General features: G+C 38.6%; 1 protein-coding gene, 1 long non-coding RNA gene and 3 pseudogenes across 4 annotated transcripts, besides 10 other annotated features; 3 read left to right on the forward strand and 2 right to left on the reverse strand.

The window, feature by feature from the left end:
• Nucleotides 1-53,412: 53,412 nt before the first annotated feature.
• Nucleotides 53,413-66,653, reverse strand: CNTNAP5-DT (CNTNAP5 divergent transcript). The gene is made up of 3 exons (NR_147976.1): nt 66,154-66,653; nt 58,270-58,379; nt 53,413-56,007 (listed from the first exon to the last, which is right to left on the reverse strand). It is a non-coding gene; the product is annotated as a CNTNAP5 divergent transcript (long non-coding RNA).
• Nucleotides 66,591-67,497: an enhancer, noted in NCBI's record as "H3K4me1 hESC enhancer chr2:124782689-124783595 (GRCh37/hg19 assembly coordinates)". NCBI's record gives its function as "activates a minimal SCP1, AML or CMV promoter by ChIP-STARR-seq in primed H9 embryonic stem cells {active_cell/tissue: H9 hESC(primed)}" and the evidence as "EXISTENCE:reporter gene assay evidence [ECO:0000049][PMID:30033119]".
• Nucleotides 66,766-962,698, forward strand: CNTNAP5 (contactin associated protein family member 5). Of its 3 annotated transcripts, none has more exons than NM_001367498.1 (24): nt 66,766-67,211; nt 263,184-263,288; nt 283,679-283,872; nt 458,922-459,069; nt 475,963-476,166; nt 488,232-488,416; nt 516,218-516,361; nt 545,771-546,035; nt 565,782-565,931; nt 568,764-568,935; nt 604,696-604,802; nt 651,280-651,399; nt 689,237-689,437; nt 788,708-788,864; nt 805,151-805,278; nt 805,456-805,626; nt 814,278-814,496; nt 831,381-831,620; nt 839,575-839,799; nt 906,785-906,915; nt 911,154-911,241; nt 944,361-944,579; nt 952,946-953,017; nt 955,571-962,698. In NM_001367498.1, exons 1-24 carry the CDS (start codon nt 67,130-67,132, stop codon nt 955,765-955,767), a joined length of 3,924 nt encoding a protein of 1,307 aa, NP_001354427.1. In that variant the 5' UTR covers nt 66,766-67,129; the 3' UTR covers nt 955,768-962,698. The 3 variants fall into 3 exon arrangements, with proteins under 3 accessions (NP_001354427.1, NP_570129.1, XP_016858805.1); NM_130773.4 differs by having other exon boundaries at nt 516,218-516,358; XM_017003316.2 differs by lacking the exon at nt 831,381-831,620.
• Nucleotides 87,234-87,977: an enhancer, noted in NCBI's record as "OCT4-NANOG hESC enhancer chr2:124803332-124804075 (GRCh37/hg19 assembly coordinates)". NCBI's record gives its function as "activates a minimal SCP1, AML or CMV promoter by ChIP-STARR-seq in primed H9 embryonic stem cells {active_cell/tissue: H9 hESC(primed)}" and the evidence as "EXISTENCE:reporter gene assay evidence [ECO:0000049][PMID:30033119]".
• Nucleotides 87,978-88,720: an enhancer, noted in NCBI's record as "OCT4-NANOG hESC enhancer chr2:124804076-124804818 (GRCh37/hg19 assembly coordinates)". NCBI's record gives its function as "activates a minimal SCP1, AML or CMV promoter by ChIP-STARR-seq in primed H9 embryonic stem cells {active_cell/tissue: H9 hESC(primed)}" and the evidence as "EXISTENCE:reporter gene assay evidence [ECO:0000049][PMID:30033119]".
• Nucleotides 138,876-139,380: an enhancer, noted in NCBI's record as "H3K4me1 hESC enhancer chr2:124854974-124855478 (GRCh37/hg19 assembly coordinates)". NCBI's record gives its function as "activates a minimal SCP1, AML or CMV promoter by ChIP-STARR-seq in primed H9 embryonic stem cells {active_cell/tissue: H9 hESC(primed)}" and the evidence as "EXISTENCE:reporter gene assay evidence [ECO:0000049][PMID:30033119]".
• Nucleotides 139,381-139,884: an enhancer, noted in NCBI's record as "H3K4me1 hESC enhancer chr2:124855479-124855982 (GRCh37/hg19 assembly coordinates)". NCBI's record gives its function as "activates a minimal SCP1, AML or CMV promoter by ChIP-STARR-seq in primed H9 embryonic stem cells {active_cell/tissue: H9 hESC(primed)}" and the evidence as "EXISTENCE:reporter gene assay evidence [ECO:0000049][PMID:30033119]".
• Nucleotides 574,575-575,076: an enhancer, noted in NCBI's record as "NANOG-H3K27ac hESC enhancer chr2:125290673-125291174 (GRCh37/hg19 assembly coordinates)". NCBI's record gives its function as "activates a minimal SCP1, AML or CMV promoter by ChIP-STARR-seq in naive H9 embryonic stem cells {active_cell/tissue: H9 hESC(naive)}" and the evidence as "EXISTENCE:reporter gene assay evidence [ECO:0000049][PMID:30033119]".
• Nucleotides 575,077-575,576: an enhancer, noted in NCBI's record as "NANOG-H3K27ac hESC enhancer chr2:125291175-125291674 (GRCh37/hg19 assembly coordinates)". NCBI's record gives its function as "activates a minimal SCP1, AML or CMV promoter by ChIP-STARR-seq in naive H9 embryonic stem cells {active_cell/tissue: H9 hESC(naive)}" and the evidence as "EXISTENCE:reporter gene assay evidence [ECO:0000049][PMID:30033119]".
• On the reverse strand, nt 722,192-722,368 carry MTND5P22 (MT-ND5 pseudogene 22; annotated as a pseudogene).
• Nucleotides 867,964-869,163: an enhancer, noted in NCBI's record as "CDK7 strongly-dependent group 2 enhancer chr2:125584062-125585261 (GRCh37/hg19 assembly coordinates)". NCBI's record gives its function as "activates an origin of replication core promoter dependent on BRD2, BRD4, P300/CBP, MED14 and CDK7 cofactors, with strong dependence on CDK7, by STARR-seq in HCT116 cells {active_cell/tissue: HCT116}" and the evidence as "EXISTENCE:reporter gene assay evidence [ECO:0000049][PMID:35650434]".
• RNA5SP102 (RNA, 5S ribosomal pseudogene 102) lies at nt 974,394-974,499 on the forward strand (annotated as a pseudogene).
• Nucleotides 1,017,055-1,017,556: an enhancer, noted in NCBI's record as "NANOG hESC enhancer chr2:125733153-125733654 (GRCh37/hg19 assembly coordinates)". NCBI's record gives its function as "activates a minimal SCP1, AML or CMV promoter by ChIP-STARR-seq in naive H9 embryonic stem cells {active_cell/tissue: H9 hESC(naive)}" and the evidence as "EXISTENCE:reporter gene assay evidence [ECO:0000049][PMID:30033119]".
• RNU6-259P (RNA, U6 small nuclear 259, pseudogene) lies at nt 1,030,698-1,030,804 on the forward strand (annotated as a pseudogene).
• Nucleotides 1,036,626-1,037,587: an enhancer, noted in NCBI's record as "OCT4-NANOG hESC enhancer chr2:125752724-125753685 (GRCh37/hg19 assembly coordinates)". NCBI's record gives its function as "activates a minimal SCP1, AML or CMV promoter by ChIP-STARR-seq in primed H9 embryonic stem cells {active_cell/tissue: H9 hESC(primed)}" and the evidence as "EXISTENCE:reporter gene assay evidence [ECO:0000049][PMID:30033119]".

Here is a 1,153,433-nt window from a genome sequence, read left to right on the forward strand (position 1 = left end):
TAGTGTGTCTTTACTGAATTGTTTGGAAATTACTCCATACCTTTTTACCTTCTGCAACTCATAGTATTATATAAATATCCCCAAGATGAGTAGCATGTCTGCAGGGATGCTTCATAGCTGCTCTACAATACCACTCATGAACTCTCTAACTGTGAGGGTAATCCTGGGTATAGCTGGCACTATTGTCTTGTATTTTAAACTGAAACAGTACCTGATATCATGCAATTCTGATTATATACAAATATATGCAATGATGATCAATTATTATGTCTTCCTTCCGATTGGTTATAAATCCTGTGGTATTCTTATGCTATTTGCATTAACTACAAAAGAAACCCAAAATCTACAAAATCACATTACCATATGACTGATAAATTACAGTGTGATATTAACTATTTATTAAATATATACAATATAATAAAAATAAATATATACAATGAAAACTGATGTTGCAATGTGTGTATACAAAGGGAAAATATGAAATTAAGCTCATTAATATACCCATCACCTCAAATACTTTACAATTTTTGTGATGAGAACATTATAAGTTTATTCTTAGTAATATTGAAAGGTACAGAACTCAATTATTAGCTATATGCATTCAGTATGTTGTGCAAATATTCTAAAAAGAAAAATCAAACTTATTCCTCCTGTATAACTGAGGCTTTGTAACCTTTAATTATCATCTCCCCATTCTTTCTAACTGCAGCCTCTGGTAACCACCACTCTAGTCTCTGCTTCTATGAATTCAATTGTTTTCGATTCCACATATAAGTGAAAACATGCAGTGTTTGTCTTTCTGTGTTTGTCTTATTTCACTTAACATAAAATTCTCCAGTTTCATCCATGTTGTTGCAAATGACAGAATTTCTTCCTTTCTTAAGGCCAAATAATATTCTATTGTATATGTATATAATATTTTCTTTACTTATTCATTGCTGATGCACACCTACGTTCATTCCATAACTTGGCTATTGTGACTACTGCTGCAATAAACATGGGAGTGCAAATATTTCTTTGACATAGTGGTTTCAAATCCTTCAGGTACAAACTCAGATATGGGATTGCTGGATCATAATGATAGTTCTGTTTTTAGTTTTTAGAGGAACCTTCCTACTGTCTTCCAAAATGGCTATGCTAATTTCCATTAGCACCAACAGGGTACATGGGTTCCCTTTTCTCCACATCCTCACCAACACTTGTTATCTTTTGACTTTTTAATATTAGCCATTCTAGCAGCTATAAGGTTATCACCTTGTGTTTTAATTTACATCTTTCTAATTATTAGAAATGTTGAGCATTTTTTTTATATATCTCTTAGCCACTTGTATGTCTTCTTTTAAGAAATGCCTATTCAAGTCCCTTCCTTCTTAATCGAATTATTTTCTCTCTGTAGAGTTGTATTAGTTCTTTATATATTTTGGATACTAATCCTTCATCATATGTGTGACTTGCAAAGCTTTTTCCTCCATCTGTAGGTTGTATTTTTACTCTTAATTGTTTTCTTTGATGTGAAGAAGCTTTTTATTTTGATGTGTTCCCATTGTTTATGTTTGTTTCTGTTGTCTGTGGTTTTAAGGTCAAATATAAGATATAATTGCCCAGACCAATGTTGTGTGGGTTTTTTCTGATATTTCCTTTATCAGTTTTATAGTTTCACGTCTTATGTTTAAGTCTTTAATTCATTTTGAGTTGATTTTTGCATATGGTGAGAGATAAAGATTCAGTATTACTTTTTTTGCATGTAGATACTCAGTTTTCCCAACATTATGTATTTAAGAGACTGAATTATGAGAGAACTAATTTTACAGCTTGCCTATGTTTGAATCATTGCAGTTTTTAATCAGTCCCTCTGCCAGCCATCTCCCTCCCTCCTGAAAGACACACCTTATTTTTCCCAATGGTTATGCTTCATTCCATATGTGATTTAATTTCATTTCTTTAATGATTATGACTTTGAAATATGTGTGTTCTGTTTATTGTGACACTTCTGCACAGATTACTTCCTCCTTTAAATTGCTCCTTTTTCTTTTGCTTGTATCCCTCTCCAAGTTTTGATCTATTTAATAAAAAATGTTGTGCCAGTGGTGAAGCTCTCATCTCTCAGCTTCAAACCTGCACTTCTATTCTCTGTTGCATGATGTTGCAGCTGAGACTCAAGACTACAATTCTCTTTTGCCAGTGGCTTCCTGTTTGGCTCTGATAATAAAGGATATGGGGACAGCCTGCTTCCGAATGTTCCTGAGAAAATCACACCATCCTTGCCTCTTCACTTTGGGGCCTGTATTTCATAACATAAATAGTGGTTCAATTCAATTTGCAGTTTTTCCAACATTTGTGGAACTAATGTAATTGTACCCCCTCAGAGACCACTCCCCGTCATCTCAGGTCTTATGTATATGGGACTTTTTGAAGACATCAGCCCCAACCTAGCCCATTTTTAGACAGCTGAGCTTCAGTGGTGCAGTACCCTTACTCCAGGCTTCTAAAGTTAAATAATCCCAGCTTCTCCACTTTGTTTAGTCAGACTATCCCCTATCTAGACCTTGCTTGATAGAGAAATTGGTAATAGCAGTAGTCCTAGAGAATAGTTCCTCAAAGATGAGATTCAAGAATTGGTTTAACATTGAGTTAGGCAAACTATTTCTGTAAAAAGCATGCCATAAAGTTACTATCCTCATTACTACTGACTACTCATGAGAAAAGAAATAGCCACTATGCAAACAACTGGAGTGGTCAGGTTTGGCCCAAAGCCTATCTTTAGTGAAACCTGGTTAATAGAAAGAGATCCAGACTGAAATCTGGAGTCAGCCACTCCAGGCCTGGCTCTACTGTAAACAAGGTAGCTTCTCTGTCTATGGGGACATCACATACCGGCACTCTTCAAATTCCTCTTCTCAAAAACAGGCATATGAATTCAGAAAAGTCTCAGGTTACAAAATCAACATACAAAAATCAGTCTCACTTCTATACAACAACATTGACCAAGCTGAGAATAAAATCAAAACTTTATTCCTTTCACAACAGCTGCAAAAAAAGAAAATATCTAAAAATATACTTAACCAAGGGTAAAGAAACTTTGAAGAGAAGTAAAAAACACTGTGAAATAAATCAGAGACAACACAAATACATGAAAACATATCCCATGTTTATGGGTTGGAAGAATCAGTATCATGAAAATGACCATATTGCCCAAAGCAATCTGTAGATTCAATGAAATTCTTATTGAAATATCAATGGCTCTACTGTAAACAAGGAAGCTTCTCTGTGGGGGACATCACATACCAGCACTCTTCAAATTCCTCCTCTCAAAAACAGATACATGAATTCAGTAAAGTCTCAGGTTACAAAATCAACATACAAAAATCAGTATCACTTCTATACACCAACATTGACCAAGCTGAGAATAAAATCAAAACTTTATTCCTTTCACAACAGCTGCAAAAAAAGAAAATATCTAAAAATATGCTTAACCAAGGGTAAAGAAACCTTACAAAGAGAAGTAAAAAATGCTGCAAAATAAATCAGAGACAACACAAATACATGAAAATATATCCCATGTTTATGGGTTGGAAGAATCGGTATCATGAAAATGACCATATTGCCCAAAACAATCTGTAGATTCAATGCAATTCTTATTGAAATATCAATGCCATTTTTCAAAGAATTAGAAAACAATTCTACAATTCATATGAAAACAAAAAAGAGCCCAAATAAAGCAACACTTAATAAAACAAATCTAGAGGCATCACATTACCCAACTTCAAAGTATAATACAAGACTATTGTAACCAAAACAGCATGGTACTTGTATAAAAGTAGATACGTGGACCAATGGAACAGAATAGAGAACCCAGAAATAAAGCCAAATACTTAAAACCAACTGATTTTTGACAAAACATACAAAAACTTAAATTGAGGAAAGGACATCATATTCAATAAATGATCCTGGGAAAACTGGATGGCCATATGTAAAAGAATGAAATTGGATCCCTATCTCTTCCTATAAACAAAAAAACAACTCAAGATTGATCAAAGACTTAAATCTAAGACTGGAATCCTTAAGCATTCTGGAAGAAAACTTAGAAAAAACTATCTGGACATTGGCCTATGCAAAGAATTTATGACTAAGACCCCAAAAGCAAACGCAACCAAAACAAAAATAAATAAATGGGACATATTTAAACTAAAAAGCTTCTGCACTGCAAAATAAATAATCATCAGAGTAAACAGACAGCTTACAGAATGGGAAAAAAAGATGTTTGGAAACTATGTATCTGACAAAAGACTTATACCTGCAAGGAACTGCAAGAATCTCCAAGGATCTCAAACAAATCAGCAAAAAAATAAAAAATTAAAAAATAATCCCATTAGAAACTGGACAAATTACATGACAAGAAAGCACTCCAAAGAAGATATCCAAATGGCCAGCGAACAAGAAAAGATGTTCAACATTACTAATCATCCAGGAAATGCAAATTAAAGCCCCAATGAGATATCACCTTACTCCAGCCAGAATGGGCATTATTAAAAAGTCAAAAACAATAGATCTGGCATGGATGTGGTCAAAAGAGAATGCTTATACACAGATGTTGGGAGGGTAAATTAGTACAGCCTTTATGAAAAACGGTATGAAGATTTCTCAACCAAAAGTATCTCTACTATTTGATCTAATAATCCCACTACTGGCTATCTACCCAAAGGAAAATAAGTCATTATATCAAAAGATATGTACAGGTATGTTTACCACAGCACTATTCACAACTGCAAAGATGTGAAACAAACTTAAATACTCATCAACCAATGAATGGATAAAAAATGTGCTATGTTAATCAAAACAGTGTGATGCTGGCAAAAACATAGACATATAGAGCAATGGATAAAACTGAGAACCTAGAAATAAACTTTTACAACATATTTTGACAAAATTGCCAGGAATATTCATTGAGGAAAATAATATTATTCTCAACAAATGGTCCTGAAACAACTGAGTAGCTACATACAAATGAGTGAAATTGGACTTTTACTTTACATTATATAAAAATTAGCTCAAATGGACTAAAGAACAAAATATTAGAGCTAAAGCTATACAACTATTTGAAAAAATTATGAGGGTTAATCAACATAACCTTCATTGGGCAATGAATCCTTAGATATGAATACAAAAGCAGAAGAAACAAAAAAAAATAAATTGAACATCATCAAATTATAAACTTTGTGTTGTAAAGGATATTATCAAGGAAGATAAATCACAACACAGAATTTTTAAAAATTGCAAAATTACATATTTGATTTAAAAATCTAGAATATGTGGAAAACTCATACAACTTGTTGATCAAAAGATAATTCAACTTAAAAACATGAAAAAGATCTAAATAAGTATTTCTCCCAAGAAGAAACAAATGGCAGATAAATACAGGAAAATATGTTTGACATTATTAGTCATCAGGGAAGTACAAATAAAACCCACCAAGGAATACCACTTCACACTCACTAATGTGGCTGGAATCAATAGGTCAGATAATTATCACTCTTGGCAAGGATGTGGACAAAGCAAAACTCTTATTGCTGGTGGAAACATGAAATGGTGCAGCCATTTTTGCAAGCTGTTGGCAATGCCTCAAAAAATTAAGTATCGTTTCTATATGAGCTAGCAATTCCACTCCCAGAGAACTCTCCTCCCAAGAAAAGTAAAAACATATGTCCACACAAAAACTTTTACACAAATTGTAACGCATTATGAGTGATTGCCACAAGTTGGAAACAATCCAAATGTCCACTAAGGAATAGATTTTAAAAACATGATATGTTCATGCAATGGAATATTATTCGGCTATAAAATGATGAAGTACTGATCCATGTGACGATTGGATACACCTTGAAAATGTTATGCTACATGAAAGAAGCCAGACACAAAAAGTCACCTATTATATCATTCCATTATGTGAAATGTCCAGAATAGACCACTGTAGAGCTAAGGAAAGTACATTGGTGGTTGTTGAGTGGTAATATGGGGTGGGGTAAATGGAGTGTAGCAAAAGGGTACATTTTGAGGTGATGGAAAGTGTTTTAAATTTGACTGTGGTGATGTTTGCACATCTCTGTAAATATGCTGAATAATCATTGGATTATATACTTTAAATAGGTGAATTGTATGACATGTGAAATACATCGCAATAATGCTATTTAAAAAACAGCTGTGTGGGGATCTAGTCAGGGACCTGAGTGAATGGAGTTGTCTTAAATCACTGCACATTCGATTAGCTGATGTGGCTAGTGCACACTTTGAATTCAAGTGACTTTTTAAGTTCATAAGAATCAAAGAGGGAAGGGGTTTATAGTATCTGGGAGGTGTCGATTTGATCCACTAAAGCGGTATTTGACCTGGGTGGTGACTGATAGAGACAGAGCTTGGGCAAAGGAATGGCTCCTTTTTAACTTGCAACACTTCAAATAGCTAATAGTATGGGCTTCTTGGGTTCTGTTGCATGAAATAAAGGATGTTGGTCCATTTAACCGGGCTGCAGCCATCTGCAGGCTCAGGCACTCTTGGCTGAGGCCTGGCCAGAGGCTTTGTGACCTGCTGGAGGGCACACTGGTTGATGTTCCCATCTTTTCCTTATATTGAGAAAACTGCCAGTGCCTTTGCCCTCACACCAGCTGAACTTTATCTGTAGTTACCACCCGTCATGTTTTAATAGACTGCAGTATTTGTGAGATCTTGTGAACTGAGTTTTATTTCTCCCCAAGCATTAAATAAGCAAGACTGTCTTCTTTGCTTCCCTTTCTTATTTTTGTCTCCACTGCCCTGGACATTTCCATTAACTCTGACTTATAAGACATCAACTGCTTTCCTCCAGGCTTAAATTTTCCTATAACCTAGGAATATTTGGGCAGTGGTTCCATTCTGGAAACCTAATGGGTGCATAAAATGCACTCTGAGTTCCTTTAACCAATTTCTGAGATATAAAGCAATCTAGGAGTAGGGGTCGATAGGCCGAAGGACAGGGACTTGGCCTTAGTGATGGCCTCTGAAGTGCTCAGGAGAATTACTGGCTCATGCTAGGCTCTTAATGAATCATGAATATGGTCACCAGCAGAACTGAGATAGTATCTAATACTTGACAAGAAAGGAAGGGGGATGTTCAGAGGCAAGCAGAGCAAATGTTAGCAGGATGCTGGAGCCCCACATCACAGCTGCACCATTTCATCTCTAGGTAAATGACTGTGGAACCAACACTTGGATGTAATTACCAAACAATTTCCATGCTAAACCACTCACTGTCTTTACTTTTTCTAAAACATTGGACTTACCTGTAGCTGCAGGGATCCATATATGAGACATTCTACTTTGTGTTATATCTTAACGTGAATTTCTCTTCCTGTTGTGGAGTCTTGGATTGTATAGCTATGGTCATTTAAAAAAATCAATCCATCAATGCATAAGAATGCTGACTTTTTTTTAACCAAAATTGCTTTTATACATTCTCATTTTCAGACAACAAAGTTGTAGCACATATAGGTTCTTTAACTTGCCCAACACTACACAGTCCTCTGTGGCAGGACCACAATCACAACTTAGGCATCATACTCCACAGTGTATCCTTCTACTCACCTTGCCATTGGTGTCAATCAGGGTGAATAAGTTATGCTGCAGTAACAATTAGGCTCAAAATCTCAGTGGATTAAAGCAAAAAGTCTTTCTTGCTCATATTATATGTGAATTTTAGGGCACGCAGGGGCCTGCTCCACAGTTGCCTCACCCAAGGCCTCTACTATCTTTAACTAAATGAGAAAGGGATGTGGGAAATTGAACACTGGTTTAATGCTACCCAGATGTGCCAAATATCATGTCAGCTCACGTTTCAGTAACCCAAGCAGGTCACATGGTCATGCCTACCTTCAAGGCAGTGGCAAATATAATTCACCGTGTCTCTGGATGAGACTAACTGGAATAATGGTGAAGAACCCTACTGACTTCAACACTAGGCTTAAAACATACACATATGCATATACAAAAATATTTGCATGCATCCATAAGCACACAAACAAACCCATTCCAAAGCCCTGTGTATATTGTGCCAGCACAGAGAAGCAAGCTGAAAAGTGATGTTTCCATTCTTCCTTCCTTTCTTCCTTCCTTCCTTCCTTCCTTCCTAACAAATTGATCTTTACTGAGAAACAATTTTATGATAATGACTCTAAGGACTACATGGTAAATTACTGATACAACATGCTTTTTTTTCCCAAACATCAATTTGGACATGTAGCAGTAAAATCCCAATAGTAAGATGTAGAGTTAACTCTAACATCAAATTTTGATAGTCAAATTAGACTGTGGCCTGTCAGCCAAATCCTACTAAGGAACATTATAAATGTATTCTTCCATTTGATCTACAGATATTCAAATATACTAAAATAACTGGATACCTTTGTCCAATTTTCATCCAAATAGAATGGTTAGAATGATCTTCCTCTAAGTCATTTAGAAAGCAACATAATTATATGTAAAGTCCATGATATATCATCTTCATGTAAACCAGGTGTCAATTGCTTGATGATTCCAAGTTTTCACGCTGTCCTTTAACTTTTTTTAAATTTTTTTTTAATTTTTTTTTTGGCCAGGGGGGACAGAGTTTCACTCTCTCACACAGGCTGGAGTGCAATGGCATAATCTCGGTGTACTGCAACCTCCACCTCCAGGGTTCAAATGATTCTCATGCCTCTGCCTCCCAAGTAGCTGGGATTACAGGTGCACGCCACCACACCTGGCTAATTTTTGTATTTTTAGTAGAGAAGGGGTTTCACCATGTTGCCCAGGCTGGTTGTGGGAGTCCACCCTCCTCAGACTCCCAAAGTGCTGGGATGACAGGTGTGAGCCACCGCACCTAGCCCCTTTAACATTTTTAGAGTGTCACCTTAGGTTCTGTGAAAAATCCAGCACACCACTGAATATTTCACGGGATTTGCAGAGAAGAGATAAATTCTTACATTCCTCCAGGGAACTTCTTTTTCCAAATTTCTACTTTAGATTTTTTTTTTCTTTCTTTTGTTTCATTTTATGCATGAGAGGTCTGTAAGCCCTAAGATAGTAACTGACTCGTTTTCCACAATCCATCTCAAACTCTGCCCTTCAACACTCAGGAGAGTTCTAGACTTTTATTGAAAATTTATGTTAAAAATAAGGATTGAGGATAATCTGGGGCACATCAAAAAACAGCATTATTTTGTATTTGTTGGATTATTTTTGTTTTCATTTTTATTTTTGGCACTGGAGAGCAGAGCTCTATCAGGAAACAGAATGCATAGCTAAATCGTGGACCTCAGTGTTCTTGAGAACTTTTTGGCCATTCTAATTTCTGCGAATTCCTGTGTACTAGCCATCCTTACATGCACAGCACTGATTGACACCTAATGTCATTGGATTTCTTCTTCCTTTTTTTCCTCTCCATCTAGCTATTATCTTTAAGTCACCCCTGTCCCTTCCCAAACCCTGTCTGTGACATAAAGAAATCAAGCCCCATTTCAGTTTCAGTGTCTCCACCTGGACCGTGTGCTAAACAACCCTGACTTCCGGAAGTTCATTACATGGCTTCTCAGGGCATTTTCCTAAACAAGATCCCAAATACTTTGTAAAGGAATTAGCTCTTGCCTAGCAGATAGAAGGGGATACAGTCAACTTTGACTTTATATAGGTTTTAAATAGTTGAATGGTGATTGAAGATAATGAAACTAAGACTTAGAGCAAAGTTTTCAAAATTTTTTGAGAAACTCTGAAACATAAAGGAATATATCATATGCATAGAAACGAAACAAAATTTAACTTTTGCAATACATAATGAACTCTGATTTTTTTTTTTTTTTTTTTTGACAGAGTCTCACTCTGTCATCCAGGCTGGAGTGCAGTGGCACGATCTCGGCTCACTGCAACCTCCACCTCCCTGGTTCAAGCAATTCTCTTGCCTTAGCCTCCCGAGTAGCTGGGACTACAGGCACCTGCCATCACACCCGGCTAATTGTTTGTACTTTTTTTTTTAGTAGAGAAGGGGGGATGGTCTAGATCTCCTGACCTCACAATCCGCCTGCCTCAGCCTCCCAAAGTGCTGGGATTACAGGCATGAGCCACCGCGCCCGGCCGATATTTCTATTATATTTCAGTTTTCATATATTTCTGTGAACATTAAATTGATTCTACAACCACTAATGAGTTATGATCTGCAGTTTGGGAAACACTGGCTTTAGGAGGCTCAGTAAATTCTCTGAAATTCTAAAGCTACACTGTGTTGAACACAGAATTCCATACCTAGTTTGTCCAAATTTAAAGCTTATCCAATAACTATTAATAACATTAAAAAAAGTGTCTTCTCCGGAGGATGAACAATGTATTCATGAATCTGTAGGAGTTCTCAGGAAAGCAGTTCACAGAGAATTAAAGAGCTTTCACCATTTACCCAGAATTGTTCATGCTGGCCTGGGAGGTGACTGGATTCTCGCTGAAACGGGAATGCACAGTCAGACAGCTGGCTTTGAAGATGTTTTGCACAACTGCTGTTTTAAAGCATTTTTATGAAGCTTAACACTGTCATTAGAACTGTGATCCTTGCACCGTGGTGATACTGTAGCTCATTAGGGCCACGCAAGTTTTAATAAAAAGGGAAAGAACTACATGGTTTGCTTAATGTGGCAAGTGTAATGCTATATCAAGTACACTGAGCATTTTTTTTCTTTTTCTCCATTAGAATTATATCAATCTTGAATCAAGTTCACACACACATACACACAATTACTTCACAGTCCCTGAAATATTAGATATAGAGATATTTTATCCTAAATCTCCAAAAGCCAAATGGAAAAGTTGTGCCAAAAAATTTAAAATTGGTAAAAGAAGTAAGGCAGAAGGAGAATAAGGTGAAAGTATCTAGAAGGAAAATAACAAATAGAAAAATAGAAATAGCTTCGGTGTCTTGCCCACACTAAGAGTGCTTCCGGAGCCTGGCTCCCACACTGATGGAGGAAGCACTCGCTTATGGAGATGAATTAGGAGAAGGACTCCAGCTTCATCCAGACATCTCTCAGTGCACTGTCACTGTAATATGAAGAGCCACCTTCAGTGGCTTCCTCTCTTAGGTTGGACATTGCCTGACTGAGAGATAGGATGGTGCTGAAGTCACAACAAATGGTCTCCATTGTATCAGTTGACTCGAGGCAGCATGAGTACCAATTGGCAAGAATGGGGTAGCAGATGGTATAAGTGAGAGGATATGAAGTAAATCATATATATTCCATAATGGTTCTAATGTCAAAAGTAACCTTTTCTGTTTCCTTTTTTTCTCTTCACAATAAAACAAGAGAAACAGGCCATCTCACATGACTCCTCAAATAATGTTTGAATTTATTCTTCCACATTATTCCCAAACAAGTACTAAACTGTATGTGATGAACAACCCACAGTGTTTAAAAAATCAATCTCTTGTGGACTGATACTTTTATGAAATAAAAAAAGCCTAGATATTTTGTTCATGTCAACTTTTATAAATTTTCTAAATTATTTTCTTATGTTCTCTACTTATCTTAGACTGACAATAAAAAGGCAGAGCACTGGCATAACTTATGTTTGAATACCCTAGTGTTACTATAAAGAGTAACTACCTTGGGAAAATTGATTGAATTTTCTAAGCATTTTCTGACAGTGGAAACAGTGAGTCAGTTGTTCCGCTGGGTGATGGAGATACAAAGGTGATAGGATAGTTACTCTGGGATCTATGTGTGGAGAGGCTCTCAGCCCAGCTCAGAAATCTGAAGTCTTCCAGAAGACAGAGTCCAAAGCAGAGCCTCGAAAGGATAATTTGAACAAGTACTCAGAGAACTATGAGTAGTTTGGCATACAGAAGCTTCAAGTGTTCTTGCTCTCTCTCCCTTTTCTATCTGATACAGATCTATGTTGGTCTTTCTCTTGCTTCTCCTCATCAGTTCTAGTTATACTTGTGGAGACTAATATCAGTTAGGAACTCTGTTGTCATCAACGGACAGAAGGAAAGAAAGGAAGAAGGAAAATAAGAAAGGAGGGAAGGAAGGAAGAGAGGGAAGGAGGGAGGAAGAGAGGAAGGGAAACAGGAAAGGAAGAAGGAAGGGAAGGAAGGGGAATAGGGAAAGAAAGAAAAAGAAGGGAAAGGAAGGGAAAAAAGGAAGATAGAAAGGAAGGGGAAAGAGAAGGAAAGAGGGAGGGAGGAAGAAAGGGAAGGAAAGAATCTTAAGTTATCTTGGAAAAAAGAAAGGTAAAGAGAATTGTTTCAAATCTCAAAGAAAGGTCAATGGTTTCCATTCCCAGAGTCTCCAGCCAGCTTCTCTGGAAGCTGGGTTGGTGTCACTGGGTAGGTTCTTCTATTCAAATCCCTGAGGCAGAGCACTGTGAGCTGTCCATGCAACCAGAGCCTCTCAAATTCTACTCCTGCAGCCATGTCTCCAGGGACTTCCCCCTAAATCACATGGCTGCTAATTAGGAAGAGTAAAAATTTGAACACATCAGGGTACATTCTGCAAAAAAGAATACATTCAGGGGTGGGAGGCAGGTGGAGAACAGGTCTGTGGATGTCAGTTGGCCTCACACAATATGCTAGCCGCCTTACACATAGCAAGGTGACAAATATTCAAAGCACGCTTTGAATACTTTTGTGGGATTAAACAAACTCATTTAAAAATATATACCTGGGATACATAATTTCAGGTCCACCCAATATCTCAGTACTGTATTTGGAAAAAAAGTCAGAATATTCCATTAAAAAAAAGAAGAAAAACTGAAAAATGAAAACTCTTCAATGAATTGCCAGTGTCTCTTAGAATCAAGTTAAAAATTATAATATGAACCAAAAGGTCCCACAGGATTCAGTCCTTGCCCGCACATCCAGACCCTCCCATTACACTATCTCCCATGCCTCTAGTTCAAAATGTTATCCAAATGTCAGAGGTTCACTCTAGGTCCCATTGCTCACTGCACAGAAAGCCAATCACTGAGACAATGAGTATTGCCAAGAAAGAAGGCTGTTTATTTTCATGACAGTGGCCAGAGAGATGGGAGACAAGTCTCAAATCTGTCTCTCTCACTGACTAAAATTGAGGGTTTATATAGCAGGGAAGTAATGAGGCTACACAGGAAAACGGGACTTAGGGAGGGGCGAGGAAGCAATCATGAGGAATGAGGGGTGGCATCTCACTGTATGCATGTGGTGACCTGATAAGTTTTAATAAGTTTCAGTTCCTCACCTGAGGGTTCGTTTTCTGAGGAAGGAACTCAAGTAAGACAAACGTTAAGTTTCAAGTTTTAAGACAGGGAGGGTAAATTTCTACATTCGTACAAAACGCCATAAACATGATTTCTATGAGTCAACTGGGCTGGTTTCAAGAACATTCCCACTATGCTGACCTCAACCTCCCTCGTGGCTGAACAAATTCACCTTCTTCCCTGCCCTGGATCTTTGAACATGTATCTTTCTCTGCTTGCACACTCCTTGCTGCATCCCTTGCCCAATCAGCTCCATGCCTTCACTGCACCTAGTTCATATTTGGGGTCTCAGATTCAATGTCAGTTCTATAGATAGTGCCTCCCTATCTTCAGCCTAGGTTAAGTATTCAGAGTAAATATCAACACTGCGTCCCCTTGTTTTACTTCCTTCTTTTTTAAAGCAGTGATGAAGATTATTATAACCTAGTATGGTGATTTCTGACTTCCCTAGCAGAAGAAAAGCTGTATGAGAATAGAAAACATTTCTCTTTTGTCTTCCTGGGCACAGTGCAGTGCTTCTGCCTATTAGGTATTTAATAAATATTTACAAATGAACTTTTGAATTCTTCCACTAATATTAATAATAAGTGAAATTTCCTGGGTACTTACTACATGGTAATTTAGAACCAAATGACCATGAAAAAAGTAAGGCAGGAATAGGTTAGGTGACTTGCCCAAGGTAACACAGCTTAGCAAGGAGCAGAGCTGGGATCTGAATTTGGACAGTAGAACCATGGCATGCCACGTGTTCCTACCGTGCTCTGCTAACTCTCAGTAATTAACTGCAATGGAAACGTAACGCCATCTAAAAACTAGTGCTATTGATCTTTGCCTTCCACCTTGGACTTAAGTCTCTTTGACTCCCACGTTGTTCCAATTAACTTAAATTTTCCAGAGCCTTTACTGAGAGGGGAAGGGCTGCAGGCGGTTGGATAAGACAATTGGAAACTTATGTCTTGGAGTGCCTTGGACAATGAATTCACCTATACATACAGCAGTCTGTAATTATCTGGGATCCCAGAGCTTTGAATCTAGGATGACATCTATGAGAAAGCCAGCTCTGTGACACTCCATTTTGGGGAGAAGGGAAGCCAAGGTTGTGCCATTTCTAGCTCTGACAGTATGGAAACCTAAAGATATGATGGGCCTTTCATCTCTCAATACCACCTGATATTATCATGACTAGATTTTAGGTTGAGAACAAAATGCCCACTTGATCTCATTGGAAAAAAATGGTTCACAAGTAGTTCTGGTAGCCCCTAATGCCACAGATCAGGTGCTAAAGCTGGACTTTTTAAATCAATAAATCATTATGGAAACTAGAGAGAGACCCATGGCTGTGACAGAGGTAGCAGAGTATAAATATATGTGGGGAAGGAATGTTCAAAAATTCTCTCATCTGCAGGAAATATAATTTACCTTAGAAAAAAGAAAGGTTCAGACTGGGCAACATGGCAAAACCCCACTTCTACAAAAAAATAATTTGCTTGGTGTGGTGGTGCGTAGCCATAGTCCCAGCTACTCTGGAGGTGGAGGTGGGAGGATCACTGAGTCTGGGAAGTCAAGGCTGCAGTGAGCCATATCACACCACTGCACTCCAGCTTGGACGACAGAATGAGACTCTGTCTCAAAAGAAAAACAAGAAAAAAGAAAGGTTTTGTTTAGGAAATATCTTGGTAAGCTGACCGGGAAGAAAGGGAGAAGCCTGTAAGTGTGAATGTTGATAGGAACCAAGTAAGAATAGAGAAAGCCCAAGGGCTCTTCTGAGCAACGATGGCAGCCTTGGCTCTGCTCTGTAGCGAGACAGAGGGGCCTGAGAGACAAGGCTGAGCAAGAAGCATCTGTAAGTTGCGGGAGGGGTGGGAATTTGAAGCTGGGGACGTCGTCCATCAGAAGAAGTAAGCAAAAAAAGCCCAAGTGGAAGACTGGCCAAGGAACATTTTAAACCAGAGGATGTTTAACATTCAATTTGGAGAGATTTTGTGTGGCTGTGATGTGACTCCTGCCGCTCCTCCACTCCACCTCATCTCACTTCCAGTGGAATCTACTGCACACATATAAGCTATAGTGAGGGCTTGTTTTTACTTTTGTTTTTTCTTGTATGAAATATGAAAAGAGATATTTGCCTTCCTGGAGTGAGGTGGCGCAGGGAAGAAACAGCCCATACAAGAGAGCAAGATGTAAAGAAATTTAATCCCCAGAAAGTAGGGAGGTTGAGTCTCAGGAGACCACATTAGGTTGCCAACTGGTATTCTAAGAAATCCTGGAGAAGAGTTTAGACTTCTTCAGGACTTGAGATTGGTCCACCTGATCTTATGTAGGTCTCAAATCACTGTGATACACCCAGACTGATCTCTGCCTCTAAAAAAACATATTAATATTAAAAGTGGTTTTATGTTTGTTTACACTTAATTGTCCTATTTGCCTGAAGGTACTAAAGCTATTTTTTTTCACAAAAAGCGTTTTAAGGGCTTGGGAGGGACGCACTGTATCACTGCACTTTGATGTTCATGTGAAATGCTGAACCTTGGTGAAATCAGTAAAACTCTGTTATAAATGAAAGTGTTAACTCAGCCATTCTCTACCAATATGCTGACTACTGGAGAATATTTTTAATTATACACATTTGATTTTCATTCCTGTGTGTTTCTTCTGCTCATAATTTATTAGCTTAAAATACGCCTTAAAATAGAACATCAGTGTGTAAGTAAGACTCAAATTATGTTACTTCTCCATAATAGCTAGTATTTATAGTGTACTTACTATCTTCCTGGCACTATGCTAGTCCCTTTACACACCTTATCTGATTTAAACCTTAAATAGTCCATCCCAGTTTCCAGTTTATGGCTGAGTACTCTGGGGCTCAGTATTTTGAAGCAACTGGCAGAGTGGCAAGGCTGCTCAAAGAGATAAATAAATTTGGATCTAAGTACCTCTGTCTCTAGACACCATTTACTATTCATTAACTACATCTCAAGATAATCTAAAAATAAATTTAAAAATATGAAAACCTAAAAGCACAACTTGGGTAACTGGTCTTGAAAAAAAAAGATAAGGCTTAGTCTCATTCAGTAGCCTAAGAGGATTGGTGGCTGGGAGGTCCTCCAGATATCCAAGAGGCTAAAGTTTTTTTTTACCAACACAACTTAAAGCTAAATACACTGAGAAAGAAAAGCAACTTGAATTTTTTTCTTTTTGGGGAAAACTAGGAAGTTGGAAAATACCTCTAATTCAAGTTATTTTTTAATTACATCTACCTTCCATCTTTGTGGCAAACTTGGATAAACTTTACCATAGGCTGTTTTCATTTCTGAATACATTATGTTCTATTGTAGTAGCATGGGACTTTAAATACCATATTTTTTAGAAGGAAAAAGAATGGAAGAAAGAAAAGGAAGGAACGAATGAAGGAAGGAAGAATCAGAAAGATAATATTAAAGACAAAACACCCTTTTAATATTAATATTAAACAGTGGAATTAGCAAAGAAAGTGTTAGGCTGCCATCATGTATTCATTATAAAAAATACAAATTTCGGGCTAGGCATGGTGGCTCACGCCTATAATCCCAGAAGTTTGGGAGGCCGAGGCAGGTGAATCAAGACCATCCTGGCTAACACAGTGAAACCCCGTCTCTACTAAAAATACAAAAACAAAATTAGCTGGGTGTGGTGGTGGGTGCCTGTAGTCCCAGCTACTCGGGAGGCTGAGACGTGAACTCGGGAGGTGGAGCTTGCAGTGAGCTGAGACTGCGCCACTGCACTCCAGCCTGGGTAACAGAGCAAGACTCCATCTCAAAAAAATATATAAATTTTGGAAAATATCCAAATTATTAGGACATATTTTTGTTCAAAACTCAAATTTGGGAAACTTCTATTTGCTTTTCTAGCATAAATGCTGAGCACGTTTGTTTATTTATGTGTGTATATACACATACATATATATAAATTTAAGTAAACTAACAATATATAACATCGTGTAGTATACTACAGGAGACATATAGTGGCTATAAGGTTGGAAGGGCATACACTATGCATTACTTAACCATATGATGCAAACTGGCCTGAGGGTTTCCATTCCTGGCCTGTGGATTTGCAAGAGACAAGACCACGTCAGCAGACACAACCTTTATAAACCGTAAAACAATGCTTACCCTTATAAGAATGGCTTAAATTTCCTTTATTAAAAAAATAGCTGGTAACTAACATGGACTGAATAGAGGTATATAGAGGTATATTCTATATAGTCCATGTTGGAGGAATATTCTTCAAACTTGGAGAACAGTTTCTGGACAGAGATCCTCCTGGTCAGTCGATCATCAGATCCCTGTCTGTACCTGGCCCATGCTCTCCACCTTATAAGAACACTATGAAAATAAATTGCTGGAACATCATGTGGCGTCTAAGACACATCTTCGATGCTAATTGGACTGAAGGGGAGAAATTGCCCCTAGGGAGGCTGATTAACCAGGGCCATCAGAAAACTTCAAAAGCATCACCATAATTGAATAAAATGCATTTGCAGAATAATTTAGTTAGCATACCTCTTTTCAAAATTATACAAAGAACTGAAATGAATCATTTAAACTACAGCCATCTGACCTTTATTTCCAAATCATTGTTTTTCAGAATTGGCAAAGACATTAGGAAGCATTTAGATAACTTCACCCTAGAGGCAGCAGAGATTGTTTCTATGGCATCTGACCAGGCCACCTTCTCTCAGCCTGAAGAGTCTAGAGGCAGAGTGCTTTATGCATGGAAGCAGACCAGAGCATTATTAGATAGTTCCAATTATTAGAAAGAATATACTTATTACATACTGTCTGTCTCCCTAAAATTCCCATCCGTGAATTTTTGTCCTGGAGAAACAAAGGGAGGTCTACCCTCTTTTTATTTTTTTTCTCTCACATGACAAAACTCCTTAAGCCTTTTTTTTCTTCTTTTGTTAAAAATATCTTCAGCAATATCCCTTCTGTATTTTCTGGGATAACTTCTGAATACCTGAAATTGTGTGTATTATTCAGGGTGCTCTAGAGGGACAGAAATAATAGGATGACTGTATATATGAAGGGGAGTTTATTAAGGAGAATTGACTCACACAATCACAAGGTGAAGTCCCACAATAGGCCATCTGCAAGCTGAGGAGCAAGAAAGACAGTCCAAGTCCCCAAACCTCAGAAGCAGGGAAACTGACAGTGCAGTCCTCAGTCTGTGGCCAAATGCCTGAGAGCCCCCTGGAAAACCATTAGTGTAAGTCCAAGACTCCAAAAGCTGAAAAACTTGGAGTCTGATGTTCGAGGGCAGGAAGCCTCCAGCACGGGAGAAAGATGAAGCCTGGAAGACTCAGCAAGTCCGCTCTTTCCACTTTCTTCTGCCTCCTTTATTCTAGCCATGCTGGCAGCTGCTTCGATGGTGCCCAGGCAGATTGAGGGTGGGTCTGCCTCTCCCAGTCCAATGACTCAAATGTTAATCTCCTTTGGCAACACCCTCACAGACACACCCGGGAACAATACTTTGCATCCTTCAATCCAATTGGGTTGACACTCAATATTAACCATCACACTGTGTGATAATATCATTATTATACTAAGATTTGTAAATGTATGAGAGGTGTGAAAGCAAGAACCTGTATTTGAAATAGACTTAAGGGGGCAGAATTAGGAGGTCCTTCTGCATCTCTGGCTTTTCTCTGCAGCTGGTTAATAATAAAATACTGACCTCTAATTTCCCTAATGATCTTTAACTCTGTCTCATTTTAAAACACCCCTACTGCTTTCTTAATCTATTAGTAAAATGTAAGTTTATAGAAGAATTTTCAAATGTTGATGAGAAAAAATGGGGGATAAAAAGTATTGCACAAGTAAAGAAAGAACATGTAGATATTTCAGCATATAGCTTTTTAGCTCTATATGTATATATTTTATGTTTTGTTTTTAAAAACTGGGTCATATGAAACATATTTCCAAACCTCTTTTGAAAAGCTGTACATATTTTACCTATGACACCTCTTCTGCCCTATCCTGCTTTCCCATTATTGAGATTATTTATTTGGGTTTCAACATTCAAGTGGGCCAATGTGTAAGTTGTGGTGAGGAAAGATAATATTTTGAAGGGTTTGGTAAATGGATTTTGATCACCTTGTCTTCTTGACTCACAGTATGTTTTTATAATCTTTTAACATATTCTCTCTCTCTTTCTCTCTCCTTTGCATTTTCGTATCAAATGGTTCAGTCATTGAAGTCATCTTCTTTCATGGTCTGTTGTATTCACTTGATTAAAAAGTTGTTCTTTAAAGGGAACTTTAAAAGCTCTTAAAACTTTGGTAAAAGTTCACTTGAAAAGTTACCTAAGAACTTTAGGTGGTTGTTCTTTTAACTCTGGCTCAAATCTCACCCTCTCAAAACAGGTTGCAATTTTTCTTACTATTTCCTAGTTGCAAAAACAAACTTTGCAATCAATTTCTTATTTTACTAATGGCTTATTCTCAGTTGAGCAGGTGTTTCCCTAAGGATTGATCTTTCTGAAGTAAAGGAGGCTGGGGCTGATTGAGGAGAGAATAAACAAAATAAGTGAGCAAATTTTACAACATGTTAGAAGACACAAGTGCTAAGGTGAGAAATAGCAAAAATATCAAAAAAGAAGGCATGCTGGAGATGAAATCATTTGAAAATTTATATAGGACGGTCAGGGAAAGTCTCTTTAAGAAGGTGATCTCTGAGCAAAGATTTGAAAGTTGAGAAAAAAGTAGCTTTGTGAATATCTCCAGAAAGAACATTCTAGGCAGAGGAAAACACAGGTGCAAAGACCCTGAGGCACTGAGATATTTGGCCCACCTGCCCAGGAGCACCAGGGAGGTGAATGTAACTGCAATGGGATGAGCCAGAGAGAGAGATAGCAGAATACGTTTTTGGAGTACCAGGGCACCAGCTATATAGGAACAGGTAGGCCATCATAAGGAATTTTGTTTTACTGTGAGTGACAAGAGGATCTATTTCAGCATTTTGCACAAAAGAGTGACACCCTCTAACTTCTATTTTAAATGAATCATTTTGACTGCTATGTTATAGTGTAACAAGGATAGGAGAGCTTATTCCAATTAAGATACTTCATGGCAGTCCAGATGAGAGAAGATTGTGGTTTAGAACAACGGGGATAGCAAAGGAGATGATGAAATGTGGATGGGATCTGGATATATTTTAAAAAGAGAACAAACAGAATACCTGATGGATTGCAGGTGGAGTGTGAAGGAAAAGGAGCTATGTGGACAGAGTAGAGACAAGAAACAGAGTTGAGTCCCTTCTGGCTCACCTGACCTCTTCTGATGCATGTAAAAATCTTGATAAACTGAGTTACCAAGGTTTAAAATCAAACCCAGACAAAGCATAGAAATTAAAGAATATCAAAACCAGAATGGAATATATAGACTATTCATATCTCTTTATTTTATAGATAGAAAAACTAAAGCTTAGAGAGTCAAACCCAATTCCCCTGAATCCTTTTTGCTCCTTTGGTTCCTAGTTTTTAATGTAAACCTGTATTAAGTGGAATATCCACACAATGACAGACATAGATTATAAATGTAAAGTGAAGTGATGTCCATAACAGGTGCACACCCATGTCATCAGCACGAAGATCAAGAATGTCAACACTATATGGAAGATCTTTTCATTCAAAATTATTTTCAACATTGATATGGTTTGGCTGTGTCCCCACCCAAATCTTATCTTGAATTCCATGTGTTGTGAGAGGGACCTGATGGAAGGTAATTGAATCATGGGGGCAAGTCTTTCCTGTACTGTTCTTGTGATAGTGAATAGGTCTCACAAGATCTGATGGTTCTATAAGGGAGCGTTTCCCTGCACAAGCTCTCTTTCTGCCTGCTGCCATCCATGTAAGACATGACTTGATCCTTGTTGCCTTCCACCATGATTGTGAGGCTTGTCCAGCCACATGGAACTGTAAGTCCATTAAAGCTTTTACCTGCATAAGTTATCTAGTCCTGGGTACGTCTTTATTAGCAGCATGAAAACAGACTACTACAGTAAATTGGTACCAGTAGAGTGGGGTGCTTCTGAAAAGATACCTGAAAATGTGGAACTACATAACTGGCAGAGGTTGGAACAGTTTGGAGGGCTCAGAAGGAAACAGAAAAAGGTGGGAAAGTTTGAAACTCCCTAGAGACTGGTTATATGACTTTGAATAACATGCTGATAGTGATAGGAACAATGAAATCCAGGCTGAGGTGGTCTCAGATGGAAACAGGGAACTTGTTGGGAACTGGAGCAAAGGTCACTCACTCTTGTTATGTCTTAGCAAAAAGACTGGTGGCATCGTGCCCCTGCCCTAGAGATTTGTGGGCTTCTGAACTTAAAAGAGATGATTTAGGGTATCTGGTAGAAGAACTTTCTAAGAAAGAAAGCATTCAAGATGTGACTTGGGTGTTGTTAAAGGTATTCAGTTTTAAAAGGGAAAAAGAGCATAAAAGTTTGGAAAATTTGTAGTCTGACAATGCAATAGAAAAGAAAATACCATCTTCTGACAAGAAATTCAAGCTGGCTGCAGAAATTTGCATAAGTTACAAGAAGGTGAATGTTAATCACCAAGACAAGGAGGAAAATGTCTCCAGGGCATGTCAGAGACTTTTGTGGTAGCCCCTCCCATCACAGACCTGGAGGTTGAGGAGGATCAAATGGTTTTATGGGCCGGGCCCTGGATCTCCCTGCTGTGTAGTATAGGGACTTGTTGCCCTGCGTCCCATCTGTTCCAGCCATGACTGAAAGTGGCCAAGGTACAGCTCAGGCTGTTGCTTCAGTGGGTGGAAGCCCCATTGACAACCTGCACTGTGTGCCTGGAAAAGGTACAGACACTCAATGCCAGCCCGTGAAAGCAGCCAGGGTTGGGGGGTGGGGGTACACCCTGCAAAGCCACAGGGATGGAGCTTCCCAAGGCCTAGCTCTTGCATCAACATGACCTGGACATGAGACATGGAGTCGAAGGAGATCATTTTGGAGCTTTAAGATTTGACTGCCTCACTGGATTTCAGATATGCATGGGGCCTGTAGCCTCTTTGTTTTGGCCAATTTCTCCCAATTAGAATGGCTGTATTTACCAAACGCCTGCACCCCCATTGTATCTAAGAAGTAACTAACTTGCTTTTGATTTTACAGGCTCATAGGCAGAAGGGAATTGCCTTGTCTCAGGTGAGGCCTTGGACTCTGGACTTCTGAGTTAATGTCAAAATGAGTTAAGACTTTGGGGGACTGTTGGGAAGGCATGATTGGTTTTGAAATGTGAGGACATAAGATTTGGGAGTGGCCAGGAGCAGAATGATATGGTTTGGCTGTGTCCCCACCCAAATCTCATCTTGAATTTCTACATGTTGTGTGAGGGACCTGGTGAGATGTAACTGAATCATGGGGGCAGGTCTTTCCTGCGTTGTTCACATGATAGTGAATAAGTCTCATGAGATCTGATAGTTTTATAAGGGGGAGTTTCCTTGCACAAGCTCTTTTTTTGTCTGCTGCCATCTATGTAAGACGTGACTTGCTCCTCCTTGCCTTCCACCACGATTGTGAGGCTTCCCCAGCCACATGGAACTGTAAGTCCATTAAAGCTTTTTCCTGCATAAATTACCCACTCTTCGGTATGTCTTTATTAGCAGTGTGAAAACAAACTAATACAACTATATTTAGATGTTTTGTAAATGTGGTCATGATACATTTATTTTCATTGTAATAAATTACTCTATTGTATCAATATATAATTTATTAATCCAGGATACTGTTGACAGACATTTGAGTTGCTCTCTCTCTCTGCCCCCCTTTTTCTGTATATTATGGTTAGTACTGCTATAAATATTTTTGCACATGTTTGGTGAAGTATTTTTTATTCTCTGCATGGACTTATATGATGATATCAATAGAACTTCATCTTTTCCAGTAGCGCAATGGCTCCACAAATACATTATTATTTGATGATTTGGCTTTAGCATGTGGTCTTCAGAAAATTTGTTATCAGCTTTATTTCATGAGAAAAAAATATTTTCCTCTCAAAGATGTGATTTCTGACAACTCTCTTGTTCTTACTGATTCTCTGAAAGGTGATGGAATGCTGTTCTTATATAAGGATCATGGGCAGCTAAAGAGCTTTGAGAAAGATATGAGTCCCACAAGGAGTGATTTAGCTACTCAGGATGGTATATAAAGAACATGGAAGAACAAATGCTATGAATCCAAAGGGAGATGTTGGTTAGAAATAACAAGTTTAATATGATAATAAAAATTATACAATAATAACAATATTAATATAAACCATAATTTTATTGAGATAGGTAGCATCGCATAGTGTTTAATAGAAAAGGATATGGACCAAAACTGCTTGGGTAGAATCTCAGCTCTGCCAATTTCTGGCTATATGACCTTGTTTTGCCTTACTATTCTCAACAGTCAAGTGGGAAGCATATCATACCTATTTGAGAGGATGTAGATTTAATCAGGTAACATGTGAACGACTGAGAATCTGTGCTTGAAGCATAGTAAACACAATGCGTGTATAAAACATTATTATTACCACTTATTATTATCATTATATTTGAGTATGTACATATATTATTTTTAACGTTCTTTCTCTCAAGATAGCTATAACTATGCTTAAACTTAAAGCATCTTTTTTCTGATGTCATTTAATTTTCTACTCTTCTGCGGTAATTTGGTTTCTTTTTTTTTTTAAATGTGCACTTTGTATCATATGTCACTAAATGGCCCTTTTGAGTGCCTATATTTGCTGAGAACTTTATCTCGTCTCAGTGCATCAAGGACAAATCTCAGTGAAAATTTTTTACAACCCATTTTAGATATTCAGTTATGAATGCCTACTTAAGTTAAATAACTTACCTAAGGCTTAACAGCATATTAAATAACATATTAAGTAGTGGGTGTGTTCTTTTCTGGAAGCCCTGTAGTATTTTACTAGTTTTGCTGCCTCCTGTGGCTTAATGGATAAAATTCAATCTTCAGTGGGTTTGACTAATTCGAGCTGGTTTTAATGAAAATTTATCTGGGGTTATTTGGATACTGATGTTTTGAATCATTACTTCTGTACTACAACAATAGCAAAGCTTGCCACAAATGTCAGACCAAATTTGATTTCTAATTTTTGTCATTTTGAGATATCATAACTGGTAGAGGATTGGCTAGAGGAAAAAAAAAAAAAGCAAAATTAAAACAAAAGGATCCATATAATGGATTGGATGTTTTTGTCTCTTCTGAATAGGACTTTTAAACTGTATTGAAGCTCATTTCAGCTATAATTTTAAGATCGTTAATAGTAAATGAAAAGGGTCCAACTCTGGTAGAGATTGAGTAAGCATACACCAATATGTCTCTCCCACTAAATGCAACTAAGAACCTGGGCAGGCTGCACGCACAAGGGACCTAAGGACTTTAATAAGCAAATGATAGCAAGAATATTGGGGAAGAAAACCAGATTTGCACTACTACTAAATTGGCAGTAATTCCCCCCACATACTCATTTTTATTTTCCTTTGGTTATTCTTAGCCTGGACTCATAAAATAGCACAATATTCAGAAGTGAGCACCGGGTTTAGACAGAAAGAACTTCAAAGGAATCCCTCTGTTTCTCATAGAAGTGATAGGAAAGGGAGCATTTATGGGGCAGATATAATAGAAGAAAGTTCCTTAATTTTGTTGTTGCTATCATTATTCTCTACTAATCCTGCCCCCTAGCAATGTCACAGAAGCAGAAGCAATAGGGAAGACCCCTAAAATTTCAGGAAATAAGTATTTGTGGTCTCAAAAGTATGAGGAAATACTCCTGTTTTCCTTTCTTCCTACCTTCTTGCCATGTGGCCCCAGAGAAAGGTACAGTCATAGGAAGTTCATGATAGAACACAGAAATAAAGCCCTGGTGTTTTTTGTCAGATCAGAAAGAAGTTGGGCACAGTGATTCATGCCTGTAATTCCAATACTTTGGGAAACCAAGATGAGAGGATTGCTTGAGACCAGAGGGTGGAGGCTGCATTGAGCTATGATCGCACCACTGCACTCCAGCCTGGGTGACAGACCAAGATGTTATAAAAAAAAAAAAAAAAAAAAAAAAACCTAAGAGAATCCCTTGGGTTCAAGAAAATGTCAGGACAATTACAGAGAGAAGGGATCTCTCTGAATATAAGAAAATAATCCCATAGAGTATACATAAACTTCTGAGCTCATCCCAAATCTGTGCACGCATGGATTTAAACAGCATATCAAATACCTTGAGAACCAAACTAAAGCACTGGCCTTCACCCACATCCCATGCTGGCCGTTGAGTAGTGAACTCAGGAAAGATCTTAAAGCACAGCAAAACTTTTAAAAACTGATTGACATTGGATCCGTGGCCCTCAGGTGTGTAAAACTTGGCTGGTGAACACACTGTGGTCACTTGTCTCCTAAAACATAAAGGTCAACATTCTATTTTTTTTGTTTTGTTTTTTGTTTTTTTTTTTTTTTTGAGACGGAGTCTCGCTCTGTCACCCAGGCTGGAGTGCAGTGGCGCGATCTCGGCTCGCTGCAAGCTCCGCCTCCCGGGTTCACGCCATTCTCCCGCCTCAGCCTCCCGAGTAGCTGGGACTACAGGCGCCGGCCATCAAGCCGGGCAAAATTTTTTTTTTTTTTGTATGTTTTAGTAGAGATGGGGTTTCACCGTGTTAGCCAGGATGGTCTTCGATCTCCTGAACTCCTGATCCGCCCTCCTCGGCCTCCCAAGGTCAACATTCTTAACAAGACTCTGAGATTCATAACATAGTACCCAACATGTCCAGATATAATCTATAGCTTCTCAACATATGAAGGAGCATGAAAATCATGACATTTTATAAGCAGACAGAAAATCAATTGATGTCCATCCTGAGATAATAGAGATGTTGGTATTATCAGACACAGATTTTTAAAGCAGCTATTATTAACATGATCCAAGAACTAGGGAAAAATACTTTTGATGCAAAAGAAAAGATCTCAGAAAAAAAGATAAAAAATCTTTTTAAAATGACTTATAAATAAAAAACATAATACCAAAATTACCACACACAAAAAAAGGCACTAGGTGAGTTTGATAATAGATGGAGATAGCAGAGAAAAAACTTAAGCGTGATGAGGATACAGCAATAGGATTTATCTAATCTGGAAAAAGTAAAAAAAATAAATAAATAAAAAATAATGAAAAAGCTAAGAGGGACTCCAAGACCTATGATATGAAATGAAAGATTTAACATTCATATCATAGATTATCAGAATGAAAGAAGGAAGTCATATACAGGAAAAATAAAAGAATAATCGATGAAAAACAATTGGGGAAATATATAAGTTAAATGATTCAAGAACCGCAATGAACCCTAAACAAGACAAGTTCAAAAATATCCATGCTCTGATTCATCATAATCAAACTGCTAATGACATAATAAAAAAAGAGAGGAGAAATATATTGAAAAAAAGCTAGAGAAAAGCAAACATCACTTATAAGGGAACAATAATTCAAATTGTTATGGATTTCTCAACAAAAATCAGGAAGGGCAGAAAACAGTGAAATATAATTTATAAAGTGCTGAAAGTAAAGAACTGTCAACTGAGAATCCACCAAACTGTTCTGCAGAAATGAAGGTACAGTTAATATATTATTGGATAAAGGCAAACCAATACAATTTTTCAGCAGCAGAACTTCTCTAACAGAAATGGTAAAGGAAGTAATTGAAATAGAAGGGAAATTATATTCAGTGGATACTTGGAACTTCCAGAATGAAGCAAAGAGTGATTAAAATGTGAAATAAATATTTAAATATAAGTAGGCTAGTTTTCTCTACTTGAGTGTTTAAAAAAATATGTAAGCAAAAATTATACCATTGTCTGATGGAGTTTTCAATGTATGTAGACAATACAAATGGCAAATACACCATAAAGAGAGAAGAATAAAACAATCTCTGTAATGGTAATGTTTCTTCATTCATCTACATTTCACTTGAAGTGATAAAATATTAATTCCAAATAGATTATAAGACACTAAATATTTAAATTATAATTTTAAGAGCAACAACTTAGAAAGCACACAAAGAGATAAAATAAAAAAGTAATAGTTAAATAAAAAAGAAATGTTAAATAATGTTATAGTAATACAAAATAAGACAGATGAAAATAAGAAAAAGAAACAGAGGAAACAAAGAGAAAGCAAATAATACCATATTTTAACATCTTTTGAACCAAAGGGCAGGCATATTACTGCCTATTTTAAAAGATGTGGGTACTCTAATCTCAGATTTTCTCAACTATAAATAACCACTTCTTATGTCTAAGTCATCTTGTCTCATTCATATTTCCCTGGTAGGAATTGGGGCTTGGGAAGCTGATGCAAAAAATGCTGAGTATATAGATACTGCTATTTCTGTGAGACATAAATTGTCTTTTGTCTCAGACTCAAGAATTTAGTGTACTCCATCAACATCCATGGAACCCTGATAGGCTAACTGTTAGCTTGCATATAGAGCAAAATCTCAGACACAGAGGACATGGAGTTGCAACATTAGTGTTAAGCAAATTATACTTCAGAGTAAGGAAAAGTATAGGGATAAAAAGACATATTACATAATAATAGAAATTCAGCAAACAGGCATGCTCATCCCAAATGGCAATAAGAAGGCTTCAAAATGCATAAAGCAGAAACTAAAAGAAAAATGGACAAATTCACAAATATAGCTGGAGGCATCAATCTTCTTTCACTAATGGAGCAAGTAAACAGAATAAGAAAAAGGATCTGTAAGAACTGAAAAACTATCAAACAAATACAATGTAATTGACATTTATAAAACATTCCACAGAATTATAGCAAAACAAATTATTTCCAAGTGTACATAAAATCTTCACAAACATAAACTTTATTATTGGCTATAAAACTATCCTTAATAAGCTTAAAATATTTGAAATAATTGTTCAAGTATATTGCCTGATTATAATAAAATTAAGCTAGAAATTAATAACAGAAAGAACAATGGTAACTCTCCAAATATTTGAAAATAAAACAATACATCAGCCAAGGAGGAAGTCTGAAAGGAGATTAGAAAATATTTTGAATTGAGCAAAAATGAAAATGTAACTTACAGGTTGGGTATTCCTTACCCAAAATGCTTGGAACCAAAAGTGTTTTGGATTTCAGTGTTTGTTCGTTTGTTTGAAATATTTGCATTATACCTTCCCAGTTGATAATCTTCAATCCAAAAACCTGAAATCTAAATTGTTCCAATATGCGTTTTCTTTGAGCATCATGTTGATGCTCAAAATGTTTTGGATTTTGGAGCATTTCAGATTTTAGATTTTTTTAATTAGGCATAATCGACCTGCACTAACATTTCTCTGATGATACTAAAACAGTTCTTAGAGGGACATGTATAGTATATATTATTATATTAAAAATGAACAAGCATATAACTTTCCACCTTAGGAAATTAGAGAAAGAAGAGCAAAATGAACCCAAAGCATACAGAAGTAAGAAATAAATGAAATAACAGAAATAGGAACAAAATAATAAAAATAAAAATAAATATCAATAAAACAAAGAAAACAAAAATGGAAAGAAACAAATTACAATTTTGGGAAGAAAAATGGGAAAATTAAATGACTTTGAAATGACATTCTACTCTGCCCTAAATAGGAAAATTTATATGAAATGAACCAATTTTTTGAAAGACTTAAAAAACCATGAATTAATAAAAATAGAAAAACTAAATAATCCTATATGTATTAAAAAAAAATCTAGTAAAATTTTTCATGTAAAGAAAACTCTAGGTCTAGATGGTTTCACTGAAAAATTCTATCAATATTGAAATAATATATAATAACAATCCTTCACAATCTCTCCCAGAAAATCAGAGGAAGTAACACTCTCTAAATCATTTTAAAAGGTCACAGATTATTTGATACCGAAACCAGACAAGACAGTCTAAGAAAACGATAGACCAACACCCATCATGAACATAGATACACAAATTCACAACTAAATATTGAAAAATGGAATGCACAATATATACAATACATGGTGCCTAAATGGGGTTTACCCAGGGATTGCAAAGTTAGTTCATTATTCAAAACCACTCAGTATAAAATATCATGTTATAATAGACAAATAAGAAAAACTGTGTGGTCATATTAATTCATTCAGAAAATGTATTTGCCATTTAAAACAAGCAAAATAAAATAAAAAACTTCTTATCAAACTAGGAATATGAAGAACCTATCTCCACCTGGAAAATGTTGTCAACAAAAATCTAAAACATTTTACTGAATGATAGCAGATGGAATGTTTGCCTCCTGAGATGGAGGAAAATGATAGGATTTCAACTCTTACTATTTCTATTCACCATAATACAAAATAGTAAGTGACAACAGGCAAAAAGGAACAAGTAATTAAAAGAAGAAACACAACTGTCCCTATTTACAAACAATGTGATTGTCTAAGTGGAAAATTGTAAGGAGTCTACAAAAAGAGATGGTAGAACTAATAAATGAGTTTAACAAGGTTTCAAGATGTAAGCTATACAGAAAAATCAATTTTTATTTCTATATATTAGCAATGAAAACCTGGAAATATAAAATTTTAAAAATAATATTTAGAATAGCTTAAAAGTAAAAAATCTTTGTCATAAATCTAACAAAAAATATGAAGAACTTATATGCTAGAAACTACAAAATGCTGATGAGAGAAATCAAATAATTTATAAATAAATAGAGTTATATTGTATTCATAGATTAGAAGAAAAAATACACAAGATGTCAATTACTTCCAAATGGATCTGTAATTTTAGTACAAATACAATGAGGGTTTCAGCAGGATGTTTTTGTAGTTACAGATGAGTTGATTATAAAATGTGTTTGAAAACCGAAAGGACTAGAATAGCCAAAACAATTTTGGAAAAAATAAATGAATAAATCTTGAGGAGTTGCATTTTCTGCTTTTTAAGACTTACTATATAACCAGGGTAATGCATACAGCATGGCATTGGTGTAGAGATAAGCACATATATCAATGGGAGAGAAGGGAGAAGACAGAAGTAGATCCACATGAATAAGCCTAACTGATTTTTGACAAAGGTGCTAAAGAAATTAAATGCACAGAGCACAGTCTTTTCAACAAATGTATTGAAACAATTGGATATTTGTATGCAAAACTGAACCATACCCTAAACCTATAACTTATTCAAAAATAATTCAATAAACATCTCTATGTAAAAGGTAGAGATATACAACTTTTAGAATAAAGTATTTGAGGTAGACACAGGAAACGTCTGTGACCTTGGGTAGGCAAATAATTGTTAGCTATGATACCAAAAGCATAAGTAATAAAAGACAATATATGATATATTGAACTTTATCAAAAATGTTTTAAAAGTGATCTGTGAAAGACACTATTCAGGGTATAAAAATACAAGGTACAGGTTTGAAAACATTCTTTCTAAATATTATATCTGAGAAAGGACTAGTATCTAGAATATATAAAAAAACTCTCCATACTCAACAGTAGAAAAAGAAAAAAAATAAATTGTTCAAAAAGATCAGACATTTTATCAAAGTATATATACTGATGGCAAATAAGCACTTACAAAGAAATTCAACATCACCAGCCATTAGAAAACTGAAAAATTAGAAGTTATGCAAGATAAAAATATGATATGTCACTACATATCTATTGAAATGACTGAAAAGAAAAACAAAAAGCTGATAATAAAAAAAGTACTGGCTCTGAGGCTGTAGAATTCTCAGAATTAGAATTCTACATCCAGCTAGAATTCTCATATATTGCTGGTGGGAATGCAAAATTGTACAGCCTCTCTGGAAAATAGTTTGGCAATTTTTACAATAAAGTTAAACATATATTTACTATATAACAACAATACTATTCTTAAGAATTTTCCTATTAAAATAAAGCCTTCTGTTTACCCAAGAAAGTGCATGTGACTATTTATAGCACTTCCTTCATAATCTCTGAAGACTACAAACCAACCAAATGTGCACCAACAGTTGAATGGGTGAACATGCTGTGGGACACTCATAGTGACATACTATTCTGCAATAAAGCAAACAATTGGTTAGTGCAAAATATAGATCTCAATGAAATTGTGCAGTGTGAAAGAAAAGTTTCAAAAGATTAACTACTGTGTGAGTCCATATACATGGTAATCTTAGAAAGGTAAAACTATGGATAAGATGAGTAGCTGCCAGCATTAGAACTTGGGGGAAGATGGCAACAAAGGGGACCACAAGGAGTTCTGGAGGAGGTAGAACCATCACAATTGTGGAGGTGGTTACACAAATCTATACAATTGTTAAAACTCATGGAACTACACAGCAAAAAAAAAAACAAACAACAACATGTCAATTTTACTGTATGTTTATTTAAAAGTTTATAATGGAAAGGTTAAAACCCCACAAAACTGAGTTATAGTAGATATAGTAGACAAAGAAGCAAAATTATATCCATTAGTGAAAAACTTATTTTTAGCTAGTGATCATATCATCTTGTGTGGAAATTTGAGTATCTGTAGAGCACAGTATCAGGGTATCTGGAGATTGCCAAAGGTGCGATTTTCCAGTGCTATGATATAGTTTTAGCTGCTTCTAAGAGGGCCTGAAGGCCTAAGGTAAATTGAAAATGGCAGTCTTAACCATAAAGATATTGGCACACTGAATACACCTGTGAAAGCGCCCATAATTCTTACTGCAGAGACCCTATTGTATATAAAATAATAACAGCAAAGGCTCTGGAGAAACGACTATCTTCCTTACTAGCTGACCATCTTGAACTATTATGTAAAATCCCTGAGCCTCAGGGTCTTCATCTTTAAAAAGGAGCTGGTAGTAACAGCCTCACTGAACTGTTTGGAAGAGAACATTTAATGTAAAGTGGTTAGAACAGTGCCTGAAACACAGTAAGAATGCATGCATGTTAGCTATAGTGGTAAGCTGAATAATAGCCTGTCATATCCTAATCTCCAGCACCTATGACTATGCCACTATACCTGACAAAAGGAGTTTACAGATGTTAGGGACTTTGAGACTATCCTGGATTATCTGGATGTTCCCATGGAATGACAAGGAGCCCTCCATATAAGAAAAAGAGGGAGGCAGGAGAGTCAGTGTCAGACCCGCAGAGAATCTGGAAGCTGCTTTGCTTTTGACTTTGATGATGATGGAAGGGGCCATAAACAAAGGGATGCAGGAAGCCTCTAAAAGCTGAAAAAGCAGGAAGTGGAATCTCCCTGACAGCCCTGTTGACACCTTGATTTTAGCCCAGTGAGAGCCATTTCAGACATCTGAGTATCAGAAAAACATTTAAATACTACATTTATTTTCATAAAAATATTGTAAATTTTAATAATAATTATTTTAGAACAGTAATTTTGTGTTGTTTTAAGCCACTACGTCTGTGGTAATTTGTTGCAGTCCCAATCAGAAACTTATATAATTGTTTAAAGCAAATAAGTTAGTTTCATTCAACTCACAGCTCTGCAATTCTACCACTTTCTAATAAGTCTTTCAAATTTTCTATTATCTTTGTTAGAGAAAATAGCTGTTTTGAGATCACCCATAAATGCATTTGTGTGGTGGACAGAAATTCAGACTCTGGAGTTGGCCAAGCCTGGATTCAAATCCTGCCTCCAATACGTGCCATCCCTGAGACCTGACATCTGGCCTCACCTAGAGTGTGCTGTTTCATCCCAACCGATATGGGAGTAAATGACTGCCTGTCTCATAAGGTGGTTGTGAGAAGGGAGATATTGCCACAAATCACTTAGCACAGAATCTGGCTCTTAATCAGTGCTCATTGAAGAAGAATTAAAATTAGTAGTTCTCCAATAATCTTCACTATACAGGTAAGTAATCCATACCATTTTACTACAACACATGGACACAGAGAGGGGGACAACACACACCAGGGCCTGTTTGGGGGTGAAGGGTGAGGGGAGTTAACTTAGAGGACAGATCAATAGGTGCAGCAAACCACCATGGCACACATGTACCTATGTAACAAACCTGCACATTCTACACATGTATCCTGTTTATTTTTTTTTCCTCTAAAAAAAAGAAAATGTCTTGGGAGGTGTGATGTCATACCTTCTTTATATTTGCAAAAATAAAGCTCTCGCATTTTCTTTCCCTTTAAATATTTTGCTCTAAAGTCACAAGAGTCAAATGTGAAATGAGAACATACTATTCCCTCAGGTTTACTCCCATATTGGTTGGGAGGAAAAAGCACACTCGAAGCGAGGCCAGATGTCAGGTGTCAGGGACCACAGGTATTGGAGGTGGGATTTGAATACAGGCTTGGCCAAATCCAGCATATGAGTTTCTGTCCGCCACACAAACGCATTTATGGATGATCTCAAACAGCTTCACTTGCAGTTGATTTTTATTTGAGATTTTTAAAAAATACTTTGAAAAGAATAGTTTATCACACAATAAAAGAGATTGGAAAAGATAAATGTGAACTTCCAAGGAGAGTCCAGAACAACAATTTTTTATAAGAACTTTAGAATCCATAGCTTTCCAGCTTAAACCTCCCCTATCTCCTCAACACTTCCTAAAGAAAAAATAAAATAAATATATTAAGAAACAACTACAGGAGGAGTTGCAGGTGACTTGAAGCAATGGAGACATGGAGAGGGGCTCAGTCAAAAGGAGGCTACCAGGGTCTGTTTAAGAAAATGGAGAGACAGGCAAATGACAGAGATAATATGGGTTTTGTTTCAGAGCACCACGATAAAGAAAGTTATGTAATTTTTTTTGTTTTCCCAATCCAAATTTACACCATAATGTGTAATGTTTAGACTATAGTGTATTCCATTAAGTGTGGAGCAGCATTATGTCTAAAAGACAGTTTATATACCTTAAAAGTATTACTAAAAAATGCAGTTGAAAATTGTGCTGCCACAAACAAGCAAATACTGACAGATTTTGTCACCACCAGGCCTTCCCTGCAAGAGCTCCTGAAAGAAGTACTAAATATGGAAAGGAAAAACCAGTACCAGCAACTGCAAAAACACACCAAAATATAAAGACCAATGACACTATGAAGAAACTGCATCAACTAGTGTGCAAAATAACCAAATAGCATCATGATGACAGAATCAAATTCATACATAACAATACTAACCTTAAATGTAAATGGGCTAAATGCCCCAATTAAAAGACACAGACTGGCAAATTGGATAAGGAGTCAAGACCCATAGTGTGCTGTAATCAGCAGTCCCATCTTATGTGTAAAGACACACACAGACTCAAAATAAAGGGATGGAGGAAAATTTACGAAGCAAATGGAAAGCAAAAAATAAAAATAAAAAATAATAATAAAAAAAACCCCAGGGGTTGCAAACCTAGCCTCTGACAAAACAGACATTAAACCAACAAAAATCAAAAAAGACAAAGAAGGGCATTCCATAAAGGTAAAGGGAATGATTCAACCAGAAGAGTTAACTATTCTAAGTAGACATGCACCCAATAGAGGAGTATGCAGATTCATAAAACAAGTTCTTAGAGACCTCTAAAGAGACTTAGACTCCCACACAGTAATAGTGGGAGAGTTTATCACCCCACTGTCAGTATTAGACTGATCTATGAGACAGAAAGTTAACAAGGATATTCAGGACTTGAACTCAGCTCTGGATCAAGTGGACCTAGTAGACATCTACAGAACTCTCTACCCCAAATCAACATAATATACATTCTTCTCAAGTCCACATGGCACTTATTCTAAAATCGACCACATAATTGGAAGTAAAATACTCCTCAGCAAATGCAAAAGAACTGAAATCAAAGCAAACCATCTCTCAGACCACAGTACAATCAAATTGAAACTTAGGATTAAGAAACTCACACAAAACCACACAACTTCATGGAAATTGAACAATCTGCTCCTGAATGACTCCTGGGTAAATAATAAAATTGAGGCAGAAACCAAGAAGTTCTTTGAAACTAATGAGAACAACGAGGCAACGTACGAGAATTTCTAAGACCTTTTCACTGAGGAGACAGTAGCCTGAATAGGCAGCTGACCCAGTTGGACCAGGATCCACGGCTGTTTGCCACCTCGTGGACATTGGTGATAATTACAAGTCACTTCCAATGACTTAGAGATGCTCCTTTTGATAGCATCTCTAACCAATAACTTTAGCTCCTTGATTGTGTTTTCTGCCTGTGAGTAGAGTTCTAAGGATAAGAGGAGAGACTGGCAGCTGTAAGTGCACTACAGTATCCTTTCTTTGGAAGAAAAAAAAAATCTATAATCAGTTACCAATTACTTACCTAGCAGTTACAATGTGTGAGGTGTTCTCGAAGAGTATTTAGGTATTTAGGAGTACTACCCAATGGATCACTATCACTAAAACCTGCATTTGTCATGCCTTTAAATGAAAACGTTGCCTGTGAATTTTTATTTCAGAAACTGTTTCATATTCTCCAGTGAAGCCACGGCCTTCAGGGTCTAGATAAAGGCATGGCTTGTTTTATTGCACTTCACTTTATTGTACCTCAAAGATATTGCTTTTTTTTTTTTTTTCACAAAGTGAAGGTTTGTGACAACCATCTAAATTTAGCAATTCTGTTGGTGCCATTTTTTTCCAACGGCTTGTACTCATTTGGTGTCTGTCACATTTGGATAATTCTGGCAATATTTCAAACTTTTTCACTATTATTTTATCTGTTATGGTGATCTATAATCAGTAATCTTTGAAATTATTATTGTAATCATTTTGGGACACCGTGAACCACATGCCAATAAGATGGTGAGCTTAATTGATAAATGTTGCATGTGTCCTTATCGTTCTACTAACCAGCCATCTTCTCATCTCTCTCCCTCTCCTCAGTCCTCCCTGTAACCTGAGACACAACAATAGGGAAATTAGACCAATTAATTACCCTACAATGGCCTATAGTGTTCAAGTGAAAGGAAGAGTGGCACATTACTCACTTTAAATCAAAAGCTAGAAATGATTAAGCTTAGTGAGGAAGACATGTCAAAAGCTGAGATAAACGGAAAGTTAGGTCTCTTGTGCCAAACACCTAAGTGGTGAATGCAGAGAAAAAGTTATTGGACAAAATTAAAATTGCCACTTCCATAAACGTACAAACGATAAGAAAGCCAAATAGCCATATTGCTGAAACAGAGATAGATTTAGTGGTCTGGATAGAAGATCAAACTACCTGTATTTTCTCAAGTCAAAGCCTAATCCAGAGCAAAGCCCTAGTTCTCTTCAATTCTTTGAACACTAAGAGAGGCGAGGAAGCTGCAGAAGAAAAGTTTAAACTGGCAGAGGTTGGTTCATGAGATATAAGGAAATAAATTGGCTTCATAACATAAACGTGCAAGAGGAAGCAGAAAGTGCTGATGGAAAATCTGCAGCAAGTTACCATGTGATTAGCTAAGATAATTAACAAAGGTGGCTGCACTAAACAACAGATTGTCCATGTAGATAGAACAGCCTTTTATTGGAAGAAGATGCCATCTAAGACTTTCATAGCTAGAAAGGATAAGTAAATTCCTGGATTCAAAGCTTCAAAGGACAAGTTGACTCTCTTGTTCATGGTTAATGCAGCTGGTGAAGCAAATGATCATTTAACATTCCAAAATTCTAGGGCCCTTAAGAATTATGCTACATTTCTTCTGCTTATGCTCTATATATGGAATGGCAAAGCCTTTGGCAACTACAGCCCTTATCAGTCAGCAGCCATCAAAATTGAGTTAAGGCTCTGCCAGCCAAAGGGTTAGGACTCCACGAAGACTCAGATGATCATTAACATATTTTAGTAATACTTTTATTTATTTATTTATTTATTTTTCATATATCTCTTTCCTCTGTACCTTTCTTCATGCCTTTCCCTCTGGCCACCATGGCCTTTTCCAACCCCACTCTCTCTCAATGCCTAACCATCCTTTAAAACTTATCTCAGACATCAATTCCTCTGCACTCCATGATGCACTGTTGCGCTTACCAAATTGTAATCTTCTGATATATGATTGTTCTATTTACTAGATGATTAACTCCTTGAGGGCGAGGGCCGTGCATTACTCATCTCTGTATCTCCAGTTCCTAGAGCATTTCTTTTTTTTTGTTGTTTGTTTGTATTGGTGCATAATAATTGTACATTTTTATGTGGTGCATGTGATATTTTGATACATGCATACAATGCGTAATGATCAAATCAGGATAATCGAGATGTCTGTCACCACAAACATTTATCAGCTCTTTGTGTTAAGAAGATTTCAAATCATTATGAGATTCATGGGGAAGGGCAAACTGACCAAATATTTGATGATAGTGAGGAATTATCATTTTATTTATTTATTTTCTTTTTTCAAACTTTATATTTTATTTCAAGAGGTTTTAGGCAGCAGGTGGTGTTTGGTTACATGAATAAGTCTTTTGGTGGTGATTTCTGAGATTTTGGTGCACCCACCAACCAAGCAGTGTACACTGTACCAAATGTGTAGTCTTTTATCCCTCACCCCCTTCCTGCTTTTTCTCAAGTCCCCAAAGTCCAATGTATCATTCTTATGCCTTTGCATCCTCATAGTTTAATTCCCACTTATAAGTAAGAACATGTGATGTTTGGTTTTTCATTCCTCAGTTACTTCACTTAGAATAATAGTCTCCAATTCCATCCAGCTTGCTGTAAATGCCATTATTTCACTCCTTTTTATGGCTGAGTAGTATTCCATGGTGTGTATATATACATATACATACATACCACATTTTCTTTATCCACTCGCCGATTGAAAGATACTTGCACATGCATGTTTATAGCAACACAATTTTCAACAGCAGTTTTTAGTAATACTTTCAAATTAAGGTATATACTGCTTTTAAACATAATGCTGCTCCACGCTTAATGGACTACAGTATGGTGTAAACATCACTTAAATTTGCATTAGGAAAACAAAACATTCATGTAACTTGCTTTATTGTGGTGCTCTGAAACAAAATCCACAATATCTCTGTCATCTGCCTTTCAGTTTCCTTAAGTAGACACTAATAACCCCCTTTTGACTGAGCTCCTCTCAATGTCTCCATTTTCATCTTTCTGATATTCCTGTGTGTGTATACATCGCTCTAGCTGTAATGAATGATTTGTAATTACCTGATATAGACTGAACATTGTGACCCTAAATGCATATCTTGAAACCCTAATCCTCAACATGATGGTATTTAGAGATGGGTATTTTAGGAGGTAATTAGGTCCTGAGGGTGAGCCCTCATGATAGCATTAATGCCCTTAGAAGAGACCTGAGAGAGCATGTTTCTCTCTCTTCCCCTCTCTTCTCCACGTGAAAGTGTCTATCTACAAGCCAGGAATTGGACACTCACCAGAAACCAAAACAGCCAGCACCTTGAATCTTGGACTTCTCAGCCCTTAGAACTGTGAGAAATACGTTTCTTCTGTTTAAGCCACCAGTATCTCTGGTATGTTGTTATAGCAGCTGAGCTAAGAAATTTCTTGTATGTGCCTTGCTCTCCCACACTTCCTTTTCTTTGCATGTGCTAGTTCCTCTTCATGGGATGCTCTTGCCCCACTTTTTAAAATGTTACATTGCATTTGACCCAATATGCCCTTCCCATGTACTCAACAGACATAACAAACCAAAAAATTAGATAGCTCAAATTTGCTTTTTCAGACTAGGTTTTCAAAACTCAGTATATACTTTATAGTTTTGTCACATTACAATTCAATTAAAAATTCAGTTTCTCAGTCACATCAACCACATTTCAAATGGTCAAGAACCACATGTGGCAGAAGGCTGCTATATTGGACAGCACAATGCCATGGGATCCTGAACATTCTCACCTTGATACAAGTTATGACCTATGGAGAGATGATAACACTGCGGTAAAGAAATTAGCAATACTTGTTTCAATGTTTAAAGAATTATATAATTTGGGTTAAGCATTTACTGAGCCCCTCCCTTGGTAGACTGAGAGGGCCTCCAGAGTTAGGACAATATATTTTTCCTTTTAAAATCCCTTACTTTTATTTCAAGCCATTTTCTATGAATTTTTCCACTTAGCTCAAATTTTGCTTTTTGAGAGTAGGCATGAAGCAGACCTTGATCTCACAGTCTGACTTAAAAGGTTCCTTCCATGCCCTTACACCACTTTGTGTTATCACTTGACCCATTGCCCTGTGCTCTAATCTCCTGTGTGCTTGACAGCCTCTCTCATTTGATGGTGTGCTCTTCAAGGAAAGTGACTATACCTTTCTTCTCTGTATCCCCAATGCTGCTGTCATTCCTGGCATAGAGTTTTGCTAATGGCCATATATTGAATGAATGAATGAGTTTTTTAAAATCAGCCTTAATCAAGTATCAGTCATTAAAAGGTGTCCAGTAGAATGTGATTTGAGGACCACTGAGAAAAAATACTTCCTCCCTGCCCCCATCTGAAACTCTATCTGATTCTACCTATCCTATTTATTAAGAACACACGTTTGACACTTTATTTCACAATATGTCTTTGAGGCATTTTTGCCTCACCCATTAAAATTACAACCTCTTTTGGATAGGGTGCTCTTTGATACATTAGTCATTATTGGCACATGCACTTATAAACAGTGACAGCTAGAGAAGAGTAATTTCCTTTGGGAACAGAACAACCTAGGAGAGAAAGATTTTAATATGACAAGAACAGGATTAGCAAAAGACAGAAAAAAATAGGAGAGTGGTAAAAAAACAAGCATTTCTAACATCTCACCTATGCCTAGTATTAGATCTACCCTTTGCTCAAGGACCTAAAATAGATGTTTCGTTAAAAATATAGACATTGATTCAGTTAGATCTGAATTCACATCCAAGTTCTGCCATTTCTTCACTCTGTGACTGAGAGAAAGTTATTTATAGTCCCTGAGTTTCATCTTTCCTAGCAGAAAAAGGAGGACACAACAAATCGTGTAAGGACAGTGAAGGCCACGACACATGCATGCTGTTTGTCATATGCCATACTAGACTCCCAACAGAAACTCAATCAATATTATCATATACATCCCTTCTCTCCTATGCTCAAGGCTGTCCATGATCTGGCAGCAATCCATCTATCGGGTATTTTGTCCAACTTCTTGCCAACAGTAGGTGCCACATCAGTTCCCTAAATGTGTTCCACATGTGTGACCACTGTAACTTTTCACATGCCATTCTTATGTCCAAAGTGATGTTCAGATAACTCCCAAGCCTCCCAGGTAACATGGACTATGGGTAGATTGTAGAGAAAGCATAAGGGTTGGGATGTGTGTTGTGTTAGGTAACAGGAACATAACCATATTATTTGGATTTTGGAAACCAAATATTTTGCCAACTAAATTGTCTGCCTAAAATACATGCACAGGAAGTTGGGCATGTTTCACACTTCCTGGGTGTCTTCTATGTACTAGGCTCAGAGCTGCTTTCTCTTTCATCCATATTGTTAAAAAACAAAGCTTCAGCTGAATTAAATTTAAAGGAGTTTAATTGAGCAGTGAATAATTCACAAATTGGGCAGCCCCCAGAATCACAGCTGATTCAGAGAGACTCCAGGGGTGCCTCATGGTCAGAACAAATTTATAGACAAAAAAAAGAAAGTGATGTACAGAAATCAGAAGTGAGGTACAGAAACAGCTGGATTGGTTACAAGTTGGTGGTTGTCTTATTTGAACACAGTTTGAACACTCAGCAGTGTATGAGTGGTTGAAGTACAGCTGCTAGGATTGGCCAAGACTCAGCTATTGTTACAGGCACATACTCTTAAGCTAGACTTTTAATCTTTTCTACCTGTTAGGTTACAGTTCACCCAGAAGGACTCAAATATAGAAGTACAGAGTCCTTCTCAGGCCATATTTAGTTCGCTTTAACAGTATCCTTAGTGGGAGGAGAGTTAGCAGTTAAAAATTATACCAGGTTTTTCTAAAATACCTGTCAATCTCATCTGATTTATTCTCTGAATGCAGTTAAAGAGTATGTCCCACCTCAGCACAGGAATATAGCTTTACCCAAGAGACACAGACTACATTCCAAGAAACTCTGACATCAGCTGGCTGGAAGAGAGTGTCTCAGAAGTTGAATTACAACTGCCAGATATAAGGCTGAAGCATAGAATTCCTGCAGGGACCTTGCTTTTTTATTAAGAAATCTGCTGATGGAGTTCAGTTTGGCCTGAGCTTGAGCTCAAAGCTCATAATACCCTGTTCCACCACGAAATCAAACACAAGTCAATCAAAAATTATTTTTGGCCTGCATTGTGTGCAGTTGCTAGGGAGGCATGATGGGGATGCAGTTGAGTCAAATAACATGTCTTCCAAGCTGCCTCTATTTTCCAACACAACTGAAAAAGGGCACTTCCAAGCATAACATCTAATTATTCCCCTTTCTGGTGTTCACCTCCTTGAGACTGTCTACCACACTCATCATTCTAGGACAGCAGGCACATCTTTTCCCGTCATCAGTTATGTTAATTAGAAGAAATGTCCACTCTCAACCATGTATTTCAACTTCTACAGGATTTTGGCTACCACTGAAAAAAAGCATATCTAGGATTTACTAATGAACTTACTAGCTTCTGAGTCCTTCCTCTGTTAGTATAACAAGAAAAAAAATAATATCCTCAATTGATAGGTGAAAACAATAAAGCTCGGGGAGTTTAAGTGATAAGACATGTATCTAGAAAAGGGCAGATCTCATGTTCAAACCCTTACAAAGAAACAAATAAAACAGCTGAGGAAGTCATCAATCCAAAGTACACAATCTCTGTCTCTCCCAGAATGTACTGAGTTTGTGTGAAAATACTGAGGCATGCATTTCTAATACTTAACACACGGACACACACACATACACACACACACACACACACACACACACACACACACACACACATAGAACATACTTGAAAGTCCTGTATCTGGTACATTATAGCAATATTAGATTTACTTCTAGAAACCAACCTGAGTCCCCAGTGTGGATAAATGCCATACTCTAATGTTTCCCTAGAATTCTATTTTCTCCTCAATCAAAAGCAATACCTTATATTTAAATTATTATTTATTTTACTGTAAATCTATGTAGGCTGTTACTTTTTGAGGGCCTGCATTGTGATTCGTTCCTCTGAAGTTTCCCTCAGCAAATCATACAGGATTTGGCATATAGGTTGTGCTCAAGAAATATAAGTTAAAAAAAAAGCCAAAGTTGAATAAATGTTACAGACATTAACTGCAAGAATAAGTAGGCTATTAAGGATTTGTGGAGAATTTAAATGCACCCAGTGTCATTTTTTAATTATTAATTCATCCATTCGCTTAAACATATATATTAAGTTTATTTCCCCTACCAAGTCTCATAGTGAATTCTGGTTACAGCAATGAATAAGTGAGGCTGTTGAGGACAGAAATATGTGCTCAAAGAATGTATAAGCTAACAATTTTATCTGCTAGAAAATAACATATTAATTTAAAGAAATTTCTATTTTAAAAAGTAGGAAAAAATATTATCCTCCATTGATAGATGAGAACAATAAAGCCCAGGGAGTTTAAGTAATAAATCATATATGTAAAATGGAACATATCTGGTATTCAAACCCAAGACTGTCTCACCTGAACTCGTCCATTTTTTATACTGCGCCGTGTTGCCTTCCATAAACAGGAAGTGTTGGGTGGGTAAAGGGAACTGAACTGTATGATGGTGAAAATCATCCCCTTTCTATAATAAAGTCCATAATAGCTGGCACCAACTTGGTCTCAGGTGTGATACATTAGGAATCTACTTATTGACCACTCGGAGCAGCTCCCCCTTCCAGTGGCCAATTTAGGCGCCAAGGCAGTTAAAAATAGATTCTCTAGACATTTTCCTTTGCACTAACTCCAAAAGCTGACCGCATCACCTCGCCTCACCTCCAATTAGTTCTCAATACAAAAGCACTTTGGCTACCGGCCATTTCTAGAACCAGGGAAGCAAACTTCTGACTCAGCCTGAATATAATTCCAAAAACAATACCATAAACAGAATGATGTGGAGTGGAGAACGTGGGTCAGATGGAGAGAGGCTCTCTGTCAGCATCATCCACGGTTCATTTGCCATTAATAACAAGGCAGCTTGCTTTCCTGGGCCTGCTCCAACTTGCTAATAGGTGTTCTCTGGGGATGAACGGAGCCACAGCAGAAGCATCTGTAGGCCTGTGTATTGTTTCTAACAATCCAGAGCCCCACAGATTTCTATCCTCTGGATTCCTCATTCAAAATGGACGAATTCCCGCTTCCCGGCAGTTATGTTTTCAGCGCTTCCCACAAATGAGGGCATTTAATATGTCATAGTAGTTCTCTTCCATTTTCCACTTTAACGCTCCCTTTATTAGAGGTACAAGCCATTGATTTAATTAAAAGGTTAACACCAGAGCAATCTAATCTTTCCTCCCCACCCTTCTCATCTGATTTATCCAGGGCTGCAGCTTACATTAGAAATCACAAAAAAGGGAAAAAGCATCAGGCCAGTTTTATAACTAGATAAATCAAAGCACAGCTGGGAAGGGCTTAGGGTAGTGAATAGAACATGCATTTTGAGTTGGGATTTTTAGATTTTTAACTCAGCAAGAATTTCATCATAATGTTATTTTGGGCATGTTCCTTCTCCTCTCCAGGGCTGTTTTCTGATCTGTTGAATGACTGGGGTTTTCTCAACTTGACTGATTATGAGAATCACATGAGATATTTATCAAAAATACAGATTTCCAGGACCCATATCAGATGGAAAATCTGAATCTTCAAAGAGGATAAAGTCGCCCCTAAACATTGTTTATGCTCACAAGTTCAGCATACTCTATGTAAGTGGACCCTATGGGCTTGTCCAGCTCTGACGTCTTGTCCACCTCTGACTGTGATCTCAAAGCACTCTTATATATAAGTAGTAGATAGAAAAATAATCAAGGGCTCTGAATTTTTCTCAAAACTCTTCGGAGATACCATAATACAATAGGGTATTAGCCAGGTCACAGTGAGTGCTAGACAACATCGAGAAAGCAAATGAACTAATTTTATATCTTGGCTAGACTTCTCTTTGCATGTCCCTGCTCTGTTTCTGTTGCCCTCCTTCATTCTGCAGGTATTCTTCAGCCCAGTTCTGGCCTTTGTTTTATCCAGACTGCCCATTATATCTGCTCAAAGCACTAGAACCTCATCCATTGGTCCTCTCCTGTCCCTTACAATACTATTCCCAACCCTGTCTTGCTGGACAGTATCTGAGAAACTGTGATATTAATGTGCTAATGAGTAGTTTTGGCATAAACTTATTTCTTTAGGCAGACTATTTGCAATTTAACTAGAGATATCAACAAAACTTGAAATAATTATTTTAAAAATGTCAGAATTTTGAACACCATGTGCAGTCTAATGTGGATATATTTGGGGTCAATGTGTGACTTCCGACACACTAAATCACATCATACCATCATTGAAGAAAGAGCATTAATGGGGCTTTATTTTTAAAACTTTGATGTGCTAGAAGATTTACCTCCAAGCCTTAAAATCTTTCTGCTTCATTCACATAAAAATTTTAAAAATTTAATCAAAAATCCATTTAGCTATTTTCCAATATGACTTACCAAGTTACTCTTTTCTCCCACTTAGGAGGATCTCTACACTTAGCTTTTATTGACAATGAAGTCTGATTTCTCCCATTGCAAACCTAAGAATAAATTAGAGGCTTATCAAATATGTGCATCTTTGAAAAGTTTAGAAAAGAAATATGATGTGCCAGAACCACACCACAGGTAACTGCACTGGAAAATAATATAATGTACTTTTTAAATGTAAAGCTGAGTGGATACACTTGATTTCTGAAAATAATATTTTCCATATTGAACCAAACGCTTGAAGATTTTCCTGTATGGAGAATAGAAAACAATTGAAGGATCATATTACAGAATGAGGCAAAATTTACAACAAAATATTTTCACCAGGATTTATCTCACCAAGTTTACATAAAACCTGAATAGAGCTGGGTGCAGTAGCTCATGCATGTAATCTCGGCACTTTGGGGGGCTGAGGTAAGAGGATCCTTTGAAGCCAGGAGTTTGAGATCAGCCTGGGCAATAAAGCAAGGCCCCCTATTTACAAAAATAAAAATGAAAATATTAACCAGGCGTGGTAGCACGTGCCTGTAGTCCCAGCTACTCTAAAGGTTGAGGCGGGAGGATCACTTGAGCCCAGGAATTCAAGGCTACAGTGAGTTATGATCACACCACCGCACTATAGCCTGGTGACAGAGCAAGGCCCTGTCTCTAAAAAAATATTAATCAATAAAAAATTAAAAGATTAAAATCCTGAATAGAATAGCCAAACACTGCTCTTTGGTTCTCTAGTGAAATGCACAATGGTTTAAGATGCAGGTTCTGCATGCAGACTTCCTGGGTTGGAATGGAGGTAATACCACCTTTAAACTGGGAGTTACTGGGCACGTTAATTAATTTCCCATGCCTTATTTTCTACATGTATAAAAATAGCATAAAAGTACCAGCTACTCAATAGGATTTCTGTAAAGAGTAAATGAGATCATGCATGCAACAGCTTAGAACTAATAACTGGATACCAGTTATTAGTTAATGTTAGTGGCAAGTGCTTTTATTTTTTACCCAACATGCTTCTTACCTAGAGGAGCAATTAACTGGGAACAATACTGTGCCAATGCAAGCTCTTAATCTCTGTTTATCACTTTGGTCCAAATCCTGATGAGGATTCTTATCACATGCCAGATCCTAAAGGAGTCTCAGGGATCCTTTTCACCCCCAAGGTTTAGACCTGGCCGGAGTCATCTTGTTCAGAGCCACCTGCTCCAGGATTCCTTTTCTTTCAGCCTCAATTCAGGCTGGCAGGATCCTTCCTGGTCTTCCCTCACTGGCCGTCAGCAAGGTGAGAGAAGTCCTGAGATAAGAGCAAGAAAATGTTCTTCTCATTCACCACAGTTTCTGTCAATCAAAAGGATGGACAGATATATTCAATGGTGATTTGATTGTGACAGTTTGTTCTCCATATGTCTACTTTCATGTATTCCTTAATGATTTTAAAGTGAATGAACAAATGTGTCCCTTGATAAGTCAACAGCTTTTTATCAAGAGCCAATTTTGTGGCAAGCACCATCCTAGGGACTAAAGATTTGCTGCTGAAGGACAAACGGGGTTCTTAGTCACATGGCACTCACAGTCAAGAGAAAAAAATATGTATGCCTCAAAAATATGCCAATGATTAAATAATTACAACTGTGGTGAGTGTTACCAAAAAAGTAAATGGATTCTAATATAGTCAAGGATGTTGGGAATAGAATATAAATGGGACATGTGAAAGATACGTTGCCATCAGGCAAATTTAGTCATTCTGTTCTGAATAATATATAAAAAGTCCATATGAAAGAGGATATCAAAATCAAAATTATGATGTGTAAAAAGAATTAGGGATGAAATAAAAAAATACCAGAGAGAGAAGCAGGGTCAGCTTATTTGAGGCCTGCGAGGTCATGTTAAGGATTTGTATTTTTCATGACAGTAATAGAAAATCATTGACAAGTTTGTACTAGGTGAATTAAAAGTTCAGAATTATGTTTTCATAGATCACTATGGATGCAATATACAGAAGTACCTGGCAAGGAAAGCTACATGTAAATTATTATGTTGGGACAGACTAAGGCGTATAAGAGGAGACAAAAAATAACCAGTGGTATTTGGAAATATATAAGACTTAGAATTGAGAGAATGTTTTTGGAAAAGAGGGAGTGGAGGAGATTCTGGATTGGAAAATTCAGTAGGGCATGTTTTTTTTTTTTTTATTATTATTTTCCCCACAGTAGGCAACACCAAAGTTAAGATATTTGTGACACGCTGAGTTTCAGGTCTCCCTGCAGCATCTAAATGGAGATATTGGAAAGGCAGCTGAATATGTGTGTCTGGATCTAGAAGGAGAGGTCTTGGCTTTGAATATAATTTTCATCATTGAAACCATGGGAGTATAAGAATTCACTGAGAGAAAGACTATACAGTAAAAAACAAACAAACAAAAACTTAAAATCGAAACTTAAAATCGAATTTAAAAAACTTAAAATCGAGTTTGAAAAACTCCAAACATGAAAGTCTAAGCAGCAGAAAATAAATGATAAAAAGAAGCTGTCAATAAATCAGGAGTAAATGAATAGTCCATAGAATCCAAGAAGAAAGAATGCTTAAAAAATAATGAGAGCATGTCAAATGCTTATGAGAGCCAAGGATGCAGAGGATTAGATGTGTTCAGTGATATTACTGTCATGGAGGCATTGATGACTTCATAGGTAGAGCCACCTTTTTTGATGGCTTGCCAAGAGTTGACCTGTGAATGGGAAGTAAAGACATCTAGATGCTAAATATGGGGAGTTTCTTATGTTCTTCTATGAAGGACAGGAGAAAGGGTATCACAGTTGGACGGGGACTTGAAGACAAGGTAATACATGTTTCAGACTCTAAAGATTTAGCCATTGTAATGTGAAATAGACATGGGGTAACTACAGTAAGCACCCATGTCTCATTCAGAAAGGAGAAGAACGGAGCAGGGAGTAGCACAGGCCCACAGAAACCTGACCCCTCACTGAGTGGCTTGGGAAGGACTCTTGTCCTGGGGTCAGAGAAGATTTTTTTGACTAAACCTGATTTAAAATCTGAAAGAGAGGATCTAGGAAAAAGGGGGGGGAAGAGGCTAATCCATATGTTAAGGTTCCTGAGAAAGTGAAATGAACCAGAAAATAAGTGAAGGGATTATTTTTAAATTTAGGAAAAATACATCCTCAAATCCTTCATTTCACCAGGAGAGGAGAAGATAAGGATACATAAAAATCATTGCAAACATTTTTAGATTCTTCTCTGTAGCTTTCTTATCCCTACCTCCACTGTCGTAGTTTGAGTAAGTGTGGCTCATATAACTTTGTCTCTTTGTTTTACTGGTTTCTGAAACATCTGTGTCCATACCCAAAGTACAGACAACTGCACATGGCCCTGAGATCTGAGTTTGACTTTGATGCCCTGGCTAAATATATTTTGAGTTGTCTCACTTGATACAGATTTGAATATTTCTTCTTGAAAACAGTAGAAAGATGAAGTTTCTGGAAGTACCACTCTAGTAGCCTTCCCCTCTGTTTTTATCCTTTACACCAGATAGCCTGTGTAATAATCAAGATAGGTTAAGTGACTGCTACAAAACAGATAACCCACAGTTTATTTCTTGCTTTTGTTATTTGCCTCATTCAGGAAGACAGGGGAAGCTGGTGGGTGTTTCCAGGCTGATGGATCATTTACTGTCTTGGAGCTGCACCATCCAGACACACAACCTTCCTATACAGTGGCAGAGAGAGAAAGCTGAAAAGTTATATGCCAGCTTTTGGGCACTTCAGTCCAGAAGGAAAACTTGCTATTTCCTCCTATAGTTCCCTGGATAATTACAGAAGGGCTGGGGAGTGTGGTGTAACACATGGGGTGCTGGGCCGCAATCCACCCTTCTGCTCACTGAACATTTCTGTATTCCCTTCTTTTCACACATGTAACATGCTCATTCCTCAACAAGTGGAACAATCCTCAGTTTCCATTCATCTGAGGCATAAAGCTCAAAATCTGACATCTCCGGGTGATGTTTTGTAGTTTCTTCTTTAGATTGAAAGAGGCTTGTCTTAGAAAAGACGCGTATAATCCAAAAAGACAAATCATTTATGCCCCCAATACTCAAATTATAACGTGGGGCAGACAGAGAATAACTACAATAAGCACCCGTATCTCATTCAGAAAGGAGAGAGATGAAGCAGGGAGCTGCACAGGTCCACAGACACCTGCATGTTCGCTGAGTGGATTGGAGGGCCTCCTGTCCTGGGTCAGAGAAGATTTTTCTGACTAAACTGAATTATGACTCTGCAGCATATTTTTCTCCAAGGCGCCTGGGTTCCACCCTACGTAGGATGCTTGCTTTTCTATTTTCCTCTTTGGACATATTTGAAGTCAGTACTGAGAACTATATACTCCTTGGGTGCTATACAGCACTTAGAGAAAGTTGAAAGCTTAAGACATGTTTTTAGCCTCAAAGAGTTTATCATTTAACTCAAGTTCCAAATTTCTTTATAATTCTTCCAAAAAATGCGCAGCTTTTTTGTCTATTTAATGCCAATCAATTTAATGTCAATGCCTTCTTGAGACATTCTATGCTTTTTGACTATTCTCACAGTTCTTGAAAAGCTAGTATTATCTGATCTGTTATATTTGTTTCTTATTCCCCATTCTTTCCTATTCCCTTTTCATTGCTAGGGGCTCCCTTGAGACTAAAGCTAGTTTATTGAAACACTATAGTCTTAATTATCTTTGCCTTCTGCAGCATCTTCTTTAGCAACAGGTGTGAATGCCATACCTATCCGATCTCTATCAAGAAGCTAAGTTAAATTAGTCCCTGTATCTCAAAGCTCTCTCAATTTTATTTACTAGACTTTAGAATTTCAGGGATATCTGTTCTTCTGATATTATAAGTCTGGATCTTTCAAATAACTCTACTCTTTTTCGTTTCTGAGTGACAGCTGACTAATTCCTTCCCGAGCTTATGAATTGTAGTACCCTTTCAAATGCACCCTGTAAGTATTAGCTCCCCTCTGGTATTTATTAGCTCATGTATGGATCATTTAAAATGTCTCAACTTCTCTCCTAGCAAGAAATCTCTCCCGTGGTAATGCAGCTTTCATTTTCCTGCCAGGTTAAAATCTTGAAAGCACAGGTCTGACCCCATGTATATAATTTTTTATTTTACTTAAAAATATCTTCATATAGAATAAGAAGAACATTCATATACTGAGTATCCGTTCTCTGCCAGACATGGTTTCATGTGTTAACTCATGTAATCTACCCAGCAGTGTAATCAATAATCACCCCTTTAACTCACAAGGATATTAGACACACAAAGAGGCAACTCTTTCCAAGTTAGACAGCAATAACTAGCAGAGTTAGTCTTTTTTTTTTTCTTTTTTTCAGACGTAGTCTCACTCTGTCACCCAGGCTGGAGTGCAGTGGCGTGATCTCAGCTCACTGCAACCTCTGCCCTCTGAGTTCAAGCGATTCTCCTGCCTCAGTCTCCGGAGTAGCTGGGATTACAGGCGCCTGCCACCGCACACGGCTAACTTTTTTGTATTTTTAGTAGAGACAGGGTTTCACCATCTTGGACAGGCTGTCTTGAACTCCTGACCTCGTGATCCACCCACCTCAGCCTCCCAAAGTGCTGGGATTACAGGCATGAGCCACCGTGCCCAGCCCAGAGCTAGCCTTTTGTATATGGGCTGCCTTGATGCCAAACCATTACATCTCATTCCTTTCTATTCTTACCTGTGAAGGAGTTAAAACAATGGATGCAATCTGTAAACTGAAAGCAATTAAACCAGCTTCAGTCCCATGAATGGTTCAGATTTTACACTCTCCAGATAAGGTTTGTCTGAAATAAAATGGCTGAGCCCCAGGAACCTTGATGTCCTTAAGAAGTCACTGCAACTAAACGCATCTTCTAGATATATTTAGAATGTCAAATTGCAGGCCTCTGGGGGGAAGGGAGTCATGGTTAGTGTTTTGTTCTGTTTTTTCTTTCTTAATAGAAATTTGCAAAGGATAAGTGTGAGTGAATTTAGGGAAACCTCCAAGTGCAAAAATGACAAGAACACCACGCCTCAAACTACAATTTGGTGACCACATTATCAAAAGACTAATTGAAGGAAGTAATAAAAATAACACTGTTTGTTTGGGGGGTTGGGGCATGAAAAGCAAGACAGATAGAGGCTCTTTTGTTTTGTTTTTAATGCAGTAATTTTGTCTCACTCCTTTTTTTATTTTTTAATTCACACTGTGATACGTTTAGATTTTTTTTTAACAGGCAATGCTGTTGTTTGGCACACTCAGTTCACACTCTTTCTTTTCCAGTTCTTTCACACATTAAGAAAAAAAAGATTGCTTAAAACTGAAATAATATATCTTAGATCTTAATGTATCCCACTTGTCCTGAGAATTTTAATCTCTCACTGGCTATCCTTCTTTTAAAAATAACCCAAATGCAAATTAAAAATAATCAACCAATCTGTGCTCACAATGTCTTAAATACATTATGCACATGTAACATTTATAAAAGGAACAAATAAGATGATATGAACAGTATTTTTCTTAGTAAGTATACCACGTTGGCCATTCAGCCTTTTGGTAACTGGTGACAATTGACCCTTTCTGATTTGTTTTGAAAAATATTTTCCTGTTTATAAAATAATATATAATAATCATAGATAATATGGAAAATTCAAACTAGAAAAATCCCATCACTTAAGGACAAATGCTTACATATTTAATGTGTATATATTTTGCACAACTGTGCACATATACTGCATAGATCAGTTATGCTTTATTTTGATTTTCTTAATATAGAGAAGGATTTGTAACATCTTTGTAAATATTGTTAATGACTGTCATATTCTACTCTATCATGTCTTAATTTACTTAATCAAACTGCTATTTTTGAGCATTTGTCTGTCTTTAAAATTATTTTCATGTAAATACAACTTTGGCATGGATATGTTTCTAGTATATTTTCATTAGAATTGATCCTTGAAGTTGGTATTGCTGGGTCAAAGTTAAGTGACATTTTCAGGACTCCAAATACACATTGTGGGATTGCTTTTTAAAATGATCATACCATTTGAAATTTTCAACGGTGAACGACCGGCAGTAATCTCACTACAGCAAATGCTGAAATTGAGAGCAAATAAACCTGTTGTGTATTTAGCACTTCATTAACTGCTAGTATTTTTTAAAGGACTTACAGTACATTATTTCATTCAGGAAGCCCTGCAAAAAAAGGTGATGAAGTTATTTTTAGACTCTTCTTACAGATGGGGCATTTGAGGCCAATAGCAGGCAGATAAATTACCTAAGGACACTCAGTGGAGTTGCCAAGACTTCAGATCACATTTCTGAAACTTTCAGGCTGGTTATTTTCCCTCAGCCCCATTTGGCCCTGTCTGTATGAGGAATCCCTCTATCCACTATGCAAACAGATTCATCCTCCTCTATAGCACTAAGACAGGCCCATGACCTCCAGTTAGCTACCATGTTTTTCTGTCAAAGGCATTCATTGTGATGAAATCTACTAAATCCTTTTAGCATTATGTACAGGGCTATGCTAATATCAAATACCACTAAGAGCTGAAGTTGTCCTTTAAATTATTGAGCTAAATCCCTCATGTTATAGATGAAGGAAATTGAGGAAGCGACATGCAACATACTAGATCAGCAAGTAAAGCACTTCATGTTCACCACCGTTAGTAAATCTAGAGTGCACATGAAGGAGGCAAAGCTAAACCCACGTGTGTCTGGCACACAACAGAAAGCCAACCGTATTGGGTTTCTCATTTTTCTTCTCTTATATTCTGTCTTCCTTGGCCACGCATTGTTGCCGTGAGATTCTTCACCAGAAGCATGTGATGAAATCCCACTTCTACCTCTCAGTTCTCACAAGAGGTTATCTAATTTGTAAACTGATTTCATATCATTAACTGGTGGTAATTAGAATGTCAACATTGTAATTCATTTAGTCATCATCAGTGACTTTCTTTTGCTCTATGACCTTCATTGCTACATTTTTAAGTTATCTTTTTAAAGATGGATGTAATGGCACTAAATAAAAAAATTTTTAAAGAAAAATCCCACAATGCTTCTATACTAGCATATTTATTTAGGCATTTGTTTATTCTATTTTATTATCTTCCATGTACATATAGAACAGGTACATTTTTATTACATTTTGAATTCAGATTGTATGCTGTTTCCCTTAGCATGTCATACAATTTTTAAGTTTACATTTTATTTACAATTAGGAATGACAGCAGTTGTGTAAGATGTCATTGCACATACATACAAAATGTATTGGCCAAACTGTGATATTGAATAGAGGCTATTTATATTTTTTTTACCTTCCTCTTTCTTTCTTTCTTTCTTTCTTTCTTTCTTTCTTTCTTTCTTTCTTTCTTTCTTTCTTTCCATTCTTTCCTTCCTTCCTTCTTTCTTTCTCTCTTTTTGCTTTCTTTCTTCTTTTTCTTTCTCTCTCTTTCTTTTACTTTCTCTTTTCTTTCTTCTTTCTTCTTTCTCTTTCTTTCTTCTTTCTCTTTCTTTCTCTTTCTTTTACTCTTTCTCTTTTCTTTCTTCTTTATCTCTCTCTTTCTTTCTCTCTCTCTCTCTCGCCTTCCTTCCTTCCTTTCTTCCTTGACATGGAGTCTTGCTCTGTTGCCCAGGGTGGAGTGCCGTGGCTCACTGCAATCCCGGCTCACTGCAACCTCCACCTCCTTGGTTCAAGTGATCCTCGTGTCTCAGCCTCCCACATACCTGGATTACAGGTGCCTACCACCACACCCAGCTAATTTTTGTATTTTTAGTAGAGACGGGGTTTCACCATGTTGGCCAGGCTGGTCTCGAACTTCAAGCCTCAAGTGATTTGCCTACCTCAGATTCCCAAAGTTCTGGGATTACAAGCATAAGCCACCACATCCAGCCAATGTTTTTTTACTTTTAAAAACAAAATTGCAATGAATATCCTAGTGCACTTTTAAGATTCTATTGTTAACAAAACTTCCTTATGATAAACTCTATATTTAGAAAAATATCCCTATAATCACTTCACAAAAGTGACATAGGGTAACAAAGTATTAAAATTTTGGCAAATCTTGACATGCACGTAATAATTTCCTCCCCAGAAGACACTGATATTTCTACAGATTTTTAAACTAATTAATTGAACTTTCAAATAATAATTGTATGTATTTGTTGAGTACAAAGTGAGATTTTGCTGCAAAAGATCATATCATACTCCATAAGCATATCCAACTATTATGATACAGATATCTGAAGTTCTAGATTATAATTCATTCATTTTTTGTAGGTTTTAAAGTTGTGAGCTTTCTAGCAAAAGAAAGACAACTTATTCTTGTACCAATGAAACAAGCCCCTGTGCTGAGGTATGGTTTGGGGGAGATAGGACAGGATGTGGTTCATCTCCTTAGAACATTTTCAAGGGAGGAAGATGAGCCAACTTTGGCCTCATTTTTTTCAGGTCTGAATCGCAAAGTGAGAAAAGGTCAGACCAATCTGGAGCTTTAAGTTAGGTCAGAGCTACAGAGCCATCCCTGGTTCTGTGTTTCCCCACTCAGTGACTCTTCTGAGTCACTTCCCTAGTCTGGGAGTGACTTAGAAGAGAAAGCCACCCCAATCCACAGATTGCCCTAACCTCTCACATTTGGGACTGGAGGATACCTGATAAAGATGTAAATAAATGCTTTTATAAAACAACAGACATTCTCTTTTTAAAGATGCTAGAATCCAGAGAAAACCTCGAATCTTGCCAATTTGTTTACAATAACATGTATAGTCCATTATACTCCATAGTAGGTTTTGAAGGAGACTTTCCTGTGTATATGGTGACACTCAATATAATCCTTTAAGACGTCAATGCTCAGCCGATTTAGAACTCTTTAAGTGCATTAACTATTGTGAGGCTTTAGTAACAGCAGTGTTTAATCAGTTCTTTTGTTAAAGCATTTGTCCTAAGCCATTTCATGTCAAAAGAATGTTTTATCTAGTTGTAAGCTAAGTGGAAAGGTCTATACATTGATCTTTGGAGTTTAACATCTTTCCAAAGAAGTGACTTGATTTTTTGCAAATTCAGTCATATTTTCCCAGTCTTGCTACTTGGGTTGCTCCAGAAATTTAAGAAATTGGTCATGGGTGGAACTGCTTTGCTTGTAAGTCACTCCCTGAACTAGCCAAATATTGGGTCTTGCTCTCTTCTAGGCTACACTTACGCTTAAGTGTATTTGAAAGGGAGTAAACCAAAAATATGATGGCAAATAGTTAGAAGTTATGACACTTAAAAATATCATCATTTTTTTATTTCTATGCTTTAATAGTAATGTCTATATTCTTGTTTAAGCCTAAATATGAAAATGACCCCACTTCCGATTAACATTTTGTCTTCTGCACTCAATCCTTCCTTCTGACCCATGTAAAATATAGACAACATGGACACATTCACTAATTATTCTTCTCATTGAGTCCATAGGCTTCCCATACACACAACATTCATTCTAGTTCATTGGAAGGTTTCAATTTTCCCCAGCACATGGCACACAGATTCACAAATTTGGGCCTTTGCCTTCCCTGGAACTTCTTCCTTTGCTTCCATGCCAGATGAACTGTTATTCGTCAGCTCTGGATTCACCAAATCTTGTTGTTCTAGCTTAGTCATCTTGGTGCCTGCTTCACCATCCACATGTGGGAACATCATAAGGACAGGAAGCATGTATTGTTCATTTTCTAGCCAGAGAAACTGTATAAGTTGTTCTTGTTTGACTCTTCCTATCCACAGGCTAACCTCCACAGCAAAAGGTTTAGAACTACAACAATACAGAATCCTCGGGATTCTGTAATTCAGTATCAGCATCACAGACATCAATGGAAATTGCTCAAGGAGAAAGTAGGTGCAATGCCTTTGTCCATGTCCTCATGATCTACTGCTATACAGAAATAACTCAAGTGAACAGAAGAGGATGTGCCTGCATGCCATAATTGCAAGTCTTGCTAATAGTAGTCAACTAACCTCAATTCTTAAATCAGTCCAGGTGGAGAAATGTGATCTTCTGTGAATGAAACAGAAGTTACCAAAGTCTTTGATTTCCTTTTTGTTATAACACATTATTAAATGATGTTATCATCTTCCCACATTTGCCTCTAACCCATTTGATCTGGGAATGCTTTATTTTCTGTTTAATGGGAGAACAAATGTCAGTACAGAGTTATGCAAATGGTTCAAAAATGGTGAGCTGAAATCATTAAATTCCCCCATATAAAAAGTTTGATTAAAATTAAATTGGATACATGTTTTATTTATATATACTCTTTTCCCAAAATCTAATTGAATCCTATTCAATCCCATAAATCTGAAATTGCACACTGGTAATCCCTAGATTCATGCTGAATTTAGTTCTCATTTTTACCCAGTGAAAATCTGCTAGACAACCAGAGTATGGATTTTCAAATCAATTAATCAGATGTTCTGACAAACAAGAAAAAGGTGAAAATAACATTTTATATGTAATCCCAAGAGTATAGCCAAAAGATTTCTAAGAAACCAACTGAAGTTTCTCCATCCTCATTACTGCTATAAACAAATGCTTCCTGGGGATATACACAGGAGATGATTCTTTCCTAAACTAGAAATAATATCATACCAAAGAAAGAATGCTATTCATAGGAAGTGGGGATAGAGTCAGCAAGTTATAAATATAGAATTTCCTTGATAAATATTTGTCTGGTAAATTTAGCACTAAACTTTGAAATTCAGCACCTACAATTCTGATCTTCCTCCATCTCTAATCATTTAACAAAAATCAGAGCTACAACATTTTGCTTTTTTTCTAAAGTCTTCTTTAAATAAATAAGTGCTCCATCTTTTTCCCCTGATAAATTTTTATGGCTTTATTGTGCCTATTCTTTTTGGTTGTATTGACAAAAAATTGTCTTTACTGTGAGGCATTGCAGTTTAGTTTCTGAAACTTGCTATTAATTTTTTCAGAAAATACATCATCATTGTCCACTAGAAACAAGTTTCCAGACACATGTGAAACATGTAGAAAATGTGCACTGGTCACATTCTAAATATCTTGTTTCCCCAAGGGAGTGTGATTTTTTAGTTCGTTTGTTTGTTTTTATTTTTTTTAGAGACAAGTTCTCCCTCTGTCTTGAGGCTGAAGGGCAGTGGCGTGATCATAGCTAACTTCAACCTCGGGATCCTGTGCTCAAGTGATCCTCCCACCTCAGCCTCCAGAGTAGCTGGGACTACAGGTGTGTGCCACGTCACCTGGCTAATTATTTTTATTATTATTATTTTGTATAGACAAGGTCTTGCTATATTGCCCAGCCTGGTCTCAAACTCCTGGCTTCAAGTGATGCCCCCACCTCTGCTTCTCAAGGTGTTGTGATTACAGGCATGAGCTACCGTGCCCTGCCCATAATTATCATCAATAGAGACAATGACTATATGATCTTGCCACACTTACAAAGCTTTGCTATGAGAGAGGCAACAAAATATTCCCGACGAAGGCTTGCTGGGTGTTAAGGTGTCATATTTAGTGCCACCTAATTATCAGTAACAGTAACTATTTAATGAGTGCTGCAGGCACTAGGCATTGCATTTCATTTACCTCACCTCTGATTTTCACAACACTTTGTGATTTCCTGCCATCCCATTTTACAGATACAAATAATTTATATAATTTGCCTTCTATATCATATATGTCAAGTGAGGTGAAAAGCATGTGCCCAATACTCTGAATACGAAATCTCAAATCCATAAGTTTCTTTGAGTAAAGTGTTAGAAACACCTAAAGAAAAAACATACGTTGAATGGAGAAGCAACACATTATCTCACTGTAATTACTAACGCATCTATAAGAATTTGTTTATCTGATTAGAAATGACCTGACTGACTTTTGGAGCCAAACAACTATGAAATATAAAACCACTAGCCACTCCCCTCCTTAAAACAAACAAATTCTCCAATACCAGTTTCTTCTTCAACAATAAACACAATATCAAACCCTTCACACTTACATAGTCTGGCTCTTAGCTAAATCACCTATCCACTTGGTGGTCACAGTAATTCTGGTTGTCTTCCTTCTAGTCATTCTGTTTCCATCCTGAAGTCAACTAACCACACAAGCACACCATCCTCCTCCCGTCTCTCAGCCCACCACATAAGTCATTTTTTCTGGGAATCTTTCCTGACCCCAAGATGAGGTGGAGTCCTCTTTGAGGTGTGATCACATTCCTACTGCACTGGAGTTGTTCTCCTTGTCATGTAATGTAATTGTAATTAGTTGTGTTACAGGGACAAAACTTACTAAATCATGAGTTTTCATGAGCCTTCATAGTTGTTCTCCTTCTGTTTGTCCACTTTCTGTGCTTTCGTTGTGTTGATCCAGGTATTGGGCGAGTTGGAGACCTGGATAAACTGTAGAGATTTTTGGTCAGAGAGAGAGAGAGACAGAGAGACAGATTGATAAATATTAAGAAAATAGGAAAAAATGTTTAAAAAATGCTAAAAGTGGCCAGGCGCGGTGGCTCACGCCTGTAATCCCAACACTTTGGGAGACCAAGGCAGGCGGATCATGAGGTCAGGAAATCGAGACCATCCTGGCTAACACAATGAAACCCCGTCTGTACTAAAAATACAAAAAATTAGCCAGGCATGGTGGTGGGCGCCCGTAGTCCCAGCTACTCAGGAGGCTGAGGTAGGAGAACAGCATGAACCCAGGAGGTGGAGGTTACAGTGAGCCGAGATCGCGCCACTGCACTCCAGCCTGGGCAACAGAGCGAGACTCCATCTAGGAAAAAAAAAAAAAAAAAGAAAAGCTAAAAGTAAAATGACAACGGGAGTTCTTTATACTATTTTTGCAACTTTTCTGTAAGTTTGAAAATATGTCACAATACTAAAATATAAGTATTCACAAAAACATGCAGTGATACTGAGCTGTCAGAATTTTTTGGAAGGTAATAAAGACTGATCGATAATCACTAATCCTAAGATATCAGAGAAGTGATAAGCACTGCATGATATTTATTCTATATTTTTAAGGGAAGTGAGATGGGTAATAATTTGAAGTCTCAAATGCAACTTGGTGAGCAGAAATGGTTTCAACCCCCTGTAATAGGCATCACTAAATCTACATATACAGCCTGTATTTTCTAAGATTTCAGAGATAGTGTTGTTAGTCTTATCCCACAGTATCTGGCACATCAAAAGGTCTTGATAAAAATAAAAAATAATAATAATCCTGAATGGATGAATGAACCATCATGCCCCCTAATGTATAGTCCTTCTATACGTTGTATCCTATTCTAGTAGGATACACTTACTAGACTCTATCAGAGGTCAACAAACCTTTTCTGGGGAGTCAGATAGTAACTAATTTAGGCTTTGTAGGTCAGATCTTTTTTTTTTTTTTTTTTTTTTTTTCGGAGACAGTCTCATTCTATCACCTAGGCTGGAGTGCAGCGCTGCCATCTCGATCTAGGCTGACTGCAACCTCCACCTCCTGCAACCTCTGCCTCCCAGGTTCAAGCGATTCTCTGCAGATCACATAGATTCTGTGGTAACTTCTGAACTTCACAATTGTGGTGCAAAAGCAGCTGTAGATTAAATAACACAAACAAATTAGCATGGTAATGTTAAAAAAAACACACAATTTATGGTGGATTTGAATTTGAATTTGAATTTTATGTAATTTGCATGTGTCACAGATGTTATTCTTTTCTTGATTCTCTTCAACTATTAAAAAATGTAGTGATCATTCAAGCTTACGAACTTACAAAAGTAAGCAGCCGACCAGTTTGGGCTTGTAGGACAGGGTTTGCTGACTTCTTGAGTATGTCATGTTTTTCTTTTTTTCTTGTATACCAATCCTCTTTCTTAAATTGAATGAAGCTTGAGCACAGGTACGTGTACTCCTAGCATTTAGTTATACATTGCCAGATTTACAAAAAATCTTGTGCAAATTGAATCAATATATGCTCCACTTAAATGATATCATATAACTGACTCTTGAAAACCTCCCTATTTTAGCCATTTTTAATTAAAGATGTATTAGGTCATTTTATATATTACTTACCCTTTAAAATAAATTTTCCTTCATGCAAAAGGAAAAATAAAAGTATATTGACCGCACAGCAAGTTTCTCTGCTGTTTGAATGCCTTTTGTTTTCAGTGCTACATCATGATCTACTAATAATATGCACAGCCTAAGTCCAATTAAACTAGTATGTTTGCAGTGCCTCCAACAGGGCTAAAATCGAGAAGTTTTCCATTGAAAGAGGCAGGTGGCATATTTAAAAAATAACAGTAAAAATAAGATGACAATTTGTATTCAATATTTTGGGTTATAAATAATTATTATTCTAGGTCTTGTGTGATTTCTTAGTAGATGTAACATCAAAGATATAAACAACAATTTTAAAAACATCATCAGCAGATTTGTTTTTCTGTTTTTGATTTGTTTTTGTGCTTTGGTGCCTTCTCCTGCATCCTTTCCCCACTTTCCCACAAATAAACAAGAATTCAGCAGCCTTCAAAGTTTTTCACAGGGCTGCTTCAAATCTGCTCTACATTTTTTTCTTCCTACTAGTCAGCACACCCCCTGCTGGCTCTAGGCTAACATTCTTTCCACCTTATTAAAAATGCCAATAAAAAGCAAATTATAAATGTTTTTACTGTGCTTTGTGTGCTGATTTAAATTCAAAAGGGATAAAAGGACATAAATACTAGGGATTAGGTTATATAATAAGATAATCTTTTGAAATCAGCTCCTTCTTCTTCCAAATAATTTATTCCCTGAAAAATACATCCTTGGAAAATTTTGTAAAAGAGTTTTCCTAGTAGTGGCTATCACAGATCATATGTTTAGATGTCAGCTTGACTTAAAAATCAGATGTGCACCTAGGATAGAACAGATACCTGCTGTTCTTCATTAATTGCCTTTAAAAAACTGAGTAATAGCACATTGGCTGTGAAGCAAGCTATTCCCTGAGAGACAGAAACAAGGCCTTTGTAACACTAAAAATAATTTTTATAGAAGTCAAATTGTCAATCATATGTGGACTCAAATGATCAGATTAATTACACACACACATACACACATACTCTACAAACACACAGAAGATTTAGTACATTTATTTCATTTGTGAACACTTGTGGCACCGAGCAATGACGTGATAACCCAAAAATCTGGTATCAGAAAACACAGGTTCAGATCCTTGCACTTCTAAATAATAGCTTTGTGTTTTGGACAATGTTACTTAAATTTCAGGAGTCTTAAAAATATCTTTATATGCCAAATGTAGCTAATGATACTGACTTCAGAATTTTGCCATGAATTCTAAATGAAAAAACAAAGTCAAAATGCCTACTGCAGGTTGATATTTAATGAACACTGTTTCATTTTCTTCTAGAGAAATTAACAAGTAGTAGCTTAAAGGGTATAAATATTTATGGTTTTTGAGTAGAAATAATTTAATGTTGTGATAAAGATTCAGGAAATGTCCATCTTTTTTTTTTTTTCTCATCTTGTAGTCTTGGCCAACTCTTTAGGTTCCTAAATTGGCTATTGTCATTACAAACCTCATCCCCTCACAAGATATTGTACATGCTATGGGGAAAACTGCAGGAGCAATGACCTTTTTATTCCCACTCTTCTCCTTTTCACTAAGAAGATCTCTTTTTCCTCTTGAGTTTTTTTGGTCAGAACTGAGTCACACAGCAAGCACCAGATAATCACTCTGAAAGGGGTATGCAATTGCTATGGTAGGCTTACTCCAATTGTGATTTCTTTACCAGCCTGTTTTGGAACCAAGGAAAAAGTTGGAATTGGCTGTTGACCAGGACCTCAATGTCTGCCACTTGGATGGACTTGAAAGATACAGGATTAAATTGTTCCTCTCCTATAAGCACTTATTACTTGTGTTTGTACATGTCAACTTCCCAGCTAGAAATTGTGGAAAGTATAAAAAACTTCAGATAGGACCAGGTCATTGATGACATCTATTTGACCAAAAAAAAAAAAAAATTATACAAGGCTAGGCACATTAGTGTTGCTCAATAAGTTAATGTTGAGTTAATTAAATTATTGTGATTATTTTGAGAAAAAATCTTGCAGGTTTCCACTGGAATGAGTAATTTTTAGATGTTTGCACTTATTTTTTAGATGTTTGCACTTACTTGAACTGGCAAATAAAATGCATTAGAAATCCTGTGATTATGGACTGAATAAATTGTCTTCTCCAGGCTAGGACACAGCATTTACAACTTGTGTCCATATAACAAAAGTATTTTTAAATGTATGATTCCTTTGAATATGCACAAATACCAAAGCCAGGGATTATCATAATTCACAATTCACAGGAATGGAAATGGAATCTCAAAGAGACCAAGTTATATACTCCAGGCCTCGTAATAGTAAGCTGCAAACCAAGGCTAATACTTAGAATTTCCTATTTTAAGCTCTGAATTATTTTTATTTAATTATCCCAAACAAGTTTCTCCTGAAATGTTATATATATCAAAATGACTTCTTGGTGATTATAGGCAGGAGTTCTTTTAGAGAGAGACAGAAATAAATGAAAAAGAAAAACTATTTTTGACATATGTTTCTGGATGTGGCATGGCTAGATTTGTATCAATGCAATTATATAGATACTTTAGAGGGTAAATTCCTTCAGAGAAATGAATCTAAATATTGGAGAAATATGTGACTAGGAAAATAAACTATCAGGATATTAACCCTAAACTGCATTTTCAGTTTTTTTTTTTAATATAGTTGACATCTTGATTTTAAGGTAAATAAGGATAAATGTCCTTAAAGGAGCCTCTGCATTCTGGTGCAAGGAGTGGATTGGGGGATCGTTATAACCCCTGAAATAACCGACAAGGACTTTTTGTAGCTAACATTATCAGACATCAACTATTCCTTGAAAATCTACTATGTGTGCTGAAAACTCAAAGTTAAATATTCTTCAGGGAACTATTCTTGAGAAATTACTGAGTTCAGGAAACAGAGAATTGTTAGTGGAGTTTGGACTTGAACATTTGCCAGTGGGAATGAAAAGTCCAGGAAAAGAGGAAAGAGCAGTATATGCAAAGAGCACAGCATCTTACCAGCTGAAAAGCATGCACACCCGGCAAAGGCATCTAAGAGCAATGGCCGTTGTACTGGCAGGAGGCAGATGACAGAAGATAACTATTTTTGATAGAATAGGGGAGGGGGGGAACCTTCATTTTCTGTGCCCCTATGGGTTGGAGCCATTAATTCTGTGTGACATTTATCATGTCAATATCCATCTCCTCTTAGTATCCTATCCATAAAATGGAGATGACCAAACGTGCCTTCTATATGCCTCACAGGAGAATTATAAAATCAATGAGATGAACCACTTGTTGAATATTCCAATGCTAAGATTCCATTTGATGAATGATTCTTTCCCTTCTGTCCATAAGGAAGAATAGGTGGAAGTGCTCAAGGGAAAATCAAAGAAGCAATGAAATGCCATCCTACCCATTTCATTTCCTTTTTTAAGATTTCAAATATAAGTTTGTCTTGAGAAGATGGTCAGATTTATCATCTTGAAAATATAGACATTTTCCAGTTTCAAAATTGTCCATTTTTTCCCCATTTTCTGTTAGTATTCAACCTGCTCCATCCATGCAGAACTTTTAAGCCTCTTCAAAGCAGAGTGCTCTGCAAAAACGAGTTATTTTTCTATATGGAGAAACATGGGGGAGAAAAGGGAGTTTACTCAGCTTCTACTTCACCATTTGGAAAGTGGATTTATCAGACTAAAAGCTTTACAAAATAGTTTCAATAGGTAAATATCAATCTGGCTGAAAACAGTTTTTATAGTGATTAATATTCTACTGCTAATAAATACTTGCTGGCAAAATGCCCCCAGAAGATGGCATTGTTTACACTATTGTCTGAGAGGAACAGCTGTTTACCCCTCACTACATTCAGAGCTGCAGTATTCTTACTAAAATGTTAACAAATATTAGACAAATGTCTCACATTTAAGGCTCAACTTGCTCTGAGAACAGGTGTGTTTGAGGGAGAGGAAAAAAAAGCTACAACTATAAATAGGAGTTTAAATTAGGTGAAATTTATACACTGTGTCTGCATATAGACATATAAATGCAGAGTTTCAATATTTACTAATAACTTGAATACCATTCACAGTTCGAGGGCTTCATGGCAAAAAATTTCCTAATTGCCTGTTAATATCTATCTTAAGCACATTTTACTGGCACAGATAATTAATTTAAAGCCATTCTGCTGGAAGACAAAGCCAACATATTCTATAACTTTTGAAATGTTATATTAAACTAAGCATTTTTGGGGGGTGATGTATAGAAGGTGGAATTATATAGTGGAACATTAAACTCAGTGACAAAAGATCTGTGTTGTCTATCATATTCCTATTCATAAAGAGAGGGGTCTTGAAGTGTTGTTAGGGATGTGGAACTAGGGGAAATCTCACACACTGCTAGCGGGGGAGGAGACTTATAAATTGGTACCATCATTTTAAGAATAACAGAAAATACCTGGTAAAGCTGAAAACAAGCATTTCCTATGGTCCAGAAATTCTACTCTTCAGTATATGAGCAAGAAAAACTAAGAGGCAGGTACAAGATTGTACTTTTTTAAGGGAAAAATCAACAACCCTGGAAACAATCTGTAGATTCATACATAAAAGAATTAATGAATATATTTTGGCATATTTATGAAATGAAATACAATACAGTAGTTGTAATAAAATAACTAGGACTTTATGCAGCTGGATGCATACATTTCAAAATTATAATATTAAGTAAATTGCAAGGTGCAAAATGAAAGAACATGACACCGTTTATGTATTGGTTAAAGACAAAGCACTCTTACATATTGTTCAGGGAGATAAATACGTGTGGTAAAAGTTTAAAAACATTATGTATAGGAATGATATACACCAGATAAGTAAAGTGTTTACTTCTAGGTATGATGGCAGATGAATGGGATCAGAGAAGAATGCAAAAGGAGCTTAAGTTATATCTCTAATATTCTACTTTTAAAAATGTCTAAGTGTTTGCATACAATTACAACATACCAAGCTGTAATGGCTCAGTGTATTCCTCTAGATTTCTTAGTATGATTAATAGCCAGATAGATGTTTTTCACCATGGGATCCTCAAAGGCTAGGGGTTGGGTGGCAAATCCTGAGGACCCTAGGTAGAAGGAAAAAAGAAGCCCATGCAGCTCAACTTTGAACCCCAGCCCTCTCCTCTCTTCAGACCCCTTCCAGCTGCCAACAGGGCAGCTCCTTAGGTCACCTCAGCCTGGATATGTTGACATTCACCATCTTCTGGGTGTGGTCCTCCACTGCACCCTACCATGCACCCCAAGTAAAGCTCCAGCTGGGAAAGTCTTTCAGTTTGCTCAGGAATCTAGTGACTTACATAATTATCTTTAGTTAGAAGCTTAGAGAGAAGAGGATCATTTATGTATAAGTGATAGGACCCTCAGAATTCTTTCTTCTCTAATAAAATAATGAGGTCACTAATCCAGTTGTCATTCAACTGTCTCTTAATATTTCAATGATGTGAGTCTAGCTGTAACCAAAAAACACAAGGTTAACCTCAGGATTCATGCAGAAGCTGCTTGAAACCTAGTCCCATCTATAGTCGTGCAGCCAGGATTGTCAGGAGTCTGCAGTGTCAAATAAGGCAGTATAATTGCTTCTGTTGAAGGTAAGAGGAGGGTGGGGAGAGAGGAAGACATCAAATTCCTCTGAAGCAGGTAGAGTTCATCAACCCTAACTTAATTGTAAGCTTCAAATAGGATAAATCATTATGGTCCCTCATTTTGTTAAGGTTTGACAGCTTTCTGACAGCTTCCAATAAAAACAAAATAAGTTGATTTATGATAAAGCAGGAGAGTTTCCAGATATATACTAGAAGCCAAAAACAGAAACAAAATTTGTAAGCGGGGGTGTCTAGAAAGAAACCAAAATCATTCTTTCCCTTTTTCAAAATTCAAATCCCTCCAGCAGAGCCCTTATATTTTGGATTCTTACGAGCTAACCCGGGCTTCCACCCTGACTCTCATCACTACCACACCCATGTGTCTTTCCTCTCTCCGTCTCCCTGAGACGCCAGTGAACCACCTGGGCTTGGAATCCAGAGCCCCGGAACACCTTGCAGTACTTGCCCGAAGCAACGCGCCAACAGCGGGAGGGAGACGCAGACGCGAAGACCGGCGAGAGGATGTGCGGTGGGAGTAGCTGCGGGGTCTGCAAGCAGGGGAGCGCGCACAACGTTAAACCTTGAAACCAGAAATCCCGATCCTATCGAGACCCATCAGCTTTTCCCATTTGGGAACGAGCGCAGGGGAAATTAAATGCGTAATTCAAGCTCTGTTTTCCCCTCCCCTCCAAAGGTGAGGTGGGGGAACGCGTCTCGTTAGCTCATTACAAAGCTTTCCGTGGGAAATTCCCTCTTCCTAATGCGTCTGTCTTGCAACTCCTATTAGCATCCTTCGACAGCGGCCTTTGAAAATCTCCTTTAAATTTCAATACCTCTACTCGTTTCCCAAATGGGGGGAAGGGAAGAGAAAGCCGGGGGGTAGAGAGAATTTCCTTCCCCTTTCCCTCCCAGGTAGCCAAAGCGCACCGCAGCGGCTTGGCTTCCTGGAGGAAAAGCGCCCGAGCGGGGCAAAGACCCGCCCAGGCTGCTCTTATAGGCGAGCGCGGGGCGGGCCTGGCTGGGGGCGGTGCCGCGCGGCCCCGCTCGCCTATAAGGAGCTGTCCGCCACCCGGGTGCTGATTCCAGCTCTCGCGCCCGACGAGGTGGATTTGGCTGTCCACCGAGCTCCGGCGCCTGTCGTTCTAATTGGGTTTGGATTTGCACCGTTAAGGAGGGGGGAAGAGAAGGAAGAGGCGGGCGAGGAAGGCGAGTCCAGCTAGCGGCTGTTGCGGGGACCGTAGCCCCAGCTGCAGCTCCGAAGAATCCCCCGCCACGGTTTCGGTGGAGCGTCTGGGCACGGGATGGAGTGAAAGAGCGAGTGCCTCTCCAAGCGGGGGTGGGAGGGGGTCAGGCTGTGCAGAGGAGAGAGACAGCGAGAAGAAGCCGCGGCTGGCTACTGCGAATTTGGGATTCGATTGGGAGGGACCGCTCACTCGGGGGAAATGGATTCTTTACCACGGCTGACCAGCGTTTTGACTTTGCTGTTCTCTGGCTTGTGGCATTTAGGATTAACAGCGACAAACTGTGAGTACGAGGAGCTGGGGGCGGGAAGGTGAGGTGGAAAACGATCGCATTCAGAAAGACAATCAACTATCTAAGCGTACTCGATTGTGTCTGCTTTGGGCAAAGGAAACGGAAAAAAAATGCTGATCAGTGTGGTTCCATCACTCCAACCATCCCAAAAGTTAGTAGAGCTCAAATGAGCCAACCGTGCTGGATTTCCTCCCTTCTTCCGTTATCGCAAAGTTCAAGGGATAAGGAAAGGTTTCTCTTCCCTTAACCTCCTGCTAGCTCCGCGTTCCATGCCTGCCTGATCTCAGCCAGTGCTTTTTCCGGAGAAGGGCCCCTGGTTCAGACAGAATGCACTGGGAGCTGAGCTTCCTGGGATGGAGATGCTCCCAGCCACCGTGCTCGGTGACAGTGGCTCATCTCTGAATGCAGTGCCTCGGATTTGCAGTATACCAAGCACCCCACGATACGTGGCTCTGCGTTCTGCCCTAGGCAGAAGGCTCCAGTTGGGGTATCTTGCAACCAATGGGCACCGGTTTAACAGGATTGGGAGTTTTGGCCTAAGAGTCATGGACCAATGTTGTTAACCACAAGATCAATGGCTGCCCCTATTACAGGAGGAAGAGCTTTGATGCATACCCCACCCCAAAAATCTTTGTGCCTGTGAACACTAATGAGTATGCACTAAGTGTACACTCTGTCGTCCAAGCTCTAACCTCGGCAAGTGTAGGACATTTAATTTAATAGGCAAGAAGCCTGGGCTCCCGGGGATCCACCAACTGCACTATATATTTAAAGAATCCAGTCCGTCAAACTTGAATAAATCTCTGGAGCTATGAGAGGTTCAGGCTCAATTCCTCAGCTGCCTCTCTAGGCAGAGAAAGGGAAGTTTTTCCAGCTCTGGGACTTCCTAAATGAGAAAGAATGCAATTAAGCCATCTGTGTTGTTTCCAAAGATGGTTTATCAAGGTCCCTCAAGTTTCTGGGCTTGCTCCCATATCCCTTATCCCTGTCATGAAGCTCAGAAATATTACCCATATTGGAACAGTTTTACTTTTTAGTTTTTGTAATTTGCACTATCATGGTTGGTTAGAGAACAGTAGGAAGATTACTTACCACATAGGGACCTTTCTACCTCACTCTCCACCCAGTTAGGTCCTAGAGGACCCTGTGCATTTATCCCCGGAGTTATGTCTCAAGGGAAGACAATTGGACAAATGTGGTGTATAGAAAAATGTTCACAACTGAGCCAGTGTTTCTGTCTGTGGTCGGAAGTTTTGGAGGGCCAGCATCTATAGTTAGTCATAATGCCTTATACCGATTGTATTAAAGTTTGTGTTCTACAGGAAGGCTAAAGGGATCATCCTCTCTAAGGGAGTATCCAAAGGGCCCTGGTTTAGAAATTATTTCAGAGAATATGTAGGAGCCGTTGGAATCTGAGTTTTTTTCTTTTACTTCTTCATCTCATTCTCTTCCACCTCCTTCTTTTTCTTCTTCTGTGGAATTGTTCCCGTGGTGCTTTAGAAAAAGATCTAAGTGGTTAGTAAGAGGAGGTAAGGCACAGCGCTGGGCTATTTTTCTCCACCTTCTAGAACACTAGAGGTCAGTATTGTCCTAATGATACAAAGGCGTGGCAGCAAGCTAGCTGTGTTTTCCCTTCAGCACAGCTGCCTATCTGAGAAGAGTGAATACTTTGAAAAGCCACAAAGGTGGGGGTGAGAGATAAGGATAAAAAAGACAGAACATACTCCACACGCATATGGCTGTGGACTTTCTAATGCAACACCTTTTCTTAAGAGCCAATAAAACAAATATTTTAGAATAGCATTTTTTGTAAATTAATTGAATTATGGTTAATGTGTTTTAAAAATGCTCATAAAACCTAAATGACATGGATTTAAGACTCATGCTTATCATTACCGATGTAGTAATAAAGCTAATTCTGAACATTTAAAATGAAACTTTGTGATAATGAGCTTTAGTATTTTATCAGTGACAGTTTAATTTCCCTATTTCCAATCAACATTTTAATTGAATGCTCACTGCTTGCTAAATATTTTGAAGTCAGCGTTCTTAAGGAATAATTATTAATGATCATTATGCTGTACAAAATCTATTAATTGAATAATAGAACAGCAGAAAAAAATTAGCTCTGAACTTGATATATTTTGGTGTCTTCATAACCTATGATGCAGAAGCTCTAAGAAATATGCATTAAAATTCCACAATTCCTTTAGATTTCTACTGACCACACTCTTTATTCATTAAATATAGGACTTGGGTTTATTTTTATCTATAATCAATTAATATTTGTATACATATACTGAACATTAGCAATTTATTTTCAAATAGTCACTTTATAAAAGTTTATTTGGAAATTTTTTTACAAGATTATTCTTCCTATATTTTGAAGTAATATGTCGTGACATTTGTGACAGTAGCCTTGAAAATGGATTTACTAACCCAATATTTTCCATAGTATATAGTTGCACTGTGGACTTTGTTCAGGTATACATAACTTCTAATTGTTTTTATTATTCTTATAATAATATGTTGTTGGTGGTTGTTACTATGGTGTGGTGTGTATGTGTGTGTTTTGTGTGTGTGTGTGCACATGCATTTACATTTCTCATAATCTGACCGAAACCTGGGCTTTTAACTTCAAAGGAAAGATGAATGCTTGCCCAATTATAGATTTTATAAGTTTCTAATTAAACAAAATTAAAATAAAGTCAGGTTAGAAGGGCCAGCTTCAGTACAGATATTATGAATCTGTGCAGAGAACATAATTACTTACCAGTAATAAAAACTGCAGAAATTCCCTCATTTCAGATTTTCAGGATATTAAATAGCTACAATTCCTCCTCTGGGTTTATCCTGAGGGAATTAGTTAACATCAAATGTAGATATAGTAGGCCAATGTTTAATGAAAAATCATTTTACATATAATATTAACTCTTTTGACATAAGAAGAAGTGATATGACTTGATAGTTGGTTAAAGTGAAACTGGGAGTTAGAAGAGCTGAGGAGTTCTAGCCCTAGTTATGCCACAGCTAAGCGTTCAAATACCTATTATGTTATTCAACCTTATAGTGCTCACAGGCTTGAGTATAAAACAGCAATTGAGGTATGCGTCTACTCCAAAACAGAACAGCAGGTAAATATGTTACTGAGAAAATTATTTAAATATTAAGTATGGTAAGAGATGATTGCACTGATAAAATGTGCATTCAGAAGATAGCAGGAATACATGGAGCACATATGGGGTCACTATTAACTATTTTTAACAATAAGTATAAGTTGTGCGATTATAAAGAGCTTTAATTTTGAGCAATACATCACTTTGAATGATTTCCATGTGCAGTATCTAAGTTTGTTGCTACATATTAGGGTCACACAAATACAGCATTGAGAGAGGGATCAAAAACTCTTCATTCTAGCTCATTCATCATATGTAGAATTTCAACTAAGATATATGAGGACTTCAATCAGATTCATAAAGCTCTTCAAATAAGGAGATGAACTATACTTTGAGTTATCCGAAGCTTATGCACAAACTCAATCAATAGATAATATTAAAAATAAACAATCACGCTGGTTTTTTCAGCAGCAACTTTTTGTGGCATTTACAGTCACCACAAGTAAAGGAAGCACTCCAATGCTCATTTGGAAGAGTCCTAAAGATTTTCCTTTTGTTGAATTGGCTTATCTTTGACAGTACCTATGAGCTCTTTTTCCTTTCTCTTCCCATAGTCCCCCATCTCAAAACTAAATTGATATTTCTGCAATTGGGAAATGTATACCAAACCCTGGACTAGCGATTTCCACACAAGTTCAAAATTATGAAAAAATTAGTTTTATTACGAAAACCTTACTCTCTCCTTGCTTTATTTTTGTTCTAATGAATGACTATCCTCTAAATTGCAGTTTTCTTTCTTTTTCCTTTGTTCCTCTGCCCAATTTCATTGCTTTCTTTACTGGATCTCGGTTTCCCTTTACTGAATCACTTTATTTCTTAATGCCCATTTGTTAAAAAAACAAAGTAATGCGATATCATTTGAAATGCCCCTGAAACCTTCAGTTGGTGATTCAGAGTCTTCGAGTTGATAAGCCAGAACTTCACTCAAATATTTCCTGTGTATACAATGATAATTATCCCCCTTAGATGAGAAGGTGGAGAAAAGATCTAGTTACCTAAAATCCCAGAGGACAATTGGAATTCACTCAATAGGACTTTATTGAAAGGTTGCAGTGTACATATTTGGAGCCAATAATGACATTTTTAATTCATAAGGGAAGGTTTCTTCATTCATCAAAACTCTGCCACTTTCTGGATGGTGACCTTGTAGAGGTTACTTAGTTACCCCAATGATCTTGCTGTATGCAACGAAGAAAATGGATTAGATCATTATTATTAACATCCTATTTACTTTTAATGTAATTTGTCTTTAAATGCTGATATTGCCTACTGGTCATTTTATTTGGATATTTCTGGGATGATTATATTCTAACATTGTAAAGCAATTATAATTAGAATAACAATATAGTAGGGTTTTAATTCTTACCAACTTCTATACACTTATCTCTCACCTCATATTGTGTCCACATAAATTACCAAGGCAGTACAGCTAGGTATACTTACAGATCCAGTTTACAGATGAGCATATTCAAGGTTAGTAGAAGTTAATGATTTCCTCAAGATCACAGATCTAAACAATAAAAAATCAACATCTGGACCTATATTTATCTATTATCAAACACCAAACTCTTTGCAAGATATGAAACTTACTCCAAAACATTCACTTTGACACTGTGTATATACATATCTGTGGAAACTTGACATGGGTTCTTTATGGTTAATTTCTGTAGCTCTACCCATGGCAAAGGGCATGAGAGTAGCAGTTAGCACCACAGCCAACTCCAGAGTCACATCTAAAAGAAAAAAAAAATGGAGATCTAGATTTGATGCAAAATGCTAAACATCACAATGACCAAAGATAAGAGCCTCATCTGGATGAGCACTTGATGCTTTATTTTTTATGAGCTTTGATTTAAAAAGTTGATAGGGAAAGGACATAGCCTTGATGAGGACTTGTGAATCCCTTTCCTACACATACAGAAACACACAGTACCATGAAAGGCACATGTTGACATGACGGGTTGTAAGTCTACAGATGTCAGACCAACAAGTATTAATTAACTAGTAGTTATGAATTCCTTGTCCTAGCACAGGACTGGCCCTGATCTGGCTCTGCTAAACCTCATCTTCACCACTCCTCCAACACAAAGTTATGAAACTCCTTCACATTCCACAAACAAGCTATGTTGTTTCAAATCTTGCATTTATTTTCATAGACTGCCTGCTTGGTCTAGAATACCCTTTTTCTTTGTTATCTTCTCTCACTCTCTCCCCGCTATACATACACACACACACACACACATGCCCAGAAATATTTTTCTCAGGCATATCAAGTGTCCCTATATATTACATTTCCATAGTATTAACAATCCTTGTCTCCTCAACTAGGATGCAAAGTTCTCTGATGGTCATATTTTATTTGAAAGTCTATATTCAATGCGTAAAACATTGGGCAAGTGAAAGGATGAGAGAATAAATGATTGGTTTCCTGCTAAGAATGCTTATTTCTAAACTAAAATTCTCTCTTGGCTCTATTGCTAGAGTATTACTTTTAAAATTTGTTTTATGTTTATTTTTGAAACAAGTACAACTCATTACTGTTTTGGAAATACCAAGAAGCGGTTAGCTATTAAAGGAAAGAACAGAAGTTCAGATCACCTGATTGGATGCGGGAGCTGAAAAATGAGCCCCTGCAGCTATAGAAGCTTTCATATTTCCATGACTTCATTGCTATGATGGTCTTATTTATGTATCACATGGCCATTTGTTCCTAACAGAGGAAGCCTCTCCATCCACTGACTTCAGTATCAAGTTGGAGCCAATTTTATTAACTTGCTTTATGGAATTTTAATGAGTGTTGCTTATAGAATCTAAAAAAAATACATAATCACATTGCTATAAAAACTATTTTATAGCCCAAGGATCAGTATAAAAAGGAGAAGTTTGGGTTATACTCAATGGGGCTTTATTAATAAATTATTGAAAAGATCTCTCTTTTTTTATTGCAAGCCTACACCATTACCCTGATAACATGATTCCATGAATCCTATGTCATCTTTTTAAGCTGTGGTCAAGAGCAGATTTAAATGTTAATAGTTTTTTTGTGTGTTATGCATTTGAAAACATTATTTTAGAACTACAGTTTCTCTTTGCTAAACTCAAGTTTGTCTATGAATCTGGAGAAATAATAATGAATAAGAAAATATAGTCCATAACCTCAAGAAACTTTGAACACTTGGTAGTTAGAAAAATAAACCTTTAGTCATGTCAGAGTGATAAATGCTATGATAAAGGTAAACACGGCATGCACTTTAAGGCACAAAATGAGCATCTCATACTGGCTGGGGCATCAAAGTATGCTCTTTGAGGAAAAACAAATTCATCTAAGATTTCAACTGTCAGATTTTGCTAGCTGGAGAAATGGGAGGGGGGCAGTTATTACTTGGTAGAAGGATAGAAGAAAAAATTAGAGTTGTAGGTAAGCATGAGAGTCTTTTATTTTTAAAGCTATGGAGATTCATTGAATGTTTTTATACAGGTAATGATTATAGTCAGATTTTTTTGCTTTAAAAAAATTACTCTGTGAAGGATAGACTGGAATAGACCAAGACTGGTGGCAAGAAAACCAGTTAAGAGATGATTACAATAACTCAAGTGACAATTAGTAAGACCTTAAATAAAGAAGGATAGATATATCTGAATCTACAAAAGTTACACAGCATTGGAAAAAAAAATAATGGCCAAGTAAATTTAAGACCTAGGCATATATGAGCTAGTAAACTCACAGAAGGTACAGATTTGTATTCTGCATAATGTATAGAATACATTTTACATTTGTAAAATGTATTCTATAGCTGTTTCGATTGTTTTTGACAAATGAGAGGGATAGATGCTAGAAAAGGTACTCAGTTCTCTGAAATGAAGTTCTTCTCTGGGAATACCAAACGACCATATTCTCAGTGCAGTATATTTCATATTTGCATGACATTGTATAGCACATGCTGTCTCTATCCATCATCCTGATGCATCTTCTAGTCTGTAAATTATGCTGGTTTTTGTCAGCAGAGTGAGAACTAGTCATTAAGGAATGTGTAATTAAACCTCAACATCCCAGTTCTCATTCCCCCTCTGACAGGGGGATAAACCAGGGATCATTACTGCTATCAGGGGCTGCTCAGTGGAAAGAGAAACAAGGGGAAGTTGGGTGTGCTACGCTGATGTGCTATCATTGGTAATTGATTTGCTGGCGTAAATTCCATGTCTCTACATTTCTAATTGCTTTTGTGCATATTCTTGGGGGTTGATTAATGCCATCTGTTCACAGGATCAGCTGAATTGATAGAGTTTTAAAGGATGACAACAGTAATGTTGAAGATAGAAAGAAAGTGAAGGGAAATGCCAAAACACTGCTTGTGAGTTATATTATTTTTAACTATCCACCTTTAGAAGCAGAAATATCCTTCTAAAGGCAATCCAAAGCAAATAGCAGTCTAAAGAAATGTGCCAAACAGACTGATGTTATGTAGGTATTAGTCTAGGCCACTATTTACTGAATAGGTGGGTTCAGTTGTATCTCTGTTTTCCCCTCCCTCCCTTCTTCTCACACTTTCTTCTTCTCTTCCCCATTCCTTTTCTTCTATCTTGTGACCATGTGGTTTGTGTATTACCATTGACTTTTCCCTGAGGAGATGATTCTCTTTCAGATGTACGATAAAAGGGTAAGAAGTCTTTGAGATTCCAGTGCTGCCTTGCTAAACAACATGGGCATAGTCATCAAAAGTGAAACTTCCAGACAAGACCTGTTACTGATGCAGGCCAGACATGGGCCTGGTGCCACAGGGAACCTGGGAAGGCCCCTTGATTGCAATGCTCCATCCAACTCTGTCCCCAAACAACCCTTCTGCTAACTCCATTAATCTCCTGAATCTGTAAATATGGGTAGAGTTGTGTGGGGAAGGGAGCCTTCCAATTCATATAGATAAGCTTTAAGACACAGAACCCCACTGAGTATAGGAAAGCAAATCTATACTGTACTTGACAGAGAAACAGACCTTTTCCAGAAAAAAAAAAAAGTGTGTGAAAGAGATAGTACTGGGTATCTGGAAAAGGGAGGATAATGTTTTGAATCTGGAAGGAGAAAGAACAGGGATGTTCTAGGTGTGCAAAACAAGTGTTGCTGCTTTCCTATTTTTGCCCAGGCTGAAACCCTCCCTCATATTACATGGCCAAAAGTACAGTAGATGGCCAATGGGGAGATGAAAAAGGACAGTGAGAAGGGCATATGTCACACAGTTTGGGATTGATTTAATTCTCATTCTGTGAATATGTTCTGTGTATACTAACATGCACCTTGCAAAGTCTGTAAGTATGAGTGGCTCTGCATAAAATACATATAATGTGGACATCCAATCATTATACCTGTTATAATTATTAATGAAACTCAGCATGGATTTTCTCATAATAACTAATAATACAGTGTAGGGCAAGGACAGCTACATTTCCATTTTCAAACAAAGTCTGGCCCACTTCCCCTTCATCTGGGTAATCGGATGGGTGAGTCACTGCTAAGACAAATACAAATTTGTTCTCATTTTATCTCCCATGTAAACAGACAATGAGTAGAGTCTACCTTCACCTGGCAGAGAAATATCACCGTTCTGGATCCCTCACTTAGTTCCTGGGTTGGGTCATAGCATAATCACTGCTTCTAGGCCTTGGCCAGTGAAACTGCTAGCTGAGAAACTCACAAAAGGAGCCCCATAAGAGTGGGGGAAACAAGCTTCATCTAGAGAAGTGAGGAGCACAGCCCCTCCAAAAAACTGAAGAGGGCAATGGAGAAGATGTCAGCATTATGGCAGAAAGATCCTTAAACAGACCTTAGGTAAACCCATGATCCTGGGAAGGAGTGTGTGTGACAATGTTCTCAGCTCCCTAAGACCACCATTTGCAGGAGATTCAGGCAGATGGACCTAGAATTGGAAAGTTGAGAGAGCCACATTACCCTCCTGTGTACTACTGAAGTCTGTTTCTGGTGAATAAATGGCATTAAGTATTCCTATTTTCCTGTTGATTTTGGGTTAAAAATCAGGTACTGCATCATGATGAGTTATTAAGACATGTTATCCACAAGTCCTCCCTCCCCTCCCCTCCCCTCCCCTCCCTCCCTTCCTTCCTTCCTTCTTCAGATATTTATGAAATGCCTAGTGCCCATCCATTTATCTGTACACTTCTGAAATATTTTTGTTCATGACAAAACACTTGATAAGAAGAAAGATTAGAATTGCCATCCACATAGCTCCAGAGAAAACCAAAACAAAAGGTAACTGTACCATCTCAAAGGAAGGTCATAGCACTGTGACTCACCCTTCCATCATTCCTTTACTCTTGCTCCATGTATGAAGTATCTCTTATTTTTTAAGTCTTTTCCCCCTGCTCCTTTATTTTCAATATTCTTCCCCAAGTTGCTGATCTGCTTTCTTTCTAATCCTCTTTTCTTCCTTCTCTTTCCTCTCGTCTCTCTTCCCCATGTTCTTCTACTCCTTTCCTTTCTATCTTCTTCCTCTCCATCTCTTCCTTCTACCTCCCTTCCCTCACTCTTCCTGTTGCAATTAACTTTTACTAAATGTCTTGTTTTTATGTTTTATGGCATAAGTTAATGCTTTTCAAACTTTCCACTGAAGTGCTGCTCACCGGGAAATAGAGTGCACGGGAACCCAGGGGATTCTATGAGCTCAGCTTCAAATGGCCACTGAAGCATGTAATTTCTTAAATTTTATCTTCAACACTCAGGCAAATTTGCATTCAGCTCCATATTATATCCATGTTTATACTATAATAAAATATTTTCCCCAAATCCCCAATTAAAATTGATGACCCAAGTTTATTAGCTTAACCCATAGCAGAGGGCTGCATAATCCCAGGGGCAAAGGCTTCAGTTTTTTGGCTCTTTCTCCACATTTATGTTTTCCAGTATTCCTGTGTCACAGAGTCCTACTTCGTGGTCTCTCTCCTCATCTCAGAACAACAGGTTGCTGCATTTCCCAGGATGAACTCTTTTTTTTTTTTTTTTTTTTTTTTTGAGACGGAGTCTCGCTCTGTCGCCCAGGCCGGACTGCGGACTGCAGTGGCGCAATCTCGGCTCACTGCAAGCTCCGCTTCCCGGGTTCACGCCATTCTCCTGCCTCAGCCTCCCGAGTAGCTGGGACTACAGGCGCCCGCCACCGCGCCCGGCTAATTTTTTGTATTTTTAGTAGAGACGGGGTTTCACCTTGTTAGCCAGGATGGTCTCGATCTCCTGACCTCATGATCCACCCGCCTCGGCCTCCCAAAGTGCTGGGATTACAGGCGTGAGCCACCGCGCCCGGCCTCCCAGGATGAACTCTTAATCTGTGAACCGCATATTATCATTAATCAATAATGGGGAGTAAGAAGGACTTATTAATTCACAAGGGAAAAGGAAACCCACAGACTGGCTTAGTGAACAGAAACTGTTCACTAAGTTTTGGATGAGCTGTGGGTTACAAGAAACCCCAGTCCCACCCCAAGTCTTCAGATACTGCTCGCCCCTGTTACGGTCACCTGGGACTATGCTGCCACATCCATGAGTTGTACCTTTGAGTGAATGTGCTCTGTCAGTTGACAGTAATGGGGTCAACCAGGGCAGATGCTTTCTGATAGGCTGAAACCACCAGGATATTAAAAGATTAATGCCTCTGATTCTGCAACAATCAGGAACCCTTTGACACAATCCAAAGAAATGAAACCAAGCAGATTGGAATGCTGGAACACTGGAGATTAGAGATAAAGTTAAGTAATGTGCTTCTTTCTCGGCAGGGTTTCAAACCTACACTCTGTGCCAAGGTTGGTACTTGGTAAGATTTTACTCTATTTGTTACCAACAGTCCTAAGAGACAGTTGTTCTTTTCCCCATTCTAGGCTGAGGATATACTGGCTTGGATGGTGTGGTAATTTACCCAAGATTATATAGCTATAGGTGGTCACACTGGGATTTTAACCCACTTTTCCTTGGCTCCAAAACTCATACTTTGAAAAATTTTATCTGCTGTTTCAGTGAACTCAACACAAAGACTTAGCTATTGTTAAACTCCAGCAGATAATTCGTCCTAGCAAAGACAGTCTTTCCCTATAATCCAGGGTGAGAAAACCCTCATGTGTCTAGACCCACAGATTCTGCCCCAATCTTCAGGCCATCTTATTCCAGTCTTGCAGAAGGCTCCTTCCCCATATCTAGAAGTCACTATGTCAACCAGTTCCTGTAGGTTAGCTGTTTATAAAAGTTGCTTGTATTGCTCACTAAAGCTTTTCACCAACTTTTTGTGGCCAGGCTTCATGCTTTCACTGATGGCCTTGTGGATTCCATGATCACTGCCCACTATTAGTGTCTGTTCCTGAGACTCCTCCTGTCACTAAGTGCAGTATTTTTATCACTACATAATATTTCACCCCTAAAGAATACTGCAGCCCTAGAATTTGTTTCATGGATTTTATCTTTAAATTCTGCTCTCCCATGTTCATTGCAGCATTATCTACAATAGTCAAGTCATGAAACTAACCTAAGTGTTCATTAGCAGATTAATGGATAAAAAGTGCACAGTATAAAAACACAACAGAATCTAGTCAACCTTGAAAAAGAAGGAAATTCTGTCATTTGTGACAACATAGATTAACCTGGAGGACATTATGTCAAGTGAAACAAGCCAGTCACAGAAAGACAAATGCTACACAAACTCACTTATATGTGGAATCTAAAAAATTCAAATTCCTAGAAGCAGGAGGTAGGATGGTTGTTGCCAGGAGCTGTAGGTGTGGGGAGGGATGGGAGATGTTGGTCAAAGGGTACAAAGTTTCACTTAGAAAGGCGGAATAAGTTCTAGAGATCTTTTGTACAGCAAGGTGACTATACTTAACAATAATGTATTATATACTTGAGAATTGCTGAGAGTAAGATTTAAATATTTTTACCATTTCACACTGTATACATATATCAAAACATTATGTTGTACTCCACAAATACATACAATTTATATAGACCAATTAAATAAACAATAAAATTTTGTACTAATTAGAAAAACCTTATTCCTGACACTAAGATAATAGTTTCAAACAAGGTAATTATTGGATGCATTCAGATCTGTTCTTTGTCTTCACGCTGCAAGATTCATCCCCAAATCCAGACTGTAAGCTCTTTTTACCCAATAGGGATAGACAGAAGGTTAGGTTTGACAAGTGTATACCCAATTCCATTATTTTTCACCACTGATTATCACTGACTAGTGCTCAGTGATGGGACCCTGTCCGACTGGCTTCGGAGGATCCCGTTGGTAGGCAAGGACCAGTGCTTGTACATACCTGCTTTCATTGTCAGCTGTATAGAAAACCACAGTAGTAAATGCTTTGTTTTATTCTCAAGTTCTCATGAGTTTGAGAACTTAGGCCTGCTGCTTGGCTTGGTTGTGAGGCCTGTCTTTGGGTCTCCTGTATCTTCTATTTCAGCTATTGTCTTGACTCAGAGGACCTGCTTGCTTGGGTTTAGAGAGGCAAAATAATTTGTTCAATGTCCAGTGCCTTACAGTCTTGCCTCTCTTCTGCATCAACAACGGGAGCTATCAAAAAAGGACACAGAGTATTCTGAGGCTTTTCACACTGAGGCAATTAATCAATGTAGTGTTCTAGCTCTCAAAAATAATTAGCCTTTCAAGGAATGAAGCCTTAAATATTTAAATTTTGTTTTAAAAGCAGAACTTTTGGTTTACTAAATGAAATCTTACATATGATTTTAATATGTAAAATAAATTACAAGAGCGGCTTTGAAGAAAATAGAATGAAGGGCCTAGAATCCTACCATCCAGCCTGCCCTTCTTCTGATTCTTCATGTAGGTACCGTGTGAAGACTTCTGCCTTATTCTTAATTGCAGGAATCTCTAAGCCTACAATTTCACGCAAAAGCAACTAGGTACAAGAACATTTGAGGAAGAGTGGGGATGGAATCCCACCTCAGTCATGGTCCATGCCTGGCTGGTGCACAGCAGCAGAGCCACACTGGGTGTGCCCCACCTGCCTCTGCTTGTATTGGTCCGGGAGCTGATGTCCAGGCTGGGAAATACTTCAAATATGATCTCTGCCCTAAGTTACACTAAATAAGCAGACGCTTTATTCTAAACCATTGTAAATCTGATATATCTTGCTACCATTCATATGAGTGTCAGGGCAAGACAATCTTATTGGAATTTACTGATTTGAAAAGATGGTAGCTTGTCAAATACTTGTGTCCTTATCTTGATATCCTTAGTTTGTGGTTAATAGCTGTTTGTATTTTAAATAACTGTTTTGTGAAAGCGCTTGCATTATCTACCTGCATTCCAGGCATTCCCTTGGGACCTCCTCCAAAAAAGGAATCTCATGTTAGCTGTGATTAAATTGCCCATATATAGCACAGTAAATGGCAAAATAACTACTTAATAAATTGAATTGAAGCACAACAGGTTAGGTGAAACCCAAGCATAGACAGAAAGCCTGGATGAGGGATAATACGGGGCAAACCCCTGAGTGTTGGCTTATAGTGCAGTGCTCCCTCCACCGCTTCAAGCCTCTGTCTCCCAACATCTGTGAAATAAATGGACCTTTGGGCTCCATCAGCGAGGCTATCTCAGTGCTCCCTGATGTTAAGTAATGTGAGTAGAAGTGATGAAAGTATACAAATTAAATAAAATTGTCACACACCTGGATTCAGTCTTCATTTCTGATTCTGGTCAGAATATTAATTTTAAACACATCCTTGAGTGTTTACTTCGGGTGCCATTCATCACAAAATCCTTTTATTTAGGTCTACACTGCGCTCTCTCCTCCCCCCAGTGAATCCCAAATGTCCCTGCTTTGTATGGGTAATAAAATTTAATATGAGCAATAATTAAATATAGGATGGTATATTTAATGGATTACTCAAAATAATTTACTAATATTAAATAGTATGCACACATATATATGCATGCTCAGATTTTTAATGATTTATTTTTAGTTTTTTTTCATGGTTAGTGCACCTGGTGGAATTGTACATGTGCATATCCGCTATGTAAACCACTTGTTCTGGTAACTGTCAAGATTTATTATCCCCCAAGGTCAATATTGACTTAGGTGTCACCTTTGTGAATATTTACCTCTCTAGATGATGAATTGAAATGGTCATTTGGATGGAAATTAATATCTACTTATTTTCTGAAATCAAATGCTGTTGGGAGGTGTGCAGACATGCTCCACCGTGTCTGCTTGTTTCAGGGTGGCGTTCAATAATCATTCTTTGCATTCTGATTTACTGTGGTTATTTTTATACCTCTTTCACATGGTTCTTTTGCCTAACAGATAGACTGTGAACTTCAAATGTATTCGGCTTGACATTTCAATACCACAATCAGGAGATCGTGATATTTGATCATATGGATAGTAAGTACACATTGGATTAGTGAGCACCTTGGCCTTGGAGTTTATTTAGGGCAAGATACTGTTACCTGAAAAACACAAAGCTCCTTCAACAATTATCTAATTATATAAAGAATACAGGAAGAGACATAAAATTACACAGTAGTTCCTTTGGTTTTGAGGTATTGATTCGTCGTTTTCAGATAACCTTACAGTATGCCATGTGTTTTGTAAATATAATGTGTTTGTACATATATATATGTATGTTCATACAAATATAATATGTTCAATTCTGTGTGCCTGTGTGTGCCTGTGTGCCTCTGTATGCCTCTGTGTGTGTGTGTGTGTGTGTGTGTGTGTGTGTGTAACAGTGCTTACTTCTTTACTGGCAGAAGACAGAGACATCTTTGGTAGAGAGCTTTTAATATATCAAACCACAAATTCTAAAATTGTGAGACTACAATAGAAATATTTCCTGTTGTTCTTATTATAACTGTTGCATTAATTTTGCGTACTGGGTCACAATATATATACTGAGAAATGTTCAACCTTAAAATAAGGCATTTAAATACAAGTATAATGGTGACAGTTGCTGTATTTTGTTGTATATGAGTGGAATTCATCTATGCTTTTCTATACAAATATTCATAGGCAGTGCATTCTTGGTTTTGTCCTTTACAAACAAGGAGTATTAGTTTGTCATCCCCACAAATCTTTCCTAGCCATGAATGGTCTGAGAAAAGACCTGGACTTAGGCAAACATATCATAATTAAGCACAGACTGTGGCTTAGTAGTCAAGGGAATCAACCACTGTAAAAATTCATTAGTAAAGTTAATCCAAAAAACATCTGAGCAACTGAAACAAAATCAATCCTAGGGGAGAATGCATAACTCTATTGATGTTCTCACCCTTGTTGATACATTGTTTAGAGTAAAGATTTCTATGTCTTCTGCATAAATATCAATTTTTGTTGGCAAATTCAATTTGACTTATTGGGTTCCTATAGCTAAGTGTTTTGTGGTTCATCAGGAAATGATGTCATTTTGTGTATGAGGAAATAAAAATACCTCACTTGATGGCCAATGAAAGTCTCATTTTACACACCATCCACTGCTTTTATGTGCTGGGAAGGTTTGAGTCCTAGAAGAAGCCAAAGACATTGGGTGGTTTCTTCATGCATTATTTGCATGTGTATAGGCACACATCCTACACATAGCAAACATATACACTTACTGTCAATTAGTTTAGTTTGTGCTTCTTTTTTTAAAAAGGAATTAACGTGGAGTCAGATTAGTGGTTTTCAATCAGATGTAACTTTGCCCCAGGGGACATATGGTAGGGTCTGGAGACATTTTTGGTTGTCACAGCTTGGGGGTTTCTATTGGCATATAGTGAATAGAGATCAGAGATATTGGAAAGGAACATTCTACAACACACATTGTATTATATGTTGTCTTTTGTCTCCCACAACAGATAATTATGTAGCTCAAAATGTGAAGATAATCAAGGGTTGAGAGACTAGTTTAGATCTATTAGTGATTTATGCATCATGATGTGTCAAATTACATATATATATATATATAATTTGAGACAGAGTCTCACTCTGTTGCCCAGGCTGGAGTGCAGTGGGGCCATCTCACCTCACTGCAACCACCATCTCCTGGGTTCAAGTGATTCTTCTGCCTCAGCCTCCGAATAGCTGGGATTACAGGTGTGAGACACCATGCCCAACTAATTTCTGTATTTTCAGTAGAGAAGGGTTTTCACCATGTTGGCCAGGCTGGTCTTACACTCCTGACATTAGGTGACCCACCTGCCTCGGCCCCGCAAAGTGCTGGGATTACCGGCATGAGCCACCATGCCCAGCCAATTAAAAATTTTTAAAAGAGGTTTTCTTCCAGCATTTAGACTTATAGAGAGATATATAAAATAGAAGAGAAATATGATGACATATACTTTCATCCTGGTTCTGCTTACTGGCTATATAAATTCCTTTTCATTATTTCACACCTTTTCCCAAAAAAGGTGATGATACCCTCCCCAACTATTTTCTATTGTGAATAACATGAGATAAAGAATATTTTTAAGAAGGTGTAACCATGATTTTGCTGAAATCATATTTATTATACTTTTCATTATTTGGAGGAGTAATGGCCTGGCTGTACTGTCCTCATAGGCTTTAGACAGACAAGGATAACATGGAGGACATGGGCACAGTGCAAAGAGGGACTGAGGGTACATATCCTGGACTTGGGGTACGTATCCTGGACTAGGAACTGCAAAGGTAAATTTTATACCAGTTTTAGGTTTTCAAAGCATTTTTAAGGTTGGTTTAAATTTCTACCTCTGTTTAAAAATTATCTGGTCAGGACATCTTTTGGCAGGGTGCATGTGCTATAATGCAATCACTGAAGTCTGTTTATAGTAAAGCACATTCTGTCAAATTTTTTCTTTTTGTAGACCCCCTCTTGCATAAGCGTAACTCTCTATCATCTATCTATCTATCTATCTATCTATCTATCTATCTATCTATCTATCATCTATGTTTGAAAAATGGGATAAAAACTAAAGGTGCCGAAGTTGCCTATGCTTTGGAGGTGACGTAACTACGTGACTCAGGAAAGGCCATGAACCAATCTATTTAGATGACACTCTCTACCTTATTTAGAGCTCAAAGATCAGTTAGATAATAATCCTGGCTTTGATTGCTTATCTTCTCCAGTCCAATATTCAATTTTTAACATCAATTACATTAGAAATAGTCTTTAATTTGTCTTTTCAATGGAAAGAAGATGGATGGCCTTGGTCTCTACTGGATGTCTGCCTTTTGAAAAAGGAAAGTGATAAAATCAGAAGTAAGAGACTGCTGGGTTGGGAAAAGGACCTTGGAAGTGATGTAGTCCAGCCTACCCTGCATAATGTATATAGATCACCACATTCCCTAAAACATTCCAGATAGTTGACTATTCTATTTTACTTAACCTCCTAAGTGAAGAGGTGGGACCTCACAAGACAGCTCAGTTCCTCAACAAAAATTATAGTTGGTAGGACATTCTTTCTTCCACTGTACATAAGTCTGCTTCAAGTACCACCAAACCACTCTCCTTAGCTCTACTCACTGGACATCTCAAACCAAGCCTTCTTTGTCTTCATCATAATTATTCCACAAATACCTAACGATAGCCACCACACTTCTCTCAATCTTTTCAATCTTTTTATATCTTCTTTTACTTAATTTTTTCTATGACATGATTCCTTTCCCTTGGACTTCCCATCATCATGTTCTCCTATTTGTAGTGTATTCCATTTTGCCAATGTTTTCTTTAAAATATGATGTCTGGAATAGAATGCAATCCTGATTTGTGCTTACCAACCTGTGTGGGCTACAATGTGATGGTCATAAGGAATCCTGGGTGGGAGAGAAGATTCAGTGAAGTTTACAACAACATAAACCTCAAAGTCTAAAATGAAAGTACCAAAAAATTGTGTTGTGGAAAGGACATTGTCTCTACTTTCTCTCACTCACTCTTTCACTTACTTGGCCCTCAACTAATGTAAATCAGTCTCTTTACTTTTTTCAGGGATAACTGGTACAATTTTGGGTTTCTCCCAAATTAAGTGAACTTTGAACTCACATCTTACCTTTATCTGCCCAGATCTTCCCCATGGGCCAGTTCTTGTCCTCTCTTCTCTAGTCTTAATTAGTATGACTGTCCTCTAAATCCTTAATGCTTGTACAGTATACATTACATCTTTAAGCCCTGTATTATATGCTGTCTTTTATTGGCTTCCACTTCTATTTTCATTCAGAGTACATTGAACTGCAATCAATGAGAAGAATTACATTTAATATAGCCTCTGTCTATAGCAATAGGAGTACTGCTTACGGTGTGCCAGATCTTATCATTGACATACATTACTACTAATCTGGCTCATGACCCTATATGGTTAATACCATTATTCTTACTTTTTAGATGAATAAATTTATGTTTAGAGTGTCCAAGTAACTTTCTTAACTTTATACAATTATTAAATAGTTTGCCTGAAATCCAGCCCTGGTCTCTGAACCCAAAGTACTGTGTCCTTTACGCTGGAGAAAAGATTTCACAACCCAGGTAGGATGTGAGCTCCTAGCAGTTTGTCAATATATCATTCTAATTAATTGGGGGAAATTGTATTCATTTTACAAATATTTTTAGAACACCAATTCTAAACCAGGAACTGGTCTTAGATATTGGTAAAGAAAGACATTCAATTTCTGAATATAAACCATGGCTATTTTTTTTCAAACTGTGGACTACAGAGAGTCCCACAGGTCTTGGGTTCCACCTTCCCACGGCCACCCTTATGGAGGTGATGATTTATATTGGCTCTTTTCTGATAGTTCCCCAGTGTGCTTTTTCTCTTGCTTAAATATTTCATAAAGCCATATGGTTGCTTATATCTCCTCAACTGTCATGATGGTGGATGCTGTGAAATGATCTTGGCATGTTTGAGGACACATATCCTTCAGGTTGACCTTATCTCAGAAACTAAACTTCTTAATTGTAGCTGTAATCCCAACCCCGCCACAGACGGAAGCAATGGTAGTGAGGAAACACACACACACACACACACACACACACACACACACACACACATGAATAAGTGAGGCCCATCTTCCTGGAATGTCAATTTCATCCAAAGAGTAAGAAATACACATTATGTGTATATCTTAAAAAATACAAATATGTTCTGGAGTAGAATACAAAATTTCAGGAAACTTTCAAATAAAACATGAGATTTCAAATATGTCTCTGGCTCCAAAATGTGTTCACAGAAACTTGATATCAATGAATTCACTGTTTTCCCACTTCAAGATGCCTCAGGGAAAAAGCAAACAAGCAAGCTTAATAACAAATACCCCTGATTCAATTTCTGTGGGTCTAGGTAAGTCTTCCACATTGGCCTTCATTTGAAAATAAATGTCTTTCGCCAAACTTTGATTTTCTTTTCTTTTCCTTTTTTTTTTTTTTTTAAATTTTGAGATGGAATCTAGCTCTGTCACACAGGCTGGAGAGCAATGGTGCAATCTCGTTCACTGTAAACTCCACCTCCCAGGTTCAAGTGATTCTCCTGCCTCAGCCTCCCAAGTAGCTGGGATTACAGGTGCCCACCACCAGGCCTGGCAAATTTTTATATTTTTAGTAGAGATGGGGACTCACCATGTTGGTCAGGCTGGTCTTGAACTCCTGACCTCAAAGATCCACCCGACTTGGCCTCCCAAAGTGCCACCGCACCAGGCCTGGTTTTCTTTAAGCCAGAGTTACTAGATAGTGTTACAACACAGAATGATGTTATAGTTGTATGTAATGTCTTATCTCTTAACACCCTCCGATTTTAAAAATGCACTGTGTAGACAATAATAATATTAATAACCTTCTTTTTATTCTAATGACAGTTTTTAGACAATCTCTATTACTGGCTTTATGTGTTGGGGAAGAAGGTAGAATGAAGTAATATTGACAGAAAGGCCATTCCTCCACTTCCCCCTTGGCAGGCCTCTCACAGAGAGTCTTGCTATGGGTGCCACATTAGGACCCTTAAAAATTCACATTCTTTGTTTAAGAGGTGTTGTGAATCCCCTGAAATTGTGCACTCATCACTGTGTGTATATCTGCATATTTGCATTTTTCTTGGATAAAGGTATTTATATTTCACCCAATTTCCAAAACGCATCCATGACCCAGAAAAGATGAAGAAAGAAAGGCTCTGAGATCCTCATTACCCTGAACATCCTCAGGGAGGGGAGGAGGGGACAGCTTTATTCTAGATGCTGGAAATTTAACCTAAATGTGCCTGAGTGGTGTGCCCTTTTCTAGCACCTGACGGAGTGAGTGTGAGCTCTGGGGTGCTGAAGAGAGTGGGAAAGAGCCCCCCAAAAGGGAAAAAGTCTTCTAGAAGATAAAAGACAATGACAGAAAAGGAAAACTTCAGAGATGTCACAATTTGCCAGTGGCAAAGTAGGCACATTGCAAACAATCTGGAATTAATAGGAATGAACATTTTTAATACAAAGAATACAGATTTTGAAGAAATTACTCAGAGCCTTTCCCTTTGTCCTTTCCTCCACCTCCCCTGAGATCTGCTCACAAAAGAGAGAAAAAAAAAAAAAAAACAGAGAATAACAGGTTAATATCTAGAATTTGCAAGGCTCTGAATAGCCACCTGACAACAGCCGCCTCCTGCTGAGAAACCACTGAAGCTTAATCATTTTCCTTTGCATCAGAAAGAAGGTGGCTGAAGTATTCATTTTTTCCTTGAAATGTCAGGTGCCCACAGCAATTAACTAATCATGTTCCTACCAGGTCAAGTTGCAAGAAAAGAAGACGATTGGGTTTTTAATGCTAAGGGGACATTTTAGACATTTTCGTACAAGAAAAGAAGACAATTGGGTTTTTAATGCCAAGGGGACATTTTAGACATAGGGATTAAAAAATGGTTTCATAATGACAAAAGCTCCACTGACATGCCTCAACATCCCCTGAGTGATACCATGCCTTGTACAGAGGAAGTGAAGAAAGGCTGAGGCTGGACTGGGAAAGGAGATGTAGCCTTGGGCACACATTTTTTTCTTGAGTGAAAACATGGCCTTGAATGGCCATTAAGGTCTCCAATTGTAAGAAATTTCTTTGATACAGAAATCTGAGAAATTCCTAGAACAGCTTTGAGAGAGCGGCTTGTTCAAATGATCCATCTTAAGTATCAATCACAGCCTAAGAATCGAGTGTTTACTAGATAACAGCAAAAATAAGACCAAGACAAGTGATGAGGATGGCCTAACATTTATCCAACACTTACTACAGACTAGAAACAATACCGAGCTATTTACATCTATTAGTGCCTTAATCTTCATAATAACCCCACATGGTAAAATATGCTGAATGTTTACAGGTAAGGAAATAGAGGCACCGAAGGGTAGTCACATAGCTGGAAAGTGAAATGTCCACTCAGGGAGACTGCCTCTAGGACTTACAGTCTTCAAGTCAGAAGGTCAGTGTTTAGATCCTTATTTTACAGAGGAGAAAGTGAAACTGGGACAGGTGAAGTATCTTACCCAAGGCTTATCACTGGTACACAGAGAGCTTGGACGGATCTGGCCAAAGCCAAGTTCTGTCCGACTTCACATACATTTTCCCATTCAACATCACTTCACATGACCTGCATATTGTGTATAATCATATTGGAATTCATCCCTAGGAGAGATACTGGATTCTAACACTGGTGCCTAAACCCAATCAAGTAGTAAGGCTGCAGCCCAACTGAACCTCATTAATTCTGTTGCTCTGGAAGCACTCCACGCCTCCTGCGATGACCTCCATGTTATCTAGGTTTTCTCTGTGTCCCTGGTGCATGAAAAAGTGCAGTCAGTGACTCAGCTGTAAATGGTTCAAGGTACAGACTCCTTACTCAGCCCTCCTCTCTTTTTTCAGCTCTATCGTTCCTTGCACTCCATGGTATTTATTGAGTGTCTGTTGTGTGTAGACAGTGTTCAATAGTGGTAAAGAGCTAGTACCTGCCTTCATGCCACTTAGACCCAGGATCAGGGAAGCCCAGAGCATTGTTTCTGGTGCTCTCAGTGTCTTTATACTGCTCCTCTAGCACAAGCATGCACATGTGCATACACACACTCAGGCACATGCACACGCACACACACAGGACTTCTTTGCTTAGCTCCGTCATAAACATTTCCAAGCTACACTGAAACATTCATTTCTTTATTTTATTTAGCACGATTTCTCTGTGTCTCTAACACATTCTGCCTGTTTTACTAGTATTCTTGTCATATGCATATCTTTAATCTTCCCCAAATAAATTGCTCCTTGAAGCTAGAGACACTTGCTACCCATCTATGTTGTTCTGTTTAAACTGGCAGCATGGTGTCATGGGGGAATGCTTTCCAGAATCAAACAGAACTGGAGTTAACCAGCTCTACTCTAGGAATGTCAGCTTGAGTAACCTCTTAACTATCCTATTTCCTGTCAGTAAAATGTGAGTTCTTTTCTTCCTCGTATATTTTGAGCACATTCTTGACAGTTAATACTGATATGCCATTTAATGGTTGCTCTTTCCTTTGCGTCTCCATTTAGTAAGTGTCCATGAAAGAGTTTTATTGGTTTCTCCCAAGATATTACCTGATAACATTTTGTTTGTTTCTAATTTCTGTTTAGAGATTTGTTAACTTGGTTGGAGTGGTCCATTGGACATTTGAGGGCTCTCTATACACTTTCTTAAATTGTTTGCCAAATTGTTTTTGTGCCCTGTTGCATTCATCATACTTTCAAAGGAATACAAATTCAAAAATGAAAAGATTAATGAGTATCTTTTTTGTTGGTAAATATGCTTTCTTTTTAGGCAGTCTTTTATTCCCCCTTTAACCTGATTCACCTAGATGGAAGTATTGACAGTGTGCATGCTCAGACAGGGAGCTAGTGATAAACGGGGTCATCCAAGGTTATTTGAGTCCCCAAGAATGCTAACCATTTTGGATGTCCTCATAAGTATACAGCAGAAATTGGACACAGTGTCCTTGAAGAATATCACTAAGGCAAATATTTACACACATTTATTTTTATGAGTGTTATGCAATACGTTAGGTTACATCAAATGCAAGTTTGTTTTTCTTTCTTTAATGGCAATTTTCTCCAATGCTTTTGATATATCAATGTGCAAGGGAGGATGTCTAAAACTGGGATAGTATAGTGCTTCCCCCATTTGCTTAGCCAAATATCTCATCTCACGACCCAGGCTTGCTGCTCTGCAGAGGTCACTTTGAGAAACGCTGATTTCAGGGCTTTTTGCTTTATCACTGTTAACGTCCCTATGATCTCCTTCATTTGGTACCACAACAAGACTCTGAGTTTTTGTCCTTTTATTCCCTTTGAATGTCTGCGGCAACAAGGAAATGAGGTGGGAAACTATTCATTGCCATCAGGAAGGCTTCATGTTGCTCTGTGTCTCTGGAGGCTGCAATACGAATGCCTCAGAAAGGCACACCGCTTACTCACATCCCAAGAGACATGCAGAGGTGGCAGTAGTTCCTGTCTAAGTCTTAAAGATGATGTTCTTGCTAGGAATGATTCTGGTGTTGATTTTCAACCTGAACAGTCAAAACTTTTATGTATAACTTAGACTTTTCAGTATACAGAACTATATTTTTTAAACCATAATAAAATTATCAGGCCTACTTTACTTCCTATTAGAGGAAAACAAAATAATAAAAATTACCAGTTTAAGGGTCAATGCATCTGAATTTAAACACAGGCTCTATCACTCATTAGCCTTGTTACCTTCTGAGCTTCAGTTTCTTTACTGTAACATGAAGGTAATGATACCTACCCCGATGATTAAGGAGAGGGCTAAAGAAGCTAACAATTGCATTATACCTAAATTAATATGTTTTGGCTTCTATAATAAAATACCATAGCCTAGGTGATTTATATACAACAGAAATGTATTTTTTACAGTTGTAAAGCCTGGAGAATCCTAATCAAACTCTGAGTCAGGCAGATTCAATGTCTAATGAGGGCCTGCTTGCTTCTTGGTTTATAGATAGAAACTTCTTACTGTAATCTCACATGGTGGAGGGAGCGAGAAAGCTCTCTGGGGTTTCTTTCTTAAGAACACTAATCCCATTCATGAGGGCTCTGCCCTCATGATCTAATCACCTCTCATAGTTTCTACTTCCTAATAGTGTCACCATGGGGATGAGGATTTTAATATGAATTTTGGGGTACACAAATATTCAAACCATAGCAATACCTTAAGCATACTACTTAATATCTAGTAGCTGTTCACTCATTGATAGATATTCTTAATACAATTGTTATTATTAAGAATAAAGAAATGGGCTGGGCATGGTGGCTTATGCCTGTAATCCCAGTAATTTGGGAGGCCAAGGCAGGTGGCCTCACTTGAGCCCAGGAGTTTGAGGTCAGCCCCGGCAACGTGGCAAAACCCCATCTCTACGAAAATACAAAACATTAGCTGGGTGTGGTGGTACGTGCCTGTAGTCTCAGCTACTCAGAAGGCTAAGGTGGGAGGATTGCTTGAGTCCGGGAGGTGGAGGTTGCAGTGAGCCAAGATCTCAACAGTGCACTACAGCCTGGGAGACAGAGCGAGGCCCTGTCTCAAAAAATAATAAAAAAAGAATAAAGAAATAACTAGATTTTGTTAGCAAGATCTTAGAAAGAGAAAGGAAGGTCGGGATAAGGGGCATATCTACTCCACTTCTGCACTTTCCGGGGTGCTCCAGATTTCAAAATTCCCTCATGCCTGCCATCCTGTTGACTCTGCCCCTGCCTCTGTGTGCTGCAGTCCCTCCTTACATGGTACCTTTGACACACTGGCAGGTGAGCTGAGCAGTTTGGGCACCTGGTTCCTCTAGGATCCCAGAATATAGCTTTGTACTTTGATGAAGAATACTTCTGACTGTATTTCAATTGATCTGAAATATCAGTCTCACACACTGTTTGCAGCTGGGATTGCACTTTGCATACTCTGCTCAGGGCACTGGCAAGTCCTGAAACAAAATTTATAGTAGGGACCAGCCCAGAGACATCCTTTCTTCAAAGTGTGTTAGTCCTGAATGAAATAGGCACCAGGATAACATCTAGAGTGCTTAATCTCGGATGTGTAGAGAATTTTCCTGGACTGTAGCATGTTAAATGTCCACAGTTAAAACCTGAAACAGAAGTATATTCAATCATTCGGTTAATCTAATATTACAGATGGCTGAGGTGGGATAGGATCAGAGATAATGACATGTGACAAAGTGTTTCTTGGTGATCTTCCAGCCTATTTGAACATCTGCAATAGTTTGAGGCCTTAAAAATAAATAAACTTAGTTTTCTTTCCATCTCTTTCCTCAAAAAAAAAATACACACAAACAGTTCTCAGAGATAAAAAGAAAATGTCTCATCAGTTCAACAGGTGGTCTAAGGTTTGCTTGTTTTTAGATAATGATCTGATGCAGGCTCCACTCTAATTGACAGCATGGCCTGCTTATGAGAAGGTCTGCACTTGTTTTTCCCAGAGTATTTGATGCTGCTGTTTACCTCTAAGGAAGCATGTTAATAACAAGGGCACTCTAGGGTGTTGCCAATCATGCACCACATACTGGAAATCAATGTTGTGTCTAGTGCTGTGCTAGGAATTATAGACATTAAAAATGGCATATGACAGGAATCCTGATGTTAATACAATGTCCATCTCTTCGTGATGCCAAGCCTAATTTCAGCACTAAATTATACGCTTTGTAGCAGAGAAGCAGGAAGTATTAAGAAGAGCATTGATGGTGGTGGTGGTGGGGGCTTACATAGATTTGAAGTTGATTCCAACCCAGATAACCTGCACACATTCTCCTAGCCCCAGTTTGTTCACTTGCAAAATGGCTATAGTGGTGTCCATCTCACAGAGCTTTGGTGAATGTCAAGTGAGACATACAGTTTACCTGCTTGACACAGCGTAGTCACTCAAAACTGCTAGGGTGATTTTGCTTGATTTCCTTCTGCTACAGCATTCCTTTTGCCACATGAAGTAGAACAAGGTGTCTCAAACTATCTGTGATAAAGGACCAACCCCTCCCAAATCTCTCTTTCTGGCTCCATCCAGCACAGACTAATATTTTTGTAAAACACAAAAAGATGAACTACTAGAAAAGTAGAATAAAGAAAATAACAAAGTCAAAGAAAATACAAGCCAACTTTTTACTACTAGATTCCACATAGATGAAATGATGCATCTGGATTGTGACAGGTTTCTAAGTGCTTATCCTCACATTCTGTACCTATTTTATCCTGGAGTGGTGACAAAAGTCCCTGGGCCCACACTGGTCTGCAGATAACATCTGGAGTAGCATGAACTGGAAGACAGTGATATGATCCTTAAATTTCATCAGATTAAGATTAGAAATCACCTAGTTACTTTATTGAAAGTCTTTACTTCAAGCTAGTATTGACTGAAAGACCAACCTTCATCTGCAAATGATAGTAAAAACTCTGACCCAGGGGAGTAGTCATACAAACAGACATCAAGGACAGGAGCGAGGAAATGCTCAGATGTGAGTTAACAGGACACAGCACCAGAGTTGAAGGAATGAGAGGCAGCCTGGATGTTTACGTTATTCCCTCTCAACCAAGGGTCCCAGGATTTAAAGCAGAGAGGAAGGGTAAATTAATGCAAGCATTTGCAGTGCAGAACTTTCAGTGTTTGATAGATTTCCATTCCAAAGTTCCCATTCAACAATTATTACTAACCCTTTTGCTTTCTTGAGGGGGTGGAGATAATTGGACTTGTGTTCTGAGCTTTCAGCTCCTACCTCTTACTGCATCTTCCCCCTGAGTTCAGAATGATCTATATAAAATGGATACCTGTGCGCGTCTCTCCTCTCATGCAGCAAATAAGAACCTAAGTAGCCTGGTTTTGGCTGACCTCTCTGAACTCAGCCCTCCTTTGCAGCTCTGAAATTAGGTCTGCATTTTGTATTCCAATTATTCTGAACTCTTGGCAGTTCCCTGCCCACATGTCATTTTTCCATATCTTTGTGCCCTCCTTTGCTAATGCCATTTTCTCTGCTTAGCCCAGTATCAACCCCTCCTTGCCTGGCTGACTTCTATTTATCCTTCAAGACATGGTTCAGAAAGTCGTCCAGAAAGTCTTCCCTGGCCCTCCCTCCCCCGTCCCTGCTCTGTGGGCCCATACCTTCCTCTGCGTACCTTGATCACTGAACCAGCCACATTATTCGGAAACCATCTGTTTGTCCTCATTTATTATTCATCAGCAAATGCCCAATAAATGTTTGAGAACTGTCTATAACTGAGGTAGATGTCCTGGCTGCGTTGAGAGGCACTCAAGAACAAACTGTTAAGGACAAGCAGAAAACTAAATTTATTGTGCAAATTTGGCTGAGGTGAAGCAGAACCAAAAATCATCAGATTCAGCCACTAGAAAAGTGAGAAATTCATAAACAAGGTAATCTCTGTATTCACCTCTTTCTATTTATTTGTTCTGCTTCCTTTTTCTGATAGAAACTAAATACTTGTACATACATTTTAAGTGCAGCCATTTGAGCACCAGCCCAGAGAGCATCAACCACGAGGACAAAGGTTTCTGTCTTGAGACAGGTAAAGAACATGAGAGACATGAGGCCCCATCTGGGGGCAGAATACCTGGCTTAAATTGGAGTTTTGGCCTTGCTATGGATAAACTCAATGAACATTTGACCTTTCTGAGTCTCTGAGTCTCTATTTCTTCAGCTGAGAAAACCATGGCAATAACGTATGTCACAGGATTACTTTGAGAGTTAAATGGCATGGTTTACATAAACACCTAGTACAGTGTCAGGTACAATACATGGTAGCTATTATGATCAGAGGTAGCTATTTATGTTCTGTTTGAAAGCTTGCTCAGTGTTACTCTGCTATGCAATTTCTCACATCCTAATGTTGCATTACTAGGAGATTTGGGGCAATATAATCCAGAAGGCCCATGAAAGCATATCTCTACTCAATGTAAAACCAGCCCTAGAAATTATAACAAGCATCTGATCTTAGGAAATGTTTCTTAGCCTGCCGCTTTTAAAGATGCTGGAAAATTCTAGTTTCTCCAAGTTGTGGCAGGCCTTGGAACCCATGCTGAGGAATTGGAATGAAACAAAGTGAAGAGAAAGAAAGATGTCAACATGATTTACTGGAACAAAGTGGCATCGTATTGGCACTCAATCAAGAGCATGTAGATTAGACAAGGATCGACTTATCACAGTTACAGATCCTGAAACAATTTGACTTGAAGAACACCAAGAAGCAAACAGAGGCCAAAAAATCCCTCAATTCAAGCATAAAAGAGACATGTGTTCTTTGCCCTCTTCTGAGAAACTATGTGCACTTGGCTTTTTGTCTGGATGTTTGGGTTGGTTGTCTTTTTAAACTGTATATTTGGGTGAGGGGAGATATGGGCATTTGGGCAGTGGGAAAATGCTTATGGCTTTTAAAGGAATATGATGGAAAAAATAGCAGTGTTAAAAATGTATTTTTTAAAAATTAGAGCTGATGCACTCGGATCCCTAGGCTCCTAGGGTCCTATACCCTCACTCTCGACAAGGGTGGACCTAAGTCATACTTCAAAAGAAGCAGGAGCCTCAGGGACTTGTCTACTGAGAGCAGCTGTCAATGTCACCACTCCACTTCCAGCAGCCTGGTTGAAAGTTGCCCGAGGCAAGACCTGCAGAAAAAGGAGTCAAAAAGCATGAGGAGAGAGGGAAGTAAAAAAGAAATTAAGTTCTGTGGGATGTTATTGCTGTTCAAATCCCAAGTTTACTATAGCAGATCTCAGCCCCGTGGATCTTGGTAACCCATGATTACTCTTTTCATAATTCCAAAAGATATGGAAACTATATAACTCACAGCACTCAAGCCCCTTCCTGCTGTTCGTTAGTAAAATTGCCTACCCTCACCTGCTCTGGGTGAAAGAAATACTTGCCTTTTCTATTTCCCTTCCTGCAACAGCCCTAGAACTTTTTTGATTTTCAAAAATTATTCCAGCTAGCAGGGCAAAAAGAGAAGCTCTCTCTACTGTACACAGAGGAGCTCTGGTTGGGAAGTTCATATTGATGTACTTCCATGAATTGTGTCCCTAACAGAGTTTTGAACTGGAGCCAAATGGGTGGGAGTCTGGGCTCTCACCCCTCTGCTTCCTATCTGAGTTTCCTTAGCCAAAATGGGCATAATACCCATCTTGCAGAGTGTGTTGAAGATTACACATACTGTATGTAAATATATCTGCAACACAGACAAGAAGCCAACCAAATGTTTCCTTTTTCCTGACATCATGAGATACAGCTGGATGTGAACATCTGTAAGCCTAAGAAAGGATGCTTGTGAAGCCAATGGTGACATTTTACTTTTAAAACTGTTATCAAGAGATAAAGTCCAACTTCTTCATCTGGTGTGGAGTTCTTTCCAGAAACTAAGACTCATTTAACTCTACTTTCCAACATTCCCTGGAAGGATCCCTGTCCTCCTCCTCATCTCCTCCAACCCCTTCCGCTGCTAAGTTACAGCATGTGGGGAATGCTTTTTTATGTTCTCTGGTTACTCCTTCTTCTTGGATAGCTTTCTTCCCCTTCTCTGCCAGCCTATATCCTGTTCAACTTTCACAGTTCACCCCAAGCCTCACATCTTTCATGAATACTCCCCAGAATGTTCTCGTCCAGTGACTCCTTACCAGTGGGATATGATCACAGGGGCTGTCAACAGTGGCTGTCAGTTGCTGAGAGTTACCTGACCATGGAAACTGAGAGAATCCCAAGTCTTTGTCCCCATCCTGACCTGGACCTCATAAGTTGCCCAGCCAGGTTTCTATGACCTTGACCACCTACAATCCAATATCCTCTGAGGGATTACTCCAACTTTCATTTCCTCGTGTTTAAGCCCTTCTTTTTAGCACCAGACTCCATTATTTTCAGACTCCATATTTTTCCTAAGTCATCAAGAAGACAGAAGCCATTTGCCTGGCAGGACCTTCGTCATCTTCCCCCCATTTAACAACATACTTATTTCTATCCTCAATTCCCTCTCCCGCACCATCCATGTCCACTGCCATGGCTCTGATTTTGACTCCCTCTGTGACTGTAAAAGTAAAACACCTATGCCTCTTTCCCTTGCACCTTCATCTCCCTCTCTGCTGGCTCTTTCCCATTTGAATTAAAGCATACTTCTTTCCCTTCTCAATTTCACATCCCTTCATCTCATGTTACATTTCTTTTGCTTTCAGAGACAAGGTTTTAGAAAAAATCATTTACATGCAGTGCTGTTATTCTACCTCTCTTATATACTCTTCCACTTATTGGATACAAGTTCGCTGATTATTTCATCCACTCAAGTTTCTAGAAAGGCTTCCAAATTAGAGAGAAGCTGGTCGGAAATTGACCATCTCCTCTCACTAGCCATGTGAACTTGGGCAATTACAAAAATCTCTTTTCTGTCTCAGCATCTTCTATACAACTGGAGTGATGGCCAGGCACGGTGGCTCACGCCTGTAATCCCAGCACTTTGGGAGGCCGAGGCGAGCAGATCACGAGGTCAGGAGATCCAGAACATCCTGCCTAACACGGTGAAACCCCGTCTATACTAAAAATACAAAAAAAAAGAAAAAAAGAAAGGAAAAATTAGCCGGCTGTGGTGGTGGGCTCCTGTAATCCCAGCTACTCAGGCGGCTGAGGCAGGAGAATGGTGTGAACATGGGAGGCGGAGCTTGCAATGAGCCGAGATCATGCCACTGCACTCCAGCCTGGGTGACAGAGCGAGACTCCATCTCAAAAACAACAAGAACAACAACAACAACAACAAAAACTGGAGTGACTACTCCTGCCATGTGGTCATGATGAGAATGCAAAGTGATAACATACATGGAGCAGAATGTGGAGGTCACTGGACACATCGAGTCATTGTGAATCAGTCATCTCAGCAGTATTTTATCCTATGGGCCAGTCCACTTTTCTTGGAATTCACTTTTGCTTTTGCCTTCAGTGATTCATCTCTATCGTAGTTTTCTTCCTCTGCTTTTCTGGTTACCCATTCTCAGCATTTTCTCCAAGTTACTGTTTTCTATCAAAAGCTATGTTCTCCAAAATTCAGTTGTTGTTTGTTTCCTTTATTTTTTAATGTTTTTTACTTACCTAGGCTGTGAAATTAGCTAGCATTAATTGATTGATAATTACTCAATGGCCATGTCCAATACTAATCTCATGAGCCCCATTAAACCAACCGACATCACAATTGGGAAGGACCCAGGTATGGAATGCCCGTTTTGGGCTCAGTTCTTTACCCAATTAAGCCCATTCATTTTCCTGTGCACCCTCACTGTGTAACACCACCATTTTCTGGTAGTTATACCTTTATACCTGACTCTTTCTTTCTCCTTGTCCCCTACATCGAATAAATTAACAAGTCCATTTTTTTTTTTTTTTTTGAGGTGGAGTCTTACTCTGTCACCCAGGCTGGAGTGCAGTGGCGTGATCTCGGCTCACTGCAAACTCTGCCTCCCCGGTTCACACCATTCTCCTGCCTCACCCTCCCGAGTAGCTGGGACTGCAGGCACCCACCAGCACGGCCAGCTAATTTTTTTTTTTTTTTTTTTTTTTAGTAGAGATGGGGTTTCACCGTGTTAGCCAGGATGGTCTGGATCTCCTGACCTCGTGATCCGCCCGCCTTGGACTCCCAAAGTGCTGGGATTACAGGCATGAGCCACCGCTCCTGGCCAACAAGTCCATTCTTAATTCATAGATATATTACTTCTTACCCAGGTTGTGGAAATAGCCTAGTGAGGAGCCACTGTGCCTCCTTTTTTGAGCTGCAATCCAATCTACAAATTACTTTACCAGAATGAATCTTTTAATGGATAAACAAGAAGGATGGTAACAGAGGCTGGGAAGGTAATGAGAGGGCAGTGTGTGGAGAGGTAGAAAATGGGGATGATTAATGGGTACAAAAAGTAGTTAATTGTTTGTAATACAAAGGAGAAATGCTTGAGGGGGCGGATACCCCATTACCCCATTCACCCTGCTGGGATCATTATGCACTATATGCTTGTATCAAAGTATCTCATATAACCCGTAAATATATACACCTACTATGTAACCACAAAAATTAGATTTAAATTATTTTTTTAAAAATTAAAAAATAAGTTAATAAGCATAGCTAACTCTCCAAGTTGAAATTATTTTAGTAGTTCCTGGTCAGCAGTGTCTTTTGGGATTGTGATCCTGAAACTACATGGAAGTGAATGACCTACAGGGATTGTTAAATATGCAAATTCCTAGACATCAACACAGATCCCCTAAGTAAGAATTTCCTGGTTGGATCATGCTTAAGCACACTAAAATTTGGGAACGTGTAACAATAGAATAAAGACAAAATTTTATGGAATGTTATATAAGGTTTTGCATAATCCAGCTTTTGACTGTCTCTCCAGCCCCCTTGAAAACCATCCTGTCATATGATTCTCATGCCTGTTGCAGGGTCTGGTCCATCATGCCATCATGCCTTTGCCTAGTATCAAAGTCCTTCCACTCCCGATTCACCTATCACACTTGTTTATCCTTCTAAGAATAGCCCACATCAATCATCTCTCCCTTAGTAAGAGTTTGCTGAGATTCCTAATTTGCACCCCTCTGATCTTAGATAAGTCCATTTTCCATGCTTTCAAAAATTCAAGTGTATCAATCCCTCTCCTCCCTGTACTATCCCCAAGTCTAGTATACCATTGTATATATCTCACTGCATTTAAATGTTTGGTAATTTGCCTGTCGTTGTCATCAGCCTAAAAGCTTCCTAACACTTGAAAAAAATGCATGGCACATATTAGGTGCTCAAATTTTATTTGTTAATTGAAGAACTCTCTCTTTAAATCATGATGTCTACCAGTTGTCTTCTACCACTCTTATGAGCCAAATTTTGTCCATCAATGACCTTCTGAAAATCCAGTCCTTGCATGGGAGGTTTTTATCCCCATGTTGAGTCCTGCTACATCTGAGCAAGTGCTTTTTCAAGTTGCTTCCTGCTGATCCAATCTGCCAGGGATATTTAATTGGCCATGTGCCTATTCCCCTGGTACTCTTTAAAGTAAGCTATTGTATCACCAACTCTGGTGATGGAATTATTTTTTATCTCACAGGGTATTTTTTTTAAGTTACAGAAGTAAACTTATTATCAACAATATAATTAACAGCAATGTTATTGGAATTTCTTCCACTAATATTTTATTGTTACTTCTTCATATTTTAAGTCCTAGACGTAAAATGTGTTTTCAACAGCACTAACGCATTTTAAAGTTTATTGTATTTATTATTTTCTCTTACTTAGGTAGTAAAAGTTATCCTTAACAGTATTATTAAAATTTCCAAAAACTAATGGCCTCACTAGATTTGTTTGTATTTTAAAGTCGTAACTATAAAATGAATTCACCATTTATTGAATTGGCAAAGATATCACATTTCTGTGAACATCGAATAAAGTAAATAAGGTCTCCCTCTAATCACATAAATGTCTACAAAAAAGCTGTGTTTTTGCTTTTTCTGCCCAAAGGAAAACTAAATGCTGAATGGGCTCAGCATTTCAAGTCAAACTGAGCCAGCCAGTTTGTGTCCTCTTCTGTAATCTACTACCTGTGTGGTTGTGATGCACAGGATGTCATTCCTGACCCTCAGATTTTCCTGTCAAAATAACCTGTAGCAGCCTTTGTCATACACGGCACATATTAGGCACTCAATAACTGCATTTTCTTTTTTTTTTAAATTGATTTTCTAGCATGGTAGCTAGTATACTTGTTTTTCATAGGGCTGTTAAGAAGGAGTTGGGGACACTCCTGCCATTTCCCTGGCATGTTGCTGTCAGCCTTGATTGTCTTCTGTTTGGCATCAGCGTAGAGTTTTTCAATATCTGTGTGGCTCTGGTCTTCTGAACAAGATGGCGAGTTCCTCAAGGGCAAGAGCCTGTGAATTCCAAGCACAGAGTGTATGCTCAGTATATAAAAATGTCTCATGGATTCTAGTTTTAGAATTGCCAACATGATATTATGAAAGGAAAGCAATGTTATGCTGGAAAGAATAATTTTTCTTCTCACAAACATGGTTTTCTTAAAATGATGAGGTGAAAAATGAAAATACTTCAAATATTTTCCAACTGTAATAGTCGATGATTTGTAAGATGTTTTCTCTAGTTGGCTGGTGTCCATAACCTCTAAGGCTTGACACTTATGAGAAGTTTAAGAAATTCTATTTTAGTGTGTTCAGGGTGGCCCCTTTACCTTTCCAAGACTTGCTACTTTGGAATCGATGACTCCACAGAGCGTAAAGTGGAATTAAAGCTGAGAGATGCCTATACCCACTTGTATCAGAAATCCGTCCACTATGAAGATATCTGTCATGATTAATAAGGCTAGGCAGTTCTCAATAAAGAAAGCATGAGTGAGTTTGTTTTACTGCACAGGCTTGCCCTGATCATATTAATTTGAAAAACAGCTGGAGGTGGCAACTTACCAGGTAAAAACAGATTGGGGGACCGATAAAATTATTCAGATGCTCATGGGCAGCTCCTCTGTAATTCACAGGAAAGCCTACACTTACGTCTGAGAAGCAGCATTACGGAAAAGTCCCAGCAGAATTTGCAAACTCAGGTAGTCAACAGTTTGAACTACAAGTATTCTATTTGTGGGTATACCCGTATGGGCCTTTATGGACCTCCTTAGGTGGAGAAGGGCCTGCCAGTGGGTATACAAAGAGCAAGAAATCTGACATTGGGCAGGCTTTAGTTTGGACCACATGGGAATACTTCTAAGCGTCTTTGCATTATTAGCAGAACAAGCATTTCTTACAGAAGACAAAATCCATACCTGGAGATTCAGAAATACACTTAAGATAAAATGGGGCTTTCTAGTCAAGCTCTCTTAAGTCTCCCAGGATGTCTGTCAGTCTCTCAGAGCTGTGATTTCTGAAGACTTTGACCTCATTCAAATTAGGTGAACAACCAAGTTAAACTTGTCATGGTGTTTTTTTGACTGGAAATTTTATGACAGAAAAAACATGCAGATACAGTTGACCCAACAGTGGATGGACTCAGCCAATGTCATTTAAGTCTGTCTTTCTGAGTAGACCCTGTGAAAGGTCTGGGGCTGCCAGTGCCATTTACTGCATCAACCAAGATCTGAGCACATTCCCCTTCCGTTTTTTTTCTGGAAATCAAGTGCCGTCTCCATTAGAAATGCATGTTCCTGAAGGCCAGGGAAGCCTAGAGCGAAGCCATGTCAGCCATAACACATCATGAGATCCTCCCTGTGCCCCATTAAACAAAGCCTCGGTATTTGCCTTGTTACTGCATTTCACCTTTCAGTGTGGAAGAGGGTTCTCTAAAGCAGCGAAGCTTAACTATTGTCTTTAATCTATCACTTGATCTACCTTTTCTTTTTTTCTTTTTTGCCTACATAAATCATTCAAAATTTGTTTTTGTGTTTAACCAAAGTTTCAGTAATCCTCTAAATTTATATTAGATGTCTGACTAGTGGTATTCATCATTTCACTTTTTCTAATAGAAGCTACTCTGACCTTAAATCTATGAGAAAAGGAAAATGTGAAGGACATGGACTTTGGAAAAGCTTGTTAGTCTCTGTACCGACAGGTCATGTCACTGGCCACTTTCCTAAAAGAAAGAAGACCATGGGGAGGACATTCTAGTAGGTGCTTTTCTTTTCCAGCTGATAATACAAAAAAAAGTGGAATACATTTCATGACTGTAAGAGTTTGTAATTAGGTTGTATATCTAAGACACACACACACATCATTGACAAATAAGAAAAAAATAGCACAGTTAAAAAATTAGTTCAAGGCTACCTAACTAAATAATAACAGAATTGGGTTTAATACTTAATCTCTGAATTCAGCCTTCCCAGTTGGCCCAAATTTAAGTCAATATCTCCTCTTCTCAACCTGCTATTTCTTTTCCTGAGTTTTATCTTAAGGATTAGCACTATTGTCCTGGATGGAGGGAATGCAATAATTCAAAGCCATCCTTTGCCCTCCCTCTTCATGATCCTACTATCCAATGAGCAGGAATCTGGCTGATTTTACCTCCGCAATGCCATCCACATCCATGCCTTCTTCTACACGCTGCTGGATATTCCAGGGATTTTTCATCTCTTACTTGGGCTGTTTCCACAGCCTCCGAGAGGTCTTGTTATCTTCAGGGCTACCTATCAACTAAATCCAGCCACCACATGGCCAATACTTGCTTTTATTACAGAATTAATTCTGTTTTTGTTTGTTTAGCACCTCTAATTTTGTCCATTATTTGCTATAGTTTATATCACAAAACCTTTGTCCTACATGCAAAACTCTTCATGATTTGGCTTATATGAACTGCTCCTATTATTATAACCATCCTTTCCATATATTCCTTGCTACCTCTCTCCTCCCTCACAATCTACTCCTCTGCATCTTTATTGTACCATTTTCTTTGGCTCAGAATGCTCTTCTTTAATTCTGCTTAACTCAATCCTGTTATTATACTTCCTACAATTGTACTCAGTTGTTTTCTCCTTGAGGAAGTTGCCTCTGACCCCAGCATGGGCTATACCACTGTGATTCCTTAGATTTGCATATGCAATGTGTGGAACTGTTTTGCCTTCTATGTTACTCTCTGTTAAACCATTACCTCACTGAAAGCTGAGACCCCATTTTAATCTCCCTCCCCTACTCTAGTACCTATTACGGGCTCCAGAGCATAGTAGATGCTCAATAAATGCTTTATATACACAGTGAAAGAACTCTTATGACAGGTGTCATAAGAAGTTTAAGGATAGAGTGGTGCCTGTGGATTTAGAACCAGTGGTAAGAAAGCTCTAAGTTGTCTGTGTGGGGAAATCCTATCAGTCGAGGCCGTGAAGCAGGACACACAAAGTTAGGGTCCCTTTCTCCTTGGGAGTTTTTTTGGTGTGGTTTGTTTGTTTGTTTAACAGGAAAGAAAGACACAAAGGGTCCTTTTGGCATTTTTTCATGGAGGACACAGCAGTCATATTTATCTCTGCATCGGTAGTAGAGTCTGGGAGAGTATATCACATTCATTCATTAGAGAATGTATCTAACTGAAGACTAGAAAATCTTCTAATATTAGTGATAAAAGATGTGAGTTATTATTGGATTTGTTGTTTTGTTATGTTTTTGTTTCTTTTCCTGTCCTTACTGATTCTCTCAAATTGGTTATGTTGTTCCAGCAAAAAGATCAAGGGAATATTGGGGGCAGTAAAATCTGTTTTGTTTTTTAATTCCCCACCGAAACGGAAAAACTAATACAGCCAAATAATGAGCTCATAAATACTAATTTATGAGCAGGTAACAATCATGACACCTAACAAAAAGTCATTCAACACTGAACTTGAAGTTAGAAAATCATGTTTTAATTTCCATCTCTGTCCATCTAGTTATGTCATCTTAAGCTAATTTGTACATAGTTCTACGTGCCACTTTCCTCTTTCATGAAATAGGAACGTTGATGTAGATATCTTTTAATTCTATGACTTCAAATCCTACAACTCTGATTTAAATGATTTCAAAAACATTTATTGAAACCTTCTCATGCTTAGGAATGCCAGCCATAAAATAAGAAGGTCTGGTTCTTGTTCTTACTGAGTTATAATTTAGAAGGAGAAGTTTAAGGTATAAGGAGCATTAAATGACAATTATGGAAGTACTTAAACTCTGTTTAACATCCAGGACGCAACACGTATTTCTTACATTCAGCAAATATAATACTTCTCAAGTCCTTCTATATGTCTGGCACTAAAATAAGTGCCCAGAATGAAAAGAAAAAGAGACCAAAGCCTCTGCCCAAATCCTGTAAGGCAAACCATTTCCAGGCCTGATAATGAACGTGGAGATGGAGTAAGATTCACAAGACAGAAATGATGTCATCAAAGTAGTGGAATAAAGGTGGGCACAGGACATTCCACATTAGATGATTACTTTAAGGCAGCATAGTATGTCCATTCTTGGTGCTAGATATTTGTCAGCTTATGCCCATTTAACCAATGAGATGAAAAGCAAAATCTGCTATACTTTCTGAGAAAGAGAAGTCAGGCACTTTCTATTGCTGAAAATCCTAAGAAAACATATTGCTCCCGTTGCTGCAGACAACTATGTTATGAACACACAGACAGCCAGACTTAGGATGAAGCCGTTGTTTGTAAAAAGAGGAGAAGTATGGAGAGAAACTCAATCTCTGATGACACAATGCAGTAGCTAAATTAGCGACTTCGAAGGCCTATTCTTCCTTTAGATTCCTGATATCTGAGATCAAATCCCCCTGTATTAAGTGCATCTGAATCAGGATTTCTACCACTTAGAGTAGAAAGAATATAACTGATACTGGAAATTGGCCTGTTACATGCTTTAAAGGCTTAGAATAAAGAGCACTATCTGATGGAGGTCACTCGCTATAGGGTTCCCATAGTTTGTTTTTCAGGCATGGTGAGAAAGGTTCAGACAAGGATCCATTGCCTTTTTTCCCCTCATTAGCCATGTCTAATCAATCCCCAATCCTGTCAATTCCATGACCTTTATACATCTTACCTGCTTCTCTCCATTTCTATTAACACCAACACAGTCCAAACCAGGGTCTTTGCATACCTGGATCACTATTGTGGATTTCTAACTGGTCTCCTGCATCCATCAATTTTCACTCCTCTATTTTATTCTCTATCATGCGAATCTTATAATTTCTTGACTTACAGAGCATCTTTAATGGTAGCTCATTGCTTTTTGATAAAGTCAAAACTTCATAAAATGTCTTATGACTGTATCAATAATGTCTACCTCTCCCATGTCATTATTCAGTGTTCCACCACCCTCCCGTGACTACCACTGGGCTTCAGCTATTCTGAATCTCCTTCAAATCTTGCTAATGCATGTGTGTTCTCCCATGGGGTAAAGCATGTGGTTTTCCCACCACCGGGAATGCCATTTTCTCATGTCAGTCTGATTCCTATCATCTTTCAGGTTTCATATACAATGTTACTTCATGTGGAAAGTGGGTTTTGACCCTAGTGTAGATTGCTCCTTTCTGCTAAAGGCTCCCGTGACCCCTCTGTACTTACATTATCTCACTCTAGTATAATTATTTGTTGGATTAATTCTTTTTATTTTTGTAGGTCCTCGTTTGTGTTGTTCACTGTTGTAATCCCCCAGTACCTCTCTATAGTGGATACGCCACATATATTGAAGAGCTGAATGGTTTGAGTACATGGAGAATTATGCAGACTACCTTTTAAAAAGCAGCCAGGGAAGGGGAAAGTACAGACACTGAGGATAAATAAAAGCAGTTAGAATTCAGGCAGAAAAACAGCAGTTACTGAATGTTCTGTTTTAGAGTTGAACAAATAAATGGCCAGAGATTGAAGTAGACAGTTAAGAAGCTGATAAACAAGATAAACATTAAAAAATATATACACATAACACTGGTATCATACCTGATTCAGACCTTGAGCCATTCAGCTAATTCTGACTGATTCCAATTGGTCTGGCCAGTTTTCTGTGTGATGCAAAGGTAATTTATTTAATGTATTCTGTGGGTATAAAAAACCCCCCAGCAGCTCTGCCCACCACTAAAGATGAGCTACAGTATCAGTAGAGACATGAATGAGTCACACAGGGTCAGATGCCAGCTCTACCAAGTTCAAGCATCTTAACTTGAAACTGATAATAATTCGTTAAACAGTTGTACAAATCCAGACTCTGTATGCAGAGCAGCAGCTATAATGTCCCCAAAACTGAAACTTATCATTATAATAACACAAAGGATCCAAATTTAGAACCCTGGAAGAATGGCTGTACCAACCAACAGAAATAGGAATTCAAGTGCTGAGCAATGTAGCCACCTCCTCTCATGGTTGGTGTTCTCAGTTTAACACGGTTGAGCTACAATCCACAAACTGGATGACTCAAAATCAAAAGTAAAAAATCCAATTTAGTTCACAGTATTGATACTAATGTTAGTCTCCGTCTGGAGGTTTATCAGCTTAAAGTCCATCTGCTTTATAAAGCTAAAAAAGGACGATGTATTCACAGTCTGGTTTTGGTTTCAAATGGAGAAATATATTCTGAAGCTATTAACAGTGAGTGGATATGCTCTCGAGGTAGAGTATCAGAGCAGCCAGCACAACAATCCAAGGAACTTCCCACTGCAGTCTGCCTGAGTGCTTAGGTTCAGGAAATCTCCACTTAGCTGACACTGGGTATTGGTTCAGCAACATCTCTAACTGGGTGTGGGGTAAGAAAGTAGGGTTAATGGGTAGGGTGCCACCTGAGAGAGACAGTTTTTTTCTTTCCCCACATCTTGAAAAGCATTATGGATACTCACACTAAAACTCTGGACTGTTTCTGTTTAATCCAAATGATTTCAGTTTAGTCTTGATCAGAACAAAAGCCAGATTACTTTTTGAAAAAGATCATATTTTCTTAAATCTAATGTAGACTTCATTTCACATTGTACATTTGGAGATTAGGATATACGTAGTTAATCTAGTGATGAGTTTTTTCCCCTCTGAAACTGTTTTTAAATTAGTAATATCCCATTAGATCAATGGCATCTGAGCATTGGATAAATATGGCATACATTCTTCTATGTGGCAAAGTTTCCTGTCCTGCAGGAGAAGATATCTATTATTGTGCTTGGGACCTTCGATGTGAAGACCCCACCTGGTCAGACACTTGATTTCTCCTTGGTGTTACTTTTACATCCTGAAAGTGCTTCTAACTGGCACTGAATCCAGACAATTTTTAACAAAAAAAAAATAGTTTATCTTATTATTTAAAAAAATCAGGACACTGGAAAACACTTAAGAAAACAGAGATTAAATAGACATCATAAACCCACTACCTATGGAAAACTATGAAGAATGCCCCAATCATATGCTTCCTGATCATTTTTGTGCACTGTAAAAATTATTTAATGGTACTGTCCTTTTAATATATCTATACATGTCAACATAGCTCCATGTCAGTATGTTTGTTTACAACCTTGTTTTAAATGGCCAAATGGTATCCTACTACACAAATATGCTGCTGTTTGTAATCAAGTGCAGGAATTTGAAGAATTCAAGACTACATTGTACTCTTCAAGACCACATTGCAACTCTATTTACCTCTTTGTTTAGACTACAAGTACCTAGAAGACAGGAGCCTTGTTCCATTCAAACTGTCTTCTAGATGCTTTGCACTTGATATATATTCAATAAATGTGGATTTGGATTAATCCCACAAACAAAAAGATACTTGGGTGAACACACAAAATCTGGAAGTATAGTCTATTGGTTTCCTGTGGCTTCAGCATAACAAACTGCCACCAACTTCATGGCTCAAAGCAGCAGAAATTTATTCTCTCATAGTTCTGGAGAGTCAGAAGTCTGGAATCAGTACCATGGGTCAGAATCAGGGTGTTGGCAAGAACATGCTTCTTCTGGAGGCTCTAGAGGACAATCTGTTTCTTGCCCCTTCTGGCTCTGGAAGCTGCCAGCATTCCTTGATCTGTGGCTGCATCACCCCAATCCCTGCCTCTATGGCTACATTGCCACCTCCTCTTCTGTTTAAAATCTCCCTCTGCCTCTATCCTATAAGATAAGTGTAATTGCCTTTAGATCCCCACAGATAACCCTGGATAATCTTCCCATCTCAATATCTTGCAATCGCATCTGCAAAGGTCCATTTTGCCATAGGGGATAAATTTACAGGTTCAAGAAATTAGAGCATGAGTAACTTTTTTTTTGAAGGTTGGGGGACATGGCATTTTCTGCCAATAAGTAAGATACATAATTTCAACTATACTTTTTAATCGTTGTGTTTTCAGAAAAAGTGTTAAGGCTTGAGAAAAGTGGGAATGGAGAACACACTGTTCAATTATCTTTTTCTTGAGAAAGCTTTGGTGTTTGCCGAAGTTAGAACTTGTATTTTCCATAGTTAGACTATACTTTCCTATCATTTAAAAGCCTAAGTGACTTGATATTACTCAATTCTATTAATTGAAATAACAGTATTACATTTACTTTTAACTATAAATAAAATTAGTGCATATAGCCTGGATATATACAGTCATATTGGAGAAGGAGGAATAAACAATAAAACCAAAGAAAAAGGGAGTACACAAGTGGAGCAAGGAGGCAGAATAGAAAGCTCTACCAATTGTCCTCCCACCCTCCCCACCCTCTTCAAGAACGCTTTTAACTATCTGCATACACAAACGCACATTTACAAGAACCAAACATCAGGCGAGAATCACACTACCTATATCTTTCTTCATATGGTTGGAAGAGGCATTGAAGAGACTAGGAGAGTCAGTCTTGAATCATTGGCACTACCCCTTTCTACCCCCTGGCAGTGGCTGTGTGGCACCAAGAGAGAATCTGTATACCTCAGGGAGACAGAGCGCAGCAACTGGTGGACTTTGCATTGAACTCAGTGCTGCCTTGTCATAGCAAAGAGCAAAGCCATCTTCGACTCAGCCAGCACTCATCCAGGGCCCACAGAAGGAGCATTTGGACCAGGCCTAGCCAGAGGAGAATTACTCAGCCCTGAGGCTGCAACTTGAGTTTCTTAGAAGCCTCACCTTTGTGGACTGAAATGCTCTATGGTCCTAGGTGAATCTGAAAGGCAAACTAGGACACAGGAATGGCATTTCTTAGGCACGTCCTGATGCTGTGCTGGTCTTAGAGCCAATGGACTGGGGTGGTGCATGACCTAGTGAAACACCAGACATGACTGCTAAGAGAGTGCTTGCACCACCCCTCCTTCAACACCAGGTAGCACAACTCACGGCAGTGAAAGTGACTCCTTCCTTCTGCTTGAGGAGAAGAGAGAGAAAAGTAAGGAGTACTTTGTCTTACATTTTGAATAACAGCCCAGCCACAGTAGGATACAACACCAGGCAGAGTTCTGAGGCCCCTATCCCAGGCCCTAGCTCCCAGACAACATTTCTAGATATACCGTAGGCCAGAAAGGAACGATCTGGTCCTGGAGGGATTCATCACCTGCTGATTAAAGAACTCTTGGGCCCTGAATTATCAACAGTGATACCCAGGTAGTATACCATGGGCCTTGGGAGAAATTCTGAGACATACTCACTTCAAGTACCAGCTTGGCTACAGTGTAGTAGAGCACCAAGTGGGATCTTGGGGTACCCAAGTCCAGGCCTAGGCTCTTGGATAACATTACTGGACCTGTCTTGAGCCAGAGGGGAGCCCATTGCCATGAAGGGTGAGTCCCAGGCCTGTCAGCATTCACAAGGGCCTTAAGTGAAGAGCCCTTGAACCCTGAGTGAACATTAGCAGTGGCCTAGCAGAACTCCCTGTGGGCCAGTGGTTATGGTGGCCACGATGAGACTCCTCTGACTGTGGAAGGGGGAAGGAAGAGCAGGAAGGACTTTGTCCTGTGGTTTGAGTGTCAGCTTAGCTGCAGTAGAATAGAATACCAGGTATATTTCAAAGGATTTTAACTTGAATACGTGGCTCCAAGTCAGCATCTCTGGCCCTGCTTAGGGTCTGGGGGAACTTGCCACCCTGAATGGAAAGGCACAAACCTGGCTGACTTCACTATCTGCTGATTGTAGATCCCTAGGGACTTGAATAAACATAGGTGGTAGCCAGGTAGTGATTACAGCAGGACTCAAGTGAGACCCAGTGCTGTGCTGGCTTCAGGTCTGAACCAGGATAATTTCAGTGGTGGTGGCCATAGGAGTGCATGCATCACCCTACCCCTAGCTCCAGGCAGCTCATCACAGAGGGACATGCTATTTGTTTAGGAGAAAGTAAGGAAGAGAACAAGATCCTGTGCCTGATAATCCAGAGAATTCTTTCAGATCTTATCCAAGATCACCAAGCTGTGGGATTTCTTCAACACCAGAACTGTTCTACAAGAAATGCTAAAGGGAGTTCCTCAATCTGAAAGAAAAGGATGTTAATGAGTGATAAGAAATTATTTGAGGTACAAAACTAACTGGGAATAGTAAGCGCACAGAGAAACACAGAATATTATAACAGTGTAATTGTCGTATATAAACTATTCTTAAGTAGAACGACTAAAGTATGAACCAATCAAAAATACTAATGGCAACAACATTTTAAAACATATATAGTGCCATAAGATATAAAGAGAAACAATAAAAAGTTAAAAAGTGGGTGGGTAAAGTTAAAATGCTCAGTTTTTATTAGTTTTCTTTTTGTTTACGCAATTAGTGTTAAGTTGTCATCTCTTTAAAATCATGGATTACAAGATAGTATTTGTAAGTCTCATGATAATCTTAAATCAAAAACATACAACAAATACATAAAATATAAAAAGCAAGAAATTATACCATCAGAAAAATATCACTTTCATTTAAAGGAAGATAAGAAGGAAAGAAAGAAGCAAAACCACAAAACCACCAGAAAACAGATAACAAAATGGTAGGAGTAAGTCCTCACTTATCAATAATAACATTGAATGTGAATGGACTAAACTCTCCAATAAAGAGAAACAGAGTGGCTGAATGGGGAAAAAAAAAAAAAAAAAAAAAAAGCAAGACCCAAGTGATCTGTTGCCTTTAAGAAACACACCTCACATATAAAGATACAGACTGAAAATGAAGGAATGAAAAATAGATATTCTATGCTAATGGAAACCAATAAAAAGAGCAGGAGTAGCTATACTGGCATCAGACAGAAGAGATTTCAATAAAAAACTGAAAATAGAGACAAAGAAGGGCATTATATAATGATAACAAAGTAAATACAGGAAAAGAATGATGATTGTAAATATATATTCACCCACCCAACACTAGAGCATTCAGATATATAAAGCAAATATTATTAACACTAAAGAGAAAGATAGACTTCAATACAATAAGAGATGGGGAATTCAGTACTCCATTTTCAGGATTAGACAGAACTTCCAGATAGAAAATCAAGAAAGAAACATCAGATTTAATCTGCACTGTACAGCAAATGGATCTAAGAAATATTACAGAGCATTTCATCCAATACCTCCAGAAAATACATTCTTCTCCTCAGCACACAGATTATTCTCAAGGATAGACCATATAGTAGACCTCAATACAAGTCTTAAGATATTCAAAAAATGGAAATAATATCGAGCATATTTTCTGATGGACTAAAAGCAGAAAGCAATAACAAGAGGAATTTTGAAAACTATACAAACACATGGAAGTAAAACAATATACTCCTGAATTACCAGAGGGTCAATGAAGAAAATAAGAAGGCAATTGAAAATTTTTTTGAAGCAAATGATAATGAATACACAGCATATCAAAACCTATGGAATACAGTGAAACCATATTATTTCTTCATACTGAAGAGGGAAGTTTATAGCTATAAGTGCATAAATAAAAAAAATAAGGGAAGCTTCAAATAAACAACCTAACAATGCATGTTAGAGAACTAGAAAAGCAGAAACAAACCAAACCCAAAATTAGTAAAATAAATAATAAAGATTGGGGCACAAATAAATAAAATTAAAATGAAAACAATGCAAAAAATTAACAAAATGAAAAGTTTGTTTTTTGAAAAGATAAACAACATTGGCAAACATTTAGCCAGACTGACTAAGAAAAAAAGAGAGAAGACCCAGATAAATAAAATTGGAGATGAAAAATAAGAAATTCCAACTGATACTGCAGAAACTCAAAAAATCATTAGTGGCTACTATGAGCATTATGAGTGACTATACATCAATAAATTGTAAAATCTAGAAGAAATGGATAAATTCCTAGACATACACAGCCTGCCAAGATTGAACCATGAAGGAATCCAAAATCTGAAAATCTGAACAGACCAATAACAAGTAATGAGATAGAAGCCATAATAAAAAGTCTCCCAGTAAAGAAAATCCTGAGACCCAATAGCCTCACTGCTGAATTCTACCAAACATTTGAAGAAGAACTGATACCAAATCCTACTCAAACTATTTCAAAAAAATAGAGGAAAAGAGAATACTTTCAAATTAATTCTAAGAGGCCAATTTATGAGGCTTCTCTTACCCTGATACCAAACCCAGACAAAGACACATCAAAAAAGAAAACTACAGGCCAATATTCAAGATGAATATTGATGCAAAAACTCTCAACAAAATACTAGCAAACCGAATTCCACAACAGATTAAAAAGATTATTTGTTATGAATAAGTGGGATTTATCCCCATGATGCAAGCATGGTTCAACATATGAAAATCAATCAGTGTGATACATCTTATCAGCAGAATGAAAGACATATTATCATTTCAACTGATGCTGAAAAAGCATTAGATAAAATTCAACACTGATTCATGATAAAATTCCTCAGGAACTGGGAATAGAAAGAACATACCTCAACATAATAAATGCCATGTATGACAGACCCACAGCTGGTATTATACTGAATAATGGAAAAAAAAATGGAAGCCTTTCCTCTAAGATGTGGGAAAAAAATACAAGGATACCCACTTTTACCACTGTTATTGAATATGGTACTGGTAGTCCTAGCTAGAACAATCAAACAAGGGAAAGAAATAGAACATTCAAATTATAAAGAAAGAAATCAAAGTACTTTGTTTGCAGACAATATGATCTTATATCCAGAAAAACAAGGATTTCACCAAGAAAATTATTAGAACTGATAAACAAATTCAGTAAAATTGCAGCGTGCAAAATCAACATACAAAAATCAGTAGCATTTCTATATGCCAGCACGGAACAATCTGAAAAAGAAATAAAATAATCTCATTTATAATAGCAACAAATAAAATTGAATATCTAGGAATCAACCAGAAAATGAAAAATCTCTACAATGAATATTACAAAATATTGATGAAAAAAAGAGGACACCAAAAAGTGGATAGTCCATATTCATGCATCAGGTGAATCAATATTATTAAAATGTCCACATTACCCAAAACAATCTACAGATTCAATGCAATCCTTATCAAAATACCAATGACATCCTTCACAGAAATAGAAAAAAGAATTCTAAAACTTACATATAATTACAAAAGACCCAGAATAGCCAAAGCTATCTCAGCAAAAAGAACAAAACTGGAGGAATCACATTACAGGACTTCAAATAATACTACAGAACTATAGTAACCAAAACCAGCATGGTACTGGAATAAAAGCAGACACATAGACCAATGGAACAGAATAGAGAACCCAGAAATGAATTCATACATCTATAGTGAACTCATTTTTTACAAAGTTGCCAAGGACATACATTGGAGAAAAGCCAGTCTCTTCAATAAATGGTGCTGGGAAAACTGGACATCCACATGCAGAAAAGTGAAACTAGATCTCTATCCCTCACCATACGCAAAAAATCCAATCAAAATGAATTAAAGCCTTAACTTAAAGACCTCATACTATGAAACTCCTACAAGAAAACATTGGAGAAACTCCCCAGGATATTGGTCTGGGCAAAGATTTCTATAGTAATACTTCACAAACACAGGGAACCAAAGCAAAAATGAACAAATGGTATCATATCATGTTTAAAAGCTTCTACACAGCAAATGAAACAATTAACAAAGTGAAGAGACAACCCTCAAAGTGTGACAACATATTTGCAAACTACCCATCTGACAAGGGATTAATAACCAGTACATATAAGGAGCTCAAACAATCCCATAGGAAAGATTGACTGAGATCTGAATAGACTTTTCTCAGATAAGACATAAAAATAGCAAACAGGCATATGAAAAGGTGCTCAGCATAACTGATCATCAGATAAATGCAAAGGAAAACTACAAGGAAGTATCATCTCACCCCAGTTAAAATTGCTTTTATCCAAATGTCAGGCAATAACCAATGCTGGCAAGGATGTGGAGAAAAGGGAACGCTTATATACGATTCATGGAAATGTTAATTAGTACAACCACTATGGAGAAGGTTTGAAGGTTCTTAAAAAAACTAAAAATAGAGCAACTATATGATTCAGCAATTCCACTGCTGGGTATATACTCAAAAGAAAGGAAATCAGTATATTGAATAGGTATCTGCATTTCCATGTTTATTACAGCACTATTCACAAGGGCCAAGATTTGGAAGCAACCTAAGTGTCTATCAACAGATGAATAGATGAAGAAAATGTGGTACATATACACAATGGAGTACTATTTATACATAAAAAAGAATGAGATTCTGTCATTTGCAACAATATGGATAGAACTGAAAGTCATTATGTTAAGTGAAATAAGCCAGGCACAGAAAGACAGACTTTGCATATTTTCACTTATCTGTGGGAGCTAAAAATTAAAACAATTGAACTTATGGATATAGAGAGTAGAAGGATGATTATCAGAGGCTGGGAAGGGTAGTGGGGATAGTGGAAGGCATGTGCTGGTTAATGGGTACAAAAAGTAGTTGGAAAGAATGAATGAGACCTAGTATTTGGCAGTATAACAGGGTGACTGTGGTCAATAGTAATTTGATTGTATATTTTTAAATAACTAAAAGAATATAATTGGATTATTTGTAACACATAGAATAGATGCTTGAAGGGATGGCTGCCTCAGTTACCATGATGTGATTATTACACATTCCATGCCTATATCAAAGTATCTCATGTACCCCATAAATATATACACGTACTATGTATCCACAAAAATTAAAAAACCATTATTTTAAAGGGAGCAAGTGAGAACAAGGAGAGGAATAATGTCATGGCGAGGCTGTTGCATATGGAGAACAGTGCAGAAACACCAAATGGGACCAGGGGAACCCTTGCCCTCTCCCTTTGGCATTTATCAGTGTCATGGGTATTGACTCCTAGACAGCACTTACCAGCCTGTGATCTATATTTCTGAGTGGAGAATGTGGAATGGAGGGAATGGGTAAAGCAGGATCTATAAATTTGATCATCTTGTGTCTACCATCTCCAGCAAAAACATTGACATCAGATCTATTCATCATCATCATCATTATCATCATCATCTATTGTCATTATTATTATGATTTTATGCAACTGCCAATATTACTCCTATTGTTATTTGATTCCTAAGCCTCATTTACTGTGAGCAAAGCATGGTGCTATTCCATTTTACGTAGTTTGATTTAATCTTCTGGCAATGCAGGCAGTGTTCCTTGTGTCTGTGAAAGCTGAAATTGCATCAAACACAATAATCAACATGAAAAAGTGCAGTTTTCTGTGACTTTTAAAAAATTGATGTCAAACATTAAAAATGTACTTTTTTTACAATTGGGGATAAATGAATAGGGATATGAAAAAATATAACTTATACGTATTTAGTACACCCTAATTTAAAAATATTAGAAACACTGATAACTAAAGTGTTTCATTTCTTTATTAAAATAATTTACCTAAGACAGCTAGATTAGCTTGCCTCCTTTTTGTCATACAACTTACTACACAAAGCAGGCATCTTTTCTAATCCTTGGTGACCTGTCATACTCCTTTCTAAGTTGAGATCCACTTCTAACATTTTATCCTCTGCACTTTCGATGCCATGAAAGATCTCTGATAATCCCTTTCATGTGAAGTTTTTTGCCATCATCAGTAAGTCTGGGACATTTTCAACCTTTTTGTCACAATCACTTTTCTCATTTATGTTGATAAGTTCATCTTTGCTAAGTTCTTAGCCTGCATGTCTACAGTCCCTTGAATGGCAAAATGTCAAGGTTTCTAAGGTCAGCTGTTTGGTCTCCATTTGGCTTCCATTTAAATCTTAATCCCAGTGTTATCATTTTTCATTTCTTTGCTGCACTTTCATCTCTGTTTCCCAGTTCTGCATTTCAATTACCAATTTTTGTAAATGTCACATCGATTTACCACCGGGAGAGAAGGAAGCAACACAACTACACATTTTGCTGTCTGTGTGTGGACTGATTAGCAGATACCCAGTCAGCAATCACTGAAAGACTTTGGAAGAAGTGATGTGACTGGCCACTGGTCATGCTGTGCATCTCTTATGTATGTGGTGATTTGTGAACTAAAGAGCTAGCAGCAAAGTTTGTACTTTATGCCTTTACTCAAAATTCATATACCATAGTAATTAAACATTGAGCCATGTTTTTGGAGGGCTTTGTCATTTACCTAAACTGTGATAAGTAAAACTTGTGCATCTCAGAAATGTGCACAAAGTGAGGACTGCCTATACTCTGAAGTAGGAATTATGAGTTTGCCCATGATATGGAAAAGAAAATTGAGTCAGACCAAGATTATATGATTAACCCAATGATTATATGTATTAAGTGGTAAAGGCTGATTTAGATTTTAAAATTCAGGTAGCCTCATTACAGATATTATAGCTTAACTTCACATTGTTTGGCATCAGATTGAATCTCAAACCCTGACTTCACATTCTTTGTCTCGACTCGAACCCTGACTGTGATCTCTGTCAATTAAGCTTCCTGGAAATATAGTTGATTTTGCAGCAGCTCTGGTTAATCAAGAACTCTACCTCCTGCTAATGACAGAGTCTCCAGCTTCTCAAATTTCTTGAAACTGTTTCTCAAGAATCAATTTACTTAAGACTGTTTTCAAAGACTATAGTCTATTACGATTATAATATTACAGTGTACTACAGGTACTATAGTGTTCACATTTGAAGCTTTTTCTTGTATCCTTCAACTCCCTGATTATGGCAATTTGGTTGACACTTTGAAGCTTTCCTTCTTTCTCAACTGTCCTCCTGTCCTGGGCTTTTACCACAAACACTCTCTTGGTGTCTTTAAAGTTTTTTTCTCAGTAATATCTGCCAGCAAAGGAGGACTATATGACACCCCTATTTTCTTCCCAGGTTGTCCCTTTGCATTTGTATATTTTCAGGAGAGTGCATTAACCCTGTTTTGGAAAGGCAAGAATTCCTTTCTAATCTGTAGTCATTTCAGTTTGTTATTCACTCTGAAAAATGGTAATGAAAGTGGAGAAGACAGTGGTCAAATTGGCACTATGCAAAGCTGAGATGCTAGCTAGTGACAGCTCCAGAATGATGGTCCTGGAGCTGCAGCCAGCATAATATAAAAGCAATCAGCCCAAGTATAAGACCTATAATCTCCCTATAAAAAACAGCTCCATCATCTGCCATCTCTGTGACTTAGGGCAAGGAGCATTTCAGAACCTCAGTGTCCTCCTTTATAACATAAAGAAAAGCTTGAACTCTCATTACCAACATCAGTGAAGATTAAAATATTGTTACTATTAAGTGGCTGATACATGTAAAAGTCACGCAAAAGTTAGATTTTATTATTAGGGCTTGAAAGAGTGAGGCACAGTGGCATATACAATTATACACAAAGATGATTGATTGATTGAATGATAGCATCCAGAAGTCTTTTGCAGTGTCTCCCAAAATCTGTTCTCTAATCATTGTTGTGAAGGCCACTTTATAACTACACCGTGGATAACATACCTCTAAATACGTCTCGGTGTATCCTCCTTAATTTTACAGGTATAACCAGATAATTGCAATCAGTATTGTAAGCCTTATTTGAGAAAAGATACTTGCTAATAGGTCATTCTCCTAAACTAAGCTGTGTGATAAACTAGAGATAACTCCCAAATTCAAAGTCCAGCTCTACTTTTCTGACATTTGTGTTGTCACAAATTATTGGGAGTCCTCACTTAAAAACAATCTGTCTACCTGTGGCCCCATAGCAGTGTCTGATGAACCAAGCACATAGAAAAGTATATGTTGACATAGGCCATCTCTTGCTCCAGAAGTGTTCACTACAGGAAGCCTAACCATTTGTCACACAGGGTCAGATCTCAAAGTCCTTTCCCTTATTCTTCGAGTTTTAATTTTTATTTAGTTTTCTCTCAATGCCATCATGCCTGTGTTTAGGCTGGTCCTCCTGATTCTTTGTCCTCAATTAAAATATGGATAAATAAGATGGTCTCTAATACCAGCTTTATAGAAAGTAGGTAGAATCAGGCAAGATTCTCTCTAGTTTGTCATACAACTTGACTTGAATCAGCTTTGTGAGTTAGGAGTTTGACTGTACTCCAAAGAGATTCAAACTGAGAACTATTCCTTTGGGCTCCTTTGTTGTAAGGTCCATTAAACACAATGAGGGCATATGGACATGGTTTACCATTTCTTCACAAAATCCACTGCAGAGTTTCTAGTGAAGTTGCAAGAAAAATGACAATGAAGTCAAATGTGTTATTTGTTGAGTTAACTTAAGCAATATATGTTGACTCAGGAAATAAAATATTACAAAAGATAGAGACAAAACCCAGAAGAAAATGCCAAGCAAAACCTCAGATTCAATCCTTGAAAGGACAACAATTCTACAAATTGTAGCATATAATCATCAAATTCTGTTTTCTTATGAATATATGTACATTTTCCCATGAAGATAATATGTTTACAACTAGAATTGTGGTCTACATATTGAATAGAAGACTGTTATTTTTATTTAACAATATGTTCTGAACATCTTTCTACATCTGTAAATGTATTTTGTTATGCACTTGTAATAGCTTATTGTATATAGGCACAATGATTTCTTTTGTACACATCCTGAATTATACCCTTCAAATAAAGCCTCAGAAAAAATAATTCTGGGTTGAAGTCTATAAACATATTCCTAGTTGCTGGTACCTATGGACTGACCTGAGTTTGAATTCCAGTTCTTGCATATACTAGTGGTATGATATTAGCTCTTAATTTCAAATTATGACTTGGCCTAAATACATTGGTTTTATTCCTCAAAAGATCACCTTCAAACTGTGATGGAATCTTCAGTTTTGAACAATTTACAATTTTTGCCAGCTCTGATGCAATATGCATCCACTAGAGATAGAATATACTTTCTGTCACCTAATCCTCAAAACCACTGTTATGTCAGTTTTGTTTCTTTTAATTCATGCTATTCTGATAGCAAACATTGAGACAAGGAATTGGGTGCAGGTATTTTATTTGTGAGATTGTCCCAGGAAGTAGGAGGAAGAGTGTCTGGAGAGGGATGCAGGGAAGGAGGAAACGTCAATATATGGGGCATGGCCGAGCAGATTCTGAAGGCAACAGGGACTCAGTTGTGTGGGACCTCTGTGAAAGGTAGAGAGGAATCTCCAGGTTTGTCCTGTTTCTGACATAGGAAGCAGGGGTGATTACATCTAAACGAAAACCACCTCCCTGTGTAATAATTCCTCAAAATGCATGGTGTTGGATCTAGCAATTCCAAGTGCTTCAGAAAAGACACAGGGCTAGATGCAGAAACAGGACTGTCAGGGTGAGTCTGGGCTTAAGTGAAACTGTTCACTGGAACTGTGGCTGAAGTCATAAGTAGGACAAAGATGCATGATTTGGGGCAGCAAAAACACCTGTTACGTTAGTCCAGTGTAATAGGCAGAAAATTTGATCTCAAAGAGATTAATTAATTTGCTTGAGAGCACTCAGCCAGTAATTGGCAGAAACAGCCTTCAAACTCTGGTTTTCTGGCTCCAACCCCCATGTTCTTCCCATCACACCACGCCTCCTCCAAGAAAGCCCAGCACTTTGTGCTTGTATGGAAGCTCCAGGCACTCTGCTCTGGGCCACAGCTGTTTGGGCATAGCACAGTGGTGTGCCCTGCTGTATACCACCCATTCAACCTCTAAATCCCCTACAGCCTCAGTGTTCAGACATAAGGGCTCTATCCTTTTTATCTATCTGAACCCCTGATTTTTCCCTTCACAGAATCAGTGAACTTGTACAAATCGTTTCAAACAGTGCATTGCAATAAATTGATGGGTTGTGAAATCAGTTTAGTGAGACTTGACTAGCATTTTAAAAATAAAATAGATGAAAATATCAGAAGTGTGTGGTTTCTGTCACTTTATCAAAGGAAAAAATGTTTATTCATGTGTATGTGCGTGTGTATGAGCATGCGTGTGTATGTATACGTGTGTGTGTGCTGAGTCTCTACAAGGAATTTATTTCATATGATGGGACATGGATAAGAAACTTGGAAAGCCACTGACAAATAGGTTCAAAATGCAGGCTCAATAATGCTCAAAATGCATGGGTTCAAGTCCCAACTCCACCACATACTAGCCAGATATGTTTCAGTCTTCCTATCCATAAAACATGGCTAACCTCAAGGGCTGTTGAAGAATAAATGAATTGCTACTCATAGAAAGTTGAGAAGAGTGCCTAGCACATTAGGATTACTCAGTCATTGTTACTTTTCATTGTAAAAGTATAATCAATATATGAAGTACAAAGTTGGCATGTAATTTTTGTTTAATATGGAACAAGGGAAAAGAAAATCATCAAGTATTTTCAATTATTTGGAAAGACATACTATGGAGATTGAGTTAAAATAGCATTTTCCTTACATTTATTTTGTGCTCTCTCCCAACTGCCCCTCACTACCCAGTGTTCTAGCCCTATAAACACAGTATCTATCAACTTAAACAATGCAGGTCTTAGGAAAATTAATGTAAAATATTTAGTAAGCTAAAATTTCATTCAAAAATATGCATTTTTCTAGTTTTCAGGAGGATAAATGAACTGTATAAGACGGTCTTGTTCCATAAATAGTCTTGCAGTCTAAACAAATGACTCTTAAATTGCCATAAACTAAGACAGGATTATTATACCTTCCGGCTCAGAAAGAACACTGTAACTCAGGCTTTGTGAAAGAGCCAGTGACTTTGAACCGCTGCATGAATGTGGGTGTGTTCTGTTTATGTAATCTAGAGTAGTCATTTCTGAATTGATTGCACACAAAATTCATCCGAGGGAACACTGAAAATCATTTCCAATTGCATTGGGCCAATTGCATAGAAAACACTGAGAGTGTCCCCAAATCCATTCTATAAAAAATGCTCCTAGAAAGTGACAGTGGATTGAAAGATAAGCAGTTTTGAAAATACCTTGACTGAAATTTGCTGACTGCTCATTCTTGGCTTGAAATAATGCCATTATAATTATTTTTAGTGTATCTATCTGAAGCAATTATACAATACATTGATTTTCACTGCCTCTTCAAGAACAACCTTAAAAACCATAGACACGGAGATTCTGAAATATCAGGAGAAGATCAAGAGAATGCTTTTTCCAGGGCCCCAGTCACGATAAGAACCCTTTCCCTAGCATCCTTGACATGTTTGTTAGAGGTGATTGAAGGATTCTAGTGATAAGTAGTCATTTGTCTCCAATAAAACTTTACAGTTGCAATCATAAACAGGCTTCAAAGTTCTTGTAGTCATAAATCATCTGGACTTTTATTTGCTTATATTTTTCTTTGAAAACTGTCTTATAAAAATTAGGTGTATGTTAATGGAGAGTATATATGCCTTACTATAAGTAAAAATTTTGTGTTACTAGATGTACTGGTTTTTTTTTTCTAATACACACTTAAATGAGAAAATAACAATTAACATGAAATATGTTAGTTCTTACACCGTCTAAAATCATCTATTAGAACCACCCTTTGGGAAACACTCTTTATGACTAAGAGGAAATAAGCCTCCTATTTGTCTCACCTAACAGCCCTTCAAATGCATAGATCTGTGAACATTTTTCTTCCTCAGGGGAAATATCTATAACTTCCTTAACTGTTTCTTATGTGAAACAATTTCCTAACTGCTCACCATCCTAGCAACCTTCTTTTAGGTGCTCTCTGCTTTGTCTAAGTAGCTTTTAAATTGTGGAAGCTTCTCTAAGGTGATAATTTCTTATCTCTGGAAAATGTAGGCATTCCTCTATAGCTTCCTTTTCTGAGTCATAGGCCTGAGGAACTCACTTCTAGAAAATGTGAATGAATCAGCAGAATTTCTTATGGCTCTTGAGCATTATCTTTGTGTTTCTTTGATAGGGGATGTGGTAGCAAGTGAGTGCCTTTATATGAAGATATTGGGCAAAATATCAAAGTTTTTTACAAGGAGGACTAGCATAAGGCAAAGGATCCACTCATTCCTTATTTTAATTGACCTGTTCATTTTGAGATAGTTGTAGATTCACACGCGGTTGTAAGAAATAGTGAGAGATCCTGTGTTTCCATTACCAGTTTCTCCCAGTGTCAACATCTTGCACTGTCCTGTAGTACAATATCACAACCATGATGATGACATTAATGTTGTCAAAGTATGAGAATTTTATATCAATACAAAATCCCCTATATTGCCCTTTTATAGTCAGTTTCTTCTCAACCTCAACATCTGGCAATCACTAAACTGTTCTACATCCTGTAATTTTTGTCCTATTATGAATGTTATATAAAAGGACTCACACAGGGCCAGGCGCAGTGGCTCATGCCTATAATCCCAGCACTTTGGGAGGCCGAGGCGGGTGGATCACGAGGTCAGGAGATTGAGACCATCCTGGCTAACACGGTGAAACCCCGTCTCTACTAAAAATACAAAAAATTAGCCAGGCGTGGTGGCAGGCGCCTGTAGTCCCAGTTACTCGGGAGGCTGAGGCAGGAGAATGGCATGAACCCGGGAGGCGGAGGTTGCAGTGAGCCGAGACTGTGCCACTGCACTCTAGCCTGGGCAACAGAGTGAGACTCTCTCTCAAAAAAAAAAAAAAAAAAAAAAAAAGGACTCATACAGAATCCAACCTTTGAGATTGGCTTTTATCATTTAACTTAATTCTCTAGAGATCCATGGAGTTGCAAGTATCAACTATTTATTTTTCTTTTCTTTCCCATTTACTTATTTCTTTTCCTTGCTGAGTAGTTTTCTGTGGTGTGGATGTACCACAGTTTGTTTAACCATTCACCTATCAAAAGATAATACATTGTTTCCAGTTTTGAGCCATTACAAACAAGACTGTGAAAATTGTGTACAAAGCTTTGTATAATCATAATTTTTTATTTCTCTGAATCAGTGTCAAGAAGTACAATTGTTGGGCCATATGGCAGTGGCATGTATACTTTTTAAATAATCTGTCAAACTGTATTCCAAGTATCTCTACCATTTTATATTCCTACCAGCAATGTATGAATGATCCACATTCTGGAGAGCATTTGGTGTTGTCACTATTTTTTACTTTAGACATTCTGATAGCTCTATAGTTACATCTCATTGTGGTTTTAATTTGCATTTATCTACTGGCTGATGGTGTTGGACATCTTTAATGTGTTTATTTGCCATCTGAATATCCTGTTTGGTGAAATTTCTCTTTATGTCATTTGCCCAGTTGTAACTGGATCATTTACTTACTGTTGTTTTAAGAGTTATATATACTGGATACTACCCCTTGGTTAGATATGTGGCTTGAAAATACTTTCTCAGGCTGGGCGCAGTGGCTCATGCCTGCAATCCCAGCACTTTGGGAGGCTAAGAGGGCAGATCATGAGGCCAAGAGTTCAAGACCAGTCTGACCAACATGACGAAACCCCGTCTCTACTAAAAATACAAAAATTGACTGGGTGTGGTGATGCGTGCCTGTAATCTCAGCTAGTCAGGAGGCTGAGGCAGGAGAATTGCTTGAACCCGAGAGGTGAGGTTGCAGTGCAGTGAGCTGAGACTGTGCCACTGCACTCCAGCCCTGGGCAACAGAGTAAGAGTGAGAGTCCATCTCAAAAAATAAATAAATAAATAAATAAAATATTTTCTCTCATTCTGTAACTTGTTTTTCATTCCCATGTTTAGGGTCTTTTGTAGAATTAAAGTTTTTTATTTGGTAAAGTCAAATCTGACTTTATGGATTATGCACTCTTTGTCTAGTATTATAGATACCAAATAGTTTTTACTGTTTTTTTCTAAAAGTTTTAGAGTTTTAAAAAGTTATCTTTTCTCTACTGAATTGCTTTTGAGTTGTCAAAAATCAATTGTCCATATTTTTGTGGGTTTATTTCCAAGTTCTCTTTCTTTTTCATTGATTTATGTGTCCCTCTTTCTACCACGTTCACAGTCTTGATTGCTGTAGACATAAGTTTTAAAATTGAGTAGACTAATTTATCCTTTTATTTTTTCTTCCTTCTTTGTTGTTTTCCTTCTTTCCAGCTTTCCTTCTTTCTTTCTCATTTTTTTTCAAAAATTGTTTCAGCTATTCTTTTTTTGCCTTTCTATAGAAATTTTAAAATAATAGTAATATAACAATTAATTACAGTTTTTGTAAGTGAAATAATTGAATACAAAAATATCTTGCTGGGAATTTGATCGGACTTGTGTTAAACCTGTAAATCAGGTTTGGGGACAACTGACATCTGTACTATATTGAATTTTCTAATTCATGGACACTGTGTATCTGTCCATTTATATAGATGTTTGGCTTTTTATCAGTGTTTTGTAGTTTTTAGCATAAAAGCCCTGGTCATGTTTTCTTTAGATTTAATTACTAACTTTCTGAGTGATTGCAAATGATATTTTATTTTATTTTTATATGTGTTCATTGCTAGTATATAGAAATACAATTTATAGTTTTATTTTTATCTTGAATTCTGCAACCTTTTTGATCTCATTTATTAATTCCAGAAGTCATTTTGTAGAGGTTTTTTTTTTTTCCTCACAGCGTCTCGCTTTGTTACCCAGGCTGGAGTGCAGTGGCTCAATCTTGCCTCACTTCAGCCTGGACTTCCTGGGTTCCAGCGATTCTCCTGCCTCAGTCCCCCAAGTAGCTGGGACTACAGATGCATGCCATCATGCCAGGCTAATTTTTGTATTTTCGGTAGACATGGGGTTTGTTTCATCATGTTGCCTGGTCTGGTCTCAAACTCCTGGACTCAAGATCCATCCACCTCAGCCTCTCAAAGTGCTGGGATTACAAGCCTGAGCCACCGTGCCTGCCCTGTAGATTCTTGACTTATTGCATTGGCTATACATACATGTATGTGTGTGTATAGTATGTGTCTATATATGTGTGTGTATATATACATATGTGCTTGCATATATGTGTTTACATATACTTAATGAAGGTATATGTATATATATTCATTAAATACAAAAAAATACATTCATGTGTATATATCTTCATTAAATAAACGGTGACATATTCCACCTTTCCTATTTCTCTGTTTTCCAGAAGAGATAGTTTAGAATTGATGTTAATTTATCTTGAATTGTTTTGTATAATACTCCAGTGAAACTATCTGTGTCTAGAGATTTTTTTGGGGATGTTTTAAAAATTATGAATTCAAGTTTCCTGTTTTTTTTTTTTTTTGAGACGGAGTCTCGCTTTGTTGCCCAGGCTGGAGTGCAGTGGCGTGATCTCGGCTCACCGCAAACTCTGCCTCCCGGGTTGAAGCAATTCTCCTGCCTCAGCCTCCTAAGTAGCTGGGATTACAGGCACCCACCACCACGCCCAGCTAATTTTTGTATTTTTAGTAGAGACGGGGTTTCACCATGTTGGTCAGGCTGGTCTTGAACCCCTGACCTCGTGATCCACCTGCCTCGGCCTCTCAAAGTGCTGGGATTATAGGCATGAGCCACCACGTCTGGCCGAATTCAAGTTTCTTAATCGTTACAGGACTATCCAAATGATATATTTCATGTTTGGTTGTGATATTTTGTATTTCTTTAAAGACTCACTCATTTCGTCAAAGTTTCAGATTTATGAGATACAGCTGTTTGTGGCAGTCCTTTATTATCATTTTGATGCCCGTAGTGACATACACTGCTTCATTCCTGATATTGGTTTTTCTCTCTTTCCTTTGTCAGTTTTGCCAGAGTTTTGTCAATTTTATTGATTTTTTTTCAAAGAAGTAGCTCTTTACTTCATTAATTTTCCTTTGTTATTTTTTAATTTCATTGATTTCTGCTCTCTTCCCTCTTCCTTCTGCTACCTTTGCTTTCCTTTTTCTAAGTTCTTGAGCTTGCAGCTTGGATGATTGACTTGAACTCTTTTCTAGTGCATGCAGTTAGTCCTGTAAATTTCACTTAGCATTATTTTAGACATATGTAACAAATTTTAATAGGTTGTATCTTCACTGTCAATCAGTTTGATGTATTTTTTATTACACCTGAGCCTTCATGTTTGATCCAATTTATTATTTAAAAGTGTGTCGTTTTCAAGTGTTTGAAAATTTTCCTACTACTTTCTGTTATTGAGAATCTGTGATATTCTATTTCCGTCAAATAATACACGCTACTTGATTTCAATTATTTTTAACTTGTTGAGGTTTGTTTAGTGGCCCACAATATGGTCTGTCTTGACATACATTCAATGAAAACTTGAAAAGAATGTACATTTGGCTGCGATTGAAGACTGTTGGTTAATGGTGTTGAGTTCTTCTGTAAACTTGCTGATATTCTGTCTCCTTGTTGTATCAATCATGTAGAGAATGATGTGGACGTCTCAAACTACACTTGTGAATTTGTCTATTTCTCCTTTCAGTTCTATCGATAGAACTGTTTTATCAGTTCTATCAGTTATTTCACATATTTTGCAGCTTTGTTTTTGGTGTACACACTTTTTTTTTTTTTTTTTTTTTTTTTTGAAACCGAGTCTTGCTCTGTCGCCCAGGCTGGAGTGCAGTGGCGCCATCTCGGCTCATTGCAAGCTCCGCCTCCCGGCTCCCGGGTTCACTCCATTCTCCTGCCTCAGCCTCCCGAGTAGCTGGGACTGCAGGTGCCTGCCACCACGCCCGGCTAATTTCTTGTATTTTTAGTAGAAACGGGGTTTCATCGTGTTAGCCAGGATGGTCTCGATCTCCTGACCTCGTGATCTGCCTGCCTTGGCCTCTCTAACTGCTGGGATTACAAGCGTGAGCCACTGTACCTGGCCTGGTGTACACACTTTTATAATTGCTACAACTTCTTGGTGTATTGACCCTTTTATCAGTATATAATACATCTCTCTGGTTCTGGTAATTTTTTTTGCTCTGAAGATAAGATATATTATCTATATCTTATCTTCTAAGTTTCCTTTGATTAATACTTCCATGAGATATCTTTTTCCATCCTCTTAATTTCAGCCCATTTTGTCATATTTATAGTAAGTTTTTTGTAAACAACATAGTTGGGTCATGGCTTATAATCCTATCTGATAATCCCTGTCTTTTAAGTGGTAACCTTAGGCCATTTATATTTTATTTTATTTTAATATATTAGAATTTAACATTTAATATTTTGTTTTCTGTGTGCTGTTTGTCTCTTCTCTGCTTTCTTTTTCTTAACTTATTGTGGATTACTTGAACATTTATTTAAAATTCCATTTTGCTTTATTCATAGTGCTTTTGAATACATCTTTTTATATAGCTTTATTAGTAACTGCTAGGTATTACACCCTATTTTATATAGGTAACTTGTCACAGTTTACTGGTGTCATCATTTTATCAGTCTGAATAAAATACAGAAACCTTACTTCTTTTTGTGCCCCTTTATCCTTCGCCTTTGGTCATATAATTGTTTTAATTATTTCCTCTGCATACACTTAGACTTAGAAGCACATTATACGACATTACAATGTTTGCTTCAAGTGTCCCAAACATAATTTAGAAAACTCAAGACAAAAACGAAAGCTTACTGAATCTACCCACATTTTTTGTTTACTGTGTTCCTTCTACCTTCTTGATGTTCCAAAGTTCCTTCTTTTATTTTTTCTTTCTATTTAGATAATAGAGTATAGTCATTATTTTAGGATAGGCCTGCTGGTGACAAGTTTTCTTAGATTTCTTCATCTGAGGTTTTTAAAATTCCCTCTTTACACTTAAAGAATATTTTTGGCTGGGCGTAGTTGCTCACGTCTGTAATCCCAGCACTTTGGGAGGCCAAGGGGGGCAGATCATGAGGTCAAGAGATTGAGGCCATCCTAGGCAATATGGTGAAACCCCATTTCTACTAAAAATACAAAAATTAGCTGGGCGTGGTGGCGTGGGCCTGTAGTCCTAGCTACTAGGGAGGCTGAGGCAGGAGAATTGCTTGAATCTGGGAGGCGGAGGTTACAGTGAGCTGAGATGGTGCCACTGTACTCCAGCCTGGGCGACAGAGCGAGATTCCATCTCCAAAAACAAAAAATATATTTTCTTAACCACACTAAAAGTATTGTGCTCCCTTTTTTCTGAACTCCATGGTTTCTGATGGGAAACCTATTGTCACTTGATTTGTTTTGTTTTGTTTTCATTATGGGTAAGATGTCATTTTTCTCAGGTGGCTTTCAAGATGTTTTTCTTTGTTTTTAAAAGTTTAATTATGATGGGTCTTGCTATGGATTCATTGGGGTCGATCCTATCTTTGGTTTCCTCAGCTCCTTGAATCTGCAGGTTTATGTCTTCCATTGAATGTGGGAAGTTTTCAGCCATTATTCAAGTTATTTTAGCCCCACCCTCTTTCTTCTGGAACTCTGATGACACAAATTTTAAAACTTGTTACTGACCCCCAGTCACTGAAGTTCTATTAATTATTCTTCAGTCTACTTTCTGTTTTTCAGATTGGATAAGTTTTATTGTTTAATCTTCCAGTTTTCTGATTCTTTCCTCTATCTCCTTTTCTGCTATTAAGACTATCAAGCCTGTCCTCTGAGGATTTTATTACATTTCTATTTTTTTAGTTTTAATATTATCATCTCGTTTTTTATCTTCTGTTTATTTGCTGATACTTTTCTTTGGTGAGGCTCTTTTCCAGTTTTTCATTTGTTTCCAGCGTGTTCATAATTGATTACTGAAACATTTTATCATGGTTGTTTTTAAATTTTTGTCAGCTTATTCTATCTTTCATTTTGATGTATGCATTTATTGTTTTTGTCATACTATTTAAGATCTTAGGTTCTTAATATGATGAGTAATTTTGAATTCAAACTTGGATATTTTCATATTATGTTATGAGATCACTAAATTTATTTAAACCTTCTGTTTTAACTGGCTTTTTTTTTTTACACTGTGCTAGCAGTCAAAGTGGGAAGTAAAATTCATAATTGCCTTGTGTATATAAAAATCCAAGCATTCTATTCAGTCTCCATTGGTACCTGACTGGTGGGTTCCTCATTACTGCCAAGCATGGATGAAAATTCTGGCTCTCCATGGAGTCTGCCCTGGAACTGTCTGTAGGGAGCATATTCCTGCCAGTGAGTTCAAAGTCCTGGCTCCCTACTTGGCTTTATTTGACACCACTCAAGTGCATCTTGATAATCTCATGGACGTGGAAGTGCAGGTTCACCACTCGGCCTTTGCATGAGTAAAGATAGAGCCACAATATTTTCTGGGTGTTTAACCAGTCACAGTAGTTATTTTTAAGTTTTCTGACTTGTTAGATTGCTATTTCCCTGGCCAACTTCCTAGAGAGAACAGGCTTGTTTTGGGGCACTTTTCATCTACCTCATTTGTAATTCCAGATTCTAGCTTCGTCAACTCAGAGATAAATGAGGGAAAAACAAAACTCAAGGCATGCACCACTGTGTCCTTTCTGAAATTCCCTAGACAATCAGCTTTGTTCTCTACAATTTTCAGTCTTCATATGCTTATTTTTATTAGAATGTCCAGGATTCTCCATTGTAATTACTAGGCGAAAGAGGGAAAAGTCTATTTTCTCCACCTTCTCAAAGGCTGAAGACCCCACCTATTTTTTTTTTTTAAGTACAAAAGAAGAAAAATATTTCGTTGGACTACTCTGTACTGGGCGTTTGACTTGTAGCATCTCATTTCAAATTTTTACTACACTCTTGGTGTTTTTCCAGTTGTACAAATGAGGTACCCAGGTCACAGGAAGGTTAGGAAACTTGCCCCAGCTCATACAGATGGAAAAGGAGAGAGCTGGAATTTTGAGCCCACATGTGGCTCACTTACCAGCTCCATTATGTTTTGTACTCTCCATTCATTAATTTCTCTAATACTTTCAAGGTAGCAAAAGTTTTGAGAATTATTTTCTCAAGTGTTAGAATACTTGTGTGAGGTTACTTAAAGGAGAAATTATTTATCAAAATTACAGAATTTAAGAATTAGAAAATTATTTGATTTACAGATCTTGCTCCCAGTCCAGATCTTACTCTATGCTGCATTTTCTGCTCCCATAAAAGGACTATGAGTTCACTTATTTATCATTGAGTTGCACACATCTTAGTTGATCATAGCTCTGAAGTGAGAACAGAGTGTTTACAAGGGCAATGGATGCCTGGAATTTCCTGGCCTCACTATTATCCTAGCTGTTCTAGCCCTTTCATGCACATGCTTCAAATCTCAGCCTTTGGGTTGTGAAGCACTTCAGAGCTAAGAGTGCACATATGTCATTATGACCATCACCTAATGCTGAGATGGCTTCTCTGTTAGTCTGTCTTTCCCCCACGGAGTGGGAAAGCACTGAATCTTTCCATCTTTATATTCCTGGCACCAGAATTGACCATTATATCATAGGACCTCAAGAGACAATATTGAGTAAATGTATGGATGGATGAGGAAAATAAAGTAAAATCAGCAAAAATATCCTGCATGTGAGAAGGTAAGTTCTGATTGAATAATCCTTTATTTAGCAAAGTCATATGGCCTACTTTGAAAAATAATTTAGGATGATTATAAAATTACACAAATTAATCAGTTTCGGCATGTTCTATTTTTTCTGACCTTTCTCAAAATAAAAAAAGAACCAATTACTCTTTGGGGGAGGATATTGCTTTTCTTTAATAAAAATAGGAATAAATAAAACTTGCAAAGCACTTCCTGAGGGCAAATATTTTCATGGGATTATATTGATTACTTTAGCTGCTGCTGAAGATAAGACCATTGATTTTTCTCATTATCTATGAGACTCTAATCAATACCAAGTATTTATTGACTAGCTCTTTTATGTTTTATAAGATTCTAAAGGCTAAGGTAACTAAAGAAGAAACAAACATATGCTTCCTTCTTTTATGTTACTTACCTTGTGTTTGAACACACGGTTTTCATGGAAGAAGTAATGATAAATAATATAAGACAATGGGATTGGAGCACTGGCTTGCATTAGACATATTACATAATCACAAATGATAGCTTTAAAAAAAGAAGAAGGAAGTAGGTATTGATTGTCTACCATTGTATTAGCCATGATACGAGAAACTTTTTTGTTATCTTTAAGGAAAACTTTTTCAAACCATTATTATCAGCCATAATTTTTACCTGTTAGAAATCTGAGACTTTGAGAAGCTGAACAACTAGATTAATGCTGCACAGTAACTGAAATAAGTAGGATTCAAACAGAGTTGGAAAGAAAACCTGTGCTCTGTTCAATACATTAAGCCCATTGAGCTAAATAACTAGTAAGTGTTTAATAAGTGTGTTTCAAAAGTAAAAGAAAAAGAGTAAGAATGAGACAGAAGTGAAGAAATCCACCTGGGGGAAGTGTGGAGATTAAAGATGTGTAGGGTTTGGATGCATGAGGAAGCGAAAATGCAGGGCCTGGAAAGAGTCACAAAGAGTCCCCCAAACAGCGGAGTACAGACCAGTCTGATCAGGAAAGAGACACAGTGGGAAACAAATAAGACCTCACCTGGTAGGGTGAAATAGTGAGCAGGGAGTGTACATCGCACCTGATAGGAAGAAGAACGGATCAGTATAAAAGTGTGGTTTCAGTAAAAGAGAGCAATTTAGGGTGGGGGCAGGTTGTCCAGGCCTGAATTTAGTTAACTACGGTGAGAAAGGAGTACTTGGTTCCCTGAGGGATTGCTTCTCAGATTTGGATGATGGACAGATGTGAGAGAAGGAGAGAGAAATGACTTGCAAAATTCAAACTGGGGTGATTGCTAGAACCTGGTAAGCTACATGGCAAAGAAGCTTGCAGTCGTGATCTCATCACTTATTAGTTTTTATCACTTTGAACCTCAGTTTTAATGTCATGAATATGGGGTTGCCAGGCAAATTCAGTGAAATAAAATATGTAAAGAACCTAGTCCACAGTAGCTTTCCAATAACTGTGAGTTTATATCCCTGGGTGAATGGCAGTGTTTTTCAAAAGGAAAAGAAAGCACAGGTGACTGGAATGATTGAGTTTACCTTGGGAGCTCTAACGTTTTCCTGGAGAGACCCCACACACGTTTATAGAAATAAATTTGATCTGGACCCTGAAATAGGTCAGAGGTCCTCAATCCATGAAATCAGATAACAAGCTCTGTGCCCTGAGATTCTTAGGTAAAAACGGCTAGGAGCTGTCGGTGCCTGTGATAGTGCAGATGGCTTCTGCTGAGCCAGCTGGCTGAATTGAAAACCCCAAGTAGGTCAAATACACATTACCTGAAATTTCTGGGGAATGTGGAGCCTTCTGCTTTGCATAAGGCAGGTCCTCGGCTTCTGTGCCTTCTTTGTGTCGATCTGGGCTGGTGCACTTTTGAACTCAGAGGAATGGTAATTCTCCACACCACTTCTGGTGGCCCCTATCTTTTTATCGTATTATCCTTTCTGAGTACCCTTCCTTTTTCCTTTAACTCTACAATCTCTTTCTGGGCTTTAGAACTGTCCTGTTACAAGGTTATCTTACATTATACCCATTATACAAGGGGATAAACTAAGAGACAGAAAGGTTAAGGGATTTATTTGCGATAGCCTATTAGAGTAAAGCCAGAGTTACATTTCTGTGGGGAAGATGAGGTCTTAAAAAGACGATAGCCATCAAGTAGTCCAGGGGTTGGCAAACTTTGTAAAGGATTGGATAGTAAATATTTTAGGCTTTGTAGGCTACATATCATCCCCATTACTGTTGTTGCTGCTGCTTTTCCTCCTCCACCTTTAAAAGAGTAAACAAACATTCTCAGCCCGCAGGCTGTACACATATAGTCCATGGGCCAAATTTGGACCAAAGTTTGCCAACCCTGAAGTACTTTAATCCTTTCAATGTATAGATGAGGTGACAAAAAGACAGATGAGTTTAGTGAGGCACCCAGGTGTCACCAAGTCTAGAGAGTGGTGGAGCTGGGCTAGACCTCAAGTTTCCTCAACATTTTTCTCTTTGCCGTAGTTCAATTTCTCAGACACTTGCCAATTGTAGGAAGTAGTTATTTACCTATTTAAATTCCAAAATGGGCCATTTGAAAGGCCATGGAGACTGAGGTACCAAAGTTGGTCTCCTCACCTCTGTATCTATGCTTGTCTCTTGCTTTTTAATGTAATTTTCACTGCCTAAGTCCAAAGATTGTTTGAGGTGGTGTAAAAAAGTACAAATAGTTCACAATAATAAATACATGATAAAAATCACGTGATACAAACAATGAAACAGGGAAATAGTAATGCTAACAGAAAGATTAGCAGTAAGTATTGAACTTTGCCTCTGGCTTCCTGATGCCTATAACAAAGAGAAGTTCATGGTCAGTCACAAAAGTCAGCGTTCACACATTTAAAATGAATCAGTTGTTTGTTGGAGCACATATTTTGTGATTTTAAGAACAAGTAGTCATTTCTCCAGGGGCTCTGTGTGAACAGTGCACTATATAAAGCCATGTTCAGGTTTTATGTCTCACAATTAGTACATATCAGGCTGCACTGTTTATTGGTTAGACCATGGCTTGTGGAGCTGACAACCTGTGTTGGAATCTCATTCTGGTACATTCTTGCAATATGAAATTGGCAAGTCCTTTGGCTTTTCTTATCCTCCATGTCCTTATCTGTGAAATGGGAACTAAGAATAGCTACCTGAGAGCTTGTGGTGAGGAATGGTAAATATACATAAAGCCTCTAGAAGAGACTGGCACATGATCAATTCAATGAGCAGTTACTATTATGATTGCTGCCTGTAGATTCTTGACTTGCATTTTGAAGGAGTGATGATTGTTAAAGCACAGACAACTCAGAACTGATTTGCTATTAGATGAATGCTTAATGATTCTTGGTAAATGCCTGAATATGAATGATTTGATGCTAGATGTTTCAAGTTTATGTATGAGACGATGGGATCTTATTTTTTTAGGAGGAATGGGCACCCATAGTCATATTAAAAAATAAAGCACATTTGATGTTGTTAAGGTAAAGCCCAACAAAGCCACAGCTGATATTTCATCTTGCAAATCTCGACCTTGAACTTATTTGTTCACTCTCTCTAATCTTCATACTTGGGTATAAGATAGAGAAAATACTCATGGAATAAGGACAACAATAATAAAAGCATTGCATTTGCATGTCAGCTTGATAGAGGTGAAAATAAAGAAGCTTATTTCAACTCAGTATTATCTTGCATGATTTGTATTAATGATATCGCAGCCTCAGTGTTTAAAGCCAAGTTTGGAAATTTGCAGATGCTACTAAATTATGAGAAAACAACAAATAATGAGGCACAACGTATTCTGATGGAGGAGAAATTTGCTCATTTGGGCACCTCAGGCTAATAGAGAGCTAATGGATGGCAAATACAGTTTGTTTAGATAAATGTCGAATAATGAGTTTTGAAACACAGACTAAAGGGAGGGAATGCCTAATGAACTGAAAGTGCTTTAGCACAATAAATCAAAGAATGTTGGTGTGTGAATAAAGGGGATGGTCTAAACGTGCAAACTCAAATTGTTTTTTCTTTTCAGCAAAGGGCAGAAATGGTCACCAGAAGTAAATAACACTTTTAACATGCAGTAATCAGCATTTCAGAGTGCAGAAATAGGAGGAACTTTGAAATCTGTCCTATGTGCATTTAATTTCTGCTCCTTTTCCAAAATTATACGATTTGGAGTAATTCTGTTGATCTACCTGAACTCCATTTTCTTCATCTGAAAATGAGAATAGTAGTATTTGTCAGGGCTATTGATATGGTGTTGTCAGGTGAACTGCATAAGGGTCTCTGGGCTGAGAGGCCATCACCCACATTGCAAATGTCATAGATTTGTCTAATACATTTATAGATTTGTCTAATACATATATATGTCTAATACATTTATAAAATACATTTGTCTAATACATTTAAGCACCATGCTCTTTATAGATAGACTCAAAGTTTCATGTTTGTTCATTTTGTTTGTTTTAATCAATATATACATAATAAAAACACTGCTGTATAGAGGCAAAATATGTTGAGGAAGGGGTACTTTTTTTCTTTTCTAAATTGCTAAAGGCACAACAGCAACTGGTGTGGGGGCTAAAGATTTCCTGGTTGGAGGCATGCACAGCCCCAGGGGGATGAGTTTTTGGGTGAGATGGGCACCAGCTGTGAAGGCACCTCTCTCCAGATTGGTGCTGCTCACTGATAAGAGATGACTGCTTTGCCAGGGGTCAGTGTGAGACTATGGAACAGTACAGGGAAAATCAAAACACTGGGAGCCACAGAAAGAATCCACCATGGTGGGCACTGCTGCCCTCAGTGCTCCTGTAGGATTTTACCTTTAAAAAGCTGCACTGCGTGTGTCTTTATAGTAGAATGATTTACAATCCCTTGGGTAAGACACATGCACACTTATGTTTATTGCAGCACTAGTACAATAGCAAAGACTTGGAATCAACCCAAATGTCCATCAATGATAGACTGGATAAAGAAAATGTGGCACACATACACCATGGAATACCATGCAGCCATGAAAAAGGATGAGTTCATGTCCTTTGCAGGGACATGGATGAAGCTGGAAACCATCCTTCTCAGCAAACTAACACATGAACAGAAAGCCAAGCACTGCATGTTCTCAGTCATAAGCGGGAGTTGAACAACGAGAACACATGGACATGAGGAGGGAAACATCACACACTGGGGCCTGTCATGGGGTGACGGGCTAGGGGAGGGAGAGCATTAGGACAAATATCTAATGCATGCGGGTCTTAAAAGCTAGATGACAGGTTGATAGGTGCAGCAAACCACCATGGCAGATGTATACCTATGTAACAAAGCTGCACATTCTGCACATGTATCCCAGAACTTAAAGTTAAAAAAAAAGCTGCACTGCAATTGCCAATTTCCTTATCTGGCTCTTTCCCTTTCCTGTGAGCTCCTTGGAAGGCTGGAAGCTAACCCTACTATCCCTCCTTCCACAGGAAAGTTCCTGAAGCCTGTGTGACACTTGGTACATTGTTTCTGAAAAAGTGAGGAATGAGTCTCTCTTCTGTTGCCTCCCATGGAGGTCAGTGTCATATTTCTAGGCTTAGTTATTTTAAATTGCCTTGATTTTTTGATTTTAATATGCATCTTTTTTTTTCTTCTATTCTGAATTTTTGGTTTGTGTCAGCCAACATTTATTGAATGCACAATGTATGACAATCATTTTCATGCTTTATTTTAATCTTTAGTTAATCTTTAACACTCTTATGAGATAAACATCGTTAGCCCCATTTTCTAGATGAATAAGTTGAGGCTTAGATAGAAAAATAGTAAATTGCTCAACATTGCATAGTGAGCAGATTGCAGAGGAGAGATTCAAAACTAAGTCCCCCTGTCTTCAAACTGCTCTTAAAGATTTTTCTCAGTGGGTCCCTGAACATTCTTTCCCGTGCTAGTCTCAAAAGTTATTCTAATATTTTCTTATTTTGCTCGACATACACAAACATGAAGTAATTACACCCCACTATTGCCTCATGTAGCTCCAAACATTCCAGTATCCTTGCCCTGTAAGTAAATCAACATTCACTATTTGTCTTTAGTTCCCATTTGTGCTTAGATGAATAACCTACTCTATTAGCCTGAATTTTTTTCATATTTTATATCTATTTTTCAAATCTCATTTATAGAAACATATGGGAGCCCTGCTGAAAGGATTATAGAAAAATCCCTTTGGGCAAGAGGTGTGCATGAAAAAATACAGTTTTATTTCATCACTCTCATGCAAAAATTTTCAATAGCTCCTTCTTGCCAATTTAATCAACTCAATTGCTGGCAACTTAGTATCCATTCTTTAGGGGACTAGACATTCATTTCTAAATGCACTTCCTTCATATTCTATGACACAAACTCCCTCACATGACCTTCACATGTCTAGCTCCCCAAGTAGCCTGTATGCTCTTCACAGATAGGAGGCATATCATATATATTCCAATGAACTATTTGGGGAACTGTATTCCCTAGCTCTGGGAAAATTGTTTTCCTCTCTGTGGCCCAGAGAAGCCAAATCTTCTTTTATTATTATTATTATTTATTTATTTATTATAGAGACAGAGTCTCGCTCTGTCACCCAGGCTAGAGTGCAGTGGCATGATCTTGACTCACTGCAACCTCCATCTCCCGGGTTCTAGCAATTCCCCTGCCTCAACCTCCCGAGTAGCTGGGACTACAGGAGCACACCACCATGCCGGGCTAATTTTTGATATTTTAGTAGAGACGGGGTTTCACCGTGTTCCCCAGGCTAGTCTCAAACTCCTGAACTCAGGCAATCCACCTGCCTCAGCCTCCCAAAGTGCTAGGATTACAGGTGTGAGCCAGTGTGTCCGGCCCCAAATCTTTTAACGTACTATTTTCTTTGTTGAACTGGACCATCTACTCATCTGCCATCCAAACATGACCTATTCCTAGTAATAACTCGAATTTGGGTATTCTTTTAGAGCTTGGAAAGCATGTTTACATATATTATCTCCTCAGATTCTCACCGTATCCCTATGAGAAAAATATTTTAAGCATTTTTATTTTTCAGATGAGAAAGGTAGAGGTTACCTGATGTGTCCAGGGACTGCCAAACTAATGAAGGCTTTGGATGGGATCCTGACACAGACGTTGTGATTCTAAAGTCCACATTCTAAAGCACTGTCACACTATCCTACCCCAATTCCATCCACCACAGAGATGTTGCTTTCTAATCGTCCTCTCAACCTCTATACACTTTGATAGCATCAAGAAGTTTTTATCATATTAACAACCAAATAAATGCACAAAGTGAAACAGTATGCATATTCTGAAAATACAGATTAAGACAAATCTTTTCCTCTCCCATTCCCCTCGCCACTCTCACCTTGGAACCAAGCCCCACTGTAAGGACATGCTGGCGCCCCAGAGCCTGTGTGGTCCTTAGCATGCACCACCTTGCAGGAATGAGCTGGCCCTTTGTCCATTGTTTCCCTATGCTCTACTTGAAGAACAGTAAAGACAGCCTCTGAAGCACATTCAGTTGACCCTTGGACATCGCAGGGTTTGGGGGACTGCCCCAACCCGGTCAAAAATTCACACATAAATTTTGACTTCCGGCCAGGCGCAGTGGCTCACGCCTGTAATCCCAGCACTTTGGGCGGCCGAGGCGGGAGGATCACGAGGTCAGGAGATCGAGACCATCCTGGCTAACACGGTGAAACCCCGTCTCTACTAAAAATACAAAAAATTAGCCAAGCATGGTGACGTGCACCTGTAGTCCCAGCTACTTGGGAGGCTGAGGCAGGAGAATGGCATGAACCCGGGAGGCGGAGCTTGCCGTGGGCCGAGATGGCGCCACTGCACTCCAGCCTGGGCGACAGAGCGAGACTCCGTCTCAAAAAAAATAAATAAATAGATAAAAAAACAAAAAAGCCTTTGACTCCCGAAAAACTTAACTACTATTAATAATAGCCTATTATCGGCCAGAAGCCTCAGTGATCACGTAAACAGTTGATTAACACATATTTGTGTTATATGTATTATTTGCTCTATTCTTACAATAAAGAAGGTTACAGTAAAGAAAATGATACTAAGGAAATCAAAAGGAAGACAACATATATTTATTATTTATTACCTGGAAGTAGGACATCATAAAGGTCCTCATCCTCATTGTTTTCATGCTGAGTAGGCTTAGAAGGAAGAGGGGGGAATTGGTCTTGATATGCAGGGGTGGCAGAAGTGGAAGAAAATCTGGGTATAAGTAGATCCATGCAGTTCTGACCTGTGTTGTTCAAGGGTGAACTGTACTCACAGTGCGGGTGGAAGGATCAACACAACTTAGGACATAACAGCTAATTGCTTTACTGAACATATACTATGGGCTAGAGATGGTTCTGATGATATTACGTGTAGTAAATCATAATCCTGAAGACAACCCTAAGAAGTAGTGTCCCATTATTTCCCCCATTTTACAGATGAGGAAACTGAGGCACAGGTAAAAAAAATTCCAGGGGCACAACTAGTGTTAGATTTGGGTTATATCTTCAGGCAAGCCCACCAGAGCCTGAGCCGTACTCTCTGTGTCTGGCGTTGAGAAAAAACAAACAAACAAACAAACAACTGATAAGATGCCAGCTTGAGAAATGGCGTAGAGCTTCAGTCTGACTTTATGCCTCTGGGAAACATCAGAAAGGGGGATAAAGTGTCAGGAACTCCACTGCAGTGATATCACCTACATGAGGAAATTGATCCTGTGGACGCAGCATCACTTACCAGCCTGAAGACACTGCACCAACTGCCTGATTAACAGCAATAATGATAATAATACTAACATCCACCATTTATTGACAAATTCCTATTACTGTCAATGTCTCCCTATTGTTATAAATTAAGCCCAAGCTCCTTTGTGCAGTGCTCAAGGACCTTCGTAACACAAGATCTGCCTATTTCTTCAGACTCATGCCGCATATATCCATCCTCACACTGTAAGCTCCAGTGATATTGATGGGTTCATTGCTCCTCTGCACCCTTCAATTTCAGGGCTTCACTTACACTCTTCTCCCATCTTGAACGTCCTTTATGCTCTCTACACCTACGCAACTCTTTCAGCCTTGATTCAACTATTCCCATATCCAGGAAGACTCCGCATAGCACACAGCTTAGGTGAAATACCACTCCTCTGGGTCTCTAGAGCAGGAAGGGTTTACATCTGTCTTCATATTTACTGACTATAATAACTACCTCAGTTTGTACATCTAACATTCACCAAGTATTGAAATTCTGAGGGCAAAATCTGTCATATTCACCTGTACCCTATTGTCCAGCACAGCACCTGCACAGGCTGTGTCAAAAAGTGACAGTTGGCATTGTGTATCAGACCCTGGGTATGGCACCTTGAATCCAGTTCTAATCTCAGTATAACCTACGAGTTTGAGATTATCGAGCCGTATGTACTAGTTCATTCTCGCATTGCCATAAAGAAATATCTGAAACTGGGCAATTTATGAAGAAAAGAGGTTTGATTGGCTCACAGTTCTGCAGGCTGTATAGGAAGAATGGCAGCATCTGCTTCCAGTGAGACCTAAGGGAGCTTTTACTCATGGAGGGAGGCAGAAGAGGGGCAGGCACCTTACGTGGCAGGAACAGGACCAAGAGAACAAGGCGGGGGGCAGGGGGTGCCACACACTTTTCAAAAACCAGATCTCATGAAAACTCTATCACAAGAACAGGACCAAATGGTTGGTGCTAAGTCATTAATGAGACCTCCATCCATCTGATCCAATCACTTCCCACAAAGCCCACTTCCAACACTGGAGATGACAGTTTGACATGAGATTAGGTGGGGACATAGATCCAAACCATATCACTGTATTAGGTCATTTTTGCATTGCTATAAAGAAATAACTGAGACTGGGTAATTTATAAGAAAAGAAGTTTAATTTTTCTCACCGTTATGCAGCTTCTGCTTTTGGGGAGGCCTCAGGAAGCTTCCAATCATGGTGGAAGGAAAAGCAGGAGCAGGCACTTCACATGGCAAAAGCAGGGATACGAGGGGCGGAGGGGCGACACATTTTTAAACAACCAGAGCACATGATAAGTCACTATCTCAGGGACAGCACCAAGAAGATGGTGCTAAACTGCTCATGAGAGTTCACCCCTGTGACTCAAACTCCTCCCACAAGGCTCTACCTCCAACATTGAGGACTACAATTCAACATGGCATTTGGGCGAGGACAAATATACAAACTATATCACAAACCTACTTTGCTTGTGAAAAAATATGAGCTCAGAAAAATAAAGTAATATACTCAAAACTGCATATAATAACTAATACGTATAATAAGAAGTGTTCAATTCAGGATTCAAATCTAGCATTGTTCAGAGTCTGGAATTTTTTTTCTAGGTCTGTATTCTCTATCACACTAACTGTCTCCTTAAGAATAAAGTAAAGTTGGCTGAGCACAGTGGCTCACGCTCATAATTCCCGAACTTTGGGAGGTTGAGGCAGGTGGATCATTTGAGGCCAGAAGTTTGAGACCAGCCTAGCCAACATAGCAAAGCCTCGTCTCTACAAAAATACAAAAATTAGCCAGGCATGGTGGCATGTGCCTGTAATCCCAGCTACTGGGGAGGCTGAGGCACTAGAATCATTTGAACCTGGGAGGCAGAGATTGCAGTGAACTGAGATCACACCACTGTACTACAGCCTGGGCAAAAAAGTGAGACTCTGTCTCAAAAAAAAAAAAAAAAAAAAAGAATAAGATAAAGTTGATGTTTGGGAAACTGAGCAGAAAAAGCAACAATCAAGATTCTCAATTCTTAATTCATGATTCCTGAATCGATGCACTTGAAAAAGAGAAAAAAGGATCAGCTTTGGGAATGTGTTAAACACTCACTTCTGAACACCCATGGTTTATCTAGAAAGTGAAAGGACCCATAGAACTTGGTCAACCCTTGATCACGACAGATATTGAGGAGATATGCGAATGCTTGGAAGATTCACAATAATCATGTTGCTCAGGAACATGAAAATAATTATAGGTGACATTTTTAATCACTTACATAAGATGTAGATGGCTTTATGTGATTTACTATATAATATATTCCTTATAACAAAATATGCCATCATCATTTTTAGATGAAAAAGCTAAGATAAATTAAATAATTTCTGCAAGTTTGTCTTCTGCTCACTAAGTAGAAGACCTCAGACTCAAGCCCAGTCTGATTTCAGATCCCACGCTCATTAATAAGAATCCTTCCTTGTCTGGCTACTGTTGACCTCTAATTAGGTGCTCACCTACATTAACCTGGAGGAACAAAGCTGGAAAGGGGCACAAGAATCCTAGGCAAGAGTAGGGAAGGGACGGTGCAACCAGACAAGGCAGGCATATTTGAAGGTGGTTTAGGAATTTACATCACGAATCCCAAACATCCATGGAGACCTCCTTTTAACACATGACTTGGCCCAGAGGTAGGCAGTAAAGAGCAAGTTCAGATAAGGCTTTTTCCCTGCTTATAAAAAACATCTGCAAGTTAAAAGTTGAAAAGTTATTTATTTCAGCTATTCACTCACTTCAGCCCCAATCAGCACATGCCTCAGAATATCTGGAGACTGTGCTAATACACTCTTGACATTTGGACTAAGACAGAGACTGCAATTCAATGTTAACAACCTGGGGTACCTAAATGGCCATTCCACATTGATCACTTATTTCAGGCATTTCTCCAAATAGAAAAGGTTGATTTTATCAGACATTCACTCTTCTTAATGTGGATCAGTAGTTCTGTCTCATACCAGCCGTAGCCGCCTGGTGCCTGACTTGCCCCTCTCACAGGCTGGTGGGGTTGCTGACAGCGTATCACTGATTTTCCACAACCAGCTCCAGAGACACTTGCCCACACATCTTCTAGGAACCATTGCAGATGTGGCTCTATGACCTCCCCATAAACTGAACTCCTAAATGCTGAGGCTTCCAGATTCCCTCCACCACCCCCTGAACCAGAATTAAATATTAAAGAAGTAAAATACATTGTATTTTTTAAAGCAACCTTTGCGTTGTCCTTTGCAAATATTAAAAGCAATGCCACTGGCACAGGAACTAATCCAAGTCCCTGGGGCCACTTTTCAAAGAAAGAAAAGAGTAATAGTAAGTAAACCTCTAAATGAAATAAAGGAAGAAACTCCAGCTAAAATTGCTGAATAATAAAATAAAGACATGTAAATCATCCTCGGGGGATAATTTTCTCCTCGATCCTGGCTGATTTTGCAGATGAAAGGAACACAGCGCCAGAAGTTCAGCGACCAGGCTCTTCATCCCACTCTGCCCATTCATTGGCTTTGTAGCCTCACTTCAGGCAAGTCACTCAATCTCTTTGGAGCTCAGTTTATGCTTCTGCTGTAGAGAAATGATAACACCAACAGAAGTCACAGAGGCGGACCTGGAAGCAATGAGAAAGCTAACTATTTTCTGCCTTTCTCTCTGCCCTCATCACATAAATTCAAATAAGCCCCGTGCTCCAGTTCCAATAAAGGAGTCTCCTCCTCCCGGGAAAGCTGGTTTCTCCATCTGCGCTTGTGAACCCACCTCCCGTTCCTGTGGGGGCATCTGGCCTGAGCTTCGGTCTATATCTATGAAGTGGGATTAAAAATAATGCCTGCCTCACAGCGATGTTGTGAGGATAAATGAGCTGAATCAGGTAAAGCACTTAAGACAGTGGTTGGTACATGCAAAGTACACAATAAATATTAGCTCTTCTTATGTGTGGCTCTTATTTATCCACATATAAGAAATTTTCAAGTGTCTTTCATCTGAAATACCTGAATATCTAAACATAGTTCAGTCATGCACCACATCACAACATTACAGCGAATGGACCACATATACAACGGTGTTTCTGCAAGATTATAACAGAGCTGGAAAATTCCTCCTGCCTAATGACATCTTGATGATCCTAACCCGTGTGTGTGTTTGTATCTTAGTTTGTAACAAGAATGTTTCAAAAGTTAAAAAAAATTAACAGTTAGTTAAAAATAGAAAAAAGTCTTACAAAATAAGAATTATAAAATATTTTGTATAGTGGGGCAATGTGTCTGTGTTTTAAGCTCAGTGCCGTTACAAAAGAATCAAAAAGTGAAATAAAATTAAAAACTGTGTAAAGTAAACATGTTATAGTAAGCTGCAGTTAATTTATGATTGAAGAATAATTTTTTAAAATAAGTGTAGGGTAGGCTAAGTGTACAGTGTTTATAAGGCCTACAGCAGTGTAGAGTGATGTCCTAGGCCTTCACATTCACTCTCCCATCACTCACTGAGTCACCGAGAGCAACTTCTAGCCCTATAAGCTCCATTCATGGTAAATGCCCAATACAAGTGTACCATTTTTTATTTTATGCTCTATTGTTACTATACCTTTTCCATGTTTAGCTATGTTAAAATACACAAATGCCATTGTGTTACAATTGACTATAGTATTCAGTCCAGCAACATGGTGTATAGGTTTGTAGCCTAGGAGCAATAAGCTGTGCCATAAAGCCTAGGTCTGTAGTAGGCTATACTGTCTAGATGCGTGTAAGGACACACTGATGTTCAATTACAAAATCACCTAATGTCACACTTCTTAGAACAGATCTCCGTTGTTAAGTGAGGCATGACTGTATATTAAGTTATATTATATATAACTTAACCATTATATATGTTATTAAAATATAGTTAATAATAGATATATATAAATAAATTTATATAATATAAATATAATTTATATATTACATATGAATCTGTATTTCTATATAGATTATATATTATATAATTTAAGCATTATATATGTTATTAAAATATAGTTAATCATAATAATATATGTACTGCATATGAATTATATATTTATATATTATAAATATATGTATACATTATACATAAATCTATATTATATATAGATTATGTATATAGTTCTCTCTTAACCTCTTCTGACTTGTATCCTCCTCTAGATACTACCTCATTTCTCAACTTTCCTATACAACCAAACTTCTTGACCAAGTGATCAACATTTACAATCTTTATTTTTCTTTCATTTTTGAAGGAAAAAATAAAAGTATCATAAACTCCATGTATGTATCACACATTCCATCATCAACTCCATACCTCACCAACTTTCTGTTCTCTACATTATTTTGAGGCAAATTATTGACATATTATTTTTCCATAAATATCAGTAAGTGTCATTGAGAAATTTTTTTCTCCTCTATTTTTTGAATTTCCACTCACTCTTGAACATGTAGACACACATCTATTCTAGACACCAATTAGATAGATAGAGCAGTGATCATCTGGGCAATACTGAATGCCCTCCCTTAACACTCCATATTCTGCCTCATTTTCCCCATTTATGAAAAGGTTTTTTTGTTTTGCTTTGTTTTTGTTTTCAGGTAAGTTTGCTAATGATTTCCCGACTGTCAAATCCAATGAACATTTTTTAGTCCTATATCGTATAGTGTTACTTATATGGCAAAGTAAAGCACTTTCCTATAATTTTATTGTCTCCTCCCACCCCACTCTGAACACTTGCAGAACGCATTACCATGAGTGGACTCTGATGGTTGATATAAATAACAGAAGCTTTAGAACTTACACACAATTCTCCTGGCCCAGCACTAGTTCCACTCCATGACTTTCCCATTCAAAACAGCATAGGAGCCTATCATGCTGACAGCTTTGGTAGCTGGTACTCGGGTTGCTGTTGTCCTTGTTTTTATTTGTTTTTGAGTAATTAATACATTTATATTATACACAGTTAGAAATGTGCATAATCATATACAGTTAAAGTTTCCTGACATCTTGTCCCTTAGAAAACCAAGTCCCCTCCCTCGGACCAACCACTTTTCAGGCTGCTGTATGTCCTTCAGAGCTGCTCTACACATATATAAGCATATAAAGACCTCCTCCCTCCTTTTTAATACACACCTATTAGCATACAAATGCACTGTTCTGCACCTTGCTTTTCCACTTAGCAATAAATCTTACTGATCTCTTCAGATCAGTGCATGAAACACTTCATTCCTTTTGAGGATGCACAGTATTAAATTGTGTGGGTGTATCATAATCTCTTCAGCCAATCTTCCACTAATAGACATTTAGACTGTGACTAATCACTGCCATTAAAAACAATGTTGCAGTAAATAACTTTGCATACCTGACATTTTGCAAATGTTTGAATACATGTATAAGAAATTTCTAGAAGTGTTATTGCTGAATTAAAACATATGAAAACTTGTCATTTTTTGAGAGATAGTGCCATATTGTCCAACAGAGAATTTGCACCGATGTACACTCCAATCAGTGAAAAGAGTGGCATTTTCCTAATACTTTCATGTAAATACTGCTTATTAATTTTTCTGACCTACTCAAGTCCAATTAATAAAAAACAATATCTTGGACTAATTATTTAGCATTATCTATCAGCCTTGCTTTATCTAGATTTTTAAAATTTTAACTGTTATTGTTCATTGTTGCCATTTTTCTAGATATTATGCATATTTTTGGTATTCATTATTTATACTTTAACCTGGTGGTTGTTTTAACATATTGTGGTAGTTTTGTTTTTGTTGTTATTTAATTTCCAGGTAGTAGAATAAATGGATTTTCTGGCTTTTATATTGATTTTAGTTTTACCCCACCGTGACCAGATAATGTTGTCTGCATTATTTCCATGTTTGAGAACATATTGATGCTTTCCTAGTGATTATTTTTTTGAGAATTTTCAATGGATCATCTGAAAAATGTTTAATCTCACCTATTAGTCTACGGAGGGTAACTATATATCTATTACATCTCATTTTTAAACCATATTGCTTAAATCTTTTGTATATGTTTTTTATTCATTTAATCTTTCATGAAATGGAAAAGGAGAATTGAAATCTACGATTACTTTATTTCTGTGTATTTCTCCAGATACTGCTTTTTTTTTTCTTTATACAAGTTATCATTGCAGGAATTAGGCCTACACAAAAGTGCAAGAGGTGGGGAAGTGAAGGTCTAGAAGTAGACTAAGGATTCGAGAAGGTGTCCTCACTAACCACTTGTGATAAAAAATTAAATAAATATGTGGGCTTTGTCTCTAGTTCCTGACATACAGCTCCTAAAGTCCTTAGAATCTGCAGAGTTCTGTGCCTTTGGTGTGCCAACAAGTTACTGGTGGCTGGAGCACCCTGGATAGATGCAGGATGGAGGCTGGGCACCAGCAAGTCCTAGGCATGGTTGGAATTATAGCACTTTAAGCCCGACCTCCCAACCTCTGGGCAGAGGAAAGAGGGTAGAGATTGAGTTAACCATTAATGGCCAATGAACTGATCAAGGATGCCTATGAAATTAAACCTCCATTAAAGCCTGTAAAGGGGTTTGGAAAGCATCTGTGTCAGTGAGCGCTTTGGGGTGCTGAGAGGTGGCATATCCCAAAAAGCCATGAAGACTCTACCCCTTCACCCATTCTTTTCCGAATGCAGCTCCTCCATTTGGATGTTCCTCAGCTATGTCCTTGAACATAAATCAGTTACATTAAGTAAAGTGCTTACTTGAGTTCTGTGAGCCATTCTGGCAAATTATAGAAACTGAGGAGGGGTTTGTGGAAACCCCCATATATATAGCTGGTCAGTCAGAATTGCTAGTGACAACCTGAGGCTTGGGGCTGGCACTTGAAGCTGGAGCCATCGTATGGGACTGAGTCCTTAACCTGTGGGATCTGACACTGACTCCAGGTAGATACTGTCAGAATTGAGTTGAATTGTTCAACAACCATTGGTGCCTAGAGACTTGAAAATTGATTGGTGTGAGGGAAAAAAAACCCAGACATTTGGTGTCAGAAGCGTTGTGAATAAAACAGTTCAGATCAGTGCTCCTGAAGCACCAGTGTGGTGGACAAGTGGGAGCTTTCAGGCATGTCTGAGAAGCCAGCACATCCAACCACGTAGGCAGGACTGTGAAATGAGAGCTCAGGGAGAAAGAGAGCTGGTGCTGTTGTGCAGTGATTACCTTTGTGGGTCTGAAACTAACCTCTGATGATGGGCTTGGGACCACTATGCTCTCAGGGCTGGCAGTGAGGAAGAAAAGCTGGACCTGGAATTGAGAACAATGAGGGCTATTGGAAACCACTGCGTCTATCTTTGTCCCTGACCATGAAGACCTTCCAGAGGCATCCAGACCACATTTTGAATCTTCTTCAAGTGAACTTTTTGTCTCCCAGAACCATATAGGAAAGGGAAATCTGGAAAATGAATTTTCTAGCTTAACAAGGTTGACTCAGTACAACACAACTCACCTTTGCTCATTATGATATTCCAAACTTTCTGAATCACTTGTTATAGATGTGTCTCCTACATACAGTATAGAGTTTAGATTTGATTTTGTCTAATCTTGGATTTTTTAAATTTTAATAGGTGAGTTCAGTTATATTGATTAGATTGTGTAGTAGAAAGTTATGCTTTTAGTTAATCAAATTTTTTGTTACAGTATTTCCTCTGGTGACTGTATCAAAATAATTCAAGTAGACTGTATGTTCTTGGCTTTGTGCTAGCAATGTGTGTGAACCCAAAATATCTGAGACAGGTCTTTACCAATTTAGAAAGTTTATTTTGTCAAGGTTAAGGATGCACATGCATGACACAGCCTCAGGAAGCCCTGATGACCTGTGCCCAAGGTGACTGAGGTACAGCTTGCTTTTATACATTTTAGGAATATATGAGGTATCAATCAATATATGTAAGATGTGCATTGGTTCTGTCTGGTAGCTGGGACAACTTGTAGTGGTTGGGGACTTCCAGGTCATAGCTAGATAAAAGACAAAAGGTTGCATTATTTTGAGTCCTTGATCTACCTTTCACTGAATACACAATTTAGTTGAGCATAGTGAATCTGCATTTTTACATAAACAGTGGGGCAGAAGAAACAGTCAGATATGCATTTGTCTCAGGTGAGCAGAGCGATGGCTGTCTGTCCTGCACCTGTGAAGATTAGCTGCTGGTTTACATTGCCAGGGTGAAATTGCACAAAAGTATTTTAGGGTAAAAATCTTGAGGCCCACAAGGAATTTTAACCTTAGAGCTCTAACTTCATATAATATCCTTAATCCTCTCTCTCTTTAAACATTATCTGTTGACTTCTGGTTATGAGCAATGATTAAATTAATAGCTTTCCTCTCACTTGCAACTGTCACCTGATCTTATTTTATTATGTTCTCTTTCTCAGTGTTTACCTTTGTAATATTAAATAGGCTTACCCTTCTACTACTTCAAATGTTATTGCTTAGGGACCATCAATAGAAGACGAGCAGCCCGGAAGACACTTCCTCCCACTTCTCACCCCTTTGCCCTCTCAGGCCATCTCTCTGTCTCGTTAATATTTGTAACAGAGTTTGCACGTATGATACTGTTGCTCCCGTGCTCTGTGCCATGTCTCAGAAAAGGAAGGTAAAATGCCTACGTTCCTCTCTCATGTGCACATTAGAAGTATATGGGAAGCTTTGAATGTGTTCAAAGTTAATGATTTCCAAATTTAGTCACTTAGATAATATTATTTTCTAACGTTTATTTGCCACACAGCAAGATAATTTTAGCCACCCACTGGTTTGTAGAAACCCTTCACTGGAGAACCACTTGTCCAGTACAGATATAACAGCAACTTCCTTAAGACATTTCAGAAACCAGAAAGTGATCAATTATTTTTTATCTAACTTGAGTTTATAAGGCTCATGTGTGCTCCTTACAGGGGATATTCTTAGACTGTCATTCATGCCCCTATCCTCATCATATTCCCACAATTCTAGTAAACCACAGCTTATTACTGAGACACTATCACATTGAAACCCTAACATAAGAGCTTTCCAGAGATAAATTAAGTAGGAGCATACATCCTGGGAGCAAGCAAGTGGATCCCAAAAAGCACAGAGATGTGAGGTCTTCAATCACGGGCAGCTTCCTGAGCCGGCAGCCAGTGAGGTCACATAAGGCCCCTTGCTCCAAAGGGTCCCTGATTGAAAATCTTTGAAATAATTAATTTTGTATTTAAATTTGTGCTTTTTAACTGATGTCCCAGGGGAAAAAGGGGCACACACTGAGGCCTCAAACCCTTGCCTCACAGGTAGATTTTAGGCTCCCAGCTTCTCTGCCTCTGGATGCCCCAAACCCCACTCAGCCCTCACCTCACACAGTGATAGCTGCCATCCTGTACTCGAGGCGAGGCCCAGGCACACACACAGGTAGAGTTGGGGATGGTTACACATCCCCATAGCATCTTCATGTGGGGCATGACAGAGCTGTCCCTTGCCAGGCTGGAAATACCAGGACACATGAGGTAGGCGCATCAGTAGTGGCAAGCCTCTTGCCCACCCTTGGTTCAGATAACAAGCGTATCCTGGAACAAAAGTTGTGGTCCTTCAGGGAATACCCATCCTTCTTGGACTGGGAAGCTGGTACCTGGAAACCAGAGACCGATTTCCCTGCCTGGGGACAGGGCATCTGTCAGGTAGCTCACAGAAGGGATAAACAGACAGCTGGTGAGCCACAGGTGTGGCTGGCTACATCACAGGGCTGACCCCCATGCACCTTGGTAGCCCCTTGCCTGATAGGGTATAATGTTAAATAGCAGGTAAATAACACCATGACAAGTCAACAGAGATACCAGGAAGAAAGTAAAATATGTGCATATGGAATTTTGCACTATTAACGGCACTTTATTCTGGTTTTTGAACAAAGGATCTGCATTTTTATCTTACATTGAGCTCCTCAAATAAAGTGGTTAGTCCTAGAAGTAATTTAAGTACAAGACAATCTTACCAATGGCTCTAGCTATTAGGGCATAACTTCACAAAATTACAACAAGTGCTCACAAGTACTATTGTAGGCTATTCTAAGTAGGCCACACATGTGTTCAGTCCTACTTAGGGATTAAAGGCATATCAACCACTTTTTTGGGGTATTTACTTGCTTCAGGAGGTCCAATCATTTGCAGATTTGCAGAATACTTCTCCAGGTTGTGATTCTTTTGCTGTGAGCTCAGTGGAAGCCTCTGTAAACCTGACTGTGACATCTTCCCTTTAAATCATCTGTTGTTATGTATGGACTGCTCCTTTTGTACTGAGCACCGGGATTCAGATTTGTGAATGGGGAAGTATATACAAAGATAAGCAAAACACTGACTGTAGATTCCATATTCAAGCCTATCTGGACTCATATAATCGATGAATTCACATGCATATATTTTGGCTGTTTGGCCCTGGAAGGGAGGGAAGTTAAAACAATAAAAAAAGGCCGGTTTTTCAAGAGCTTAGAATGAAATTGGCAGCAAAACACATATTCATATTAAAGAGAAATAAACAATCAAAATTAATAATAATTATTATGGCTGTCAGATGAACAGTGTCTTCAAAGAGTTATAGGAAAGATAAGACTGTTTATTGACTATTTACCATAGGTGAAGCAGTGTGCTAGCATTTTATGTATGTGATTTCTTCCTTCCACCTCTCCTGAGAGAGGGCTATTGGTATCCTCATTTTATAGACAATAAAACTGAGGCTCAAGTAGCTTAGGTAGTTTCCGAGGGCCACACAACCTGTTGTCATTTAAAGGCAGGTCTATGTGACCCCAGAGTATTCTACTGTAAAATGTACCTTCCAAGGATAACTGTCTCATCTCTATTTATTCAGTACATTTGCCATTCAAAGGACTTTCACATCTATTACCTCATTTGATCTGCACAAAGGCCCTTGATAGAAAGCTCACCACCAGAACGGGGAGCTGAGGCACAGAGCAGGTGAAGAGCCCAAGTTCATTATCGATTCACAAGTGAGGCTCCTCTGATCTCCCATGATCTCTACTTGTCTGGTAAATGAATGGACTGAAAAATGAGTGTATAATCAAAGTGCGATTTGTCCAGGGTGGTATTGTATGAATAATTTATGTAGCATAAATACTGCTGGATGGAGCACTTAACTAAACCCTTGATCAGATGCCTGTTATTATCTGGCTGGAAGACAATCAAAAAATGAAATGAAATTTGGGCAAATTCCATACACACTTGGGAAAGGCCACAGAGAGCAAAGGAAGAACACAAAAAGAGAGGAGGAACTCTTGAGAGTTTAGAGTGCATTTGGATTCCCAAGACTGCTGGAAGTCCATGATGAAAACGTGCTAAAGTGTAGCTGCATATCTAGGGGAGAAATTACATGTAGCCACTGTGATTGCAATTAAACTGGAGGCTCCTTTCTGGCTATGATACGGTGGGTGGGTTGTTTCATACATTTGTAGCTTGGCATGACTGATTCTGACATTGCTAATGATCTTAATATCACTCGTACACTGATGCATATGAGCCTGTATCAGTGTGTATTTTAAAATTCATGGAATATAAAATTATTGATCTCTCCTCAAAATCCAAATCACCATACCACAGGCTTCATCACTGATGTCAGTAACTAAAAACAGCTCTCATGAAGAAGCCACAGTACAACTGAAACAAAACCAGAAGGGTGGTCACAAAAGGGAATATCAAACTTTCAAAACTCGAAGGCCCAAGGCAAATGATTTATTGGGAGTTGGCATAAAAATTTCTATGACATCCCCTTGTCTTCTTTCCGGTCCTTCTTCACGTTAATCATACAGTGGGCCTTTATTCCAAATAATAACTTTTATTCCTGTCCTTACAATTTCTCCAAACTCAAAGCTTTGTGTCACTACACTGTATCTATTCAGGTTTTTTTAAGAAATCAATTCATAATTCAGCATGCACACTGCTACGGTACTGGTCCAGTCTTTCTCACTTCTGTCCTGGAAGACATTATCTGATGGGCAAGAACACTGAATGACTTGTCCCTAGCTAGCCATGGGAGTACCCCATCTATGCAAGTTTGCTGGAATCTTGTGCTGCTCAGAATATAATACTGGAGTTTCATGTGTTCTCCCAAGCAAATTTGAAACTCCCTGAAGGCAAACATAGAGATTTCTGCTCCATTCAGGCTTGTATAGAAATCTGGCTGGCTTTTTAAGTATTCACAGGGATTACCTTCCTGACTATTAATTTTAGCTTGTCCTTCCTTGGCATCACTTTATTTAGTTTCCAAAGACATTGATTTCCCACTTTTGCTGTGAATACTTCCCTCAGGTTCCCCCTGAGTTGACTATTTGGACAAGAATGTCTAGAACTCTGTCTCACACCTAAAATATGGCTCTAGCTCTGATTGGAAGCATCATATTTTCATATAAGAGATGTTCTGGCCTCCTGCCTTGCTTGAAAGGTCCATGCTTGCTGAGCCAACTTGTCACACTCCTCTTAGATAGGATGGCTGTTAGTTTCTGTTCTGTTTCTCTTATAGGCTTCTCACACAGTTAGACATAGACTTCCTTGTATGTATCAACTGAGCTCTCATGTTGAGTTTAGTGTTTTATTTTTTAATCTTTATAAAATTTTGTGCTCCTAAAGATAAACTCATGAAACAAAAATATTTAGCATGATGATTTGTTGCAAAGTGATTGCTTGTGTAGGCACCAATCATGTTGAGAATGAAAACATCACAAGCATTCAAAAGTCCCCATTATCACCTCCCTCCTCCCAAAAAAAACCCCATTTGTACTTCTTGTTTTTCTTTATAGTATTTATTACCTCTGCAGCAAGCATCCTTAAACACTCCGTATTTTTCAACTCTATAAACAGAATGTATCATTTTGTGTTTCATTTCTTGTGTATAATATTATGTCCCCTTAAGGTTCTTTCAAGTTGTTTGCAGCAATACAGATATTTCATTATTTTCATTAGCAATCAGGAAAATCCACACAAAACCAAAATAAGATTTCATACACAATAGAAAGAATACCTAAGGTTAAAATGAAATTTTAAATGGACAATTTCAAGAGTTAGCAGAGAGCTGATACACTGCCTGTGAATGTAAGTATATCCAGATAATCTGGAGAACAATTTGTTATTATCTACTAAAATTTAAATGTGTATACCCACATCCCGTGGCTCAACAATTCCACTTCTACATATGTATCCCTCTGAATCACATGCACATCATCCTAACAGCATGATTCATAGTAGCTAGAAGCTGGAAACACTCCAAATGAATGTCAGAAGTAAAAGGATAAATTATTTCATAATCTTACAATTAATTCTGATGTGGGATAATTCCTTTAAAGTTTTTTGTACACCTTTCTTTATAGGTGTTATATGTCTCACTCAAAAAGAAAACGTTAAAAAATTCTTTATTGTACAAATTTAAATAGAAGTACTCTATACCTCTATGCTGGGTAAATGAAATACTAGGTCTGTTCAAGTCTTTCGCCCACTTTTTTCTATTTGAATGTCTATATTGTATATATCTATTCAACTGATACATATATATGTGTGTGTGTGTGTGTGTGTGTGTGTGTGTGTATTATTTGTAGTAATTTTTTAATATCCTGGATTGGAGCCCTAGTTCTCTCTTGTGTTATAAATATGTCATCTCATCTTACTGTGTGTTTGTTCATTTTCTTAATTAAATGAAAAGATAAGTTCTTAATTTTACTAATCTAATTCAGCAATGTTTTTCCTTATAGCCTCTTGCATCTTGTTTTAAAAATGTATAATATATTCTATCATCTAGAAGCCTTATTGTTTTACCTTTCACATCCGTATTTATAATCCTTTTGAAATTATTTTTGTGGATTATGTGGAGTAAGGTCACACTTTATTTTTTCCAATTGTCCACATCATTGAAAAGATCATTTTTTCACTGCTCTACAGCATCACCTTTGCTATATATCAAGTGTCTCTCTCTCTATATATATATATATGTCTATTACTAAGTTTCCAATTATATCCCCCTGATCTATTTGCCTAACCTTGTGCCAATATCGCATGTCCTAATTACTGTAGTTATAATGATTTGTGGTAGATACAAGGGAAAAAAGTCCCTCACCTCATTCAAGAGCATCATTAGCTATACTTCTTATTTTTAATTTTTTATACAACTCTTAGAATAAGCTTGCCAAGCTTCTAAACAAAATGTATTGCGATATCAATTGGCATTGCATTGAATCAGTAGATCAGGATTAGTTCAGGAATAACTCACATTGTTACAACATTAAGTCATGAATCAATGAAACTGGTCCATCTCTCTCTTCATTTATTTAGTTCTTCTTGTATATTTCACTCAATGATGTTTTAAAATTTTCTAAATACAAGGCTGTGCTTCTCTAGTTACATTTATTCTTAGATATTAATATTTTTATGATACATTATAAATTGTATCTTATTTAAAAATAGGATCTTCTAATTGTTTATTACTGGTATACGGAAGTAAATTTATTTTACTAAATTGACCTTGATTCATCAGCCTTGCTAACCTCATGAATCCTAATAATTTATTTATGAATTTTATCACATTTTTTGTGTATATAATCAAACCATCCATGATTAATGGCATTTATATATTTTCCTTTCTGGTCCTAATATTTAAATCATTATCTTGCCTTATTACATTGAAAAGGACCTTCAGTACAATGCTCAGTAGAAGTAAGAATTATAGACAAGCTTCTTCATTCATAATCTTAGTAAAAATATTTCAAAATTTCATCAATAAATACGATATCTGATTGAATATGTTTGTAGATAACACTTTACTAACTTAAATAATTTCATTTAATATTTGCAATATACCAAACATATGGATATATATATTATATGTACATATATTTATAATATTGAAGGTGGATTTTTCAAATGCTTTTTCTGCATCTAAGATTTTATTTTTATGTCATTAATATAATGAATTACACTGGTTAATTTTTAAATCTTAAACAAACCTCACCTTTTAAAAATAAATCCAAATTAATTACTGTATTTAGCTCTATATATCTAGAGATCTAAATATCTGTAGATACTATAATGATGTTATGATAATAGCACATTATTATGATTAGCATATTATTATGTCATGATATATAAAATCAAGGATTCTACATATCTTTTTTACATATTACTAGAATCATTTGACTATTATATTTTATTTTTTAAGGATGACATATATAGAAATGTGCAAAAATCATAGATGTACAATTCAAATAATCATCATAAAATGAACACCCTTTCATAACTAAGTTGGCTAACACTTTGCTACAGGTTTTATTAGATCATAGCAATCTCATAAACCATGGACACATTAAGAGTTTTTTTAATTTACTTTTTATTAATCACCAGGCTTAGGAATTTCGGACTGAAACTCAGGGTATTGGAAATAAATATTTGGGGCATAAAGATTATTGACATTCTAACCAAGTAAGGGCTAGCCAGGCCCTCAGTTTTTGGAAAACATTGAAAAGAGTAATACGTTTTGAAAACAAAATCGAGTGGGCTGCTGGCAGAGCTATAGGCAAAGGCCTTAAGGTAGGAAAAGATCAAGGATTCTGAAGTCAGATAGACCTGGGTGTAACACGATGAAACTAGGATTTCTCTTCTGTAAAACCAAGAAATGATTGAATTATTGCTTTCCGTATAATAGTCTTTTTTTTTTTTTTTTTTGAGACGATGTCTTACTCTGTCTCCCAGGTTGACGTGAGGTGGTACGATCAAGGCTTGCTTCAGCCTTGATGCCTCAGCCTCCTGAGTAGCTGGGACTACAGGCAGATGCCACCACGCCTGGCTAATTGTGTGTGTGTGTGTGTGTGTGTGTGTGTGTGTGTAGAGATGAGGTTTCACATTTGTGCAGGCTGGTCTCAAACTTCTGGCCTCAAGCTATTCTTCTGCCTCAGTCTCTCAAGGTGCTGGGATTACAGGCATCAGCCACCATGCTTATTTTAAGAGTCCTGAGACCAAACTGTGCTGGTTGGTAAAGCTCAATGCTTGGCACTCAGTCAACGCTCAGTCAATGTTAATTTCTTTCTTTCTACATCTTCCTTCAGTTAACACAAACTTACAACAATGAAGAAATAAACATTAAATGCTCTACAGGGCCAGTTTTTGTTTTCTTTTGTTCTTTAGGTATAAACAAGGAACTAATAAGAGGAAAAACATAGCAGCACTTACAGCAGAAGGAAAATCCAGACTGGATAGTAGCTGAGGTTGTGGTCCCTCCCTCCCACTTAGTACAGAGATAAAGTGGGTACCAGGTGTTCAAACTATAAATGCTGAGTTAGGAGGGATGTATACAAGGGTGTGAATCCTGCTATCACAGTCCCCATAGCATGAGCACATGACCTATTACTTTCTGTAGGAAGTGAAGAAGGGTATCGGGTAAAACTCTCTTCTGTGCAATTATTCACACAAAGGAATCAAAGAGAAGGGAAGAGATGGCAGTAGCAGGGCTAGCAGCTGGACATCCATAGTTTTATTTCACTGTATCCATGTACTTAGTCCCCTGAGGTGAGCTTCGTTGTTTCCTTTCCCTTTGGTGACTCAACACAGACTCCCCACCTGTGCATGAAGCACTGCACATACATTGAGCTGGGCCATGGTGATTGGGCTTTTCCTAGAAGATAAACTCTTCCATTTTTACATAAATTTAAATGTGTAGCACAGATCTCCTAGAAATGTGGGTCATGTTTTTATTGAAAATTTTGTATTTGTCTATTAGTAATTTCCATACACCAGAACTTCTGTTAAGATTGCATTAAAGGAGTGGACATCCTTCATGAGGAAGATCCTCTGTGACATTCCTCCTACATCATCTTTTGGAGGCCACCTTTCAGAGTGGCATGCATTTCACTAACTGGGTCCTTCATCCCAATACAGCTTACTGCCAGTGAGCTAGAATCCAGGCTGAAATAAAGCAAGCCAGGACTTTTAAGAAAATGAAACGTGATTACAATTTTAAGCACAGATATCTGAGTGGGTCCTTGGCATGTTTTGCCATTATTTCCATAGCTTTGCCCTTGAAATGTGAGACAGCACTGAAACACTCTCCTATCCTCCTCTCCTAACAGAGTAGCACACACTGATATTGTCAGCATTATTCTCAAAGTGTTACTTCAGCTTAAGTTTCCCTTATTTTCATTTGATTTTCTGGTTTTGCTTTCAGAAAATATAAACCGAGCCAAGAATTTGCATCTTCCTAGGGCAGAAACCTGAGGTCTATTCTGGAGGCTTTATCTGAATTTCACCTCTCCTCACATTTCCTAATCCCACTTTTCCATTTGATATTATTCTATCACTGTCTGACATATTATATATCTTACTTGATTGACTTGTCTCTTACTTGTCTCACTTAGCACAATACAAACTCTGTGGAGGCAGAGACTTTATTATGAGTCCTTAATACCTAGAGCAGTACAAGGCATATAGCATATGCTCCATACATTTGTGTAGAGATAATTCATTATCTCAATTTATAACAAGAAGCACTGCATCCTAAATTATCCAAGTTGATTTGGGGTAAAAAGTTAGGTTGGGAAACGAAGGAAAAGAATATTTAAACAATCTATAATGAAATATATTAATTTAATGAGTACTTAACACTGTATTTTCTAATCAAATAGTACTCAGTAAAAAAAGCCTTGTTCAGCATAAGTGAATTTCTTTCCATAGCACCGACTTCTTAAAAAACCAGTACTTACCTACTCTCCTGTTCTGCACTCAAGCACGAAATTGATTAAATCACTTAATTAAATACCAATTTAAATTACCAATTCTGAGGCTCCACTTCCAGAATTTGTTAAAATGTAACATCTCTGTGCCTCACTCTCAGAGTTTCTGATTTAGTCAGAAATTAAGTGGGAGGATTGCTTGAGCCCAGGAGCTCAAGACCAGCCTGGGTAACATGGCAAAATCCGGTCTCTACAAAAAAATACAAAACATTAGCTAGGTATGGTGGCATGAACCTGTAGTCCCAGCTACATGGAACTATATTTAGTCAGAAACACAGAAGCATACATTTAAAAAAATTTTCAGGGAATTCTTACATGCAGTAAAGCTTGCAAACCATTGGTCTAGGTATTTTTTTTTAAATGACACTATTCTTTTAAAATCATTTTTCTTTCAGTCCTTCTGAAATAAGGTTTGTTCATGATCATGCAACAGATACTTTAGAATATATGTATATATCTTTTTATATATTTGTGTTTAAAATACATACACACACACACCCATGTTATACACACACATATACAAAGCCTATAAAGCCAAATGTATATCCTTAAATGTTTTGATAACTGAAGGACCTGAAAAGCCACAGCACCCACCTTGGATTGTCATTTGTGCAAACTATAAGTCTTGCATTCAACTTCAAACAGTCGACAAGTCATTCTCAGACCTGTCCCTTTCAGAGGACATCTCTGTCACTGGGCAGATTGAAGGGATAGTAAAGAGGATTCAAAAGCACTGAGCCTTGTTTTCCAGTAAGAAACTGACATGACAGTAAGCTAGTTCACTGTGTACACCATCATGACCCAATCTGCGTGTGGGAATTCTGAGCTCTTGAGAGAACATGAAGAGTGTTTTGGGAGGAAATAAGGGTAGTGGAAGGTCAAGGAGAAATAGTTCTTTGATAGCAGCTCACACTTCTTAATGAAAGCTGCCTGCTACAGGACTTGTGGAGAGCTGCTATGTGACAGAGAGAGACACGTAAGGGAGAGGAGGAGGACCAACATTTGCGAAGGCCCTCTGTGGGCTGGGAATTAACATGCGTATCTCATTTAGTCTTCGTAATAACCCACATGCTAAAAAAAGTCCATTTGTATTTTAGACAGTTCAGTTTTACCTTCAGTTTCCTGTACCACATAATTTGTCCAGAATCATAGATCTAGTAAATGGGACCCAGGTCTATCTGGCTCCAAATACTCTTTCATGTATACAATGCTGCTAGGCCCTGGGAGGAGGCAGAGTGTCAGAATTACTCCCATCTTACTAGTGGATATGGTGAATTCACACTGGCTTTCTTTCTGTTGGTGGATCAGACCAAGCTCTTTAGGGCCGTTGCACTTAGTGTTCTCTTTGCCTGGAACACTCTCACAAGCGAGTCTTTGTGAGGCTGACTTTTCCTGCCATTTCTGTGTCAGTTCTAATGAATTCTATCCCGAGTTTCCTGACTACCTAGAAAGAAGGAACTTCCCCACTCACTCTCATCGCGTCACTGCTTCATTGTCCTCTTGGCACTTATCAGCTGAAATTTCTGTGCATTGTTTATGCCTTTGATCACTCATTTATTGTTCTATTTTTTTAATTAGAATGAACATTTCTCTTTTTTTCTCTTTTTAGAATGAACATTTCTTAAGAGCAGGAAGCTTTTTTTTTTTTTTAATGCCTGTTGTATACTTGATCCTTAGAGCAATTCATGGTAATTACTAGGCACTTAGTATGTACTGGATATTTTAATAGAATGGGTAAATCTTGTTCTCACCAGTAAAAACAAAACACTTTCAATTTTTAAAAATTTTGTCTATAGCACTGTGGGACTGACCGATAGTAATTTTTGAGCAAAACGAGCTCACCAAATTCCATATGGGTGATGTCATGTTATGTACAAAAATAATTTGAGATAGAATAGGGGCCGGGCATAGTGGCTCATGCCTGAGATCCCACCACTTTGAGAGACCTAGGAGGGATGATCATTTGAAGCCAGGAGTTAGAGACCAGCCTGGGCAACACAGCAAAATCCCACCCCTTAAAGACAAGATATAAGATAGACTATGATATAACATTTTATTTAATAAAGTCTAAACCTCAAAGTGATAGTCAAAAGCTGCAGTGAACAGAAAGGAAAGGAAGAAACCACTGCAGGCTCTTTACATCAGGGAATAGTGTATTCATTTATTAATATTAATTTAGTGTTGGACACTGTAAAGCAGTGGTTCTCAAACTTGGAACCACCTTGAGGACCTAAAAAGTGCTCTTATGACTGGGTTCCACCTCAGAGTATCTGATTTAATTGTTCTGTGGAGTGACCTGGGCTTTGGGATATTTAAAGTCTCCCAAGATCACTCTACTGTGCAGACAGGTTTGAGGACCACTGTTCTGGGGATAGAGCACCAGCCATTGTGGTTGTCAGAGTCTGATGCAAGTGACAGATTCAGCAATTACGGTATAGGGCTGGAAGTTATGTCTTGTGATAACCATGACTGTAGGTTACTATGGAAGCACAAAGTAGATGCTCCCCAACCGAGGTCCTCCCATCACCTCCCAGAGCCTAGGCTGAGCTGCAAAGGATAGAGAGACAAAAAAGGAAGGCCATTGAGGGCAGAAATAGAGAGAATTCAATTGGCAGGGAGCAAAGGTGAGCCAGAGAGAACTTTTGCATCTTTGGTGCATGAAGTAGCAAGTAAAAGGAAGAAAAAAGCCAGGTCTGGACAAGTACTCTTTGACTCAGGACATAAACTCTGTCTTAAGAGATGAATAGAACATGAATAGGCTCAGAGAAAAGGAAGTTAATCTTGGAGAAAACAAGAGTTATAACAGGTTTAGAAACTATCTGGTGTAATCAGCTAATTTTATAGATGTCTTAACTAGGGTGCAGAACAGTTATTCAACCTGTCCCAACCAACCAACCAAACCACGTAAGGACAGAACCTCGACTGCAATGTAGGCTTGGCGATTTACAGGCAAGTTTTCAAGCACTGCAGTGCAGTCATAGGGGAAAGGCATGAATGGAAGCAAAAAGAGTGTAGTGTGCTTGAAAGAGTCACAATACTGGTCTTACAAGAAAGTAAAATAGATATCAACTAAATGAAGACATGTCATTTTTCTCGTTATATGACCTCAATGAAGTGCCTGGGTATGCAATCACCCATACCTGAGTCTTGGTTCAAAAGATGCTCTTCTTTTTAAGTTGAGGAAGGCATGTGAGGGGTCTCTGTTGGATCTATTTTTTTGATGTTGTTTGAGGATAAATTTTGGTGTAAGAAAGGTGCTGGTGTTAACAATAGTGCCATAATAACTGTTCATCTGTATAACAGATTTGGATCACTCAGGAGGTTCAGTGTGTTCCCTGCCTTGGCCATCTCCATCTTACTGACAGCATTTCTGTATCTTAAAAGCATGGAAGCTTTTGGTCTTATTGCCATACACACACACACACACACACACACACAAACACACATGCACACACGCATACAGATGCATACAATTTGTGGCCTTTGCTTTGAATGAAATAAGTGAACACCCTTACTACCTCCTCTAAGTGTCTTAACTTCAATTTATTAGGTACAGACTGACCCTTTAAATCACACTTCATCAGTGCGAACCCTGACCAAAAACACAAGGCTTCCTCTCCAGCTGCTCTGTGGCACACACGTGTGCATTTTCCTTCCTGCTTAGCATGCTTGTGTTCCTGAAATATTTTGGAGGCTTTCTCCTTTTTCTGTATTTTGGTTTCACCGACATCAGCACACCCAAGGCAGTGGCGCTGCAGGAGAGACTGCTGTGCATGATTGGTGTGTCTGCACAGTCAACACAATTATTGCCTATGTCTGACTTCCAGGACTTTTATCATCATTGGGGAGAGATTCACAAGTAATAGCAAATGTCGCTGTGGTCAAATGGTAAATTAGGCTTTAAGAGGCTACAAATGGGAAAATTATGAGGTATTTTAAGACACGAGACGTACCTGAGGGAACTCCTTGCCCCATCCCCCAATCATTCCTAAACTATCCCATGCACCCAGTTTTTACAACCCTCATCAAGACCTGAAGTTTCCCTACCACTGCAGCCCACATTGATCTTTCCCTTATATGAACATCAGCTGAGTTTTATAGTGTGTATCAAACAATTTAGCACTTAACGCTAATTAAATGAGGTTAAATAAAATCACTTCTGCAGAAGTGCCTGCTGTGAACTGTACAAGACAGATGCATGGAACTATTACCACCATTAATTAGATTAATTGGCTTTTGTATGTTCATTTTTCCTCCTCAGCTCTTTAGCAAGCATTCTACTGGAGGTTTCATACCAGCTAATTCATGATGGGGAGAAAGGAGATGCTAAATAGCTGTGGATTTATTAAAGATGGGATTACGTGGTGGGCCAGATTCATGGCTCGTTATGCACAGTGGTCTTATTTCTTCCTGCCACCATTTTCTCCTTGAAAATTTCCCCTCATCTTTGCAAAGGGAACAATGCCAGAACCCTATCCAGCTATATTTAGACAGCCAGAAATGAAATAACTGTAACATGATTGATAACCTTAAGTCCAGGGAAATGATATTACTAATTAAATCGTGAAACATTAGGCAGGCTGTCAGGCACAGATATATTTAAAGTCATAACAGCCCTTGCTTATTTTTAAAGTGTTTGCATATTGAATGATTCTGGTAAAATTGTTTCTATTTATCAGACCAAGTATAAAGTGCTCATCTCCATGGTATCTGCAAGCATAGCAGTCAATCTAAGATAAATCCAGGCCCAAGAGAGCAATTTCTCCTTTATCTCACATTCTCTCCTTCTCTGTAACCCTTTTATGAGGTTCACTAAAATGAGTTTCATTCAACTTTGGAATTAGCACATTCCACACTTTACAATTTCTAGAAGCACAAGCATGTGATGAGCTGAGATAGAAGGAAAAGGCACAAGTCACAGAGCTTCGATTTACTGGATGCTTATTGTGTGCCAGATCCCTTAGATCTTTGAGTTGCTAATCTTCCTGTCCCAATTTTACAGATGCAAAACCAAACCACAGAGGTGGTAAAAGACACACACACACACACACACACACACACACACACCCACACCTTTTCCCAGCTAACAGGGAGCAGATTGCTTTTGGAACTGAGGGCTCTTTGACACCCATGTCAGTGCCCCTTCAAGGTCTAGTGATAAGAAAAAAAATATATGTATATATATATATATCTCACATTAAGAAGCAGATGAGTTTTTTTCAGTCCAAGATGGCCAAATAGGAACAGCTGCAGTCTACAGCTCCCAGCGTGAGTGATGCAGAAGACGGGTGATTTCTGCATTTCCAACTGAGGTACCGGGTTCATCTCACTGGGGCTTGTCGGACACTGGGTGCAGCCCATGGAGTAGGGTGAGGCATCACCTCACCCAGGAAGTGCAAGGGGTCGGGGAATTCCCTTTCATAACCAAGGGAAGGCATGACAGACAGTACCTGGAAAATCAGGACACTCCCACCCTAATACTGCACATTTCCAAAGGTCTTAGCAAATGGCACACCAGGAGATTATATCCCATGCCTGGCTCGGAGGGTCCCACGCCCACGGAGCCTCACTCATTGCTAGCACAGCAGTCTGAGATCGAACTGCAAAAAGGTGGCAGCGAGGCTGGGGGAGGGGCGTCCACCATTGCTGAGGCTTGAGTAGGTAAACAAAGCAGCTGGAAAGCTTGAACTGGGTGGAGTCCACCGCAGCTCAAGGAGGCCTGCCTGCCTCTGTAGACTCCACCTCTGGGGACAGGGCATAGTTGAACAAAAGGCAGCAGAAACTTCAGCAGACTTAAACGTCCCTGTCTGACAGCTTTGAAGAGAGTAGTGGTTCTCCCAACATGGAGTTTGAGATATGAGAACGGACAGAATGCCTCCTCAAGTGGGTCCCTGACCCCCGAGTAGCCTAACTGGGAGACACCTCCCAGTAGGGGCCGACTGACACCTCATATGGCCAGGTGCCCCTCTGAGACGAAGCTTCCAGAAGGACGATCTGACAGCAACATTTGCCATTCTGCAATATTTGCGGTTCTGCAGCCTCCGCTAGTGATACCCAGGCAAATAGTGTCTGGAGTGGACCTCCAGCAAACTCCAACAGACCTGCAGCTGAGGGTTCTGACTGTTAGAAGGAAAACTAACAAACAGAAAGGACATCCACACCAAAATCCCATCTGTGTGTCACCATCATCAAAGACCAAAGGTAGTTAAAACCACAAAGATGGAGAGAAACCAGAGAAGAAAAGCTGAAAATACTAAAAATCAGAGCACCTCTCCTCCTCCAAAGTAATGCAACTCTTCTCCAGCAACGGAACAAAGCTGGATGGAGAATGATTTTGACAAGTTGAGAGAAGGAGGCTTCAGACGATTGGTAATAACAAACTTCTCTGAGCTAAAGGAAGGTGTTCGAACCCACTGCAAAGAAGCTAAAATACTTGAAAAAAGATTAGATGAATGGCTAACTAAAATAAACAGTGTAGAGAAGACCTTAAATGACCTGATGGAGCTGAAAATCATGGCACGAGAACTATGTGACGCATGTGCAAGCTTCAGTAGATGATTTGATCAAGTGGAAGAAAGGGTATCAGTGATGGAAGATCAAATGAATGAAATGAAGTGAAAAGAGAAGTTTAGAGAAAAAAAGAGTAAGAAGAAATGAACAAAGCCTCCAAGAAATATGGGACTATGTGAAAAGACCAAATCTACGTCTGATTGGTGTACCTAAAAGAGACGGGGAGAATGGAACCAAGTTGGAAAACACTCTGCAGCATATTATCCTGGAGAACTTCCCCAATCTAGCAAGGCAGGCCTACGTTCAAATTCAGGAAACAGAGAGAATGCCACAGAGATACTCCTCAAGAAGAGCAACTCCAAGACACATAATTGTCAGATTCACCAAAGTTGAAATGAAGGAAAAAATCTTAAGGGCAGCCAGAGAGAAAGGTCGGGTTACCCACAAAGGGAAGCCCATCAGACTAACAGCAGATCTCTCAGAAGAAACTCTACAAGCCAGAAGAGAGTGGGGGCCAATATTCAACATTCTTAAAGAAAAGAATTTTCAACCCAGAATTTCATATCCAGCCAAACTAAGCTTCACAAGTGGAGGAGAAATAAAATCCTTTACAGACAAACAAATGCTGAGAGATTATGTCACCACCAGGCCTGCCCTACAAGAGCTTCTGAAGGAAGCACTAAACATAGAAAGGAACAACCAGTATGAGCCACTGCAAAAACATGCCAAATTGTAAAGACCATCAATGCTAGGAAGAAACTGCATCAACTAATGAGCAAAACAACCAGCTAAATCAAAATAACGGGATCAAATTCACACATAACAATATTAACCTTACATGTAAATGGGCTAAATGCACCAATTAAAAGACACAGACTGGCAAAATGGATAAAGAGTCAAGACCCATCAGTGTGCTGTATTCAGGAGACCCCTCTCACATGCAGAGGCACATGTAGGCTCAAAATAAAGGGATGGAGGAAGATCTACCAAGCAAATGGAGAACAAAAAAAAGCAAGGGTTGCAATCCTAGTCTCTGATAAAACAGACTTTAAACCAACAAAGATCAAAAGAGACAAAGAAGGCCATTACATAATGGTAAAGGGATCAATTCAACAAGAAGAGCTAACTATCCTAAATATATATGCACCCAATACAGGAGCACCCAGATTCATAAAGCAAGCCCTTAGAGACCTACAAAGAGACTTAGACTCCCATGCAATAACAATGGGAGACGTTAACAGCCCACTGTCAACATTAGACAGATCAACGAGACAGAAAGTTAACAAGGCTATCCAGGAATTGAACTCAGATCTGCACCAAGTGGACCTAATAGACATCTACAGAACTCTCCACCCCAAATCAACAGAATACACATTCTTCTCAGTACCACATCACACTTATTCCAAAATTGACCACATAGTTGGAAGTAAAGCACTCCTCAGTAAATGTAAAAGAACAGAAATTATAACAAACTGTCTCTCAGATCACAGTGCAATGAAACTAGAACTCAGGATTAAGAAACTCACTCAAAACCGCTCAACTATATGGAAACTGAACAACATTCTCCTGAATGACTACTGGGTACATAACAAAATGAAGGCAGAAACAAAGATGTTCTTTGAAACCCGTGAGAAAAAAGACACAACATACCAGAATCTCTGGGACACATTTAAAGCAGTATGTAGAGGGAAATTTATAGCACTAAATGTCCACAAGGGAAAGCAGGAAAGATCTAAAATTGACACCCTAACATCACAATTAAAAGAACTGCAGAAGCAAGAGCAAACACATTCAAAAGCTAGCAGAAGGCAAGAAATAACTAAGATCAGAGCAGAACTGAAGGAGATAGAGACACAAAAAACCCTTCAAAAAAATCAATGAATTCAGGAGCTGGTTTTTTGAAAAGATCAACAAAATTGATAGACTGCTAGCAAGACTAATAAAGAAGAAAAGACAGAAGAATCAAATAGACGCAATAAAAAAATGATAAAGGGGATATCACCACTGATCCCACAGAAGTACAAACTAACGTCAGAGAAGCACCTCTATGCAAATAAACTAGAAAATCTAGAAGAAATGGATAAATTCCTCGACACATACACCCTCCCAAGACTAAATCAGGAAGAAGTTGAATCTCTGAATAGACCAATAATGGGCTCTGAAATTGAGCCAATAATTAATAGCTTACCAACCAAAAAAAAGTCCAGGACCTGATGGAGTCACAGCCAAATTCTACCAGAGGTACAAAGAGGAGCTGGTACCATTCCTTCTGAAACTATTCCACTCAATAGAAAAAGAGGGAATCCTTCTTAACTCATTTTATGAGGCCAGCAGCATCCTGATACCAAAGCCTGGCAGAGACACAACAAAAAAAGAGAATTTTAGTCCAATATCCCTGATGAACATCAACGCAAAATTCCTTAATAAAATACTGGCAAACCGAATCCAGCAGCACATCAAAAAGCTTATCCACCATGATCAAGTTGGCCTCATCCCTGGGATACAACGCTGGTTCAACATACACAAATCAATAAATGTAATCCATCATATAAACAGAACCAAAGACAAAAACCACATGATTGTCTCAATAGATGCAGAAAAGGCCTTTGACAAAATTCAACAATCCTTCATGCTAAAAACTCTCAATAAACTAGGTATTGATGGGACGTATCTCAAAATAATAAGAGCTATTTATGACAAACCCACAGCCAATATCATACTGAATGGGCAAAAACTGGGAGCATTCCCTTTGAAAACTGGCACAAGACAGGGATGCCCTCTCTCACCACTCTTATTCAACATACTGTTGGAAGTTCTGGCCGGAGCAATCTGGAAGGAGAAAGAAATAAAGGGTTTTCAACTAGGAAAAGAAGCAGTCAAATTGTCCCTGTTTGCAGATGACATATTGTATATTTAGAAATCCCTATCGTCTCAGCCCAAAATCTCCTTAAGCTGATAAGCAACTTCAGCAAAGTCTCAGGATACAAAATCAATGTGCAAAAATCACAAGCATTTCTATACACCAATAACAGACAAACAGAGAGCCATATCATGAGTGAACTCACATTCACAATTGCTTCAAAGAGAATAAAATACCTAGGAATCCAACTTACAAGGGATGTGAAGGACCTTTTCAAGGAGAACTACAGACCACTCCTCAACAAAGTAAAAGAGGACACAAACAAATGGAAGAACATTCCATGCTCATGGATAGGAAGAATCAATATCATGAAAATGGCCATACTGCCCAAGGTAATTTATAGATTTAATGCCATCCCCATCAAGCTACTAATGAATTTCTTCACAGAATTGGAAAAAACTACTTTAAAGTTCATATGGAACCAAAAAAGAGCCTACATTGCCAAGAAAATCCTAAGCCAAAAGAACAAAGCTGGAGGCATCACGCTACCTGACTTCAAGCTATAGTACAAGGCTACAGTAACCAAAACAGCATGGTACTGGTACCAAAACAGAGATATAGACCAATGGAACACAACAGAGCCCTCAGAAATAATACCACACACCTACAACCATTTGACCTTTGACAAATCTGTCAAAACTAAGAAATGGGGAAAAGATTCCCTATTTAATAAATGTTGCTGGGAAAACTGGCTAGCCATATGTAGAAAGCTGAAACTGGATCCCTTCCTTACACCTTATACAAAAATTAATTCAAGATGGAGTAAAGACTTAAATGTCAGACCTAAAACCATAAAAACCCTAGAAGAAAACCTAGGCAATACCATTCAGGACATAGGCTTGGGCAAGGTCTTCATGACTAAAACACCAAAAGCAATGGCAGCAAAAGCCAAAATTGACAAATGGGATCTAATTAAACTAAAGAGCTTCTGCACAGCAAAAGAAACTACCATCAGAGTGAACAGGCAACCTACAGAATGGGAGAAAATTTTTACAATCTACCCATCTGACAAAGGACTAGTATCAAGAATCTACAAAGAACTTCAACAAATTTACAAGAAAAAAATCAAACAATCCCATCAAAAAGTGGGCAAAGGATATGAACAGACACTACCCCAAAGAAGACATTTATGCAGCCAACAGACACACGAAAAAATGCTCATCATCACTGGCCGTCAGAGAAATGCAAATCAAAACCACAATGAGATACCATCTCATACCAGTTAGAATGGCCATCATTAAAAAGTCAGGAAAGAACAATGCTGGAGAGGATATGGAGAAATAGGAACACTTTTACACTGTTGGTGGGACTGTAAACTAGTTAAACCATTGTGGAAGACAGTGTGGCGATTCCTCAAGGATCTAGAACTAGAAATACCATTTGACCCAGCCATCCCATTACTGGGTATATACCCAAAGAATGATAAATCATGCTACTATAAAGACACATGCACACGTATGTTTATTGCGGCACTATTCACAATAGAAAAGACTTGGAACCAACCCAAATGTCCATCAATGATATACTGGATTAAGAAAATGTGTCACGTATACACCATGGAATACTATGCAGCCATAAAAAAGGGTGAGTTCATGTCCTTTGTAGGGACATGGATGAAGCTGGAAACCATCATTCTGAGCAAACTATCGCAAGGGCAGAAAACCAAACACTGCATATTCTCACTCATAGGTGGGAATTGAACAATGAGAATACTTGAACACAGGGTGGGGAACATCACACACTGGAGCCTGTCATGGGGTATGGGGAGGGGAGAGGGATAGCACTAGGAGATAAACCTAATGTAAATGACGAGTTGATGGGTACAGCACACCAATATGGCACATGTATACATATGTAACAAACCTGCACATTGTGCACATGTACCCTAGAACTTAAAGTATAATAAAAATAAATAAATAAATAAAAAATACCCATCAGAACAGAAAAAAAAAGAAAGAAAGAAATGGAAGCAATGTACAACAAAATATTTGCGTTTAATACAACTAGATGGTGGTTGCATCATACATTTGTACCTTGTGATGTATTTAATTCATAATAAAAAGAGATAAAGTTATAAGCATATTACTTAGAAAAAAAAGTAGATGAAGGTGTAATTCTTCTCCAGAGGTAGTCACACTTGTGAGTGAAGTTCTTTTAAAGACAGTTCTCTAAAGCCAGTGGGATGAAGAGAACTCTATGGGCTTCGAGGTTAAGCATATCTTTGCCCCACAGCCAGGCTGGGCTAAGAACTGTGTGGCCAAGATCACATAACTTCTCTTTCCCAGGCATCCTCATCCCCTTCTGTAACATGCAGCAATGATACCCACTTTGCTAGTATTTAAGAAGATTAAGTGGGAATAATTTAAAAAAAAACTACAAGAAGACAAAGGGCAAGGAAGAGGGGTGAGTGTAGGACTTCCTGACATTTCCAGAATTGCATTCATGCAGGGGTTTTCTTATTCTCTGTTAAAGATGGTATTAAATATTTCCTAGTGCACAAATTTTGGCAAACATAATAGGCACATCTTGCCCCAACACAAGGTATTAGATTGAGCACAATAAAATTGTGAGGAAAGGCTGGAAAATCATGTTAAATAGTATTAAGAAAGCCTTAATTGAGGCTCCAAAATGATTGCTTTAAAATCTCTTTATCTTGGTTTGTTATTTTCCTGACGGATGTTGGAGGGAAGGGTGCCTTCAGCTGACCTGTGTTGCATTCTAAAAGGCTTTCTGTTAGGATTGCAAATGAGTAAACAGATACTGTCCCTAATCCTGAAAGCACTGAAGACATCATGGTAAATTACATGCACAGAAGGAAAGAAGGATCTTTTGGCATTAAATCCCGGTCTGGGATCTCATCTTCATTCTATATGGATTGTCAATTTGCCAAATTCAAAGCCTCAAGCTATTGTAATTAGACTTTGAAAATCTCTCTCTGATTTCCTTTTCACCATTGACAAGGATTTGCTACTGAAAATTACAAATTGCAAATATATTGTCAGGGCCTGCAACTGGTCATATTTCATTTCACTCTTAAGTTCCAAGAAATTACCTTTGTTTTAGTGTTTAATTTAGTTGGCTTCAAAGTACTAACTCTGATATGAGTGAACAGGAGAAGGAATGAGAAGGAATCACAGACTCCTATATCTTGGTGGTCAGGATCCTTCCCAAACACAGTGCCCTGTTGCCAAATCTCTGGGCCCACCGACTCAGGCTCAATTCCCACTGTGCTTGTTCAGTCTTTTGCCTGTATACCTGCCCCCTCCTCCATCCAAGCTAAATCTTGCAGGTGGAATGAGTGCCCTTTAGCCTATTCATGGGCTGACCATACAACTTTTGAGAGTGGAAAAAAGAAAATGATCATTCCTGAAAAAGTTTCAAAAAATGAGGCTTGGCTGGGCCAGACAGGTTGTCTGGTCACCCCATCTATGCAAAGCTATCTTCTTTATAGGTGCAGTCCAGGGGTCCTCCATGGAAGTTTCACTGGTGGCGACAGCATCCTATTAGCTCTTCCAACACTAACTGTGAGCCCCAAACTCATTTTTATATTTAATTATTTCAAGGCTTATATAATTTTTTATCATACTTTGAATATATGCCATACTAGGCCACCAACCCTAATCCTAACCCTAAACTGTCATAGAGAATCTTCTCCTTTAGTGCTCGGTAATGTACTGTGGTCAGAGCAGACATTCAGACATTGAATGAATATATACAGAATATGCATTCATTAAAATTATTTGTATGCTTTTCCTCTCTTTTATAATTAAGAAAGAAAGAAGGTGATACTGTAATAATAGTACCAGCCCCAGAAGTATAAAGACTCTGAGAAGAATATTCACATAAATATTATAGTAATAGCCATTTGTGGAGTTTGATTTTTCTGAGAAATTTAAACATTAGGGCAATCTAGTTAGCCAGTTTTCATTAATGTGAATAGCTGTGTTTTAGTTGATGTATCCTTCACCTAAGACTTGGGTTATTGTACTGACCCTGATGAAATAGCTATGCAATCTTAAGTGCATTATTTAAAGCTGATGGAGCCCCACTTTTCTGATTTATAAATTTTAGTGAAGATTATCTCTGCCTTAGAGCCATACTGTAGTAATGCATTTGAAACCATGCCCTCGTTAAGATCACACATTCTATATGCAAAAGGCACCTTGTTGTTTATCTTGTGAAGAAATGCCATGAGATGCTTCCCCCAGGATCATTCAGTCCTGCCAACAATCTTATATCGTAAGTATTACTAACTGCATTTGCAGATGAGGAAATGGAGAAGGGTTAAGTAAATTGACCACATTAGTGACTGCCAGATGTGGGATTCAATCTCAAGTTTATCTGACTCTCCAGTCAGGAATTGGATTGTATCATTGTTTCAGCAAATTCAATGATGTGCTGATAGGTGACTGATCGGGGGTAATAGATTAGGAATTAATCTCAGGATTCATTTAGTTCTGGCGGCTCCATGCAGATTCAACCCAAATGTGTTTGCGTAGTGCAGCTGCAAGACATTGATAGTATTTCTCCATTGAGGAGAGTGGATGGTTTCTATACAAGAGCTAAATAAAAGATTTTATAGGAAAAAAAGCCCCACAGGCATGTTATAAGCATTCTTCTATTTGTGTATTTTTTCATCCCACTATGGAAGCTTTAGAAAGAAATAGGCCCCTTCTCTTATGAACAGCTCTTTTTAGTTGAGTGGGGATAAGGACAATGTTTCATTTTGCTGTGTGTCTTGGCATTGTGCCTCAGGCATGAGCGTGCAATGGGTGTGTGTGAAGAGTGGATGAAAACCAAGGGCTTCGTCCTCTCCTGGAAAAACCATCAAAGAGACCTAAGGAGACATGTATTAATAATAATCTACAGAGACGGTCCTTTGAATATGCTCACACTCTCCTGAGATAAAGGATTTCACAGGCAGGTCCTGTTCTGCTTTGGCAGGAAGAAAGGAGATTATTCAAAGGCCCTGTACCGACAGTGCCATTGGGTTTCATAAGGGCCCATTTTCAGACTACACTTGAGTGGAAAGGTCTGGAGATCTGAGCAGAACCTATCGCTTCTCCTTGACAGTTTGCTGAGTATAAGAATACACAAGGTTCCTCATAGCGCTCACTGGTGAATGGTCATTCTCACCAAATCCTTTTGTTGGCTTCATAAAGTGCAGAGTTAATGGTCTGTATTATTGTAGTTTGATATTTAAGTGAGCTGAACTGTGCTGAACTATTAGAGTTAAGATTTTCTTGCACAGATAAATATTTCCTATAAAATATGGTATTATGGTGGTTTCCATTAATCTGGTTGTATTATGCTTCCAAATGAGCTATCTGATTTTATCGTTAGAATAATTTTGTGAGACAACGAGGATCAACTTCATCCCATTTTACAGATCAGCAATTTAGTTAACAAGTGGTCATTATTGTTCCTGAGGCTATCCAAATATTCAAGCTATATAAGCATCCAATAATTGTGATATAATATTACTAACACTAATATAACAATATTATCAATAGCTAATATTTCATGAGGACTCACTATGTGTTAAGCACTCAGCTAAGAATCATTTCAATTTTCTCACCTGCCAATTGGAGATATAATTACTGTTCTGTCCACTGCAGGGGGTGTGTACAGATTAGATGCAGTAATGTGTGTTTGAGTACCTTGGCATGTTCAATACTGTTCAATCTATGTGTCCATTTCTCAGCTTACCAACTGTACTAATGAATTCTTCTCTCTAGCTCACTGAACTGCCTACTCCTCGCACCTCTGTCTAAGCTGCTTTTGTCATGCAGCTCTATTCACATTTCTCTCTTTAATTCCTTAAAAGCAATACTAATAACCACAATAATAATAGGAATAATAATTACAGTGCATGTCTTCCATTGTAGAAGCCTGCCTGGTTTACAAAGATGGCATGTAATTGATCAGCAAAATATCCCTGAGAAGAAAATAGGCTAGTTATCATAATGCTCATTTTTCATTTGAAAATGCAAAAAAGGTAGTTGAGATTCAGAAAGACTGACAATTCTAACTCAACCTGGTGACAAAGTGAAATTCACACTCAGATATTTCCATTCCGCTCCATAGCTCCTTCTGTTTTAAGTGAGTGTCCCTCTCCCTTCCAAGGCCCTTTGGTCCTTAAAAAAAACAAAACAAAAAAAAAGGTCTATGAGAGTCCCTATAGCTTCTTCAAAGCTTCTTATATCAACACCTTTTGCAAAGTGACTTGCCTTCCTTGGATGATCTAAGCTTCCGTACAGTCTGAAGGAGTTCTATGGTGATCATCTCTAGTTCTATTTCTCTTTAAAGGGCCTGGTCACACAGTTGGGGCAAGGGCATGTGTCATTCTTTCTATAGGAAATGCTTTCCCTCTGCTTATCTGGCTGGAGTTGTAGAAGATTCCACCCACATGTCTCCTCTCCTGTGAAGCCTTTGCCAACACCTCTCCACAGAGCACTGCTCTCTTTGTGTCTCTTCTGTATCCAGCACTGACTTTCTGTGGAGCACCAGTAGTGCTTTTTTTCCCTCTGCAGTTGGAACAGATCTGTGATTATGTCAGGGATCAGCTATCAGACCCCTGACATGGTGACAGATCTGTTCTAACTGCAGACTGTGTGACTCCTGACAGCTGAGACCACACCTTGGTCATATTTGTGTGTCCATGTCCTAGCACAGCAAATGGCAAACAAAAACCCCATAGTGTATATTTTATTGTTTTCTACAGTAAATTTTTGAATGAATGAATAACTTTAACAAAACAACACCTGCATCTGTTAAAGGGCAGTGTGTCTACCACTTCTGTGAAGCAGCTGTGGTCTGATGGAAGTTGAAGTGGCTAAAGTAGCCTCCTCTTTTTCTGTGAGTCCTTAATTGCTGTTCTTTCCTGCAACATTATCAGTGTAATGTGCTAACTCATCCTACGTGTCACCCAAGCACATTTTGTAGATGTGTGTGGGACCCAATTCTGGTGTCACTCATTTGTAAAGGCCAAAGTTGAGGTGTTGTCAATGTCTAAACTCCGTTTGTCAGTGAGCTTCTCAGGGGTTCGTTCCACTGGACCATTAGTTGCCTAATCCTACCCTCATTTTCTTCCTGGAGTAAAAGAAAAGAAAATTACAAGAACGATGAAACTGTGTATATTAAAGGGAAATAGGGCTGACACAATTGAGAAATACTCCTCCACACTAGTTAGCCCTTGAAAAAGAAAAAAAAAAAATGGTAAAGCCAAGGCAAGCCATTTATATTAACACACCTGGGTTCCAGACAGAAACTATGGAGTCTATTAATTAAAATTAGTTTGGAAACAACATTCTATTATAAGATAATCTTTTCTTCAGAAAGCTTGCTATTAGTAAATTAACCTCAGCCAGTGTTCTGGCACAATGAATGCTCTATCTCATAAAATCCATATTGTCTGCTTCTAGTCAATAAAACACACAATCTAATAAAACCCAATTGTGCATGGTCCTGGGGCCCAGAAATCATGCAGATAATTGAAATGAAAGACACACAAATATAAATAATTGGCTGCAGTCAATAGTCCTAATGATCTTTCCCACCTAGTTTTTTACATGTACTTGGATTCCCCATCTTCGCAGCCACCATTTCCCAATATTCTTCTGACCTGTCCATTCCCCAAGACTCTATCCTCCCAGAAGAAAGGTTACATTGTAGAATGATTGCTGAGGTTTATACTTGAATAAACTAGGCTTCAAATTGTGATTTTACCTCTTCCTGGCTGTGTGACCTGAATTATATTGCCAGGATTTTGGTTTCTTTATTTGTGTAACTGTATAAAAATATCTACTATACAGATTGTTGGGAGAATTACATTGAAATGAAAGGGATAAGGTATGCCCATGTGGCTAGCAGAGTTCCATATTCATTCCCATTTCTTTCCTTTACAAGCAGTGAGGCTCTTAATAGAATGGCAAGAAGAACAAGAAGTAAGAAAGCCTGGAGAACAAGAAGTAAGAAAGCCTGAAAGACTCAAACACTGTATAATTTTTCTCTGAATAAGCTAATGAACGGCCAAGGTTTTCACCTTTTATGAAGCGTTATCATTTGCAATATTTCTGAGAACTCATATCTGCTGGAGAACAGGATATTTCCCCAGCCAGCTCCCACTGAGGGCCAGGCGTGTTTCCAGAAAGCAACATGACATTGCAATCAGTTTTCCACCAAAGCCAGACACAGGCAAGCAAAGGGACCTTGGGCTGGCCCGTACTTCTTTGGACCTCAGTCATTCCACCTCTATAAGGAAGATGTAAGCTTGTTTTCTTTATTTCCTCTGCGTTTCTGTTATACATGTCTGCCCTGGATTAGTAAGAATGGGCTTCAAGAAAGACTAGGAAAAAAAAATTAGAAAAGGAACAGGCAACTCAAGTGCTCATAAGAAGAACTTACATTAATCAAACAAGTGTCTGTATCCCTCTGACACTGCAAATACTCTGCCTCCCCTTGTGGAGTCTATAAGCTTGTCTCATCCTCTAGCTATTTCCACTCCTATTCCTTTCTCCACAGAAACTATACACCAGTGTCTACACATCCCTGTCAAATATTTCTCACCACCAAAAATCTAGGTGTGAAGATCCAGGCTTCGTTTGTTCATTTGGGGTTTTGTGTTTTGTGTGTGTGTATTTACACAAACTGTGATACTTGCCAGTGTCTTTTAATTCATGGTGCTGCCATATAAACTGCGTTTATTCCTTTCTGTCCTCCAAGCTAGGACAATCACAATCTCCTTCACGAAGACTTATTGATGGCCTGCTTTTTTCATCATGCCATTATCTGAACTCCTGTACAATGGAGTCTTGTGGTGGCGTTGAACCTTAAATCTAGGTGAACTGTCTAACAGCAGATGAGGAATGTTGAAGTTGTGCCATGCAGCTAATCTACGGCATGTGGTTTTCATACTTAAAGGCTGTGATGTCCAATTTCCAATTAAATAGAGACACCTATTTTTTCCCTGAGAATGTAATCTTGTCTTGTAATCACCTGACCCTCTCAAGGATATAGTCTATGTCTTTTCCAATGTATAAATCCCCAGAGCTGTAAGTGAATCAGAGAAAGCTTGAGAAATGGCTTCATGCTTTCATATTTTGAGCTTTCTCACTGCTGCAGCCATAGGGTAACAAATATGAGAAGAATAACTAACAATAGAGGGGAGAAGTGAAACAGCTACAGAACTTACAGACTTTCAAGGGGGTTATGCTCCAATTGGCCCATCGTAAGTTAAAAAAATCATAGATTGAAACACACTTTGTATACTTTACCTACTCAACATCAAAGCTTAACCTAGTCCACCTTAAATGGGATCAGTTTGACACTTATTATACATTAGCCTACAGTTGGGCAAAATCATCTAGCACAAAGCCTATTTTATAATAAAATATTGAGCATCTCATGTAATTTACAGAATACAGTACTGAGAGTGAAAAACAGAATGTTTGTTCAGGTACTTGACGTACAGTTTCTACTGAATGTGTTTCACCTTAGAGTTACTGTGAAAGTCAAAAATCATAAATAGAACCATCATAAGTCAGGGACTGTCTGTAGAGTTAACAAGACTAGGGAACGTGTAAGCAAAATCAAGTTTATACTGAAACTGGATGGCTGAAAGCAATGCACCTCTTTTCTGCACATTGCTTAGACTGTCACCTCCTCTTGGAAGTGGCCCTTCATCAGAAAAGCTCTGGTGAGTGAAAGCAACATGCTCCCCCTTCACAATGCTCTTTTGTCATTGTATATGCAGTCTTGTCTTTTTGGGATGTCCTGTCACAATTCCTTTGGAGTTTTAGACAGAACAACCTCTAAGAAGTGTGACCTCTCTAACCTAGGCTGGAGGAGAAATTCCTCCCCTGAGTTCTCCTGCCTCACACTCTTTCCTTCAGCATGACTTATATTGTGCTGAGTTCTGTGCTCATGCCTGTCTTCTCCTCCAGCCTATGAGCTCCTCAAGGGCTAGATGACCCTTTCTATCACCACCTCGTACTGCCTAGAACATGGTCTGACTGGCTACTGGCCTGCTGTCCGTGTGTTAACATAGGGTGTGTGAGGGAGTCAATTTGTGAATGAATGAATGAATATATGAAAAAAAAATAAAGCTGCCTTTGACACTTTTATAATGTCTCTTTTCCTCTGTAGTTTTTTTTTCAAATTTGTTCTCCATGTTAATCCAAACTTTATTTGCATATAAATGAAAAAGGAGGAAATACAAGGAAAAAAATCCTCAATTTTGTCTGGATCCACATAGGACTTGGTGTAGAGAAAACTTCAGTGAAGTCTTTTGACTTTGAATTCTAAAATAAACTATGAGCCCATTTACCCAGATTTAATAGCTTAAAACCACTGCAGCATAGAGAAGTTCAATTTTAGAGATTTTTTTTCAGTCACAAATACACATGTATTTAACACACAAAAAAAATTCTACTTTGGGCGCTTTAGGGGAATAAAAATTGAAATTAAAACCAGTCTAATACTAAGGGGCTTACATTCTGGTGAGGAGTATGTGACACATAGATATATCAATGCTGTTGCGAGGTGCAGAAACTGTGTCAGGAATCTGGAGAGAAAATGGTGGACTTGTACTTGCCATTGAAGAGATACCAAGATGTGAACATGTGGAGAAGTCGGTGGTCGCTGTGGAGAGATAGTAGCATGCAGAGGGCCATGAGCCTAGAGACTAACATTGTTTGGCTGAAGTCAACAGCATCAGAGGAGGTTCCAGGTTCTAAATTCAGAAGAAAAGCCAAGGAGATGCCCTGCACATGCCTTCATTACCCACTATGATTCATATTCAGGAGCAACTCAATTTTGTGGGATTTCGTAGATTTCAGCAGGGAGCATAATCTTACCAAAATTAGATTTCCTCAATGAAAAAATGGAGAACTGAAAAATGTTACCTCAAAGAGAAAGTTAGAGATGATCCTTTACCGATGAGGAAGTGTGGGCAAAAGCCTGGCAGTTGAGGCCGACCTCCTCTCCCTCCTCTCTGTCAGCATCTCACTAGTGTATGTGATGAGACTCAGGTGAGGCCCCAGCACTGATGAGACACTAAGTGTACATGAGCTCTCTGTTTCTTGTCACATGGCCTCCCCTATACAGCAACAACAAGCAAATGAGAAAAGAGGGCAGGCATAAGCCAAAGTCCACCTGCTCTTAAACACATTCGTACCATGATTTCCTAAGGAACTGTTATCAATATCCTGTTTTCATTCAGGGACTTTGACAATACTGTCTGAGGGAGCCTTGTACTCTTAATGGAGCAGCATGCAGAGAAGTTAGATTTCATGCCTCATTACAAATATTAAGAGATGGACTTTCAGTGATATGTATGTATGCCTTTTCATGAAGACCTTAAAGTTTGTTTGTTTATTTTTTTCACCTGAGAGTTTCTCTACACTTCATTACTCTATAACTGTACCACCATACATTGGGCTTCAACTGTTCTAGCATGGCCAGAGCATCTGGAGCTGGAGAGAAGCTGTATTCTGCATGCAAAGCCAAATTGGAGAATTGGTCCCCGAGTTTGAGAGAAAATCTATTTAATTTGATTATTGACAGAAAAATAAATGGCTCTATTATTTGTCTAGAATCTCCGAAATACGGCATGTAAGAACCTACATGATCTGAATTCCAGGAGTTCCAGCTGATCCTTCCCCTACAAACACACACACACACCACATATCATATATATATATCAGCCCTCTAGATTTACTTATAATTCTAGAAGAAGCCATGTCCTGCCCATCAGTAGCAGCCTTTGCATAATAAACGTTTCCTCTCTAGAACACTCTTGGCCTAACTATTATTAGCCCTTCAGTACTCTACTAGGGTGCTATATATTGAGTCCTGAGTCTACAGGAGGTTCCCTTCCACCACATCCCTGCAGCTGTTCAATCTTCTTTTCATCCTGGAAATGAACCTGTGGGAATTATCCATTGTTTTATTTTGTTGGAGTTTTTTTTTCCCCCATAAGACTATGAGCCACTCGAAAACAAAGGTCAAGCTTTCTAATCTTTGATCAATAAATCTAAATATATTCCTAACAAAATAAATGGTGTAAAATGAAGTATTTAATATAAAATCCTCTTATTTCTACCCCAACACACACACACACACACACACACACACACAATGCTGTTTCAAGAGACAAAAAAGCTCTCAAGATGTTATCTGATCACCTTCATACCATTGAATAAAGAATTGTTCCCATTTGAAAAATACTAAAGACAAGAGAAGTTCAATGACGCTCCCTAAAGCAAGTCCGGCCCCTTGAAAAGCAGGAGAGTAGTTCGCACCATGATCTGCCCTCTCTTGGTGTAGACTTCTCCCAGTTCCCCTTCACCTGGTAGTTTACTTCAGAGGAGGAACAAGAGAGTCTCGGGAAAGAGGACTCTCAGAAGCAGGATACTTGCCACGTGAGGCAGGTGCCTGTTTCTCCTGTGCAGTGGTCTCCAGAGACCGGCGAAGGAGACTCTGATCTGTAATTATATCCTTCCTTCGGTCTCTCATTAGTGCACACTGTTGCTGAATACAGATAAGCCTGTATTTGAGAATTCTGTGCCCGATCATTGTTATTAATTATAGGGAAGATTTGATATTTTAAAATATATTTGAGGAAGGAGCCAAGATGGCCGAATAGGAACAGCTCCGGTCTACAGCTCCCAGCGTGAGCGACGCAGAAGACGGGTGATTTCTGCATTTCCATCTGAGGTACCGGGTTCATCGCACTAGGGAGTGCCAGACAGTGGGCGCAGGCCAGTGTGTGCGCGCACCGTGCACGAGCCGAAGCAGGGCGAGGCATTGCCTCACTCGGGAAGCGCAAGGGGTCAGGGAGTTCCCTTTCCGAGTCAAAGAAAGGGGTGACAGACGCACCTGGAAAATCGGGTCACTCCCACCCGAATATTGCGCTTTTCAGACCGGCTTAAAAAACGGCGCACCACGAGACTATATCCCACACCTGGCTCAGAGGGTCCTACACCCACGGAATCTCGCTGATTGCTAGCACAGCAGTCTGAGATCAAACTGCAAGGCGGCAACGAGGCTGGGGGAGGGGCGCCCGCCATTGCCCAGGCTTGCTTAGGTAAACAAAGCAGCCGGGAAGCTCCAACTGGGTGGAGCCCACCACAGCTCAAGGAGGCCTGCCTGCCTCTGTAGGCTCCACCTCTGGGGGCAGGGCACAGTCAAACAAAAAAACAGCAGTAACCTCTGCAGACTTAAGTGTCCCTGTCTGACAGCTTTGAAGAGAGCAGTGGTTCTCCCAGCACGCAGCTGGAGATCTGAGAACGGGCAGACTGCCTCCTCAAGTGGGTCCCTGACCCCTGACCCCCGAGCAGCCTAACTGGGAGGCACCCCCCAGCAGGGGCACACTGACACCTCACACGGCAGGGTATTCCAACAGACCTGCAGCTGAGGGTCCTGTCTGTTAGAAGGAAAACTAACAACCAGAAAGGACATCTACACCGAAAACCTATCTGTACATCACCATCATCAAAGACCAAAAGTAGATAAAACCACAAAGATGGGGAAAAAACAGAACAGAAAAACTGGAAACTCTAAAACGCAGAGCACCTCTCCTCCTCCAAAGGAACGCAGTTCCTCACCAGCAATGGAACAAAGCTGGATGGAGAATGATTTTGACGAGCTGAGAGAAGAAGGCTTCAGACGATCAAATTACTCTGAGCTACGGGAGGACATTCAAACCAAAGGCAAAGAAGTTGAAAACTTTGAAAAAAATTTAGAAGAATGTATAACTAGAATAACCAATACAGAGAAGTGCTTAAAGGAGCTGATGGAGCTGAAACCCAAGGCTCGAGAACTATGTGAAGAATGCAGAAGCCTCAGGAGCCGATGCGATCAACTGGAAGAAAGGGTATCAGCAATGGAAGATGAAATGAATGAAATGAAGCGAGAAGGGAAGTTTAGAGAAAAAAGAATAAAAAGAAATGAGCAAAGCCTCCAAGAAATATGGGACTATGTGAAAAGACCAAATCTACGTCTGATTGGTGTACCTGAAAGTGATGTGGAGAATGGAACCAAGTTGGAAAACACTCTGCAGGATATTATCCAGGAGAACTTCCCCAATCTAGCAAGGCAGGCCAACGTTCAGATTCAGGAAATACAGAGAACGCCACAAAGATACTCCTCGAGAAGAGCAACTCCAAGACACATAATTGTCAGATTCACCAAAGTTGAAATGAAGGAAAAAATGTTAAGGGCAGCCAGAGAGAAAGGTCGGGTTACCCTCAAAGGAAAGCCCATCAGACTAACAGCGGATCTCTCGGCAGAAACCCTACAAGCCAGAAGAGAGTGGGGGCCAATATTCAACATTCTTAAAGAAAAGAATTTTCAACCCAGAATTTCATATCCAGCCAAACTAAGCTTCATAAGTGAAGGAGAAATAAAATACTTTATAGACAAGCAAATGCTGAGAGATTTTGTCACCACCAGGCCTGCCCTAAAAGAGCTCCTGAAGGAAGCGCTAAACATGGAAAGGAACAACCGGTACCAGCCGCTGCAAAATCAAGCCAAAATGTAAAGACCATCGAGACTAGGAAGAAACTGCATCAACTAATGAGCAAAATCACCAGCTAACATCATAATGACAGGATCAAATTCACACATAACAATATTAACTTTAAATATAAATGGACTAAATTCTGCAATTAAAAGACACAGACTGGCAAGTTGGATAAAGAGTCAAGACCCATCAGTGTGCTGTATTCAGGAAACCCATCTCACGTGCAGAGACACACATAGGCTCAAAATAAAAGGATGGAGGAAGATCTACCAAGCAAATGGAAAACAAAAAAAGGCAGGGGTTGCAATCCTAGTCTCTGATAAAATAGACTTTAAACCAACAAAGATCAAAAGAGACAAAGAAGGCCATTACATAATGGTAAAGGGATCAATTCAACAAGAGGCGCTAACTATCCTAAATATTTATGCACCCAATACAGGAGCACCCAGATTCATAAAGCAAGTCCTGAGTGACCTACAAAGAGACTTAGACTCCCACACATTAATAATGGGAGACTTTAACACCCCACTGTCAACATTAGACAGATCAACGAGACAGAAAGTCAACAAGGATACCCAGGAATTGAACTCAGCTCTGCACCAAGCGGACCTAATAGACATCTACAGAACTCTCCACCCCAAATCAACAGAATATACATTTTTTTCAGCACCACACCACACCTATTCCAAAATTGACCACATAGTTGGAAGTAAAGCTCTCCTCAGCAAATCTAAAGAACAGAAATTATAACAAACTATCTCTCAGACCACAGTGCAATCAAACTAGAACTCAGGATTAAGAATCTCACTCAAAGCCGCTCAACTACATGGAAACTGAACAACCTGCTCCTGAATGACTACTGGATACATAACGAAATGAAGGCAGAAATAAAGATGTTCTTTGAAACCAACGAGAACAAAGACACCACATACCAGAATCTCTGGGACGCATTCAAAGCAGTGTGTAGAGGGAAATTTATAGCACTAAATGCCTACAAGAGAAAGCAGGAAAGATCCAAAATTGACACCCTAACATCACAATTAAAAGAACTAGAAAAGCAAGAGCAAACACATTCAAAAGCTAGCAGAAGGCAAGAAATAACTAAAATCAGAGCAGAACTGAAGGAAATAGAGACACAAAAAACCCTTCAAAAAAATCAATAAATCCAGGAGCTGGTTTTTTGAAAGGATCAACAAAATTGATAGACCGCTAGCAAGACTAATAAAGCAAAAAAGAGAGAAGAATCAAATAGACACAATAAAAAATGATAAAGGGGATATCACCACCAATCCCACAGAAATACAAACTACCATCAGAGAATACTACAAACACCTCTACGCAAATAAACTAGAAAATCTAGAAGAAATGGATACATTCCTCGACACATACACTCTCCCAAGACTAAACCAGGAAGAAGTTGAATCTCTGAATAGACCAATAACAGGAGCTGAAATTGTGGCAATAATCAATAGTTTACCAACCAAAAAGAGTCCAGGACCAGATGGATTCACAGCCGAATTCTACCAGAGGTACAAGGAGGAACTGGTACCATTCCTTCTGAAACTATTCCAATCAATAGAAAAAGAGGGAATCCTCCCTAACTCATTTTATGAGGCCAGCATCATTCTGATACCAAAGCCGGGCAGAGACACAACCAAAAAAGAGAATTTTAGACCAATATCCTTGATGAACATTGATGCAAAAATCCTCAATAAAATACTGGCAAACCGAATCCAGCAGCACATCAAAAAGCTTATCCACCATGATCAAGTGGGCTTCATCCCTGGGATGCAAGGCTGGTTCAATATATGCAAATCAATAAATGTAATCCATCATATAAACAGAGCCAAAGACAAAAACCACATGATTATCTCAATAGATGCAGAAAAAGCCTTTGACAAAATTCAACAACCCTTCATGCTACAAACTCTCAATAAATTAGGTATTGATGGGACGTATTTCAAAATAATAAGAGCTATCTATGACAAACCCACAGCCAATATCATACTGAATGGGCAAAAACTGGAAGCATTCCCTTTGAAAACTGGCACAAGACAGGGATGTCCTCTCTCACTGCTCCTATTCAACATAGTGTTGGAAGTTCTGGCCAGGGCAATCAGGCAGGAGAAGGAAATAAAGGGTATTCAATTAGGAAAAGAGGAAGTCAAATTGTCCCTGTTTGCAGATGACATGATTGTTTATCTAGAAAACCCCATCATCTCAGCCCAAAATCTCCTTAAGCTGATAAGCAACTTCAGCAAAGTCTCAGGATACAAAATCAATGTACAAAAATCACAAACATTCTTATACAACAACAACAGACAAACAGAGAGCCAAATCATGAGTGAACTCCCATTCACAATTGCTTTAAAGAGAATAAAATACCTAGGAATCCAACTTACAAGGGATGTGAAGGACCTCTTCAAGGAGAACTACAAACCACTGCTCAAGGAAATAAAAGAGGACACAAACAAATGGAAGAACATTCCATGCTCATGGGTAGGAAGAATCAATATCGTGAAAATGGCCATACTGCCCAAGGTAATTTACAGATTCAATGCCATCCCCATCAAGCTACCAATGACTTTCTTCACAGAATTGGAAAAAACTACTTTAAAGTTCATATGGAACCAAAAAAGAGCCCGCATCGCCAAGTCAATCCTAAGCCAAAAGAACAAAGCTGGAGGCATCACACTACCTGACTTCAAACTATACTACAAGGCTACAGTAACCAAAACAGCATGGTACTGGTACCAAAACAGAGATATAGATCAATGGAACAGAACAGAGCCCTCAGAAATAATGCCGCATATCTACAACTATCTGATCTTTGACAAACCTGAGAAAAACAAGCAATGGGGAAAGGATTCCCTATTTAATAAATGGTGCTGGGAAAACTGGCTAGCCATATGTAGAAAGCTGAAACTGGATCCCTTCCTTACACGTTATACAAAAATCAATTCAAGATGGATTAAAGATTTAAATGTTAGACCTAAAACCATAAAAACCCTAGAAGAAAACCTAGGCATTACCATTCAGGACATAGGCGTGGGCAAGGACTTCATGTCCAAAACACCAAAAGCAATGGCAGCAAAAGCCAAAATTGACAAATGGGATCTAATTAAACTAAAGAGCTTCTGCACAGCAAAAGAAACTACCATCAGAGTGAACAGGCAACCTACAACATGGGAGAAAATTTTCGCAACCTACTCATCTGACAAAGGGCTAATATCCAGAATCTACAATGAACTCCAACAAATTTACAAGAAAAAAACAAACAACCCCATCAAAAAGTGGGCGAAGGACATGAACAGACACTTCTCAAAAGAAGACATTTATGCAGCCAAAAAACACATGAAAAAATGCTCATCATCACTGGCCATCAGAGAAATGCAAATCAAAACCACTATGAGATATCATCTCACACCAGTTAGAATGGCAATCATTAAAAAGTCAGGAAACAACAGGTGCTGGAGAGGATGTGGAGAAATAGGAACACTTTTACACTGTTGGTGGGACTGTAAACTAGTTCAACCATTGTGGAAGTCAGTGTGGCGATTCCTCAGGGATCTAGAACTAGAAATACCATTTGACCCAGCCATTCCATTACTGGGTATATACCCAAATGACTATAAATCATGCTGCTATAAAGACACATGCACACGTATGTTTATTGTGGCATTATTCACAATAGCAAAGACTTGGAACCAACCCAAATGTCCAACAATGATAGACTGGATTAAGAAAATGTGGCACATATACACCATGGAATACTATGCAGCCATAAAAAATGATGAGTTCATGTCCTTTGTAGGGACATGGATGAAATTGGAAACCATCATTCTCAGTAAACTATCGCAAGAACAAAAAACCAAACACCGCATATTCTCACTCATAGGTGGGAATTGAACAATGAGATCACATGGACACAGGAAGGGGAATATCACACTCTGGGGACTGTGGTGGGGTCGGGGGAGGGGGGAGGGATAGCATTGGGAGATATACCTAATGCTAGATCACACGTTAGTGGGTGCAGTGCACCAGCATGGCACATGTATACATATGTAACTAACCTGCACAATGTGCACATGTACCCTAAAACTTAAAGTATAATAAAAAAAAAAAAAACATTAAAAAAAAAAAAAAAAGAAGAAAAAAAAAAAAAATAAAATATATTTAATGGGATTTGGAGCTTTGAAGTTCATGGGAAGGATTGAAATGTGATACATGTTGATAGTGACTGTAAATGATACACAGCTAATGAAAATTTCCATTGCTGGGGTGTTGAATTAATAGCACTTGGCATTTGTACAGCAATTTTTATTTTAAAAAGCATTTTGTGAGCAATATTTTGTCTTATTCTCAGAAGAGCCCACTTAAAGCAGATAGGACAAAGGTCACCATACCTGCTAACAAAGAGAAAGGGAGATGGAGGCACAGAGAGGAGCAGGCAGGTGTTTGAGGCCAGGAGCTGGCGGCAGTCGTCCTGACACTGGGCAGGTGTCTTTACCACCGGAAGCTGCCACCTCAGCTCAGACCCGAGCTGTTAAATGCCTAGATGCCTAACTGTGCCAAAAGCCACTCATGCTGCTAAACTTAGTTCCCAAAACAAAACATACACAAACACAAAACCCTCCCTTCCCAAATTTCCTGAGAGGGGTAGGACACAGGAATATGAGAAAATTTTCAAATCATATTAAATTTCTTTCAGTGCTAAGAACCTTGACACTCTGGACCTTTCACCTGTGATTTTCACTTCTGGGAATCTATCCTAAATAAAGAGAGAGAAATGTTCACAGATTTTTTTTTTTTGAATAAGGATGCTCATCTCAGAATTATGAAAGTAAACATTTGAAAATGAACCAGTTCTTCAACATCAGAATACTTAAATAATTTATATTATATGTGGGGATCTTATGAAGCTGTTAAAATTTCTACTTCCAAAGAATATTTAACAAGGTAGGAAATTCCTGTGACTTAACCTTAAGTAAATAAAGAGTAGATAAGAAATTAAAGTTATGTCAAATTATTAATAGTAGTTATGTTTATTATTTTTATTCTATCTCTTTGTTGTTTTAGTTTAAAAGTTTCACAATAAACATTATTTGAGTAACAGAAAGGAAGACATTTTAAGTTTTATTTGTAAAAGTGATATTCTAAATTAATGTATTATCTCATTAAATGTGGTTTCCTCAGCTTCTCTTATGGCCAGACACTCTTCTTAGGAGCCAAATATGCCAGTCTCTTCCCTTGGGGAGCTCACATTTGAGTGTGGATGTTGGCTGGGGTTGGGGGGAGACAAAACAGAAAATAAACAATAAACATACAAAGTACATGACATAGCATTTATAACAAGTACTCTATGATGCTTTCTCGAAGTAATCCAAAGATGATACAAAAAGGGGAAAAATGTGCAGGATACAGAGCTTGGAGAAAGACGGAGAGTTGCCATTTGAAGGAGATGATGAAAGTTGGGCTTTTGAGGAGTGTAGCATTTGAATAAAGTCTTGAAGGAGATGAGAGCCTCAGCCAGAACATAACTTCTTCTTTAATACTTTGGGCAAGGTTTGTTTTCAGTTTTTTTTCAAAATTCAGAGAAGTAATTCAATGCATGTACTATATATCAGCTAACACACTATATATTAGCTAACACACAGTGGGATTTGAGACAGTGCCCTTAAGCAAACACATTAATATTTCTGCAGGGAAACATGAATATTCATACAAAGCGGAATAAAGAGAGTATTAGCCCACCTGAGTTCTGGCTAGGGTTCTCCACCAAATGAATTTTGGGAAAAACATATTTGATTACACATCTTTATGGATTTCAGGAAGAGAGATAAAGAGTTGTAAAATTGTAAGACACACAGAGGTTGAGTGAAGTGATGCAATCAGAAATAACATTTCATATTTATTGCTGTTAGCATTTACACATTTTGCTCCAGATGTCCTTCTGACAGCGCTACAGCTCTGGAGTGGGTTTGAAACAGCTCCATTGAGGGGATGGAACGGCTCTAACTAGCTCTGTTGGGAGCCTCCTGTCACCAAGAGGCAAGTGGCCTGGGCGGCTTCTCTCAGAGGGAACTCCTGCAGGGCATAGAGGCTTGGGCTCGGGCACCCTTCAGTGTTCCTCTTCTCCAAGATAATGCACGTCCTTAAATTCATCAATGCATCTAGGTGGATATCTTCAACAGTGACTTTTCCAAAGGGAGAGTAGTGAGGCAGAAATGTTTCTGAGATGCCGAATAAAGCCGGCCGTTAGCCTTTGCGAACACGATGCTGATTCATGTGGGAGGTTTAATAAATCTGTGCAGAAGGAATGTTTGGTTGATGGCCACGCTGGCTGCGGGCACTTTCACTCACACTGCCCATGCCTTGCCTCACACCAAGGTTTCACAGGATAACTGTCTCAGGTTGTCAAGGCTTATAAGCTACTTTATTATATTTTTATTTAGTTTTTAACTAAATTACTTTGGTGAACATAATTTCTAAAATTTACAGGACATCTCATGATTGAAAATATTCTCACTACCGCGTGAACCCAGGAGGCAGAGCTTGCAGTGAGCCAAGATTGCGCCACTGCATTCCAGCCTGGGCAACAGAGCGAGACCCCCTCTAAAAAAAAAAAGAAAGAAAAAAAAGAAAATATTCTCATTTAGTTTTGGTTTCCACATTCCAAAAACTAATTGAGAAAACATTTTACTATGGAAATGCAGATTGTCATGAGCCAGGGACTAGTGGTGGTTTTGTTTCCTGCCGTATCGTCATGTTTCTAAACTCTGCCTATAACAAAGCAGGCATAATGCATCTATGGAGAGAGAGGTATATATATATATAATATATACATATTATATATATACATATTATATATAATATGTATATATATAATATATGTTAGGGCCTATTCAGTACATTCAAGTAATTCAGTACATTCAAGGAAACTATTGATAATGCTCATTTATCTCATATATATATATCCACTAATGCATATTATATGAGATATATATATGCACTATTGCATATATATCAAACTATTGATAATGCTCTTTTATCTCATATATATGCACATATTGTATATATATTTGCGTGTGCACATATGTGTGTATACATATATGTGTGTATACATGTGTGTATATAAACACACAAATATACACACAGACACTATGCATCTATAGAGAGAGAGGTGTATATATATACACACACACATATATGTATGTATATATACACATGTATACACACATATATGTATGTATATATACACATATATAGGCACACACACTCAAATATATATACATGTATGTGCATATATAAGATGAGTGAATGAGCATTATCAATAGTTTTCCTTGAATGTACTGAATTCCTACAAAATGATCAGCAGCTGTTCTTTTTCAGTTGTATTCCAGGTTAATCACATATGTTACCTGTTTCCTTGCAATGCTTCAAGGCTGTGGGTGTTTCGTTAAGTTCTTCTTCACTTCCAACCATCCAGATCTGCTCCAGTTAGTCTGTTCATAGCCCTCACTCTACTCTCATTATCCTTCCAGTCATTACATTTTGGGTCCCTATATCTTATATTTAATTTTGATAAATGAGTAAAGAGAGGAAGTGGCCTGTTCAGACATTAAATCTTGGTGCATATTATTACAAAAAAAGGATCACTAGATCAAGAGGAAGGAACATGCATTTGCTAGCATACCATGTGTTCCAAGATGGCGTCAATTGCAAAAAAAAAAAAAAAAAAAAAAACTCAGGAAAACTCAACTTCATTCTGAGATCAGTTGAAATGGGGGCTAATATCACAAACACACTGGCTTTACAGTTGCATTATCTGTATTCAGAGCTCTCTGAGATGTGCAACCAGGGCAAATAACACAATTTTCTGCATTACTTCTCTTTAGCTAAGAAATTTTCTTCAAACAGAAGGGAAAAGAAAAAGACAGACTAAACTCTTTTGTAAAGGCTATCACCAGGTCTGAGAGCAGTAGTGGAGTGAGCAGCGCCAATCCGAGTGAGAATAGCAACAGTCAGGCTGCTGCTGCTTCTTCCTCTCCTATGGCCCTGACTATAAAAATAAAACTCCTCCCATTTTTACAGGGCCAGCAAACACTGAACAGCTCGCAGCTGGCCGGGCCAACTGTGTGTCTTCTGTTGCCGCCAAAACAATCCCCTTGGCATCCGTGAACAGTGCAGAAGCAGGTTCTTCACCCTCTCAGACCATTCCTGATGGAGATGAGGAGATTCTGGCTTTTCACCTTCTGGCCAACACTGCTGCTTTTTGTTAACATCTATCCTGGTGGTTAGAACCTAGATCTCTGTCTCTTGTACCCTCTCTGCTTTACTCAAAAAAATCTGGAACAATGGTGAAGTGGGAAAGCCCTTAATTCTGTACTCTTTAAAAACTACTGTGGAAAGTAAAGGGATGAAATCCTAATCAGAATTTTTTTTTCTACAAGAGCGTGTGGATTTATTTCCGATTAAAAAAGGAACAGCACCAGAAAGTATTCATTTGCTGTTATATCAAAACATTTAGATTTGTTTGCCCTACTATATTTAAATTAGTGTGTTAAGTAACTGAGAATTGAAATGCAGCAACATATAGTTCCAAACATGCCCAAGGTGTATATCCCAGCCTCTGTTTATCGATTTTGTGCATTCATTGACTAACTTACCTCATGGAGGTTGTAGTTACAACCCCAAATCTAGGCTGGTAACTTATAAACTGGCTATAGATATGGATTATGGGAACAGATAATTTAGAGATATTGGATAATGGATTCTTAGTCAGTTTCAGCTGCTATAACAAAAATACCATAGACTTGTGTGGCTTAAAAAACAGACATTAACTTCTCACAATTCTGGAGGCTGGAAGTCCATGATGAGGGTACCAGCAGATTCAATGTCTAGTGAGGACCCATTTCCTGGTTTGCAGATGACTGTCTTCTCCTTGTACCCTCACATGGTGGGGAGAGAGAAAGAAAGAGAAAAAGAAAAAGAAAGAGAAAGAGAGAAAAAGAGAACAAGCTGTCTCTTGTCTCTTCTTATCAGGATACTAATTTCTTCATGAGAGGTCTACCCTGGTGACCTAATCACCTCCTAAAGGTCCCATCTTTACATACCATCACATTGGGAATTAAGGCTTCAATATGTGCATTTGTGGGGGGCACAAACATTTAGTCCGTAGTATGGATATTAGAGATTGTTACTCAGCCCCCTGTCCCTTCTGAAGAGTAGCGTGTGCTTTTGGCATATCCAAGTAAATGCAGTCATTTTTTAAAATGCCTATTTAACACCTACTACATATCTATGGGTCAAGCTCAGTGCTAGAGATACATATGTGAATAACAGGGACACGGTATGCTGGAAGTGTCTGCTAGGGGTAGCAGGAAGTTCTAAGCAGAAGACCTAACACGGTCTAGGATTTGACTTCCCAACTTAGACCCCAGAGTGGGGCAGAGAAAGGAGGTGCACGTGTCCAATGAGTACAAGGGAGAAACAGTCCATGATATGGGGTGAATTGGGCCGGAGCTCCCAGTGGGAACCTTGTGGCCAGTGTCAGCAATTTAGGCTGAATCCTAAGAACAATGCCAAGCCCTGAGAGGTTTCTAAACAGAGGAGAGAGATGAACGCATTGGTCCCCTCTTTTCCGCTAGGTTCATTTTGCACTGCCAGATCTCCACAGTGACTCTCCCTTCTCTACGCTTCCTCATGAGCTTGCTTTCAGGACTTGGTAAGTGCTGCTGACTTTGTCAAGAGCACTTGGAAGTCGGATGAACCAGGTTTAAAAATCAGCTCTGCCACTTACCAGTTGTGTGATTTTAGACATTGTGTTACCGAGATGTTCTTCCTCATTTGTACCTCCTAGTGGGTTACTAATTAAATCTCTGTTTCAGCACTTAAAAAATGTTCTTCTCTGTTGTCTTTGTCATATGAATTTCAATTAAATGTCTTAACTCACTGGCCTAAGGCCCTTAAGAATATGTATGTACCACGTCTGACAGATAACGCAGGACCTAGCTCTATGGAGTTGTCTCGTGTAAAGATAATTCACCCCTGTCTCCCTAGCCTAGATAATCCCTGTTTATCCTTCTTCCCAGGTGAACAAGGATCTCAGACCCAGGAATCAATAACAACTACTATTAGTTTAGCCCGGACATACACTGCATGTGATTATACCAAATGTACATGTGTCCTCAGGCATATAACCAAGAACTAATTATCTCGTGACTGCCAGGCACTGTTACTTAAGGAAATTACAACTTCTTAAGGGGTGGCTGAGAGGATAAGTGAGAATAGGAAAATAAGTTTATAGGACACCCACTGAAATACATTAACACGCACTTGCCATATGGTGACTCATTAAATTAAACTTGACTGAAACTATGGGAAGTGGATGGTGGCAAATGCATTTTTTTAGAAAAGAAAGTGCAGTCTGAGAGAGGTAAAGCAACTTGCTGACTGCGCTCTACCTCAGGTAAGCCAGCGCACATACAGGAGAAGGGTAAAACAGGGCTTGTCTGACTTTCCTGTCTAAGTACCTTACCTGAGGATTCCCCCAAGAAGTGAAGCAACACAAAAACTGATATGATTTAACTATTATTGACTAAATGCATACTATATGCTAGGCACCATTCTAAGTGCATTATATCCACGTCCCATTGAATTTCTTATATGGTAGATTGTACTATCATCCGGATTTTGCAAATGAGAAAACTGAGATTCAAGCAGGTTATGCAAGTAGCCCAAAGCCTGTGAACAAATACGTGGCAGAGCTGGAGTCGCAGATCTCCCTTTTGCTCATTCCTTTGTTCTTAAGTATTCCTCTTACGCACCAGAATGGAATCATTATATATGCTGTATGAAATTAAAATTGATATATTTTTCAGGGTTGAGATCAGTTAATAAGGACTGGAGGAGGTTTTGTGGAGGGAGAGAGCATGTGGAGGGACATGGGCTGAGAGCTGGAGAGAATTCAGAAGGTAGAGAGGAATGAGGAGGGCATTCCAAGCAAGGCGATGTCACAGCCAGTGTGTTGGAGAGGAACATGACAGATTGGAGGGACCACGGACAGAACAGACAAGCAAGCATCTAAATTTCAATTCTGAAGGAAATAGCCAGTGATTCTGTCTTATTATAGCATATACTTCTCCGCTTGGCAATCATAATTCTCCTCTAGTTTCCTATTAAAAGAAAGTTGTAACTGGGAGACAGGCAAATGAAAATCATCCTCATTCATCAATGTTGGTTTCTATAGAAACTACTGGTGCGGCTCCATACAGAATCCTGGAATCAAGGTCAGCTAGACCATCCCTAGGGTTAGTTCTGCTTTGAATATTCCAGGAGTGATTAACCAACCTAAAACTACCCTTAGGCCAAGGCTGAAATTTGAGGTCAGGATTGCTAAAGTAGATTTATAAAAACTTAACCCTTCATAGCATAATGACATGATTTAAATAATTCACATCACTCACTGATTTTCTGAAGATAGGAGAAAGGATAGTGAAATTCATTAAAAAGATGGAAACAAACTGAAAATTAGGAAAAGAATTAGAAAGCAAACATGAAGTGGGGCACACACAGTAAATGATGCTTAATAAATATTTAAAATAATAGTCTCCAATAGCAAGAGGTCTAGAGTGTGGCCCCTGGCATCCAACCTTGCTGGGTTCAGATGCTGACTAGGCTGCCGGAGAAGTGAATACAGTAGGTCAATGTCTTAGTCAGCTCAGGCTGCTATGAAAAATACTAGAGGCTGGGTGGCTTCAGCAGCAGATATTTATGTCTCATAGTTCTGGAGGATGGATGTCCAATATCAAGATACTGGCAGATTCTGTGTCTGGTGAGGAGGGCCTGCTTCTCGGTTCATAGACAGTCATCACCTCTCTATACCTTTACATGAAGATGAGGCAAGAAAGCCCCCCGGGACTTTTTTTTTTTTTTTTTTTTTTTTGAGACAGAGTCTTGATCTGTCACCCAGGCTGGAGTACAGTGGTGTGATCTCAGCTCACTGCAACCTCCTCCTCCCAGGTTCACGCTATTCTCCTGCCTCAGCTTCCCAAGTAGCTGAGATTACAGGCGTATGCCACCACACCCCGCTAATTTTTGTATTTTTTAGTAGAGACGGAGTTTCACTATATGTTGGCCAGGCTAGTCTAGAACTCCTGACCTCAGTTGATCCACCCGCCTCGGCCTCCAAAAGTGCTGGGATTAGAGGTGTGAGCCACTAAGCCGGGCCCTGGGGCTTTTTTTCTTTTTTTTAATAGGACATTAATCCTATTTCTGAGAAATCTGCCCGCATGACCTAATCACATCCCAAAGGCTTCATCTCCATATGCCATCCCAGCGGAGATTGGCTTTCAACATATGAATTTTAGGGGGCACAAACATTCAGTTCATAACAAGTAGATACATCAGTTATTTAACCTCCAATGTCCTCTTCTGAATAGCTAGAATACAATCCTCCTTAGTTACACGTTCTGTTCTTGTGGGCTTTCCTTGTGAAGTGGGCCCTTTTGAGCCAGAAGGAGCCTGGTTATTCTATGTCTGAGCCAGAATGAGCCTGGTTATTCTATGTCTGCTGAGTTTGTATTCCCCTAGAGCAGACCCTAAGACAGGAATTCAAGTGCAAGGGGTTTGATTGGGAGATAAACGGAACAGTAGTAGGTGCCAGAGACAAGAAAGGAAGAAAGGGCATGGCAAAATGGGTGCTATGAGCTGATGGGGGTGAGGAGAGGTGGAATGAGAGCCAATTCACTGGGAAATGCGAAGGGCCAGTGTACAACACCTCACAATTACACCTCCCCTCCCCCGAGGTGCAGAAGTTCACATTGTTCTTGGGTAGAGGGATGCAGCCAAGGAGCAAAAATTATCCTGCACTCTGTCCTGCCACATGATGGACAAAGAGACCTCCACTGGAAAGAGAAACTTTTCCAATGAAGAAAGGTCAGTGCTGCCTTGAGAAGTCCAGTGTGCTGAAGTGCCAGAATGGACACCATTTTCTACCCAGCTCAGAGCAGATCAGGCCTCCAGTGTTTGCTCCATAAATACCCATCAAATAATGACCAATGGGATGAATGCAGCCTCAAGGGATGAATGCAGCCTCAAGCCCAGGGGTTCTTCTCCTGGGTTTTTCACTATAATCAGATGAGGAATTTTAAATTGCCTGATATCTAGGCTCCAGTGCAGACCAGTTAAGTCAGATTATCTGCTGTGGGGTCCAAGCATCAGAATTTTTAAAAGCTCACCAAATGATTCCACTATGCAGCCAGGACTGAAAATTCTTGTTCAACTAACACATGAATCTTTTCTACAAAGTCCTTGACAGATGGCCATGCAAGCCTCTTTTTGAAACTCTTCATGGGGAGGGACTCTGCTATTCTCAGAAGCAAACCATTCCCGTTTTTTTTTTTTTTTTTTTTTTTGATGGCACTAATTGTTCCAATTTTTTTTCCTTACTGTGAGCCAAAACCTGCTTCTGTACCTTCCATCAGTCATTCAAGCTCTGCAGTTTGGAAAAATGCAAAATGAGTCTATTCCATTTTGTACATGACTGCTCTTTAGATATTCAAAGCCTGCAATAATGCCCTAACTTGACCTTCATTTTTATGCTCTAAACGTTTTCAGTTCCTTCAGCTACTGCTCTTCAACCTCCTGTAATCATTTTCATTTGCCAATACCACTTTTCTCCTGTGGAATTCTCAACTGAATCCGTGGTCTGTGTCTGCAGTTGGAAATATACAGGGCAGCAAATGTTAAATGAATAGCGTGTGTGTGTGTGTGCGCGCGTGTGTGGTGTGTGTAAAGTGTTTAAAGTGTTATGAGTGATCGGCTGACTTAAAGTAAACCTGCTTTACTAGGAAAAAATAGGATTTACTAGGAAAAAAATAAGATTTCACTCTTTCTGTTCCATCTCCCAAAATTTGTTTTCTTAAACAGCATTTTTCTCTCTTGGCTAATTTGTTTGAACACCTCAGCTCTTGTTTTGCTTTTCAGGGAAATGTAGATATATATTTAACATGCATAACTTGTAGAGGAGAGGGCGTAGAAAAGGTTTATATTTGAGGTTTTTTCACCCATCCGTTTTTTAGGAGTGCTGAGCCATGGAATTCATGGCCTGAAAAACAAAACAAAATAAAAATCAATAAATTTGAAAGAAAGGGAGTACTGCATCTGTGATACTTCAGGGAAAGCAATTCTTACCTTAATGACCAAGTCTATTGCAAATTCTGGGGGCAAGCAGTTGAGCCTCTTCTGGACAAGTGGGATAGAGCAAGCCTTTGCTCCACTGGAGATAATGTGCGTGGCCAGCCACCCTCACCTCGTATAAAACAGAAGCCCAGTTGGCCTTGCAAAGTGCATCTAAAAAAGGGTTCAGGGTGAGGGTAGATTTGTGCCAATTAATGTATCATGTTGCAGAAAACACAGACAAATAGAGTTGACAGGTAATCTTGATTTCGTAAAAGGGTTAAGGCTTTGAGAAGCTCATGGTCGACTCTGAAAGAATCTTAAAGAGACAGTTTGGAATTCCAGCAAGACCAGTGTGGAGCAGCAGGAGGGAGAGTAGAGATGACCTAGGGACAAGAGGAAAGACTTGAATCGCAGGGCAGTCAATGTTCCTCCAGCTCCACTGCTGATTATCACGCTGATCTGTGGGGAGTAAAATTCCCTTTCAAAGCCTTGGCTTATGGATTTGTGAAATGAAGATGAATGATCATCATGATGTCAATGTTCAACCACAGAATTGCTGTAGGAATAGCATGAGTGAATTCCTGTGCCAGGCCTGGATGGCAGACCCTCAAAAATGTGAACATTTTGCCTATTTATTTTTGTTTTTTTTGATACAGAGTCTCTCTCTGTTGCCCAGGCTGGATTGCAATGCTGTGGTCTTGGCTCCCTGCAACCTCCGCTTTCCAGGTTCACGCGATTCTCCTGTCTCAGCCTCCCAAGTAGCTGGGACTACAAACATGCGCCACCATACCTGGCTAATTTTGTATTTTTAGTAGAGACGGGGTTTCTCCATGTTGGCCAGGCTGGTCACCTCACCTTAGGTGATCCACCCACCTCGGCCTCCCAAAGTGCTGGGATTACAGGCGTGAGCCACCGTGCCCAGCCCATTTTGCCTAATTTTTGAGAGTTCACAGAGCTGGTAGTTCGGGATCAAACTTCAGCTCCACCAATCACCAAGTAGCATGATCTAGTGAAGTCACTGATTACCTCTGTGCCTCAGTTTCCTCTGTAAAATAAGGACCATAACATTACCTATCTTGTAGAGTTATTATTAAGACCAAATCACCTGATAGTTATGGAAAGCAGATGGAGCAGAGCCTGATACATAGTTTGTTGCAAAAAGAGCTAGCTAGTAATAAAGGATTCTCCCCTAACTGTGTTCCACTAGTTCTAAAACCTTTGGGGCTCTGTTTATTCAAGTGTAAAATGAAGAACGTGGTTAAAGTCTTTGAGGATTCTTAACCTTATTCTTGGTATCGCAGGATTTGCAGGTTGCACCGTGAGTCTGGTCACATGTCTGTCTCCCTCACAGCCACCCTCTTCCCCTGGGTAGAGAGACCATGAGTTTTTATTTTCCAGTGCCTCGTTGGAAAACAAAGACTCAGCATTTGATAAATGTTTTTGAAGAAATAAATGGAGTAATTCATATAAAAATTCAGTAACACCTGTTCTTTTGGCATTGGTGTTTGGCTTCTCTAGTGCTCTATGGAGAAGAAGCTGTGTTAGGCTCTTGGAGACAAGAAACTGAAAGGCAAACTTTGACTTTTCGGTTTCCTAGTTTTCCCACCTTATGTTTCTTTTTCAGTATTCCATCTTTATGGTTCCTTTACTGAAATTTCCTCACTTACTTTCTATCTTGTTTTTCTGTAGTTAAAATTTGAATATAATAATTCTTTTTAGAAGAAAGAAGGGGTCCATACAAAAAGAAAGAAAGGAAATTCCACTTCTATTAAATAGTTTGGAGTAAGTTATGTAACTTCTTTGTGCTTAATCATTCATAATCTAAAGGGCATCTATAGGAGGTGCAATTAGTGACCATTCAAAATTCCTTTCTGTCTTCCTTCCTGCCAAAACCACAATTTTCTTCAAGAATTTCCCTTCTTCCACCCAACTGTGTGCTCATGAGGAGATCCCAACCTAACCTTAACACCAAAGTCTAGGACAATCATGGAAGTCTAATATCTCTGCCAAGAACTGCCTCTGACAAGTTTATATGACAAAATTCTAGCAAAGCGAAGGATGTTCTTGCCCTAAAAGGAGGTGCTTAAGAATAAACAGCTCATTTTATTCTATTGGACAGCCATAACTCTGTTCATTTTGCAGCTTTGAAATGAAGATGACATGCTGCAAATGGTCAAGTGGAAATATAGAGAGAATGAAGGGTCTTGTTAACATTGGTGGGTCACTGAATTAAACAATCCTGGAGCCACTGAACCTTTCCTTGTTTCCTGAGATGATGAATTTTCTTTTCTGGTTAAGCCAGTCAATTTGGCCTTTTCTATTACTGACAACCCAAAACCCTCCCTTGGAAAACATTATCCATAGCCTAGAATGATTGAAGGAGTTGATGAGATAATGTACAATGCCTAGTACAACCATCCCTCTGTATCCATGAAGGATTGGTTCCAGGACCACCCACAGATACCAAAATCTGTGGATGCTCAAATTCCTTATATAAAATGGCATAGTATTTTCATATAACCTACGCACATCTTCCCCTTTTCTTTAAATCCTATCTGAGTGACTTATAGTACCTAATACTTGCGTATGTCACTTCAGTTGCTTAAATTCAACGTAATACTACCATGTGTGGCCAATTCACGTTTTGCCTTCTGGAAATTTGTGGATTTTTTCCCCAAATATTTTCAATTTGCAATTGGTTGAATCCACGGATATAGAACCCATGAATGTGGAGGGCTGACTCTATTTACTTTTTGTGCCAGACAGGTTAGCATGTCCAACAAATGTTGATACATTTATGATAGCTTTCTTTTCTTGCTATGAGAGGATATTTTATTTGTTTCTGGGTTACCTAATAGTTATGTTCTTGTCCTCAAAATAGATTGTTGCCTTTCTAGGCATCAGATTGGTGCACTTCCTCTTACCAAGACATCTCACTAGGGTGAACATTTGGCATATCTTTCCATTAAACCTCAAGAGCGCCTGGCAGGTATGGGACAGGTGTGCTAAAGGTACAAGGCTGGTGGCCAGTGGAGTGCTTCACAATAGACAGAAGGAATAATAAGATGCCCTCGACACCCACAGGAATCTTACAGTTCAACTTCTAGTCTGTCTTCTTTGATTAAGAATTTCTTAATGGTCATTTCAAACCCTAGGGAGAGAGGTTATGTGAGGTGGCTTTGAGAGACATTTATACTTCAGGGGTTTCAACATGCATAGTCCCTTAACAGAACAATTGCCTTTATTGTTGACATTGCATATATGACATTGTGTGTCTCTTGGGATATAAAACTCACTTAATGTAAAAACATCTAACATAGTTGTTTTGGTTGTTTCTTTTTATTCAGATTTTTTTAAAAGGTTTAGGTGATATCTCAGTTTGTGAGTTGAAGCTTTGGAAGTATTCTTGTTCTTAAACCGGAATCTGCAAACTTTTTCTGTAAAGGGCTAGATAGTAAATATTTCTGGCTTTGCAAGCCATATGGTGTCTGTCACAACTGCTCAACTCTGTTGTAATATCAGGAAAGCCATAGACAATATGTAAATGAATGAGAGTGTGGCTGTGTTCCAATAAAATTTTATTTACAAAAATAGGTGGCAGGCCAGATTTGGCCTGTGGGTCATAGCTTGCCAGTTCTTGTTTTTAATCAGTGAAAAGATCAATTTGAACACTTTGTCCCAGTTGTCACTAACCAACTGTGTGACCATGTTAAGTTATTTAACCTTACTAGGTCTTAGTTTCCTTAATCTGGAAAACAAAAGCACTGGACAAAGTGACCCCTAGGTTTGCCTCTACAGCTAATATGTGAAATTCTGTGATTTCAGCATGACTCTTCAAGGGTATAGCTAAAAACTAAGTAAAGATGAATAAGAACCTTGTGGTCTTGTTTTGAATACACTCAATTCTGAAGTCACTATGGAGTATCAACAAACAGCATGTCCAGCTGTATTAAAAAATCAAAAATTCTATGAAATTCATAAGAAAAATTGTTCATCCAAGTTTTAAAGGACTCGAGGGATAAATGCATTTGAAGAAGGAGAATAACTAGGAGTACTACTACTTATTAAGAGTCTTCCAAAGACTAAGCAATATTCCTGTTTTTTACAGATATTGTTTATCCTTACACATAGCCTATGACATAGTGTATTGTCTGTGTACACCAGAGGAACAGACTCTCTCTTATTATACATGCAGGAGAGAAATTATAAGAAATCGATTCACATGATTATGGAAGTCCCAGTATCTGCAGTCACTAAGCTGGAGACTCAGGAGAGCAGATGGTATAATTCTAGTCTGAGTCTAAAGGTATGAGAACCAGGAACAATGATAGTTAAAGTTTCAGTCAGATGTCAAGTCTGAAGGTAGGAGAAGACCAAGGTCAGGCAAAGAAAGAGAATATTATTTCACTCTTTTATAAGAGTCTGTTCTATTTAGGCCTTCAGTGGATTGAATAAGACATTCTTGGGCTAATAGAGAATAAGACTAATATTCCCATCATGGAAATAAAGAAATACAAATCTACAGTGGTGGAAAGAAATGGGATAACATTAAGGTGATCAGATCAACAGTCGGAGTCCCTCCTTCTCCCCAACAATAAGCTCTTTAGTGGTAGAGGCAGAAATTTTAATCCTCTTCTCTCCAGTGTTTTCTGTCTTTGCCTTTTTTTTTTTTAAAGTTAAGAGCAATAGACCATGGCCCATAAGCAATAAACTATACAAACTGAGCCTGTAGGTATACAGAATAGTGGCATAATTAAATAAAACTTACAACAGAGTTAATGTGACACACACCTAATGATATACATAATGCAGTTTTGAAGCACGGTAATTAGGTATAAAATGGTAAGCTGTTGACATAAATGGCTGCAATTAGTATTGCTTCTGCACAAGCAAACCCTGTGTTAAATTTTACATTTGTCACTTGGTTGGTTCTTTGGGATTTATAAATAATCATCATTGTTGACAGATTTTGTAACTGAAGAGTGCAAAACTATGGAAATTCATGGCCAAAGAGCCATATTTATTTATTTCATTTTATTTGTTTCCTTATATTGTTTGTTTGTACTATATCCTGCCAGTTTCACAAAGGCTTTGGGGTCATCTGCATAAACCATCTATAATGCAATTAAAAAATGCATATACAATGATAAACAAAACAGCAAGATCAGAGGAAATATCAACGAGAAAAGGAAGTATAGATAATAAAGGAGGCTAACAGTTAACTTTGCTTCTTGTAGCAATGGCTAGATGTTGATAACATCTGTGAACTGAGTGCCTAATACATCAATTTATTTCTTATTATTTTAACAACCCCGAAAAGTAGATGTTTCATTTATATTTTATAGATAGGGTGAGATAGATGAAAGTATGTTGACTATGTTCATTCAGCCAGCAAATGAGTGGAGCTGAGACGAAAACTTGGTCTTCATGACTCCAATGTCATAGTGCACTCTACTGGATATAAGGAGACTTGGAGTGAGGTGAGGTGAGGGAGATGATGGGGTTTGGATTTGGAGAAAATAAACTTTGGCTTCCTAGCACCTAGGAAACAGAGAGAAGAGAAGTTGGTAGCCTTGCATGGCCCATGCAAACCCAAGCACTAACAGGAACCACATGACAGCTCCTAGAGGCTATTAGCAGTCAGCAAGCACCCAGCATTTATTTAATGATTTATTGATAGGAGGAGATGTTTCAAAATGTATTAAGTATGTGTTTGTCAATACACTGATATATTACTTACTCATTTGAGTGTGGACCCACTCCTTGCTGTAAAGAGTCATCTGTATTTTAAAGAAAATGATTTTGAAAGATGATAATCTCTGTGCTCATTGCAAATGCAGATCAAAAAAAAGAAAAGGACAAAAACAAATGATCTCTGCCCTAGATTAAGAGAGGCTAATGGTTTAATGTTCTACCACAGACCCTGAAAATTAAAATATGAGCATCATTAAACAGATCTTGATGATTAAAATTTAGAAAGCTTTTCAGAATTCATCTGTGAATTCAATAGAAGATTATGGATGATTGGAAAATATTTTATAGGTTCAATGATATTTGAGACATATTTAATCATATCAAGACTTCAAGAGTTGAGAAAACAAAGCAAACACAGGAAAATAATAAAAGGAAAAAAGGGTAGCAGATGCACACCATATGTGTGGACATGATTGTGGCAAAGCTCATTCAACTTGAATCCTGTGCCACTCACTACCTGAAAGCCTTGGGCAAGCTATTTACTCATCTCTTATGCATATTTCTCTCTGTAAAAATGCCACAAGGTAAAGAATAAATAATGTAGTGCGCTTTAAGTTCATGCTGCCAAGCCTGGCACATAATAAGTACTCAATAAATGTTGGGTTTTTTTTGTTAGTAATTATTGAATGAAGTATAGGACACTGGAGTTAGACCATTATTGCATATTTAATTTATGACAGAGATTGTATTGATTATTTATAGGTATTACTTCATTTAAACTTGGTAAAAAAATTATGAGGCAGATCTTATTATCTTTACAGACAGTAAATCAAGACAAAAAGAGGTTCAGTTACTCATGTGATGCCACACCAAGTAAAGGTGGCAGAGCTGGACTTTACACCCACACAAAGTCCAATGTAGCTGGCTTGCCACCTGGTTAGTTTTTTCTCAAGTCATCCACAGTATGCAGATAAAACCCTTATCATTGATTTGGGAAAGATGACTTGGGGGTTAAAATAAAGGAAACATGATTCCTTCTCTTTATTTCTGTCCTACCCCCACATGTAGTGTGAAATGAAGAGTGAAAAGTAGAAATCAAGATAAGGGTAAGATTAAAATTTTTTAAACTAGGATTTTATCTAAAATTAAGAGAAAAACACTAATTTTTGTCTTTTTGAAAAGTAAGCTTGGAATTATTTAGTTTCTATATGCCTATGTGAATCAATAACTATAATAATCATAATAATGGCAAGCACATCATAGAATGTATTTCAAGGCATGTTTTTTATGCATGCCACCATGATTTCTGCTCCTCTCTGCACCTCCTCATATCCCTAAACATCATTAACCAAGTAGAAATTCCAAAGACAGACAGAGTCCTTTGAAAGAAATTTTCTCTAAAGTAAAAGTCATCCCTTGAAGTTGACAAAAAAGGGGACCTCAAGTTTCTAGTGACAGTGTACTTCCAAAATATTATGTAACTGGTACATTCTTGAACCCTTTCTCCTACGACCATTAAAGACTTAGAATCATGGATTCTTAAATTTGGGAACCAACTACAGGGCATATTTAATCTCATCCATCCTTTCATTTCGCAATGGTGGAAACTGAAGCCTAGAAATGAGATCATGAGGAACTGGAAGTATCAGATCAAAGCAAATATATCCCACCCATCAGTGTTTGATATTTGGGCCACACCACACTGACCCTCCACCCCACCAACATTGCAATGAGGAAGGTGACATGCTGCCTCCAGCCCTGGAGAATAGGGCTATAGAAATACCTAATTCATTTATATCAAATTGTCATCATAGGAGACCCTTAGAAGGAAAGCCTGTATCTACCTACTGACAGAGAGTTTTCATTTACTGCAAATGTCAAGATGGGATTAGCATGCTTTGAGGAGTCAGGCATGGGGGTGTGAATCTGATCTACATGAAGATGCTTCAGGACAGAAATGCTAGCTCTCAGGGCTCCTCATTTTACATGAAATTGAACAACAAAAAATGCTAACTACCTTCCTCCCCTAAAGGTCAATACAAGCAACACTGGCTTTGCTTGAAGTTTCCATTTTGAAAGCAATGTGGTTTCCTCCCTTAAATCTGCACTACAAAAAAGTTACTACCTTTTGTGACAGCCCTTAAGATTATATGCCTCCCCCATTCTCACCTTAATAACTCTCCTCTTTCATTTCATTTCTTTCAAGTTAAGGAAAGGAGAAATAAAATAACATTTACTCTTCTTCCATGAAGAACAAATCTTCTCTTTCTTTTAACTTCAATTATTGCTTCTGCATGCCTCTAAGAAAAAAAAAAGAATTAAAACCTCTCTTAACAACATTCACAACTTGATCATTTTCATTCTTTGTTCCAAGGTCTATGACTCTGTTCTTCACTTCACTTACTTAGCTGGAGTCTATCCAAAACATTCATTTTCTTACATCTGTGTTTATCCCTAGTATTTGTTCTTAGTGGATTTCAAAACATGACTGTTCTCCTTGTGTTTCTGGCTCTGAAAACACTAAAATGCATGCCAAATGTTAGAGAATGTACATGCACTTTTGAAGTCTTTCAGCCATTCATTCAAAGAGGTGTGTTCAGTGCAGACTTAGACACTGTTCTAAGCAACGCTGCCATGAACACGCAATACTCCTGCCTTCATGGAACTTACAGTAAGGGATGCAGGCAGTAAGAATAATAAATCTGAATAATTTACAGCAAGTACATGGAGCGGTGCAGTGACTGGCTATCTCCTCAAGGCATGTGCCATTGATTAAGACACAACCCCCAAAACTCCCCATTGCTTTCACACCCAGCCTGCTCATTCATAGATAGATTATAATATAATTTCAGATAGCTGTAAGTGACAAAGAGAGAAATAAACCCAGCTAAGTGCAGAGACTCTGTTTTATATGTATATATACTTTTCTTTCCTCCTGAAATAATATCTCTTTGAGGAAGTGACATTTGAACAGACACCTAAATAAGGTGAAAAAGTAAGGTTTTGGAGAAGAAAATTCTAAGTGGAGGGGAAGTCCATGACACTAAAACACCTTTGATTTATTGGACAATCTGCTAGAACACTAAAGTGATTGGAAATACGGAAGAGAAAGGCAGAAAGGGAGAAGAGAGAGGCCAAGGACAGATTACACAGGGCCACGTAAATCACATAAGGAAATGTGGATTTCATTCTAAGCATAATCATAAGACACTGGAGGCTTTTGGGTAGGGGTTTAAATGAGGCCGTTTCAATATTCACCTCACCTAGGTAACTCTGTAGAGGGTAGATCTCAGCTGGGGAAGGAAAAATCAGGTTTTGTCTTAAGCTACTGGATGGGTGGCTGGCAGGACTGGGTAGCATGTTTGTGCAGGGAAATGGGGAACCTGCAGACTTTATGACACATTGTGGTGGAGCAGGTAGAACACAAGCCCTGGAGCCAGCCAGAGAAGGGCTTGATCCTCAGGTTGTAATCTATCTGGGCTGACTTAATGTCTGTGTACATGTGGATAAAGAGCTTGATCTCAACTGTGAAGTGTGGACACTGTTGCCTACCCTGCAGTGGTGTTAGGAGTTATCAGGTGATGATATAAACAGAGTTTCTAACAGGGCAGCTAATGTGTTCATAGTCAAAGCCACAGTCTTTTGAGTCAGACCAGGATTTGAATCCCAGCTTAATTAGTCACTTTGCTTGGTAGAGGAGTTTGTGCAGTAGGTAAATCTCAGAGGTCCTTTCTCCTCTTCTGCAGAATTTGTAGAATGATATCCATTTCACACGATTGTTTTGAGAATTAAAACCATGTGTGGAAGCACCTAAGACACAATGGATGCAATTTAGTAGCTGCCGCAAGGTTTTGAACTGGTTCCCTTAACCTCTCTTTGCCACGGTTTCTCCTTCTGTGAAATGGAAACGTCTGATATGTTTGTGAAGATCAAATAAGAAAACATATGTGTAGTGTTTACCAGAATGCCTGGCACGCACTTTATGTTAAAAACAATGTAGGGTGATGTCATGAACATCACCAGCAGGACCTTTCTCTCACCTCCCCTGCTCCAAGCACATGAAACACATTTCACATCAAAGACCAAGTTTCTGAATGGCTTGAGGTGCTCAGGCTGAAGAATGCCTGCAATCCTCTATCTCTGCTTTTAAGTCACCAAACATGGAGGGGTAGCATATTCTAGGGTAAAAGACATTAGACAGAATCTGGAGGGATCTGTCCCTGCCTCTACGATTAAAAATCAGAAATTTTCCACATAAAACCCCCAGATTGCTGACTTGGCTTTGGTAGAAATCTGAATGTTTTACAACAAGTACATGGAGCGGCGCAGTGACCGGCTCTCTCCACAAGGCATGTGCCATTCATTTAGACACAACCCCCAAAACTCCTCATTGCTTTCACACCCAGCCCGCTCATTCATCCTTGTTGCTTAATGAGTATGCAGAGGATTGTGAGTGTGAAATCGTGGCTGACTCTAAGACAGAATATCATCTAGACCTGGAGACTCTCCAGACTTCCAGATCCCAGAATTCATGTTTTCTGGTAGAAACATGAATACTAATAATGCAGACAAAATTCTTGAAACAGCCAAATGTTGGGTCTGTGATTTGCCTGCTCTGGTTCATTAGCCATCGTTCCTATGGCTTCACATCTGGGAGTCTGTAAACAGGCCATGGGCTGAATGACACGGACTGTTGTTTTGTTTAAAACGAATGGCTGTAATCCTGATTAAAGCATCATGTGGGAGATTTTATAATAATAATTATCTGTAGTTCCCATTAGAGCCAGCAGGAATCTGAATCACATTTAATAATCTAAAGCTTGGAAGTAGTGACACTTAAGTACATTGAGATTTAAGTATAGGGATTCCAAGAATGAGGAAGTGGGTATTGCTGCTCTCTAGCCTTGATTAAGTCTCTAACTGTCAGATCAGCTTAGACTAGTTGATACTAAAACCTTCTCTGGTAGATCATTCAGCTACTTATTGTCAATTTTCTGTTATACCTTGTTCTCTTATTGACTTCCACTTTTACTTATTCTTAATGGTGGTGGCAGCTCTATTATTGTGCCAATAATTCAAGCTAATTAACAGAAACCACCAAAAGAAAGATCTCTACTATTTCCAGTTCCTTAGGTTTCCTTCCATGCAGTGATGGCCACCAGAGGGAACAAATCAGACAATTAGGCTTTATGATTAGAACATTTATATGAACAAAGACTAACATGTCATTGGCAGAGATTAGGAGTCTGCAGAATCCAAGAAGTCCCCAAGCTACAGACTCAATCCTTTCTCTTTGTCCTTTGATAAAACTTCCTCAAATCCATCTCCAAGCCTTCCCCCAAGATGGAGCCCACAGGATTATATCTAAGGCCTCTGCCCACAGAGTGAATGCCAATGCACCCCTTCCCTTTTTTTCTTCTTTAATGACCTTAACTCTTGTATATATGAATATAAAACACTCTTCATTCTTCTCATTTTTGTATATATTTTTTGTCCTGTCGTCTTCTCTAACTTCTCCAACTTAACAAATTCTCTTCTGTAAACTATGTCTCAGATATCTCTCTCTTTCAAACAAAAGACTAATAATCCATACTCAGGGACACTTTAACTGTTGGTATTTCTTCCCACCTGAAGACTTTACTTTTAAGTGATGTTCTCATGTTTGGGAAAACCACACATAATTCATTAAAACATGTTGCTTCTGCTCCTCAACACAAGTTTTAGGGGTGATCTCTATTTAATGTATTTTCACATGTGACTGTAGCCTTAAAACCATAAGAGATTAATAATAAAGTTTCTTTTACACTCCAGGGTCAGTTTTTACTTGGCAATATTAACTCCACTTATCACCAGGAGTTGTCAAGTAAAACAAAACAATTTTGTAAAAGGGTTCTCACTTTTCTCAACACTGCATAAAAATTCTTGAAAAAAACACTTTTCTCACTGTGTTTTTTGTTTTTTAAAGCAAAAAAGCAAGGTAGCAGGTTTAATGGGGAAAAACTGATTTCACTACCGTGTACTCTCCCTAGTATTCTGAAAATAATTGTGGGGCAATGGAGAACAGATTGTCTCTTCACATCTCTTGTTAGGCAGGGAACCTGTCTAGACAGCAATCTTAAGGACAGCTGAGCTGCTTCCTGCAGGGTCATAGCTACTCTGCAGTGTGAGAGGGCCAGCCCAGTATGCTTTCAAGAGCCCAGGAAAGGTCACATATACAAAGAACTACCTTCCCCTTCCTGTGCTGATTCTTCATGCCTGAAATCTGTTGAAGAAAGACAAGTAGGATCCCAAGTGGTGCAAGGCTGAGGCAGGAAGCCAAACCAAAATAAAGAAAGGGAGGGAGTACCAGAGGAGACAGAAGGAAATGTAGGGAGGAAGAGAAGAAAGAGAGCCAGGAAGGAGGCACGTTTTTATTCCAATGCTTTTCAGATTTTTCTGGATGTATGACCCAGGATAAGTCAGTTCCTTACTATAAAAGAGGAAGAAGGGCACAAGCCTCATGAAACTGTTGTGAGGATTAAACAAGGTCTTGCTATAGGAAACACATCAATGTATTAGTTAACGTGATAAATGGTTTCCTTCCCCTCTCATGATTACATTTTTCAACTGTAAATTATTAATTCTATCAGGGAACAGAAAACTGGCGCTCTGTGTTTATAAGTCCACACTATAGCATAGATGGGTATCTCTGATCATTTCCTAACAAATTATCTTAGGAAGGTGAGCAAGCAAGGTAAAGAGTCTGCCCGGACGTTGGACTGTTAGAGAGCAGAAGGTAAAGCTTTATCGTGCTAATGCATATTTTTCAACTTTCAGTATTTTCTTAGCATGGGTTTTATTAGTTTGGCAGTGATAGTGGCAAGCATAAGCTCAATGTCCCTTCACCCAAATGACTCCATTTGTCGGACAAAAAGTTCTTCATCTTGTAAACATTCAGATGGATGTTAAGAAAGAGTTGGAGCAAACCTGCTCCGATGTGGTTGGAGGAAGAAAAAGGTACGTTACAAAATATCCCCTTAATACTTTCAAATATCTGCAAGAATCTCATTTGGGGATTAGACCTGGCCTCAACAGAAAGAAGAACAAAACAGGAAAGCAAATGGAATTGTTTAGCACCATTTATATTTTAAGACATTAACATATGTCATCCGTGATCTCAGATCTTCTGTATAAAAATATAGAGTAAAAAAAATAAAATTACCAATGGCTATTAATGTTATTACATCATTACTATTTATTGAAATTTTTTTCTCACCAAAACAAAGCTAAGCATTTATATATTAATACATACTGTCAATTGAGGATTTGACCTATCTGCGTGGAACTTTGGAGTTGATGTAAACTTTAAAAAAATTCACTCCATCTGACCATCCCTACCTCTGACATAGCACACCTGACAGCCATCATACTCCTTAGATGGAATCCAAAGATTCTACCTCTTCCTTGAATCACGATGCCCACTTAGAATCAGTAGGCTAGCTATTTCTATTCGGAGCACTGCCTCCATGTTTTGTTTCTTGATGCTGCTTCTTTTTTTTTTGTTCAATTCACAAACCTGTCTTCTTTCCCACTGGACTGGATCTTATCCTTCACAGCCCTCATGCATACTTAGAGAATAGCATGGGGCAAAACTGAAGAGAACCAGAGGGCTGCTTTTTCTTTTCATATCTCTTGTGGTGGCATTGGGGTTCTTATTGGCCTGGGTTAGGGACTGGCTCGGGGATGTTGGACATGAAGGCTTTGATGATGCTCTGCGCAGCTATCCACTCACTCAAAGGACAAATGGACAAAAGCAGAATCTGATTCATCCATTAAAAAAATTGATTTTGAGGATGATGAAGAAACACAATAAAGAAAAAAGGAAAAACGGTTCCTTCTGAAAGAAAACTTTAGTATGGGCAAAGTTCCTGTAAAGGCTCTTGAGTTATGAATAGAAACCGCAAAGACTTGACATTTATTGTGAACTTTCAAGGAATGCTGGACAAAATGTGATTCATTTTTAGAAAAGTAATAAATCGTAATGCAATGGTGCACTTCCAGCAAAACCCACTGGAAAACTCCATTTCTAAGATTGAAGAACCCTATCCTGTTGGATTTATAATGCTTCAAAAATGAAAATATGATGCCCAATTATTAATTATTATTGTTTGTTTGTTTAAGGTACAGAACAAAGTGAGGGCATATTTAAGGCTCTTAGACTCAGACTTAGCATGTGACTTCCCTAACATGAAGGGAGCAGTGTGAAGGCAGTAGCCCCTGGTTCTAAGAGCCAGCATCATCTGCATAGAGCAAAGGTCCAACAATTGATCTTATCCTTCAGAGCCTTACTCTTCCACATGCATAATGCGAGGGTAGCCTTCCACCACCCCACATAGATGTGTCTTGTCCTTCTCTTCATGTGGGAAAAGAAAATGGGTAAAGACCAGGAGTAGCCTCAGTATAGACTGCACCTACAGCTAAAACCAAACAGACTCAACTGTATATTTAGGGAAATGGGCTATATATTCATCTCCAGGAGAGAGAAGAGGCAGCATGACTTAGAAAAGCAGGGTAATCATCTACAACAGGACCACTAAAGGATGACACAGGATCTGAGGACAAGAACTGAAAGAATAAAGAGAGGCAGGCAGCATATGGTGATAGTTATGAAGAAATCCACTTTCAGACATTATGTCTTAAATATATATATATATGTTTTTGTTTTTGTTTTTCCTGAAAGGGCATTGGGTTGACTTCTGCTTCAGTCACTGACATAACCTTTGCTTTTCTTTCTGAGAGTTACCTTGGGAGCAGCCCAATATGGATTTGACTTGTTCATTTGGCATGATTTAGTACCTGAGTTAGCTTTTCAGAAATCTTGCCAGTATTAGCATTGTGTGCAGATGCTTCTCAGATGAGTGGCGTCTTGGGACATCAGCAGAGATGGTGCTATTAAATCACACAGCCAGTGTCCTCTGCCATTCTATGAAAGGCAGGCAAGAGTGCCGCAGCTTCCCGATGCCTCCAGATAAACTACAGGGCCTTTTAAGGAGTGCCCTGGGTAAGCTACCACGGTGGTGAGGTGCATTTGGGTAAGTGTGATAGAGACAGCCAAGGTGGCGGCCATGGGCCACGGTGAGCTGTGTCAGCCTTTCCCATTGCATATGGCTGCCTGGCTGCCTCTATGGTGAAAGGTAACTGTGGGTAGTAGAAAAATGATTGGTGAAAAGAGAACAGGAATAGGAAAAGGGCAGAAAATGCCCACCGAGACAGGTAATTGGGGAAGAACAAATAGACAGAGGGAGTGGAAAGACCGTGTTCACAGACCCCATGGCACATCCCTTCTAGCTGTGTGACCTTGCACCAGTTACCCTGGCTTCCATATCTCTTACGTAGGAAACCCAACAGGCTCTTGTGGCTGTGTTCTGATCCATTAGCCATTTGAGAAGCCCCTAACTTCCTTTCCCATCTTCTCTACCCTGCCATGTAGGTTGATTTTATTTTTTATTCATTTCTAAGTTGCTGAGAACTATAGTAACAACCCCATATGGCTGTCACTCAGATAGAAAGAAGGTTATTGCTTTTTCAAAACAGGATAGAGTTACAGCAGCGATATAAAATGTTGGCTTTCATCGAGTAATTTCAGATGTCCTGTTGGCTCTCCTGTCCTCTGCAAATGCTCTTTCTCTGTTCACTGGCCGGAAGCTGCTTCGTGTCCTTCAGCAAGGTCAGAGAAAGGAGCTGAAGTATATTTTCTGCTAGATATTGAACACACAAATTATGGTACCCCATTTGGCCAGCCACAAAATGCCCTTGCCTCGTTTTTGATCACTGGGGTGCCAGCACAACAGTATCACCACAAACCCTCAGCACGTTGCTAATTTGAGCTGTTCTCTTGATATGATGGCAGCTCCTGGATGGGCACCAAGAGTCATAAGAAGGCAGAGGAATGGTCAGATTGGCTATGTGAGCAGCCATCACCAGAGTCCTTGGGGTCATCCTGCGAGCTGAAGTCCTTGGCGGCCACATTTTGCAAATTATTTCTGTCTTTAACTCAGACTCTTGGCTTTCTCCTATCTCTGGTGTTGGGAATTGACTATTTCCTCAGAGTCAAGGTCTATCTACTAGAGCAAAGGGCAAGGTGTCCTAGCCATTCTGGGCATTCAGTAAAGGCCAAGCTTTTTTTTGTACACAGAGTAAATACAGACACACAGCTCTCTGAGGAAAATGGTCCAGAAAGGATTTCTGTCAGCCAAATTTGGTTATGTTTTAGGTTCTTTATCAGCAAATAGGAATACTATGACTCCCTTCCTCACTTAGATGTAAGCCAGTCTCTTTCGGCCAGCTTATTAGCTCAGAGGCTATCTTCATTTGTCCTTGTGTACTCAAAGGCTGGCCATAGGACCTACTCATGAATGACACCAAAATGCTGAATGATTTAGGAATTAAGGCTTTAACATTTCTATTTACTTTTCTCTGTCAGTATTTAATGAAATGCAGTTTTCATTTCTTTTAGACTTTCATAGTTTCCATATCCCTCATGCCTATATTTAAAATAAATTATGTAGAGAAAGGCTGCATTTTTCCTTTTGAAATAGCAGTGAAATTTGTAGGAATTCTTGAGAGTACCAAGAAATATATCCACATGAAGATGGATGTGATAATTAACTTGGTATAAGTCATTGTTAAATAACTACTAAAATATTTTTTATTTTTTTAAATAACTACTAAAATATATTTGTCTGATTATAAAAGTGAGACGTGCTCAGTTTAGAAATTTCTAAATTCCAAAAACTTAGAAAATATGAAACACTTGTAATTAAATCAGTGAGTAATATTGACTTTTAATATTTTTGATATCATGGTCCTTTTCTCTTTTTCTTTCTTTCTTTTGAGACATGGCCTCACTCTATCACCCAGGCTAGAATGCATTGGCCGAGTCTGGGCTCACTGCCACCTCTGACCCCGGGGATCAAGGGATCCTTCTGCCTCAGCCTTCCCAGTAGCTGGGTCTGCAGGCATGCACCATCATGCCCAGCATTTTTTTAGTATTTTTAGTACAGACAGGATCTCGCCATGTTGCTCAAGCTGATCTCGAACTTCTGAGCTCTAGCAATCTGTCCTTCTTGACCTCCCAAAGTGCCGGGATTACAGGTGTGAGCCATGGCACCCGGCAGTATCATGGTCTTTACTTTGGTATGTTTGTAAATGCTTGCTCTCTCTCTGGCTCTCTCTCTCTCTCTGTGTGTGTGTGTGTGTGTGTGTACATGTGTATGTGTGTGTGCATAAATTGTTTGCACAGTAATATATACAGGGCACCTCACTTTTTTGCACTCTGCTTTATTTCACTTTGAAGATATTATACTTTTTAAAAATTGAATGTTTTTGGAAACCCTGAAATGAGCAATCTATTGGCACCACCTTTCCAATAGCATGTGCTTATTTCTTGTTTTCATTACATATTGGTAATTCTCACACATTTTTCACACAGTTATTATTATAACTGTTATGGTGACCTGTGACCAGTGATCTTTAATGTTAGTTATCCTTTTCCTTGTTTCAGGGCACCAAAAGTGCACCTCTATAAGACAGCAAACATAAGTGATAAGTGTTGTGTGTTATGACTACTCCACTGATGGGCCATTCCCCTATCTCACTCCCTCTCCTTGGGCCTCCTTATTGCCTGACACACAACAATAAATATTGAAAATAGAACAACTAATAACCATGCAATAGCCTCTCAGTACTCAAGTGAAAGGAAGATTTGCACCTCTCTCACTTTAAGTCAAAGCTAGAAATGTTCAAGCTTAGCAAGGGAGACAAGACAAAAGCCAAGACAAGCTGAGGCCTAGGCCTCTTGTACCAGTTAGCTAAGTTCTGAGTGTGAAGAAAAAGTTCCTGAAGGAAATTAAAAGTGCTACCTCAGTGAGCCCACAAATGATAAGAATGCAAAACAGCCTCGAAAATGTTAGTAGTCTGGACAGATGATCAAACCAACCACAGCATTTTCTTAAGCAGTAGCCCCATCTAGAGAAAAGCCTTAACTCCTTTCCATTCTGTAATGGCTGAAAGAGGAGAGAAAGCTTCAGAAGAAATATCTGAAACTAGCACAGCTCTGCTTATGAGGTTTAAGGAAAGAAACTGTCTCCATAACATACAAGTGCAAAGTAAAGCAGTAAGTGCTAATGTAGAATTTGCAGGGAATTATCCAGAAGATCTAGATGACATCACTGATGAAGGTGGCTACACTAAACAGATTTTCAATGTAGACAAAACAGCCTTTCTTTTGGAAGAGAATGTGATCTAGGACTTTCATAGCTAGAGAGGAGAAGTCAATGCCTATTTTCAAAGCTTCACAGAACAGGCTCTTTCTAGGGGTTCATGCCTCTGGTGTCTTAACATTGAAACCAATGCTCATTTACCATTCTGAAAATTCTAGGGCCCTTAAGAAGTATGCTGATATAATCTACTTGTGCCTCATAAATGGAACAACAAAACCTGAATGGCAGCACATCTATCTATAGCATGATTTCCTGAATATGTTGAGCCCACTGTTGAGATTTACTGCTCAGGAAAAAAAAAAAAAAAGATTCATTTCAAAATATTACTGCTCATTGACAATGCACCTGGTTACCCAAGATCTCTGATAAAAATGTTCAAGGAAGTTAGTGTGTTTTCATGTCTGCTAACACAACATCCATTCTGCAGCCCATGGATCAAGTAGTAATTTTGACTTTCAAGTCTTATTATTTAAAAAATACGTGTTGTAAGGCTATAGCTGCCAGTTAGTGGTTCTTCTGATGGATCTGGGTAGAGTAAATTGAAAACTTTCTGGAGAGGATTCACTATTCTAGATGCCACTAATAACATCTGTGATTCAAAAAGGAGGTAAAAATATCAACATTAACAGGAGTTTAGAAGAAGTTGATTCCAACCCTGATGGATGAATTTGAGAGATTCAGCAGAGAAAGTAACTATAGATGTGGTGGAAAGAGCTAGAGAAATAGAACTAAAAGTGGAACCTGAAGATGTGACTGAATTGCTGCAATTTCATGATAGACTCTAAAGTGTGAGACGTTGCTACTTATGGATGAGCAAAAAAAGTGATTGCTTGAGATGGCATCCACTCCTGGTGAAGAGGCTGTGAACATTGTTGAAATGACAGCAAAGAATTTAGAATATGAATTTGAGAGGATTTACTCAAATTTTGAAAAACGTTCTACTTTGGATAAAAGGCTATCAAAGAGCATCACATGCTACAGAAATATCTTTCATGAAAGGAAGAGTCAATCCATGTGGCAAACTTCATTGTTGTCCTATTTTAAGAAATTGCCACAGCCATCCTAATCTTCAACAACCAACACCCTGATCAGTCAGCAGCCAACAACACTGAGGCAAGACCCTCCACCAGCAAAAACGTTATGACTTGCTGAAGGCTCAGGTGATCATTAGCATTTTTTAACAATAAAATATGTTTAATTAAAGTAAGTACATTTTTTTTAGACATAATGTTATGCACACTTAATAAACTATAGTGCAAACAACTTTTATATGCACTAGGAAACCAAAAAATGTGTATGATTATCTTTATTGCAATATTTGCTTTACTTAAATGGTCTGGAACAAGACTTGCAATATTTCTAAGTTATGTCTGTATGGGCATGTATACATCACACAAGTGGGATCTACACATACATATGTATGTATAGAAGCTTACATATATATAATTTAGCACCCTACTTTTGTTCAACATTAATTTACATTATGATCTTTCCCTTGTCATTAAATGCTCCACAAAAGTTTGATTGAATTAATTAATTTATTTTTAATGGCTTTTATACTCTTTTATTCCTTATAATTTTTTTGCCAAATAATATCCGTATATTCTCCTGTGATCTTTTTTATAATTTCAACTTTTATTTTAGATTCATGGGGTACACGTACAAGTTTGTTACATGGGTATATTGCACGATACTTAGGTTTGGGGTACATATGGTTCCATCACCCGGGTAGTGAGCATAGTACCCAATAGGTAGTTTTTCAGCCCTTGCCCCCACCCAAGTAGTCCCCATTCTCTATTGTTCTCATCTTTATGGACACCACACCCAATGTTTAGCCCCCACTTATAAGTGAGAATACGCAGTATTTGGTTTTCTGTTCCCATGTTAATTTGCTTAAGATGATGGCTTCCAGCTACATCCATGTTGCTGCAGAGGACATGGCTTTATTCATTTTTATGGCTGCAAAATATTCCATTGTGTATATGTACCACATTTGTAACACATTTTCTTTATGCAGTCCACAACTGATGGGCACCTAGGTTGATTTCATGTCTTTGCTATTGTGAACAGTGCTACAATGAATATACTAGTGCCTGTGTCTTTTTGGCAGAGCAATTTGTTCTCATTTGGGTCTATATGTGGTAATAGGATTACTGGGTCATGTGTGAATTTTCACTCTTATAAATTAAAATGTGGAAACGAACACACTAGTTTGGTAGTCCTTGTGGCTGAAAATACTGAGTCCACAGGAGAGCTCCAAAGTTTGCTATGTTCTTTGCTTCCCCATTTCCAGGATCTTTCTCCTCCTTTCTAATGTCTTCCTTGTTCTCCATGTCCCTGGTCTAAAGAAGTGATGGCACATGCTGTGCGTGCTCCCTAGACTTCAGTTCCCTTAAAACATGGCAAATGACCATTAAGTAAGAGGAGACAATACCACTATTTCACATCTCATTCTGGGGGAACATGAATTAATTTCTATGGATGAAATAAAGAGAAGGAAAGCCATTTACTGAACTTGATGATGAAAGATTGTCAAAGTAGGAAACTCAGAGCTCTGAAGCAGTCCTCCTTCTAAGGGTCTTGTCACCTTTACATCAGGAAGCACTCAATTGGATAGTATAGGGGCCAAGGGAAAATTTCCCCATTGCCTCTGAAAGGTAGCTGAAAATCACTGTCAGAAGGCAGATTAATAGGAAGAAAGGCATACAAATTTACTTGATTATAGTTTTACATGACACAGGAGCCTTCAGAGTGAAGAGCTGAAAATACAAGAGAAACTCCACTTTTGTGCTTAGGTTCAGTGAAGTTTGGACAGTTCTCCAAACTTTGATTGGACAAATAGAGTATGATCTAATGTTTACAGACTGAGAGGGAAAAACAGACAAGCATTGTCTGTCTAGCTTCTTCTCTGACTCTGAGCAGCATTCCTTCTTTCTGGGCATGGGGCAGAACTTTCTCTGGAAGGGGGATCTTATGACCTAAAATCAGACAAAGTAGATCAGATAATGTCTTTGTTATTGCTGGTTTTTTTTTTTTTTTTTTTTACATGGCGTTTCTCTCTTGTTGCCCAGGGCGGAGTGCAATGGCATGATCTTGGCCCACTGCAACTTCTGCCTCCTGGGTTCAAGCAATTATCTTGCCTCAGCCTCCCAAACAGCTGGAACGACAGGCCATGCATCACCATGCCTGGCTAATTTTTTTTTATTTCTAGTAGAGATGAGGTTTCACCATTTTGGCCAGGCTACTCTCAAACTCCTGACCTCAGGTGATCCGCTCGCCTTGGCCTCCCAGATTGATGGGACTATAGGTGTGAATCACCACAACTGGCTCAGATAATGTCTTTATGGCCAGTTTTTACACAGAAAGGCGGGAGGAAAGTTAGAGTAATATTTTTAGGTTTTATGGTTGGCTTTGGGAAAAAGGGGTTTTAGCTTCTGTGGCTAGCCCCAGGGGAGAATGAGGGGCCAGAGACAGGAGGGTCGGAGAAGGTCAGAGAAAATCTTTTGTTTCTGAGACCTTCATTTTGGGATATCATTTTTCTGAGCTCCAACAACGGGCAGACAGCTATTTATTTACTTCCAAAACAACTTCTGGGTTCTCTATCAGAAAGTGTGATGAGAAAACAGAAGCTATTAGGTAGAACAGGTCTGGACTCAAATCCTGACTCTTGTATCTGAAACGTTATATATCTAGATATGCCATTTCTTCCCTTTCCATGTGTCCTAATCTGTCCTAATCTAAAAAGTGGCAAAAATCCCCTATTTATGTTGGTGGCTTGGAGAAACAGATACATGAATGTATGAGCAATGCTGGGCATGTTTTAGATATTTTTAATCAATGCTCATTCTGTGTGTGCGCACGCACACAAAGCACACACAAACACACTTCTCGCAGAACCTCATAGCAAGGAGATATTTGGGGTAAATGCTGTAATGTACCTACAGAGATAGTTTTAACAGCTCTTCCTGCTTTCTATATCAGGTTTTTGTTTGTTTGGTTGGTTATTTTTTGTTTGTTTTGTTTATGGTTTACTTTTTTTTTTTTTTGAAACAGAGTTTCGCTCTGTTGCCTAGGCTGGAGTGCAGTGGCATGGTCTCGTCTCACTGCAACCTCTGCCTCCTGGGTTCAAGCAATTCTCCTGCCTCAGTCTCTCAAGTAGCTGGGATTACAGGCACCCACAACCACGCCTAGCTAATTTTTGTATTTTTAGTAGAGACAGAGTTTTACTATGTTGGCCAGGCTGGTCTCGAACTCCTGACCTTACGTGATCCACCCGCCTCGGCCTCCCAAAGTGCTGGGATTACAGACCTGAGCCACCATGCCCAGCCAATGGTTTACTTTTTTATTGTTTGTGTTCTTCAGCATCCCTTCTTGTCAACTCCTGGGTTATTGCACATACTAAGCAACTATCTTTTCTCAGTGATGTATTTCTTTCAGTTGAACTCACTGTACGTGTAGAAATTAACACCCTCATTTACCCAGGCATCCGCTAGGCTATAAAATCAATTCCTTTATTATTCCTTGCTGTCTAATTCCTCTATCTTTTGAATAGAAGTGTTGCTTTCCACTAGACCTTATCCAAGTTCTTAATATTATCATTCAGTTTCTAGGACTACAAGCTAGGCTGAGCACTCTAATTATAGTCTAACCAACCTGATCAAAATTTGGGAATTAATTGGTAGTTCCTACATGCTGAGATCTCCCATAGTAATTTCAATGTTTTTGTTTAATGTTTTATTTAATGCTTTGTTTAATGCTTTAGTCTGCTTTTGGAAACCACTATTTAGCTTGTGTTCCATTAAGACTACCGAGTCAACTTTGATCTCAGTTCCTCAGAGGTAGTGCTCATTCTCCACCTTGGAACTGAAGTGTTTTTGTTGTGATGGTGATGGTGGCAGTTGAATTTTTGGTTTTGGACTTTTTTTAAAGAACTTCTAAGTTCACCTTTTAAGATTTTCACATTTATCCTGCTTGAACTCTAGATAGTGTGCTCATTATCACAGACTTCATATAGCCTGTAAATAGATAGCAACAGCAATAGTTTGAATATGAATACAATACTTGTGAAAAGCTCTCTGATTTTTATTTGTTATTTATTTATTTATTTATTTATTTATTTATTTATTTATTTATTTATTTTGTGTGTGTGTGAGAGACAGAGTCTTGCTCTGTCACCCAGGCTGGAGTGCATTGCATTTTTAGAGCTCTTTCAAGAAAGGCTGTATTGATATTAGTGTTTCACCCACTCACTCCCATTCCATACCCCACCCAGCCCGTGACCCTGGCTTTGCATTCTCATGTACCTGCACTCATTCTCTAACTTCAGCTGCTTATTATTATTATTTTTTTTAATTTTGATATGGAGTCTTGCTCTGTGGCCCAGGCTGGAGTACAGCAGTAGCGTGATCTCAGCTCCCTGCAACTTCTGCCTCCCAGGTTCAAGCAATTCTCCTGCCTTAGCCTCCTGAGTAGCTGGGATTACAGGCATGTGCCACCATGCCCGGCTAATTTTTGTATTTTTTGTAGAGACGAGGTTTTGCCATGTTGGCCAGGCTGGTCTCGAACTCCTGACCTTAGGTGATCTGCCCGCCTTGACCTCTTAAAGTGCTGGGATTACAGGCGTGAAGCATCATGCCCGGCCTAACTTCAGTTATTGGTACTGAACACATCAATTTTGCTTAGGAAAAGGTATGAAGGCTTTCTTTGATTTTATTCTCCTTCCTTTTTTAAAAAATCACAAAACAACAAAGTTAGAGCTTTTTCTTAGAGTGATTACATTATTGTATGATGCTGCATTCTACCAAACCAGAGCAATCATCATTCAAGATGAAAATGCTTCCTTTAATTATATGAAATGTCAGTCTGCAAGTTGCACGGCATGGAAGGGGTTGGGTTATTCCAAATCACCAAAAGACAAATGTATTTACAACTTCTATTAAAATCCTAACCCTGTAGCTTTAACAAAATTAACAGGATTTCGATGCATTCCTGGTAAGTTTGACTTATAAATTTCAATTCTTGGCCCCCATGCCAAAGCTTGATGCTGCTCATCTGCTTCTTTCTGCTCCCCGAAGATAGAGCTATTTCAGGAGACACGTTTTGTATTTCCATCAAAACCAGGGAGAGCTTCATTAAAAAATAAACCCATGATTCTTTTCCATTTTTTTTTTCTACCTAGGTAATTTGGGTAATTCCACAGTGAATGAAAGAGATGAAAAGATGTGATTTAAGACACATTAAGGATGTAAATATATACAAAAATTTGGCTTCTTGTCTCTTCTCCAACAATTAATTTCATGAAAGTGTTTTCTGGTGGCTTACAAACAATGCATGAACATGCACAATGGTCTTTGACAGGATGTCAAAGAGCCTGCATGGCTGAGATGACTTCCATCACAGAAAATCAATTTCCTGTAAATAGTGAAGAAGCAAAGATTTTAGGCCAACATCAGATATGATTCTCGAGAATCTATTTCCTGCTTGTTTTCTGGAAGCGCTTGGTGGAAATTTGAAATAGATATTTTGCCCCATCAATTAATTTCTTATTTTTTCATCATCATCAGAAATATCAAAGTTAATATTTTATCAATATTTTAGACCCCATTTTGTTCCAACAGTACATTCAATACAGTTAAAAAATAAATATTGAGTGTTTCCTGTTTGCAATCTGAATATACATATAAATGCTAGTGAGAAATGAAGAAAATAAAGATTCAGTAACCAAAGCCTAAATCTACATAAATTGAAAATAAAATGATAAGTTTAGAAATATTTAGATAAGGTTAAAATTGCATATAAATTCAAGATGAGTTTTATTATGACTCATTATAACTAATTCCAACAGTTGATAGAAATCATTTAAAGAATTGTAATACTGTTTGGTAATATGTTATGTGGAAACATAGTTAGGAAATCTTTCCACTTCCTCAGTCTGGATTTCAGGAAATGAAAGCCCCCCCAATCTCCCCCCAAATAATTCAAGCTCTGCTGTGTAAGTTATAGGAAATACCCTCCCCTGCCAGCTCATTTCCTCTTATTGTTCACCTTGAATGGGGCCCTCAGCTACCTTTTCATGCCTCCCTCTCCCTACAGATGTATCAAGCCTGGTAAAAGCCAAGGGCTTCCACAGGAAAAGAGCTAGGTCAGAGATACCCAAGGCCACCATGAAGTCCCCTTCTGTAAGAGAATGTGAAGGGGAGTTTGAGAAAAGCCAGAATTTAAAAAAAAAAAATTCTAGCCAGTCAACTCATTTAGACCAATACATTAACAAGAAAAGGAACCAAGTTTCTTCTGTGTTCACATTTTCGATGTAATTTTGTATTTAATTCCATCTAAATATTAATTTTATAGTTATATTGCATATTTTATAAAATGTTAGATATTTATTTGAATAACTATAGTAATTAGGATAGTACTTTGCCTTGAAGACTCAATAAATAATTGTAGAATTAATTAAAGTATGTAAGAATTTTTGTGTTCGTAAGAGTGATTTTATGTTTCTGCATCAAAATTATATTGAGTAGGAGTTTCTTTTTTGTATATAATCAAGCTGTAGCAACATAGTATATTAAGCATCATAAAGATATTCTAGGAATATAAATTACCTATGTGCAAATAACCCTATATTCAGGTTTTCCTTTTTTTTTTACATTTTTAAAATTATTTCTTTCTTTCTAGCTAGCTGCCTATCTCCTGGTATATTTTTATTCTATATCTAATGAAACTAGTTGATCTAGCTAACAGGTTAAGTGGATAAAGTGTCCCATTGAATTACATGAAAATTGTTCTGCACTAACTGAGAAAGGCTTACTTCCAGCCCTGGCTCTGATCTTCACTGTATGTATGTACTTGAGCAAGTCATTTCGTTTTATGTGTGCTATTTCTTCCTTAACTAACAAATAGAAATCATGTATCTCCTGCCTGCATCACTGGCTAAGGTGAAGATCAACTAAGATTATAAATGCGCTCTGAGATGTAGAAAATGCTATATATTTATAAGATGGTATCATTTGTACAATGATGATGATGGTATTAATTATGTGACAGACTAATCTTTAATATACACAGCAGGATTTTCTCTTTTACCCTTTCAATCCTGATTTAATTGATAGCTATTTCTGGATCTAAGATATGTTGAGATTCAAAGCTGGCACTGGGACAGAGGGAATGTCATGATTCCAAAATGTATTAGACATAAAGTCATCCAAACAGCTATAATATGTAGAGTTTTGTTTTGACTCATACAAGTTTAATTATCTGTAATTTAAGAAAAGTGGCTTTAATACTAACTACTTACAAATATAATTTCTTCTCACAATAATCAGAATTGGGAGCGCACTTTTAGCCATTACATTAATCTAGTTTTCCTTTGTGACAGAAAACTATATATGTGTCCGTTCCTTATTTATCCTTCATATGAATATTGTTTATCAGCACTGGAAATCTCACCCTCACATCCTCTTCAAATGAAATATGAAAAAATGATTAGTCTACACACAGGCACTCCTCCTTAAATATAATGCTAGGTGAATTTACAAACAGTTATCTCAATGAATTATCAAAATATTTCTAACAAGGGATTGATTGTCCCAATTTTACGGATGACAAAACTGAGACTCAGGAAGCGGAAGTAACTTGCCAAAGCTCACACAGTATGTCTAGAATACTAAAACCTTGTATCGATCAAGACGAGCATGTTGACCTATGCACAAGGAAGCTTTGAAATCTAGTTCATCATTGACAAATCCGGTGAAAATTAATCTTTTAGTCTCATCCTTCCTCTTCCTAATCTTCTTATGAGACTGTATGTTTCTATTTAAGTATTTTTCAGCTACTTAACTGTGTCCACTAAAATTCTCCAATGTTTTTACAAGTTCCAAGCATTTGTCATATAACATTTCACTCATATTTTTGCATTTAGGTCGTTCTTTGTCTCCAAGGTATTAGGTTTTCTTGCCATTCATCTTCTGCCTGTGTCTTTAGTACCCATGAAGCTACCTTGGCTCTGCTGTTTCTCTCCTTTTAATCAGAAGATTTGTTCCATTTTGTTCCATACCAGCCAAGTTATTTCACTATTACATTTCTGAATCTTTCATGCTTACAGTTTGCCTTCCTTACCAAGGAGCCTCTGCTTATGACAGCATTTTTCTTCTTCATTCTCACAAGTAGCAAGTAAATAGCAAATAAATCCTTCAACATGGAAGACCCTCCACCTTTTGCTTATTTATTTTTGTAATTTGTACCAACCCTTTATATTTGGTGAAGATATCACTTTTATCAGGAAGACTACTAGGTACATTGGTATGATTTAGATTCTTCTCTATGGACATTAATTGCTATATTCCTACCACTTGGCTATAGTGACTGGCATTTAATAAACATTCCATTAGTGGTAGAATACGGGAGCAATTTAATGGATGAATGAAATGTGTGTCTAAAAATGAGGTTGCTTAAAAAATTCTGTTTCTCTGATTCATGTTATAGTGTTAGCTCCAGAAGGGAATGTTCTCTACTAATTATTTTATGGTAATCTTAAAAACCTTTAATGGTTTTCCATCTTAACTATTTTTGATAAATAGTAAAAATGTCTAGTTTCTTTTGAAATACATTCAAGTCTTGTGAAAAGTTGAGAATGAGATGTATATTCAATGTGTCACAATCCAGTGGAATTGAACTTATGTTATTGTGCTTGTATTATATTGCACAAGGTTGAATAGCTTCCTTTCAAAAACTGTCAGACCTGGCATTAATCAATCCAATCGAACAGTAAACTACAGTCTGTCCTTTCTTATTTGGCAAACAGATAAAGCACAGTTAATATATTTCATTGCAACCCTCAGGTGTTCTGTTTCTAATGTTTACTTTAGAAAAGGTTATAATGAAGTTGACTTACTTTATTCATACATTCATTCAAAACCCATTTTTCAGTGTAATGTGCCAGGAATCTCTCAAAGGCTGGGAGTAGAGAGAAGAAAGATAACGTCCACCCACTCAAGGTTTTCACAATCAAGATGGGGAGGAAGATAAGTAGGTAATTACATTCAGTTGGTGCAAAAATAATCGCGATTTTTGCCACAAAAGTAATAGCGAAAACCGCGATTACTTTTGCACGAACCTAATAGATTATGTGATTAAGTCTCAGCAGATAAATGCCCAGAATTTTATGACAAAAAGTAGAAGGGAAAACCACTCAGGCCAAGACATTTAGAGGATTCCAGAGGGAGTTCTACATTTGCTAAGTTGCAACTAGTTGCTGGTAGAGTATTGGGGAGTTCGAGGGAGGTCGAGGAGTTTTTGAGTGGGAGAGAACAGCATGTGCCAAGACATATACACAAGATGGGCAGAGGAAGTGTCTACAAGACTGAAAGCTTATTGGCTGAATTATATTATAGGAACATTGGATTCGTATATCTGAAAGAATGGAAGGAGACAAAGCTGGAAATACAAGTGAGAATTACTTCAAAAGGGACCATATATGCCCCTCCCCAGCTTTGGGGTGGGCGGAGCTTTGCATGGAGAAGCAATGTGATTATATTAGCATGGTGAAGCAGCACGCTGGTGTATGGTTGTCAGATAAAATATAGTTACATTTCAGATAAAGAATGAATCTTTTCTTTCAGTATCAACATGTCGCAAATCTTGCATGGGACATATTTACACAAAAAAGTTATTCATTGTCAAATTGAAATTAATCTTTCACTGAACATCCTGTATTTCTCTGTGTTAAATCTGACAACCTTACTCTGATAGCAGTGTGGAGAATGAATTGGAGAAGAAAGGACAAGGCAGAAAGGCCGATTCAAGGGACAACCTATTAAAATCTGCATTCACCCTTTGAGTCACAATGGCATTGCTATTTATTACATTGTGCTAAAGTGCAGGATGTGGACAACTTTGTTACCATGGCTGAGACCCAGAGAGGCACAGCCTGAAGAGAAAGACAATGGATATTCTGGAACAAATAGGAGATTTTAGTGCTCCAGGTTTTACAGGAGCACTGGACCTAAGATGGAACCATACTTTAAACTGGGAAGAAGATGGCATGTGTGCACATTTCCTCTGAAGACTGTGGGGTAAAATCGATACTGTTGTAATAAAACATAGGAAACAAAGACCCACTGCATTTATCCTGGGTCTCAAGGAGAAGTATTCAAACATGCCCCATATTCGTGTTTGTATAATGATTTGAACTTTTCAATTTCTTCCCATACTCAGTATCTTCTATCTACATCACAATGGCTTTGCAGTCAGGAAACAGTTATCATTAACCCAATTGACAGATAAGGATATCTGCACATATACACATATTCTGCCTTAGTTTCCTTATTAAAATTCCTTTTGCATGTCAAATCCAAGCTGAAACTCCACATTTTCTACCAAAATGTTCAGCCCACAGTTTCTTCTCCCTGCCACTTACTATGTCAGCATTACTGAGCCCTGCACAAGGTTCCTCTCTGAGACCTTGTTTGGTTTTGGCTTGTGAACTCATATTGCCACCCACTGGACTGTAAGCTGCCAAAAGGCAAGGACAAATTTTAGCATTTTCCAGGACACTTCTGTAGTATCTTAGTATTAGGCGTATAAAAGACTCCTAATAAATGTTTGATTATCAGACTAGCAGTGGAAGAGCCAGAAATAAATTAAAAATCTAGTATCTCAATATGCAGCCTTCTGCTCTTTTGGGTTACCTTCATACTTTTTAAAAATTTTCATCCCCTGTCAAACCATACAGAGGTGTGATTTCAAGGAGAATGAAGACAACACTGGAGGCCCAGAGTTATTCAGAGGATGCTTTATTCATCTCCCAAACTCGGTGCAGGAATGAGCACCAGCCACACTAAAGAAGAGCGTCTGTTTAAACTGCACCATCAGGATAGGGTCTACCAATGAGATGGAGTTAAGGAAGCTGACAGCTGACTGCACCATCCTTGGCTCCTCTTTTATGAACCCTCAGGGTGTGAGTTCAGTCTTCCCCAACCATTGCTCAGCTTCTTTGCTTCCCAGGGAGGGGGATTGTGAGCAGGTCCCTCTGCATATCAGAGTTGAATCCACTAACTGGTTATAATCCGCTCCTAACTAATGAGCAGTTGCTTTATGTTAATGGATATATTCAAATATTTGTTTACTTGTTAGCATAGGACATACGTGTATACTCCTATAAATAAGATAATTGCAAAGTACGTTTACTATGTATTGTATAGAGCAGCTATTCTCATGGTAACCATGCCAACAAGTATATCAGAACCCCCGGAGGATTTGCTAAAACACAGCTTGCTGGGCCTTAGGGTCCTGAGTGGGCATGAGAATTTGAAATTTTAACAAGGTCCCCAGGTGATGCTGATTGTGTTTATCCAGAACCACACATTGAGATCCATCGATGTAGAAAATACAGTTTCATATTTGTCTGTGTACGTGCTGTGCACACACTGGCTTACATATGAAGACATCTATTCTATAGTTGTGTGTTATGTTTAGACAAAAATTACTGTAAATATGCTTATCTGCATAGCTACTCATACATATATAAAAATATACAAATAAAATGTTTACTCACAAAAGTTGTTTGTATATGACTTTAAGTCTAAATAAATGCTTATGAAAGGTTATAAGCCTATATAATGTTATGTATACAAACACATATGCATGTTTGTACATAGAAATATAGTTATATTTCTAGGTGATACTTGTGTATGTACATGTGTATAGTATCAACGTATCTTTCCCTTTTACAACAAAGGCCTTATTAAGTATAACATCAAATTTAATATTTTAGTTAAACTCATCATCAAAAGCAGTGTTTAAGTGTTCCAACCTGAGGGCGGAGATGTCTCCATGCTGGCCCTGTTAAGCTTTATTAGAAGGATGATCTTTTCAATTTCCCTAGAGCCTCTTACATATTTGCTATATTTCACATATGGAAGTGCCAAATTAAATAAGCTTCATGGTCTTTCAGAACCACCAGGGCCCTCCTATAAAGTCAAATTTCAATCATTTCACTTCTTTGCCTTCCTCCCAAAGAGATAGTACAATTCTTCTGGCATTTAACTGACTAAATTAACAAAAATGCAGTGCAAACTCAGTGTGTTGAGTGCTCCTGGGTCTTACATCCTTCTTGTGCTAAAAGGGTCTGCTTTGTTCAAAGGCAAACTTTGTCTTTGGAAGAGGAGGAAATGCGAGACATGAGTTTGGGGCCTGACACTTAGGAGGGCTAAGGTAGAAACAAAAGAAATGAAAGCATCAGATTGACCACATCTCCTGTGACATACAGTACAATAACAGCTTCTTTCTTCCCTACTCCACAGTTCTTCAAATGCAATAGAAGAGAAAAAAAGAGCAACCTGGAAGGAAAAAAAGAAAAGGTAGCAAAAAGAGATGGATATGCATTACTAGTCACTTCATTTCCAAGACATGATTATGCTTTGGTTATATCTCATGACATCACATTGCAATAAATATTACCCATCATGCATAACTGGTGGCTGAGGTCCAGAATCTTTGGGTAAACTATTTAAGAACTCTCAACTAAAAGTGGAAGAGCTAGAATTTGAGCTAAGATCTGCCTGATTTCAGTGGTTAGATCCAGAAGCATAAATCAGTGCTTTCCTAAAATGGTCTGCAAGGAAGAGTTAAATAATAAATAAAAATCCCTGGGAATTCATTTAAATATACATGTTGCAATGGGGACAAGAGAAGCAGGAGAGGACCTTGTGGGCTTGAATTTTGAACGAGTAAAATAATTTTGGGATATGAAAGAGGGGAGACTTACATGGTGAGCTGTCAACATCAGCATTTCTCAAAAACAAGGTGGTGAGTTGCCCAAATAGGAACTTCACTGGTATAAAGTCTGAGGTTCATATACTTTTACATCCACAGCTTTTAGCAGGATGTTTGACCTGTGGTAAGTTCACAGCAAACTCTCATTAAATTAGTTGCCTTTTTAGAGCTGATTCTGCTTCAAGTTCAACTTCCCTTCCTGGTCCTCTGATGACTAAAACAATTTTACCAGGGGATAAGATTTCATTTCAAATCCGAGATAAGGTTAAATGCAAATAATGCAGAAAAAGAGGAAACATATTGACTCAGCACCTGGGGGTATAAATGATCAATGGTAGATCATCTTCTGATATTATGGTTTATTGGAGAGATGGAGAAGGTCACTGAAGATCTGATCAGGGAGTAGGGATGAGCACAAAAATGAGAGAATCTGGTGGTATCAGACAAAGTGTGCTTATTTCACTAGTTTCCTGGCATCTGGTCTTCTGAGCAGAACTGCAACAGAGGAAAGGCAAGAAATGGCTTTGGGAGCTGGGAGACCCTGTGCACAAAAGCCTTCCTGGCAGCCTTTCTTTCCAGGGTCATTGTGCTTAGACTTTGTTTTACATGAGAAGAAGAGGTATCAACGATTCACCATAGAAAACAAAAGATCCTGAAGGTAGGAAAAACAGTAGTAACAAGGTTTATGAATCAGCTAAACTTGTGTTTCCCCAAATATATTTGTTTACGATGATCCTTTAAGAAGTTTGGAAATCAAGTCCTTTAACAAAACCAAACGTGATTCTTAAGATTATATAAGTTAACAGAAACATCTATTTATAAAAGAAGGAACAAAAAGAAAGAAGGGGCCGGGCGCAGTGGCTCATGCCTGTAATCCCAGGACTTTGGGAGGCCAAGGTGGGCGGATCATGAGGTCAGGAGATGGAGACCATCCTGGTGAACATGGAGAAACCCCGTCTCTACTAAAAATACAAAAAATTAGCCGGGCGTGGTGGCGGGCGCCTGTAGTCCCAGCTACTTGGGAGGCTGAGGCAGGAGAATGGCGTGAACCCAGGAGGCAGAGCTTGCAGTGAGCCGAGATCACGCCACTGCACTCCAGCCTGGGTGACAGCGAGACTCTGTCTCAAAAAAAAAAAAAAAAAAAAAAGACAGGAACAGTGACAAAGTGAGAGAGAGAAAGAGAGAGAGACAATGGGACAGAAAGAATTAGAGACGGAGGGTTATCTCAGCACCAGGTAGAATTCAGCAGTGGCATCTGACATTGTCATGCTTCAGACATTCTGCCATCATGAAAAATTGGATTAATCATAACCTAAAGGGTTTCACATCTGGGTTTCTTAAACCTGGCCTAAATGAGTGAATCCAAGACCGCATATAATGGGATTTCAGTATTTTGAAGATTAAGTTTTTCATGAATTCTTCAAAGTTTCCTCCTGCCAAACAGACTGAAATAAATCAAAATATTTAGGAAACACATATTCTAATCATGAGTGGCCTCTAGATAATTAAGAATTGTTATTTTTAATTTTAGTTATTTTTCAGGAGAGAAATATTTGTCAAGCAATTGTGTCAGGCATTTTTTTAGGTGTTGGAGATACAGCAGTAAACAAAACAATTAATTTCTGATCTTGTGGAGCTTATTTTCTAACAAAGGGAGATAAACAAAGTAAATCAGTAAAATATGTAATATTCTGAATACTTAATATTATTGAAAGCCCTCATAAAGTCCATTTCTAAGCCTTGCTAGCCAGAATGACTCCCGGGGTCAATGCAGACCCTGTGAGGTTTGGAGGTGTGGAGGCCCTGCAGCTTGGCTTGGTCCTCACACACCTACCATGCATTTTATTCATCTTTTGACCCTGGAGAGGTTCCAGACTACTCTGAGCCTCAGTTGCCGCAACTTTGAATTGTGATTCTGACATTAACTCTGAAAGTTTTTGAGCATTTTATAGGAGATAATAGGTGTGAAAGAGTGTGAATGTAACTCTTGATCAAGACAGCCATGCATAATCTTCATTAACATAATTTTACCAATGTCACTAACTCAAATTAACCAAGGAGAAAAATCCCTTTTATTTATGGGGATTTTGTTTTGTTTTGTTTAATAGACTGGACAGAGGTCTACACCTTAAGAATTGGCAAGACTTTTGTTGGCATCTATTACTATAGATTCCACACCTTGCAGGGCTTCCAGGTTGGTATTCTAAATATAAAGTAACAATGGGTTCATCTAAAGGGCATAGGGGATGAAGGTATAGGAGACTAAGCTGCTCTTAGCACATCAACCCCTCGGAAAGATGGTACTGCGGAGCAGAGCAGGTGCCTTCATATGCCTGGCCTTTTCTCTGCCTCCCAAGTGGGCTTTGAACAAGTCTTTTAACTTCACTGAGTATGTTTGCTTCTGTAAAATTGGAAACAATTACCAACTTTCCTATTTGCAGAGCTTGAGAATTGAGTTTTCTCTCCAAAGAGAAAAGAAGATACAAAACCTTCATGCTTGAATTAAAAATTACAACCTTCATATGTTTTGCTAGACCACTTTTTCTAAGTACTCTTAAGGGTGAGCTTCATCTCTTTTTATTCCATAATGTGTATGTTATTCAAAAGATTTATTGCTTTGGTGGTCTGAATAGGGATATAAGAGCCACTATTAGGCTAACAATTGGTAGCAATGATGTTTTTGAGCAAACTTCAAGGGTAGTTAGAGAAGTCTAACAGAGTGTGCTTTATGAGCTAAACACAATAATGGATCGTAGCCAATGCTAAAGGTTCCATTAGGGAGGAGGAGGAGATGAGTGCGTGAGTTTCCACTTACACACTTTTTCCCTGTGTGAGTTGAGGACTCAACTGGCAGATTTTACCACACTGATCCTGTAGGATGCTTATTAGACCAAGTCTCCCAACCCAAAAATCAGAGCTACCCCAGCTTTACAAACAACCACTTCCTGGTATTTCAATTAATTAAAAATTTATGTAGAAAAAGAAAACCGAAAGCTCAATTAAACTACTATGATCCTAGAAAAAAGATAGGAAAATGGAAATTTCTCTCATGCTATCCAATTTTCTGAAGCTGCTGCTTCTTTCTTAAAACAGGAATAAGGGTGTTATAAGAGATGTCTATGTCATTGATAAGATCATAGATCTATTAAATAATACAGTTATTAAAAACAATATACAAGTATTACACACATGTATATGCACATATGTTGTGTATACATATACCTACGTATGTAAATTCCATGTCTGTGGGTAGTTTGTTCTAAGTATTTTCTCAACTTTTGTTTATATAAACTACTGACTATGTGTTATTTACCCCGGCATGAGTTTTTATCTTCTCATTCTCTGGGAGGATACCACTCCATGTGTCTATTGTTTATCTTGCAAAAGTAGATCCTTCTCATCTACTGAATGATAACAGTAGAAGCCTGGCTTTTTTTGAGACATATTTTATTGGAACAAAAGCTGTAAATATATACCTATGTTTTCATGGATTGTGTTTTATTTTTATTGGTGTCTTTAAGGAATTTGCATGTTCAAATGCAAACACCAATAGGTATCTTTGTTTTCTGACTAAGATCTGAAAATGAAATTGAGTGCACATTTTATTTACCCATCTCATCAGGCCAACAAATCCATATGACACAGATCTGGTTGTTCATAAACTTTTTGGTGTGGGATGTTTGGAGAAGATCTCAAAGGATGGGGATTCTCTGAACCGCTTAGTTGTGTATTTCAGGGTGTACTAACCCCTTTTAGTTTTGAACTTCCACTTGCCCACTATGCTTCTTTAAGAGGTTTTGCTTGTTTGGTATTTTTGCCAAACAGACTTTCATAAAATATTTCTTGCAATGAAAGCCTTCCATTCCTTGAAATTCTTGAAAAACTTCCAAATTATATATTATATATATATCATATGTATAGTCAAGTTGGAGAAAGAGACAAGTCAGTTGCCAAATATGGCAGTGTGCTTAGGTTAGATGACAGAGGCAATCATTCGATATTAGGAGAGTACAGTGGAAGAACACCTAAAACAGACTGGCCTGGCTGGGCCCAGTGGCTCATGCCTGTAATCCCAGTACTTTGGGAGGCCCAGGCAGGTGGATCACCTGAGGTCAGGAGTTGAGACCAGCCTGACCAACATGGTGAAACCTCATCTCTACTAGAAATACAAAAATTAGCTGGGCATGGTGGCTCACGCCTGTAATCCCAGCTGCTCGGGAGGCTGAGGCAGGAGAATCTCTTTAACCCTGGAGGCAGAGATCGTGCCACTGCACTCCAGCCTGGGCAACAGAGCGAGACTCCATCTCTGAAAAAAAAAAAAGCAAAGAAAAAGTAAAAAGAAAAATACAAAACTCTCCCTAGCAGGCTTTAAGGAGCTGCAGTCTCGTGTCTCCTTAGTTTGAGACATTCCTGGAATCCTACAGAGGACCTGGTGATGGGGAGCCTGTGTTCTTTCATTCCCATGAAAATTAACTCTATTGCTTAAGTGTGGAGCAGGATGCTTTGTGTCAAACTTGCAGATCCACATGCTCCATTTTTCCCCTGCTCTGGCCCTGGGATCCTAGACTTTCTCAGTTGTTTTTCTTTCTCTCTGGTGTCTGTGGGGCTCCGTCCATGGGATGCACAAGGGCAGACAAGGGCTTGGGAAGAGTGGGTCAGAATGTTCGTTGTACATTCCATTCTTGCTCTCTGCTACCACAGTTGGCCTCTTCTCCCTGGAGAATGCTGTAGCTCCTGCCTGTCCTGACCTTCACACCAGCTGCCCCCTGCAGCCCTGGCACTTCTTTGCCCGATCAAGTACTGCCCACTGTGGCTGTCTAGGGTGATTCACTGTCCTGTGGGGGTTTCTTTCCATGCTCCCCATGCCCTGAGGACAGTATCTTAACTCTATTCCCCCCAAACCATGCGTCTGATGGTGCCAGTGGCTTCCTGCTGATATCCACAACTGACATTCACATCTAATAGGCATATCAGAATCAGAGTGTCAAAACTGAACTCCACACACTCTCCACCTCTCAGCTTCTGCATCCTCTCAGCTGTGGCACCTCTAACCAACCAGTTGTCTCGCTGAAAATCTCAGATCCTTCTCTGACTTCCCTCCTTCTCCTGGGCTACTGTCCTCAAATCTTCGTAAAATGTCATGGCCACGAGGAGTCCTACCATGACCACCCTATTGAATATTAAACCTCATCTCTTGCTTCCCCAAAAACTCCTTCTTCTCCTGGTCTTGCTGTATTTTTTTCTTTGTTTCTTAGCATTTATCATTTACAATAGGACTGCCATCAAAATTGGATGGTTTAAAGCTACAGAAATGTATCTCATTTCTGAATGCTAGAATTTCAAAATGAAGGAGTTTCTACTTCCTCTGAAGCCTCTGAGAGAGGACCCTTCCTTATCTCTTCCATTTCTTGGTAGCTTCAGGTCTTCTCTGGCTTGTGGAAGCCAATCCAATTTCTGGCTCTGTTTTCGTGTGTTTGTGTGTCTCTGGGTCATCACATAACATTCTTCCTGTGTGTCTGCCTCTATGTGTCCAAATTTCTCTCTTCTTATAAGGACACCAGTCATACTGGATAAAGGCCCACCTTCCTTAATGGCCTTAGCTTAGCTTAATTAAATCTGCAAAGACCCTATTTTCAAACAAGGTCACATTTACAGGTACTTGAAGTTAGGACTTCAGACTTCAATGCCTCTTTTTATTTAATTTGTTGAGCGGGACATAATTCAACCCATAACCTATAGTTGACTTATTTATTATGTCCACTGTTTATTGTCTATCTCCACTAGCTAAGAATTAGTATTTTTCAGGGCAGAGATCTTTGTATCTTTTGTTCATTGATATATCCCAAGCATCCAGGGCTATGTGGGAAAACAGTGGTTGCTCAATAGATGTCTGTTAAATTGAGGGAAAGTCTGAACAGCAAGCTGTTTTAAGATTAACGTAAAATGGAATTTTACTCAGCATGGGGAAGAAATATCCCTGAAGCTCTAGGTTGGCATTCCTGATTGTGAAAAGCAAACACCTTGTTATGATATAAACAGATACCAAACCACTAACGTTTCACTTGGAAAACAATACCTCACTGGACAAGGAGGGAGCGAAATTTCACCCTAGTATTTCTTTTCTTTATTCTACAATTAGTTTATGAAATGTGAAGCATTTATTTTTAAGCTAACTCCTGTTAAATCTTCTGAATTCCAGACCTGAGGTTTGACTCTTTAGCAGATGGTAGATATGTACCTTGGAGAGAAAGAGAGGGTGGAGAGGGAGGAGACAGAGACAGGAAGTACAAGAGGGGCTGCCAAACCTCAGCCCTGGACAGACTTCAGCAAACAAACAGAAGTGAGACCCAGCAGGACCGGGTGTGAGCTGGTTTTATTGCTGTCCACCAGCTCCAGGTCATAAGTGACCTAATCAACCTTAGCTTGCATCTTTCTTGCGATAGCTTTGTGCCTGTTCGCTGCACACAGCTCTGATTCTCACTCATCCTAGGCCTTGGCGGGCATATCCAGAGCCCTTTATGGGATCCAGGACACAGCTGCTGCAATATCCCTTCATTCCAAATCACCTCTCAACCCCTCCCCCATTTATTTTCTCTGCGCTACTGAACATTTCCAACACTTGGTATACCAGCATCCTCCTCATCCCCTCCCCAAATGACTTGGCTATATCTCATATCCAGAAAGGCCAGCTATGGAGGACCACAGGTGGGAGCAACCACCCACCATAGCTATTAACAAAACTCAAATTGCACATAGCACAGGTATAAATTAGGTCATATATATATATATATATATATATATATATATATATATATATATAAATATAAATAGGTGTGCTGTATGTTCAGGTAATGCAATGAGGCCTGTTTTCTCTTTTCTAGAACATGTGGTAAACTGACAAACATGCATTTACTGGTCATCTGTGTGCTTCCTTTAGAGGCCAGAAAATTATTCTAAATATTTGAAAATGGTTTACTTCCAATCAAACTAGTTACTAATCTGTATTATTTGGAAAAACTGAATCCACAAAAAAATTTTGCTTAGAATAATTTTCTTACCTTAGGTTGCCACATTATAACAATGAAATAATAATAATGTAATTATAATCATATAACATAATATTTTATATATAACCTTATATATTATAGGTAACATTACACATAATGTAGTAACAATATATAATACAACTATGTGTAATATAGAAATACAATACCAATAGCTTCACTAATCACACATTTATCTTCTAAAAAAACGTTTCTTTTGAATATTGGACACAATGGTAAAAACTAATAGATGGAAAAGGGAAAACTAGAAGTTATTTGCAGTGTCCCAATTCAGTAAGTAATTGCTGTTATACTATATAAGGGATCCTGCAAACCAAAAATCATAACTAAATGGAAAACTACACCAATAGAAAACTGGCCAAATAGATCACAAGTGCTTTCAGAATTAAATAAAAAAAAAACTCAAAAAGCATAAAAAACATCTAAAGAGAACCTCAATCGTATTAAAAGTCAAGAATGCACGTTTGAGCAAGGATGAGAATTCACTGAACATTTATTACTCTGGCAAAAGCAAGAAGCTGGGCACCACTGGGAGTGGTATGGCCGGGTGTGGCCAAGCTGGAGAGCCAGGTGGCAGGGAGAGCAGACGTGACCCCACAGTTCCTGCAGAGAGCGTGCATCCTGGAGAAATTCTCACACAGGATCCTAGAGGAACACTACTGAGAATACTCACTTTTGTGCTTTTAGAGGTGTTGAGAAATGCAGTGAACCCCCTTGCGCAGGGGGCTGCCAACTTCATCTATAAAAGGTCTAAGAGCCGTGAGCCAGAGGCTCTCTTGCAATACTCAACACTGTCCCACAGCACCGACAGAAGCCCCATAGACATGATGCAAATGAGTGGACATGGCTGTGATCTAACAAGGTGTCATTTACAAAATCAGGCAGTAGGCTGGGTTTGGCCCCTACTGTAGTTTGTAGTTTGTCCATTCCTGTATATCCCAATTCCTTTCACACATATTAAATACACACACACACACATAATTCAAAAAGCTAGCAAGATTAAACATAAAATACACATAATCATATAAGAATGATGGCTTGTGGAGGATGCAGAGGGGAATGGAGTGATCAAACAGAGACTAAGCAATGGTGTGGTGGGGAGTGATGAAAATGAACCTAGAAATAAGGATTGTCCTAACTCAAGATTCTGTACCCAGGGCCAATTTCATTTTTTCTAAGCAAAGGCACACAAGCTATGGTTTCGGATGAGGAGCTATAATTTGCTCCTAGTTTTTTAAGAACTGAGATTCTGTGCAGAGTGCTGCCAAATTGCCCACAGTGAGTTAGTATGAAGCGCGGGCCTCTGATTTGATTTGATGATGTACCTAATTGTGGCTGGGAATCACAGTACTTTTTGGACTCATTTTGAGTGCCCCTTTTTTGTAAAATAAATGATACCAGGTAAAAAATAGCAGTTTTTTTTTTCTTGATCAGGATGTAATGATTTAAAAAATGCCCAAGGGAAGAAGACAATTGTCAAGCTACATGCACAATGGCTTAAATTGTTCAAGATATTACCTCTGATGAAGAAGAAATGGAGCTGTCACGCAATGAAAGTCTGTCCCTAGGTGAGAAGGGCTAAGGGATAAGCATACTACAGTGGTTAAAAGCAAGGGACTGGAGTGGATTTTCAATCCACATCCTGGATCTTCACTTCACAGCTACATGATGGACTCTGGCAGCATCCGTTATCTCATGTTACAGTAAGCATGATATTTACCTGGAAGAAATATTTTGAGGGTTAAATGCCCAATTTCAAAAATAAGACGTGTACACAGCGATTACATGAGATACTCAGGAATAACATGGTATAGTTTGTACGATTAGCAATTCCTAATTATTGTTGCTTTCCATATTTCCATGCAAAGATAGTACACTCATTATCCCATACTCCTTAACAGAGAGATGTCTGTTGCTACAAAAGTATAACGTATCATATGGAATGCTACCATGTGTTGTCTTGAACCCCAAGGCATCTAGAAAGCATCCCACTTCCCACTGTAAACAGTCACAAAGCATTTTAAAATAGGTTCATTTTTAAAAGAGCCATTTTTAGTGAATTTGTTAATTAGCAAATTAGTAAAATACCAAAGAAACACACCATGATAGTCAAAGCTTACACAGGGTCACACAGGATCCCTGTCTCAAAAGTCCCGTAACAGTCTCTCATCTGCACTGTCCCCAAGCCCTGGGGACCATGTTGGCATTACATAGATGCTGCTTAGCCCATTTCCTTGTCTTCTGCCTGCAAGGCATGCAGTGAGCACACACCTTCTGCAAAACCTCTAAGTGAAACAGTAGGTGGTCTGGATAAATATAGTAGCATGCATCTCGTGTCTCAGGTTCCTAAGGTTCCTACATCATACCTCAATCTTTCATATACTTTCCTTCACATGTTACATGTTTTATTTCTTCATTCTACTATCCTGTTTCAGAAAATTGCAGGAATATATAAATATGTATAAATTATGTATAAGGTACGAATAATCACAAATACATATCTATATGCCTATGATCTCAATTTAGGGAAAATAACTGCCAGTATGTGGGAATCATTCCATGGATCCCTCCTTCCTCCACCTTTGCAGATCGCATATCCTGTTGAATTTTGTGTTATTAATCCTTTGATTTTCTTAAGAAAGTTTTACCATCTACACTTCTATATTTAGTTTTGTGTGATTTTAAACTTCATATAAATAAATTGAGTTGACTTTTCAGGCAATATTATTTTCTTGAGTTCTGTTGATACTATTGCATATAGCTATAGTTTATTTTAAGTGCTGAATGATTTTCCTTTGGAATAACATACAACAGCTTATTTATTTTATTGGATATTTGTGTTGCTTTCAGTTTTCTGCTCTAACAAGCAGATCCATCATGAATACTTTCACACATATCCTAGCACACATGGGGAGGACACTTGTTTAGAGTATTTACCTAGCAATGGGATTTCTTGGACATGAGGTGTGTATATCTTTAACTTTATTGAAATTATCAAATCATTGTCCAAATATTTGTACCAATTCATATTTTACAAACAATACGGCCCGGCGCAGTGGCTCACGCATGTAATCCCAGCACTTTGGGAGCCTGAGGCGGGCGGATCACAAGGTCAGGAGATCGAGACCATCCTGGCTAACGTGGTGAAACCCCGTCTCTACTAAAAATACAAAAAATTAGCCAGGAGTGGTGGCGGGTGCCTGTAGTCCCAGCTACTCAGGAGGCTGAGGCAGGAGAATGGCGTGAACCCGGGAAGCGGAGCTTGCAGTGAGCTGAGATCGCGCCACTGCACTCCAGCCTGGGTGACAGAGACTCTGTCTCAAAAAAAAAATAATAAAAATAAAAATAATAATAATAATAAAACAATACGTAGGTATTCCATTTGTATTGACTCTCATCAAAACTTCATATTGAAAGAAACCTTGGTTATTGTCAATATGGGGGGTGTGAAATGGCATTTCATTTCCACTTTAATTTTTATCTGTCTAAGTACTAATCAGGCTTTTTAAAGATTGTGAGCCATTTGAGTTTCTTTTTTTTAAGTTTGTCTTCAGATATTTTGAATATTTTTCTACTGGGCCATCTGCCTTCTTTCAAATCGATTTGTAGAAATTATTTATATATTCTAGATGCTAATATTTTGTCAGTTATATGGTTGCCAAAATTATCTTTCAATCTGTGGCCTAGATTTTTACTCCCTTCTTATGTATATACATGTACCTATATATTACAATATACAGAAGCGCTTAGTTTTTTTTTCTTTTCCGACTTTGATTTTAGAATCAAGCGGTACATGTGCAGCTTTTTCATGAGTATACTGCGTGATGCTGAGGTTTAGGGCATGATTCAGCCTATCATCCTGGAAGTGAGCAAAGTACCCAATAGGTAGTTTTTCAACACTTACCCTCCTCCCTCTCTCCCCACTCTAGGAGTTCCCAGCGTCTATTGTTCCCATCTTTTTGTCCACGTGTACCCAGAAGTTGTTAATTTTTACATAGGGGAATTAGTCCATTATTTTCTGACATTTTAAATTCTCTGTATTTTGCTTAAGAAATAGTTTTTTAGCTTAAAGTCATAAAGACATTGTCTTACATATTTTTTAGGTTTTTTTTTTCAGTTTTCCCTTTTACAATTAAACCTTTAGTCTATCTGGCATGTATTATTTTGTGTCTGGATGAGAAGTATGCCAGATTTCTTGCCACATGATTTCTTTTTTTTTTTTTTCCATTAACTGTAAATTCTATTCCTTTCTTACTGGAAAAAACCTTGCAGGACCAAGTCTATCATAAACCAAATTGCCATATATCCTGGGGCTGTGTCTGGTAGTCTTATTTTGTTTTATAGTGGTAATATTCTATCCCATGCCAATATTCACACGGCAATTACTACAGATTTCTATAATTCCTTATATGTACCAAGGTATTTCTTCTCATTATTTTCTTCTTTTTCAGGAATATCTTGCATATTCTTGGGTCTTTCCTCTTCTAAATAAACTTTACTATTAGCTTGTCATTGTTAAAGGGAAGCAAAGCTGGAAGGAGAAAATGAAAGGACAGAGGAAAAGGAATTCTGAGATGGGGTGTGGATTGAATTTCAATGAATTCATAGATCTATTTAGGGAACATCACAATTGCAAACTTTATGGTATTGAGTCTTTCTAGGAAAAAAATTATTTCTATTTATTTAGATCTTCTAAAAGGTCTTTCCAGAGTATTTTATAATTTTTTCATGTATTTTGTTACATTTATTCCAAGGTTCTTTTTTTTTTTTTTTTTTTGAGACGGAGTTTCACTCTTGTTGCCCAGGCTGGAGTGCAATAACATGATCTCAGCTCACTGCAACTTCCGCTTCCCAGGTTCAAGCGATTCTCCTGCCTCAGCCTCCCGAGTAGCTGGGATTACAGGCATGTGCCACCACACCCAGCTAATTTTTTATTTGTAGTAGAGACGGGGTTTCTCCATGTTGGTCAGGCTGGTCTTGAACTCCTGACCTCAGGTGATGCACCTGCCTCATCCTTCCAACGAGCTGGGATTACAGGCATGAGCCACCTCGCCTGGCTGGTATTCTAAAGTTCTTAAAGCTACCATGAATTTCCCTTTTTAAAATCACCTTTTCAATTATTTATAGCTGGTGTATCTAAACACAATTAATTTTTGTACATTGATTTTATGCATAGTAACTTGATAAACACTTTTCTTCATTCTCATAATCTCTATGTAGATTGTTTAGGGTTTTCTAAATATACAATCATCACCCATGAATAATGAGAGTTACACTTCCTGCTTTCCAATCAACAGAAATTTTCTTTCTTTTTCTTGAATACTTTGCTGGCTCGGACCTCATTTGCAATGTCAAGTGAATAATGTTCATGGTGGGCATATCTGTCTTTTTCGTGATTCTAAAACAATCTTTGCAGCATTTCATCAATAAGGGGAATGTTTGCTCTAGATTGGCATAGACACCCTTCCAATCCTAATTTGCTAAAAGTCTTTGTCAAGAACAGATGTTAAGATATTTTTGTTGGATACTGACTTTACATCTATTGAACTAATCATATTAGTTATCTCCTTTTAGCTTTCAATTTGGTAAATAATATTAAATAGTTTTCTAATCCGAAGCCATGTTTTTTCATATTGAATATTGCTGAATTCTCTTTAGAATTTACTCTAAATTACTGAGGTCTCTTATTCATATATATTTCTTTTTGAGACACCACTCATTGTTATGGTTTTCTCAAAACATTTCCCTTTTATCTTGGTTTTCAAATTTATTGACATAATCTTGTTTAGACTAACCTCAATAACTTAAATTCCTCTTCATCTTAAGTCACACCCTATTTTACTTCTTCTAATATGCTTTTATTTTGAATTGTGGTAAAAAAAAACACTTAACATGAGATTTACTCTTTTAACAAATTTTTAAATGCACAATACAGTATTCACTAAAGTCACAATGTTATATAAACAGATCTCTAAAACTTACTCATATTGTTTCACTGAAAAACTTTATATCTGTTAAATGATAACTCCTAATTCTCAATCTGTAACCTGATTTCGAAGCTGCAGGCACTTATGTCCTGCCACGTATTTCTTACTCCCTACCTGTATCCTGAAATCCCAGTCCAGAGGCACAAATTGTCCACACTCTGGATGCTTCTCCGGTTGCTCATCTAATACCCAAATACTGACTGAAACCTGGGTTTCCTGCAGTTTTCCATCCCCTCTTATAGAGCCCCCTTGTTTGTCTTCTGTAGCAGAGCCATCTTCAGGCCAAATCACCTCTAAGACCCATATGTCCTCTGGAGGCAGCCCAAGTGATGTCAATATTTCTCTGGGGATCTGTTTCACCCTAAGGAAAAGGAGGCATCCTGCTACGTTTCATTTTCTCTTTTTGCTGGGCCACCCATCACAAGTGCTAAGAGTTGAAGAGCAGGGCTTGTAAATAAGAATTTAATTACTCCTCATTTCTACAATTCACTCAAACATCTGGTACCAGGCGTGGAGCCCTGAAGCACTGCTCGACCTGCAGGTCACCTAATAGGAACTGAGAAGGACTTCTCTCTCAGCCTGGACCACTCTCAGGTACATGCACTACTTTTAAACCTAGCCAAAAAGGGAGAGAATAAAATTGAGATGTAACAATGTTTAATGATTATGGAAATTGTATCAATCACTCAGTGAGTCAGAAGACATTTGATCTTCATTGACATTCGAAAAAGAAGGAGAAGCAGCAGTTACAGAATCTTTACAATAAGCCATATCCGTTATGTATGATCACATTTAATCCTCCTCAACACAATCATGCTAAGAAAGGGTAATTCTGTCATCTTATGTCAAAGAAAACAAAGCTTAGGAAAGGTAAATAGAGTATTCAAGGGTATACATCTAAAACCCTGCTTCTTTTAACACTTAACCTCTCCCCATGGGGCTCACCATTCTGGTGTACAGAGTAATGTATAAACTATCTTGTGAGAATCACAGTATAGTTGGAGAGACAGTAACTATCATGTTAAGCAGTAAGTGACAGGTGCCCCTGTTGTCTGGTTCTGAATTTGGAGGAGATGCAATCAGGGAGCTCAGGAATGATTAAAGAAGGAAAGCAGTATTTGAAATTGATTCAGAAGATGAGGATTTTGCATATATAAATTTGTTCTCAAAAGTCTATGATACAAGCTTAGAGCAGCAATATTTCAATACATTTTCCACATTCCATAGTAATGGTTCATCTTAGTATCAACATTGGCAAAAGTTATGGACTCTGTTCATTAGCCTCACCATTAATATTGTTTTGCTTTTGCTTTGTCCTCGGCCCCTAAGACAGTGTTTGCGTAATCAAAATCTGAGTCATATACATATTATATGTATATTTTATACATATACTTCATAAATCATGTTTCAAGATTATTGTTACAATGTAAATCAGTCTGATGCTAATTTAAATATCAGGATATTTATGCTGTGCCCTAAGTTCTGGAAAGCAAACATGAAAAATATTAGTATAAGCATTTTAAACTATGTCTAAAATCAAGGTGAAAGAATGTACTCTATCATTTTGTTATGGCCCCTATAGTTCTGAAGTAAGTTTCTCCCAATTTCCTATTCTCAATATTATTACTTCAGTGATCATTTAAAATTTCTGTTAGAACTACAAGGAAAATGAATTGTGGGAGTGTCATAGCAGCCCCAATAAATGTGATTCAGTGGCCATTCTGAGAAATTTTGAAGGAAAACTTTGGTTTTTAAAATGTTAACTTTATCTTGGGATGTCTTTAGTAGTGTAATGTTAATGAATAAATCCATCCTGCAGGTTTGTGAGTGGTAAACAACCAGTCAGGTTAGGTTGGAGAGCAGGACGGGGCCAACTTCAGGAGTGAAGTCTGCATACGAGCATTGTGGTAGTCCGTTTTTATACTGCTATGAAGAAATACCTGCGACTGCATAATTTATAAAGAAAAAGAGGTTTAATGGACTCACAGTTACACATGGCTGGGAAGCCATCACGATCATGGCAAAATGCAAAAGAGGAGTAAAGACATGTCTTACATGGCCTCAGGCAAGAGAGTGTTTGCAGGGGAACAGCCCTTTATTAGACCATTAGATTTTGTGAGACTTATTCACTAGCACAAGAAGAGCATGGAAAAAATTCACCCCCATGATTCAATTACCTCCCACTGGGTCCCTCCTATAACACATGGGAATTATGGGAGCTACAATTCAAGACGAAATTTGAGTGAGGACACAGCCAGACCACATCATTCCACCCCTGGCCCCTTCCAAATCTCATATCCTCGCATTTTAAAGCCAATCATACCTTCCCAACAGTCGCCCAAAGTCTTAACTAATTTCAGCATGATCTCAAAAGTCCACAGTCCAAAGTCTCATCTGAGACAAGGCAAGTCCCTTTTGCCTATAAAATCAGAAGCAACTTAGTTACTTCCTAGATACAAGGGGAGGACAGGCATTGTGTAAATACACCCATTGCAAATGGAAGACATTGGCCAAAACGAAGGGGTTACAGGCCCCATGCAAGTCCAAAATCCAGCAGGGGAATCAAATCGTAAAACTTCAAAATGATCTCCTTTGACTCCATGTCTCACATCCAGGTCATGCCAGTGAAAGAGGCTGATTCCCTTGGTCTTTGGCAGCTCCACCCCTTGTGACTTTACAGGGTACAGCACCCCCTCCTGGCTGCTTTCATGGGCTGGCATTGAGTGTTTGTGACTTTTCTGGGCTCATGGTGCAAGCTGTTGGAGGATCTACCATTCTGAGGTCTGGAGGAAGGTAGCCCTTTCCTCACAGATCCACTAGGAAGTGCCCCAGTGGGCACTCTGTGTGGGAGCTCCAACCCCACATTTTCCTTCCTCACTTCCCTAGCAGAAGTTCTCCATGAGGGTTCTGCCCCTGCAGCACACCTCTGCCTGGATATCCAGGCATTTCCATACATCCTCTGAAATCTAGGCAGAGGTTCCCAAACCTCAAATCTTGACCTCTGTGCACCCACAGGTACAACACCAGATGTGAGCTGCCAAGACTTGGTGACTGCACCCTCTGAAGCAACGATATGAGCTTTACGTTGGCCCTTTTTAGCCATGGTTGGGATGCGGAGCACCAAGTCCTGAGACTGCACAAAGCAGCAAGGCCCTGGGCCCAGACCACAAAACTATTTTTTCCTTCCAGGCCTCCAGGCCTGTGATGGAATGGGCTACCATGAAGACCTCTGACATGCCCTGAAGACATTTTCCCCATTGTCTTGGCCAGTAACATTTGGCGCCTTGTTACTTATGCAAATTTCTGCAGCTGGCTTGAATTTCTCATCAAAAAATGTTTTTTTGTTTTCTATCGCATTGTCAGGCAGGAAATTTTCTGAGCTTTTATGCTCTGCTTCCCTCTTAAACATGGGTTCCAATTCCAAATCATATCTTTGGAAATGAATAAAATGGAATGTTTTTAAGAGCACCCTAGTCATGTCTTGAAGGCTTTGCTGCTTAGAAATTTATCCCACCAGATGCCCTAAATCATCTCTCTCAAACTCAGAGTTCCACAGATATCTAGGACAGGGGCAAAATGCTACCAGTCTCTTCGATAAGCATAACAAGATTCACCTTTTCTCCAGTTTCCAACAAGTTCCTCATCTTCATCTGAGACCACCTCAGCCTGGACTTTAATGTCCATATCACCATCAGCATTTTGGTCAAAGCCATTCAATGCATCTCTAGGAAGTTCCAAACTTTCCCACATTTTCCTATCTTCTTCTGAGCCCTCCGAACTGTTCCAACCTCTGCCAGTTACCCAGTTCCACAGTTGCTTTCACATCATTCTGGGGTATCTTTATAGCAGAGCCCACTACCCAGTACCAATTTACTGTTTTAGTCCATTTTCATACTGCTATGAAGAAATACTCCAGACTGTGTAATTTATAAAGAAAAAGAGGTTTAATGCACTCATAGTTACATATGGCTGGAAAGGCCTCACAATCATGGTAGGAGGCAAAGGAGGAGCAAAGGTACATCTTACATGGTGGAAGGCAAGAGAGCATGTGCAGGGGAATTGCCCTTTATAAAACCATCAAATCTCATGAGACTTATTCACTATCATGAGAGCAGCACAGGAAAATCCCACCCCCACCATTCAAATACCTCCCACAGGTTCCTGATTATGGGGAGCTACAAATCAAGATGAGCTATGGGGACACAGCCAAACCATATCAAGCATCTACTGAGGCAAGAAGACAGGTAGAATCTGAAGGTCTATAGCCCCATTTTCTAGGATATTCATTGAAAGCCAAAGTAAACTGCTACTGAGGCCAGGAAGTTCACTAAAATGTAAGGGCCTAGTGATATGTCCAGACTAGGAAAGAAAATTTTAATTTTCAAGAAAGTCAAAGCCATTAGTTGTAGCCCTAGAACTAGTGACAGTAGAGTACACCCAATCCTAAGTTGGAAACTGGTACGGTGTGACCGTGTCCCCACCCAAATATCATTTTGAATTGTAGTTTCCATAATACCCATGTGTCATGGAAGACACCCAGCAGGAAGTGATTGGGTCATGGGGGCGGTTTCCCCCATGCTGTTCTCATGACAATGAGTGAGTTCTCATGAGATCTGATGGTTTTATAAACATCTGGCATTTCCCCTGCTTGCACTTTTCTCTCCTGCCACCAAGTGAAGAAGGACATGTTTGCTTCCTCTTCTATCATAATTGTCAGTTTCCTGAGGCCTCCCCAGCAATGTGGAACTGTGTCAATTAAAGTTGTTTTCTTTTCTTTTCTTTTTTTTTTTTTTGGAAATGGAGTCTCACCCTGTCTCCCAGGCTGGACTGCAATGGTGCCGTCTCAGCTCACTGCAACCTCCGCCTCCTGGGTTCAAGCGATTCTCCTGCCTCAGCCTCCCAAGTAGCTGGGACTACAGGTGTGCACCACCATGCCCAGCTAATTTTTGTATTTTTAGTAGAGATGGGGTTTCACCATGTTGGCCAGCTTGTCTTGTGATCCGCCCACCTCCACCTCCCAAAATGCTGGGATTATAGGCGTAAGCCACCATACCCGGCCAAACCTTTTTTCTTTATAAATGATCCAGTCTCCAGTATTTCTTCAGAGTAGCATGAGAATGGACTAATACAGAGAGAATTCTCTTTTTTCCTCTGTGTGTTTTGCTGCCTCCTTTTTTTCTCAGCCTGCGTGTTTTGGTGTCTCTGGTAGATCCTGAAGATGTAGTCATATGTACATGATAATTTTTTAACTTCTTATCTAAGATCTCCAAAAAGGGCTCAAATGAAGTTTCCATTTGGAAGTTCTAAAAGTGGGCCTTTAGTCCCTACTCGGTGATTTAAAGTTTCGTTTGAGTATATTCTGATACACATCTTGCTTTGCAGAGTATATGTAGAAATCACTTGTATTTGTCCTAAACATTCTGAAATTGATCCCAAGATTGAGAACAGATGAATAGAATGGATCAACCAAGTGTTCTGGGCCCATTCTGCTGGATAGTAACTAAGTGATTAATGCCAATGGGCCTTGGGCAGAGCTAGTGCCAATCCCAGCACTGTGACCTTGAGCAAGTTACTTAAATGCACTGAGGCTCAGTTTCTTTATAAAACCAGGTCAATAACACCTAACCCTATGAGTTAATTTATGTGAATTGCCTGTCCCAGTGGCCTATTGTCTGGACTCAATAATTGGTATATGGTATTATAATGATGGTGATGACAGCAACAGTGCAGATATGGCTTACCTTGCAGGACATTTTGTGATGCAAAGGGAAACCCTTGTCAACATAATGCGTGTATGAATAACCCCTTATTTTCCTAACCTACCATCTCCTTTCCCTCAACCACAGTGTTGGGGCATGTTTGCCAAGCTCTCTTTGTGTGCTATCACAAGGGTTAGGTTGATTCTGGAGGTCTGAGTGGGCCAGTGGGGGCAGTTGCATGAAGTAGTAAGATGAGGGATAGCTAGAGAAGAGAGACCACCAGTGCTCCAGGCTCTTGATGATCTACATGTGGTTCATGGGCCAGCGGCATCAGAGGCACCTAGGAGCTTGAACCTAAATTATAATCTACATTTTTGTAAAGGTAATTCATGCTCACAATAAAGTTTGAGAAGCTCTGTCCCAGGGAGTACCCTAGAAAATCAAAAGCTGTTTCCTGGGTGAGTAATAGGGGACAGAAGCCTGATACATGCAGGAATTACAGGGAGATGACCAAGGTAGGAATTCCATCAGGGTCCAGTTGTTTTGAAGGCACAGGTTGCAGGCAGAAAAAAAGCACTATACAGCCCAAATATTAATAGATATGAAACATAAGCAAACAATTGATTTTTTTAACTTTTCACATATATTCTGTTCAACTCTGTATGGCAAATATGATGTTTAGTATCAAATGGTAGCCATTCACATTTTCTTAGTATGCTGAATTTATTCCCAAGTTAAAATTCCATTTAAAGAAACGAGAATCCCTTCCTAACACATGTTACAGACTTTAAAGAACTAGACTCTGTGACCCAGTTCATCAAAATGCACTTGAAAAATTCTGTCTGGAGCTCTCAGACCAATGCTACACATTAAAGATTTTATTTTCTTCCTCCTGTCTTTTCCAAGGCTTGACTCCTAACCACTTGAGATGGAGCTAAAGCTGACAGAGAAAGTGAAAATCCTCTGCCTTCTTGCCTGGAGGAAATGCTTGGCAGGAGATTTCCAAGCTGTGCTGTCATCAAAGCTAAACTTAACCTTGTTCAGGAAAAGAACCCTCAACTTTCAAACCAACTCCTTGTCAGACCATTCAATTTGCAAAGTACAATGTTGGGGGGATAGAAAAGGAAGGAAAAATAGCAATGAATGCACTGATGTTTGAGATTGAGACTTGAAATGATGACTACTCATGTTTTGCAATGACATTAAAGTTAAATGTCTTGGTTCACGGGCACTTACCACTCCCTTCATCACCATTAATCTTTGCTCACAGTTTTGAAATACACCACTTTGTGTCTTCAGCAATGAAACGAAATTTTCCCAGGGTTGTAATTGCTTTCCGGTATGTCTTTTCTCATGTTATTTGATTGCTAAAGGTTTTCTTCAAAATGGGAGATATTTAGTGAACACAATACAATGTATTTTCCTGCTATTTTTAATCTGTTCATGCATAATTTGAAGGGTTTGGTGAGGGAAAAATGGAAATTGAACTCATCTGACCGTGACAGATTTGCAAACTCTAAATACAACTTAAACTTTATCGATGCTTTTAAATTACAGCACTGAATACCTGGACATGTCCATATAACATTTATAGCATTTTATGTCTTCATAGCTACAGCCAACATTTGCTTAAGAATCACAATTGTAATTCAGGATGAGCAAGAAGAGCATTTTACAAGGAAAAGTAGAGCATGCTGAAGTATTTTGCCTGGAACAAGCTTTTATTTTTAGCCTGTCCCCAAAAAATCATTATCTAGAGGCCTGAAATGTCTCAAAAAATCATTATATTTGAATACCTGGTAGGTCATTTCATAGAGTCCTGAAGAATCCTATTTAATATCACGTGGGTTTGTTATCTGGACCACAGAGCAATTGAAGGAATGATTGTCTATTGGGACCTACTCTTTTCCTCTGACTTCTGACATGCAAACTTTCTCCAGTGTACAGTTTTAACAAATGGCACACCACACTTTGGTCCAGCATGTTATATCCAGGATTCTTATTGAGTTATTATGAAAGGTGGTATTTCCAAAATTCATATAAGGAACTCTCAATAATTTATACTTACCTCCATGTAATACATTCAGGTCTTCTTTCCAATGCCTTAGCTTGGATACATTTTGTGAGAGTAATAGCATGTGAAAGAATGTCAAAAACCAGAGGCCTGGGCTTGAGATTTAGCCCTGAGCTCTGCCCATGCCCTTCCCTTCCAGTGAGAAAATATCTTTCTAGAAGAGAATAAATATAGAAAGCAGAGACATCCATCATGGATCAAAGAGACTAGATGGTGACTGGGGACAAACCATGCCAGTTTATTGTCCATTCCTGACAAATAAATAGCTCTCATCCCCAAAATACAAAAATCCAGACCAAGAGGCCTAGTGATAAAATCGGGAGGGAGTGGTAGCTACTGAAAACTAAAAACATTCTCGTGTTACAACAATAGGATTTCAATTTATTCATGTTCTAAATATCATTTCCTTACTCAAAAATCTTTACAGAGGTTCACAGGATAGTTATAATTGCAAAGCTGTAGCTATCATTAATTAAGCATTTTCTTTGTACCAACCACTTTTGTCTTTGTTGGTGGTTCATGACAACCCTCATTTGTCATGACCTCCCCGTGGGAAACAGGCATCATCATCTTCATTTTCCATGGAGGAATACTATATCACAGAGAAAGAAATGGATGGCCCCAATTTACCAAATCAGTCAGCAGAACAACTGGATGCACAAGGTACTGAGACCCACCGCTGTGATGTTTCCATTCTATCTCACACATTCACTTCTGCCATAGCTTGCTCACTCATCAGACTTCAAGGCCCTACACAACCAGGCTCTCCTCCAAATTACTAGATATATCCCCAACTTGTTCGGAGTTTTGACTTCTTTACTTGCAAAATGAGAGGGTGTTGGAGGCTGGAACAAGTAAGTCAGAGAGAAGATGCGTTGCCTACCCAGTTAATACTCTTATGACCTTCATACCTGTGCCTCCTCATCTGTCAAATGGTCACCATCTTGGCTGTCCTTCCTGGCTGAGATGATTTTTGCAAAGCTCAAATAAAGAAAGCATTTAGAAATCACACTCATAGGACAAATGGTAATGACAAATCTCATCGATATTCTCTTTAAGTGCTCACAATCTTGAACGCACTTCCCTGTGTGACTTGGAAACATAAGTCACTTTACTGTTGCCCACACATTTTCCATTTTAGAGACCTGTCCAGTTTCTATTCCGATTTCTTAGTCTTCATTTAAGACTGTCCTCCCCTTATCTAAACCTCTACCTAACCAACAAGCAATTGAGCAATTCTCTGTGGTCATCACTGTGAAATGCAGTGAAAGTAGGAAAGTGAGTAAGATGGGGCCTCAAAGAGCTCAAGGACCTGTGTGCTACAACATCTTCAAAATAAACACCTGTCACCGAGCTGGTCCTCCTAGTGGAGGTGGAGTATTATACACAAAAGACCCCATAAAGGAGAAAAGGAATTTCTTGCCTGGAGAGATCAAGGAAGGCTATGGAGTATTTACATCCCGTGCAGTAAGTGCATTGTTGATGAGTGAGCAAGTGGAAGGTGATGTGCGGGCATTCAAGACAGAGTCAAATATAAACACAGCCAATAAATTGGCAAATCCAAGCACAGATTGAGAAATAAGCGGTGCCAGAAGATTAAATAATCCAGAGTTTGATCATGAAGGGATATATAGAAGCAAGGAACTAAAATTTTATTCTGAAGGCATGGGAGACTAGTGAACTCAGGTCAGTCATCTTTCTTATTTCCTGAATATGGAATTCATTGCTCACCTGTCTTTGGGTAATTAAAAACCATCACCTTATGACATATTATGACTTGCCATCTGAATATAAATATATGGTTTTTAGTCTTGTGACACTTTTTATTATATTTATCTAAAAGAAAGACGAGAAGCTTTAAATATGATTTGGAAGTCATCTAAATGTGGGACCATTTATCACCTCTTTTCTGCATGATATAAAGATATGTTAATTTTAGAAATTGATTTGTGAGCTTCCCAGTTCTTCAGGATAACAAAATAGATTGTCAATAGACCTAGAAATATTGAACTAATTATTTATTCTTACCTTCCTTTTTGTGCACCAGGTCATGATGATTCCAATATGGTATGTCTAAAGTTACATAACTCTGTCCATTCCAATTGTCATTGTTTTAGTTCAGGCTACCATTATTATATATATATTCTTTTACTATTCTAAATCCCCTGATTGGGTCTTGTTAGCACAGTCTCTTACCCTCAATTCTCTATCCCCATCTCCACCCAAGACATTTTTCCATATAGAAATTGAAGCAAACTTTCTAAAATACTAATTGCTGTGACTCTCTTGCCCAAAACAGTATTTCCTTGTTTTTATTTCATTTTGTTTTTAAACTATTTTGATTCCTACTGCCTGTATAAGTGCAGAATTTCCTTCTTTTTAAGTTTATAATCTTCAAAACATGAGCTTGGGAGGCCCTATTTTAACATATTCGCATTTTAAAAATAAATTATATATATGAACTTGAATGAAATTCAAACATTTTCTCCAGCCAGCTGTCCCAACCTGCCTCATCCCTTGAAAAGTTATATGAGGTCCATGCTTTCTGTTCCCTTTAAGAGTCACCAGGTTATGTATCAGATAGCATGATACATGATGCCTGGGACACTGTACTTAAAAAATATTTGTTGAATATAAGAAAAATGTGATAAAACCTAAAAAGTATACTATGTTTGGTCTTGGAGCATAAGTAATGCATAAACAACACAGCTCTTGGTACAGAATTATCCTACATATTCTGAACAGATGATAAAGAAAGTGCTAAAAACCGTGTGGATGGAAATATGTAGTAGATAGTCCTGGGAATATCATTTTTCAAGGACAGTAGTTGGAACTGGAGATGATCCACTTAGAAAGCAGTAGCAGATGAAGGTAACTTAAATTCATCTATTTATCTGCCTATCATCGATTTAGATATTTTACATGAATTGTCACTTTTTGTTCTCACAACAAGCCTGTGTATAGTTATCATCCCCATTACATGTAGAGAAAACTGAGATTAATTAACTTCCCAAAGGACACATAATTAGTAAGTTGCAGAGTCAGGATCTGAATTCAGACTGGTCTGGTCTCTTTGCAAATATACTACAGTCTCCAACACACACACAAACACACACACACACACACACATAAGCAACCACATTATGATCTTGTAGGACCACTCCTTCTGTCTCTGGGCTGCCATTATTTTCTCATCTACATACACCAGTAAAGGTCAATGTTTGTTCAAATTATCAGTACACGTTTAACCCATCCACTTCTAAATGTTTGGCATTGACCCCATTGGTTGTGCTATTAGCCAGCTGGCCAGTACTCAACTCAAGCCTATCTTTCTAATCAGGCATTTTCCTAAGTTCCAGTGAGCAGAATGAGAATACAGAGATGTTCGTTTTATTTTAGAATCATTATGCCTAGACCCATGCAAGATGAAAAAGGTTTATGAATGTGTATGGATTGATTGAGCTACACTTTAAGATCATGGTTTCCTGAGAAACGAGGATTTTCAGTGTAATTTAGAAACACTCAATGCAGGATCATGATTAGCTGTTGGAAGTTTAGCCCCATTGTATTCAAAAAAGAGTAGATATCTAGTGAGAAAGACAACGTTCTAGAAGAGAAACTCTCAATTCTGATAACTACTCAATGAACAGAAATACTGTCTTTACAAATTCTTTAGTTGCCTCCTTTCCCTCATTTTAATATTCAATGCATAATCATCTGGACAATGACCTTTTTAAAATATAAAGACATCATCTCTACTTTTAATTTTAAAAAAGTTCTACCTTCCATATTTTTTCTTTCTCCCAATCTTATCATTCAGTACCATCCAATTCATTCATTTATGTAGCTTTTCTTCAGAACCAATAAATTCTGAGCATAATTTGGCACTACTTTGTAATGATGTGTGTGTGTGTGCTGTGAGAAGTGTTAATAGATGGGGAGGAGGGAAAAGGGGTTTATAGAAGCAGAGTGAAATTTGTGGAAACTTTTCAAGTAGGAAACATTATATTTTTTCAAAGATTTGTGTTTTTTCTTATGAGTCTCCTATAAAACCCACCAAACTATTCCAGCCACCACTCTTAGCTTCTCCTATTCCAGAAACTTCTAATTTTTTTGGTTTATGAATTTTACCTGTTACACTCAATAATATAAAAGGTTGAATAGCTTTCTAATTAAGCTATGACACATTATTCATAACCTTAAAAGTTTAATAGCTTTACCGTATTTGATTTTAAACACTGTCAGAGTGATGCCTTTGGAGGCACAGTCCTCGACTTCTGATAAAGCCGATCCTAACAACAGGTCACTTACTCCTGAACTTGGTCTTACGTTTTGATTCTTTGACCAACTTTCAGTACCACCAATGATTTCCTTAACTTAGGCTTGGCTGGGACCTACCATGTGTAGATAAATCTTTTTTTTTTTTTTTTTTTTTTTTTTTGAGATGGAGTCTTGCTCTGTCACCCAGGCTAGCGTGCAATGGCGCTATCTCTGCTCACTGAAAGCTCCGCCTGCCGGATTCATGCCATTCTCCTGCCTCAGCCTCCCGAGTAGCTGGGACTACAGGCGCCTGGCACCACGCCCGGCTAATTTTTTGTATTTTTAGTAGAGACCGGGTTTCACCGTGTTAGCCAGGATGGTCTCGATCTCCCAACCTCGTGATCCGCCTGCCTTGGCCTCCCAAAGTGCTGGGATTACAGGCGGGAGCCACCGGGCCTGGCCTATGTGTAGATAATTCTGCTCTTTCATCCTCATGATGCCACCCCTGGAAGCCAAGCTCAAGGCTGGCATACCTTGTAAGTATTTTTGAAGGCAACATATTAAAAATGGGGTTTTTAAAAAGATGGCTTAATGGGACTAGAGCTGGGTACTACTTGGCTCTCTCAGTGAGAAAACTAATGGAAAAGACCATTGCAAAAATCATAACATAATATTTGGATAGTCAGAACTAGAATCAAATCGTGAGAAAGAGAAAATAAATAAGTGGAAAACTGAGAGATCATCCCAAGAGAAAACAACAATTCAACAGGATAGAACTTGTGTCTTTCATCCTTTCACTCAACAAAGAAGTATTGACTAATTTATGTAGTCTGAAATACTAAATACCAGGGCAAAAAAAGAAATCTGTCCAGCCTGACCCTTTATATTTGCACATCATTAGCTCATTATATTTGTCACATATGAGGGGCTCAGTTGTAAACAACATAGCTCTTGGTACAGAATTACCAACATTTGTTGCATTAGATTAAGTCACTGGTAAATTAGATTTAGAGCATGAAAGTGAAAAGAATAAAGCAAAACAGTCTGTTGTAAAAAAATATTTCTAACCTGAGAATCAAAACATAACAAAAAAAAATCAGTGGCAACATCAAAAATAACAAAAACACTGCTTTCCTCTCAGGTGTAATCTGAGAAGAAATCAATTTAGGGAAGGGTATTTCAGAGCTGTTGAGTTTGGGCTCATTGTGGGGCATCCGTGTACAGATGCTCTTGAAATTCAAGAAGGAAAGAGCTATATTCCTACAAAATTGTCAAATAGAGAGAGGTCTGCCGTCATATTAGAGTTTAGAAGCAGGTTTCAACTCAGGTTTTGTGCAGAGTCACTTTGACCTTGGTTCAAAGCCCAGTTTAGATATTGCAGAGACTCTGAAATGGACAAAAAATGTATAGAGTCCTCATCCATGGAATAAGGTGATGGTCTCCCCGTTGCAGCTGTTGCAGTGACTGTGAGCAACTCAGAAAGCTGCACCAGGAGGCTCCCAAGGAGTCAGGCCTGCTGCTGCTACCTTGTTATGCTTATGGGGTTTAGGATGATGTCCTCCCACCAAGCCACTTACAAGCAGGAAATTAGTAACTCCAAATAAAATATGTCCTAAAATCGTACATAGAATTGCTTTAAAAGCCTGGAAGGAATCCCAGAGCCCTCTTGTTAGCCCTGGACAGCACTAACCCCCTCTTCTGGGTGTTCCCGCAGTCTGCTCTGGCCCCATCACCAGTCACTATTGCAGTGCAGGGAGTGGTGCTGTGTTTATCTCCACCACGTTTGATGAATTTGCGATAATTACTTTTACTCTCTGCAAAGCCTGACAGAAATTTTGACACCTAGTATGTGCTCAATTAAATTGTGTTGATGAAACAAATGAACAATAACCCGTGCCGTTATAAAGTTGAGGAATCTGAAATACAGGGAAGTGAAAAAGAGAGCACATTACTAGTGCAGGCAGAAGGCTCAGGACTCCTGGATCCCAGACCAATGGTCTTTTGCATGTAATTGCTCATGAACATAAGGAGCTTATTTCAAAAAATGTATGGATTATCTTTCAGTCCAAAGTAAATGATTGCTTTCTTGAGCTCAGGGTCTATGTATTTGACTTTATTCTGTCTTCTCACAGCAAGAAGCACAACCATGAGTATTTAGCAGCTGATCAAAAAGCAAGTTCTGCATCAATCTGGAAATGAGTGTCAGGATAGAGAAGACTCGGCCTTCCTTTCACGACTGATTTTAGAAAGCTGTATTTTTGGTCTACTAATTATGAAGTAATGTATCTTTTAGGGTTTCATCGTGAAGAATGGGGGCAGGGTCAGATTCAAGAGTAATATTATAGTATTTATTTTTGTTATTTTCTAAGTGAAATTATAGGTAACAAGGGGAAAAATAATTGAAGCAAAAGGCATGAGTTGTCATGTCTAAGCACCGTTGTAGGCACTCCACAAAATGTATGTTTTATATCTTTTAGACAAAGTAGGCTATTAAGTGTGCAATGCTAAGAGGAATTTTATCTCACCTCTAAATACAAGTGAATCTTTTAAGCTCCAAATCCCCACATACAGACAATTTACCGTGGTAATCAAGACGATGCACACAATTGAACTTCAGTACCATCTGTAACTCTATTGGTATTTTAATAATAATGAATAAAAATATATGTTGGCAACAAAAAATGTTACTCGAAGTAGAATCATTTTAAAGAGTCAATGATAATTTCTCAATAGCTGTGTAGATATCATATTTACTTGGAATTCTCTGTTGTGCCTTTACCTTGTAATTAATATGAAAGAAGACCTTCAGTATTTAACTGTATACATATACTGAAGAACATATTATCCCCTCTTCTTTGAATTGGAAATATGAAACAAAATGCTTGTCCATGCAAATATTAATAAGGAAATGAATGTTTCTTTTATTTTTCTCTTCTTACCTTTTTTCTTTTGCCTTTTTTCTGTTTGTTTGACTTCTGCCCCCTGGGTGGGTAGGGTTTATCTAGGGGAGAGTATTGAAGATGAATAGAAGAAAGGCAAAAAAAAAAAAAAAAAAAAAGAAGAGAAATTCAAATTATCCTGAAAGTTATAAACTACTCTTCATCAATGTTTTTCTGTTGTCCAGGAAATAAAATAATGTCTTTCACTTCGCAGAAAAAAGATCATCCATTATAACAGTTGTTATAAATAATACTACTACTAATGGTTACCTGCCTTCTGCAAAGGTGCCAGAAAACTGGACTAGGGCCACCTACAAACAGTAAGGAAACCTGAATTTTGCTTCCAGCTGGTCAAATAATTAACTGAATAATCTTGGGCAGTCCTGTCATCTCCCTAAGCTCCCCCCAAACCCTTATATATAAAGTGAAAGGCTTGGAACCTGTAATTTCTGAAGTTCCTCCTGGTTCAGAAATCCTCTTAAATCTGTGAATGTAAAGCAAAGTTACGCAAACAGGACTGGGAGTATTTAAACAGCTACTGGATGGAAAGAGCTAAGGTGCTTTTGGTTATACCCACAGAAGTAGATTTTTATCTGGGGGGATGATGGGAGCTAGTGATGGCCTTTACATTATAAAGAAAAGGAGTACAGATGACAGCAAAGTTATTTGTTGAAGAAAAATGGGGAATCAAAAATATATATGAAAAAGGATTTGCATTTTAAAAATAGACTTTTATTGCATCAGAGTTTTTTTTTAAGTTTAAAAAATTCTTTTTTTTAAAATTATTATTATACTTTAAGTTTCAGGGTACATGTGCACAACGTGCGGGTTTGTTACATATGTATACATGTGCCATGTTGGTGTGCTGCACCCATTAACTCGTCATTTAGCATTAGGTATATCTCCTAATGCTATTCCTCCCACCTCCTCCCACCCCACAACAGTCCCCGGTGTGTGATATTCCCCTTCCTTTGTCCATGTGTTCTCATTGTTCAATTCCCACCTATGAGTGAGAACATGCGGTGTTTGGTTTTTTGTCCTTGCGATAATTTGCTGAGAATGATAGTTTCCAGCTTCATCCATGTCCCTACAAAGGACATGAACTCATCATTTTTTATGGCTGCATAGTATTCCATGGTGTATATGTGCCACATTTTCTTAATCCAGTCTATCATTGATGGACATTTGAGTTGGTTCCAAGTCTTTGTTATTGTGAATAGTGCCTCAATAAACATACGTGTGCATGTGTCTTTATAGCAGCATGATTTATAATCCTTTGGGTATATACCCAGTAATGGGATGGCTGGGTCAAATGGTATTTCTAGTTCTAGATCCCTGAGGAATCGCCACACCAACTTCCACAATGGTTAAACTAGTTTACGGTCCCACCAACAGTGTAAAAGTGTTCCTATCAGAGTTTTGCTATAACTCTTTTGGAGAAAAGACCCATGAAAAAGCTTTTAAAGATCTCATTTTGAAAATACTAGGCCAATGCATCTGTGAAATTTGGTTCATTCTTGGAAAGTGATTCCTGGGAAATCAATATAGTCTATCCCAAGTTGTGTGTCCCATTGGAAGTGAGTATGAGAGAAGCCTTTTAGTCTCTCATTATATTTTTTTTCTTAAAATTCAAATACCTATCTTCAGACCCCAGTTTCTTCACCCCTTCTTCTTTTCTACATTAAACACTAATGAATATTCACATACACTTTTGGAGGAACAGAGTGATGGATTCAGCATTGTTCAGACACACTGTTAGAAGTCTGAGATGCATGTGGAGCCTGAAATTGAAGGAGAGCACAGGTTTGCTTATTGAAGGCTGCAGGAGCACTGAGGGAGATAACATGTTCTTTCCTTGCTCCCCAGCCATGTGCTTGGGGTAGTACTGACCCAGTCTCCACAATGCTGCAGACCTGCAGAGGAGAGAATGAAGGCGCAATGTCATCTTTATGCAGGCTCGTGTCTTCACCCATTTTATTACCCCTCCACTTCACCTTATCCTGTTCATCTGGCCAGTTGTAAACCTTTAATGTGAATGAGCTATTTATGATACCAATTTGTGGGCAAGTTTTGTGGAAGAGAAAAAAGATCCCAGAAATAAAATCATTAAAATATTTGCTCTCAAATGTAGCAGATATTACTGGGCAATTCATATACTGCTTCCTATTCTCATTACGGGCTTTATACTTAAAAGGGGACATTTTCCCATCTATTCTTATTCCATCTTTAAAATGACTCTATGGCTGGATATGATGAAAATGACTATTTTGCAGACAGTGAAAATAAAACTTAGTATACCTGAATGTATTAGCTGGAATCATCCAATCAAGAGAAGAAACAAATCTAGGAAAAAGGAATCTCCAAGCTCTAACCCTCAATATGCTTTCCACTAATGCAGCCTATCACAAATCACAAAACAAAACAAACAAGTTTATTGTTCTCATTTATGCTAGATCATTCTTCCTTTGCTTTAAGAATCTGATACATATTTTAAAAAATATAGACATTTGAATTTAGAATGGTTCTATCATCAAACCCTTAACCTGTTTATGCTTGAGGTTGCAATTTTTTGAATTTTTGCAATCAGACCTTGGCGACAACCTTGAGCAGTAGGATATAGATAACTCCCACATGCTTAGCGTTCCAATAATGGAACATTAGGCAAAAATAGGCTTCCATTCCCGTTTACTAGGCTAATTTCATAAGAGACTTGCTCTCTCTTCAACGTAAGCGAGGTTGCCAAAGTGGTTCATGTGAGACAGAAGTGACAGAGGAAAAGATTTATCTGCTTTTGGGGGCAGGGAGTGATTTCTTCCTTTTAGATTTGAGATTTTTCCATTCTTATTACTTTTAGGGACAGGAGATCAAAAGTTCAGATATGTTTCCCAAAAAGCCACTGTTCAAATGCATAGGGTCTATGAGGAAAGGGCTGCTGAAAAATCTTCCTTGGATCTTTCCATTAGCATAAATCTATGGATTGACTAATTTCCAAAGTGGAACAACTGTCCCTGGAAACTGAGATACAAGGCAGACATCTTTCAGAGGAGAAAACGGACAGTAGGGAATGGCAGTTATTGCCACAAGTTAATGGGCTCTGGAAGCTTAGTTCTCCTGGAGGTCAGCACCTCATGATGGAGGGGATTGCACAGGTCTGGAAGAACAAAACTTATCACTTGCCTGAGAGTCTGGACTGATAGATACCAATTTTACTGGTTCGCTGTAATCATAGTGAAAGTCTCCTAAATTTCCTCATCAGTTTATTTATTTGTTTACATCTCTATATTTCTCAATGGCCTCGGAGCTCCTTGAGGTCTAGACTTTATTTTACCCAAAGCTATCCTGATTGCCTCTCTGAGAATATGCACAAAATGAGACTTTATAAATATTGGTTGGACTGAATTAATTTGAAATGATTAGGTTACTTCTACTATTCCATGATCATTTTAACAATTTATATATGAATGCGAAGATTACCAAAAAAGAAAAAGAAGAGAAAAATAAATTCCAGAGTTGTTTCTTGAGCAATGTATGGTTGAGTTGACTTGAAACATATACAGGGGTACAGTCAATTCTGCTACAACACAATATATGCATTTGTAAAAATGGCTTGCTAATTGTACAATAAAAATTTTATAAGAAAAGATTTAGGGGAGAAGTAGGGTTAGGAGTACAATACTCAAAAATTTCATCAGTCACACATAAGACTATAAAAACCTAATAAAATAGTAGCAGAGTTGTATACATGCTCAGTGTCTAATAAATACATAACTACTATATACAATAGCTATAATACTTTATGTTAAAAAGAGCTACAACTTTCCAGTGGAAGTGGGTGTCAGAAAAGCTGTGATTTCTTGTTAAGTAGTGGAGAGAGTGTTACCTGAAATAGGAGGATGGTTATATCTACACATCTGGATGGATGAGGCTTAGAAGGCTTCTGTGAATGTAGATACCGTATTGATGCTTAAGACCTATATATGTGTTTGTGTGTGTGTGGTTTGTATTTTTCTATGGGGCTCACTTTTTTTCCACATTCATCTGATGCTTCTTGATGACAAAACAGGCATACGTACATGCAAGATCTGCATTACGTTGAATATAATTTAATAAGTGATTATTATATGTTTTTTTCTAATATATAAATAATGCAACAAATATGTGACTTTAAACAAGTGCTTTGAGGTATGTATGCACCTTCTGTCACCTGTATCTTCTGCCAGAGGTAAAATGGTAGTGATCTGCTTTCTGTTCACCAAATGACCATAACTGCCGAGAAACCATATCTGCGATTTTTATGTTATTCTTCTTCAGTGAGGATCTGGCTCGGTTTTGTATTTGTCAAATACCTCAAAATATTTTTCAACATTTGTATTTGGGAAAAACTCAAAATACACTTTGCCAGTTGATTTTTTAATACACTTAATGAACAATAATTTAATCCTTGTGTTTCTAATTAATTTTCCTGCAGTTAGTTAAAATACTGCTAAGAATTTGCTGAATAAATAAGCTTAATACTATGTAAATGTTCTTTAAAAAAAAAAATAAATCAAACCAATTCTTCCTGAGAGCCTTTACTACCATGAAGTTTACCTTCAAACTAAACGGCACATTTTAAATTTGTTTTGAGTGAGGTATGTCTAGATTTCATGAAGTCATTGTTCAATGTCCTATGAAATTAAATGTGTACAAGACAAAAAATAGGAAAAGAATATTGGTAATAGTATACTGACTAATTGGCTGGTAGATTGACTGATCGATCCTGCCTCCCATTCTTTCCTTTCTTATTTCATTAGCTCACGATCCCATTCTTTCAACAAACCTTTATCAAAGGCTTGTTATGTACCAGATTCTCTGCTAGGGTCCCACAAAATGTGTGTCACCCAATGGAAAATACAAACAGATAAGTGAATTATTACAAAAAATTTAGATGACCAATTGTCTTAGACCATTTTGTATTGCTATAACAGAATGCCTGAGACTGAGCAATTTATAAGGAACAGAAATTTATTGGTTTACAGTTCTAAAGGCTGGGAAGTTGAATATCAAGGTTCTGGTATCTGGTGAGAGCTCTCTTGTTGCATCATCATATGGCAGAAGACGAGAATGAGAGAGAGAACCCACTCCTGAAAGCTTTTTTATTAAAGCTGTAAACCTAAGCCAGTGAGGGTGGAGCCCTCACAGCCTAATCATCTCTGAAAGGCCCCAACACTTAATATTGTTACAATGACATTAGATCTCATCATGAGTTTGGGAAATGACAAAAATTCCAACCATGGCAACAATATACTAAGAGTGAAGAGCAGTTCCTTTCCATGAGATTGGATGGTCAGGATATCAGTGTCAACCCGGAGGGGTATATCTACCTTCTCAAGACAAGCATCTTTGCTCATGGCCCCACCCTGTCCCACATTTGGGCCTCATCAAAGAATCCTTAGAAAGAATACTTTCCACATTTAGGATAGGTTGGAAGGATAGCTGTTGAAGTAAATACCAGATTCAGAATATACAAGATCTAGGACTATTCACTACTGCTTCACGGAATAGAAATAAGTTCTCAGAATAAGTAAATTGTTTTCTGAAGACTTTCACACAACTGGGAATAAGATATTTTAAGTTATCCTACTCCTCTAGACACAATTATTACGGGAGCTCTTAGGAACTGAAGATGGGAGAGTAGTCAAACAATGTTTCCCCCTTTTAATCATCTCGCTTCTTATAGAATAATCTTGATGGCAATAATTTGAGGGTTTGCTCAAGTGGCTTATTGAAGAAATGTAGCTAGTTGGGTTTTTGAGTCAGACAAATCTAGGTGACAATTCTGGCTGCGCTATTTTCTAGCATTGAGACCTTGGACAATCTGCTTGACATTTTTGAACTTAATTTTCCTCATCTGTGAAAGAAAGCTGGACCTGTCCTTCAGGGGTGCTGTGAGGAGTAGATGCAGTAACACATGGAAACCGGGAGTACCTGACCTTGTTCAGAGCAGGTGGTTAATAAATGATGGTAGTTAATTTCTCAACTTCTCTTCTTATGGAATGTTTCTTGCTAATAGAATCTGGTCTCTCTCCCTCTGTCCTCCTATCATTATAGACAACTGTGATGATCCACTAGCATCCCTGCTCTCTCCAATGGCTTTTTCCAGTTCCTCAGACCTCACTGGCACTCACAGCCCAGCTCAACTCAACTGGAGAGTTGGTAAGTAGGCTGACTGAAATCCTAATGCCAAGCACTAAATAATTACGTGGTGGGTAGGTGAAGGAGAGTGAGCACTCTCAGACACTGAAATCATGTCCAATGGCCGTCTTCAGGAAAATATTTACGAGGAGAGGAGTGAAAATCTAATGTAAGCATACTTCCATAGCATAATAGTCATTCAAAGTATGCTGACTTGTGTTCACCCAAATCACAGTATCCTTTTTTGATTATCACGAGAGGTCTTTGTGAAAATTACTTTATAAAAAGCACTTGCTTTATTTTTATATTTCCATAGCTAACATAAATAGATATAAAACATGTTTTATAATAAAATATTTATAATGAATGTTTATTAAATTTTCTTTCAATAAGTTTAATTTTACTTGAAAATTAATATTGCTGATTTTTAAAATACAAAAATACTATTAATTGAAAGTAAGAAAATATAAATAATCTGTTATTCTACCAGCTAGAAATAACTGTAGTTAAGTATATGGTGTTTATCTTTAACATCTGTGTGAAGTAAGAGCACCTCCTTAACTAATCTCTCATATGAAATGTTGTTAACAAATATGATGTTGGATATCTAGGCAGATACGTTTTAGTCAGATTTGGATGTTGACTTTTCTAATGCATAGATACATAGGTAGATAAATACTGCAAAAGAGATTTGAATTATTTCAATTTTTAAGGACTTTTAGGTATCTGATAGTATCTTAATATCTACTAAATATTATAAACTTTTCCTAGGTCAAGAAAAGCGTGTATGCAATTTAAAGAGAGCTACGGGTCTATTAGAGTTTATATTATTTAATTTTGAGTATATTTTCCATTGATATCTTAAGTAGGTTACATTAGCAGGTTTTTGCAATATTGAACCATCTTTGCATTCTGGAATAAGTTCTAATTGGTCGTTGTGTTTTTTTTTTTTTTACACGCTAACTAATTTAATTTGTTAACACTTGAATTTATAATTTTAATCTCCATTATTAGTGAGATTGATTTATAGTTTTTGCTTGTATGTTTGTTTCCTGTTTGTCTTGTACTTCATTTCACCAGTTTTCTATTAAAATGGGATTCATAATTTAAAAGTTAGCAAGTGTCACTGGTTTGTTGAGAAAGCTGTTTAAGAATAATATTCTAAAAACAAAAGAATGGCCAAAGATTCAACAGGAAAATTTCAATTAAAATTTTGTACTAATGTCCTTTGCTGAATATTCTGTGCCAAAAATTTGATTAAGCATTTTAGTTTTATTATGATATTTAGTCCTCACAAAGTTGTTGCAAACATTATTACCTTTTACCTTCAGGTAGGGTTCCTGAGGCATCAGTTTCCCAAGACAGAAAAACTAGTCTGGGGAAATGCTTGCATTCAAACCTAGGTTATCTGAATTCAAAGTTCGTGTTTATATTCATCCCGTTAACAAATCGCTTCACTAGTACAGATTGAAAAGGGGTGTAGCAGCAAGAAAATAAAAACTAATCAATCAACCACAGTTCAAATGCGAGCTATGCCACTTAAAAACTCTCTGACTGTGCACAAGTCACTTACCTCTGCCAACCTCAGTTTTTTATCTGTAAAGTGGCCCAGGAATGTCTGCCTTGCAACATTATGTGCAGATTAAGATCAGACTTGCATATCCAAAATATCTTTCTTACAGCAGGGTAGAGAACTGAACTGGAGCAGGAAGCCCACTTTCCATTTCAGGAAGAAACACAGGTTGGCAGAATTTAACACGGTTTCCAACAGAGCTTCCAGAGAAAGGAGTTGTCTCGATCCCACCCAAATTGTGCAGCAGCAGAAAGCAATTACTACTGCCTAATAGCTCCTGAGCAGTTTCTGGGGGAAGCTGTGGGTCTGATCACAGGCCGGCTCTCTCCCTGACAGACAGATATTGAGTGAGGACAAGTGTCTTTGCTCCAACTTATTATAATTTTTCGGCTCACCGGGGAATTTGAGTGCCTGAATCCAAGGCTAGCATAAATGTACAGAGAGGTTCACTTTTCTTCCGTTTCCCAACAAGAGTCTAAATCAGAAAGGCCAAGCAGAAGACATAGTGATACAGTTGGGATGCACTGACCTAGAACTCATCCTCTAGTGCATATTCCAAGACTCCCAAGGGGGACAGCCTCTCCTTTACTCACCGAGGCCCAACCACGGCCCTCAGTGGGAATTAAACACTGGCTCAGGGAGATACGGTATCAGTGGTTCTCATCCCAGGGCTGTGCATTTGAATCACCTGGAGAGCTTTGCAAGGAGCATTGCCTGAGCCCATTTTTCCTATGTTCTGAATTAATTGTCTTGGATGGGACCCAAGCAAGGATATTGATAAAGTGAAGAAACAAAAGCTTCCAGGTCATTCTAAAATGGAACAAGAGTTGCAAATTGCTACATTGGAGGAATTCATGAGTAAAAAATCCTTCTATTAATAATTATTGAGTCCCAGTATTTGTCAGGCATTGTTCTAGATCCTTGACACACAGTTGGCACAAATAGGCACAAACAGTATTCATAAAGAGCTGACATGGATAATACCATTACCATACAATTACAAACTGTGATACTGATCAACAGCTAACATTTGTCATTAGTAATAATATCAACATAATTATTTTGTTAAGTATGTCCAGATATGTATTTCTACTATAATAAACCATGTATATGTGATATATATGTGTATATAATATATAGAGTAAAATGTATATATATATACACACACATATGTAGTTGAATATATACAGTCAGAGTCTGTCATATACAAAGAGGTGGATATATACAGGTTTGGTTATATAAATATATTCATACATAGTAGGATGAATATATATGTTTATATAGTTGGACATAGTAACATATACATGCATATACAGTCATGTACAAATATATACATATGTGGTATACAGATATATTAAGATAAAACTTGAAAGTCATTATATTAATGCTATTAAGAACAGATTTTGTTTCATGAGTGGAAAAATATAACATTTAGAAAGTTAAGAAGAAAACTTATAATTTTTGTTTATATTGGAAGTATCAGTATAAAATACTGATTTATTTGCTTCCTTTTAAGACCAAACTTATGTCCTGTCTATGCACTGACATGGCTTAGAAGCAATTATAACACTGTCTCAATGAACACTCCTTTTTAATGTGTCTTCCTTTAAAACTTATCTTTTGTTTTACAAAGAAAAAACATGCAATATATCCAAAAGAGCAAATTGTACCACATGGTTTGAAATCTCAGATGCTCTCGAATATACATGCAGATGTAAAGGAGCATCTCTCCGGATGGTGAGATTGTGTGCCTAAGAATTACACCCTCCCTCTTCCCCTGGTTGTAAGCTGATGCCTGGCAGCGCACAACTAAAAATTATAACACCACTATATTGAGAACTTCCCATGAGCCCTCAATGTTCTGAGCCCTTAAGGTACACCAATTCTATACTCACAACTACCCTTTATGTAGATGTCATTGTGATCTCTGATTCATAGGTGACACAGAGAGGAAAGCAATGGCCATGCCCGGCTTTCACCCAAGTGATCTGAATCTGTGTAGTGCTATTGGCCAAAGCACCACAACACTATCCTGCCCAGAGAGCCAGAATAACTTCAGTGTTTTAGACAGGGAAAGCTGTGTGTCATTTTTATTAGTTCACTTACTTCCCTCCCTCTTATGTGATTGAAGTATAATTGACAAATAAAACTGTATACATTTACAGTGTATGAAATGATGATTTGATAGGTATGCATTTTGAAATAATTACCACAATCAAATTAGCTAACACATCCATCACCTCATGTAGTTATCCTTTTCTTTGTTTTGTAGTGAGAACACAAGACCTACTCTCAGCAAAAGTCAAGCATACAATAGAGTATTATTAACTATAGTCACCATGCTGTACAATTATATTCAGAGAATGTATTCATATTAGAAGTGCAAGTTTGTACCTTGATCAACATCTCTCCATTTTCTTCACACCCCAGTCCCTCGCAACCACTGTTCCACTCTCTGCTTCTCTGAGTTCAACATTTTTCAGATTCCTCATATAAGTGAGATAATGCAGTATTTGTCTTTCTGTGCCTGGATATTTCACTTAGTACAATGCCCACTAGGCTCATCTATGATGTTGCAAGTGGCAGGTTTTCTTTTTTATGGATGAATAATATTCCATTGTATAAATGCCACAATTTTTTATCCCTTTATTGATCAAGAAACACTTAGGTCGCTTCCGTATCTTGGCTGCTATGACTAATGCTGCAATGAACATTGGATTGCAGATATCTCTTTCAGATACTGATTTCATTTCCTTCAGATATATACAAAGTAGTTGTATTACTGGATTTTATGGTAGTTTCTTTTTTTTTTTTAGAAACCTCCATACCGTTTCTTATAACTATGCTAATTTACATTCCCAACAACAGTGTAAAAGAGTTCTGTTTTCTCCACCTCCTCACCAACACCTATCTCCTTCTTTATAAAGAGCCATCCTAACGGGTGTGAGGTGACGTCTCATTGTGGTTTTGATTTCTATTTTCCTGATGATTAGCAGTGTTGAGCATCTTTCTGTGTGCCTGTTGGCCATTTGTATGCCTTGTTTGGAAAAACGTCAATTTAGTCTTTTGCTCATTTTTAAATTGGGTTATTTGTTTTTTTGCTACTGAGTTGTACTTGTTCTTTAAATGTTTGGGTATTAACCCCTTATGAGATATTCGGCTTGCAAATATTTTCTCCAATTTGATAGTTTGCCTTTTAATTTTTTTAATTCTTTTTCTTTTTTGTACAGAAGGTTTTTAGTTTGATATAGTCCCACTTGCTCATTTTTGTCTTTGTTGTCTGTGCTTTAGATATCTTAGCCCATTTCAGTTTCTTATACAAGAATAGCTAAAACTGGGTAATTTACAAAGAAAAGAAATTTATTTCTTACAGTGATAGAAGTTGAGAAGTCCAAGGTCAAGGGGGGCAGATTTGGTCAGGGTCCTCTTGCTTATGGGGACTCTGCAGAGTCTCGAGACAGCCCAGGGCATCACATAGCAAGGTGCCTGAGTGCTCTAACATGGTAGCTCAGGTCCCTCTCCTTCATCTTATAAAGCCACCAGTCCCATTCCCATGACAACCCATCAATCCATTAAACCATTAATCCATTAATTAGTAAATGGATTAATCTATTCATGAGGTCAGAATACTCATGAGCTAATCAATCATCTGTTACGGGCTGCACCTCTCAATACTGCCACATTGGGGATTAAGTTTCCACATGAGTTTCACAGGACAAACGTTCAAGTTATAGCAGTGTCATATCCAAAAAAGTATCATTTACTTTGGAAAGCAATGAGCAATCACTCTGAGTGTGCTGGGCATTTCTCCACTCTGCCTTGTTCAATACACTGAGCCATATTTTATAATATTCTGCCTCAACACTTCAACTTCCAGCATGTTCTCCTCCCTAACAGATTTGCTAATAAATGCAGTCACAATGGTCTGCTTTATATAGCCTCATTCTATTCTCTCTTCCAAGAGGGTATGGTGAACCTGCCTCCTTCAGATCTACTACTCAACACCAAATCCCTGCCCCTTCTAAATGTCCAAACACCAGATTTTACACACACACTCCCTCTCTCCCTCACATACACACTCACAAACACAAACATGTGTTCGGAAAAAGAGTAGGTACTAAGATACACATGCATTATTTTAATTCCCAGGGAATAGTTTAAAATAAGTAAGTAATAAATACTTGTCAAAGTATAATTTTCAATAAGTTAAAAACATAGCTCTCATGCAAATATAAACTCATAGGTCTTATACAAATATAAACTCAGCACATCGTGTGTATGTGTGTGTGTGTGTGTGTGTGTGTGTGTGTGTGTGTGTATTAAACTTATTAAGGCAGGAACCAGTAAAATGGTAAAGCTAATTCAAAGAGTATTTTTTGGGAACTGTGTATTCAGAGACATTTGGTGAGGGTGGGGGGAGGCGGAAGAAAATAATATTGGAATAAAATTGCTAGGTAGATACAAAATTAGTTAATGTATGTATTAGTCAAGATTCTCCAGAGAAACAGAACCAACGGGATATATATATACACATACACATACACACACACGCACACACAAATACATATATACACGCACACACACACATATACACATATATATGAAATCATTTATTATGAAAATGGGCTCACATGATTATGGAGGCCAAGAAGTCCCAGGATATGCTGTCTGTAAGCTGGAGAAGAGGGAGGCTGGTGGTGTAATTCAGTCTGAGTCCAAAGATCTGAGAACTGGGGGAACCAGTGGTGTGACCCTCCATCTGAGGCCCAAGGTCTGAGAAATTAACGAACCACTGGTATCAGTCCCAGAGCCCAAGGACCCAAGAACCTGGAATTCTGATGTCCAGGAAGAAAAGAAGATGAATATTCCAGCCCCAGGAGAGAGAGAGAAAATTCAGCTTTCCTCTGCCTTTTTGTTCTATCTGGTCCCTCAATGGATTGGATGGTGCCTGCTCACATTGGTGAGGGTGAATATTTCTACTGATTCAAATGCCAATATTTTCCATAAACACCCTCACAGATATAACCAAAAATAACACTTTACCAGCTGCCTGGATATCCCTTAACCCAGTCAACTTGACACCTAATAGAAACCATCACAATGTCTTACAGGGTTATAAAACTTGGGGGTTATACCTTCTCTATTGGACACACATTTATAAGTTAGCATGTGACAACTTCACAGTATCTAAGCTCTGATCACCCAGGAACTAGCCAAACCAAATGACATGTGCATTTTTCTGGAAAATTAAATAATTGTTAAATGGATTTGCTTCAAATTGTTCCAGGAGGATACTGAAAGATCATACTATATTTTCTTATGATTTCAAAGCTTTAGATAGTGTTTTCTTAACACATTTATTCATTGGTTCATTTATTACAGTAATTAGTGAATTTCTTCTACTCTACACCATTCAGCCTTCCAACACTCTTGTCAAGGAACATCCTGGTATCCCACTGGGTATCCCACTCAAGATGAAATTTAAATTGTAAAACCCATGACCTTCAGAGCATCAAATCCCCCTCAAAAGGATAGAATGTCCTCAATAATATCCTTGTACCTCATCACTGCTGAACTATTTCACACTGATGAGCTCCCCTGCAAGTTTTTGGGCATCACTGAAAATTGCTGAGTCCCTTGATGATTATATAAAACCTTGGCAAACATTGAACATAAAGGACTAGGGAACACTTTACCCCTACGTGTGCTCAGAACTCAGGTAGACTCATGTCTGCCCTATACCCAGGAAGAAAGTGTGCGTAACTGATCAGTTTGCCATAGCAGAAAAGACCAACTCAAACATTGAAATAAAGACTAAAGGAAAAATGTGCTGGGCAAATGTTAACCTATGAGCTCCCCCAACCCTAGGTAAACCAAGTTTAATGAGTTCCATCAATAACAAACTAATTTTTCTGAGAGAAAACACACACTTGGAAACAGCTGTTGGGCTGTAGGTATTGCTGTGCCCATCAAGGTCTGGGCAATCCGGCACACGAGGAGGGGATTAATAGTTAAAGCTCAACTATAATAGTCTCCATGCTGCTATCTCATCGATAGAAGGGATTTGCCAAATAGAATTTTTGTTCTCTCACTTCCACAAACACTTCAGCCTTCATCTCATCACACACAAAAAAAATGAAAAGCAAGGAAGAGAACTAATTACTTTTGGAAAAAAGAAAAAACAAACACAACAAAATACATTAAATTGGAGGTCAGATCACCATTAACTTAGGTTGCCAACTCAATCTATATAATTGTGGCTTAGGACGGATCAGTCTTTGTCAAATATGATTTGTTTTGTGGCAAGAAAGCTTTTGATCTCGGCATTAGAGTCAGCTGGGCTTCAGAGAAAGACTTACTGTCCGCAGGAAGTGCAGGGGTTGGTGGTATATAGCATGAAGCCACGGAGTTGTGGGTTAGGCCTTCTTGAAAATGAAGGGGAAGGATTTAAGTTACTTTAGATGATTAAAAGGAAAATAGAAATAGACATCTTTGGCCCCATGAGAGGAGAGGTTTGTATTTTTCTATTGCATGTTTTTTTTTTCCAAATAGAGTTTGGAAACCATTATGTTTATCATTTGTTCCTTGAAATTTTAATCCGTCTTCCTCACTCAATGTATTTTTTGAGATGCTTGCCTGTGTAAGTTGAGATTGTGTGTTTCTAGCATGACAGTTTTGTTGCCATGGAGAATTTGATTTCTTATGTCAAGGCATTTTCAGCTCCCTGGGCTCATGGATGGATAAAAAGATTTAAAATCCTTACCTCCCGCTTTGGCACAGATTCCATGCACACTTACCACCCCCCATACCACTTCCTTGGGCAGTACTTGTTACAAATTGCTAAGGACCCTAAAGGTGTTCTGAAGTTGGTTTTCATCTTGATGTCATCAGGCCATCCATGAGGAGATGAGGGTTGGAAGCAAGCAAAAATCAGGGTTCATTTGCACAATTAGCATTTCAGCTGTCTAGGGACTTTTTCCAGATTACAAGGGAAAATCCTGGGAACCCAATTTCATAAACAACACTACAACGTCTGCTCTCTGGAGGCAACATGAGTCTTCTCTCTGGATTTATTAAGCCCCATAGAATATATATCTAATCTACTCTGTTTTATTTTTTATTTATTTCTTTTGTGTGTGTGTGTGTGTGTGTATATATATATATATAAATTATTATTTTTTTTTTCTTGAGACAGAGTCTCACTCTGTCACCCAGGCTGGGGTGCTGTGGCATGATCTCGGCTCACTGCAACCTCTGCCTCCCAGGTTCAAGCAATTCTCCTGTCTCAGCCTCCTGAGTAGCTGGGACTACAGGTGCATGCCACTGTGCCCAGCTAATTTTCATATTTTTAGTAGAGACAGGGTTTCACCATATTGGTCAGACTGGTGTTGAACTCCTGACCTTAGGTGATCCACCTGCCCTGGCCTCCCAAAGTGCTGATATTACAGGCGTGAGCCACTGCGCCCAGCCTCTAATGTGTTTTAAAAGACAGTAAGCTATACAGAAATGGGTCAGTGGATTACCCCCTCTCCCTGTGAACCACCCTTCTCTCTTTTCAGCACCTTTCCTTTCTTGTGTCCTGTCCTAGCTGTCCCAGGCATGGTAAGCATCCAAATCTATGCTTTCCTCTGTTTCATCACACTCTCCCTTCCCAGTCGAATTGTGTATGGTGGGTAGAAGCTGGGACATCCACCAGGAGCTTGTTACAAATGCAGAATCTTGGCTTCTACCCAGAACTCCTGGATCAGAACCCGTGCATTAACAGCTGGTGCTTCTGCAAATTGAAATTTGAGATGCAGCATTCTAGAGGATCACTGAACCTTTTGTTATTTCAGTTCTCACCTCTATGACTTATTTACTGTGGATCTTAGGGGTAGGAGAGAGTAGAAAGAATCAAAGTTGGCTAAGTTATTAAAAAGAAGGAATTGTGTTGAAAACTTTTGTTCTTCATTTCTGTCATCACTTCAGTACTCTGGTACTCATTTTTCTCATTTTTTAAGATGGAGAAACAGAGTCAGAGAGGTTAAGTCAGTGGCCCAAAACTACACAGCTAATTTTGGTAGGGCTTGAATTTGAATCTAGGTCTGTCTACTTCACATTAATCAATATCTTTATTGATGTTGATGTAAGATCTTAGTCTGAATAAAGATGCTCTTGACATAATTAGCTTTCAGGTAATTTTGGTATTCCCTTAGGGTTCTCAGTATTTTAACTAAAATAATAGATTTTCAGACATCAAGGAAGAAAGAGAAACCTATATATCTTGCCTTTTGAATGCCCCTAAAATCATACTGTGTGGCCTAATATGCCTGAGGGAAAAACTAACCTTGACCTGGATATTTAAACAATGCCTTAGGCCTCTTCTTTTACTAGGACAGCTATAGATCATTGAAAGATACAGGACAGAAACCTTCTGCTATTTAACAGGAGCCTTGGGACCCTGTCTCAAATTGAGACAAATTCAATGTGATAGCCCTCTATTCAGGCTGGCTAATTGCAAAACCACATGATGAGGAGGAGGAGAAGGAAAGGGATTATAGAAAATTTGTTACTGGCTACTAATCAAAAGATTTGAACATCACCATTTGGCACAAAAAAAAAGTTCCAAGAAAGAAGCGAATTTCATGTACTTCATCCTTTACTTTTTTTTTTCCTGATTGTAAGTCACTTCCTTTGAAAGGCCAGGTTGCGATGACTTCTAAGCAGCACTCCATGAAATGCAGTAAACCATCACTTTGATGTTTCTAACACTTTGCAAAGAGACAAGAGCTTCTTTAATTCATTAGTTCATTGAATTTAACTTAAAGCATTGCAACAAAACTGTAAGAATAGAATTAAGAGCATGATTATTAGTGACATATTTGTCTAGTGATTGGCAGTTTATAACAGCAATTTACAATGTCAGTTTACAATGTTTTCAATGTGTGTCACATTTAGGAGGAAATAAGCTATGTTCAGCTGGAACATTGTGTGGTAGATGTTTTTCCTTCGTCTAACTGGGAATAGTTAGAAGGAGTCTACTGGATATGTTGTTGGATACTGGAGTCTTCTTCTCGAGAAGCCTTTCATTTAAACATTGTGGACATGTCCTTAAAAACATGAGTTTAGGTTTACTGAATTCTCCATGAGAAGTGAAAATGGCAACATATAACAAACGCCAAAGAAACAGAAAATGGGAGTTAATATAATCCTTTAGTTCATCTTTCTCCAGATTTTCAATTTGAAGACTCCTTCTTTCATGGTGACCCCCTCCTCATTTCTCCTTTTGAGTATCTCACTCCTTGCTTATTTCAGTTATATTCATCTACGCAATTGGTTGATCATGTCTGGACTTTAATTTTCTAGCCAATGAAAATGTTTCATTAAAAATCCAGATTTGATCAAAGAACTTTTATCATTTGTTTTGCTAAGGACTGGCTTCTAATGAATCTTTTCTACAAAAAATATCCATGGCAATCAGAAAGCGTTCTGGGGTATCTTTATTGGTGTGCTTCTGTGTGTAAATAACAGAAAATCCAGCTCACACTGGTTGAAAAATATTAAATTATTCAGATTAGGCACATAAAGATTGAAAGGTGTTCATATTTCTATTTCCAGAACAGGGTGGTTACAAGATCCTTTACCCTATAATACTTTATTAAGCTGAACATTCATTTTGTGAGACTTTTTGTATCTGTGGGTTTTTTTTTTTTTCATTACAAAAGGATTAAAGGTAAAAATTAATTATTAAAAACAAAAGGAAATTCTCAAAAAGGGCAGGCTCCAGGGCTGCCAGATTTAATTCAACAATACCATCCTCAGTGGCAGCATTGTCCTGGAACTGATAAGCCTGCCCAACATCTCAGCCAGCTTTACAACATTCTGGGAATCAATGAGACCATGACCTCCTGTGGCTTGTTTTTTAAGCTATCAGAGTGTGAGCCCTGGAATAGCAGCATAATGAACATCTCCTAGGAACTTGATAAAAATGTAGATTATCTAGACTCACACCAACCTACTAAATTAGAAATTCTGGCAGTAGAAACCTATGTTTTCCCAAGTTCCTTAAGTGATTCTGATGCTCACAAAACTTTGGGAAGCACTTCTTAGAGCACTGAAACTCTTCAAGGATCCAAGACCCAGAATCACCCTTTCCTATTTCACCAGCTTCCACAATTTGGTCATCTGCCCAGTCCTGAAACAATCACAGTCAAGGAGGATGGAATTACCATCGCTGAATTTACATTCATTATCTGATAGAGAATAATCAACCATGTCTATAAATCTTCATTCTATCCCTTTCTCTCTCCCTTTCTCTCCTTCTCTCTCTCCTCTCCTTCTCTCTTTCCTCTTTCTCTCCTTTCTCTCTCTCTCTTTCACAGTAATACAATTCAATACACTCATATTTAATCATTTTGTGTCCATAGTTGTGATGCCTGTGAGTTTATATATATATATATATATTATTTTATCCATGGTATGGTAGACACTAACCATACTATTTTTATAGAAGTAGGGAAATCACTTATCCAAAGTCACAAGGTAGAAAGTGACCTTTTAAACTCAAAAACACCAGAATTCGACCAGGCACTGTCTTTTAAAAGAAAATTGCTCCAAGAATCCAAGTTAAATGTAATATGCTCAACTGTGCATAAAGTATATACTGCTCATGAGAAAAAAAATGTAAGTGGTAATGTCATCAATATGAGATCTGCAGTTTCAAATCACTTCCAATTCCAGTTCTCCCTTTTCCCTTTGATAATCTTGGGAGAGTAATTTTTTTCCATATGCCTAAAAACAGGAACAGTGTTTTACCTTGCTGCTGAATCTTCTATATATATATAAAATCAGGTATACATAATCCACTAGAATCCACTAACAATCTCTTAGTCCTGAGCAGCAGATGGGCAGAGTTAGAGTGTATTGATTTGCCAAGTTAAAATTGAACTGAGCCTCTACTCATTTTATAAGAGAAATTTTACAACAGCACTGGCCGATAGAAAATTCTGCAAGGATGGAAATATGTGTAAGTGTGCTATGCAAGGTATTCACTAGCAACACGGCTACTAAGTATTTAAACGTGGCTACTGTGACTAAGAAATTCAATTTTTAATTTATTTTAAGTGAAATTTAAATTTAAATATTCACTACCATATTGAACAATTAGTTTTAAAGCCTGTAAGTTTTATATACATGACACTCCCATCCAAGTTTTTTAAAATGCCTGGGTGTTTTTATGCACACATGAATCAGCCCTTGGTCTGTAGGGGTCATGAATATGGAATATCCATCTTGGGTCTGAACTCCAATTCTTCCCAGCCCAGACTGCCCTCCTGCCAAACCCCCTCACTTCTTTTATAACTTCTGAACTATGAAACAGGCAGACAGACCTCCTTTCCTGCTCCATCAGGGCCTTGATTGCTCCATTTTTCCAAAGGGAAGATATTTATTGGAGGACATCAGCAAAACTGTCTTGAGTACTGAGCGTCTTTCAAAATAATAACACAGCTTTCTCACTATAGACACTGACAGACACACCAGTGTGAAGCCAGGTTCACACACTGTCTCAGAGGCTGTTCGTGCTCATATGCCTCAGACTTCACCATTTCAGCCAAAAGCCAGCATCTTGGAAGCTGAGCAGAGACAGGACTTTTTGTGGAAGTAATTATTGAGGCGGTGGTCTCTGGAGATAGGGCCTGAGGGAAGCAGGGTAAGACAGAGGGGAAAGCTAGCAAGAGTATAGTCTCCACTGAAGTCAAGGTTCCTTCAGATGCCACAAAGATGTTCTAGACCTCAGACTACACTGTAAAGTCTGTCATGCCTTGAGACACTGGGACCAGCCTTTTGAACTTTGTATCAATCTGACACTCGCTGAGTTGAGGACATGGGAAGTGATAGCTCCCAGGCAAGAAGGCTTCTCTTTGGCCAAGGACAAATCTCTGGAAAAGGGGATAGTTCTAGTTGTCATCTAGCACTCACAGCTGAAGGATGAGTTCACCTGCTAGAGAGGATCTGGATAGAGACCTGAGAACATCCTCAACAAGACCACTTTCAACCCTAAGAGCTAAGCTTCTCCTCTCGGTGTTTCTCTCTGTGCTTTAGATGCCACCCTGCTCTTCAGAAGCTCTCAATTAATACCTGACCAAGTTGGTGTATAAAAACCCCAGCTCCCTCCCACTCAAATGAGATAACCCTAAGGTGCTTCCTATCCCACTGGGATGAAACTCACTCACAGGGATGATGTCCTGATGATGTCCCATAGATGGGCTTTCCTTTCTGCTCTGCCTCATCTTCCTGGGATCACTTCCCAAATGAACTACTTGCATTCAAATCCTTGTTTTGTAACTGACTTCCAGGAAAGCCAAACTAAGTCATACACAGAATCACTCTCCCTAGACATTACTCTTTTGGCAGCCATCAACTATAATAACCGGGTCTGATTATTATCCAAAATCACCACTCCCTTAGGTGAACCTCCTCTTAAAAGCTCCTTTGTTGTTTTCTGCAGACTGGTCTCAATCAGGGTCATTCCAGATTTTCTTACAGGTGTTTATCATTTTTGCAACCCACATGGTGCATGGTGTGTTGGCAAGTTCCCACTTATTTATTTATTTATTTATTTATTTATTTATTTATTTATTTAGTGATGAAGTCCCACTCTGTTGCCCAGGCTGGATTGCAGTGTCATGATCTTGGCTCATTGAAACCTCTGCTTCCCGGGTTCAAGTGATTCTCCTGCCTCAGCCTCCCGAGTAGCTGGGATTACAGGCACACATCACCATGCCCTGTTAATTTTTGTATTTTGAGTAGAGACGGGGTTTCACCATGTTGGCCACACTGGTCTTGAATTCCTGACCTCAGATGATCCGCCCGCCTTGGCCTCCCAAAGTGCTAGGATTACAGGCGTGAGCCAAGTTCCCACTTTATTTTCCCCTGGTTAACTCCTTAGTCCCTAATTAATGTGGAACTGGAAGTGCAGGAGGCGTGGCCTGGACCAGGCTGCAACACCTTAGCCTTCCTGCACCTGCCCAGGAGCAGAAAGATTACGCCCAGGGTTCTTGCCAACAGCTTTCCTCCTCAAAGATTCTTGCCCAGCCACAGGTCCTATTACACATGGGTGATCCCGTTCTACAGGGAGGAGCAGGAAGCCCTTCTGAGTGCTACAAGCATGTCTGTGAATGTTGTTATTACTCTTACACATACTGCATAATGTTCGATATTTATGGGAGAGCCTCTTTCTGTTATTCATTACCATTACCAGGTAGCTGTGTCCCTAAAACATCTAGAACTTTTACTTACAGAGGCATCGACCATTTAATAATTAAAGATGTGGCTAGTGATTCAAGTTAGCCTCACAGTAATTTGTGAGAATATGCTTGTAGTTTCATAGGGCCTTCTGGAAGACAGCAGAAGTAACTGCCTGGGAAACTTGTTTCCTATAGGGTTTATTTTAGGCTTTAAAAAAAAAAATGGTCAGGCTGTATTTTTAAAACAGATTAGGTGTGGCCAGGCATGGTGGCTCATGCCTATAATCCCAGCATTTTGGGAGGACGAGGCGGGTGGATCACCTGGAGGTCAGGAGTTCAAGATCAGCCTGGCCAACATGATGAAACCCCGTCTCTACTAAAAGTACAAAAAATTAGCTGGGTGTAGTGGCGGGCATCTGTAATCCCAGCTTCTCAGGAGGCTGAGGCAGGAGAATCCCTTGAACCCAGGAGGCAGAAGTTGCAGTGAGCCGAAATCACGCCATTGCACTCCAGCCTGGGTGACAGGAGCGAGACTCTGTCAAAAGAAAAAAGAAAGAAAACAAAAACACATTAGGCATGAAAATGCTATGCTGCTATGTGTGTGTATGACGCTTTCAACTCCAGTTGGTCTTGGACTAAATGTACTCTCTTTTTTTGAAAGACGGTTGTGAAATATCGTTTTGCAGAGACTAGTATATAATCCATTTTGTGCCCATTTCCAGTGTGTGGCATCAATCACTTCTCATTTCCCTTTTTGAGTTAGAAGTGGAAATAAGTGTAGAAACTGAGGAATTTCTGCATTTTCTACTGGTTATTCTGCTTCATGCTTACAGCCTACCCTAGTGTGTGCAGTTTGGAATGCAGGATTAGCAATAAGTGTCTTGGTATATAGAAGTGAGCATGGAGTGACTGGGAGGCAGGAGATCTGGTTTTGTTTTGTTTTGTTTTTCTTACTTAAAACTGCAGCTGGGCATGGTGGCTCACACCTGTAATCCCAGCACTCAGGGAGGCTGAGATGGGGGGTGGATCACCTGAGATCAGGAGTTCGAGAGCAGTCTGGCCAACATGGTGAAACCCTGTTTCTACTAAAAATACAAAAATTAGCTGGATGTGGTGGCACACGCCTGTAATCCCAGCTACTCGGGAGGCTAAGTTGGGAGAATCGCGTCAACCCATGAGGCAGAGGTTGAAGTGAGCCGAGATCACACCATTGCACTCCAGCCTGGGCGACAGAGCAAGACTCTGTCTCAAAAGAAAAAACAACAACAGCAACAACAACAACAAAACACAATTGCTTAGAATTCTCCATACAAGTCTATTCTTGCTTTCTTAAGATGTTGGTTCCTATTGAAACCTCAGGCAGGGACTTGAAATTAGAACTGGGTTGGAGTGCAGTCTTTAGCCATACATCTGGGTTAGCTGCCTGGCCCATTGAGGCTGCTTTGAAAAAATTTAAAAAGGGCTACTGCTGATTTCCATGAGAATCAACTGAGATACTGGAAACAATGTCAAGGTGAATTATGTTTCTAGTGAGAATTGCTCTTATGAGGAAGCAGGAGGACAAGGACCTGAGGGATTTGTTGGTGCACTTGAGAGGCCGCTTGTAGCCCAGGGAAGACCTGGGTGCTGGATGCAGGTTTCCTGGGTCTGGAGCTCCTGCATTGCTACTTCCTAGTTTATGATCTTGGAAATGCTACCCACTATCCTGTTTGCATGATGGAGATCATTTGAGAATCTCTCATCTAGTGTGACATCAGGAACAGAGCTGGGTCTTGAACCAGATTGCCTGACTTTTGGTACAGCATCTCTATTCCATCTATTCCTCCAAAGTCAAATAATATAGTTTGCAGAGTATGAGGCTTGGAGTATGCTAGAAATAACTAAGACATAGCCTCCAAATCATTTTGGATCTTTTGTTTGTCAAACATTTAAACAATTCCAGATGTTCTCTAAGGTGAGATTATTTTCTCTTTAAATGCAAGTGTTCCCTTTAAGTGTAAACTTCTTTAAATATCCTTTAAATTTAAACTGCAGAGTTTATAGGAATTTTTGTAGTTAATAGCCATTGATACATCAGCCAAAATTACAGACAGCATTGCCTCAGTCAACACCTTCAACTTGCCAAATGCACTTATTTGTATGTATGTTATACCCCCAATTTAGAGAATAATTCAGAAACAAGAAGCTAGTGTAGGTGCAGTGCGTTTTTATAGTGACTACAAATAGTTTCTTCAGGCTACTTTCATCATTTGTGAAAGCACATTTATTGTTTGGTGGAAAGAATGAAATGTTTGCCATAGCAACCATGGCAACCCTGGGTGTCTTCCCTATTAGCTGTAATGCGGGGAGCATCTTCAACAGCAGGAAAGAGTCCTCGGCAATTATCACCCAGATAGCATCCCTCCATTTTAAAAGCTTTGGCTGAAACTCTTGGGCTCAGAAAATTTTTAACATGATGTGTTGATGAATGGTAACAACAGCTATTCCATTTTGGTTAATTTGGGGGAGATTAATAAGCTAAGTTTTTTTACTGTGGGAAAAAGGGAGCTATGATTTTCTTTAGACAAATTTGCAGAAACTTTAATGCTAAATCATTCTCTATTTTTTTGTTTTGGTTTGTCTTGGTTTGGTTTAGCTTTGATCAGTCTTTTGTTATTTTATTCTTTGCAAGCTAAATTTCTTGTCAATTTATTTCCTTGTTTCCATTCTTCATGTAAGTTCTTATCATATGCTAATTAGAATAGATGAAGGAAAAACTTTAAAGCATGATGAGGAAGTCTAGTTGTGAACTATTGAGGGTAAAAGAGAAACAGTTAAGGCTTAAGAATTTTCATTTTAAAAATAATGATGGTCACAGAAACAGCAAAAGTCCTATATTATAGCATCAGCTCCCAAATTGCTGTACATATTCTTTACGCAATAAATCACATATGAGTAATAAAATTCTCAGCTTATAAAAGAAGAAAATGTTGATAAGGGAAACTATGTTATATGCAAAAATCAGAAGAGTATAAAATCACTCATACATTCACCACAGACAAAATCGCCATATACATTTATTTTCTATCATGTTTTAATATTGCTGAGAGGGGACCATTTCAACAACATTTTTTTTTTTTACTGAGAAAGAATGCAGCCTCATGAACTGGGCAGCAGAAGACATTGAATAAAATAAAGAATATGTTTAGAATTATTTTGGATTTTTTGAAATATAAAACCTCCCTCTCTATAAGCCTCTCTGTCAATTTTGAGAAGCTAGAGAAAGGCAGAGGGGAATGGGAATTGTGAATATGTTGAGGAAGACAGAGTTGAATGACAAAAATGTACTCCTAGATCTGGCATCTCAGAATCTCTGCTCAAATACCTACTTCCAGTGATTTTCCTCCTTACTAATTTTCTGGAGTTTTATAAACTGTTTTTTTTCCTGTTGAAGAATAATTGCAAATAGCTGGATTTACCCTATGTTTTAATCCTGGGTGCCAAATTTTCCAAACTTGCTGGACTTCAGTTTCCTCAACTTTATGATGGAGATAATGCTATTTACTTAAAAGGATATTGTATATTTATTCAAGTAGACAAAATTGCAGTGTCAAATAGAGTCCAATGCACAATGACTTAAACACAATAAGTGTTTAGCTCTCATTCATCTACTAGGTGAACGTGTTCAAGTAGGCAAGTACTTTCCTTCATGTGATCTTTCCATACTGTGATTCTGCCATCATCTAGATCTTGTTGTCAGCTGCATCCATCAGTGGTGGAAAAGGAAAGCAAGTGGAGAAGGAGCACGCTAGCCTGGAAGTGGCACAAATTATTCCCACTCACATTCTTATTGGAGAGAACTTGACCACATGGCCATAACCATGAAAGTATGGAAAGCTGAAAACTGCCATTAAGCCATGCACTCACTGCAATTCTACTACCAAAGAAGGAAGAGAGAATGGATATTAGTGACTATCTGCCATAACTGCCACTGTATTCATAAAAAACACTTAAAAATCACATTCCACAATAGATGCTGAGCACATTCCCTTCCCCTTCTTTCCTGCATTTGAATCTTCTCAGGAATGGTGAGAAAAAAAAAAAGAAAAAAATCAAAACTTTTCTCAAACAAAATCTGCTAAGGGCTAGCTGCTTACTGAAGAAAATCAACCACAATTTGCAAGATGTGCCTTTAAGTCCTCTATTTTTCCATCCTTAAAGACAGAATAGGATTGGCTTTATGCCCTCTATCACTCTGTCTGCATTGCAGTCCTGTACTATGAGAGACTCTGCAGGAGGAGCTGGGGCTCTAGAAAACTCTCAGTTACCAAGGAGATGTCCAAATGACTTCTTCCAAGGTGGCGAGAAAGTAGACTGAAACATCGCTAAAATGATTTTCAATGACATAGATTGAAAGAAAAAGGTTATTGATTAACTCCTCTAAATGAAAACTTCAATTACCTCTCCCTACTTGATGTCCTGAGTTGCTTCTATGCTATCTCTACCCATGGCATAATACAGTCTGCGATAGCTCCCACATGGGCTTCAGAAGATTTGTGAAACTTGGGAACAGTAGAAGTGAATATTGTCTTTTTTACTCCTATGTGAAATAAAAACAGAAAATTTAGGCTACAAGTCTTTCAACTAAGAGAGAACTCACATTGATCTTCTGCAAACCTCAGGTGTGATACATACAAAATTCTCGGGCCAAAACAGTTTTTGTATGTGTGTCAGAATGCCCCTACATGTCAGGTATACTGAATCACACGAGATCCAAGAATGTTAGAGACTCTGTCATGCCTCTGAGATTTTGTGTATGTTGTTCCCTCTTCCCTGGCTAATCTCCATCGAACTTTCCACCTTTTTTCCTAGGATATGGCTGCACTTGCCTCAGGTTTCACCTCTACTATTGCTATCTCTAGAAGGCCTCTCTGATCAGCTCCTGAGGCATTCTGTGCTCTGTGTACCTGCTGTTTACCTCTTGTGATGGTTTCTTTCACATCACATGTTTTTGTCAGCCTCTCTCTCTCTCTTCAGCACCCAGCATACTCCTGGTGCTCAACAAACATCTGCCGAATAAATGAATGATACTCTTCAAAGGCATAGTCGGTGTCCTTTCATCTTTGTATCTGCAGCACAATATCTTGACCATGATAGGTTCATAGTAAATATTCAGAGACCGAGGAGAGAGAAGGTAATGAAAGAACACTAAAACAAGGAAGAGAAGGAAGAAAAGAAGGAACGATATATTAGTCAGAGAGAGAGAGAGAGAGCACATGTAAGCCTAGTTCATATATATCTGCAATCAAAGGCTGAAGTTGTAAGAAGAGAAATAAATAAAACAAATGTCACTAGGAGTTTGTAAGATAGAAGTCATAATGACTAAGGAAATAGGGATGGAAGCATGGAAGATACAGCTTCTGGCATGAGTCTTAAACCATGAGAGAGATTTTGATGGAGGTGGAGAATGGAAAGTACCAGGGGGTTAAGTACAGAGGCAGGGAAGAGTAGGGCCCATTTGGGGGTAGAGTCATCTTAGTTGAACACTGTTTCATTTCCCTTTGATAGTTGAAAATTGTAGCTATGTGAGACATTACTACAACTCTCTCTCACTCTCTCTGATCCTGTTCCAGGAACTGGCGGTTGGTCCCCAGCAGATTCCAATGCTCAACAGTGGCTCCAGATGGACCTGGGAAACAGAGTAGAGATTACAGCAGTGGCCACGCAGGGAAGATACGGAAGCTCTGACTGGGTGACGAGTTACAGCCTGATGTTCAGTGACACAGGACGCAACTGGAAACAGTACAAACAAGAAGACAGCATCTGGGTAGGACATCTTTTTCCTTCCAATGAATAAAACTGAGATGTGCTAATGGTAACCAGAGTATATTTCCGTCATTTTCCAATATCCAGATTGTTGGTAGTTTAATAACTGGTGAGTGCCCATTAGAAATAATTAGACAATTTTTAAGGCCCATGCCCGGCATGGTTCTACTTCCTAGGAAAATTAGGATGTCTGTCGCAAATAGTTTAGTATGTTCCCCTTTTTGTAGTAAACTGGGTAATTCACTGACTGAGCCTCACTTTCTTCATCTATAAAAATTAATTAAAAAACAGATAAATGTACCAAAAAGTACGATTATTAATGTGATTATACTAATTTACTGAGTGTTTATTGACTTATTAGTTTATTATATGCCAGGCACTTCACATATTTTGTAACAACACAGCTAGCTCAATTACATCATTTGATCAACATTGCCCAATGTATGAATTGTGACTTGGTAATCTTTAAAATCTGGCCTGACTTTAAAGCCACGAAGCAGCTTCTATTGTAGATTTACAAATAATTGAAAACTAAAACTACAAAACAAGTAGAAAATTTAGAATTATTCTGTCATTGGAAACAATCTTCAGCTTCAGAGTGAAGGACAGTTTGCTCCAAGTTACAAAACAGAACTTTCCTCCCCAGTCCCAGCCCCACACTCTTGACCTCACTGTGTGGGTGAAAGGCTGTCAGCAAATTATTAATGGAGGAAAAGGTGGAGGTGAAGCAGATAGCAAAAGTCACCTGGAGGTAGCTTCAGAACCTCAGGCACTGAATAAAATAAGTTGTAAGTTTATATTATTTTTCATTGAGAAAATAAGTCACCATTTTTTAATCCAAATGTGTGTAAAATGTGAAGATACGGAAATTAATAGCATATTCTTTCCTTTTCAGATTCTGTCCTCTTAAATCAATGCCAATTTATACTTTACATTAGTGTTGTCTTCACATTCACATTCCCATGTTGGCCCCATCTCCCTGATAAAAATGAAATAACTTCTGTTTTATATACTCATTGTTATTTGTTAATTGCCTACCCATCACTTGGGGTTGTAATTGAAAACAGTCATAAATTGAGGATTAAAATTAGTTATGGCAGACTGAATCCTGAGAATAGTATTAATGTCATCTTTATTCTGGGTCACTTGTAATATTAGGTTATAATATTTATAAAGGGCGTAAGTTTTCTTCATTTTCAAAAATAGTCTAAACAGTGAGTATACATGGAAACAAAGAGGGGAAAATAGACACCACAGCCTACTTGAAGGGAGAGGTTGGGAGGACGGCGAGAGTCCAAAATCTACCTATTGGGTACTGTGTTCAAAACCTGGGTGATGAAATCATTTGTACACTAAGCCCCAGGGACAAGCAATTTACCCATGTAACAAACCTGCCCATGTACCCCTTGAACCTAAAATAAAAGTTGAAAAAGAAAAAAAATTGTATTTTGGGGACTATTTTATTTTTTCTCAATTTTGAGGTCCCCATAAATTATTACAGGTTTTCATTTTGTTTCACTTTTAGTTTGAGATAAGAAATAAGCACACCTTCCATTTTGAGGAACAATTTTAAGGTTTTTATGTTGACTTTAGAGGGACAAATCGATGTGGGATTTTTTGTTTTCTCTGGTACTTGTCATTGGGACTGGTTGTCTTTAGATTGAGTTGTAGCTTTGAGTTATTGTGCCTAATTTTTTTGTTTTTAATCATGAGTTTCATCTTCTTTAGAACCAAATAATCTACTTTCAGCTTAGCCCCTGGGTTGGGATGTATTTCGAGGGATGACAATTCCTCTGGGCTCATGAGCAGGGGGCACAAAGCCTCTTTCACTTCCTCACCCTTGTCACTTTCCCTGTGTTTCTAAATGATTCCAAGCTCCTCAAAGGCAGGGATCTCTTTATATGTCCATTTAGCCCCTGTGCCCGGTATCACTAGACACATGGCAGGAACTTATTTTGGGGTGATTATTAAGAGAACTGCAGAATTACTAGGGCTCCCTGAATTGAAGGGTGGGGGCAGGAGACTTTCCCCATTCCCTACCTTGCATCCCAAACAGCCTTGACATGGTAGGGCAGGTAGAAGTTGCTGGATGGGCAGAGAAGGAAAGGCAGGGCCCTCCGTCTACAGTGAGGCAGGAAATTCCAGCAACAGCTCCCCAGAGATGCTTGCAGTGGCTGCAGGGCAATTGGGAGAGAGGCAGCTTCAGGAGCAGCCTTTTACTAAGTAAGTACAGGGAGAAGTGATTTGAGGAGGGACCATTACAACTTCCAATTTAAAGAGTAAAATAGAGTGGCGTTAGGCAGGAATACCATGACCGGTCATGTACAGTAACTAGGCTCAACCCTGGAAAAATAGGTGTCCCCTTAATTAATACTGGGATAACTAACAGTTACTAAACACCTATTACACAAGATATGTAAGCAAATGTAATTCTTTATGTATATTAAATTGTCATTCTATAAACTGGTGATTCAATGTTAACATCTCCAGGAACAAGAGGCTTGAGGCTCACAGAGCCCAATCCAAGCTCACACAACCAGAAACTGGTGGCAAAATATTTCACAACTAAGATTTATTCCTAAATATAGTTGGTTGCAAAACTGTAGTTTCTGTTTCTCTTTTAGTACACTGATTTATTTTTTATTTTTATTTTTTGATTTTCACAGAATTGATTTACTTTTCTCACCTCAAATGTCAACTTTGTCAAGCCAACTCTTTAAGAATAATATGAAGCCCTATTGTTTAATTCACATGTTGCTAAATATAAAAGTGTGAAGATACCAATAATACCTATTTGTATTTGTGTATGTTGTAAATAGTGCTTGGACTCTCTAAAACCCTCTAGGCTTTCAGGGTGTTTTACAAACACTTCACAGAAATCTGTGAAATTTGCCTTGTGGCTAACTAATATTTATTGGTGATTTCATCAGATTACGCTGCTGGATTAAAGAGATTATCTTGAGAGCTTTTCTTTTTACTTTTTATTTTTAATTTTAAATTAGAATTAAGACTCTGGGTCCACCAAAACTAAGCCTTATAACTAAGACAAGAACAATAGTCAAACAAAAGGTTTTGCAAAACTGTCTAAATTGTTTTGTTTAACTTTTCAGAAAAAGTCAATGTCTAAAACATCAAGTACTGGCTTAAAGGTGGTTTATCAAGAAAATAGAGAATATATACATATATATCTGTGTGTGTGTGTGTGTGTAAATATATATATGCATGTGTGTGTATATATATGTGTGTGTTTGTGTGTATGTATATATATACACACAAATATATATATACACACAAATATATATATACACACAAATATATATTTATATACACAAATATATACATATATATATATTTGGAGAAAGGGTCTTACTCTGTCACTCAGGCTGGAGTGCGGTGGCACTTATCATAGCTGACTGTAGTTTTGATGTCCTGGGCTCAAGTAATCCTCCCACTTCAGCCTTCAAAGTAGCTGGGACTACAGGCATGCACCACCACATCTGGCTAATTCTTTTGAAATTTTTAAAACTTTCTTCTTAGAGATGGGTTCTCACTATGTTGCCCAGGCTGGTCTCCAACTCGTAGGCCCAAGTGATCCTCCCACCATGACCTCAGGTTTACAGGCTTGAGCCACCGCACCTGGCCAATGAAGCAGAGAAGCTCTTGAATGCTTATGTTCACCTGGTCTTCTGCGGACCCTCAAATTTTAGATAATATATAGTTTGTAGTGCTCTTTAAAATTGATTTACCAAACAATACATAGCACATCCTGAGGATGGGACAATCCATTCACCAGTACTGAAGAGATTTATTACATTTCACAAGGTTCGCTTCAGAAAAATAATCCTAAAAGGATACCTTTGCAATGTACGGTAGCAATTTTTCATGCCCTAAAAATCCAATTTGGAGAGTTTCTGATCTGGCACTGAGTGGAATGCTCATGAATGAGGTCACCAAACAGCCACTTAGTGATGCACCATGATTTATGCACAAGCCAGAGTCCCTCGCTTCACTAAATAATCAGGCATGAAGGTGTGTCAGGGACAAACCCTGCAACAATGTTCAGAATCTTAGCAGCTCCAAAACCTCTTCCTGATTGGTGTGTAGACATGCCAAATCATTACAAATATTAAAATTCCGACTCTGGGCAGCAACATGAGCCAATGCTTGGTAAAGTGGGTAAACTTGTTTGGAACAAAGGAACCTCTTAACTAAGTCCACTCAGACCAGGTCCTGTTAACAGTCCTTTTGAAAGATATGCCAGAAGAAACATGTACTGTTCATGTTATATCCATGAATAACCACAATGTTGAGCCCTTTCCTTCATGAGCACAATTCCCACACTGTCAGTGAGGGTCTTCTGCCCTAATTCAATGTCCCCACATCCTCAGCTATTCATCACATAGCTCATGTCAGTCCCCTTCTCTACCCTATCATCTCCTGTGAATATTCTATATTTTATTAATATTAAACTTGCAGTTTTCTCTTATTAAAATTATGTTGCCTCTCCCCAAACAGACAGCCATATAGTCCTTTATTATAGACGCTTTTGGCCTGTGCACTCTGATGGTCTGTGATTTCCTGTAACTTTCTGGAATCTGTCTTAACATGAAGGACTTGCATTTGTTACCTGGCAGTTTTCTCACACAGAGGTCAATTCAAGCAATGGATTATACATTTTGGTCATCAGTTCCCCGATTTCATCCTTGAGTGACTTCCAAATTCTCTGGGAGATGCTCTCTGATCTTCATGATTTATACACATTTATTCTGCCACGTTGGGCCTAGAACATCCTGAGTATTGATCACTGTTTGATATAGTATTTTAACCCTACCAATTTCAGAAAACAATTTGAGAGTGAGAATCTCATCACCATCAATATATATCTTTTAAGCTCTCATTATATGCCAAGCACTGTGCAAGGTGCTAGGCTTACAAAGGGGCTTAAGCAATGGTTTTTCCCATTTCTGGGTGTGCAGAACCATTAAGGAGACAAATCAATGGCATGCAACACAGTATATGTGTATATGGTAGCACGGCAGCAGTTCACATGCACGAAGCTTGTCAGAGAGGGTGTTCCTGGCAATATATGAATGTGAGGGGCTTAGACTACTTGAACCAGAAGAGACCATATTTAAGTTATGTTGGCTTGTCAGCAACTACAGAGTACTGTATGTGTAACAAAAATTCAATAAATATACAAAAAAATGGGAAGAGAAAATGGTGAAAGTGAGGTGCATTCACAGCAGGAGAAATGCTATAAGCAAAATCTTAAAGGAAGATGTATTAAGGACACAAAAAAATAATAAATTAGATATAAGATATAGCTGGTTAGTGATAGAAAATGAATTTGAAGAGAGAGACTGGATAGATATTGTAGACTAAGAGCACACTCGTATCTTTTTAAGCTAATACATTATTATTTATTAGCCATTGTAACAAAGTTTGTTAACACTTCTCTGTTTTAATTTTTTGTTAAATAATAAAGACTACATGTAGGAACATGGTCTCAAATATATTTGTCAGGATTTTTTAAATGGTTCTCTCCTTTGTTCTCTCACGCACATATACTAATAAGCTTTTAATACAGATATTAATTTCAGTTTTGGCAATTATTAAAAGCTCAATTAAGAACTTAGCATGCCCAGAATCTTGCTGCTGATTTAATGGAGACCACCAATGCAAAAGCAAGTTATTACAATGTCACAGACTAACAGAAATAAAGTATAGAGGGAAATGCAGAGGCTTTTGATTACGATCTGATTACAGTTGCACCACTGGTTGCTTGCATGACCTTGAAAATGTCCCTTAACACCTCTATAGCAGGTCTTTCTCCCTACCCAGGGCAGGGATATATCTAGAATCTTCCAGGCCCATTGCATCCATTCCTCCACATTTCCTTGCTCAGACACTGGTTCTTGGCTTACCCTGTGGGTTGCAATGTGAAATACATGGAGATAAAGCCTGGACTTCACTATGAAGCCAGCTTAGAATAGTCAACTAAAGGATCTCAAAGCTCATCATTCAACTTGAATAATCCCAGTGGTTCTGTCCTAAGCTCTTTTGCTGATTTTAGATGATCTTATAACTGGATAGAGCTCTGCAGAAAAGGAAACAGGGAAAAACTGGCCAATCAGCATTGTGAAAGCAACAGCTGGTCTTCACCCCAGCTTCAGCAGGCTCCCTCCAGCCCTCTGGCTCCACATTTAGCCCATGAAAGCTCCTCACTGATGCCCATCTGTTTTCTCTTCTTAACACTAGAATTTGCTGAAATGTTTCAGAGAATTTCCCAACATGGGGCCTAACCTCTTTAAGGAGTAAATGCACTCACACATTTACACATGTGGCATTTAAACACATCACAAGGACAGGGAGTCAATGTGTAGTCTTCAGGATTAATATTCATATGGACACGTTCTAGGGGAGACCAGATGTTTGCAGTCCCCTACAAACTGGTTGCATGTGTAGTGGGATAGGATCCAACAGCTGATATCAAAATAAGGAGGATGATCTGCTTAAAATTAATTCTCCTAAATCCACTGCTATTAAATTAATCTTATTGTTAAGGTGCTTAATGATTCCCAGCAATCTCAACTTGTAATTGTATTTTCAATATGTATAAACCTGTTAGTCCTCACTCTGATTCCTCTTAATCTAAAGTGAATGTCTCCAAAACCTAAGCTCTGATTTTTTATCTTGCCCAAATTCCTACCTAAGGGGTCTGTGGAGTCATGCCCTACAAACCATCAATTCTCCTCAGATGGGTTTTATTTGACCCTGTATATCATGACTTACTTTCCAATCTGACTCTGGCATAACAAGGAAGAAAATAAAAATGTTTTACCCCAAAATATATTTCCTTGCCATACCTGGGAATTACTCTGCCGTCTCTTGTGGGGAAAATCCACATTCTATAAAAAATCTCCTTTCCCCTTTGTTTTCCTTCCTTCTCAGATCCAGGATTTAATCAACTAAGAGCCAGGCACCCTTTTAAGTCTGATAAGAAACATTTTACAACCTGCACTCTCTGAAGTCTGCTATCTGAGAACTTCCTCTGCACAACTTGGTCTCCACAATCCTTTAGCTTAACCTGAACATTCCTTTCCATTAATCCCAGGACTTCAGATAAACTCAACCAATTGTTAACCAGAAAGTGTTTAAATTTATCTATAGCCTAGAAGCCCCCATCCGCTTTGGGTTGTCCCGCCTTTATGAACCAAACCAATGTGTTTCTTAAATGTATTTGATTGATGTCTCATGCCTTCCTAGAATATATAAAACCAATCTGCACCTGACCACCTTGGGCACATGTTCTCAGGACCTCTGGAGGGCTGTGTCATTGGCCACAATCACTCATATTTGGCTCAGAATCAACCTGTTAAAATCTTTTACAGAGTTTGACTCTTTTCATCGACAAGAGTTAATATCTCAACTTTAACATCCAGCAAAGTATTCGGATTTTTAAAATGTAAATATAGTCAATGATGCTAGCTAGGTGTAATGACTGAGTTGAAGAGATTTTTAAACTAATCCTTATTTATTTAATGTTTAGCTAACAAGGATGAATTCTTTTGTGTGTGTGTGTGTGTGTGTGTGTGTGTGTATGTGTTTCTTTGTTGTTGTTTTCTTATATAGATTATCTCAGCTTTGAAGTGTGACATGGATTCTGTGACCATGATAAATGACTAAAACCCTAAAGCACTGTTTTTCCTCTGTAAAGTGGATGTAATGAGGGTAGTCACCTCATATGATCTGTAAAGGAGAGATTTCTCAAAAACGAGCATGCTTCAAAATGTCCCACAGAACATGTCAAGGCAAGGCCTACTGGGCTCCGCCTGCAGAAAGCATTCAGTAGACCTAGGGTGGGACTGAGAATTTGCTTTTGTAATGAAATCTCAGGTGCTGCTGGTGCTCCTGGTTGGGGACCTCACTTTGAGCAACAGTGCGTAAACTTTAAATGGACTGAACCATACAAGGATCTTTACATAGCATTATCAATAATAAGGGATGTCATTGCCATGAAAGGTAGGTGTATGTGATGTGCCTGGGGGAGAGGCCCAGAGGACACTGGCTCTCAGGGTCTGCTTTCTTTTGAGCTTTGTATACAAAAGGAAAAGCAAACAGTAAGTCAGTCTTTCTCTCACTTGATAAACTAAATACTCAGTGGAAACAATAAGATCTTGTGGTTGCAGATGAAGACAGTTTACCCAAGCAGGCTCATTAGGGACCATTCGCATAGAGTCCTGGCAGCATACAGGGGAGCTGGAGGAGGAGCCTGGGGGAGTTACTGATGCCCAAAGAAAAGGACTCTAGGTCAAATTTCGAGGCCCCAGGTGTCTACCTGGCTCTAGCCAAATGGAAATATTCCAGGCCTGGCAGGAACATCAACAAAACCAAGAATCTCTCAAGTATTTTTTTTTTAAGTTGAAAAAAAAAAAGCAGGCTTCATTGAAGTTATTATTGCAATGGTAACAATCAACATTAAGAAGGAAAGCATAATACAGTAACCACAAGTTTCTACTACTCTTAAGTACGGTTTCCAGTTTTGTGGGCCTTAATGTTAATTGCAGATAAAGGTAACTAATTTTAGTCACTGATTATGTGAGGCTAATAAAAGTAGAGAGTGCAAACAAAATAAGTGTGAGCAGGCGTTGCTCTTGTGTTTCACGTCTCTGACCAATTGCAATTGTCCATATGAGAGGCACATTTCCTACTGCCTTGTAACCAAAGGACCGTTCTGCTGCTGTGGCTGCTCTTGGAATCAGAGAGAGAAGCTGAATGATGCCCCTAAGTTTGTCTAACACCCTAGACTTGTCTTGAAAATAATTCTCTAATTTAGTGACTCAAGAATTTTTCGGAAGTTAATTCAGGAGCTCATAGGAAAAAGAAACAGTTTTCCCCCACCCCCCCAAGTATTGGAAGTACAGAGAAGGACTCATAAAAATTGGGCTGGAGTTATTTAACCTTGAATACTGTGGGTGATTTTTTTTTCCTTTTGTAGGAAGGGAGTATTGGAAGTACAGAGAAGGAGTCATAAAAATTGGGCTGGAGTTATTTCAACTTGAACGCTGTGGGTGCTTTTTTTTTTTTTTTACCTTTTGTAGGAAGGAAGATGTACTTGCAAAAAATCTCCCCAAAGAATCATGGACCCCTAACATCCTGCCTTATCTGACTGTAATTTAGGGTATCAAGCATCTGTTAGGCACATTCTGCAGGTACTAAATTAAGGAGGATTCAAGAGTAGAATGTGGAAATTTCCTGTCAGAGGTAAGAAGAATGCATGGACAGGTACAAAATGGAGGAATATGCACAGATGGGCACATAGATGAGAGCATGAAGTTTCTGACTTGTCAGTAGAAGAAGTGCTATGATTTTTTTCTCCCAGAAAATATTTTGATTTTGCAATGATTCAGCCACATTTTTGTCCTACCTGCCTGTATTTATGAAACAATAATTGAGAGCTAGAGTTCCACGAATGGACTGTAAAACAGAGTAGAAAGAACTGATGAACAGAAGACACAGCAGGTAAGCATGAGCAAGCTAGCCCACTACGTGTAAACAGCTCAGCTGACTGGGTGTGGCACCTCCCTTGAATATGAAGCATTCTGCATGTAGATGAGAGAAAGGAAAATGCAGTGCAGGTGCAAATGACAGTGACCCAAAGCCATGTTCCTCTGAGAAGTAGACACTTTCATGCCTGGGCATCCTCCAGGCCTTCCCTATCTAGTGCATATTTTTGCAAAGGCTTATGTTGTGTTTCAGACACTGTGTTTATATGTGAGGGCTATAAATATGTGAGAATTTAAGAATGTATGTGTGTGTATAGAAGAAGAACCAAGCCACAGCTTGGGCGGGGCATCCTAAACCCCTTAATAGGCACGTAATTTAAGGAAAGATCCTGTGCTTACCAGAGAAGCTTTGTTTAGAGGCCCGTTCCTAAGTCCCCTTGCATCAAGCTTGCTGCTCCTGCATCCCTCAAACCCAGAAATGCCAAAGCTGCAATGCTGGCATAGGTGTATATAGGTTAGTTCATGTCCTTGATTCATGGGTGATGACCCACCACCCTGCCCAGCAGAGTCCAGGCCATCTTTTTTCTGAGCCCTCTCTGGGGAGAGGTGGCAGCTCAAAAAGCCCTTGAGTCTTGTTTCTTTTTCTTTGGTGGGGACTCTAATCTGTTGCTAATGATTCCTTCATACACTCCCCCCTCATTCCACGTAATGTGTTTGAGTTCTCTTCTTGAAATACATTTGTCATTTATTGAATAATTTCTGAAACAATTAAATGACAACTCAATGAATGGCTTTGTCAATTTTGTGTAATGGAAAGTCAAATTATCATGTAGGAAAAGCAAAATCTTTCTTTTTATAACATTGCTAAAAGACTTCAAAAGTAACTGCATAATTATAAAAAAATTTGAGGTATTAAAGTTTGCAAAATCAATAAGAATATCTCATAAACCTATTTATTTTTGGAAATTGAAACCATACACATGGACTTATTTAAATGTAAATGTAAAGATGTGAATAAAGACCAATATTTGTAGAAGGCGATCTTATTATTTAAGACAAAGTTGAAACTTTAAACATATACATCTGTATGTGTATATATACACATATATAATAGTACATAAAATATATATTTATTTACATACTTAAATTATATGTTTTTATATTTGTAGATTTAAATACAGTAAGTTCTCACTTAACATCATCCATGGGTTCCTGGAAACTGTGACTTTAAGCAAAATGGTGGGTAACAAAATCAATTTTTTTCTCATTAATGTTATAATGAAAAGATATTGAAGAAAACAATGTTATTTGAGGACTCATTGTACATTGTTTTGTTTAAAGTCTGAATTTCCAAGAACTTGTAAAAGACACTAAGGAATTACCGTATATACTTTTGTATATATATTTAAATAAGTTTAAATAAATATATGTGTGGTATAAATATATGTGTCTATACATACATATCTTTAATTCTCAGCTTGTTTCATCTTGATTTCTTCTTATCTATAAATTTTGGTTATTCAAACTTTTTACCTTCCTATAGTAAATAGAGGATTTAGAAGATTTTTGTTCCACTACCTCCTTGGCAGGTATGCCAGCTGCCTTACTTTAAAAAGCAACAATTGCAATTCTTCGAGACAATTATAATTCATTGCTTTCCCTAATCAGCAGGACCTCAGATAAATGGACATATGAAGATTTGTTGAGAGTATTGTTCTGTGGTTCAATGACTTGTGTGATTTCCTTATTTAAACAAGAACAAAGAAGCCAAAGAAAATAATGTATTTTAAAAATAATTGGGCACTACTTATCAGAGTGGTTGGTGGACTGGATACTAATCAGGATAGTAGACTCCAAATTATTTTTTTTCCAGTTACAAGTACCTTTGTTTATTCAACAGTAGACACAGTGCTGGCAGCAACCTGTAACTGTACTCCATGGATTTAGATAAGAAGATGATGGGGAAGGGGGATTTTTAAGTCACACTAGATCAGGATTATATTGTTTCATTTGAGTCTCTTTTAATTCAAGTGTATTTAATAACATTCTCCTTTATGAACGGATTTGGAGCATGAACTTTGGATTTAGGCAAATCTGAGTTTGAATCCCTGCTACTTACTGATGGTTTCACCCTGGGCAGCATTTTATATCCTAAGCCTTAGAGTTCACATCTGTAAAATTTTTATAAAACCTACATTAGAGCAGTATAAGAATTCACTGAGGCAATCTACATAGACTCCCAATGTCCCTGACATATAAAAAGTACTCAAGTTAGAAATATTTAAATCCTTATCTAAAGAAAACTTGAATGCTGACCAAGACTTTAGCAGAATCCCAAAAGACACATTTCTTCCCTCAAATGTAAGAAAATATTCCCTCAAATGTAAATGTATCTTCAAAATATCCCAGCTCCTGCCCCCAGATGTATTTTCCTAGGCCTGAGGCATTTGCAAATTCCAGAGGCCATGGCATGCCAGTGTCTGTTGGCTCTGCTGGTAAGGGGGGCAGTCTCCCTTTCGTGGCTCCTGCGCAGTCCAGCCTTTCTCCTGTTGGGTGATGCTGCTAAGCATGCTCCCAGGATAGAGGAAGCATCTGCCATGCTTGTGGGTAGACATGGGTTACTAAGTAACATGACAGAAAATGTAAGTGGATCTGGAAACAAGGTAAACCACCAGGAGAGCCAGAAATTTAACAATGACCAGATTTTAAGCCACTGGCATTTTGTTTAAGTCAGTTCCCAGTAAAATCATTTGAGCATGGCTTTAGAATAAAAGCTGGGGACTTGGTTGATGATGGGATGCTGTATGGAGTAACTTGATGGAGGCCCAGAATCTCAGGAACCATTTGTCAACATCTCTTCTTGCAACACTAAGTAATAGCAGAGCCATCGTACATTCATTTCAGAATGGGCTGCCTAGCCATTCAAAATGAGTGAGTCAGAATACTGACTTTTGACTAATTTCTAGAAGCATGCAGTTGTTTTGCAACTTGTCCTACCGCAGACACAGATTCCTTAACCTCCTTCCACTAGATAAGATATTATCTAACAAGGATTCCCATATAAGCGAACATTTTGTTACGCGAAAGCTCAAATAGCAGCAGAGTTTGTACAAAGCTGTGGAAGAAAGTCCTAAAGAAAGAATGCAGGTTAGCAAGGAGAGGTCAGGAAAGTAACAGATTTTGTACTAGAAGAGAATAGGAATAAGCAGCCAGGTGTGGTGGCATGCACCTGTAATCTCAGCTACTCTGAAGGCTGAGGCAGAAGGATTGCTTAAGCCCAGGAGTTTACAATCAACCTGTGCAACATAATGAGACTCCATCTCAATTAAAAAATAAAATATTTAGGCTGGGCACAGTAGCTCACACCTGTAATCCCAGCACTTTGGGAGGCCAAGGCAGGTGGATCACAAGGTCAGGAAATCGAGACAATCCTGGCCAACATGGTGAAACTCCATCTTTACTAAAAATACAAAAATTTAGCCGGGTGTGGTGGTGTTCACCTGTAGTCCCAGCTACTCAGGAGGCTGAGGCAGGAGAATCGCTTGAACCAGGTAGGCAGAGGCTGCAGTTAGCCGAGATCACGCCACGGCACTCTAGCCTGGGCAACAGAGCGAGACTCTGTCTCAAAAATAAAATAAAATAAAATAAAATAAAATAAAATAAAATAAAATAAAATAAAATAAAATAATAATTTTTTTTTAAAAAGTAAATAAAAGCAATGGGAATAAGGGATCAAGAAAAATGTAGGAGTCTTTAAGGCACCAAATTCAGAATCATCCCTATTTGGGGAAACTTAAAAAATCTTTTAAGAGAGGTGCCAAGTACAATTATCACAGGATTTGAAGTAAGGAATCCATGCCCCATTCCTGGCTGTGTCCCTTATTATTGTGTGCATTTTCATAGCCACTTAATCCCTCTGAGCTTCCAAGGCTGTATCTTATCCAGATGCACGTATGCAGCCCAGGCACATAGTAGGTACTCAATAAATGCTGGCTTTAAATAATTAAATGTGATGTCATTTTCAAGAAACATTAGCTAGGTAGGTATTGTGACAAGTCACAAGATTGTTTGAAAAAAATACATATAACATCTTTTAACTGTGTAGAAAATAACAGAAATGTCATCAGTTTGGCTGAAACACAGGGCTTGTGCTGGGGTCCTAAGAGATAAGGCTTGATAGATATATTGGCTGATGTATCTTATGCGTTTGCTCAGGAAAATATGGTACATTGCTTACATCTGTTGTTCTAGAGTAATTATTAATTGAGCCACTTGTCAATATAAAAAAAACCTTCGTTCGGATAATATATTATATTGTCAATGTCTTTCTAGCTGCCATCAATTCAGAGTGAGCAACTTATACTTAACTCAGAAATAAAGCAAACTAAGGATATGCCGTACCTTTGAAGTATGTGTGACAAGAAGCTGGATGATAGTATTAGTTGCTATTACATGGTGCTTATACCAGTGTAAATTCAGGAGAGGGCTGGCATTTTTTTTTTAAGTTTAAAGTTTAAGCATGAGGAAAGGCCTATCGATAGATAAAACTTTGGTTGTGAGTCTCCAATGGTTTTATAAGTTCACCATCTTTAGGAACATACATGAAATTAGAGTGTACAATAAGGCAGTACTGTAGAAACCCTAACTGCTAAGGAAGTTCCTGCAGCTGGCTCGTGAAAATAATCAAGGAAGGAGCTTACCTGCCTCTGTCGATTTTTATTAAAAGCAAAATGAGTTTATTTGGAGAAAAGATGCCCAATAGAACATGGATTAGCAAATTAAAGAAGGATATACTTAGTTTTACTAAGTTTCAGAAGAACAAAGTCACTCTTCTATTCTATGGAAGTGTATGTAAGAGCTATAAGATTAAACTCACTTCTTTGGGTTAGTTTTAAACTTGTGCACAAATAGACTTGATGTGGTAGGTTGAAGAGTGCTCCCACAAAATTCCTGTGCACCTGGAACCCAGATGTGATGTTATGTAGGAATAAGGTGTTTGCTGATTAAGTACTTAAGGATCTAAAGGCAAAATCATTCTGAAATTAGGGCCAGATAAATCTAATGACTGATATCTTTATGAAAAACAGAGGGGACACCTAAGACAGGTCATTTAAAGAAAAAGGCAGATACTAGAGCAATGCATATACAACCCACGCAGTCCCAAAGACTACCAAGAGCCTCTAGAAGCTAGGAGAAGAAAAGGGAAGATTCTTCCCTGGGGTTTTCAGAGATCATGTGTCCCTGTTGGAATTATGCTTCTGGACTTCTGGCCTCCAGAAATATGAAAGAATAATTTTCTTTTGCAAATCCCCCAGTTTGTGGTAATTTGTTATGGCAACCATAGGAAAACAGTACTCTTTAAATATTCATTATTTTGCAACCTCTGCTATTACTCCTCACTTAACTCTGAGCTCCTCTGCTAGGGTGTGGCCACCATGCACTGAACACAGCAGCCTGCACACAATAATTTGTATTCCTCCAGGGCACCTAGCACAATGCCACTGCTGGTTCAATACGTCCATGACTGGTTATGCATTGCCAATCTTCTGGATCATTAAGCCTTTGCTCATACTACCATCTTCACCTGGAATTCTCCTTCAAATTCCCCATACTCTCTTGACACATACGTCTCCACCTTCTGTAAATTCTTCCTCATCTTTCAAGATCTAGTTCAGCTCTAATCCCAGGTCTACAACAACACTTCTCCTGATTCAATTACTTCAAGTAAAAGTGATCCTTTGCACATCTGCACTCCCTTTCTCCTTTCTGGGTCATCTCTTCGGACTTGGAACAATTCTTCTCTAGATTTGGTTATAATCCACCCCCCTCCGCCCCCACCCAACATGTTGCTCCATGCGAGTTAGTCTTGTCCATGAAACTGGATAGAGTGATTTTGGAAAACAAAGTCTCGTCTGATTTTTACCTTCATCTCTCTACTTGGTCTGGTATGGAGTAAACATTCAATAGTAACTTGCTGACTATTTGCCCTGGCTGTCTCATTCCACAGTGATAAAACCGAAATGTTCTCTAAAATTACTTTTCCATCATTATAAATTTGACTTGAAAGCCATGCAATTGATGCATTTGCTGGGGATTATCTTTCGCCCGTCACTCATTAAATCTGTCCTCATATAGCAACAATATTTATAGGAACAGCTAGACGTTAGCCCCCAAGTGAGAAAATGACCCATGCAAATGCCCTGGCATGACATAAATACCCACAGCAATGCAGATTGTGTGATGACTCTGCTGGGTGGCTACAGTTCTGGGGTATGGGCGATGGATGAGCTAACTTGGAGAAGGCAGCCTAGAGTCGTCAGGGGAAAGAAGAGGGTGCAGTACCTCATTAATTTGTTCCCAGCCAACAGTTTTCAAAGATTAGCCACATAATAATGCCCCTAGAATATGCTCTTTGTACATGACCAAAGATGATCTGACAGGCATTTCAAAACAGTAATTGTTGGATTGATGACGCTGCTGAGGAAAGAGGACTCATTATACCCAATTTGGAAGATTGTGAATATGTCGTATAAATGGGTTATGAGGATGCATTTGGGTAAAAGAGCTGGACAAATGCATGATGACATTACAGTACCCCAATGGGTGTCTCAGACATACAGTACATTCTCTCACCCTTCATTATTTGAAGACTGGGGAACAATACTGCATGTTTAAGAAAGTACAAGTTCAAATTGTGGCCAGATGTACGCTATGGTAAGGGAATGAAGTGGTTCTCTAGTGCATATGCAATCCTCTAGGGACATAGGCAGTTGTGACTGTGCTATCCTGTGCCTCACTTAAAAAGAATCCACTGGACAAAAAACATTTCAGCAAAGAAGATTTTATGATGACTGCCTTCTATGACTCACATGCCTTCCTACAATAGGACATGTATGCATCATTGGACCTTTGACATTAAACAATCTCGAATAATTTTAAAAGCATGTATTAATATCCAGTAATACTTTTTTTTTTTACTTTAAGTTTTAGGGTACATGTGCACAACGTGCAGGTTTGTTACATATGTATACATGTACCATGTTGGTGTGCTGCTCCCATTAACTCCTCAATTAACATTAGGTGTATCTCCCAATGCTATCCCTCCCCCCTCCCCCCACCCTACAACAGGCCCCGGTGTGTGATGTTCCCCACCCTGTGTCCAAGTGTTCTCATTGTTGAATTCCCACCTATGAGTGAGAACATGTGATGTTTGGTTTTTTGTCCTTGCGATAGTGTGCTGAGAATGATAGTTTCCAGCTTCATCCATGTCCCTACAAAGGACATGAACTCATCCTTTTTTACCGCTGCATAGTATTCCATGGTGTATATGTGCCACATTTTCTTAATCCAGGCTATCATTGATGGACATCTGGATTGGTTCCAAGTCTTTGCTATTGTGAGTAGTGCCGCAATAAACATACATGTGCATGTGTCTTTATGGCAGCATGATTTATAATCCATTGGGTATATACCCAGTAATGGGATGGCTGTGTCAAATGGTATTTCTAGTTCTAGATCCCTGGGGAATTGCCACACTGACTTCCACAATGGTTGAAGTAGTTTACAGTCCCACCAACAGTGTAAAAGTGTTCCTATTTCTCCACATCCTCTCCAGCACCTGTTGTTTCCTGACTTTTTAATGATGGCCATTCTAACTGGTGTGAGATGGTATCTCATTGTGGTTTTGATTTGCATTTCTCTGATGGCCAGTGATGATGAGCATTTTTTCATGTGTCTTTTGGCTGCATAAATATCTTCTTTTGAAAAGTGTCTGTTCATATCCCTTGCCCACTTTTTGATGGGGTTGTTTGTTTACACCGATAACAGACAAGCAGAGAGCCAAATCATCAGTGAACTCCCATTCACAATTGCTTCAAAGAGAATAAAATACCTAGGAATCCAACTTGCAAGGGATGTGAAGGACCTCTTCAAGGAGAACTACAAACCACTGCTCAATGAAATAAAAGAAGATACAAACAAATGGAAGCACATTCCATGCTCATGTGTAGGAAGAATCAATATCGTGAAAATGGCCATACTGCCCAAGGTAATTTATAGATTCAATGCCATCCCCATCAAGCTACCAATGACTTTCTTCACGGAATTGGAAAAAAACTACTTTAAAATTCATATGGAACCAAAAAAGAGCCCGCATTGCCAAGTCAATCCTAAGCCAAAAGAACAAAGCTGGAGGCATCACACTACCTGACTTCAAACTATATTACAAGGCTACAGTAACCAAAACAGCATGGTACTGGTACCAAAACAGAGATATAGACAAATGGAACAGAACAGAACCCTCAGAAATAATGCCACATATCTACAAATCTCTCACTTTGACAAACCGGACAAGAACTAGAAATGGGGAAAGGATTCCCTGTTTAATAAATGGTGCTGGGAAAACTGACTAACCATATGTAGAAAGCTGAAACTGGATCCCTTCCTTACACCTTACACAAAAATTAATTCAAGATGGATTAAAGACTTAAATGTTAGACCTAAAACCATAAAATCCCTAGAAGAAAACCTGGGCAATACCATTCAGGACATAGGAATGGGCAAGGACTTCATGTCTAAAACACAAAAAGCAATGGCAACAAAAGCCAAAATTGACAAATGGGATCTAATTAAACTAAAGAGCTTCTGCACAGCCAAAGAAACTGCCATCAGAGTGAATAGGCAACCTACAGAAGGGGAGAAAATTTTTGCAATCTACTCATTTGACAAAGGGCTAATATCCAGCATCTACAATGAACTCAAATATCCGGTAATACTTTCAACCAGCATAGCTTAATATGCATCATAAAACAAATGGTTTTGGATGAGAGAGGTACATTTTTTAGCTTTAAAAGGAAACATTCATTCATTCACAGAGTAAGAGCTGTACACTGAAATGAAAATACCATCCAATGCAAAATATGTGGAATCCCTTCCCCACAGCTCTGACTCTAGTTAGATATAATACATGTCATACTTATAGACACACGTACACAAATGGAGTGCAATTGTCACATCTTAATTTTGAAAAATGACTGTATTTACCAAATAATTATTCCCTTTTAATATGTCATTTTAAAAGCATCTTGAGAGATAATTTTATATTTTTATTTTTTGTGGGTGGAAATACACCTCAAATTTTATAATAAAATTAGAAATGGCAAGGAGTTCTATGTATCAGAAATTTCTTTATGGCAATTTAAGAAATAAAATTGTCATTCTGAAAAGCGATACATATCAATATCAATGATAGCCCACATAAATGAAGGCCATGTTCATCTGCTAATTCAGTGAATCTTATTACTAAAGAGGTAGTGGCTATTCTGTGTTGGGACTCATTTAAATATAGAGATATCTAAAAATATAAATATCCTCCCTACATAAAACTCTTCAACAAAAGCCTCGCTGCCCAAACTCCCAACAATCTTCCCTCTCAGCAGAATTCATTGTCTCAGGAGTTTTCCCCAACTGTCCCATGAAGAGAACACGTCGCACTTTATTTTATAAGCTTTTTATTTGTCTTGCTCCCCAAAAGAGAGTGAGATTTGAGAGAAGGCAGAAACTGTAACTTACATAAAAATATCAATAACGATTGATGATAAGAAGCAGCAGCAGCAGTAGCATCGATAGCATTTCCCAATACCCCTACTCCTGCCCCAAGCACAAATCTGCCTCATTATGTCCTGAATTCCCAGCGTCCAGGTGGGTGGCAGTGGGAGCCCTCCTCCTCAGGAGATGTTCCACCTGCCTGCTACCTGCCGCAGTGTTTGCCTTGTAACCAGGCCATTCTGTACTCAGGAGCTACAGGCAAGTTACTATTTCTGCAGTGACATTTCCTTATTTCTTGGCTGTCAAAAACAGAGGCTGTTCAGGTACCAGTCCTCCTGCTCTTGAGTAAGAGAAGAAAATGCTGTATTTGTAGTGAAAAGGGTGCTGGTTCAACGCTAGCAGGATTTTCCAATTGAAGGGGTCAAGGAAACATGTGCAGATTAAACAAGCACAATTTTTAGTTTCATTATATTTATATGATGATTGTAGCTACTTATTAGTTATTTATAACCCACCACAGCTGGTTCGGTGGCTCATGCCTTTAATCTCAGCACTTTGAGAGGCTGAGGCAGGAGGATCAGTTAAGCCCACGAGTTGGAAACCTATGGGCAACATAGTGAGATCTTGTCTCTACGTTTCTTTTTTTTTTAATTATCCAGGCATGGTGGCATGCACCTGTAGTCTGAGCTACTCTGGAGGCTGAGGTGGGAGAATGGCTTAAGCCCAGGAGGTGGAGGTTGCCACCAGTCAAAATCACACCACTGTACTTCAATTTGGGCCACAGACTGGGACCCTGTCTCAAAAAATAATAAATGAATAACCCACCCCATTCTAAGCAGGACTATGATGAAAGATATATAATAGAAAAGTATGATATGAATCAATTAGTGAATAGTGGAAAAGAAGAAATGATTGTACACACAATAAATCCAGTGTGAGGCTAATACCTCAAATTAGATTACATACATAGTAGAGTTTTCTATGACAAGCGTCATCTTTGCTAACATTGCTATTGCTTAAGAAATACCAGCATCATTCTGTAAACTTAATAAATTCAGAGAGAAATATTAGCAATTTATCCCCGGTTCACCTTTTACTTCTAAATGCTAGTCAGATTACAAAACTGCCTAGATATTTTGCAGGTCATTGAAAAGACACTAGAGTTTTTGGGTGGAGGACAAAATAGAATTTTTCCAACAGCATTCTGTTTTTTTTTTTTTAATACTTTAAGTTCTAGGGTACATGTGCACAACATGCAGGTTTGTTACATATGTATATATGTGCCATGTTGGTGTGCTGCACCGATTAACTTGTCATTTACATTGGGTATATCTCCTAATGCTTTCCCTCTCCCCTCCCCCCACCCCACAACAGGCCCCAGTGTGTGATGTTCCCCTTCCTGGGTCCAAGTGTTCTCATTGTTCAATTCCCACCTATGAGTGAGCACATGTGGTGTTTGGTTTTTTGTCCTTGTGATAGTTTGCTGAGAATGATGGTTTCCAGCTTCATCCATGTCCCTACAAAGGACATGAACTCATCATTTTTTATGGCTACATAGTATTCCATGGTGTATATGTGCCACATTTTCTTAATCCAGTCTATCATTGATGGACATCTGGATTGGTTCCAAGTCTTTGCTATTGTGAATAGTGCCACAATAAACATACGTGTGTGTGTGCCTTTATAACAGCATGATTTATAATCCTTTGGGTATATACCCAGTAATGAGATGGCTGGGTCAAACGGTATTTCTAGTCTAGATCCTTGAGGAATCGCCACACTGTCTTCCACAATGGTTGAACTAGTTTACAGTCCCACCAACAGTGTAAAAGTGTTCCTATTTCTCCACATCCTCTCCAGCACCTGTTGTTTCCTGACTTTTTAATGATGGCCATTCTAACTGGTGTGAGATGGTAGCTCATTGTGGTTTTGATTTGCATTTCTCTGATGGCCAGTGATGATGAGCATTTTTTCATGTGTCTTTTGGCTGCATAAAGACGTCTTCTTTTGAGAAGTGTCCGTTCATATCCTTTGCCCACTTTTTGATGGGATTGTTTTTTTTCTTGTAAATTTGTTTGAGTTCTTTGTAGATTCTGGATGTTAGCCCTTTGTCAGATGAGTAGACTGCAAAAATTTTCTCCCCTTCTGTAGGTTGCCTGTTCACGCTGATGGTAGTTTCTTTTGCTGTGCAGAAGCTCTTTAGTTTAATTAGATCCCATTTGTCAATTTTGGCTTTTGTTGCCATTGCTTTTGGTGTTTTAGACATGAAGCCCTTGCCTATGCCTATGTCCTGAATGGTATTGCCCAGGTTTTCTTCTAGGGATTTTATGGTTTTAGGTCTAACATTTAAGTCTTTAATCCATCTTGAATTAATTTTTGTGTAAGGTGTAAGGAAGGGATCCAGTTTCAGCCTTCTACATATGGCAGCCAGTTTTCCCAGCACCATTTATTAAATAGGGAATCCTTTCCCCATTTCTTGTTTTTGTCAGGTTTGTCAAAGATCTGATGGTTGTAGATGTGTGGTATTATTTCTGAGGGTTCTGTTCTGTTCCATTGGTCTATATCTCTGTTTTAGTACCAGTACCATGCTGTTTTTGGTTACTGTAATAATGGTTTACATTATTAGCTACTGGTTATTTTTGCTATATGTAGGAAGAGAATGTTTTCAATCCCTACATGTCAGAGAAATGGAAACCAGACTCCCCTTAAAAACTGTCTGGATGCTCAAACCGTGGGTGTTCATAAGAAACTTCTGAGTTGATTCACAAAGTGAGTTCATTTTAACCTTGTAAATGTTTGATACTATTTTTATAAGTAACAAGAACAAATGGCCACTTCCTGTAACATAACATAGAAATAATATTCCGGTTGAGAGTGTTCGAGTAAACAATGCAGTACCCAAATCTATACCCTTCCCCCACACACACAGGCACACACACACACATACACACACACACACACACACACACACACACACACACACACACACCAATCGCCATGGCTAATATCAAGATTAGGTTCAAAGACACCAGAACTCGGACAGTTGATCCTTTTGAGGCAACATAAATATGGTCAGCCTGAGAGTCAGTCCAGTCAAGGTTCCTGGGAAAACTCCAGAATCATGTCTGAGGGATGTACTAACACAGGGCAAAAGGTTAGGAGCAAGACTGAAATTAGGTTGTCAGTGGAGAGCTCAGGCTCATGTGGGGTGGGATGGAATGAGACCAACTCTGGCCAAGGTAGGAGGGTCCTGGCTGATTCCCCTCAACCATCTGCAGTGGTTTTGTGGCTTTGCTCGCATGCCAGAGGCAGAACAGACAGACAGCCGACAGCAGCTCTGGTCATTCCTGATATTTTATTTGTGTTCTTCATTGGACTGGAATGCTCTGCTACTATGCGTGTCTACTTGTGTCTGTGAAGTGTGTGCATGGGCACGTGTATCTGAGTCTGTGTCTGTGTGACTGGGTGTGTCTTTGGGCATGCGACATTTCCTTTTCCCAAGTTAGTGTGCTTTGTGCTGAAAGCCACATGAAGCGTCAGTAACACAGACCTCCTAAGAGATGACAGAGTGGCTGTTCTCACCCATAAATGGTGTTGCTAGAGGATGTGGGGAGACTTCTCACTTAAGGTGCTTTGGTTAGGAACATGTAAATTCACTGTTTTTGAAATGTAAGTTTCAGACAGGGACTGGTAAAATAATGTCCAGCCTCTCTCACACTGTCACTTCCCCACCTAGGTGCACAAGGATGTGAATAAAGCTCCCACTGTGCACTGCTTTGCCATCTGGAATCCCTTAAGCGAGAACTGTATCTTTTCCAGCGCAGCTCATCCCTGCTCATTCGCCTCATTCCTTGGTGTCAATTTCACCTTCTGCCGCCATTAAGGTCCAAATGGGCGGCAGGGCACCTCTGCACACTCTAATTATGCTAATAACGGCTCGCTGACTGCACTAATGGGGTCATTATCGCCCCTCATGACCATGGGGTGCAAATCGCCACTTTAACATCATCATTCCTGTCCTAATCCATCACTATCCTTCACACTAGCCATTCTTAGAACCCAAAAAACTCTCCCTAAAAAGGATGCTTTGTGCCTGTGCTTCCAGGAAGCATTCAGAGATGAAAGCATGGGGGACTGAGGGCAACATGCCTGGCAGAGATTACAGCAAGTTACGGAAGAGAGAAGGCCCTCTGGCAAGGTTTTGAGATGCAGGGAATGAAACTAATTCATGGGTAAAGGATTCTGACATGAAATTGGAGGTGCACACTCTGGCTTATCTAGGTGACCGAGGGCCGGCCTGGGAGCTAGGGACCTGTCTTCTGCTCCAGCAGCTCTGGTTGGACTACACAAAATTAATGGGCCTTCACGTTTCCATTTGCAGCATGAGAATGGTAAAAAAAAACAGAGTCAGTCAGGTTACGGGTCAGTGCAAAGTCAAACCTCCAAGCGGATAATTCAGTAGCCACAAGGGGACAAACTGCAAAGTCCCAAATGTGTCTAGTGTTGACAACCTTCTCTCAGCTCGCACTACATAACCAAAGCTTATGAATTCAGCCTCCATGTTCCCACCACCAGGCTCCCATCCTTATTAGCTCCGTGGCTTTGAGCAAGTTGCTTAATCTTGCCAAAGCTTAGTCTCCTCATCTATAAAAAGAAAAATTAAATTATTGGGCCCATAAGACTGATGATATGTTAAGCCCTATTCCCAAACCTTATACATGGTAAGGGCCCATCCAATGGCCATTGATATTACTTTTATCTACAGACTTGGATCTAAGTTTGAGGCATCTTGCACTATGATATCCCAGCATCACCATGTATGCTAACCAGTCAGAATTTTCTAGTCTACAGGACTACACATGACCATTTTTAAGAACTAAATCAACATATTATATTAAACTGAGTGGATGAAATCAACCACATGGCATTTATGAATATAGTATCAATTTCTTTACAGACTTTAGAAACCGATTTGACTCTACTTGTCTCTGGGAGAGAGCTAAATTTCGCCTTCCAAAAAAAAGCTGAACAGCCCTCAGAATGATTTATGAATAGGTCTTTGATGCATAAAATCTCATTTTCTTTAGTGCATTTGTCAAAAGATTTCCCCATGTGTGTCTTGTGCAGGACTTGGTTGTTGTAACCCTCTCAGCCTCCCATGCAGGAGGAGTATTTTTCCTGATGCTTTCTCTTGATAGGTCTTGGGATGATCATATTTGACTGATGTGTTAGTGTTCTTACTTTAACTCGTGCACTATGAACTTTATATCATGTTTTACTTCCCAGCATATTAATGCTCTGGTCTTCAGTGCAGATGGAGTGAAGCCCTAAAACTCAGCCCCGTCAGCCAATTAGGATTCATCTGACAAGCGACACTTTGTCTTTTGTGTGCTAGCCTGGGAATGGCAAAAAGACAGCATCTTGTTTGCCTTTTCAAAAATACACCCCCATAGAATAGAAATTACGTACGCTTTTGCTGGCTTAAGCATAATATAGATTTATTATGTGGGAAAGATAGATGAGAGATTTTTTTTTTTTTTACAATGCTGGGAAGGCTTTAAAATTATTTACTGTCCTCATTATCATTAGGAAGCAGACATTATCTGATCTATCTCTCCAGTTTTTTATGGTAAAACTCTATTTTAAGATTCATAATTTTTAAAGACTGCCTGCCCCTGAATGGAATATGCAGGCTGCACGGGGAGGAGTGATACCTGATGGGGTGTCCCACTGCCATCTCAAAAGCATACTTGAAAAGTTGAGAAAACATTTTCTAACAGGATGTGAAAACTGAGTCTTGAACGGAGTGGATACTGCTCAGAAGAATATTTGCGAAGGAATGACTGCTGAATTTATGTAGTGTGAACATTTAAAGTAAAAATTCAAATCCTCACCTTTGGGGTCATGGTGATTAATTTCCATTCCAAATGTAACTCTTCTTATAGGCAAGAAATCCAGTAAATATTCCCCTGTGACCAACAACCCCGTGAGCTGTTGGCAGAATTAATAAAGCTGTCAGGATTTCTTTGGGATATTGCACGTCTCCCTGTATGTCATTTAATTGTGAAGTGTAAATATGCATATGGCCCATCAGGAAGACTAAATATATTAGTCTTTAGGGCTTCAGCTCCTGTTTCTGTACTCATTTATCAATTTTGATTAAATTAGGGGAGAACATTTTGATACAAAAATGTATAAAATTTATGTAGCTTTCTAGGAGAATGACTTGCATTGTTTATACAGCATAAGCATCTGGGGAGAAATATATATTTTTCTAATATGCAGCTTTGGATAATATAAAATGTTCTGTATACAAGATTATGTTCACAGCTTGGGAGAATTTGGGGAAAATGCTCCTGGCAAGCAAACTGTTTTTAAGAAGGGAAAGTTGAAAACCAGGAGCAGAGGGAAAACATAATGCAACTTCTATTTTCTCGAACTTTAAAATATGCAGCTTCCGAGGCTGACTCACAATCCAAGTGAGACCTCTGTCAGAAGAGTCTGAGTATGCAGAGGGAGGGGTGCAGATGGAGTGAGAACACTTATGGTAATGTCAGGATCCAGCTCAATATTTCAAAGCAATGCTTTCTGTACAAGCGAAGCACATTTGCAAGGGGATTGGCCTTTACTGTGTGAACTCAGGGCTATCTTTCGACCAATAGATACCGGCCAAGCTAGGAATGAGTCAGTGGTTTGTGACTGTCTGCACTGGTTTTGCTTTGAAACAGTCAAAGAAGAGAACTGCCATTTAAAAGAGTAGCAAGAAATGTGTGAGCATTGTAATTGGACATTAGTAAAATCCAAGTGTGAGTTTGTTGTTGTGTTGTTTTGTTGTGTTTTCCCTTCCCTTTGAGTGTCGATTTGTAAATTGATGTACTGACCACTTTGTATAAGCTCTGTGTTGTACAGATATTATAAATTTAAATTCAAGCAAAAGATAGGTAAGAATATCCCCCTTTTACAGATGGAAGGATCGTGTTCATAGACATTAAGAAATCTACCCCAACCCTACAGTGATGTAGTGCTCTTCTGACCAAGATGGGTCCTGGGGCCAAATCGTAAATAGAGGCCTACCTACCATATGCTTACTTAGGTAAATGTTATAAATGATGCTACCAAACTTAAATAATTTGTGTTCTCTACTCCTTTGTTAACAAGTATACTTTCACAGCAATGTGGAAGTCTAGGGTGAAATCAGAGCAATACATGATACACATCACCCCTGCCCATTCAATATCTGACTCCATCCTTCAAGTCACTGGGGGCCAAGCTTACATTTCCGGGTTGCCCACACTGCCCCAGTGTCTACACCTTGGTCCCATAGGTGCCCACACTGGTCTTGTGGCCTGGCCTATTTTCACTGGGAGAGTCCTTCACAGGCCCACAAGTGAGCTTAGAGCCCTTTGGTCAGGAAATTCTGAAGTTTGGATGCATGAAACATGGTGTAGACCAGAATGAGAGGGTTGGGTGGAAAGGCAGGGGGAGGGAAGGCTTCCAAGTTCGCTCATAGCCTGCCAGGACCCCTAAGTGCTCGTGGCATGGGAAAACAACAGCAACACCCAAAGGAGGACCAAAGCAGGGGCCCTTTAAAGCAGGAAGCCCAGGAGAGTACCCCCTGCTCCCCACCACCCATCTAAGGGAAATACTACCACCTGGGCATTGTGATTGAAAGGAATTAAATTCAAATCAAGATCATGGGACTCCAAGCTGATATTTTATCCACTCTACTTTGCTGACTTCCTAGTATTTTAAATGAAAACCTAAGAAAAAATAAAAATGTGAATCTGGTCATCTATTTCAGGAATCCTTTTCATAGTAACAAAATAAAATATTTTAAGAGTCACATCCCAGTGCAGAACCTTTGAGTACCTTGTGCCCTTGAGAAGTGGCCACAGGTCCCAAACCAGGGCCCCCATTAAGCTGAGCTAGGTTTCTTTCTTTGGGGTCTTGTTGAATTGAGCCTTAGGAGCACCCCAGGACTGCTTATCTGCTAGTAATGCCTGCGATAAGATATTCAGGGCTCTGTTGATTTCCCAGCTGTGCTTCCAGTGAGCGACAGGAGTTTTGGGACACTTTGTGCCTGCAATCGCTGGGAGAGAACAGCCATGATAAGCACCAGGGAGAGGGATTTTTTTCGCCTGTAGTCTGAACACGGAAAGTGATAAGAGAGGAAGGCCTCTGCAGACTGACCCGAAAAGCAAATGCAGGTGGAACAAAAGGCAGCCCTGACTATAAGAAGATAAGGCAGCTGCACAATTGGTAGCTGGCTGCAGGATCTCCATCCATTCAAGTCACGACCTTATCCTACAGCATGTGATGGAGCAAAGAAGTAAAAAATGTATGTTTTAAAAAAGAAGTCTCAAGATTTTCTGTAGTAAAATAGGTCAAAACATCCAGTCAAATTGAAAGAAAGCAATGTAAAAATTTGAGTCAACTGGAAAGCTGGGCATTGTTTGGTCAGATCGATATCCCACTTACTCAAATCATGTCTGCGGATGTTAATGAGGACAAACTAGTGCTAGAGTAGCGAAAGCATAACAGTTCTTATATTTTTTAAAAAATATACAAGTATAAATAAGCTATCATGGGGACCGGGTGTGGTGGCTCATGCCTGTAATCCCAGCACTTTGGGAGGCCGAGGCGGGTGGATCACCTGAGGTCAAGAGTTCCAGACCAGCCTGGCCAACATGGTGAAACCCCGTCTCTACTAAAATACAAAAATTACCCGGGCACGATGGCCTGTAATCCCAGCTACTCAGGAGGCTGAGATTGGAGAATCGCTTGAACCTGGGAGACGGTGGTTGCAGGGAGCCGAGATTGCACCACTACACTCCAGCCTGGATGGCTGAGCAAGACTCCATCTCAAAAAAAAAAAGGACTTTATGAAATAATTTTTAAATAATCAGATGTCAAATCTCTCATAGGGAGCTTAGCAGTGATTCTGCATAAAGGCCATAGGCCCAGGTCCCAGCCACACACCTCATTTCAGAGATCACAGTGAGGATGAAATGACAAAAATAAAGCTCCTAGGTCAGGGGCTGGCAGGAGGTGAGTGTGTAGGACAGTCCAACTTCATTTCATGCATGTTTGGAGACGGGCCAGGGTCACGTCTGTTTGACAAGCAGAATATTTGAGTTCTCTAAGTTTTTAAGGTTCTGTAAGTTTTTAAGGAGGAGAGTGAGAATGACTACTGAGTATGTAATTTGGTCATTTTAAGTTTGTAAATTAAATGCCACATGTGCGCGTGCTTGCGTGCATGTGTGTGTGTGTGTGTTTTAGGCCAAGACAAAATGTTACCACATCAAAATTCCTTATCCAAAAAAGTCATGTCAAATAATCACATTCCAAAATACATGTAAATGGCCATATCAAAATGACAGAGTCAAAATGTCAGATCTCTTTCTCTTCCACCTCAATCCTCCCACTGTTAGAATATGTATGCTTATCACACTACGTGCCCCCATGTTGGGTTCCTAAGTTATGGTCTTCAATCCCATCAAGCGAAGTTTTCTGACTGCTGGACTGTGGCAAGGAATAGGATTTTTTTATAGAGAGATGTCGATTCTTTCAGCCCTTGGAGCTGCTGGTCTGGGCCCGTGTAGAACCCCTGTCCCTGTGGTCGTGAGCAATCTCCTACTGTGCTATACCTATATAATCAATGAATGTTTCGATGTGAAAAAGGTTGGAAACCATGGCCAGGCAACTCTAGAAAGGGAAAAGATGAAAATGGTTTGAATAAGTCAGAAAAAAATGTATGAATAGGTAGATTTTTAAATGCACAGTCTTGAGAGAAGCACAGAATTTAAAAAAAAAAGGAAAATAAATTCCATAAGAGGAGAACAGCAAGAGACAAAATTAGGAGTGCAGGATTAGAAGGTGTGAAGGAAACAGTAGTGTGGCTGACATTCTGGAGGGGCATGTCTGGGCCAGGAGACTGCAACCGAAGCCCATTTCATGGTCAGAGAGGCCTGGAGATGGGGGTTGGCTAGAAGGCAAGAGAAAAAGGTGGCCTCTGGGTAACGATGTAACAGGATGAATGTGTGGTTTGGGAAAATGCACTATTAACTGCATGCAGGACTGATGGAAGGAAAAGGTAATGGAGTCAACAAAATCTGATCAGGGTCTCTCTGAAGTTATACTTCTTAGGTTTTCATCAGAAAAACTTTGGCTTGGAAAAGATACAGCTTTAATTTCCTTCATTTAGTTTTTTTTTAATCTATCTATCTATCTATCTATCTATCTATCTATCTATCTATCATCTATCTATCTATCTATCTATCTATTTATTGAGACAGAGTCTTGCTCTGTTGCCCAGGCTGTAGTGCATTGGCACGATCTCGGCTCACCGCAACCTCCACCTCCCAGGTTCAAGTGATTCTCCTGCCTCAGCCTCTTGAGTACCTGGGATTACAGGAGCTCGCCACCATTCCCAGCTAATTTTTGTGTTTTTAGTAGAGATAGGGTTTCACTATGTTGGTCAGGCTGGTCTCCAATACCTGACCTCAAGTGATATGCCTGCTTCAGCCTCCCAAAGTGCTGGGATTACAGGCGGGAGCCACTGTGCCTGGCCTAATTTCCTTCATTTTAAATTTACTTTATATATTTCTAAAACAAATAAATACAGTTTTCTGCTTGAGAAATTCCTCTTGGTATGGTTTTTAAGCTTTAATTGTGTATGCTTGTGACATAAACTTATTTTTCTTGTCCTCCACATTTGAGACTTTGCTATAGATAGCTAACATCAAAAATTAAGCAGCAAAGAAGCTTATTTCTGAGATATTTTTAGTTTTCCCAATTCCTGATCTGGACTTCCAGTTTTCATTTATTTTCTTAAGTTCTGATAAGATGGATTGCTTTGGCTTATGAAGTAGGTACTTTTTCTGGCAATAAACTTTACTTTTAAATATGTTATGAAAGTGGATTGAAATGCTCTTTAATAGAAACTAGCTGTGGCATATATATACCAGACATTTTTATACAGAATGTGCTTACAGAAAGGGAATCTGAAGCCTGAGAACTTTGCAGAAACCATCTGCTCTCTCCCCCACCTCTTCAGAGGAGGGCAGAAAAGAAACAGAGAGACAACATGTTAAACCCTAGAATTTTAAAGTCAAGATAATGTAATTCTGGCTTTGTCATTGCACAGAAGAGGAAGAAGGAGTGGGTGAATTAAATAAATTTGAATACAGCTTCCTCACCATTCATTAGCTATATGCTGATCAGATTGCTTCAGTGCTCTGAGCCTGTTTCCTATAAAATTAGATAACAGTATCTGCCTGACAGCACTGTTGAAATGATTAAATGTGCAACACCAGTAATGAGGTAAAAGTTCATTAAATCATATCTATACAATATTATTTCATTAATATTTTTATGAAAAATAATTCAAAACATCGTAGAAAAGATTATTAGGTTCTGTTTGGTAAAGTAAAGAATTCAATGCATGAATCTTCTAAAAACTATGTCTAACTATTGGATGAACAAATGCATGACCCTGTAGGTCATTTCCTCAAGAATTCTGCTTAGTTCTTGACCCTCTTCTCCAAAGGATAGTGCTAAAATATAGAAGGCACGGTGACGGACTTGATTCTGATACTCACTAGCTGTGCAGCCTTAAGAAAGCCATTCAGATTTTCTGGCTAAGAGATCTAGGAGTATTAAATAAGATAAAGTGTGCAACATACCCAGTATAATGCCTGTCACATATTAAATGCTCAATAAGCATTGGTCCTGTATTCTTAGCACCTCATCTGTAGTGCTAGAATGCTACCAGACTTGCCTATTTCTCAGGTTATTTTGAGTTCAAAAGATATAGTGGGTGATATAGTGAGAGACATTATACATATGCAAGCTAAAATTAAAAGCAATTATCCAAGATCAGTGTTCTGATATGGAACAATAGATGAGAAATGGAAATCCTGATAGCTTGAAGAGAAAGATGGACATCCAGGTTCCCCTTATTGAGTATCTGCTCTCGTCCTCATTTAATTTGTCAGCTTCTGGAGCTGACTTAATGAGTTTTTCTCAGCTGCTGTCATTGTTTCCTTCTCCATCTTCCCCTTACAATTAGAGTTTCAGACCAGAATCCCTACAATTTCCATTTCCCAAAGACAGAACATATACACGGTGTGCTTTCAGGATGGATGCCATGTTGACCTACCAACCCTGGAAAGGAACAAAGGGAGTGTCCCCCTTAACCCCGACCTGCTAAGCTGTAAACCCTGGTTCACCTGAATGTGATTGGAGCATGGTATTGTGGTCTCCCCAACAAAGTCCAGAAGGAGTCAAGTGGGGGCACAACTTGTAAAATTTCCTTCATAATGAAAATGTGTGTTCTTTATAAATGACTTCTCTTTGCAGTAATTCTCTTCCCTATAACTTTATTTATAACAATATTTTTAATGTTGACCTTGAAGCTCAAAAACTTTAAATAACTTGACCAACTACATATGTCCAGTTAGCAAAATTGCTGGAGAAGAGGTACAAATTTGTGTGAGTCCACATTTGTAGGCTGGCATTGGCCTGGAGAAATATCTAGCAAGCTGCATATTCAGCATTAAATGTTCAAATCACCTCATTAAAAAAGCTCAAAGAGTTGACATCAACTTAGCAATATATTTAAGCAAATGTACCCCAGATATTATTATTTCAATATATGATAATTCAAAATTATCAGTTAGCTTGCTGTTTTTGTTTTGCTTTGTTTTTGTATTAAGATCTTTAAAACTCAGTGTGTATGTTATACCAAGAGCACACCTTAATTTGCACTAGCCATAGGTCAGGTGCTGAATAGCCACATACTGGACAGCCACCTCACTAGCCACCTCCCATTTTTAACATCTTTCACAGACAGCATCTAAGTTATAAGGTACACTTTAATTTTCTAACACTTGTGGAGGCTTGAAAGTGACCAACAGTGAAAGAACAAAAAGTCCTATGTTTATTTTCACCGCTTTTTCCCTCCCTCAATATTGTCACTGGTAAACTGAGATCTTTTCCCATTTTGTGTGGATTGCACAGAAGAACCTCCAGCTGGAAAAGACAATCAGGTTTTTTTTTCCGCTGGCCAGGGAATGGAGAAGGCACTCTCTTGCTCTAAATGCACCTCTCCCCAAACATTAGAAAGCATAGGGTTTTTAAGGACTGGGTACATGGCCAGAGAGGAATGTTTGCATGTGCAGAGTGGGACTCCAGACGTGCAGACTTAATTCATAAGTATGTCTTCATACAACCCACGTAAACAAAATAGCAGAAGTTTTCTTTTAGAGGTGGAATTTTTGCATTATAATAATATGTTAATGATCTAAAGGCCACTAGGGATTGTCTGCTCCAGTGTTGCTGGTTTGGGGTTCTTATCTCCCTCTGGTAATCTGGACAGAGGTCAAGAAGCTCTGGCACCATCCCAGGCCATCTGACTTCTTTAAGCAGCTGTGCCCATAAATAAAGGGACTGTATTAACCCATTTTCATGCTACTGATAAAGACATACCAGAGACTGGGAAGAAAAAGAGGTTTAATGGACCTACAGTTCCATATGGCTGGGGTGGCCTCACAATCATGGTGGAAGGCAAGGAGGAGCAAGTCACATTTTACATGGACAGTGTCAGGCAAAGAGAGAGAACTTGTGCAGGGAAACTCCTCTTTATAAAACCATTAGATCTCATGAGACATATTCACTATCATGAGAACAGCATGAGAAAGACCCACCCCCATGATTCAATTACCTGACACTGGGTCCCTCCCATGACATGTGTCAATTGTGAGAGTTACAATTCAAGATGAGATTTGAGGGGAGACATGGACAGACCATATCAGGGAATAAAGAAAAACAGTAAGAAAAAGAACTTTTCCAGTTGTTTAATCAGGGCTGTCCTGGTAATGAGGTTGAGTTTCTAAATCTCAGTATCAGACCATTCATTCTAATTCCATTACCCTAAACCTAAACCACTCTGTCCAATCAGCTACAGTCACGTGCCTGCTTATGAACCACAAATCCCAGGATGATCACCTCATTGCCTAAATCCATATTTTCAAATCCAGCACAAAAAAAATCTACTGCATGGGCCCAGGTCCTGACACATTACCTCATTATCTATGTGTCTGCACCATCTTCTGGCTGTTGATGCCTCATATTGACATCTCTGTGTCTATTTCAATTTCTGACCCAATGTTTTATCCTAATCTCTAATCCCCCTTCCAATGGCTGCCTTGCTTCTTGACCCATGGTTTTTCTTACATTCTGCCAAGAGTACCTCTTTACCATGGTTTTTCTCACATGGCATAAGACTTGCTTGAGTAGGATGACTTTTTAGTTTTGTCTACAATCTCCAGTATTCTTGGCATTTACTGCATGCTTACTCAATTTCAGACTTCCACAAACTACATGATCTGAATTTCATTAGATGCCTCCCAAGTGACCCAATGAGAACAACAGACTTGTACCTGGTCATCAGACTTTCTCCTGACTTGGATTCCTCATGTGACTTTTAGTTGCCCTGCCAAGTTTGCTGCCAATGGAACTGTCTAATGTCTGCCAAGTGAAAGGGTTTTTTGTTGTTGTTTTCTTTATTTGTTTGTTTTTTTCCCTTAATTTCAAGTACTATGAGATTTCTCAGAAATAAACCTAGCATCCTTATTCAGCAAACTTCACACTGAAACACTCTGTACTCCTGGGAAATATTTTAAGAGCCACAAAAGCCAAAAGTATATGGAACAGCTTCTTAAATAAGATTTTCCCCATGAACTTAGATTTACCTTGTGTGATATAATACAAGTCTAAAGTTAACAATTTCAGAGGAAATAAGAAATAAAGAGGAAAGAAAACTAATATCCCATGCCTAAGGGCATATCAGGCACACTTCAAATATGAAATGATGTAAAAACAAAATACCTTAATAGGCAAGATTATATCCCTGCTTTTAACATAAAGGAAGTATTGACTTATCTAATTAAAGACTGAATCAAGAAAACAACTGAGTGGAACAGCTTCTCCTAGTTGGCATTTTTACAACTATGTCCCTTGATTTATTTAAATGATACATGCACCTAGTAGATTTCAAAATATTAATTCATCAAAATCTGTACATGTTTGGATGATGAGCCCAATCCAAGGAGTGGACATATTTGGGCCCAACCTTTCAAACTTCCAAGTTCAGAGTCTAGATGAAAATGACTTCCCAAGTCTAAAGCTGATATTAGCTAAACATGTGACAGGGCCTTTCCCCCACGATTCATCTATAAATCCTTTAACACTATCATTCTCTGGGCTGGTCAGGGAAAATCTTCATTTGGGCGTTATTTTTAAGTATTACACATTTAAAGACTATTATAGACAAATGAGTGTGCACCCAGGGGACAAACACCAGCAGAGTAAACATATTAAAACCCAGTAACATGTAAAAGGTTGGAAAACATTACAGATGCTCAGTCTGAAGGCTGTTATTTTGGCAGGATTAAGAGAGGAGACATGGATTCCATGACAAGAACAAGAAGCCACAGAAAAATGGGGCTCAGCAAACATCAGTGGGTGGGACCACCTCCTACCTGAAGTGGTGCAGATATTAGATGGGGGAGGTGAATTTAATGACCTTGACAGGCCTCTCCAGCCCTGAGATTCTATCATAAAATATTCCTTTCCCACACCACATGTAAAATATAAATGTTGCTCCCTGAAACCCAACCAAGAACAGGCTGCTTTTAAATAAGTGAGAAAAGAGAATGCCTGCTAGTGAGGACTTTATACTTTGACCTGGGGTTTGTTTCTCTATAAATAACCAGCAATGCACATCGCCATGCAAGATGGGCTTGGCCTCAGCATATCCTCCTGGTCTCATTTTCCTTATACCTGAAGGGTAGAAAGCTCAGGCCCTTTTTGGCCTTGGGCAAGAGAGCTTTTATTGATTGCACTTGTCATGAGTAATCTGCAGCCAAAGGAGAGAAACCATATGAGTCCTATAAACAGCAAGTCCTGGTATTGCATTTGCCATATTTTCAAAATGGATATGATATACAGGAGTGATGCAGAAAGCTAAACAGTCTATAGGTTTATTCCTGTCTCCATGAAACCCCAACATGTATTTCTTTAAAAAGTGATGGGGTAAAATTAGTCTTTATTAACTTTCATTTCCAAGAGGTTTACTAAATACTACCATTTTACATTAAAATAAATATTGGGCCAATAATTCTTTTTCATTATTTTTATAATTGCCATTTCAACCATCTGTCAATTACCTTAGCACATCATTTGTGAATAGGTTGATCTGCTAGCAAGAACAGCTCTAATGGAGGCAGGGCATGGATTTGTCTTTTGCCATCAGAAATCCAGGCAATTCAAGGCTGATAGGGCAAACATCAAGAAACTAGTAAGTGCAGGAGCTATGATTTTAATCTAGATTCATTTGCAGTCAGGGTCCATGCATTAGCAATCACCACCATGCGGATATGCAGAAGGGGCCAGCCTCAGGAAACAGGTCATTCCATAACTGCCCTTGTTACCTTCCCATCAAGTGCCCCTGTTCTCCCAGCAGAGGAAACAGCCACGTCATTGTGTTAAGCTATCAGTGCCAGTTCCTCCTCCAGTGGGTATCTGCAACATCTTCACTGGGGGAGATTACTGTTAAAAACGCTGAAAGAAATTTTAAGACAGAGATGGCAGATTTCACAAATACAGATGAAGCCCATTCTTAAGTTATATGGGATAATAAGCTCATTGGAGTTGCACAAAAAATCCAAGATCATCAAGGCAATGGACCCAATGCTATATTTAAGGAGAGACATTAAAAATAAGTTCATAATAAGATATAAGCAGATTCTACTCATTTAATTAATTTCTACCAAAAGAATAACAAATTAACTTGAAGATAAAAAAATAATGGGAAAGAAGTGATAATTCGATTAAAAAGTAAGGCATTTGCTCCTATAGAGAAATAACATAAACAGATTTTTGAAAACATTTACCTTTGCCTAATTATTCATTACGCTCAGCTTTATATGGAAATGACCAAATCTTAATATCCCAGATGGCCCATCATGGGTTCACTTTCTATCCACAATCAAAACAAAGCCCTAGACAGTCAGTGAGTTCAACATTTTCTGCAAATTAGTAGACATTTTGAGCAAACAAGCCTCATGTGGATGATGCAGTACTTCAACTGAATGATCAAGAGCTTAAGATGATGTGGAATGCTGTCATCAAACCCAATCTGCTCATTCCAAGCTGTGATTTCTGACTGAAAAACAGGTGACCTTTAGCAAATAGCTTGAACTAAGGTGGAAAGATATGCATACATATTGAGTTACATTGGTTTCTAGCCTTTGATTTTACCAGTGTTTTAAATTAATCTCCTCTTCTTTCCTCCTTTTCCAATCCTTATTCTTTTCTCATATTTTCTTATTTGTGTCCTAAGTTCAGTATGAGTAAACACATACCTTCTTAAAGAACATTTCTAACATAATTTAGTATTGATCTTGTTTATACATCAGTTTAGGATGTATGTAGAATTTGTTTCTATTCACTCATTTAATTTTCTGTTCGATATTTACTGAACACTTGCCAAGTGTCAACAGGAGACCTGAACAAGACAGGTTCTAGAGGACCATGGGCTGCCACATATCCTAGACAGAGCTAACACTAGGGTGACCTAATAGCCAAGTATTTCCTGGGACAGCTCTGATTGACGCCGCTGTCTGAGCATGACTATACTGACTTTTTCATCTTCAAGTGTTCTAGTTTGGAGGACAAAGTCTGTGATTTATCTATATTCTTAGTTAAAACTGTAGGAAGTGTGTGTGTGTGTGTGTGTGTGTCTGTGTGTGTGTGTGTTTTAAATTGGTGAGCTTGGCAGCCTGTCTTCCTATGTGTAGTTTCCACTAGGTTAAGAAACCTCAAGTCATATGATTGACAAGGGAGTGACATAATTTGCATATGGAATGAAGCTCTGACACCTACCAGAAAACAGAGGAACCACCCAGAATTCTGTGTAGTATGAGCTCATATAACAGAGGTAATGATAGGTAACATTCACTGACTCTACACTATATGTACCAGACTCTGTGCTAAAGGCCCTCAAACTTCATTCAAACCTCACCAATATCCATATGGTAGGGAAGGACATTTATTTCTATTTTCTTATTGAAGACACAGATTCTGATAAGTAAAGTTAGTTTTACTTATCAGGGGATCCAACCATAACCTCTCTGGAACCTAACTAGGGAATGATGCATATTGACTCACTGCATCTAAAAAGTGCTACCAATTACACAGAATCTCTTCTCACCCGGCTGTAAATAGGGTAGAGAGAAAGGATGTGAGAGGAGTCACAACCATTGCATTTGATGAGCTTGTGTGGTTTCCCACTTTCTGGTGAAACCTGTTGGATTCAGGGATTCATCCCTTACCACCCATACTCCAATCTCCTTACCTTCACCCTCCCCAGTCCCTACATATACATATTATACCTTTGTCACCTAAAAAAAATAAAAAATGTACATTTAACCTCTGTTCCATGCCTTTCGTCCTCCTAATATTTTTCTTTACTTTATACTTAAACATGTAACTTAAATATCCATCCAGCATTTGCTTCTAGAAATTTAGTGTTCTCTCAACTATATCAGAAAATTCCTACTGCATGTGTTTCAAGACCTGATTGTCATCCTTAACCTCTTATTTCTGTTTAAACATCTCAGCCACCTTCTCTGTGATTATTTTATATATATACATATATATACGTATATATATACATTTTTTTTTATTTTTGAGACAGAGTCTTGCTCTGGAGTGCAGTAGCACGATCTCAGCTCACTGAAACCTCTACCTCCCTGGTTCAAGCAATTCCTCTGTCTCAGCCTCCTGAGTAGCTGAGATTACAGGCGCCCATCACCATGCCCAGATAATTTTTTTGTATTTTTAGTAGAAACAGGGTTTCACCATGTAGGCCAGACTGGTCTCGAACTCCTGACCTCAGGAAATCCACCCGCCTTGGCCTCCCAAAGTGCTGGGATTACAGTCATGAGCTACCACACCCAGTCACTGTGATTATTTTTTTTGCCACAAGTTTTCTACACCACCAGTGGCACAAGGCTGTTCGTTGTATAGAGTGAGATTTTGCTGACATTTTGGTGACAATGGCGAGTGATTTCAGCACCAAAGGGAGACAGCAAAACGTTGAGCATTGGGTGTCATTCTACCTATGGCCATCAGCTATTATTTAGCTCTAGATAATTAAGTGGCCTCTAGCTTTGGAGGCCCCAGTCCCTTGCAACTATTATGTCTTCAAATCAAGACACTTCTCTTATCCCATCTTGTTACATGACCCCAGTTCTCTAAAAAAAAAATACATTTATTTTGTCTAGTTATTAAACAATTCTAAAAATAACAAAAAGTCCCCATGCAGCAGAATAATCATTTCCCCTGAGAAAGGAAGCCACCATTTCTGTTATTGTACCTTGCTTTAACTACTTTGGTTTAGACCTTCCCATAACCAAAATATTCATTAAGCTGTTTCTCTAAATAGGATACCAAGATATTTCTTCTACTGCCACTCTAGAACAAAGAAATACTGAAATTAGCTTTTAAACCAAAAATTTTGTCCTAATGATGTAAATAAAATATATTTAATTAAGCATGAAAAATGTATTTATTGAACTCCTGTAACACTCCAGCAATGAGGGGAAGAAGATTATGGGGCTATAAAGCAGCATAGTATATGAATCCTCAAAGAATTGTCAAGTCAGTTTAAGAGAGAAAATTTTTGAAGAATAAATACAAAGGAAAAAGAGGATAAAAAGGCTATGCTTTTCTTTTACACCCCCTTCTCCTGCCTCATTAGAGAAAATTGGTATGAAGATTAAAAGAAGTCTACGAAAATAAACATATTCTTTAAACTTTAAGTAAATTAATTGAAATTAATTCAGTGCTTATTTATTTCCCAAACTCCTATCCCTTGAGAAAGTGATGGCACTCGGAGATTTTGCAAAAAGAGTATTCTAAATTGCTGTTCAGTAAAATATCTCATTGAGCATGGTCAAAGTAGAAAACATAGACTTATGAAAAACATTTTACCATGGAAAGTTTCAGGTGAGTAATTCTTTTCTCAAAAAAGATATTGTCTTGTTATGTTTTTACACATGAAGATATTTAAAAGATTACCATCTTTATAAAGCTAGTGTCATCCTACAGTTAAGCGACAAGAAGAAGCCAACAACTTGAGGAAACTTGGCAAATGTGGTTCTCCTGGGACCAATTAGGTAAGAACAGGAGAAATGAGCTTTTGCTTGCTTTTTTCTGCAGTGGTTTCACAAGCGGGCTTCAGGGTTGTTGCTGACCGACTACGGAAGCCGGATGGGACCTTTTAAGCCAGAAAGCGAGAGGCATCTTTTAGAGCTCTACTTCCTCAGGCTCAGGCCGAACAGCAATCTCTTTCTGTAACTAACCCAAGCTCTTCCCTCACGTAATTTCTCCCAGGAGCACATAATTTCTCCCAGGATTCCCGGCGGCATTTGTCTGCAGGCACGTTACATCTTCACTCTTTTTCAGAAACCACCCTCCCTGTCCTTTCCTCTTTGCCTGGGATGAATCCCCAGTCCCCCATATGTTAGATGCAAAGATCCAAGGCAATGAGGTTTTCAGGGTCTCAAGACTAGAGCTGCTAAAAAGTTTAGACATAGGTAGAGATCCCAACAAGCATAGGCACCCAAAAAGGGCAAAGCATTACTGATGGTAAAACAAAGGGCTTTGAAATCTGACACACTTGTGTTTGAATGCCAGATTATTAGTATACTAACGGTGCACCTTGTGTCTAATGTTTAGCTACAACAAACCTCGGTATACTTATTTCTGAAATGGGAATCATAGTGAGTTTTGAGGTTTAGAACTGATCAGTATAAAGAACTAGGTGTTCAATAAGCAAATGTCATGTCTTTGAAATGAAAATGATAAACCTACGTGGATTTATTTTCCCTTTATTCATCTTTGGAATTGGTTGTAACAGATAATTTATGCCCTACATGCCAGAGAGTGTTCACAGCCAGTCTGTTCTGACTGATGCAGATCTCTCCAGAATATGCTCACAGCACCAAGCACCTCTCTGTAATTGACAACAGCTGAAAGTTTCTATTTATTAATGTATGTAGTTTAAAATGTGTTTTCTAATAGACTGTAAACTTCTTCAGGTGAAGGACTTTTTTTTTTTTTGCATGAATGTTTCCAAGGCATACAAAGATTCCTAGTGCAAAATTAGCACACAACAGATAAATACATTAAATCAAATTTTAAAATGAGCCTTCAAAAATGGTTTTCCCATTTCACAGGTGAGAAAGCTGGGGCTCTGAAAGAACAGTTTTTCTAAAGTAGCATAGGTAGTACAGAGGGTCTGAGATTCAGACCAAGAAGTGATTCTCTAGAGTCAATATTAGTTTCTATTATATATGAAATAGATAATATATCATTACTGTCATTTTTCAATCAGTGAATAAACAGAAGTCCAGAGAATGTTAAACAGATGTTTGCAGAGTTGGGGCTCAAACCCAGGCCTCCAATTAGATGTCCATTGCTCTTTTTTTTTTTTTTTTGACCTACTTTCGGGTCACCATGAAAACCATTCTCAGGATATTCCTACCTTAACTTTGCTCTTGGCTGGCTGTCCAGGATTTGCTTGCCTAGGCAGGAGCAAATCTTTTTTCCACTGTATGAATTTGTGGAGTCAGTAGTCCTGCCAGAGTCTTGGTTTGGTCTTGGTTGAGGAGGTAGCTTTCAGCTATCACCTGCTTGCTTGTTCTAGTTTTGCTGGAGAGCATTTTCCCCTCAACATTTTTGGCAGGCAGCCAGGCCTTTTTATTATGTGGAACTGCTCCTCAGGACACACCACAATGGAATGTCAGAGTGTGATGCTGTTGGGAGGTTAAGTAAAAGAGGTCACAAGTCTTGCCAGCTCAGGGGCAAAGAGGTGAGCTATCTGACCCTAGCATCTGCTGCAGCACTGCTGTGAGTGCCACAGTTGGAGACATCCTGGCACATGTGTCTTTGGGACTCAGGTGTGGGCTCTGTGAGTTGTGGACTCTTGTAAGCCAACTCTGGTTGCAGAGAGGCTGGCTTCAATCAAGCACATAGGAATAAATTCAGGAGACAATGGAAACCTACTCTGTCTTGGCAATATTAAATTTTTGCTGAGAAGACTTGCCTTGATCATGGAGAATGAAAGAGGGACTATTAGTCTGTTTGGGCTGCTGTAATAAAATACTACATACGAGGTGACTTATAAGCAATATATTTATTTGCTTCTCACAGTTCTAGAGATCTGGAAGTCTAAGATCAAGGTGCTGGCACAGTTTATATCTGGTGCGGGCTTTCTGTTTCATAGATGGCACCTCCTAGCTGTGTCTTCACATGGTCTCTGGAGATTTTTTATAAGGGCACTAATCTCATTTATGAGAGCCTCACCCTCATGAACTAGTCACATTCCAAATTGTGCACCTCCCAGTGTTACTGCATTGTTGATTATGTTTCAACATGTCAGTACTGGGGTAGGGAAGACACAATTATTGAGACCATAGCAGGGGCTTTTCCTCTTAGCCCAGTACTTGTACTTTACCTATGTTCTCATTGTTCAGCTCCCACTTATAAGTGAGAATATGCGGTGTTTGGTTTTCTGTTACTGGAACACAGGATGTTCTAAATGCCATGCTGAGGGTGAGGCCTACAAGAGTAAGCCAAGCAGAGCTCTTGCCCTTCAGAAGCTTATAGTTTAGCAGAGGAACCAGATAAATCAAAACAATGTATAAGTTTTGTTAATAGTTCCAAAAGGAGGAATGGTGGTTTTTCAAATATAAAACAAGTCTTTTTCCACAAGGCTACTGCCTGGGGAACCATTTCTAGATGGGTCAGGGAGGCCCCCAGATGTACTTTTTAGATGCTCAATCATGAGAAGAGTTGGGGTTTCCTAGGGAGGGGCTAGGTTGGCCAGAAGCTATTTGGAAGCTATTTGTTCCCAGGAAGGGAACAACACACACTGACACCTCTCAGGAGGATGGGGGAAGGGAGAGCATCAGGATAAATAGCTAATGCGTGTGGGGCTTAATTCCTAGGCGATGGGTTGATAGGTACAGCAAACCACCATGGCTCACATTTACCTATGTAACAAACCTGCACATCCTGCACATGTATCCTGGAACTTAAGATTAAATTAAAATTTTAAAAAAGAAAAAAGAACCAAAAAGAGAGCATCTTGTGTTCTCAAGAAACTAAAAGGCCCGGGCAGGTCTTAATAGAGACTAAACTCACAGCATTCAGTGATGTACTGGAAAAGAATGAATGTTTGAAACAGTGTCATCAAGCTTTACACACCTATAAAATTGTTATGCCTGCTTCTAAGGTGGAGTGTGTGCTGGGCAGAAGCAGTAGGCTATCCCCAAGAACACATGAGTCAGTGGGGAATGAGAGAAATGACACTCCCAAGGGAAAGGCCTGTGTGAACCAGGGAGTTCACCCAGGGTATTCTGAGACAGGGTCTTGCTTTGTCACCCAGGCTGGAGTGCAATGGCATGATCATAGCTCACTGCAGCCTCAATCTCCTCGGCTCAAGCAGTCCTCCCACCTCAGCCTTCTCAGTACAGTTTGTGAATTTGAAACAGGTTAGTTCTTGGAGTGTGAATATGCATTCAATAGTTTGGATGTGTTTCTGTTTTCCACCGGGCAACTTGAGTAGCTTTAGTTTGTAAGATCCCAGATAGCGTTCTCTTCACTGATAGTTATTATCCGAATACCTTTGTAATGCCTGAGTCAGTGCAGTTTTGCATGAGTTCCCTGGAGAATAACTTTCATGAGCTAACACCACTTTGATAGCTTTCCCTCCCTTTCTACTCTTGGGAATATCTGGGACATAGGCTGAGCTCCCTTTTCATAGAGTTATCTTAAGAAGCGAGATTAACTATATACTATGTAATGCATACATTAAACAGGAGGAAACTAGATTATATGGAGTCATTTAAATTGCTAGCCAATTTTATGTGTTGGCTCTCATCTCATCTACAGTTTTAGACTTTCTGTCTTTCTACGTGCTCATAAAGAAAACCCTGGATGTGGCCTGGTGTGGTGGCTCACGCCCGTAATCTCAACAATTTGGGAAGCCGAAGAGGTTGGCTAGCTTGAGGCTAAGGGTTCAAGACCAGCCTGGGCAACATGGAAAAACCCCATCCTCTGCAAGAAAAAAAAAAAAATTAGCCAGGTTTGGTGGCGTGTACCTGTAGTCAGAGTTACTTGAGAGGCTGAGGTGGGAGGATCACTTGAGCCCAGGAGGTAGAGGTGCAGTGGGCTAGGATTGTGCCACTGCACTCCAATGTGGGTGACAGAATGAGACCTTGTCTTGAAAAACAAACAAACAAACAAACGAAAAACAAGAAGAAGAAAAGAGAAGAGAGAAAACCCTGGGTATGTAAATCTTGTTGACACTGTCTCAAACATTCATTCTTTTCAAGGACATTATTGGATGATGTGAGTTTAGTCTCTATTAAGATCTCATTTGGGTACCCTTTTATTCAGGTGATAAAATATTTTGTTATTAATAATATTTTCATTGAGTCAATACTTATTATTTACTGATCTCTCATTATACAGCATGTGTTTTAAATAAATCACATTTTATTTTGATAACAGAACACTAAACTAGGTATTTGAATCCTGATTTTTAACTATGAAGAAACCAAAAGCCGGAAAGGTAAAATGATCTCCAGCAGGCCATAGAGCTACTGATTGGTGGTTCTGGGACTCAATTCGAATCTGCCTGGCTCTGGCTCACAAAGGCCTTTCCCTTGGGAATGCCATCTCTCTCATTCCCTGCTGACTCATGCCTTCTCGGCGACGGCCTACTTCTTCTGCCCAGCATGAACTGCCCCTTGGAAGCAGGCATAACTTCTTTACAGTTACATTCCAGAGCAGCAATGCTCAAATTTGGTGGCACCTTAGAATTACCTGGGGAGCTCTAGGTCCCACTTCTAGCTATCCTAATTTCGTTGTTCTGGACTGGGACTGAGCATCTGGATTTATGAAAGTTTTCTGTCAATGTGGATATGCAGCAAAGTTACAACAATTGTTTTAGAGCAGTGGCCCTCAAGTAGAATGTGAACACAAACCTCCTGGGGATGTGTTACAGAAAATCCTGATTCAGCAGAATTGAGGTTGGACCTGAGATACTGAATTTCCAAAAAGCCCCCAGTGATGCTATTCTGTTGGCCTACAGACCAAGACATTGCTGGCAAGGCCCCAGAATCTCCCCATTTTCTCTGCATAGCCCGCCCATCTCCTCTTTTCCAGGTCACCCTTCTCCTGGGAGAAATTCTCCAGTTCAGGGTTTGCACTGTGTTTTCAATGTAGCTGTTCTCTTTCAGCAGCTCCCGTTAATCATTGGAAAGTTCCATCTCAACTAAAACTCTCTGTTAGCTGAGTAGAATAGGGGGTGGCATGTAAAGAAGTCGAGGTCACAAGATCAATACCCAAGTTTAATACCCACAGGGACCAGTTAGCTTTTCTGTGCCCTGAACCCAAGTCTCCAGGCCAGCCATGGCTCAGATGTATGGGATTGTCCCTGAGAGATGAATGCTTCATGTCCATCACACATGCAATACTTACCAGAACAGCAGCCACAGTCTGACTCCCACTCGCTCAAAGGTCAATAGCATATCTTGATAGGAAATAAAGACACAGCAATGTTAGCTACAATCGGGTGCTTACCTGTGCCAGGCACTGCGGTAAACATTTTAGAATCCTTGCAACATTCTTTGAGGTAGGTGGTCTCATTATCTCCATTGGATAAATGAGGAAATGGGGTTCATGGTTTTCACCTTCTGACAGCATGCAACCTGTAGATAACCCAAAATCCAAGGACTTAGGCCAGTATGCCGGGTGCTAACCAATGTAAATTAGGGTTGATAAAGGATTTGCAGCTCTTTGGCGTTGGAAACTTCAAAATATGTTTTTCTACCATGTCCCTGTCAAGCTTCGTTAATCTCGGCATTGTCCCCTCTCTCAATTTATACTGATGATGACTGCCTTGTTTATTTATTGTGTTTTTAGAGAAGCTCAAATTAGACCATCCGTATGTTTAAAAAGAAAAATTGAAGAACTGCGTAATATTGGGAGCATTTTAGCTTCATCGAATCTGTGCAGCAAATGTATCCACAGATTTACCTACCATAATATGAGTCTGGTCCTTCCAATCTACCCCTCTTTTGATTTGTCATCAGTGTACAAGGTCATAATTCTCATCTAAGAGCCTAGAGATTTCCCCAGTCAACTTTGTTTTATTCTAATGTACCTGACTAGTGGAGTCTGCAATATTTCTATAGGTTAAAGAAACACTAATGTTTTATTTTTAAGTGAAAAATTCAAGGAAAGCTACATCTTTTTTGCTTTAGTGTTCAGAAACACAAATTTTTGATATTTATAATGAATACTGACTAATAAAGACTACGGATTGTATAATTTTGATGTTTGATGTTAGTTTGTTTATTTGAGACAGGGCCTTGCTTGCTCTGTTGCCCAGGCTGGAGTGCAATAACGCAACCTTGGCTCACTGCAGCCATGACCTCCCTGGCTCAAGTGATGCTCCCACCTCAGCCTCTCAAGTAGCTGGAACTACAGGCTTCTGTCACCATGCCTGGCTAATTTATTCTTTTTTCATATAGACAAGGACTCACCATGTTTCCCAGACTAGTCTTGCATGCCTAGGCTCAAGTGATCCTCTAGCCTTGGTCTCCCAAAATGCTGAGATTACAGACATGAGCCACTGCACCTGGCCAGGACAGTATCTTTTAGTACTAAAGACAAACTGCTAAAAATTAAGTACCAGATAGCAAAACTTTTTAGAAGTATTCACCATTAGCTTTCTCTGCTCAATTCACCAATTATACTCTCACTGTAAATCAAGTCAATCAATTAGTCAACAGATTTTTATTGAAAACTCTATACATGGGGCACTGTGTTGAGACCCAGGAATTGAAAGAGCCCAATCTAAGGCCTCCTCACAAGGAGATGTGACCCTTTCTTGTAAATAGAATTTTAAAAATTTAATTGTTTGCTTCCTCTATAAATTATTTTCTCTTGGTGTCATGGAAGATCTATAAATTCTGATAAATACTTTTATTTTGAGTTAACTTCCTTCAGCATGCTTTGGATAATAATAAAAAATGGAACTCATGATTCTTGCTATTTTAATTAAATTAAACCCTTGAAACCCCCGTCTCTCAAGTGATTTTCCACTCCCTTCTATGGGTTTATTTCCTAATAGGCACTTTATTACTCTTGAAAGTCATTTATTTATTCCTTTAGATACACTGCCCGTTTTTCCTGCAATGAATGTTTAAGTTCTATGCTGCTAAAAGTTTCTTCCTGGTTTGGTGTTCAAAGCCAAGAACAGTGACTGGAAAGTCAGAGAAACTCAACCAACTTTCCTTGAATGATTGTGTGAATAAATGAAAATTGGCTATGAATGTAGTAGAAGTGAATTCTAGCCCTAGATGACAAGTTAAACAAAGATGCCTTTTTAAGTCCTCTGTCAAACCATAAGACTTTAGAATTTTACAATTCAGTTTTCTAATTAACAATGATAACCACTACTTGAGCAGACCAATATATAATCAGAGGGGTTAGGTGGCCAGTGACCCAAAGATGCTAGTCATCAAAACAGCACTCAGTATTGACATTTTCTCTGTTGTATTGTGCTGTGTTTCAGTCTTCAAAGGTGTCTGGTATATATATTTTACTTTTTAATCTTCTAAAGACCGTTTCACTAATTAGACACCTATCATTTTTGGCAAAGAGCCAAAGTTAACCTTCACTGTATTGCTCTAATAAAGATTGTTTTTAATGAAATAGGTGACTAAGCTATTGTTAACAATCTAGAGTAATAAATGTATGGAGGATTTTCAGCTGTCTAAAGAAAGAGTTAAGTGATATAGATATAAAATTTGTTTCACATGGCTTAAAAGTGTAGACAATTACAGAAGAATGTTTAAGGGATATGAAAATGTATAAGGTTGTGAATACAAATTTGTCATCAGTCTCCATAATATTAAAATAAAAGTCTATTTCTTGAAGCATAAGAAAATTGTTTCAGCATTAGAAGAAACGTAATAAAATGAAATCTATACATTTATAACCAATTACCACTTACGAACATTCATTGCATAGCCAGACAGAGGACCAGGCCTTCAATGTATATTTTTTAAATGTTACTGTAATCCTGTGAAATAGATATATTGCCATCATTTTACAGCTGAAGAAACCGAGAGCTGGACAGATTAAAGAATTAATGTGAAGCTAAATCTGGGATTTGAACCAGGTATCCTTCCTGTGCCATGCTCTTTGCCTCTACAGCATTGCCTCTTGTGGGTCTGGCTGAAATTACACACAGTATAAACTTGATATTTGAAGATGCTTAGGTGTGTGTACACTTTTACCCAGTAGTGTGGCTTTTGAGAAACTCTACTTGTGGGATTATGAGTACTTTTTAAATTTTCTAGTTTATATTTATTATTCCAAATTTATTCAAGAAATATGTCACATTTTAAAATGTGCATCTAAAAATATTCATTGGGTTTTGGGGAGGGTGTTTATAAATCTTTGAAGACATTGCAAAGGGTACTATCTGTGCTTCCCTCGACTTCCCCTTGGAACTGCTGTGAGAAACAAGCTATTAGGCCGGGTAGATCGCTGGTCTGACTCAGCATGGCATATCTGAAGATGAACTATTCACTAAGTCATATTGAATGTGCCTTCCAGTCTTATAGCCGTTCCTGAAACTCGATAGCTAATAGAATGCCATATTCAAAAGGCATTGAGCACTGTTTTCCCCAGTGCTTTGAGTTTGGAAATCATGATATAAGTTATTACTACAATTATTTTCCACCTTCATCTGCCAAAGAAAGTGAAATCAATTCATCCACATCTTGACTGCAACGCTGTTGTAAAAGATCCTCTACCTACTCTGAACATGGATCTTTAAAATTGAACCTACTGATGCAACATAAATTTTAGAAAAGTCATCTTCAACTGCCAGGCTGGCCGCAGTACTATTTAAAACATGATTTGGGGACCTCTATTTCAATTTCCATTACTCACAGGTCACAAGTCTTCACCTTTGTTTAGGCAAGTCCTAGACTAATGCTCTCACCGAACAGAATAGTTCTGCTGTCATCCACAGGTTACTTGACCTCTCTCTACTATAGTTTGTTTTCGTGTAAATTGGGAACTGTTCCATCTGCAATTCACTCAGTAGGCATTTTGTGATGCTGTTTGTCATGGTGGTCCTATGAGGAACCCATGAGTGTTTCATGGTCCTGAACTTTATTGAAGTTACAGAATGGGCCCTCCTTCTGATTTCAACTCTTACTCACCACAGGCATTGCAGAGGCCCTGAGCCATGCCAAGTCTCATCTTCCTTCCTTTATTTATTTATTTATTTATTTATTTATTTATTTATTTATTTTAAGCAGGGATAATTGTAGATGTTCCTCATAGAGTTGTTGTGAATAGGAAATGAAATAGTATGTGTGAAAACTTGCCACAGTGACAGTCACAGAGTGAGATCCTCATGGGCAGTAGATGCAACTGAGCAGAGATATAAATGCCAATCATTTTGAATGTGATAATCTTGTATTTATTTTGTAATTAATAATCTTGTAGTAATTATTGTTTGTTTTTTGTTGATTCATATAATTTGATTTGCGTATATAGTCATTGTTGAAAAATTGGCAAAGAGAAAACGGAGGCAGAGATATCTCCACAGATAGATTCTATCACTGCTACCTACAACCATTTTAAATTACTGTTAAAATTTTGGTGTTTTTTGCTTTCATTTTTATTAACACAATCAATATTTTCACTGATATAATTATATATACTTATACAAGTTTTATGATACCTTCTTCATTCTATAATGAAAGATAAACACTTAATATTGCTATTACAAATACTGGCAACTATTAATTAATATTTTCAGTCTGTATGTAATTATTTTTATCTATTTAGAAACTATAGATAGTAAATTAAGAAAAAATCAGTATTTGTAATTCTGTACACCAGAGAGAGCCACATTTTAAGATATTTTCTTCTGTTTTTTTTTTTATATGCGTAGACCTATGATTTAATCTAAGTTGCCAGTGATTGTCAGACCTACAATTATTTCCTAAGGAGAAAAAAATGCTGCCAAATAAACACTGACACACTGCTTTGTACCTCTTAGAACTTCTGTTTTGTATGCCTTGAAATGGCCTTCAAATTATATAGGCAGAGGTATTTATTGTAGTATCAGTCTCGGTCATACATTAAAAATAGATGCAAAATTAATTGGGTAACATATTCCTCGGACAAAACCACATTCACAGTCTGTCTCTCTTGACTCCTGTTTGGCTTATTCACATCTGTGTCCAACATGGTGTGGTCTTCTGTGCTGCTGTTTCTCCCAAGTAAACAATCTTTTTTCAATGTTGAATCACAGCATAATATTTTAAAGCCATTTTAAATAGCAATTAAACTTAAAATTGACTCATAAAATAATGAAGCTGTGCCCAGCTTTGCCCAAGTCTACACAGTTTTCATGTGGCCAAGCACAATCATATGAGGACCAACAGTGACCTATTGACAGGAGGGTGCACCCCAGTTTTAGGCATGCTACAGTGCAAAAAATATACACAGCTAGAACAACTTGAAAAATTACATATTTTTTCCTTTAGGGTGCTTTATTTAGTTTTATCTCTCTTTTTTTTATTCCCATTCAATATTGAGAACATTTCCCAGTATCTTTAAGACCCTTAGAAAAAATCTCTTTCAAAGAGATTTCAAATGCTCTTCAATTAATGTAGCACCAAAAGCCTTCAGCTTTTGAGGCTTTTAGAAAATTACGATTATTGAAAACAAACCTTACAAACAGGAATATATTGAAGATTATTCCTACAAAAGCAAAGGAGGAACGGAGCAAATTAAATGATGGACACTCAGATATGTACAAAATTTAATTTTAAAAACCCATAATTACATGTTGGAATCTCTTGACTTCTGGGAAGAATATTTTGATAGAGCTCCTATTTTTAAATAGATAAATTCATATCTTATATCAGAAAGAAATAAAATTGAGAAAGTCTATGATTTCACATAAACCTCAATCTGATCATAGATTGAAGAGAAGCATAGAGGCTTATTTGACAAGTTTTATTGTATAATATTTTTATTAAAGAAAGATATTATAAAAGGAGGAGAAAACACTTCGCATATAAAATATTTGACTGAAATATGTTAAAAACCTTATGCAAAAATATTAGAATTAAGAATATCCTCCACTTATCAATGTTTTTCTGAATTTTGCAGAGATCTCAGCATCTAAAGACAGAATAAATAATATCGTGGTCTACAAAGAAGCCGCAGGTAGTTATGTCAACAATTTCCAACATATAAATTTTAAACTATAATTCTGAAGAAAACTGTAAGCAGTTTTCTATAAAAATTACCATATTGAAAGATATGTTTTTCAGAAAAATGCAATAATGAGGTAGTAGAGACAGAGCTAAAGTATAAAGTATATGAATAAGCAAAAAGAATAATTGTTATTTTAGTTTTTAAAAATAATTTTATTGGTGAAAATTGTTTTATTTCTTAAGTTTAAAAATCCCACCAATATAATAAAGTCAGTTTGTGATTCAGCAAATAAATATTTTTAAAAATTTTTAAATTTTTTTATACTTGAAAATCATCTCTCATATGGTGTTTAATATGATATTTAACCCTTTCCTTACTGTAGATCATTTAGGATAGTTCTACTTCCTCTACTGTACTCAACAGAAATGGGTATCTCTCCCTTTGCAATTCTGATCATTTTGTTAGGATAGATTCCAAGTACTGGAATTTCTAAATCTTACAAAAATTTCAAAACTGAATTGCATTGAATAGTATTCTCTGAATATCAAGAAATAAAAATATTAAAATTCCAATGCATAATTTAATTCTATGCATAATCCAATGTAGTTAATAACAATCCAATGCATAATTGAAACAAAAATATTTTGAAATAGGTTTTAAATAACTAAAAGAATATCAATAGCACTTTGTAGTAACATAATGTTCAGCAAATTATATGAATAGAACTTGTGAAAATTATTTTTAAATAGTTATAATTTTCAATCAATTATATTTTTAAATCAAAGGCATTTACTAGGTATTGGCCGTGTTCTATGCATTATGCATACTTCTCTCTGAAAGGAAAAGAAAGAAAAGATCTTGTTCTTAAGAGATTCTTCTGGTAGTGACTGAAATGCATACACCGAGATAATCACCATAATCCTCTACAATTGTCCTAGTAAAACACCCGAGGACAGCAAACACAGAGACTGACCAATCTCACCTGCAGGAAAGTAGGACTGGGACCAAGCATGCTTGGGGTAGATTTCAAAGGAAGCAGTGAGAGTGGAGCTGAGTCTGGGGGGCTGAGAAGTTTGATAGCAGAGATGAGAAAGAATGTAGATATATAGGGACAACATGGATGTAGTCCTCAAATAGGGAAAAGCATGGTGTATTTGAGGAACAGAGACCACTGTGAAGTTGATCCCAGGATGCATGGGGCTGGGAGAAAGGGTAGGGTGGAAGGAGGCTGGGTGTCTTGTATTAAATTGGGATGTGTCTTATTTGTCCCGACATGGAAGCTCTGATTGCATTAAATTGCACTTTTCTCTGGAGGCTGGTAATTATGCTACTATCCCACATAGCATATTTATTCAAGAAATATTTAGTGATACCTTGTTTTCTGCGTACTAGACACTCTTCTGATCCCAGGAAAAGAGTCTTGGGCACAACAGATAAATGCAATAGCAATACATGAAAAAAAATAAGGTAATATTTTAAGTAATGAGAAGTATTATAAAATAAGTAAAACAGGAATTTTTTTTTTTTAATCCTCAGGCTGGAGTTCAATGTAAACATATTCTGAATTAACACAGCAGGGGTCTCTCTTAAAAGATGATATGTGGTCTATAGAGTCCAGCCATCTTTAGTACCAGAGGAGAAGAAATCTAGGCAGTGGAAACCACAAAATGACAAGTGCAAAAGCCCTGGGGCAGGATCAAGCTTGGCAGTTTGAAGAACTGGAGGAAGGCCAGTACCTGAAGTTCCAGAACAGAATAAGGATGAGATGGGTACAAGAAGGGAATGTAGAGGTATTTGGAGGCTTATAGGTCTTTGTGAGGAGCTCGAATTTGATGCTAAATGCTATGCGCAGCTACTGGAAGTTTTTAGACTAAAGTAACATTTTCCGGCAACAAAAAATTCGCACTTTCACTTTAATGTGGAAGTGAGTACATGCCACATATATTACTCAGTATAATGCATCCATGGCTTTATATAATATTTAAAAATATAGCTTTGTATAAAACTAGAGAGGAGATGGCTGGGAGCGCCGAGGCGGGCGGATCACAAGGTCAGGAGTTTGAAAACAGCCTGACCAACTTGGTGAAACCCCATCTGTACTAAAAATACAAAAACTAGCTGGGTGTGGTGGCGGGATTACAGGCACCCAGCTACTCCGGAGGCTGAGGCATGGGAATTGCTTGAACCTGGGAGGCGGAGGTTGTAGTGAGCGGAGATCCTGCCACTGCACTCCAGCCTGGGAGACAGAGCAAGACTTCATCTCAAAAACAAAACAACAACCACCACCAAACAAACAAACAAACAAACAAACAGACAAACTAGAGAAGAGGAGAGCTTGCACATGGTTCTCAGGTTGATTTCTTTTTTTTTTTTTTTCTTTTTTTGCATAACTGTGAAGATCAATTTGGATCGCTACTAACTCTAGTTTTGATCATTTGGGCTCATGTTTGGCAGAGGTGGGAGAGTCGTTTATATGGAATGGATTATGTGGTGTACAGAGGCCTACCAGGTAGATACCTCAGTTTCAGCCTTGTATGCTCGAATATATAGAGAAGACTTTCTGACTTTTCTTTCAGTACAATATTATTTGAGAAATGAGTTAATTTTCCTTCTGATTGTCCTTATGGCAGTGGTTACTGAGGACAGCGAAAATCACCTGGTGACCATTGAATAGGTCTGGGAGACAAAATTGAGTGTGGATCTTCTTCTGTCTGTGTATTTATAGATGTTGTTTCTGTGTGATACAAATGAGTTTTCATTAATTGACTTAAAAATAATTAGTGCTTACAACAAATATTTTGTCAGGAAAGTAAAGGAACAAAAGAACGGCTACTCCATAGGCAAAGAAGCCCCAAGACCTGCTGTTTGCCTATTTTATGTTTATTTCTAAACAAAAGGTGGATTATTCATGAGTTTTCCAGGAATGAGGTGGACAATTCCAGAACTGAGGGTTCCTCCCAATTTTAGACCATATAGGGTAACTTCCTGACATTGCCATGGCAGTTACCATCATTCTGACTTTGATTGATTTTCACTCAACCTTTTTCCAAGAGGTAATCATCTGCAAGAAATAAGTGATTAAAGGAATTCTTTAGGAAATTAATAATAACAAAAAGTTTTAGATAATCCTCCCCTGAGCAGTATATTATGTTTGCATATTCAATGAAGAAAGTCCTAAAACCTATTATGTACATTTATATAGTACCTTTCCCTTCTATTCATATTTTGGCCTATTCTTTTTTATATGTATATCTTACTAGATCCATTCATATCATGCAGGCTGCTATTCACTTGATTATAGTGATAGTGCACTTTTTTTTCATGCAATGTGTCAAGGTAATTAATATTAGCTGCTCACAACAGAAAATCACCCTTGAAATTCCAGTGGTTTAATGCCACAAAGATTTATTTCTCAGGTCTGTGATTGGGTGGCCATTCACCATCTTGTAGCATGCTGCTTAGAACAAGCACCCTGCAAAGTTGCAAAGGCAAGTGAAACAAAACAGAAGATGCAGAGCGGCTCTTAACTGCCCGCAAATGGCCCACAGCACACACCCTTACAGAGTACTGGGCAGATCTGGTTTCATGGCTAAGTGTAATGGAGGACATGAAATGGATGGTGAACACTGTCTTTGTCACCACCAGCCTTTCTGTCACCAAATATCTGCTACCCTCTTATACATGTACACTCCCATCTTTTCCTGTCCCTCCACTCATTGGTGGTCATGATACACCACACTTTTGTCATTCATGCTTTTGAAAGTCATTCCAAAGTGCCATCCAATTACCTTGTCTACTTCCAAGACCACGTGTGTGGTAGTGTTTTCATAAAGTCGGCATGTGGCCTCTCTTAGTATAGAGACCTTGACTTAAAAAAGAAATAAAATTAAAAAAATGAATATCATCCCTTCTCCTCAATACCCCCTCTCCCCATAAATGTATACACATATATATCCAATGTGCAAAAATAGAACAGGAAAAGGATAGCTGCAGTAGGCACTGCTATTCATTCAGAGGGTGAGACTGGAGAAGGGCTCTCTGCCACTCAACAGTCCCCAGCCTGCAGCCGTTCTGCAATCCTGTTCAGCAAACGTTGCAACATCCTCCTGCCTTGGAAAATGGAAGCTTGATTTGCTCTCTGGGGCAGCTCCTTTGTCTATCACTATCCAGGCTGTTAGACTCCTCTCTGGAAGGTTATTCTTTTCCTATTACTTTCTCTGGCATCAGCAAAAATGGAAATTAGGGGATATGCCTTTTGGGGTTATACTTTCTCCTCTCACTTCCTATCCACAGAAAGTTAGAGCCACAAGGAATATTTTAAGCACCAAATATTAAAAAGTCCTTTTGGTCCAAACTCATGGTATGTTTGATAAAATATTTGCCTCAAAAACTAAGTGAACTACTGGTCAATATGCCTGGTTCTCCGTGCCGGTAACCACACCCACAGTTCTTTCGGAAGTTTTGACTTCCGTCGCAGCACCCCCTCCCTGAGCCTGTCTCTCTCAATTTGATTTCAAATAATCTTTCTGGGAAAATGCACAGGAATGATACACCCTTTGGATCTTTACACTGAATTGCTTTATCTAACTGAGAGATTGTACTGGGTCTTTGCTGCTGAAAATCTTTATAAAATCCTATCATTTCTTTTGGTTATCTAGAAGCACCGTTTTTTCCAATCAAAAAGTTCCCACATTTCTGCAATCTTCCAATGTCTCCTGCTCCCTCATATATACAATCTTTTTTCTCTTTTTTCTAAATCTTACCACACACAGCTGATATACTCTTCTGATTTGCAGCTTCTTCCCTTAAGACTTAAGTCCTCTGTGCATATAGTCTGCCTTCAAAGGTCATGATTTCAATAAAGGTTTCACCATCACCAGACGTAGTCTCCATCTTTCCAACTTCCATTATCAGGCTCCTTGCCACCCATCGGAGAACTACTAAGCCAGGCAATCCACATCCAATTATTTATTATTATTATTATTATTATTATTATTATTATTATTATTATTATTATTTTGAAATGGAGTCTCACTCTGTTGCCCAGGCTGGAGTGCAGTGGCGCAATCTTGGCTCACTGCAACCTCCGCCTCCCGGGTTCAAGCGATTCTCCTGCCTCAGCCTCCTGAGTAGCTGAGATTACAGGTGCTCACCACCACGCCTGGCTAATTTTTGTTCTTTTAGTAGAGATGGGGTTTTACCATGTTGGTCAGGCTGATCTCTAACTCCTGACCTTGTGATCTGCCCATCTCAGCCTCCCACATATCCAATTATTTACTGGCACTCCCTTCTTCCTTTTTTCTTATTTGTTTCTTTTTTAAAACTTTTATTTTAAGTTCAGGGATGTAAATGCTTGTTTGTTACATAGGTAAACTTGTGTCATGGAGGTTTGTTATACAGATTATTTCATCACCCAGTTATTAAGCCTAGCACTGTTCCCAGACCGAACTGAGGGTCGGGCTGCTTATTTTCATGGCCCAAAAATGAGATGAAGATGAGCTGGGAAAGAAGGGAGTTTATGTCTGTAACTGGGTACAGGGAGAAGGCTTGGAAAATATCACCAGACCAACTCAAAATTACGAAGTTTTCCAGAGCTTATATACCTTCTAAGCTATATATCTATGTGTAAGTGTTCATTCATCAAAAGTCATAAGTGATTAACTTCCTCTAAACTATAACTAAGGTCTGAGTCCTGAAGACCTTCCTCTGGAGCCTCAGTAAATTTACTTAATCTAAATGGGTCCAAGAGCTGGGGTGATTGACCTTATCTTGTCTCCTGCTAAATCATGAAGGTTTGGGGAGTTTTTTCAGACCCCCAATAAACTTGTTGTGGAGGCCTTGGGAGTTCCTTCAGACCCCCCAATAAAACTTGTTTAATCCTAAGTGGGTCCTGTTAAGAATTCCTTCATTATCTTGTCATACTTCAAGACCCAGGGATGGCCTAGGCAAAACTCTTGGTGGGCTTTTGTTACCTTCCAGCCTTTTTGTAAGGACACTGGCTCTATCAGCTTTTAATGTTTAACTTAACCACTTAGTGCTGAAACAATTGTTCTAGAGGCCTGACTGCTGACTGTTCAGCCATTAGGAAGACCTGGCCTGCCACAGTGTCATAGGACTATCTCCTTAGTTTAGCTAAACATGGGGGATCCTTGTCACACAGCCATGAAAAATAAGTCTCGCAGACAATTTGAAGGGGAAGAAAAATGGAATTTATTGGACAAAAAGGAAAGAAAAGGGAAACAGGGACACGTCACAAACCCAGAGAGAGAATCCTGCTAGTATATGCTTCCCACATCACAGATTAAATCCCAGGTTCCACGCAGGAAGAGGAGGGGCCAGGCTCTTCCCCACTGCAATTGGTGCATATTTTTGTGGCTCCCCCACAGTGTGCATTCCTCCCAGTGCACAGGCTGGTTGGAGTTTCTCAGGGGACCCCTTTTTACCCGGCTGTCTCAACAGTACTCATTAGTTATTTTTCCTGATCCTCTCCCTCCTCCCACCCTCCACCCTCCAAAAGGCCTCAGTGCATTTTTCCCTTCTATGTATCCATGTGTTCTCATTGTTTAGCTCCCTCTTATAAGTGAGAATATGCTGTATTTGGTTTTCTGTTCCTGCGTTAGTTTGCTAAGGATAATGGCCTCCAGCTCCATCCATGTCTCTGCAAAGGACATGATCTCATTCTTTTTTATGGCTGCATTGTATTCCATGGTGTATATATACCACATTTTCTTTATCGAGTCTATCATTGATGAGCATTTAGGTCGATTCCATGTCTTTGCTGTTGTGAATAGTGCTGCAATGAACATGTGCGTGCGTGTGTGTAGAAGCACTTGATTTCAAGCTACCAATTTCCATACTAGTCTAAGTAATTAATACTAACTGTTCATGGAAGACAAACTTCCAAACTCTCAATGTTGAATGCAGCAATGTATTTCTCACATTATAATTGGATGTGGATGAGGCATCCTTCCTTCATCTAAAGCTTAGCCACCTGGAATGCCTGGTGTCTGAGGTCACAAAGACCATGGTGAAGGGAAGGACTAATGGATGTGTTACCCTAGCTTTTAACCATCTTGTCCCATAGTTAATACACACCACTCTTGCTTGCGTCTACTTGCTGGAACTAGTCTGATGGCTCCAATCTCAATTCAAGTATGGCTAGGAAGTTTAGGAGAACACATGTAATATTTGGTGAGGATTAAATCTCTTTCTCACACTATTACAAATCAGCTTTCCTTTGTAAAACTGCTTTCACATCCATGATTTAATATTAATTTCAACTGTTTCTTAGAGGTGAGACAGCAAAGTCATGACTCATTCCAGCTCTGTGGATGAGAAAATCTATGAGTATCCACCTGTCTTTGATTACACTGACTTCCGTAGCATTTCCTCTTATCTTAGGTTTACTGCACACAGAAATCTGTTTTCTTATTCTCCAAACACTATCACTGAACCCAAACATTTCCGTAATCACAAAGACACATAATCACAAGGAAGGCAAATAAGTCTGATAAACTATAACAAGTGCAGAGTCACCTCACTGAGTCTATAGGAAGGATCTGCTGGAGGAAGGGTGGTTTAAGCTGATGCATTTGGGATGGATAGGAATGAGTCACGTGAAGATAGGAGAGGAGTGTAGTTCTAGGCATGGAGCAGAGAATAGAGCAGGCTGGGAGGAAGAAGAGCGTAAGAATCCTTGGTACGATGGAGGAAGGTCATCAGGTCTGCAATGCCTCCTGTAGAGGGGACAGCAGTGGGGCTGGACCACAGGCGAGTGGCAGGGATAGAAGCACTGGCAGGCCACATGGAAGAGGTTAGTTTATGCTGAAGATGGAAGATTTAAGCAAAGTAGGGCCAGGAACTTTTTCATTCCCTTGCCTTCCTCCATTGCTCTGCAGGCTGCAAGGACTTAGAACAGGTTTGGCCTGAGGGACAACAGCAGCTTTTCAGCAGGCAGTTTCTCCAGATGATTAAACAAAGGTAACCAGAGGGCCAAAGGGCATGACTCTGCTGCAGCTTTCACCTTGAAACACTGAAGGGAAATCTACTTGCCCACAGGAAATACGAAATCCAAGCATTCTAGATATAATGTATTTCTGCTTTGGAGAAAAATATATCCTCAAATACTTCAGTACAAAATACCACAGTGAAAAGTTTTAAAACATGGTATGCTTTTAAACAAAATGAGCTCCCTGAAGAAGCTGCAGTATCTAAGCTCACACTTGTTTCTTCTTGAATTTGTGATTTAGCAGTTTTGGGATTAGGCATCACGTGCTTTACAAAGATGTTGATCTGTAATTGCTAGTACTGACTCTTTTGCTTTCATGATGGATTATATACCATTTGCAATTGATAGTCTCTGAATCTTTATTTTCTTTGCAAAAGTAGCATGTCATCTCCAAAAACCGGACAGCAGTGCTTGCTAAATAAAGTGTAGTATCGATCAACGTGTTAAACTATCATGCCTTTCACAATTTGCGAACTAACATTGCACTATTCGTTTTGCTCTTATCCATCACACTTAACTCTTGCCTGCATTTCTGCTCCCCAAGCAGGGACATAAGAAGGCAATCACTAGTGAAGGATTTATGCATAATGTGGTATTCTTGGCTATCCTCATATAGTTAAATTTCATTGATGCTGTTTTGGAAAATGACTTTATAATGAGGTGAAATTATGCTGCTCAGCTTGGCTTACTACCTATAGTGCTATGTGACACTCATGTACATTATACTCCACAAAAGAAAGCAGGACACACTCATATCCCATTCACTGTGTACTTCCTAAAACCTCATTCCCAAAAGCTTCTATTCAAACCATGTTTCATCCTCTCCCAGATCTTGGCACTGTATCAGGCCTATGATGATACTCCTGATGCAACAGCAACTGTTGCCATTTTGCCTCTGATCTCTTGGGTGACTAATTTCTGGATCCACCTTAAAAACTCCACTTCAGATTATTGTTGGAGGACACTCACCACAGGTGACTCCTTACGGGAAAATGTCACTGAAGTACTGTTATGGACTATATTTTATTATCCCCAAATTCATAGATTGAATTCCTAACTTCCAAAGTGACTATATTTAGAGATAGGACCTTTAAGGACATAATTAAGATTAAATGAGGTCATAAAGTGAAGCTCTAATCCAATAGGACTGATGTCTTTGTAAGAAGAGGAAAAGACCCTAAGATGGCATACACAGAGGAAAGGCCTTGTGAGAATGCAGTGAGAAGGCAACTGTCTGTAAGCCATGTAGTGAGGCTGCAACAGAAACTAAAACAGCTAGAACTTTGATCTGAGATTTCCAGTCTCCAGAACTGAGAAAACAAACTTCTATTGTTTAAGCCACATGGTCTATATTTGGTTATAGAAATTCTAGACAACTGTTACACAGACTATATACTGTTAAGAATAAACAAATAAATAAATAAATAAGTAAAAGCATGCTATCCCTATCCCTTTGCTCTGTTTCACATTTATGTGCCGGTCTTAGCTTAGTTTATTCTGCTATAACAGAATAACACAGACTGGGTAATTTTAAATAAACAGAAATGCATTTGGCTTATGGGTCTAGAGGCTGGGAAATCCAAGAGCATGTCTCTGGCATCTTATGAGAGTCTTTGTGATGCATCATCCCATGGCAGAATGTGAAGGGACACGGAGGGTGAGGGCAAGAGAGTGAGAGAGGAAAAGTACTAAACCTACCATTTTACCAGGAACCCACTCCTGGAGTAACTAACTCACTCCGCAAAATAGCAGCATTGATCCCTTCATGAGGGCACAGCCCTTGATGACCTTAATCACCTCTTATCAGTCCCCACCTCCCAACACTCTTGCACTGGGGATTAGGTTTCCAACATGTGAACTTTGGGAGATACCAGCAAGCCACAGTGGTACCCATTTTTGTCATCTGTAGATTTGGCTCTTTACCCTGACCAAAGACTTCTGGGCTTGAGTAAGCTGAGTGTGTTGCAAAGAGTACTTAGTTTAGAAAGTAGCTAGTCCAATGTGAAACTCCTTTTTTGCCTTTGGTGAAATGAATCTTGTCACCAGATTCTGGCCTGGATCTTGCATGTTTACTGCTCAGAGCTTCTTCCTAGGAATTAAATCCTTTGTTGCTCTTTGTTTTTTGTATTCTGACTACGTAGATTTGCTCTTTGCCTACATAAAGGGACAAACCCACCTTCCTGTTGTTCCTTTCTTAGCTGATCTAGCTTTTTGTATTTGACTGCAGTCCCCCCTTAAATTGTGTTTTCCACCAGCTTCCACTGTGTTGTGGAAACACCCTCACTCCTTCTCATGAACATTTGGGAGGTCTATTTTTTTCATTTTTTCTAAGCCCTGCTGAATCATTACCAGCATATGGGGAGGAGGGAGGCAGAAACCAAGTATCACTCCCCTGAAGCTACTCAAACAGGACAGTGTCTGTTTGGACACATAGCCAGAGTGTTATGGAAGAAATTCTTGTAAACTATGTATTCAGTCATGATACACATTTCTAAATGGTGAGTTTCAAAAATAGATGATTCCACCTTGCAAACTTGTGCAAATGTATATAACAGACAGAGAAGCAGCAGCCTGTCCATGTCAACAGCCATAGAAAATGTCTGACACTTCCTCTGAGGCTAGAAACAGCTGTTGATGGAGCTCACAGCAACCAAGACAGGTGTTCAAGTTAGAATCAAACAGTTGTCAAAATTTCTACTTCTCTCTGTTTCTTTAAAACATCGACACATTGAAGTGTAATGTAGTTTTCAGCTATTAATGGAATTAAATATATAGATTATCTAAAAGAGTAAAAAAGGTTTAAAAGAGCAACTTATTTGGGATCAGTTATTTCCACATGATGAGGCATGACCTAACTCACCTTCTGAATCATAATCATCATAATAATAACAATAATAACAGACTGGGCACCATGGCTCACATCTGTAATCTCTGCATTTTGGGAGGCCACAGAGGGGCATCGCTTGAGGCCAGGAGTTCAAGACCAGCCTAAGCAACATAGAAAGACCCTGTCATTACAAAACATTAAAGAATTAGCCCAGCATGATTTTGCATGCCAGTAGTTCCAGATACTCAGAAGGCTGAGAGGGAGGATCACTTGAGCCCAGGAGTCCAAGGTTACAGCAAGCTATGTTTGGGACATTGCATTTCAGCCTGGGCAACAGAGTGAGACCCTGTCTCAAAAAGATAAAAAGTAAATACAAATAATCATAAATTTTATTAATGCCAGGAACTATGCTAGGTCCTAGGGAGATATGATGCTCAAGACAAAGGCTCTAACTGTATATATTGTATACTTTAGCAACTTTATAAGTTGTATACTTTGGCAACAAGGATAATTGAATAAATAACTAGGCAAATCATTAGAAACATAAGTAATTATAATTTCTATGCTAAGGAGAAGTACTTTGCAAAGGGAGAATTTATAAATTGAGCCCTTGACCTAGGGCTGGGGACCAAGAAACACTTCTGTGAAGCACTAACATTTGTGCTAAGATATGAAATATGAGAGGGGATAACCACAGGGAGAAATGGCAAAGTAGACTCTGCAAGAAAACAGATGATATAAAAACACTGAACCAAGAATTGTTCATTAGAATTGCAGAAGGTTATAGGAGCCAGATAGGAAGGGGCCAGATCCTTCAGGTTTCTGATGGCAATGATAAGTAATTAGTTACTTAGAGTTCTGAAAGCACTAGACAGCTGTAAAGAATTCTTAAGTAGGGAATAATATGAACAGAACCTCCTTTAAAAAAATAACATTCTGGCTACAATGTTGAGAGTCAATTGGAAAGAGACAAGAACAGTGATGAGAAAACGAAGGAGGAAACTAGTAGCCATCAACAAGGAACAGTGGCATCTCTCAGTTCATGCCATATACAAATGGCCAGAGGCTTCCTAATTTGCTTCCTAATTTTCAAAAGTATTCTCAGGACCTAGGTGTTTCTTTGAAGATGACCTCATTCATTCATTCAACCTCCATTGTTTGTGCACTGACCCTATGCGAGGCACTTGGGTTCGCGGAGGGAATGCACAGCCCTGGCCCCCAAGGAGTCCTCTAGGGACAGGTAATTGAGTTATGGTAGATTGGGGGTTATCCCAGGAGTAAACAAAAGAGGAATAGTCACACTGCAGGCCACATGTGGTGGCACACACCTGTAATCTCAGCACTCTGAGAGGCCAAGGCAGGTGAGTTGCTTGAGCTCAGGAGTTTAAGACCAGCCTGGGCAATATGGTGAAACTCCATCTGTACAAAAAATACAAAAAAAAAAAAAAAAAAAAAGTGGGGTGTGGTGGCACACACTTCTAGTTCCAGCTACTCAGGAGGCTGAGGTGGGAGGATTGCTTGTGCCCAAAGTTTGAGACTGTAGTAAGCTGAGATTGCACCACTGCACTCTAACCTTGATGACAGTCTAAAAAAAAAAAACAGACAAACAAAAAAGGTGACACTGCAAATGGCACCTAACCAGAAGCTGGGGAGTTAGGAAGTGTTTCACAGAGGTAATGCTGGTAATGCACATAAGCGAAGGAAGAATGAAAATTATCCAAGTGTTTCTCATGAGTATTGGCTGTTACCTATAAGTTATTAGTTTGACATTTAGGAAAGTTGAAAGCAAGACCCTAAAAACTATTTTGCTTAGTTATGTCATTTTTTTTAGGAGAAAAATAGTTACCATGTCTGCTATGGCTTGATTGTGTCCTTAAAGTTCAAGTGTTGGAAACTTAATCCCAGTGCAACAGTGTTGAAAAGAGAATTCCTAGTAAGAGGTGATTAGGTCATTAGGACTTTGTCCATTACTGTTATTTCAAGTGTGACCTTGTTATAAAAGTGAGTTTGGCCACTTCTTGCCCTTTTGCTCTTTCATTCTCTCTTGCCTTTCTGCTTTACATTATGGGATGACACAGCATGAAGGCTCTCACCATGTGCCAACATCTTTATATTGAACTTCTCAGCCTCCAGAATTGTGAGATATAAATTTCTTTTAAAAAATAAATTACCTAATATTTTTATTCTTTTATAGCAATACACAATGGAAGAAGACAATGTTGTTTTGCCTGTGTCCCTTATGGCACATTTTATTATTTGCCTATATATGTCTCTGCTCAGTTCTCAAATATTGTTTTTAATCAGGTCTCATCTTTCCTACTCAAACTAATTTCCAGTTCTTTGCACTCTTCCTGCTTCTGGTGTATAATTCCGTCTCCTTAGCATCTTTTATTAGTCAGAGATCGTGAGATTGCATTTGACAGAACCACAACTGAAATGGCTTAGTAAAAACAGGAACATGGTTAGTTTATCTAGCTTGTAATTGAAGACTACACCAGTTCAAGGCACCTCTGGATACAGGAATCAAATAAGATCCCAGCTATGTTGTTCCTCTCTTCCTCCCCAAAGTGCTCCCAGTCGCTCCCACCCTCTCAGTCTCAGCCACCCTTTCTGCCTCTCACTTCTGCTTCACTCCCAGGCAGATCTTTCCACCTGGAAGTGAGTTAGACACAAGCAGTCTTAGGATGACAGCCTAACAGTGTGTCCCAAACAGAAGAAAGCAGTCTTTCCCCCCCAAATAAGTCTATGGAAATTCAGAACTGAGCTCCAAATGGTCAGAGAGTTAATGACTCTGGCCAGGAATATGACCTATGTTGGTTGCCCAGACATCAGCCCACACACACACTCCTGACAAAGAAGAAGTGTGGCACCTGCTTCACACAGATGGCATGAGCTAACAGTGTGCACTGCACAGGTTCTCTAGAGAGTGTTGAGGTGCTATCACCAGAACGAGAATGCTATGGAACAATCTCTACCCCAGAACACACCTGCATGGTCATCATGGTCATGTATTTGCAAACTTGGTTTCTCTCTCTCTCTTTCTTTTTTTTTTTTTTTTTTTTTTTTTGAGGTGAAGTTTTGCTTTTGTCACCCAGGCTGGAGTTCAGTGGCATAATCTTGGCTCACTGCAACCTCCGCCTCCCAGGTTCCAATGATTCTCCTGCCTCAGCCTCCTGAGTAGCTGGGATTACAGGTGCCTGCCACCACGCCTGGCTAATTTTTGTATTTTTAGTAGAGACGGGGTTTCACCATGTTGGCCAGGATGGTCTCAAACTCCTGACCTCAGGTGATCCTCTTGCCTCAGCCTTCCAAAGTGCTGGGATTATAGGAATGAGCCACTGCAGCCAGCCTGGTTTCCCATCTAATTCTCTTTCTCCCGTGGAGGCAGGGATGAAGAAGATTATCTTAGTCCAGGATGCTATTAGCCTGGATGGCTTGAATAACAAACATTTGCCTTTCATGACTCTGGAGCCTGGAAGTCCAAAATCAGGGTGCCAGAATGATTGGGTTTTTGCTTACTGCCTTCTTACTAGCTATATTGTCACATGGCCCTTCCTTGGTGAGACAGAGAGAAAGAGAGAGAGAGAGATCTTGTGTCTCTTCCTCTTTCATAAGGACACAATCCTATCATGGTGCTCCATTCTCATGACCTAATCTGATCCTAATTAGCTCCCAAGGTCCCATCTCCAAGTACCATTACACTGGGGATTAGAGCTTCAACATACGATTTGGGGAAGGACGCTAACCTACTGTCTACAACAAAGCTCTACTCACTGAAATCACCTACATTTGCTTCTCCTAGAACTCATCTTGCTGGGCATTGCTTCCACCTTCAATTTTTGTTACCAAACTGGAGCACTGTATCCAGGACCTGAAATCTGTGAACTCAAGGGTTTTTGGCTTTAGCCTCAGCCATTATTTTTCTATTGGTTGTATTCTGATATAATGTGACCCCAGATTCAGAAAGTAGGAAGACAAGTTCTTGCTTTGGGGGCTGAAATGCAAACTGAAGGTGAAGGAAGGACAATGAATGCTCAGTTGGCATTTCTTAGGTTTCAAGCAAAGAAGAAGAGATACAGGTGGGGAAGCAAGTGATGATGTAGCAACCAGATTATGTAGTTGTTGATACTCACTGCTTTATTTCCCCCACTGGCCCTCCATAGCTTTACCAGAGTCTTCCCTAAACCTGGCTGGCAGCTGATTAGAAATGCCAAATTTCTAATGCCACTCCAGGCCTGCTGGATCAGAACCTACAATATATGACAAAGCTGGCGGGTCATTCACAACAACTTTACAGTTAGAGAAACACCGCTCTGAAAGTCTGAGTGCCAGGTACTCTGTGGTTCAGGGTGTGGGGAGAGATTTGAGATCCTACACTTGGCTATAATGTTAATGGGACATAATTATTTACTAAGCTCCTCCCACAAGCAAAGTGAATTTCAAGGAAGAAATGTTGGGCTTACATGAACGTCTCTTCTCTTTATGGAAAGTTACTTTTCATTGCTAATATTGGAAGACTTTTTTTTTGTAAGAAAGTTATATTTTCTTTCCTGTAGACCAAGGTTAGTTGTGACCTCACATACCTAAACTGCCAGTCTTGGTCATTAATTCACACCCCAACTCTGCTTACAAACCGTTTATCCATCCCCTGCCCTGGTTTCTAACATGATTCTTTATTACCTGCTCAGCTAGCAGACTAAATTTATTCAATTTTCTTTTCCTTTGGCACAATCAGCCAATCCCAATGTTGCAAACTAAAATCAAACCAGATGTGCTAAGAATTTTATTGACTATTTTATGTAACAAGCTGAATGACCAGAAGGCTCAAACCAAATTAATTGAAAATTAAAGCAGAGAAGATTTAAGCCAGACACTATTTAAACAGGCTTAAAAGGTTAGCAAAGGAAAAGCACATAATCAGTTTGTTTGAGTGATAAAATAAGAAGTTAAGCTGAATTGGGGAGAGAAAACTTGCCTCTTGAACTGTAGATTTATCTTCTAAATGAAGTATCAGGTGTTTTAATGTTTTTGCAATTAAAAATGAACAAATATATAAATAAATATAAAAGCACTAACTGGGCCAACTTCTTGCATGTTACACTGAAAAATTATCTGGTAGATTTGTAAAATTGAAAACAGAAGCTTTGGGAAGTAGTAAAAGAATCTGTGTCTGTGAACCAGAGTGCACTGGCTTCAAATTCCCACAGACCCTGTGCGTGTTACAACTCACCAGTCAAGCTGCACAACCCTGAGTTATGCTCCTTACCTGTGAATGGAAATAGTCCAGTGCCCCAACTTATCCAAGGGGAATATGTGCCAAGACCCCCATGGATGCATGAAAACTCAGATGAGACCAAACCCTATATATGTTTTTTTCCTAGACATACACACCTATAATAATGTTTAACTTCTAAATTAAGCACATCAAAATATTAACAATAATAACTAATAATAAAATAGGACGGTTATGACAATATACTGTAATAAAAGTTATGCAATGTGTTCTCTCTCTCTTAAAACGTCTTGCTGTACTGTACTAACCTATCTTTGGACTGCAGATACTGGGGGCAAACTAAAACCTAGGAAAGGAAAACTGGATGGGAGGGATGACTGTGACAGCAACTCTAAAGGACCATTGTACAGATTAAATGTGAGTATTGATTTACAGAGCCTGACATATACTACAGATATTCAGTAAAGGAGAATAAGTAATATTGAGGGTAAAATTGATAGAGGAGGCATGTCAGGAGTGAGATTGTTTGATGCCAGTGAACATTTATTTGACAAATCCACTTAAACTGAAAAAATAAAGTCACCTCTCTATTTTCATATTTGATCTTCAAAGCCAGCAGTTACAGTAGGATAGGTAGATAATTTCCCAACTTAATAAATATGGAGGGAATACAAACAGCAATGGGGTCCAATGATGATGTAAGGTCCCCAGCCATTCTGAGGCAGAGCTAGGGCTGAATCCCAGCTTCCCAATGACAAAAGTCTGGGGCCTTTAGCCAGAGCGGTGCCTCCCCTGAGGATATGCTACTACGCATGTGATGTCCCTTGCAGCTGTGTCCCAAGGCCCCTGCTGATGACCATGTTTCCCATCAAGATAGTTGAGACATGAAAGAGAAGGGCTCTGCATAGAATCAACAAAATATCGTCTCCACAAGGCAGGCGATCTTTTCTATTCCACGGATTTATCTGAAATACATATTTATCCTAAGGGCATAACAGGAACAGTGTCTTGCCTGTACTAGGCATCGGGAATATTTGTTGGGTTAATCAGCAAGCATGTGCTTCCGTATAGCAATGGAAGGTGGCTAGCTTACACAGTCTGTCTGCTCTGGGCAATTTTCATCTTCACGAGGCCTGAATCTCTTACCTTTTTTTTTTTTTTATGAGCATTAAGTTCAGGGAGATGGAGTGGTTCTCAAATGTTAGTTTATGCATAAGAATCTCCCAGGGTGTTTATTGTAACTGCAGATTTCTATTCCTAGCATCAGAAACTAAGTCAGCTGATTGAGGTGGTTCCTGGAACCCTGTGTTGACATTAATGCTGGCATATTGGGGCAATGCATTGCGGTCCCTGATGTAGATTGTAGGTGGAAGTGTGGGCTGTGTGTCTGTGTTTTTGTGAGTGGAAAAGGAGGGAGGAGGAAGGTGTTAAGTGAGAAAGAAAAGATTTGAATGAGTGGAACTTCCTACTTAGTGGGTTGGTAAACTCTTTCCCCTCTATTAATAATAACTTTTATCTCCACCTCCCTTCTGAAGGAAAGGTCGGGATTGGCTAGAATCGTAACTTCCCATTACAGTTTAATTTCCTTCCTTCCTCTAATGCCCCCTTTCCCGTGCCCAAGCCCTCCCTTAACAAACCCTCGGAGAGAGCAAGAAAAGAAAACAGGCCTCCTCAATTTCCCTAATGATTCTTTTGAAAAGCCTTTTTTTTTTTAAATTTGTATTTTTAGATCTCTTCAAACAATGTTCCTATTAGAAGGTTGTCAAAGGCCCCGTGGGATTTATGGAAATTTTCATTAAGAAAAATAGGGAATAATTTCAAGGACAGTGTCTAATGTCATAAAAATGGCTATTTTTAAAGTTATGGATAAGTAGAAGAAGCTTCCTTACCTCATGAACCGCACTTGCAGTGGGAGCTTGAGGCTGGCAGGTGGCAGAGGGAGACCCACATAGGTTTAAGCCCAGCGCTCAGCAGCCCCAGGGCCTTGTGCAAGTGCCTAACCATGCTGAGTTTAATGCCAGTCCTCGACACTTTCATGACTGTTTTTCTTTAAATTTAGATGAAAATGAGACAGTCTCTGTAAATAAAACTCAGTATATATTCCTGGTAGTGAGAGAAGCACTCCAGTACTATTGGGTTCCTTACTCTGATACTGCAAGACAACTTCAAGTCTTCTCACGTCTTCCTAAGAATCCCTTCAGATGAGCTTCTTTGCTTCATTTTTTTCTTAGATTGTATCTTTTTTCTAGACTATTTCTAATAACCTATCATTTTTTTCCCTGCCTGTATTAATCCACTAGGATTGCCATAACAGAATACCATAGACTGGGTGGCTTAAACAATAGAAATTTATATTCTTACAATTCTGGAAGCTGGAATGTCCAAGATCAAGGTGATGGCTGGTTTGGTTTCGAGTGAGGCCTCTCTTTCTAGCTTGCAGACGGCCGCCTTCTCATGGAGTCCTCACATAGCCTTTCCTCAGTGCATGTCCTTGGATGGAGGAAGGAAAGAAAAGAATAGGGGGAAAGAGAGGGAGAGAGGAGTGTGGGGAGAAAGCGAGAAAGAAGGAAAGAAAGATTTTTTGTCTTTTTACAAGGACACCAATCCTACTAGGTCTCCACCCTTAATTACTTCCTAAAAGTCCTTTCTCCAAATATGTTCACATTGGGGGCTAAGGTTTCCATTCAATTTGAAGCTCAAATTTCCTATGAATTTTGGGTACACATGATTCAGTCCATAGCACTGCCTAACTGCAGTCCTTAGGTTCTCTAATTTTCTAATGCTCCCATAGGAGGAAGTAAATCATTTGTACAAGTCACCTGACGGTCACGTGTATTCACTCAGTGAAACTTTGCTAATAGCTGTCTATATGATGAACTCTATACTAGGCTCTGGTTTGCCCAAATTAGTAAAACATGATCTCTGCCCTTCTGGAATCTAACTGGGAGAGGCAGACACTTAAAAAAATTAGAGCAATAGCATATTACAGATATGATCATACAAACTGGCTCATGGTACTGCAGGGTACAAAGGAAGGGATCATCACTTATGACTGGAAATGAAGATTCCAGGGAATCGTGAAATAATGGTAGAATGTGATGTGGAAAGGAAACAGAAGGCAAGAAACAGCCTGGAACAGCAAAGGTAATAAACAAACTCCAGACAACTCAAAGGCTCTAGAAGCTGAATGGAAGTAGGTGACCCAGTGTGAGCCATAAAACCAGCATTTCATATGGGGGCTCCTTAGTGGAAGAACTGATAGCTTGCTGAAGAGCAAATTCTTTGTCCTTCAAGGCATTAAGTGTATTTTAACAATAAAGTAAAGTGTTTGAAATAAATATTAGGTTAGAGATATATGGGATTGAGTCAAAAGTGAGTTTTGCAAGTGAGTAAGTCTTTAGCAGAATTCTTAGTGATGAGTTATTTCTTTTTTTATTTTTATTTTTTATTTTTCTGAGATGGAGTTTCACTCTTGTTGCCCAGGCTGGAGTGCAATGGCGTGATCTCGGCTCACTGCAACCTCCGCACCACTCCCCACCCGCCCCCCGGCTTCAAGTGATTCTCCTGCCTCAGCCTCTAGAGTAGCTGGGATTACAGGTGCATGCCACCACACCCAACTAATTTTTGTGGGGGTTTTTTTGTTTGTTTATTTGTTTGTTTGTTTGTTTGTTTGTTTTTGAGACGGAGTCTCGCTCTTTCGCCCAGGCCGGACTGCAGTGGCACTACCTCGGCTCACTGCAAGCTCCGCCTCCTGGGTTCGCACCATTCTCCTGCCTCAGCCTCCCGAGTAGCTGGGACTACAGGCGCTCGCCACAGCACCCGGCTAATTTTTTGTATTTTTAGTAGAGACGGGGTTTCACCATGTTAGCCAGGATGGTCTCCATCTCCTGACCTCGTGATCCACCCACCTCGGCCTCCCAAAGTGCTGGGATTACAGGCGTGAGCCACCAGGCTCGGCCAATTTTTGTATTCTTAGTAGAGACGGGGTTTTGCCATATTGGCCAGGCTGGTCTCGAACTCCTGACCTCAGGTAATCTGCCCGCCTTGGCTTCCCAAAATGTTGGGATTACAGGCGTGAGCCACCACGCCTGGCCAGTGATCAGTTCTTTCATCGGGGCTATTGAATGAATAGGATTCAGCTCTGGGCTCTGAATAGACTGGAAATTACTGTGTGTGCATTTTAACAATGTATCGAGAACATTTATCATGTTTCTCACTTAACCCTGTGCCATCATCGATATGTAACAGTCACTCAGGCTTGCACATTCAATTCGTACCAAAAATAGTCTATGAGGTAACTACTCTCGATTATTATACGATTAATCACCAGTCAGGAGTGGTTAGATTTGTTTTGTTTTGTTTCGTTTTGTTTTGTTTTTTCTGTTACATTTAGGCATCCAATCATTAAATGTATTTGTAACAGAAAAGGCAAAACTTCTAGAATCTCTGTTACTGCAATAGGAACTTGTTCAAGGCATAGTCCCTAAATTTTAGGATCATTTGACACTGAACTGTTACATCAGACCCACCCAAGAAAGGTGTGAACAGTAGCCAACAGAAAATCAAGCTGCAGGCACTATTTTTGTTCACAGAATTGCCTAGAAACTCAAAATTCAGCTTCTGCTCTCACATACCTCTTTCTTTTTCTGTCTTAACATACATTTCTATTTGTCTCTTGACCTAAAAACAAGAAAGGAAAAAAAATCTAGCTGTGGCTGTGTCCTCACACCCCTTCCACCCGTGGTAACTGTCTAGAATTTAGATTGTGCCATTGTCTGGATCATGCCATCATGTCTTTGTGGCTAATTGAGGATACAGCATACACCCTAGGCAGGCCAGCCCATGGAGAGTAATGTGGAATCCAATAAAACCACAGGGCAGGCAGGGGGAGTGATGGTGCGAGGGATACCAGAAACCTTTAATCCAGATCATTCCTGTTTTCCATTCAATTGGTGGTGGTTTGCCTAGGACCCCAAAACTGTACTTGCAGATGAACTTACTACTTTTCTTCCTAATGGCATCTTCAGACTTAGAACTAAATCTCAGACTTCAGTTGCTTCCCTTAATAACTGAAAATATACTGCATTATATTCCTTGTCCTTCAAAGTAGCTTTTGATGTGTTGGCCCAACGGGTCTTTTCAGAAATACCGTGCGTGGATGATTTGTAGTAAAACTGAGATGCTGTATATTTTCCAAGTACCAGATTCACAAGGAATAATGCGATAATGATGCCTTGTTTTCTCAAGCTTTCAGACGTGCCGGCCTAGAGCTGGCAACATGCAATCTCGTACTACTTCATCTGAATTACTGAAATGGGAGACTTCTGTCTGCATTCTATTACTGATTTCCGTGTTTCACAACCTGCAGTTTCCTAGTCTTCAGGGGTAAAGGAAACATAGCTCAAATTCAAAAGTGCCTTGCCAAAGCCAGTAAGAAAAGCTATTTCTCCTTGATTTGCAGCGACTCATTTGAATCTCCGTAGTGGGCCCTGAGAGACCCATATTTTGTCTTTGGGAGCAGGCGCAACACAGAGTTGATTCATGATTTTAGCTGAGGGGACACATTGAGGCACCAATTGACTAAATTATTTTCATGTGGATAATGGATTTAGGGCCTTCACTTGATTATGTCTGACTTCTCCCAGTCTAAGCTCAGGATTCCCATCTTGATTATTTTAAATTAATAATATTTATGAGTTTGTTTGTTTTCGTTTAGAAATATAATGCATGCTTATTTTATACAATACAAAATATATGAAAAAGAAAATAAAAATCTCTAATAATCTCATCATTTTTACCCAGGCATTTCAAAAGCCACCTATGTATGTATTTATCCAACTATCAGTTCATCTATTCATCCATCCATCCACTCCTGCATATCCTACTTTACGAATGTATTTGACAGCTTATTTTATATTATGAGCATGTTCTTATCTAATAAAATATCATTAATTACATGGTCTTAGTGTCGGTTGCAATTTTTGTTTCAAAATTTCTTTTAATATTAAGGGAAATTTAACTGAATGTGTATATAGTATATGCATAAGTATATAATGCATACATCAAACAAACAAGCCTTTTTTTTTTTTGATGGGGTGTTGCTCTGTTGCTCAGGCTAGAGTGCAGTGGTATAATCACAGCTCACTGCACCCTTGAAGTCCTGGGCTCAAGCCTCCCTAGTAGCTGAGACTCCAGGCACATGCCACCATGCCTGGCTAATCTTTTTAACTGTTGTAGAGACAGTCTTTCTATGTTACTCAGACTGGTTCTGAACTCCTAGCCTCAAGTGGTCCTCCTGTCAAGGCCTTCCAAAGTGCTGAGGTTACAGGGCATGAGCCACCACGCTGAGCCCCTAATACGCCTTTCTGTCTGGTCAGTCAGTTTTGGATACTACTTAGCCTATGCTATCCTTCCTCCATCAGAGGAAAACTTGATTATATAATATGTAAAATTTGAAGGCTAAAAGGGAGCTCAGAGACCATCTGGCCCTGTGGTTTTCAAATCTCAAGGGTTCCAAGGAGGTGCCTCAGGGTTTGCTTTGGGCCAAGGTAGAAGCAAGCAGAACAAGGCTTCTGCTCGGCTATCACTGGAGCTGCTCCACTTCTCTGTTTTATAAATAGTGTCAGGTTTCATAAGATGATGTATTTTTAATGTAATTTAATTTAATGTTTAGTATAAACGTTTTGCTGCTTTTAAAAAAATACTTGAAAGCTGTTGATCTTGTTCAACTTCTTTCTCAAGGTGGTCGCCCCTCCTACAGCAAGCCTGACAGGTGGCTCTGAGAAGCTACTTTATCTCCCCCAGGGATTCTTGGCTCCGCATGAAAGTACAAACCCTGAGCTGCAAGGGGATCCTGCATAGCTTGAAAAAAATCTACCCCTCATGGCAGTGATTACCACTTTAGGAATTTAGGTATATAGTCTCTTTTGGGTCTAATGCATATGCAGCATGAGAAAAAAAATTTCTAGGAGTTTCTGGGAAAGAAAGTTCTTCATTCTCATCTTGAACAGAAAAGATGGCTCTCCTTCCTACCTGCTGATGTAAGTCCTGATATAACTACTGCAACTCCCGATACCAGCCTGAGGATGGACCATATACAGAGGAAGCCAGAGCTAAGAGAACTACAGAGACATAGATGCAGACTCCAACAGAACCTCAACTACTTACCGCCCTTGACCCCACCTTCAACTCTCAACTGAGTTGGTTTTATTGCCATAATTATTTGGGCCAGCAGGAGTTGGGGATTCTGCTGTACATCCACTAATGAATGTAAGATGTGATCTTCACCATGCCTGCAGACCACACTTTCCTGGAAAGGGTTAGTAGCCCTGGAGTGGGTTAGTAACCTGCTGGGTGTTACAAAAGAGAACTAGCCTGGGGTCGGAGGACCTGAATATGATTCCAAGCGAAACCAGATAAATTTTCTTCCTGTGAAGTTGCCTAATATCTCTTTAACTCAATTAGCACATGAGTGAATTGGTGATAAATATCTATAATACATAAGTCACAGGACTGTTAAAAGGTTCACACTGAAGCATGTTATGTATTATACAAAATGTAAGGAGGCTGTCTCATATTTGTGATATCTGCAGTGTGCTAAGAATGGCTCTCACAGCCGGGCACGGTGGCTCACTCCTGTAATCCCAGCACTTTGGGAGGCCAAGGCAGGCAGATCATGAGGTCAGGAGATTGAGACTATCCTGGCTAACACTGTGAAAACCCGTCTCTACTAAAAATACAAAAAATTAGCCGGGAGTGGTGGCAGGTGCCTGTAGTCCCAGCTACTCTGGACGCTGAGGCAGAAGAATGGCAGGAACCCAGGAGGCAGAGCTTGCAGTGAGCCCAGATCATGCCACTGCACTCCAGCCTGGGTGACAGAGCGAGACTCCATCTCAAAAAAAAAAAAAAAAAAAAAAAAGAAAAAGAAAAAAAAGAAAAGAAAAGAAAGAATGGATCTCATAGTGAACCTTCCTGTATGCCAAGGTCTACACTAAAAACTTGACTTTCATGGTCACACACAAAAAAAACTGTATGAGGTAGGTACAGCTACTCAATTTTATATCTGAAACTCAGATGTTCTTTAGAATCCCGAATGATCTGGGTTTTAGAAAGGTTATGTTGAGCATGCAGTGGGTGCTATGCAGCAACATCTGCTTAGTCTGGGCAGCACGCCATTATTCACACATAAATATTTCTGCTGAAGAATATGTGGCTATTTACACCGGGTGGCTTCAACTAAGACCATAAAAACCTCACATGACTTCAGGGCAGACTTACCTTTAGATTAAGTTCAGGTCAGATTTGACAACCCAATGAATTAATAATAATACTAATAGTAATGATGATAACAGTAATAATTTTCAAACATTTTTGAAAATTGGAACTATAAACTGTGCTGTTTTATCCAATGTTACCAATACAAAAACTAAAGCATGCAAAGTTTAAGCAAATTTTCACGTCACTCAGCTTTTAAGTAGAAAAGCTAAGACTGAATGCAAGCTGTCTCAGGAGCCTGAGACAGACCACTTTGCTTGCCACTTTGCTCGCCAGTGCTCACAAAGGCTGCCTGCCCATCTAGGCCCTGTCCAACCCAACAGTTAATGGAGCCATCTACATTATCTTTCTCAAAGGGCATTTAGAACATCAAACCATGTATTCCAAATCTCAGAATTTTTTTTTTTCTGGAGGGAAAACAAATACACTTTTTCTGCTTTAATAATTCTGTATAACATATTATTTGGTCTAAAGAGAAGTTACTAATAGGCAATTATTAAAGTCTAAGAGCCAGTTGAGATATCCAAGTACAGTTGCCCAATTGCAGATCACTGAGGACACTGATTTAAAATACACATACACATATATTCAAATTCACAAACAGACACACACCATACACACGTAGGTGCACCCTTAAAGTAATGGAACATGTGTGTGTGTGTGTGATACACATTATTATATTCCAGAACTTTTGCTAGAGATGTGAAGCCAGCAGTATGCTAGACACAGATAAGCAGAGACAGCACACACTCCTTTTTTGTTTCTTTAAAAATTGCAGTGTGAGTGATAAGATCTGGGGTTGAAGTGTTTGTGAGGCTTCATAGGGGAAATGTAAAGGAAGTAAGTGCTTCCCAAAAGATGCAAAAGTGCAGCAAGACTGGGACGATGAGCTGAGACTGCACTGGAGGCAGTGGAGGAGAGGAAAGGAGTTGCAGTCAGCGGCCACAGCACACACCAGTGGGTCCTGGTTCAGTATTGCTTGGCCCCAAAACTACAGGCAGAGCATTTGACAGGGATGAGATCACAGGGCGAAGCAAACAGGGGCAAGTCACGCAGGCCTCTTTTGCTATGTAGAAGAGCTGAATTTTTTAAAAACATTAACATCTAAACCTTAAGTAGTGTTAAGCTAGAAACTGCTGTTAAAATATACCTTCAATTCAAACAGAATATATATTTTAACCACTCATTTTTATAAGGCCTAGTGTTAAATTATGGCTTGAATAATCAGTAATTCTTCAAAGTATGGATGAATCTGTCTCACATTTCAGGTACAGTGCAGAGACTTGTGATCAGGAAATAATGAGATAATTATATTACTTTTTGCTCCACAGTCAGGCTTTATCATTTTTAAGGAATGTCTAAAATTCTATTAAGTGTAATTGTTGAAGCTATTAATAAACCAAGGGAAGAGTTTGAAAAACAGCACTTAGAGTTTCCCTTTAGTTTCAGATCATGTCTGAGAATAGAAAAAGAATCTGTATAAAATCCTGGGGCAGAATATTTTGCAATATTTTAGCTCAATCCAATGTTAATCCTGGCTACACAGCCTCTCTGTTCCCTAAGCCAGAAACCCCAAAATCTCCTTCCCCCTCCTCTCCTACCTCCCACTTCCAATCAGTCTTCCATCTCTATCTCCTAAATATGCCTCCCTCTATTTCTCTCCAGTCCCCCTGCCCACACCATCATTACAGCACCTACTGGGTCCTTGTGTTGTCATCAAAGCTCAACTCTCCAGGCAGTCTTCCTACATCCTCTCCTCTAGTTGGGTAGAACTGGTAACTCCCCTCTTTTGCGAAATACCCAAACCTCCTGGGATAGTTTTTAGCCTTTTCCACTGGGTATCTGTCTCCCTTCCTGCTCTAGCTCTGGCCTACCCTACCTGTTGAGAGGAAGGATGGTGCTACACTCCGTTTTCCTCTCTGCACTTGGCATGCTGCCAACACATTCACTTGTTGAGTGAATGACAAGATACCTATAAAGGTTCTCTTGCCCAGTTATTTCATTCCTTCATTTCTGTAAGTGGCTTTTCCTATTAATTAACATGCTCATTAATACATAAGTCCAAAGCAGATGGCAGTTCTTCACTTTTGGGATTTTCAGCACATTGATATGATAAGTGGCAAAAAAAAAATGTATGTAAACAACTCATTCTCCATGATATTAATGAAGGGTCTCTCATTCCCTGTTAAAGGTATCAAAGACTATTTTGTATCAGGATTCTGCCTTCTGGTCACATGAAGAAAAGCTAAACCTCAAACTGGCACAGTTGAAAATAAGTACCTGATTTTGTATTTCAGTGTAGACTGGGGTATATTTGACTCTTTTCCAGACTAATGTTATTGATTTTGATCATGTGTTTGGTGTGTGTTTGTGTTGTCATAGACTCCTTTTAGAAATTATGCAGTCATTTTTATTTTCCACATTACTCATCTCCATTCTCGAGGTCAGGGTTTCTCAGCCTCAGCATGGTTGACATTTTGAGCCAGATAATTCTTCGTGGGGGCAAGCTGGTATATTGCAGGACATTTCACAGCATCACTAGCCTCTACCCACTAGATGCCAGTAGCACCTTTCCCCTATACTGTGACAATCAAAAATATTCAGAAAGGAAGGGGGTTGGGAAGGTGGCAAAATTGCCTCAAGTGAAAACCACTGCTCTAGGTGGCCAGTGCAACGTGATGGCTATGTTTTTATAACTCCTTCCACAGCTTTATAACTATATATTAAAAGGCATGCATAGAATTTTTTGTTATTCTTTGTTTATAAATTAAGATTGTATCCCTTCTCTACTTCCTCCAAGTCAATAGATATGATACCAACTGATTCTGTTTTAATGTCCACAAAATCTTCCACGGTACAGGTATGTTACAGTCTTTTTAGCCAACGCTCCCTGTGTGAACACCCACTCTGATTCCATTTACGTCGTAACATACAATTCCACAACAAGCACCTTTACAGTTATATCCATTTATGCTGCCTCATTTATTTCTATAGCCTACCTTCCCTGCAGTGAGATTTCTACACTGTTAAGCATGTGGATATTTAATGGAAACAGATGTTGATAGATTGCTTTCCTCAAAGGCTGTCACAATAGAAATTTTCTCCAGCAATGTATGAGAGCACCTGCCCACCAGCACTCATTGTCAAGGTTCTACTTTTTAATAGATCTGGAGTGATATCCCATTGTCACTGTAATTTGCATTTCCCTGACTAATAGTAATATTGAAGAACTTGTTGAATAAAGTGTCTAACTGAAATAGTGTGACCTCAGACATCTGCAAGGCCCCAAGTCCCGCATTTACTGCCCACTTCTGATTTCTGGAGCAGCTGCCACAGCCACTGACATGCAAGCTCAGACTCACCTGACCTCACATGCTCTAAAATTACGCTGTATGTTGTAAACCTTTAACCCCTTCATCAAACAAGCTTTCTGTGCACCAAAAGAAGGAAAAAAGCATAAAGATTCAAGAACCTTATTTGGCAGCATTCAAGGAAAAAAAAAATACTTTCCTCATAATTAAATTGTCTGTATTTAATTATTTAAAGTATTTTCACATTTTATGTGAAGTATTTCTCACATTTTATGTGTGTGGGTATTTGTGTGTTGAGCCTGTGTGTGTGTGTGTGACCCCTCCAAACAGAAAATGTGAGACATGTTCACTGGTGGACCGTGCATTTCTGATGCCAAATTAAGTATTCTCTGTTTTTAGGAATGCGTCACAATGGGAAAAGAGATCAATTGTAAAATGAATAGCTGCTGGGTTGAGTTTAAGGGAAGATGGAATGCTCTGTGAGGGAGAATGGAGTCGCTATGTTCCAGGGCTATGATAAGCAGTCATTCTGGAGATCTTGTAAAGTCTTTCAAGCAGCAACTGCAGCATAGCTCCACAGAGGATGAGCTGAAGGAAACAAGCTTACCCCATTGTAAGGATGCAGAGGAAATTCAGTGCTGGAGCTAAAAATAAAGAAAAGGATTAGAATGGCTGGGCGCGGTGGCCTGTAATCCCAGCACTTTGAGAGGCCGAGGCAGGCGGATCGCCTGAGGTTGGGAGTTCAAGACCAGCCTGACCAAGGTGGAGAAAGCCCCCGTCTCTACTAAAAATACAAAATTAGTCGGGTGTGGTGGCACATATCTGTAATCCCACCTACTAGGGAGGCTGAGGTAGGAGAATCACTTGAACCTGGGAGGCAGAGGTTGCAGTGAGCCAAGATTGTGCCATTGCATTCCAGCCTGGGCAACAAGAGCGAAACTCTATCTCAAAAAAAAAAAAAGAAAAAGAAAAAGAAAAAAAGAAAAGGATTAGAATTTCTTTTGCCTTGTGTTTTCATCATCTAAAAAAGGGGAAAAGTATAAATTCCACTATGAATTTTTTTGAAAAATAAATTTCAGCATAAAGGAGTACCTGCTCATTAGAGTAAATTCAAAACAAAAGCAAAAACAAAAATGTTTTAATAGACATCTTGCAGTGGTGGTCTAGAAAATGTATTTTTCAAGGAAGTGTGGTTAGAAATTAATAGAATGTCTCCAAGGTTGTAGTATTGGGTTGATAGTCCCAATTTCCATTCTGAGTTTTTATGTACTCTGGATCTTTTAAAATATAAAAAAATTAGGAAGTTAAGGCAGGTTCTGTTAAGAGGATTCTAATTTTAAGGCTCTAAATTTAAATTTAAAATGCTTATATCGGCCAGGTGAGGTGGCTCACGCCTGTAATCCCAACACTTTGGGAAGCCAAGGTGGGTGGATCACCTGAGGTCAGGAGTTCGAGACCAGCCTGACCAACATGGTGAAACCCTGTCTCTACTAAAAAGGCAAAAATTAGCAGAGCATATTGGCACCCGCCTATAATCCCAGCTACTTGGGAGACTGAGGCAGGAGAATCGCTTGAACTTGGGAGGCGGAGGTTGCAGTGAGCCAAGATTGCACCACTGCACTCCAGCCTGGGTGACAGAGTGAGACTCCATCTCCAAAATAATAATAATAAAATAAAATAAAATAAAATAAAATAAAATAAAATAAAATGCTTATATTGCTTTTATAAACCATTTTCTTATAGACTTAGTTTTCAAAACAAATCTGTAAAGAAAATATATTATTCTCATTCGACAGATGACAAACAAAATTTGTCAGGGCTTGGCACCTGCAGCACAGGTTAGAGATTGCATTCATTCCCAGCTCTGCCAGAAACCAGGCAAGTCATTTACCACCAAGTGTTAGTTTGTTACATGTTTGAGAGGGCTTATCATCTGTAGATACTCAAGTTAACCTAAGAAATTTTACTACAGTCAAATACCAGGTAGGACAGGCATGTAATATAAAGGGGGTAAGAGGATAAATGAGTAAAAGGGTAAAAATGGTATTTGAGAATCTATATTGCAGCAAAATGAATAATGAAAATCATGATAATAAATCAGGGTCATCGGTATGTGTGCAAAGTAATTATTTAGTAGAGCTGTTCTGTCCTTGTTCGTATAGTCTCAGCTGAAAATTGACTAACAGATATGGCATATTATTAGCTGCTTTGCAATGACTCCTTGGGCAGTTAGAGTTTTCTGAGGAATACTTGTCCATGGAGCAGGTCCTCAGGTGATGAAACCATCACTTCCTTCTGGATCCCACAACCTCACCAGGCAGAACTACTGTCTACTTGCAGTCCTCATGCTGCCTCTCTAAAATTCAAAGAATTCAAAATTATCTTTTCAATAAACATTAGCTGAGCATCTAACATGTAACTAGCAATGTGCTCTGTTCTGTAATATAGAAATATTAAGAAGGATTAGACTATGCTTCTTCAGTGCATAGTCTTCTAAAGTAGTTGGCTTATAAACAAAAAACATTTATTTCTCACAGTTTTGGAGGCTGGAAACTCCGAGATTAAGGCACCAGCAGGTTTGATAACAGATATGGCATATTATAATCTTATAAGTAATTTGGTAAGTTTATGATGTTATAGAAGTTAATGTGCAAGGCATACAGGAGACCCATGTGTGCCCAAGCGGGTCAGGAACACTTTCCCAGAGGAGGAATTTGATCAGGTGACAGAAGTTCTCATGCAACTCAGAAACTTACAAAACAGAGATCTCAGATCCTTATCTCATAGCATCTCCAGTTGCCTGACTTGATCCTAAGGCTGTAATAGGGGAGCACCAAAACAGAATCCCATAGACTCAAGTCAAGACCTACTCTTATAAACAAATGGAAATAAAGCTTAGTACAAGTGAGAGAATCTTGTGTGCCCTATGAGTCATACCCTTCAGCAATGTGTCTCTTGCATCACTGAAGCTGTGCAAGGGAATCAAGTGCAGCAAATAAGTCAGGGGCAGAGGTTCCATCTACAGGAGAGGACGACACCTGTGGACCCGACTCTGGGAGGCAGAAGCACCTAGCCTGAGGTGGAGATTCAAGCCTCATCTATGTATAGCCCTGACACAGCTTCCACAGCACCCTCATATCACATGCAAAGGACAGGTGTGTCTTCCATTTAGCCTGCTAAATCAGGCCTGCCAACCCCTGCCTCCTGAGGAGGCTTTCAGAATTAACTAGACCATGTTGGCAGCTAACTAGACAGCTAAGGAAAGAAAGCATTACCTCATCTTTGCACTGGCTCATTTGATATTCCACCTTCAATTACTCCAACTGAAAGTTGAAATAAAAATAAAAAGTTATGGCCTTTGTGTGTGTGTATGTGGGTGTGTGTGGATGTGTTTTTGTGTGTGAAAGGAGAAATAGAGAAAGAGAGCAATAGAGATTTGAGGTTTTAGAGACAGAGAGAAAAGAAGGAGAAAGTATTTGTGTTAGGTTCTGGGAGTGCAATTTGGGAAAAGTAGAGAGCATTACGAAAAAAAGAGCCAAAAATACATTCATTAATATTCATTAATTTGCTTGTCTTTTTAAAGACTTGACTATCTATTATGGGTTAAGTACTATGATGGACAGTGAGGATGTAGCGTGAACCAGACAGAAATAGCCCAATTCCATCACACCTTTAGTTCCTAGGGAACCACTGAATTGGTAAAAAGTTCATGTATTCTTGGAATTCTGGTGGCAGTTCTATTTCACCCTGAAGACCTGAACCAACTTTCTAGGCAGCCTGGGAGTCCAGGACACAGACACAGAAGGAGTTCCCAGAGCCAGAGTGAATATGAGGTTGTACTGACATTGACTGTTGGGCACAGAGCCCTTGTAATGAAATGTCTAGGCCATAGATGTATATGTCAGATTTAAATAGGTCTGAGAGACATCAAAGAAAGTGGAACTTGGAGAATGATAACGAAAGGGAGTGAGATTTGCGGTAAATGGAATATGGGACTCAAGAAGAATGCCTGGAGTGCTTGAGCCTAACAGCCAGCTAATTGGGTCCCTTGAGTTTGGAGGGACGGGTAAAAAGTGGGAAGCCAAATTAGATGTGCCAACCAAAGGAAGTTCAAAGGTGAATGGGTTTCTTTCCTTAAGGACTTTGATAGCCTTGTAAACTGACAATGCTGAAACAATGTGGTTAGTGCAAGGAGGAGGAGACAGCCTGCATGCTGTATTACTGATCAGACAGAGAAGGCAAGCAGGAGGACTTTCTGTAGGACTTTCTGGAGGAGAACTCAGGGAAGAGAAAGAGGAAGTTAGCTTTTCGACAATGGAAAAGGGGCATTTTATAAGACAAGCTTTCATGAATCTAAGGTTTTTGTAGTTCTATGAGTTTCAAGGCAATCTTGATTGAAGTATTATGAGTAGGAAAGACATAAGCACACGGTTTGTGAAATGCTCTTTTATTCTAGCTCTAAGTAGAAGAGTTTCACACTTAATGAAAATAAAGGAGACAGAGTTATTCATTCAGGAACAGGATGCTATGGCTTGAATATTTGTGTTACCACAACATTCATATGTTGAAATTCTAACCCATAATGTGATGGTTTTAAGAGGTAGGGCCTTTGGAAGGTGAGGGTGAAGCCTTCATGAATGGGATTAGTGCCCTTATGAAAGAAACCTCGGAGAGCTGCCTAACGTTTTCAGCCATGAAAGAACATAGTCAGAAGGCACCAACCATGAACAGGGAAGACAGTTCTCACTAGATATCAAACCTGCTGGTGTCTTAATCTCGGAGTTTCCAGCCTCCAAAATTGTGAGAAATACATGTGTTTTGTTTATAAGCCAACTACTTTACAATATTTTATTATATAAACTTGAACAGACTAAGACACAGCGTTTTCATGATGAGGTAGTGAGGAATTAAACTGGTATCATTACCACTAATGTGAAAGGGAGAAGACAATTCACAATCACATCACGGAATTCTGTAAAAGCTTTATCTCATCAATGATGTTTCTCTAATACAGAGTGTCTCCATGAAGTGATTTGTTTTTTTATTTCATTTTTGGCATAAGATAAACTGGTAGAAAGGCATTCATCTTGGGGTAAAAAAACTTTGGCTGTGAGCTCCAACTCTGGAACTCATTAACATAATTTAAGACATTGATCAAGTCACTTTGGCTCCCTGAGCCTCTATTTCTCTACCTCTCAAATATGAAAGGGAGGTGAGGCCATTTCGAAGCTTCCTTCCCAGTAGAATACTGTACATTTAACTATATATTGCAAATGAGAGTGAGGATTGATAAATAGGAATCTGTTTGCCTTAACTCATATTCATTTAAAGAAATTGAAGAAATTATGACTATAGACCTCCACTAGGGGGATGAGCCATGCTTGCTGGGCCCCATTCTACTTGCAGCCCTCTAAAATGAGTGAGATGGCTCAGGGCTTTGTACAGGGAGTATGAGCATGAACCACACCAGCTAAAGGCTTAAGATTTCAGCTCAGCCATGCTGGCTGCAACAATGAAGACATGAAATGAGTATAAGGAGGATAAATGAAGATAACAAATAAGTAATACATAGGATTAAATGTTTGCAAAATGTGCCAGAGTGGAGTGCAGCCACGGGAGACAGCCAAAGTACATTAAGTGGAGACAGAGGAGGGAAGGTGAGGATGATGTTTCTTTGTGGAAGGCTCATCATCAAGACTGTATCCCCAGGGAGCCTGTGCATGGGGATTACCATTACTCATAAGCCATGTGCATGGCCTGTGCAAAATAAGCCTCCACAAAGTTGTGCTGTAATTATGAGGATTTCAGCATGATTTTTAAAGCACTAAACTTGTTTTTCAGCCAAGATCTTCTGGTGTGCATTTGTGTGTGTGCCTGTGCCAACATGTGATAGTCGTGGGCAGAAACTCCAAAAGTAAAGCATAAAGCTTTTCTCATATGTACCCCCAACTATGATTAAAAAGCCTGTGCTTGACAGAGAAAAAAACAAAATAATATTTTATTAGAAAGTAAGTTTATTAAAGCAGCTAAGAACATGGGCTCTGGAGGCAGATTCCTTCAGAGAGGAAATCTCTGCTGTCAAATTTATTAGTAGATGTGTGACCTAAGGCCTACTTCAGTTTCTTCATTCTTAAAATGAGCATTATAGGCCAGGCATGATGGCCTATGCCTGTAATCTCAGCACTTTGGGAGGCCGAGGCAGCCTGATCACTTGAGCCCACGTGTTCAAGACTAGCCTGGGCAACATGGCGAACCCCCATCTTGACAAAATAAATAAATATACAACTATAAAAATAAATAAATAAATACATACATACATACAAATATTAGTTGGGGATGGATGCACACCCATAGTCCCAGCTACTTGAGAGGCTGAGGTGAGGAGATCACTTGATCCTGGGAAGTAGAGGTTACAGTGAGCCAAGATTGAGATTGTACCACTGCACTACAGCCTGGGCGACGAGGTTAGATCCTGACTTTTTTTTTTTTTTTTTTTTTTTTTTGAGATAGAGTCTCACTCTGTCGCCCAGGCTGCAGTGCAGTGGTGCGATCTCAGCTCACTGCAAGCTCCGCCTCCTGGGTTCAAGCGATTCTCCTGCCTCAGCCTCCCAAGTAGCGGGGACTACAGGAGCCTGCCACCACACCTGGCTAATTTTTTGTATTTTTAGTAGAGACAGGGTTTCACTGTGTTAGCCAGGATGGTCTCGATCTCCTGACCTTGTGATCTGCCTGCCTCGGCCTCCCAAAGTGCTGGGATTACAGGCATGAGCCACTGCGCCCGGCAGATCCTGTTTTAAAAACAAAAACTAAAACTAAAAAACTGAAAAGAAACAAGCATTATACAAATACTTGTAAACAAAATTCTAACCCTCTCCCCCTACAGCCATCTGAAAGGACCCCTCTTTTCAGCTGAGTGCATTCCAAGGTCAACCTGAAAAACTAGTTCAGGCCATGATGGAAGTGGGGTTTTGACATTATACCCTCCTCAGTTTTGTAATTCAGGAAAAGCCAACCAGCATTAACATCAACACAGACCTTAAATCTGATGAAAAGCATTTACTATCTATTCTCTCTGAAGTCTGCTAGCTGGAGGCTTCATCTGCATAATAAAACCTTGGTCTCCACAACTCCTTATTGTAACCCAGACATTCCTTTCTATTGATGATAACTCTTTCAACCAATTGCCAATCAGAAAATTTTAAAATCTATCTAAGAACTGGAAGGCCCCTTCCCCTTTGAGTTGTCCTGCCCTTCCAGATCAAACCAATGTAAATTTTACATGTATTTATTGATGTCTCATGTCTCCCTCAGCTGTACAAAAGCAAGCTGTACCCCAACCACTTGGGCCCATGTCTTCAGGAACTCTTCAGACTGTGTTAAGGACCTATCCTTAACCTTGGCAAAATAAACTTTCCAAATTGGTTGAGAACTGTCTCAGATACTTTTATGTCATAAGATTGTCGTGAAAATTAAATGAGTATTTTTACGTTACAAAAGAAATAGAGCAGGGATTGCCATATAGAATGTGCTCAAAATTGAAGGCTTTTCTGAAAAGAATGTTTTAAGAAAAAATAAAAAAAAGCAGAGCTACAGAAAGAAGAAAAGTTTTTTAAAAAAGTTATGTTTAATTCAGGTCCTACAACACATTTTTTTTTTTGAAGGACAATGTATTGTTCCCATTTTTCATTTATCATATATAAGATAAATGAGTTCTAGCAAGTTGGTACTTTAGAGTAAAAATTCCACAGGGGAAAAGATGGTTTCTACATTGCAGATTTTACATTGATGTTCTCTGTTCTTCAAACCAGTAGTTTTGTTTTTATCCTTAGCTTCCATGCATGAGGCAGTGGGTTCGTAGCTAACCTTGCTCACATTATAGGCATGATTTAAAGTATCTTGCTTCTTACTCAGAATTATTTAAGCTCATTCAATTCTTGAACTCATCCCAGAGCTCAATCCAAAATCTCCATTTTTTGTCCCCTAAATTAGTTCCTTCTCCCTTCTCACACCCCAGGAGATGGATTAAAGTTTCCTTCTTTTTATCACTCTATTTAAGTGCTTATAAGCGTTGTCTTTTAGCAAGGCTTCTCCTCAAAGAAATGCAAATGATAAAGGCGCCTGTTTGTTCCTGCAGAGGATAAAAAGAAGAGTGAAGTATGCGATGTCTCTGGGAGAATAAGTTTTTTTCTGAACAGTTCTAATAGGATGGGGTGAGATAAGTAGTTCTTTAACAGATATACAAAAGAAAGGCTTGGGAGGTCTAAAGGGGGTAGTTTTTTATCCTGATCAGGTGAAAATTAAAATCTTTAGAAAGAAGATGGTTGTAGAAACTGCTGGGGAAAAGGGTAAGCTTCCTCTTTACCGCCAGAAGGTTCACTGAAATAAACTGACAATAGACAGGTTAAAAGGAGAAAAGGCATCCATGCTTATGAACCTGCATAACCATGGGAGCCATATGAAATAGGAGACTGAAAGAAGGGCCAGATGGCTGAAGCTTAAATAGGACTTCGTAGGCAAGAAGGAGACAGGGAATGTAGGCAACTTTGAAGGGTAATAAATGATTGCTAGGGGAAGTAAATCGGCCCAAAGAGCAACATTTTGTAACTGGTTCTCTGAAAACTGAATAGAACCAAAGACAAGACAGTAGCTTGGGATAAAGTTCGTCTGAGCTCTGGAGGAAGTGGGAAGTGAAACTTCATTGTGAACAAAGATTATTTTATTACATAGATAAAGTCTCCCAGGTAATTTATGGAAAAAAAAATGTGTGGTGTGGTGACAACTTTTAGTTCTTTCTTTTCTCAGGTGGTTAATCTTTCCAGGTTATTTGATAAGACTCTTACGAAGCAATTTTAAGACTTGCATTTCTTTTGAAAGACCTTTCCTCAGTCAGATAGGGGAACTTCCAGAGATAGCCCCTCAGAGAAACAGGTGAAGGTGGGGGTTGAGAAATAAGAGAAGGTTAGAAAGTCCTTGGTTCTGAGGCTGCTTCTACAGTCTTCCAACTGCCTTTAATTCAAAGGTGCTCAGCATGCCAAAGCTCCATACCTTGGTATATTGTGCTCTGAGCCCTAACATTTCCCTGCTCAAATATTTCTAAAAGTTTCATACATCAAAAACTAAGTTGGTGGCCGTGAAGAAAAAAAACATATATTTTAGTAGCTCGGTGGCAAAGGATACCATTAAACCACTCTCCTATCTCCGGGTATTTGTCAGTCCAATTAAACAGTTGGTTTGTATTTCAGAAGGTAGTGTTTGGAGGCTTCCCATTAAAGTTAAGCCTCTATATGGCTCAAGCAAACAGGTCTTTAGCAAGAGGCATTTTTGTGGGCACAGAGGAAAAACAATGGTTAATGTTTGGTGTAGTCTACAAGCTAGTTTTTTGTTTGTTTACAGTTTAGAAGGCAGTCAGTTGAGAAGATTCCTAGATTTGGGTTTGAAGTATCTTCACTTGGAAATGAACCAGGCAGTGGCAATCTCACAGATTTTTCTGAATTGTAGTTTATATCAGATGTTCCTGTGAACTCGCCCCAAAATTGTACCTGTAAGATTTGGGTGGATTCTTCTCTTCTTGAGGCTCGAAATAGCATGAGGCTCTGGGACCTGTCAGGAAGTGACATTTTTTACTTATAAGACTAGAAACTCTGTGAGGAAATCCTTTATTCAAGGTATGAGGCCAGGTTTCCAGGGGCTTCTATAGCTTTATAATATCAACCTCAGTTCCTCAAAGCTGTCTACTCATATTGGAAGATATAATATTCCAGTCAAAGCCTTGGTAATATAATCAGTGCTTCCAATTGTCCTGTTACAAAAAGAGCAGATACTTAATGAACTTATGCAAATAACTATATTGCCATAATAAAAGCATACTCACAAATAGTGATATGGTTGGTCCCCACTCAAATCTCATCTTGAATTGTAATCCCCATAATCCCCACATGTCCTGGAAGGGAATGGTGGGAAGTAATGGAGTCATGGGGGTGGTTTCCCCATGCTGTTCTTGTGATAGTGTGTGAGTTCTCACGAGATCTGATGGTTTTATAAATGGCTCTTCCTGCTTCACTTAGCACTTCTCCTTCCTGCTGCCTTGTAAAAAAGGTGCCTTGCTTCCTCTTCACCTTCCACCATGATTGTAAGTTTCCTGAGGCCTCCTGAGTAATGCAAAACTGTGAGTCAATTAAACCTCTTCTCTTTATAAATTACCTAGTCTTAGATATTTCATCATAGTAGCATGAGAACAGACCAATACAAATAATTTCCAAATTTTAGAGAAATCATGCAAAAAAAAATGCTTCAATTATGTTTACAAAAGTATATATTACCAAATTGCTGGAAGTCATAGAATGCTTAAAAAATGTCTTTTTGCATCTGGAAAACAAAACATAAAAAGAATCAGCAACGTTTCAAACAAAATTCATAAAAATTATAACCTCTCATTAGTTTAGTTCCTTATAATTAATTTTGTTCTACTTGATGTTGAGTTAGCAATTTCATGAGTCCAGTTTTTGCATTAGTTTTGGAAATTCTTACCAGGTCCAATAATATCAGAAATTACCAGAAACTCATACTTGTCGGAGTCCTTTTTTTTCCATATATCTTTAAAGACAACAGTTTATAATTAATTTTTCCCATATGTCCTTAATGACAACACTTTATAATTCCCTATAAAAAAGCTTCAGACAAAACATCAGAATAAAACAATTAGCTTTAAGCAACAAGAATTAAAATGACCATGGTTGAATATCTGATGGTAGTTCATTATAATAATGTCGCAAATGACAAGGAAGTTTGCTTATATTTGTAGCCGACAATAATTTAATAGCCAAAATTATGACTGATAACATATACCATGACATATCAGATATTTAGGAAACTCATAAAATTTGGAACACATATGAATAGTATATCTATGCAAGTGTAACTCAAAAGAGGTCAAACCTAATTTTTTATTTGGCAGTGCTCTCTATGTATTAAACATATCAAATAACCTTAATTGGTTTGTTATCTCTGTTTTGTACCTTTAGGTGCTATTCTGGAACTTCCAAAACTCAGTTTGAGGTCAAAAAGACTTCATTTGTATTTTGGAATTTTTTTTTTTTAAATAAAGGTTTAAAACACTTCATTAAAAATAGGATCACAGATTATTACAAAATAATAGTCATTCATTCCACTAACCAGAATTAGAATTAAAAGGCTCAAAAGAAAATACAAGATGTTAAATAGATGTTAAAAAAAATTATTTACTCTTTCATAGAAAGTAGACTCCATTTTTACAGCTAATCAGAAGACTTAGAAAAGAGAGCACAAGCTCACAGAATGTGTCTCTCTCACTCATCCTCTTTTTGTAATTCACTCAAAAGATTAACAATTTTTTTAATTTTAATCTTTTATCAATATTACATGAAAATCTTAATTCAAAGAAAACATTAATGTTTACTTTTGTATCAGTGTACTTTTGATATTAAAGCTCATCTTAAGAAAAGTTCATAAATAATTTCCTTTTAATCTTTGTCAATTGATTACACATAAAATTTTTATGATTCATCCTTTATAAAATTTTTATAACTTTTTAAGACATTTTACAACTTTTTTAAACAGATATATATGTTTTACTCATGTAACTTTCTATAAATCTCTCTCTTCTACTTACTGATTTCTTTCTACCTTGTTTATTTCTGTACTAAATCCATATTTTTAAAGAACCTTTTAAAAACCTCTACATTGGACAAAAATTACTTTTTCTTTAACAAAAATACATTTTCATGTCTATTTAAAATAATTTTTCTCACCAAAACACACTTCTTACTTCTCTTGTATATCTTGCACACAGAATTGTTTCCATTAATTTTAGTAATTTTAATTACATATATTAATTAAAATTTTAATTATTAGCAATTGTAAACCAGCATTCTGTAGACTAACACAATTTTATACTTTCTATAAATATGTGTTACCTCATAGAATAACATTTCAATGTGGAATAGTACATATTTACTAACTGGCCCAAATATATTTTGTCTTTTTATAAACTTAAGAAACCAAAAACAAATAAACATATGTTTAATAAGTAATGTTTTAATATTTCATCTTACTTGGAAATGACCTAGATATTCAATGAACACTCATTTAATTTAATTTAGTAAAACTCTAATGATGTAGTTACCAAAGAGATTTAGAAAAACTTTAAGTAAACGTAATATAAAGCATAATTATTATTTTAAAAAGTTCATTTCTAAACTTTTATTCCAGTTACATGTATTTAATTAACTTGCATTTAGGTCAAATTCATACTGTTATGATTTTAAACATCTAATAGTGATAAAAGTTGTGTGTCTGTATTAGATTTAATGTTGACAGACATCCTATTTTTAAATCAAGTAATGTTATTTTTATTTACCAAAGATTATAAATCCACATAAACTTTAGAAGCATTTGAGCTTATTTTTTTATTTATAAATGCTCATTTATCACTAAGTCAATTCAGTACCATGTAGACAGAATACAAACCCAAAGATATACACACGCATACATAAAAATATAGGCAGACCAAAATAAAGAATTTATAGCTCTGATTTTATAATTTTAATCATGAGGCAAGTAAAACTCACTAGTTTAAAAGGATAATTGGAGCCTGGCGCTTTGGCTCATGTCTGTAATCCCAACACTTTGGGAGGCTGAGGTGGGAGAAATGCTTGAGCCTTGGGAAGTTGAAGCTATAGTGAGCCGTGATCGCACCATGGCACTCCAACCTCGGCAACAAAGCAAGACCCTGTCTTGAAAACCAAACAAAAAAATGAAAACACACACACAAACAAAAAAACAAAATAAAAGGACAATTGGATACAAACTGTGTCTTTGTAAATGGAGCAAGTTAAAGACTGTCTATCTCACATGGACAAAGCCCTTATTGAATTTTAGAAAAGACAAGGTAGGAAATTTACATATCATCAGCACAGAGAAAGAACATAAGTTTTTCCAAGAAGGTGTTTGGGTTTGTCAGGTGGAACAAAGAGGAAGATTTAAAATATATGTCAATGTAATATAAAATAATAGCAATCCATTACAGGATTTTATAAGAAAGTATACAAATGAGAGCCTATAAGAAAAGTTTAGAAGCCTGTTTTAAATAACTGATTGAATATAAGAAGGTTGTAGTTCAAAGACCAATTTTGTTAGATAGATGGTTTTTCAATTCATTTTTTGTTTCTTAACTGGATTTTGATTTCAAGGCAGAGCCCGGTAACAAATAGGACCAACAAAGAATTTGTGGCTTCTGGGGCCTAATACTTATACATGTAAAAGACAGGTGTAACTGGAAGGCAAAGTACTAAGATCTTTAAAAATTAAGGACCTAAGCATGCAAAGAAACAAAACAAATCTGAATTTGCCCGCTGCATAATGACCAGTACTGTAATTGCTGCCAATTATCTTTAAAATTGCTGGTCTTGCTGGTGACTCATGAGTTAATAAACACCCAAAGGTCGAGTGTCCTCTTACAGTACAAAGTAGCCCTTGGTACTCCTAAAAACCCAAAAGATCACACAGCTGACTGTAAAACAGTGCAGAGCTTCAGACCTCAGTGGATGTAGTCCAGGACTCTCGGGGCTCCATGAGGAAGGCTGAGGAGCCCAAAAATGCGTTGTGTGGTGCCTTTTCTGTGTTCCTTAAGGGGTGTCTGGATTGCTAAAGGCCTATTTTTGATGTTTTTATGTAATAACCAGAAGTGTGATGTTTTCTATTGGTAATTTTTTATCCACTGACCACCAAATGGAGGAGGTAGAAGCTTTAAGAAAAATATATCAAGGGAACCAGATGGAAGGTTGAGGCCATCAGAAAGAAGTGGAGGCATCAGTAAATGAAAGAACAAATCATAGAAGAGTCAGCTTGGGAGTTTTTCAGAAAGGCCTATGGAGTTTTACACTATCCCTGGCAAAAATCATGTCCACAAGAAAGAAAGACAGAGGAAACAGTGCATATGGTTAACAAGGATTCAGAAAGAGGAAGTTTCAGTCCACTGTGAAGTTTTCATGGGAGAAACAGGATCCTATAGAGAGATTAGAAAGACCTAAAAATGTGGCTGTTTTTAATAAAACAGTTTTTTACTTTAAACTGAACTGAATTGGGGAAGGAAAAGTCTCAGTCAGGAATCCAGACATCCAAATGATCTTCTGGTCAAAAGGATTTTACTTTTGTTTTAGGTCAGATTTTTGCTTTTCATTTTATTAGAAGAATTTCTAAGGCTTGTTGTGACACTATTATGTGTTTTTCTTTCAATTCAATCTTCCCATAAATGCCAATTGTGTAATTGCATAATATGAGAGTTGTCTAATTTTTTTTTTCAAATATAGAAGACTTTCCAACTTAAAGAATATATTGTCTGGTTATCGACAATTAGGATCTCCGATGGTACATTTATTCCAACAGAGACTCAATCCAATGAACCCCTTTATGGAATGACTAGATGCTAAATCTCCAAGTTCAGAATAAACTCTTTAAGCAGGAGGTTTCCAAAAAGGGTGCAGAAGATGCAGTTGCCATTGCCCCCAAATTTTCATCCACAGAAACAGACTAAGACGGCAAAAAGATATCTGCTACCACAGGTGGTTAAAGATGGTGCTTACAAATAGTGTCTCTAGTCTCCACCCAAAATATGGGGTGCTGCTAGTCACAGACCTGTCAATCTATGACATTGGGTAGGCACTTCTGGTATTAGACTTTCTCAACACTAACCAGGCAACCGAAGTTGAAATAACAAAAGGCCCTTAGGGATGGGACTTCTTATTAAGAGAAACTCCCCTGAGAGCTTTGTACATTCAGACAAAGAGAGTGCTGCTGAATAACAATTTGTGTCTTGGGTTTCCAGTCTTCTCAGACTGGCCACTTGGCAGGACCCAAAAATTGGGCTCCCAGCTAGCAAAGACCAAAGGAGGAAGATTCCCACCTGGTCACAAAGCCAGGCTGTCAGGATATAAGATGAAAAGAGAACTTTATACACCAAAGTTCTTTTTATGATGAATGACACAAAAAGACAGGGACAGAGCAAAATGAAGACCAATTCTGGGAGGAAAAGGATGAGACGACATGAATATTCATACTAGATATAAACCAGAGTTGTAAAGACCAGTCCATACAAATGTTTTTCTCCTATTAATCTAAATTTGAAAAGGAAGGAAAGACAGGAAGTGATGTTTACCACTCACTCAACTGGATTTTGTAGACAGAAATTAAGGAGGCTGACTGGTAAAGGTCTCTTACCTTTTTGCCAGCTTGTCAGTCCTAGGTTTTCTCAACTGTAGTTTCAAGTGGATCACGATGATTGTGGTATACTGCCAACTATGCCGGATTTGCAGGGGTGAAAAACAAAACAAAACAAAACACCTTCTACCTCACCCTCTGAAGTTTGCTGAAATAAACGGATAACATAATGATTAATACAAGAAAGGACATACATATTTATTTATGTGGACAAGCTTAGGAGCCGTACAAAACACGAGACTTCATGAATGACTAGGTGGCTGAAGCTTAAATAACTCCCTCCTTATAGGGATGAGGGAGATAAAAAAAAAACCTAGGCAATTCTGAAGCGTAGTAAATGTTTTTTATGAGAAATGAATGGGCAAAGAGCAGATAACAGATTTTAAATGATATTCTTTGGAAATGAAATGGGACCATAGTACAGATAATAGCTTGGACCAAGGAAGGTGAGGTACAGAACTCTGCTATAAACAAAGGTTGCCATATTATACAAAAAAAGTCTTCCCTCCCTAAAGGGGTCCAATTTTTGGGTCCTGCCAAGTGGCCAGTCTGAAAAGACTGGAAACTGAACACACAAATTGTTATTCAGTAGCACTCTGTTTGTCCAAATGTATAAAGCAGAGGTTTTCTTTTTTTTTCATTATACTTTAAGTTTTAGGGTACATGTGCATAACGTGCAGGTTTGTTACATATATATACATGTGCCATGTTGGTGTGCTGCACCCATTGACTCGTCATTTAACATTAGGTATATCTCCTAATGCTATCCCTCCCCCCTCCCCCCACCCCACAACAGTCTCCGGTGTGTGATGTTCCCCTTCCTGTGTCCATGTGCTCTCATTGCTCAGTTCCCGCCTATGAGTGAGAACACGCAGTGTTTGGTTTTTTGTCCTTGCGATAGTTTGCTGAGAATGATGGTTTCCAGCTTCATCCATGTCCCTGCAAAGGACATGAACTCATCATTTTTTATGGCTGCATAGTATTCCATGGTATATATGTGCCACATTTTCTTAATCCAGTCTATCATTGTTAGACATTTGGGTTGGTTCCAAGTCTTTGCTATTGTGAATAGTGCCGCAATAAACATACTGGTGTGTGTGTCTTTACAGCAGCATGATTTATAATCCTTTGGGTATATACCCAGTAATGGGATGGCTGGGTCAAATGGTATTTCTAGTTCTAGTTCCCTGAGGAATCGCCACACTGATTTCCACAGTGGTTGAAGTAGTTTACAGTCCCACCAACAGTGTAAAAGTGTTCCTATTTCTCCACATCCTCTCTAGCACCTGTTGTTTCCTGACTTTTTAATGATGGCCATTTTAACTGGTGTGAGATGGTATCTCATTGTGGTTTTGATTTGCATTTCTCTGATGGCCAGTGATGATGAGCATTTTTTCATGTGTCTTTTGGCTGCATAAATGTCTTTTGAGAAGTGTCTGTTCATATCCTTCGCCCACTTGTTGATGGGGTTGTTTGTTTTTTCCTTGTAAATTTGTTTGAGTTCTTTGTAGATTCTAGATATTAGCCCTTTGTCAGATGAGTAGATTGCAAAAATTTTCTCCCATTTTTGTAGGTTGCCTGTTCACTCTGATGGTACTTTCTTTTGCTGCGCAGAAGCTCTTTAGTTTAATTAGATCCCATTTGTCAATTTTGGCTTTTGTTGCCATTGCTTTTGGTGTTTTAGACATGAAGTCCTTGCCCATACCTATGTCCAGAATGGTATTCCCTAGGTTTTCTTCTAGGGTTTTTATGGTTTTAGGTCTAACATTTAAGTCTTTAATCCATCTTGAATTAATTTTTGTATAAGGTGTAAGGAAGGGATCCAGTTTCAGCTTTGTACATGTGGCTAGCCAGTTTTCCCATCACCGTTTATTAAATAGGGAATCATTTCCCCATTTCCTGTTTTTGTCAGGCTTGTCAAAGATCAGATAGTTGTAGATATGCGGCATTATTTCTGAGGGTTCTGTTCTGTTCCATTGGTCTATATCTCTGTTTTGGTACCAGTACCATGCTGTTTTGGTTACTGTAGCCTTGTAGTATAGTTTGAAGTCAGGTAGTGTGATGCCTCCAGCTTTGTTCTTTTGGCTTAGGATTGACTTGGTGATGCGGGCTCTTTTTTGGTTCCATATGAACTTTAAAGTAGTTTTTTCCAATTCTGTGAAGAAAGTCATTGGTGGGAATGGCCCTGAATCTACAAATTACCTTGGGCAGTGTGGCCATTTTCATGATATTGATTCTTCCTACCCATGAGCATGAAGTGTTCTTCCATTTGTTTGTATCCTCTTTTATTTCATTCAGCAGTGGTTTGTAGTTCTCCTTGAAGAGGTCCTTCACATCCCTTGTAAGTTGGATTCCTAGGTATTTTATTCTCTTTGAAGCAATTGTGAATGGGAGTTCACTCATGATTTGGCTCTCTGTTTGTCTGTTGTTGGTGTATAAGAATGCTTGTGATTTTTGCACATTGATTTTGTATCCTGAGACTTTGCTGAAGTTGCTTATCAGCTTAAGGAGATTTTGGGCTGAGACGATGGCATTTTCTAGATAAACAATCATGTCATCTGCAAAGAGGGACAATTTGATTTCCTCTTTTCCTAATCGAATACCCTTTATTTCTTTCTCCTGCCTGATTGCCCTGGCCAGAACTTCCAACACTATGTTGAATAGGAGTGGTGAGAGAGGGCATCCCTGTCTTATAAGGAGTTCTTCTATAAGGGCCTTTTGTTATTTTAACCTCAGTTGCCTGGTTAGTGTTGAGAAAGTCTAATGCCAGGAGCTGGCCTCAAAAAATAGATAAAAAGTCTGAATGTGTGTGGTGATAATTTTTAGTCTTTTCTCCTCTCTGGTGGTTCATCTCTGCTGATTAGTGAGATTCCTAGGGAGAGGGTTTTAATACAATTGCAATTTTCTTTAGAAAAAATTTCCTCAGTCAGATAAGGGAACTTCAGAGAGAGCCCTTCTCTGCCATTGGAGGTTGCGGAAAAAACAAGAAAAAGTTAAAAAGTCCTTAGTTCTGAGGCAGCTTCTGAGACCTTCCTGTTCCCTTTATTTCAAAGTGCTCCAAATACCAAAGTGCCATACTTTGGGATATTTTTCACTGAGGTCCAACAAAACCAAAGGTTATGGTTGCTCATTTGAAAATAAACATTCAGGTATGGTGAATAGTGAGGTGAAATGTCATGAATAATGTCAAAAGAAGAGCAGATGGTCTTATGGATTATATTCACAGAAGAGCTGTAACATAATCTATCTGAGACTTGGGGTAGTCATGGAGGAAAAAAGTTAGATGGGCTTAGAGAGAAAAGGAAGAGGACTATTCTTGCTGAGTGCCTTATGTTTTCTCAGTTTCATTCAATCACACTGTAACTTTGAGAGGTAAATTTTATACCCACCTTTACATAAAGAAAGTTCTTGGACTTTTAAAAACTTTGACAAGCATTGCTTAGCTAGAAAGTTCTAGAACCCTCTCTCTCCCATTCCAACCTGAACAGTAAAAACACATTCTTTAACTTTATTCAATAACGAGTCAAGGTAGGTCTCTTGTCAGGGAGACAAATGAAAGGCTCATATTTTATATGTCTCCAGTGCACTTGGCATAATCAAGAGTGTAGTATAATTAAAATTGTAGACAAAGGAATGAAGAGGATTAATGTGTTACAAGTTTGTTGACTAGGCTGGAGAAAAGAAAAAGAGACAGCTGACTAGTGTGGAGTGTAATATCACAGAATAATGATATGGTAAACTGGGCCTTGTAAGGGCAAAGGGAATTGTTTCCTTCCCCTCTGAAGTTTTGAGTTTGCAGGAGGAAATAGACAATAGATTAACTGGAGAAAAGGAATACAAATTTTTAACATACAAATATGTGTAATTGCCTGATGGGTTTTTCGTGCTCACTGTACAGACAAAACCAATTCACTGAGACCATGACATTGTATTAAAGAGTTTAATTGATGTGCGGGCAACCCACATGGGGAAACTGGAGTCATCTCTCAAATCTGTTTCCCCAAAGGCTTGGAAGGTTAGGTTTTTGTAGACATTTTGGTGGGCAGGGGTGAGGGAATGGGTGATGCCGATTGGTTGGAGATGAAATCACAGGGGTGTGGAAAGTGGTTTTCTTCCCCTGAGTCTGCCTCTGTGTGGGGCCATAGAATCAGTTGAGTTATGAGTCACAAGTCTTGCTGGCGTCAGTCTGAAAAACATCTTAAAAAAAAAACTTAGAATTTGCAATAGAGATGTTATCTACAGGAACATTGGGAAGGTCACAAATCTTATGACCTCTGTCCACATTACTCCTGAGCAGTAAAGGATTATAGGAAGTATGTCCACAATTTCAGCAGAGTTCTGTCCTCTCTCATATTCATAATCTTGTAGCCTTTCATTATTTTTACAAAGGGAGATTAGTCTGGGGAAGGGCTATTATCAGCCTTGTTTTAAGGTTAAACTGTCAATTAAATTCCTCCCAAATTTAGCTTGGCCTATGCCAGGAATGACTAAGGACAGCTTAGAAGTCAGAAGCAAGATGGAGTCAACTCTATCAGATTTCTCTTACTGTTATAATTTTGTGAAGATGGTTTCATGTGCACTGGAAACATACAAAGGATAAGACTCAAAAGAAAGTGTCAGATAGCTGAGACTCAAATATTCTCTTTATGGGTTGGGGAGCGGGGTAGGAAAATGGGATATGTAGGCAGTTTTGAGGAGTAATCAGTGATTTTCAGGGAAATTGAATGTGCCCAAATAATATACCATACTCTGAAACAAAGCACCTCTGAGCTCTGGAGTTGTGGCAACAAGTTGTGGGAAGGTAAAGGGTAGAACTTCACTGTGAATAAAGATTGTACTATTATTCAAACAAAGTCCCAGTAATCTCTTGGAAATACCCTAAGAAGAACAGATAAAGTCCAGGCTCACAGGTATAATCCCAAGCTGTTTGGGAGCCTGAGATGGGACGACCCCTTGAGACCAAGAGTTCAAGATCATCCAGGGCAACATAGTGATAATCTGTCTCTACCAAAAACAAACAAACAACTATATATATACACATACATATATATATGTATACATGTATATATATATATATATATGCGTGTGCGTGTGTATATATGTACACACACACTATATGTATATACACATATATATATACATATATATATATAGACACACACACATATATATATATATATTAGGTGGGAAGGGTGGTGTGCACCTGTAGTCCCACCTACTCAGGAGGCTAAGATGGGAAGACTGCTTCAGTCCATTGCAGTTCCAGGCTGCAGTGAGCTATGACTGTGCCACTGCACTCCAGTTTAGGTGACACGGTGAGACCCTGTCTCACACACACACAAAAAGAATCCATAAAAAGTCTGTCTGGTGTGTCTCACACACACACAAAAAGAATCCATAAAAAGTCTGTCTGGTTATTTAAATAAAACTTCTATGGAGGAGTTTTAAGACACTTGCATTTCTTCCAAAAGAAGTTTGCCCAGTCAGACAGGGGAGCTTACAGAGACAACCCCTCCCTGAGTTGGGTGGAGTACTCAGAAACAAGACATGGTTAGAAAGTCATTGGTTCTGAAGCTGCTACTAAGTCTCTTTCATTTTCTTTAGTTCAAAGCAATAGGCAAGCCAAAGTACCATACTTTGGGGTATGATTTTCTGAGCCCCAACATTTGCCTCTCTGAAATTTCCTTAGAAGTTTTACACATTAAGAGCTGAGTTGGTGGCTATGGAGAGAAAAATGTTAGTAATGGAATGGCAAAGAATCTCATTAAACAAGCCTTCCATTTCTGGGACTAGGTTGGTCCAATTAAACAATTGTGTCTTATTTCAGGAAGTGGTGTTTACAGAGCTCCCATCACAGTTAAGGTGAACGAGTCTTTAATATGTGGCATTTCTAAATCAGAAGAAAAACAAAGGTTGAAGTCTGCGGCAATCTATACACTAGTTTCTCTGGATTCTGGAGGGCAGTCAGTTGAGATAATTTCTAGATTTGAGTATGAAGCATCTTCAGTTGGAGCAGAAGCAGTCAGTAGAGATCTGACAGATTTTTCTGGATTGTAGTTTGCGTGTTATGAGAGAATGTCTATAAATAAGCTGTTGTGGTGATTTCCCTGAAGGTTATATCAAGCTGACCAGTTTTGTCTTGTAGGGCTTCAGAAAACTGATAATTTTAATTTTAGTTATCTCAAGTCAGAAAATTGGGAGAAAATTGGAAATGCTGTAATAGTTTGGAGACTCATAACCAGGTACCGGAGGAGACCACAAGGAATGAATATCCAGTCCAAATTACAAGCAAAGGATAAAATCTCAAACACGATAAGCAGGGTTAGAACCGAAAAATGGGTATATTATAGTTTTCTTCTGAAACATGTGTTTTCTCTCTTCAGTCACTCTAATTTTTACCAAAGATAATCACAGGAAGTCCAATTTGTTTGCAAAAATGAGTTTAACCATCTAGGTTCTTCTTAAGACTGTGTTGCTGAAACTTTGTATGAAGAATCTCAAATTAGGCTTTTAAAAGGCCTCTTACAGGTGTGCAGCCAAGCCAGAGACACAACCTCAAATTCTGCCCATAATACCTGTAGATTTGGGTTAATCCTGCTCTTCTCAGTAAAGTTCTCAAACTATCTCCAAGTTCTTGGGTTTGTCAGAGAGTGACATTCTTTACTTACCAGCATGGCAGCCCCGTGAACCGTGTATTCATAGTACTAGACCAGTTTCCAGGGGGCTTTTTATTGGCTTCATAAAGTCAAATTCATTTCCTTAAAATGGTCAGATTATATCTGAAAGTTAGACTATTCAGCCAAAGCTTTGGTAATATAACAGTGTTTCCAATTGTGCCTTATTAGAAGAAGAATAAATTCGTATTGAACTTAGGTAACTACATTGCCATAAAATGAGAATACTCAGGAATAATTCACAAATTTTGGAGGGATCAATCAGGGAGAAAAAAGGTAAATGTTTCAATTCTGTTCACAAAAGTACACATTATGAAATTGAAGCAAGCTATAGAAAGTTTAAAAGAAAAACAAAGTCTTGCTAAATACGGAAGACAAAATATAAAAAGAATCAGCAATGTTTCAAACAGAAAGTTGTAAAAAATCATGGTTTTTCATGAGTTCAGTCCCAAATAATTAATTCTTGTTCTGCTTAATGTTGGGTTGGCAATTGTATCAGTTTAGTATTCTTTTTCATTTGAGTCTTGGAAATTATCAAAGTTTTCAGAAACCTGTACTTGTCAAAGTTCTTTTTATTTTTCCTATATACTTCCTTGAAGAAACAACACCTTAGGATTATAATTGCCTACAAAAAGCTTTCAGAAAAGGCATCAACATAAAGCAGTTAGTTGTGGACAACGAGACAAGACTTAAAATGGCAATGGTTAAAGATCTGAGAGAGTTCATTATAATAAAAAAGCAATTGAAAAGAAAATTTGATTATTTCTGCAGTGTTTATACAATAATTAAATGTAATAACCGAAGGTTATAAATGATAGCATTATCTTAAGACATATCAGAGATCTAGACATTGCATACAATCTTTGGACACATATTAATAACATACCCATATGAATGTAACTTAAAGAAAGTTAAATATTATTTCTTATTTGACAATGTTTTCATATAATTTAACATATTGGATAAGCCTCATTGGTTTAATATCTTTTTAGGGGGAATTTTAGAGACTTTCCTTAATTGTCCAAAAGTTAGTTTGGGGGTCGAAGTACTTTTATTTTGATTCTTAGGGGGTTTGTCAAATATCAAAGGTTTAAAACATTTGATCAAAATAAAATCACAGGTCACCATAATATGATATTCATGTAGCCAGAGTGACAATAAAAAGATTTCAAAAGCAAAAACAGGAAGTTACATAGTTGTAGAGAAACTTTTACTCTTTGGTAAAGAGGAGACTCAGTTTTCCTAAGTAATCAAAAGACCTAACATGACAGTATAAGATACAAAGAACGTGTTTCTCTCTCTCCTCTCTCTTTTGAGAGTTTTTCTCAGTCCATTTTGTGTTGCTATATCACAAAATATCTAAGGCTAGATAATTTATAAAGAATAGAGGCTTATTTAACTCGCACTTCTGCAGGCTGGGAAGTTTAGCCCTGGCTTCTGGTGAAAGCTTTCCTGCTGCATCGTAACATGGTAGAGAATGTAAAAGGGAAAGCAGATATGTGCGAAGAGGCCAAACCTGTGAGCAGTCTGGCTTTATACTAACCGGTTCTTGTTGAAACTAATCTATCCCCATGAGAACTCATTCAGTTGTACCAGAACAAGAACCCATAAATTATTGACAGAATGGCTCCAAGCCACCACAAGGGCAGAGCCCTCATGGTCCAAGCACCACCCATTAGTCCCCACCTCCCAATGCAAACACATTGAAGATCGAATTTCAAAAAGAGTTTTGATTAAGAGAAATAAACCATATGCAGACCATAGCAATTTCACCCCTGCCCCCCAAAACTCATGTCCTTCTCAAACAAAAAATGCAATCATATCATCCCAATATTTCCAAAAGTTTTAACTTGGTCCAGCACCAACTCAAAAGTCCAAAGTCTAAAGTCTCACCTGAGACTGAAGGCAAGTTTCTTCCAGTTGTGAGCCTGTAAAATTTAAAAAAAAAAAGTTATTTATTTCCAAGATACACTGCTGGAACAGACATTTGGTAGACATCCTCCTTCCAAAAAAGAGAAATAGGCCAAAAGAGAGGAATGATAGGCCCCATGTAAGTCCAAAACCTAGGTCAGGTGCAGTGGCTCACCCTTGTAATCCCAACACTGTGGGAGGCCGAGGCAGGAGGATCAGTTCAGGACAGGAATTTAAGACCAGCCTGGGCAACATAATTAACATTATTTAAAAGTTAGCTGGATGTGATGATGTGCACTTGTAGTTCCAGCTCCTCAGGAGGCTAAGGCAGGAGGATCTCTTGGGCCCAGAAGTTGGAGGTTACAGTGAGCCATGATAGCACCACTTCACTGCAGCACGGGTGACAGAGTGAGACCCTGCCTCAAAACAAACAAACAAACAAAAATGTCTAAAATCCAGCAGAGCAGATGTAAATGGTAAAACACAAGAATAATCTTCTTTGATTTCATGTCTCACATGCTGGGCAAACTGGCATGACTGTTGGGCTCCCAAGCCCTTGGAAACCCCTGAATCCATGGCTTCTCTGGATGCAACCTACATGGCTACCAGTCTCTGTACTTGGAAGTGGGGAGAAGCAGGAAAATGTTACAAAGTTATCAGTTCGGTGACTGCTTGTAAGACCTTTTAATTTTCTTTGCTTAAGTGCTCAGCATGAGAAAGTGCCAGGTTTAGGGTATTAGTTTCTGAGCTCCAGTGGCATGAACTAGCTTAATACACGTGGGAGAAGAAAGTAGACAATGATTGTGAAAAACATTTCAGTGTTACAGAGTCCTTTGTATGGAAAGCAATCCAGTCCTTAGACTTTAAGCCATAGAACATTTTGTAGAACGTTCCATGGAGTAGTGTTGGAATGCACTTTTCTTCTAAGGTATTCTAACTATATCAGAATATTCATTTTTCATCACCTCTGTGATGGGCTAGGCAGTGCTTCCTAGAGCTTCTGAGGCCTAGTTTCCTCTCACTCATATTTTCCTCTATTACTGTGACCCAAATAAAAACTCAGTGGAAACAAATCCAACATCACAGCAAGCTCATTATCAGTTGTGTGGAGGTGGAGACCTGCTGTCATTAGTATGGGGGAGGAATTACACAGCAACTTGGAGAAGCAGTTTAGAATTAAATAGAAATGGAAAGAAGTGCTTATGAAAATCTCAGCTTTCATAAATAAAATAATGTTGTGGGTGGGTTAAAGAGGTAGATATAACTCTTTCATATGTCTGTCTTTATATTTTCATAGTATCCATTATTTTTCAAAAAAGTTTTAATCTTGGCTGCCAAATTTGCTCATCACAACTAATTGGAATAGAGAAGAAGAGAAAATAAGGACAGAGTTGAAGTGACATTGCCACAATGCTGCTAAATCTCTCATGATCTCATTTTCTTCCCATATTCAGCAAAATTATCCGTTCCTCTATTATTCCCACCCTTCTTTCCCTCCCTCTTGCTTACATTTACCCAAAGCACCAATCAGCTTGAACTAGTTACTAAAACTGAGAAATAACAAAAAGAAAAATTCCAAGTTGTTTGAACTTGCAGTTTTCTGAAAATTACTTACCATAAGACAAGTTACAAACATGTGAATCTAATGCTGTTTTTTAATCAACAGTTGGCAAGACCAGTGAGGTGAGATTCTAAAATGTGCTGCAGATATTTTGCTATCATAATAAAGTGTTGAAGTTTGTGAATGGTTTACTTTAAAAAAATAAACTAAGGTGTACTTAAGATGATCCCAGTGGTATTCCTAAAATACCACACTCACTTGCTTACTTAAATTCCAAGACGTTTTCTGGGCAGCAGAAAAAAAGCATGATTTGAGAGTGAGCAAAAGGGTAACTGCATAACACTGCAGCACTGGAGAGGTAACTGTCAGTGATGAAATAAGACTAGTATTCGTTCAAGGTCATTAGCAACATTGAGTTGTGACTGTTATGGCTTACTCTGGTTTATTTTTTATTTTAACTATAGATAGAGATTTAGTCTGAAGAAAAGCAAGATAGATAAAGTAAAATAGTGCACCTTTTTTCAAATGAGTAAGAACACAATGAACATACCAGTTAGCAACAGCCCAGCACTTAGAACTTCTAAATGAAATGCAAGAGGGTGATGCAGATGACAATTTTAATAGTGCTATCTAATTCATAACGTGTTAGAATATATAAATTCTATTGATTGCAATTTAAAAAATCAACTACCAATGCTTCTTTTTCAATGGCACCTGCTTGCTCTCCTAATTAACATTAGGTAAAATGGAGAGCTAGGGGAAAAGACCAAGACCTGTTTTTAGTAGCTAAAAATATGTTTATTAAAGAACAAATTTTGAAGTTGTTTGATTACCGATTTTACTACTCAGATGCTTATAGATAACTTTGCATACAGTATTATTAAAATCCAGTACTGACCAGGCATGGTGGCTCACACCTGTAATCCCAGCACTTTGTGAGGCTGAGGTGGGAGGATCACCTGAGGTCAAGAGTTCGAGACCATCCTGGCCAACATGGTGAAACCTCGTCTCTATTAAAAATACAAAAAAAAAAAAAAAAAATAGCTGGGCATGGTCATGGTGGTGCGTGCCTGTAGTCCCAGCTACTCAGGATGCTCTGGTAGGAGAACCCTTGAACCCCAGAGGGAGAGGTTGCAGTGAGCCAAGATCATGCCACTGCACTCCAGCCTGGGTGACAGAGGGAGACTCCATCTCAAAAAATAAATAATTAATTAAATCCAGTACTGTAAGATAATAAATTTGTGTTTTCTGAGCCACTATGTTTATGGTAATTTAGTACAGTGGCAATAGGAAACTAATAGAGACACCAAAGCTTGAATGGTTTATTAACTGCCTGGTCCTGAGGCAGCCCCCTCTCATGACGGGGCATCTGGAGAAAGACTAGCTAAGGCGTTCTCCAGTAGTGTTTACTATTTATCTTCTTTCCTACCTCTTCTTCACTGCAGAGCGTGACAGAGTCTGGGAGACTGAGGGGGCGGGGGCACAAGCCCTCTTTGTTGAGTGGCTAACAGCTCAGTGCAGACAACAAATTTACCAGGAAACCTCTTTCCCCTCCTCCACCAGGGCAGAAGGACACGTCTGAGAGCACTAGGCGGGCAGATTGAGCAGAAGAAAGCTGGGAAACTGCTCCACATGGGGTGATTCCCCTGAGGTTTTATTTCCAAAATTAAATTTGTGTTGCTTTCCAGGGTGCGCTCCTATGATCCTATGATCCCTGTCTATTGACACACGTTTTGTGCTTATGGTTGCCTACCTGACTGATATTTCTATTTAATATGACACTTTAGCAGCTAATTCACAACAAGCATTGCAGACATAGCTCTTTGTGGCCGTCAACTTAGATGATTAAAAAGGTGAATATGTAAGTGTGTATGTGTTTACATATACACCCACACAAATGTAGACATATACACATGTAGTGTGTCTCCTTGACAATTTTTTTTTTTTTTGAGACGGAGTCTTGCTCTGTCACCCAGGCTGGAGTGCAGTGGCACGAACTCCGCTCATTTCAAGCTCCGCCTCCCAGGTTCACGCCATTCTTCTGCCTCAGCCTCCCGAGTAGCTGGGACTACTACAGGCACCTGCCACCACGCCCGGCTAATTTTTTTGGTATTTTTTAGTGGAGACGGGGTTTCACTGTGTTAGCCAGGATGGTCTCGATCTCCTGACCTAGTGAGCCGCCCGCGTCGGCCTCCCTGATAATTTTTACCCACAATAGTACTCATACTATCTCCACAATTTTTCAGTGTACAAGTCTTATCTTTATTTTGTTAAAACGCATTTTAATTTTTTAAATTACCTCTGATAATGTTATAAATTATTTTCTTAATTTTTTCAGGTTGGTCATTGCTAATACATATAAGAAAACAGAATTTTCAAATAGATTTTTACTTATTCCTTTTAATTTAGATTAATTTTATTTCATTTCTTGCTTAATTGCTCTGGCTTAAACCTCCAGTATAATGTTGAATAAAAGTGACAACCGAGGGCATCCTCGTTTTGTTTCTAAACTTAGGGAAAAAACTTTCTGTCTCTCACTATTAAGTATGTTGTTAGTTATGGGCATTTTGTAGATGCTGTTTATCAATTTGAGGAAGTTGAGAAACTTTTAAAGAAATGTTCTAATAATAAACCTTAGTTTGCTAATTACTAAAACTGTATAATTATTATATTAAATTTAGAAAATGCAGACATGTAGAAAGAAGAGTATTTTTAACCAACCCTAAATAGACTACCAAAATAAAACCATCAGTAACATCCAATTTGGCACATAACCGAAGGAAGATATCCGAGTTCATGGTTTATCTACTATTTTTCATTTTGGACATAATATTGTATTTAACATATTTGTATTTGTAATTTTTCCAATATTATATTTTATGTCTCCCCAAATTTCTAGAAATAGTGTTATAGAATCACAGGATATAAACATTGTGTGTACATGAGTGCATATGTGTGTGTGCATGTGTGTGTCAAGCTGTTTCTTATCTATTATCTATGTATAATTCTCTCTATATGTCTATGTATATAAATACATATATAACATTAATATTTATTTTCAAGAATTCTTGTTAAATTGATGCCCTTCCCAGAGGTGTGTGTTCTTGCCAATTTTTGGCATCTTTAAAAAATGTTTGTGAACTTAACTAGTAGAGATTGTGTAGAAGTGTTGCTTTGATTGGACATGTCTGGCTTAAAATATAGTCATGTCACTCACAACGGAAATACATTCTGAGAAATGTGTCATTAGGCAATTTCATTGTTGCGTGAACATCATAGAGTGTACTTTCACAAAACCTGGATAGCACAGCCTACTACACGCCTAGGCTGTACGATGTAGCCTGTTGTTCCTAGACTATACACCTGTACAGCCTGGTACAGTGCTAAATACTATAGACAATTGCAACATAATGGTGTTTGCATATCTAAACCTAGGAAAGGTAGAATAAAAAATGTTGTATTATAATTTTATGAGACCACCATCACATATGCCATCTGTCTTGGACCAAAACGTCATTATGTAGTGCATGACTGTATTAGTTTGAGCTTCTTATTTTCCCGTTTGTGTAAGTTATTTAATTTTCTTCCTTTGTGAACTGATGTTCACATCCCTCATGTTTGTTAGTTTTCCAGTGCTTTCTTTTACATTGCTTGAGTCCCGTATATAGTAAAAGCACTAACTCTTTGTCTAACACACCTATAAGAAGACTGATTCTTTCAACATAATAGAAACTATACTTCCAATTCAGTGGCATTTCCTTCAACATAGTCACAGTGGGAAATTACACTTACTTCAATGATGGTCCCACTTATTAAAACACTGTAAGATATTTTTACTCTGAAATAGTCTTTAGAGCTCTCATGCAAACCATAGGATCAGCTCAGCCCTTTTTTAAATCATTGGGAGCCTAATGCAGTGTAGCCATCTTGCTCATTCATCTATTCCCTAGACTTGGTTTTGAAATGACTTCTGGCTATTTCTTTTTTTTTTTTTTTTTTTTTTTTTTTTGAGACAGAGTCTAACTATGTCGCCCAGGCTGGAGTGCAACGGCGCGATCTTGGCTCACTTCAACCTCTGCCTCCTGGGTTCAAGCGATTCTCCTGCCTCAGCCTTCCAAGTAGCTAGGATTACAGGCACCCACAACCATGCCCAGCTAATTTTTGTATTTTTAGTAGAGGCAGTTTTCACCATTTTGACCAGGATGGTCTTGATCTCTTAACCTCGTGATCCGCCCGCCTTTGCCTCCCAAAGTACTGGGATTACAGGCGTGAGCCACCATTCCCGGCCGACTTCTGGCTATTTCTAAACTCAAATTCTTCTTGAAAGATGAAAATTTGCTGCCAGTAATAGTATGAAAAATATGAGACCTTTGTTCCAAAGTAAATTTGTTAGAAAGAGAGACTCTTCTAAGCAAGCTTAGTGTTATTAGGAAAATTGGATCTCCTTCCAGCTATGACTGCTTGGAATGCTAAAATATTCATTATATTTTCTGATGCATTTAAATACATATGTATATAAATTTAAAGTAATTTGTGTAAATGCAGATGGTTTGTGGCTTGTTTTTTTTTTTTAATCCTTCATTTTCCATGGTCAGTTCTTACGCCTTCACATTCGTACTATTAATTCTTTACACTTCTTCAATAAATTTACTCAAATATAAATAACTTCAGAAAAATTTAAAATCTACCCCCGCAAAAGCTTCAATATCTGAAGTTTATGTGGAGAATGACTTGAGGATTTTTTTTTAAGAATAGAAGGTATAAAATATTTTTATTAGGTTATTTTATCTATAATTTCTAAATCAAATTAACAGAAATTTATTGGAGATATAGTATATGTAAGGTTATATATTTTGCTAACCAAAAATAAATGATTAAGACTAAAATTCTTGGACCCAGAATGTACATATCATGAAGTCTTTGTGCATCCTGAGATAGTAACTCAGTTACCTTATGGCCCTCTCTTTAAAGCCTTTTTTTTCGGCATGTTGCCTCATATTTAAAAAATACAGGCAAGCCAAGCTTTTGTGTGTTTCCTCAAAGAGGCTCCTGCCCTGCACATCATTAGAAATGTTTCCCTTTAAACTTTCTATTTTTCCAAAGAACTTCGATTTACACTGGCTTACACTCTTCTGTATCATTCTCTGATATCACCTTATCTGTACACGACAGATAGTGTCTTTGATAGTTACATTTCTCTAGAGAAGAGAACAAGTTTTGAACATCAAACCAAGAAACTCATTCTTTTGGGGAACTGGGAGATGGGTTTGCAGAAATGTTGTAGAAAAGAGGCTTCCAGAAACCAAAGATATTCTTTGCATTCTTTAACACTTTGCAGACCCCTGAGAGTGACCTGATTTCAGGGTTGATTTCCTTCAGGGCAGCCACTTTCTTTCATGCCAATGCCAGAGTTAAAGTACGGAGAGAAGGCCAGTCTTAGAGCAGTGCTTCTCATTCTGTGACTATACATCCTGGCTCCACTGGCTGTCTATCATTTGTTCAGTTCACCTTCTCTGGCAGGAAGACCAGCCAGCCTGGCAGTGTTCTTGTTGGCATAATAGAACTGTCATGGGTTCATCTGTAGCCATGGACAAGGAGAGCTAATGGAAGCTGGAAAGAGTGGATTCCAGTTGGCATATTGAAGAAGCTTAACTGAATAGTTTTCAAAACAAGAAGTTGTGGAATAAGAGTTACAGGGAGATAGTAGCACAAAAGGAACGAGGAAGCAGAAAGACTACAAAGAGAAGCAGAAGGGCAATCATGGAGAATAAGAAAGAAATGTTTCCCTACATCTATTGAGTGACCTGGCCAAGTTTAGTTAAAAGACCTGGGGCATTGTATAACAATTGGTAGTGTCGAAGAATATTTTACTTGGGAATAAAAGGAGATCAGCCGCCACTCATTCACACATTAATCAAATGTCTACCATATTACTTATAACTTAATTTCTGTAATTACATTACTGAAGCAAAAATGCTGAATACACAACACTAAGAGCTGGTAGTTACATGGAGGAGTAAAAAGGTAAACAATTTAACATATTAACATAAATTATGGAGCTGGAAGAAACACAGAGGAAGGACTTGAACTTAATTGGCAGTAGGGGAAGGATTCCAAGAATAGGTGACAGCTGAGCTATAATAGTGGCGTGAAGCTATTTCTTTAGAGAAAATTTCTGGGGAACACGAATGACCAGTGCACTTTTGCTTTTGGGTACACAAACAGGACAGGCACACAAGATAATTATCTGCTACAATGACCTTGCCTCATTTCATCAAATCCATCTAAAATAAACATTATTTGGAAGATTCGTTTTTCTATGACACATTAAGTTGTATACTGGTCATCATGTTGACCAAGTAATTTTGAAGGGAATAAGAAGAAAATTAATATGAAGTGTTTATTACATGTCCAGTTCCACCTTACCTGTCGGAAGTCTCAATCACACTACCGTTTTATAGGTGAATATTACAACCATTTCACACACATAGAACAGAGCCTCAAGTGAGTTAAGTAGTTTATGGAGGGCACATAAAGAAGGTGAGTGTTGGGCCATCCTGTGAAAGACAAAACAGTGCCTGGACGCAGAGAAATACCAAGTCTAGATGAAGAGTTTTCAGAGTCCTCGGTGTCTGAACATCTGCCACTTTCTAGCTGTGCAATTTTCTGGAAGTTACATGACATTTCTCAGCTTCTGAAGTCTGCTTTGGAAAGAAAAAACATCATCCAAAAGTACTGTAAATACAAAGGACCAGAGAATGTTTTGCCTCATTTTTTTTAGCATCTGTAGTAAAACCTGTGGTTTAATAAGCACAATTCTGAATAGAAGTTTAGCTTCCAGGGCCTGAACACAGGCAAAACTGTTCTGCTCATGAGACAGGTAAAAATAATTTGGTGTTGCTTCAGACTGTGCCTAGAAACAGCAAGATAACTGGAAGCTGAAAATCCATGAATTGACCCCTTCTTACAATCCCATGCATCTGTGGTAAAGTTACTGAACTCATAAAATGCTTGGATAAAGATGTTTTGTTTTCACAATGAAGTAGTGATGCTTTGGGCCTCTGTCAAGGTGAAGCAGAACTAGAGAAAGATGCACAGGCTCAGATCTCAAAGAGAAAACAATTAGTTCTGGACCCTTGACAGGGCCACAGAACTGGGTGAGCCACATTGAGCGAGGTCTCCAGGGAAAGGAGAGCCCCAGCTGACATCTTGTGGAATGACACAAAGATCACAGTAGACAAAGGAAGCACATTTTCAATGTAAGCGAATTCTTCTATGAATCAATACAATGAGCTTGAACGAGAACTCCTTGCTCTCAGGGACTTCTGAAAATCCAGCTTCAGTCTTTGATCCCCTTGTTTCAAATTTCTCACTAAAACAACAAAAACAGACCAAAAAAAAAAAAAAAAAAAAAAAGATGAAGGCCATTACAGCACCATAAGAAGAGAGTGTGACATTTAATCTAATGGCCCAAAACTGGAGATTTTTTTTCTTTGTTTTTTTTTCTTCAGATTATTAGGCTGGAGGAGCTAAAGCATGAAGTGAAATTCTAGAATCACACATGCTCTGCAAACAGCAAGGTTGTCTGCCTGGAAGTAGCATGCTCTTGGGTCAGACAGGCAATGCATATTTTACACAGAAAACTATAAGCCTGTCCCATTTCAGGTCTGCTCTCAGGCAGGCGGAGTGAGAATTTGTATTATCCTCTCTCCGTGCATCTCCATGATACAGTGCCTCAAATTCTTATACGAATTTTCTCACTTCTAGAGCACTATAGAACAGAAGCAGTGATATCTGTACAAGCTTTAAACAAGAGAAAGAATCCAGAAGTGGAACATTCCATCAGGAATTAACAGTCTACAACAGTTAAAAGTGTAGACAGTACTGGAGACAAGAAGGTGCATAACAAGGTTTCTGGGTATTGTAGTTTTTCATGGGCTCCATTTTAATTGTGTCACAGAGAGAGTCAGTGAGGACAGGTCAGATCACATTTCAGTTGAAGGGAGTTCATGCATTTGATAAATGTGCTGTAGCCTGGACATTTGTCCAAGAGTTATAAGTGACAGTATGCCACCTGTCAGGCAGATGAAAATTATCTACTTCCTGAGCAAAAATAATGAACCATAAAAACTTAACAGGATTCCAGAAGACTTGACTATGATGAAACCAGATACAAGTATATAAAAAGAAAATAAAGAGAAAGAGACGCTATGTTGTTGAGAATTAAAGAACAAAAACAAAAAACATGGATTAAATTCCAAATGAATGAAAAGACATTAAAATGACCAGGTAAAAATTATTGTCTGCTTTGTTTGAGGCAGTAAAAGACACAAATAACACTGCGGATGTTTTTAAAAAGGTGAATTAAAACAAACAAAAAAAATCTTTGAGAATCTAGTTCAGAGCACAAGAGAACTAGAGAGACAGTGATTTGGGATCTTTAGTAATGTCTACTGACAAATCTCCAAAAACAACGAAAAACACACTTTGCCAAAGGAAAATTAAATGTATTGGACCTGCCATAATAAAGAGAACCTTACTTTGTCAGTCCTGGTAGTGTCTAGAAGGCAGGGGCAGATATTTTTAGTAGTTAGGGCCCAAAGTGTATTATTTTAAAGCTAATCTTGCCAGATGGGAAATTGGCTGGGACTGGACAGAGTTTTTGACCTAAGATCTTTGGATTGATGGCCACAGAAAATCAGGAATCTTGACGTGAGTCTCTATGAGTAAGCTGCCAGTCTTGAGCAAAAGCTATTTGAGCCAGTTCTCAGTTTTATCTTATGAAACACGTATTTCCTGGGGCAAGGTCTAAGCCACTCTTGCTTATTCTGAGTATTGTTTAACACAGGGACAAAACATGATCTTAGTTTCAGCTCTCAATAGGTAATCTAGTTTTCATTTCTGACTAGATTTTTTTATTTTTCTAATTTAAAAATATGACCAGATTTTTTATATGTAGAGTTTTCGTCAATAATTTTGCAAGTATATAGCCCGGTTTTTGATAAGCATAATCAGATCAATCTTCAGTTTAGGAGGTCACTCCCATTGAGTCTCAGAGATGACTCTTGAACCATGAGCTTGGTCTTCTGTAGAAATAGCTATTCTTAAATCAGGTCCATGGTCTCCATGTCCCATATCAATAATATTTTTCCTTTTCATTTAAAAAAATTTTCTAATACTCTATTTATAATATAATATATTTAATATTTCTAATTACATATGCTTTGTATAAGAAATGAATGATACTTTCAAAAATTAAATATAGATATTTAAGTAGATGTCTACAAAAAATAATTAGGGGATAAATGTTCCACAGTGTTTATTAAGTATATTTTTCTGCAAAATGGACCAAGTAGGTGGATTTTAAAAGTCTGCTTTTTTCATTTTTCACATTTCTTTAAGGAACAGAAATAATGTTTGCCATTGGTAGAAATCTCATTTTAATTTTACAGAAATACAATAAAACTAGCTTTTAGATCCTCTTTTCTTACCCTAAACTTTCACAAGGGTTTGATCAGTGTGTGAGGGATGGTGTTGTGGAATGGAGCAGAGCTGGTCAATGTGTTAGCAAACAGCCTCCCAAGCAGCAGGCACCCTACCCTCCCACTGAACCAACTTTTCCATGTCAGCCCTGTATGCTGCATGATTTGTCTTTGGTAGAAATCCTGGGAAAATCAAGTGACTTTCCTTTACTTCATTTTGCAGGTGAGCCCAGAGGTTCAACTTTCATCACCTTTTTGGGAAGTAAGATTCTCCTACTTCTACTTTCAGGAGTGAGCTCAAAGTCCCAGCAGGCAAAAAGCCTGCAACATTGTGTGGGTTTTACAGCCAGGATCCATTATTATTTTTTTCTGAGTTAAGGGATCTAAACATAGAAAGGAAAGTTGGACATTTGTAATTTGCATTTACTGAAAATGATAAAAAGTCATGGATATTGAAGAGGAAGGAGGCCATTTCTATGGTTAGAAAGACTGACCCTGTGAGCTCTGCTTAGCCTTTGGAATATCTAGTGTCTAAAAGAATAGAGGCAATGCTAAGATGTTGTAACACGTCTGCAAATGAAATGGAAATGATTCTACTTTTCTCATATATTTTATAAATCTGTGAGTGTTAAGAGTAGGTAAGAAAAACAATGCTTACAGATAAAATATAGTTAAAAACATTTTCCTCTTTCTAAGCCTTGGTAGTCATATAGTTTGACCAAATGACAGAATAAAGATTGTCCCATGATTTGAAAACTGTCTTCAGTACAAATCTTATAAAAATATGATAAAATTATAACAAATATTTTAGAAGGTATAAAAATAAAAGATAATATCCTGCTTCTACTAAAATATGGACATACTCAATTATCTTAACACTTTACTTTAGAAATATGCTTTGACAGATGTGGATCCATAGAACCTCAACATCTTTTTTTTTTTTTTTTATACTTTAGGTTTTAGGGTACATGTGCACATTGTGCAGGTTAGTTACATATGTATACATGTGCCATGCTGGTGCGCTGCACCCACTAAATCGTCATCTAGCATTAGGTATATCTCCCAATGCTATCCCTCCCCCCTCCCCCCACCCCACCACAGTCCCCAGAGTGTGATATTCCCCTTCCTGTGTCCATGTGATCTCATTGTTCAATTCCCACCTATGAGTGAGAATATGCGGTGTTTGGTTTTTTGTTCTTGCGATAGTTTACTGAGAATCATGATTTCCAATTCATCCATGTCCCTACAAAGGACATGAGCTCATCATTTTTTATGGCTGCATAGTATTCCATGGTGTATATGTGCCACATTTTCTTAATCCAGCCTATCATTGTTAGACATTTGGGTTGGTTCCAAGTCTTTGCTATTGTGAATAATGCCACAATAAACATACGTGTGCATGTGTCTTTATAGCAGCATGATTTATAGTCCTTTGGGTATATACCCAGTAATGGGATGGCTGGGTCAAATGGTATTTCTAGTTCTAGATCCCTGAGGAATCGCCACACTGACTTCCACAATGGTTGAACTAGTTTACAGTCCCACCAACAGTGTAAAAGTGTTCCTATTTCTTCACATCCTCTCCAGCACCTGTTGTTTCCTGACTTTTTAATGATTGCCATTCTAACTGGTGTGAGATGGTATCTCATTGTGGTTTTGCTTTGCATTTCTCTGATGGCCAGTGATGATGAGCATTTTTTCATGTGCTTTTGGCTGCATAAATGTCTTCTTTTGAGAAGTGTCTGTTCATGTCCTTCGCCCACTTTTTGATGGGGTTGTTTGTTTTTTTCTTGTAAATTTGTTTGAGTTCATTGTAGATTCTGGATATTAACCCTTTGCCAGACGAGTAGGTTACGAAAATTTTCTCCCACTTTTTAGGTTGCCTGTTCACTCTGATGGTAGTTTATTTTGCTGTGCAGAAGCTCTTTACTTTAATTAGATCCCATTTGTCAATTTTGTCTTTTGTTGCCATTGCTTTTGGTGTTGTGGACATGAAGTCCTTGCCCATGCCTATGTCCTGAATGGTAATGCCTAGGTTTTCTTCTAGGGTTTTTATGGTTTTAGGTCTAACATTTAAGTCTTTAATCCATCTTGAATTGATTTTTGTATAAGGTGTACGGAAGGGATCCAGTTTCAGCTTTCTACATATGGCTAGCCAGTTTTCCCAGCACCGTTTATTAAATAGGGAATCCTTTCCCCATTGCTTGTTTTTCTCAGGTTTGTCAAAGATCAGATAGTTGTAGATATGCGGCATTATTTCTGAGGGCTCTGTTCTGTTCCATTGATCTATATCTCTGTTTTGGTACCAGTACCATGCTGTTTTGGTTACTGTAGCCTTGTAGTATAGTTTGAAGTCAGGTAGTGTGATGCCTCCAGCTTTGTTCTTTTGGCTTAGGATTGCCTTGGCGATGCGGGCTCTTTTTTGGTTCCATATGAACTTTAAAGTAGTTTTTTCCAATTCTGTGAAGAAAGTCATTGGTAGCTTGATGGGGATGGCATTGAATCTGTAAATTACCTTGGGCAGTATGGCAATTTTCATGATATTGATTCTTCCTACCCATGAGCATGGAATGTTCTTCCATTTGTTTGTATCCTCTTTTATTTCCTTGAGCAGTGGTTTGTAGTTCTCCTTGAAGAGGTCCTTCACATCCCTTGTAAGTTGGATTCCTAGGTATTTTATTCTCTTTGAAGCAACTGTGAATGGGAGTTCACTCATGGTTTGGCTCTCTGTCTGTTGTTGGTGTATAAGAATGCTTGTGATTTTTGTACATTGATTTTGTATCGTGAGACTCTGCTGAAGTTACTTATCAGCTTAAGGAGATTTTGGGCTGAGACAATGGGGTTTTCTAGATATACAATCATGTCATCTGCAAACAGGGACAATTTGACTTCCTCTTTTCCTAATTGAATACCCTTTATTTCCTTCTCCTGCCTAATTGCCCTGGCCAGAACTTCCAACACTACGTTGAATAGGAGTGGTGAGAGAGGGCATCCCTGTCTTGTGCCAGTTTTCAAAGGGAATGCTTCCAGTTTTTGCCCATTCAGTATGATGTTGGCTGTGGGTGTGTCATAGATAGCTCTTATTATTTTGTAATATGTCCCATCAATACCTAATTTATTGAGAGTTTTTAGCATGAAGGGTTGTTGAATTTTGTCAAAGGCTTTTTCTGCATCTATTGAGATAATCATGTGGTTTTTGTCTTTGGCTCTGTTTATATGATGGATTACATTTACTGATTTGCATATATTGAACCAGCCTTGCATCCCAGGGATGAAGCCCACTTGATCATGGTGGATAAGCTTTTTGATGTGCTGCTGGATTCATTTTCCCAGTATTTTATTGAGGATTTTTGCATCAATGTTCATCAAGTATATTGGTCTAAAATTCTCTTTTTTGGTTGTGTCTCTGCCAGGCTTTGGTATCAGAATGATGCTGGCCTCATAAAATGAGTTAGGGAGGATTCCCTCTTTTTCTATTGATTGGAATAGTTTCAGAAGGAATGGTACCAGTTCCTCCTTGTACCTCTGGTAGAATTCGGCTGTGAATCCATCTGGTCCTGGACTCTTTTTGGTTGGTAAACTATTGATTATTGCCACAATTTCAGCTCCTGTTATTGGTCTATTCAGAGATTCAACTTCTTCCTGGTTTAGTCTTGGGAGAGTGTATGTGTCCAGGAATTTATCCATTTCTTCTAGATTTTCTAGTTTATTTGCATAGAGGTGTTTGTAGTATTCTCTGATGGTAGTTTGCATTTCTGTGGGATCGGCGGTGATATCCCCTTTATCATTTTTTATTGTGTCTATTTGATCCTTCTCTCTTTTTTTCTTTATTAGTCTTGCTAGCGGTCTATCAATTTTGTTGATCCTTTCAAAAAACCAGCTCCTGGATTCATTGATTTTTTGAAGGGTTTTTTGTGTCTCTATTTCCTTCAGTTCTGCCCTGATTTTAGTTATTTCTTGCCTTCTGCTAGCTTTTGAATGTGTTTGCTCTTGCTTTTCTCGTTCTTTTAATTGTGATGTTAGGGTGTCAATTTTGGATCTTTCCTGCTTTCTCTTGTGGGCATTTAGTGCTATAAATTTCCCTCTACACACGGCTTTGAATGCGTCACAGAGATTCTGGTATGTTGTGTCTTTGTTCTCGTTGGTTTCAAAGAACATCTTTATTTCTGCCTTCATTTCGTTATGTACCCAGTAGTCATTCAGGAGCAGGTTGTTCAGTTTCCATGTAGTTGAGCGGTTTTGAGTGAGATTCTTAATCCTGAGTTCTAGTTTGATTGCACTGTGGTCTGAGAGATAGTTTGTTATAATCTCTGTTCTTTTACATTTGCTGAGGAGAGCTTTACTTCCAAGTATGTGGTCAATTTTGGAATAGGTGTGGTGTGGTGCTGAAAAAAATGTATATTCTGTTGATTTGGGGTGGAGAGTTCTGTAGATGTCTATTAGGTCTGCTTGGTGCAGAGCTGAGTTCAATTCCTGGGTATCCTTGTTGACTTTCTGTCTCGTTGATCTGTCTAATGTTGACAGTGGGGTGTTAAAGTCTCCCATTATTAATGTGTGGGAGTCTAAGTCTCTTTGTAGGTCACTCAGGACTTGCTTTATGAATCTGGGTGCTCCTGTATTGGGTTCATATATATTTAGGATAGTTAGCTCTTCTTGTTGAATTGATCCCTTTACCATTATGTAATGGCCTTCTTTGTCTCTTTTGATCTTTGTTGGTTTAAAGTCTGTTTTATCAGAGACTAGGATTGCAACCCCTGCCTTTTTTTGTTTTCCATTTGCTTGGTAGATCTTCCTCCATCCTTTTATTTTGAGCCTATGTGTGTCTCTGTACGTGAGATGGGTTTCCTGAATACAGCACACTGAATACAGCTCTTGACTCTTTATCCAATTTGCCAGTCTGTGTCTTTTAATTGGAGCATTTAGTCCATTTACATTTAAAGTTAATATTGTTATGTGTGAATTTGATCCTGTCATTATGATGTTAGCCGGTTATTATGCTCGTTAGTTGATGCAGTTTCTTCCTAGTCTTGATGGTCTTTACATTTTGGCTTGATTTTGCAGCGGCTGGTACCGGTTGTTCCTTTCCATGTTTAGCACTTCCTTCAGGAGCTCTTTTAGGGCAGGCCTGGTGGTGACAAAATCTCTCAGCATTTGCTTGTCTGTAAAGGATTTTATTTCTCCTTCACTTATGAAGCTTAGTTTGGCTGGATATGAAATTCTGGGTTGAAAATTCTTTTCTTTAAGAATGTTGAATATTGGCCCCCTCTCTCTTCTGGCTTGTAGGGTTTCTGCCGAGAGATCCGCTGTTAGTCTGATGGGCTTCCCTTTGAGGGTAACCCGACCTTTCTCTCTGGCTGCCCTTAACATTTTTTCCTTCATTTCAACTTTGGTGAATCTGACAATTATGTGTCTTGGAGTTGCTCTTCTCGAGGAGTATCTTTGTGGCGTTCTCTGTATTTCCTGAATCTGAACGTTGGCCTGCCTTGCTAGATTGGGGAAGTTCTCCTGGATAATATCCTGCAGAGTGTTTTCCAACTTGGTTCCCTTCTCCCCATCACTTTCAGGTACACCAATCAGATGTAGATTTGGTCTTTTCACATAGTCCCATATTTCTTGGAGGCTTTGCTCATTTCTTTTTATTCTTTTTTCTCTAAACTTCCCTTCTCGCTTCATTTCATTCGTTTCATCTTCCATTGCTGATACCCTTTCTTCCAGTTGATCGCATCGGCTCCTGAGGCTTCTGCATTCTTCATGTAGTTCTCGAGCCTTGGGTTTCAGCTCCATCAGCTCCTTTAAGCACTTCTCTGTATTGGTTATTCTAGTTATACATTCTTCTAAATTTTTTTCAAAGTTTTCAACTTCTTTGCCTTTGGTTTGAATGTCCTCCCATAGCTCAGAGTAATTTGATCATCTGAAGCCTCCTTCTCTCAGCTCATCAAAGTCATTCTCCATCCAGCTTTGTTCCGTTGCTGGTGAGGAACTGCATTCCTTTGGAGGAGGAGAGGAGCTCTGCATTTTAGAGTTTCCAGATTTTCTGTTCTGTTTTTTCCCCATCTTTGTGGTTTTATCTACTTTTGGTCTTTGATGATGGTGATGTACAGATGGGTTTTCGGTGTGGATGTCCTTTCTGTTTGTTAGTTTTCCTTCTAACAGACAGGACCCTCAGCTGCAGGTCTGTTGGAATACCCTGCCTTGTGAGGTGTCAGTGTGCCCCTGCTGGGGGATGCCTCCCAGTTAGGCTGCTCGGGGGTCAGGGGTCAGGGACCCACTTGAGGAGGCAGTCTGCCGGTTCTCAGATCTCCAGCTGCGTGCTGGGAGAACCACTGCTCTCTTCAAAGCTGTCAGACAGGGACATTTAAGTCTGCAGAGGTTACTACTGTCTTTTTGTTTGTCTGTGCCCTGCCCCCAGAGGTGGAGCCTACAGAGGCAGGCAGGCCTCCTTGAGCTGTGGTGAGCTCCACCCAGTTCGAGCTTCCCAGCTGCTTTGTTTACCTAAGCAAGCCTGGGCAATGGCGGGCGCCCCTCCCCCAGCCTCGCTGCCGCCTTGCAGTTTGATCTCAGACTGCTGTGCTAGCAATCAGCGAGACTTCGTGGGCGTAGGACCCTCTGAGCCAGGTGCGGGATATAATCTTGTGGTGCGCCGTTTTTTAAGCCGGTCCGAAAAGCGCAATATTCGGGTGGGAGTGACCCGATTTTCCCGGTGCTGTCCGTCACCCCTTTCTTTGACTCGGAAAGGGAACTCCCTGACCCCTTGCGCTTCCCAAGTGAGGCAATGCCTCGCCCTGCTTCGGCTGGCGCATGGTGCGCGAACCCGCTGACCTGCGCCCACTGTCTGGCACTCCCTAGTGAGATGAACCCGGTACGTCACATGGAAATGCAGAAATCACCCGTCTTCTGCGTCGCTCACGCTGGGAGCTGTAGACCGGAGCTATTCCTATTCGACCATCTTGGCTCCTCCCAGAATCTCAACATCTTAAATATCATTAACAAGATAGTCCTGAAAGCGATAAAGAGGATATATCGACTAAGTATTGTTGACTTTCAGAATCCTATCTCACTGTCTAGCATCTTATCATACATTAGACAAATGGTTCTACTTATTTTTATATTACTATCATTTTAAAACCTAGACTCCTACCTTTATTTTTTAAATCACTGTTTACCTCAGTAACTTCGAGCATGTCTTTCAGCTTCTCTATCATGGATGTCAGTACATAAAGTTAGAAAAAGAAAACTGTTATTTATGGGGCTGTGAAGGAATAATCATTGTAGTACTGCCTGGATAACTCTCCCTGTACCTTTCTGTCAATTTTAATTATTCTCAGTTTGCAAGGCTCAGCCTCAGATTTGACCTTCTTGAGATTGCCATCTGTACCTTTGAAGAGTTCAGTTCCCTTAGCTCAACGTACACCCAACTGCTTAACAATGGATTTTACGCCTCATGAGCACACACCACACTCTCAATAAGTAATCGACTACATTCTATTTTTTTGTTCAGTGTTCTATCACTGCTCAATAAATATTCAATTACTGCTCAATAAATATGCAGTCATTGTTCTTTAAATATTTTTGACCATACCTACTATGAGTCAGTCTCCTTTGGCAACTCAAGATACAGCAAAAAAGCATCAATGGATGTGGCTTATAATAAGGTGGAGAAAACATATTAAGCAAGCAACACACAAGTAAGTTTCACTTGTGACAGTTGTGGTGAGTGATATGAAGGCACTATGATGTTTGTAATGCCTCATATTAATTGCCCTGTTGCTGGCTGTTAATTAGCACATATCCAACCCCAATTCCACTGAAAATCTTATTTGATCACTTCTTCAGTTACTTCTTGGACACTTCATTGTTTGGATTTTCCTTCCACTTTGGTGATAGTCTGCTGTCAAATTTGTTTGTAGGACCAGATTCTTTTCCCTGACTTGATTTCATCTATTCTCATGTTCCCAAATGTGAGTCTCCAAACAGACTCCCCTCCTGAACTCTACACCTGCAGACCAGCCCTCCTTCTTAACATCTCCCTGTGTCAAACTCAACACACCCAAAATAACATCACTTTTTCTCCATACTTGCCTTTGAAATCCCAGTGGATTGCACTTCCATTCTTCCAATAGTTCCCAAATCTTAGAAATATTACTTTTTTCTCTTTTTCTCATATCTCACAATAATTTATCAGCTCTATCTCCAAAAAATATAAACAGAATTATTTATGCAAGATGAGTGAGTTTTATAGATCTGTTGTACAGCATAGTTCCTATATCTAATAATACTGTATTGTGCACTTACATTTTTGTTAAAAGGATAGATCTCATGTTAAGTATTCTTACCACATACACACAAAAGGGGCAAGAACAAAACCTTCGGAAGTAGGTGGATATGTCTATTACCTTGACTGTGGTGATACTTTCTAGATGTACGCATATGTCCAAACTCATTAAACTGTAAACATTAAATATGTGTAGTTCTGTGTGTAGCAATTATATCTTAATAAAGATATATGCATATACAGAATCCCATTAATTTTTGCCACTGTGTCCCCTGCTCCAAGCCAGTGTTGCCTTTCCCATGACAATGTCCTGCTTCTACCACGTATCTCCTTGGAGACTATTGTCACTTCAGAAGCCAGAGGCATGCTTTTAAATTTTGAATCAGATGATGGCTCTCCTCTACTCAGTCTTGAAGAGTAGCTCCCATTTCAACTCAGAGTAGTAAGAGGCAAAATCCTTACTGTGGCTACAAAGTTATACAGGATGCATGAAACTTCCTGAGACCTCACACTTCTCCTTTCTTGTTGCTCTTTCACTCTCTCCAGCCACATTGGCTGACTTGTTTTTTCTCTAACACACTAGGGTCTTTGCTCTAGCTACTTCCTAATTCTGGATGGCTCCAGGGATAACTACATGGCTCACTCTTTACTCCTTTAACCCCCCTTTTATTTCCAGACCTCACACTCTGCAAATGCGTTTGCAATGAACCTCTTTAACGTTGCAACCTGCCTCACTTCTGTCACCTCAGCAATTGAGCTTTCCTAACCCTGCTCACCTTTTTATTTTTTCCACATCACCCAAACCCTTCTATCACACGATATCATTATCTTACTTATTTTGTCTCTGCCTAAACTTCTGCTAGTCATATAAGCTCCAGGAGGGCATAAATCTTTTCCCAATGTATACACTGAGGTTTTCCAAGTGTCTCAAAGAATGTCTGGCACAGATTAGGTACTCAAGGAACCCTCAGTAAATAAATAAATAGATGAAAGAATGAACACATTTAGTGATTCTTTATTTCTAAAGCAAGAAAGAGATATCATGATGCCAGTTAATTTCCTGAGATAGAATTCCTTACAATACATTGGATTCAGACATTAACTGCATTAAGTATAATACCAGAAAGAAAATAAAAAGTACCAGAGGAGAAAAAGGAAATTAATGGAGGATAATACAGTAGAGCTTTACTTCTAAGAGTTGTGAGACAGAGCAGAGCAGTGTGCTTATCTTCCTAGGGCATTCCTCATTATGCCCTAACTTCTTGCTTGGCACATAGCACATAGCTGGCACACCATCAATGTGTGCTGAACTAAACTGAAATTCTAAGAGACATAAGTTAATCACTAAAAAACTATTGGCCATAGAGTTGATAGAACTCTTCTTCATGGTTCTTGAATGAATTTTTCCAAGAAATATTAGAAATCCTAATAGCCGATAAGAAAAGGAGGGATGAGGCATTTGAGACCAACCTGGAAAGGGTAGTAAGACCTCATCTCTACAAAAATAAAATGAAATAAATTAGCCGAGCATGGTGATGTGCAATTGTGGTCGCAGCTACTCATGGGACTGAGATGGGAGGTCCGCTTGAGCCTAGCAGGTTAAGGCTGCAGTGAACCATGATTATGCCACTGCACCTCAGCCTTTGCAAGAGAGCAAGACTCTGTCCCAAAAAAAGGAAAAAAAAAAAAAAAGGATGGATGTCAATGGGGAAGAATACTTGCGGGAATCTTTGCATATACTTTGCCATTTCTCAGAAATGCACAATTCACATTAACATGTTAGGATTTGGGGAGATATTTCTTTCTTGAAATAAGGAAACAAATTTAACAAAGTTCAGCTTAGAATTTCCAAATACTTCACAAACTATTGGTGCTACAGAGAACATGGCATTGGAAACACTGAAACAGTTGGCCCTGCATGTCCCTTTCCAATAGTAACACCATTGGGAAGCAGAGCAAAAGATTTGCTGTAATTCCTTAGACCTGAATTTGAGATCCAGCTTTACTACCTCTTATAAAAGTTTCCTGGGAAAGTTCTTCCTACTTTGTGAAACTCCCCTTTATGCATTCCTAATATGAGACTGACAATTAACTTAAAGATTATATAGGTCAATGCACATGAAAGATCTAAAAGACACCCGTTTCATAACAGTATGTTAATAAGTGTATGCTGAATCTGAAGATCCCATTCTTAAATCTTAGATCTTTCATCTTTACCAGGAGCTCTTGCATCAAATAGTCAATTATGAGTAAGTACTGGAGCTAAGTGATTATATTTCTTATATTCTTAATTTACAAGTGGTGCCTGGGATGCATTTTTAAGGTCATGTAACTTTTTTCTTATTCAATTGCTTGTTTATCCTATAACCCCTGTTACATTACAGGTATTTTTAACATTGGTTTTTCTTTGGAGAGATAGTCTATACAGTGGGGACTAGCACAGGTAGGGTGAGACCACACATTCAAATCCTGGTTCTTCTCTTTACTAAGTACTTGATTTCAGTCCAATTAATTAGCATTAGTCATCTCAGTCTCTTAATGTAAAACCAGAATCACAGGGCTCATTCCAGGAGGTTACTGCAAGACTCAAATGCAGCACTGCATATAAAGCACATACCAGGGTACCCAGCACCTTATGAAGCACAAAATAACGGTACGTACTTTCTTTTTTACTGATATTGATAGTCTTTCTCTTCTTCCTTCTTGTTTTTAATCTTCATTTTCTGTAGTCAAAATATAACACATTAAAAAATACAATGAAAAATAATTATACCCAATTCCAATTGACATTGAAATTCCTAGCCCAAGACTAGCAGTGGCCACCAAGGGGCTTCCATAAGAGAAAGAATGGCATTCCAAGTGCAGTGTCCTTTAAACTACCAAGTCTGTGTCCTCAGGAAAAGAAAATCAACCTCAGGCTGAAGCCCTGGATCTGAAGGGAACTTTCTTTAAAGAGAAGCAGTAGCGTGACTTTTGCCCAATTCTACCCCTCCAGGTGTTATTTTAATGACAAACCACAGCAACATATTTCCAACCATTTCTTCCTCTGATTGACTTGTAATTGGAGTCATACCTAAGACCTCAATCATCTCATGGGAAGCTTTGGGGCTGGGAGAGCCCTTCAAATTTGTCCAAATTGAGAAAAGAGGGCTGAGTCTTATCCCAGCCTCGCTCCTACACATGGGCCAGTCTTAGGTAGGCCCCAGGAAGGAGGCATAACATTGGCCAAAGAGGTTCTCTTCTGCTGAGAGAGCAATGTCCAGAGAGAGGCTCAGCAGAAGGCTGGTAGCTGATAAGACACCCCTCAGCTGAGCCTCAGTCTGGAGGGGAATCTGGGCCACACAATATGGCACCACCCCAGGGGACATTGTAACTGGGTTTATGTCATGTCTATGTACATGTTTGATGCAAAGTCAGAGAAAAGAAAAAAGGTAACTATAAGTTCAGAGTGACCCTTAGTCTGCAGTTAATGCTGAAGGATAATTATTAGTTTCAGTTTGGGACTGTTGCTTGACGAACAGAGACAAGCATTTGAAATGGTAAAAACAGAGAGAACAGTAACCATTGGACTGGTGGCAGGAGGCCTATTAGTCCATTCTCATGGTGCTGTGAAGAATACTTGAGTCTGGGTAATTAATAAAGGAAAGACGTTTAATTGACTCAAAGTTCTGCAGGGCTGGGGAGGCCTCAGGAAACTTACAATTATGGTGGAAGGGGAAGCAAACATTTCCTTCTTCACATGGAAGCAGTAAGGAGAAGTGCAAACTGTCAGATCTCATGAGAACTCACTCACTATCACGAGAGCAACATGTAGGTAACCACCCCCATGATTCAATTACCTCCCACTGGGTCCCTCCCATGACACATGGGATTATGGGAAATACAATTCAAGATGAGATTTGGGTGGGGACACAGCCAAACCATATCACCTGGTTTTTGCTCCTATTGGGCTACCTCCAGTGTGACACCATGTAAGTTACTAGCCCCTCTGGCTTCCATTTCACATCTGAATGCAGTCTGTTGGCATAAATTAATCTTTGAGGGCCTTGAGGTTTAAAGTGTACTCCATCTGAACCTTAGAAAGGACCTGGCTCCCTGACGTGAAGGAAAATTACAAAATTCACAAAACCTTCTAAAATGCTAACTCTTTTATTATGGCTGCTTAATGACCTTTGTTCAAGGTACAATTACTTATAGAAAGAAATCAGTTCTTGGAAGAGGACTAGCAGGTAATTTCTGAATGTACTTGCTGTTCAGTACTATGCTGTGAATCTGAACAGATATTTACTTCCCATCAAATATGTTGCACATGTGTGATGTGGAGCACAGAGAGTGTCACGCTGGACATCGCATGCCTTTCAAATGTGTCTATAATTCAGTTATATGGAACTATAGGTGATTTTTTTCCCATATAAGTAAGGTTGCAAATGCTGGTTAGATTCCCACACTAGCCCATGCGTTAGCCTCGTAAGCTTAGGTTGAAACAAACAATTGCAATAATAAATAGCAAGTTTGATTAGTGCAATCCTGATATTATGTAATAAAATATAGTATAAGAAAAACACAGGAGAAAATGGTTTTAGAAATTAGTTTGTAAAGCTTGATTCTGTAAGGAGATACACAAAAATGAAACTATGCTGAAATGCCATTTCCATTCATCTGATTGACATACAGATCAAAACTTCTGTAATACGCAGCGTTTTTGAGGCTATGAGGAGAGTCAGATATTCAGATGTGCTGCTCGGAATAAAAATCAGTACAACTGCTACAGAAGCCATTTTGGCAATATCTACCAAAATTACAAATATGACCCAGGAAGTTCATTTACAGAAATCTATCTTAGAAATATACTTCACATGGACAAACTCATGAAATACATTAGTTTAGAAGTTAGTCTATAATAATAAAATAATTGGGAAAAAACCAAATACCTATCAGTAGAAGGGTGGAATATCATTGAACAAGGACATAAGAAAGAATGAGGAGGCACCTATATACTGGTATGGAAAACTATTCAAAATTCATTAATCCATGAAAAAACAAGATGTAAAACAGATCTGAACTGGTGAACACAGAGAGTGGTAAACTTTGTGCTGGGGGTGGGAGGCCTGGTTTGCATTCCTACTGCATATACTGTGTTATTATTTGTAGAAAATAAGAACAAAAAATATTTATTTATATAGGCATAAGATATCTCTGAAAAGACACAGAAGACACTGGACTTAGGCAGCTCTGACGAGAGAAGCTAAGTGGCTGGGAACTCAAGGTTGGAAGAGAAATCTACTGAATACCCATTTTATCTTTTACAATGTTTAGCCATATAAAATTGTGGCTTGTTTAAAACAAATAATTTTTTAAAAAATAGTTGGATAGCTGAGAGTATCAAGACAAGCCAATTTAATTAGAAAAGGGGAAGAGAGAGACAAGAGAAATGGGGTTGTGGAAAGCTTGGTGGACCCCTGGCTGTCTTACAGCTCTGGGTAGTGTTACCAGAGATGATTCTTGGGGCAAGGGAACAAGAGAGCTATCTCTACCCATCCAATTGTTTCAGGAGAGCCAGGGGCTTATAATTGCAGAGTCTTTGAATGCCTTTGTATATTTTCATAGAAAGAAACCTTGGAGGCCACTGAGCCTAATGGAAAGAGAACTTGGGTAGCAACCAGGAGACTATAGATCTAATTACAAACAGTCAATTATGTGGTTTTAGCTGAATCATCTAATCTCGTGGTTCTCGATTCTGGCTACATGTTAGATTTAACAAAGAAGCGTTAAAAAACTATAGTCAAAGTTGGTTTTGATGGTGGGGGTGGGATCTTACTCAGACCAATTAAAACAGAATCTGTAAGGAAGAGACATAGGCATTGGTATGTTCTAGAAGTTCCTGCGGTGATTCTAAATCAGAGATAGGGTTGAAAACCTTTTCTTTCCTTTTGTAGTTTTATTTTAGTGTTATAACCTGTCAAATTGTGATTTATAAGCATCAAATGACACAATTTAACCTTATAAAGTGTTCTTAAAATAAAGACAAGGTTTGTAAGAGCTTGCTACGGTGTTCACTACATGAAAATCACTCAAAAAATGGTATGTATGCATATGTCACATGTCTGTTCAAAAATCTTCATCGGACAAATGCAAGGAGGTCTTGACTATATCTATTGTGCACATCAAAACCCAGGAAAGGCAGTTCCCTCAGGCTTATCAGAAAGAGCACAGAAATTTATAATCAGAGCAATCTGGGGTCAGTTTCACTAGTACCCTGCTGTGTGGTCATGGAGCAGTTTCACTCAGCATGCTTCCTCTGGTACAAAGTGGTCATAACAATACTTGGTAAGGTTGTTGGAAAAAAACAGACAATGCAATTACCACACAATATTTTTACATAATCACTACTGTATCCACTATAATTAAAGACAATGTATAACAAATATGTAGATTATTCTAGAGATGCAAAATAAATTCTCTGATGAGAAAACAGCATCTCAAGAATTGAGAGGAAAAGGGATTCAAACAATTATCAAGTGAGAAAATACTTCACAAAGAAAAACTGCAAAACTAAAGCTACGTACGTGAACACTGTTTTGCAGAGACCACATCTAGACCCTCAGCAGTAAAGGTTGTGCTTTTTGGAAAACGAAGACAAAGCAGCAGGAAGAAGAGAAAGGGTTGCAATGGCTAGAGGGAAGATGAGGGCTTCCAGGTAGGTTGTGTGATGCTCTGAGGAAAAGCCGGTCATATACTTGGGTATTCCAGGTCACTCTGCTGGAACCCTGCTTTTAGGACTTCTCAAATGAAGTGACTACTAGCCTCTTCTCAGAGTCACATGGAAGACAAAGAATACTGATGGAAGAAACAGCTCTGGACAGCAACTTTGGAGACCATGATGTCCTTGAGAGAAAACTGAACTCTTGCAGATGCAAGATGTTTTAATCTACCTTCCACTCCAGATCAAGGAACGGTAAATTAGGGAAATAATGAATACGAAGTACAAACTGCTGGTTATTGATTTGAGATTTGATATCACAATTTGATTTACCAGATCCACTGTTTAGATGTCCATAGCACTGACTCTTGGCTGGAGATTGAGTGTGCTGCATGGGGGACATAAGGGAGGAAAATATCTTTCCTTCTTCTGATCTTAGGTTCATGGTTGAAGCCTCTATAACAAAAGACAGATTAACAAGAGAAAAACATGCACATTTATTTCATAAAACTTTTATGTGACACAAGAGTTGTCAGAATGAAGACCTGAAATAACAGTTAAACCTGAGTTTTGTTTTGTTTTAGAGTAAGTTTGAAGAGTTTATAGTCATGCAGAAATATTACACAGCAAAAAAAATGATCTGATTGTAATAAACTGGAAAGCTTAGCGGAGACTGTTTGTGCAGAATTTTCCCTGTGTTCCTGCATCTTCAGAGATAAGGATGCTACTGTCCTCCAGATATAAGGAGGGTACCTCTCACATAAGTGTCTATGACCTGCTTCAGGGGAAGGTCAGAAAATCTTTCTTAGGTTTTACGACCTGCTTCAGAGAAGAAGGGTGAGGGAAAGTGAGAGTAACCCTTTTGCTTTTGCTGTTTTCTCAAAATTGCTTTAGCTTAAAATATCGTGGGGTAATGTGTCCCGAACCTCATTAGGTATGGGAAGAGTACACTTGCTTTGACATCTGCAGTCTCATCATAGGTTCTTAGTCTACCAAAGTATGTAACAAGGGATGGAAATTCTGATTGAAATAATTATTATATACGATATGGTAGATTTTCTCAAAGTATTCCCCTAGAAAACCTTGTAAGATTCAAAAAGACAACATGCAACATGGGAGTTCCATAATCCATTAGGTTTGGAAAATGAGGAGTTAAATATCTCAAAAGAAACATTTTCAACTGCAGGATTTCTTATAGAGTTTAGTGTGCTAATAGGCTTTATGAGTCTTCTCCAAACAGATCTAATACATGGCACTTCCTAAATTTTGGGGACTCTTGCAACTGAAGCACTCTTAGAGAAATGTTGTAGTAGCTGGTAAGATAAAGCTGGGTAACAGTAAATGTGGAGGGAGATATGGAAAGATACAGGAAATCATACATGTAATCTTAACATACTATACATAAATTCTTAGCCAATGGGTAGGGAAGGAAGAGAATGTTTGTCTACACCACTTCCACTTTCATTGATGGATCCAACAATACAGAGACTCTGCTGCACTGGGTAGAACTAAGTGTTCTAAATTTTCAAATCAACTGCAAAGAAGATGTAATAGTTAATATTAGATGTCATCTTGACTCGATTGAGGGATGGCTAGGCAGCTGGTGAAGCATTATATCTGGTGTGTCTGTGAGGGTGTTTCCAGAGGAGATTGACATGTGTGAGTCAGTAGACAGGGAGAGGAGGAATCACCCTAAACCTGGATGGGCATCGTCCAATTGGCTGCCAGCCTGGCTAACAGAAAGCAAGTAGAAGAAGGGGGATATTCAGTTTTGCAGCGCTTCCTCTCTATCTTCCTTCCCCAGTGAGATGAATTTTCATCTCCTGCCCTTGGACATCAGACTCCAGGTTCTTTGATCTTTGGACTCTGTGACTTATTCCAGCAGCCTATCAGGGGCTCTTAGTCCTTCAGCCTCATACTGGGGACTGTGCTATTGGCTCCCCTGGCTTTTAGGCATTTGGACTTGGGCTGAGCATGCTACCAGCTTTTTTTGTTCTCCAGCTTGCAGACCGCCTATGGTGGGACTTTGCTTTTGTAATCATGTGAGCCAATTCTCCCTAATAAACTCCTTTTTACATATACATATATTGTATTTCTTCTGTATCTCTAGAGAAACCTGACTAATACGGAAGGATTTATATCTTACTGTTGAAGGTATATAATTGTTTCCTAATTCACAAGACCTAGGAACCAACTTGCCAGGCAGTGATTTGTAGCCAACTTCTGACAACGAAGTGAATCAACCTTAGGATGAAGCTGGACCTATGGATGGTAGCAGAGTTGCAAAGAAGTTAAGTTCCTGAAGCTATCATAGAATTACTCAATCAATCAGCCCTTAAGCTTTTTTTACTTCTATGCTTACGAATGTGTGGAGTATTTAATTCCTTTTTATTTAAACCAAATTGACTCAGGGTTCCTGTTATTATAGACAGAATTGTGCTAACTGGTACATGTACCAAGAATTAATAATGCAACACCCATTAACACAGGACGAAGCACTAACTATGTGCAAAGCAATGAGAATCTTGAAGAAAAAGGAAGATAGTATCAAATATGCATGTGAGGAAGATATGCTATGACCTGGAATTCCTTCAACCTGATGGTTGAAGCACACTTGAGGAACTTGACATAGATATAAAAGACAAAGATGACAAAAATTATATCCTTGAGGGAATAGACTACCATTCAAACTGAAGATGAGAATTTGGCAGTCCAAAGACAGATATCAGAACAGCCACAGATGAAAAATACCACTGTGATAGAGGAGCAGTGCCGTTCTTGACATTAGCTTGGAGTCTCAGCAGGGAGAGGAACATTCGATAAATTTTTTATTTGCCTTACAGGCAACTTCAAACTCTTGGAAGACATAAGAAATGATGACGAGAACTATTATTTCTAATCTAAAAGTAGGTGTTGCTGTATAAATTGGAAACAACAGAGGACTCAGGAAAGCACTGATTCTCATCCATTGAAAGGATCCTGGCATACTCATTCAAAATTGACCACAATCAGGATTTCCCTAAAGGGGAATTATAAAAGAAACAGATCAAGGAATGGAGAGACAGCCCACAAGGAAATTGTGGTTTAATAAATGACCAGCAATGACAAAGACAAATGAATAAAAAGGAACTAAAGTGGTGCCACGAGGAGTTCACTGATAAATTGAGATTTTTAGCAACATATTTTCCAGTTTTATTAAAAAAAAGACATGTAACAATAGAGAAATTCAAACGGACAGCATATAATTATAAAAACACTATCTAGAAGACTAAGGTTCAGAATAATTGAGGTTTTCAAAAAAGTAAAATAAAAATAAAACAAAAACCCACTTTCAATTATATTAAATGTATTTTCAGTTATATTATGAGCAATGTGATTAGGAGGGCTGGGTGGTGATTATAAATGTACACAAAAATTTCTGTATGAAGTTATTTATTACAGTGTTACTTAAAAGGATACAATATTTGAAGAAAAGACCTGATAACAAATACTTAGTTAAAAATTTTAATAGGCATATAGAATGATGTACTAAGCTATTAATAAAATTATATTTATGAATAATTTTACATGTAACATTCATTTTATGATATGTTAAGTGAAGATCACAAGACAATATATTTGCAGTGTGATATCACTTTTGTGTGTACATGTATATATGTGTGCATGTGTGCATAGAAGAGATAATATTTATCTATGGTGGTGATATTTTGAGATACTTAATTCTACAGTGATCCTATATTACTTTGTAATAAAGAGACTGGTACTATATTTAAGTAAAAATAAATTCTTAGATTTTAAGTACAAATTAAGTTAAATTCAATACATTAAAAACAATTATATTAGAGAAATGTCAATTATATTATGGTTAATTATTTCTTTCACTAGTTACAATATAGGGTTACATAAATAGAACATGTTCTGACAAAAACCAGATAGAAAGTCAAAGTTCTGTAGTTTTCTATCAAATATAATTTTTGTCAAATTGGAAAGGGTTGAACCAAGTTGATCAATAGGAAAATGAACTCCCAATAGTAGGGAGAACATCAAAGATTCTAGTTGCTCTAAATGAGTTCACATTTCCTGGTCCTGCTCTCTAGACTGTTACATCTGTGAGTACTAAGAGAAGAAGTCAATCATACTCTGTTCAAAATTTGAGCAGATGCTCTGAAATACTGAAAATAGTTCAAACTAATTATCACTTTTAGGAAAGTAGAGAAAACAGAGTTGATAAAGTATTCTAGGCAAAGGTTTAAGATGACTTAATCGATGATCTGTGAGTGCCTAGCAGGCGACATGCTCATCACTACAAGTTAGTAAGAGGACATGTCACATAAGTCAGACCAACTCTATTAGGAATGACCACACCTAGTGGCAAAATCTTGGTTTCTAAACAGCATTCTCCAATGCACACAACCAGGGATTCTTGGAGAAGTGATTGACAGTGGAGCTGGGGCAGGGAGAATATAAGATGGGCCTGGAACGTCCTATGACTCACAAAAGTAAGGCAATACTGAAGAAAGGTTGAAGGCCTATCTCAAGGACACAGAAGTCAAGCTAATAAGAGCTCCCAAACTTAGAACAATGAGAGAGAGAAAATAAATCATGGCTATATCAAATTATAACTCATAAATTACACTAAAATTCTATGAATCTAACTTGATATAAATAAATAGTTGAATAAATAATTAAAGGGAAAAGGAGCAGCTCTTTCTTACAGAGGAATTCTAATGAACAGAAGTAGAATGGGCAAGATAGAAAATCACCATGAGCACACCACAGTAATAATGGTCGCAATACATGGATCATCTATGCATGGTAAAATTAGTGGGTGAAAATTTCAGGAGAGACAAGATGTTTGCATGGCCTGAAAGTATCTCTCCAAAGATATTTATTAATTACAAAGAAAAAAAAACAGTAAATTTCTTTTATACAATTAAAGAAACCTGCTGACCCCAGCATAACTGGTAAGATTAACATCACCAATGAAAAAGCATACTTGCATCATGATTCTCTTAAATGATGCTCAAACAAAGGCAAAATGTCACTTCTGTGGCCTTCTTGCCAAGAATGTATAACTTCAATCTAATTTGTAAAAATAAAAACAGACAGACTCAAACTGAGGGGCATTCTATAAAACAACCTGAAAGACAAAGAAAGACTGACAAGACTGTCACAGATTGGAGGCCACATGGTAATTAATGCAATATGAGATTATGGATTGGAAGCTAAAATTGAAAAGGGACAGCAATGGAGAAACTGATAAAATGAAAATAAAGATTGTAGTTGAGTTAATAGTATGACATCAGTGTAATTTCCTGGTTTGGGGGACTGTGCTATGATGATGCAAGTTTTTCACATTGGCGAAACTGACCGAGTGGCGTACAGATTCTCTCTGTACAGTTTTTGCAGTATTTTTGTGTGTCTAAAATTATTTCCAAAAAAAAGTTAAAAAACTACATCATTCCAGATTAATATGTTAATGGATATCTAGGCAGACAAAATGAAGAAATATACTACATAGTAACACTGTTAAACTCAAAACTACTTACCACAGAATATTCCAAATGCTTTGATGAGAACATCACCTTGAAAAGTGTCCTCAAAATGGAACCAAAGGTCATTCCAGGCTTTGGCCTGCTGTTCTGCACTGGAATCAGGTTTGGATGAGTACCAAACTTGTATATTTTTCATAAGAACTGAAACTGGGGAGAAGAAATAATATAGTAGATGAAAGCACCTAGTACCCAAGTTAACTGGAAGAAAAACATATTCTAAGAGAAATAAGCAATAATTGCCTTTTGTTTCAAAGCAACCGTCTATACCAATATAGAAAATGAAAGATGCTGCTTATCATGAATTCAGGCGAAATAAAATATGTGAGTGACAGCTGCCATTTATTTAACATAATTAAGCTCTCTTTATTGAAAATCTATAATGAGGAAAATGGAACTTTTTGTATTATTCCCAAAGGCAGAAGCAGGAGCAAGCATAGACATTACTAGGAAGCAATTACTGGTTCAGAACAAGAAAACCCTTGCAGTGGTTATTTACAAAGCACAGAGTTTCATTTGGGTAAGTGGAGGTATTCAGGAAGAATAGAAGGTCTCTGAGATCACGGAACTGAGATTTGCTCTGCTAAGATAAAAGTTTTTCATGATCTTTATGAGTGCCTCTAAACTAAAATACCAGGATGCTTGACATTACTATATGTACCGTGTGTGTGTGAGTGTGTGTGTAAAACAAAGTTGAATGTGCTAGCTATTTTATTATCATAAGTTTATCATTTGGGAGGTGGAAATTTGTGATTGAATAGCTGTGTGATCATGCCATTCCATGCTAATATCCAATTTTGTGTGAGCATGTCATTCCATGCTAATATCCAATTTCTTTTATTTTTCAAAAGATATTTACTGTCCTGTGAGCATCCACAGAGAGTTCGGATGGCCCTACCTTTTTTTCTTTTAAGCTTAAGAAAGTAATGAGAAATGAATTAGAGTTCTTCCATGAGTCAGGTTTCACGCACCAGAGAAGTACTGGGGAATGCACTATTGATCTATTTTCTTCAACTCATTTCCTGTGTTTAAATGGAAATATTGATACCTATGCATAGGCTTCTTCTGAGGTTTTGGGGATGTGAGCCTGTGTCTTGTGTTTGAATCAAAGTAAGATTTAGATTTCGTGGTATTAAAATAAGAAGTGTGAGGGACAAAATAAAAGTCTCCAAGGAGAAAGAAGTTGGAAAAAATCTTTAATAGCCTTAAGGTTCCTCTCACGTAGTTACCACTAAGGTTTTGGATGAGAATGCAGTAGACAGAACTCAGGCTCACCAAGGAGTTAACTAAGATGGTGGTTATTTACATTGGGAACACTGTCTTCCACTGAATACATTATTTTTGCTTTAATAGAAGGATTTATTCTTCAAAAAAGGTCTCTTCCCATGTATTTAAAGGTTAGCTAATGGGTCACTCTTTGCCTAAGAGAAAGAATAAGGAGTGTAAAAGGTGTAGAAACAAAACAAAAGAAATTGTAGATAAAAGTTTTATTAGGAGCTACCAGTAATTTCTGCAATCAAAAATGGGCCTGTGGGTGGCTGAGGTGGGCAGATCACCTGAGGTCAGGAGTTCGAGACCAGACCTGACCAATATGATGAAACCCTATCTCTACTAAAAATATAAAAATTAGCCAGTCGTGGTGGCATGCGCCTGTAATCCTAGCTACTCAGGAGGCTGAGACAGGAGAATCTCTTGAACCCGGAAGGTGGAGGTTGCAGTGAGCCAAGGTCTCGCCATTGTACTCCAGCCTAAGCAACAAGAGCAAAACTCCATCTCAAAAAGGAAAAAAAAAAGAAAAAAAAATAAATGCACCTTTTTTTTTTATGGATAATAATGCAAATCCCTGGGGGAAAAAAAATAAATTTTAGGAAATGTTATGGCTACCAGAGAATGTCGTACCTAAAAATTAAGTTTCAAAAAAATTCTAGGAAATACAAGAGCTTTTGAGCTACATATGTGAACAATGAAGGAAAAACTTTCACATCCACCCTGTAAATCTTAAGAACAATTTTGATTCAAGGGGGCCTCTTGGCTGAGTCTAGACAGCCTACCTTTGAATTCAAGCTCTTTGCTACTTGTGTTTCTAGGAGCCAATGCTAATTTCTGGGAATGTTGTTTAAGAACTTCTACTTACTGTGTACTCATTTTGGCACCATTGCACTCCACATACTCACAGGATTTTGTTAATAGGGACTGATGCTTACTTAAAAGCTTTATTAGATTATCTGAGTGGATTGCACTGGTCCAGGTATATATATCCATCACAAAACCTCTTCATCCTTTAAATTAAGTACTTCATGAGGACAACAAAAAGACTGGAGAAAGTCTGAATTTACTCTATGGAATCAACCGTATGTAATTTACACAATTAAAAAAAAAACATGCTTTTTTAAAAGCAGACATTAGAGAAAAATGTAAGGATAAAAGTAAAGTTCTCTATTTCTTCCTCCACCTACCCCACTCTCTCTCTAACTCCCACTGGTAGGATTATGAAGGCGACCATTTTTAGTATTTTTGCATGTATTTTTGCAGATTTTTCTTTAAATATAAAAGCATAATTACATATTATCAATGTAAAACAGTACATATTTTTTAAAACTTTCCTATTATCACATGTACATATGTCTGATTTTTTTCAACAGCTGCTTAAAATTACATTGTATGGTCTTACCCGTACTTCTTCAACAAAAGTCCTTGACTTCTGTACAATTATGTTGCTGTCAGTTAGGCTTTCGTGTTTTAAAAATAGTGCAGACATGGTCGTAAACTTATCTTGACATACTTTTATGAGAATATTTATGGGATGTCTTCTTGGGTATGAAACTGTTGAGGTTCAGAGTGTGTATATTTATATATCTATTCTTGTTGGATGATGCTCGTATCGAGGTATTGCTGACTTCATTTATTAGTGACATAGGTGGATACTCGTTACTCTCTGTTTACATCTTGAGAAAGGGAAACAACTTTCTATGTGAGAACAACATGGAACAAGTTCACTTTGCATATGAATTACCTTACATGTGAGGATTGCTTTCTCCAATGCCCTATGAAATATGGCTACTGCTATCTTTTTTTCTAATATTTTCTAATTTTTTTTCTAATTATTTTTTAGAGCAGTTTTAAGTTCAGAGCAAAATTGAGCAGAAAGTACAAAAATTTCCCACATACCCCTGGCCCCACACATGCATAACCTCCTTTGTTATTCTCTACCAGACTGAGGTACCTTTTTTTTTGTTTTTTTTTTACAACTGTGCAATTGATGAACCTGCATTGACACATCATTATCACGCAGAGTTCACAGTTTATATAAGGGTGTACTCTTGGTGCTGTACATGCTAGTGGTTTGGACACATGTATAATGGCATGTGCCCACCATGACAGTATCAGACAGTGTATCTGCACTACCCTAAACAGCCTCTATGCTCTGGCTATTCATCTCTCCCTCCCCTGACCCCCAGCAGCTGCTGACCTTTTTGCTGTTTCCATAGTTTTGTCTTTTTCATACAATATGTATCCCATTTTAGTCTGGCCCCTTTCACTTGTCAATATACATTTACATTTCCTCCATGTCTTTTCATGGCCTGATAGCTTATTCCTTTTAAGTGCTGAGTGATATTCCATTGTCTGGACATACCACAGTTTATCTATTTACCCACTGAAGGACATCTTGGTTGTTTCCAAGTTTGGTCAACTAGGAATAAAGCTTCTATAAATAACTGTGTGCAAGTTTTTTGTGTGGACATGAGTTTTCCACTCCTTGGGTTGCTGCTAACATTTTATTAACTTGGGCATGGCCTCCCTTGTGAGGTCTGGCAGCGCCCTCACAAGGGAGTTTTGTAACCAGCCCTGGGATTTTGCTCCTGTCAGTGGTAACTGCAGCTGCCTGAGAGGAGTCAGTGATGAAATTGTTGCGCAGAGGTGTAGATGGTAGCATAACCTATCTTTTGGAATACTGTAAGTTTATTCAAGGAGAGGAGAGGGTGAAGAGGGTTACAAGTTAGACCCATTGTTCCTGATACTTTGGTTGTGGAAACCCCTTGCCTTACAACTACACAGAAATCAGAATTAGAATTCAGATCTGGATTACCATGTTTGTTTATGTTTTATTATTTTTCTTAAAAATGATTCTCTGTGATTCTAAACACAGTTTATTTGCATATCTAAAACTATTTTCCTAGTTATTAATTTACTGTTATAATTAATCAGATTTTATATAAATTGTAATAGTTGAAGACATTATTTCAGATATCAATAGTTTATTAAGCTTATTAATAGCTTAATAGTGTATTAAGATTAACCATGTGGCAAGAACCGCATTTTGTACACCATCCCATTTATTTTTAAAAGCCATCTTATAGAATAAGAAAACTGAGAATTTCCATGAGAGATAAGGAAAATTGCCAGAGCTGGTACATGACTGGGCTAGATTCAAAGACAGGTTCCTCTTCCTGCAATGCTCGTAGTTTTTCACAATACCGACCAGTTTTTATTGAATTTGTCCTTGGGGAAATTGTGGAGCATAATGCATTTGTACTCTGGTGAAGAGAGAGACAGATAATTGCTGTAATTCTCTGGAAATCACAGGAGCCTAGCCTAAGTCCATTCTGTCTCCATCAAATAAGCATATTCCTTACAGCACTTGCCATACATATCATGTACTTTAGCACATATCATGTACTTTAGCAGTAAATTACAGACTCTTGTACTGCTCACTGTTTTCCTTTCCATGGGTTTATATCATCTCTTTCGAAATTTGTAATAAAGTCTGTATCCAATAAATCTCCCTCCCCTACCTCCACTCTCTTTTGAAGCAGTTTAAAGATGACAGCCAGTCAGTGAATATTCTCTGGGTGTGTGCTATGCGCAAGGCACTGTTTTAGACTCTGGGGATAGAGCAGCAATCAAAACAGCCTGTGCCTTCAGAAAATTTACGTTCCACTGGAAAGAAAACAAGGAAACAAGCATGCTCTAAAGAAACAATTTTAGATAATGATATGTGTCACGCAAAAAAGTAAGCTACTAGTTAATATAATAGAGAATAGATTGGAATATGAAGGACCTGATATTTCCCTGGGGAAGAGAGGGCTGGAATCTCTGAGAAGGTGGCATTGGAGCTGAAACTTGTCCCTTCAGAACAGGACGCCATGGGTGGGGACCTGGGAGAAGTGAGCTCTGCTCAGAAGGAAAAAGAAGTGCAGGGAACTTGACGTGGGAACTAGCTGGGTGTGTTTAAGGACAGATGAAAGTCTGATGTAGCTGGGTGGCTGGGGGCAAGTGCACATGGCAAAGAGAATAGTGGAGTAAAGTAGCCACAAGTCATGTGGACCTGAGTTTGAACTTCATTCAAATCAGAACAGGATACCAACACAATACTTTACATGGGGGAGTGATGTGATCTTTTTTATTCTACCTATTAGAACCAGTACACCAGTTCTGGGAGGATGGACAGCAGGCAGAACAAGTGCAGGAGTGACACCAGTTAAGAAGTCATTGCTGTGGCTCAAGAAAGAAATGATAGGTCTTAGACAAGCATGCAACAGTAAAGAAATTAAAAGTAATCACATTGGGATAGAGACAGTGGGAAAGACTGATGGGTGATTTCTGAGGCATTAGGGGAAATGGTGATAGGATCACCCCCCCCTCCAAGACTGCACACTGTGGGAAGATCCTCGTAGAGAGGTGCCATTTGCTGAGATGTGTAAGTGCTGGGCAAGAGCTGACTTTTCAGGGTCGGGGTAAAGTGGGGAAATGAAAGGCTTTGCTTGACTACTACAAAGTTTGAGTCACCTATGAGCCTGGGAGAGGTCGAGCGGGACCTACAAGTGTATTTGCTCCAGGGTTAGACATGTGAATATGGGAGGTGTTGAGCCTATCAGTGGTAGTTACAGCCATGGTTTTAATGAGGCCACTTAGGGAAAGATCTTCCTGTGGTTGATGAAGAGAATGGGACACACGACAGAGCCCTGGAGCCTCTAGCAATTAAAAACAAGAAGGGAAGAGGCGTGAAGCAAACTGAGAGAGACAGTGAAGGAGGAAGGAAATGACAAAAGCGTGGTGTCAGGGAAGCAACGAAGGTAAGCAGGAGCAACAAGGGGAAGTGAAATCTAGGTCATTTTTATTGTTTGCTTGCTTTGTGTTTGTTATTTGATTTGTGAGATGTATTAAGGCATACTTGCATGCCCAAATAAATAACCTAGTAGAAAAAGAACACTCATGATAGAAGGGGTAACTCAGGAAGGGAAGAATGGGCAGGAGGGTTGAGATAAGCCATCAATGTGGCTAGGCTGGCCCTTCCTGCTAGAATGAGCACTTGGCTTGGCTCTCTGCACTGGAAAGAAGGTAGTCTATGCGCTCAGATGCAGGCACAGAGAGAGGTGGCTTTGTGGATGGGTAGATGAGGTAGTTCTAGTCTGTTTCTGTTATGTTCTAAAAATATGAGGAAGTCATCAGCTAAGTGTGGGGGTGAGGAAGAAATATTGGAGATGTGAAGAGAGAAGATTGCATGAAATCATCTTGGAGAGTGGGAGAGTGAATTTTCCTAGGGAAGCATCACTGGGTGGTTTTAAAAATCTGAACAATACATTTGAGTCTCAATGTACTCCTCTTTCCAGCTTCATGATGTTGGAAAAAGCAGCTTAAATACTTTAAACTTGCTTTCCCATCAGTACAATCATTGTGGGTTTTTGCATAACATCTATGAGATGTTGGGTACCTTCATATACACTCTCCAATTTATTCTGTAAAATTGGGATAATGACACCTACTAGAAGAGAGATTATTTGCAAGAACTAAATATCTATATGAAAGGCTTTGCAAACAGTAAAAAACAAGGCACTTAAAATATTTTCCTGCCGTTATTCTTATCCACAAATCCTAGCTCAAACTATTTAGTTCTTGATCGATTTTTAGAATCCCTTCTAGTTTGATTCCTATATCTGAAGTTTGGAAATTGAGCTTGTGTTTCTCTAAAGGAAAAACAAGATGTTTAACACAGAAAAAGATTTTTTTTTCTTTTAAAGTGTTCTTAACATTCCTCGGATTCTGGCATTTTCTTGAAATAAAATTAGGTATGTGTTTTGAAATGTCAAGTTTTCAAATAAACTCCTACAAACCCGCTGCGAAGTTGCTCCCTTTGCTTTGCTACCTTCTGCATATACACCTTCAGTTTCCTCCAGGTGTCCCAGCTCCAGCCCCACATTCCTGTGCCAAGAATCACAATGACCCGTACATTTCCACATCACCTTTCTTGCAAGAAGTTTAACACATTTGGCGAACATTATTGCTGGAGTAATAATAGTTCCTCAGGTTTGTAGAGCTCCAGCTTTCCCTGGAGCTTACAATCTGCATGCATATTACCTGATTTAGTCTCCCATCACCGTCTTGGAGCAAACATTAGTATTAGACTTGCAGACGGGAAAACCGAGGTCTTGAAAGTTTACAGGCCCAGCTATATCATTTGCTTTTTATGTCCTTCTTCCTAACTTTCCAGCTTCTAGTAGTCTTTTGAGGCCCATTGCAGCCTGTCTGCACCATGAAACCTTTCCTGTTAACCGCAGTAATAATTGATTCTGCTCCCAAACTACTTACATCATTGTGCTTACAGACAGCCCCATACACTCTGGTACTGCAGTCCAGTGGGAGGTAATGTGGTACTGTAGCTTGGAAAGAAGACACATCAGAACAAAACTTGAACTACAAGTAAACTCTGCCATATGCTAGCTGTTATTTAAAATCTCTGAACCTCTATTTCTTTACTAGCAAAAATTGCAAGGCTATTATGAAGGAGAAGGCTGATTTATGCAAAGTGCCTTACTAGCAGAGTTCCTACCATGATTGGCACTCCATGAATCATAACTCTCGGGTTACAGCAAAAGTGTATTTTATCATTTACTAATTGTTTCACATGAATATACTTTTTACTCTTTAATAATAATAAAGTCCTGCAGGAAACAACCAATATCATATTATGGAATGGAATTCTTAGGTTTTGCTTCTCTTCATGCAATTTTAATCAATGCAGCCAAGTTACACATTTTTCTCTAAATAATTCTTTAGTTTTGCTGTGGAGTTTTTCACATTTCATTCATCTTTAAATGTATTGTCATTTCTTTTATTTCTCTTATTATTGCCCCATTAATCCGTGGTTTAATATCTGTGTGTTATTGAGTTTGCAGATGTATAATTTTAAACATACATTATTATATTATATATTTTAATTGGATTAGATTGTAGTCAAACCTGTATGTCCCTATGTGGTTATCTCTTTGAAAGTTAAAGAGGTCTCTCTTGTGACATAATGAAGGTCAGATTTTTATAAATACTCCAAGTGTGCTGCAGAAGCGTGAGGATCCTTGGCTATGTCCAGTTCACACGGTCACATTGCACAACATTTTTCCTATGCATAAAATGTATCACTTTGCCTTTCTTCTCTTTCCCATATGGAAAAATATATACATTTATATGTTATTGTAGTAGGAAATTTGGAATTTCACCTGAGTTTCTTTAGAGAGGTTTTTTAAAAAAGCTCCTATGTAGGATAGAGCATAGAGAAAGGAGGTGTATTTTGGACATAAAGAAAGGGGAAGATGCTTATCAAGTAACTATTGTATACATGGTTCTTTAGATATGCTCCATTTTAACTCCCATTTGGAAAAGGCACATTACCTTCATTTTAAAGATAAGGAAACTGAGACTTAGAAAAAGTAAGTTAGATTTTTGAAGCCATAAATCTATTTAATTAGAACACTGAAATTTCAATCCAAGTTCATCAGAGTTCAAAATCTGTATCCTTCCTCTGAGGAAGAAGAAAAATAACTAAGTAGGCAAACGTGAAATAAACTGTGGATTTCTTGTCCCTCCGCTTTGTTCTTCCTCTGTTATCTGATTTCCCCAGCGTTCTAACCCGCAAAGTGAAAAGGGCCAGGGATGATCTCAGAGACAGGTGCCAAGCCCTTTCTTTTGTGATCACCACGCTGTGCCTACCTTTCCCATCCACAATTCCACTCCTGACAAGTGAGAGTGCAGACAGGTTGAACAATCCAGAAGAAGACAGAGATGCCATATGGACTCAAAGGTGAGACAGGAGCCTCACTGGCTTGTGTATTCCCACAGCAGCAGCAGGCACTTAGCAAGTGATGGGAGGTCACTTTGCAAATGGCAGGCACCCAACCCTTGAGCAAGAGGTCCTCTACCATACCTCAGTTTTTGTCATAAAAGACATTTCATTTGAACATGAATTAAAGGTATGAATTTGGTTTGTATGTGGATGAGGAAAGTTTAGCATGAAAATCAGAAAGAAAAAAAGACATTGGTGGGTAAGGATGATGGTTGTGTTTGTTTTTACGGCAGGCATTAATGGGAGAGAAAACGTATCATTATTATGAACATAATCTAATAGTGAATATGTGCCTATTATTCACTGTGCCATCCACCCTGCTAAGAATTTTGCATGCATCATTTCTCTTTACCCCACTTCAATCTTATGAGATATACATGCCTATTATCTCTGGCACCCATGACCAAACTAAGTCCCCTGCTCCTCCCACTTATCACAATTGTGCAATATAAGAATTTAAGTAGTTTAATCTGCAATTAATAACTACCTCCCCCATAAGACTATATTCTCTGGGGGCAAGATCCATATCTTCCTTTTTTATAACTCTATCTTCAATGCCTTGCACAATGCTTGCTGCATAAGTAGGCACAGAAACATATTTTTTGGATAAATGAATCTGCTTTTACAGATGTTGAAGTAGTAAGTAAGTGGCAGAATCAGTATATAATTCCAGACTTGCCTGAGCCTCTTAAGTGCTGCAATAAATAAATGTTCACTTCCTTCTTGGGCAAAAATAATCATATATATTCTTAGAGGCAAGAAAACTGTCCCATCCCCAAGAAGTGCCCCCTGAGTACTCTATCCCTGGAGGGGTTCACATTATCCTACCAATGTCCACTTCCTTTTTTATCGTGTTCTGAGATAATACATTCATTCTTTTTTTGTTTGTTTGTTTGTTTTCGGCCGTTTGGCTATGGATTCCTTCAGAGTACATCATTCACTATGTATCTCCATAATGTTGAGCACGTAGACAACATCGATGTTTGTTGAATGAATTAATGAGTGAGTGAGTAAGTGAACTGCCCAGGCTCAGTGCACCAAGAGATGTACAGTCAGTTAACCTTGTTCATTGAGCTGCATTTCCTGTGGAGTGATGGGGGGTACCTCACTGTCCTTCTCTTTCACATGGTCTACTGGAACCAAATGCCTGCCTTTGTATGATAGCTGCGCAGAATCACCTAAGGCTGAAGAAACAATGTTGTTTAAATTTCTTTTCCATTGTGTGAAGGTCATTGGCCAGTAAAGAGATACTATTCATGCCCTTAAGAAGCTTGCAATACAGGTTTCCTATAAATGAGGTACTAACCTTGTTTGAAACTCAGAATCACAGACTCTACATTATAAGTAACCTTGGCAATAGTTTAATCTAGTTCTCACCCTTGGCCAGAATCCCCTTTCCTGTAACATACCTGCAGAGACTTGAAAATATGCAGGGATAGTGATGTTGCTACCTCATCAAGCAGTCTCTTCCATAGTTGAACGGCATTTCTGCCAAGAAATGTTTTAATTGTTTTGAGCTAAATCTTTCTTACAATAACTTCATCCAATTTGCTGTAGTTTACAGCTGTACAAAAGAAGTTGCAGCCTTCTTCAATAACTATCTGATGGTAATTCTGACCTTCCCTTTCACCTTTTCCCCCTACACACTTTGACAGTCTATTTCCATATGGCACACCTCAGTGCCTTCAGTGTTCCTCTTGTGATTATTTCAAATGTCTCCCCAGTTTTGTTCACTTTTCTGATCATGCTCTGTAGGTTCTCCCCAAAAATTGCCACTCCTCTGCAATGGAGTGGATGTTTGTGTCCCCCCAGAATTTTTATGTTGAAACCCTAATCCCAATGTGATTGTATTTAGAGGTGGAACCTTTGAAAGGAAGGTCATTAAGTCATAAGAGTGGAGCCCTAATCATGGGATTAATGCTCTTATAATCAGAAGCCAGAGGGCTAACTTGCTTTTTTCTTACCATGTGAGGATAGAGCAAGAAGATGGTTATCTCTAAATGGTGAAGAGGACCCTTACAAAGAACCCCACCATATTGGCACCCTGATCTCAGATTGCCAATGTCCAAAACTATGGGAAATAAATGTGTATTGTTATGTTTAAGCAACCTAATTTATGGTATTTGGTTATAGCAATCAGAGGTAAGAACCCCTGCCTCCCACTAAACCCTAGTTGTGGCCTGATAAAGATGAGTACAGAGTCCGACTAGAATGTCATCTTTTCTGCTGGGGATAGCAAAGCCATGCTTAGGCTATTTTGGCTAAGATGCCCCACCAATAATTTTCTTCAAATCTATTATTTCTATTTCTGTTTTTTGTCTCTGAGCTTATACTCTGAGATCAAAGTTTCATGCGCGTCCATGTGAAGAGACTACCAAACAGGCTTTGTGTGAGCAATAAAGCTGTTTATTTCACCTGGGTGTAGGTGGGCTGAATCCGAAAAGAGAGTCAGCGAAGGGAGATGGATTATCATTAGTTCTTATAGGTTTTGGGTTAGGCGGTGAAGTTAAGAGCAATGTTTTGCGGGCAGGGTGGATCTCACAAAGTACATTCTCAAGGGTGGGGAGAATTACAAAGAACCTTCTTAAGGGTGGGGGAGATTACAAAGTACCTTCTTAAGGGTGGGGGAGATTACAAAGTACATTGATCAGTTAGGGTGGGGCAGGAACAAATCACAATGGTGGAATGTCATCAGTTAAGGCTATTTTTACTTCTTTTGTGGATCTTCAGTTACTTCAGGCCATCTGGATGTATACGTGCAAGTCACAGGGGATGCGATGGCTTGGCTTGGGCTCAGAGGCCTGACACAAAGCAAGTAGAATGAGGACCAATTTCAAGCTCCTTCCACAGCCCTCCTATCTTAGCCACAGTGTCCTGAAAAATACACTCTGAGTCCAAAGCTTTTGCTGGGGAATGCAATCCTAGAGAATCAGGAGTGAGGGAAAATGGGATGGAGACAGGAAAACAGGGAAAGTCATTCTAAAGGGGTGACATTTCAAACTAGCCACCTCTCCTCATAGGCTTCAGAGTGGCCTTAGGAAGAGATTACACTTTATAACAGTGTGTCTAGAGGATGAAAAGAAAAGAATTTGTCCTCCAACTCTGTCATTGATACGTTAACTCCCCATGCTTTCAGATGAACATTTGTGAGCACAGACTACCTCCTAAAGGCATCATGTCTCAGGGGCAGGACTCCAGAGATGTGAGGCTTAGGCATGAGCCAAGGTGCTGTCAGATGGTGGCTAGGCCAGCTGAAGCCTGGGGGAGCAGTGGCTTCAGAGGGACTCCTGGTCTGCAGTGGCAGCAGTCATTGAAGCTACCACCAGAACCCTGTGTTGCAAAGCACTGCTGATGCCACTCCAGAAAGGCAAGCATGCGGTTCTGCAGGGATCTCTGAGTGCAGCCCATCTCACCTCCTGCGGGCTCTAGCCTTCCCATATTTAGCAAAAGCCTTGGCTTTTAAGAAGCTTAGGGAGCCAGCCTTAACTTATGCATCAATTCCCTGGGAAGGCATTTTCTGAACCTTCATTCTAGGCCCAGTGCCAGGGTTATACACTCTCAGAGCATTTATATGTTCCCGCTCCTTGTCTTTCATAATCGTGCGTTCACTTGTGTGAATATTTGCTAATGTCCATCCCTGGTCTGACTTCAAGCACCAAGCACGGGGCCTTTTTTTTCTTTTCTTTTCTTTTGTTTTTGAGATGGAGTCCTGCTCTGTCGCCCGGAGTGAGACTCCACTGGCTTCAATCTCCGCCTTCCGGATTCAAGTGATTCTCCTGCCTCTGCCTCCCGAGTAGCTGGGATTGTGGGTGCCCATTGTCATGCCCGGCTAATTTTTGTATTTTTAGGAGAGGCAACGTTTCACCATGTTGACCAGGCTGCACGGGGTCCATTTTTGTGCTCACCGTTATTCCTACAGCCTCACAGAATCCTGGACACAAAGAAAGACTTAACAGGGTTCATTCATTCCTGAACCAAAGCGGCTGAACGATGTCAACAGGACCAGAGAGGCTACAGGAACGCCATATTTTCTTCTACATCTCTTTTTTTAAAAATCTTATTTCAATGGAGTCAAACTCAATAAGGTGAATTAAAGGAAAAAGAGCTGACCCAAACAAACAAGCAAACAGAAACCTTTTCTGTCCTGTAATGTTTAGGCGCAGATAAGAAGTGCAAATAGAGAGTTTAAAAAGCTAATAAAGTGTTTTGTTTGAAAAAAAATATGTGTTGCTACAACTTGGAGAAAAGACTGTCTGCTGCAAATATTAATATAATTCACTGTCCTTTTTTCCAAATTCTACTCGAAATAAAATATTCAGTTTTTTTAAATGATTGTCAGTAATAAGAATGTAATGCTTAGTGTCTGTGACATTCTTTTGACATTTTTCATGTAGTTCCTGCTATAGCTAGTTAGCCCATAGGTTTTGTCCCTTGCCTTCTAAAATATGTTTTTCCCTTTTGTTTTTCACAGTTAGACCAGTTTTATTTTTGTCAGACAAAAAAATTCATCTATGTTTAACAAATGAGTTAATTATTCACATAGTGGAGATTCTGGTCTCAATTGCTTTGACACAATAAACAAGGCATGTCTGCCTTCCACAAGTAGTAGAGATGCAAGTAAATAAAAGAAGAATCTGCACACCTTTTTAAAAAATAATAATAATAATTTAGGCTGGGTGCAGTGGCTCATGCCTGTAATCCTAGCACTTAGGGAGGCTTAGTGGGAGGATTGCTTTAGGCTAGAAGATTGAGACAGTCTTGGCAATATAGCAAGACCCTGTCTCTACAAAAGAATATGAAAATTAGCTGGATGTGGTTGTACCTGCCTCTTGTCCCAGCTACTTGGGAGGCTGAAGCTGGAGGTTCTCTTGAGCCTGAGAGGTCAAGGCTGCAGCGAGCCACGATTGTACCTCTGCAATCCAGCCTGGGCAACAGGAGACCACATCTCCAAAATAATAATAGTAATAATAGTAATAACAATAATAATAATAATTTAAACAGCAACAACAACAGAAACTTGGGATGTTTGTCAGCTCAGAGTCTCTTTCAGCTAAAAAATCTGAAGTATGAGTGTCCCCAAAGCACGATCAATGATAACAAAAGGGAGATGAGCATGAATCAATCTTTCCATTGATGATCAAAGGGCTAGACCCTCTCCCTGGCTCTAGATAATCCAACAGCTGACAGTCAACTCCTAGATCTTTCTCTGCCTTCCTTTTTAAATTTTTCTTTGTGATTTTGATTTCTCATCTGCATCTTCCGATTAACTTCTCACCTGTCAACCAAATAGCTTAGCAGCTAATCCTGATGAGTGGCTTCTGACTCTAAATTTAGTTACATCTCTTCCATGATACAGAAAGGGTTACCTTCCAGCACAGAATTATCTACTAAAAAGCCATGACAGCCCACCTGTCCCTGCTTCTTTCAGTGGGACGTCACTGGCTAGCCCCAATCTGATAAATATTATTATGAGAAATAACACCACGAGGACAAAGTAAATAGAAACATACTGGAAGCATGTGTAGAGTACACAAAGCAGAGTGTAGTAGGGTGCAGTTAATCAAGTAGACTAAAACACCTGGGAAATACTTCTTTTTCTAGTAGCTGAGGCAAAAATGGCAACATGTCAGTTTGTACTAACAGAAAATGCCCATTTAGCTGTGCAGTAAATTCATTATTTTTTTCTATAATTACACTCAAGGAAAAATTATTTGGCCAAACCCTTATACAAAAACACTGGGTGTTATAATGTACAATATTTTGAATAGTGGTTTTATAGGTGGTGCATACACTGTGTGATACAATATATAAAAACCAGGCTCAACAATATTTTTGTACAACATTCAGGAAGAGGTACCTACTTTCCATAAAGGCAGAAGACTGGAATTGAGAAATTTCTATGAAAGTATTTCTGTAAGGGAGATAAAAAGTATTTGCGTTAGACATGGGTTCAGAGAACTGCTGGTTCCAGTATTATTCTGCATGGTCCAGTTAGAAAAGTTAAATTCTGAAGCCAAACCAGCGGCGGTTTAAATCTGCTTCTGCATATTAACTAAGATGTGGCCTTGGACAAGTCGTTTGAACTCCATGGATCTATATCTTCATCTATGAGATGGGTATAATAAAATATACCTCACAGAGACTGTCTAGGAAATTAACTAAAATAATATATTTCTCGTGTCCATTTTAAAAATACCTGTTACATAACAGATACACCATTTGTTAAGAAGAATGTATAAACAGTAGGATATTTTAGATCTTTGAGAAATTTTAGATTTTAATATATTAAAGTATTTAGATATGCTAATTAGAATATAAAATTTAGAAAATTTAAAATGGAAAGAAGACACAATGTGATCACAAAAATGGGTGGACATGATAAAGTCGTCTTTGTGATGTTTTGACCTGTTCATATCACTTTTTACCTGATGTAACTCAGGTAATAAAAAGAAGAAAGCAGCCGCCTCTCCTCATCGTCTTCTCTAAATTGCCACTTGCATTGGGCAAATGGCTATTTGTCAGTCCACCTCATTGCTTTTCTTTGCAGCCTCTGAGTCTTTTGTTTTAACTCTTGTGGAAGAAATAAAAAACAAAAAGGACCAGTGACAGTCTTGTGAATCCAGAGCACTTGCTGTTCTTACCGCAAAAAAAGAAAGGGAGGCCGGGCGTGCTGGCTCACGCCTGTAATCCCAGCACTTTGGGAGGCCGAGGCGGGCGGATCACGAGGTCAGGAGATCGAGACCATCCTGGCTAACACGGTGAGACCCCGTCTCTACTAAAAAATACAAAAAATTAGCCGGGCGCGGTGGCGGGCGCCTGTAGTCCCAGCTACTCGGGAGGCTGAGGCAGGAGAATGGAGTGAACTCGGGAAGCGGAGCTTGCAGTGAGCCGAGATCGCGCCACTGCACTCCAGCCTGGGTGACAGAGCGAGACTCCGTCCCAAAAACAAAAACAACAAAAAAGGGAAAGGTGAGAGCAGGCACTGAGAATGACAGGAAAATAAGGCAAGGAGTAAGTGATCAAAAGTCAGGGAGGTTAGAGAAAAGCATGAATCTGGATGAAGGACACAGCACAAAGTGACTTCTCCCATCTCTGTTCTGTGCCCAGAAAATTTAAATTGAGGCATAAAGGTATTTATCATGGGACCCTTTTAAAGGACCAATTAGCATTTACTATACACCAAGATTGCTTACTGTGAAGAAATGTTAGCAGGAATGAAGAACTATAAAAGCTGATGAGGAAAAGGTCAAATAATCTAAGCAGGATTACTCTGGTATATGCTCAACAACTGCCCATGATGATGGAAAGAAATAGCTTTGATTGCCTTTAAAAGGAAAACTGTTAAAAGATTACTAATCTTTTAAACCAGTTGTCTTTACAAATCTCTAGGAGTAGGTCAGTTAAATGAAATCTCTAAATACTCCGAAAGTAAGTTGACAAAACCAAAATCTCTTGAATGGAGACAGAGCTATAATGTATTGTGGCAGCTTCATTGGGAATTAAGACTGAGATTATATCACAAAGAAGTAAAGCCATATTGAAATTTATTCATACACCCTGTCATCTCTCTCAGAAACCCTAGCTCCTGCTCTGAATAATTTGTTCAGATATGCTTCTTAAGTATGACATTTGAATAAATCTGGTTTTTGATTTGCATTTTGTTTTTCTTTGCCAAAAAAAAAAAAAAAAAAAAAAAGGAAAAGAAGGAGGGGAGGAAAAAAAAAAGAAAGGAAGGGAAGGAGAATGAAAAAAAGAGGAGAACAAAACCAAAACCAAAAACACAAAAACAAGCTTTGGTCAGTTTGCTTTGGCTATATGGTTCTCAGGTTAATTAAGGAATTATAAAGAAGCACCTTTGGTTTAACACTCATCAAAACTCTTCCTTAAATATATTCAGGCATGTACAGACAATGAAGTCTGATGTGGACCAATCCCAGGACAATTCTCAAAGTTGTTTAGCTTTTTAGGTTACTGTGTAAACAATTTTTAACTCTTATTTTATTTTATTTTTTGTTTTGTTGTCTTTGCAATCCCAAAATTTTCTGTTAGTTTCCTTATCATGTAATCTAAAAAGAAGAATGGGAGAACCTCTTTAAGTGAGCACAGTTTTATTAGATTTGAATCCCTGCCAATTTACCACTGTAGATTGTAGAGTCATATGTGGAGGCTATGTGTAATGTGGCATGCGGCATCCTCAGATGTCAAACTTCTCTTTAATTTCCAAGTGACAATTAGCCAACCCACCGTTTCCCATGACTTCTCTGACTCCTAAATATTTTTGAGAGTCCCCAGTGATTGCTCATGTGCTCTTCAAATTCACCTTGGTTGCTGCTCTTCATCTCAGCTGGGACTCCTGCCCTTTTTGCAGTATCAGAATAGACTTCTCCAGTCTGCTTTCATAATTCTCCAAAGGCTAGGTAAGACTTAACTGTAAGGCTTGGAGACAAGCAGAAGGTTTGCAGATAGGTCAAAGCAAATTACACACAGAAAGCTTTATACTGATTATTATGTGTTAAAGATGCTAGACCTATGCATGGGGTTCAGCCCCTAATGCCAGGCAACCCTGCTGGACTTCTCTGCTTCACCCATAGTATGACACTTCGTTGTATGGATTCACTCAGCTGTCCTCACAGGGTGCTTTAGACCAGATCTCCTGCACCCCAAAACCATGGGTGCATACAAACTTACTGTAGGGGGCTAAGTAAAGCGGGGCAGGATGTAGTTCTGCCCAGCCCAGGCTCAGGCTTTCTCTGGGACATCTCATTGTGTCAGGCTGCACCTCACCTGAACAGGGATATGGTTTTACTTTGGTAAACCAAGGGGCACATTGAAGTTTTGTGATTTATTTTCTGCAAAGTAAATTGCAATTCTTCTCTATATACGAATGAACAACACTGTCAGCTTTAAGCTAGCGGTTTATCCTGGCTTCTAGTCACCAATATTTTAAAATGTTTTGGGTAAGTTAGAGAACCCAGTTACATTTTATATAAAATATCAGTCATCGTTTACACATTTCTAATATTTAACTGTTATAGCTATTATATGTTTTCTGTAGCCATTAATAAAAGGTGAATAAGCTGGGCACGGTGGCTCGCAGTTGTAATCCCAGCACTTTGGGAGGCCAAGGCAGGCAGAACACCTGAGGTCAGGAGTTCAAGACTAGCCTGGCCAGCATGGTAAAACCCCATCTCTACTAAAAATACAAAAATTAGCTGGGCGTGGTGGCTCACAACTGTAATCCCAGCTACTCAGGAGGCTGAGGCATGAGAATCGCTTGAACCCAGGAAGCAGAACTTTCAGATAGCTGAGATGGTGCCACTGCACTCCAGCCTGGGTGACAGAGTGAGACTCTGTCTCAAAAAAAAAAAAAAAAAGAAAAGAAAAAAGGTAATAAATAAATAGAAAAAGGTGAATGCAGAGCATGAAAAGAGGAGAGACAGGAATGAATGAATGAGACATCCCTGGACATCCCTGGACAAGCACTACAAACAATTTCTGACAGAGAATGGCTTAGACTTCCATGGACAATTCAACCCCAAATGGCATATTAACAAGAAGGAGAAGTTATATATTGAACACTCAATGAGGATTTGCTATATTCAGGGACCCACAAGTAATTGACATATGCTTTGCCTTTCATTCTTTTAACAGCTCTCTTATAAACCCAGTGTTGTCATTCCCATTTCACAGAGGAAGAAACTAAGGCTTAGAGGTAGAGTAGCTTGCCCAAGTCTCATTGTGGTGGAGACAATATTGCAGCCCATCTGCTTTTCCTTCACCCTTCCTTCTCACTGCTTCGCCTCTGCCGAGACACATACATTCTGCTGCCCACCAGGGAATCTTGTGAAGCTCCAATTCAGGCTTAATATCCCACTAAAGTATCAGAGCTTCATGTAGTGGCAGTCTTTTACAAACTATATATATTTATAACTCAGTAAAATACATAATAAAATTCTCTTGATCTTATCCTATGACAAATGCTGGGGTAAAATAGTCTTCCAACAATTAAATTCACCCAAGAAACACAGAATCTTATAGAGGAAGCAAACATGCCCATTGATAAAGCAAAGGAACAAACAAAGTTGGAATCGGGGAAGGGAATCTATATATAAATATATGAGATTTCTGCTCTAAAAATACACATTCTTTTATAATGAAGGTCAAATATGTACACACATAGTTATAATACAAAATAGAAAGAATCAAGTACCATGAGAGATGGAGAAATAATGTGCCATAGCAGTTCAGAGGAAACAGAAAGCATGCCTCCCAAGAAGCAACAGTGTTGAGCAGAGAGAAAGTTAGTTTGCACAGGGGAACAGACCTGGGTTCACATCCCGAGTCCACTGCGGGCAACTTACTGACTTGTAGTTCTCAGTTTCCTCATTTCCAAAATGCCCAGAAACAGCATAGGATGTGACAAAAGACTGATGTGAAAACATGCAGCTGGATCATTTTCTACATCCAATAAATATTCTCTCTGCTCTCCTGCTTGGAAAATTAGGATTATTTAATAAAGGAGTCAGTAGTTGACATGAGCCTGAAGAATAACTACAATTTAACTAAACATGTGGAACTAGCAATAACAGTAGTTAACACTTATATAGGTCACATACTGTGCCAAAACTTCATACTTCATGCTAGAACTGTTCTAAGCAATATCTAAACACTATGTCCATGTATATGGCATGTTACTTAGAATAATTCTGGCATAAATTATTAGCATACATGTTAACTAATATGCATGCATATATTTATATGTCTACACACACACGTGCACGCACATACACATACACACTCACCATCCTCTTGAGAAATGCACTCTGGTCCCTATTTTAAAGTTGGGCAAATGCTAGAACAGAAAAGCTAAGTGTGTGCCTGAATTCTCACATTCAGTAAGTGGGAGAGCAATGACTAAACTTAGGCAATGTGCCCCAGAGTCCATCATCAACACCTTGCTACAGTACCATGCAGGAATAGCACCAAGACCCTAAAACAAGACTGCATGTAATGTGTCTGGCCAATGACATTGAGCAGTCTAATTTTTTGGAGTTTATAGTACATTCAGGGATTGTGAGAAATAAGACTCAAAGCAGAACAGGGCCAGCTTATAAGACCTTGCAAGTCAAGCTAAGGAACTCCATATGCCTGTCTGGCTTGATTCAAACATTGTCAACAATGAGATCAGACCAAGTATAGAATTACCAAGCTGGATAGTCTGAAAATCACTATTTAAACTTGGGAGTGAAGCAAAGTATAAACAGGGCCTGAGTGTTCCTTAACACAGCAAGGTACAAATACGTTTATCCAGCGTTAATTCCCTGCATTCGATATGGGGCATACAGACCTCCCTGGTATTGGTGCAGAGGAGCTGCTGGAAGCATGATTAATATCAGCAGTGGAAGCACTGTTGCAAACTATTGGAGAAGGCTAATCAATTCACAGTTCTAGGGGGTCCCTTTTTTCTGGATACGAAATGCTTTAATAAATACGTTGTAAAGAACTGAAGTGAAATGCAGGCTACAACAAGCATTATTTTGCCCCCTTTTCTCCTTTGTAAACAATTTATCAAATCAAAAATAGCTTGGTACTTTAAATACAGTGTCAGAGTCTTCTTTTCAATATTATACCTTTTCTAATGAATAGTTGGATCTAGATGCTCCAGAAAGCCATGAAAATAAAGAAAAACTCACTGAATTTCTTAGTTGAGTAAATTCACTGGTAATGTGAACTAGGGCTTGAGATAGATCTTTCTATATATGAATTCAATACCTCTGCTAACCTGTCAACAACAACAATAATAATAGCAATAACGATAACGATAACAACTGTTTAATAAACATTTGGTGTTAGAATACAGGTCCCCCAGTATTTTGCTCCAGGACTTTTTGTCTTGAACTATGACAATCTGTGCAGAAAAAGGCCAGTCTTAGAGTCAAATGCAGACAGGGCTACTGACCAGGAGTTAACACTAAGCATCACTGCATCTTCTTGAGTCTCAGTCTCCTGTCTTAGCACATCACTATATTGCAATGATGAAAGCTTTCAGGCATTTCTGTGTGGAAGAAAAAATTAGGTGACACTCTTGTGGATAGGAGAGGCCAGAGAATTTCTTTGACACTGAATTTGCATAGTGAGCAAGTTTTTTTTCTATTTAGATTGTGTGATTACTTGGTGCAGGTTGACAATTCTAGAGCCTTTCTGTCTTAGAAAGTTCTAGCTGCTATAACAAATGTACAATAGACTTAAACAACAGAAATTTATTTCCCACAGTTCTGGAGGTTGGGAAGTCCAAGATTAAGGTGCTGGAAGATCCAGTGTCTGGTAAGAGCACTTTTCCTGGTGCGCAGGTGGCTGTTTTCTCATTGCCTCCTCATATTAGGGAAAGCCAAGATAGGGAGGGCTAGTTCTTTTTCTATTCTTAGAAAGGCACTAATTCCATCACAGAGCATTCATTCTCATGAACTAATTACCTCTCAAAATCCCCACCTCCTAATAATGTGACAGTGGCATTAGAATTTCAATGTATGAATTTGCAGGAGCGTTCAGTCTATATCATCTTCTGCAAAGTCATCTTTGGAGGTCACTACAATGATGTTATGTTACTCTGAAATACAAATAAATGTATGAGTGTTTAATATATATGATTCTTTTCCCACGGTATTGTTATCTCCATTTAATAGATGAATAGACTAAGATTCTGAAAGATGATATGAATGGCCTAAGGTGATACACGAAATAATGGTTGGAGGTGACTTTCAAGGGAACATTCCTTCAAAGCCCAGTGGTTTCACCTTGCACATGCAGCCAGCGATCCAGTGACACTTCTCAAGGGGATCTAGGGATAGCACGTGAAATGAAGAATGAAAAATCGCAACTTTGTAGAGCCACCAGCAAAACATTGCCATCAGACTTCACATTTATCTTTAGCTCAAAGGAAATAATTTCATGATAACTGATACCTGAGTTAGGCAAAATGTTTACATTTTTTGTGCTTCATAATAGACAAGCAGAAATTTCCTTTAGTGCTGTCCTCTCCTTTCTTTGCACTGTGATTTACACAAAATTCCACTGAGTTTCTGGGAACAACCATATATTCTCTACCTTCTGTATACTATAGTTTGTGCAGGTGCCAGGGATGCAAAATGAATCAGGGCAGTGGCCCTCAAAGTACTTGTTGCCTAGAAGAGGAGACCAACCTAAATACAGACATTCCAGCTCCTTTGCTGATTTCCTTCCATGACAGCAAATACCATTAGGATGAACAAGGAGAGTGCCACCAGCTTAAACACAGAGGTTGGGGAAAAACAGAGCTGAGAATATGCTTTAAGGAATTAGTTCCCTGTTGCCTTTGGGGGAACATCTCGCAGTTTGATGTAACAGAAGGAGAACACGGAAAGGAGAGAAAAAGCAGGAGATAATTTGGAAAGCAGAGGGCTTTATAGGGAATATTAAGAAATTTTTACTTTATTTATTTATTTATTTATTTATTTATTTTTGAGATGAAGTTTTGCTCTTTTTGCCCGGACTGGAGTACAATGGCCTGATCTTGGCTCACCACAACCTCTGCCTCCCAGGTTCAAGCGATTCTCCTGCCTCAGCCTTTGGAGTAGCTAGGATTACAGGCATGTGCCACCATGCCTGGCTAGTTTTGTATTTTTTCTCCATGTTGGTTAGGCTGGTCTTGAACTCCCGACCTCGGGTGATCCATCTGCCTTGGCTTCCCAAAATGCTGGGATTACGGGCATAAGCCACTGCATCTGGCCCTACTTTATCTTAAAGGTAATGAACTCGCTTGTCAGATTGATTAGATGGGAGTAACACTGGAGGCCAAACAACTGTCTGGAGGCTATTGCAGTGATCCAGGAAGGACACGATGAAGATGATGGTGATGATGGAGGGAGGTGGGCTGTATACCAGGTATTTCCTTGGGTTTGTGTTTACTCAAGGCCAGATCTCAGAGTTTACAGTAAATATCCAGTAATTCTGTCTCAATTTACCAGACAACTTGGCAAGAGAAATTAATTCCTTTAGCTTGTAAAGATTTTTCCTCCTTTCTCTCTTTCTTCTTTATTCCATTATTCTTCTTGTGTTCCTTTTAAAATTTGCCTCCTCAACTGCTCATTTTCCCTAGGAAGGGAAAAATTTCATTGCTTGGGCTACTTACAATTCAACAGAAAAAGTTGAAAGTCACCTAAGAAAAGAAAAGGAACAGAGGAGTGAAGAAGAGAGGAGGAGATCATGATAAATGTGGGTTATTATGTGGTTTTGCCAAAGGCTGTCAGTGAGCTTACATCTTCTCCATAGAGTGCTAGTTTAAGATCAAAATCTCAATAAAATGAATGATTAAAAAAGACACATGATGTCTGCCTTCATATTCCTCTTTCCTGCAAGAATCTGCTATCTCCTCAAAGATTCCCATTCAGGGAGGTGAAATTATCTTTGGCGAAAATTGACTATAGGACAGGCAAGTTGGGGCTTTTCTGCTGGTGTAGACGTTCATCCCTGGAAGTGATCCTGGAAAGCTCTGGGGAGGAAATAAGGATGAGCGAGCATCCTAGATTTATTTAGTCATCATTTGTTTCTCATGAAACCAGCACCAGCCTTAGCTTATTCTCTGGTCAATTAAATGTAAAGGATGGCAGAAACTAGAGCCCACAGTCTGTGAGTAGTTTGTGGGGTTAACAAGCTGACTTTCTGCGGTATGGAATGGCATCAGGGATGAAACACAGACTTCATATGCTGCCCATTCACTCCTTTTGATACTTCCACCTCAAATAATTTTGAATAGTCTGGGTAACATAGGGCTTGGTGAACCTTGAACACTGACACTTTATTATTTGCCTCTCTGAAGCACTCTAGCCTGACACTTAAGATTCCTAAATCCACTGTGGTAGTAGAAGGAGCTCTAAACTATAACGTCATACCAGTTTCCTCTTAAACTAATGACATTTCATTGAGAACATTCCTCAAAACTCCTATCCTTTGTTTTCCATCCAAAGCCATGACCAGGAAGATCTCCCATTAAGACATTATATTCAGATTCCCGAGGAGCACTATTCCCTCAAGATGCACCATGAAAACATAACAGGGCTTATAATGAAAAAAAAAAAATAGGGAAACCAATGCTACATTTATTTCTTCATTCAACAAGGATTTATGGGCCACCTGTTCTGCTTGAGATTTTAGGAGAAGACTCTGCTCTCATGAAGCTTAGAGTGTCATCGCAGGGAGATAGGCAAGTAAATGAATATATATGCATATATTTAGTTTGTCAGGTGGTGATAAATGTAGGAAGGAAAATAATGCAAGACAGAGAGAAAGAGAAATCATGCTGGGAAGACAAAAAAGATTTGTCAAGATCACTTACTAAAGCTACTGCCATGCACATAAGAACATAAAGGCATTATGAAGACTGGCAGCCTTTTCATCTTTGTTTCTATTTTTCTCTTTGCCCCAAGGCTTTACCCTGTATACCTGAGTTAGCCTCTCCCTAGCTCTGGGCCTGGCCCTTGCTGCAATATCACTCCTTAACTCCAGGTGCTCTAATAGAAGGTTGGGCTGCCCTGCCTACTCCCATGCTCTAGTTCCCTACCTCATTGGCAAGAAAGTTGAAAAAGATTTCTATTTAATTTTTGAAAGGATAAAGGCATTGTTTTTTTTTTTTTTTTTTTGTTTTTTTTCTTTAGTGGAATGTGAAAAGTGTGATTTTGCTAAGAGGGTATTTCAGTCTTTTCCAGGCATGTGCCATATGTTGGAGCTGCCATACATGTTGGTGTTATCTCTCAGTGCAGAGACAGAAATATAAATATATGACACTGTTGTCAACAGTCACTTCATTACCCCCTACACTTTTTTTTTATTACTTTTTTTTTGAGACCGAGTCTCGCTCTGTTGCCCAGGCTGGAGCGCAGTTGCATGATCTTGGCTCACTGCAACCTCCGCCTCCCGGGTTCAAGCGATTCTCCTGCCTCAGCCTCCTGAGTAGCTGAGATTACAGACACGTGCCACCACGCTAATTTTTGTATTTTTAGTAGAAACGGGGTTTCACTATGTTGGCCAGGCTGTCTCACACTCCTGACTTCATGTGATCCACCTGTCTCGTCCTGCCAAATTGCTGGGATTACAGGTGTGAGCCATCGTGCCCAGCCAATTATCTCTTACACTTAACACAGCAGAAGTCACGCAAAATCCAGAATTTCAGAACAAACACAGCAGTAGCAACAGAGGAGTCTGGTGTCATATACATGCCGTCAATTACTTAACAAACATTTATCTTTACATGCACAACGCCTTCAAGAACAATTTCTCTTCTGAATCATACAAACCAGTGGGCAACAAAGGCATGTTTCTCTTTGTTTCTGGGTTGATGTACATAATATCAGTTGTCATATTTTATCTTCTAGTACTAAGTGGCTCAGACACTTATCATTATCATAGGGATGCTGATAGACTACTTATATACAAAAGTTCATAGTGTTCTAGGAAGAATTTTGAGAACTTTATTCAGAAACTTCATTCTAAATTAGTGTTTGGTTGTTAAAGCCATAAATAGGCAGAGGCCCAATGGTGATTTAGGTTCTTCCACATGTACCTTAAAATAACTTTATCAATGCCCTTTCTTGGTGCTTGTAACTCTTGACTTTCAATAAATTCTATTTGTACTTACGTTATTGATGGAGGAGATTTAATGCAAATAATTCACAGGCAAGGACATTTGTTCATCAAAGTAGAAGAAGGATGAGAAAATGGAATATAGAAGTAATAACTTTCATGGGGCAGTGAGGGTAGCGATGCAGTAGCTCCATGGTCATGGGGCACTGCCCCTACGGGAAGCTGGGCTTTTCTGCCTGGGGCCAGGTGCTGGTCACTCTGACAACACTGGAGTCTCCAGTGGGAGAGTCACTTAATGGAAGACATTACCCCCTGCAACCTTCACGGGTTTACTGAGTAACTTCTGCTGACAAGTTCTATTATATCCCCTCACTAAGAATAAAAAGGGATATAACTGATGGTTTAGGAAGGGGTTCCAGGAGTGTATTAGGAGACTCTATATTGATAAGATTTGCATCAGAAATAACTTTCACAGGGGTAAAAGAATAACAAAGTGGTCCATGTTAGGATCCCTTCATATTTCATTTTCTGAAGTGGCCACATCAAGCTTCAGGAGAATGAATGACAGTGAAGGCCAGGACAAGGAGACTAGGAGGAAAATGTCAAGTTGACCACTGGTGGCACGGGAGCACATGTGTCACAGAAGATGTGCCAAGGCTGGGCTGGGAATGAGGAAGCACTAATACCCACTGAAGGGAATTTTTACTGCCAGAGACAGAGGCATAAACAAATACACCTTCAGTGTCCCAGGTACACAACTCCAACAGAGTAAGAGCACAGAGTCGATAGCGACTCCCTGAGAGAAGGGAGAGAACATGAGCACGTGATTGTCACTAGCACAGCTCTGAGAGCCTATACCCACACAACTGGTGGTGAGATCAGACTGGAATGCCAGCTTTTCTCTAGTGTTGGCTGAAATCCTTGTGTTGTTTCTCTAATCTGGAGGTCATAACCAGGCAAAGCAAGCAGGGTGGCAAGTGGTGCCAATCAGTCATTCCCCTCTTGCCAACTGTTAAGATACAACAGGATTCTTAGACAGCAATCAAATTCTGAGTGGTCTTTTAAGCTAATCAAATAACTGTCGCTATTAAACGACAAGTAGATACACACATATGCACTTATGATATAATAGACCCTGTGCTCCAAATAAGGAAGAGTGGGGGAAAAGGAGAGTTCTATTGTTTAACTCTCATTTTTGTCTCCTCAAATCTATCATTTCAGAGTTCCTCTTAGCTACCAGTAGTGGCCAGTGCCTAAAACCTATTTCTCTCATTTTCTTTTCTATAAACGCCTGTCTGAAATCCATTTTTGCGCTGCTCTGAATAGCAGTTTGGAACTTTGAAGGCTGAATGGGTTTGTCAATTTTAGCTTTAAGTCTGTGGTTTGCATGTTAATTACCCTTTGCCTTATTAAATGTATCTTCTTAAATTAGAAAAGAAAACCAATCATTTCTAATTACCTCTGTGCTGCTAGTTCCTCCTTAACTTTAGTTTGTACTCTTCTGGGGGGACATCCCTTTGAAAGTCATTCAGAAAATGTAAGTGTCATTGACACATTCCTTATATGTAGCTCGAGGTATTAGCAGGTCGTTGCTTCAGCATACACTGTCATACAAAGATATTTTTACAAGTATTTTCTATTGGAACCCGCCTTTCTTTTTTTTCTCTCTGTCTTTCTTTCTCTTGAAGAGTATTGCATGTATTGAAGAACCTACAAAATGAAGTGTCATCTGCATATGTATTAGATGTAAGATTCACATCTTCCCTGGAGACTTCATTTTCTCTATTTTCTTGATGAGTAAACAGATTAAGAAAAGTTTTTTTTATGTTTCTTTGTTCATTCATTCACCCAGTTATTCAGCAAGTCTTTAATAACAGTATGTGCAGCATTAAGATGCTGTTTGTAAATTGACTGATTTTGAAAAAAGTACACATATTTGGCTTGGGTTACTGAAATCCATTTCAATATACCTTTAAGAAATACTGTGCTCCATGCACTGTTCTAGACAATGCAGTTTAAAACGAGATACAATCCAGATTCAAAGAGGAATTACAGTCCGGGTGCCTTGCTGGGGATGACAGGGCAAATCGTATTAGTCCGGTCTCATGCTGCTAATAAAGACATACCCGAGACTGGGTAATTTATAAAAGAAGGAGGTTTAATTGACTCACAGTTCCACATGGCTAGGGAGGCCTCACAATTATGGAAGAAGGCTAAGAAGGACCAAACGCACGTCTTACATGGCAGCAGGTAAGAAAGCATGTGCAGGGGAACTGCCCTTTCTAAAACTATCAGGTCTCGTGAGACTTATTCACTAGCACGAGAATAGCATGGAAAAAAACCCACCCCCGTGATTCAATCACCTCCCACTGGGTCCCTCTCATGACAGGTGGGGGTTATGGGAGCAACATTTCAAGATGAGATTTTGGTGGGGACACAGCCAAACCGTATCCGCAGGGATGTTAGGATTAGCACCCAAAGTTCATCTCTTTTCTTTCCCACTGCTTCTCTTAACATGGACCCTTAGGCAAGGTGGTGTGTTTGGCAGAGCACCAGACTTGCAACAGAGTCTCCCTGAAAATTCCCGACATCCCCTGTCAAGGTCACTGATGCAGAATTTTGTTGTTGTACCTGTCATTTCTTGCACAGACTGTAGTTAGGCAAATTAATAACATCTGCCTGGTGGCACCGGGATACTTGTAATCTCACTGCCAGTCAAAGTCAACAGTGTAGGTCGGCTGGCTACAGTGAATTCACAGAATCCAAATGAGTGGCTCTGGTGGCAGCCAGCTCAGACCTGTCCACTCTCCACTGATCAGTCCCAGCACCAATCTTGCCTTAGCCTCACAGTGTCTCCCCATACCATGACCTGCTTAACAAAGTCAAGGAAGAGCATCAGCACCTTTGTGTGACCACAGGTTCTTCCATTCATTAACCAAACAGTGTTGAACACTTAGGAATGACTGAGTGGCAGAAGGGCAGGGGGTGAATGCTGACTGATACTCTTTTCTTTCACTTCTGGCATATTCTTCTGTGTGTCAATCCCGAGTAAGCTCTCCCTGTGATCTCCTTTCTATGTGCTTATTTTCTTTTCTAATATTCAGGCCAAATATGGTGGAGAGTTCTTGGAAGAAGATGGGAGATTGAGATTCTCTTTGAAGAGCAAATTTCACTCTCTCTGTGACCATTACAAGAAACTTAACTTCTCTAAGCCTCAAGTTCTTTAACTCCAGGGAAGGAAAGACAAACTCCTAAACTGTGTTTCCGTGTAAGGATAAGATCAGTGAACAGCTTTGTTAAGAATCATATGAATGATATTTGAGAGTAACAAATATAATAACATTTATCTCATTATAACTTTAAAAGGTCTATGGATAAATTCAGTATATTAGTACTTAAGGTTGTGGGGGTGGCGGGTGGGGGCGGCTGGGGAAAAGAGAAAAATCAAATTTCTGAGAACTAGTGCATATAATATCATTCAGAATTGTAAATGGAAAGGACCTGCACTGATTTTGCAGTGTGTTCTTGCCATTAATCTCTCTGAGCCCCAGGGTTTTCCTCATGAGGCGGCGAGACTACATTAATGAGCCACATGTTTGTAAGATGTACTGCAAATTCAGAAGGATTAAATACATGTGGAGGGGCGGGAACAGGGTGTCTCTTTTAGTGAGGAAGTGGGCTGAAACCTTCTTTGATGATAAGTGGGACAAAGTGAACTAATACATGCAAAGAGCCTAGCAAGTGCCTGGCATGGAGGAGACCCTTGAAAACGGTAGCTATGATGCAGCCACTGCAATTACTTGGTTGCAGAAACCGGACTCCACTTATATATGCAGGTGATTATGGGAGTGAAGTAAAAGGGTCACTAGACTCTCATCAGAATCTCTATAATCTAGTCTCAACTTCTGATAATTTTTTTTACTTACGACCTCGGATCACTTAACCTCTCCAAAATTAAGTTTTCTCACCTTTAAAATGAAGATAAAACAGCCTACCTACTTCACAAGAATACTGTGATCAAATGAATTGATGAATGTTCTTTGTAGTTATTCGTGGCCTCACACTGTCAAGAAAAGTACTGATCTGGTTTCCATCCTCAGAGCTTAGGTCTGCCTAGTTTAGAATTTTATATGCATGGAATCGTGCTGTTTGCACTCTTTATGGCTGGCTTATTTTGCTCAACTAGTGTGTTGTTGCAGGGATCAGCACTTTGTTACTTTTTATTGTTGAGTAATATTCCAATCTACTAATATTCTGTATTAAATTTCCTGTCTTGCTAGGCTCTAGAAGTGGAAAATTAGATTTTTAATTTTATGTTGTTCTTCTTATGTACAAAGCACTGAAGCCACAAGTTTTTCTCTAAGGTCTGCTTTAACTGTGTCCCACAAGCTTTGATACAGTGTTTTTATCACCATGCAATTCAAACTAATTTCTAATTTCCGTTTAGATTTCTTCTTTGACCTACGGGTTACATAAAACTGTGTTGATTAACTTCCAAATATTTGAGGTTTTTCTAGATAATTTATTATTGATTCCTAATTTAATTCAATTGTGGTTAAAAAACAAACTGTACGGTTTTAACTAAGACCTATCTTATTGTGCAGGATATGGTCTCAGTGAAGGTACTGTGTGGACTTTAAACTAATGTATAATCTGTAGTTGTTGAATGGAGTGTTACATGAATGTAAATTAGGTCAATTTTACTGATAATGTTATTTGAATCTTTCATATCCTTTCTGATTTTTTGTCCTCTTGTATAATTCCATTTTCTGTACTTTCCATCCTTTTTGGTTTTGTTCGCATATATTTTCCTTCTACATGCCTTGCAAACATTACAAGATATTATTTTTTGAAAAACTATGAACTGACTTTTAAAATGTTTAAGAAAGAAAAATAGTCTTTTATATTTAACCATGCAGTTTTCATTTGATTTTTAAATTGATGGGTAATACTTGTACATAGTTATGGTGTGCATGTGATATTTTGATACATACACAGAATGTGCAAAGATCAAGTCAGGGTATTTGGGATATCCATCAGCTCAAGCATTTATCATTTATTTGTATTGGGAATAATTCAAATCACCTTTCCTAGCTATTTTAAAATATATAATACATGTTGTTGTTAACTATAGTCACTCTACTGTGCTATTAAACATTAGAACATATTTCTTCTATCTAACTACATGTTTGTACCCATTAACCAATCTTTTTTCATCCCAACCTCACATATACCTTTCCTGGCTTCTGGTAACTATCATTCTACTCTACCTCCATGAGATCAACTTACTTTTAGCTCTCACATATGAGTGCAGACATGTGAAGCTTGTCTTTCTGTAGCTGGCTTATTTTACTTAATATAATAACCTCCAGTTCCGTCCATGTTGTTGCGAATGACATGATTTCATCCTTTTTTATGGCTGAATAATACATATACTACATTTCCTCTAACTATTCATCTATTGATGGACACGCATTGTTTCTATATCTTTGCTGTTGTAAGTAGTGCTGTGATAAACATGGGGGTGCAGGTATCCTTTTGATATACTAATTTCCTTTCCTTTTGATACATTTTCACTAGAGGGATTGAGAGCTCATCATTCCTTCCTATACACCACAAATTTTACCTGGCATCAATTTCTTCTACTTTTGTATTAGCATTTCTTAGCAGCTTTATAGCTAATAAATTATTTATTTTGTTCATGGAACTGTTTCTTTTCCTTCATATTTGAAAGCTATTTTTTTGAGGGTGGGTTGTAGAGGTCAGGGGAAAGCTTCCTCTCTTCTTTCTAAAGGTTCACTGAAAACTAACAAATGTAACAAATTAACAATGGCAGGATACTAGAAAGAAAAGGCATATCAGTGTATTTAACATGGATAAGCCCAGGGGAGTTGCTAGAGACTCAATAACTCAATGAGGTTCAGGTACTTCAATACCCTTCTTCACAGGGGAAAGGGAGATGGCAGAAATGTGGTAATTTTGAAGAGCAGTAAACTATTTTCAGGGAAAATGGATGTACCCAGTACTCAGACTATTTTTAATAAATAATTCTTTTTAGGCATTGTATAGGATTAGAGATAAAGATCATCTGGGTTCTAGGTGTGGTGTTTAATTTTTAGTTTTTTCCTCTCTGTAATATGAGTTGCAATCTTCCCTACTTAATTACATTTCAGGGAGGGGATTGAAGACAATTGTGTTTCTCTTTGGTGGGTTCAGTTTCCAAGTAGATAAAAGAACTTCGGGAGGAGGAGCCAAGATGGCCGAATAGGAACAGCTCCGGTCTACAGCTCCCAGCGTGAGCGACGCAGAAGATGGGTGATTTCTGCATTTCCATCTGAGGTACTGGGTTCATCTCACTAGGGAGTGCCAGACAGTGGGCGCAGGTCAGTGGGTGCGCGCACCGTACGCCAGCCGAAGCAGGGCGAGGCATTGCCTCACTTGGGAAGCGCAAGGGGTCAGGGAGTTCCCTTTCCGAGTCAAAGAAAGGGGTGACGGAAGGCACCTGGAAAATCGGGTCACTCCCACCCGAATACTGCGCTTTTCCGACGGGCTTAAAAAACGGCACACCACGAGATTATATCTCGCACCTGGCTCGGAGGGTCCTACGCCCACGGAGTCTCGCTGATTGCTAGCACAGCAGTCTGAGATCAAACTGCAAGGCCGCAGCGAGGCTGGGGGAGGGGCGCCCGCCATTGCCCAGGCTTGCTTAGGTAAACAAAGCAGCCGGGAAGCTCGGACTGGGTGGAGCCCACCACAGCTCAAGGAGGCCTGCCTGCCTCTGTAGGCTCCACCTCTGGGGGCAGGGCACAGACAAACAAAAAGACAGCAGTAACCTCTGCAGACTTAAATGTCTCTGTCTGACAGCTTTGAAGAGAGCAGTGGTTCTCCCAGCACGCAGCTGGAGATCTGAGAACGGGCAGACTGCCTCCTCAAGTGGGTCCCTGACCCCTGACCCCCGAGCAGCCTAACTGGGAGGCACCCCCCAGCAGGGGGGCACACTGACACCTCACAAGGCAGGGTATTCCAACAGACCTGCAGCTGAGGGTCCTGTCTGTTAGAAGGAAAACTAACAAACAGAAAGGACATCCACACCAAAAACCCATCTGTACATCACCATCATCAAAGACCAAAAGTAGATAAAACCACAAAGATGGGGAAAAAACAGAACAGAAAATCTGGAAACTCTAAAATGCAGAGCTCCTCTCCTCCTCCAAAGGAATGCAGTTCCTCACCAGCAACGGAACAAAGCTGGATGGAGAATGACTTTGACGAGCTGAGAGAAGGAGGCTTCAGACGATCAAATTACTCTGAGCTATGGGAGGACATTCAAACCAAAGGCAAAGAAGTTGAAAACTTTGAAAAAAATTTAGAAGAATGTATAACTAGAATAACCAATACAGAGAAGTGCTTAAAGGAGCTGATGGAGCTGAAAACCAAGGCTCGAGAACTACGTGAAGAATGCAGAAGCCTCAGGAGCCGATGCGATCAACTGGAAGAAAGGGTATCAGCAATGGAAGATGAAATGAAGCGAGAAGGGAAGTTTAGAGAAAAAAGAATAAAAAGAAATGAGCAAAGCCTCCAAGAAATATGGGACTATGTGAAAAGACCAAATCTACGTCTGATTGGTGTACCTGAAAGTGATGGGGAGAATGGAACCAAGTTGGAAAACACTCTGCAGGATATTATCCAGGAGAACTTCCCCAATCTAGCAAGGCAGGCCAACGTTCAGATTCAGGAAATACAGAGAACGCCACAAAGATACTCCTCGAGAAGAGCAACTCCAAGACACATAATTGTCAGATTCACCAAAGTTGAAATGAAGGAAAAAATGTTAAGGGCAGCCAGAGAGAAAGGTCGGGTTACCCTCAAAGGGAAGCCCATCAGACTAACAGCGGATCTCTCGGAAGAAACCCTACAAGCCAGAAGAGAGTGGGGGCCAATATTCAACATTCTTAAAGAAAAGAATTTTCAACCCAGAATTTCATATCCAGCCAAACTAAGCTTCATAAGTGAAGGAGAAATAAAATCCTTTACAGACAAGCAAATGCTGAGAGATTTTGTCACCACCAGGCCTGCCCTAAAAGAGCTCCTGAAGGAAGCGCTAAACATGGAAAGGAACAACCGGTACCAGCCGCTGCAAAATCAAGCCAAAATGTAAAGACCATCAAGACTAGGCAGAAACTGCATCAACTAACGAGCAAACTCACCAGCTAACATAATAATGACAGGATCAAATTCACACATAACAATATTAACTTTAAATGTAAATGGACTAAATGCTCCAATTAAAAGACACAGACTGGCAAATTGGATAAAGAGTCAAGAGCTGTATTCAGTGTGCTGTATTCAGGGAACCCATCTCACGTGCAGAGACACACATAGGCTCAAAATAAAAGGATGGAGGAAGATCTACCAAGCAAATGGAAAACAAAAAAAGGCAGGGGTTGCCATCCTAGTCTCTGATAAAATACTTTAAACCAACAAAGATCAAAAGAGACAAAGGAGGCCATTACATAATGGTAAAGGGATCAATTCAACAAGAAGAGCTAACTATCCTAAATATATATGCACCCAATACAGGAGCACCCAGATTCATAAAGCAAGTCCTGAGTGACCTACAAAGAGACTTAGACTCCCACACATTAATAATGGGAGACTTTAACACCCCACTGTCAACATTAGACAGATCAACGAGACAGAAAGTCAACAAGGATACCCAAGAATTGAACTCAGCTCTGCACCAAGCGGACCTAATAGACATGTACAGAACTCTCCACCCCAAATCAACAGAATATACATTTTTTTCAGCACCACACCACACCTATTCCAAAATTGACCACATACTTGGAAGTAAAGCTCTCCTCAGCAAATGTAAAAGAACAGAGATTATAACAAACTATCTCTCAGACCACAGTGCAATCAAACTAGAACTCAGGATTAAGAATCTCACTCAAAACCGCTCAACTACATGGAAACTGAACAACCTGCTCCTGAATGACTACTGGATACATAACGAAATGAAGGCAGAAATAAAGCTGTTCTTTGAAACCAGCGAGAACAAAGACACAACATACCAGAATCTCTGGGACGCATTCAGAGCAGTGTGTAGAGGGAAATTTATAGCACTAAATGCCCACAAGAGAAAGCAGGAAAGATCCAAAATTGACACCCTAACATCACAATTAAAAGAACTAGAAAAGCAAGAGCAAACACATTCAAAAGCTAGCAGAAGGCAAGAAATAACTAAAATCAGAGCAGAACTGAAGGAAATAGAGACACAAAAAACTCTTCAAAAAATTAATGAATCCAGGAGCTGGTTTTTTGAAAGGATCAACAAAATTGATAGACCGCTAGCAGGACTAATAAAGAAAAAAAGAGAGAAGAATCAAATAGATGCAATAAAAAAAGATAAAGGGGATATCACTGCCGATCCCACAGAAATACAAACTACCATCAGAGAATACTACAAACACCTCTATGCAAATAAACTAGAAAATCTAGAAGAAATGGATAAATTCCTGGACACATACACTCTCCCAAGTCTAAACCAGGAAGAAGTTGAATCTGAATAGACCAATAACAGGAGCTGAAATTGTGGCAATAATCAATAGTTTACCAACCAAAAAGAGTCCAGGACCAGATGGATTCACAGCCAAATTCTATCAGAGGTACAAGGAGGAACTGGTACCATTCCTTCTGAAACTATTCCAATCAATAGAAAAAGAGGGTATCCTCCCTAACTCATTTTATGAGGCCAGCATCATTCTGATACCAAAGCCAGGCAGAGACACAACCAAAAAAGAGAATTTTAGACCAATATCCTTGATGAGCATTGATTCAAAAATCCTCAATAAAATACTGGGAAAATGAATCCAGCAGCACATCAAAAAGCTTATCCACCATGATCAAGTGGGCTTCATCCCTGGGATGCAAGGCTGGTTCAATATACGCAAATCAATAAATGTAATCCAGCATATAAACAGAGCCAAAGACAAAAACCACATGATTATCTCAATAGATGCAGAAAAAGCCTTTGACAAAATTCAACAACCCTTCATGCTAAAAACTCTCAATAAATTAGGTATTGATGGGACGTATTTCAAAATAATAAGAGCTATCTATGACAAACCCACAGCCAATATCATACTGAATGGGCAAAAACTGGAAGCATTCCCTTTGAAAACAGGCACAAGACAGGGATGCCCTCTCTCACCACTCCTATTCAACATAGTGTTGGAAGTTCTGGCCAGGGCAATTAGGCAGGAGAAGGAAATAAAGGGTATTCAATTAGGAAAAGAGGAAGTCAAATTGTCCCTGTTTGCAGATGACATGATTGTATATCTAGAAAACCCCATTGTCTCAGCCCAAAATCTCCTTAAGCTGATAAGCAACTTCAGCAAAGTCTCAGGATACAAAATCAATGTACAAAAATCACAAGCATTCTTATACACCAATAACAGACAAACAGAGAGCCAAATCATGAGTGAACTCCCATTCACAATTGCCTCAAAGAGAATAAAATACCTAGGAATCCAACTTACAAGGGATGTGAAGGACCTCTTCAAGGAGAACTACAAACCACTGCTCAAGGAAATAAAAGAGGATACAAACAAATGGAAGAACATTCCATGCTCATGGGTAGGAAGAATCAATGTCATGAAAATGGCCATACTGCCCAAGGTAATTTACAGATTCAATGCCATCCCCATAAAGCTACCTATGACTTTCTTCGCAGAATTGGAAAAAACTACTTTAAAGTTCATATGGAACCAAAAAAGAGCCCGCATTGCCAAGGCAATCCTAAGCCAAAAGAACAAAGCTGGAGGCATCACACTACCTGACTTCAAACTATACTACAAGGCTACAGTAACCAAAATAGCATGGTACTGGTACCAAAACAGAGATATAGATCAATGGAACAGAGCAGAGCCCTCAGAAATAACGCTGCATATCTACAACTATCTGATCTTTGACAAACCTGAGAAAAACAAGCAATGGGGAAAGGATTCCCTATTTAATAAACGGTGCTGGGAAAACTGGCTAGCCATATGTAGAAAGCTGAAACTGGATCCCTTCCTTACACCTTATACAAAAATCAATTCAAGATGGATTAAAGATTTAAACGTTAGACCTAAAACCATAAAAACCCTAGAAGAAAACCTAGGCATTACCATTCAGGACATAGGCATGGGCAAGGACTTCATGTCCAAAACACCAAAAGCAATGGCAACAAAAGCCAAAATTGACAAATGGGATCTAATTAAACTAAAGAGCTTCTGCACAGCAAAAGAAACTACTATCAGAGTGAACAGACAACCTAAAAAATGGGAGAAAATTTTCGCAACCTACTCATCTGACAAAGGGCTAATATCCAGAATCTACAATGAACTCAAACAAATTTACAAGGAAAAAACAAACAACCCCATCAAAAAGTGGGCAAAGGACATGAACAGACACTTCTCAAAAGAAGACATTTATGCAGCCAAAAAACACATGAAAAAATGCTCATCATCACTGGCCATCAGAGAAATGCAAATCAAAACCACAATGAGATACCATCTCACACCAGTTAGAATGGCGTTCATTAAAAAGTCAGGAAACAACAGGTGCTGGAGAGGATGTGGAGAAATAGCAACACTTTTACACTGTTGGTGGGACTGTAAACCAGTTCAACCATTGTGGAAGTCATTGTGGCGATTCCTCAGGGATCTAGAACTAGAAATATCATTTGACGCAGCCATCCCATTACTGGGTATATACCCAAAGGACTATAAATCATGCTGCTATAAAGACACATGCACACGTATGTTTATTGCGGCATTATTCACAATAGCAAAGACTTGGAACCAACCCAAATGTCCAACAATGATAGACTGGATTAAGAAAATGTGGCACATATACACCATGGAATACTAGGCAGCCATAAAAAATGATGAGTTCATGTCCTTTGTAGGGACATGGATGAAATTGGAAATCATCATTCTCAGTAAACTATCGCAAGAACAAAAAACCAAACACCGCATATTCTCACTCATAGGTGGGAATTGAACAATGAGATCACATGGACACAGGAAGGGGAATATCCCACTCTGGGGACTGTGGTGGGGTGGGGGGAGGCGGGAGGGATAGAATTGGGAGATATACCTAATGCTAGATGACGAGTTAGTGGGTGCAGTGCACCAGCATGGCACATGTATACATATGTAACTAACCTGCACAATGTGCACATGTACCCTAAAACTTAAAGTATAATAAAATAAATAAATAAATAAATTAAAAAAAAAGAACTTCGGAGAATAGCCTTAACCTGTGCTTTGGAACAGACAAAGTATTGAGAGATGGAGTGAGGAGGGGAAGGTAAGAGAGATTTGAGGCTATTTCTTTAGTTGTATGTCAAAGTGCCATATTTTGGGGTACCATTTCCTGAGTTCCAGCATTGGATATAGAATGCTAGATTGATAGTGTTTTACTTTCAGTATTTTTGGATTTCCTTTTTTTTTTTTTTTTCTGATGAGTAGTTTGTTGTCATTCTTGTTGTTCACATGTTACATTCAACAACTGAGATGGCTTTGAATAGGTTGGTGGCTTTAATACATCTAACAGGAAGATCTTTTCTTGCTATTCATCCGGCACATAACTTCCGGCATTGATAAGTGATTGATTGACTTTGATCCACTGGTGAACTTGGGGAGGGGCTGATTGTAGCTTTGTTTAGATTCAATCTGCCTCTACTGTTAATGCTTTCTAGGTGACCTTAAGCTGCTAGCACCAGGAAGTCCCTGGGACCATGCATTGAAAACTTCCAGATCTCAGAACTGTGAGACCTTGGATCTGCTTGACCATGAGCCTCTAAGACTATGAAACTGCAAATGATATGGCTCTGGGATAGTAGGACTTTGAGACTGTGAGATTGCAATACTAAGGCTGCCTCTTCTCAGAATGAGAGTCCAAGATTCCTTCTCATTGGAGCACACCATACATTAGTCACGGGATTAACTCCTATAAAGCATTGCCAGGTCATGAAACAAATCTTTAATCTGGAGCATGCGATCAAATTTTAAACATTGTTTTAAGATGTGTGTATGTGTGTGTGCGTGTGTGTGTGTGTGTGTGATATTCAATCTACAAATTATGCCAAACTCAGAAGGGGCAGCCAGTCATTTGAAGGTGGATAAGTTTCTACTGCACATTTGGATTAGATAAATAATGCTACAGACCTACGGACTCACATGCCTGGGGAGGTGGGATATGGTGCACACAATCAGTAGGGAATTGAGAGTGCTGAAGAGAAGGTTCCACAGTTAGGCTGTAGAAAAACATGACACACTTTTACTCTACCCAAAACAGTAAGAAACCACCAGAACCCATCTCCCTTCCTTCCCTCATACATATCAAAGTGGTATGGACGCAAGGACATTTTAAAAGAACTAAACTCCACAGGGAGGCGTCCTTTCCAGGTGAGCAGGGAAGGAGGACAGCTTCATACCTGTGCCAGATGCTAGTGCTGGGAGCAGGGGATGTGGAAGAGCATTTCTGTCAAATAAAGCCATTCTCCATCTGGATAAAGAGAAAATGTTCAAAGTTTGACAAACCTGGGAGCTGAAATGTTGAATTTGAACCTCAAGAAATTCCTCACCACTAAGTCATTCTTTTATATGAGAGTTTTGCTGCAGAAGGGGCTGCAAAATAGAAAGTGAGCCAATTCCTTCTTTATAAGCCACTTTGTGATACATGATAGTAATTACATCAATCGCCTAATTTCAGAGCTATTAGCTAGCGGGTGTTTTGTGCGTAGTAGAAATGTCAAAGATTATGCAAGATAACCTAAATCCACAGGTGCTATTAAAATATAATCAAGGTTAAGGTTAAGGTCTTTGAAAATGGATTTCATTAAATAGACAAAATTATCTTACTTGGTTTTCACTTTGGTCATCTGCGAAAGCAATGGATCTTCTTTTCATTGGTTGACATTGATTGCACACCAGCAAGTAGGTTTTATCTATGAATATTAGAAGGTGAAAAGAAGAACGTTGATGATTCATAATGAAGCAAGCAAATCGGTATGCTAGCTGACATCCCATCTTAAAGATGAGGTATGATTGGGATGATGAAAACGTTCTGGGGAAGGATGGTGGTGATGGTTATACGACAACGTGAATATGCTTAATGCCCTGAATTATTTACTTTAAATTGGTTATAATGATACATTTTTTGCTACGTATATTTACTCCAATTAAAAAAATATATTAGGTGTGAGCCTTTGGATTTCATCTTCAGCAAAAAAAACCCCCCAATAATTTTCAGGGAAAATGAATGAGCCCAATGCTCAGAGTATTTTTAATAATTCTTTTTTGGCATTGAATAGGATTAGAGATAAAGATCATCTGGATTCTAGGTGTGGTGTTTAATTTTTAGTTTTTTTTTCTCTCTAATATGAGTTGTAATCTTCCCTAATTAATTACATTTCAGGGAGGGGATTGAAGACAATTGTTTCTCTTTGGTGGGTTCAGTTTCCAAGTAGATAAAAGAACTTCAGAGAATAGCCTTAACCTGTGCTTTGGAACAAAGTATTGAGAGTTGGAGTGAGGAGGGGAAGGTAAGAGAGAATTGAGGCTACTTCTTTAGTTGTATGTCAAAGTGTCATGTTTTGGGGTATCATTTTCTGAGTTCCAGCGTTGGATATAGAATGCTGGGTTGATAGCATTTTACTTTCAGCATTTTGGATTTCCTCTTTTTTTTTTTTCTGATGAGTAGTTCGTTGTCATTCTTATTGTTCACATGTCATTCATGTTGTTCACATCCAAATAAAGGCTATGAAGTACAATATTAGTAGACCACATAGCTTTTGTGCTGTGTATTCTTTTGCTTAAACTTCACAAGGAAATATGTAAAAGAACAAGATATAAATCTGAGTTGCATTGTCTCCCTCCTGTAACAACAATGAAATTGTTGAAGAGTAGAAAGCTGTAGAAATTTCAGACTAATTACTAGCCAATTGGGTGATTTGGAGATTTTTTTCCTTCCCTTTTTCTCTTTCTAGGCTTCTTTTTTTAAAAAATCTGTAAAATGGTGATAATGATAATGGAAAGTGCTTAGCATAGTGACTGGCCTCAATTAATGGTAACAATTACTTCAATAAAATCCTTTCCTTCTAAAAGCAGATTGTCAGTTATCTTCCATTCCTCAGTGAGTATGGACATTAGGAACATGGGAATTTCATTGTATTGTTACCTTTGTAAAGCTTTTAGGTGTCATGCCTCAGGACTTGCTAGAATTGCTTTATTCATAAAATGTTTAAGAGGGATTTCTTTTTTTTTTTTTTTTTTTTTGACAGAGTCTCCCTCTGTCGCCCAGGCTGGAGTGCAGTGGTATGATCTTGGCTCACTGCAACCTCCGCCTCCTGGGTTCAAGTGATTATCCTGCCTCAGTCTCTCGGGTAGCTGGGATTACAGGCACACACCACCATGCCCAGCTAATTTTTTTGTATTTTTAGTAGAGACAGTGTTTCACCATGCTAGCCAGTCTGGTCTCAGACTCCTGACCTCATGACCCGCTTGCCTCAGCCTCCCAAAGTGCTGGGATTACAGGAGTGAGCCACTTCACACAGCCTAAAAGGGATTTCTTAAAGAATAATGTGAAGTATTTCTGAAAACAAACAAACATGATGCAGGATTTTCACCCAAGTCATATTTCAATTGAAATACGTGAGAAATTAGGTATGTTCTCAGTACGAGTTCGTGGAGTAACAAATATGGTTTTCCACTGAAATTCCATGATAGCACAGACCTCACTGCCTCTCCTTTCTTCTCTGCAGACCTTTGCAGGAAACATGAATGCTGACAGCGTGGTGCACCACAAGCTATTGCACTCAGTGAGAGCCCGATTTGTTCGCTTTGTGCCCCTGGAATGGAATCCCAGTGGGAAGATTGGCATGAGAGTCGAGGTCTACGGATGTTCCTATAGTAAGTACTCACATGTACCCTTTACCATTGCTGAGTGTGAGTGGCACCGCCTACGTAACATCAGTTTATCTACATTGAGATTGACAATCATCTTATTTTAAAGTTGTTTCTAGACTTTCATATGCATATTTAAAAATGTTCAATTCAATCCCAAAGTAGAAAAAACATTCTACTTAGGACTGTAGGAATGTAGTTGTGATGGTGTGATAAAGGCTCAATGAAACATTCAAAATTAATAACTCTTGGGGAATCAAGTAACCATTTGTCCTTTGCAGTTAAACAAAATTGAGTTTAATTCTTCCCCGGAAGTGGCATTAGGTATTATAAAGTCTTCTCTGCCCTGCTTTCCCAGAGCTATGAGAGAAAAGCATTCACCTTCTTGACTTGTTCTAGAAGACGAGGAGAAAGAACAACTAAATGTAATTCACAAAATGCTTTCTCCTTGAAATGATCTCCTTCATTCATTCATCTGTGAATTGTTTGTATTAAATTTGAAATTAGAGTTCTATCTTGCACATAAAGATTATAAAGATGGGTAGAACTAGTGATCACTCTAGAATAAGGTTAAAATTATTCAGGGAAGATTCCCATCCCTATAATTCTTTCCTGCGCGCTTTATACTGAAACCTGAAATTGCATCATAATAAATAGTTTTTCTGCCGTAAGCAGTGACATATTCTGCTTATATGCTAAAATTCAATGACCCCTAATGCATAAACACATTTGATCACTAACACTTTCATCCAAACTAGTTCAGTAGATTCCTGTTTTGGGCTGTAGGAATTCTTAATGAGTACATGTCTGTACTGTTTTCCATAGTGAGATCAACTGAATGCCTGTATCAGAATCAATAGGAGTGTTGCCTAGAAAATGCATTTCCCTCACCCCATCCCATACATACTGGATTATAATTTCTGAAAATGGAAATCCAAAAGCGGAATGTTTACAAATTCTCCAAGTAAACTATGGATATAGAGTGTCTGCTAAAAATAAAGCCCTGCACACAGGGAATTTACTGGTAAAATGACTGTATTTATCTTGAACAAGCACTTTCAGAAAGAATATGGTTTAGAACAGATGCATCAACAAACCATTAGGCCCAGGAGGAACTGCCTTCCACTCCAAACTTTGTATGATAAAGCACAGAACACCTACAAGGGTATATGTGTCCTATCCTGGGATGTCTGGGGCATCAAGCTCCTCTTGTCACCTCCTGTTTGATAACAATTTGTCACTGCTAGGTTATTTTAAAATACAGTATGGGCCGGGCGCGGTGGCTCACGCCTGTAATCCCAGCACTTTGGGAGGCCGAGGCGGGTGGATCACGAGGTCAGGAGATCGAGACCATCCTGGCTAACAAGGTGAAACCCCGTCTCTACTAAAAATACAAAAAATTAGCCGGGCGCGGTGGCGGGCGCCTGTAGTCCCAGCTACTCGGGAGGCTGAGGCAGGAGAATGGCGTGAACCCGGGAAGCGGAGCTTGCAGTGAGCCGAGATTGCGCCACTGCAGTCCGCCGTCCGGCCTGGGCGACAGAGCGAGACTCCTTCTCAAAAAAAAAAAAAAAAAAAAAAACAGTATGAAGCTTTTATGCTACAATTAAAAGTTTGTTAATATTATTATGCCAGCCATCTATTTTGATCTAAGAATCTTATTACTCTTTAACATGTCCTTATCCTTTTGCTTTTTCTCAGTCTGTTCAGTTGTACTTATTTTTCATGCCAATTGTTCACCCACAGTGTCTACTTGCACAGAAAGAGTCACAGCATCGAGTTAAATCACAGGCTGCAGGGTTGAAAGATGTCTTTGAGCAGCATGTTTAGCATCTTCTGGTGATGAACCCCTTGGAGAATCTGATAAGGAACACTCTATCCAGAAAAATAATAACGATAACATGTATCTTTTCTACAGTATGAGAAGGTTCAGAGGTCTGCTAAAGCCCAGTTCTAAGCCAAGGAAAGAACTCCTGACTTTGTGATAACAGAGTCTACCTTTTTCCATGTAGGCTCCAGGTCTAGTGCATCTTCCAATGGGATAAACTGCCTTCAGGTCAACCTCACCAATAATGGGAAGTTAACAACCTTGGGGAGTTGTCGGACACAGAATGTCTTTATGATGTGCCTCAAGCAGGAACCCTATAATCTTCAATCACTAGTGCTGATGCTTTGGTACTTTTTTTTATTTGGGGGAAATAATTTAAAAAACGAATACATTTCTCAGTTTGTATCTAAAACCAATGGGTTAGCATGCCTTCTGAACCTAATTCTCCCTTTCAGCATTATCATGTTTTTTATTTGACTGGATTGGTTTTCTTTCTTTCTTTCTTTCTTTCTTTCTTTCTTTCTTTCTTTCTTTCTTTCTTTCTTTCCTTTTCTCTCTCTCTCTTTCTTTCTTTCTTTCTTTTTTTTTTTTTTTTTTTTTGAGATGGAGCCTCGCTCTCTTGCCCAGGCTGGAGTGCATGGCATGATCTCAGCTCACTGCAACCTCCGCCTCCTGAGTTCAAGTGATTCTGCTGCCTCACCCTCCTAAGTAGCTGGGATTACAGGCGTGCACCACCATGTCTGGCTAATTTTCGTATCTTTAGTAGAGATGGAGTTTCACCATGTTGGCCAGGCTGGTCTCGAACTCCTGACCTCGTGATACACCCAGCTCGGCCTCCCAAAGTGCTGGGATTACAGGGGTGAGCTACTGTGCCCAAGTTTGACTCGATTGTTTCTATAAACCTAAAATCTTACTGTAAGCACCACCAAACAAAACAGCAAAAGCTCATGGCCCTCTTTAGCAACTACCTCTCCTTTTCCTCCTCTCTCCTGTTCACAGAATGGCTTCTCTCTAAAACTTCTCTTTAGTTGCTCTCCCCACCTGCTTACCTCCCTTCACACTGCAACTGATTCCAATCACTATTGAGACATTTGATGGGCAGTTTAACATGTCAACTTGGCCTTTTTATAGTCCCCTGTTACCCAACCAAACACTAATATAGTTACTGCTGTGATATGTTTGGTGTCTACAATCATTTGACTTTAAGTAAAGGAGATTATCCTAAGTAATCTGAATGGACCTAATTCAGTCAGTTGAAATGCTTCAAGAGCAGAACAGAAATTTCCCTGAGAGAGACGAAAATTCACCTGTGGACTACAGTTTCAGATCCTTCCTGAGAGTTTCCAGCTTCCCCTTCTTGATGGCCCGCCCTATGTACTTCAGGCACGTTTAACCAGACCCACAATTGTATAAGCCAATTCCTTGCAATTAGTCTCTTAATATATATAAGTATCTACTGGTTCTGTTTCTCTAGGGAAACTCTGACTAATACAGAATGTTCTAGAGAAACTACTTTTCTCAAGATCACCAGTGATTTCCAAGAAGCCCAATTCAGTGGACACTTAATGTTTCTTAATTCACTTAAGCTCTCAGCAGTACTTGATTCAAAAAGCTATGTCCATATTTTTAAAACCTCGTTTTTCCTCCTATCTCACTTGCTAATTGGCTATCTCAGTTTGCTAATTGGCTATCTCAGTTCTTCTACTACTTTTCCATCTACACTGCATGCTTTGCTGAATTGACAGAGTTTTGTAAACTTAAACACATCTACATGCTGGTCACCCCACATCTGTATCTCATGGCCTGACCTCAGAGATGATGTATGCAGCAGCCTACTTGATATTTCCACTTAAAGTATAGTAGATATATTAAATAGAATATAGCAAAATGGAACTCTAGATTAGTGGTGCCCTCAGCAACCTGCTCTTCTCTAACACTCCTCCCCATCTCAGTAAACAGCAGCACTCTCCATCCACTTGTCTATGCAAAACTCTGGGAAGCAGCCTTTGTTCTTCCTTCTCTATAACTTCAAGTCCTGCGCAACTTATCTACAGCTCACAGTAACTCTATCAGTTGCTTCCTCCAACAGGTATCTTAAATCCATGTACTTCTCCCACTTTTGTGAGTAGAAGCCTCTGTCAGTTCTTACCTGGAGTTGTTAAGTAGCCTCCTGTCTGGAGTTCCTGCTTCCACACTACACTCACCCCAAAACCATCTTTTACACGGTCACCAAAATGTTCTTTATAAAGAAGGAATGAAAGCATAGCATTCCCCTTCTTGATTCATGTGAAATAAAATTGAGATTTCTTACTGGCAAGTAAAAGTCCTTGTTGAACAATTGTTCCCAGAATTTACAGGGTTGACTCCTTCTGCCAATGTGATTCTTAATTATAATGTCACCTCCTCAGAGAAGTCCCCCCGACTGTTCCTCTAAAGTCACCTGCCTTCCTTCTTGTACACCCACCATTAGCCCATGATTATATGCCCATGGATATGTGATGTGCTGTCATTTACTTTGTGGTGTCGGCCACAACCCAGAATCTCACTGGCTGGGTTTGCTTACTTCTTTCCTGTTTACCTACTCTAGTACCTGCACAGGAAAAAGTACCATGAGACCAGGCACCTTGTCTACTAACAGCCAGCACTTAATTGGCACAAAAAGACAGTCAGTAAGTATTTGTTGAATGGGTACATAGATATATCAATCCAGCCTCATTCTCTCAGCATAGGCAACAAGGTTCATCTGGAATTACTTGATTTTCATAATCTGTTGTAGTTTCTAAGGAATTACTTTTGTTTCTATGGGCTTAATAATTTTTCCAAAAGTTTAGTTGAGTATGTTGCTAAAGATTGGTAGAATTCTTACAGCTCTATAGTTTCTTCAGACTTAACTCTCTACATTTTGGAAATATTAACATATTTCTTCCACTAATTTATTCATTCAGTAGATACCATTTATTTAGCCTTTAAGATACCAGGCATCTTGCAACACTCTAGGAACATCAGAAAATAAGACCTTTTTCTAGACTTTATCAGTCTTGTATTTGTACTTTGAAGCACTTTTCTTGTGATTACATGTCATCAGTTAACTGCGTGATTGTCTAACATCTGCTTCCCCTGACTCGACAAGATAGTTTTGCACAGTGCCCTGGATTGTCAACATTGCCAAATGTTGGAATCTGAAATTCTCTTGGAGATAACACATCCTAATGAATCTTCTAATACCCAGATACTTTTTTTATTCACAAAATCAAAGTTAGCAACCTACGATTCCTGAGCATATGCAGCTCCACGTACAAAGTTTAGCTGTTGACTGGGCCAAGAGCTTCTGGGCTTGCATGCTTCCAATCCTCTATCCCTTGCCTGTGTTCTCAGACCTAGTTCTACCTGAGAATCACCTTGGGACATATATGCTTTTAACATACCTACTCTGGCTGCACTTCAATTAGATCATGATCTCTGGGTAGGGTCTCCAGTGCTTGTATAAGCATTTTGTTGTTGTTGGTTCTAGGCAAGCGTGATGAGGAACCAGAATTTAAAGCTGTTATCTCAAACATCACTTCATTCTTAGTCTGCACTATCATTTCCGTGTCTGTGATTGCTAATCCTAAGGATTTTAAATGAAATCTGAAAACTTGAGAAGTCAGTATAATGTTAAATATATGGGCTCTGAATTCAAACCAACAGACATAGAAACTTGACTTCACCACCTACTAGTTGGGTAATCTTGGGCAATCTTGGGTCCTCTGTGGACACCAGTTTCCTTTTCTATGAAAAGAAAGGTAATACTAGTGTTGCTTCAACCAAGTAATTGTATGAAACAGTGCTTTGCATAATGTAAGCACCCAAAAAGTGTTAGTTACAAGCATCGTTACCTTCGTCAGATATTTAGGCTGCTCACCAAACTTCCCTATATTTTTTTTTCCCACTCTTACTCAGGACCACATCTCATCTGTATGTCCAAGGAAGGTCAGCTTTTTTATATACCAGGTATCCAAGGATTTCAGCACCTTCGTCAGGCCATCTGGAGTCTAGGCTACCTGAAGTTCTGTCTGGGGGCTTCCATTTGAATTTCTTTAAATATGGGAAGCTAATTAACTTTATTTATTTATTTATTTTTTGTATTTTTTAGTAGAGACGGGGTTTCACCGTGGTCTCGATCTCCTGACCTCGTGATCCGCCCGCCTCAGCCTGCCAAAGTGCTGGGATTACAGGCATGAGCCACTGCGCCCGGCTAATTAACTTTTTTTTTTTTTTTTTTTTTTTTTTTTTTGAGACGGAGTCTCGCTCTGTCGCCCAGGCTGGAGTGCAGTGGCGCAATCGCGGCTCACTGCAAGCTCCGCCTCCCAGGTTCACGCCATTCTCCTGCCTCAGCCTCCCGAGTAGCTGGGACTACAGGCGCCCGCTACCACGCCCGGCTAATTTTTTGTATTTTTAGTAGAGACGGGGTTTCACCGTGTTAGCCAGGATGGTCTCGATCTCCTGACCTCGTGATCCGCCCGCCTCGGCCTCCCAAAGTGCTGGGATTACAGGCGTGAGCCACCGCGCCCGGCCCGGCTAATTAACTTTAAAAAACATTATAAATTCTGATAAAGTTAATGATCTGTCAGGCCTCCCAGTCTCATTATGAATTACAAACATCATTTTGTACTTCAGGTCGCCTCTGTTCCACACAAGACCTTGCTCCTATTTGGTTAATTACTCGCAAGTGGTATCATCCAAAATTCATCACTCTCAGAGCTGAAGTCATATTCTCCTTCCTCAGATAAATACTCTTGTAATTCCAGCTTCAGCTGCCCTCTTTGTTGCTGTTCTCATCATCTGGGATCATTTGTCATACATGGTAGAGGCCACACAGTTGTAAATCTCACCTCTGACATGCTAAGGCCCATACAGCCCTATCACAGGGAACTTCAGAAGGCACAGTTTACAGCTCTGTCAGCCCTCCAAGTGGGGAGGGACAGGATGACAGCAGTCAGACCTGGGGCATTGGCAGTCCAATGTGAACTTTGATTCCCACTTTGTAAATCATAGCATTTTTAAGAGTTGGAAAAATCTCCAAGATGCCAGATTCATTGCAGTCCCCTCATTAGATTTGAGAATAAATGAAATTTCCTACCCTTCTTTCTCATAGTTCCTATAGGAATGACTGAAAAATCTCTTCTATGAAGAGACAAATGTACACACATACATGGAATAACAACACTAAAATAAAAGACACTGTGATCTTCCATCTTAAATCAATGACTTCTTTATAACTTTTCTGACTGGTTGAGGATCTGAAGGCTCCTTCAACAGTCAACAAACATTACCCAGTAGGCTCCCTCTGCTAGGCTTCAGAGATACAAAAATAAATAAGACAATCCTTGCCCTTTAGGAACTCACAGATTTTCAGAAGCTACAAAAGGTAGATAAACAAATGCTCATAAATATGGAGGTTTAGGAAACCAAGTCTTTGGCAAGGCTTGCAAAGGAGAAAAAAAATACACAGCTAACACTGTTTCCTGATGAATTAATGCCCTGCTGCCCAGTATGTGATTTGACTGGCGATATTGCTATTATTCCTGTGACCCATATGCTAATGGCAGTGATTTTAAAGGAAACCTGAAAAGGGAAAAATGACCAAGTAGTTGGATCAACCACTTTATGCAACAGTACGTTTCCACAAAAATGCCAAGGCCTTGCCTCCTACAATTTGTTTTGCATTTACTCCCTGTTGAAGTGGTCACTGGAGTGATTGACCGTGACTCCCCTCTGCCTCCTAGCACTAAGTGGCTTAGTCTGTGCCCAGGTAGAATCCTTAACAAAGACTGTTCACCTTCCCTTAAACATAAAACCATACTAAATCTTTTTATTAAAAAAACAGGTCAACTACCGTAAGGGAGAAAAATAATAACTATCGTCTCTAATTTTGACATTGCTATTTAAATGACTCTCATTGTATGAACATCCTTTTAGTGGGCAATTGTGTCAACACTGTGGCTTAAGACTACTGATGACGGTAGAAGTCAGGAAGCAGCTTGTCATTGCAGGATGCTGCTGCCACAACACGGGTTGATCATTCCTTTCCTTCTGTGAGTTTGTGGCTAAGATTTCTGAAACCTCATCCCCATAGTGAAACCTTTTGCTAACCTGTCTATACCTTAGTGGAGTGATCACTATCTTCTCACTGCCCACCATGCACCTCTTACTTAGGTGACCATATGTCCCAGCTTGCTCCTTAGAGTTCTATTCCATTTCATTATTTATAGCTCCCCTTTTCAATCCCACAAGTCCTCATTAGGGTAATAAGTTGTAGGGATCACCATAATGCTTCCCTGTACCGCATCTTACAGTGGCATAGTGATGCATTTGCTATGTCGCTGTTAGGGTGTTCGAGTTCCTCGGTGGCATGGCTCACGTCTTTGTTATCTTTGTATCTCAGAGCTCAGTACAGTGACCAGAAGGAGTACAGAATATGCTTAATACCTGCCAATGAATTTAGGAGTAATGAATAAAATGATACCTACTATGGAAGTTCCCTAAAATGAGTACATTATTTTTGTGTAATCTTTGTCATTATTCAACAGTCCAGTTGAACTACAAATTTTAAGTGCACCCCGAAAGACATCTATGCATCTGAAATATCTAAAAACAAAACAAAACAAAAAAAAACCTAAGCATTATGAGAAGGCGAGTCTTACTGTTAGAGCTAGAATGTATTTCTGCTGAGGTTACGACTGGAATTCAGAGTTTTGATTTTTTTTTGTACTATGATTGTTTTCATGTTTTCTTCTTGAAACGCATCCTGTTTTTTCATGTGCTATCATGCATAGGAATGTCAGAAATTTTGAAAGAAAAGCTATGTTAGGAGTTGTCACAGTTAGCTTTGGAAACTTTCCTCATTTTCATAGTTCATCTGAGGTAATCAGAGTTACTGATAAGGCCTGGCAGTCACAGAATTGGTGGAGGAATCTGTGCAAATTTGAGCTGCTGTGGAAACCCTGGTGGTTTGTGGATTGCTAGCCAAAGCCCTTGAGTCTTCAGTGCAAGAGTATGGTCTGAATAATAATCATTTTTCTTATATAATGTATCATGACATAAGCTTCAAAATGTAATTGTATTGAAAATCATGTTTACTGTGAACAACTGAAGAGTCCAAGTGGGACTGATTGTCTCAGGGTGAATCGATAGCTTCTCCTGTCAATGTTGAGCTTCGGCTTTCTGGCCCGTGAGGAAGCTGACTCTTTGTCCCTGGCCCACTCAGGAGCCCAGCTGGCCCACTTGGGGATTCAAGCTTGGAATCTTCTATTCAGTGAAGCCCTTTTTTTAGCTGGTTTGTTGACAAGCTACCAACATCCATCAAATATGCCAGCATATGCCTCCAGAACTCTGTCTTTCTCAGAAAACAAGCTGTGGCAGCCAGGTCAGCAATTATGGGCCCAGTGGGAAGTCGGCCAGTGCTGGCATTCTCAGTACTCCAGGATGGGGGAGCGCATGCTGGCTCTGTCTTGACCCAAAAGGAGAGGTTGTGCACTGTAGAGCCTGCCTTCATTCTAAGGACTCTGGAGCATGATTGGCCTCTCCTTCATATTCTAGAGAAGACTGCCAATGTATCAGCATCTTAACAAACCACGAATTGAATTGAATTAAGTTTGTAATAATGGGTTCTTAAAAATCGATTTTGAAAAAAGGGGAAGAAATTGTTCACTCCAGGAAGTAAATATCTAACAGCTGTGTTCTGGGTCACTGGCATGGCAGATAAAATAGAGAACTCTGAGGAACAGATAACAGGTATTAATATGAAGGAAAACATTCCACAACGACCACATTAGGGTTTTACTACCTTGGCAAGGCACAATAAAATTGGGTAACGGGGGTAGGTAGCCAGGATTATGCAGGCTGACCATGCAAGTAATCTGATGCATTTTCTAAAACACAAAGAGCTCTTTCTAAAAACCCAAACCAATCATACATTTTCCCTACTTTAAATGATTTAGTAGTTATTTCTCCATTGATATCAGGGTCACATTGAAACCCATATTATTTTATTTTGTTTTTTTATTATTATTTATTTATTTATTTTGAGACAGAGTTTCCCTCTGTCACCCAGGCTAGAGTGCAGTGACACAATCTTGGCTCACTCCAAACTCTGCCTCCCGGGTTCAAGCAATTCTCCTGCCTCAGCCTCCCGAGTAGCTGGGATTACAGGTGCCCACAAGGACGCCCGGCTAATTTTTGTATTTTTAGTAGAGACGGGGTTTCACAATGCTGGTCAGGCTGGTTTCAAACTCCTGACCTCAGGTGATCTGCCTGCCTCAGCCTCCCAAAGTGTTGGGATTACAGGTGTGAGCCACCGTGCCCGGCCAAACCCATATTATTTTATTTTTAATTTGACTCTCCATCATGAGACTTCCTACTCTAGTTCCGACCTGTTGAATCCCCACTGCCCTTGGCACCCTACACTTGAGCACAGAGCTCCTCAAACCTCATCAAGAAGAGCAGCTACTGAGAAGGCTCCTTAACACACCACTTGCTGGGTCCCACACCCAGGTTTTTATTCCTTAGGTCTGCAGTGAGGTCTTACATTCTGTATTTCTAACAAGCTCCTTGGTGACCTCAATGCTGCTGGTCCACAGGGTATGGTTCCCTTCAGCAAGTTTGATTCCTGATAGATCCTAGATGGGACCCTGCACTTTGTCTCTCTCCTCCTTGCCTTGAGCTTGCAGCTCCTTCCTTCTGGTGGGACTGCCCTTCCCACTTCCACTCCCTCCTTCTATTCTCCTATTCCCACCACACCCCCACCTCACCAGCCTGACTGCCTCTTATGTCTCAGGACTCTGGAGAAACATTGACCCTGCCTGGACACCCTCCTAACCCTCTGCCCCTCCCTGGAGAGGGTTCAGCGCTCCCTCAGCACACAGTGCTCACCTCCTTCCAATGGATGTAGAATTGCGTGCTTGCTCTCTCCAGCTTAGTCCTCGAGAGCAGGGACCTCTGTAGAGCTTGAACACAAGAATGCATGAGTGAAGGAAAACCACAAAAATAAAAAAGGATAGAGGGTTTGAGCTTTGGGAAGATGGTGGGGATAGAGAGGGCATTGTACCTCTACCATAACAAAGCCTCCCACATGTGTACATGGTTTCCCTGCTCTCCCAGAAAGGGAGCAAGTGAAAGAGCAAGTGAAGAAGAGCAGGGAACCCAGGGAAATTCAGAGCAACATTTAAGGAAAAGAAAACTTCTTATTTAACATCATCCTTCCCTTCTTTAAATCAGCAATCAGCATTTTTTTTTTTTTGAGCTTTGGTTTTCCTACTTTACAAATGGGGAAAAATATGGACCTTTCAGGGCTACTAAGAACATTACCTTAGGTAATGTGTGTATATTAGTTCCTTTTCCCCCTGGGAAATGGATTCAGAGAAAGAAATCTCCACAAGTGTGTTAGAGAAGTTGTGATAGAGAATATGGGAGATATATTCAGTTTTATGTTTTTGGTACCTTTAAATCTGAAGTGATCACACATTTCCCATCTGCCATAAAGAGCCCATGTCTACCCTTTTTACTCCTTTCTACACACTTTCTTTTTTTCCTTTTAAAAGAGAATCTGCCAAGATGCTTGTACAACACAAATAAAGATTTTGATTTCTATAACCAGACCCCATGCAGCAAATTAAGTTCCAAAGAGATATCCAGAAAAAGTCGTTATGATACTACCTCATGAGGAAAAAGCAGCATATAATAGTTTATCTCTTATTAACAGCAACCTATAACCATGTGGGTCTTTATTATTATCATTTTAAATCTGCTTTTCCAAGTGAAGTTGGGAGTGCTGAGTATTCTTCTTGAAACTCATCCTGTTTTTTTTCATGTGCTATCATGCATAGGAATATCAGAAATTTTAAAAGAAAAGCTATGTTAGGAGTTGTCACAGTTAGCTTTGGAAGCTGATTCTAAGTTAATGTACATGCTAAATCCTAAAGAAAGTGTTGAAAAAAATCAAGCAATAGTATAAAAAGCATTAACTATATTAAATAAAATAGTACATTATAAAATACTCAATACTAGTGTCTGGGAAGGAGTAGGAAGTATTCAGTTGGGGAAACCTTTAATCCTTCTTTGAAAGTTTTGAAAACCCTTTTCTCTCTCTGGGAAATGGCTGGAGCCTGTTGTGTGCAATGTAATTAATATTGCAGAAGTGCAGAGTGTTTGGCTGAAATCTCTGAGAACAGCAAAGTGTAGCTCTTATCAGGTACTGGTGGTGGTCGGAGGAAAGCTCCCGCACCCCACCAGGCTAGTTCTGTGCTTACTAAAGGCCGTGCATCCTCTCTGCACCAATAAGCATGTGTGAGTCACACAGGGATCACAGCTCCAGTGGCTGAGCATGGCCTGCAGAAGAAACTAACTCTCCCAGTGTGGATGGTAAGCTGGCTCTGAATGGTGAAATAGATGATGCGCAGGAACTCAGGGGAGACTTGGGCAACATCACACTTGGGCATAGGCACCTCAATGGATCACAGCTCATTTCACAGGTGGTTCTGGATGGCATACCCTTCCGAGTCCATTGCGAGGCTCTGAATTAATGTGGCAAACAGCGTACATCTGGCCCTTGTCCTCATGAGATGCATTGACGTGTTGGACAACTGGACTATAAACCACTGAGAAAACAGATGAGCATCTAATCCAATTGCGAGGTGCATTATGAAGGGAATGGCAAGGTGCTTAGAGGGAGACTAACAGGGATGGAGGACCCCTTAGAAAAAGGGCCAGGTGGGAACCGACAGATGAGCTGAGCATCGTGGTCCAAGTGGGCAGCGCATGGGAAAGAGCTCAGTGGACTCAGCGTGGGTGGGTCAGACAGGGTAGGTTTGAATCCTGGCCCTGGCACTTGCTCACTATATACCTCTTTGTCTCTTTGTGCCGTGTTTGTCTTATTTGTAAAGGGGGAATAATAATAGTATTTTCCTCAAAGGTTAATTGATGTGTTTAAATGAGTTCCTGTGCAAAAAAACATCTAGAGAATTGCAGGGCTTATGATGTGGGCTCCACACACATTATCCTAGCCCCACACATACATGCATATGCACATACACTAAAATCACAGCATGCCTGGAGCAGTGTGAGGGTTGAAGAAAGGAACAGAAGATGAGGTGGGAGAGGTGAACAGAGCAGGATCATGTGGAGTCCTGGAGACTGAAATTAATTATCAGGGCAAAGGAAGTTCAATGAAATACTTTAGCAATGCTGAGGTATGATGTTTCTTATGCTTTTTAACGTTAAAAACTGTGTCAGGTGAAGGTGGCAAAAGTGAAATCTGGGAGGCAGTTCTGAAACTATTAATAGAAAACGGAAAGCAGGCAATGATGATGAGGACATGAGTGCACGCCTACTCAGTGTGATGTGAAGGCTACCGAATCCCAAACCCAGACAGAATTTTTTCACACCAAGTTCTTGATAGCATCTTTATGCTGTGCTTGAAAATCTTCACTACTGAGTACTTTCTTTCTATAAATAAGGAAATGTGGGGATAAAATGTTGTTGAATGCCTTTGTATTTTCAGGTCTGAGATTGTGCAATTTTCACAATGACTTTGAAGGTAGGTTCCTATAAGCCCCATCATACAGATAGGAGAACTGGAGCTCAAAGAAATCAAGAAAGTTGCTTCAACCAACACCTGCCCCCAGGTAGTAAGGAGTAAAACCAGAACTGAAACCCAGCTCTGTTAGACTCGTTCTACTGATTGGCTTAGTTTTCTCTAGGTCTCATGACAACGTGGAGATGTGTTTTCTTAAGAGATAACCTATGTCCCTTTGCCATCAACATTTGTATCCTCAGTTAAGTCACTAGACTAGCCAGACATTGGAGGGAATGGAATGCAGATCATAGTAACGATGATGAATGGAGAGGGAGGTGAGTGAGTGAGTGGACTGGAGAAAAGAAAACATTTGGAATTCAGTACTTGACCCAAGAACTCAGGCCTGCATGAGGGGTCCAGGCAGCCAAGTACACTGGAGTATGACATTATAAAATGAAGAGGAATGGGGGAAATAGCAGCAACATAATGAATATTTATATTTACATAAATTTCTCCATAACCATTGCTTGGACAAAAAAGTGTCAAAGATATATATATATATATATATAAAATTTCTTTATATAAATATTATATATAATTTCTTTATATAAACATTATATATAATTTCTTTATATAAACATTATATATAATTTCTTTATATAAACATTATATATAATTTCTTTATATAAACATTATATATAATTTCTTTATATAAATATAAATAAATTTTAATAAATAAAATTTAATAAATAAATATTATATGTAATATTTATTTATATAAATATTAATCCAAATTCTCTCACTGCTTTCTTATAATCAGTTGTAAGTGTAATTGAATACATTGTTATGCACCATTTTACAAGGATGGAAAGTGAGGCCCTTAGTTTTGACATAAACTTAACCCCAGTCAGACACCTGGTGAGTAGTAGAGCTGCTCTATAGAGGGCTCCTCTCCTTAGTTTAATGTCTTTACCAGGGAACCAAAGGCAAATTTCCTCCATGTGGTTTTAGTTCACCACACAAGGGACCCCACCTGCCATGTTCAGGCTCTGTGCTCAGTGCTGGTGCTGGCTGGGAGATGAAGAGTATAGTGGTGGTATGAGTGAGTGGACAGGATGTATATAATTTGTGGATGGTGATTCTCACATGGCATGTGATAGCAAAAACAGAGGGGTGTACCCAGTGCTAGGGAAACCCAAAGTTCAGATGCAATATCTGTCTATGGGGGTGGGACAAATGCATCCATGAATAATGATGGAATTGAGTTACTGCTTCAAAGACACCATGTGTGGTATGTCTCAGCTTGCAAGAAATGCCTCACTGGGAACTAGAGATCTTTCTGTCCCTTCTCCATCATGCTGGCCTCCTGCAGTACTGAGATGCACCAAACATTCTCACGCCTCTGTTATCCCTCCTGGAGACACTGGGTCCCTCCTTTCCCTGGGGTAACTCCTACATATTGTTAAAGGCCAATATACCACTCACTTTCTCTAAGAAACCCTGTCTGAATCTACCCCCTTTGAACTGAGTCAGTTCAGTTAGCATTACTGTGAGTATTAATGTCTGCATTTGCCATTAGAAACTCTATGGGACACTATGTGGTCCTTCCACTCACTGCTGGGCACTACAGGGGCTACCTAGGACACAATTTCTACTCCACAGTCTGGTACAGTGGCAGAGTAGAAGCAATCAGAAGAGAATATTAATATTGTGTACATTGTGATGTACGCACTCTGCACACACTAATTTCAGCTAGAATGTGAGAAGCCAAAACATGACAGAAAAAGAAGCTTGGGGCTACTTTGGCATCCCTGGGCAGTAAACAACTGAATCAAAATTGAAAAAGCATCATTTGGGGTAAGAAGGTAGAGTGCCAACCAATAGAGTGGCCTTGATAGGAACTAAAAGATTCCTGTTATTTCAATTACTACTAATACCTCTCCTATCTATTATTGATTTAACACAAATAATGTGCCATGCACAATGAGTTCACATTGATGTGTCATAACTTTGTAAGTCTTAGCACATGTACTTCTCAAAGCAGTTTTCTCTAATGGATATAATTATCTTCATCCTATAAATAATACAATCACCTTAGACCAAGGTAACCCAACTAACAAACTATGACCATCACAGTTTAGAATCCATTATGTTATCTATACCACAGTCCTCACTATTCCATGAGTGGTGGCAGCTGTTGGTCTGTGGCCCCACTTTGGTCTGGGTGGAATCCTAGTTGAGATAACAGTCATAAGTGCATTGATGAGGTAGGGAGGGGAGGTGCTGAGAAAGGTGGACATTTGTGAAAGTCTCTTTGTATATGGACAGTTTATTTTTAAAGTCAAGGTTTCCATCAGCAACATTTTGGTTAGGACACTTTGTTCCGTATAAATAAATTGTGAAATTGGGTTTTAAAACTAATTACAGAAAAGTATTATTTCATTTTCCTTTTCATTTCAGATCCTCAGATTCACAAAGAGTGTTTCTAGATCCTTGGAAAAAAAATTATCATTGTGTATGCTCAGGCTGAGGATTTTAATTACATGCTGAATAATACAAAAATTGAGTTTTCTTGGGTACTCAATTTTAAATAGAAAATCCCACCCCCTCCACATAATCACCACAATCCCACCCACAGAACATGGTATATAATGAATCAGTTTCAATTTGTAATTAAACAGTCTTACATGTTTTTCTACAATAAAAGCTCATTATAAAAGTTTTTGTAATTAAAAAAATAGAAAAAAAAACCCGCAAAAATAACCTAGAACAACACATTCCAAATAGAATCTCTATTAGATTTTTGGCATAATTTGTCAGATATGTTTACACATACCTGTTACATAAGTTTATCTAAATCATGGTTACTTGACCTTCACCTTGTTTTGCTTTGACAATAAGGAATTAAATGTTTTGTATAAAAACACTAAAATGATAAATATCACCAGCACAGATAAGGCAGTGATACATTTGCCCTCTTTGTTCAAATAACAAGTCTTCTTTTGCTGAGTATTTTTTTCCACTGAACCCAGTAGAAGCCTCAGAATCCTTCTCAACACAGACTTCTAGGGAGACAGTACTATGTGGAGTTGGCATCATAATTATATCTATTTTTCATCTCTAATGTTGTGTCTGAGATAAGGAGATCAAGTGGTTCTGACTGTCAGGAAGACAAATCAAGAGAGATTATTCTAAGCCATCTGACATAGTAAGCCAGACATAGGTACTTGCGGTATTTTCACCCTGTCCCCTCCAGCAAAAGCTGACATATCACTAATGAGAGTTTTTACTTCTAAACTAATGATCAGTTCACTTTGACTCAGTGTGTGGTGATTGCTTGTAAACGAATAATTCCCTTGAGTCTAATTAGGGTGGTTCTAGTCTACATGTTTCCTGTTGAGACTAGACCTGGCAGATCTCAAGAACATTTCTGTGAACTGGACATGAAATAAGATGGGAAACAGTAACAGCAGTCATGAGAATATGCACTAATTTTTCTTTCCCGCTCCTTCTTTGTTCCCAGAATCAGATGTTGCTGACTTTGATGGCCGAAGCTCACTTCTGTACAGGTTCAATCAGAAGTTGATGAGTACTCTCAAAGATGTGATCTCCCTGAAGTTCAAGAGCATGCAAGGAGATGGGGTCCTGTTCCATGGAGAAGGTCAGCGTGGAGACCACATCACCTTGGAACTCCAGAAGGGGAGGCTCGCCCTACACCTCAATTTGGGTAGGCTCAGACTTCCTCTTCCAATGCCAAGGGATGGAGAGCTCCTTTACTCCACAGCTCACAGTGTCTGACACTTGCAGTGTATCTGGTGGAAGTCACTGGAGCACAATATAAGTGATATTGGTGGGGATAGAAATGTTTAAGGCATGTATAGCATTCTTTGACACCATATAATATTGACATGTAGGGAGAGTTGCAAACTCATTGTTATGTATTTATTGACCTAACTACGTATTTATCCATTTAGTTTTCTTAGTAACTCAAACTCTAAAAAAACTTTCACAAGTTTAAGTATATACACATATTATAAGGAGGCTTGCTCAGAATCTATGCTATTAGGTACATATAAGAAAGTTAAGTTTCAGAGGGAAAATGACGGGGAAACATTTTGGTTGCTCCGGGTTATTTTGTTGGGGAAGAGGGGATCATATGTGTGAGGTGAAAAATCTAAGTTTCTAGGCATTCCCATGTCTTTTTAAGGGAAACTCTTTTCTTTAGGTGCCCTCACTGTTCCAGAGTAAGCCCCAGACTCACCAGATTCCATTAAACTTAGTACAGAATGCCCTCCTGACTCCACACAGTTAGGACATGGCCTTCCACTGTGGGCTGGCATCCATCAGGGCCTGTTGCACTCCAGGCAGGTCGCGTTCATTGTCACCAACTTCTTATCCCAGAGAAGGAGGAGAGAGGCCCAGCCTCCTGTACATGATCAAAGGCACTTCTGAAGGAAGGGTAAGCTGAGTACAAAAGGCAGGAGCACAGTTCCCAAGGATGCAAACAAAAAAACACTCTTCTATAGAAAAAAGAAAGAAAGAAAGAGATAAGCTGAAAAAAAAAGTAAATGGCCGTTTTTCATAAGAATGACTCCCTGCCTCCCATCTGATATTTACTAATATTAAAGGGAGAGGAAAATAGTTATCTTTTTGTCTTCACTATAAAATAGTAAAGAAGGAAAGAAATTGCAAAATGTAATTTGTAACCCTAAGTTGCATGGAAGACTGACAAAAATCCACAGTTAAATACATTTTAGCAATTAGCTGGAGAGACATAAGGATGAATATTAGTGCCCCAAAACTAAACAATATAGGTTTTTATTTTGAGGCATTTCTGAGGATCTTCTTGGAGCCCCATGGTGACTATAGGCAGCGGTAGCAGAAAGAATCTCTAGATTTCAAAGTTTAACTCAAAATTGACACCTAATATATTAGATATACACACCAAAATACCTTTAAAAGTAGAATATCACCTAGAAGAGAGTGGTAAAAAAATTTGCTGGTAACCTCATTGGTTGTAATTACCATAACTAAAGAAGCAAGCCTCAGAGCTTTCTGAATGTTGGGCGTCCAAATACTACACAAACATGCATCAATACATTTACTGGTTTTCAGTTTTCCAGAAAGGAGATCAGATGAATGAAGTTGAACCTCCCAGTTACAAGTGGCTTACATAGCATTGTGTGTTGGGGGTACAGTTACTATTACTTATCAATAGTAAAGCGAGTGTCTTCTACTGATAACATTGTGAAATATTTCAGTTACTACTATTTAGATTCCCATTTCAGATATGGCATTTCACATCCAAAACTCTGCTCCAACATACAAAATCTAATGTTGTAAACCAGATACATTCATGGTGTGAATGGTAGAAATAGCATAGGTGTGGTCATGTAACAATTTTTCTTTTGATTACAGATGTGCAATCAAATTGTGTTTTTTATTTTATTTATTATGTGATTTATTATGGTGGATGTCTTCTGAGCCTCAGTTTCTTTATTTCTAATCTGGGGCTAATGACTTGTCTTGCAGAGTATGGACATGAAAACCAAGAGCACTGTAAATACATTTTCTATAGCAATGAGTAAACATGGACAAATGCCAAAAAATAGAAGCTCCGTATTGCTCATTTATTCAAACAGTATCTGAATACCTCACACTGTGCTATGCTGGCTTTTCTGAAAATAAGTGGAATATTAAGATAAATAGCACCTACTCCTTGCTATGTTACATAGATGGCAGGATAAGTCTTTCTTCCCAGTTTCCATCTTCTCTATATTTCCAACCATGGTGGTGATTAAGTAAAACCTTACTTGATGGAGGATTAAGTAGTAAGAACATATTTTATCTATATTCTGCATAGTTTTAAGATTTCTTCATCTTTTTTATCTGTCTCTGCAGCTTTTCCCTTTCTATCAGTTTACCACAGTTGAGTGTTTTCTGTACTTACCTGTTTTAAGCAGTCACCTAGGATACTTCTTAAATAGCATAAGTTTCTAGGTTCCTCTTCTAGAGAAACACTGCCACAGATTAGTACTTTAGTCCCTCCTACCTCATTACAGCTAGAAGATCTCTGGAAGCACTAAGCAAAGGGGAGTGGTAATAGCTTTGCTTTGCCCATAATGGGAAATCTATAATGTAGGTTTCATAAACACCAGGATAACACCTTGTTCACTTCTGTATCTCTAGCCTCCAGGAGAAACTCTTCCTAAAGTAGGTACTTGAGGCAGATTGAGTACATTAGGAACAGGGTTTTCATCTCAAATTTCATTATTCCTGTTGGGCTTGTTCACCTTCAAGCCTGCACTCCTGACTCCTCCATGATCCACCACTCTCTCTGACAATGGGGTATATTTACAGAATATTCACAGTGTGGTAATGTCCAGTCCGATCCTCAAGGAAGACCTATGGCATAAGTATACATTAGCCCCCATTTACAGATATGAAATAGTAGACTCAAAGAGGATAAATTACTTGTCCCATTTATACAGATAGTGATTAGTGTAGCTACTATTACCATCTCCAGGTGTTTTACTATTAATTTTAGATTATAAAATATATATCAGTTTTAGAAAACCGGAAAATAATATAAAAAAAAGAAAAATCCAACTCTTACAACCTGGTTATCTCTTTTATTAACATTTTAGTATCTTTTAAGTATTTATCTTAGTTATTTATATGAATTCTTTAAATATTATTCTAAAATACTGTTGTTTTCCTGTTGTCACACAGCCTTAAAGGGGAAAGGGTTTATAACATCCATGATCAGGATTGTTCTTTTAAAAAAATGAATCAGAAAAGCAAGAGAAATACAGGAGAGGTGAGAGAGACAGAGAGAAAGAGAGGCAGGATTCAAGTTAATGGGTTAAAGAATAGTGCTGGTCAAATAAAGGAGAGAGTTTTGGTTTTTCCCTCTCCAGTTTATATGGACATTTCAGCAGTGTCTCCTTTAGTGACAATTCTTCATCTGCAATGTTTATTCATTTTCTAATCAGTTACTTGCAATTCAGAAATTCAGGCTAAGAGTGAAGAAGTTCAGCACCACGGTCAGCTGCTCAGGATGGCACTGGGGACATACATAGTGTACTGTTGTTCTTCTCTAGTGATGCTCTTTGATGAGTATCCAATTTACATTACATAGTTACCCTAACCCTTACTGTGTCTGGCTTGGGTAGAGACAGTTCTATGGCAAAATTGAACTATGTGGTTCCTCTTTGCCTACTTTCTTAAAGTAGAACATTGATATTTTTCCAGAACTACTAGATGGGAAAGAGATTTCTTCTTTCAATCCATAAGGGGTTAGATATGTTTCCTTTCTCACTTTTTACACATCTCATTCAAATTGCCCATGGCAGTCTGCCCTCTGCCGAATTACAATAGTCTGAACCCATTCATGCAGGTAGAGAATCAAAGAGCAGAGATATTACGTGACAAGAGAACTGTTGTAAGAATAAAGAAGACAACAATAGTACATGCAGGTCAATCATCCTTATAAGAGCCCAGTGCCTTTTAACTGAGGCAGGATGTTTATGCAATCCCCAATACATACAGCTGTAGCAAAGTGAGACTCAAGTGAGACTCCTAGAATAGAACAAACATCTGAGGAGCACCTGGGGGCCGAGTACAGGGTTCAGGCGCCAAAGCATGTGATTGCATAATCAACCACTGAGATGCCAGAGAAAGTTCTTTCCATTCTCCAAAGAGTCAAATGAACATTTAATTTAGCTCTTTTGAAACTCAGGCATTTTAGTCAGCCAACTCACACATATTTATGGAATGTTTATCATGTTTCTCAAATTGTACTAAATACTATAAAAGTTTTTTTTTAGTTGCCATTTTTTGAGAGCCCACATTTAGGCATTGCATTAAACATTTAAAATACATATTTTATTTAAATTACATGACAATCCTACAATCTGTATCCAAACCCATTTACAGATGAAGAACTGCTGGTCAGTGATTCCCAGTCAGTGGCTCAAGGTCACATAGCTGCAAAGCTGTAGATATGGGATTATAACCTTATTCAATCCTACCCCAATTCTCTGACATTAATCACTAAAATGTAATAAACTTTTATAAAACAAATAATAAAAATTATAAAACAATTCATAAAAATGTTAAATATCAGGCAAACAATATGTATGTGTTAAGTTCTGAGAATGGAGAGATCAGGAAGGAACAGAGGGATCCAGGATCAACCTTGAGTAATCTGGAGATTTTATTATGGAGAGGGGAGAAAAACAGGTATTTCATACAAAGAATCAATGGGATAAAATGCATCACATTTTTCATAAATTCTGTCATTATGCAATAAGAATAGGTTAAACAAGTACAGTAAATCAGGCACTGAATTCTGCACTGGGGGTTAAAAGTTGGATTTATCAGTCTCTATTTTCAAGAGGCTGTCAGCCTGGTAAAATAGTTATTTCTACTTACTTTTTAGCTTGGTTATATTAATTGGAAATAAAATAACTATGCATCATCAAAATCATATAACAAATGTATTAAGATAATGTTTTCGAAGATAGCAAAGTCACAGAAGACGGACACAAGTTAGACACCAGAGTAGAGCAACAACTCCTAAATCTGGAGAGTGTTTTTAGTCAATACAATCTAGAAATTTCTTAACAGCTAAGGACATGTGTTTCATTGCTTTAGAGAAACATAGAGACTTGCTCTGGATTGAGAGTCAAGTCCATTGAATCACATTGCTTCCTGTCCGTTTCTTATTTTCTTCAGGGCTCTCACTTGGATACTTAGGAGACCATTCAATAGCTTTGCGTATTGCCCAACAAAGTTGAAAGGGGGTACCTTTACAATACTGGCTGGGACAGGGAGGTAAAACTTTTCTTCTTATTCTGTGTCATGTCCTCCCTTCTTAGTGTTGCCCCATTTTACTTTTCTACAGCTCCCTGTTTTCCAATCCATTAAATTCCTTTGCAAAAGAATGCCCTCCATTCCTACTAAGCTACATAACTTACATGCATATATGGGAGATACAGATAGTAAGAGCGTAAGAAATGAGGGAGAATGAGAGTATCCATTTTTCCACTAAGAGTAGTGAAGACAGTTTTAGCTTTGGAGTCAAATAGAGTTGGGTTGTAACCCCTATTCTTTGAGTCCTTAGGTAAATCTTGTGGCTTCTTGGAGACTCACCTTTCTGCAGGGTTATTATAGTCAGAAATAATTATAACAACATATGTGAAGTGTTTAACTTGTGTGAGAAGCTTAAGAAATACAAGTGAATATCGGTGTTGATAGCCTGACAAATTAAAGGTGGGTGGGAAAGTTGATTCTGATGATCTGATAGAGGCAGTCATGAGGGAATTCACGTGACTAGCCACCTATTTTATCAAGAGTAAATCAAACCCTTTTCAAGAATGACTTTTTTTTTGTCAAATACAATCTTAAACATGAGAGTTCCCATCCCCTTTTTCTCAGGCTGTCTGAAATTCACAGATTATGAAAGTTAAAGTGGCATCCATGTTTGAACAGTTAAGATAAGACCTAGAAAGAAGATTTAATCAAACAAGGCATTTGGTTGAAAATACTGCAACATGCATGCCCTTTACCAGAAAATGTGAGTTCTAAGTAAGGATGAAAGAATTGGCATGCTTATCCACAGCATCTTGGGGTGGAGGGAGGAGAATAAACTGGTAAATTAAACACTTTTTGCAAACATTTCAAGCTTCCTATAAAAATTGTTATATTTCTTAGGGCCTTGGGTAGTATATATCTTATTTTGTTTTAACTATATTTTAAACCCCATGAAAACAAGTTTTTATTTCATTAGAAATAATTATTTCCCTTATCTATTTCTGTCCCAAAAGTTAGTTTCTGTATAGTTTTATTGTTTTTGTCCTTCACAATTGCCCATGAAAATTTTTATCTTTGTCTTACGAAATTAGAAACAAGTTAAAACTAGTAATTGAACCTCAAATGCCACTGAGATAAAACTTAAAATAGATATTCTAAGATCAAGAGTTTGATAATTTCGTGAGAATTAAGTGTTTTGTGATCTCTAATAATGGAAATTTCTAGGGAAAATGAAACATTTCTGAGGACCACCATCCTACACTTCTCATAAATACAATTCTAAACATCCTTTTTTAATGAAGAGCAGAAATTTTGTTTTCCCAATTTTTTAACCAAATCAAGTTTCACTAAACTTGTTTTGATATAAGATATCTGAGTGTTGGTATAGCATAACTAATGGAAAAAGAGTGATGAAATTTATCCATATGTGCTCCTTTTTGGTTAATTAATAAGTAACTTGTAATTCCCAAGAGACTCAATAATTACACGTCAGTGATATATAGTCTTCAACAAATATACTATGCAGCGTGAGGATTGTGTTTTTAATGAAGTTTATTTTTCTCATTATCCAAAATAGTTATGCTCACCCTAAAACACACAGAAAAGAAAAAAAAAATGATTATGATAAATGCATTCTTCAGTTTTATCCGCACATAGTGCTTATTTGTGCCTTTTCCAGAATTGTTTTTAGTCTAGATTTTGTATTTTTGTCTTCTGCTCATGTATATTTTAAATCAGTATAGTCTAATTATTGAGTATTCTATTTATTAAATATTACTTTTAATTTTATCAAAAAGGGCAGTCACTACTGAGTATACTTTTGAAATAATGTAAGTATTTTATAAATATCATTTTGATGGCTATTTAATATAATACTTCATCTGGTGAGTCTACATAAATGAACTCAGATTTTTTTTTCTCCTTCCAAATTATTGGACATTATATCCAATTTTTAAATCACTAGCCACTTAAACACTTTTCCACAACAAAAAGTTGTGAACATAAGTTTAAGTCCCTTGATACTAACTGAAATGTTTCTCCATAGAATTGGTGGGACTCAATTTTGCATTATCTTTGGGCATATATATATATATATATATGTACTAAGTAAATGAACAATGTAAACAAGGAGCAATGCTAATCCACTTTTGAGGAAAGGTCAACAAATTGCTTTAAGTATTCATAAAAATTTCATGAGCTACTTTGCATAAAATGATAAGTGTGTTAATTAAGTTTATGGTTTCATTAGATGGAGTAAGTGAAAGGTAGTCACTATTTAAGAAGAAGTACTTTTATTTTCCTAAAGTCTTAAAATTATAAGGAGAAGAATTGTTGGATGCAATGAGAGTGGCAAACTTTCTGAGCCAAAGTTAAGACCCAGGAGAGAAAGGGCTGACTTTAGACCTTGAGGAGGGTAAAGGTAAAGTTACTGATGCTAGCTCTGCTTCCCGCAGTGGAGATGTTCCTGCCCATTGAGATGGTGGTGATGATGGTGGCAGTGGATGCAAGAAGGGTACAGTGAACAACAACCGACATAACCTACTACTAGAAGCTTTAGGATTTGAAGGTCCCAATCATGTACTTAGAGAACCTTGATCCAGTCAACATAACAAATACCACCCTATCCAATTTACTAGCGTTCTCCTGCCATTTTAAAGTTATACAATCTATTTCACTAAATAAGGCCACTCAAGGATTTTAAAATAGTGGAATTTAGACAATTGGTAGCCATCTCAAAACATAAAGGTAGAACTGTGCCTCATACCATACATCAGAATAAATTTCAGTTGAAAGTACTTAGGGAAAACTAGAAGAATTCTTCAATGATCTCAGAATAAGGAGAACCTTTTAAACTATTATACAAATCCAGAAGCTATAAAAGGAAAATGATAGATTTGTTCCCAATACACAAATACCTGAGTGGTGAATTTAAAAAAATCAATCAAACAAACAAAAACAGAAAAGCAGCAACAAACACAAATAAAGAAAGGCAAAAAGATATTTTCAAAATTCGTATCACAGGCAAAATATAGGAAGAGAGTTCAAAGAAAAGGAAATAAAAATAAAAAGATTTTCAACCTTATTCTTATTAAAAGAAATGCATATTAAAATTTCAGAAATGCACTTTTTTAACCTACCAGACAGCCAAATTTTAAAGCTAGACCGTATGTTGTTGGCAAGCCTGTGGTAAAGGCACTCCTAGGCATTTAAATAGTCATGGTCTTTATATAGGACAATTTGGCAGTATTTGCAAAATTGCCAACATGAAAGCCTTTGTCCTCCAGTTCTTTATCTAAGAATGAACGCTACAAATACGCTTGTGCCCAAGCGAGATAATATCCACATAATAAAGTATCTCAACAGTTTTAAAGATCTAAAGTAAATAGAAACATCTAAATTTATATCACTAGGAAGCTCATTAAATGAAATGTGATATGCCCTATATATCATATATATGATTATATATTATTTATATATAATTATGTATCATATGTATATACATCATATGTTATATTTATATATGTATATATATTAGAGCATGGAATACTATGCAGCTATAAAAAGGATGGGAAAGCTCTTTGTATTCTGATAAAGATTTTCAGGATAGATGAAATAAAAATGGAAAGTTGGAGATAAATGCACATTCTATTTTACCATCAGTGTAAAAAATTAAATGAGTAGAAATAAAGAAAATCTATCTTTGCTGCTTGCATACACCTAATATTTTTCTGGAAGCACAAGCAAGACATTAATAGCGGTGATTACCTGGGGCTATGGAAGATGAGCAGATGGAGGAAGTGAGGAAGGGAGGCAGGGAGGGTGTTTTACTATACCCAAAGTTACATAAAAAATAAAATCAGTTTGACTGATTCATAATATTTATAAAATTTATCTTTTGAAGCAGGATAGGGTGATTAAAATATTTTATTTTAATCATTGTTATTATTGGCTCTATTAAAGAACTTAGTAGTTGATTAAAGGCCACAAAAACAGCACATAGAACAAATAAGTTGGGGAAAGGGTGTAATTCCTTGCCGTGTGTGTGTGTGTGTGTGTGTGTGTGTGTGTGTGTGTGATGTATAATGACTTTAAATTTTCAAATGTTTAATATTTGGACTTATTATTAATAAATTTTTGTTCAATGCCTTTCTTATTTTAAGAAAAAAGTGAGATGCAGCTCAATTTCAAAGTGAAAACTCCAATATTAAATCTACCTGCCTTGTTACATCTAGAAATGACAGTTTATAAAGCATAGTTTCCTTCAGCCAATGTTAGCTCCTGAGTCATTTCATTTTATACATAAAAACTGTGTGTGGGGTGGCGGTGGTGGTGTTCTTTGTTCTATCTCCGTCACCTGGAGGCCACCTCCTGCCAACGCCTCATAATTACTTGGATACCATTCTTCCTGTACTCTTCTTGCCTGAACCCCTTTATGCCCCATCTATCCAGATTATGGCCGGTCTTATAGCCAGTCTTACCTTCTAATCCAATTCCCACACAGCTGCCAAAATAACCTTTCTTAAAAGTAATCTGCTGGCCGGGCGCAGTGGCTCACACCTGTAATCCCAGCACTTTGGGAAGTCGGGGCAGCAGATCACTTGAGGTCAGGAGTTCAAGACCAGCCGGGTCAATGTGGTGAAAACCCGTTTCTACCAAAAATATAAAAAATTAGCCTCATGTGGTGGCCTGCGCCTGTAATCCCAGCTATTCTAGAGGCTGAGGCAGGAGAATCGCTTGAACCCAGGAGGCAGGGGTTGCAGTGAGCCCAGATCATGCCACTGTACTCACTCCAGCCTGGGTGACACAGGTAGACTGCATCTCAAAACAAACAAACAAACAAACAAGCAAAAAAATACAGTAATCTGCATTAGTAACCTCTGCCTACTCAAAGTTCCATTTCTTAAAAAAGGTGTAAACTGTGTGACCTAGCCTACAAAGTCCTGCATAGTGGGATCCAGGCCGACGAGCTCCTGGCACTCAGCCGCTGGAAGTCCTGGGCCACGCTTCCCTACATCTCTAAACCTGGCTGCTGCTTCTCCTGGCCTTGCAACCATGCTCCTCCTTCCCTCAGGTTTCAGCCTGTCCCTGCTGCATAAGGAGGGTTTCACAGCACCGCACTCTGCATTTCCATGGCCCTGTGCACTGAGTGCTGGAAACCTGCATACATTTTATAGATTTATTTGATGAGCATCTCTACACTAAGACCACGAAGACCTTCAGAGAGGACAGTATACCTTTAAACTCTATGTCTCCTTAATACATTACTTGTCACTGTGACCAGCTCAGGTGGATCACACAAATATCTTTTTTTTTTTTTTTTTTTTTAGATGAAGTTTTGCTCTTGTGGCCTGGCCCAGGCTGGAGTGCAGTGGCGCGATCTCAGCTCACTGCAACCTCCGCCTCCCAGGTTCAAGCAATTCTCCTGCCTGAGCCTCCCAAGTAGCTGGGATTACAGGCGCCCATCACCTTGCCTGGCTAATTTTTTTTTTTCTGTATTTTTAGTAGAGATGGGGTTTCACCACACTGGCCAGCCTGGTCTCAAACTCCTGACCTCAGGTGATCCGCCTGCCTCGGCCTCCCAAAGTGGTGGGATTACAGGCGTGAGCCACTGTACCCGGCTCATAATACCTTTCTATAGGAGAAAGAAAGGGAGGTAAGGAGAAAAAATGAAAGTATCTTTTAATTCATTAGCATAATCCATCAAACAATGAAAACTCAGAAGTTGTGGAACAAACCAATGAAATCAAGTCAGCTATTAATTCATCAGCTCTACTTTTCTAATTATAATGAGTCTGATGCTTCTAACCCTATATGAAGCAACCAAGTTACTCAGTGAAGGAAATAATGCCTTGGGCCATAATGGAGGTGGGAGTGAGCAGCCTTCGGGGAAGTGGCAGCTACCGCCTGCTGAATGTCACACGGTTGAACAGGCTGCTGCAGCTGTACTGGAGAAAACACTTCCCAAGAGGGAGGAGACAGACATTTAGCTTTCAGTTACTAAGGAACCTAATATATAAAATGTTACAAAAATTGAAAATGTATATATACACAAACGTTAGTTCTATTTAATTGTTCATTTTGCTAAGGTTGACGCAAGTTCCTCAGGGGAAGATATAAGCTGTAATCTTTTTGGTAGAGGGGTATAGCCAGGGACTTCCATAAAATTGAGAGAGAAGGAGGCGGAGGGGGAACCAGGCAGGTTGGATTGCAAAGCATGCCTTTCCAGCTGCATCTCTCATGTCTTCTCAAAGGGGTCTTCCAAACTCAACAGAGGCTAAATCCTCAACAGTATGACCCGAGCCATGATCCATAGCTGTGGTCAAAGTAAAAAGGATGAGGCAAACCTAGATTCAAGTTCTGACCGTACCTGAGGCATGCATGTCTCACCTCCCTGAGCCTCAGAGTTCTTATTTGTCCAATGGAGATGATAATTTTCCCTTAGAGGATTAAAGATGAAAGTTATTTCTTCCTAAGTGCCGTGCATACAGTAGGTACTCAGCCATGACATATGGGATGATTATTTCCTTGCCACTGCTTTTGCCCACAAACTTACTAGCTGTCTTCCCTTTACGTATCCCAGCTTTACTCCTCCTCCCAGGCACGGCTCCTAATTGGCTTTCTCCACTCAAGAACCATTCAAACTCAAAGAATATGCATTCTTTCTAAAAACAAAATCCCCATTTTCAATCATATTTATGTAGCCATAAGGACATAGTTCCTTTCATTATTTAATTTTTCAAGTCTTGAAAACATGCCCTATTTTGTCTGGAAGGAGGTATGCATATTGAACTTGATTCTGGAATCTGTGGGCCAAGCCTGTTATTCCTTCCCAGGTCCAGCACAGTTCCAGGCCTGTAGGGAGACATCATTCTTTGCCTTTAGAACAGATATAGCTGCTTTTGCTTGTGGAGCATTCTGGTGTGCAAAGCTGCCCTTGGACACAGACATCATCTTGCCTCTCTCCCCTCTTCACAGGTGACAGCAAAGCGCGGCTCAGCAGCAGCTTGCCCTCTGCCACCCTGGGCAGCCTCCTGGATGACCAGCACTGGCACTCGGTCCTCATTGAGCGGGTGGGCAAGCAGGTGAACTTCACGGTGGACAAGCACACACAGCACTTCCGCACCAAGGGCGAGACGGATGCCTTAGACATTGACTATGAGGTGAGTTGATCCTCCTTCCTGCACCTCCTCGGCCCCTTGCTTCAATGAACGCAGCAAGAAAATCAGTGAGCAGACCAACTGAGAGAAGTGGTGGGGCACTGAGGAGTCTTACCCTGGGACTTACTTCCTCCATCTATGCCAGATAGTCAACAAGGAAAGGAGTGCAGCCAGAGAATCTGAGCAGTGAAGGAGTGATGGGCTAAACCACAAGATAGCAGCTCTGTGCATTTTAAAATCCAGCAGGTTTCCTTCTCATTTTTTTTTTTCCTGCGTGTAGACTTTCTGTGCTGCTGCCTAGTCTATTGGTTATGTATCTTCTTAAAAAAAAGACCTCAGTTATCTGTGGTGATGAAAGATATTTACATTATAAACAAAACCCATGGAATCTAAAACCTGCAGTCGAGACTACCCTTTGACTTTCATTCTTCCGATGCAAGCTTTTGACTAATACCGTGGCGAGCTGTTTCTTCCCTGCTCTCTTGTAGAAGAGGTACAGTGAAATGAACCAGTTCAATGCAAAGAAGGCTGCACAAAGCTCTGCAAACTGGCAGCCAAGAGTTTGCCAGCTTTGTTAGTAGTTCAGTTCAAGGAATGCATGTTGTGCCCCTGCTGTACACCAGGCTCTGCTGGGCCATAAATGTCCAGTCTCTGAGTTGGAGAAACTGAGATAAGCTCTTGCAGAACAAGGAGGTTAAAGCTACAGTGGATGAAGCCCCTGTCACTGGAAGTTTAGAATAGAGAAATTTTATATTTATATAATTATGTATTTATATAGGAAACAGGGCACTTAATTCAACCTTGAAAAATGGCAGAAGTTTTCTAGCAGGAGATGCTGCTAAGCCTTGAAAGAATAGGGTTAGAAGACTGGGGAGGCAAGACAGAGCATGGTTCAAAAAATGTCAAACAGTCCAGTATTTATGGAATTCAAAAGAATAGGCCATCAGTGGTGTGTTTGAGTCAGCTTGTTACCAGTTCATGAGTTTCAAGTGTTAGATTTTCAGAAATTTTGTGAGCCCTTGGTTAACCTAGGCATTATTAAAAATTAAGTTGGCTGGGCATGGTGGCTCACACCTGTAATCTCAGCACTTTGGGAAACTGAGACCAGCAGATCACGAGGTCAGGAGATAGAGACCATCCTGGCTAACATGGTGAAACCCCGTCACTACTAAAAACACAAAAAACTAGCCGGGCATGGTGGCTCGCGCCTGTAGTTCCTGATACTCAGGAGGCTGAGGCAGGAGAATTGCTTGAACCTGGGAGGTGGTGCTTGCAGTGAGCCTAGATTGTGCCAATGCACTCCAGCCCGGGAGACAGAGTCAGACTCCGTCTTAAAATAATAATAATAATAATAATAATAATAATAAAGTTATGTAAACTTGAAATTAGTTTTAAAAGCTAATACATTCATTGATTTCTAATTATTTCACTATATTATATCGATTTGCCTGTCTCTTTTAACTAAAGGTGCTCTGGAGGTATTTCATGACTATTCTATCTGTGTTGTGGGGATACTGTAGGTTGGGCTGCTACCACACAGCTCTTCCCAATTCTATGTTCAGTGAAATCCCGTTGACAGCTTGAAGTCTACCATAGTGGAAATACTTATACCACAGAGGTTGACATACATTACAAATCAGGGACTGCTTTATTGTTTTGTGCATTGTCTAGACCAGGGGTCAGAAAACTACCTGGCTTGTCTGGCTTGAGGCCTGTTTTTTTATGATGTGTGAGTTAAGACTAATTTTTACATTTTTAAAGGGTTGTAAAGGCAATAAAGAAATTTTTCAAAAAGAATATATGACAGAGACTCTAAGTGCTACAGATAAAATTATTCAACAAAGGTCAGCAAAAGCATTCTATAAAACTCAACTGGTATACAGAACTTACAATAATAGATTATTGCATATTTTATCATTATTCATAAATTGTGTGCTACAAGTTGTTAATATCATTAAAAGAATCTTACGTTTGGATACACAGTCATGGCACACCAACACGTACATACCTGTGGGTATGTGTGTGTTCCTGTGTCCCACCTTGGACAGCCTGCTAGCAGACAACTTCAATCACTAGTGGGATAGATAATAGAACAGTGGAGATGGAGATGAATAATTGAGAAATCGGGACTTATTTTTTCAATCACTATCATGAGAATAAGAGAGCTCTTTTGATCTTAACCTTAGTTTAGTATACTGTGGATAAAATATGCCATTCATTAACTTCAAAAAGGAATTTGTCACTCTTTGACTCAGAATACAAGATAACAGGTGGATATTTTTGAGTTGCTGAAAACTGGAAATCTGTGAATATCAATTGCTCTCCTTTGTCAACTTGTTTAATTGATTGACAAAAGAAAGAACACACTCAATATTGGAACCATCTCAAAGAAAAGAGATATTTTTTATAAACTCAAAGACAACAACAACAGCAAAAAAAACAAAACAAACAAACAAAAAAACCTATAAAATCATCTGGAAGTCTCGTCATTCCCCCGACATACTTTCCCTTTAATGTCCCAGAAGATGGTTCTAAAATTCACTCTGTTGCCAGATTTAATGTTTATTTACAAGCCCATGTCTGCTTATCTTTTGTCTCTTGTGTGTGGAATCTGTATAAAATCATAGCTGAGTGACATTACAGTGAAAGTCAGCATTTAGGGAAATGAAATCCGATGAAGTTGGAACTGATTTCTTCAGGGCGTGCACGGATGTCTTGGTGCTTTATAAAATGTGCTCCCTAGGAAAGAGGCACCTTGAAACGTTTCTCTGAAGTAACCTCTGCTTTAGGGAATTCAAGTCTTCTCCAGATTGTTCAGCCAGCTTGCTCCAATGATTATAAAAGAAGATAGATTGGCTGTAATAGCGGCGTTTGACATTAGCTGTACTGGAAGACAAGAGTTACGTGTCAAGAGAAACCTCCAGCCTTTGAAGATTCACCCCAAAGTCTGTGTGGAGATGAAAGAACACTGGTGCAGAAACCCTGTGTTCTACTCACCACATGACCACTAACTGGCTGTGTAAACCTGGGAAATAAAAAGTTCTAACTTCAGTCATCCAGAAGCAAGATCCAGACCCCTGTTGGAAGGAATGGAGCTAAACAGGATATGTAAATCTAAGGTCTATTTTATCACAACGTTGCATATCAATTAGAATCTACATTGATTTGCTTTCTGCCATGCGTCCATATGTGCACAAATGAGGCCTGGACATCACCAGCTAGAGGACAACAGTCGTGTCTTTGTGTGCCAATGACTAATTTTTGGAGCATGTACTACTCTGATATATACTTCTGATATATATATATACTCTGATATATACTTCTGATATATATATATACTCTGATATATACTTCTGTATATATCAGATTTTATATCAAAGCTAATATAATTATGCAAACCTATGTTTCTTTTTACTCTTTACCATGATGTGGTAATAATGGCAAGAAAAGGTAGTAGCTTTCATTCTTCATCTTAGACTACCTTAGGGGATATCAATCAAGTGACACAATGACTTTCTATAAAGCAACTAGCATGAACTTTGCTGCACTAAGATGTCTGCAGTGGTCTGTTTCCCTTCCTGCCCAGAAGGCAAACAGACAAGAGCTCACAGAATCTGCTGTCAAAAAAAAAAAAAAAAAAAAAAAAGGGCAGAATGTAGATCCTTTACTTCTCATTAAAATGTCTTCTCAGTTTACATCACTTAACCCATGTGACTTCTCCAAACGCTGCGAGAAGGATTGTAGCAGCTCAGTTTACTTCCAGCCTGGAGCAGAAGGGCTTTAGAAAAAAAGATATTTTTAGGATCTTTAGAAAAAATAGTTCTTTTCTAACATTTTTGTAATCCAAGAAGGCTTTTCTTATCAAAAGTGCTCAGTAATCTTGTTTTACATAGCTATTTTGTAAGCTCTTAAACTGTTGAAAACATATTTGAAAAATATATATGATTCAGGAGTCAGGCGTGGTGTTTTTTCTGTAGTCCCAGCTACTTGGGAGGCTGAGGAGGGAGGATGGCTTGAGCCCAGTTTGAGGCTGCAGTGAGCTATGATAGCACCACTGCACTCCAGCCTGGGTAGCAGAATAGGACCATGTCTCTTAAAAAAAAAAAAAAAAAAAAAAATATATATATATATATATATATATATACACACACACACACACACACATAATGTATATATGTACACACACAAATATATAATGTATATGTATATGCACATACATATTTGATTTACATATTATCACTTCATAGATACTGAAAAGGCATTTTACAAAGTACAAAATATATTTTCAATGAAAATTCTTAGTCAAAAAAACAAACAAAAAATTAGATTGAACTAAACATTTTAAAATACATAGATGTTTAATCTCTGAGAATAAGTTTCACAGAAGTTTTAAATAGAGATCATATTTTTTAAACGTAAGAGTGCTGGAGTTCTTCTAGGAATGGCATAAAATCCAGAAACTTGGAACTAAGATATATAAAAAATTTCGTCTATGTAAAATTTTTTAAAACCATGTGACTGTTCACCAAAAAAATCTATATAATTATGTCATCCTCCCAAGAACTTTAAAAAGTACTACAAAAAAAATCACACTTTTGAGGCAGGGCTGGATTGCAGTTCCCACTCAGACAGGCAAAACAGCGTGTGGAGACTCGCATCGTGAACTTTGGCTCCAGAACGACTGCAGTAATACATTAGGAAAGCCCGGAGGACACACAGACCCTCCAAAAGAAGCAGATTGCTTCTGCAGGACCCAGGAGGCACCCCAAATACTGCGAGTGCCCAAACTGTGGAGGGAAAGGGAGATCATCCCACAAAAGGAGGATCATCTGCCCCTGAACACAAACCCCCACTGGGGAACCCGAAGGTCTAGATTACGGGAGAAGATTTTGACCTTACTTGGAGCTCATTGAATTTAGAAAGCTGGGCAAAATACCCAAATGAGGAAAAAGGAGGAAAATCCCTGTGGGCTTGCTGAGTCAATTTCTGCCTTGCTTCACAGTGGACCTTCAGGAGGGCTACCAGAGGCACTGAGAAAAGGCCATAGGGAGAAGGAAATCTCTAGGTGAACTTCGTAACAATTTGAACCCATTGAGAAGTCTCCTGGCCGGCACTCAAGGAAGGGCATGAATCCAGTGTCCAGAATCCACAGGTCGGGGAAGCAGGAAAGCCCTACTTATTTTTGCAGCTGTGAGGTGGGTAGCCTAGGACAAGTTCACAGCCCTGCTTTTCCACTGCTTGGAAACAGACTTGGTGCTATTGAGGGTGGGGCACGGTGAGAGTGAGACCAGCCCTTTGTGTTGCGTGGGAGCTGGGTGAGGCCTGTGACTGCCCGCTTTGCCCACTTCCCTGACAACCTGCATGACACAGCAAAGGCACCCATAATCCTTCTAGGAACATAACTTCATTGACCTGGGAACCTCACCCTAATCCTCCACAGCAGTTGCCACAAGACCTGCCCAAGTAGAGTCTGAGTTCAGACATGCCTAGCCCTTCCCCCACCTAATGGTCCTTCTCTACCCAACCTAGTAAATGAAGAAAAAGGGCATATACTCTTGGGAGATCTGGGGCCCTGGCCACCACCTGTTCCTCTCCATACTACTAAGGCTGATGCTTTCTTGAAAATGCCAGCTCCTGGGAGAAGGCCAACCAGAACAAAAGTAGTGCATTAATCAAACAAAGCTGCAGATCCTCACAGAGTCCACTTCAGGCCCCTGCAACCTCCACTGGAGCAGGTGCCCATATCCGTGGCTGAGAGACCCACAGTTCTGTGTAGTCAACCCGCAGTACCAGCACAGAGCCTGGTAGACTTGCTGGGTGGCCAGATCCAGAAGAGAGACAACAATCACTACAGCTTGGCTCTCAGGAAGCCACATCCCTAGGAAAAGGGGGAGAGTACTACATCAAGGAAACACCCAGTGGGACATAAGGAACTGTACAACAGCCTTGTGTCCCAGACCTTCTCTTTCACATAGCCTACCCAAATGAGAAGGAACCAGAAAACCAACTCTGATTATATGACAAAACAATGTTCTTTAACACCCCCCAAAAAAATTACACTAGCTTTCCAGCAATGGATCCAAATCAAGAAGAAATCCCTGATTTACCTGAAAAATAATTCAGAAGGTTAGTTATTCAGCTAATCAGTGAGATACCAGAGAAAGTCAAAGCCCAACATAAGGAAATAAAAAAAAAATCATGCAAGAAGTGAAGGGAGAAATATTCAGTGAAATAAATAGCACAAATAAAAAACAATCAAAACTTTAGGAATCAACAGATGCACTTAAAGAAATGCAAAATGCTCTCAAAATTCTCAGCAATAGAATCAAACCAGTAGAAGAAAGAACTTCGGAGCTCAGAGACAAGGTTTTTGAATAAACCCAATCCAACAAAGGCAAAGAAAATAGAATAAGAAAATATGAACAAAGCATCCAGGATGTCTGGGATTATGTTAAACAATCAAACCTAAGAATAATTGGCATTCCTGAGGAAGAAGAGAAATCTAAATGTTTGGAAAATATATTTGGGGGAATAATCAAGGAAAACTTCCCTGTCTTTGCTAGAGAACTAGATATCCAAATACAAGAAGCCCAAAGAACACCTGGGAAATTCATCACCAAAAGATCATTGCCTAGACACATTGTCAGCACATTATCTAAAGTTAAGATGAAGGAAAGAATCTTAAGAGCCATGAGGCAAAAACACCAGGTAACCTACAAAGGAAAACCTATCAGATTAACAGCAGATTTCTCAGCACAAATCCTACAAGCTAGAAGGGATTGGGGCCTTATCTTCAACTTCCACAAACAAAACAATTATCAGCCAAGAATTTTTACCCAGCAAAACTAAGCTTCATAAATGAAGGAAAGATACAGTCTTTTTCAGACAAACAAATGCTGAGAGAATTTGCCACTACCAAGCCAGCATTACAAGAACTGTTAAAAGGAGCTCTAAATCTTGAAACAAATCCTGGAAACACATAAAAAAAAAGAGCCTCTTTAAAGCATAAATCTCACAGGACCTACAAAACAAAAAATACAATTGAAAAAACAAAAACAAAAAACAGAGTATACAGGCAACAAATAGCACGATGAATGAAATTTTACCTCACATCTCAAAACTAACATTGAATATAAATGGCCTAAATGCTCCACTTAAAAGATACAGAATTGCAGAATGGATAAGAGTTCACCAACCAACTATCTGCTGCCTTCAAGAGACACACCTAATACATAAGAACTCACATAAACTTAAGGTAAAGGGATGGAAAAAGACATTCCATGAAAATGGACAGCAAAAGTGAGCAGGTGTAGCTATTCTTATATTAGACAAAACAGACTTTAAAGCAACAGCAGTTAAAAGAGATAAAGAGAGTCATTATACAATGATAAAAGGCCTTGTCCAACAGGAAATTATCACAGTCATAAATATATATGCACCTAACTCTGGAGCTCCCAAATTTGTAAAACAATTACTACTAGACCTAACATACAGACAGCAGCTAAATAATAGTGGGGGACTTTAATACTCCACTGACAGCACTAGACAGGTCATCAAGACAGAAAGTCAACAAAGAAATGATAGATTTAAACTACACCCTGGAACAAATGAACTTAACAGATATTTACATAACATTCCACCCAACAACCACAGGTATTCTATTCAACAGTGCGTAGAATGTTCTCCAAGATAGAGGATATGGTAGGCCACAAAATGAACCTCAATAAATTCAAGAAAACTGAAATTATGTCAAGCACTTGCTCAGAACATGGGGGAATAAATCTGAAAATCAACTCCAAAAGGAACATTCAAAACCATGCAAATACATGGAAATTAAATAACCCACTCCTGAATGATCATTTGGCCAAAAATGAAATCAAGATGAAAATTAAAAAATTTTTTGAACTGAATGACAGTAGTCATTCACAACCTATCAAAACCTCTGGGATACAGCGAAAGCAGGGCTAAGAGGAAAGTTCATAGCCCTAAACAACTACATCAAAAAGTCTCAAAGAGCACAAGCAGACAATCTAAGGTCACACCTCAAGAAACTAGAGAAACAAGAACAAACTCAATTCAAATCCAGCAGAAGAAAGGAAATAACAAAGATCAGAGCAGAAATAAATGAAATTGAAACACACATACGAAAAATACAAAAGATAAATGAAACAAAAATCTGGTTCTTTGAAAAGATAAATAAAATTTATAGACCATTAGCAAGATTAACCAAAAAAAAGAAGAGAAAAAATCCAAATAAGCTCTATTAGAAACGAAATGAGAGACATTACAACTGACACCACAGAGATACAAAAGATCATTAAAGACTATTATAAACACCTTCATGTACATAAGCTAAAAAACCTAGTGGAGATGGATAAATTCCTGGAAAGATACAACCTTCCTAGCTTACATCAGGAAGAATTAGATATGCTGAACAGACCAATAACAAGCAGCGATATTGAAATAGTAATCAAAAAATTACCAATAAAAAAAGTCCAGGACCAGACAGTTTCACAGCAGAATTCTACCAGACATTCAAAGAAGAATTGGTACCAATCCTATTGACACTAATCCACAAGATAGAGAAAGAGACATGATAGAGAAAGAGAGAACCCTCCCTAAGTCATTCTATGAAGCCAATATCACCCTAATACCAAAACCAGGAAAGGACATAACCAAAAAGAAAACTACATACCAATATCCCTGATGAACATAGATGCAAAAATCCTTAGCTAAACGCTAGCTAACCAAATCCAACAACATATCAAAACAATAATCCACCATGATCAAGTGGGATTCATACCAGGGATGCAGGGATGGTTTAACATACTCAAGTCAATAAATATTATACACTACATAAACAGAATAAAAACCAAAACCACATGATCCTCTCAAAAGATGCAGAAAAGGCATTTGGCAAAATGCAGGATCCCTTTATGATTAAAACTCTCGGCAACATTGGCATGCAAGGGACATACTTCCATGTAATAAAAGCCATCTGTGACAAGCCCACATGCAACGTAATACTGAGTGGGGAAAAGTTGAAAGCATTCCCTCTGAGAACTGGAACAAGACAAGGATGCCCGCTCTCACCACTCCTCTTCAACATAGCACTGGAAGTCCTAGCCAGAGCAATAAGACAAGAGAAAGAAATAAAGTGCATCCAAAACAGTAAAAAGAAAGTCAAACTTGTAGCTGTTTGCTGATTATATGATTGGTTACCTAGACAACCCTAAAGACTCATTCAGAAGCTCCTAGAACTGATAAAAGAATTCAGCAAAGTTTCTGGATAAAAAAATCAATGTAGCTCTTCTGTACACCAACAGCGACAACGCTGAGAATGAAATCAAGAACTCAGCCCCTTTTACAATAACTGCAATAAATAAATAAATAAATAAATAAAATACTTAGGAAGATACCTAATCAAGAAGGTGAAAGACCTCTACAAGAAAAACTACAAAACACTGCTGAAAGAAATCATAGATGACACAAATAAATGGAAACACGTCCCATGCTCATGAATGGGTAGAATCAATATTGTGAAAATGACCATAATTGCCAAAGTGACATACAAATTCAATACACTCCTCATCAAAATACCACCATCATTCTTCACAGCATTAGAAAAAGCAATTGTAAAATTCATATGGAACTAAAAAGGAGCCCACATAGTCAAAACAAGACTAAGCAAAAAACAAATCTGGAGGCATCACATTACCTGATTTCAAACTATACTATAAGGCCATAGTAACCAAAACAGCATGGTACTGGAAGAAAAACAGGCACATCCACCAATGGAACAGAATAGAAAACCCAGAAATAAACCCTAATACTTATAGCCAACTGATCTTTGACAAAGCAAACAAAAACAAAAGTGGAGAAAGGTCACCCTATTTAACAAATGGTGCTGGATATTTGGCAAGCTGCCTGTAGGAGAATGAAACTAGATCCTCATCTCACACCACATAGAAAAGTCAACTCAATGTGAATTAAAGACTTAAATCTAAGACCTGAAACTACGAAAGTTCTAGAAGATGGCATTAGGGAAACCCTTCTAGACATTGGCTTGGGCAAAGATTTCATGACTAAGAACCAAAAAGTAAATGTAATTTAAACAAAGATAAATAGCTGGAACTTAATTAAACTAAACAGCTTTTGCACAGCAAAAGGAACAGTCAACAGAGTAAACAGACAACCCACAAAGTGGGAGAAAATGTTCACAATCTATACAATCTTTGTCACATCCAATGACTATACAAATTCTAGAAGATAACATTGGAAAAATCCTTCTAGACATTGGCTTAGGCAAAGACTTCATGACCAAGAACCCAAAAGAAAATGTAATTAAAACAAAGATAAATAGCTAGGACTTAATTAAACTGAAGAGCTTTTGCACAGCAAAAGGAACAGTCAGCAGAATAAACAGACAACCCACAGAGTGGGAGAAAATCTTCACAATCTTCACAATCTTTGTGACATCTGACAAAGGACTAATATCCAGAAACTACAATGAACTCAAATTAGCAAGAAAAAAAAGAAAACATCAAAAAGTGTGCTAAGGACATGAATAGACAATTCTCTTTTTTTTATTAGGAAAATGTCTTTTTATTAATCAACTTTTATGTTAAGTTCCAGGGTACATGTATAGGATGTGCAGATTTGTTACATAGGTAAACGTGTGCCATGGTGGTTTGTTGCACAGATAAACCCATCACGAAGATATTAAGCCCAGCACCCATTAGCTGATCTTCCTTTTATTTTTTAAATATACATATATATTTATTATACTTTAAGTTCTAGGGTACATGTGCACAATGTGCAGGTTTGTGACAATTCTCAAAAGAAGATATACAAATGGCCAACAAACATATGAAAAAATGCTCAATATCACTAATGATCAGGAAAATGCAAATCAAAACCACAATGTGATACCATCTTACTCCTGCAAGAATGGCCATAATCAAAAAATCAAAAAATAGTAGATGTTGGCATGGATATGGTGAGCAGGGAACACTTCTGTACTGTTAGTGGCAATGTAAACTAGTACAACCACTATGGAAAACAGTGTGAAGACTCCTTAAAGAACTAAAAGTAGAACTACCATTGGATCCAGCAATCCCACTACTAGGTATCTACCCAGAGGAAAAGAAGTCATTATATGAAAAAGATACTTGCACACACATGTTTATAGCAGCACAATTTGCAATTGCAAAAACATGGAACCAACTCAAATGCCCATCAATCAATTAGTGGATAAAGAAACTAATATATATATATATAATATATATAATAAATATATATTATATATAATATAAAATATATATTACATATACAATATAATATATATAATGTAATATTTTATATATATATATATATATATATAAAATGGAATACTACTCAACCGTAAAAAGGAATGAATTAATGTCATTCACAGTGACCTGGATCAGACTGGAAACTATTATTCTAAGTGAAGTAACTCAGGAATGGAAAACCAAACATCGTCTGTTCCTACTCGTATGTGGTTGCTAAGCTATGAGGATGCAAAGGCATGGGAAAGACACCGTGGACTTTAGGGGTTCAAGGGGAAAGCGTGGGAAGGGAGTGAGAGATAAAAGACCACAAATTGGGTGCCTTGTATACTGCTTAGGTTATGAGTGCACCAAAATCTCACAAATCACCACCAAAGAACTTTCTCATGTAACCAAACACCACCTGTTCCCCAATAACCTATGGAAATAAAATAACTAAATAAATAAATAATGCTAAACAATCATACTTTTATTAATAAGTTAAAAGTGTCTACAATTTTTTAAAAAAACAGGTAACAATGAAAAAATATGTAAAGAAAATGAACACATAAAAATACAAATGACTTTCATATGTATGAGAAGATGCTCAACCTCACTAATAAAAAAAGAAATGCTAATCCATGCTAAAATATTTTCAACTTATATTGTAAAGACCAACACTTATAATATACCATGTTGACATGGAAGAAAACAGAAATATTTTATACACTGTTGATGGCACTATAATTAATAATATATAAAAGAAACAGTGATGTTATTCAAAACTGGAAACAAATGCTCTTCAACCCAATAATTCTGTTTCCAGTAATTTGTCCTACAATTATTAGCAAATGTGTGCAATGGAATATATGCTAGGTATAATACAAGATTTGAAATTACCCACTAACTTATCAAAAAGGGATTTGATTAAAAATTGCGGTCAGCCCTGCATGGGAACAGCTTTGCTCACGGTGCTCCTTGCAGGTACCCAGAGTACACTCAGCCACAGGCTTGCACCGCAGCTGATCTGAGTCTTGGCAGGACACCTCGAAATGTGAGAAGGTGAAGGCCAGTGAACAGGTGCTCTGAAAACTTACATCATTTGCCTCCCTACCCCTGTGGGAGGCCACCATGTTTCTCATCACCTCTCAGATTGTGATAAAGGGTAGAGTTCTCTGCCCTCTCCTCTCAGAATAGAGCTGCATAATACAAAATTGTTTAGCTCAATCAAGAATTGCGTTCTTGGCCAGGTGTGTTGGCTCATGCTCCTAATCCCAGCACTTTGGGAGGCTGAGGCAGGTGGATCACCTGAGGTCAGGAGTTCGAGACCAGCCTGGCCAACAGCATGATGAAACCCCATCTCTACTAAAAACACAAAAATTAACTGGGCATGGTGCACACGCCTGTAATTTCAGCTACTCGGGAAGCTGAGGGCTGAGGCAGGAAAATCTCTTGAACCTGGGAGTTGGAGGTTGTAGTGACTCGAGATCACACCACTACACTCTAGCCTGGGCAACAAGAGTGAAATTCCTCTGTAAAAAAAAAAAAAAAAAAAAAAGGAATTGTGTTCTTAGCAATGGGAATAATACAGCCCATGTTGTGGTCATCTAACCCATTTTGTTTAGATGTCATCCTTCTTGGTATCTACAGCTACAGTGAATGGCTATTCTTTGCTTAGCTGTTTGTGCAAATACAAAACTGTCTGAATCGAAATGACTCTTTTATCTTTCCCAGTCTATTGGTCAGGCTTTGGTCTTAGGCTCACCTTATGTATTGGTGCCTGACAAACCTCTATGAAAGTGTAATGCACTCATTAAAAGGAATGAGGCAATCCTATATGTTCTGATACAGAAATCATCTCCAATATAAATTGTTAGAGGAAAAATAAAATCAAGGTGCAATGCAGTGTAAACAGTTTTTTTGTGTTTAAAAAACAGAAGAGAACATATAAACATTAAAGCACATATAGGCATAGAAATTTCTGAAAGGATACTAAAGCAAGAGGTAAGTTAGAATCTCAGAGAGTAGGACAAAAAGGAAGAAAGCCTTACTTTTTACTGCATACCCTCTTTAAACTTTCTGAATATTTTACTCCATCCAGAAAAGTACTTTAAGAAGAAACTGAGGCAGTAGAAAGAATACATTATTTAAAAGACAGTTCTTATATTTGTTTTAAAGTTGCATGCACTGATTTATTTTTATTCCTAGTTTTCTTTAAAAACACGTATTACTTTATAATACATAATTAAATATACTTATTTTTTAAATTGTCTATCTCATCATCTCTAGTCCAGCCATAGAATTTAAGCTCATCATAAAGGTTGAGATTTTCTTCTTTACTTTCATTTATATCTATAGCATTTTGCCTGACATATAAAATATACTCTGTAAAAAGTTGCTGAGTAATTGGATGAATTTTATTTCTGTGAATTATAAATGATATTAATCTGCATTCTACCTTTCTTCCCTTAAGAAGTTCCTAATAGGTTCTCCATGCTCAGAGGCCACCCCTTGCTGCCTTCCTTACTTTTACTTGGCGTTGCCTAATGGACATCTCTCTAATAACAGACCTGATTTGAAAACTGGCCAGACATAATAAAACTATTTATTTGGTGATCATATGATAGAATAGTTATAGATCCTTTGTTTCCTTTGGAAATTCAGTTGCAGGGTTAAAAGTGAAGGCCTCCATCGAGGAAAATAAACTGAAAAAAATAAAGAAAAAGGAAGCAAGTAGATGCAAAGGGAAAATAACAAAAATCTCACACCAGTTAAAATGGCAATCATTAAAAAGTCAAGAAACAACAGGTGCTGGAGAGGATGTGGAGAAATAGGAACACTTTTACACTGTTGGTGGGACTGTAAACTAGTTCAACCATTGTGGAAGTCAGTGTGGCGATTCCTCAGGGATCTAGAACTAGAAATACCATTTGACCCAGCCATCCCATTACTGGGTATATACCCAAAAGACTATAAATCATGCTGCTATAAAGACACATGCAGACGTATGTTTATTGCGGCACTATTCACAATAGCAAAGACTTGGAACCAAGCCAAATGTCCAACAATGATAGACTGGATTAAGAAAATGTGGCACATATACACCATGGAATACTATGTAGCCATAAAAAATGATGAGTTCATGTCCTTTGTAAGGACATGGATGAAATTGGAAATCATCATTCTCAGTAAACTATCGCAAGAACAAAAAACCAAACACTGCATATTCTCACTCATAGGTGGGAATTGAACAATGAGAACACACGAACACAGGAAGGGGAACATCACACTCAGGGGACTGTTGTGGGGTGGGGGGAGGGGGGAGGGATAGCATTAGGAGATATACCTAATGCTAGATGACGAGTTAGTGGGTGCAGCACACCAGCATGGCACATGTATACATATATAACTAACCTGCACATTGTGCACATGTACCCTAAAACTTAAAGTATAATAATAAAAATAAACAATAAAAAATACAAAAATTAGCCAGGTGTGGTGATGCATGCCTGTAATCCCAACTACTCGGGAGGCTGAGGCAGGAGAATCGCTGGAAACCACCCAGGAGGTGGAGGTTGCAGTGAGCCAAGATTGCACCATTGCACTCCAGCCTGGGTGACAGGGTGAGATTCCACCTCAAAAAAAAAAAAGAAAAAAAAAGTCGTTTTTTATCATTATATCCTTCAAGTTTTAAAAACTGAAGATTAAAATATTTGTCTCAGGTCAGGAAATAAAGTTCACTAAGAAAAAAAATAAAATAAAAATAAAATAAAGAGTTATTATTATGTATGGCATTTTAAAATTTTGTTTAACCACCCAAAACAGCCCTGTGAGAAAGGCTATTATCTCCTATATCACAAATATAAAAGGAGGACACAGAGAAGTTGAAGAAGTCTCCAATCCCTATTCCTCAATAGCCACCAAGAAAAACGAACAGGATTTGAGCCCAGGTCTGTGTGACCATTTGACCAGAGGTTTATCTGGGGAGTAGGTTTTCCCTCTGAGGAGAGAAAATCAATGTCTGGAGATACAAGCACAGACTCTGGGGCTTGGCCTGGGCTCTGCCTGTGTATAAGACATGAAATCACATTACTTGGTGCCATTTTCCTTCTAGTTTTAAATTTAAGATTATTGTGATTTGTGGACTTGCTAACTTTATATTTCTTCAAGTTTTATGTGAGTGAAATAAGATACAAAGACTTCTCTTAAATTTGTTAAAAGCAAATTAATTGTTTTACATATGATGAAGGGAATATTTTAATACAAGTATTATACAAAAATGCATTGTTTTCATTAACATGAACTAAAGGAGCAAATGGTAACATATCTTGTTTTCTATTAGCTGCTATTAGGGGGATGCTAGTAGGTTTTAATTAGTGTGCTACTTCTAGTGGAAGTGGCCAATAAGACATTTGGAGACTGGCCAAATTTGGGCTAAATTACTGTAATCCTTAATAAACTCATGTAAAGCTAGCCAAGCCCCTCTAGGGTGTTTGTAAGCCTGAGGCAAGAGTACAGATAGAGAACCACATATCATGAATCTAAATTTGTAAAGAGTTACAAACCAAGCTAAGAAACGAATGAATCAAATATGCTCTACTCCCCTCCCTTGACAGATAGACATCCATTCACGCCCATACCCCACAGGTCAAAGTTCTGCCCACACTGCAAACAGCTGCCTGTTGGCCACCCCTCAGGAAGGCAGATGAGGGACGAGAACGGTGAAGACCCTTGAAGGACTATCAGAGCTGTTGAGGCAGGAAACTGGGTGTTGTGTGCAGAGATCATGTTCTGGAAGGCGGTGGCAACCTCCTATGTCATCTCCCCTGGGCTCATAAGGCCCTGCCCTTGTGACACAGGATATGACCGAGGAAGACCACAGTGAGACCCTTTAGGAACCCAGTTCAGGGCAGGAAGGCCCACTGGCCTGGGTATAAGGGGGATGTGAATGGAGGATTTCTATTGAACTCTTTGCTTGAATACTAAAATGTACATAATTTACCTCATTGGCCAAAGAATCTAATGTAAAAATATAGTAAATTCATTCAGACAAAAAATTATAAAATATATGTTAGGCCTGTTGGGCTGTGTCAGCAGCTGACGTCTGTCAGTCTGTGAAAAAATACCTATTTAGAGAAAGGAACTGTAGGCCTGGCATTGATCAGGTTTAAGCCAGGAGCAATAAGGACAACCAAAACAATAAGAAAAATGGTCTGAATATACCCCGTTGCAAAACCTGATGGTAGTTTGAGAATATAGGGCTGCCCTGTCAGCAGAAAATACGAGGAGCTGATTTATGCTGTTAAGAAAACATGCGTGGCGTCTGCTGCTATCACTGTGCCCCACTTCTGCTTTTCATCTCCTCCAGGGCTGCAAAAGACTCACCAAATAACATGGGCCAGTGTGCTCACTTTGCCTGAGACAAGGGGGCAAATTTTGCCAGGTTTCCCAGAATGGAGAGAGCCGTAAGGATGTGGAACATTTAGTTTTAAAAATGGCAATGTTTCAGGCAAATGAGGACAAGTTGGTCACCTTAGCCTGGGACTTTTCATTGAGAAGGCTGCTCAGTGGAACCAGGTGTAGAAGAAGCTAGGGGGACACTGTGTGTGTGGCACTTAGAGTTGGGGCTCTAGATTGAAGGATGTGGAATTCCAGCTCTTTACCTTGTGGCTCCAAGGTCTCAGTCAAGCTGCTAAACCTCTGTATGCTGTCATTTTTTTTCAGCTGTTAAATGGAGCAAATCAGAGTACCCAACTCAAAGGTTAGAGAAAAAACAGTGAAGGTCAGCTCTAAGCATGGTGCCCGATATATAAACATGATCAATAAGTCCTACTATTGCTATTACTAAAACAATACTTTGAGAGAGTGCCCAGGGTTGAACAAGAGAGACAAAATCCAGGTGAAATTTAAGGGCAATTATTGGGGTTGGGTCAGAAGCCATAGGCAGAATGTAGTAGGAGGGATGTGAGCCTGGAGCACTGGGGCAGGATGTCAGGACATGGATGAAGCAAGGGAGCGCAGGCACTTTCTAAATGAGGAGCACTATCAAGAACAGTGCTTTCTCTTACTCAATGCTGGGCTGTGTCTGGGTAAGAAATCACCCACTCTCTATCACTGGCAAAAAAGAAATAGGATAAATTTTTTGCAGAAAAAAGAAGGACACTGGAAACTTGTGAAATAATAGATTGTAAAACCAATAAGGAAGAGGTAATTGTTGGTAAAAATGTAAACAATTGCCTCGACTCATTATTTGGCTCCAAAGTCGAAGCAAAAATAAGGCATGATATGTACTACGAGCATATTAAAGTGACAGACATCAGAAGTTCCAAACATGGGACAGACTGAGTCATTCATCCTGTCAAACAGTAAAACATAAGTTACAAAACGATGACCCTGGGCAAGATTTGGAAAGCCATCGTCCAATTTTGCCTATATGCTGTTTTACTTTCTTTTTTAAATACTCAACTTTCAGGCTAATTTTTAAAAATCAGGAGATTTAACCAGAAAATTGGAATTTTTGTCCTCATTTGTAATGGCAGAAATTCATCCACCCTTGACTAGTATCCCAAAGGCTGATGATGGTGTGTTTCTCCTTTTGAAGGGCCATGAGCTTTGCATGTACCTCAGCAAACACCCAGCCAGTGTAAGTCTTAAAAGATGAAAAAGAAGACAGCAGTTTGGATCCTTTTTTTATACCTGTTTCTTTAAGAAGTGGACTGTCAGAACAAAAGTGAGACAAACATTTACAAATGAGAAACTTCAAAAGTATCAGATATTCAAGTCAGATACAAAGTGGGATCTTTAGAACAGGAAGACTCCAAATTTAAACAGGACCAGAGAAAAAGCCAACAAGGGAGGAATGAATTCCTTGCTGTGGAAGTAACATCAAAGATTGAAAAAGAGACAAGCAAATACCAAACCAAAAAAAATAAATAAATAAAATAAGATCAAAGAAAAAGAGAGTGGTAGATTCTGGGACCTCATGCATTTAACATCAATGCAGGCTTTCTCCGGGGATTTATCCTGTTGGAGCTCACCTGTGACAACAGTAAATCCAGCAAGTTACCAGATGGACTATGTTGTCCAAGACATTGAGACTGTGAGTGAAACTTTGCAATCTAATACCTGGCATTTTTGACCACTAAGATCAATGAAAGGCACACCATTCAATGACCACTAAGATCAATGAAAGGCACTCATTCAATATGCCAAGACCAAGCAAGCAAGAAAAGTAAGAAAAGAAAGAGACCGAATTGCCAAAAAAGACAATGAGGCAAAAGCAGATTTAGAAGCAAATTGTCAGTGCTCTTTTTAAAATCCAATTTAACAAATATCTGTTGAATCTATTAATGGTTTAATCATACCTCTTGGAATTACATATTCAAAAATGAATCAGATATTATCTGTGCCTCTGAGAAAATTTTAAGGAGGTATTCCACAAACATTCAACAAATGTTTCTTTCAGCATCTACTGTGTTTCACGTACCCCTTTAAGTAGGTGAAATATCTCAATGCAAAAGACAAAAGATTCCTCCCCTCATAGTGCTTGCATTCTAGCAGGAGAGGCAAACTATAAAGAATAAACACAAGTAAGTGAATTATATAGTAAGTAAGAAGATAATAAATGCTATGAGAAGAACAAAAATAGATCAAGGTAATGGATCTAGGAGTTCTTGGATGGAGGGAACGAGATTGCAATTTTAGATATGTCAGTCAGGGTAGGCATCATTGAGATGGTGCCATTTGAGAAGAGACAAAAAAAAGTCAGTTTTCCAGGATGCTGTCTGAGAGTGCTTGCTCAGCGTATTGATCTCTTTTACCTACCACAACTAGACTCCATTTTTCATGCTTCCACCACCTCTCACCTGAGGCCAAAATAAGCCTCTTTGATCTAATATTTGCCCTCTTTGTTTATTTATTTATTTATTTTTCCATTTTTACTTCAAGAAAATAATTTTCTTTAAAGGTGGTTATTATTTTTCTCCAAAAATCCTTCAGCAGAATAGTGTAACTATTCTCTGAAAATCCTTCAGAGAATACAATAACTCTATTCTTTTCAGCCTAGCCTTCAAATATCCTATCCTATGGCACCAACTGATCTTGCTTTCTTTACTTATGACTTAAAATTTGATGGTTTCCTGTAGATTTTGGTCACTAGTATGCTTGCATTGTTTCTATCATACTTTGTCTTCCATCAGTCTGTTGGAGCATGAATTTGTCTTTAGTGACTGGCCCTACACTTTTAGATAGAGGCAGCATGTGATTTATCCTTAATTCCACCACAGGGCTTTGAATCATGCTTCACAAAAAGTAAGGGTTCAGCAACTATTAAGTGAATCGAATTTGTACCAAACAATTGGAATTAACTTTATCAAGTGTTTCTAAGAGTTGGTAACAGAATAATAAGAATAAAAGAGTTTTTGATCAGTATTCACTGAAAATTACTGGTCAGATGAGACAGATTTTGTTCGGAAAGTCTGTGACAACTGTAAGTTGCCAACGAATGGATGAGCACATTACCTAATGGAAGCAGGATTTCCAGCTCAGTCTTCCATATACTGAAGGCCCTGGGCCATTTCATACAGACTATGTACTCAGAAATACAATCTCCATTCAGTATCATCCACATCTGCCAAATAATGAAATATTCTAGAGTATGAATAGAAAGGCATAATCAGATCTTCAGCATCCTCGGAAATGAAATCTGTGAAGGAAAATTAAAAATGATTAAAAACAGGTTTGAAATGCGGACAAAGGTACACCAATTAAATGTAGACAGAAAGAAAGCAGAAGTGGAAAAACTAGTACCTTTGAAAGTAAATATTAAGATCAAAACAGGCCGTTGTAAAATAATCATTATAGTCTCTAATTAAAAACACATACTAACCCCATGTGTATAGCACATAAAATATCAATAAATGCAAAAGTAAAAGACTTCTAATTGTTCCTATGCAGATATTGGTCAATAGTGCCCTTATGTGAGTACCTGTGTTGCAGTTCCAACATGCAGAGGCCCTAGAGCCTGGTTGAGGAAGATGGTTGTTGGTTTAACCAGCTATGCTGCCAGATGAATGAACTAATGGACAGAGTTCAAGAGGAAAAGCCAAGGTTGGGAATGTTGGAGGGAGCCAATCAGAAGCCAGCAGAACTAAGCAGGAGACTAGCTTGAGGATGATCAGTATTCAATTTTTGCAAAGAGTAGGTACAATAACTCGGCCAGCCCAAATCTTCCATAGTGGTAATTCTTATATGGAGGGCTTGATGGAGAGAAACAGCTTAGAGGAAGATTTTAATTTTTATTTTCAAAGTTTTGGTAAATCAGACAAAAATATGAAAACAAATGATCTGAGGGATATATTTATTAATATAGAATTAAGAGGTGTGTAGCCTATAAGTGTTTATAAAATATTCAGAAAAGAAAAACATCATTATATGAAGCAAATTTCTCCAGTCTAATTTAATCTGATAATGGACTAAATCTATAGTTCAATAGTCAAATTATAACTTCCAATTCTCAACTACGTAAAACATCTAAAAATCTAAATCAGGGTGCAAATTCACACTCATATTCAAATGCACATAAAAACGGTTTTGCTTCTTTTCCCTAACTGGATTCAATATGCTCATCAGCCTCTGTTGCTTCTAATGGTAGAAAAATCTAACCTTGATGATGAATAATAATTACTTAATGATTATTTAAAAAGTAGTACATTATTGGGTATATATTGGGTTATGTTGTGACGTTCTCTCTGTACTTTTTTCCTCTTCCCTTGGCAGATCACTAATGGGGTGGTTTGTGTATCGTGCTGCGTCAAGGGAGTCATGCCATTCACGAGTCCCACCTGTTTGGAGGCAAAAGACTTGCATCACAGCTTTCATTGCTGTTGTCTGTAGGACCTGCCTTAGTGTACTAACCAGGGTTCTCTAGAGGGACAGAACTAATAGGATACATGTATATATTAAAGGGGTTTATTAAGGAGAATTGACTCACACAATCACAAGGTGAAGCCCCATGGTAGGTTGTCTGAAAGTTGAAGATCAAGGAAGGTAGTGGCTCAGTCCAAGTCTCAAAACCTCAAAATAGGGAAGCCAACAGTGCAGTCTTCAGCCTGTGGCAGAAGGCCCAAGAGTCCCTGGCAAACCACTGGTGTAAGTTCAAGGGTCCAAAGCCAAAGTCCTCAGAGTCTGATATTCAAGAGCATGAAGAATCCAACACAGCAGAAAGAAGCAAGTCAGCTTCTTCCATCTTCTTCTGTCTGGTTTTTCTAGCAGTTCCGGCAGTTGACTAGATGGGGCCCACCCACACTGTGGGTGGACCTTCCTGAGGGTGAGTCCTCTCCTAGTCCACTGACTCAAATGTTAATCTCTTCTGGCAACAGCCAGAAACACCCAGATACACCCAGAAGCAATACTTTGCATCCTTCTATCAAGTTGGCACTTAATACTAACCATCGCACTTGGCCTAAGGGAGTGAGATGTAGTCACTTGGACTCTCCCAGACCTCCAAATCCAGCTACCAGCCCTTAACACATTTACTGATAACTTCAGCCCATTTGTACCCTCAACCTGCTCTTCTGGTCCTGGGGACCCTCAGTTGCCTGCCTCACACTGTGCTAGAGTGACCAGGTCACTGTGGAACCCCTCTAGCCTTTCTGCGTTGCCTCTTCCTCAGCCTTTGCTAACCTGTCTTCTCCTCCCCAGCTGATTTGCTCTGGGATCATGCTGAACTTGAGACAGCTCTAACAGGCTTGCAGCCATCACTGCTATGGGTACTTCTGGAGGCAGTACCTTTCTGTGTTTTCCAAGATCTGTCTTGTGACCTCTATCCATATCCACCCAACTCACATCCAGTTTCAATCCCTCAGGGAGAACCAGAGAGCAGGCCTCAAGCTACCACCTAACTGTGCTCTTGTCTCAACCAACTGCCTCTGAAAATCTTCCACCCAGAGTAGAGGAGAGATTGCTCCCCTCAGTGTAATAGGAAACTACAATTTTTTAGTATATGGTACCCTCTATACTACCTGACTGGAAAAAACTCTCCACCCTGAATATTTTCAATAGCACTGTGTTTTGCTATTTAAAAGACAGCAGCTTTTTTTCATTCTGTTTTTTTACTAACATTTTCCTGCAAACAATATTTTCTTAAACCATAACTGAGCGAAGTAGAGCATTAATTTTTTTGAAATTGAGGAAAGTAGCCAACACAAAATACAAATGTCATTAAATATTTAAAATAATAAAAATAAGTAAAAGTAACATATATCCAAATAACATATATTTTTACATTATAAATTTGATGTATGTGAAAAATTTGCAAATCCAAAATAGATCTTTTCTTTTTTTTTACATTTTTAAATTTTATGTTAAGTTCAGGGGTAAATGTGCAGGATGTGCAGGTTTGTCACATAGGTAAACATGTGTCATAGTGATTAGCTGCACAGAGCATCCAATTTCCTAGGTATTAAGCCCAGCATCCATTAGCTATTCTTCCTGATGCTCTCCCTCCTCCCAACCTTCCACAGGCCCCACTGTGAGTGGTTCACCTCCCTGTGCCCATGTGTTCTCATCATTCAGCTCCCAATTATAAGTGAGAACATACAGTGTTTGGTTTTCTGTTCCTGCATTAGTTTGATGAGGATAATGGCCTCCTGCTGCATCCATGTTCCTGCAAAGGACATGATCTCATTTCTTTTTATGGCTGCATGGTATTCCATGGCGTATATGTACCACATTTTCTTTATCCGGTCTATCATTGATGGACATTTATGTAGATTCCATGTGTTTGCTATTGTGAATAGTGCTGCAATGAACATATATGTGCATGTATCTTTATAATAGAATGATTTATATTCCTTTGGGTATATACCCAGTAATTAAATTGCTGATTCAAAGACCCATCTGCCTCTAGGTCTTTGAGGAATCACCACACTGTCTTCCACAATGGTTGCAATAATTTGCTCTCCCATCAATAGCGTAAAAGTGTTTCTTTTTGTCCACAACCATGTCAGTATCTGTTGTTGACTTTTTAATGATAGCCATTCTGACTGGTGTGAGATGGTATCTCATTGTGGTTTTCCTTTGGATTTCTCTAATGATCAGTGATATTGAACTTTTTTTCATATGCTTGTTAGCTGCATGTATGTCTTCTTTTGAGAACTGCCTGTTCATGTCTTTTGCCCCACTTTTTATGGGGTTGTTTTTTTCTAGTAAATTTATTTAAGTTTCTTGTAGATGCTGCATATTAGGCCTTTGTCAGATGAATAGGTTGCAAAATTATTCTCCCATTTTGTAGGCTGTCTGCTTGCTCTGAAAATAGTTTCTTTTGCTGTGCAGATGCTCTTTAGTTTAATTAGGTCCCATTTGCCAATTTTTGCTTTAGTTGTAATTGCTTTTGGCATCTTCGTTATGAAATCTTTGCCTGTGCCTATGTCCTGAATGCTATTGCCTAGGTTTTCTTCTGGAGTTTTTAGAGTTTTGGGTTTTACATTTAAGTCTTTAATCCATCTTGAGTTGATTTTTGTATGTGGTATAAGGAGGGGGTCCAATTTCAATTTTCTGCATATGGCTAGCCTGTTATCCCAGCACCATTTATTAAATAGGGAATCTTTTTCCCATTGCTTATTTTTGTCAGTTTTGTCGAAGATCAGATGATTGTAGGTGTGTGGTCTTACTTCTGGACTCTCTATTCTATGGTTCCATTGGTCTGTGTGTCTGTTCTTATGCCAGTACCATGCTGTTTTGGTTAGTGTAGCCTTGTAGTATAGTTTGAAGAAGGGTAGCATGATGCCTCCAGCTTTGTTCTTTTTGCTTAGGATTGTCTTGGCTATTCAAACTCTTTTTTCGTTTCATATAAATTTTAAAAGAGTTTCTTCTAATTTCATTAAGAATGTCAGTGGTAGTTTAACAGGAATAACATTGAATCTATACATTGCTTTGGGCAGTATGGCCATTTTCACAATATTGATTCTCCGTATCCATGAACATGGAATGTTTTTCCATTTGTGCTCTCTTCGATCTATTTGAGCAGGGGTTTGTAGTTCTCCTTGAAGAGGTCCTTCACTTTCCTTGTTAGCTATATTTCTATGTATTTTATTCTTTTTGTAGCAATTGTGAAAGGTAGTTCATTATGATTTGGCTCTTGGCTTGCCTGTTGTTGGTGTATAGGAATGCTAGTGATTTGTGTACATAATTTTGTATTATGAGACTTTGCTGAAGTTGCTTATCAGCTAATAAGCTTTTGGGCTGAGACAATGGAGTTTTCTAGATATCGGATTATGTCATCTGCAAACAAAGATAATTTGACTTCCTTTCTTCCTACCTGATTACCTTTTATCTTTTTCTCTTGCCTAATTGCCTGGCCAGAACTTCCAATACTATGTTGAATAGGAGTGGTGAGAGAGGGCATCTGTGTCTTGTGCCAGTTTTCAAGGGGAATGCTTCTGGTTTTTGCCCATTCAGTATGCTATTGGCTGTGGGCTTTTCATATGTGGGTCTTATTATTTTGAGGTATGTTCCTTCCATATCTAGTTTTTTGACAGTTTTTAACATGAAGGGATGTTGAATTTTACCAAAGGCCTTTCCTGCATCTACTGAGATAATCATATGGTTTTTGTCTTTAGTTCTGTTTATCCACATTTATGTATTTGGACCTTTTCTTAATGTAAATGACTCAAATTTAAAATGTTTGAAAACAGCAATAAATCAACAAAGGAGATTTTGTAATACTTTTACAAAATATTTGTGGAATTTACAAGTTCATTGGTAATTTAAAATTTTCCAGAATGTTTTATGAGATTTAGGAGCCATTCATATGATAAAATATAAAACTCAGAGACAAATTTAGACTTGATCTAAATGCTTGACAAAAGAAAACTAGAGCTCAAACTAATTTATTACTTAAAATATGAGCACAAATGGAACACAAGAGTGGTTCAATAAGAGAGAATTTGTTAACTCACAATGTAGTAATATAATTCAGCTCATCAGTAGATCAAACAAAATACTCTCTTGTCTGTCACATGGATTTTTGAAATAATCGTGAATAAAACTAAGCATTCATTCTTATTTAAAATAAATAAATAATTTGTGTGTAAAAGAGCAGAAGGATATTCTCTTCATGTGGAGTCAGAACTAGTGTTATGTATAGCTGAGAAATAAAATTTTTGTTTTGTTTCGTGATGGTATTGTTGTTGATGTTACAAGTTTGTATACCATTATTATTGTTCAATATTGCTTCAAAAATTTTGGCTAGGAGTTAGGAAGTTTTGATGGAGACAGTAAAATAGGAAATAAATGTATAAGAAATTGATTTCATATTAATTATATTGAATAAGGTGTTTTATATATATATATAAATACATATATATCATATGATTACCATCATACCTTGCAGGTATTGTGGATTCCGTTCCAGACGAATGCAATAAAGTGAATATTGAAATAATCAAGTCGCACAAAGTTTTTGGTTTTGTAGTACATATAAAAGATATGTTTATACTATATTATAGTCTATTAAGTGTGCAATAATCACATTATATTTGAAATATATATGCCTCAATTTAAAGATATTTTATTGCAAAAAAAATAAAGCTAACACAGAGACACAAAGTGAGCACCCACTGTTGGAAAAATAGTGCTGAGAGACCTACTTGCCACAGGGCTGACGCAAATCTTCCATTCATGAAAACCACAAAATCTGTGAAGTACAACAAAGCGAAGTACAATAAAACAAGGTATTGCCTGTATCTCCCTCACAAATTAAAAGGAAATAACTAAAGAGTATATGATTTAATATAAAAGTATATACAAGTATCTGGTTAAAGAAAATATACCAGCAGCAATAAGATGAGCACAGCATTTACATGATAAAATGTTTAATGAATTAAAACAATTCATATACAATGGAATTTTTGAAATCATGAAATTCATAGAAATTAATTTAATGATGGGTATGAAAACTAGAGAAAGAAAATAATAACCTTAGTTGGAGGACTTTATTAGAAATATTCTGAAAATAGAAAACAACGGTGGGTTCTTGGAAAGAAAAATCAAATATTTAAAAAATATCCATTCTTCTCTAACTAAATGTTTTAATGTAAATAATAAATTATCAATAAAAATTCTAACAAACTAGTTAAATAAAATTATTCTGTAATTAAACTTTAAAATGAAATAGATAAAATATCAAAAAATTCTCTTTAAAAATTAAAGTAGTTGTAAGTAAAAGTGGGCAACAGGATTAATAATACTCTTCACCTATTACACTGCATTAAGAAACACTTTTTTACTAGTGTGAAGCTTGTAAAAAAATCTAAAAATAGCCTTAAGTGTATCAGTAGTTATTCATATAAGAAGACATTCTGATTGGGAGACCACATCCTCCTGAAACATTAAGACAGAGACAGCTAAAAAGAGACAGTGAACTAGAGAAAGATGGAGAAGTATCCAAATATAGATATAGTTGAAGTACATGCTGACAGTGATATTTCAAAGCAGTGGAAAAAACTGCATTTCTCATTAAATGGTATTGGGATAAACCTGATAATATAAATTATCTTGATTCTTTTTCATAGTAGAAAAAATACTCATAACAGGCCGCCTTGCTTTTAAAATAATATATCTATTAAAAAGGCAATTTGTGTTAATACTAATTAGAAATAAAAGTTGTAAAAGAAGAAAACCGCTAGTATCTCATAACCTTTCCAAAGTGAACCACTATTAAATTAGGTTGGTGCAAATGTAATTGCGGTTTTTGCCATTACTTTTAGTGACAAAAACCGCAGTTGCTTTTGCCTCAACCTAATAATAACAATTCAGTGTATTTCCTCCCAGACTATGCTTTATGCTCAACTTCTTATTGTTGACATCATACTTTATACCCAATTGTAACTCTTGCATTTTAAAATCAACATTATATTTACTTCCCATTATATTACAAATGTTTAATAAGCACCATTATTGACAAGTGAAATTTCATCACATTGATTCTTAATTACTTGCTTTACAAAACTATATAGAACATTTGGAATATTTCCTGTTTTTCATCATTATAGATGACAATTGTGGACAATCTTATGCATAAGGCTTTTTGCATACAATATAGGCTTTTAAACTAGGTTCTTCTGTAGCTGAATAGAGGTATGTTTTGTTTGTCTCTTGGCTTTAGTATGGCCATATCTTTTAAGATGCTTGGATAAGAGATAATTATAAAGACATTGATTTTCTTTTTCTTTTTCCCTCCTTCTGTAAATTATTGTTTTATTTAGTATTAAAAAGGTTCAGAAAGGAAGTGAAAATGGTTGTGTAAAATAGTCCCTTAAGAAGCAAGCAATTACAGTTATTTTTACATAGGCTAATCAGTATCCTTTTAAATGTGTAATCAAGTAGCATCTATAATTATTTGAGCCATTTGGCTCAAGCATACAATTGAATCTACCAAAAACGCACGTGTTTACTTTCCTTTCCTAATCTTTCTGAGCTTAAAACTAAGAGTTTGTTTCTATTTTCACCCCAAAAGCTTAGTTTTGGAGGAATTCCAGTACCAGGAAAACCTGGGACCTTTTTAAAGAAAAACTTCCATGGATGCATCGAAAACCTTTACTACAATGGAGTAAACATAATTGACCTGGCTAAGAGACGAAAGCATCAGATCTATACTGTGGTAAGTCAGCCCATCTGTTTTGTCTTGATGGTTTCTACCACTTTGGGGTAAGTCTTGCTTTCACCAGCCCATTCCTGAACCCATTCGTAATGTGTTTATCTTATGCTCTGAGTTCCCATCAGCGTCTGACGTGACACTGGAGAGAAAGAGAATGGCAGATATTGAATCTGTGTTAATTGCACTAGTGGAAGAAACAAAGACATTAGGGCCATCCAGAGAATTCATTTTTTTTTTTTGACTGTGGGTCATATTTCAACTGTGGGTAGTATTTGCAGTCTATATTGGGACAACATGAATTTTTTATTATCTCTGGAATATGAAACAAGAAAACCACATATTCCATTAAATTCTATGGCTTGGGAGTTACATATATGTCTACTTATTGTTAATATTAAAAATAGTTCCTTTTAAATGAGGGAGATTAAACTTTTAGTGTGTTTGAGATTCTCATTTATCATATTGACAAATTAAATGATTTTCTAATTAAGTAACATTTGTCTTCCCTAATAATGAGTTTCATGAGGGTCAGGACTGTGTTTTCTTTTTACTACTGCATTCACAATGCCTAACAGAGTGCCTTAAACGTTGTAGGTGCTCAATAAACGTGTTGATGTTTCCAACAATAATTTTGGATTTGTCTGTTTCTCTCTCCAGTTCTATCCATTTTTGGTTTATATATTTTGTAGCTCTGTTGTTTGGTACATACACATTTAGTATGCTATGTATTCTGGTGGATTCACTCTTTTATCATTATATAATATTATTATTTGTCTCTGATAACTCTCTTTGCTCTGAAGTGTGTCTGATGTTAATATAGCCACTCTTGCTTTTCCTCTATAAAGGTCTTTGTCATGTAACTTTTCCCATCCTTTTGCTCTTAACCTGCCTATGTAATCATTTTTGAAGTAAGTTTCTTGTAAACAACAAATAGTTGGGTCATGTTTTTTAATTCATGCTTTCAATTTCTGTCTTTTAATTGGTCTATTTAGCAAATTTACATTTAATGTAATGAATGTTCTGGGCTTAAGTGCCTGTTTATTTTGTTTCCTGGGTTTTTAAAAATTCTCTATTTTCTCTAACGTCCTGTGTTTCCTGGATAGTTTTTAAAATTCTATTTTTCTTATCTAGTGTTAGAGTATATCTGTGTATAGCTTTTGTTAGTGGTTTCTGTAGACATTATATTATATATGCATAACTTATTGTGGTTTACTGGTTTAATCATTTTACCAATTTAGCTGATATGTAGAAACCTAATTTCCATTGACATCCCTTTATCTTCCCTTATTTATTTTACAATTGTCTTAATTAGGCAATTATATTTTTAGAACCATTTCTATATATTTAGAACCATTTCAAGTGGTATTATTTTGCTACAATGTCAAACATCATTTAAAGAATTCAAAAGGAGAAGGATAGTTTGTTGCATTTACTCATATTTTTGCCCAATATTGACAAAATGTAAAGAAAAACTCTTGAAACCACAAGGGATATGTTTGGCTTGGATTAGTATTAAAGACTCATGACTGCTGCCCATGTGATCTGCAGTGACATCACAGTGTTTGTGGGTGGGTGGGAGAGGGATGCCCTTCATATCACTGGAATGTGATGAAAGTCCTGACTCACCACTAAACCATCTCTGAGACTGCTCCTGCAGGGGATGAAGGGGGTTCCTCATGATAGCTCAGTAGCGGCAGAAGTCTAGGCTTTCCTTGTGATCGCAGTTGATACCATAGGGAGAGACTTGGTTCTATCTGACAATGATTAAATTCACAGATCTTCAGAATTGGCCTTGTAAGCCAGAGAGTCCCAGATTGATCTTCCCATATACCACCCTGGCCAGAAACTTGGGCACCTCACTACAGCATGGCTCAGTGGAAATGGGGCCATAGTCTTTTCTATGGCATTTGGCTTAGGGAGAGAAGTCGTTGTCTAACAGCATCTCTCTTTCTATGCTATCCTTTCCTCATCCTTTGGCTATAGACAGCAGTCTTTTAATGGCAATTTTAAACAAAATTTTATCTGCACCAGTTGGTCTCTCTGGGTTGTCTTTCAGCAGCATACTTAAAACAGATCAGGTTAAGAGAAAATCCAGAGAATTCTCCACTGTGTTTTTCTTTTGGTCCCGAGATTTTTATATATCCTTTATTTCTTTTCCCCACCATTCAGAGATATTTTAGGTAAGTTTTATACATAATTCCTATAGTCTTTTAGTTGTACTTAGCAGAATAAATAGGGAAAACTATGTTACTTCATATTCCTGGAATTGGAAATCTCTTCAACTGACATTTTTTCTTTAATCCATGGCAAGAGTAGGTCACCCTGTCATTGACAGCAAAAATATGATTCTCTTTGCAATCTTATTGTAGAATTATTTGAACAAACTATGGCTTAAATGACTTTGTGTTTGTTTTATTCTTTGATAAATATAATCTATAAGAATTTTTTTGTGTTTTGAGGTATCATATTAACACATTTTCTTGAAAATTGCCATTGGATTCAAGGGTATGAGGCAGAGGATGCTCATGGGGAATCACACTTGGATTAAAGATTGTCAGCATTTTAAAAGGTTTGTGTCAAGTCCCTGACTCCTTCGGTTTGGAAAAGTTAGGATGATGCTAGGGAGGGATTAATTACCTCACTGGCTCTAGAAAAGCCATGACATTACTTGTCCATCTCTGGCTAATGCCCAAGGCTCCTGACAATTCTGCAACTTATCCACATGAGCTTAGGTCAACCATCTCCTAATTAACATAAACACTGGCTTGCTCATGACATTTTTTTTTTTTTTTTTTTGATTCTAGGTTTGGAGTCTTGGGCTATGGAAAGCACACTCATTCCTATCCCTTTCCCAATAATGTTTCAAGAAATATTTCATAATATATCAGTTTCCTTGAGTCCAATCTGCTGACACAGATTGTGATTGGAGCAGGGGCACTACATTGAAATCATGCACTACCAGAAGTTTAGATTAGCCTAATGTCAGAAATATTAAAGGGCATCACTACCTACCATTTTGCTAAGATGTGGCAGAGCAAAGTGAAACAACAGTAAGCTTATAAAAACATTGCACACTCATTGTTCATAAACTGGGGCTTAAAAGTATAAAAGCCTGAGCTTTAGATATAAATAACTAAGATCCCTATAGTAATATTAAAAAAGAATATCTTTATACATATTATGTGTTAAAAAATATCTTTAACGATAAGATAGATTGGAGTTACTGAATAAGCAGAGCAAAAAAAAGGAAGATAAAAAGGAACAAGAGAAAAAAAAAACTTCAGTTTCTGAATATCAGTAGCTTTCACCGTTTCGTTTTCTGAGAGAATCATTATCTAAAACTTTGCTAAGTGTTGTGGTGACTTTTAAACTACTATAGCACTTATCAAGTTGCCTACAACTTTGCTAGCATATGTTACTCCTTGGGGTTTAATTGGCAGTATTGTTAATATGAGGCATAAAGAATCCATTTAGCACTAACGTATTTGGAAAAAAATCCCAAGAAAATTGTTTTATTGTGCAGGTAGGCAACCTTAGTTTTAACCTTCACAATTTAGAAGAAAAAATGTACATTATTTTTCTTCCAAATTGCTTCCAACACCCTGCTTAAGTGAGAATTCGTATCACTATACACTTGCACATGTACACACACACCCACACACATATTTATATACCTAGTCTATCTCCTTTAGGAATTTCTTACGAGAAGCAATGGTTTGCACTGTTAAATACCGAAGTACAAACTCTTTCCTTTCTGTAGTCAAGCTTAAAGTTTCCCCCAAAGACACCATATCTGCTACAAAATCAGCTTTGCTCCATCACTAAGTCACTGTGGTACTAAGTAAGGGCTTTTGGAAGGAATGATATTTTTGTCCTTTTCTAGTGTTCGCAGACTCTCTTACAGTTATTAGGCCTTGGGAAGTTCAGATTCAAGGGATCAACAAATCAGGCAGCAAGAGTACGGTACTACTCATAAATTATAAAATGTGTTTCAAGGCCCACGGAAGCTCCAGCCTTTGCCTAACCTAACGTATGCCTCTTTAGCAGGCTGCATTCAGCAGGCATCCTCATTGCAATCTGTCATCTCTTTCTTGTGGGACCTTCCCACTCCCTGGAGACTTAACAGCTGTTCCATAGGGATAATTCAATTTAGTCTTTATAGCTCGATTTGACTACAAGACAATTCTCCACATCCCGAAATGCAGTAAAACTAACAGCTTAAAGTAGACATAAAAAATACCTCACTATTCTTCCTCAAATCCTTTATTATATGCTAATACAGCACTATATAATAAACAATCAGAAAGCAAATGGCCCATTGAAGTGTGTGTACAGTACCTGTAATATGGATTATTATATATGTAGTATAAGAAATATATTGCTCTGATAGTTTCCTGAAAATGATTAATTTCATACCTTGCACTCCATCAGAAATGATGCTTTTTTTGAGCTGTCCTTTCTGAGTCTTCTATCTCTTCTCCCAGAGGCAAGGAGCATAACATGATTCCCTGGGAGCTGGCTGAAGTTTCACTCCCATTATTGTAGGTCTCAAAATATTTTCCTTTTTATTTAAAAGATCATAGTGGAAATGCATGTGTTACTTTACTTTGTCTTCAATAGAAGGGAAGAAAATGCAAATAACTAATAGGAAGACTCTACTTACAGAGTTGGCTTTGGAGCTAATTGACTATGTCAATTCATTTCTGTACCTTTGTTTCCAAATGGGAATTGGAATCAGGGAATTGGATGGGCGATGGCCAATACTAAGCCAATATAATAATACTCCCAACCCCATGGTTGAAATTGCTAAATAATCACAAAATGCCTTTTCTTTTGTCCTAGAGGGAAACCCAAAGGTCTCACTTCAGTGTTCCTGGAAGCATCCTCAATAAAATCATAATTGAAACATTGACTTCCTAGGTTGTTCATCCCCACTCCATGGCTTATTCAGCTATGGGATCTTGAGAAAGTTACGAAACTTCAGTACCCTCATACATAAAATGAGGGCAAATATAGTATCTACTTCAAAGTGTTAGTGTGAAGATTAAATCTGCAATACCCTTAGGGCAGTGCATGGTACACACTAAGCACCCAGTAGATTGGAGCTATTAATAAAAACATCTATAAATCCATTCAACTGAAGTTGACATATAAGCCAATATTTATTTGCCATTTTAGATAGCTAATTAATGCAGTCACATACAGTTCCAAATAATAAAAGTTGATTGGAGATAGCTCCTGTTCTTTCCTGAATCTGAGTTTCTGTTTACTCCCAAACTATGAGTCATGAAGTGGGTTTGCAGTAAATATATTACAAACTTAATCATCTCATTTATTTGAGAAAATTTGATGAAAATCATTACTTCAGATTTGATCAAATGGTAGACTCCTTTAAAATAAGGAACTTAAAAAAGTGTTGCCTGATAGGCTTGGGTATAACAGATGTATTGAAGAGTAACAACAGTGAGTTTTCTTGAAGTATGTTGCCCTTCGTTTGCATCTCTGCTGTCATGCAACTTATTGGAGCATGGTTGATTATTTCTTATGGCTCTAAAGCCAAGCAAACACTCACTGTCAGAGTTATGTGTAAGAGATAAGGGTGGACATGAGAGCACACACACATTTACATCTGCAGGTGCACACATATAACATACACACACACGTAGTGACAGGCACCTTTATCTTACCTCCCTGTGACCCAAAACCTCATGAAAATTGCTCAGAGAAAACTCCCTACTGTCTAGTAAAGCCTATAATCTCTTTAGCTTGTTTCCGGGATCATGTTTCATCTCTGTGAGTATGCTCTGTGATAAATGATACTTTCTCTTGATCGAAGGAATCATTTGAAAAAGCAACTAACATATTGTGTCTTTTCTCTTCTCATTCCTGCTCTCTTCTACTTCCATTTGACCAGTCGGACATCCACATCACCTGCATCTATGCTGTATGCTCCTCATACCCAGCAAAAATCATTTCCAAGTTATTCACTCACTGAACAGTTGCTTCCTTCCTTTCTTCAGGAAAATTGGAATTAAATAGTTTCAAGGTCATATGAAGAATAATGTGCCTTAAAGAAAAAAGGAAAAACTAACAGTGTAATGGTTAATATCTTAGTCCATCAAGGCAGCTATAACAAAATGTCATAAACTGGGTAGCTTATGAATAAGGGAAATTTATTTCTCACAGCTCTGGAGGCTGGAAAGTCTGAGATCAGAGTGCCAGGACGATCGGGTTCGGGTGAGGGCTCCCTTCCAGGTTTTAGACCTCACAGTTCTCCCTGTGTCTTCCTCCTTCCTCACGTGGTAGAAAAACAAACAAGTCCCTTGGGGCTATTTTGCAGCCATTAATCCCAAGACCTCATGACCTAATCACCTCCTGAAAGGCCTTACCTCCTAATACCAACATACTGGGGATGAAATTTCAATATATGAATTTCAGGAAGGGGAGGATAAAAACATTCAAACTATAGCAGTCAGCCTGTCTGAAAATTGTTTTACCTGAAATTAGTGTTATGACTTTTCCTTTCTATCAGATAAGCAAATGTAACCAGTTTCTTTTGCTCATCTGATAAAATTATTATGTAAAGTATTAAAGAAAATTTCTTTAGAATGTTTTAAAAATATTTCTATATAAAATGAAAATTTGCAAAATACAGAATAGGGTATGCAACCAGCCAGAGAGGAAAACACTGTTCTCATCTATTATAGGTATTTCATTTTCACACTTTAAATGTATATTTATATATCATAGACCACAGTTTATTGACAATTTTATATTTTACCTTTTTAAAGTATTTTCAATGTTTTTAAAACTTTTATTAAAAGTTGTTTCTTCTCTATTTACAAATACTATTTCAGCACTAAATCAATTTACCATAGTTCATTTAAGAATCTACTGTGTTAAAATTTGAGTTGTTTGAATTTTTTTCTGCCAAAAATAATATTGAGATTACAACCATGGTGCAAAAATAATTTTCTTAAATTTAAAACAGATAACTAGAAATGAATATAATTGGGTCAAAGATTGTGAACTTTTGACTCAACCCACATTGCATAAAGCCACACCACATTCCACGCCCACTGGCCGTGTATACAGGAGACGGCTTATCCTGCTAGTTTCACCTGATACTTTTCAAGTCATTTCAATCTTCAAGTGCTTTTTAAAAAAACGGGCTATGTAAAAGTTGAAACGACCTCAGATGTGCTTCCTGATGCAAAACATCCAACTAATGAGCTGAGCATATTCTTTTTATGCTCTCGCACCTGCAGTAATAAACGCAATGACCACTCCCCCATTCGAAGATCCTGTATTTCAGAGAGCTTATAGACAAGGCCACAGATCACGGTGCTAGCACTGGAGGGGCGGTCAGTGGAGGGTTGACTGATGACCTGTGGTTCTATTAGAGATCCTCTGTCTCCTGTGTGTAGCAGGCAGGAGGCAGACATTATTATCCACGTTTTATACCAAAAAATATACTCAGGATTAGGGAAAGTCAATGATATATATTAGTGGCTGTGCCTTTCACAGTCTTCTTCCTCCTCTTATGGAAAGCAATCCACCATCAGGTTTTATTCATTTTTATTAGGCATTTATTTTTTTTAGGGTCCTGAATGACTTTCATGTCAAAGTGAAGAAAAAAATAATACAAGGCTGGGCAGATCCGTGAACAGCACTGATCTCTGAGTATTGAAGACCAATGAGGTGTTTCAGAAATGGCCCCTGTGTGCTTTGTTATTTGCCGAAGAAATCTCTCCTGGGTGTCTCTTGCAATGTAAGAGCTTGAGGGCGGAATCCTTGTCTTTGGTGTGAAAAAGGAAGGAGGGCAGCGAAGGGCAGAGTGTGGAATCCCACTGCTCCCTGGCTCCCAGCGGCTCCTGTCTCTGCATCTGGCTGGCAGGCTCTCCCTCTGGGTTGAAGGAGAAGGAGGCGAATGCTGCAAAGGGTCAAAGCGCTTCCCCAGAAACTCAGCCCTTTGTTTCCAGTGACTCTTGTACTCCTTCAAGGTGAATAGAAACTTTTATGTGAGTGTTTCAAAACTGTTATAATCAGTTTGTCCTACATATAAAAGTTTGCTTCCCAGTTTGTCACTGGTGTGGCCTCTTTTCTAACCAGACCCGGATTACTCGCTGTTTCTGGAATTCACTCCTTGCACATCCTTCTCTCAGCCTTTGCATGTTGTGTTTCTCCCATGCCAGCTGAGCTGTCTTTTTTCTCCTTTACCTCTTCCCTGACCCAGCCCCAAACTAACCATTCTTCTTCAAACTCACTGGTAGGGTTCACATTCTGAACCAGAGTAATGCTCAAAATATTCACCAGGTTCTCAGAGGTAAAGCAGGGTCCTGGAGCCCCCAGGCTATGCTAACCCAGAAACCTGGAGTTGCTACATTGTAGGGAGGCCTAGAGAGCACTGGAAGACAGGCAGGCAAGCCCAGGTTTCAGGGAGCCACTAGGAGCTTGGGACCAGTGGCTACATATCAAGTAATATGGAAGGCTGAAATTGTTAAAAATGGAATCACCATTAGCGCAGGCCGGTATGAACCTGCTGCATACCCTCCATGCCTTATCAACTCCAGGCATTGTGGAGCACAGTGCTGAGAAAAACTGTAGGGCTGTATTCAGAGTGGGTAGAGAAGGCTACTGTAATCTGTAAGCAGTGTCTACCACAGGGTAGGGCAGTGGGGAGTGTTGAATGTGCTGTCTGCCCACCCTGTCCAGGTGCACTCCTTGTCCCACCTTCTCCTCAGAGCCCCTTTCAGACTCTCAGTTTCATAATACCTTTCTTGCTGTGAATTTCATATGTATACAACATGGCATAACTTAGCATTTGAGTCATTATTGTCATTAAAATGCAGTTATTGAACATCTACTGTGTTTACAGCAAATGATCCTTCTTTTCAAAGAGAAGCATCCTCTCTGCTCTCAGAAATTACACACCTGGCATGGTCTTATCTTTGTAGAACTCAGAGTTCACAGCAGATGCCCTGGCCTTGGCCATCTCCTCCGAACTTTCTGCTCTCCTGGCCACCGTTTGACAGCCACCCTTCCCCTTTTTATCTCATTTGCCCTTATGGTTTGACCCTTACTTTTTGTTTGTTTCTCCATCTTGATCACTCATCACAATTCTGGTTTCCCATTTGGCTTTTCCACTTCCTTTCTTTCACCACAACTCCAGCCTGTGGATCCCGACACTACTTCCAACTACCACAGCCACAGCCACTGCACCAGGTGGCAAGACTCAAACACAGCTTATAAGAGCTAGAAAGGAGAAATCACAGGGATAGTAAGTTCAGGAAAGACTTTATGTAAGTGCAGGAACTTGGCTTGGATATGGTAGATGCAAAAGCTCAAGGTGGGACTGTGGGAAACAACAAACTTTATTCTAGTCTATTTCTTTGCAAGAGTTATTCCTGTTTCCCTAAGTATATAAAAGAAACACCCTTTTATGTCACTCATGGTGTTAAATATGTGATATACGGTCAGGAAATATATATGGATGAAGGCACTAGGTGTTGAGGAAGAGAATAATCTTTGAAGGAAGTAAGATTAAATCCCAGCCTTACCACGTAATGGATACAAAATTTAGATAAAGTTTTTTAAGCTGTCTCTGCTTCAGTGTCCTTCATCTACATGGTAGAGATAATAATGCCTACTTTACATATATAAAGTGACTCCTAGGATATTATAGGCATTGAATCACTAAGAGCTGATAATATTATCATAATTATTTTTATAGCCTCACTCTGCTCACCATTTCTTCTCACATGTTCCCCATGAAGACCATAGTCCTGTGAGTAATCTCTAGCCTGCTCGACAAATGGCCTTTTAGAAGTACAACACTAAAGGTTATAGATCAGTGATTATTAGTATTTTATAGGGCACACACACCCCTTTAAGAATGTAATGAAAACTATGAACACATTTTACTTCACATAACATTTTTGAGGCTTCATTGATGCCTGTGAAGCTCATCCACAGACAGCAGCCCAAGAACTCCAGGTTAAATTTTAGACAAGGAAACATTTATATGTAAAATAAAACTGTGTTTTTATAAATTCCTAATAACCTTCTATAAGTGTTCCTTGTTGAATCACCAGGACGCCTAGTAAGTAGGGACCGGACACTGGATTTGTTCCATATAAGCCAGTTGGGCGGGCTTCTTAGAAACGCTTCACCTTTTGTCACAAGATTCAGAAGACATCTCTATGTGTCAAGTTCTGAGTTATTAGAAAATGCAAAAAAAAAATTATATAAAAGTGGCTTTCTAGTAGAAGGTGGGTAACTAATAAAACAGGTAAATAGGACTCCAAGTTGTCCAGAAATAGCATGTGCAAAAAATCAGGTACTTTCTCTAGCTTGAGATAGGGTGGACTGTGAAGGAATAAGGACTAGAAATGTTCTCTCTGCCCACCTCCCAGGCTGAGATTCAGACCTCTTCAAGTAGGTGCAGTTACCGGCCGGGCACGGTGGCTCACGCCTGTAATCCCAGCACTTTGGGAGGCCCAGGCGGGTGGATCACGAGGTCAGGAAATTGAGACCATCCTGGCTAACACGGTGAAACCCCGTATCTACTAAAAATACAAAAAATTAACCAGGCGTGGTGGCGGGCACCTGTAGTCCCAGTTACTCAGGAGGCTGAGGCAGGAGAATAGCATGAACCCGGGAGGCGGAGCTTGCAGTGAGCCGAGATCACGCCACTGCACTCCAGCCTGGGCGACACAGAAAGACTCTGTCTCAAAAAAAAAAAAAAAAAAAAAAGAAGAAGGTGCATTTACCGGGGAACACATAGCATACAGATAGCAAAGAAGCTTGCCGGAAAACTTAGGTCCCAGCTTCCTGCAGAAGCTGACGGCTGTGGGGAGACTGAAGCTGGGGTCAACCATGCAGATTCCCTGGGACTCCCACTGAAGAACAGTAATGGAGGACAGGAACCTGGAAGCATCTTCCAGCCTCTGTCACCCTGCAGCGGCCCTCTAGTGCCCCTTATGGACAAAGCATAACATTCAGCCAGTAGACAAAAGAGAAATGTTTGCAGGGTCCAACTCCGCTACCGTTTGATTGAGCAATTTCACTACTAGGTGTCTACCCAGAGGAAAATAAGTCCCTATAAGAGAAAGACACTTGGACTTGCATGTTTATAGCAGCACAATGCACAATTGAAAAAATATAGAACCAGCCTAAATGCCCATCCACCAAATGGAAAAGGAAAATGTGGTATATATGAACCATGGAATACTACTCAGCCATAAAAAGGAACAAAATAATGGCATGTGGAGAAACCTGGATGGAATTAGAGACTATTATTCTACGTGAAGTAACTCAGTAATGGAAAATCAAACATCAGAAGTTCTCACTTATAAGTGGGAGCTAAGCTATGAGGATGCAAAGGTATAATCATAATAAAACGGACTTTGGGGACTTGTGGGGAGGGTGGCTGGAGGGTGAGGGATAAAAGACTACAAACTGTGTGCAGTGTACACTGCTTGGGTGACAGGTCCATCAATATCTCAGAAATCACCACTAAAGAACTTACCGATGTAACCAAACACCACCAATTTACACAAAACTATTGAAATAACACTTTTTTAAATGTAAAAACAAAATGCAGGGCAAAGAAGAGTGGCTTTGGAACTGAACTTCAGAATAAATAATTAGCACAACTGCCAATCTCTTTTCTTCTTTTAAAAATTTGGGTTAAAAACTAGAGACCTTGGACATCTGGAAAAGAGAGTTGGGAAGAAACAAGGAGACATACACATATTCACGGTTTCATATGTCACCTGATCACAGTTTTATGCAATACCAGCATGTCTCACAAATGTATGAAGTCCAAAACCACAAGTATAGGCCTAGGCTCTTGTAATTAGTAAAATGTCAATTTATTTAACTTTGTCATTATGTATATGCTCCATAAAAAAATAGTGAAACTACTACTTTTATTATAGGCCCATGTAATTTATTACATTAAAATGCATTTCTCAGACTCAAAAAGTTTAGAACACTGTATAGGTGGACATGAATTAGAAGTACTCTAATAATTTACCTGTCTACATGAAGATTTACTGTAATTCTCACAAAAACTTATTCATATTTAACCTAAAAATTGTTTTACATAGCTTATTCTTTTCCGCTGAAATTGTTTTATTTCCCTGCCACTTCTTTCTACGTTTGTCTAATACCTTAGTTCAGCTCATCACTCTAACAGTACATCCACCCATGGGGTTATCCAGTATCCCCCATGGTGGCTAGTGATTACTTCAGTATTTTCCCTGATGCTGTAACAAGGTCCAAGATATGCCCTGTGTCAGCCTAGGAAGCAAGCTCTCTGAAGCATATTCAAATTCATCCCCAAGGCATCAGGGAAATTCAGTAGCTAAATAAATATCTTCTCTTTAAAAATATTAATGATCATTTAAGTATAAAAAATAACAGATTGACTAGGTCTTCAAGAATGTGACTCTGAGATGAAGAACAAAGCTAAATGAACATACGTAGCCTTCATAAGCCGCATTTGATGTGTCTGACAGAAATTTCGTATCCAAACACATTTTAGGGTGAAGGTATGCTCTGAAACCCACCATTTACTTCATTTATATGTGCCACATGGTGGATGCCTGTAAGGACAGTATGTTTGTGCAGCTGAAAATCTGATCTTTGTTACAGAAACTTCAATGCTAGCTTCCCAAGGTAAATGGAAGATCCAGCAGCCCCAGAAGATGACTTTGGTAGAGGATTATATGTGCCCATACACACGGAATGAGCTTGCCTAGAAGCTCATTTCATGTGCATGGGCACATATAATCCTCCATATTGCAATCATAATGAATGCTTTCTCTATAGGCTTCTAGTAAACTGGAGTGCATTTTATCAAACTTTTAATTCCTTATGATGACTGGCAAAGACCAAGAAAATCTAGGCTTTTTTTTCCCCCATGTTTTTACCCACAAAATCGAATGCTTATACTAGGATTTGACAATCCACGACATTTGGGTAAAACTTCCAGCTTGTGACCCAAAGATTTTTGCAACCCTCATGCACACTACAGGAAGCAGTCAGTCTCCATGATTCATAAGAGTCCAGAGATCATTAGGTCTAAGACTGCTCTGGAAAAGTACAAGAATCACAGTCTTCTCAACAATGTAACTCAACAACCAAACTATAAGCTAATAAATATCTTGTAAATCACATTGCATTACCATTATTCATGAAAAAATAATACTTATAGATTATAGGAAATTGTGTAAACACCGAAAATCAGAAAGAAAAGAAGTCACCCGCAATTTTATCAAAGCAATCATAAATACTATACAGGTATAGATTTTTTAGTCTTCATTTCAAAAGGACTACTTTGGTGTAATTTTGTGTAATTCCTTTTCTTGTTATCAGTATTCTGCCATGAAAATAACGTGTTGATCATTTATTACATGCCAAATATTGTGTCAATTGATTTTTATATTTATCTATTTTAATCCTCAGAATAACCTTATAAAGTGGATAGCTCTTTGTGGTTTCAGTTTGGGAAAAATGAGGTTCGGTAACATTAAAGTAACTTCCCCAAGATACGTAACTAGCATGTGATAGAATCTGCTTTCCATTAGTGGCCTTTCTAATGCCAAATCTGTGCTTAGCTGCTGTGATGTGCTTAACACACGTTTTATATTTTGCTCTAATCACTGAGTTTCTAAATGTTAACTAAAATGAAATTACATTATAAAAATGGTGATCGATAAATGTTGAATAAGTGAATGCATTTTTAATAAGAAGAGAAATGAGTAATTTTAATTTCCTGTAAAGAAGTGAGCACACTACAAATTGGAGGTGCATAGTAAATATTCATTGAAGCTTATGTTGTGATGATTATACCAAGATGAACTTGAAGGATCTGATGAAAGGTGAAGAAGAATGTCTTCCTAAGGGAGCATCTTCTCATAGAAGGCTGAGCCTCTCTGTACCTAAAGATCTCCATATACACTTAAGAGATCTGTTGCACAGTCTGACTCTTAGCTGCCTGGAGATAGAGTGTTTGAAGATTGTCTTCACGTGTCTCCCTCCACTAAATGTTTTCTCCTTCCCTGATTCAGCAGAGGTGGCAGGACCTAATTAAAAAGAGCCCTGTGTGTGGCAGAAGATGTGGCTTCTCCAGTCAATTGGGCCACTACGTAGCTAGTGGAATCCATTGTTTAAAGTTCACAATGAACTCGTTCTTTCTGGTGCTTTCCATGATTGAGAATTATGTCCTCTGGATAATGTCTAAAATACTTTTCAACTCAGCGGTTTCATTAAGAAAAACTATTAAAACTCCTTCTATCACTGTATTAGTCTGCTCTCACTGCCAAAACAAAATACCACAGACTGTTTGACTAACACAACAGAAATTATTTTCCCACAGTTCTGGAAGCTGGAAGTCCAACATGAAAATGTCAGCAGGGTTGATTCTGAGGGCATCTCCCTTGGTCTGTAGATGGCCCTCTTCTCCCTGTCTTCACATAGTCTCCTCATTGGGCATGTCTGTGTCCTAATATCATTTTCTTATAAGGACACCAGTCCTGTTAGATTAGAGTCTATCCTAACAGTCTCATTTTAATTTATTCACTTCATGAAGTGTACTGTTTCCAAATACAGTCGCATTCTGAGGTACTGGGGGCTGGGCCTTCAACACATGAATTTAGAGGAAACACAGTTCAGTCCACAACAATTAGACTCTGCAAACCATCTAAAGAGCTTGTGTGAGCAGTCTTTAAGACCTCTCCTCCAACTCCACTTCCTAAAACAAAACTAAAATATAGGATTTTCAGCTCCATGAAGTAGTCAGGTATCCAGATCCTTCTGACCCTCTGCTTGGCCATTCCAACCCTCCATCTTCCATTCTGAGAGTCCCAATAGGCTGCTGGAGCTTGAGGTATTCTATCTGCATGCCAGGCTGCAGAAGAAAGGAAGAAGTGAAGGCAAAGGGGATATTCCTCCCAGCTGAGTCAGCTCCCTTCAAGGAGCCTTCCAGTAAGTCCCATCCAATGCTCCTTCCATGCCATGCCTTATAGGTCTGACTTAGTCACCTGAAAATACATGTCTGCAAGGGAAGTGGGGAAATGTAGTCATCCAGTTGAGCACATTCTTGCCTCAAACAAATCATTATTTCACTACCAAGAAATGGAGGAACAGGCAGAGTGCAGTGGCTTAATTATTATTAATTATTACACCTGTAATCCCAGCATTTTGGAAGGCCAAGGCAGGCAGATCACCTGAGATCAGGAGTTCAAGGACAGCCTGGCCAACATGGTGAAACCCCATCTCTACTAAAAATCCAAAAATTAGCCAGGCATGGTGGTGTACACCTATAGTCCCAGCTACTTGGGAGGCTGAGGCAGGAGAATTGCTTGAACCAGGGAGGTGGAGTTTGCAGGGGACCAAGAAGGCACCACTGCACTCTAGCCTGGACAACAGAGCATTGTTGTCCATTTCAGAAAAAAAAAAGAAGAAAGAAAGAGAGAGAGAGAAAGAAAGAGAGGGAGGGAGGGAGGGAGGGAGAAAGGAAGGAAGGAAGGAAAGAAAGAAAGAAAGAAAGGGAAAGAGAAAGAAAGAGCAGGAATAATAATTAATTTTTGTTATATAACTAGGGATCTTTCCACAATCTCTTTGAACAATAAAGATCAGTATATAAGAGTTCTTATGTAAGAAGTAAAACAATTTCTACCTTAGTGTCAAAATTGGCAAAACTATCATTACTATTATAATGATGCACTAGATTTGTGTCATCCAATATGGTAGCCACTAGTCATGTGTAACTATTGAACATTTGAAGTAAGTATGTCTGGTGCAAACTGTGATGTGTTTTAAGGCATCCCAGATTTTTAAGACTTCATATAAAAGTAAAATAATTTTATATAATTATTATGTAATGTTTTTAATACCGATTGTATATTTAAATAATATTTGCATCTACTGAGTTAAATAACCCTGTATTAAAATATAAATTAAGTTACTCTGTTTTAAAAAAAATTTTTTTTAAATACTGCTACTAGAAAATTTTAAATTACTTATGTGGTATGCATTATATTTCTATTAGACAGCATTGACCTGGGATATCACCCCAAATGTCAGTATTTCAGTAGCAGATTTCCTTTTACTTTTTTATTTTAAAACATTTAATTGAAAAATAAAGATAGTATATATGTTCAAGGTGTACAATGTGATAATTTGATGTATGTATACATTGTGTAATAATTACCACAATCAAGTTAATCAACACAACCATCATCGTCTATGCTGTAAATTAGATCCCAGGAACTTGTTTGAACATCTTATAATTGAAAGTTTGTACCCTTTGATTAACATCTCTCCATTTCTCTTACCCTCTAACCCTGACAAGTACTGTTCTATTCTCTGCTCCTGTGAGCTTGACCTCTTGAGATACCACATATTTGCCTTTCTATGTCTGGTTTATTTAACTCAGCATAATGACCTCCTGATTTATTCATGTTGCCACAAATAGCATGGTTTTCCTCTTTCTTATATATGTATGTGTGTATATATATATTCTTATTTATGTATGTGTGTTTATATATATACACACACATATGGAGAGAGAGAGAGAGAGATGTCACAATTTCTTTATTATCTGTTGAGGGACACTAAGGTAGTCTCATGTTTTGGCTATTGTAGATAATGCTGCAATGAACATGAGAGTGCGCATATCTCTTTGAGATACTGATTTCATTTCTTTCAGATGTATACTCAGAAGTGGAATTGCTAATATGGCAGATCTACCTTTTGGTTTCTAGGGAACCTCCATGTTGTTTTGCATAATGCCTGTACCAATTTACATTACTACCAATTGTGTACAAGCCTTCCCTTTCTCTACATTCTCACCAATACTTGTACCTTTTTTTTTTTCTTTTGGATAGCAGCCACCCTAACAGGTATGAGATGGTACCTATTGTGGTTTCAACTTGCATTGTGGTTTGGATTTGCATTTCCCTAAACGATTAACAATATGAATACCTGTTGGCCACTTCAATGTCCTCTTTGGAAAAATCTCTAGTGAAGGTCTTTGCTCTTTTTATTATATTATTTGGGTTTTTTGTTTGTTTGTTTTGTTTTTTGCTATTGAGTTATATTATGAGTTTCTTGCATATTTTGTATAGTACCCTCTTATCAGATAGCTAGCTTGTAAATGTTTTCTCCCATTCTGTAGGTTGCCTTTTCATTCTGTTGCTTCCTTTGCTGTGCAGAAATTTGTTAGTTTGATGTAATCCCACATGTCTATTTTTGCTTTTGTTGCTTGTATTTTTAGTGTAATATCCAAAATCATTGCCTAGACCAATGTCAAGGATATATTCATCTATATTTTCTTCTCAGAGTGTTATGGTTTCAGGTATTATATTTAAGTCTGTAATACATTTCAAGTTAATTTTTGTGAGTGTTGTAAGACAAGGACTTAATTTCATTCTTTTGCAGGAGGATATCCACTTTTCTCAACACCACTGGTTGAAGAGACTATTCTTTCACCACTGTGCAATAAGTTTATTTCTGAGTTCTGAGTTCTTTGTTCTGTTGATCTCTGTGTCTGTTTGTATGCCAGCATCATACTGTTCTGAGTCCTATGGCTTTGTGGTATACCTTGAAATTAGGAAATGTGGTGCTTTCAGCTTTATTTTTTCCTCAGGATTACTTTGGCTATTTGAAGTCTTTTTCGGTTTCATACAAATGTAAGGATTTTTTTATTCTACTTCTATGAAGACTGCCATTGGAAATTTGATAGGGATTATATTAAATATACAGATGACTTTGGGTAGTATGAACATTGTAACAATATTTATTCTTATTACTCGAACATGGGATATCTTTCCATTTTTGATGCTATTGTAAATGGGATTGTTTATTTTATTTTCATATAGTTTGTTGTTAGTGTATAGAAATTCAACTTATTTTTGTATGTTGATTTTGTATCTTGCAACTTTAGGAATTTATTTATTAGTTCTAGCAAATTTTTGGTGGAGTCCTTATGATTTTTTAATATATAATATCATGTCATCTACAAACATAGATAATTTACTTCTTTCTGATTTGGATTTTTTAATAATTTTACTTTTTCTTGCTTAACTTCTTAGGCTAGGACTTCCAGTACCCTGTTGAATAGAGGCAGCAGAAGTGGTTTGTCTTGTTTCTGATGTTAGATGAAAAGCTGTCAACCTTTAATGTTAAGTATGATGTTAGCTATAGGTTTGTCTTATATGGTCTTATATAGCCTTTACTATGTTGAGATACATTCCTTCTACACCTAAATCGTTAAGAGTTTTTTCATGAAGGGATGTTGACTTTTGTCAAATATTCTTTTCTGCGTCTATCAAGATGATCGTAAGATTTTTATCCTTAATTCCTTTAATTGATTTGCATATGTTGAGCTATGCTTGCATTGCAGCCTCTCCTTATTTAATTTTTAATTAAAAATATTTAATTATTATTATCATTATTATTATTATTTTGAGACAGAATCTCGCTTTGTCACTTAGACTGAGGTACAGTGGTGTGATCTCAGCTCACTGCAACTTCCTCCTTCCAGGTTCAAGCGATTCTCCTGCCTCAGCCTCCCTAGTAGCTGGGACTACAGGCGTTTGCCTCCATGTCTGGCTAATTTTTTATATTTTTAGTAGAGACGGGGTTTCACCATGTTGGCCAGGATGGTCTCAATCTCCTGACCTCGTGATCCGCCTGCCTCTGCCTCCCAAGTTCTGGGATTCCAGGGGTGAGCCACCGCATCCTGCCTTAATTAATTTTTTAACTTAAAAGTACTTCATTGAAGATAATTACACACATTCCTTCCTATGTTATAAATATTACTGATTAAATTGAGAAGTTGACTTCTATAACATACTCATTATTTGTTGATGGTACTTTCCCTTCACACACACTTGCTATTTGTTCTATTTTTACTCAAGAACAAAGGTACTCATATTTTCAGAGCTAAGAATATTTTTTCCTGATTAAAGTGAATTTAGTCTAGAAAAGCAGCATATACTTGTATGTGAAGTGGAAAGTTGTTTTGTTTGTGGGCTAAAAAAAGTAGTTTGGAGACAAAAGAAAACCATAAATACACACACACACACACACACACACACACACACACACACTCCACTTCCTTCAGCCTTATGTGTTAGTAAGGGTTCCCTAGAGAGAATCAATAGGAGACTGTGTGTGTGTGTGTGTGTCTGTGTGTGTGTGTGCCTGTGTGTGTGGGTGGGGGGGTAGGGGAAATGATTCACATGGCTGTTAAGGCTGAGAGGACTCACAACATGCCATTTGCAAGGTGGAGACACTGGGATGTTTATAGCGTGACTAACTCCAAGTTTGAAGGCTGGAGAACCAGGGAAGCCAATAGTGTAACTCTCAGGCTGAGGCCAAAGGCCTGAGAACCCAAGGGGGTGGGGTGCACCAGTGTAAGACCTAGAGGCCAAAGGCTGAGGCGCCTGGAGTTGTTGTTCAAGGACAGGAGAGGAAGAGTACATCCCAGCTCCTGCAGATAGATGAACATGTTCATTTTTTCTGTTTTTGTTCTCTCTAGGCCCCTAGCAGGTTGGATGGTGCCTGCCAAACCTGAGGACAGATCTTCCCCTCCTAGTGCACTCAGACTCACATGTCTCCTCTGGAAACACCTTCAGACACACCCACAAATAATGCTTTACCAGGTTTTTAGGTATTCCTTAATTTAGTGAAGTTGACACCTACATTTAACCATCACACCTTACTGTTATAATGACTTGTTGCTTTTGCCTTATGTGAGTAGACTGGACGCATGACTAAAGATTGCAGTAGAGGAGACAAGCAATTCTGAAATTATGCAAAAGTAGAAATCATTTGAAAAGTAGTAGTCATTGGGTTTCAAACCTAGATGCTTCTATTCCTACCTGGATTACCTGCTATTATTTCTTTCAGCAATCTACACTAATTTCCTAATAGCAATTACTGATCCTGAATATTTTTGTCATGAAAGCCTTCAAATAAATTCACATACAGAAAACTGTTTAACTGAAACTCCTAGTATAAAGCTATACCTCTTTATTTTAAATACATTGGAAATACAAAAGATTTTAAGTATGGAAATAAAAATTGCCATAATTCCACCACCCAGAAAGAGTCACTATTTAGTATATTAGTCATGGTCCTATGCCTACATATTTATATGGGTATATTTCACCTGATTCATATGTGTAAATTTGTATTCTATTTGTTCAATTTAATGTTATAAGCAATTTTCTTGCTTGCCATAAACATCGCTACTAGTGGTGGCAAAATAGTTTTTCATATACATATACCATAATTTACTTAAATATTTATATAATTTCAGACCCAGTTTTTTATTATTATAAATAATGGTTCTCAGTGTGTAAATCTTAGTCCAATTTCAAATTATTTCCTGAAGACTTCTAGAAGTGAAAGTAGAGTGTCAAAAGGAGTATTAATATTTTTGAGCTTCTTGATTCATAGTTCCAAATAGCTTTGTGCAATATTTGCTAACGGATATTAAAAAGTAGATTTGGGAGGGCAAAAAAAGAAGCAAAGACAAGAGACCATCTCTGAGGCCAAAGGCAGCATGTGGCTCTAGTAGTTCCCTGTTTACTGGTGCCTGTGCATAGGCAGCTGCTGAGAGGCCAGAGGAGAGGTCATGCAGGGCACCATCTTCTAGCCTGTCCATGCACCATGGCCATTAGCAGGGCCTTCCTTCCATTTCTAAAAATGTGTCTCTCGTGGATGTCTCTCAAATGAAACCCTAATGTGCACGATCTTTATCCTTGAAGGCCTCCTTTGGCAGAAGCAGAATGTTGCCTGTCCATAGTAATGCCACTTGTTTAGTTTCACTTAAATTCCTAACATGTATTATGGACTTCTTTTCAGTACTTGTCCTTTCCGGTTTTCTCTTCCTCCACCCAAGTCCTATTCCCAGCTTCACTCTCTTCCCTGTTTTCTCTTCCTCCACCCAAGTCCTATTCCCAGCTTCACTCCTTCTTACTTGTCCTACAAAGCTCAAATCCAAAGGCACCTCATAAAGCCCTGTAACAATGCTTTGTTACATGCTCTCCCAGCAGAATACGTGTCTCCCTCATGGCACTTGGTCATAGCTGTGATGACATGTTCCATGACCCTTATCCTACTGCCATGTAAGCTCTAGGTGGGCGGGTCTGAGTCTGTCTCACTCCTTCACTGTATCCGTAGTCATGAGAATCAAGGTGGCCCATATGAACTGCTTAATAGAGAACTGCTAAATAGAGAACTGCTAAATAAGTCAATAAAAAAATGAAGGAGCCTGTCTTTCCCAAAAATGAAAAAGAGCCTTGATTTGATTCCCGAGTCACCCTGAGTTTGTGAATAGGAAGGTAGCTTGAGCTCACAGGGCAGTCTTTTCCCTACATTTGCTGACAGCGTGCCAGTCAGTGCTGGTAGTTCTCAGACAAATCAAATTAGAAATGGTTGTACTCATTTGGAAAATCAAGAACTGGCTTTGAAATCTTTCCCCGCAAATTAGATTGGATGAAGATCATTTTCTCCAGCTTATAAATGCTTGATTGGCTTTGTTTGATGCCTCATGACTGAAGCTCAGCTTTGCACTGCTAGCTTTATTTTTTACTCACCAGGGTGTTGTGGCGTCTAGATGATGATTAAAAACAAAACAAACACCCACAATGAAAAAGTTTTGTAAATAACAGCTCAGCACAGTAATGTAACCCTTGGAAGCGTCACACATAAGAAACTTGAAAAATAGCCAAGCTAAGCAGAACTTCAAGCTGGGCCTGCTGTATTCTCTTCAGGTCTTAAAAATTAGTTTCCTGGAGTGGCGGGACAGCCACACCTGACTTACTATTTCCTCTCAGGAATAATGAAGGACGTGCCAGGATCTCACTGTCCCTACGGTAGAGGAGTCTCAATGGGAGCAGACTGTCTGTCTTCCTTCCATCTTCTTCACCAACCCATGCATCCCCTTTCTCTGGCTTCTGCCTTAGTCACCTGATTGGATTCAGATGCATTCTCCTTTCAGTCGTAGCCTATCCATAGCTACCTGGATGTATAACCTCAGGTCTTTTTTCAACAAAGAGTAGTCCCTTATTCTTGTTTTATTCTTCCCAGGTGACTCAAGGTCAGACCAGAGCTTTACTGTTGAGCTGGTAAGCAGTGTTTGAAGCAGTGGTGACAGCCTGGTTGAGAATCCGCTAGAGACCATGGATCTTGCATGGTCCTCACACGCTTTTTATTTATAGCTTTTTTTATTTTCAGGTTTTCATTTAAAGCAGAGCAGCCAACAACTTTCTGGAGTCTTCCACAAAATAGCTAAATGGCTTGAGTCACTAATAGTAAACAGTAATAGGTGTCTTTGGGTAGTGAAAGGAGTCCAAAAGGAATGTGCTTGAATATCCAAAATAACTGACCAATGTTTGACTAGAGGTATAATGCCCACTAATAGAAACACCTCTGAGCCATTTAACAGTGATGGTTCACTTTAGCATAACCTATTGTCTATGCAGCCAACATAGGGTTGGCAAGTAATTCAGTAAAAGTCTTGAAAGAGGATGGACTCCTAGCAGAAATATAAGGCAAAGCCAGCATCCAAATGGAAAATTCAAGCAGAATTGTCTTTTCTTGCTAAGTTCTAAAGTTTTTCATGTACATCAATGACCTCAAGTGAAATAACCAAAGGATTATGTTTAATCATAAAGCCAGGAAATGAGTACAAATGAAGCCATTTGTTAAGAATGTCTCTCTTCTCATTTCTGATAGGTACTTGTTCTAGCTTAGTAAATTATGGTTTCTATGCCACGTGCTGAGACCTGGCAAAAATACCCAGTGACCAATGAACATACGAGAGTCCAGGTTTAGGAATGTTTGACTAACATGGAGGCCTGAGCTCCCTGTTCAATACATTTCAGTCTATTCTTTCTATTATACAATCACATTCAGACCACTGCAGTGGTTCCATCCTTGTGTCTATCAGCAGAGCAGCATCTTCTGAAGTTCTTCGTCTGTGTAACAGATAAGTGTAAATTCATTCGATTGGTTCTGTAGTCACATGACAAAGACTTAACTACTACTGTGTTCTCTGTGTCAAAAGTCTTGAGGAAGTAAACCTTCTGCCATGACACTCCTGTCCATCAGTCATGAGATGATCATGGTAATTACACTATTACTGCAATATCTCCTTTTGGATGAGTTTCTCTGCGACAGAGGAAAGCTTTTAGGTGGATGGGTTTTATTGGATTTCCATCAGCATATGGCACACTTCTGGTTTAGTGGCAGAATGGCCTGAATACGTCTTCAAGGAAGGCGCTGCTTAGAAACTTCATTCTCTCTCACGGTTTGCTTCTGGTTTTCATTGCATAGTCCCTGAACTGGCACCTGTCTAAGTGGCTGCATATAATTTCTCCCATTTTATCTTCTGCAAGAAAGTTGCAACCATTGTAGTTCCTCATACAGCTCAGCATTAATCTAGCTTTCTCTTTGTAAAATATTTTAGGCTACAGTTTCTGGGGAGGGGGAGGGAAGGGGAAAGCATAATCAGTCAATTGGTTATTATACTCTTGTAAGTGTGTTTTAAAATATCAGGCTTCTTATTTACTTTTTAAATAGAGATTGGGTCTCATCATGTTGCCGAGGCAGATCTCAAATTCCTGGATTGAAGTGATCCTCCCACCTCAGCCGTTCTAAGTGCTGGGATTACAGATGTGAGCTACCACGCTTGGCCTTCTTATTTCTTTAACACGTAAAAATATATCATCTTTTGCTCACTTACTTTTTATTTTAATATACTTATCATGGATTGTGATTCTTGGCCTCTTTCCTGCATCAAGACAGGAATTATTAGGGAAGAGGCCTAAGTTTCCCTCTTTAGAGCCTGCATCATTCAAAGAAAAAGTCTTCTAAAATGTAAATACTTGGTTACACTTCTCATGCCAACAACAGAATGATTCAGATGATCCCCAAATCCTCTCCAAAGACAAGACAGATGTTAAAGATGTGGGTCTTCAGTCTCAGATACCCAAGGTTAGAGAAACAAGTGGGAATATTAGGGCCCTCCAGCTCAATAGCCTCAGGTTACAAAAAAGAAACCTAAGCCTCTAGAATTGACTTACCTCTGGCCACCCAGAAAAGCATCAGATCTGGGAAAAGGGAGAAACAATAAGCCAGGAGCAATGCTAGATACATTGCACGTGGTCTCATGTGGTCTTAAATCATCCCACTACTATTATTCCCCAGATCATGAAGGAAACAATGAGGACCAGAGAAAGGCATGTTTTTTTTTCCCTAAATATTTGTAACAAGAATCTAGTTCTGCCTAAATTTAACACCCTCACTTCCTTCAGAATTCAGAGCAAGATGATCTATACCAAATTGTAAACCTATTGTGTAAGGCATGGGCAGTTATCAAAAAGTAGCTAATTATTACAAGGCAGTATAAGAAACATAATAGATTTCCACAGGTAGCACACACGACTGTAAGCCCATGGAGAAGGCAGCCACTGTGGGATGGATGTCAGGAAAGGTCTGGGCATGGGCAAGCCCAGAAGGCTTGCTGGGCCCTGCAGGGCAAAAGTGGGGATGGAGGGTGCAGAGGAATGAAGAGGTCATGCCTGGTGGAGGAAGGAAGGCACAACGTATGTCTAGAGGACAGCTTTGCTTTTAGTGTGTCTCTTCACTCTAGTGAGGGTAGTGCCGATGACGAGGGACACAATCCAAGGGAGGTGATGGTCTATCAGTAGTCAGCAACCATCTGTGCTTTCCTGTTTGAAATCCATTGTACTCTCAGAGAAGAATGGGAACCACACTTGCCCCTCCAGCACCTTCCTCAGTCAACACTTTCTATCAATTGTACTGGCAAATTTCTCATAGATCTGTTTTCTTTTCTCACTCTCCCACATTGTTATTGGTATTAATCAGTGTTCTCCAGAAAAGTAGGGCCAGGATCTCTATATATGTGGAATACATATATGAAAGAGAAATAGATTTGAAAGAGAGATTGAGATTTATAATGAAAAATTGGCTCACTGGACTACAGAGTCTGGGAAGTCTCATGATCTGCAGACCCAGGAAAGTCAGTGCTGGTCTGTATTTGAAGGCCTGAGTACCAGAAGTTGTAAATCCCAGCCTGAACGCTGGAGAAGACGAGATGAAATTTCTTGATGGAGCCAAGAGGAAGGAAAAAAAAAAGTACAAATTCCTCCTTCCTGTGCATTTTACTCTATGCCCTCAACGGAGTGGATGATACCCACCCACATTGGGGAGGGCACTGTACTTTGCCAAGTCCACCAATTTTAATACTAATCTCATCCGGAAACACACAGCGCCACACCCAGAAATAATGTTTAATCCGGGCACCTCATGGCACAGTCGAGCTGACCAAGGAAAGACTGTAGTGGGTCTCTAGAGAAGTGTTGAAAAAACAGTATTCTTTACAATTGTTAGAGAAGATAACGGGGGCTACTAAATGGGGTTTTATAGTAGCAGGAAAGATTGGGCTCAGCTCTGAATGCAATAAAGAAAAGTGGGGATTTATAGCCAAGGAGTAGGGTGGGGGTCAGGGAATGGAAAATTACTTAGAGGTAGGGTACTTCTTTGCTAAACTAGCCCAACAGGAGCTTTGTTGAAGGCAGACAAGTGTGATAATATATCCAAGGAGGTCAGACCAAGGTGGGAGGTTTTGGTATACTGAACTCTGCAGAATTCTTGCTAAAACTGGAAAAAACGGGACATGGACAGAGCCCAACATCACACCTAGTACAAGGGAGGACTCAGAGGAGCCTGGCTAGAGTTAGATCAAGGAAAGAGTCTTTTGCCAGAAAAAACAGACATTGTCTGGGGATCCCTAGGGGCAAATGTCTACTCCATCTTTGGCCCAGCACTTCTGAACATCTTGGCTGTTCGAGAAGGGGCATGTATGACAGTGAAAATATAGGGCACTAAGAACTACCATCTTAGGAACAATAGGAGACCTACACTTGGCGGGACCAGTGACTTGTGGCAGTTGCTGCCCTGGGTGGTCTCATTATCATCTGGAACAGCAGTCACAGTCAGACAGAGGAGCCCACGGTTCAACTGGAGCTTTGGGGGTGTGGTAAGGAAAAGCACTCAGACCCCAAGGATTTCCTTCCTTCCTTGAAGACTGACTTCCTTTTTGGACAATGAAAGACCCTGGAGTTCTTATAAGATATAGGGAGGAAAAAAAGGACCCATGGCAGCTCACTGACTTCCTTTCAATCTCACTTATGAGGTCAAGGCCAGTGGTTTTACCTTGAAGGTTTGATCAATGCATCCTTCCTTGCCAGGCATACTTTGTACCAATTACAGTAAATTAGAGTAAGTACATAAAGTGAATTTAATTACTACAGCATGCAAAGGATCAGGTCACATTTATGTGTACAATTAACTAATCCCTGTGCTTAGCACAATTTTATAATGCTTGAAAAATCTTGAATGAATGTTGAAATCTTGAATGGAATTAAACATACAGAGGGACAAATGGGCTTTGGGGAATGAAACTTCCTTCTCGGGAATAGGAGGAATGATATTTGAGAAAGAGATTAAAAGATATATAGGGTAGAATATAGGCCACTGACCATTTGCCATGTCTCCTTTGACACAATTCTAAAGTAATGTCTTCTCACATGGCTTTTCTAAATGGCCGGTGGGAACTTCCTCAAATGCCGTCTTGAGACAGATTCTGGAGACACAAATGGCACTACTGAAAATGGTCAGTCCATGTTGATTTCAAAAGTAGCATTTTTACATGCAGTTCATTTTTCTTTTTTCTCCTCCCTTTGGTGAATAGGGGTGACACTGATGGCCCTCAACACTGTACGTCATTTCTGTCAGCAGTAAGCACAGCTGAGACAGGACTGTCAGAATAGTGGCACACAGCAGCTATGTGACAGGAAACTGAGCTGCCAACACTCACGTGAGCCCAGAGAGCTGGGTCAGATTCTGTGTAGAAGGAATTTCCCATCCACCCACATATTTTCTCTCCTACTTGCCTTTGGATTTGCCCTTAGAGAATACAGTAGAGGCATGCGCTAAAGACAAAGAAGTTTTAGATAGCTGGAGTGGCTTCACAGGGGCAAGAATGATAGAGGGAAGTGTGAAGGGAATCGGGGGAAGGGAGAGAGAAGCTGGCCTAAGGTGAGCGAGGGAGCTGTCCAAGGACCGAAAGCATATCCCAGTGCATTTCAAAGTTTTCCTGCTTTCTGTTGAGCTAGGTGTGCATCCCCACTCACAACCTTATCTTAATAGTGACAATCTCTGAAGGCATTTATTTAAAGCCCTTGCTCTGGAGAACCAATCCAGGAACTCCTTAGATTCTGAGCAACCCTGTATTGTGCTCAAGAAGTTGGGCCCATTAAACAATGAAATGAAGGGAGACTGAGGAAAGAGAGCCAGGCCTCTGGTCAGATGTGAGCAAACTGATCAAATAAGGAAAGAATCTCAGGTCCTCTACTCCTCCACTGTCCTGAAGCCGCCTTCCATGGCTGTGATCCAGAGAACACTCAGAAGAGGGCTTGGGTGAAGCTAAACTGGGTTTTAGATAACTCCTGGAAAGGGGATACTTTTGCAACCTCCTATGCCTTTGCCTTCTTCATCTTTGTGAACATTCCCACTCTACACAACCTCAGACTTTGAATGCAGCTGTGTTCTGGCAGATTTGTTTTTACAAAAATGATACTGACCTCAGGAAAGGAAAAGATAAATAAAAGTTATTACTACTTCCTAGCTTCTCTGCAGAGCATTTGTGATTTGGCTTCTTCCAAAAGACAGCCCTACCACAATGAGTTGGCCATCATTGGTGATGTTTTTATTCTTGAAAGGGAATTTACCAGAGATCCAAAAATGCAAATTAAAACAACTGTGAGATACCAAGAGCAAGTTGGTGGATTTTTTTTTAAATGGTAGCACTCAGTGCAGAGGATGGAGGTATCAGAGATGGTGGCTAAAAGCAAAAGCCTCCAAGTTAGACAAACATGGGTTTGTCTCCCATGTTTCCTGCTAACTAGGCACATGGCTTTTGCTAAGTTATTTATTCTAAGTCTGGCTTGTGCACCCTTTAAATGAAGAAAATAATACATTACGGCATTGTTGTGCAGAATTCACAAGATATGTATGTAAGTGCCTATCCTATTGCCTAGCACGGTGGGGATGATATATACTGTGGGTGATTGCTTGACGGATATCAAGGTCCTTACCCTTTGACACATTAATTAACTTGTGAGGATCTAGCCTGAAGGGAAGAAAACATCTAAACAACTACAACAAATGATTCATGCAATAATATGCTCATAGCAGTGTGACTGATGGATGAATCATTAGAAATGTGCTACTGGTAGAAGTTTGGGGACTGCTATTCATTTTCAAGAATACAAGACTGTCATAAACAAACATGGTTGGCACCTACGGATGTTCTTCCAGGTAGAGGCTTTTGGAATCAAACCACTACGCTGCTCTGGAACTGAGAACTGTACTGCGTATCTAACTCTGCCACCTGGCCACTTCTGTGGAAAGTTAAATTCAGGTAGCCATTCAGGTTAGGGCATTCCCCTTGTGGGATCCTTACCTTTTTTTTGCTATGCAAAGAATAATCTTCTTACTCTTCTTTTGGGTTCGATGCACACTTAATATTCCCCATGACCAGTCCTTTCATCTACTCCTCATCTATGTTATTGAAAATACTTTTACTAAGTTAAATATATGGCCCATGTCACTGCACTGTTTCTAAGTTTGAATGAAAACCATTCAGGAAGCATCAGAGGGCTTTCAAGCTCTGCCTCTCTTCACCTTTCCAGACTTACCTCCTTTATGCTACCCGGACCTTCCTGTCCCACGAACTACTTAGAAATGGCAGTTTCCCTGGAATTTCATAGGGATGCTGTTTTGCTAATTTCTTCAAGCCTTTGCTGAAAATGCTAGTCAAGTTACCCCCACTCCACCCCTTTCCTAATTCCTTCCTTTGTTTTGTTTTCCTTCGCATAACCTTTGCTTGTCCAGTTATTTCTCCTGTCCGGCTCCCGCTGGAGCTAGTATCTATCCCTTTTTTAGCACGTTCCACATTGTGAGCTTGGCACATAGTTGACTTGCCATAGGTATTTATATAATGAGTAAATGTAATTATTTTTACGCCCCTTAGAAAGTGTGGATACTTCCATCCCCCTTCCTTCTGGGACTCTCAGATGGCCCTCTTTGCAGATAGCATTGTGATCCTTAACAAATGAGCGGAAAACGATCTTGTGAGTGTGTCTGAGCAAAGCCGACATTTTTTTCTTCTTTAAGATCTTGCCGCTGAATGTGGAATGATCCTGAAATTAAGGTCAGCTCCAGGTGGTTGTTTATATCAGCTGTCAGATTGCGGAATAAAAAATGGCTTTTATATGTTTGACTTTTATTGTTTTCCAGGGCAATGTCACTTTTTCCTGCTCCGAACCACAGATTGTGCCCATCACATTTGTCAACTCCAGCGGCAGCTATTTGCTGCTGCCCGGCACCCCCCAAATTGATGGGCTCTCAGTGAGTTTCCAGTTTCGAACATGGAACAAGGATGGTCTGCTTCTGTCCACAGAGCTGTCTGAGGGCTCGGGAACCCTGCTGCTGAGCCTGGAGGGTGGAATCCTGAGACTCGTGATTCAGAAAATGACAGAACGCGTAGCTGAAATCCTCACAGGTACTGTCTGCTGACACTCTGGATCAGCTTCTTGTTTATCCAAGTCGACAAAGGTTGAGGTCCTGACAAAAACATACAGAATCCAAATCTCAGGGATATGGGTTAGCCCAGTATTCACAAATGTACTCCAAGTCTGAAGAGGCAGCATTTTTTTTTTTTTTTTTTTTTTTGAAGATGGAGTCTTGCTGTCCCCAGGCTGGAGTGCAGTGGCTCGATCTCAGCTCACTGCAACCTCCGACTCCTGGGTTCAAGTGATTCTCCTGCCTCAGCTTCCTGAGTAGCTGGGACTACAGATGCACACCACCACATCCAGCTAATTTTTTTTATTTTTAGTAGAGATGGGGTTTCACCATGTTGGCCAGGATGGTCTGCATCTCTTGACCTTGTGATCTGCCCGCCTTGGGCTCTCACAGTGCTGGGATTACAGGCCTGAGCCACTGTGCCTGGCCAGCATTTTTTTTTCTTAGTAGGAAGCAAAACAAAAAGTGAATTTATAATTAGCTATGTCAACTTTGGTTAAGTGCTTAAATTTCTTAGTCTCTTAGCAGTCTCATTGGAAAGATGGGAATAAGAATTCTTACCTGGGAGTATTTAGCATAATCTAGACCATTTATAGAACTCTCTGCTAGGTTCTCTATAAACATGGCATGTTTCATATGGAATCTTCACCATGCTTACGGAAGGAAGTTACTATTTTACACTTAATAAATGAGGAAATCAGAAGTCATGGCAATCACTTCAAAATTCCACGTTCCTAAGTGATGGAGCTGGGAATTTATCCTGAATTTGCCTGACTTCCAAGTCTATATTCTCCTCTTAAACCACATTACCATGGAAGTTTGTATAACCCCTAAATTCTATTTCAAGTAAAAATCAGTAAATTTAAAACCATTTAAAAAATATATATGTATACATATATATTTTAAATGTATTGAGTAAATGCTAGTACATATGACACCAGGGAATGGGAAAACTTTTAAATGGTCCTCAAATGGCCAAAATTTGGGAAACACTGATTCATTGCCATGTACTACAGATCTTACTGCCTAGCAATACACAGCAGGTCGGTGAACAAATTGTATTTCTGGATACCCTGGCTCCTCCAGCTGCTGTTTCTTCAACATGAAACAGTGGAAGTCTCTCTCTCATTCTCTGTTATGTTACCAATCTCTGATGTCCTTCAAGCAGCGGTGTATTTACTAAGTTGACAAATACTCATTGAGGTCAAATCTCACATGCCAAGGATTGGGCAGGGATTGGTCTGCAGCATGCTGATCGATGAAGAAGTTCTTTCAGAAGTCTCCCTGAATAAACAATCTGAATAAAAACCTCCCTCTGCTTTTCACCGCAGGTCAACATCCATCATGGATTATACTACAATTTAATTTAGATGCCTTTTTCTCAACTGGACTGCATGGTTCTTTTATCCAAGTAGATTAGCAAAAATTAAGTTAAATTGTAAAGGATATGACTTAATAGTTGTCGACCTAAAAGGAAGAAGCCAAGGCAATATTAATATAAGTAGATAGTTTATTTGGGCCAAGCTTGAGTATTGCAACCTGGGAATATAGATTCAGGTTGCCCTGAATGTATATTCTGCTCTGATTAGCTGCAGTTAGAAGCAGACTTTTAAAGAAAAAAAAAAAAAAAAAGAGGCAGTTTCTATGTTGTTTATCAGAAATTTACATTAAAATCATACCAGCTAAAGATTGCCTGTGCATTGTTCTTTGTATCGCAGATTCCAGGAGCAAGAAGATAATGGGTGAGGCAGGTAGTCAGGAAAAAAAAATGACTTTAAACAATTGCCTGGAGCATGGGTGCCTTGAGCTCAGGGGAAGGGTGTGTGACTGAAGTTTCATACTCATGCCTCTCTGGGCCCAATATACTTTGCATCACTCACATAGTTCAGACTGCTCTGAGCTGTTTTTCTTTTCTCATAGTTATGGTCATGTCAGACCGTGGGAGACATTCAAATGTCCATAGTGAACAAAATGGCCCACTGAACCCCTGAGCATAGCAGAAAGGCCTGAGTCTGGAAGTCAGGCAGTCAAGTTTAAAAGTATTAATATGTTTTCTCCTTCCTTTCCTGTGGCCCTGGATAAACTTTGTCTCATATGCAAACTGAATTGTATTAGTTATCTATAGTTGCATATCAAGTGACAGCAATATTTAATGGTTGAAAACATTTTTTATTATGTCTCAGTTTCTGTGGATCAGAAATCCAGGGACAACTTGGCTGGGTGACTGGCTCAGAGTCTCCCATAAGGTCACAATTGAATTGCCAATGGGGACTGAAGCCATGGCAAGGTTCAATGGAGGAAGATCTGCTTCCGCACTCACTCATGTGCTCAGGAAGGCCTTAGAAAATCCACTTCCACATGTAGGGAAGTTTACATTTTTACCCTCAAGTTATTTGAGAATAACTTGAGTCTATAAAAGAAATGAATTACAGACAAATTAACAGGAAAAAATGCACACACATTTTATTACATGCACACAGGAGTCACAACGACATACAAAATGTAAAAGCCCAAAGAAATGGCAGATGGTTGATGCTTTTATATCACCTTGAGATTATAGAAAGAACTGGCGTTTAGAGCATGGCCAAAATCACGTTATGGGCCAGGCACGGTGGCTCACACCTGTAATCCTACCACTTTGAGAGGCCAAGGAGGGCAGATCTCATGAGCCCAGAAGTTCAAAATCAGCCTGAGTAACATGGCAAAACCCCATCTTTACAAAAAACTGAAAATTAGCCGGGCATGTGGGTGCATGCCTGTAGTACCAGCTACTCGTCAGGCTCAGGTAGGAGGATCAGCTGAGCCCAGGGAGGCCGAGGCTGCAGTGAGGCATAATCACGCCGCTGCACTCCAGCTTGGGTGGCAAAATGAGATCCCATCTCAAAAAAACAAAACAACAACAACAACAAAACAGGTATGGTAGTAAATCAGGTTATGATGGCAAGACAGGTAATTGAGGGGAGAGAAAAGGAGGTTCTGTTTACCAAGGTGGTCTTAAAATGTAGGTGAAGCCATACAGGTATCAGCCCTTAGAGAGAATAAATGACAAATGTTTTTTTCAGACTTTTAAATGTTTGGACTCTCAGTCCTCGATCCATACAAGGGAGAGCCTTACAGAAAGCCTTGTTGTAGCAATGCAGGTTTTCTCTACAGATGCAAGTCCCCCACAAAAGACAGCTTTGCAGGGCTACTTCTTTTGGAACAGCCCTCTCAAAATATGTCAAAGAAGTACATTTTGAGGTGAAATATTTTAGTTTCTTTCACAAGCTTCCTCATGAGCCTCTCCAGAAGGCTGCCAAGGGTGAGTGAGAAAAAGCACCCAAATAGAAGCCGCAGTCTTTTTATAATCTAATATTGAAAATGGCATCTCGTCACTTCTGTCATATTCTATTCCTTAGAAGCAGGTAAATATGCCCAGCTTGTGTCCAAATGGAGGGGATGACATCAGGACTTGGATATTAGCAGGCACAGATTATCCAGGATCATCTTAGATATTGCCTATCACAAGAGATAAAAAAAAAATTATGTTGGTGCTGGCAATTAAATGAGGTAGTATATCTCAAATACTGAACAAAGTGTTGAGTAGCTATTTAACACATTTTTCTTCCTTCCGTGCTGACTCAAGAGATACAGCTAGAAGGGGCCTCTTTCTAGAGAGTCATAAAAGTTAAGAATGAATTTGTGCAGTCAGACGATTTTTATAAAATTTATTAGATTTCCAGTAATGGAGGTGAGTTAATCACTTAGAATTGTAATATTTTTTCATGTTCCAAATTATAAAAATTAAGCCTCAATCCTCCTTATTTGAAAAAGAAAAACGTGAGCTGGCATTGAGCTGTTTCTCTATCGGTGAGATGTTTTTGAGTACAGAGACTTGTAGGCCTCAGGTCAAAAATGAAGTTTTAATACAAGGAAGGCCCTGGCAGCACATTGCTCTTAAAAATCCAGGTGCTGTCTGTATTGTTAAGCGCACGTCAGTCCATTAAAATGCATTTATGACTGAAAGAGAGCCTGGTAAGAGCTGCCACCTTACCCAGCTGCAGAAAGGGAACAAATCATCAGTTATTTCAGACCCACCTCTCAGAAACTGAAATAAGCAAAAAGAAGTTTTTAAAATGTGCAACCAGAGTTCCAAAAACTCTTGTATAATTCTCTCCTAAGGAGAATTTCTATGTTTTTGGAAAATTTGAACTTAATGTTTTTTAGAAAAGGATCAAGGTTTTGTGTATTCTTCGATTTTCCCATCTGGGAGGAGGAAGAACTAACAAATAATCAAACAAAAACAGTTTTCTCTTTCCTTACATTTCTGAGGAAACTTGTTTTCAAAGTACTTGAGCTTATATTGGCTTTAAAAGAAGATGAAAATCTCATATGAACAATGAAAAAATAATGACAATTGTTCCAATAATTTTTGAGAGTCAACGGGGCTATACTTGATGCTTGGTATGTCCCAAATGGGTCAGAGAATGCAGATAATCAAAGGTTTATTTGAGACTAGTTCTAACATCCTGGATCTAAAAGAGAAGGTAATTCCTTTGGAAAGGGCAGTACAATGATGCCTCACACCTTCAACCCTGTTCCCCGAGCTTTGTACAGTGTGCTTGGCTTTTTAGGAAGGAAGTAGTTCTTATTTAGGGATTTTTGCATTGAAGATCAAGGAGAGACTTGCAAAGTAAATGCATCCTCAAAATAGAAGGCATCTGAATTTAGTTATTCTAGGGATGAAGTTTCAGGAAGATGAAGGACAACAGTGGAATCTCTTTCTTGTATTTTTCTTTGTTTTCTATTTTTGTCATCTCCTTTTTTTTTGCAAGCCTTATGTATGTATGTATGAGGAAAGGTAGAAGACCTCATTTCACTGTAAGGGATGTGAAAGTAGAACCAGCAGCCATTGTAGATCTTCTGCCAGTTAGGCATTGTGCTAGGGGCTTGTCATACAAAACTGTAAAAAAACTCATAAAACTTTATCAGGCGGTTAGTATACCAACATACATAGAAAGAAACTGAGAATATGAATTTAAGTTAAAGTAGCCAAAGTGATGTTCAACCTCAGCTTTTTCCTTAGAATTCTCAAGTTCATGGTCTTTACACAGTATCCTGCTGCTCTCCATATTCATTGTGCATACTGTCCATTGCTTAAATAACTCAAATGTAAAGAACCTCTGCTTTTACATCTATAGATAATCTACAGAAGACTCTTAAGGAAAGTGGCTATTTAGGTCTAAAGCTGTGTCTTTCAAAAACAGTTTCATGGTGGTCTTATACAAGAATAAGACTTGGATAAGACCTTGGGATTCACACTAGATTGGAAGTCTGTTGTCTTTATAAACTTCTGTGTACTTTAGCTAAAATTAACTGTATAATATTATTAAGTAAATAATACAGGAGGCTGAGGCGGGTGGATTGCTTGAGGTCAGGAGTTCAAGACCAGCCTCACCAACATGGTGAAACCCATCTGTACTAAAAATACAAAAGTTAGTTGAGTGTGGTGGCGCATGCCTGTAATCCCAGCTACTTGCTACTCGGGAGGCTGAGGCAGGAGAATCACTTGAACCCAGGAGGCAGAGACTGCAGTGAGCCAAGATCCTGCCACTGCACTCCAGCCTAGGTGACAGAGTGAGACTCCATCTAAGAAACAAACAAAAAAGTAAATTATATATCTATATATCTATATCTATATCTATATATCTATATATCTATATCTATATCTATATATCTATATATCTATATATATATCTATATATCTATCTATATATATATCTCCATATGTCAACACACACACACACACACACACACACACACACACACACACAAATATTCATTGGCCACTGCACTCCAGCCTAGGTGACAGAGCAAGACTCCATCAAAAAAACAAACAAAAAAGTAAATTTTATGTATGTGTATATATATATATATATATATATATATATATATATATATATACATATATCTCCATATATCAACACACACACACCAACATTCATTGAGAAAATAGGTCATACTTTCTTCAGACTCTTTTTTTGGTGCTCAGTACTGATTCCTTAAAAGGATTATCATCTAAGGATGAAGGCTGCCAAGTGACATGAGGTCTACTTCAGTAAGGGCCTGTCTACTTCTAAGAACATTGCCCTGCTTTCTGCAGGCTTTCCCATTCTAATTTTCCCCGTGCCCCATGAAACAAGATTAGATCTCTCAGAATTCAAACTGAAAGATCTGATCCATGTGGAAAGCCATGAGTTTCACTAGAGCAGAGAACACCTTCTAGGAGTCTTGCTGGACTGTGAACCTTATCTGAAAATCCATTTAGGCAATTCTCCAATGAATGAGCAACTACCTTGATAACCTAATTTATATATTTTAAGCTCCCAGTTCTTTCTTACTTTTCATAAGGTACCAAGTGCCATGGGGACCTCTCACATGGTCATGTGGTCATGAGGCTCTCTCAAACTCCATACCCTTTCATTGAGCAATAGATATCATGTTCTATTTTTAATGATGGATGTGGTTGCCGTTTTAAAGGCTTTTATGGAGATGCTTAGAATGGAGTTTAGTATTTTTCAAAACAACCTGAATTACTAAGAAAACAGGACATTTCATAAAGGTAAAGGAGACCACCTGGTTTGTTTTCTTAGGAGGAATAGGGCAGACTGTTTTGAATGTCATATGAAATCATAAGCAATCTTAAGAGATAACCGGCACCACTCTAATTATCTGAAAGGGATCTGACATTTCAATGTTATTTTTATTTTTCCGATGGGAAAATACAAGGCAAGGAGAATCAAAAGAAACAGGCATGGAGTTTTAGCTTAAGTTTTTGTTTGTTTGTTTGTTTTTGTTTTTTGTAGTGCTTCTCAAAATGTCAGCCAGTCTGGCCAAAGAGCTTGAACTCAGGCTTCAGTGGTTGTGCGTCAGCCTACCTGTGCTCTAATCAGATGTAGGACATGAGTAAGTCTTGTTCCGTTAGCCTCACTGTCCTCATTTGCTGAAGGAGAGGATCAGTCTAGAATCATGGATGCTCCCTCCAGCACTATTCATGATTTCTTGAGAGAAAACAATAGGCCAACCCACCCCTTATTATCTTCAAAGAAATCATCAACCCAAGGCTCTTCTTTTGAAACTGGCATAAATGGTCCTGAATGATTGGGAGTACCCAGGGCCAAGCCCCTTGCCAGAGGTCATGCTACCCAACTCCCAAAACTCTGGTGCACTTTGTGGAGTCAGAAAAGTAAACTTAGCCTATTTGATACCATGAATTTTGTGGATGAGTTGCTTGCATGGTCTTAAAAAGGTTATGCTATGACTCTTCACAACCTGTAGAGAATTAGGAGACAAATATCTAAACCTGAATAGGGTTTTTTTTTTTTTTGCAACCTTCCTTAAATGTGTATATGTGTGTGTGTGCGCACATCTATGTTGGTAGGAGGGTTAACAAAATATATTAGGTCTTCAACCTATGTTAGTAGAGGAACAATATTGGTTGTAGGTACTGAAGCTATTTCCTGCAGAGAGAAATCCAGGCAGAGACACAGCAAGGGTCTTTGGCTGTGGGACCGGCTTTCTTATAGCTAACGGTTGGTATATGTGAACATCTCTTTAGAAGGCAAAGCAAGCAGCAGTGAGGCAGGCAGAGAGCCCACTTTGGATTCCATTAAAGCATCTTCTCCCCAGAGCTTCCTAGATGCACAGTGTACTGCCCTGATGTCACCAGAGGCATCAAACTCAGCCTGGGATTTTCAGTATTAAAGAGTAAGTCTACATTTTAAATACATGGTTTTGGCACAATAAAATGAAATCCAGAAGGGTGGGTGGGGGGAGAATCCAAACTAAGAGATCTGACCCTGGCGCTGGCACCACTTGCTCATTATTAGCTGAAAAGGCAAAAGGTGAAGCTAATCACCTGGGACAGACAAAATCTCTGGACAAAAGGTGACATGGACAGCAAAGAGCCAGAAACCAAGAAAATACCATGAAAAAGTGTCTATAGTCAAGGCAAATGGCTTATCGGAGGTGCCATCTCAGCGCATCCCATTTAATTCCTAGGAGCAAGCAATAGTGTTTATCATATTTCCTCAACCACCGTATAACATTTCACTCTTTCGATAATTCCTTGAACAGTATTAGTTAGAGATAAGGTATTCCAAAACAAACAAACAAACAAAAATGTAAAAAACATTTAAGCCATCCTTTTTATCAGTTAATTTTCTATAGCCAGTAGACTTCTGTGACTGGCTTGTTCTTTCTCTAGCTTGAAATATGGTGAGATTCTCAGATCAACAGCCATAATGAATGTTTTTTCTGATGATTATTGAGCATTGACTACATTTACATTAAATAAAATATGTCATCCTGTAGCTATGGTCAACATGACACCCTTAGCTTTCAGAATTTAATCTCAATTGATATTTTCTCAAGAAACCTTTCCAAGGCAGGCCAGGTGCCTTGTTTCTTTGGTTTTCTTCTTTTTAACGTTTGTTACTAAGTATGTATATGTATGTATTCATCTGCTCAGGCTGCTATAAGAAAATATCACAGTCTAAGTGTCTTAAACAACAGACATATTTTCTCAGTTTTGGAGGCTACAAATCCAGGATCCAGATGTTGGCAGGATTGATTTCTTCTGAGGGCTTCTCTCTTTGCTTGCAGATGGTTGTCTTTTTCTGTCTTCACATGGTCTTTTCTCTGTGCATGTCTGTGTTCAAATAGCTTCTGCTCATAAGGACACCAAACATATGGAAACTTATTTTACCATAATTACCTTTTTAAAGATCCTGTCTCCAAATACAATTGTGTTTTTAGGTATTAGGTGTTGGGACTTTAACATACGCATTTTGCAGGGACACGATTCAGCTCATGCAATGTATATTAATATGTCTATTTCATTGTTGACCAATGCCCTTCTCATCACTAGAATGTAAGCAACCATGGAAACAAGTACATTATTTGCCCAAGCCTTGGTCCAACACCTTGCTTACCACACGTCTTCCATAACTATTTGCCACACGCATGAATACACTAGTGGAGTTGACCTCTAAAACATTTCTGAAAGATAGAATTTTAACAGGGAAAGAAGAGTTAGTAGTGATTTTTAACAAACAGTCCTGTTACAACAATTATATGCCGCATAATGTGTCAAACCCAGGAATGAGTTATACTCAGGGGGGAGTACTAATTAGGTAAAGGGCAGGGGAGCTCCCAGAGGTAGGGAGATGGCCTGGAGAGCTGCATCGTGCAGGATGGAAGTGCTCACTCTGTGGAATGCTGGCAGCCAGGTGGTTATAGGCTACGGCCCTGCAGTTAACAGAGCTGATCCCCAAATATTGCCCTTTCTCATAGAAGCCATTTGTAGCTAGCCACCATCTGCACATCAAGTAAACATGACGAGGCCGCAAGCTTCATCCTCTGCTTCAATTAAGTTGTCATTAATGCCTCGGTATTTGAGCTAAGATAATGTTAATGAGAAAATCCCATTAGCAAGGGCAAAAAAGTGGATAGCCACAGGGCTGTGACTGTCACAACAAGCTGTCTGGTTTGAGTTTCAGAAGATAGTAACATGATATCACAACAAGCACAGAGTTCGAGTTTCAGAAGATAGTAACATGATGAAGCATTTCGTGTTATGGAAAACTGAGAAATGCAATTGCCTGAACTTTAAGATACCAAGCAAAGGTTGGAAATGTTTACCAAAGTAGTGATTTCTTGGGCGTCTTCAGCTTTTTAAGTTTGGATAATGACAATGGAGACATTGTATTTCTTAACTCACTGTTATTTTCTCTGTCTCTCACTCAAAAGAGGAATTGCAGGAGATAGAATTTTTTTTTATCATAGATTAATCTTCTTGTCAAACCTGCTATCACTTCCCTTTTTCTTTTGTATTTTTTACTTTGACAATTTTCTCATGTAACTTGAAGTTCCTCTCATTGGCTTTAGGAAACTTTTGGAGTATCTACTCTGCACTGGGTACTGTGGTTGAACCTGGGAAGGAGGCACTGCCTTCCAGGAGCTCATAGGCATGGTTGGAAGAGACAGTAAAGAGGCATTAATGAATAATAGAACATGTGCCTGGGACACTGGGGAAGCACTGGGAAGAGGCAGCTGGATAGGTGAGAAAGGGAAGACTTTCTAGAGGTGGGGATATCACAGCTTGGTTCTTAAGAATGAATAGAATTTGGCCAAATATGGAGGGAAGGAAAGGATGCTCTAATAAGAGAAGAGAAATAGAACGAGAACCAGAGGTGTAAGACTATGGAAGCTTAGCTGCCTGGGGCCCAGATGGCAAAAGATGAAGCAGAGTTTTGGTCAGGGACCCCAGAGTTTGTGCTGTATCTTGGAGAGAATAGGGAAATAACTCTCTTGAGTTTAGCTTAATGGTTAGCGTGTGGATGTTTGATCTCAGCATTCAAGTCTACCAAGGAAACCACACTTTCACCATCAACCACAAATGCATCGTGAGTTCCTAACAGACCCTAGCGGATGGCAAAGCCAGATGTTTTCCCTTTATGCACTGATCAAGGCTTTTCAGGATCCAGGTTACCTTGAAATATGAGCCAGGCATTAAACGACTAGGAAAGGTTTAACCTGTGATTTATGGCTAATGCTCACATGAGGGCCTGCTTCTGACACTTGGCAGTGGAGATTCAGTTGGTCTGATGCTCAATCCATCAATGAACCTTGGAGAGCGCAGAATGCTGCCCTGCTGATACTGGGGCAGAGCGGGGGGTGTCCCAAAACGTGACTCAAACTCTGACCCCCAGGTACCTGTTATCCCACTGGGAAGAGGAGACTAACATGGACGGATTGTTAATTAATACCACAAGGCAGTAAATATTATGAGCTAAACAAATAGATCAGACAGTGGATGCTATAGGAATTTAGAAAGAGAAATCACCCTGCACTATTCTAGTCAAGGAAAACCTGCTTCATTCGTTTCCTGATTTATTAACTTACTAATTTATTCAATCAATCAATCATTCATCACGTTTTATATGCCCTGCACTGTGCTAGCTGGCTGTGATAGAAAGTAATAAAACATATGTTCTCTGTCTGTACAGTTTAGGAAAGAATTTGCTGACACGAAAACTTGGCCTTGGAAGATTGGGGGATGGATTTTGATAGCAGGAAATGGTAAGGGTAGCGTATAGGTGGAGCAGAGGCTGGGTATGGAAGCCCCAATTCACTAAGTATATTTACTTGGAGCATAATGAACACATGGTCCAGCTGGAGCAGGGAATTCTTGTAAGGATTTTGGAAAATAGCCTGAAAAGACAGAGGGAGACTTGATTAGAGAAAGAGTAGATTGTCCAACTAAGCAGTGTGATTTTCATTCTCTGGGCTCCATGACCCAGTGGAGGGGTATTTGCTGTGAGGTCCATGATAACCTTGCTCTTTAGGTAGTTGGATCTAGCAAGGTGTCCTCTATCAGAAAGAGACAGGAGGCTGGGAAAAGAGGGGGACCACTAAAGAAATTTCCAGCTTCAGGGATAAGGAATAGAACAAAAATAAGAGAGGGAATTTGAAGGCATATGTGAACTCAATCTACCATAAGTAGGGAAAAGTTAATCGAATTTGATAGCTGATGGATAAACAGTGTGCCAGGAAAACATAACTCAGGCTCTAAATTGTAGCATAATGGTACTAGTAATCGTAATATACTCTTCTACTATGTAACTGACATTTTCAGACTTCCTTATTCAATTATTCATATATTGCCTACTTTATTCTCACAAAAGTTGACTGTGAGACAGTCAACAAAAGTTGACAGCTACCTTCGAATTGTTAAATAAGAGCATGTATGAGAGGACATAGAAAGGCCATTGAATTGAGTTTTCTGGGGAAGATAAAGCCTAGAAACTTTCAAGTCAAGCCAATCTATTTTGTTTCCATTTTACAGATGATGTAATAGGTTTAGAGATATTAAGAAATCTGTCTAAATTTCCGGAAATTTTTAAGTGTCACGCACTTGAGCAAGGAATAACAGGTGAATAAAGCCATCAAGGAAATCTGTAACAAGTTATCTCCAGGGTTGGAAACAGTCTTTAGGGACTATGATCTGGTTTGGGCTGTCTTTTTGCTCTTGTGTGTGGCTGTCATGGCCTAGGGTAGTCACAGCTGACACTTAAGGGCCCTGAACAGCCACTTGGTTACAAAGGTTCATTGACACCTTGCAACATTGATTATGATCTTGCTTTTTATTTTGTCTTCAAAACATAAAAAAAGATGTCAAAATATGGTGACAATTGAAGTGCAAAGATCTGTTAGAAATTTTATGGAGGAATTGGTGGGGTTAGAGAGAAAGAGAGAAAGAGGTACAATTGAGAGCCAGAGTACAAGAGTGTGTCAAGGCTCTGCAACCTCAAAATTATTTCTTTAACTCAATGGTTCTGAGCCAAGGGAAGATTTCCATTCCCACCAAACTCACCTTTTAGCCCACCCATCCTCCACATGGTGAAAAAATGTGCTGTTGGTGATGGGGATTTGTAGTGTTGGTGATAGGGTTGTGCTGTTGGTAATGGAAGGTTGTGGCATTGATGATGGAAGGTTGTGGTATTGGTGATGGAGTGCTGTGGTGTTGGTGATGGAGCATTGTGGTATTGGTGATGGAGTGTTGTGGTGTTGGTGGTGGAGGGTTGTGGTGTTGGTGGTGGAGGGTTGTGGTATTAGTGATGGGAGATTGTAATGTTGGTGATGAGGTGTGGTGGTGGTGATGAGGGTTGTGGTGTTGGTGATGGAGGGTTGTGATGGTGATGGAGGGTTGTGGTGTTGATGATGGAGGGTTATAGTGTTGGTGATGGAGGGTTATGGTGTTGGTAAAGAGGGGTTGTGTTGTTGGTGACGGAGGGTTGTGGTGTTGGTGATGGGAGCTTGTGGTGTTGGTAATGGAAGGTTGTGTTGTTGCTCATGGGAGGTTGTGGTGTTGGTAATGGAGAGTTGTGGTTTTGATGATCGTTCTTTGTGGTGTTGGTGATGGAGGGTTGTAGTGTTGGTGATGGAGGGTTGTGGTGTTGGTGATGGAAGATTGTGGTGTTGGTGATGGAGGGTTGTAGTGTTGGTGAAGAGGGGTTGTGGTGTTGATGATGGAGGGTTGTAGTGTTGGTGATGGAGGGTTGTGGTGTTTGTGATGGAGGGTTGTGGTGGTGATGGGGGTTGTGGTGTTGGTGATGGAGGGTTTTGGTGTTGGTGATGGGGGCTTGTGGTGTTAGTGATGGAAGGTTGTGTTGTTGCTTATGGGGGGTTGTGGTGTTGGTAATGGAGTATTGTGGTTTTGATGATTGTTCCTAATGGTGTTGATGATGGAGGGTTGTAGTGTTGGTGATGGAGGGTTGTGGTATTGGTGAAGAGGGGTTGTGGTGTTGGTGATGGAGGGTGATGATGTTTATAATGGAAGGTTGTGTTGTGATGATGGAGGGTTGTGATGGTGATGGGGGATTGTTATTACCATCTAGTGAGCAGGCGTGCTGCTACACATCTGACACAGGAGGTATACCACAAGACACCTACTCCTAACAAATAATAAGCCAGTCCAGAATACCCAGGGCCAGTGTTGAGGAACCCCACTTTAAGCCCAAACCCTACTCTTGTAAAACAAATTTAGGACCTTAGAATATCTCTTAACTGTTCTGAGTCTCAGTTTCATCAAGTGTGAGCTATAAAGGGCTGTGGAGATCTCATTATCAAAAGCATTTTAAAAGACATATTATATGCTCTGTAACTATTTTTTGTTTTATCTAGAAAGATATATCAAAGTAATAACAATTGACTAGAATTCTAATTTCTGACATAAGTAGACATCCTGAGAAACAAAAGTTGAATTTTCATTTAATTATTTTCAGAAGCTAGGTGATTCACAAAATAACAGAACTAAAGTTTGAAGTTGGTATTGTTAAAAGCGAAGTCATTTGGTGGGAATGTAAAGTAGTGTAGCCACTTTGGAAAAATTCTGGAAGTTCCTCAAAGGGTTAAATATGGAATTGCCCTATGACTGAGCAATTCCAATTCTATATGCACACCTAAGAGTATTGAAAACATGTTCATACAGAAATGTGTACACAAATGTTCATAGCAGCATTATTCTTAATGGTGCCCCAAGTGGAAACAATTCACATATCCATCAACCATAAAAACATACTTAATTGACCAGGTGTGGTAGCTCATGCCTGTAATCCTATCGCTTTGGGAGGCTGAGGTGGGTGGATCACTTGAGGTCAGGAGTTCAAGACCAGCCTGGCCAACGTTATGAAACCCCATCTCTACTAAAAATACAAAAAAATTACCCTGGCGTGGTGGCGGGTGCCTGTGATCCCAGCTACTCAGGAGGCTGAGCCAGGAGAATCGCTTGAACCCAGGAGGCGGAGGTTGCAGTGAGCCAAGATCATGCCACTGTACTTTAGCCTGGGCCGCAAAGTGTACTTTAGCCTGGGCCGCAAAAAAAAAAAAAAAAAAAAAAAAGTACTGATTCATGCTACGTGGATGAATCTTAAAAACATTATGCTAAGGAAAAAATGCCAGTCAGAAAATAGAGCATAATGTATGATTTTATTTATATAAAGTGCCCAGAATAGGCAAATCCATAGAGGCACAAAGGTAGGTTAGCGGTGGTTGGCCAGGGCTGGAGGTGCAGGGATAAGGGGATTGGGAGACAGTATATCAAGGTTACAGAGTATATTTAGGGGATGATGACATGTTTTAAAAATTGATTGTAGTGATTGTATAACTCTGAATCTATTAAAAACCATTGGGTTTCACACTTTAGATGACATATATGGTATGTGAATTTTATCTCAATAAATCTGTTACCAAAAAATAATAAAAATAAAAGCAAAGTAGAATTCAGTAGCAGAACATAAAACTTTTCAGAGCTTTTTGGTCATCAAAGAGATGGCAGGAGCAGGGCAGGGCTGGCTGGAGTTGCCAGCATGATGAGCAAAAGGAGCTCAGCTCCAGTACCCACACTTCCCTTTGAACGCTGGCTCTGCCTCTGAGCAGCCATGGGGCCCTGTGCAGCCTCTCCACTTTTCTCTGTTACATCTATTACATGAGGGCAATCAACTTGACCTCCAGGACTATTGTAAGAATTAGGAATTACATTATTTAAAGTGCCTGGCACATTATAGGCATTTGTTACTGGTAGTGTGATATATTATTAGCTATTTTTACAACTGGGGTATTTCAAAGGTTCATTTGCAAGTTCAGTTGGAAGGATGAAAACTGTCATTCTTTTTTTCTCTATGGAGAAAATTTTCCAAGTCTTTATTTGATTCCTAGGAAAGCGCAGGGCAGCCTATTTAACTCTCTCTCTGTAAGGAACCCTTTATACTGATGCCCTAGGCTGAATTCCAGCACCTGAGAGAAGCCATGAGAACAAAAGTGAAAAGGACAAAAAAGTTTTCTGTCTTTTATTTCAGCTTAAACAGTTTATCAGGTTTTTTTAAGATTATAAAAAATGTACATTAAAAAACACTGAAAATTCCAGTATAATATAAAAGAATCTGTGATTCTGTCATTCTACATTATTGCAGTGTTTTTTGTGGTGTTAGTTTTTAACAAGATGGGAATCATGCAGCACGTCCTATTTATTTAGAGCTTTTCTCTTATCAAGATATCAGTAGCATTCTTGGACATTATGATGTTTAATGACTACATTATATACCATATTAGGAATAAACCATATTTGCTTTAGCTAGCCTGCTACTATGGGAAATATGGGTAGCAGTGAATTTTTGCTATTGTAAATAATGGTGTCAAGAACTACCTTCACCATAAATCTTGGCTACAGCTCTGTTACTATTTTAGAAATAATTCTTCAGAATAAAATTCACAGGAAATGAGGTATGACATTCTTGGGATTTTTGATACTTACTGGTGTATTGCCTTCCAGAAAGAATGTGCAAATTTAGGCTGCCACGAACAACATATAAAATTGACTGTTTCCCTCTATTCTCATTGAGATTGAGCATAATCAGTTTTTATCCTTTATTAGTCTGGGAGATGGCAAATAATACCCAACATGTCTTTAAAGTTCAGAAATTGTATGTTTGTCCTCATCTGTTTCTGGAACCCAAATCCCATCTTTTAGGCCTCAGCCCCTATATCATGGGGGTGCTTAGTGCCCCATATTGGCCCTCAATATCCTGCTCGTCTCTCCTAAGATAATTTTTTTCCCCCATCAAGACATTCTCGGCCTAAAAGGTGTTGCTTTCCTGTTCTCCTCATTGGACACGTCTATTCTTTCAAAGCCATTTATCTCAAGGAAGTTTGGGAAAAAAGCAATCTCATAAGGTGATTTCTCCCTAACTTGTGAATAATTAATAGCACTTCCACTTTTACCTTTAAGAGAGTATTTTTAATAACAATACCTCAGAGAGTCTCTAGGGATGTTATTTTGGATCTGTTAACAGAATGAAGTGAAAACGAGGACCAGGTGAAAGTGGAGATTTTTAGCTGGGGATGTACCACTTCACTTGCCTTGAAACCCATGCCTGGGCAGCTCTCCTGGGCGGGTCCCAATTTCCCAGCTTCTTTCCTTTCTCTTCTGACACCTCCAATGACATGGCTCCTGACCCTGGCTGCAAACAGAATCCAAGGGACCTTTGAACCTTCCAAGTCCTGGGATAATCCCCAGAAATCTGACTTAATTAACCTGGAGTGAGCCCCAGGTTCTGTATTTTCAAAAGCTCCCCAGGCAATACCTGCATTGAGAACTATTGTTCTAATAATTTTCCTCCACAGAGCTAAACTTTTCACCCAGGCTCCCACTGCAGGCATTGGGGAACATGTAGGAAAAGACCAAATTAAAGAAAGGGCAGACCAAAAAATAAAAAGAAAAAAAGAAAACCACCAACCAAGCAAACCCTCATTATGTGAAAACTTGAAAGAGAGACATAGATGGCGATGTGGGGAGAGGACAGGACCCACAATCACAACAGATGATCCTACAGACTCCCATTGAGCAGACCTCTCCCCTCAGGCCAGTGCCATCTGTAACATGAATACATGATAGATACCTAATTCGAGGGGACACTCACTGTGGCCTCTATAAATACATTCTTCTCTACTGTATCACTGATGCCTAGCAGGGTGCTTGGCCTTTAGGGAGTATTTAGAACTTTTATTCTGAACTAGTTACTAACTCCCTTCCAGTCTAGAGTTTACCTGCAAATGCAGTCCCATATGTTATGCAGATGTATTCAAATGAGTATGCAAGTGAAAGTTTTTAAAAAGGACTTACAATTGACTGTGCTCCCCAAATACCCCTGAAAGAAGTCAAATGTTCACCAAGACACACCTGACAGATTCTCTGTCTCATTAGCAGAATCCCTGTGGCCAGGACACAAACCCTGGTCTTGTCTGAGGACAACTGCCTTTGGGAGGAAGTGGGGCCACCAGGCTGAGAAGCCTCTGGGTTCTCTTCTTCACCCCAAGCAGATGTTCAGGATTGCAGTGATCTGGCTTGAGAGATCTGGCTGAAAACACATCAGGTGTCCTACATCTGGGATGCTCTGAGCAGATGGGTCACAGCTGCCCAGGTGCAAATACAGCTGGGCTCCAAGCCTGGTGCTTGTTTCTCCCAGGGCAGCCTCTCCAGCCAACTGGGAGCTCAGGGGTACCGGCTCTTCACTTGCCACTCTGACGGTCTGGCACACCTCTGTGGTGATCCTCAGTGTTTTCTTCCCAGCTGGCTGCTTTGGGGCTGCTCTGGTAGGCTCTACCAAGGCAGGTCTATTTTACCTGCAGAAATAGCTCTGAATCCATCACTTACTTTGCATTTTCACTGCTGCTACTTTTGGTGAGATCCTCTCATTCCGCCTCCTGGGGACTCTGCAAGCAGTAGGACCTGTGAGTTCTGCCTCTAGCCTTGACCCCTTCCAGCTGCTATCATTGGCTCTTGTGCTGGCTGATTCTTTGAATAAACACCTCCCACCCTGATATTACCATCCTAGAGAGCCCTCATGGAGTCCCATGTTCTAAAGCTGTAATTTTCATCTCTGGCTGCACATTAGAACCACCCAAGGAGCTTTTGAAAAAATGCGGATGCCTGGGGCCCATGCCCAGAGATGCTGATGGAATTGGTTTGGGAAAAGTGCTCTTCAGAATAATTTGTCAAAGGATATTGTTTAAAGTCCTCCTGGTATGTGAGACCTCTGGGTGATTGGATCCTCTTTCTAGCTGCCTTCATATTGTCATCTCCTGCTTCTCAGTCCAGACCTTTGTTTCTTTATACAGGCTCTCTGTCTCCTGGAACCCTTGCTCCAAGAATTACAAACTCTTGCTCACTTTCCACGACTCCCCTTAACTGTCATCCACTTCAATGAAACATTCTTGGGATCCTCACATGGAGTTAGTTAGGCTTTCTTTCTTCTCTGCTCACATATTGCTGTTCCACCCAGAATTGCAAGAGGTGGTGTTGTTTGCTTACTTCTCTGTCTACCCCACTAGCCTGAACTCAAAAGACGTTATTTTAATCCTCCTTGCATATGTCTCTGCCTTTTAACAATGGACTACCCTAGGGTAGAGATCATGTGATGTTAATATCCATACCCTCTAATGACAAAGACCATCTCGTATTTGCAGCTCTGTTCATTTTTTAAGCTAATATGACTGCCCACATATGATTGAAATGAACTATTCTGCATACACTGCTGGACTAACTGGCGTAATTCTCACAATGGCCTGTTAAGTACAAACATTGTCCTCTTTGCAAGCGAGGAAACTGACACAATGAGAGGAAAGACAACTCAACATGTAACAGGGCACAATAAATGACTATTTACAATTTAGAATTGTGTGGCTGTGTGCTCTTGCCACAGAAAGTCTTTGTGACCAATCAGTTAATATGACTTTATTTTCTCAGCAAGCACTTTACACCACCAGGACACAGTCTTAATAGATGATAAACTCTTTAAAGGAAATAGTTGAAACCTCATGACTAGTTCCCAAAACAGTTTTTTCAGTAAGGTAGGTCAGCAGCACAGGGTACAGCAAAGACAGCTGGAGCAATGGAATAGGAGAGAAAAGAACCTTACAAAAGCACCCACCTTTCTCCCAGTGCCTTTAGAGAGTGTCGTGCCTCATTTCATTTGATCCCTTTAACAATAATAAGGAATAGGAATCATAATATTTACAGATGATAAAATCAGAGCTTAATGAAAGTGAGTAACTTTGACAATGTCTCCTAATTAGTATGAAAAACGCTGCAATTGGATTATATGTTACCTCTCTCCAACAGGAGGCTGCCTCTGCCTGGCACATCATTGGAATCTAGCTTTCCTCATCTACTTTAAAAATAGCTTACTTTTTCCTAAAATTGTAGGAAAGTATGAGAAAACCAAAATTGCTCTTAACTCTACCACTCAGTTAAAATTGCTGGTAATATTTTGAGTTCGTTTATTTTTGTTTTTTTTTTTTCCTCTGCGTTTATACAACAATAGATCAGAATACGTGACATAACTTTGGTTGTGGTGTGTACAACATTTTGTATTTTTCCCTTTTGTTTTAAAACAAAACATATCAGAAGTAGTTCAGCCGTCTTTTTTAAAAAAGAGATTAGAATGAAGTGGCAAGAAGAGGAAGAACAATGCTTTTTATGAATCTTCCAAGGGCTTGTATCCAGCCGAGTGAGGAGTGGGTTTGCTCTGAGAATGGCATGGACGGCAGCAGGCTGGGAAATGAGCCCCCTCTCTCTAAGTCTTCTGGACCCATCATCTCTATGCTTACTCTCTTGTTTCTCTTGCAGGCAGCAACTTGAATGATGGCCTGTGGCACTCGGTTAGCATCAACGCCAGGAGGAACCGCATCACGCTCACTCTGGATGATGAAGCAGCACCCCCGGCTCCAGACAGCACTTGGGTGCAGATTTATTCTGGAAATAGCTACTATTTTGGAGGTAAATTCTCCAGTCTTTAAGAGGGAAAATTAAGAAGGGAGGGAAATTTAAGTGGGCAATTATTTCACTATGATGGTTCTGGTTTGGTCAATTAGACAATTCTCCCAACACACAAACACACACACACATGCACATACACACACACCCTCAATCTCAAAATAGTGAGAAGCAAAATCTCTCACAGCTGTGTGCAAATATAAATTATCTAGGTCAGTGCTGAGGAAGAAAAGAACTTTAGCTACAAGAGCTGGTGTTATATAACACATCCAAAGGAGATTTTTGTAGCCATGCCAAGCCCTGTAATCACATGGGAAAGGAGAAACTCAGCTGAAAACTTGGAGAAAGTGTATCAAGAGTCAGCAGTACCTGCAAGAGGCAAAATTCAGGTGGAAAGGCACAATCAGCATGCTTAGCACCCAGGCCCTTCCTCTGCCACTTTCCTCTCTTAGTCTCCTGTCCCCTCCTTCCCCACATCCCTAGAGGCCATGCTCGCAGAAATCCAGGAATGAGGAGGAATTAGGAGGCCCATGAATTTGTAACTCCAGGTGTAGAAGCCAGTTCAGATTATTCACATTCTGCCTTCTCTGATGTTAAGTGAGTCCTGGGAACCTTTCCAATGACAAAAACACAAGGGCAAGCTGATGGTGAAGAAAAACATAATTAGGCATCTACTGATTTTTTATAAATGCATATCTATATATATGTATTTAGTCTTTCAAAAGTATTTTTCATTAAAAATTAATATCTAATTTCATAGTTGTTTGTATTATAGAAACAGTCTCTGAAAAGGATTTAACCTCAATAGCTGTCTGACCTTGAGAAAGATACTTATAGTCCCTAAACTTCCTAATCTGAAACACGGGGAAATAAGCTCACCTCCAGAATTTCTGGAAAAGTTAAGTACGACCAAGGTGTAAGCATATGGCAGAGTGTGCCACATGGCAGGGGATGGGGAAACTGGCTCCAGCTCCTATAGATATAAGTCAGGGTCTGGTCTACAGTTTCCTTATTTTTTTCCTATTAGTAAATTGAAGAGAAGTATTGTATAAAATTATGCATAGTCTCTTAAATAGAATTTACAGATCACTTCTCTCATACCAATGGAATGTGGTTAAAGCTTTAAAATGCAAAAGGGATTTTGCACATGTGCAGTGTACATATCGAGGTCTCCTAGGAGGGAAGCAATATCTCTGTGGCTTGATTTTAGGGTGAGGAAGGGCCTGTGACCTTTACCTCAAATGTCCTCCACCTGTGCATGGATAACAAATTCCTTTAGGGAGGGAATACACGTCCAGTCTCTGCAAAAGTTTTTATGACTTAACCTCATTTAATTCATGCAGAAACCTTGTGCAGTAGGTAATATCCCCACTTAATAGATAATAAGACTGGTGTTTGCTGAGATGAAAGAATTTGTGCAAGGCCATAGAGCTCATGAATTCAATTCCAGATCTGTGTTCCCACAGCCCACCAGTGAAAACAGAGATTGGAACAAATGTATTATAATGATCGTAGAACAAGGGTGTTGGGGTCCGAAAAGATAACCTCACAGACCGAATAATTTTGCATCTTATGCAATATTTCAGCATCAGAGGAAAAAACGCTATCTTGCATTTATTCTTGAGGGAAATGTTTGTAAATAATTCTGATACAATAAGCATCCAACATGCCTCAGAGACAAAATGGCTCTCCTCCCTCAGTTGAAGAAGCGTTCTTAGAGGCAAGTTTTAAGGGACCCTGGGTTTAGAAGGTGAAGATGTATCAGTGATTTGAACAGTGTTTAAACAAATGCCCCACGCGTAGACTGTAAACTTAAGGAAGGTGAAAAATGAGTTTCAGTAATAATAGTCAACTTACATAAATTCTCTCTACAGCTTCAATTAGAAGTTGTAGCATCTCTCTTCATTTTACAGTGTGCCTGTGAGCTGTTAACCAGCTGCTGGGCTTCAGCCCAGCAGTGACTGTCTATTAGAGACGGCTGAAATAATTCCCAGTTATTTATGGGTTATTACCATGGTTTCAAGCTTGCATTCCCATATGCTCTGAACCTATTAAAGCCATTGGGATGGAGTTCGTATGGAGCACAAGCACTCATATACCTGCAAGGCTCTATACCTGTCTTAATGAGAAGTAGATATGCCCTGGTTGCAAGCTACACTAAATCAGTGTAATTTTTTAAGAACACTCTTTAAAAAGGTATAGTATTAACCTTTCCCATATGCTATTACAGCCCTAAAATGACATGCATTTAAACCCTTAGTTCCTTCTAAAACCAGCAAAACATCTGATTTTGCTTTGCACATCACGTCAAAATTCCAGTTACGCTCCTGTGTGTACCTTTCTCAGGAACTAAGCCTGTTAATGCTAACAATTAACCAGACAATTACTCTGCTGCCATCCTTACCCAGAGCGTAATTTTCTTTGAAAGTGTAATTCAGAATTGAATCGTGCATTTAGATATGTGTTTCAAGACAGAACCAAAATTCTGAAGCAGCTATAATACATTTCTTCCTTGGGATGAGTGAAGGATGCCATATAAAAGAATAGCAAATAGTTTACCAATGGAAAAACAAAGTAAGAAGGAGACACATGTTACAGTATTGGTATTCCCTTTGCCACGCTTTTTATTTTCTCTACAGTGATGGAGTATACCCTATTTTGTACCAATTCTGTCCCCTCCCTGAGAATGCTAGGATTTATAATGAAAAGGGTGTGCACTGCTGTGAATGAGAAAGCACCAAACTAATTAGACCTCAAGGTCTTCCATCAATAGGTCGCCAAAGCAATGACGGATCATTTCAGCATTCTTCTTCATCTTTTTTCTCTGTCCCACAGGGTGCCCCGACAATCTCACCGATTCCCAATGTTTAAATCCCATTAAGGCTTTCCAAGGCTGCATGAGGCTCATCTTTATTGATAACCAGCCCAAGGACCTCATTTCAGTTCAGCAAGGTTCCCTGGGGAATTTTAGTGATTTACACATTGATCTGTGTAGCATCAAAGACAGGTAATTATTGTCTCTTCTCCTCTGTTCTGCCACCCCCTTCCCATTCTTACTGTTCTAAATATGAGTTTCTTTAAGCAAAATTCTAATCCACCGACATTAGCCACATTAGACATAATTGAGTTGCCTAATGGAAAATATTTCTGAAAGGATTTCAGGCCCAGAGAAAAAATGGTTTAAATTAGTTGAGTCTCTCTTCATGTTGACTTGCAGTAAATGGGATATGCAAATTAAATCAAAATACAAATTTGTGAAAGGATTAAAATTTTATGCATAAACAACATTTGATTACTTTGAAGTTAAAGCAAAAAGGAGGAAGGAATTACTTCTCTCCTAAACCATTTCATTTTTCACTGCTGTGGGTGTCCTTTCTAACACAGGCAGATGAGCATTGGACCATCTGGGAAGTCTGCAGCAGAGGTTCCCGAAATGCCCAATAACACACAACTACTCCTGGGTTTGGCTGGTTTTTGCTCTTACTGCCCCTACCACTGCTTCTCTGGCCCAGAGATCAGAAAAACTCACTTTATCTCTCAATTTCCCCTGGGATCTGGCTCTTCTTATATTAGAAGTTTCTAAATGCAAAGACACACTGCAGAAAACCAAAGAGGATGGATTCTGAATTTGCATCAAGGTTTACCATGTTCTTCTTCTTTCCTCTCCAGAGCCTACCTCCTTCATTCTTCCAGTTCTGCTCACCCTTGTCAAAATATCGTTTATAGAATGGGTGAATAATATCTGTTCAGTGCTTGCCTATGTGTTGATGATAAAGGGTCTCTGCTTATGTTTCATCTGGGAATAAATTAGCAATAAAGTTACAATAAAGTTAGATAAATGACCAAGAAATGCACCCTTATTTGTCAGACACATGGCAGCAGCAACTTAGTCTGACCCTGAGAATGAGTCGAAGAAGGTTTCAGAAGGTGATGCTGAGTTGAATCTTAAAGCAGAAGACACTGGCAGGCTAGGCCAATGTTGAGAGGGGAAGGGAGATTGGCATAGAAGCAGGAGAAAGCATGGATTGCAAGTATTTCATCAATTCAAAATACTTTTTTGGCATTTGAAGGCATTTGAAATCTCTAATAGTTGAATTGGCAATATCTATTTTTCATAGTGGCATATAAAATAATTGTATATCTTACAATTAATGGTGTCTTAGATTCAATAATATATAGCTCAGTAGGGATGGTAGGCCACTGTGGATTGTGAACCTGGTGTGAATAAGTCCAGAGATGTGGGGCAGGACCAGTCATGAAGGACTTTGTGTACCAGTGGGATTTGGTTTCATGCTCTTGGTGAGAACCACAGAGGAAGGTGGCTAGCTTTTCCTGTTAGAAAGAGTACTCAAGAAGAAGTGAGAAAGGTGGATTGGAAGAGAGCTGGCCCACAACTAGGCAGGTGACTGCCCCAGTTCAGGAGAGGAATAATGAGTAGTAGCAGGTGCCTCTACTGAGGGGCACAGAAATCAGCCATGCAGTGCATAGTCTCTGCTAACGCTAGAATGAGCTGCGTAACTTGGTGAAAATTTACACACATTTCTCCATTAATATCACTATGCATGGGATCATCAACAAATCATGCAGATTTTCTGGCTCTTCTGCTTTGTTTTTTTTTTTTTTCTATTTGACCAGCTGAAAAAGTAGTAATAAAATATGTGCTTCATTAAAATGTGCTAGTTTAGAGCTCGGAGAATAAAAGTTATTGCAGGCGATGGTTGGCAACTATTGGCTAGACCAATAGTCTTTAGTAATGGCGAGGGAGAAGCATCCTACTTCATCAGCCAGTGCAGCCTCTTCCAAAGTGTTGATCAATACAGGGAACATTTATCAACAGGGGTCTCTTATGCTACCTTAATTTTTAATCAAGCAAGCTCTCATTATTTTTGATTGCATGAAAGTCATTGCCATGTACTCTGCATCATTAGTTTTGTGTAATTGTAGTCTTGTATAATTGTATTACATACAATTGTGCTTTCATTAATTGTATAATAAGGGATTGTGTTTAGTTTCGTGAGTAAGTGGTAAGTTTTTCTTGATTTACCAGGCACTGTGTCTAACAGAAGGGAAAGCTGGGGCAAGGGACTGTGTTTGAGTCACTATTTCTTAAACTCATAATTAATGTTATCTGAAGAGAGGCAGGAGTTAGAAGGGCAGGTGTTTTCTGAATTTGGTGTTTCATTTTTAATGTGTTAATCAACGTGAGCTGGATTTCAGGTTAATTGCAAACTCTTTGCCTTCAAGGAGCTTGCTACTTGCTGGGAGAAAGGAAGGGAATAGGCTGGCAGTGGTTTTCCTTACCTGGACTGCTGTCTGGAAAGCCCACAGAGGACAATCTGAGAATCTCTTCTTACTCTGAGACCCCTTGCCAGTCCGTTGTTGCAGGCTGTAGAGAACCAGGCCTCCATTTGCCTCTTTGTGGTTGTCCTACCCCTTCTTTTTCTCTCTCAAAGTGAAGTGGGATCCCGCCCTGCCAGCTTTTGTTTTTTGCTGGCCCCAACCGGGCATCTTACATACTTAAACGGTATTAGTGCTAGTCACGTGGGAAAATCAGATATAAGACATCTAAAGTAGAATTCTGGCCGGGCACGGTTGCTCACGTCTGCAATTCCAGTACTTTAGGAGGCCAAGGAAGGCAGATTAACTGAAGCCAGAAGTTCGAGATCAGCCTGGCCAATATGGTAATATCCTGTCTTTACTAAAAATAAAAACTAGCCAGGTGTGGTGACACATGTCTGTAATCTCAGCTACTTGGGAGGCTGAGACAGAAGAATCCCTTGAACCCAGGAGATGGAGGTTGCAATGAGCCGAGATGGCACCTCTACACTCCAGCCTGGGCGACAGAGCAAGACTCCGTCTAAAAATAAATAAATACATAAATAAATAATAAAGTAATAAAGTAGCATTCCTACCTGAGGCACAAATGTTCCAAAATCTCAAGAGCTCCCTCCGGTGGAGGTCCTTTAAGCAACTTCCTTTTGAGGTGGTGCCTAAGACCCTGACACCTGCTTCCCAGTTTGCACTATTTACAAACCACCTTTGATACTTCATCCTGAGCAAAAGCTAAAAGGGTCTCTTCTCAGGGATTAAGAAACTTTAACCAATGTGCATCTCAGGGATGGGCAAATTACCAAATCTTCTGGCTCCTGGGAGGAAAGGACTTGGAAGAACTGGCCTTGCGCACGGCTCTGGAAGCAGGAAGGTGTTGGTACTGGGCAGCTCCAGTGCCTGGCAGTCCATGGGCAGGATGGGAGAAGGAAGCAGTAGGAATTAGAATAAGGCATTCCTGACACACACTGTGCCCTGTTCACGGTCCTTCTAAACCTCTAGGACACAGTGTGCAGCTGCTGCCCCTCTTCTGCAGGCCAAACCACCAGCCTCATAATCTCTACACCCTAAGCCCCTGTCCTTCATAATAACCATCTTTCCAGCCTCTTTGACTTGAAGTAGGCAAAACACAATAGTCTAAGCCAGCGGTCCCCAACCTTTTTGGCATTCAGGGACTGGGGGCTTGGGGAGATGGTTTCAGGATGATTCAAGCACACATTTATTGTGCACTTGATTTCTATTATTATTACATTGTAATATATAATAATTATGTGACTCACCATAATGCAAAGTCAGTGGGAGCCGTGAGCTTGTTTTCCTGCAACTAGATGGTCTCATCTGAGGGTGATCGAAGACAGTGACAGATCATCAGGCATTAGATTCTCATAAGGAGTGTGCAACCTGGATCCCTCACATGCACAGTTCACAATAGGGTTTATATGCCTGTGAGAATCTAATGCTGAAGTTGATCTGATAAGAGGAGGAGCTTAGGCAGTAATGTGAGTGACGAGGAGTGTCTGTAAGTACAGACGAAGCTTTGCTTGCTCACCTGACACTCACCTCCTGCTGTTGGTCCCAGTTCCTAAGAAGCCACGGACCAGCACTGGTTCTGGTTTGTGGCCCAGGGTTTGAGGACCCCTGGTCTAAGCTATCACAAAGAAAAGTCACTTTCAATAAGGCTTTATTCAGTGAACAGCTGTTGATACACCCTCTGTAGTTCTGACTCATAGGTAGGCACTGAGAGAGTGAGACTGACTTACATCTATCCCTGAGTAGGATATGATGCTGTAAAAGCTCTAGAAGCTCTAGGAGTCCAGAGGCACTAATATCCCCACCTTCTAAAAGGGGAAAGCTAAGACCTGGAGACGTATGTCAGTGTTCTCAAGGTCCCATAGGGCTGAAGTTATGATCAAGAGTCAAGCACTGTGTGTATTCTCTCCTTGGTACTATCTAGCAAGGAGGCACTGATCTGGAAAAGGCAGTCACTCTGTGTCAGTGGCTCTAAATGTGTAACCCCATTTTCCAATTGTCGACCTAAAAGGAAAAAGCTGATGCAAAATTAATATAAGTAGAGAGTTCATTTGGGCCGAGCTTGCTTGAGGCAATCCAGGAGCACAGATTCAAGTTGCCCTGAACAGACACTCAGTTTAGCAGCCATTGCAACTGGGTTTCTAAAGGCAAATGGGAGGACAAGGAGTGAACTGATATAAAGTTCTGCCAGGAATTCTCAATGGTTTACAGTTTACAGATTTGATTAGTGATTGGCTATGTATTGTTAAGCTGTAGGGTGTGGGTTCTAGTGTGTCCAGTGTAGCATTATTAGGTTAATAACAAGCAGTTCCAAGAGGTGAGTACACAGCTCAAAGTGGGGGAGTAGAGTATGACTGGGGTGTCATTTTAATGTTTTATTGGCCTGATAAGTAAAAGGACTTGCATTCCTCACATAAAAGTTTTTTTCTTTTCTCATGCTCAACCAGATTGAATTTTTAAGAATATGCAATATGTCAGATTCTTTGTAACATTTATGTGCCTGATGTAATTCCATCTATGAGGGGACATTCAGAGTGGCATGCAATGTCTAGCAGGGTCTGAGTGGAGTAAGGTGAGCCAGGTTCAAAGAGTCTCTGCCCCGCATCCATGTAGATGATTCCCAGTCAATTCCAGGAGCCATGTCCAGTCCTGTGAGGTTCAAGATCCAGGACAGGAGAGACAGATTAGCAAATGCTGTCCAAGAGTATCAACAGGAGACAGGCTCCAAGGTGTGAAGCCAAACCAGGAGGGAAAAACAGGGATGCTGATGAGGAAGGTGTCTGAGGTGGGGAGAAGCAGAGGCCATACCTGGGAAAAATCCAGAATCCCAGTGCAAGTGGCAGCAGCTTTCAGAAGCAGCAGGACACATTTAAATCCACCCCGCCCACAGTCTGAGATGTGACACACATTATTTAAACTTTTGTCCATGTTTTCCCTTTTGCAAAATCAGGATCACAAAACCTACCTTTGTGCTAAGAGTTGAATGAGAGAGTGCGAGAAAAATGAGAGTGTGCGAGAAGTCAGGTGTTCAATTGCATGACTGGAATGCGGTAGATGCTCAGTAAATGTTCACTGTGTTAATTCCTCTGGCCAAAGGTTTGCCGGTTCTCTAGTTTCCATGGGGAGAGAAGAGGCTTAAGTGCCCCGCCACCCTTTCCCCAACCCCCACTGTTGCAAGTGATCCTTAGTAGTTTCTGGGGTGATTCCCATGTGAATATTTCACATTTGTCCCCCCTCCCAAATCAGTCTGCTTTGTGACCCCCCTTGGACTTTGGTCCCACTTTTTCAGAAGACCTGCCATGGCCCATTAGGAAAGCACTCATAAATTTAGGTGCCAAGGTTATGGTCTTCAGATTTTCCTAAAGCATTAGTCTCAAGATCAGGACTAGAATGAGCCTAGAGAGTAAAATTTAAGGAGACCCCTACTTCTAGGGCCATGCATGCATGGAGATCCTGCATTTGCAGAAACCTGAGAGTGAGGGTCTCTTTAAATCTTATAGGCAAATTGGAGCATTTTAACATCAGAATCACCAGAAGTGCTTGTTAAAACACAAATTACTGGGGGTGGAGCCTGGAAATTTGCATTTCTAAGAAATTCGTGTGTGATGCTGCTGCTACTGGGCTGGCCTGGTGGCCGTACTCTGAGAACAATGCTGTAAAGCTTCTGCTCCTGGAGGACGTGGAATTGTGTGGAATCTGCAAAGCTGATGTGGGTGTGGAGGAGAGGGATGGTTCCTGCCCCCACCTAGGGCCTCAAGCAGCTACTCTTCTGGCCAGAGTCTCTCTGAAAAGTTTTTGCAGCTCCCTCAAAGTCCCAAAGTCCCTTTCTCCAAAGAGGTGTTGAAATCAGCCCAAGGGGTGCTGCAGGAGGCCACTGAGTTTCTTCTGCCTCTGAGCTTTCCTGATCTTCCTCTCTCAGCTCCTCCCCTGCTTCCCACTACAAACAAAGCCTTCATGAATAACAAGGAAAATGATCAGATCCTCTGGCACGCCTCAGTGAGGAGTATTTCGGCTGGAGGAAAGTGTGGTTCTAGAACAGCTACAGCTGCTGACAAGCATAACTGTTTGTTGTGAGGTACCCCTGAACGTCACAGCTTGATCTTTCCTTCTAAAATACTTCACAGCCTGCGGGTGGTGGTGGTGCCTATATAATAGGAGTGACTCCACCTCTCCCCAGTATTGCTTAAAAAACTTTATAAAGATTGATGGACACTTTTGCAGCAACATGAATGGTACTTAAGTGAAACAAGTGAGATACAAGGAGATAAATATTGAATGTTTTCACTTATAAGTGGGAGCTAGATAACATGGACATACAGACTTAGAGAGTGTGGAATGATAGGCCATGGAAAAGTGAGGGAGTTGGACTGGGGTGGATAATGAGAAATTACTTAATGGGTTTGTTTTGGATAGGGGTCCTGATCCAAACCTCCAGAGAGAGTTCTTGGATCTCGCGCAATAAAAAATTTGGAGTGACTCCATGGAGTAAAGTGAAAGCAAGTTTATTAAGAAAGTAAAGGAATAGAAAAATGGCTACTCCACAGGCAGAGCAGTGACATGGGCTGCTTTACTGAGTATGCTCATAGTTATTTCTTGATTATATGCTAAACAAGAGGTAGATTATTCATGAGTTTTTCAGGAAAGGGACAGACAATTCCAAGAACTGAGGGTTCTTGCCCTTTTTAGACCATATAAGGTAACTTCCAGATGTTGCCATGGCATTTATAAACTGCCATGTAAACTCTATCACCACTGTATTTTCTCCCACACACATTCATTTAAGAAATTCGGGTGTGGTGGCTCACGCCTGTAGTCCCAGCATTTTGGGAGGCCAAGGCAGGTGGATCACGAGGTCAGGACATGGAGACCATCTTGGTCAACATGGCGAAACCCCGTCTCTACTGAAATACAAAAAAAACAAAAAATGTAATGAACAATGAGGATGAGCAGAGATCACTTTCATCTTGACTTGGTGGGTTTTGGTCGGCTTCTTTACTGGATCCTGTTTTATCAGCAGGGTCTTTATGACTTGTATCTTGTGACACCAGTCCTGTTGACTTCCTATCTCATCCTGTGACTAAGAATGCCTAATCTCTTGGGAATGCAGTTCAATATGTCTCAGCCTTATTTTACCTAGCCCCTATTCAAGACAGTCACTCTGGTTCAAAAGCCTCTGACAGGTTCAGTGTACGTTGTTCTGGTGATGGATATCCTAAAAGACTTAACTTGACCACTAAGCAATCTATGCATATAGCAAAATTACAATTGAACCTCACAATCTATACATATAAAAAAATGATTAGACAGACACTGATTTCATATGGCCTTCTGGTGACCACCGGGCCCATTCCTTCATCATTTCCTCATACAGTGATGCTACCGGGGAAGATCCGAGGAGATCCCCCAGCTCTGGTTGTGCACAGGAGGAAATGGAGGCCACACAGAGGGAGGCAAAGTCAGATATGGAAGCAGGGTGCTGTTCCTGCGGTCTTTGCCTTTGCATCCTATGGAGACTTTTCGCTGTAATCCTTTCTACAATTAAACCATTTACTTTTTCCAAAGAGGAGATCCCATGTGGAGCACCACATTACATTTCTTGTGGCAAACAAGTTATGAAATGTAGCTTCTCCCTCCATCACCACTGTATTTTCTCCCACACACATTCATTTAAGAAAGCCAGGTGTGGTGGCTCACGCCTGTAATCCCAGCACTTTGGGAGGCCAAGAAGGGCGGATCACAAGGTCAGGACATCGAGACCATCCTGGCCAACATGGTGAAACCCCGTCTCTACTGAAATACAAAAAAAAAAAAAAAAAAAAATTAGCTGGGTGTGGTTCTGCAGGCCTGTAATCCCAGCTACTCTGGAGGCTGAGGCATGAGAATCGCTTGAACCCAGGAAGCAGAGGTTGCAGTGAGCCGAGATCGCGCCACTGCACTCCAGAGTGCAGACAGAGCAAGACTCCTTCTCAAAAACAAAAAAAATAAGAAAGAAAAGAAAAAAGAAAAAGAAAGTGTCTACTGAACTCTCTGGTCAAAATTCTTACCTTGTTGGTTCAGGGTTTGGAGTACAGTAAACACTGAAAGTTGGCAAGCATTATGTTGGATTACCTCCCATAAACAGACTCTTGCTAAAAACCCACCCTGTGTGTGGGAGCTTGTTAAAAACAGTGGGTAATATAAAAAGATTACATTGCGCGGTAATACATATGTTTTAGTTCTTCTCTAAAATTGAAAGCCTTTACATTGGGCGCCAGAAAAGCCATTGGAAGGGCAGTGCCCACACAATCTGAGCTTCTAACTCTGAAGTGAGAAATGTTACAATATGCTGTTCTCCCTTAACTCATGGGATGGGGCCAAAATCAAAACAAGATCATTTCTGCTTTACTATTTATCATTTGTGGTCTATTTCACAGAGGGGAAAAAAAGTTATATTTTATGTAACACTTACTGAGCAAACATTCCTAAATGTTATTTCGTTTTATTCTCTCCATAGTCTGCAAGGCCTACCAAGTGGGTTCTCAAAGTATGGCCCCCAGGACTGCAGCATCGGTGTCACCTGGCAACTTGTTAGAAATGCAAGTCTCAGACAGCAACCCAATTCTACTAGATCAGAAATGTGGGTTGGGGGCCGGGGCATCTGTGTTTTAATCATCCTCCAGGTGACTAGGATGCACACTCAAATTTGAGAACCACCACGTTGTTCGGTGATCGCCGTTTTCTACATAAGACAACCAATTCTTAGAGAGGTTCAGTGACTGCCAAGGTCATATCTTAGTATTTGGAAAAGCCGGGATTCGAATTCAGGTTTTTCTGATTCCTCAGTATATATAAATAAGGAAAGCCTGTTACCAAAAGGCCAGAGAAAGAGGAGACATGGGCTTGGGTAGCCAGAGCGGGCCAGGGAGGGGGCTACAGAGGAAGCAGCACTTCCTGAGGAACTTGAAGAGCAGGTTGGATTTACGGGGGTCAAGGAGGGGTGCTCCAAGGGCTCTCATGTGGAGAGTGTAAAGCTGGGGTTGGGAAGGGCTGCAGTGCTGAATGTTTGCCCATATTGGAAGGGCTGTCTTGGCAGCAGTGGATGCAAGAGAACTGAAATCAGAACCGGAGTAAACTTGCCAGTGCACAAAACAGTTTAAAACTTGAGAGACCAGACACATTAATAGTGAATCTTTAAATAATGGTTACTGTGGGCCAGGGCAGTGTGACAATGTGTGGTGTGTGTGTGTGTGTGAGAGAGAGAGAGAGAAAGAGAGAGAGAGACAGAGAGACTAATCTTCACCACAATGTTGTGAGGTTAATATTATTAACTCCATTTTACACACAATAAATTGGAGGCACAGAGGTACTAAGTAATTTGCCCAAGGTCACACAGCCTATATGTGGTAGAGCCTGGCTGCAACTCATGGAGTCTATTGGGAGAGATTAGGCCTGTCCTGGCACTGTGGTACTTCTAACCCTGCTGTGGGAAGGTGCCCCACATTCTTCGGCAGGATTGTGAAGTGGAAAATGATGCATTTTTGTCTTGCATTAAAATCACAAAGGTGGTTGTATTAAAGCAGGAAGAGAAGGGCTGTGGAACACCTCGGTGCCTCACGGGTTATCATCCCTATCCTCGCAGCTCACTGTCACTATCTCCTAAAGAACACACTGAGATAGACGCAGAACGAGCTCAGGGCTCCCATGAGACACTGGGCTTGATCTAATTCTTTGAGCTGACTGGGGAATAGAAGAAACTGGGAACTTGCCAGGAATGACTGTCTTGAGAAGACAGGCTTCAAGCTGACTTTGTAAAGGTGTTCCATCTGGAACTGCCCAGAAAAAGGACTGATTCATTTCTCTACTTCTTTAATGAGGGTTTCCTTCCCCCATCTATCTCACACCTGCTTGAATCTCAGAAAAGAAGAAGGTTTTGGAGAAAGGGGGAACCTGGATTTGATTAGAAATAAGCGACCTTGAACAAGTGCATCTGTGTCCTCTTACAAACCTCATCTCTATCATCACTTGTTTTTACAAGAAAAGTGGATCATTATCTTGATGAAATGGTCCTTCTCCACCTGTGCATATGGACGGGCACAAAAGAGCCTTTATTCATGGAAAACACGGAGGGCTGAGCAAGCCAGGTTGGCACTTCATTTTGGCCCACCAGACGGTGGTGAGAATCCTTCCCCACCAACTGGTAATCTGACATATTGATGCTGAAAACGAAGCCAGAACCATGAGCCAGGTGAATTATCACAAGCACTTCCAAAGACGAGGAGTTCATTTCAAGTGCTGTATTTTTGCGATTGAGGTACGACATGCATGTCAACGTATCAGGAAGAAAATGTCTACAAAGTCCCCAGGGCTCTGGATCATATCTGTCCTGAGATATACTGGCTTAGAAATTCAGATGTTTTAGGCCAGGCGCAGTGGCTCATGCCTGTAATCCCAGCACTTTGGGAAACCCAGTTTGGTGGAGACCAGGAGTTTGAGACCAGCCTGTCCAACACAGCAAAACTCCATCTCTACTAAAATACAAAAATTATCCAGGCATGGTGGCGCACGCCTATAATCCCAGCTGATGGGGAGGCTGAGGCATGAGAATCGTTTGAACCCAGGATGTAGAGGATGCAGTGAGCAAAGATCATGCCACTGCACTCCAGCCTGGGTGACACAGTGTGTGAGACTCTGTCAGAAAGAAAGAGAGAGAGAAAGAGAGACTCTGTCAGAAAAGAAAGAAAGAAGGAAAGAAAGAAAGAAAGAGAGAAAGAAAGAAAAGAAAGAAAGAAAGAAGGAAGGAAAGAAAGAAAGGAAGGAAGAAAGAAAGGAAGAAAGGAAAAATGAAAGAATAAGAAAGAAAGGAAAAAGAAGGAAGGAAAGAAAGAAAGGAAGGAAGAAAGGAAGAAAGAAAGAAAGAAATTTAGATGTTTTAGATGGCAGAGTAGCAGAGGAGACTTTTTATCTAGATAGAAATGTGAGAAAAAGGTTTAGATTCTCAAGCCACTTATGTGAAGCAGAGAACATTCATAAATTAATGAAAAGAATAAAGAGATTCCTTGGTATTGATTCCTTTACATGATCGATATCTCAATAAGCCTTCATCCAACATCCCGATAAGAGCCTTCCATCTGTTTCTCATGTTCTCTAAAGAGCACTGCCTTCTGCACAGCCAATGTCACATTAATTTTTTCCTCATTTACATTGATGTCCACTCATGGGGCCCTTGAGGCGAAGCACCTGAAGCCTTTGAATGCTGTTTTTCCCTGGTCCAAAAGCATTCATCGATGGCCCATTATAAGCACCATTTATAGACACAGTTGGAAGAGAGAAGGAGTATAATATGTTTTCAGTTGGGAAAAAGGCAGGTCTGACCTGCAGTAAAAGGTTCTCACCTGTGTCTGCAGTGAAATGTAAATTTAAAATTAGCTCTATGCTACTTACATTTTGAATTAAGATATTTCATAGGAAGTTCATAGAATTCCAATTAGGCCTTGTGGGTTTGATTGTGACATGGATTTCTGAAGGCTGAACTGATACTTCTGCATCTGTATCATAGGCATGGGCAGCGTCATAGATGCCATCCACTTTAACACTTAAAATGCCCAAAGGAAGCATCAGTCTCCCTGGTTGTCAACTGAGAAAATCGATATTCACATAAATTTATTAACTTGCCTCAAATTGGAATCAGACTCAGAATTTTAAGGTGGGAAAGCCTGTGCTGTTCATATTTTAGCCCAATCTTGGACACAATGAATATGTCACTTCTTTGTATCTTAGCTCCCCTAGTTGTCAAATGTAGATAACATGTTATAACTGCAAGGTGTTAAACAAAAGCAAGGCGATATTATTCCCGCCTGCCTCTTGGAATTTTGGCAAGGATTGACTGAGATCGGAAAGAAAAGTTCTTAAAGTTAAAAGCGAGAGAGACAGAAATGGATGGGGTTCTGTGTATATCAGCAGGCCAGGTTTTAGAAAACCCATACATAGGCAGAAAACGATGACATTTCTCTGAATAATTTACCTACATATATAACCTATTTTATTTTTTAGACAAGTGATTAATGTTTTCACTTGATTCAAGTTACAAATATGAAATCTTCCCTCTAGGTTTAGCTTCATCTTAAAAATATCTCTTGGACATGATTTACTAAGCCCACTGCAGGGCTCTTCTCTCCTAATCCTGGGAGTACTGTAGACATAGCAGTAGATATCTCAACACCTGAGAAATGCAAAGGGAACACACAGAGCTAAAACAGAGAGTTAATTGGGAGAATGCAGATTAAGTTGGATTTTATGTCTTGCCAAATTTTAGTCTCTAAACTCGTGTGAGGTCTAGTACATCCAGAACACCGTTAACTTTATTATGACAAAATGTTAGAATCACCTTGCTACCTGCTTTTACCTATGCTGAAAAGTATAACTGTGACTGTAATAATTAGGTAGGGGGCTATCCCTGCTTTGGATATGGAAATCTTCTCAGATGTGGTTCCCAAGTAACTCTAGGTTTATAGGTTTGATCAAATCATTGTATTGAGAATTGTAAAACCCTATACTCTGAAATGAGAATCATTTGTATCAACATTAGCATTTGTGTATGTACATAGCTGTGTATGTGTTCACATGCAATATGATATTAGCCTGTGAATTCTGATGCACACTTCTAGGTCCTACTAACTGAGAGACTGCCTGTGCTCTGCTAATATTCCTCTGTGACCTAGTCATTCATTTATGAACATTTCCTTGCATGCTTACTCTGTACCAGGCACATTTCTTTGCCTGAACATCCAAAAGTGAGCAAGACAGAGAGTTTTTGATCTTAGAGTCATGTCATTGATTTTCCCTGCTCTGATCTTCCTTGGATCAGGAATCTGCTTTTTTTTAGTATTATGAATCATTCATTCATTCATTCATTCATTCTTTCATCTCTTGTGTTTGGAACCTTTCTGCTGTGCCAGGTGCTGGGTAGAAGCTGAGGATATACTTGAGTGCCGACCACAGTAGACAATCTCTAACTTCAGAAAGCTCCATGGAAGGACACACATTTGAACCAAATAATCATGGAAATAAACATATATGCTCCCAAATACCATGAGTGTCCTCATGCACATAAATAGAGCACCAGGAGAGAACCTGAGAGGAAGGCCACTTTATACTGCAGAGGGGGCAGTGTGCCAGGAAAGGGGATGTGGACATTGTTATCTTCAGGCTCTACAAAAGCATCCGTACAGAGGTCGCTGCAAACTTTTCTCAGTCAGTTTCTTAGAGCTTTGTCCTCTCCATGGCTTTCTAAGAACCTCTGGCTGATGACTGTGATCTCCATGTTCTGTGTGTGTCCTCTGCTGAAATCCCTGTTTGGTGTGGAGACTTAGAGGATAAGAAGTACAAAATTCCGATTTTTTTTTTTTTTTTTGGTGAGAAGAAATTTTTTCACTGGTGTTTTAGCTGAAAACAAATTCCCCACATTTTCCCAAAACATGTATGTGCTGGGAATTCCTGTCTGCCATTAATACCACTTTCTTACTCTCCTCCCACCACCTCCCATCCCTTCCCTGGCTGCCATGGTTAAAGGGTCAGGCTTCTAGTAATTCAATTCTAATAGTATATAGGCTACACCCCTACACTTAGAAAAATATGAGAAAAAGTCAGCCTACTCAAAATAAACACCAGTGTAAAGGTGGGACTGATATTTCAGCTAGCAATTTGGTAAATCCCAAGAATCTGAAAGTGACAAAAGGAATATGCATTTTAAAGGTCATTCCAATTACCATGCTTACTCATGTTGAGCTGAAACTCTGGAGTTTATGTGAGAAGACCCACGCACTAGGGGGATAAATGAGAACATGTGGTTGGGAGAAACTCGAACAAATAATAAGGAAGGGAATACAAATCACTGTTGTTTTCTGTGATATTAAATAATTCTTCAACCTCAGAGGCATCTGAGAAGTAGAGGAAAGCCAACTATCGATAAATAGCTGGGCAAATCCTCACAACTCTAAGAGCCCAGGATTCCATGATGGATTTACTTCTGATCTACATTTTGCACACTTATATGAGGATCCAGAAGAAGAGGTCTCAAGGGTGAACTCTTGTCTGCATTAAAATGTCTATTTGCAACCACTGCATTCTCCATGTCATAGTGGATTCCCAACTCAATTTTTCTCAATAGAATTATCCTAAATGTAGATATACCTTTCCTGCTTTTGAAATAGGAAAACAAAATAGCCAAGAATTATTCCTTTAGACAGGGTTTGCCTCATATATCTCTCCCACCTCCCCAAATGCATACGTTATTGCAACTGTAGCTATTCTAACCATCAGATTCTGTATGTGCATTTCACATGACCTCCAGCACATGATGGAGCCTGAGGCATTAAACACACGAATCCAAGTCCTCCTGCTTGACTTTTGCAGTCTTCTGGCCTCACCTGTTCCTCCCTATCTATTTTTACCTCCTACTATATGATGAATAATTCATCATTCCATCTGTGTGCATTTACTGAGCATCTAGTATGTTCCAGGACATATATACATAGTTTCTGCCTTAAAGAAGCTCAAGAGCAAGAGAGCTAGATAAGAAACCTGAAAGCAGACATCTTACAAAGGGAAGTTAATGGCACTGAGGGCCATGAAGTTATGTCCCAGCTGCATTTTAACAGGAGAGAAGTAAGGAAAATGGGAGTGTGATGGGATTCCAGAAGTGCACCACTGCCTGCCACAAAGCAGCCAGCTGCCTTCCAGCCTCCAGGCACTTGCTGCTATTTCTCTTGTCTGGAGCTCCCTTCCCAGTTTCTTTTGCCCAAATCCAGCCCATCTGTCAAAGTCTAGTTCAAATCCTACCTACTCTACGAAGTCTTCTTGACTGCTCACACTCTTCTTTGCTTATTTGGGTGTCTCTGGCACTTTCTTCTTATATTTTGTTTAGCTCCCAACCATAGTCATGACTGGTTTTCTATTTGTATCTTGCCCATCCAAAGTTCATCACGTCTACTGATGCATTCAGCTGAGACACGTGCCCTGTGATTATTTACTTAATGATTTGAACCTTTTGAGCTTTAACAGCATCTGCTCTCAGTAGCTGGGGGATAAACTGCATATGAAGCTAACAAAACTCAACACGACTCTTGGTTTTGGGCAAGTATTGCCTCAAGATATGGAATGAACTTGATAATCTTTAATGTCATTGTATACCCAAAACTCTGGAGGTTGCTATCCGAGATTTAGGAGTTAAAGCCTTTCACTTCTTTTCTCATCTTGAAAACTTCCCAATGTGGTTCACGCCAAATACTGCTCTATTTGAATAGCAAGAGTGCCTAATAAAAGCAACGCCAGAGCCAGCTGTCATCATTCACGTGGTGTTAAGTGCTCCTTCTGTAAGCACTAGCTAGCAAGAGTATTTTTGTTTAGCAAGGCCATCACAAAATTAGACAAGCAAACCATAGCAATGTATTTGAGCAATGTAGTCTATAAATAACACAGTGGAAGGAAGCATAGGAGCACATTATCCATATTACAATCTTGTGCCTTAAAAAAAAAAATAGGTTAGCTCTGTAATAGAAGGCAGCTCCAGAGAAATAGACAAAATGTCTTTGGTGATTGTTAAAGGATGTAAGCAGCCTCCTGGTAATAAGATCTGCTGAGTGTACCCTGTGGATTCTGTGCGCCCCTAAGCAACTCCTACAGGCTGAGTAGTGAACGCTTGTAAAGTTGGCGTTGTTTACCTAGCAGGAATGGAACAAAAAATTTTCGTGGAAGGATGCTGATGTGTCTGTAACCATGTCGGCTGTTTATCTGAAAGTGAAGTTATTGAAGAAGAAAGGTTTCACATTAGCCCAGAAAGCAGCATTCGAATCAGATACGGTCCATACACTGCCACTGTTTTTTAGATTTATTTATTTTTTTCTTTCTTTTTCAGAAGTGCCTGGCAGAAACTTAAACAACATTGTTATTCATTTGGCTTTGTCAAACTCTGTAGCATCGTCAAATGTAGAGAGTTGCTTCCAACTTTTGCCAAATGCCATCTAAAGCCTCTTCATTTAATAAAAAGGAATATAGAAGATATATATTTTTTCTCCTTTGATGTTTTACCGTACTTGTTTCTACAGTGGATTCTAACTAGAATCACCTAGGTTTACTAAAATGCAACAATTGGACCAGATGCTAGCTAGTTTTTTTTTCCTGCTAATTTTCTTGTTCAAATCCATAGAGAACTATAATAAAATATCTTAAAATGAACTATGCTCATTTTACCAAGAAGGACACTGAGGTTCACAGGTATGAAATTACTTTCCCAAGATTACAGAGTTGGCAAGTATCTTCCACCCCCAAAAAACTTAGAAGTTAAAAAAAAGTGCCCTTTGAAAGTTAAACTAACCATCTAACAGGTCTTAAGGGATCATCTTGGAGATACAAGAGAGTATCCATGCAAGGCTAGTTAGTGCTTGGACTAAGGCTAATGTTTCTAAAGAAAAAAAATGTGTCAAATAAAAGTAGGTTGGTAAGAAGATGAGTTATAAATAAGGAAAATCAAATAGATAAAGCTAATTTTAGCTAAAGAACTAAATTAAGACTTCCTAACATCAGATATGTAAAGAAAGAAGCCCATTCTGTGTTGCAACATCAATGGGGAATAATAGAAATAACAATTGTACACTCCCATAGTTCTTAATCCTCTTCTCAGACTGAGTTGGAATATCCCCCCTTATAACTGATAAAGCTTACAGGAATGTAATATAATTATTGCTTCAGTGAATCAAATATTACTTGTCTAGACCAGCACTGTGCAATGGAACACTGTGTGGTGATAGAAATGATCTTCTCTATGCTGTCTTAACATCTTGTTACTATTGGTAATAGAGAACTCAAAATGTGTGATACATTTAGATTTAAGTACCACATGTGGCTAGTGACTACCATATTGGATAGGGCAGGGTTAGACACTCTGCTAGGGCCAGTACTTGTGGATTTTACATTTTTCTTATCCATAAGTTCAGCAGCGGACTGCACCAGAGGTTAAGTATAAAGATTGGGTTTGGGCCTTCAAATTCAGATCTGGTGTGGTAGATTTAATGTCAGCCTTAGCAGCCCAGGCTGGATATGGTCATGGTCACTATCTGTCATGGAGCCCCTTCTCCCAAAGACAATTACATCAGGAGACAAGGGCTTATCACTATTTGACTTAATTTCTCCCAACATCCTTGCAAAGAAGTGATTTAACGATTACTAGATCAAAATGTCAAAAACTTTATATTACTTAAGAAGACAAGTTTACTATATCAAGTGTTCTTTTGCTATTTCTGTTACCCAGTTCAAAGTTCCTTTCTAAATTAGAATTCATGTTAAAAAAACACACATTGTAATCTAAACATAATCCATTTAGTAAGGTTTGGTTTCTAATTTTTTTCTAAAATAAGAGAGTCTTCACTTTTAAAATCTCCAATAGCATACTATATGTTGAAGTTATTGACAGAACTCCCAAAACCACCTGCTCAAATCTGAGTAATTCAGAGTAAGAGGTACTCTGCTTGGTCAACAAAACATGTGAGTTCGTTTTCTAGGGTGGGTTTAGATTAATGCCTATCGCAAAGTAGAGGCATGAAACCCCCAAGTTCTGTGACTATTCTTGTCCTGATTTCAAGCTTAATTCACAGCCCTCAAACATTTGGAAAACCTAAGAAGCTAACCTAAAGGAAGAAAAGATATTGATCAGTCTGGTGGAAATATTGGTCCCTTTGAAAATCATAACATTTAACATATATTTATTAATTGGGATTCTAGTATCACATACTAGTCTCTTGTCAGTTTGCTTGCATGAGTCATTATCGTGGTGACTGTGGTCCTGGGAATCTGTCAAGAGTGAATTTCAGGCCTTATCATGTGGAAAACCCAGTTGGCTTTGATTTCATCTGAGTCTCCGTACTAGCACAAATGGCGTCACATAAAGACCTATACCAGACTACAGATGTTAACCCAGGACACTCTTCAAAGCTAAGGATGGGTTACAAATAATTTTAAAATTCAGCCTCAAGCCAAGTACAGTAGCACAGCCCTCCAGTCCTAATTACTGGGCAGGCTGAGGTGGCAGGATGGCTTCAGCTCAGGAGTTCAAGATTAGGCTGGGATACATAGTAAGATTTCATCTCTAAAATATAAATAAATAAAACATTGAAAGTTAGACCTCAGCCCTACCAACTGATAGCTTCAAACTTTGGAATTCATAAAAATCCATTAAAAGCTCTTTTAATGCAGTTGTTTGGACCCTACAATCCCAGAGATTCTGATTAAGTCCATCTGGAATAGAGGTTGGAATCTGCATTTTATCCAACACCCCAGTTGGATAAAAGACTGACCCTGTGGATCAGTCCTTTAGAAGTACTGTGTCAGAAGATTAAATAAAGACATTTCTTTATTGAATTCATCATAATACAGGCTCATCTAAATTTTTTCCTGCACAGTGGGGAGCTATACTTCCAGTTCTGCCTAATGTTAATGGTAGTCTGTGGAAAATGTTTTCTTTGTTCAAATTAGCTTGAGAAATGCTGGAGTAAGAAAAGTGTGTTTCTTTACTGCAGGATTTCTCAATGTGTGTGTGTGTGTGTGTGCAAGTGTGCATCCTCATGCTTATAAACTGTGCAAGGGGGGAAGTCACTGAAAGCTATGCACAAGTTTACAAACGTATATGACTATGAAGCCCTTGTTTCCACAAAACTACTCATTCACATAAGGAGCTTTTGGAAATGCGGCCCTAGAGTGAATAAATCACAGTAAACACCAGGAACCCCTTGGGCTGCTCATTGTGGGCAGTGGGGCAGCAACTCTGGGAGGTAGTTGGTAGTGTAGACAATGTGGCTTCAAAAGCTACCATTAAAGAGAACTCAGGAGTCATAAGCAGACATTAGCCTTCACTTTCTGCTTTTCTCTACAAAACAAACACCCTTAAAGGTAACTTCTTCTGCCTCTTTTTCCTTCTAGTATGGAGGACTTGTGCTTTTGATTTGTACAAACAAATTTTCAGCCTGCATTTTTAGTGTCTGTGATTTTAACTGACCACTTGACTTGTGAGCCTCCCTTTCCTAGAGATAGTGATACTTGTCTTACAAGATTGTTTTATTGATTCATTGAAGTAATTATTGTGATAAGCTAGCACCAAGTCCAGCACGCTGAGTCCAGAGTTTGACACCTGGTAGAGAAGTTAACTTTATTTTATATGTGTAAATATTTAGGGAGAATTAAGCAAGAAAAGGGAGGGAGCAGAATCTCTCTGTCTTTCCCCTGTCAAACCCACTACCTCCCCCACCCCCGACCAAAACCCTAGAGATAGCAAATAGACTGCAAGTTTTATACCAGCCTCAATGCTAGCAATGGTGGCATCAGACAGTATGCAGATTCCCTGGCAGGCTTTGGGCTCAATAGAGAAACGGTGCATTGAATGACAGATGAGTGAGGTGACATCAGCCACAGGAGTAGCAGGAGAGAGTAAGCCCCGCAAGGAAAAATTAAAAACAAAATGAGGAGTGACCTGAGCCATCTAAGAACTGACTATCTGTATGGCATTTAATTCTAACTTAATAAAAATACAGTTGATGGGCAGTTAAAGACTGAATTTTGTGGTGTGGATTGTTCATTTTGGGAATTCTTTCCCGGGATAGAACTTAAATTGAGCTTAGAATAACAAAGAGGATTTTCATGCAAAAGCGAGAGCCAGTAAAGGCAGGGGACATGTGTATTCCTGTGTGAGGCCCTTTAGAACCCATCTATGATTTGATCAAGGGGCTCCTGTTGTGTCAGTATCTGGGGTGGCTGCTCGTATTCATCTCCCATGGTGTGGTCCTCCAAGAGTTCTGTATTCTTGCGTAAGTGCTTGCCTTGGCCAGGGTGGCTGGTCCAGCCAGGCCAAAGAGAGCCCCTTGCAGGGGTTCTCATATTTAAGATTAAAGAGTAAGGTTCTTTTCTCATAGCAGAAGCCTTAGGCTGCAGGATTCAGCAATTGGCCGCCACAATTCCTGCCACGGGAGGAAGTGGGGATGAGGGAGGGTGAGTGAAATCAACTCACAGAGAAAAGAGATGGCCAGGGAGGAGCCAGCAACCTGGTTGTATTCAAGCCCTGAGGTTCAGCATTTCCTGAAGCTATGCTGTGTCTCTTCCTGCTGTTTAGAGACATTCAGCTCTTACTTGCATCTTCGAGCCCATGTCTCTTTCATTTCCTAAAATGGCTTAAACTGTGTTTTCACCATTTCCATCTGAGGTTTTCATTAGTATAAGTCTTTTTAGACCACATCTTTTACAATCTTAAGTTAGATGATGAAGAATCTAAACAAGTTGAAAGAGGGGGAAAAAACATTAATTGTGGAAGGAAGGATTTAGTGTTTTCCTCTTTGTTTGTGTTCTCCATAATCTCCATGTGTAAGGGTCGTGACATTTTAGCTCAAATTGGATGCAGAATCTATTTCTAGAACAGGCACGATGTCAGGGGCCAATTAAGTTGTTGGCCAGCTGTAGTTTGAATCATTAACAACAACCTGTGGCCACCAGCAGTTTTATGGCGAGGCTGTGCTATACCACTGAGCGTGGCTTAGGATCTCTCTGCCTTAACTGCTCAAGCCCCAGATGCAGATCAGAACTGAAGTGGAGAGGCAGCTGCCCAGTTCACTCCATGAAACCAGGTTTGCTGTTCACAAGGACAGGACACTGATGAAATTTAAATGAACAAAGATGAAGTGTAACCTTTGTTTTCAGCTCCTGTGGTTGGCAACAGAGAATGGAAATCCCAGATCTGCATAGGCAGGCTGAGTAGTATACTGAGCTTAGCAATGTGCAAACCAAATCTCTCTCTCCACGAACTGGAAAAAAAAACAAAACAGTTAAAAAAAGGAAAGAGTGCAGGAAAGAAAAAAACACAGTCTATGACTGTGTCACAAAACCATCTGCAAGTATAAGTGACAAAAATAACAAGAGTTCACAGTTACTTACATTTTACAAGACCTTATTTAGCGCCCACAAGGATTAAGATATTGTGCTTTGTCTTGATTTTAGAAACAGGGACACTAAATCTCTGAAAGGGATCAATAATTGCAAATGTCACAGAGCTAGAAACTGGAGGAACTGGAATTAAAACTTGGGTCTCTAATCTGACGCCTGGGCTATATGACTGAATCTTGTCACCTCTGAAGGAGGTCACACTATGCCTCAGCTGGGGCACAAGGGGATGGTCTCAGACCAGCCTTTACTCCATCACAACAGCCTCCATGCTCAGACATGGTAGCCTCTGGGCACAGTCCCTAATCCTCTGCTTCTCAAACACCAGCTCAATTTTAATTTCATTGCATGACCTTTAAAGCAAAAATTAAAGAATCTTGCAACATGTCAAAATCGATGAGCATCCTGGGTAATCCAGGCACTGCTGGTATCTGTTCACTTCATCCATGGGTTCTAGAGACCACGGCAGCCACTATAGCAGTAAGCGCCAAGCTTGGACAGTGGTAGTCTCCATTGGAAAATGAAACCTAGAGGAGCCGGGATAATAAGATCCAGAGGGAGATTAGTGGACCCAATTATAACCTGTGTCCTTTTTGGCTTGCACTATATGAGTAGTTTTCATTTTTACTTTAATGTGGTGAAATCTTTTTATTCCATCAAATAAAATTTTAGTTCTATCCATAACAAATAAATACAATATTTGAAGATTAAATTAGATAATTCTAGACCTGGTCTATGAAAATAATTCTTTGATCCAGGGGGAGGAGTGTCAAAATTTGCAGTCATACATTAGCCTCAGTATTCATTTTGTTTGGCTGTTCTGGTTTGGTTGCTAAATATTAAGAAAATCTTGATTCACACAAATAAGCTGCCCACTGATAGAAGTTCTAGATACCCTGTTTTGCAATAGTAGATGTTTTTCAATAAGACTGATCTAGAAGCGTTCAAAAGTAGGTATAATTGCTTTTTTTCTTCAAATTTGAGAATCGTTTGCATTTCTTAAAAAAGTAAAAGCCAGATAAATATATAGTCAGTGCTAACACTTGCTATGATACGTTATTATTTTAATGTCATGTTCATCCATTCACTTGTTCTTGCTTCATTATTATGCAGTGGAAAGAGCTTGTAGCATGCAGGTGTTCCTGAGCATGGCTGGGTTTAAGGGGATGGGGCTGTGGAGCAGCGGTGCCCTCTCTGTATCCACGCTACCTGCGTGGGCCTGAGCAGACCTGATAATACATGACAGTGCAGTGTAACATCATTCCCAATTAAAGTTCACAGGAATCCCAGGGGAGGTGGGGAAAGATTTCCATTAAAGTCCCCAGAGTTAGCCTGGAGCTAAAGACTAACATTGCTAGTGCAGTGTGTTAAAACCTGATTCATGACACATTTGAAAACGATACCATTTTAACATAAAACTTACAAAATAATTAGAAATACTTCACAAGAGAGCCCAAAACAAGGAAAGGAAAGGGAAAAAATAAAACCCCACAATTTGCAACCCCTCTGAACCATCTCTACAGAATGACTCTCTACTGAAGTGCAGAACTTTGCTATTCAGTGAGGTCTGGGAGCCAGCAGTTTTCTCATTCCCATAAGCTTATTATAAATGCGGAACCTCTGTATCAGGGTCTTCATTTTAACCAAAGTTTGAGAAGCACTGAGTCAAGTAATAGAATTATTTCTATTCATAGTGGAATCTGAGTGATGTCCTAAAATTAAGAAGACCCTTACAGTAATCCAGAGAGCTCTACTGTCTGTGCGTTTCCTGATAGCTCCAATATTCCAACCGAGGTATCATAATCATGATGCTGAACAAAAGCCTGTGAGTGCAGGGAACACAAAACCTGCTTCCTAGTAGATGTGAGGTGGACTAACCCAACCAGATTTCTCTCCCATTAAATCTACAGCCCCTCTGTCAATTGCGTGGTGGACTTCCATTCTGATGGATCACTTCTAGGTCACTGAGATAAATGGGTTGATTAAAGAAATTTAATTATATTCTATTTTGTGAAAATGACCCCTACCAAGCTAATAGGGGGTTCTCTTCCTTTGTGAATTTTTTGATATATATTATTTTATAGTTTGGTGGTAGGGGACTTGTTTCTAAAGTTCCCAGGTAGCAATGTCTTGCTACTATTTTCATAGGCTCAGGTGGTTTGTCATACTAACAATATTAGTATGCATGATGCTGATACATTCTTCTTGATTCTGAATGTCCTCTGCTTTGAAGAACTGGCCTTTGAAGAACTGAGCACTTCAGGGTCATACATTTTTCAGTGTGCGGTAGAGTAGAGAGAGGACCTTTCCCTTTTCTGTTCAGTGGCCTTCACTGGCCCGTGCAGGGAGAGGCATGTGTGCCCTTTGTGCCCGGCTTCTTCTTGAACCCCAGCATTGTTGCTGGGATCACTGACGTGCATTGCAAACTCATTCGATCATCTTTGCTTGTCCATTATCTGGGGATCATCGCAACAATCTGCGATTGACTCCCTGCTGTGAACTAGACCCTGGAAAATTTAGGAAACTGACTTTTGACACTTTTCTTTTTATTCCCTTAATTTCTTAATGTCTGCATCTGCTGTAATTACAACAAATTTAAATTATAATGGAGATCCAACTGTGGGGGTAAAATGGGATTATGATAATTGTTAGAATGGAAAGACATAGAAATAGGTTTCAAAAGCTTTCAGAAAAGCTATCTGACCAAAACGAGATCAATGCGGTTGGCTGCTAATTAAAGCAAACAGACAAAGGAACGCAACCTAGCTGATTTTTAATGTATGCGCTTCATAACACAGCTTACATTAGTCAGCTTGCATTTTGAGGACTATTGAAATGTTTTGTTCTTTTGTCTCCAAGGAAAGCATATAGAAATTGAAACTGACCTTCAATTTTATAAAGAAGGAATGAGAATTCTTTAAAAGGGAGGTTACTCCATGGAGCATAAATACATTCAGATTCATGTATAGAGAATCATTTATCTGAACATTTGGGAATTTCAAAGGCCTGTCATTTGGTGTCCTATTCATTTCAGTCTGTTATGGGAAATGGAGAAGAGGGAAATTTAACAGGGAAGAAAAATTATTTCCGTAGGTTTTTATTTAAGTACACTGAGTATATTTTTTAATGCTCTTATCTTTTAAGCGATGATTTTCTCAAGATGTGTTCAGGTTGAAGATTTTTTTAAGAGGGGTAGGCATGTGTCTAAACAGTTCATATGTCTAAATAACTGCAATAAAAAATGGGCACTTGGGCACACACAGTTAACTACTGTGCTTATTTTCTTAGACAAAGGACCATTTTCTTTTAATTTTTACAAGAGACTTAGAATGTACATGAATCAATAGGGGGCAATAATGAATGGTGATCATGAGGAGTGTGTTATCAGATGAGCTTAATCCAAAGGAGCAAAGGCCCTCCCCATTTAATTTGATTTCTAGAGTTTGATGAGGGAAGTAGAGGGCAGTCGGCTAGACTTGGGTTTAAATGTTCACTCTGCCCTCACTGGAAATCTGGAACTCGCTGAGTCTCAGGAGCTTCACATGAAAAGGTGACCCCACTACACCCCTCGTGAGTACTATGACAGCTGCATCCAGGCAGTGACACCAGGACAGGCCTGGCATCTCATGGGGCCCTTGAACATATTGGCAATGATACATGTCCAGTGCCCACCTTTCCAGGTGGATTGCCCACGCTCAGATATCTGAACATCTTCTTTTGTCCAGCTGGTCTCATTCCTGGGCTTATAATGTGCCTTAGGACAGCTTGACTCTCTTTTTAGAGACCATTTCCTCCATCAGCTGCATGAATGTCCCTTTACCATTGTCTGATAGCAAGCATATACACACATGCACACACATGCACACATATATGTATGTGTGAGTATATCTATAAATTTGTGTGTGTATATATGTGTGTGTATTTATGTATGCACACATGCATATATACAAACTAAAATAAAATATCTCTACATTTCTTTCCAGACTCATTGCAAAAGCCATGAGCAGAAATATACAAAAAGTGAGATGGTACTTATATTCCCACCGGTAACCACTGTTAACAGTTTTCCAGTCCATTGAAGGACTTTCCAATCTCTTTACGTACAGACGTACTATTCGTTTTAATGTCTCATGGCATTCTACAGTATGGGTGTACCATCATTTATTTAACCATTCCCTAAATGGTAGATTATCTATTAATTATGTTTTTAACTGTTATCAATGATAATAATTTTACATTGTTTTTGTGCATGTAAAAATGCATTTCTGGGACATTATATTCTATTTCTGGGAAAGAAATAGAATTCTAGGTCAAAGCAGATATATAAGTTAAGTTTTTAAAATGCCACTGTGTCCATGGCATTGTGGCAATGTTCTTCATATGCTGCATGAGCAGAAAGTATTATAACACAAAACACTGGCAAAGGCTGTAAAGGGACAATGTGTTCCAAGAAGAAATAGTTGGGCCTGGCAGGGTGGCTCACACCTGCAATCCCAGTACTTTGGGAGGCCGAGGCAGGCAGATCTCCTGAGGTCAGGAGTTCAAGACCAGCCTGGCCAACATGGCAAAACACAGTCTCTACTAAAAATACAAATATTAGCTGGGCACACTGGCGCGTGCCTGTAATCCCAGCTACTTGGGAGGCTGAGGCAGGAAAATCGCTTGAACCTAAGAGGTGGAGGTTGTAGTGAGCCGAAATCATGCCACTGCACTCCAGCCTTGGTAGCAGACCAAGACTCTGTCTCAAAAAAAAAAAAAAAAAGTTAGAATGCATAAGGAAAATAAAAGGATTGATTATGCAGTCTCAAAAAAAAGAATGCAAATAAAATGACGCAAAATGTTTTTCTGTAATATTTGCAAATTAAGAAAAATAAAATCCAGAGTTTTCCAATTTTGAGTAAACAGATTTATCAAAATACTACTTAAGGAGTTTAGGGAATTTGGGTGAACAACTTGGCCAATAGATTAAATCTAAAACCTGTTATTTTCACCAAAAGGCAACCATTGTGGAGACAAAGAGACAGACAGAGGAAGGGAAACTAGAGGTAGAATTCAGTGCTCCAGACTGAACAAATGGAAGTGGCTCCCAGGGTCAGCTCCCGGGCATTTGTGCAGAGCCTGATGGAGAAGCTGAAGTTCTCCTCAGGGATATGAGGGCCAAAGGTGGGATTTAAGAACAGAATTGTGAGCCAAGGCAGGTGCCGATGGGAGTGTTCTGGTGCCTGCAAAGGATGATTTTTGAATGTAGAACAGACTTTAGCAAGATTTATTTTTGGTTTTAAAAAAGTGATGTCGAATTTCTTAAAATTTTAAAATCCTTGTTCTTTAAGTTTTTTTTTCTTTTTTTAAAATTCAACTTACAATGTCTTTTTCTATTTATAAATCTAGCAGGTCTTAGCTATCAAGTCTAAGGGACCTTTGGAAATGTTTAATCCTGGATTTAGTTATTTAAGTACCTTCAAATACTTTAAACTACATATGTGATATATTTTATTAACTTTCCAAGTTCATTGATTTGTTAGTGAACAAACAGAATGTGACAAACACTTGTCAAACTTGAACATTCAGAAAATAAACATTTAACTTAAATGAACTTCTTTCTTAGGTTTTTTACTAAGGAAGATTTCAATTAAGGATCTAAATCAGTTGTCTCATACTTTTTTCTTTTTTTTTTTTTTTTGAGACAGGGTCTTACATTGTCACCCAGACTGGAGTGTAGTGGTGAGGTCATAGCCCACTGCAGCCATAAATTCCTGGGCTCAAGCAATCCTCCCACTTCAGCTTCTCAAGTAGCTAGGACTATAGGCGTGCACCTCCATACCCAGCTAATATTTGAATTTTTTTGTAGAGACAGGGTTTCCATGTGTTGTCCAGACTTATCTTGAACACCTGACCTCAAGCAATCCTCCTGCCTCGGCCTCCTAAAGGGCTGAGATCACAAGGGTGAGCCACTGAGCTCAGCCTTACACATTTTAAAGTGAAGTTTACAAGAATTATACTCGAATAGGCCAAATTCTCTTAAAAACTACAAACACAAAAGGACTATTAAAATATCTTCAAAGTTTTATTATAATCTTCCTACAAGAGACACAAACTAGAGCTGGCCAATTCAAAAATTCACTCTTGGCAGGGGATCTTCATAAGAGAAAAGAAAAATGAGATATTCATTGTTAGACTTAATGTTTTTAGAAAAATTTAAAAATTAAAAACTCAATGAATGATTATTAGACTTCATGACTTGATGTAAGACATTAAGATTCTAAGGGTAAGGTTCTTCCTAAGACTGTCAACTGATACTGAGTCTTAACCCTGTTAAAATTCATCATAAATATGCTCTAGTATTTTTTTTAACTTGGGAATGCTATTTTTTTCTGAGAAAAGTGAAAATTACAACACACAGAAGTTTCTGTCCAGGACCAGTTTTGTGACCTTTTTTCTCTTTCAGTACCATACTTCTTTACCCAAAAACATTCATACCATAGTTTTGATTATTTTAAACTTTTGATACTGAATTTGGAAACTTCTGGGCTTAAAAATTGCATGCCTAAGGAAGACGTGTAATGTGCTAAGTGATGAAGATTTGAGGCTGTCAGTGTTGGTGACTGTGGTGGAGCACTTTGGCCTCTATGCGTGGAAGCTCAGACAAGGTCTCCATAACATCCACAGTTGGCTGACCATGAAACCCATATCACTGTATCATTGGATTCAAAGACCAAATATGAATCCTCAATGAATTTTCCATTTGCTTAATACACATTGATGAACTCTTACATTTTTCTGTACTTGTGGGATTATACAACTTAAGTTTTGCAATAAAAAGTTTGGTAGGTTAAATGATTTTATTTGGCTTGCAATGATAACTAATAAGGTCTTTCTACTAAAAGCAGGCAGAGTCTGAAATTTTCTGACATTAGTAGTAAGAAAGAGGAAGCAACCATGTTAACTTACACAGGCTCAGGACACAGAAAAACTCTGTCATGTGCAAAAAATGTAAACTACAAGAGCAGGGCAGGGGCAAAGGCTGTCTTCTGGGTTAATCTATTTTAAAGATTTCACAAACTAGAAGCGAAGAGGGATTGAAAATAGAATTGACATCTCCTTTCCCATTGGGAATTTGTAGAATAAATTTGATATCATTATGTTAATTGTGCAAACGTACATATTTTTTCTTTAGTGTAATTTTATTTCAAATTAATCCATTTGTCATATTAAGATTCCTTTTCCTACCAAAAATTATCTTTAAAAAAAATCTAAACTGACAACTCCACATTGCATAACAGTGTCTGGAATCAGTGCAAAATATGCAAAGCCCCCTAACCCTCACTTTGGCAGAAGTGATGCCTCAGATGTAGGCTTAGGTATCACTTTTAGGGAGATGATCTGGCATTTGTTTGAAGGAGGATGTGCAGTGCTCTAGAGTACAGGCTTCAGTGACAGGTAGTATGCTTCACCTTCCTGACTCTGTCGCTTTGTACTTGGACAAGTTATTCACCCTCATCTAGTCTCACTTTTTAAATCTGTAAAACAGGGGAAATAATACCATTAAAGCAACATCCCAGATGTGATTGTGAGCACATGTCAAAGTTTTTTCAAGCTTCTTGGCCAGGGAAAAGCCTTAAAGAAGCCAAGATCAAAATTTCCTCTTGGTGGAGATATTTTGTAGGAGAATAGGAAGGAAAAAAAAGTTTGGTTAAAAATTATTAAGATAGTCTTAAGGCTAGTTTAAGGTTATTGTATTTTAAAATATGATCTGCCTTAGGTTTTTATGGGATCCCCTTGCTCTTGTGTTGGGAATTAACTGAAGGGGTCAAGAACGGAAGCTGGAAGACCAGTTAGCTGAAAATTGTAGTTATTCTGGTGAGAGATGCTTGTGGCTCAGACTAGAGGAGCATCGGGGTGGGGTGATAAGTGGTGAGAGTCAGGACAGCTTCTGAAGGCCCAGCCAGCAGGAATTGCTCACATCTTGGATATAGGCTATGAGAGAAGGAGAGCATCTTCAAGTTTCGGGACCTAGATACTGGTAAGAAGGGTATTGCCATCAACTGTGATAGCGAAAAACACAGGTGAAGCAGGTGGTGGGGGCAGGGTGAGGGAGGAGATCAGAAAGTCAGGTTTGGTTAAAGGTAACAAGGATCAAGGTGAGCTGGATGGGTAAATTGAATTTTTCAGCAGACTTTTTATCTCATGAAAATCTATCAAAATTGTACAAAGATTTTATCAGGAATGCTAGATATTCTCCTGCCTTCCCCCCCGCTCAAAAAAAAAAAAAGCTCTAAGTTGCATCATGCATAAGGGTTCTGCTTCTGATCCAATTAGAGGACAATTATCTTTCTAAGTACTTAAGCAATAAAGTTGTTAGGGCCCAAAAATACAGCTCAATGGACATAAGTAATCAAAAGGAATTGCATTACTGACTTGCATCCCTAAGTGGCCACTAAAGAACGTCCAATTTATGGTCTCTATCTTACTTCTCCACTCAGAGAAACCTGAGTTTCTCTTCCCTCTCTCAATTGCTCCTTGCCTGTGGCTGCACAGAAGAAGGCTCTTTTTCCACTGTTTTCTCACCTCTTAAAAAAAAAACACAAAAGTGAGGCTCCTTTGCCTGCCCTCTTTCCTACTGAGCTCTGATTGTGCTGCTCAAGAGCGTGCAGGTAATAGTAAATGGGTGAAGGCCAGCAAGGCTGTGACAAACTGAAGAGGCTTAGCTAACAGAGGGCTGCACCCCAGAAATGCCTGTCATTCATTCACTCAATCTACAACAATTTATAGAGTGCCTACCTTGCTTCCTACTTTGGGTACGTCAGTGGACCAAACAGACAACAAGCAGCGCTCTTATGGAGCTAACGTTCATTTTCAGAGAAACAGACACTGAATCATAAACTGATGGATAAGCAGAGTATCTAGTGTGTCAGAAGATAATACACACTAAAGACAAATAAAATGGCAGGAAAAGAGATTCCAGGGAAACAATGAGGAAGGTTTGCACATTAAATAACATGATGGTGGCAGGCCCCTTTGAGAAGGTGACACTTGAGCAGGAACATGAGCTGAGACATGGGGCATGTGGACATCTGGGGAAAAATGCTTTGGGTAGAGAGAATTCCAGTGCAAGAACCCTGACAAGGTAGCATTCTTGGTGTGCTTTAGGAACAACAAAGTCAACATGGTTGGAGCAGATGTAGAAAAGGGAAAAGTGTAGGGGTGAGTTGAGAGTGTTAAGGGGAGCAGATCAATAAGAACTGGAAGATCATTTTAAGGATGTTGCTTTTACCCTAGATAAAATAGGGAGCCAGAGGAGACGCGTTTAAAATGATCTGCCTTAGGTTTTTATAGGGTCCCCCTTGCTCTTGTGTTGGGAATTAACTGAAGGGGTCAAGGATGGAAGCTGGGAGACCAGTTAGTTGATAATTGCAGTTATTCTGGTGAGTGATGCTTGCATCTCAGACTAGAGGAACATCAGGGGAGGGGTGATAAGTGGTGAGATTCAGGACAGCTTCTGAAGGCCCAGCCGGCAGGAATTGCTCACATCTTGGATATAAGCTATGAGAGAAGGAGAGGACCTTCAAGTTTAAGAACCTGGGTACTAGTAAGGAGGGTGTTGACATCAACTGTGATAGTGAAGAACACAGGTAAAGCAGGTGGTGGGGGCAGGGTGAAGGAGGAGATTGGAAAGTAATATCTATTAGACACCCACGTGGAGCTGTCCAGCAGACAGCTGCGTAGAGGAGTCTGGAGTTCAGGAGCGAAGACTGAACTCAGATCTAAACGTTGAAGTCACTGGTGTGTAGCCGTGAGATTTGCTTTGACTTTGCTCAGTAATCTTATTTTTGCTTTAAAAGAAGCCAAAAATTCATATTTCTTCTGTGAAACTTTACAAATTAAAAACAAACTGCCAGACTGCATTTCCCTGAACTGTCTTGATTCCTACTGCTTTCATCACACTTTTCCCAGGCCTCATCCACTCCAGCTGGAAACTTCAGCCCGGCCCCAGTTAAAGCTAAGTTACAGAGAAATAACCACTCTGATCTTCCTGAAGGAAAGCTGTGGGGGTCCTTTTGTTCTTCTTAAGGCTGACCTAGAGAGAGCATGTTCTGCTGAAAGTGTGCTTGCCAGGATGAAATTGGACTCCAGTTTACATACTCAGAAATGTCTGTCTCTAGTCTACCTAGTGGCTCAATCTCACAACATCCTACAAAATCTTATCTCTGCTCTGAAGCAGTTTATTTGGCTTTCTCCATTGCTGTGCATTTGCCTTTAAAAAGAAATACTTTGTTTCTTCATATTTCCCATGAACAGCAAAACACAGTACAAAACAACCACCTTGAGGCCCAAACCATGTACCTCTGTAGGATGGACTGTGAGCTTAGGTCCATGGACCACTCTAGATAAACCTTTTCACTTTATCTATTACCTGGATTGTCAATAGCCCCACCTAGCAATGATCCTTCTCTTTTGGAAGAATTTTTTATTTGGATAAACATTATAAAGACTTTTAACCCTCTGACTTTTTTTTTCTCCTTTCATTCCTATCTCTTTTCTTTCTTTCAATCCTTTATCTCATTTCCCTTAAGACAATGCACATTCTGCTTTTATACAGAGGCTAACAGCTTCCAATGTGTCTGCCACACTATCTAAGTTTTTCCTGGGACACATCACCAGGGCTTTGGGGAGTAAGAGGAAAGCCATTGTGTCCATGCTGAAAGCTTTCTTTGTTAAACATTGTGCACCAAAGGAGGTCACATCCATCCAGATGCAGTTATAGATGCAATATCGTTAGGATTTTAGAAGACAGATGTTCAATGTGTTTATCTCCTAGCAATTTGGATTAAGAGCCTTACACCTAAAAGAGTGAGTGCCCTCACGCTTAATTCACTCTTTCCACTTCCCAGTTCTATGATGGGTCTTTTTCTGGGTTAATGTCTTCGATGCTCAGTTTATGCCACGTAGACAGAGAAAGAAACAAAAGCCCAGTTAAAATGAGCTGATTAAAGAATGTGGAAATTATACTCATGAAACTGCCCCTTTTAAATAAGAAAATTGGTGTCATGTGTCTTTTATCTCAAGCGTCTTCTTTACAGATGAGTTTTTCTAATCACAGTGTGCATTGAACCAAAATGAACCAAGCTTGAAGGCAGCTCTACTAGTGCTCATTTATTATTATTTTTTCTTTCTCATTCTGGGAAAACTAGATTTTTCCTTGCTCAAGTACTCTTTTACCCTTCCAGGAATGCATCATTGGCTTTTCTGAGTGACCATAGACAAATGAGTTTCTAGTAAGTTAATAAAGATGTAGTTTCTACATTTTTATGGTAAATTGAGTTTATCATTGTAAAACAAGGTCTGTGTGAGGCATATTAAATATGTGTTCTAAGTGCCCAGATATTTCTTAGAGCTTTCCCCTAAACCCTTCTCCCAACATGCCGAAGTAGATTTTGTAATCTTTTGTTTTAAAAACATTTAAAGTGGGGCAGGTGCCATGTGGCTCATGCCTCTAATCCCAGCACTTTGAGAGGCCGAGGCAGGTGGATCACCTGAGGTCAGGAGTTCCAGACCAGACTGGCCAACCCGTAGTAGAGATGGATAAACCTCATCTCTACTAAAAATACAAAAATTAGCTGGGCATGGTGGCAGGCTCCTGTAATCCCAGCTACTCGGGAGGCTGAGGCAGGAGAATCGCTGGAACCCAGGAGGTGGAGGTTGCAGTGGGCTGAGATCTTGCCACTGCACTCCAGCCTGGGTGACAGAGCAAGACTCCATTTCAAAAAAAAAAAAAAAAAACTAAAGTGCAGAAAACGTTTCTTTTTCTTTTTGTAATTACAGGATTCTTCTTTCTTACCCAAAGTTAAAATTCTGTTAGTTGAATGTAAGAGAATCCCAGCTCGGACTATCCTAATTGCATTGGGGATTTTTCTGGAAAAGGGTTAGGCTACTTCACAGCATCTAATATATATGAAAATAGCCAGCTCTTAGGAAGTTCACGGGTGCAATGAAGTCTCAAGGACAGCAGGGACCGACCACACAGTGTTGGCATCCCCCTTTTTTGCTGCTTGCTGCATGTCAGCATATTTTTTGTTTATTCTGTCTCTCTTTCACTGCAGACAAATTTTCTTGTGTCTCAAAACTTGACCACTGAGAATGTCTGGGTTTTTTATTTTATAGTTTCAGCCACCAAAAAAAGTCAACCCTGAACTTTCTTGGGGCCCAAAACAACAAAAAAAAAAACTACAGAATAAGCACCTATTGAGTGTGCTTTGCTCAGTTTTTCTTTCTTAAGGCAATTTCTTGTTTTGTTGGGGGAGGGCAGCAATAATACTATCATTTGCTCATATGGAAATCTCTGTTTGTGTTTACGTGTGTGCTGTGGGGAGGGGATGGGCTGGGGCAAAAGGAGGTGTGGAAAGGTCATGGAAAAACTGGGCAGCTTCAGAAGAGAAAATTATGGCACAAGGTAAACTGCAGAAGAAGCAGTATTTCAGAAGCAGGGAGATGCTGGGATGTGAAAGGAAACAGCGTGTGGGGACAGGGGGCATTCAAAACAGTGCTAGCCCCCCAGGATCTCCTGAGGACATGCCTGGAGAAAGAAATCCTTACTGGGATGAGGACATCAAGGCTCTAAGTTTTTGGAACTTCCCTCCCAGCACAGGCATAGAGCAGGACAGGATCTCTGAGTTACCCAAGAGAAAAGCCTGTGGCCTCTGCTGTCCACCAAGACCAGGAGAGTGGGTGGGAATAAAAAGGAAAGGTAGAATTTGAACAGAGAGAGGACCACTTTTTTGTTTGTTTGTTTGTTTGGTTGTTTTGTGTGAATACATCCCGTAACAAAACTATGGGTCCTTTATTTAAATCTTTCCTGTACTTTAGGCTATCGTTGAATACCATAAAGTTATCAACAAGCTTTTCCCAAACATAAGCCCTGTCAGCACAATTGTATATTTGCTGTGCTGAGCAGAAAATTTCTAATATGTCTGAACATATGCAGGAATATTAGTTTCTGGGATTTGAAACAATCATTGCTGGAGGCTTTCCTACTTATATAGGGCAGTCAGAGTAAATCATCTTACTTTTGCTTGCCTCAGATTCTTAGTGGCTTCACAATGAACCCATTTGTTGTATTATATACCACTTCTGTAACTTCATTGCTTGCACCCTCTCTCTTTTTAAATTCGCGGAATTTATTTTCCTGTACTCTCTCAGGCCCTATAAAGATTGTTTTCAAAAATTATGGTATGTATCATTGTTTTTACTCTTAATTTCATTCACTGCATTTACTGAGCACCAACCAGGTTATCTCTTAATGGTGGCAGTATAAGAGGTGCAAAGAATAACCCAAAGGCACCATGTAGTAAAGGGGATTTGAACTCAGATACATGTCTCCCTAAAGTCTGTGATTTCTGTCTGGAAGAAAAAAATGTTACCTCCACTCCCATTAGCCCAAGTCTAAAGATTTTTCCTTTCAACTATTTTTGAAGTTTATAAAGCCTGTGTTTTATTTTGTGGTGTTCATGCTTCGTATCTTAAACTTTTACTTAATCTATTATAATCATGTTTGTCCTGTTATAATCATGTTTGTTATAATCATGTTTGTTCTGTTATAATCATGTTTGTCCACATCATTTGTTGGAGTTTTATGATAGTCCATTAATTTTATGTACTACAGATTTCCTAAGTAATTTTCTAATGTTGGACACTTATGTTGATTCACCATTATGAATGGCATCATTGTGAATAACACTAATTAGCATATATATTTTTCATATTTTGAACAATAGCCTTAAGACAAGGTCATCTCAGTGTGATTGCTGATTCTAATTATATAAATATTTTATGGAGTTTTTAATGTGTGTGGTAAAAATATTTTTCAGAATAGCCATGTTATTTTGACCTTAAGTAGTGAAGCCTTTGTTTTAAGGATAGCATTTACACTTTTACAAATGATAAAATACCCTTGCATTTTAGATGAACAAATATCATCTTTTCTAACTTCGTGTTGTCTTTGTGCAGTTTAAAATAGATACCTGGTCATTCCCCAAAAGAGAAGCATGAGGACAATGACCTCAATTATCTGCCTCTCCTTTAAAAATACAAAACCATTAAAAAATGTAAAATGATTATCTTTATACATTTTATTTTTTAGTAAGTGAAAAACCTTACAAATTCTGACCACTTCAAATTAACTTTAAGTCAACATGAATTTGCCTCAATATTAACATCCTTAACTTAAGTACTTACATCAGCTTTGCGACTTTCATTGCGCAGTAATGCAAGGTGATTCTACCTTTTGTGCTAAAACTGTAATATTCATACTATTTTGATGTCATTCAATCTGCCTTAGGTATGGGAGTATAGCAAATCAATATCTACTATTAATTGAGGCAGTTGGATATGAGACATTTTTGCTTTCCCCTTTCTGCCAAATGATTTGGTTTATTTTCTTTTCATTTATGTTTTCTTCCATTAGGTGTTTGCCAAACTACTGTGAACATGGAGGAAGCTGCTCCCAGTCCTGGACTACCTTCTATTGTAACTGCAGTGACACAAGTTACACTGGTGCCACCTGCCACAACTGTGAGTAGATTGATCATTTGCCCCTGGTGGCTTGGACAAAACTCCAGGAACACCATTGTTAACTTCAGGATGTATTTAGCATGGGGCAGGCATGTTTTATTCACTCATTCAGCATGTGTGTTTTAAGAGGTTATTATATACCAAACACTTTGTTGGGCTCAGAGGATGCATGGATACAAGCCATATTCTTGTGGAGTTTATGGTCTACCAGCAAGACAGGCAGGAAATGAGATCATGACAGTACAGTTGAATAAGTTTAAGGTGGAAGCAAAGGAAGGTGCTGTAGGCACACAAGAGGGAGCTGTTAAGTCAATTGCATAGTCTTGATGAGTTGTTAGGTGGCTATAATAAACAAACTAACATCTCTGTGGTCTAAGTAACAAGGTCCATGCTATACCTGTGTCACATACCCATCATGCATGACAAAGGCCCTTCTTCCACCTTGTCCTTGTTCTTAGATGGTAACAAAATTCTATTATCTGGAAGATTGCTGTAGTAAGAGGAAACACAGGGAGGGAAGCACAGGGAAACATGGGCTAGCTTTTCAAAGCTTCTACTTGGAAGTAGCAAACATTACTTCCACTCACATTCCACTGGCCAAATAAAGCCACGTGGGCACACCCAACCTCAATAGGGGCTGAAGTGCAATCTTGCCGTGGAATGGGAGAAAACAGAACCTGAATATTGGTGAAAAGTGCTAATGACTGCCTGTCAACCGCAGTGTTAGGGAGACTTCAAATAGAAGAACTGAGCTGATCTTGTTGTAGAAATATGGGAGGAAACAAAAACAAGAAAGAAACAAAAAGGATACTCAGAAGCAAAGAAACAAATGGAGACATAAAGCACAGGGGTCCTCTGCTCTGTGGAAAATTGGAATTTTCAAATAGTTTCAGATGGCTGGAGGGTGCTGAAGGTGAGGAGGAGTGATAAGAGGGGAGACAGAGATAGGCTAGGGTGTACACAAGATAAGGAGTGAGGGATAGAAAACAAATAAAGAATATGAGCCTTGATTTTTTATTTGTTTATTTATTTATTTATTTATTTTTTGAGAGAGAGAGTTTTGCTCTTGTTGCCCAGGCTGGAGTCCAGTGGCACGATCTTGGCTCACTGGAACCTCCGCCTCCTGGTTTCAAGTGATTCTCCTGCCTCAGCCTCCTGAATATCTGGGATTACAGGTGCACACCACCACACCGGGCTAAATTTTGTATTTTTGGTGGAGATGGGGTTTCACCGTGTTGGCCAGGCTGGCCTCGAACTCCTGACCTCGTGTTCCGCCTGCCTCAGCCTCCCAAAGCACTGGGATTACAGGCCTGAGCCACTGTGCCCAGCCCAGCCCTGATTTTTATAATTGTATAGTCTTATTGAGACCACGGGTAGGGGGAAACACATGAAAAAGTATAGAAAGTTTGCCAGTCAGAGAAATGTATGCCCAACTACGGACTATAAGTGTGATTGAGAAAGATAATTCTGAAATCACTGTCTGGAATTGCAGAGCATTTCATGAAAAATTAGAAATTTGAAATTGGCTTAGAAGGTAGAAGGGTAAGATAAACATTTTCTAGACGTAAGAGTGCAGCCAACGCCTGGAGCTCTTCTGAGGACTCCAGTGAGAACTATCGCTCAGGGACAGTTCTCTCCGGTTTTTCTTAAGTGCCTGCTGTTTTTGGGCTGGCACTTGGGGATGCAGAAAGAGCATGGTAGATGCCAATAGGGCTGGAACCCTGGGATTCCAGCCAAGGATAAGTAACGTTGATATTCTCATCTTTAAAGACCTCTCAGCCATTCCTTAGCCTCTTCCATTCCTTCAAAGCAGGATTCACTGATGATGTCCATAGGGAAGTCTGATCAATTTAGAGAAGAACTAGTCCACTAGTCCACTGGTCATCAGGGAGTGATGTGGTTATTGCTGTTAGTTGCCTGCAGAAACAAAAAAAATATTGTTTGGCTTTATAAAAATATATCTCATTAAAACTTTTCTACTGATAAATTTAGAAATCAAAGTAACTAGAAGAGTATCATTGGATTGTTCATACCACAAAGGATAAATGCTTGAGGGGATGAATACCCAATTTTCTATGAAGTGATTATTATGCATTGTATGCCGGTACCAAAATATCTCGTGTACCCCATAAACATATACACCTACTATGACCCACAAAAATTAAAAATAAAAATACAATTAAAAAGAAATTTAGAACAGTGAAAAGAACAATAGAATAACAGAGATTGAATTTAAATTTTACCTAGATCCTTTTTTTTTTTTTTTTTTTTTTTTTTTTTTTTTTTTTTTTTTTGAGATGGAGTCTTGCTCTGTCACCCAGGCTGGAGTGCAGTGGCGCGATCTCGGCTCACTGCAACCTCCGCCTCCCAGGTTCACGCCATTCTCCTGCCTCAGCCTCCCGAGTAGCTGGGACTACAGGTGCCCACCACCACGCCCAGCTAATTTTTTATATTTTTAGTAGAGACGGGGTTTCACCGTGTTAGCCAGAATGGTCTTGATCTCCTGAACTCGTGATCCTCCCGCCTTGGCCTCCCAAAGCGCTGGGATTACAGGCGTGAGCCACCACGCCCGGCCTTTACCTAGTTCTTCTATGTGAATACGTATAAGATTTTATCAATTGAGGGATCCTTTTTTTTTTTTTGCAGATCCTAGGAAGAAAAACTAATGAACTCTTGTGGGTCCATCTAAGGCTAAAATTATGTGTTTTTATCTAAGAGTCCCAGTAAACACCAATCTCTAGGTTTTAAGTCTGGTTCCAAAAATATTATCACCAAATAGCCAAGAACACCATATACCTATAGAGAAATGTTGCAGGACCCCCATAAGGCTGTCCAGATTGTAACGTCAGTGCTGCTGTAAGAAGTCAGAGACAACTGAAATGGCCATCAATTTAATAGCAAGACAAGGGAAACATGAAGATTTAAGTCAAAACAACCCGAATTTCAGCCAAATCACATTACAACATTCCCGTGACTGTTAAAGCTTATTCCGCTCACTTTCTCCAAAAGTAATTTAACAATTTTTTGAGGAGTTCATCTCTATGGATACTGTTCTCCTTTAATTTACTTCATCCATCAGGCTAAAAATAGAAGATGTCGAGCTTTAAAAAAAAGTGTGAAGTTGAAAATCAATGGAGGTGAGGTGCTGATTTTTAAAGGAACACTGTCAAGCCTGATGAGCAGGAGACTCAACACACAAAAACCTTAAAAATATCATTTTTTAACACCTTCCTATTTCCTTTTCTGTGAAATTGCTCAATGCCTACACTGTAGGCTGCAACTTTGTGAAACTCTATCTTTGCTTCTGGGCACTCAGCCAGGACAAATCAAAATCCCTTGAATATTTGTGACATTTGGCAAGCACACCTTGGTTCCCTGTGCAATTCAAATATTTGTCCTCCCTCTAACTAATTTCCCCCTCCCCCAGTTGAATGAGGACCATTGTTTTTAGTCATTTTGCAAACCAAGTGATTTCATCAGCAAGCTTGTGCCTCACTCTCAGCAAGCATGGGTCCCACTCACAGGCCAGGTGAGAGCTTCTGCAGTGCAGAAGATGGCACACAGGGCACCCTTTGGCAAAAACAAAAACAAATAGGCCTGAAATTCTGCACTTGTGGAAATGACAGAATCCTTGCTGTGTTTGAGGGATGTTTTACTGAAGGAATTGACCACAGTCGAAACAAGAAATACAAACTCTTTGGATTAATAAATTATTTATAATAATTTCTTGAGTATTCTCTTAGTTTTGTCAAGCTCTTCGAAAACAGTCTTTTCCCCCTCATTGTTGGTGCTTTCTAGTAAATGTGAAGCAAGAGGACAGACTTAGGACAGATAGGATTAACTTTTTTTGTCCAGCCTTTGTGGATAAGAGAGGTCCTGGGTGAGGCGGGCACAATGGACTCTCTAAAAAATAACAGAATGGAAATTCCCAAAGCGTGTAGACACAGCATGCTGCTGTCGAAAGTAGAGATATCTTCAGTCCGTCTTAATTTTCTTATCCTTACCTGATGATACTTAAGGGACTTGGATATGCTAATTTGGTCACTTTTCAAACATACATCATTCAAAACTACCTTTTTAAGAAAAACATGATGAATGTGTGGGCAATTTCTGTCCAATCTGTGGCAGCTTTCCCATATGAAGAGGAAACCTACCTCATAAAGTGCCATTGGAGACTATTATATGATGTTTGTAAGTTGTTATGGTTAGAAAATTTCTCCCAAAGTGGTATCCTATTCTCCACAGGAGTAACCGAATAAAAACAGTGTTTGCACTCCACCAGATCAATCCCTGGCAACCCAACCAATGTTCAATGCCTTCCGACTCCCAGAGACAGATACCATGGTTATTAGTGGAATATAACGTGCAAGTTCAGAAGCCTGTATAATCAAAACCAAGCTTCTAAGTACTCAGGGTATATTTTGGTCATGGTATGTCATATCTACTTTATTACAAATCCAAATTAAGATTAAAAGGAGCAGGTTTTTGATTGTGGGATATTAGGGCATAGATGATAGATAGATAGATAGATAGATAGATAGATAGATAGATAGATAGATATAGATAGATAGATACCATTACAACATATCAATAAAGGGATATGCATAGTGTTATTATTTCCATTTTACAGATGAGAACATTGAGGCCCAGAAAGCTTATGTAAATTCCACAAGGTCTCATATCTAGTAAATGGTAGAAGTTGGGCTTTAAGCCAAGAGAATCTGCGTGTTGATGCCAGATGCTAAATCCTGCATCTTATTTCTTCCTTCAAACAAGCAAGGCATTTGCAAACCTCTGTATTACAAACTTGGTGATGGGACATTCATGACCTCTTTTATATTGCTTAAGACGCAGTAGAATAGTGTGAGATCATAATTGAAAATACAGTTCTAGAAGACTGAGAGATGAGAAAGTTTTTGTGTTCTAGAATAATCATGAAAGCATTATGGAAGGAAGTAGAATGACTTGGAGGACATCTAAAATTGAAGTAGACAAAAGGAAAAGGGAGGTCTGTCGAAAACAGACTGTCAAGGGCTAAGACATGATAGTAGACATACATGTGCTGTATTCTGGGACAATGCAGAACTTGCCTGGCTCAAAAAAAGAAAACATGAATTGCACTAGTCATTCATTCCTGAAGGCCAAATGAGATTCCTATAAAGCACTTTCCCCTAGAGAATACTGAAGCACACTTACTATTATAACCAGAGCTTTTCACATGCTACTGCAACACCTCTAAATATTATTTTAATAACTCCAAATTATTTTAATAACACCAAAATAAGTAGCCCAAGACGTTTTTGTTTCTATATTCAACCATCTTAATATTTTTCTTTGTCTTTCTTATTCTGGTGAGAGAGGCAGAGGATCTGTTTTGTTTCCAAATATTTATTATTGTAGCCAGCACTATGTTAAGCATCTTTGTATTTAAGTATTTTCTGGCCGGGCGCGGTGGCTCACGCCTGTAATCCCAGCCCTTTGGGAGGCCGAGGCGGGCAGATCATGAGGTCAGGAGATCGAGACTATCCTGGCTAACACGGTGAAACCCCGTCTCTACTAAAAAAAATACAAAAAATTACCCTGGCGTGGCGGCGGACGCCTGTAGTCCCAGCTAATCGGGAGGCTGAGGCAGAAGAATGGCATGAGCCTGGGAGGCGGAGCTTGCAGTGAGCCAAGATCGCGCCACTGCACTCCAGCCTGGGCGACAGAGCGAGACTCTGTCTCAAAAGAAAAAAATATATATATATATCTTTTTTCTAATACCACAAGTTCTATGGTTTACTTAAACAAACCTCAGAAACTGCTTTATTGAGTAAAAAGTTCTGAATGGTTTTAAGAATCTTGATTCATATTTCCAACTTGTTTTCCTAAACTCTTATTACGGTTTACACTCTGATCACTACTTTCTGAGATCTTGTTTTACCTTCTCTGACATTATTGTTTACTACAACTTGTAAAACGTTTTTACATGTATTTTTACTAACACAGTGGCATATTAAAATAGAGATTATTATTGACCCTCATTGTGAATTCCAGATTAAAAAAAGAGATTTTTTTCAGATGACTTGTATTATAGGAATAAGATTGCTTCCACAATCTTTTTTCAGATGACTTGTATTATAGGAATAAGATTGCTTCCACAGAATTTTCTTTTTTCATTCAACAAGTACTTTTTGAAAGTACATCTGATTCATTAAACTGTGAATTTAGTGATTACTGTCACATTGAACAGATCCAGTAAGTGATACAAGCACTTGTCCTTGATCTTCTCGATGTTTATGTCTGATGACACTCACATGTGCCCTGTTCAGGATCTTTTCACCATTTCTCAGCCTTTGCCAATCCCTTTTCAACAGTGTAGGCTCTCTGACATCCTAACAATGCCCTTTAGCTCATTTTTCAGCTTTGCAGAAGGATGTCAGCTTTCTTCCTCTTCCAAGCCTGATGTAGTGCTTCTTCTATGGAGAAGTCAATAGCCATGTATTAATTTGAAGCATATCAAGTCATCTGGCTATCAGATGTTATAGTAATCATTGCAGAGGGACAACACTTGCTTTAACAGTAGGTAAATGGTCCTTTGACTGCATGTAGTTATGTTAACTAACTACTGAGACTATAAACCTATTTAGGTGAGAAAACATGCCTTACTCACACTTGTACCAGTCACATTCAAGGCTTTGGTGGCATATAGGCTATTATAGAAATGGTGAGACAGAAGATTAAGCAGAAAAAGATAATACAGTGTGCTCTTAGTGGAAATTCCATAAGAACGGGATGATATCTGAATCTTCCCAGGGTCTCCAGCCTCTGATCTAATCCCTGACACATAGTAGATATCCACTCTTTGATGTATACCAAAAACAAATAAATGAATTTATGAGGCATGTGCACATAACAATGTCAAGTTACTGTAGCAAGAGCATTGTTACTTTCTTGAGAAAGTGAGAAAGTGCTCAAAATAATTGACCTTTTAGCAGAGATTTGAGGGATGAGAAAGAGGAAGAGCACCGACAACGGCCTTGCAGGAAGAGTGAGCTCCATGAGCAAAGGCAAAGTGACACGAATGTCAAACAACAAAGTGGGGGCTATGGGACACCTGGCATAGCTAGAATTGAAGATGAAATGGGGGAGGCAGGAAGGAGATGCAGGAAATGCAGCCAGGGTAGAAAAGGCAGACAATGAATTGAGAAGGAACTTACTTCTCTGCTGGCCAACTAAGAGCCAGCCACAGTTTGTTGGGGATCGGGTTGCTAATATTTGTTTGTTGTTTGCTTTGTTCATCAGTTTCTTTTTTTTAATGTAATGGTGATGGTGCTTTGGAGCATATACTGAAGATGGAAGGTGTGGGTACTAGGGACAGATACTGGATGCAATTTGCAATTTTGTGGGCAGCAAATAATGAGAACCAGCACAAGCTAGAAAGCAGGGACCTGATATGAAAGGCATATCTAAAATTGGATCAAGTATACTTAAAGAAAAATTGAACACAGTAGAGAGAAGGATGACTTTTAGCTTTTTAACTTGGAAGACCTCATGGATGGAGAATGGAGTGACTAAGTCCTGAGGTCTGTCTCACTCTGACAGCCTAGTGTCAAATGCAGGCTCTACAAGTTACAAGATATATGACCTAGGGAAAGAAGCCATGTGAGCTCCATGTGCTTTAACTTCCTCACCTGTCATATGGGGCTAATGATAGCAATCATTTCAAAGAAGTATTATGAGGACTGAGTAAAACAATCTTATTTAGCATGGTTCCTGACAAATACAAATTTCCTGTTCCATGTTAGCTGCTGTTTAAATAGACAGAGGATGTGTAGAAAGAGGAGGAGATTTAGTAGTTGGACTTCAGTCTAGTTTGGGGCACAGTATTTGCCTGGAAAGTTTCCCACTGTGCAGAATTAGCTGGAAAACTCTGGAGGGAGGTCCATAGGGAATATCAGAATCAGTGGGTGTATAGTTGCTGAAGCCTTTTGAGTAGATGAAGTCAATCAGGTGTGGTAGGCCAAGTGTGGGACCTTGAAAGTAAAATATTTTAAGAGACTCAAGAAGAGATACAATCAAGAAGGAATGATAGCCAAAACATATAAATAAAGTACTACGGAAAGTGTAACCTAGGAGTCAGAAGAGGGATGTTTCAGGAATAGACTATTCACAGAGATGTCTAGGTACATGGTATCCCACTGAGTACTTTTTTTTCTTTTTTCTTTTTTTTTTTTTTTTTTTTTGAGACAGAGTCTCACTCTGTCACCCACAGGCTAGAGTGCAGTGGTGCGATCTTGGCTCACTGCAACCTCCGCTTCCCAGGTTCAAGCGATTCTCCTACCTCAGCCTCCCGAGTAGCTAGGATTACAGGCACAGGCCACCACACAAGCTAATTTTTGTATTTTTAGTAGAAATGGGGTTTCACCATGTAGATCAGGCTGGTCTCGAACTCCTGACTTCAGGTGATCCACCCATCTCAGCCTCCCAAAGTGCTGGGATTACAGGCCGAATACTCTTTCATCATAATGATTGGTAATTGTTAAACGACTGGATAGATGTTTAGGGAGAAGATGGAAAAAAAGCACAATAAGGGGGAAAAATGAAATAAGCAAACCAATAAAATTCAACCTGAGGAAGCTAATTCAAAAAAAGAAAGAAAGAAATCAGTAATTTTCTGTCGGCAGCCTAAGACTGTGGCAGTATTGGAATGCACTGGAATTTGCTGATCCAAGAGAATTTGTTTGTTGATGAGTATCCCAGATTTTGTCAGGATCTAGGTGATTCAAAAGCATTCACTGCTGTTGAGAGGATTTCATTCTCCTTCAGGAGAAAAAACTCCAACCTCCTTGAATCCGTTAATGAACAGTGAATGCACTGTGCAATTGAGTGCACAGGACTGCCTGTAAGGGGGAATGCTTCTTCTGGGAGGGAGAGATCTGAGCAGGCTGAACTGGATGTGAGAAAGTCTTCTTAAAAGGAAACAGCAGATACTGGGGTCTACCTGAGGGTGGTGGGGTGGGAGGAGTGAGAGAAGCAGAAAAGATGAGTATTGGTTACTGGGCTTAATACCTGAGTGATGAAATAATCTATACAACAAACCCCCATGACACGTGTTTACCTATGGAACAAACCTGCATGTGTACCCCCAAACCGAAAATAAAATTTAAAAAGGAAGAAAGTCTTCTTAAAGAAGAGATTGGACCTGGGCATAAAGGCTGGACTTGGGGAGTCAGATAGGTGTCAGGAGGATGTTTTTCAAGGGTGGATATTAAAATAAGAACCAAAAATAAGGATGAGCACAGGGGATGTTTGGGGTTCACCCAGTGCTCTAGCCTAAGGGGAAAGGAATGGACATTTGTTGAGCCCTATGTAAGTGCCGTATGCTTTACTCAGTGGTGAATACATGTCATCTCACATTCTCAGCTCTAGCCCTGTTAGACTCCGGCGGCTCTTCAAACAACTAGACCTTCAGATTTGCACATCTCTTGGCCACAAAGACTTCTTACCACTGTCTTTTCCTGAAGAAAATCTGTCAACTGATGCAAGAAATCTGAGCGGACCTTTTGCAGCTATTACTTCTTTTTGCTCCTTTAGCATTCTCTCACATAGCACTTATTCTACCGTATAAAAATTGTCTGCTTCTTGTTTTTCCTTGCAAACTGCCACTTTTCTATGCATTTCTCCTTGCATATTTGGCACCTAGTTACACATAGTAGACAATCACTGAATGTAAACATTCTTTTATGGCCAAAATGCTTAAAGCCACAGAACCGGTGGAGTTTGACCTTAGTTCTAGATGGCTTGAAAACACTTTCTCTTCACATTACAACATCTTAAGTGCATTGAAGAGCACTCTTAAATATTTTATGGAACACAGAAGGATTTAAAAGCAAAACTAATCCAAAGACTTCTTATCAGAGAAAGGAAGGAATGCAGGGTGTATATTCACCTTGGATTGATTTTCTTCCTTTTGAATACATCTCAGTGATTTGAGAGTTTCCCTCAGTCATATCCTACATGTCAATTGGTTCCATTTCTTCTTTCCTTCCTCTTTATCTATGTCTTTCTCTCCATCTTCCTCCAACCCCTTGTTAATTGAGGATACAGTAAAGCCAACTTCAAATATTTACACTGGGTTGATAAAGAGCAAGAAATGTAATCACAAGTTTTAGCTTTGTTCCAAACCCCTACAAGCAACAAAAGATTCCAAAATGTAAGTGAAGATAATTAACTGAATATAATTTAATTGCTGATGTTGCTTCCATTGGAGAATCATTGATATTTACTTTGAATACCAAGCAAGAAAAATTAGCACCTATTTTTAATGTATTTCAATCAACAGAAGATTAATTGCCAGAAAAATACAAAGCTCTAGTATGTCCCATGAGTAAGAAGTTATCTGGAATATACATACATAAAAAATTCAATATATGAAGACACAGTTTTCATTTGTGCCTCCACTTTGAATCCAGACAGATGGAGGTTATCAATAGCTCTCTGGTATCAGACAAATTATTTAACTTCTTTCAGCCTTGGTTGTTTTTGGTCTCTAAAATAACAGTAACTCCTTTACACAATTGTTATGTGGATTAAAGGCAAGAAACAGACAACATCTAGCACAATATTTGAAATTTGGCATTTCCAGGTTAAATGGTATCTATTACATATATATAAAGTTATTGCCATAAAAGTTTAGAAATACTTTTTCATATAAGAGACATCCTTTCTATGCTGCTAGGTCATATGGCTGTTTTCTACTATGGATTTCTACTATACATTTTTTATACTATAGACTACCAAATAGAGGTTAGGTTTTGGCATAGGTGTTGCCATCAGTAGAAAAACCAAGAGGCAAAACGTCACCAGTAGAACCCCGGTGGCAGGTTGCGGGGGGGACGGGGGATACTCCTGCATGAGTCAGATCCTCTCTGCCACAAATGACCTTAGGCAAGTCACTTACTTTTTGTGATCCATGATTCCTCATGAATACTGTGTGGATTATACGTGGATTATACATGGTCACTAAGGAAAACTGTTTTGATTTGCTCTAGCAGCATGACTCAGAATAAGAATGTGATATAATCTCACTCAATAGTTTCTATTTCTTATCTTAGCCATTTTATAATATTCTAGCCTAAAATAACAATTACATAAACCACATAGTCCACATCTTGTCTATAGAAAGCACTAAGTATTAATTTACACTGTTACCTCAAATAGGCTTTTAAAATAAAACAGGTTAAAACATGAGGAATGTTCTGCAAGCATCACAGCTCTTTCAGCTTCCCCTTGAAGTATTTGGTATAGTTTAATTACTTGGGTTTTCATTTGGAATGAGTCAACTCAAACAGTAATAAGAGTAGTGAGCAATAATAAAACGAAGGCATCATGTGATTGTTCAGTATAATTTATCAGTATTTTTTAAAACTATGACTGACTTGACTAAGTTGTCATGAAATGAAGGAATTTCCAGTGTGTTCATTCCGATTCATGCAAATATATTTTGACTATGTAATTCAGAGACAAAAGTCAGAATACATTTCCCTAGTCATTAAAATTCTATAACACAATAACACTGTGACTTATGTATAGCAAGTTATTTCAGCAATGTGAGCCTCATTTGTGCCATATTCAAGGGAAAATAATAGAATCTGCCCCTCAGTGCTGTTGGGATAAATTCATGAATCAATGGGCGTGAAATCTCTCTGACAAGTATGATCATAACCCTTTCTTATAGATTTCTTCTCATGTATTTACATCATTTTTTTCCCACTGCAACCTTGATGAGGGACGAGGCAAGTACGCTTTAATGTACAGAGGAAAGTCATGAGATGTACAATGGTTTAATATGGAGAGCCCAAGGACATTCAGGTACAACAGCCCAGCAGGACACAAGCCTGAATATTGTGACTCTTTCCAAGATTCTTCAGATATATCATGCTCTAGACAAGGTCAGTTGTTAGGGAAAATCCAGGGTTCTTTTAAAATATAGTTTCTGTTGTTTCCTAAAAGTGACTTTGATTATATCATTGCCCAACTTCAAATTCTTTAGTGGCTCTCTATAATCTTATTGAAGAAAACCCTTTACTATTTGATCTCAGTAAGTGAGGCCTTTCATTATTTGGAACGCTCTTGGGTCACAAACCATTTTCAGTCATGGCCCTGTATGTGTCCACTTTATAGCAGTTGTGATCCACTATTCATTCCCTGAGCATGTTCCGTTTTTCTTATCTTTCCAGTATTTTGGCCTTGAAGTTATTTCTCCTGGAATGTTCTTCCTGACTTGTTTTCCAAATAATTGTCTATTCTCTATTCTACTCTATGCTCTGCTCTAGTATCACCTCCACGTATACAGGTGGCTGCAATAATTGACTTTTGATCTTTCTCTGGCATTAGGTTGAGCTCCTTGAGGTCATGCACTTTGGCTTTTCTTGTTTTTTGAATGTGTTCCCAACTCCTAAACCAGGTCTGGAATATTACTCTTGCAAAATAGGTATTGAGAGAATGGAGTTCTAATTTTCAAATTGTTGGCACTACCTTGAAATATACTTATATCCATTCCTTATTGAGGGAAGGTGAAAGATAGCAAATCAGATAACAGGCCACAACCTCCGTTAGGCTTTCCCTTTTAGCAATCAGGTAGGAAAACTTCCCATTTTTAATTTGATGGAAGAATTGAGGATCCTGCTTTTTATTTAAAGAGTATTTCTTAAAGATCCTCACACTACGTCCCCATTTGCTCTCAAACTAGCTTGTAAATGATTCTTCACTTGGCATAGCTGTAGTTCCAGATTTTAAGATATTAGCATAAATAGGATTTTTGGATGGCTGTATATATCTATATCTATATCTATATCTATATCTATATATATGTGCAGAAAACATGAAAAGGAGATAAAATTTTCCATTGTCATAGCGGGACATGCAACTGAGTTTATTAGTCTGTTAACGGAGGAGTTGTCAAAGTCAGTTTTCAGTGGCACAGATTTCCTGCTGGCAGCTAATGTGATGATGAAGACCCTGGCAATCATTCCCTTGTTCCTGTCTGCTTGATTTTGCTGTCGTGATGCCTGGAAGAGGGAGCTAATATTTCTGTCTGCTAACATTTTATTTCATTACTGCATGTTTACTAAATGGGCATTCAATGGAATAACTGTTACATAACATATGCAGATTAGGGATACCTGCAGCTCACAGGCCATCAGAGGAGAAGCTGGGCTCTCTGGCTTCTACTTTAACAGAAGTCTTCCATCTAATGACATCACTGGGGGAATAGTCAAAACTACAGAAAACAAACCCGTTCTGTATTTGGTTTTGTGTTTAATGGCAATGCAGTATGAAAAAGGAATTGTTTTTGAAGATTAGGCTGCCCTGGGTTAAATTCCAGGCTCTAACAATTACTAATTGAGTGACCTGTGGGAAATTATTCACCTTCTCAGAACGTTAGTTCTCTCATCTCTAAATATAGGGATAGTGATATCTATGTCTTAAAATTTTTTAATAAATAAGAGATTATGCTTAGAGTGGTGGATGCAGTGCCTATATAGGAAGTGCCTGATTAAGTTTACTTATTTTACTTCGTCAGTCCTCTACACTTCTACATTTTCTGGCCATCTGTGCGTAGCTTTTGGACTAGTAGCAAGTTCTGATTTCTATGTTTGGAAGGGACTTTTAAGTGCAAGTATGTTTTCTTGCAGACTTCTTCAAATCGATGCTCTAGAAACGGACTGATAAATACCTCCTGTTATCACTGTAGTTCTCCAGTAGCTATAAGATTTATTTCTTTTAGGTAGTAAAATGTACCTTCTAACTTTCCTTAGTTAGTTTTATTTTGGCTCTCAATGATCCTACTATGGACTTGCCATTTTTTCCGCAGCACTATCATCACGTCTCAGTCGCTTGACATGAAGTACACTGGTGGGCTCCATAGCTCCTGAAATCACTGGATTCAGAACATACCTAGGAACAATCAGAGTGAGAAATTGCCTTTACTTATTTTAATTAGCATGTAGTTTACTTATCATTACATTATAATACATCCCTAAATCAGTGAAAGTAGCTGATTCCACAGTTTATTTTGGCTGTTGTTATGACATAATTTCATTGAGATATTTATTTTTATTCAACACCAATTCTTGTACATCTCTCCTATTTTGGGGTCACCCATTCATGCAACACACATTTGTATCAGGCATGTATAAATATCTATTCAGGGTTCAACAGTCAACCAAATATTGTGGGTGACACTTGTGCAATTGAAGGTCTGCTTCCTGTTCTCAAGGACTTTAAAATTAGCAGGAATGTGGGCAGAAGGGAGATGGGTTATATACTAAGAAAATAATGCAAGATTGTACATGGTCAGAAGCTAAATTGAATATAGGAAATGGCCAAAATATAGGCACCAAACAAGGAGAAGGAGATGAGCCGTAAAGGGAAGGGATGCTGGATAATGCTGGACTTGAGCCAAACCCTGTGGCATACATGGGATCTGCACAGACAGAGAATATGACAGAGGGTCAAGAATCAAGACTGACATTAACTTGGTTGGAGTTGGGGTCAGAGGGATATGGACTTGAATAGTTCGGGGATTCTTATTAATGGAGAGAAATAATGATGATAGACAAAACTGGTATCAGCCAGAGTTCAGAGAACAGAACCAGTGGAAAAATACATGACAACAATGGTCACATTGTTATCCTGAATTGACCAAGATGCTGAACATGGCCGGGCACGGTGGCTCATGCCTGTAATCCCAGCACTTTGGGAGGCCGAGGTGGGTGGATCACCTGAGGTCAGGAGTTCGAGACCAGCCTGGCCAACATGGTGAAACCTCCGTCTCCACTAAAAATACAAAAAAAAAAAAAAAAAAAAAAAATTAGCCGGGCATGGTGGCAGGCACCTGTAATCCCAGCTACCTGGGAGGCTGAGACAGGAGAATGGCTTGAACTCGGGAGGCATAGGCTGCAGTGAGCTGAGATGGAACCACTGCACTCCAGTCTGGGGGACAAGAGCGAGACTTTGTCTCAAAAAAAAAAAAAAAAAAGATGCTGAACATGTGAAAAAAAACTGCCCTTGCTTTCTACATTGCAACAAAACTTGGGGATTCATAATCTTACAGCTCAAAAGGGTCTCCCCACAGTCTTGGAACTGTACACCCACTGGAAACCACAGGATAAAGCTCACCAGGGAATTTTCTCCCCAGAGGGAGACAGCATCCCTACTTCAGAAGGCCGAGGCGGTGGATCACTTGAGCTCAGGAGTTTGAGACCAGCTTGGGCAATACAGTGAAACTTTATCTCTACCGAAAACTAAAAAAATTAGCCAAGCACGGTGGTGCACGCCTATAGTCCCAGCTCCTTGTGGGGACTGAGGTGGGAGGATCATTTGAGCCCAGGATGTTGAGTCTGCAGTGAGCTAAGATCACACCACTGCATTCCAGCCTGTGTAACAGAGTGAGACCCTGTCTCAAAAATAAATAAGTAAATAAATAAATAAATAAATAAATAAATGAGACAACAGCATCTTTGATGTGGACAGCTTTTTCCCAGGATCATAGATCAAGACTTCTCTATTATCATGACACTCTTTGTTTTTCAATTTTTTTTTCTTTGCTTATGCCTCTATGAAAGATAGAAGTGACAAGGGAGTCTGTTGTGCACACTCAAGGGATACACTTTTATTTGTGAAAGATTTTTCAGCTAGCTTTAAACATGCATAACCTTATACCTTGATAGATGGGAGATGAAGGGCCAGTGTGGGTGAGAAAATTTTATGGTACATATGTTGCCTCATAATCAGTCAGAAACAGACATTGTTTTACTCCTCTTAACATATGTAATGGATCAAAAATAATGCTGCCAGGAGGTCTTCGCTCTTCTAGAATGGCATCATTTGTTAGGTCCTTTTTACCATGATTTGGAGTAAATGAGGCAATGATTAGAAATTCATTCCTCATGATAGGCTCTATAGTAGATTCTATTGTAAAGGATATGGTTACACAAAATATTTTATATTCTCCCATAAAAGTTATGCTAAATAATAGAATTGCTCTAAATTACTTACTTACTGGATAAACAGAAAAGTATCTGTGCAGCTGCTGGAACTTCTTGTTGTCCATGGAGAAATACATCACATCAGGTATTATAGAGATTCAGTTGTAGGAGATTAACGTAGAGACTGCTTAGCTAAAACAAGTAGACTCTTCATCTAGCTCATTCTTTGATCTATTTTATCTTAGTTGGTTTGGTTTATGGGGACCCTCCAAACTCTTGGTATTATCCCCCGATAGTCATAATAGTAGTCTCCCTGGTGCACTGTATTTTTTCAAAAGTTTTAAATGTTTGCATGCAGCCTTCTCTAGAATGTGAAATGATCTGTCTTCAACTGGGATGACAAGAGCTGAAAAAAATGAGTGATCGTGAGGGCACCATAACCTGTGAATAACATGCTGAGACCAGAAACCCTAAATGATGGTCACTGAGAGTGGTGCTAAGGCCCTAAGTTTTGGTCACACTCTCACCTAAGTGAGAAAATGACCAAAAGGAGGGAGTTTTTAAGCAAAATAATGGGAAGCAATTGTTTTGGACTGAGTTCATGCACTAGGTTCCAACAGACCAGACCAAACCAAAGTGTAGTCACTTATGCTAAATGTGACATAATCAAACTAAGACTTTAAGGAAATACATAGATCCTAGAACAGGCCAGGTTTTGTTCTTTGTTTGTTTGTTTGTTCCATCATAAGGAGGCACCCTCTACTCTAACTTTCACAGAAAATAACCTGAAATCCTGTCCCCACCTTACAAAACTCACTATTCTGCTATTTCCCAGTGGGTTTCAAGACTAAATAAGTACATTGACAATGGTGACAATGACATCAATGACTAAAGTTCTGGTCAGTCTCTCAAAATTGAGAGGATAACCAAAAGCGGGGAATTGTTAAATCAAGTTTAGCCTAAAGCTGCCTCTTTACATATTTTAAGTTCAGCCTAAAGGCTTCTCTGTAAGTTGTCAACTATAACCTAAACAGAGTTGTAAACAGACTGTAGCCACTCACTGAGTTTTGGCCAATCAAAGGTGGTCAACTGTTCAAACCATGTTCAAATAAGGCAGATGCCAAGCTGTAACCAATTTGGTTGTTTCTGTACCTCACTTCCACTTTCTGTCCACATATTTTCTTCTACCACGTGGCTGCACTGGTGTCTCTGAGACAAGTCTGACTCAGGAAGCTGCAAAATTCACGAATCGTTCTTTGCTCAATTAAACACTTAAATGTAATTTGGCTACAGTTTTTCTTTTAACAAGTGCTTGGCCCCCTCCTCCTTACAGCCTCCACAATGCATAACAGTTACGTTTGGTCATGATGCCCAGAAGGGTGCAGTCTCCGTCTCTCTCTCTCAGCTGTCCATCCCCATCTCTCAATATCTGTTTATATAGACCTATGCATGTGTGTATCTGTTCGCCTTAACAAGGTGAGAGGACAAAACCTATGCATATGGAGTGATTTGCATGACAGTACTTGATTCTTTGCTGAATGATAAAATAGATATAAAGGAGAAGTTCAGAACAATATGGGATGTCCTAAGTTTGGGGAATCTTTATACAGGGAGTGAGGAGAAGCGAGGCCTTACAGGATGCAGGTATTTGCATAATGTGTGGAGCACAGGGGGAACGGGAGTCATTGGAAGTAGAGGGAATGCCTGGCTCCTCAAAGGCTCTCACTGAAGGATTATAGAATGTGATGGATATGATAGGGAAGAGCACAGATCGTGGGCTTGGGGCCAATGAGGAAACCAGGGGAATAGGTGGATCACAATGAAGTATCTGCTGGAGAGGCGGTAGGAAACAAGGCTGGAAGTCACTAACCCTTGGAGAGAGAATATCCTGTTTTATGCTTTCAAATTCTTCAAAATTCTTCTCCGAACATGAGTCTTTATTAGCAAAGATCATTTCAGGTTTCTTAATTTTAAATTAAAATCATGCCAAGGTGGGAATAAAAGTGAAACAGGGAAAAAAGTAAAAGTTGAAATAATGCCTTTGTAATAGTCTCTAGTCTCCTCATTTTTCTTTCTTTAAAAAGTCCAATCCTCTAATTAGAAGACAAAGAATAAAAGTGAGTGCATAGATTCCCTTATGTGATTCTTCTACTAAGAAATCAAAGCTCTTTCATTTTCAATTTTCTAGCACGACAACATAAAACAATCTCATTAAGGACTTTGTCGAATATTGGTAAAGGTTAGACAGAGTTCAGGCGGCAGGGACTGAGAAAAAGTGTTTGAGAGTTTGAGCAAAAATTGGAAAACTTCAGATTTAAGTTTTCAGGAAGCTGAAATGGAACAAAAAGAGAAAGCCCACAGGTAATGATCAGTCAAGAGACCCTCCCTTATACCCAAAGACCTAGCCAGCACAGAGATGAACCAGTGTCCTGAAATGCAAACTTAATAGGAAGAAATGTGAGGTGAAGCCCGTTGAGATCCCAGCCTGCTGAGGAAAGAAATCCTATTGTATATGCACATGACGCATCCCCAGGAAGAGAAAGACTACCTGCATTACACCATTCTCCAAAAGCGGCCGTCATATTGCAGTGTCGATGGTACCTCAGGGAACCTATTCTCAAGTCAAAGACAGAGGAACATTCTTAAGCTGGTGCTGTTTCACAAACACGGAGGCAGGGGCTTAGAGTAGGAGTTTAAATTACTTATTAAAACAGATGGTGAAATCTCTCTCTACTTTAAATCTGCGTTAAAATGAATCTTGAAAGACTGAAATCCAAGTGATCTGGAAAGACTACAAATGGAAGTTGCTGTGTAAATCTGGTGAACTTTTCAGTGTAAAGCGATTCCATGCCATTTAGCAGGAGCTTGATTTCTTTGGATCGGAAGGCCTCGGTGGCTGTGTCTCGTGTCTGTCATTTTGCAGGCATGTGGTTGGGAATTGGATGGCACAGGCAGGCACAAAGCAGCCTCATCGGACAGTATTCAAGTGGCAGTAGTTGTTGCTCACCTGGCTTTACTCACTCCAGAAACCAGGATTTGACTCAAAGAGGCAGCTGATTTCCCCTGTCAATTGTCTGTTTATAATAGTTTCTCAAAAGAGATTGAACTCAAGATTTCTGATAAGGACAAAAATAAAAATAAAAAAGCAAACTCAGAGCCTAGAAGTCAAAAGGCAGGATAAAGATCCCTGGACACTAAGCAAACTCTAAATCAAGAGTCCAGGGCTCTTGCCTACCTGGGCTAGCAGCTGGGACACATCCCTGCAAAAGGGGGCTGCCAGCTTGTCTGGATGACCTTGGAAATGATCCAGTTCTGATGGCCTGCTCAGGCTCTGTGCACTGAGCTGGGGCAGACCAAGTTTCAAAGGGCTCAAAATTTATATAATCCATGAAAGTTTTTTTTTCCTAAATTATTTTTGGAATGAGAAAAGAAGTCACTACAAATTACTAACATTTTAGGAAAAAGACAATACCACAGATATTTGCAAATTTTAGAACAACATAATGTTTTAATTAACTTCTTGACACAATTTTATAACACTTTTATTTCCTTACAACTTTTGCCTAGTGTTTGATTGCTTCCTTATATGATGATTTTGTTTAAAAAATTGCAGAAAATAAATAAGTAATTCAGTTTTTCCTCTAGTATGGTTGATAAAATCATTTCTTAAAAAATTATATTCATAATTTAAAAAAGGCTTTTTTTTCCAGCTTGACACCTCATTATTGGTGATGCCACATAAACTTTTATAACTGTGATTGAATTGGGGATATCCATGTGAAGTTCCATAGATTAGATAGTAAGATTTATTAGAATTTCCACAGACCAGCTTCTGCTTCTGTACATTTCACACCTTGCTTCCCTACACGACCTACACTCTTCCATTGCTGGTGCTACAGGAGACATCTCTAGGGAGACATGACCTCTGGCCCTGCACCATTTTTCTCTGATGCTGGATGACTTTGCATAGCAAGGAGCAGGAATACTCAGGGAAGCAACTCCTCAAATGCAATGGCTAACAATCCATGTACATAGCCGGGAACGATATGGTTATATGCTACCAATGTAAACTAAATATGTATCCACAGCATCATTTCCCCTCACTGGATCTTAAAAGTTTCTGTGGCCTCTCCAATGCCACCTGGCTTGAGAAGTGTAACAGTGGGAAGGGCAGGGGAAAGAGACAGTAGTATTAACCCATTGCAGTTCAATATTTTGTTTTTACTGATTGCCATTAAAATAACTTTTGTGAAGTTTAATAGCTTTATAATGTGTCAACACAATTTGACTGAACTAAATTCCAAAGCATTTCCTTTCCTGTATATTTCGACTTAGGGGAAAACCACAGGAAAGATACTTTTGGGAGGTTTGGAAGGGGGAAGGGAGGCTGCAGTCCTTATGTGTTTCACATCCACTACATCCACTGTTGCTGGCTTTTTGACTCATCTCACCGGTGAGGCAGTGTCTGGGCCTGGAACTGCTCCACCTTCCTCTGGATCCTGCTTCAGCATCTCTACCTTCTGGGTCAGGTGTGTGTGTTTAGCTCTGTGACAAAGCCCCCCAGCTTTTCCAGAATACTCACATCACCAAGGTCAATGACAACAGGAAGTTCCATGGGTTGCAGTCTGTCTTCCTGGCCCCAGCATGTCCTCATGGGTTTCAATTTAACCTAGCTCCCGCACCTCCTCACATCCACCTTCTCCTCTCCACTGTGGTCTTCAAACTCCAGCATCTGATGAGAAGACAACAGCTTTCCAGAGATCACTTCACCTGCTCCCACAATAGCATCAGGTCAAATCCTTATAATAAATACAGGTATACCTCCAAACAGCCTACTTCTCTGACAGCCTACACACACCAGCCCTTACTGACACACATAGTTTACAAAATGCATAATGTTGTAAACACATTGCTCGGGTTTTGCAAGAAGATCTTGAAGCTGCAGCTTCCGGAGCTTTAAAATAAATTCATCTCTAGCCCAGAGCTTTCTGCCTCGGTTTTCCTGCTGGTGGTCATGAAGTTTCATGACAATTAGTATTCTCTCATCACTGTGGTGATAAGGAACTTAACTATAAGCATGATCTAGTAGGAAGAATTACAACGTGATTTGTATTTAATCTGGAAATGGGTATCTCATATTGCATTAACATAAAATGTCCTGGGTAACAGAAGTAAATATCCTCTAAGTGTAGCTCATGGCATATTTGTTCATCTTTTCCTCAAACCTCATGTGAACTGCACAAGCTAAAGGACACAGATTTTTCATCGTAAAATATCCTTCTCACAGCTTGAAAAATAGACATTCACCAATTCACACAGAAAGACCACTCTTTAATGGTATGCAAATGCAAAAATGTTTATTATATTACCACCATGGCCTCTGCACAAAGAATTCTGGACTCGTTAAAACAATGACAGTGAAATATAGACAAATAAATACTGTATAATTATTTCCAAGGATGCCTTCAAATAACTTCCACTAGGATAGCCCTTATTACTCTGTCTAGTTGAAACCAGTTTTGAACACTTATGACCACAATATAACTGTTTTATGAGTTTTTTGTTTTCCGCATTTAGAGGCGAAAGCATGGAGCGTAGAGTCAAGAACAAACATCAGATTTACAGATAGAGCCCTTACTAATGGGGGTGGCTTTGGGGAAAGCTCTCACATTGTATGAGCTCATTTGCATTATTCATAAATAGGAATACTTGTTAGCAGGCTCTTTCCCCAGAAGGCTTCAGGAACCGTGCTTAAGTTTAGGGAGCAAGCATGTAGGCTAAGGTGGTAAATGACCCTAACCTGTCAGTGGCTTAGCAAAGGAAAAGTTTCTGTTTTTCTCACTCACACTGCAGGATGGCTGGTACATGAAGCTGTACAGGGGCTCAATCAGCTTCTATGTTATCACTCCATTTCCTTTCAGGTCCTGGGGAGGCTCTTTTCAGCTGATAGAGAGAGAAGAAAATGAGAATCACATGGGAAGTTCTAAGGGTTATGCCTGAAAGTGGGGCACGTGTCTCACTCAGTTTTTACTTGAGCAACACTAAACTACCCTTAGTTCAGAAGCTTGCATACTATCCTGGCAAAACAGGGATGGGAGTGGAGAGAGGAATTCTGTTGAGGGGCATCAAAGTCTAACAGGAAGAATGGATGGATCCAGGAACAGAGATCAACTTGTAAATAGTTCTCTTTGGAATTTGAATGAGCCTAGGAGACAGGATCTGTTCAAAGTGTGGTTACATTCTTGGTCTTACAGGGAGGGGAAGAAAAAACAATTGTTCTTTATTGTGGGTCCAGACATTAGGCATATAAAGGAACTTCAGAGAACAACTTCATTCTGGCTTAGGGACAGTGAGTCAGGGAGAGCTTGAAGCTTTTTTTTTTTTTTTTTTTTTTTTGAGTTAGCATGTGGAAGAGTAGTACTTGGGGTATTGGTTTCTGAGCCCCAACCTTACAAATCTTCTGAAGCAGATCTTTTAGTACCCTTCAAAGAAAACAGAACCTTGGAACAGTAATGAGGCCAGGTTTATAAAACTCATAAATAGCAAAGCCAGGATTTTAATTAAAACCTCCTTGGCTAAAACACTTCTCTCTTTTTTACTGCACACCACGAACTCAACTCTCAACAACAGTATCACTTGGTTGTGAGGTCAAGGCTTACAAATATGAAACAAAGTGTGAACCTCCTCACACAGGATATGGATCTGCTTCTCAATATATGGTCCTGACCAGGAGCTATAAAGAAAGAGGACTGGAGAAGGTGGGTCTGGAATAAGCCTCAGGCAACTTCCTATAGTAGGACTTCTCATATATACTATTTAATACCTGGAGAAAAGAGGCAGGACTTCCTCACTTAGACTCCCTGCTCACTAGATGGCGATTTCAATACCAAAGCCAAGGATCAACGAATGAGCTGTGCTATCTTATCTTTAGAGATTATTTTCTAGTTGTATGACTCAACTGGCAATTTGTACTGATGATTTGATCTGTTCAAGTCCCCAAATTTTCTGAGTTATTGAGGTTTTGTTCCATGTAATATAACAACAATGGCATGAGTCAGGGTCGCTGAGCCCCTGTAAGCATGAGGACAGCTTAGCTACTATCCAGCGGAGCCAGGAGCGGGTGCTGGCCTGCCTGCAGGACACATGATTTTACCTCTCTGAGCTTCAGGTTGAGTTGCTTTCCTGTTTTTGTTTTTAGCTTTTTTATGTATAAAATGAAGAATACAATAATATCCTCATCTTCAAATTCTTAAAAGTCATTTCTTATTTAAACTTTCACCTCTTTACCTTTTTAGCTTAGAGATAGGTTAGATGATGTGATCAAGTCAGAGGCCTCAGAGAAATAAAAGAACAAATAATGTTATCCATGGGGAGGGTGTGTCAAGAGTGAAGTATCACAGCAATCTAAAGGCTTTCTTTGCTATGCATCAAGCTAGAAAGTTGCAATTGGGTGGATAGATCCTTCCAGGGCAACCTCCAACTGTGTTTGGAAGCTAACTACAGGGAACATTTGAAAGTTTGTAAAGATTTCCTGGAGACTCTGATACTGAAATAAGTCTCTGAATATCATATCCGATTTTTTATATTAAATGTACCTGGGTAAGATGCATGAGCTCCTACCTCTGTGAAGGGGAAAATACGCAGAGCAAAGCCTGGCCTGGGTTCAGATACCAGCTTCCTGCTGAATGGTGAGTGGACTTGGACAAGTCAGAGTCCTGTTCTGAGCCTCCTTTTACTTCCCTGTAAAAATGAAGCTCAACCCTGTTGTATGAGATTCCTGACTGTATGTGAGTCAGGCACTATAGGATCAAATGGTAACCACTAACTCAAGTTGTAACTATAGTATCAAATGCTAACTATTGTTATCAGATGGTAGCTACTATGATTTTGTCTTTAGTTCCATGTGCTATAATCATCTGTTCCATGACCATCTCCCTGTGCTGAATACATTTCTCCCCCTCATTATATACTGTATTGTGTAGCATCCTCAATTTATTCTGAGTCTTTGGATAATTTGAAATGGATTACAATGACAGATGCATTTAAGGCTTAAATCTTACCATAGTATTGAATCAACTTGTAAACAATTTTTTGCCCCAGAAGGAAGAAATATTTATATTTTTCTTTGATGTCTGATTGTTTCCATATGTTATACCCAGATATATGGAGTCCAAGATAAGGTATAGAATAGTTGTCTCCAAATTCTAGTGTGCATAAATATGTCCCTCTGCCAAACTTAGGTCTCTTTTTTAAAAGATCTCTTATTGCCTCTTTCTGGCTCAGATCTTTATTCTTCCTCAGGGGGATTGTTGCAATAGTCTCCTCGTCTTTTGGGGCCTTTGTATAGCTAGTTCCACTCTGGCTTCCAGAAAGGTCTCTCAGAAGGCCACGTCTTTATAAATCATCAGTGATGCTTGAATTCAGAGTAATCAGCCTCCAAAAATTATTTCTGGAAAGACCTCAGGTGGTAAGATGATAAAATCACTAGTCGGAGCAGAATTATTGAATAAGTGAGTTGGGAAACATTCTTAACTTACATAGTTACATGATGACTATTTCCCCTAAAAAAAAGTAAGATTACTAGGAAAAACAAAAGAGGAGAGAAGAAATATATATAGAGACTTAGGGTTCTGGGAAAAGGTAAATTTATTGTTTTGACTAGTGGTATGTTGATACATATTGGAAACTTGAGTTTTCAGCAATGGGTTTAAAAGTGTAAAAATCTCAGGCCTGTCACGATTTAATAAGAGTTAATTTTCAAAGTTTCCTTTCCCTTCCCTTTCTCTTTCTTTCTTTCTTTTCTTCCTTCCTTCCCTCCTTTTCCTTCCTTCCTTTTCCTTCCTTCCTTCCTTCCTTCCTTTTCCTTCCTTCCTTCCTTCCTTCTTTCTTTCTTTCTTTCTTTCTTTCTTTCTTTCTTTCTTTCTTTCTTTCTTTCTTTCTTCTTTCTTTATTTCCTCTTTCTTCTTCTTTTCTTTCTACAATGCTTCTGAAATTTTAACTTGCAAAAGAATTACCTGACACTATTATGAAATGCAACTTCCAGATCCCTATCCCCAGAGATTCTGGTTTAATAGGTCAGGATGGGGCCCAATAATTTGCATGCCTATCTTGAAAGCTCAGAGTATGCCAATTGTCGTCGGTCTGAGGAACATACTCAGGGAACCAATACTTTAGAAGGTGTGTGTGCCCACTGAGAAGGTTCAAGCCTTGCCGTATCTTTACATACCAACGACTTTACTTCCAGGCATCTGATGGCCTAGACTCAATTCAGCTTTGAATTACTGGGACAGTTTATATTGAGCTTGCTTATGTATTTATATTTTAAATATAAACCTTATTATTATGTAAATCTCATAGATTAATGTATCAGATCATGGAGGGTCAGGGTGACGTCAATGTAATAAGAATGTTAGTCACAACAACATTCTCTACTTATATTTAGCAACTGTTGCTACGTTTTATCTTAACTAAAATGTGTGGTGGTTTTTAAGAAGAAAATGAAGTACAGATGCCGGCTTGGGTGGTGGTGAAGCTCTAGGCAGGCACAGTGCTTTCTTTGCCTTTCTCACAGAGCCAGAGGTCATCTGGCTCCTGTGTTGCCCTAATCAGACACCACAGGCCAAATCAAGCAGACACCAGGCTCTGGTGCAGTGTGTCCCGGGAGCCTGAAACATCTTTTGGGACCTGACCTACAACATAACATCCCATCCTTTAACTTTTTTTCAGGTTTATTGAAGCATATTTCATAGACCATACATTTCTCCTATTTAAAGTGTACAGGTTAGTGGTTTGTAGCATACTCACCTGGCTGTGCAAGCCTTCTTCACTATCTTAATTGTAGAACATTTCGATGCCCCAAAAAGTGACCCCATACATGGTAAGTCATTCCTCATCTCCCCTCCACCACCCCCAGCCCCTGCAGTCACTAATGTACTTTCTGTCTCTATAGGCTTGTCTAATTTGGACATTTAACATAAATGGAATCATACAATATATGCTCTCCTATGACTGGCTTCTTTCATTTAGCACGTTTTCACGATTTATCTGTGTTGTAGCATGTCTCATTCCTTTTCACTGCCTAGTAATATTTCATGGTATGGAAATACCACATTTGTTTATCCATTCATTGGTTGGTAGGCTTTTGGGTTGTTTCCACTTTTTGACTATTATGAATAATGGACATGCATATGTCAGCTTTTATTTGGGCACATGTGTTCATTTCTCTTAAATATATACCTGCAAGTGAGATTGCTGACTTAACCTCCTGCCTCCTTTTTCGACTTTGTACCTTGACATAATTTATAGTAAACTTTGAACAAAAAAAAGCACTGTGAGGTTCTGTGTACCCCAGTTTCCCCTGTGCTAATATCTTACGTATTTATGGCACGATATTTAAAAGGAAATTGATGTCGGTATACTATATGGAGCTTACTCAGATTGTATCCTTTTTACGTGAACTCAGTTGTGTGTGTGTTTAGTTCCATGGAATTTTAACCACATGTAGACTTGCACAATCACTGCCATAATCAAGAAGCAGAATAGTTTCATCATGAGGATTCCTCCTGCTATCCTTGCTGTGGTTTGAATGTGTTCCCCAAAGTTCACATGTTGAAAACTTAATGCTTAATGCAGCAGTGTTGGGAGGTGGGACCTTTAAGAGGTGATTAGGCCATGAGTGCTCTGACTTCCTGAATGGGTTAATGCTGTTATTATGGGAGTGGGTTAGTTACTATGTTTCTCATCAAAGGATGAGTTTTCCCCTCCCTCTCTCTCTCTGTCTCCCTGCCATTCCACCTTCTACCAACGGATGATATAGGAAGAAGGTCCTCACTAGATGCAGTCCCCTGGACCTTGGACTTGCAAGCTTCTAGAACCATAAAAAAATAAAACTTTGTACTTTATAAATTACTAGGTCTCACATACCCTATTATAGCAGACAGCGAACTAAGACAATCCTGTTATGGCCGCACCTGCACTCTCCTATCTCCATTTGTAACCTGTAGCAACCACTAATCTGGTTCCATCTCTACCAATCTCCTTTTAGGTAATGAAAATGTTACAGAACCTATGTCTATTTTCAGCCTGTACCAGCTATGTGCAGACTGGGACACCAAAAGATCTATTTTCTAATTTAATCCCCAGACACATTGTTTGAACTAATTTCAGCACTCCCATTAGTTTTAACATATTTATTTTTCTTTTCTTCACTGAAATAAGGCCAAGGCAAAGTCCCTCAAACCTACCGCACAAGGGGTTTGATAAACTTAATTAAATAAATGGCTGCTAAATGCAAAATGCTTCACAAGCATTTACTTAATTACTAGAATTAATTTGATCCTATTGATGTCCGTAGGCTGTGCATGGAGATCTGTAACTAAATATGCAGTCATGTGGTAAATATTATATTGCTGGGGACATAGGAACAAAGGAAGAAACAGGACTGATACATTTTTAAGGCCTTAAAAATATGTACTCAGCTTCTTGTCTATTTCTATAGTTTTACAATAGGAATATAAATGGCAGTGCAGAAACACCACATCTCTGACCTTGATACTTGAAAAGGTGAGGTCTAAATAAAACTATTTCGCTGTCTGAATACTATCATTATCTTTAATGAGAGTGGGCATCACAAGGACATTTCAAATTGTACCTTAGGCAATAAATTAGCTGCCAGAACTATATTCAGACTATTTTCCTCAAAAATGAAAACACTGATCCATCTGCTCTGTCCAGCTACATTATACATCTGTTCACATTAATATAAAAATCTATTCTGAAGAGACTTAATATGTCTATCGTTGTCCTTTTCATTGAAGAGCACATATCTTTCTGAGTACCCCTAATACCAGACCTTCAAATGCAACAATAGGTTTACTAGTTACTGTTTTTTCTAATGGAGACAAATCTTGTTACTGATAATGTTTATTTTGCTTTTCCTTCACACTCCCATCTTCTTCCCAACAGAAAATGTGATGATTTCCTCAAAGATGACCTTCAATGCTAATTTAGAGCTTGTGTAAGATGTAGCAAGTCATTTCATATACAGTGGATGGTAATCTCTGTCTTGAGCTTTACTAGGTATTGCAGAGAACAAAGATATTGCCATACAATTTTTAAGTTTAGCTCAATTTAACCTTTACCAAAGGTTAAACAAGAGAGATCAAAATGCTAATCCAAGGATTTCCATACATAGCAGTGGAGAAAGAGAAAGGAAGTCTACCTAACTCAGACTGATGATATGGAAAGGCTTTCTGGAGGAAGGAAGCCTTGGATTTAGTCTTGATGAACATACATATTACACCGATATGTCACCATGTTGCACCCTTGTTGCACTGTTGCTGTTCTATACTGAGAAGGAGCCACCCTGCACTCATATAGTGAACACCTACTCATATTTTAAAGCTTACCTTAATGGTGGGAACATTTATGGTGTCTTCTCTACCTCTGCAGAAAAGATTACTTTATAATTACAAGCAGTTCAAAAAATGCTTGTTTATGGAACAATGTAAAACCAACAAAATAAGTCTTCATCAAACAAGTCTTGCTTTTATTCTTATTCCTTCTTCCTCTTCCTTTCCATTCTCTATACATAACCTTTATAAAAATGCTGTTTTCTTAAAAAAGATAAGCAAATACAAATAAGTTCATACCCCCATTTATTAGATAAACATTAGCATAGTATACATGCATTGTCTGTGCTTTTCTCTCATAGCTATATATTCAGAAGCTCAGCTTGTAGTGTTACGTGTGGGGATGCTTCATTCCTGTTCAAAGCTGAACTATATTCCATGAGTGCAACATAGTTTATTCAACTAGTCCTCAATTGATGAACACCGAGGATGATTTCTGTCTTTTTGCAAGCACAAATGGTGTTTTTAAAAAAATATGGAAACATCTTTTTTCCCCCATTTTTTACCAGTGTTTCTTGGAGCAGATCACTAGACATGGTGTTTCTGGGTCAAAGTTTAAATGTATCTGTAATTTTGCTAGATATTGCTAAATTCCACATTTAGGATTTGTATGATTTTTGCATTCCCTCTCAGCCACATATATATATGTATACGTGTGTATATATATATGTGTGTGTGTGTGTGTGTATCAAAATAAAAGGTTAAATGGACAAATATTTATATATAATTAGCAATGATCCAATATCTATGCTCATGATATGAGTGACCACTCATAGAAAAATAAATGCAAATAAATCTACAACACATAAAAACATGTCTGACCTTGCTTATAGGAAAAAAAAATGCTAAAGAAAATGACATTGAAATCCAATTTTTCACATATCAAATTAGCAATGATCCAAAAGATTGACAACACTCCACTGCTAAGCCTGCTAGGGAAAAGGCCTTTCCCCTATAATATAACTAATATTCTCATTTTCATTAGCACTTATTTTTCTATAAGTAACGTCAGACATCTTTTATGTGTTTTAGATTTATTTGCATTTATTTTTCTATGAGTCTCCACTCATATCATCAGCATATATTCCTATAGGTTGCTACCTATTGTGTCTTTATTTTTAACTTGTAAAAGTATATTAGAAATGTTAGTGCTTTGTGATGCAAATTGTAATTTTTCCCAGTTTGTCCATTTGCCCTTTTTTTGTTTATTGTATCTTTTGCCATTCAAAAATGTTTGTTTATTTTTTTAATTTATTTTGAATATTAGGAAATTTATCTATATTTTTGTTCATTGCTTCTGGATTTTGAATCATTGTTAGTAATACTTTTGCTGCTTCTAATTTACATAGAAATTCAGCCTTGTTTTTCTCTAGTACATGTATGTATTCTATTTTTCAATATTTATTTATTTATTTATTTATTATTATTATTATTTTTTTAATTATACTTTAAGTTTTAGGGTACATGTGCACATAGTGCAGGTTAGTTACATATGTATACATGTGCCATGCTGGTGCGCTGCACCCACTAACTCGTCATCTAGCATTAGGTATATCTCCCAATGCTATCCCTCCCCCCTCCCACCTCCCCACCACAGTCCCCAGAGTGTGATATTCCCCTTCCTGTGTCCATGTGATCTCATTGTTCAATTCCCACCTATGAGTGAGAATATGCGGTGTTTGGTTTTTTGTTCTTGCGATAGTTTACTGAGAATGATGGTTTCCAATTTCATCCATGTCCCTACAAAGGACATGAACTCATCATTTTTTATGGCTGCCTAGTATTCCATGGTGTATATGTGCCACATTTTCTTAATCCAGTCTATCATTGTTGGACATTTGGGTTGGTTCCAAGTCTTTGCTATTGTGAATAATGCCGCAATAAACATACGTGTGCATGTGTCTTTATAGCAGCATGATTTATAGTCATTTGGGTATATACCCAGTAATGGGATGGCTGGGTCAAATGGTATTTCTAGTTCTAGATCCCTGAGGAATCGCCACACTGACTTCCACAATGGTTGAACTAGTTTATAGTCCCACCAACAGTGTAAAAGTGTTCCTATTTCTCCACATCCTCTCCAGCACCTGTTGTTTCCTGACTTTTTAATGATTGCCATTCTAACTGGTGTGAGATGATATCTCATAGTGGTTTTGATTTGCATTTCTCTGATGGCCAGTGATGATGAGCATTTTTTCATGTGTTTTTTGGCTGCATAAATGTCTTCTTTTGAGAAGTTTCTGTTCATGTCCTTCGCCCACTTTTTGATGGGGTTGTTTGTTTTTTTCTTGTAAATTTGTTTGAGTTCATTGTAGATTCTGGATATTAGCCCTTTGTCAGATGAGTAGGTTGCGAAAATTTTCTCCCATGTTGCAGGTTGCCTGTTCACTCTGATGGTAGTTTCTTTTGCTGTGCAGAAGCTCTTTAGTTTAATTAGATCCCATTTGTCAATTTTGGCTTTGGTTGCCATTGCTTTTGGTGTTTTGGACATGAAGTCCTTGCCCACGCCTATGTCCTGAATGGTAATGCCTAGGTTTTCTTCTAGGGTTTTTATGGTTTTAGGTCTAACGTTTAAATCTTTAATCCATCTTGAATTGATTTTTGTATAAGGTGTAAGGAAGGGATCCAGTTTCAGCTTTCTACATATGGCTAGCCAGTTTTCCCAGCATCGTTTATTAAATAGGGAATCCTTTCCCCATTGCTTGTTTTTCTCAGGTTTGTCAAAGATCAGATAGTTGTAGGTAAGTGGTGTTATTTCTGAGGACTCTGTTCTGTTCCATTGATCTATATCTCTGTTTTGGTACCAGTACCATGCTGTTTTGGTTACTGTAGCCTTGTAGTATAGTTTGAAGTCAGGTAGTGTGATGCCTCCAGCTTTGTTCTTTTGGCTTAGGATTGACTTGGCGATGCGGGCTCTTTTTTGGTTCCATATGAACTTTAAAGTAGTTTTTTCCAATTCTGTGAAGAAAGGCATTGGTAGCTTGATGGCAATGGCATTGAATCTGTAAATTACCTTGGGCAGTATGGCCATTTTCACGATATTGATTCTTCCTACCCATGAGCATGGAATGTTCTTCCATTTGTTTGTATCCTCTTTTATTTCCTTGAGCAGTGGTTTGTAATTCTCCTTGAAGAGGTCCTTCACATCCCTTGTAAGTTGGATTCCTAGGTATTTTATTCTCTTTGAAGCAATTGTGAATGGGAGTTCACTCATGATTTGGCTCTCTGTTTGTCTGTTGTTGGTGTATAGGAATGCTTGTGATTTTTGTACATTGATTTTGTATCCTGAGACTTTGCTGAAGTTGCTTATCAGCTTAAGGAGATTTTGGGCTGAGATGATGGGGTTTTCTAGATAAACAATCATGTCGTCTGCAAACAAGGACAATTTGACTTCCTCTTTTCCTAATTGAATACCCTTTATTTCCTTCTCCTGCCTGATTGCCCTGGCCAGAACTTCCAGCACTATGTTGAATAGGAGCGGTGAGAGAGGGCATCCCTGTCTTGTGCCAGTTTTCAAAGGGAATGCTTCCAGTTTTTGCCCATTCAGTATGATATTGGCTGTGGGTTTGTCATAGATAGCTCTTATTATTTTGAAATACGTCCCATCAATACCTAATTTATTGAGAGTTTGTAGCATGAAGGGTTGTTGAATTTTGTCAAAGGCTTTTTCTGCATCTATTGAGATAATCATGTGGTTTTTGTCTTTGGCTCTGTTTATATGCTGGATTACATTTATTGATTTGCGTATATTGAACCAGCCTTGCATCCCAGGGATGAAGCCCACTTGATCATGGTGGATAAGCTTTTTGATGTGCTGCTGGATTCGTTTTGCCAGTATTTTATTGAGGATTTTTGCATCAATGTTCATCAAGGATATTGGTCTAAAATTCTCTTTTTTGGTTGTGTCTCTGCCCGGCTTTGGTATCAGAATGATGCTGGCCTCATAAAATGAGTTAGGGAGGATTCCCTCTTTTTCTATTGATTGGAATAGTTTCAGAAGGAATGGTACCAGTTCCTCCTTGTACCTCTGGTAGAATTCGGCTGTGAATCCATCTGGTCCTGGACTCTTTTTGGTTGGTAAACTATTGATTATTGCTACAATTTCAGCTCCTGTTATTGGTCTATTCAGAGATTCAACTTCTTCCTGGTTTAGTCTTGGGAGAGTGTATGTGTCCAGGAATTTATCCATTTCTTCTAGATTTTCTAGTTTATTTGCGTAGAGGTGTTTGTAGTATTCTCTGATGGTAGTTTGTATTTCTGTGGGATCGGTGGTGATATCCCCTTTATCATTTTTTATTGTGTCTATTTGATTCTTCTCTCTTTTTTTCTTTATTAGTCTTGCTAGCAGTCTATCAATTTTGTTGATCCTTTCAAAAAACCAGCTCCTGGATTCATTGATTTTTTGAAGAGTTTTTTGTGTCTCTATTTCCTTCAGTTCTGCTCTGATTTTAGTTATTTCTTGCCTTCTGCTAGCTTTTGAATGTGTTTGCTCTTGCTTTTCTAGTTCTTTTAATTGTGATGTTAGGGTGTCAATTTTGGATCTTTCCTGCTTTCTCTTGTGGGCATTTAGTGCTATAAATTTCCCTCTACACACTGCTTTGAATGCGTCCCAGAGATTCTGGTATGTTGTGTCTTTGTTCTCGTTGGTTTCAAAGAACATCTTTATTTCTGCCTTCATTTCGTTATGTATCCAGTAGTCATTCAGGAGCAGGTTGTTCAGTTTCCATGTAGTTGAGCGGCTTTGAGTGAGATTCTTAATCCTGAGTTCTAGTTTGATTGCACTGTGGTCTGAGACATAGTTTGTTATAATTTCTGTTCTTTTACATTTGCTGAGGAGAGCTTTACTTCCAACTATGTGGTCAATTTTGGAATAGGTGTGGTGTGGTGCTGAAAAAAATGTATATTCTGTTGATTTGGGGTGGAGAGTTCTGTAGATGTCTATTAGGTCTGCTTGGTGCAGAGCTGAGTTCAATTCCTGGGTATCCTTGTTGACTTTCTGTCTCGTTGATCTGTCTAATGTTGACAGTGGGGTGTTAAAGTCTCCCATTATTAATGTGTGGGAGTCTAAGTCTCTTTGTAGGTCACTCAGGACTTGCTTTATGAATCTGGGTGCTCCTGTATTGGGTGCATATATATTTAGGATAGTTAGCTCCTCTTGTTGAATTGATCCCTTTACCATTATGTAATGGCCTTCTTTGTCTCTTCTGATCTTTGTTGGTTTAAAGTCTGTTTTATTAGAGACTAGGATTGCAACCCCTGCCTTTTTTTGTTTTCCATTTGCTTGGTAGATCTTCCTCCATCCTTTTATTTTGAGCCTATGTGTGTCTCTGTACGTGAGATGGGTTTCCTGAATACAGCACACTGAATACAGCTCTTGACTCTTTATCCAATTTGCCAGTCTGTGTCTTTTAATTGGAGCATTTAGTCCATTTACATTTAAAGTTAATATTGTTATGTGTGAATTTGATCCTGTCATTATGATGTTAGCTGGTGATTTTGCTCGTTAGTTGATGCAGTTTATTCCTAGTCTCGATGGTCTTTACATTTTGGCATGATTTTGCAGCGGCTGGTACCGGTTGTTCCTTTCCATGTTTAGCGCTTCCTTCAGGAGCTCTTTTAGGGCAGGCCTGGTGGTGACAAAATCTCTCAGCATTTGCTTGTCTGTGAAGTATTTTATTTCTCCTTCACTTATGAAGCTTAGTTTGGCTGGATATGAAATTCTGGGTTGAAAATTCTTTTCTTTAAGAATGTTGAATATTGGCCCCCACTCTCTTCTGGCTTGTAGGGTTTCTGCCAAGAGATCCGCTGTTAGTCTGATGGGCTTCCCTTTGAGGGTAACCCGAACTTTTTCTCTGGCTGCCCTTAACATTTTTTTCCTTCATTTCAACTTTGGTGAATCTGACAATTATGTGTCTTGGAGTTGCTCTTCTCGAGGAGTATCTTTGTGGCGTTCTCTGTATTTCCTGAATCTGAACGTTGGCCTGCCTTGCTAGATTGGAGAAGTTCTCCTGGATAATATCCTGCAGAGTGTTTTCCAACTTGGTTCCATTCTCCGCATCACTTTCAGGCACACCAATCAGACGTAGATTTGGTCTTTTCACATAGTCCCATATTTCTTGGAGGCTTTGCTCATTTCTTTTTATTCTTTTTTCTCTAAACTTCCCTTCTTGCTTCATTTCATTCATTTCATCTTCCATTGCTGATACCCTTTCTTCCAGTTGATCGCATCGGCTCCTGAGGCTTCTGCATTCTTCACTTAGTTCTCGAGCCTTGGGTTTCAGCTCCATCAGCTCCTTTAAGCACTTCTCTGTATTGGTTATTCTAGTTATACATTCTTCTAAATTTTTTTCAAAGTTTTCAGCTTCTTTGCCTTTGGTTTGAATGTCCTCCCGTAGCTCAGAGTAATTTGATCGTCTGAAGCCTTCTTCTCTCAGCTCATCAAAATCATTCTCCATCCAGCTTTGTTCCGTTGCTGGTGAGGAACTGCGTTCCTTTGGAGGAGGAGAGGCGCTCTGCATTTTAGAGTTTCCAGTTTTTCTGTTCTGTTTTTTCCCCATCTTTGTGGTTTTATCTACTTTTGGTCTTTGATGATGGTGATGTACAGATGGGTTTTTGGTGTGGATGTCCTTTCTGTTTGTTAGTTTTCCTTCTAACAGACAGGACCCTCAGCTGCAGGTCTGTTGGAATACCCTGCCGTGTGAGGTGTCAGTGTGCCCCTGCTGGGGGGTGCCTCCCAGTTAGGCTGCTCGGGGGTCAGGGGTCAGGGACCCACTTGAGGAGGCAGTCTGCCCATTCTCAGATCTCCAGCTGCGTGCTGGGAGAACCACTGCTCTCTTCAAGGCTGTCAGACAGGGACATTTAAGTCTGCAGAGGTTACTGCTGTCTTTTTGTTTGTCTGTGCCCTGCCCCCAGAGGTGGAGCCTACAGAGGCAGGCAGGCCTCCTTGAGCTGTGGTGGGCTCCACCCAGTTTGAGCTTCCCGGCTGCTTTGTTTACCTAATCAAGCCTGGGCAATGGCGGGCGCCCCTCCCCCAGCCTCGCTGCCGCCTTGCAGTTTGATCTCAGACTGCTGTCCTAGCAATCAGCGAGATTCCGTGGGCATAGGACCCTCCGAGCCAGGTGTGGGATATAGTCTTGTGGTGCGCCGTTTTTTAAGCCGGTCTGAAAAGCGCAATATTCGGGTGGGAGTGACCCGATTTTCCAGGTGCGTCCGTCACCCCTTTCTTTGACTCGGAAAGGGAACTCCCTGACCCCTTGCGCTTCCCAGGTGAGGCAATGCCTCGCCCTGCTTCGGCTCACGCACGGTGCGCACACCCACTGGCCTGCGCCCACTGTCTGGCACTCCCTAGTGAGATGAACCCGGTACCTCAGATGGAAATGCAGAAATCACCCGTCTTCTGCGTCGCTCACGCTGGGAGCTGTAGACCGGAGCTGTTCCTATTCGGCCATCTTGGCTCCTCCCACCTTCAATATTTAAATCTCTGATTCAATTAAAATTTGATCGTGGTCTGCAGTATGAGGAGTGGATTTAATTTCATCTTTTTCCATATAGTTTCCCAATTATCTCAATACCACATGTAATTTTTTTTGTTTTTCTACTGATTTGAGTTGCCTTTATCAACAAATATCTATAGTTGTGAATTATTTATTTAAATATTTAGATAAATTATTAAATATTGAACCTCTCTTGATTTTTTGGATTAAACATTCCCTTGGCCATTATGTAATTTTAAAATACGTTATTTAGTTCTGTTTGCTGACACTATATTTAAAATTTTGTGATTGATATTCATGAGTGATTCTATAATTTTGGTTTTCTTTCTTTATGATGTTTGTCAGGTTAAGGATCAGCTTTGCATTTACTTTACATAACAAATGTGGAAGATGGGAAGATATCTTTCTTCTTCTGTTCTTTGGAGAAATAGAAGTACCAGTGAGATGATTTGTTCTTTAAAAGGTTCATTTGAGAAACCATTTACTCTCACAATATTACAATCTTACTCTATTATCTCAGGGAGTTTTTTTGTTTTTGTTTTTGTTTTTGGAGATGGAGTATTACTTACTCAGTGACCCAGGCTGGAATGCAATGGCAAAAATGTGGCTTATTGCAGCCTCAAACTCATGGGTTGGGGGGAGCTCCTTAAATACTTTTCCTATTTTTTATAGGAACAGGTCGATTTAAATTTTGTGTCAGATTGAGGTTAATGTTGGTAAGTTTAAGACGCTGAATAACTTGAGATTTAGAACCATGTCTTTTTTTTTTGCATGTGATTTTCTCAGAGCTTACCTTAGATTAGTGAAAAACAAGTGCATTCTCAATAAACGTGTGTGGAGTATTTGTTCCATAATGTGTTAGGCAAGCAATGTAGGCCGAATAATTTAGTAAACAAAAGTGTATGCTTGTACTTCCTGAAACAGTTGGTGAATTGCACATGTGTGTTTAACTTTGTTTCCTTACACTCCTCATGAAGAATAGTAAATGGTTTTTTTTTTATTTTTATTTTTTAATGGCTCTGTAAGCCAGCAGCAAATCAGAGGAACTCTTTGTCGTTTACCATCTCCAAAACAGCAACTTCAGTGATGGGGTGCTCATAGGAGACTGAAAATTCACCTGGCTAGAAATTAGGCTAGAAATGAGGGAAGCTGAAGGAGAAGGTAGCCCATCTGGAGTAACGCACTAGTAACATGTATCAGTAGATGAGCCCATCTGGCTGCCACACACTAGTAACATGTATCAGTAGATGAGCAATGATGTGTGTAAATCTACAGTAGCACATCCTGCCCTTCATTGACCTTACACACATGGAATCAATGTCTGTGCTATGCTCTTGCACCTGCCGCATCTCATGTAAAATGTCTGTTGTGGGATATGCTGACCAGAGCTATGCAAGGAAAGGAATTCTGGTAAATGTAGTTCCAGTTTGGCTTAAATTGACACAACTCGAATCCACCACAATGGCATGACAAAAGGAGACAAATACAGGGGCACACACACAAAAACCCCCAAAATACAACAACAATACTCAGAGAGAGAGAGAGAGAGAGAGAGAGAGAGAGAGAGAAAGAGAGAGAAAGAGAGAAGCAAAAACCACAGGGGAAAAGGGCAAGAAAATGTTGAAAGCAGAAAGTGAGTAGACGAATAGGAACAGGTAACAGATTAACATAATTATAATGCTGAATCTTAATTTACATGCAGTGAAATCCAAGAAACAAACAAATCCACATTACAAAATCCCCCAAAGGCACAGAAGTAGGAATCATCAGTCACCTTTGCAAGTGAAGGTGAAGGTAAGATAAATACAGGAAGAGTAAATCTACATCTGTGTAAGAAGTAGTTAGATTATCAATCCTCTTTCCAGTTGTGGACACTTGGTGATTGCTCCTTCACCACTGAGAGAGAAGACTGGAAGTTTTTCTTTTGGAGAAAACACAATTCCTAAAACTGAGAGAAAACATGTATGGTTGAAGAAGGTTGTACCATATTGAAAATGGGGTAAGGTATGAAAACATTTATATAGAAAGAATGCTAAGACCTGGCCTTCTTCTCTTCAGCTCCGAGATATTCCACAGCCAAGCATACATCCTCTAAATCATAGACTCTAACAAGAGCAAGAGAAAGACAAAAGACACTAACGTGAGCATTTCTCACAAAATTCTTCAGCCAGATAAGCCTACATTAAAGTCCTTGGAAGGCAAACCACAGACATTTGTTTACAAATACCAAGTAGTATTTCAGGGACCACTATCAAATACGAGAGAACATCCCAGAAAGCACTATTACATGAAATGTAAGATAGAGACCAAAACAAAACACACAACAATTAAAGCAATTAACCAAACAAGCACAGCTTAAAGGGAACAGCCTATACGGAGCAAAGAAAGGATCAAAGGTACTGTAATATGATTAATATTCTTAGAGACATGAATGAAGTATTGCGTCAATGAGTCAAGCATCACGTGCTATTAGAGAAAATAATATTCAAAGGAAAAAAACCAATCTTCTATAATTTTAAAAATACTACAACTGAAATAGCTTAAAACGGAAACAACCCAAATGTTCTTCAGTGGATTAATTATTAAACTGTAGTATGTCCATGTTATGAAATACTACTCAGCAGTGAAACTGGAATTGACAACTGATACATCACAAAGCTTGAATGGATCTCAAGGGAATTATTTTTAGTGAAAAAGGCCAGTTTTAAAAGGAATATCCAGCTTGAGGGTGAGGAGATGCTTTGGGGAGACAACTGTAACCAGACGGGTAGCTCAATATCCCGTATTACAGCAAGTCAGAAGAATCCAGAAGATACTTTTGATTTTCAAACACATTTTCAAACATATGAAAAAGATAAAATCGGCCAGGCGCGGTGGCTCACACCTGTAATCCCAGCACTTTGGGAGGCCGAGGCGGGTGGATCACGACGTCAGGAGTTCGAGACCAGCCTGGCCAACAGGTGAAACCTCATCTCTATGAAAAATACAAAAAGTAGCTGGGCATAGTGGCATGTGCCTGTAATCCCAGCTACTCGGGAGGCTGAGGCAGGAGAATAGCTTGAACCAGGAAGTCGGAGGTTGTAGTGAGCCAAGATCATGCCACTGCACTCCAGCCTGGCGACAGAGCAAGACTTCACCAAAAAAAAAAAAAAAAAAAAAAGAATAAAGGCAATATCATGTAATTGTCCCACATGTATCCTTCATTCAGGCTCAACAGTTATCAATATTCTCTCATTTTTATTTCGACTATCCCCTCCTCACTTGTTTGATGCAACATCTTATTTATTTGTTTGTTTGTGTTTTTTTAAACTGAGACAGGGTCTTGCTCTGTCACCCAGGCTGGAGTGCAGTGGCTTAATCATAGCTCACTGCAGGCTCAAACTCTTGGACTCAAGCTACTCTTCTGCTTCAGCCTCCTGGGTAGCTGAGACTATAGGCACAAGCTACGCACCCAGCTAATTTTAAATTTTTTGTAAAAACGGGGATCTAACTATGTTGCTCAGGCTGGTCTCGAGCTCTCAGCCTCAAGTGATTGTGCCACCTCAGCCTCCCAAAATGTTGGAATTACAGGTGTGAACCACTGTGCCCAGCTGATGGAGAATTTTAGAAACAAATTGTGGACATATAATTTTACTACAACTACAGTATTCATAGTGAACAACTCTCTAACACAGGACAACTCATCTTTTAAAACATAATCACACTGCCATAATTGTAACTATCAAAATTAAAAATACTTAATATAATCTGTTATAAAATCTGATCTATAATTTTTGTGGTTATCTTAAAACATCTTCCCTCTCTCCCTCCCTCCCTCCCTCCCTCCCTTCTTTCCTTCCTACCTTCCTTCCTTCCTTCTTCTTTTCTTCCTTTCTTTCTTTCTCATCTTTTCTTTAATGTGTTTGAATTAGGGTCTAAACAAGATCTAAGCATAGTGTTTGACTGACTGATATATCTTTTGCATTTCAACTCCATTTTTGCCATTTTTGTTGAAGAAACTAAGTGAAACATTCCAGTATTGTAGATTTAACTAATTGCATTCTTACAGTGTGGCTGGGCATGTGGGCCTCTTTCTGTAAATTGGTGTTTAGATCTTGGGGCTCGAATACATTTATCTTCAATTTTTGTGGCAAGAATGTGTTTTAGATGGTGTTACATATGTCTTATTGTGCCACATTAGAGGCACCCTGATAATCACTTTTCATGATGTTAAGATTGACCCATGAGTTCAGGTGTTAATTGAATCCACTGACTAAAATATCCCATTAATGTTTCAACTAATGGTTTGGCAGTCCTTGATGATCATTGTTTAATCCTTTATCTCACTGGGCATTACTAAAGGATGATTTTCAAATTCTATTATTCTTTTGCAGATTCTGGTTTGGTTATTCTCTAAAGACTTTTTTCATGGACTGTTAAGTTGCATTCAAATACATTTATACAAGAAAGACAGGATATGATCTCTGTTCTTTCTAATATTCAGGACATGACTTCATTCTCTATTAAACTTCAGAGGGGACCAATGGACTTGAGTAGAGAGACAAGATAGATGCTACGTAGGTAGATAGATAGATAAATAAATACATACATACATATATACATACATACCTACATACATACATGCATACATATATAAATTGATTGATGGATAGATAGAAACTAATAAATTGTATATATTTAACAATCAAAGTGACTATTATTTTTTATGCCCAAATTGTCCCATCAAACTAACTCCTGGGCTGTTTTGAGATAATTCCAGTCTTTAATAAAAGTCTTGTTTTTAGGCAAAGCAAGACATTCCACTTTCATTCTGTACTTTTCATGGTCCCAAAATTGACTCAGTAAAATCTTTTTTCCTTTTATGTGTTAACTTTTATTTAGAGACAACTCTCTGTGCATTAATTTGCTTCTTGCACTTTCAGTGGTCCAAATGTGAAAATGCATCATTTTTTGAAAGCATTAAATTATAAGCTTAAGCTTATTACCAATTCTAAGATATATTGCAGAATTTTATCTGTTTGCATTTTATATTTTATCTTTTATGATAAGTAATTTAGTTTCTGTTGATAAGACAATTATTAGCTTTTTCTTGCTATGTTTAATAGTTTCATAATATAATAGCAATATCGTTTAAAATGAGGTTATTAAATGTATTTTTATATTTTAAATTTTTTTGGTAGGATACATCCTACTAGTCAAACTACTGTTTCAATATCAAATATGTTTAAATCTATACATTCATAATAATACTAAAAATATTTTCATCCGTTACTTTGGGGCACCCTAGGGAAACATTTCAGCATTTCGAAACTGATGAATTAAAGTGAAAGCATCAACCATGTAACTCGCTTTTCCCAAATAATCTTGTAGTTTAGGGAAATCAAACGATGAAGGTTGTTTCAGTTTTGTAAAACATTCCCATTAATAAATCAGGAAGGGATGATAGCATTAGATTAACCACCTACAAGCTGGTTTGTCTTTGGGCAAAGTACTTATATTTTATGAACTCATTTACAGTGTCCATAAATGGCAATGCTGTTACCAGGCTTTGCCCTCAGAGATCTCCCAGTTACTGAGCCAGCATTTAAGGAACAAGTATATCAATAACAGTAGGTTAACTAAGATGGTAAATCACCCCAAGATCTCAATGACTTAGTGAAATAAACATTTATTTTATGTTCACATCCCATGCTGTGTGACCTGTTCAATGAAGTCAAACAATGATAAAATCCATGTCTACCCTATTGATCCATTTCATTTAGCTTCTTGGGATTTTTTTCTGAGAATTTTGGATGCCTCACTGATTTGCCTTGGGCAATGGGGCATCAGCAAACATCATGCAAGCAGAGGCCTGACAAGTACTTTGTTTCTTGCTGTTCTGGGAGGCTGTACCATGTAAACTCCCCTGCTACAGTGTGAGAGGCCACGTGGGCCGAAGCAAAGAACTACAGCTTACCACCACCCAGCCTGGCTGACCCAGCAGCTGACTGCAGATGCATGAACTGCCCAGCCAATCCCAGACTAAATGGCTGGCCTGCAGAATCATGGCTTAGTCATGACTTAAAGTCAAATTTGGAGTTTTATGTGTGTTTGTTTTTATACAGCAAAAGAACTGATGCACTGAGGATATAGATGATGGAAGATTAGCAATATACTGGGAGTTGCTGAAGCTGGTTGTGATGCTAGCAGGATCCTCTCTGTGCTCTTTGTATTTGAAAGTTTCTGCAATGAGAAAGTTAAAAAGAAAATATTAAATTTCAATATTGCTTTAAATAATTCCTGGTTAAATTATCTTGTTTTCATTTTCTTTCAATGTTTAAGAACTATTATTCTAGGCTGAGTGTGGTGGCTCACACCTGTAATCCCTGCACTTTGGGAGGCTGAGGCAGGTGGATCACACGGTCAGGAATTTGAGACCAGCTTGACTAACATGGTGAAACCCTGTCTCTACTAAAAACAGAAAAAATTAGCCAGATGCGGTGGTGTGTGCCTGTAGTCCCAGCTACTCGGGAGGCTGAGGCAGGAGAATTGCTTGGACCTGGCGGAGGTTGCAGTGAGGCAAGAGCATGCCACTGCATTCCAGCCTGGGTGACCGAGCAAGACTCTGTCAAAAAAAAAAAAAAAAAAAAAAAAGAAGGAAAGAAAGAAAGAAAGAATAGAAAGAATTATTATATTTAACTTTTAAAAATTATTGAAAATAGTTTTATGGTTTCAAAATTAAAAATATAAGACATTCAGAAATGTCTCACTTTCATCTTTGTCCCCTCCCACATTTTTCTCTCTCTCCATAGTTATCCTCTTATGTTAATTCTTACCTGAACATTTTGGTAGATATTTTAGATAGTTGTTAGTAAATTTGGAGTTAAATTAGCAATTTATATGTAGAAAACTAGGCAAATGAGAAAATATGACAATTTTAAATTTCAAGAAAAACTAAATTTTGTTCAGAAAAGAAAAAGTAATCACATTATAATATGTAGTTAATCTATGAATAGCATTTACAATGTCATATCACCAAAATAGTAATCATTGATGTAGCTAAAATTATTATACAACTAGACTGGATGGATGGGGGAATGGAAAGTTGTTTTTATTTTGGGGATGGGGGGATAAAAAGGGCTAAATTCCCATTTTCCAACTGTTAAATAAATAGATAACTTGTAAAAGTAAAAAAAAAATAAGAAGTAACAATATAGACATGCTATTTAGTCATTCCAGTCAATAACAGAAAAATGAACTAAGAATGAAAAGTTATTTCTGTGCAGAAGGGAAGTTGGAGCTACTGATCTTTTATACCAAGGCTTGTGGTTTATGATGAAAATTGAAAAAAAAAATCAGGTATACAAAAACTGTATTAGTCCGTTTTCACGCTGCTGATAAAAACATACCTGAGACTGCGCAATTTACAAAAGAAAGAGGTTTAATTGGACTCACAGTTCCCCATGGCTGGGAAAACCTCACAATCATGGCAGAGGGCAAGGAGGAACAATTCACATCTTAAGTGGATGGCGGCAGGCAAAGAAAAAAGAGCTGGTGCAGGGAAACTCTCCCTTTTAAAAATGATCAGATCTCTTGAGACTCGTTAACTATCATGAGAGCAGCTCAGGAAAGACCCGCCCCCTAATTCAATTACCTCGCACCAGGTTCCTCCCACAACACATGGGAATTGTGGGAGTTACAATTCAAGACGAGATTTGGATGAGGACACAGCGAAACCATATTAAAAACTCATAAAAAAAGGAGAGGCAACAAGTCATGAAACAACACTACTACTATTAATAATATAGGCTCATATTAATCAAGCACTTTCTATGTGCCATATGTGGATTGTGTCTTTGAATCCTTACTACAACAGTATGAGGGAGGCTCTTTTTGAGTTACTGTAGTCTAATGAGACAATTTATACTTCGAGAGTTGATTAGCTACCTATTGTAATGAAGGATTCTAAAACAACACCTGGAAACAACAGACATTATCATCTCAGAGTGTCTCTGGGACCGTAAGCAACTTAGCTAGGTGGTTCTGTCTTGGTCTCTCATGCAGCTGCAAAAAAGATGTCCACAGGGCTGCTTTCGTTTTAAGGCTTGATATGGGGATCTTGCTTTGGTGCCCATTCTCAGGGCATGCTACCAAAACTTCCAGGCTCACTCCTGTGGGCCTCTTGCAAGGGCTGCCTTGTTACATTGGAGTTGGCTTCTACCACCGTGAGTGACCTAGAACACCCAAGATGGAAGTCACTGTTGTTTTATAATCTAATCTTGGAAATGGTATCTACCACACTATCATATTCTATTTGTTAGAGCAAGCCAGTAAGTCCAGCCCACTTGGAGGGAGGATGTGATTTTGTCAGCAGAACATGAATCCCAGGAAGTATCTGTCCATCACGGGAATTACCTTAGAGGTTGCCTAGCACAGGTGGGGTAGCTTGTCCACGCTTCCACAGGGAGAAAGGGGTAGCCCTGCCAGGAAAAACCACCCATTCTGATTCCAAGGTTTATGTTCTTAACTACTATGCAACTGCTCACATGCTGTGGGGTGGTGTTTCCCTTTTGTGGGACAACAGCAACTCCTTCCACATAGCTGTCATCCCGGGAATGTGGGAGTGGTTGGGAGGTCAACATAGACAACAGCTGATTTTCACCTTTGTGACAAACACCCAAGGGCATTATCAGGTTTAGGCAAACAAAAATAATCTGTACATTATGCTCACAATGTGGGGCACAGATTGTGGCACTCCCACATACCTCCTGCTGCGGAAAGTTTGCTGGAATGCAAGAGAGAATGCCATGAGAACAAGGATAACCTTGAGTTCACTCTAATTTATAAAAAGTCAAACCCTCTCAGGCTTCATAACTTTCCTGGTAATAAATTATTTGAGCCACCCCTCACATTTGATCATGACAAACTGCAGCTTCCTCTTCCTGGGATGGGACATTAGTCACAAGGGGCAGGAGTTGGCTAGGAGAGGAGTTGGTACTATATCTTGAAAGCTGTTGGGAGCCACTGAAATGTTTAAAGCATCATAGGGTGACATGATTGGAGATGTAGCTGCTGCTCTGAGCAACAGCATTTTGTCTGAAGCATCAGACAACATTCTATATTCTCATATATGAGACAGTAGATGTCTCCTTTATACCCCCAACAGATTTATTCATGTTAGCCTAATAAAATTTATATATTTCCCAAACTTGCAGATTTATCAAAGCTCCCTATCTCAGGACACCTGAACCTGCCTCTATCTGAGCATGCAGACTTTTGTGGCTGCCAATCAAGCTGTGAGCTTTCTGGGGTAGAGATTTATTGCCTCCTCCATGGTTCCATCCTCTGGTGGCAACCTCATCTGTTGACACGTATTAGGAACTCAGTAAATGCTTATTAAGTCAAAATAAACTGAACTTCGTTGTGCACTTACTACATGTTATGTACTATACTTAGTACTAGGTACATAAAAATAAGACAGTCTGGGCCAGGCGCAGTGGTTCACACATGTAATCCCAGCACTTTGGGAGGCTGAGGTGGGTGGATCACGAGGTCAGGAGTTCGAGACCAGCCTGATCAATATGGTGAAACCCCGTCTCTACTAAAAATATAAAAATTAGCTGGGCGTGGTGGCATGTGCCTGTAATCTCAGCTACTCAGGAGTCCGAGGCAGGAGAATCTCTTGAACCCGGGAGGCGAGTTTGTAGTGAGCCAAGATCAAGCCACGGCACTCCAGCCTGGGCAACAGAGCAGACTCTACCTCAAGAAAAAAAAAAAAAGAAAAAGTCTTTAATTAGTAAAAAGCCATACTGTATGTAAGCAGTAATTTTTTTAATTCATGAGTCAAACATTGGCTCAGGCCCTGCTGTGATTGTTGCACTCTGCTAGATGCTGGGGCACAACATCAAATGACACGTGACCACTACTCTTACAGGTTCTGTAACCCATTGAAAGAGACACAATGGTATTTGGATGATCCAAGCTCAGTATACAGTGGGAGCAAGGAGGAAGGTCATAGAGATAAGCAAAGAGGAGGGCCATGTAAGAGGTGAGGGGCCACATTTTGAGAGGCATTACCTCTGCACTGATTTTAAAAGAATGAATGAATTTAAATAAATGGAAAATAAGGCTGGGCCTGGCGGATCATGCCTATAATCCCAGCAGCTTGAGAGACTGAGGCAGGAGAATCAGTTGAGGCTAGGAGTTCAAGACCAACCTGGATAACAGAGTGAGACCCCATCTCTATAAACATTTTTTTAAAAAAATTAGTCAGGGTGGTGGCTCACACCTATACTCCCAGCTACTCGGGAGACTGAAGTGGGAGATCACTTGAGCCTGGGAGTTTGAGGCTGCAATGTGCCGTGAGCCGTGATCGTGCTACTGCAGTCTAAAACAAATAATAATAAAAAGAGAGAGAGAGAGAGATGAATGGAAAATCTGAATGTCAAACATCAGTATCAAGCCACTGGTACTGGTGTGTTAAGGCTTGGGGAAAAAGTCAAGGATATAGAAGGAGGGAAATGAATACACATAGAGCAAATCTAAGTAGGAGTTACTGATTCCTGCAAAGGGATATGCAGAGCCAAGCAAAGTTTTATCTCTGCTGCCTTTGTCTTTCCAGCCATCTACGAGCAATCCTGCGAGGTGTACAGGCACCAGGGGAATACAGCCGGCTTCTTCTACATCGACTCAGATGGCAGCGGCCCACTGGGACCTCTCCAGGTGTACTGCAATATCACTGGTAAGGGTGCAGTAGCCCTACTCACACTTAACCACCCCACTTCATGGAAGGAAGCAAAAATAAATTCACTGGAGGGGGATACCTACGTGAATAAAAATTTGAAAGACCAACTGGTCTCCTTTGGGGAGGAAATGGTATTCTGGTGAGTAATGCAAATTTGCAGCTAGGTTAATTTTCATGAGACAGAAAAAAGAAAACTTGTTAATGGTCTTGATAATGTTTCACTGAAGCAAGAATTAATTATCAGTGGTTTTCTTTAGGGCCTCCAAGGGCATTTTCTCTCCTGAAACTCAAAAACAGAAAGAAAAGGTAAATAAGCAAACAAACAAACAAAACTCCAAATCAGTGGGAAGCCCTGACTCAGGAAGCTGGAAAGCTTGATTCCACTCTGGCCCCAAGGGATGCATGACCCTTAGGTGAATACTATAGTTTCTCTGAGCTTTATCAGTGAAATGAGAATAATAGTGGCTACCCCCAGAGCTGTGAGAATTAGATACAATCATGTGTATTGGAGCAGCTAGCCAGGCTGGTTGTTCTTAGATGCCTAACCAAAACAAAACAAAATGAAAAGGTGAGTTTTTTCATTTTTCTCTGGAAATTTCTTGATAGCTTAAACTTATTTCTCAAATGCAGAAGGACATGGTAAGAGGCAATCATTACATGGGCTTAGAAATGACATATGATCCTTAATTTACCATGAAATACATTTCCACAAAACCAAATCTTGAGGTAATCATTATTTAAAAATCCAGCTATGCAGCCAGGTGCGATGGCTCACGCCTGTAATCCCAGCACTTTGGGAGGCCTAGGCAGGCAGACCACGAGGTCAGGAGATCCAGACCATCCTGGCCAACACGGTGAAACCCTGTCTCTACTAAAAATACAAAAATTAGCTGGGTGCGGTGGCATGTGACTAATCCCAACTACTCCCGAGGCTGAGGCACGAGACTCGCTTGAACCCGGGAGACGGAGGTTGCAGTCAGCCGAGATCGTGCCACTGCACTCCAGCCTGCGACAGGGCGAGACACCGTCTCAAAAAAAAAAAAAAAAATCCAGCTATGCAAGCACTCCTATTATGAGCATCATTAATTGGCACACGCACATTTTTTGTTTGTTTGTTTGTTTCAAGCACTGGTCTTCAGAGATGCCAGCTGCATCATGTAATGAAGCAGGAACGTAGGGGCCTCTTTAGGCTCATTGAGCCTTCAGGCCTCAGGATTTTCTGCAACAAAGCAACCACATTTATGGAGTGCTTTCTGTAGGCAGACACTGTTTTAGATACAGAGGGTATGAAAAGTAAGACACAGTGGCTGTTGTTCATGAGGCAGTAAAGTCAGGAACACTACCGTGAGGTATCTCCAGCTAAATGCAAGAAAACTATTGGAAAGAAATGGTGAGTAAGGAAGCACAGTAATTTGCCCATCTGGATACAAAGTCCTATGCTGTCTGCGTAGAAAATGCTGGTGACCTGGCATTGGGTGCCACGTCCTTGCATTTCCGTAATAACTTTCTTTATCTCTCCAAAATGGTTGTATGATAGCTGCTTTTCAAAAGCCCTGTAACATAATTAGAAATTGTGCTCCTGTTGTCTTTTCATGGTTGTGGTAACCTATAGTGTTCAACAACCTGGTCAAAAACTAGGCTTCTCAGTGGATCTCGGTTATTTTAAAAATGTAATTAACATATGGACTCTTGCTAAAAAGGCAGATTTCCCAGCCCCAGAAATTCCAATTCAGTAAATGCACTTTTACTGAGCTTTTCAAGTGATTCTGATGCAAATTGTCCCTGTTCCACTTTTCCAAAAAACAGGGAAAGTAATTTGGCTGCAAATAAGGCAAAAGAGATAAATGCCCACTGCTGAGTGGCCAGGTGTGACTTGTAATAATAAGAGTGGTATAATGGACAGCAATTACTGAGCTTCGACTCTCTCTGGGAATTGAGCTGGGAGTTTACAAATACCATCTCTTTTCATCCTCACAACAAAAATCAGAGGCAGACATTTTTTTTATCTCCATCTAACGTAGAAGGGAAGAGAATATGAGCATTTCATGACTGGCTCAAGGTAAATTCTGTGACTAACAGTCAAGACTTAGGAAGCGGGCATAGCCTTCTGGTTCAGTAATAATTCATATCACTAAAATGTTAATTGGATATGTTCTATTACATACATTTTGTTTTTAAAGTGTTGTTTTATTGTTAGAAAATTTTGTAACAATAATTGAAGAAATTTTGAGGGAAAAAAGTATGAAGGAAATATTAAAGCCAACTGTAATCCGCAATCCAGAGATTGCCATTGTTATTAAATTATTAGAATTTCCTCAAGACATTTTAAAATGAATGTTTATGTGTGTTTTTGCTATGAATGTGTATGTTATATATATACATACAGACACAGAAATATACATATACATTTAAATTATAAATTTTAATTTTAATGTGTTGTGTAGATTTTCCCTATTAAAATATATATTGAAATTAAGATAAATATAGCTTAGAAATGTTAAACTCTTCAAAATAATGCAAGGACAAGGACTTAGAGAGTCTGACTGATACATAGGTTTCATGTACATGAAACTCTCTGCCTCACCATCCAACAGCCTTCTCCCAGGGTTTATGTTTGATCATTTGTCCAAGAATGGCTAAAGGTGAGTGTGTACTTGTATTTAAAGGTTACTGTTTTGCTGATATGATCCTGAAGAAATCAGAGCCTCTGAATTGTGTCCCGAGTTGATCAGCTTGATGCGTATGGTGGGGTATTTATTTTGAATATGATTTTTTTGGGTCATATTCAGCTGCACGATGTCTAACTTTCTGTTTTTGTTTTTTAAAATACCTGCAAAAATAAAAGCAGACCAGGCATAGTGATTCATGCCTGTAATCCCAACACTTTGGGAGACCAAGGCAGGAGGATCATTTGAGGTCAGGAGTTCGAGACCAGCCTGACCAACATGGTGAAAACCCATCTCTACTAAAAATACAAAAATTAGCCAGGTATTGTGGTGCATGCATGTAGTCCCAGCTACTTGGAGGCTGAGGCAGGAGAATCACATGAACCTGGGAGGCAGAGATTGCAGTGAGCCGAGATTGTGCCACTGCACTCCAGCCTGGGTGACAGAGTAAGACTCTGTCTCAAATAAATAAATAAACAAATAAAAATAAAATAAAAGCAAAGCTCTGTGTAGGCTGAACTACACAACTCTCATATTTAAATGGAAAACAATTTTCTGATACATACATGTAATGATGATCAAATATGCATCTTTCTATTTGAAAATTTTATAAGTTGAATGTTGTTAAAACATGAGTGACTTATCACAGTATGAAAAGTGTGACACAGTGGTCCAGGGAAGAGAGTCAGGAAGAAGGGAGAGAAGAAACAGAAGGAAACTTGTGCTATCTTTAACACTGGGATAATCCCAGAATGGGTGTCCAGAGCACCAGAAGGCAGGAAAACCAAGCTCTCTTTCTGCACCTTGTGCCTGTCAGCTCAGTTAAGTGCCTGGGGCCCAAGCCCACATCTGTAAAATTAAGATCTGGGTCCTCTGGCTTCCACAGCCTTTCCTCGTTGAGAATTCTCTGAGCTTTTCTTTGAGGTTCCAGAGAAAAGAGACTTTTCTTCTAAGAAGTCTACAGATACTTGCAAATGGATGTCATGGGACTGAAGATGGACAGGTTTCCATTGTAGAAAGCAATAGTACATTTGAGTCCCAGCTGTCTCCTCTTACAGTGCACCCTGGGGAACGTTAGCTCCCCCTTCCTATATGCAAAGTAGTCCCTAACCTGTCCTGGGAGATGTAAGTCTGTGCATCTCACCTGCACACAGGGCAGTCTTCAGGAGGGGAGTTCCCCAAATGCTCAACCAGCAACCACCCTATGTAATGTAAAAAGCCATAATCTCTGTGAAAGGAAATTAACTTAAGGGAGATGATTAAGCTTACTGATAAAGTGGACTGAATCTGGACCTCCGCACACTTTTGACGGGGTGCCATCCTTGGAACTATGTTCTAAGTTGCTTCACCACAGGGCTATCAGATGGGAGACGGGGAGAGCACAATTTTTGGTTGGAGAATTGAGTGAAGTGATGGATAAGGAAGTTAAAGAGTAAGCTTCCAGAGGAACACACACTTGTCAGACTTTTAACAATTTTTTTAAGTGATTTACAATAAGGTTCAGCCAATATAATTTTACTCAATATAAATTTGGGCATTGTGGGCACTGTGAAAGTGCTGTAGTTTTAATAGTGTGTCTATATTAGTTTCCTAGGGCTCTATAACAAACTACATAACACTGGTTTTATTTCACACCACTGCAATAAAATGAGTATCACAATAAAGCAAGTCACATGAATTTTCTGGTTTCCAAGTATTACCGCAAAGGGGTCCTGATCCAGACCCCAAGAGAAAGTTCTTGGACTTCACTCAAGAAAGAATTTGGGGAGAGTCTATACAGTAAAGTTAAAGCAAGTTTATTAAGAAAGTAAAAGAATAAAGAATAGCTATTCCATAGGCAGAGCAGCCCCATCGGTTGCTGGTTGGCCATTTTTATGGTTATTTCTGGATTATATGCTAAACAAGGGGGGATTTATCATGAGTTTTCCAGGAAAGTGGTGGGCAGTTCCCAGGACTGAGGGTTTCTCCCCTTTTTAGACCATGTATGATAACTTCCTGATGTTGCCATGACATTTGTAGACTGTCATGGCTCTGGCGGGAGTGTCTCTTAGCATGCTGAGGCTATTATTATTAGTGTATAATGAGCAGTGAGGATGACCAGAGGTCAGTTTTGTCACCATCTCGGTTTTGGTGGTATTTGGCCAGCTTCTTTGCAGCATCCTGTTTTATCAGCAAGGTCTTTGTGACCAGTATCTTGTGCCACCCTCCTATCACATCCTGTGACTAAGAATGCCTTAACCTCCTGAGGATGCAGCCCAGTAGGTCTCAGCCTTATTTTACCCAGTCCCTATTCAAGACGGAGTCACTCTGGTTTAAATGTCTCTGACACAAGTTCATATAAAAGTTATGTTTACACTACATGGTAAACTATTAATTGTGCAATAGCATTATATCAAAAAAAAAAAAAACCAAAGTCTATGTCTTAATTAAAAAAATACTTTACTGCTAAAAAATGCTAACAACCTTCTGAGCCTTCAGTGAGTCTTAAGAGACCCCATCATTTTTGCTGGTGGAGGAAAAAGATGTTAGTGGCTGCTAACTGATTAGGATGGTGGTTGCTGAAGGTTGGGGTGGCTGCGGCAATTTCTTAAAATAAGACTACAATAAAGAATGTCACATAATTGACTATTTCTTTTATGAAGGATTTCTGTGTAGTGTGTAATTTTGTTTGATAGCATTTCACCCACAGTAGAACTTCTTTCAAAATTGAAGTCAATCATTCCAAATTCTGCCACTGCTTTAGCAACTAAGCTTGTGGAATATTCTAAACCTTTTGTTGTCATTTTAACAATGTTTACAGCCTCTTCACCAAGAGTAGATTCCATCTCAAGAAGCCACTTTATTTGTTCATCCATAAGAAGCAACTCCTCATCCGTTAAAATTTTATCATGAGAATATAGCAGTTCAGTCACATTTTCAGGTTCCACTTCTAATTCTAGTTCTGTTGCTATTTCCACCAAATCTGCAGTTACTCCCTCCACTGAAGTAATGAACTTCTCAAAATCATCCATGAGGACTGGAATCAACTTCTTCCAGTCTCCTGTTTGATATTTTGGCCTCTCCCATAAATCATGAATGTTCTTAATGAGATCTACAATGGCAAATGCTTTCCAGAAGGTCTTCAATTTACTTTGCCCAGACACATGGGAGGAATTACTATCTATGGCATTTGTAGACTTATAAACTGTATTTCTTAAGTAATAAGACTGAAAAGTCAAAATTACTCCTTGATCCATGAGCTGCAGAGTAAATGTGATAGCAGGCAGGAAAACAACATTAACCTCTTTGTAGATCTCCATCAGAGCTCTTGAGTGACCTGGTTCATTGTCCATAAGCAGTAATATTTTGAAAGAAATCCTTTTTTTGTTGTTTATGGACAGGAGTTCTCAATGGTGGGCTTAAAATATTCAGTAAACCATGCTGTCAACAAATGTGGTCCCATCCAGGCTTTATTATTCCATTTAGAGAGTACAGGCAGAGTAGATTTAGCATAATTCTTATGGATCCTAGGATTTTGAGAATGGCAAATGAGCATTAGCACTTGCATTAGTCCCTACCAAGAGATACAGCCTATCCTTGGAAGCTTTAAAGATAGGCATTGTCTTTCTTCTCTTCTCTACCTCTGATAATCTTAGATGGCACCTATTGCTTAGTGTAGCCACTTTCATCAATGATCTTTGTTATACCTTATGGGTAACTTACATCAGCACTTGCTGCTTCACCTTAAACTTTTATGTTACGAAGATGGCTTCTTTAATTAAACCTCATGATCCGGCCTCTGCTAGCTTCAAACTTTTCTTCTGCAGCTTCCTCACCTCTCTCAGCCTTTATAGAATTGAAGAGGGTTAGGGCCTTGCTCTGGGTTAGGCTTTGGTTTAACGGAATGTCGTGCCTGGCTTGATCTTCTATTCAGCAGCTAAAATTTTCTCCACATCACCCAGAAGGCTGTTTTGCTTTCTTATCATTCACATGTTCACTGAAGTAGCATTTTAATTTTCTTCAAGAACTTTTCCTTTGCATTCACAACTTGGCTAACTTGCACAAGAGGCCTAGCTTTTGGTCTATCTCCACTTTCAACACACCTTCCTCATTAAGGTTAATCATTTCCAGCTTTTGATTTAAAATGAGAGATGTGCCACTCTTCCTTTCACTTGAATTCTTAGAGGTTATTGTGGGGTTACTATTTGGCCTAATTTTGATATTGTTCCATCTCAGGGAGTAGGGAGGCCTAAGGAGAAGGAAAGAGACAGAAATCATTGGCCAGTAGAGCAGTCAGAACACACAATATTGGTCAATTAAGTTCATTGCCTTATATGGGTGCAGTTCATGATGCCCCAAAACAATTAGAATAATAACATTAGTGACCACTGATCGCAGATCACCATAGCAAATGTAATAATAATAAACAATTTGAAATATTGCAGTGGTGGATTCGTGGCTCTTGCCAATGTTCAGGCTCTAAGGATATAACAATGATAATAATATAATATAATAACGATAATTATAATAATAATATACATAAATTACCAAAATGTAACACAGAGACATGAAGTGAGCACACAATATTGGAAAAATGGTACCGACAGACTTGCTCAACATAGGGTTGCCACAAATCTTCACTTTTTTTTTAATGAACTATCTGTGAAGCACAGTAAAGTGAAGTTCAATAAAACAAGCTATGCTTGAACCAGAGACTGGGTGACTTATAAAACAGAGGTATATTTTCTCACAGTTCTAGAGCCCAGAAATCCAAAAGTACCTGCAGTGCCACACTTCCTGTTAAACCTGTAGGGTGAATCTCTTCTTGCCACTTCCTAGCTTTTGATGGTTTGCTCAATCCTTGGCACTCCTTCACTTGCAGCCTCAGCACTTTAATCTCTGCCTTCTAGAGATTGCTACCCTGCCTTCATGTGATGTTGTCACGTGGCCTTCTCCTCCCATGTGCCTGTGTGTCCATTTCTTTTCTTCTTACAAGGATACCCTTCATACTGGATTAAGCCCACCCTAATGGAGTGTGACTTCATCTTAACTTGTTTACGCCTGTAAAGAATCTCTTTCCAAATAGATTACATTCACAGGTACGGAGGGTTAGGACTTCAATATATTATCTTTCTGGTGACAAAATTCAACCCTTAATAGTATTATTTCAGTCTTCTTCACAGACTAATCAAGGAGATGACACAGCAGCAATTAACGTATAAGGACAATGACAAGGTGTGCATAGTGCTTGTTGGGAGCTCACAGGAGAGACCCTAACCTAGCCTGGTGTGCAGTGGGAAGGCTACTGGGCAGCAGATAATGCCTCTGAAACCTGAATAGGAGTAGAAGCTGGTCAAGAGCTGCAGGAAAGCATTTCCAGGAAGACAGAATGAAGGGCAGGAACAAAGGACCAGCATCCCTAGAACCTGCATGTTTTTAGGAGTCACCAACCCACTGAGCTGACTTGATAGGTTGGAACCCAGAAAATCTCATAAAGCTGTGACTGAACAGAAGAGAAAGGATCAAATTGACTTGAGCAGCAGCAAGCAAAGGCTGTTGAAGCTCTGTAATCTGAACTAGAGTTTCCCAGCACAAACATCTGCTGTCTCAGATTCAACAGAATAGAAAAGGAGGAATGGCTTTATCATAGATAGCTCTTCAGCATGTGAGACTATTTAGCTGGCCCTGAAAAAAATTAAAAAAAAAGATGAGCAACAGACTAAGAGGTAGCAACAAGATGTCCTCACAGCATGCATGGACCTTAGCACTGACCCCATATCTTGAGGACAGTGGATCTCTCGTATGGCTTGTTCAAATTAGGGACTATTCATAAAGGTGTGAATATATAAAAGGAATTTATAGTGTAGGGACTATAGCACAGAGATACTAACAGAGTGGGAAAAAGGCACATGTTCAGAAGCTGTGCCTCTGGAGATCTGTGGCCCCCTGTGTGGGAAGCAGCCAGCTCAATCCAGTGACCACTTTGACCTCAGTCTCTCGTTGCTCCTTCTAGGCTCCTTTCTATGCTCCCCTCTGATGAAACCCAACTAGAATCGAGAATGCAGGAGTGCGTATTGATAGAATGCTTTTAGTCAGCCTTCCTGCGCACAGAGAAGGCTGGAGATGTGCAGAAAGTGGAACTGGTGGGGCAAGTGGAAGATTTCCATATTGACCTGCTTAAAGGACTGACCAAAAACGTCTGGGGAAAATGATTAAAATTCATAAGAATTAAGGATGGTGGTGAGGGTAGGGGCTGTAAGTGGAATTCACAAACCATCCAAATAAATGAAGCGTAGACTTGTTAAATCAATTTTAACCTGAACAAGAAAAGACCACTCTTTATGGGTTAAATGGCACTAAGGTTAGAATGAATGTAAGAAACACACACTGAATAAGATATTTAGAAAATGACCTACTCCAAGATTTAATACAGGTACTCAATTTATAAACAACCTAGAAACAAGTAAATAAGTAAGAAAAACTGTGACATGCTTAAACGTAATATTTTGTCAAAAGGTAGTTCTCGGCTTCATACCTCCATCGGATGATAAAAATCTGGAATGGATGCAGAGCATTTCAGCCAATGATGTAGGAGTTTGTGATCATCCTTTGCTGCACCAATCTAATTGGGTCGGTAGGGAAAGATGCATTTGAGACAACCAGGAGTCCACTGGGGACTAAGAATTGGGTTTCTGGATGAAAATGCACATAAGGAGACCTTGCAGGATGGGTGAGATGTCACCAGGAAGAAAAGGAGTTCTTGGAACTGGGTCCCATATAAAAGAAATGGAGAAAGAGCAGGTCACAGTAACTAATTGAAATCCGTGAACACCTGAGGTGGCTGTATAGGAAGCTTGGGTTGATAAAACAGAAGAATCGGCTTCTGAGGTGGGGCGATCTGCCCTTGGGGTGATGGTTAATTTTATGTATCAACTTGGCTGGAACATGGTACCTAATATGTGAACATACTGTCCTGAATGTTTCCTGTAAAAGTGTTTTTGGATGAGATAAACATTTAAATCAGTGGACTTTGAGCAAAGCAGATTGACCTCCATAATGGGGATGGACCTCATCCAATCAGTTGAAGGCCTTAATAGAACAAACACTAACCTCTCCCAAATGAGGAGGAATTCTGAAAGCAGATGTCTCTGGTCTGGAACTGCAGCTACTTCCTGGGTCTCTTGTCTGCCAGCTTCCCCTGCAGATTTTGGGCATACTAAACCTTCATAATCCAATTTCCTGAAAATCAATCTCCTTCTCTCACTGTCTCATTCATATATATATATATATATATATATATATATATATATATATATACTCCTTCTCTCACTGTCTCATTCATATATATATATATATATATATATATATGTAGTGCACACACACACAGTTTAGTTTATTCAGGTAGTTCTGTCTCTGGACAACCCTGACTCATCCATTTGGGTGTCTCAAGATGGGTTTAATGCCCCTACTCTGTGTTCTGCTCATGACATTAATCACACTGCATTATAATGCAGTGTTTACCTATGTGTCCCCACAGGGCTGTGAGCTCCTTGTTGGAAAATAAGGAACAGGGTGTGATGAATCTTTGGATCTACTTTTATACACACTTGAATGAGTCTAGTGTAAATTGAACTCTGAGAAATCACTGCCAAATTGAAGACTAATTTCTATCTTTCCCGTTTTTTTCTTTCCTGTTTCCATAATCTATCTTTGACTCAAGCCCTGTTCCATTAAATCAATAACAGTTTGGGATGTTGGAAACAGCCTCAGTATTTAATCTTGACTGAGCTTGAGTCATTCCTACTCTTTGCAATGCCTTCTATAAGTCCAAGAGTACAGAGTGCCCATCTGTTCCTCACTGCCTTCATGACTGTTTGTTGCTGCTCAACCTCTCTCCAAGTTGCTGTTTCCTTCAAACATAGAAATGACTAATGGGTAGAAATATGATTTGGAGTCACACTGGAGTTTAAATTCTAGCACATTCTAGCTGTATGACCTTGGATAAATCATCTAATATTTCTAGATCTTGGTTTTTCTAGCTGGATGGCCTTGGATAAATCATCTAACATTTCTAGATCTTGGTTTTTTTATCAGTAGTGTGGAGACAATAAAAAATTGGTGACATGTAAGATTGTGAGAATTAGCATATATATATATGCTACACACACACACACATGCACACACACACACACACACACACACACACATATATATGCAAACTTTCTAGCCTTAAAAAGTAGATGGTCATTTAATATGCTAATGTAATGTCATGGTGTGATTATTAATTGTGTCTACAACCACTCTTACAGTTGACATAGTATGAATGATATTACATAGTCATTCTAGTCATGAAAGATAGCTATCACCTTTGCCAGCGATAGAAATAGAATCTTTACTTGTATAGGCACCATGAGATTTCAGAGGCTCTTGGAGCCTGGAGAGAGCATTTCTGCTGGGACTCCTTCAATATTGATAAAACAGAATTATAAGGGTGAGGCACCCTGACAAGATTTTCCTTGAAACTTGACATTAAACTGATTCTACTCAGTTTACATTGTGCCTTTTTTAATGTTAACAGGACACACTGTCAATGTGTTAAAAGATATTTCTTAGCTGTATACTGTTTTTCCTTTGTACAGTACAATTGTACATTGATATGCAAAATTGTTTGTCTAGAATCACTAGCAAAAACACATTTATTTCTTATCTTGATGGATTCAATGCCAATTTCATGCATGTGGATCTGTAAGGCAATCATCAGGCATTACAAGGAATTTGCAAGGAACATTTAGTCAAATCTCTAAAGCGAAACTTATTTTCCATTCTCAAACAGCTCATAATCCATTTGCAAACCAACTTACAAGTCTCCATATCTTGTCACTCTGGCTATTATGATGCTCTGTTTCTCACTCCTTTGGCAGCAGCCTCTGTTTTCATTAAAACTCATCAAAGCATGCATAATGGAGTAGGTAGAAAGCTGCAATTGAGGTCTCTCCAATATTTCTGCACATAATTGTGCAGTGTGATTGCAGTAATAGATTATCATCCCAGGTATTGACATAAAGAAAGAAATGTATCCATGTGGTTTGGCCTAAATTGGTAGCCTTGCTTCCTGAAGTTAGAGCGATGTCAGTGAATTTACCTGTGGGCTGCACCCAGGTCTGCCAGTGTAGGGGAAATGAGAATGATCCATGACATAAAATGGGACCACTGGTTATGAAACATTTATTTCTCCCCAGCCTTCTTAGGATGTTGTTAATTTTGCCAGCTGTATCATATAGCAAAGTAAGTAGAATTTAGTTGATTACGTGATTTGTATCTGTAATACAATTTGGTACTGGTATCTCCTTGCAGATTCCTGTTTGAAAACACTCTACTTTCTTTTTTTTTCTTCAACTTTTATTTTAAGTTCAGTGCTACATATGCACGATGTGGAGGTTTTTTACATAGGTAAACGTGTGCCGTGATGGTTTGCTGCACAGATCACCCCATCACCTAGATATTAAGCCCAGCATCCATTAGCTATTCTTCCTGATGCTCTCCCACCCCCGAACCCCCACCCTTTGACAAGCTCCAGTGTGTGTTGTTCCCCCTCCATGTGTCCATGTGTTCTCATCATTCAGTTCCCACTTGTAGATGAGAACATGTGGTGTTTGGTTTTCCTGTTCCTATGTTAGTTTGCTGAGGATAATGGCTTCCACCTCCATCCATGTCCCTGCAAAGACATGATCTCATTTCTTTTTATTGCTGCATAGTATTCCATGGTGCATATGAACTATATTTTCTTTATCCAGTCTATCATTGGTGGGCATTTAGGTTGATTCCATGTCTTTACTAATGTGAATAATGTTGCAATGAACATACACATGCATGTATTTTTATAAAAGGATGATTTAGATTCCTTTGGGTATATAACCGGTAACAGGATTGCTGGGTCAAATGGTATATCTGCCTCTAGGTCTTTGGGGAATTGCCACACTGTATTCCACAATGGGCGAACTAATTTATACTCCCACCGACAGTGTAAAAGCATTCCTTTTTCTCCACAGTGTCATCAGCGTCTGTTGTTTTTACTTTTTAATTGTAGCCATCCTGATTGGTGTGACACGATATCTCATTGGAAAACACTCTACTTTCAAAACCCACACACACTCACACACACACTCACACATGCACAAGTGTCAACTTCCATTGCCCTACTTCAGGCTTATACAAAAGCAAGCTGAGTTCAAGTTCTGAAGTTTGCTTTTTTATCACAAGTTGGGTAATCATCATTGCAAAAGTATTGTTACCACAAAGTTGTCATTTGATTACAGACTGTAAAATATTGCACAGAATATCTACAGGGTACCAAGCTAGTACAACATGCATTATGATGAAGTAGCTGGAATAATTTTTATTTTATAAGTGCACGAATGAGGCTAGTAAGTACTAGAAACAGGATACCAATTATAGCTGTCTAGAGATGAAGCTTCTGCCCTGTATGCTGTGCTTTTTATCAAAGGGTAGTAAGGCATGGGTGGCAACACTTCCTCTACTATGTTGAATCAATATTCATTGGTTATCTGTTCTGGCCAGGCACTGACAAGCCACTGGGAATATAGAAATGATTAAGATATGGTCCTGCAAGTTCACAGACTTTATAATCTCATGTCCTTGTGGGAAAAAATGCCCATGTCTTCAGCTTTCCCCATCGTGATTCATAATTCACACAACAGCTAGGCTGATCTTTAAAAAACACAGGGATGGCCATGTCTCCCCATCCCTTCCACCTCTACCTGAATAAATTCCCATCTCCTACCCATGGCTTACAATGTTTGAAGGGCATGGTTGTGAATCTTTATAAGTTTATATGCATCAATGAAAACTCTTAGAACAGTGCCCATAATCACTACACCTTCTGAATTACTATATTATTGTCTAATTACTTTGTGGGGACATGAGTAAAACCCTCCATCTTTATACTTTAGTTTCTCTGTCTGTAAAAGGAGGGTGATGATGACAGCTTTTTATGGTTGCCACATAGTCAATTGAATGAGTTAACATGTAAACAATGTCAGAAAGTGACAGTCACAGAGAAGGTGGGAAAGAAAGCCTAGATCCTTCTCCTTATCTTCTTTTGCCTTTCCTTGGAAACACATCCACTGTCTTTAGGGACAGCAGGTTTAGTTCATCCTAGGGAGGAGCTCACAAGCTGAGTCCCCTGGTGGCACAAGCATTGTTTCCTGGTTGAGACTCACTCATGGGTGACATATGTGCTGTGGCTCACTGGTAGTTTAATCAGTTGGAATAATACTTGTATTGTTGCTTATATTTCAGAGGGACAATTTGCTTTCTGTAAATGAAGCTTTTCCAGAGGACTATTTTAGGCTGAAGAATAGTAATTTAACAGCTTAGAGGTGGGAATTTTTATTTAAGTGTCTCTCTTTTCTCTCTAATGGGTTTATGATGTTGACCAAAGTGTGGTGACCACATAGGGCTTCCAGAAGGCTGGTCTCTTAGGCGAAGCTCTGGAGCTGCTCTGCGTGTGTTGAAGGGCTGAGCTTTAAAGTGGTCTCTCTGGACTAGTGGCAGAAGGCATAATCTCCTGCTAAATTGGGCCATTAAATAAAACTACTAAGTCATAAAGCTGTAGTATTACCCTGAAATTAAAGCATTGTCACCTTTGAGTTGCCAAGAATTTTAACAGGCACTTAGAGAAATTCCTTTCACATACCCGTTTTAGCACGGCCAGTTGACTCCAACCCACATGGATGGTAGCAGGAGGCTCAGGTGATTGCAGTGTGATTTTAATTCATTTACTTGATCATTCATTCATCCATCCCTCCCTTTACTAACTTATTTGCTGCTTTCTTGAATTCCTTTATTATCTTCTCATTTATGTATTCATTTGTTAATTCTCTCATTTATTTACTTCCTCATTTATTTTTTCAGGTTTTTAATTACTTACACATTATTCATTAATTCAGTCACTCTGTCAATTATTCAGTTGGTAATTCAGAAATTAAGTAATTCAAATAAACTTTTGAATATTGACTGAACTTGACATCAAGTTTACAAAATAAATAAATCTGTTCTTGTCCTCAAGGAATTCACAGTTTGGAGAAGATGGACATTGTAAATGGATATTTTGCACAGTGTGGAAAATAGAATAGAAGCTGGTAGATGGTACAGAAATAGTACAAAGGAAACAGGGGTTGAAAGTACACAAGGAGGCTGGGGGTGGTGGGCAGAGAAGATGCCCTTGAAGAGCTGCCCTCTGAGCTGAATTTTGTAGTAGAAGCAGCTAACATTTATCCAGCAGCTGCTGGTATTAGGCACCATGCTAGGTATTTTATATTCAAGATGTTATTTGATTTTCTTAGCAATCCATGTTACAGAGATAGGCACCATCTGGAGAGACTAAGCAACTAGCCCAAGGTCTCACAAGGAGCAAACGGTAAAGCCAGGAATGGAAGCTATGGGTGAGGTTGTGAGGCTGGGTTATTAAGGCCAGGTGACACAGTCTCTGAAACAGAGAAAGCCTCCTGTGTCCAAACAGAATTCCCCTCTGGCCTGCATTGCCCTGTCTCTTGTTCACAGTCCCTTAACTCAATGCCATGGTGGAAAACTCCTCCAGGAAGTAGCCTTGAAGGGTGAGGGCTCCATTATACCCACTTTACCTCCGTGTCCGTCACTTTCCTCATCTGTAATGTGGGGGAAATCATACCCACTTTTCCAGGTTTTCCTGAGTATCATATGGAAATTATATAAAGCAGAGGTTCACAAAGCTTAGTTTTCTAAAGCATGAGCTGGGATGAACATTTAAGACGCTATTTTCTAGGCCTATTCCCAGCAATGTTTATTCAGTAGGTATAGCATAGTATACTTACTACAGTATACATAGTATAGTATACATAGTATAGTAGTGATCAGAAATAGCATGTTTAGCAAGCACCTGAAGATACTGGACTTTGGGATATATCTATATAAGGTGATTAGCACAGTGCTCAGTGCTTAATAAGTCCCCATCCTTATGTATCTCCCCACTTCCGAGGGGCTCAGGCCAGGGCCTAGAATCGCTGCTCTTCTAAGCACTGAACACAGGGCTTATCCTGACTCCTTCCGGATGGGTCTTTTCATCTTTTACTGCAGATAACTGGTGAGTCTCATTTTTGGCATCAGGGGATTGGGAGACAGTCCAGTCAACAAAGATTTATTGAGGCACTGCTTGCGTAATGTAAGCTGCTGGTCCACACACAAAGGACCTCACACTGTAACAAGAAAATAAAGCCATCCATCTCTTACAGCAATTTTAGCTAGGCCATTTTATTTATTCGTACAACTATCCTGTAGCAACTTGACAATGGAATCCTGGTCAAGTTGCCTAACTTTTATGAGGCTTAATTTCCTCATCTGTATAATAGAAATGATCACTTATTCTTACCTCAATGAGTTGTACAAAATTAGATAGAATTAAATAAGCAAATGTACCCAACACACCCAGTACAATATCTGACATGCCCTAAGACCTCCTAAAATAAAAGTAATCACTTTTATTTCAGAGCCAACATCATAGAATGATCTAGATGCTAAAGGAATTTAGAGACAGGAATAGTCAAGGAAGCATTATGGGAGACACTAGGCTTGGGTTTGACCTTGGAAGACAGGTATCCTGGGGTGTGTTAGTCCACTCTCACATTGCTATAAAAGTTATACCTGGTAAGAAAGGGGCCGAGATGGCAGAAAAGAAACAGCTCTAGCCTGCAGCTCCCAGTGAGACGAATGCAGAACGTGGGTGATTACTGCATTTCCAACTGAGGTACCCAGTTCATCTAATTGGGACTGACTAGGTGGTGGGCTTGACCTACAGAGAATGAGAAGAAGCAGAGTGGGTCATCATTTCACCTGGGAGCTGCACTGAGTGGGTGTACCTCCCCGCTGAGCCAAGGGAAATGGTGAGGGACTGTGCTACCTGCCAAGGGTACTATGCTTTTCCCATGGATTTTTGCCATCTGTGGATCAGGAGATTCCCTCGTGAGCCTACACCACCAGGGCTCTCAGTCTCAAGCACAAAACTGGGTGGCTGTTCGAGCAGGCACTGAGCTGCAAGAGTTTTTACATACATCGGGGGTGCCTTGAGCTCCAGTAAGACAGGAGAACAGTCCACTCCCCTGGAAAGGGGGCTGTAGCCAGGGAGCCAAGCAATCTCGCTCAGCAGGTCCCACTTCCATGGGCCCAGCAAGCTAAGAACCACTAGCTTGAAATCCCCGCTGCCAGCACAGCAGTCTGGAGTTGGCCTGGGACCACTGAGTTCCCGGTGGGAGGAGTGACCATCATTACTGTGGCTTTAGTTTTCCCCTGACAGTGCTAAGGAGACTGGGAGATTTGGACTGAGCAGAATTCACCACAGTGCAGCAAAGGAGCTGTGGCAGATCATGGCTAGATGGCTTCTTTAGATCCCTCCTCACTGGAGAGGGCCTCCCTGTAGGAAATCTAGCAGCTATAGTCAAAGACTTACAGAAAGAGCTCTCACCTCCCTGAGACCCAGCATCTGCGGGGAGGGGAAGCCGTCATCTCAGGTTCAGCAGACTTAATCTTTCCTGCCTGCCGGCTCTGAAAAAATCAGCTGATCCAAATGAGGAGGATTCCCCCCAGCACAGCACACCAGCTCCCCTAAGGGGCAGACTGTCTTCTCAAGCGGATCCCTGACCCTGTGCCTCCTGACTGGGTGAGACCTCCCAACAGGGGTCACCAGAAACCACAGACAGGAAAATCCCAGCGGACATCAGGTCAGTGTCCCTCTAGGATGAAGCTTCCAGAGGAAGGAGCAGGCAGCAACCTTTGCTGTTCTGCAGCTTGTACTGGTGATATCCAGGAGAAAAGGGTCTGGAGTGGACCCCCAGCAAACCACAGCAGACCTGCAGAAGAAAGGCCTGTTAGAAGAAAAACAAACAGAAAGCAACAACAACATCAAAAAAAAAAAAAAAAGACCCCACAAAAACCCCATCCAAAGTTATCACCCTCAAGATCAAAGGTAGATAAATCCATGAAGATGAGGAAAAACCAATGCAGAAACACTGAAAAATCCCAAAAGTCAAAATGCCTCTTCTCCTCCAAATGATTGCAACGTCTCCAGCAAGGTCACAGAACGGAGCTGAAGCTGAGATGGATGAACTGACAGAAATAGACTTCAGAAAGTGGGTAATAATAAACATCACTGAGCTAAAGGATTATGTTTTAACCCAATGCAAAGGAGCTAAGAACCATGATAAAAGATTACAGCAGCTGTTAACTAGAATAACCAGTTTAGAGAGGAACATAAATGACCTGATGGAGCTGAAAAACACAGCACAAGACAATCATAATGCAAACACAAGTATCAATAGCCGAACTGACCAAGTGGAAGAGAAATGGCAGAGCTTAAGGACTATCTTGCTAAAATAAGGCAGGCCAACAAGATTAGAGAAAACAAATGAAAAGGAACAAACAAAGCCTCCAAGAATTATGGTGCTATGTAAAAAGACTGAGCCTACTACTGATTGGAGTATCTTTAAGAGATGGGGAGAATGGAACCAAGTTGTAAAACACACTTCAGTGTATCATCCGGGAGGACTTCCCCAACCTAGAAAGACAAGCCAATATTCAAATTCAGAAAACCCAGGGAACCCCAATAAGATAATCTATGAAAAGATCTACCCCAGGACATAATCATCAGATTCTCCAAGGTTGAAATGAAGCAAAAAAATGTTAAGAGCAGCCAGAGAGAAAGGCCAAATCACATACAAAAGGAAGCCCATCAGACTGACAGTGGACCTCTCAGTAGAAACTGTACAAACCAGAAGAGCTTGGGGGCCAATATTCACCATTCTTAACAAAAATAAATTCCAACCCAGAATTTCATATCTGGCCAAACTAAGGTTTATGAGCAAAGAAAAAAGTAAAATCTTTTTCAGACACGCAAATGCTGAGGCATTTTTTCACCAGCAGGCCTGCCTTGCAAGAGCTCCTGAAGGAAGCACTAAACATAGATAGGAAAAACCATTAGCAGCCACTACAAAAACACACTGAAGTACACAGACCAACAACACTACTAAACAACTACATTAACAAGTCTGCAAAATTAACCAGTTAGCATCATGACAGGGTCAAATTCACATATAACAATATCAACATTACATTAAATGGGCTAAATGCCCCAAATAAAAGACACAGAATGGAAACCTGGGTACTAAGACCAGACCCATCAGTGTGCCATATTAAAGAGACACATCTCATGTCCAAAGATGCACATAGAATCATAATAAAGGGATGGAGGAAAATTTATCAAGCAAACGGAAAGCAGAAAAAAGCAGGAGTAGCAATCCTAGTTTCTGACAAAATAGACTTTAAGCCAACAAAGGTAAAAAAAGACAAAGAAGGGCATTACATCATGCTGAAGCGTTCAATTCAACAAAAGGAGCTATTTAAAATATATATGCACCCAATACAGGAACACCTAGATTTATAAAACAAGTTCTTAGAGACCCACAAAGAGACTCAGACCCCCACACAATGATAGTGGGAGACTTTAAAACCCTACTGTCAGTATTAGATAGATCACGGAGACAGAAAATTAACAAAGATATTCAAGGCTTGAATGCAGCTCTAGGCCAAGTGGACCTGATAGATATCTACAGAACTCTCTACCCCAAAGCAACAGAATATACATTTTTTCCTGGCACCACAGGGCACTTACTCTAAAATTGATCACATAACTGAAAGTAAAACACTCCTCAGCAAATGAAGAACAACTGAAATTATAACAAACAATCTCTCAGATCACTGTGCAATTAAATTAGAACTCAAGATTGAAAGGTCCACTCAAAACCACACAGCTACTTGGAAATTGAACAACCTGCTCCTGAATGACTCCTGGGTAAATAATGAAATGAAGGCAGAAATCAAGAAGTTCTTTGAAACCAATGAGAACAAAGAGACAATTTATCAGAATCTCTGGGACACAGCTAAAGCAGTATTAAGAGAGAAATTTATAGGATTAAATGCTCACATCGGAAAGTGGGAAAGATCTAAAATTGATACCCTACCATCACAACTAATAGAACTAGAGAACCAGGAGCAAACAAACCCCAGAGCTAGCAGAAGACAAGGAATAACCAAACTCAGAGTGGAACTGGAGATAGATATATGAAAAACCCTTCAAATAATCAATGGATCCAGGAGCTGTTTTTTTTTTTTTTTGAAAAAACCAATAAAATAGATAGACTGCTAGCAAGACTAACAAGAAGAGAGAAGATTCAAATAAACACAATCAGAAACTATAAGGGGGATACCACCATTGGCCCCACAGAAATATAACCATCAGAGAATACTATAAACACCTCTATGCAAAAAAAAAAAAAAAAAAACTGGAAAACCTGGAAGAAATGGATAAATTCCTGGACACATACAACCTCCCATTCTGAACCAGGAATAAGTTAAATTCCTGAATAGACCAATATCAAGTTCTGAAATTGAGGCAGCAATAAATAGCCTACCAACCAAAAAAAAAAGAATCCCAAGTCCAGATAGATTTATAGCTGAACTCTACCAGAGGTACAAAGAGGAGCCGGTACCATTTCTTCTGAAACAATTCCAAACAATTGAAAAGGAATGACTCCTCCCTAACTCATTTTATGACACCAGCATAATCCTGATTCCAAAACCTGGCAGAGATAAAACAAAAAAGAAAACTTCAGGCCAATATCCCTGATGAACATTGATACAAAAATCTCCAACAAAATACTGGCAAACCAAACCCAGCAGCACATCAAATAGCTTATCCACCACGATCAAGTTGGTTTCATCCCTGGCATGCAAGGCTTGTTCAACATACACAAATCAATAAATGTAATTCATCACATAAACAGAACTAAAGATAAAAACCACATGATTATCTCAATAGACACAGAAAAGGCCTTCAATAAAATTTAACATCTATTCATGTTAAAAACTCTCAATAATCTAGGTATTGAAGGAACATACCTCAAAATAATAAGAACCATTTATGAAAAACCCACAGCCAACATCATACTGAATGGACAAAAACTGGAAGCATTCCCCTTAAAAACTGGCACAAGACAAGGATGTTCTTCCTCATCACTCTTATTCAACATAGTAGTGTTGGGAGTTCTGGCCAGGGCAATCAGGCAAGAGAAAGAAATAAAGGGTATTCAAATAGGAACAGAGGAAATCAATGTCTTTGTTTTAGATGACATAATCCTGTATCTAGAAAACCCCATCAACTCAACCCAAAAGCTTCTTAAGCTGATAAGCAACTTCAGCAAAGTCTTGGGACACAAAATAAGTGTGCAGAAATCACAAGCATTCCTATACACCAACAAAAGACAAGCAGAGAGTCAAATCATGAATGAGCTCCCATTCACAATTGCCACAAAGAACATAAAATACTTAGGAATACAGCTAACAGGAGAAGTGAAGGACCTCTTCAAGGAAAACTAAAAACCACTGATCAAGGAAATCAGACAGGACACAAGCAGATGGAAAAACACTACATGCTCATGGATAACAAGAATCAATATCATGAAAATGGCCATACTTCCCAAAGCAATGTATAGATTCAGTGCTATTTCCATTAAACTACCATTGACGTTCTTCACAAAATTACAAATAACTATTTTAAATTCATATGGAACCAAAAAAAAAGCTCGCATAGCCAAGACAATCCTAAGCAAAAAGAACAAAGCTGGAGGTATCATGCTATATAACTTCAAACTATACTACAAGGCTGTAGTAAACAAAGCAATATGGTATTGCTACAAAAACAGGCATATAGACCAATGGAACAGAATAGAGAATTCAGAAATGAAACCATACGTCTACAACCATCTCATCTTTGACAAACCTCACAAAAACAAGCAATGGGGAAAAGATTCCCTATTTAATAAGGTGCTGGGAGAACTGGCTAGCCATATGCAGAAAATCGAAACTAGATCCCTTCCTTACACCTTATACAAAAATCAACTCAAGATGGATTAAAGACTTAAGGGCATAACCCAAAGCTAACAAACCCTAGAAGAGAATCTAGGCAATACCATTCAGGACATAGGCAAGGGGAAAGACTTTATGATGAAATTGCCAAAAGCAATTACAACAAAACCAAAAATTGACAAATGGGATCTAATTAAACTAAAGAGTTTCTGCACAGCAAATGAAACTATCATCAGAGCAAACAGACAACCTACAGAATGGGAGAACATTTCTGCAATTTATCCATCGACAAAGGTCTAATATCCAGAATCTACAAGGAACTTAAGCAAACTCACAAGAAAATAAAACCATTAAAAAGTGGGCAAAGGATATTAACAGACACTTCTCAGAAAAGGCACACATGCGGCCAATAAACATGAAAATAAAGCTCAACATCACTGATCATTAGAGAAATACAAATCAAAACCACAATGAGATACTATCTCACACTCATCAGAATGGCATTATTAAAAAGTCAGATGCTGGCGAGGTTGCAGAGAAATAGGAATGGTTTTATACTCTTGGTGGGAATCTAAATTAGTTCAACCATTGTGCAAGACAGTGTGGCAATTCCTCAAAGACTTAGAACTGGAAATACCATTTGACCCAGCAATCCCATTACTGGGTATATGCCCAGTGGAATGTAAATTATTCTATTATAAAGTTACATGCGTGCATATGTTCAATGCAGCACTATTCACAATAGCAAAGACATTGGAATCAACCCAAATGCCCATCAATAATAGACTGGATAAAGAAAATGTGGTACATAAACAGCACAGAATACTATGCAGCAATAAAAAGAAACGAGATCATGTCCTTTGCAGGGACACGAATGAAGCTGAAAGCTGTTATCCTCAGCAAACTAATTCAGGAACAGAAAACCAAACACTACATGTTCTCACTTATAAGCAGGAGCTGAGCAATGAGAATACGTGGGCACAGGGAGGGGAACAGCACTTATTGGGGCCTGTTAGGGGAGGTGGGGGAGGGGAGTGCATTAGGGGAAAAATCTAATTCGTGCTGGGCTTAATACCTATGTGATGGGTTGATAGGTGCAGCAAACCACCATGACACATGTTTATGTATGTTACAAACCTGCACATCCTGCACATGTACCCTGTAACTTGAAAAAAAAAACAATAAAATGTTTGTTTAAAAATATACCTGAGACTGGGTAATTTATTTTTAAAAAGAGGTTTCATTGGCTCATAGTTCCACAGGCTGTACAGGGAGCATGATGCTTCTGGGGAGGCCTCAGAAAAGTTTCAGTCATGGCAGAAAGGGAAGCAGAAGCAGGCATGTCTTACATGTCCAAAGCTGGGGGAAGAGAGGCAGGCAGGGAAGTGCTATACACTTTTAAACAATGAGATCTCATGAGAACTCTATCATGAGAACAGCACTAGGAGAATGGTGCTATTTAAAAACCCACCCCATGATCCAGTCACTTCCCACCAGACCCCACTTCCAACATTGGGGATTACAATTGAACAGGAGATTTGGGCAGGGACACAGCTCCAAATCAAATAATTCTGCCTCTAGCCCCTCCAAATCTCATGTCCTTCTCATATTTCAAAATACAATCATGCCTACCCAACAGTCCCCCTAAATTTTAACTCATGTTAACATTAACTCAAAAGTCCTCAATCCAGTGTCTCACTTGAGACAAGGCAAGTCCCTTTCACCTATGAGCCTGTAAAATGAAAAACAAATTTGTTACTCCCAAGATACAATGGGGTTATAGGCATTTGGTAAATAGCCTTATTCCAAAACAGAGAAATTGGCCAAAAGAAAGGGGGTACAGGCACCATGAAACTCAGCAGGGCAGTCATTACCTTAAAGCTCCAAAATAATCTCTTTTGACTTCATGTCTCACCTCCAGAGCACATTGGTGCAAGGGGCTAGCTCCCAAGGCTTTGGGAAGCTCTGCCCCTCCGGCTTTGCAAGGTACAGCCTCTGTGGCTGCTTTCACAGACTCACAGTGCAAGCTGTTAGTGGATCTACTATTTGGGGGTCTGGAGGATGGTGGCCCTCTTCTCATAGCTCTACTAGGCAGTGCTCCAGTAAGGACTTTGTGTGGGGGCTCCAACTCCACATTTCCCCTCCACACTGCCCTAGTAGAGCTTCTTCTTGAGGGCTCTATCCCTGGAGCAGGTTTTTGCCTGGACATACAGGCTTTCCAAATAATTTTTGAAATCTAGCTGGAGTCTCCCAAGCCTCAATTCTTGTACTCTGTGAACCCTCAGACTTAACACCACCTGGAAACCACCAAGGCTTATGGCTCGCACCCTTTGAAGCAGCAGCTCAAGCTATATCTGGGTCCCTTTAAGCCACACTGAAGCTGAATAGGCTAAGATGCAGGGAGCAATGTCTCCAGGCTACACAGGGCAGTGGGGCCCTGGTCCCGACCCATGAAACCATTCTGTCCTCCCAGGCCTCCAGGCTTGTGATGGGAGAGGCTGCCATGGAGGTCTCTGAAATGTCTTTGAGGCTTTCCCATTGTCATGGATATTAATATTCTGCTCCTCTTTACTTATGCAAATTTCTGCAGCCAGCTTGAATGCTTTCCCTGAAAGTGGGCTTTTCTTTTCTACCACATGGCCAGGCTGCAAATTTTTCAAACCTTTACACTCTGCTTTCCTTTTAAATATAAGTTCTAGTTTCAGGTCATTTCTTTGCTCATGAATATGAGCACATGCTGTTAAAAGCAAGCAGGCCACATCGTGAAAGCTCTGCTGCTTAGAAATGTCTTTCTCCAGATACTCTAAATCATCACTCTCAAATTCAAAATTCCACAGATCCCAAGAGCAGGGGCACAATGCTACCATGTTCTTTACTAAAGCATAGTAAAAGTGACCTTTGCTCCAGTTCCTAATAAGTTTCTTTTTATATATGATGCACACACAGGCACACACGTGTGTGTGTGTGTGTATACATATATTTTTTAAATGAGGCACGGTATCACTTTGTCACCTAGGCTGGAGTGCAGTGGCATGATCTTGGTTCACAGTAGTGTTGACATCTGGGTTCAAGTGATTCTTCTGCCTCAGCCCCCCAAGTAGCTGGGATTACAGGCATGCACTACCATGCCTGGCTAATTTTTTTTTGATAGAGATGGAGTTTCACCATGTTGCTCAGGCTGGTCTCAAACTCGTGAGCTCAAGTGATTCATCCACCTATGCTTCCCAAAGTGTTAGGATTACAGATGTGAGCCACTGTACCTCACGTAATAAATTTCATATCTCCATCTGAAATCTCATCAGCCTGGATATTATTGCCCATATGACTCAGAATTTTGGTCAAAACAATTTAACAAGTCTCTAGGAAGTTCCAAACTTTCCTGCACCTTCCTGTAGTCTTCTGAGCCCTTCAAACTGTTGCAATATCTGCTGATTACCCAATTCCAAAGTTGCTTCCACATTTCCAGGCATCCTTAGAGAAATTCCCCATTACCAGTACCAATTTTCTACAGTAGTCCATTCTTGCACTGCTGTAAGGAAATACTTGAGACTGAGTAATTTATCAGGAAAAGAGGTTTAATTAGCTAACAGTTCCACAGGCTGTACAGGAAGTATGATGGCTTCTGGGGAGGCCTCGGGAAACTTTCAATCGTAATGGAAAGTGAATGAAAAGCAGGCATGACTTACATGGTGGGAGCAGGAGAAAGAGAGGTTGTAGGGAGAGGCTACACACTTTTAAACAACCAGATCCCATGAAAACTCTATGATGAGAACAGTATTCGGGAGGATAGTGCTAAACCATTAGAAATTGCCACCATGTTCCAGTCACCTCCCACCAGGATTCATCTCTAACATTGGAGATGACAATTGAACATGAGATTTGGGTAGGAACACAGATCAAACCATATCATGGGGCTAGGCAAAGAAGGGAAACCGGAGGAAAGACAAGCCTTGTTGAGCTCAGCAGGATCATGAATGCAGAGATGCAATGAGAAGGTCCATCAAGTCCTCCTGACTTCCCTGGGTGTTCTGATGGTCTGATGTTGGCTGAATGAATACTTTTCCTGTTTGGAAGTGGAAAATAACAAATGGGTGTCAAAGGTGTCTCCCAGAAAGCCTGCTTGCTCTTGTTCACTTTTGTTCTGAGCCCCAGTTTCCAAGGAGAGATGATGAATCAAAGTAAGTCTAGACATTCCAAAGAATAAAAGGGCCAAGATTGACTGTGGTCCTTGTTCTGGGAAGTAGGCAGGCCAAGCACCCCTTGCTTGAGAGCTTTTTCTTACTATTCCTCCTGAGCAGGCTCACGTCACAGGAACACCAATCAGCCTGCATTCTCAGTGTGCATGTGTTTGAGTTCTCATATTTATGTCTATTTGTAAAGAGAAGCAAGTAGGAGACATTGACTGATTGCTGTCCATAGGGACAATTTCAACATGGGTTTTCCAGTGCTAGCTGTGAGTAGTCTAACTTTTATGTCTTACAGGAAGTTTTGCTCTCCCTCTTTAGAGTATGCTGTCATTTTGTTCTCATGTAAAGCTCCTTTGAAAGTCACAATTTTTATGCTTGTAATTGAAAAACATCTACCAAGTTAGTTATTTAGAGTGTGGGCTTGGTAGGAATCCCAGCACTCACATTTCCTACTTTTGGCAAATTATTTGACTTAGTTGAGTTACCCAGCCTCCTTATACCTCAGTTTCTTCCTTTATAATTAATCATAGAATCTATTTATAAGTTTGTTGTGAAGCTTCTATGAGGTAATCGATGTAAACTGCAAGAAAAAAGACTTGACATTACATATCTAATGCATGGTAGATACTGTTAGTTATTATTTTCATTATTCTGTCCCCAGAAATATAGACTCTGGTTTCTTGGTGTTTCTGGGGACATGGTGATAAAAATAATGACTAGTAACTTTTTTTGTGTGCATAACACCTGACACAATGAAAGCACTCATGAAAATTAATTCAACAGAGTGAATAACTACTTATACTTGAACATGAATGATCTACCATAATGTAAATGGTTAAATTTAATAATGATTGTAATTTAGTTTAAATTTAGTAATAGCTTTCTGGTCATTATTTTGCCAATTACTCCTTAACTCTGTGTGTGTGTGTCTGTGTGTGTCTGTGTGTGTATGTGTTGGTGCTGTTATAAAAGCATGTGCATGTGAATTTTTTGGAGCTTAGAATAATTTTCAGCACTTACTACATGTGAAACTTTCTGGCAAACTATCTTGTTTTCCCAGAGTTTTATTCCTAAATGTCCAAACCTACAGAAAAGTTGAAAAAATAATGAGTAGCCAGATACCCTTCACGTTTACGATTCTGCCACATTTGCAAATTTGTGCCCTCCTCATCTCTTTCTCTTTTTCTCCTCTCCTCATTTTCTCAGACATTTTAAAAAAATTTTTACGGAACCATTTGAAAGTAAGTTGTAGACACAGCGATAATTTAAATCGAAAGACTTTAGGTTTTATCTTCTAAGAACAAATATATTCTTCTATGTAACCAGACATAAGAAACCATTCATAAGAAAATAAGCATTAATTAAATTAATTATCCAATATATAGTCCATGCACCAAGAATCCAAAGTCCTACAATGTGTTTTATAGCAGTGTCTATTTTCATATTTTTATTCATAATTCAAGCAGTGTCTACAATTTGGAATTGATTGCCACGACCCTTCAACCTCCTTTAATCTGGAAGGCCCAACTCCCTGACCCCTTCTTTTTGCTTTTGTTGTTGTTGTTGGTTGGTTGGTTTTCATGACATTGATCTTTTCTGGAGATTAAAAGACAGTTGTTAAATAAAATATCCCATACTTTGGATATTTCTGATTATTTAATCAGTGTAGAACATTTTGGCCAGAAAGTCTCATGAACAATGCTTGCCTTTTTAGTGCAGCCCGTGAGCAGACACATGACATCAGTTTGTCCCGATACTGGGGATGCTTCTCGCTATCATTTGGCTAACACAGCTCTGCCAGATCGTTGCATTGTGAAGGCAGTTTACAACCAGTGAGTGAGTTATCTGTAGTATTACGTGAGCACACTATGTGAATGCCCTGTTCCTCAACATTTCCTCCCAATATGGTAGGGATCCTGACTCTTTTAAGTTATTACACTGGAATCTGTGACGTGTTGCTTTTCTAATTCTACAATTTCCTTTCATATTTATTGCTGCCATTCTGAAGTCTTACCTACAGAAGAGATTTTTTTCCCTTTCCCTGACTCCATCTCCCCTTGTGTCGTTATGGACTCTAATTCATGGTCCCTTTAATTCTGCTCCAGTTTCTTTTTTACATGTGTCTATTAATATTGGAGCATTTTCTTGTGTTCTTGCATGGAAAGATATTCTCAATGTCAACTAGAACTTTCCCTACCCTAGAACCAGACTCAGCTCTTTTCCTAAAGAAGCCTACCTCTTTTTTGTAGCAAATGGTATTTGGAAACCAAGACCTAGATGTTTGTTTGCTCATTGTTTCTGGGCCCTTTCAGTGGGCAGAACTAAAATTGTGTGTGTGCATGTGTGTGTGTGCGTGTATGTGTGTGTGTGTGTTTATGAGTTCATAAGGTTATTTACAAAACAAACCTAGTTCCATTAGATTCTTTTCTCATCATTCTGTCTTCTATATATATATGATATATATGAGATATATATAATACATATATATGATACATATATATGATACATATATATGTAACTTCTCTCACAGTGAGACCTTGTTTCAGCAATGTCAGTATATTTACCCATTTGCTCCATTCTGCAGTATGCACACAATCATTTCAGAATTACTTCAGCAATATCACATCAATAACAATGTAAAGTTAAAGATTTCCTTGAATTTTAATTTTTATCCTTAGAATTTATTCTGCCAAGGGTATATAGTGAGACAGAATACTATTTGAAAGTTGCTTAAATTAACTTTTTTCTTTTTTATAGTTATTTTATCAATTTAATGTACAGCTAGGCTTTTTAGTTTCTGATTAATATTCAACTTTTGGACTTGCCTTTTCTTTATCCTTTTGATTTTAACAGTGTAAAGCATTTTCATGTTACAAAAGTCAAATACAGACAAATATGCACACACTGGCTGATCAGAGACATTTTGCTCTCATTCCTATTGCCTTCATCTTGTTCTTATCCAACTTTTTTAGATAACTATTTATATCAGTTTGTCCTTTCTGTGTGTATTCATTTTTCTCTTTTGTACCTTCACAAAATGTATCATACTCTTTTGTGCATCAATACCTTGATTTTGTCACTTTACAATATACAGTGGAAATCATTCTGGATCAGTTTACAGAGATCTTATGTATTATTTATTATGGCTGCATTGTACTTTACTGTGTCAGTTAACAATGCTTTATTCGATCAGACACCTATGGATGTGTATTTAATTTTTTTCCAATATTCCGCTATTTGCAATATATAACCTCGGCTGCACAGCGGAATTTCAAGTATGTATCTAAACATCCTTTCCCACCATGTGTCACTTTCATGCTGATTTCAAAAGCTGTCACTGAAGTGGATAAAAATTCTGGTAGTCCGTTAAGTGTTTAGTAGTAAGTGAATACCTACTTTAGGCCATATGTTAGAGACACGGAGATTTCTGAGACAGGTTTTCATATGTAGTACTTGCAGTATAGCATGGGATACTGAGGAAACAGGTTGTTGTAATACCATGTAAATGCGACGAGCACGGGATGTTGGCAGGACTGGAAAAGACCACCCGTTGGAGAGGCCACCAGCATCACACAATCTCATTCATCTTGTGATGAGCTCCAGAGTAGAGATGTCAGCTGAAAGAAAGATGAGTAATTCTGCTCTTGTCTCTGAGTTTTCTTTTTGTCAATCCCCTCCAGAATCAGAATATAAGCTCCATGAGAGCAGAGTAAGTAGATGCTCTCACCCTTAGAGAAGGCGTCTCTTCTTTTCTGACCCGGTACAAGGAGATATAAATGCTGCCTTTGGATATCTCTTCAAAAGACAAAGGCTAGCCCTTTGCAATCAGCTCACTAGCTCATGACGTCCTCTGAGTTCAATACTGGCTACTTTAGATCTTATAAACAGAGGGACAACAAGTACTATTATACTTATACTATTACAGCACAACAAACACAAGAACTGTTTATTATGAACTTGTGTTCCAGTACATTATGTACTTATGTGGGTCCCCAGTCTTATCCTCAGTGTGCACCAAAATAGTTTCTATGACCATGATACTCCTAATGACCTCATAAAGCTTTCTAATGGCAATCAAAACACTTATCAACAGCCTCACAGTCCTCTTTCCATCAGGTGACTTAGACTTAGGGCTTCTTTTCTCCTTTTCCTTTGCCCCAAATGCCAATACACTGAGTATGGGGGGAATGGTATCTTGTTCCCACCCACTCCCCCCTTTGCTGCTGCAGATACTCTTCCCAACAGGAATGCAACACAAGGCAGTCTGCCTTCCTAGAACCAGCTGTGAACTCCCTGAGCTCAGGGTCCAGCCTGTTAGCGAAACTTGCACCCCTCATCCGACCCCTTTCCAGTCCCTAACATAGTGCTCTGCATACACTAGGTGTCTAAATTAAATAATAATAATAAACTAGTGAACAACAAATAAACAAATATGATACAGTGCACATAGAATCCGTTCCACACCACTACCCCCTAAGACCATAAAACAAATTTCCCAGGTCTCTTTGATCATACCTATTTTAAAGCAAGAAAAAAGAGAAAAATTACCCCCCTGAAAAGATACATAAAAAGTAAAGGCTAAAGTGAAGTGTGAATATAAATCAGCCAAGTATGTTGTCTGGAAGTCGTAAAGTGTGGCCCACGCAGGCAGGTGGAAGGCAGTAATGGACGGAGCCCGCCACGCTGCGGTGTCTGCATGGCACTAATGCAGAGCGCATGGTAGCCCTACCAGCCACCCTGAACCGGTAATGCGCACACCTCCAAACAGCTGAAACCCAGACACTAAAAGCAGCCACGTCTGCCGTGGTTTTAGTGAGGCACGGATGGATTCTCGCACAGACAGCTGGGCTGGTACACATGGGAGGGAAAACAGCTCCTGGGGGATTTCTGAAGCCTTTTAAAGGAATTGGAAATCACTTTACACCAATTGTCTCCCTTCCTTTTAAAGGTCGGGCGGGGGGAAGGTGCAATGTACCCCCTCAGTAAAGGTTCCCAGAAGTGTTTCTAATAATGAAATAATCTCTTCACATCCTCCCGGCTTCGCTTCAACAGAACGGTTCATAGCAGATCAGCTTTGACTTGGAGTCAGGTACCAGGTGAAGGGTTAGGAAGGAGGAGCAGGCTGGGCCCGGTGGCTCACGCTTGTAATCCCAGCACTTTGGGAGACCGAGGCAGGAGGATTACCTGAGGTTGGAGTTCAAGACCAGCCTAACCAACCTGGAAAAACCCTGTCTGTACTAAAAAATACAAAATTAGCTGGGCGTGGTGGCGCATGACTGTAATCCCAGCTACTTGGAAGGCTGAGGCAAGAGAATTGCTTGAACCCGGGAGGCAGAGGTTGCAGTGAGCCGAGATTACGCCATTACACTCCAGACTGGGCAACAAGAGCGAAACTCCATCTCAAAAAAAAAAAAAAAAAAAAAAGACAAAAAAAAGGACGGAGGAGCACCACTCAGAGCCAGCACCACGCTCAGTTCAACCCTATGCTTTCTATTCAGTGTTTATGACAACACTGCACAATGAGTTATGCCGTTTACAGAGGAGGAGACTGAGGCTGGGGGAGGTGATAGGTCTCTTGCATGTCCAGGAATCCAGTGGGTGGCAGAGCTGGCATTGGAAGCCAGCCCTAATGATGACAAAGCTCAAGCTTCCCCTCATCACATCTGCCTCCATGAACCATGAAGCCCTTTCCAAGCCTATATTTACTAGCAGTCATTACCTATGATTTAAATGGAGAGATAAGGGAGAAACATATGAAAAATTAAATAACTATCAATGCAAAATGACAAGAGATATCACAAGATTGCCAATGAGTAGATGGAAAATGAGAGGTAGAGACAGTACTTTGAGGATTATTTAAACTGTCTTTACCCTTGGCATAGAAAATTCACTTTGTCAACATAGATAACTACAGCAGAAGTGACCCTGGGGACCTTAATATAGACTTGCTCTATTACAATAGGAGTATAAGTGAATTGGCACACTGTTCAAAGGATGAGAAGCAGCTCCCCACAGATATTTCAGTTCAATTAAGCTGGGTATTGACAATCTGTAGGCTTCCCTTCCTTCCAAGCACATTGATATAAAAATTGCAGTTTTTTTCTGGCTCTGCAAAGAGACAGATATGTGTGTAGAATGAGGTCTTATTAATCAGAGTTATTTCTTGTGTCTCCTTTTTTACTTTCCTTTTGTTTGCTATTTCTTCTGAGTTGTGATCCCCATGGTAACAGATGGAATTGCTTACAGCGTCTGTAATTACTATTATTAATAATAATGATCATCATAATCAGACCAATCTGATATGATGAGAGAAAAAATATGAAAGAAAATTAAATTGTGGCTCTGTATGTAAACTGTTTACGGCTTCCAAAATGAGAGCCAGAGGAACAAGGTAGGTCACACAGAGATGCACTAGTGAAGGCTGTCTGGGAGCTTTTCTGGGGTAATGACCAGGGAAGATTTTACCACACTGATGCGAATACAAAATGTTTCAGAATATTCCACCATTACTACTCTGCTGGCTCTTTGTACAGCCTCTTTTTCTTTTCTCTTTTTGTTATTGTTGAGTGTGCGTGTGTGTGTATGTGTGTGTTTTGATCTTTTAACTTGAGACTTCTTTTCAGTTTGGACTATTACATAATACAGGCTTAAAAGAGCAGCTTCAGAAATGCCGAAACTAAGAACCTGACAGTATACAAAGGACTAATTAGTTTCTTCACTTGACGAAGCCATCCAGAAGTGCTAACTCAGGTGCTCAGTCCTAGCTTAGGTTCTGGTAGCCTGAGGATGAAAGACCACTCTTGACCTTGGAAGTTCTCAAGGAAAAGAGTGCACAGACTTCACTGCGCAGGGCTCTCTAATAACCTCTACCCATGAACTTTGCCCCAGACAGATCTCTGGAAAGCCCCTCTTCCTTTACTTGTAGTCTACAGAGTATTTATAACAGCCTCAGACATTTGTCATTCTTGTGTACACAACTTTCTCCCCAGATGATGGTAGGCTTTTGGAGAAGTTAACATATTTTCCTCCAGTGTATGTACTCTGGTGGATAGCAGAGCACTAACTGGGCACATATTTAAACACAAAAATGAATTATGCATTTCATGTCCTAAAAGATCTCATAGCTTTATGAAGAAATGAACTTGAAAGCTCAAAATCACAATGCAACTTGGGAAATACTTTACTGGTTTATATATCAATACACAGTCTGCCTTTGGAAGCCATGGGGCACAGTATTTGATGGCCCATAACTCATAGTTCCTTTCTACATGAAGAAGGCATGATAGCTGCTCTGGATCTGAATCATGAGATCATTGACACTCATGCCAACCCACTGTGCTGAATGCAACTTTAAAAAAGCCAATATTTCACTTAGATAACTATTACTTTCAGGGAACCAGAATGCTTAGTGAAGTGGCCCTATTTCCTTTCCCAGCTAATGATGAACAGGTTCCTGCCTATTCAAAAATCTCCAAATGCAGTCCTCTCCTAAGTAAAAGAATTGATCTGGGTTAGTCAATACATGTATGCCTTTGAGCAGTGAAAGAGAAGAGGCTATGTGTCTAATTGTGGGATTGGGTAGTGGTGTGCAGTAGAAGTAATGAAAGAGAAAAACAAACTGGGTAGCAAAAAGTAGTATCAGAGGGCAATATTTTTCCAGGTTTCTGGCTCCATGAGTACTAAAGAGCAAATTATCTTGAAGGAATTTCAGGAAATGCAAAGGACACAAATAAAGACAGAGATACATAGGGCAATTCTATAGTGGAAAAAAAAAACTTAACAAGGTGGTAATAATTTAGTATATACAGGAGCAGCTATATTACAAGAAATCACAGTCCATCGCACTTGTTAACCTCATTTGCAGAGTATGTTCCCCATCGCAGTCCTCTAAGGAATGAAGTCCAAGCCCTCACTCTAATGTTGTAGAAAACTTCTAATGCTTAGAGTCTTTACTCATTTGAGTGCCAGACAGTCTATGTGCACCAAATCATTATGATACTTCTATGGATGCAAAGATTGGTGTAAATATGACCATTTTCCAATGAGGAAACCTCAGAAATGTTATGAAACTTGCCAAAAGCTTTACTGCTGACATGGAGCAGAACATAGATTCCAATCCGAATAGGATTGTTTCTAAAGCCAACCTGTTTCATGGTCTTATTGGTGCCATTGCTGCTTTTCAAATATGACCAATAAGAAAACTGGGCATTGAAGAAGTAATAATTTCATCAGGGTTGCTCCCACAGTTAGTGTTGTGCTGGCACACAAACCCAGATTTGCTGACTCCAGAGCCCATACTTTGTTCACTAACCTCCACTGTCCAACTAACTTGACCATCTTGAACATTTAAGTTTGTGGGTCCAATTTTCATTGAAGTCATGTGTGAGTCCACTTAAAAGAGAATCTCCACCTCCTCACCCATCTAAAGGATGGTCAAAATGAATTTTGCTTGTTAAAAAATCATTCAAAGATGACTGTCACATAAACCTCTCCAGCTCAAACCACCCTTCCCTAGCCTAGAGCAGGCATCAGGAGTATCTGTCACCACAGCTGACTTTCTTTCAGTGGCATTAACACCTGACCTTTCAATATTTAGTCAGGATGCAGGGCTAAATCTACACAACCACCAATGCAGCTGAGGAAGAAAAGATAGGAAGCGAGGAAAAATATTATGGCAATAATATTAGTGGCTTTAAGATGAAAGATTGACTCTCTAATACAACTTTATTTTCTTTATTGCCAAAAACAATATGATATTGGTAAAGCAATTCAATGAGTAAATGAATAAGGAAATCAATAAATGAATGTATGAACAATCAGATGAATTAATATATGGATATGAAAATCTATGTTTACTTAGAAGGAAATATAAATCTATATGAATTAGTAAATATGGAGACCAATTTTGGAATCAGATTGGATGCACTGAGACTGGGGACAAGTCTAAGAGACAGATACAGATGATACAGGTGGAAAAAATGATATACATTTACTTCCTTGTTTCAGTCTTTATCCTGCTGTCTCCCAGGAGAACAGTAATCAGAGGACATAGGGCAGATTCAAAATAAAAGCCAACTCAGGGGCTCTAGGTTTCAAGCAATCATTTCTCCTGTCCCTCGTACAGTGTTTGAAGCTAAGGGTTGTGATGTCAGTTATATATATCATATGATCACACACACATACACACACACACACACACACACTGTGTGTGGTGGATTATTGTGAGTACTGGAGATAATATATGCTAAATGTGCTGGAATAAACCAGTAGCACAACATTTAGTATTATAGATTAGACAGGGTTTTCCTTGTCTTCTTTGTATAAACATCATGGACATTTCAAAACTGTCCATCTTTATTTCTCCCTCTACAATGTTTCATTATTGATGGATAAGATTTTTGGTTATTTTATCAGCATTTGTCTATACTGGTATGAATAACATTTTAAAAGTTCTGGGTTAATTGTTTTTATAATATTATTATCTTTACCAACATGAATTATGTCTTATTTTTGTTTTTAAAGTCAAAAGCAAATAACATCAACTTGTTTAGACTTTATGGAAAATATAATCTTAGGTTGGATGCAGTGGCTCATGTCTATAATCCCAGCACTTTGGCAGGTTGTTTGAGGCCAGGAGTTTAAGACCAGCCTGGGCAATATAATGAGAGCCCATCTCTAAAAAACTTTTTAAAGATTATCTGAGTGTGATAGTACATACCTGTGGTTCTAGCTACTTGGGAGTCTGAGGCAGGAGGATCGCTTGAGCCCAGGTGGCCAAGGCTGCAGTGAGCCACGATCGTGCCACTGTCCTCCAGCCTGGGCAACATAGCAAGCCCCTGTATCTAAACAATAAAATATAACCTTGCCTCAGTGAAACACTGGGGACATGTGGGTTATCAATGGGCTGGTTTTAGGAAATAGTCTTAAGACAAGTCAGAATGTTTGAGCACAGTTTAATTTTTTGCTGTGTATTAGGCCATTTTTGCATTGCTAAATGGGAATACCTGAAACTGGGTAATTTAGAAAGAAAAGGAGTTTGATTAATTGGCTCATGGTTTTGCAGGATGTACAGGAAGCATGGTGATGGCATCTATCATCAGCTTCTGGGGAGGTCTCAGGGAGCTTAGAATCATGGTGGAAGGTGAAGAGGGAGCAGGCAGTTCAGACGGCAAGAGCAGGAGCAAGAGAGAGAGTGAATGGAAGGTGCCATGCACTTTAAACAACCAGATGTCACTGTCGCAAAGACAGCACCAAGCCATGAGGGATCCACTCCCAAGACCCAAACACCTCCCTCCAGGTCCCATCTCCAACACTGGGGATTACAATTCAACTTGAGATTTGGGCAGGGACAAATATCCAAACCATATCATGCTGGAAGAAGTATTTTCTTTTATAGAATTGGAAAATCCTTTAGAGGTAATTAAAATCATACTCTCTTTTTCTCCTGCTTCTAATATGTTGAAACTAAGGTTTGGAAAGATGAAACGACATGTCCCAAGTTGTGTACAGAGCTAGTGAGGGAGAAAGGATTAACCAAGGGCACCCAAGTGGCCTATTCTTTTCTCTTTTCAGCTCAGTCATGCCAACTGCTGTGCTTCTGCCTTGTAGCTGTGCTAATTAATCGTGGTGACTTTCAGTGTATGTGCTCATCATTACTGTTTCATGGATGTGCCTCGGGTCATTTCTTTACTTTCTGGACCTTAGTTTCTCCATTTGTAAGGCTAAGAGGATGGGGAGGGAAGAAACCACATGATTTCTATGCTAGATTCCTTTTCAGCTCTCAGAATTTATGAAGAGTAATGATGTAATTATGCGGGCAAGATTCTCAGATGACAAAAGCTTTTCAAGTCTTCCTATTTCCTCTTTTGCTGTATTTGAGAGGATGTTCAGAATTAAATTGCATGTCCAATTGCAGTAAATGTTTTAGCCTAGGTTATTACTACAGAGTGTCTGATACATCCCAGATAGAGCCTTGCAACTTTGTATTTGTGGTTGCTTTTCCATATTACCAGTGCTACCAGGGTATTGCTCTCTTGTTTTTGTTGCAATTGTTGTTGTTTTCTTAACTGACTATAAAACTAAGCTTCAGAAAAGAGAAGGGGGCTGGGCACGCTGGCTCATGCCTGTGGTACCAGCTACTTGGGAGGCTGAGGTGGGAGAATTGCTTGAGCCCAGGAATTTGAAGCTACAATGAGTTATGATCACCCTACTGCACTCTAGCCAGGGCAACAGAGAGAGACCCTGTCTCTTTAAAAATAAAAATTTTTTTAATAAAAGGAAGTGATTTATCCAAGCTTGTTCTTGGCAGATACAGGCTTCAAATACAGATCTCCCATGTTCTAATGCCCAAATATCTCCCCTCTCTCACTGCCTTACCTTCTTTCGCCTATTAGGCAAAATATGTCCTTCCGTCATGATTTAAAGGTCCTCATCTTTCATTGTAAATCTTCCCAAATATTTTTGGCAAAGAGAGGTAATACGGGGAATAAATACTAAACAAAACAAAACCCTACAATTAACTTCATTGCATGCAGAGTGTGGATCACACAATCTCAACCTTGTTCTCTGAGAAAATGGTTCTCTGAAAACATGCTAGTGTTTCTCTTGTGAGGAAGTGTGTCAGTAGCTTTGGAGTCAGACATCCTAGGCTCAAGTCCTTGCTTAGTCACTTATTAACTGTGGGATATTGGGTGAGTTGCCTAATTTTCTTTCACATTTTCCTCATTTTTGACATAGCGGTATTGCTTCACTTCCAACTTAGGCATTGTCAATTTTAACTGAGATCATGGGATTAAATGCTTACTGTAGAGCCTGTGGGAAAAGGGCTCCGCAAATTGAGCTCTTAAGATTACTGACCCCCATCCTAACTCTGGTGGAGCTCCATGGGGAAACACAATTTCTCTGTCCTACTCTCCATACGGTACCGGAGTGTTGATTAATGTTGCACGCTGAGTGGCCCATCACACTGCTCACATGCTCCATTTTTGACATTGCTTCTAACGTCTCTTGCTTTGTGTTGTGTTGTCTGGGCAGAGGACAAGATCTGGACATCAGTGCAGCACAACAATACAGAGCTGACCCGAGTGCGGGGCGCTAACCCTGAGAAGCCCTATGCCATGGCCTTGGACTACGGGGGCAGCATGGAACAGCTGGAGGCCGTGATCGACGGCTCTGAGCACTGTGAGCAGGAGGTGGCCTACCACTGCAGGAGGTCCCGCCTGCTCAACACGCCGGGTAAGGCCTCTGCATGCATGACCACAGTGGGATAGATGGGACCCTCAGACCTGGAGTATTAGGCAAAGGAAAATTTGCCAAGAAGGGGGCTATAGTTACAGTTAGTCACTGTGCACTCGAGAGAAACACAACAAGAGGGGTCTGGTTATGTAGTAATCCTGGCTCTGAAATTCAGCATGGAAGCTAGAGTGAGTTCTGTCACCTTTCAAAGTTTTCTCCTCATCATAAAGAAAACGATTCCAACACCCACCCTGCAACAGTTGTGAGAATGAAGAACATCTGAAGAGGAATGGGCCTCAAAGAGGGCATTTGAGCTTGACATAGAAAGTGTGGCCATGGGAAATGCTAGTTTGGGGAGAGAGAATAGAGCTTGATAAGGCACCAGGATCTCAGCACACCCACCCGAGAGGGATGAGTTATGTCTGGGGTGGAGGATGCCTGGATGCCTAAGGGGGCAGTGTTAGGCAGGGAGGCCAGCAAGATAGGCAGGGCAAACCTGTGGGTTCATGGCATGAACGGAGCCTGAGAAATAGGGGCTTTAGGGGAAATGACTCTTTTTATAAGTAAAGTGTGCTTCTAGAAAAAATTAAACTAACACTGCATATGAATTTATTTATTTTCCCATGGTTATTTTTTACAGTAAATGGATGATTTAGTTATTAACATGCTTTGAAAAGGAAAAAAAACAAAACAAAACACAACAACAAAAACAACTTCTAGAACTGCTTACTAAGACTCAAGAGTTTCTGTAAAATGTAAGATAGGGTTCATCAAAATTTACATGTTTCCTGGGAGTCAGTCATTTTTTTGTGAATGTCAGTTCATCATTTGTTTCATGGGAGAAAAAAGGACAAAAGATCTGAAGTATCTAAGAAAGGGTGTTATAATCTCTAGCCTCAAGAAACTTACATTCCAGCACTTAGAAGTTAAGAACTTTGAAAGGCTGGGGAAAAAATGGAGAATAAAATATCAACAAAGGGGAAATCATAGAAACCTAACTAAATTCAACAGAATGCCTCCTTGATCTAGGATCTTCAGGGAAGACGTTGTTCCACGTAATTGAATTTTCCAGGTAACTGTCACTTATCCTTTTAAGCACCAAAAATCTTTCCAAAGAATTTTTAACTATTTGAAATGAAAATCTTTCTCAAATGGATTACACGCTTCCATGCCTTCTTAACCAGAGAATTCTGAACATAAAATGTAACCTTTCTTGGTGACTCAGCATCAGCATTGTGAAAATCAATTATTGTACTCTCCTTAGATTCAGCCAGGCTTGCAGGGCTGATTAGATCAGACGTACTGGTTCGTGTCCCTTTACCCAGCATCCTCAGAGGGTGCTGCCCTGCCAGAGTCAATGTTTATATTTATGTGTGTTTCTCTCTCCATGTCTGTCAAGCCTGCACGTGCTACCTCAGCACAGTTCTCAGGGTGCCTGTCTCCAGAAATGCCCTTCCCTCTTCTCATTGCGTTGTTTCTAGTTTTTGAAGGTTTCGGTTTGGCCGAATTGTAGGACTAATGGCGGGGCATGTTCATTCTGACTATGGGACTTCTTTTAGGATACGCACTCCGTGATATCAATTTGGCTACACCATTGACTTTGCAAATGTGTTCTTTTCCTAACTCAGCTGCCTCACTGTCCCTGGCCTTATTTGAGTGGGAGGGCACGGGTTTGGCAGCAAGTCATATTGGGAGTAAGGGCTTGATGCTGTCATTTACCAGTTATGTGACTTTGTGCAAGTTGCTCAATTTCTATAGTTTCGATTTCACCACCTGAAAAGTTTGCATGAAAATCCTGAACCCATGCAGTTGATCTGAGGATGGAAGAAAAAATTTAGTCTGAACTCCTTGTGCTATGCCTGGTACATAATAGGTATTCAACAAATACTGGTGTCCTTATTCGTAGCTTCCATTGCAGCAGGGAACATCCAAAATTGTTCCATAATGGGAAACAAGCACAAAGGGAAATTTTATTTCTATTTTAACAATGTAAATAGAATAATTGTCATAATTATGTAGTAACAGAATTGATTAGAAAACTCAACGTAGATAATCTCATCCCCTGAAGATGGCAACTTTAACATTCAGATGTGAATCCTTCCAGACATTCTTCCATGTGTATATTCTCAAAGGCACAAGGAAGACACACCATATTTTTGTGCATGAGGGTCTTCATTAATCGTCTTTCCCCATGTGCTCTGAATCAAAAGGAGGGAGATAAAGGAGAACAATGGGTATGTAGGCTCAGTGTCTACTTTCTTCTTGTGAGCTGGCTTGGAGAATGTAGCATGAACCACTTCATCCTCTTGGCTTCCACCTCCAGACTAGACACTGCTTGTGGGGCAAGAGAGTCCTCATTTACCCAGACAGTCCCGTAGAGGTGTGATTTAGCTTCACACTTTCACTGCCAGGACAGAAGCCACCTCGTCCCCCATGCATGTGAGCTCACCGTCTGGAAAAGCAGGAATGGGAAAAACAATATATAACATTTGTAGCCACATGGATTCAACAGCCAGCATCCAGGGCATACACCTACATGAATGTTTTCCTGGTCCTTATTATTATTAAGCCACTCATTCCCTTCCCAAGAGGAAGCCCAAGGACAGAAGCAGAGGAGGATAGAGGCCATCTCCTCCTTACCTATCTAAGATTCTGGAAGAAGTTTGTGCAAGTTTTTCCTTTATCAGATGAATCTGTGGTCTATGCTGGGAAGAGATTCCCGACCCTGTGATACTCTTTTACAGCCTGTATTTGTCACACACAGGAAATGTACAAATACCTTTCTTTATCAATAAATACAACTTCATATCATCATTTTCATTAACTATAGAGTATTTTATTATATGGAGCTACTCCAATGAACAAATCTCCTATTTGGACCTGTAGATTGTTTCCATTTTTTTCTCTGTTACACGTAATGCTGCAGAACAGTTTTGCATTTAGATCTTTGTGAACATAACTGATTATATCCTCAGGACAAATTCCTTGAGGTGCCATTTGCAGGGCAGCGAGTATGCATATTTTTAAGACTCTTGCCACATTGAATTCTGCAATGCATCAAGGTTGTACCAATTCATACTCCCAACGACACTATGAGACTGAGTGCCCGTTTCCCAGCGATAGATACTATTATCTTCCTTCAACTTTGGTAATGTGATAAGTGCAAAGGTGGGGAGTCAAAGATGATTATAAATAGTTTTGTTATTAATTTTTAAAAGCGTGCAGGCTGATTACCATAGCCTACTGGCTATTGCTAACTAGTAGCCAGGGTGAGTAGACGTTATGAAAAATTATAAATTATGGCTGCAGGTGCATTTAAATCAATAAGAGAATGTGGGGGTTGCCTTGTGGGCATAGATTCTCCTATATACTATGCACAATGGTTAATAAATGGATACAATATAAGAAGGCAAAATGAAAGACAAAGAAATATTTAAATGGCCAATAATGACTGAGATTTCTTATGTTTGAGGATATGTGTGGGGTGAGCTACTGGAATTATCTCTAACCCAGACAACAGATCTGCACCATAAGAGTCATTGTCCCCATCTGATATTTCAGGAAACAGAAACTCAGAGAGAATAAGATGCTTGTTTAATGCCACACAGAAAGGGGCAGATCTAACTCTTGCAACCAAAATCTCCTGAAGTCAGAGCAAAAGTGCTATTTCTGATACATCACAAAAGCGGCCAAGAGCCAAGAGTTACAAGTAAATGAAGGAGTCAGAAAAAACATGATTTTGTATAAATTTCCTTATTGTGTAGGAAAATGGAAGGAGAGAGAAGCGCACCAAGCACTGTCTCTGTGAAGGCCACGGAGTTGTCAGGGTTGCCTGAACTGGGCACATTCCTGGGCGGCATCAGAGGGTTTGCATCATCCTGGCCTAGACTCATCACCTTCCATGGCTCACGCACCCCTTCATGGGAAGGCCTGTGTATCCCTACACAGCATCCCCAGAGCCTCCTTCTGCCTGCTCTCGGCTCCAGCAAGGGCTCTGGTTCCATTCATTTAGCAGCGGCAGAGGGAGAAGGAAGAGACAGGCAGGATAAGGTCGTGCATGGGTCACCACTGGGCCTTTTTCATTCAGTTGGTGACTGAACCATGACACTGTCATTTTATGACAGTCTCCTTGGATATTTTTTTCCCAGAACTACTGATAAGTGCCAACCAATGGAATGCATCCTCCATCTCTGTAGCTGAAGGTTTATACTAGAAACTCTCCAATGTCTCACCAGGACATCCGTATCCCAGGGAAAGTGTCTTTGTGATTCTCATGGATCTTTGTCTTTCCCCTCACTCTGCTTGCTGCTTTCTACTCTGAGCTTTCTGCAGGGCTGGAGGCCCTTTGCTACAGTGCAGCTTCCAGTACAGAGCCCAGGGGGGGAGAATCACCACAGCCTGCCAGTACTCACAGTACCTTGTCACAGGGAAGGAGACAACACTTATCCCCACTGAAAAAGGCTACCTTGGTTGAGCCCAGACCTTTTCTCTCTTGTCAGCACCTTCATAGGCATTTTGCCTGAGGCTAGAGTCCTGAAGGCGACATGTGATGAGCATACGAAATGAAACAGGAGGACAGAAAAATAAATATCAAAGCCATAGTCTGGAAGATTCTTGAATCACATGGCCAATTAGCTCTATAACCCATAACTTTCCCCTGGAAGGAGGACAAGATGGAGAGGGGTATAGCAAGTGACCGCATGGGGAAACTGAGTGCCCAGATCTCTGCTGGGAATGGGCATTGGAAGGCCTCCCTATCCCACAATTCTCTTGCAATAGTCTCCATGGTGCCTTGAAAGTCCCCCGCCACTGGATTCCGTCATTAGGGTGTCAGTATCCGGTGTAGGCATCCTCTTGCACTCACCACTCCAAGTAATGGAAATCTGTTTGTGGAAACCCTCTTCAGTAAAGCTGTGACCTCTTGCAGGCAGAGGGAAGAAGTCAATATTGAAACACGTGAAAGCACTGGAAATTCAGACTCCATTACTTTGAAATCTAATGGCTGTAGGACAGCCTGAGCTGGAATTTACTTTGATTTTTCTGAACAGAAAGCATTTGCGGAGCAAATCAGTCATGGAAGCAAGATTGCCGTGAGGATTGTGTAAGTTCTTCAGGAGCCCTAAGAATCCAGAGCCCTACAGCATCACAGAACCTCTGTTTACCTACCAGTAACATGCTGGTTAAAAGCCATTCCTATTAATTCATTCATGCAGCTGAGAGTGGTTTCTACCTGCAGTCAATTGCTTTACCTAGTCATGTTACAATGGAATTTAAAGGGACAGCATGCTATTTATTTTAAAGTATTTTAAAATTCTGAATTTTTTCTTTAATTACTGATACTTTAGTGAGCATACAGCTAACTGACTATATATACCATACATAATAATCTAGACTATATAATACATAGTATATAGTATGGATAAATATATATGTGTCTGTATGATAGTATATAGTATATAGTATATAGTATGGATAAATATACATATATACAATATATGATGTATATACTATATAGTATATGCTATGTCATATTTGTCCATAATGCTATATACATTCATCACGTACTCTTTATGTGTCCAAACAGCTCTGTAAATACACTTGTGCATATTAATTCTGTTTATTTGCAATATTCCCCTTCACATGTGAAAAATTAATGATTTAGTTTAGAAATCTGAGTAAGGAATTGTGATGTAGAAAAGTCAAATTACAGGTAGAAAAGAAACAGTATGTCAAGATACTCTGGGGTTCACAAAACTAAAAATGCTTTCTTCTCAATACTTGTACCACCCAAGATCAATTAGCAGAATTAACATTTTTCTTTCATACACTAGGCATTTTTGAGTATCTGTTTTGTGCCAGGCACTGGGGAGTGAAAATAAAACACTGAAAAAACAGAGTTCTTGCCTGCATACTTGTAGTAGGGAAGACAGAAACATGCCCCCACTGCCCCCAACCCCCCCCCCCCGCCACACACACACAATCAGTGCATGTTGAAAGTGATGCTGAAAGGTCCAGAAGGACAAATGACTAGAGTATCAGTGGATGTGGGGAGCTGCATCTCACATGAGGTGGTGGGAAAGTCCTCCCAGTGTGCAGGAGCTATCCAGCAGGACCCTGAGTGAAGGGACAGGATGAGGCAGGTGCCTTTTTGGGGCAGAAGATTCCAGGCTGAAGAATAGCCAAAAGGCCAGTGTGGCTAGAGGAGGAGCAAGGGTGGGAGGAAAATGATGGAAAGTGGTATCCAGAGGCCAGATTTTACAAAGCCTGGGACTGCAAATTTTATTCTAAGAGTAAAGGGAAGTCACTGGAAGATTTTAAGCAGAGGATTCTCTTTCTGTTTCAAATCCAAAGGGTAATGTCAGTTTATGTAAGTCAGGCTAAACCAGGTATGAATATTTTCATATGAATAATTTGCTAAGCACATAGACATTTTAAGTCATCTCCTATGCCTAGTGAACTGGAAAAAGGTATGAGCTCCCTGAAGGAAGAAACATGTCTTATATCACTCTGTAACCTCACATTCTAATTCGGGGCTGTGTGTGGAAGGCTGTGACCACCTTGGATCCCCTCTGATTCATGGTGGTGATTCTGTTCTTTCTCACCCAATTAACTGAGCTGCGATTGCTTTGGCTACTTCACCCGCTATGTTCTTGCTGCGGCCCACTTTCACCATGCTCACAAAGCTTGGAGGTCCGCGTCAGAGAGCTGCAATCTTTGCAGTCTATGGCACCACCTCTGCTCCCATATTTCTTTCCTTTCTTAATTCCCTCTTTCTTTCATCTTTTTCTTTGTCCTTCCTTCTTTCTTAACCACCCCCCGCCTCCACAGACACACGCCTAAACATACACAAATATGTGGGTAGAACTGATCCCCAGTGTCTACCGTTCTTCCACACCAGAATTAAAACCACAAACTTACATCATGACATCTGGAAGACAAAATATCAGGGTAGTATTTGACTTTTTTTTTTTACTTATTTCTTAAATTATGCTCCCTATCATCTTTTTATTATTATTATTGTTATTATTATTATTATACTTTAGGTTCTGGGATACATGTGCAGAATGTGCATGTTTGTTACACAGGCATACATGTGCCATGGTGTTTTTCTGCACCTATCAACCCGCCATCTAGGTTTTAAGTCCAGCATGCATTAGGTATTTGTCCTAATGCTCTCTGTCCCCTTTCCCCTAACCCTCTGATGAGCCCCAGTGTGTGATGTTTCCCTCCCTGTGTCCATGTGTTCTCATTGTTCAATTCCCACTTATGAGTGGGAACATGTGGTGTTTGGTTTTCTGTTCTTGTGTTACTTTGCTGAGAATGTTGGTTTTCAGCTTCATCCATGTCCCTGCAAAGGACATGAACTCATTCTTTTTTATGGCTGCATAGTATTCCATGGTGTATATGTGCCACATTTTCTTAATCCAGTCTATCACTGATGGACATTTAGGTTGGTCCCAAGTCTTTGTTACTGTAAATAGTGCTGCAATAAACGTACGTGTGCATGTGTCTTTATAGCAGAATGATTTATAATCCTTTGGGTTATATACCCAGTAATGGGATTTCTGCATCAAATGATTATATATATATATATATATATATTTACCAAAAAGCTATTTCTACTTTATGTACAACAAGAATATAATAAACCCAGGTGGACTGGGTGCCATGGCTTACACCTTTAATCCCAGAGTTTTGAGACGCCGAGGTGGGAGGATGGCTTGAGAACAGGAGTTGGAGATCAGCTTGGGCAACAAAGCAAGACCTTGACCCTACAAAAGATATTTAAAAAGTTATCCAGGTGTGGTGGGGCACACTTGTAGTCCTATCTCCTCTAGAGGCTGAAGTGGAAGGATTGCTTGATCCCAGGAGTTCTAGGCTGCAGTGAGCTATAATTGTGCTACTGCACTCCAGCCTCAACAACACGTGAGACCTCAACTGGAAAGAAAAGAAAGAAAGACAGAAAGAGAGAGAGAGAGAGAGAGAGAGAAAGAAAGAAAGAAAGAAAGAAAGAAAGAAAGAAAGAAAGAAAGAAAGAAAAAAGGAAGGAAGGAAGGAAGGAAGGGAGGGCACACCTTGGTGACAGAATAAGACTTTATCTCAAAAAAAAAAAAAAAAGAAAAAGTCACTGCCACTAGCCCACATTCCAGGGGAGGGAAATCTGCTTCTATCTTCTAATGGAACAGGTATACAGACATGTTTTAAATGACAATGTCATCTTCAAAATTTTACATGAATAGTCAACTACCCTAAGAAATGCAGTGAATACAGGGCAGAGTCGAGAGTCAAACCAAGCTCTTTCTAACTCAAAGTCTAGGCCCTTAGACTCTGGTGTCTAAGTCAGTTATAATTCATGTTGGAAATGGGTTTGGCCCTCCATTTTTTCCCGTGAGGGACTTTTGTTACCCTTAAAGTGATACAGCTAAAATGTGTTTTTAAGCGTTTGCCACAGCTTTCAAAAATAAAGAGATCATCACATGAATCAAGCCAGTGCAATTTACAGTGCATGAAAGCCAAAGCCATCTTTCCTAATGTCCTAGTAATTTACTCTTGGTATTTCACTGGGGACTTGAAGTCAAAATTAGAAGTGGGTGGGTCTTACCAACAAGGTGGATAACTTAATCAAGCTAAAGATGTTGATATGAATCTGAGGAAAAATAAAAACTATCCTATGTAAAGTCAACAGATGGTATATATCTGACCACAATTGAGTTGCTGTTCAGACCATGAATTATTTAAATAATCAAAGTTGATTGCCCAAGAATCAACACTCAGACACTACATAAAATAAAATATGCATTTTTCCCATCACTTTATGAAAGCCCATGTCCACTTCCTTTATCTCAAGGATAAAGGAATGCACATGTAGGAAGAAGAATACAATGTTCTAATATTAAGATACGGTACAGTGGCAGCACAATGGAAAGAACATGGATTTTCTTCACTGTTTTCTCTTCCTTTATTAATTGTGAGACCTTAAGTAAGTTAAATGGGCCTTCTGAGCCTCAGTTTTCTTATGTGTGACATTTAATGAGACAGATGCCATGTCTGGCACAGAGTAGGCCCTCTGGACACTGCTGTTATTTTAGCCAGTATTTTATCACATTATCCAGCGGCAAGGAGAACATTAGGTCCCTTAGGTACTGATAGAGGGTCTCCCAATCTCATAGTGTGGCCATTCAAAGAGTTCAGTTGTGGAGCTTGCCTCTTCATAGCTTGGGGGCACACCTACTTTCTAAATTGCACTTCATTTATTTGTAACTTATGGCATTTACCTACTCCTGGTAGCACTGTTGAAAGTGTAGAGTTAGGTCTATGTTCCTCTCCCCATTTCTGCCAAATACCCAAATCCACTCATCTGCTTATCTTTCTCATTTCAGTAAATGCTACCTTCATCTACTGAGTTTTTTAAGACCAAAACCTACGATTCCTTCCTCTTCACCATCTCCATTCCCCATTCAGTATATTCTCCAGTCTCTTCTCTCTAATTCCACATCAACCACCTCCATTCACACCCTCATCATCTCCTCACCATACTAGACAAGTGCAGTAGATTCCTGCTTCCTGTCTTCCACCATCCCATGCCCCATTTCCCCACAGCGGATATCCCAGCCTGCAGCCAGAGTGATAATCTTTTCAAAATTAGATTATATAACCATGGCTCCAAACCTTTCCCTCTGGCCTGGAAGCAAAACCCAGACTCCTAACTGTAGCCTGCAGAGCTCTGCCAGCCACAGGCCTCTGCCAGCCCCTGTTCTCCCATTAATACAGTGAACTTGGCCCCACTTTGCTTTTTGTTGCTTCTTGCCCAGCTTGCCCCACCTCTCAGACCTGATACACTGACTGCTCTCTCTACCCAGAAGCCTTGTTCCTCTCTCCATGCTTAGCTGTCTCTGATTTTACGTACAACTAAAGTATTCACTTCATTACTGTTAACTGCTTCATCCTTCCTGAATAGTCTGCATTGAAGTTGTTTCTATCAGATACCTTCTTCTTGCTTATTTGTTCACTATCTGCCTCTGTCAATAGAATGTGAGCTTCTTGTAAGAGGGGCCTTCTTTGTCTCATTCTTTATTCCCAAAATGCTTAGAATAGTACCTGGCACCTAGGGACAATTGAGTGAATAGTTGTTGAATGAATAAAGGGTCTCTTCTCAGTAGTAAGTATCACCAGTAGTCATATGATGTCAAAGGACAGATGACAACACACGTGCACTTGGCCAAGCCTGTCACACAGACCCTGGTGGGAGGAGAGCAACTTCACAGAGCAAGAGGCTAGGCTTGTGGGGAGCTGCCCTCTGACTCCCAGCTTTGCCATTGATTCTCTGTAACCTTGAGATGTTACTGATGTTTTATGGGCCACAGGTTTCTCCTCTTTGATACTAGAGGCTTATATTTAATGTTCTCTGAGTGTCCTTTTCACTCTGGCACTCCATGTCTCTATATTCACCACACAAAGTTAGTTAAAACACATGTCAGAGTTTATTACTTTTTTGTCACAGTAAGGAACTTGTCGGGGTTAGTAAAACAAACAAACCAAAAAAAAAAAAAAGACTTTTGTCAGCCTCTCAAGCTTATGAAATGTGCTAATATAGTTATGTAATAGGTGATATTTTTTGACACCTTCATACACCTACTCTCCTCAGAACATACTTTCCTTACCGTGGCATAGATTGTGCAAAGAAGGTATGAAACTTCCCTAGGGTCATACATAACAAGTCAAGAATAGCAAGAAAAACAATTTATTACTGTAGCATATGTTTGTGTGTATTACCGTAGAATATGTATGCATGTATTTTCTTTATAAACAAACATATTTGGTGGCTTACGGGGTAGATATGGAAACGAAATTATACCAACTACACAGATGAGGTTAATGGGTCTGCATAGGTGTTAGGCTATAATGGCACCTCTGAGCTTGCTTTTCAGGGGGCCATGGCTAGATACTAGACTTTCTTCACACCTGAGTCCTCACTGGAACCTTCCCAAAGAGAAGGCTCCAGAGTTCTGGTGATGAGCTCACTTACATGTTGCATCAGTTGCTTTGGTTCAAGCACTTGCTCCACTCCTACCGCCATGTGACCTTAGATGAGGTACTCACCATCTCTAAGCCTCAGTTTCCTCAACTCTAAGAATGAAGATGAGAAAAATAACATTAATGATACCCACATCATTGGAAGAATAAAAAGTGTTTGAAAATTTCACTCTTCATAACTTTTTAGTTTACCTAAGTTGTTTTGAAATTACAGGGGTGCCTTTCTGAACATAATTTTCATTGTCTTATTATTTGCTGAGAAGAGGGAGTGGGTTTTCTGTGTGTGTGTTTACGTGTGTGTGTCAGATCAGATGAGGAAATACCAAATGTGCTTTCTATATGGTAGCGGTGATTTCACAGCGAAGATATGAAGCTTCCTAAAACTGGTAAATCATTATCTTGGAAAGAGACAGTGGAAATGTTTTAGCCTCTGAATAAAAAAATAAAAAAATAAACACAACATAATTCCCCCACTCTGCCACTTATTTTTGGAGTAGCCATCATCAGGAAAGGTAATCTGAATCTGCATTTCATTTTCTTCTCTGCGAAATAGCTAACATATTGACCTCACTTGCATCTCATTTTCTTCTCTGCGAAATAGCTAACATATTGACCTCACTTGCATCTCATTTTCTTCTCTGCAAAATAGTTAACATGTTGACCTAACACTATGCATGCGTAGTATGGGGCTGGACTAGTGGCTATTATTATTTAAGGAGCCTATCCCCCTACAGGCAGAACTAGAGACTATATGTACATGTGAGCAAGGTATACAGGGCTCTGAAAAGGAGAAACTACTTCTAGTTAGGTGAACACCTTTCCAGAGGTTTTCTATGGAAAAGCACCTCTTCTTTGTGGACACAACATGGGTAGAAGTCATTCTGAGTTGAGGGAAGTGATGGGGAAAGGCATGAAGGGAAGACTGACCCTCAGAGAATGGGGGAGACATTGTAGGAATAAAACAGTTAAAAGTTCTTGCTGCTTATTTCAGATAAGGAGTCACAGAGGATGGAAAGAAAAAAGGAAGAAAGGAGGAAGGAAGGAAGGAAGAAAGGAAGGAAGGAAGGAAGGAAGGAAGGAAGGAAGGAAGGGAGGGAGATAGGAAGGAAGATGGAGATCTTTCTATGTTTCAGATACTTCCCAGCATGCTCCTATAGATTAACTCACCTTCTTTCACTGAATGAAGACATTTGAACTGGAGAAGGTTAACCATGTGGATGGAGGTAGAGAGAACGCACTGAGTCTGAAGGAGAGCACAGAGAGAGGCTAGGTAGGCATCTATCTTAGCGGTCTAGGGAAGAGTTAAAAAGCATGGAGGTGATGCGTCATAGGAATAGAAAGATAAAGAAAGACACTAACACTTAGATGAAAGCACTAGTACAGGCTGGTGAGTTACTGGTTTCAATGAACCAAGTAGTATCTAAAACAGTGCTGTCCAATGAAAATATAGCACAAGCCACATGGGCAATTTAAAATTTTCTAATAGCCCCATGTTAAATATAAAAAGAAATAGGTGAAATTAATTTTAATAATATGTTATTTTTATGCCAAGATATCCAAAGCAATACCATTTTAACATGTAATTAGTAAAGAAAAACCCTAATACACTGTTTTACATTATTTTTTATACCAAATCTTCAAAATTGGGTGCGTTTTTTGCATTTACAGCACATTTTAATTCACAGCCTGTTGCTGTACTGAATACTGTAGGCAACTATAATACAATGGTAAATATTTTTACATCTAAACATACCTAAATATGAAACAGGAATAGTAAAAATACAAGACAAAAGATACAAAAATGAGCTGGGCACTGTGGCTCAAACCTGTAATCCCAGCTACTAAGGAGGCTGAGGCACAAGAATCACTTGAACCCGGAAGGCAGAGGTTGCAGTGAGCCAAGATTTTGCCACTGCACTCCAGTCTGGGCAACAGAGTGAGACTGGGTCTCAAAAAAAAAAAAAAAAAAAGAAAAAGAAAAAAAAATTTACGCTGTGTAGGGCACTTACCATGAACAGAGCTTTCAGGACTAAAAGTTGAAAGTTGCTCTGGGTGAGGCAGAGAGGGAATGATGTGTGAATGTGAAGGTCTAGGAAATTACAAGGTGCCACTGTACACTTTATAAACACTGCACACTTAGGCTACACTACATTTAAAAAAATATTTTTTCTTCAATAACAAATTAACATTAATTTACTGAAACTTTTTTACTCTATAAACATTTGCATTTTTAACATTTTTACTCTTTTATAATAACACAACTGAAAACACACATTGCACATCTGTACAAAAATATTTTCTCTCTTCTACCTTCATTCTATAAGCTTTTTTCTATTTTTAATCTTTTAATCTTATTTTTACTTTGAAACTTTTTTTGTTAAAAATAAAGACAAATACACATACTAAACTGGGCCCGCAAAGAATCAGGATTATCATCATCACTGTCTTCTATCTCCACATCTTGTCCCATTGGTAGGTTTTCAGAGGCAATAACATACATGAAGCTGTTGTCTCTTATTATAACAATGCCTTTTTCTGGAATTCCCCCGAAGGGCCTGCCTGAGGCTGTTTCACTTTTTTTTTTAATAAGTAGAAATGGTACACTCTAAAATACTGATAAAAATAGTATAATAAATGCATAAACCAGGAACATAGTCATTTATTATTATTATAAAGTATTATGTACTGTACATAATTAAATGTGCCATACTTTCATAAAACTGGCAACAAAGTAGATTTGTTTACACCAGTATGTACACATTAGTAATTCATTGCACAATAACTTGAAAAGGACTACTACATCACTGGGCAATACAAATTTTTTAGCTCCATTATAATCTTTTATAAATTTTATAGCTCCATTATAATCTTTTTTTAATATATATATTATACTTTAAGTTCTAGGTTACATGTGCAGAACATGCAGGTATACATGTGCCATGGTGGTTTGCTGCACCAGTCAGTCCATCATCTACATTAGGTATTTCTCCTAATGCTATCCCTCCCCTTGTCTCCCACCCCCCGATAGGCCTCGGTGTGTGATCTTCCCCTCCCTGTGTCCATGTGTTCTCATTGTTCAACTCCCACTTATGAGTGAGAACATGCAGTGTTTTGCTGAGAATGATGGTTTCCAGCTTCATCCATGTCCCTGAAAAGGACATGAACTCATCCTTTTTTATGGCTGCATAGAATTATATGGTATATATGTGCCACATTTTCTTTATCCAGTCTATTATTGATGGGCATGTGGGTTTGTTCCAAGTCTTTGCTATTGTGAACAGTGCTGTGATAAACATACGTGTGCATGTGTCTTTATAGTAGAATGATTTATAATCCTTTGGGTATATACCCAATAATAGGGTTGTTGGGTCAAATGATATTTCTGGTTCTAGATCCTTGAGGAATCAGCTCCATTATAATCTTATGGGGCCACCCTTGTACATGAGATCTGTTGTTGACCCAAATGCCATTCTGCAGCACATGACTGTATACATGTATTTATATAAATGTGTGTGTATTACAACAGCCGTTAAATATGATCTTGTTAGTCCAGTTATATAAATGAGGAAATGGACACTTAGAGGTGAAGTAAATTGCCTGAAGTCTTACACAAAGGATGGGATTCTAGGCAGATCTAATTTCAAAGCCCATACAAAGTCACAGACACATGTCAAGAGAGAATGAAGGTAAAGCAGGATCAGGAGACCTTGAGTCCAAATACTTTTGCTCTATGTGATGGTTCTGCCAAATGAGGAGGGAGATGTTTGCCAACTAGAACATACTATACGTAGTTGATTACAAATGTCATATGTATCCACATGTCAAATAAACTCTTACCTATATATTATTGCATATGATACAAATATATGTACATATATGCACTTTACATGTTTTTTCTGGTTCCTAAATAATCTTTATGGAGGAAACACTTAAAATATGGAAATAGAAAAAGGAAAGCTGTTAACATTAGCCCAGCTTTTGATTGTAACAGCTGAAATGGGCCAGGCTTTGTGGTAAGTATTTTCAGTTCCTAGTACACACAAATTACAAAACCATCTGAGTTAATCCTTCGAATCCCGTGAGGTGTAGGTTATTACCAAGGAACAAACGCATGTTCAAAGAGGTTAAGTAAAGTAAGAACCATGTGACCCTATCTGTAACTGTAGGATTACACACCAATCTAGTAAAACCTGTTACGGTTAAATCCCGCTGCATGGAAAGACAAAAACAATCCTTGCTTAAATCAGCCATGTCGCCAGCTGCCCAGACGCCAGTTAGACATTCGCTTGAACTGTGCCAAACCTAGACTGGATTTTAGCTAGTAAACTAGTATTATATAGACATAATCTGAAGTCACTCAAAAGCTATCTGAGTAATCATTCCATAAGTTGCCCCCCAAAAATAAAAAGCTAAATATTTCTGTGAATGCATCATTGACAAGGAAAAGGAATAAGATAAGAAGAAAATCAGAAACAAAGTTGCCGACACTGTAAAAATTTATCTGTATATTCAGCACAATTTTTGCATTAGAATTTAGAAAGGATAAAACATTAGGATATTGGAGTAGTTGCAGAATCCATTTTGGGAGTATGGAGGTTGGGGGCTAGGGAGAAAGAGAGAGAGGAAAGGAGGGAAAATCCTTTGGGGAATTGCCTCTGAGTTAGAAACCTGTACTCTGCTTCATTTTTTATCTTGAGTAAATGAAGAGAGATTCTCAACATGGAGACATGATCTTAGGTACATAACCCTTTGTGATCTTCCCAAGGGCCATACATTATGATGCTGAAAAACAAGAGTCCATGATAATGACCCACAGCTATTTAAAATAGCAACATTCCACAATGAATTCCTCCCTTCTTAAAGGAAGACAGGGATATGGTGGCAATGGGAGCTCAGAGTTGGCAATTTCTTGGCAGCTAAGAAGCTCAACAGGGATGAATTCTTTGGTGGTAAAATTGAAATACAAATTCCTTTTTCAAGTGGAACTTTTCTAACTCTCTGAGTTTTCAAAAACAGTAACTGGGTCATATTTATTTCTGAATACCTCTAGAGCCATTTTAGTGACTGGCACAAAGTAGGTCTCCCTCCCAAATTTTCTTGGATATGAAAATCCTGTGAGAATATGATCCAAAAAAGTACTTTGAAGACAATAATTGGAATTCTCATATGAGACACAAAAAGGTGACAGGGCTTGGTGGCTCACACATTTAATCCCAGCACTTCGGGAGGCTGAGGTGGGATGACTGCTTGAGCCCAAGTGGTCAAGGCTCCAGTGAGCTATGATTGTGCCACTGCACTCCAGTCTGGGCGACAGAGTGAGACCCTGTCTCAAGAAAAAAAAAAAAAAAAAAGGAAAGAAAAAGCTTAAGTGTGGTGCAATAACAACAAGGTAAAAACAAACAAAACCCAGAAACAGAACATCTTAATGGCTTAAAACAGCATCCTTTCATTTCTCAAGTAGGCCAGATATGTTTCATGAATTGGCTTGGGGCTCTGTGTTAAGTTTTCTCCTCCCAGCACCCGGAGTGATAGAGTAGCACTTCTCTCAAGTGTTACTGGTCACCTTGGCAGATGCAAAGAGGGCTCTGGAGTACGTCAAACCTGCTGCAGTCTGGGAATGACACATGTCACTTCTGCTTACAGCACATTGCCCTGAATGAAATACATGCAATCCGCAGGGGACAAAGAAGTTTTGTTTGTTTGTTTCTTTTGAGACGGAGTTTTGCTCTTATCACCCAGGCTGGAGGACAATGGCGCAATCTTGTCTCACTGCAACTTCTGCCTCCCAGGTTCAAGCGATTCTTCTGCTTCAGCCTCCCGAGTAGCTGGGATTACAGGCATGTGCCACCATGCCCACCTCATTTTTGTATTTTTAGTAGAGATGGGGTTTCACCATGTTGGCCAGGCTGGTCTCGATCTCCTGACGTCAGGTGATCCACCCGCCTTGGCCTCCCAAAGTGCTGGGATTATAGGCGTGAGCCACTGCACCTGGCCAGGAAGTTTAATCCTACCGTGTGCTCAGAAGGTGACGAGACAGAAGTAATTGGTGCATAGCCTTAACGTCTATCAGCCAGTGAGAACACAATGAACAAACCAACAAACAAAAGGCAAAAACAGGAAAAAAAGAAAAAAAGAAAAATATCATACCCAATAGAAGAATTGAAATCAAAGGGTATATTTACAATATTGTCTTTCCCTTTTTATCTTCTATCTACTATAAAGTGAATCGTTCCTTAATGCATGGCACACCAAAGAAAAATCCATCAGACCTCTGAAGTACTATGAACTATTTTTAAATTTGTAACTCTATTTATAGATCCTCATGTAATCATGAATATGAATATCCTGAATTTTAGTTTCAGCTAACATCAAATATTTGGTTAACGTCAAAATTAGCTTTACTATTTAGTTAATATTATAGTTTCAGTGTTAGTTCAAGCTAATGTCAACATCAACTGACGAGCAAATATTTGGAAAGCATTATTTTATTCCCTTTTTTAGAAAAAGCAAAGCAAATTTTCAAAATTAACTTTGTGATTAGTCACAAAGCCCTCACATACGTGTGGATAAAACTGTCTCCATATATATGTTGATGTGTAGCTAAAAAATATTGGCCAGGCGTGGTGGCTTATGCCTGTAATCCCAGCACTTTGGGAGGCCGAGACCGGCAGATCACAAGGTCAGGAGATCGAGACCATCCTGGCTAACACGGTGAAACCCCGTCTCTACTAAAAATACAAAAAATTAGCCGGGCGTGGTGGCGGGCACCTGTAGTCCCAGCTGCTTAGGAGGCTGAGGCAGGAGAATGGCGGGAACCCGGGAGGAAGAGCTTGCAGTGAGCCGAGATCAAGCCACTGCACTCCGGCCTGGGCGACAGAGCAAGACTCCGTCTCAAAAAAAAAAAAAATTATACATATTTATTGATACAGCATCCCATTTAATGCTGCTTTTATAAATCTGTGGCCTCTGAAATAGTGTTCATACATGTGTTTTTGTGTACATGTATTTTTAAAGGAAAAAACAAACTGTAAAATACTTTAAAGAGATTTATTCTGAGCTAATATGAGTGACCGTGACCTGGGTAAAATATAACCCAAAGAAGCCCTGAGTAAGTAGTCCTGAAGCGGTTGGGTTACAGTTTGGTTTTATACATTTTAGGGAGACAGAAGTTACAGGCAAACACACATATCAATCCATGGAAAGTATACATTGATTTGGCCCAGAAAGTTGGGGCATCTTGAGTCAGGGGCTTAGAGGTTATAGGTGGATTAAAAGATTCTTTAATTTGCCATGGGTTAAAGGAGTAAAGCTTTGTCTAAAAATTTGGAGTCAGCAGAAAAAAATATTTAAGATAAGGAGGTCTGTTAACCAGTACACTGGGTGAGAGTGACTTGTAGAGGTGTGTGACTTAACCCTTGTCTGGCAGAGCCTTAGGTCTTATTTATTAGTATCTTATTGTCACAAAGAGTTTGTTTTGTTAGTCTTTGTAATATTAATGCTGGTCAGCTGTGCCTAAACTCCAACAGAGAGGTGTCATCACAAGGCATGTCTGATCTCCCTTCCCATCATGACAGGGAATTCGCTTTTTCAGATTTCTCTAGAGTCCCCTTGGCCAAGGGGCGAGGGGTCTCTTCAGAGATGAGGGGATCTTAGGGTTTTATTTTTGTTTACAGTATAAAATGGTACACCACTATGCACTGTTGACATATTTTTCCTCATCCCCTAAATACTGTCCTATTCTCTGGCAGCTGGCCAGTGAGGGCCATCACCTCACTCTGCAAGTGCCCATGGCTGCAAGTATTCTTTTGAGCCATCCTGCAGGGAGCGCATCCCAGCAGCTTGCGTTTCTTTCCCATACTGACCTCTTCTGCTGCTGCATATTTTGTGCTTGAAATTGCTGTTTGGATTCCTCAAGACTTTCAAAGATGTTCAGGATGGTGCATAACTACAGCAAAGAACTAAAGGGAGACTATTACTCTGGACATTAAATACACATTTTATGATAGCTTGATGTGCTTTAAGAAGAACGATGGGGGAAACATGAGCAATGATTGGGCAGTTAGAGATGGGTAGAAGTCCATTGATATTATAAAGGACTTTAAACATCTTGGTAGCTGGGAAAGATTAACCAAGGAATGAGCTAGAAGAACAGATTGCCCCAGGGCAGTTTATGACTGCATGCAATTTGAATGCACCTCAGTAGGGTGTGCTAAGACCATTATAGTCCTGATTGATTAGCACCAGAAAAGTATTTCTACTTCCTGCTAAATGGAGGATGGCTGCTCTGTGCAATCTCAGAGGATTGTTTAATGTACACGTGTGTACTCCAGGTGCCACAGAATTCTACAGCCTTGATTTGACAACTCAGGTCTGTGCTATCTTCCTGATATTACTCATTTCACAGTCTGAATATGAGAGTATCTTTGTCACTGAACAACAGTGTTCATGTATGTAAACCTGCTCATTGCACCTGCTCCTTGCCATTTTGGTCAAGGTAAGTATAATGCCTCTTGCAGTCATTCATCAGTACCGTTGGGTTTTGGTGGGTGTGTTCTTCCCTGCCTCAGGGCAATGCTAATTTCATTTCTCATCCTCCACCATGCCTGAATACACAGTTTACCTAAAGGTTAAGAATTGAGTCCAATTAAGAGGATGGAGCAATTCCACTACATTAACATTAATAGTGCATGGAAAACACTCCCTATGTCTTCATTTTTTAAGCAGTAGCCATTTTCCTGTCTATTCTCTCTCTCTTATTTTTTCTTCCTGCACCACTTAATGAAAATCTAATGGTAGCAATGGCACCTTTGTTGATGAAAGAGAAAAAGTGATAATCGTTCCTGCTTGTCTCTTTCTCATTTCTCCCGTAAGGGAAGCTAAGAGTGGCATCCTTGAGACAGGTTTGCTTTACTGATCAAAGACAGTCCTTGGGAGAAACGACCCAGAGGATGAGGAATTGTCAAGAAAGCTTTGCCACAGACGAATATGATGGAACTAGTTCATCAAATGATAAAATGTGAACTTTCCTTTCATCCTGGAATGGAAAAGTCATTACAGGAAAGAGTGAATGTTATAAAGGTTAAACGTGAGTGACTGATGATGATGTATCAGGGAATTCCCTGGCCCTGTAAGGCTGTCTGGTATCAGGCTCTCTTGGCCTGTTTCAATTTATACACAACCATGAGGGCCTTACATCCATCTGTTAAAGCATGCTGTAGTCATACATTTAGCTAGGAAAAACCTTTGGCATCCGGGGCTTCTGCAGGGAGCAGGCCAAGAGATTCCACTAGGTTATGGATCTCCTTCTCCCTGAGGGAGGCATAAGTGGCAGAGAAGCTGAGAGATCTTAAGCAGCTAACGGAAAGGTTTGGGACCAGCTGTTTAGCATGACAAGCATTCCAGAGGCATTGAGGGGCAAGGAGGAAATTGAGCATGTGTTGAATCATTACTGTAAAGAAATAAATTGCCCTGGAAACTGTGTATCAGGGAGAGGCCTTCATAATTACTTTATTTACCAAGCCTTGCCAAGCTCCATCCTATCTTCACACTTGTTTCCCTCCACAGGCCCTCCCTGCTACTCTGTGCTTGAGTGCAGGAATTCTCAAGGTATGAAACACAGGAAAGGTTTATGTGATGCATGGATGGAATTTTTGAAAACATCATTTTTTTCTATTTTAATGTGTTATAAAAAGGTATACCATTAGCACTTAAAATTTATAATTTCAAATCTCTTATTACTAAGAGAGTAGTGTAAGTTAAAAAGAAATTAGTAATTCACGTCAATTAACTTAAAGAGATTTGAAGTAAGTGGTCATTTGGGTAGAAATGGCAACAAACTGGAAGATGCTTCTGGAATGAGGGAAGGAATGAGGGAAGGTTAGGAAGTGCTAGGGCACTTTTCCTTCCTCAGACACATCCTTTAAGGATGTGGTGCTATACCTTTAAGCCTTACTCACTCACTCCTCTTCCCACTTCCAGAGGTGCCTTCTTCCTGCAGTCCTATTGGTAACATTACATTTTGCTTTACCAGCTCTGCCTCCTCTGTGAAGCCCACCCTGATTTATTCAGAATAATTCAGCATGTGTTCTTTCTGCTCCCTTTTTATGTGGTTCATATTTTAATTGCATTATTCACTCACTTTCATTTCAGTCAGTTGCACACCTAAAGATGTTATGCAAATGGTATTCATTTTTATATCCTCAGGGACAGGACCTGCATTTGGGAGATATTAAATGATTAGTTTTGAGCAAACAAGTTATTCATATCCTTTCTTATCAAAGTTTCATCAAGCTCTACAGCCGCCAAATCCCATGGCAATACTAGGAGATCATTTCTTGATTAGTGGCATTTGACACAGTTGACCATGTCCTATTTTGAAATACTTGCTTTACTTAACTTCTAGAATGTGATACCCTCCAGTGTGGTCTTGCCTCTGACTGTACTTCTGCTACCTTGTTTGTTGGCTCCTTCCACGTTAAACAAGAAGAAGGTCTTAGGGCTCAGCCCAGGGCTCTCTTCATCATCTATGCATTCTTCTTGGATTGCCATTCAGTCACATGCTGGAGAATCTCAAATTTAGATCTCCAGCCAAGATTCCTTTTCTGAATACAAGATGCATATATCCACCTGCCTACTGGTCTTATGATGTCCCAAAATAATTTCCTGATCTTCTTCCTCCAAATATGCTCTTCCAGCATTCTTTCCCAAACTTTGTAAATAGCAAGTCATTCTTCCGGACACTCAGACCAAAAAACCTATGAGTTATCCTTGGTTCCTCTCTTTTTCCCATACTTTCTGATAAAAACGTTCCTAATCCAACTGGCTATCATTGAAACAGATGCAAAACTTAAGCACTGTGTTCGCTACCTTGGCCATTCCCAGGCCCAAGATGCATCACCTGTCTTTTTGATTACTACGATTGCTTCTTCTCAAACACCTCTCAGTTATAGAGGGACAAACTGCTCACAATATCTATGTGTTTCCTCCTGACTTCAGTGATCCAGTGTCCATCCCCATCCCCATTTCACTACTCACAGCGAGACCAGGGGCCCTCTTAGACCTTCCATGTTCTGGAGGCACTGGATCTCTCTATATTGTGCTGACACTTGCCTGCCTGCCTTCCTTTCCTTTTCCTTCCTTCTTTCCTTCCTTCCTTCCTTCCTTCCTTCCTTCCTTCCTTCCTTCCTCCCTCTCTTTCTCTTTCTCTCTCTTTCCTTCTTTCCCTCTTTCTTTCTTTCTTTCTTTCTTTTCTTTCTTTCTTTCTTAAGAGTTATGTTGGTGAATATGAAGCATATGTCATTGTGGTTTTGATTTTCATTCTCTAATAATTAATGATGTCAGGTATCTTTTCATGTACTTGCTGGCCATCTGTGTGTCTTCTGTGGAAAAATGTCTACTCAGCTCCTTTGACCTTGTATAATTGAGTTGTTTGTCTTTTTGTTGTTGCACTGTAAAAGTTCTTTATCTCAGATACTAGACTGTTATCAAACATATGACTGCAAATATTTTTCCCATTCTATCTTTTCACTTTATTGACATTGTCCTTTGATGTAAAGTTTCTAATTTTGATGAAGCCCAATTGAACTATTTTCTTGTTGTTGTTGTTTGTACTTTTGATGTCAAAGCTAAAATCCACCTTAGAGGTGTTGCACTTGTTGTTGTTGTTTGTACTTTTGATGTCAAAGCTAAAATCCACCTTAGAGGTGTTGCACTTGTTGTTCCCCTGATTGCAAATCTCTTTTCCAATTTACCACATGCCTTGCTCGTTCACCTCTTTCAAAATTCCGTATAAATAGAACCTTCTTAGCAAGCTTTATTTCTGTTCACTCTATTTAAAATTGCAATCTTTTCTGGACACAGCAAACCTGGGCCCCTTTTTTCCACTTTATTTTTCCTCAGTATTTATTTTCATATGATATAATTTACTAACTTATGTAAGCATGTTTTTAGACTTAAGCTTCCTAAGTCAGAGGTTAGTGTCTGTTCATGTGTGATTGTATTTTCCATGCCCAGAGCACAGCTTGCTACAGAGGAGGTGCCCAATATACCCAACTGGCAGGGGAGTTCAGCCTGTCGCCACGGGCCTCATTCTTCCTGTGTAAAAGCAGTTTTATCTGCCTTTCCTCACCCATCCTTGACCTCAACTGTTACTTTATCATTGGTATAATTATTAGCATAATCATCACTACCAAGAAATGTTTAGAAAGTTTCCACCTCTTCATGGTGTTAAGCTAAGCATAGGCATAGAAGCACGTATCTGGGATTTCCCAAGACAATCCTGATTTAAAAATAAGTTTATTAGAGAATGTAATCTAATTTTTGTTTTCAAAAAACAAAGGCATAAGAAACAGCAATTCTACATTTTTGCTCCTGAGCTGAGTGACATTATAGCAATGGCATGGTCTTTCTGAACCACAGTTTTCTCACCTGTAAAATGGGGTTGTTGTGAGGATTAAAGAAAATTATTTTTTTAAAGACAAAGGAGGAAAAAATGTAATAATGTAATACTCATGGCCCTATAATTTAATTTAAGTGATCTTTCAAGACTTTACAAAAAGCAGAATTTTCTGAATTCTTTGCTTATCTCTTTTGTTTCAGGAATGTGCTATGAATGCTAACTTTAATCTTAGAGACTCTTATTTTTATTTTTAGTTATTTATATTTTTGAGATGGGGTCTCACTCTGTTGCCCAGGCTGGAGTACAATGGTGCAATCTTGGCTCACTGCAACTTCTGCCTCCCAGGTTCAAGTGATTCTCTTGATTCAGCCTCCCAAGTACCTGTGATTACAGGTGTGCACCACCATGCCTGGCTAGTTTTTGTATTTTTAGTAGAGACAGAGTTTCATTATGTTGGCCAGGCTGGTCTCAAATTCCTGACCTCAGGTGATCCTCCCGCTTTGGCCTCCCAAAGTGCTGTAATTACAGGCATGAGCCACCATACCTCGCCAAGACTCTTTTAAAGAAAGCCCAAAGGCCACCACTTTAGATATACCCAGTGAGACTTGTGTTCATGTGTTAACGATGCCATCACAGGGTTCCACAAACTGGTAGCTTACACAAGAGAAATTTGTTTTACCTCCTCACATTTCTGAAGGCTGGAAACCAAGACCAAGGTGTGAGCAGGATTGGTTTATTCCAAGACCTCTCTTTTTGGCTTGGAGGTGGCCACCCTCTTCTGGTGTCTTCACATGACCTACCCTCTGTGTGTGTCACTGTCCTAATCTTACAAGGACACCAGCCATATTAAATAAGGGCCCACCCATTTGCCCTCATTTTACTTTAATTATGTCTTTGAAGGCTCTTTCTCCAAAGACAGTTGCATTCTGAGGCATTGGGTATTAGAAATTCAATATATGAATTTAGGAAGACACAGGTTAGCTCATAACAGTGAAAAAATATGCAGGAGGAAATTTTTGTAAAATTTTTTACTTTATTAATGCACTGAAAAGAAAGAAATACTGAAAGTCAAAAAAAGTGTAGGAGAATCTAAATCCATCATTGAGGTTGGCTTCTACCTTGACAGCATGTGCCTAATACAGGTGATCTTGACCTTTGGTCCTCAAGGCCTTTAGGGCCCCAAAAGAAGAGGACATTTCTTAGGGCACAGCTAAGGCAAGGAGTTTAATGAGAGATGTTAACTTCTCATACTTTATAAAACTGAAATTTAAAGGAGAAACTTGAAATCAATTCCCAAGGGAACACACGGAAAATTTCCTGTACCAATCAGGATGGAATAAAAATCTCTCCTATAAATATGTTCAATAAGTTGGTGTACATGTTAAAAAGACTAAAATATGAGTAGGAAACTATTTCAAGTGACCAAGAAGATTTAAAGAAATATAAATAATTTCTCAAAATTAAAAATGTAATAATTAAAACTAAAAGCACAAGGGATAAACTTAAGAGATAATTAGAAGTGACTAAAAAGAGAATTACAGAACTAGAAAATATTTCTGAAAAAAATTACCCAGAATGCATCACAGAGCAAAGAAATAGAAAACAGAAAAAATATTTAAGTGATGGAGAATAAAATTGTAATTGCTAACATATATCAAATTGGCATTTTGGTAAGAAAATCATTCCTGAGATGCTGTGCAAAATGTAAATTGTGTGCTTAATTTTATTTGCTAGTAAACCTGGCAAATAATACTTTAAATGGTAGCTATTATTAGCAGTATTGAGCTTACTACTAACAATAACAGTTCTGTCTTAAGAGTCGAGTACACAATCTTAAAACACTACATTCTCTTAAAAAAAACACATTTAAAAGCACTAACATGTTCTCAGAATGTGCTTTCCTAATGAATTTAATCTGGTGATTGCAGTTGCAGTGATGGCACTGATGACGATGACTAAAATGAGCAATAATGAATGAGGAATTTGCAATTTTTGATAGGGCGGTAGTAACACCATGTCATAAAAAATGTTAAGGTACTTGAGAGTTACAGTTTCTTTTTTTTTTTCCCTAGCTCTCATCTTGATTTCCTAGGTATTTTAGATAACTTACGTTTCTTGAAGGCCTCACACATGAGGGTATATGTTAATATTTCCAACAGGCTTTGTTTTTGGGACTCACTTTTGTACATAATAAATTATCTACCAGGACAATAAAAGTGGCATCCTTTTATTAAATAACTACTCTGTGTCAGAAAGCCAGGCCTCTAACTATGGGCATTACGTAATTTAATAATCACGTATTATTTTTCTGATTTTATAGAGAAGCATCTAAGGCATAGAGAGAATAAGTAATTTCTGCAGAGTCCTACAGCATTAAAAAAAAAAAAAGAGATCCTCTAGACAATTTTTCTGACTCCAATGCCCTCAAATATTTTCACGATGATAAGGTACTCATTTTTAAGTTTTATTAAGATATATTTAATAAGACATTAAATGTACTCACAAAAATGTATAATTTACTGTTTTTAGTATATTCAGAGTTGCAAATATCACCACAATTTAATTTTAGAATACTTTAACACTCCCAAATAATATCTTCTACATATTTTCAGTCATTCCCCATTCCTGCTCCCACCTTGCCGCATTCACCACAATGTCCCAAACCCAGCAGTGATATATCCTCTTTCATCCCTGTTTTAGTGATTTTAGTCTTCTCTCTTTTTTCTTGCTCAATCAAGCTAAAGGTTTATCAAATGTTTTGATCTTCTCAAATAATCTACTTTTAGTCTTATTGATTTTTCTCTATAGTTTTACTATTATCTGTTTCATTTATTTGTGTGTAATCTTTAATATTCCTTCTCCTTGATTTTGGCTTAGTTTGCGCTTCTTACTCTAAGTTTTTAAGGCTAAAGGTAAGGTTGTTGATTTGAGAACCATCCTTCCCTCCTTCCCTCCCTCCCTCCCTTCTTCCCTCCCTCCCTCCTTCCCTCCCTCCTTTGTTCTTTCTTTCCTTCCTTCCTTCCCTCCCTCCCTCCTCCTCTCCTCTCCTTCCTTTCCTTTCCCTTCCTTCCTTTCCCTCCCTCCCTCCCTCTCTCCCTCTCTACTTCCTTTCTTTCTTTCTCTTTCTTTCTTTCTTTCTTTCTTTCTTTCTTTCTTTCTTTCTTCCTTTCTTCCTTTCTTTCTTTCTTTTCATCTCCTCCTACTCCTTCTTCTTCTTAAATACAGGCATTTACAACAATAGATTTTCCTCTAGGCCTGTTTTCTTGCATCCCAAAAAGTTTGGGTATGTTCTGCTTTTGTTCTCTTTTGTTTCAAAGTTTTTCTTATTTCCATTGTGATTTCTTTTTGACCAATTGGTTATTTGGAAGTGTACTGTTAAATTTCCACTTATTTGTAACCTTTTCAAGTTTAAATTGTTGATTTTTAATTTAAATTTAAGAATTTTGGGTAACATACTTTTAATGATTTTAATCGTTATAAATTCATTAAATCTTGTTTTATTTTTAAGCATATGGTCTATCTTGGATAATTTTTATTGTGTACTTACAAGATTATGCATTCTGTTGCTATTTGGAGTTTTCTATTGATGTATACTGTTTTTTAAATGTTCTATGTTCTTGATCTTCTGCCTACTTCTATTTATTTTTAACACAAGAGTGTTGGATTCTCAACCATTATTGCTAAATTGCCCATTTCTTCAACTTTTTTTGTGCATATGTCTCATTACTTTAGGGCTCTGTTGTTAGTCGTATAAATGTTTATAATCGTTTTATTTTCCTGATGATTTTCTCTTATTATTATAAAATGTCCTTCTTTGTCATTAGTAACAATTGATTTCTTAAAATTTATTTTCTCCAACATTATTTTGTGGCTAAAATAATGTTAGCTCTCTTTTATAGTTATGCTTGCATGGTGTATCTTTTACCATCCATTTATTTCCAACATATTTGTGTGTTTGAATATGATGTATATCTCATATAGACAACATATTCCAATCATCATTTAAATATTCTCCATTTTTTGTATCAATCTCTACCTTATGATTAATTTAATTCACTTATATTTAATGTAATTATAGATCTGACAGGATTCCCACTTGCCATTTTTCTACTTCTTTATTGGAGTCTATTTTTCAATTTGGTTATCCTGGGAATTACAATTGGCACCTTATTTTTAAACAATCAAGTTTGCATTAATCCTAACTCAATTTCAATCGTATACAAAAGCTTTTGTGCAACATATTTTATTTCTTCTTTCCTCCATTCTATATTCATTACAATGCAATTTACATCTGTATATAAGCCCACTAATACAGTTTAGTATGTACTGCTTTGTGCAGTTAGTTGTCTTATTTGTCGAGATATTGTTGTCATATTTTCCTTTAATTCTTTAGAGATATTTTTATTTATTTATTTGAACATATTTATGACAGCTGATTTAAAGTCTTTGTCTAATTAGTTCAACATTTGGTCTTCTTTAGGAACAGTTTTTGTTGACTTTTGTTCTGTGTATGGGCCATAATTTCCTGTTTATATCTAGTAATGTGTTTCTTGAAAATAGGACATTTCAGATAATATAATGTGGAAATTCTGAAATACAGATACAGGTTTGTTTTCTGTTGTTTTTATTGTTTCTGATGATGTTTAATTGTTTACTGGACTAATGATAAAATATCTGTATTCATTTTTGTGTGTGGCCACTGAAGATTCTGCTTAATTAGCATTGTTTTCAGCTAACTATTAGATTACATTTCTTAAATGCCCTGAACCAATAAGTCTTTCAGGCTTTGCTGAGTGTCTCTGACTTGTGTTGTAACATTACTTAAATGCAAGCAGTTTACAACTCCTCCTTAGCTTTCACATCCTGCTTCTGCAAGTCCTTAAGATTAGTGGGATGTAAGAAACTAAGGTTTTTTTGGTTATTTTCTGAGCATGTGCACAGCCCTGCACATGTGCATAGCCCTTCAGGTTTACCAGAAATATGCTGAAGCTTATCAAAACCCTTATTGTCATACCATTCCCCAATTTTTCCTTTAACAGTTTTAGTCAACTTCTTATTCCCAATTGGCATCACTGCCTCAGGCAGATGTGATATTAAACAATTGTCACTGAAAGATTTCAACAAATGCTATGGGAATAGGGCTGCTCCCATGGACTGATATCTGAGTGAGACTCTGGAAATGGAGCTTCTTAGTGAGATTTGAGAAAGGTCAAATAGTAAACATTCTCTGTAGCTGGGGCATTTGAGGAGGCTACCAAACTCATTCTGCTCCCTTGCATAGCTGTTAGGCTACTGTACTTGTGAGGGTGTTGGTTTTCGAGGCTGCCATGGAGCTAAGTGAAGAAGGAAGGGAGCAGAGCAAGTTAAAGCACCATAATAAGCCTTGCCATTCTTACTGAGATTCAGCTATTTTTATTAAAGACTCCTTGGATGGTTAAAAGCCTCTATTATTTTCCAGACATTTGAAAAAGTTAATTTTTGACAATTTTGAATAGTGCTCTCATTGCTTTTATGAAGGTGTAGATTTTTGGAGGCCCTTCCTCCACCATCTGGAAGTGCTTCTGTTACTGGGAAGTGTGGAGCATCTCAGTTCTTGACATTTTGGAAGACATAATATGTCCGGAATTGATTCCTTCTGGTGGGTTCTTGGTCTCACTGACTTCAAGAATAAAGCTGCAGACCCTCGTGGTGAGTGTTATAGTTCTTAAAGATGGTGTGTCCTGAGTTCGTTCCTTCAGATGTTCAGATGTGTCCAGAGTTTCTTCCTTCCGGTGGGTTCACGGTCTCACTGACTTCAGGAGTGAAGCTGCAGACCTTCACAGTGAGTGTTACAGCTCTTAAAGGTGGCGCGTCTGGGGTAGCTTTTTCCTCCCAGTGGGTTCATGGTCTTGCTGACTTCAGGAATGAAGCCAGAGAACCCTGTGGTGAGTGTTACAGCTCATAAAGGTAGTGTGGACCTAAAGAGTAAGCAGCAGCAAGATTTAGTGTGAAGAGTGAAAGAACAAACATTCCACAGCATGGAAGGGGACCTGAGCAGGTTGCTGCTGCTGGCTGGGGTGGCCAGCTTTTATTCCCTTATTTGGCCCCGCCCACATCCTGCTGATTGGTCCATTTTACAGAGTGCTGATTGGTCTGTTTTTATAGAGTACTGATTGGTGTGTTTACAAACCTTTAGCTAGACACAGAGCACTGATTGGTGCATTTTTACAGAGTGCTGACTGGTGCATTTACAATCCTTCAGCTAGACACAGAGTGCTGATTGGTGCGTTTTTAGAGTGCTGATTGGTGTGTTTACAATCCTTTAGCTAGACACAGAGTGCTGATTGGTGTGGTTTTACAGAGCGCTGATTGGTGCATTTACAATCCTTTAGCTAGACACAGAGTGCTGATTGGTGCGTTTACAATCCTCTAGCTAGACAGAAAAGTTCTCCAAGTCCCCACCCAACCCAGAAGCCCACCTGGCTTCACCTCTCAATAATTCAGCCGAGAGACCAATTAGTAAAGTAAGCAGAAAGGTTTATTAAGGGAATAAAAGTACACTCCAAGAGAGGAGTGGGCTGACCTGGCTAAAAACACCCCCAAGAATTCTGCGTTGCAGTTTTTATCATGTTGGGCGTTTCTTTAAGTTCCCACATGTCTTAAGTCTCTGCCTTTTTGTTTGTCTAGTTTTCCACTGTTGTCTTACATCCCCATCTTTGTTCCCATCTAGTTCCCACCCAGGTTTGTGGGATCCTCCCTTACTGTCATTTGGTGCACATGCCTGGGGTCCAGTGATCAATAGGAATCCAACCTAATGATGACATTGTTCATGACTGCCTCCCCAGGAAGGTTGCATAGCAGTTAAAACTGTACTGATTGTGCCTGAGTATGTCAGGAATTTCCCCTTTATCCTTTCTCCTTTCTTGTCAGCATGTAGCTGGCTACATTCTGACAATTTAACCACAGAATGAGCAATTACTGGGTGTCTTAAGCGGCATTTCAGGACGTTCCTGTCTACATAGGTATCACCCCTTCTCTCTGCTAATACCTAACTACATGTTTCAGGTGGTCTCTGAGGCACAAGATTTTCCAGAGCTTCCTCACCGAGAGCATTCCTTTTCTGCTCTTGTCTGCCTGCCTGCTCTAAAAATTCCAGAATGTGAGGGTTTGGACCTAGTGTAGGACTTGATGCTCAGCTTTATTAAATGTTATGTCCTATGATGGGAGCTGACTGGCCCAAAAAGGATTCCCGAGGTGAGGGTAGAAAAGTGGGAACTACAGCAAATGGAACCCCCTGTTATGAAAAGGAGAGGCCAGGAAAGGAATGCACCATTTTTGTCATGGCCTCCTTCTCCAACTCTCCTTGGGCTAGATATTTGGCTTCTCTGTGCTCTTCCATGCTCATACTTATCTTTATTCCAGATCCAATTGCCTGGTAGCTTAACTGTTGCTTCTGCTTCTTCACCAGAAGATAAATTCTCTCAAGGGCAAGACAAATGTCTGATTGCCTCTTTGCATCCTTGTGGCTTAGCACAATGCTTGGCATGCTATAGGCACTCAATAAATGTTTATGAAGTAAAGTCAACCACAAACACCTTTCATTTCAGAATCTCAAACATAGGATAGGCAGGGCATAGTAAACTCTGCAACAAACCTGTTTCAGGCAGGAAAGCAGAAAGGGAACTGTCAGCTCCACCCATATCTTCTTTATTAGAGGGATGAATGGCCAGAGTCAAAGTCACAGAAGACAGGCAGGCATTGACAAGGCAGAGAGGTATGCAGCAACTTCTGGTTTGAGAGGTGCCTCTGTGGTAAGCGAGATAAATAAAACTGGTAAATGATGGATCTCCTCAAGGAGATGAATTGAGCCAAGAGCTAGCCTTGGCTGCTGGTGCACACATCAGGAAAGCAGTATTTGAGATCCGGGAGTCTTGTTCTTTATTAATAGGAGGATCTGGCTATGCCTCCTCATTTTCATTGCATTGAAAGTAATCACTAACATCATTATCATCTCATCCCTTCTGATTCTGAAGGACTTTGACATTTATAAAACAATCACATATGGTGACCCTCATAGAGGACAGACACCCTTTAATCTCTATTTTACAGGTGAGGAAACTGAGGCGCTTTTTCCAAATCACTAATTATGATAAGTGACAGAGTTGATCCTAGAACCCAAAATGCTGGCTAATTGTCCCATATCTTTTTTTTTTTTGGAGCGGGGAGTGGGGGACAGGGTCTCTGTCATTCAGGTTGGAGTGCAGTGATGCAATCACTGCAGCCTCCGGCTCCCTGGCTCAAGTTATCCTCCCACCTCAGCCTCCTGAGCAGCTGGGACTGCAGGCACCACCATGCCTGGCTAATTTTTGTAATTTTTGTAGAAACAGGGTCTCGACATGTTGCCCAGGCTAGTCTCAGACTCCTGGGCTCAAGTGATCTGCCCACCTCGGCCTCCCTAAGTGCTGGGATTACAGGCATGAGCCACCTCATTGGCCTCATATCTTATTACGGTTTGTCTTGAGTTCAAAGCAAAATGCATTTCTTTGCTAATTTCTTTGGGTACATGGCTGTTTGTCTTCTCAAGAAGTTCGAGACCCCCGCCCCCACAACTCTGCAGCAGTCTCTGTATTTCCATCGATTTTTTATCCTATGGATACCCTGTTTTCCACCTTTGTTTGAAGGAATAGAAATTATAACCTGACCCTCAAATGAGTATCCAGAAAAAAGTGTACCACTTCTAGTCAGATTCCCTCAAAAGTTCTTTGTCAGATTTTAATTTGTTTGAAGGTCAACCAGATTCCTCTTTATCCCTCAAGGTTCAGCATAAATGTCATGTACTCTGGAAGGTCTTCTTGAATTCCCCAGGCCAGGTTAGGTTCCTCCTTTGGAAGTTTCCATGGTATTCAGTACTTTTCTTTACAGAGACATTAGCATAACCCTCTGCAACCACTTCTCAAAACAGTGCATGTACTGCCCCTCTACTGGTCTAAGTCACCTAAGTGAGTACCATGTCAAGGAAAGCGAAGAACAATTGTCCCCAACTGCATTCCTGTGGCTTGCCCAAATTCTGACACACAGTGGGCTCCCAGCATTTTCCAAATCACAGACTCTGATTATTTCAGTTCTCAGACCTGGGTCCCAGAAGGGCTGCCTTCACTTTGGTTTCTCTAGGCCAGCAGCTTCTTGTATACCAAGTCCAAAATCTGGATCTCCTCAGGGGCATATTCTGTTGGCTATATTTCCCCCCACCCACTATGTATAGGGCAGAATTTCTTCTTTCACTGCATGTCTCATAAATTTTTGTTGGAAATTGGTCATTCAATTTGCAATATACTATATATTATTGTCATTCAATGTCAGTTTGAGATAATGACTTCTTGGTCTGTACATATAAACATTGTTGTAAGGATGATGCTAATGATGAAAGCGCATGCAATATATATTTTTACATAATTTGGGTATGAACCTTTTTTGTGGGGGTTGGCTAACGTAGTAATAGTTGGTAAGATTAAGGGGATGAGGGCTATTATAGTAGTGGAAGAATACATGTTTGTAACTTTTATTTGGAGTTGCACCAATATTTTTGCTTCCTAAGACCAGTGGATGACTCTAATCCTTTAAAAGTTGAGAAAGCTGACCGGGTGCGGGGCTCATGCCTGTAATCCCAGCACTTTGGGAGGTCGAGGTGTGTGGATCACCTGAGGTCAGGAGTTTGAGACCAGCCTGGCCAACATAGTGAAACCTCATCTCTACTAAAAAAAATAAATAAATAAAAATACAAAAATTAGCCGGGCATGGTGGTGGGCGCCTCTAATCCCAGCCACTCAGGATGCTAAGGCAGGAGAATCGCTTGCACCTGGAAGGCGGAGGTTGTAGTGAGCTGAGATCGAGCCACTGTACTCCAGCCCTAGCAACAGTGTGAGACTCCATCTCAAAAAAAAAAAAAAAAAAAAGTTGAGACAGCCATGTTGTGGGCATGGGGGCATATATTATACAGATAATATCTTGTAACAACTCTTTTATCAGATTTCTCCACAGCCCAGTGTTCATGGCTGTTGCTGGTTTGTTGCTGTTTTTCTTGTTGTTGCGTGTTCATGTAGTGACCTTCCTGAATTAATTCTGTCTATTCTGTTTTCCTGGGAGTTTGCAGCTTCTAAGTTCTCTTCTAGCTCTTATTTGTTTTTATTTTTGTTTGTTTGTTTTCTTCTGTTTTGAGACGGAGTTTCACACTGTCGCTCAGGCCGGAGTGCAGTGCTACGATCTCTGCTCACTGCAACTTCCACCTCCCTGGTTCAAGCTATTCGCCTGCCTCAGCCTCCTGAGTAGCTGGGACTACAGGTGCATGCCACCATGGCAGGCTAATTTTTTGTATTTTTATTAGAGACGGGTTTCACCATTTTAGCCAGGATGGTCTCGATCTCCTGACCTCGTGATCTGCCCGCCTCGGCCTTCCTAATTGCTGGGATTGCAGGCATGAACCACCATGCCAGGCCCTTGTTTTTGTTTTTTAGTTCTTGTTTTTATTTTTCAATCCTGATTCCTAGTGATTATGTCTCTGTCAGTATAATTTAGTGGCCAGCCAATGAGTGGTCAGATTTTAAAAAATGCTTTGCTATGTGTCTTCCTCCCTTTGCCAAAGGGACCTATGTGGATACCTTGAACTTCAAGCATCTTACAAGACAGCCTTAGCTTTTACTTCCTGCTTGTGCAGGGCCTCAAGGTCAGTCATAGGTGAGTGATTGGTGCTCTCTTCTTTCCGAGGTCTTTTTCGGCATGTACACATCCATGCACATGAATGCAACCTTGAAGATTCCCAGGAGCATGTAGGAGATTTTCAGAGTCTCTCTGATCTTCTCCAAAATTTGCCATTAAATTCCACACCAAGCTCTTCTTTGCTCCAGCTAAAATCGCAACCTTATGCAGCTGAGAGGTCATCAACAATGTGCTGTCGTTTTGGTCATGCGCTGGAGTTAGCCCTGCTTCTCCCCAAACCAGCTGAGGTCTGACTTCAATTAAATAACCACCACACTGTGAGAACAGAGATTTGTCAGGGCAACATGACTTTAAACAAAGTGTTGACTGTGCTCTAATAATGGTGCTTTTTTAATGGAACGTCAAAAGTTCTCAGATCTTTCAATTGTCTGCAAGACTGCAGGCTTCTGGCCACTGGACCACTGGACCACTGGACTGGGAAGAAGGGGAAAAATGGAAACATCAAATACCCCACATCTTCCCGAGGCTCAGTAGTTTCTCTCGGGTAGACAATTTTCAGTTCTTCAATGGCTTAGGTTAATTGCTAGAACTCTGAAATGGTTGATTTTATTTATTTTGCCTGTATTTATGTTGTTTTAGAGAGAGAGAGAATCTACCAGGTTCCTCAATCTGCAATTCTGGAAGAGGTAGTGAATGTGTAGTTTTGAACTTGTGAGTGTTGGTGGGATTTTGAATGAATCGTGCCACCTTACCAGCTATGGAAAAGGATGTTGGCTAATTAGTGGCACAAAAATAGGATACAAGCAATCTAGGAACTTAACCAAAAAAATTGTTTTAATTACTCTGCAAATATTTACTTACACGTAAACAACTGCAGTGATCATCACACATTTTTCTTATCTATCTAAAGTGAATTTTTAGGTTTGTGTTGTTGCAGTTGGTGGCCATGGTAATGAGTTGTGTATGTCTTGTGAACACTTTTTTGGGGTAAAGTCAACTATTTTTAGAAACTGAAAGCAATAATTTTGGTGTTTACTCCTGTTAATCTCAATTATTGAGGAGTACACAGAGTGTGGCTGATGTATGAATCTCAGCTGTTGGGGGAGCCGTGTGCCCCACTCTCCCATATACTATGTAGATTCTTTTCAGACTGCTTTGTTGGCCCATTGCTGGATTTTATTTTTTAATGTTTTATTCTGAAGTAATTTCATGACTTATTTGGCATTACAGGAAACAAGCCAGTGGTAAGAATATTTAAGTGGTTAGGTAAGCAAAGCTGAACTGTAAAACTTTTTTTTATTAAAACAGTTTTTATTTCAGTTTTTTTTGGGGAGAAAAGGTGGTATTTGGTTTCATGGATAAGTTTTTTGGTGGTTATTTATGAGATTTTATGGCACCCATCACCCAAGCAGTGTACGCTGTACCCAATGTGTAGTCTTTTGTCTCTTACCTGCCTCCCACCCTTCCCCTTGAGTCCACAAAGTCCATTGTATCATTCTTATGCCTTTGCATCCTTATCATTGCTGGCTTTTTAAATAAGGGAATCTATGAGGCATTTCTTACTAATTCCATTGATGTTTATTTTTCTGTTCCGTTAATCACTAGAAACAAGGGAATATTTGTGGCTTTGCTCATGTTAACTTTTATCTCTCACTGAATTCTGGACACGCTAAGTTATATATGTGCTGCACTTCACTTTTCTACCCTCTTCAAGACAAAAACAGAAAAAAAAGTTTTCTAGTCACAAAATGTTAGGCAACTAACGTTTATTGCCTGACTAATCATTTTACTTTATTGACTGAGTAATCATTTTATCTACATGATGCCACTGGGAGGTAGTAATTTGTGAAATACCACCTTGGACAATTCATTTTCTTTCTCCGCACAAGGCCTGGGGATGCTTCGAGCCAGATTGTGCTAAAGAATGTCATGTTTCCAAAGGATAAGGTTTATCTTCCATGAAACAGACCATTTGCAAAATTAATAGGTAAATTAGCAAAGTGCAACAGCCCATTAGACCCACTGTCAGAGTTTAGAATCTGAGTTGGGGAAAGGAAGTAAAAGCTAAATGTGTAAACAGAAGTACCCTGAAATGACAGCAGCTGTCATTCTGTGGTGGAGGGTTGCAGCTGCTTAAACAAAGCCAGCGGAGTGCTGTTAACATGCAGTCCTGTCAATATCTGAATATACACTCACAGGGCAAATGCATGGGCTATAAGACCAGAGCTAGGAATCATGCTTACTCAGTGTATGTTAAAAACATTATACTGCAGGGAAAGAGTCAGAGCTTATATCTACCAACCATTTCTTCATTTATTTGAAAAGTTTCTATTGAACACTAGCTGTGCTGAAATTTTAATAATCCTTACTCTATACCAAAGCTCTGGGTATGGCCATCCTTTTCTCCCTGGAGAGCTGACTTTCTCTTGTAAACTGGAAACAGCTGCCTTGATAGCCAAAAGGTTATTGACTATTTTGGCTTAAGCATGGACTTTACAATCAAATGGACTGTTTGAAAGCTGTGTGACCTTGGAAGGTTTTTGAGGCTTTCATTGTAAAGTGAGGAGGATCCCACCTTGCGGAGTAGTCTTGTGATGATTAAGCGAGAAAAATCTATGCAATACTCATCATAGATAGCTCTTATTTAATTATTAGTATGTGCCAGGCAGTGTGCTAGGAGATCTACATATAGCATGCCATTTAATTCTCACAACAAACTGTAAGGTGGCAATTATTATGATCCACAGCTTACATTTGGGGAAACTGATATTTAAGAGGTCACACAAGTTGTCCAAGGTCACTGAGCTAGTGAGTGGTGAAAGTGGACTTGAGATCCATGACATCAGGCCCCAAAGCCTTGACTTTTAATCACCAGGCCTTCCTATGCTTACAGATGGTAGCCCTCAACAGATGCTGGGTTCCTTCTTTGTCCTTATTACCCACTTCCACCCCTCATGCCTGCCATAGGAATTAAAACTCTTCAAAGTACTTTTCTAGATAGCCTCTGAGGTACACAATCTTCACATTGGTTAATAAAGGTTGTTGATCTTCAAAATGTAAATTGCTTGTGAGCCGAGACACCCCTGGATGAAAATCCCCTCGGATACTTCTTGTAATTCTGACTGCAAAAGTGCAGGGGGTTCATTTCCCTTTTCCTTCTCATATAAATTAAAGAAGACACATTATTTCCATTTTCCTGTCTCAGATCTTGCCTTCTCCACTATTTTGGAGGCTGTGCAGAATAAATACTGTAAAATGGCTCATTTCTGCTTACACTTTATTTCTTAGTACCCACATAGATCATCTCAATCACCTATAGAAATATTTGTGTCAAAGGCTAAGGCAGCTGATAAAATATTTTCCTTGTAGGTTATGCATCTGAGTATCCCAGCATCTCTTCATTGAAAGAAAAATAGTTACATTTGGTGATTGTGATGACTTAAGGTAGTGAAAATATTTTTACTGCCAACAAAAGCAGTTTTATGGTGCTCAATCCTGAATCACTAAAATCTGGATTTTCAGTAGAGCAAATTGTACTGCTTATAACTGAGGTTTTTTAAAACGAATGCAATTTATTATCTAGGCAGTCTTCTGTGGCAGATTTGTCTATGTGGTTAATGCCTCTAAAGAGTCTGTAGACACCCAATATCTAAAGTAAGTGTGTGTGTGTGTGTGTGTGTGCGCGCGCGTGTTATTGAGCATTCCTGTGATAGCGAGGGAATGAATGGCACATAAGCTAAAATGCTGAGCTCCTAATTTATGTAAGATTCAGAAGCCTCATGTTATAATTCTCTTGAGTCCTCATTTTTTTTGCTGTTTTTTCCCTCCGCTTTCTAAGTTTCTTATTCTATAATTAACTTTTCATAAATTTAGGTCATCTTCACAATTTTATTATGAAGACCTCACAGTTGTTTTGAAGCAATTGAGGTAATAGAATGTTGGACATAGAATTTAACCCTTGGCCCATCTAATTCCAGAATTTCTTGTCATACTACCTTCTGTAGAAATTGGTGAACAGTCTCCTACTCTTAAATAGAGACAGTAGTGTCTGGGGTGAGTGGGAGAATTCAATTCAATCTTTTATTTATTAGTGGCTTACTTTTTGCTCAGCACTCAGCTGTGAGCTGGCAACTGGGGAGAGGTACACAGACACTAGATAGTTCAGACCCAATTCCTTTCCTTAAGAAAATTATCATATATTTTGGAGGAGTGGAGTAAAGAAGGCAGCATGATCTCAAGAAAGATTTAAAGGACAACATGACACTTATTTGAACAGCAGAATTCTGGAAGCAAATTAGTCTTGTGGAAATTTAGAAAACTGAACTGAAGGGGTAGGAGGATACTTTGTGGTAGACTGTGATTTAATGGATGTGCTAAATACTCCCCAAAGATGGCTCACCTATAGAAGAAAAGGACCTGGTACCGGAGAGAGGGAAAGATCCAGCTTCCCCTTTGTTCCAGATGAGCCCAGCCTTGTCAACAGTCCTTTCCCACATGACAGACATGGGAGTGAAGTTATCTTGGACATTCCAATCCCAGCTGCCATCTGACTGCAGAAGTTTGGGAAGCTCCAAGAAAAACTAGAAAAAGAACATAGTCAACCTGCGGAGTTGTGAAAAATAATAAAATAGTGCTTTAAAGCCACAGCATATTTGGGGTGGTTTGTTATGCAGCAATAGATATGTGGAGCTTTGAAGATTTGATATAATCTAGACAAGTCGACCAGAATTATAAGCACCAGAAGTTGTGAGAAATAATATGAAATTTATTGACTTCCGATACAAGTTTTAAATACATTTTTAAAAATCCCAAGTAAATTCTATAAAGCAGCACTGCCCAATAGAACTTCCTGAAACGGTAGAAATGTTCTTAGCTACACTGTCCAATATGGCAGCCACTAGCCCTGTGGGTGTAGAGCACTTGAAATGCAGTCATTGCGAATGATCTTTTTGCAATCCACAAGTTGAGTTGATAGGAGAGAAATTACCAGAGTTTGTGGCTATGTTCCTTCTAGGTTTGGCGTGTGATTAGTTGGGTACCTGGGGCTAGAGTTGCAACGGAGAGAAGGGCCATAGTGCCACTAATTCTCTCCATGCCAGTGTCTCTCAAATCATGGTATGTAAGATTGGGATACCTGTTAAAAATCTCCCACACAAGTTCTTCTGCTTGAAGAGCCTGAGCACTGCATTATAAGAGGGAGTCTGGATTAGGTAGTGCAGGTGCAGTCTCTATACTCAGGTCTTCACTTAACAACCACCCAATTTATCTAGATGACTGTGGGTGGTGTTAACAGCTAGGCCTTCCTGAACAGTTATTAAGCATTTCATTAGATATGTTTAACATTCTTTAAGACCTTTTAAATATTACCTGTTTTTTCTTTAATCTGAAATGTGCTACTCTGCAAGTTTCATTATGGTTCATGGGTTTCCTTTTCACACGGAATTACATTTTTCTTAACTTCCTCTCTTGAGTGCTTGGAGAATATTGATGTGAAAGGTGGTTGGTAATCACAGGAAGCAACTTCTATATTCAGAAAGGATGGTACTTCCTGATCATGGAAACTATGGAGAAACTTGTACGTGGCAAGTAGAGAGATCTGATTGAACTACAAAAAGTCTGTAATGAAAAATAGCTATTTTCCTTTAGAACATACTTTCTCTCAGGCAAAAACCCTGATTTTAATGAATATAGAATAATCATTTGTAATATTAGTTACCATGTACATAAAATTAGGGTAATAAAATGTGGAGGTATGTTATGTGTTTTTAATAGATTAAATTTGCCCTGTTTTGTTATACTGAGGTAGACATTTACTTATCAAATTATGTATTCAAAAATTGAAGAATTTATTCAAGTACATTTTACTAGTACTAATTCTGAATTGATAGTGTTCAAATTTATGAAACTCCTGTAGTCATCAAAAGCAGGTGAGAATCCTAGGGTCACACCCCCTCCAGACCTTGCTTTATTTCCTTGTAGACATTGAAGGAAGCATTGCTAGCTATAAGATAGTCTTTCCTGGGATTTTTCCATAAATTCTCTACTGCAAATTTCATACTATAACTTAACTCTGTATCAATTGCCAACAACAAAGACGGCAAGATTCTCTAATTGGACTTTGTTTTGTTGAAATACAGCTATGATAGATTCTTTTGGCAATAATATCTTTGGAAATGCTGGAATAAAGTTTTTTTAAAAAAACGAATAGAATCCTGAGGGCATATGGGGAGTCTAGACCTTATTTTTTCCTTGAAGATATTGGAGGAAACATTGCTATCTATGAGATATTATTTGCTGGGATGTTTCCATAAATCGCTACCACTTGAGGTATTATTTTCATAAATTTGCTAAAGGGGGCAAAATTCAGGGAAAACATCAGTTAGTCTGGATGACTATTTTAGAAAAAGGAAAATGCAGAGGAGTGAGTCAGATAGAATGACGTAGAATTTTAGGATAAGTCATAGAATGTTGGGTTCATGAGGAAGCACATGATAATTCAATTAATACAAAAAGGAAGAATCCATTGTACGATTGGAAATACTATGAGGCTGAGTTCACTCGGGGACATGCAGTTAGCTAGCAAGTGTCTGGGGAAGGGGAGGAATTACAAAGCAGAGCTGTGAAATATCTAATCAGATGGACCTTTTAAGCAATAATGTATTGCCAAACTGATGAAAAGTCATTACCTTTGAATAATAGCCCACATCTGAGAGTTAATTATTACAGGGTGAGACTATGGGTGCCTCATGCGGACAAGGTCAATTATCTTATACCTATTAAAATGTATTATGAATAATTCACAGGTAAAAGTTAGCTGTAAAACACGATAAAAATAAAAGGTGAGGAAAACATTGAATTCAGTGGTAATGTATTTTGATAATAGCAGGCAGATAATTATACAAGGATAATGTTCACACATAGGATATGAAGAATTACTAGTCAGATTGGTCTTCTTAAATGAACACAACAACCCCTGCCATTCTCCTGCTTCAGAGAACTGTCATGTTATTGCTTTTAATGTCACTACTGTTTCTACTTTGCATGCCACCACGCCCAGCTCAGTAGACATTTATCAAATATTTACTCTTTCCTTGGGTTTATGTCAATTCCTGGGGATTCAGTGGTAAGACCAGAGCACTGCTCCTTGGAAACTCACAGTCTGATGCAGGAGATAAATCAGTAAACAAATAATTTTAAACAAATTAACCATTATCGGGATGAAGATATTTGTAGAGGCCTAGCCCTGGGAATGGATTCTTGAGAGAGATTAGGACTGAGCAATTCTTGGATCTTGGAAGGTGAATGGGAATTGACCAAGCTAAGATGAGGTCGGAGGAGGCATGTGGCTAGAAGGTGAAGTTGGGTCATCAGCAAAGGCTCTGTAACATAAAATAGTATCTGGTATTTGCATGTGTGTCTCTGCATGTATACATGTGTATGCACACATGTGTTTGCCTGTCCACATATATGTATATGTGTGCACGTGTGTGGATATGTGTGTTTATATCTGTGTATATGCATGTGTGCATTTATGTGCACATATGTGTATGTTCAGATGTGTGAATGTGCATGTGTGTTTATGGTGCGTGTGTGTGTTTGATTGGGTGGGGCAATGGAATCAGAGGTGAGTCAGTATCTCTGCAGCATAGGTCAAAAAACACTTCAATCTCTATTTATAATCTTCATAATATTTTTATTCTTAGTTCAGTTGGTCTTGCTGTGAGCAGAAGTACAGACTTCTGTAAGAAGTAAAATTAGCATTACTTCTTTTCTCTCCCATTTTGCCTGTGTGCCCAATATAGGACAATGAGTCTTTATACTTTTGTAGAACAAAGGGAAAGGGGGTGTTCAGAAGGAAATTGTAAGAGATGCCAAAAGGGGAAGTTCTGTTCTCCCTCACACTCTTTCTGTTTTACAACTCTTTCATCTTCACTTACGGGAAATTTTTTTTTGTAATGAATATACATTACTTTTATAACTTGAGAAGAAACAAGGGATGCTTTAAAAACCTTATGTTAAGCACCAGTATGAATTCTCACTTGGAGTGAAAAGTAAAAAAAATAAAATCATCTATATCTATTAAAAACACATTAAGTATCAGCACAAGGTCTATTATAGAAATGTGAAACTATTCAGTTCTTGAATATTAAATTAATTATTTAGATTCATTCAGAGTGCATTTTGATTCAAGTGGTCTTACTACAAGTCAACATGCTTTGTATTAGTTATTTATTTGAGGACTCTTCCTCATGCATAGTTTTTCCTCTAAACCAGTCTCCAGAAGCAGTGTTTCCCCTCACTGAGCAACATGAATATACAGACAATATTCAAACGAATTTTTTCCCCAAATCACCACCAATTCTTGTCTGCAATACTTAATAGTCTTCTATCAGATGTCCCTGTTTCCAGTTCTTTGTTTCACCAATATCTGTTATGCAATGTTGCTTAAATTCTTACCTACCAGGTAAATGATAGACATCTGCCCAAGTCACTCAAGGCCCTCTGTGACCCTGCTCCCTGCTGGCTGGGATCTCCAGCCTCTCTCCTGCTATTCCTCTACACTTCCCCTAACCATCCAAGCTCTTTCTAGCCTCTTCACATTTTCACACTGCTCCCTCTGCCTAGAATACCCCCATGTCTGGTACATCACTTCAACCCCTCCTTAGGCATTAAGATTTCATTCTAATATGGTCTCCTCCTCAAAGCCTTCCTTAATGTCTCCAAGCTAAATTCTCCTGAATATATTCCCATGGCTCTTTGCTTATTCAAAAATTTATCATGTCTTAGTGTAAAATTTATCATGTTGCTATACGGGCAAAGGGAAAACTTCCCCTTTACCCTCAAGGTTTGCAGAAAATCAATGACAAAAGGCAGATTAATAGGAGAAAAGGCAAACAAATTTACTTGATCATACTTTTACACAATACAGAAGCCTTCAGCGTGAAGGCCCAAAGGTACAGGGGAAACTCCATTTTTATATTTAGGCTCAACACAATATGAACAACTGTGCAGAAAGATGATTGGACGAGAAGGCTATGATCTAATGCAAACAGACTGAGTTGGAAAACTCAGAAAAGCCTGTCTGTTGGCTTTTCAGAAGGGTAAGAATTTAAGCAACATTTTTCTTGGCTTCTCTGCGTAGCATTCTTCCTTCTGGGTGTAGGGGTTTTATGACCTATAATCATACAAGGTAGGTCAGATCATTTCTTTATGGCCAGTTTTTATACAAAAAGTTGGTGGGTAAAGTTAGAGTAATGCTTTTAGGTTTTATGGCTGGCTTTGGAGAAAAGGGATTCTGATTTCTATTGTCTGCCTTGAGGAAGAGGGATTCTAGTTTCTATGCCTAGCCTTAGGGGAGAATAAGAGGCCAGAAACAGCAGGGCAGGAGATGGTCACAGGACAATGTTGGCTTTCTGAGGACTTCATTTCATTTAGGGATATCGTTTTCTGATCCTCAGTATTGTTGAAATTATTTTGTTTCAGGCTCATTTATCTCATATTGTCTTGTAAATTCAAAGAGGAAGATGCTTCTGTGTTTGTAACCCTGGCACCATAGCACAGTCGCTGGCACCTATTGAAAACTCAGTCAGCGTTTCATGGGTGAATTAATCATTCCATGCGCTCAGTGGTCCCAGTTTTCTTCAATTAGACCATGAACTTCTGTGATCTGGAACTTCTGCACACACTATTGTACTAGATAAAACATGTGATGTGATAAATGCAATGAGGGGTTGTCTGTGAGGATGTCCACCAGCAATTCCTTCCATCCCTGTCTGTGCACTCTGCTCTTCTTATTAAGAGACAAAATCGTTTTCCTTCCCCATGAGCCTAGGCTGCCTTGCCACTATGATTTGCTTTGAACACGTAGCTCTGGGCCAGTCCTCTGTCTTGGCATTAGGAGATATATCGGCTTTTACTTTTGTGCTCTTGGTATCTAACAGCCATGTAAAGAAGCACGAATTAGATTATTGGATGATAAGAGACCACATGGGCAAAGAAAGGATGAAAAAGTTCTCAGTTCTTCCAACTACCCTAGTTGAGGTGCCAGACACATGAGTGAAGCCCTTTGGGGATGTTCCAGCACCAGATGAGTGTGGTCACAGTGAATATCACATTAGAAAGCAACAGCCCAGGAAATTCTGAGAAATAGTTAACTATTTTCAACCAGAGGTCAGCAAACAATAGCTCATGTGGCCCACTGTTTGTTTTTGTAAATAAAGGTTTATTGGAATACAGCTAAGTGTATTCAGTTACATATTGACTATAGCTACTTTTGCACTACTGAGGGGAGTTGAGTAGTTGTGTCTGAGACCATATGGCTTGCAAAGCTTAAAATATATACAATCTGGCCTTTTACAGAAAAATGTATGGACTCTGTTTTAAGGCACTAAGTTTGATCAAGTTTGTTAAACAGCAAAAGATCACTGAAACAACTGCTCTCAGATTTCAGCTTATCCATGGAGGTTGGAAGGGGGAAGGAAAGATGTCACAAGTGATATGAGGTCAGGCCTTAATGTGCATGCACTGATGAGAGTCCAGGACATGAAGGTTGGTACAAACAGAAATCGATCTCTTTTTAGCTCCAGATTTTTTCTCCCCCTTTCTTACTAATTTTGAGAAAGAAAATACTAGCACAGACTAAGCAAAGTTAAGTAAAACATATTCCCCAATTATATGCAGATGATGGGATTAGAGTTGCTGAAGGTATTATCTTCCCTCATTACCAAAAGAAACTGCACAGTGAACTGTTGAAAGGCCAGGAGAATGAGCGCCAATGGTCTCTGGGGGAAGGTCCTGGCTGATGAGTTGGCCTCTTCTTGTTCAGCTTCTTTAACTCCCTCCCAGCTTGTGATTCCCCAAAGGGCACATCCATCTGTTCTTCAGAAATCAAAGAATTCTTTGTGTTTTTTTTCCTGTGACATATGAATCTTTTCTGGTAAATTCTGAAATTTTTTTACCCACAAATTTCAGTTAATAGAAAGGTGGCAGCATGGCTTGGTAGCAAGAGTGTGAGTTTCAGAGACACACAGATACGGGTTCAAATCTTGGCTTCACTATTTTTTTTTCCCCGTTTGGGCCTGGACCAAGTGCTTTAACCTTCCTGTGCACCACTTTCCACAAAGTGTGGACAAAAATGGAAACATAGTTGGCACAGAATAAATGCCTTTTTGTTATTTTTATAATCAAAATGTATTCTTTGACTATGCTCTGAGATGATCTCATTCAATGTTCAAAATAAAAATCCCAGGAATATCACTGCTTACCCAGAAGAGTTTAACAGTAATCACCATTTGTTTGGGAACATAATGTGTCCAAGACATTGTGCAAAGTTCTGAAATAACAAAGATGAATATCATAAGTCATAGAAACCTCTTTAGTATGAGGATTCAGAGGTGTTAACAGTCAGACCTACTGGGATAGAGGGCTAGGCTGAGTTTTATTCGTTTTTCTGAAATTAGAATGGTAACCATTGATATCCATTAAGTGCTTACCATGTGCCTAATTTTAAGTACTTTACACGTGTTAGTTACTCTGTTCCTGACGCCCCTGTGGAGGCCGTGGCTGAGACACAGATGTACCATAATGAGCTGTCCTTTCCCTACTGGGCTCCACTGCCCTACTTTAACATCGCAGGCATGGGCCAGTTTATTTTTCAATAGAGTGGAAATGTGAAGATGTTTAAGCCTATATCATATTAAATGGTGTCATAAGGCAAAATAAAACAAAAGAAAAAACAAAAGAAAGCAAAAAAAAAAGGCAAAAAAAAAAAAAACCAACCAACCAGCTTGACTGTTGTGTTTCTTCACAGCTGGCTCTAACCAGCACAAGCTGACAAGGGGCAGTGAGCTTTGAATGTCCATTATCTGACCTAGCTGAAGACACTTGCCTGACCCATGAACAATGGGATTTCGTATAAACAACAATGGGATTTCGTATAAACAACTGTGTACACACTTATGGGCTCATTCTGTTTTGTCTGAGTGCTGGTGTTCATTGCTGAGTTGGCACAGCTCCATGACCTCCCACTTCTAACTTTAAAACTCCTGAGCTTCCCCCTCTTTAGTGACCTACTCAGTAAGTTTCTTCAAATGAATGCTTTCAGGCCTAGGTAGTAAACAAACTTGACATTTTAATTATTTAAAAAAATAGTTTTGTCTTATTTTTAAACTCTAGTCATTTTTATTTAGTTCTTTGATGAGGCATAGAGTGAATAAGTAATTTGCTGACTCCAGCTTGTAGTTGGCAAAGCTGACATTTGAACCCAAGCAGGCTGTCCCTAGAACCTGCATTCCTGCCATCTTATGCTGCTCGCCTGCATAGAGTCAAATACTGAGCACCAGGCTCTTTTCTATAGTGAAATATCAGGTGCTTAAACATAGTCTGAAATGATCTTCATAGCTGTGTGGTTTGGCAGAATATTGGTAAAGACCTTAATGATATAAAAAATAAAAATCACTGATTATAATACATGTAAACACATAGGCACAGGTTTTTAGTGTCCCTAGTGTTTTAATGGTAATGTTTAATAACAAGGTCTCCAAAAAAATGTGAATGTGTCTAGATACAAGCTTATTATAAATTTACTGGCATAGAGGATGCAGAGCAATTTACAAATAATAGTAAAAATGCATGCTATTCTTACTGTACATTCCACATGGGCATTTTATTCTCACAGAATGTATTCATTGATTTTTTTTCCAAATCCTGGCATTCATAGTCAACCTACAGTTAACAATTGTTGAAAGCATATAAACACAAGTACCAGTCAGTATTTTCATTTACATCAGTGAGTAAGACAAAAGTGAAACAATGAAGGCATATGCTAAAGCTTTGCTTGTTTGTCAATGATGGAAGCTGCTTCTTTGGCGAGTCAAATAATAGCTTTAGAATACTAGTAGAATATTTCCTAAATTGTGTGTGTGTGTGTGTGTGTGTGTGTGTTACAATGTAATGGAAGCAACATGACACACTTTTAAGTTTAAATCTATATTACTAGTATTTTCTCCATCGCTTTCTTCAGTCCAGAGAATCGATAAAACAATACATCAGGCCATGATTTGTATAATAACAGTGTATAGTTTCTGTGGTGTGAATAATCGCACCATGGCCAATCTTACCGTACCACCATGCAGTTCCTGAAGGTGGACCTGAGCAGAAGTGTGCAGTAGCACAGCACTTGCAGTTACAATAGATATAAACAATCTCAAGATCACAGACATTTGTGAAATGCAGTCAAAGGACAGAAAATCATGAGTTGAGTATTGTCTTTGTTTTTAATATGATTCATCAGTTGTAAGTTTGTGTAATTTATCTTTTAATAACAACTATGTTTCACAGCCAATTCACAAAATTTCTGAATATTTAGCAAGCAGCTCCCCTGAACTAGTATAAGCTGTCTGCAGAACACCAATGGGTGTACATGAAGAATTTGTGTACAGGGAAAATACAATCACTGTTTTGAGTTAGACTTCAAAATATGCACCTAAACTCTCAGACATTTTCATATCATTTATAATAGAGGAAATGTCTTCCAAACTTAAGTGGGATGCAAAGGGTATGTTAACATATCTCAAGAAAGTCTGTGTTAATCGAAAGGAATCTGGTCAGCTGAAGCAGCAGCAATCTACATTGGGTCCAGATGGAGGGAGCTAGGACTGATAGACAGCTCATACCGATGTCCCCATTGCCCAGGCTGTCCTCATACAGCAGGTGGAGAGAAGCATCACTCTGTTGTCTTCTGGGTGATCATTGCAGAGTGAAGAGTGCTCGGCACCTGTCCCAGGTTCCTTGTGCATATTTTTGCTTGTAATTGTTAAAACAAATTTCCCCTAGGTAGTAGCATTGCTTCTAGTTTTAAAACCATGAAACTGAGGTTGAAGACTTGTGAAGTAATTTTCTCAAAATCACTTGTCTGTTAAGAGGTGGAGTCAGAATGTCAACCTGGAGAAGAACCCCAAAGCTTTCCCTCTTTTATCCTGAAGATTCAAATAAATAAAAAATACTTAGAGCTGAGAATCACCTCGGATGTTGGTAAAGGTCATGATGCTGCTGGAGGTTGTTCAGAGGATCCAGACAATGATGGCTGGAATGATTCCTATTAAAAGTGAAGAAATGTTACTGGAGTGAAGTTTGGAATATTTCAGAGCATATGTTTTCCCCCAGTAGCAAGAATTCTTTTGCTGGTAAGTTAAAGAGGCAGGAAACAATGCAGTGATATTTTCTGCTTTCCCTTATGCCTTCTGCACTTTTATCCCAGAACTTCAAGTGCAAATTAAATAAAAAGGCTTGTGATCTTTTCTATCCTAGAGAAATAACTCCTTAAACATCCATTCTCTTAGTTTTACTTATCTTTTCTTACCTTCTGCCTCTCAGTGAGAAGTAGTCTTTAAATGACCAGTGAAAGGCTGATTCCTGTCTAGTGGCCATAGTCAGCCCTGCCTTCTCTCCCTGGAGCTACTCGGTGCCTGTCTAAGTCACTGAGTCATATGTCCCTGAAAAGGAACAAGGAAGTTATGTTCATTTAATAATCTCTTAAAATATGGCCTTCGTCAAATAAATCAATGAACTTAAGAAAACCCAGAACTCAGGGCGACTTGCCTTCTGACTGTGTGACTTTTGAAGCATCTAAGGTGAGCGTGTCAAATAATACATGACGATCTTCAATTCTCAAACGTATGCCCAGTCCTGACACCATCACCACTAAACACACATTCACACACACACATACGTATCCATAAGTACATTTTTCTTGTAACTTCCAGGTTAAGATTTGGTTCAATAAAGCAGATCTGGTATAGCTAGTGTATCACTTATGGATTGGGGCTTTTATTTCTCTTTTTAAATTCATGGAATTTTATAACTTTGTGGGAAAGTAAGTTTTGTTTCTTTCAGCCTTTTCATTGCATGAGAATACAGTGTCTCAGGAAGGTTAATTGACTTCATTTGAGTCATACAAACATGGATCCACTTAATAATAAATCTGCTTATACAACTCAGATGCCTTGATTTTTTTAAAAAAAATCTTTATTTGTTTTAGAATTTTTTAAATTTACGGAAATACTGAGACAATACTATGGAGTTCCCATATACACTGTACCCAGTTTCTTCATTATTCACATTGTACATTTGTGTGGTGCACTTATTGCAATTAATGGGCCCATATTGATAAATGGTCATTAACTGAAGTCCAGAGTTACTTGGATTACCTTAGTTCCTACCCAATGTCTTTTTTCTCTTCTGAGATTCCATCCAGGATGCCATGTTACAGTTACATGTCATGCCTCCTTAGGCTCCTCTTGGCTCTGACAGTTTCTTAGACATTCCTCGTTGAAAACCTTGACAGCTTTGAGGAGCACTGGTCACATGTTTTGTAGAATGATCCCCTCATTTTTAATCCAGTGTTATCTCTCTGTTTATTCAATACTTGACTTTTTTTCTCTAGGAACTTCAACAAGGCCTTATCTTACCTTAAGTGAGCAATGTGAATGAGTAATTTGATGAAAAGATCTGAAAGGACATCCCTTAGTTTGAAAAAAAAAAAAAAAAAGCTGTACCCTTCCAGAAGCCTGGCATAAGGCCAGCACATCCTTCACTAGAGACTTCTTCATGCAGGAGTGCCCTCCGGAGTGCAGACGCTGCCTGAGCAGAAGCAACACACCAATGCTTCATCATCTGTTAATATCCTTGCACAATTACTTTATATATATATTTGCAAACATCTACCTGCTATATACTAGGCACTGTTCTATGAACTTGCATTAATTAATTATTACATTATTTCAGCACCCTTATCAGATAGATTCTATTATTATCCTCATTTTGTATAAGAAAACCAAGGTACACAATTAGGATGTAATGTGCACCAAGACCCAGAGGGGAGACAGAGGATGGACTCATAGAAAAGTAGAAGACATTTTAGCATGAAGAGGTGTGAGTGGTATATGATGGGGCCACATCCTGGAAGCCCTTTTTGGCCATGCTAAGACCATAGATTTTTTCCCCAAATAATGATATAATACAGAAAGATTATAAAAAGGGGTATGATCTGCTCAGATTCATATTTTAAGGGAATTCCTTTCCTGCAGCATGCAAAATGGGTTTGAGGTGGACTAGACTGGATCAGAGAGGCTGTTAGATCTTATGGGTGAGAGAGATAATCTGCATAAAGGCTGAGGAAAGGGGAATATTTCTTGGTCTCTGAAATTTTGCTTCAAACAGGCCTCATTCTCTGCAGATACTCAGAGATGCAACTGCAAAACTCAAGATTTTAATATGCCCAAGTAGACGAGAGGATACACACACACACACACACACACACACACACACGTTTGCTTATTTATATGTATATATTTAGTTATTTATCATAAATTGATTGGTAGCAGGTACTAAATCTTTTTTCTTAAACTTTTGTAAGCAAGAAATAGAACATTTTTGTATTTTGTTCCTATCAAATTGAATCTGAATCTGAGCTGAGATGCAATCTTGGTGATGATTGGGTCATTCTACCTGGGCATGAGGACTCTGGAAGGCTCACATAGTACCCTGAACTGGGGGAGGTCTTCTATGCTTCTGCTCATCATGGTCGACACTGGCATTCCCATTGTCCAGGCAGGTGCTTTCCACTGCTGACTCCTGAGAGATGTAGGCCAAAGCCCTTGTCTCTGCCCCAAGTGCCAAGGTGTGTGGTTGGCCATCCTAGCCCCTGGGGAGCCTCCCACTCTGAGGATTTCCCACCCCCTAGGCCATTAGAAAACCTGCATGAGAGACTCACTCTGCCCTCTTTCCACAGAGGGACACTTCCTCTCTTTTCCTCAGTGTCTCTGCCTCTGATCCTTCGAAGAGTGGCAGCCCAGTGTGAGGAATGGAATTCTGTATGATGATGGACATGTTCTATTCTGCATTTTCCAGAATTGTAGCCACTAACCATCATTTGAAATATGGCTAGTGCAAATGAGCGATTTAATATTTAATTTTATGTAATTTAAATTGAAGTTTAAATAGCCTCTATGGCTGACAGCTACAATACTGTATAGTGAGAGAGAGGGAGAAGCCAGGAAGGAAGTTGATTTAAGCAGCTGTGCTTTCTGCCTTGCAATGCAAATCACCCCTAAGAAGATTACGTGCACAGGGGCTTTGTGGTCTGCTTAGAATGGGGAGGGAAATATACAGAAATTCTTATCTCAATACATCATCCTGACACAGATACATTCACTTTCATGCTTATATGCTTTGGATGCGTTGCCTGTTTGTAGGTTGCAGGGAGGGGCTCAGATTGGTAATTGAAGCAATACTGGAAAACTCCCCCAGAATATTTTCTGCTTTCCTTTCTCACCCTACAGTCTACCCATTGGAAGCATGGCCAAAGTCAGGGAGGTTCAGGACATTCAATGCTGAGCGAGGTCAGCTTCAGCCTTGCTTCACTCAGCAGAGTCAAGTGAACAGGCTGTGCTGGGAAATGGGATTTCTCAGACTCTCAAGGTTGTGCGGATGTGCCACCACCCACCAACCTCTCCCTTGGCTGTCCCTCACTGCTTCAGTAACCCATACTTAGAAAGCACATTCACCATGAATGCTCTTAGCAATCCTGGGAGGTTAATTGATGGAGGTGGTCAAGACAAAGAGGCATTTGGTCATGCCTAGAAGTCACTGCCAGGCTCTCCCACAATTCTCAGTTTCAGAGTCCTATAATTTGTTCTTTCTCCTTTCTTTCTTTTCTTTCTTTCTTTCTCTTTCTTTCTTTCTTTCCTTCTCTTTCTTTCTTCTCTTCTTAGATATAATTCATATATCATAAAATTCATCGTTTTAAAGTGTTTGTTTCAGTGGTTCTTAGTATATTCACAAGGTTGTACAACTATCACCACTATGTGATCTTAAATACGTTCATCAACCCAAAATGAAACCCTGTACTTGTTAGCAACTTCTCTCCATTCTCTTCTCCTCTAAGCCTTTGGCAACCATTAACACTAATCTATTAACTTTCTGTCTTTATGGATTTGCCTATTCTGGATCATTTATATGAATAAAACCACTCAATAAATGGTCATTTGTTTCTGGCTTCTTCCACTTAATAGAATGTTTTCATGATTTGTCCATGTTGTAGTATATTTCAGTACTTCCTTCCTTTTTAAGGCTGAGTAATATTCCATTGTGTATACATATCACATTTTGTTTACCCGTTCCTCAATTAACAAACATTTGGATTATTTATACTATTTGGATCTTATGAATAATGCTGCTATGAATATCACTACAAGTTTTTGTAAATATGTTTTTAATTTTCTTGAGTGCATACCTAGGAGTGGAATGGCTGGATCATATGGTAATTCTATGTTTACATTTTTAAGAATCACCAAACTTTTTTCCATAGAAGCTGCACCATTTTACATTTTTATTAGGAGTACTTGAAGAGTCTAATTTCTCCACAACCTTGCCAACACTTGTCATTGTCTTTTTATTATAGTTATCCTAGTGGGTGTGAAATGGCATCTCATTACTGTTTGATTTGCATTTTCCTCCTCACCAATGGCATTGAACATCCTTTCATGGTAAAGGATTTGTCATTTTATTTAAATTGCATTACTTTTCTTTGTGTTGTTGATTTGCAAGAGGTTTTTTTATGTAATCTATATACTAGGCCCTTGTCTGATATATCATTTGAAAATATGTTCTTCAATTCTATGAGTTTTCTTTTTTGTATTTTTACAATATATTTAATAGTATATATTTAAGGTATACAAAACATGATATTATGAGATACATATAGATATTAGGTTGGTGCAAATGCAATTGCGTTTTTTGCCACTATTTTTAATGGCAAAAACCACAAATACATTTGCACCAACCTAATAGTAAAAAGGTTATTATACTGAGGCAAATTAACGTATCTATCATCTCACATAGTTACGCATTTTTTTTGTTTGTTTTTGTGGCAAGAGCAGCCAAATCTACTAGTTTAGCATGAATCCCATACACAGTACGCTCTTATTACCTGTATGGTCCTCATAATGTACCTTAGATCTCTAGACTTGGTCCTCCTGCATGGCTGCTGCTTTGTGTCCTCTGACCTATATATTCCCATTTCCTATGCATTTTCTACCCTCCTCTGTCAACCCTGGTAACCAATGTGTTGTTCTCGATCTCTGTATATTTGAATTATTATTTTTTAGGATCTACCTATAAGTGAGATCATGCAATAGTTTCTTTTCTGTGTCTGGCTCATTTCACTTACCCTCGTGTCCTCCATGCTCATCTATGTTGTGACAAATGGCAAGATCTCACTCAGTTTTAGGGCTGAATAATATTCCATTGTATATATGTACCTCAGTTTCTTTATTCATGCCTTCAATGATGGATGCTTACGTTGTTTTCATATATTGGGTATTGTGAATAATGCTGCTGTAAGCATGGGAGATCAGACATCTTTATGAGATGGTGATTCCATTTCTTTTGGGGGTATGCATTGAATAGGGATCACTAGGTTGTATGGTAGTTTTATTTTTAATTTCTTCATAATTCCCCATACTGCTTTCTAGAACAATCTACATTCCTGTGAACAAGGTACAAGAGTTCCCTTCTATCCACACCCTTGCCAACATTTGTTATTTTTTGACTTCTTGATAATAGTCATCTTAAATATGAAGTGATATCTCATAGTGGTTTTGATTTGCATTTCCTTGATGATGAATGATGCTGAGCACCTTTACATATGCCTGCTGGCCTTTTTATGTCTTCTTTGGTGAAGAAATGTCTATTTACATGTTTTTGCCCATATTTTAATTGAGTTATTTGTTTTTTCTTTTACTTTCTCTTATGATTGACCTAAGGGGGATTTTTTGTCTTATTTTTTTCCCAACATTTTACTGGAAAATTTTCAAATATATATAAAATTTAAAAATTGTGTAGTGAACGTCAATATACTCATTACCTAATTCTACAATTAATATTTTCTCTTTATGACTTATCAGATATCTATTTTTATTTTCCTTCAACTTTTCTGAGTATTTCTGGTGCAACCTCCTTCTCCTTAAACTTCAAAAATTCTTTTTCTCATCACCTACCAAGGCTTTGATCCATTCAGGGCTAGCGGAAAAAGAATAACACAACAAAACCAAATTCTTCTGCCCAAAATGAGGATCTTTATATGGAACATCTGTATTTGAGTGGTCAAATTTGTTGTCATCCGATTTACATTAAGCATAAGTACTTCTGTTCTGCAAATCATTTAAAATGAAGAATTATGATGTCCTTCTGTGAAACTATGAACACTTTTTTTTTTTTTTTTTTTTTTTTTTTTTTTTTTTTTTTTTTTTTTTTTTGCTAGTGAAGAACTTCAAGGAGGACAAATGCCTTTAATGCCACTCTCAACTTGGTGTGTCCTCAATAGATATAGTAATCCTTTAGGGATGTGGACATTGCTTTCCCCCTAAGACTTAGTGAGTGAGAGGTTATCTTCTCTATTGCCTTATTTTATGTCCCTGAGTTTAATAGTGCCAATTCCATGGCTGTTGAGTTTACCTGCTTTATTTGCTCTAAAGAGAAAGTTCAGCAGAATTTCAGAAGGGGCTGGAGAATTGCATGCCAAGCAGTGTCTGCCCTATATCAATTTTGTACAGCACGAGGAAAAGAGAATTGAAACCAAATTTCCCATTATGTAAAAGTAGCTATTAAAAAGATACAACTGAATTTAAGATGATTGTCAACAGAGTGGGATACAGCATTAAAGGGAGGTAGGGACACAGTTAAAGGATTTATTTGCCCTTTTCTCTCATTTTCTGTTCCTCATTTTGTCATTTACTTCAGAGGACATCAAAAAGTACTATTTTAAGACCAATCTGAATTTCTGGAACATAACCATCTGATATGCTTATTTCAACACATGAACATGAACAGATGTTTACTTTATAATGTTAAATGTGCCAGCTGTTCTCATGTCAGAATAAGCATCTAGGCATTTTGTTTAAAAGTGAAACAAAGATTTTAAACCTCTGTTCATAAACCTCCATATGAATTCAGCTTTCCTTCCTTCCTTCCTCCCTCCCTCCCTCCCTGTCTCCCTCCCTCCCTTCTTTCCTCCCTTTCTTCCTTTAGCCCTTTCTTCCTCCTCTCCTTCTTTCCTTCCTTCCTTCTCCCTCTCTTTCTTCTTCCTTCCTTCCTCCTCCCTTTCTTTCTTCTTCCTTCCTGCCTTCCTGTCTGCCTTCCTTCCTTATTTTGAAAGAATCATTGGTTTTTAGAACAATATTTGCTATTTCTGGATGTATCATAGCATGAATATCATATATATTTTATTGGCTAATATCTTCATGTCATATATTACAGGTCTATACTTGCTCAGCTTGCATATCTTCTACTTTTTAACCTCTGATCCAATAGTGATACTTTAACAATGAAGAAAGTACGAGTATCATAAAAGAAGTAGCATAAAAATCTAGGCAAAGTTTTTTATGTTCAAACACCTAGATGCTGCCTAGCTTTGTAATTAATTAAGTCAACCCTTAGCACATCGCACTTAACTACCTGGTCACCTTGTGCGATGGCTAGTTTGAATATACCATAGGCATTTGGTATATTCAAACCATTTGGCTTCTTCCCTCTAACTACTGATCTTCCCAGGCAAAGGGAGGCTTTAAGACATCATTCTGCCCAGGTCTCATCTCTTCTACCTGCATTGCAGCTGCTGAGCCCCAAAGACGATAATCATAGAAGGTCAATGCCTGATGACATCAGAGAAGTCAGTGAATGAAGATCATAATCATAGAAGGTCAATGCCTGATGACATCAGCCAAGTCAGTGAATGACACACTCTTATCATTGAGCACAGGACTAAATGGGGTTTAAAGAAAGTGTCCTAGATTTAGATATGAGTTTTTAAATTTCCATCCACAGATGTAAGAGGCTGGCTACATTCCTTTTGGCAAACATCCATGAATTTTGGTAGCTGTCACCATTCGAACAGCATTGCCTATTAGGCTTTTTATTTTTTCCTGTTGTGGCACAAAAACACAGAAGGTCAAGGATTTCCCACATTAAATTGCTTTAGTTCTGTATTCTTTATGAAGATAACATACCGGATTTAAATCTGTACTCCAAAGATTGCACTGGGAGTGGGGCGACCTAACCCACAAAGATAGAACTGGTGGCCTCAGCTTAGACTTTTCTCTATTGTTGCAAGCACAGGTGCTCCCCAGGGGGCCCGCAGAGGGGCTTTGCCATCTGGACAAGTAGATCAGCCTTGAAAAAATCATTAACACCTAAGTGAAGTGTTCTTTTTTTTCTTTCTTCTGATTTTTTAAAAGAGATTAAACAAACATAATAAAAGAGTGTTTGGACATAAGGTGTGAAACTCGTTATATCACTATTCCAGGAACATGCCAGGAACTATATCTGTTTACTTATTCCTGTCCATTGGAAGGAAAAATAGAATAGTATGCAGTCCTTAAATATGTTTATGCAGAATGTGTTATATCATAGGGAAGTGATTTTAAAATATCATTAATTGATGAGACAGAGTACTTCTTATATGTTTAATGTTATATCAACTCTTTAAAAATGTTTGCCTATGTATAAAAAGAAAAAATAATTCTGGAGGAAAAATGCCAGAATGTTTACAGCTATTTCCTGGTTACAGTGGTCTTTGCAGGAGCCTGTAAATCCTGACATCATCCGGCTGCCAGTCTCCCTACCCCCAACTTCTACCACCTCACCTCCCCCTACACCCCAGTTAAACCATGTGCTTTCTATTCCCCATCTCTCAGCTTAGCATCTTTGTGCCAGCTGATGCCACTGCCTTTCCCTGTATTCAACTGCTTAGTTAATTCCCTTACCCCTTCAAGTTTGACTAAAATACCACTTTTTCTAGGAGGCCTGTGCTCATGGAGACACTCCTATGTAGTCTTGCTGCTGCCTATTCCTTTCCCCATGCCCAATCTCCCTCAGTGTCTCCTATTTTTGCTTTTTTTCTTAGTACTTTCCACTTAATTGTGTACTTTATAATCATATTATGCAACATATATATAGTTAAATGTATACATATAGTTATGTATTACACACACACTTTTTTTAATAGAGTGTAGCGTATGTACAAGCACATGTGTCTGTGTAACTCTCCTTTCCATAATGTAAATTCCATGAGGGCAAATTACATTTGCTGTATTTAAATCCAATGCTTGGCCAGGTGAGGTGGCTCACACCTGTAATCCCAGCACTTTGGGAGGCCGAGGCAGGGGGATCACCTGAGGTCAGGAGTTCGAGACCAGCCTGGCCAACCTGATGAGACCTCGTCTCTACTAAAAATAAAATAATTAGGCGGGTGTGGTGGCATGTGCCTGTAATCCCAGCTACTAGGGAGACTGAGGCAGGAGAATTGCTTGAACCCGGGAGGCGGAGGTTGCAGTGAACCAAGATTATACCACTGCACTACAGCCTGAGTGACAGAGAGAGACTCCATCTCAAAAAAATAAAAATAATAAATAAATAAACAAATCCAATGCTTACAATAGTATCTTGCATATAGTAGGCACTTTAAATAAATGTTGAATTAATGGGGGTTGACATTATGGATGATTTATAATAAGAAGAACATAATACAATTCCATAAAACAAATGATTTTTTAATAGCAAAGAGAGTATGAATAGCATAAAAATGAGTAGCGTAAAAATCTGAGCAAAGTATTTTAGCACCATAGGAAAAGTAAAAAAAAAAAAAAATCTGAATAAAGTTTTAAGATGTTCAAATACCTAGACACTGAATGGTCTTGAAATTAATAAAGCAAACTGTTAAATTTCAGGTTAACCCTTGGTTCATCATGCTTTACCACCTGGTCACCTTGTGTGATGTTTAGTTTGAAAATAACTGTGGACATCCACTGTTTCTCCTTCACTCTAGGCCTCTGATCATCACAGGCAAAGGGAAAACCTAACAGCTCATTCTGCCCAGGTCTCATCTCTCCTACCTGAATTGCTGTTGTTGGGTCCAGAAGAAACTAATGAATCTATGCAGATTTGACCTTGGCACTAGAGAATTATGAAGTAGCAGCTCTGATTCTAGGTTACTGCTCCACACCATCTCCAGCAAAGGGACTTACCCAAAAGACGAGTGTTCCCTTTCCAAATGTTAGAAATAATTAGTTTTGTAAGGCTTGGGGTCAATGTCCATTGGTTTGAAAAGAAAAAAAAAGACAGAATTTAAAGATTTCTGCAGTGTCAACTCTTTTGTGTCTTGCAGCCACAGCTAAAGCATGATGCAAAATATTAATTCAGGGAAATTTTATTTTGGAAAATTTTACATTGATGTGAATTTCTGATAATATGTGTATTTTCTCCCAAAACATTTCTTATTAGTTCATTGCTTATTTGTCATGATTTCTGTGTCCCTCAGTGTATCCTGAGGCTGGGCATGGTGGCTCGTGCCTCTAATCCCAGAACTTTGGGAGGCCGAGGCAGGTGAATCACTTGAGGTCAGGAGTTCAAGACCAGCTTGGCCAAAGTGGTGAAACCCCATCTCTATAAAATATACAAAAATTAGCGGCTCATGGTGGTACATGCCTGTAGTCCCAGCTACTCAGGAGGCTGAGGCAGGAGAATGACTTGAACCTGGGAGGTGGAGGTTGCAGTGAGCTGAGATTATACCACTACATTCCACCCTGAGTGACAGAGTGAGACTCTGTTTCAAGAAGAAGAAGAAGAAGAAGAAGAAGAAGAAGAAGAAGAAGAAGAAGAAGGAGGAGGAGGAGGAGGAGGAGGAGGAGGAAGAGGAGGAGGGGGAGGAAGGAGGAGGAGGAGAAGGAGAAGGGGAAAGGGAAGAAGAAGAGGAAGAGGAAGAAGAAGGAGGAGGAGGAGGAGAAGAAGAAGAAGAAGAAGAAGAAGGAGGAGGAGGAGGAGGAGGAGGAGAAGAGGAAGAGTAAGAAGGAGAAGGAGAAGAGGAAGAAGAAGGAGGAGGAGGAGAAGAAGAAGAAGAAGAAGAAGGAGGAGGAGGAGGAGGAGGAGAGGAAGAGGAAGAAGAAGAAGAGGAAGAAGAAGAAGAGGAAGAAGAAGAGGAAGAAGAAGAAAGAAGAAGAAGAAGAGGAAGAAGAAGAAGAAGAAGAAGAAGAAGAAGAAGAAGAAGAAGAAGAAGAAGAAGAAGAAGAAGAATAAACAACTTGGGATCATTCACTGACACTGAGGAGAGGGCGAGAGTCCCTGCTCAGAGGTAATGCCCAGGGTCACCTGGAGGTCTGGCAAGAGAGAAAAGATGAGGCATGGACTTTGATTCCTTCAAAAATTTCCATTAGAACTTGAAATTGAGTTTTTTGTTTGTTTATTTGTGCAACTGGCATTTTCCCAAGTAAGTGGGAATAAAAATACCTCTAGAAAGTGTGGTACATTTTTTGAACTACATCACATTATTTCATTATCTAAATAAATCCAGAGTGCAATAAATGTTAATAAAGTTTTAAGGAAAAAAAATCCTTCACATACTCCACCCATCGCATCATTGTCATGTCTTAGCCATTTAAGAGATCAATATCCCAAACAAAATAATCACATTCCTCGATGGCCAGAAATTGCTAGATTAGGAGGGATTTGAAGGTGGGAGCCTGAATTCTAAGTCCAGTTCTGCAGTGGCTCAACCCATGACATCTAACAAACCTAACACCTCTCTACCTCACTTTCTATTTCTGTAAAATGGGCATCTCTTCCTTTATTTTTCTGGATTCAAAAAGAATTGGTTGTTAAAGGAAAATTTTTGTCATCAGCCTCAAGTATCGTAAATTTCCTTTCAGTGCAAGCTGAATTACATACAATTATTATTCCAATTTGGACATCTTACAGTAAAAGTGACGACAAATAACTTCATATATACAAGCAATGCTTCCAGGATAAAACTTTTAAAAAAAATCACTATCAATGATGTAACAGAAACTGCTGAAGTGAATACAGGGAATTAATATGTCAAGTAACTAGTTGGACCTACATGATGGTGTTTTGTTCACTGTTGCTTTCTAAATCATTTGAGTATTTACAACTAGGCTTATGATGTTCTTTGAGTTTTAATTAATAGGCTAAAAACTCAAGTGAACTTTTTTTCACATTTATTACTGCATAAACCAGACTTTAACTCAAATAGTCAAAATGGAGAGGCTTTACTGATGAACTGCTTACGAAGGTGTCAGTAGGAATGGAGGTATCCACAGGCAAAATGAAGGCACCTGGATGCTAGCAAAAGTGGGAAGTCATCACTAAGCCTGGTACTGAGGAGGAAATAGAGCTGGAGCAGTGGAAGAGAAGTGCCCAGTGGAAGCTAGAGTCAATGAAGGAGCTCAATCATTGGTAGTTCTCAAAAGCAGAGAGGAATCCAGAAGGAAATGTCATGATCTCGCTGTCATCTCCATTTCCTGCTGGTGCTTCTATTGGCGGGCGGACATGGGAACCTGGCAGTGCAATCTGCAGGGACAAAGAAGCCAAACAAAGGCGGAAAATGTATCTCGGGATTGGAGGTACAAGGAAAACACTGAGCACAGAGGGATGGAAATTACAATGCCGTTTAGTGTTGTGACAGACATTGGCATTTATGTGTCTTTGCTGGAGCTGCAGTTCTGGAATTCCAGAGTAAGGATGCTACAAAGAGTTTCCTTGCTACTACCTTTATCCTAAGAATGAGTCTGACTATGTTTTTGGTGGCGGTGGATTCCCCCATCATCACTTAGTGGTCATTAATTGTGGGCACTAATTGCTGAGTTCTCTAAGCCAGAATTGCTCAGCAGTTGATAACTGTGGTGAATCAGCAATTGTTTATGTCCATGCTATCTTTGGTGAAATCTTACCTGACTACAGAGAAGCTTGAGAAATGTGTTTTTTCTCCTCTGCAACCTGGGCAGAGGGCCCAGCTTACAGCACCCTTCTGTGAACACTAAATCACAGTGCAAACTCACTCACCGTGCGCTGTGCTTCATTCCACAGAATATGGAGCAGAGCCTCTCTGGGCAAAACTGTGCAGTGGGCAGTATCTAGCACCATTTGTATTCCATATTTTTTCCTGCCTCGGGCCCATAAAAGTAGCAAGTTTCTTTGGACAATCTCTGCTGCAATCAGAACTCTCATTCAAACTGAAATGTGAGATAACAGTTGAAGAGGAACTGCAAGCTTCCTGGGGGAGGGAGGGTGTGTGTGTGTGTGCGTGTGTGTGTGTGTGTGTGTGTGTGTGCTCTTTTTAATAGACTTATAAATAAAAATGTCTATGAGGGCCAAGCAGTCACATAAATGAAGACATTATTTCTACAAAGACCCATCTTGTCTAAGCAATAAATATTAAGGAAAACTGCCTTCCTGAAAGATGTTAAATTACAAATTTTATAAAGTTGAAAAAATGAGTCTTACATAAATATAGAATGAATACAAGTAGAAAATTTGTATAACCAATTGAAGAGGGAACCATTAATGAGTTATATAAGTAAAGTTGGTTCAAATGGGAAGTAAAGTTGGTTCAAAGAATGCTTGAGGAACAGAGATTTGTGTAGTCAGTCAGGACAGCAATCTGCTCAGAGACAAAATAGTTAATATCTTATAAGACTATGAATCATAATTTTTGGAGTTAAAATTATTTTTATCCCCACTGGACAAAATCTACAAGTTAATACGTGGTCCTAATCAATAGTAAAGTGCACATCAAACAAAGATAAATCCTCTAAAGGGATAATTAATCCACCAGATAATTAAATAATCTTCTAGAAAATTAAATTAAATATTGAATAGATCTGTTCAACAATGCTTCATATGACATTGAAAGGGTATCAGTCATTCCTTTGTCCTATTCCCAATCTTCAGCTAACTTTTCTTAAGAAAATAATATAGTAGCTTCTATTTTTCTCAGAGTACACCATGGTTTTCTTAGGTTTCTCAATGTTGATAGATTTAAATGTAAAAAAGTAATTACTTTAAAAAATTTCCTACAAAATTACAAAAAAAGTGGTCCCGGGTCTTACTTTTTGCCATCTGTAGTGACTGAGTAGATGGTCATCGAAGCTGGAATTCAGAGTTTGACAATGTTGTGTTTATGCCGAGATGATGGTGAGCAGTGAAGAGAAAACCCAAGGGACCCCTTACAGGAGCAGCTGGTTAGTGGGAATGTGGGACCCAGTGTTGCCAAGACTTCTGACTTTCTAGAAAGCCCCAAGAAACTCTTTATAATAAATCTCTTGATTTTTAAATATTGACAAATTAATTCAGAAGATTAAAAGCACTGTATGGGCAACAATTTCAGGCTACCTCTGGTCAGAGAGTTTCCATCTTGCAAATTTCTTCATAAGCAAAATAAAACAAGCTTTGGTAGGGAAATTCTAGTTTCTCAGATGCTTTTGTACGCAACCTGTAATAGAAAACCAATAGATTTTCTCTATATAAATTTGGATCCTAGAGCCTAGAATGTTTAAGTCTTCTCAGTTCAACAAGAGAACCTATCATCCATTGTCGGTGAACCCATCAGTCAATCCACCACTCCATCCAGCAAATGTCTGCAGAGTGTAGACAATACACCATGTGTGGTGCTGAAGATATGGCAATTTGCTTCCATCTTTCCTGGACATTTTGCAGCCAAATTTCCCAGTCTCCAGCTTTTGATCCCAGGCTGACTCCTTAATTCACTGCAGACTGACTCCTCCCTTCAAAACTTTTCTGAAATTACTGTTTTCAGAGCAATCCAGGATCACTTCATTGTTTAATTCAGCAAACATGTCTTAATCGTTATCCAGCCTGACTTTTCTGTGACAGTGAAATCTGTTCTGATTTTCCTGAAAACCTCTCTTTGGGTGTTCTGGAAAGTTTTCCACTGCTTCTCTCCTTGCCATTACTGTGCATTCATGTTGTAGTAGATTCTTCTTTCTTCACTTCTTGATTTTTTGAATTTATCATCCCTTCATTTTACAATCTTTCTCCTATAAGCTGGGCACGGTGGCTCACGCCTGTAATCCCCGCACTTTGGGAGGCAGAGGCGGGTGGATTACGAGGTCAGGAGTTGAAGACCAGCCTGGCCAACATGGTGAAACCCCATCTCTACTCAAAATACACAAATTAGCCAGGTGTGGTGGCACGCACCTGTAATCCCAGCTATTCGGGAGGCTGAGACAGGAGAACAGCTTGAACCTGGGAGGCGGAGGTTGTGGTGAACAGAGTTCACACCACTGCACTCCAGGCTGGGCGATAGAGTGAGATCCCATCTCAAAAATAAAAAATAATAATAATAAAATTAAAAAAATATATATTTCTCCTATAAAACTCATCAGAGGGAATGGCACCCACACACACTGTTCCATCTCTCCATGCCCCCAACATCCAACTAGTCACTGACTCCTTTATATGCTACTTCCATAATAGACTTCAAATGATTTCCTTCTCCCTGTCTCTATCTGCTTTAGTTCAGGCTCTTCTTATTTTGTACTAAATGTAACAGTGAAGATGCTTTCGACCATAAGTAACAGCAAACAGGCAACATGGCTTAAGCGATATGGATATTTATTAACAAAAATAATTTGTATTTGAGGCTGAAGCAGGTGGATCATGAGGTCAGGAGATTGAGGCCATCTTGGCTAACACGGTGAAACCCCGTCTCTACTAAAAACAAACAAACAAACAAACAAAAAATTAGCCAGGCAGGGTGGCACGTGCCTGTAGTCCCAGCTACTTGGGAGGCTGAGACAGGAGAATCCCTTGAACCAGGGAGGTGGAGGTTGCAGTGAGCCAAGATAGTGTCACTGCGCTCCAGCATGGACAGCAGAGCAATACTCTGTCTCAAAAAAAACAATAACAATAATTTATATTTGGACAGTTCTAGTATTGTTTAATTCAGCACCTCATCACAGATAAGTAATTTCTATTTTTTACTATTTTCCTTAAGCCTGACCCTAGACACGTGCAGAAGATCCAGCATCTCAACAGAAAGAATTACATCCATTAGCAGAAGGAAGCCTTCTTTACAACTCACTTTAAGTTCTTGGCCTGATATCCTTTTATGTCTTATTGGCCAGGAGTGTGTGATATGTCTGTCTAAAACAATCACTGCAAGAGAAATTTAAGCACGTTCATTAATTTAGACCAGTTATGATTTACTTTTCTTCTGGGACTTACCTCCCTTCAGACTCATGTTGGGTGGATACATGAATCAATTAGTAGCAGTAGTGTAATCATAATAATAACTACAAATAAGGCTAAATCTGAGCAGGCCAGATGCTGTTCTAAGCATTTACTTGTATTGCCTCATTTAATCCTCACAACAACCATATTTGCTAGACAGCATAATTATTCTCATTTTACAGCAATGAAAATGAAAGGTTAGAATGGTTCAGGATTTTGACAAAGGTAACACAGCTGCCAGGACTCATATCCAAGCTGCCTGATTTGGAGCTCTGCTCTTGCCCACTGATGTTCTACCTAACATGGGTTTTATTAGCATGACAGAAGTATGTGGAGAAGGAGCTGCTGCTGGTGTGTCAGACAATTCAGGCTGCTACAATAAAATATCATAGATTGGATGGCTTAAAAATAACGGAAATTAATTTCTCACAGTTTTAGAGGCTGGGAAGTCCAAGATCAAGTTGTCAGAAGGTTCAATGTACAGTGAGGGCTCTCTTTCTGGTTCACTAACAGTGCCTTCTTGCTGTGTCCTCACATGGTGGAAGAGGCCAGAGCACTCTCAGCCTTTTTTTTTTTTCTTTTTAAGAGACAGGGTCTTGCTCTGTCACCCAGGCTGGAGTGCAATAATGCAATTGTAGCTCACTGAAGCCTCGAATTCCTGACTCAAAGGATCTTCCTGCCTCAGCCTCCCAAAGCTCTGGGATTAAAGGTGTGAGCTGTTGAGTCTGTCCTTCAGGCCTCTTTTATAAAGGGCACTGATCCCATTATGAAGCCTCTGTTCTCAGGACCTAATCACCTCCCAAAGGGAAACCTCCTAATACCATCATCTTGGAGGTAAGGATTTCAACATATGAATTTAGAGAAGTGGAGGTCACACACATTTAGACCACAGCATTTGGCTACCAAGCATCTGCTGAATTTCTACTACTATGGGACTGTAACAATGTCTTCCTTTCTTCCTTCCTTCCTTCCTTCCTCCCTCCCTCCCTCTCTCTTTTCCTCCTTCCTTCCTTCCTCCCTCCCTTCCTTTCTTTCTCTGTTTCTTTCTTTCTTTCTTTCTTTCTCTTTCTTTCTTTCTTTCTTTCTTTCTTTCTTTCTTTCTTTCTTTCTTTCTTTCTTTCTTCTTTCTCTTTCTTTCCTTTCTTTCTTTCTTTCTTTCTTTCTTTCTTTCTTTCTTTCTTTCTTTCTTTCTTTCTTTCTTCTCCCTCTTTTTTTGAGATAGAGTCTTGCTCTGTCACCCAGGCTACAGTGCAGTGATGCCATCTCGGCTCACTGAAACCTCCACCTCTCCGGTTCAAGTGATTCTCCTGCCTCAGCCTCCCTAGTAGTTGGGATTACAAGTGCATCACCAGGCTTTTCTAATTTTTGTATTTTTAGTAGAGACAGGGTTTCACTATGTCGGCTAGGGTGGTCTTGAACTCCTGACCTCAAGTGATCCACCCGCATTGGTTTCCTAAAGTGCTGGGATTACAGGCGTGAGCCACCACGCTGGGCCATAACGTGTTTCTTATTTCCATCCTTGCTCCTTTTCTCACCTCCCTCTCAAACCAGCTTCCATACTGCTACCAGAAGGTCCATTCCAAAACAGAAACCTGATCTTCTCTTGTGCTAATCGCCCAATGCCTCACAGTTACCTTTAGGAGCAATCCCAACTTCTTTATCAAGGAGCATGAGGCTCATCAACACCTGACTCCCCATCTCTCCTCCCTAGTTCAGCAAACATCTTTCCTTGTTCTCTGTACTTCAACGTTGCCTAATGAATTACAGCCTCCAGATAATACCATATTCCCCCATACTCTCTTGACTTTGCACATGTGGTTATTATTATTATTTGGCCAAGAATGTCTTTAGGCTCTTTTTTTCCCCCCAAACATAGTATGACATTTCCTCTAGGTTTTCTTCACTGACATCATTCTGAGTTTGCTGAGCTTCATTTTTGCTCCCATGGTGTTCCATGCATTATGAAATACTTGTTTGCCTTCTCAAGAGTCGCTTGAGTGTAAGGGCCTTGTAAGCTGCTTGAGAACAGTCATTGTGATTTTTTTCACCTCTATCTGCTCAATGAATCTTGGTATAAACACTGAAAAAATACGCAGAATGACCCTCAAGGAGCTCAGAAATTAGTGATGTAAAACAAATATTTGAAATTAGGTATTTGTAGTTCAGAAAATGTTATAATAGATAATTGGCTCAAAGAGAGACCCTCATCACAGCTAAATACAACCTCTTAATTTATGATGAGTTTTATTTGCTATGAAAACTAGCCCTTCAGTTTTGAGTATTGTAGTGGTTTTTAGGTGAGGTTCCATGTGTCTCATAGTGTTACTTCAAAGGCAAAGGCATTACCTTCAAGTTGTTATCCATTATCCACCATTCCCTAATATTTATGGAAAGCCTTTGTCTGTTCAGAGTAAGCCCAGAGTAGCTCCTAGTTAGGGAATTCTAAATGCAACACTGCTAGTGAGTTCAATAAATATATATTTTATAATAATACATAACACGTGAATTATATATTGTACTTTATACTATATATTGTATAATAATATTTATGGATATATTTATATGGAGCTACCTACATATTAAATATATAATCTATATTTTACTGGGGCCACATACATATACATTTTTTACTTGCTAAACACAACTAGGAATCCAGAGTCCAGAGATAATCTGGAAAAACCTCTGGTCTATCAAGACAGATTTGCAAAGTCATGTTTTTGACTTGTAGAAAATACTCTATTGATCTTTTCAGCAGAACTCCAGCAATTTTGTTAATTACCTCTAAGACAAATTAGAAAGTACAATTTCACATAAGGGATGAGGGAAGACAGGACTACCATGAATAAGAAAACAAGACAGTAGGACATTGCAATAAGAGGCAAAAGTAATGCTATTGCTTGGATCCCAGTAATGCGGAGTGTGTTTAATCCTTGGTTAGTTACACAAGGCAGCTGAACTGAGTGGGCATTTCACTGAAGAGAATGCCATCTGGGCACCAAGCCTTCTGCTTCAACTATTCAAGCACTTACTATGTGTCAAGCATTGGGCTAACCATTGAGGATATAGAAATAAGTAAGATATTAGACATGGCTTTCCTGACATTTAGATCTTGTTACTTAGAAAACCCATTTGACGGCTTAGAGTCAAAATAGCAACATCTTGAACACCATATATTTATGCCTCTCACATGATGTTTTTGGGTTATTTTGGTTCAGACTCCTCACTCATTGCTCTCTGTCATCCCCCCAAAGCTAAATTTATTATGATCCTGAATGTCTTACCACCATGTTCCCACTGAGGCTGGAATACCAAAGAAAAAAGGAGGGTGGAATTTTTATTTTTTTCTTTATACTTTAAGTTCTAGGGTACATGTGCACAATGTGCAGGTTTGTTACATATGTATACATGTGCCATGTTGGTATGCTGCACCCATTAACTCGTCATTTAAGAAGGGTGGTATTTTTCTTTAAGGAACATGTATCATTTCCATTTATATACCATTGATGAGAACTTAGTCACACGGCTTTAACTTGCTACAAAGAAGCCTTGGAAATGCAATCTTCATCTGGGTGACAATACTCTCCCGAAAATGCCGTTGCTATAGAAAGAAGGAGATTGGATATGGGGGAACAGCTACTAGTCTGCCACCTCGTCTAATAGAAGATGGATGCTTGAATAAATAAGCAGACAAATAAAATGACTACCAAGTCCCCTTCTCAAAATAGAGATTTTATAAGCTTAATTCTTCTCAAGGTGACCCTCCCATTGAAATATACCAAAAAGCGAGTGTACAACTCCTCTAAAACTAATTCTACTGAGGTATATGTTTACATAAGTCAGAATACAGGTGAAGCTTCAAGCCCAGGTGCACCTTGATTAAGTTACTTTTTTATTTCTTAACTTTTTAAAGCCTGGATTGCATTTTTTTCCAAATGGACAATTATCTTAAAATTATTTTTATATTTTTGCCAAGCCCCCTACAAGGCCACTATCAATATGAAAAAATGATTCGTGCAAAGTAAAACAAAAAGTTGAAATAACTCCAAATATTTAAATAAACACTGGCACATACAATTTTTCTCATGGTAATAACCCTAAATGTGTGGCACCATCATCCATTTAAGGAAGCTGAGGACTGTTTAAAAATTGCCATCAACATATATCGTTATCCTTATTTTTCTCAAAATGCATGATGAAAAATCCACATGTACTATTTGGAAGATTTATTTATAGAACACCTGCTTCTGTGAAACTGCTGGATAAATAAAGCATAGCAGTAGTAATAGTACAAGCTATAACTTATATAATACTTTTTATATAATTATATTAAAAATTCTAAATATCTTTAATAGAATATTATCAATGTTTATTGTTTTTAAACATTTTGCATTACACTGTAAACAATATAAGGGCATTGAAAAACTTTATATTTCTCTATACTCCTTCCATACTTAACAACAACCAAACACCTACCATGAGTAAAGATTCATGCTTGATATCGAGGATGCCTAAGAGAATAGAAGACAAAAACACATATTTTTAGAATAGGCAACTGCTAGATGAAGAGTAAATAGAAATTGATTAGGTGATAGATTTTTCTGGCATGGTACCTGCTTAGGATGAGAGAAAATAAAATTAGGCTGTTGTTCCCTTTGCAGTTTCCAACAACCTGTGGAAATACCCATCTCTTGGGAAATCATCCTGCCATAACATCGGGCTGGTCTGGCAAAACTTCTGTGGTATTCAATGCAAGTGATTCTTTGCCTAATTTCTTCCCATTACTCATAATTTCCCTCTGCCTAAATATCCCGGGTGCTTATCCTCTTGAATATCATTCTTAATCTCTGGATGATCATCCCCCGCACTTTATTTTCATTTGGCCATGCTCCCACTATATAATTATTTTAATCAGGAGCACCATCTTTTTTAACTGTGATAGCAAATGATGCCATTTCCAGAGTAGGGTGGAAAATTAAAATTGTTAGAATTGAATTTGATTTGCTTTGTGATGGTGATTCAGAGGTGACGGAGGAGCAGGGGAGTGTAGGCTGTGTTGGGCCATGATGAAGATCAGAGGCTGCGTGCTGCCAGATTGGCATCCTTTCCACCCTATGAACGGTTTTCATTTCAGAATGGAATTGTGGAATTTGTATCAGTTTAATGTTCAGGGAATACTTGAGAATTGAATGTTGCACTTTAGTGCATATAACCATAGCACTTTAGTGCATATAACCATAGCACCTGCCTAGAGGCATTCAATAAATATTGGTTTAAATAGATTGAAACACAGACAATTTTAAAAGCATTGACTTGACATCAGTGTTCCCCCAAACCCTGGTGTGCCTACAAGTCATTTGAAGAGTTTGCTGAAATGTTGATTTCTAAGCCCTATTTCTAGAAACTCCGATTTAGTCCATGTGACATAAGGACCTGGAATCCACAATTTAAAGAATTGAACGATGCATCACACATGATTCTGTTGCTGCTGGTATGTGGATGTCAACTAGGCAGAATATTGGGAAATCTGACATAAATGGTGTAAGCTATATTGGCCTGAACGATGTTTGAAAGTTAAGGGAATTGAGGATGGAATTTTTATGGATTGCTCTACCTTCAATAGAGGTAGTCTATTCATTTCTCATTAAATTCATATTTGTTTAACTGACAGATACAAACACAAATATATTAATAAAATGTTCAAAGGAGTCAATAAAGATGAACTTTTCCACAATAAAAACTAGATACCTATTATGGGCAAGGACACCTGAAGTCCAAATTGCTTGCTCACTCCTGAAAACAATATTAAGGTTTTATTGTAAGTTTATTCATGTCTATGTTACATTAATTACAAGATGCTATTATACTCTACCCACACCAGTTCTTACATTTCTTTCTAGAAAATAAATGAGAAGACTAACAAATGTAAAGAGGATGACTGTTTGATTGATTTTGCCTACATGTCCAACTTTCTACTCCATTCTTACCAAATGAGATGTGGGACATAAAAGCTTTGAATTATAAAAAATATAAAAATACAAAGATAAAGTATTATTATTCATTAATTACCTCCTCTTTGCTTAAGAAAGCTGTTCTATCTGGGTAGAGGGCAATGAAGAAAGATAAAGGTTCCTATTTCTGTTTCATTAGTCCACTTTTCCACCTCGTAAACAGTGTAAAAACTCAATCCAACAAACTCCATTTTTCAGTAAAGCCTATCATCAGTTAATGTCCCTGACCTTTATTTTTCCTATTTCTCTTCTGTGGCATTTTGTAAGTGTTTCGTGTTGTGTCAGGTTATAAACCATGGAAGGAAAAAATGGAAGAGCCCAAACTGCCCATTTATTGGAAAACAATCAAATAAACCCACTATTGCCTTTAAATATGCTACTGCTGTTGCTGCAACAGTGTTGGTGATTATGTATGTGGAACTGTTTCTCTTAGGTGTGATGGGTTTTAAAATCCTGTCTCTTTAGTGACCAGATACTTAGTGACCACTGGCCACATTAAGAATGGGAAGTAAGGCCGGGCCAAAGCGAGCAGATCACGAGGTCAGGAGATCAAGATCATCCTGGCCAATATGTCGAAACCCCGTCTCTACTAAAAAAACACAAAAAATTAGTCAGATGTGGTGGCGCATGCCTGTAGTCCCAGCTACTCGGGATGCTGAGGCAGGGGAATCTCTTGAACCTGGGAGGCAGTGGTTGCAGTGAGCCGGGATTATGCCACTGCACTCCAGCCTGGGCAACAGAGCAAGACTCCATCTAAAAAAAAAAAAAAGAACGGGAAATAAGACCAGTGCCTAAGTGAATGCCATAGACTCATTTAAGGTCAAGCCAAGCCAGTGACTTTACTAAATGCAGAACACTGAGTGCCTCTTCAATGGAAGAGGCAGTGCCTTGTCATGGATCAAAGTATAAGTAGTCTGTCAAGGCCAGGTTTAAATTTAACTTATTTTCCTTATACTTTGTATTAATTGTGCAACCCTCTTGGGTTTCACTCTCTCCAGCTATAAAATGGCATAATAAAACTCTCTTCATGGGATATTGAAAGGACTAAATAAAAGTGCATATCTACATCACCTCCTACAACGACCAGCAAATAATTCATGTTTAAGAAATGTTTAATTCCTCATTGTCTCTTGTAGTATGCACACAAAGATTTTTAATTCTGTGGCTGACATACTGTTTGGAAAATGAATGAAATCAAAGTTCCCGTCTCTGGCTGCTTACAATCTAAAAATAAATAAAAGGCACACAAATAAAGAACAGCTGAACCGAGTAGTAAGTTTATCACAGGATCGGGAAGGAAGAGATTATTCATTCTGAGATCTGGTGTATAAAAAAAGGGGTTTTAAAATGATGCCTACTTTTAATTTTCTTTCTGATTTTCAACTTCACCATATAAATTTGAAAACCTCCTTGCACAGAGATTTCCACTGGCTACGTAATAGTTTCTCTTGTGGTCCTGTGACTATTTTATACTTTCTCTGTTGAAGGCACTTAAACTATATCCCCATTTTTTTTAACTCTCAATAATACTGTAATTAATCTTTTTTATTATGAAATCTTAAGAAACATCTTTATAAGAGGAATTTTAAGACTTTTAATAAGGCCAAATGCCTCTCGAGAAACTTTGCCTTAACATTTGTATCAAGAGTGTAGCAGAGTGCATGGCTAATATTTTAATGTGATGTAATGAGATTGGTCTTTGAAGCAAGGGCTCAGTGGTCCTAGTCTTGGTAGTAGATGATTTATTTTGCCTAAAACAGATGATTTCCGTGGGGAAAGCCATGGAGAAAGAAAAAAGTGTGGATAATCTGGCTACCAAGATTCTCTCAGAATTGAACTAAGAATTAGGGACAGCCAAGCCAGCCAGTATGAATGAGACAGAAGCGAGACTCTGAGCTCCAGGACAGTTTTGAATGACCTTTTAGCTTAATATTGCCTTGGTCCCTCCATCATCCCAGCATCTGAATTCTCACGGTGACCCCACACTGTGAGACCATTCCCATAAACTGGGCTTCAATTCCTTCATCTATAAGAAAGGGTTTTGTATAGCCTGTATTTTTGCTGTTGACTAATTTTATTAGTTGTTTTCGGTATGTAACTGAAGTATTTGAGCTGCCAAATATTGTCATTAAAACTGTTGAAAAATCTAGTGGCTTCCCCCTTTGACTATTTTCTGAAAACATGTGTTCCCTTTTTCCCAGTTGAAGCTGTAGACACGTCTGGTTGCTTCTCTCACTTCCCATTCTGCTCTGATGAGTTTAAAGTGTACAATTGATTTAACCAGAAATAACTTAGCAGCTGATCATATTTCCAAAAAGAACCTTCTTTGCATCCCAAGAAAAAAAAATGACTCAGAAAATCACTTTTTAAATTTGATTTTAAATTTTCAGGTGACTCTACTGCGTTAAAAGCTATTTTAGTAGAGTTAGGCATGGAGTGAGAAAAGGTAGAGCCAGGAATTTCATTTCCTCTGAATGAGCCTTGCTGAGATCCTGAGAATAAAAACCACAACACTCAGAAATTAAAATGTCAACTTTGAATCAATTTGCTATAGCAAAGACAGTTGTACTTTTGAAAATTTAAAATGACAAATTGATTATTAGTGTACCTATAACCCTTTAGCTATGAAATGGAGTGCTACATTTCTTTAAAGGCTGATAATTAGTTTATATTTCATTGGATCAGACGGAGAATATAATTTATGGCCCCTTAATTTTTTTCTTCTTTAGTATACTTTAAGATGGTAAAATTGTTTTCTTTACTATGAACCTAAATAATGCTGGTCCATGCTCTTTGGCACATTCCTCTGCTTCTGTTTCCATCTTTCCCGTACCTCCTGAAGTGTGGAAAGGGCAAATCCCATTAATCAGACAGAGGAAGATAGTGTAAACCAACACTCACCTTTGCCTCTGTCCAGCTCCCTCACTACACTAGATACAGGGCAGATCTTACAGTACTCAGAACTGACCAGCAGATTTGCACCTTGTTTATTTACAAGAATTAAATGCGGCTGGGCACTGAGGCTTATGCCTGTAATCCCTACAGTTTGGGAGGCCGAGGCACGTGGATCACTTGAGTTCAGGAGTTTGTAACCAGCCTGACCAACATGGTGAAACCCCATCTCTCCAAAAATACAAAAACTAGCCAGGCGTGGTGGCACTCACATGTAATCCCAGCTACTTGGGAGGCTGAGGCAGGAGAATCAATTGCTTGAACCCGGACGGCGGAGGTTGCAGTGAGCCAAGATCATGCCACTGCACTCCAGCCTGGGTGACAGAGTGAGACTCCATCTCAAAATAAATAAATAAATAAATAAATAAATACATAAATAAATATTAAAAAAACAAAAAAGAAAAAAAATTAAATATAGGGTGTCAGAAGCAGACAAATAGACATACAAAAATCTCAGGAGACATTAAGGTCAGCAGGTTCTGAAAACAAACCAGCAAATGTATTACCCTATTTATTTTCACAAATACTACTTTTCCCCTTAATAATTAAGGGAAAGTATGGTTTTCCTTCAAAGTGTTGGGGATTTTAAAATTCAAAATTCTGATATATCAGGAGGAATCCTAAACAGTACTGATTTAGTTTGCTAGGGTTGCCATAACAAAATGCCACAGATTGAGTGGCTTAAAGAACAAAATTTTATTCTCTCACAGGTCTCCAGGCTAGCAGTGCACAAGCAAGGTGCTGGCAGAAATGTTTTTTTTCCAACACCTGTCCCCTGAGTGTGCAGATGCCTGCCTTCCTGCTGAGCCCTCACACAGCCTTTCTTCTCTGCTTGCACACCCCTAGTTTATCTTCTGAAGATGAGGCCTTATAAGGACACCAGTCTCATTGGATTTGGGCCCCACATAAACAGTCCTGTTTTACCTTCATTTTTTAAAAGACCTTATATCTTAATAGAGACACATTCTGAGGTCTTCAGGGTTAGACAGCAACATAAGAATTTGGGAAGAACACAATTCAGTTCATAACATTCTGCTCTTTGGACCCCTCAAATTGCTACACTTCTTACATGCAAAATACAATCACTCCATCCCAACAGCTCAAAAGTCTTAACCCATTTCAGCACCAACTCTAAGGCCCAAATCTCATTAAAATATCATTTAAACTAAGTGTGAGATCCAAAGTATGATTCATCCTGCTGCAGAATTTTTCTCCAGCTGTAAACCTGGGGGAGCAGACAAGCTATCTGCTTCCAAAATATAATGGCAGACAATCACCAGATAGACATTCTCCTGCCAAAAAGGAGAAATTGAGAAGAAGATGGTGTCATAGGTCCCAAGCAAGACCAAATCCTAGTATGGCAAATTTTATTAGATTTTAAGGCTCCAGACTAATTCTTTTTGGCTTCATGCTCATCCTCCAGGCCTGCTGGTAGGTATGGTGGCCTTATATTCAAGGCCCACTGAAGTGGCAGCATTACCTCCTGAGTTCCTGGGTGGTAGCCCCATCCATAGGAGTTGGGTAATGGCAGCTGGGCTGCTGAGATTAAGGGGGTAGCCTCAACCTCAGAAAATGAATTGGAGGCAGCCTTGACCCCTGAGCCTGTGTCCTCCAGGACAGTGGCCGCAGTGACAGCCCTTGCAATCTTTGAGTCACCTTTGAGTCCTTCTTCCCTTTCCTTGAATGAAAACATGTGCTTGCAGCTAGATAGCTCTATTTTCCCATCCTGCCACATCCCAGAAGTCTGACAGTCTTCCTTCCTATTGTCTTCTCTCTGTCACCTTCAGTCAAGGATGGCAGTGTGTCTCCCATTTCTCTCTATTCATAGCTTCCTGGGAGGTGGCTGATTAGATCCAGGAGCCACATCTATAATCTCTTTACCAAATAATTTTCCAGCCATACTTACTGTGTTCTCTCCAGAACCCACTTTCTACTTTTTGGCAATATGGACAGGCTGATACTTTTACAAATCATGAAGTTCTTGTTTCTTTTTGCTTGACAGTTGCTTTAATGTATCTCTTCCAATGACATTTTTCTATAAACAGTCAAAAAATCTAGGCCATAGCTTTGACAGTTTGTGTAGAATTTTCTTTGCTAAATATTCAAGTTCATCACATACAATATGCACTTTCCACAAAACACTAGAATACAATTCAGCCTCTTTTTTTTACTTTTATAACAAAGATCATGTTCCTTCAATTTCCAGTAACATGCTCCTCATCTCTGTCTGAGACCTCAAAAATCGCATTTAACATTCATTGTATTCCTACCAAAAGTCTCTTCAAGACAGTGTAAGATCTTTCTAACATGTATTTCAAAACTTGTCTAGCCTTTGCATATTACCCAATTCCAAAGCTGCTCCACATTTTTAGGTATTTGTTACAGCTGCACCACACTTCCCTGTATCAAATCTGGTTTCCTTTGCTAGGACTGCCTTAACAAAATACCATAGACTGAGTGACTTGATCAGCAGTTTATTCTCTCACAGTTCTTAAAGTTAGAGGTCCAGGATCAAGGTGTCAGCAGGGTTGGTTTTACTCTGAGGCTTCAATTTTGACTTGCAGATGGCCACCTTCTTGATATGTCCCCACAGAGTGCTTCTTCTGTGTGTTCCCATGCCCAGTTCATCTTCCATTCTTACAAGGACACGAGCCAAATTGGATTTGAACCCGCCCAAACAGCGTCATTTTAGCTTAATCACCTCTTTTAAGATCTTATCTTTAGGCCGGGTGCAGTGTCTCATGCCTGTAATCCCAGCACTTTGGGAGGCTGAGGTGGGTGGATCACAAGGGCAGGAGATTGAGGCCATCCTGGCAAAACATGGTGAAATCCCATCTCTGTTAAAAATATAAAAATTAGCTGAGTGTGATGGCACGTGCCTGTAATCCCAGCTACTCGGGAGGCTGAGCCATGAGAATCCCTTGAACCTGGGAGGTGGAGGTTGCAGTGAGCTGAGATTGCACCACTGCCCTCCAGCCTGGTGACAGAGGGAGACTCCATCTCAAATAATAATAATAATAATAATAATAATAATAATGATGATACAGATCTTATCTCTAATTCAGAGGCATTCTGAGGTGCTGCATGTTGGCACTTCAACATTTTTTTTGTTGTTTTGTTGTTTTGTTTAACCATGTGGTTGATTATAAAGAATACTGCAAAGGATACAGATTAAGAGATGTGTAGGGTGAAGTACAGGTGAAGGACCATGGAGGTTCCACACCCTCGCCAGGGGCATCACCCTCCAGGAACCTCCACGTATTCAGGTGTCTGGAAACTGGCACTTCAACATAATTGTGGTGGCAAGGCGCACAAGTCAGCCCATAGAAGATACCAAGTTAAAGATAAATATACATGTGATCAATTAATTCACCAATATTTTCTGATAGCCTATGCTCAAATCACCATAATAGTAATGTGTGTGGAGATCTAAAAGTCTGAAGACACAGTTGAGTCCAGCTTTCTCCCTCTCTCCCTGGCCCTGCTTGAATACATTGGATGGACAGCTGCATCCTTATCTCTTCTGTAAAGCATTTGACCATAATTCCAAGCAGCATCCCACATCACATGCCCTTAATGTGCTCTCTATCAAGAACTCACCCAAAGCCCAGCTCAAAAAAGTAGTATTAGTGGGAGGGAGGGTCATGGGAAGACAATGCTACTCATCTGTTCTGAATTTTAGTCTTTACATTAAGCCAGCAATTCGAAGGCAACTCCTTTACTGTGGTACATTAATCCCTCAGCTTCAATCCCTCAGCTTTTTTCAAGGGAAATTCCCTTAGCTTTTTTTTTTTTTTTTTTTTTAAAGGAGATTCCACTATATGAATTTCTCTAAGAAATTCTTCCCCATGAAATTCAACGTACTGACTTTTTGGAGGGTAGTCTATTGAGGACATTTTCCGGCAAACTGCTCTGTGTTCTTCTGTACAGGGTCTCACATACACATAAATTTATTTTCCAACTCAATGTTTAAAAAATCATTTACTTCTCACTGATTTGTAAAATCTATTTCTGTGTGTAAGAAATGTGTGATGATGATTTTTTTCTTTTATTGCCAAAATTGAATTAAAAATATTTCCATAATTTTATTTTTTGTTTTTACTAGGACAGTCTTCATTTATACTTTATAACAGATGCAGGGATTGTTATTTTTTTCCAGCTTTATTGAAGAATAATTGACAAAAATTGTATATATATGGTATACATGATGTTTTGATACAGTTATACATTATGAGATGATTACCACAATGAAGTTAACTAACATATCCATGACCTCACATAGTTTCCCTCCCTTTACTCCCCTTCCCCTTCCCCTTCCTCTTCCCCTTCCCCTTCCTCCTTCCCCCTTCCTTTCCTCTCCTCTCCTCTCCTTTCCTCTTCTCTCCTCTTGTTTCCTTCCTCTCTCTCTCACTCTTTCTTTTTCTGTGTGTGGTGAGAACACTTAAGATTTACTCTTTTGGCACATTTAAAGTATGCAGTACAGTAGTATCAACTATAGTTATCATGCCACATATTAGGTCTCCAGACCTTATTCTGCATAACTGAAACTTTGTACTCTTCGAACGACATGTCTCTACTTTCCCTACTCCCCAGCCCCTGGAAACTACCATTCTACTCTCTGCTTCTGTGAATTCAAATTTTTAGGTTCCTCATGTAAGTGAGATCATAAGGTATTTGTCTTTCTGTGTTTGGCTTTTTTCACTAGCATAATGTCCTCCAGATTCATTCATGTCATTGGAAATGGCAAGAATTACTTTTTAAAAGCTGAATAACATTTCATTATGTATTGTGTATGTGTGTGGGTGCATGGTATATATGCGTGTGTGTATATATATATGATATATGATATATATGTATGTGTATATATATGATAGTTCCATTTAAATTATTTTGTGGAACCTCCATACTGTTTTCTGTAATGACAATACCAATTTACATTCCCACCAAGAGTGTACAAGTGTTCCATTTTCTCCATGTCTTCACCAATGCTTGTTAAATTTTCCCTTTTAATTACAGCCATTCAGACAGGTCTGAGGTGATAGCTCATGTAGTTATGGTTTGCATTTTTCTGATTATTAGTGATATGGTTTGGCTCTGTGTCCCCACCCAAATTGCATCTCAAGTTGTAATCCCCGTGTGTCAAGAGAAGGACCTGGTAAGAGGTGATTGGATCATGGAGGGAGTTTCCCCTATGCTGTTGTCAAGATAGTGAGTTAGTTCTCACAATATCTAATGGTTTAAAAGTGTTTGGCAGTTCCCCCCTTTTGTTTTCTCTCCCCTGTCACCATGTAAGATGTGCCTTGCTTCCCATTTGCTTTCCCCTAAGATTGTTAGTTTCCTAAGTTCTCCCCAGCCATGAGGAACTGTGAGTCAATTAAATCTTTCTTTATAAATTATCCAGTCTCAAGTAGTTTTCTTATAGCAGTGTGAAAACAGACTAATACAATTAGTGATTTTGAATAGCTTTTCATATACTTGTTAGCCATTTGTACGTCTTCTTCAAAAAAAAGTCTATTCATTTCTTTTAAAATATTATTTATTTATTTATTGCTATTGAGTTGTTTCAGTTTCTTATGGATTTTGATGATTAACCCCTTATCAGATGTATAGTTTGCAAACATTTCCTCCCCTGTATTCCATAGGATATTTTTTCACTCTCGATTGTTGATTTTTTTTAATTTAAGCATATTTTTATTTTGATACAGTCCCTCTGGTTTATTTTTACTTTTGTTGTCTGTGCTTTTGGGGTCATGCTAAAAAAATGTTGTTCAGACTAACATCATGAAGATTTTATCCAGTGTTTTCTTCTGTTATTTTTACAGGTACAGGTCTTTTGTTTAAATTTTTAATCAATTTTTAGTTGATTTTTACATATTGCATGAGATAAGGGTCCAGTTTTATTTTTCTGCATGTGGATACACAGTTTTCTCAAACATCTTTATTGAAAAGACTGACCTTTCACCATGTTTTGTCCTTTGTACTCTTGCCAAAGGTAGTTGACTCTAAGTGCCTGGATTCATTTTGAGGTTATTTATTCTGTCCTGTTGGCCTATATGTCTGCTTTTATGATAGTACCATATTATTATGACTACTGTAGCTTTATATTTGAAATAAGGAAGTGTGATGTCTCCAGTTTTATTCTTGTTGAGGATTGATTTGACTATTCAGGGTCTTTTGTGGTTCCTTATAAATTGTAGAATCATTTTTTCCTTTTTTGTGTGAAAAATACCATTAAAATTATGATAATGATTGCATTGAACTTTGGGTAGTATGGTCATTTTAGCAATATTAACTCATTGAATCCATGAAATGGCCTATTTCTCTATTTATTTGTGTCTTTCACCATTTCGTTTATCAATGTTTTATAGTATTCAGTGTACAGGTCTTACGCTTCCATGGTTACATTTATTTCTAAGTAAATTCATTCATTTTTGTTGCTATTGTAATGAGATTGTCTTATTTATTTTTCAGACAATTCATTGTTCGTATATAGAAGCACTACTAAATTGTAAATGTTGATTTCATTTTCTGCAACTTTACCGAATTCATCTATTCTAACAGTTTTTGGCATCATCTTTAGGGTTTTCTATGTATAAGATTATGTCATCTGCAGAGACAATTTTACTTATTTTTTCCATTTTGGATGTTTTTATTTCTTTCTTTATTTTATATAATTGCTCTGGCCAGGACTTTAAGTACTATGTTGAATAGAAGTGGTCAGAATGGGCATCCTTTCCTTGTTCCTAATCTTAGAGGAAAATCTTTCAACTTTAAAGATTGAGTATGACGTTAGCTGTAGGTTAGTCATATATGACCTTTATTGTATTGAGGTACATTCCTTCTACTTAATTTGTGGAGAGTCTTTATCATGAAGCAATGTTGAATTTTGCAAATATTTTTTTCTGCATATATTTAGATGATAAAAAGGTTTTCATTCTTATTCTGCTAATGTGGTGTATCACATTTATTGATTTGTATATGTTGAACAATCCTTTTATCTCACTTGATCATGGTGTGTAATTCTCTTGATGTGCTTTTGAATTTCATTTACTAGTATTCTATCGAGGATTCTTTTACATCTGTGTTCATCAGCGATGTTGGCTGCAATTTTCTTTGCCCTTGTCTGGCTTTGATATTAGGGCAATGCTGGCCTTTTAAAATGAGTTAAGAAATGCTCCTTGCTCTTCAATTTACGGAAGTAAGAGTTTGAGAAGGATTGACACTAGTTCTTTAAATATTGCTTAGAATTCACCAGTGAAGCCACATGATGCTAGGCTTTTCTTTATTGGGTGGTTTTTGATTACTGATGCAATATTCATACTCATTATTGATCTGTTCAGATTTATTGATCATGTTCTCATTGAAAACCCCCTGAAATCAAAGAAATGAACAGACACAAGTAATGTTGTTCTTTATTTCAATGAATGTAAAATATCTTTAAATATTTTAATACATATGCATTATTTTAATGTAATACATATACATTATTTTCAAAAAAGCCTGAAGTAATAGTTATTCATAGCTGATTTGATCAAAAATGCTTCATGGGAGAGGTAATATTTGTAATAAATATGGAATGAGGCATGGAAAAATTGGCTTAAAACCTTTAATAAAATTCTGAGGATTTTTTGCCTTTTTCTGAATGACACTATTCTAAAATCTGGCAACTCCACAAATAAGATTTGAATGAGTCTTCATAATCCAATTTGTAAACTAAACTCAATTCTAATTTATAATCAAATATATAAGCTAGACTATTTTCTATTATCTGATGTGAATTTCCAAATGTGAATTTCCAAATATGCTTAAAGTCTTATAAAGGCCCTCTCACTTTGTTGGCTGGTATGCAGAGAGAGACAGTATTTTAGGCTCTCAGGATGTAATCAACAAGGGCCTTTCATGGAATTATAATCCAAGAACTACTGGACCTTACCAGGCCTTTTAGTATCCCACCTGAGAAGTCATGTAATGTCACATCAATCCTGATCTACTGGCTGCAGGAGTCAGCCCACTCAGATTCAAGAGGAGACACAAACCTTATCTCCCAATGAGAGGAATATCAGAGAATTTCAGGACCTCCTTTGAAATGATTCCATGTATATGCATTTCTTAGTTGAGAACTCTAATCTTCAAATATTTTTATTAATGTAATACAATGAAATACTTGTAATAATGTCTAATTTTTGCAAAAAAGTAGTTATTGTTCATAAGAAAATATTAATAGAATAATAATGAATTTTTTATTATTGTTTTCTTTGTTAGGCATCATTCTTTATCCTTGTCATATGTTCAATAAACAATTCTGAGCAATTTTTCTGACTAGGTAAAAAGCATTAATTTCAGATGCAATGAATTATAAGAAGTTTATATGTGTAAATACAGTCAAACGCTAATTTTGTTTTACATTTTTGATATCTCTGAAATTGAAATGAATCTTAGAATCAATGGGGTAAGATTGTTGAACTGGCAGCAGTTTTCCTTCTTAGCAATACAAAAATAATGGTACGACCAATTATCAATGATGACCTATTTTATCATCTTTGATGAAATATGATAGTTGTTACTCAAAGTTCTGGAGTAACCAGATACTCAAGATAAAATAACCACACCCTCTATTTTGAGATATTTTCTCTATAACCAGAAATGAGTCCTAAATCTTAGATACTGCTTGAATTACACTATCCAAAAAACCTGTTCACATTCATTTTTTTATAATGTGCTTATTTTTCTAATTTGATTCTAGACTTCTAAGAGAGCAGCCAACAATGCATTAACTATTTCTGTCAGCTGAAAGGCCCTTTAATTGACTTGTTCGTATTGACTGAGATCCTAGAAGGCAGCCTCTGTTAATGGTGTATCCTGATGAGAGACAAGGAATAGGTTTGCTAGCATCAGACTTGAGTGCTAATGTAGTATATCATGTTATTTCCAATCACTTAGCTTTTTCTCGTGATAGCAACAAAATGACTTCTTGAAAAATGAAGACTTGCACCATGTTATCTGAAAAAATGCATAGCTGTCTTTGACCAATATAGCTACAAGTTTTTCAATAAAAATCCTGTCTTAAATCTTAGGTAAAAAATGTGTCTTTAGGGAAACTGTATTGCAGTTATTATTAAGAGTGTTTGTATCAGTACATCTTTTAATGAGAATGGTGTTTCGTGTAGTATACAGGTGTGCGCGTGTGTGTGTGGACATGTGTACAGATATATATATATATATATCTGCAAACAGATATGTATTTATTCATTCAATTATTATTTAAAGAATTACTGAACTTATAAAATATGCTGGCATGTAATGACTACCAATCATCCCTGCCCTTAAGTAGATTACAGTCAACCTCTCATAAATTCAATTCTTCTTCTCTACCTTTTATGATGTGGAAACATAGCAACTAGTATGTTGTAAGTCTTGTGTAAACACTAGCCAATGTTTTCAGTATTTTTATTTAGAAAATAACTTTATTTTGATTTCATCTGTTTTTTGTTTTGATTTTATCTAGTTTTATAAGACACAAAGTATATTTTTAAATGGTACATTTTTGCCCAGAAACCAAAATTGCCAATTTCATATATTTTATGATTGTAGAATATCTTTCAGAATAATTAAATGACCTTTGTGGGGTATTATGGAATAGAAAATCCTCAAAGGCAAGAAATCCATAGCCTTATTTTATTTTTTGTTATATACCCTGTAAATAATCATAAACAGGAGAGTGGTTAATATTCTTCAGATATGGGGCTGTGAAATAGGAGATACAGGCATGAAATCCTATTTTTATTACTATCGTTATGCTGATGATCCTCTGGCCACTTCTTTCTAGTCTGTGTAATTGCAAAGTTCTTCATATTTTATTCATTAGAAGAGCTGCTCTGTGCCCATTCTTCTTATGTTGCTGCCTCGTGCCGTTTCCAGCACTTCCTAATGGGTGTGATCGCTGGGCTCCATCAACTTTCTGTCTATGCCTTGCTCAGACCTCTAATGAATATTAGACTTGCAGCCATCAGTCATGTTTCAAGTGCAGACATACATGAATAGAGAATTTTTGTTTGTTCATTAGCATTGTGAAAAGCAAACTCATTTTGTCTCCTTCCTGTTCTCTTTGATGTATTTGCCCACCTACTATAATGAATTTGAAGGGAAACTTGATGCATGTAGGTATTTATTTAAAAGGTTCTTGCTGGCTCTTTTCTCACCTTTTTTCACTTCTTTTTTTTTTCTTTTACCGTAAGCAGATAATGCTTATTAACCATCAACAATAAAATACTGTAGATAGGATTGTGATAAATTCTTGTCGAATCGATTGTGCTAAGGCGTTTAAAAAGGTTGCCTTTCAGGAGGGGATCAAAGGAAGGAATATGGGGAGATCAGAGGGAACAAGAAAGGTAAAAATAATTTGGGGAGAGGAGGAGGAGAAAGGGAGCAAGAAAGAAAGAAAGGAAGGAGGGAGAGAGAGACAAATGCAGAGACAGAGAGAAAAAGGAGAACCAGGAAAGAAAGAAAAAAGAAATAAGAAAGAGCAAAGGGCAATCTTGGGTAAGAAAAATCATATAGGTGTTTATGTGTAAGAATGTGTGTATGGGTGTGCATGTATTTGTGTGTGTATGTGTATATGAGTGTGTGTTTCTGGGTGTATGAGTGTGAGTGTGTTTATGAGTGTATGTGTGAGTGTGCATGTATGAGGGTGTATATGAGTGTAAGTGTGTGTATGAGTGTGAGTGTATGTGTGTGTGTGTACATGTGTGTTGAAAGGAATGCAATACTTAATTGGGTAAGACAATTCAAGAGTTTATTATATAAACACAGCATACCCTCCTTCCATTTAGGTCTCTTTGTTCATCATTTGGGTGAAAATTTATTCTTTTACTCGGAGCAAGTTTAGTTTTTCATCTTAGTATATTTTACTTAGACAAAGAAATTTTTAAAAATGTATTACAATGCAAAATAGCAGCTTGTCAGGGATCAGTGTTATAGCTTTTTTGAGTGCACTGCTGGAAATCTGATTCTTTTTTGTTTTATAATGAGTGAGCTCAAGATAAAATGTTGATAGAGACTAGATAATTTTGAAGAGAAAATACATAATTGAGTCTCAGTTGCTCAACTTATTTTATTCCATACTTCTTGTTTCTTTTCAGCAACCAGGTTCTCTTAGAAAATTTTAATGGATCAATAAAATTCTGTCATATTCCTATGGTATGAATATTTTTATTCCTCCAAAATTCATACATTGAAACGTAATCACCAGTGTGATGGCATAAGAAGGTGGAGCCTTTGGTGAGGGATCAGACCATGAGGATAAAGTTCTCACGCATAGGATTAATGCCCTTAGAAAACAGGCCCAAGGGAGACCCTAAGCCCTTCTACCTCGCAAGGACACATCAACAAGGCAGTTTCCCTGATCCAGAAAGTGAGCTCCCGGTAGACATGGGAATTGCCTTCATTTTGGACTTCCCAGCATCCAGAATTGTAAGACATCAATTTCTGTTGTTTATAAGCTATCCAGTTTATGGAATTTTGTTATAGCCGGCCAAATAGACCAAAATGCATACCAAATTTATTTTTCATAAGAAAAATGCACTGAATTTCACATTTTCAACTAAAGAGTACTTATTTCAAACTTTAATTTATAGTAAATGTGTATTAATTAGTTGATGAAGCTATAGAAAATACCGAGTTCCTTACATAAGAGTTCTCACCCTTTGTGACATGTTTTCAAACACAAAAATTCCATAAAATATGCCATCACCATGAGGGATTTCCACTTTGATTAAAAGACTCAGAATATAAACAACAGTGGATTAGTTGTTGTCTTGATAAATGAAACAGTGACTTGGAGGTGGGTCTATTCACATGAATAATTGCAATGGCATTTTGATTAGCAATGCAACATTTACTCCCTGTTCACTTTATTTAACACAAAATTATTGATTTATTGAACACCTTATTTAAGAAAAGATTAGGAGCTTTTGGGGGAAATGTTAATACCTCCATGTGTATATTCTAAACACACACACACACACATAGCACAGTAGGTAATAAATATTCTTCAAACTTTGTAAAGAAGTATCTGGAAAATGGAATATTATACATATAATTAGTCTTGATATTGTATAAAGAAATTGCAATTTGTTAAGGAATTTAAGAGAAATAGCCCGATATAAGATAGTATGCAGTCAGTCAATAATTTTCATTTTTTTTCAAAGTGCTATACAATTGAGAAGAGGAAATGCTTTCAAATAAAATTGTTAGAGAAGACTTCTTATGGGAAAAAGCATTTAAAAAGGGCTTTGAAAAAGAAGGGAAGTAGAATTTACATATGTCAAAATGTGGAAGGGTGGAAGTCAACTATTCCTGCAGGAAAGAATTATGTTAGCAGAAATTCAAACTAAACGAACAAGATTTTTTTTTTAATAAAAAAGAGTAACAACCCAATTTGATTGAGGAAGAACATCTGTCTAGGAAAGTAGACCAATATGAAAAGTAGCTTGGGGGCTAGGGAGTAGAGGTATTGAAGAGCAGATTGCTAGTTTTTTGTTTCTTTAAATTCATTTGCAAATGAGATACTATTGAATGTTTTGCTGGCAGAAAGCATTGTAATCGAATAGTTAGTTTAAGAAAACTAGTTGAGTGCATGTGTGCAGAGTAGATTGCAGTGATGTGCAGGCAGGACACAGTGAGCCCACACTGCAGATTTGGAAAGAAATCTGCAAAGAAAGCTTTGATGGGGGAGAGTGTTAATACGACATGCACAGGCTTTGCTGTCTTGATAGTTAAGAGACTAGTGTTTGTTGAATAGAGTATTAAACTTCTCAACCTAAGGCTGCAAAAAATGGGAAAACATGTGTGAAGCCTGAGTAGGAAGAAGGACACACCACATAGCAATGTGCTACTCGTTTGAGGTACTCATGGAGCAGCTCTCCATCAAACAGCTCAGAAAAGCATGCAGAGCTGGAGAACCAAGACTTTTTAGGCATTTGTGTATAAGCAATAGATAAAATATCTATGACAAAGGACAGAGAAAAACACCCCACATCTCCAAAGTCCTGGTCTGCTGAAGGGTGGTGGGATGGGAGGAAGGCTGGTAAACCCCGCTACATGGAGACACAAATGAACACAGAGAGAGAGAGAGAGAATGAAGAGAGGAAAAATGTTATCATCTTCCCATGGAAACAAATGAAAAGTGAGCATGAGAGAACGTTTGACACAGGAATTGGGACCTAGTGACTTTGTGTGTGTGTGTGAAGCAGGGTAAACAAAAATCACAAGAAATCTAACTGAACCTCACTGATATTTTCAAATGATGGAACAGAGTTTGCTGCAGAAATGAAGCAAAAGGGAATGGGAATGGGGGCTAGCGAAGAAAGAGTAACTGTGGGAGATGTTCTTTTGGGACTCTTGTAGCAAATTTGTGAGAAAAGTAGCATCATCACATGCACACTAGATTTATAGTTGACCAAGACAAAAGCAAAGCAACTGCCTGTTTTTAATTCTAATAAGAATAACCAGAAATTTGGTGACCTTCTCTCATTTCCAAGTTAACCTTTATTTTTTCTCTGTATTTTATTTGTCTCCACTTATCATCCTACCTTTCTTTAGATGGATCTGCTGTAACCTAACGCATGCGATTTGGTAAGAGTAAAACCTAAAACTAAGTAGCTCATTAGTGTTTAGCAATCCGTGGTGTCATCGAACAAGAATTCCTCATAAAAGAGAGGGGATAGAGGCCTGAAAATTTTAAATAAAGTTCAAACCTTGTAATTAGTGATTCTAAAATTTAGGTGTGTAAACTTGAGTAAAGTTTTAGTGTCACCTGATAAGTGTGAAGTAAATGAAGAATCTTGGGCTGTACTCTCCAAGTGTCTGGGAAGTTTTCAAAAACCCATATCCTGGGTAAAATGCATTAATGTATGGCTGTGTGATATCCATTTTAATGTTGTTGACAGCTTTGGGCAGAGAATTCTAGCTTTCCCCTCTCTATATATGTACCCCCTTTCCTCCACAATAATTAATTTTTAGTTGAATCAATGACTGCCCATCCAAAAAACAAACAAACAAACAAATAAAACATGTCCGTAAGACATCCCAGATCATTCTGATTCAAGTGGCCAGAGGCTATACTTTGAGAGATGCTGATATAAGACTTCTAAGGAAAAATTTCAGCTGATTCCCAGTTACATGATTAGCCTATCACTCCTAGGTAGCTACTGAGAAAAAATATAGAGGTTTAGGCCAATTAGACTTCATAGAAACCATGATACTTATTAGAACAATTATTTCTACAAGACTTTTTTTTTTTTGCTTTTCTGTTAATTTGTTTTTTAGATAAATCAATAGATAGACTAATACAGTTGGAAAGACAATATATTTGGGAATATCCCCAAGAGGGTTGAGGATACATACTCAATAATGATCTGTAGTTTTACCAATGTAATGATTATTTGATTTATACTATTTTAATATTGATTCAAGAACAAGTGCTGTGAAAATATATAGTACTCTTTTATTCCCTTCTCTAATAGGACCAGGTTTCACATAATATGTAAAAATATTGGGATTTGGAGCCATAAGATCTAAATTCAAGATCCTTTTTATTTTCTGTGTGATTTTGGGGAATTTGCTAATCCATTGTTAGCTACCATTTTTTATCTGTAAGATGAGAATGAGTATCTTCACAGCTTTGTTGAGAGGGTTGAATGAGTTATGTGATGTGAACCTCGTTTCGAATGTTAGTGTTACGGATATCCAACTTTCCTCACTGGTTTGTAAACTGAAATGGCAGGTGTATTCATAAAATAAATGACTTTATGCTGGGCACGGTGGCTCACGCCTGTAATCACAGCACTTTGGGAGGCTGAGGCGGGCAGATCACCTGAGGTCAGGAGTTCGATACCACCCTGGCCAACATGGTGAAACTCTGTCTCTACAAAAATACAAAAATTAGCTGGGCATGATGACGGGTGCCTGTAATCCCAGCTATTCGAGAGACTGAGGTGGGAGAATCACTAGAACCAGGGAGGTGGAGGTTGCAGTGAGCAGAGATCACGCCATTGCACTCCAGACTGTGCAACAGAGAAAGACTCTGTCTAAACAAAAGGAAACAAAACAAAACAAAACAAAAAATGACTTTAGATTTTTCCCCTGACACTGTACTCTCCACTAAATAGCCATTTTTCTTCCTTTTGCTTTCCACATATTGCTTAATATTGTACGTCAAATTTATTTCATTCTAAATTGAATTAAAAATAATGTTTAACATTTTCTTTCCCTTATCCTTTCATTGTGAAGAACTTGATGGCAGGATTCATAAGTGTTTTGCCTTTTATACTAACCAGGTTCAATCAGACAAGAGTCTTGACCATTGCAGATGTTTTATATCGGTTTGTTTAATCCATGAATGAACTGATATGTGAAAACCTTACTGTATGGTGGTCTCATTCTATGCCACACTTATAGGAAGCATTTATTCAAAGGCTTAATAGATGTCTCTTTTTGGAGATGTGACTAAAATGGAAAAAAAGCACTTGATTTCTTCAATGATAACCTAAAATGGCAAAGATGAATGCACCTATATAGAAGCTAAAGGCATCATAATCATATATATTTCTGCAAAACACATTTTTTAATGTCATCTATAGAAAATCTTTCTGGGTTGTTTCTTTTTTTTGGCATTTGGTCATTTGTTCATTCAGCAAATATGTAGTTAGTTCTTAGTGCAAGCAAGGCACCATTCTCTATGTTGGATATACAGTCATGAACAAGCCATAAAATGCCCTTTTCCTAATTCCAATGGGGAATACATTATACAAACAAAGAAAAATAAACAAAAATAATGATTTCAGGTTGTAGTCAGTACTCTTAAGAACAATAGGCTGGGAGCAGTGGCTCACACCTGTAATCTCAGTACTTTGGGAGGCTGAGGCAGGTAGATCATGAGGTCAGGAGTTTGAGACCAGCCTGACCAACATAGAGAAACCCTATCTCTTCTAAAAATACAAAAATTAGCCAGACGTGATTGTATGCTCTTGTAATCCCAACTACTCAGGAGGCTGAGGCAGGAGAATTGCTTGAACCTGGGAGGCGGAGGTTGCAGTGAGCTGAGATCACAATAATGCACTCCAGCCTGGGCGACAGAGCGAGACTCCATCTCAAAAAAAAAAAAAAAATTGGGAACGATAGCGTGATGTTGGAGTGCTTTGGATAGGGTTAACTGGAAATAATTAAATGGTTAATTTCAGGACCCAGTGAAAGACATCAGCCTCTATGAAGACCCATGGGAGGACGGGTTCAGGCAGAGAGCAGCAAGCATCAAAGAGCATGTGCGAGGGCTGGCAAGGAGGCCAGTACAGCTGGAGGGCAGGGCACAGGCTGGATTGTGGAATAAGACGTAAGGCTGAGAAATCTGCAGGACCACATGCACAGGGTTTCATGGGCCATGGCGAGAAGGTGGGATTTGTTTCTTGTTGCAATAGGGAACTATTGGGAAATTTCAATCAGAGGTAAATCAAGTGATCCTTACTTTAAAAGTCCCTTTTGGATGCTACAAAAATAACTTTTGGAGGATGGAACAAAAATGGAGGCAAGCATTTTACTTTTGAGTCTATTGTAATTACCCACGGAAGAGATCGTTATGGCTGTGGCTAGGGTCTGTCGTCGACTAGCTGAGTTACTAGCAGGTAATTTTACCTCTATCTATGCCTTTGTTTTCTCATCTGCAAAGGGGAAATAAAGGTATTTACCTCATAGTGTTGTTGTGGAGAGTAAATAAGCTAGAACATTAAAAAAAAGCATGAATCTGCTTGGAATATTTTAAATGCTCAATTAATTCTGGATGTTTTTATTAGTATCATGAGTCTAAATATACACAATGGCTTTAGTAGCCAGATTTATTGCAATTCTTAGTTTCTAGATTGTGTGTACATATCAGATATTTTACTTTTCCAACTCTGCTTTTCATTCATTATTTTTTTTACTGTGTGAATCGGTATAAGTTAAACTATGCTGAGGTCATGAACATGCCCCACACTAAATCTCTGAGGCTTAACACAATAGAGGTTTCTTTATTACATCACAGCTTGATGAAGAGTTGAGAGTCCTCCCTCTTTCTTTTCACTCTGCATTTGAAAACTAATGCTTTTGTCGTATCAGGGAAATTGTGTAGTAAACTGAAGATCTTACTCCAATGCTGAGTTGTTCCTTTATTGTTATCAGTTCCTAAAGATTTATAAGAGTGTCTCAAAATGTTCATTTTTATCTGTAAGTCTCGTGTTATTTCATGATGTTTCCAGCACATTGGAAAGTATCAAGGTCTGCCGGGCAAGGTGGCTCACACCTGTAATCTCAGCACTTTGGGAGGTTGAGGCAGGCAGATCAACTGAGGTCAGGAGTTCAAGACCAGGCTGGCCAACATGGTGAAACCCCGTCCTACTAAAAATAAAAAATTAGCCGGGTGTGGCGGCACACGCCTGTAGTCCCAGCTACTCTAGAGGCTGTGGCAGGAGAATCCCTTGAACCTGGCAGGCAGAGGTTGCAGTGAGCCGAGATTATGCCACTGTACTCTAGCCTGGGAGACAGAGTGAGACTCCATCAAAAAAAAAAAAAGAAAGAAAGAAAGAAAAAAGAAAGTATCAAGGTCTGGGAGTCTTTGTGAAGGTGGATGTTCAGGACAGGAGCTATGCAGGTTCTCAGATGTCTGGAGCCTGTAGCCCACATTTTGCTCAGTCATCGTGTTACTCTGTCATTTAACCTTACTGGGATCCTTCAATGAGGCACTTAGCAAAAAATTGTACAATAAACAAAAGTATTTTTATATTCTCCTACAAAAACTCACACAATGCCCAAAGAATCATTTAAGTTAATCACGTTGTCCATCTCTTTGTCTAACCATGAAGGATCCCCATAGTCCATTCTAGAGAGCTTTGCCTAGTCCAGCTTGAAATGATCCCATCAAAATGACTTTTATCATTTGTTTTGAGAGGCGGTACCATTAATCTTTTCTGTTTCCCCCTCTCTCTTTCTGGCTCACTTCAATTCAACAGGCAGGGAGAAGAGAACATTGAACAACATTATAAAAATGTTAATTCCTAATGTCACGGACTAGCCCTTAATCACACTATTAGACATATGTTCTGAATTAACGATCTTGACCAGCAAGCAGGAAGACGAAGATTGACTTTGATGAGTGCCTGCCATTATTTTCAAAGATGGATGAAGTTGTTTTTCTTTCTGACTAAATGTTTTCTCAGAAACGGTATTCTATTTAGAAAGAAAGAGCATATAAAACACTTTCTTTTGTTGGCAGAGTCTTCTTTTCTAAATCAGCATTTTGATGGTGTGTGTTTTGTTCATATAGTGAGACATGTGCTGCAATCACTGGTAATCTCTTGGCCTTATAACTTTGGTGGCCTCGTTCTCTAGATTTATTTTTTAAGCCCCCAGCGCTTAACTGCAAGCAATGAAATAAAGCATGTTTAGTATGTACAGAAATCTCATTATCCCAAACAGTCATTTCCTAAAGACGACTGCGGTGAAAATCAGATCTCCTTTTCTTTGTGATCTTTACCTGCACAAATTCTTTCTCCACGGCACACTTTGTCGAAGTCCTCCTCAACACCAAGTCTCTGAGCCTCTGCTCAAATGCCATCATTTGCATAAAACTGTTCCCACGACCCCTGGTGAGAAGTCATATTTTCTTACTCTGGGCTTTTCTAGAATTTTATTAACTGCTCTCTTTGGCACTGATCTCACTCTGACTTCCATTACTCTTAGCTGTGTGCGGGACCTCCTTCCTATAAATGTTATGAGCTCTTTTAGGGTAGCAAAAGTTCATTAAAGTTTATATCACTCACGTATTACACCATGACCTTTCACAGGATACAGTTAAACCATTGAATATAATATATGCAATTCACATCATTACATTTAATTATATAATTTTATGAATTATATATTTAATTTATATATAAATTAGTAATTTTATACAATATGAATATAATATTTAATTTACATATAATTATATATGTGTGTATACACATGCACATACACACACACAAAACTTGCAACTTTGCATCATTCTATGGGCAGAGGCTATGAGAAAACTGTACAAGATCTGGTTTCATTAGGTTACAGTTAAGTGACCAGTTGTGAGAATAGTTTCTTCAAAGTTCTATGAAGAGTTTTTAACTGAATGCATGGGTAAGTGGCATCGAGACTTAAAAAGATGAGGCAGGACCATTACTATCATGGAAAACTGCTATCTGCATTGCAGTGACAGCCAAGCACCGTGTTTGAAGGGGACAAAGGCATGGAAGTCAGGTTACACTGCCAATCATTGGGGCTGGGTTGGCACAGACTCCAGGTGAACCCAGATTGGGTTTATATAAATCACATGTGGGACGGAAGAAGGGCAGATGGGAAAGACACTAGCGGTTTCTAACCATATTGCAAACACCTTGAAATTAGAGCCATCATTGATCTTTCTATGTACTTCTTTATAACCCCTACAGAATTTATTTTCACGTGATTTATACCTAATTTGTATTTTATCAGTTATTATTGCAAAAATGCTATATAACCAGTTGCCAAAGCTCAGTGACATACAACATGCAGTCCTTATTCTCACACTCACTCATCTGTGCATCCACTGGGTAACTGTGCTTCCTGAGTTACATTCTGGGGCCGTGGCTGGAGAGGTCATGACCTGCTGGGGCATGTTCCCAGGGTCATGTCAAGGAAGCTCTGGAAGGGCAGGTGGAAACATGCATGCCTCTTGAGGTCTACACTGGAACTGAACCATCATCATTTCTGCACACATTCCATGGAGCTACACAAGTAGCAAGGCCAAGCCTCACATCAAGTGGGGCAGTGGGTTTACTCCACCCCTAAACCCACTGCCACATGTATTTGCTCATCAGTGCAGCAAATTTCTTTTACTCCTGCAACTTCAAACATTGTATGAATAAAAGAAATGAGAACTAAAACTCTTCTTGTTGGCATACTGAGTTTGCCAGAATCTAAGGCTATGAGAATACATTACATCTAAACTTAGAAAAATGTAAAGAGAAACAATAACCACAAAGGCAACAACAGCTCAACAGAGCACAGTCTGTATACATCTATGGAACTTTCTAGCTCCATTCTGATATTGTCTGGAATTTTGCTTGGACTGTTCATAGCAACGGGAAGAGGCCAGATTCTCTTGGCCGTAGCTGCAGTTATCACCAGGAAGCTGTTGTGTTTACTGTTTCCCAGTTGTCAAAACTTTAATTGAAACAATTGCAAGATTACAGAGAGATCTCCAGTTTGAATTATGTTCAACAGCTCCCAATGATTAAGCCATACAATTGTGCAACTAACCTGTTTGAATTCTCTTCAATTTCTTACAATATAAAAATCATCATTTGAACTAATCATGTACAAATTAGATTTGTGTTTAGGTCTTCTATAAAACATATATATTTTCTCTGTCTTTGAACCATTTCTCTGCATATAATATATACATATTCTACTTGAGGAAACTTTATGGTCAGGATAGTGTGGTTATTCACTCATTAGCAAAATCCCTAGACTTGATCTGCTGGAATGATTTAAATTCAAGTATAGGAGTCTATATAGGCTGAAATCTCTGATTTAACAAATGAAGATGCAATATTGTTTCCCGCTTTTACTTCCTCTCCCTCCTCCTCCTTATTCTCTCTCTTTCTTTCTCTCACACATACATTCCCTCCCCAAACTTACACTCTCTTTATAAGACATTCTAGAATATGCAACTTTATTTTTTATTTCTGTCTTTTTGTGGCTCAATTGAGATAATTCTTTTCCAAGTTTATGATGCATTATCCTGTTTAGGATAATTAGAAAAATAGAAACCTGCAGCTGGCAATCTAAATTGGAGGTAAAACACACCTAGAAATTTCTGCAGTGGAGAAACAGTGAAGATATTTGGACTTTACATCTACACTGATTAAGAGGGGAAGAGGCTCACTGTGTTGAAATGACTGGGGGAAGTTCACTGGCAAGGAGTTTTATAGGCAGACCTAAGACAACATACCCTTATGCAGTCTGCTCTGCCAAATGGGTTAAATAGTAGTTTTGCAAACTTTTTTCTTTTAATTTGTTTGTCAAATACTCTGCTTTAAAATTGGGGAAGAATTTAGGTCCATTAAAACACTTTGAGTAAAAACTCAGAAAGACACTGAACATTTGAAAAGAAGACAGCTACAGGGCTTAAACTGTGCCTCTCAGTTTGCATGTTGTCTGCAACAAAGCAAAACACACTCATGGTTATCCCCTTGAAACTTGGGGTAGGGAGATCCTGAGAAGGTTCCAGCACTCAATGCTGACATTGCGTTGTGCTATAGTATTATTATTGTGTGGCAGTGTGTAAGATCACCTTCTGTGATCACTTACTGTGTACACTCTAAAACAAATACTTTCTTAGGAGGATTTATAGATATAGATATATATTAAACATATTACACGCACAGACACACACACACACACACACACACACATATATATATATATGTAATTTGAGTTTTCCCATACCTTGTTTATATGCATGAGGTCATATGACAATAATATTTGCATGGAAGTAATGTAAACTCATGCAATTCCTCAGTCGTATTTTTTTTATACCCTGCTTACAGAGGACCTTGACAACTCCCTAAGAGCTTTGTGGCTGCTACTGGGAGTTCCTGGAGGAGTCTCCCATCAGGTCCCAGTCCTCTTGTTTTCTTAATCTTGGCTGTTTTGTGGAAGTCCTTGCGTTGCATGGCTGCTGAGGCTGTGTATGAAAACTCTGGTTTCCTAGCCAAGGAGCTGGCCTCACAAATCCCCAGAGCCCCAGGCCCCGGAAGCACAGTGCATAACGCAGACCTCTACCGCGGAGAGATATATATGTCACATGCAGGCAGCTGGGGGATAGACAGAGTTTTTCCCCATTTGCTTCTTGTCAAAGTGAAGTGCCTTCCTGGTTTTCAAAGCAAAATTGTGGAACCTCCTTAAGCCCTGCTCACCAGATTTCATAGAGTTCTTTGTTTATCAGAAGCATCAAAACAGGTTTATATTTGGTTTAATAACCCCATTTGGTGGAAGAAATAGAGATTTCAGAGATTTAAAATATTGATCCATTAAGAGATACTAAGTTTCTGCTTAGCTTTTGAATAACTCTTCTGTATTAGGGGAAAATGTGTTGTGAGTCCCGCCTCCACAGCAAAGAAGTCAGAATTTAAATCCCGAATCTCGTTTCTAGCTGGGACCCAAGTATGCAACTTGTGCTTTACCCATCAGCCCCTCCTGTGAGATGCTCTGATGGGAAGATAGCCCCAGGAAGCAGGCTCTATGTGAACCTTCTTTTTTGCAGACACAGGGTCTGCAGAAACTCATCTTTGGGGAGACAGGGGTTGCAGCTCAAGATACTTGCAGGGAGGTCATGGTGGTGCAGACAGCATGTCGACTGAATCCGTCTCTAGGCGTTCAGCATTCGGGGGCAGCCAGCTGGGCAGGGTTTTATATTTATGATTCTGTGGTAGTCCAGCATCTTCATAATAATACATTTTGGCTTGGAACAGGCAGAGTGAATTCTTAGCTTCTATTCAAGAACCTGATCAATTAAGTTCTATTTTATCTGTTTTATGCTACCCATTTTTTTTCCTGTTAAACCTTCCTATTGGAACATTTGCAACATTTTGCAAAGTGCAGTTTAAAAACCTAGCCATAGATTCTAAAAAAATGCCCTGATTTGTTCTTTATGTTGTTCATTTACTTTGTCTGCAATGAGCTTTTCCAGATGGCCACAGGTGACTTATCCGTGGCCTATGAGTTTTGTTCAGGATGTCTTTTCATCAAAGTCTTTCCTGATTGGTATGGTTTAAAATTGTAACACACCCTTCTTCATAGCACACTTGCTGTCCTTAGCCTGTTTTATATTTTCCATATATGATAGGGTTTGGCTGTGTCCCCACCCAAATCTCATCCTGAATTGTAGCTCCCATGATTCCCATGTGTTGTGGGAGGGACCAGGTGGGAGATAATTGAATCATGGGTGCAATTTGCCCCATTCTGTTCTCGTGGTAGTGAATAAGTCTTACAAGATCTGATGATTTTATAAGGGGTTTACCCTTTCACTTGGCACTCAGTTCTCTCTTATCCATGTAAGACATGTCTTTTGCCTTCCACCATGACGGTGAGGCCTCTCCAGTCAGATGGAATTGTGAGTCCATTAATCCTCTTTTTCTTTATAAATTACCCAGTCTTAGGTGTGTTTTTATCAGCAGCATGAAAATGCACTAATACAACATACCTCTTATCCCTTTCTAAATACTAAATTATATAAGCATTTTTATTGTCATTTCCTATTAATTACCATGTAACGAGCAGGAGGGCATGTTTTGTTTGTTTCTTTATTTTGGTATGTTTTCTTACGTGATTTATTCCAAGTGCCTAGAAACTTGTCTGAAATAGTATGAATCCTTAGTAAATATTTGTTGAATGAATTCATAGTTTGTAAATAAAATATTTGTAATCATGCTTTGTTCCTTCACTTTTGAAAGAAACTCCTGTCAGGAAAGAAAAAGTTCAATTTCTGCAATGGCCAAAATTTACAGCCTAGGTTGTGTTTTTTCTTCCTGACTACATGGTTAGCATCAAGACTTGAGGCGAGTCAAACCCCTGTTTGATCCTCAGTATCTTCATTTGCTATAATCTCTCCAGTACTGCACAGAGACCAAGACACAAAGATGGGACATCTAAAGGGAAAATCTAGCAATAATCCTCCGGTTTTCATATATAGATACATAATTTTTTGTTCTCTCTCTTTTTCTTCTTGCTTGTTGAGAGTCATTTGGTTAAAACGTGTTTCAACTTTTAAACTTCTCAACCTTTAAGCCAGACATTAGGAGGGAGGCACTAAGAGGCCAAAGCGGTGCAAGATGTTGATGGATTCAAAACGGAATTAAGAGTTGGGCTGCTAATGGAACTTCTAGGGAGTAAAAACACCAAATAAGAATTGGTAAATCTACTAGAAGCAACACATCCACCAGAAGTTGCACACAAACTGGCTGTTCAGAGCTTATACCATTAGTAACAATGCAATTAATGTGCTTATAGCCTTTCGGGTAGTTCATAAACAAAGTATCTCTTGCTCATTGGATTTGACTGTGTAGTCTGGATTCTAGAGTCTGAGAGTAGAGGCCTGGGCTGTTGAAAGGAGGGAGAGTTTGAGAGATTTCTTTCCATTCTTGGGCCCAAGGACAACACTGACAAATGTATTCAAATACAAAATGCTTCACCCTCATGCTGGCTGGACTCATGCTGTGATGACCCACCTAAGCTTACTCCATTCCTGAATGTGCTCCATGCTCCAAATAAGCCTGCCAGTCCTCTAGGCCAGGTGTGCTTGGCTCACCCGAGCAGGGATTTAGGAAGAAAACAATTCATGTGTAGTATTTTACAGTGATTTACAGTTATTTGAAACTAAAGAAAATGAATTCATATTGTTTATAACTATTCTTTAAAAGAACACACTGGTTAACAGACATCTCCAATTGAAACTCTAGCTTTAAAGATGACATAGGAATTGAACTTACTTTAGGCAGAGTGTGGACTGCCATGTTGGGATGACTGTAGTCCTCCAGGCCCTCTGCTTCATGAATCAGCACCCCTAAAATGCTGATGATTTTCAAAGTACCTTCTGTATGTTTTTCTCATGACCTTCAGATTAATGAAAGCTTTAGGTTGCCTGGTCTCTTCCTACTTACCTCAGTGGCTTTCATGGGGATGATAGCCTGGAGGCAAGTAAGAGAAAGTTGTTGCTCTTTGTATATAGAGATTAATTGTGATTTTTATGTTTGTACATAAGAATATGCATGTAAACTAGAATCTTGATTAGGCAAAATTTCAACCTTGTAACATCCTCAGACAATTGCTATTATTCACTGTAAAATTGCAAATGATATAAAGTGGCCCTTAATAAATATTTCTTTCATTTTTTAAATAAGCACATGTTAAGCACCTGTTGTATATCAATCACAAATAAGACAATTACCAAAGGGAGCCCAGGCCTCACATCCTTCAGCCTAATGATGTATAACACTTTCATCTGCCTGTCTTGTTTTGGATGCAGTATCACTTTAAGAATGATAATTCTAAGCTACTGAAATATTCTCAATCATAAAAAATCCAACAGATTTCACTAAACTACATTTTGTAAAGAAAAAAATTGAGAAGGACAAGACTCAAAAATGGTTTCCAGTTAGCTATAAAGACTGGAAATCACAGGTTGCATACCACCTTTATGTGGGTTAAATATAACCTTCACAAGGGTTTGTTTGGTCCACATATTATCAGCTTTAACAGTGCTTTTATTTTTTTTCCCCCAAATCTTTGAGCTTAGAACTAATGATGTCTTTTTAAAAAACAAAATCAGAGGATATGGCAACTGCAGGGCTACTATTATCCTGAGAGAAATCAATGGGAGGCCATCAGAACCAGCCCTCTTACACAGCCAACCTCTTCTTCACCTGAGTCTTTAACTTCCTCATTGTCTACCCAGAACTGAGGACAGAGGTCAGGCTAATCTTGGCCCTAGTGCTCTCATTTTCTCTTTGGTAGTTTTAAAAGAAAGTTATTATTTTTTGAAATTCATATATTAAAATATTTTGGTCTAAATTCTGACCTAACTTACTCAATCGTGCCTGATCTGGTAAGAATTCAAGTTTACGACACTGCCTCTCAGCATTGCCATTCATCAATATTTGACTATACAAACATTTTGATGAAAATGTCGTTTATATGTGTACATATATGGGCACATATAGATGTAGAAATACAAATTTAAATATATAGAAAGAGTGAGAAAGAGAGACAGAGATGGAAAAAGAAGGAACAAAAAAATGAGATAACGAAACAAAGAAATGAAGAAAGCAAGCAAAGGGAAGGGGGGATGTGAGGGAGGGAAGAAGACAGGAAGGGAAGGAGATTATCTATATACATCTATTCTCCAAGATATTTTCAGCTCAGTTTCTGTGCCATCCCCTGTGTTACTTCAGGCTTGCCCTACCCTGACTGGTGGAATATCTTGTCTTCCAGATGGAACACCATTTACCTGGTGGATTGGGCGGTCCAATGAAAGGCACCCTTACTGGGGAGGTTCCCCTCCTGGGGTCCAGCAGTGTGAGTGTGGCCTAGACGAGAGCTGCCTGGACATTCAGCACTTTTGCAATTGCGACGCTGACAAGGATGAATGGTAATGAGAATCTCCATCTTTCTGCAATTGTAGAGAAAGCACATTAATTGATGCATAAAATTCCCCAAGACAGAAGGACATGGATGAGAAATTCAATACAAACTGGAGCTCCCCCGATGGTGACTTTTGTTTTTTAACCTTAAAAATGGTAAATTCTAGTGTTTTCAGTATGACAACTTATGTTTGGTACATATAAGCATGTGGTCATACCATCAGCTGCTGCTTCTTCTTTTTTTTTTTTTTTTTTTTTTTTGAGACAGAGTCTCACTCTGTCACCAGGCTGGAGTGCAGTGTCGCGATCTTGGCTCACTGCAACCTCCGCCTGCCAGGTTCAAGCAATTTTCCTGCCTCAGCCTCCTGAGTAGCTGGGAGCAAAAGCACATGCCACCACTCCTAACTCTTCTTTTTTTTTTTTTTTTTTTTTTTTTTTTTAGTTGAGACAAGAGTTTCACCATGTTGGCCAGGATGGTCTTGATATCTTGACCTCGTGATCCACCTGCCTCGGCTTCCCAAAGTGCTGGGATTACAGGCATGAGCCACCGCACTTGGCCCCCACCAGCTTCTTATATTCAGAACTTCCCATTTCAAACAAGGAATGGCATGCAATATTGAGCTTTGCGATTGAGTCAGGGTATTTATGATATGTGGACTATATGTTTTGGGGGGAGAGAGTGAGAGAGATAGGGATGTGGGGTTATATAGGCTGTTTCTTCATGCTCCCATTGATGTTTCAGTCACCAGCCTTCCCTTTTGCTACCAATAAACACATAGCAAAGGAAATGTATATTTATTAAGCATCTATTAAATTTCATATAATTATCTTACTTTTGCTTCTTAATGTTGAGTAGTATCTATTGCAGAGATGTTAAATAATTTTCCCAGTGTCAAACATGTCTGTCAAGTGATAGATACAGAATCAGAAATCAGCCATTTCTGCAGCCAGAGTTTCTTAGTCTCCTACACCAACTTACTTCTGTAAAATCAATTTAGTTTGAAGCTTCCATGCCCATTACATTTACTCTTCTTTTATCCTCCAGGTGAACTGCTAGTTTTTTACTGTATTGATTGTGAAAATATGTACAGATCATTTCCAAATATACTTTTGTTTTGACTGAATTTAAAGCATTCTTTGGTTTTGGCTTAGCAATTTTGCTTACTTCATCAAATGCTACTTAATTTTAATTAAAAATTCTTATGTTAAGCTAGTCTCAATCCCCAAATTTCCCTTTAGTGTTTTTACTCACTCCTCAAACTGTTAACAGCAAGGACTATTTCACATAAAATATAAAGTTAAGTCAAAATCTCAGTTCAGCAAGGAAAGGACCAGGCATCTGTCTTCATTGGGTCCTAGGAGATGTGTATTATCACTTCAGAACACCCTAGGGCTGCTTGGGCACCAGGGCAGGTTACCCGAGTGCCTTCTCCTAAACTCAAGCTGGCCGAAGTTATAGGGTAATGAATTTTGCCTCTTCATGTGGGTAAAATCAGATATAGTTAACCACAGGTAGAATGGGCTTCTGCATTCTGTGAGCCCCCACTTTATCCTGCAGCGAATTCTATCTCATTATTGCGGATGCCTACAAACCAACTATGATTTGTAGCCTGGGTGGAGGCCATGTCTCTTTAAACATTATACCTCTCAAGACCTACAGAAGACATTCAGTGGTAATTAGTTGAACAGATTAATTTAGACAATCTTTAAAGAAGAGAATTATCGCAAGATGGCACCTATGAGCTTGGGAGGTGTGTTGAAGTGTTAGATGGTTGTGCTGCCGTAAAACATATTCAAACATCTGCTCCCAATCGCTTGGATTCACTCATTCCTTTGATTTATAGGTTTACTCTCACAGTGCATATTAGACACTATGTGTATAGTCAAAGAAACAGATATAGGAGCTAGAATAGGTAGAAGTGCTTCCCCCTAGTTACTCTTGACTCTGACCCCTCCCCTCCCCTCCCTCCTCCTTCCCTCTCTCCGTCCTTCCCTCTCTCCCTTCCTTCCTTCCTTCCTTCCTTCTTTCCTTCCTTCCTTTCTCTCTCTCTCTTTCTTTCTTCCTTAGACGGAGTCTTGCTCTGTCGCCCAGGCTGGGGTGCAATGATGCAATCTCTGCTCACTGCAACCTCTGCTTCCAGGGTTCAAGCGATTCTCCTGCCTCAGGCTCCTGAGTAGCTGGTATTACAGGGCACACCACCACGCCTAGCTAAGGTTTAGTACAGACGGGGTTTCTCCATATTGGTCAGGCTGGTCTCGAGCTCCTGACCTCATGATTCTCCTGCCTCGACCTCCCAAAGTGCTGGGATTACAGGCGTGAGCCAACGCTCCCGGCAGACTCTGAGTCCTTTCTTAGCTGCCTTCTTGATCTTTGCTCACTGTTTCTTTTCCTTTACCCCTTTCTTTATAGGACATTTGCCTACTGAACACTACCTCAGTGTCTCCTCTTACTTGGGAACAACTGACCCAGGCTTAAATTACTGCACACTGAGGGGCAGGGAAAAGCGTGGCCTTATATCCCTTAATTGGGCTGAAGGGCTCTGTGTCTCCTTTCCTAAAACTTTCCACTGATCTCTTCCATTCCGCTCCCAGCCTCTCCCTCCTTTGACTTGCTCAATGTTTCACTCTGAACCCCTCATCTGATAATTTCACTTCATCATCTAGAGTGAGCCCAGAGGGATTCTTCATAATGTCTTCTCTCACCTTGATCATTCCAGAAGTTATTACATATTTCATGACCCTTTCCATTTCCTTTAGAGCCAGGGACTATTTTCCATCCAGTGCCATTTTCTGTGGCAAGAGACCTCGCTCAGGGCACCAGAATTTATTATTAGATAAGGTCCTGTTCAACAATCAGCCTATCAAAGGTCAAGAGAAAAGGACTGAACTTCCCCTCTTAAGGATGCCTGACTCACTCCTGGATGTCCCATAGCAGCACGTTGACCATCTTTGGGCAAAGTCTAGGTGAGAACAGATCAGAAAGTTTCTTCTGTCATTCTCAAGAGGGAGTAGAGACTGATATTCTGATTCAACACTTCTGAGCTTCATTCATTGTCTTAGTGCAAGTCATAGCTTGTGATAAAGGGTTTTTATAAATACTTTATTATAGAAGCATTTATATGTATTACTTTATCAGATATTTACTGATTTATCACTTACTTAGTGCCTACTGTGTGCCAGACGGATAGTCTGCTGTGCAGAGAAAGTCAGGGGCATTACGGTCCCTGCCCTTGAGGAACCCTCAGAACACTGGAAAGAAAATGCTATTTAGTTATTAGGTGGGTACAAAAGTAATGGTGGTTTTTGTCATTTAAAAGTAGTGGCAAGGTCGGACATAGTGGCTCACACCTGTAATCCCAGCACTTTGGGAGGCCGAGGTGGGCGGATCACGAGGTCAGGAGCTCGAGACCAACCTGGCCAACACGGTGAAACCCCATCTCTACTAAAAATACAAAAATTAGCTGGGCATGGTGGTGCGTGCCTGTAGTTTCAGCTACTCAGGAGGCTGAGGCAGAAGAATCACTTGAACCCAGAAGGTGGAGGTTGCAGTGAGCCGAGATCGCGCCACTGCACTCCAGCCTAGTGACAGATTGAGACTCCATCTCAAAAAAAAAAAAAAAAAAAAAAAGTAGTGGCAAAAACTGCCATGAGTTTTGCACCAACCTAATAGAAATACATGGGTTTAAAAAATCTGGCGAGAGAAATAAGCACAGATGTGCCTGAACCTGGGGTAGAAATGAGCTGGGAAATTTAGATTGTGAAGAGAAGCAGCAGTTACGTTTTGAAGGAGCAGAAGCAGCTAGTTAAATAAATAAACAAACTGGTGTACTACAAGTAGGGGTTGGGGGTAGGGGGAACATCTGTGTGCAGTGGGGAAATTTAAAATAATATAAAAATCACCGGCCTCTTAAACCACAAATATATTGGTGTGGTTGTTGCACAGTCGTCATTTGAGAAATGTACAGAAGATAAAGGAAAGGAGGAAGGTCAAATTCAGGTTATGAAGCTCCTTGTATGGAAATAACAGTGAGCTAGCTTTGTCTGTACAAGGATTATGGGCATACAATAAGTATTCACACATGACACCAGGCATATCTTTGTGAAAATGCATTTATTATTTATCTATCAAACTCTACTATTTACTGCAGAAAGGAAAAATACAAAAGCTAACACACTTGTGAAATAGTTAATCAAGTTCAACATACATGCAACTTATTTCTTGACAACTGACTTTCCACACGTTTCAAATTTTTGTTTTAGACCACCACACCTCTTTTTATATCAGTGGTGCTCTGTGTGCCTCAGAGAAACTTTGGATATTCTTGCCTTGTAAAATTCCCTCAAGCTTTTGCTCTTGTGAAATTAATCAGAAAACTGACTTGGCCTTGTATAGCACGCAGTGGATAGCGGTTGAATATGTTACAACTCCTAGATAGTATTGTCACTTAAATGTTACCTATCATATCCTGAATTGTTCTTAATATTTTATATACTGTACCTCATATTAACATCTCAATAACTCTTGAGGTTGGTTTTATTATTTCTTTTCCCCAGAAAAAAGAAACTGAGTCTCAGAGATGATAAATGGTTCGGTTAAGGTCGCTTGACTAAGGGGCAGAGTAGGCATTTTAGCTGAATCTAAGGATGCCCTTAATGATTATGTCAAAGGAGCTGCTAATGTTGGAGTTTTGAATAATAGCCAGTCAGTAAGGATGCTAGAGAGAACTCTCCTACAATCTCTCAAATCACATCACCGCAGCATGCATGTTTCTTTTTGCTAAGCCAGGGTGCTTAGGGAAACTGGGGCATCTTCTAAGCCTCTGGTGATTGATAATTTTTTGTTTTGTTTTATTATTTTTTTGAGTAAGCTTCTCACTTTGTTGCCCAGGCTGTTCTTGAACTCCTGGGTTCAAGCAATCCTCCCATCTCAGCCTCCCAAAGCATTGGGACTATAGGTGCATTCAACCATGGCCGTCTTGTTCTATTTTAATAAGCCACTGTAACTGAATAACATACATTTCAATAAGACCCAAGTAAATGAAGATAATGAGTGCATGTTGTAGGGCTGAGTGAAAGTGACACAGCTCACAAGGTTGAGGTGGGTGGGGAGAGAAAAAAAAGTCATTCAGTGAACCTCAAAAGCACATTTCCTTCTTAGAGTAAGAGGAAAGCTTTAACTACCCGTCGGAATTAGCTGATTTCCTAGGGGTTTTTCTATCTCAGCCAAATCACTAAATTGTAATGAAAAAGGAATAAATGAAGGAACATATAAAGAATAATAATTTTACTGATTAATGACTGTCTGCAAAGGAACTTCTCTCAACATAATCATTCAATCTCTAGGAGTCCTCCCAACTAGATGGTTTCTGAACCAGCTACTTTATAGTGCTGGCTTGTTGAGAGTAAGAAAGGAAACTCTGGTGACAGCTCTGGGTTGCAGACCCTGGAGACAGCACAGGAGAGTGTTGGGCTGTGTGGAAGGTGGAAAAACAGTCATCCAGCAAGAGGCGTCAAAGGCTGGTGGAGCAGCATGTTGGAGAAGGCAGAGAGAATACACAATGTCCCTCATGATGATGACCCGTGGCCCAAATGAAGAGTCTTCTCATCCAAACAACCAGGTTGCCCTAAAGTGAAGCTCTTTTACTTGGCAGTAGAACATTCTTTTATTTATTTTAGAAGAAAGTACAGAAGTTTTCATTTGATTTTTAGTAACTCTGTTCTTTGCCTCTCGCCCTTAGTGTACCCTTGTATAAAGTGATATGGCAAAAATAGGAAGAGAAAATGATGTAAGGTGTAAATTCCGGTCATCTGATAATCCAAAAAAGAAAATATTTTATTCTTTTCCATAAAGAATAGAATATTTTTATGGGATGTTATCTTTTTAGCACATGGAATCCTGGAGCTTTAAGCTACTACTTACTCTTTGGTTCTACTTTTCTGTTACAGAGAAATTATTTAATAAATGTTGCTAAATTCATGAATGAATGATGGATGAATGATTTCTGTTAGACAGATTTTTACCAATGTATTTTTAGATAGGTCAGGCCATAGCCATGATAGAATTAGTTGAAATTTACTTCCTTGTTAGCCATTACTCCTGTTTCACAATCTCACAATAAATGCTTACCAAATTTTAACCTACATGCCTTTTGCTACAGATTGATTTTCTTCTGGCTATCAAAAGTAGTTATTTCTCTTTCTATGCCCGGATTATTTCATTTACCATCATATATTCCAGGTTTATTCATGTTATTGAAAAGGGCAGGGTTTTCTTAATTTGCCAAGCTTGAACAGTAGTTCATTGGTTATATACACATTTTCGTTATTCATTTATTCACTGATGGACGCTGAGATTGTTTCCATGTGAGGGGATAGATATGTCAGGTAGCTTGATTTAGCCATTCCACAATTTATACATATGTCAACACATCACGTTATACCCTATAAATATATACAATTTTTGTTGTTCAATTAAATGATTAATTTTTTAAAAAGTAGTTACAAGTGAACTTCCTGTTCCAAAAGTTATCTTTGTATACATTTGCCTTCAAAATAAGCTTTTGTTTTGGTGAATGCATGTCTAATCCAGGCCCCAGGACATTGCCCTCCCCAAGGGCCCTGCATTCCCTTCCCATGAGATGCAGAATGAGATGATGCTGGATGCCTCCTAGTGGTGTCGAATTTTGCTGTTTCCTCACCTGGGTCATTATTTGATCTTTCAGAACTCTTTCGGTTTCCTCAAAACCTTCACCTCTGAGATTCCCAGGCTCCATGCATTAAGGGCGCCTTAGACCACATAGTATCTTGAGAAGGGGCCCCAATCCTGAATTCTGAGAGAAATAACAATTCACCTCAGGGCACACTAACGTTCTATCCCTTATTTAAAAATAATAATAAATTAGGCAATCTCTATTGGTTGAATTTTATTATTCATTAATCTGTTTATGAGCTACTCTACTGCTTATTGAGTTTTGAAAGTGCTTGTTCTCTAGGCAGACAGGAATTAGGAAGGGTTTATGTGGGTTTTTGCTCACTCGGTCCCTGAATTCCCAGACACATCTTGCAAACTAATCAGCGCCAGCCTCTTGTGTTGGAGAGGAGTGTGCTTGGCATGCGGTGGGTCCTCCATGCCTTAACTGCTGAATGAGAGGATGCATGAATGAAGAGATGGGACATTTTCTCTCTCCCCATCCACACTTTCTAGTTATTTTCTGCTGTTTCAGTCATTGAATATACTCTTAAAGTATACATTCTGGAGTAACTTGATACTGGCTTCCTTATGCTAATGTTCCCATGACTGGGTTTCAATTTTTTTTTATTTTGTTTTTAAGGCAGAATCTCACTCTGTCACCCAGGCTCAAGTGCAGTGGTGTGATCTTGGCTCACCGCAGCCTCAAACTCCTGACCTCAAGCAATCCTCACGCGTCGAACTCTCAAAGTTATGGGATTACAGGCGTGAACCATTGTGCCCAGCCTACATTTTTTTTTTTAGGCAGAATGTTTTGTGAGGTACTTCAATGGAAAGAATAAAAAGGCATTGCCCAATTAAGAGATAAAGAAAAAATATGAAAATAGAAAAAAAGAACTTGTAATAACAGGTTGAAAATTCAAAACCAAAATATCGCATCATTACTTTGTAGAATTCTAAATGAGGTAAATAGCTGATATTTTGCCTGGCGTAGCATTAAAGCAGGTTTTTTTTTTCTTTCTTTTTATTTAATGATGCCACCATCCTATCCAACTTTTAGGGAAAAATATCTAATATGAACAGCCTATCATCCATGAGTTCTGGAAAACAAAACATAGCTATGAAATACTTTTTTTTTTATCTTGTGGAAAACAAAACATACCCTGAGGTTTCTATTACATCAGTTATCTGTCAAGCCTTATAAATATACTATCACTAAATTGTCTGTAAAGTCTCATTATTTGAGCAATTGCAAAATTGTATCAGAAATAAAACTCAAAGTCATTATAGGGATTATTATTTTGCATTTACATGAAATGATCCTCTCCCTGAGGAGGTGGCTTTACCACAGGGATATTCAGAACTCACCAGTCAGAACACAGATACACAAGGAGACATTCCTTACAACTTCTTCTTGATCAGAATTTACTGGAACTCTTGGCCAAGTATGTCTGAAGGGGACAGCTCTGACAGAATGGGAAGCTGGTGATGCTGTTCTCATGTTCCTTTCATTCTCTCTGTCTTTGTCATTTCTACTCTGCCTGGGGCTGCTTCCGTGGTCCATGGCAATGCTCTCTGTGAACTACAAATAAATCCCAATGTCTGCATTTTTTAAAAGTGTAGTGCCTTCATCATGTAGCAGAAGGAGAAATAATTCCATCTCCTTTGCACATCTGTCTTATAGGTATTTTGTGAAAGTGTCATGAGCTAATTCATGTAATAACACTTAGAATACACCCAATTGTAGCTATTTTTGCTGGTATCATTGTCATTTTCTGGATATAAAATGTAATGAATCTCTCAGTAATATTTTATTATGTAATGGAAAGAACAAATTGTGGATTTGTCACTTATTAACTAGAAAGCCTAAGTCATTTAGCGTCTCTGAGCTTCTGGTTTCTAATTTATTTTTTAAAAGTGGGGGAATATCTATCTCTGGGAAATACTGGCTGAGTTAGCAATAATTTGTGCACCCAGCAGATGTGGCATGGAGTCAGAGCTCAAAGATTTATCAACCATCTTTTTATTATTATTTTCTCCATTTTCAGCCGATCTTAAATAAGCTATAAAAGGCAACATTGATTTATAGAAGTTAAATGGATGTCTAAGAAAAGTCTGTATGCATGTATTGCAAATCAAAACCACAATGAGATACCATCTTATACCAGTCAGAATGGCTATTAAAAAGCCATGAAAACAACAGATGCTAGAGAGGTTGTGGAGAAATAGGAACACGTTTACACTGTGGGTGGGAGTGTAAATTAGTTCAATCATTTTTGAACACAGTGTGGCGATTCCTCAAAGACTTAGACAGAACTATCATTTGACTGAGCAATTCCATTACTGGGCGTATACCCAAAGGAATAGAAACCATTTTATGATAAAGATACATGCACATGTCTGTTCATTGCAGCACTATTCTCTATAGCAAAGGCATGAAATCCACCTAAGTGCCCATCAATGATAGACTGGATAAAGAAAATGTGGTACATATATACCATGAAATACTATGCAGTCATAAAAGTGAATGAGATCATGTGCTTTGCAGGGACATGGATGGAGCTGAAAGCCTTTATTCTCAGTAAATTAACACAGGAGGAGGAAACCAAATACTGCATCTTCTCACTTAAAAGTGGGGGTCGACTGATGAGAACACATGAACATATCGGGGTGGGGAACAACACACACTGGGGCCTGTAGGAGGGTTGGGAGTGGGAGGAGGGAGAGCATCAGGAAGAATAGCTACTGGATGCTGGGCTTAAAAACTAAGTGATGGGATGATCTGTGCAGCAAACCACCATGGCACATGTTTACCTATGTAATAAACTTGCACATCTTGCACATGTACCCCTGAAATTAAAAGTTGGAAATAAAAAGAAAAGAAACTAAAGGGGAAAGAAAGAAAAGTATAAATGCATGTATGCAATGAACAAAAACAAAACAGAAGTAATAGCATGCCAGCACAAATTTCATTCAACCACCAAACTTCGAGTGGAGTAAGGAAATAGCACTGAGGTTCCTTCTCCCCAAAATAGGGCTGCTGTCTGAAAGTTTATTCTTAAAATTCACCATGTAACTGATGGATCTGCCCTGTGTGTAAATAAACCAAGAGATTCCTTGTGAATGTGGAACAGAAGAGCTCATGGACTCCCAGAAATCCTGTCAAGGTGATCCATGGGTAATCTCAGGGAATGCAGGGCTGGAAAATGATTGCAAATTAGTAAACTAAAACCTAGTCAATTGAGCTGTGTCTTATGTGGAGAAAGCCTGTGTGCACAGAATGGGGATGGTCACCCTGAGACCTAAGGAGGACAGTGTGAGGACTCAGGGCCTGGCTCTGTGATTCCAGCACAGTCCAGAGGCGGCACAGACTAATGTGAGAAACACCAGCTTCCACTCTTGAGAGAGCTGCTGTCGGCAGGTGGGAGACCCGTGTTGGAGCACAGGAGACATTGGTGGTTATAGGCAAATGCTTTGGCATCTAAATCTGTGTGCAAATCCTGGCCTTTCCATTTGCAAATGATAAACCTTGAGAAGTTTCATCACCTTCCTGAATCTCAGTTATTGCTCCTGTACAATGCAGGAAATGTCACAATATTTTCCTAGCGTTATTCTCAGGATTAAGTGAGCTCATGAGTGAAACTCTACTTCAATGCTCCCATGGCCAGGGAAGGCATCCACGGATATAAGTTGCTCATCTGAGTCCCCAAACCACCAGTACATAATAAAGCAGCAACCTCAAACTCTAGCAGTGCCTCTAATTTAGGGATCTTATTTTTTAAAAAATAGTTTATCTCTGGAAAAGGCAACAGTGATTTAAAATAGAATTTTATTGTCCACTTTATAAATATTTTGGTATTGGGACTTTGCCTGTGAGAGGTAGAGACCTCTTAAAAGGTTTTAAGCAATAAAGTATGAATCATGGTACATATTATGTAAACATGTTTCTTGGAATAATAAGAAGAATGATAGGAATTAAGAGAGTGGATAGATTAGAAGCAGGGATCCAGTTTATGTCACCAGCCCCAAAGCCTAGGCAGAACCATGAGATCTCAAAATAAAACTGAGTCCGGCAGCATGAGGATAAAGCAGTTGAATGGAGAGATATGAAGAAGGTGAAATTGGTGGAAATTGTTAATTAAGAGTGAGGGAGGAAGTAAGAAAGAAATGAAGACTCTTATGCTTATGATCTCAGCAACTGAGTGTACAGGACAAGTCATTCACAGAGTTGAGTGACAGACAGGTGGGAAAGTTGACCCCTGAGAAAATGACTAGTGAAGGAGGTTGAACATCTTAGTTTAAGGTGCCTGATGACATCCAAGGGAAGGATTTAGTAGACAGTCAAATAAATATATATTCATGAAGGAACATGTGTGTGTGTGTCTGTGTGTCTGTGTGTAGCAGCAAAGAAGGCAAAAGTAAAATGTAAAATGGTGCAACAAAGTGAAGGACATTAGGGGCCGACATGTTCCATGGAAACTAGCAATTTAATAAGAGAAGTCTCAGTGGACTGAAGGGGAAAAAGGCCAATTGTCGTAGGTTGAGGAGGAAAAGGGTGCAGAGGAAGATGAGATGACAGAATGCAGGCAATTATCTGAAGAAAATTTGGCTCTGAAGAGAAAAGAAGGGAAGTAACTAGATTGAGAGATAGGGTTGAGGATGACTACAGCATGCAAGCAGAAAGAGTGGGAGAAGTTGAAGGTACAACATAAAGAGAGAGCTTAATTGAAGGAGAAAGTGCCCTGAGAAGTCAGAAGATGAGATTCAGGATAAAATACTAGCCATGGACAAGGGGAGGATTGCTCAAGCCAAGAGAAAGCAAATCACAGTGGGTTCGATGGTCTGACTTTGCAGATACCTTTGCTAGATTGCTATTTAATGTCGAGCTTATTCTCTACAAAACATTAAATCATTTTCCAACAGGGAAAACAAGAATTACACACACATACACAAGTCAATATATAAATCAATGTCACAAAATATTTTATGCAAGAAATTAAAATTAGAATAGAGAGGGAAAAGAGAATACAGAACATTTGGGAACATTTTTGAGAGGAAACTGGAGTTGAGTCTTGAGAAATTTGAAGAGTTGGAGAAGACAAACAGTTGGTGTGTTCCAGAGAGAGATATATATTTTGGAATCATCAAGATCTAAGTGGTGTTGAATCACAAGTATGGTGTATAGTCTAATAGTTTTGACTTTTAATCTACTTGCTTCCTGAATAAGACCAAAGGCAATCTAGAAATGTATAAATATATTTCTAGAAAAATATATATATACATTATATATATATTCATTATATATATTTATTATATATATATAAATTATATATATATCTATATATACACATTATATATATATATATAATGGCACCACTAATTGTTTCTTTCTTTGTATTGAGGGAATGTTCTACAAATTATGACTCCCAAAATCTTCATCTGTGGTATTTTTAAAATCAGTTTTACATCTCTAACGTCTTGAGGGTCATTTTAATTTCTTAGCAGTAAAGTGACATTGAGTAAACCTTGGCTGATTCATATACCAAGACCTGCTTTTGTTTTCTTGTATCTGTTTGTGAAAAGTCCTATGGTTTCAGATTTCTGGAGCATTTATAGAAAATAAAATAGTTTCTGAACATTTTAAATACATACTTTATTTGCCTTCACCCCTTGTTTCTTATGTTAGGAAATAAAAACAAGATTGCAGATGTGGTCCAGTCCCTCCCACCCACCCCTGTGTGGAGCACAGGGAGATGGATATTATCCTGGGGTAGACTGTATATTTGACCACTCAATGCCTGCATTTGCTTTGGTTGGCAGCCAAATGACCTTTAAGCTCATTTAAAGCTTCTTGTTACCTAAACTCCTCGGTCTTTTTTTTTTTTTTTTTTTTTTTTTTTAAATCTGGAAGCCTTGAGAAAGAAAGCAAAAGAGAAATAATTGCTCCTTAAACAAAGCTAAGACAGAATTATCAGCAAGCATCAGTGCAGCATTGCAGACTTGAAGAGTTGCTTGCAGGCATCTTACTGGCCATTCCTCCTTTGCAGCCATAAGAAATGTAAAACATCATGTACCCCACTCAGGAGAAGGGGGTGTGGGGTCTCTTGAGGTTGATCCACTCAGATTCACATAAGGACTTCAAAGGGAACTGAGTTCTTGAATTCTTCCTATAATTTTCTGTTTGTCTGCCATATATATAACGTTTTATTTGCTGCTTCTGAGTGACTGAAAGAGGAAAGGACACAAAAGAGGGGAAAAAAACCCACTGTAATTTTTAATAGTTAAGTCACCCAAATTATATACTAAAATAAGCTTACCAAGCAGCAGTTAACCAAAATTCGTTGATGAAAATGAATGGCAGTCTGTGACATTTCATCAAACCTGAATGATACCCCGCCCCCACCACTCTGCCACTCTAAATTTGGTGAAATACCAAAATTCAGATATTTAAACTTAGAGAAGACCACATTGACTAATTCTGTACCATACCCTTGCTCTTGAGAATATTTAATTTTTTTCTTGCCACATGCGTTTTATTATTTTTGGTCATACTAAAGTATTTTTTAAGGATCATATGCCTATTCCATGTGCCCTTGTAGACTCCATAAATGGGAATGTCTGGCTGCTCTGCTCATGCATTCCTGGTGTGGGGTGCCGTTTCTTGTTCTCCTTTTATATATTGTTTGTATGTCATATTTTTATTTCAAACTTCAGTGAGAATTTCCATAAGTATGTATTGAGTTTCTACTATGTACAAGTTGGTGTGTTCATTGTTTTGTATGCATTATTCCCTTTGATTAATACAACAATATTGAATTATTGTTATTATTATAACCATTTAAAACATAAGAAAGCTGATCCCCAGAGTGACCTCACTGATGTTATACAACTAGGGTGTTGAGGTACATGGATTCAACTCATGTCGTCTGATCCCAGCGACAGGCTTTCTTACTACATACAACACAATCATCTCTCAACTGTACTTAGGAAGGGCCTTGTGCATTGTTCCAAAGGAAGTGAAAGTTTGCAGAATCCTTACCCTTGGCATGAAGAAAGCAAATCTACAGCTGTAGACTCCTTGCCTATCAATAGGTACCACCATCATTTGCATCATTTTATTGTGACTAAAACCCACCATGACGATCACCACTACCATCACCACCAATTGTCCTACCCATTGTTTTGAAGTGCTGGAATGGTACCTGTCACTCACAAATTTAATTAAATCCGATCATATTCCTAATATGACCTTAAAAGCAGGAATAAATACACAAATTCCCCTTGATGGTTCCATTGCCTATAGGCTCAACACAGCCTTCATCTGCAGTTTATTGGTCCAGTCAGTGTGGGTTCCCATTATAATTTTTTAAAGAAATTTAAAATTCACTGCCAATATTCAAAAACTGAAAATTTTTACATTAAGATTCTAGCCTGGCTCTTTGGTCTCATATTACAGAATAGCATAATTTCCTGTTGCTAGTGAGTACTACAGGCCTGTTTTAGTTGGGACAGCTATTTTATACTTATCTCTCTTTCCCCCTGACAAGAGATTGTGTGTCAATTTCCATTTATTACTAACACAAAGCTGGATTCGCATGCTTTTTGACTTGCTTGGCCCCTGTAGGCATTTAAATTTGTGTCTGTTTCTGTTGCATTAAACAGCTTTAGAGAGCAATTTACTTTAAGTTTTCAGGTAAAAATATTCTTAGTAATGTGCTTTGCATCATCAAACTAAATACAATTTCTTTCCTCTGTTATTTGGAAGATAATTTTATTCTTAGAGTGCTATTTTTAGATCCCAACACTTTGACACAAAAACATCAAACTTTTGTGGAAAAGATGCCAGAATGTGTATGAAAGGCAGTCGTTGGCATTGATGGGCAGACTTTAGAAACTACCATTTTCACCTTGAAAATGGAAATGGAGAGACATACAATTCTATTGCAGTACAGAATTTCTTCAGGAGAGGATATGGGTTTGGTCTTCATTCCACTTCGGCTGTTTGGAATTTGCTTTGAAATCTCTGCCTGAAAAGATACCGGAATGTGGAGATTGAAATTCATCCCTGTGTCTATGCAACATTCATAGATGTACTTTCAAGCTGAGACAAAAGCCTTATTCTATATCCTTTGAATGGCCTCTAAGTACAGGTATTCGAATTGTAGATATTGTATGGTATATTTCTTTACATTTTCCTTTTGATCTGTAGGAATATATGTACAGGTGAATATTTGACTTATTCATAATCAAGATGAATTAATATGTTTTTCTCCGTTTTCATGAGTTGGATAATAAATCTGAAAATTTAATTTTCTACATGTGGTGTGTAATATAAGCTCTCCAATACAAAATCATAGGTGGATGCATAAAAAGATAAATTGACTTGCCTGGGGCCACAGAGTAGTTCAGGAACAAAGATTAGAACTAAAATAAGTGTCACTGCCACCATTTTTGAGCATTTACCGTAGATCAGGCACCATGCTAAGTGACTACATAATCTCTTTTAAACCCATCAGTCACTGTGATGTAGATATTATCTCCATTTTAAAATTGAGCACACTGAAGATCTCAGAAATGAAATTATTTGCCCAGTCTAACACAGCTAGGACCTGGGGACTGAGATTCCAGAGCACAGCTGTATACTTCTAAAACTATGTCCTTAAAGACCTGGGGTAGATACTGGGGATACCAAGAATGTGGCATTGTCCCTGTCTCTTCTGTGGTGTGAGGTGTGACTTTAGGCCAGCTATCTAATATCTCTGAGCCTCAGTTTCCTCATTTGAAATGGGCATAATGACACCTACAGCATAGGAATTTTTTTGGGGGAAAAATACCTATCCCCTAGTTTATTTCTGCTCAAAACCATTGTACACTCAATGCTAGTTTCCTACATCCAATTTTTCCTTCTCAGCCAAATGATGTGGCCCTTACCATGAGTCCAAAAACACCACCTTAAACAAAAGGGGAAAATATCCAATGGCTTATCCTATTCTTTCTAAACTTTATCCAAAGGTGATTAGTCAATATTTTATTTGCATGGTTAACAAAAACAAAGCCAGAGTCACTAGCTACCGAGATCTTTAAGAACAAAATGAAAAGCAACGAAGCAGTAACTATAAAGCACCTCGAGTTAAAAGGTGGTTAAAAAAAAATCTAAACTTGATTAAAACCTGTTGGCAGGTGGCTGAAACAAGTCCTTGGAGTGATTTTTGAGTGGAATTTGTGATGGCTGTTTCAAGTTAGTTGCTGAGATAGCCGATCTCTTTATGGGAATGAGAGGTGAGGTTTAATGTCACATTAGCACACATTGAGCTGGTGGGCTGCTCTTAGCCACCAAAAGCAGCATCTTTGTAAACTATCCATTTCTACAAGCACACGTGGGGAAGATGTAAAATTCACTTGTTTTTGGAAGCCAGTCATGGGTTTTGTAATTAACATTCCTTCCCTTCACATACACTTAGGCGATGAAAGGCCTTCTGTTTTCCCCCTCTCTGCCCCTACCCTGCTGCAACTGGCCAAATCACTTCTGAAAAGAGGGGTCATGGAAAAGAGTCCCTAGATTATCCACATTTTGTCCTCTTTTTTTCTTAAATTTATGTTTTGCAGGACAAATGATACTGGCTTTCTTTCCTTCAAAGACCACTTGCCTGTCACTCAGATAGTTATCACTGATACCGACAGATCAAACTCAGAAGCCGCTTGGAGAATTGGTCCCTTGCGTTGCTATGGTGACCGTGAGTACAAAATCGAAAGAAGCTTTCTCTCTGCATTACATGAGCACAAGATGTTCTTACTCCCTTATCCCTTTTCCCTGCAGTGTGCCCTAGTCTTGAAAATTATCCACATGTCCAGTGCTTTCCCATACCCCACTGAAAACGATAAACCATGTTGAAGGATTTTCTCATTTGCAGGACGCTTCTGGAACGCCGTCTCATTTTATACAGAAGCCTCTTACCTCCACTTTCCTACCTTCCATGCGGAATTCAGTGCCGATATTTCCTTCTTTTTTAAAACCACAGCATTATCCGGAGTTTTCCTAGAAAATCTTGGCATTAAAGACTTCATTCGACTCGAAATAAGCTGTAAGTGCCCTCAATTATGAATTTAATGTAACTGATCAACAAACAAGTTTTAGTCTTGTTTTTGCCACCAGTCACTAGTGGGCATTTGTACCAGCAAATTAATCTCACTGGACATCTGTAAAATTAGCAGTGATAATGTCTAGTTCCTTCTGATGCTTTATGATTTTTTATGACCTGTCAGTATTTAATCAGTCATTCTCTTATCAAAACATGGATATTCCGAAAATTCCCATAGACACCTATTACAGTTTCCAAAGGTATTTCTTACCTGTGACTTTAATCTTCCACACTACAGGACTTTATTCATGACACTTTCCATGCAAAGCTGAAAAGAGGATTATTATGCATTCTATTCATATTTAGGGTCTACTTTTTTGCTTTGCCTTTGTTCCAAAAGTAATTTCCTGACTTATTTCCCACACTAGGAGCGTGTGACTATCCAATCAGAATTCCCATGGTTTCTCTGCCACTTCCCCATGGACAGTGGCGTATCTAATAAACTTGATGCCAGGATGTGGATCACCTTTTAGCACTGCATATCCTACATATAAACTATATTCAGTAATAATCATGATATGTGAAGAAAAATAATGGGAATACAGATGGTGACATTTCCTATAATTAAACATTTTGTATATAATCATACTAATGAAACAATATTCCAATACTAATAAAATACAATTTAAAAAAATTACATCAAGTGGTATTTTTAATAAAAAGGGAAAAAGCATACCTATATATTGCTCTGTTGCGATCATAGTAACATTAAAATTTATGTTTCTGAGTCTCTACTTCTCGAAATTTGACAGTGACTTCATAAAATTTAAGTTTTTTCATATGTTCATGTTCAAAAGAGAGTGTGCTCATGTCCATTTATCTTATATTGAGAAAATAATACTTTCTATTAATTTTAGTTTGTTTCATATGAAGCAAGAGCTATACAAATAGATAAGGTTTTAAACTTCCTATTTGTTAAAAATTCATAAAAATTTCATTTTATACTAAATTATGTAAATTCTGGTACTGTTAATGTTTTTACTTCAGGATTGATTCTAGAAACTTCTACATGTCTCTGCAAGCAAAAAAATTCTACTACAATAATTTCAACAGAAAATTAATGATAAATTTCTATTTTATTAGGTAAAAAGTTACCATATTCCTAAGAATTTGAAGTTGCTTGGGTTCTAGTAGGATGCAAATTTTGTCTCAAACCTCTGTGGTTCCATACATTCATGTATTCAACATTAGATTTGAGTCAAACAAAGCTAGCACAGTAATTATACAGATGAAAAATGAGAACTTGAGTTCTTATTCTTAAAAATAAACAATTAGATTTGAGTCTGTATTTTTAGAAGACAATGGTAAATCTAGAGTTCTATGTATTAACTTTCCCTCAGAATATAATATTTATTAAGTGGAAAGAGAGAAAACATACTAATTTGAAGTTTATATATACATTGTTAAAAATTAACAGTAGTGTCATACAAACAAAATATATTTGTTTATTTTTAAGAGTAAGAACTTAAGTCAAGGCGCAGTGGCTCACACCTGTAATCCTAGCACTTTGGGAGGCCTAAGCAGGAGGATTACTTGAGGTCAGGAGTTCGAGACCAGCATGCCCAATATGGTGAAACCCCGTCGCCACTAAAAATACAAAAATTATCCACGTGTGGTGCCAGGTGCCTGTAATCCCAGCTGCTCAGGAGGCTGAGGCAGGAGAATCTCTTGAACCCCACTGGCAGAGGTTGCAGTAAGCCAAGATTGCACTACTGCACCCCAGCCTGGGTAACAAGAGTGAAACTTTGTCTCAGAAAAAAAAAATAGGTTAAAAAAAATAAAAATAAACAGTAGCTTCAGCATCTATTGAAACAGACCAACAAACGATTTGTTTGGTGAAGGGATGTTTTATCACTAACATTGCTTAGAATTACTTGTGTATGGTAATAATTTTTAAAAAGATGTATTTTTAGTGACGTTTGCTATTTTTTTGGTTCTCTGCATGCAGCACACTTTTTATTGCTTATAGATGGGGTAGGCTGTACCCACCACCTTGCCCTTGTTATTACCATGACCATAAAGACTCAGGCTTGTCATTAGGTGCCCTATGTATGTGTGTCTAAATGAATGTTTTTCTGTAGTTTGATTGAGGCAATTGACCATATCACTATAATGATGTGACTGCATGAAATACCCTTGAAAGCATAAGTCATGTCTTAGCAACAGAAATTGGAAACTTGAGAGCTCCAGAAAAGGAGACAAAAAAAAAAAAATGACTGGAGGAGATGACAGAGGTGTTTAAGTCTCCTGCAAATTACCAAGCAGCTAAGTGTTTCTTTTGCAGTTACCACACAATACATACAAGGAAAAAGATCTTCTTAATTGGTAGTTTTAACCTCCTTTTGCTCCAACTATTGAGACTATTAATGGGAGGAAGCTCTTGTGGCTTTGGTGTGAAACAAGATCCCTCATACCTAACATGGCCAGTCTCTAAAAATGTTGAGTTGAATGCCAACAATTTCATAATATGGATATAATAACTTCAATGTAAATTTAATAAAAATCAGGCCCCATGGCCTTTTGATTCATTAAAGCAGCAGCAAACGTATATTATTACAAAGTAATGACTGATGATTTAGTGTTAATTACGTATCAATGTCCAGTTTGTTTGCACTTTGTGGTACTGTATTTTAGAATTACATTTGACAAAAATCAAAACCCACTGAAGTAATTGCTTGGTATATAATATATCACCAGATTGGAGAACATATACTCTCCAAGACAAGATTTTATATAAAAACATTGAAAAGTTCAAGATCTTATACTCTCAAATATTTGTTATTATTAATATTTAAAAGGGGAAAAGACCAAAGTGGGATGGAAACATCTTGTATTCTTTATTTACAGCTACACTCATATTACGCATTTTAGGCAGATGGAATTTTTACCCTAAAGGGTTCATGGCAAGAAACCTCTATAGACCAGGCACTTGGAAAGGAAATGGCCTTTTAACAGATGCAGTGGCTCAGAATAGATTTCCCTCTCATCCGCAAGGAGTGTTCCTCTAAAACTATCTGAGCAGCAGTTTCCAAGGTTGATATATCCGAATTATTGGACAGGGAACAGTAGATTCCCATGAAATTTTCAGTCCATTTCCTTCCAGCCTGCTTTCAAAGATATTTGAATTTCGTAGCCCATACTCTATGAAAAAGAAGACACGCCACTATGTTCACAAGTCTTAGTGAATGTGTTTTAGTGGGCCTGTGAAAACGATAACTATTTTGATACCTATCTCACAATGGCTGTACAGGTAGAAATTGATATTTTAGAGTAGATGAGATCAGAAGGAAATGGCTTTTGAGAGTCAGTCTGGCATAGTGGAAAGAAGCTAGACTAGAACCCAATGTGGATTTGAACTTTTGTTCTTCCAAGTGGGTTTGTGAGCTGCCTTGAGCAAGTTCTTCTCCCTTCCTATGCTTATTTATGCAACATGGGGTTGGTGACATCCATATGCCACCCAGATGCCTTTGGCTGCAAATAACAGAAAATTCAATCTGAACTGGCAACCACAAGAATGGGAATTCACTGGTACTGGAGCATGTGACTAAGCCCAGAGGAGGTAGGACTGGCTTCGTTTATGGTTGTTTTCAGTAGTTTAACAAAGTTGTCAGTCATCTGATGGTTTTCTCTCTCTGTTATGAATGTTGAATGTCTACTTCGGTCTAAGGCTGGCTCTCCATCATGGTGGAGCTGCATCCCAGCTGGTGAAGAATCCCTGCTTTCCAGCCTTACGAGCAATCCTCCTGAGAGGCCACTCACTTGGCCCCCAAGAACCAATGTGTGTGACTGGGAACGTATACATTGCAGATTGATTTATACCAGGGCCTACCCCCACACCAGAGAGTGGGCTAGCTTCCCCTGAAGCCCATGGGAATGGGAAAGAGGGAAGAGTCTCCCAAAGTGAACTCAGTATTATTAGAAAGAAGGTAGTCGTCAGGGAGACAATCAATGAGGATTCTTCTAAGGCAGTTGTCAGAACTGAAATGTGTAATTTATTTTTAAAAATACCTTGCAGAAATTTGCTGAGCTGCTCAGGGGAAAAACTGTACATATATATACTGTATGTATGTGTGTGTGTGTGTGTGTGTGTGTGTGTGTGTGTGTGTATATGTATGTTTATGTATATATTTACTGTATAAATATGAGAGAAAAGAAAGAGAGAAAGATTTAACTTTATGATTTCAGAAGTATCATACTGAGAATATTACAAAATATGATGTTAACTTGGACACACTATAGTTAGAACCTCAGAAAATAGTACAAATGAATACTACTAATAATTACACTTTTGTTGAATTGTTGAGCAATTATTCTGATTAGACACTATACAATTCTTTACATTCCTGATTTCATTTTCTTTCCAAGCACTCCCATCGATGACGATCACTGTGTTGTACTGTGATTACCACCACACAGTGCACGGGTAGGCAGGATGAACCTAGAGAGGGGAAGTGGCAAGCCCTGATCGCACAGCTGGGAAGGTTAGAATCGAGGACCCACCCAGCTCTGTCTGACTCCTTGCAGCAACCCCGACTCTGCTTTGCACCAGTCCACAGGATTGACAATGTTAGAACTTAAGAGAACATACAATTATTTACCTCCAGGTTTTGAGGCACAGGACATAAAGGAAGCCCCTGCAATTTTGTGCAATACCACAGGTACTATTTTTCTAGAGATAGAAAATGTGGCTGCCATCAGATCCTTGAAGAGATTATGTCCCTGAAAAGTTTTAACAGTATTTTATTTAGTTCATATTTCTCATTTTACACATGGACACGTAGAAGGCCAGAGAGATTAACTCACTATGTTAAGGCCTTATGAATTATTTATTCCATAAATCGACCCTGAAATCTCTCTCATGCCAACCTGGGGTGGGGATTGAGGACACAGAAATGGAGTGTGGTTCCGTCTTCATGGAGCTCAGGACTGAGTGCTGGGAGAAGTGCAGAGTGTGTCCTAAGGATATTCTCTAATGGGCTTGGTGGTCAGTCCTGGAAGAACATCATGCAGGAGTCTTCTTAGCAGCTTCTTCTCATCTCCTAGGAGCACTTGGTAGAAACTCTGTTACAGCCCTAAACATGCCCTTTCTTTTTTTTATCAGTCTTCTCAAAAGTAAATCATGAACTCATCTTGTTTCATTTGTCTCAGAATTCTCAGTGCCTAGCACAGGGTCTGGCTTGAAAAAAAAATGCCCTGAAAGGCTAAGACTCCTTAGTTTTGCCTTGAACCATAAAGAAGTAGCTGGTGAGAGAAGGCATTCGTCAGAAGGTTGGGGGAAGTTGAACTTAGAGGGTAAGTTCATGATAGAGCTAATGCTGTCATTGGTCTTCTCCCTTCCTATTCAGGGCCAGTGGGCTATGTCCACCTCTTCAGCAAGTGAGAGCCAGCTTGAGTTTGCCTTAAGGGCCCTGTTATACTGGGCCACAGTGGGATGTATCATTCATTCTCTCACATTGTTTTCAGGCATCTTTATTATCTATTCTAGCTTTGACTAGCCAGGGCAACTGCACAGGTTTCCAGGTGTGGAGGTTTTATCGCAGGAATAATAATTTAAAAATTGAGCCCTGGGAAACACCATCTGGATTCACATCCAGACTCTGCCCCACCCACACTGGGTCAGCTTACTTAGGTACAGCTTACTACCTGTACCTTACTTCCCTCATCTGTAAAAGATTCCCTGTCTCATAAAGTTGTAGCAAGTCTTAGTGAGTCAATTAATGAAAAATGAGTAGTAAGGTATTTGGCTCACAGTAAGTACTCAATAAATATTAACTATTTTTATTGAATTTTACTGATTTTATTGAATTTTACTGATTCTAGGAGGTGCAGCTTAAACATAGTATGTCTTTAACAGTTGCTTTAATAAAGTTAAATAATAATAATTTTAAAGACTTTGCAAGGACCCTAATAACTTGGTATAAAACTGTAAAGGTATAAAGAAAATTGCAGAATGGCATTTAGTATGTGCAGTGTAATGATGTTTCAGTGAATAAAATGAGAACTTCCTGTATACAAGGCACAGTGCTAGGTGCTGGGTATACGATAAATCAGATGTTCTTCTAGAGTTGCAGACTCGGGGGAGACAATAAACAGATTATTATACAGCAGGGGGCTGCAGTTTGGAGCAGAGGTAAGCACAGATGGGAAACCTATTATGGAGGTTGTGGTCAGGGGGCAAGGCTAGTCACAGCCAGCGAAACAGCAAGCCCTCCCCAAACATGTGTTGTCTCAGTGGAATTTATTATCCACAAGACTAGCCTTGCAGGAAAGCTTTTAGCAAAATCTTTAACATTCCTCACCCAAATTCTCACCAATCTTATTCTGTGTTTTATAGAAAAATGTAAATGTGGGGTCCAGTCATCTCTCAGTTAAGTGTTTTTAAATTTGGGGATGTGCAGGGCTGCCAGGTGGCACTGGTGATCTGAATAAGAAACAGAGAAAGACTCAAGGGGCCACCTTCACTCTTATTTAGTCTAACTGCTCATCACTCAATCTGTTCCCTTCAATTCTGTTTCCTTTAAGGCATGAATTTGTCACCTGAAGCCAATTTGCCTAGGTTGAAAAATCACAGATCACAGTAATAATAACAACAGCCATCACCTGTTGAACATGCAGTATGTGCCAGGCACAGTTCTAATAACTTTATCAGGATTCGTGTCTAAATAATCTGATGATTTAAGTATTGTTTTTATTCCCATTTTACAGACAAGAAAATTAAGGCATGGTGACATTGAAAACTCGCCTTAGATCACAGTAGCTGCAGAGTCTAAGCTCTTAAATCCCATTCTTACTGCTTCCACCTTACTACCTTTCCTTTAGGCCAGGGCTCGGTAGAAAGCAAAAGAATTCGAGCTCTCAGATACTCAAAATTCTGTGTAATGCGGACTTTGATGGAGGCTGCTTTCAGTTAAGGTTTAAAGGCTGGGAAGAAAGTGCTCTGAGGTGGAGTTTGTCTTTTGGCATTTCCGATAATTTAAATCTGGCAGTTGATGACTTCATCAAATAAATACCCATTTCCTATTTTAGGGGGTAGAGGAGAGGGAGCAATTGTGAAGGTGCCTAGAAAAAAAGGAATGCCTAGCATATGAAAGTTCCAGTCCTCTCCTCATCCTCAATTTGTAAATTACAATTAGCCTCTCCATTTCCTTTACATTTAGAACATTGTTATGTGATAATGGAAAACACAAGACAATATACTCAACAGAGCAACATCGTGAAGAACCCTGCCTGTGGAGTCAGATTCTGCTAACCACTTAAGACACTTGCAGCAAATTATTTATATTTCTGTGCACTTTAGTTTTCTCACTCATAAAATGCTAATAATGGTACATTTCTCATAGGGTGGTTTTGTGTATTAAAATGAGATAATCCATGGTCAGTGCTTAGCATGGTGCCTGGCATAGAGTTTGTTGTTCCCACTGTGCTACCCCTTCCAATTCTCTCTCTTAATGGTTATCCACCATTGCCACTATCATCACCACCACCATCACTGGCGCCATCACCATCACCTTCATCACCACCATCACCACCACCGTTACCACCATCACCATTAACCACCACCAGCACTGCCACCATCACCATCACTGTCACCATTACCATCACCATCGCCATCACCACCACTGCCACCACCACTATCAACACCACCACTGCCAGTGCCATCACTACCATCACCATTACCACCATCAGCACTGCCACTATCACTATCACCATTACCCCCCTCACCACCACCACTATCACCACAACCATTATCACCACCATTGCCACGACCACCACCATCATCATCACCACCACCACCATCACCATCATCATCACCTCCATCACCACCACCCCCATCAGCACCACCATCACCATCAGCATTAACATTATGCCCACCACCACCATCAATACCACCACTACCACAGCACTACCACCACCACCATCACTGCTGCCATCACCATTGTCATTTCACCATCATCAGTATGCTTACTTCTGACTGGGTGCCATCTGGCTTCCATTATACAAAGATTGTTATAGAGAGGCAGAAAGAATAATGGAAGGAGTCCCATGTGATGACAGGAGGCTTGGGTTTGATTGCAGGTACCGCCACCTGCAGCAGTGTCTCCTTGGACAAGGCGATACAACTTTCTGAGCTTTTTTCATTATGGAAATAGCACAAATGCTTATATAACATGCATTAGTAAAATAAGGAGGAAGCACTGGACTTCCCAAGGCCTAAGTCTCCTCCCTGCAGGAGTGGAGCTGCCTTGCTAACCTCATGTCTGCAGATATCCTGGAGGACACAGCTGAAGCCACAATAGATCCAGAAAATCCAGGGCCTCGGCATTCATGCAGGTATATCAGATGAGCATGAATGGTCCAGGTGCCTATCCTGTTTCCTGAATTTGCAAACGTAGCAGGAAAAAAACAACTTGGAACAAGTATACACATTTAATTTGGTAGCTGTTACTATTAATGGTGATTTCAGTGCTGCAGGGATTTCAAAAGAAGTCTTCTCTATATTGATACTGACTTACAATCGTTTCTCCCACTCAAGCCTGTGCCTTGAATGAGCTAACAACTCCCTCTATCCTTCCTGTTTTCCTTTCCGGTTTCAGCTCCTTCAGAGATCACCTTTGCCATCGATGTTGGGAATGGTCCTGTGGAGCTTGTAGTCCAGTCTCCTTCTCTTCTGAATGACAACCAATGGCACTATGTCCGGGCTGAGAGGAACCTCAAGGAGACCTCCCTGCAGGTGGACAACCTTCCAAGGAGCACCAGGGAGACGTCGGAGGAGGGCCATTTTCGACTGCAGCTGAACAGCCAGTTGTTTGTAGGTAGGGGACATCTTAAGGCTCCTTTTGTGCTAAACCCTGCAAGATCACTGTGTGACCATGCCCAAGAAAAAATTCTCTTTTATCTGAGATCTGGGATATGATCAAAATGTCATAAATCATTTCTAATGGTAAATTTCATTCTATACATTCTTTTATTCTGGCTTCATTGGCTACATCGAGTTAAGATAATGCTAACCTTTAGCAAATTTTGAGGTTGTCCAGATTCTGTACATTTTCTTTTTGTAATATTGTCTTCAGATGCCCAGGGACCCCTTTTGTTCTACATCATTGTAATATAAATCTACTCCAAGGGACAGGACATGTCAACTCTTTACAACTTAGTGGGTGTAGACTGTAAGTCATGGGCTGCCCTTCCAAGTGCTGCCCCAGTCCTGATAATTACAGATATCCATGCAATGATATAGTTGAACCATTTTAAAGGGATTTTCGTCAACAGTAACATGGTTGAGAAAGGAATGATCCCTTTCTAAATCAGGGGGCTCTTTGATAGTACCTGAAATCATAGCACTGGGGATCAACCTGCCACAGGCTGTTCATCTGAACTGGCAACTGCTGCTGGTGGGGGCCTGGAAAGATCCAGGCATCCTTCTTTAGTCATTCCTCACTACTTTCATTCCACTCATAGTCACTGAGCATCTACAACTGGTCAGGTATCTTGTTAGATAGTGGGTATTGAAAGATGAATTGAGCACTACCACTGCTTTTCAAGGAGTTTATAATCCTCTGGTGTGTGTGTGTGTGTGTGTTTCACAGAGAAGAGAGCATGGGGTTTTGGAAGTCTCTCTTCAGTGCCTGAGCCTTAACTACATTTATGTTGGCATTTTGTTTCCCTTGACATAATTCTTACATTTTGTTAAACATAAGGGAGTGCGTGTGTGTGTGTGTGTGTGTGTGTGTGTGTGTGTGTGTGAGAGAGAGAGAGAGAGAGAGAGACTAATACAGGGTGAGCCTTATAGCTGTAGTTAAAAAAAATTAACATAGGTTGAGGAGGGCTTGTAAAGCTTTAAAGTACAAAATCGAGCTCTTAAAGTTAAGAAATATTGTCAATACTACCAAAACAAAGAGTGTGCTTTTATATAAAACTTGGAGTTCAGATGTTTAGAACAGTGATGTAAATAAGTGACAGAATTTGTCAGTCTACCCAGATTTAACTTTGTTTCCTTTTTTGTTTATTTATTTTTTTTTTGCCAACTCCCACACTACATAGCTTTACTGCTAGTGATGAAATGCCACCAGCATTCAATGGAAGTTTCCTTACTTGCTTCCTTTAAATTTAGGTTTGTGCAACTTTTAGCTCTGAGGAAAGCAGTCACTAAAATCACACCAGCTAAAAGAAAGCAAGTAATAGAGTGTGAGGATATCATATTCTCTCTTCTCAACAGGAACCATATTTCTTTCTTTGTCTGTTATGTTCCCCAGATCCAGCAGAAGCTAAGATATAAATTATCAAAACAGTTTTGTGATTGCAAGTCATTTGTTTAATTAATAACTCATATATGTGATATGATTCACTATTAAAATATTTTAAAAATTTATATTGCTGTTTTAATTCTATTTAAACATCACATTTTGATGGGTGACTTCTGAGGAAGGTTGCTAGTCATCAAAATCTAATATATTTTTTGGTGGAATCAAGTCAAGTGTTTCACAATTTTCATAAATTATATTCCATGCCAAAGTTTAATTTATCTTCAGGCAGTATTTATGAATCTTTCTGGCTGAAAGGTATATATAAAGACGGAATAATTTTTTACCCTTTCATGCAAAATTTATGTAGCTACAAAATTATCATACAGGCTGGATATGTGATAAAGTTTGCGCAAGTCAAAAGGGAAAGGCGGCAGCTGTGTTTCATGGCAGATTTCTATCTGCAGACGTTTCGGTTAAATTGATCACAAATGCAATGAGCTGTAAGAGCATGTCGATGGGTCTGGAGGAGATATCTTGCTGGAGCTGGAGCCAAGGTCAGCTGTGGCAAGAGCACCTGCTTCTGCTATGTTTCTCTCCAATAAGTCCCATCTCAGATGTTACTCTGCTTTATTGAATTTGTCTTAATGTACTTGAAGAAGAATAAAATGCTGTTGGAGGTCACTTTAATGGTCTTTCAGTTTGAATTTTCCTATTTAGAGTTCAGTGATATGCCCATTTAGAAATGTCAGGTAGCCAACAAAGCTGAAGTCTCAACATTTCCATCTTGCACAATTCAGTTGTTCAATAAATATATAGATAAATAAATAAGCATTTTGGTGCTTAGTTATAGTCACCAAAATGAACAATTGCATTCTGTATTATTCAGAAATTGAGAGGCCCTGGATATTTATATTTGCTAGGGAGGAAAAGATATCATTGGCGTGTGCTTCTTTACTGGAATAGATTGAGTGTAGCATTACTTAAATATTAATTTGGATATGTCTGTCTAGATATCTTTGGCCGCTGAAGGATCTTTCAATCAAAATGGAGCATCCTTCAGCATTGTAATCACTGACACAGCTGCCGTGGTCATGAGTGTTTCCTGAGTACCAGAAATAGGCTGCGTTTTTACAATAGGATGTTCCTCTCAGCACTGCCCCTGTCATTGGAATGTGACAGGTTGAAGTGCTGATACATGAGTCAATGCATACTGGATTTCCAGAATCAATATTTTAACTTCAGGCTGTTATATCACCATGATGGTTAGGGACATTTGCAACCATGTCATTTCACCAGTCACATTTCTTTAACAGAGCAGGAGACTCTTCACAACATGCAGCTTCTGAAATGTAAGCTGCAAGCGTGTGGCATTCTCACCTTTGGAATGCTCAATAGTACCGCCCCTTCTGCTTTGTTATTCCCCCCTAATGTGTCCATCAATGTGAGGATGAGGCAAGAAAAATCGAAGATCCAATGGAGAGATCTGAGTATGCATTCCTGGTCAGATGCCAACAAGCCATAGGCCCTGGGTAGAAAACTAACTAGCATGAGTGTACTATTGTCTTTATCTGCAGAATGAAAATGAAGAGACTGTAACTGATCTTCTAAGGCTTGAAGATCTGCTATCTGCATGTACAAATTAGGAACGACTGTCACACCTACAGTCATGCCCATGTGTACGTAACAGTAAAGAAAATGTCTCATTCCCTCCAAACTTAACGCAAGATCTTTCAAAATATGCGGCAATTATAGAGTGGAAATCTTGTGAAGATGGGGCCTGTGAGTCTCATTTTATGACTCTATTTCCTTCTACTTTTTATTTTTCCCATGGGCCTATTTTTTTTTTCTTGGCCCAACTGCTCTATTTGTGTCAAAATAAACTGAAGCTACTCCAAACTTACAATCCCCTGGGGAAAATACTACACTGACTTGATAAGTCATAACATTTGGAGAGATCCCCCAAAATTGCTGTTCTTGCTTCCAGGCTGGAAGGGAATTATTACTCCTATTTCAGGTGAAGCGTGTCAAACTCAGTGAGGTCAAGGGTGAAGCCAGGCAGGCTTGGCGTGCACATGTTTATTTTGTGCTCTGGCACTTCCTAAACTCTTGATTTGTGGCATAATGCAACACTTAGGTAACTGGCCTCAGTCTCCTCTTGGAATAGTAACTTATATTTTATGCTTGTGAGTGCCTCATGAAGATAGCCTTCCTGAAGCACGCCTGTAGTGCTTTCCATTAGGCATGATGTCATGTGTCTCACAGTATAGGAAGAGATCTATATTCTCTTCACATTGAGAAATAATTGGAAAATTATCTGTTAGCATATTTTTACATAAAGCTGTATTTGCATGGAGGATAATAATTATCATGACATCAACGGTGAAACAAAAAGTGAAGAAATAATTGTTTTTTTAACATTATATAAATCTCTGATTATGTCTACTATTCCCCCATAAAAGTGTATTTTTTTCAAAGTTAAATAATATATTAAGTATACTTCAATTTTTTTAGGAAACATTAATGTATGACTTTCAATGTCCCCTTACCAATTACATAAGGGAAATTGTTTTGGTTGGTTTAAGAAGAGGGTAAGAGACCTCTGAGCGCTAGCGGGCAGGTCCTGGGACTGCCTCAGTAGCCACATAAGAAACACTAGAAGAGCACCCAGTGGCCACTCAAAAATGCTTCTTTAGTGGGGAAAAAAAAAAAAAAGATGAAGAACACCTGGGTTTGTCCCTAGCACCAGTGATCCACAAAATCAGGTTCTTGTAGCTTGAAAATGTTTGAAAAAACATTGGTTCTGTTTTTATATTCAGGAAAAGTGAGTGATTAAATCATCCTTTCAGCAAAATTTTGTCTCTTCTTGAAGATGTTGAGAATTGGATACATTTAACCCATCCCAACACCCATTTTAGTGTTTTCTACTCGCTATTATATATTTTTTGAAACAGAGTCTCTCTCCATCGCCCAGGCTGGAGTGCAGTGGTACGATCTCAGGATCTCAGCTCACTGAAACCCCTGCTTCCCGGGTACAAGCAATTCTCTTTCCTCAGCCTCCTGAGTAGCTGGGGTTACAGGTTCATGCTGGCACATCTGGCTAATTTTTGTATTTTTAATAGAGATAGGGTTTCACCTTGTTGCCCAGGCTGGTCTCCAATTCCTGGGCTCAAACAATCTGCCCACCTTGGCCGCCCAGATTGCTCCCTACTATTTCAGACACACTTTTGAAAGGTTTGTCTACAACTTCTTCTGCTTTAATTGAGCTCATATTGTGATCTTTTGGTCTCTGTTGGATTGACAATGGACAATTGAAGCAGAATGGAGGGATGTGTGTGTGTGTGTGTGTGTGTGTGTGTGTGTGTGTGTGTGTGTGTGTCAGGATTCATACTGTCTTTTTTAAAGGAGAATGCAGCATGGTATCATCTTCTCATGCAGCTCAGAAAGAGAGGACCCGGGCTTCAGACCTCACAAAAACTCAAAGTTAGAAGCAGTAATTTGATTCTCTTGGCACTTCCACTTGTCAACATTTATAACTCAGTAAAGAAAGAAATCATTAGAAGAGCATCATTTATGTGAAACTGGCATTCTAATTGTAAAAAGAAACTTAAGGCAGATCTTTCTGGACAATAAAACAGTTCTCCCTGGACATTCAAGGACCCAATCTGAGGGGCAATTGCAGGAAAGAAATCAGGCTGCCCTGGAGCTAATGTGACTGCCACATGCTGAGTAGCCACAAGGGAAGCCCCAGTTGGAAAAGAGCAAACCAGAGAGGTGGCTGAGGCTGTAACACTGCCTAGAGCTTAGTGAGCTGGTTTCCATTTCTCTGAGTCTGCCCAGAGGAAGCAGATGACTCAGAGGAGGTGAGAAAGCCCTTGGGCAGAGTAGGGGATGGGAAGTGTGTCGAAAACCTCCAGTAAGTCCTACTGGCCAAGTTATACTCTTCTCATTTTGTTATGAAGTTTTTTTTGAACACATGCACAAGTGGTGTCTCAGCCAAAGCTTCGTCTACCTTTTCCATGCACAGTGTGTCATCATCTCCTTTAAGGGTGGCCTTGCTTCAGTTTCAGCAGCGCTGGCATCATTAGCTTCATCAATACCCAGACCGAGTTTGATCATCCTGTCAATCCTGTTAGCACATGTCTGGGGATCTTCCACACTCAAGCCAGAAGACAGGAACACATTTTCATAAACCAGGAAGCAACTTAATGGAAGAAACTCTCCAAAAGGGGCTTGTTTTCCAAAGAAAAGTATAGTTCAGAGGAGGGAAATTATAAGCCTACCTAGGCGTGTTGTAAAGCCATTCAAAAATAGCTCAGAGAGAGGATTCTGAATGGTAATGTAGTGTCCGACTCACATTCTGCTTAAAAGGATTGTAACAAATAGAGACAAGTTAAAAAGAAAAAAAAAAAAGAGTTTCTTCTGAACCTGGAAGAAAGGGATGTGGATTCAAAGCTGCTTCAGTAGGGAAGGTGATTTTGTAGAAGAGGAGGTAAGAAGTGCCATGCTCCAATTCGGCTTCCAGTGTTATCGTCCCTGTTTCAAGGTAAATAAGGATCTGCTCTCAGGCTCATCTTCCGTGTGTAGAGGGGCTTAGGGATCTGTGGTAGGACCTTGTAATCTGCTGTCCAGGTCTCCCTTCAAAGAAGGACTTGCTCTGTGGCTGGGAGTGCTGTTGGTGGACAGTCTTCATCTGTCTGCACCTTCAGAAGCTGCCTCAGCTGCAGAGAAAGCCTTGACCAAGGTCATGTCCTTTCCAGGGGGATTCACATCCAGTGACTGAGCCAGAGTGCAAAGGCACAACTGTTGGGCCCAAGAAGGAACATCTCTGGTTATTCGTTCTGGCTTCAGCACTCCCGGTGGGACTGTGCTGGGCTGATGTTGGGCCTTTACCATAGTTCACTTTTCTGCCCATTCATACTTTCTTTTTCTTCTGTCCAACCATAAGTATGGTTTCCAAGGTTTCCCCTAAAAATATCCTGTACCCTTAACTCCATCACAGAACTTGCTTTCTGGTGAACCCAACCTGAGAATCAGGTATATTTTTCGTGCAACTTACACACATGTGTGCATGCTCACACACATACACACACACACATGCTTCTTTTAAATCAAATTAATTTTCTTAAGTGAAATTTATTTTTCGTTTCTCCTGAGAATTAGCTATAAAATAATGCCTCTTCCTCTCCTACTTTCTTTTTCCAAAGCACTGTTTCATGCTAATAGGTTATTAAGACCAAGTTTGCATGGTTTTGCTTCATTACCCTTTGAAGGTCCTGGTACTCAAACTAAAATGGACCTGCCCCTACCCTGATCTACCTGACAGACTCCTCTTCATGGATAATGCAGACTTTGATGAGTCAGATGAACTATCTCCTCTCAAGGGAGTCTATCCTGGTACACCCCCCTATCTCTGTGAGCACACACAATACGCCTGATTATACTGACCTGATTGTTTCATCTCCCCTTTCTAGGAGTTTCTTTGTGGGAAGACGTAGTGTCTAATTTATCTTCACATCTCTGGGACCAGTAAAGGTTTTCTAATATATTTAGTGTTCAATAAAAATCTAATGGATTAATGAAAGTGAATGAAGGCAGAGCTCCCCGTGCCGTCCATTCCACTAGTGGCTTTATGGTATTAGGCAAGCCACTTACTCTCTCTGAGCCTCAGTTATTCCATCTGCCCACTGGGCTTAATAATAATCAATAGCTTGCAAATCAGTTTCAAACATTGAATGCAGCAATGGATGTCCCTGTTCCACTTGGGATTTTCTTTTAAGGGTTCTTAAATAAGAATGGCAAGCAAAAGACTGTTTCAAATGGGAAATGATTTGTGCCTTCACCCCATTGGAATAATGAGACACTCCTTTTGGAAACTGAGGGGTTTTGACATTTAAAGGACACACTCAATTGGTGTAATGGCTCCAGGGGGAAAGATCCCTCCCTACGCTGGATTTTACTTCTTCTCACAAATCAACAGAAATGTCTCCACACACTAGTGTACTTGGAGTGTGAGTGCCTCAAAAGCTGAATGCAGGTCCTTATAAAGGGGAAAGTTTCTTGCCATTTTCTTGGCCATCGACTTTAAAGATAAAGGGATTTCAAAACCACATTTTCAAATTACTATATGGTTCACATACGCCTGCTTCAAAATTGTTATTGGTAAATTACATTCTCACTGCTATTATTTTCCCCCTGATCTGTTCAATAAGACAGCCTTTTTTTGGGTTGTTTGTCCAAATCAGAGTTGTGTCCAATCTGGTAGTGAGAGGATGTGCCCAGACCAGAAATGGGACCTTTACTTGTGATTTAAGCATACCAGAAATAAACTGAAAGCTGACCACACTCCTAACACATTTGCAATGCCTTCTGGGCAGTCAGGATTTGGCCTCAGCCACTGACCTTCTCTTGGTCTGGACTGAGAATAAAGTGCAGCAAAAAGCCAGACTATATGATTGTTTTAAATTGAAATGACTTTCTTTAGCAGAATTTATTCTTCATTCTCCCAGGGATCAACCTCCTCTTTTCCTACTATCTCACCCAAAAGAGTTTTTAAAAGCCTGTGGGTGCTTCGGTGGAGTTTGGAGCATTTTGCAGGATGGGGAGTGAGGGACAGTGGTCTGATTCTGCACTGCCACTTGCTTTTCTTTGTCCTTCATCCTTTTTTCCCCACTCACATTCTTTTCCTTCCATAATTCACTGAGCAAATATTTTCCAAGTGCATGCTCAGTCAGCCCTGGGCTGGGCAATGGGGTCATGGAGATAAATAAGATCCATTCACTCTTTGGGAGGTACAGGCTCAGGGAAGAGGTGAGCTGGATTTTCTAGTAAGTCCTTCATGCTGTGGTATGTGGTATGTACTCAAGGCGGTATGAGCAGGGAAAACTGGATGCAGCTCCCAACTCCATGCGGAGGCAGGCCCCAGGCTCTATTTCTCTTACGTTGTGTAAGTGTTTATTTCCTGCCTCTCTCTTTCTTATATTGGTGAAATAAGATTAATTTGCAGTTAGTACAATGTCTAGGGAAATTTGCCCTTGGAAGGCAGCCTGAGACTTGTGTGCCCACTCAGTGTGTAGGAAGCAGATCTCTTACATTGCTAAGCCAGTTGCTCACTTATTCAGGTATCTGGGAGGACACCTGGAGCCCAAACGCCTCAGGGCCTAAGACTGACCATCCTTCCAGATCTTGCTGTCTATTTGGGGTACTCAACGTGGACACTGCATTCCCCGCCGCCATCTACACTGCACTGGAGCCCTGCTTTGGACTCGGGTTCGTCTTAAAATAGTGAGATGGTACTTCTATCAATGACAGAGTCAGGTGCCCTTTTGCTCCATATTCTCTGCCATTTTCCCACAAACTCTTATCCTCAAGGACCGTTCTTTTCTACCTTTTATCTCCCATCCTTTCACAGATAAATTAATTCATCAAAAACATGGGGGTGGGGGTTACTGTCAGGATGAGGTTGTTGCCCTGAAGGGCAGATTCAGGCTGACAAGGTCTTACCCAATAATAAGAAACAGTCCTTGCCCAGAGGAGTGTGCTCCAAAAGCAGTAATGGAGGGCAGTGGAGCAGTTATATATGTATATATGTGTGCATATGTAGATGAGGTTCATTTCTTTTTTATAATACCTCCACTCTCTTAGAGTTTCTGAAGCCTGCAGTTTTCCCCTTTCCGTCAGAGCATATTGTGTTATGCGTTTCCTCTGATTCCATCATTTTTTATCCTTTTGTTTATTTGCCCTCATTTTTCTCCTCTTTTATCTTCTGCAAAGCCACCTTGCTTCCTTCCATTTATTCCTGAAGGCCACGTAACCTCTGATGGTGCCTGCATGCCCAGCAGGAAAATATGGATGATAATGTGTCCTGCTTGCTTTGTGTTCACAAAAGACTAAAAGCCTCTAGATATTTCAGTATTTTATCCTTGTTATTATTGTTATTCTAACTTGTCCCCATCATTATGTATTGTGAAATTGATACCTTTTTCTGTACTAGAAGGTCATGTGGACCTTAAACAGTAGGAAAGATCTAGCTTGAACCCAGTATAGGGGAGGCTTCAGACCAACCACAAGCCATAGGTAGAAATGGAAAGTGTAAATCAGATTTCCAATAAGTATCCCAGGACTGGGAGAATTTTAGTTCAATTGCTCACATTTTTTTTTCATCTGTAGTTTGTAAAATAATCACTGGCATTTAGCATATTGACCAAAGAACTTTAAAAGAAAAAAAAGCATCATTCTGAGAATGCAAACAATTAAAATTTAATTTATTGCTGGTGGGAGTATAAATCGAAACAGTTAAGAAGACTGTTTTGCATTATCTACTGAAGTCAAACATATGCATACCCTATGACCAACAGTTCTACTCCTAGGTATACATCAACAGAAATATGAACCATAATAAATACAGAATATTACTTATGGCAGCACTATTCAAAATAGCCAAAACCTATACTATGCCCATTGAGAGTAGAAAGAAAGATGATTTATGAAATGTTTCTCACACCAGAATGCTGTACAGCTTCCTTTATTAATATGGACAAATGTCATCAATACAATGCTAGGCAAAAGAAGCCAGGGTCAAAATAGTACATGCAATGTGATTCCATTTAAATCATATTCGACCTCTGATTTCAGAAACGGGTTAGTGGTATTCTTAGAAGGGGTGGTTGGTGACTGGAGGGAAGCTTCTGGCGTGCTGGTAAAATTCTGTCTTTTGTTCTGGTTGCTAGTTACTTTGGTGTGTTCAGTTTGTGAAAAATTATCAAGTCATATATTCCTGTGCACTTTTGCATTTGTTCTTGAACACAAGAAACAATAAAACACAGTACTAAAAACAGCCTCAATCATTGAAATATTTTCTCATCATCATAAGTTTTAATGGTTTTATAAGTAGTTCCCCATATAGAATTACCATGACTTATTTATCATTCTCTTTTGTCAGACATTTCCCTCCCCCAGTCTGTAACAACTATTTCAAAAGATCAATTAAATATTAATATTTCTGCTTGTAATCCTCCTCCAAGCTCCATTTTCAGCTTTTTTCTTTAAAAAGTGCAATAAAGCCAGTAATAACAATGCTTTAATGGCTCTTGATATGGATTGATGAATTATTATTCACAAGTCTTTCACAACATTTATTTCTACCAAACAAATAAGGAAATTATTTTAATCTGTTAACCAAATTCAAGTTATCACTAAACTCTTTTCCAGTTTCCTGAGGGGGTTTGGCATTTGGTTTGAGGTGTCAAAATTTGTAGTGAGGATTAAATCAATGAAGCATGTAGAAGGTTTGATATTAAATAAATTCTTCGTTCTGATCACTATTATTATTTTACCTTTTGGGCATCCAGTTAATACTACCAGTATTATTAAATAGTGTATGTTTAGTGATTCCTGAGCAAGAAATCTCTCTATCTGGCAAAACTCAACCAGATACATGCCTTATCCTTAAGGAAATCACATTTTGAAATTAAAGTCTACAGTAGGATTTCCTCCTGGTACCAAGATTCTGCCAATTGGAGAACCAGGACTTAAAGAAGAACATAATTGATAGTTAGTGTACTTGTTTTTATTCATCATGTATATGTTAAACCTTCTGCCACTTTAGTCAAAAAGTCTGCCACTTTTTGAAATCTAGGTGGTAAATGCAGCTGAACTTCAGTAGAAAACAAACTGCTCCATGTTCAAGGGCATAAAAATAAAGTAAGGCAGGAAGAAAGGTGGGAGGGAAGAAGGGAGGATGGAAAGGTGGCACTGTACTAATTTTTATGAAATAAGAGCCTGACCTGATGCAGTCTGTGTTTTTCCAGGGGCTTCTCTGAAAATCAGTTTTGCTGGAGCATGTGCAGGAAAGAGCAGATACACATGAGAGAAATAGAGGCTCCGCGTTTGTGCTCAAGGAGGGTAAAAGGAACTGAGATGCTTCTCTGAAAGCAATGAGCATTTGTCCAACTGACACATGGAGGTTTTCAAAGACAGTCTTAGAATGATGATAGTGAAGTTTTTAAGAGTTGATTCATACTCAGTCCAAGGAAACATCATCATAATGAACCCACTTGATACCAAGGGCCAACTGAAGAGTATCATACAAAATTGCTTCTAGCTAGGCCAGCCAACTAATGGTCTAAGTTGTCAAAAAGACTGATAGAGAATCCCAGAGAATAAATGCATGCTGGTATATTATTTGGTGAAAGAAAACATGTAAGAGGTAAGAGGAAGAAACTGGAAGAATCACTTAGTTGTGGTATTGACCCAAATCGTCTAATATTTGTCTTAGAATTTTAGGGCAAGGAGCTACATGCAGGCTTTGAAGGTCGCCATGTCCAGTGTGACTCCAGGCTTTGCCACATAAAATCTGTTTAATTCCCCACTCTGGCCAAAGCAATCTCTGATGTTAAGTTTTCTTAGGCAATGTGGATGTTAAATTTTCTTAGGGAATGTGAATGATATGAAGAATACCTTCTTTCCCATTGACAATTTAATGAGTTTAGTATAAAGTTTCTAGCCTACAACTAGTATGACTAGTATCTTTAAATATTGTTTTTAGAACCAGAGGCATTGCTCTGGTCCTCAAAGAGCTCAGAGATTAAGGCTGAGAAAAAAAAAAAAAAAACAAAAGAAAAAGAAAAAGAAAAAAAACCCTTAAGCATCTCTAAGTAAAAAGCTACATGTTTTTTGTTCTTCTAAAATTACAGTGAACTGTATACAAGAAACAAACAAGTAAAAATGAAAGTATATTAGAGCAATAGGGGAAAAATTAAATACTTGCAGTGGCCAGGAAGGCAACATGAATGAATGAAATCATCCTGGTGGGTTCTGTGGTCAAGTGGAGAGTGCATGCCCTATCTTAAAGGAGCTGACCCCAGTGCAGTTGAGAATTGCCATGCAAGAAAGCAGGTTCATTGTTAAGAGATGTTCTGATTTTTCAATGAGGAACTAACTAGAATTTTTAGAAGTATTTTTTGTGTTTTAAAAAATTGACAAATAATTAAAATGAGGAAATGATCGGTGGGTAGAAAGATAAATGACTAATAAGTTTATATGAGTTCAGGTGTGCATGTCTGCGACTACAGGGGTAGTGTAGGACAAACAGTGGAGTGCATGGGGATGGATAACATACTAGTAAATACAACATATGTGAAGAGGTGCAAAGTCTAGATAGGCCATGTGGCATGAGAGCCACAAGTGGTTCGGAATGCTTGGTGCACTGAAGTCAGTGCAGGAAGTGTGGGAGAAAGAAGCTGGTGGGGTAAGGGGAGGCCAGATCTCCCTTGCTGTGTCAATTGTGATCAGGAATTTCAGCTTGATCCCTAGGACAATGACTAGTTTCCAAAGGGTATCAAACACGTACAGCAGAATCACATTTTCAAATTTGCATTAATTCTAGCCACAAAATGCTGAATGGAAAGGAAGAGCAGGGGCTGAAGGTAGCATGTTTTTGCAGGGATTCAGGTTAGGGTGACAGAGAATATACTGAAAGCAGTCTCCAGGCATAGAAAGAAGCAGACAAGCTGGCCGTTGTGGTTCACACCTGTAATCCCAGCACTTGGAGAGGCCAAGGCAGGAGGATTGCTCGAGCTCAGCGTTTTGAGATAGCCTGGGCAACATAGTAAGACCTCATTTCTAGTAAAATTAAATAAACAAATAATAAAAATAAATTTTAACGAATTAGCTGGTCGTGGTGGTGTGTGCTTTTGGTCCCAGCTACTCGGTAGGCTGAGGCAGGAGGATCGCTTGAACTTTGGGAGATGGAGGCTGCAGTGCGCTATGATCACACCACCGCACTCCAGCCTGGATGATAGAATATGACTCTGTCTCAAAAATAAAACAAATAGGCAGGCAGGAAGGAAGAAAAGAAAGAGAAAGAAGAAAGAAAGGAAGAAAGAAAGAGAAAGAAAGAAAGAAAGGAAGAAAGAAAGAAAGAAAGAAAGAAAGAAAGAAAGAAAGAAAGAAAGAAGGAAGGAAGGAAGGAAGGAAGGAAGGAAGGAAGGAAGGAAGGAAGGAAAGAAAGAAAGAAAGAAAGGAAGGAAGGAAGGAAGGAGGGAAGGAAGGGAGGGAAAGAAAAAGAAAGAAAGAAAGAGAAAGAAAGGAAAGAAAGAGAAAGGAAAGAAAGAAAGAAGACAGAGAGAAAGAAAGAAAAAAGAAAGAGAAAGAAAGGTAGGAAGGAAGCAGGAAAGAGAAAGAAGAGAGAGAGAGAAGCAAATGGATTCAGAAACAGATTTCTGGGAGAGGGAGAGAAAATCCACAGGGCTGGCGTAGGGGAGGAGGACAGTGAGAGAGGAGGATGAGGGAAGATTACTGTTGCCTTTCTGTTTCTGTACAATAAGTTTTACAGAAGATTCATGCCTCCAATAACTCTCTACACATAGTAGGTAAAAAGGGCCGCTTTTAAAAAATTATTCTCTTTATAAAGAAAAAGCAAACTTACTCCTAGTTTTCTCCTTTGTAAAGACTAAAACAGCCAGGTAAAAATGGAAATTTAGTTCACTGTGCAATTGAGTTCATAACTCACTGTGTCATTACGGTTTGTCAGCATCTGTAATTGAAATAATCCCCCAGATTTGTGTCACTATCACCAGGTTCTGTAAGTCTCAAACCTTAAGGAGTGCATTTTTGCCCGAGAAACCACCAACCCCAGTCATCTTCTTCTCCATTAAAAAAGTTGTTGACTAAGTCACACGCAAGAAAATGTGCAATAGATCTTGCATTCTTCACTTCTGTTAAAGAAAAATGACACTAACAAGATATATGAATAGTTATTCAAATCCACCATGGGGAGTGACAACAAAATGAGAAAAACAAAACCAAACAAAACATTTGACTACATATATCCTCTCCTCTTTATTCTACACACTCTCTAGGAAAGAAATAATGAACCTTCCTCTATGATCTGCTTGTGTTTATAATTGATTTATCTTGTGGTTAAAGAGATTTACTTACCAAAATTGAGACAGACAGGAGAATGTAATTGGGGTTTGGCCTCCTGGCCTGCTTGGGTATCACTTACGGGAACTGAAAATAAAATAATTGAACACATATTGTATTCTATAAATCATTACTTCAGAATGCAAGACGAGATCTATCCCTTAGGATAAATTTCTATGGATGTAGCAAGTGAATGTCATACATATATTTATGAGTCTGCTGACCTGGTGGGATTTAGGAAAAACAGCCCTTCTCTCCCCACTCTCCCCTGCCCCATGTCCCCCTCACATCCTCCCCATTTCTAATTATTTCCTTGCTTTCCTCAAAGCCATTGACCCACCATTGGGCCAGTCTGACTAATGCCAGGAATTCTTTAAATTATCTATTCATTCCTTTAACTTACAGCTTTGTTTCTCACTTAACATCTCTATTCCCTGTCTAAGATTATGCATTTCAATTTCTCATCTGATCCACTTTGATAAGGACACATTTGTATCTGGTCATTTGTCAGACAAAGATTTAATAAAGTTGTAGAATAATTTCTAGAATGAGGCTCAGATGAGAGATCCTAAGGGTACAGAAAACGAATGACAAGTTGGTCCTGACCTTGGTATTTTCCCTTCCACCTTTTCCTCCTCTCCATTAGTACATCTGGTAGACCTCAAAGGCCTGTGTGTGGCTTTCACTCATCCATATGTGTAGACTTGAGCCTGAAGATTTGAAACAAATGTTGTGTTCTTTAAGGCCAGGCTGTACCTCCACCTCCCCTGGGTTCTCCCAGGAGTTTCAGCACCAAATAAATACCTTCTAATGGGACTTAGCTTAATTTGCCGGCTTGTCTTTCAACACACGTTTTTCTGATATCAGAGGGGTAGGCTGGTGGAAAACTGGATTTCTGATGGGAACAAAACACTCTGAAATATTAAATCTGCCTGATTCTTGAATAATTTTCAAGAAACATATAAAATCTCTCTGAAATCTTCAAGATATATCCTCAGCAGAAAGTTACAAGCCTATTGTGTATTCCACAAAAAAGAAATCTGTCTTCTAAATCATAATGTAATAATAAGCTCATTATTAATCAGCTTAATTTAAGGATTAATCAGCACATATATATTAAGTAACTGGTTCTAGCCATTGTGAAGGTGCAAAAGAAGGCATAAGAGAGCAGCAGTGATTGAACAGGTATTGTATTCTATGTTATTTTTTTTCTTTCTTTTTCTTTCTTTCTTTCTTTTTTTTTTTTTTTGAGACAGAGTCTCGCCCTGTGGCCCAGGCTGGAATGCAATGGCATGATCTCGGCTCACTGTAGCCTCCGCCTCCCCGGTTCAAGCTATTTTTCTGCCTCAGCCTCCTGGGTTCAAGCAATTCTCCTGCCTCAGCCTCCCGAGTAGCTGGAATTATAGATGCCTACCACCATACCTGACTAATTTTTGTATTTTTAGTAGAAATGGAGTTTCACCATGTTGGCCAGGCGGGTCTTGAACTCCTGACCTCAAATGATCAGCCCGTCTTGGCCTCCCAAAATGCTAGGATTACAGGCATGTACCACCATGCCTGGCCTATTGTATGATCTTAGTGAAGCCTCACCACACACCCACACAATAGATTGATTTTTATTTTATAGATGAAGTAGCTGAGGCTTAGGTAATTCCATGGTCAATATGGCTAATCAGCAAGTGACATGCGTTTGACTCCATGTCTATCTGGCTCTGGTCTATCCACCTTCCACTCCACTGCACTGCACTGTGCAAGCATTAGGAAGTCTACTGAAGTTTTCTAAGTTGGTGTACCTAACAGCTTCTGTCTAACTTTGCCAGAAAGGACAGTCCCACTCTGTGCCTTCCACTTCAGATGAAAGTGTGCTGTGGACTGTGTGAGAACTTTTTTTTTCACAAGAAACATGGCCATCTGAAGTTTTACTCTTAAACTTGTAAAATACAGGAACTACAATCTTTCACTTTTTTTGTATGTATACGGAAAGAGCTTGAGGGAGGGGGTTCCCAGCCTAGAAGGACATGTATTTTTTTCTTAACTAACTTTTATTTTAGGTTCAGGGCTAGATTTGCAGGTTTATTATGTGGGTAAACTTGTATAACATGGATTTGTCGTATAGATTATTTTGTCACCCAGGTACTAAGCTTAGTACCCAATAGTTATTTTTCTCTTATCTTCTCCCTCTTCCCACCCGACACCCTCAAGTAGGACCCAGTGTCTGTTGCTCCCCTCTTTGCGTCCAAGTGTTCTCATCATTTACCTCCCACTTATAAATGAGAATATGGGGTATTTGGTTTTCTGTTCCTGCCTTAGTTTGCTAAAGATAGTGGCCTCTAGCTCCACCATTGTTTCTAGGACATGCATTTATTTGAGGCTCTTTGGAATTCCAACTCTCACTGAAACTTTAATAAAAAAATTAATTTAGACCTTCATGACAACAGAGAACTACTTAACTCTTACCCATGCCAACATTAAACCTAAATGTATTGAGCCCTATAATACCTTACATTTGTTTCCTTTTATTTAACCTCTTAGGGGGAACGTCATCCAGACAGAAAGGCTTCCTAGGATGCATTCGCTCCTTACACTTGAATGGACAGAAAATGGACCTGGAAGAGAGGGCAAAGGTCACATCTGGAGTCAGGCCAGGCTGCCCCGGCCACTGCAGCAGCTACGGCAGCATCTGCCACAACGGGGGCAAGTGTGTGGAGAAGCACAATGGCTACCTGTGTGATTGCACCAATTCACCTTATGAAGGGCCCTTTTGCAAAAAAGGTACCTTAGGCGCTCCTGTTTCTCCTGAGTGCAGTGCTGTATCACCTATACGCTATGGTCAGGCCATGTGATACTCACACTCTGAGACAGTCTTTATCATCTACTCTCCCGCTGTTTAGAGAGTCTGCATAGTTCTTCAACGTAATTGCATATACTTATTGGTATTACATGTGTTCACTGGCAATGTAACTGAACTGGATGGATAATTACAGGAAAACACCCTGCCCACGGCCAAAAAGTCAGTTAAGTAGAGAAAGAGGTGGACCCACATTTCTGTTGTTAGCTAGATTGTTAGTGAACACATTAATATTTCCACTTCCAATCCCTCAGCCCGCAAATGTAATCAAAGAATTGTAGAATCTAGCCCTGGGGGAGCCTTAGAGATACTTAAGCCATCTTAAATTATTTTTTACAACAAAGAGAATATCAGTAAATTAGTAAACACAGTACCGTGTATTTGGTGAAATCTCTCTATTCCGCAGGTGACTTGAGCGAATGTCTGAGGCTTTAAAAGCCCTGTCTGAAAGTTCATATTTAGTTCATTGGTGGGCTGGGACTGAAACACACATGAAAGTCAAATTTTCTGCTCCAGGACTTTTCCTATACCCCTTCACAATCTCCTGAGTTCATTACATTGACACAAATTAATAATCACGGATATACACCTTGGACAAGGAATGAGGATCATTGCTTAAATTCTCTAGATAAATTCAAGATACCTCAAGAAACTAGAAAATCTCAATATTCAGTATAAATACGTAGGATTTTTCAAACATAAGGAAAAAGATTTGGTGTACTCATAATTTTTGCAATATTTTAAAGACGGAAAAAGTTTGTTCAGTAAATAATGTAAACAATATTTTAAGAGCAGCATTTAAATTATTAAAATAAAATGCTTGAATCACTTTGAGACACCATTTGCAAACAAACAATCAGAGCAATGATAAATAATTCTTCTCAATTCATTAAAGCATATCTTCGAAGCACCTTTACAAAGCAATGGTTTATTTAGTCCAGCTTGCTACTGTTGGAACTTAGAAACAAAAGGGAAAAAAAGCACTCACTGTTTTATTTGAAGGATACTATAGTTTGAGCCCTCCGTTCATTCATACAGGGGCCTTCTCCTGAATTAGTTTGAATTACTTACTTATTATTCCTGAAGAGCATGTCATGCTTCTTGGGAGAAAATTAATGGTAAAAATTTTCGGGCTAACCGCATGGAAGCTTAAAATAAAACAGTTTCCATTCCAGGGGCTCATATTATGAGCTAAACAAGTAAAGTGCTGCTAGGTATTCACACTGGCGGAGGTCTCTGAACAACTTCCCCTGAGAAGTGTGAATGCTTCCCTTTGAGCCATCCCACATGCTAGGAGGAGCACGAACAGAATAAATACTATGAGACCCTGGCACTGAAATGCACAAGCATTCTTCTCAGCATCTCTAACCAAGTCTTTTGTTTGGAAGAACATGGACAGTAGACCTCTCTGCATTTCTCTGGGGACATTATTCAAAGATCTCGTAGATCATATTGTTCTAAATGTAGCCTAATTTCTTTTTTTTTTTTTTTTTTTGGCTCCTTTCTCCAAAACCATTCATACTAATTTTCTTCTGTCCACGGCCCTGTATCTTTTCCCTGCATATGTTGCAACATCTCTGTGCTCCCTCCCACTTTTAATTATGATCTGCAAGTTACATAGGCAAGTGTGTGCCTAGCCTTTTCATATGCTTCGTATTTTACTATTTCCAAACTGTTCATTCTTTCTGATAATTCTAAGAAAATTATTTCCTCTATATTTAGTCCTCGCAATGTAAGTAAGATGGCCTTTTTAGTCACATCTTTGAGCCCTGCCAACTGCCTCTGGGGAATGTGGCCGGAACTGAAATGGGAAGCCAGTGGCTACAAGATGGTTCTGAACAGAGGGTGGTCTGTTTGGTGATTGGGGCAGCCTTCCATGCTATTTACTATGGCGCAGTATATTTCAAGGAGATGGTGTGTAAATACTGAATATATCTTGGATAGAATTAGGGTCTTTTTTTCATTACCAATTCCTAGGTCAGAACTGTGTTTCATTGGCGATTTTTCCGTTTCTCATAATGATACGAAGAAGCAATCATCATAAAAAATAAACTAGTAATTAACTGCAACATATATTCCTCATCCAAACAAATAGAGCAGGTATTAAAATCTAAATTTAACTTATTGGGGCTCATAAAGGTGGACTGACTTGCTAAATGTCAGATTTGGAGGTCCATCTAGCTTGTTTTTGGTTCATTTTTTCTTTATGACCCTAATTTCATTCTATACATGAACATGGTAATAGGATTCCATCGTTTCAAATACAGAGCTTTTGTTTTGTGTATTTTTTCTCTCTCTTTCTATTATCGAGATGTAATTTATATACCATAAAACCCACCCTTTTAAGGTGTATAATTCAGTGATGTTTAGGATATTCACACAGTTGTATAACAATCACCACCATCAGTTTCAGAATATTTTCATCATCTCAAAAAGAAATTCCATGTCATTAGCAGCCACTTCCCAGTTACCTCTTCCCGTGTCCCTGGAAACCACTAATCTACTTTCTTTTTCTGTAGATTTGCCCATCCTGAGCCTTTCATATAAATAGAACCATATAGTATGTGATCTTTTTGTGTCTGATTTCTTTTACTTCGCATAATATTGTCCCAGTTCATCCATGTTATAACATTCATCATTACTTTATTCCTTTTTAATTGCCAAAGAGTGTTGCGCAGTGTGAAAGCACCACAGTTTGTTTATCCATTCATCCATTGGTCAGTTAATGGATGTTGGGATGGTTTCATTTCTTTGGCTATTATACATAACACTGCTATAAATATGTACAATTTTTGTGCAAACATATGTTGTCTATCCTCTTGGATATATACCTAGAAGTGAGATTGTTGTGTCAAACGGTAACTATAGGTTTAATCTTTTTGAGGAACTTCCTAACTTTTTCAAATCGGCTGTTCCATTTTACATTCTCACCGGCAGTGAATGAGGGATCCAATTTCTTCATCTTCTTGCCAACACTTTTTATTGTCTGATTTTTTGATGATAGACATCTTACTGAATATGAAATGCTATCGCATTGTGGTTTTGACTTGCATTCCCTAATGACTAATGATATTGGATATCTTTTTCCTGTGCTTATTGTCCATTTGTATACATAAATTTTTTGGAGAAATGTCTAACATCTTTTGTAGATTTTAAATTTTTCTTCTTTTTACTAGTCAGTTGTAATAATTTGTCGTATGTTTGGAATATAATTCCCTTATGAGATATATGATTTGCAAATGTTTTCTCCAGTTCTATGGGCTGTATTTTGTCTTCTTCATAGTATCTTTTGAAACACTAAATTTTAAATTCTGATCAAGTTCATTTTCTCTAGTCTCCTATCTTTTTTATTTATACATTTAGGATCATAGATAAGGAAGCCTTACTTAATCCAAGATCATGGTTTCTCCTAAGAGTTTTATAGTTTTAGCTCTCACAGTTAGGTCTTTGATGCATTATGAGTGAATTTTCATATTTGTTGTGAGGTAGGGGGTCCAGCTTTAGTCTTTGGCATGTGGATATATCCTTGTCTCAACACCATTTGTTGATGTGTGTTTGTTGTTAGCTCTCTTATCCCCCCTACACACACACCATTAATAAAGAACTTGGGTACCACTGTCATAGTGTTTTAATTTAAATGTTTTTTCTTCTTAATTAAAATGTAACATAATTATTTATAAAATTTATTTGAAAATTTATTTAGAAATCTAGAAAAGTTAAAACCCAATCTAAGTACTCAAAAATAATCATTAATAGGGAATTGCACTTCCTTCTAGTTTTTTATCCCCTTGCACTTAATATAACTAAGATAATTTTGCCCATTACATTTTATATTCTGGATTTTCTTTATTTCCTTTCAAAAGCATTTCTATGTAAGTCACCAATATTTGTAAGCATCCATCTTAATGATTGCAATATGTTCCATCTGGTGCTACTACCTTCTCTTGTTTAATCCATCCTATTACCAGAGCATTACTGCTCACAGATAAATCGTGGAGCTCTGGCACCACCCCTGCTCAAGTTGAGGTTCTGGTTCATCTACAGTCCACGTTGTATGACACTGGTTGTGTACCTCAACCTCAAGATTCCGTGGTTTCCTCATCTACGAGATGTGGGAAGCGCAGGACTCTTTCACAGGGAGTCGTGTTTAACATTCGATGAGCACTCTACAAAGAACATGGGACAGCCCACAGCATGTAAAGTCTCACTAAATGCTGACTCTTCTTATTGATTGAAATTTTTCATTATCTAAAATTTTGGTGTAAATAATGCTACAATAAACACATATATTGATTATTTTCTTAATAACAGAATTTCAGTGAAAAAAATAAAAGTATGTACATTTGGGTGCTCTTTACATATTGCCAAAAACCTGTCCAGAAATCATTTAATACTTATATTCATTTTAATTTATACCATTTATTTTTACTTTTTATTATGGAAAAATGGCAAACATATGCTGTAGGACAGGGAAGAGTTTAAGAACTCCCATTCACCGGTTATCTAACTTCAACAGTTACAAACTCATGATCATTTTTATTTCATCGGTACACTCACCTCCTATCCTCCTCCTTTATTATTTTGAAGAAAATCTCAGATATAATACTATTTCATCTACAAATATTACATCGTATATTGCTAAAAGATAAGCACTCATGATAAACACGTAGCCACAGGATCATTATTATAATAAAAGTATAATAATTTTTGAAATAATTGCTCAGTGTTCAAATTTCCAGTTGTTTTATTTTTATTTAATTTGTTTGATTTTATCTAAATTAATTACAGCTTGGATGATTTCTGGATAATTTCTAGACTATTCATTACCCAGGACTGGTCTTTCTGTTTGTTCTAATTCCAAATCTAATTCTACTACTATTATTAAAACCAGCTACTGTTCATTGAGTTCCTACTATGTGCTGTGCTTTTACGTACTTTCTTCCAATCCTTTCACCCATCCCAAGACTGAATTCATCCTGATTTATATTTGAGTAATGTGAGATTGAATGGGATCCTGTGATTGCAGGACATGTGTAGATTCAGGTTTTATCTCCAAGTCTACAGGCCCCATGGAGGCTCAGAGACGCACCTTCCAGTACCATCCCATTTCCAGCTCCTTCTCCTACTTCATGTCACCCATCAATGCCCTGTCAATACGGAGATCCTCTTGCAGGTCTCAGGAGGCTCTGCTCTCAGAGACATCCAGCTCTGGAAAATATTGTCTCTGTCGCTAACACATCAAGCCCAAGGTTAACTTCCATTGGTCCACTGGCAATTTGTTTTGTTTTGTTTTTGTTTGTTGTTTTGTTTTGTTTTGTTTGACAGAGTCTCACTCTGTCACCCAGGCTGGAGTGCAATGGCGCAATCTCAGCTCACTGCAACTCACGCCTCCTGGGTTCAAGTGATTCTCCTGTCTTGGCCTCCCCAGTAGCTGGTATTACAAGCACCTGCCAACACACCCAGCTAATTTTTGTATTTTTAGTAGAAATGGGGTTTTGCCATGTTGGTCAGGCTGGCCCGAACTCCTGACCTCGGGTGATCCACCTACCTCGGCCTCCCAATGTGTTGGGATTACAGGTGTGAGCCACTGTGCCTGGCCCAGGTGTTTGTTTTTTTTAAAATATGTGTCTTACCATCTCAGAATCTAGTTAGCATAGGTTCTTCCACCAAGTGGATGCTCAAGGGGTGTTGTTGATAGTGGCTCGGTGGCCTTGGAGAATCATCATGGTCACTAGAAATCACTTGCAAGTTAAATATCTTTATCCTTTTTGGCCAGTGGTTTTAGATGCTCAGATAACTCAACCCATCTGATCAAAAGCTTAAACTCTTAGATTATAAAGTACAAGAAACTGAAAGAATAATAGAGTCCAGCTGTATTGCTGAATTTAGCTTTATGATAAAACAGACAATATTTAAATATTAAAAATAACTAGAACTGGGGCTGGAGGAAGAGTGACAACAGAAATTTGGTTTGACATTTCTAATTACAAAATGCTTTTCATTTTCAATTTATTGTCTTAAGTATAAAGAAAAAAGTAATATCCTGTATATGCCCATATCTATGTTATTCCTAACAGAATGCTCTGAATTTTACTTCCATTTAAGCACACACACAAATATCAAATAAAAGTCCTTTATTTTGTTAACTAGGAGGCAGTAGCTCAAAATGCAGACCAAATATCCCTGAGTAAATTTACTCAAGGAAAATTCTTGAATCAAGCTGATGATAACCAGAATTCTCACTGTCACAGATGTCTGCTGCATATTTTTATAAACAGGAGTACCAAGGTTGTAACCTGCATGATAAATGCAAAACACTTTCTCTGAACCTTTAGTAAAAATGAACTAGTATTCTCAATCTGCTAGGCAATATGCATAAATATGCAACTTTAATTTTTTGGCACTATTACAGACTGTTACAGAATTTTCACAAGGTGGAACACATTTGCAATAGAATTAGGAAGAAAAAGCCAGGTATTATTATATTGTAGGTGCCACTAACTCAATCAGAGACTTTCATGGGGAATTTGGAACATTCCATATGCCATTTAGGGCAAAGGGAAATTAATCATGCCAATATGGGTTTATGTTTACTGTGCAGTTTTTATGGCAGAGGTTTGCTGCCTGATCTAAGGTGTGCTGCCCTATGAAAGAGCCTTCCCCACACACTCTGTTACTGTATAGAGATAAAATTTAAAGTGAACTCAAGAGCAGCCTTGATCTAAGGAGAGTATCTCAGCATTTGGACAGATGAACATTTAATAAATGAATATATTGTATAAAGTCTATTGGGATGGATTCAGGTTAATTTCTCTTCTAACACTCTGTAAGTTCAAACTGTACTTGGCAACTCTCTTAAGTGCTTTACATACATCAGATCATATACATCAGAGAAATACTGATGAGGTAGGTGTTATGATTCCCATTCATCAGATAAGAAAACATTCTCCACAAAGTTCATTATCTTGCCTGGGACCACATGGCCGGCATGAAACCAAGTGAGACTCAGATCCAGTGCTGAGTCACTCAGTGCTAGTTCCACTACACTAACATGGTAACAGTTGGTGTGCTAGAGCATTCTTCAAGGAGGCTGGGTGATTTACATATCCCACTAAATGAATTTTATCAGTTTTTAGATCCCGTATTTCTTCCTGGTGGTGGCAGATCTCCATTCAGTGTGTTATGCTAGAGGGATTGTTTCCCATAGGAAAGCCTATTTACCCAAGTCTTGGCTATATTTTGGAACTGAGTACCAATGCCTACACAGCTAAAAAAATGAGTTTAAGAGTTGGAGACCTATGTCTTTTCTACTTTGTCCATAAATTTCTTATTTGCTGTTTTCGTTGTTCTTCATGATTTACCAACATCATAGAGAATTACTGCTGCTCACCCCAATGTCTTGCTCTGTATTTAGAGACCATCCACAATCTCCCTGAGATACCAGAGAAGAACACAAACTAGAACTGTCAGGTTCTCAGTTTTGGGAGTAAGATGGTGCCAGTGTATTTCTCTATGCACTATGCTGGAGGCAGAGACATGTTATCTTTGCTTCTCAGGAAATTAGCCAGGCAAGTGGTCATTATTTTGCAGATGTATGTAGAGCTGGACTTAAACCACAGGAGGAAAACCTGAGCTTTCTTTTCTGGCTATGCAACCCTGTTCAAGGTTTGTAACCTATGAGAGCATTAAGTTTTTCATTTGTAAATTAAGAATAGTGACTTCTGCCACTTCAAAATTATTGTGGGGAACATGTTGTCTGATGCATGTATTACTCCTCACACAGTGCCCAGTGCATAGGAAACGAGAAAGCAGCTAAGGTTAGCTTGAACAATGGATCTAAAGGTTTCAATGTGTGCTCTCCCCTCTTATATTTTGCAGAGGTTTCTGCTGTTTTTGAGGCTGGCACGTCGGTTACTTACATGTTTCAAGAACCCTATCCTGTGACCAAGAATATAAGCCTCTCATCCTCAGCTATTTACACAGATTCAGCTCCATCCAAGGAAAACATTGCACTTAGCTTTGTGACAACCCAGGCACCCAGTCTTTTGCTCTTTATCAATTCTTCTTCTCAGGACTTCGTGGTTGTTCTGCTCTGCAAGAATGGTGAGTGTGATGGCATGATACCCAGCGGAGTCTCAGCCTGGGCTGGAGGGACGGTGCATGCCCTCCAGAACTCTGCATAATTTCAACCTCAAGTTGGTCCCATCTGGGAAGCTTATTTCCAGACTTCCAGCCAAATCCTTGATTATTCTTTACCTTTATGAGATGCAATTGGTATTCAGGGCCAGTGTCAATTCACTGCTGAAGTCTCAAATGCATTGACTTTAATTTGCCTCAACTGAATAGCAGTAATTCTTTATTATTTATTCTGTGCTGGAATCCATTAAGTGCAAAGGAGAACATCATAAGCATATCCGAATTTCAGAAGGACACTTGCCACATGTATTTTGTCATCTTTGCTTCAGTCTTCTTTACTGAGGGCTGTTAAAACAATGAGCATACATGCAGGCTGTATTAATAGAAGGCAATTGTCCAGGTCTTAGAGAGAAGTAGTTAGTATATGAGTCATAACCTTGGGGAATAGGTGGCTTGCTTCTGGGAATCAAATTTCTTTTTTTCAGGCTTTTTTTTTAAAGATAATGACAAATTGTGGCATTTGCTATTTTGAAACAGAAAGATTTGGGGCATTTTATTTGACAAAACTATAGTACTATTGTTTCACAAATCAAAATGCTATCACTTCCTTTATTTTTATAATTACTCCTACTTGATACAAAATTCACAAAAATACAGGGCAATATTTTCCTAATGCTAAATAAAAGGATTATTTTTTAAATTTTATTTATTATTTAAGCTTCAAGACTAGTGATAAGGTCAATATCATAGTATCTGAGGAAGGGATCATTTTTCAATTTGCATGGTATCTAATAGGTTCTAGTGCCTAAATTGCCCATTATTAATTTAAGCAGTAGGTGAGAATCAGATTTTTGGAAAGCATTTGGACAAAATGTAATACGAGAAGTTGAGAGTGATAAGCAAGGTGGAATACACTTCATGCAAGGAATGGTGAACGACACCACTTAGGATGGCTACTGCGAGTTAAAATTTTCTTCTGATACTGCTTAATTCCACCCTGCAAGGATGACTATTCTTGATATAGTCATGGCAGGAACACTATTAGATCAAAAACTTATGGGGTAGAACATACAACAGTATGATATAAAAAACACTGTCCTGTGATCAAGAATACAACTTTCTTCCCTTTGTCATCTGCTGGTATCATAAGATGGGGCTGGGCCTTGGCAGATTCTGCCCAAGCCATGCCACTGAGTTTCTGCACGGACAGTGGTGGAACCTAGCAGAAAGGAAGCCTGGAGTGTGCCCCATACACAGAGTCCTCTCCAGGCCTTATGAGGAAACTCTAAATTATTATCTTGCTTTATTTTTTCTTTGGTTTATTCCTCTTTGATTCATCTTGCTTTCCAGCTATTTACAGCATCAAAAACCATGAATGATGAATGGGTGTAAAGAAATGATCAAATGCTGAATCAGGCATGAAGTGAAATAATGATGATGGACCACATGATGTTAACAGGTGTCCTTCTTTCTAAGATAAAAATAGAAGGGAAGGAAAATAGACAGAAATAGAGACTAGGATGACAATGGCTCATTCTAAGCCCATCTGGACTTGAAGAATCCACAAGAGAGAGGGGGAAACACTATGGGTAATTAGATCTGTTTATCAATAGCCCTTTATGTGATTATGATTAGGACCATTCTATCAACATAGCAGGTCTTAGACTCTGCCCATCAGGGCTTTGTGAGGGTGATAAAGCTGACTGAGGACACTGAGGCATGGAGAAGTTCAGTAGGTGGGCGTGCCAACGAGGTAATCTATGGCACAGTGGGGACCAGAATGCAGGTTTCCCAATAGTCAGCCAGCAGCCTCCGTTCTAAACAATATCATCCTCTAATGATGTCATTGGACCATAGTAAGATGGTTGGTTACAACCAATGCGAGATTTTTTCCAAAGCATCTTTTGGGTATAGTTCCATAGGCACAATTGTACCTGTCAGGCCATGCCTAGGGAAATACAGCTGCCATGAAGACAGACAGTGCATAATGAATATAATTGTATCAAATTGCACACACATATACACACACACACACACAAATATATATAACTCTATACTGAGCACTATTTTAATTAATCCACACAACATTTACTTCTCATCACAACCCTGTTTGATTGATTTATTGTAGAAACTGAGGCACTTCAAAATCTCACAGCAAGTAAGAAGCAGAGCTGGATTCACCCTCCCTTCCTCAGTCTGGTGGCATATTCTGTATTCTTAACCACAAGGGCTAAACTAAGAGTGTTTTTAAAATGCACAATGTTTTAAATAATGTGAATCTATTTCATTGAGAAAGCATTCTTGAATTCTACCCTGCCCCTATCTTTTTACATCCTGAGGTCTTACTCTATTAAAAGCTGCCTGATCCCATAGGCATCTGCATGTTTTAAAGTCCTGGCTACATGCAGGAATCAAGAAGGTACTTGTGCCTTGTTTGTATGATTGTTTAAGTTTAGGTCTCAGGGCATGTGTGAAAGTTCAGGTATGAGTCCTGAGCCAAATATGAGTGACCATGGCCTGTGACACAGTCCTCAGGAGGTCCTGAGAACATGCGCCCAAGGTGGTCAAGGTACAGCTTGGTTTTATATATTTTATATATTTTAGTTAGCTCAGGCTAACTCATGGGAGATGGATGTCCAGGACATTGTTGTTAATAGAGTGTCCGCCTTCCCCACTCCAGCTTGGAACACCCCCACCACACCTTGCTCCAGGGAACCCATAGCAGTAGGTAGTGGGAAAGATACCCTGATTTAGAATCCTGGACATCTCTTGCCATCTCCTTATACTGCAGAGATACAACTAAGATATGTGCTCAATCATTCATTTTTTATTAACTCTGTGGGTAATTACTAGTCAAACTGCACAGTATCAGGAACTGTGAAGATAAGAAAAGAAATGCAGGACTAAGTGCTGTCTAAAGGAGATAAGGAATGAGAGACTAAAAAATCTGCCTTCAACTTTTTGAAAGGCAATCTAGATAGAGGAAGCAGTCATGTTTCCCACATTTCTACAGCAATCTAACTAGAAGGGAGACTTTGACTAAATTTTAAAATGAATCTTCTAAAAATTCAGGGATTATAACAGTGGAATAAAGTACCTTGAGTGGTAGTGAATTCTTTGCCATTGGAGGTCCTCAAATAATAATGCATGACTATTTGTTGGAGAAACCATAATAACTATCACAGGAGTAGATGAGAGGAAAAAATAATAACCTCTGAGTTTCTTCCCAAGTCTTAGATTTTGTGATTCTTTATTCCCTTCTTGTGTAGTCTTACATTAATATTTCTTTCTGTTAAGGCTTCATTTGCAGACTTTGAAATGCTGCTTTGAGGAATAAAGAATCGATATTCTTACAGCTTGTTCCCAGTATGTTTGTTCTATTAGGCCATTGACCTAATTACCAGAGAATCATGGGGGGTGAGAATTGCATTATAAAGAACTGGGAATATTTTAATGTGACTTTGATACACTGTCGTGAAAAAAAAATACCTGTGAAAATACTAGTGGGAGTTAAGGTTTATTAGAGGTTGCAAAAAGATCAGAAAACCACAGGGTTTAAAGGGGGAGGTTATTTATTATCTGTGAGAGTTTTTATGATAAGATTGATTCAAACCTCCCTGAGAAGAACTGAGAGTCTTCTGTTAGTCTAGCTGTCTTAACCTTTGTGACTGAAGATAGCCTTGGGAATCTGGTGGAAATTATAAGAGGGCCACTCTTACAGGGAGCCCATTTTGCTTTCTCCAAATAAAATCAAGTATCCGCCTCCAGGTTGTGCACAATGGCTCTAATTTTAGCACTCTGGGTTAAGAAGTCAGCAGGTGGAGTAAGGTGGATGAGTTGCATAAACACTGCACACAATTCTCAGCTTGCAAATTTATTTAATATAGTTGAACGGGCCAGAGGAAAGAAGATCAACGTGATTCAAAGTCATGGTTATAAGTCTCTCCCTGGCAGGGGTTTGATTTTCCAGGGTTGGAATTCTTCTGTGCCCTTTATCATTATTCTTGAAATTTCTCCAACTAGAGAATCATTCTGGTTAAACTGCTGCTATCTTTTCAAAGGAAAACAGGTACTTCTTCCTAAACAAAAAGAAATTAGTTTAATTTCTGGAATGGAAGAACAGAGGCAGAAAGAGAGACATTTTGAGGTCACAGAGTTGTTAGGAAAGAGAAGGCAGTTTTAGTTCTATAACCTAGGGCTGTGGCCACAGACAACTTCTCTGAGTCTGGACGGTTGGAGGAGAAAGGGTCTTGAAGACAGGAAAAGGGTACAGAAAGGGAGATGAGCTCATTCTCAAGATACACAGGACTTTCACAGAATTTTATTTAGTGATGGCTTTGCCTTCTCCACAGTAGTGGGGATTTCTCTTTCAAATTTGCAACTCAGAAAATATTCATGGGGCACTTACCATGTGGCAGATACTAGCTCATGTACTGAAGAGACAAAGACAGATAGAAAGGATCCTTCCCTGGCTTTAAGAAATCTAACTGGCCAGGCGCGGTGGCTCACACCTGTAATCCCAGCACTTTGGGAGGCCGAGGCTGGCAGATCACGAGGTCAGGAGATCGAGATCATCCTGGCTAACACGGTGAAAACTCATCTCTACAAAAAATTAGCCAGGCATGGTGGCGGGTGCCTTTAGTCCCAGCTACTCGGGAGGCTGAGGCAGGAGAATGATGTGAACCCGGGAGGTGGAGCTTGCAGTGAGCCGAGATCACGCCACTGCACTCCAGGCTGGGCGACAGAGCAAGACTCCTTCAAAAAAAAAAAAAAAGAAGTCTAGTTATGGGACAGAAACATAGTTAAAAAAACGAATGTCATCGATGCTAGGTAGAAGTCTGTTCTAGGTAGAATGAGTTAAAGATGATCAATTCTCTCTGGGAGAGAAGGTCAGAAAAGGCTTCCTAGAGAGGGTGATGCTTGAGTTGGTCATGAAAGATAAATTAGTGTTCTCCAGCAGACATTATATTTTTTCACGAAAATAAAGATTATTTTTGATTGTTCCTCATTTTCTCCATTTTATTCACATTGCAGTTGAAATCTATATATGTGTTATGATCAATTTCTGTTTCTATTCTTCCATCATCTTCTTTGTTGATAGAAATGCAAAGTCAAATTTAGAATATGCACTAACTCTAGGGCTATCCATCTATGGTGAAATCCTTTGGGTACACAATCCAAATATGGTTCCCAGATCACCTTCTGGGGAGGCTGTGCAGCTGCCCTCCAGCACCAAATGGTTTGTCTGACTTTGCTTCAGGATTTCCTTTTTATCAATCTTTTTTTAAGCATATGCATTCAAAAGATGCACTGTCTGCATTTGTGATTGCACACACCTTGGAAGGAATAATGATGAACTGCGACATTTTATATTTTGAGCACACTAACTCAAGGGAGGCAAGAATAAGAAGGAAGCCAGGGAGGGAGCATTTTCAAAACACAAAACTCGGCAGTGGCTAGCCAGGGCTGGGTTGACCTTAGAACATCCCCTGCCATTCCTGCTATCTTATGGAAGCCCTTCAAAGTGTAATGCTGCCTCCACATAGCCCCTCCCTGACACCAGCATATGCTTGATTTCCTCAGAGCAGCAAGAATCCTGATAAACAGAAGGGGAAAAGCAAGCCTTGGAAGGATTATTTTGACAGCATAACTAAGCCCTGACCACTTCAGTCTCTGGGCTTGTGTCAAGTAACACTTTGCTGATTTTGAATTTAAAATTCCCAGTAGTCTTTTGCTATCTCCCAGACTTTGTTTTAGTTGTTTCATTCCCTACATTTCTGTGCTTTCCAACAATCTCTTGTACTTTCATCATCCATTTCACAGTAATGAGGTTATGAGACACTGTGACCTCTAGAGGGCGATAAAGAGTCCTCCTGGTCACTTTCTCCTAGGGAAGGTCAATGGATGATAAGGGCAGGACAGAGGGCACTTCCATTATCACAGGGTTAGACTTGGGTGGTAAGGGTGGGCCTGACTGGAGAAACAGTGGCATGCTTAGTAGCACTGGATCTGGTTAATCTTTCTTGTTTCTCTTCTCTTTGTTGTTGTTTATGCTTTATTTTCTGATATGCTCCTAAGTCCCAAGAAGATTGCTATGAACTGAGTTGTGAACCACCCCCTTCCCAAAATCCATGACCCTCAGTGTAGCTGTATTTGGAGTAACAGGGTAATTAGGTTAAATGAAATTATAAGATCGGAGCCCTAATCCGACAGGATTAGTGTCCTTAAAGCAGGAGACACTAGAGAACTCTGTCTCCTGCTCTCTCTTTGAATGCCATGTGAGGACACTGAGAAGGCGGCCATCCACAAGCCAGGAAAAGAGCCCTCAACAGGGACCGAGTCAGCCAGCACTTGTGTTTGTATTTCCCAGCCTCCAGAAGTTTGAGAAAATAAATTGTGTTGTCTGAGTCACTCACTCAGTCTATGACATTTTATTGTAGCCAACTGAGCCAACTTTGCAACTCATTGACAAAGGTCAAATGAGATGATGCAAGTAACTATGCTGTGTAGATTGTAAACTATAAAACACACTTTATTTCCTTATTGGTAAAAGTAATAATATGAATGATCTGCATCCTGGGGTTATCAGAGCATGAATGTGAAGGCTAGAATTTGGGGAATTTGGGGTTAAAAATTAATACTCCTCTTTGTATGAAATACTCTTTGTATGAAATACTCTTAAAAATTAATACTCCTCTTTGTATGAAATACTCCTCTTTGTAATGAAAATGTGCAGTGCGTAGAGGCAGAACACTTGGGCCTGGAAGGGACATTACCCTGAAGAAGGAGAAAGATAAGGTACAGGGTGTCCTCTTGAAAACCGGCTGTCTCTAGTCACAGGAAACAGATTTTAATATACACAAGCATGAAAACGAAACCTTTTAAGAATGACTTTCTCAATTGCCCCCTGACACAGACCTTCAGGGAACTTCCCTGATGTCTCTAAAATAGAGAGGGGTGTGTGTGTGTGTATATAGAGAGAGAGCTATAATAACTAAGAAACAGAGTTATGTGTAGAACTAACTAACAAAGACTTCTGCTCACTGCAGTGCTAGTCCTTGCACAATACACCTGGGGCAACATAGTCAAACACAAGGAAACTCCCCACCTCAACCCCAACAACTTTGGCTGTGGAGCTAGCTGGGCAGCATGTGCCAGCATCAAAGAAAATCAAAATAGAGACAATAGCAGCTTCTAAGTCAGTCCTCTAAGACCCTCAGAAAAGAGCTAGTATGGAAATAAAGCCAACAAATATGTCAAAATACAATCAACTCTACAAACATCTGTTTAATACCTACTGTCTCAGTTTGCCAGGGCTGCCAAAACAAAATACCACAGACTGAATGACATAAACAACAACAATTTATTTTCTAACAGTTCTAGAGACTGGAAGTCCAAGTTCAAGGTACTGGCAGTGTTGGCGTCTGTTGAGGACCCTGCCTTTGTGTTGGCCACCTTTCCCTGTGTGCTCACATGATCTTTCCTCGTGAATGAGGAGAAAGGGAGAGAGAGACAGAGGGGCTTTGCTGGTGTCTCTTCTTATAAGGACACTAATCCTATAGGATGAGAGGCCCACCCTAATAACTTCATTTACCCTGAATTACTTTGTTAGAGGCCTCCTTTCCGAATACAGCCACACTAGAGTTAGTCTTCAACATATGAATCTTGTGGAGACACAAACATTTATTCTATAATACCTGCCATGTGCTAGATGCTGTTCCATGTGCTCATGGTAGAAAAATAAGTATGGTGTAGTTGGCTTCAGAAAGATTCTTGGGGTTAAGATTAATATACAATTCATCTTTGTAACGTCAGTGTGAGGCAGAGTAACTTAGCACATAGTTCACCTCTGATTATTCTTGGATTTAATTAATGTATTTTGAATCTAGTAGGAGGAGAAGTTACATATACAGTGAGAGGGGAAATGCCCTATAGAATCCATAAGATGTTATAGGATGACAGTGGGGCCATATTGGGGAAAGGGGGTAGCTCTTCCTGGTGCATTTCAAAAGTCTTCTAGTATAAATAGGCATGAATATACATTGCATTAATTGAGTTCTTAATCATATTCTTTTTGAGATTCTGTCCTGCCACCTGTGATGTATGTGTGGGAGGCAGGGTTGCTTGGGGAGTGGGTCTCTGTAGAGCTGGCATTCTGTGGCTCTACGTTCTCACAGCCTCTGGGTCTTCTCACTTTGTACTTTCCCAGTTTAAACGACTCTTCAGAAATTTTCCAATAATTGAGCAACTGCTGGTTTTTTCAGCAATGCTGGTTGCTTACAGCTGTACTGTGAGAATCAGAATAATTATTATTTGCCCTTATGATGCTTCATTGTTTATAGAAAGAAAAAAGGAGTGCACAAAGTGCCTTGGTTCTTCATCTGTAAATGTGGGATAATCTTGTTGGTCAAGGGTCTCACAGCCGTGTGGTGGGGCATTAATGAGATCCTGTCTGTAAAGGGCTTGGAGAAACTCACTTGAAAGATGTGGCATAAATACAAAGAAGGGTTATTACAAAACAGACCAAAGAACAGGCTAGTTACTGAACTACCTTTATTTTACTTTTTTTTTTTTTTTAAGCCAGGGATAAAGAAAATGGGAGATTGAATGTTTAGCTTTTGGACTGGAACTCTAATTAGAGGTTTAAGGATTAAGAAAATAGTTGGAGTCAGTGTGAAGAAGCTTTTCTCAGAGAAAAGACATGTTTTTATTCTTCTTAGAGCACTTGACCTGTAAATACTTACATCTTGAGATGTGAAACAAATTCAATGAAAGGCCTGAGCTCAGGGCTTATTCGGTTCTCTGTGCAGTTAATTACCTTTTGTCCAGCAAGGAGGCCTTGAATTATCATTATTTCTCCTAATTCAAAGTCATTGAAGATATGTCTCCACTGTAATAAGTAGTTTGACCTCTCGATGTTAAGAAATAAGGACTCTGACTGTCGGATGCCCTGTTCTAAATCTGCAGTGGAAAGATGGGTCGGGGGATAGTTTCCAGCCTTAAGAATCCAGTTCAAATTCCTAACACCAGCCATATGCCACTGTCTTTGATCTTTCAGCTAGAAAATATTTCCTAGCAGCTAATACCTATCAAGTGCTGAGTATGTGCCAAGGCATAGTTTTCGTAGTTTGCAAACATTAATTCATCTCATTCTCACACAATGACTATGGAGTCGGTACTAGTATTTCCCTATTTTACAGACAAGGAAATTTTGGCCTAGAAAGGTTAAATGACTTGTCCAAGAAGACACAGCAAGGGATCAGTGGGGCTGGAAATCAAAGCCCATTATATTTACTTTTTAACTTATAAACTCTTCTGCTTTGTTCTCTGACGTTTCATGGTACTGTGTGTACTTCTCTCAAGGAACCTGCCATGTTTTTCTGGATGCTTGCTCAAGCCCCCATCCAGGTTGTATTCTTGTCTAGGAATGCCACATTTACTTCCTGTGCACCCCACCACCACGTCTTGCTTGTAGATCTTCATTCAAGAGAGGGGCCAGGCAGAAATAATGGGGTAATATATCAGGAGTGCTAAAACACCACTGGAAGATTTAGAAACACAATGCCAGTGAAGGAACTTGCCACAGATCTCCTGATATTTAGCAATTTGTACTTTGATGCACAAGGAAGCACACAGGACTAACAAGTCAAGAAAAAAATACCATGCCTTTATTGGTGTCAGTTTCTGTAATGCAAGTTTCAGGATGCAGCAAGAGCCTCCAGCTCCGATACCCACCAGCCAAATCCCACAGCCACTGTCAACTGAAATGCTGTAGTGGAATAGCACACAGGGGAGTGCTACTTTCTTGGAACAAGTGATTTTAAAGTATTAATAGGGCTCCCCAGGATTTTTTATTTTTTGGTCAGAAAAATTACATGTGATAAATGTATGTTCTCATTTAAACATGAAGAATGAATGTGCAGATTTATTATCTCTCCCTTCTTAAACTCCTTCAAAATGACATAAAGCAGGCCAGGCACGGTGGCTCATGCTTGTAATCTCAGTACTTCAGGAGGCCGAGGTCAGGAGTTCGAGACCAGCCTGGCCAACATGGTGAAACTCCGTCTCTACTAAAAATACAAGAATTTGTCGGGCGTGATGGTGCATGCCTGTAGTCCCAGCTACTCAGAAGGCTGAGGCAGAGTAATGGCTTGAACCTGGGAGGCAGACGTTGCAGCGAGCCAAGATTGCACCAGGGCACTCCAGCCTGGGTGACAGAGAGAGACTTGGTCCAAAAAAAAAAAAAAAGACAAAGCAATCAAATAACTTTTTATTTTATTTTAGAAGTAGGAAACTGAAAAGACAAAGACAACAGAAGGGAATTTAGTATGAGTGAAAAATATGAACTCACTGTGGGAAATTGGAGAGCAGATAAAGGAGGAAGGCTGCCTCTGCCCCAATGTTTGCTGAACAGTTTTCCTGTTCAGGCTAATATGCAAGTTCTTTTTCACTTCCATCCCAGGCTTATTCTTTAGCATATAGAAGTTGAACCAAAGATTGTCCAAAGCTGAAGGCAAGGTGAAGATACTGGGCTAAATACGGAAATAAAGGACTGTCTGCACACTGGGCTATGGGATCCCTAGCCTTATTTTGTGGCCCTGTTCCCAGAGCTCTTATGGTAAGACTTTTTTTTTTTCTCTATACTGGAGATAAGAGTCCTTGACCATGGAAGAACTGAACAGCCCCATGAAAAACATGTGTGATAACTGGAATTATAGAAATGTCCCCTCATTGAAAAAAATACTTTACCCATATGATCACCAGACAGTAAAGCCCATCTACTGGCCTGCGTAGCTCCTTCACTTGGGAACTTCAGTCCAATTTGTAGTGCCTCAGTCATAAGTGTGAACAAATAACCAAGGCTACTCAGTACTTTCACCAGCCTTCCAAGACAAAAGATGACAATGAAAGCATACAAATAAAGGTAATGGAGAAACAGAGGTGATGCAAGAGACACAAGAAACATCAACAACATAATATCTTCAGCTAGATAGGATAATATATAAACCCATAAAACAATAATATGGTATTTATTTATTTATTTATTTATTTATTTATTTATTTATTTATTAAGAAACGGAGTCTCTCTCTCGCCCAGGCTGCAGTGCAGTGCCATGATCATAGCTCACTGCAGCCTCAAACTCCTGGACTCAAGGGATCCTCCTGCTTCAGCCTCCTGCGTGTCTGGGAATATAGCTGCAAGCCACTCTGCCCGGCTGGGAACATGATCTTTAAAAAAAAACCTGGCAAACAATGAGAAATAACTTTTGGAAATGTGATAGAGAAATTTGTTAAAAAATCTAGAAAGATGGGAGATAAAATCTGAGAAATCTCCTAGCAAGTTGAATAAAAATTAAAAAAGTGGGCAATCAAAAACAAAGAAGAAAATCAGAGGGTCAAAATGTAATGTCCAATATCTAATAGTATTTACAGAAAGAGAGAATAAATGTGGAGGAGGTGTTAGCAAAGATATAATTGAAAATATTTTATAGAATAAAACTGATGTAAAAGTTTGTTCTCTTACCCAGCACAGTGCATAGAAAACGGCACACACAAAGGCAAAGGCAAAATCCTAAATCTCCTAAAGATAGATGAATCAGGAGTCAGACAGATATGGAACTTCTGAAGAAAAACACTGGCCATTTGCAGATAGTGGAAAAACACCACAGTTCTAAGCGGAAATGGTTTGCGAACTGGAATCCTATGTTTAGTCAAATTATCAGTCATGTGTAATGTCGTTATTGAAGACTTCCTAAATATCTTTCCTGGGACTCTACTTGATATGCATGCATTCATTATCTGATATTGCATAAAAACTACCACCAAACTTAGCACCTTAACGCAACACACATTTATCACCTTATATAGTTCTGGGAGAGGTCAGGAATCTCAGCCTGGTTTAACTGGATGATTCCAGCTCTTGGTGTCTCCGAGGTCAAACTGTTGTCCTGGGCAAAGAGCTTGATAATCTGCTTCCAAGCTCCCTCGTGTGGCTGTTGACAGGAGATTTCAGGTTCTTGACAGGCTGGTTTTTTAATAGCGCTGCTTAAACAGCATGTCATCTGGCTTCCCCAGATACAGTGGAGGGCAGGGGGAAAGGGTATAGAGGGAGGACACAGGAGGACAGTTAAAACAGAAATTAAAGTCTTTTAGAACCTTAACTGGAGAAGGGATGCCTAGTCCAACCTGGGAGAGAATTACACAAGGGTGTGAATACCAGGAGGCAGGGATTATTGGATGCCATCATGAAGATTGCCTGTCACAACGTGGTTCACCCAATTAAAGAAGTATATAAAAAAGAAAGACATGAGATCCAGGAAACAGAGAACCCACCACAGAACAGGCCAGGTATTTCGGGATAGCAGCTATGCAGAAGGCACAGAGAAAAACCAGTCTGGGTCAATGGTTCTCAGCTGGGCATGCTATTGCCCTCCCAGATCCTCTGGGAGGGTGCATTTAACAATACACAGAGACATTTTTCATTGTCAAGATGGGACTGCTACAGGTATGCAGTGAGTGGGAGTGAGGGATGCGGCAAAACATCTGTAAAACCAGGATAGCCCCCCGATGAAGAATTATTTGGTCCAGAATGTTAAGAATTTTAAAGTTGAGGAAACCAAATCTATAGGCGTAGAATGAGATACAAGAAAACAGGCCATTTGGAAGGAGGATCCTAGAAAAGTCTGCAAGTAACAAATACCAGCTTTATCACTTGCATGCATATATCAGACAAACAATAAGGACTTTGAAAACCAACCTCACCAAAATGGTGATAGACCTATACAGAAAGCATGACAGGGAATCTTATGTGACTGGGTCTCAGAAAGACAGCTCCTTATTTACAAATGTGGGTGGGCAAAAGATTATATCTAAAATGGATAAATCAAGAAATAACAACATATTTAGTAAAATAGAGTTAAAAATAAGAAGAGTAATGGAACTAAAATAACTGCATGTGAGGAGGAAGGCGAGAGGGTGGGGCAACAGCTGCTTTCTTATGTTCAGTTATTCTATACTATTTGACTTTATAAATGTATTACTTCGATAAAAAATTGAATGCTTCAAATAAATCTATTGTTAGATTATAAAGAAAGTTGTTTACAGTTTTGTTAAAAGAAAATTAGTTTTTTTCCCTACCAATAAATATGTATAAATATCTAAAGGATATTGGCTGAAGACACATAAGATGACTATGTGGACAGTGGCACACATGCCCCTTTTTGATGTTTTCAGTTAATGTAGTTATTCAATGAGTGAATGAAGGAATGAATGAACAATGCATGATGAAATAATTAAATTGAAAACAGGTCAGGCGCGGTGGCTCATGCCTGTAATCCCATCACTTTAGGAGGCGGGGGGGGTGGATCACCTGAAATCAGGAGTTCGAGACCAGCCTGGCCAACATGGAAAAACCCCATCTGTACTAAAAATACAAAAAGTTAGCTGGGCGTGGTGTCAGGCACCTGTAATCCCAGCTACTCAGGAGGCTGAGGCAGGAGAATCGCTTGAACCCGGGAGGCAGAGGTTGCAGAGAGTCAAAATTGTGCCACCGCACTCCAGCCTGGGCAAAAAGACCAAACCTCCATCTCAAAAAATATATATATATATATTTTTTATAATATATATAAAATTTATATTTATATATTATATAATATATAATTTATATTTATATATTATATAATATATAATTTATATTTATATATTATATAATATATAATTTATATTTATATATTATATAATATATAATTTATATTTATATATTATATAATATATAATTTATATTTATATATTATATAATATATAAATAATATATGTATTTATAATACATAAGTATATATAAAACAAATGATTCTACCCTTTTTTTAATGGTAAAGCACATTTTATTTAAATAGTTCATGCTAAGGCTAGTAAGAAGCTCCTCATTGCCAGATCTGGTTCAGGCCTTAATCTCCATGAGCTACCTAGAGCACACATATGGAAACCAAAAATAAAATTTGAAGTCCCCCAACCCCCCAGTGATCAGAGTGGAATCCCTCCTTTATGGCAGAGCACTCCAAAGTTAACTTCAAGAACTGGTTTAGGCCATGACAGGAAAGGGGCGGTTGGACATACTGCATTATACCCTCCCCACTTTTGGAATTCAGGAAAAGTCAACTAGCATTTGACATCAACCCAGACCTTAAATCTCATAAGAAATATTTGCAATCTATTCTCTCTAAATCCAGCCACCTGGAGGCTTCATCTGCATGATAAAGCTTTGGTTTCCACAACGTCTTATCATAACTCAGACATTCCTTTCTATTGATATTAACTCTTTCAAACAGTCTGAAAAATTGTAGATCTACCTATAACCTGGAAGCCCCATCTTTGAGTTGTCTTGCCTTTCTGGACCAAACCAATGGTTATCTTAAATGTATATGATTGATGTCCCATATCTCCCTAAAATGTATAAAACCAAGTTGCACCCCAATCACCTTGGGCCCATGTTCTCAGGGTCTCCTGAGGGCTGTGCTGTGTCGTGATCTATGATCACTCATATTTCACTCAGAATAAATCTCTTCAAATATTTTACAGAGTTTGACTTTTCATTGACACATGCCCTTACAAGAGCATTGGAGCTTTCTTGGCCACTTCTCAGTCTTCTGGATGAACACCTTGTCCTGAGCCTACCCTTTAAATGTTGACTTTTTGTGTCAGCTCTGGGTTTTTTTTGCTTTTTTTGTTTTTGTTTTTGTTTTTTTGTGATGGAGTCTTGCTCTGTCGCCCAGGCTGGAGTGCAGTGGTGTGATCTCGGCTCACTGCAAGCTCCACCTCCTGGGTTCACGCCATTTTCCTGCCTCAGCCTCCCGAGTAGCTGGGACTATAGGTGCCCGCCACCATGTCCGGTTAATTTTTTTGTATTTTTAGTAGAGACAGGGTTTCACCATTTTAGCCAGGATGGTCTCGATCTCCTGACCTCGTGATCCACCCACCTTGGCCTCCCAAAATGCTGGGATTACAGGCATGAGCCACCGTGCCTGGCCTGTTTTTTTTTTCTTTTTTTTTCTTTTTTTGAAGAAAAGATATACCCTCACTGAGCTAACTCATCCATTCCCATTTCCAAAACTTCAGCTGGTTACTGTATCCTGATGAACCCAAATCTATATGCCTAGCTTGGGTAGATCTATTTGGCCTTAAAAGAATTGTCTCAATTACTTACAGGGGCAACTTTACTTGGTTGTCCCCTAGGCCTCTAAAACTCAACACTTCACAAAATGAACTCAAGCTCTACCTCAACACCTCCCCACCACTCCAACTCCTCAGCTAGATCTGCTTCTGCTTGATTTTTTCTTTTTTCAGGGAAATGTTCTACATTCACCAAAATGTCCATGTCAGAAACAAGCATCACTCTTCTTTTCCTCTTTCTCACCCCTCTGGAGTCCATCAAACACCACACTTTACTGAATATACTTATATTGCATGTGGCATAGCTGCTTCCACAGTCTCTTTAAATCTATTCAATTCTTTATACAAAGATAGCTTTGGCTATCTTTGTTCTGGCCACCCTAATCTTGGAATTAGATTACTGCCACGGAGTTCAAATTCTTCTCCCAACCTCTAGGCCTGTACCCTTTTAATTCATTCTCCATTCTGACCAGGGTGATCTTTTAAAAATTCAAATATATTCATGTCACTTATTTTTTGATAGCTTCCCATTGCCTGCAGGTTCACCTCTAAACTCTCCTCAATCCCAGGCTCTTGTTATTCTCTGAAGTTTCCTTTTTTTTTTATGATTCTTACACCCCACTATACTCTCTGTCTATATTAAGTTGTGCTCAGATGATTGGATGCATCATGTTCTGTCCTTCCTCTAGGTCTTTGCACATTTTCTTACCTTTGCTCGAATCCTCTTTTTTTTTTTTTCCTGCCTCCATTCCCTCCTTGCTGGAAATTCTAATTTCTCCAAGTTTTGGTTCCATGTCACTTTCTCTGGGAAGCTTTCCTGGTCCCCTCCCAAAGACTGCATTAAGAGCCCTTCAACTGAGCTTTCTGTATCAGTCTATTACAGAAATTGTCACAAGCACTGTTCACTTGTATCCACTGCTATGATCTGAATTCCAGGACTCAGCACTCCTGGCCTAGCACAATGTGGGGGCCCAGTGTCTACAGGCGATAAATACTCCACCATTGTGGACAACTTTTCTTAGTGAAATTGCTTAAGAGCTTCTTTTAAAAATAGGGCATTTTTTTTTCAAGCAAAAGATCCTTTTTTACAAGCATATACTAATGGTTCATCTTCAAAAGAGTTCACTGGCATATCTTTGTTGTGCACTAAAGCACAGTGAAGAAAGAAAAAGAAGAAATTAAATTGGCTAACAACCTTGCTTAAAAGCACAGAAATAAAATGAGAGTAAAACTTAAAAAAGTTGCAGATAATAAAAATGGATTGCACTCTTCTTCTTATTTCTAATTTTGATAGATATTTTTCTTCTCAAAGGGTCTGAGAGAAAAATATCTTAAAAGGGAGGCAATTTAAAACAGGCAAAATATTGCATTAAAACAAAGAGAGGGGAAAAACGTGATCAAGTCATCAGCTCCGTAATGCTAATACTGTTGGTTTTCAGGTGTTTGAATTGCCCACCTTAGGTGGGGCCTCTAAAAAGACAAATGAGATTAGAGATGAAGTGCCTGCTAGTCTAAATGAAAGCACAACAATGAAAATCAAAGAAACAGCACACTTAATTCCCCTCTGACGTTCCTGATTTCCAGCTCTCCGTAGCAATAACTAAGTAAGCCTGGGTGTCCAGCAACATAGGCCATCGACATTTGTCAGAATTTTCAATAAACTGGCAATGAAAGACTAAATCCATGCAAGGTGGGAGATGAATTAGCACATAGCCAAAGGTACTGGAGGAATAAGCACTGGTTTCATAGCTGAAATATTTTTTGATAAAGTAATAATCCTCGGTAATCTCTCTCCAGCTTTAAATAACAGCCAGTCTTTGTGCCGGCAGTTTAATTTTGTTGGCTGCCCTTGTCTTACAAATATATTTAGTGGAGTCTGGAATATCATTTTGTGCTGAAAGCTGAAGGCTTTGTCATGCTGAAGCCAGGCAGAGGCAATAAATCAAGGACAAAGTGAAAAGGAATAGAAATGGGCTATCGGAAACTTATTTCCCCAGAGCGGCCGAGCTTTCGTCTCATGCTAGCAGGTGTATTGCATCAGTCATGTCTTCCTGTTAAGTGCCTATGTTGTAATGATATTGACTTACAACTACATTGCACCCTGGTTGGCATTGCTCCGAAGTGCTTAAGATGCATCTATGGGAAATACATGCTGAAAATAGCGTCATGAAAATATACAACTCCAGTTTTCTTTTCTTTCTTTTTTTTTTCTTTTCCTCCTCTAAGATCATTCTTCCCAGGAAATGGGATTTAGGTAACTTCCCCAAGTCACACCATTTGTACATGGAAAGGTGTATAACTGAATAATTTTATCCTCCAGTAAGAACTGTGCTGGGACACGATATTCAACTTCAGCTTCTTCCACTAATTTCCTCATTTGTGTCTAATCAATTAATAAATGACGTTTTAAAGGTAAGGGACCACTATAAACTTAAAATGATGAAACCAGGACTAATGTTCTTCAAGATCTGTGTTTGCCAAATTGGTCATTACTGAGAATGGATTGTGGAGAAAGAATATTTAAGTGTTTATAGGGGTCTGTGTCTTACCGTTAGCAATATAAATGAATAAAAATCACTATACTAGGAAGCCGGGGAGCTGGGTTCTTGTATTAGTTTTCTATTGTTGAGTAATACTTCTACAAATGTGCTGGATTAGAAGAGCAAACGTTTCTTATCTCACAGTTCCCTTGGGTCAAGAGTCCAATCACCATTTGTCTGTGTGCTCTATTCAGGGGCTCACAGGCTACAATCAAGGTATCAGCTGGGATGTGGTCTCATCAGAGGCTCCCCTGGGAAAAGTTCTGTTTCCAAGCTCCATTAGGTTGTTGGAAGAACTCAGTTTCTTGTAGTTTTGGTTCCTATTTTCTTTCTGGGCTGCCATCCAGTCTCTGTTCCCACCTCCCAAAGGCCACGAAAGTTCCTTGTGGCACTCCCTATTGGCCTTGCAGCTTACTTTTTTTTTTTTTTTTTTTTTGAGACAGAGTCTCGCTTTTGTTGCCCAGGCTGGAGTGCAATGGCACAACCTCAGCTCACTGCAACCTCCATCTCTGGGGTTCAAGTGATTCTTCTGCCTCAGCCTGCTGAGTAGCTGGGATTACAGGTGCCCACTGCCACACCTGGCTAATTTTTGTATTTTTAATAGAGAAGAGGTTTCACCATGTTGGTCAGGCTGGTCTTGAACTCCTGACCTCAGGTGATCCACCCGCCTCAGCCTCCCAAAGTGCCAGGATTACAAGCATGAGCCACCGTGCATGGCTGCAGCTTGCTTTTTTAAGCCAGCAAAAGAAAGCAAATATATGTATGTATGGATGAGTCTTTTAATGTAATTACAGAGAGGATATTCTATCACTTTTGCAATGTAATGTAACCTAATCATGCGAATGATATCACATCATCGTTGCCATATTCTATGTGTTTAAAGCAAGTCACAAGTCTCAACTACACTCAGAAGTTGGGGTTCTATGTGGGGTGTAAACATGAGGGCCACCCTAGGGTGTTTCTCCCACATAAGTAGTCCTTATTATTATTAAAAACTAGATACTCATATATTTGCTGTAAGCAGCAAGAATGAATGACTTATATTAACACTAAACAAAATTGATAAATCTCACAAAGTTAATGTTGAAAAAAACAGACTTAAGAAAGGCACATTCTCTATACATTCATTTTATATAAATTTTTAAAACATGCTAAATTAATCTGTGCTCTTAGAATAATGTTAACTTTGGAGGTAGGGAGAATGAGGGAATGCAAGGGGATTTATACGGTGATAGAATGTTCTGTCTCCTAAAGTAGATGCATTCCATTTGTAAAAGCATATGGAGCATGGAGTATTATATTTATTTGCACTTTTATAGACATAAGTACAATTATTCCTTATACTTCAAAAAAAAAGTAAAACAACACAACACACAAAAAAAAACAAAAGCCCTGAGTTAACTTAGAATAGATGCTTAATTTCTCTGGCTCTCAGTTTTCTAATCTATACCATGAGGTTGGTCTTGATGATGTTTAAGTCTATTCTAACAGATTATAGCTAGAGTTGTATAAAGTCTTGAGAGGCTATAAAACTCATTGGATGATTCTGAAGAGCTCAGGAGTCATCGTGTCCCAGCACAGTTCTTACTGGAGGATAAAATTATTCAGTTACACGTCTTTCCATGTACAAATAGTGTGACTTGAGGAAGTTACCTAACCCCCAATGCACTTTTGTTTTCTTGAGGCCTTATTCAGCTCAAAACATATCTATACTCTACTAATTTGGCAACACCTTCTGACTAGGCACCTATGTTATAACCAGGGTGGAGAGCAGGCAGTGGTGGGTGAATCTGGCCTGGGGGTAAATAAAAAGGAGGTGCATTGCAGATAATTTTAAAACAATAATAAAACTGAGTGCAAATGGGCCGGTCTTGTGTTACCACCATGTAACTGCCTTTCTAGACAACGTTAGCCACCGACACATTCTCACACACTGCAGCGGACAGTTCCACCACTGCCCCGTGTTTTCACTTGGCAATTGTGCTAAACTCATATAAAGCACTGGCTGCAGATATAGCTAAGATGTGACACTCTATGCTGGGATATATGACATGGAAGCTGAGGGATATGTGCACACCCACCTAACAGTGCGTTCACACCAAGACCCTCTTCAAAGAGAGGTCTGGATATTCAGAAACATACTATATTTTAGCCTCACTTGTCCCTCAGCTTCCTCCTCCAAGCCCCACTGAGCAACCATGATCCCTGGAAGTATTAGGTAACTGGCTCCCAGAATTGCTTGCTTGAGGCCAAGAGTTCAAGACCAGCCTGGGAAACAAAGAGAGACCCCCGCCTTTACAAAAATAAAAATAAAATAAGCTTGGCATGGTGACATGTGACTGTAGGTTGTCCCAGCTACTTGGGAGGCAGAGGTGAGAGGATGACTTGAGCCCAAGGGGGGTTTGCATGGCTACAGTGAGGTACAATTGCACTACTGCACTCCATTCTGGACAACAGTATGAGAACCTGTCTCTTAAAAAAAATACATCTCCAATTTAGTACCTCTTGATTATCCCTTCACTTATAGCTTCAAGACAAATTCTGAATCCAAGCACTGCTGACCACCTCACCCCTGCAGGCTGCCATCTCCTCCCCCACTTTCCACTCCATCCGCTCCTGTAGCCACAAGCCTCTTCCCAGGCCCCCTGCCCTCTCCTCTGGACTGCAGTAGTCTCTTCTCCATAGGGCACCCAGAGCTATCCATTCACAGCATGAGAGACCAACTGCATTTCTCCTCTCAAACCTGGATCTAGCAGGCAGTACACAATCTGGCCCTTAAAGTTGATCCCAGACTTTTTTCACCTACTGTCATAGGCCTGGCTCATCGACCTTCTCATTATTTCTAGGATGTGCCCAGCAGGCCACTGTTTTGGGTTTTACACTAACTTTCTCTATGTGCAAACCCATTTAGCTCAGTTTCATGTAGATCCCTTGTCTGGGCCCTACATGTCACCTTGTCTGGCAGTCTTTCCCTGACCACAGGCTGCCATTTGAGGAACCCAAGGAGTGGGGCTTATAGAGACCATGCCATCTCCAAATCAGCCCCAACCTTCACTCTCTGCCTTCTACTTGGCTTGGTGTTTCTTCATCAGCTTGTTATCTGGAATTATATTCTTAATTTATTTGTTTGTTGCCTGTCATCCAAACCTTAATGTAAGCTTTGGAGGGCACAGATGTTGTCCTTTGTAGCTAGGATGGAGTTTAGCACAGAGTAGATATTCACTACAGTATTCAGTTGACTGAATGATTGAAAGTCTGGTTTAGCTTTTACATTAGTCATATTGAATTTTCACTACCACTTAGGACTCCTATTTCTGTTTGGTAAAATTTTTCCAGCAAATAACATGGCAGTATGGGTCGGTTTGACCCCATGACCTGAGCTTTGTTGGGAATTTTAATCATCTGTCATCATAATTTCATCAAAATTTTCTTATAAAAAATGAGTAAACAACTGGTGATGCTGTTAATGGAGCACCTACATGAAAGCAACGTTCAGGCCACTGTGAAATTAACATTATCTTCAAATAATAGTTGGTCAGTGGAGCCTGCTGGGCTGAGATGTGTTTGAATGATTTCATCCTTTAGCTTCAGGGCTGAAATTAAGAACCAGGTTAGACCACTCAAAGTTAAAGGAAAGAAACAAGAGCAGAAGGGAAAGGAGGTCCAGGAAGCCAGAACACCAAAAACTGTAAGAAAAAACAGACATTGAGAAATAGAGAGTCTGGGACAAAAGAATAAAAGCAGAGAAAATATCCAGGCCTCGATGCCATATGTCCCTCAGGCTTTCCCATCAGCTGCTCAGTTACTGTGTGTCTCTTTCTTAAAGTTTCTTCCCTTGGACCCCATGCTTTCTCCATGTAGGCTCTGCCTTACTTCCTGTTGCAGCATTTTAGCCTGGTTGGTGAAATTGCATATCAACTTAAGGCTCTAGAGCCACACAGCTATTTGATTTGCAGAACAACATGTAAGGGAGAAGATTCTCTCCCTTGCAGAAATGGGCCAGACCTGGACAAACAAATAGAACTTCCATGAGTGTGCATTGTTTTTTCTTTCCTTACTCTGGTCTTACTACACACCCAGAGTCAAGCTGTTATCTATTGTAAGTTATATTAAGCCTTTAGTCTGTTTTTTTGTTTGCCGGGAAGGTAGATGTGATGTCAAACATTTGAGGCATTTTGAAAGTCTCAGAATATTAGGAGATTTTATCATCATAATAATTGGGGATTGAATCCATTTACAGTAAATGTCCCAGTACTACTGGCCCATTCTATCACACATTGAGAGAATGATGGTTTTCCACTCCATAATGATATCTAAACCACAATTTGATCTGTGACCCAGAAGAAGGGACCTGCTCTCCCTCACCAGTTGCTTCCTAATCCCTCTCCTCAGGTGAGGTGGAAAGGAAGGGGAAAAAAAAAACAATAAAAATGCAGCGAATTTAGGAGAAATAGAAGAAGGAAATGACACAAAGGAAAGGGGGGGGAGAAAGAAAGCAAAAGAGAAGCAAACATTAAATAGGTACAATCCAAAAATCCTATCAGTGGAGTTCTTGTATCAGTGGAGTTCTTGAGTTGATGGGCTTCTAGTTTCAATTATTTGTAATCTTCTCTTAAATATGGTAGTCCCTCATATTTATTCAACAAGTCATTATGCGCATTATCTCTTTGGATCTGTATACCATGCCTGTATTAATCTGATTTGCTGTCATAGCTGACAAATCCCAAATCTCAGTAGCTTGTAATAATATTATATGCCACTTACTTTCACATTATATCTCACTGGCTGTGGGTTAGCTTCTGTGATTTTGTTCCATGCAGTTTTTCATTCAAAGCCCCCGGTTGAAGCAATAACTCTATTTAGGATTTTCTATTTCTCAAGATAGAAGAAAAGAGTGAACAAACTTGTGGAAATATGCAGTGGTTCTCACAGTTTGTGCTCACAGGCTCTTTGTCAAAGGAAGTTGGAGGGTTATTCCCAACATCGCCAGGCAGGAAACCATGCAGTTCCCACAAGGTATGGCCGGTCTCATGGCCATAAGCCAGGGTGTGTAATTACCTTTTATAGGAAAAGTAAATATGTATCTGGGAACAATAATACAACCTACATTAATACCAGAGTAAGTTAATAAGGCTTGTGGGCCCACTCCACTTACCGATAAGAAAAGAGAGGGACAGAAAACTAAGGAGAAAAAGAGCCTGACCTAGATCTCAGGTTATGTAATTTCCAGATAATTGATATGGCCTTTCTATCCACTTTCTTTCCCTCCCCTACTTGCATTTTCTTTTACACTAAGGTAGCACTGCTCAAACGGCAGCAGGCACCAGAATCACCTGAAAGACTCCTTGAAACACAGATGACTGGAACTCACTTTCAGAATTTCTGATTTGTTATGTCTGGCATAGGGCTTTTTAAAAAAGTTTTCTTTTTAAGCAAGTTCCTAGCTAGTGTTGAGGATGTTGATCCTGGGACCACACTTTGAAAACCACCGCTTTAAGGTCCATCTCCAGAGTAGAGTGCAATGTACAACTGTTCCAATTACCTATTTTTTTTAGCCTTTTTGTAGAATAAGTGAACAGCGACTTCAGTGAATTGGTTCTGTAACTTTAACAGCTCCACTCGATCTTAGGAGAGGCTATAGCAGCCCCACAGTAGTAGCTCTCCAAGTGTGATCCCTGGACCTACAGTACCAGCATTGCCTGGGTATGTGTTGGAAATGCACATCATTGACTCTGCTCCAGAACTACTGACTCCCAATTTCTGGGGATGGGGCAAAGCCCTCTGTGTTTTACGCAGTCCTCCAGATGATTCTGATGTATGCTCAATTTTGAGAAATGTGGTTTGGTCCTACAGCTAGACTGCAACACCATGGTGAGGTCTTCAGGACTTGTTTGCTACATGCCTGCTGCTTGCTAGAAATGAAAGCTCTCAGGTCCCATCCTATATTTACTGACTGATCTTCATGTTGTGGGGTTTCTTCTTGCAGAGCCCCTAGTCTCTGCCACATTACCCAGCCATTTAGTCCATTTATTACAACTGACTGTCTGCTTGACTTTCAGTTATAATTTTACCCCTGAATGATCCTTGGTTCTGTGCTCTGTAGCCTCAGGACTTATATTCCTGCTCATTTCCCTGGCCAATATTAGAACCTTACTCCAGGTGTAGCTTATCAGCCCTCTTGGAAGGGGGTTGGTGTGAGGATGCTTAGACAGGGTTGATGTGAGAGCCTCTATTTCTCATGATTTGTATTTTTCCATTAAAATTCTTCACCTTCCTTCATTACAACCTTGTCTTAACTCTTGCCCTCATTCTTTGAGACTAGCTTTATGGACAATTTTAACCAGTGTATTAAAAACATAATTACAGTCATACTATTGTGTATTTATGAAACACAAATCATCTAATCAGCTGATTGCCTTTGCATGAGTTGTTCATGAGAAAACATGATGCAATTACCAGTCCCCTTCCAACGAGATGTACTATTGCCATTTTAAAAAAGCATTTCTACATCCAGAAGTCATTTAGTCTTTTCTTTAAATAAAGTAAAAAAACAAGGCTGCAGACAATGAAATGAGAGAAACAGATCGACATCTCTAATGATTCTAGGCAAACTCTGAGTCATTTCACTTCAGATCTGTGATGTTTATACAGCAAATGCAGATGTTATGTTTACTCACTGCAGAGCATTTCCTGAAAGTCTTGGCTTGCATGGAAAACTTTCATGGGGTATTCTTTTAGACAGTGTATGTCTTGCTAGCTGAGAAAAATTTTAAAGAAAAAAAACTTGACCTCAGAGGATATTGACGTAGAGGTATCTGAGGTTAAAATGTCAGAAGGAAGACCTTTGGGAACATGTGAATATTTCCCGAGTCCCAACTCTACCAATGTGTGACCATCATCACTGAAATTTGGTCATATGGAGGTGCATAAGGCATGTTTCTTGTCTTCAACGAGCTCATAGTCTTGCAAAATACAAACAACACAGAGAAAAAATGAAATGTTTTATCATAAATGCTGTGATTAGTGCAACCAATAATTTATCACCAAAGCAGGCATTCACACAACAGGTATACTTTGTAGCTGTTCCTGGCACACCGCTTATATGGTCACTCTAGTTACAGTTGATAAGTGCAGATATGAAGTAGGCTTAGAACGGACATTTCCTTGTGGGATGATTCTGGGAAAGCTACCTAAGACACCAGATCTAGTGCTTATTGAACTAATATTTCATTGTCCTGTTGATCTTTAGAGCCATTCACTATATATTTACAAACTATCGTGTTGGATGTCGAGATCTCTTTCTAAAGCCAAACCATTATCAAATGCTTTGTCTCCTTTTCTTACCATTCACACATTTCACCTTTCAAAGACCGTCACCACACCAGCTCCATGCCCTACTGGTTACGTACAGAAAGAGTAACAGACTAAGGTTGACAAGCATCTGTTTAACCTTGATTTTATTGCAAACCAGCCATGACACATTCTACTAATCAGTAAACATCTACAAACATGAGAAGGACATCATCAGTGTCCCTGCTCACATTGTTCTTTGGTGCCCTTATCACACTAAAGAGTTGTACAGGCAGACCTATGGATGAGTCACCACTCTGACACCTCACCAGTTAGGTGACCTTAGAGAAGTCCCTGAACACTTCTGAACCACAGGATGCCCATTTGTAATAGCCACAGAACCATGGAGGGCATTGTATAGACTGAGCACAGTATATGTGAAATGCCAAGCAAGTTTCTGCTGCCAAGTAGGTATCTGGTGCATGGTGATGAGTTGCTGTCATTATTCTCACTGATGCAGTTGCTAACTGCAACATAGGGCTGGCCATGAGTGACAGTTCTGATTTTTTTTTTCTTTTTTTTTTTTTGAGACGGAGTTTTACTCTTGTTTCCCAGGCTGAAGTGCAATGGCGGGATCTCGGCTCACTTCAGCCTCTGCCTCCTGGTTCAAGCGATTCTCCTTCCTCAGCCTCCCAAGTAGCTGGGATTACAGATGCATACCACCATGCCAGGCTAATTTTTGTATTTTTAGTAGAGATGGGTTTTCGTCATGTTGGCCAGGCTGGTCTTGAACTCTTGACCTTAGGTGATCTGCCCTCCTCGGCTTCCCAAAATTCTGGGATTACAGGCATGAGCTACCATGCCTGGCCCTTATGTTCTTTTAGATGAGTGACCATGCTCTTTCCCAAAGCCATCTGGGGAGTCATCCTCCCTTTTTACCATCTTCGCATGTTATTTTCAATTTTCATACTAACATGTCAGAACCAGTTTGCTGCTTATTCCTCTGCTGTACTTTCAAACAGAAAATAGCATGTTGTTGGCAGGTTCTGACTGTTTGATTAAAAGAAATAAACAAAAATCTGTGATGAAACAGTTCACTATGATGTTTAATCCATCGTGTCCATGGAAAGGGGTTCATTAGCCAGAATCTCACTCTGAAGGATGCCCAAAGCTAAGAGATCAGGGGAGGCTTCACTCAGTAATGGCATCTGGTGAAGGTTAGCATGAAAAAAAATCCATGGTTTGTCAATTACTTAAGTAATATCTTGTCCCAGCATGGTGATGCTCATGGCAACTCCCATTGATTGGTTTTGACTGCTCTTGGAATAATACTGGAGCCACTTTGCTCCCAGCTGGAAGCAGAGCACGATCAGTAGTGTCTGCCTGGGGTAGTAAAACAAGAAACAGAAGGCTTCTCTTAATGTCCTACCAGTCCTAATCTGTAAACTAATTGCAGGACTAATTCCTACAGGACTGTCACACAAGCAAAGATTTTATGCCTTATTTATTAATTTATACACGTTCCAATCCATCTTGTACTCCTGGATTTAGCATACTCTTACAAGCTTTCAGAAATGAAACAAAGATTAGTTGACATTCATATTCTTTTCAGTCCACCCTTTTATTCCTCCTAAAAACGGTAGACTTCTATTCATATTACAAATATTTCAACTACTTACATATTCTTAACTATTGTAAAAATAAGAGAATGGTCAATGAAGAGGACAATAGAAAAACCTGATAATTATTAGATAAATTGAGATAACTATTTTAACTATATATACTGAGAGTGTTTGGTAAATATACCGCATTCTGCTATGGTCTATCTACACTCTATTTTCTTGTATACAAGGCATAGTGTATGTATGCCTCTTACCTTTAATAAGGATAACAAATTTACTTTCTTAAAGTAATTGAAGAACAGTAATTTACCTGTTTCCAATAGTATTTATTTTTTAGATTTTTATCATCTCCAATGAATACTTGCTTGTGCCCAGGGATAAGTGTGATAACACAGGGGATGTTTCTATGTAATTATTTATCTCAAAGTCCCATTTAAACTGACTCTCCCTCAAGAAGGTCCCTTACAATAACAAGACAAAGCTATGAACAGCACCTTAGACAGTTGACCTTAACTATAGAACACCTCTTATACTGTGGGTGGAGTGAGAGTGAGTCCCTCACAAGGCAGGAAGCAGAATCTTCAGGGTGAGAAATGAATGCATCCTAATGGCACTTTCCTGCTTGGATAGGAACTCATTCTTAATCAGAACAGCTTTTGAAATGGGAAACACTTGTGGGAGGGGAGGATTATACTTTAGGGCCTGGAAGGGGCTGCTGATCAAAAGTCTCTTTTTATTCTGGAATCTGGGGAGAAGGCAGAAATCATATACTTTATTTTTGTGGAAGACCTGCTGCTGTACTACACCAAGCATTCTTGGGATCGGGGCATGACGATGATCCCATCCAGGATATCCAGGAACCCCTGAATTACATCCCATGCTTTGTATCTGTTGGAATTTCCTATGAACAGCACCCATAGCTTGTATTAGAAGCTCACAAGTGTCTGTAACTGTAGAAGATTAAGAAGGCTCAGGAGTTATTGTAACTCATTTTGGCTTACTTAATAAAAGTAAATTATAGAGACTGAAATATTTCTACTGGATATGCTTGCATTTTAGTATGCTCTGTTTTTTATATAACAAACATAATTGCATAATGAAATTAATATATTAGCCTCAAGTAGTTTTTAAAAAAAAAACTGAATCATTTGGATCTTGAGATCTTACTGAGTTATTACTACATTAATTATTAAATATCAAAAGAAGTACCTTAGTTTAAGAAACTTTATAACCATATTTCTACCATATTTGAAACCTTTCCAAAGTATTTGTCTTGCTGTTTTAATTCTAATTTCCTGGGTTCCTTGTGAAGGTGAAAGTCTTTGGTAAGTTTCACAGCCTTTCTTAGTGTCAGATTGGGCCCATAGAGGTTCAAATTTTGATTGAGTAGGCTTACCATTGGGAGAGTGGGATGTTAAGAAAACTCAGGGATGAGTGGGAGGTAAAGAGAGAAGGTGGGGAATTAGATGAAGTGTGGAGCTTCCAGGCCAGATTCCCAGCCCCTCCCTGGCCCCTGATCACTTTATTCTGGGATGAAGCCCAGAATAAGTTTCCCTCTTCTCCCCTGTCTTTTGCTCCAGGGCTACACAGGGTTTGCAAAGTGTGGTCTCTGGACCAACAGAAGGAGCTTCACTTGTGGACTCATTAGAAATGCAAATTCTGATGCTCCCCTCCAACCCCTACCCTCTCACATCTGCAAAACTGGAAGCTATGGGGTAGGGCCCACCTTTCAGTATTTTAACAAACCCTCTAGGTGATCCTCCTATTTGAAAATCTGCTATTATAGCCAGACACTATTTCTGAAACACCCCTGAGATAGCGCTCACCTGAGCAGCAGGTAAATGTGTACCTTCCCAGACCTCTTCCTGAAGATCCTGTTTGATTGCATCTGTGATGAGCCCCAGAAAGGCTGGTTGTCAATAAGTAAGTATCTACGAAAATTTTTTTCTTTTCTTTCTTTTTTTTCTTGAGACAGGGTCTTGTTCTGCCACCCAGGCTGGAGAATACCAGTGCAATCAGAGCTTACTGCAGCTTTAACCTCCCAAGCCCAAGCGATCCTTCCATTTCAGTCTCTTGAGTCGCTAGGGCCACAGGCCTGCAACACCACACCCACCTAATATTTTTTATTATTTCCTTAGAGACAGGATCTCCCTGTGTTGCTCAGGCTGGTCTCAAACTCCTGGGTTCAAGTGATCATCTTGTCTCGGCCTCCCAAAGTACTGAGATTATAGATATGAGCCACCGCACCTGGCCTACAAAGATTCTTCCCGCTAGAAAACATTGGCATTACCAAGCAAGCTTCCCCACCACATCCTGTGGCACACTGTGTGCTGGTGGCGAGTCACAGGGGTTTTCAGGATGGATTCCCCTCAAATCTCACTGACCAGGTGGGTCTGGGTCAGTTAAAGTCCTTGTACTGGTCCTCTCTGAGCAGCCAAGTCAGTGCACTCCAGTGTCTCTGCAGATGTGATGAAAAAAGTCATGAGATCTTCTAAATCTGATGTTTTGTCCTCCAGCATAACCCACGTGAACTGAGACATCCTTCTTCTGTCATGTTCCTTGATGAGACTTAACCCACATGACAGACAGCAGCGCCTCCATCTTGAACCCTGGTGTCACAGTATCTGAGGTTAGAGGAAGGAAGTGAAGACGAACATAGTCCACTTACATATTTTTTTGATTTGTAAATAAAATACTACTAGTTCAGTGTTTGTTTCGTATAATACATTTTCCTTTTTTATCGTAATTACCAACTAAATATGATGTAGCTTTTCATAAGTAGCTCTATGTTAGGCTCATAAACATTAATGCTTATTGTATGCCATAATAGAGTAATACTTAAGGCAGGTGAGTTCTTTTGTCTGTGTTCTGTAGTTTCTGTGTTTTCTTCCCCCACTTCCCTTGTTGTCTGTTTTCTTGGACCAAGGCTCTTCGTATCCTAGAAACTCTTCAACTTGCTGCCTCTGATTTTTCCTGTTCTGGGTAAACTGGTAGAGTAAATTGTTTCCAATTCAGCTCCAAGCTGCTCTTCCTTTGAGTTGCTCCCACTTGCACCCAGTGTGCCATGGACAGGGATGTCAGCCTTGAGTGACAGGAAAAATGTTGTAGTTTGACAGCTGAGTCCACTACTGCTGTAATCTTGCAAGAACTATTTAATCTCTCAAAGACTTTTTCAAAGGTTGTAAAGTTTGATAATAATGTCTACTTGTTATTTAAAAAATATGGTATTGGCCAGACGCGTTGGCTCACACCTCTAATCTCAGCACTTTGCGAGGCCGAGACGGGCGGATCACGAGGTCAGGAGATCAAGACCATCCTGGTTAACATGGTGAAATCTCATCTCTACTAAATATAAGAAAAATTAGCCTGGCTTGGTGGCAGGCACCTGTAGTCCCAGTTACTTGGGAGGCTGAGGCAGGAGAATGGCGTGAACCTAGGAGGTGGAGCTTGCAGCAAGCTGAGATCGTGCCACTGCACTCCAGCCTGGGTGACAGAGTGAGACTCCATCTCAAAAAACAAAAAACAAAAATAAAAATACATAAGTTATTAAGGATGAATGCACAGAATAACTAAAACCATGCTTTGCCATATCGTAGGTTTTCAAAATATTTGAATTCCCTTCTCTTCTTAGTCCTATCTAAGCTGTGTTTGAATAGTTGGATTAGCCTGAGAAATGGCTTCTCTATAAGTATAAGGCAAATATTTGCTTAACAAATGTTTACCAAGGACCTACTATATGCCTTGCAGACCAATGCAAGTGTTGGCAAAAAAAAAAAAAAAAAAAAAAAAAAAAAAAAAAAAATCAATCACTTAAATCATTAAAGTAAGTTTTGTTCAAAAGTCTTACTGAAGACTATAGAATGAGGACTATAGCCCCAGAGTGGTCCTTCAGAGAAGCTGTCAGACTTCTCTGACACAGTGTTTCAGCCCACAGCTTACATATGGGGGTGGGGGTTCAGTAAATGCAAAATCACATCAAAATTGCTCACAAGTGACATCAAACCAGAATCACACCAAGGTTTTGGTGTAAGAGTACCTCTGGTCATAGATTACAAAGGCACAATCATTAACCCTATCAGATGTCATCTTATGTGCAAGAAAAGGCAAGGGCTAGGGTCATTCATACTTTAAGGAATATAGTGACTCGGGCAAGAGATGTGGGGGGCCATGTGCCCTATCCTGTTTTGTCTTCAAAGTGTCTGGAGAGCTATACATCATTCCAGAGTCAGGGGCTTGTGAAATTATGCTGGCAAGCTGAAAAGGGCCAAAAGGGCTTCTTCCCTTTGCCATTTTGTCTCACAAGATCCCCCCTTTGATCATAAATCAACTGTCTGGTTGCATTTACAGAACCAGTATGGATTGTTCCACATAGCTAGGAAGACTCTTTCCTTAGGAAGGTCGGTGATCTTCATTTGTATTTGTAAGGAATTGGGCAGCATGCTTACTTTCCTATTTGTTGGAAAGCATATTTTGAATATCTTCTATTTTTTAACTAGCATAATCTGATTTTCTTTCCTGACATTTCCCTGCACCTAACATAACATCTCAACAGGACTATACAAGGATACTAGAGATTATACATAGTGGTATATACATAATAGCATCACTATCAGTTACAAATTAGAAATTAAAAAAAAAAATTGATAATCATGCAACAAAATTGGAACATGCATTTGCATATTTTTTCATTAATTGTACTATGTTTTTTCCTTTTTAGTATCCATATTTATTATTATTTATGAAAAAATTTGACCTAGAGCTTATTATAAATGTTTTTAGAGAATACTTCAAAATAATACTGTGGATGATGAAAACTTTGAATAGCCATGATTAAAATATGATGAAAGTTCCCAGTTGACAAGAACATCTAGTTATTTCTATTATATGCAGTATACTAAGATAATTAGAATCATGACTGACAGTGCCACATCAGAAAAATCAAACTTTTATAAAGTTTATGTAGTCTTTAGAATACTCACATTAATAACATTTATAAAAATATAATTTTAGAAAAGATTTAACATAATCAAAATTATAGCTGATACCATATTAGATTTCTATGAATTTATATATTTTATGTGATTTATAGCAATAACATACCCATAAATATAATGGAAAGAGGATCTAGATTATTTATCATTTGATAATATTTTCTATACAATCTACCTAATAAGTCTAATATTTTAATCAAAAAGACTTAATTTAGAATTTTGATCTTTGGGAAAACTGCAAAAGATGTCAAAATGTTTAAAATACTTGATCAAAACAGATTCACAGATTATTATAAAATAATAATTATTCATTTCACTAGAGTCATAACATGGATGTAAAATACTTAACCCTTTTAAGCTCAGTTTTCCTAGTTAATCAAAAACTGAATAAAGACAACACAGGAATTATCTTAATAGAGTGTAAAATCTTTATTGTGTAGGCCAGCTACTAAAAACATAAAGAAAAACCTCCCATAGTGTCATTGCCTTTTTTTATGAAAAGCCCATTCAGATAACTGTCAAATCTGATGAAAAGAGCCCTTGAATTCAATCAGACACAGGAAGAGTGCGTCCAGGGTCATGAATGTACACTATATAATAGAGGAATGTAAACACAAAACTAGTACCTTGAGCAGAGGGAATACATGGCTTTTAGTAACAATATAGGAAATTTCCTGGTTACATTGAACAATTCAGACATATCAAGAAAAGCCAAGGCACAGAATCAAGTTATACTTGAGAAAAAAATTGTTTTTCTGGACCTTCAAGATAAACATTTCAGCCTCAGGTCACAACAGCAGAGTTAGAACTGGAGAAAAAAAGTTACAAGAACTGATGAAAAAGTTGAAAGAGAGAGTTATCATCTCAGCTAAGCAAAAAGTTATATCTTCTCAAGGAGAAAAGGAACTGAAGGCAATTATGTATAATTCACAAATCAGGTGCAGTGAAATAGGCAAAAGTTAAACTTTTGAGACATAAATCTGAAAAGCTTCAAAAAGAAACTGATTTCAGAATTAAAAATCAAAACCTCTTGCAATTGCAGTAAGAGCAAATCAGTATTTTTAGATAACCTTATTTTTCTAACATAACTGACAAAATTTTGTTTTGTTTTAATATATTTTAATATCAAAGCTCAATCTTTAGAAAGACAATTATGAATAATGTTATTTCTATTATAGCCAACTTGATCATATAAAACATATCTTTCATACATTCTCTTTTCACAACTATATCATGACTTACCCAGACCATTTATGACATGCTTGCACTTTCTGGTTTGTCCAATACCTTCTCTTTTTTAAATAACCGCTCATTTTACTTTAAGACAACAATTTATGTAAGCTTCTTTCTCATACAAGATTAATATCTTTCCTCTTACCTTCCTTACCAAGAATACATCATCATATCCATTCCATTCATATACATTCTTCATATCTTTCTTTCCTACTTACTGGTTCCTTTCTATCTTGTTTCATGAATAACCACTGAATTAGATAAAATTGTCCTTTTTCTCAAAATGATGCATTTTTATGCTTTTCTTATATTTTTCCATCAAAAAACCATATTTTTGCATACTTTGTATATATAATTATATATTAAAATATTTTAAATTCTTAGTAACCTTAAATTTTAGTCAAAATCTAGGAAGCAAGATCTTGAATTGTCTTTCATATATCAGTATTTTATATACTAAAATAATTTCCTAATTTTTAGAAACATATTTCCTTATAACAAAATTTTTCTCTCAATTGAAAATGACCCAAGTATTGAATGATTATCTATTATTTAATTTAACATAACTTTAATATTTAAAATTACATGAAAAGTTTATTTACAAGTATTTACCTAATTTATTATTTTTAACAGATTGCCTAGATTACTTATGAAAACTGACATATTGGACAAAGCTAGTCATCATTTAAATTTATTTCCAAGTTGACCATTTTTACAGCCTGTGAATATCAAGTGTTTACCTAAGTAAGAACTTTAAAATTAAATACATGAGTATTTTGATGATAGCTCAGAAAATTCGGTTGTTTTCATTAAACCAACAATATTAAATTAGTCTTACTTATAAAAAGAATACACACAGATCTTTCTGTTTTGGGCTGAGTTTGTAGTTTTATGACATTCTAAAACCTGCCACCTTAAAATATCTAGCAGAGGCAAATATAGAACTGTCTCTTCAGTAAATCCAGGCAAAAATGTATGCTGATGATTCTGAAGACAATTTTATTTTTATTTTATCCATAATTTTTAAACAAGCTTATTTATTAAGGATTTTCTTAAGTCACATGAACTGGAAAATATTTAAACTTACTAATTCATGAGTGCTCGTTTATTTATGCATCTACTTAGTACCATATGACACAACATACAGAATAATACACATACATATGCAAACACTTCTCAACATATATACACACATAGAAATAAAAATATTATAGTTTTCATTTCAGAAATTTAGTTATGAGATAGTAATATAAACTCACTAATTTAAACAAGACAATTAGACCTAAATTATTTCCAACAAAATTGGAACCTTTTTCCATGACTAAACTTTATTTGACCCAATAGGTAATCTAATGGAGGCTGTGGACCAAAATTTTGGGTAAAGCATTTTCCATGAAAGTTTTTATTTTTAGAAACTTCTTTTACCTTTTTTTTCCTTCAATTCCAAGTGAGTTAAAGGATAATACTTCAATGATTACATTTTAGGGAGAACTTGCCAAGTTGTGTAAGATAAACAAAATCTCCAGTTACTAATACAGCCTTGAAGTAATAATGCCGTAAACAATGAGTTTTATCTCAACACCAGTAGAATAGACAACAGATTCAAGTAGGCAGAAAAAATAATAGAGAACTTAAAAGACTCTGCAGGTTAACTCTATAGTTGCGAATTTTTTGAGTAATGATCATTTAAGCTCTGAACTTTCTTTTTCTTTTTTTTTCTTTTCCTTTTTTTTTTTGAGACAGGGTCTGCCTCTGTCCCCCAGGCTGGAGAGTGGCACAATCTCAGTTCACTGCAACATCCACCTCTCAGGATCACACCATCCTCCCACATCAGTCTCTCAAATAGCTGGGATTACAGATGGACACCACCACTCCCAGCTAATTTTTGAAGTATTTGTAAAGATGAGGTTTTGCCATGTTGCCCAGGCTGGTCTCAAACTCCTGAGCTCAAGAGATCTGCCTTCCTTGGCCTCCCAAAGTGTTGAGATTGCAGGCATGAACCACGGAACCTGGACAAAAATTTCCCTTCCTAAGAAACAAAAGATCTCATGGAAGAACTTACCCTTTTGTCAAGGAGTGTAAATAACTAGCTGAATAAAACTCAGCATTGGCAACAAAGTATGAGATCTGAGACTCAGGAGAGACCCACCTAGTCATCTGCAAATGTGGAGGAGATGCAGGGGCTTTAAGGGCCATGCTGGTACCAAGGCTCTGGGTCCCCACAATGTTCCAAATGGTCCTTATCTGTATACTATGGGTTTCTTCTGGGACACCATGATTGTTGACTAAAGAAAATAGAATTAAGCTGTTTAGAAAGTTAAAGTTAGTTTTATTCAGAAGTCTTACTGAAGACTAAAGATTATGGAATGAGGACCTCACCTAGGAGCAATCCTTCAGAGAGGTTATCAGATGGCTCTGTAACAGTGTTTCAACCCACTGCTTACATAGAGGTGGTGAGGGTTCAGTACTTCAGTACATGCAAAAATCACATCAAACTTGCTCAGAAGTTACATCAAAGCAGAATCACATCAGGGTTTCAATTCAAGTGTAGATCTGGTTTTAGATTACAGAGGCACAATCATTAACTTCATCAGATACTGTCTTATGTGTAGGAAAAGGCAAGAGCTAAGGTCATTCATATTTTAAGGAATATATTGACTCAGGTAAGAGATGTGGTGGGGGGCATGTGCCCTGTCCTGTTTTATTTTCAAAGCCTCTTTCTGAGGAGCTGCACATCATCACAGAGTTAGGGACTTTGTGAAATTACTCTGGCATGCAGAAATGAGTGAACACTGCTTCTTATGTTTGCTACTTTGTCTCACATGAGAAATAGAAGATAATAACAAAGGAAGAAATGTAAGCAATCTACTACATTCCAGGCACCATGTATAATCCTTTATGATAGTTACTATTAGTATTATTCCACATCATGAAATTGAGGAAGAGCAGTTTTAAATAAATTGCTGATAAATTGGCAGAACCAAGATTCGCACCAGATACCCTGCTCTTAAATTTGTTTTCTTGACCACTAATTCACAAACTTCAAATTTGAGTGGTTCATTCTAAAGCTGATGTCTAGTATCTTTAATAATAAAAAACCCTCTTTGCCCCAACTTACATATGCACAAATGATATTTTCCTTAAAAACAATGCTTTAGACAATTGATTCTGTTATTTCATCTTACCAGCTGTACTCTCTGAAAAGTGAATTTACTGAGCACAAATACCCAGGGAGAAATGGCTAATTGTGCCACCACGTTTCCTAGCCAGCTGTTCCACACAGAGAGAAGTAGTTCATGTTTAAATATCCAGGCTGTAATGGGGGGTATTGCAGCAGAAGGCCTCTGCAAGCTGCCAGAACACATTTCTTGTTTAATGGCAATGGAGACAGGGGCTGGTGTGGTGTGATCTGTAAGTAACAGGACAGTGAGCTCTTTTAAATCATGCTAAGGGAGCTCTAGGCAAATCATACTAAGGGAGCTCTATAGTCAAGTGCACTGTGGCACTGAGGGTGCTGCTTACCTGTCTGCAGCTGCATCCTCAACACCTTCCTCTATAGTGTACTTGCTTTAAAGATACCTTTAAAATATTTCACAGTATATATATATATATATACTTATCAAAGGAAGTTTAAAAACAAGTACATGCAAAAAGAAGAAATAACAAATCACCTTTAACCCCATCACTAAGATAGATAGGCTAAGATTTCATTTTGTATCCAGTTCTCTAGTGACCTTGGTAAAGTCATAAAATGTATTGACCCTTGGTTTACTCATCTATAAAATATAAATAATAATATATATTTTGAAAGGCTATTATGAGGATTAAATAAGATAATGTAAAGCACATATCACAATGCTTAAAACAGGGATCATAATTAATAATGACTTTTATCTAACTACCAATAGATACTTAAATGCAAATGTAATCAAACTACACAGTTTTAGAATTATCTTCATTTAATAATATCGTGTAATATTTCCACATTGCTACATATTGGCAAACAAATTGTATTAGATTATGTAGTTTGTTTTCATCTTTCTCATTGTTGGACACTCAGGTTAATTTAAAATTTTGCTACTTCCCTTTTCCCCAAATGTTATGATCATTTGCTTACTGCTCAGTCCTTTGGGTCTCAATTATTGCCCTGTGTAAATTCCTGGACCTGAACGACTAGATTTAAGTGTATAAAAAAATCCTTTTAAAATCTTAGATATCCATTTCAAACTGCCAGGATTGCTGCAGAACTTGGGAAAGGTCCATCCTGACAGCCTCTGGCCAAGACCCAAGAATGCAGGGGCAGTTGCTTGGAAGTTAGGACCCTCCAGAGTGGCGACATCCAGGTCCATGCCAGAGAGTTTGACGTGGTATTAATGAAGTCTGAAGCATAAAATCCAACCCTGGAATGGCATTTGACATTACCCCGTCCCCAGGCATGATGTTAAGTGTCAGGCTTCTGGACAATTACTGTTTGTAGGATATCTGTTATATGGTGTGCAAGCCTGGAAAATTACATTATTTTTTCTAAATCTAACAAATTATCTGTGAAGTAGACATTAGTATCCTTATTTTGCAGCCACGGAGCAGAGAGGTTAGATGACTTGTCAAAACTCACGCAGTAAAGAATGACCACCTCACTTGCTCTCTTCTGACTTACTAAAAACAATACAAAAAGATTCACAGAGGGCCTGTATCTCTTGTCCTAGATCACACATACTGTTATCAACAAGAAGGGCACCAATACCCTGGCAAACATATTGCCTGTTCCAGTCTTTTAGTTAGATTATTCAGAAAATATCAGAGAGAGAGAGAAAAGGAGATGGGCATGCTATTAGTAGACCATGGTAAGAAACTGCACCTTTATTCTGTGGCCAATGGTAAGTGGCAGAAGGATTTAAAAGGCAGAGAAGGTAGAAGGGAGAAAGATCAGACACTGGAGAAAAGATAGGATTTCCGAGGGGATAGTTTTAGGAAAAAAAATGGCTAAACACAGATTTTAGAAAGTTATTTACCTTGGAAAGCTCATGAAAGATTCTGAAGTTAATGAATGGTTTCCAAAATGCTTTGTAAAACTCCACACAAATACAGTTGCATATTATTAGTAGTATTAGTCAGAAGCTAATATGTTAGGACAGATATTGATATCATAATGTCATCTAAAAATATAAGTGGTCTCTAAAATGAAATTGTTCCTGCCACAGACAGCTTATCCTCTTACAGGCTTTCATTGTCAAATATTCATGTCAGTTTTGTAGACTGTTTATAGAGGGAGGAATTGGGAATGGTGATTTGGTTTTCTGTTTTGCTTTTGATTTTCTAGGAGAGGATTCCTGGGACACTTACTCATAGTGGCTATCATGCTCCCTCCTGCCCGTCCTCAAGAAAGCATAGTAACCTCCCAGCTCTATGTGAATGTGTGCTGTGGTCTATGGGGGTGCAAGTGGATTGCAGTGTGCTGTATCTGTAATAGGTTCCATCTGTGCTCTTGAGTGTTCTGCTGATGAATTCTCACTACATCCATGGGTAATATGCCCCGGGTTGTTTTAAGATTATTTAACTATCTTCGTGAGTGTCAGTATATAAATATGCTCTTGCCCAGAGAGGTCATAATCCCCACTGAACAGTGATTAATTATACACATACCTCGTGTTTGTATTGCAGCTTCCCCCAGGGAGCTCAAAGCACTTTGCAAATATGAATTGCGAATAATAAATAATGCCTTTGATTTCTAAGACACCTATCTCTAAGGTCTTAAGTTTATGCCTCTCTCAGCATTCTACTAGGAGCAAAGCCCTCACAACCCAAGGGCAAGAGTCAGCACCTCTCATCTTCCCCTGTGAGAGGGGATCGTGAACTATTCACAGGCCTGATTTTACCAGAGTGGAACTGAGTATGTGAGGGACAGGAATGTATAAAGGCAGGGAAAGTAGAAGGGAGAGAAACCAGACACTGGAGAAAAGATAGGATTTTCCAGAGTATGACTATCAAAAAAAAAAAAAGGTTAAATGCAGATTTTAGAAAGTTACTTACCTCAAAACACTCAGGGAAAATTCCAAAGTTAAAACAATACAGGGTAGGTGGGGCATGTGACACTAAGTGCCATTTAGAAGGAAAAATGTGGCTTTCTACTAAATCTTGACTATGAGAAATCCTCATTAATCAACAAAAAGATGAGGTAGGAGGGAAGGTTCAAAACATGGACTACAACTATAATTCTCAGTTAATTTGAAGCACCTTAGTGAGTAAATTCCAACATTGGCGAAAATAATTCATTTCTTTTGCTACCGAAGATAGTTATCCAGATAAAATGTATGTAGATCAGATGGCCCTATTTGTTTCACAGTTTACTCTATTTTTAGTCCCTCTTTTATCCAGGGAAAGGGGTGGGAGAGTTATTTGGGTCATTTTTTGCTTGAGCACAGAACTCAACAGCAATTAAATTATCATCGAGCAAAAGTGATATTTTAGGCACAGTTGTTTACAAAACAGTAAATAAATAAGAACCACTGGTTCCTTTCTATATAAACACGCTTCTCCTAGGAATTCATCCATTTCAGAATTTCCCCTTCACTAGGCAGAAATTTGAACTTGAGATGAGGATTAGGCCTTTCAGAATTCTTTGGCTGCTGCCTACATAGCAAATTGTACACATTCAATTGATATCAATTGGTAATGAGACTAGCACTCCAGGCCACTGTTTTCAGTGTTCAAAACCACACTGACTTCCTTCTAATTTCCTGTTGTGCAAATGGAGCTCTTAAATGTGGTGCTGCATTAATAGAACTCTTTTCAGAATCATTTTAACAATGACAAAAATAATGACACAGAGGATCAAGCCTAAGCTGACTAGTGATGATGATGATAATGATGATTCATTACCTTGATTCTTTGTAGAATGTCTGCAAATGTAGCTTCAGAGGGATTAAAAAATAATAATCAAGATAATAATTGCAAGAATAGTTAACATTTAGGAATATTATGTGCCAGATACTCTTAAAGTGCTTAATTCAGCTTCAACCTTCACAATTTAATGAAGTAGAAGTAGATACTATGATTATATACATTTTGCACATAGGGAGGTGAAACACTAGAAGACCATTAGATTTTTCCAGGCTTTCACAGGTGATATCTAGAGGCCTTGAGATCTGATCCAGATTGCTTAGCTCTTAAACACGATTCTGGCCTGCCTCTCAAAAAACATGTTGATGGGCACACAGGCTTAAGATTTGAACTGGGCCACTATGTCATGGAGCTCTACCAGGATTCTATCTTTGAAAGGGGTGTCTTATGAAAGAACATAGTTTTTATTATTATGCGTTTTGACTAGTCTTTCAGCTGGTGATCTGGGAAGAAGTAATCTGAAGGCAACATTCCTAACTTACTATAAAGCAATGTCTTATCTCATGCAGCTGGCTGCGAATCAAATAGGGTCACAGTCTACACAAACCCCCTATTCATAACTCTTAGATCTCCATTTCCGCTCTTCACTTCTCTCCAAAATTCTGGTTCCACATTTGCTGCTGTTGGTTTGCCAACTGTAGCAAATAATATTTCACAAAAAAATAGTGGTTAAATTGATTCTTCCCCTGTTGTGAAACTTGCATTTTTTTTCTTCCTCTATTCTTACTTAAAACACTTAGTAAATTCCTTATTTCCTTAATGAGATTAGTATTTATTAACTACCATCTGCCATATATCTTTCTTTGATAGGTACTGAAGATACAAAGATGAATCAAACAGAATCTCTGTCTTCCCAGAGCTCACATTTGATTAGAAGAGTCATACATTAATAAAATATCCATACTAGTAGAAATATAATTATGAACTGTTTCATGTGACAAAATTTAGGGTACTACGGAAGCTCATATCAAAATGAGGGACAATGGGGATCAAAGAAGGCTCCCCTGGTGAGCTGACCTCTGAGAGTGGGCTGGGTTGGCTGAGATGGGTGGTGCTCCTTCCAGTAGAGTGTATGGTTTGTGCAGAGGTTCTCCTATGAGGGAAGATGGGGTAAGGAGGAACTGAAGGAAAGTCTGGCTGGTATAAAGGGGATAAAGTATAAAGAGAGTATATTTTATACAGAGTATAAAAGGGAATGACGTGAGAGGGGCTGTGAGCAGACTGGGTCCAGATCACTCTTGGACCTGGAATCCTAGGCTCATGGCTCTTCTCTTTGCCTTAACGCCTCAATGCACACAATCTGCCACCAAATCCTGTCAAAAATGACACACACTCTCTCTCTCTCTCTCTCTCCCTTTCCCCCTCTCTCTTTACTCTCCTATGGCCTCAGAGCTAGATTTCCCTTTTTAAATCCAATCTTGCCTGAACTCTACCTCCAGCCCTCCAGCCTTTTAGATGATTTTCCACCTCCAATCCTTCTTTACCCTGGGGCATCCCTTCATTGAGAGCTGCAGTTTTTCCTTTTGATTTTTCTAAAATACATTTTAGACTACTCTGTTCTTAAGAACATTTACTGATTCCTGAAACTTCTGCCTTATAAACCAAAACACAGTGGGACAGAGTGAAAAGCCCTTTAGCATCTGACCCAGCCCGGCTGTACGTGGTGCACTGAACTTCCCATCAGAAGTTCCCATCAACCCTTTTGTCTGAACTAGAATGTACTGTCAATTGTGAAGGGCTTCTTGGAGAGCTCCGGAGATCTTTGCTAAATGTGAGGGAACTCAAACTCAATTACATTTTATTTTTCTTTCAAGGAAAACACACTTGTCTCTTTTTCAACCTTGCCATAAGTGAACAAATACATGTGACAAGGTAAAAAAGTGACACAGTTTTCTTTCTATGCATAGGTTTTCTGAATCACATTTATGGCTTCATTTAGCAGGTATTTAGGCAGCACTTAATACGTGTAAGGAAGTGAGGAGGGGGAATAATAAAGCTTGAGAGGATGTGAGTCTCTTTAGCATGAAGTATAGGACATCAGGAGGAGATTCCTGGAGAGATGACTGACAGGTTGAGATAAGTTTAGAACATAGGGCAGGTATTGGACTTTACTGTGTTGATAGCTAAGGATGTTTATTCACTGTGAAGCAACACTATCAGGTATGGTGGAGGAAGACAACTTTGCTGCTGATATAGGGGATATTCTAGAGAAAGGATGGCCAGTGGGAAGGCTTGGGCATTACAGAATACAAGGGAGATCCTCTTGAATAAGCTGGCCCTCTCTCTCGCCATTGCATACTGCCTCAGAGCCTGGAATATTTTCTCTGGGTCATGACATTTGTTTTGTTTGTAGATGTGAGCTCCATGAAAGCAGAGGCATTGGCTATGTAGTCTCAGAATCCAGCAAACGAAAGGTGGACAGTATGCATTTAGTAAGACATGCTGGCTGGCTGCAACTAACAACCTTATCACATCACAGAACAGGTGGACTCAGAGGCAGAACATGGAGCCCTGCCCCCTCACAATCCAGAAAAGCTTTCCACCTGATTGTCTTTATGCCGGTAAACAGGATTCTCTGCTTATGTCTTGACAACTTAACGTTGTGAAAACAGACCAAAGTTATTCATGAGCTAGTTACACGATTTGTTAATGATTTTAGAAAATGGTTTAGGAAATCATCTCTAATTGACCATCATTTATACTTTCATTTATGAAAGTGCCTGGAGCCAGCACTAACTAGTCTGTCTTCCCTGCACTTAGCAGGCTGCATGGGGCTGACAGAAGCAAGGAAAACATGAGGACCAAGCAATGTGCAGACCATTCTGACCAAGTTACATCATTGACATCTTTAAACTTTAAAAATTATCATTCTGAGCTCAACATACATTTTTTGAATGCATATTGAGTGGTGCACATGAGATGAGATGCTGAGGATGTGTTGTGGAGTTGGTTATTAAATGCAGTGTGGCTCAGCTTCCTGTTATGTGATGCATTTGTGCTGTGGGTCAAGTTGCCACCTACCCCACTCCCTGGAATGACATCATTGGAAAATGTATCTAAGCCACCATTCACAGTAGTGCTTCTTTTGAAATTACCCCCATAAATAACATTGGGAAAAAGCAAATGATGGGTTGGTTAAAAAAAAGTCATAGCTCAAAAGAAGTAATGCCTCCCTTCAGGATCGGAGTTTGGTTTCACCTCTCAAATTGCTCAGCAAGTACTTTCTTCTACTTCTTCCAAGCTTACACGCCCACCTTCCACCCAACCATAGATATGCACTCCATCTTTTTTTTTTTTTAATCCCTTTGCTTTGGACATGCTCTTTCATTTAGTAAGATCCTCTGTTTTCTTCTCCTTCTCATGGCTAATTTTTAGGGTCTTCAAGACCCTTCAAGACCCATGGCTAATAATTAAGGTCTTCAAGACCCTAATTCCGGGTTTATCTTTCCTTCCAAGCCTTCTCTGATTTCCCAACTCTCCTGCCTGTGGATGTTCCCTCGCAGCATTCCTCTTCACAGTATTATAATAGTCTGCTTATTGTTATGAGTAACTCATCACTAGATTTGAGTGTCATGGGAGAAAGTCTGTGTCTCCTTCTGTAGCCAGTGTCCACACCGTTGTCCCTGGTACATGACAGGTGTTGACTATCTGCCTGTTGTATGTGGATGGAAGGTTTGCTTCCCAGCTGAGCCCTGCACTGGGATCACAGAGATGTTAATAATGTGAGCATGAGCTCCTTGTTAGACAGAAGTGTCACTGTCAGTGGCATTTCAACCAACCAGGTAACAAACCACAAATCGTGACCCAATATTTCTGTAAAATTGCATCTCTTTATACTGTCAGTATCTGTAGTTACCAAAACTTAAAAAAAAACCTTCAGAAACACAGAATGGCTGACATTAGTTCCAAATATTAAAAAGTTTTAAGTGTCATGCTCAAAAGCATCTATATTTAAAAGCAATTGGATCATAAAAAGTGAACATAAAATTTACACAGCTGCCTCATCCTGAATACTTTAAAGACTAATTACTCTGTTGAGTCCTAATGACTATTGCCTTCAAGCCCTGTAAATTATATATAAATAAGAGAAGAGAGTTTGTAAATGTAAGTGACTCTAATTGGGTCTCAGAAGAAAGAAAAACAGATCTTTAGTAGCTCGATGAAATCTCTAAGCCCATAAAACATCGGTCAGTTTCTCCCATGGAGTTTTGTGGAGTGTACCTTTTATACATGCAACAGAGACTGAATTCAAAGGGCAGGCCTGAACCAAGGAACCTGTTTGATTTTGCTTGTATATATGAACTGAAAAATATAAATTAAAGAAACTCCTGATTTCATAATTCAATGTATTTTTATTTCCTTGAAAAAGGGCTGCCATTCAGTGAAGCATACAGTAAGGAAACCTGTCAGAACAGAGTCCCATGGAAGAGTAGCAGTTGGTCTGTATTCATTCCCAGTAATGGGACTCTTTTTCTATGCAAATGCATTTTGAGTTAAAGGTAAGACAGGTTGTAGAATATTTTGTGCAAACGTAAACAGAAGCACTGAAATAGAAGAAGATAATTGTTGCTTATTAAAGTGCTTAGAATAGAGCTGAATCAAGTAAACCAGAACCCATCACTGAATAGTTTGGGGATTTGGTACCTGTTTACTACTTCCTTTGAGAGTTTTCAAGGTTGTTTTTGAATAAGAAATGAATCGAGCCCTAGAAAACCATCATAGTTGAGTGGATCTGAAAATGCTCAGTGCAGTGCAGTTACTGCCTCATGAGAAATTCTCAAAAAGCTGAGAATATTCTCTCTCTTTTTAATTTTTTTTTTAATTTCAGTAGGTTTTGGGGGAACAGGTGGTGTTTGGTTACATGAATAATTTCTTTAGTGGTGATTTCCGAGATTTTGGTGCACACATCACACAAGCATTGTACATGGTACCCAATATGTAACATTTTATTCCTCACTATGCCCCCACCCTTTCCTGAGTCCCCAAAGTCCATTGTATCATTCTTATGCCTTTGCATCATCATAGCTTAGCTCCCACTTATAAGTGAGAACATACAATGTTTGGTTTTTCATTCCAGAGTTACTTCACTTATAATAATAGTTTCCAATTCCATCCAGGCATTTAGGTTGCTGTAAATATCATTAATTTGTTCCTTTTTATGGCTGAGTAGTATTCCTTATCCACTCGTTGATCGATGAGCATTTGGGCTGGTTCTGTATTTTTGCAATTGCAAATTTTGCTACTATAAACATGCATGTGCAAGTATCTTTTTCATATAATGACTTTTTATGGCTGAGTAATATCCCTTATCCACTCGTTGATTGATGAGCATTTGGGCTGGTTCCATATTTTTGCAATTGCAAATTTTGCTGCTATAAACATGCATGTGCAAGTATCTTTTTCATATAATGAATTCTTTTCCTCTGTGTAGATACTGGGATTGCTGAATCTAACCGTAGATCTACTTTTAGTTCTTTAAGGAATCTCTACATTGTTTTTCATAGCGGTTGCACTGGTTTACATTCCTACCAACAGTGTAGGAGTGTTCCCTGTTCACTGCATCCATGCTAACAGCTATAATTTTTTGATGTTTTGATTATGGCTATTGCAGGAGTGAGGTGATATCTCATTGTGGTTTTGATTTACATTTCCCTGATAATTAGTTATGTTGAGTAGTTTTCTATATGCTTTTTGTCTATTTGTATATTTTCTTTTGAGAATTGCCTAATCATGTCCTTAGCCCACTTTTTGATGAGATTGTCTGTTCTTTCATTGCTAATTTGTTTGAGTTCCTTGTAGATTCTGGATATTAGTCCTTTTTCAGATGTATAGATTGTGAATATTTTCTCCCACTCTGGGTTTTCTGTTAACTCTGCTGATTATTTCTTTTGCTCTGCAGAAGCTTTTTAGTTTAATTAAGTCCTGTTTGCATATTTATATTTGCTTTTCTTGCATTTGCTTTGGGGTTCTTGGTCATGAAGTCTTTGTCTAAGCTAATGTCTAGAAGAGTTTTTTTCAATGTTATCTTCTAGAATCTTTATGGCTTTAGGTCTTAGATTTAAGTCTTTGATCCATCTTGAGTTAATTTTTGTATAAGATGAGAGATGGAGGATCCAGTTTCATTCTTTTACATGGGGCTTGACAATTATCCCAATACAATTTGTTGAATAGGGTGTCCTTTCCCCACTTTATGTTTTTGTTTGCTTTGTTGAAGATCAGTTGGCCGTAAATATTTGGCTTTATTTCCAGGTTCTCTATTCTGTTCCATTAGTCTATGTGCCTATTTCTGTACTAGTACAAAGCTGTTTTGGTGACTATGGCCTAATAGTATAATTTTAAGTCAGGTAATGCGATGCCTCCATATTTGTTCTTTTTGCTTAGTCTTGCTTTGCCTATGTGGGCTATTTTTTGGTTCCATCTGAATTTTAGGATTGTTTTTTATAATGATGGTGGTGTTTTGATGGGAATTGTATTGAATTTGTACATTGTTTTTGGCACTATGGTCATTTTCACAATATTGATTCTACCCATCCATGAGCATGGGATGTGTTTCCATTTGTTTCTGTTGTCTATGACTTCTTTCAGCAGTGTTTTGTAGTTTTCCTTGTAGTGGTTTTTAAAATTTTTTTTTCCACCAATGTGAAATGGGTTGAGATTTTGATTTGATTTTCAGCTTCTGTTGGTCTACAGCAGAGTAGCAGAGCTACTGATTTGTGTACATTAATTTTGTATCCTGAAACTTTGCTGAATTTATTTACCAATTATGGGAGCTTTTTGGATGAGTCTTTAGAGTTTTCTAGGTATACAACCATATCATCAGCAAATAGTGACAGTGACAGTTTGATTTCCTCTTACCAATTTGGATGCCCTTTATTTCTTTCTCTTGTCTGATTGCTGTGGCTAGGACTTCCATTACTATGTTAAATAGAAGTGGTAAAAGTGGGCATCCTTGTCTTGTTCCAGTTCTCAGGGGGAATACTTTCAATTTTTCCTCATTCATTATAATATTGGCTGTGGCTTTGTCATAGATGGCTTTTATTATGTAAAGGTATGTCTCCTTTATGCCCATTTTGCTGAGGGTTTTAATCATAAAGTGATACTGGTTTTTTTCTAATACTTTTTTTCTGCATCTATTGAGATCATCATGTGATTTTTGTTTTTAATTTTGTTTAGGTGTTGTATCACATTTATTGACTTATGTCTGTTAAACCATCCCTGCATTCCTGGTATGAAATCTACTTGATCATGGTGGATTATCTTTTTGATATGTTGTTGAATTTGGTTGGCTGGTATTTTGTTAAAAATTTTTGCATCTATGTTCATTGGGGATATTGGTCTGTAGTATTTTTTTTTTTTTTTGCTATTTCCTTCCCTGGTTTTTGTATTAGGGTGATAATGGCTTCATAGAGTGATTTAGGAAGGATGCCTTCTTTCTCTATCTTTTGGAATAGTGTCTATAGGATTGGTACCAATTCTTCTTTGAATTAATGATAGAATTAAACTGTGAATCCACCTGGTCCTGGCCTTTTATTTTGGTGGCTATCTTTGTATTACCATTTCAATCTCACTGCTTGTTATTGGTCTGTTCAGAGATTTTATACCTTTCTCATTTAATCTAGGACGGTTGTGTATTTCCAGGAATGTATCCATCTCCTCTAGGTTCTCTAGTTTATGTGCATAAAGGTGTTCATAATAACCTTTAATAATCTTTTGTATTTTTGTGTTATCAGTAGTAATACCTCCTGTTTCATTTCTAATTGAGCTTATTTGGATCTTCTCTCTTCCTTTCTTGGTTAATCTTGCTAATGGTCTATCAATTTTATTTATCTTTTCAAAGAACCAGCTTTTTTTTTTCATCTATCTTCTGTATTTTGTCATTTTTGTTGTTGTTGTTGTTGTTTCAATTTCATTCAGTTCTACTCTGATCTTTGTTATTTCTTTTCTTCTGCTGGCTTTGGGCTTAGATTGTTCTTGTTTTATCAGTTCCATGAGGTGTGACCTTAGATTGCCTATTTTTGCTCCTTTGGACTTTTTAATGTAGACATTTAATGCCATAAACTTTCCTCTTAGCACCACTTTTGCTGTATCCCAGAGGTTTTGATAGATATTGTCACTATTATGGTTCAGTTCAAAGAATTTTTAGAATTTTCATCTTGATTTCATTGGTGGCTTTGTTCATTTTAAAAAAAATTTTTTTGTCTTTGTTGAATTGGGTTAATTTCACAGCCTTGTCTGTGAGCTGTGAAGATCTTTCTCCCGCTTGTTTGATTGGACTGCTGAGACTTTCCGGTGCATTTCTCTAAGTGTGTCCTTCATTTCCAGGAGTTGTAATTGTTTTTATTTTACTGTCTATTTCACTGAGGAATTTCTCTTTCATATCCTGTATCAGGTTTTTGATTTCTTTAATTTGGACCTCACCTTTCTCTGATGCCTCCTTGATTAGCTTAAAAATTGACCTTCTGAGTTCTTTTTGTGGCAATTCAGAGATTCCCTCTTGGTTTGGATCCATTGCTGGTGAGCTGGTATGATCTTTTGGGGGTGTTAAAGAAACTTGTTGTATCATAATGCCTTAATTGTTTTACTGATTCCTTCTCATTTGGGTAGACTATGTCAGAGGGAAGATATGGGATTCAAGGGCTAGTGTTAAGATTTTTTCATTCATGGGGTTCTCCTTTGATGGGGTGTTCTCCCCCTTCCCCTAGGAATGGGGCTTACTGAGAGCCAAACTGTAGTGGTTGTTTTTGCTCTTCTGGGTCTAGCCACGCAGTAGAGCTACTGGGCTCTGCATTGGTATTGGAGAGCTTCTGCAAAGAGTCCTGTGATATGATTTGCCTTCTGATCTTGCAGCTGTGGATAACAGCAACTGCTGCAGTGGAGGTAGCAGGGGAATGAAGTGGACTCTGTGAGGGTCTTTGGTTGTGTTTTTGTTTAGAGTGCTGGTTGCATGTTGGTTGGCCTCCAGCCAGGAGAGGGCACTTTTAAGAATGCATCACATGTGGCCCTATAAGGAGGATGCATTCTTGCCTTAGGAACACCTGGCTGAGTATTCAGGATTTTCAGGTGGGGAGCAGGGCCATAGAGCTCCCAAAAGCTTCTGACCTTTGTCTTTCACTACAAGGATGGGCACAGAAAGACCACCAGGTAGGGGCAGGGCTTTCTGAGTTCAGCCTCTCTTTGGGCAGGGCTTGCTGCAGCTGCTGTGGAGGATGTGGGTGTGACTTCGAGTCCAATGGAGTTATATTCCCAGGGGGATTATGGCTACCTCTGCTGAATCATACAGGTCACCAGGGAAGTGGGGGAAAGCAGGCAGTCACAGGCCTCACCCCACTCCCATGTAGTCCATAGTCCTGAAGGCTGGTCTAACTTTCATTGTGCCCCTCCAACAGCATCGAGTCTATATCCAGGCAGCCAGAGACCAGGGCTGAGAACTTGCCCCAAACTATGAGTTTCCTAGCAGAGAAAGCAAGCCGACTTACAGGCTTTTGGTATCTCAGGGACCCTGCAGTGGTGATCCAGTTCCTTCAAAGGGTCTGTGGGTTCTCTTAGCTTTCCTGGTACGTTCCTGTGGTAGTTCTTGGAGCAAAAGTTTACGACGTGAGTCTCCACACACTGCTCTGTCCATCCAAGTGGCGGCTGCAAGCTAGTCCTGCCTGCTATCTGACATCTTAATTCTCGAGAATATTCTCTTGAGGATATCTAATTCTTTTCTGTTCTAATCTTTTCTTACCTTGCTTAAGATGGAAATTATGGAAAATAACCTTAATGTTTACTTTTGTCATAAAAATTGGCTTTATTTTCCATAGAATTTATAATTTTTAAGCATAAAGTGTCTCTTTTTCCAAAAAGCTTAAAAATATTTATTTTTAAAAAAACTTGGAGTCATATCATTGCATTTAAAAAAATGTTTACTTGACTAATAAGGATTGAATACATTCAAGATGTACAATGTGATGGGTCGATACATATAAACACTGTGTAATGGTTACCACAATCAAAAAAACACATCTATCACCACCCATGCTTTACATTAGATTGCCTGAACTTGTTCACTTTGTAATTGAAAATTTGACCAACATCCTCTCGTTTCCCCAAACCCCAGTCCCTGGAAACCGCTATTCTACCTTCTGCTTCTATGATTTCTACCTTTTTGGATTCCACATATAAGTAAGAACATACAGTGTCTGTCTCTCTGTGTCTGGCTTATTTCACTTTGCATTATGTCTTCCAATATCATCCATGTTATTGAGAATTAAAGTATTTTTATTATTTCCTGTGGCTAAATAATGTACCACTTTTTCTTTACTCACTAATCTCTCAATGAACACTCTGGTTATTTCTATATCTTGGCTACTCTGAATAATGTTGAAATATACATGAGGTGCAAATATCTCTTTGAGGTACTGATTTCTGGATATATATCCAGAAGTAGGATTGATGGATCATATAGTAGTTCTCTTTTTAATTTGTTGAAGAGTCTTCAAACTGTTTTCCATAAGTGCCATACCAGTATATGTTCCCACCAACAGTGTACAAGGGTTCGCTTTTCTCCACACCCTTGCCAACACTTGCTACCTATTGTCTTTTTGATAATAACCATCCTAACAGGTGTGAGGTGATATCTTATTGTGGTCTTGATCTGCATTTCTCTGATGAGTAGCGATATTGAGCACCATTTTGTAGATCTGTTGGTCATTGTATGTTTTCTTTGGAAAATATCTATCCAGAACTTTTGCTCACTTTTGTCATTGTTTATTCTTTGCTATTGAGTTGAGTTCTTTATATATTTTGGATATTAAATCCCTGCCAGATCTGTAGTGCAAATATTTTTTCCCATTCTCTAGGTCACGTTTTCATTTTTTCAACTGTTTCTTATATTGTGCAGAAACTTCTTAGTGTGATGTGGTCTCATTTATTTATTTTGGATTTTGCTGTGTATTCTTTTGGTGTCATATAAAGAACAAATATTGCCAAGACTAATATTAAGGAGTTTTTCCTCCATGTTTTCTTCTAGGAGTTTTATGGTTTCAGATCTTATATTTAACTCTTTATTTTCAAGTAAATTTTTGTATGTGGATCCAACTTAATACATGTGTATGTGTGTATCTATCTTTTCCAACACCATTTATTAAAGAGGTTGTCCTTTTTTACATTGTGTATTCTTGCTGTTCTTATCAAAGTTTAGTTGATCACAAATGTATAGGTTTATTTCTGGGATCTCTCCTCTATTACTTTAGTCTATGTGTCTGTTTTGATGCCAGTACCATACTATTTTTTTGTTTTGTTTTGTTTTTGTTTCTAATTAGGAATTCAGCATGGATAACATAAGCTTTTGATCACTATAGTTTTGTAATATAGCTAGAAATTATGAAGTGTGATGCCTCCAGCCTTGTTCTTCTTTCTCAAAATTCCTTTTGCTATTTGGGATCTTTTTTGATTCCATATGAACTCTAGAATTGTTTTTCTATTGCTTTGAAATATACAATTGGAATTTTAATAAGAACTGCATTGAATTTGTAGCTCATTTGGGGGTGGTATGGACATTTTAACAATAATGATTCTTCTAATCTATGAATGTGGGCTATCTATTAATTTATTTGTGTCTTCTACAATTTCTTTCATCAGCGTCATACACATTTAACATTTGATTGTACATGCAATGGTTCCAGGACAAGTTCTTAACAATGAAGCTTGGCCTCAGAATGGTCACAAATTGTATTTTAGTCTTTTGCTCTGGGACGCCTAACTGAGTGGGATTATCTATGTCTTTATTTAAATAATTTTCATTAAATGTTTTTATTTTCTATGATGGGGGCTAAGGAAGGATGTCAAGTATGGCTGCTAACCTTCAGGAAAATTGTAGGCCACAGCCAAATTAGAGGGAAGAACTGTGTGAAATGGCCCATATTTAAATGTCCAACCCAATTAAACAGACCTACAGTTGTCCCATATGTAAAATTAGCGTAAAGTTAATTATAAGTAGGCCATATTTTTCAGATTGAAGGATGAAATATATGAAATACATTTGAGATAGTTCCTAGAACAAAATGGGCAACCAATGATATTTTAACGATATTGGTAATAACAGTAAAAATAGGTCACTAATTTTGTTTCCCCCAAATTCATGCCCACCTGGAACTGAGGATTTTATTTATTTGTAAAATAAGGTCTTAACAGATGTAATAAATTAAGTTAAAATGAAGTCATACTGGATAAAATGGGTTCTAAATCCAATGACTGGTGTCTTTTTAAGGAAAATGAGATGTGGATAGAGAGACACAGAGACAAATAGGGACACACAGAGGGAAGAGGGCCATGTGACATGAGGATAGAAGCAGAGATTGGAGCAATGCACACCAAAGAACAATAAGGATTGTCAGGAGCTACCAGAAGCTGAAAAGAGACAAGAAAGCATCCTCCCCTTGAACCATTAGAGGACAAGTGGACCTGCTGATATTTCTGTTTCAAACTTCCAGCCTCCAAATTTCTATTATTACAGTTGCCCAGGAGACAAAACAGATGGTAAATGGAACCACAGCACTGGATGAGATTGTGAAAGCAGTGAGTATTGATAGAGAAGTTCCTAGACCGAGCCCGGGGACTTTAACATGAAGAAAGCAAGGTGACATCGAGAAATCAGCATGGAGAGAGAGAATGAATGACCAGTCAAGTAGGAAGGAAACTAGGAGAGAAAAATATTAGGAAATTGAAGCATTTTAGAAAGAAAAGAATGTGACTGTATTGAATACTAATAAAAATAAGATACTGATTATGAAAGGAAAATTCGATTTATCAACATACAGTTCATTGGTGAATTAATAATAAAATGAAAGTTTTGGTGGTAGCTTAGGGTTAAAATCTGACTGGAATAAGTTTCAAAAGTAAATTAAAAAGAGGCATTAGAGAAAGTATAGATAACGCCTTAAAAGTTTTACTGTAAACCATCAGGGAGCAGAGAAATGTGACATTAGCTAACATTAAAAGAGTTGCAGGCCGGGCGCAATGGCTCATGCCTGGAATTCCAACACTTTGGGAGGCCGAGGCAGGTGGGCCACCTGAGGTCAGGAGTTCAAGACCAGCCTGGCCAACATGGTGAAACCCCATCTCTACAAAAATCAGCTGAGTGTGGTGACAGGTGCCTGTAATCCCAGCTACTAGGGAGGCTGAGGCAGGAGAATAGCTTGAACCCTGGAGGCAGAGGCTACAGTAAGCCAAGACCTTGCCACTGCACTCCAGCCTGGGCAACAAAAGAGAAACTCCATCCAAAAAAAGAAAGAAAGTTGCAGAAGTTTCCTTTTAGATACAAAAAATGCTAATGGGAATTATATAGCAGAAGGAATCAAATTTTAAAGAGAATTGTAAAGGAATGGGGTGTTGCCTCAGTAGTGTCTTTACAAGGTGATAACGATGAGAAGGAAAGAATACGTTGGCATCAGATAAAAAATGAGGATAATTCATCTAAATTAATGAAAGGAAAGTCAGCACATAGGGGTTCAGCTATTGACACGTCAGTAAATGTGGGGGCGGGACTTTGTGGTTCTTTTACAAATGTTTCAGTTGTCTTCGAGAAGATGGAGACAAGATTATTAGCTGAGAGTGAGGAAGGAGAAGGCAGAAATGAAGAGAAGGCATTATATGGTCGCCTTAGCCAATAGGTGAATGGATAGGAGAAAGAAGCTGAGATTAAGAGGAGGGGGAAGGCCCACATGAAGTTGGCAGTCCTGGATATAAAGTGGCTTATAAACAGTGTGCATGGTTTGTGTTTTCTTCCACCAGATAAACCATTCAAAAGTAGGGTAAGCAGGCATTGTTCGGACAAACAAATATCCACTTTCAAGAAGCAAGAATGGGCCAAGGGACTTGAGGCTGTAAATGAGAGGATAGTGATGGACCAGACAATATGAGCTGGGAAAGGAGAGAGGAGAGGACACAAAGGAGTTAAGAGCTCTGAGTAGATGGTGAGATTAACCCTTACACTAAGTATTGGAGAAGTCCAGGCATTAGAGGAAGGGAATTAGAAAGGGAAGAGATTGTAGTCAGAAAACAAAATTCCTACAGTTGCAATTACGGAGGGTTTGCAATTATTAGTACTAACAAATACTGAAGTCTGATATTGAGTCCATGATGCACTAATCAATTATGACTGACAGCTTGAAAAACAGTTAGATGGAGGTGCTGAAGTGGGTGTGCATGGATATGGAGACATTATTGTGTGGCTCTCATGGGACCTAAGATGTGAATAAGGAGGGGCTTCCTGGCACAGATCTGTATCAGGAGCATTCTAGGTGCAGAGAAAAGCAGGAATAAAGTCTCCAAAGAAGGAGTGAGCTAGCACATTAGGGGAACATAAAGTAGGTCAGTAGTAGTTGGAGCTTAGTGGGTGAGGGCAAGTGTGGAATGAAATGAGACCAAAGAGGTACAAGGGAATATGATATAGTTTCTTGCAGACCATGTCAAAGAATTTGGATTTTATTCTAAGTGCACTGGAGAATCATTAAACATTTTAAGTAGTGGCATCTGGTTTATAGTGTAAATGCTTATTTTGACTGCTGTGTAGGGAATGGATGGGTGTGGGAGAATGAGGAGGTGAGGCTGGAATCTGGGAGACAAGTTCAGATGTGTTGTAGTTGTTCAAGTGAGAGCTGGTGATGGACTGCCTTGCGGCATGGTGAAGACCTGGAAAGAAGTGCAAAGATGCACAATGTATTTAGTAGAGACCAGAGGGCTGTCGATGACTTGGTGTGGGGCACATGTATAGGGGTTCTGGTCAAGAAAATGAAACAAAAGAAACAAGTATGGCTCCTAGAATTTTAACCTGAGCAGCCAGCACAGAGGGGTGCCATTATGTGAGGTGGTAAAAACTAAAAGGGGAGCTTTTTGGTGAGGACAATCTGGTTAGCAGAAACTGAAAGATGCATAGGAAGCTGTCTAAGTCTAGGATTGACATGAACTGATGTGGAATAGAAAAGAATCAACATGGAGAAGAGCCTGCTCTTTCAAAGTGAAATGGTAAAGCAAGAAACTAGCAATGCCGTAGTAAAGGGAGAATGAGAGCGAACTCTTATCCCTCAGTGGTGGTCCAGAGTCTGGATCAGTCATCCCTTTGATGATGTGAGGGCCATAGTGCTTTGTGTCTTTCCCTTTAGATCTTATATGTACATTGTGGCACCCAGGCTAACATTCTTAAATATCACTTTGTGTCACACATGTGTTTGCTGCTCCTAATGGAATCCCCCTTTACAGAAACAGGTAAAATTTCCTTGGCATTCCTTGCCAGTGTGGTCTCTTTCTTTAACATTTCATTCCAAGTTCCCATTCCTTTTGTGGGGTCACAGTTTCCCTACTTTTCAAAATGATGAGGTTGGTTGTGCAAATGGCTGCTAAGGTTCTCATCCGCTCCACTGTCCTACAGTTCTACAGCTTCAGGTACGGTGAGATCCAGCTACATCACTCTGTTTACATCATAGTTAATAGTATATCACTTTTTGTTTTCCAAACTAAGTTCTATCTTGCTTCTACAAAACTTCTTCCCAGACAAACTCTTTCTAATTACCTCCACGCATTTTTTTTAACTTTTATTTTAGATTCAGGGGTACATGTTGAGGTTTGTTACACAGTTCAACTCATGTCACAGAGGTTTGTTGTACAGATTATTTTGTCACCCAGGTACTAAGCCTAGTATCCAATAGTTGTTTTCTTGATCCTCTCCCTCCTCTTAACCTCCATCCTCACGTAGGCCCTGGCATCTTTTGTTCCCCTCTTTGTGTCCATGAGTTCTCATCATTTAGCTCCTACTTACAAGTGAGAACATGAGGTATTTGGTTTTCTGTTCCTGCATTCGTTTGCTAGGGATAATGGCTTCCAGCTCCATCCCTGTTCCCACAAAAGACATGATCTCATTCTTTTTTATGACTGCATAGTATTTCATGGTGTCTATATACCATATCTACTTTATCCAATCTGTCATTGATGGGCATTTGTGATGATTCCATGTCTTTGCTATTGCGAATAGTACTGCAGTGAACTTTCATGTGGATGTACTTCAACCCTTATAACCACTTATTGATTTTGAATTCACAAAACATGTATTCCGTAGCACTGATCAAATCTTCTCCCTTTCCCTCTGCTTATACGTCCATTCCTCTATCCATCCACTCATCCTTCTATGCTGCCACACATCTCTTTTGAGGTAGCATGACATAGTGGAAAGGGCACATACTTTATATACATCTGCACTCCTTGGTTTAAATCCCATTTCATTATGAATATTCTCATTACAGTTTTACTTGTGGAGTTTTTATACCTCTGTAAAATTCCATTTTTTAATCTGAGGATTTAATGAAAAACCTATCTTTAGTACCAGGTTAGGTGCCTAATACAGAGTAGGCACATCAGATCAGCCAGTGTGACTGTTGCTTTTGTCTCCTTCAACTAGATTATAAGGTCTTTGAAGATAGAACTGTAGCATTATAGCCATTTGTTTCTCTAGTGTCTTACACCAGCAGGCATTGAATAAATGTTAGTTTATAATTTGGGGGAAGTGTTGATAACATTCTCCATAGTGGCTATTTTATTCAACAAATGTCTTCTGGAGATTTAAGATAGCATGTCCCATGTTATTCTCTTTAGACACAAAGATGAATAAGCAACAATTCCTCCTAGGGGAGCTTAGATTCAAGAGGATGAGAAAGACAAAAGAGTCTTGATAAATTGAGATTTGTATTCTACGTGACCAGAGTGGCAATATGGTGAAAAGAAAGATGTTATTAGTCTTTGGGGCAAGTGGGGACCTGGGTCACATGGACTGGGTCTTAAATAATGAGGAGGAGCTTGCCAGACATATTAGGAGGCAAGTAGGTGTTTTCAGCTAAGGGGAAAAGAGAAACAAAATAAAACAAAAACATAACAATGTGCAGAGGCAAGGAAAAGCATTTGGAGGGATACTGCGTGTTCAGGTGTGTGACTAAGATATAATAATACATACATAATAAAGTTGGAAAGGTAAGAAAGGACATTGAATGTCATGGTAAGAAGTTGGACTTTCTCATATAGAATTAGAAAGCCTTGGGCTTTTGCTTTTTTTTTTTTTTTTTTTTTTTTTTTTTGACAGAGTTTTGCTCTTGTTGACCAAGCTGGAGTGCAATGGCACAATCTTGGCTCACTGCAACCTCCACCTCCCAGGTTCAAGCAATTGTCCTGTCTCAGCCTTCCAAGTAGCTGAGATTACAGGCATGTGCCACCACGCTCGGCTAATTTTTATATTTTCAGTAGAGGCAGGGTTTCGCCATGTTGGTCAGGCTCGAACTCCTGACCTCAAGTGATCCGCCCACCTCAGCCTCCCAAAGTGCTGGGATTGCAGGCATGAGCCATTGTGCCCAGCCACCTCGGAGTTTTTTAGGCACTAGAGTCATATGGCCACATATGTGTTATAATATTCATATTAATAAAAGTGTGGAAAACAGATTAGAGTAGGAAGAGTAGAATGGTGAGAAAAGGTAAAACAGAAAAATTATGTTCTTGTACAACCAATGTACGAGAGTATTTACCCTAAGTCCCAGCTCAAGATACTGAATTAGATATTTGAACTTTTAAATTTAATTAATGTAATTTTATTTTATTTTTCAAAATGTTTATTTTCATAGGTTTTTGGGGAACAGTTGGTATTTGGTTACATGAATAAGTTCTTTAGTGGTGATTTCTGAAATTTTGCTGCACCCATCACCCAAGCAGTGTACACTGAACCCAATTTATAGTCTTTTATCCCTCATCCCCCTTTCACCCTTACCCTTGAGTCCCCAAAGTCCATTGTATCATTCTTATGCCTTTGCATCCTCATAGCTTAGCTCCCACTTATGAGTGAGAACTTACAATGTTTGGTTTTCCATGACTGAGTTACTTCACTTAGAATAAGGGTCTCCAGTTCCATCCACGTTGCTGCGAATGCCATTTATTTGTTCCTTCTTATGGCTGAGTAATAGTCCATGGTGTGTGTGTGTGTGTGTGTGTGTGTGTGTGTGTGTGTATAAAAAAATAAAGAAATTGTGTGTGGGGGTGTGTGTATATATACAATTTCTTTATCTACTAGTTGATAAAGAATATATACCTATACACATGCACACATACCACAATTTCTTAATCTGCTAGTTGATTGATGGGCATTTGGGCTGGTTCCATATTTTTGCAATTGCAAATGTCACTGCTATAAACATGCGTGTGCAAGTATCTTTCTTGTATAATGACTTACTTTCCTGTGTAGATACCCAGTAGTGGGATTGCTGGATCAAACGGTAGTTCTACTTTTAGTTCTTTAAGGAATCTCCACACTATTTTCTACAATGGTTGTACTAGTTTACATTCCCACCAGCATTGTAGAAGTTTTCCCTTTTCACTGCATCCATGCCATTATCTATTATTTTTTGATTTTTTGATTTTGGCCATTCTTGCAGGAGTAAGGTAATATCGCAATGTTGTTTTAACTTGCATTTCCCTGATCATGAGTGATGTTGAGCATTTTATTTGGACTTTTAGACCCTGAGTTCCTGGTCCGTCATCCCCTTGTCATGTGTAGCTGAATTTCAAGTAGGATATAAATAATAATAAAATGCCTTGCTACAAGGTACTGGGTGATCCTTGGCTGAGTATTAGAGGTGCTTTGAAATAGATCCAACATATCCTACTTCAGGAGGAGTGTAGTATCTCTTCCATGCGAGGTTCTTTCTTGAAGCTAGTTATGTCTACTTAGACGTATACAGAGTCTAACATTGATCAACTTAAAGCCTGGCCAAATATCCATGGCAAGCTTGTCAGATCTGACCTCTGGATACTTAGAGCATGAGGTCCTGGGGGTCAAACCTGCAGGGAGGCACTGGTTTCTGGGCTGTGGCTCATGGGGCTCACAGGAGTGATACAAAAAGCTGTCCTGGGGATCTGTGACCAAATCCCAGTAGGCTGAGCTCTCTCTGAAGGGGCAAATGGTTTCCACTGTATTCCTTGGAGACCAAGGCATTGTGTTGGCCAAATGAAGTTGTGGGGTGGAGATGGGGTGACGAGGAAGAGACAGTGAGCCTCCCCATAAGTACCCCTCCCACTTCAACTCGTGCAGCTCTACATTTTTTTTTCTTTTCTGTACTAGCCTTCACTGTCCGCATCATTTGAATACAGTGTTGCAATTGGAAACAAATTTGAAAACTACTGGACTCGGCATATAAGGCAATCTCAGATGCATGCAAAAGAGATGGAACCCTAAACACAGGCAATAGTCAGCAGGTTCCAGGCAGTTGGTGGGAGCCCAAACCTGAGTAAATTTTCTGAGGTGTTACAGCCTCAGATGCAGGTGAGAAGGAGGCTAAACCAGTGCAGAGACTGCTCAACTCCAACAGGACCACCAGATTCTAGCAAGCTCCTTTGGCATGCCACCCTTGGGATTTTCAAGATACGTATACACCCAACTCAGGCCAGGCAGGGGAGCTCATGCCTGTAATCCCAGCACTTTGGGAGGCCGAGGCGGGTGGATCAACTGAGGTCAGGATTTCAAGTCCAGCCTGACCAACATGATGAAACCCTGTCTCCACTAAAAAAAAAAGAAAAAAAAATGAATAGTTAGCTGGGCACGGTGGCAAGCACCTGCAATAAGGAGGCTGAGGCAGAATTGCTTGAACCTGGGAGGCAGAGGTTGCAGTGAGCTGAGATCGCACCACTGTACTCCAGCCTGGGCAACAAGAGTGACACTTCATGAAAAAAAAACACCACAAAAACAAAAACATATACACCCAATTCAAGGATAACACACTCTAGGCGAGACAGTGTATAAGAACAAGTCAAGTGAATTGGTCTCTGGACTTAATAAAAATAAGTACTATGAGAGTTGTCCTGTTCCAGAGAAATTATTTTTTAGATATTAAAAATTTCAACAGCCCTTGATGCTAAAAACTCTCAATAAATTAGGTATTGATGGGACATATCTCAAAATAATAAGAGCTATTTATGACAAACCCACAGCCAATATCATACTGAATGGGCAAAAACTGGAAGGATTCCCTTTGAAAACTGGCACAAGACTGGGATGCCCTCTCTCACCACTCCTATTCAACACAGTGTTGGAAGTTCTGGCCAGGGCAATCAGGCAGGAGAAGGAAATAAAGGGTATTCAATTAGGAAAAGAGGAAGTCAAATTGTACCTGTTTGCAGATGGCATGACTGTATATCTAAAACACCCCATCATCTCAGCCCAAAATCTCCTTAAGCTGATAAGCAACTTCAGCAAAGTCTCAGGATACAAAATCAATGTGCAAAAATCACAAACATTCTTATACACCAATAACAGACAGACAGAACCAAATCATGAGTTAACTCCCATCCACAATTGCTTCAAAGAGAATAAAATACCTAGGAATCCAACTTATAAGGGATGTGAAGGACCTCTTCAAGGAGAACAAGCCACTGCTCAGTGAAATAAGAGGACACAAACAAATAGAAGAATATTCCATTCTCATGGATAGGAAGAATCAATATCGTGAAAATCAAGTTAAATAATGGGTTATACTTAAAGTAATGGGTTATAAGTTAGTATTTGCAAGCCTCATGGAAACATTGAGTCAAAAAGCATACAATGGATACACAAAAAATAAAAAGAAACTAAATCATATCACCAGAGAAAACTTCAAATAAACTATCTAACAATGCATTTTAAAGAAGCAGCAAAGTAAGAGCAAATCAAAGCCAAAATTAGTAGAAGAAAAGAAATAATAAAAACTGGCTAGACATATGAAGAAAGATGAAACTGGATCTCTTCCTTACACCTTACATAAAAATTAATTCAAGATGAATTAAAGACATAAATGTTAGACCTAAAACCATGAAAACCCTAGAAGAAAACCGAGGCAATACCATTCAGGACATAGGCATGGGCAAGGGCTTCATGTCTAAAACACCAAAAGCAATGGCAACAAAAGCCAAAATTGACAAATGGGATCTAATTAAACTAAAGAGCTTCTGCACAGCAAAAGAAACTACCATCAGAGTGAACAGGCAACCTACAGAATGGGAGAAAATTTTTGCAATCTACTCATCTGACAAAGGGCTAATATCCAGAATCTACAATGAACTCAAACAAATTTACAAGAAAAAAACAAACAACCCCATCAACAAGTGGGCAAAGGATATGAACAGACACTTCTCAAAAGAAGACATTTATGCAGCCAAAAAACACATGAAAAAATGCTCACCATCACTGGCCATCAGAGAAATGCAAATCAAAACCACAATGAGATACCATCTCATACCAGTTAGAATGGCAATCATTAAAAAGTCAGGGAACAACAGGTGCTGGAGAGGATGTGGAGAAATAGGAACACTTTTACACTGTTGGTGGGACTATAAACTAGTTCAACCATTGTGGAAGTCATTGTGGCGATTCCTCAGGGATCTAGAACTAGAAATACCATTTGACCCAGCCGTCCCATTACTGGGTATATACCCAAAGGATTATAAATCATGCTGCTATAAAGACACATGAACACGTATGTTTATTGCAGCACTATTCACAATAGCAAAGACTGAGAACCAACCCAAATGTCCATCAATGATAGACTGGATTAAGAAAGTGTGGCACATATACACCATGGAATACTATGCAGCCATAAAAAAGGATGAGTTCATGTCCTTTGTAGGGACATGGATGAAGCTGGAAACCATCATTCTCAGCAAACTATCGCAAGGACAAAAAACCAAACACCACATGTTCTCACTCATAGGTGGGAATTGAACAATGAGAACACTTGGACACAGGAAGGGGAACATCATACACTGGGGCCTGTGGTGGGGTGAGGGGAGCAGGGAGGGATAGCATTAGGGGATATACTTAATGTAAATGATGAGTTAATGAGTGCAGCACACCAACATGGCACGTGTATACATATGTAACAAACCTGTACATTGTGCACATGTATCCTAGAACTTAAAGTATAAAAAAAAAAAATAGGCCTGGTGTGGTGACTCACGCCTGTAATCCCAGCACCTTGGGAGGCCAAAGTGGGTGGATCATGAGGTCAGGAGATCGAGACCATCCTGGCTAACATGGTGAAACCCATCTCTACTAAAAATACAAAAAAATAGCCGTGCATGGTGGTGGGCGCCTGTAGTCCCAGCTACTCAGGAGGCTAAGGCAGGAGAATGGTGTGAACCCGGGAGGCGGAGCTTGCAGTGAGCCGAGATAGTGCCATTGCACTCCAGTCTGGGCGACAGAGCGAGATTCTGTCTCAAAAAAAAAAAAATTTCTAAGACCCACCAAATTATTCAATTATTTCCTCCCTGCCTCCCTCTCTCCCTTCCTTCCTTCCTTCCTTCCTTCCTTCCTTCCTTCTTTCCTTCCTTCCTTCCTTCCTTCCTTCCTTCCTTCCTTCCTTCCTTCCTTCTTTCCTTCCTTCCTTCCTTCCTTCCTTCCTTCCTTCCTTCCTTCTCTCCTTTCTTTCTCCCTTTCTTCCGTTGTTTCTTTCTTTCTTTTCCCTTCTTTCCAAATTTACTGGGTACTTACCATGGGCCAGACACTAGAAACCCAAGAACCAATGAGATATGTCCTGGCTCCCAAGGATTTTATTGATTTGTGCGAGTTAGGCAAGTAAGTAGACAACACAACACAGTACATGTTAGAATAAAGGAGATGGTAGGGCCTATTGGATCAGTTATGGGCAGTTTACAGAGGCCAGGGAGGGCTTCTTATGAGAGGGAAACTTATGATGAATTCTGAAGTATGGGAGAGTCAACCTAATGAGAAGGGCATTCTGGGCAGCGGTGATCACCATGGGCTGTTGTGGCCCTTGGGAAACTCATGCTCTTTGGAACCGGCTGAATTTAGTTTTTAAATCTGACCTCATCATTTACTGAGAACAGGAAAAGTTATTTACTTCCCAGCAGCTCTATTTTTTCCGCAGTAAAGTGAAGAAAATTAAAGAGAAAAAGCATTCTAGATGAAAGTGGAGTATTGAGTAGGTGCTCAATCATGATGGAATACCTGTGCTAAGCCAAGGAGTGTAACGATGTCTAGTAAGTGAAAAGGGATCTTATCAGGGTGTGATAAACCATCGGTTCTTTTAAGAGGATTCCTTATCATGTGTTTAAGTACTTTTTTAAATATAGATTTTCAATTTTTTAGAAAAACAGCATTTATAATATCTGTTGTTTATTTCTAAAAATAATGATGCTGGCCAGGCGTGGTGGCTCATGTCTGTAGTCTTAGCACTTTGGGAGGCTGAGACGGGTGGATCACCTGAGGTCAGGAGATCAAGAGCAGCCTCGCCAAGATGGTGAAACTGCAAGTCTACTAAAAATACAAAAATAAATAAATAAATAAATAGCTGGGTGTAGTGGTGCAAGCCTGTAATCCCAGCTACTTGAGAAGCTGAGGCAGGAGAATCACTTGAACCCAGGAGATGGAGGTTGCAGTGAGCCGAGATCACGCCACTGCACTCCAGCCAGGGTGGCAGAGTGAGACTCCATCTCAAAAACAAATAAATAAATAAATATAAAAATAATGATGATGATTTTGCCTGAATACGGGGAAGAAGAAGAAGAAGAAGCAGCTAGATTTAACTTGAGTGCTCCAACATGGATAGGACCTTTAAAACTTCGAGAGTAGTTGCTAGTGACAAAAGTTTATTTCTTTTTATACATATTTATTCCAGAAGCAACTAAGGCTCAAATTAGTTTTATTTTTATTTATTTTATTCTATTATTATTAGTTTTTGAGACAGAATCTTGCTCTATCGCCCACGCTGGAGTGCAGTGGCACAATCTCCACTCACTGCAACCTCTACCTCCCAGGTTGAAGCGATTCTCCTGCCTCAGTCTCCTGAGTAGCTGGGATTACAGGCATGTGCCACCATGCCCAGCTAATTTTTGTATTTTTTGTAGAGATGGGGTTTCACCATATTGGCCAGGCTGGTCTCGAACTCCTGACCTCAGGTGATCTGCCTGCCTTGGCCTCCCAAAGTGCTGGGATTACAGGCGTGAGCCATCACACCTAGCCCAGTTTTATTTTTAAACTAAGTTTTATTTTAAGCTAAGGCTCAAATCTCTTTTATTGTTAATTTCCACATTGTGAACATCTTATCTCTGTTTATATGAACAAAAAATGATGTGTGTCCTTTATAGTGTAGCAATGTTAATATATAAACAACAAGAAAATGATACCAAATAGACAATAAATGCATTACAGCATGTCAGAGAAATTGCATCGCATTCATGGCCAGAATATTCAATTCATTCTTTGCTTTATTAGACTTAGGGACAACACCTTCCCTCTGACAATTCACTGTCTGTGGAATTATAAACTTGCAATGTCTATCATTGCTGTCAACCTAATGAAAGGGGATGGGGACAGAAAACTCCAGGGAGGAAATGGAAGCTCACAGATGAAGCAAGCCGAGGGGGTAGAGGAAGGCCTGAGGATAGCGGGAATAACTCTGGGCCCAGGATTCTCCAGAGACAAATAGACATGGCAATGCCAGGCAAGAAGCTGATGGTGATCTGAACCACTGGAGTGCACAGCTGAAGAGGTGGAAATGTCTCTTAGCTCCCTAACAAAGCCACTGAAGAAGACGCTCAGGGAGGTGATTAATGAGCCCCCAGCTCTGACCCACATCCCTTCTGGAAGTTAGCCTTTCATGGGGTCAAACTTACTTTGAAAAGTCATGGAGTGAATTTGCTTCCCCAAGAGTCATGTGAAATGAGTTAGTGGGAGGTTTCAGAACATCACATTCGCGGGTGGAGGGATACTTTAAGAGGCACTGATTGCATCAAAGCTCCTAAGAAGGCGAGTGAAGTATTTGTATGGCTTTGGAAGAACTAGCTGAGGTGTTTTTTTGTATCACGAACTTGGATATTGGGGGAAGCTTCAGAATACTTTAGCAGATAGGAACTCTGCTGAGATTACTAGGTCCTAAGAGGAATGGTGGCAAGAGGGATGCCAGCAAACATGTATAAAATGAAAGTGTTTTCAAAAATGGAAAAATATGTAAAGAATATGTGTGTGAATATGAATTACCAGAACAGTAAGATGTTAAGAGAGTTCAACAGCCTTAAGGAATGTGGGGGTCGATCACTATGTCTGGCACGTAATTATCACACACTGGTTTATTTTATGAGGTTGAATTAAATGTTAAGACACACAGATTCTTAGAAAAGTGTGGAAGGGCATATTGCCCAGCAACCCACCAGTGCACGAGATGGGCCTTTCCCTGCCAGGGGCAGGAGGGGTACCTTGCCCGTGATCTGCACAGTGACTCGCCCCTACCAGCTCCTGTCTGCACAAAATATGCTGCTCTTGGGAGCAGCCATTACTTTTTAAGTAGTAAAATAACAAAAATAATAATATCCGGAAATCTGCGTGGTCAGAACCACAGAAAGAGAATGAACCAGGAAAACCAGGACCAGGTATAGAGAGCTTCTCCTTCTGGCCTCAGAAGTGTTAGGCAATGGCCTCATAGCTCCAAACTACATTTTTCTATTCTTAATTTATTGTTTCACATGCATGTATTCTGAAATTCTATGAGTAGCAACTTATATTTGAAATGGTCTCTGCCCTCTCCCCGCAAAAGTATTCAAATACTTGGGTGAGGACTGGGGATCAGTCAGGGACACGGTGGTTACTCACAACCCTCTTGCCTTACTGGATTGGCAGTCTGGGAAAGATGGGCAGGCTGAGAGAGTTCAGGGAGTTTTTCTTTGGGATGAGGGAATATGAGAAACTTTGAGGGGATGAGAAAGAGTTACTTTAGTTGTTCTCAGCTCAAATTTGAGCAGATACTCCTTTCTCCCCAATGGCCATCAGCTTATGACATCGCTCCTCAATTCCAATTATTTTCCATTCCCACATATGTCCAAGGGAAGAGCTCCTGCCATTTTGTGTGTGGGACTCCAGTGACTCCAGACCAGATGACCCCTACAGACAGAAAAGGACAGCAAGCAGCATGCAGTTGGGCTGCTTGGCTCAACTCTCACAGCCAGTGACGCTGGGGAAAGGATCAGATGAGGAAAAGTGCCTGTCACAGTGTCTGAGATAAAGTAGCATCTCAACAACTTATTACCCCATGGCAATTTTTAAATATAGAATGTCTTTCAAACATTTTTTTAAATTTTATTTTTAATTGACATATAATACTTGTATATATTTATAAGGTACATAGAGATGTTTCAATACATATATGTATAGTGATCAGATAAGGGTAGTTAGCACAACCATTATCTCACACATTTATCACTTGTTTTGGAAACATTCAGTATTCTCCTTCTAGCTACCTGAAACAACATACAATATACTTTTGTTAACTCTAGTCATCCTACAGTGCTATAGAACACTAGAACTTATTCCTCCCATCTAGCTTAATCTTATTTCCCTTAACAAATCTCTCTGAAGTGGCCATTTTGCATTGTGAGCTAATATTCTCTCTCTCTCTCTCTGTCTCTCTCTCTCTGTCTCTCTGTGTCTCACACACACACACACACACACACACAGAATTGATACACTTCTATTTTTAATATGTCTCCTGGGAGTCTCATATGTCTAAATTCTGTTTCATTTTGTAAGAAATGCTGACTGAGACCCAGTAAATTGATTTCCTAACCAACAAGGAATAGCTAACAGCTGTTTGAAAAACGCAGTCCTAATAAAATTTGAATGTTCCAGTGGGCTGTAAAGGGTTAAAAGGGTTAATGGACCCTAAAGGGTTAAAGTGAGGCACTGTGCCCTAATCTGGCCACATTCCCATCATGGGCATTATATATCAACGGGTGATAACAGGACTGAGTTCTCTTTCCAGTCCTTAGATATAAAAGGGAGACAGCAATTAGGAAGAAAGAGAGTTATAGGAAGTGGTAGGAATTGAAGAGAAAGTAGAAAAGATCTTAACTCTACCTTATTAAAGTTTCATGATCCAATTACAAAATAGATGTTTTATTTTCTAAACTGGCATTTTGGTTTGTGATAACACCACACACACACACACACTCTCTCTCTCTCTCTCTGTCTCTCTATTTTTGCAGCTCTCTTCAGAATTTTCTTTAGGGACCCTGATAAATATACGTGATATATTTTTAAAAATTGAATAATGGAAGGATTAAGACCTGGGGCCCTAATAATCAATTAAAAGATAATCTGATCATGTCTTTGCATTTTATAGGTGCTGCTTTATATTCTAATTTCTAATATTTTTCTTTCAAGGAAGCTTACAGGTTCGCTATCACCTAAACAAGGAAGAAACCCATGTATTCACCATTGATGCAGATAACTTTGCTAACAGAAGGATGCACCACTTGAAGATTAACCGAGAGGGAAGAGAGCTTACCATTCAGGTACCTTCCTTACTTTCTCCTGCTTCAGCCAATGTGCCTTGGCTACTCTATCAAACTTTTCTAAGCTTCTACCCCATGCCAGTGTAGTGCCTAGTGCTGGAAACATAGTTACAAATCACACTTGCCCCCAGACTTGGAAGAACTAGGATAGTGGTTCTCAAGATGTGCTTCCCATGTCCCACCAGTATCAGCATCACTTGGGACCCTGTTAGAAATGCAGATTCTTGGGCCAAGTGTGGTGGCTCACACCTGCAATCCCAGCACTTTGGGAGTCTGAGGCGGGCAGATCAAGAGGTCAGGAGTTCGAGACCAGCCTGGCCAAAATAGTGAAACCCCATCTCTACTAAAAATACAAAAATTAGCCAGGTGTGGTGGCACACACTTGTAGTCCCATGTACTCAGGAGGCTGAGGCAGGAGAATCGCTTAAACCTGAAAGGCAGAGGTTGCAGTGAGCAGAAATCACGCCATTGAACTCCAGCCTGGGAGACAGAGCAAGACTTCATTAAAAAAAAAAATTAAAAGAAAAAAAGAAATACAGATTATTGGCTAGGTGCAGTGGCTCATGCCTGTAATCCCAACACTTTGGGAGGCTGAGGCAGGTGGATCACAAAGTCAGGAGTTCGAGACTAGCCTGGCCAACATGGCAAAACCCCATCAATACTAAAAAATACAAAAATTAGCCAGGTGTGGTGGCACGCACCTATAATCCCAGCTACTGGGGAAGCTGAGGTAGGAGCACTTGAAACTGGGAGGCGGAGGTTGCAGTGAGCAGAGATCCCACCACTGCACTCCAGCCTGGGAGACAGAGTGACTCCATCTCAAAAAACAAACAAACAAACAAAAAGAAATGCAGATTCTTGGGTTCCACAGCAGATCTATTAAATTGGAGGCTATGGAAGGGGGAAAGCAGCAGGTGATACTAATGTCTGCTCAGGTTTGCCAACCGCTGGGCTGCATTAAAGTGAGGAAGACGCATGGGCAAAGAGGAAATCATAATAGGCTGTGGGAAGGCATGTGGTGGAAGCAGGCACAGGTGATACTGAAGAGGGTGCTGATCCCACCTGGGCATCAGTACTTACTTCCTGGAAGAAGTTAGGAGTAAGCTGAGTCTTGAAGATGAGTAGGAGTTGGCCACAGGGAGGAGGAGAGTGCTCAGGAAGAGGGTCCATGTGAGCGCAGGCTAAAGCTGTCTGAAAGCATGTTGTGTGGGAGGCACCCCATGAGATCTCAGTGGGCTCCATATAAAGGGCCAGCAGCAGATGATGGCAGAGCCCAACAGAGAATAGACAGAGTCCAGATCATCCCCTTTAAAATCATGACCCTCAGCAAGCCCTTGCATCTGCCTATCAATCACTCCATGTTTTTTAATCTGTTCTCCTGTTCTCCTGGTTGACCATTTTACACTCTCTCCTCTTTACTTATACTGCTAACAATTGCCAGTTTGTCTTAACTCTGAGCAGATGACTTTGCTTTCTTATTTCTTGTAAGAATTTACACTCTTACATTCAGAAGAGAATATCCGCACATTCTCAAGAGCACATTACCTACCTACCACATGTGTGTTTGCACTCTCTCTCCCTCCTGAATAGTTCATGGTTCTAGCTAAGGCCTGACCTTGCTACCTGTGGGTCAGATCTGATACCCTACTGAAGAAAATCACTCTAGCATTCTCCTTCCTCCCTCCCTTTCATCATTTATTCCAGCTCTACTGAATGGCTCCCCAAAGCCTAAAACAAATAATTATTACATGCATTAAGAACTAATATACAGACAACAATAGCTAAACAAGCAAACAAGCCAGCATATCTCTGGGTAAAGAGAGGAAACCTTTCTCTTATCTGACTTCTTACAGTGTTCCATTCTCTTTGTCCTTTTCTTGCCCGAATTTTTGGAAATGTTGTTTATATGCTTGTTCTTCATATTTTCCCTACCTTTTTCTTATACCCATACCGAAAAGGTATTGCCTCTGCACTGCAGCAAAATTGTACTTCTCAAGGCATCATTGTGCTTACCTGGCAAAATCCAGTGGTCATGTCTCAGTGTTATCTTTCCTTGTCCTCTCATTGACAACTGACATAGGGATTCCTTCCTGTTCTTGCAACTTGACCTAAGTCTTTATTGCTTGCCCAATACAACTCTCGCCTGTTGATCCTTCTGCCTGTGTTAGTTGCTCACTCTTGTCTCTTTTGTTGGTTTCCCATCATCTCTCAAAACTCTACCCCAAGGAACTCTCAGAACGCCCAAGGACTCCAGCTTCTGCTTTTGATCTACACTCACTCCATACTCATCTCATTCGATCTCACATCTTTAAATTTCATGTACATGCTGATGAATCAATCCTGAATGTGTATCTAACACTAATCCTGTCCCTGGATTCCAGACCTTATACCAACTACCTACTGGGCATATCTATATGAATATCCGTTAGGCATTGGAATATTTAAGTAAATAGTTAAAATTGACTTATTAGGAAGTTCTCCTGAAACAATGACCTCATCCCCTGCAAGCATGTCCCAGTTAGTGGCAGCTTCATTTTTCAAGTCCATAGTTTCAAAATTGTGGTATTCTCCTTTTATCTCTCCTTCTCTTACATGCAGCATCTCGTGGATCAACAGCATCTACCTTTCCCCAAGCCACCCTTGCCCTTTGCTTGGATTATCACTGTTTACAGTTGCCTTTTGATTGACATCTCCCTGCTCCTCTTTAGGTTCCCTGGCTGTCTATCCTCAACATAGCAGTCAGAGTGATCCTGGTGAAGGAATAGATCCTGGCATTCTTTTGTCCAAACCCTGTCAATGATTTCCTTTCTCGTACAGAGAAAAAGTCAAAGGTCTTCCAGTGGCTTATAAGGATCTCCATTATCTGACACCCCTGCTCATTTCTGGTTGCTTCTCTAACCTCATCTGATTATATGCCCTCTGGAACTCTAGTTGTGCCACTCTGGCCTCTTTGCTATTTGCAGAGCCCTTGGACTCACTGCTTTGCCTAGGATGCTATTCTTTATATATACTCATGTCCAGTTCTTGTACTTCCTTCTGCACTCAAATGATTCAAAAGGTCATTCTCATTGAGGCCATCTCTGATCAGCTTATTTAATAGAGCAACCTATTTCCTTGACGTCAACCCTACACCCCCCCTTATTCTTGCCTGCATTATTTTTTTCTCTCAGCACTTAACTTCCAATACAATGTATTTACTTATCAAATTTTCTGTCCTGTCTCCCTCCTCTAGAATGTAAGTTGCCTGAGAACAGAGGAGGGTCGTTCTGAGCAGACGTGCCAAAGGAAAATCATGGCAGGGGAGATGGGAGGACTATGTATGAGTCCCTGGTGGATTGCACTCAAGCTGTGCAAAGTCAGGCACATGGCTAATGGGATCTTAGTCTCCTCTTCTTACAGGTGAACTGTAAAATAATGAGGACTCTTTCTGGGAATAGCACCATATGCATAGTCAGAGTAGAGCCTGGAAGAAACCAGTAGGATATGGCTAGCCTGAAAAAGTGAGAATGAATGGGGAGGGCTCCCTAGGAATGGGAAGGGGACTGAACAAATGGAGCTGGAATTAGCCATGGGTGAAGTAAGGAGGGATCTCTAAAGGATGGTCATAGAAATAAAGTCCTACTGAAGTCCCAGTGTTGGCTTTTGCTCACCCCTGCAAGATGGGATTATCAATCGTCCATGTTGGTTGCAGCTAACTGTTCAGCTGCCCTCTCCTCCCCAGGACCACATGTTTTGTCAGACTGCAATCCTTGCCCAGGAAAAGCTCTCTGCCCACAACTAAATGAGACCAGGTCAGAATTATGGGACAATGGGGACAGTGGTGGCCCTAAGGACAAACAGAGAGAAAGGGGGAGAAATGGAAAATGAGTTCCTGCTTCCTATTAATGTTAATCTTGCACAGCAAGTTCCTGAGCAGGTTTCATTTGTTTGCTTGTTTGCAGCAAAGAATTTGGTGAGAAAATCTCTGTGGGGAGATAAATACCTATAAAACGCTGTATACAGTTTCCCAGGGAGAAGACTTGTGTGAAAACCCTTATTTCACAAAGAAGAAAGAAAGGGGTATTTTATGTGCGTTGTGGGCAAATTAGCGAGACCTGTCTAATCTCTCCTGAGAGAAAATCTCAGAGGGGGGTCTGCTATCTGTATGCATTTTTTCAAGCTATTTCCAGATGGGATCGTTTTATGCTTCTTACCTGCAGACCTCTGCTGATGTGCCTTTGTTTTCTGTTTTCCTGCAGATGGACCAGCAACTTCGACTCAGTTATAACTTCTCTCCGGAAGTAGAGTTCAGGGTTATAAGGTCACTCACCTTGGGCAAAGTCACAGGTATGTTGTTCTAGTTCATACCTTTCCAGTGGGCTTTATTAAAATAAATGAATGCATAATTTTCATTAGGGTGTTTAAGGATTCAGGTCTGGAGCCTTTTGCTCCCATAATATCTGAGATCTGAAACCAAGATTTCTTATTCAGAAAATGCCAAGATGTATCTGTGGCAGAAATAGGCAATGCATTTCTATCTACTTTATAAAAACTTGCAAGAGGTAAAATACTAAAATAATTTAGCAGAATACTTAAATTTTTACTTAATTTTCAAATATATTTTTAAGTTTTACTTAATTTTAACTTAAATGTATGAGTGCATACATTAAGGATTTGAGCAACTCAATAGTTCATCAAAAATTTTAAAGGCATTGTAATTTCCTATTATAATAGTGAATCTTTTTTTTTTTCTATTGGAAGTTCTGTCAATTTTCACTTTATATATGATGACAGTATTCATTACATGCATACAAGATAGAAATTTTTTATCTACTTGATGAAGTGAACATTTTATCACACTTAAGTGACCTTTTTAAACTTTAGTAATGTCTTTTTATGCTTAAATTTATTTTGCCTATTATTAATATGCCTATTACAACTTTGCTTAACTTAGTGTTTGCCTGGCCTCTTTTCTCATTCTTTTTCTTTCAATTTTTCCTTTTCTTTCAGCTTTGTAGGTGATCTTGTGAAGAACATACTGCTAGATTTTATTTTTTATACTCAACTGTCCATCCATTTTTTTATAATGGCAAATGTAGGTCCTTCTACATTGTGGGGCTACTTGTAAAGTTGGATTTTGTTTCTGCTACCCGATTTCCTATGTATCCAGCTCTTCCTGTGATTCTATCATATTCTTTCTGACTCTCTCTCTATCACAGTACAATGCAGAAAACATTAATAACTCAATGCATGGTAAGCAGAAATACATTTAACACGTAAGTTAGTTGCTTACAAGATTGTTGTAGTACTTACAGTGTGGGTTCTTTTTGGGGTCTTTTGGAATGACTTCCTCGTGCCCCATACTGTATGCAAATTCACAGGTAGAAGGAGGAGGTATCTGAAAAATGGCTGTGGAAAAAGCATCACGGGCCCCTGCTTTTGCTTGCCAGTAGAAAGAGCTGAAAAGGCATAAAAATGATTCTTGCTACAGCCCTCAAGCTTCATAAAGGGTTTATAATTTCCAGATGTAATGTTGATCCAGAAACCTAGCTGAAGTAGGGTCAAAAAAATGTCCATTTTAGTTCCCCAAATAGCAGTTGGAAGAACCAATCAACACTGATCCCTGATTGAGTTTATTTCTGATTCCATTCACAGTCCTAATAATAATCATTTTTATATTTTTCAGATACTGCTTATTTTTGATTTATTAATATAGACACTAGTTTATACATTCCTCATTTCTTCCTGTATCTCAGACTTTTCTATCTTCTGCCAGGCTTTATTTCCTTCTTTTTAACTAAATTCTTTTGAATTATTTTCTGTTTAAGGTTCCCTTCATTATACATACATATACATATTTACTTACTTATTTATTTATTTTCCTGAACAAAAGTTTTATTTTACCTTTAATCTTGGAAGATAATTTTGCTAGATCTTCAATGCAATATTGAAGAATATTTTCTCTCAGGTACTGAGAAATCAGTCAGAGGTGTAACGGAGCCAGTGGCACTGGCCTTTAAGAACCAGGTATACATGTCTCTCCCCAACTCTGCATCCTTCAGTGGTGGCAGGATGCCAGCTTGAAATCAGCTGTAGTAGGAGGGTTTACACTGTGGATATCAGAAATGCTAAAAGCCAGGACTTTCCCTACCTCTTCCTACTGAAGAGCCAGTTTCAAAGACTCACTGGCACATCAGTGTCCTCTTGTTTTCTGGCTTCCCCGGTTGCTACCAAGAAGTCCGCTGTCCATCTGTCCTGCTATTGAAGGTGCTCTGACCACCTCCATACCTACTACTTACAAGTTGATTTAAAGTCATCCTTTTTTCTTTGATGTTTTGCAGTTTTGTCATCACGTATCTGCTTGTAGATTTCTTTTTAAAATATCTTACTTGATATTTTTATGTTTCCTGTTCGCTATGTCATATGTATCTATGTATCCAGTTCCTATTTATTATTCATATGTATCTGTTCATCAGTTCTTAAAAATTCTCAACATATCAAATCTTGCTTCCTCCTATTCTATCTACTCAATTCTTCTAGATCTAAATTATATGAACTTAGACTTGCTAATTCTATCATCATATTTCTTACCCTCTTTTTATAGCTTTCATTCTTTGATATAACATCTTGCATTCTGGGCAATTCATTTGGCTTTAGCATCACATTCACTAGTCCTCTCCTTATTTAGGCCTAATCCCATTCAATGAATCATTTCTTATTGATTTCATCTTTCATTTCTAAAAATAATATTTTGTTCTTTTTGAAGCATGGCTATTAATAAAGATAATTTGTTGTCTCTGTTCTTTTGTTTGTTTCCATCTTTTTATGTATTTAGGCATTTCATTAATAGTTATTAAACATTTTGTCTCTGATAATTCCAACATCTGAAGTCTGTGAGGGTCCCAGTCTGTTACTAGCTGTTTTCTAAATTTTTCCTGTGGTAACTTGTTTCCTTATGCTGTGTGTGTGTGTGTGTGTGTGTGTGTGTGTGTGTGTGTGTGCGTGCATGTGCGTTTGTTCATATTGATTACAATTAATTTGTGACAACTCTAAGGATCAAAAATTAAGACACTCTCCTCAAAATAAGATTTTTTTTTTTTTAACTTCTGCCAGGTGCCAGGAGGTACTACCAATTTAGGACAATTTTAATTTCTCACTTTTTTTTTCTGAACAGAGAAGAAATATAAATTTGAGCTCCATACCTGAATGAGATCAGTCTTCTGGTTGAAGTCTTAGCGGAAATGTTGTTACTATTAATATCATTAACCAAATTAAAACACCCTTAGAAAGAGGGAAAATGTGGGCTTACGGACCACAAAGCCCAGACCTTTTTCATGGCCCCTGCTCTGTGTAATGGAAGTTCCAATAATACCCTCTTGTTAAAAATGAAAAAAAAAATCCTCATTAAATCTTACCACTGTGTATAGCATTCATATGACCCTTCACACTTTTAGCTAAGCCAACAATAAGGCTGGTGAATTGAAACTTTACAGCAAGGTACTACAGACAACTTGTTATTTTATTTCTGGTGCTTTGTAATTATCAGGTAGAAAAGAACTGTTAAGATTGAGGAGGAATACTGTATTAGTCCATTTTGGCATTGCCATAAATACTTGAGACTGGGTAATTTATAAAGAAAAAATGTTTAATTGACTTATGGTTCTACAAGCTGTATAAGAAGGATGATGCTGTCATCTGCTCAGCTTCTGGAAAGCCTCAAGAATCTTAAAGTAATGGCAGGAGACAAAGGAGGAGCAGGCATGTCACATGGTCAGAGCAGGAAGAAGAGCGAGGAGGAAGGTGCCACACAATTTTAAACAATTATATCTCACCAACTTACTCACCATTGCAAGGACATCAACAAGAGGATGGTAGTAAACCATTCAGGAGAAATCCTCCCTCATGAGCCAATCACCACCCACCAGGTCCTACCTCCAACATTAGGGATTACAATTCAACATGAGATTTGAGTGAGGACACAGATACAAACCATATCAAATACCCAATAAAATGTCTTCATTGTTCTAAGAATGGGAGACATCTGCTCACTGGGCTGCCTTCCCATTTGAACTGCCGTTGAACAGATGGAAGGATTTTGACCAACACTTAACCTTAACACTCTGGTCTATGAAAGTTCCCTAGCAGAAGGTAAAGGGAGACAATATGAACATTCAGGCTTATTATTTAGAAAGGACGCTAATCCTGGGGGACCTTTGGAACAAGGAAACCAAACCCTATGTATCAGAAATAGAGTAAAGTAGGGATGGAGAAAACAGGAAGAGATGGTATTAAAATGGCTACATGGAATTAATGATAAATGCAACTGAACTTCACAATTTTAGAAAAGATTGCTTTGTAGGACATTTCCAACTGTAAATCAAACACTAGAAAGCATTTTTCATGGTAGATATGAAAAGAAAACATACGTAGTAAATCTAGTGTCTCAGTTTTCTTCAGTACCATCAATAGCATTTCATTGCAAAGCAAAAGCAAGTTTGTTCATTTTCTTTTTGTCTGAGAAAGGAAAAATTCCTTACTAAAGAGGACTGTGGTTTAGTACATACTCTATACCAGCCACGGTGCTACAGATACTGTTATAAATAAAGCAGTTTTTTGTTTGTTTGTTTGTTTGTTTCCTGAAGGTCCCCATGATGTAGATACTGGCCCATGAAAAATAGCAGATTTAATTGTGTACATTAAAACTTCACTGTTGGTTCTCTAAGAATGTTGATGCTCAAATCCATCAAGTTACGGGATATTGCAAGGTTTATTCTTTGGTTTACTGACATTTCTTAACTTTCAAGAGAGATTACTTGGTTCTGGCCTATTGCATCAGTGAATTTAAGAAAAATAACATTAAAAGAGAGAGAGAGCACATATTTAGGGAAGTAATCCATTTGGAAGAGATAATGTTTCTGGAAACTTGCTTATTTCATTTGAAAGTATAGATGTGTATGCCTCAGATTCAAACATAGTGTGCTTTATCACTGTTATTTCTAAGTCTCTGTTTAACTTGGCCCTGTCACAAGAGCGTAGACAGCCAGGCAGACATAGGAATTGAAAAAACTTGAAACTTCTGAAAGAAACTCTGCCTTTTTTGTTTTTAATTTATTTTTTTTCTGGTCCTGTTGTCCCCTTCTTTACTCTTCTAAAATATATCAAGAAAATTTGATTTCAAAACAAAAACTACTATTGTTTGGTGAAATTAAGAATTAAGTTATTATTATTATCTCTTCTTAAAGAAGACTTCTTGCCAATCTGCAGAATTAAGAAGTAGCTACTTTTTAAACATATGGAAACAGGTTAAAGTTTAGGTGGAAAAGAATTATAGTACTGCCTTTAAACTATTGCTACCAAATTCTGAAGAGACATTAAAATGGAATTTGCACTCATGGCATGCTGATAGCATTATTTTTTTATGCAGCCAACGTTTGTTAATCTCCTACTTGCCAGTTTGATAGGCCTAAGCTCACACCTGACAGAGGCATTATTCTTCTGCTCCAATGGCTGTTTGCCCATCTAGATTTCAATATTTACTTGCCTCAAAAAAAATACAGAAATTGAAAGAATTTCTTCTCAAGATGCATAAAATTTACAGCTAATCTGTAAATTGCAGAGCTATCTGTGAGCACTTACACATGATTTTGACATGTTAAAATGAGTTCTGATTGCATCTATAGAACAGGGTTCTTTAATTCTCCCCAATCCCTCAGGTTTAAACTTTGAGCCTACTGTGTCTTGTCCAACATTACAGTATCATTGAATGAAAACCCTGAATGCTTTCACATAAAATCACTTTACAAGCATCTTGCAGAGGTTGAATTATGGCTGCCATTTATAGAAAGCACAGAAGAATTTATGCATATAAATAAAAGGTGTGTACTTCAAAATGCTCACTTTGGAAGACTGAACTCTAATTCCTTTTTGATTTTGGACACAGAGCCTTCTTATGATTCAAATCTGGGAGTCAATGCTAAACCAGGAAGCAAAATTCTACAGTGGAAGATGCTCAGCTTTTTGGAGACAAATTGACCCATGTTTGCATCTCTCATGTAGTTAACCATTGTGTGACCTTGGTGAATTTATCTAACCTGTTTATGGTTCCTTATTGGTAAAATGAGGATAGTAATACTTAATTCATTTAATTAATTCACAGAGCTGTGTAAGTATTTCTTGAAGCTTTATATGCAAATTACTTGGTATTTAGCATATACTCAAGAAATGTTGGCTTATTTTTTTCTTTACTTTCAAGGTTGTAGAAACGTAAAAGAGAACCATGAGGGTTTTTTTTTTTTTTTTTCTGTTTTCTTTTTTGTTAATGTGTCTGTCAAGGTGACTGTAAGTGTAACTTCCAGGGAGGTGCTCAACTGTGCTCCAAAAGAGCAATTCTGAACCATGGTGAGTCATACAGAATCTAGTGTGACTCATTATCAATTAGCACTGTTTCAAGGGTGTATCAAACTCATACCAGCTTCAACAATAACAACAAAAGAGAAAACAATAGTTGGTGAAAATAGAAGTTTCAAGGTGTAAGATCTGCTTCAGGTACAGCTGGCTTCAGAATCTCAAATATTATGATTCGGGTTTTTCCAGTCTGTCTGTTTCTCACTCCACATTTGACTGCTTACCGCTTGGAGGTGCTTCATTTGCAGGCAAGATTTCAGTGGTAATGAAGGTGAAATCATCAACTCCAGGTTTAAGTAGCAGCAGTTCAACATTCCATGTGGAAAGAAAACCTCCCACTTTTAAAGTTCCAGAAAACTTTCCTTATGTTAAGTCATGGGATTGAGTTTTCAAGGACCAATCCCAGACCATGGCAGTGTTCAGGTGATTGGGATCTACTGCATGGCCATGGCCAAATTATTCACCCAGCTATGGCTGTGAAGAGAGTGGAGATAGTTCAGCGTTAATTGCATGGGTTGAAAACAGGGAAAGGCTACTTCTCAGAAGCAAGTTGAGCTGTTCTTACCAGAGAAAGAGAAAGATCAACAATGATCTAGTAATGCCACCTCTTCTTCTCTTTTGCATTTTGCTCTCCCTTTTTTAAGAGGAGAGAAGAGGGTGCAGTTATAGCCATGGGCTAGGAATTGTGGCTCATTTGGGGAAAGGATTGTGCCGGTGTGCATCAACAGTTCAAATATGTTGCGGTATGAAAAATAATAGTTGAGCTATGCTCTTTTAATAAATAAATGCATGTAATCTTCTTTAGAACAAGTTTATAGCTTCCAAAGTGACTCCTCTAAAAGATTATTTCATTTTAAATGCATAGGCTTCTCAAATTATATTTCATTTTGTTTATGGTCATACATAGTTCTTTAGTAAATACTAAATCTCCAAACCACAGCCTTTTTCAGACTCAAATCCTCACATTGTGTGTAATTGCTTTATATTTTGTCCAGATAATTTTTAATGATACTGTCTGTTTGGGTAATAAAGTATTTTAGATTCGTTAATCTAATTTGACCTTCCGCATCATGAAATAAATGGTGTGTTTTAGAGCATCCTGAAATATCAGATGTCAGTAATCATCCTAACTTCCCAAACACGCATGTCTTATATTTTCTACTTTGTAGATAACCAGCACTGAATTGCAACTGGGTTAGATGGGATTTTTGTTATTTTTTTCCTTTAACAATAACAAGTTACATTTTTTCCCCACAGAGAAATTCAGTAGATGATTTAGTTTCTCCTCATGCAACAGGAATGTGTGTTATCTTCTGATTTAAGATGCAATTTTATTTCTGTGTGTTAAATGAATCACCTCATGATAGCAGTGCCAGCGTGCTCCATGCTCTGCACTGCTCTGTAGAAGTTGTCTGTTTTTTCTAAGAGTGAAACCACTCTATGAATAGCATGCCCTTGAGTTACTCATTTTATATCGTCACTTGCCTGCTCTGTCTATACTAGTGACTAAAAAAATGAATGAAGTAAAAATATCAATGATATGTTGTTTCCAAATGCAGACTGTCTTCAGCTGGGAGGAGCTGTTAGTAATCTCCTTCTAAGAGGGGTGGCCTTCACGGATTTGCCAGACATTACACATCTTTGCCTGACTGTGATAGTGAAGGATGTTTTGTGTGGTGGCCCAGAAGTCACATGACATGACTCTCATTGATATAAACTTCAAATTCGTTCTCAAGCAAAAACTATTGAGCATTACTATGGCCACACAATGTGTGAAACAAACAAATATAACAGCAAAAAAACTGTCCTTGTTCTAAAGATCTTGCTTATCTTAAAAATTAATTCTTTCAAAGGAAAGTTATTTGGGTGGGATCTGTTGGTAGTATTAAAGTTTTTCAAGGTTTTGAAGTATCCCGTGTAGGCTATGCTAAATATTAGATTTTCTTCACTGTTACAAAATAATAGTACTAAAAATGGTATAATATTTATAGCATGCTAATACCAATAGTATCATAAAACTAGTAGTTACTGTTAGTATTATTATTTCATAATATCTTTCTGTATGCTAAATCTAAACTCGTTCCTTATGCTAATTTATTTTTCCCCTGGTCATTACCCAGGGAGATAAGTACCATTCTTATTTCTATTTTTATAGATGAGAAAATTGAGTCACAGAGGTTCAGTGACTTTCTCAATATCACATAACCAGTAAGTGTCTGGATTCCAAGCTCCTAATAAATCCTGCCACAGTTTGGTTTTTAAGGAATGATATGAAAATTTCACACAATGCACAGTTCATTTTTCTGCTGAGAAGCTCTGCATCAAAAGTTTGTCTTTTTAGACTTAATGGGCTTAAAAGTAGAGGTAGAGTGAGGGAGTCTTTAATCATGGAGAGAGGATGACACATTTCTTGTAAGTCAGGCTTTGGAATCAGCTCTGGGTTCAAATTATGACTTCACCACTGACTAATGTGACCTGGACAAATTACTAAATATTCCAAACTTCAGTCGTCTCAATTAGAACACAGGTATATGTTATTATGACAATTATAATTCCAAAAATCTGGTGGTAATGCAAATGATGTGCCTAGGATGATGCCTGCCATTTAATAACAGCTCAGTAAGGTTTGTAACACCAGTATAATAATAATATAAGAAGCCACTTCATCCAACCTAGCATTTTCCCTTTTGGACTCTAATTGCCTTCCAGCTAAAGGTATCCTAGTCTTTATGTAACAAAGCTTAAATTTTACTCTTCTCTCCCACTCTAGGGGAATGAATGGATAAGGCAAGGTGTTAACATGACTTTAATTGATGATTGGTAAACAGTGGAGGTGGTAGTGTGGACAATATATTTTTATTTTTTTATTTGTTGTTCTTTTCTTTTTTTTTTTTGGAGATGGAGTCTCACTCTGTCACCCAGGTGCAATCTCCACTCACTGCAACCTCTGCCTCCTGAGTTCAAGCTATTCTCCTGTCCCAGCCTCCCAAGTAGCTGGGATTACAGGTGTGTGCCACCTCGCCCGGCCAATTTTTGTATTTTTAGTAGAGATGGGGTTTCACCATGTTGGCCAGGCTGATCTCAAACTCCTGACCTCCAGTAATCTGCCCATCTCGGCCTCCCAAAATGCTGGGATTACAGGCATGAGCCACCACACCTGGCCAATAATACTTTTGATAAAATCATCTGAAAAGAGTTAACTAGACCAAAACCCACCTGAAATTATTTAAACTTATTTCCTCAGGAGTCAAGCTGCCTCTGATGGGTTATAATCATGTTATACTTTGTGAGTCAGTCAAGCTTAAAATCATCAAATCCAGTCCGATGCTTAAACACCCCAGACATTACCACTGTCCCTCTCCACTTCTCAGCATGGGGTAGTCATGAGGTTCCAAAGACAAGACCCCAGCCTCATTTACGGTTTTATCTTCCCTGCTACTGTATTGGCAGACACATATTACATGTTCTATAATGTATGTTGAAGGAAAACACACACAGGCACATGCATGCACACACATATATGTATAATGTATAAATATTAGAACTGTGGTTACCTGAAAGGTTATCACACTACCCATGACTGGGCCCAATGTTGTGCAGCTAGCTGCCTCCCAGACTTGGATGAGTATCTCCAGCTTCCTCTTACAATGTATTTTTCTCACGAATGTGTGTGGTAGTGAGATGGGAAATGAATGGGTTGGGAGTCAGACAGTGCTGAGCTCAAACCATAGAAAGGTTGCTTCTTAGCTCTGTCATGACTAACATCACCTCTCTGAGCCTTGGTTTCCTCATCTGTAAAGTAGGAGTAGTAATACTTGCTTTATTTATTTGTTTTGAAGATATGAGATAATGCCTGTGAAGTGTCTGGCGCTTAGTGGTATTTGAAAACAGCAGCTACTGTTAATAAGATCATACAACCATGCTGCCTATTGATTTTCTTTGCCTGATATCCCTCTTCCTTGCCGATGGCTCTGCTATTGATTTGTTTGCCCTTTGCCTGGGGAATCTGGGCCAGTGTTATAAATGTCAATGTTGACAAGGTAATGAAGTAAAAAGGATCCAAGCTAAGAGTAATGAACTCCCTGCGGCGGCCTTATAGGGACCCCTCTGAAGCTTGGTGAGAATGGAAGCACTGTATTGGCCAGAAGCTGAAAGAAACAAGTGGAACAAGCACAGATTAGAATTCTAGGTGCTTTCCCACACAGAAGGAGAGGGAATTGAGGCTCGAGGAGTGTTGTGTGGCCACTGGTTACTCATTTAGTCTACCAAGATTTTATTTTTGCAGGATGCCATTAATGATAATAAATTGAGTTTTAAAACAGATTAACATAACGTAAAGCTCACTGTCACTTAGGAATGATTGTATATGCCATTTATCCATTTCTAAGAATGATTTGACCTGAATCTGTGTATTTTTCCTTTACACTTGCACAATTATCATTGCCAGTGATCAGTGTCAGAGCTAGGGTCTTGTGGTTAATATTCTAAAGTTCTCTGCCTTTTTCTTGATAAAGAATCACATGGCCTGCTTCTTAGTGAGGAAAATAAATAAGTAAATCATTCTACCTAGGAAATTCTAGTTTTAGTTAATTCCCTTAAAATCAACTGCTGCCTACTCTAATCAACTCTAATCAATCATATATAAGACTTGAATATATGCCTTATCTTTCTCACTTATTTTCTTACCTTTTTCTTCAAAATGATTCCATAGAATATAAGCCTTGCACAGAGCATGCCTCCCATAAAAGATAAACATTATATAAATATTTGGAATCAGTAAATTGCTCCCTAACATTGTTTGTAGATAATTCATTGAATGCATTATTGAATACCTATTATATACAAGGTGATATAATAAGAGAAAATATGAAAACTTTAAAGAAGTAAAGCCTATGGATCTTTGTTCCCAAAGTGATAAAACAAGTATCTGTGAGGATAAGACATTTATTTAATTAGGATATAAATAGTTTTGATAAGTGCTTTACAGATGGAGTGTGCTTAATATTCATAAAAAGAAGAGATCATTTCTAGCTGAGATGACCCAGAATGTTATTGTGTGGAAGATCACCTTGACTTTAGTCCTGAAGCACAGGTTTGACCTCAATAGATGGAGTACATTCCAGGAAGGAGGAATGGTGTGAACCAGGTAAGACTGTAGGAAAACAAAGATAGTAGGATAGAAACAGTAAATAGGCCATCTGAGAGGGTTTCATACATGCAGCAGAGTAGAGGGAGACAAGGGAAACAAGAACAGTCCATTGGGAGAATATTACAGAGGACATCCAGTGCTCTGCAAAGGCATTCAGAATCTATTGTGTAGAGAGGAGAGAGCATGGAAAGGAGCTCTCGTGGTCAGAGCTGCTGTTATCAGACTCTCTTGTTAGTAACAAGCAAGATAGAGGAAAGAGAGACTGGTATGCAGGCTATGCTAATGCCTAACCTTTGGATACGAAAGAGATAGCAATGGAACAGGGGAGCAGGTGCAGGTGCAGTTTGTAAAATAAGAATTGGAAGATTTGGGTAATTCACTGGGTAGGTGGGTGGCAGAGTACCCAGGGAAGGAATGGAGAGGACAAGAGGAAAGGAAATTACAGCAGATTTTTCCAGTCATTACAGAGGGAAATAAATTCGTTCTGGTCTGGCCTGAGCCCGAGTTTACTGACTTGGGGCATAAGTTACAATGGATTATAAAGCTGATACCTTACCCTCTTCCTTTGAGCCAGCTCTCCAGTCCTGCTCAGCTGCTTCTGGATTTGAGAAATCCCTGTCATCAAGAACAGGGGGAAGAGAAGTGGATTGGATTGCTGTGAGGAGAGTCCAGTTGGGGGCCTTCACTGTGGCGATGTCCACAGTAGTCCACAGCTGCATGGGACAGATCTCTCCCAGCCTTGAATTTTTTACCATTGCCTGACTTGTATTTCTTATCTGTGTATGTAGCTGCTTCCTTGGGAAAAGTGTGGTCCTTGAAGGCAGGAACATTTTGTTGTCAATATTCTTATCACTCCCACTTTGAAACATGGGCCTTTGTGCTTTGTCTATGCTTCTATGTGTTTCATAATACACTTCTTCTGATTAGTAATGCATCACAGGTGGTAGACATGTTTTCAATTCAAGGGGGAAATGCTTGCACTCCTATTCCTGATTTTAGGATCCCTACTAGTGTGACCAGTCATGCTAGTCTACTCAAGACTGCGGGATTCCCAGGGATGTGGGATTATAGGTCCTAAAACTGAAGCAGTCTTAGGAAAACCAGCACAGCCTGTCGCCTAAGCCACACTCAGTTCAGGGGTTTTGAATAGTTTAATGGAACTGGACCCAGGGCTTTGAATGCCAGATGAACAACTGAGTTTCATGCTTTGCCTAGCCACAGCTGAGTTCAGGGGCCAACATCCCTGAGGATATGCTGTGGTTTGAATAGGTGAGGTTAGAAAGGAGCGAGAATGAACCACTCAGCCCACTGACCAGCACTCACTGAGTCTCTGCCGGGGTGCAGCATAGAGCACCAGGTGTGCTGAGATGACAGGAGGGGGGTGTGGGATTGTTTATTCCCTTAAATATTCAGTGCCCTGGGTGGAAACCCAAAATTGTGTGCAAGCAGTAATTACAGAACAATTGATCTTTAAAGCATGGAACTTGTATTCAAAGGGCATCATTAAAAGACTAGAGAAAGGAGAAATCAGAAGTAAAACTATGTGTAACCAAGGTCCTGTTTCCCTACTGATTTTGGGTGGAAGGCCAGATCTTCTCTATGAAGGATGACACACTCTGTCTAGCGTATGCAGAGATGCTGTCTTCATCAGAGAGAAGTCCTGCAAATATGCACATTTCAGATGCAGATCACATCAGCTGCTTTAGGTCTGTGAACAGGAAGTTCCATATGTGTACGTCTGTTTTCACACTGCTAATAAAGATATACTTGAGATTGGGTAATTTATAAAGAAAAAGAGGTTTAGAAGACTCACAGTTCCACGTGGCTGGGGAGGCCTCACAATCATAGCAGAAGGTGAAGGAGGAGCAAAGGCACATCTTACATGGAGGCAGGCATGCAGTGCAGAAGGGGAAAAAGCCCCTTATAAAGCAATCAGATCTCATGTGAACTAACTCACTATCACAAGAACAGGATGGGAGAAACTACCTCCATGATTCAATTCTCTCCCTCCCAAAATACATGGGGATTATGGGAACTACAGTTTAAGATGAGGTTTGGTTGGGGACGGAGCCTAACCATATCAATATATATCATCCATTCTCTTTTTTTTTTTTTTTTTTGAGACTATCTCCTTCTCTTGGCCAGACTAGAGTGCAGTGGCATGATTTTAGTAACCTGTGCCTCCCAGGCTTAAGCAGTCCTCCCACCTCAGCCTCTCAAGTAGCTGGGAAGACAAGGTCATACTGCCAAGTACAGCTAATTTTTGTATTTTGTATAGAGATGGGCTTTCACCATGTTGCCCGGGCTGGTCTTGAACTCATGGGCTCAAGCAATCTATGTGTCTCAGTCTCCCAAAATGCTGGGATTACAGGTGTGAGCCACTGTGCCCAGCCTGTATGTGCCAATTCTAACAAGAGCTTACTTTATATTGGGAGCTGCAGAGGTTACTTTGGCTTGAGGTGGGAGATAGGGGCTTTGGTCATGTGTGTGGGTAGAGTGCTTCTCAAAACATGAGTGAAACTTTTATACACGGAGACACCAAGCTAAGCTTTCAGAGTTTAATATGGAATTTCCAGTTTAAATTATCTTCTTTATAACTCTGGGTATAGCAATGTTTTTTTGTGTGTATACATGTATATGTATGTCCATGTGTGGTGATGTACATCCTGGTACAGGTATGTATGTGTACGCATATGTGTATGTTTGCATTTGTCCATGTGTGTACACATATTGGTACATGTACACATATATTCGTGCGTGGGTTTGTACATGCATGTATATGCATATGGGTGCATGCTTGCATATGTCCATGTGTCCACATGCATAAACACGTGTGGGCAACTGTGTGCTATAACTGTATTGTATATATGTATATCTGGATATCTATGTTTCTGCGTAGTTGTGTATATACATATGTCTGTGTGTGTACAGGCACATGTATATGTGTGTGTGTAAATGTATGTCTGTGCTTGCAAATGTACATGTACACATATGTTTCTTTCTGTATAGTGTCTGTGAATACATGTACATGCATGCCCATGCACGTGCATATGTGTATGCATGTGTGCATGCATGTTCCACTCTGTGTGTATATGTGTATGTGCATATCTGTCATGTATGTCTGTGTGCATGTACATGTGTGTACCTATATGTGCATATTTCTATGTATATGTGTATTTGAATATCTGTACATGCATGTCTGTATGCATGCACATGTGTAGTCCTGTACACATGTATGTCAGTGTTTTGCATGCATATGTATGTGTGCATTCATGTTTCTCTCTGTGTGTATGTGTATGGGAATACTTGTACATGCATGTCTCTGTGTGTGCATTTGTTTGTATGTGTATGTGCATATTCCTTTCTGTGTGTATGTATGTATTCATATCTGGACATGCATGTCCATGTGTGTGCCCATGTGTTTTGCTTCTTTTCTGAGTAGTCACATTTCCCAATTTGCTTTTTCTCTGTTATATCATGTGATCTCTCATTCTTGCTAGAGGCTTTACTCATGCTTCTGATGATCTTGGACTGTGCTCATGTTTCAAAAGGAAGTGTCTGGAATGCATTGCCTTGGAGCCACCCTGAAGAGTAGGGCTGGGCCTTTAGTTAGATAACTCCAATGTCTTTATCTTTAGCTCATTTATCTTGGGACAGGCACATTTCCTATAAAAAAAACTTTCCCATCGCTTGCTTAGAGAGAAAGAGGTTCTGAAAGTCGTAGTGCAGACAAGAGCTGGTGGATGTCAGGGTCTACTAGGTAAAAGTCCCTTTATGTCTCATTTTTTGGTGAGCACCCTTGCCTCATCTATCAACATTACTCTCACCTACCTGTAATAACCCCTCAGTCTCATAGCACTTCTTTATTCATTTTCCAAGCAGTATAGTTATTTGGGGGATATAAAGGGTACTTTTTCGAACTATTTTCTGTTTCTCTAAGATTGCTTTACTTGCGAGAGAATTGCTGTGAAGCTGGCTGGGAAAGAACAAAAGACTTTTGGATGCTAAGTCTTCTAAATGTAGAACCCACTCATATCAGTCAGGGTTCAACCAATGGAGCATGACTAGTAGGAGATAATATATTGAGATTTATTGCACAGAATTGGTTCATGCAGTTATGGAGGCCAGGTATGATGTCTGAAATCCACTGGGTAGGCCATCAGGAAGTGCAGCTGGAACTCTCAGGCATGAGTGGAAGTTGCTGCCCCTAGGTGGAATTTCTTCTTCTTTGGGAAGTCTTAAAAGCCATTCTGCTCATAAGGTCTTGCAATTGATTGAATGAGACCCACACAGATTATCTAGGATAATTTCCCTTACTTAAAGTCAACTGATTGTGGATGTCATTCACGTTTACAACATACCTTTACAGCAGTACTTGGATGAGGGCTTGATTGAATAAGTAGGGACTATAGCCTGCTCAATTTGACACATCCTCAGACCATTATAATACCCTCTCTTTATTTTTTATTGAAGTGAAACGCACATAAAATTAACCATTTTAAAGAATACAATTCAGAGGCATTTAGTATATCCACAATATTTTGCAACAATTGTTTCTATCTAGCTCCAAAACATTTTCATCACACACACACACACACACACACACACACACACACACACAACTCAGTACCCATTAAACAGTCACATCTCATCTTCACCCCTCCTCTTAGCTCCTGGAAACCACTAAGCTGCTTTCTGTCTGTATTGATTTACCTATTTGAGATATTTCCTATAAATGGAACCATACAATTTGTCACATTTTGTATCTCACTTCTTTCACTTAGCATAGTTTTGATATTTATAATATTGCAGCATGTAACAGTACTACATTCCTTTGTATGGTTGAATAATATGTTGTATGCATATGTCAGGGTGTTTTTTAAAAAATCTATTGTCCTTTGATGAACATTTGAATTGTTTCCATATTTTGGCTGTTGTATAAATAGGGCTGCTGTGAACATGTGTATATATGTATTTATTTAAATACCTGTTTTTAATTATCTTGGGCATATCTCTGGGAGGGGATTTGTTGCCTTTTGAAAGCCATTAACACGCGAGGGCTAGCCCAGTGGAATCAATCAAGGAAATTGTATATTACAAACTGTGCTTCCCACACTCTTACCATTCTCCTTGTCAAAACAAAGAGATACTTAAAGATGATTCTGGTTGGATTTATTCTTTTAATTATCCTACATTTGTGTATCCAAGATCAGGGATGCCACACTTTACCCTATCAATTCTCAAATATAAGTTAATGAGGATAAGGATAATCATGGGGTAACATCCCAAGGTTATTCTCTAATATGTGGTTCAAGGAGATTTTGTTAACAACTAGACTTGGGGCAAGTGGTGGAATTGGAGGCAGGAGTGTCTCTGCACTCATAGAGCACTGTGACAGTGAGCAGCTGCCTTACATCTCTTGGTTGCAAATCTATCCTCTTTGAAATGTCAGAGACTGCCAGATGATCTTTGGAGTTTATTCTAGTTTTGAACATTATATGATTTTGTGATGCATGAAAATGTTATGAACTTTGGCTTTGAAAATTCTGATGTCAAATCTGACCCCAAAGTCATATTTCATGCTACTTTTTAAAAGGGGAGAAAAAGAGAATTGAAACCCAATTTGCTGACCCAAATTGATAAATTTCTGGGCTGCAAGCAAACCTACTTTTCAGTAGGTGATGAAAAAGAAATTGAGCTTGATGATATTTACAGTTAAAACAGTAACATGCATTTAATAATCACATGTAAACACAAGTGTGAATATCTTATGATATTTTATACTTTTATCCTGTGGAATTCCAAACTCCCCCTGCTTACCTCACCGGGAGGCATAGTTCCTTACCTTTATAACTGACACCTGTGCATGTACTGACCACATGTCCTGGGCTTCCCATGGAAGTGCTCCTTTCATTGACTGCTGGCTGCAAACACATACCCAGCCACTTTGACTGTTAATGAGCTCTCATTCTCATTTGAAATATATCATTACTTCTGTGTGTGGTCATCCTGGATACTCTTAATCTTTTTCCTTTTTCTTGGCATAGTGAAAAAAATATGGAATTTGGAGTCTTATGCCACCAACTTCCATTGTAGTCTGGACTCTGAAGTATGGTTGTTAAGTGGACCCTGAAATCTTTTTGACAGAAATTCCTAATTTATAGTACTGTGGTGACTGAAGCTGTGTAAGCTCTTAGTTCCAACTTTGAGTCCCAGATTCCTTCAACCTGCCCCTCCTAAAGTGTGGTCTTTGAAGGCAGGAACATTTTGTTGTCAATATTCTTATCACTCCCACTTTGAAACATGGGCCTTTGTGCTTTGTCTATGCTTCTATGTGTTTCATAATACACTTCTTCTGATTAGTAATGCATCACAGGTGGTAGACATGTTTTCAATTCAAGGGGGAAATGCTTGCACTCCTATTCCTGATTTTAGGATCCCTACTAGTGTGACCAGTCATGCTAGTCTACTCAAGACTGCGGGATTCCCAGGGATGTGGGATTCTAGGCCTCAGTTTTCTTATCTGAAAACCAGGAATCATCATAGCAACCTACCAGAGTTGCTCTGAAGATTAAATAGCTGTGTATGTATGTATTATATGCTTTTACACATACCGCTTAGTGCACAGTGACTGCTAAATATTTAGGTGCCATATGGAGGCAATTATAGCTGGGGAATCTGAAAATGAGGATGAAAGAAGGAACTCCTGTGAAATTCATTCTAGAAAGAAAACTTGGCAGAAAAGAAACTTCACACCTCCTATTCTCTCTGTTTTACCACATTTTCATTCCTGGCATGGGAGACCCCGTGTACAGCCTGGTCTTGCAGAGCCAGGCCCTGTAAAGTCAGGCAGTGGAGGTGGAATGGGACAGACAGGCGAGTCCAAGACCTGAAAAGCCAGGATTGTTTTTTGTTTTACTTTATCTAAAATGCAATGAGAAGTCATCAATGATTTTTTTTAAAGAAGATTGGTTTCTTTTTCTTTTTTAATAATTTTAACTTTTATAATATTTTAGATACAGAGGGTATATGTGCAGGTTTGTCACTTGGGTATATTGCATGATGCTCAAGTTTGGGATATGATTGACCTCATCACCCAGTATTGAGTATAGTATTCAACAGTGAGTTTTTAAACCCTTTCTCCCTTTTAATAGTCCTCAGTGTCTATTGTTGCCATCTTTTTGTCCATCCTAATGTTTAGCTCCCACTTATTAGTGAGAACATGCAGTGTTTTGTTTTCTGTTCCTGTGTTAATTCATTCAGGATAATGACTTCCAGCTGTATCCATGTTGCTGCAAAGGACTTGATTTCATTCTGTTTTATGGCTGCATAGTATTCAATAGTGTATATGTACCACATTTTCCCTTTCCATCCACCATCGATGGACATGTAGTTCGATTCCATGTCTTTGCTATTGTGCATAGTGCTATAATGAACATATGAGCACATGTGTCTTTTTGGTAAAACAATTTATTTTCTTTTTTAATATATACCTAGTAATGGGATTGCTGTGTTGAATGGTAGTTCTGTTTTAATATCCTTGAGGACTCTCCAAACTACTTTCCACAGTGGCTGAACTAATTTGGATTTCTACCAACAGTGAATAAGCTTCTTCTTTTCTCCAAGCCTCATCAATGTTTGTTGTTTTTTGACTTTTTAATAATAGCTATTCTGATTCATATGAGATGGTATCTCATTGTGGTTTTGATTTGCATCTCTCTAACAATTAGTGATGTTGAGCATTTTTTCATAAGTCTGTCACTTGTACGTCTTCTTTTAAGAAATGTCTGATCATGTCCTTTGCCCTTTTTTTTTAGTAAGGTTAACTGTTTTTAGCTTGCTGATTTAAGTTTCTTATAAATTCTGAAAATTAGACCTTTGTCAGATGCATAGTTTGCACATATTTTCTCCCATTGTGTAGGTTGTCTATTTACCCTGTTGATTTCTTTTGCTGTGCAGAAGCTCTTTAGTTTAATTGGGTTACATTTGTCAATTTTTGTTTTTGTCACAATTGCATTTGAGGATGTGGTCATAAATTATTTGTCAAGTCTAATGTCTGAAATGGTGTTCCTAGCTTTTCTTCTAGGATTCTTATAGTTTGAGGTCTAGCTTTTTTTTTTTTTTTTTTTTTTTTTTTTGAGAGAAAGAATCTCGCTTTGTCACCCAGGCACCCAGGCTGGAGTGCAGTGGCAAAATCTCAGCTTACTGCAACCTCTGCCTCCCAGGTTTCAAGTGATTCTGCTGTTTCAGCCTCCCAAGTAGCTGGGACTACAGGCATGCACCATCATGCCTGGCTAATTTTTGTATTTGTAGTAGAGACGGGGTTTCACCATGTTGGTCTCCAACTCCTGACCTCAAGTTATCCGCCCGCCTTGGCCTCCCAAAGTGCTGGAATTACAGGCTTGAGCTACCACACCCAGCCTTACATTTAATCTTTAATCCACCTTGAGTTAATTTTTGTATATTGTGAAAGGTAGGGGTCCAGTTTCATTATTCTACGTATGGATAGTCAGCTATCCCAGTGCCATTTATTGAATATGGAGTGAGATAGGATTCTTAAATATAGCATTTTCCTTGTGTTTTCCTAGAGAGCTCTTTTCTAAGCTCTTTTCTAAATTTTATGCTTTTGATTTTAATGTAAAATATTTTTGTAGGCATTCACTCAAGTGCTCCTTTATGATATAGCTGGTGTTTATTGATTAAACTAAAATGCAAACACACTTCTTGTCTGTTAGTGCTAATGCCAATAATTGCTATGATAAAAATAGTAGCAAGTGCTTTTGGGTTTTATTATTATTTCAGATAAGGTTTGTCCTCTGGATCAGTGATTTTTTTTTGTTTTTATTAAAGTATTTGAGTGATTTAAACCAAGACAGTATTATCGCCACTGTTATATGTGCTAGGATGCTGGGAATAAATATTTCAAAGACAGTCACATACTGTCATTTTTTAGAAGAATTACTGAGTTTTAGTCAACTGGCATTTATTTCACCAAAGCTATTTATCCAACTCTATTGACTTATATCTGTAAATTCTATAGGGGTAGAACTTTGGGAGTATTAGAAATAATATACATAGATTTTAGGAGAATAGCTCTTTAGATTTATTATTTTTATCCTGATTTGAGAGGTGAGAAAATCCATGTTCAGTATCTTGTCCAAGCTTTCTCTAGTACATGCTATTGGTGCTCTATCATAGCCCCTGACTTTACCACTTCAATACCAGCTCAGTTACAACCTCCACACTTGAAATTTTGCTAAAATCTTTCTCTGGTCATAGAAGCTTGTTTTCCCTATCTATATGGCAATCCGGAAGTGCCCAGGTTTTGCTTCCTCCTGGGAATTATCTTCAGCCAATTATAATGTGAGCTGATGCATTAATATCTTAGCTCCCTCACCATCCATAGAGATAAGTCTGATTGTGTTCTTCACTGGCTCCTGGAGTTTTCCTAGTGAGTTTAAGCTCTCGTTGTCCAGTGCTGGTTGGTTCCCTTAATGTTTCCTTCCCCTCCTTATCTCTGCCACCACCCTATCAGTGCTTTCTTCACTTCTCAAATAAACTACTTGCACTCTAATGCCTGCCTTGGTATCTGCTTCAGAGCAAATTTAAACTGTAACAGTCACCATCCATTCGTCAATTGGTTGACGTGGTGTGCAAAGCCAGATTTGCTTGATGCCAACAATATGTTTATTCCACTATGTGATGTAGCCTTAAATAAAAGGCATATAAGGCAGAAACCCCATTTCGTAGAGCTTCTAATTTTATATAGACAATACATTAGTGCAGGAAGGTTGAAGGAGTAATAAAAAGAGCTGAATCAAAGTAAAATGCTAGCTGAAAGACTAATTAGAACAGCCTTAGTCATAAGCTGGTAAGTGTATAGAGACATACATGGGTGGGGAGTCTCCTTCTACCGACAGACATGTTAGATCTTAGAATATAGTGTATAAACAAGTGCTGTGTATTTACCATGTGCCAGGCAATGAGCTAAAAAGAGCTTTACCTTCATTATTACATTTAATGTTCACAAAAAAAGTATGTGGTAGAATCTATTGTGGTGTATTAAACCACCTCATAATTTAGTAGCTTAAACCAGTATCCATTTTATAATATCTCACCATTTTGTGGGTTAGAAAGTTAGGCGGATCCTACTAGAGTTCTTCAGCTACTTGTGACATTGACTAAGTCTCAGTTGCTAGGTGATATATGGCTAGTGGCTGGGATAGTCTGGAGGATCTAAATGAATTTGCTCACATGCTGGGTGCCTTGATGGGGATATCTGGGGGCTGAGCTCAGTTGGCCTTTCTTGCTCCATTTAGTCTGAGGACCTCTCCACAGTCTCTCTAGTAGGCAGAAAGTACCAGCCCTCTTGAAAGCTAGTCTCAGAACTGGCAGGGAATAATTTTCAATGTGTTCTAGTGGAGAAAGCAGTCACAAATCAGCTCAGATTCAAGAGGAAGGGAAATAGACCCCATCGCTCAGTGAAGGGCGTGATGACGATGATGATTACTGTCCTTTTTGATCTACAATATGCAGGCACTATATTCATCCCCATTTTATAAATAAGAAAATTGAGCCCAAAAGATATCATGTAATCTGTCCAAGGATACAATGTTAATGTTGAACCCTGGAAGTCTGATTCCTTGGTGATAAAAACCTGTTCTAAAGGGGAAACTGTGTACATATTTAATTGAAGGCAGGTGTAGAGAAGAAGAAAGTTTATTTGTTAGAAGAGAGTTGAGGCAGGGACTGCCTATCCAGCATTCAATATTCACTATCTTTTTCTTAATTAAATACAGTGGTGTTTATGGTTTGTTGTTTTTGTTTTTGAGGAAGTAATATTCCCAATTAGAAACAGTACATTTCCTAGCCTCCATTGAGTTAATAATGGCCATGTGACATTGTCCTGGACCATGTACCAAAAGCAGAAGTCACAAGAGTTTTCCAATTGGCCCGGCTTCACAATTATGGGCCCTTCACCGTCCCTGCTTTCTTCTCCCTGGAACATAGGGGTGATGGCTAGAGCTTTTAAAGTCATTAAGGCTATCTAAGGCTACAGTCTATGGAGAGGGAAGTATAAGTCTAGAAAGAATTCTGGGCCTCTGATGATCTAGAAGCAAGATACCAACCTTGGACTGCCTAATATCAGACTTCTCATTAACCTCAAATGAAATAAACTCTGATTTTCTTTGAGCCACTGTTTTCTTCTTGATATATGCAGTCAAATGTAAATTTAACTTATGAGGATGATTTATGTTTTTGTACTTTCTGGAATCAGATGGAGAAACTGGGAAGGAAATGCTACAATTATAGCAAAATCAACAGCTGTACTAGAAGAACAATGATATAAATTTCCAAGAACTGATGACTCTGTGAGCTGGACAATCCCTTAGGGGTTCCTTGCCCTACAGAAAAGTCAGTGGATGAATTTATGTTTGCTCACATCTGGGTCACTGAAACCAGTTTGAGCTCCATTATACTGGCAGCCACCTCATCATGTAGCAAAGAAAAAAATTCAAGAGACAAAACAAGAAAGTATAACATGAGTTCTGAAGCAAGAGCTCTAGATAAAGAATTCTGTAGGAGGCAGAGAAGGGACCGTTCTCTTTAAACTGAGCTGGGCGGGAGGTTTTCTGCAGGTGGAGGCTTCTGGACTGGGCCAAGCCCTACAGGTGAGTGCTATACTGTAATTGTGGCATGCTTGCTTGAAGAGCTAAGCAGGCAACCTTTATGCAGACACAATATCCAATGTTTTGTTCTCAGTTCGACCTCAATTAGTATTTACCGAATTGAATTTGTGGTGTGATTTGAAGCGGGCTGCAAAACACACTAGTTCCAAAATGCCTCCTATACAGAAATCCCAGAAATATGTTTTTTCTTTGCATGAAGGCGTTGAAGACTTTTAAAATATAAATATGCTGTCTTGAAGAAGAGCACAGTAAGCGATCATCACGCATTATCACCTTATTAGGTTGCCAGTCAGTTAACAACTTGTTTCATTAGGAAGGAAGGGTGTTTGACTCTCTGGGATGGGCAAAGTTTGCTGAAGAAGGTTAATAAGTTCGGGGGGAAAATGATTGCTAAATTATGAAAAACGTGTATAGAATATAATTTAAAGATTCATTCACTGGGAGCATTAACAATTACAAAAGGAAGCCAGTGTACCATCCTACAGGCTGGGACTGGGTTCACAGAGGCTGGGTTCAAATCTCAGCTCTGCCACTTTCTGGCTGCTATTTTGGGCACCTTATTTAATGTCTTTTGTTTCCATTTCTTTGCTTTAAAATGGGCAGAGTAACACAGAAGATGGTCCAGTGTCATCAGGCCCTTAAAGCAGAATTTAGTGCACATTAGAGATCGATTTGTGAGAAATATTATGCAAACAGTCTTCATTTTACTCAGTACAGCAGGATGGTAAAACTGACCACACAAGCTGAAACTGGGTAAAGCGATCTTAATAAGAACTATGGTAGTTCCATGACCTTTAAAATTTGTCATCAAAGCAGTGTGTTGTCTTTCCATGTCTTAATGCTACTGTATGCCATTTCTCTGCATGATGGTGTACTTAACCTGGTGGAAGCTCCATAATTAGTGTCTCCTAGTATTATTATGGAGCAATAACTACAAAGGGCATCCTGAGTGGAATGTAATATTGCCTTGTAGTATGAGATAACCTGCTACAGGTTAGAATCAGAATGCAGGAGACTTGGCACTAAAAAACACAGAAAGGCAAGTAGCACTGGATACTGTATATAATGGTCACCTGTGGGACCATTCTTTTTTTAGGCTGGACTCCAGTCCCAGAGAATAGTTCCACTTTTCCAAATTGATAACAGCCAAATTTAGGTCATTCAACTTAGGCTCTCTGGATCTTTATAGAGGCCAGTATACGACTCATCAGAAATAACTGACTTTTAAATTGTAAAAAGTGTATTTCATAAAAATGTATATGATAAAATTACATATATATATTAGACATCAGAATATGTATAGCAGTTAGATATAACTCATCAAAAATGACCACATTTTAAACACATACATCATATGTGTTTTATTACATATGTGTTAAAAAATCTCACTTGGCTTTCAAAGATGGGCTTACATGTGTGTAACTGACTGTTGGTTGCCTACCCAGCATCCATTTTGACTCCCTTTCCTTTACCAAGAGTGCTGTTACTTGTTTTAGAAAGACTTTTAACAAATAAAATTTGCAATATGCTTACATCTGTAATAAAAAGTAGATAATATTAAGTCACTGAAGATGCCCAGTATGGCTTTTACATTTTTTTGGTGTTCTTAACTTCACAACTTATAATTCTTCATTGGAGTAGGATATATTTCTATGATTAATTTTAAGCTTTGCTAAAAAACCTCTCTTGGAATATGCAGTACCCTTGTCTTGCTCATTTCCTTTAATAAAGTAAACAACATAGCTGTAAACCAGTACACATGAGTCATTTATTCTGACTCCACATCAAGTAAATAATGAACAACCTAGGAGGAATTATTTTTGTTTCTTTCAGTCCCAAAGAAATGAGATTTTATATCAACGTGCAAATCCTGCTGTTTTTTATTTTCTTTTTTCTTTTTCTTTTTTTTTTTTAAGACAAAATCTTGCTCTGTCACCGAGGTGGGAATGCAATGGCCTGACGATGGCTCACTGCAGCCTCGACCTCCAAGTTTCAAGTGATCCTCCCGCCTCAGCCAACTGAGTAGCTGGGACTACAGAAACACACCACCACACCTGCCTAATTTTAAAATTCTTTATAGAGACGAGTCTTGACATTTTGCCAGGGCTGGTTTTGAACTCCTGGGATCAAGCAATCCTCCTGCCTTGGCTTCCCAAAGTACTGGGATTATAAGAGTGAGCCACAGCACCTAGCCTTCAAGTCCCAGTCTTAATGCCAACAAAGTGATTTTTATATAAAAATAAGCAGAATTGGCATTAGGAGTATAATACCTAGGAGTTTTAAATTTGGTTATGTAGCTAAGGTTTTACTGATTCAGCACTCACTGTCTTACATCCATCCAGGGGCCTTTACATAATGCATGTTATCAAGAAACCCAATTAAAAAGTGAAAAATTAATTTAGCCAGGTAGTTAGTGTTCAGTTGAAATAATGAATTCTCAAATGGTAGAAGGTTTGTTTACTGAATTGACTTGGTTATATTTTTTTTACTTCTTGTATCATTAATATCTACCTATCATCTATCTATTTCTTCATCCTTTTATCTGTCAGTATGTGTGCATTTTTATATAAGAAGACTCATGGAAGACCTGTGAAGTGCCAGACCTTATGCAATGTCGACCCATTTGATCATTCAAAAACATTTATTTCCCAACTTCTGTGTCCAAGGTACTTTGCTAAGAAGTAACACCAGGTATGGTGGCTCACATCTGTAATCCCAGCACTTTAGAATTCTAAGGTGGGAGGATTGCTTGAGCCCAGGCTTTTGAGACCAACTTGGCAACATAGTGAGACCCTTTCTCCACAACAAATTTTAAAAAGTAACCAGGTGTGGTGGCATGTGCCTGTAGTCCCTGACACTGGGTTGGCTGAGGTGGAAGCATTCTTGAACCTGGGAGGATGAGGCTGCAGTGAACCATGATCTTACCATTTCACTTCAGCCTGGGTGACAGAGCAAGACCCTGTCTCAAAAAAATAGAGAAATAGGTGGTTAGTTACAAGCAAAACAGGAACCCTTTCTTCAAGAAACTGATGATCTAGAGTGGTACATAAAGGAAGACTTGATAACCACACACATGGACACACATGCAATTATGAAGTTAGTGGAAGAATCAGAAGGGAAATCAACTGTTTTTAGTGATAGAGAATAAGACAGTGGGAGGAGGGAGGGGTGCTCCTTAGGAAGGTGCCCAAGGAAGTCCTCTGTGAGGAAAGGACTTTCAGTCTGGCACCTGAAAAAAAGGAGCCTGTCATACAATGCTTGGGGGAAGGCCAATGGGCACTGTGAAGAGTCGGTGCATGGGCCATGCCTTGTAAGGCTTGTGGAGTCACTGTAAACAGAACAGACATCGTGATGTGTGGCAACCGGGCTTGCATTGCCATTCCGGTTCCATATCAACAGTTCATTTAGTTTTAGGTATCAAAATGCTGAGAATAATGAAGAGGAATATTCCCTGTGCACTCCTGGCAAAGTTGTAAGAAATATTAATGAAGTTCTAATCAGAACTTGGTTTGCTTCATCAAAGAGAGCGTTCTGGATAACATGTTGTGGATGTAAATGTAAAAGTAAAGAAAATATGTTTATCAAGGTCAAGAATGAAGAAGTTTGAAATGCATGCACACACACACACACATACATGAATGTCACTGATTAGATGCCATTATTGTTGATATTAAGAGATATTTATTTTTTCATTCACTAATTTATTTTACTAATATTGGCTTGACACTTACTCTGTATTGGACACTGTGTTCTGGTTGATGTGAATGAAGTCTTGAAAAGGACAGCCTTTCTTAAAGCAAGAAGGGGAGGACAGACAAAATGGCAAAGCAAAGGCAGCCTAATAGAATTAAGCAAAATGCCTTAGGAATATGGAAGTTCTTTTTTTTTTGGTTTCTTTTGAGACAATTTTGCTCTTGTCACCCAGGCTGGAGTGCAGTGGCCCAATCTCAGCTCACTGAAACCTCTGCCTCCTAGGTTCCAGTGATTCTCCTCCCTCAGCCTCCCAAGTAGCTGAGATTACAGGTGTGCACCACCATGTCCCGCTAATTTCTGTATTTTTAGTAGAGACGGGGTTTCACCGTGTTGGCCAGGCTGGTCTCGAACTCATGACTTCAGGTGATCCACACGCTTCGGCCTCCCAAAATTCTGGGATTACAGGCATAAGCCACCGCACCTGGCTAAGAATATGGAAGTTCTTAACTTGCTTTAACTCCTACCTATCTCTTCAGTGTCATCTTTTGCCTTATTTCAGACAGAGTTAACTTCATTTTTCAGTGTCTTAAACGTGACGCACTACTTCTCTCTTTACTTTGTAAAGGTTTTGTTTTGTGCCTGAAACATGTAACCATCTTCTATTCATCATTTAAGCCTTTATTTGAATATATTTATTCCAAGCAATCTTTTTTAAATCAGTGTTTCTCAAAATGTGTTCCACGAACCATCTATATCATAATTACCTGAAAATGTGTTCTTTAAATTGCAGGTTTTTGCACACATCCCCAACCACACCCTCTGAATGAGTAGGGAACCATAAATATACATGTTAGTACATTTTCCTGAAAGTTCTTTTGCATTCTCAGTTTGATCACTGTTACCCTAGATTTGTCAGGGGTCTCTTTTATGTTTCCATGGACATAATGATCTCCCTCTACTATAAGATTTATTGCCTGAAATCTTTGCTGGTCTGCTAAATTAATCCACCAATATGATTGAAAGCTCACAGAGATAGGAGGAATGTGTTTGCTAGTCATTGTAAGTCCACTATCAAACATGGAGCTGTGTCTAGGTGGCCAATAATTAGATGTATGTTTTGCAGAGCAGGTACAGAAGTTATCCAGGTCATAAAGGGACAGAACAGTCTTCCAGGCAGAGAGAATCATGTCTGAGCAAGTTAGCTCAGATCATACACAGCAGACAGGTTGGATGTGTAGCTGGGAGACTGGGTGTTAGTGAGTGAATGGCTGTTAAGTCAGGCTAGAGAAATAAAATTGTGTTTAGCTTATGAACAATCCATACCTACAGAAAAGTGTCACGCATAGCATAATAGAAAAAAAAGGGTGGAGGGGGCCTATGGCCATGAAACCTAGGTTTCAGGCCTGAATTGGCCTTGGACTGATTAATTTACTTTAAACAATTACTTGACCTTATGTGTTTTGTCTTTCCAAACTGGAAGTTGTGTATAATTGTCTCACTTTCTCACTTTATAAGGAAAAATATTTACATAGGACATACAAATGAGCATACTAAGATAAACATAAAAGCAGTAAGCAAATGCCAAGTGTGTGTGTGTGTGTGTGTGTGTGTGTGTGTGTGTGTGTGTATGTGTGTGTAACTAAATTTGACAATCCTCTTTCAGGATTGAAAGATTTATTTATTTCTTGGATTTTGGGTCCTCCTTGTAGTTAAGTTTTCAAACTGTTTGTCCCTTACCTGAAAGCCACAATGAACTCCAGAGGGAAAAATTTTTACTTGTATATACTTCTCATACCTTCCATTAACATTGATTCTGCTTAACTATATTTTACCTTGATACAACATTTTACTCTTATAAGCCCCTGTTGTATGGGTCTGTATGGTTTTGTGTTGTTACACTTCAGAATTCAAGTGTCATAAGTAACTTTTCACACATAGAAAATGTCATGTTACAATCCAGAGCAATGTCTGTTTTTAGCGAATTTCTGATCTTTTCGTGTTTCTTTCATATAAAAAAACACACATACACACACAAACCTGCCTGCACAAAATTATCCTGGATTCATTCTATCACTCTCTTCCTGTAAAACAATTGCGAATGTGTAAAGTGTTGTGCATTCTGAGGCTACACTTGACTCTTTGCTACTTTCTCTGGCATCACAGATCTACTAGATTTAATAGAGGAGCATAGCTTTACTTACAAGAAATAAAGGTGTTTGCAAAATAATGTAGAAAGTCAAATTTTAAATGCCCAAAAACGTTAGTTTAAAATAAGTTAACTAAGTCATTCAAAATTTGAGTGCTACATTTGTTCAATTGTGAATCAGTAGTAAATGGAAATGTAGTAGAGTTCCACAGCAAGCATATTAGTATCTACACCATAGTTCTAAATGCAACAGTACTTGGGCATGTTGAGGGGCACTGAAGCCAGGCAACAGAGCTTGGAACTGATGAATAGTAGGAGGAGTAAAAGATTTTACTATTACTGCTAACTACCACTCCCCCCGGCCTCCTCCTCCTAACAGTATGCTTTCATTATGGCGATATGTTAGTCAAAGGATGAACATTTAGTTAGACTGGAGAATAAGTTCTGGAGAAAAAATTCAAGGGACCTATTGTGCATCATGGTGACTGCAGTTAATATATTATATATTTGAAAATTGCTGACAGTAGATTTTAAGTTTTTTCACACCACACACAAATGGTATATAAGGTGATCCGCCATGTCACGTTAAACATCTTGACTTAGCCATTCTACAATGTATGCATATATCAAAACATCATGTTGTGCAATATAAATATATACAAAAACCAAACAAATACATAAAACACCAAAGCTGCATTAATGGTTATTGAGCTATAAATTTGATTTATATTATTGTATTTATTTCTGACATAATTCATGTGGTAGGTACTATTATCCCTATTTTATAGGGGATAACATTGAAGAAACATGGAAACAGATATCATATGGGCAAGTTCATGATTCATCAACTTAGGTAGACCTAATTTCCAACCTGTACCTATCAGCAGCTCGTGCTGTTTTTACATCACCCTTGGAGGACATGGGGCTAAAATCAAAAGAGAATCAAGAACCTTATTTTGATGATATTTAAAATGTATTGAGTGACAGAAACTAAGTCAATTTCAAATAAGACATTTGGATATGCTGTTGTTTTTTCTTTCCAAGATGCCTTTGGTTTCTTAAGGCAGTGACAAGACTTTTGAACATTGTAATTCTTTTTTTGGATAAGATTTTTATGTTAGTAGAAAATCTTGGGAAAAATGAAACAGGGAACACTGGTATTTTTCAGTGGTGTCGCCTTTGCTTGCATTCCCATTTTGTCAGCTTTTGAGGAGCCATATTCACTATTAAGTTTGTCTTCAACATCCATTCTCTAACACAGCACATGAAACAGTCCCCTTATCTAACTCCACATGAATCTAATGTAATTTTAACCTAAAAACAGAAAAATGAATTAGGAAATACATTTGTCTTTAATGTAATACAGAGTTCAGTGAATTCTGTGAGGCACTTAACCAAAATAACTTGTGCTTTCCTTAGTTTTTGCAACCCATTTTTTAGATAATTTATGTAAAATTATTTTACTCTATACAGGAGATATTTTGGAGGGTTTTTTTTTTGGAGGCTGCATTGCTTAAATACAGTTTGGCATTTAAAATCATAAAGACTTGGGTTTAAATCTCAACCCTGCTACGTGATCTTCAGTACATCTTTGAACTTCTTCGAGTCCTAGTTACTTCATTTGTAAATTTTGAAGGTTGAGAACACATATCCGGAAGAACTTTTGAGGGGAATAGAAATAATTCTTCGACAACAATTATTGCAGTTGTATGTAGCTACTCAGTGAGTGGTGAATGTTGAGTATTTTGCAGCTTTAAAAGTATTGTTTTTATCAAATTATTATAGCATACTACATATCAGTTAATGCTATTATAAGAAACTAAAATCATTTAGAACCTTTCTAACTTTTGTCTTATTTTTGTTTTTTTTCCTCTCCATCTATGTAAGAATCTGAGAAATCATGATCTCGAGCATCATGCAGAGCATATTTTCTCCTATCAGGGATTCTTGTTCTTTGCATTTCTTTTCAGAAACACCTCAAGGTTTCTGTCCTTATAGTACATCTGGAAGAAGCACACTTCCCTAGAGATAGGGCTTTATTTAAAACATCTCTTCATTCAAGGTGAGAATGTCATTTGCTGGCATTTCCCCCGACTTATCAATGTGCCTATTCTTACATCTGGAGTATGTCATGACAGTCACTATAGTGATGTCCTCCAAGGACCTGGACACTATGTAGGCTTCTTTCCCACTGAGTCCTGGGAATGAGAGCTGGCAATGTTGACTTAGATCCTTCAGGCAGAACTACAATGACTTGCCATTTTCCATGTTCTGAAATCCTACAATGCAAAAACCTCATGATAGTTTATGCTCCTCTTCCCTTGTCTTCTGCCTCTTCCTCTAAATATTTCTGATCTTTAACTCTACCACCAATCTGTAGCTAATGCATATTCTGAATTGTATCTGGGTACAGTGAGTTCTGGTGCCACCAGCAAAAAACATCTAGTCCATTAAAGTTTTTTGTGAGATGCTTTATGTGGGACACAGTCTTTTAATGCTCATCATACCAAACAAACATATGTGATCCTTTCATGAATAAGTAGCAAATATATACCAATGCTGTAGGAGATTTATTTGAATATTTGGAAGATAGAAGTTTTCTCATACATCTCAGAGTCCTTTTATATTTGAAGAAGTGACACTTCACATTATTATTGGATTTTCATTATCATTTTTGGGAAAGTTCTCACAAAATCTCAGACCTGAAGTTGTAGACAGAATTATAGAGCACAAAGATGTCTGTGTCCTAATCCTCAGAACCCAAGAATACATTAGGCCATGTGTCAAAGAGGAAGTAAAGTTGCAAAAGTAATTAATGTTGCTCATCAGCTGTATTTGAAACAGGAAGATAATCCTGTATTATCAGGATGAATTCAGTGTAATCAAAAAGGTCCTCAAAAGTGAAAGAAGGAGATAGAAGAGAATTATAGGTTGAAGTAAGTATGAAAGAAAGGCACAGAGAAATGTAACATTGCTTGCCTTGAAATAGAGAAGGAGTCTACAGAAGCCATGGGATGTGGGTGGCTTCTAGAAGCTAGAAAAGGCAAGGAAATATAATATTCCCCAAGAGTGTCAAGAATTAATGCAGCCTTGCTGATACTTGATTTTTAGCCCAATGAGATCGATGGCAGACTTCAAACACACAGAACTGCAAGATAGCACACTTGTGTTTTAAGCTCTTTAAAGTCATTTAAGTTTGTGGCAATTTGTCACACCAGCCACATAACAATACACGATTTGATTTTTTTATGTGAAAAGACAGAGATGATAAGTTGGCTCAGTTTACATGGGTGTTGATGGAGGAGAGTAAAATTAGAGCAAAACTTAGAAAAGGCATTATTAAAGGAGGTTAATTTCTCATTTTCCTCCATATCCTTATCATACCTCTTAATGTTGCCAACATAATGCATGCTTATAGATCAGTGGAGGCTCTTTGACCATTTATGAATCAAAATAAAATTATAATCTATGCCAGTAGATGAGAGAGTCCCTACTGCCTTTCAGAAAACAAACACATTATCTTAATAAATAACCATCTCGGTACGTGAAGACTATTACACCTTAGGAAAAAAGATGGCTCATTATGCATTGCAGTTTTATATAATTGCATCATAGCAGTTTGTTCAATTGACTCTTTTAAGAAAAAGAAATGGAATACTGAGTAATCTTACCACCAATCTTGAAGAAAACAAGACATTTGATCTTGCTATGAATCCCAAATTATTGCATGTCCATCTTTTATAAAGTCTCAAAGATACTTTAGGAAGTTGAATGCTGTCTGCTGTCATAAAAAACCCATGCACACCAATCAGTTCCATGGACAGAACCAAGCAGGTGGAAATCTTGAATAGAAGGTCAGTCTACACAGGTGGCTTAAAATAATTTACACAATAAATCTTTGGAAGGACAACATTGACTTCTAATCCCTCTACCTCTTTATTTTTTTTCTCTTGCTACATTTTTGAGTGAAGTGTTGTAATGAACATCATAGGGTGCTTGCACTAATCACCAGTATCCAAAGATAAATGATGATGCAGATAATGATACAAATTTTATAAAGCACCTAAAATACAGAACAGATTTATTGTCTTTGTTACAGTTCATAAAATACATGAATGAAAATTTAGAAGTTGGGGAAAATTTTTATCTCAAAGCAGAAATGGCCCTGACAATTTTCTATGAAATGTAGTTGATATATTGATGCTTGCATTGGGAGTGGAGGTGGGGAAAGGAGATAAAGAGAGATAGATAGGGGAGGGTTTTCTTTACTCAAACAATAACAAGGTAATTTCTGTAATTTTAGATACTACTCAAAGAGGACCCAGCATATAATTTGGAAAAAACAAAAAAAGTAAAGGACTTCTGATTATCTTTTACATTGCAGAGAATCTTGGTTTGGATTCTGAAGTTGCTAAAGCAAATGCCATGGGTTTTGCTGGATGCATGTCTTCCGTCCAGTACAACCACATAGCACCACTGAAGGCTGCCCTGCGCCATGCCACTGTCGCGCCTGTGACTGTCCATGGGACCTTGACGGAATCCAGCTGTGGCTTCATGGTGGACTCAGATGTGAATGCAGTGACCACGGTGCATTCTTCATCAGGTACACTCAAGAGCATGCACAAGGGAGCTTCTGTCACTAGCACTACTTTTTGTGTCTTCAAGAAGCTTCCAGATTAAAGAGTTGGCTAATGTGACTCAGTTTTTACTTTGTATAATAACAGGTGGCTAAAAATTATGACTGATATTTCATGGGTGATTTTATACATATTTGATGTAGTTTTATTTTTAATATGATGAGTAATTAAAACTAAATGCATAGTTGTGTACTTTGCTTATTATGCACGTATATAATGCATTGTGTATGTGTGTGTGTGTGTTTGTATACATAGTCACTACTGTTGAAGTGGATACTGCTCCGAGAATTGAGGTATTTAGAGAACAGGGAGGCAGCAAGCTGGTACCTGAACTAACATGATAATTCATGTGATTAAAATAAACCTTTTTTAGCTTTATTAAGAAATAATTGACAAATAAAAATTATATATTTTCAAAGTGTAAATTGTAATAATCTGATAAACATGCGCATTGTGTAATTACTATCACAATTAAATTAATCAACACATCACTGCACAGTTACCCTTTGTGAGTGTGTGTATGTGCATGCACATCTGATGAGGACACTTAAGATTAACTATTTTAGCAAATGTCAAGTAAACAATACAGTATGAATAACTGTAATCATCATGCTGTACATTAGTTCACCAAAATTTGGGCCAGGTGTGGTGGCTTATGCCTGAAATTGCCGCACTTTGGGAGGCAAACGCAGGAGGATCACCTGAGGTCAGGAGTTCGAGACCAGTCTGGCCAACATGGCGAAACCCCATTTCTACTAAAAATACAAAAATTAGCTGGCCGTGGTGGTGGGCACCTGTAATTCCAGCTACTTGGGAGGCTGAGGAATGAGAATCGCTTGAACCTGGAAGGCAGAGGTTGCAGTGAGCCAAGATCATGCAACTGCACTCCAGCCTGGGGTATAGAGTGAGACTCTGTTTCAAAAAAAAAAACAAAAAAAAAAAAACCAAAATGTATCATCTTCTGACTGAAAGCTTGTACTCTTTAACCAACAACTCTCCATTTCCTGCACACACCAGCTCCTGACAACCGCCGTTCTCTCTGTTTCTATGAGTTTGACTTTTTTAGATTCCACATATAAGTTATATCATATAGTATTTGTCTTTCTGTGTCTTGTTTATTTCAAATTGGCATAATGTCCTCTAGGTTATTCCATAGTGTCACAAATGGCACAATCTTTTTTAATGCTGAAAATTTCCAATTGTTTGTGTATATGCCACAATATCTTTAATCATTTAAGCATTAACAGAGAGTTTGTTTCCATATCTTGGCGATTGTGAATAATACTGCAGTAAACACAAGTGCAGAAAGCTGCAGGCATCTCACTCCCTGATTTCAAACTATATTGCAAAGCTGTAGTAATAAAAAAAAAAGCATAATACTGGCATAAAACAGACACATAGACTAATAGAATGGAATAGAGAAGCCAGAAATAAACCCAGGCTTATTTAATCAACTAATCTTTGGCAAAATTTCCAAAAATGCATAATGAAGAAAATGTTGCTTATTCAATAAATTGTGATGGGGAAATTGAATATCCACATGCAAAAGAATAGAATTGGACCTTTATCTTATACCATATAAAAATTAACTTGAAATGGATTAAAACCTTAAATATAAGACCTGAGACTGTAAACTCCAGGAAGGGAACATAAGGACAGATCTCCTTAATATTGGTCTTGAAAATATATATATATGTTTACATGACACCAAAAGTATGATCAACAAGAGCGAAAATTTAAAAAATGGGACTGCATGAAACTAAAAAACCCTCTGTACAGCAAAGGACACAATCCACAAAAGGAAAAGGCAATCTACAGAATTGGAAAAAGAAATGTTTTTAAACCATATGACTGATGAAGGGTTAGTATCCAAAGCATAAAAAGAATTAATATAACTCAATAGCAAAAAAAAAAAAAAAAAGAAAGAAAGAAAAGAAAAACACTTCAAAAAATAGGCAAAGGATGTGAATAGTTTTTTTTTGTTTTTTTTTGTTTTTTTTTTTTTCCACAAAAGGCATACAAACATCCAACAGGTACATGAAAAGGTGCTTAACATCACTGATCGTCAGGGAAATGCAAACCAAAACCACAATGAGATGTCACCTCACAGCTGATAATATGATGGTTAGTATCAAAAAGACAAGAACAACAAATGTTGGAGAGGAAGTACAGAAAATGGAACCCTTTTACACTCCTGGTGGGAATGCAAATTGGTACAGCCATTATGGAAAAGAGTAGAGAGGTTTGTCAAAATATTAAAACTCGAATCCTATTTCTGAATATGTAACGAAAATAAATTAAATCAGCCTTTCTTAAAAGTAGAAAAAACCCACAGCACCATCATCCATACATTCTCTGCTTCACTACCCTCTAAGTGCCTTTTCTATCTTTTCTTAGTCACTGTCATTTTGGGTGTCTGAAAATGTATCTGGGATTTTGTCTTAATCAGGTATGATAAGGTGACAGGCATGAGATGATTGCCTTTGAAAGAAAAGTTTATTTCTTACAGTTCTCAAGAAAAAGAGATACATTCTACCACTCAGAGCCACATGGAGAAGTGCTAGGGTTGGTCAGGAGGGAGAAAGAGAAAGGGGAAAGTGTGGTGGGGTGGCTGTGTTGCAGCTTCCATGGGAAGGAATGGGGTGAACCAGGTAGGCAAGCTTGAGCCAGTTAGAATTGGATAGTTTGAATAATGTGGGCAGGATCTGCGCTACAGGGGTGGTCTCTAGTTATCTAATACCTAATACTTGGCCTTGAGTGATTTAAGGCAAGAGAAATACTGGGTTGTGAATGTGAGTTAGATAAATGGATTAGTGTGGGAGATGGGCTCTGGATTGATTGGTTTGTGTATAAAATGCATGCTTGCAGGCCTATTGTTTGCTATCTCTAGGAATCAGCTAGCCCTGAGAGGGGCAGTGTCTCCCTGGCCAGCAAGATCCTCAAGATGTCAAAGCATCATAAATACTGATTAAAAAATGACTAATACACTGAGATAAAACCAAGACATCAACATGTATCAACAAGTCAATATAATATAGATAGAAACAGTGATAGTGTCTTCATTCTGATTATGCTTTAAAGTGGTTTGTATATGGGTGAGGGAGTATTATCAGATTTTTCTAGGATGCTTTTTCTAAATCCATGGGATATATATTTTGTTCAGATTTTGCTGCTAATATTGGTATGAAATATGGGTTTTGCAAGTAGTGGTGATGAAGAGGCTAGGTCTGAGATGTTTGATAAAGCTCCCATTTTACTATGGTATTGTTTTACCCTCCCCTTGCTTCCCAGCACACACTAAGAACAATAGTGGTAGGTGTTGAAGGGTTCTGGACCACAGTAATTTTCTATTACAGGCACAATTCCCCCAGCAGTGGTCTACGATAGGTCATGATGTGTTAGTAGGAAGATAAAAGGTGGGACATCTTATTGCATTAAACAAGTCTAGGAGATTTTAATATCTTGGGAAATATATTGAGAAACACGCACTCTCTTTTATATGGCAGGACTCTTAGCCAAGACTTTTAGCCTGAGATCTGTAGTGCCCAGTCCAATATTTTGTAAAAATTGAGAAATAAATTTTTTAACAAATTTGGTAACCTGAGTAGGATATTTAAATATTTCTATCTATCTACTCTTCCAGCAATGTATTGCCCACTCCTTTACTGTTTTATGTTTCACCATTTTATTCTTCAAATATGATTTTGAGTTCTTTCAGGTAATTCTTGTGATTCTCCTGTTACCTTATTCATCACACATCTTTTAAGCAGCTACTTAGTGTTAACTTCCATAGTTAGTGGAGATAACAAAAAATAAGAAACATTTAAAGTCCCTAATTTTAGAAATCTGTAAAGATGATGGAAGGCAATGGTTCAGGGAATTAGGGTGTGTCATTGGATGCCCGGCACTATATCATAATACAGTGTGAGCAATGCTAAAGGAAAAATATGAACAGAGTTTTGGGTTGTATGGAACCAAGAAAAGGCAGTAAATACATTTTAGATGAACTAATGATAGATTTATAAATAATCTGGTCATGGCAATGCTTAGGGAGAAGGGTTTGCAATGTTCAGAAGACAGAAGCCCATTACAAAAGGAAATATGTAAGTTAAAATTCAAATTTCTGGTACAGTGTAGCATATTTAGTAATCAGTGAAAACCCCTCACAGGTAAATCATTAGGTGCAAGTGTAGAAGTCCAACATATTTCAGTAATGAGGAGTTCTTATGGAATGTTAGCTCTCTCTCTATCTCTATATATACATAGATATTTCATAGAGATAGATACAGATAGTTGCTCAATGTCTATCTATATTATTATAGTATACAATAAATTCTATTCTATAAGAATAGATATATAGATATAGATATGTATGTATAATATATACATAATATATAGATATAGAATATATAAAATATATAGATCTTGATCTATATCTATAATTATATCTATATCTATATTTATAGATCAAGATCTATATATATGATATAAATAGATAGATACATTTAAGCTGAGTCATTCTTTTTTTGAGAGGGGGATTAAAACTAAAAGATAGCTCTAAAATTGTTAAAGACAATTTAGACACACTGTGAAGAGAGAAGTACTATTGAAATAAATGAATAACTACCCCAAGGGTTACTTTGCCGAAGGTGTCCATTAAGCATGGATATAGGCATGGTATTTTTAACTTTTGTAGTCATGTTACTGAAGCTGTCATCATACTAGATCTGAAGTATTTTATTTGTAGCTTTAATAAATATTAGTTAGAATTAACAAGCTGGGTTAATATATATTAATGTATCATTAGCAAAATTTGCTAGAAATGGGGAAATCTGTTGTGAAATCAATGTTAAGTAATAACCAAGGTTATTATTTTGGTTAATAATGTTAAAAGTAGTACATAGACTCAATAAGGGAGAAACCATTGTAAGTCGGAGTAAGAAAAAAAAGCCATGAGGCTGGATGCAGTGGCTCACACCTGTAATCCCAGCACTTTGGGAGGCCAAGGAGGGCAGATCACAAGGTGAGGAGTTTGAGACCAGCCTGACCAACATGGTGAAACCCCATATCTACTAAAAATACAAAAATTAGCTGGGCATGGTGGTGCACACCTGTAATCCCAGCTACTCAGGAAGCTGAGGCAGGAGAGTAGCTTGAACCTGGGAGGCAGAGGTTGCAGTGAGCTGAGATCACACCACTGCACTCCAACCTAAATGACAGAGTGAGACTCAGTCTCAATAAAAAGAAAAGAAAAGAAAAAAACAAAACAAAACAAAAAAACAGAAAAAGGTCATGATCTAATAAACCATAATGGATGATTCAGATTTGAATACAGTCATGTACCATGTAAAGATAATGGTCTGCATAGACAGTGGTCCTATAAGACTATAACGGAGCTGAATAATTTCTATGACCTAATGAAGTTGTAGCAATCATAAGGTCCTAGTACAACGCCTTATCCACATGTTTGTGGTGACTCTGGTATGAACTTACTCCTCAATAAAAGCCTCAGGCATTTTCTTCAGGAAATAACTCAGAAGAAGGCATTGTTATGGTAGCATGTGGTACCTCTTGCATATTGTTGGCCTTGAAGACCTTTCAGTGGGACAACATGAGGAGGTGGAAGACAATGATATTAACATCATGAATCCACATAAGCCTGATCTACTGTGTATGTTTGTGTCTTAGTTTTCAGGAAAAAAGTTTAAAAAGTAAAAAATAACAGTAAATAAATTTAAAAATAGAAAAAATCTTCTAGCAAAAGGATATAAAGAAAGAAAATATTTTTGTATAGTTGTATGATATTTGTGTTTTAAGTGTTATGACAAAGAAGTAAAAAAGTTAAAAAAATAAAAAGTTCACAAAGTAAAATAGTTATAGTAAGCTAAGGATAATTTATTATTAAAGAAAGAAAAAAAGTCAATAAATGTAGTGTAGCCTAAGAGTAAAGTGTTTATAAAGCCCGTAGCAGTGTAGAGTAATGTCCTGGACCTTCACCACTTACTCACTGACTTGCCCAGAGCAACTTCCAGTCCTGCAGGCTCCATTCATGATAAGTGCCCTGTGCAGGTGTAGCATTTATTTAAATCTCATATTTTTACTCTGCTCTTTCTATGTTTAGATATGCTTAGGTACACATATACTCACAAATGTGTTATAGTTGCTTATAGTATTCACTACAGCAACATGCTATACAGGCGTGTAGCCTGGGGGCAATAGTCTATACTACATGTACAGCCTAGGTGTGTCATAGGCTGTACCACCTAGGATTGTGTGAGCACACTCTATGATTTCCACACAACGACAAAATTGCCTAATGACACATTTCTCAGAATATATTCTCACCATTAAGCTACACATGACTGTATTTATAAAGAAGCAGGAGGCATTTTAAGTAGGTGGAGTAGCACAGGGATAAACAAGAATAACAAGCACAGTGGACAGTGTGATACAGGAGATCTAATAACTAAATATTTTGAATTTCCTCTCTTCCTGTCTCCCTCCCTCCCTTTCTTTCTTCTTTCTTTCCTCCTTGTCTTCTACCCATCTTTTACCATACCTCATCCCCTCTCTCCCTCCCCCTTTTATTGACTCCTCTGATTTCTCATTTTCCTTCTCTTTATCTGCCCGCTCTCTCTCTGTCTCTAACACCCACTATCATCATTATCACCCCATCGTTATCAATTGGTGACATATATATATATATATATATATATATATATATGTTCTTCTCCATGTATGTATGCATGTATGTAGGTCATCCAGGTGTACAGAGATGATTAATAATATCAATTTCCAACTCCAAGTTTTTTCCACCAGACCCACCTTATCAATGTCACCAGTTCTGAATACCTGCTCCATGGCCAGCACCTTCTTTAATTACAATACCCTTCCCATTTGACCCCATCAGCCTCTCTCTCATGTTGATTTGTTTCTGCTCCGATTTCAAGAGTCCTAGGAAAAGGCCACCCCTGGACACCACAAATGGCATAAACTACCACACTCCCTTCACTTGAAGACACAATAAATACTTACCAAACATCTTTCACGTGTGTCTCCACATGGCTGTGTGGCAAGTGCTGTGGTATGAAGAATTGCGTGTCTTGGTTTTTTCATTAGCAAGCTTGAGGTCCCACTCGTGAGACTAGGATGTGCATGTTTATACACATAAATGTGTATGTAATTAATAGTAAGCAAAATTATAAGAAGAAACAAGATTTAGTGAGCACTTACGTTGTATCAGCCACTGTTGTAAAAACAAGTATATTAACTTGTATAATTCTTACAAAACCTTTTAAGGCAAAGACTATCATTTTTACCATTTGACAGAGAAGAAAGTTTAAATGACACCTGACAGGACTAATGATGTCATATGGGGGCTTGAGTTCTGTTGCTGCCTGCACATCACCAATCTTGATATTTTTCAAGCAGCAGAGAGGAGTAATAGAAAGACTCTGAGTGCAGTAGTTGGATAGCTTTGGTGTGAATTTTGCCTCTTTCATGAATGATCTGTAGGACTTGGACATGTTATTTGATTGTTTCAATCTAGTTTCCTTATTTGCCAAAGGGGAACAACAATACTCATGTTGTAGTCATTTTCCAATGATCAAATGATACAACAATAATAATCATAGTGGCTACTTATAAGTGTATAGTAGCCACAAGGTCCTGAAAATTTAGCATGCATTATATACACACATATAGGTATTACTACTCTCCTTTAATACATGTGCAAATTTATATTTAAAAAGAGGTCTTCCTCAATGTCACCAGACCAACAAACAACAGAGCAAAGACTCAGATTAAGGCCTGCGTACCCTTAAACTTGATGCTTTTTCTTATATCATATATGGTACTGTACACACAGTACAATTTCTCTCTCATCAGTGAGGCCTGCTCCTGAAGGTGTTAATTCTCCAGCACTTTTGTTCTTTACTGTCAATAAACTCAGGATCCTTTTGCATCTGAAGAAAACTCTCAAGCAGAGCAGGGCATCATGCATAGGAATAGGAACTGTCCAGCTAGGCAACAGGGGACATTAGGAGCAGGGTGAGGGCATGTGGACAGGATACCACCATCCTCTGTTTTAACCCCTTATCTTACAATTTGCACATAAACAAACAGGGCCATTGAACTATGGGGTGTGAGCAGTGCACTTCAAATGCTTTCTGCTTGTGCATGTTTTTTGAGTTCCTTGCAACATATCAACTCACAACTATTTGAGGGCACCTGGTGTAATGCACAGGTGTGTCATTCCAGGTGGGCCACACTGTAGGCTTCTTGCCAGTGCTTTGAGTGAGAAGTAAAGTCCCATGTCTTTTACTCCTTTCAGATCCTTTTGGGAAGACAGATGAGCGGGAACCACTCACAAATGCTGTTCGAAGTGATTCGGCAGTCATCGGAGGTAAACAATTCATTGTTGTTGAATGCAAAAAGACATAAACGATCCTGTATTCTGGAGAAAGTTATCTGAAGCTTTCCTTAATTATGGCCATCCAGCACTCAGAGCCCCCTACATTACCTGCAAGACTGTGGGCTTTTCATGAGTAGTCCTGTGTGCTGAATGATCAAAAGCACCCTCTGCCGACACCAGCAGCTCTGCGGATTCATCTTGCCTCTGATTCATGAGGCAGCTGAGCACTGAGTCAACAGCTGGAGCATTTACTTACAGACAGCAGCTCACATTCTGCTCATTTCATACAGTTTTCACTGTTTCTAAAATGCAAACAAAGCAAACCAATAAAACTAAATTCGGGGAAGAAGCCATGTTGGGGCAGACAATGGGTGAAGCCGCAGTCCTGTGGAGTATTCCCCACCAAGTGATTTGGGTTAGGTCTAATGAGCAGGGTGAAGCCCACAGAACTGTAGTTGCAAATCTCACTGCACATATGGTTACAGATGCAGACCTTGTCTGCTCTGCTGTGAGCTCAGCTCTCCTGCTTTTCCATTTTCTCATTGCCTGTTGGCCTCCCCACTTTTTTATTCTGCTTCAGCTTGGCTTCCTCCTGCTGTGGCTTGATTTTTCCATCTGGGTCTACCAACACAGAATGATTCCCAAGCTTTGCTTCATGTAAGATGCCTGTGAAAGACCAAACTCATTTCTATCTGAGAAACATAACCTTAGCAGGTGCCGCCATCCCTGCCTTCTGGAAGCCTAGATGAACTGATCCTTGGCAGATGGCGTTTTCCTTTTAAAAACCTGCAGTACCTCTCCATTTAGCTTATATTTAATGAGCCTTGCTATGGGTCAGGCTCTGTGCTAAGTAGAGGAATATGGGGATGAATGAGCCAGCGAGGAGATGGGTAAACAGACAACAAGACAACCAGTGAAGTCTGTTCTGAGGGAGGAGGTACAAATGGCTATGGGAGCACAGAGGTGCACTCCTGAGAACATGAAGAAAGGAAAACCACGCCTTTCCTTAAGGAAGTTCCTAAAACTTCTGACCTGAATTTTTGCTCCAGAGAAGCTGGACCACCTTAATTTTTGTTTGGCATAGAGAAATGTGGGAAAGAATTTTGTGCCTATTTCTCTTTCAATAATTTCCCATTTGACAAGTGGAAAAAGAAAGACTTTTGTGACTGCTGACTCCTCTCCAGCTATTTACGTGCTCTATGAGTCTCTTTAAGGACAGGGAAGTCATCTGACCCCCTAGGAAAATTCCTGGAGGCTTGCACAGCTGCTGACTCTGACTATCCCATGCATTGAAGGAGTAGGAACCAGTTTCCTATTTCATCTCTTAATGCAGCATCCCACTCATGGGAATCACTCACTACCACCCAGTTTATTCATAGACTTGCTAACTTAGATGATTTTACTCTTACTTGTTCTAACATAGTTGTAGAAAATGCCACAAAATGATTTAGGAACATATATTTATAAAAATAAATCTTAATCATGGCCTCAGTTCTAAAAAAAATTGGTGGAAGACATGCAATCCATTTATGAAACTTACAAATGTCCATGCTTCTGTAAATCATAATTCATTATGCCCAAAAATAGCTTTCTGAAATAGACACTTTTCCTCAATATCTCCTCTCCTTAGAAAAATGAAACAGCAAAATATAGAACTTATTACAAGTAAATTCTTTGCTTATCATACATATTTTTAAATATTTTCATGCTGAAATACTACATTCATGCAGAGACACATCTGCCGCTTCCATGTTTTCACTATTCCTTTATTGATATTGCCTTTCATGTTCCAAGAGCCTTCCTGGCAAAGGTAGGGGTGAGACCCTAGGGTAAGCAAGAATAGCTTGCAACATAATCCAGTTAAATCACACACAGTCAGAATAAAGGGGAATCTGATGGGTCTGGACAGAGGTTTGCCATCTCAGTTGACTTTGAGTTTCTCAAGAACAGAGGCATCTTGTCACTGAATGAGCCTTAGTTTAACAGAGTTCAGAGCAGTGTAAAAATGTTCTAAATTTATAGCGATCATTTCATTATTAATGAAAATGTTTTAGCAAAACAAACGTAACATAAAACAAATTTACATCAGGAGAGCATGTGTTAAGATGTGAGATATTTAAGTACCATTTTCTAAGATGCTAAAGTAACTCTGAAATACTTAGTTGTGAGGTGACAAAAAAATGGGCTAATTACAAATGATTCTGACACATTATTTATAGCAGACTTGAAAAATTTACAAAGAAACCCCTTGCTAGTCCAATTCCATATGTATAAGATGGTATTCTCAGTTCTTTAAACAAAACCTTCTATGGTTGAAAGTGTCTCTCGCCCCCAGTTAGTCTGAAAGAAGGAGGTTTTATAGTAATTGAAGACAGGGCCTTTCAGCAGGTCTTTATTTCTGGGCAGGTGGCAGAGTTGCGTTTGTGTGATTTGTTTTGTTTTGCTTTCTCTCCTACGCATTCCCCTCATCTGGAGGGAATCCACTCTCCTGAGCAGATGACTCATGACGATTTCCTTCTCTCTTTCCTTCCCCTTTCTCTCCAGGGGTGATAGCAGTGGTGATATTCATCATCTTCTGTATCATCGGCATCATGACCCGGTTCCTCTACCAGCACAAGCAGTCACATCGTACGAGCCAGATGAAGGAGAAGGAATATCCAGAAAATTTGGACAGTTCCTTCAGAAATGAAATTGACTTGCAAAACACAGTGAGCGAGTGTAAACGGGAATATTTCATCTGAGAAACTGCAGGGTTCCTACTACTCTTTTTTCTTGTTGTTCAATTATCTCCTCCCCCTCTTCTCTCCTGTCTTTTGATTTGGTCATTCTCTTTATTTTCTGCTTGCCATGTCTTTTCTGGAACATACTTGCATCCACCACAGCATCAATTCCCTTGATCCAGCCCAAGAGACCAGGCAGCCATGGCCACTGCCTTCCTCTCTGATGAACCTATCGGGTGAAAACGACCACTCAAGAGACTGACTTCGCCATTCAAGACAAGGAAGAGACACATGTGTGCACTCCTGCATGTTCAGTTCTGTACTTCCAGTTTCTAAAATGCACTGTTCAGTTTTCCAACCACTTGGTGGTTCAGGCTTGCTTTGAACCTGAGCTCTTAGGCACATGACGGTCATTCCTGACATCCTCCCCAGCTCAAGTCTATTCTTACCATAGAACCCAGGGCAGGGAGAGAAGAACCTAGAGGCCTGGTTTGCTTTGGTGGCATTGTAAAAAGAGTAAGAGAGGTTTGGTTTGTGGTGGTTTGCTTTCTTTACCATAAGCAATCCCTTGCCTTAACTCATCACCCTTTTTCACTATGACCCTTAGACCCTGAGTATTTTCAAATATATGATTGCTGATAGTAGTGACCAAAACTACTTTGTTCCTTTCTTACCACTCTCTCCTGGGGCCGACACGTTGGGACAGCACACCATAGCATAAAGCTAGGGGATGCATGGAAATAGCAGCTTGAAACTAGGAGGTAACAAGAAAGCTTCTAGGAAGTAGATGTTCCATATCTTCAAAATGCCTCCTCCAATTTTGTAAGAATGCTAGCTAGGTATTCCTGGGATTATTATACTGAGATATATATATATACACACACACACACATATGTGTATATATGTATATATATATGTGAGTATATATACACACACACACACACACACACATATATATATATACACACACGCACACATATATGTTGCTGCAGCATAAAGAAATTGAAATAAAAGTTTAAAATAGTACCCGGTTCAATGAAAGAGCCTAAACCATCTTAACTCAGCTTTAAAACAAAAATTAAATCAGGAAAAAATGAAAAAAAAACTGCATGAAAGAAGAAAAATACCAAACAGAATTCTTCCCTTCCATTCACTCACTAAAGACCTGGTGAAGATAGTTAATTCAAATTTGCAAGTTTCACATTTTTTAACATCAAGCTATTCTCCAAGAAGTTTAGGATGCATTAACATAAGTGAAATGGTCACCTCTAGCTAACTAGCATTGCTTGATTTCAGAGGAGCCCTTAGGTTCTGTAGCATACCACATTTTCAAATCTGCTATACCCTATATACATAAAGACCCTTCCAAACATCTTTTTATAGGCTTAAACTCCCAAAAGAGGTGGTGACAAATTTCAGGGTCTTTGTCCCTTTTGGTAACAAAGCATTGAAAACAGTCATTCCTTCAAGAAGGCACCTTGAGCTCATCCATGGGGTGGCGGTAAAGATCTTAATGATTTTTCTGTGGCAATATGCATCATTCTTTGTCCTGGGCCATCTTGGAGAAAAAGGTAAGGAGAAGACAATGTAAATGCTCCAAGATAGTGGAAATGCTCATGTAATGATTCTTAGGTGTGGAAAATACTTGCTGATTCTCTTTATGAGGCAGATTCAATTTAGAAAACAATGACCACAGCTCTATTTGCCATCCTTGACAGTTAGCAGACATTCCAACTTGTGCTTAGGGTACACTGTCTCTCGCCTCTCACAATGAGGAACTTAGTTGCTTCATTCCATTTCAAACACAGCTTTTCTTTCAGTTTCAGAGCTTATGAGTTAAGGATTTAGTTTGCAATCATATTTCTCTATTTTAAGATGTTGTTTCAAATGCATATTCTCTCCTCGAAATTTTCTGTGGATTTGAGCTCAATCGCTTTATCATCTACATGATATCTTTTGGCTAGTACATTTATTTTAAAGTGATTTTAACCATGATATCATTTCTCTCCTTTTAGTTTTAATAAGATGAATGATTCTTTAGTAAGATGAAGGATCTTTAAACACTGTTTTCCCCTGCCCTTTCCTCCCTTTCTTCAATTTTCATTTTTGAATTTTCTATTTCCATAAAAAGGCTATATAAATCAGCCTTTTGCTTGGCTATATATTCCTTTGTCCCCTGAAATAAAAGTCACCATGAAGTGTAGTAGGTTTAGCCTGAAGCAGCTCCAATAATGAAATAGAAAGGCAAAGGAAGGTATGAGTAATAAAGCTGGAACTCTTCATTATTCAATCTTTGAGCAGTGAGGACTATGTTTTGCTGACATAGTGCTAATAGAAGAAATGGAGACTAGCAAAGGCTAACTCAGAGTATTTGATTTTCTCATCTAAGTATATATGCTTGTAGATTGTCCTGTAGGATGAAGAATCTGTGAAGCTCTATCCTGACCACAATGGCACTACAAAATCAACTGGCATCTTCCTCACGTGTGTAGACTCCATGCACACTACATACCACAGACCTAAATGTAGATGCCAGGACAGTGCCGTCTACACGTCACTCCTATAAGTAGTCTCAGGGCTAAAGCAGAATTATTTTTACAGGGTTGAATTATTTCATAACCCCAGAGAACACTAACTTTCACTAGATATATATGAAATGCAAGTGATCCGTACCCTCCAAAGTAGAATGTAATTTACAATTAGAAATCGTGCTAACTCTGACTGTCTTTCCTCAGTGGTACCAAGATCTATGTAGTTTTATGTAATTGTTCAATTGTGTGAGTGTTTTAATCCTTCTGCAATTATCATCTCGAAGGAGACTTTGAAAGCATCTTAATCTCTCTTTAACCATTTTTTTTTTCTTTTTCCTACCACATTCAGGTTTCCCAACTACATGCTCTGGCCAACTGGGCCACCATGATCTCTTCCACTTAAATCCTCAGCCTTCAATAACTGCTGTTTACAAAAAGATCTTATGGAATATGGATCACTTTACAGTAAAGCCAAAAGTACTTGTGAAATTTCACATTTTAATGGAGCTGTTTCATTGATATTTTTTTCCACCAAACAAATCTATTTATGTAAGCAACAGTATATTTGCTTACTCTAAAATATATTTATCCTACTGCATCATTTATTGCATATATAGCCTCAATTGCCATCTTTATGAAAATTTGTCTGGAGAAATAGACATTTGTCATTTCTATAGACATATTTTTATGACTAACTTTGCCTCTTCTATTTACCCTCTGCTGTATGCAGAAGATTTTAAGGATCCTAGCGGTGATGTTTTAAAACAACTTTTTTCCTCTCCTTAGTAATAACAGAGATGGTATTAACTTGACTTCTACCTTTTGTCAGACTCATCTCCACCAACGGGTAGCAAGAGCAGGATAGAACAAAATAAAGAGATTGTTTTTCTTTTTTCATTCATGAAGTATTTATGGAATGCCAATGAGTGCCGGGCTAGGCATTGGGTGAACATATATAAATTACACCTTGTTTTTGCCCTTGGGGAGCTCAAAGTCTAGCTGGCAAGGCATGTATTGTTGCAACAGGGCCACACATAAAGTGTCCTAGAATGCAGCACAAGGTCCCGCACAATTATTTTTGTGAAGCATCTGCCAGACTGAAAGAAATGTAAATTTCTGGGAAATATCTGTTATTTTTTAAATTACTGCTTCCACCTTCTGTAAGCTGTTTTGTTTCTCCTCCTCAAAGTAGATATCTATCAATGCATATAGATTTCTGTAGAAAGGGGTGGATTGACTTTTAGGAACAGTAAGAATAGATGGTCTCTGTCTCTGCCATACATTTGAGGAGGCTGAATTCTCTACATTCTTGTTTCGGGTCAGGTTGGGGGATTCCAAAAGTCTTGCCTCCCATGAGTTGGACCTAAGAGTGTCCACTTTGGCCCCTCTCCTTCCCTTTTCTCAGTTCTTCCACAGCCATGTGTTTATGACCTATTGCATGCCGTTGTTCTTCCAGATGTTCCTGAAGGTGGTTTGGTTGTCATCCAGCTCTTCCTAAAACCCTCCTTAGTCCTGATGAGCCATTTTGACTCTACATAACATTTCTGAACCTAACTGAAGTCTACCCTTCCATCAGTAATTGACTAAAAAAATGTTGTCCATTTATGTGAGGTCTCACCTCTGAGCCTGAGTGAGTGTTTCCTGTCTTGAAGGTCATACTTGCTCCCTCTCTGCAGGAAGTTAATTCAGTTAGAAGAGTTGCACTGGGAGGGTGCAAGCACAGCCAACTTATCCAGTCCAAGATATCCAGGGAGATGAGGATGAGACCTGTTGAATTTTTTCTTAGGAAAGGAAAGGTCTTGACAGACTGTTCACCAACTGCCCTAGCTTCCTTTAAGCTTCCCCATAGCTACCATCCATCAAAACCTCATTGCAGCTGTAGCCTACCAAAAGGCCTTTGGGATACCTGTATGGTTCTGCCAGTCATTCTTCCTTAATGAAAAGGCTTGGACATACTTAGTCCTCAATTATCCTACAGGTCATGTATCGACTAAATAAATAAACTGACTTCATTGTTTCTGAAGATGGCAAAGGCGATTAATGGAAGAAGATGCAGACAAACTCAAAACTTTCAGAAGTCTAGGAGGATAACTGAGTGCTATTTTCTGTCTCATGCAGTTTGAACATGTTTTCTTTAAAATACACATAATGTAATTGAATTATTTCTATATACTGTTCTTGAGTCTTTCTTGACCTCTTCTTTTATCCCCTCTTTCATAGTCTTGTTTGTGGAACCATCTACTCTGCAGATTTTTATTGTCTCTAATTATCAGCTCTGCCTTCACAAATTCCAAATTTGAACCACCTAAAGGGGAAAAAATGCAACACACACACGCACGCTCACATGCACACTTTGTACAAATAGGGCTGTTATTCAACTTTTCTCTTGAACATTCTACATACATATCTGTTTGGTAGGGAGAGAAGCATTCCTCTTTTATGTTGACAATTATTTGAATCCTTCATATAAGGTTTTAATAATTAACCGGTTTGCTATTTTTCAGTGATTATTTTATCTTATTTTGCACTAAGGTACTCTGAGGAAGAACAGAAAAGCACATTTTCTAGTGAAATATTGTACTTTGTAAGCTAGATGTCTGTCTTATGTAATGTTTATAGTCTACAAAATGGCTGAGCAGACATGAACAAAGGTTAATGCAAAAGTTGGTTTTGGTTTCAACCACACCTGCTGCGAACTTGACGAGGAGGAAGAGGGGCCAGTGGCAGTAATTGGTGGCCATCTGAGGTGAGGAAGGAAATTGCTTCCACCATGAATCAGTGGTGGCAGCCTTTCCACTTTCATGGCTCCTCACTCAGGAGTCTCTTTAGTGCATTTGGATCATTGTCTTACTCATTAGGGAAAGAGGCAATATCATGGGCTTTGCATGAATAATTCTTTACTCACATTTGCATGATTTTTTTTACCTTCCAACACTTCTTCAGTCACATTCTTTTTTTTCAATTTTTAAATTTTTTTTCAGGATTTTCTCAGAGTGCTTTAGAACTATTATTATAATTATCTAACCTGCCCAGGTTAAGCACCCAGATGCAACTTTCAGGAAATGAAACTGTCAGAAAACTGCCCTAGGTCTATTATCAATCAGAGCCCCTGTGAGTGGAAGTCCTCAGATTCTGGAATCCATCCAGTGTCTTTCTTTTCCTTCCATTCATCCTGACATGAATAAGCATAACATAACTGTAAGAAGGAGTGTAGTGTCCCAGCCCTGACAACGAGTACCGCCAGGGACCTACCATCTAACACCATCTGGGAACACTATTTTTTCTCAGTCCTTCCAGTTGACACAAGGAAACCCTTTATAAAATAGGACAAAATTAGGAGATTAGTCCCAAGCCAAGACCAAAGGTGAAGATAATTGTGTTAGTGATTAACGCCTGGTCTTATTTTAACGAGTGTCATAGTCTTACATGCTTCAGATGCCAGAAATATCTTCAGAGAACGTGAACAAAGTGCTGGATATGAAACAGGAATAATGCATTCCTCTACAGACTCTTTGAAAGGCTTTCTCTTTCAAGAAACCTTGAAGGGAAAATATTAACGGGCATCAGCCTGGGCATACTTTCCCATCAGAGTCAGCCTCTATCACAAACATTTTACATGAAATATTCACCTAGTCTATTCTCTTTGAAAGGTAGTATCAACCTGTGTAACCTTGTCCTGCCTTAAATACTGTTGCAAAAAATACCAAACTTTGCTTAAAGCAGCATAGTTACATTGAGAAAGAGACTGCCTTTAGTGAGGACAAAGACCAAGAATTTTCTCTTTCTGAATCTGGCAGTTGACAGGCCTCCTGATATCCTGTGTTGCCTTGGACTAACATTTTCCTTAGTCACTAGCCTAGGGCAGAAAGGCAGCCATGTATAAATGAATACCCATGGCCATGTTCCAATATAACTTTATTTACAAAATCTAATTTAGTTCATAGGTTACGGTTTGCTGATTCCTAAGATAGAGCATTACAGTGTCTGTTTCAGATGGGAAGTAAGTCTTCCTATGGCATGTTCAGGCCCTCCTTTTCAGGGAATGAGAAAGAGTGGGGAGGGTATTTCAACAAGTAATAAATTGCAGAATACCCTCCCCACAAAAATACACATATGTCAGACTCTTTATTATGGTAAAAGCACAAAACAGGTCATCTTTTTGTGGAAATGCTGGAGTCTACCTTTTCCTTTTTATCTTCTGATTTTTGTTCCTAAAATAAAATCCCAAGTGATGTTGCCTCATTCCAAGTCAGTTTTGTAGACCATGTAACATGTCTTAATACACTGTATGGGGAAAAAATAAAAGTTAGCCTTAGATTTCTTTGTTTTCTATGGTTATTGTTGTACAGAAGAAAGACAAACTGTAAATAATGTATATTTAATAAAGAGAACATTTTGTATGATTTTGTGTGGAAGACAAATGTGCCTTGCTGTGTTTTCTTGAGTTAATGAAGAGTCAAACAATTAATCCCTTAGCTCCCATTCTCAATCCTTAGACCATTAACTCACAGACAACATAACCTGTGGGGTTGCTGGAGAAACACGAAACTCCCACTGGCTGGGTTTATTGATTTCAGCATGGCTAAAAGTGCTGTCCTGGGCTCCCTCATCGCTGAGCTGAGTTATCCCAGGCGACACGCCTGGCTCAAATGTGTACAAGAGCAAGCTCATTGATTCAGTCAATGTCAGCTTCAGTGTTCTGGAGCCACCTTGGTTTCAGCTACCCACGTGAAACTTCAGACTCTCCTCCATCCTCATCAGTGCCCACTCACAGGAACTGTATTTATTCTGCCTCCTGCCCTACATCTTTTTCTTACAAAGGACCTTAACCCTATGTGTTTGAGACTAAACAAACACTGCTGTGAAACAGAACCCACTTCATGTGGTGCTTATTAAGCCTTCTATGTATGAGGTAGTCAGCACACACACACAGAAATTTAAAACGGACGGTAATTTCAACAGAAGAGAGACACTACCAGATTTACCCTTAAGTAAAACCTAACTTGGTTTATGGTCCTTTGGAGAAGGGACAATAGCAGGATAGGAGAAGAGGAGGAGAGAACAGTTAGGGGCCATTTCAAAAGCCTGAGGGAGGGTGGTGCTGGCTTGGACTAGCACTGTAGTAGGAAAGATTCTAGTAGTAGCTGGGTCTGGACAGAAACAACAGGGATGGTGGATTGGAAAGAGAGTGTGTGGGGGAGAAAACAATCAAGAAAGCTTGGATTTGGGGCTTATGCACCTGAGTAGATTGGTGCAGAGTTTTTGTTTTATTTTGTTTTGGAAAATGGTGTCTGTAAAATGAGAAGGGTAGACAAGTTTAATTTCAGATTTTGTTAAATTTGAGGTTTAACTAGGCAGCAAGTATAGATGGAAGGTAAGTGGCTGGGTACATGTCTGCAGTTCAGCAGTGAGGTCTGGTTCGCAGACACTTGAGAGATGTGTATATGTGTATATGTCTACGTATGAATAGGTATATCCACACACACGGCCATGTGTGCATACACACACATGCACACAAGTTGGCATCATCTACGGCAGGAGTATAACTAGGACATAGGTCTAGAAACAATGGATGTTCTAGAAGGATAAGCTACACAAGGGAACCTGTAAAGGTGCACTGAAGGACGAGGAAAACCAGGTGAGTCAGTTGGAGCCCTGACTACAAAGTGCTTCATCAGGAGGAAGCAGAGAGTTATTAGATGCTACTGAGAAACTAAGACAGGTGAGAATAAATAAAAGCCACAGGCCTAGCAAGATTAAGGCACTGATGACCCTTTCTAGAGCCATGTAATGAAGAAGTTGGGAGAAAATATGATTGGAGTCAGCTGAAAAGTTGGTGAAGCGCTGGGGAGGCGTGGAACAAGGCTCAGGGCCTATGAGCAGTAGAGACGCGTGAACATCAGAGCCTGGAAGACTGGGGCTCAAATAACATAAAACCCCTTTCCCTAATTTTGTGATTTGAAATAAATTAACCAATGTAACCCTTATATTTTGCAGATAAAAATTGGGAAACAAAATAAAACCAAACCAAAACAACTTCACAGATCCTGAGGATTGAATGAGATCATGCACACTCACCAACCATGGAGATTACATGGTCAGGGGCTCTCTACAATGCTGTGTGTCATTACTTAATTTTTTCATCATATTCTAATCTATAGGAAATAAACACACATATCACACAGAATCAAATAAAGTGAGGCATAGAAAAGGCAATCATGCTTAGTTCGGCATGAGGGGGTCAATCGTGATTTGTAAGCAAATCGGGCTAGAAATAAGTCTAATTCTGGCTCTGCCATAAATTAGGTCTGTGACCTTTAATAAATCATATGCCGAGAGCCTTTGAGATGTCTCCCTTGAAAGAAAGGTTGTGAACCTAAATAATGAAATGAATCAATTATCTTAAAAGAAATGTGATAATTTGTGACAGCAAAGAAATTGGCCTTACAGGCTTTTAGACAGAGTCATGACTTAAAATGTTTCTGTTTTTTGTTTTTTTTTTGAGACAGACTGTCACTCTGTCCCCCAGGCTGGAGTGCAGTGGCATGATCTCATCTCACTGCAACCTCTACCTCCCAGGTTCAAGCAATTCTCCTGCCTCAGCCTCCCGAATAGCCTCCAGAGGTAGAGAAGTGAATCACCACACCCAGTTAATTTTTGTATTTTTAGTGGAGACGGGGTTTCACTATATTGGCCAGGCAGGTCTCGAACTCCTGAACTCAGGTGATCCACCCATGTAGGCCTCCCAAAATGCTAGGATTACAGGAGTGAGCCACCGTGCTCAGCCAGCATGTTAACTCTTTTAATTGGTAGCTGAGGGATAGTAAGTGGATAAGTGCCTTCTCATCTCGTCTCTGAGTTTCAATTCCTCGTCACTCAAAAGATTTTATTGTATTTTTTTGTTTTGTTTTAAGCTATTAAATTTGTGGTAATTTGTTACACAGCAATAGAAAACTAATACAATCATATTCCTTAGCGGCCTCATCATCAACCTAAGCATGGTACCGCATAGGAATAACAGCATCTTCCTCATAAGGCTGTTATAGGGATACCATTAGTTTAATTTTGTTAAAGGCTTAGAACAGTCTGTGGTACATATATGAGTGTTTTTAGGTTGTCAAAAGGTGTTTAAACAATATTCATATCCTCAGAAAAAATTTTAGCTTCTCTCCCTTCTTTTATCATGAGCTTGATTCTAGTGGCATAGCAGAATCAGAGTAAAACGGGAAGTTCATGAAGGACTATGTTAGTTTGAGGTCTCTTTTTCATCCCTGCATTTGGTGTAGGCCAATGAATTAAAGGAGAAAAAGATGTCTTTTAGTCCAAGCAGACATACAGTATGTGGGGGAAAAAAAAAACTAAAGTTATTTAAAAATACTCAAATTTGTAAACGATGTCTTAGCCCATTCAAACTGCTATAACAAAATACCATAAACTGGGTGGTTTATAAACAAGAGAAATTTATTGCTTACATTTCTGGAGGCTGGAAGTTCAAGATCAGGGTGCCAGCAAGGTCAGGCCATCTGCTCTTGCATCCTCATGTGGTAGAACGTGGAAGAGGGAGCTCTGTTGAGTCTATTTTACAAGAGCACTAATCCCATTCATGAGGGCTCCACACTCAGAAGGCCTCACTGTCTAATACGCTCACTTTACAGGTTGGGTTTTCAGTGTATGAATTTTGTGGGGAATGCAAACATTCAGCCTACTGCAAAGTCGGTATGCATTTATTTTAATTTTCATGGTGGTTCAAAAAGAAACTTCTCCTGGCCTCTTATCAGGTAAATAATCTCACAGTGCCTGCTCCTCTGAGCCAGAGGCCAGGCTGAAAAGCATTTTGAATGCATGAGAGCAATGGCTGAGCTCAGTCTGACACCAACACACAGGGGTTGCTGAGAGCCAAGTCCATGAATGTGAAATCCTTCCATGGGGAGGAAACAGGAGCCCTAATGACAGCGCTGACTGGTAGAAAAGGTAAATCCAGTTCAGCCATGTCCTCTGAAGCACTCCAACTGTTGGAAAGGGTCTTAGAGAATTCAAACCTGTCTTACAGCACATCTTTCACCTGCGTGGAGGAGAAATGCCATCAGCTGAAAGTGCACAAGAATGCTCTCTGTGAAAGGGCAGACATGGCAGCTCTCACTTTCCTGACACTTTGGTTTGGAGACTGTGACATCCTGTCCCTCTCTCCCAGGACCCTTGGTTGTGTGTGAAGCTCTTATTTAAGAAATACAGGCTTTATTTCTATGAAGTGTTTAGAATAGTCAACGTCATAGAGACAGAAAGTAGAATGATGGTTGCCAAGGATGGCGGGAGGTGCAGGGGGTGGTAACAAAAAGAAAATGAAGAGTCACTATTTGATGACTACTGAGGTTCAATTCCATCTTTCCGAGCAATTTGGGAAGATGCAAAGAGTTCTGAAGATGGACGGTGGTGATGGTTGCACAACAATGTTAAGTGTACTTAATATCACTGAACTTGACTTCCTGCTAGCAAGGATTAAAAGAAAATTTTTTAAGAAACCACTGAACTATATACAAAAAAATGTGCAAAGATGGTACATATTGTTATGTGTACTTAACCGCAATTTTAAAAAATTGGGGAAAAAATAAATGCTGGCTTTATGAAGAGAATTAGAATGAGTCAAATATCTTCATGAATGTACAATAGTAATAAATAAAATAATAGAATATTACCATTTTTGCAGATCTATTGTGTGTACAGTTCTTTATATGTTACCTCTTATTGTCATAATAAAACCATCAGGGGCAATATTTTTCTCATTCTGTAGATAAGAACATCTAGCCTAAGAAAATTAAGTTGTTAAAAGTAATACATAGTCTGATGTCACAAACACTTGAATTCAACATCCATTTGTTCATTATTATCAATGTGGCTTTGGGCAAAGCTCTTACCCTGTTATTCAATTTCTCACCTGGAAAACTGGAATTTTTCTATTTTCAGGAAACAATACCTACTTCCCAGAATCATACTGCTGGCTAGTGGAGCTGGTAAATATCTAACACATTTTGGCTTAAACCACACCTTGCTCAACCTAGGTGCTCCACAACTAATTCAAGTGATTCATTTTCACTGTAGTGCAACTGCTCTGTCCCAGAATTCTTCTGCTTAATGAAACTACAAAAAGCAAAAATCAACAACAAAAAACATCTCCCTCCAAAAACATAAAGAGATACTAAAGAGAGTTGGTAAAGGCCATTAATATGAAAATGAGGCTTTCTCAGGCGAGCTACACTGAACCAACCTTGAAACAGAGGCAGCAAGAGAGTGGGACACAGTACTGTTAGAGTCATTCCATGCCCACCAGCATTGCTTCCTGATGTGCCTACTCTCAGGACCAATCCTTGGTGAGTCGGGAGAGCAACTGGAATTTTTTTGTGGATGTCTAAGACGGTAAAACATTCCCTGGAGGAATAATATTTACCTAAAGCTGGGGCCAATAGGAAACATCTTTTAGTACATAAACTTATGACCAAGTAGAAATCAAGTGCTCTCACCAGTAAACAGAGAGAACTTATTCAGCACGCATGGCACCCATCTTGGAATCTCGAGGGTACATTCATATAAGAGTTCACTCCTATCCTGCGGGTCTTCCCTTTGGGTTTCTGTGAAGGAGCTGGTAAGCTGGTAAGCTCATTGAGCAAACCCTATGATGCAACGTTAATTGAGAGCCTGCAGTGTGTTAGATGCTAAACATCCCATTTATGCTTTCTCTATTTAAATTCTAACAAGCGGTAGTCACAGCTACTAGGGAAGCTAAGGTGGGAGAATCACTAAGGCCAGGAGTTGAAAGCTGAAATGATCTGTGATGACACCTGTGAATAGCCACTGCACTCCAGCTTCGGCAACATAGCGAGAACCCCTCTCTAAAAAATAAACACACAAATAATTAAGTAAATAAATTCTAAAAAGTGGGCAAACTTAGAAATCAAGCTGCTAGAAGACAAATAGACAGGGATCAACTCAGTGTCTGTCTGCATATAGGTTCTTTAGCATTTTATTTGACATGAAACAATATCTTCTTATTTTATCATTCCTTAGAATGTGTGAAATGACTTTCTTTCTTTTTTTTTTTTTTTTTTTTTGAGACAGAGTCTCACTCCGTTCCCCAGGCTGGAGTGCAGTGGTGTGATCTCAGCTCACTGCAACCTCCACCTCCTGGTTCAAGCGATTCTCCTGCCTCAGCCTCCTGAGTAGCTGGGATTACAGGCATGCACCACCATGCTCAACTAATTTTGCTAATTTTTGTACTTTTAGTAGATATGAGGTTTCGACATGTTGGCCAGGCTGGTCCCGCACCCCTGACCTCAGGTGATCAGCCTGCCTCTGTCTCCCAAAGTGCTAGGATTACAGGCGTGAGCCACCACACCTGGCCTGTGAGATGACTTTTTGTGTTAATATTGTAGTGTCTAATACTACTCTTATTTTATATTATCCGTGAGAAACTACTCATTCCCTCCCTAATTCATTGACTCTTTAAACAAATGTTGGTCAGCCCTTTTGATGTATATTTTGTGTAAGATAATGGGAATAATCACATAATAAGACGTGGCTTCTGCTTGCTAGGGGCCATGGTGATGTAGTGGAGGTCAGCAGGTGAGCAACAAGCCTGTATAGCAGGTGCTGTAGAGAATAACCCAGTGTTCTGATTAGCACATATGAGAGGGCACCTGGCTGAGGGAGCTGTTGTTCCAGCTGTGTCTCCCAGGCCTAGAGCATGATTAAAATTTAGGTGGAAAATAGTACTCAAGAGAGAGGAAGTAGCATTTGAAAGAAGACAATTCAGGAAATTGTACATAGCTCAATATAGGTTAGAATAAGTTTAGAAAATTGTTGTTTAAAAATGACAGACGGCACAGCAAAGAGGGGAGAATGACCTTTTATATCAAAGTTTCCACTTATGGGCTAAGGGAACAAAGGCAACAAATAGTGAGAGGTGAAGCCAGCTGGACTTCGTGGGTCAAGTGGGGACTTGGAGAACTTTTCTGTTTTACAAGAGGATAGTAAAATGCACCAATCAGCACTCTGTAGCTAGGACTGTAAAACCCACTAATCAGCACTCTGCAGCTAGCCAGAGGTTTCTAAAATGCACCAATCAGTGCTCTGTAAAAATGCACCAATCAGTGCTCTGTGGCTAGCTAGAGGTTTGTAAAATGTGCCAATCAGTACTCTGTAAAAATGCACCAATCAGCACTCTGTGGCTAGCTAGAGGTTTGTAAAATGGACCAATCAGTGCTCTGTGGCTAGCTTAGAGGTTTGTAAAATGGACCAATCAGCACTCTGTAAAATGGACGAACCAACACTCTCTAAAATGGACCAATCAGCAGGACATGGGTGGGACAAATAAAGGAATAAAAGCTGGCCACCCCAGCCAGCAGTGGCAGGCCACTTGGGTCACCTTCCATACTGTGGACGCTTTGTTCTTTAAATCTTCACAACAAGTCTTGCTGCTGCTCACTCTCTGTGTCTGTGTCACCTTTGAGAACTGTAACAGTCACTGCGAAGGTCCACAGCCTAAATCTTGAAGTCAGCCAGACCACGAACCCACCAGAAGGTACAACTCTGGACACAATAGGGCACATGTTAAAGTGAAACAGAATTATATTTAGGGCACATTGTTTCCAAGCATGTATCAGACGAGATTTGGTATTGGAAGGCTTCATTTCATCCCAGCCATCTTCTTCCTAGTGATAGATGAATCACTATCTTGAGCTTTGGGTGTCTAATTTGTAGTATGTATATAAAATATTCCACTCACTGAGTTATTACGAGTAATAAAATGAACAATGTGGAAGTATATTTCTAAATTATACAGAGCAATATTAGCTATTGATATCAGTTATCAGTTATTGGTATTACACCTGCAAGCCAGGAGGAGGAGAAAATATCCATCAATTACAGTAGGGATTGAGAAATCTTTTCTGTAAATGAACAGATAGTAAATATTTTAGGTTTCAAGGGCCAGTCTCTGTTGCAACTACTTCACTCTGCCATTGTAGTGTGACAGAAGTTGTGGGCACTCCATAAATGAATGAACTTGGTTGTGTTCCATAGAACTTTGTGCAGAAAAGCTGAAATGTAAATTTCATATAATATTGGTGTGTTTTTAATTTTTTTCAGCCACTTAAAATGCAAAACAAAAACCTTAGCTCATAGGCTTTACAAAAACAGGCACTTGGCCTGCTTTTACTCGCAGGTTGTGTTTTTTCTGACTCCAGAATAAGACAAATATTAATTGAATTCAAAGTCTAGCCTATTTTAGTATGAGAAGCAGAGATAAGAAATAAATGCTCTTTACCTCTTGGAAACTGATACTATTAAAGTGCGCACTTGCACTTAGAAAATGAGGCTGAAAATACCGAGGGCTAGCTTTCGGAAAGGTGTGGAATTCAAAAGTCCAAGACTACTCTTGAGCTGAATAGGGAAGGATTTAAAGCAAAGGGGCCTTTTGGATTTTTGGGTCACAGCATTGACAGTGATGAACAAGATAATCCCAGTTTCTTGCTTTTAATTAAAAGAGTTCCCATGAAAATTTTTTTTCTTTTAAAAAGAAGAGGTTGTGAATATGAAAATATTTTCCAGCCATAAAACATATAAACATTTGACTTAAATGATAGAAATAAACTCTTATTTGTTGGAATCTTGTTTGTCTGGGTTGGAGGACCCAGAGGAAGTTTAAAACTTCTGCACAAGTCTCAGGAACATGACTGGATTATGCATTTAATTGTACAATCAAGTTAATCAGGCTAAGTGGGCCACTTTAAAGAAAATAATTATATTGTGGAGAAGGGGAGTTTTGTTTGCTTAGCATAGATGATGCTAATGTATAGAAATGTCTATAGAATAATTCTAAGCTTCCAAACATGTGCTTTACATGAGTAATAGGTATGTCATGAGATATTGATCACCTAAAACCTTTGTGAGAAATGGCAGGGCTTAGCGTGTCTGGAACAATCCAACTGGTGATCTTGTCCCCAGGTTTTCGGAAAATGGTCTGATTAGAATGAGCATCTCACGGATGGTGGGTCAAATTACATAACTTCAGATCCGCATTTTTGAGTTAGGATAAATAATACAAACAAGGCAGTTAAGCAAAAAGCATAAAGAAGTAAAAAGGCTGTTTAAGGACAAAACAAGGAAGCCTACAGCTGGAAGGCACTTGTAAGCAAAAAAGAGAAAATTAATGATATAAGTTCACATTCAATAATTGGCCAAAAAGTTTTTGCTTGCTAGAAAGAAGAGCCCTTTATAGAAAGCCATAAAAATACTAAAAGTTTGTATGGCTTCCTCATTGCTCACTTTTAAAAAAGCTGGATGTGAATTTTCGAGTTGAATAACTGTCAGCTTTGTGGCAAGGTCAAACCTACATGCTGAAAGATAAAGAAAAACCCAGGAGCGGTGTCACACCCAGATCAGAAGAGTTGAATGCCATGCCTTTCTGGGCTTTCAGTGCACTTGGCCATAATCCCTAGCATTGACTCTAGATACTTGTCCTTAGGAGGGGAAAGGAGACATTCTGAAAAGTTTCAGGCCAGTCAGAAAACAAGAAAGGTACGGTGAACCATCATATAACCCATCTGGGGTAATCATGCTTTAAAACAGCATGAGATGTTATGACATTATAACACAAGACTCCAAAAAGAACAAGCCTTTCGATACCAATTTAGTTTGTTTCAGTGAAAATGTACAGGAATGTAGGAACAAGGTAGAAACAATAACCACAATCTATCTATTTTTAAAAAGGCTTTGATGATTTCTGTCTCAAAAGATGTTCTCCATAATCACGGATGCTGCAGACTTGAGTATAACACTTTGGTGGAAGAATAACTGACTTTTAGAGTGACTTTCTATAACTCAATCTCAACTAAGGCCATACTTACTATTTTGCAATAATTAGTCCTAGAGTATGTTATACTGCAAATCTACAATAACTCCACTTACACGAATGATAATATGCTTATCAAATATATAGATAAACCTCACTAGGAAAATCTGTGAATGTGAAAGAAATGAATATATTTTAAAGTGACAGGATATGCTGGCCAAAGGTTACTACTGAGAAAAGGGTGACAAAATTTGATGAACCTGAATGACAGGAGAAAACACACCTAAATTCAGAAAGGGAGGATTTGTAGAGAAAAAAACAAAGTGGGGTCAAATAAGACCACACCTTTAGTATGAATAAAGGCCAAAGGAAGGACCCTTTCTCCATTGTGCTCTTTCTGTATGACACAGACGTGTACCCCTCAGCTTTCCTCCTCTTGCAACTTTTGTATGCCTCTGTTACTAGGATGGTGTTTGCCAATTATCTCTTTCTAGGATTACCCGTCAGTTTCTGAGCTTCCTGAGGGCAGTGGCCAACACTGAGTACACACTATCCCTTATACCACACTATCCCTTATGTGCTGCTGAGCACATACAAGGCTTTGGGGCCTCTATGTTCATGTTGTTGAACGGGTCAATAGTTAAGGGTCAAACTGAAATTGCATGGAGACTTCAGTGAGAAGTGTGGAACAGGAGAGGACTGTGAGGAGAGTTCAAAAAATCAGGTATTTGAAATTCTATCCGACAGAATATTTTGAATTTGGTAAAGACAAAAATAAAGTGTTGAATATATTCCTGAAAACCTTGAAGGAAAGTAAATAACTTGTGTATCCTAGAAAACTTAGCAATTATCCCTAGTTTCTTATTGTTGAATATTTATTGAATTTCCATGTTAAGTTTTATATGTATTCTTTGAATGTTAACCTTATATTAAGGCAACTCTTTCAGAAGCCTGATTATTATTTTTCTAACTGAAGGACACTTAGAAATAAGGTCTTTCTGGCTAGGTGCGATGGCTCACGCCTGTAATCCCAACACTTTGGGAGGCCGAGGAGGGGGATCAGGAGGTCAGGAGATGGAGACCATCCTGGCCAACATAGTGAAACCCCATCTCTACTAAAAATATAAAAAATTGGCCAGGCGGGCATGGTGGCACGCACCTGTAGTCCCAGCTACTCGGGAGGCTGAGGCAGGAGAATCACTAGAACCTGGGAGGTGGAGGTTGCAGTGAGCAGAGATTGTGCCACTGTACTCCAGCCTGGGCAACAGAGTGAAACTCTGAAAAAAAAAAAGAAAAGAAAAGAAATAAAGCCTTTCTAATGAAAGAATTTATCAAAATGCATCTCAACAGTGGCATGATGGGCTAAATGGAAATAATCCATTTAGGTTCAGTTATTGGGCTAACTGCTCACTGGCCTAATTTGTTATTATACTTATGAAAATATGCAGCACTCTTCAAAATGCACATAGTTCCCACTATGGGCCAGGTATCTGGTGGTCTCAGAGATACAGGAATAGCTGTTGCTGGTCCTGCAATTTGAGGTGTGATTTAGTTTGTGTTAATGTAAGGAAGTAGTTAATGTAGTGCCATTGAAACTGTGGTCTGCAAAAAGGTCCTAAAAGCTATACATGGGGTTCCCATGAAAAATTAAAATACTGTACAAATAAAAAGCATCATATGAGTAAATATTTGAGAAATAAAGTATATTCCCTAAATCTGACACTTTAATGTATATGAACAAACTGAACGAACCTCTGCAGTGAAGAGACATGATGATTTTATATCACTTATACCAGTGTTTCTCAGCATGTGACATTTTCTCTCAGCCCCCATTAATTTATTTTTATTCTGTGAAAGTGGACATTACAGTGGCCTGATATTCAGAAGCCTGGCTGGATCCTAGCCTCAAATCTATTCCTGACACATGGTGTGACCTTGGACTAGACATTTCAACTCTCCACAATGCAATTTCCTCTAATGTGAAATGAGAGAGCTGGTCCAGGGGAGATGCACAGGCTTTACAGCTCTCAAGCTTGATGCCATTAGGAAAGGTCTAGGCAAGAAGACGCTGCTTCTTCAATATCGGTTTTCCACCATGAGGCTAGGTCAAGCCAAAGAACACAAAATAATAACGCTCATGTAGGATGGGACCAAAGACTGATCACATCAGTCACTTCTTTAAAAAATAATTGCATAGGTAAAAATGTTAAGAATTTTAAAATTGTGCCCTGAATGTGATGAATGTTCCTTCAAGCTCAGGATGATACCTTTTTGTGTATGGTCATACCATGCTGATCCTGTCTGATCTCAGAAGCTAAGCAGTGTTGGGCCTGGTTAGTTCTTGAATGGCAGGATGATAAACTTTTGGCAGAAGACACCAAGAAATGCTTTGTGCAAAACAATTTAGTTAACTACCATGACATTATCCACAAGGTGAAAACACCTCCTAGAAACCCCATTTATTACCACATCACTATTGATAACTAGGAATCTATTATCTGTGGATCAGACTATCCTCCAACTCATAAATTTATCTGGTTGTTGAAAGTTGTCTAAGTGGTTAATTTCATAGATTTGGGTTCTTTGGCAAAGCAAATGATTTTTGTTTGTTTTACTAAAACTAATAGCCTGAAGGATTAAGAAAACATTATTCTCCCTAACATTTGGAATGAATGCTATCTGTTTCCCCTGATTCCACATCAACAGCAGCAGCAGTGTTTTCTCAGCCATATGTTGAGCAACTGCTTGCCAGGTACTTACTTCAACACTGTCAGTTCAGATTCTTCCAGAATTAGTGAAAAGAACTCTCATCTTCATTTTACACCATGCAGAAGTTGAGAAGATTAGCAAGATGCAGTCAAATATCTAAGGTCACACTGTTAAAAGGTCAGAATTTGATCCCAGGTAGGTCAGAAGAGGTGAGCAAAAAAATACAAGAGCAACACCTGGAGCTGAAATCAAGGCTCAGGCCCATCACTGAGCTTTCAAGCCCTGCCTTCCTTCTTGGGCACAACTTGAGGCAAGAAGTGGTCTTGGGTACAAACGTCTGTGTTCGTTTGTTCTGTGTACAGAACCATGGTGTTAGCCTCTCATCTTGAATTTCTGCCTCTTTTCGTCCTCACAAATGTACACTAAATGCCTAACCTGTGCTCCTGTCTTTTTCTCAGGGAGAATATCCCACTCGGTCCATTCAAATAAATACAAATGCCCCCATACCTGGGGAACCTCTCTCTGGAGAAAAGAAAAAAGACAAGAAATAATCAACACACAAAGCAGACTCAAAAGGAGATTAGAAGAATTAGTATTATTTAGATGAAAATGAAGAAGGGTTAAGTAGATATAGTGCTGTTTTCATAGATTTGAACATGAAAGTGTCCATCTGATGAGAGCTAGACTGTCAGTTTTAAGGAACAGTTTTCTGAATAGCTCTGTAGAAACTGGAACAGGCTACCGGATACCACCACTGTTCCTGTTTTGAAACAGGTTAGAGATGTCAACTGGAAAGATTAGGGTGCATTTCTGTGCAGAAAAGAGAGGCTAAATGCTTTGTTAAAGTTTGGGAGTGAAATGAGGGGCAAGAAGGACAATAGTGTTGTGATTTAATTGTCAGTGGTTTTAATAATTTTAATAATCTGAAGTGCTAAAGAGGCTGTCAAATAATGCATTAAACCTCAGTAGAGAACAGACACAGAATGCTGCTCTATAAAGATGTGAGACTCCTCTAACAGGGCAGAATTCTTCTCCTAAGGAGCTGGGAGGGTTGAGGCAGATTTTTTTGTGTTTTTGTTGTTGTTGTTTGTTTTTGTTTTTGTTTTTGTTTTTGCCACTTGGAACTTCAGTGTCTTCCCCTTCAAAGGAGGGGAGCAGATAAGATGTATACTGGGGTCCTCTCCACTCAATTTATCAGTTTGTGATTCTATTCTGAGAAAAAATAAAAATCCATTCAGTTTAAGAAACATGTTCATAAGTTTTGAGGGAGAATCAAAAGATAAAAATTGATTCACTTTTCCATAAAATATATAAAATCTTAGAGTTTACCATGATTAAATTCTGAAGTGAGAATAATGATGAGTTAAGTTTCTTTCTAGCCAGAGCAGGTAATAACAATGATGTCAACATATTTTATTGAGCTTTTGTTCTCTGCACTGCATTTGTGCATTATCTCTCATTCTCACCATCCCAGTCTCACAATCACACTCTTACTTTCTAAGGACAAAGTATGTCCCAACATTCCCATTTGCTGATGAGGAAGTTTAGTCCCCAAAAGATAACATAACTACCTCAGTTGCTGCTCTGCTAGTCATTGTTAGAAGAGGAACACATAGGACATGGAGTAATTTGATTCTGAATACCTTATTTTTCAGCATAACTAGTACCATGTAGAAGAGAAAAAGTACTATCTTCTCCTCATTTATTGCAGGGGTCATGACCAACACTACTACAAGACAAGACAGAATAAAGGCTGGGCATGGTAGCTCACACCTCTAATCCCAGCACTTTGGAGGCCGAAGTGGGCAGATCACAAGGTCAGGAGTTCAAGACCAGGCTGGCCAATATAGTGAAACCCCGTCTCTACTAAAAATACAAAAATTAGCTGAGTGTGGTGGCGAGTGCCTGTAGTTCCAGCTACTTGGGAAGCTGAGGCAGGAGAATTGCTTGAACTTGGGAGGCAGAGGTTACAGTGAGCCGAGATCACACCACTGCACTCCAGCCTGGGCAACAGAGCAAGACTCCATCTCAAAAAAAAAAAAAAAAAGAATAACAAGAGAGAGGCTTAAACAATTTATTTAATCACAGTTTACAAGACCCAGGGAAAATTGTGTACTTCTAAGTCTGATGAGAGAAGTGAATGATTATAGAGAAACATGATTGGACAAAAAGTTTATGATCTAGATAATAAAATGAGGGGTGAACCCAGCAAGGCCTATTTTCTCAGCTTGTTTTCTGTGTCTGTGTAAGAAATTTCTTCCTCCTATCACCTGGGGAATGGGACAGGGCCCTGGTCAGCGGAGGACCTTCAAGGGGAAGGGAGGGGGTCAGAGACCTTCCTGGGTTTTATGGCTTGTTTTTGAGGATAGAAATTCCAGTTTCTGTGACTCACTTGGTAGATAATAGAGAGGAAGAAAGGAGGGTGGGAGAAGGTCCAGAAGACCTAGCTGAAGTCCTTCCAAATCTCCTTCAGTTCTAAGGACTCGGCAAGACAGCATGCCATATTTTGTGTTATTTTGCATGTTCTGAGCCCCAACAACCACTATATTAGTCTCCTAGAGCCATCTCAAAAAGAGTGTCATAAGACTGGGAAAAAACAAAATCCAGAGACCGAAGTGGGAAAGTCAGTACAAAGTAGCTGGTTACAGTATATCTGGTCATTGATTATGAAGTCTGAACACCCAGAAGTGGTCCCTAAATAACCAACGATTTGATTGGGGTAAGGATAAAAATACATACTATCAATAAGTCCCTGAAAAAGATGGGTAGGTAGGTAGATGATAGATAGATAGATAGATAGATAGATAGATAGATAGATAGATCTAGATAAATAAGCAAATTAATGCCAAACCAAAAAAACAACAAAACATACTTGATATTTGTTGAAACATAAAATTTGAAGTGCTATGCTACAAGTTTTATGTTTATATCTCATTTAATACAATAGCCTTGTTCAGTAGGCACTACTTTGTTTTCTTTCTTTATTTTTCACGTAAGAAAGTAGAGTCTAGAGTGTTGAGCATCAAGGTCATACAGCGAGGGTAGAGCAAGGACTTATGGACAGATCTTGAATCCCAATCCTGTGATCTCAACCACTATGTACTACTTCCCTGTGTCAGCCAGTAGGAAAATGCAGTAAGAAAGCCTGGGCTGAAATTTAGTATTATCAGGTTTAACTCCTAATACTAAGTGAGCACACTTAGATTCAAGCCTCCTTAGTGTGTATGAGGTGCCTATACGTGAGGCTGGAATTCATGAAGAGATCAAATGCTTTGCTCTGGGTCAAGTAACTCAATGAAATACCCAACTAAATTAGAATACAAGTTAAAGATGCTTGAACTATAAACTGGGCTGTTTTCCAAACCTTGAATTCACTGACTTTGGAAGCTAAGCTCTAGTCACCTTGCATTGGTGATGAAGAGGAACTATAGTCACAAGAGCTAACTAGCTGGTGGGTTATTGAATTTTTTAACATTGAAGCCCTAACCACCACCCCCTTTTCTTTTATTATTATTATTTTTTTTAACTTGGAGGCAAGGGGTACTAATATTTAAATTATAAAAATGTAAGACATGAACATGCTGGCTGCACGCTCATCCCCCACTTCACCCCTAGCCAAGGTCCAAGAGAAGTCACAATTTCAGGATTATAGGACCAAAGAATGGGGCATGGAAGAGATTTTGGAGTTTTCTTAGTCTAATATACTTATTGTTCAGATGAGAACACTGAACTATCATGTAAGTTGCTCATTCAACCCCAACTAGCTATTTAAAATTCATGTGAGTGCAGACAAGGTGCTCAGCTTGTATAGCTCTTGCAAGGTTTCATCTGAAAAGGAGAGATCATCACAATAAAACCTACTGCATGGAGTTAAATCAAGAATTAAATCAAGGAATGAATAGAAATCATAACAGCACCAGCCAGGCGTGGTGGCTCACGATTGTAATCCCAGCACTTTGGGAGGCCGAGGTGGGTGGATCGTGAGGTCAGGAGTTCAAGACCAGCCTGGCCAACATGGTGAAACCCCATCTCTACTAAATATAAAAAAATTAGCCAGGCGTGGTGGCGGGCACCTATAATCCCAGCTACTTGGAAGGCTGAGGCAGAGAATTGCTTGAACCTGGGAGATGGAGGTTGCAGTGAGCAGAGATCGCACCACTACACTCCAGCCTAGGTGACAGAGTAAGACTCCATCTTAAAAAAAAAAAAAAAAAAAAGAAAGGAAATCAGCAGAAACATTCAGAAAATGTTGCCAAGTCTCAGTTTACATGAAGATCTCCTTCCAGGGCCTGTTGTGTCTCACCTCCTCCATGAAGCTGCCCTTGACTGCTTCGTCCACATGGGACTGCCTTCTTTGGTTCCCTGTTACTCCAACCTGCTCCAGAAAACTTACCACTTAATTATCAATCTTTGAGTAATTTATTTATGTACAAGACTTTGACTTTTAACTTTTCCAGGTTCTCTGTAGAACAAACATATACTGAAATTTCCCCTGTATTTCCTACATCTTCCACACTGCCAATTTCAATTCCTAGGTATTCCACACTTGAATTTTAATTAAATAATTAAATCTTTAAAAATTACCTAACCAACATATAAAGTATACTTACTTTAAAAAGTAAAAATGTTTTATAAGATGTACCACCCATCTTTTCCCTTGATTTTAACTCATCCCCTAAAAATTCTTCTGGTACCATCCTCTATTTTTCTAAATAACGTGTTTATGCTAATAACTTTTGACTTGTCAATTTCAGGTATCACTATGGGTTTCTTACTGTGGAAAATCAGGATTGCACTTCCTTGCACATCCTCCCCCCACACCCAGAATAATTAAGGCACCATTTTGGTTCACATCAGTATTCAGTGTTGTTGTCATTGTGACCACATAAATAGTAGTGGACCTAAGCCAATTACTGTATTACATTGATTCTCTCATGAATCTCTATTTTCTTAAGTTTTCACATGCTTGATGGACTATAGGTCTATCACAAGTTTATCCTTAAACTACCAGAGATGTGATTCTCCTTTCAATGAGTCCAAACACATCAGACATGCGGGTTCATTTCATCCTTGCATCCTGAAGCCTTTGATTTCACTGCTCCAGTCAAGACGTTGTTCCCAGGCCAGCAGCTCAGCTTTTCTCCTGAGTGTTCCCTTCCCCGTCAGCCAGGAATCACACTGTGCTTTATTAAGCATCACATTCCCTTTGCCCAAATACCAGGATTTCCTACTCCTTGCTTCTTTTCCTCCTTTTGGGGGACTATATCCTGAAAATAAAAAAAAAAAATTAGGACAAAACCAAAAAATGTTAGGTCTTGTTTATCTGAAAAGTCTGAATTACTTTCTCATACTTGAGTGGTGAGCTGGGTGAGGTATAAAACTTTTAGCTTGAAAATCATTTTCCTTGGAATTTTGAAAGCATTTCTTCCACTGCAGTTTTAATTTCTGAGATAGCGACTGCAGAACCTTACATCAACTCCTTCATTATAGGATGACTGCTGATTTACCATTTCTCCAACCTTTTTGGGATCTTCCTTTGGTTTTTGTTCTGAAACTCCATGATGCTGTCACTTGGTGTGAGTGATTTTCCACTCATGTGCTCTGCGAACAACAAGTTGCTCCAGGATGCAGCCTGGACAATCTCAAGCATTTCTGTCATAAATCCCTCCTTTCTGATTTCTCTGTCTTTGGGAACAAAATGATTTTGAGCATCTGAGTCTGATTTTGTGGTTTTGTTCCTTGCTTTTGCTCTCACTCTCTCTATTTTTCCATCATTTTACTCTTCTTTCTAAGTATTCTCCTTAATATTAGGTTGGTGCAAAAATAATTGTGGTTTTTGCATAATTGAAGTTTTCCATTTGATATTGGAATACATTCTTAAATGTGGTTATGTTATACATCATTTTAACACACATTTCTTGCTTTTTTGTTAATAACTTATTACTTGCTGCTGATTTTGTATTTATTTTAGACTATGGAAATAATGTTAGACAAAAAGCAAATTTGAGCAATTTTCTTACTCGACTTCAAAATGAGTCATAAAGCAACAGAGACAACTCAAAACATCAGCAATGCATTTGGCCCAGGAACTGCTAATGAGCGTATGGCAGTGGTGGTTCAAGAAGTTCTGCAAAGGAGAAGAGAGCCTTGAAGATGAGGAACGTAGTGGCCGGCCATTGGAAATTGACAATGGCCACTTGAGAGCAATCATCAAAGCTGATCCTCTTACAACTACAACAAGAGTTGCCAAAGAACTCAATGTCTAGTATTCTACAGTTGTTTGGCATGTGAAGCAAGTTGGAAAGGTGAAAAAGCTCGACAAGTGAGTGCCTCATGAGCTGAGTGAAAATCAAAAAAATCATCATTTTGAAGTGTTGTCTTCATCTTATTCTACACAACAACAACAAGCCATTTCTCAATCAGATCGTGACATGCGATGAAAAGTAGATTTTATACTATAACCAGTGATGACCAGCTCAGTGGTTGGACTGAGAAGAAGCTCCAAAGCACTTCCCCAAACCAAAATTATACCAAAGAAAGGTCATGGTCCCTGTTCGGTGGTCTGCTGCCAGTCTGATCCACTGCAGCTTTCTGAATCCAGGTGAAACCATTACATCTGAGAAGTATGCTCAGCAAATCCATGAGCTACACCAAAAACTGCAACACCTGCGGCTGGCATTGATCAGCAGAAAGGGCCCAATTCTCCACAACAACACTCAACCGCAAGTCACACAATGAACATTTCAAAAGTTGAACAAATTAGGCTATGAAGTTTTGCCTCATCCACCGTAATCACCTGACCTCTCACCAACCAACAACCACTTCTTCAAGCATCTTGACAACTTTGTGCGGGGTAAACGTTTCCACCACCAGCAAGATGCAGAAAATGTTTTTCCAGGAGTTTGTCGAATCCCAAAGACAGATTTTTATGCTACAGGAATACACAAACATTTCTCATTGGCAAAAATGACTTGACTGTAATGTTTCCTATTTTGATTAATACAAATGTATTTGAGCCTAGTTATAATGATTTAAAGTTGATGGTCTGAGGCTGCAATTCCTTTTGCACTAACCTTTAACATTTCCAATTCTGAACTTTGAATTTACACTATCGTAGTTTCACTTTATTATCTTAATCCTTCCTTATTATAACACCCTGTTCTTTTTTCTTATTTTCTACCTTCCTTCATCCCGGACAAAATTAAATTACATTGAGTTGGAGCAAATCTAACAGTTTTGAACAAATTCACTTTTTAATATCTGTTTAAGAAAAACTTATGCATGCAAACTTGCTCTCAGACAGGCTACTCTTTAAAGTAGATTTGTAAAACATACATTTGTCCTGCAGGTGTGGGGAAATGCTCCTCATCAGAAATGCTGATCAGACAACAGTACGAGTAAAGCGGGCCTCCTCCTTTCCTTCCCTTTCTGGCCCCAAAGACCTGTTAACCATAATTGCCTCCTTGCTTATCAGCTGACACACTGCTCTCATATGCTGTTAAATAAATGCAGCTTGCAAAAGTGCTTGCCCATTGGTCTTTCCTCTACCAGGGTTACTTGATGGACTAAATTTTGCTCCCAATACTTGTATGTTGAAACCCTGTCTCTCATTGTGATCACATTTGGAGCTAGGGCCTTTGGGAAGATAATTAAGGTAAAATGAGGCCATAAAAATGGGGCCCCAATCTAGGACTGATATCCTTATAAGAAGAGGAAGAGTGCCGGGTGCAGTGGCTTACGCCTATAATCCAAGCACTTTGGGAGGCTGAGGCGGGCAGATCACCTGAGGTCAGGAGTTCGAGACCAGCCTGGCCAACGTGGTGAACTCCCATCTCTACTAAAAATACAAAAATTAGCTGGGCGTGGTGGCAGGCACCTGTAATTCCAGCTACTCAGGAGGCTGAGGCAGGAGAATCACTCAAACCCTGGAGGCAGTCGTTGCAGTGAGCTGAGCTCACATCATTGCAGTACAGCCTGGGCGATGAGAGTGAAACTCTGTCTCAAAAAAAAAACAAAAAAGAAGAAGAGACACCAGGAATCAGGAATTCCCTCTCTCTTTGGGCACACAGAGAAGAGGCCGTGAGAAGGAGAAACCTCACCAGAAATCAACCATGTCAGCTCCTTGACCTTGGACTACTAGAGTCCAGAACTGTGAGAAAATAAATTTCTGTCATTTAAGCCATCCAGTGTGTGGTTTTCTTATGGCAGCCATAGAGGGCTAACTCAGTTATCTAATAATACAATCAACCTTCTGTGAACTACTCTGTGACTACACTATGCTGGTTCCTGTGGGATGAACCCAACCACTGACTTTTAGAAATAATCAGCTTAGAAGAAAAGGGAGCTGTTCTCTGTTCCTGGTGTAAAATTTAGTCAGTCATTTTTGCTTTCTGGTGCTTCGTAGATAACTGAAGTTCTGAAGTGATGTGGGATCTCAACACAGTCTCATTTCAGAAATTTAACATGTCCAGAACCAGTTACTAATCAAAACTTTGCCAGGCTTAAACCTAATACTCTTCTTCCCAAACCAGGGGCTGCTACTGCTGGCTAGAGGGTGGCTTACGGTGAGGGGATGGGGGAGGTACTTTTTTTCTAGGCCAGATACCTCCAGCTCCCAAGCCCTCACAAGATGCTGGCTCCAGATTGACTGCGAGAAGGCAGGAGGTAGGAGACTGACATGTGTTACAGGACTTACCACACATATTCATTTGAAGAGTCAGTAAGTCCTCATATGGAATTGTTCAAGCGTGCTTTTGGTGCTGTCTCCAATCCCCTTGCTGCCCCACAAATGCATGTGGACAAAACAATGTCACGCAGTTAAGAAAACAGCAGAAATGCTACTTGGTAGGCTGACACAGGAGAACAGGAGAATCACTTGAACCCGGGAGGCGGAGGTTGCAGTGGACCAAGATCGTGCCATTGCACTCCAGCCTGGACAATAAGAGTGAAACTAGGTCTCAAAATAAATAAATAAATAAATAAATAAATACAAATAAGAAGAAATAAAACTTCAGTTACTTTGAATCTGGTATTCTATGTGACTGATTGAAATTCTTATTTGATTAAATATTTGTAAAAGTGGAAACTGTGAGGTATAGCATTTTTGTTTCAAAATTTAATTCATGCATGAAATGTTATTCATACATGCACATCTTTAAAATAGAAAGTTATTTCTGGGATTGTTGTGCTTATTTAACACTATATTGTTCACTTTATTTTAGGTTTTATCATTTTCATTACTTATTGGCATAATTATACAGACAGAGTTAATTAAAAGAAAAATTTCACTGTCCATATTTCCTTTGTTTGCCATTGATATTATTAAGTTAATTAAATTATTAATACTGCAAAAATAACTGTGTCCTACAAAAGAAGATAATTGTTTTCTAAAAAAGGACTTGCTACAATTGTAAATAAAGTAAGTTAGCTGTGCCACTGAGGAAAGTATAGCATGGTCTCTGACTTAGCATGGGGACCTGGGGACCCCCATAGCAGAGGAGCTCATAAGGGGACCCTGCCCTCTGTCCACTTTGGGAATCAGCCTTGCATTCCATCCTGCCAAACACCCTATCTGCAGCTTCTTCTAGGCATGGACTTCCCATGGCAGCTCCCCTCACCTCCATTCCTCTGGTCTTGCAATTTGTATCTGGGGTCTCCTTTCTCAGTGCATAACCTTGGTAAACGCTCACAAGGCATTAAAGACTAGCAGTAGTTTTATCTCCTCTATGCAACCTTTCTTGTCACTGCTCTAGGAATATTGTTCCATCTCTACCTGAGCCCCACACATACTCCTCAACAGACTTTTATGTGATTAGCTCCTTTTTTGGATGAAATAGTTTAAATATATGCTGAGACTATATAATTAGGTTCTTTTATGGGAAATATTTCAAATGTAGATATAAGTACAGAAAATAACCAATTCTCATGCACCCAGAAATCATATTTAACAATTAGAGATATTTGCCATTTTTGGCTCAGGTCTTTAAACTATTATTAATATTTTAATAATAATGTTATTATTGCTAAGGACATAGACTATACTATGTGCCACTTCTCATTACCATTCCTTCCATCCATTGGTAGAGGTAACCAGGATTCTTCTGAACAATGTTCTATACATTTGCTATTAATTTATACACCCATCAAAATGTATTACATATAAATACACACCAATTTATATAAATGTCTACATGTTAAACAAATTTATATATATTGTCAATTTTTTAAGTTTTTTTAAATTAAAACAAATGGTATCACAGTGCTCATATACTTTTACTACTTGTTTATTTCTACTCACTGTTAAGTTTTCAGGTTTTAATCATTTGGATACATTTTATTAATGAAAGCTATGGTATAAACATTCTTTTGTACATGCCACATCTTATCTATTCCTCTAATGGTGGAAATTTCCAAAATTATGGCACCATTTATTCACACATTTTCAATACATATATGTGCCCACTTCTCTGAATCTCTGTTGAATTTCTGGTCCTTCAGACACCAGTAACTTGATTGATGTGGCACAGAATCTTGGTGTTTCAACTTACTTTTTCTTCCTAATTACTATTAAGGTTGTTTTATTGTCTTGAGTGCCTGTCCTGTGCTTGATACTGTTCCCAGCTTCTGGGATTCTTCAGTGAACACATTGAAGAAAGGTGTCTGCTCTTATCAAGCTGATACCTGGTGGAGTCAGGAGATAGAGACAATAAGCTATAGCCATAATACATAAATGAATTAGCAAGCATATAAGTGTTCGTCTGGATCTGTGTCTCCACCCAAATCTCATGTTCAATTGTAATCCCCAATGTTGGAGGTGTGGCAGGGTGGGAGGCTATTGGCTCATGGGGGAGATTTCTTATAAACAGCTTAGCACCATTCACTGGGTGATAGTGAATGAATTATCATGAGATCTGTTGTTTAAAAGTGTGTAGCACCTTCTCCCTCTCTGTCTTTCTCCTGTTCCAGCCATGTGAGACGCCTTGCTCCCCTTTGCTTTCCACCATGAGTGTAAGCTCCCTGAGGACCCCAGTCAAAATTTATTGACTGTCTTTGATCTTCAAGGTGTTGTGGTGGATCCTAAGGATACAAAAAAACTTTGATACAAAGTATTTGTCCTCAAAGAGTTTACAATTTTGTGAAGCCACAATATATACTTAAAAATTACCAATGGGAATAATAAAATAATGAAAATTGCAGCTACAACTTCTGGAATGCTATTGTATGCCAAACACAGTTCTAAACACATGGCTTATGGTATCTTTTTATTCCTCGTTAGATTTATGGCGTGCAAAATTTCTACTTATTTTGCATCTAAGAAAAAGGTGAGAGATGTCATCGCAAATTAATTTTATAGAGTGCTTATAGCCACTATACCAAACTAAGGTCCACATACAGTGCCAAAATGTGTGTTACAGATAATACACAAAGATTGGCAAGGACGTTAAATATCATCTCAATTCAGAGATGGGGAACACAGCCTTCACTTTGGGCGTAGTTAGAAAATATTTAGAGAAAAGACAGTGTTTGAGCGCACCCTTGAAAAATGACTAGGTAGGATTCAGATAAGCCATAAAGGAGGGAAGGAAAGGCTCTGGCCACATGAGCAAGTTAAGTTTTCATGGCAAGATGGAGTAAAACCATTAGGAAGTGATTTTCTATGTAACATATCATCTGGCTGAAATATCACTTGGAGAAAAAAAGTCATGAAAACACTTGGTCTAGTATTGTATGTGAGGAATGCTTCAGAAAAAAATATTTTAAAGCTCCTTTGTGAATTGTGAATTTATTCATTGTGTATAAAGTGAAAGTTGATAGTTTGTGTGAAACAAAAAATTTAACTTTCAGGTAGGGGAAACAACCAAGCTATAACAATCACTGTAACTGTCAGGACTATTGATGTGAATACAGGAAAGAAGATTCTCTTTCTTTCTCCACTTGTTCAGAACCTGGAAGGATGTTCCGCGGGGTTGCAGTCAGTCACCCTCAGGGGAGGGTGACAGTGATTTAAAAATGTGGAGAATACCAGGTTAGAGGAGAGCTGAGAGATGAAGAGAAAATAGATTCACATTAGTCCAAACATATGCACATTTAAAACTAGTCTTATCACTGGACTTTTCATTACATGATTCTTTTTGCTTCATCCAATTTGGATTGGTTTTTGTTGTTTATTTGCAACTATAAGATTTCTAAGTGATAGAAGATCTTAGGATATGGCATCAGAAAATACAAAGTCAAAGTCTGTACAAAATCAAATTAACTAACAATATTCATTCTTTCATTCATCATTTATTTATCACGTAATTTTAATTCTACCTTGTAAACAAGATCTAGCACCAAGCTGAAATATAGAGGTGAAAGTTTATGGGGCTGGCTTCAAGGACTCAGAGTACAGTGAAAGGTTTCCTATGCAAGTCGTTATAGTCCAGAGTGATAAATGTTATAATGCAAACAAGTGCTAAGGGCAAATGTTACATAGGCCTGGAGCATCTGGATCTGTTTTGCAAGATGAGGAAGACTTAAGGTGGGAAATGCTGTCTATAATGAGAGTTAAAGCATGGTCACTATGGAATCCATACTTTCTACTTTGCAATCTTTGCATCACTGAGTGTTTTTAAGATTTATAGCTGTATTTTTCTTCCCAAGTCCTCTCCAGAACAATAGTGTTTGAAGAACTTTCTGTGAAACAGCATGCTTAGAAATGCTTGGTGGTAACAAAACACCAAAACTTCAGGTATTGACTTTAAGATATTGATGTAACCACAGGGAGGATGATTGTTGCTGTAAAACTTCACAAGGCAGGAATTGGGCCAGCCCCACTGGGGGCTATCAATGTGTGCGCCATGGTTTTGGAATATGGTTTAAATCTTTGGCCTTTAAATGTAACCTTCTTGGAAGACATATACTTCTTTGTATATTTCAAAGTCAATGGAAAGAATAATGTGCCTGCTTTTGTTTGTTTGTTTGTTTTTGTTTGTTTGTTTTTCAGATTATCTCTGAGCCAAAGTGATATTTGGAGAGCAAGCTAGGCTTATGTAGAATCACAGATCGTTGCATGACCAGAAACGATCTAATTCTTGGCAAGAAAGACTCTATAACTCAGTGGATTTGTCCTTTTTCTTTGACATCTTGAAAACCTGAAGTTTAGAAGTACAACTAGAGCAACAAGCACACAATCAGTTCCTGAAAACCTACAATATCTTTGATGGTTATTTTTAAATTTTGATTTTATTTTTTCCAACATTTTATTATGAACATTTTCGAACATGTAGCAAAATTAGATTAATTTTACAGTGAACTTCCTCTAGGAGCAGGGATGTCCAGTCTTTTGGCTTCCCTGGGCCACAATGGAAGAAGAAAAATTGTCTTGGGCCACACATAAAATATACTAACGATACCTGATGAGCTAAAAAAAATAAAAATCTCAAAATAAATCTTATAATGTTTTAAGAAAGTTTACAAATTTATGTTGGGCCACATTCAAAGCTATCCAGGGCTACATGCAGCCTGTGGGCTACAAGTTGGAGAAGTTTGCTCTAGAGCCTACTATTAAAATTTTATTGTACTTGCTTTATCAGATGTCATCCTCCTTTTTATCAGAATTTCCATCTATGAATCCATCTTATCTTTTTGATTCATTTCACAGTAAATTAAATAAATGTGCATGATAAATACTCCAGCCTGCATATCATTAACTATAGCACAAGATTTGTTTACAGTGTTTTATGCCCTTTGAGGTAACATTTACAAAAGATGAACTGCATAAATCTTGTTTTGTTTTGCTAAGTGCTGACAAATGCATACACTTGGGTAACCAAACCCCTATTAATAACTAAACTTTACTACCACCCCAGGAAGTTTTCTCTTGATTTCTCCCGTGTATTTCTTGCCAAACCACCATTCCAGGAAATTTCTACTGATTTTTTTTTTTCTACCATAGACTAGATTTCTGTATTTAAAAAATTAACATGAATAGAATCCTATTGTGTGGGATTTTTTATGTTAAGTTTCCTTTATTCAGCATAATAACTTTTTAAGATACACCCTTGGTATATATAGTTATTTATTTTTATTGCTGAATAATATATTTGAATGATTACATCACAGTTTATTTATGCATTGTTCTATCGATGGACACCAGGGTGTTTCTATATTTTGGCTAACATGCATAAATATTCTGTGAGTATATATGTAAGTATTTTGTGAACATATATCTTCATCTCTCTTGGGTACATGCATAGCTTTAGAAGTGCTGAGGAGGTGTGTGCTTAGTACCATTTTATATTCTTACTAACAATGTAACAGATTTACTGCTTCTTATGCCTACTAGCATTTGTTATCAATCCTTAATTCTGGCCATCCTAGTGAGGGGTAGATGTATCTCACTGAAGTTCTCATGAATGTTTCTCTGTTGTCTAATAATGTTGATTTTTCATGTTCTTATTGGCCATTTTTATATCTTCTTTTCAGAGGTGTCTGTGAAAATGGTTTACTCATATTTTTACTGTATTGGTTGTCTTTCTATTATTGAAATGTAAGTTTTCCCATAAACCCTGATTACCAGCCCTTTGCCAGAACTCTGTGTGTGTGTGTGTGTGTGTGTGTGTGTGTGTGTGTGTGTGTATAACATTTTAATATATTTTCACTGTCTGTGGCTTGTTAATGAATGGAAATTTTATTTTGTCAAAGTTCAATTCTTAATTTTTTCCATTATTCTGCTTTTTATTAGGAATAGATGCTTATATTGTGTTTATTTATTTACTTTTTGTCTCCTATCTTGTCTCAGTTTATATTGTGTTTAGTTTTGAAAATGACTTTAATCACTTCTGAGACCAAGTCAGAGGTAAACCTAAAGAGTTAAAACGGTTTCAACAGAAATCCAATCTCTGTGATATTGATAATCCATTTATTCAATTCTTTTCTCAGTTTAGTTCCATTTGTTTCTCAAGTTCTTCCGAAGAATACAATGGTGAACAAAACAAAAAGAGCTCTGCTGTCCTTCAGCAGTAGGGAGCAGATGATTCAGGAAAAGAAATGAATGTGTGGAGGGAGTACCATGTCAGAAAAAATGAGCAGGAAACGCCTCTCTGATAAATGTGTATTTAGGCAAACACTATAATGGTAACCAAAGTGATATGACACATTTTTTGAGCCTTTTCTATGAGCCAAACAGACCAGTCTGTTTCACGTGTGCAATCAATTCACTCTTCACAACTATGTTAGAAGACACTCACTCTTCTTATGCTTGTAGAATATTGAGATCCTTCTCACTGTAAGAAAATAAAGAAAATAAAAGAAGTGGGGACAAAGAAAATGTTTCACCTTCAAAGGTGAAATATAAGTTGAATCTTGGTCTACCTGAGTCTGTAGCCATTATGTTCATGGAGACACCTATTTCTAAAAAGAAAAAAATTTAAAAAAAATGTGTATGTGTGTTGGGGTGTGTGTGTGAAAGAGAGAGGGAGAGATTGAGAGAAAGGGATGGAAAGAGAGTTAATTTTACGTGCTAACTTGGCTGAGCCACAATGCCCAGATATTTGCTCACACATATTCACATTTCTTTTTCTTTTTTTTTTTTTTTTTTGAGATGGAGTCTTGCTCTGTTGCCCAGGCTGAGTGCAGTGGCGCGATCTCGGCTCACTGCAAGCTCTGCCTCCTGGGTTCACGCCATTCTCCTGCCTCAGCCTCCCCAGTACTGGGACTACAGGCGCCTGCCACCACACCTGGCTAATTTTTTCTAATTTTTTTGTGTATTTTTAGTACAGAGGAGGTTTCACCATGTTAGCCAGCATGGTCTCGATCCCCTGACCTTGTGATCCACACGCCTCGGCCTCCCAAAGTGCTGGGATTATAGGCGTGGGCCACTGAGCCTGGCCATATGCACATTTCTGTAGGGGTGTTTCTTGGATCAGATTAACATTGAAATTGGTGGATTTTGAGCCAAGCACATTGCACTCCATAATGTGGGTGGATCTCATCTAATCAGTTGATGGACTTAATAGAACAAAGACTGACTTACCCTGTCCCCCGCCTCCAACAAGAAGAAATTCTGCCAGCAGATGGCCTTCAGACTTAAATGGCAGCACTGGCTTTTTCCTAAATTTCCAGCCTGCTAACCTTAGCTTTTTTCTTTTTGCTTTTTTTTTTTTTTTTTTTTGGTTATACTTTAAGTTTTAGGGTACATGTGCAAAACATGCAGGTTTGTTACATATGTATACATTTGCCATGTTGGTGTGCTGCACCCATTAACTCGTCATTTACATTAGGTATATCTCCTAAGGCTACCCCTCCCCCCTCCCCCCACCCCACAACAGGCCCCGGTGTGTGATGTTCCCCTTCCTGTGTCCAAGTGTTCCTGAACTTGTCAGTCTCTGTAATGGCTTAAAATAATTCTGTCTCTCTCTCTCTCTCTGTACATCTCATTGCTTGTGTTTCTCTGAGGAACTCCATTAGGTTGTTGCAAACTCCATTAGGTTGTTACAAAGTAATTGCGGTCTTTGCCATTACTTTCAAAGGCAAAAATCGCAAAACATTTGCACCAACTGCATACAATTCTTATATGTGTGTGTGACTGTATGTGTGTGTCTATGCATGTGTTTCAGACTTTTACATATATGAGAAAACCTGATTATGTGCTTATTCAGGAAATGGACAAATTGGACTTGCCCAAGTCACCCATTGGAGTTATTAGTAGTGACTTAACCTGAGCAGAATTTAACGCACATGCTCAAATGAAAACTAGGGTGTGGCTTATGGATATATAAGGCTGATAGACAATGCACATTTAATTTCACTTTATCTTACAATCCCATTAAACAGTTGATACAAGACTTTTTTTTGTTTGCTTGTTGGTTATAAACATAAAAAGAGTGGCAGCATAGTGGAGAGACACAGCAACAGTATTTTGGAAGATGGAAAACACTGGGGGTGAGGATTCACTCACTTAGTAAAAGCCCATGGGCAGAAGGGTGGGCGGAAGGGGTGTGAACTGAAAAATAACATGATTTACACTGCATCATCTCTAAGAGCTCAGCGGCTGATACAAAATGTATTCCTTGAAATAGACGTGATGGGGTGGGCAGGTGAGTAAGATCAAGGATGAGTGGTTAGAAATCATTAAGAATTAGTTCCCCTGATCCTTCTCCATTCTGCATCCCTGGGCTAACGCCCTCCCTGATCCCAGGAGAGCCTGTGAAAATATTCTTCAAAGAGGGGGAAAAACAAAGTCTCTAAATAAGGGAAGACCAAAATACAGTGACCAGGGGTACTCTACTGAAGTCACAGCCACTGCGTGACTGCATGCCTACTGCATGAAGGGGAGCCTGCACTCTACTCAGTCTCCAGAATCCTGGCAGTCAGGCCTTCGGCCTTTTCCTCTGCAGACAGGAAAGGATTTCTCTGGCAACTCTAACCAGCCCTACCAAACAAATCAGTCACATCCCAACAAGCAAGAATACAGCACACATTCTTAGAGTTTACAAATAGATTTTAGAGCTTCCCATACATAATTATGAATAGACAACCTGAGATTATTTGGTATCTTCAAAATTCCTCTAACATAAGAGATTGAGATCACATCCAACGAAGACAAATTAGAACTGCTTCGTCAAGAAGAGCAAGACTTCAAATAAGTAATTTTCAATAAATGCCCTTAGAGGAATATGAAAAGACTTCGCAATTATGAAGAAAAAGAACTTAGAAGGAAAATAAATATTCATAGGACAAGAGAACATTTTAAAATTATGCGTGTAAAGAACTTTATAATTGGATGCCTACTGAATGCAGAAATTGCCAGAAAATAAAACTCTAAAAATGACATGGGTAACAATAAAGATACAAAAACTAGAGAAACAGTCCAGAAATTATAATATGTGCCTAAGACATGTTTCATAATAATCGAGAAGAGAATTGGCAAAAAAAAAAAAAAAAATTGAAAAAATATTCTTATCCATGCAGGGCATGAGTGTCCGGAGCGGAAGAGCTCAGTGTACCTGCACTAGGTTGATTGGATGAAAAGAAACCCATGATAAAGTGTATCATAAAAAAGGATCTGAATGCTTAGAACAAAACAAAACAAAAGCATAGAAAGACAAATAGAAAATATAGAGATTGCATTAAAAAAATCAGGAGTCCACCAGAATGGCTTGAGACTTTTCTTACACCAACAAAAGAAACAAGATTTAAATATTTTAAGAAAAAAAAAATTTCGATCTAAAATTACTTTGCAAGTTAAATTATACATCAAATGGTAAGGTATTTGAAAAATCTCTAAAAGATATAGCATCTCCAAAAGAGTACCTACCATGCTCTGTTTTCGCAAGAAGCTATGGGAGTATTTGGTCCAATAAAAAGAGAAAATATGCTAATAGAAATGAGAAGAAGGGTCTAGTAATCAGGGGATTCCCAAAAAGTCACCATTGTGCTGGTGAAGGAAGAAGCCACATGACAGATTTGTACCAGAATTAGAGGGATTCAGTATAATGAAAAGAGCCAGAGGTTTCAGGACAGATTTTTCCAAGAAGTTGCCATTGATATAAGACCTGATATGTTAGTGTTCTAAGAGAGTTTGGGATGAAATGAGTAATAAGCCTATAAAAAAACTAACAAATAGAACTAGACAACAGTCAAATAATAATTATTTATTTCAAGAAATATGAAAGTTGTGGTAAAAATTAAAAGTAATCTGTTTATTACATGGCTCATATTGAAAAAGCACTTAAATTGCCAAAACGTGTGAAAATTGATGACTAAAATAACCCAGATTACCATTCTGTGTTATTGGAAGGGTGAGGAGAGGTGGGAGGGAAAGTTGTGAAGGGTGTAAGGGTGTGGGGAGGAGGCAGGTAAATCTAAATCTGTATTAAGGTTAAAGACAAGTTACTTTTTATTACGGAAGGTTAATAACCAATGCTTAAGGGTGAAAATCAAGAAGTCAAAATAATAGCATGTTATTTGAAGATAATGAGGTAAGAAGGAAAAGAGTCCTATTAAAAAACCAGCACTTCTGGAGAGGAAGGGGAAAGGAAGGCAGCAGTATACCACTTGTGGGCCACACATTGTGGAGATTAACTATGAATCCTGATGGAATTAAAATATTCGTTAAAATACAAACTTAAATAAATACAAATTGACTGGTGCCAGTCTACTTTTCGAAAACTCTCAAAACCTACAAATGGTTTGAAGAGTTCGGTTGCTACAACACCATGGTTATCTGATAATTGTTTAGATTTAGTACACTTACCAGAAGGATGCTGGCATTTTGGCACTTTGGTTAGTTTTGATTTCTCATATGAACTCCTTCCTTTTGCTTTTCTCCCTCCTCCCCTAATTTACTTCCATTTTAATTTCTCTATCTCATAAAACACCACTTATCTTACTCATTTGAATTGCCAGTTCCTTTTTCCTCACAGCACTAAAGCCCTGTAGGAAAGAAAGATGTTGCTGCAGAACCATGAACGTGATCAGAAACACAAATAATCAATGTCAAAGAAATCCTATTAGAACCTGATAAGACACCCACTTTTCTTCCGTAAACTTGAGAGGTTAGTAGCACTATTTAGTTCTCTGACCTGAGGTTCTGAGGTTCTGATGGATAGATTTGAGCTTACTACTTTTCCTAGGATGTAAATACTAGTTTTGTTATCATCACTGATGCTAGACACCCTTTCCCCTTCCTGCGGTACTAGGTATCTTCTCCTGGTCTTGTGGCTGAAGCACAATAGAATCCACATCATCTCTTGATTAGAGCCAATAGTAATCTCCTAACCAGTTGCTTTGCCTCCAATTTTTCACACACACATACACGCACACGTGCACACACACACACATACGTATTTATATATATATTTCAGCCTTCTAAAGTTCTGGAATTTCAGGCATAGAGCCACCACATCCAGCCGATTTTTCTGGCATTAAATGCAGCTTCCACATTGTCACCAAAGAGAGAATTCTGAAACACTAATATGACTATTTTACTCCTTAGTGTTCTAAACACTTCCCTTAGTGTCTACCCATTGTCCTCAGAATAAAATCTGAGTCGTTTAATCAGCCTGTCCTTTATTTTCTGATTTCCTTCTACATTTCAGCCTCATGTATTTCTACACCCTCTCACATTCTCTGTCCTCTAACCATACTGAATTACATGCTACACCTGACAGAGCTCCAGTGCACCTGCAGTCCAACGTTAATGAAGCATTTATTCATAAACACCAAAAAGCAAATGTGACGGGCAAGACACTATATTAAAACATGAGCATAGCACAAGAGACAAAGGCATGGGTTTGTGGGTCTGGTCATATTTTTTATGTGGAACATGAGTTTTACTAGATGTATGTGTTATTTCACAAGTTTCTTACGTCCTGAGATAGTAAAAAGGCAAAATAGACATGACTTCAGAGGATAGTTTGGCTGAAGAAGATTTTTCCCAGGCCCAATTAACTACAGGACAGATACTGGCAAGTTCAAAATTCCCAGAATTCTCACTCTATTTCTATTTTTAGAAAGAAGTAGATGAAGGGATGTTTGCCCTCTTTGACAGGAGTGGGAATGGGTTCAAGATGAAAAATAGATCCATAGAGACTTAGGAACAATGGAGGAAGTAAAACATGAAAACTAATTTTGTTTTCTCTCTTAGAAGCTAGAGCTCTAAACTAGAAAATATAAGAGTATCCTCTGAGTATCTTTTCAATTAAATAGGACACCCTCCTTACTAGTAAAATACATGAAGAACAGAGCCTGGTTGTTCCAACAACTTCTAAACACAGTCACGCCTGAATGTGCCTTTTCTTTCTTCAGCTACAACAATGCATCAAACAGAGTGTGACCTCAACTGTTTTTCAGTGGAAAACAGACAAGCCTGAAATAAGAAAAAAAAAAAAAAGAGAAAGTCTAAAAGAATTCTCTCTAAATATCTCAGAGTAAATAGAGTCAGAACAAAACTGTCGTAGTAAATATGAGTAAGAAGAAAGAAAAGGAAATCATAACAGATGGCAAATTAAAAAAAAAAACTAAAATTAACATTAAAAAGGAAGAGAATTATGGCATCTGAGAGCCCAAACACTCCAATTATAATAAGCCAAAAATCAAAGAGAAAGAAGTAAATGTTATTTCACATTTATATCCAAAATAATTTATTACTAGTACATCAACACCATCTAGGGAGAAGATCAGTAAGAACATAAAGAGCTTCATCAACACTATAAAAAAAAATTTAAAAAACACCTAGCCCTAACAGACACCTATAGCACACTCCACCCAATAATGGCAAAATGCACAATCTTCTCAAGCAACGGTGAACATTCCCCAGGACAGACTATCTTAGGCCACAAAACCAGTCTCTAATTTTAAAAAGACTGAAATTGCACAAACCATCTTTTCCAACCACAATAGAATGAAGCTAGAAATTTATAATAAAAGAAAAACAAAAAGAAAACTCATAAATATGTGAAAATGAAGCAAAGCATACTCAAGTAACAAAAGAGTTAAAGAAGAAATGACAAGGAAAGTTAAAAATATATAGATATAACAGATGACAAAAATAAAATATTCCAAAACTTATGACATGCAATGGAGGGAAACTAAAAGGGAAATTTATAGCTGTAAATACATTAAAAAAGAGAGCAATCTTAAATTATTAGCCAAACTTTACACATTGAGAAAATAGAAAAACAAGAGGAAACTAAACCAAACAGTAGTAGAAGAAAGAAAATAATAAGGATTTAGAGCAGAGATAAACAACATAGAAAATAGAAAAACAAAATAAAATTAACAAGAATTTGTTCTCTAAAAATATCACAATTGGTAAAACCTTTAGCTAGACTGACACCGATAAACAGAGAGAAGACACAAATAACACAAATAACTGAAATCAGAAAAGAAAGTGAGGACATTATTACTGACCTTACAGAAATGATAATAATAAGAAGAAGATAATATTATAAACATTTGTACCCCAACAAATTAGGTAACCTAGATGAAATAGAAAAAGTGATCATAACACGAAAATTGCCTAAACTGTTCAAGGCAAAATAGAAAATCTCAGCAGATCAATAGTAAATAAATATTTTGAAACAGCAATCAAAATTTCATAAAGAGAAAAGCTCAAGTCAGATTGTTTCACTACTGAATTCTATCAAGCATTTAAAAAGAATTAGCAACTGTACTTATCAAACTCTTCCAAAGTATAGAAAAGGAGGAAACGATGCTTAAGGGATTCTATGAGGTCAGAGTTACCCTCATACCGAAGCCAGACCAAAACATTTAAGGAAAAGAAAACTAGAGCTGAAAATAATCTCAACAAAATTAGCACATTGAATCCAACAATATACAAAAAGTATTATACACCATATTCAATGAGATTTAATCTAGGTATGTAAGGCCAGTTACATTGAAAAGCCAATTAACGTAATCTATATCAAGGGGCTAAAGAAGAAAAATCACAGCCATCCATACAGAACCAGTATTTGACAACATTGAACACCTATGTGTGATAAACAAACAAACAAACAAACAAACAAAAAAACCCTCACCAAACTAGGAATAGAGAGGAACTTCCTCAATGTGATTAAGAACATCTACAATGGATGAACTGGAAAACAGTATGCTAAGTAAAATAAGCCAGACACAGAAAGACAAATACTGTATGATCTCATTTATATGTGGAAATGAAAAAAGTTGAGCTCATAGAAAGTGAATAGAATGGTGGTTTCCAGGGATGGGGAGGTGGCGCAAATAACGAGTTGTTAGTCGAAGAATACAAACATTCAATTATATAATTAATAAGTTCTGGGAATCTAATGTACAGCATGGGTGGTGATAGAGGCATTAATTTGACTGTGATAATCATTATACAATGTATACATCTATCAAATCATCACATCGTACACCTTGAATATATATAATTCAAGATGTCAATTAAATTTTTAAAATAAAAAAAATCTGCAGAAAACCTACAGCTAGCAATATACTTAATAGTGAGAAACTAGAAATTTCCCTGCTAATGTCAGGACAAAGCAGGAATATCCTCTCTCATCACTCCTTTTCAACATTGTACTGGAATTTCTAGCTAAAGGGATAAGATAAGAAATGGAAATAAAAGTTATACAGATTGTAAAAGAATAAATAGTATTATCTATGTTTGTATATGACATGATTGTCCATGTAAATAATTTGAAAGAATAAAACATGACAATAACAATACTCTTGGAATTAGTGATTATACCAGAATTTCAGGGAAGAAAATTGTATATATACAACAATAAACAATTGAAATTTGAAATGTAAAAATTATTAACATTTGTATTAGAACCCTCAAAAGTGAGATGCTTAGATACAAATCTAACAAAATATATGTACAAGATCTATATGAGAAGAACTATAGAACTCTGATTATCAAAATTAAAGAATTAAAGAACCAGAAACATAGCTCATATTATGATAGGAAGATGCAATATTCCCTAAAGGTCAGTTCTTCACAGCTTGATCCAGATTTTAATGTAATCCCAATCAAAATCCCAGGAAGTTATTTTGCAGATGTAGACAAAATAGTTCCATATTTTGTATTGAGAGGCAAAATATCAGAATTGTCAATACAATATTGAAAGAGAAAAATAAATTCTGAGGACTGGCACTACTCAACTTTAGGACTTACTATAAAGCTACAGTAACAAAGACAGTGCAGTATTAGAGACAGAACAGACAAATAGATCAAGACAACAGAAGAGACAGCTCAGAAGTATACTCACACAAATATAGTCAACTGATCTTTGACAATAGAGGAAAGATTATATAATGGGAAAATTAGCATCTTTTTAACAAATTGTGCTGGAACAACTGAGTATCCACAAGCAAAAAGGTTAATATAGACACAGACATTACACTTTTCATAAATATTACCTCAAAATGGTTCCTAGACCTATATGTAAAACACAAAATGATAAAACTTGTAAAAGATAACATAAGAGAAAATATATATGACCTTTGGTTTGATAATGACATTTTAGATACAACATCAACGGCATGACCCATGAAAGAAGTAATTAATAGTATGGACTTCACTAAAAAAAATGTCTTGCTCTGAAAAGGCCACTTTTAAGAGAATGCAAAGAAACACAGCATACTTGGGGAAAAATATTTGCAAAAGATATATCTGAAAAAAGACTTGAATCTAAAATGCAATAATAACACATAATTCAAGAATGAGAAAAGAAACAACCAGATAAAACATTGAGGAAAAGATATGAAAAGAGGTCAGGCATGGTGGATCACACCTGTAATCTCAATAATTTGGGAAGCCAGGGCAGGAGAATTACTTGAGGCCAGGAGTTCTAGACCAGTTCAGGCAAAAGAGTAAGACCATTTCTGAAAAAAAAAAAATTGAAAAATTAGCCAGGCATGGTGGTGTGCATCCATAGTCCCAGCTACTCCAGAGGATGAGGTGGGAGAATCACTTGAGCCAAAGAATTCAAGGCTGCAGTAAGCTGTGATCACACCACTGCACTCCAGTCTGGGCAACAGAGTTAAACCCTGTCTATCTGAAAAAAAAAAAAAAAGAAGATGATAACTCTGCAAAAGAAGGTAGACAGATACTCCACATCATACTCATTAAGAAATTTCAAATTAAAACAAAGATGAGATATCACTGTTGGAATGACAAAAACTCAAAACACTGAAGACACCAAATGTTGAGAATGTGGAGCAAAAGGAAACCTCATTCATTAATGTAAAAATGTAAAGTGGTACAGCCACTTGCAGGAAAGTTTGGCAGTTTCTTACAAAATATATTCTTATCATATAATCCAGAAATCACATTCCCTGATGCTTACTCACATTGTGTTCACAAAAAAACTTTCACATTCATATTTATAGCAGCTTATTCATAATTGTCAAAACTTAGAAGCAGCCATGATATCCTTTGGGAGATTAATGGATAAATTAACCATGTTACATCTGCATAGTAGACTACTCTAGGTGGCTCATGTAAGTGGAATCGTAAAGTATTTTTCCTTTTGTGACTGGCTTGTTTAATTTAGCATTATGTCTTTAAGGTTCATTCATACTGCAATGTGTCAACATTTCCTTCCTTTCTAATATTCAGTAATATTCTATTGTATGTATATATCACATTTTGTTTGTTCATTCATCCTTTGATGGACACTTAAGTAGCTTCTGCCCTTTGGCTATTGTGAATATTGTTTCTATGAACATGATGTTTAAGTGTCAGTTCAAATTTTGCTTTCAGGCTGGGCGCAGTGGCTCACGCCTGTAATCCCAGCACTTTGGGAGGTGGAGGTGGGTGGATCACAAGGTCAGGAGTTCGAGACCAGCCTGACCAAAATGGTGAAACCCTGTCTCTACTAAAAATACAAAACTTACCTGGGTGTGGTAGCGTGTGCCTGTAATCCCAGCTACTCAGGAGGCTGAGGCAGGAGAATCACTTGAACCTGGGAGGCAGAGGTTGCAGTGAGCAGAGATCATGCCATTGCACTCCAGCCTGGGTGACAGAGCGAGACTCCATCTCAAAAAAAAAAAAATGCTTTCAATTATTTTGGGTATATAACCAGAAAAGAAATTGCTGGATTATATGACAACTCTATTTTTAATTTTTTGAGAAACCTCCAGACTGTTTTTTATAGTGGTTATACCATATTACATTCCTAGCAACAGTGCATGCACTTTCCAATTACTGCGCATCCTAACTTGTTATTTTGGCCTACTGATTTTTGACAAGAGTGACAAGTACGTACTATGGGAGAGGAGGGGTAAGAGTCTCTTCAACAAATGGTGTTGGGAAAACTGGGTTTTCATACGCAATGAAATAAAATTGAACACCTACTTAATACCATATACAAAAATTTATTTGACATTAATCAACAAACTAAATATAAGCTAAAATTATAAAATTTATAGAAGGTAGCATAGGAGAAAATATTCATAATCTTGGAATCTGCAATTCATTATTAGATATGACACTAAAAGCAATCAGTAACACAAATTTAGATAAATTGGATGATATTCAAATTAAAATATTTTGTGTACCAAAGTATGTTCTCAAGAAAGCTAAAAGACAACCTATACAATGGAATACAATATTTGCAAATTATATATCACCTAAGGGTTTAATATCTAGAATAATAATAATAAAACTTCTGCAACTCTACAACAATAACGCCAGTAAACCATTTTAAAAGTGGTCATAAGCCTTGAATAGAAACTTCTCCAGAGAAGATATACAAATGACAATAAACACATGAAAAGATGCTCAACATCATTAGTCATTCAGGAAATGCAAATCAAACCATAATGAGATATCACTTCATATCTACCTGTATGGTAATAATAACAATGAAAAATAATAGATGTTGACAAGGATGTGGAAAAACTGTAACCCTCCTACATTGCCACTGGGAATGCAAAATGATGCAACCACTGTGGAAGACACTTTGGCAGTTGCCCAAAAGCCAAACAGAACTAAATGTTTTCACTCTATGATTGGGGAAAATACAAGAAAGCCTGCTCTCGCTATTTTATTCAACTTAGTGCTGAAATTTATACCAGTGTGCTAAGGAAAGAAAAAAAAATAAAAGACATACATATTGAAAAGAAAGAGATAATTTTTTTTTCAGATGACACAATTATGTATGGAGAAAATCCAAAGAAATCTATAAAAAACCTCCTAGAACCAACAGGTATGTTCAGCAAGGTTGGAAATAAAAGATCAACATACAAACACAACATAATTAAAAATGGAGAAAATCCTAAAGAATCTATAAAAACATCCAGGAACTAATATGTAATTTTACAAAGATTGCAAATACAAGATCAAAATACACAAGTCAATTGCACTTCTAAATCTTAGCACTGAATACATGGATTGAAATTTAAAGATAGAATTCCATTTACAATTACTAAAAAATGAAATATTTAGGTGTAAATGTAACAAAACATGCACAAGATTGTATGTTCAAAACTATACAACACTGATGAAAGAATATCCAAGATGAGCTAAATGAGTAGAGATACATATTGCATCAATGGATTGGAAGACTTCACATAGTAAAGTTATTAATTCTCCCATTATAATTTCATATATGAGTTTAACACAAAGCTTATAAAAATCCTAGCAATATCTTTTTGTAGATATCAACCAGATTACTATAAAATATATATCCAAAGTGAAAACTAGAACAGCTTAAACAATTTTGAAAATATTATATATTGGAGGAAAATGGTCTACCTGGTTTCAAGATTTGTATAGGTACAGTGGTCAAGATTATTTGCTATTTGCAAAGGGACAGATACATCAATCCATGGACCAGAGGAAGAACTTCTTACAGATGCTGATAGAAATGCCCAAATTGATATGGACAGGAGATAGGGAAATGCTGGGTAGAAGAGAGCGGTTTCCCGGCAAAGGCCCCATCCTCAAACCTGGGAGACCCGTGCCCCTAAATAGGGACAGGCATTCTTGTCTTGTGTTAGGGACAGGCCCAAAATGTTGCCTTTTGGCCCGCCATGCCCCTTATCCTGTTCCCATATAAACCCCAAAACCCCAGGCTCCAGAAGCAGATAAGCAGACGAGCAAATGCAGAGACAAGCAGATGGACTTTGGAAGGACGACACGGGCAGAGAAAGAGAGAAGAGGAGGAACGTGTGAATGCCAAGAGGAATTTGGCTGGTCGCGTTTGGAGAAGGGTTCAACTCTTGGACAGCCAAACTCCAGGGGAAGATCATCTTCCCATTCCATCCCTCCCTTCTGGCTCCCCATCCGTCTTGCTGAGAACCACCTCCACCACTCAATAAAACACTGCATTCATCCTTCAAGCCTGTATGAGACCCAGTTCTTCTGGCTCAGAATACAGAAGGCTGTCACGCTGGCCTTCTGGCCTTGCAGAAAGGCAGAGGATCCATTGAGCTGGTTAACACTCAAGCCGTCCCTGGACAGCAGGGCTAAATGGGCACACTGTAACACACTCCCACTTGGGCTCTTGCACCTGTCCATCTGGGTGCTACCCCGCCCCTCAGGGGATTGAGCAGCAGCAGTGACCAAACAGGCAAGCCACACCCCTGGTTCAGGTCCTGCGAGGGGGATCAGGAAATTTTCCTATTTCAAAATGATTTTTAACAAAGGTATAAATTCAATAAAATGGAGGAAATTTTTAACCAATGCTGCTGGAGCAACTGGACATCCACAAGCAAAAGAAATTAATGTTGACCTAAGTCTCACATTTCATAAAAAAACTGACTCAAAATGAATGACACACATAAATGTAAAAGGTAAAAGTAGAAAACTTAAAAAAAATATAGGAGGAAATCTTTAGAATTCAGGGCTAGTCAAACAGTTCTTAGATAACAGTGTAAGCACAAACTATAAAATGAAGAATTGATAAACCAGCTTCATAAAAATGAAAAGCTTTTGTGCTTTGGAAGAACTTGTTAAAAGATTGAAATGGTCTGCTTCTGAGTGGGAGAAAATACTTCAAACCATATATCTGACAAGGGACTAGAATGCACAAGTCTCAAAATTCAAGAGTAAAATACCAAACAATTCCATTAGAAAATGGGCAAAATAAGTTGAGGATATATACAAATGGTCAATAAGCACATGATATGATATTCCACATCATTAGGCATTAAGGAATTGCAAATTAAAGCCAAAGTGAGATATCCCTGCACACCTGTGACAATGGCTGAAATGAAAAATTGGTAGAACTATTAGGTCCAATATGAGAAGAAACTGGATCTGTCACACATTGCTGGTGGGAATGTAAAATGCTCTAGCCACTTTGGAAAACAGAATGGAAGTTTGTTAAAATCAAAACTAACAAACAAAGCTAAACCTGCAACTACCATCTGACTAAGCAATACCGCTACTGGGCGTGGATCGCAGAGAAATAGATTCATGTTCGCACAAAAACCTGTACACAAATACTTATAGTAGCTTTATTTGTAATGTCTCCAAACTGCAAAATCCAGATGTCTTTCAGTGAGTAAATTGTTAAACTGTGGTATATCCACACCATGAATGCTACTTAGCAGTAAAAAGAAACAGATTTTTTTTGTTGTTGTTGTTTTTGAGACGGAGTCTCGCTCTGTCGCCCAGGCTGGAGTGCAGTGGCGCAATGTCCGTTCACTGCAAGCTCCGCCCCCCAGGTTCACACCATTCTCCTGCCTCAGCCTCCGGAGTAGCTGGGACTATAGGCGCCCGCCACCATACCCAGCTAATTGTGTGTGTGTGTGTGTGTGTGTGTGTGTGTGTGTGTGTGTGTGTGTGTGTGTGTGTTTAGTAGAGACAGGATTTCACTGTGTTAGCCAGGATGGTCTCGATCTCCTGACCTCGTGATTCGCCCACCTCGGCCTCCCAAAGTGAAACAGATTTTTTATGTAAGTAACAACTCGGATGGCTCTCCAGAGAATTATGGCAAGTGAAAAAAGCCAATCTTATAAGGTTACATACCATATGAATTCATTAATATAACATTTAAAAACTGACAAAATTGTAGAAATGGAGAGATTAGTGGAGGCCAGAGTCTGGGGAAGGGATGGAGGTGATAGGGAAGTTTGTTGCAAAAAAGCAATGTAAGGCATCCTTGTGGTGAAAGAACTGTCAAGAGTCTGGATCAATGCCGACATCCTAGTTATGATGTACCCTAGTTTTGATGTTACTATTGGGAGAAACTGGGTAAACGGTGCATAGGGTCTTTGTGTTATTTCTTGTAACTCCATGTGATTCTTCGATTATCTGAAAAAAAAAAGCTTAAACGGAAATGAAAGAGTACCATATTTAGAAATACTTCATGATAAAACACTGATCATAAAGAGAAAAAATAAATGCATCAAAATGAGCATCTCAAAACTGAAGAAGTTGTAATAAAGGTATAAAGCTGTGGATTCATTTTGTTGATTGTTTTCTTTACTGTGAAGAAGCTTTATAGTCTGATTTGATCCCATTTATTTATCCCACTTGATCCCATTTATTTGATCCCATGTATGGATTTTTGCTTTTGTGGCCTGAGCCTTTGGTGTGGTATCCAAAAATTCATTGGAAGGACAATGTTTAGCAGCATTTCCCCTATGTTCTCTTCTAAGATACTTTCTAGCTTGCATTTAGGTATTTTATCCATTTTGAGTTGATTTTTGTGTATAGTATAAGGAAAAGGCCCACTTTTATTCTCTGCATGTGAAAATCCAGTTTTTCTAGCACAGTTTGTGGAAATAACTGTTGTTTCCTCATTATGTCCTTTTGGTGTCCCTGTCAAAAACTAGTTCGCTGACAAATTCATATGTTATTTCAAGGTTCTCTCTTTTGTTCCATGGCACCCTCACACCTGAATGACAGTTTGATGTGCACAGAATCCTAGATCAATGGCGATTTTTCATTAGCACTAGAATGATTTTATTTCATTTTTAAAATATTTTAAATTTTTAAATATTTTGCTCTTATCCCATCATTTTATATTCTATTGTTTATCTAGGAATTTTCAAGTATGCACGAATTTTATTTATATCACTAAGGACTTGGCATGCTTCTACAATACAAGGATTCACATCTTTCGTTCAACCTGAAACATTCTCTCAGTTTGCTTCCTTTTTTTTTTTTTTTTTTTTTTTTGAGACAGAGTCTTGCTCTGTCACCCAGGCTGGAGTGCAGTGGCACAGTCACGACTCACTGCAGCCTTTACGTCCTGGGCCTCAGTGATTCTCCCACCCCAGCATCCTAAATGGGACCACCTGTGTGCACCACCAGGCCCAGCTGGTTTTTACAATTTTTTGTAAAGAAGAGGACTCACAATGTTTCCCAGGCTAGTCTTGAACTCCTGGACCCAAGTGATCCTCCCGCCTTGGCCCCCTGAATTTCTGGAATTACAAACGTGAGCCACTGTACCTGACCCTCAATTCATTTCTAAGTCTCCTTCTGAGTATTTGTTGGATCATGTCATTTTGTTATCTGTGTTTGCTTACTGCTTGTTTATTGTTTTAAATCTCTGTCTGTTATTACTGCATTTCAAAGAGTTTTCTCACATCTTTTTGTAATTTAGCTATGTCTAATTTGCCGTTAAACTTACCAATTAAATTTTTAAATGAAGCTATTATATTTCCTTTTATTAGATTACTAGTTAGAACATTTTAAGAGCTGTCCTGATTATTCTAATTTTATAACATCTTTTTCTTATATTTTGATTTCTACTCCTACTTTTATACCTTTAATACTTTTGAACATAGTGTGTCTTTCAAATTGTCTGATTAGCTGAGGCTCCTGGGACTCTTAATCTTGTGGTTATCAATTTTCTTCTGTTCGGTTTTCCCTCATGACATGTATAGTTTGAAAGTTTTCTTCATGGGCTTAGTAAACTTGGGAATGACTTTTTCCTACAGATATTAATTTACCTTGGGTTTCTGGACATGTCTTCAGTGAGTGAGTTGCCCCAGGGTTTTCCCTGCCCACTTTCGTGTTACATTTTTAGCTTGGAGATGCATAGCCACTATGTGATGTGTAAATGCTGCCTGTGCATTCACAGGTGTTATAGGTTTAGGGCTCTCCATCTCACAATAGATATTATTCTTTACTTGACATTTCCTCAGGCCTTTGGATGATGTGTTTTCAGTGTCTCTTTTAGCAAAAAGATACTGATTTCATGAGTTTTCTTTATTCAGAGTCCTTAGTTCCAACTCGATATGGACCCAAGGCCATGTCTCTTGCCCATGGATGACATGAAAGCCCAGCCCCTGACTACTAAAGCCCATGTTCTGGTGGGATATTACCCCTGACTACAGCATCATCAGCATATTGTAACAGCAAAGAGAGGCACTTCCAAAGAATTGAAAGCCTTCAATTTGCAATTGGTATGAAAAGCAATAAAAAATTGTTCATCTTTGACTTACACCCAAGAAGATTACTTAATAAAATGTGGAAGACTTCTGAATCATGTATTCTCACCTGTGAATGAGGTTTTCTTTTTTGGCCCCATCATATATATTTCCTATAACATAATGTGATAGAAAATATCCGTTGCAAAATTTCTAAGATATTTTTTGCTGATTGAGACTGGATTATGCCTAGTCATTTTGGAGATTCACATTTGCTGCTTAGCATTTATTTTTAAATTATATGCATCCAGTGTTCCACCGATATTCTTTCTCATTTCCTTGGAACTTTTTTGTTGTGTTTGTATTTTCAGCCTAGCCTCAATTATGACTCATTTCCAGTTGTCTCCTCTTTAAAAGTAAAAGAAACATACTGGATTTGGGAAAATCTCCTGTTTTGATTTCTACTTGTTCTTCTCATATTTTTAAGGTGGTGCCTGCTGTCTTATTTTTTAACCAACCATCAGTTTGCATAATTTAGAAATAAATGGAATAAATTTTGACATCAAGGTCACGGCATCAAGCTTTTGAGGATTATTTCAACAACTATGAAATAGGTGATCGTGTAGGTAGAAAACTGTACAGATACTATTACATAGCCATTGCCTCTTTCTAGTTTATTAATTAAAATTATGTATGCATGTATCAGCAGAGAATTATAATATAATAATTAGTTGACAATAGCCAATAGCCATTGCCTGTGTAAAAAAAATAGAACTTACTGGCAGCTTTGAAATAAGAGGGTATTTTCTCCTTTTACGTTGGATAAAAAGGGAGTCACTATATTACACTTCCGATGAATTACATTAATCTTAATAGAACATTTTCCCTTAAACCTGCAAGCTATTTTATAATGCTTTATATTTAATTTTTAAAAAGAGGCGCAGACTCTAAAATCTCTTTGCATTCCATGTGAGGAAATAGCTGCCAGAAAAGACATGAAGACTTCAAGAGCCTACAGAGGTAGGGCTGATGAAAACCGTACTGTCCAGAGTGTTGCAAGAATGATGTGTGTGCAGGAGTTAGGCTTTCAACAGCATCACTGAAGGAAAAACCAACATCAACAGGCAAATAATTTTGTGTGGCAAATCGGATTTCCAGACAATTTGGTAAGAGTTTTTACAAAATCACAAATAGAAATAAAACTTTCAACCTAAGGCCCTAGCCTTTCTAACATTTCAGTTTCTTTTCCGTTTCAGAGATACTATCATTCGCTGAGAGTAGTAAGAAGGCAAAACCAACAGCAAAGTAGGTGACATTGGGATTTGAGAAATGACACTGACATAATCAGATTATTTATTCTTCCTGGCAACTCCATGCAATCACTAGTAATACTTTCTTATACTGAGAGAAAAACAGAGGCTCACAGATTAAACAATTTGCCTTAGATCACAAATGAGAAGTGAATTTAAATCTATCACTACACTTTTGGAAGACATTGGCCAATTACCTACATCAATGTAAGAACGTTAAACATTTAGGAAATGTTTTTTTTTTTTTTTTTTTTTTTCTGAAAACTTCTGAAAAAAAAAAAAAGGATTATCTAGGGACTAGAAAATGTGTTTCAGGAAGGCACGGAAACACGTCACATACTCTGCTAGAAATATATTTTGCCATAGCAAAATTGTGTAAACAAGACTGATTACTCCTTTTCCCACTCTGGGAAGCAGGCTATTTACTCTGGTAGTCAGAGGTGACCCACTAAGTTCAAGCACACATTTCTAATAATGTCAGAAAATTCAATACTACAGAAAGATAACAGTTTTATTGGTAGTGTTTGTACTCACACTTCAGAATAAATTAAGCACTAATGTCATCAATAAACTGTCAGAAACATAGTTAATGATACAAACTTTTAGCGACTTTTGTCTAAGAAACAGATATGAACAAGCAATTCCACTTAAATATCTATGTTCTGGTCTTTTCCAAGCCCTTTTCTTCTGTTATTCATTTTGCTTCACTTTGGTCTCATAATAGTTGCCAATAAAATTGTTTTATTCTCTTCTATTAAGTCTCTTATTATGACTGGTTGAACCTTCTTGGATTCTGTGTGAACTTCTAAGGAAAGTTGTTTCTCTCAGTAAGATTCCCTGTAGATTTGGTTTAGCTTAATGTGACTATTTATCCTCAGTGATGTCTTTTCTTGCTGCCATAGAAAAAGGGGAATTCTCTATACTCTTTTTGGTTCAGGGGCTTCCTACTCAGGTCAATTCTGAAAACAAATTCCATGTGGGAAGATATATGGAGAAAGAATATTTCCTTTCTTCTTGTGTATTAGCAGCACGTACTCCTGCAGCCTCTCCCTTTTAATAGCAACTCTGTGAGTCACACTCCTATTTCAAGATAAGTCTAATGGACAGTCTAAACTGCAGGTGCAACTAAAGAACATCAGTCACCCAAATTTTATAACTTGAATTCCAATACACAAAGTGATTAAATGGGGCTAAAAAACATTCAGCAGCAGTGTATAAAGGCTTTACCCCTAGTTTTTCTGGAATGAAAGAGAAAAGAGCCTCAGGGTTGCCTTATTAAACTGAAACCAAATAGAACCTCTGCTTCATATAAGTGGAGGTATCTCATCATGTGTGTATGTGTCCCTGTGTGTGTGTAACAGAGTCCCTCTCATGGGTAGAATGGTTTAGTAATGACTCTCAATCCACAAGTAGAGGAATGTAAGATGTCAGAATTGTATTCCTCCTTATGAAGCCAAGATTGTTATGGAATAGAGTGTATATGACTGTATTTTAACTCTGCCTCTCTCTAGGGTAATCTCAGTGAATCAAACTTATAATTGCTCTGAAATCAAAGAGAAATAAGCTTTAAAAAACTCACGATTTATCCCCCACCCATAGAGTGATTTAAGATAGTTTCTTGTTCCATCCTAAGTGTAAAATATTGCAGTTTACATTTTATTTATGGAAACATAAGTATGCTAGCAATTTTCTTTGCATAAAACAGATGTATTTTGAGGAAAATATATACTTCCCATGTACCCATTTATAGATATATGGTTTCTCTTGGGAGCTGAAAATATTTTCATTTTTTCTCTCAAATCCCTCTAGAGGTAATTATCTGCTTACAGTTCTTATTTTCTTTTATAATGAAATAGAATCCTATGATACAGGTTACTAACTCAATTAAGGTACTTGGCTTCCTAGCTTTAGTCTATGTTACTAACAAGTAGATTTTTCAGGCTTTGCTTTTTTCTTCTGATAAAACAGTTTCTTAGAATTAAATGTTAGCATATTTCAGGATTGAAACTCTATATGTCTATTTTTAATCATATATAATGCAATCATTTATATATGTGCAGTAAACTATACGCACATAGAAAAATGAATAGAAATATCTTCCTTTCTCTTAACAATGCCCTATATCTTTATTACCAAAAATGTGAGTCTTATATAGACTTCTATAAGCCATTTCAAATTCTTTACAGTCTTTTTGAGCCATGACAAATTATGAGCATATGAATTACAATATATGATATTTCAATCATATATATGTGTATATAATATATATGTGTGTAGATAGATAGATAGATAGTAGATTGATATCTCCAAATTGACTTGAAGAAGTTCAATTATCTGTCCATTCAGAACTAGAAATGACAGGAAAAGAAGAAAGGAAAGAGTGTCAACTTAGTGCTTTCATTTTTCCATTTGGAATTTCACCTTTTCCTTATTTGATACAAAGTATTGTGGACATTCCGTTAGGATTGGCACACTTTCCTCCTCACTCCACATTGCAGACAGGGTTTCTCACTGGCTTCCAGCTACTTGTCCAAGACTAAACATGCTTGAGAACTAGCTTCACCCTAAAGAGGGAGAGCATGGAGAGGGGGTGAATGGAGTCTCTTAGGATGAGAATGGTAGCTCCAGCTCTCCTCGCTCAGAAGAGTTAACAGCTGCTGCAGTTTTGCAATCATGAAAGAAGATGTGTTAGTTTCCTATGATTGAAGACTTTGTTCCATATCTTTGGATATCCAATGTGATTGGCTGAATAGGGGTATCTTTGGGGCTTGGAGGGGAGAGCAAAAAGAGGCAGGTAGTTGCCCTTCCAGTGACTCACACCCACCCCTAATTGTCTGTCCTTTGTTTTGGATGGGCTCCAACTCTGAATTTCCCACTTATAATGTCAGCTGCTCAAGCTTTTTGCTGGCATTCTTCCTTCCTTGTTTTCCTTCAGTATCCCCTGACCCTGCCTTATTTTCCTTCTTCCTTTTTCTGTTATTTCTCCCTCCCCACAAAAAAAAAAATGTATTGAGTGATTTGCAAATAACCAGTGAGATATGCTACCCGCCTCTTTTGCTCTCCCCTCCAAGCCCCAAAGATACCCCTATTCAACCAATCACATTGGATATCTAAAGATATGGAAAAAAGTCTTCAATCATAGGAAACTAACATATCTTCTTTCATGATTGCAAAACTGCAGCAGCTGTTAACTCTTCTGAACGAGGAGAGCGGGAGCTACCATTCTCAGGCTCCTTGGGGAAAGAAGAGCTAAATCAGGTAAGGGCAAAATGGTGCAAAGGCTTAATTAAGATCATGCAGGAACAGTGAGATTGCTGTGCTTCTGTTTTTCTGTCCTTTATCTTAAGAAATATTCATTTTATTCTACAGAAATCTTTAGAAATGTCAGTTCTCCCCAGACTTGAATTATCCCTAATCTGTCATTCCATAGAGAGAGATCCTAAATAATGTGCTTTAGGAAATGACTAGCCAAACCAATCTGTATGCTGGGCTCCCCACAAAACACTCTGTCTTCCTATCTACACTTAGCTTACACAGAAGATAAAATGCTTCATTTCTTTTTAGTGTTGGGTGTTTGGGAAATTGTCCCCTGTTATTCTAAAAGGTGATCCACAGGTAATGAATGCAGCAGTTAAGCTGGTCCTAGGGAGTGGAATGAGTCTTGTTTTCTGCGCACTACATAAGGCAAGCTTTAGTGGATTACAAAATTCCAGAAACCCAGAAGGAGAGGATAAATGCTGGCATTACCTTCTGATTTCAGCCATGTGAGACTGTCTCTATTGAACAAGATTGGACATGAACAAAGCCAGTCTATTCTCAGCTTGCCAGCTGCAGCTCAGCTTTTGGGTGAAATGAGGTATTTATTTGCTCTCTTCTTCTCTCCTTGTAGAGGCTCCTCTCATATGAATCATGCGTGTGAGACTCCTTGTACCATTTAAAATTCTTTCTGTCAGCTCCATTCTATCTACATCCATAGGAATATTCAGTAGAAATATCTGGGGTAGAGTGTGGAGGAGAAAGTTTGAGATTACATATAAACTCATCACTGGATTTTGAGACAGGCTAAGTCTCCACTGCTGATAACAAACTTGTCTTAAAGGTAAGCAATCTCTTGTTCAGGAATTTATCAACTGCTTCTTGGCCTTTTGGCTAAGATCATGTGTAGGAATTTATCTGCTGCAGAAATTTACATTGTAATTTAAGTAATGTTTCTTCATGGGCACATGAAGGGCCTACTTTTGATAAAATTCATAAGTCATAATAATTTGAAAGATCTCCTTTTTCTCTGCCCACCCTACACATCAATGCTTTTAAAACTCCCAATGCCCAGCAATTACATCAGAGGCTCTGAGGATGAAACCCAGGCATAAGTATTTTTAATGCTCCCTATGTGATTCCAATGTGCAATATATACATATATATATAATTTATTTAATATATTTAATATATATAATATATACTGTCTCTACATATATCTATAATATAACATATGCATATATGATAAAGTATAAATATATTTAGATATATAGTATATATCTTTATATATGTTATATATGCAATATTGCATATATAGTATATATCTAAATATATTTATACTTTGTATATATTTAGATATATACTATATATTGCATATGTATTTAGATATATAAATATATTAAACTTTGTATTTTTACCTTTTATATATTTATTCATCTTTATATATATATATATATATTACATATATATGTATATATACTTCATATATAAAATATTTAGAGACAGGATCTTGCTCTGTCACCCAGGCTGGAGTGCAGTGGCGCAATCATATCTCCTTGCAACCTTGAACTCAGGCCTGGGCTCACACAATTCTCCTGCCTCAACCTCCTGAGTAGCTGGAACTACAGGCTTGCCCCATCATGCCTAGCTAATTTTTAGATTTTTTGCAGAGGAGGGGTCTTGCTATGTTGCCCAGACTGGTCTTGAACTCCTGGCCCCAAGGTATCTCCCAGCCTCTGCCTCCCGACGTGTAGGGATTATAGATGTGAACAATGCCCAGTCAATTTGAGAAATATAGTGTTAAGAAATTTCAAGCATTTGTGGTTACATGTGGGTGTATTGTGAGAGGAGACAGAAAAGTTGCCCAAGGAGAACTCACAATATTTCAGCAAGTGTCTACTCCATTTAGTAGTATGTCAATATCTTTGCTTTGATAGGAACTAACACCTTATTAAATTATCCACATTTTTAGAATCTTGCCCTTGTCCTTGCTTGGCTGGAAACTGGACTTCGTAAATACTGAGTACTAGTAGGACTAATATAATAGCTTACTAATATATGATTAGTGTGTCAATGAACATTTCTATTGGAAAGTATGCTTATGTCCCCTATGCTAGACTTGTCAAGTATGAAATTATCCCATAGAGGAAAAATACTCTTCCATAAACTCTTGTCCAAGGAATGGCAAGGCTTAATAGTTCCCTGCTCTCCTCTCTAGAAGAAAATGTTCTCTAAGGTCGAAGTTTCTTGCGACTGCCTGACTTATCTTTTTCCTAGGAATGTTGGGGTAGATACTTCCAGTTTTGCCTGTGGAAGGCATATCAATTATTGTGTTCTTGCTCATATAACATCTTAGGGACTCTTCCTCACATAATTGCCCCGAAAGGACCCATTATGACAGCTTTATGTACTTGGTGAGCTGACCCAAGAGAAAACAATCAGGCTGCCTTTCCTGGGAATCAGAAACTGGGCAAGTGAGCAATGTATAATCAGTGACATGACAATGACCAAAATATTCATTTTTTGTTAGAGTCAGTGACCATAAAAATCAAAATGCAAAACCCACTGAAGTTTAGAGAAGTGCATTGAGAATGGGGAAAGCATATATAAGCAGAAAACGCTGATCTTCACAGAAAAGTAAGAGAGTAAAGTTGCTATGGAGGGAAAAGTAGATGCAAGATGCAGTACACCCCAGTGAATGATGCAGATTGCATCAGATCTGGAACTTTTCATTTATTTTATGGCCATCCATAAGATTATGTATTGGGGCTTATCAGCCATCTCCCTTACATGCTGACCATGTTTTTGTGGCATTCTGTCCTGCAACTAAAAGGTATTGATAAAAAACATCATCCCTCAATGCATACTTTTCGATATACTGCTTCCTCTCCTCCTGCAGATGAGTATGTTAATTTCCAAGGGCTACTATAACAAAGTGCCATGAACTTTGTGGCTTACAACAACAGAAGGCTATTCTCATAGTTTTGGAGTCTAGACATCCAAAACCATGTTTTCAACAGAGCCATGCCCCCATGAAGACTCTAGAGAGGAATCTTTCTTTGCCCTGTCTAGCTTCTGGTGGTTGCCAATAATCCTTGGCCTTACTTGACTAGTAGATGCATTACTCTATTCTCTGTCTCCATCTTCACTTGGTGCTCTCCCTAACGATTTTGTGTTTGTGTGTGTGTGTGTGTATGAGTGTGTGTGTGTATGTCTTTTTTCTCTTCTTATAAAGACACCAGCCATTGGATTAGGGCCCACCTTTATCTGGCATGACCCCATCTTAACTAGTTATATCTGTAACAACTCTGTTTCTAAATAATGTTACATTCTGAGGTTTAGGGTGGACATGACTTTTGAGGGACACTCTTCAGCTCACTGTAATGACACAATCTATATAATTGTTCTTTCTTGAACCCAAGCAACATTCTGTTCCAAGAGGCCTTCTCACAGGGTGTCTATACTGAAAAATGACATGATTCCAAGACATGTTCATTTACACCACTCTAGTAAGCTAAAGAGAAAGGCATTTGAGGATGAAGACGAAATAGTGGTTAGTTTCTACTTGTGCCCAAGAGCATAACATAGAACTACTAGATCCTGGATAATTAATGATCACAAAAATACGATAAATTTTGTAAGACCTTTTCAGAGATTGCAAATAGGTGAAACTACAGTATGAAAGCATCTAGCAACTGCCATATATTTTATTCAATAGAATATAATTTAATCAGATAGTGGTGTACTGTGTAGGAACACCTTCATCTCACTGTCTGTTTCTCCTGATATTCAAATTCTTCACTTGGATGTGTCACTGTTCATAGACCTTCTTGGCCACAGAGGGCAAGGGGCAAATTTCTACTCTCAGTGTTTACACAAGACATTCTTGCTGTCACAAGCAAGGTGATGTATTCCATTGTTGGCAGCCTCTAGCTGTTTCTGTGTGGATGACCAGCCAATTCTCCGTCTACCTAAATCTGAAGAATCATACAGACAGCTATAAGGAAATCTAGGCAGAACTAAATTTACTTTTTGTGCCCATTACCTTGTATAACACCCATACCATTAAGCTATATTGGTATTTGGGTTATAATTTGGTGATAATATATTCTTCTGTAACAGTGATCTTTTCTCATATATGCAATTAGATCATTTGTCATTTAAATGCCTTTCCATATCTTGTCAAACCCTGAGGTCTCATTAAACATTCATTGACTTGCTGATTGACAGACAGAAGGAGGAAGACTTATAGGTCACTAAGCATGGGAACTTAATCAAGTTCTTCAAATTTCCACAAATCCTTGCTCTATAAGGTGCCAAAAACAATACTGAATAAATAGGACAGGATATGGATTCCAATCTCCTTTCTACTGGACCATGTGACTTACAGCAAATCAATTAAAGTCTTGATTCAGTTGCTTTTTTTGGTAACATGTACCACAATAGAGTTTAATGAAATATGATAAAATACAGTAACTTATCTACTAAAAACTGGTAATAGCTACCTGATATCAATGTATAATAAATAGGCAGTCGTTGCACTAGGCATATTTACCGAAAACATTTCACTTAATCCTCAAAGTAATCATTAGGTTTGATGTTATTGTTAACATATTAAAGATGATAAAACTGGAATTTATGTAAGTTGAGCAGCTTATTTAAAGTGAACGAGGCAGTTACTATGCATCAAGGATTTGAACATAGGTCTGGACTCTAAAACTTATTCTCCATTAGTTTGCAATGCTTCTTTACAGAGGCTAGGTTAGGTGACCTCCTGAGGCCCTTTCTAGTCACAACATTTATTATACTCTTGCATGTTAGGTGGTAGAGCAAAGAGGGTTGACTTTTGGTACATTTCACTTGTGTCCGTGTGAAGAGACCACCAAACAGGCTTTGTGTGAGCAATAAAGCTTTTTAATCACCTGGGTGCAGGCTGGCTGAGTCCGAAAAGAGAGTCAGTGAAGGGAGATAGGGGTGGGGCTGTTTTATCAGATTTGGGTAGGTAAAGGAAAAAGGGGGGTTGTTCTCTAGTGGGCAGGAGTGGGGGTCACAAGGTGCTCAGTGGGGGAGCTTTTTGAGCCAGGATGAGCCAGGAAAAGGAATTTCACAAGGTAATGTCATCAGTGAAGGCAAGGACCAGCCATTTTCACTTCTTTTGTGGTGGAATGTCATCAGTTAAGGCAGGAACTGGCCATCTGGATGTGTACGTGAAGGTAACAGGGGATATGATGGCTTAGCTTGGGCTCAGAGGACTGACAGTACATGCCTGGTGAAAGATTGCAATGAGCACAGCCTATTTTTATTATCACTGTCTTCTCTGTGAACATGAACCACCTGGATACAGCATGTCCTTCAGTTTCTTTCCCTGTCCACTGTTTTTCTGCTGCTCTGCATAGCAGTTACATGTATTCTCTACCTTTTCTACCTGAATTTCCTCTACCTTCTACCTCATTTCCACACAATACAAAAATAGCAGCTCTTCTTTAGCTGTTGGTTGGTGTCTATATTGTCTAGAAGAAATCAAGAAAACAGCACATGCTAAGCTGTGTCCTGTGGAGGCCCTAATGCAAGAGTGAATTTGCATGTTCAAAGTACAGTGAGAAGGTAGGTTTCTTGAGAGCAGTGAGCATTTCCCTCTTGTCCATGTGTCTTTAATGAGAGCTATCGTAGCTTAGGCCAGAAGGGGAGCCATCGCCCTGGACCAGCAGAGGAAACATTCCATGTGGGAGCTACTGTAGTATTGATCACTCCTCCAGAGTGGCTGCTTGCTCTCTGTTGCGCAAAGGGCTGTCCTGCATTCCCAGACCAGCTCAGGCCCCCTCTCCCTAGGGCATCTCAATAACCCACAAAGCAATTTTGTTCTGTTTTGTTTTTTTAATTTACACAAGTGGTCTTTCATTGCATAGACTGTACACAAAAGTCATGAAATTGTTCAGAGAATTACCACAATGCCTTGCAGAAAGTTCCAAAGGGAAGAAGAAATAAACAAAAGGCTGAAAGAAAAAAACAAGGCATTTCATTGGACTTTAATAAGCTGACTTTTCTTCATTTCCCATAAGGTCACATTCACAACTCTCTTTGCATTTGGATAGCTGCTAATGGCTGTGAGTTTATCACAGGAAAAGGATCACATTCTCTGCAGTTGTGCAAGCCAAGTCAGTGCAGTTGATGACAGTAAGGGAGAGGAATGGAAAGCCATCTGAAGCCTTGCCCCCTGATAGAGCTCAGAACCTGGTAAATCACATTAAATGGAAAGCAAAGAGGAAGTCCCCTAATTCCAACGAGAAAATCTGCTTTTCCCATCTCCCTGAATCTCTACTATCTCCGCCTTTTTAGGAAGGTAATGATTAAAAAATATAGGATGATATTCAGGGAAACAAACCCCAGTGTAGTTCACGTAAAGTTTACCCCTGAGGGAGTCATACTTTTTCAGGTCTGAAAAAGCTGATGGAGTCCTAAGGGAGGGTTTATACTGTTGCGGTTGACAGTGGTACTTTGTTTTTGTTTTTATTTTCTATATGCTTTTTCCTGTTCAGAAGGTCATGCTTATATATGGCTTACAAAGTAATATTAGGAAAACCCTGCCAGCCAGCCACCCAGGGGCAGAATTCACTCTTGGAAGAGGACTGGGGTGTCTCATGGAAAGTGACAATTATTTTTTGAGCACTCACGATAAAAAATAATACTATGCTTCTTGAAGTATAAAAAAATATTATGCTTCTTGAAGGAGTGTTCACTTTTACTCTAATGTTGTGGCCTGCTAGGGTCTGAGGCAATACAGGGATATAAAAGAGTGAAGCTAACATCTCAATAGGTTTATTCCAAAGAAGAGCTCTTCCAAGACAATGCTGATTTCAGTCAATGCCAGGGAGGGGGATCACAAATAATTGTTCAATGAGCATACTCATCATCTTTGCCATGAAAATATCACATATTTAACATTTTAGTTGTACACAATCAATTAAATATTTTCCAGTTGCATTCCATAAATTCTCTTTCATTCGTGCTTGAGCTCTTCTCTCACTGCCCTAGTTTAGGGCTCAGACTGCATAGACAACCAGGACTCTGTTTCTGCCTTCAAAGACTCATGATCTCAATGAACAAGCAGGACAAGCCCAGAGGTTATATGGGACTTCTTATATGTGGCTTCTTCTTGATGGTCACTGAGCTGCACGTGGAGCAGGAGTCAAAGCAACCATGACCTCTGCTGCATGTGTCTATGTTGAGTCTCACATTGTTACAAACTCCAAAGGATGCTTAGAGGGATGGGAAGGAGAAGCTTCCAATACTGATGAGATCCTAGAAAATGTGAATGGGATGGAAGAGGCAAGGCTGGAAGGCAAAAGAACATGTCCAGTGGAATTTCAGAACTGGGCTTGCAGTGGCTGAGGAGGAGAGAGGAGTGCTGACTGGATACCTAAACAGACACTGCTACACGGTAGAATCACTGGCAACTTCAACCACTCCTGGGGCTCCAGCTGCACCCAACCAATTAAACCAGAATGTCCTGGGCCATCCTCAACATTCTCATGTGATTCCAGTGTGCAGCCACAACAAGCACCTGGGAACCAGAAGGCTGTAAGTGGCTGACGAGCCCCACACCGTGTGCTGCTCAGCTCCTGGGTGCCTTGTTTTTGCCTTTTTTGCCTCAAGACCCAGAGATTTGGCCAGATTTCCCGTCCTCCACAAAATGCCTCTACCTATTTTAACTTAGGGATTCCTTTTTCCTTCTAACCCTGAATTGTTTCTTTGCTTTCTTTAAATACAAGGAACTTTTATTGACTCTTTTAATTATACAGACTTAGACTACAAGCAGTACTTCATGATGGCAACTGAACAAGTGTGAAGAATGCTTCAAAGCATTAGAGTCCAGGAACCCAGTTCCAGGTGCTAGACGAAATGTTTTCCATGCTGATTTCACTGAATCCCCACAACTATCCTGTGGAGTAGACAACTACTCATTCCTTCCTACAGATGAAGCAAAAGAAGCTTAGAAAAGCTGAGTATGTCAGCAAAGATCATTTAGCAAGTTTGTGATAAAGATTGGGCATGAGCCCGTCTGTGTGATTAAGGCCCCTGAGCTGAAACACAGCATGGCATGGTCATTGGTCATATAGTAATGTAAGATGGGAACCGGGAGCCTTCGTCAGCTGTTGCTGGGCACTGTTTTCCTTTTGATGTTGAAGCTCAGTCCTCTAACCAATATAAATTTCTATCACCAATCCTAGGAAGGCCATGTGGCCCTTTGCCACCATGGTCAGGTACCAGATGCCTCTGACTCTGAATCCAGGCAGAGCAGGGCTAGTATAAGCGAGTGTGGGTTGGAGGTCAAAGTCCTCCATTTTTAAACGGTGTGACCTTGAGTGGGCTACTTCTTTACCTCTCTGAGCTTCAGTGTGCTCCCTATACATGGAGAAAATGTTTTAAACTTTCATTAATGAAAACCAAGAAAATAAAAACATAGAAAACACCTATTAAAATGCAAATGCATAACATATTTCTAACAAATGATGGCAGGTGGGAGAAGAGGATGCTTTGCATTTCTGAGGTTCCCCCGCTCCCACCCAGGACACTTCAGACTCAGACCGCTGTGTCCTGCCCAGGCTGCTGCTGTGTGGCATTCCTCCCACGGGACCAGAATAGACACATTCATAAGCCTCAGCACCGGCCCTAGGAGAGGACCAGTCCCCATAGCCCTTGCTCCCCTCTGGGAGCCCAGCCCTGTTCTGTTTTGTTTTTCACGTTGGCCATTGTGGCTTTCCTTCACCCTGCATCTCTCCATCCAGGCCACCTTTGCTGCTGCCTAACCTGCCCTTAAAAGCAGGTGACCAAGTATGTAAGAATGTACACTTACCCAGAATTGAACAGAGAGGGTGGGGTCAGGGTGTTTCCCTGTGTAGTACCCTTTCACTGTACCATGTAGAAGATGCAACAGATGCAGCTGCTGAAGAATGACCGGGAGCTGTGTTATCATCACTTGGGATAAACATTAACAAGACTTCCTGTGATGGTGCTTCTGGAGCTGGGCTGTGGCCATGCTGGCAGCATGCCACTAGAAGATACAACCCAACGTTCACACTAGAAGATGCCTTTCTTCCAAGCGGAAGTTTAAGGACCTGTCTCCTACCCACTTATCACTAGAAAAATACCAAGTCAATCTTTCTCTGATATCTCAAGTCATTATCAGACTATCTTGGGAAGCACATGTGTTAGAAGTTATGTGTGTTAATGTAATCACATCACTTCTACAGATTGGGAACTACATATGGCTATTCCCTGCCCACAGCCTTCCTCAAGAAAACGAGTGCATGACAGCATTTGCATTCTCCTTTGGGTTTTCCCTCAGTCTAGCTTCCGGACTTTGGAGTTTGTGTGTCATCATTGTAGAACACAGGCATACTCCCTTCCTGCACTCTATACCCCCATACCTCCAGATTAGAGAGAAGGTAGCTGGCAGGGTCATAATGGGCTGTGAACAAATGATAGAGGAGGGAAAGCAATTTGGCAGAGGATTCTGGGGACCAGGCACAAATGGAAAAAAGACTGCACAATACAAAGTCATCAGTGGAAAGAAATGAACGACCCAACCACTAGTGTCTCCCTGAAACTCTGTTAATAATGGAAGTTAATAACAGGCTTCTGCAAATCTTTTTTTCTTGCTGGTTAAGGATGTATATCTTTTATGAATTTCATGTTTTAATTAATGATTTTATGTTCTATATATTACCTTGGCTTATAAATTCAAATGGGCTCCTAGAGGTTATTCAGGTAGAAAATGCCTTCCATAAATGTAAGATTGTTATTAATCGATAATTAATATTTAATTTTAAAGTGAATAATTAACCCCCTTCTAATTCCACCTTTTTGTGGTCTTTCTAGAACTCTTTCTTTCATGTACAACCCACAGTGCTTCACTTTTAAAACTGAGGCTTTCTTTTCCTTTGAAATGTCGAGAGTTATGTCATGTTTGCATTCAGTCTTTTTCTCAGTAAAGGCTCTTGTTAGCAATTAAAACATACAGACTGGGGCTGGTATGAGAAAAAGTGAAAATTATTGAAAGGATGTCAGGGAGTGAAGGAATAGTGAAGCATGGAAGATGTAGGTTGTAAATGGAAAGGAGCCAAGAGCAGACACAGGACAGATCACCACCATACCATGTCCCTTATCACCAGATGCAGGTCACCACAGAAGGTACAACCAAGGCTCTGCACTTGGCATGAGGCAGCTGCGAACCTTGGGGACCAGATGCGCCGCCACCTCTTTAGCCACTGGAGAGAATCCTCAACTATAATTGTTCTGATATATCATGAGCTCCTGGCCTGATGCACATATCTGTCTCACCGAGCCTCAGTCACCTGGCCATGTCCTGAGGAAAGGGAGGCTGAAAGAAATGTTTGTGGACCATTCAGACCATCAGGATTGCATCCCAGATTGACAACAATTTCATCTGTTGATAACCCAAAAATTTAGAAATCCCAGGACAGTTCCTTCCCGTGGCATCTTCACCAAGTTGTAGAATAGCACAGCCTTATTGCCTATACTGCAGTATCTTTGAAATCAGCTCCACTTCAGGTTGGAAAGGACAAATTCTTTCTGCCTATGAGGAATTTCTATTCTCTTCTTCTGCTTTGGCAACACTAGGTGTGTAATAATCTCCCAGAGTTTGCCTTACTTTGCATGTGGTGAAGAGTCTGGGCTTTAAAGACCAACTACCTGGCTTCAGAACTGCTTGTCCCTCGTCAGCTGTGTTAGCCTCAACCACTTTGTGCCCCACATTCCTCTTCTGAAAATGAAGCTAAAGACTGTACCTACCTCAAATAACATTTGTGAGAATTAAATGCATTAATACCATGCTACTCAGAGGGTGATCTGTGGATAGGACCAGCTACATAGTTGGCAGGGCCTAGTGCAAAAAGGGAAATGAAGGGATCCTTGCTCAGAGATCATCAGGAATTTCAAAATGATGACAGCTGAGCAGGTAACCAAGCCTAGGTCCCGTAGGAGCATGGCGTCCTGGGCAGCCTCACAGGTCACGTGTCCATGAGCTCCTCTGCCTTTGGAGCATTGTTGGTTACTAGTCCAAAAACAGTGCAGACACTGAGAGAAAGCATTTGAATATCTTATAGTAATTTGACATTATCATGACATCTAAGTGTGCGATCAGTGGATGGGTCTAGTTGAATAGGTTTCAGATTGGTTTGGATGTTGTCAAACTGATGTATTAAGTTGCATGGGGCACCAGCTTTGCATTAGTCATGCAATTGGATTATTATCTAACTGCAACATATTAAAAGTAAGAAAAACATTGTTCTTTATGACTGATAGTGTGAGAAACACTAAGCTAATAAATATGATATGCTTACCCGACATGTAATTATATATTCAATAAACGTTAGCTGTTATCTGTGATTGTTTTTTACTGTAAGTAAAAAGCTAAGTTCTGTAAGTTTTATTGTTCTTCTCTGCGTGTGTGTGTCAGTGTGTGTGTTTGTGATTGCATGTGTGTCTGTTTGTGTTTCTTTTGTGTGTGTGCCTGTTTATGACTGTGTATGTGAGTCTCTGTGTGTGTTTGTGTATCTGTGTGTACCCATGTTTGTGTGTGCACACGTGTGTGTTTAGGCATAAGATCTGCTTTATCCGAATTTTTGTTTCTTTTTCAGCCTTTTTTTCTCTAATTCTAATAATTTATGAAGGGCCACTTCCTATTCAAAGCCTTCTTGTCCTTTCCCCATTTAACTGGGTTAGTTTCCCCCACATCTGTGTTCACATGGGGTAATTTGTAGTTTTGCTTTCATTATATTGTATAGTTAGGATGTACTCATCTTTTGAAGTCTCTCATCATGAAAGATTGTGATGTTATTGAGTGCAAAGATCACATTCTATTCACTTTTGAAGGTCTAACTTTTCACACTAGATTAGGCCTATGGTATTCCTAAATAATTGTTGGAGGAAAGGAAAAGAAGAAAAGAAACACAGAAGAAAATAATGAAATAGAAAGAATGTGTGGCACTAACAGAAGGACTTAGCCACTTGACCAAGAATTCAGTGCTTGTCATTGTGCCCCTGGAATTCCTCTGATCAGCCACAACTTCTCCATCTCTTTTTTCATTCTTAAGGACAGCACAAACCCCAGTGTTGTTGAGATTGTGCCTTCCCATGAGCCTCTCAGGGCTCCCGCCTTTCACTGTATTCATCTCCTCTTTCTGAAATGTCTATTTTCCTAAACACTCTCTTTTGTCTGCAGAAGGAACTTGAGTTTGGAGACAGCATATTCAAGTTGTTTTGAGCCTTGAAATAATTTTAGGGAATGTGTCTCATGTGAGTGTTCAAGTAAGAGAATTAATGCTGACTTATATCCATTGGTCACAGTCAGAGCACCTGGCCCAGACACTGCCCTAGCTATCTCTTGTTCTGGCTGAATTGGATCCGTAACCTTTCATCGTACTACATAGAGGATGCACCAAATTTAGCTGCTGAATGATGACCAGGAGCTGTGTTATCCTCACTCAGAACAAATATTCACAAGGCTCCCTGTGATGGGAGCCTCTGGAGCTGGGCCATGGCCATTCTGGAAGCATGTCACTGGAAGACACAGCTTAAGGTTCACACAAGAAGAGGCCTTTCTTCCGAGCAAGGGAAGTCACAGAAGTTTAAAGACCTGTCTCCATGGTCCCAGAGACAGTGGAAGAGTAAGGTAAGCATTCTGTCTTCCAATGCCCTGCAACACGCAGGCTTTCCATGAAACTGCATTAAGCAACCTCACAAATCCAATGGTGAAGAAATAATTTGTAAAATAATACAAGTGTTAGAAATAAGAACCAAATACATTAACTGACGGAAAATGAAAACAAATGTATTTTACTTCAGCAGAAAGTAACTTTGTGAAATTTGTAAATAAATAAATATAGCAATGATCATTTATCCACTTATTTGGCATATGCAATGTGTCAGTCTCTCTCTCTATATATATGTATACATACACAGATATATATGTATACACACACACACACACACACATATATATGGTTATTAATCCTTTACTTGAACTACTGTTAGAGAATATATATTTAATATATATTCAAAAATATATCTAGTAGTTCTAGTGGAGGATCAATAACATTATAACATTATATATATTATATATATAGTAGTTCAGATGGAGGATCAATAATATTAATTTAATATTGAGGAAATAAAATTCTGAGTAATTAAAGCATTTATAGATGGTATGTTCACAGTCAAAATTTAAATTCTTTTTTTTGTCTGACATCTAGCATGATCTCAGTAACTGTTTGCTGATTTGCCGACTGCTAATTTTTCTATAAAGGTAATGCATAGCTAGCATCCAGCCAAAGACAAAAGTAATACGATGGAAACCCAAACACTGTAGATCCTGCATTCAAAGGGACAGGATAGATTTGCAACAGCAACAGAAGCTCTTTTTCATGTTGTGTTCATTTTGTTTTAACAGAATATTTGGGATTAGTTGATTAAAACAAAACAAAATAAACAACAAAAAACCTTCAAGCTACAACCCAAAATGTATAAAATGCAAGTAAAGTGAGGAGGTGATTATTCATGTTGCACAGTTGAGCATTAACAGAGAAAAGAGAATTACCCAACTTACTTTGGGTAAGTGGTAGGGTACATTTTACCTGGGTAAAAGATGGGATTGGGTTAAGGGATTATAGTGTCTCCTAAGACAGACAGGGTTAAAGGCCCCTCTTAATAAAAGGAAAGAATGCTTGACCAAACTTGCAAATGGGATACAGAATGAAATGAAAGAGATGAGAGAAGGCTGCTACCCTGCATGTTGTACTTATCAGGACAACCACTGCAGAATTAAGTAGTAATTTTTTCCTTTCAGATGCCATAGGAAGGGGACAGCCTTCCATCCACAGTCATGGTGTCAGCTGCTGATGGGAGGGGGCATGATGAGGAGGTCCTCTCAGGAACCTAGCCTCTGAGCCTGGCCTTTCTGTGACCCAGCTGGCAGGATTTGGACAAGTCTTTGCCATCTCTGGCTTGCACTTCTCTCATCTATAAAAAAGGGGGCTGTAGCTTCAATTCTCAGTGTTTTCTAGACTTGAAATCCTTTATAGAAGACTATTCTCTTTGTCCTAGTGTCAGAGGCTGCATTCCCAGTAAGTTAGGCATTCTTAGTCACAGGATGACTAAGGAGGTTGGCACAAGATACAGATCATAAAAATCTTGCTGATCAAACAGATTGTGGTAAAGAAGTCAGCCAAAACTGACCAAAACCAAGATGGTGATGAAAATGACCTCTGGTGGTGCTCACTGCTCATTATACACTAATTATAATGCATTTGCATGCTAAAAGACACGCCCACCAGCACCATGACAGTTTACAAATGCCTTAGCAATGTTAAGAAGTTATCCTATACAGCCTAAAACGGGGAGGAACGCTTAGTTCTGGGAATTGCCCACCCCTTACCCAAAAAACTCTGGAATAATCCACAACTTGTTTAGCATATAATCAAGAAATAACTATAAGTATACTTAGTTGAGCAGTCCATGCCACTGCCCTGCTGTGGAGTATTCTTTTGTTTCTTTACTTTTTTAATAAACTTGCTTTCACTTTAGTCTGTAGACTAGCCCTGAATTCTTTCTTGCCTGAGGTCCAAGAACCCTCTCCTGGGTCTGGATTGGCACCGCTTTCCAGTAACATCTTCCTGGCAACCATGAAGGGACTACACTGAGGAAACCTGACTCAAAGGAAATAGAATGCAGCACCAATTAGCCGACTTTGGGTAAGTGGCGAGGTACTTTTTACCCAGGTAAAGGGTGAGATTGGGTTAGAGGCCCAATTTAAGAGGATTACAGTCTCACCTAAAACACACAGAGTTAAAAGCACCTCTTTTTTTTTGAGACGGAGTCTCACTCTGTCACCCAGGCTGGGGTGCAATGGCGCAATCTTGGCTCACTGCAACCTCCTCCTCCCGGGTTCATGCAACAAGTGATTCTCCTGCCTCAGCCTCTCGAGTAGCTGGGACTACAGGCATGTGCCACCACACCTGGCTAATTTTTGTATTTTTCATAGAGATGGGGTTTCACCATGTTGGCCAGGCTGGTCTCGACCTCCTGACTTTGTGATCTGTCCGCCTCAGCCTCCCAAAGTGTGGGGATTATAGGCGTGAGCCACCGCACCTGGCCAAGACACCTCTTAATAAAAGGCAAGAACGCTTGACCAAACTTGGATTAAAGGCCCAACTTAAGAAGGTTAGTGTCCCTCCTAAGATTTAGAGGGTGAGAGCCCCCTCTTAGTAAAGTCTCTTTTGGTTAAAAATGGATTTTGCAATATGGGATGTTAACCACTATTCTCTTTGGATTAATCTGCCTTGCACTCTTTGCTGATGGCTGTGAGGGACAGGATTAGGCATGTACATAATCATGGGACATGGGGAGCTTTTTTCCTTTCTAAAGCGGGAGACTTGAGAGCTGATGGGACTGCTGGAAAAGTTCCCTTTGCAACTGACTAATGGCTGCCTGAACTTATGATTCAGTTTTGCTGCAATAGGTGGGTCTTTCTCTTGCCTCCCTGAGCTCTTTGCCTTCCCCACCCTGCGGCAAGCAATGCTTTTCTGTCTCTTTCTCTCATTTCCCTTTTCTATCTTTTCTGTTCCTCAGGGCTAACAGCTTGCCCAGAGTCCACATGTTGAAACTCCTGGTCAGAGGTCATTCTAACCCACTTTGAATGGATTAAAGATGACACGGCCCATCCTGGGGCAAGTTTGGTACTTGCTAGTTTGGTATTGGCTGCTAAGTGAAGTGATTAATGTCTATGTTTTGTCAAATCACATGTATTTTTCTCTGCTCATAATGGAAAATGTTAATTTGGTTACCCTGTGCAACCTCTTGCATGGTGTCTTGCAAAACTAAGAGGCTTTTGCCTATGGCTTTATAAAATGGAAAAAGGCAATTTTCCTTTGTAATGTGGCTTGGCCCCCAGAGGTATGTGCAGCAAGCAGGGTCACTAGGGCTGCTCAGGACAAGGGAAACTAGAAACCTCACATGCTGGCCAAAGGGTAAGAATTTTTTACCAGTCAGGCTTCTGACCTCTCTCTCTCTGTGCAAACTGGTTGAAATGAATGGTTAAAAATCACTGTTTATTTTCTCTGTAAAGTTTTGGTTAATGGGAAAAAGGATTTGTGAGGCTACTCTTAAGCTGTAGAGAATCTGGTGTACTTTGTGCTAAAAGTGTGTCTCTCTGTATTGCTCTGTCATAAAGAGGAGTGTTTGTTTTAGTATAGAACATCGTCTTGGGACCCCATAAGCCCACTGTTCAAACCAGCCTGGCAAGCTGGTCAGTTGCAAAGTTTGCTGCAGGTCCCTGAAAAAAGAAAAAAAAAAAAGATGGATGAAGATTTCCTCTCATCTTGTTTTATGTCCTTGAGAGTTTGACCTTGTAACAATGTGGCAGTACTTTCTCTTGGTCTCTGACAGCCAGGGAAGAGGAATTTGGGGGTTCATGTCATAATTAGCTCTAAAAGTTATCTTGAGCCTTTGCAAGCTCAAACTTGGCTGCTTTAGACTTCTGGGAAGAGCAGCGGAAATTGCCCAGTGCTGTAGCTTAGTGGCTAAGGCTTTGTCTTTTCCTAAGGATGGCCTGGGTTCAGGGTTCAATTCCTAACTTAGGAAATGAGTCCTTTCCGGTTTGATATCCGCGTGACTTTTGCCCTGTATTGATTATCTTCATTTCCATGAACAACTTCTGACTTCCCTTCTTGAATTTTCCTTTCTCTGGGGACCTGGGAGGTTACCTTTGGTAAACAACAAAAGCCAGACATATTGGCTGTTTTCCCTGGCTAAAGTTAGGTAATAAAAGAATTTAAAAGATTATTTTTAGAAGTGCTATTGTGTCCGGAATTGGTGGGTTCTTGGTCTCACTGACTTCAAGAATGAAGCCGCGGACCCTCGCGGTGAGTGTTACAGGTCTTAAGGTGGCGCGTCTGGAGTTTGTTCCTTCTGATGTTCGGATGTGTTCAGAGTTTCTTCCTTCTGGTAGGTTCGTGGTCTCGCTGGCTCAGGAGTGAAGCTGCAGACCTTCGCGGTGAGTGTTACAGCTCTTAAGGCAGCACGTCTGGAGTTGTTCATTCCTCCCGGTGGGCTCGTGGTCTCGCTGGCTTCAGGAGTGAAGCTGCAGACCTTCGCCGTGAGTGTTACAGCTCATAAAAGCAGCGTGGACCCAAAGAGTGAGCAGTAGCAAGATTGATTGCAAAGAGCGAAAGAACAAAACTTCCACAGTGCGGAAGGGGACCCCAGCAGGTTGCCACTGCTGGCTGGGGCAGCCTGCTTTTCTTCTCTTATCTGGCCCCACCCACATCCTGCTGATTGGTAGAGCCGAGTGGCCTGTTTTGACAGGGCGCTGATTGGTGCGTTTACAATTGAGCTAGACACAAAGGTTCTCCACGTCCCCACCAGATTAGTTAGATAGAGAGTATCCACACACAGGTTCTCCAAGGCCCCACCAGAGCAGCTAGATACAGTGTCGATCGGTGCACTCACAAACCCTGAGCTAGACACAGGGTGCTGATTAGTGTTTTTATAAACCTTGAGCTAGACATAAAGATTCTCCACGTCGCCACCAGACTCAGGAGCCCAGCTGGCTTCACCCAGTGGATCCTGCACCGGGGATGCAGGTGGAGCTGCCTGCCAGTCCCGTGCCATGCGCTCCCACTCCTCGGCCCTTGGGTGGTCGATGGGACTGGGCGCCCTGGAGCAGAGGGCGGCGCTCGTCGGGGAGGCTTGGGCTGCACAGGAACCCACGGAGGCGGGGGAAGGCTCAGGCATGGCGGGCTGCAGTCCAGAGGCCTGCCCCGGGGGAAAGCAGCTAAGGCCCGGTGAGAAATCGAGCGCAGCGCCGGTGGGCTGGCACTGCTGGGGGACCCAGTACACCCTCCGCAGCCACTGGCTCGGGTGCTAAGTCCCTCATTGCCCGGGGCCGGCAGGGCCAGCTGGCTGCTCCGAGTGCTGGGGCCCGCCAAGCCCACGCCCACCCGGAACTCCAGCTGGCCCGCAAGCGCCACAGGCAGCCCTGGTTCCGGCTCGCGCCTCTCCCTCCACACCTCCCCGCAAGCTGAGGGAGGGGGCTCCCACAGTGCAGCGGTGGGCTGAAGCGCTCCTCAAGTGCCGCCAAAGTGGGAGCCCAGGCAGAGGAGGCGCCCAGAGCGAGCGAGGGCTGTGAGGACTGCCAGCAGGCTGTCACCTCTCACTATGGTTGTAAGTCAGCTTAATTAAAAAATAGATATCCAAACTATACATATATTTAAAAGGCCTTCATGTTATTTTTTCTCTTCTTGAATCTTATTTTTGTGAAGAAAAATTTTTTTTTATTTTTCTTCTCAGTTGACTGAATTGTTTTTCTCCATTTTGTCTGCTACTCTTGATGCACACATCAGATGATCTAAAAGAATTTCTAGCAGCCTGGGACTCCTGAGGAAAACAGAGGAGGCGACACCAACCCTGTTTTGGGAAAAAACAAAAAAACTCTGTTTTCCTCATGAAACCCCAGGAACTAAAAGTGGGTAAATCTCTCTCAAAATTTAAGGCTGTGTTCCATTTTGCATTACGTCATCTGACATTTTTGACTATTGAGGGCATATCAGAAATTACTTTGAATTATGAAAGGGCTTTGGTGTGTAATAACTAGATAGAAAATGTACTTTTAGGGATGTCTAATGGCAGTTGTGGGAGGATACTCTGCTCTTTGCCTGTTTGGATCAGAGAAGCCATGCCCTTGGCCTCCCAGAAAGTATGGAAATATGTCCACCCCCCTCTGAGAGATAAGATTCCTACGGGAGATGGGCTGATTTTCTTTGGGGGGAATCCAGGATCTGGTATAAAAATGCGATCCTGGCAGGTTGAGGAAGCTCACACCTGTAATCCCAGGACTTTGAGAGGCTAAGGCAGGCAGATCACAAGGTCAAGAGTTCAAGACCAGCCTGGCCAATGTGGTGAAACCCTGTCTCTACTAAAAATACAAAAAAAAAAAAAAAAAAAAAAATAGCTGAGCATGTTGGTGGGTGCCTGTAGTCCCAGCTACTCGGGAGGCTGAGGCATAAGAATCGCCTGAACCCGGGAGGTGGAAGTTGCAGTGAGCCAAGATTGTGCCACTGCACACCAGCCTGGGCGACAAAGCAGTGAGACTCCATCTCAAAAATACATACATACATAAAAGGGATCCTTAATTTGGGGGGATTTGTTTTGCCTTTCAGTTGTGCCTGCTTATTAAGTCATAGAAACTGCATGCTTTAAAGAGAAACTTGAAACTGGCAAATGAAAAATCATACAAGTACTAGATCCTCTTCTGACTATGATTTATAGGTGTTGTGTGTGTGATATGAAAGAGCTTTGATTAATTGGCTTAAAAATAGTGGGAACTTAAAGCAAATAATTTGTGGGAAAAATACAAACTGTAATGCCTTTTAGTTCACATGACTAGTAAGCTGTGGGACATAAAGACATTTTTAAAGATGATTGGTTGTGCTCACTTTGGTAGCACATATATTAAAATTAGAATGATACAGAGAAAATTAGCATGGCCCCTGTGAAAAGATGACATGCAAATTCATGAAGCATTCTATATTTTTTAGAAACATGCCTGTTCTCACTGGTAATTAGAGCGAAACAAACTTAAAATGAGGTTTTTCTCCTCATTAAACTGGCAAAAATCTAATAAATTGCTAATATTCATTGTTGGTTACGATGTGGAGAAATAAGCACTTTCAAATACTGCTGGTATAAAAGGCAATTTGACAATAACTACCAACTTTTAAAATATGAATACTATGAATACCTACAATTCCACTTCTAGGAACCTGTCTCAAAATCATCACATAATATATCCAGGAGAAATTTCTAACATTTCTGATAGTAGATATAGATTACCATATTTCTCAGCATAAATGTAGACTTCTTCTATTTTGCTTAAATAGAACATAATTTAATAATACTCCCTTAGAATTCTGAGAGAAAGCTGTTAGATTCAGACTAAAAAGTAATAGTGTTTTTAACTTATTACAGATAGGTACAGAGCAGAGGTACTATATAAAGTACTTTACAGGAAAAAGTTTATTTAATCTTCGCAATAAAATGGTGAGCAATTGGAGGCAAGGAAGAGTTAGAAGGAGTGCCAAGGTAAATTGGTAAGTGGCTAAGTTGATGTTCATTCTTAATATTGGGGTTCACTGTGAGGTAGGAGTTCAGCAGGACTTGTTTCTCAAGACATAGGTAACAGAGACCCCACTGATAAAACAGGATGTGGCAAAGAAGCCTGCTGAAGCCAGCCACAATCAAGAAGACAACACTCATTATAATTCACCAGCACCATGACAATTTACAGATGCCATGGAAACTCCTGGAAGTTACCCCATATTGTCTAAAAAGAGAAGAAATTCTCAGTTCCAGGAATTCCCAGCCCCTCTCCTGGAAAACTCCTGAATAATCTACCCCTTATTTGGCATTTAATCAAGAAATAATCACTAAAATATCCAAGCCACAGTCCTTGGGGCTGAACTCGCTTTCATTAAAAAAAAAAAAAAAAAAAAAAAAATTTAGGCCAGGTGCGGTGGCTCAGGCCTGTAATCCCACCACTTTGGGAGGCCGAGGCGGGCGGATCACAAGGTCAGGAGATCGAGACTATCCTGGCTAACATGGTGAAACCCTGTCTCTACAAAATATACAAAAAATTAGCCAGTTGTGGAGGTGGGCGCCTGTAGTCCCAGCTACTCGTGAGGCTGAGGCAGGAGAATGGCGTGAACCCAGGAGGTGGAGCTTGCAGTGAGCTGAGATGGTGCCACTGCACTCCAGCCTGGGTGACAGAGCGAGACTCTGTCTCAAAAAAAAAAAAATATATAAAACTTATTGGTAAAATAAAAATGTCTTCAAAAATTAGACATTTAGTCTAAATTTTACAGATCAGATATTAGGTTTGCTAAATGATTTAAGGTTATAAGCTGCTTTTTTGACTTTTGAAAATCGTTCGACTTACCTGCTGTGGAGCCATTAGAGTCTAGTTAAGTCCTGGGCACATGTGGAGTTAGCCATGCCTCCTAGCTTGCTGGAATGAGTCAGACTTTATCCCAACTTCTGTCTGGTGTCCTAGGCTCCACACCTGGTACAAAATTAGAATCACTTACTTACCAGCTTTTTCACCAAAGTAAAAGTTGCTAAGAGTTAACAGTGTAACACGTACTTGAGACTACTGGAAAAGTTTTACATGCAAGGTATGTAAGGAAAATAAAATGTGGTTTTGGGAAAAGATTATAAGAATTCATGTGAATGTAGTTTTTTTTGTTTTGTTTTTGTTTAGAGAGTGCATTAGTGTGTTTTCACACTACTATAAAGAACTGCTGAGGACTGGGTAATTTATAAAGGAAAGAGGTTTAATTGACTTAACGCTTCTGCAGGGCTGAGGAGGCCTCAGAAAACTTACAATCATGGCAGAAAAGGAAGCAAACACATTCTTCTTCACATGGTGGCAGGAGAGAAAAGTGCATAGTGAAAAGGGGAAAAGCCCCTTATAAAACTGTCGGATCTCATGAGAACTCACTCACTATCATGAGAACAACATGGGGAAACCACCCCCATGATCTAATCACCTCCCACCAGGTCCCTCCCCTAACATGTGCGGATTACAATTCAGATTACAATTCATGATGAGATTTTGGGTGGGGTATAGCCAAACCATGTCAAAAGGTTAAAGGATAGATACTTCTAAGCTGAATAGGATATAGCTGGACATTTGAGTAAGTTGTGGAAGTTTTGTGAAAATTAATCTTGTAAAAGAAATTATGTGTGGAAAATATTGGCTAAAGTTAAAGGGATATCATTCACTTTTTCCATAAACTGAACATTGGAATAAAAGAACAACTGAGTTTTCTTATAGCACTAATCTGCTCTTTAACAAAAATTTGTAAAGGGTTATAAAAGGTTCATAAGAAACTTACCTTATGGTCAGATATTAAAATTGAATATATTTGTCTCTAAGGTTTTATTAAGAATTGGGGTTGACATTAATGGTACACTAATGCAAGAGTGAAATGTGGCTTTAACTCGAACAGGATTTTCATGTCTAATTAAAAAATAGTTTAAAAAATTGTTTGGCTTTAGGATAAACTAAAGGAAAAATAAGGGAAAGACAAGAGACAAATTGTTTGGAAAGCTAAGTCTTCCCTCTATCAATGAGTAAAGGTTTTTACCTTCTAAAATTTTTGAGTTATCATTTTGGCTAAAGTAATGACTTATGTGACCTGGAATTCTATTTTATAATATCAAGTGTTTTAAACCTTTGATATTTTACAAACTTTCCAAGATTAAATTTTAAATTCTGTCTTATCCTGACCTAATTAATCTTTAGATAGTAGGTCCCCTACTATCTACAGCTGTTTGGTATAAAAATCATACCGGAAACATTGTCAAATATGAGCTGGTGTTTGGATTTCTTTGGGCTGTATTTGTATAAATATGTTATTGGTATGTGTTCCAAAATTATACGAAACTCCTTTAATTCTGATATGAATTTAGTGTATGTTATTAATAGTTTTAATTGTTATGTATAATTGTTGTATGCCACAGAAGTAACCAAAATTCCTAGTCAATTGTGGCTTCAATAGTGGCTATCCTAAGGCTTTTTGTCATCCACAGACAATTGTTGTCTTGTTTTGATCCTCTTCAAAAGATGGTTTGTTATCAGCTATAGGACTCTGACAGGTGCTTTTGAATGCAAGTTTCTGATAACTTTGGAGATTGTTACATTAGAGTATAGGGAAAAACTTTTAGGACTCTCATAGAGAGCTGAAATATTCATGAATATCAAGTGGAACAGGATTTAACTGCATATACTGAATGAACAGAAAACCGAAGTAATCTTTTCTGACTCTTTGTTTAAAAGGTTGCCGATTCTTTGTTTTGTCTTTTTGGAGCTGGGAAAAAATTTTTTTTTTTTTTTTTTTTTGAGCTATCGACAGCTTTAACAATTGAGTTAAGTTATGCTCCTGTGGACAAAATTTGGAGCATATTTGTTTCTCTCTGCTTTATTTCTCCAAAATTTGGAAAGTACTTGTGAGTATTCTTAACTTATGGCCATATAGTTATTTGCATAAGTGCCATAAGAATCCGTTTTCTTTTGTAACAGGATACAATTGGAGAAACTGGTTATTTTACCAAGGCTTTGACTGGAATGGCATGCTTTCCTTTAAGGAATTAAATTTGACTTATAGAATCAACAAAAGCCCATTGGGAAAACTGGCCTCATACCTTGTCTCCACAGTCCCTGTACAGGATTCCTGACTTGTGGTAATAAAGGATGTCACTTTCTGACAGGCTGAGGAGCACAAAGTTATCTTGGGACCTAAACAAGAGAGGAATTTACCCAGCTTATATAGGTATTTGATGGTGCAAATTGATGACTGGGCTCAGTTTTAAAAAGGTCGTGTCTGAGATTCCTTATGGAACAAAATTCCATTAAAGGCAGTTAAAAAGAACCTACATGGCAAATAATTATTCTTGCTGCACTTTATAGAAATAATCAGGCCAAGTATAATGAGACCAAAGTTTATTTTACAAACAACTCATTTCTACCTTGATTTGTCTTTAGTAAAAATGGGAGATTGGAAAAAGCAAAAATATGTTTCAAGAACTATGGTACCCTTGTTATTAGATTCTAGTCTCATCAGTTGTTTTTTACATTTTTTCCTGAAATTTAGATGGACTCTGCTTATTCCTGTGAACCAACCACTGATTTCTGGCTGCTGCTCAGAAGAAACAAGAGGTATGGGCAATTTAAATATCTGGATCAATATTCTAATTCTGGGCACACATTGGAATCAGTTAGTGACCTTATATCTGCTTGCTTCCAACAATTGCCCAGTTCGTGCAAAGCCTTATTTTATTTACTTGGGATTATTTTGCTTTACTGTTGTGGACTATATTGCTGTTGTACTCTGTGTAGGAATGCAGTATAAGCTTACTATATGTTTTCTTAAGTTGAACATTTATTAATCTTTTAGATATCACCTTTTGTTGGAACTCAGAGTTATGAATGGCCCTGGCCATACCTACACTTTCTGACTGAGATCTTCTCTACCCTAAATGTCAGAAATCCTAATAGTTAGGCTGGAATATCATCATCATTATTCAGACTGAAGAAGTTACAGAAGATGGATCTTCATCCCTCTACAACCCTAAGGATTAAGGGTTCCATTGTAAAAGGGCAGGGAAATATATTCAGAGGTGTTTTAACCAGAGCAACTCCATCTTGAACAGTGACTGGGTAAAATAAGTCTGAGACCTAATGGGCTGCATTACCAGTAAGTTAGGCATTCGAAGTCACAGGAAAAGATAGAGGTTGGAAAAAAGTACAAGTCATAAAGATTTCGCTGGTAAAACAGATTGTGGTTTTAAGCCAGGCAAAAGAAGCCAGCGAAAATCCACCCAAATTAAGATGGTGATGAAAGTGACCTCTGGTCGTCTATTGCTCATTATATGCCAATTATAATGCATTTGCATGCTAAAAGACACTCCCACCAGCACCATGACAGTTTACAAATGCCATGACAATGTCAGAAAGTTACGCTATATGGTCTAAAAAGGGAGGAACCCTCAGTTCTGGGAATTGCCCACCCCTTTCCTGGAAAACTCATGAATAATCCACCCCTTATTTAGCATATAATCAATAAATAACGGTAAGTATTCTTAGTCGAGCACCCTATGCCGCTTCCTTGCCTATGGAGTAGCCATTCTTTTGTTTCTTTACTTTCTCAATAAACTTACTTTCACTTTATGGACTCGCCGTATTTCTTTTTTGTGCGAGATCCAAGAACCCTCTCTTTGAATCTGGATCAGATCCCTTTCCAGTAACACTAGTGCCTGACAAATTAGCTATTGAAAAGTTGTTAATTTGGGATTTTTTTAAAGATAAATAATTAAAGCCATTTTTAAATGACTGGATATTGAATTGATTTTAAGTAATTAAAATTTTTAAAAAGGAATTAGCTGGAATGCTATAAAATAAGTCAGAGATGGTTATGTTTTAAAAAAAAATTTTAACAAATTAAAGTAAAGCAGACAGAGAAAAAAAGTGAGTAAGAAAGTTGTTTAAACGTCAGTGTACTTTAGTTTGTTGGGAATGAATGGTGCCTTTGCTGCTTTCTTCTTAGTAGCTTTCCTGCTATTCATTGAGGCCTGTGCTGAAGCTAAGACCCAGATACTTGAGATTGAAACCACTTTTGCAAAAAAACTGATGACAGTGAGAGAAATCTGACCTGACTCCATCTTGCTTCTTATCTCCAAGCCGTCCTTGTCCATTCCTGAGCATAGGCCAAGGTAACTATGGGAAGAATTTAAACATGGAGTTTGGAGTTGCTGAACTGAAGAAGCCTCAAGGTCTCTCTGACCTCATCCCTAACCCCCATCATCTCTCCAAAAGCACAGATGTTTATCTGCCTAAGATTTAGACCCACCAAGGAGAAAAATTGTTTTTTCTTCCTCTTCCTGTAAGACCAAAAATATAAACCACACCTGAATGGACCCTTTCACTAAATAGTATACAAGTTAATATCTATTCCCTGATCCACTTACTCTCCCTACTACTCCCCTCCACAAAATTCCACTTCTCATTGCTCCCGAAACCTGTTTTTCCAGGATGCTGTGTAAGCTTCTGAGCCACACTGAGGGGTGGTAATCATTCAGTGGATCTCCCCACATTTATGCAACCTCCCACTGGGTTCTTCTTGCCTGCTGCCCAGATGGAGATAATTTATCAAGGCAGGGGAATTGCAATAGAAAAAGTTTCATACATATAGACCTGGCTAAATGGGATACAGGAATTTTATTATTACTCAAATCCTCCTCCTCAAGAATTTGAAGGCAACGGTTTTTCAAAGATAGCTTGTGGCGGTGCGGGGGGTTGGTTAGGCAGTGGGTGCTTGTTGCTGACTGGTTGGGTTGCAATCATAGGGATGTGGGAAATGATCCTCATGCTTGCTGAGTCACCTCTGGATGGTGCCACAGGTGCAGTTGGTGGATCCAGGTGGAACCATTGTTCGTCAGATATGCAAAAAATCTGAAAAGACATCTCAAAAGGCCAATCTTAGGTTCTACAATGGTAATGTTTTCTGTAGAAGCAATTGGGGAAGTTGCATATTTTGCGACCTCCAGAGTAATGGCTGGTAACTGTTTATGTCTACACCATAGCCAAATTCAGTCTTCTCTTATCCTCCTATCCTTAGCCTAGTTGTCTCTCATTACCTTTACAAAGGCAGATGAGTTTTGAGGAAGGGCTGTTACCATTTAAACTATAAACTAAATGTCTCCCAAAGTTAACTGGGCCCAAGCCCTGGAATAACTAAGGACAGTTTGAAAAATAAAGGCAAGATAGGGGTTGGTTATATCTGATCTCTTTCACTGCGATAATTTTCTTGCTGTTACAGTTTTTGCAAAAGTGGTTCCATATACATATTAAATAAATTTGTATGCCTTTCCTCCAGTTAATCTGCCTTTTGAGAGTTGGTTTTTCAGTGCACCTTCAGGGGCAAGGGCCTTGGCCCCTACAATATCACACAATCTAATGGCAATAGATAATTCCTAAAAATGTTATAAGGGCTAAGGGAAAACTTCCCTTTCACCCTTTGAAAGTGTGCTGAAAATCAACTGAAAAAAAGGCAAATTGATAGAAAAGGCATACACTTTATTTTTTAACATGCACAGAAAGAAAAATGACATGATTACCTCAGCCCCCCAGTGGGGTACAGGAGTTTATATACCCTTTGTCCTAGAGTAGGGAGGATATAGGAATGTCAACAATTCTTTTGAAGGACAGTAAATGATGATTAAGGAGAATGGACAAGGGAGGCAGAAATTAACTTTTAAATGATTCTCTTTGGAATTTGAATGACCCAGAGGCAGGCATTATCTTGTGAAAAGGTTCATCTAAGTATGGTTGCATTCTTCAGTCTTCTTTTCTGCTGTAGATAATGAGAGTTCAGGGATGGCAGAGAAGGAAGTTGTGTTTCTTTTGGTAAGAAGCTTTCTTGGCCAGAAAAGGAAATTTCATAGAGATAGAGAGTTTCCCCTGTGCTCGAGGGGAGGAACAAGACAAGGTTAAAAGGACCTTGATTCTGAGGCTTATTTCTGAGGACTTTCAATTTTCAAAAGCATTCAACCTGTCTAAGCACCACATTTTGGAGAATTGTTTTCTGCACTACAACCATGTCTAAGACTTATATATGAATGAGAGTTTAATACTGGTAGTTCCTGGCCAAAGTTTTGCACTTGTAGGGATTGAAATCTAAGGAAATTTCAGGCAGATAAGTGTGTGAAGCTTTAGGCTACAGAAAGTTATGCTGTACTCACCTGATGGGTTCATCTTGCCTGCTTTTCAGAAAAGCCAGTGCACTGAGAACAGTGGTTTTCACAACAAAGAAAGATTTGAATAATCACAGGCACAGCTGAACAGAATGATGGGAGGAATTACTCAAATCAGCCTCCCCAAGAACTCAGAGGCTAGGGTTTTATGGATAGTTTGGTGGTCAGGGGTCTAGTGAATGGGTGCTATGATTGGTTGGGGATGAAATCATAGGGGTATGGAAAATGGTCATGTGTGCTGAGCAGCCACTAGGTGGAAAAAATAGGAATGGTTGAGGCTGAGCCATGACTCACAGGTCCAGGTGGGGTCAGTCACTTGGATGCAAATGTCTGAAAAACATCTCAAAAGACCAATCTTTGGTTCTGCAACAGGGATGTTACCTATAGGAGCAATTGGGAAAGTCACAAATTGACTTCTGGACACATGACTCTGGAGCAGTAAGGGATTATGGAAAAGCAAGCTATGGAACAATTGCTGATTATAATTTAACCATGCCTACATTTTAGCAGAATCAATGTCCCTCCATAATCCTAATCTCCTGGTCTTTCATTAGTTTTACAAAGGTGGTTAAGATATCTGACCAAGGTGAGGGTCAGTTTTAGGGTGGGACCATTATCATACTTGCTTCGAAGTTAAACTATAATATAAACTAAATTTCTCTCATTGTTAGTCGGGGTACAGCCAGGAATGAATGAGGACAGCCAACCTGTGAGGGTGGAAGCAGGATGGAATCAGCCATGCTAGACTTCTTTCTGTTGTAGTGTTTGCAAAGGCGGTTTCAATGTGATTTGAGTTGGCTTTTAGAATAGATGGGTAACTGGGAGTATCTTCAGTAAGGATTTAATGTGCTCCTGCCTTTTTGAGGACTCTTGTTCTCCCAGATTATTTAAAAGCAAAGCAAACCAGCAAAGGTAACAAACATACACAAAGCAAAGAAAAACACCTTAAAACCATAGCAATATTTGGGAGGCCGAGGCGGGTGGATCACCTGAGGTCAGGAGTTCGAGATCAGCCTGGCCAACATGGTGAAACCCTGTCTCTACTTAACATACAATAGAATTATCTCAGCGTAGTGGTGTATGTCTGTAATCCCAGCTACTCAGGATCCTGAGGCAAGAGAATCACTTGAACCTGGGAGGTGGAGGTTCCAGTGAGCCAAGATTTTGCAATTGTACTCCAGCCTGGACAACAGAGTGAGACTGTGTCTCAAAAAATAAAATAAAATAAAATAAAAATTAAGAAAAAAGAAAGAAAAAGCCATATCAACAAATAAATCTTACATTAAGCTCCTGTTATAACCTAGGGCATTTTCCAGAAAGACATTTAGTAGTTGAAAATGGCATAGATAATCTCTCCCTGTTTAAAATATGTACTGTAAAACTAAGGCTTTTTCATCTGAACTCATTTCCCTCAGGAACTCATCTTCTTCATACCTGGGAGAGGTTTTCGGCAGGACTAGAATGTCAATATCATTCTTTATTATACCTTTATTTTCTGTTCCACTGCTTTTTTTTTCTCTCCTCCAAATAGTTTATCTCCCTCTCATGATGTAGCTTTTAATGCTGCATTCAGTTTCCCAGTGTACTACCCCATTCTCCCTCATACTCTCTTGGCTAAGAATTAACTCAGTCGGGATCTGGTAGGACAGCTGCTTATTCTATTCCCAACATTCAGACACAGTCATCCTCTCTGCTCTAGGAGTTAAGCAGTACTTGTCTGGTTTCCATCATCCATAGCACCTTGACATGCCCTTTCAAATGCCTCTTTTTTTTCTCTCTCCTCCACCTGCAACTCATTAAGATAATTGACTTTTTTAATTTTTATTTTAGCTGTAACATAAATTTTACTCCTTAAAGAATGTGACTGCCTGACTGGTTTTAAATGATGTTAAGGTGAATGTAATGACAAGCACTCACAGTAGGAGAGGACATGGGGTGAATTGTGGGGGGTAGCAATTTCCATTTCAGTGAACAACATAGAATGGGCTTACCCTGAGGGAGTGACTTAGAATAGATACTCCCAAGCACCTCCTGAGAGATAGAGGTATGGGATACAGAAGAGAGAAGCAAAGAGAAGGTCATGGAATATCTGTTGTAGGGATGGAGAAAACTGCAATAACAAAAAGACCAACAATTGTATAAACGAGTGAAGGAAATACTAAGATTCTGGGGTCTTCACAACTAACTTTTGTGTCCTGGGTTTACTGCTTACTTGCTGTGTAATATTGAGCAAGGTCAGGGACTGTAGCTCAGGTTTTGGTGGGGACAGATGGTGGATGGGATGGAGGGTATAGGAGGTGAGTTTGTAGATCATGTGGAGGAACTCTGTAAGTTAAAATAGAATTTCGATTTTGTTAACCACAAAATAATCACTTTGTTAGAGGTACAGAGTATGTATATGATGAGTCAGAAAGGAATTAGAAAACAAATTAGTAGGTTAGTTAATTATAATCAGCAATTGGTTAAATTATAAGCAGCAATTTTTCCGTAGCTCGCTTTTCCGTAATCTGCTCCAGAGTAACAACCTAGGGGCCATAAGTAAGACAATAGCAGTGGTAGTAGCAGATATAGATAGATAGATAGATCGATAGATAGATAATAGATAGATAGAATTACATGTATATATAACTATATATGTAACTACATATATGTATGTATAACTATATATGTAACTGCATATATAGTTATATATGTTATATATAGTTACATATGTATTATACATAGGTCTATAATTATATATAGTTATATATTATATATACACTTAAATATATTTTATATGTAATTACATACAATTATATATATAATACATGTATATAAATATTGTTAAATGAAGTTTAGCTTAAAGCTGCCTCTTTACATATTTTAAAGATTCTTTATACATAGTGAACTGTACTCTAGCTGGATGTGTAGAACAGACTGCAACCTACTCTTGTGCCAATCACCAAGTTTTGGTCAGGCAGCCAACTGTTCAAACTAGGTTCACATGAGGCAAACTCTGAGCTGTAATGAATCTGGCTGTTTCTACACCTCATTTCTATTTTCCATACTCACTCTCTTTTTTTAACCATCCATACATCTTCCTCCACCACATGGCTATGCTGCAGCCTCTCTGAGCCTAATCTGGTTTGGGAGGATGTCCAATTTGCAAATCATTCTTTAGTCAATTCAACTCCTAAGTTCAATGTTTCAAATCTATGTATATTTGTCTAATGCAATATATATATATATATATATATATATATATATACACACACACACATATATATATACACACACATATATATATACACACACATATATATACACACACATATATGTATATATGGTGGTAATAGATATAGAAACTAATAAGAAATATCAATTATATGGATGTTGAGGTCAAGGGTGACTCTTTGTTTTCTGCTTTCGCAATTGGCATAACATCAGAACATCATAACATCAGGAAAAGATTTTATGGAGGAAAATGAGGAATACTCTTAAGGTTATTTGACAGAGAAGGCTTGTGTATTACACATGTGGAAGTGATATGCAGATGGTCATATTTGGATCTGGAATTCAACTGCATACTTTGATTGGAGGTCATCCCTTGTGCAAAACTATAGCACTGCCTTTAGATATGGACTATGAAAGCTTCAGGTGAGATTCAAGAGAGGTAAAGAGAACAATGTTGATGATCATGATGGCTATATTTCAATGGTGCACTTTACCATGTAATTTTTAATATAAATTTATTTTATCCTACACAATGGATAAGCTATACATGATAAATATCACATCCATTTTTTAAGTGAAACAATAAGTTCTGAAGGTTATATATTTTCACATTATGCTGGACCTAAGGGAACTTCCCCTCCACTGTAGTCAGGTCCAATTTCATACTGCTCACTGCAAGACAGCCAATTAGTCAAGAGACATGATGTTGGGGTAAGGAAGGAGACTATTTTGGAAAGCCAGCACATTGAGAAGATAGCAGACTAAGGTCCTAAATAAGCTCTTAAAAGGTATGAATCTCTAGCTTCTTTTTATATTGGGGAAGGGACAACAAGGAGGTGGTTGGGGTCAAGAGATGACTGGTGGCCACAGATAGTTGGGCATTAGCAGCGTTCAGAAAAGGTTGCAAAACATGTTTGTTCAGAGTCAACTGTTTTTCAGATGACTAAACCAGACCATCTTGTTTCTATACATCTTTAGCATAATATTATTACTTCTTTGTATACTTCCTTATCTCCTCAGGGCCATTTTGAAAGAGAAATAGTCATGAGTTCTAAAGTTAAACTATCATCTAAGCTATTTTTGTGATTTAGCTTAGCTTACATACAGGAAGGGGCAAAGGCAGTTAGCTTGTGAGGTTAGAAGCAAGATAGGGTCAGCCAGGTTAGATTTTTCTCACTGTTATATTGCCCTTGGAAGGTTGCTGAAAAATCAACTCATAATAAGGCAGATGAATATGAGAAAAGGCAAATTTATTAGATCATAGTTTTAAATGACATAAGAGCCTTCAGAATGAACACCCAACACCCCAGTGGAGTGCAGAAACTTATATACCATGTTGACATAACAGAAAGAAAGGAAGCTTGGATCCTTGCAAAACACATTATGGGAAGAGGGAGAAGAAGAATTCTCTTGAGGGTCAAACATAATTACTAGGTAGAATTTAATGGGCTTGATGAACTTACAGTCATCTAGGGCAAAAAATGGTGAGTTCTTAGAGTGGACAATGATTTGTGGACACAATTCTATCCAGGTTTGTTGACAGACTTTAGTCTTCCTTCTTCAATATGGGTTCATTTCATGAAGACTCTGGGAAGGGACTGGAGATAATTGTTTTTCTCTTTGACAGGTCTAGAATGTATGCAAACAAGGAAGCTTCAGAGTATCCTATGCTATGGGAGAAGTGATAGGGGAGGAGGTCAGAGAGACCTGAGGCTTCTATATAAGTGCAGCATGTACAAAGCACTACATTTTGCGGTATCAGTTTCTGAACCCCCAAAATTGAAATACACCATAAAGTAATAGACTCAGTGCCTTTCTGCTATCCTTGTCCTGAGTGCCTAACAATGAAGGGTAGCCGAAAACTAACATCAGATGTAAGAACATCTGCAAAGCTGGAACATTCTGATGCTGCAAATTCCAGTTCTACTCCTCTGTTCCCACCCATATGTGAAACCCTCTGGCTTTGAGCTCTCTTTAATTTGAACTCCTATGTCTCCATTAAAGAGATAATTGTATTACCCTATCTTGTGAATATTTGTTTTCATACCCTTAGCAAAAAAATATTACCAAGAACTTGGTTTTGGGCTGAACCCACTTCAGCGATCTCATCCAGCTTCCTGAGCAAGGGGTAGAAAACTCTAGTGCTAGAAAGCCGAGAGTATCGTATGTACTACATGGGAATTAAAAACGTTGATCTTATCGAGGTAAAGAGTAGAATGATTGTTACCAGTGGCTGGGAAGACTAGGGGGGAGGATAGTAAATAGAGACTGGTTAATATGCTCAAAAATACCTTTAGATAGAAGAAATAACTTTAGTGTTTAATAGCACAATAGGGTGACTACAGTTAACAATAATTTATTGTACATTTCAACATAGAAGATTTGAAATATTCTCAACACAAAGAAATGATAAATGTTTGAAGTTACAGGTGTTCTAAATATCCTGATCTGATCATTATACATAGTATGCATGTATCAAAATATCATGTGCACCTTATAAATATGTACAATTATATGTATCAATTTTTTAAATTACCAAATTATTATGGATCATTTTATTATGTATCAATTTTAGCTAAAAAAATCTTGAAAACTTTAGCACTTTCAGGGAATATGTGTGTTGAATTTTTAAAAAGAGAGAAAAAAGTGAAACATTAAAGAAAAGAAAACCCTAATAGTTTGTTTCTCAAAATTCCACTTTTTTCAAAATGCTTTATTATAAACTGTGAAGAGATTCTAATTACAGGAGTGATTGGTTCTTTTACCCAGGAGAGCCAATGATGTTGCTTTTCAAGAGATAAAAATTGGGGTCAAGAAAAAGAAGTCAGGCCCATAACGTGGAAGTTCAGTGATGGCAGATCACCATATTTTCTTTCTTGTGGACAGGAGGAATAAAAGCAGCCTCTCAGACCATGTCTTCTGGCCATCTGATTGGTCCAGCCTAAGTTGAATGTTTATTCATTGACCAATCAACTGTGACTACTGTGAAAAGAGTTATGTTGAACAAACTTGCTGACCTGGTGCTTCACCAATCTAACAAAGCGAGTGGGAGAGAGAAGTTGTATTTTTGGGAATTCAGTGCATGGGTAGGTAGGTGTATTTAATGTAACCTATTTGTGTTCATTACAAAGACAAAATCTTTCAATATTATAGTAGGTATCTATGTCAAGAAGAAAAATAGGTTAGTATGACAAAATTGAATTTTATGAGCATTATTTCCTAAAAACTGGTGACTTTTTAAATCACACAAAACGCTCCAATTAAAAAATATATATTATAAAGTACCTATGATGTTCTAGAAATTTAGCCCAGTACCTCTCTCTGTTAAAATATGTGAGAACCCAAGGTGATAAAAATATTAATAAGAACCAACACTCACCAAAGTCCTACAGCTAGGAATAAGGAGAAGGAAATGGAGAGTAATAGAAATAGCTATCAGAACTCTTTTCTAGTTTACATTTATTCTAGTCCTAAAATGTATTCCAATTAGGTTAGCAGATTGATGCTGGAAATGACAAGGAGGCAGAGAAAGTACATTTTTGAGCAGTCATAGATATCTGTGGTTCTTTATTACACATGTTCCCCTGAATTCCATACCAAACTTGCCAGTATTTCAAATTAGAGCTTCACCTACATTTCTCCTAGAAAATATTGCTATAAACAGCTTTCAAGATTGTTTGGCATTATGCTTCTTGTAGTACGTGAGTCACTATATGAATTTTCTAAGCCCAGTCTGAGAACTAAACCTGATCTACATAATTTTTTCCTGTGGGAAAATGAGTTCAGAGTGTCAAATGTAGAGCCTGTCTTACAGTTGGGAAACCCTTAGCAGACCTTAGTGCCTGGAACTACATTTATATCTGGTACTCGGGGACGATTCTCAGCCCTCGTGGAAGAGGTATCCAAAACTCATGAGCCGTCAGCGGTAGCATATGGACAATGGAGATGAATGAAATGTTTGAAATCAGTTGACTGTTGCCCAGTTTTCCTCCTCATGGTTCCATAATGAGTCATTAAGTTCTGGGCACTGAGGCTGCAGGTGATTCATTAAAAAAAATAAAAATAAAATAACACTTTGTTAATCTTTCCCATTTCTAAACCTCTGAAATATTAATGCCTCAACTCTGAATCTGTCACTTACCATGCAGTAAACTGTAGGAATCTGTGCACAAGTCTCTTCAATCAGCTGTAGACTTCTAAAAGGTAGGACATGATTTTGGACTTGGATTCCTCACCCATGGAGCCCAGCTCCTTGCCTAGCATGTGCTCAGGGAGTACGTGCAGCCTGGATAAACATACTGGCCTGGAAGTTGCTACATTTTCTGGAGTATTTTATTTGATTATTCAGCTACTCCAGTGGTGATTTTCAAATTCCTCAACTTCTGAAATGGCATGCCTGACACACCAACTGGTTAGTGAAAGCTACTATCGCTGTGAATCAACCAATAGATGAGAACATTTTGTAGTTGGAGAGACACAGATAAGTTAGTTTCATGCTATGAAAGACTCTACACTTTCTGTTTTTTTGTAATGGCCAAGAACGGTTCCATACAGCAATATGTATTCAGAGGAGCCAAAGGACACTAGACTTCCCAGGAAGACAGGGGAAGATATTTAGGGTAGAGGACAGATTATTAGAAAAAACACAATGGCAGAAATGGTACGAATGAGACTTAAGAAACCAAAGGTTGGTCTACTTGTTTTTGTATTCTTTAACATCAAAATGAAGTTGGTATAAGCTAACAGCATTGTCATTGGCTTCAGATTCTTGATCAGCAGATTAATTGCAGTGGGAGCTTTTAGAAATGGGCAGTAGAAGAGCTATCATCCTCTTTATTCTCATGTTCAGGTGGAGTTTCCCCCTTTATATAAGGCCAAAAATCACAGCAGCAAAAACAGAAAAAGGAGATTTGCAACTTTTCCTCAGCTTCTGCAATAACATAATATTGTGTTTTCATGATTAAGCATGTTAATTTTAATCTGTGACAGTTGTATATAAGTGCTTCAGATATGACTACCCATTGTATGACTTCAAATATGACTACCATTTGTATGACAGTTCCATATTCAGTACACACTAAACAATGCAAAATTAGTGAACCATTTTTAATAGTAGTTTTATACAACTAGGCACAGATATTTATAACGGTATATAATTTTACTCAACAGATATAAAATATTCTCAATCAGTGAAAAAAAAGACCTTTTCTCAAAGGAGATTAGCATTCCTGGGTGTGAAGGGGTTATGGTAGTGAGGTTAGTGTCAACTAACATATTCAATATGCTGCTATGATCTCATAGTTAGAAAGTAAATATATATTGTTTTCATAATATAAACTGTAGAAATTTGGTCCCTCAAAATCTCCTTGATTGGAGAAACAAAGGATAAAAATGGCTGGAAATTATTAAAATCCACTATAAGTTTCTTGTAGGAAGAAAATATGTCTCCTGGTATTTTTATCTCTCTGCTTTGCTTTTCTTCCTGGCACTTAAGAGGCTCATGGTCCTTGCTGTCGAAACTCTAAGGTTGTGACTTATTAAATGTGAGCTCTCTCTTACATTATCCTCATGAATAGGCAATATTTAGGGGGTAGTCCTCAAGATGTTTACATTCTAGTGGAGAAGACAGTTCAATAAACAAACAGTTAAAATGTAGTATGTTAAGGTTTAAGCCTAGGGTGTTGTGGGAGTGGATTAGAACATCCAGTCCATACTGGAGTTAAACAGAAAAACAAGCAAACAAGCAAACAAAGAAAAACACCTGATAAAATATTTGTATAAATACTGTAGAATAATTACCTTAGCAAACCTTGATCAGTAAAGACCACCTATTCTCAGAGATCCTCTTACAAAGAGAATATTCTGTATTTTCCTTGTTCCTCATTCATTGTGAAAAGGAAAAAATGAAACACTCTTCAATCTACACATTAGCTTCTGTGGGAGTTATTGCTGTACATTTGGGAAAATAACTTATGGATAAGATGTTTTGAAGTGTTTAATTAGAAATATCTTCCTTTCTGCCTTCATGACATAGAATGTGGAGGCATTATTCAGAACCCTTTCAAAAAATATTTCTAAATCAAATTACTTTTAATGTAGTGAGATGTTTGTTCACATGAATAAATATTTTTTTCAATTGAGATGTATGAAACCAATTAGGTCTCTATTTATCTCTGCTTGGCAACTGGGTACTGACTTCTCAGCATGAGGCTGAGAACGGCAGTACGTGTTGCAGGCGGCTCTATGTGCAATGAGGAGGCCGAGTGCCTCAGTCTCTTCCTGCCCTCAACAGTGTAACTGACAATCCCAGGAGTTAGTGAACCGCATTAAGCCTGAAAGCAATAATGCTTTATCAGAAGGTGGATTTCCAAAAATAAGTTGTTTTCTTTCCTTTAATCATGTAAGCTCACTGATTAAGTAGGATAATAGAGCATAGTAATTAAGTTTGTCCTGGACTCAGAAGGCATGGCTTCTAAGTCTCGTTTTTACCAACAATGGGACTGCATTCATGTTACCTGACTTCTTTGTGGCATCATCTCCTCCTCTGGGGAATGCTAGTCATGACTGTACCTCATGCATGAGTTGCGAAAAGGATTGAATCATGGGTGATCGGTGATGGGAGGAAGAATACTAGGAAATGCTGCTTTGCATGTTTTCCATGAGATCTCTGTGCAGGCCAATAGCTGTACAACGAAGATAATAACATTGCTTATTTTGAAAGGGTTGGGAAAATCAAATAAGTTAATACAAACAAAGAGTTTAGAGCAATACTTAATATATTATAGGCATGGGTTAGTGTTTAGAAACATGCACATGTTAGACTATGACACTTATAGTTCTTGAATTATTAGTATGGGATATTCACTTTATATTATCTTCCTTTAATTTTATTTTCATAATGACCTTATAAAGTATTATTATTCCCTTCATAGATGTCAAAACTGAGACTCAAGCTCAGTGGAGATCAGTTACACTGCATTACTTACTTAAGTGGCCAAGACGGAATTTACTTAAAGTTGATTGACATCTGAGGTTGTGCTTTATTTTGAACACTGACTGGAATAATTCCAGAAAATTCTATTTTTTATAATAAAAACGTGAAGCTCTTAACCACAGCTGGAAAACCATTCTTTCAAGTTAAAGAAGTCGAATCAAGAACCTCTTTCACTTAAATATGATGTAGCCAATATGCAAATGAGCCGGCACTGAAGGTTCTACTAATGACAGTGAGTTCAAGTGGGTGCCCCATAGCACAAAGGGGCACCAGGCTTCAATCAGCTCTTAGCCACAGGGAGATGGACAGCTGTGGGCCTGAGTGTTTTCCTAGAATAATTCACTTTCTCTAAGAATCCAGGGACTTCTCCTAGATATTTTAATCATCTCTATTTGCTCTGAAAGGCCTGTGTGCATGTGTGAGAAAATGTGTTTGGTTTTCATGCAGTGCCATTTGTAAAGAGGACCTTGAGGCTGAGCCATGATGGCTGCATTTAGTAAATAATGAATAATGAATGGAGGGAAATATTGAAAGAAAAAAAATCTGTGAATTTGCACAGCCCCAATGAAATTAAATGGAACAAGTCTCTATCAATTTAAGCAAACTTATCATACAGAATTTAATACTTATGAAATTGATAAACTAATAATAAAAAGATAAAAGCTACCATATATTAATTTCCTACTCTGAGCATGTTACCTTCCATACATTATCTTACGTATCTTTTACACCAATCACTTGGGGCAGATAATTCTTTCATTTTGCAGATGTCAAAGCAGAAAATTAGAGAGATTAAGTAATTAAGCAAGGCTACACAGCAAGTAATAGTAACAATAAATGCCATTTATTGAGCCATTAGCATATGTTAGACACTGTTTCAAGTGGATATCAGGTATTTATTCATCATTAATTTATTTAATAAATATTTATATCATGCCTACCGTGCACCAGGCACTGCTCTGAGCTCTAGGCATACAGCAGGGTACAAAACAGCATGCTGTCACACAGCTCATGTTTTAGCTGAGTAACAGACAGTAAACAAATGGGTCCATTTTATGTTACAGCTTTTTTTGTTGTTGTTTGTTTGTTTGTTTTTTGAGACAGTCTCGCTCTTGTCACCCAGGCTGGAGTGCAGTGGAGCTATCTCAGCTCGCTGCAACCTCCACCTCCTGGGATCAAGCGATTCTCCTGCCTCCGCCTCCCGAATAGCTGGGACTACAGGCACCCACTACCATGCCCAGCTAATTTTTGTATTTTTAGTAGAGATGGGGTTTCACCATATGGATCAGGCTGGTCTCAAACTCCTGACCTCAGGTGATCCACCCACCTCGGCCTCCCAAAGTGCTGGGATTACAGATGTGACCCACTGCACCTGGACTATGTTATAATATTGCAATATATAAATGCTATGCAGAGTAATACATCAGGGGAGGGCAACAGAGACGGCTGAAGTGTGTGCAATTTAAAATAGGATGGAGGGCATTTTGGGGAAGCAAGTGAGGAAATGAATTTCAACACCCAAGATGAAGCACTGATGGGTTACATCTGTGCAAATCTAGTTACCTGTCATTGCAGCAGGGACCAGAATGAAAACTGAGGTCAAGAGCATGAACAGTGTACTCAGGGAATGTCAGACTTAGGGGCTTACACAGAACTTGGCTGTCATGTTCCTTTCCCCACTCACTACTATAGTGTAGTTGTTAAGAATGCATTCTTTAGAAACAGTCCTCCTTGGTTCCAATAGTATCTCTAGAGGAGTGCCTGAAAGCAAACTATTTAAACTCATTGAAAGTTTCCTTAGCTGTGAGTCGAAGAAAGTGATAAATTATGCCTAAAATGAACTGAATGATTATGTCTCCCCCCAATTCATATGTTGAAATGCTAACCCCCATGGTGATGGTGTTGGGTAGTGGGCCATTTGGGAGGTAATTATGTTATGAGGGCAGAGGCTTCATGAATGAGATTAGTGTCTTAGGTCTCTCTCCCTTTCTACCACGTGAGGATACAGCAGAAAGGTATCATCTTTGAGCCAGAAATCAGGTCCTCACCAGACACCAAATCTGCTCTGATCTTTTACTTCTCAGCTTGCAAAATTGTGACAAATAAATTTTGTCTTGTTTAAAAATCACCAGTTTATGACATTTTGTCCAACAATAGCAGTTGAAATGGACTAAGACAATGTCCCATAAAGTGCTGGTAGGATTAGTAAGTTCTTTGATCTCACTTCCTACCACTGTCTTTATCACGGACTCTTCTGAATGCATGCTGCCCCCATATCCCGTGCTCCTATCCAATTCTGTCACGCATACCCTTGTTTAAATGCTTTGCTCTTAAACTTCGCTTTACCTACATCACTCTTACCCCAGATATTATTATTGCTTCTCCAGTTTTCTTTTTCATGTCTTTGCCCTAATGTTATCTCCTTAGAGTCTCTATAAGGACCTTACAAAAGTGTGTGCCTTGACTGGGCACGATGGCTTATGCCTGTAATCCCAGCACTTTGGGAGGCCAAGGCGGGTAGATCACAATGTCAGGAGTTTGAGACCAGCCTGACCAATCTACTACTAAAAATACAAAAATTAGCTGAGTGTGGTGGCGTGTGCCTGTAATCCCAGCTACTCAGCAAGCTGAGGCGGGAGAATCGCTTGAACCAGGGAGGCGGAGGTTGCAGTGGAGATCGCGCCACTGCACTCCAGCCTGGGAAACATAGTGAGACTCTGTCTCAAAAAAATATATATATAATAATAATGTGTGCCTTGCCAGGTGACGCTTGTCCTAACTGGAGGTCTTCCTTCACCTTCATCATTGTCTTTAGTCTGGTTAGGAGGTCAAGTCTCAGCACAGCACAAACATGCAGTCCAATATCTGGAAGGAAATAAATTCAAACAGAGAAAGAAGAAAAACAACCAGCATCTACATAATAAGACACCAGTAGGAATTAGGGGAGGAGGACTGGGAATGGATATTGAGAAGGTTGGAGCTGGAGGGGCAAGGCTGGAGTATAAATTTGGATAGAAAAGAATTTAATAACCTGGGAGCAATGGCCTATGCCTGAAGTTTAACATCTGAAGAGGTCAGCCAGAAGGAGCTTCAATGTACTGTGGGGGTAGAGCTTCAAAGCTCGAGCATAAGAATGATTAACAGTAAATACCATAGAGATGGCAGGGCTGCAGTGTCAGAGCATTGAAGTAAGGGCCAGGAGGTTTAGGGAAGCAGAAGTGGAAATGTGGTAATTGATTTATTCTGTAAAACCAAAACAACAACAACAAAAGTCTTCATTATGTTTCCCAGGCAGGCTGATGGGGCACACCTTTAATATTGATGCAGGCCCTCCTCTGGAGGCTAAAGCTCACAACAGGAGATGCTGCCATAGATCTGAGCTCCCTAGAATAAATGCAGATAATGAGCAGATGGTATCAGTGCAGAAGATGAGATTCTGGAAGGGCAGAGGCCAGGTGATGGCATTGAACTGTCAGGGGCAAGGTGTAATTACGAAAATGTAGGAAAGCTAGAGTGACAAGGAGGGTGGCTTTGTACCCTGACATCTGTGGTGAGGGCTAACAGGTTATGGCATTCAATGAGGCACGATAGGTCAATGCCTGGTTGTGGTGTTATTTCACTTGTATGACAAAAGAAAAAGAAACAAAGACACACAGAGAGAGATAGAAAAGAAAGAAAAAGAAAGAGAAGGAGAGGAAAAAAGGAAAAGAAGGATGGAAGGAAGGAAGGAAAGAAGGAAAGAAGGAAGAGAGGGAGGGAGGCAGGGAGGGAAGGGAAGGATGAAAGAAGTGAAGAAAGGAAGAGCGTAAACTGCTGCCCAGGAGGCAGATGACAGCCTGCACAGAAAACTGTGGCTCCCAATGTAAGACAGTTCATAGGCCTGGAACTCACTGAGGGAGACAGCATAAGGGAGAATTCTGCAATGCCACCACAAGTACTAATGCTAAATGTTCCCCAGGTCCTTCCCCACAAAAAACCATGATCACAAATATGACTAAAATTGCACAGGAGACAAAAGGAACTCAGGTTTTTAAAATAGTTGTTGGCTTTGAGTTCTGATGTAACACTGGTACCAGAAAAACCGAAATGCTATCAGAGTCTTCCAACTCTAAAGGCCCTATTGAGACCAGTTATGATTGGAGTTCTTGGCCAAGCCATCTCTCAATGGATTAAGTCTTTCTGCAGATTGCCCCGGTTATCGTTTCCCTAGTCTTCAAGTGTATAATTAGGATAAATATATTTGATAGCTGGCAGAATCCTCATTTTGGTTCCATGACTTGTGGAATCAGAGGTATGTTGATAGTAAGGAGGAAGTGAAGTCCCTGACATGACCCTGTGTCCCGCTTTCCCCCTTCAGCAAAGGTAGTAGTAAATCAGGAGTTATAAATGCACCTATAGGAATTGTAGAGATTAAGCCACCATTAAAGATGCAAAGTTCTAAAGGATGCTGCCATATGTTGCCATTATAATCACATTCAAGGAGTTTGCCTGACCCCTGAAAATAAAAGTGGCTCTTGAAAAATGTTCACTGGCCTACTGTAAACTTTGTACAGCATGATGCCACAATCGTGGCAATCCTTTGGCAAAGTTTACAGTAGGCTACATATCAAAGCCTCTGGCATTCAGTATGTGGCTATGAATCTGGTGAATATACTCTCTTCAAAACACATAAGTAAGAAGGAACAAAAAAAGCTGCAATCAATGCGGGAAAAACTGCTATGTTAACTGTCCCCAGGCATAGTTAATATGTTTGCTTTCTGTTACAATATAGAAAGGGACCTTGATCATTGCTATGGACTGAATGCTGTGTCCTCCTAAAATTCATGTGTTGAAACCTACTCCCCAATAAAAAGATATTAGAAAATGAGGCCTTTGGGCTCTGCCCTCATGAATAGAATTAGTGTCCTTATAAAAGAGGCCACAGAAGGACCTGCCACCCCTTTCACTATGTGAGAATACAGTGAGAAGTTGGCCGTCTATCAACCCAGAAGCCGACTGACATCAGAAACCAAATCTATCGGCACCTTGATTGTGGATGTCCCAGCCTCTAGAACTAAAAAAAATACTCTTTTGTTGTTTATAAAACACCCAGTCTATAATATTTTTGTTATAGCAGCCTGAAGGACTAAGTCAGCTTTATTATCTCTAGAACTTTTGGCTAATCCACTATACTGATGACATAATGTGAAGAAGGTCTTATTTGTAGGGTAGCAAGTAGACTATAAATATTCTAGTAAAACACATATGTGACAGGAGACAAGAGATAAACTCAACAAGCATTTAGGGGTCTGAATATAATTTGATTCTCATGGACCCGATAGTTTGGAACATGCTGGTACCTTGTGTCTGAGGTAAAAGACAAGTGGTTGCTTCTCATACCTGCTATTATCAAGCATGAGGTGTAGCAATGGATGTGGCTCTTTGGTTTTGCTGTCAGCCTATTCTGTACTTGGAATAATGCTCCATATTATTTGTCTGGTGATTTGAAAGGCTGATAGTTTTGAGTAGGATCTAGAAAATGAGAGAATCTTCAGCAGGTCCAGGTATGGTGGACATCACTACAGTCATAGGACCTTATAGACACAATGGAGCTATGGCATATGTAATAGATAAGGCTGCCATATAAAGTTGGCAAGCTCCAATACAAGAGTTGCAGAGCTTAACTCTAGGGTTGTAAAGAAAGACTATGTCTATGGTGGCAGAAGATGACTGAATGTTTTAAAAGCAGATGTTGGCTGGGCGCGGTGGCCCACACCTGTAATCTCAGCACTTTGGGAGGCCAAGGCAGGTGGATCACCTGAGGTCAGGAGTTAGTGACTACCCTGGCCAGCATGGCGAAACCCCATCTCTACTAAAAATACAAAAAAAGAAAAAAAAAATTAGCCGGGCGTGATGCCACGCGCCTGTAGTCCCAGGTACTCGGGAGGCTGAGGCAGGAGAATCACTTGAACACAGGAGGCGGAGGTTGCAGTGAGCCAAGATTATACCACTGTACTCCAGCCTGGACACAGCAAGACTCCATCAAAATAAAATAAAATAAAATAAAATAAAATAAAATAAAATAAGATAAGATAAGATAAGATAAGATAAGATGAGATAAGATAAGATAAGATGAAATAAAATAAAAAATAAAGCAGCTGCTATTATGGCAAGTGCTGTCCTGGAGAGAGCTCTTGCCCTAGGAATATCTGGTGATGATGCAACTGGAGCTATTGAAGTCTTAAGTGAGAAATGATATATTAAACTCTCAGATAAGGTGCCTGCTCAAGGACAGGTAGCATTGAGGAGCCACCTTCTAAAGGTATGGGCTGAATAAGCAGTTAATATACTAGGTCATGTTCCTAAGAGCTAGAGTCTATGAAACCAAAGGTACAAGTAACATGCTCGTTTCACCATCATTCACAATGATGTGCTTATAAAATTTATTTTCACTTTCCCCACAAACCTAGCCTCTGATGTAATGAAAATGCTTGTTTTGGGGGCAGAGGTAGAAAAACCTTTTCATCAGTTTGCAGGGAAAAATTAACCCTCATTGCAGAGCTGCTGCTTCATAATATGGACAGTGACAAGTGTATCTCACAATCTGTGAATTCACTAGAGTGACTCTTGATGCTTCTATACAGGTAGTGAGGGTGAAGGGGCCATGATAGCAATCCTGACCAAATAGCACAAGGCAGCTGAGGACATAAAGTACTTAAGGATAAAAGTCTGGATCATTCTACCAGGAAAGCAAATTAGTTTAGCCAAAGTACGGAATTTTATAATTTGGGGTGGAAAAGGAAAATAATAAAAAATCAATTATTGCTTCAAGTATAGCTGCAATAGTAAGGATTCTAGCTTATTTCATTAATCCTTTGTATGAAACCTTTGCAGAAGTTGTAGTTGGCCAACGAATTGAAGGAAATTCTGTGACAGGGTGGACGTAATATAAGGCAAAAATAGGACAGAGAAGAGCAAGGAGTGGGCTGCCTTGCTGCCTTTGTGCACTGTGTCATATCCTCCGAAGCCCACCTCGTATTCTAACCACTGCTGGGCTGACTAGTTCTGCATAGGTGTTAATCAGTTCACGCAAGTGCAACCTGCTGGTGATTTGCCTTGGAACACTTCTGCCCTAGGGTTTCTTTCACTTTGCGACGTGCCATATCCACAGGAACCTGCTTATCACTCATCATGTGCATCCAAAAATAGAAGTTCACGGTCATGTGGTCACTTTGACCAACTGGGGGAAGAAGTCAATGGATGAATGCTCTTCCCTTAGCCCCCCAGGCAGCTAGTTACTTGTCAGGAAAGCCTGTGATGATGGACAACTGACTAATGAATGATTTGGCTTTCTCTCCTTTCTTGTCCACCCCCCAACCCTGCTACCTGTAATGACATAAAAATGTGTTTTTTAAACAATTCAAATATTTTATGATAAAGATAACTTCAATTTCAGGGTTGGAAGTAGGTAAAGGCAGCTAAAAAATTGATACTCCATGCCATAATTAAGCAACCTAATCCAAATATCAATCTCACCACTGATTTTTCAACAAGCTCTCCGTTCTGCCTGATCATCTCTAATTGGAACCAGAACCCTGTTCACCCAGATGCAAATTACTGTTTTCCTCTTGACTTCATGATAGCCAGGAAGAAACATGATTTTATTTATTATTATTATCATCATCATGTTTTTTTGAGACAGGGTCTTGCTATGTCACCCAGGCTGGAGTGCAATAGATCTCAGCTCACTACAACCTCCACCTCCCAGGCTCAAGTGATCCTCCCACTTCAGCCTCCCAAGTAGCTGGGACTGCAGGTGCATGCCACCATGCTTGGCTAATTTTTTGTATTTTTGGTAGAGACAGGGTTTTGCCATGTTGCCCAGGCTGGTCTCAAACTCCTGGCCTCAGGTGAATCTCTCGCTTTGGCCTCCCAAAGGGCTGGGATTACAAGAGTGAGCCACTGTGCTCAGCCAATTTTATTTTTAAAGAGAACAGGATAATATGAAAAGCATCAGCTCTTGGAATCAGGAGACTTGAGTCCCAGCTATGGTTCTGTTACTATTAAGATAAAGTCCTTGGATAAATCACTTAACCTCTCAGATCCTCCTCCTTCTCCCTACTACAGTGAAGTCCTTGGGCTCCTCTTCAAGGTAACTTAAGAGGCAAATATTTGTGGGAAAAGAATTTTCCTATATGAACCCGTCTATAAAAAATTGGGAGTGGGCCAAAAGGAAAAACAAATCATTATCAAAGTGATGTTATTTTTTCGCATGCATACCAATGATGAAAAAGAGGTTAGTGCATTTTTCAAACACCTCTAGTTTTTATGGTGTTATTGTCAATGTCATAAACAATTGTGTGACTCTGACCTACATGCCCTGTGGGGAAGAGACTCTGAAAGTTGTTCATTATTTTGAGATCTGCTCACTGCTCCACTCATTTTATGAGATTATCTGCATTTGGGCCTAGCCACATCTTTTTCCAACTAAGTAATCCACTTTAATTTTTTTATTTTAATTACACTTTTTCTCTTTGAATATACTCTAAAAGTTCTGAGTTAGAAGACGCAGGTGTGAGTACTCCCCAACCCCTGCCCAGATACTTGATTTTAGGCAAGCCAAGTGCTTAAGCATCAGTTCATCGCATCTTTCCTTTCCTCTCTTTTACTCACTTTCTTTTCTTCCTTATTCCTTTTCTTTCATCTCTTCCTCTTTCTTCTCCTTACATATCTGCTTAGAAGATGAAGATCTAATTAAATATTGTGTACACAACCTGGGATAGGGGAGTGAGGACCTCCCTAAATCTACTCCTTCACAAAAGTAACAAAAACACTACAAAAATTTGTCAAAATCAAGTTCTTCAGAACTCTGTAAATTAACCAAAAGTTTACAATATTTTGAAAAGTGTTTATATTCAAGAAAAAAATGTTGAACCTTGGCAAGAATAATGAGCTGTTTGCCTTTTCACTTTTCCCTATTCCCATCCCCCCATCCAACTCAGGAGCAACTTTGAAAATCAGCAGCCTTTTAGCCATTGGAGAGGAAAGAACAGTTTGGGACACTGAATTTAGTTCTCTTTTCTTAATGTATAAAGCACTTTTATGTGCATTTATCCTCTATGGCATCTCAAAGAACCAGTTTTGCAGTAGTTGTGATAACAAATCTAACACTCTAGCAGGAGGTAGGCTGAGTAGAAAGCCTCTCTGCTATGAATTTGAAAAATGTTCTCAAACAATTTAAAGATGCCCACAAACACATTTGGGAGACAAAAATCATTAAGGGCTTTCTCAAAGAGTGAAAATCTTAGGCAAGGTTGGCCATCTTGCTTGCTTGGATGTATAGAGAAATTCATAGAAGAGGAAATTCGGGAAGTGGTGTTGGGGGACTAACAGTCTAATTGGATTTATGATCCCCTGAAGGTTTCTTATTTTTAAATTTTATACTTTTCAGGTTTTGTTACATTAGGTAGCTAGTCAGGTATGAGCAGGGGAGGAGAGGGTTCTCTGCCAACACACCTAGGCAACCATCAGGTGATAGTCATTCAGATGTTAACTGTTTTTCTAAAGTAATAATTGCTCACAGCTGGCACCAGGAAAAAGGCAGTCTCCTAGTAGATAGAAAACACCTGAAACTGATCAGCAGCTTCCCCATAAGTCCCAGGAGTGAGGAGAAGTAAGGCACCATCCCAGAAGTATGTTAATGTATAAAACGCCAAGTCAAGAGGTCAAAACTGAGCACTTGGTTTCTCAAGTCACCTACTTGGTCCTCTTTCAACTTGTACTTTCCGTCTTCTTTTTTTTTAAATTTCTTTCCTTTTTTCCTTACTGTTCTAAAGCTTTTTAACAAATTTTCACTCCTGCTCTGAAACTTGCCTTGGTCTCTCCTTCTGCCTGGTGCCCCTCAGTCGAATTATTTCTTCTGAGGAGGCAAGAATTGAGGTTGCTGCAGACCCATCTGGATTCGCTGCCCGTTACTCAAGGTAACTAGGATCTCTGCCACTGCTAACAGTTTCTTCACATTTTTTTCTAAAGCTGATTTAACTAACTGTGTCACAATAATCACCTCTTAGGTATCTCTGAGCAATTTCACATTCAATATGGGTATTAACCACACTTCTAAAGTTGTAAGTTTAATTAGTATTCTATCTATTCCATTTACTAAACCATGAATGAAGATTTTCTTAAGATGAGCCTCATAATCTCATGGAATGTAGCAGAACTTATTGTCAGCTTAAATAATTTATCATTTACCATTGGAGATGAGGGATGGCACAATAATTTAGTTCAGTCTTGCCTCAGAGATGCTGATAATCCAATGAGTAATCGGTTCTGCGGGGAACTCAGCTGTTGACACCTGTCACTCTTGAGGTCACTAAATCTTCCATTCAGTATCAAGTCCTCTTAATTCTCCTGTCATCCTCTTTCATTTATCCGTGATTCTCCATTCTTCTGCATCTGCACTTGGTAAACCCCTACAGGGTATGCTCAATTCCATATATTTATACACCTTTTGTACATATATAGTTGTGAATTTACTCATGAGCTGTAGCATCACCTTTCACCTACTCCTATTCTTGCCTTTTGTCCCTGTGCCTGGTTACACATGAGTGGGTAGTTCCTGCTCTAAGTTAAACAGAAGCCTAGTCCAAATCACTTTACTTACCTCATTTATGTCTTCTCCCTCAATTCACAGGAACAAACTCAGGAGCAAAACTTCATCGCAAAAGGTAGGCTTTCTCTTTCCTAATAGTTCTCTCGCCTTCAAGGTACCCTGCACTTTCCCATACATTATTAATAAAGATCCAATGACCCAAAATGTTTTCCAACACTGTTTACATTATAAGCTTTCTCTTCACTTCAATATAATTGCTTGTGATACTTGTTCCGATTAGCTGTGCTATTCTTATTATTGCTACTATGTTAATTATTTTTATCACACATTTTCATTGGTAGCATTCTTCTAATCAGGTAAAGATACCTTTTATGAGTTTCCTCTGAATTCCCACCTTCTCTGCCCTAGTCGAAACCCCTTTGCCAGAGTATTGCCAAAGTCATCTAATTGGTCTCCCTATTGTTTGTCTTATCTACTCTGATCTTTCCTCCCAATTATGGCAGAATAGTCTATTGCTTAAAATCTTTCCTCTGGTTCTCTTTCGTTTTGGATAAAGAACTAATAAATTTTTGAATTTTTTTCCATTGTAACTGTAGAAGATACTTGATTTCTGTCCTTTTAAATTAATTGAGTTTTGTTTCATGGCATATGATGTGGTTTATCCTTAAATATGCCCCATATACACTTTAGAAGTATGCATATTCTGTTGTCATTGGGTGTAATATTCTTTAGTTGTCTGTTAAGACTAGTTGGTTCATAGTTTTTTTCCAGTCTCCTATTCTCTTCTTGATCTTCTATCTTGTTGTAGCCATTACTGAAGGTAATTTTCTATATGTTTCTTCATCTCTGTTTTTGCTATTCACATTTTGGTGCTCTGTTACTAGGTACACATATGTTTATAATTCTTTTATCTTCTTGGTGGATTAGCCCTTTTATCATTATTCAAGGTCCTCTTTACCTCTAGTAATCATTTTTTTTTTTAATTCTGTTATGTCTAATATAAGTATAGCCACTCCGGTTTTCATGCTGTTGCTGTTTTCACAGTATTTTTTCCATCCCTTTTTTTTCATTTGATTTTTGTCTTTGAATCTAATGTGTTTTTCCTGTAGATAATGTTTTGTCATGTTTTTAATGCAGTCTGATGATCTTTTATTTATTTTTTTCTTTTTTAAGTAGAGATGAAGTTTTGCTATGTTGCCCAGGCTGACCTTTAACTCCTGCATTCAAGTAATCTTCCTGCCTTGGCCTCCCAAAGAGCTAGGATAATAGGCATGAGCCACCATGCCTGGCCATGATGCCTGGCCAATATCTTTTTATTTAATTGTTTAATCCATCCACATTTAATGTTGTTGTGATATAGCCAAATTTATATATGCCATTTAAATGTTTGTTTTCTACATGTTTCTTTTATATTCTTCCTTTCTCCTTTACTGTTTGGTTTTGGATTATTTTGAAATTGTAGCATTTTAATTGCATTAATGATTATTTTAGTATTTCTTTATGGTTTCTGCATGGTTTACTGAATATTACTTTACTTAACAAAATAAGCTTTGGATTTATGCTAGCTCAGTTCCAGTAATATATGAAAATATTTCTCCTATATAGCTCTATTTCACTTTGTAATATTATTGTTATACATATGACATCCACTAATGTTAGAAACCCAACCATACGTTGTTACAGTTATTACTTTACCATCTGTCATAATTTCCTTAGCATATCACAGCTTTGCTCCCACCCACCTCCCTTGTACTATTTTGGCAAATATATCATACATATATTATATTTTTTATATGTTATAGTCTCAGCAATACATAATCTACATATTATTTTATGCACTTTTTAAATAAGAAAAGATGAGAAAATATACATTTACAGTGTCTTCTATAGTTTAAATAATTACCTTTTCAATTGGTGATCTGTGTTTGCTCATGTGGTTCCTGATTACTATCTGAGGTTACTTGCTTTTAGCCTGAAGAACTTTTGTAGTGTTTCTTGTAAGACAGGGGTGCCAGCTACAAATTCTACCAGCTTTTGCTTTTCTGAGAAAGTCTTTATTTTGCCTTATTTTTGAGAGAGAGTTTTGCTGTTTATAGGAGTCTGATAAGTCTTTGTTTAATTTGTTCCCTTTGAGCACTATGAATATGTTATTCCACTGCCTTCTGTCCACTGTTTCTGGTGAGAAGTTCACTGAATAACTCACTGGGTTGATTTGTAGGTGGACACATTATCTTCCTCTTGATTTGAAGATTTTTCTCCTTGATTTTTTCAGCGTTTTTACTATGATGTGTTAGTTTGTGGATTTCTTTGTGTTTATACCACTCGGAGATCATTGAGCTTCTTGGATGTGTAAGTTATTGACTTTTTAATTAAATTTTGGAAGCTTTCAGGCATTGTTTATTCAAGTAGTTTTTCTTATACTTTCTCTCTCTTGTCTTTCTGGTACTTCTATTACTTTTAAGTTGGTGCACTTAATGGTATCCCATATTTCTGTGAAGCTCTGTTCTTTTTTTCTAAATTTTTTTTCTCTATTTTCCAGCTTGCATAATCTCCATCGATCTTTGTTTAATTTTGGTAATTATTTTATCTGCTAGGTCAATATATTATTGAGCCTCTCTAGTGATTTTTTTAAAGTTTCAGTTATTATAGTATCCGATTTATGAGCATCTGTTTTTTTATAATTTCTATTTATTAATATTCTCTATTTGATGTGGCATTGTCTTTTTTTTTTTTACTTTAATCATGCTACATTTTAGTGCTGTGGGCATATTTATACTGGTTACTTTGAAATAATTTTTGTTAAATCCAACATATGGTTTTTCTTACAGGCAGATTGATCCCCATTGTGTGGGTTATATGTTCCCCTCTTTCTTTGCATGACTCATTTTATGTTGGGAGCTGGATATTTTAGAAAACAAATTGCAGCAACTACAAGTACTGGTCTCCACATTCTTCCGAGGCTTCTTATTGTTATCTGCTTGTTTATTTGTTTAGTAACTGGCTAGATTATTTTAATGAAGTCTGTGTGCCAACCCCCCCCCTTTCACACACAAACATACACACACAGACACCCCTAGTGATCAGCCTCTGGGTCTGCTTCTTGAGGATGTGCAGTTTGTGGGTGTACCCACAGTTACTCTGGGAAGACAGTGATCCTGGAAGGGCTATACTCCACTTTTTTTTCAAACCATATTCAACTGGTAAAATCTACTAATAGCCATTGCTCTACTATTTTTAATAATACCCTGGGACATATGTCTCTTTATAAACAAATCCAACCCAATTAAGGCTACTTCGAAAACATAGTTTCTGGGGTCAATTTTTAATACTTATTCTGATTCCAGGAGGAATCAGTTCTCCCAGTTCTCCTATTCTCTGGTTTTCTTTTGCAAACAAGCTAGCCTGTAGTTTGGCTGTATTTCCATTAGATCTGTGAATATCTTACCAGTCGTCTTCACCACAACCTCTTCAAATGCTGGGGAAATAACTCTTTGGACCCTATTATTCTTGACATGTGATTTCTGAAGCACAGCCTTCGTTCTCTGAGTGAAGCCTGGAGAGAAGAAGGCACCCCCTCACCTGTCTAATGCACTATCTGCGACTTGGCCTCAACAACAGGCATGTGGGAGCAGGATTATTGACATCCTATTGAACAGAAAGAAAGTGTTTCAGCTTGGGAGAAATGAAACCCTGTGTTCTTCACTGTGGTCCTCTGGAGTGGAGCCTCCACCTCACAGAGCTGAGAGCAGTGGGAGGAGGAAGTGTGCAATCTTGGTTCAAATACCACAAAATCTTGTTCTTTCAAACCAATTTTTCATACATTGTTTGAATAGGTCTTTATTTGCTGCTTCACTTTTAGTCCATTTCCAAAGTCCTTTTTTAATAGTTACGACCAATTTCATTTGGGAGCATGCTAGCAGAGTCCCTTGTGCTCTCATGCCTGAAATTGATCTCCCAAACTTAACTAAAGATTTTGTTGACTTTCTTCCTTCTTGGAACACTTCCTGGAGAGAAGAAGAAAACAGGGGTAGGGCCCTTTCTCAAACATCTCATCAGTTCACCTATTTTAACTTTTCTTTGTCTCTTTTCTCAATCCTCTGGCCTAACAATTTTAGATCTTCTCCAGGATGTAGGCATTTCAATCTCCAGGTATCTTTTTCCAAAATCTTTCTATTGCTGGACTTGGAATTTTGCTTTTTTCAACATGAAAGCCAAGCATTTGAGGTCTATGTTTTCTTATTCTTAGTGAATAATACTTCTTAAACCTAACAGTCTGGATTGAAAGAAAATAAGTACAAAGGGAGTGTAGCTTGAGAGAGAGAATGCCTTTGGCTTTCTCTAAAAACATCTGGTCATATTTACATGTTATTTCCTCTGCCAGGATTACCCTCTCCCAACCTATTGACAAACTTCTGATTGACTCAGATCAGATGTCAATGCTGAAACACGGATTACCTGCCACCGAAGGTTAAATTACCCCCGCATGTCTCCCCAGTGTGTGCTTACATGCATTTTTATATTTATTCTTTTACTTTGATATTCCTGTTGTTGTTGTTTTGAGTTGTCTACAGCCTCTTTTAAACAGTGAGCACTTATAATGCTGGCTTTGAGGTCCTATTACTGCATGATAAATATTTTATGAGTTAAAGGATGAAGATATGAAAGAAAGAATGTCATACTGAGAACAGAATTCAAGAAGGAGATGTTGGAGACAGGGGTAAACTGCCTAGGGCACAGTTCATATTAAGATCTTCCCATAGGAGGAAGAAATTCCAGACCCTTCAATTTCTAGGAGATAAAAAGTTTTCATAGAAACTTAGTGCTAATTCTAGAAACAAAAATCTATTTAGGTCAGTAGACAGCAGTAAGTTTGAGAGCATTTGGAAGTAAGCAGACAGACTCTTCTCACTTTGCCAATAAGCTTTGTACACAGACTTCTGATTCTCATCTGTTAAGGGTAAGAATAGGAAGGCTCCATTATGTGATGAATGTTGCCTTCAGCTGAAAATATTAAACTATGCAACTTTCAGAGATCCAGGACTATAAGGTTCAAATGGAGACAGGATTTTTCTAGCATATCAATATGTATCCTAGTTTCTAAAGATGCAAAACATTTTTTGTCCTTTCGTACCTGCTTACCAAGGATCTCAAAAGCAAGTAATTCACATTTCAGGGTCAGCTCTGCAGATTCTTTGCAGTAGCTGACATTTGTTTCTTCTCTAATTAACTGTATTTGTAACCTATGAGGAATGCTTTCTTTGAACATACAAGGAATCTGAGAAAACAGGAGGGGATGTGGATGGCTGCTGCAGGCCAAGTTTAATGGTCTGGATGAGTTTGATTATAGCTGATCATGCACACCTCTTTCCAAATTAGTGTCCAGTGATGTCACTTTGCAGCTTCAGATTGTCCAGATTGAACACATTTAGGAATATTTACATCACAGAAATCCGCAAAACTGCAAATCTTGGCTTTTTTCCCCACATTTCCCTCACAGAGCCAGTATATCATCACACCTCTGAATTATTTTCTACCACTTTTTGGGACAAAAAGAATTGTGTTATCTGCGATAGAAACACGGAAACATGCTTCACTTGCAATCAAATTATACTTTATAGCTTGGGATATTATAAAGCATGCTGCCCTGGGATTTAAGACCTGAGTTTTCATCCTGGTTCTGCCATCTCTGTTGCCTGATATAAACTGCTTTATCTCCCTTGGACTCTGTATCAGTTTTAAAACAAAAGCATTGGGTTAAATCATATGGGATAAAATTTGCTACTGATTATCATTTTAGTTTTAGAAGGAATATATATTAAAAATATTTGCCTGATAACACCCATAAAATTACTTAATGGAAAAAAAAGCCTGGATAATATCTTAGAGAACAGATATTGTGCTGTATTGATACAAGAACACTCCTTTTACGCAGACCCAGTTATCTATACAAGGCAAGAAGTTTTTTCATCCCTTGAATATTTATTTAAAATTCAATATTTCACAAGCCTTTTATCTAAGTTTATCTTAGTGCTTTTGAAATCATTTGATATTAACACCCCTCTTTCCTTCTTTTCATATGCCTCCTCTGAGATGGTCTGAATCAATTCTGATCTGTATTGCAATTAAAAGAATGAATCAACATTTATTCTCAAATGCTCATTATCTCAATTTCTCTTATCATTACTAATTTCTTTTTCTTGTTTCCCCACTTTTTTACGTTTGTGGAAAAACTTTGCAGCCAATTATAGCAATTTATTCATTTATTTTTAACTATTGATGCTAAGCAATTTTTCTTCGGTCTGAAGGGGCAATATTGGGGAAACCAGCCCCACACCACCCAGTGGGTACCCTGAGTCCGGCGGAGACAAAGGAGTTAGAAAGAGACAGAATAAGCGTTTAAAAGGCGGGTCCAGGGGTCTGGAGCTTCGAGACTTGCTCACGGCCCAGAGCTCTCGGGCTCCACCCAATTTATTGGTTTACAAGCTCTTTGTTCTTAGGGCAGATGGGACGGGGAGGAAGGGATAAGGAAAAGGATTAATCAGTGAAGGAGAACTTGTGAGTCATTCGATAAGATGTATAGCAGTGGGGGTTTCTGTGAATTTCCTTGAGCAAAGGTGTGTGTCTAAACTACTTAGGATCTTTAACTTATTAGGAGTGAAATGGGTGGGAGCGGGTTTCAGGAGGAGCCAAGAAGTCTGATTATACTCCACTGCTTCAAGGGAGTGTTCTCTCCCTGAGCAACCTGTGGAATGCCGCTGAGCGGTTATGTTCTCGAGGCATAAAGACATGAAGGCAATAAGGAGACTTTTCTCCATAGAGGCTGCCCATGGCTTCCCATGGGTTTCTCACACAGGGGAGACCAACTCAACTGGCACCCCGGAAACTCTTTCCCACAGGCAAGAAGACTGGACCTGGGCAAAGTTATAGAGTAGGTGAAGCTTGTCCTCCTTGCATTCTCTGTCTTCTATTTCTGGTAATAACCATAATGAAAACAAGAGAAAAAAATAAATAACCACCATTGGCTTAGTGCTTACCATGTGCAAAGCTCATCATAGGTTGAGCTTTCCAGGAGCAGACATGGACATGGAATTTGAAGTGCAGGGTGTTCAACACCTACAGAAGGAAAGGTGTGATCATAATGCAGGCCCACAACCCATCAGAATATCTGGTAGGAGCCCTGGAGTGAATATTTGTTGATAGAGGTGTTCTCACATAGGGCTAAAAGGCTGGGCCTTGATACCTCCACATTTGTCAGTTACCACGTGTGGACCACCACAGGAAGATCATGTCCTGAGGTGGGTGCAGCAGAGGCAGATCCTGAGACATCTGATGCCACTTACTGATGGTGCCCCTGTATCTGGTAGAAACTATTTCTTGAATGAGGATTTGAGCAATGCAGCTACATGTTGACCATGTCCAATACACATCTTGTACGGATGATTTCTGTCATTAGATGATAGAAAAATAAAAGATAATCCTTTCCCTGAGTATTTGATGATCCAATGAGTCTTCAGAAGAATGATCCACTTAAAAGTTTACAGTTCTCACAAATATTGCCATTGTGTATCTGAGTCTTTAGAATGCTTGCTCTCCCTTTCTGGCATTTCTGAAATGTCCACCCCCTACCTCCTTTAAAATATGGTCAGGGTTCCCAGGTTATTTAGTTGGTGCGGAGACTGGGATGTGAAGTTTTTCCTGATTGGCTTTTCTCAGACAATAATTTGTGTACTGATATCACTAGGCTTTGAGCCTCTCAAAGATTGAGGAGATGCATAAAATACAGGCATTCCATAGGTATTTACAGAATTAATGGATAACAATCAACACAAACACACATACAACATACATCTGAAGTTAAAAAAGAAAAAAAAAGACAAATCCATTGGCCAGCAAATCTCACTAATATTTCTTCACATTTTCCAATTTTCTGAAGACATATGGCATTAAAGTTCCTTCTGCATCCTAGTCTTCATGAATTCTTCCACAGCACAGCAGTTGGTTGCTTGGAAGGTGCCAGGTGGTGCTGAGACAGCCATCACACCCTAAGGAAAGTCACACCAGGAGATCCAGGGTACCAACTGTGTTCCAAATTGTCCTGGTATTTGAGCTACTGGTATGCAGAAAGCTACATGAAGGGAAACACGGTTTTGTCCCCTAGCAAGGCTTTTTACTGTTGCCAATAAAATAAATTGGGGTGCTGATGAGAATATTATCCAGATACACATTAGGACGGGGAAGAAAAAATGATTCTGATAGCAGTGTGATGAAAAACAGCAGCTTGCATTTTGCAGAGCATGTTGAACTATTCACACCATCCTGGCATTGAGCCTTCCTTGCATCCCTGTAGCATTGTGAGAATTATCCAAAGGCACATTGTGTGGCATACATTTGACAGAGGGGAAGCATGAAGCACCCTATTATGAAGACCAAGTCATTGCGCCTTAGGTTACTTTGACTGCCCTTTGTACAGGTGAATGATCTCCCCTCTGCTAAATGTGCAGAAGGCTCTTCCATGCAATAAACATGGTGGTGTTCCTATATCCGTTGAAGGCCAGACCTGCTATGTCACAACTCATTCTTTCTCATCTACTTTGCAACTTTGTCCCTATAATCACCTTACCCTTTCATATCTCTTTTTTTTCTATCTTTTTTGTTTTTTTCCTTATGACACTATAATAAGCTTGTAAACAAGTTCTAAGATCTTCCATCTTAATATCTGTTTTGACACACACCTTATCTAAGTTTTCTTTTTTAATTATACTTTAAGTTCTAGGGTACATGCATGCAACATCCAGGTTTGTTACATATGTATACATGTGCCATGTTGGTGTGCTGCAACCATTAACTCGTCATTTACATTAGGTATATCTCCTAATGCTATCCCTCCCCCCTCCCCCCACCCCACAACAGGCCCTGGTGTGTGATGTTCCCCATCCTGTATCCAAGTGTTCTCATTGTTCAATTCCCACCTATGAGTGAGAACATGCGGTGTTTGGTTTTTTGTCCTTGTGATAGTTTGCTGAGAATGATGGTTTCCAGCTTCATCCATGTCCCTACAAAGGACATGAACTCATCATTTTTTATGGCTGCATAATATTCCATGGTGTATATGTGCCACATTTTCTTAATCCGGTCTATAATTGTTGGACATTTGACTTGGTTCCAAGTCTTTGCTATTGTGAATAGTGCCGCAATAAACATACGTGTGCATGTGTCTTTATAGCAGCATGATTTATAATCCTTTGGGTATATACCCAGTAATGGGATGGCTGGGTCAAATGGTATTTCTAGTTCTAGATCCCTGAGGAATCGCCACACTGACTTCCACAATGGTTGAAGTAGTTTACAGTCCCACCAACAGTGTAAAAGTGTTCCTATTTCTCTACATCCTCTCCAGCACCTGTTGTTTCCTGACTTTTTAATGATTGCCATTCTAACTGGTGTGAGATGGTATCTCATTGTGGTTTTGATTTGCATTTCTCTGATGGCCAGTGATGATGAGCATTTTTTCATGTGTCTGTTGGCTACATAAATGTCTCTTTTTCAGAAGTGTCTGTTCATATCTTTTGCCCACTTGTTGATGGGGTTGTTTGTTTTTTCCTTGTAAATTTGTTTGAGTTCATTGTAGATTCTGGATATTAGCCATTTGTCATATGAGTAGATTGCAAAAATTTTCTCCCATTCTGTAGGTTGCCTGTTCACTCTGATGGTAGTTTCTTTTGCTGTGTAGAAGCTCTTTAGTTTAATTAGATCCCATTTGTCAATTTTGGCTTTTGTTGCCATTGCTTTTGGTGTTTTAGACATGAAGTCCTTGCCCATGCCTATGTCCTGAATGGTATTGCCTAGGTTTTCTTCTAGGATTTTTATGGTTTTAGGTCTAACATTTAAGTCTTTAATTCATCTTGAATTAATTTTTGTATAAGGTGTAAGGAAGGGATCCAGTTTCAACTTTCTACATATGGCTAGCCAGTTTTCCCATCACCATTTATTAAATAGGGAATCCTTTCCCCATTTCTTGTTTTTGTTGGGTTTGTCAAAGATCAGATGGTTGCAGATGTGTGGTCTTATTTCTGAGGGCTCTGTTCAGTTCCATTGGTCTATATCTCTGTTTTGGTACCAGTACCATGCTGTTTTGGTTACTGTAGCCTTGTAGTATAGTTTGAAGTCAGGTAGAGTGATGCCTCCAGCTTTGTTCTTTTGGCTTAGGATTGACTTGGCAATGCAGGCTCTTTTTTGGTTCCATATGAACTTTAAAATAGTTTTTTTTCCAATTCTGTGAAGAAAGTCATTGGTAACTTGATAGGGATGGCATTGAATCTATAAATTACTTTGGGCAGTATGGCCATTTTCACGATATTGATTCTTCCTATCCATGAGCATGGAATGTTTTTCCATTTGTTTGTTGAGCAGTGGTTTGTAGTTCTCCTTGAAGAGGTCCTTCACATCCCTTGTAAGTTGGATTCCTAGGTATTTTATTCTCTTTGAAGCAATTGTGAATGGGAGTTCACTCATGATTTGGCTCTCTGTTTGTCTGTTATTGGCGTATAAGAATGCTTGTGATTTTTGCACATTGATTTTGTATCCTGAGACTTTGCTGAAGTTACTTATCCACGTATGGAGATTTTGGGCTGAGACAATGGGGTTTTCTAGATATACAGTCATGTCATCTGCAAACAGGGAAAATTTGACTTCCTCTTTTCCTAATTGAATACGCTTTATTTCTCTCTCCTGCCTGATTGCCCTGGCCAGAACATCCAACACTATGTTGAATAGGAGTGGTGAGTTTTCAAAGGGAATGCTTCCAGTTTTTGCCCATTCAGTACGATATTGGCTGTGGGTTTGTCATAAATAGCTCTTATTGTTTTGAGATACATCCCATGAATACCTAATTTATTGAGAGTTTTTAGCATGAAGCACTGTTGAATTTTGTCAAAGGCCTTCTTTGCATCTGTTGAGATAATCATGTGGTTTTTGTCTTTGGTTCTGTTTATATGCTGGATTACGTTTATTGATTTGCATGTGTTGAACTGGCCTTGCATCCCAGGGATGAAGTCCACGTGATCATGGTGGATAAGCTTTTTGATGTGCTGCTGGATTCGGTTAGCCAGTATTTGAGGATTTTTCCCTCGATGTTCATCAGGGATATTGATCTAAAATTCTCTTTTTTTGTTGTGTCTCTTCCAGGCTTTGGTATCAGGATGATGCTGGCCTCATAAAATGAGTTAGGGAGGATTCCCTCTTTTTCTATCGATTGGAGTAGTTTCAGAAGGAATGGTACCAGCTCCTCCTTGTACTTCTGGTAGAATTCGGCTGTGAATCCGTCTGGTCCTGGATTTTTTTTTTTGGTTGGAAAGCTATTAATTATTGCCTCAATTTCAGAGCCTGTTATTGGTCTATTCAGAGACCAACTTCTTCCTGGTTTAGCCTTGGGTGGGTGTATGTGTCCTGGAATTTATGCATTTCTTCTAGATTTTCTAGTTTATTTGCATAGAGGTGTTTATAGTATTTTCTGATGGTAGTTTGTATTTCTGTGGGATCGGTGGTGATATCCCCTTTATCATTTTTTATTGCATCTATTTGATTCTTCTCTCTTTTCTTCTTTATTTGTCTTGCTAGCGATCTATCAATTTTGTTGATCTTTTCAAAAAACCAGCTCCTGGATTCATTGATTTTTTGAATGATTTTTTTGTGTGTCTATCTCCTTCAGTTCTGCTCTGATCTTAGTTATTTCTTGCCTTCTGCTAGCTTTTGAATGTGTTTGCTCTTGCTTCTCTAGTTCTTTTGATTGTGATGTTAGGGTGTCAATTTTAGATCTTTCCTGCTTTCTCTTGTGGGCATTTAGTGCTGTAAATTTCCCTCTACACACTGCTTTAAATGTGTCCTAGAGATTCTGGTATGTTGTATCTTTGTTCTTGTTGGTTTCAAACAGCATCTTTATTTCTGCCTTCACTTCATTATGTACCCAGTAGTCATTCAGGAGCAGGTTGTTCAGTTTCCACGTAGTTGAGCAGTTCTGAGAGTGAGTTTCTTAATCCTGAGTTCTAGTTTGATTGCACTGTGGTCTGAGAGACAGTTTGTTATAATTTCTGTTCTTTTATATTTGCTGAGGAGTGCTTTACTTCCAACTATGTGGTCCATTTTGGAGTAGGTGCAGTGTGATGCTGAGAAGTATGTATATTCTGTTGATTTGGGGTGGAGGGTTCTGTAGATGTCTATTAGGTCTGCTTGGTGCAGAGCTGAGTTCAATTCCTGGATATCCTTGTTAACTTTCTGTCTCCTTGATCTGTCTAATGTTGACAGTGGGGTGTTAAAGTCTGCCATTATTATTGTGTGGGAGTCTAAGCCTTTTTGTAGGTCTCGAAGGACTTGCTTGATGAATCTTGATGCTACTGTATTGGGTGCATATACATTTATGATAGTTAGCTCTTCTTGTTGAATTGATCCCTTTACCATTATGTAATGGCCTTCTTTGTCTCTTTTGATCTTTGTTTAAAGTTTAAAGTTTAAGGTTTAAAGTCTGTTTTATCAGAGACTAGGATTGCAACCCCTGCCTTTTTTTGTTTTCCATTTGCTTGGTAGATCTTCCGCCATCCCTTTACTTTGAGCCTATGTGTGTCTCTGCACGTGAGATGGGTTTCCTGAATACAGCACACTGATGGGTGTTGACTCTTTATCCAATTTGCCAGTCTGTGTCTTTTAATTGGAGCATTTAGCCCATTTACATTTAAGGTTAATATTATTATGTGTGAATTTGATCCTGTCATTACGATGTTAGCTGGTTATTGTGCACGTTAGTTGATGCAGTTTCTTCCTAGCATCAATAGTCTTTACAATTTGGCATGTTTTTGCAGTGGCTGGTACCAGTTGTTCCTTTCCATGTTTAGTGCTTCCTTCAGGAGCTCTTGTAGAGCAGGCCTGGTGGTGACAAAATCTCTCAGCATTTGCTTGTCTGTAAAGGATTTTATTTCTCCTTGACTTATGAAGCTTAGTTTCGCTGGATATGAAATTGTGGGATGAAAATTCTTTTCTTTAAGAATGTTGAATATTGGCCCCCACTCTCTTCTGGCTTGTAGAGTTTCTGCCAAGAGATCAGCTGTTAGTCTGTTGGGCTTCCCTTTGTGGGTAACCTGACCTTTCTCTCTGGCTGCCCTTAACATTTTTTCCTTCATTTCAATTTTGGTGAATCTGACAATTATGTGTCTTGGAGTTGCTCTTCTCAAGGAGTATCTTTGTGGTGTTCTCTGTATTTCCTGAATTTGAATGTTGGCCTGCCTTGCTCATCCTTTTTCTGAAAGTTCTTTAAAAAGTTATCTTCTGTGACACTACTTCCTCAACTCTTGCTTCCTCCAAGTTACTGCAATTAGGCTTTTGCCTGCATCTCTTCATGGAACTGCCTCCACCCTTGTCAAAGTCACAAAAGGTTAACATTTTCCCAGATTCAATGGTCAGTCCTCAGTTTGTATCTTATTTAAGCTTTCAGTAACACTTAACCCAGGTGATTACTTTGTCTTTCTGTAAACACACACTTTCTATCACTTCTAAAACACCACTTTCTTACATTTTTCTTACCTAATATACTATGCTTTTTCAGTTTCCTTAGCTGAGTCTTCTCTTGCTTTATAAATTCTTAATGTCTGCATGCCACGGGGCTAAGGTTGAGGCTTCTTGTCTTTCTATCAAAAGAAGGCATCTCATACAGTCCCATAGCTTAAAATGCTATTTATATGTTGAAGACTTCCAAACTATTTTGGATAGCAACCAGAAAAGCATTTGTATGGGATAAAACTAACATGTACAGCACTTAATTGAAGTCCTAAAAAAAATAAACAGCTATGACTAAGCTTGCCCATGATCAGACAATGGCAGCTACATGATGACCACTACTTGACTACCAGCGACTAAAGCAAATATCAGTTGTAGAAGGCAACTCTATTTTATTTATTATTGTTTTTAAAATTAATTTTTTTACTTCAATAGTTTTTGGGGTACAGGTCATTTTTGGTTACATGGATAAGTTGTTTAGTGGTAATTTATGAGATTTTGGTGCACCCATCACCCAAGCAGTGTACACTGTACCCAATGTGTGGTCTTTTATCCTTCCCCCCAAGTCCCTGAAGTCCATTATATCATTATTATTCCTTTGCATCTTTATAACTTAGCTCTAACTTATAAGTGAGAACATACGATATTTAGTTTTTATTCCTGAGTTACTTTAGTTAGAATAATGGCCTCCAGCTCCCTCCAAGTTGCTGAAAAAGACATTATTTTGTTACTTTTTTGGCTGAGTAGTATTTCCTGTTGTATGTATATCACATTTTCCTTTTCTACTTGATGGTTCATGGGCACTTAAGTTGGGTCCATATCATTTGCAATTGCAAATTGCACTGCTTTAAACATGGGTGTGCAAGTGTCTTTCTCATATAATGACTTCTTTTCCTTTGGATGGCTACCCAGTAGTGGGATTGCTGGATCGAATGGTAGTTCTACTTTTAGCTCTTTAAGAAATCTCCGTACTGTTTTCCATAGTGGTTGTACTGGTTTACATTCTCACCAGCAGTGTAAAAGTGTTCCCTTTTCACCACATTCACACCAACATCTATTGTTTTTTGACTTTTTAATTATGGCCATACTTGCAGGAGTAATGTAGTATCACACTGTGGTTTTAATTTGCATTTTCCTGATCATTAGTGATGTTAAACATTTTTTCATGTGTTTGTTGGCAGCTTGTATATCTTCGTTTGAGAATTGTCTATTCATGTTATTTTCCCACCTTTTAATGGGATTGTTTTTTTCTTGCTGATTTGTTTGAGTTTATTGTAGATTCTGGACATTAGTCGTTTGTTGGATACATAGTTTGTGAATTTTTTCTCCCACTCTGGGGGTTGTCTGTTTACTTTGCTGATTATTTCTTTTGCTGTGCAGAAAATGTTGGGTTTAATTAGGTCCCACATATTCATTTTTTTTTTTGTTACATTTGCTTTTTGGGCTTTAGTCATGAATTATTTGCCTAAGCCAATGTCTAGAGAAGTTTTTCCAATCTTGTCTTCTAGAATTTGTATGGTTTCAGGTCTTAGATTTAAGTCTTTGATCCATCTTTAGTTGATTTTTGTATAAGGTGAGAAGTGAAGATCCAGTTTTATTCTCGTACATGTGGCTTGCCAGTTTTCCCAGCACCATTTGTTGAATAGGGTGTTCCTTCCTCACTTTGTTTTTACATGCTTTGTTGAAGATCAATTGGCTGAAAGTGTTTGGTTTTTATTTCTTGGTTCTCTATTCTATATCATTGGTCTATGAGTCTATTTTTATACCAGTATCATGCTGTTTTGATAACTGTAGACTTGTAGTATAATTTGAAGTTATGTAATGTGATGCCTCCAGATTTCTTCTTTTTCTCTTTGTATTGCTTTGGCTATGTGGGTTCCTTTCTGGTTCCATATGAATTTTAAGATTTTTTTTTCTAGTTCTGTGAAGAATGATAGGGGTATTTTGATGGGAATTGCATTGAATCTGTAGATTCCTTTGGGCAGTATTGTAATTTTCACAATCTTGATTCTACATACCCATGAGCATGGGATGTGTTTCCATTTGATTTGTCATCTACGATTTCTTTCAACAGCATTTTGTAGTGTTCCTTGTAGAGAATTTTTGCCTACTTGGTTAAGTAGATTTCTAAGTATTTTATTTATCATTTTTTGTAGCTGTTGTAAAAGGGATTGAGTTCTTGATTTGGTTCTCAGGTTGGTCATTGTTGATTATAGCAATGCTACTAATTTGTGCACATTGATTTTGTATCCTGAGATAAAGTAAATGAATTTATCAGATCTAGGAGCTTTTTGAATGGGTCTTTCTAGGTATACAACCAGTCATATCATTGGTGAAGAGTGACAGTTTGACTTCCTGTTTTCCAATTTGGGTGCCTTTTATTTTTTTCTCTTGTCTGAGTGCTCTGGCCAGGACTTCCAGTAATATGTTGAATAGAAATGCTGAGAGTGGGCATCCTTATCTTGTTCTAGTTCTTAGAAGGAATGCTTTCAACTTTTCCCCATTCAGTATGATGTTGTATATGATAGGTTGTCATATATGGCTTTTATTACTTTGAGGTAAGTCCCTTCTATGCATATTTTTGAGGGCTTTTATCGTAAAGATTTTTATCACATGCTTTTTTACTATCTACTGAGATGTGCATGTGCTTTTCATTTTTAGTTCTGTTCATGTGTTGTATCACATTTATTGACTTGTGTGTGTTAAACCATATCTCCATCCCTAGTATGAAACCCATCTGATCATGGTTTATTATCTTTTTGATATGCTGATGAATTTGGTTAGCTAGATTTTTGTTGAGAATTTTTGCATCTATGTTCATTAGGGATATTGGTCTGTAGTTTTCTTTTTTGTTGTTATGTCCTTTCCTGGTTTTGGTATTAAGGTGATACTGGCTTCATAGAATGATCTAGGGAGGATTCACTCTCTCTCTGTCTTTTAGAATACTTTCAGTAGGATTGGTATTAATTCTTCTTTGAATTCAGCTATGAATCCATCTGGTCCTGGACTTTTTTTTTCCTTGGCATTTTTTTTTAAATTATTGATTCAATTTTGCTTCTCATTGGTCATTCAGGGTTTCTATTTCTTTCTGATTTAATCCAAGAAGATTGTATATTTCCAATAATTTATCTCCTCTAGATTTTTCTAGTTTGTGTACATAAAGGTGTTCATAGTGGCCTTGAATGATCTTTTATATTTCTGTAGTATTGGTTGTAATATCTCCAGTTTCATTTCTAATTCAGCTCATTTGGATCTTTTCTCTTCTTTTCTTGGCTACTCTTACTAATGACCTATCAATTTTCTTTAATCTTTTCAAAGAACCAGCTTTTTGTTTCATTTATCTTTTGTACAGTTTTTTTGTTTGTTTGTTTTAATTTCATTTAGTTCTGCTCTGATCTTTGTTATTTCTTTTCTTTGGCTGGGTTTAGGTTTAATTTGTTCTTATTTCTCTAGTTCTTTGAGCTGTGACCTTAGATTGTCTATTTGTGCTCTTTCAGACACTTTGATGTAGACATTTAACGCTATGAACTTAGAACAACTTTTGCTGTATCCCAGAGGTTTTGATAAGTTGCATCACTATCCTTCATTTTTAAAATATTTTAATTTCCATCTTGATTTTATCATTAATCCCAAAGTTATTCAATAGCAGTTTATTTAATTTTCATGTATTTGTATAGTTTTGAGGGTGCCTTTGCAGTTGATTTCCAGTTTTATTTCACTATGGTCTGATAAGATACTTGATATGATTTTTATTTTCTTAAATTTATTGAGACTTGTTTTGTGGCCTATCATATGGTCTACCTTGGAGAATGTTCTATGTGCTGATGAGAAAAATGTATATTCCACAGTTGTTGGGAAGAGTGTTCTATAAATATCTGTTAAGTGTATTCATTGTAGGGTATAGTTTAAGTCCACTGTTTCTTTGTTGCCTTTCTGTTTTGATGATCTGTTTAGTTCCATCAGTGGAGTATTGAAGTGCCCCACTATTATGGTGCTGCTATCTATCTTATTTCTTAGGTCTAGTAGTAGTTGTTTTATAAACCTGGGGGTTCTAGTGTTATGTACATATACATTTAGGATTGTAGTATCTTCCTGTTAGACTAATCCTTTCATCATTATATAATGTCCTTTGTCTTTTTTCTTTTTTTACTGTTGTTGCTTTAAATTCTGTTTTGACGGTTTAATAATAGCTACTTCTGCTCACTTTTGGTTTCCATTTGTATGGAAAAAGCTTTTTCCGCCCCTTTACCTTAAGTTTTTGTGAGTCCTTATTGTTATGTGAGTCCCTTGAAGACAACAGATACTCACTTGGTGGTGTTTTTATCCATTCTGTTATTCAGCATCTTTTAAGTGGAGCATTTAGGCCATTTATATTCAATATTAATATTGAGATATGAGGCACTGTTCTATTCATCATGTTAGTTGTTACCTACATACTTTTTTTTTCATTGTGATATTGTTTTATAGGCCCCGTGACATTTATGCTTTAGGGAGGTTCTATTTTGGTACACATTGAACTTTTGTTTCAAAGTTTGGAGCTCCTTTCAGCATTTCTTGTAGTGCTGTTTTGGTAGTAGCAAATTCTCTCAGTATTTGTTTGTCTGAAAAAGACTTTATTGTTCCTTCATTTATGTAACTTAGTTTTGCTGGAGACAAAATTCTTGGCTGTTAATTGTTTTGTTTAAGGAGACTGAATATGGGACCCCAAATCCCTTCTAGTGTATAGGGCGTCTGCTGAGAAATCTGTTGTTAATATGATAGCTTTTCCTCTATAGGTTACCTGATGCTTTTATCTCACAGCTCTTCAGATTCTTTCTTTCGTCTTGACATTAGATAGCCTGATGTGATGAGCCTTTTGCAAAAATTTCCCAGGGGTTCTTTGACCTTCTTATATTTGGATGTCTAGATCTCTAGGAAGGCCAGGGAAGTTTTTCTGAATTATTTCCTCAAATAAGTTTTCCAAACTTTTAGACTTCTCTTCTCCCTCAGAACATCAATTATTCTTAGGTTTGGCTGTTTTACATAATCTCATATTTCTTAAATACTTTGTTCATTTTTTAAAAATCCTTTTTTCTTTGATTGGGTTAATTCAAAAGCCTTCTCTTTAAGCTCTGAAAATTTTCCTTCTACTTGTTGTAGTCTATTGTTGAAAATTTTAACTGCATTTTGTATTCCCCTAAGAGTGTCTTTCATTTCCAGAGATTCTGATTTTTTTTTAAGATTTATGATATCTATTTCCCTGGAAAATTTTTCATTCACTTCCTGAACTGTTTTTTAAATTTCTTTAAGTTGTTTTTCACCTTTCTCTTGTATCTCCTTGGGTAGCTTAACAATCAACTTTCTGAATTCTTTATTTGGTATTTCAGAGATTTCTTCCTGGCTTAGATTCATTGCTGAGGAGCTAGTGTGATTTTCTGTGCATGTTATAGGTCCCTGTTTTGTCAAATTACCGGAATTACTTTTCTGGTTTCTTCTCATTTGGGTAGACTGTTTCTTCAAATTATTCTTGAATTTATTTTTGATTGGACTGTGTTTTTTTTTTGTTTTTTAAGTTTCTTTTTTTCCCCCTCTTAAGAATCTTAAGTTTAATGTTTATAGTTTATTTTAGCCTAATTTAATTCTTGGTGCTTTAGAGGTAAAGACTCTGAATGAGTTCCTTAGTTACAGTGAGTCTTTGTGTGCTTGCTCTCTTAGATGCTGGTTGTAGTAGTTATGTACTCGTGAGAGATGACAACATGGTAACAGCCCTCGCTCGCTCTAGGTGCTTCCTCAGCCTCGGCATCCACTCTGGCTGCGCTCCAGGAGCCCTTCAGCCCACCAATGCTCTGTGGGAGCACCTCTCTGGGGCTGGCAGAGGCCGGAGCTGGCTTCCTCTGCTCCCAGGGAGGTGTGGAGGGAGAGGCGCGGGCGGGAGCTGGGGCTTCGAGCGGGGCCGGCACATCTCCGGGTGGTCGTGGGCTCAAAGGGCCCTGGCGCTCCTGGGCCAGCACGGGTTCAGGGTGGGCGCGGGCTCCGGGGCCCCGCACACTGAGCGGCCGGCCAGTGTCTGCTGGGCTTGATCAGGGAGGAGCTCCCTCTGGGCTGCCCCAGTGCCCAGGCTAGGTGCTGCAAAGTCCCCTGGCCAGTGCCATTGAGAAGTGAAACTGGCTGGGCTTCTGGAACAGGTGGGGACTTGGAGAACTGTTCTGTCTAGCTCAAGGTTTGTAAATGCACCAATCAGCACTCTGTCAAAATGGACCAATCAGCTCTCTGTAAAATGGACCAATTAGCTCTCTGCAAAATGGACCAATCAGTAGGATGTGGGTGGGGCCAGATAAGGGAATAAAAGCAGGCCAGGGGCCATCGGCTGAAACTGACTCACCTCCAGCTTTGGTTTTTAGCTTTTCGCAATAAATCTTGCTGCTGCTCACTCTTTGGGTCGGTGCAGGCTTTTATGAGCTGTAACACTCACCACTAAGGTCTGCAGCTTCACTCCTGAAGCCAGTGACACCATGAACCCACCAGAAGGAAGAAACTCTGGACATGTCCGAACATCTGAAGGAACAAACTCCGGTCACACCATCTTTAAGAACTGTAACACACACTGCAAGGGTCCGCGGCTTCATTCTTGAAGTCAGCAAGACCAACAACCCACCAATTCTGGACATAGTTGGTGTGTGGGCAAGCTCACTGTCTCCTATGGGGTTGGGATGGCGGGGATCTCTTGAAGCTCACCTCATTCTGTCATAGTGTAGAGTTTATTTCTTTCTGTAATTTTTTCCCATATTTTATTTACTGATTTGGTGATCAGGCTTCAGGCCAATAGGGGAGGTATCTTTGGGCAGGCACTGGTTGTAGCTAAGGCACATGGGCAGAGGTCCCAGCCTTGATGAAGTGCTTAAGGGTGCTCTCAAATATGGTGAGGTGTTATCAACATGAAAGTTGGGAGCTCAGCCAGGTCTGTAGGAAAGTTATCCACCTCACAGCCTCACTTCTGTCCCCAGTGTTCCAGCTATTCAAATCGTACAGGCATCTCTTTTCCATTATAGTAATGTTGATCTTCCAAATAGGAATTGACTGCCTGAATCTGGAAAGTGCTCCTCCTGTGGGGCTGCAATCACCCTGAATTGTTCCAGGAAGGCTGTTTATCGGTGCATCCGTGCTTTGTTCCCATGGGAGAAGCCCCAGCTACATTTGCAGTGGTTTGCAGTGGTGTACCAGAGGGGAAAGTATCCCTTCTCCAAGGCCTTTCATAATCACAGAGGCTGCCAGTCTGTTGGGGTATAGGTGGAGACTTTCCCTATTATGACCAGCATTGCAATTGTGTCTCTGCTGTAAGAAACTTCCCACCAGCAGAAAGATCTGGGACTCGGGACCACCATTGATACTCTTTTGTCCCACAGGGTATTCCCTTGATATATGGTGCTTTCCCCCTTGCCCTAGGAATGAGACTTCCTGAGAGCTGAACTGCAGTGATTGTTATTGCTCTTCTGGGTCTAGCCACCCAGTGGGGCTATGAGACTCTTAGATGTAGTGCTGGGGAAAGTCTGCAAAAGATCCAGTGATGTGATCTGTCTTCATGTCTCCGAAAAGTAGATACCAGCACCTGCTCTGACGGGTGTGGCAGGGGAATGACGTAGACTCTCTGAGATTCCTGGATTGTAGATGGGTTTAGTGTGCTGGCTTTCTCGAATGCTGGTTATACTAGCAGTGAACTTGTCATGGGGACAGACACAGGACCCTCTGGTTAGCTGAGGTGTTGCAGGCAGTCGTGTTAGCTGAGATCCTGCAGCTATTTTCTCCTTCCTGGGCAAGGTGTAATCCTTTCCAGAGGAGAGGTATTGTAATGGCCTGAGTGGTTTGGCCTCTAGCCATGTGGTGGTACTTTCAAGAGAGAAGCAGCTGCAGTATTAGCAGTGGGATCTGAGCTTGCCCTAACGTGGCTAGGGGAAGTATTCTGGTTTCTTAGGTGATGGGCAAGTGTATAATACTCCCAAACCTTATGTCTTCTGTGTTCCGCTACTAGAACAGGTGGAGAAATAGCATCACGTAGGGGCAGGATTAGGCAGATCTGAGCTCTGACTCTCCTTGGGTGCTGCCAGCCATGGCCACTGTGGAGAATGGGGCATGGTTCTCAGGCCACTGGGGTAATGTTCCTGAAGGGAGTATAACTGCTTCTGCTTGCAAAAGAGTTCACAAAGGGACTGGGGAGTAGTGGGCAGCAGTAAGCCTCACCTAGCTCCCATGCAGTTGGCAAGGCTGGTCTCATTCCTGCAGTGCCCCACTAACAGTACCAGGTGGCAGATCTAGGCACTCTGTACACAGAACTCAGAGCTGCCCCACACCATAGGTTTCCCCTCAGATAGCAAACACAGGGGCTTTCAGGCCCCGCCCCTCCCCATCTGCTCATAAGACTGACCGCTCAGCTCCTGTCTGCCACACATTTCCCTCTTGCCCTGGATTCTGTTCAAGGGAGTTCGTCCCCATCAAAATTACATCACAAATTTCAGTTGGGAACTTCTTTCACCCTGCGACTCTTCCCTATGTTCACTGGCTGACTTCCCCAAGGGCCCCTGTGAGATACAGTCAAGGATGGCTTCCCTGGGCTTGCACTGGAGACTGGGAATGCTGGCAAGTCTCTTCCCACTGCTGCTTCTACCTTTATATTTCACATGGCTCCCAAAATCTATTCCAGCTCTTGATTGGGTTAAGGCCTTCCCCCATGCATGTTCTGGATTTTCAGATTCCCTGGTGTGGATGTATGCTCAGAAGCAGGCTCTTCCTCTCTCACACTCTAGAAACTTAGTTTTTTACCTGTCTCATGGGGTAGGCTGCAGCCTACAGCTTTTTTGAAAGGGTTTGTGGATTCTTTTAGTTTTCCTGGTAAGTTCCTGTGGTGGTTCTTGGGGGGAAAAAGTATTCACAGTGTGAGTCTTTACCCACTATTCTGTCCTTCCAAGTGGGAGAGTCACGCCAGTACTGCCTCCTATATGCCATCTTGAGGAAAAAAAAAAGGCAACTCTATTTTACACAGTTATTAAAGCATGCTTGGAAAATGAGCCTTGGAATCAATAAAATCAGAGCATATTCCTCTGCTTATTCTACATTCTTACTTGCACAGCTTAGAGACAAGCCAAACTCACCATGCCACAAACAGAATGTTTAGCTCACTAACCCCCAAAATTTACTCCTACTCAGTTTTCCCCAAGATCGCTCATTAGACATACCATGTTCCCTGTCACTCAGGCAAAACAAACAGAAAACAAAAATAAAAATGAGCTGTTTTAAATTCCCCATTTCTTTCATTTCCAAAATTGAACTTATCCGTAGGTCTTACCAGTTCTTCATTATTAAATATTCCTCATCTGTCTACTTCCTATTCCACTCCACTACAGCCTCTTTACAACAGCATCACCTCTTGTCCAGAGAGCCAATGAGTCTCCCTGTTTCTATTCCTGAACACTATCTTTAAATCTTAAAAAAGATCATGGTACTCTCTACTTCACAATCTTTCAATGGTTTACCCTACACCAATAGTTAAAGCCCAAGTCTTTACATTGATCTTCAAAACCCCACATGGACGGGCCCTGCCAATCTTCCCATCTCATGTATCATTCTACTCCTGCTACACTAGCTTTCTTACTCTTACTCAGCAAGGACAGGCTACTTGCTTCTCCATCCTGCAGAGCCTTTGCACTTGCTGCCACTTCTTCCTGGAACACTCCAATACCACCTCTAGCAAGGCACTGTCTTCACTTCTGTTCCCATCTCTGTGTACCAGTCCCCTTAGTCAGAAAGCTATTATTGTCCATTTTACCTAAATAGTGCATTTCCTCCCCAGCCAGTTCCTGACTTCTTTCTCTGCTTTATTTCCTAGACATAAAACTTATTTTCACTTGGGATTATGCTACCTATCTCTACTTTTGTTTGTATGATTTTTCAAGAATGTAAGCTGCCCAAGAAAAGTTTTGATCCATCTTAATCATGTCCACTGTTCTGTATTTGAAACACTGGCTGGCACACAGTCAAATCTGAGTAAGTGTTTATTTAATGAATAAATGCACACTGATCCAGGAGCAGAAGAACTTGCGTCTAAATCTTGGCTGGCTACTTTCCCTGTTGTGGTTGTTCTTATTAACTTTGTTTTCTTATCTGTTAAATGGGAAGATAATACTTATTTCACACAGTTTTGGTAAGAAATTCTTCAAAGATTTTGGATGTTAAGTATTATGTGTAGTACAGAAGAACTAACAAATATCAGTTTTTTATTTTATCTGTTATTTCTTTATAATGTAGAAATGATAAATTGTTTCTTTCTATTGTTAAACAGGTTGAAACTACCATCAAATGAAATAATGAGGGCACTTTGAATACTCATTTATGAAATATGAAGCTTTTTATTTTTCCACGCAGGAAGGGTAAAAGAAAACTAGAAAAAAATCATTCCTTAGTCTTTCAGTAATTGGTCCTTTCTTCAAACAGTCAAGAGAACAAGAGTTTTACCTTATTATTTTTTATTCTAAGTAATCATGAAGAACATGTTTTAGGTAATATGATGATACAAATACTTTTCTACTGAAGTCGGGAAAAGAGCCAGCCAGAAGGGCATAATTTTGAAACGTGATATTTTGTTCTGTTTCTCCATAGCTTGGTCTTTAAAAAAAAAAAGAGAGACTTATGCAATAGCAGGATTGAGACATGTGGATTAAGGTAAAGAAATGCATCAATCAAAGCACATTTATTTTAAATGTGCCAGACAGGCCTCCAGCCTTCACAATTTTTCTCTATCAACATCTCACATTTGGCTAAACTCCATTCTTAGAAATGGACTCCCTTTGGAATTTCAATTTTTGGGTGGGGGGTGGTGGTTTAACATTGCAAATAAAATTAGAATACACTATTTTCTTCTTTCTTTCCTTTCTTTCTTTTTCTTTTTTTCTTTCTTTCTCTTTTTCTCTTTTTCTTTCTCTTTCTCTTTGTTTCTCTCACTCCCTCGCTCCCTCCCTTCCTTTTTCTTTCTCTTTCTTTCTCTCTCACACAATGAAGAGTTCTGTTTTTGATTATTCCCAAGGAATAAGCCAGATTGCTTGGAAAGAGATAAGTGAATATTAGCATTTCTGCTTATGTAAACATTTACATTTATTTATATTTTTGTTCATTTTATAGTTTCAATAATTTTAAAATATTAAGTATCATATACTCAAGCTATATAAAATATTAAAATATAGTACATATTATTGCATAATATATAGATACTATACACTTAATAAGTAGCATATATATTACAATGTGGTACTAAGTAATTATATATATAGGTAGCACATGGTAAAAATACATTATGTTTATTAACAGGATAAAATCTGAACTCCTTTTTAATGCATTGCATAAAATCTTTGACTTTTTTTTCCTTCTGCAACAGTTTATACTTAAATAAAATAGCACTAAAGTGTTTTGAGTTCCTGGACACTTGGGTGTAACCTTATGCCTCCCTGCATTTGCATCCCTAGGTTCTCTGCCTAGAGCCTCTTTTTCTTCTCTGCCTACAAATTCTTACACCAAATGTAAATGGAACCTCAGCTTCTCTGGGAAGTGCTCCCTGACTTTTTAAACAGATTTATTGAAATATAATTTACACACCCTAAAATTCACATATTTAAAGTGTACAATTCATGATTTTAGTATATCCAGAGTTGTATCCTCATCACTACTATTTAATTCCAGAACATCATTCCCAAAAGAAACCCCTGGCTTATTAACAGTCACTCTCCACTCTTCTTGATTTGAAAACATTCTGTACGCTCAGTAATCAAAACAGTGTAGTACTGGGATAAGGATAGAGTCATAATACATATTTCAATTCTATATAATTGAGGGGGCAGAAATAAACCCTTTAATATATAGTTCAGTGACCTCCAACAAGGGAACCATGACAATTAAGTGGGGGGAAAGAACTGTCTTTTTAAACAAACTTTGCTGGTGTTAACTGGATATCCACATTCAGAAGAATGAAGTTAGATCACAACTTCATATCTTACACAAATATTACTTTAAAATGGATTATAGATCTAAATGTAAACCTATTTGTTTTGTAAATGTATTATGAAGAAAGTGATAAGGCTGGGTGTGGTGGCTCATATCTATAATCCCAGTGCTTTGGGAGGTTGAGGCAGGAGGGTCACACAAGTTCAGGAGTTTGAGACCAGCCTGGGCAACATAGGAGACCTGTCTTAAAAAAAAAAAAAAACAAACTCAGCCTAGCTACTCTGAGGCTGAGATTGGAGGATTGTTTGAGCTTGGGAGTTCAAGGCTAAAGTGAGCTATGATTGTGCCACTGCATTTCAGCCTGGGTGAGAAAGCAAGGTCCTGTCTTTAAAGAAAAAAAAAAAAAAGTGAAGAGAACCTACAGAATGGCAGAACATATTTGCAAATCTTATATCTGACAAGAAACTTGTATCTGGAATACAAAAATAACTCTTCAATGTGATATTTAATGTGATAATAAAATGTAAACCCAATTAAAAATGTGCAAAAAATTTGACTAGACATTGCTGCAAATAAGTTACAGAGATGGCCGATAAACACATGAAAAGATGTTCAACATCATTATCCATTAGGAAAATGCAAATCAAAATCACAAGATATCTCTTCATGTCCACGAGTATGGCTATAATCAGAAATATAAAAAATAAAAATGTTGAAAGGGTTAGAAGAACCTACTATACACCCAGACCAAAAAAAAAAAAAAAAAACTGTCAGAGAAAACTAAGCAGAAAACTAAAAACTTTAATAAATAGAATATGCCTCATGTAAGTGTGTTTTCCATATTCTGAGTCTAACTTGGTCTTTAGAACTCAAGTTTCCAGAGACTTTTTAGAAAATGTCACTATTGTTGGCTGGGCCTGGTGGCTCATGCCTGTAATCCCAACATTTTGGGAGGCTGAGATGGCAGGATAACTTGAGTCTAGGAGTTTTGAGACCAGCCTGGGCAACATAGTTAGGCTTCATCTCTATAAAAAAAAGAAAAAAAAAAAGAAAGAAAAAGTAAATACAATAAAATATATCATAATTGTTTTAATAAAGTCAATTCAGCTGTGCAAATTCTTTTCTATTAATTAAACCAGAAAAAGATCTCTATCCATGAATTTGCTATAGTCATGCCTACATATCTATGTTTATGCACAAGTGTGTTTGTTCCTAATATCCAGGGTGGAATTTTTGCTGAAATACAGTGACAAAGTTGTCCTTCAAACTTCATCATCACTTTGACTCTCTTAGTGCCATTCCTTCTTTATCCTAAATCATCTTCTTTTTCCCCCCCAACCTTTTTTTATGATCTGAGTCCATTTTCAGGAAAGTTTGTTGATAATCACTTATAAATATTAGCCACTGTGCTTATTCCCCAAGGAGGGTGGAGTTTTTAGTTGTCTCTTAAAACCTGACTGACTGAATCTCAGCAAAGCAATGGTGGAAAAGTTTGAAGGCCAATGCCTCAGCAAGTCCATCATGTGGACCATGAGCTTGTCCGCTTAATCATAACCATGGACTTAACTCCCAAGTCTGAGGATATCTTCAAACATCAAATATTTTGGAGTTCTCTGGTATGGAGTCAGGAACCCAACATCTATGAAAACATTCTGAAGAGAAAAGCAGAAATACTCCGTTAGATGAGACCTTATGCTCCATTCTCAGCAGGCATGCAGCTCAAGGACTTCTAAATCTGTGGTACATGGAATGTGATTTATTCTTAAGCTTGAGTCAAACAGTACTTACAAATTTCTATTTGTTCTTATATGTGGAGTATATATGCATGTTTTAAGGGTGAATCTTAGGTAAATTTGTTCAACTATCAGAATCTTAACCCAATAACAGGCATAAGTGGGCATGAACAATGACCAGTTACAAAAACAAGCAAAACAACAATCACACAACATGCTTAAATTATCTTGCTCTCTCTCTTTTGGCTTATTACAGTCACTTTTCTCAGAAGTATGATCTTGAAAGCTGGCTAAGGCAGATTCACCTCCTCAGATTAAAGGGATCATGGTCCTTATTTTTGGGATTGTACATAGAGGAGAAATGCTTAACAAAATATCCCATTCACATTTATCTCCTGCAGTCTGCACTTTGCAGTGAGCTTGTATAGTGATTGTCAGCTCTGGACAGACGTGCACTGACAGAATGATGTATGGAAGCTCCATGTCAGCAGAGTAGCATCTGCAGCAAACATCCAATCTGCCTGTATTTACCGGGATTCTGAGACAGACATCTCTTTCCTTTTACTTGATGCTTTCCTTTGCACAGACTCCCCTTGTTTGTTTTAGATAAACCTTGTATCAGCAATGACCTAAATAACTTTGAACAAAGAAAACAAAACAAAATGGCAGAGGACTTACTGAAAATGAAAGCTGGCCTCCTAAAGGAAAGTTAATCTACTTAAGAAGCATAAATAGTCACTATTGATATGGACATTGATTGAGGCAATGGATAAATATCTGATACTGGTTATGGAGAACATAGTAATATCTACCATTTATGAAGCAACTATTGTGGGTTTTGTTTGGTCGTAGGAGCTTTTCATGCAATATGAATTATCCCTGTTATCACCACCATCTATCAAGGGCCTCCTATGCATGTGGTCCTGACCTAGATACCACTCACCTGCTGGATTGATGTAAGAACGGTCTTTAGTCTACCTATACCACACTGTGCAGCTATCATTTATTTTTTGGCAGTTATATATATGGTATTCTGTTTGATGTTCTACACTTACTACGAGGGTAAAATAGTAATAACTATAATACTAGGCACTATCTCTTAAATAACCTCTATATATGTGGCACTATGCTAAGTTCTTTGTAAGTATGGAAGAAAATACTATTGGCCACCAGATGATGAACGTCTGTTTGCTAGGCAATGTGCCAGCATTATTCAAACTGGTACAATCAACTTGAGGAAGTTTTGCAGTCAAGGAAACTGAGGCACAAAGATGTTAAATGTGTTTTCCAAGGTCACAAAGCTAAGTTTATGGGCTTCAACTGAATTTGAGTGAGGCTGATTCTGCAGCATGATCACGTTCCAGTCTGCTGCACAGGGTGTGTGTGTCTGTGTGTATGTGCGCACATGGACATGACTACAGTGGACTCACTCGTTTTATGCTTCTCTATGCATCTGAAACAAAAGCTCTTGACAAAAGACTTATAATCTTACAGCTGACCTTTTAAGAATTAACTAAAATTACAAGTTGTTTAGAGCTAAAAGGGTTCTTAAAAGATGGAATCTGATTTATTCAAACCATGATTAATGTGATGGATTTGATCTTTAAAATTTTTTTTAGTCTTCCTCATTCAAGAAAATGTTTTTCTTACCTACTTCATTTGTAGAAAATAACAACCAGAGTTCAGCAGCCAAGAATATAGCAGTCATACCTATTTGTAGGTAAATAAACCAAAATAAAACAAAAAGCAAACTGAGGCCAGGCATGGTGGCTCACCCAGCACTTTGGGAGGCAGAGGTGGACAGATCACTTGAGGTCAGGAATTAGAGACCAGCCTGGTCAACATGGTGAAACCCAGTTTCTACTAAAACTACAAAAATTAACCAGGCATGGTAGTGTGCACCTGCAATCCCAGCTAGTCAGGAGGCTGAGACATAAGAATTGCTTGAACCTGGGAGGTGGAGATTACAGTGTGCTGAGATCGCACCACTGGACTCAAGCCTGGGCTACAGAGTGAGACCCTGTTTCAAAACAAAACTGAGTTTCAACAAAGCAAGCCAAGTAAATAGGACCCACCATTGTCTATAATGAGAATTAAGCAAACAAACAAAACAAGCAATTGTGGCTCCTTTAGGCACTGATGCGTTAATCACCACCCTTCTTTTTTATGAGCTCAGATCTAACCAACAACTTCATTATTTATAGTTAACATGTCTGTGATAATTATGGTGTTGGTATTTTGCCCAGTCATGCATATTAGTACATTCTCAGTATTTCTAGATCATGTAAAACAAAGATTCTTAAAGATATAAGAAATTGAACTAGCATGTTACTTTGGTAAGGGCTAACGTGTGGTATAGTTCAAAAGAGTATTTGCTTGGTTGCGTTTTATCTCTCTTGACTCTAGGAAAATCCCACCTTCCATACCCAGAGACCATCATTCAAGGGCCATGCATGTCCAGTACCCTTTTCTGTCCAAGGATATCAGGAATCCTTCATCTCACGTTAGCTTCTGCTACCTGAATTACTCGGGAGGGATCGAGACACAGTGACAGTGAGGTGGAAGAGAGGAAGGAGATGCTTACAGGAAAAAACTACTTTTATTTCCCCTCAAATAACAATTCATAAGTATCCATCTACTCCTAGTCAATGTTTGGATTAAGAGTAATCAGAGTTATTAATGAGTTATCTATAGACTTTTATGACTCATATATTAGGTATTAGGGAGGAAAAGGAAACTACTGTATATACATTTAGAGCTCTATAGCGGTCAATTATGCTTATCAATGTCATACATTAACCTATTACCATTTTAAACTTTTAAAGTATGTTCTAGAATAATATAGATTTTATGAAGGAGGAAATCAAAGATTAGAAGAGTTTTTTAATTGCTCTAAATTCAGAGGACAAGTAGGTAGATGAGCATGGATTCACAGCCTGGTATATTTTTCTCAAATATGACACTTCTACCTCACCACACGTATCTTTAGGAATAACTTTAGGAAAAATGTGTAAGTTAGCAAAATATTTTTACAGGTATACATTTTTTTCTAGCCCCCTTTTATTTCTTATACAGAATTACCCTTTACTAGTTTCCTCATTTGCCCAGGTAATAATCTGATAACTACTTATGCCTTCATATTATTGATTTTAAACTATTGTCTACCCTCCACCAAGGGATACTGCAATGAGAAATTACTTTTTTGCTTAAAAATTATTGAGACACTAATGATATTTCAAATAAAGAAAGAGTTTTCAGAGGAGAAGGAGCCAGAAATTATCCCATGTAGGTGACCAGCCACCAACTAAGCATGCGTCATCAGCTAATAGAAGTTCCAGGAAAGCTAGTGCAGTCTTTGGCGGTGGAATGAACTCAGTGTTTGACACCAGATGGTGACAGTACCACTTTACTTCATGCTCATTGCATTACATTTTAGAATCGTGAGTAAATCTTGAATAAAACCCATTAAAATTACCAATATAAACTAGAGATGAAGAGAGGCCAAGAAGGTAGCGGGGGTGCAACTGAGGGTGTATAAAGAAAATAATTAAATTATATAGCTTGTGACAAAGACGTAGGTTGGCATGATTGCTGTTTTCAATTATTTAGCAGCCTGTTTTAAGAAGAAATTGTTAGACCTCTTATTTTTATTTATTCTTTATTTTGTAGCCCTAGAAAAAAACTAAGCTCTATATGTGAAAAATTATTAGGTGCTAGATTTTGGTTTAATGGAAGCAAGGACTTTCAAATAATTAAAGTTGTCCTAAAATGGAATAAACTGCTTGGTGAGGCAGTGAATTTCCCATCACTGAAAGTGTGTAGTGAGAGGCTACATGGTCACTTATTAGGAGTTTATGACTCTAGATTGAGGGTTAATATAGATGACCTAATCTCTCTTCCCATTCTGAGAGTCTATGATTCAATACTTGCTTGTGTGTTCCAAGAATGTTTTAATGTGATTACTACAGCCAGAGCCAATTTGGTGGATCTATGACCAACTTGGGAGCCTCTCAATACTTTTTGGTATTTTGTTATTTGTTATATATCTTTTTGAAGTCTATTACAATTGGAGTCAATAAGTTGGCCCTCTTGTGTTGATTAGTGGCTCCTGTCCCAGCAGAGCTCCTTCCCATACAAAGAGAGAGCAGCTGAGCATAAAGTATATTGAGTTAAGACCCCATCACTATCCTGAAGAATCATTTTGTTTTCTGTACATAGGACAAATTTTTTTCACTATTCACAATTTGTGAAATTATGAACATTTGAAGGAGAATTAGGACCACAAAGAAGCCAATTCTGAAATGGGTTTGCAGCACTACAAAGTTGTAGATTCACGAGAAATGATCACACACACACACATACACACACAATCTCTATTTAGCCAAGAATACAGAACTAAATAGAAGTGAGAATCTACTTGCCCCTTATGTCCACATGAGGCATAGAACTATGGTTGACAGTTTCTATGCTGGTAGGACCCTTGAAACAATTATAAAAAAGCTTAATTTTTGCTAAGTCACTGTTCTTTTAACTTTGGTTATACCATATTTTCAAAAGAAATGGCACTAACCATGTATTTATTTTTATTTAAGTAGACATTTACCATTAACATTTAATACTTGAACTTGACATTATAAATGAGCTGAAGTACAATAAAGGAAAAGAAAATATAGTGTTAAGAGATCCCTGGCTACTTGAATATGTGAAAACCACATATATGATATATCCTAGGCCATTCAAGTCTTAATTATTTTAACTTGATGAACTTGATGCTCTTATTTTCATTTTCCTTGAATTTATATATTTCATTTGCTTTTGTATGCATTTTGTTGCTTTCTGGTTTAAATGGTGATTTGTCATCTTTTGGGTGCATGATAGATTTTCTGCTTGCCTTTGACCTCATCACTGTATTGCCTTGGCATACAACACTTTCCAATCTTCTTGCTCATTTTTCTGTTGTTTATTCTCTTTTCCATAACGTTAATAACAATGACAAATTAAATGCGACCCAACTCTCAGCTGCATAGCACCTCACGGGAAAGCCTCTTAGCTGAATAAGCATTCATTTTTCACCTGACTTTAGATCTAGCAAGTTGGTCATTCTTCAATCCATGAAACAATGCTTCAAATAAAATCCAAGCTGAATTCATGGTTTCTGGTTACCTAATAGAATTAAGACTTTTTATCTTTTGTCTATTGTTAATTTTAATGACACAAAGTCAGGGATGAGTTTGATCTGCAGTAATATGCATTTTCTTCATCATAAATGCACCACGTTCTTGAAACATATTCATTTGCTCTATATTTTGTTTCTGTTAATAGCTCTGACGGTTGACATTAAATATTATAGAAGATGATGGCGAAGGTCAGCTGCTATTTCTACAACTTGAAGGGAAGTACCCCAATAGACTTCTTTTACTTTTTTTTTTTTACAAAATATTTATTTATTTATTTGCTTTTCACATTTGAGAGGTTTCAGATGCAAATACAGTGGCTTGAGAAATGCATCGGTCATAGCCTTTCAAGATACTCAGTCACCCATTTCTTGCTTAGCTTCATAGGAAACTCTTATCTGTGATGTATCAACATATTGGTCACAGTTTTAATTATCAGCTGCTCAATACCTAGAGGAAGGACAGGTTTACTTGCAAAAGATAGACTGTTGAGATTTCTCCCTTCAATATTATTATTTATTTCATCTTCTTTAATAAATCAAAAGGATAGCGTTCAATGAAAAATTTTTTCTTTTTCCAACATATTTTAAATCTCTTTTTCTACAATTCACTGATTTGTCTACCAAAACAATCATATCAATTTAAGTTTCTCCATCTGTCAGTTAGAAAAAACTATAATTTACTTGGAAGATGGTCTTGTTTAGTTTTTGCTTGTGATTATAGTATCAAAATTGAGAAGCCGATGTAAGTCATAATAGTACAGGATTTTTTAGTGCTTCAAGATGCATAAAAAATAAAATTAACAAATTCGGCATCATTTTATTCATAACTTAAACTCTAAACTAAATGTTAAGGAGGAAATTTGAATCTTATAGAAAATTGAGATAAAATTTAATATGAGTTAAGAAAAGATAAATACAGTAATTATAAATAATTTTATTAATGTTGTATGGTTTTAGATAAAACCTGGCCAGAAAATAAGATCATGCCTTCTATAAGTTTTTCAATGATTCTGTGATTATGTGATCTAGCCACGTCAATTTGCATCTTATTTGCTAATTTTTGTAGAATCTCAGAAGAATGTATCTTTATACAACATTACCTGAGAAAGGAAAATATATCTTATATCTATAGAGAAAGAAGTAAATTGGGTAAAATGAGGTCAGTTAAGTTAATCAAGCATATTTTTTGGATAGCTTTGACAGTAAGCTTGAGATGTGTATATTGCTGTGATAGAAAATAGGGGGCCCAGGCTGATTTTTTGTAGTAAGATTGACATGCAGGACAAAGGATGTAGAAAAACAAGTCAGCTAGAAAGTATGAGGCAATGCACAACAGCCAGAGGTGGTGACACACACAGCCATAAAGATGCTGTTTGGAATGTTTTCTGGGGGGGAGTGGTGAGGATGGCATTTCCACTGAGAATCTGGTAAAATGCACATAAATGATAATTTTTATACAATCAAGATTGCATCAAATATCTGAAGGCCAAAACACCAGATGAAGAAGAGAGATGGGTACAAGCAATAGGGGTAAAGCAAAATCAGCAAAATTGGCTGAAGGGAAACAAGAGCTCACAGGTTAGTTTAGATTTGAGCCTAAGTGACATTAGTCATGTTGGTACCATCATCTGGAGTGCAGAGACTTAGAAGAAGTGTAATTTTAGGCTTTGACTGTGAGTCCTATTTCACACTTGTGGAAATGATTGTAATGAGGAGGCATGTAACAATTATAATAGAGGATGATAATAGCTAATGTTTATTAATAGTTTATGTTACAGGCACTGTTGTAAGCTATTTTTATTAATTGATTTTCTCTCTCCATTAGTCCTAAAATATACATAATACTATTATTCTCATCTTATAGATGACAAAACTAAAATGTTTAGAGTTAAAATAATCCCCTACTATGACACAGTTTGTTAGTGGCAAACTTGGGATTTAAATACGGACAAACTCATGAGCCTGTTCTTTCTATCACTAAGCCAGAGACAGGGCTGAGATTTTGGTCGAAATACATCTAGAGACAGACGGTAGAGTTTAGATTGGGCAAGTGAAGCACCTGTGATACAAATTTGAGGAGGGACTTGTATGATCCCAATTGTGACAGCCTCCTTAAACCTTGTTCCTTAGGAGCCTTGCTTGTGTCACTGTTGTTGTGGGTCTGAGACACAGAGGCTTAAAAACACTTAGCATGAACCTGCGTTCTCGTCAAGTGACACTGTAGAGCTGAGAGAAAGATTTAGGGAGGAAATCTTGGGATCATCACAGGGCAGAAAGACAAACTAGAACAAAAGAGGATTTATAACAGGATCAGGGTAAAAGTCTAGAACATTAAAGTGTTTTAGCCCTTAAATAGGGGAGAATTTTCAGAAGGAATGGTTGGTAAGGAATATGTTCCAGTTACCAGGTCTGAGAAAGTAATTACCTCAAAATCTGTGACATAAAGCATTTATTAAGTTTGTAGAGTCATGGGTCAGCAATGCAGATAAGGCACAGTGGAGACAGATTGTTCCACAAGGTTTGGAGCCTCCACTAGGAAGATGCAAAGGCTTGAAGGACATAGTTGCTAAAAGCGGGATTCGCCCTAAGGTTGTTCACTCACATCTGGTGGCTGATGGTGGCTGTCTGCTGGAACTCAGTGGGGCTGCAAGGCTGGAACACCACACACAGCCTCATCCTATGGCTCAGTCTCTTCACTGCAGGGTGGCCGGACTCAAAGACAAGTATGTTAAGACATCCAGGAAGAAGCTGCATACGTTTTATGGCCTGGCCTCGGAAGTCCCATGGCATGGTTTCTGTCATATTCTACATGTCAGAGCCCTTACAAGTCTGCTCAGAGGGAGGAGAAACAGACTCTACCTCTTGATGGGATTGGTGAGGTTCTGAAAGGAAAGACATACTGGAGGGCTGCAAATATGTCTGTGACCATTTTTGGAAAATATAACTCATCACAAAGTATGACAGGAAACATGCTTAGGAGAATGGTCAGGGTGTGTGATTTGACATTGGATTTGTATTGATTTATCACAGGATTATGGTTGGCAGGGAGCTCCTGTTTAAGAAAACTTGTTAAAGAGCAATGGACATAAGGTCACTCACTTGAGAATTCCAGAAATTAGGGAAAGAAAAAAGTAAGATAGTGAATGAAAGAAGAAAGAGGTCACGTGAGACATTTCTCAAATGTGATCAGAAAGTCACCAAATATTAAGTTAAATAAACTTTGTGATACAAATCATAGAGGGAAAAAATAAGAAAAGGAGACTGAGTTTTTTGTGCATCTGTAATTTGGTGTGTTAGGTACTTCACCCATGTGATATCATTTAATCCCTGCAATAATGTAGATACATATTTTAAAGCCCATTTTGTATACAGAAAATGGAAAACTCCCTGGTCTGATAACATTACGGGCATATAAACTAAGCAACAGAGTTGAGTTGAAGGCAAGCATGACTCCAACATTTGTGTTCTTTTCCAACTGCTATGCCTTATGCCTGAAGGTAACCCTAATTAATCAAATTGCATCATTGTAACAATTGTTTTCTTAGAATTAGTTTGTAATAAGATTTGCAGTCCACTGTGCTGCTTTTTATCTCTCTAACAAGACTGTCTCAGATTATGTCTTCTTTTCTTCTTGGATTACTCAGAGAATAAAGTGCAAGTATTTTGCAGACAGCGAATTCTTTCCACAACTACTTGGAATTGAGGGAGAAGGCTGGGATACCTTTATTTATAGTAGTAGACTCCTAGAATGAATGCTGAGAAGAAGGATGTGAGAAGCAAACAAATTTAGTGAGTGCCTGCAATATTTCTGGCATTGGGCTTTAGGGTTCTGGTACCTGAGATTTAGACAGATAATGTGTATTGTTCTAAGTGATTCATCTAGATGTAGTTGAACCACAACTAAATTCATGACTTTTCAACCCCCAAAGGCCTTTTCATGCTGCCTTCTTAGAGAAATATAATGGTAACTTTTCAATGTGGTAGCTGATCAAAATGAAATTTTAAAAAAATCTGTTACATTTGCGAAGTTGGTATTGATGCCTTACATCTTAAATTACAGAAGTCAGGTAATAGTTGTGGGAGACAATTTTCCATGGGTCTGTCACATTTCTACACCTCTCATGAGTGGCAACATGGACAGCTTTTTCATTCTGGACTGTCTTGTCAAGGATGTTCACAGATTCAACAGCTTTGGAAGACAGAGATAGTGTCTCCCTTTAGAAGAGAGGACAGGTTGGGTTACTGTCCAGTATAATAAAGATTGTATCTCTCTCCTGAGTGAAAGTTGGGCAGCTTTGCTTGCAGCCCATTATAAAAGATCTGGGTTCCTTAAGGTCCATGTTCTCAGCAGTGACACAAACTCACTGCCTGGGCAGTGTCTTTCTGGGGCTTCCTGTTTGTCCCTGTGGGACTGGGGATGGAGTGATAAGAAAAACCAACGTGAACCTGAAGCCTGTGTAAATCTTTTGTGCTATGAGTATACATCTTTTGCCTCTCACCTAGGAGTCTTGGTTTCTTCTCTTAGGCCACTGAAAATATAGCAGTCTAACTTCTTAGCTTGTGAAGAGAGTAAAATCTTTGACCTGCTGTAATTTTAGACAATGGACCCAATGGATGTTTTTTTTTATTTATAGAGAAATATTTCACTTCATTTCCTCTTTTTACTTAATAGACTAATATGTTTTCTTAGGAGAAACTTGGAAAGTATTTTCAGAAAAAAAAGAAAAAAGTTAGGTAAGACTAAGAATGGGTCCAGGAGGTGAGAAAGGATAAACAACAGGTGGGTACAAATAAAAGCCATAAGTGGGGCAATAAAACATTTTGCAACTAAAACTTGTATAGACCAATTATTTTTGCATGTCATACACAGTTTGTGTCAGATAATGAAAGAAGATTGACTTTCTAAACAACTTGACCAAATTGACAAAAATAAAAGTGTGCAGAGGTCTTCTTTTGCTTTCATTCTGTTTAGAAAATGAAGGCTCAGTCACTCTTTAGCCTAAAGCCAATGACTAAAATGAATAATATGCACATGTAATAGGAAGCAGATAGAACATAAGAAAGCCCCTTACACTGACAAGTATAGATCCCCAAATTGGTTTGAGAAAAGAGGAAACAGAAGCCTCATTAATCAGCGTTTCAGTATACGTTGCAAAAGAACATATTTAATATGCACAGCCTCTCCAGCTTGAAGTATAAACTTCCTTCCATGAGTATTACAAAAGATGCATCAGTTGGACATATAACTTCATTCAGAACTCACCTGTAAATGAAATGAGACATGTTGATATGAGGAAGCATGGCAATAGAATGTGTCCTTAATTCATACACAAGAGAAAACCTAGAGGACACAGGTTTGTGTGAACATTCTTAAGTGGCTATAGCAGTTAATACTTGAAATTCATGTATGTTACATATCAGTATTACAACTAATCAGGAAAATACCTAGTTAAGACACTCCAAAGGTATATAGCAACAGCTACAGTGTATAATTCAGGCCCTCACCATTTCACCAGGGTCAGACAAATTATCTTTTCATCCTTGCTATTCCAAGTGCTGCTCATAGGCCAGCAGCCTTATATCTTCTGATGTTAGAAATGTTACAAATGCAGAAACTCAGGATGCACTGAGATTCTCTGAATCAGAATCTGTGTTTCAACAGTATCCCCAGGTGAATTTCATATACACAATAAATGCTGATAACCACTGGAGTAACTATTATGGGATCATTCTGTCTCTTCCTACCTTCCTTCATTCTCCATTATAATGACAGATTTCTCAAGATTAGCAATCTTATCATAGACCTTTCTAATGACACCATTTTATTAAATAAATCTCAGGCCTCAGGCTCCATGATATTCTACATCAAGTCTTCTAAAATGTACTTCTTGTGTTTCTCTAACCGTGTGCCTTTTCCACCCACTACATTCTCCTGAAAACATGATTGATACCATCTTCTCAGCATCCCAAACCCCAAATCACATGTACACACACACACACACACACACACACACACACACACACACACACACACACACACATCCTGTCATTTGGACATGTCCAATTATGTTCTGTGAGCATGCCTTGCCACTGTGTGCTTGCCTGTCTTTACACAGGATAATCCTGCTGTCTGAAATGACCTTTGTTTTGTCTTTGTTAGACTTTGGCTCAGTTATCAACACACCTCTTCCACCTTTCCTGCTCTCAGGGACCCTCCCAACCCTCTCAGTTCCTGGGATCTTTCTCCATTTTCTTCCAACCGCTAACAGCCAGCCTCCTCTCCAACAAAGGCCAGTATTTTTATCTCATGTGGCCCCATTCTGTCTCCAGATTATTTCTTAAGCCAACCTTCTTTCAATTCCTTCTACTACGATGATCCACAGACCAAAACAATGGTTCTTCTGGAGATCTGATTCTTTTAACTTCCTTAGCATTAACTGTTTAGTTTGTTTATTTAGATGGCATCATCTTCCTGCCACCCCAGGTCGAATCAGACTCATACCAAACTTATACATCAATTCGTTCTCTACAACTGAAAGCCTAGCCTCTCATTTTTTCTGGGGAGATAAATATTAATTGTTTTTAAGGATACAATACAAATTGCACTATTTCCGTTTCTTGACTATATTAGCCTCATAAAAATGCTACCATTTACCATTATTAAATGTGGCACTCAGGATATTGATCACAAAACACATCTAAAGTAACAATTTACTCTCTTATGCTTTTCTATAACTTTGTATCTATATACTATATGTGCATACTTGTCTGTACACACACAGAAATGCACATATATTTTCTTTTCCTCCTTCTGGGATTGAAAGTTACTGGTAGGGATTGAGAAAACCATCCTCAGGATTCTACTTCTCTGCATTCTCTTAGCTCATCTTCCATATTTTCTCTCTTTATTGCTTTATTTTAATTGACAAATACTGTATATATTTTTCACATACAACATGTTGTTCTGAAGTACCTATACACCGCGGAATGGCTAAATTGAGCTAATTAGCCTGTGTATCTCCTCACATCCTTGTCATTTTCAGTGGTCTATATTTTCTCTTGAACGCATCATGCCGTTGTTTCCATCTCCACCACCTTTCCTTGGGCCCAGCAATCACTGCTTTGTTTTGATTCTGTTAAAATCATTTTCTCATGTGTTCTGTTGCTTCTAACCTCCAAACTGCTCGTCAGCTCTGACCTTGTTATTTTCTTGTCCCAAATTCTCCTGTATCACTTTGTCATTTTCAGAATGTAACCCAAGCAACTTAGCTTGACACACAAAGTCCGATATGAGGCAGCTAAAATTCTAATCTCCGGGTGCTTTTCTCTGTAAGAAAGCACCATCTCAACTGCACTGACCTTGAAAAAGTCAAAGACTTTCCTGTTTCAGTGTTTTCCTCAGATCATATGTTCTCTTTTTCTCTGGAATAGCCGTGCTCTCTTTATCGTCCTGGTAAACTCTTTTTTCTTTCAAAATGCAGCTTAATCTCTTGGAAATATGTGTGTATGTGTTTGTGTGTGTCTGTGTGTATTTGAAATATTTAGAGTGTCTGTTTATATAGTTTATATATATAATGTATGTATATTATATATAATATATATTTTATATATATAATTTTTTTTGTGTATATATATACATATATGTGTATATATATACATATATATGTGTGTGTGTGTGTGTGTATATATATATATATATATATATATAATATGTTCTTCCCAAACTGTTAGGTACCATTTTTCTGTTCCCTGAGATAATATGTTTACTGATTTTTATGACATTTGCCATACTAATACTATTGTTAATGTATCTAGTCTGAGTCCTTGAAGCAGACAGTATAAATTTTATTTTAATAAATGCAGGAGGTGGGAAAAATGTTTGCTGAATGAATGGTGATATTCCTTTTATACATCCTTAGCCTTTTTCCACCTCAGGTAAGACACTCAGTATCACAAGTTTCACATGCTGTACAAACTCCCTCTGTCATGAGTGTGAAGCTAAGGCCTGCCTATAGTTTTCTTCTTGTATAAGTTATTTCAACTGATTCATATTACCAAGCAGAATAATTCAGCTGTCTTGTGAATGGATGTGTCAGCTTCTCTGTGGACTCTATTCTTTCATTCTCCTGCTCTAGTCCCCTGCTCTTTCTCTCTTTCTCTTTTGTACATCTACATCCTCTTATTCTCCATAAGACGACTGCACTGAATTTCTATTTGACTCAGAATATTCTCTTCCCATTTTGCCCCGTCTGTCTACTTGTTGAACATCTATTTGAACTGTTTCACCTTGTCTTTTCTCTTTGAATCAGTGACTCTTAGAATTTAAGGAGGTAAGTGATTTCAGCAATAATTCAGTTGTACTCTTTCATTTTTGAGATGAAGAAACAAAAGCATTGAAGGTGGAAGAGGATGGAAAGATGCCCTAGAATTGCGGTCTGATCCTTTTTACACTGGACAAATGTTTGTCATTTGATTTGGTAGCCCATGCTCTTAAATTCCTTCCTGTCTCAGGAATCCTCCATTTAAGAATCAGAGGCTAGCCAGGTGTGGTGGCTCATGCCTGTAATCCCAGCACTTTGGGAGGCCAGGGTGGGTGGATCACTTGAGGTCAGGAGTTTGAGACCAGCCTGGCTAACAAGGTGTAACCCCATGTCTACAAAAAAAAAAAAAAATTAGCCAGGTGTGGTGGTGGGCACCTGTAATCCCAGCTACTGAGAAAGCTGAGGCAAGAGAATTGCTTGAACTGGGGAGGCGGCTTGAACCAGGGAGGCAGAGGTTGTAGAAAGCTGAGATCACATCACTGCACTCTAGCCTGGGCAACAGAGCAAGACTCTGTCTCAAAAAAATAAAAAAAAAAAAATCAGAGGCTGCCTCATACTCTATAACTAAAAATGCCACATGCCAACTGTTACAGCCTTTTCCTAGTTGCTAGGAAGGCTAAGACTCCACTATAAGATGCACCCACCTTAAGTTGGAAGCTGGTAATATGACTAAAGTGGGGCTCCCCAGTTTCCTTGACAGAGGAGGCAGCTGCACCCACTGTCTCAAAGCGGCAGTTACATGATTTCCAGGGATTTCTGGTGATAAAGGTGCATGATAACATAGACAGCACCAGGTGGTGACAGCACTGGCCTCCTTCACTGCACCAGTTTCATGGCTTGATTTTGGTCATTGGAAATGCTTGATTCTCCAGGATCGCTTGAGATGCAGTCATTGCATTTGTTTTCTGTTGCATTCAGCAAAGTCAGTTTTGTTGCTTACAACTCTTTTTTTTTCTTTAACCTACTTAATTAACTTCTTAGTACTACTGCTACCTGAAATTATATTTATCTTGCTAATGTCCTTAATGTCTGCTGTTCCCACTAGAATGTAAGCTTCATGAAGGCAGAACATCATGTATCTGCTTTCTATGATATACCCTCTCTATTTCAACAGAGCCTCGCTTATAGCCTCATAGCAAGTGCCTGGGAAATATTTATTAATTAATAAATAATAGATTATTTTCTGTTCTGGAAAGAAAATGCCTTTAAAAACACTTTTTTGTTGTTAAGTTCTTTGTATCCCCTCAAATACCTATTTTGATTATTTGGATACGTGAATTTTTTCCTGAATTTTTCATTTTGTTTTTGCTATTCTTACATTTGATTTTCTTAAATGTCTCGTGGTGTCTTGGCTATTCATTTATGGTTATGGATTAAGGCAAGTGTTGTTTAGCATAAGAAGCCATCATGTGTTTCCTCTGTTCTTTGGTCTGTCTCTCCACTCATAGGTTTCTGTTTTTGAAGAGGGTGAGGGGCTCGTTATAAGCTTGTATGTGTGTCTGGTCTGTTTGCTTAGAAGTAAGATAAGTATGAGATTTTCTACCCCACTTCCACTCTATAGATTTAAAGACTAAGTCCTTATGTTAGGTACAAACCAGGAGTTCTGGCTTTCCCAAGGCAGATAATAAAACACTACTGGATGGGAATTCTCTGCTTTTGGATGAGAACCTACTCTCTGGTGCCTGTATCTGTGCATGGGGAGGGTTCAGGGAGAGGTAATATGACAGCTCTGATTAATGAATCCCCCGATCTTTGCCCTCTTTCTTTTCTGAAGTTCTCTTCCCACCAATCTCAAAGAGACTCTCCATTAATGGGAAGAATAGCCCCAGCTCCCAACTTCCTGTAGCTTCTCTGAGCTGAGATTTTAGCACAATTGTAAGATCCTATTCTCTTTCTGTCTTCCAGAATGTCATCAAAAACACTGGTGCCCTTCACCTCCTTTTCTCTGTTACTTATTTATTGTCCTTTGTGTATTTTCTATATAATTTCACTAAACTTTGGGGAGGTTGGTAGGTAAATGGTATAAATCAGTTTGCATCTTAAGCAAAGAATGGAAAGAAGATAATAACATGTGTATCCCTAAATTCCACTTCAGTCCTTCTGAATAGAATATATAGTAATAGATCTATAAATAATTTTAAGTTAATTTCTGCTGCAGTGGTGTAGGCAGGCCCAGGTGTGCAGGTCCGAATTTAAAGTGATTTGCCTTAGAGAAGATCTGGTCAGAGCTTTTGCTCAAGTCCTGTCCCCTTTCCTTTTTTTTCCCTTTGAGACAGAGTCTCGCTCTGCCACCCAGGCTGGAGTGCAGTGGTGCGATTTCAGCTCACTGCAACCTCTGCCTCCCGGGTTCAAGCGATTCTCCTGCCTCAGCCTCCCGAGTAGCTGGGATTACACGCATGGGCCACCATGCCCAGCTACTGTTTGTAGTTTTAGTAGAGATGGGGTTTCACCATGTTGGCCAGGCTGGTCTTGAGCTCCTGACCTCAGGCAATCCGCCTGCCTTGGCCTCCCAAAGTGCTGAGATTGAACCAATTGGCTTGAACCAATGCACCTGGCCGGCCTGTCCCCTTTCATAGCATCTCTGAAAATGAACCCCACCTTTGTTTATACATACTTCTAATTGATTAGCCATGAACCCCACCTTTGTTTATACATACTTCTAATTGATTAGCCAGTGAACATTCAATAAACATACATTAGAAGAAGAGAAAAATAACAAAAAAAGGAGGGAAGGAAATAGTATACATTATTACATTCTGTAATAAGTTTGAGAGCGTATTTTATGCCAGGTTTTGTACAGATGCTAGAGTTAGAATAGCCTTTGTCCTTGTTTAGGTCAGCCTATCAAATTTCATTTGCCTTAACTATCAAACCAATAAGATGACACCATGTAATTGCAGGGATTCCTTTAAGACCTTCCTCTCACCAAATTTTTTTTTATTACATTTTTCTGGACTAATAACCTTTTGCAATGCATGACACTAATACCAGTTAATTTAAAGAGTGATTCCCCCTGCCAAGATAAATTGTAATAATTCCATCTTGAATATCAAAATCCAACAGGCAGCTAATTGTCTTTGAATCAAAAGACCCAAAGACATTCAGTGTCACTGCGGCAAACATCAAATGCAACCCCAGGAAAATATTTGATTATGAGTCATAAAGATCTGTTCTGAGCCATGAATTATATTTAGGGGGGAAGGTAAACACACTTTGCTTCCAGGTTTATGTCTTCAGCACACTCATTTTCTCAGGTGTTAATATGAAGAGACGTAAATAGCCCAGGAACTACTTTTTGAAACACAAGCTATAAAATTAATGATCTCTGCCAAAGATTCCCTCATTTCTCATCACGATAAACAAATTGGACATAAAACAGTCTGGCTGGATGTGCCTTTGCTGGTGGATAAGTGTATGTGGGGGGGGGTAATTTTGGGTAGTGGGTAGTGCTATAACCTTTATTTAGCAAAGGGGAGAGGAGAAGAAAATAAAAAACAGTGCTTTAAATTATATTGATCTAAAAATGACAGGTGTTCATTAGAATACCTGAAAGACACAAACCAAGACAATCAAACTCATGACTTCCTTGGAAGGTTGATGTGTGAAAGTTTAATTTGAAAATCATCCCACTGGCAAGGTAAGAGGGTGCCAAGTCTCAGAGATGTGAGGCTGTGAACCTGTCAGCTTGGACATGATTGCTCACTGAAACAGGCGTCTCTGCCAGGGTAGACCCATTTATAATTTATTTTTCTCCTTTGTAAACTATCAACTGTACAGAATGACAGAATGTGGCACGACTACATAGACCCTGCTAGAGACAGATGTCAAAGACCAAATTCCTTTATAAGAAAAGATAGTAAAAAATTACAAACATTAAAACATAAATTTATTTTTTTAATTTTCTGCAAAAAAAGGTCAGTCTTAGTCAATACTTAAATTTTCTAAAATTTCTTCTATTAGGAAATATATACAAAGATTGTATATACAGAGGTAGATTTTCAATACATACAGACACATAGATAAGATTTCCATTTTCTCATGAAATTCGATTCAGCCACGTGTTTATTTTTATTCAGATGTCTATCATTTATTGTAGAAAAGCCACCTATAAAATCAATTAAGCCCATCAGAAATATTTGATGAAATGAATCCAGATAATTTCATGTTCATCTGAATTCTCTGTGATAATAAATGTGGTGGGAAATAATCTTTAAAAAGGAATGGACGAATAAGCACACAAATAAATAAATAGAAAATTCTTCCAGTAACAAATCACACCTGAATGAATATGAATTACTTGTTGGGTGATCTAAAGGCTTATTCATGCCTCCAAAGCATAACCACTGGATGTCGTTATCCTTTGGAGGTATGAATAAGCCTTTAGATCCAATACTAGATATCTTACATAAACTAATTTTTCGCAATAATCCTATAAGGTAGGTACTATCATTATTTTGATTTTGTAGATAATGGCACAACTGCAGAAGAGAAAGGTTAAATAATCTTCCCAAAGTCCCTCTGTTGCCAAGAAGTACAGCCAAGATTTGAACCAAAGTCATCTGGCTTCTTGTCCTGAGCTTCTCAAGAATGTGAACAGTGAACAGTCAGCGAATGGTGATTATACACAGAAGAATGCTGAATGAATTGGAGCCCACTATGTGAATGATCCTCTCCCAAGTGGTCATCCTCCATGTCCCCCATCTTTCGTATCTCAAATAACTACATGTGACTGCAAAGGAATGGATACAATGGAAAGAGATAAATGGATAAGCAGTATTCCTCTCTTTGACAGAGATATAATCTTGAAAAGGAGATTTTAAGTTGGGCTTCATTGAAGAGACCAGCTTTTCACAAATGGAGAGGTGATTAAGAACATTCTAATTAATAAAACTCTGGAAATGAGACCAATATCTAATAAGCATCTACCCAGTTCTAAGTGAAGGCATTCATCCCACAACAGCCTAAATTATTGGCATGGCCATCATCATTTAACACATGAGAACATTTCATTTCTGAGAGATTAAGCAGCTCGATTGAGATTGCAGGTATCAACAGGAATAGAACAAGATTTTAATTAGCATTCATATAATTCCTAATTCTACATTCTTCCATTAGGAAAAATTCCACGATAGCTGGTGACTGTATTCAGCTTAGAGAATGGAACTTGTCTGGGTGGCACAAAGAGTCTGTATTCAGTGTAGTTTGAGCGATGGTCAGTGTGAGGTGCATTTGGACCATTGTTGCTGTGACGTCAAATCTTACACAGGTGAGTCTCTCCCAGTGGAAGATGGAAGGAGTGGCTCTGTATGAGTGTTTGTGTGGGGAGGGTGGTTGGGAGTGAGAGGAAGGTGGAAGAGAATAGCTGGTTTATTCTCTGGTTTCTGTGGTGTGATCCTCTCTCCTCTCTACTGGGTACTACAGAAAAGATAGGAACACCAAAGATCTCATTTGATTGCTGTTGTTTCTGTTGTTTTGAGCACCACTGCACTCAGATACATTTCTCAACCTTCTTCTCTGCTCTATGATTCAGGGCAGCTGGCCCTTGCTGACCGCATACCCAGCAAGAGGTGAACTTCTGTCTGGGCTTGACCAATGGAAGTCACTGGAATAAGATTATGACAAAGAGAAAAAGAAAAGCTATGGCATTTCTCTCCCTTCCTGAAATGTTTCAGGTGGCATTTCTTCTTTGCTCTTGTCTCTTGTTTATAGGCCCTCTGAGGTTCCTACCAACCTACCGTTTGATAACTCCAGCCCTTGGGCTCAATATCCCTTCCCCTTCTCATTGCCTCTTGAAGTGGTAAGGGCTTCTTGCCATGGTAAACCTGTAAGCTCCTTCACTGTCCCTTGCTCAGCTTCTCAGGATCTCCTGTGCCCCTTTGGTTCTCTGTTTCCTTATTGGCCCCTATTGATACATTGGAACAGATATATATATATGATCTGCTCAGCACAGTGAACTTGGAATGTGGGTTATTTGGCTTATGGCAGTCTCAGAAATTTCTCTGCCAGAACTCCCTGCAGGATGTAGCTTCTCCACCTCCCTTCTGATGGCTGCTAAGGTGTCCCATGAGCTTCCACACTCAAAAGCCTGCCTCACCAGAGAGACAATATCTACTGAGGTTAACTCTCAAGGAACTCTCATTTTGTGGGTTCTTTTCAAAATTATTCTTTGCCCAAAATTGTTAGATATGCTACTTGTTCATCAACCCTCTTCAGACCCTTTACCTAGCCTTTCAAAAGTCAGTTTATTCAGCAATGAGTATGGTATGACTTTACACTGTGAAAACTTTAGAGACAAAGATAAAGCTCTCTGAAGGGGTTCCCCTGAAGCTCCCCAAATCTGTATGAAGGTGAAGAAAATCACTCCTCTTCTTTTTTAAGGATTGTGGGAGATGCAGGTGCCACAGAATATCAACAACTCTGTAAAAAACCTAATACTTTCCAGTCTTCTCAGCTTCCTGATCAATCCCTGATCATTCCATACAATGTTACAATCTGTATGGAATGTAACATTGCAGTGGATGATGGGTGAGAGCGGAAGAACCAGGTTTTGAACACCTTCTCTATCAGTTATCTAGTATTTTGCTTTGGAATGTGGAAATATTTGGCAACTCTTGTTTTATTTCTTAGTCTTCTAGTTGCAGACAAACATGAAAAACTAGTAATCCCATTCTATCACCCATTCTGTATATTGTGTAATTATTTTTTTAGTAAGTCATATATGAACATTATAAAATGGATGCTATTCTAATAGATATACTGAGAAATTTTTGTATCTTTTCATCCTCCTTGGCTACCCTCTACCCCTGTCAAGTAACACCTCCTATTGTTTTCTTGTGTGTCTTTCCAGGAATATTCTGTGTATCAAATATATAATGTATTTTTTTAACCAATGGTAGCATATTATAAACATTATTCTAGTCCTTCTTTCATCTTTGTTGAGTATCATATACCTCAAGAATTCTTCTATATCCATCTACAGACATCTCAGTCTTTGTTGCAGGAACAGCAAAGCCAAACAAAGTTAATACTCAATTATATACATTTACAATGCCAGTCCTTGATGGATGGACTTCTAAGTTGTTTTTTATCTTTTGCTAATACACACACATACTCCATATGCAACCTGTGCATTTGTCATTTTGCATGGGTACGAGTACATCTTTACAACATAGTCACAGAAATCCAGGTTCTGTGTACTTCAATGTGCATTTGAAATGTTGATGTTAAATGTTAATGTGCACTTTAAATGTTGATGAAGGTTGCCAAAATGCCATCACAGAGAATTGGAGTTTTACACTTTTTCTAAGAAAGTAAGAGAATTACTGTTTCTCTATCAAACAATGCAGTGTATTATAAACATATTTGAACTTTATCACTCTAAATAAACAGTTATCCTGTTGTAATTTAAATGTGAACACTTCTTTGAGTGACATTGTGCCCCTTTTCAGCCACTTCAAGACATTTGCTTTTCATTGTTTGAGCTGTTTGCTCACATTCTTTGCCATTTTTCTGTGTCTCATTAAACTGTTGTATTAATTTATAAAGTTGATTTATTTATTGAAGACATAATCTAGTTATCTCTACTATGTATTGTAAAGATTTATCCCAACATTAAAAAAAATGTTATTCAGGGGTCCAAGTGCTGGATCATTACATAGGTAAACTTGTGTCATGGAGGTTTGTTGTACAGATCATTTTATTACCCAGGTATTAAGTCTATACCTTTATTTTTCCTAATCCTCTCCCTCCTCCTACTCTCCCCTCTCCAAAGGCTCCAGTGTGTGTTGTTCCCCACCACATGTCCATGTGTTCTCATCATTTAGCTCCCAACTATAAGCGAAAACATGTGGTATTTGGTTTTCTATTTTTGTGTTAGTTTGATAAGGGTAATGGCCTCCAGTTCCATCCACGTCCCTGCAAAGGACATGATCTCATTCTTTTTTATGGCTGCATAGTATCCATGGTGTATATGTAGCACATTTTCTTTATCCAGCATGTCATTGATGGACATTTAAGTTGATTCCGTGTCTTTGCTATTGTGAATAATGCTGCAATAAACATATTTGTGCATATGTATTTTTAATAAAAAATTATATTTATTTGGGTAGATATCCAGTAATTGGATTACTGGGTCAAATGGTATTTTTGTATTTAGATCTTTGCAGAATTGCCATACTGTCTTCCACAATGGCTGAAATAATTCACACTCCCACCAGAAGTGTATAAGCATTTCCTTTTCTCCACAACGTCAACAGCATGTTATTTTTTGACTTTTTAATAGTAGGCATTATGGCTGGTATGAGGTGGTATCTCATTGTGATTTTGATTTGCATTTCTCTAATGATCAGTGATGTTAAGTTTTTTCCATGTTTGTTGGCAACATGTATGTCTTCTTTTGACAAGTGTCTGTTCATGTCCTTTGCCCACTTTTTTATGTGTGTGTTTTTTTTTTTTTTTTTTTTTTTTTTTTTTTTTGTAAATTTGAAGTTCCTTACAGATGCTGGATATTAGAGCTTTGTCAGATGCATAGTTTGCAAAAAAAAATAAATTACTCTCTCGATAGTTTCTTCTGCTGTGCAGAAGATCTTTAGTTTAATTTGGTTCCATTTGTCAATTTTTGCTTTTGTTGCAATTACTTTTGGCACCTTCATCATGAAGTCTTTGCCTGTGCCTATATCCTAAGTGGTATTACCTAGGGTAATGAAGAAATAAGAAATTATTCTTATTTCTAAAAATTGTTTGTGTTATAATACTGGAAGCAAAATGGTATATTAAAAAATACACTGAACAATTCTTTATCCTCACCATCAGCTAAAACAATAATTGCAGATGAATGCAGTTGAAGCTTTATAAAACTGTCTTCCTCTTTCTTTATTACATATTTATGATATTTAAATTCTTTGTAATAAATATATTGTATCACTTTGTTATTTAAAATATTTCTCACAAAGAGCTATACTTATTCTTCTGGTACTTACTATTTTCTCTCAACATTACATCTTATACAATACATTCGTGTTAATATGTATGGGTTTAGTTTATTTGTTTTACTTATACTGTATCATATTTCATTTAAAATATTTATTGCTACAAAATTATCCATTGTATAAACATATGTGTTTAATTTTTCACTCAGTTATTGATAAGCCTATCAGTTATTGACTTTCTAAAAGTCAACAGTGCTGTTACAAAGATTCTTCTATGCATCTCCTAGGGTATGTGAATGATAGACGAGCAAAATTGATATCATCTGAGAATAGGTGCACAATTTCAGGCTGTCACTTCTGCAAAATCAGAATTTTAATTATAAAAAACAAGATAATTCCTCTGCACAGTGTAAGAAGCATGGTAGTAGGTACACATGGAAAAGAAAAATTGCTGGGCTTTAAGGTTTGCATACCATTAACTTTACTAAGTTTCCCAAATTGTTCCTAAGAGTAGTATCACAATCTCATTTACCAGCATATGAGTTTTCTTTTCTTCATTTTTCATCCAGGAGTTGATACTGTCTGATACACACATTTGCATTCTGAATGGTATAACATGGAATGTTAAATGAAGGTTAGAATTTTTGTATTTCTCTTCTTATTGGTGAGTTTGAACATTTAAAAAACATTTTTAATGGACATTCTGACAAATTTTTTTATGGACATTCTGACACATTTTTAACAGTTTCGTACAGGTATAATTTAAATATAAAATTTATCCATTGTAAAGGTAAAATTGAATATTTTTAATATGCTCATAGAATGTTACATTCATCATAACAATCCAGTTTTAGAAAGCGTTCATTATCTAATGAATTTTCTTCATGACCATTTGCAGTAAACTCAGTCCCCACTCCCAGTTCTACGCAACTATTGTTCTGTATTTTTGTCTTTATAAATTTGCCTTTTATGCACATTTAACATCAAGGACTCATAAAATAAGTTGCTTTTTGTGTTTAACTGGTTTCATTAATGATATTTGTATAAGATATACTTATCTACATTGTAGCATATATTAGTAGTTGGTTCCTTTTTATTAATGAAAGTATACCATTGTATGAATACAATGGGAGTTTGTTTTTCTCTTTACAAACCGACAGCTATTCTAACAGTTTCTAGATTTTGACTATCAGGAACAATGCTGCTGTAATATCTGTGTGCATGCCTTTTTGTGGACATATATTTTTTATCCTTAGATAGATTCCTAAGAGTTAAATTACTGAGCCATATGAAAAATTTATGTGTAGCATTTTAAGAGACTGCCACATTTTTTTAAATGTAGATTTACCATTTTATATTCCTGTCAACAGTGAATGAAGGTTCCAGTTTCTCTACATCTTTAATAATATCTTATATTATTTCTTTCTTTGATTATAGTAATTATAGTTAGTATATAGTGATAACTCATTGCAGTTTTAAGTTAACCTTCCTCTAATGTTGATTTGGAATATCATTCCATGTGCTCATTAGCCATCTGAATATCTACATCACTGAGACAAATGTTCAAATATTGTGTTTACTGTGTAATTTGGTTGTTTTCTTGTTAATAAATTGTAACTATATATAGGGTATATATATGAAAATATACACTTCGAATATAAGTAATACATATGTGTGTATGTAACTCTATATATACAACACATATACACTCTGGATAAAAGTCATATATATGTGTACGTAAATATATATGTATGTATACACATATAACTGTATATATACAGAGACATACATATATATGTACTCTAGATACAAGTTATATATATAATTTTTAAATGTTTTCCTCAAGTTTGGGGGACTGTGGCTTGTTTTTACATTTTCTATTGGTGTCCTTTGAAACATAAATGTTTTTTATTATTATGTAACTGGGTCAATTATTATTTTATCTTTTATGAATCATGCTCTTGGTATTTTATCTAAGAACACTGTCAAACCCAATGTTGTAAACTTTTATATATGTTCTTCCTAGAAATTTTGTAGTTTTTGCTCTTGCATTTGGTCTAAAACATCATCAAGCAAACCAATAAACAAATTAGGGGAATCCTAGAAGAAAAACAGAAAGAGGTAGAAAGATTACTTAAAAAATAATTACTGGAAAATCTGAAATCTGGAAAGAAAAATAAAGATTCCTATTTATGCAGCCTAAAGGATCCCAAATTGAGTTAATCTGAAAAGGCCTATAATAAAGCACAATAATTTAATTATTAAAAGTCAAAGATGAAAAAATAAAAATAACTTTTCACATATAAAAAACATTCATAAGACTATCAGTGTATTTCACAGTAGAAACTTTGCAGGCCAGGAGAGGAGAATGATATATTCAAAGTGCTTAAAGAAAACAAACAAAACAAAACTGCCAACCAAGAATACCATGTCTGGCAAAACTGTCCTTTAAAATGAAGGAGAGATAAAGACTTTCCAGAAAAACAAAAACTGAGAAAGATAATTTATTGCCAGTAGACTTGACTCATAAGCAATGCTAAATGGACTTCATCTATGATCAATGTTGAATTAACTTTTGCTTTGGTATCAGAATTAATACTTGCCTCATAGTTTTAGAAAATGTCCTGTATCTTTTGTTAACTGAAGGTGTGAAGACTGTCATTACATTATCTTTAAATATTTGGGCTTTTATTTGGATAAATATTTACAATTATTAATTCATTCTGTTTGTTTTATCTTTACTCTTGTTCAGTTTTGGTAATTTTCAACTTTATAAAATTTTAAACTAATTTCCTGGCATTTTATTCATAATCTGGAGGGTTGGTAATTATGCCCCTGTTTTCAATTTTAATTTCTCAAGTAACTAGCATCTTTTTAAAAATCTTATTCAGTCTGTATCAGGCATTGCATTTTTTTATTTTTTTCTGTAAAGAACTCAAAGTATTTGGAGGAGTGATGTCAGCAATATGGCAGAATAGAAAATCCCCTGGCATCATTCTCCTAACAAAAATACAACTAAAAACTATTCAAAGACCAGAATCTAGCCTTATTTTACCAGAACTTACCAGAACTCAGGAGAGAAGCCCCTGGGACCAAAGGATCAAGAGCAGTTGCCAGATAGAGAAATTGTCATCAAGACTGCATTACTACTCCCCCAAGCTGGCATAATAACACTCACAGATAATTTTCCTAGACCCATGATTGCTGAGGGGAGAAGAGAGAATTAAAGGTAGATGTTCAATCTTCCCACCAATCTGGGAATTTTCATGGGAATTCCACTCTGATTCTCTCACAGGAACCACTGGGAGTGGTAGGAGGGCTAAGCCATTCAAAGTGAACTTGGGACCAAGAGACAGGTGCTAACCACAGCAACGGACCTGTGGTTTGTGGCTGTTGCTCTGTAGCTCCAATTAGTGGAGATGCAGCATTGAAGAGACTGGCCAGTGCCACAGTGCTGCAAAGGGCACAATCCATGGGAGGGCCTGAATGTGTACCTGGATTTTTCACAAAGCCCAGGTGCTCCTGTGGAGCCTCCCCCTAACACTGAAACACCTGAAATGTAAGGATTAATTCCCCATGCTCACTTAAGTGTTTCCCAAACTGAGAAAAAACGGCAAGGCAGCAATATAGTTCTGGGGAAAATTTTAAGTTCCAGCGATCACTACAAGTCTTCCCCAGAACAGGAAGCAACAACAAAGCAGTAATTTAGTTCTGGAGCAGTGTTTATATTTTAAGTGCTCATTATAATTCTTCCCCCAGGTCAGGAAATAATAGAAGGACAAGTTAGTTCCAGTTCAATGTTTTAGTTTTTGTGGCTCACTTTTATTGTTCCCTAGAATGGGACAAAACAGGCCATTGTTTAAGTTAGATTAAGTCCCATGGTAACCGCAAAACAAAAAGTTATAATAGATATGCTAAAAATAAATAGCACAGAATCAAACAGACAACTAGAGAAAACTTAATCACAAAGAGAAAGAGTAAGAATAAAAGAAAGAAAGGTACATATGAGGTCTCCAGTTCCCTACCCCCATTCCCCTTAGGATTGTATTGGTTATTTGTGTGTGTGTGTGTGTGTGTGTGTGTGTGTGTGTGTGGTTCTATACAAATTTTAGGATTAAAAAATATGTAAAGTATGTCATTGGTATTTTGATAGGGATTGCATGGAATCTTTAGATCATTTTGTTAGTATAGACATTTTAACAATATTAATTTTTCTGACCCATAAGCATTTTTTCCATTCTTTTGTAATCACTTCAATTGCTTTCATCAGTGTTTTATAGTTTTCATTGTAGAGAACTTTCACTTCTTTAGTTGAATTTATTCCTGTCTTTTATTTATTTATTTTCATTAGCTATTATAAATAAGATTGCTTTCTTGATTTCTTTTGCAGATTGATCACTGTTAGCATACAGACACACTACTCTTTTTTGTATGTTGATTTTGTATCCTGCAATTTTACTGAATTCATTTATCAGTTCTAACAGTTTTTGGGTAGCCTTTAAGTTTTTCTAAATATAAGATCATGTTATCTGCCAACAAAGGTAATTTGATTTTTTCCTTTCAAATTTGGAAGCCCTTATCTTACTTCTCTTGCCTAATTGTTCTGGCTAGGACTTCTTGATATTTCTTTTTGTAGTTGATATGCAATTTCAGTCTGTTGTGGTCAGAAAGCACAATTTGTATGACTTCAATATTTTTAACTTTATTATTTTGTGTGTGGTCTAATGTGTGATTTGCACTAGAAAGTGTTCCAAGTATGATTGAAAATAATATTCTGCATTAATTGGGATGAGCATTCCATATATGTTATGTCATGTTTGTTGTGTTTTTCAAGGCTATAGTCTTATTTTTCTGTCTCACTCTATTATTAATAATAATGTACTGAAATCCTCAATTATTACTCCTGAATTGTCTCTTTCTTCTTTCAGTCATTTCCATTATTGTTTCATATATTTTGGGTCTGCTCTGTTATAAGGCCATTTATGCTTGCTATGTCTTCCTTATATATTGCTTTTTTTTTTTTAGGAAAGTTCCCTCTTTGCCTTCTTTTTTTTTAAGTCTATTTTATCTCACATTAATCTAACTCCTTTATTTCTGTTATGATTTATGTTTCTATAGTATATATTGTTTTATACTTTTAAAGTAAAAACTTGTTTGTTTATTTGAACCTACCTTTTTTGCTTCTAGGCAATATATAATTAAATGTTGCTTCACCCAGTCAAATATCACCTAATGTTTGATTGGTTCTTGGTTAACTTTCCTTTGGATTTACATTTCATATTTTGCTATGTGTTTTGTATATATCTTCTGTATTTATTGTTCCTACATTTTTCTACTTTATTGCTTCCTTTCTGATATATATATATATGTATCAGATATATATATATGTATCAGATATATATATATGTATCAGATATATATATATATATACACACACACATATATATATATATATATATATACACACACACATATATATATATATATATATATATATATATATACCACTTCATTTGTTGAAAAATTTTACTGGTTTTTGAGTTATTTTAAGTCTAATGTAATTCCATTAAAATATAAAATAAAACCTTTACTACCTACCCTGTTTTTCTACCTCCTCTTTATAAATATATATAATAGATACATAGAGATATATTATATTATGATATTCAAATATGTTTCCTATCATATATATCATGACCTAAAAACCATTATTTAAAAATACTGTTATAATTATTGCTTTATACAATTTTATGTATTTTAAAGATATTAAAAGAAGAAATGAGAAAATAGATTTATGTAATTTTTCACATAATCACACATATATAACATTTTTTGTGATTTTTTAACATTTGAGTTACCATGTGGTGCTATTTTTTATCTGTGCGAATAACTTTATTATTTCTTATAAGTCAGTTTTGCTAGCAATATATGCTGTTGGTTTTTATTCGTTTAAGTATGTCTTGGTCTCACTTTAGTTTTTTGAAGAATAGTTTTGTCAATCAAGTAAAATTCTTAATTGACAGCTAACACCCCATGCATCAAAACTCTGCATATGTCATTCCACTGCTTTGCATCTTCCATTGTTACAGATGAGAAGTAAGCTGTTAATTGTCTTGGAACTTTCCTGTATATGATGAGTATTTTTTCTCTTGCTGCTTTTAAGACTTCTGTTTTTCACACTTTTACTTGTATATATATGTGAATGATTTTGTATTTATAATATGTCTTATTGAGCTTTGTGGTGATCAAGAAGAACTAACGCAATATGCTAATGTTTATGTTGTCTCCGATGTAGGAGAATGATATCTTCTGCCAGTACTTGGGAAACTGTGGCAGTTCAATTTATTAGCTTGTAGGAAGTATAAAGTATTATAAATTTTCAATTTACCAACAGCATTTTATTTATGTAATCTGTGTATGTTTTCTGAGTTCATCTGTCATATACTGAAAAATAGACCAATATTTACTAATTCTACTGGAACTCTGTGTCCCTTTTTGTTTCTCTACTTTTAGTTGGTGGATTTGGATGATATACTATTTGATACAGAGACATTTATAACCCATTAATTAGTCATTATAAATTAAACACATTTTTATTCTTTAATGTTTTCTTTTTGCCCTAAATTCAATCAAATGTTATACTAATGAATATTTTTGCTTTATTATGTATATTATTAGCAAGGCTTTGCTCTTTCCTTTATTATAAACATTTAAAAGAAAATCAAAGAAAAAAAAAGAAAACACCCCCAAAAAACAAGTAAAAAATATTCTTTCTATAGTTTATCTTATATACAATGTGTAACTGTGTTTTACTTTGTGGACCAATCCAGTCACTCTATTAACTCAAGGGTCAAAAAACTATAGCCTCCAAATCAAATATGCTCACACCCTTTCATTTATGTATTGCTATGGCTTCCTTTATATTAAGATGGAAGACTTGAATATATGCAAGTGAGACCATATGATCTTCAACTTTTAAAATATTTACTCTTGCCCAGGCACAGTTGCTCACGTCTGTAATCCCAGCACTTTGGGAGACCAAGGCAGTTGGATCACTTGAGGTCCAGAGTTCAAGACCAGCCTGGCCAACATGGTGAAACCCCGTCTCTACTAAAAATACAAAAATTAGCCAGGCATGGTGGCCCATGCCTGTAGTCCCAAATACTTGGGAGAATGAGGCTGGAGAATCAGTTGAACCGAGGAGCCAGAGGTCGCAGTGAGATGAGATTGTGCCATTGCACCCTAGGCTGGGCGACAGCGAGAACTCCATCTCAAAAACAAACAAACTCAAAAACAAACAAAATCAAAAACAAACAAACAAACAACAACAAACAAAATTACTCTCTGTTCCTTTACAGAAAAAGATGTATAACCCTCATATTTAATATTTTATGTGCCTGTTGGCCTCTGTTATTTTGCTACCTTTATTTCTTATTTTTCTGTATATCTTCTGTTTTCTTTTTCATTTGGGTAAATATATATTTTTCAAAATGTATGCTTGTAGTTTAAGCTTCTCTAACCATTACTATTTTTTTTTTTTTTTTTTGAGACAGAGTCTTGCTCTGTTGCCCAGGCGGTGTGCAGTGGCATGATCTCGACTCACTGCAACCTCTGCCTCTGGGTTCAAGCAATTCTCCTGCCTCAGCCTCCTGAGTAGCTGGAATTATAGACATGCACCACCACACCTGGCTAATTGTTTTCTATTTTTAGAAGAGACAAGGTTTCACCACATTGGCCAGGCTGGTCTCGAACTCCTAACCTTGTGATCCACCTGCCTTGATCCCCCAAAGTGCTGAGATTACAGGCATGAGCCACCGTGCCTGGCCACTATTACTATTTTAACCACAGCTTTATATAATATACCTACTCCTCTTCTACCTTAGAAAGTAACCCTTGATTTTCTTATCTGAGCAAGAAATAGATCAACATACTTTATAATTTTCTACACTTCCCCTTCCTCCTCCTCTCACCTTCACAATGAATTTTAGTTGATTATTTTTTGTTTTTAGTATTTGACATTTTACCTCACTATCTCTAATCTTTGGTTTATATTTTATAAATTATATTTTGACACCAGTGCTGTTAAAATTGAGAAAGCCATTGTACTTTATAATATTCCCAGTATTCCAACTTATTTTCTTTCCTACCTATTATTAGTCATATTATTTCTACCTTAATGTAGTTTATAATGTATTCATTTTGTTCTACAATAATAAATCACACAAAAAAGTTTAGACTTAATTATACGTTTCAATCAATTTATTTCTCACAGTGACATTTTGCTGTTAATTAGACATGTAGTGTTTCTGTTAAATTATGTTTTATCATTTTTTTTATAAAGGGCTCATGCAAAATATACCTTGCAAATTCTCACATATTCATAAGTATTCAGTTGTAGCATTGGAGTTGTGGAAGTTTGATTGGCTACAAAATTATTGAATCACTCTGGACAGCAGGACTTTAAAGGCATTATGGAAATATCCTCTAAATTTAAATTTTACTGTAGAAGTCTAAAACCCACCTCAAGTTTATATGTTTCTTTGTTTTATTTTACCTATAGTGTGATATTTTATTTTGCCCTATGTCCTTCTATATTAGTTAGCTATGACTGCCATACAAAATACCACAGACTGAGTGTCTTGAACAATAGAAATGTATTTTCTCACAGTTCTGGAGGCTGGAAGTTCAAGGTTAAGGGTCTGACAGGGTTTGTTTCCACTGAGAGCTCCCTAAATAGGAAGACTTGCAGATGGCCACCCTCTCACCTCCTCTTTACTTGGTCTTTCCTGTGTGTACACAAATCCCTGATGACTCTTGTGTGTCCAATTTCCTCTTCTTATAAGAACACCAGGCAGACTGGATTGGGACCCACCCTAACAGCCTCATTTTAACTTAATTACCTTTACAAAGGCTTTATACAGTCAGATTTTGTAGTACTGGGATTTATGACTTCAATACCCCTCAGTGGTTTGTAAGTATCTATTGATTTTTCAAGTTATGTTAATGATCATTTTTATATTTATTTCTTTAGGAGAATGATGTTACCTTTTAATCCAAAGGTTTAAGTCATCTTTATATCTTGGAAAATTTTCTGGAGTTATATTTTTGATTAAGTTTTTTTTCAAATTATACTTTTATTTCCAGAGGAAAATAATTATGTAAATATTATATCTCTATTCTCTTTCCTAATGGAAATGTATTCTTTTTTAATTCTCCTAATTCATTTTTAATTATTTCTTCCTAATTGTTCTTTTTACTTATTCAATCTCCATTCTATTCCCTATTTCCTTGTTTTTCATAGTGACTTCTTTTTCTTTATGCTACTTCATAGAATTTCTGTGGTGTTTTATTTTTCTTTCACTTTTTAACTGATATGTTATTTTCTGAATTATTTCTTGCTGTTATTTTTGTAAGATATTTCAAAATTTTGAATGCCTCTGATTCTATCTCATTGTATTATTAATTTCTTTGAATTTATTTGTGGTCACCGTTTTTATCTGCTTTGTGGTGATTTTTTTCCACTGCATATTTCTTCTCTGCAATTCATTTTATTGGTTCTAACTATCTGTTTACTTTTAGTATTTTATTTATTCATTTTTTCATTTCTTTATTTTTAGAGATAGGGTCTCTCTCACTCAGGCTAGTGTGCAGTGATAGGATCATATTTCACTGTAATCTCAAATTCCTGGACTCAAATGATCCTCCCATTTCAGCCTCCCAGATAAGCACTACAGACTTGTGTGACCTTGCCTGGCTAGTTTTTTAGTTTTCAATTTTAGAAGTGAAGTCTCTCTATGTTGCCCAGGCTGTTCTTAAACTCCTGGCATCAAACAGTCCTACTGCCTCGGCCTCCCCAACTGCTAGAATTACACACATGAGCCACCATGCCCAGCCTACTTTTAGTATTTTTCCTAGTATCTTTGTACATTGTATTGCCGAATTATTTTAGTGTTACTTATCTTTGAATAAAATGTATTTTTCTTGGATCAATTAGTTGCAGCACGTTCTTAGGAATGGAATAGAGAAGCATCCTAAGCCAGAAGGATTTTTTTTTTTCTAGATCACAGTGAAGCTTTAATATGGTTTGGATATTTGTCCCAGCCCAAATCCCATGCTGAATTGAAACCCCTAGTGCTGGAGGTGGGGCCTGGTGGAAGGTGTTTGGATCATGAGGACACATCTCTGATGAATGGCCTAGCTCATCCTCTTAGTGATGATGAGTGAGTTCTCACAAGATCTGGTTGTAAAGTGTGCCCCACCACCGCCATTCTTTCTCTTGTTCCTGTTTTCTTCATGTGATGTGCCTGTTCCCCTTCACCTTCTGCAATGGCTGCAAGCTTCCTGAGGCCTCCCAAGAGCCAAGAAGATGCTGGAACCATGTTTCCTATACAACCTCCAGAACCAAGAGTTTATTAAACTTATTTTCTTTATAAATTACCCAGTCTCAGCTATTTCTTTATGGTAATGCAAGAATGACCCAATACAAGCTCCACAGATATGCAGTTGTCAGGTCCACATTGATTTGGCCTTTTCTTCTTCCTAGTCAGTAGAGATCCAAAACTATATGGTTACTCAGAATGGCACTATCTCTTTAACATTTTTTTTTTAACTGGCAGATTGATTTCTGCTAAAATAGCTTCTCTGTGTATTTTCATTCAGGTCTGTCTCCTTTGTTACGTTACCATGTACAATGGGGTTGGAAAAAAGTTGTGCTATTGGAGGAAACATCCCATGGTCACTGTACTTAACAGGAACTTTGAACATGTAGCTTTAAGGCAAGCTACCTACTCTGGCGAATTGTGCTTAGTCTCTCTATGTATCCAAGCTCTTCAGCAACAGGTGTCATTGCATGTGTCTCTCCACTCCACTCTTGTATTTAATCCTCAGTAGATTTGGAGGTAGATTTGGTAGATTCTTCTTCTTCTCCTTTTTTTTTTTTTTTTTTTTTTTTGATAAAGCTTCGATCTTTTGCCAGGCTGGAGTGCAATGGCACAATCTCAGCTCACTGAAACCTTCACCTCCCAGGTTCAGGCGATTCTCCTGCCTCAGACTCCTGAGTAGCTGGGACTACAGGTGTGCACCACCACACCCAGCTAATTTTTGTATTTTTAATAGAGACGAGGTTCCACCATGTTGGCCAGGATTTTCTCGATCTCTTGACCTTGTGATCTGCCCGCCTCAGTCTCCGAAAGTGCTGGGATTACAGGTATAAGCCACCACACCTGGCCAGATTCTTCTTGAATGTAAGAAGACACCAGATGGAATACCTAGTTTCATTAAATGTCAAACTTGAGTTTCTGTTTTATTCTTTAAAATGTCTGGGGATGTATTCTTTTCTATTAGTAAAATAATTATGTGTAGCATTTAATGCAATGACTAGGTTCCAGACATTTTTCAGTTTTTACATCTCTATTAACTAATTTTAATGAAAGTCCCAAAATACATAATGTTTTATATACTCTGTTTTATGTATTTCAATGGTGGGAAGAGAGCCAAAAATTTTATCAGATTTTTTAAAGAGTTTCAGGATGCCAAAATTATTTTAAAACACTAATTTCATAATTGATATAATTAGCAAATTAAATGGTCTCGAATTGAATCATGCTAGACCCAATTGACCAAAAAACTATTTAAACCTACTTACAAATTCAAATGTGCCCCAAACATCAACTACACACTGAATAAATATCTCCCACCTTTATTAGCCATTATTTCCTTTTTCACAATATATGCATACATATCTGTGGTAAATACACAAATTCACACGGCCTTTTTGTCAATGAATATTCTCTTTTATTCTTTATATATATTATACTTTAAGTTCTAGGGTATATGTGCACAACGTGCAGGTTTGTTACATATGTATACATGTGCCATGTTGGCGTGCTGCACCAATTAACTCGTCATTTACATTAGGTATATCACCTAATGCTATCCCTCCCCGCTACCCCCATCCCACAACAGGCCCCGGTGTGTGATGTTCCCCTTCCTGTGTCCAAGTGTTCTCATTGTTCAATTCCCACCTATGAGTGAGAACATGTGGTGTTTGTTTTTTTGTCCTTGTGGTAGTTTGCTGAGAATGATGGTTTCCAGCTTCATCCATGTCCCTACAAAGGACATGAACTCATCATTTTCTATGGCTGCATAGTGTTCCATGGTGTATATGTGCCACATTTTCTTAATCTAGTCTATCATTGTTGGACATCTGGGTTGGTCCCAAGTCTTTGCTATTGTGAATAGTGCCACAATAAACATACGTGTGCATGTGTCTTTATAGCAGCATGATTTATATTCCTTTGGGTATATACCCAGTAATGGGATGGCTGGGTCAAATGGTATTTCTAGTTCTAGATCCCTGAGGAATCGCCACACTGACTTCCACAATGGTTGAACTAGTTTACAGTCCCACCAGCAGTGTAAAAGTGTTCCTATTTGTCCACATCCTCTCCAGCACCTGTTGTTTCCTGACTTTTTAATGATCGCCATTCTAACTGGTGTGAGATGGTATCTCATTGTGGTTTTGATTTGCATTTCTCTGATGGCCAGTGATGATGAGCATTTTTTCATGTGTCTGTTGGCTGCATAAATGTCTTCTTTTGAAAAGTGTCTATGCATATCCTTCACCCACTTTTTGATGAGTTTAATTGTTTTTTTCTTGTAAATTTGTTTGAGTTCATTGTAGATTCTGGATATTAGCCATCTGTCAGATGAGTAGATTGCAAAAATTTTCTCCCATTCTGTAGGTTTCCTGTTCACTCTGATGGTAGTTTCTTTTGCTGTGCAGAAGCTCTTTAGTTTAATTAGATCCCATTTGTCAATTTTGGCTTTGTTGCCATTGCTTCTGGTGTTTTAGACATGAAGTCCTTGCCCATGCCTATGTCCTGAATGGTATTGCCTCGGTTTTCTTCTAGGGTTTTTATGGTTTTAGGTGCAAAAATCCTCAATAAAATACTGGCAAATCGAATCCAGCAGCACATCAAAAAGCTCATCCACCATGATCAAGTGGGCTTCATCCCTGGGATGCAAGGCTGGTTCAACATACAAAAATCAATAAATGTAATCCAGCATATAAACAGAACCAAAGACAAAAACCACATGATTATCTCAATAGATGCAGAAAAGGCCTTCGACAAAATTCAACAGCCCTTCATACTAAAAACTCTCAATAAATTAGGTATCAATGGGACGTATCTAAAAATAATAAGAGCTATTTATGACAAGCCCACAGCCAATATCATACTGAATGGGCAAAAACTGGAAGCATTCTGTTTGAAAACTGGCACAAGACAGGGATGCCCTCTCTCACCACTCTTATTCAACATAGTGTTGGTAGTTCTGGCCAGGGCAATCAGGCAGGAGAAGGAAATAAAGGATATTCAATTAGGAAAAGAGGAAGTCAAATTGTCCCTGTTTGCAGATGACATGACTGTATATCTAGAAAACCCCATTGTCTCAGCCCAAAATCTCCTTAAGCTGATAAGCAACTTCAGCAAAGTCTCAGGATACAAAATCAATGTACAAAAATCACAAGCACTCTTATACACCAATAACAGACAAACAGAAAGCCAAATCATGAGCGAACTCCCATCACAATTGCTTCAAAGAGAATAAAATACCTAGGAATCCAACTTACAAGAGATGTGAAGGACCTCTTCAAGGAGAACTACAAACCACTGCTCAACAAAATAAAAGAGGACACAAACAAATGGAAGAAGATTCCATGCTCATGGATAGGAAGAATCAATATCATGAAAATGACCATACCACCTAAGGTAATTTATAGATTCAATGCCATCCCCATGAAGTTACCAGTGACTTTCTTCACAGAATTGGAAAAAAAAAAAAAAAACTACTTTAAAGTTCACATGGAACCAAAAAAAAGCCCGCATTGCCAAGTCAATCCTAAGCCAAAAGAACAAAGTTGGAGGCATCTCACTACCTGACTTCAAACTATACTACTAGTCTACAGTAACCAAAACAGCATGGTACTGGTACCAAAACAGAGATATAGACCAATGGAACGGAACAGAGCCCTCAGAAATAATGCCACATATCTACAACTTTCTGATCTTTGACAAACCTGACAAAAACAAGAAATGGGGAAAGGATTCTCTATTTAACAAATGGTGCCGTTAAAACCGGCTAGCCATATGTAGAAAGCTGAAACTGGATCCCTTCCTTACACCTTATACAAAAATTAATTCAAGATGGATTAAAGACTTGAATGTTAGACCTAAAACCATAATGAATGTCTTTTCAATCTAAACAATAGCTAATATTTACTAATCACAAAATGAGTTAGGAACTTTAAAAATTGTTTCTTGTTTTTTACTGAAATTCTTAATGTTATAAACTGGTTTTGCTGTATTTAGAGATTAGAAGACTGAGTGTTATGGTTTGAATGTCTTTTCCAAGGCTCATGTTGAAGTTTAGTTGCCAGGAACTGTGTTCTGAAGTGCGGTCTTTAAGAGGTGATTAGGTTGTGAGGGCTCTGCCATTGTGAATGCATTAATGTTGTTATCACAGGAGTGGATTTCTGATAAAATGAATTAATTTGCCCCCTTCCCCTTTTTCTCTTGCTTATTCCTGCCCACCTCCCTGTTGTGCGTGCTTGCTCTTGCCATGCCATGCATTCCACGTGCCTTTGTCGGATGCCAGGGCTATACTCTTGAGCTTGCCAGCCTCCAGGACCATGAGCCAAATGAACTACTTTTTCTTATAAATTACCCAGTCTGTGGTATTCCTTTATAACACCAGGAAATGAACTAAGACACCAAGGTATGGAGAAACTGAGCAGCTTGCCAGTGGACATATTCCTAGGAAATGGTGGAGTGGGACATGAAGCCTGGCTATAAATTTCCAGAGCCTTATTCTTAACCATTGCATTAAAATATCTTATACTCTGAAAGTCATCCATTAATATTTGAGATCTGTGGAGTTTTGGTCATTTGTTTAAAATGTCGAAATGATAACTTCATTATAAAAATGCTGAGAAAGCCTGTGTAATAATGAGTTAAAACTTTTTTTGATAGTCCATGTGTTGTTCCTTGGAGATTTATTTAGGTGATACTTGCAGAGAGGTGTTTGAAAGTTAACCTGATGGTTTGTAGTAAAGAAAGACCAGTTAGGGAAGACTTAGTAAATACCTGCTGAAATGGGTCCAGTCTGAAGGAGCAGGACTGGCAATAACATTTGAAGAAGGGATGTGAACAGATTCAGAACATATGAGTAAATGCAGTACTATTTAGATTTTTCTCAGTGAATAATATGGAAATGGCAGGGGAGGCAAAATCCCATGGAATGTCCTCTGTTAACGAGGCAGCACAATCCATGACAGGCTTAAAGAACATGTGAAATTTGTCTTGAATCTAGCTGCAAGACATCAGTATCCGTATTCTGTTTCTGCCCTCTTTGCTATAACCTCAATTTCTTCTCTGTATTTTCTTGTCTGCTTAGCACTTCTTGTTGGTCTTTCCAAGGGTGGATGGTTTCTTCATCTTTCTGGTGCACTTTAGAATCACACTGCATGTCCCCTCTTCTAGCTCTACACTTATTTTAGACTTTGAGCCATTGTTTTAGACACTTGAGAACTTTGCCAACTGGTATAGTCTTACATCATTGACCCTGTCCCAACTCTGGCACCTGAGGAAATAGAGAATTAACAATGATTGAAGAAACTTGGTATTAGACATGTTGACAAAAGATAAATATTGAATACTATGCATATAGAAGAATACAGGTCTCATTTAAATAATCCAGTTACTTTTAAAATTCCCAGCTTCATCAAAGTTTTTTTTTTTTTTTTTTTTTTTTTTTACTTTTCTTTCATAATTGGCCTGAGTTCTACCTATATGTCATGGTATAAACCACCACGAGCATAGTGCAATGAACAGTCTTCTGAAGGACTGAGATGAGCAAGTGCAGGAAGATTACAATTGAATTTGTAGTTAAATTTTAAAAGAGAAAGGGAAGTATAATAGTCTATAATGCTTCTTTCTCTTTTGATATTGTCTGGTTTTGTTTCTACTGTCTTGTCATTAAGAAGTTTAACATAGTTGTTCACTTTTGGAGTTTCTAAGTCACAGATATCATTCCAAGCAAATCTTGTTTCTAATCTTCATAACAACTGTGTAAGGTATTATTATACCCACTTTAAAGATGAGAAAACAAGGGTTTAGAAGGCAATTAAAAATTTTTCTATTACATTGGTAAATTAAACACATATAATCTACCCAAAAATTTCATGAGAATTAATTTAAAGATTTGTTTACAGGCATAAATGTGCAATTAAATAAAAGAAGAGACAACAGCTATAATTTATTTTTAAGCTGCAGATCAAGTAGATACATGGAACTTACTTAACAAACCATAGAGTATTCTTGTCTTAGTTAGCAATGGAAAAAGAAAAGAAGCAACTTGGGAGGAAGAAAGGAAGGAAGGAAGGAAGGAAGGACAGGGCAGGCCAGGGAGTCCAAAATATCCAGATGATGGTGTAAGCAGGTACTTAAGTTAGGAGAGGTGAAGGAACAATTGAATATAGCTCAAGGTAGTGACACTAAAAGAGAGAATTCTAATAAACATTTCCAAATAGAAAATATAGTTAAACATTGCGAAAACTCTGCACACTCTGAAAAAAAAGAAGATTCTTATAGAATCTCTACCTAAGAGAAACACACACACACACACACACACACACACACACACACACACACAGTCTCATCCAAAGGACAAGAAAATAGAAAAGATTCTCAGATTTTCAAAAACAAACCTCACTCCTGAAAGGCAATGAAGCTTACGTTTAAAGCTTGGAACAGTGGCTTCCAATCTGGAATTCTATACTTATCCAGCGTACTGATTTATTTTGAGGGTACAATAAACACTTAAAGGTCTATACAATTTTACTTCCTATTATCTTTTCTCAGAAATAAACCAAAGGATATTCTCTACCAAAACCTGAGAGGAAAAAAAAAAAGGAAGAAAGAAAGTAGAATATAGGGTTATAAATCAATAGAGAGGAAAGTAAATTTTCCAAATTTATGTAGAAATGATGTTCCATATGCCAGCACTCATAGCTATTGAGCGCTCGAAATGTGTTTAGTCCAAACTATGATGTGTTCTAATCAGGGTCAGCAAACTTTTTCTGTAACAGCCCAGATAGTAAATATTTTAAGCTTTATGGGTCAGACAACTCTGTCATAGCAACACAAAACAGCCGCTGACAGTAAGAAATGGTAGTGGCTATATCCTAATAAAAGGGTAGTTGCAAAATCAAGTGACAAGCAGCTTTGGACACACAAGTTGCTGACCCCTCCTCTTAGTATAAAACACGCCATGGATTTCAAAAGTTAGTACATAAAAGTATGTCTGTGTATATCTATCTATCTATCTATCTATCTATCTATCTATCTATCATCTATCTATATATCTACATACTATCTCAAACTTTTATATTGATTATAGATTGAAATATTTTGCACATACTGGATTGAATAGAATATATTAATGAAGTTGTTATTATTATTTGAGAGATATGGTCTACCTATGTTGCCCAGGCTGGTCTCGAACTCCTGGGCTCAAGGGATCCTCCTGCCTTAGCCTCCCTAAATGCTAGGATTACAGTCGAGAGCCATCACACCCAGCCTGAAATTAAATTTTAAATGTGGTAACTAGAACTTTAAGCTTAATATGTGGCTCCCATTCTGTTTCTGTTGGACTATGTCTTATCTAGAATGATGCCTATGTCTTGTATATAAAAGACTTTCTGTCAAAACTAGAGCAGTTCAGAAGCTTGGAGTTATGACTGAACATATGGAAGAATTACATAAATGAGAGATGGCTGAGAGTTGAGCTAATTAGAAATTTATCTAGAAAATTAGACAGATAAAAAATACGAAACAACAACAAACCTTAACTTCTGCAAAACCAAACCAATTAAATGAGAAAGAAAATGTCAACAGGGTATATGTGCCTCAACTGTGAATAGCTGCAGTGACTTAATCATGGAAGTGTTAACACTGCATTTTCATTTAGTTACAATTATATCTATCTATTGACAGAATGTGGATTATGGAAGATGGACAGGTAGGGGTGTGTGCGTGTGTGTGTGTAGGGGTGCGTAGAGGTAGATTATTGATATACACAAATCTAAATCTTCATCTTTCATGGAAGATGTCAATAGAAAATAGTTTTTGAATAAAAAGAATAATAAATAGTAGAAAAATATTTAGAAACAAACACCAAAATAATCAGAAAGAAAAAGTATTGCTTTGGGAAATAGGAATTGGGGCGACAAAAGTGGGAGTCTGCTGGTTTTTATAGTAATCTTTATAGAATTAATTCTTTAATATATATGCAAGCCTAAATAATTAAAATAAATATTATAAAATAAATACACTAGAATAGAATTTTCAAATATGGAAGAAAGGAACAGAAAGAAGAAGGAAATGTGGGAAGGAGAGTATACAATTTACCCAAAGTCACATGGTTAATGACTGGGCTGAAGTTTAATCTGAAGCAGACTTGTCTGGTTCTATTACATGATACTACCTAACTACAGAAGTAATGAAAGCATGATCAAGGCAAACAAATTAAATGCCAGCTTGTTACATAGACATCAGCATGGATGTCAGTCACATCTCAGTCATATACATGTGTACTTTAATTCCAGGAAAGATGTCGTAAACAAAGGACCCCTGCCAAAATCCTGAGCCACTCCAATCCAGCCTTTGCTGAATTCCCAAAGCCTCCTCTGAAATTGCAGAACTATTGTCTCTTTCTGAATGAGACCATTTCACTATCTCTCATTACCTCAGGAAAGACATAAGTAAGAAAATAATCAGGACTTTGCCCTTGCCTTTCTATCCTAATTTCTTGTAAAAATTTCATCCTTAGAGGTAGCTCCAAATTCTGGCTTTGTAGGTTGGTGTAGACTTTAGTACTCTTCCCCACATTCTCTATCAGAACCCAAAGCCACTCTCAGTAATTATTAACAATGTGTTAGGCAAATGCGGTAAATAGGCTCTTTGCATTATTTTGCATTTCTAAAATAAATTGAGTAAACATAGTCTACACAACTTCCATGTTGCAGCCCCTATGGTTAACAGTCTTGGCTGAGAAAATTTAAGTCTTCTCACAAAAAATATAGCAAAAGTCTGAGGAAAAACAAATAGCCAAGGTACAAAGTTCACTAAACATCTGCCACCTGTTTCGCCATACCAGGAACACTGTCTATAAATACAGCAGTATTCTTGATTATTGTGGGTATGCTTTTGTTCATGATTTTGATCGAGAACATGGTTTATTTCTTTCCTTTTGTAGGTCTATTTTTATTTGTTAAAAAATGACAAACTTTGTGAAGTTTGAGCTTCCTTTTTGGCATAAATAGATGCAATATCCAATTGTGTCAATATTTGTTTAGTTCTTTTAAAAGGCTCAGCATGGCTCAAAGCCATTGAAACAGAAAGTAGTTCATTTATGTGTGTTTACACAAACACAGGGACCTGTTCATATTCTAATCAAGATCTATAATATTTCGAGCTTATCTGTGATGTTTTCAAACTTTTTTTTTTCTTTACCTACTCCTCATATACACACGAATCTCTCTTACCTCATTAAAATGGATACCTGTTCTTTCTTTCTTCTCAGGATGACATTCAATATATTTATCTTTCTTATTCTAGCAAAATATTTACAGTAATCATCTTATACCTCCATGCGATCACCGATTACCCCATAACTCACATCTATCTAATTCCTGTCCTCAGCATCATTCAGTTAACGACCTGAACCTTTTATATTTTGGTCCCCTACATCTTTTTGTCCCCTACAGCTCTCATGATCTTTAACTCCCGAATTATTCAAGTTGATTTTACCCCTCCTAGAAACTTTTCTCCTTTTGCCCTTGAATCAAAGTCTTTGTTTATCCTCTTGACATTATTTTTTTCTTCTCTCATTTCTTCCTCTCTACATGGAGGCCTTTACCTATTACATTTGATACATTCCCTGATTTTCCACCTTTCTCTCCATAGCAGGTCACATTACTTCAGCAAGCGCCTCTGTGCAAAATATACTTCCTAAAAGTTATTCTACGTATTTTACTTAGCTCTAATTCCAAATCACCATCAGCTCATTGCACATTTTTGCTCTGCCTTCACACCGAGGACAAACATCCAGCTTGTCCTTGCATAGAGATGGAAGGAAAGAAATCACAGTAAAATCTGGCTCCAAAAACAAAGAGAGCAAGAGTGACATAATATTCAACGTAGTGCCTGAGTCACAGAAGCTATGTCCTTCTTCATTGCTCCTCAGGTCCAGTCATTATGCTGCTGAATCTGTTTTCCCTAACCCTTTTCTTCTCACTAACATCTTTTCCTTTTCTTCCAACTGCCATCATTTAGTTCAAATGTTATGCCTTATTGCAGTTCAACATCTGAACTACTCTGCTGATCCTTCTCACTTGCAATATATCCAGAAAAATGTCACCACAGTATTTTTTATAAAGCTGTTTTTCTTGTTCAAAAGTCTTCTTTTATTTCTCACTGGTAACAGGTACATTTCTTATTCCTTAGTCCAGTTAAAAACCTGGGAGGTGTTTTGGCTCCTCGTCTCCCCAGAGACATACGGTAGTGTCTGAAAACAATTTTGATAATCACACTTGGGGGTGCAGGTGCTATGGGTATGTAGTGGGTAGAGGCCAGTGGTGCTGCTAAGCGTCTACAACACAGAGAACAGCTCACTACAGCAACACATACAAAACGCACGGCACAAAATGTCATCAGTGCCAACACTGAGAGACCCTGCCTTAATCTTTATATATGTATAACATCTATATAAGCATATAAATATTTATATACATATATGTTTGATTTAATTTTTTTTTTTTTTTGAAATGGAGTCTCGCTCTGTCGCCCAGGCTGGAATGCAGTGGTGCAATCTCGGCTCACTGCATCCTCTGCCTCCCGGGTTCAAGCGATTCTCCTGCCTCAACCTCCTAAGTAGCTGGGATTACAGGCGCACACCACCACACCCAGATAATTTTTGTATTTTTAATAGAGACGGGGTTTCACCATATTGGTCATGCTTGTCTCGAACTCCTGACCTCATGATGTGCCCACCTCGGCCTCACAAAGTGCTGAGATTACAGGCATGAGCCACCACGCCTGGCCTGATATAAATATTAAATATGTTATTTATATAAAATATGTGTGTGTGTATATATATATATATGTTATCTGAATTTGCTTTGATGGTACCTTTGCAATTGTATTATCCATTATTCCCTAGTATTAGTCTTATTCTCTTCTCAATCTGTCCATCATCCTGGAAACATATCTGAAACATTTTGGTCTCACTGCCAGACAGGTTGTTTCCTTTTTCTGCCTTTTGACTTAAAAGAAAAAATCTTTTTAATCTTCTTCATGAAATGTTAATATAGCCACCATGTAAAACAGTAATTTCCTTTCTCCTGTAATGTTGAAAATGTAAGCCTTAGCCAAAGGACCTTATCCTCTGGGGTAAATCATTAGTTTCAGAAAAGCCCTATCATGCCCCCAGAAAGTGACCAACTTATCTAGATGGAAAACATCCAGGACTTTTCAAATACTGAGGAAGATTTAACTAGGAGATGTTCAAGTAGAATTAAGTTGAATTTCAATAGATACTGAGATGGCAGGCTTTCTAAATCTACCTGAGCCTTAAAAAAAAAAAAAAATCCTGAAAAATCACTCCCTGTAAAGCCCAGTGGCTAATACTCAGCTTCTCTGTTTTCCTAGTGGAGGTCTTTAATGTAGGTACTGTCACATTTAACATAGGAAGATGACCCTAGGTGATCACAGGCACACGTGGGAAACAGTCTATATGCTTACATGTTTCTATTTATAGTAAACTATTGCTCCCTGGCGTTCTGCATCCAAAGAGTGGCATTCATGCCCAGAAACACTTCTGCCAAACAGTTCATATATTGTAATGAGCAAATGTATTCATCATTTCAGAATAGACTAAGCAGAACTGTGTCTCTAGAGAGACAATTTCCTACATGTTTGCTTGAGAGTTCAGGTGGATTACTTACATACTTTTAGTGATCACGGCACAGAGAAGCCTCTTCATCGCCACCTAACATTTATAATTTGTGTGACCTAGGACTTTGATTTAAAGATGCCAGAAATTGTAATGGACACCTGATGGAACATTTGGACCTGATGACCAACAATCATCACCCTGAGCAAATTGGAGAGTGTCTTATATCCAGAGCTTTTGTCCAGTGTTCTAGCAATTTTTGTTTTTGTTTTTGGTGGAATAAAAGTCTGAAAATTATCTTTAAAAGTCATATACCCAATAGTGTTTTTGATTTTTGGCAATGCCCTCAGTTAAAACAAGCCAAAATAAAACAAAATGTATGCAACAATATTTAAACTATTCGAGGGTTTCTAGTTCTTAATAGAAAAATGAGTATACATCCATTTTCTCCCTTCACAGATTGTACCATGGTCAAGAGGAAAGAACGTTCTCCTTAGTGTTGAGAGTAAGAGGCTAGGAGGCAAAAGAGATGGTGGAGAAGCCCTTGACAAATCATGGCTGGAACAGTAGCATAGAAGAAGTGGAATATGAAAGTGAGGGTCCAACTGTGGTTGAAGGCCAGGCCATGCAATGGGCATGCGTGCTGTTCCTGGTCATTCAGTTTGCTCCAGAAGCACTCAAGCCCAGGTGCTGGTGAGGAAGCTTAGGATCGTGAGAAAATCCTGGTTGGAGTATTTGCAGACAAGAAATCTTATGGCCAAAGTGGGGGAGTTAAAAGTATTGACAAAAGTGGTAAAATGGTGAGCCATGGAGCCAAAGCTGAATCGAGTATTCAAAAAGGGGACTAATTGAAAGAATATAGAGGTTGGGTGTGGTGGCTCACGCATGTAATCCTGGCACTTTGGGCAGCCAAGGCGGGTGGATCACCTGAGGTCAGGAGTTCAAGACCTGCTTGAACAACATGGTGAAACCCCGTCTCTACTAAAAATACAAAAATTAGCCGGGCGTGGTGTCATAGACCTGTAATCCCCACTACTACAGAGGCTGAGGCATGAGAATTGCTTGATCATGAGAGGCAGAGGTTGCAGTGAGCCGAGATTGTGCCACTGCACTCCAGCTTGGGCGACAGAGTGAGACTCTGTCATCCTCCGCATAAAAAAAAAAAAAAGAATATGGAACCAGTAGCTGCATATTTGAAAAAAAGAAAAAAATATTTTTAAGTTGATAGATTCTCAGAACTCATGTCATATCAATGAATCAGAATCTCTACAGGTGGGGTTTCAGCCAATATATATATTTTTCCACTATATGTGTCAGCACTGAGAATCATTGTCACCTAAACTTCATGAAACTTGAGATGTGGATAAGACATGAAGGAGGCCTAGAAAACAACATAGTGGAAGGAATGGATCAAAATACCTACCAATGATATGAGGTAGTAGGAGAGAGTAAGATACTTGAATTTGAGATTTAATTAGTGAAGCAGTTGAAAGCCATTGAAATTGAAAAAAATCAAGTAATTGAGAGATGGGTGTGTTGGATGGTGAATACAGCATCTTTATGGTAAGGAGAAAGAGGAGTTTCCAAACTATTCTATAAAAGACAAGCCATGATGTACAGAATTATTTTTCAAAAGCCACTGGATAGATGAGAAGAACTAGTGACCATTTTTGTATGGTTTTCTAGAAGTCGTAAGTTAAGCCAGGAGTTACAGAGTGGTTTTTTAAAGGAGAAGGTGTTTATTTAAAAAAGAAATAGGTTTTGGAGGAAGGGGCATCATATAAAGGGCTCTTGCCAGTGTATCTGGTTACTTCTTTTGTATGGGGGCACCTAAATTTGGAAGCATCAGTCACACTAGGGCCAACACAAGAACACTTGGGATACCAAGGCTGGAAAGAGAGAAAAAAAGGAGACACCTGGCAACAAGACATTTTGCCTACAATGATTTCATCAGGGTTATTCTTAGAAGAGGCAGTGAACACAGACTCTTATGTTAACTTTAGGCAACATAGGTGACACCGAATGTTGTGATAAGCCATCATTAGGTTTTCGTAGATAAACAGCAAATTTGTTTTCTCCTCACATTTCAGTCTGGTGAAAGAGGTTGCAGATGAGGAGGCTCAGCTCCATTTAACCCTTCAGAGAGACAGGGGCTCCATCATCCCGTTGGAGTCTCCTTCCATATCCACAGCAGCCAATCAGCCAATGACCCAAGAGAAAGACCTTGCAGGCTCTCATAACAGTCCTGGGGGTGATGTCAGCATTTTAGCCCAATTGCCTTCAGTTAGAAAACAGAATGAGGTTTTCTTCAGGAAGAAAATTAGGGATAAGACTATTCATGATCACCCAGCATTTTTTTTTTTTTTTTGGTCACACTATGTAACTTTAGGCAAGTCACTTAACCTGTTTGGGCCTCAGCAATCTCATCTGTAAAAGAGAGATAATTTTTATATTGTCCAACTCATGAGGTTTTTATAGAGTAAAAAAAAAATAATGCCTGGAATATATTAGGCACTAAATGCATATTATGTACCAGTACTGAATATGCATTATATAATGTTATCAGGTACCATATCTTGAGCACCAAGTATAAAGCTTTGTGATAAGAAAGTTTATATTCCACTTTGATGCTCCGTAGCACCCCTGTGAGGTAGGTACCCTTTTTACATTTTATAATAGAAGAAATAGATGCTAGAGCACATAACCAGTAAGTGGCCATGCTGGACTAGAAATGTAGAATTATCTGACCTTAAACCCAAGATCTTTCTAGTACTCCATGTTGCTTCTGCATGCAATTTCCTAATAGCTAAGTGACTTCTGTGTGTGTGTATGTGTGTCCATGTGCACGTGTAGGGAGCAGTCTATATGCTTATGTGTCTCTATAAATAACATGAAATTGCTCCCAAGTGTTCTACATCCAAAGAATGATGTTCATGCCCAGAAACACTTCTGCCAAACAGTTCATATATTGTAATTACAATGAGCAAATGGATTCATCATTTCGGAATTGACTGTGTAGAGTGATAGTGAAAGTAAATGCCTGTAAAACAAAATTTAATTAAGCTTAATACAACCTACACATATTTTTTAAATAAAAACTAGTGAGAAAATTAATTTAGTCAACTATCAATAGTGTTCCTACATAGAGAAATCTGAAGGGCTTTGGCACTAATATTCCAAGCATTCTATTACCATTTAAACAAGCAGAGCAATTATCACAAGCATTGAACGTGACACATCAGTTAAAAAAATGTGAGAGCCCATTGAGCTTTTAGGTTACCCAAGGGAAATTATCAATTTGCTCATATATGTGCTTTGTAAATGGAGAAGAACAGCATAAATATGTTGGGTATTCTCTCTCTCTCTCTTCTCTCTTTCACACACACACACACACACACACACAAACACACACACATACGCACACACATTATTATGGATTTTTTAAAAATTGCCCCGTATCTATATATTTACCATGCTATTTTCTTTTACTTAGGCTGCCAGATTTCTTTGAATTATGTGTCCATTCTTCCTAAGCTTAAGTCCTACTCTTGAATATTCTAAGCATGATTTATGTAGCAATGTAAGACGGCAAAACCTTGAGTTGGTTGTAGATGCCAAGATGTTGAGCTCCCTAGTCTTTAAGCATCCAAACAGGGAAGCGGGGAGAGAAACAGCTGGAACCCATTTATCCCAGCATGCCATTCAAATATTATTTTCTAAAAAGACAATGTAAAATAGTTGGCAAAACGTTGATATATTCTGCACTAATCACCACTTATTTTTGTAATAGAAAGTTTCCACTCACCCATCCTTCCACCCTTTAACCAAGAATTATATTGTCAGGGAAGCACCACATTGTACAATTTGACTATGATAATTCACAAATTTGTGTGAACTTCTGTCAGTGTGACAGCTCATCAAAGCAGAACCATGGCTAATCAGCTAAACCTGGGAAGATAAAAGCAGGTAGCAGTGTACAGCCATGACACCTGCCAGGTCACCGTCCCTGCACTCCTTTCTCCATAACAACACCACTTTCAACTCCTATTCATTGAGTTGTGGATGTTTTCATGGTCATCTTTGTTGTTTCACTATTAATTTATTTCTGAAAAATGTATGTTATAATAATTCCAACTTTGAAAAAATTAGTGTTCTGTGTTTGTTGGATACAAAGCTACATGTTTTTGCTTTTAATTGCTATTAAATGCATGGTTTATTTACCTCTTTTTCATTATTAACAATTGTTTAATATTTGATGATCAAATTTCATTTTATGATTATAGATTATAAAAAGTTTTACTTTATTTTTATCAATGTTTATTTTGATGAGTAGTATAAATATATATAGATACAGAAATGTACATGACCGATAAATATTGAGAGTTAATTGTAAAATTTATAAATGGAAAGTAATCCTTTTTGTCCTATTTAATATCCACTTGAAGTCTATTTTCTTCTGATATACTGAGCCATCTACTTTTTGTTTTTAATTTTATTGCTATATTTTGTATTTCCCACAGTTGTACTTTTTATTTTGCTTTCTCGTTTTTGAGTTGCCTATTTATAGATGGTGTGACTGTGATTAATTTTCTGACTACTTATATATTTAATTATTTTTTAAAAATTTTAATGCTAATGTTGCTGGATATGAGATTATATTTCATTCAGTAATTTCAGTATACATTTTGAAGTTATTGCCTAATTGTATTTTTCCAAGAAATAGTATCATTCCTTTTCTTTTGGAAGTTTTATATGTTTTCCTTGCCCTCAACGTTTCAACATTTCATCACACTATGCCTCGTTATTGGTCTTTTTTATGTAAATACTATTTTGTACTATCAAGTGGCAACTTTCATCATTTGATGACCAAAGTCTTTTATTTAACTTTAAAACATTTTCTAGGTTAAAATTTCTATTTCTATTCTTATCTGTTGAATTCTCTCTCACAAATAATATCTTTGACCTTTTTTGCCATGTTCTGAGAGTCTAAAGACGATGCACGTTACAACTATTTTCTTTATGTATTTCATTTGTGTGACTAAGTCTCAAACATCAATATTTCTGATTCCTTTGCATCACTGTATATGTATGACACAATATTCTATTTAATCTCTCTGACGATAAAAGCTTTTTTATTTTTAAATGCTTTTATTTGGTCTATTGACTCATTTTCCTCTCCTGATAATTTTTCCAGTAATTGTTCTTTTGTCTTGATTTTAGTTCCTACAAATATTGGTTGTTTGGGGGTATGTTTGCTTCCCTTTCTGTTCTGTGATCCTCTTCTCTCATCATGGTAGGTACAAGCTGTGATTATACATGATGACTTCTGGTGGGTTAAGGAGTAGGGTAGAAGATCTGTACTTAAAAGTGAGAATTGCCTGTTGTTTGTCATCTCAGTGTATGGTCTGTACATATAAGTTATTTTATGATTTGTATGGAGATATGGCCCTGTCTCTCTATGGAGGGTAAATGTACCTTCTACAGGTCCCGTGTCCCCATTCTGACTATTGCCTTAGGGGTGTTTCTGCTCTCACCTCTACTGACCATGAGCTTGAGCTCTACAGGAACAATGACAGTCTTCACCTACAAGGGGTGGACTTCTTATTTTGCTGCCTCATTTACAAGAGGTTTTTAAGATTCAGAAAGGCCTCAATATTTTGGTTTGCTAATGGCATCCTTTTTGTTTTTCAGAAAATTATATATTATGTTTTTATTTGTTCAACAGACTTTTTTTTAACAGAAAAAATATACAGATTTTTATACTCAATCAATATTCTTGATTCAATTATGTATTTTTGTTTATGCCTTCCATGTACTTATTTGGGTTCTTTATCCCTGACCCCAACAGTAACTTTAAGTATCAGATCTTTCATAAAATGTATTAATTCTACAAATTGTTCCACATTGGAAGCTCCCACTTCCCCACTTATAAAATGGGGATAATACCACAAAATTTAGAGAGGCGGGAGGAATTTTACATTATATCTGCCATGTAAAAATAGTGACCCTCACATAAATGTAGCACCTAAATCTCAGTTCTCTTCCTCGAAGTTCTCGTACTTTTGCATGTACTTACTGCCCACCACAGTTCAGTTTGCAATGCTTCCAGGAGTAGGGATTGCCCTTGAACATTTTTTGTTAGCCCTGAAGCACCTAATGTAGAACATATACTTTTAAAAGGCTAGTTGATTAAGCACATTATGTAGAAAGACACTGTTTTAGAAAGTGACTGTAAGTGCTGAATTTCCAGCACTCAAGGGATGACAGGACCAGAGGAGAGGAGCTGCTTTTTGCCATGCTTCTTGACAGTTTCCTGTGCAAATGCCTAACTCTGCCCTTTTCATTTTGCCCTCTTATTCACTTTCTCTTTTATCTAAGTAATTGGGGAAAAATATAATCCAACCTTCAATTACTCTATCCTTTCACTTCTGGAAAGTGATGAAAGTACATGGGAAAGTTGAGATGTATATCTGGGGGAAAAGGACAAGAGCACATGTGAAGATGGTGAGTCATTTTTTATCACTTGCCCTTATGAAAGATTGTCTGTGAGCAGAGCTTGTAATATAGAAAGCTTGAAGGTTGGATTTCAGAAAACAGCTCTAATGGTGCTATTTCTAGAACTCTCTGGAGTACCTAAAAGGTTTGGCTTTAAATAACAGATAACTTGTCCCATACTACCTTACACAATTATGAAATTCATTAGTACACATAGTAGGCCTAGGGTTAACACAGATTTTGGACTCATTGTGAACCTCTTTTTCTACTTCTATTATGCAGTCAACATTGTTGGCTATACCTCAAAGCTTGTTCCTCTTTTATTAATGGGTAATTTTTATTAAGAATTTTGCTTGTTGCTTGTTTTTTTGTTGTTGCTTTTGTTTATATCATAAGGGAAGTAAAGTCTGTGTTCATTTAGTCTTTCCATTTTATTTATTTATTTATTTAGATGGAGTCTTGCTCTTTTGGCTAGGCTAGAGTACAGTGGTGCAATCTAGGCTCGCTGCAACCGCCACCCCCCAGATTCAAATAATTCTCCTGCCTCAGACTCCCAAGTAGCTGGGATTACAGTTGCCCACCACCATACTCGGCTAATTTTTGTATTTTTAGTAGAGACAGGCTTTCCTCATGTTGACCAGGCTGGTTTCGAACTCCTGATCTCAAGTGATCTCCCAGCCTCGGCCTCCCAAAGTGCTGGGATTGCAGGCGTGAGCCACCGCTCCTGGCCCATTTAGTCTTCAGTGAACAAAGTGTATGTTTTCTCAGATCTTGTAGCAAGTTTGTTTTGAATTTCATTGGCCAGAATTTAGGCAAATGTTTATTTGTGAAACAAATATTGTCAATAGGATTATCTTTAGACCAATCAGGTGCCCATCTGAGCTCAGTTTCCCAAATGGCACTGCTGTTACTTCATGTAGCTTAACCACAATGCCCACTAACCTCATAATAATGTCTCATTATTATCTTTGATTAATTTTTTTACTTGTAGTTACAATGCCATTATTTCTGTTCTTTCTTACATGTACAAGATAAATTTAAAATACTAGTAAACCAAGCTTCAGAATTTTGTGGGAGTTTTTAGATAATGGCCAATTCTAAAATTCTTAAAGATCTGAGAGTGTACAGGTATAAATATTTTGATTCAAAATTTAAATTCTCCACAATTCCAATAAAATCTTTATTTTTATTACCATTTCAAAGGCAAACAGATATATGTCTTCTAATTAGGATCAAATATATTTTCTAGTTTTAGGTAATAAATTTATAACACACACACTTCACTCTCCTATGTAATGCAAAAATTAAATATCATTAACACAGTATTGTTGTTTAAGCTTGAGTTTTTTTGAGACTGGGGAACTTGAATTTCATAGAGTTACATAAGCACTGAAGTATATTTTGGGTTATCTGAGATGGAGAAATGTTAAGAACTTTTGGGATTTGATGCTTACATAATGGTAAATCCAATATATCCCTTAATCCCTTGGTATTCTAAAAAATACAGTGCAGTATACATAATGCAACAAGAGATTCTTGGATCTATAATCCTCAGACTTTTTCTAATGTTTTATTACTTCTTTCTAAAAATATAACTGCTTGGTATTTTATGTGTTCCTTATCAATAAAAAAGTTATTTGTTTTGAGTTTTTTACTTTTATTTATTAATTACACAACTCCCCATCTTTCACAACCTGCCTGGGAATAAAATGTCTCAAGAAATATAGGCAGTTTCCCAAAGAAGTAGATATAACTAAATATATAATAATCTTCACTATTTTATTTATTTTTAAAATGTTGAGGACATTTCAACACACATATATTAAATATCTACTTTGTACTCAGTACAACTCTTGGCACTGAAAATCTTTAATGTATAAGACTTTGTGTCTTCCATAAAGGAGCTTGTAAACTACAGGTGGAAAAGATCATGAACAGATATATGCATTGTAGCAGTGGAAATAACATCTTACTACAGCAGTGAAAGTAAAAGTGTTAAGTCTAGCCTATATAATTAGGAGTAAAAATTGATTTTTCATGAGAGGTACATACCATCAACCTCAATGCTCTTAGAAATCATTATAAAAGTTCAAGTTCCAAAATCAAGGGAAAAAAATTCTGTCTTATATGTGTTAAGATATGTGCTAATGTAAAAATAAGAGATTTCAACTATGCATTCAACTCAAAGAATAAGAAAATACTAATAAAAAACCTACCATGAATATGACAAAAATATTTCTACAAATAAAAAATGATTTTTAAAAAACTCAGAATATCAAATAATAGAATCAAGTAAAAACTTTTTATTCCACTTTGGTGCTAGCAATCCTAGCTCAATTTATATCCTCAAAATGTTCTAAACACATCCCTGCCTCAGTGTCGACATGGCCAAGGTCATGGACTCTGGAGCCAAACTGCTTAGTCTGGAAACAACTCTAATTTTTCACCTCTGAAACAGAGATATTTATAAGTACCAAACTCCTGTAATATAGTGACAATGAAACAAGCTAATATAGAGTGAGCACCAAGAGCATTGCTTGGCAAACACTGAGCACTCAACAAATGTCAGTCAATAGAGCGCTCCAGTATGGAAATTTGGTTAAGACTTTGTGTTCTAGAGCCAGACTGCCCAGTTCCTGCCCTTTTGAGGCCAGTAAGTCAGTGTCTCTGGACCTCAATTTTTTTCACCTTTAAAATTGGTGTGCATAATTGTACTTACCACATAGGGCTATGGAAAGAATCAAATGGATTCTACATAGGAAACAATTAGAACCATGCACGACACTTAGTAAGTGCTAAATATTGTTTAGTTAACATTGTTATGATTGTTGTAGCCATTGTTATTTTGACTCTTCCGTCTCTAAGAATCCTTTCCTTCCTTCTGAAATATCTGATTCTTTCTTACCTCCAGATTTGAGTTCAGATATAGTTTCCTGATGCCCAGAATAATTGAGTTTTTGAGGGTGCAGCAGGCAGGGTTTGTAGTGAGTGTTTATTTTTTAAAAAAATAGTTGTCAAAGAAGATAAAAACTGAAGAAAATGTACCCTTATTTAAAGTTATTGTTTTACTTTGGTTATTGTATGAGTAAATGGCCCATAGACTTTGCAGTGTTCAAGGCTGAAATTAGCCCTGCTGATGACCTTGTTAAACCCTATCTCCCCCACCATCTACTGTGCCTCACAAAGTCAGTTTTTATTTTACAAACTTATCTATTCCCCTCTTATAGTTTTATGTTACATAAAATTATCATTCTTATTTATACTTTTATTATCTGTTCTTTCCCCAGTATATGAAGTCAATGCGGTAAGAATGTCACCTGCTTTACTCATCACTTGATCTGCCTGCCTTCCATAGTGCCTGAATGAATGTGGACACTCAATAATAATTCTAAATTATTTTAGTGCTGTTACAGTACGTAGCTAGTCAGACATGAGCAGGGCAGGAGAGGCCCCCCACCACCACCCACCAGAATGCCAGATGACTGTCAAATGATGGTCTGCACAGTGCAGGTGTTGCACCGTCTCTCTAAAATAACAATTGGTCACAGCCAGTGCCAGGGAAAGACAGTCTCCCAATAAACAGAAACTCCTGAAACTGGTGATCAGCAGCTTCCCAATAAGATCTCAGGAGTTGGGTGAGTGGGCTCACATTTGTGCACTAAGAGGCAAAATGGCAGAGTTTAATTGGTATATGACTGCCCAGGGACATTCGGCTAGGAAGGGAAGAACACCTTATGACCTTATGGGAGCATGCGTACAACTCCACTAAACACACTGCTCATGAAGCCCCTCCCAAGTGCTGATAGGCACTGCTCATGCAGACAGCCTACCCCAAAGGAAGAATCAGGGGGAAGGGGCGCAAGACTCCTCAAGTATGCCAACATATAAAACCCCAAGTCAAAGGTCAAACAGTGCACTTGACTCTCTTAAGTCACCCTCTTGGGCCCCTTCCAAGTGTGCTACCTTTTATTTCTGCCCTAAAACTTTTTAATAAACTTTTGCTCCTGCTTTAAAAGTTGCTGTCATCTCTCACAGTGCCCTATGCCCCCTCAATTGAATTCTTTCTTCTAAGGAGGCAAGAATTGAATTTGCTGCAGACGTGTACAGATTCACTGCTGGTAGCAGGACAGTTTTAGATTGAAGGAAATATTGTAGGGCTCAGTGCGGTGGCTCTTGCCTGTAACCCCAGCACTTTGGGAGGCCGGGGTAGGTGGATCACCTGAGGTCAGGAGTTCAAGACCAGCCTGGCCAACATGGTGAAATCCCACCTCTACTAAAAATACAAAAATTAGCTGGGTATGGTAGAGAGGGCCTGTAATCTCAGCTACTTGGGAGGCTGAGGCAGGAGAATCTTTTGAACCTGGGAGGCGGAGGTTGCAGTGAGCCGAGATGGCACTACTGTATTCCAGCCTGGGCGGCAAGAGTGAAACTCTGTCTCAAAAAAAAAAAAAAAAGAAAAAGAAAAAGAAAATAAAGAAATATTGTAAAGATAATACCAAGAGCGTTCATATATCCCAGACCCAGTATCCTTTCTTTCTAGTATCTTACATCATATATTTGTTAAAATTCAGGAGCCAATATTGACACATTATAATTAACTAAAATCCATACTTTATTAAAATGCCCTGAGTTTCAGCTGTTATCCTTTTACTGTTCCAGGATCCTTTCCAGGATTTTATATTACATTTAGTCACCATATTTCTTTAGGCACCTCTTGGCTATGAAATTTTCTTAGTCTTTCCTACTTTTGAATGACCCTGGTGATTCTGAGGAATTCTGGTCAAATATTTTGTAGACTGTCCCTCAATTGGGATTTGTTTGTTGTGTTTCTCATGAGTAGACTTGAGTTCTGGGTATTCGTCAGGAAGACCACAGAGGTAAATTATCATTTTCATTGCATTGTATCAACAGCACACACTCTCAACATGTTAGTCTTGATCACATGGCTGAGATATTATTTCTCAGATTTCTTAACTGTGTTTTCTTTCTGTTTTCATACCCTGTTTTTCAAAAGGAAGTCACTATGCACTCCACACACTTAAGCAGAGGGAAGCAGCCTCCATCTACTTCAGGGCAGGACATCTAAGTAAATTATTTGGAATTATTCTGCACAGGAGATATGTCTTGTTCTCCCAAATATTTGTGTATTTAACAATTTATTAAATTATTAAGCCAAGGTGGACAGATGTTTATTTTTAACTTTAGATTATAATCCAAAACCATGGTATTTATTTTGATTGCTTATTCCAACTTTCACCATTGGAGTTCTTGTGTTGTAAACCCATCTCTCTCTCTCTTTGTTTTGTTTGTTTGTTTGTTTGCACTTTCTTTCTTTTTGGCACTATAAAACACTCCAGGCTCATATTGTTTTTTTTTTTTTTTTTTTTTTTTAATTTCCAGCCCCAGCCCCTAAATCAGCCATTTTTCTAAAGAAGCCTGTTTCTTTAATTGAAGAATCGTCATGCAAACCAAGATCTGGGCATTAAATGTGCTTAATGATACTGAATATTATTCCTTCTAGGCTTTCTTACCTGACAGAGCAAGGAATACATATTTATATACTAACTAAGTGTATATACACATCTCTATAAATATTTTTTATGTGATCACCTGCATCTGTAGTAACGTAACTATGAGTTCTTATTGATATCTCCAATTCAAACCCCTAACTGCATAGATCATTCTAATCTCCATCCTTCTTCTCTGTAACCTCCCACTCCAACACCGAGAAGACTCCAGATGGCTCCCAGCATCCACCGTCCATACATCTAAACTTTCAGTTCCAGCATACTTGTATAGAAGTGTTAAATTATACCACTCTGGTAAATAACTCTATCAACTAGAATATAGCACTTATGTAAATTTTCTTTTAGTCTTACAGACTCCACTCATTTGCAGAGTTACTTAGGTCAGCCCCTTTTCCCTCCGCCCTCTTCGGTTAGTTTGGTACATACATTTGAAATACTGTTAGATTGCTTTTATCATGTTCTGCATTCTATCCTGGTATCTCACAATCTCCTGAATGAGTTTTTAAATAATTATACACTTTGAGGCTCACTCTGTTTGGTCAAGTTCTGTGTGTTTTGACAAATGGAGAGCATCATGCATCCATCCACAGCCCTAAAATGTCCCCCGCCCTTCACGTCTTCAAGCTTTCTTCTCTCTCCTGAACCATTCTCAGCAAACTATCAGAAGGACAGAAAACCAAACACCACAAGTTCTCACTCATAGGGGGGAATTGAACAATATCACTTGGACACAGGGCAGGGAACATCACACCCCGGGGCCTGTTGCGGGGGTGGGAGGCTGGGGAGGGATAGCATTAGGAGAAATACCTAATGTAGATGATGAGTTGATGGGTGCAGCAAACCAACATGGCACATGTATACCTATGTATCAAACCTGCACGTTGTGCACATGTACCCTAGAACTCAAAGTATAATAAAAAAAATATAACATACACACACACACCCACAGAAGAATCACAGAACTGTGCCTTTCCCAGAATGATATATAGTTGAATTACACAGTAGATAGCATTTTCAGACTATCTTCTTTCAATTAGCAATATGCATGGAAGATAAATTCACACCTTTGCATGAGTTGCAAGTTCATTTCTGTTTATGCTGAATAATATTCCATTATATGGATGTACCAGAGTTTGTTTACCCATTCACCTATTTAAGAATATCTTGGTGGCTTCCAGTTTGGGGTGATTGAGAATAAATCTGCTGGAAACATTCACATTCAGGTTCTTATATGAACACAATTTTTCAAATTAGTAGGGTAAATACCTAGAAGCACTGTTGTTAGATAATATGATATGACAATGCTTATACCTTCATAACTTATTAACTGCTCAACTGTCTACCAAAATTACTGCACCATTTTGAACTCTCACCCACAATTAATGGGAGTTTCTGTTCCTCCACATTCTCATCAGCATTTGGCAATGACAAATTTTAGATCTTGGCCATTCTGATAGGTGCACAGTTATATCTCATTGTTCTAATGTGCATATCCTGAATGAAAAATCATGTTGAATCTCTTTTCGTATGTTTATTTGCCATCTGTATATATTCTTTGGTAAGGTGTGTGTTCAGATCGTTTGCTCATTTTAAAAACTGGGTTGTTTCCTTTCTTATTGTTTAGTTGTGTATTTGTATTATTGTTGTCTTTGTAATTTTTTTTTCATCAGATTTGTGTTTTTGGCTTATCTTTTATTTTTCTTAGATTATCTCACAGAGCAAAAGTTTTTATTTTAATAAAGCTCAAATCAATTTTGATTTCATGGATTAGGCTTTCAGTTCTGCATCTAAGAATTGTCACCAACCCAATGGTAACAGATTTCCTACTATGCTTTCTTCCAGATGCTTTGTTATTTTACATTTTACATGTAGATTTATATGTTTTGAGGCAATTTTTGTCAAAGGCGTAAGGTCTGTGCCTGGGTTTGTGTTTTTGCGTGTGAATGTCCAATTATTACAACATTTTTTTAAAAATGCTATTCTTTCTTAATGGAATTTCCTTAGTTCCTTTATCAAAGATCAATTATTTATTTTATTTATTTATTTATTCTTTTTGAGACGGAGTCTCACTCTGTCGCCCAGGCTGGAGTGCAATAGCGTGATCTCGGCTCACTGAAACCTCCACCTCCTGGTTTCAAGCAGTTCTCCTGCCTCAGCCTCCTCAGTAGCTGGGATAAAGGCGACTGCCACCATGCTCAGCTAATTTTTGTATTTTTATTAGAGACAGGGTTTTGCCATGTTGGCCAGGCTGGTCTCAAACTCCTGGCCTCAAATGATCCGCCCGCCTCGACCTCCCAAAGTGCTAGGATTACAGGCGTGAGCCACCACACCCGGCCCAAAGTTCAATTATTCATACTTCTGTACATCTATTTTTGAGCTCTTGATTCTGTGTCCTAAATCTATGAATCCCTTCTTTTGTCAATACCACCCTGTCTTGATTATTACAGCATTGTAGTCACCCTTGATATAGATTTGTTTCAGTTTTCCAACTTTTTGTTTTTATTTTTTAGAATTGTGGTGAATATTCCAGGTCTTTTGCTTCTCATATAAAATTTTTTGAACACTTTTGTTAATATCTACAATAAAGATCGTTGGGATTTTGATTGAGATAGCATTGAATCTATAGATTAGAATGGGTAGTATCAATATTTTAATAACATTTAGTTTTTCAATTCACAAACGGAATAACATTTGTTATATATTCATTTGTTTAGGTCCTCCTTGATTTATTTTATGAGTGTTTTGTATTTTTGTCTGCATGTAGATCCCATACTTTTTTTTTTTGCAAGATTTATACTTAAGAATTTTTTTTTTTTTGCATGGAGATATATAAAAAGTATTGAGTTTTAAATTTTAAGTTCTAATACTTTATTCTTGGTTTACAGAAAAGTAATTGTCCATTGTGTATTAATGTATATCCTGAAACTTATGCTATCTTTTAAAAGTGTCAATAAATTTTTTGTTTGTTTTTGCTGCTGTTGATTCTTTTAATTTTTTTTAAATGTAGTCATCTACAAATATGGACAGCTTTATTTCTTCCTTTCTCTGTGGTATACATTTTATTTCCCTTTCCTGATTTATTACAGTAGTTTGAGCTTCTGGTACAGTAATAAATAGGAGTGGTGAGTGGGATATTTTTGCTTTTTTAATCTTAGAGGGAGGGAGGATGAGTTTATTTTCTTACCAGTAAGTATGATGTAACTGTTGATTTTTGGAGATGTTATTCATCAAGTTGAATGTGTTCCCCTTTTACTCCTAGTTCACTGAGAGACATTTTAAAAATCATGAATGGATATTGGATTTCATCAAATGTTCCTTCTCTACCAATTGATCACATTTTTATTCTTTAGCCTGTTGATTGATTTTCAAATGTTGAATCTGTTTGCGTGACTGCAATGAATCTAACTCTGTTATAGTGTCTGATTCTTTTTATACATTATTGGGTTCAATTTGCTAATTTTTGTTGAGGATTTGTACATCTATATTTGTGAGATATATTGTTTATTTTCCTCCTTCATGTAATGTTTTTAACGGTTCTGACATTACAGTAATGCTGATCTCATAGATACAATTAGGACGTGTTTCTGTTGTTTCTTTTTTTTTTTTTTGGATGAGATTGTGAAGAATTGGCATTAGTCTTCTTGAAATTTTTGCTAGAATTCACCAGTATAACCACTTGGACCAGGTGCTTTCTGTTTTAAAAAATTATTAATCATAGCTTAATTTATTTAATATATGTAGGATCATTCTAATGATCTTTTTAACTTGCCTGAGTATGCTACTTTGTGTCTTTCAAGGATTCGTCCAAGTTATCAAATGTGTGGCAAAGAGTTGTTTACAATATATTTCATTATTGTTTTAATTTCATGGGATTTGTAGTGATGAACTTGTCTTTTGTTTCTGACATTGGAGATTTGTGTCCTCTCCTTTGCTTCACTAGACTGACTAAAGTTTTATCAAGTTTATTAATGTGTTCATATGACCAGATTTTTATGTTGTTGATTTTCTTTATTGTTTTATTCTGCTTTAAATTTCATAGATTTGTGCTTTACTTTTTATTATTTTTTTCTGGTTATTTGGCTTTGAATTGCTCTTGTATCTCTAATTTACTAAGAAGGAATATTAGGTTATTGATTCAAATCTTTTTTTTTTCTTTTCTAACACTTTTATTTAGTACTACACATTTTCTCTAAGCACTGCTTTATCTGAATTTCATGAATTTTGATAAATTGGACTTTTATTTTTTATTTCATGCATATATATATATTTTTTACTTTTCTTGAGATTTATTATTTGACCTACATGTTATTTAGGAAAATGTTTATGTATTTTCAAACTATCTTTCTTTTATTCATTTCCACTTTAATTGCATTGAAGTCTAACATATTTTGTATGATTTCTATTTTTAAAAGTTGCTAAAGTGTTTTATGGCTTTGAATGTTGTCTATGTTGGTGAATGTTTCATGTGAATTTGAAATCAGTAGTGTAGTTCAGGTCATCTGTATTATTACTGGCTTTCAGCCTACTTGATCTGTCAGTTACTGGAAAAAATGATATTGAAATCTACATTTATAAAAGTAAATTTATCCATTTTTTTCTTTCAATTTGATTAAATAACATTACACTAATTTATGTGTAGTACAGGTAACTTATAACAAAGTATTCCAAATACCTCTCTCATGACATTACTGTCACGCAATATTTATTCATCTTGAGTGTCTCCCTTTTTCTACCATGTGATGATATAACACAAAGATGGTGGTCTACAATCCAGGAAGAGTGCCCTTTCAGACACCAAGTCTGATAGTGCTTAAGACAAAGATGGTGGTCTACAATCCAGAAAGAGTGCCCTTTCAGACACCAAGTCTGATAGTGCATAAGACAAAGATGGTGGTCTACAACCCAGAAAGAGTGCCCTTTCAGACACCAAGTCTGATAGTGCTTTGACTTGCATTTTCCAGCCTTCAGAAATGTTAGACATATATTTCTATTTTGTAAATCACCCGGACTATGGAAATTTTGTAATGGCAGCCCACACTGACTAAGATATCCATAACCTGTACTAACCTAACACATTGTTGCTGTTATTACTCTAAACAAACAGTTATGTTTTGATCAATTAAAAATAACACAAAGGTATTATTTTACTTTCACTATTTCTTTTTCATCACTTTTTTTTTTATTATGTAGATCTGAGTTGCCAACCTATATCATTGGCTTTCTGAAAACTATTTTTTTTTTAAATTTTATTAAGGATGAGTCTGATGGTGATGAAATTCCTCCATTTTTTAAAATGACAAATAATGGTTGTATATATTTATGCATGCAATGTGATGCAATAATATATTGTATGCATTGTAGAATGATTAAATCAAGCTAAACAATATATCCATCACTTCACATACTTACTTCCTTGTGATGAGAACATTTAAAATCTACTGTTATAGTAATTTTTAAAAATACAATATGGTGTTATTAATTAAAGTCACTGTGTAGAGCAATCAATTACTAGCATTTATTCCTCCTGTATAATTGGAATTTTGTACCCTCTGACCAACATCTCCATTTTCCATTCACCCCCACCCCCAGCCTCTGGTGACCACAATTCTTTTTTCCACTTTTATGAGTTTAACTTTTTTAGATTCCACATATAAGTAAGATCATGTAGTATTTGTCTTTCTGTGCTTGGCTCATTTCATTTAGCATAATGTCTTCCAGGTTCTTCCATGTTGTCACAAAAGATAAAGTTTTCTATTTTTACGACTGAATAGTAATATATTGTATATATACACCACATTTTCTTTATTCATTTATCCATTAATGGACATATAGAATGGCTTCCATATCTTGGCTATGGTGCATAATGCTGCAATAAACATGAGAGTGAAGATAACTCTTCAATAATAATGATTTTAGTTCCTTTGAATATATACTCTAAATTGGGATTGCTGGATCATATTGTATTTCTATTTTTAGTTTTTTGAGAGACTTCCACACTAATTTTCATAACGACTGTACTAATTTACATTTCTACCAACAGCACATTTTTTGCATCCCATATGGATGCAAAAGTTCTCAACTCTTTTCTGCATATCATCACCAACTCTTATCTTCCATCTTTTCAGTAATAGCCATTGGCCCAGACAATGATTTCTTGGATATAACCTTAAAGCTCAGACAACCACAACAAAAAAAATGAAATTGCAACAAATAAAAAGCTTCTACACAGCAAAGGAAACAACTGACAGAGTAGAGAGATATCCCACAGATTGGAAGAAAATATTTGCGAACCACATACCTGATAAGGGGCTAATATTGAAAATATATGAGGAGCTCAAATATCTTAATAACAAAAAAAACCTGATTAAAAATGGCAAAGGACATGAATAGAAATTGCCCAAAAGAAGATAATATAAATGGCCAAAAGATGTATGACAAAATTCTAAACATCACTAATTGCCAGAAAAATGCAAACAAGAATGGTTATTATGCAAACAAGCTTTCAATATTACCTCATATCTATTAGAATGGTTATTATCTATTAGAATGGTTTTTTAAGAAAGTCTTTAATTCTCCTTAAGTTCATACAGATAATTTTGCTAGATATAGGAGTCTAGTTTAGTAAATTTGTTTTCTTTCAAAATGTTAAATATTAAATATTTTATTGCTGTCTCTTTGCTTTCATGGTTTCTGATGAGAAGTCCTTTGTAATTCTTATCCTTCTTTAGATAAGTTTCTCATCCTCAGCTTCTTTCAAGACTTTTTTTTTTCTTGTCTTGTATTTCTGCAGTTTGAATATGACAAGACTTGTAATTTTTTGGCAATTTATCTTGTGTGATGTTATTTGAGGTTTCCTGGATCTGTGGCTTGGTGTCTACTGTTAATTTTGGAACATTCTCTGGCACTATTACTTCAGATATTCCTTCTGCTAAGTCTTCTCTTTCTGGTATTCAAGTAAGCATAGGCTAGAGCTTTTGAAATTATTTTATTGTTTTTTAATTTTCCATTTTGCATCTTCCACTTATTTTTTCTTTGAATTTAAGCTTGCAAATTTTTTATTCACCTATATTTAAGCTCAATTATTTATTTATAAGTTGTGTGTAGTCTAATCATGACCCCTTCAAATGCTTCATTTCTGTTAGTGTTTTTTTAATTTGTAACATTTCTTTTGATTCCTTATTGGATGTAAAATTATCTTTCTGTACTTACATTACTTATCTAATATTGCACGTTATGTATCCAGGAGAACTCTTAACATACTAATCAGAGTTTTATATTTTCTGTCTGATAATTCCAACACCTGTGCTATATTTAAGTCTGGTTCTAATATTTAATTTTTCTTTTCACATCTTGTGTTTTTTTTCCTTTGGCAAGCCCTGTAATATTTTATTAAAATTGAACATCTACAATGTAATAACCACTGAGTATGAATGTGAGTATTATGTTAATTGATAGGAACTGGGTTGTTTTTTATTGGGTTTAATTGGGTTGTTTTCTGTAGCAATAGGTTCCTAAGGGTTCACATTCCTCTAGAGTTTTTGTTTTTGTCTCCCCTGTCTTCTCTGGATTTTTTCTAAGAACTACTTCGTGAATGGAATGCGTGCCTTGAAATAATATTAACTGTAATCCATTGTGAATTTATTGTACCTCTGTTAGTGTAGTGGTCATTTATGGGCAAGGGGAAATGCTATATAATATTTTGATTCAATGACAGTCTTTAGTGTCCCTCTGTCTCTGGGCTGTGACTTTCAGAAGTGTTTATCCAATGATACGGGTTTGCAGTAGGAGAAAGCCTTTCTGCTACTGGGATAAGCCTTTACCTTGGAGAATAGGCATATGTTATGGAGAACACTTCAAGTTTATTCCAAAATGATTACTCTTTTTTTCCACTAGCCATGAGAAAATTTTTTTTGGAGTTTTTACTATGATAACCTGGTAGGTTTCATGAAAGAAAAATTCGTAAAATTGTGGCAACTTTCTAAGGCTACACTTGCAGTAGTTTCTGTCTCTCAAATTATTCCACACTCAACCTATGTCAATTAATTAAAATGACTATTTCAGTGTTTCTACTACTCATAGCGCTAGAATCTTCTAATCCATATACCCAGATATTGAGTGTGACTCTCTGGATTCACCAGTTTGTCCAGAGTTTGGGATGGCAGTTTTTCCTGTGACTTCAGTTTTCTGATGTATCCAAAAAACAATCATTAATTTTTACTTTTTCACTTTTTTCTTGTAAGAATGAGAGAGAAGACTTCCATGTTCTTTATATGGCAGGGCTAAAAATCAAAGTCCTCCATAATGATGGTTTTTAAAATTCATTAAAAATATGTCCTTATATTTTAAGAGACAAATGTAAAGATACATGTTGGAAAATATGGCCAAGAATAAATAGAGAAAAAGACAAAATGTAATGAAATAAGTACGACAAAGTTTAATAACTATAGACACGGAATATATTGAACTACTCTGTACAAATTCTTAGCAAAATTAGAATACCTACATGAATATATCTATTTATAGGAATAAATACATTTTATGTACACTGAAAAGGTTATATAAGAGAAAGGCAGACACATGATTATTTCAATATGCATAAAGGATACGAAGCTGTAGTTCTATCCAGATAAATAGGATCTACTTTTGATGGTTTTACAGGTGGTGACTATCAGAACTTTGAAAACTAGATAATTGCCATGTAATGTAAACTTTCTCGGATATGATGAAAATTTCCTCACTCACTGTAACTTTAATATCCAAATCAGATAAGAATGCCATATGTGTCTATGAATATAAACGTAAATAGATTAACACAAGTCTGCTCATCTCACATACTGCAGGCTTGCTTATGAATACGAGTTCTTAAAAATGTCATTAAATCCTATTAAAAACCTTATTAATAATCAATATTGAATTAGAGTTCTTAGTCAAAGTAATAAAGTAAAATATCATATGTATAAATATTAAAAAAGTGGTTACCATTTTTATTTGTAATTTCTATTATAGTAAACTATAAAAAAGTCACCTGATCATATGATCATACTATTAGCACATACAATAATGAGCTTTTTTATTCTAGATATGAATCAGCATAAAAACATCAAGTACTTTCTTATGTGTTAGCAGAAGTCAATAGAAAATAAAATCATAATCAAATTATAGAAAAAAACTACTAATGACAAGAAATAATAAAGATCTAAATAAAATGGAAAATAAACACAAAAAATAACAATCAGAGACCACAATGCTGTCACCTCTTGGTGAAAGACTTATTTGACCAGCAGCTCTTTTGTTTTGTTTTGTTTTTAAAGACAATGAATTTGAATGATAAATATAAATACACATAATACGCATAGTACTTTTTCATAACCTACCTGTTTCTATTTCTTTCGTTTATTTTTAGTAATTGTGGGTATATGATAGGTGTATATATTTACGGGTACAAGCATACAATGTATAATGATCAAGTCAGGATAATTGGGGTATCCATCCCTCAAGCACTTAACATTGATTTTTGTGTTAGGAACATTCCAATTCTACTTTTTCAGTTATTTAAAAATATATAATAAATTACCATTGACTAATTTTCTATTTTGTTTTACTCCTAATCAGCTTCGTTTGTTAATATTTCTTCCTTTGGCACTAGAGACATGGGTACTTGCTACCCCCACCATAAATATTTTCTAGAAATTGGATAAAATTGGGTAATATATTATTTAAACACAGGACCCTATTTTAAAAATAATAATTATCCTCCTAAGTAGTCTATAAATTTAATCAGTAATATAAATTCTAGATATAATAACTCTAATATAATTCCAATCAAAAACCAAATATAACTTTTTAAGCAACTTTACAACCTAAGCCTAAATTTCATATGAAAAAGAAAAACAGGCAACAGTAGTTATGACTATTTTAAAGATGGGTGATGTGGTAGAATTTTCAGTAAAAGTGGAAGCCCCATGTAAGTTAACAGAAATGAATATAATGTAGTATTGACATAGCCAAGAAATTGACATTCATATAACAAATATGCCATATCCAATAAGTTGGATAAAGAATGCTCTTTTTGATGTAATTCAGGATCATGATTATATAATTGGCAAAACATACAAATACTGTATCTGTAAGCTTGGAAATGAGATGGTATGTTTAACTGCAAAATAGAATGAAGATGTAACAATTGGCTAAAATTACCATGTTATAATTTAAACATTGTATTAATAATAGACAACGGAGAGGTTCAAAAAACCTTATTACCAACATATATAAGTGACAAATCATTAATATCCAGAATATATGGAAAATTTCTAAAAAATTAATCAATTCAAAAAACACCATGAATCTTTTAAATATAAAT

The sequence above is a fragment of the Homo sapiens genome, chromosome 2 (genome assembly GCF_000001405.40).
Source record: "Homo sapiens chromosome 2, GRCh38.p14 Primary Assembly".
Classification (NCBI taxonomy): domain Eukaryota; kingdom Metazoa; phylum Chordata; class Mammalia; order Primates; family Hominidae; genus Homo; species Homo sapiens.

What these genes read in the sequence shown, in the direction of transcription:
- CNTNAP5 (NM_001367498.1), top strand. Translation starts at nt 67,130, where the DNA reads ATGGATTCTTTACCACGGCTGACCAGCGTTTTGACTTTGCTGTTCTCT. An exon ending in AACAAGAAGACAGCATCTGG is followed by an intron (nt 283,873 to 458,921) that starts GTAGGACATCTT and finishes TCTTCTCTGCAG; the next exon opens with ACCTTTGCAGGAAACATGAA. An exon ending in CGCCCTACACCTCAATTTGG is followed by an intron (nt 476,167 to 488,231) that starts GTAGGCTCAGAC and finishes CCCTCTTCACAG; the next exon opens with GTGACAGCAAAGCGCGGCTC.